At 33.1% G+C, this 1,153,433-nt stretch overlaps 41 protein-coding genes, 1 long non-coding RNA gene and 1 other non-coding gene across 69 annotated transcripts in view; 20 read left to right on the forward strand and 23 right to left on the reverse strand.

Annotated features, from left to right (window-relative positions):
* The first annotated feature begins 1,152 nt into the window (after positions 1 to 1,152).
* On the forward strand, positions 1,153 to 6,711 carry LOC146536389 (uncharacterized). The gene has a single exon (XM_085190532.1). It carries the CDS (start codon positions 1,153 to 1,155, stop codon positions 6,709 to 6,711), a length of 5,559 nt encoding a protein of 1,852 aa, XP_085046658.1.
* A 19,290-nt stretch (positions 6,712 to 26,001) lies between these two features.
* On the reverse strand, positions 26,002 to 37,086 carry LOC146536390 (uncharacterized). The gene is made up of 10 exons (XM_085190376.1): positions 36,620 to 37,086; positions 33,888 to 34,106; positions 33,325 to 33,487; positions 32,225 to 32,406; positions 31,813 to 31,997; positions 31,466 to 31,626; positions 30,238 to 30,415; positions 28,905 to 29,179; positions 28,141 to 28,268; positions 26,002 to 26,091 (listed from the first exon to the last, which is right to left on the reverse strand). The coding sequence occupies exons 1-10, from the start codon at positions 36,651 to 36,653 to the stop codon at positions 26,024 to 26,026; spliced, it is 1,593 nt and encodes a 530-aa protein (XP_085046502.1). The 5' UTR covers positions 36,654 to 37,086; the 3' UTR covers positions 26,002 to 26,023.
* A 73,413-nt stretch (positions 37,087 to 110,499) lies between these two features.
* Positions 110,500 to 122,958, forward strand: LOC146536391 (apyrase-like). 4 transcript variants are annotated; one of them, XM_085190440.1, is made up of 11 exons: positions 110,500 to 110,632; positions 112,043 to 112,265; positions 113,884 to 114,081; positions 114,266 to 114,396; positions 114,541 to 114,688; positions 115,147 to 115,273; positions 115,504 to 115,658; positions 115,984 to 116,074; positions 116,677 to 116,823; positions 117,499 to 117,665; positions 122,725 to 122,958. In XM_085190440.1, the coding sequence occupies exons 1-11, from the start codon at positions 110,535 to 110,537 to the stop codon at positions 122,863 to 122,865; spliced, it is 1,626 nt and encodes a 541-aa protein (XP_085046566.1). In that variant the 5' UTR covers positions 110,500 to 110,534; the 3' UTR covers positions 122,866 to 122,958. The 4 variants fall into 4 exon arrangements, with proteins under 4 accessions (XP_085046566.1, XP_085046567.1, XP_085046568.1 ...); XM_085190441.1 differs by lacking the exon at positions 117,499 to 117,665 and adding an exon at positions 120,665 to 120,831; XM_085190442.1 differs by lacking the exon at positions 117,499 to 117,665.
* Positions 112,816 to 112,886, reverse strand: TRNAG-GCC (transfer RNA glycine (anticodon GCC)). Its single transcript has one exon. It is a non-coding gene; the product is annotated as a tRNA-Gly (tRNA).
* Positions 122,959 to 141,562: 18,604 nt separating the features above from the next.
* LOC146536393 (uncharacterized) lies at positions 141,563 to 176,116 on the reverse strand. Its single transcript, XM_085190533.1, has 20 exons — positions 176,017 to 176,116; positions 169,107 to 169,329; positions 168,662 to 168,859; positions 156,040 to 156,192; positions 155,536 to 155,626; positions 154,835 to 155,027; positions 154,202 to 154,399; positions 153,411 to 153,630; positions 152,751 to 152,970; positions 152,393 to 152,612; positions 151,667 to 151,939; positions 151,356 to 151,383; positions 148,260 to 148,412; positions 147,504 to 147,594; positions 147,021 to 147,213; positions 146,542 to 146,739; positions 145,297 to 145,516; positions 144,885 to 145,104; positions 144,324 to 144,543; positions 141,563 to 142,151 (listed from the first exon to the last, which is right to left on the reverse strand). Exons 2-20 carry the CDS (start codon positions 169,131 to 169,133, stop codon positions 141,878 to 141,880), a joined length of 3,390 nt encoding a protein of 1,129 aa, XP_085046659.1. The 5' UTR covers positions 169,134 to 169,329; positions 176,017 to 176,116; the 3' UTR covers positions 141,563 to 141,877.
* Positions 156,459 to 157,700, forward strand: LOC146536394 (uncharacterized). Its single transcript, XR_014878252.1, has 2 exons — positions 156,459 to 156,716; positions 157,038 to 157,700. It is a non-coding gene; the product is annotated as an uncharacterized LOC146536394 (long non-coding RNA).
* On the forward strand, positions 170,337 to 176,898 carry LOC146536395 (UDP-glucosyltransferase 2-like). Its single transcript, XM_085190295.1, has 10 exons — positions 170,337 to 170,404; positions 170,751 to 170,830; positions 171,375 to 171,527; positions 171,966 to 172,056; positions 172,995 to 173,187; positions 173,946 to 174,143; positions 174,276 to 174,495; positions 175,566 to 175,785; positions 175,985 to 176,204; positions 176,282 to 176,898. Exons 3-10 carry the CDS (start codon positions 171,378 to 171,380, stop codon positions 176,553 to 176,555), a joined length of 1,566 nt encoding a protein of 521 aa, XP_085046421.1. The 5' UTR covers positions 170,337 to 170,404; positions 170,751 to 170,830; positions 171,375 to 171,377; the 3' UTR covers positions 176,556 to 176,898.
* LOC146536396 (UDP-glucosyltransferase 2-like) lies at positions 176,889 to 184,277 on the reverse strand. Of its 2 annotated transcripts, none has more exons than XM_085190300.1 (8): positions 184,068 to 184,277; positions 181,526 to 181,616; positions 180,615 to 180,804; positions 179,851 to 180,042; positions 178,759 to 178,978; positions 178,276 to 178,495; positions 177,634 to 177,853; positions 176,889 to 177,156 (listed from the first exon to the last, which is right to left on the reverse strand). In XM_085190300.1, the coding sequence occupies exons 1-8, from the start codon at positions 184,209 to 184,211 to the stop codon at positions 176,901 to 176,903; spliced, it is 1,533 nt and encodes a 510-aa protein (XP_085046426.1). In that variant the 5' UTR covers positions 184,212 to 184,277; the 3' UTR covers positions 176,889 to 176,900. The 2 variants fall into 2 exon arrangements, with proteins under 2 accessions (XP_085046426.1, XP_085046427.1); XM_085190301.1 differs by lacking the exon at positions 184,068 to 184,277 and adding an exon at positions 181,846 to 182,254.
* A 3,732-nt stretch (positions 184,278 to 188,009) lies between these two features.
* LOC146536397 (UDP-glucosyltransferase 2-like) lies at positions 188,010 to 195,206 on the forward strand. The gene is made up of 9 exons (XM_085190292.1): positions 188,010 to 188,135; positions 190,176 to 190,331; positions 190,917 to 191,019; positions 191,461 to 191,650; positions 191,869 to 192,063; positions 192,464 to 192,686; positions 193,148 to 193,367; positions 193,819 to 194,038; positions 194,515 to 195,206. Exons 2-9 carry the CDS (start codon positions 190,176 to 190,178, stop codon positions 194,780 to 194,782), a joined length of 1,575 nt encoding a protein of 524 aa, XP_085046418.1. The 5' UTR covers positions 188,010 to 188,135; the 3' UTR covers positions 194,783 to 195,206.
* A 705-nt stretch (positions 195,207 to 195,911) lies between these two features.
* LOC146536398 (UDP-glucosyltransferase 2-like) lies at positions 195,912 to 202,209 on the forward strand. The gene is made up of 9 exons (XM_085190291.1): positions 195,912 to 196,073; positions 197,055 to 197,210; positions 197,542 to 197,650; positions 198,002 to 198,191; positions 199,096 to 199,290; positions 200,105 to 200,327; positions 200,703 to 200,922; positions 201,216 to 201,435; positions 201,863 to 202,209. The coding sequence occupies exons 2-9, from the start codon at positions 197,055 to 197,057 to the stop codon at positions 202,146 to 202,148; spliced, it is 1,599 nt and encodes a 532-aa protein (XP_085046417.1). The 5' UTR covers positions 195,912 to 196,073; the 3' UTR covers positions 202,149 to 202,209.
* A 6,387-nt stretch (positions 202,210 to 208,596) lies between these two features.
* Positions 208,597 to 220,064, forward strand: LOC146536399 (UDP-glycosyltransferase UGT5-like). The gene is made up of 8 exons (XM_085190298.1): positions 208,597 to 208,796; positions 213,087 to 213,177; positions 213,553 to 213,742; positions 214,227 to 214,418; positions 216,162 to 216,381; positions 217,505 to 217,724; positions 218,140 to 218,359; positions 219,417 to 220,064. Exons 1-8 carry the CDS (start codon positions 208,656 to 208,658, stop codon positions 219,688 to 219,690), a joined length of 1,548 nt encoding a protein of 515 aa, XP_085046424.1. The 5' UTR covers positions 208,597 to 208,655; the 3' UTR covers positions 219,691 to 220,064.
* An 869-nt stretch (positions 220,065 to 220,933) lies between these two features.
* Positions 220,934 to 230,420, reverse strand: LOC146536400 (UDP-glucosyltransferase 2-like). Its single transcript, XM_085190293.1, has 9 exons — positions 230,285 to 230,420; positions 227,972 to 228,132; positions 227,548 to 227,635; positions 226,750 to 226,942; positions 223,768 to 223,965; positions 223,067 to 223,286; positions 222,389 to 222,608; positions 221,709 to 221,928; positions 220,934 to 221,315 (listed from the first exon to the last, which is right to left on the reverse strand). Exons 2-9 carry the CDS (start codon positions 228,116 to 228,118, stop codon positions 221,033 to 221,035), a joined length of 1,569 nt encoding a protein of 522 aa, XP_085046419.1. The 5' UTR covers positions 228,119 to 228,132; positions 230,285 to 230,420; the 3' UTR covers positions 220,934 to 221,032.
* A 3,534-nt stretch (positions 230,421 to 233,954) lies between these two features.
* LOC146536401 (UDP-glucosyltransferase 2-like) lies at positions 233,955 to 239,487 on the forward strand. The gene is made up of 8 exons (XM_085190296.1): positions 233,955 to 234,415; positions 235,630 to 235,720; positions 236,031 to 236,223; positions 236,406 to 236,603; positions 237,230 to 237,449; positions 238,006 to 238,225; positions 238,559 to 238,778; positions 238,944 to 239,487. The coding sequence occupies exons 1-8, from the start codon at positions 234,266 to 234,268 to the stop codon at positions 239,209 to 239,211; spliced, it is 1,560 nt and encodes a 519-aa protein (XP_085046422.1). The 5' UTR covers positions 233,955 to 234,265; the 3' UTR covers positions 239,212 to 239,487.
* A 154-nt stretch (positions 239,488 to 239,641) lies between these two features.
* Positions 239,642 to 244,359, forward strand: LOC146536402 (UDP-glucosyltransferase 2-like). Its single transcript, XM_085190297.1, has 8 exons — positions 239,642 to 239,979; positions 240,395 to 240,485; positions 240,990 to 241,182; positions 241,725 to 241,922; positions 242,226 to 242,445; positions 242,761 to 242,980; positions 243,425 to 243,644; positions 244,014 to 244,359. The coding sequence occupies exons 1-8, from the start codon at positions 239,836 to 239,838 to the stop codon at positions 244,282 to 244,284; spliced, it is 1,557 nt and encodes a 518-aa protein (XP_085046423.1). The 5' UTR covers positions 239,642 to 239,835; the 3' UTR covers positions 244,285 to 244,359.
* A 298-nt stretch (positions 244,360 to 244,657) lies between these two features.
* LOC146536403 (uncharacterized) lies at positions 244,658 to 289,648 on the reverse strand. Of its 6 annotated transcripts, XM_085190289.1 has the most exons (11): positions 289,358 to 289,648; positions 274,921 to 275,014; positions 258,328 to 258,471; positions 255,125 to 258,198; positions 252,443 to 252,448; positions 247,936 to 248,325; positions 247,476 to 247,630; positions 246,905 to 247,001; positions 246,358 to 246,461; positions 246,102 to 246,160; positions 244,658 to 245,694 (listed from the first exon to the last, which is right to left on the reverse strand). In XM_085190289.1, exons 3-11 carry the CDS (start codon positions 258,414 to 258,416, stop codon positions 245,553 to 245,555), a joined length of 4,116 nt encoding a protein of 1,371 aa, XP_085046415.1. In that variant the 5' UTR covers positions 258,417 to 258,471; positions 274,921 to 275,014; positions 289,358 to 289,648; the 3' UTR covers positions 244,658 to 245,552. The 6 variants fall into 6 exon arrangements, with proteins under 6 accessions (XP_085046415.1, XP_085046411.1, XP_085046414.1 ...); XM_085190285.1 differs by lacking the exons at positions 246,905 to 247,001; positions 247,476 to 247,630; positions 247,936 to 248,325; positions 252,443 to 252,448 and adding exons at positions 253,290 to 253,386; positions 253,861 to 254,015; positions 254,321 to 254,710 and having other exon boundaries at positions 245,233 to 245,694; XM_085190288.1 differs by lacking the exons at positions 246,905 to 247,001; positions 247,476 to 247,630; positions 247,936 to 248,325; positions 252,443 to 252,448 and adding exons at positions 253,290 to 253,386; positions 253,861 to 254,015; positions 254,321 to 254,710 and having other exon boundaries at positions 245,556 to 245,694; positions 246,102 to 246,173.
* LOC146536404 (UDP-glucuronosyltransferase 2B15-like) lies at positions 249,031 to 250,594 on the forward strand (the record flags this gene model as incomplete). Its single annotated transcript, XM_085190308.1, has 3 exons — positions 249,031 to 249,172; positions 249,668 to 249,887; positions 250,245 to 250,594. Coding segments are annotated over 3 exons (633 nt in total), but the record flags the coding sequence as incomplete, so codon positions are not given.
* A 6,202-nt stretch (positions 289,649 to 295,850) lies between the features above and the next one.
* On the forward strand, positions 295,851 to 299,390 carry LOC146536405 (uncharacterized). 2 transcript variants are annotated; one of them, XM_085190347.1, is made up of 4 exons: positions 295,851 to 296,595; positions 297,095 to 297,256; positions 297,914 to 298,087; positions 298,415 to 299,390. In XM_085190347.1, exons 1-4 carry the CDS (start codon positions 296,079 to 296,081, stop codon positions 298,990 to 298,992), a joined length of 1,431 nt encoding a protein of 476 aa, XP_085046473.1. In that variant the 5' UTR covers positions 295,851 to 296,078; the 3' UTR covers positions 298,993 to 299,390. The 2 variants fall into 2 exon arrangements, with proteins under 2 accessions (XP_085046473.1, XP_085046474.1); XM_085190348.1 differs by lacking the exons at positions 295,851 to 296,595; positions 297,095 to 297,256 and having other exon boundaries at positions 297,874 to 298,087.
* A 1,119-nt stretch (positions 299,391 to 300,509) lies between these two features.
* On the reverse strand, positions 300,510 to 301,324 carry LOC146536406 (uncharacterized). The gene is made up of 2 exons (XM_085190534.1): positions 301,277 to 301,324; positions 300,510 to 301,157 (listed from the first exon to the last, which is right to left on the reverse strand). The coding sequence occupies exons 1-2, from the start codon at positions 301,322 to 301,324 to the stop codon at positions 300,510 to 300,512; spliced, it is 696 nt and encodes a 231-aa protein (XP_085046660.1).
* A 33,790-nt stretch (positions 301,325 to 335,114) lies between these two features.
* Dys (Dystrophin) lies at positions 335,115 to 790,522 on the forward strand. 5 transcript variants are annotated; one of them, XM_085190316.1, is made up of 64 exons: positions 335,115 to 335,285; positions 351,449 to 351,510; positions 355,285 to 355,377; positions 355,572 to 355,710; positions 355,877 to 355,998; positions 356,337 to 356,535; positions 358,522 to 358,676; positions 359,192 to 359,401; positions 359,655 to 359,762; positions 360,164 to 360,288; positions 361,049 to 361,224; positions 361,412 to 361,578; positions 361,925 to 362,143; positions 362,364 to 362,573; positions 362,923 to 363,079; positions 363,637 to 364,383; positions 364,634 to 364,773; positions 365,099 to 365,483; positions 365,661 to 365,769; positions 366,013 to 366,157; positions 366,311 to 366,463; positions 366,574 to 366,711; positions 366,907 to 367,032; positions 367,402 to 367,623; positions 372,709 to 373,338; positions 374,248 to 375,423; positions 375,664 to 375,909; positions 376,173 to 376,376; positions 376,777 to 377,250; positions 377,690 to 377,836; positions 378,075 to 378,241; positions 378,356 to 378,500; positions 378,930 to 379,096; positions 379,786 to 379,960; positions 390,973 to 391,089; positions 398,412 to 398,576; positions 398,849 to 399,095; positions 443,692 to 443,780; positions 449,638 to 449,736; positions 454,714 to 454,819; positions 515,004 to 515,215; positions 517,983 to 518,137; positions 523,400 to 523,541; positions 707,597 to 707,769; positions 713,754 to 713,898; positions 716,299 to 716,422; positions 719,953 to 720,119; positions 779,084 to 779,343; positions 779,564 to 779,722; positions 780,015 to 780,151; positions 781,119 to 781,237; positions 781,598 to 781,767; positions 781,987 to 782,068; positions 782,341 to 782,473; positions 782,759 to 782,972; positions 783,237 to 783,348; positions 783,636 to 783,756; positions 784,179 to 784,320; positions 784,452 to 784,598; positions 784,901 to 785,027; positions 785,253 to 785,381; positions 785,857 to 785,983; positions 787,060 to 787,074; positions 787,517 to 790,522. In XM_085190316.1, the coding sequence occupies exons 1-63, from the start codon at positions 335,174 to 335,176 to the stop codon at positions 787,071 to 787,073; spliced, it is 12,084 nt and encodes a 4,027-aa protein (XP_085046442.1). In that variant the 5' UTR covers positions 335,115 to 335,173; the 3' UTR covers position 787,074; positions 787,517 to 790,522. The 5 variants fall into 5 exon arrangements, with proteins under 5 accessions (XP_085046442.1, XP_085046439.1, XP_085046440.1 ...); XM_085190313.1 differs by lacking the exon at positions 787,060 to 787,074 and adding an exon at positions 786,377 to 786,457 and having other exon boundaries at positions 335,116 to 335,285; XM_085190315.1 differs by lacking the exons at positions 335,115 to 335,285; positions 787,060 to 787,074 and adding exons at positions 336,202 to 336,504; positions 786,377 to 786,457.
* On the reverse strand, positions 588,656 to 590,935 carry LOC146536408 (uncharacterized). The gene is made up of 5 exons (XM_085190498.1): positions 590,929 to 590,935; positions 590,535 to 590,669; positions 589,670 to 589,793; positions 589,196 to 589,353; positions 588,656 to 588,801 (listed from the first exon to the last, which is right to left on the reverse strand). The coding sequence occupies exons 1-5, from the start codon at positions 590,933 to 590,935 to the stop codon at positions 588,656 to 588,658; spliced, it is 570 nt and encodes a 189-aa protein (XP_085046624.1).
* LOC146536409 (uncharacterized) lies at positions 592,709 to 596,270 on the reverse strand. Its single transcript, XM_085190499.1, has 5 exons — positions 596,240 to 596,270; positions 595,063 to 595,255; positions 594,529 to 594,609; positions 593,616 to 593,773; positions 592,709 to 592,788 (listed from the first exon to the last, which is right to left on the reverse strand). The coding sequence occupies exons 1-5, from the start codon at positions 596,268 to 596,270 to the stop codon at positions 592,709 to 592,711; spliced, it is 543 nt and encodes a 180-aa protein (XP_085046625.1).
* Positions 597,887 to 611,909, reverse strand: LOC146536410 (uncharacterized). Its single transcript, XM_085190500.1, has 21 exons — positions 611,804 to 611,909; positions 609,792 to 611,517; positions 609,301 to 609,443; positions 609,044 to 609,100; positions 608,675 to 608,966; positions 607,861 to 608,081; positions 607,423 to 607,446; positions 607,321 to 607,350; positions 605,972 to 606,103; positions 605,360 to 605,494; positions 605,017 to 605,079; positions 603,513 to 603,650; positions 602,734 to 602,754; positions 602,420 to 602,452; positions 601,638 to 601,766; positions 600,682 to 600,696; positions 600,576 to 600,608; positions 600,379 to 600,495; positions 598,688 to 600,262; positions 598,515 to 598,571; positions 597,887 to 598,005 (listed from the first exon to the last, which is right to left on the reverse strand). Exons 1-21 carry the CDS (start codon positions 611,907 to 611,909, stop codon positions 597,887 to 597,889), a joined length of 5,166 nt encoding a protein of 1,721 aa, XP_085046626.1.
* On the reverse strand, positions 612,254 to 618,836 carry LOC146536411 (uncharacterized). The gene is made up of 10 exons (XM_085190502.1): positions 618,773 to 618,836; positions 617,849 to 617,941; positions 616,274 to 616,468; positions 616,025 to 616,042; positions 615,820 to 615,867; positions 615,174 to 615,665; positions 615,062 to 615,100; positions 614,816 to 614,938; positions 612,489 to 614,244; positions 612,254 to 612,385 (listed from the first exon to the last, which is right to left on the reverse strand). Exons 1-9 carry the CDS (start codon positions 618,834 to 618,836, stop codon positions 612,503 to 612,505), a joined length of 2,814 nt encoding a protein of 937 aa, XP_085046628.1. The 3' UTR covers positions 612,254 to 612,385; positions 612,489 to 612,502.
* A 2,052-nt stretch (positions 790,523 to 792,574) lies between the features above and the next one.
* Positions 792,575 to 793,933, reverse strand: LOC146536412 (cyclin-dependent kinases regulatory subunit-like). The gene is made up of 2 exons (XM_085190319.1): positions 793,722 to 793,933; positions 792,575 to 793,282 (listed from the first exon to the last, which is right to left on the reverse strand). The coding sequence occupies exons 1-2, from the start codon at positions 793,778 to 793,780 to the stop codon at positions 793,060 to 793,062; spliced, it is 282 nt and encodes a 93-aa protein (XP_085046445.1). The 5' UTR covers positions 793,781 to 793,933; the 3' UTR covers positions 792,575 to 793,059.
* Positions 793,934 to 795,322: 1,389 nt separating this feature from the next.
* On the forward strand, positions 795,323 to 799,037 carry LOC146536413 (uncharacterized). The gene is made up of 6 exons (XM_085190322.1): positions 795,323 to 795,480; positions 796,193 to 796,691; positions 797,181 to 797,449; positions 797,878 to 798,077; positions 798,483 to 798,594; positions 798,746 to 799,037. The coding sequence occupies exons 1-6, from the start codon at positions 795,403 to 795,405 to the stop codon at positions 798,869 to 798,871; spliced, it is 1,284 nt and encodes a 427-aa protein (XP_085046448.1). The 5' UTR covers positions 795,323 to 795,402; the 3' UTR covers positions 798,872 to 799,037.
* A 515-nt stretch (positions 799,038 to 799,552) lies between these two features.
* On the reverse strand, positions 799,553 to 880,849 carry form3 (FH2 domain-containing protein formin 3). Of its 2 annotated transcripts, XM_085190320.1 has the most exons (25): positions 880,726 to 880,849; positions 870,342 to 870,510; positions 832,750 to 832,781; positions 814,289 to 814,395; positions 813,944 to 814,024; positions 813,318 to 813,477; positions 812,639 to 812,672; positions 810,767 to 810,905; positions 810,241 to 810,420; positions 809,654 to 809,771; positions 809,034 to 809,248; positions 808,619 to 808,723; positions 807,936 to 808,096; positions 807,380 to 807,568; positions 806,933 to 807,059; positions 806,494 to 806,646; positions 806,074 to 806,268; positions 805,684 to 805,806; positions 805,188 to 805,320; positions 804,853 to 804,978; positions 804,453 to 804,587; positions 803,201 to 803,375; positions 802,629 to 802,756; positions 802,112 to 802,216; positions 799,553 to 801,721 (listed from the first exon to the last, which is right to left on the reverse strand). In XM_085190320.1, exons 4-25 carry the CDS (start codon positions 814,388 to 814,390, stop codon positions 800,370 to 800,372), a joined length of 4,236 nt encoding a protein of 1,411 aa, XP_085046446.1. In that variant the 5' UTR covers positions 814,391 to 814,395; positions 832,750 to 832,781; positions 870,342 to 870,510; positions 880,726 to 880,849; the 3' UTR covers positions 799,553 to 800,369. The 2 variants fall into 2 exon arrangements, with proteins under 2 accessions (XP_085046446.1, XP_085046447.1); XM_085190321.1 differs by lacking the exon at positions 832,750 to 832,781.
* A 2,724-nt stretch (positions 880,850 to 883,573) lies between these two features.
* LOC146536415 (uncharacterized) lies at positions 883,574 to 898,994 on the reverse strand. Its single transcript, XM_085190535.1, has 7 exons — positions 898,981 to 898,994; positions 898,327 to 898,475; positions 886,230 to 886,353; positions 885,326 to 885,624; positions 884,910 to 885,093; positions 884,409 to 884,588; positions 883,574 to 884,246 (listed from the first exon to the last, which is right to left on the reverse strand). Exons 1-7 carry the CDS (start codon positions 898,992 to 898,994, stop codon positions 883,574 to 883,576), a joined length of 1,623 nt encoding a protein of 540 aa, XP_085046661.1.
* On the forward strand, positions 893,698 to 906,134 carry LOC146536416 (organic cation transporter protein-like). The gene is made up of 5 exons (XM_085190272.1): positions 893,698 to 893,813; positions 901,722 to 902,148; positions 903,438 to 903,845; positions 904,498 to 904,741; positions 905,072 to 906,134. The coding sequence occupies exons 2-5, from the start codon at positions 901,754 to 901,756 to the stop codon at positions 905,507 to 905,509; spliced, it is 1,485 nt and encodes a 494-aa protein (XP_085046398.1). The 5' UTR covers positions 893,698 to 893,813; positions 901,722 to 901,753; the 3' UTR covers positions 905,510 to 906,134.
* A 57-nt stretch (positions 906,135 to 906,191) lies between these two features.
* On the reverse strand, positions 906,192 to 910,395 carry LOC146536417 (organic cation transporter protein-like). Its single transcript, XM_085190273.1, has 4 exons — positions 909,935 to 910,395; positions 907,906 to 908,313; positions 907,545 to 907,788; positions 906,192 to 907,255 (listed from the first exon to the last, which is right to left on the reverse strand). The coding sequence occupies exons 1-4, from the start codon at positions 910,327 to 910,329 to the stop codon at positions 906,824 to 906,826; spliced, it is 1,479 nt and encodes a 492-aa protein (XP_085046399.1). The 5' UTR covers positions 910,330 to 910,395; the 3' UTR covers positions 906,192 to 906,823.
* Positions 910,396 to 913,339: 2,944 nt separating this feature from the next.
* LOC146536418 (organic cation transporter protein-like) lies at positions 913,340 to 919,534 on the reverse strand. Its single transcript, XM_085190388.1, has 4 exons — positions 919,075 to 919,534; positions 917,046 to 917,453; positions 916,685 to 916,928; positions 913,340 to 914,254 (listed from the first exon to the last, which is right to left on the reverse strand). The coding sequence occupies exons 1-4, from the start codon at positions 919,467 to 919,469 to the stop codon at positions 913,823 to 913,825; spliced, it is 1,479 nt and encodes a 492-aa protein (XP_085046514.1). The 5' UTR covers positions 919,470 to 919,534; the 3' UTR covers positions 913,340 to 913,822.
* A 1,009-nt stretch (positions 919,535 to 920,543) lies between these two features.
* On the reverse strand, positions 920,544 to 928,949 carry LOC146536419 (vitellogenin-3-like). The gene is made up of 10 exons (XM_085190537.1): positions 928,801 to 928,949; positions 927,240 to 927,323; positions 926,840 to 926,891; positions 926,381 to 926,485; positions 925,072 to 925,210; positions 924,376 to 924,524; positions 923,959 to 924,074; positions 923,253 to 923,351; positions 922,653 to 922,800; positions 920,544 to 922,366 (listed from the first exon to the last, which is right to left on the reverse strand). Exons 1-10 carry the CDS (start codon positions 928,835 to 928,837, stop codon positions 922,297 to 922,299), a joined length of 999 nt encoding a protein of 332 aa, XP_085046663.1. The 5' UTR covers positions 928,838 to 928,949; the 3' UTR covers positions 920,544 to 922,296.
* Positions 928,950 to 930,054: 1,105 nt separating this feature from the next.
* LOC146536420 (phospholipase A1 member A-like) lies at positions 930,055 to 938,830 on the reverse strand. The gene is made up of 10 exons (XM_085190218.1): positions 938,375 to 938,830; positions 935,725 to 935,811; positions 935,467 to 935,518; positions 934,185 to 934,289; positions 932,976 to 933,117; positions 932,488 to 932,636; positions 932,122 to 932,237; positions 931,638 to 931,736; positions 931,237 to 931,384; positions 930,055 to 930,510 (listed from the first exon to the last, which is right to left on the reverse strand). Exons 1-10 carry the CDS (start codon positions 938,409 to 938,411, stop codon positions 930,441 to 930,443), a joined length of 1,005 nt encoding a protein of 334 aa, XP_085046344.1. The 5' UTR covers positions 938,412 to 938,830; the 3' UTR covers positions 930,055 to 930,440.
* Positions 938,831 to 940,778: 1,948 nt separating this feature from the next.
* On the reverse strand, positions 940,779 to 1,020,584 carry Sap47 (Synapse-associated protein 47kD). 11 transcript variants are annotated; one of them, XM_085190204.1, is made up of 10 exons: positions 1,020,213 to 1,020,584; positions 1,019,533 to 1,019,739; positions 1,017,497 to 1,017,576; positions 1,016,998 to 1,017,057; positions 1,013,213 to 1,013,334; positions 948,082 to 948,219; positions 947,490 to 947,629; positions 946,723 to 946,832; positions 945,544 to 945,651; positions 940,779 to 942,280 (listed from the first exon to the last, which is right to left on the reverse strand). In XM_085190204.1, exons 1-10 carry the CDS (start codon positions 1,020,341 to 1,020,343, stop codon positions 942,156 to 942,158), a joined length of 1,221 nt encoding a protein of 406 aa, XP_085046330.1. In that variant the 5' UTR covers positions 1,020,344 to 1,020,584; the 3' UTR covers positions 940,779 to 942,155. The 11 variants fall into 11 exon arrangements, with proteins under 11 accessions (XP_085046330.1, XP_085046331.1, XP_085046335.1 ...); XM_085190205.1 differs by having other exon boundaries at positions 1,019,542 to 1,019,739; positions 1,020,213 to 1,020,582; XM_085190210.1 differs by lacking the exon at positions 940,779 to 942,280 and adding an exon at positions 942,755 to 944,568.
* A 277-nt stretch (positions 1,020,585 to 1,020,861) lies between these two features.
* Positions 1,020,862 to 1,042,629, forward strand: Usp8 (Ubiquitin specific protease 8). Its single transcript, XM_085190390.1, has 19 exons — positions 1,020,862 to 1,021,155; positions 1,021,224 to 1,021,454; positions 1,021,571 to 1,021,707; positions 1,022,552 to 1,022,714; positions 1,023,121 to 1,023,277; positions 1,023,575 to 1,023,719; positions 1,024,419 to 1,024,519; positions 1,024,947 to 1,025,066; positions 1,025,584 to 1,025,709; positions 1,026,203 to 1,026,332; positions 1,026,712 to 1,026,878; positions 1,027,150 to 1,027,242; positions 1,027,457 to 1,027,579; positions 1,035,780 to 1,035,910; positions 1,036,519 to 1,036,618; positions 1,037,064 to 1,037,189; positions 1,037,529 to 1,037,723; positions 1,038,060 to 1,038,403; positions 1,039,256 to 1,042,629. The coding sequence occupies exons 1-19, from the start codon at positions 1,021,055 to 1,021,057 to the stop codon at positions 1,039,356 to 1,039,358; spliced, it is 2,793 nt and encodes a 930-aa protein (XP_085046516.1). The 5' UTR covers positions 1,020,862 to 1,021,054; the 3' UTR covers positions 1,039,359 to 1,042,629.
* Positions 1,040,910 to 1,044,442, reverse strand: LOC146536423 (uncharacterized). The gene is made up of 3 exons (XM_085190393.1): positions 1,044,176 to 1,044,442; positions 1,043,742 to 1,043,976; positions 1,040,910 to 1,043,146 (listed from the first exon to the last, which is right to left on the reverse strand). The coding sequence occupies exons 1-3, from the start codon at positions 1,044,299 to 1,044,301 to the stop codon at positions 1,043,016 to 1,043,018; spliced, it is 492 nt and encodes a 163-aa protein (XP_085046519.1). The 5' UTR covers positions 1,044,302 to 1,044,442; the 3' UTR covers positions 1,040,910 to 1,043,015.
* Positions 1,044,443 to 1,045,514: 1,072 nt separating this feature from the next.
* Positions 1,045,515 to 1,046,845, reverse strand: LOC146536424 (uncharacterized). Its single transcript, XM_085190394.1, has 3 exons — positions 1,046,593 to 1,046,845; positions 1,046,087 to 1,046,309; positions 1,045,515 to 1,045,648 (listed from the first exon to the last, which is right to left on the reverse strand). Exons 1-3 carry the CDS (start codon positions 1,046,728 to 1,046,730, stop codon positions 1,045,569 to 1,045,571), a joined length of 441 nt encoding a protein of 146 aa, XP_085046520.1. The 5' UTR covers positions 1,046,731 to 1,046,845; the 3' UTR covers positions 1,045,515 to 1,045,568.
* Positions 1,046,846 to 1,047,222: 377 nt separating this feature from the next.
* On the forward strand, positions 1,047,223 to 1,048,320 carry LOC146536425 (uncharacterized). Its single transcript, XM_085190392.1, has 2 exons — positions 1,047,223 to 1,047,619; positions 1,047,978 to 1,048,320. Exons 1-2 carry the CDS (start codon positions 1,047,307 to 1,047,309, stop codon positions 1,048,196 to 1,048,198), a joined length of 534 nt encoding a protein of 177 aa, XP_085046518.1. The 5' UTR covers positions 1,047,223 to 1,047,306; the 3' UTR covers positions 1,048,199 to 1,048,320.
* An 860-nt stretch (positions 1,048,321 to 1,049,180) lies between these two features.
* Positions 1,049,181 to 1,050,742, forward strand: LOC146536426 (uncharacterized). Its single transcript, XM_085190220.1, has 3 exons — positions 1,049,181 to 1,049,410; positions 1,049,764 to 1,049,922; positions 1,050,390 to 1,050,742. Exons 1-3 carry the CDS (start codon positions 1,049,332 to 1,049,334, stop codon positions 1,050,614 to 1,050,616), a joined length of 465 nt encoding a protein of 154 aa, XP_085046346.1. The 5' UTR covers positions 1,049,181 to 1,049,331; the 3' UTR covers positions 1,050,617 to 1,050,742.
* A 1,101-nt stretch (positions 1,050,743 to 1,051,843) lies between these two features.
* Positions 1,051,844 to 1,073,728, reverse strand: Naam (Nicotinamide amidase). The gene is made up of 8 exons (XM_085190219.1): positions 1,073,460 to 1,073,728; positions 1,068,874 to 1,069,060; positions 1,067,816 to 1,067,920; positions 1,058,279 to 1,058,413; positions 1,057,895 to 1,058,023; positions 1,057,336 to 1,057,504; positions 1,056,618 to 1,056,760; positions 1,051,844 to 1,055,596 (listed from the first exon to the last, which is right to left on the reverse strand). Exons 1-8 carry the CDS (start codon positions 1,073,606 to 1,073,608, stop codon positions 1,055,507 to 1,055,509), a joined length of 1,107 nt encoding a protein of 368 aa, XP_085046345.1. The 5' UTR covers positions 1,073,609 to 1,073,728; the 3' UTR covers positions 1,051,844 to 1,055,506.
* Positions 1,073,729 to 1,074,418: 690 nt separating this feature from the next.
* LOC146536428 (uncharacterized) lies at positions 1,074,419 to 1,080,501 on the forward strand. The gene is made up of 5 exons (XM_085190221.1): positions 1,074,419 to 1,074,840; positions 1,074,988 to 1,075,142; positions 1,075,623 to 1,075,721; positions 1,077,173 to 1,077,303; positions 1,077,976 to 1,080,501. Exons 1-5 carry the CDS (start codon positions 1,074,646 to 1,074,648, stop codon positions 1,078,113 to 1,078,115), a joined length of 720 nt encoding a protein of 239 aa, XP_085046347.1. The 5' UTR covers positions 1,074,419 to 1,074,645; the 3' UTR covers positions 1,078,116 to 1,080,501.
* A 3,043-nt stretch (positions 1,080,502 to 1,083,544) lies between these two features.
* mas (trypsin-like serine protease domain-containing protein masquerade) lies at positions 1,083,545 to 1,099,010 on the forward strand. The gene is made up of 14 exons (XM_085190223.1): positions 1,083,545 to 1,083,695; positions 1,092,035 to 1,092,184; positions 1,092,479 to 1,092,595; positions 1,093,000 to 1,093,193; positions 1,093,550 to 1,093,744; positions 1,093,928 to 1,094,055; positions 1,094,484 to 1,094,608; positions 1,095,059 to 1,095,250; positions 1,095,578 to 1,095,652; positions 1,095,991 to 1,096,150; positions 1,096,474 to 1,096,661; positions 1,096,915 to 1,097,004; positions 1,097,483 to 1,097,637; positions 1,098,137 to 1,099,010. Exons 1-14 carry the CDS (start codon positions 1,083,611 to 1,083,613, stop codon positions 1,098,302 to 1,098,304), a joined length of 2,022 nt encoding a protein of 673 aa, XP_085046349.1. The 5' UTR covers positions 1,083,545 to 1,083,610; the 3' UTR covers positions 1,098,305 to 1,099,010.
* A 564-nt stretch (positions 1,099,011 to 1,099,574) lies between these two features.
* On the reverse strand, positions 1,099,575 to 1,114,331 carry Klp61F (Kinesin-like protein at 61F). Its single transcript, XM_085190222.1, has 20 exons — positions 1,114,056 to 1,114,331; positions 1,113,221 to 1,113,368; positions 1,112,784 to 1,112,933; positions 1,112,320 to 1,112,538; positions 1,111,914 to 1,112,002; positions 1,110,798 to 1,111,046; positions 1,110,253 to 1,110,506; positions 1,109,713 to 1,109,942; positions 1,109,151 to 1,109,314; positions 1,108,626 to 1,108,765; positions 1,108,132 to 1,108,223; positions 1,107,687 to 1,107,890; positions 1,107,167 to 1,107,334; positions 1,106,477 to 1,106,846; positions 1,105,706 to 1,105,821; positions 1,105,069 to 1,105,200; positions 1,104,280 to 1,104,502; positions 1,103,572 to 1,103,684; positions 1,102,361 to 1,102,528; positions 1,099,575 to 1,101,773 (listed from the first exon to the last, which is right to left on the reverse strand). Exons 1-20 carry the CDS (start codon positions 1,114,118 to 1,114,120, stop codon positions 1,101,654 to 1,101,656), a joined length of 3,414 nt encoding a protein of 1,137 aa, XP_085046348.1. The 5' UTR covers positions 1,114,121 to 1,114,331; the 3' UTR covers positions 1,099,575 to 1,101,653.
* Positions 1,114,332 to 1,122,759: 8,428 nt separating this feature from the next.
* Positions 1,122,760 to 1,153,433, forward strand: part of nab (NGFI-A-binding protein homolog) — a 35,736-nt gene continuing 5,062 nt past the window's right edge. The window contains exons 1-5 of one of the 2 annotated variants that reach the window (XM_085190225.1): positions 1,122,760 to 1,123,075; positions 1,149,205 to 1,149,306; positions 1,150,831 to 1,151,579; positions 1,151,784 to 1,151,911; positions 1,152,363 to 1,152,432. In XM_085190225.1, coding sequence (XP_085046351.1) covers positions 1,122,958 to 1,123,075; positions 1,149,205 to 1,149,306; positions 1,150,831 to 1,151,579; positions 1,151,784 to 1,151,911; positions 1,152,363 to 1,152,432 — 1,167 coding nt within the window. In that variant the 5' untranslated portion in view covers positions 1,122,760 to 1,122,957. Of the gene's footprint in view, positions 1,123,076 to 1,144,373; positions 1,144,607 to 1,149,204; positions 1,149,307 to 1,150,830; positions 1,151,580 to 1,151,783; positions 1,151,912 to 1,152,362; positions 1,152,433 to 1,153,433 lie in introns of those variants that run through there. The other variant, XM_085190226.1, reaches the window with a different exon arrangement.

A 1,153,433-nucleotide genomic window follows, 5' to 3' on the forward strand; every position in this document is an offset into this window, starting at 1 on the left:
CACAAGAACGTCTCACAAGAACGACTCACAAGAACGTCTCACAAGAACGTCTCACAAGAACGTCTCACAAGAACGACTCACAAGAACGTCTCACAAGAACGACTCACAAGAACGTCTTGGGGTCTCAGCATACTCCGTGTTCCCATGATCTGGAACCTATAGTGTGCAGGGCGTCAGCGGCTCATTCACTTGAGTTCCGCCCGTCCGGTACAACGTGCTGGTCCTTCGAACCGGATCTGGGGACTCCTTACCGAAGCTGAAGACTCCTCACCGAAGCTGAAGCATCATCTGTCATCGTGCAAGTCATCGCAGTGCTCCGTCGCGCAAGTGCTCCGTCGCGCAGTACTCTATCGCGCAGTGTTTCCGTCGCGCTCGCAAACGCATTCGCCGTCGCGTTTCGCATCCGTATCGACTGTCGCGCTCGCAACTGCGCTGACGTCGCATATCCCGTCACGTCGTGAGTGTTTTGTGCATCCGCCTTCGTGAGTCTTCGTAAGTGCTCCATCGCGCAGTATATTCCGTCGCGCTCGCAAACGCATTCGCCGTCGCGTTTCGCATCCGTATTGACTGTCGCGCTCGCAACGGTGCTGAAGTCGCCTTACTCGGCGTTAGTCTTCGTGAGTGTTCGTGCATCAGACTCTGACATCCGCCTTCGAGTGTTATCGTGAGTCTTCGTGAGTGTTCGTGCATCAGCCTCCGACATCCGCCTTCGAGTGTTATCGTGAGTGTTCGAGAACCTTCGTGCATCCGCCTTCGAGTATTATCGTACTACATCGCGCAGTGCTCTCCGTCGCGCAGTGCTCTCCGTCGCGCAGTGTTCTCCGTCGCATAGCGCTCTCCGCTGCGCTCTCCGCCGCCTCCGTTGGCGTCCGCATTGACTGTCGTGCTCGCTACTGCGCTGATATCTATCGCGCCGTAAGTCACGTCGTGAGTGTTCGTGCATCCGCCTTCGAGTATTATCGTAAGTCTTCGTGAGTGTTCGTGCATCATCCTCCGACATCCGCCTTCGTGTGTCGTCGTTCGTCTCCGAGAATCTTCGTGCTTCCGCCTTCGAGTGTCGTCGTTCGTCTCCGAGAATCTTCGTGCATCCGCCTTCGAGTATTATCGTTTCGTCTTGGTGAGTTTTACCAATTATCGTAGGTTTTTACTAAGATGCCTATCACAAGATCAAGAGGTCGATCCGAGGGATTGAGATATGAAGCCGACCCTTCATCTAGTCACACAGAGGTGACACACCCGCCTACGAATACACAAGAGGATTCCGTAATAGAAAAGAACTTAATAGTACCAAGTGACGAAAGGGAAGACTCAAGAATTATTTCAATTAACAAGGAGGAACAATTTGAAGACACACAAATAAAGTCGACAACTTCGAAACGTGCAAACTCGAAGAAGTCTACGAAATCCAGACGTAGAGCAAGAAATGCTCGTGAAGAAATACTTCGCATCAAGCTTGAACTCGCGCAAATAGCTCTGGAAGATGCTGAATCAGATAGTTCAGAATCCCAGGAAGATAATATATCGAAAACCGACTACGTTAGCTCCTGGATTGAAGATAATGCACAAATCGTACAAAAATCACTTACACCATGTGCAGATGTTCCGAGGCAACCACATCCAGTGCCGTCATGCTATAGAATGCCTCAACATCCGAATATCGGCAACAATTCCGAAAATCAACAAGCAATACAGAGAGATTCAACAAAGGAAATAGAGGAGCTAAAAAAGGAAATAGAAAATTTGAAGAAAAGATGCGAAAAAGCCGAAACCGCTCCTACATCGTTGTGTATGAAAACAGAGGTACCTAAACCTACAATGTTACCTCCATCATCGTCATACAATTTTCCCGTCGCGTCCAAAGTCATCATGGATCTTCCTACATATAGTGGAGTGTTAAATGAATGGCTATCATACAGGGCCATATATGAAAACACTAAGGGATACTTCAATGAAGTTGAAAATACAGCCAGAATTCGAAGAAGCCTAACTGGAAAAGCATTGGAAGTCGTCGACACACAACTCATAGCTCATTCAAAACCGGATGCCATCATAGAAGAGCTTGAAATGAATTTCGGTCGTCCAGATGCAATCGCATATAGTGAATATGACAAGCTTCGATCTCTACCTCGTTGTGCTGACAATCCAAAGGAGATACATGCATTCGCCAGTAAGGTAAGAAGCAGTGTCAATCTGTTTCGCGCCCTCGATTTACACAACTTTATCACTGCGCCAGATATAACGAGGGCCCTTCGTGAAAAGCTACCATCGTCGTTATGTACCAGGTGGTACGAGGAACAAGCATCTATATTCAAACCAGACCTGACGCACTTCAGCGAGTTTCTCACCAAACAAGCAGCATGTCGCACACCTTATTCAACAGAGATCCCGCACTCAGAGCCTACTCGTCGTGTGATACATAGAACGCACAATACTACCGAAGAAAGGAAAACTAATAGATTTCATGGAATGGTGAAAAGTACGTGCAAAATTTGTAACAAAGAAGGTCATCACAGTATTAGCTGCAAGAAATTTCAAGATGCCAACTCAGATAAAAGATGGGAACTCGCCAAAGAACACCGACTGTGCTTCAGATGCCTGCGGTTCCGACAATCAGGACATTCCTGTAAACCACAGAAGTGCAATATTAAGGGATGCATCGGTACTCATCATCGATTACTACACTATGATAAAAAGGAGAAATCAGAAAATCGAAATCAACAAGAAGAAAAAGAAACCGTGGCCAACGCATGGATACCATCAAAGGCGCATGCTTACCTTAAAATCATACCAGTCAGAGTTCATGGACCGGCGGGAGAAACCTCTGCATACGCTCTATTAGACGACGGATCAACTGTATCTCTCATAGATGAAGCTTTGGCAAACGAAGTCGGTGCTGAGGGACGGCTGGATCCTTTAAAGATGGAAGCAATCGGGGATATAGTTATTGAAACGCCGGGATCAAGGCGTGTTACCGTGACACTTGCTAATTCACAGAAAAAGAAGATTAGCTTTACAGCTCGTACCGTTCCGCATCTTAATCTTTCCCCGCAAACAATTCGTGAAGAAGACTTAGCTGCCTGCGATCATCTAATAGATTTGAAGAACCAGCTCACCTACGACTCAGCCACGCCTAAAATTCTAATTGGTCAAGACAATTGGAATTTACTACTCGCCGAAGATGTCCGTATAGGACCGAAGAACCAACCAATCGCTTCACTGACGTCGCTCGGATGGGTGCTCCATGGTGCGCACAATAGGACATTGGGTCAGAAAATCCATTTCGTCAATCAAGTTACTGCTATTGAAGATAGAATGGATGAACAACTGAGAGATTACTTTGCCTTGGAATCTCTTATCATTAATCCGCGTCGGCCAGACTCTGATCCAGAAATAAAGGCTGAAAACATTTTGAAGAAACACACACACCGTTTACAAGATGGGCATGTTGAAACCACACTTTTATGGAAATCAGAGAACAGCATCATGGTTAATAATTATGAGTCGGCGCTGAAGAGACTCATATCAATAGAGAGAAAAATTGATCGTGATCCTGAACTGAAAAGGAGATACACCGAACAAATGGAATCACTCGTCCAGAAGGGCTACGCTGAGGTGGCACCTAAAAGTATCTCTCCAGGCAGAACATGGTACCTGCCACACTTCGACGTGCAAAACCCGGCTAAACCAGAGAAGCTTCGCATTGTTCACGACGCCGCTGCTAAAACCAAAGGTATGTCACTAAACGATTTCCTCTTGACTGGACCAGACCTTCTTCAATCGCTTCCTGGAGTCATGATGAGATTTCGCCGTCATGCTTTCGCTGTATCAGCCGACATAGCCGAAATGTTTATGCAAGTCAAAGTAAGACCTCAAGATAGGGATGCCCTTCGCTACCTGTGGAGAGGACACCGGCGGGAGGGAACTCCTGAAGAATATCGCATGACGTCGCTTATATTTGGAGCTGCGAGTTCACCATGCACCGCGATATTCGCTAAAGATTGGAACGCAAAAAGGTACATCGACACGCATCCAGAAGCAGTGGAAGCTATCATCCACAACCACTATATGGATGACTACCTAGACAGTTTCCGAAGTATAGAAGAAGCTATAGAAACTTCCAAAAAGGTCCAACATATCCACGGAGAAGCTTGTTTCAAACTCTGCAAGTGGGTTTCAAATATCCCGAAAATAATAAATGAACTTGAAAAACAATCAAATATGACAGAAACTATTAACCTGGGTACCAAAGAAGAAAAGATTTTGGGTTTAATGTGGAGACCGTCAACCGATGAATTACGATTCAATTTAAAACTAGCAAGATTACCGCCCAGTTTATTAAAGAAAACAGCTCCTACGAAGAGAGAAGCTCTGAAGATAGTTATGTCACTCTATGACCCACTTGGTTTCGCTTCACCCGTTACTATTCGTGCTAAACAAATTCTTCAAGAATCTTGGCGAAGAATTATAGATTGGGATCAACATCTGGATGAAGATCTTTCCAAGCAGTGGGCAGAATGGATGCTACACCTTCAGAAATTGAAAAATGTGAGCTTACCTCGATGCTACTCTGGTTATAGTGATGCCACATCTGTACAACTACATATATTCAGCGACGCCAGTGAAACAGCCTACGCAGCAGCTGCCTACTGGAGGGTGGTTGCTCCGGATGGAAAAGTCCAAGTCAACATGATCATGGCTAAAGCGAAAGTAGCCCCGCTCAAGGTTATGTCAATTCCTCGTTTAGAACTACAAGCAGCCGTCATGGGAGTTCGCATAGCAGAAGCTGTCATAAAAGAACATCGTATTGCGCCGGAATGCAAAATCTTTTGGACAGACAGTAAGACAGTTCTGACGTGGATAAGAAATGGAGCCAGGTCTTATAAGCCATTTGTCGCACATAGACTAGCAGCCATTGAAGAATATACCAAAGTTGAAGAATGGCGTTGGGTACCTTCTAAGCTCAATGTCGCCGATATAGCCACCAGAGAAGTACCATCTGATTTTGGAGCTGATCATGAATGGTATCACGGGCCTGCCTTCTTGAAAGAAAATCCGAGTACCTGGCCTATCGAAAAACCGGTCGTGTCAAATAATACTGGTGAAGAACATACTTTTACCGTTAAAGAACTCCAGCTGAAGACAAAATTACGTGAAGCAATTCCTGATCCACAACGCTTCTCAAAATGGGAGCGACTACTTCGTGCCACAGCTAGAGTCTTGCAATTTTTAGATATTTGCAGAAATAAAAAAGAGAAGATCTTTTATAAGCGAACACGTAGAAATATGGAATCAGATCCTACGTGGAACAAACGAAGAGAAACATTGCAAAAGAAATCTACTACTCTACATAGCAAGAAATCTATGGATTCCAACAATTTTCTGATATTGGATTCGAAGTACATTACAAAAGCAGAAAATCTTCTCATCCGAACATCTCAAGAAGAATCTTTCAATGAAGATATCACAGACTTAAGATACAACAGGACTATTGCCAAACAAAGTCGCCTTCATTCATTACCCGTAGAACTCCGAGATGACATTGTCGTTCTTCGCAGCCGTATAGCCGCCGCCGAGGGAATAAAAGACGAAACAAAGAAACCACAAGTCTTAGATGGAGATAACTACATCACACAGTTATATATTGATTGGACCCACCGTTGTCTTCACCACAGCAGCACCGAAATAATAGTAAATGAAGTACGTCAACATTTTTGGGTAATTCGTCTTCGTCCCACCGTGAAAAGGATAGTTCATCAGTGCCTCAAGTGTCGTATTCGCAAGGCACAACCCCCACAGCCTTCTACGGGTGATCATCCTAAATCCCGTCTCGCTCATCATCGAAGACCATTTACATACACCGGCTTAGATTATTTTGGCCCTCTCACAGTAGTCGTCGGCAGACAACACGTGAAACGTTACGTCGCACTCTTCACGTGTCTTACCACTAGAGCAGTTCACCTGGAAATCGCCGCCAGCCTAAGCGCAGACTCTGCCATACTTGCATTGCGAAGATTCGCTGCACGTCGAGGATGTCCTTCCGAAATTTACTCAGATAATGGTACAAACATGCATGGAGCAGACAAAGAACTTCGAGAAGCATTCAAAGAAGAAGCCAGTCGTCGAGGCATCGCATGGCGTTTCATAACACCATCTGCACCATTCATGGGAGGCGCATGGGAACGTCTTGTTCGCTGCGTGAAAACAGCTCTATACACTATTCTTCGTGAGAGATACCCCCGAGAAGAAATTTTGGCTACATTACTCTGCGAAGTAGAATATACTGTGAATAGTCGTCCCCTCACACATGTTTCTGTAAACAATGACGACGAAGAATCTATAACACCCAATCACTTTTTACTTGGGGGTTCAGCTCGTCTACCTGTACCTGGCACATTTAGTGAGGACGACATCGATAGCAAAAAGCAGTGGAGACGCTCACAGATATTAGCGGACATGTTTTGGAGACGCTGGGTTCGCGAATATCTCCCTGAACTTCAACACCGGCGGGAGCCTCATGGTCGAGGCCCTACTTATGAAATAGGTGACCCGGTACTTATAGCCGACTCACAACTTCCAAGAAATACGTGGCCAAGAGGACGCATAGAAAAAGTATATCCAGGTGCAGATGGACAAGTGCGAATAGTTGAAGTACGCACTAAGGGTGGTCTTCTGAAAAGGCCAACCAAAAAACTCGTTCCGCTTCCAAAGTAAGAAGACGTCGTCGCTCACCGCGGGAAAGATGCAGCATCACATCGAGACCTGATTCTGCACGGCGGGAGAAATGTTCGCGACAACCGACGCGCATCATCGGCTGTGAACTCGTCACAACATGTTAGAGACTGTTTAGTTTGGCAAAAAGTGACGTCATACCACTCTCGTAATTTTGAATGTTATTATTAGTGTCTTTTCTAAATTAATAGTGTTTTTTCCTTTGTAAATAAGTAATTACATTAAATAATAAATATAAATAGATTTGGGTTCCGTTTTAGATAATAATTTTCGACTTTATATCTTATTTGTATAGTTGTACTATGATTTGCCGCATTAATCGCTTTTTATATAATAGTAACTTCCGTATAGTAAATTTTATTATTAATTATTGTTTGTCATAGTTTTCTGTAACAAAATAACAGATTTGTATATTCCTAATGTGTGTAATTAATTTTAGAGAGAATTTTCATTGTAAAAACTCATGTAAAATTCGTCATCGTAACAGCATTTTTCGTAATTTAATAATAGATAATACTTAAATAGTATAATGTTTTATACATAGATAGATAGATATTTTTATGTTCTTTTAATATGTATAAATTGTAAAAACATCCGATTTTTAGTTATTAAAATATAAATGTAAATGTGTGATAATCATAGTAAAAATATTGTTGTAAATAAAGATAAAACGGCTCGGTGGCTCGCGGCTCTCGTTACCGTTTAGCTCCGCGCAACGGAGGTGCGCGTCGGGCGAGACAGAGACAGTCGGCAATCAACGGTGAGCACAACAGGAAGAAGATAGAATCGGAACAAGACACGAATAGAGCCGACAGTCACCGACCGTTATACAGTGATCAACATCTTGTTTCAATATCCTGTTTCAACATCCTGTTTCAGTATCTTGTTTCAATGTATAGCAAGAACGTCTCGCAAGAACGTCTCACAAGAAGGACTCACAAGAACGTCTCACAAGAAGGACTCCCAAGAACGTCTCACAAGAACGTCTCACAAGAACGTCTCACAAGAACGTCTCACAAGAACGTCTCACAAGAAGGACTCACAAGAACGTCTCACAAGAACGACTCACAAGAACGTCTCACAAGAACGTCTCACAAGAACGTCTCACAAGAACGACTCACAAGAACGTCTCACAAGAACGACTCACAAGAACGTCTTGGGGTCTCAGCATACTCCGTGTTCCCATGATCTGGAACCTATAGTGTGCAGGGCGTCAGCGGCTCATTCACTTGAGTTCCGCCCGTCCGGTACATATATATATAGATAATTATGTAAGATTTCCGTTTAAAATCTCGAATATGTACTTATATTTCTTAGTATATATTTTTTGAACAAATGTCCTATCGGTCCCGTCCTCCCCTCTCTTACACTAACCAGGCTTAATAATATCAATCAAATTAAAATGTAGAAGTGAGAGAACACTTAAAAGTAAAATACACTTATTCAATGAAAAAAAAAAGGTTTCTTTCTATAAAAATTCTAGAAATAAATAAAAAATAGATTAATTAATATTTAAAACTTATGTACTGTATTTTTATATAGCTTTTTAAAGAACGTAAAAGACATTTTAATTATATTAATGAAAAGTTATTTACAATTCATTAAAATTCATCTCCGAATGTTAACCCATTACGCGCTAGTTTAATAAATATTTACGATATTGTACGATATTACACCCAAAGTAAGTTAAATAGAGTCGAATATAAATATAAATAAAATTAAATCAGCTTCACGCTGTATCCCGCACACAGCAGAGTAGGCAGAGGGAACCTAGTGTTAACATACTCCGTTCCCCACTTTCCTCCGAATTCTGGAGGCATTGCGTGTTGAGTGGCGGAACTCAACGCCGCGCTTTGCCTCGACACCAGAGCGAAGAAATGGAAATATAAACGTAAATAAATATTTCACTTCCTCGAGTGGGGATCGAACCCACAACCGTTGAACTTGAATATAAATATATTTCTTTTATATATAAACAATATTACATATTAGTGTTTATAAAGAGATTTCTTCAAGTGAGATTAGAACCCACTGACATCCCAACAAGCCCGAAGCACTTAATGACCAGTAAAGGTTAACTTACACAACAATTTAAGTCATAAAAATGTTAAAAATCTAAAGCAAGAATAAAATTAATTAATATTAATATAACAATAGTATAATAATTATTTTAGGTTACTATTAAAACTAATTTTCGTTTCTATTATTATTTCATCAAGATATTTCACAACAATGACAGGCTTAACAGCTTTTTACATCAGTTACGTCAAATACTTGCGTGTTCTAAAAATTGTAATAACCACGTTTTTATTAAAAGGTTAAGAAAATTTAAAAGTCGTGTATATTTCCGGTTGATATTAATTATTTGAAATAAAATTATATTTATAGCTTTAACATTAGTGTTTCACGTAAGTAAAAAGTATAGAATTAAATATGTAATTTAAAGATAAAACGGACCTAGAATTATTCATCGCGAATAGGCATAAAATGTGACTGTAATCGCGACAGGTTGTGGTTTCGATTAACCACTCTAGGAAATCAAATATTTAATATTTCCATTTTCTTCGCTCTCGTAAAGAGGCGAAACGCGGCGTTAAGTTCCGCTCAACACGCAATCCCTCCAGAATTCATCAGAAAATGGGTAACGGAGTGTTTTAACACTAACTTTCCTCTACTTACCCTGCAGTTGAACCTTCGAATCAACATCGAATAATCGCCATAAGCTCACATGACTTTGATTTCAACATAATCCAAATTCAGTATTTTCCATATAAATATAGATACTTTCAGTGGCTATAGTGTTTTGCGTGATGGATAATCTTCCGATCCTATTCTTTGAGAAAACTCACGTGGATTTAAAATTTTTCTATATAAATATATACTTTACTATCTAAAAGATAGAGTTCAATTTATAATAACATTTGATTTTTCTTGTATTTCTAAATAAGCTGATTTTTTAAAATAAAATATAGCCTTCTATTCTCATGAAGGTGTGCGCAGTTTCTCTAATGTAAAACTTCGATACTTTAAAGTAGAAAAATACACGTATCTAAGTAAAAGAAAATATTTTAATAATTTTTGAATATTGTACAAAAGTCGATAATATATTGTATATAATACTATTAATAATAAAAAGTTCGATTCCCTTGATGATTATTATTTGTAAATATCTAAAAGATTTATACGAATATGTCATTCGTACACAGGCTAACAACAAAAGCTATACCATATATATTAACCAAATTGAAAATTCACCCATTTGGAGTCCAAGCGATAAGCAGAGTTTAAATAAGCAGGATTTAAGACACAAATTCCTTCTACCTTCTAAATATTTTCACAGAATTTGAATATGATACATGTAAAAGGTGTAGTAACATTAAATATATATATATATATACTAAAAATTAATTTGATATACAACAATATTGTGGAAAATTCTTATTTAGTTAGCTTCTAAAAGCACAAAAATCTTTACAGTTCAACAGAGTAAAATTATTTTAAGCTCGTCCTATTCTCGTGATACGAATTTAAATGAAGACTTCGCAACTTCAGGTTTCACCTCTTCTAGTAGTTGGCATTGTACTAGTACCTAATACCTAAATAAGAATATACTATATATGTTTATATTTATATACAGATATATATGTATGGGTATATTATAAGTACCTAAGAGATTAATATAATTTTAAGTGATTCCTAGGGTAGTTTTTTAACATGTAGAATAAAAAGAGTGATTTCAAATTACTGTGAAATATTAATAAAATAGCCATACGTATTGTAGTGGATAATCGAATAATTACAAGACGCTGAGTTAGTGCCGCCCACCCGACCTTCTATTCCGTCCTCCATATACCGCCTTTTCAGAAATGTGATCACTTCACATCACTTCTTCTTCTTCTTTTCTTTAAGAAAAGATATATGCTAGGCTTGGAATTTAAATAATTTTCGAATTTAACCTATACCCCGAATATACCTCTTCATCATCTCATGTAATATATATATATAGGTCATTGTGTAAAATACAATATTAGATATATGTGTGTTAAGCTCAAATATTTTTTTATGTAGGTACATGGTAAGTGTACTCGTATGCCAACCCTTATCAAAATCCTAGCCAATCAATGTCAAACGCCACTGTTCAATATAGAGACTAAACCATATGTGATTGACGTTAGCTAGTTCAAATGGTTCAAAAATCTATAATGGAATACATTTTTAGGGCAGTCGTGGTTCTGGGGCACAAGGGTGTGCCTCTAACGCGACGGTTGTGGATTCGATGTCCACTCGAGAGAATGAATTGTTATTTATTAATATTTTCATTTCTTTGCTACGGCAAAAATCCTGGTGTTAACACGAAATGTCTTGAAAAAATCGAGAGATTTTTCTGGAGAGATCGGGAGATTTGGGAGTTATCGTGGGATCGGAGTGTTTCGGAGGCAGAGTCTGGCATCAAATAATGCCAGGAGGAGAAAATAGATATTACTAGATTGAATGTTTATCCATCTTACGTTTATTTAACTCACTTTACGTACTCTCTTCTCGTTCACGTATTCAATAGTTGAATAAGCTTATAATCCAGTGTTTAGATACTCAATTTTTCTGCCCAGATTAGACAAATATCTCTGATAGATAGTATTGGATGGCTAAACACCAAAAAAAGCACAAGAAAAATAAAAGGTGCCTGTTTATACTTATATTACTAAGGTAGCCTAGCAAAGAATATAAAAACTAAAATCCCAAAAACAACAAATAAAAAACTATTTTCATTTCAAATTTATATAAATTTCAACCATTGAAATTTACATTTCGAAATACAAAAATTCTTTTATAGCATTCAATTTTTATTGTAATATAATCAACTCCCAGAAGATTGTTTGTTGCGAAACTGTTTTGAAAGGAAACAGCGTTTAATTTTCCAAGCCGTTATTTCACGTATAATTGAGTGCTGGACGTTGGTTGTTATGGTAACTAGGGGGAGCTTTAACTAGACTAGTGTCTCGTCATTTCTATTTTATTATTTAGTGATGAATGTATAGTAATCATGATAGGTTTGGGTTCGATCCCCATTCCTGTTAATCAATTTACTTAATTTCTCCGTTTCTCTGCTCTCGTTTCTCAATTAATACCGCGTTTATCATAAAGTGTTGCATTAAGTTCTGCTTCTGCTTTATCACATAATATTTAGAAGTGTTGAACAGAATTTCTTGACACTACGGTCCCTGCCTACCCGACCTAATAAATATGCAAAATCAGAAAGAAAATAAAACAACTTAATTTTTTTTGTATCTGTCGGGAGTCTGAGGTCGTCGTAGTGCAGGGACACAAACTCAATGGTTGTGACTGTAAGTTCGATTCCTAATATTTATTTTTTTCATTTCCTCGCTTTGGTAACGAGGCAAAACGCTACGTTGAATTCCACCTGCGGAAAGTGGGAAAAGAAGTGTCTTAATGGGAACGGAGTATCTTAGCACTAGGTTCCCTTTGCCTACCCTGCTACGAGTGCGGGAAGCAACGTGAAGCTGGAAAAAGAACAAAAAATATATTTTCCCAATTATATAACAAAAACAACATTTAAACTTTCACATGTACCAATAACACTTAATACGAAACGAAAAACGAAACACGAGAGTTTCGGGACACACTCGGCGCCGTGAAAACCTCAATGCTCATTTGTTTTAATGGAATTGTGCTAAATGAATAACTTACTTACGAGTACCTACGTATTATTGTAATATATATTTTTTTAGTCTCATTTTTTTATTTATACATACATTTGGTGGTTTTTGGTTTAAAATTCATTGAAATCGATACTTTAAAAATATTGATCTTCTCCATTCGTGTTCTTATTAATCCTGTTAATTATAGTTTCTCGTTTTAATTTGTGAAACGGTGTAGAATCGTACACGGAAAAAGAGACATTATAAAAAAACTGGTTAAGTGCGAGTCGGACACACCCACAGACTTCCCTACAAATTTAAAGAGTGTAGTTCAACGGGGAATAAAGAATATAGAGAATAAAAGTTGACACACTTAAGTTTGTGAGCATATGCAATCATGAACTTCATGACTCTGCTCTCCACTTTCCGTTTTTGAAACAGAGATTATTTATCAAGAACTGACATAACAGCCCCTGTAAACTAATTATAACCAAGAAACGTCCTGTGTACAACTATTTCCATACTAAGCCAAGAAAAATATTATCATAAAATCCTACAATAATAATAAATTCAAGCTAGGAAACACCTATAAAGTTCCTACATAATCTCTTCTGGAACAGAAACAATAAGAAAACATTTACTGTAATTTTAAATTGTGAATAAAATATGAACTTTAATATAACCATCTAATGAAATAACTGCAATTATTCTAGCTGTAAGTAGAATGTATACTTTACACTGCTGGCTGTGGCGTCGTTCATTACATGAACACTTGTTTCTAACTTCTCCTAGCCACATAAATTTGTTGTTCTACTTAGTATAAAAATATTATCTTTAAAATTCAATTTATATGGAATACAATTGAAAATTGCTGGGAAAGTTTATGAACTAGATAATTTTATCACTCTTCTAAATTATTTTCAATTTTTGAGACCACCTGTGGCGCAGTAGGCCATGTATGCGATAGTAAACGCAACAGGTCGTGGGTTCAACTCCCGCTCGAGGAAATTATGTATTTAATATTTTCATTTCATTGCTCTGGTAACTAAGCAAAAGCACAGCGTTGAGTTCCGCCACTTAGCACGCAAACTGAAGTGTGTTAATGGGAATGGACTATTTTAACACTACGTTAGAAAAAAAATCAAAATTTAATTATAAATTTTTAATTCATTATTTTTTTTTCGCGTATTTTGCCTTATGCGAGTTAGGCAAAGAGGAATTATATCTGTATCCCGCAAACAGCAGGGTTGGTTAGGCCAGGTAGAGGGAACCTAGTGTTAAAGACACTCCGTTCCCTACTTTCTGCCGAATTCTAGAGGTATGGCACTTTTCCTTGATAGGAGAGCCAAAAAAAAAGTATATATAAGTTTAAATAAATATTTAATTTCTTTTTTAGTGGTGATCGAACCCAGTCGGGCTTACAGTCACACGCTTCTACGCCACGACTGACATATTTAAAGAAAAAAATTTTTTGTTATTAATATTTCAATCCAAAATTTAAACAATTATAAATAAATAAATATTTGAGTTTTACTAAAAACAATATATTTTCAGTAGACACAAGTTACAAGTAAATTTACAGTGTGGCTCTACAAGGCGAGTCCAGAAATAGGTCGGCCAGGAAATGCAATCACCTTTGCTAATTCAGTTGAGGTTTCCGCCATGCGACGCGACGTGTGACTTAGTAATCCCAAGATAAAAAATAAAAAGAAAATTGTTTGTTTTATATTATAAACTAGCGACCCCCTTGCGGCTTCGCCCGCTTTTACTACTGGATTATTCATATAATGTATGTTTGCAAAGCACTTAAGATAATGTGAAAATTAATTAAACCCTAATGCAACCCGCATTTTCGTAGTTTCAATAAGGATTTTCCAATTGTTTTACACAGCAAGGATTTTTTAGTAGGTACCGTTATTTTAAATCTGTGCTACTTATCTTTTCAAGTACTTATTAAAATATATTTAAATGGCTATTTTTAGATTATTAAATGACTATTTTTAAACGGAAGAAATTATAAACAAAAACCTACCTACTAATAACTACTACAAAAAATATGAAACCAAATATATCGCGCTGAAATAATACATTCAACTCCAATTATCCAATACGTGCAAACGCATCTAAATCTTCGTTGCTATAGAGGCAGGCGGGTTTTTTTTTCGAGCTTGTGGTTAATGCTGAAGAGGGTATTCTGTCCCTGATGAAAAGCAAGCACTATGTGGCTGGGCCGGGAATCGAACCCGGGCCGCCCGCGTGGCAAGCGAGCATTCTACCACTGAACCATCGATGCGTGTAAGACAGGCGGGCGCGGCGGGCGCGGCGGACGCGCTTGTATAGGCCGTTTCGCAGCAAGGATTTTTTGATATTCTAACAACTTCTAAAGTACTTATTAAAATGAAAAACAGTAAAAGACAGTTTTGATCTACATTAAATGTCCAACGTAACTAATATACTTATTTATATGCTGAGAGTAAGGAATAAGTGAAACATAGCTGATGTGTCAACGGCGTGATGTGTCAACAATTAAATACGTTTTTCTCTAAAACTATTCGCAATTTCGAAATAGTTCAAACAGAAAATTTTATCTTCGTTTAACGTAGAAAATTAATAAAGTATTTTAAAGGATAAGGATTAATACCATTATGGAAAAATATCCCTCACAATAAAAAATATATTGAAATTACAATTTTTAGACAGAAATATGATCAGTACACGTTATTCTTAAAAGATACGAATATGCTGTCGCGGATTTTTTTGTAGATCTTATTAAGAGGAACAATACTCTAGTACATTATTTTCATGTAGTACTTACCATTAGAGCAGCGCATGTGCGAAAGTGTCTCAACGGGTAGGACTTTATACACATTTATCGTATTTATGTTAATTTACATAAGAATGTACAAATACTAAATTATATATAAATCTTCCCTGAGAAATACTCGAGCTAATGTTGAAAACCGCATAAAAATCCGTTAGGTGGTTTAGAAGAAGAAGAGTTAGAAAGTTCAGACAGACACGAAAAGCGACTTTGTTTTATAAGATATAGGAAGTAGTAGATATTTTTAATTTGTATGGAAATATTATTTAAATTTTGTGGTAGATTCATATCCCATCAAAAACATAAATGTAAAAAGAAAGCCAAGTTCTGTAATAAAACGTATGCTTTCAGCGATAAAAGAAGTGAGATGTAAATGTATGCCAAGTTCAATGGTCAGTCCTGAAATTAATTTTAACAATATAAAATATTTTATAACAACTGAAAATGTCCATTCTTCTTACAACTTGGAGACTTTATTTATGTGTAATATCTGACTTGGCCAGTTTTCATATAAATTTACAATAGAATCTGAATAGAATAGAATTTGAATACATTTATTTATATAGATGTAAATTAATTTGAAAACTGGCCAAGTCAGATAGTACACATAAATAAAGTCTCCAAGTTGTAAGAAGAATGGACATTTTCAGTTGTTATAAAATATTTTATATTGTTAAAATTAATTTCAGGACTGACCATTGAACTTGGCATACATTTACATCTCACTTCTTTTATCGCTGAAAGCATACGTTTTATTACAGAACTTGGCTTTCTTTTTACATTTATGTTTTTGATGGGATATCATTACTTTTTGTACAGAAATCATAAGTAGAAAGGTTTATAATGTAATCAAAATCAAAATATTCTTTATTCAATTTGGCCATTATAAGTACTTTTCCTATAGGAAGCTACTACGGCAAGAAACTCAAGAGTTGCTCTTTTTAAAACATAGTTTAAAGTAAGGGCTTCATAGGACATTTCTGTTCGCCGAATAAACCAAGTAGGACACCATTGTGATAATACACTTCTATCTATATCTATATATATAAAAGGACTTGTTCTCACTGACTGAGGTAAGACGCACGCACAGCCGTAGCCGCTGTGCGTAGGAACGTGAAATTTGGACAGATATTTACTTTCGTAATCTGGATATCCACTAAGAAGGGATTTTGAAAAATTTTTACCCTAAAGGGGTGAAATAGGGGTTCAAAGTTTGTATGGAAAAAAAATTAAATCGGCACCGATTTTTATGAAATTTGAAATTTAGATTTTTAAAGTATTAAATTGAACACGTGTTTCATCGTTTTCCAGAATTCTCCCTCTAAGGGTGCAAATAAGGGGTTGAAAGTTTGTATAGATTTTTTTTTAAATCGGCACCAATTTTTATAAAATTTGAAATTCAGACTCTTAAAAGTATTTAATTGAATACATGTTTCATGGTTTTCTAGAATTCTTCCCCTAAGGGTGCCAATAAGGGGTTGAAAGTTTGTATGGAAAAATCTTTTAAACGCCACCGATTATTATAAAATTTTTAATTTATACTCTTAAAAATATTTAATTGAACATGTGTTTCATGGTTTTCTAGAATTCACCCCCTAAGGGTGCAAATAAGGGGTTGAAAGTTTGTATGGAAAAATCTTTAAATCGCCACGGATTTTTATAAAATTTGAAATTTAGACTCTTAAAAATATTTCATTGAACATAAGTTTCGTGGTTTATTTTAATTCATCCCCTAGGGGTGTAAATAAGGGGTTAAAATTTTATATAGAAAAATCTTTAAATCGCCACTGATTTTTATAAAATTTGAAATTGAGACTCTTAAAAATATTTTATTGAACACGTGTTTCAAAGTTTATTAGAATTCACCCCTAAGCAATAAGCAAGCGAAGCTGCGCGCGTCCGCTAGTACTGTACAAATCTACTGCAGCCTTTATTTCGGAAGTAGCTCCGTACGTAGTTAAGCAAAGCATGTCTTCTTTAGAAGAGTAAAGATTCCCGTTTCGAGCGCTAGTGTAGATACTTAAATCATTCCAGTTACGACATACGTACTCTACTATAGTCTCGCGCAATTTATTAGTTTGTTGTATATCAATACGCTCAAACGAAGAATATGCAATAGCATGGAAGAGACAGCTCCCATCGGGAGGCATTGGAACAATTCGGTGTAAGTTCTTGTTTCAACCACAAGCAATTCTATTGAACGACTCATTGTTCAACATGTCTTGGAAAAAATATAAACAATAAGTTTATTAAGTGCTGACGGTACCAATCTGAATTGATATGATCCCAAGGTCGACTCCGTTCTCTGCCGTTTTCACAAGTGTTCCTAAAACCAGTAAAATCATGAAACTCAGGCCAAAAAAACCATTAAAATATGAGCGGCTTCGTACAATAAAATATATCTAATATAATTAGATATTTACTTTTTTATTATGGTCAATAATATTATGTTTTATTACTCTTAAGACGATATTTAATTATATATGAAAATAGATTATATTTATCTATGAATCTCGACTATAGTTTTTATTTTGTTGATTAAATGACAGTTGTCAGATTTGAAAGTAATGAATGTATGCTGCGTTTAGAAATCTGATATATTAATTAATATTTTTTTCTAATTTTATTATTTTGTTGGAATAACTCAACACGCAATGCCTCCAGAGTTCGATGGAAAGAGGGGAACTGAGTGTCTTAACAGTAGGTTCCCTCTCTCTACCCCGCTATGTGTGGGATACATCGTAAAGCGGATTTATTTATTTTTTATTATTTTGTTTAAGTAATTTTTAATTTTCTCTTTTTTTCTCTTATTTTTTTTATTAACAATTACTTAAATTTTTACTGTTAATAATTACTTTATAATTACTTCTGTTAAGATAGCTGGTAGGCTGACAATATATCAAATTAAAAATAAAATCAGCTTCACGCTGTATCCCGCACACAGCAAAGTAGACAGAGGGAACCTAGTGTTAATACACTCAGTAACCCCACTTTCCATCGAATTCTGGAGGCATTGCGTGTTGAGTCGCGGAACTCTCCGCCGCGCCTTGCCACGACACCAGAGCGAAGAAATGGAAATATAAGTTTAAATAAATATTTCATTTCCTCGAGTGGGAATCGATCTCACTACCAGTCGGTTTAACAGTCACATTTTGTGCCCCTGTGCCACGACTGACCTTACAGATAGTATATTATTCTTAAATTTTATATATATTTCTATCAATATAATTATTTTTTTTATATTTATTTTTTAGTGTATTTTTTTTCTGTTTTAGGGTTCTGTACCTCGAAAGCAATAAAACAGAACCCTTATAGGATCTTATATAGGACTTAGTACTTAAATATTGTAATAATAATTTAATATCAAATACGTTAATCGACTATGCAAATACTCTTAGTATAATAAGTACTAAAACATATGTTTAAATTATAATAAATAATAATGAAGGATGTTAATCCATTTATTATATTTTTATATTTTTACGTGAAGCCCTTGAAGTCCACATGATGGCAGGCTTTGTCAGGACATAAATTAGAGGCATTTTCAGCTACAAATGGAGACATATCTTATCTTAAAATATACTTGAAAGCATCGTGTTGTTTTAGATGGCTTACGTAAGTAATAGTGAAGTTAGTCTACAAAACAAATAAAATATTTACTAACGTGTGACATAAATAAAAGCAAATATATATAAATAATGCATTGCTCTTATTTTGTTGGCAGGCGCTACACTATAAGTAAATGTTCCTAATTGAATCTATTTATTGAAAAATTATAAGAAAATGTTAAAAAAATACTAGTTTCGGATTTTTTCCTTTACATACACCCAATTACTTAACCGGATGCTAAATTTCACCATTCCAGGTCATCTGGAACTTGGTTAACATTAAGGTCTATAGGTCAGTCACCCCCCTAAAAATTAACGATTTTTGGACGTCATTATCTAAATAACTGTTTGAGCTGTGTTTATGAAATTTTATGCACGTATACAGGTAGGGGGTCTAAATATTTGAGCCAAATATGACAGCTTTAGGTGGAATAGTTTTTGAGTTACGAATAGGTAAAAAGTGGCTTCAAATGGTTCGTGTAAAATAACACACGGTGCTGCTCGCCAGTTTTGTTTGTAAAAAAACTTGGCTACGCGCGGCCGCGCGTTTTAAATTAATCTATATATATAAAATCGAAAGGTCACTCACTCATCACGAAATCTCAGAAACTACATGTGCTAGGAATATCAAATTTTGCATAGAAGTTATTTATAGGACGTAGGTGCTCGCTAAGACGGGAATTTGCAATATTCAACTTCTAAGGGTTTGTTTTTGGGGTTGAAAATTTGTATCAAACTTCGTTACTAATGACATTTGTCTTTGTCATTCGTTACTAAATGTTAGGAGTCTCAAATTTTGCATAGACGTCACTAGGACGCAGTCATGGAGACAGAAATTAATAATAACATAGTTCACGCGTGTGAAACCGCGAGCGGGCCGCTAGTTCTTAATATAATTTATTAAGATAAAAAGTTTTTTTTTCAGCTTCATTTTCTATTCCACATGTAGCAGCATAGGGGGCCTAGTGTTAAGACACTCCGTTCCCTACTTTCTGCCGAATTCTGCAATTCATAAATTCGAATTCAAATTCAAAATATTCTTTATTCGAATAGGCTATTAATAAATTATTATAAGCACTTTTGAATCGTCGAATGAACATATGAACAAAAAGCTACCACCAGTTCGGAAGGCAGTTCTGCTGAGAAGAGCCGGCAAGAAACTCAACAGTTGCTCTTTTCAAAATCAATGGTACAATTTATTACATTAGCTGGCAGCTATCCTGCATTACATTCAATAGACATTAATTCCATACATGTTTGTCCTCTAAGTATTCTTGAACAGTGTAATAAGCTTTACTTGTTAGAATTTTTTTTTACATATATTTTAAATTTTGGTAGTGGCAAACTAAGAATACACTGCGGAATTTTATTATATAAATTATATAAATTAATATACATTATATAAATTAATAAATTTGAAACACATAGTTATTAAACATTCATCCCAACAACATAAAACGATACATCGCTTAAGGTCAAGCAAAACATAAACAATATTTACTGCGTATAAATAAAATAGATCCGAAAAAAATATCTCTCGAAATATAATATTCGAATGTTTGAAGATCGCGCGACTCGAATACGAAGGACGGCCTAGCTCACAGAGTAGTTGGAAATAGAGAAATAAAATAAAAAATTAACATAAATGATTCAATAATGCTATGGAATATATAAGGTTATTATTATTACGCCGACACATACGCCGACGAAAATTTACGTAAACAGTGCGTTTTTGTGGGTTTATTATTATTTTTTTAATTATTTATTGAGGCCGGCGTTGCACAGAGGCACAAGTGTGCGACTATAAACGCGACGGTTGTGAGTTTGATTCTCATTCGGGGCACAGGAATATTTAATATTTACATTTCCTCGCCCTGGTAACGAGACAAAGCTTGGCATATGAGTTGAGTTGCCTACATAATTCGGTGGAAATACTAGTTCCCAAGTTAAGTTCCCTCTACGTACCCTGTTATGCTCAGGATACTGTGTGAAGTTAAAAAAAACATTACCTTCATATATTTTTCACGATTTACATGGATGAAAGAATTAGAAAAATGAGAATTGGTACAGCCGTCATGCAAGTATAACTAGAATTATTCTTCTCCAATTCTCCTTACTGTATTCCACATCTTACTTGATTTGGAAATAAAATACAACCCCACAAATATATTTAACATTTTAAAACCCAATTATAAAAATATTATTTAAATACGAATATTAGCTTGAAAAAGTTTCATACCTTTCAATTAAAATTAACTATAAAGAATAAATATTAATATTTAAGAAGTAAGCCAATATGCCATTTCTAAGAAAAGTGTATAAATATAAAGTTTAAATTAATATTAAAAAGTTAACTAGAGCTCAGTAAAGTGTACATACTGAATCAATGTGCTAGTTTAAAAACCACAAGTAGTTTTAAATCGTTATTTTTTTTCAGCTTCAATCTATATACCGCTTATATCGGAGTAGAGAGAAGGGGTCTAGTGTTAAGACACTCCGTTCCCCACTTTCCGCCGATTCTCGAAGCATTATATGTTTAAATATAATCCCACCTTTAAAATCCGAGCTTCGCATTGAATGAACTGATTTTAATGCTATTTTCACTAACAAACAGAGTCATTTCAGAAAAGTGTAAATAATATGTATTTATACATATTATTTTAGATTAGAGAAAAAAAATACATAGATTCAAAAAGAAATGTTATAAAAAAATATATTTTTGTACACATTTTTTCTTATTTCGTCTAACATCTAAGTAGTCTACGAACGACTTATGACTAGCGATTCGGTATTCCGATCGAGTTGAGCGAACTTTTATATCTAACTCCGAATAATTTCATTTGTGAATAATTTCCTTGAAACCCGACCCGAAGCCCTGCATTCACCAACTAATTACCAAATATAATAATGTTGTTATAGTAACATAGTTAAATTTGGATAGGAAATTTAAGCTATCATCCTATATCTTATAAAACAAAGTCGCTTTTCGTGTCTGTCTGAAATTTCTAACTCTTCTTCTTCTAAACCACCCAACGGATTTTGATGCGGTTTTCACCATTAGTTCGAGTATTTCTCAGGGAAGGTTTATATATAATTTATTATTTGTACATTCTTATGTAAATTAACATAAATATGCTACTTTAATGGTAAATACTACATGAAAAAAATGTACTGGAGTATTGTTTCTCTTAATAAGATCTACAAAAAAGTCCGCGATGGCATATTCGTATCTTTTAAGAATAACGTGTAGTGATCATATTTCTGTCTAAAAATAGTAATTTCAATATATTTTTTATTGTGAGGGATATTTCTCCATAATGGTATTAATCCTTATCGTTTAAAATACTTTATTAAATTTCTACGTTAAACGAAGATAAAATTTACTTTTTAAACTATTTCGAAATTGCGAATAGTTTTAGAGAAAAACGAATTTAATTATTGACACATCACGCCGTTCACACATCAGCTGTATCGAGTCAAGTTTCACTTATCCCTTACTCTCAGCATATAAATAAGTATATTAGTTACGTTGTCCATTTAATGTGGATCAAAACTGTCTTTTCTGTTTTTCATTTTAATAAGTACTTTAGAAGCTGTTACAATATCAAAAAATCCCTGCTGCAAAACGCGCCTCGCGACGTTATGCTTATACAAGCGAGTCCGCCGCGCCCGCTTGCCTTACACGCACGGTTCAGTGGTAGAATGCTCGCCTACCACGCTCGCAGCCCGAGTTCAATTCCCGGCCGATGTATTCTATTTAATTTTCCTCACAGGCAGCCACGTAATGCTTGTTTTTCATCAGGGACAGAATACCCTCTTCAGCATTAACCACAAGCTCGAAAAAAAAACCCGCCTGCCTCTATAGCAACGAAGATTTAGATGCGTTTGCACGTATTGGATAATTGGAGTTGTATGTATTATTCAATGTCATTTGATTATCTAAAAATAGTATTTTAAATATATTTTAATAAGTACTTGAAAAGATTAGTATCACAGATATAAAATTACGGTACTTACTAAAAAATCCTTGCTGTGTAAAACAATTGGAAAATCCTTATTGAAACTACGAAAATGCGGGTTGCATTAGGGTTTAATTAATATTCACATTATCTTAAGTGCTTTGCAAACATACATTGTATGAATAATCCAGTAGTAAAAGCGGGCGAAGCCGCAATAGGGTCGCTAGTAATATGATATATGTACATAATAAATCAGCTTCACGCTGTATCCCGCACACAATCGTTCAACTCCATTCTCCATATTCCGCCGAATTCTGGAATTCGGCGGAATATGGAGGAAAATAAAATTTAAATGTATATTTAGTTTCCTTGAGTGGGAATCGAACCCACAACCAGTCGCGTTTAAAACACATCCTTGTCCTCTGGGCCACGACTGGCTTCAAAGTTATAATCAGTTAAATAAATTATTATGATGAATCAACAGTAATTAAAAGTTACCGCCAACAACGAAATGAAGCTGACAGGCTAAAGTTCCCTTTAAACTTATTAAATCCTGCAATTATTTTAACGTCTCTCGTCGCAAACAATCTTCGTTTAATATACCGAAAAATCTTATTTTTCCTTACTTTTCTTCATTTCTATTCTTCTTCTATTAATTAGACGTGAATTAAATGTAAGTATTTTTACTGTAGAGCGAAAGCAATTGGAGATAAATTACTATTATATCTACTTTTCGGTCTATGGTATATGTTGGCTCGACAACTTTCTCTATTTATAAGTGAAAATTCTATTAAAATCAGTTCATCAATTCCCGAAATTAGCCCGGAGAAACAGAAAGAGAGGCAGACGGACAAATATTTTACAAACGTTAGTTTTAGTATATAAATGAACTTAAAAAAGTACAACATCATTGAAATCACAGACAGACATTTCTGTTGTATGTGAATTTATATATATATATATATATATATATATATATATATATATATATATATATATAGAGAGAGAGAATAAAAATAATAACCACAATTTAAAATTTTATTTCTAAAATAGTTTAGAATTTTGCTTCGAAAGAGTGTATGCACATATTTTATCTGATTCAATGCATTGCAGAATATTCTATGTTTATGTAACCACAGTACAGTGAGGTTCAGTGCTTTACTGGAAAAACTGAAAAATTTTGTACCAAAATCAAGTTGATCAAATTATTGAAGTTTCCTCTAAACGTTCTGTACTTTAAAAGGTGAAAATGGAACCCTTATAGGGAACCCTTGTTGTTCGTCTGTCCGTCTGTTGCCTTACCTTACCTCGAGACCACGTTGAGGTGTCAAGCTGAAATTAAACAAAAAACAAAATATTTTTTTTAAATAAAATAAACAAAAATGAAAATTCAATGCCAATTTTTCCAGATTAGGTTTTTTCAGTTGTTATCTCAATAGATAATAAAACATATTAATAAAAATTTAAACAAGTCTTATCGTCATGTAAATATTTCGTAAACGTTAAACAAGAAACACAAATTACGTCGCCAATTGCGATAGTAAATGACGCCATCGTCAACGGAATGTAATTAACACAGACAATTAACGCACAACGGAAGTTTACTAGACTTAGTATATAGATTTTTTGAGCAATATAGGGAGGACGAGGAATTCTCAAAATTCTAACAGAACGGGAAAAAAAAAAGAAATAATTCTAATGGGTTTTTAAGTTTTATAGTCGAGGGAAACAAAATTACGACTTACAGTTCATTTGTCTATAATTAAAATGAATTGTATGTCTGTCTAACCATTTATATATATTTTTTTAGTTTCACGCTATCACACACATAGCAGATAGGTACAGGAAACGTAGTGTTAAGACACTCTGGTTTCATTAGATACTTCTATTCCCTATTTTCGGAAAATTTCCGAGGCAGTGCGTTAATAGTTACACCTTTATGTAAGTACTATATGTATTTTCATTATTCAGATGCTTTCCAGTTGCTGCTGTCCCTTAATAATTAACAAAGCAATAAATTAGAATAGATAACTTAGTGTTAAGACACTCTTGTGCCATTGCCCCATGACTATCCAAAACAAACGGACTTCTTTTCACAAAAAAAAAACAGAATAAAGCTTTATGCAAGTAGGTACATATTGCATACTGAAGCATTCATAATTTTGTCCTCAACGCGATTAAAGATAATTAAAATTCATAATTACTATTTTACCAAAGAAAATGGTAAATTTTATACTACACAATTATAACAATAACGAGCCGTTAATATTTTTTAAATGACTTCTTTATATTCAGGGAACGAGAGCGTAAATTAACTTTTCATAGTTCATTAAAACCTACGAATAAGTAAACAATGAAGATTTTTGGACAACGTCCATCCATCGACTTTACAATTTCATAATTAGTACAAAACGACGGAAAATTTTGTGAATAATCAGCTTCACGCTGTATCCCGCACACAGCAGGGTAGGAAGAGGGAACCTAGTGGTTAAGACACTCTGTTGCCCTGCCGAATATTGGAAGCATAGCGTGTTGAGTGGCAGAACTCAACGCCGCGCTTTGCCTTTGGAAATAATCAATATGAATATTACAATGAGAGTTTCTTAAGATAAAAAAAATATCACTAAAAGTTTGAAAAATGTTTTGTGGATATAAATATTAATTTGTAAACCAGATGTGGCCCTGGGGTACTAGCGTGTAAATGTAAACGTGACGGTTACGGTATCTATTCCCAGTCGCGAGAGCGAAATGTTACCAGAGCGAGACAATGCCTCGAGAACTCAGCTGAAAGTGAAGAACGAAAGTGCATTAATGGGAACGGAGTGTCTTAACACTAGATTCTCAGGTTCCCTCTGCCTATCCCGCTATTTGCGGGATTCAGCGTGAATCTGGAGAGAAAAACCCTAGTTCAGTAAACATTTTATAATGGTGCTTAAGCTTAACGAAGGGTGAGATTAGAATAGGATACTTACATTAGTTCTAAGTTATTCTCGACGAAAATGCAGTATTTTAACGCTAGGTTGACATTAGAGTTAGTGTGGTCGGTTAGAGGTTAATGTTAAGAGAAAAATATGATATATTATTAAATTATTAAATTATACCAAAAGGTACTTGAAATCTTATATACATATATTTAAAAATATCTTCTTTTATTTATGTACGTACATATAAAATTCACATTATTCAATACAAAAGGTAGGTTTTTTTCGCAAATAAAACAATAACTCCTCATATTATTTACATAAAATTTTATTTATCACCAGTTTCTTTGTTCTCTTTGCTAACATTTGGCAGAAAGTAAACAAGTATGGCAATACCTGAAACAAATACGTATATTATTTGTATAATTTAATAAAAGATTAACACTTTACCTAGAGACGTAATAGAAGGTTTATTTTAAATAGCTTAATGATTTAAATCAGGAATTTTAAATGATTTTTTATAGATTTGAGAAGCCATAGGGGCGCAATGAGTCTAAATGCTAAGCACGATAGCTGTAGATTCGATTCCGATTGAGTTATTTTCATTTCTCCGCTCAAGTAGACAAAGCACGTCGTTGAGCTCCTATCTATTCCATGTTTCGCAAATGACGGAGAGTGGATAGAGTCTTGACACTACAGTCTCACTGATTACTCTGATACAACCTAACTGGGCCTTTTATTGTTATTTTCCTATACTCAAGTTATAATAAATCACATATCTTTAGAAAGGTACACAAATGAATCATTTAGTAAATGATTTTGCAAAATTCCTCTCTTAATGTTTGCATACATCATTTTTCGTCTAAATTTCCATAGGCATATCTGATGTTTTTGTTTGCTTCACGTCGTATCTTAGTATATGTGTGCGGCTAAAATAGAAGGAAAACAGAGGGAACCTAGTTCACCCTCTTCACCAATTACCGCCCAGTTTTCAAGACATTGCACGTTGAGCGTAGGTAAATGAAAATAACTCAAATATTACTCCCCTAGTGGGAATCGAACCCACCAACCGAAGGGGAAGAGAGGTGTTTTAATGGGGAATGAAGTGTCTTTACACTAGGTTCTTAGGTGAAGCCGATTTTTTTTATTAAAAAAACATTATAACGTGTTGTGTAATTTGTTAGATTTCAGGGTAAATTAGTAGAAAATATTTTTATTTACACTATGCAAAGATGTCTTGGTTTTCCGTTAAGATAATTCATATTTATCTAGTCAACGTATATTTTTTATAATATTGACTCAGCATGTTATCTTATTTATTAACTTTCTTATACGTGTATAAATAATTCCTTATTATTTATTTATGCATAAGGAGTAGTACGTTCTTTGACGTTTAAAATATGCACACCTTTTATCTGGATTAATTACACAAAAAATAAAAGAAAATAAAAGGAATTGTCATTAAATTTACGAGAATAGGTAGGTTTTCTAAAATTAATTTTACGCTGCAACATGTTTTACTTTAAACTTATTACTTAAAGGGTTGTCTGTAGTAGTAAATCATATATTTAACATTATTTGCATAGTGATCTTCTAAATAGCTGTATTCACATAAATAATTAACATAAATTGTAATAATATTGTAAACACATTTGTTACTTGCTATTTTAGTCCCCCCAAGTGAGAATCGAACTCACAATCGACGCTTTACCAATCAGGCGCTGTGGCGGCGGCTATTTAAATATTAATTTAAACTTAAATTATCACGTTTTAAAAGAAATATCCTTTCTTCCCTTACGAAAACGAAAGGGTTTTAATCGGAACGGAGCGTCTTAACCCTAGGTTCCCTCCCAGGTTCCTTCTGTAACTGTCCTACTGAGTGTAGAATACAAGGCTATTTTTTGTTTTTTTGTTTTATATTTTAATTATTTAATATCAATTATGGTGTAATAAAGTATTAAAATAAATAAATAAATATATAATAAGGCTTGAAGCTAAACAAATAAGAAATATTATGCTTATGTATGCACATAAATAATTTATTATATTGTATAATATGAATGCTAAATTAAATTTAGTAAAATATACATATGTATAAACAAAGTAAGCCCCAGTTTTACATAACTCGATCCGTCGAGACCTGTTTCGTACGAAATTTTATACGTAAATGTCTATAGCTTATCTGTTGTTCTTTTTTTTTTTGTGGTACTCGTAGGTATAATATTGTATATTGGCGCTATAGTACATTACCTATTGGTATACGCGATATTTATGAGTTCGATTCCCAATCGGGTAATTTAATTATTTTTATTTCCTTACTCTGGTTAGAAGACAAAACGACGACTGAGGTGCAAACAAAAAAATATGTCATTTTATAAGTGTGTAGCAAAAAGTCAATTTACACAAAAAAAAATATTAAAAAAGAAAAAACCAAAATAAACTAACCTGACGATATTATAGCAGTCGATAAAAATGGTGCCATACATCCCATCCCTAGTAGAACAGGAAATAGAATATTTCCCGTTAATGAGCCCATGCGTCCAACCATTATTATTATTGACATCGCCAAAGCTCTAAAAACAAAGAAAAAATACAGTGGAATTGATAACCTCCTTTTCTTACAGAAGTCGGTTAAAAAAACGGTGACCGACTGAAAAAACTTCAAGGGTTTAAGAATAATTAATAAAAAGTAAGTGCTAGTATAATTAAAATAAAGGTTAGGTTAGGAAAATTAAACATTTAAAGCTATTATACATAATTATTATTAATGCATAATTACATTAAAGCTTAAAAACAGTTGAAAACATGCTTTTAGCGTGCATAAAAACAAACGTATACAACTACACCTACAGTGCTATAGTAACTTCCACTAAGATTTCTGCTATTCAGGATCTGGCTCCATCATCAGACCAGCTCGATGATACCATATTATTATATTTTCACTTAAGGTGTCATAGGAAAGGAAGTAGGTCATAATTTTTGATTTTATTACAAAAAAAATATATTTTCTTGTTTTTAGCACCACGCTGAATCCCTCACATCGCAGGGTAGCCAGAGGGAACCTGAGAGCCCAACCCAGCCCACTTTGTGCTGCATTCTGGAGGTTGCAGTTGTTCTGGAGGTCTTGGATTTTATATCTTTTCATAAAGTAAATATATATTTGTATTACATATAATATATTTACTAATATTATAATTAATATATTTTACCTTAGCGTAGTAGGAAAGACGCGTACAAATAGATTCTGTTGTAAGCTCAAAGCCGTTTGCAATAATCCGCATGTAGAAGCCATTAGTATTGCAATTTGGTACGACGCGTTGGTCCAATAGAGGGATATTGAGCAGAGAGTGCAGAGTACCAATAAAATGAACATCAGTACCTTCTGGCCGAGGTAGTCTACTAGAAAACCACTAATTATAACGAAAACTAAAGAAACAAACCCTAATATTAGTCCGTTTATATAGGTTTGTGCTCCACTCAATTTCTGTAACGAAATAAATTAAAAAAGTGAAATCAGCTTCACGCTGTATCCCGCACACTGCAGGGTAGGCAGAGGGAATCTAGTGTTAATACATTCCGCTCTCCACTTATAACAAAACAATAGTAAGTTTAAAAATGGAATTGATATCTAAATTAGACTTATTGATCTCCTTATAGCTTTGTTTTTTCTATTCATATTAAGACAACTTTTTTTAGCAATACTCTGTGAAGGATCCCACTTAACAGGATAGGCAGAAGGAACCTAGTGGTAAGACACTTCCGTTTTCCACTTCCCCTTTGCACAACATTCTTTAGGCGTATTAAGTTGTAGAACTCAACGTTGAGCTTTAGTTTTGGTTACCAGAGCAAAAAGACTAAAATATATATTTTAAAATTTTATTTTCTATCTAATTTACCTGGAAATTTACCAAGTCAATATGTCACTCATTAATGCAAATAACGAAGATGAATCTACAGTATTACGCGGTGTTATTTGTTTATTTTATTCTGACTGATACTGCAAACTTACATGAATGTTCTAAATAAAATTGAAATTTCTTGGCAGTTCTTGATACAAGACATTATTCAGCCCAGTTTCTAGCTAAGGAATACGGTGAACTTGGAAGAGTAAACTGACTTTTCGGTTAATCCTTCATATATAGTAAGGAAAACCCAGTATCAAGAGACTCTCTTTGTTTGTCAGAACTCCAAGCAGCACATGTTGGGCATCAACCCCCCATATTTGCCTTACAGTTGAAAGCTGAGCAACTAACGCAACTAAGCCACTGGCATAACTACTTATATATTGCTTATCTTCACACTGTATCTGACAGAGGAGGGTAGGCAGAGAGAACCTAGTGTTAAGACATTGAAATATTTATTGACATTTATATTTCCATTTCTTCGCTCTGGTGTCGAGGCAAAGCCCGGCGTTGAGTTCCGACACTCAACACGCAATACCTCCAGAATTTGACAGAATGTTCCCTCTGCTTACCCTGCTGTGTGCGGGATACAGCGTGAAGCGTGATTATTCTTATAATATTAGTATACTCAATCACTTACTGGAACACACGTAGCCTTCTCTACCATATTAGATATACTCGTATTTGCAGGAGTTACTTTCAAATTATCCATATACTTGTTTATCATGATGCAGAAGCGTGCGGTACCACCGTTTTCGTTATCGTAATTCTCAACCATCGTCGATAGCTGTGGGAACCATAGCCTCAGTGAAGTGAATCTGTAAGACAGTTGTAATTTTTTTGACTTCCGTTAATAATTGACATATCATCTATTCTCGACTTATACAGTAGGAATAGTATATATTAAAACATTATTTTCTATGCAAATGACGCTCTTTCTAGATATATTTTATTGTTAATTCCTACGTCGAAGAGAAATTAAAATTAATTTAAATATAAGCATTTTACCGATTTGTGGATTGAAACCACTACCATCGCTATTGTAGTTATCGCTATTATATACGACGGTGTCACTTTACAAAAAATTAACTGTTTCAGACAAATATGTAAAATAATTATAATTGATAAGAAGTTATTTTGTAGATGATAAACCTCAGTCAGGCTAAATAATGAATAAAAGAAATTGTGCAACGTAATTAGAAATAAAATCTTTATATCATCATTCTTATCATTGCAAACAAATGTAATCTAAATTAAAATGTCATTGAAGTTTTGTTGTTGGGTTTCTTTTACTAAACAAGGAAAATAGAAGTAGTTTTAAATCTTATAACTAATCTGAATAGGTATCGAACCTACAAACATCGCTCATTATCATACCGTATAACTAGTATAATGAAATAAAAAATAAAATGAAATTTTAGTACATATAGTTAAAACTAACCGTATTTTTAAGCTAGCAACCAAAAAAGGAATCCTCGAAATTAACTTATACGTAAACAAATAAAATTACAATGCTATTCAAAAATTCGGCGGAAAGTGGACGACGGAAGTGTCTTAACGGAGAACGACGTATCTTAACACTAGGTTCCCAGGTTCCCTCTGCCTACTCTGCGTAGGATATGTGGGATACTGCTTTCATAATTACTGTTATAGTGATATTTCAGTCGAGAGGATGGATTTCAGATGGATATTTGTTTCACTTTTACACAAAAACTACTAAACTAATTTGGATGAAACTAAACAGTAACATAGCTTATATATCAGAATAACACATAGGCAATACTTTATTTAAATAATTTGGCTATAATATAATGATAAGTTTAAGCGGGCGAAGCCCAATTATGCTAATATATAAAAAAATAACTCACGCTACTAATCCAAATAAAGTAATTAAGGAGAAAAATATCAGTCTATATAATAATGGCGGGCGGAAGAGCTCCTTCACTTCAAACAGTGCGTTCACCAGTTGCTTCTTCAAGCTAATTTCTAGTGTTGGTTTTAGTGTTCCATTAGTGCTAAATGATAGGATCTGTGAAAAAAATTTGCTTTCATTTAGCCTCACGCTTCACATAACAGGTTAGGCAGAGGGAACCTGGGAATCTAATGTAAAGATACTCCGTTCAAATTTGGCCGAATTCTGGAGGCATAATGCCAAATATGGGCCAAATTCTCTGCCAACACTGATTTTTATGCAAAAAAAAATCTAGAATCTTACAGGAAATGTGTCTTTGTCACTCCCCGAATTTTCGCTATAAATAGTTTTCAAAACATCTAAAGCCTCCGTTTCTTGTCCGTGAGAGAGTAAGTATTTCGGACTCTCCGGTAAATGATAGTACATTATGAATGCCATCAAACTCCATAGTGAACATATGTATAAATAAAAATTCCATGCGTGTAACACTGTAGAAGAGAGAAATATATGAAAAAGACATAGATAAAGTAAAGTGGCCAATGATATATTTTGTGATTCAATTCTATTTTAGGGAACTAATTATTTCCATTATCCTGCTCTGGTAACAAGATAAAGCGCATTTAGTTTCATCACTCAAAAAGCAATGCCACGAAAATTGCGGGATACAGCGTGAAAACATACATGAATGTATTTGTTATTTCAAAACAAAACATACCGAAATACCCAGGCCATATAACAATATCTAATTTGAAAGGCAGTATCAGCCATGACATGAGAGCGGCCACCATGATGCCCATGGACATAAAAGCGCCGTACAATAGCAATATCCTGTCCCGGACAGCTATAGGGCAAAATTCTGATATATTTGTTGACATCGCACTGAAACTCAAACTAAGGCTGAAAGGGAATAATGTATGTGATAAAATTAATAATATAAATATATATGTAGATAGACTATGTAAACTAATTATATTTTTAGGAAAAGATCTGTAATTTTTTTTGTTGCTCGAGAAAGAAAGAGAGAAAGGAAAGAGCTCAAATTCCTTTTAGATCTTGATTTTTTAGCTTCTCGCTGTATTCTACACATAGAAAGGAGGTAGAAGGAACCTGGAAACCTAGTGTTAAATTAAGACACTTTCGTTCCCAACTGATTAATATAACTAAATAATTCTGGGTCCTCGTTCTGCCAAGACGAAGAACAAATTGAAAATTCCACCACGCATCACGAAATATTCCAAATTCTGGTGACAAGTCAAGAAAAAAAAAACGGAAAAAGTGTATTGACATAAATGGTTAAATAAGCAAGAAAAATCGATTTGATACATAATTTGTATGAAAAAGCGACGTTCCTTGTTAAATTATTACCTGAAGGCTGAAGTATACATTGCTGCCTGGGGATGTGTATAATGTGAAAATCCAGTAGATTTTACGTAATACATCAGTTAATTACATGAGAATATTAAAAATTGGATATTTTGCAAGGAAATTATAATTGCTTGCTTTATATTTATGGGATCACGTTTTATATAGAAATAACAATGTATCAACAGCTTCTTTATACAGAAAATGTGGAACTTTTTTCAATTATTAAATAACTTAAAACATTTGTTATGTATAGAGGCAATCTAGGAACCTAATGTTAAGATTCTTGAACTTCCGTTCCCCTTTAAGACACTTCTGTTTCCCAACTTCCACTGAATTTTAAAGCATTACGTGTTGAGTGGCAGAATTGAACGACAAATTTTGCATCATTACCAGAGCGAAGAAATGAAGATTAAAAAAAAAAATTGTAATAAATAAAAAATAAATACTTACGATACACCTTGTACGACTTTAATAAATATCATCATCCAATACGTCTGTGTCAGACCTTCTATTATGGTACATAAAAATATGCCTAAATTACCACCGACTAGGAAGAATTTTCTTCCAAATGCATCTACTAGGAAACCCGTAAATAAACTAGCTCCTATCTGACCTAAAATTAAATAATAATAATTATTAATAGAACCTTGTTTTTTTACGTTCCTCACGCACCGCCCAATTCTATCGGGACGTAAATGTATAATAGATATTTAGAGAGCTGGAAAACTATCTTCTGCTTCCATCCGGGAAGATATCTAAAAGGCATCCTAGCAGTGAATCTGGGACCTGGGATTATAATTATAAATTTATAAAATTAACAAAAACTTGAGCATCCACGCTTTTTCCCGTATAAGGAGACAGACAACAAAAATCTAGTGTACAGTTAAAAGGCGGAAGTAAACCTCGCGTCTTCTTTTGCCAGAGGAAGAATATGAGAATAATTTATTTCCTCAACTGTTTTGATCTTAGCCTGTGTCAAAACTAAATTATAAAAGAAATTTACACAAAAATACCTAAAAATGGCGCAGCATTTAATAATCCTTTGTACATCATATTCATTTTCAAATCACACTCGGCTACAGGTAGGATGTACGACGCGGTCGTCGTCACCAACATAGACGCGAACGCGGAGCACAACGTCGCTGTCAACATTCGTATGTGAAATTTGCCAAATTTACAATATGTTAGTGCTTCTTCTAATATCTGCATCGGATTCTTTGTCTTTGTTTCATCTAGAAAAAATAAATTTTCCAAAAAATGTGAACGTGGGAATCCATCCCGATAAGTTAATTGAAGAATTTACAATAACACTTTAAAAATGTTATTAATTTATTTTCAAAATATTGTATATTCTTGATGGAGATAATATTGCATCTTGCATATAGGAAGGTAAGCAGAAAAAACATAATATCACGACACTTGTTTTTTCGTTCTCTGCATTGCCGTATTAAGTAGAGGAAATTAATGTAATTCAACTTTAATCATTTTCCCGATTGCCACAATTGCCTATTGAAAAATTGCGTGTTGAGTAGCGGAACTTAACGCCGCACTCTGCTAACTAGAGAGAAGAAATGAAAATATTAAATATTTCATACCCTCGAACAGCAATCGAACCCCCAACCGATACACATACAATCGCACGCTTGAGCCCCTGAGCCACGAAAATAGAAAAAAGATAAGGAAATAATAAGTATAACCTTTACAATGATATTACTTACTATTTTCTCATGTAAATATAATGTTTTATTTGCGTATATATTACATGTATTTGCAATAGAAATTATATACTTTCCTTATTAAATCAAGTAGCAAAAGATTATTTGTTGAGCGATGTGTGATCAGTGGTTTATCATTTCTATCACGTCATAAATACAGCTATTATAATATTTAATCATTAAATTTTATTTAAATAAAAACAATGACTTTTGTTTAGTTTCACGCTCTATCCCGCACACAGCAGGCTAGGTAAAGGAACATAGTGTTAAGACACTTCATAATTTAAGAACTGAATAATTCTAAAAGGAAGCAAGCGTACTAATATATACATTTTTGATTTTGCTGTTAAAAATGCTGAACTAATTGCCATTAAAATATTTCCCAATAAATATTGCTATGAAAAAAAATGTGTATCGAAATTAAATATAAAAAATATAACAAATACAAACCACCTTCGTGTCTTTCATCGATTAAAAGAACATAAAAAAATTAGTTTTTATTAGATTTGTACGTATAATAAAATTTTAAACATGCTTAACTTGAATATACAGGTAAATTAAATGACATTCTATAATAATATACATATTTTATATTTATTCACATACTTTGTATTTTATAGGTCTATAAATTTAAATAAATTTAAACATTTTTTTTATTATACTCGTATTTCCTTATTTGTAAATAATCAGTTTATCTATACATTTATCTATCTAATATAATAAAGAGGAAGAGTTTGCTTGTTTAAACGCTAAAAACTCTGAAACCACTCTCCTCACTTTAAAGTCTAAAGCTACATTCCTCAAGGGTACTATATTATAATATACTATATAATAATATACACCCTAATATTATATAGTATATAAATGACACCCTAATCTATATATATAAAAGGACTTGTCCTCACTGACTGAGGTAAGACGCACGCACAGCCGTAACCGCTGTGCGTAGAAACGTGAAATTTGGACAAAAGTTTGCTTTTGTAATCTGGACATCCACTAAAAAGGGATTTTGAAAAACTTTAACCCTAAAGGGATGAAATAGGGGTTCAAAGTTTGTATGGAAAAAATTTAAATCGGCACCGATTTTTATAAAATTTGAAATTTAGATTTTTAAAAGTATTTATTTGAACACGTGTTTCATTGTTTTCTAGAATTCTCTCCCTAAGGGTGCAAATATGGGGTTGAAAGTTTGTATAGATTTTTTTTAAATCGTCACCAATTTTTATAAAATTTGAAATTCAGACTCTTAAACGTATATAATTAAACACATGTTTCATGGTTTTCTAGAATTCACCCCCTAAGGGTGCAAATAAGGGGTTGAAAGTTTATATGGGAAAATTCTTAAATCGCCACCGATTTTTATAAAATTTGAAATTTAGACTCTTAAAAATATTTCATTGAACACATGTTTCATGGGTTATTAGAATTCACCCTTAAATACGCAAGCGAAGCTGCGCGCGTCCGCAAGTATTATATAATATTAGGGTGTCATTTTTAATTAGATTTAAATAATTAAATAGCAATAACAATAAACACTATTAGCGCATTGCTTTAACCACGTGCGCTGCAAAAATAGTTATACTAATACAAGTTCATTGTACTACAAAAATATTCAATTTCATTATGTCTAAAAAAATGTTCAAATAAGTAGGTAATAAGTGACAAGTGTAATAAGTGTAAAATGACATTTAACTATTTTTATAAATAAAATTGAAGAGTCTGTCTGTAATTTCTAAGTAGTTATTTACATTATACTAAAACATAAAAAATAAAAAATTTTGTCTATCTACTGATAGAGGAAGTTATGGAGCAATATAGGCTATTGTTTATACCGAAATTCCCATGGCTAGTCCCCTAATATCAATACGATATTATTCAGAAAAAATCCAAAATAATTAATTATAATTTATGATATGAAATTAATACTTATTTATGTACCTCACCTTACCTAAACTTTACCTTTTATTACCATTTTTAAGTTAATTTTCAACAATTTCAACAAAAACAACAATAATTAAAATTAAAACTACCTTTATCTCGGGCTCGATTATTTTTATCATCCATATTTCTCTTTTAAAATCACAATTCAAACACAAATTAGAAAAACACATATATTTTAAAGACATTAACGAGGACTTTGTATTTTTTTTAATATATATATTTTTATATGTTTCCTTTCACACTAGCGTCTTTTCTCGTTGCACGAGTTTAACTAGCTGTATTATAATATTATAATATTGTGATATAATTATTTATATAGGTGATAAGTGTTCAGACGTCACTCTGTAGACACTGGCTTATGTGAAAGTCATTATAAAAACACTTTTCTAATATTTTAAGATAAAATATTACTAATATATTTTATAAATAGATTAATTTGTTTATTTACTATAAATTCTTTATTTAATTGCACGTGTGTATCACTAAACGGACGTAACTCGTATGACTCGAATGGAATCTAAAATTACGCTTTCAACTTAGTTGTTATGAATTCTAATTCTAAATTAGGGAAAATAAATAAATATAATGTTTAGCTAGTGCTTCTTCCTTCCTTGTTTGTTCAAATCCAAGTTCTAATGGGAAGTGTTTTAACTAGATTCCCAGGTTCCCTCCACCTATGGCGCCAAGCTAAAAGAAAGCTTAACTTAATTCCATATAAAATCTTTATCCCAACGTCATCTATCTCGTTCAACCGGTTTATAGCAGAATGCATATATATAGAGTGAAGCACTTGCTTCCAGTGCCTGTTAGACTGCATAGCTGTGGTATAGCCTGGCTAGTAGCTATCCTAGTTTAAAATAGAAAGTTTATGATGGGTTACTTCGTGAAGAAGATATTAATTTATTAATAATTATTATTATCTTATTGAGAAACGATGATTGCAGGTTCGATTCCTACTTTCTCTTATATCTAACTTTATACATTGGCCTTGTTTTGTGAGATGAAAAGTGTAGTACAAAATATACAAATCGAATTTAAGTTAGTAAAAATATGTTATAATATTAAAAATAAATCTTTTCAATAATTTTAAAGTGTACACTATACCATACAAGTTAGGACAGATGAACGATTTCCAAGAGAAGCAGGTTCAAATCCGCTAAGGTATTTTTTTAAATTATTTATACTAAAAAAGTATTAGACCTTTACGTTTAAGTAAAAATAAATTGCATTAAAAATGTTTTGAAAATGAATAAAAAATAAACATAAGGACACAACCCAAATGTATTTGTTATAATTGACAGTTCCTTAAGTTTCTTACAATTAAATGACGCAAGCTTAATCAATTTTATCGTATAACTTGGGAGTTATAAATTTTGTCACTCTCAGGTCTTTCCTAGCTATTAAAGATGGATGGTCCAATCTTTAGAAATTATTATCTTCGAGGTCATCTTCAATTCTAAGAAGAAAATGATGAAACTAAAAAAAAGAAAAATATCTAATAGATCTATATGATATTGTATGTTTCAGGGTTCCGTACCTCAAAAGGTAAAAACGGAACCCTCATAGGATAGAATCACATTGTTATTCGTCTGTCCGTCGGTCGTGACCATTTATCTCGAGAACGCGTTGGGGTATCAAAACGAAATTATAACAAAATTTTCCAATATATATATCTTTTACAAAAAGAATCCACATTCTAAGTCAATGCAATATAAAAAATACAAGTATTTATGCACCGATTTTAAAATTCTCCCCGTAATCAAAACCTAGGGTACCTACCTACTTCCCATAAACCTACAGTTATAAAGTTAATAACGGCTGTAGTTTTAAAAGTCACTTGTGATTGTTTATATCACCTTCACCCAGTATCCCGCACATAGCAGGATAGGAAGAGGGAATTCACGGAAGACACTCCGTTCCTCATTGTTATTAAAGAATAAGAATTTATCATAGTTTACTTGTCTTATCCTGCATGATGCAGACGTCCTCTTCCTATGATAATTTAGTATAATTATAATATAATTTTAATTAATCTATATATATAAAAGAACTTGTCCTCACTGACTGAGGTAAGACGCACGCACAGCCGTAACCGCTGTACGTAGAAACGTGAAATTTGGACAGATGTTTACTTTCATAATCTGGACATCCACTAAGAAGGGATTTTGAGAAATTTTAACCCTAAAGGGGTGAAATAGGGGTTTGAAAGTTTGTATGGAACAAAATTTAAATCGGCTCCGATATTTATAAAATTTAAAATTGAGATTTTTAAAAGTATTTAATTGAACACGTGTTTCATCGTTTTCTAGAATTCTCCTCCTAAGGGTGCAAAAAAGGGGTTGAAAATTTGTATAGATTTTTTTTAAATTGTCACCAATTTTTGTAAAATTTGAAATTCAGACTCTTAAAAGTATTTAATTGAACATATGTTTCATGGTTTTCTAGAATTCTTCCCCTAAGGGTGCAAATAAGGGGTTAAAAATTTGTATAGAAAAATCTTTAAATCGCCACCGATTTTTATAAAATTTGAAATTTAGACTCTTAAAAATATTTCATTGAACACATGTTTCGTGGTTTATTAGAATTCACCCCTAAGCGAGCGAAGCTGCGCGCGTCCGCTAGTAATCTATACACACCCAAAAATTAAAAACCAATACAAAACATAGAACTAAAAGGTCCAAGAAGTACAATAAAATCAACCTATAGAATTAGTGCACCGTTGTTATTACAAAATAATATTTAAAATATACGGTAAAATACAAATTAAGTTACCGGATGTAGCGTTATCACTTTCATTGAATATTTAATACGATAAAAATAAATACTCGTACGTTTAATGGGATTTTTTTATAAGCTACTTATAACTTATTAGGAAACCTGTAAAAAATTTAATTTCTTTCCTAATTGAAATTTGAGATTTGAACTCGCATTTCTTAAATAATTTCCCGCTACGTTCAAATTTTATACGTTTTCTTTTATAAGTTTGGAATAACACTTTAAAAATGTAAAAAAATATCAATTAATTAGACCGTTGTTACGTAATGTATCGAAAAATTCAAAATTGGGAGGAACGGAGTGTCTCAACACTATGTTAGTATAACTTAATCACTAATTGACATCTCTGAGTTTCTAATTATAATATAATAAATATAGTAAAGTAAATTAAATAGAGTAACGAACTACTTCAAAGAGCGAAAACTAACGTAATTAAATTCTTATTTCCAAGTATAATCATTCCTTGGAGAGATAAAAGCCATAAACTGGCGGTACCATATTACGTGTAACTTAAACCCTGACCTAATTAAATGTAATAAAGTGTTAGATTAAATAATATTTTTAAATGTAAGTAATATTATGTGAAATTTTAACACAGAACTGAGTGACATATTCGATTTTTTTTTGGAACAAAAATTGGGAACGGAGTGTCTAAACACTAGGTTCCTTCTGCCTACTATAAGTAATTTATGCATGCAAATTGTAAATATCATATGCAAAGTAGGTCAATCGTATCCCTGAGTCTCGAAATCCAGTTTTCAAATGCAAATACTTGACTATTACATTGTTATGTAATTTTCTCCATATAAGATTTTAACTCACATCTAAAACTGCTTATATTTAACGTCATAAAATTTCTATTCTTGGAATTAAAAGCAACGGTTGCTAGTTTGATTCCCATTCAGGATATTTAATATTTAATATTTTTATATCCCCGCTCTGGTAATGAGACAAAGTGCGGCGTTAAGTAAGCCTTTCAACACTAATTCCTTCAAGAATTCGACGGAAAAAGGAGAAAGGAAGTGTCTTAAAAGAACGGAATATCTTATCACTAGGTTTCGCTCTGCTCAGTTAGTGAAAATGTAAATTAAACTGTAAATTATACCAAAAATAAAATATATATACCTGTATTACAAAGTATACCAGTATGTAAGTTGGTAATCCTATGTAAAATAGGTCAAACGTATCGCCGGGACTCGGGATGCAGTTTTCAAATGTAAATCGTCCTAACAATTGGCTTATTGCTTCAGATATGAAACTTCTGTTTAAATTTAATATAACGGAAGCGTGTTTCTGTTTAAATTTATAAAATTATAATATTCAAATGTGTCGAAAATTGTTTGTGTATGTTTTTAGAATACCTACTTATTACAAAGAAAAGAAAAAGAATTTATTTTAAGAGGACTTATTAGAGAGACCTCTCGGTCTTTTTGATATTGTTTTGAAGTGTGAAAGGAATTGTCGAATGGAGACAAGACATTCGGGATCAATTATTGTAATTCTATAACACCAGAGCTTCACACTGTATCCTGAACATACATATGCCGCGAGTAGGCAGAGGGAACCTGGGAACCTCGTGATAAGACATTTCTTTTTTTCGATTTAAGACACACCTCACTTTCCGCCGCGCCTTTTTGCCAGAGCGGAGAAATGAAAATATTAATTATTTAGTTTCCCTAGTGGGAATTGAATTCACAACCTAATAAATTCTAGCTTTCTACACTAAGGCTCTGCTTCGTCTATCCTTTTATATACGCATAGGTACCTATAGATTGCTTATTCATGAGGTGAACCCTCAAGCAGACAAATAATACTAAACAAAAACAAAACAATTAAATCCCACATTTCTATGAAAAAAACAAACAAAAATAAAACTTTTATCTTACACAAGACAAGACAACGTGAATTATTTTCACAAACGCAATTTCAAGGGCAGAAGTTTTCGTGTAAATTAGGCGTGGAAGTTCGTCAACAATTTAAAGTCCATTCTGTAATATAGGGGGCGTTCTCGTCTTCGTGATGGCCTTATTCATTCAGTTCATCTCCCAACCTTCAGAGGCAGCAGAATTTCAAGTAGCCTATTATTACTGTTATGGGACAAAGTTGAAAATTATAAACTTTTTTGAATTTTTTTAATATTATTTATATACTATGTATTTTTTATACGTCTCGTGAGATTTGGATAAGTATCTAGGTACAAATACGGTTATAGTATTTTTTTTCTATATGTAAAATACAAAGTGTAATTGTGTGATAATATATGAGACAGAGTTTGAGGTGGTTTAAGTAGTTTTACTCTTTAGAATTTGCCTCCAGAATTCGGCAAAAAGTGGGGAACGAAGTGTTATTAGGTTACTAGGTTTCCTCTGCCTATCCTGTTGTGTGCGGGGTACAGCGGGAATTTTGTTAACTTATATGAGTTATTTTATTTAAATATATTCGATCAATTCAAACAGTAATTTTGTGACATTAAAGGTTAATTCAATAAAATCAAGTTTCACTATTTGACCAAATTTTACATCTTTGAAATGCATGGAAAGAAGTTATCGAAGTATTGTATCTCTCCGCCTACCCTAGAAAATGTCTTTTTTAATGTCTTATTAAATTATATTTTTTTAAATGTGATGTTCGTGGGTTCAACAGAACTCAAAAAAATCTGTTTTTTTATTTGTAAGACGAAACGTGGCGAGGAGTTCCACCACACAACACACAATTTCCCGAATTTAGGCAAAAAATGGATTTGAAGCAAGGTTGTTTCTATTTACCCTTCTGCCCTGCCTGTCTACTTGATGCGTGAAAAAGCTTGAAGCGGAAAAGAAAACCAAAATAATAATTTACTTAAATTCTTTAAATTTGTTTATTTTTCTGCAAAATATAGTAAAAATTACAAATTCTTAGCTTCAAAGACAGCTATAAATATTATGTTGGAAGCCAACTTGTAGCATTTCCATAACAAGTGTACTTTAAGTCGTTGAAACTGAAGATAGCGCAATCAGACTCCAGTTTTAGGCAATTTGTGACACTGTTCTTAACTAAATTGGTACTATTATTTGAGAGTTAACCAGATGTTTGTTTGACTCTGATTCCAGATAATTAATGTAATTTATTACTGAATCCCATTAATATCACCAGTTTCGAGGGAAAACCATTAACCAAATTCATTAGTGAAGTTAGAGTAGTTGGGGCGATAATATTATATTACATTTAATTATAGAATTATTTATTTACTTATCTGAAAGACTTTCGTGTTTTACTATGTTATCATATTAAAGGTAACAATGTTATCAGAAATCATCAATCATCATCATCAATCATCAGAAATTTTGGATTCCATTGCATTCATAAATGCCCCCAATAATAGATTTTCTCATATATATCTTCCATATACAGACTATTAGTTATAATCTTATTATAATTATAAAATAAATACAGATTTGTTTTACAGCGACCAAATAAGAAGACAAAAAACTCGAGTTCGATCCATTCGTGGGGAAATGTATCGGGGAAATTAAAATATTGGCAAACCAATGAACTCGTCATTATACCACCCCGTCTGCCGAATTCTGGAGGCATTGCGTGTTGAGTTTCAGAACTCAACGCCGCCCTTTGCCTGGACACCAGAGCGAAGAAATGGAAATATAAATTTTAATAAATATTTCAATTCCTAAAGTGGGGATCGAACCCACGACCAGTCGGTTTTACAATCACACTTTGTGCCTCTACGGCACAACTGTTTTAACTTATTATTTTCCCGTTTAATATTTTCATTTATCTTTTATTTACAGGTAGCGAAGCCTTCTTTAATAGTTACGCAAAATTCCATTGTTTTCATTTAGTCTTGTTAAATATTTGTACTCAAATACAAATACATTGTGATAAAATAGAATATTTAGATTGATTATGACGAAATGACATTGTTTATAATGACATTTGTTTTTTTCTTTATGTATCTCATATGTAGATGATTAATTTGAATTATATCTATACATAAAAATAAAATTGAAGTGTCTGTCTGTGGTTTTAAAATAATCTTCTTTATTCCATACAATTTGCAAAACGATACTAATATACAAATATACAAATCTAAAATGTTTGTCTGTCTTTCTGCTTGTGAAACATAAGGGTTGTGGATGTGGACCAACAAAAACAACAAGGGTAACAAAAAGGGTATATTTATCCCGAAATTCCTGCGGAAAAAACCGCGTTTGTCGTGATTCAAATCAAATAATAGACTAAAATGACGATTTATTAAGTATATAACAGAGATATAGATAAGTAAACTAAAATAATCAATCAATAGTCCTGAAGTACTGTGTGATTATTATTATTATTATTATTATACTAGTGTTAAGTCAATAGTCGTGTAAATTAAAATATTTCATTTCCTCGATTGGGAACCAAATTCACCGAGGGAACCTAGTGTCAAGCACCAAAGACACTGCTTCACACTTTCCGACTTGTCAAGGTATTCCGTGAGCCATTATTTTGTATTAAAAATGAGTCTCGCAACAATCAGACACTAGGATTTTAATACTTATTCTAAGTGCCAATTATTACGGACTTATCTCTGTCCTATTATGGAAATGGGGGAAACTGGGGAACGAAATGTCTTAAAGTGATACAGTGTTTTGATTTACTTTTTATTTTCAGTCACAAAAGATTTAAGGAACATCGCAAGACTTCTAGAATCTTCGTTAAAATCTTGACCTAATTAGAGAGTAACGGTCTAGTGGCTCAGTGTACAAAAGATCCAGTTTTAATGAAACAGTCAAAGGAAAATTATATAGTAGAGGAGTTGCTTGAGCACACTTAAAATAATTACTTACAGAAAGCAGTGTTTAATTTGGAGCATTTATTCTAATTTTATACTATAAACGTTGTTTTTTGTGTTACGCTGTACCCCGCGTACTGCAGGTTAGGCATAGAGAACCTAGTGTTAAGACATTCCATTCCCCAATTTACGCCGAATTTCGAAGGCGATATTTAGCGTCATGAGCGCTTTTCCCCGACACCAGAGCGAAGAAAATGGAAATATTGAATATTTCATTTCCTTGAGTGGGATTCCGTTCTCCGTCCGTTCTGTAGGCTTTGCTTGTTGAGTAGCGTTCCGCGGAGTGCTTCAACGCAATATCTCCAGAATTCGGCGGAAAGTGAGAAACGAAGTGTCCTAACACTAGGCTCCCTCTGACTACCGTGCCACGTGAGGGATATTGCGTGAAGCTGAACAAAAGCATACCATATTTTCGTATAGATAATTTAGGAACATTCATCGGTTCGCTAGATATACTTGCTTGCTAATCGTACAAGTGCCCAGGAGTGTACTTTATGGGAGATAAGGGGTCACCAGAGGTCAAGTGTTCGTAAATCACAGCTGTCACTTGCTTCATTAAGCTGGGCTGGAGTTGTGAATCAGTGTGAATTAGTGTGGAAATCGGAGGGAAATTAATTGCGTGCGAAATACTGATTAGGAATATTTTGTAATAATTGTATTATCTTGTCGTTTTTATTCACAGATGTATAATTTATAAATGAAGAGGGAATCTCAAGATCGATCTCAGACCTGAAAGCGGTTTATAAATACATGCTTAAGTACAGACAATACAATAAAAAAATATTAAAGAGTTCTGATGATGGAATCAAGACCTGAATAGTCGAACTCTTTAGAGGTTAGTAATTAACCATTCCAGATTAGGTTAATATTATTTATAGTTCCGCTTCCCTCCGCCCTGGCACGAAGGCAAAACCCGACGTTGAGTTTCGCCACTCAACACACAATGCCTTGAAAAATATGGCTGTAAATGGGAATAGTAGTGTCTTGTGATCATTTTTTTTAATAAAGATATTTATACTATTTCCATACAATATATTTTTTTAATTTATTCATATTGCATACCGAATCATATTTAATACGGAAACTTCTTAACCGCTAAACTTCGCTATTTAATGACTTCTTGATAGCTGCTGTTTTATATTCAGAATGTACTCACAACTTTTACGAACAAGGAAATAAATTCTAACTTTGCCTCAAGTAGCGTGAACATTCACTAATAACTTGTGGAGCTTAAAAAATATATTTTTTAGCAAAAATGTTGCTTAAAATTTCCATATTGTAAGGGCGTCGTCTTCTCTCTATCACGGTAGGAACTGCTGCATTTCATTAAAACTTATGTAATTATTGTGAATAGAAGTAGTTTCCTCGCATCTTCACGCTTATTTCTTTATATATTTTTAGGTTTTAGGGTTCCGGATCTCAAAACTAAAAACAGAACCCTTGTAGGATCACGTTGTTGTCCATCTGTACGTCGATGAAGATGAAATTAGTATCAAATATTTAAATCTGCAGAGGTTACGAGGGAGTGTTATGATGACAAGAGAATGAATGAGACTGGAAAGCTTATATTTGGAATTTCCAAGGAGTTTGTTTGTGGCAAACACGATATTTGAACACAAACAAGTTCAAATGTATGCCTACATGGGAGCGAACGGAGGGGAATTATTGTTTTTTCCGAGTGGATCAGCGTTCTCGAAGCCAAGTTATGGACACGCGAGTGTTTAGGGGCGATGAGCTGGGAACAGACCATTATCTAGTCGTTGGTAGTATAAGGGGTGTGTTTGCAGGTATAGGAATTATTTGCATAAGAAACTGGAAGCATCAAGATCCACCGTTCAAAGAGGAATGTCAAGAAAGAATTTCTAAGAACCTATACAGCAGTGAATCTAGAAATGGAAATATCTAGTCTTTCTCTGAAGTATGCTGGCAGAACCTTAGGTGTTGTCCTATCGTCCTTTCGGTCGAGTGGCCGATATCGTAAAAATTGAACAAAAAGCGGATAAAATAAAATATTGACTACTCTCTACGTTACTTGTCTGAGACATAAACGATCGTAGTGACGAATTACTGAATTCCATTCTTCTAAATCTCTTCATTATTTAAAAAAACCTATAGGAATGAGCAAAAAAATAAAAATAATATAATAATCCAGCTTTATAATTGATGTTTAATGTGAAATTTGCCCAAGGCTGAGTTAATATTTGTTCATTTATGTAAACAACTCACAATACCTTTACGACGTAGCAGCTGTATTTTAGAACAAAATAGATTAATAATAATTGAGAAACTAAAACTGTGGATATTAAAATTAATTAAATTAACTATGTATTTTAGTTAAAGATACCGTTTGACCGAGTATTACAATTATAATATAGAATACATGTAATTTACGTTTCTATTGAATTTTTAACTCAACGCCGCATATGATGATTATCTCCTGATGACGGTGGAATCAAAAAGTAACTGATATGACCATTAGCATATTTTTTTAATTTTAAGCAAATATACTTTAAAATAAACAACCATTTTCCGTAACGGAATCGAACTCACGATCACCACATTCAGTCAGAATTTGCTATTTCTAACTACATTCTAACTTTACTTCTATATCCTATTCGCAGATAGTAAAATAATACGTTTCCTCATTTTAAAGACTTTGTTACAGTCTTATGTCTTCTTGCTCTTTTTATTATGATTAAAATATTTTATACAATGTAAAATATTTTATACATATCTGTTATACGGTTAAAATTCAAAACAATTATTTTTTTTATATAAAAACTGGTCAACGGAAGGTTTTGTATTAACTTCAGGATTGTAGGTGAATGGGAAGTACAACTAGACAAACTTAATTTTGCCGCTGAATGCACTTATTTTATATGTAACGAATTACAAATATAAGTTTGTAATGGTTATTTTCAGTATATAAATAAATAAATAAATAAAAAAGCTTTTTATTTCCCAATGTACAACAAAATTTTACAGTGAATTTTACAGGTTTCTTTTTAAATTTATAAAATAAACTAACTTCTATTAAATTTTACTTATTATTATTGTTTTTTTTTAATAAAAAAAATTATATTTCGAAATTGTGTTAATTAGGAACCCTCCTCAGGTAAATGCCTCTTCCAAGGATTGCCACCTCTTCCGGTCCTGGGCCGTATATGTCCATTCTGGTCCAGCAATTCTGGTCCAGCAATTCTGGTCCAGCATTCTGGTCCATCGCGTGTAAGGCCTGCCTTTATGACCTCTGCCCTGCCCTTGCTCCACATATTCACCTATAATGTTTTCAGTGATAGTACAAAATTATTCCATCCCACTGTGATGGCTGTTTTAATTTTTATCAGAGTACACGACGTGCGAAATTAGATCCGAATGAGGAATATTCCATTTTATGATTCCCATTACAAAAGCCCATCATGTAAATTAACCTGTCGAGTGGTGTTATGCTATACGCGAGAAAGATTAGATTTTAACTTTGTTAGATTTAGCATTGTCTATATAAATTAGTAATTAACGAGTATTTTGTATATTAGTAGGGGGAATTAACCTAATGTCATAACAATTTGTTTTTCATTCTCCACTGTAGGTCCAGACTAGTTCAATTAAAGAAAAAATAAATTAAATTAAATCAGCTTCATGCACACAGCAGGGTAGGAAAAAGGGAACCTCGTGTTAAGACACTTTGTTCTCCATTTTCCGCCGAATTCTGGAAGCTTTGCGTGTTAAGTGGCGGAACTTAACGCCGCGCTTTGTCTCGACTCCAGAGTGAAGATATAGAAATATAACGACTGAGTTCAATGAAGTAAATAAGGTATTTATATTATAATTAAACAATATAAAACCACAAAATAAATGAAAACAAAAATAAATGTATAGAAAAAAAAATGAAGTTATGTCGTTGTACGAGGACGCGGTGTATAACGTTTCAGTTTCCGACACAATAGTATGTTAGTATGACTTTTTAGTACAAAAAACACAGTTTGCCAATGGCCGTGCTATGTCGATTCGGACGTACACGTCAGGACAAAATTAAGGCACAAATTTTATTTTATAAGTTTTAATATAATGAAATATAATTACCTATTACAGTTTCTTGAGTTATGTCTATTAAATACTTTCAAAGAAGAAGAAAAAGAGAACAGATTCTTAACAATTTTAAGATCCTTTAGTTATTAAATCTATGAATTTCAATAAAAATGCGAGAACTTGAATATTTGACACAATATCATTAGGTTTCTCCGTAAAATAAAAAAGAACACTCATTAATTACTATCAAGTAAAATTATTTTCATGTTAGTGTGACAGTGCCTTATAATATTCATAATAGTTTTGGGTTCAATCCCACTAGACAGAATGAAATATTTACATTACCTTTCCTGACAAGACAAAGCAATACGAACATAACACATAATCTTGAATCCGGACGGAAAGTAGAGTGTTTTGACACTAGTTCCTAACTGCGTACTGAAATTTAAAAAAAACTTACAAAAAAATGCACGAGAAAATCCAACTACACACATCTATGACATTTACATGGCCTGGTTTCTACCAGCGTTGATGATTTTCGTTTTGTGATTGTGAATAAATATTTGCGCCAGCGAGACAGTCGCGTGTGATTTACTATCGAAAAAAACTTGTATTCACGTGCAACGTGCGAGTAATGCTAGCGACTCGTGACGTCAGAGAGAGATGTACGTATATGCGTTACGTGTCATAAACGCTGTGTTACGCGAGTGGGTAACGCAATTGTTTTATTTGTTTTTCTTTTTTTTAGGTGCACTTTGTATCCCGCATTTAGAAGGGTAGGCTCATGAGATTAAGTTTATAATAAATAAATAAATCAGCTTCACGCTATATCCCGCACGCAGCAGGTTAGGCAGAAGAAACATAGTGTTAAGACACTCCGGTCCCGAATTTCCGCCGAATTCTGGAGGCATTGTGTGTTGAATGGCGAAACTCAACGCCGGTTCCTTCTGCCTACGCTGCTGTGTGCGGGATACAGCGTGAAGCTGATAAAAAAATCTTAATAGAATTAAACCTGTAAATATAATTTGTAATATTAACATCAAGCGAACGCATAACAGTAAAGTAAGTTCAGAAGTAATCTCAGACTTTATTTGTTAACTTGCAGGAACAAGAGATTCCGCGCTGTAAATGAATGAAACAACAAATTTCCAACTTATCTAGGACGATTAAAAACATTAGTTATATAAAAATAATGATTAAATAATGTAAATATGGGTTTTAAGTTAATATGTTTTTTTAGTAAATCTCGGGGGAATGAATTGTTATATAATATATAATATTTTAATTTTCCATTCTGGAGTAAAAATATCTTAAACTTTGTATTTAAAAACTATTTTATTAAAATAAAATACAATTATTATTAAAACTAGTTCTTAACTATAAGAGTGCTGGTAGTGGAATCGCCTTATCCTTAAGGTTGGTCGGCTTTAATACAAATTCGGGTGTCCCCACCCTTTTGGCTCGTTTCCCACGATGCTTTGTTTCTCATGGAGTTATTATATGAAATTCCCTGGAAGTCGGAAATCAGCGAGCCTATTGTCATCGACATCCAAATGTTCATGTACCCCAACATGTGCAGCAGGGTTCTCGTAATGCTTTTAAAGGACTTTCTCTCGGAGTCATAAATCTACCAAGGGCCTACATGCCGTCGGGCACTTGTTTTATATTTATTATCTTTTATTTAAACCATGTGTTACAACAATGTTAGACTAGGTTGACTCTGGTACCAAAACAAAAACACGGTATTAAATTCCACCACTCAATACGCAATACCTCAAAAATTCTGTGAAAAGTGGGGACCGGAGTGTCGTAACACTAGATTCCCTACTCTTAAAAAAAACTATTTATTTTCAGGCACTAAAAAAGACGGGATGGTTGTTAATTCAACTCACTCGACACACGATGTCTTGAATTACGGAATTTAATCAGAAAAGAGAGTGTGTTGACACTAAATTTTCTCAGCTTACTTTATTTTGCATGAAAAAATATGAAGATTTTTCTCCCTCGTTACAACATTTCTGATTCAATGGAAAGTGAACAGTGTGACTTATTATTAGAATTCCCTCCCTACCCCGTAAATTGCGTGGGCGTAATGTGCGGATGTATAAAAAAAAGTAAAAAAAATGAGAATAGGTTAAATAATTTGTTTTATACTCCAGTCGTGTATTTTAGTATGTTTTTATTTTAACTCGTATCTTTTTTTATATATATTTAGTATTTGTTTGTTGATTACAAACGAAATATTTAGATATATTTTAAGTACAGGGAACTTTTATAGGATTATTTAAGCTAAAACGATAGTTAAACAGAAATATAATGAAAATAAATAAATAAAAATACCCTTAGATGATCTTCGAATTTATCGCATAATTGCTTTGTTTTTACTGTTAATGTTTTATATTAAAATTATCATAACCCTTACAAATTAATATTATTTTAGTGTAAGTTATTTAAAAACAAGACCTAAAAAAACCTGACCTCAAATCTGATTGTAAACGCCACAGTTTTGAGTTTGATTCACACTCGTGATAATAAATTATTTTCATTTATAAGAAGTAAGAAGACAAATTTCAACGTTGAATACCATCACTCTATGGAATGCCTTCAAAATTATCTGAACACTAGATTAGCTGTCTACCCTTCTATGAATGAATTCTATGGAGGCATTAGGTGTGGAGTGCCTCGTCACCAGAGCAAAGGTATGAAAATATAAAATTTTCCATTTTCTCGAGTGAGAATCGAATTGAAAAACTCAATTATTTGAATAAATGTCCAAGGGATTTTAAATTTGTCTTAATGACAAATCAAATTGATTTATGGCCCTAAGAGATAGACGCAAATGGGAGGCGTGATTCCTAAACGACTCGTGGCAAAAAGTTACGATAGATTACTTAACCTTCCGCTAATGACCGGAACCTGTTAGATTAACTTTAGATGTATGAGAATAATTAAGATAATAGATTATTTTTTTCCATAATTTCAAAAAAAGGAGGTTATTGTTTTTGGCACTGTATCCCGCACATAACAGGATAAGCAGAGAAAACCGGGGAACTAGCGTTAAAACACTCCGTTCTACGCTCTACGCCGATATTTTTGAGGCATAGTATGTTGCCTGATGTAACTCAACGCCGCGCTTTGCCTGGCTACCAGATCGGGCAAAATAAAAATGGAAAATGAAAAAAAAAAATCAGAGCAACGAAAAGAAAATATTTCAAATCAAGTAATTTTTCTGGTCGTGACTCAATGCATATTCATTACATTTATAGCTGAAGTTATAAGTACTATTCTTTAATTCACTAACAAAGGTAAAACGAAGAAGCTTTATTACAAGCTTTTATTTAAGATGGATGTGTTAGTATGTGTGTAAGTGTATGTGATTTTTTTCAAGCAAAACGGAATATTTTCTGTTTTCTGCCTGACGGTTTTCAGCAGAATGAGGAAATGAAAATAATTCATTCCTTCTAACAGCGATCGAACCCGCAACTTGCATGTTTATAGCCATACAATTTCTTTAAAAAATACTGTTAGCGATTTTTACGTAAAAATACAAACTTAATAACTAAAACCAATTCTAAAATAAACATAGAAAATAATCACATTTTCACATTGTCTCATAGAATAGAATAAAAGTCAAAATATTTTTTAATTTTGTATGCAAAAGTCACAATTTAATTAAATAATGCACAGATGTCGTGATAACATCAAAAGCGTGTAACCCCGCAGAAAAATGCAAGAGGATTTAATAAAATGTTTTCATGAGAGTGTTACATTTGGAATAGAGGAAAGAAATTTCAAATTTAAAATTTTGAATTAAATTGAAAAGATTTTATTCTATACAAATAAAATATGATTTAATAAAATATTTTTAATTCATTTATCTTTCCTTTATTTCCTCATTTTTGCAATCCTGAACAGACAGAAATTTTACTACATTCCGTACATACAGTCCGTGATAAGTAGATAAATACTATTTTTTATTCACGCTGTATCCGAATTCCATATATTGAATGGCAGAACATAACACCGTAGATACTTTGTCTATTAGAGGGGAATCGAACTCACAACTAGCAACGCGCTGACATTGTTCCACGATAGGCTTATATCTAATGAAATACAAATAATTTCATGACCAAAAAAGACACTCTACCTAAAAAAATAGAGAAAATTCATTAAAAATAAAAGAACAAAATAATAATGCCAATATGCTCGTATAATATCATGAAAGAAAATTTTTATAGCGATATATTGACTTTTATCTCATGCAGTCTCCACTGAGAACGTAACGTTACATCAGCTGTCTAGTCTGTTGCAGTTCCACGCTTATTCTTTTAGACGCGAACTACGTTTGCGCTTCGTAAACTTAAATAATATATAAAGGATCCTTTTGGAATTTATTTTCTATATATATATTTTTAAATTGATATGGTACTTGAATAATTGTTTTTTTTTAAATATATTATGACGGGTCGCGATCGTCGTTTCGTTCATTTCGTTTTTGATAATATATTATTTTACATTTTAAATATTCTTCTTGAATTCACTTAACGTTAAAATTATAGACACTTTCCAAAAACGCGACGCATATTAATTGAACTGAATTCAATTGAATATTAATAACTGAGCTGAAAACAGGAAAAAGGTAATAAGATTCCCAAAAAAAATTACTTTTAACAATTTTACTACGGAACACCAAAAAGATGAAAGATAAACATTTCTTCTACTCGGCGATTTCCCCTCATACAATATTCATTACTTGTCCGAATAACGGAAGAATGTCTTTGTAATTTTCATTTGGACTTCGACGACGCTTTTGAGAAAAATAGGCTTTAATGAAAAAAACACGATATTATGGAAATTTGGGAGATAATAATAACTAACGATTGTGTTTTTTTCTGCCTTACGCCGTAGAACGCCGTAGAATGGAAAAAGAGAAAGAGAGGGAAAAATACCCTAGTGTTAAGATACTCCGTTCCCCATTAAGACCACCACTTTTCGCCAAAAGCGAAAGTTCTCATTAGGTGTTTAAAGCTTTTAGCTTATTACAAGTAATACATGAATTACTATTAAATTACAAAGTTGTATTTAAAATATATACTAGAAGTGGGTTTGCTTTATTTATATTGGACCTGGAACCTTAAAATTTCGACCTATCATTAAATTAACAAACTTTTTACGAACAAAAGAGTTTAATTATACTTTTCCAGCCATGACTTCTGCAACTTTGAACTAGCTTTAATTGTTAAGTAATTAATCTTCAACGGGTCGTTTAGTGCTTGTGGGCCTATTTAGTATAAATGTAATTAATTCTATATTCTCTAGAGGTCAGTTCAGGCATAGGGGCACAATCCTAAAGCGGGTTCGAGATTCGTTCCCACTTGAAAGAGAAAATGAAATATTTAATATTTTCAATTTCCTCGTTCTGGTAACGAGGTAAAACGTGGCGTTCAGTTCCGCATGTCAGAACGCATTGCCTCTAGAATTCAGCGGAAAGTGGGAAACGAAGATGTTTGTATGGGAACGAAGTGTTTTAACATTAGGTTCTCAGAGTGATTTCTTCCACAAAAAAGAATAAGTTCTAATTTTAACCAGTAGTTCTTGAGATAAGCGGGTTCAACCAATCAAATTTTTTAGCTATAAAATGTTAGTATAAAAGAAGTCAAATTAGTAAGAACAACATGGGTTGATTGGGTCAAAAAAAACCAGTTTTTTTTTATTTTAAATCTAGTAGCTATTCATATCTATATGAATATACTTTTTCTATGAATTGATCCTAAATTAACAGCTGAAGCTTTACGTTGTTTTGATTTGATTTACTTTTACGAAATATTATACTATATGTATATTCATTGGAGCCATTCTTTTTTTTTTTTAATGGAAAAGGACAAGGCAAACGAGCGTTCGGGTCACCTGATGATGATCACCGCCGCCCACGACCCCGTTCAGCACCAGAGGAGCTACAGGTGCGTTGCCGGCTTTTGAGGTGGAGATAGACGCGCTTTTTGAAGGTACCCATATCGTACCGACCTGGAAACACTGCCGCGGGTAGGCTATTCCACAGTTCATTCATCAGCTTCACGCTGTATCCCACAGCAGGATAGGCAGAGGGTTCCCCACTTTCTGCCAAATTCTGGAGGCATTGCGTGTTGAGTGGTAAAACTCAACGCCGCGCTTTGCCTCGACACTAGAGCGAAGAAATGGAAATATAAACATAAATAAATATTTCACTTGCTCGAGTGGGGATCGAACCTACAACCATCGCGTAACAGTCACAACCTTGTGCCGCTGCACCGTGATGATCTTTTTAATTGTTATTGAATAACAGTTTTAAATCATATAAAATTTAAACTTACAGTTGTCGTCCAATTAAACTTCCGTAACTTTCTAAATACATTCGAGCAACTTAAATTCTTAGTTGTGACCTAACTTAATAACTGTCAGAATTCCACCTCAGTTTAAGACGTTATCTAATTCAATACTAAACTTTCCGACCAGGATGACCTTAAGCTAGTTCATCATTTTAACTTGAAAAAACGGGTCAAACTCCCCGACACGCGGACAGACGGACAACAAAGTGATCTGGGTTCCGTTTTTACCTTTTGAGGTACGTAATCCCAAAAATAGTAAATATATTAGTAAATACATGAATAATATAATGTAATTTATGCCTCCGGAATTCGACAGAAAGTGGGGAACGGGAGTACCTTAACACTAGGTTCCTTAGTTACCCTGCTGTGTGCGGGATACAGCGTGAAGTGAAAAATTATTATTATCAATAAACTATTTTCGTTAACTGAACCAGAGAATCGTTAAATTGTTTAGTTCATGTTTTTTTTATATTTTCTTGGAAATTATATTAAAATTTACGTTATCCATTGTCACACACTTAGCATAATTTTAACATCCCACTAGACACCCCTAAATCCTATTAAGGTTTAAGCGCTTACTACACTATAAATACTACAAGTACCGGTTTCTTCTTTCAGGCAAACTGAAGGAATAACGGAGTATGGCTACTTTCCGCTCTCTCTGTAATCTTTACAGACACATCACTGAGCTCGGTCTTCAGCAAGAGTGTATAACAATATATGACATCTTAATCAAATCTATATCAAATATATAATTACATATATATGTAGTTATAAATAAATATTTAAATGAAATAAAATTCATTTCATTTAAGTATTTATTATATATTTTTTTTTATTTTCATTAAATAAATGTTTAAAAGAAATAAAATCAAGGTTAGTTATGTGTTTCAATTGACCTGGATTCAGCTCGCTAACTGTGCAGCACAGCTTTGCGGCGAAACAACCTAATTAATTTAGTGCCAGTTTTTTGTGCAAAGTACGAAAATACTTTAGGAATTGGAATTTTAACTGTGCATATAAAGTTTTAGGTAAAATATTTCAATAACGAACAGTTGAAATATGTATCAAAAATGCTAATATATATTTATTACAATACTGTATGTATTTTTTCTGCTTCGTGCTGTATCCCGTATACTGCAGGTTAGGCAGAGGGAACCTACTGTTAAAACACTCCGTTCCCAATTTTTCAGTGAATTCTAGAGGCATTGCGTGTTGAGTGGTGGAACTCAACGCCGTGCTTTGCCTCACCAATATTATGAAAATATACATTTCAGTATATTTTCATAATATTTAATTTTCTTGAGTAGGGATTCACAACCACTCGCGTTTACGCAAACACTAGTCAGAATTTACCAACAGTATTTATTTATAAAAGCAATCTTCCCTTTCATTTTGAAAAGCAAGGAGAACCGCGGGACATAGTCAAGGTGTCACACCTTGACTATGTCTCGCGGTTCTCTCGTTTCTACAAAGAGCTACCAATTTTATAATGTTTTAGTAAATTAAAGTGAAAAAATGGAAAAATTCTAGAACTCTATGGATTACTTGATATTTTCTATTATTCTCTGTAACTACGATTTTAATACAGAACGTATATACTAAAAACCGTATTTACAGCCTGCAAAGACAAATCACGAATAAAAATATCTTAAATAACCTAAGCATTTTTAAAATAAGTCAAGTTAGTTCACTTTGCATTTCTTGCACTTGTTGAGTTAAAATATCTTGAGATATAAATTCTATTCTCTGAAAATATAATTCTTTTTTAACCGTTTCATAAAGAAAGATAGATGGTGTGACGCGGCTCCCTAGATAAATGTAAAACGTTGTATTTCTAGACCGGACAGCTGCTATTCTAGTTTTATTTAGAATTTGTATTGCAATATTTCTTAAGATGAGACGTTATATTAAATTTAAATAGCTTTTTCTTATCCATTTTAAACTGACTTTATTATTTCATTTTTTAATATATACGAGTACTTTCAGAGATGGACGTACGTGATTAAAACAAAAGATAAGAATGAAATTTTAACCCTATTAAGATTCGAATTTGTAACCTTAACTTAACCACTTGTTGCAATATTCTATATTTAACAATTTCGTTACTGAGTGGCACGATGACTGCTCCTCACTAATCATCTAGGACCTCCCTTGATTTCCAGTATAAATTGCACAAAAACCAGAAGAAGTCCAAGACGCCCACCATATTTGATCATCTCGGCAGTAACTCCATCTGTTCCCGTTGCCTTACCACATTTCAGACTTCATATTACACTCTCAATTCTGAGTTCATCGGCGTCATCACATCCATATATCTCCTTATAAAATTCCATCCATCGCTGCAGAAGGTGTGTGTGGTTGTTCTGTTAAAATTTCACCGTCCTTCAAAAGCACCCGTTTCATTCTAGAGGTTAGCAAGCAACCTCGAGAAACACTTACTTCTCGCCAGAAAAGCTTCGTGTTCTCCCTGAAAGGAAGGAACAACTGTTCCACTGTGGAACTGTGGCACTAGGTTCTCTCTGCTTATTCTACTTTATGCCGGGTATATATCTATCCCATCAAAAACATAAATGTAAAAAGAAAGCCAAGTTCTGTAATAAAACGTATGCTTTCAGCGATAAAAGAAGTGAGATGTAAATGTATGCCAAGTTCAATGGTCAGTCCTGAAATTTATTTTTAACAATATAAAATATTTTATAACAACTGAAAATGCCCATTCTTCTTACAACTTGGAGACTTCATTTATGTGTAATATCTGACTTAGTTATAGTTTTCAAATTAATTTACATCGATATTAATGAATGTATTCAAATTCTATTCTATTCTATTAAGATTCTATTGTAAATTCATATGAAAACTAGCCAAGTCAGATATTACACATAAATGAAGTCTCCAAGTTGTAAGAAGAATGGGCATTTTCAGTTGTTATAAAATATTTTATATTGTTAAAAATAAATTTCAGGACTGACCATTGAACTTGGCATACATTTACATCTCACTTCTTTTATCGCTGAAAGCATACGTTTTATTACAGAACTTGGCTTTCTTTTTACATTTATGTTTTTGATGGGATATCATTACTTTTTGTACAGAAATTATAAGTAGGAAGGTTCATAATGTTATCAAAATCAAAATATTCTTTATTCAATTTGGCCATTACAAGTACTTTTCCTATAGGAAGCTACTATAGCAAGAAACTCAAGAGTTGCTCTTTTTAAGACATAGTTTAGAGTAAGCGCTTCATAGGACATTTCTCTTCGCCGAATAAACCAAGTAGGACACCATTGTGATAATACACTTCTATCTTAATATTGTACAAATCTACTGCAGCCTTTGTTTCGGAAATAGCTCCGTACGTAGTTAAGCAAAGCATGTCTTCTTTAGAAGAGTAAGGATTCCGGTTTCGAGCGCTAGTGTAGATACTTAAATCATTCCAGTTACGACATACGTACTCTACTATAGTCTCGCGCAATTTATTAGTTTGTTGTATATCAATACGCTCAAACAAAGAATATGCAAAAGCATGGAAGAGACAGCTCCCATCGGGAGGCATTGGAACAATTCGGTGTAAGGTTCTTGTTTCACCCACAAGCAATTCTATTGAACGACTCATTGTTCAACATGTCTTGGAAAAAATATAAACAATAAGTTTATTAAGTGCTGACGGTACCAATCTGAATTGATATGATCCCAAGGTTAACTTCGTTCTCTGCCGTTTTCACAAGTGTTCCTAAAACCAGTAAAATCATGAAACCCAGGCCAAAAATACCATTAAAATATGAGCGCCTTCGTACAATAAAATGTATCTAATATAATTAGGTATTTACTTTTTTTATTATAGTCAATAATATTATGTTTTATTACTCTTAAGATGATATTTAATTATATATGAATTTAGATTATATTTATCTATGAATCTCGACTATAGTTTTTATTTTGTTGATTAAATGACAGTTGTCAGATTATAAAGTAATTAATGTATGCTGCGTTTAGAAATCTGATAAATTTATTATTATTTTTTTCTAATTTTATTATTTTGTTGGAATAACTCAAAATGCAATGCCTCCAGAGTTCGATGGAAAGAGGGGAACTGAGTGTCTTAACACTAGGTTCCCTCTGTCTACCCCGCTATGTGTGGGATACACCGTAAAGCGGATTTATTTATTGGAACGAAGTTCCTTACGGCAGGCTTGGAAGGGATAGGGATTTCGCTGCGTGAACGAACTGAAAAAAATGTGATAGTAAAACCGTAAGAAAAATGCGTGGAATAAAACCGTTAAATGAGACGTGCGCAGGCGCGACAGTCGCATACACAAACGAGTAATGTATAATACCTTTCTCTTTCTCCCTGTTTCTTTTTTTAGTTGATAATTTGAATTACGATGTTTTTTTATTTTAAGTAATTTATTATTTCCTAAAATACTGAATTTTCTAAATACTTTCTTGTACTTAAATAAAAACAAATCAGCAAAATTTAAGAGAAAAATCAAGAAAACCTACATAAAATTGAGCAGGACTTTTTTTGCAATTTGCCGAAGGACTCGTCGTTCGTCGAACTTCGTTCCTAACTGGTGTCCACATTTTGGTTTTTTTTATTATTTTGTTTAAGTAATTTTTAATTTTCTCTTTTTTTCTCTTATTTTTTTTTATTAACAATTACTTAAATTTTTACTGTTAATAATTACTTTATAATTACTTCTGTTAAGATAGCTGGTAGGCTCAAATCAGCTTCACTCTGTATCCCGCACACAGAAGAGTAGACAGAGAGAACCTAGTGTTAAAACACTCAGTAACTAGTAACCAGTAACCAGTCAGGTTTTACAGTCACACTTTATGCCCCTGTGCCACGACTGACCTTACAGATAGTATATTATTATTAAATTTTATATATATTTCTATCAATATACTTACTTTTTAAAAGCTTTTATTTATATTTATTTTTTAGTGTATTTTTTTCTGTTTTAGGATTCTGTACCTCGAAAGCAATAAAACAGAACCCTTATAGGACTTAGTACTTAAATATTGTAATAATAATTTGTTATTTGTTATCATTGTGCCGATAGTGGTTTCGGTTAACGGTTTAATAGCGAAAAGCCTCGACCAACACCTTAAGAGGCTATCGCTTAGCTGTTGGATCAAGAACCGGATACAGAAGGCAGTATTACTTGAGACGGCACGTATTGTGCGGAGGTTCCTCTCTCTGGAGCCCTAGCCACCGATGGCTTGGACCCTTGTCCCGCCCTCGGAAGAGTGGTTTTTTTATATTTTTAAATGTATCTTTTTTATAATAATTTATATTTAAAAATGTAAAAGTGATTCACTAATTTAATAAAAGTTCTTCAGGTATTTAATATCAAATACGTTAATCGACTATGCAAATGCTCTTAGTATAATAAGTACTAAAATGTTTAAATGATCTATATATATAAAAGGACTTGTCCTCACTGACTGAGATAAGACGCACGCACAGCCGTAACCGCTGATGGTAGAAACGTTAAATTTGGACAAAAGTTTACTTTCGTAATCTGGACATCCACTAAGAAGGGATTTCGAAAAATTTTAACCTTAAAGAGATGAAATAGCGGTTCAAAGTTTTTATGGAAAAAAATTTAAATCGGCACCGATTTTTATAAAATTTGAAATTTAGATTTTTAAAGGTATTTAATTGAACACGTGTTTCATCGTTTTCTAGAATTCTCCCATCTTATTATTCCCCCCCTAAAGAGAACCTTTAGGGGTGCAAATATTCATAAATATTCATAAAATTTGAAATTCAGACTCTTAAACGTATATAATTAAACATATGTTGTATGGTTTTCTAGAATTCACCCCCTAAGGGTGCAAATAAGGGGTTGAAAGTTTATATGGAAAAATATTTAAAACGCCACCGATTATTATAAAATTTGAAATTTAGACTTAAAAATATTTCATTGAACACATGTTTTATGGGTTATTAGAATTCACCCTTAAATAGGCAAGCGAAGCTACGCGCGTCCGCTAGTAATAAATAATAATGAAGGATGTTAATCCATTTATTATATTATTATATTTTTACGTGAAGCCCTTGAAGTCCACATGATGACAGGTTTTCTCAGGACATAAATTAGAGTCATTTTCAGCTACAAATGGAGACATATCTTATCTTAAAATATACTTGAAAGCATCGTGTTGTTTGAGATGGCTTACGTAAGTAATAGTGAAGTTAGTCTACAAAACAAATAAAATATTTACTAACGTGTGACATAAATAAAAGCAAATATATATAAATAATGCATTGCTCTTATTTTGTTGGCAGGCGCTATGCCTAAAAATCAGTTATCATTAACTTTGATTGCTATGCTTTCATTACAGGTGCTATAAGTAAATGTTCCTAATTGAATCTATTTATTGAAAAATTATAAGAAAATATTTAAAAAAATACTAGTTTCGGATTTTTCCCTTGACATACACCCAATTACTTAACCGGATGCTAAATTTCACCATTCTAGATCATCTGGAACTTGGTTAACATTAAGGTCTATAGGTCAGTCACCCCCCTTAAAATTTACGATTTTTGGACGTCATTATCTAAATAACTGTTTGAGCTGTGTTTATGAAATTTTATGCACGTATACAGGTAGGGGGTCTAAATATTTGAGCCAAATATGACAGCTTTAGGTGGAATAGTTTTTGAGTTACGAATAGGTAAAAAGTGGCTTCAAATGGTTCGTGTAAAATAACACACGGTGCTGCTCGCCAGTTCTGAAACCCAGAAACTTGGCACGCGCTCCGCGCGTTTTAAATATATATAAAATCGAAAGGTCACTCACTCATCACGAAATCTCAGAAACTACATGTGCTAGGAATCTAGAATTTTGCATAGGAGTTACTTATAGGACGTAGGTGCTCGCTAAGACGGGAAATTGCAATATTCGACTCCTAAGGCGATGAAATAGGGGTTGAAAGTTTGTATGGATTTTTTTTTAAATCGCCACCGATTTTTATAAGATTTGAAATTTAAACTCTTAAAATTATTTCATTGAACACGTGTTTCATGGTTTATTAGGATTCACCCCTAAAAGTGCAAATAAGCGGGCGAAGCTGCGCGCGTCCGCTAGTATCTATATATTTTTTTATTAATTTAACTTTCATTTTCAAAGCTATTTTATTTAGTTTACTTAGTTTAACAGTTTACAAGCTTGAATACTATTAAGCGGAAACGCAAAATCGAGTTACGTATAAGTCCTTCTAACCGCAACAAGATAACTCCAGTAAGTGAATTGTTTGTGTAAATTACTCTGTCAACTTTCAAGTTAGACATTTTGTAATGCAAAGTCAGCAGTTTTATTACTTTATAATATGTTATTTTATAATTTTTCACCATCTCTCCGTCAAGTCTGAGGTCAATTAGGTTCTCTAGTGTTAAGACACTACGCACATAATTTCATTCCTGTGATTAGGAATGGAAAAACGATATATATAATCATTTTCTTGAACTCACAACCTTCGTGTTTACACCATGTGCTTATATATCAAGATAGCTTCAAAAATATATAAAAAAACACTACATATTCCTTAAAATAAAGTTATATTGGCAATGGCGATGAGGTTTAATCTACTGCATTGTATTAAGTGAGGGATTTAGGTTTAATCAGGTAGGATTTGGGATAGGTTAAGCAAATTTTGGCATCAAACAGTATCAAAATATTCGGTTTTGCATTTAGCTATTGGACCGTGTAATCGCTGTGGCTGTTTTCTAAATAAAATAGGTAATAAAAATAGGTTTAGACGTTTGTAAGTAATACATTTTTTTTTTGTAACAATAAATATTTTACTTTCCGGGTCGTTTCTAGGTCGTCCTGGCGCCAGAGCGTGGCACTGTAAGCGCAACGGTTATGGGTTCGATTCTCGTGAAACAATATAAAAATATTTTGAAGCAACTCTCCGTGAGGAAGAAAAAATGAATGTATTTTTTAACCGAACAAATCAAAACAAAAATAAATTTATAGAGAAAATTTAAGTTATGTCGCTGTGCGAGGACGCGGTGTATAACGTTTTAGTTTCAGATACAAAAGTATGTTAGTATGACTTTTTAGTACAAAAAACACAGTTTTCCAATGGCTATGCAATGTCGATTCGGACGTAGTACACGTTAGAAAAATTTAGTCACACAGTTTATTTCTTAAAAATTATTATAATAATTTATTTAGTTATTTCTATTATTTAAACAATTCTGTTTTAGGAAGTATATATATATAATAATCTATGTATAACAATGTTAATATCCTGTAATTATTAAATCTATGAATTTCCATATAAATGGGAAAATTTGAATCCCCTAGCAGCAGTGACTTTATTAAGTAAACTGTGAAGAATAAGTTGATAGGTCATTCTCCCTATAAAACAAAAAAATATTTAGAAAAATTATCTTCATATAAAGTTAGTACAGATGTCAGAGTTTTGCAATCCCATTCGACAGAATGAAATATTGTGTTTCCCCTTCTGACAAGACAAAGCACGGTATTGACTACCGCCACTTATGACACGGTATATTGAATTCGAGCGGAAAATAGAAAATAGTGTTTTGACACTCATACCTGCTTCTTGAGAAAAAAAACTAAATAAAAATATTCAACTACAAATGCCTTTTACATTTACATGGCCTGGTTTCTACCAGCGTTGATGATTTTCGTTTTGTGATTGTGAATAAATATTTGCGCCAGCGAGACAGTCACGTGTGATTTACTATCGAAAAAAACTTGTATTCCCGTGCAATGAGCGAGTAATACTCGCGACTCGTGACGTCAGAGAGAGATGTACGTATATGCGTTACGTGTCATAAACGCTGTGTTACGCGAAAACATTGTAGCGAGAAGGTAACGCAATTATTTTATTTAGTTTTTATTATTTTTTTGACCAACTTCTGTAAAAGGAGGGGGTTATTAACTCGACTGTATTTTTGTGATATTTGCAGCCTCAGGACATGATCAGTCGTGGTGCAGGGACACAGAGAGTGACTGTAAAAGTTGTGGGTTCAATCCCCACTCGAGGAGATGAAATATTTATTTAAATTTATATTTCCATTTCTTCACTCTGGTAAAGCAAAGTACGGCGGAACTCAACCGCCACTCAACACGCAAATCCTCTATAATTCGGCAGAAAGTGGGGAACGGAGTGTCTTAATTCTAGGTTCTCTCTGCCTACCCTGATGTGTGTGGGATTTTATACAAAAAAAATGTTTTTCTAAACGTGGAAAGTGTTAACTTTAAAAATATTAAAAATATTCACATAATATAATTATGTTATTTTTATTAAAGTCAGTTATTTCTTATTATTTTAATTACTATCATTTATTTAATATATATAATTTATAGAAAGCTAACATAGAAGCTCTGGTCTCGTCTAAACATAGATAGTAATTATTTCTTAATACAACTATAGTTGATCCCTACGGGGATTGTTTAATATCAACTTACTCAGGAGAATTTACGTAAATAGGTTTCATAACTTGTCACCGAGATAGGTTAAGTCCATAAGTTTATAGATTCAAACAACAAGTATTATAATCGAAACTTTAAGTGTTTGGAAGCTTTAAGTTAAATTATTATATAAGAAACGCCTGAACGTTTCCATTGGGCAATGAGATAAGAATAGGACAGTATGACTCCTTTATTAATTAAAAAATGGTAATAAATTTTATATTGTTATATTTTTTTAGTAAAAAACTAATTGTGATTACCTAGACTTATGTTTTTTACTGATAAAAATATATATATCATCATCATCGAGCGTTCTTGTCCCTTAGCCACTTTTCTGTTTATTTTTGAGTGAAAGTGGAGCAAATATCCATCCTCACAAACTTTCACTTTTAACCCTTAACTGCTCGCACGAAGAAAATCGCTTAACTGCTCGCACGCAATTTGTATGGATGAAATTTGATGATTCCTTTTTTTTAATGAAACAAGCGAATAGTAATTATGAAAGTACTTTATTTAATCTATAAGACATAAAAACCACAACTTAAAATAAAATCTTCTAAGGCATAAAAATAACTAAAATATAAACTTCTACAATAAGGAACATTTTTGGCACAACATGAGATCATGCATTAAAATTTCATGAATATTTAGGAATTATGGCAATCATTGTTATTGCAGTTTTGGCAGTAAACAATGAAGTGTTCATTACACAAGAACTTTTTGCCTTAACTGCATTTTGTGGATACTTTTCGGTCACTCTTTTTCATGCACCGCACCGCCCACGCCCACGCCCAGCACCGTCCACGTTTAGTGGTAGGTGGAGCAGGTGGAGTTTCCAAACCATGTACTTCCAATAGCCGCGTGGTTCGACGTTTTTGATGACTTTCAACAAGTTCCGTTGCAAGTTGTCGCAAGAAAGTTTGATAACTGAGGAATTAAAAAAAGACCTATGTAAATAACATATTTGTACGAAAAATACAAAAAAAAAATTCTAAACCAGTAAAACGATAGAAATTATCATTCACTATAATATTTCATTCAAAGTTATATCAATATCTAATTAAAAACAATAGAATATAAAAAGCTTACCTTTCTCCAAAAAGTTACGTAAGTACTCGCACGGGGTCACGGCTCAGGAGAGCAGAGGCTTAGCCTTCACCTGCAGCGGCCTAAACGGTACTAAAATATGTTTTTTAGCGCATATTAAGAGGCTAGCGGGCGTGCGGGGAGGTTCCAACCGTTGCAAGTGCATTTTTTCGATTTGCGAAAGTGCTTTGACCCCATGCGAGCAGTTAAGGGTTAAAATAATAGTAGGTTTTGTACGTTTAAGTACACCAATATTAAGTTAATAAAATAATCTTAGAAAATACATACTTATATCCTACTTGTGCTCGTATAAGTCAGCGTTTAACGCCAAACCGCCCCATAATTCACGCTTGTTCGGGCAGAAGTTGAGAGACAAGATAATAACCGCCCTACACTTCCTTAGTATATAAATAATGGTAGATAAAGTTACTTTTCCATAGTAGTGTTATTTAAGTTACTTTATATGGTAGATTATAGGCGCAGTGGTTATAGTTTCAATTTCAATTGAAAATATCTTAAGTATTTTTATTTCCGCTCTGGTAAAGAAGCAAAATACTTTACACTAGGTTCCTTCTGCCTAACTTGCTGTGTACTTGATATGACTCTTTCATCCAATATTCGTAATAAATTTTCGTTTATCTGTCTGTCTATCAACATTTCATTTCACGGAGTGGGAATCAAACCCACAACCACACTTAAAGCCAGCCTCTGTGCCGCTGCGCCACTGGGCTTCAAATTCTCATTATTCAGCATTATATATGAATCACTAATATTTTGAATAGAAAGTAATTAGGTAGAAGCTTCATATATAGCGAACATACCAACTCAATTCGACTAAAACAAGTCTGTAGCGACAAAGAAGAACGTCAAACTGCTCCTAACTTTAGTTGGCACCTGTGTAAATCGCATTTTGTATGTTGCTGCGACCATAAATCGATAAATTTATTAGAAATGAAACAGAAGTAAAAGTAAGAAAGAAATAAGAAGAATAGAAAGAAATAAGAGAGATGAGTAGACAGAGAGAGCCTAGTGTAAAACACTCACACAACACTACGCTTTGCTTCGAGACAAGAGCTAAAAAGAAAATATTAAATACTTCATTATCTAGAATGGGAATCGAACCTACAAACGATGAGGTTAATAATCACACGCTTGTGCCCTTGAGTCACGGTGGATATTATTTTTTGTATTTAAAAATAAGTAATGAGAATTGGTTTCTTAGAATAGATAAAATAGGAAAATATATTAAGGAAATTTATAAAGGAAATTCATTGGATTTTTTTTTGTTATATCTAAATTTTATTAGACGTTCCGAGAACAACATCTTTTAAGGTCTTAGTTAAAAATAATGGTAATAAAAGGAAATTACTCTTATTATGTTATATTGTTATTTTTGTGTACGATGTGACCGTAATCGGGACAGGATGTGGGTTCGATTCCCATTCGAAGAAATTAAATATTAATATTTAATATTTTGGCTTTGTTGTCGAGGCAAAGTGCAGCGTTGAACTCCGTCACTCAACACGTAATGCCTCTAGAATTTAGCGGAAAGTGGGGAGAGAAATGTCTTAAAACTAGGCTATTTTTTCTGCTATATGTAAATCTAAAATAAATGCATATAAAATTTTCAAATATTATAACTTCAGTTTTACTATTTTTCTTCTTTATATGCAGATAAACTTGTAAGAGTTCTTCTAAGGATGCGGATATTGTTAACTCTACAAAGGGACCAGGAAATTATTTTATAAAGTATAACAGTTTTCAGGATATCAATTATTCTGCATTAAACTGTGATGGTGAGTAGAAACTGAGCAGTAATTAATCTTTATAGAAGCTTCGTAGGTAACATCCGACAAGTTGACACTAGCAATATTTTTCATAAAAAAAATACAGCTTCACGCTGTATCCCGCACACAGCAGAGTAGGCAGCAGCAGCAGAGTAAGGAACCTAGTGTTAAGACACTCCGTTCCCCACTTTCTGCCGAATTCTGGAAGCATTGCGTGTTGAGTGGCAGAATTCTACGCCGCGCTTTGCCTCGAAACCAGAGCGAAGAAATGGAAATATAAACGTAAATAAATATTTCATTTCCTCGAGTGGGGATCGAACCCACAACCGTCGCGTTACAGTCACACCCTTGTGCCTCACATATTTTTTTCATAAACAATTAATATACGTTTTTTTATAAATAATTACTTTATAAGATGAATATTATAGATTTTTTTTCCAGCTACGGCTTAGGGGCACAACAGTGTGACTGTAACGCGAAAGTTGTGAGTTCGATATCCACTCGAGGGAATTAATTATTATTTGAGTTTGAGCTCATTTCTTCCCGGCGTTGAGTTAAAAAATTAAAGCTAGTACAAAAGTTAAAATTACAGTTTAGTTCCAACTCACCATGAGTTAAACCTGAGTTGTAATTAATCTTTATAGAAGCTTTGTAGGTAACGTCCGATAAGTTAGCACTAACAATATATTATAAAGTTGTTTTTAGCTATAATGATATATCGAGGCTGTACTGGTGCCGTGGGACGTTTGCCTGTATCGAGTGATTTCGAGTCTATGAATAATTTTCATTTATTTCCTCTGGGCAAAACACGGCGTTGAATTCCGCCACTCAACACGCAATATCTCGAAAATTCATTGGAAAGTGGGTAACAGAGTCTCTACTTTAGGTTGCCTGCTCTACCTTTTGCCTGTCCTATTATATACGGGATGCATCGATAAGTTGAAAAAAAAAATAATAATTTCTATTTATTGTAAAGCCCTCGATGATACCGAATCTTAGTTTGCTAAAAATTCTGAAACTGGTAAATATGTTATTTGGCGAATGATATATTAAGTACATTTATATCCATACCTATATTATAAATTCGAAAGTAACTTTGTCTGTCTGTCTGTCTGTCTTTTACGCAATCAGGGCCAAACCGCTAATTTAATTGTGATAAAATACTCAAATAGAGATATATAGAGCTTGAGGGTCTCGGGATGAACATAAGATATTTTTTTTCTCATATTTGTAATATTTTCGATATGGTATATATCGTATATATGTTATATAAGGTATATATGTAATATATTAAAATACTTATTAATTTGACATGCAATTTATTCCGCCGTGTTAATAACAACCGCCGTTGCTAAGCAACGATTTGCAAAGTTTGTTGTTAGAAAACATCACCCAAAATGAACTTGCTTAACGCATCTCTCTATTGAAAATTGTAAATAATTTCATAAATATATTTAACAAATATTCGTATAGTTCAAGCGGGCGTAGCCGCGTTCGCGTCCACTAGTAGTAATATAATAATTCAATTCTCACATGAATATAATATTTGAAGCATAGCTAAAACGCTTTGGTAACACGTACAAATTGTTTAATATACGGTGAATTCATAGTTTACACCACAAGCAGGTAGTTCTGTGTTACAAATATTTACATGTTGTAGTGGAAGTTTCGTTTCGGTTTAAATAGATTATTACATATATTTTGTCTAGGGTATTTCTCCCAGGTTGCCCAGGGTTGATCGTCAGGAATCTTAAATGATTTGGGTTTTTCGATACTGGCTCCAGTGCATCTCTGTGGATGGGTATACCACAAGTGTTCTGTCCTTGGACGATGTTGTGTTGGACGATGTGTGTGTTAGCAGGTGTTTTCCTTTTATTGATCTTCCTTCTAGATAAAACTATACCTCTCTGTAGGTTTATATAACCTTAAAATAAAACTAGCTAAACCTTTAATAATAAGTATTAAATAAAAAAAATACTATAGTAAAAAATTATAAAATAAAAATTAACAAAACTAATAATTATGACGGATTACAAGGTTCCTAGTAATTACTCCGTTTATCATCTATATTTATCAAAAAATGTTAGAAAACTCAAAAAATATTTAAAAGTTAGTTTTTAATAGTTTTTTCACCTCTACCACTTGTAAAATTTTCGTATTGAGTAACGCAATTAAACACCGCGCTTTGTCTTGTTAAACACAGAAAATGAAAATAAGTAATGACTTATGGGTGAATGACCCAGAATGGGAATGACTCTGTACCATATTTTTTTAAAATATAATTAAAACTATTTTATAATTTAATTAAAAGCTTTTATATTTTTATTAATAAACATTGTATTAATAAATCGAATAATTTAATACAAGTACTTACATTTAATTTAACGTCAGTCGAAATAATATTTTAGCTAATAGAACATACTAACTGTAACATAAACTTAATATGTATTACAAGCTTCCTATTCCCGCATTGAAGGTGACCACTGATATCTGTTACGGGTTTAGACCTACATATCTGTTATCCCATGTATATATTATCTATATAACAAAATCAGCTTCACGCTGTATCCCGCACACAGTAGGGTAGGCAAAGGGAACCTGTCGAGGGAACCTAATGTTAGGGCACTCCGTTCCCCACTTTCCGCCGAATTCTGAAGGCATTGCATGTTGAGTGGTGATACTCAACGCCGCCCTTTGCCTCGACACCAGAGCGAGGAAATTAAAATATAAATTAAAATAAATATTTTATTTACTCGAGTGGGGATTGAACTCAGAACCTAATTTTAAATGTAATTTTGTAATTAAATTATTTAAAATTCAGATACTTTGTAATACTTTAAAGCAAAAGGATAACATCGTAGCGCAGTGGCACAAACGTGTATGGTAAGCGTAAAGGTTGTAGGTTCGATTCCCAATGGAGGGAATGAATTATTATTATTTATTTTGTCCAGCAATGGACGAGGACAGGCTGATGATGATGATGATGATGATGAATATTTCTTTCTTCGCTCTGATACCAAGGCAAAAGAAAAAAAATAGAGTTATTGTCATCACTGTTCCCGTCAAGGAACCTAGTGTTAAGACACTCCGTTCCCCACTTTCTGCCGAATTCTGGAAGCATTGCGTGTTGAGTGGCAGAATTCTACGCCGCGCTTTGCCTCGAAACCAGAGCGAAGAAATGGAAATATAAACGTAAATAAATATTTCATTTCCTCGAGTGGGGATCGAACCCACAACCGTCGCGTTACAGTCACACCCTTGTGCCTCACATATTTTTTTCATAAACAATTAATATACGTTTTTTTATAAATAATTACTTTATAAGATGAATATTATAGATTTTTTTTCCAGCTACGGCTTAGGGGCACAACAGTGTGACTGTAACGCGAAAGTTGTGAGTTCGATATCCACTCGAGGGAATTAATTATTATTTGAGTTTGAGCTCATTTCTTCCCGGCGTTGAGTTAAAAAATTAAAGCTAGTACAAAAGTTAAAATTACAGTTTAGTTCCAACTCACCATGAGTTAAACCTGAGTTGTAATTAATCTTTATAGAAGCTTTGTAGGTAACGTCCGATAAGTTAGCACTAACAATATATTATAAAGTTGTTTTTAGCTATAATGATATATCGAGGCTGTACTGGTGCCGTGGGACGTTTGCCTGTATCGAGTGATTTCGAGTCTATGAATAATTTTCATTTATTTCCTCTGGGCAAAACACGGCGTTGAATTCCGCCACTCAACACGCAATATCTCGAAAATTCATTGGAAAGTGGGTAACAGAGTCTCTACTTTAGGTTGCCTGCTCTACCTTTTGCCTGTCCTATTATATACGGGATGCATCGATAAGTTGAAAAAAAAAATAATAATTTCTATTTATTGTAAAGCCCTCGATGATACCGAATCTTAGTTTGCTAAAAATTCTGAAACTGGTAAATATGTTATTTGGCGAATGATATATTAAGTACATTTATATCCATACCTATATTATAAATTCGAAAGTAACTTTGTCTGTCTGTCTGTCTGTCTTTTACGCAATCAGGGCCAAACCGCTAATTTAATTGTGATAAAATACTCAAATAGAGATATATAGAGCTTGAGGGTCTCGGGATGAACATAAGATATTTTTTTTCTCATATTTGTAATATTTTCGATATGGTATATATCGTATATATGTTATATAAGGTATATATGTAATATATTAAAATACTTATTAATTTGACATGCAATTTATTCCGCCGTGTTAATAACAACCGCCGTTGCTAAGCAACGATTTGCAAAGTTTGTTGTTAGAAAACATCACCCAAAATGAACTTGCTTAACGCATCTCTCTATTGAAAATTGTAAATAATTTCATAAATATATTTAACAAATATTCGTATAGTTCAAGCGGGCGTAGCCGCGTTCGCGTCCACTAGTAGTAATATAATAATTCAATTCTCACATGAATATAATATTTGAAGCATAGCTAAAACGCTTTGGTAACACGTACAAATTGTTTAATATACGGTGAATTCATAGTTTACACCACAAGCAGGTAGTTCTGTGTTACAAATATTTACATGTTGTAGTGGAAGTTTCGTTTCGGTTTAAATAGATTATTACATATATTTTGTCTAGGGTATTTCTCCCAGGTTGCCCAGGGTTGATCGTCAGGAATCTTAAATGATTTGGGTTTTTCGATACTGGCTCCAGTGCATCTCTGTGGATGGGTATACCACAAGTGTTCTGTCCTTGGACGATGTTGTGTTGGACGATGTGTGTGTTAGCAGGTGTTTTCCTTTTATTGATCTTCCTTCTAGATAAAACTATACCTCTCTGTAGGTTTATATAACCTTAAAATAAAACTAGCTAAACCTTTAATAATAAGTATTAAATAAAAAAAATACTATAGTAAAAAATTATAAAATAAAAATTAACAAAACTAATAATTATGACGGATTACAAGGTTCCTAGTAATTACTCCGTTTATCATCTATATTTATCAAAAAATGTTAGAAAACTCAAAAAATATTTAAAAGTTAGTTTTTAATAGTTTTTTCACCTCTACCACTTGTAAAATTTTCGTATTGAGTAACGCAATTAAACACCGCGCTTTGTCTTGTTAAACACAGAAAATGAAAATAAGTAATGACTTATGGGTGAATGACCCAGAATGGGAATGACTCTGTACCATATTTTTTTAAAATATAATTAAAACTATTTTATAATTTAATTAAAAGCTTTTATATTTTTATTAATAAACATTGTATTAATAAATCGAATAATTTAATACAAGTACTTACATTTAATTTAACGTCAGTCGAAATAATATTTTAGCTAATAGAACATACTAACTGTAACATAAACTTAATATGTATTACAAGCTTCCTATTCCCGCATTGAAGGTGACCACTGATATCTGTTACGGGTTTAGACCTACATATCTGTTATCCCATGTATATATTATCTATATAACAAAATCAGCTTCACGCTGTATCCCGCACACAGTAGGGTAGGCAAAGGGAACCTGTCGAGGGAACCTAATGTTAGGGCACTCCGTTCCCCACTTTCCGCCGAATTCTGAAGGCATTGCATGTTGAGTGGTGATACTCAACGCCGCCCTTTGCCTCGACACCAGAGCGAGGAAATTAAAATATAAATTAAAATAAATATTTTATTTACTCGAGTGGGGATTGAACTCAGAACCTAATTTTAAATGTAATTTTGTAATTAAATTATTTAAAATTCAGATACTTTGTAATACTTTAAAGCAAAAGGATAACATCGTAGCGCAGTGGCACAAACGTGTATGGTAAGCGTAAAGGTTGTAGGTTCGATTCCCAATGGAGGGAATGAATTATTATTATTTATTTTGTCCAGCAATGGACGAGGACAGGCTGATGATGATGATGATGATGATGAATATTTCTTTCTTCGCTCTGATACCAAGGCAAAAGAAAAAAAATAGAGTTATTGTCATCACTGTTCCCGTCAACTATCGACGATCTCCACGTCACTCAATCAGACGTCAATGTACTGGACATTGACTTCAATGAACATACGTCCTAAGCAAAAAGATGACCAGACCAGTGATAGAGTCTGTACTATGTAACTAAAGTATAAAAAAAATTGAAAAACATATATATTTAATTTGATTTATCTCTTTCTGTTTTTCATTTCGTATATTAGGACTGGACTTCTTAAATATAAATAATTATTAATTTTACCTTACTCTAGGGAACTTAATATAGCACATTAAAAAGACATTTTACTTAAGCGGTGTCACCGCGATAAAATATGATGTTAGCGGCGCAGTCCAGAGGATGCAGAGCATCTGAATAATTGAATAATAATCTTGTGGAAATTTAATTTAAATTAAGTTGAAAATATGGTTAAATATTAGTATTAACTTTGCTGGTAAAAAGAGACATATTACGATTTTCGATGAATTAATTATTTTAATTCCTACTTACATTAAGTATGTAAGATATGTGTACTGGGGGAAGACAAAGAGAATGGAGTGCCAAACACTACGGTCTCTATATACCTTTCTCACCTTGGGAACTATCATCAACCTTTTCATACTTGCCCTCCGGGGAGTCCTTATGCTTTTTACATAATTTTCCTCCACTATCTTTGATACTGTGTTTTCGAAGGTCAACCGAGGTCCCCCTACCTCTATTACAGCTTATTTGTCCTTCATAATTTTGTCGAAGAGTATGTCAATACCAATATAAATTATAAATATTTAGAATAAAAAAAATGTATGATTTTTTTTATTTACGCTTACCTTTTAATATACGAATATTACTATAATTTACAGAATACAAATTTAGCAATTAGAAATATTAAATAAAATAAGAGCTAACTTACTTTTAAGTTTTCACTTGTTTCTTAGCAGCTAACCTTATTCCACCAGTTTCAACTAAACGTACCGAGCGCTACAATAGAACCGTGAAACTAAAAATAAGACTATGCTATTGTCAATTGCTGAAGCAGCAAGATGAAAGAAGTAATTTTCCATCTCCTCTGTGTTCTTGCACAACGAAGCTTGAATTAAATTGTATATTGAAAACAACGTTTACTTTTGATGTTGCCATCTTGTTTGTAATTTTAAAAGGAAAGTAATGTAAGCAATTGTAGCGCAGTTAGAACGGGTTTGATTAAAAACAATGGATGTGAATTTAATTTATTTAATTAAATTAGATGGAAAATAATAACATAACTTTTTATATATTGAAATGAAATCAGCTTCACGCTGTAACCCGCATACAGCAGGTTAGGTAGAGGGAACCTAATGTTAAGACAACGCCGCGCTTAGCCTCGACACCAGAGCAAAGAAATGGAAATATTAATAAATATTTATACAAAATATGTACATTCATAACAACATTTATTTCCAATAATTATTTTCATTTTCTCCTAAAATAAACAAATCCTTCAAAGAAACAAAACTATCGTAAGCAAAAATAAATATACTGACAAAACAATTTTAGAAGCCTACAACTAAGATGGTATTCTTTTTTCCTCAATAATAAAAAAAGGTTATTCCCATCACGCACCATGTATGGGGAACTAAGAGCATTTCACCATTGTCAATAACGTTTGGGGGAAGTCAATAGGGAGTTTCTGTTACTAAATAAGACGTGTGTTGTCGGTTTATATATGTTACAGATTTAAATAGTACTTGTTTATTTTAGCTTCACGCTTTATCCCGGCAGGATAGGCAGAGGGTATCTAGTCCTTAAATCCTCCGTTTTCCAAAATTTTTTTTTGGGTAGGTAGGGAGAGCCTAGTGTTAAAGATTCTCTGCTCCTCCTTTCTCACATTGCATCTTACTCTTGAGATATTGCGTGTTAAGTAGCGCTACTCAATTCCTTGCTTTGTCTTGACGAGGAAATTAAAATCCAGTTATATCCCCTCTTAGGATTCGAACCCATAACCTTCGCGTTTGCATTCAGACTATATATATATATATATATATAATATATTTTTAAAATATCGTAGCACTGAAACCGTGGCGCGAATATTTTATTTAATATAAAATATGTATGAAACTTATATTTTTCATTTGTATTTTAATTGTCAATCAACACTATTAATGCTCGTTGCGATTGTGAATTCAAATGGAATTTTAAATAAACGCAATATTAAATTAATTACTCTCCATACATTTAATGATTGGTTTATTAGTCTTATAATCAAGTATTTTAAACTCGTCGTGGCTTAGAGGTATGGCTATCAGTAGTGGGTTCCGTTTCTACTAGGGGGGAAGAAAGCGCGGCGTTAAGTTACGCCACTCAAAAGCTTAAGGTTGAGGGTTGTTGGTTATACTCCTGTTCAGCGTTGATTTACTCATTAATATATTTATTTACAAATTTTATACGAAGCTATGTCGCAGTAGGTTAACAATTAGTATATAGTAGTATTGTTTTACCCAAATTATTATCTATACTTCTACACTAATTCATAGTTTATACGAAAATTTAAAAAACCTAAGAGTCTCTTTGGTGGAATTAAAAAAAAATGTGTTAAGTAGTTTAAGAAGTATATTACCTAAATTGTTTCGATAAATCCACTTGTACCTGCGCCAAGTAAAGTAGGCATAGGAACCTGGGAATTTATTGCTAAGACACTTCCGTTTCCGACTTTCCTCCAAATTCTGCAGGCATTGTGTGTTGAATGGCTTAACTTAACGCTGTAATACAACTTTTAGACCTTTCTTCTTGACTGTATAATATATAAGTACCCCCATATTTTAGTACTACTAAAACATACGCTCAGAATTTAATTTAAAACTCGTATGTACATACCTATGTTAATACATTTTAAAATATATTTTAAATATTTATAATGACAGGTGCACAAACACTGTGTACCCTGGAACAGAGTTCAAGCCGGGGTCCCGATCCATGCATAGCAAAGTAGTTATTTAGTCTATATAAAAGCTACTTCAATTAAGTTTGTAACTGAGTAAATGTTATACGTAGGTTGTATATTAACATTAAAATGACATTTGTATGGTTTATTTTAAATAATAAATAAACTATATTTATAATAAAATCGTAATCGTAAATCGAAAAATGAGAAAAACTGTCGAACCTGTAACTGTCGCGCTTACAGACGGCCACTGAGTCAATTAAGTACTAAAATTAAAATATAAACCATAATTATTTTAAAATAAATATTATTCAAATAGAATTTCCCCAATAAGTTATTTTAATTAAAAACATTATATTATAGTAATTTGTCATTTAAATTCGTAATCCCCTTAAGAAAATAATATTGCAAAGGATAAATGACGAAATTGTTTGTAAGAAAATGTATTCAAATTTCCATTTCTTAATATCTTGTATTTCGTTGGAATTGTTAAAACGTAAATTGATATTCAAAGGCATTATAGCTTATTAATTTTGTGCTTAAATAAGCATGGATTCTACTAATATTATAAATATGAGTTTTGTGGGGATGAACGTTTGTCCCACTTTCATGCAATAACTACTGAACAGATTTAGATGAAACTTTACAGTAATAGCTTGTACGTCAAAATAATAAAAGGCTACAATTTTGTATTGTTTGGCTATAATATAACAATAAGTAAAAGCGGGCGAAGCCGAATTTGGGTCGCTAGTATTATATATTTTTAAAGCAACTCTGAATTTTAACACGTTCTTATGTATGTAACTTTGAAAATTCTTATTAATATGATATTTTTGCATACTTATCAGTCGGCCAGGTTAATTAAAAATCAGTCAATTGTAAGTCGCCCTTGCAGATCAAGGGTTCCGTACCAATTTCTGAATTATAAGTCAACGGAAATTACAATTTATATTACTACGGAATACTTATTCGTATACTACGAAAATGGGGCTAAAACAGAATTAACCGGATATTATTTATTCAGATTCCCGCTGTATCCCGCATATAGCAGGATAGGCAGAGGGAACCTGAACCTCTAAAGCTAAAACTTCTTCACTAAACAACAAAGTGCACGATATAATCCAGATCTTAAATCAGCCAGTACCAAAGATGTAGAATGCATTTATATTCCACTAGTGTCTGAACGGATCTCACGTTGCGAGGTGTAACGATTTACATATTGAAAATAGGATTACATGTATGCTAATGTATGTATGGGGGGATTCTTGTATTTTGTATGAAAGTATGTATGTATATTTGTTTTATACTAAATTACATTATCTCATAAACATATATAGCTTCATAGATATCCGTAGGATCAGGAGAAATTTTGAGTTTTTCTTATTTTTCTCTTTTAACTCTCTATTAGAGATGAGTTTACCTGTTCCAAATTGTTTTATATAAGTGCAATAAAGAATATGTTATATTTTTTTAGCTTCACTCTGTGTCCGCGTTAAAACAAGGCAGGCAGAGGGAACTTGGAAACTTAGTGCTAAGATACTCCGTTCCTACTAATAGACTTTCGTTAAGAGGAGAAACTCAACGTAGCGTTGCCTTACCTCGTTATCGAGAACGAGGAAATGAAAATATTAAATTTAGCCCACAACGAATCGATTTTTTTGAATAGAATTGAATGTACAAACTAAGAAACAAATAGTAATTAAAAAATATAGAATGATATAGATAAAAAGAGATCTAAAAACAAGAATTTTCATGCAACGCATTGGATCTTTATTTATAGTCAGATAGTGAATGAGCGGGGGTTTGATAGGTTCCTTTTGTGAAACACATGCCTGGGTTAAAAATATTAAATAACTTTACTTATAACGAGAGGCTGAATACATACTACAGATTTACCTGACTTCTCTTCACACGTTTAACGTTTTTTTTCACTATAACCTCTGTTTTTTTTTGTAATTTTGTGCCGTAACATCTTAAATGGCGGAACTTAACGCCACAATAAATAATTACCTTTATTCACTTTTAGTTACGTAACATTCACTTATTTTATTAATGAATAGCAAAATACAGCGACCATAAAGTAAAACTAATTGGCAATTAGTACTACGCGTCTATTTTCTAATATAAATTGAAATGACTATAATGCATGCGGTTGATATAGAGTAGTTAGCGTTTAATATTTCAAACGGTGCAAAATCTAATATTTTAAAAGTCGGTAAACATCTCTTTTTTCATTACACTGTGTTATATTTTTTTTTATAAAAATTTCCCATTTTTCGTTATTACAGTTTTTGTGAAAGTAAACTTTTTTATTACTACTTCTTTACTATTACTAATATCTTTTTTCTTCTTTTTTTAACTAAATCAGCTTCACGCAGTATTCTGCACACAAAAGAGTAGGCAAAGGGAACTTAGTGTTTTTCTTCTCTCTTCTCACTGTATTAGCCAATTTTTAAGAATATTTCTAACAAATTAGTTAACTAAACAGTTAAATTTAACCCTATATTAAAAATTTAAAGGTTAAAAAATGCACTAACAGGTAACTACCGCATTGCAGTGACCGTCTATCGGGAATACCGCGGTATTATATCAAACGACTTAACGGCTCTACCTGCCAACTCAATGACCCATTTGTATCAAAAAGAATATCCTGAACCGAATTGAATAGAGTCGAAGATTTTTATAAGAATATTTATTTTTTTATGATTAATTTAATTATTGTGTCTTTTTTTCGAAATTTCAATATGAATTTAGTAAAATAACACAAAAATTAAAGTTATATTAGGTTTTTGTTTTGAAAGTAGTTATTTCCCTTTCTCTGTTCAGTTCCATAAGGCAGAACGCAATATCTCGATAGTAAGATAGAAAGTGAGGAACGGAGTGTTTTAACATTAGGTTTCCTCTATCACCTGCTATATGCGACATGAAGCTTACAAAATGAAATAGGTTTATAATTAACGGAGAAATCCCTAGACATACCCAAAAAGTATACGAGTACAAAACCTCTTAGGAGTGTCTTGGCACTAGGTTCCCTTTGCCTCTCCGGTTGTGTGCGGGATACAGCGTGAAGTTGATTTGGTAAAAAAGGATATCAGTTGCTCTTTTATACTAAGTACTTCAATATATTTAAGGCACAGCTTAAATATAGAAATAAAAAGAAACTTAAAAGCGTTGATTCTTTCAGTTATAGCCCCACAGGGATTAATTCCAATGCACATCGAATTAAGCGAATAATTTTGTTTGTAAATTTTCTACTATTACAGACAAACTGTTGTAAAAAATCTTCACGCTTTTTCAGAGGGTACCTTTTCTAGTTATTTTGTTGCTTTACCCTTTATCCCGCAAATGGCAGGGTATGAAAAAAGAAGTCAGTGTTAATCTTAACAGAGGGTACCTTGGAGTATCTACTCTACAGAAATCAACGCCACGCACTGTCTCATTACCAAAACGACGAAATAAAACTATGAAATATTTCATTGCCACAACCGAGAATCGAATTCATAACCACCGTTTGCTTTTACGCTGCGATGGCCTCAAAAGCTTCTCCTCTATAAATAAAACAATACAATACAGTACTTCTAGTTATTTCGAGTTACTAAAACGAATGTTCGACTAGATGCATAAGTCGTAAGTATCTATGCACCTAATATACTCCCGCATTATAGTCGTTTCAGAAATTTATAACCCACTTGGAGTAACAAAAATACTTAAGAGGTAAAAAGATTCTATATATTTTCGGTACAACGGAATTGTTGTTAGGGAGCTGAGGAAATGCAGAAATAAATAAGTTGTAATTGTTTAAATTAGTTTTTTTTATAAGTCTGGCTGTGAGTTCGATTCCATATCGAGGAAATGAAATATTTAATTATTTCATTTCGTAACTCTGATCACGAGGCCCGTCACGCAATGCCTCCACGTTTTGGAGAAAATGGGGAACGAAAGTGTCTTAATGAGAACAAAGTATCTTAACACTAGACTCCCAAATTCGCATATGCTACCCTGCTTCCACTCGGTTTATATCGTGAAGCTAATAAAAGTTATTATTGAGAGATTTGAAGCCATCGTGGGTGTTGGGTGGTTATGGGTTCGATTCTCTTTCTGGGTTGATGAGTTATTTTCATTTCCCCGCTCAAGTTACACAAAGTGCAAAGTGATACTAAATTCAATTTTCTGTGCCCCCTTCTGCATTTGCGGGATAAAGCGTAAAGCTAATAAAAAACAAACTTTAATGTAAAACATTTTTTTAAATATTTTGGTTTTCATTGCAAAATAAAAATAAATCAATAACTTTTAAAAATATGCCTTTATATTATAGCACTATGAATATTAAATCGTAGAGCTATTTTAGCTTCTTGTTAGAAGTTTTTAATTATTTCATATTCAATGGAAATTTAACCTAATTTCTATACCAATTCATTAAATAGTTTTAGCTTAACAAAAGTTTACAGAAAGTTGAAGCTCTGGCATAATTATTTTTTTTATAATTCAATTAAATAATGTATAATAATCCCGAATTCTTTTTAATCATATATTAGCGAAGTAAAAATAATTTATTTGTAGTTGGAGATTCTGTCCGGATATTTTTTTGTCAACTGTACCAACATAATAAAGCTTTAAAGTTTGTTTTCTTTAACTATTGCTTCAAATTATAAAGATCTTTTTGTGTTGGACAGGCTTCATTTGTAAAATAGAAGAAAAGAAATATCGGAATCTTAGAAATATTGGAAAATTCTTTCATGGTGCTCTGCGGTCCCCAAAGGACCTGTCTTTCAAATTCCTACGTCCAGTAGTATTTCGTTTTACGTTTCCCGCGTGTTTAGTAATGAAATTGTTTTATATAGTTCATATAGATTATTCCCACAAGAGCTCACGTTTAGGCCACTGGTTCGAATCTCAATAGGGGTAAAATTTTGAAATATGTTCTATATTAATAATTCATTTATTTATTTTAATTCATATTACAGCTTGAGGCTTTTAGTACCAAATTTTCAAAAGACGTTACAATTGTTATATTATAATATTTAAAAATGTAAATAAAAACACAATGAGTAATAATTCTATAGACATCTTAGGCTGTAACAATGGAATAGACAGATAAAAACAGATTTACTAAGGATTTATATTGCTCATGTTTAACAATAGTGTTTTAAGAAGAAAATGCTTTTGAATTTAAGTTAAGAGATTTTCCCATTCAGATTACTTTTTCAGATATACGGTTAACGATCGCTACGTTTTTAATTGACATTGCTAGATGAAGGTTACAAGTACAATTCCCAAATAAAATTTAAATATATTTGCGGAGTATATTTGCTCTATTGAATTTTTTTATTATATATTGACAGTATTAGAATTAAATATAATATAATCAAATTGAAAATTGGTGGATGGAGTGTCTCAACACGAGGTTCCCTCTGCCTAACCTGTTGTGTGCGGGATACAGCGTGAACTGTTTGATTTTTTAATAATAAATTATTCTATTATCTGTATCGATGGCATTGTTAAAAAAAAATGCCACAGAAATTTACAATTTATAAATAAATTGATAGTTAGAATTCCGAATCTATGAGTGAAAAATTAGAGCTTAAAATAGAAAAATAATGTTTTTTTTAATATAGATTTTAAATATATATATGTATAAGGGACGAACTAAAACCTTATATTAGGAACAAAGCCTACTTACTAACATATGAATAGAAATGAACTTTTCAGTGACCGACATTCACATTCCCCAATCGTGGGGCGATTACTGCGCGGTTCGTTTCGTTTCAATCGATGTCATTTGCATGCAAATTGGACTAAAGATGGCGACGCCTCGGCACAAAAATATTTTTTTAAAATATATTCTCATACCAAACGGGTGATTTCGGCTTAAATTTACAAAAACCGAATTAATATTTCATTTTATTTTGAATTTTTTTACTTTTGACATATTGAGAATTGATTTTTCATCAGTCCTGATAGAAATGTATGGCATATATATGGATATCTTTAAAAATATTTTAGTTTTCTCCATCTCGACTGTTTTAATATTAATTGATCTATTGGATTAATATTATAAAGATATTATTTATTTGCTGTCAATTGACTTTTACAGGTTTTACAGTGAAATTGCAAAGGGATTGTGGGTTCGATTTCTCTTAATATTCTCATTCAATAATTGCATATTTACTTATAGGCAATTGTTGAGATTTTGTCGTAAATAAACATAAAAAAATTATGAAATTTTAAATAGAATATAATTATTATTAATCTTTTAATATTATGTTTTCGTATAATTTAACAAGATTTTAATCAAAATGGTCTTTAATAATATACCTACCTAATAATTTGAACCTACGTACTTAAAAATCTTTCTAAAACAATGACCGCGTCCCATATAATACGCAATAAATCTGCACTGCAGCGTTCATATTATATGCAATTTATCACGTTGGTTCCAGCGATGCACTCATGCAATTAAGCCATGTATACAGGGTGCTACGAGCCGGGGTCTTGTAATATAAATATACAAAATTATACAGACATATATATGGAAGTAGAAGGATTTATCCACACAATATAATATGTACGAAATAATTGTAAAAAATTAAATCTTTATTTCATTTTCCCGCTTTATCCCGCATCTAGCCGGGTAAGACTACCTGCCAGATTCTTCTAAATAATATATTTTCTTAGCTTTACGCTGTATCCTGCTCACAGCAGGATTGGCAGAGGCAATCTAAGAACATAGTGTTGAGGCACTTCGTTCTCCGTTGAGATACTTCCGTTCCTCACATTCTGCCATATTTTTGAGACATTGCGTATTGCTTAGTGGAATTCTACGCCGCAGTTTGCCACGTTAGCAGAGCATGGAAATGTTTAAAATTCCCCCAAGTAGGAATCCCGCATTGACCCAATCTAAAATAAACTCATTAATCGAAAATCTTCCATGGAATTCTTCTTTTATTGAAAAAATACCATATATTTATCTCCTATGTGTAACTAAAATCTTTTAACCTATAATAACATCTGGATATATCTACAGAACTCCCATAATATTACAGCTGGCGCTGCATGCGTAAAACAACAGCGTTAGAGGCGGTTCCTCCTTGTAATATTATTCTAACCTAAATCGTAAGTTGGCGTTTAATAACATTGACTTTGGTGGTTAAACTTTTGTTTTATATTCGAAGGAAAATGTGATGAGAACATTGATGACCTTGGTGGTCACCTTGGTGGTCACCTTGTACAGTGAGGCAGTGGGATTGTAAGCGCAATGGTAATGGGTTCAATTCCCGTTGGGAGTAATACATTTTGTAGTCTGGTAGATTTAGTGCAGCGTAAGGTTCTGCCACTCAAGACCTTTGTTTACGAACTCAAAAGAGTTGAAATTGTATGATTTCTTTTTTATTTCTTCGCTCTAGTGTAGAGAAAGCAGCAAACAGTGCCTACAGAATTCGACGGAAAATGGGGAACAGAGTGTTTTAACACTAAGTTCTCTCTTCTTTGCTGTGTGCGAGATACAGCGTGAAGCTGAAGTCGATAAATGTGTCGAGTAAGGTTATATATAGGCTATATATACTCGTAAATCAATAAACTCATCTAATATTTAGCTAACATTTTACTGATTACATACTGAAGTCAAGAGGGACCAAAGGTTTCAAGGAGAGGAAGGAATTAGGAAAATTTTCCGGCATACAGCTAAGTGCTGTAGTAAGATTAATATTGTTAGCTAAGTGGTTGACTGTTCTTGTATGGTTTTCTAATAAATGAATAGAATATTAGAAAAATATATTTATGGAATATTAGGAAGATTTTTAATATTTCACTCAGGATGTAGTCGTCTATTTATATGAGTTATTAAAAAGATAACATTATACCTAACTGTCATTTACCTCAAATCAAATTTCAAAATAAATATAACCTCAGTTGATATTTTACTGACCAATACAATCATGAAATGAACAAAATAAAATAGAATAAGGAAAATAAAGAAAACGAAATAATAAAAAGATTTCGTAAAGTATCTACTATTTTAAAAATATCTCACTGGTAATAAGAAAGTTGATATTTGTTAAATTCCTTTTAGTAGAGTAGGGGAGCACTAAGAAAGGATTTCCCGAAATTACTGTAGGAAAACGGAAAAAAACTGGGTTTTCCATGTTAGATCTTAGAGTCCTTGAAAACAGAGCAAGCGGACGACGACTAATATATAATAGTATTAAAGAACTATACATATATATATATCTTAGAACCATTTACTATCGAACTATTAAAGTTCCACTTCTAACATAAATAACAGTCAACTTCGAGATAGCTTCGGTTAGCGTTGAAAGGCAATTAGCACAAACTGTTGCTTCCAAACTGCTAAGATCAAGATAGATAAAGATGCATGACCATTTTTATTGATTGGTTGAAATGTTCTTTGAAATTGTATTTTTTATTAATTATTATTCTGTTATTAATTTGTATAATAATACTCCTTTAGTCTATATTATAAAAATTCACTTAAAAAGGCCAGTCGTGGCGTAGGGACATAAAGCGTAACTGTAAACCGATTGGTTGTGGGTTCGATCCCCACTCGAGGCAACGAAATATTTATTTAAATTTATATATCCATTTCTTCGCTCTGGTATCGAGGCAAAGGGCGGCGTTGAGTTCCTTCATTCAACACGCAAAGCCAGAATTCGGCGGAAAGTGAGGAACAGAGTGTTTTAACACTAGATTTCCTGTTTTTTATTTAATTATTATTAATAAATACAAAGACGATAAGGCAAATCACGTGATAGTCATTATGTCTCTTAGTTATAATATGGCAATATATCCTGTCTACCTCATTTTATACAATTTTAATTATGATTGGCTCACCTCCTTCCTTCCCATTTACCGACGTTACATGAGGAAATAGTTTATTAAAGGAATAACGTTTTTGCGTTAAGTATTTTGTTTGCCTTAACGCCGTATCCCTAGCAGAGTAAACAGAGAGAACAGAGTGCCAAACATTACTGTCTCTGCATACCTCTTTCACCTCGACCCATCACTTCTTTATTTTTAGTTTAATAGTTGCAAGCAGTTTAACAGCTTTACATAAGTATTTAACTGAAGCTGATCCAGCGTCTGGAGTCAAGAAGATACGAGCTTAAGTAGTTGGAACAGAATACAGATGAATAATTAATATTATTTAAGAGTAAAAGAAATAATTTAAACAGATATAAAACAAGTTAAGTTGAGGCCTGACCTGGCGCAGAAACAAAACCGTGTGACTGTAAACGTGACAGGTTGTGGGTTCGATGCTCATACGAAGAGAAGAAATATTTATTTTTTAATTTCTTCGCTTTAGTGTCTAGGCAAATGCGCGGCGTTGAGTTCCACCACTCAACACGCAATGCTTCCAGAATTAGGCGAAAACAAGGGCGTAGTGTCTTAGCACTAGCCTCCCTCTGCCTATCCTGGTACATACGAGAGACTGTGTGAAGATAAAAAAGTCAAGATCGATCGATATTAGGTTACTTTACTAATATACGAGTAATGTTGCTTGAAATGAATCCTCCATGGAATGAATCCTTTATAAATTTGCTTCATTCATAAACAATTTCTTATGGGTGGGTAGTTTGTTCATTGAGTGCGGCTACAGGCCTGTGGTGTATACTAACAGGACCGATTTATACTTTACATTCTCGTTCTTTCCAAAAATCGCCTAAAAATAAATAAATATTGTTCTTTTTCCATTTTAAATTTCATTTATTATTGAAAAATAAAACTTATTAACAACTACATATATAACAAAAGTAAGCGAACACTTTAAATATTTTACATTTATTTATATTTGCTGAGAAACAGAGGTAGACAAAAGTTTTATCAGAATACGGCGTAAAACAACAAAGAAAAAGTCATTTGTCTGTAATTATATTCGCAGTACAAACGTTGCCTGGAGGCTCTAGTTTATAACAAGTATTTCCTTTAGAACTTTCGAGAATACCATTCAAAAGATTTTTTTTATAATAAATATTTTACAATAGGTCTCTGTTGACCGTACTGTGTAATAACGGCCGAAAAAATAGTATACTGGACTTTTATATATTTTTTTATTACTTTAAAATTATCTTAAACTTAGTTTTACAGAGAATAAGAAAATAAGAATGCTAGACAAATCACTCAAACTTTCTTCTTAAAATATTATATATATTTAATTTAATATAAATAATATTTATATTTTATAATTTAATTGTATGACAACTTGAACCAATTTTTTAATTGATATTTTAGCCAGCCCTTTCTGTATCTCATTTTGGTCGTGTTTTTAAAATTTTCCAAATCCATCAATAATTTTTTTTGGAACTAAATATGGCCATCTAGTTATATTTAAATTTTTCATTGTAGGAACAAAAGTTTACACAAAATTAAAGTAATTTCATTAAAACCAAATACATATTCATTAATATCTAAGACCCGTTTAAATTGCCCATAATCAGCACCATATAATATTCAAATCATATGCAAAACCCCACAAAATAGGAAAATTACATACGAGTAAATTGCGTAATAGCATACGAGTACATAAATGTATGTATGTTTTTATCACGCCCCCTAAGGTCGTAACTCATGAACCCTGTTCCGCTGTCGTCAGATAACGTAACTTTAAATATCAAGGAATGTGCTGAAAGTTGTCGGAATTTATGATTGGTGGTTTAGATCCGTGAGATATCTAACTCGTATCTGTCGTACATTTATTTGTGTGGTATATTAATGGAAATATTTCAGTTTGTATTTTTTAATGTGCAAATAACTGTAGTACAAATTTAATTTCATTTTTAATTTGATTATTTTAAAAAATTAAGATGTTTTTACACCTATTATAAACTTAATGGGCTATGTAATTCATTATAACTCTTAAGGGTTAAGCTTATTATTATATCATAGCCAAAAAATATATAAAGAACTTTGTAAAATTGTAATCTTTGATGTATCTGCCATATAATTATAAAGTTTCATTGAAATCTGTTCAGTAGTTTTAGCGTGAAAATGGAACAAATATCCATCTTCACAACGCTACACATGTATAATATTAGAAGAATTAATATTATTGAAACTAAAACTTTAAAATTTTTAATTCAAAAGAATGCTATAGAGTTTTTTTAAGGTCTCATTTATTCCTGAACACGTTGGTTCCTTCGTAACACGATGTCTCAATCGCCGGACTGCAGACGAATTTAAAACACTTTAAACTACTTCTACTAGGACCTAGTACTGGAAAGTTTTACAAAGGAAATTGTGTGAGCGCTTTTTCAAAGCTTGTAATTTATAAGTGACAGTCGAAGTGACTCGTCTTTGCCTTTTCATTCCTTGGAATTTTATGTTTTTAGTTTTTTTTCCTTTTGATAATAGGCATATCATAGCAATATTTAGTAACTACTATAATTTTTTAAACAGTAAAGTAAAAATAATAGTTATTTATCCACTTAACGCAAATTTAAGACTTGTATAATTTTCTCATCGATGGTATTGTTATAACTGAGCTAAAACAAATGCATCAGCTTTAAAATTAAGAAAAGCATCATCAAAATTGGTCTACCACAAAAAAATCGTTTAAAAAATTAATTTTCTTAAACATCTTCTACAAATAAGAAGCCTTGTTAAGCTGTAATGTAACATTTGATAGCATCTAGTGGTTCTAAAACGAATTACCTGTATTACCGTTTGGAAACGGGAGTAGCGTTTTGGTAATAATACTTAAGATTACAATGATATGCAAAACAATGGATGCTTAGAGGTATTTACGTTTATTTTGTATTACTAAGGTATTTATTTGGGGGTAGATGTAGGAGTTAGAGGTATTTATAACAGCAAAATGTCTCTATAGCTCAGTGGCAAGAGTGTGAGTGTAATGCGACGCTTGTGGGTTCGATCTCACTCAAGGAAGTGAGGTTCCCTCTGTCTTCTCAAAAAATATGTAAGTGTGCTTACGTAGTGAGAGACATCGTGATCCACTAACATTGTATTTACGGTAAGAATCCCCACTGCGTCATGACGGGCACTTATTAATTCCTTTTTGTATCGTATATTTTATACAATAAAAAATATTTTTTTTATATTCTAATTATTTGAAGACTAGTGGACCCGGACGCGGCTACGCCTGCTTGAACTATAAGAATATTTATTAAATATTATATAGTATATTTATTTTTATAAGGATGAATATCAAAATATAAGTTCATTTTGGGTGACGTTTTCTTAAAACAACAAAGAAACTTTGCAAACCGGTGCTTAGCAACGACGGTTGTTATTAACATGGCAGAATAAATTGCATGACAAATTAGAAAGTTTTTTAATTTATTAGTACACATGTGTAATGTAATATTATATAGCCTATAGCACTTTTGAAGAATGCAGCTTTCGTACAAAACAAATACAAAGTAAATCGATCCAGTAGATCCAGAGATCTTAGCGTTCAAACAAACAAACAAACAAACAAACAAACAAACAAACAAACAAACAAACAAACAAACAAACAAACAAACAAACAAACAAACAAACAAACAAACAAACAAACAAACAAACAAACAAACAAACAAACAAACAAACAAACAAACAAACTCTTCCGCTTTATTATATTAGTATAGATAGTATAGATTTCATTTCTCACTTTCTTTCAAAAATACTTCCAAAAATAGCTTATACTGTAGATATTGCCTACTAACTAAATAAAATTCGATCTTTTCTGCAACGTCCAAATATTCAAACCACCTTACTATGCCGTCTCTTAATTTCCAAAAAAGTAATTAACTTTTTACCTTTCCCACCGGATTTTTTAATTTTTAGAAAAATAGCTCTACCTACTGTAAAAGAGATCGTTAATTGAACGTCGAGTTCAATCCGCCGTTCAAAAGATCAGAACTAACCGCTCGACCTACATTGTAAGCTGTGGGCTGGCACTGTGAGATTTCCGCAAAATCACCTTCTTTATAAACGCAATAGGGTAAGGCTTTTTTTTATTTTCTTGAAAATTTTGATGAAATTAATTGGAAAATCATAAAAGGTCGCGCGTTTTCTTTTTAAATTACCGCTTTACCGCTTACAAACGAACTATATTATGAACGAGGGATGCGTGGAATATGGTCATAATTGTGTCGCTGTGACGCGATGTTTGTGGGTTTGTTTCCCGCTAGGAGAAATGAGTTAATCATTTCGTTTTCCAGATACCAAGGCATAAGCGCGGCGTTAAATTCCATCTCTCAACACGCAATGCCTCAAGAAATCAGCAGAAAGTGTGAAACGGAGTATCTTAACACTGGGTTCCCTATCTACCTTGCTGTGCTACATGCAGAGAAACTAAAAGGTGGTTTGTATTTTATGTTTGTGTCCTCATCCTACCTAATTAAATCTTACTTTTATTATTAATGTAAAAGTGTATGAGGATGGATGTTTGTTCCACTTTCAATTAAAAACTACTGAACAGATTTAGATAAAACTTTACAATAATATACCTAATACATCACAATGGCTTATTTAAACATTTTGTATATTTTTAAATTTTTTTTACATCACTTATTTTTAAATGTTATTCCACACTTAGAAAAAAAAATACTAATTTTAGAAAACATATAAAAATTTGAACGTAGCGGGACTCGAACCCGCGCCTCCTCGAAACTGGTCAGTTTATTATTTGTAGCTAAATGCCTACAATATACCAATAAGTTTAAGCTGATTTTTAATAAAAAAAAAATAATAACAAAAATATCTTATTGCATTTCAAAATTTGTGTCAGAATTATGAGAATACAATGAAATTTCATATCTCAATTTCAAGCACAATGATACTTTCGCGAAGTATGACGCTTCCCATTATGAGGCTTAATGGTCACAAAGCAGTTATTATTTTGATAGCTCCGAGGAATCGTCAAATTATTTATGCCCTTCTTTTCTGTTGTCTTTTTAAATTGGATTTTTAACTTTTGTGTTCCAAAATTAATGAGTGGGAATCGAACCCACAACCGTCGCGCTTAGAATTGCACGCTTATGCCCCTGTGCTAAGACAGCCTCAAATTTAAATGGATTTTTCGGATCAATCGCCATTCGAGTGGATATTTAAGTCGTTTTCATTATCCTGGTCTAATGAGTTCTGCTGCTGAACATATAAGGTCGAACACTAAGACCAGAAGAGAGTTACCGCCCATCGCTATGTACCCTTTTTGTCTTTAATTTCCTTTTTTTTTAAATATTTTTTCTCATAAAATAAAAAAGTACACATCTTATTCAAATTTTTTGATGTATTTCCACAGTAGGGGTATATATAAAATTATTCAAAAACTTTGCATTTTACTATCAACCAGGGTAAGTTTATGTGACAAAATATCTCAACTTTATGTTTACAGCTGCTTATTCAGCTATACTCGTATAAATATTGCAGCGCCAGCTCTTAAACGTTTATTTGAATCTTGAGACAGGCCGTGGCCAGAATGAAACGTCACTGGCTTCATAAAGATGAGAAATGTTCAAATTAAATGGAAGAAGAAATGATTTAAGGTTGTTATTTCATTGCTATGACCTAATTTTCTTAGTCATTTACGTCTAGGTGTATCCTATCCTATCCTATATCTTATAAAACAAAGTCGCTTTTCGTGTCTGTCTGTTGTTTCTAACTCTTCTTCTTCTAAACCACCCAACGGATTTTGATGCAATTTTCACCATTAGGTCGAGTATTTTTCATAGAAGGTTTATATATAGTTTATTATTTGTCCATTCTTATGTAAATTAACATAAATACGATAAATGTGTATAAAGTCCTACCCGTTGAGACACTTTCGCGCATGCGCTGCTTTAATGGTAAGTACTACATGAAAAAAATGTACTGGAGTATTGTTTCTAAGAGAAACAATACTCCAGTAAAGAGTATAAGAAAGTCTTCTTCTTCCTGGCATTAATCCCGGCTATTGCCAGGGCCTGCCTTCCTAGTCAAACTACTCCACTTTGCACGATCTTTTGCGTCCTCGGTGGTTAGACCATTGGCTCTCATGTCCTGCATCACGACATCCAACCAGCGCTTCCTTGGGCGTCCGGGAGGTCGCGTCCCAGGAACTGGTATAGCAAGGCACTTGCGTCCGACATAGTTCTTAGGCCGGCGCGTAACGTGGCCAAACCATCTCAAGCGACGCTCTTGGAGCTTATCCGCTACGTCACGGACCCCAAGACTACCTCGAATGAATGTGTTGCGTATGCGGTCAGACCGCGTTACGCCGCACATCCACCTCAGCATCTTCATTTCCGTGACGTGAAGCTCCTGAGTGTGCCGAGATAGTGCTGGCCAACATTCGCTGCCGTATAAAAGAACCGGTCGGACGATGCTCTTGTATATCAACCCCTTGAGCTTGGGCGGTATTCTGCGGTCGCAGACCACACCAGTGACCTCCCGCCATTTGGCCCAGGCAGCGCTTATCCGGCCATGGACATCGTGATCGATGCCTCCAGACTCGTGCATAACGGATCCAAGGTACCTGAACTTCTCCGACTTAACGGCTGGCTCAGGACCTATAAGGATGGTGCTCGAGTCCCGGCTCCCGCAGGCCATGTACTCTGTCTTCGACACATTTAGTTTAAGACCGCCGTTCTCAAGCGTACCCTTCCAGAGGTTCACTTTACGCTCCAGCGTCAGTCGGTTCTCGGCAATGAGTGCTATGTCGTCGGCATACATCATCAGCCATGGAGGCTGGTCCTGGATGTGAGCCGAGACAGTATCGAGCACTACATTGAATAAGAACGGACTAAGAGCCGAGCCCTGGTGAACCCCCACTGTTATCGGGAAGGGTCTAGTGTCGCCAACAGCAGTCCTAACCATAGAAGCGGAATCGTGGTACATGCCTCTGATAATCTCAATATAGGCCTCAGGGATCCCTTTGGATCGCAATGCCCACCAGATACACTGACGAGGCACACAGTCAAAGGCCTTCTGCAGATCTAAAAATGCCACATGCAGAGCTCTCCTTTTTTCCCTGTATGCCTCCATCAAAGTTCTGAGGGCGAAAATGGCGTCCATGGTGCCCGATCCTGGCTGAAATCCATATTGAGACGCAGAGACAGTACACACCCGGCGGAGCCTGAGGTCGATCATGCGCTCGAAGAGCTTCATGGTATGACTCATAAGCTTAATGCCCCTATAACTACCACAATCTTGAACACTGCCCCTTCCCTTGTAAATAGGGGTAATAAAGCTAAGCCGCCACTGATGCGGCATCTTACCAGTGTTCAAGATATGGTTAAAAAGGTCAGTAAGCATGAGCACACCAAGAGAGCCCAACGATTTCCACGCTTCGATCGGAATGTCGTCAGGTCCCACCGCTTTTCCGTTCTTCATGCGTCGAAGGCAATTACGTGTTTCGTCAAGGGTTATTGGGGCAATAAGTCCGAGGTTAGGCGGTGGGTCGTGATGAAGACTGCATGGGTGCTGAGTATTCAGCAACTCCTGGAAGTAGCTTCTCCACCTCTCCTTCACAGAGTCATGATTACAGAGTAGCGTGCCCTGGGAATCTCTGACGCAAAGACATTTTGCGATATCTTGCGTCGCTTTATCCCGGGAACGTGCCAGTTTGTAAATGAGCTTCTGCCCCTCCACAGTTTCAAGTTTGTCATACAATGGTGACAAACTCTTACTGCGGGCTCTGGCTACAGCTCTTTTACTGGCACGTTTAGCTACTGTGTACTCCAGTCTGTCTTCAGGAGAGTTGGATTCCTGCCACTTCTTAAAGGCAGCCTTCTTTTCACGAGTCACCTCCTGCACCTCGTCATTCCACCACCATGTCTCCCTGTCGATGACACGTCCTCCCCTAGAAAGGCCAAGAACTCGCCTGCCCGCCGCAATGATTGCCGACTGGGCCCGATCCCAAGCATCCTGAGCAGTCTCGGTGGTAGTCGAAAGATTATGACTTTTCACCTCTGCCAGGAAGTCGGTCTACATCGGTCCATTCAGCAACCACCACTTGATCCGAGGGCTACGTTTCTCGGCTACTTTCTTCTTCGGAGTGACGTTAAAGTCCATGACAAGAAGACGATGTTGGGCCGTTAGGCTTTCGCCTGGAATGACCTTACAGTTAGTTACCCTGCCCATATGACACCGTCTGGTCAATAAGTAGTCAATTTGAGTTGAGTGGGACCCGCTCTTATACGTGATAAGGTGCTGAGGATTCTTTTGGAAGAACGTATTCACGATGGCCAGATCAGACGCAATACAGGTTCTCAAAATATTTTCTCCCTCTGCATTGCGAAGACCGTGCCCAAAACCCCCGTGAACACGTTCATACGGCTCAGCAGCCTTACCAACGTGACCGTTCAAGTCCCCCCCAACTAAGACCACTTCGGTAGACGGTATAGCAAGTAGAACCCCTTCATATTGCTCCCAAAATGTCTCCCTTTCGGCCGCGCTACATCCCGCCTGGGGAGCATAGGCACTGATTAAGTTTGTGGTAACGCCCTCAATCAGTACCCTCACCCGCATCAAGCGGTCGGAGCGACGGTCAACTTCAAGGAGCCCATTCTGAAGCTCTTCAGAAAGCACTACCGCCACACCGTTTCTACCTAAAGGTGACCCAGTGTATATAAGCCGGTAACCCTGTCCGATGTTACGGGACTTATTGCCCTTCCAGCGTGTTTCCTGGAGGAAAGCACACTGGACCCGACGTCTCATGAGTACATCTGCGAGTTCCCTGCATCGTCCGGTCAGAGAGCCAATATTGAGAAGAGAGAGTATAAGAAAGTATAAGATCTAAAAAAATTAAGAAAGAATAAGAGAGTATAAGATCTAAAAAAAAGTCCGCGACGGCATATTCATATCTTTTAAGAATAACGTGTAGTGATCATTTTTCTGTCTTAAAATAATAATTTCAATATATTTTTTATTGTGAGTCATATTTTTCCATAATGATTGGAGGATAATGCTACTGTAATGGGAAAATTTTTGGTTTATAAAATACTAGCGTTTACCTGCGGCTTCCTCCGCTGACACATTTCAAATGTTCGAAGTAACTCTGACAGCAGGTACACTAATTTCTCGATAAATGACTATCCACGTCCAAGTAGTAGTTCCTGAGATTAGTGCGGTTCACTAAACAAACTCTTCCACTCAATAATATTATAGATATGAATTGGGCTTTGCCCATTAAAAAATATTTAATATTACGCATTAAAATTCATGCAAATTTTAATTTTACTTAATTTACTAACTAATTACACAAATTGAAATTTCAATTTCAATTTCAGTTTCAGTTTCAGTTTCAGTTTCAGTTTCAGTTACAGTTTCAGTTTCAGTTTCAGTTTCAGTTTCAGTTTCAGTTTCAGTTTCAGTCTCAGTTTCAGTTTCAATTTCAATTTCAATTTTAATTTTCAGTCTCAGTCTCAGTCTCAGTCTCAATTGTAGTCTCAGTTTCAGTTTCATTTTTTTTATTAATCCTTACCCTTTAAAATACTTTATTAATTTTCTACGTTAAGGTACGTTTAAACGAAGATAAAATTTGCTTTTTACACTATTTCGAAATTGCGAATAGTTTTACAGAAAAACGCATTTAATTGTTGACACATCCCGCCGTTGACACATCAGCTGTATGTTACTCAAGTTTCACTTATCCCTTACTCTCAGCATATAAATAAGTATATTAGTTACGTTGGCCATTTAATGTAGATCAAAACTGTCTTTTACTGTTTTTCATTTTAATAATTACTTTAGAAGTTGTTACAATATCAAAAAATCCTTGCTGCGAAACGGCTCGCCACTCGCCATGCGTCCGCCGTGCCCGCCTGCCTTACACGCATCGGTGGTTCAGTGCTAGAACGCTCGCCTGCCACGCGGGCAGCCCGGGTTCGATTTCCGGCCGATGCATTCTATTTAATTTTCCTCACAGGCATCCACGTAGTGCTTGCTTTCCATCAGGGACAGAATACCCTCTTCAGCATTAACCACAGGCTCGAAAAAAAAACCCGCCTGCCTCTATAGCAACGAACATTTAGATGCGTTTGCACGTATTGGATAATTGGAGTTGAATGTATTATTTCAGCGCGATATATTTGGTTTCATATTTTTTGTAGTAGTTATTAGTAGGTAGGCTTTTGTTTATCATTTCTTCCGTTTAAAAATAGTCATTTAAATATATTTTAATAAGTACTTAAAAAGATTAGTAGCACAGATTTAAAATTACGGTACCTACTAAAAAATCCTTGCTGTGTAAAACAATTGGAATATCCTTATTGAAACTACGAAAATGCGGGTTGCATTAGGGTTTAATTAATTTTCACATTATCTTAAGTGCTTTGCAAACATACATTATATAAATAATCCAGTAGTTAAAGCGGGCGAAGCCGCAACAGGGTCGCTAGTAATTTTATAATAAGGAGTGTTTTATACTCTGTGGTAATAGTCATTAAACTTAAACTATTTTTTTTTATAATTAGGCTGTAAGCACAATAGAAAATATTAATAAAATGATTCTAGATTTCTTTTTCGTAAGAAAATGACATAAAACCAATTCTAGGATACCCACCCTACACTCCACAGACAATGCCTCCAGAATACGGAGGGAAGCGGGGAACAGAACTACATGGTAATAGCTTGTCTTAACACTAAGTTTCCAGGCTCCCTCTTCCTACTCTGCTGCATATACGACAAGCTAAAAACAACTATGGGTAGCTAGAGTGAGCTTAATACTAAAACACTCTGCTCTCCACAATATTAATTCAACAGTAGCTATGAAGAAATACATGAAATATCCTCTGGAACAGGCAGACGTAAATCTGTCAAGCGAGTCCTGTCCCGCGCGCGTGACACCTCAATTCCGACCACGTGCTCGGACCCTTGTCTCAGAAAGTGCCCGAGATTGTCCCAACTCGATTTGTCGCTTGATTAAAAGTATCGTGATTTAGTGCCCTCGCAAAAAGGTTCCTTTGTATTTTTCTTATGTGGACAATTTACCTATTTGTCGGGTTACTTTTTTTAAAAGTGTATTGGCGGTTGGTGGGAAGTTGGGGGACGATTGTTGTTGAATTGAGGGTATTTATATTGAAAGTGTTCATTATTGTCTTTCAGTAAAATTTATGTATTTTAAAAGTTTTCACTTCTTGCTACTTTTTTATTTTGCCACATTTTCAAAGGACAAAAATTAGAAAAATGGATAATAATAATAAATGTGACAGAGTCAGAAATTCGAACTAGTAGTTTCTGATATTTGCGTTTTCAACCAAATAAAACCTTTCAGCTTTATAATATTAGTTCATTAGAATAATTATTTACTTTTCTGAAGTCCCATTAAATAAACTTATATATTAAATTAAATTAATCCAACTACAAACAAAGTAAAATAAAATAAGTAAGCATATTACAAAAGTATGAACATTTTTCTAAATTATGTATTCAATCAATTATAATTGCATGCGAAACTTGTCTAATAAATATTAAAAAAGTTTTTACAACTTCAACTTGGATTAGCTAGTTGTTAAGAAATTGGAAAACTTTTCATATAACACTCGAGAAATCTTAAATGTTTTTTTTTGTTACTTTCTTAAAATACAAGCGTGCTACTGTCAACGCCACTGGCTGAGGGTTGAGGGTTCTTTTTCGACGTTTTCAAGGCATTTCTCTCGTTAATTTTTATTTACGAGCTTCACTTTCCTCTTGCGTAAATTCCAGTATAAATGACCACTCAAAGTTCATCAATCAGGGATTTCAACTGAGGGTGGTATCGCGCTACAGCGCGGACGTAAGAAGGAACTGGCCTCACGAAAGGTGTGACGTGAGACTGATCCTCCTCCCCTAGAGCTTACCTAAAGTATTTTTGCTGTATTATTTAGGTCATGAGAGGTCATCTAGGAGGACAATGCTTCGAAGAATTATTTCGATAGAAATATTTTAAGGTCCATTGTATGTAAAATCGACAAATTCAAAAAGACAAGTCTTACCAAAGCAGAAATTATATTGAAAACGCATTTAGGTATTACTGTCAATGATGAAAATACCCAAACCTTCAAATCTAAAATTTCCCCACTAAGCCAAAACGTCGCCAATCCACCTCATTTACAAATCCAATTTAAAAAGAAACACAACAATAAAGAATCTCTAATAACGTTATTACAATTCAATTTAGTCGAATAAAGTCCGCTGCTATACGCGTTCATTCGGAATAATCTCGATCGTAAAAGCTGTTCAGAACGAAATTTTACAGCGACAAGAGTTTTTATTTCACTCTCCATTCTTTCAGGCACTCCAGTTAAGTGTCCTTTCATACAATCTATTTAGGGTTTAGTGACAGCAGCGTGTGACAAAGGGATTTTTGTCTCTCTCATCATCAGAGTGGATCTTCGATTTTGGATGACTACGGAAGCTTGAAATAATTTTAGTCTTTTTTTTTAAGTTATGTTTTTAGAGTTTATGTGTGTATGTCGTCGTCGACAAATGAAGTCTCAATGGCGCAAATATTATTCGATTCATTAATTTAGTTTATGCAATCGGTTTTTTTTATCCGGATAATAAATTAAAATGATTCAATTTCTTGTTACTTCTCAATGAAAATTATAAGATATTTAGTTTTATATTATGTAATTTTTTTTCTTATTTTCTTCATAATCGTATAATACAAGTGTGATACAGTGTGTAACTTAAAAATATATATAAGGAATTGTTTTTTACCGTACAGCAGGGTTGGCAAAGCCAGAAAAAAAAAATATTACGACACTCAATTCCCTACCTTATGCTCAACTTTCAAATGTACTCCCCCGAATACGAATCGAACCCATATCCATCGCGTTTACAATCAGAAGTTATACCTTTGCGTCACTACGGTCTCTTTATAATAGTTCAAAAATTTTCTTATTTATTTTTCACACAACATATGTACGAACATAGTACATTTTCCATATAAAAACTTAAATAATGTTACACATTTTTAATTTTCCAAGCGCAATATTTAGTCGCATTGTCTATTTTCCGTTCTCCGGGGACTGCACTAGCCGACCTTATGGGACCATAACTTTTCATTTAACCAGCACGCTTTTCTTTTTTCCAAGTCCTATGTTCGAGAAAAATAACGTTGCAATTCAAAGCAAAATTAAAATTTTCATATACCTAACGCCCTCATAAAACTGGTATTTTACACATCGATGGCTCTATTGCTATAGCTAATAAACGTTGTACAAAGAGACGATAATGTTTTGCTAGTTTTTTTAATACGTTTATAATTAAACTGCCTTTTCCTTGTGGCTTTTCTTCTGTGGACTAATGTATTTCAATTAAATAACTAAAGAACTCTTATTTAGGCCAGTTGTACCGCAGGGGTACAAACGTGTTCGATTCCTACTCGAGAACTTTTTCGTTCTGGTAACAGGGCAGTACGCAGCGTTGAGATCCGCAACTGAACATGCAATGCCTCCAGAATTCAGTGCCGGAAATTGGGGAACGGAAGTGCCTTATTAGGAACGAATAGTCTTAATACTAAATACCCAGGTTTCCTCTGCCTGCCGTGCCTACGAGCAATTTTTATAAAATAGAAAAAGCAAAAGACAGTGAAGAATGAAGTAATAACGTACATAATACAAAATTTTTATTTTCTCTTTGTGAAAATAAAAAAAAACACCAAAGGGCGTTCTCACGCAATCATATTATGAAAACATTACATTTTTAGATCCACACATTAATTATTCCTTACAAAAATATTTCTTTGAAACAAAAACAGAACAAACCCACGAACGTATGTACTCGTATATATATTTTAGCATGAATTACATAAAATATAGACTTAATAATGGTATTCAGAGAGCGGCCGTAGAAATAAATTGGATTTGCACCGAATAATCTCATATGATATACGTTAGCAATAACGGCACGTGGACTCCCAACTTCTACAACTAACCAAATTATGAATGGCACAGTGAACGTGAACCCTTACACTCAGTTGTCATAGGTTCATATTCGATAGGACAATATTTCTTAATAATATGTTTAATAAATAATTACTTAGAAATGATTAGCCATCAGTTAGCTTATAGGTTACTTTTTTGTATTGATTGACGGTTAATTTTTAATTGACGTCTCTGAGTAAAGATCCGTATAAAAGGTATTGTTTGTGCAAAGTGTTATGGGTTCGATTTCCATTAGGGGGAATAAGTTATTTTTATTTCCTCGCTTTAGTAACAGGACGAAGCGAATTGTTAAAAAGAGTGTCTAACACTAGGTTCCTCTGCCCATCATTCTACAGAATCAACGTTAAAATATTATTATATTAAATTAAATATCACATATTTTCCATACATATTTCCAAAAAGCTAATTATGAGTATAATATATTCTAAAATATTCTATTTAAATATTTTCCCAAGTTCAACCCACAGGAATAGAACACACTACCACCACCTCTACAATCAAGCGCTGTTCCAGCTACAAGGAACTATCATTAGATTTATTTTCAATGAAAGAGTTAGCCGTCCGCAATCCCTTTTCAAGTTTCGGGACCATTATTTATATGCTAAGGAGGATTTGGGTTATCACGTCTTCTTTGAACTTCTTATGGGAATTAAGAGTTATTGTACTCGCCTGTACCGCACGCTTTTTTGATAAAATACCCTCAATGTTTTATGTAACAGCCTATCAAAGGAATAATAAATTTCCGCTGGGTTTTTTGACTCCATCGCCTTTGGTAGATGATATTATATGAAATATTAATTAATAAGAAAAAATAAAAAATCAGTTTCACGGTGTACCCCTCACACAGCAGGGTAGGCAGTCTCTTATCCAGCTATGTGCCTAGCTAGTGTTAAGACACTCCGTTCCTTACGCGCGGGATTCTGGAGGCATTGCGTGTTGAGTGGCGGTACTCAACGCCGCGCATTGCCTCGACACCAGAGTGAAGTAATGAAAATCCATACCTATATTATAAATTCGAAAGTAACTCTGTCTGTCTGTCTTTTACGCAATCAGGCCCAAACCGCTAATTCAATTGTGATAAAATACTCATATAGAGATATTTGAGGGTCTCGGGATGAACATAGGATACTTTTTTTCTCATATTTGTAATATTTTCGATATATAGCTATATATTAAAATATTAAATCATAAATATAATTAATAATTATTCGTATAGTTCAAGCGGGCGTAGTCGCGTTCGGGTCCACTAGTATTAAATAAGTTTTTCATTTCTTCAAATAGGGATCAAATCCATAACCAGTTGCGTTTACACTCATAAATTTGTACCCCTGCACCACGACTGGCCTCATTAAATATTAATATATATTATTAAAAAAATGTGATAAAGACAAACTGCGGCGTTAAGTTTCGCCATTTAACACGCAAAATCTTGAATTTGGTGAAAAGTGGAGAACAGAGTGTTTTAACCCGGAAAAGCCTAGTATCTGTATATTATAATAGGATTACCAAGACAATAGATTATAACAAGAAGAGGGAAATAGTAATAATTTGTCACGCTGTAACGCGTGTCGTAAGTGCACAGTTTTCGGAAACGCCAGCTCTGGCACTCCTCCAGCGGGACGTTCCGGTGCGATACGTTCAGATTAATAGTAAGTGCTTCTGCCAAATGACTTCAAAGGTTAGATTTATGTTTTAAATATTCTATTTTTTTCTTTTTCTGTTCATATTTTATGTAGATGCACTTGTGGGTGGTAAACAGGGTCTGGGAGGATTGGGAGGATAGTGAAAAAGGGGCGGAAGTGTCGTAACATTAGGTTCCCCTAGCCTACCTTGTAATACGGTAAAAAGTGTGTAGTCTGTCTGTATTTTTCATATAGTCGACCCCATATCTAATACATTTACAATCAGTAATGGTACTTTCTCATTAAATTCATAATTAAGAAATATAACATCTTTTTTATAATTTTATAACGACAATAACGTTTTTTATACAATCTTTATTTACACGACCTAATCTAGGGCAGTAAACAGAACAATCGGTTAACGTTTAACTGCTATCTCAACGCCACCGTTTTGTCCAAATCGTAAAAAATATGAAACGATATATATGGCTGTAAAATATTTTAATACGACGTAAAGATGAGGCTTTAGGGGCTATCTCTGAAAACAGTTTTTAGTACCGTTGAAAATAAACTGTGAATGGGTGAATTATGGTCTTGTTGGTAAAATCAATATTTGACTTAAGAAAGACGAAATTTAAATTTTCTAAAAAACTACATATAATTAAGCTTTTCCATCTTTGAATACACTGTATTCTCGTGAGACTGAAATAAAAAGAAAAAGTTAACGCCCAAAAGGAATTTAAAAGGAAAACGCGAATTAATAATAATATTTTAAGGAGCTCTCAATCCCTGGATTCTAAGGACTTTAAGTGTTCTTCTAAGTTCGAGGTTTATCACACGCAAAATTCAATTAATTTATTTGACAAGGCCTACCGTAATGAGATTATCTGGAAAGAACTTGAAACTAATATGAAGCGAGTTATGCTAATTTTCGCGGATGTTGCCAAAAATCAGCTTCACGCAATTCCCGCATATAGCAGGGTAGGGAGAAGGAACCCAGTGTTGGGGGAACTCACCGTTTCCCGTTCTTTGTAATCGAGTGAGAAATATTGTATATCGAGTGTTGAAACTCATCGTCGCGGGAAAATTGAAAATAATTTAAGATTTCCTGAAAGGAAAGCGAACCTACTACTACCACGTTCATAATCAGATTCTGTAAAAACATTTGCAATTAAAAATATTCGCACAATTTTTAGTAATAACATTTTAAAATATTTATTTTACGCATATTTTATTAGCTGTTATTAAAAATATTTTTTTATCTATCCAAAAGAGGCTATCGTAGCACAAACGTAGGACTGTAATCGCGATAGTTGTGGGATCAATGTCGACTCAGGGAATCAAATTTTCATTTTCTATATCTGGTAACGAGACAAAGTATAGCGTTGAATTCCACTACTCAACACGCAATTCACACTCGGTTCTTAACACTAGATTATTAGATATTCCAAGAAAGAAGTGAAGAAGCATGCAGAAGCTTGCAAGGACAGTATGAAGCTAGCAGCAAGAATACAGCTGTTTTTATTACAATTTATACCAACAATTTTTACTTGTCTACTACATAATAAAATTGACTGACCTCAAATACCTAAGCCCATTTTCTAACAAGTATATTCGAATAAAAGAATAACTAGAACGAGGTAGTTCTCGATAGCCATCATTGTGAACGACTCGAGAAGTACTAACTCGACTTGGAAGTTTCTATAGTTGTACAAGTTGTATATTCGACGAATCTGTAAACGTCTGTTAAACATCGCTTGCTTGTATAATATACTCGTAGACGGTTTATGGTTCATATTTACTTGTTTTCTTTTGTAGTTATTAATAATTATTTATTTACTATTATATATTTAAATATCTAATAGTAATTTTCATTTCTTCATTGTTGGTAACAAGAGAAAGCGTCGTTGAGTTCCGCCACTCAACACAATATCTTCGGTGGAAAGTGAAGAACAGAATATGTTGTCACTAGATTCTCTCTACCTCAACAGAATGGAGAAAATATACTCCGTTTCCATTGAATTCAAGTTATTGTTTTACCAAATGTTGCAGTTTAACTAACCAAATTATTATGTTCCCCAAAAAGAATCAAATCCACGGCCATCAGATTAACCACACCACTCTTAAGCTCAGTTTATTTGTTTCTTTTAGCTTCACTCTGTATCTCGCACATGGAAGAGTAGGCAGAGGGAACTTGGGAACCTAGTTTTATAACACTTTCGTTTTTGAACGCGGCGCTTTGCCCCCTTAACGGAGCGAGAAGATGTGATAAATATTTTATTTCCTCGAGTGGGAATCAAACCCACAATCAGTCGCGTGACATACGCGTACTCGTGTCTCAATTTATTATATTTTACTCGTATACATTAAAAACTTCGTATACGATGAAAAATATTTGATCAAAAACTTCTAAAATTATACACCACTACTTGAAAGCTGTACTTTCCGTAAGCAAACACAAACAGATCTAACCTTCACTCTAAAGCATTTGACTTTACAACTAGGAACCCAGTGTAAGCGTACATTGTAGTAGAAGTCGACGCCTCATCTACTACTACTATATCTATTCTATACTATACTATACTATATATACATATTGACTAGAAACGGTTTGAATTATGCAACTGTATATATAATTGAAATTGAGGAATCGGTGGAATTTAGGGTTGTTTAGTATAAATTAAAAAAAATCAAACGTTATTTTTCTTGGTCTTAAAATTTAGGTCAGAAAATAGAAAATTAATAGTATACAGGAACTAATAATATTCGAAGTATAAAAGCATGGATTTCTCATGATTCTTCTAAACCTCTTCAAATAAAACAATATTTTTACCTCCTAAACAGAGTACCAACACTAGGTTCCCAGGTTTCATCTGCCTACCTTGCCTTATGCAGAATACAGCTGGCTATTTATACATTTATATATATTTAAACTAATAAACCTTATTTAACTAAAACCCTAAATCCCATCCCCCATTAATGATTTGACGTTAACATAATCTAAAACGTAGACTAGTTTACATTGCCTCAGTTGATATTTCATTTGCACAACCGTACAGAATGCATGCATTATTCATATGCATGCTTTTCAATAATTCACGCCAGTTTCAATAGTCACCTAATGCCGAAACATGAGATGTGATGGGACGAAATATCGTTAGATGTGTAAATGTCTTTGAAAATGTACTGAAAATAATATTTTAACTTTTTAGAAAAAATGCGCAATGCTTCCAGAATTCATCGAAATGGGGAACGGAGTGTTTTAACACTAGATTCCCTCTGTCTACCCTTCTCGGATCGCGTTGGATATAGCGTGAAGCTGAGAAAAATATGTTTTTGTGATCTAGGCAAAGACAATTTTTTAGTATGTCAATCTAACATAGATTTTTCACTTTTTGTTGTTTTATAAATACAACAGGGTATTCAGAGGGAGTTTAGTGTTATGACATTCTGTTCCCCATTTTCTGCTGGATTCTGTAGGCATTACGTGATGAGTGGCAGAACTCAACACCGCGGTTTGCCTCGACACCAGAGCGAAGAAATGGAAATAAAAACGTAAATAAATATTTCACTTCCTCGAGTGGGGATCGAACCCACAACTGTCACCACGCCAAGACTAAAAGAAATAAATTTAATATTATTATAATTATTATGCTTTAATACATTTTAGTATGAGTTAACATTAATTTTGACTTCCATGTTTGATATTAACCAAGAAAATTGTATTGTCTTATGAAATTACGGCATCCATTACTCAGTAATGTTATTATTTCCTTTTGCTAAACATATTGAGCATTCTGAGTATACTCAGATAGTATACTCAGTTATTTTGAGTATAATAAATCTTAATAATATAATAATTTTATATATAGGATTCTGGGCTTATAAGATATTTAATGAAATTAAATCATATGTGACTAAATAGTAACTGTATTAATAATATAATTATAATTTTATATTATAAAATTTTTAGCTTTTACTAAAGAAAAACATCGAAATTTTAATATAGACAACCAACAAAAATATATAAGTACTTGTACTTGATTAATTCCTATCAAAGGACAATTAAGCTTAATGAAAATTGTTCTAGTTCCTTTTAAAGTTAAGTTATTTCATTAATTTATTAGTATCACTTGATATACGTTATTATCAGCTACAGGCTGTTGAATTGCAAAACTCAACGCCGTGCTTTCTCTCTTCACAAAAACAGAGAGATTTAATGAAAATATTGAATATTTCATTCCCTGACGTGGAAATCGAACCCACAATCTGTTGTGTATGTATTTCGTGGATTAAATTTTGTTGAAATTCAATCCACGAAATTTCTATAACTCCTACGTACTATATTATTCTGTCAAGCGCAGATCTTCCAGAGTCGATTAAGTTTAAGCACTAATTTGAACTTACGTTTACGATTTTTTTTATACAGAAAGATTTATGTAGCTATTATGAAGAAGAAGAGAAGTAAACATTTTTCGGACGTGTAGTTTTTCTTTTTGTGAAAAATAAAAAATAAAATTTAATATATATATATATATACCTATTTAAGAAAAATTAAAAAACACTGGTATGGTACAGTGCTACAAGTCCTACAGAATGCCATCTGATGTACTAGCTATGAAACTACAGGTTCGAAATTCACAAATTTTAATATAATTTCAAAATAAAAGCTAAAAGTTTTACTTGCCATTTCGCCTATTTTTCCATTACTTTAAACAAATAAAGTAAAGGTATACGTAGTTTATAGAAATACGATATTTATTTGATAGTAATCCGCGACGTGGTAGGACGTGACAGAGGTTGTCACGTTATAGCTTCGTTTTTGATGTTCCACAAATCGATATATCTACTGTTTGCTTAAGGGAAAGTTTTATTATATTAAAAATGTTATATTTAAAAAAAAAAATTTCTTCATGCTGCATCACGCACATAGATGGGTAGGCAGAAGGAAACTGGGAACTTAGTGTTAAAACACTCCTTTCCCAGTCTAAACACTTCCGTTCTCTACTTTAGGTCGAATTCTGGAGGGGTTGCATGTGCAGTCGAGGAACTCTAGTTGTTTACATATAAAGACGTAGAGGAAATTCTATGTAATATAAATAAATGTGAGACTAAAAGGTTATTTCAAACCAAAAGGTTTGTTATAAATATTATATTGTCGTATAAATTATATATTATTCATATACTTTGAATATTTATGTAACTGAGTAACGAACGACGCGGATCGAGTACCATGTTTGACTGAATGCGGTTTTTTAATTGAAACTATGCGGCGTAAAACGCTGAAAGTTGACATGAAGGGTCCTTAGGGAGTGGAGAGGAGGACTAATAGGATTTCACGAAATTGTTACGGGAACAGGAAAATAGCTAAGTTAAACGATTTTGTAAACTTTAGCTTTATATGCATATAAATACACAAATCATAATAAAATATGTGGCTGTCTTGGCCCAGGATTACAAGAGTGAGACTGTAACGCGACAGTTGAGCGTTCGATTCCAACTCGGGGATTGAATTGTTATTTATTAATATTTTCTCTCCTTACCTTACTCTGGCTCTGGCTTTCTTACACTGGCACTAAGATAAAAAACTGGGCGTAGAGGCTCGCCACTTGACACGAAATGTTTCGAAACATTCGGCGAGAAGTGGGAAACGGAGTGGAGAACACTAGATTCCCTCTCCATAAAAAAAAATATTATTCCAAATAGGAAATAAAACCTAAAACAATCGATTTTCCTAAAGCTAATAGATTTTAAGAAAAATACCACCCTACTTCCTCTTAACGTCTATAACATTTACGATGTCGTAAAAGGCTGCACAGCCATTAACCCAAAGGATACTTGAATCACGTAAGATAACATTAATACCACACTTATTGAGCTCTATTGGATATTATTTAACTAAATTGGCCAGTTTATAGCCAAAAATACAGAATAAACGGTAGCTTCGTAGAATGAAATGTCGATATATTTATATTTCGTTAAACAAGGAAGTTTGTTGTTTAGAACAAAATAGGTAGAAGTCAGTCGTAGCGCAGCTGTGAATGTAAACGTTTTGGGTTCGATTGCCACTCGAAGAAATGAAACATTTAAGTTTCTTTGCCTGTATCTTCTCATGAGCTCAACCATTTGAACGGGCTTTTTTCAAGTCAAAATTACACATTTTTTTTGGTTATTTTGTTTTGCATTTTTATCTACTTTTATGACATGCCATGTAAATGTTAAGCATTTTTATGGAATAAAGATATTTTGACTTTGACTTTGACTTTAATATTTCCATTTTCATCGGTTGAGTTCCACCTCTCAACACGCAATACCTGTAGAATTCCTCGGAAAATGGAAGTATTTTAACACTTAAGTTCCCTCTGTTTACCCTGCTGTGTGTGGGGCTTGACGCTAGTAAAAAAAGATAAGGAGTATAGTAGTGCAGTTTAGAAGTGTAATGGTTGCTGGTTCGATACCTAATCGTGGGATATGTAAATATAAAGTATGTGAAGAAAATAGTAAAATATGCGATATATATGAATAAATAAATTGAATTGAAAATAGTAAAAAAAAAGTAAAGTAAAAATAGTCTAATATTTTCCAAGTAAGATTTTCTTTTCTGTCTGCGGTTTAACCCGGAGGAATTTATGGAGCTGTTCACACCTAGGTTTGGTGTGACACTGACGTAAATCGTATTGAAATCTCTTCTTAAGTTTTGTAATGTCCTATATTTTCTTTGGTGTATAAAAATATTTAAACGTTAAAACGGACAGAGAGGACTTATTGTCAAAACACTCCGTTCTTCATTCCGAATTGATTAAATAGAGTAAATATAAAAAATATGTATTAACATTCTTGTGAAAGAATATTAACATTTCAAATCATTTTTTTTTATTCTGATACATGTTGACTTTCATGATAAACCCCGCAATTTTATCAATCAAAAATAAAAGAGTTCGCCTAAGAAGCTCGTCTAAGGAGCGAAGGAAAGCATATTTTGAAGTTTCTTCATTTTTTGTTTATAATAAAAACTATTCTATTCAATTCTAAATTTATTATTTAACGATTGTCTTAACTGCCCTTGCTCCTCCTTCTACCTAATCAAATTTGAAATAAAGCCTATTAAGACTACTATGGAAACCATCATACTTCATCACCATCATACTACAAGACCATTATCATCATTAGCCTGTCCTCGTTCACTGCTGGACATAAGCCTCTCCAGTGGCACGCCACTGAGCTCGACCTTCAGCTCTTCGCTTCCAGCCGCATACAAGACCAGGAAATGCAAATATTCAATTCAAATGCCTCCAGAATTCTCTATATAGAACTGAACACATAGATCAGGCACATTCCTATTTATCGTCATCATATGTTAGATACCGGAAGGGTAAATGCTTTACGTATTTCACGAGTCAATAAATACTAAATATGGAGAAACTCCTGTTTGGTGAATCGTAAAACATACTCTGTCGTGTATTGACAGAACATGATATTACGATATTATTATTGAGGCCAGAGTGTGCTGCAAAATCGACTGGTTGTGGATTCGATCCTCACTCGAGGAAAGGAAATATTTACTTAAACTTATGTTGAGAAATTATTCTTCGATCTGGTGTCGAGGCAAAAGCAATGCCTCCAATTAGGCAGAAAGCACTCGACACACTGCAGGGTATCCCGCACACAGCAGGGTATGCAGAGGGAACCTAGTGTTAAACACTCCATTCCCCAATTTCCACAGAATTATGAGTGGCGAAACTCAACACCGTGCCTTTGCCTAGACACCAGAACGAAGAAATGGAAATATAAATTTAAATAAATATTTCCTTTCCTCGATTAGGGATCGAACCCACAATCGTCGGGGACGACCTCAATTCAAAGGAATAAAATGCGTTTTATTTAAAACTAACTAGATTATCACAAACTTACATTAAGATGACAATCGGGAAAAAATATAGAAGCACTTTACCCACCCTTATCAGTACCGGTGGGAGTAGCTCACACTAGTCAATGTGACTAAATTTACATACATTTTATATTACTAACGTGCTTTTTAGCATTCTAGAAAAATATCCATGTGTCAAAGAATGTTTTTTATTTTATCCTTCAAATAAATTTTAAATAGGTTTTTACGTAAAGCCGCCTGCGTTATTTACGGAGCTCATGCAGTGTTTCGAATTCGGACGGAATTAGGTTATTTTTGCATGCTTTATTATGCAGGAACGTGAAACTTAAAAATAAGTCAAGAAATACAAAAATAAATTTCAACTTCACGGTGTATCCCGCACACAGCAAATTAGGCAGAGGGAACCTTGTGTTATGAGACGCTTTCCCCTGAATTCTGGAGGCATTGATGAATGATGAATCTACTTATTGAAAAATCAGCAAAAAAGGGGATAAAAAAAGAAACTTAAAGCACTATTCTTTATATCGATTACTTTAAGAAACAATATAAAGTCGTGTACACACTAAGAAGTTTTGCGGGGAAGCGAGGGCGATAACGGGAAAACTTTGCGGTCTATTGACTGTGTGAACACGACCGAAGAATCTCGGGAACGGTAGAACTTTCAAAGTGGGATTACACTCGGAAGCTCTATGTTAAAGCTTAATATAGTTTTGTTAATATATTGTAATTATAATTGTTATAGAAACAATAAACATTATGGACATCAACGCGATTGTTCTCCAATTCCAATCGAAGAAATATTTATGTTTTTAACATAAATATTCTCCATATGGTTAATACAAAAACGGGGTTGGGATCCATTTAAGAATTCCCGATGTTTTTAAAATCAAGAGAAAGTATTAGTTAATACGTTAGTAACGGATTTCAAAGGCGATGGTTATGGGTTCAGTACTCCCGCGGGAAGTTTTCATTTCCTCGCTCTCAAAACGCAAACCGCAGTGAAATATGGTATCGATGATACTAAGGTTACGTAAAAAATAAGAAAGCTATTGGTAAAGGTAAGTTATTCTGTAAAATGTAAAATTCAGAACTAAAAAGTATCCGAATGATAAATAAGTTCCGCCAAACTTCCTATCTCTTGCACTCATCATTGGATTTCTGCCAGAGAGATATCTCAGTGACTTGCCTAGTACGACTTCATCCTTTGCAATAAAAATGCAAAATTCTGGTGCAAATGATGCTGAATGTGTAACTACTTGCTAATATTGTCACGTTATGACCTATTTACTTGGAAAATTTCTTGGTTTTTCTCCTTTTTTTTTTGTTATGTAAGCCAAATAGTTAATGAAATGAAAGCTTATGTTGTGATCATTGTAGGTTCATATTTTAATACTATTAATTAATTAATTGAATATATGTGATTTATCTGTAATATCTTTGAAGTAAATGGAAACAGAAAACAGAGTTTAATTTTTTTCCTGCATTATAAAGAAGCAAATAAATCTCTCTAGTAAAAAAAATAACTCATTACTCCACTTTTTTAAAAGAAATAATATTCTGGCGACTAGTTCTGCTAAAATAACAACAAACGATCAAAACGACCTTTCTTGATAAAATTCCTAATAAATTTACAATTTTCCTTTTAATTTTAAAATATTACACCCATAAAAGGCAACATGTTCCTTAATAAAAATTACAAACCGAGACCACCAATAAATCAGTTTGCGACGTCAAAGCAAAGCTCGAGCTATCAAAGTTAATAATGTTTTATGGACTTCCGCAGTCTACTTATTAAAAGGGATGTTGTGATAAGTTATCTAATTATTGTTCTCTTGTGGCTGTTGGGGTGCAGCAGTTGAAAGTTTTTAAACTGGTCTAAAAAGGTCATAGATTCAAATATGGCTTAGAAGAAATATTTGTACTGAAACACTCATATATTAAATTCCAACTAATATTTTTATAGCATTATAGCGATTTGAATTTATCTGGTTTTAGGCACTGGATGACAGTCTCTGACTGACCCTGTTTGATAGTTAAAAGTGTAACTGCTTCTAAGTTTTGAAGATGTGCTTCTTTGGAAGAAGAACAGAAAAACGAATGAATTCCGTAAGAGCGAAACGAAAGGAAAAACAAAACACTACTAACACATAATATAACTTCAACTATCAAATTTCTTGAGTCAAATTCAATTTTTTATCTTTTTTTATTAATTCATTTTATTATAAGGCTGAATATAAAAATTTGACCTAAAAAGGCATATTAAAAAAGTAAGTTATTAAAATATTTCTCTCTATAATAATCAATTATACTATAACTTCGTTATCAAAAAATATAAAACATATTCGACAAAAGATATCTTTATCTTATCTTTCACATGTGTATATTGAGAATAACTAATTTATATTCTAACGTGCTCGCGTGTACTTGTAACACGATGAGGGGAAGTCTCGTTGTTATATCTTTTATCTTTTCTTGTGTGAGTGGTCAGTTGTATGAACTAAACATTGTGCACTATAATGATTTTCATGCAAGGTAATTTTTATAGATATTTCTTATTTATCTTTTTTAATATATTTTTTAGTTTCACGCTGTATCCCGCACATAGCAGGATAGGCAGATAGTATCTTCTAGTGTTAAGACACTCTCTTCTACATTAATTCTACAGTCAAATAAGAAAAAAGAGATTAAAGAAAAGGTTAAATATTAATTCATCTTAAACTATGAAAGTAATCAAATTAGCTTTACGGTGTATTCCACATATAGCGGAATAAGCAGAAGGAACTTGTTTTCAAGACACTGAGTTCCCCACGCCAGGACCGATCAGTTTTCTAGAAATTCTTAATTGAGAGGCGATTTTCAACGCCATAATATTGTCCCCATAATATCTCTTGTGTCCAGAGCGAAGACGTGAAATTAGTCACGCTTGTGCCCCATCGTGAATTACGACAAATGGGAACTCGTAATTGTCACGCTTACAGTTTACACGCTGTGCCGATGCCGATGCTCTACGATGACCTCTTACCGAATTTAGGAAGAAAATTGTACTTAGCGATCCCCTAAAACTATTAATTAGGTATTTCTCCTCACTGAAAAAAATATATATTTTGAGTTGACCTTATTTAGGTACTAGATCTGTAAAAATTATAAACCTGTATAATTTTGATCATAACTGTGAAAAAAATAATAACACACATCTCTTGTAATCTTAATATCACTATATATTTTGTAATTTCGTCTATCTATACCTAAATTGAATTCTATACAGTCGAAGACACGATCAACCCATATATTCATAGGTACTTACTTCTAAGCTGTACTACGATATCATCGATTAAAATTGTATAGTAGACAAATAAAAGTATGTCGCTAGATCTAATCTAGAAATCGATAATATTTAATAGCGTGTAATAGCTTTATCTTATTAGGGTTCCGTACCCAAAGGATAAAACGGGATACTATTACTAAGACTACTGTTTGTTCGTCTGTCACCAGGCTTTATCTAATGGACCGTGGTAGTTTAACAGTTGAAATTTTCACACATGCTGTATTTCTGTTACTGCTATGACAACGAATATTGAAAACAAAATAAAATAGTTGTCAATTTGGCCGTTTTATATAGGTACGGAACCCTTCGTCCACAAATCCATCTCACACTCGGTCGGTTTTTTTTATAATACACCTATATTTCGTCGTTTATCTCCCATGTAAAATTTATGTCTGATTAACGTGTTCAAGAATGAAACGTGGCAAAATGGGCCATTTGTTAAACTTGAGATTAATGCAACATTATTTGATAAAAAATTCTAATATTTTAAATTTTAAAATAGAACCCAAAAAAAATAACTATATATAAATTCTTGGGGTACGCCTATGCAGAACAGTAGGCGTCAATAGGCTGATGTGATGATGATGATGATGATAATAAAATGATTGTTGTTTTAGATTTGTAGAAACCAGCCTATCAGGGTCTGTATGCAATCCATCTATATCACCATGTATAGGAGGCTTCGCGAGACTTGCAACTCTTATCCGAGAAGCACTTGTAAGAGACCCTGAATCTTTAGTTTTGAACGCAGGTGATACATTCCAAGGCACTATCTGGTATAATTTGTTGAGATGGAATGTTACTCAGGACTTTATGAATATGGTGCATCATGATGCCCATGTTAGTAAGTTATTTAAAATTATAAATATATATATACTAGCGACCCTCTTGCGGCTTCGCCCGCGTTAACTACTGGATTATTCATATAATGTATGTTTGCAAAGCACTTAAGATAATGTGAAAATTAATCCCCTAATTGCAACCCACATTTTCGTAGTTTCAATAAGGATTTTCCAATTGTTTTACACAGCAAGGATTTTTTAGTAGGTACCGTAATTTTAAATCTGTGCTACTAATCTTTTCAAGTCCTTATTAAAATATATTTAAATGACTATTTTTAGATAGTTAAATGACTATTTTTAAACGGAAGAAATTATAAACAAAAACCTATCTACTAATAACTACTACAAAAAATATGAAACCAAATATATCGCGCTGAAATAATACATTCAACTCCAATTATCCAATACGTGCAAACGCATCTAAATCTTCGTTGCTATAAAGGCAGGCGGGTTTTTTTTTCGAGCTTGTGGTTAATGCTGAAGAGGGTATTCTGTCCCTGATGAAAAGCAAGCACTACGTGGCTACCTGTGAGGAAAATTAAATAGAATGCATCGGCCGGGAATCGAACCCGGGCCGCCCGCGTGGCAGGCGGGCATTCTACCACTGAACCACCGATGCGTGTAAGGCAGGCGGGCGCGGCGGACTCGCTTGTATAAGCAAAACGTCGCGGGACGCGTGGCGAGTGGCGACCCGTTTCGCAGCAAGGATTTTATTGTAACAACTTCTAAATTACTTATTAAAATGAAAAACAGTAAACGACAGTTTTGATCTACATTAAATGGCCAACGTAACTAATATACTTATTTATATGCTGAGAGTAAGGGATAAGTGAAACTTGAGTAACATACAGCTGATGTGTCAATGGCGGGATGTGTCAACAATTAATGCGTTTTTCTGTAAAACTATTCGCAATTTGGAAGTAGTGTAAAAAGCAATTTTGATCTTCGTCTAACGTAGAAAATTAATAAAGTATTTTAAAGGATAAGGATTAATACCATTATGGAAAAATATGACTCACAATAAAAAATATATTGAAATTATTATTTTTAGACAGAAAAATGATCACTACACGTTATTCTTAAAAGTTACGAATATGCCATCGCGGACTTTTTTTGTAGATCTTATTAAGAGGAACAATACTCCAGTACATTTTTTTCATGTAGTACTTACCATTAAAGCAGCGCATGCGCGAAAGTGTCTCAGCGGGTAGGACCTTATACACATTTATCGTATTTATGTTAATTTACATAAGAATGTACAAATAATAAACAATATATAAACCTTCCCTGAGAAATACTCGACCTAATGGTGAAAACCGCATCCAAATCCATTGGGTGGTTTAGAAGAAGAAGAGTTAGAAAGTTCAGACAGACACAAAAAGCGACTTTGTTTTATAAGATATAGGATAGGATATATATATTTATTTGGACTTTCGCATCTAATTCTATAAATCGTTTTATATTTTTATTTTAAGACTTATTAAAATCTAATGGTAAAAAATGGTTAATTTGTTTTAAATTGAAACTTGATTCAAACAGCGTAGTGTATTCATTCATTTCATTCAATTTTTTCTTATTTTTTCCTTTTAGTCATCTCAGTACTCTGTTATTTTTAGGTTCTTGGCAATCATGAGTTTGACAATGGAATTGAAGGTGTAGTTCCATATCTTCAAACATTAAAATCTCCAGTAGTGACTGCAAACATAATCGATGATGAAGAGCCTACTATTCAGGGCTTGTATCAACCAAGCATAATAGTTACCAAAAATGGTCGGAAAATTGGCATCATTGGAGTAATAATATCCTCTACGAATGTGAGTTTTAGTAGTTTAACATGCAAGTACTAATATATATACTTATTCTACTATTATCTATAAATAAGATAATACATATATAAATTAGATTTTTTTTCAAAAGTAAAAGTTTATGCAACAAAATAAACCAAACACTTGACTACATGAAGTTTTCTATATTAAAATATTTATGAAAATTTTGCAGGAACTAGCATCAACAGGAAAATTGAAGTTTACTGATGAAGTAGAAACTGTCAAACGAGAAGCTGAAAAATTACACTTACAAGAAGTTGATATTATCGTTGTTTTATCGCATTGTGGACTTGATATTGATTTGTGAGTATTTTTTTATTTTTAATTCGATGTATCTGATAACGAATAGATTTTTGTTTATAAACTTGTGAAATATTAATTGAAATGGACGAATATTTATTTTAGATTGGGTGAATTTAAATAAGTTAAATATGATTACATTTTTAGGGAAATCGCAAAGAACGCTGGTCCTCATATAGATATCATTGTGGGAGGTCACAGCCACTCCTTATTAATCAATGATGATCCTCCAGAAGGTGTACCATTTGGATCCAGGGGTCCATATCCGACAGTAGTAGAACAACAAGATCGGTCTGTAAGTAATACTGCTGGATGAATATTCTAATAAGTTTGTACTGTTTCGAAAGAATGAACGCTAAGGGCGGGTCGATTATGTTAGGGAATTATTCTAAGAATTTTGTGAATGTATTTAACTATTTCACTCTTTAAATTGATGATTTATAAGACCGTCGTGGCGCAGCAACACAAGGGTGTGACTGTAACGCGACGGTTGTGGGTTCGATCCCAACTCGAGGAAGTGAAATATTTATTTACGTTTATATTTCCATTTCTTCGCTCTGGTGTCGAGGCCAAGCGCAGTATTGAATTCTGCCACTCAACACGCAATGCCTCCAGAATTCGGCAGAAAGTGGGTAGTAGTGAGTGTAAAATATATTTCTTTTAGAGATAAGAGAAATCGTATTTGGCTAAATTTAAAGTAATATTATGAACCTACTAACATTGTTATAATATGATATGTAAAAACTTGTTTAGGTACTCATAGTTCAAGCGGCAGCTCACACAGCATTTTTAGGAGAAATAAGGTTGTATTTTAATGACCAAGGCAACCTAGTAAATTGGACGGGCGACCCTCACTTTGTCGGAAACAACGTCGAACAAGGTAATTTTAATTATTTTGATAATATAGAATTACTTTTTTATTCATTCTTCGTCCTGCTCATAACAGAACATAGGGAATCTGGGAACGTAGTGTTATGACACTCCGTCACCATTAAAACCGTTCCTGATTCTCATTTCACGAGGCATTATGTGTTGAGTGTTCTTTCAGACAATAAAACATATTTCATAAGTTTCGACAGATAGCTCAAATTATTTTATTCCAAATTTCAGCACCAGATGTCCTAGAGAAAATTAATCAATATTTACCAATTATAAGCGAAAGAGCCAACGAACAAGTTGGTGTCTCCAGAGTGTTCTTATCTTCGAGCTGTGCCTGCGCCGAGTGTAACCTGGGAAGCTTTATTTGTGATGCTTTTATTGATTCTGTGAGTTTAAATACTGAAAATTCAATCAGCTTCACGCTTGCAGGGTAGGCGGATAAAACTTAGTGTTAATACACTCCGTTCCCCACTTTCCGCTGAATTATGGAGGCATTACGTGTTAAGTGGCAGAACTAAATATAAATTTAAATAAGTATTTCGTTTACTCGAGTGGGGATCGAAACCACAACCGTCGCATTACAGTCACACCTTTCTGCCCCTGGGCCACGACGGGTTTTTGTAGATATACAATATATTGAAAATAAATCAATTTTCGATAATAATTATCTTTTACCTACATATCAAAAATTTATATAAAATTCATCAACAGACTGTCGATAGGGCCGGGAGCGGCCAGTGGGGCTACGCTCATTTATGTGTCATAAATCAAGGCGGTATCAGATCGAATATTGCATCAGGAAGTAAGATATATATATTTTTTTAATTTCATAAAATATAGCTATAAAGAATAAAAAAAAAAATTTTTGATTATTAAAATAAAAATATTTTTTCATCTTCACGCTGTATCCCGCACACAGCAGAGTAGGCAGAGGGAACCTAGTGTTAAGACACTCCGTTCAGTTTTTACTTTCCGTACTAAATCATGTAGGTACGCAGGATAACTTGTAAACAAATCATTCCATCCTCCTTTAAATTTTAACATGATTTTACCCAACAACGGGTTTAATATAAATGAACTGAAGAAAAACTTATTTTATAAATCTGAGTAAGATTCGAATTCATGACTAAGCGTAATGACATCAATTACTTTTACAATAAAAAAAACCAATGTGACTCAGTGGGAAAACGTATGAATATATGTGGGAGGATTTGGGGTTCGATCCTCACTCGAGGGAATGATTTACCTTTATTACCCTTCTAGCAAAAACAAGAGGGCAACGTGGAGCGTGTTTTCACTGGTTTGTTTTATACTGCATAAAGCAGGAAAGGCAGAGAGATGAATTTCCTGCTATTTGCAACATAAAACGAGAATAAAAAAGAATAATAAAAACCATATTTTTAGATGTCACCTTCGAGGAACTTCTCTTATCCACTCCTTTTGAAAATAGAGTAGAAGTTTTCGATTTACAAGGGAAATACATAAAAGATATGTTGGAATACGCCGTGGCCAACGAACCGTGGCCTGGCGCGAGAATGGTTCAAGTTTCAGGTAAAAATTCATATTTTTACTTAAAAATAATGATTGATCAAGATGGGAGGACGGTTTAAGTTCCAACACTAAGTTTCGAAATTTCGACTGAAAATGGGGAGCGGAGTGTCGTAACATTAGGTTCCTTCTGCTTACTCTGTTATAAGCATGAGCCTAAAATATGCTAAATTATGTAAATAAAAGTAAAATATGCCAAATATTATATTATGGTTATTCTTATATATTATTTCTTTGATGTAGCACTGAATCATTATTATTTTTTAGTTTATGTTAAATATACATTTAAAAAAAATGCATAAAGCTTCCATAGTAAAAAATATAATTATATAATTAAATAACGTATAGGGTAAATGTTTTACGTCCAATAAACGGAAAGTGGAGAAAAGTATCACTGCCCATAAATATCAAAATTGGATTCATATCTAAATATATTTTTTTTATTTGAGATTAAATTGATCGAAATCGATTTCAATCGAAATTTCTTAGTCTTATTACTTTGTTGTCTTGGTTAGTTACATATTAAGCTAGAGATAGAAAAAAATAAAATAAAAATAGTTGAAGAACTAAGAAATAATTAATGTAAATAATATTTCTAAATATGTCTTAAAAACAAAAACCTGTACCATTAGAGATTTTTACCCACCAACTTATATTTCCTTATATTTCTCGGCGCAGGGTTGCGGGCAATATTCGACGGCACTCAACCCATCGGCAACCGAGTAACCAACGCGTCTATACGTTGTATCGAATGTGATATACCCAGATACGAGAGCTTAGATCTGAATAAAACTTACAAAATTGTATCGCAAACTTTCATCGGTGAAGGTGGCGATGGTTTTACGGTGAGTTTGCAAGTTATTTTTTATAACATTCCGTTCCCCACTTTCCGCTGAATTCGGGAGGCATTTGAATTATGCAAGCTTCTAATGCTGACTGCCTGATCTGGCTGTAAACACGACGGTTGTCGGTTTGATTCCCACTTAAAATAAGTAAATAATTTATATCAATTTCTCGCCCTTGTAACAAGAAAATAAGTACCATCCAGTAGGCAATGAATATCTCGAGAATAAGTAATTTAAGTTCGTACTCGCAGGTTCGTTGTTATGCATCTTTATTTTATATTTTGCTTGGTAGTATGCGATGTATTATTACTGTATTTTTGTAATTAATTGGCTTTTGCATATGCTTTCTTTTTGTTTTCCCTTTTTATTATTTAGCACAGTAGGTATTAAATCGTTCTGTTCTCCACTTTCCGTTCACTGAATAAGTCGGTATAATTCGAGTTCGTGTAGAGTAGCATTGAATAAATATTTTATTACTACATATTATTTTTAATGCATGATTGTTTTTACAAATAATATTTACAAATTTAGGTTACCTCTAAAATTCGGCTTAAAATATAGAAAAAAAACGCTAATCTATATATATAAAAGGACTTGTCCTCACTGACTGAGGTAAGACGCACGCACAGCCGTAACCGCTGTGCGTAGAGACATGAAATTTGGACAGATGTTTACTATCGTAATCTGGACATCCACTAAGAAGGGATTTTGAAAAATTTTAACCCTGAAGGGGCGAAATAGGGGTTGAAAGTTTGTATGGAAAAAAATTTAAATCGGCACCGATTTTTATAAAATTTTAAATTTAGATTTTTAAAAGTATTTAATTGAACACGTGTTTCGTCATTTTCTAGAATTCTCCCCCTAAGGGTACAAATAAGGGGTTGAAAGTTTGTATAGAAAAATCTTTAAAACGCCACCGATTATTATAAAAATTTAAATTTAGACTCTTAAAAATATTAATTTGAACATGTGTTTCACGGTTTTTTGGAATTCACCCCTAAATACGCAAGCGAAGCTGCGCGCGTCCGCTAGTAATCCATAAAATTAAAATATATCTATTAAAACATACCTAACATGAACTACTAAAAATATTGTGGTGTAATGTTTTAATATACAAAAAAAAATCTAATCTCTCCAAGGCACGGCGTTGTGTTCCACCTTTCAACGCCCTATGCCTATTTAAAAATTGGGCGAACATTTTGTATTACAGTGGCCAGGTTCCCTCTACTTACCCTCTGCCGCTATGCATAAAAAAGATTTTTTTGCGTTTTTTTAAGCAAAAATTGGGTAAACAAAATTATAAGAAATTTAATCAGAAAATCTAATCCTTTCTTCGTCCAATCTTTGTTAAAGTAAAACTAATCAAAAATAACGGGATAAGGTTTCTTTATAAATAAACCGACCAAGAAAAGTCGATTCTAAACTTCTAAATAGAAATCAATTGATTTCTGTAATAAGATATTCTTTTTTTTTATTAACTTAACTATTGCAGTTTCCAACATTTTCTTATTCTTTGTAATTTATCATTCACTTCTTCGATATTTTTCCAAACAGGTATCGAATCCACAATCATATATATACAAAGTTAGTTATTAGTCAGTAGGCAAATTTTCCGAGGTATTGCGAGTTTACTGGCGGACCTCAATATTGGGCTTTTGCTTTGGTGTCAGAGCGAAGAAATATAAATTATAATAAATAACAATTCATTCCTGCGAGCGGGAATCGAACTCACAATCGTCCTGTTACAGTCACACCCTTCTGCTCCTGTACCATCGATTCTTTAATCGATATTCCTAGACACGTTTCTACTAAAATAATTTTATTACGAATCAACGATAAGCTAATGTGTAAATAACATATTGCTTCCACCAGCTTGTATTGATTACCTTTTCATATTATTAAAACAATAAAATTCACATCAAAGTAAGCAAGGCAAGCGGGCCCATTGTGGAATAGGGCACAAGTGTGACTGTGAACTCGATAGGTGTGGGTTCGATGCTATGAGGAAATAAAATATTTAATACTAGTGGGCCCGTGCGGCTACGCCCGCTTGAATTATATAAAGGTTTATTTAAGTGTATTTAAGAAAAACCGACCTAAGTACTTTAAATTGGCCTAATTTTTTTAATTATGAACCGATTGTAATAAAATAAACCCCAGATATTTTCGGGAGCTTGCCAAAATCTAATAGTGAGAACCGCATCTAAATCGGTTAAGCCGTTTCAGAAATTATCGAAAACAAACGCACAAACAAACTGACAATTTTTTTTAAAATCATTGTTTTGGGTTCTATTACGTTATTAAAGGTTGCCAATAACATTTTTTTTTAAATACCTTCTAAGTACAGACAGCGACCCTCTTACGATTTTATAAGTATAGACTTTCATTTCTTTGCTCTGATGTCGATATATGTCGAGGCAAAGCGCGACGTTCAGTTCCTCCGCTCAACACGCAATGCTTCCAGAATTCAGTTGAATATGAGGAGCGAAGTTTTAATACTAGGCTGCCTTTGCCATGCGGGATACAAAAAGAATCAATTCTTTATAGTATGAAAAAAATATTATTATAAGACTAGACGAATAATATTATCATTCAAGTATTCCAATGAGCTATGGTATTAGCATAATATTGTATCCATAATTAAATCGATATTGCTGGAACGTTGACGCGTCAAAATGAAAATAGAGTAAAAGATTTTTTTTTAATCTATATTAATAAAGCTTAAAAGATAGATAAATAGATATCCTAAAGGTAGATATTTAAAATTTGCACAGAAATTATATTTTTTTCTGAATTTACAAGCAAAACTGTTGAACAAAACTAGTTTGATAACCCAGCAATATCTATATACACAATTTCAGAAGCTTAAAAGATATCTATCCCAAAAGTAGATATTGAAAATTTGCACACAAATTATATTTATTTTTAATTAAACCTACAAGCAAAACTGGTGAACACAACTAGTTTCATAACCTAGCAACCTATCTACACAATTCCAGGTCTCAGAGTGGTATTCGATGGTTCACGGCCATTAGGCAGCCGTGTAGTCAATATTAGAATACGGTGTATAGAATGCGACGTGCCTAGATACTTGCCATTGGATCTTAATAGATATTACAAAGTGGTATCTCAGGATTTTATTGGCAACGGTGGTGGTGGTTATACTGTAAGTTTTTGTGGTCAATTTTACGTTTAAATCGGTTAAAAGTATGGAAATTATTATTTTTGTCAATGTTTGTTTGTTATTTTTAATATGGTGACGAGAAAAAAAACTACTTCTTTGTCTATATAAATGTATAGAGGATAATTTTAAAAACTATATTAATCTCTGCGAAGCTTTTAGTAATCCTATTCAAAGTACTAGAAAAAGGCTGTTTTATCATTTATTTACATGCATCTTTCCGGCTACGTGGTCAAAAAAAATAAACGCCAATAAAATAATTAAGGACGTTAAGTAACTTAGACCGCCTCAGATACAGTGTCAATAAAAAGATTAACTTTACGTAATTCCATCCTATAAGCTTCCTTGACATATTGACTATCTAACGCAAAAAAAAGAATCATTAGTTCCTGAGATTAGCGCATACCGCCAAACAAACATCACTATATTGTTTCATTGTATTTCAAAAGGACAGAGTGTAAAGTCACTTAACCACTACATTATATCAAATAACCTTTTCAATAAAATATACGGAATAATTTAAGCTATAAATCTATTAAATGACTAAATTCAATAGTCTACGCTTGTAGGGTTGCGGTCGGCGAACGTTATTTCAATACGGAATACTACAGTAATGGGGGTTAAAGAGGAACCAATCCTGAACCAAATTTACCGTCAAATATAACGTTACGTGTACGTGCTCCATGATTCGTGATTTTAATGGATTGTCTTTTTCATTATATTACATAGATAATTTGCTATAGCCAGTTAGGCAGAGTGAATGTAGTGTTAAGGCACTCTGTTCGCCACGTTGCGGTCAATTTTTGAGATGTTATGTAGGAGAATTTCCTCTTATAAAGTAAAGACTTTAAACTGTTGTGATGATATGAAAAATTTATTAGCAATACTGAGGAAAAAAGTTGGGTAACAGTCGGGCTGTACTTGAAAATTTCCTTTAAGAAACAAAAGTTTTAAAAAAAAACACCAAACCTCAAATATCTACTGAACCTAGACCACCTTTCATCCGTCGATCGAGTTACTACATATATACAAATAGATATAATTTTTTTATCTAATTAAACTTAGTCTTTTAAGATAATATATTTTTTCTCCATTACGCCTTTTAATAATTTACAAAATTTACAAAAGAATCACAATAGGACAATATATTCTAATTTCCCTATAAAATGATGGCCAACCTGCTCCAGCCATCCAGGGTAGATGTTAACGGGTATTTGGTAGAACTTAATGAAACGACCGATGTATAGAAACGATTCATGGACTCTACATTTCGGTAACAATTTATAGTTTATTCAAAGGACGTTGAATGAACGCTACAAGTGTTGGATATCTTCGTATAATTGACTTATTCGTGCTTTTAAATGAATAATTTTTAAAAACACGTACGCCCTGGTGTCGAGGCAAAGCGCGGCGTTGAGTTCTGCTACTCAACACCCAATGCCTCCAGGATTTGGCAGAAAGTGGAGAACGGAGTATCTTAACTCTAGGTTCCGTCTGCCTACCCTGCTGTGTGCGGGATACAGCTTGGTTTTAAATGTTTTTTTTTTATATTAACGCCATTTTCATAAAATTACATTTAAGCTTGGAAATCATAACGTCAATCAGTTCTTTGCTTTTTGCTTAAAAACGCACTTTTTTAGCATTTTCTTGTTGTTCATTCCGCTTTCAGTTAGGTAGGCTTTCTGCTTTCTGCCTGAATTTGAGGTATTGCACAATAGGTGGCGGTATTCAACATATATATAATGCTAATATATATAATACCTCATTTTCCCGGAGGAATCGAACCTACAATCATCGCGCTTATATTCAAGTTTTATTTATCCCAGAAATATTTCTTTCTATATAGACAAAAACTAATAAAAAAACATTTTCTTACAGATGATATCAGAAAATCGCCAAAACGTTGAAGTAGTTGGTGTTGACTATGATGTGATAATGCAATATATGAGACGCCAGTCTCCTGTCATAAAAGATTTGGATGGAAGAATCCAGATAAATAATCCTTGTATGTCAAACTAAGCTACTAAAAGTAGAACGGAGAGAAACACTATATAAATCTAATGTGTAAATGGACATTTTATTATGAAATTAAATATATACATGTAAAATAAAATAATAGTGTTTTTATTTAGACTGTAGTTTATATTTTTTTTTGTTTTAACTTCATACTAAAATTACAAGAATAACTAGACTCGGCCATGACATGATTGCTATAGAAATGATATAAAAGTTATTATTGAAATAATATACACTCTATTATTTCATTCATTCAGTGAATGAAATTTTATTATTAGTGAAATAGGAATGAATGAATTAGACGCTCCATTAGGTTATACTGTAAACCTATTTGGACGAGTGCCACATGCATTATCTCACAAGCGTAGTACATGCAATTGTATATGTACATACAGATTATGTAAGTGTTTAATTTATATACATATAATACTGACGGCGTTTAGTTCCGCCACGACAGCGTTAGATTGGAAGTCAGCGGAAAGTGGTGAATTAATACTAGGTTCCCAGGTTGTGCGAACGACATGAAACTAAATAAAAAAGTAAATTATTCCTTTGAAATAATTATGATGTTACATATTTGGTTTGTAAATATTTTATCTACTAAATTTCAACAAGAATTTTGTATAATATTGTTGTTAATATTCATTTTTTTCAAAATTTTCATAAATGAATTGAGGCCATCATGGCACAGTGATACAGTGTCTTATTGTAAACACGACTGTTAAGGGTTTGATATCCGCTTTTTCTCACTCTGATGAGAAGAAAAAGCATAGCATTCTGCAACTCAACACACAATGTGGGGCGAGCATGGAAAAGGAGCTATTTTAACACTAGGTTCCCTCTGCCTAACGTAATATATGCTGAATACTTCATTACGCTACCTAATTTGTTTCTTCTTAAACTATATTTTCTCTATCAAAAAAAAAACAAAACAACAAAAGAAGAATAACACTTTTCTATCTTTAATCGTTCAACGGGTAAGCTGTTATACCACACACAAAAAAATCCCCTAACAAGGAATACACGAACAATTTATAAAAATAAATTAAACTGTCAATATAGATTTAAAGTGAATATAACGCTTACTTGAAAACTATTCTAGCAATTTGTACCGATTTCCAATCAAAATCAAACTCCATTGTTTGGTCAGCGACGACCGCGCTTACATAACATTAGCGGCCGTAAAACGATTTACGTGGATTTAAATATCCATGATTCCGCTTTATTTATCGCTTACGCTTTTTTTTTATATAATAAATTAAATCAGCTTCACGCTGTATCCCGCAGCAGGGTAGGCAGAGGGAACCTAGTGTTAAGACACTGCGTTCCCCACTTTCTGCCGAATTCTGGAGGCACTGCGTGTTGAGTGGCAGAATTCAACGCCGCGCATTATTTGATACCAGGGCGAAGAAATCGAAATATCATCATCATCATCATCAACAGCCATCTTTTGTCCACTGCTGGACATAGGCCTTCCCCAAGTCTCGCCACCACACTCGATCCTCAGCTCTTCGGATCCATCCGCTTCCCGCCAACCTCTATGTCGTCGGCCCATCTGGTAGGGGGTCATCCCACCGGCCGCCTCGTACGGGGTCTCCACTCTTAGACACGTCTGCCCCAGCGGCCGTCGGCTCTACGACAGATATGCCCCGCCCATCAAATTGTCCACAAATTGGAGCAGGTTATGCTCGGTGTATCTCTTGAGGATAGAATCCGAAATGAGGAAATCCGAAGGAGAACCAGAGTTATCGACATAACTCAAAGAATTGGTAAACTGAAGTGGCAATCGAAATATAATTTTAAATATTTTTTTATCCTCGAGTGGAGATCGAACCCACAACCAATGGAGTTTACTGTCAGACCTTGTGCCACGACTGGCCTCTGCGATATGGTTAAAGTAAGAAAATTTCAGCTTATAACTTCCAAGTCCAAGGATGAAACTTAGTTATGTCTTTAAAATTCGGATGAGATCTAATTAGAGCTGGGCAGCGCTGAGTTGAATTCTAATTTGCCAAATCAAATAGTGCTAGTAGCGAAGACAGGCTGAGCTTAGCAAAACCATTTATTAATTATTAAATTATTATGGTGTTAAGTTACGCCACTCAACACGTAATGTCTCAAATAATCATAATATGTAGACATAAAAATTACTTTAATAAAAAATATTAGGACATCGTAGGTTCCCAGAACATAAATCTCAGGTTCCCATTTACCTTGCTATATACAAAACAAAACTATATTTAATTATAATGATATGACTATATTTAATTATAATGATAATGATATACTCGTAATATTGCTAGCGATTCCCAGTAGTTAAACAAGGCCGTCGTTTAAAACCGCCATTCACTATATTATTATATGCAATCATAAATTGTCAATACATGTATCGTTATTATTGGAAAATCATTATTTCATATATCATGAATACAATTTCAAGAGCAATTGAGTTTCAAATTTCACGTTATATTAGAAACTGTATAACAGTTTTTCTCTCATGTGTATGAAAGTACCTACTGAGTTAAATTAAATATATCAGTTTGCTTGTTAGTAAAGTGGGGAACGGAGTGTTTGAACACTAATATTTGCAAAAAAAGTTCTAACAAGTAAAGCTTATTACACTGTACAAGAATATTTAGAGGATAAACATGTATGGAGTTAATGTCTATTGAATGTAATGCAGGATAGCTGCCAACTAATGTAATAGATTGTACCATTGACTTTGAAAAGAGCAACTGTTGAGTTTCCTGCCGGCTCTTCTCAGCAGAACTGCCTTCCGAACTGGTGGTAGCTTTTTGTTTATATGTTCATTCGACGATTCAAAAATGCTTGTAATAGTCAATTTGAATAAAGGATATTTTGAATTTAAACTAGGTTCCCTCTGCCTACCCTGATGTGTGCGGGATACAGCGTGAAGCCGATTCAATTTAATTTAAATTTAATCAAAACCATTGCTGAATTGAACCTAAACATTATGGGTTTGTTGATTTCTCTTATCAGTGCGGTCATTTTAATGGTAGTTTGTTGTCTACTCGTGGTTGTAATCATAACTTCTGGGCTTCTAGTACCACTTAGATACAATCTAAGAGATGTACACATATTGAAGTTTTTCTATCGATTAAATATTTGTTTTATATAAAAAGGAAATTTGTATTTGAAATGGGTTTTTTTATTACTTACGAAACAAGATATCAACAGTCAACATTTCCTCAGAGGCAGCCTAATAGTGATTGCATTTCTTCAGGGACAGAGTACCCTCTTCCCTACCCAACCGGTGTCGCTGTAAAAGCCAACAGGGCTCTCGGCATTAACCTCATGTTCGAAAAAAATATAGTCAACATAGATATTTTCTTTTTGACATCAAATTTGTTTATTATAATTAATATAGATTATTTTTTGTAATGATAATATTAATGAAGAAAATTAATAAGAAAACTACTAAAATGTTATTTATTTTATAAATCTTTTTTTCTATTTAAACGATCTATTCATATCTCAATTTGATCAAAAAAGATGTAGCATTATATTAGATGTCTCTGAACTAAATTAAAAATATATTTCTTAATAACATATACACCAAATAAAAAATAAATTATATACATACTATAAACATTTATATTTCCATTTCTTTGCTCTGGTGTCGAGGCAAGGCGCAGCGTTGAGTGCTGCCACTCAACACGCAATACCTCCAGAATTCGCCAGAAATTAGAGAACGGAGTATCTTAACACTAGGATCAGAGGGATCCTACCCTGCAGTATGCGGGATACAGCGTGAAGCTGATTTAATTGTTTTTTATAAACATTACTCGAGTAAATTATATACATCACTATTGCTACTGAACAAAGCATATTAATAATACTAAACATATATTCTCGTCACATTTCAGCCATATTACTAGCCTGAACTATAACAGTATTATAAACGATAACAATAGCTTGACAATTTTGATTGTCATTAATCCCTAATTCTATATATATACATGTTTGTATATAATTATGTATTTCTATACTAATAATATAAATAAAGAAGAAAGGTTCGTTATGAATAAATTAAAAACTACTGTAACTTGGAGAATTATATACTAGCTAAGCTCGAGTCAATAGTTTTTGTATTATATGTATATAAATATTTTTTATTTTTATATTTTGCAATTTTAATCTCTTTTAGAAAATATCTTCTTTAGAAAATATATAGGTTCGATTTCCACTTCACTTCCACTTTCACTGGTAGCAATTCAAGATTCAACAGAAAATGGAGAACGGAAGTATCTTTATGAGAGCGGAGTGCCTTTACACTAGGCTTCCAGGCTCCTTCTATTTATGTGCGAATACAAAGTAAAGCTAAAAAAATATATTTTTTAGTTATTACTTAAAATTTCATAAGCAATTTCTAAAACATACGTGTCCAAACAAAAATTCACACTAAGAGATTTCATTATTAAAATGAGTTTGCATTTCAAAGCATTACAAAGTAATACCTTGCCACCGGTAAACCATTGTGTGTATTATGCAAGCTCCAAACGGTTACGCCACGTATTCGCGGTTAAACTACGTTTTAATTAAACCTCGCTGACTCATTTACGTGCAGTGCGGAACGGGAAAAATACTATAAATAAACTTCTATACTAGAATATATAGAAGTGATTCTAGAAGTAACATATTTACAGTAGTATTTGGGCGTTTTTATATCCGTCTTGGCACAGTGGCACGAGCGTATGATTGTAAACCCTACAGGTCGTGAGTTCGATTCACTTTTGGAGGAAATTAAATATTTAATATTTTCATTTTCTTTGTACACCCAGTGCTTATGCACCACGACTGCCTCAGCGGCCTCGGTTTTATTAATATTAATATAAATATATAATACAAGAAAAATAGATTTATTGAAATTTACTTTGGAAAAGAATGAACATTGGAGGCTGGCTATCAACAGTTCTAACATTTTAATAATAAACATAACAAGGATAACTCGTAAAGTAAACAGTCCTAAATACACGATTTAAGTTTGACCCAAATGTAGGGTGTATATAATCAACCACTATTATATAAAATAAGATATTAAATTAAAATTAATTATAGTTAATTACTTAAAGTAAGTTATGGCACAGCAGCATAGCGTCTGATTACAGAACGATGGTTGCAGGTTCGGTGTGCCAATAAAAGCATTACAAAGAACAAAGAATCTTACAAAGCTAAAATTTCATATTTGTAATTGACAATTTTTCATCATCTTTATAAACTATGGATAAATATATATATTTTTAACATACGTTTTCTCCTTCTATTTCGTTAATTTAATTATAAACACATAGTTTCACACCCTAGCCAAGTGCCTTTTATATACGAAGTTAATTTTCAAGTGAAATACAAACATGTTTGAGAATAAATCTCCTTTATTAATTGAATCAAAGTAATCAACAATTGTATTTAATCTGAGATCGAAATTAAAATACTTTCACTTACTTGAGTAATGAATGAAAGTAGGTAACGGAAGTGTCTTAACACTAGGTTCCCAGGTTCCCTCTGCCTACCCTGCTATGTGCGGGATACAGAGTGGAGTTAAAAAATCAATTCCCAAGTGGGGATCGAACCCGAAGCCATCACGCTTATAGTACAGATACAGTTGTACCTACATGGAATAATTTTTAAGAAATTTATTTACTTAATGAATTTTCTTGCTTTTCCTTTGCTTATAGGGATTTATAAAAAATATTTTAACGGCATTATATTAGTATCACTGAAAATGTTAGAGCAGTGTGGATTCGATTCCCACTTGCAAGATTAAATTTAAGTTAAGCAAAGTAGTGAACAGAGAGTCTTCTCACTAGTTTCTCTCTCCTTATCCTACGGGTTACAGCAAATTAAAAAAGGTGATAAAATGTTAGCTGGTATACGATACTTTGTAATATAATATTCAGTAGATTAAAACGTAAATCTAATTTATTCTAATCACAGTACATTTCAATTAATTATAAAATAATGTGCAATTTGGTGATCATTTGTATTACCTAAATATTAAATTACCTTACTAAGTAGATATTTTCATTACTGAAAATAATAATAATAATTTTGATATTATTATAGCGAAATGACACTTGGTTCCCTCTGCCTAACCTGTTGTGTGCGGGATACAGCGTGAAGCTGATTTTTTATTTTCATAACAAAATAAGGAAAACCGGAATATAAAACTAACATCCAAATAAAAAAAATAGTACACAATCCCCATTGTTTCTGATTAGAGACGCTCTTTGAAGGCGTTGATTGAATTTGTTCCTGTTGTTATATTTATTTCATGGTGTTCTTTTATAAATTACAGAAATGATTGACACGAGTAAATTTACTTTGCCTGGATTAAATTATGTTAGCATAATTTATTTGTGCTTTTCAAACAAGTCGTAGCACAGGGGCCCAGTAATGCGATTGTAAACACGACGGTAGTGGGTACGGTTTCCATTTGGAAAATGAAATATTTAATATTTTCATTTTCTCAAATTGATTGAGATTTATAGCCATAGCCAGATTAATTATTGAGAACAGTGAGGTTCCACATCCAGTTCACTCTCGAAGGTGCTCCAAGATCACTTATAGTGAACAATTTCTGATGTGATCTTGTAATCATTAAGAAAACGCAAATAACAAAAAAGGAAAAAATAAAGAAACGCTTTATCGCAGGCATTCTTGTGTGAAAACACTCAGTTCTTCACTCTTTGCCCTAATTCTAGTCATTATATCTTAAATTTGCGAAACTAATCGCTGCGTTATCTCTTGCAAAACCACATCTGGAGGATATTTATTGTCAGACGCTATCATCATAATCAGCTTCACGCTGTTAGCACAACAGGGTTAGCAGAGAAAACCTAGTATTAATACACTCCGTTCCCCATGTTCCAAATTTACCCCTGCGCCATGACTGGCCTCCTCATAATCATAATACAAAATAATAATAATATTATACAGCTATAATCACTTTACAAGCTTACCTGAGTAGATTGGGGTCACGTACGTTAAAACATTGTCCAGGCTACTACGTGATAACAGAGTAAGCGGGCGAACTTCACTAATTTGTTTTGGCGTAGCTCTGGTACGAAATTTCCAACTGGTAAGTATATAGCAAAGGGAACCTTTTATTTAATGACATGTGTTTATTTTAAATTAGTGTGTATGAAATGTTAAAAATGTGATGAAGTGTAATGCTTTTTTCGGCATGCTAGTGTTGATACACTCTGTTTAAACAAATAGTGTATGGATAATAATTCAGGGAAATATATAAATATGAAAAAATGGTCATAGAGAAATCTGTTAATTTATATGACGTAGATTTATATAAACATTTTTCATTGTGAGGCCAGTGGCTGTAACATTTAAAGGTCATAAGTTCGTTTCCCATTTGAGGAAATGAAATATTGTATATTTTCATTTCTTCGATCTGATGTGGAGTGAAAACGCGTCCTTGAGCTCCGCCACTCAACACACAATGCCTACAGAATTCTACGTAAAGTGGAGAGCGGAGTGACTTAACACTAGGCTCCCTCTGCCTTCCCCTGAGATAGGAACTCACTACAACCCCCTTACATACATACTTTCTACAAAAACCAAATTTTCATTATATTTTTAAAAATTCCATACAATATTAATAGTGTGTTACAATCCCTAACAATGTAGGTCGTCCTAATTATGTAGTCTACGGACGTGACCTTTCAATTGCAGAACAAAACTTCCTTTGTTGGACATGCTTTCTCCCATTTCTTATTAATTCTATATATATTTGAGGCTATAGTAGCGCAGTGGCACAAGCGTTTGACTATAAGCGCGATAGATATGGGTTCGATCCCCTCTAGGGGATCCCCTCTTAATAAATTCATTATTAAAATTTTCTTTTCTTCGCTCTGGTGTCGATTCAAAGTGCGGCGTTGAGTACTGCCAATTAACACGCAATACCTTAAAGATTCCATGGAAAGTGGTGAACGGAATGTTCACATGCGAGGTTTCCTCTGCCAAACGTGTATATATACATGACAGGTTGTGAGTTCGATTCCCTCGAGTGGGAATGAAATATAAATTTTTTTCTCGATCAGGTAACGCGGTGTTGAGTTCGGGAATTCGAGGAAAAGTGTTAATGAGAACGGAGTGTCTTAACACTATATTCCCAAGTTCCCTCTACGTACCCTACTTACTAGCTTGAAGCTCGAAAATTATATCCTCATTTGGGGATGAAAAAAAATTTACCCCCAAATGTGAATCGAACCATTGATTTAGAACCAAATACTGCACCATATTTTAATAAAAATCACAAAGAACAATACAAACGCTTAGCAAAACTAAAATGACAACAGCACTAATATAGCCATTACCAGGAACATCACGTCGCGCCCGGAGCGTGCCCAGTCGACGGCCTATAGCCCTAATGGACAACGATATAATAGAAAAATGAAGGTAGACTAAAATATACTCTTTTTTCCTACTATATTTTAACAACGTTATAATAAATAAATTAAGGTCTAGGTCTCTCTTTATGTCTTTTTCCTGCTACGTTTTATCTTTGATTGAGATATTTTTTCAATATTGTCTCTATACGTGATGAAAACAACCCGTTTTCTTTTTATTTTCTTTTTTATCTTAAGTTGGTTGCTGCTAAGGTACTAGGTGCTATCCTACCACGAAAATAAAAAAACTTACTAAACATAATATATAGAGGTCGATGTAGCGCAGAGGAAGCGTGTAACTGTAATGAATGGTAATGGGTTCGAATCCCACTCGGTGGAATGAATTATTTAACATATTTATTCGTCGACGTCGACTTCGGCTTTGAAAATCGGAGTGAATAAATGGGAACGGAATGTTTTAACACTAGGATTGCAGTTTCCCACTGCCTATCCTACCATTTGTAGAATACAGCAACAAGTATCAAAACAGTCCGCTAAACGGTTTCTAGCCGAATTCGAGATATCGCGTGTTGAATAGCGTAACTCAACGCCACACATTTGTTAAATATTTGTTTTCAAACTAATATTAAACCAAGCTTTTCTTTAACTAATGATCTTAAAATTAGTTCAAAATTGATATTTCGAAGTACTACTAGTATATAGTTAAATACATTCCATGTAACAGAGACATATTGCGGAGCGAGCAAAAGTTGTGTACGTGCTAAGAATTCTAAATGGTGTTCGCAATGAGTTAAGAGCTTCCTAGAAATGGCTTTAGAGTAAAACTCTATTAGCATGCTATACTAATGGCCGACCTTGTTTCGAAATTTCAGACTAATAAAGAATACTTAATTATTTGAAATATTTCCTTTTTTTTATAGAATAATTAGTATCTACTTTGTATGCTATATTTTTTTAGGTTCACTTTGGTAGGCAGAGGGAACCTAGTACTAAGATATTCAGTTGCTTCAGTCTAACCTTCGAGACATTGCATATTGTGTGACTGATGGTAGAGCCGCCGCGCTGTCTTGTTACCAAAATTAAAATAACTCAATCCCCGATTGAAAATCGAACCCACAATCGTTGCGGTGTAGAATTATTCATTTTGCATATTTTTTAATATTATTGACTTTTTTTTAATATATTTTTTTCTCTCCCCTGAATCCTGTATACATCACGGTAGTAAGAGGAACCTAGTGTATGTGTATGTAGTGTATTGGCTAGCTTAGATTTCCATTCAATAAAGATTTATTTTTTATTTTTTCCCCAACTCTCATAGGATCCTGGTAAAAATTATTATTTGCTATTGTTCTTTCATCATCCTGGAGCAACTCTACATAGCGTGCCATATGATGGATGACAGTTCAAAAGCTGAATGGATTTAAATCGAAATTATAACAATTATTATTCGATTTATCCTGGAAAATGTGCACTTTAAATAACAATCGTCAATTTTTTGTTCAATTTCTCATCTCTCTAATATATTGCACTCTTTAAGGCACAACGCAGCGTTAGGTTCCGCCACCCAACACACAATGACATAGGAATTCGGCGGGAAATAGTGAATGGATTGTCTTAACATTAGGTTACCAGGTTCCCTCTGATTACCTATGTGCAAAGTATAGCGTGAAAGTATATATATATAATTATATAACTATTCTCTATTCTACTTGAAAACTCTAAGTATTCTAACTCTAAATAAATATTTTCTCAATTAGGAATCGCACCCCTCAACTCTCATATACCATATACGAGTATACCATAATTTTTTAATATAATAACATAAATATACACATAAAAGCCTAAATAAATATTTTAAAAACATTTATTCAAATTAAATTTGTAGAAAACAAGATTTATTTCTTACAGTTCATTTCAGTTGTTGAACTCGAAATCGGGTGAATCGGGCGCAATTAAAAAGCCTTTCTTAAGGCTCTAAGAATCCCCGGGGGATAGCATAATATCCCGGATGGAGAGACCGTTTGATTTTACGATTGCAATTTTATCTTTCTGTTAAATTGAAAAAAAAACGGGATTGCTTCAATTTAGACAGATTTAACAAGTGCAGTTCTTAGTTCTTCGTGTTTTGTTGACAGGACGTTTCTCGTTTATCTAAATCGGACAAGCATTTCTCTATTTGTAATAATAAAATGGATAATAAACTTTTCACGCTGTTGCGCGTATATAGAATAAATAGTATCTAGAGGGAACCTAGTGTTGATTGAGACACCCCGTTTCTCGTCTACTGCCAATTTTTTGAGACATTGCATATTGAGAAACTCAACGCCGCGTTTTATCTAATTACCAGAGGAAGAAATGAAAACAAGTTATTTCACCTAGTGGGAATTGAACACACAATCATCGTTTTAAGTGCTGTAACCTATGTCAGAGCGAGAAAATAAACAATATTTATTCCTCCAAATACAAATCGAACCCAAAACCACCACGTTTACTACACCATAATTGGCTCAACGGTTACGTAATAATTACACGTATGTAGGTACTTCAAATATGTATTTTCAATTATATTTTCGTACCAATTCCATGTTTTTTATCTCCTTGGTATGTTATTCGATAGTAATTTGATTCATTCGTTATATAATTTTGTATGGCTAGCGAAACTACCTCAAGTATATACGAGTATAATCAAATAATAATAGTATCGATTACTTGGATCCGAAGAGCTGAGGATCGAGTGTGGTGGCGAGAATTGGGGAAGGCCTATGCCCAGCTGTGGACAAAAGATGGCTGTTGATGATGATGATGATGATGATGATCGATTACTTTATAATATTTAATTGAATTAAATATATAACAAAGCCGCTGTTGCGCAGTGGACATTGCGTTTAACAGAAATGTATGTAATTTCACAATGAAAGCTTTAATGAATAAGCTTGATACGTTTACCATATTTTGTGTTTGTACTTCATTTAACTATCCGTCGCTATTGTGACCATATTATACATATATTTTAAATGAAGTGTCGCTTTTATAGATCAAATTAATTCTTTTCATTTTCTCGCTTTTGCTAAGAGAGGAGTTTTGCAAGAAGTACCCTGAGCCACACTCCATCAAACACCTTTGCCATGTCCAGACTAACTGCCAGGCCCTCTCGCTTGCTTTCGTTAGCAGCAGCCCAGCAGTGAGTTAGGTAAACCAGAAGATTTAGCGACCAAGGCGGAAGCTATATTGAGGGTTATTGTTCAATCGGTGATCCTCCAGATAGACCAAAACCTGGTTATTGATGAAGCTCTCCATGACTTTTGAGAGAAGGATGTCGGAACCGCCGCCCTTCTTCGGGATCGGTGGATAAGAGCGAGTCATTATGCATTAGTTATAGTACTTATCCATGTGAGAACTTACATTAAGCTAGTTAATTAATCCCTATGTGTGGCCTAATCGATAGGCATATATGTTTGCACTTACATATTATGTTTATATGTTTTGAACTTCCAAGTAAAGTTCGACCGTTAATTACAGCGAAAACTTTGCTTAGCTTCCTCATGGTCACTCTATCTTGAAATTAGTTTTCGTTGATTGTTCGAGGCTCCCAAATCCCAACTTAATTAACAACTAAGTTGCGTAAGTGTATTTTTGTGTGGAATATTCTTATGGGGTTTTGGATTGGATATTTCTTTTTATAACTTACTAAATATATGGTTTTCCATTTCGTTATTTTTAGATTTTTTTCGTTGTTATAAAAATTGACAAACTGAAGTTTGAGGGTGTATACACTCATTTTGTATGAAATAAACGAAAATTATAAGTTTGTATAGATTTTTTTTCTATAATACAAATAAATAACCTGTAAGTTTTCGCTTCGAAGAAAATCATATAAAATGCAGAAAAAAACAATGCATAATTGCTCGTATACTTTGATTGCGTATATTTTCATATTTTTGACATATTTTCTTTATAACGTTTTTTCAATGAAAATAAAAAAAATGTCAAAGAAAATATTACCACCGCAACGATATAATCCCTGTATTACAAACCTATATAGCATAATATTAATTTTTCATACATATAGATAGTATAGAGTAAAATAAAACACTTTATACAATTAATTTTTAACAAAAAGAAAAACCGACTTCTAACACAACGAACTAAAAAGTGAAAAATAATTTTACAAAGATTTTATAATTTTGAAGTCGGTGCCAAGTAAAACAAACAGGCTTAGTAATTAGATATTGTAGTAAAGGTGTTGTAGCATTAGCTTGACACCGACTTCAAAATTATAAAATCTTTGTAAAATTATTTTTCACTTTTTAGTTCGTTGTGTTAGAAGTCGGTTTCTCTTTTTGTTAAAAATTAATTTATTTTACGATTTTAAGTGATGGGTACATCTTAAAATGATGCTTCTTAAACGAGTGGTGATGGTGGTGGTAGTGGTTGTCAACGAGTGGTTGTGGTTGTCCTATGTAAAACTTCATTTGTGCAAAGTTACATTTTGGTATATTGACAAGAACATACATAAAAAATATTCGGGCGAATTGAGAATCTCCCTTTTTTGAAGTTGGTTGAAAATGAGAACATCCTCTTTTTGGAGGTTGGTTGAAAAGAAATGCAACGATCCGGAATCTCACTTCTGCCGTCAATTTAAAAAGTTTTTGCTTGTAACTATTACAATATAATCAATTTTTTACCAATAAAAAACAAACTTTCTCAATTTTCATCAGATCCCATAATTGGAACCTAACCAAACTTTCACCAAATTATCCTTAAAGTGTATCCTTTCAAATAAAGAATCATCAAAATCGGTTGGCGCAACATTGAGTTATTCGTCTATATGTCGCGCACATACCTAATGCAAATTTAAGACTTATGTGATTTTCTCATAGATACTATTGTCAGACATGGACCAAAAAAAATGGGACCATTCAGGAAGCTTCACCTTTCAAACAAAAAAACAATTTCAAAATCGGTTCACGCAGTCAAAAGTTATGAGGTTTATTAGAATTTTTATAGTTTATGAAGAAACATAAAAAAAAAATACGTGAATAAAAAATATATAGTCGAATTGATAACCTCCTTTTCTTACAGAAGTCGGTTAAAAAGTAAGAACGTAGAGAACGGAAGTGTCGCAACACTAGGTTCCCATGTTACCTCTGTATACCTTGCCATGTGCGGGACACAGCATGAAGCTTTTTAATAGAAAATAATTTTTCCTTTTCCACGAAAATGTAATTTCGCTTCGAACGAAATAACATTTTTTAATTAAATAATTTATCACATTTTGACGTGGAACCTGCTGATTAATTGAAGTGCGAGGACACTTTTAATAATATTTATGATGACCACCGATACTTCAGGGAGTACCTTGAAACGTACGCGCTTGTACTAATTATAACGACAATATTTTATATATTTCTTGGATGTAGATACAATTTAAAGTAATTTTTATTTGAAAAAAAATCACACTTGCACGCACGCACTGCATGCAGGGTGGGACCTGGTGTACAATCTCTCGTTCTTTTGCAACATTTCTGAAGCATTGCTTATTAAGTGGTGGAACTCAACGCCGCACTTTGTGTCCATTACAGTGGGAAAACGAATCACCAACACCGTACTGTTCCACGAGTCCATGACGGTGTATAATATCATTATTTTTGTATTATTTGGATTTTGAAGAATGTGAAATTGTGAATTTCAAAGTTCAGCATTATGATTTTGATTCAAAAAATTAATTTACTACGTAAAATAATGAATTTGAAATTTACAACAACTAATTTGGTCTGTAAAGGTATAAATTTAGAAATCTAAACCTATATTTTCTAGGATGGCGTTTTCGTAACCATTATAATATACATATAAGAATTAAGCTTAAATAACTCTCTGGACAAAATAACCTCCTGGTCTTTTACTTAACGACGTTAGCGGTCGTTGTAGGAGCTTTTACACGTTGTAACCGTTTACTGGGGCTGTTAAGAAAATTAATTATTATTATGTTTTAGTGGAGATTATTTTAATTAGAAGTGGAGTATATATTTGGGATAGTATATAAACAAGTTTGGTGCTTTTGATTGCTATTAAGATAAAAGTCGTTAGAGTAGATATAGGGTAAAATGATTATAGTAGAGCCCAGTCGTGGCTCAAGGGTCCAAATGTGCTGGCTGTTAAAAAAAAAAATTAAATCAGCTTCACGCTGTATCCCGCGTACAACAGGGTAGGCAGAGGGAACCTAGTGTTAAGACACTCCGTTCCCCACTTTCTGCCGAATTCTAGATTTGGATGGAATTAAATATTTCACTTCCTCAAGTGGGGATCGAACTCACAACCGTCGCGTTACAGTCACACCCTAGTGCCGCTGCGCCACGATGGCCTCAGCAGGCTAAACAGGCTGTTGAATTAAATATTTTATATTTTATATGTATGACTTAATAACACAAATATTATATATTATATACTAGAAGATTTTAATATAGAAAAAACTGATCACCTCTGACTGATTATTTTCCCCTTTCAAAAGCATAATTTGAATTTGAATTTTTGGTGGGATCCACGGCATTATATTTCTCAAAGATGAAAGGTAAAGTGATATGAAAATGTAAATATGAAAACTAATTATATATAGTAAGTACGAACATTAAGAATTATACTGAAAATATCCGGACTATGTCAACTGCAATACTATGTATAAAACTTTTCCGTTCCGTTCACAGCCGAAAGACGTAGCTGAGAGGCAGACAGATTCTTTAAGAACTTGGGAAGAACTTCAGACAAAAAAGGCGAATCGTGGAGCGAAACGAGCGAAAGGCAAGGTAGCATTGCAAAAAAAGTAAATAAAATTTAATTGTCATATTCGAACAATAACCGAATATTATTTTTTCCAAAAACAAAACAATTAACAATAATATTATTAAATTTCTACGTTTTAATATTTCATAAAATTTAAATTACTTTTTTATTACAATTCTTACAAAGGCCTTTGCAAAGACAATCGAAAGGAAAAAATGCCCAAGCCTGCTCTAGGCATACCTTTTTCCAATATCATTATTCAAATTTTTCATTTCTTCGCATTAACGATTATAATGACGCCATCGGGGCATAGCTAGGATTTATCTTATTGACTTCGATGGTCATGGCTTTAAATCCAAGGAAGAGTATTCTTTTATTTAATGAAACGGAAAGTGGGGAACGGAGTGTTACACTAGGTTCCCTCAGCCAGTTGTGTGCGGGATAAAGCGTGAAGCTGATTTATTTAAATTTTCTTTTATAATTTTTTCTATAAGACAAAATAATATTCGTATTCAAATTTTTATTTTGCCATTAATTTACTTTCAATTAATTAAAACATAAATCTTTGCAGCGAATGAAACGAGAAGGCCACCCAAAACAATAATTCCGCGTGACAACCGTCAAAGTGACCGACTTTGGAAAATGAAATTCATTTTGTTTTATATTATAAGAATGAACAAAATTTCAATGGTTTAATTTAACTTAGCTGGGAGCCATCATTTACCTGTTTTTATAAAAAGTGTATAATGTATTATATTATAATCTGTAATGTAACGTTATGAAATAAGTGATATAATAAGTATAAAATCCCGTAAATCCCGATTTTACTCAATATTACCCTTTTATGTGCGGGATACAACGTGAAAAGAGAGGCTATCATGGTGCAAGGATCACAAGAGTGTGACAGTAACGAGACGGTCGTGGATTCGATCTCTACTCGAGGATATGAATTTCTTAATATTTCTGCCCCACACATTCTGTGTGCGGGATACAGCGTGAAAATAATTTAAAAAGAAAACGAAATGTCGTGAAAAGAAACTTGCCTAAATCTAAATCATCTCTAAATAAATACATCCATCGTAGGCTACCATATTTTCAGGGTCCCTAGTATAATTAAGGAGTAAACTAACAGCTTGTTTATTTACCATTTCAAAGGTCTGCAGAACAAAATAATCGGGTGGGAATAATTGCTTCATCACGGCTCAGAATGCTGGGCACGTAGGAACGCTGAAATTGCAAGGAAGAATTTCTTTCTCTCAATACGAGTAACGAGACTTGTATATATGTATAATAATATCATCTATACATATAGTAGAATTTGTTATCGTGAAATTTATTAAATAGAATCAGTTTCATGCTATCCCACACGCAACAGGGTAGGCAGAGGGAACTTAGTGTTAAAACACTCAGTTCTCCACTTTCCGCCGATTTTTTTGAGTTGTGTGTTGAGTAGCAGAACTCTACGCCACGCCTTGCCTCGACACCAGAGTGAAGAAATGGAAATATAAATGTAAATAAATATTTCACTACCTCGAGTGAGGATCGAACCCATAGCCGTCGCCTTATCATCATATAGCATCATCTGTAGGATATTCCAAATACTAGTATATATGCAAATTAAATGTGGCAAAATTTCAGCATACTTCTTATTTTACCAATTTTCCTACAGATGGCGTTGCTACAGGAAAACTTAGCCTTGTCTTTTTTATTGAAGCTTAACAGATTATGCATATATTTAAGTTACATTTTTTAAATATTAAATTTGAATAAAAATATGATAAATATACATATATGAAGAATTCATTATTATTTCCGCAATGTCTCCAATAACAAAATTGGCGGAAATTGGGGCACGGAGTGTTAACGCTAAGAAACCAGGTTCTCTCTAAATACCCTCCTATGTGTGGGGTACACTAGTAAATAAATACATAACAACAAATAATTAGTCGCGATGTAATTATAGATATTAATTATTGTAATTCAATTATTTATTACTATTTTAATCTTAATTACTTATTATAATATTCTAACCATAATATTAAATTATGCAAATTATATTAATTAACAAACCAAGTGACCTTACAATAATCTGTAAAAAATTATAATATTTTATTATTTTAGTACTATACCGAAGTCTTAAAAATATTCTTAAATGATAAACAATAAGAGCATTCGTTTAGTTTTTTTTATCCTATCCTATCCTATATCTTATAAAACAAAGTCGCTTTTCGTGTCTGTCTGTTGTTTCTAACTCTTCTTCTTCTAAACCACCCAACGGATTTTGATGCGATTTCCACCATTAGGTCGAACATTTTTCATAGAAGGTTTATATATGGTTTATTATTTGTACATTCTTATGTAAATTAACATAAATACAATAAATGTGTATAAAGTCCTACCCGTTGAGACACTTTCGCGCATGCGCTGCTTTAATGGTAAGTACTGCATGAAAAAAATGTACTGGAGTATTGTTCCTCTTAATAAGATCTACAAAAAAGTCCGCGACAGCATATTCGTATCTTTTAAGAATAACGTGTAGTGATCATTTTTCTGTCTAAAAATAATAATTTCAATATATTTTTTATTCTGAGTCATACTTTTCCATAATAGTATTAATCCTTATCCTTTAAAATATTTTATTAATTTTCTACGTTAAACGAAGATAAAATTTGCTTTTTACACTATTTCGAAATTGCGAATAGTTTGAGAGAAAAACGCAATTATTTGTTGACACATCCCGCCATTGACACATCAGCTGTATGTTACTCAACATTCACTTATCCCTTACTCTCAGCATATAATTAAGTATACTTGTTACGTTGGCCATTTAATGTAGATCAAAACTGTCTTTTACTGTTTTTCATTTTAATAAGTACTTTAGAAGTTGTTACAATATCAAAAAATCCTTGCTGCGAAACGCGCCCTGCGACGTTTTGCTTATACAAGCGCGTCCGCCTGCCTTACACGCATCGGTGGTTCAGTGGTAGAATGCTCGCCTGCCACGCGGGCGGCCCGGGTTTGATTACCGGCCGATGCATTCTATTTAACTTTCCTCACGGGTGGCCACGTAGTGCTTGCTTTTCATCAGGGACAGAATACCCTCTTCAGCATTAACCACAAGCTCGAAAAAAAAAAACCCGCCTGCCTCTATAGCAACGAAGATTTAGTTAGAAGCGTTTGCACGTATTGGATAATTGGAGTTGAATGTATTATTTAAGCGCGTTATATTTGGTTTCACATTTTTTGTAATAGTTATTATTAGTAGGTAGGTTTTTGTTTATAATTTCTTCCGTTTAAAAATAGTCATTTAAATATATTTAATAAGTACTTGAAAAGATTAGTAGCACAGATTTAAAATTACGGTACCTACTAAAAAATCCTTGCTGTATAAAACAATTGGAAAATCCTTATTGAAACTACAAAAATGCGGGTTGCATTAAGATTTAATTAATTTTCACATTATCTTAAGTGCTTTGCAAACATACATTACATGAATAATCCAGTAGTTAAAGCGGGCGAACCCGCAAGAGGGTCGCTAGTTATTATATAAAACACACCACGGACATGGGTGGTGAGAGAGCACGGACTCTCTGCTCTTTTGTCCTTTTGTATTTGTTTGATTTGGACTTTTTTAAAAAAAAATATTCCAGTATACTCCTTTACACAGCAAAAGAATTGAAGTTTTAATCTTATTCATACAGTTATTGCGTTCAAATTCATGTTCCTCATAAAAATATGTCGTTTCATAAAATGAATAATACATTTTTCAGTTCAGTAGATTAGAATTACAAACAAACAAATGATACCAGTCTGGTCTAGTCTGGTCCTATATGGTCTAGAACCATATTGAAGTGCTAATTAAATTTCTTACTCTTAGAAACTGTATTTTTACATAATAAACTAAATAAATAGCTTAACAAATATTTAACAATCATACATATCGCTATTATTACTAATACTAAATCTAAATACAATTTTTGATACCAAGGCATGAAAAATCTTGAAGGTCGCAAATGTGGTGCTCCTCCAGTCTTTATGACATGTTCCGTCCAATGGACCAAATCTTTGCTGGGATGGACCGATCTGTCATGGTAGATATTACTTAGCTCCTTTACCTTTATTTTGTATCTGAAAAAAAAGTTATAATTTAATAAAGAGTTCTGGTAGGTAAAATGCGGCGTTGAGTTACACCGCCTAAAATATAATAAAAATTGAAAGAAATATGGAACAGAATGCCATTGCACTAGGTTCATTCTGCCTACCTCCCATTATGCATCATGTGGCATAAAGTGTGACGTTAAAAAAAGGAAATACATAAACTGTATTTAAAACTCTAAGTAAATTATTGTTCCAGTCTCTATCTCTTATTACTTCTTTCTTTCTCTTAACGTTATAATATATTTTTTAAAAGGCTTATATTTGACTCTCTTATTGATTTTTTTAACATAGTACATTTGAAACAAAAAAACAATAAATAACGTGGATGGTTTTTGTTATCCCAAAATAAAGTTACACACTTCTAGATCATTAGATTTATACACCTAGCCCGCCAAAGAATGTTGGATTATGAAATTATTATCAATTAATATGTATAGTTAGGCATATTAATTGATAATATCCTCATTATCCATTTCATAATCTAGGAGTTATCAATGTTTTTAATTTCCCCTAATATTGATAAAGCTATCAAATTGATACTGCGATGAACTTTAGTATATTCGATTGCGTCCTATATAAATATTATATCCGGTTCATGTTTTTATGATAACAGCTTGGACTTGACTTAGTTATTAGATTGTACCATTTATATCGAGAATGGCCATCGTGTCCTCACAGTCCCTGACTGTGAACACGTGGGTTCGATTCCTATTCGAGGAATTTTTTATAACACACATATGGACGTCGGGTCTGTCAGACCAGTGTATTTATTGGTCATATTCCGTCTGTTTTTTAAAGGAAGAAGACAATTTTATGTTTTAGTTTACATGAATAGCCTCTAATCAAACAAAATCAATATAAATAAAATCGATTTTTATTAAACTTTACGCATCACAACGATTTAAGTAACTTAAAGTCACAATTTCAGTCTTTGGCCACATGGGATGACTCTTAAGAAAATAATACTATAAAAAAAAGACAGATAATAAAATAAATATTTTTTTAAACAAAATATAAAGTCTAACAAATAAAAAAAATAAAGAAATTACATCTTATGTTATAAAATAAAAATTTTGACAACACCTCAAGATAAGGTATTATTGAACATCGATACACAATGGCTTTCAACATTGTAGGCAAACAGGACGATTGCAGTCAACATAAGTATGTGTTGTGTTTCTATATATCTTTTGGGGGCAAAGTGTACATGTTTTTCAAGAACCCAAAACAATTTTTTTACCTTCATGTTCAATAAATGATAGATCAGATCGCGAAACGCGAGTCAAAGTCATTCTCAATTCTTAGAGTAGTTTAGTATACGAAACGCGTCTTTTTATTTGATAAAGTGTTATTTTCTTTATAAAATGTCGTCGTCCAATTCTTTTGTTTGATGTTGATTATAAAGTACCGATATTTTTGTCCCTGACGTGCTTGGTCGATCATTTTTTTCCATTTTATCATAAAAACAAAAAAAAAATAATCTTTTTTAGGTAAATAATATTTATATTCCTAAAATATATAACAAACAATGCAAAATAATACATGATATATAACAATAAAAACATTTGAATACAAATAATACAATTAAAATATTAATATATATTTTGTAATATTATAAAAATATATGGTGTTTTGAAATCATTCATGTATGGGAAACATGGACGTCGGGTCTGACAGACCCAGGCCCCGTTTAGAAAGTTAAATACTCACGTGTTTTGAACCCAGAGACACAACCACTGCTATCTACATTCATTTTGTCATTAACACGAAAGGTACTGAGAGACTCAGTGGCGGAGGTCACCGAGAAGTGACCGATTTGTAGAATTCGTAGACCTAGATGGGTCTGTCAGACCCGACGTCCATACTTAAAGGTTAATTCTTCTCTTAGGAAAGACGAAGCGCGGTGTTAAGCTCTGTTATTCAATTCACAATATTTTCAATCCGGATAGACAATGGTGGTGCCCACCTTTTAATAGCAGAAGAAAAATTATAAGTATTTTTTTTTTTTTGGAAACAGTCGTGAATCAAGGTAGGCATGGAGGAAAGTGGAAAACAGAAGATTCCCAGTGATACAGATACAGTGTGAAGCGAAAAAATATAATATAATCATTAACTTTAAAAACAAATATTAACTTAACTTACTTTGGATCGGAAAGAACCTCTTTAATAGCAGTTCTCAATTCGCTAGCCATCTCATAAGACAAATCTACCTTCCTAGCGAACCCCTTCTGTACTCCTCTAGCCACGTTTGTGAATTGATCAGCGAACACTGGAATACCGATAATGGGTACCCCATAGTGGATAGTTTCAGTAGTCGATAGAAGACCTCCGTGAGTAATGAATAAGACGCTGTTATTATGAGCTGTAAATATTTAATGATGTTATTATTTAAAAAAAAAGGTGGAAATGGAGAAGAGTTTAGCATACGAGAACGACAAATTGTGAAAAAATATTGTAACGTGTTTTATTTTGTTAACAAGTCATGGAAAATTGGCGTTTCAAAATATTTCTTGTTAAGAATTTTACAATGCACGCTGTATCCCGCACATAGCAGGATAGGCTTAACTTTATGTTAAGAAACTCCGTTCACCACTTTCTGCCAAATTCTGAAGGCATTGCTTAAAAAAAAAACAAAACACTAATAACAAAAAAGGCACGGACGACAAAATTTATGGTGCTAACAATTTAGAAAAAAATAGTTACCTAAAATACTTTGCTGAGGAGCCCATTGAACTATGTGAACGTTGCTAGGTCTATTTGGTAGTTCCTCCTCGAATTTCCATATAACCGTCTGCTTTAGTTCACCAAATACTTGCAAGAGCTGTCTCTTTAAATCTTCTGGAAAGTGTTTGCTTCTTAAATTCGATCCCATACTAAAGTAAATAACTCCATGTTTTGCACCGTCCATTAACTTTTGTAGATCCTGAAACAATTATAAGACAACAATTAAAGTAAAAAAATATAATTTAAATTATTTAATCTTCTTTGAAACAGACATAATTGTGAGAGTTTAGAAGGTCTATTAAAAATATAACGTTCCTCAGTACTCTAGATTTACCTTTGTTAAGTACATTTACCTATTAAATCCCTTTTCTGTTTAAGAAAAAAAACTCACCGCAGGCAGAGGTTTTACATCATTATCAATATGATATCCACCAATATGTACCAAGCTTGGAGGCAACACTGTAGCAGTTCCCATTGACACATGAGAATTACTTAAAATTAGAGACGCATTATATTTCAATTCCTCTAATGTTGGTACTGGATATCCTCTTTTACGAATTTCTGGGGCAAATATTTCATTGTATATTTCATTCTCAATTCCAGACACGTAACTGAAAATAAAAAATATTTCATACAATTCTGTGTGAAACAATCTAACGAAGTTTGTGAAATCACTCTGTTTTCTCTGACGACGGATTTTAAGGCTGTACTTTTGTATTGTTTAACTATATTTGGTGAATAAATTCCCATATTAGTAATATGCACGTGAATGGAATGAAATTTGAACTAACAATTTATTTATAACTGTGTAAATGGGCATATGAACAAAATATAATATTTAGATTATGATTTTTATTTTGTATTGTATTTTCAATTAAATATGAAAATGTGATTCATTCTTTTAATATTAGGTACTAAAGATAAAAAATCAATTGCTACCACGATCAAGAACAATACTTAACGATATATAGTTAATTAGGTATTGGACATGGAATTTTCACAATATACCTACTATTCTTAATCAGATAATTGTTTTACGATAATAAAAAAATATATTTAATAATACACCTCGTAGCACCATGAACGTATCTGGTTAAATATACTTTTTTATATTAGAAAATGGGGTCTGATGGTATGTGGAACTTTCGTTCATAGACATCTACAAGCTGAGGGGATTTCAGTTGTTTTGCCAGCCTCGAGGGTATTTACATTCGTACACACGACACTTGAAAGCACTCTAATCATAGCGCTCTGGAAACACCTTCCTGGAGGAAAATTATTCCATGACTTGCACGTACACAGGAAGCATGATCTTGGTGCACGGACACTAAACACCAAAAATACATCGAGGTGGTGCAGATGATATTTACTCTTATGGCCGAAGCCACAATAGTAGAAGAAGGACAAATAAAATAATTCCCGGAAGCAGCAATTGCCCGTAGAAAAAGCGATAGAATACAGACAGCGAACCAACATCTCTCATCACTTAAATCTTAGCAGTTATCTTTTAATAAACGTTTATCTAGAAGAAATTAATACATTTATGAGCTAGACTTGTTTCATAGAATTGTCTAACCTCGTAAAAATAATGCATTAGATTATTTCAGATCAAAAAAATCATAAGCTTTATACTTACAACATTTTCACAAAGTTTTCAAAGATCATCGCACCCAACTCTTCCACTCGTTGAGAAAACGTCAGAGGAGGAACATACTGTGATGTGATGCCTACAGTGTAAGCAGGATTTTGCACTTGATCTATTAGACGTAGCACCGTAAGATGGGGCTCGACTGTCGAAAGCCATATGAAGGGACAGTTGAATAAAGCTGAAAATCTAATAAGAATTATAACTTATTGGGTTATTTTAAGTCACTTTTTTTTTTAATATATATCCCACATATTTATGGCAGGAGGTAGATTGAAGGAACCTAGTGCAACGATACTCTGTTTTCCACTTTACACTATGAAGAAAATTAATAAAAAAAATAAAATCTTTTAAAATGAAGAAGAAAAAAATCTTCTTCAGACGTAAATGTGACGGCTATAGGTTCGATTCCTATTAAAGGTAATAAATTATTTAATATTATAATGTTATGAACAATAAAACTAACTTACCCAGACATCATTTCAAAGTACAACCATTCAATTATAACCAAATCAAATTTTTCATTTTTATCACTTATCAGTTTCTGCACTTGAGGATCGTATAATGTTATATTGTTTATATGTAATAAGAACGGTGCTACATTGAAAAATTCATTGCCGCCAGATGTTTTTAGTTTCGACTGGATGCTCATAGGTGGTTCTTCTATAAAAATATTTAGCTTAGATATAGACACATTGAATAAAATAAATATTGTAATAAACGGTTTCACTTTCAAGTTAGTGAGTAGGCATACTGTTTTAACTATATATTAGACTAATAGTCCTTAAAATTTCAGCTTTGCTAAAATGACGTTAGTCCTGGTGGCTCTGGGATCTTGGGTTATAAGATATAACTATTGTAGTCTATTCGTATCATAAGCTATTTCTTTTCGACAACGGCATCGAAAGCCACCTGTAAGAGCTTGTAAGTCAAATATGGAAAAATATAAATACCACTAACGACGAGTTTAGCACTTTCTTGTATCTGTATAACTCTGACATCCGGTCGGTCTTTACTTGGTGCAAATCCAGTGATGTAGGTTACCTGTAAATATTACATTCACGAACTTTCATTTATATAAAGTTGGGATCAATAATTCTTCAATCAATTACAGCTTTACAAGGAGCCCCATAAAATTTTGAAGGTCCCGATTGTTATTTCTAATTGTCTATCGTTTGTTTTAGATAATCTTTGTTTTTCCTCATTTGCAATTATTTCAATGTTTTCTAAATAGGAATTAATTTCATAACAATATTCAAAATCAGATTTCTAAGGGATTTTTGTGAGAGGGTAATTAGCAAATTTGTCGAACTTTAAATTGACATAACTTTTATATTTATGATCTTATTGTAATAAAATAACCTACTACCTAACCTACAACTAAAATATCCTATATGTTTTTGGATGCTTGCCAGAATCCAATGGTGAAAACCGCATCTAAATCGGTTAAGCCGATTCTAAGATTAGCGATAACAAACGCTCAGACAAACAGACAAAAAATGTAAAAATCATTGTTTTGGATTCTATTACGTTAATAAAGGTTCCCAATAAAAAAAATTTTTTAAATATCTTCCAAGTACAGACACCGACCCTCTTACAATTTTATTATAAGTATAGATAATTGTGTTCAGCCCGGTCGAATTAATCGCGGACTTGTAGAAATACTAAAAAAAAGGTAGAGAATAGAGTAAGAAAAGTATTATATTCACTTCATGTCCAGCATCTGCTAAGGAATTCACCAACGCCTCACCGAGTATCGCATGGCTTTTTGCAGGTAAAGATGATACTACCAATATTCTATAACCATTGACACTCAAAAAAATGTTTAATAATACTAAACTGCTCAACCATTTCATCATTTTCTAGAAAAAACAACCAAAAATATTTTTTTTATATGTAGGTATAACATGAAAGTCGAATGCTTCAAATTTAAAAAAAATAACAGAATTAAGATTTAAAAAGCACTTTAATTTATAAATTTGGAAACAATTTTTTATATAATTTATTACAAAAATAAAAAAATATTTTTTATTTAACAAGAAATATTTTATATAACCCAACAACCGTCGACACTTACGGCTACTTTATCACTAACTTTATCAACGAAAAACTCGTGAATTCATCTATTTTATAATGATGTCATTTCAGTTTATATTATAATCTCGATGTCAATAGTATACAATCTCTTAATTACTTATATATATGTGTAAACCGTAAAATGATAACGATATCATATCATACTCTACACGCAATCCTCTAGAATTCAGCGGAACGTGGTTCCTAGGTTCCTTTCCGAATTCTGGGTCAATTGCGAGATGAGTGGCGGAATTCAACGCCGAACTTTGCGTCGGTACTAGAGCAAGATTATTTAAATGTTATGAAAATCAAAATATTAAATATTTAATTTCTTCGAATGGTCATCGAACCCACATCCTGTCGTTCGTTGTTGCTTGTCACTTTTTCGAAGTACCTACACGATATAACATCGTGGCATTAATTTATTTGTAAATGTAAAGTAATTTCTACCCGAAATTCATTGCGGCGGCGGCAATTTTTTTTATATTCATTTCATCTTTATTTCACCTTCATTTCATTTTCACTTCACCTCGCTCTAGTAACGAGGCAAAACGCGGCGTTGAATTCTGCCATTCGTCTCGCAATGCTTCCAGAATTTGCGGAAAGCGGAGAACGAAAGTATCTTAATGAGGACGGAGTCTAAACCCTAGATTCCCAGATTTCCTTTGCCTAGCTTAATAAACATAGGAACTGTAGGCTTATTTTAGTACAGTATAGTTTCTATGCTATAAAAACGTGTCAGGGAGAAGGGAAAATAATAGAATTGACTAGTTATTTTGGAGTATTTTATTTATATTATTTATATTTATTTTTTGAAGATTGGTTTTCACTTATATATTTATTAAAATATATAACTGAATACAATAATAGTTGTAAGTAAATACACATGAACAAATAGTGAAGTAATTGGAGCCTACTAGTTTTCAACTAATCTATAAAAAGCTCTATAAAAGCTTGTATTATTAACTAAAATAAAAGAGATTTTGTCAAAAATGAATGAAGTGTTTTTTTTTTTTCAAACAAAGTAATTAATAAAATTATTGTTGTAAAAAATAAACGCAACGCACGCATACATAAACCTATCAAAGGGACACCGCCGCTCACGGCTAATTGCGAAATCGAGTCGTAGGTATTGGCGATAGAGTTCAAAGTTGTTTAGTAAAATAGTAAATATTAACAATGGGAGCAATTATTAGCCAACTTTAGAAATTATTGATAAATTATATAACTGGTAGGTAGGCAAATAATAAATTAATATAGTAAAATTTTGATGCCAATTTACATTTACAGAATGTTAATTATAATTTAATATTATTTAAAATATAAATATAAACTTATAGAAGTGTGTATATATAATTGAGTACTGTATAGTTTTTTGTATTGGTGTATTTGTCTGAGGCAAATATGTATGTCTGCAGCTAAGCTTCCAACTTGTCAAGCAAAGTGAGACAATAACGGTGCCAAAATGTGAGAAGGGACGTAGCTCACTATAAAAATGAGTTTTGTGTAGTAAGATATGTGTGGGAATATAAAAAATTAAGAAATAAATACTCCCCGGGTTTTAGAAATTTTGAAAATCATTCCGTTAGCACACTGACAGACGATAGCTCACGGCGATTACACTGTTTAACGTTCGTATTCTTCTTCGTTCGTTTGTTCTTCTTATTTTATACACAAATGACACTTAATTAGTTTATTTCACAAAATATACAGTAAATTATATATTTCAATACTATTAAATACACATTTTATAATAAAAATTGAGGAGCTAATCACTTGACATGTTGCTAGGCCAGTGTTGCCAGTCAGTCAGAGTGGATAAACATCGTGAAATTAAAAAAATGGGTATGGGTTTGAAATATTTTTCCCTATAAGCTGCCCCCGTAATAAGAAAGCAGACGCTTTCACCTGTATATTATAAGGTTATTGATTATTATTATTCTATTCAACTTCACGCTGTATTCCTCATATGGTAGGCAGGGGAAGCTTAGTGTTGAGACACTCCGCTCCCCACTTTCCGAATTCTGAAGGCATTTCGAACGCGACTGGCCTTTAAAATAAAAGTTTATTAATTAATTTATCTTATATTTTACCAGAAAAATTTTTTTTAATTATAATTTAATTTCTTATCTGTTTTATGATTTTATAAACATAATATTAGATTATGCAAATAATCTTAATTAACAAACCAGGTAACCGTGCAGTAATCTGTAAAAACTTATAAAATTTGGTTATTTTATTAGTATACCTAATTTTTTATAATAATTATTTTTTCTTAATTAACCAAAATATTTCAAGTGTATTAATAACATACAAATTGTAATTAGGAAACTTATATACAAACAAAAATATAGTAAATTTGAACCCTTGGACGATTTATTTACAAGAGGCGTGAGTTTTCTTCTCCAAAAAAATGTTTATACGTTTTCTAAATAAATATTTTTCTATCCTAGCTAAAAATAGTTTTTAACAATTAAGTATTTATTAAGTATTTAGATTACACTCACCATGGGAGGAATTTTTTTATAAACATATAACAATTTCTTGTTTCATACAGCTGTAGAGCTCACAGCATCTCATAATAAATTTATAAACATTTCTATAATATACTACTTAAGGCCGTCATGGCGCAGGGGGGGCAATGTATCGAGGAAATGGAAAATAGGGAAAAAAGTGTCTTCATGGAACAGACGGTCCTAATACCAGGATCCCAGATTCCCTTTGCTTACCCAGCTTCGTACGAGATATAGCGTGAAACTACAAAACAAAACCAAATATATAAATTAAAAATCTAATTAAATCAGCTTCCCGCACACAGCAGCAAGTAGAGGGAACTTGATATTAAGACACTCTATTCTCCACTTTCCACAGAATTCTGGAGGCAATGCGTGAATAAAATATATATACTTTCATATGTCTTTTGTTCTGTATGTACATTAATACACATTGTTAAATTGACATTTAAATATAGAACTTACAGTTAAGCAGTTAAAAAATTACAAACAAACAAACCATAACGCCTAGGACAATGTCCCAATACTAGTTAAATTTCTTAGTTTTAGTAACTTCCTTTTGACGTAACAAACTAAGTAAATAACTTAATAAATATTTAATACTTATAAATATTGCTATAATTACTAATATTAAATCTAAATACAACTTTTGATACCAAGGCATGAAAAATCTTGAAGGTCGTAAATGTGGTGCTCCTCCAGTCTTTATGACATGTTCCGTCCAATGGACCAAATCTTTGCTGGGATGGACCGATCTGTCATGGTATATCTTACTTAGTTCCTTTACCTTTATTGTGTATCTTGAAAATAAAATGTAATTTAATAAAACGTGCCACTTGAAATCTTGAAAGTAGTAGGAAAGAGAATAGAGTGTGAAAATATTTAAAACTACGTAGGTGTTTTTTCCAGTCTCCATCTCTTACTTTCTCTTTCTTTGTTTATTAGTATCCTAATGTATATTTATTAATTATATTTATTTCATATATTTTTTAGCGCAGGGCCATAATGCATAAAACGCGACGGATTGTGGGTTCGATAAACACCCGAGAAAATTAAATATTTATTAAAATTAATATTTTCTTTTCTTCACTCTGGGGCCGAGGCAAAGCGCAGTTTTGAGTTCCGCCACTCAACACGTAATGCGTCCAAAATACGGCGGCAAGTGGGGAACGGAGTGTCTTAACACTAGGTTCCCTCTGCCTACCCCGCTGTGTACCCCGGGATACAGAGTCAAGCTAAAAAAAAATACTAACTTAGGGTTGGAAAGAACCTCGTTTATAGCAGTCCTCAATTCGCTAGCCATCTCATAAGATAGATCAACCTTCCTAGCGAACCCCTTCTGTACTCCTCTAGCCACGTTCACGAATTGATCACCGAAGACAGGAATACCGATAATAGGCACCCCATAGTGGATAGTTTCAGTAGTAGATAGAAGACCCCCGTGAGTAATGAATAAGGCACAGTTTTTATGAGCTGCAAGAATTTAATTATGTTATTATTCAAGAAACCGGTCAATTGAGAGCCGGACTCGTCAACGGAGGCTTACGTATCAATTTCAGGATTAAGTCAGAAGTCAATTGAAAGAAGAATTTATAAAAATATAATAGCTACCTAATATACTTTGTTGTGGGGCCCATTGTATTATATGCACGTTGCTAAGTCGGTTTGGTAGTTCCTCCTCGAATTTCCATATAACCATCTGCTTTAGTTCACCAAAAACTTGCAAGAGCTGTCTCCTTAAAACTTCTGGAAATTGTTTGCTTCTTAAATTCGATCCCATACTAAAGTAAATAACTCCATGTTTTGCATTGTCCATTAATTTCTGTAAATCCTGAAAAAAATATTATTACAATTATTAATGTTAGATAGAATAATTTAAATTATTTAATCTTCTATGGATGTGAATTTAAGGCCAATCGTTGGGCATGGGCACAAGAGTGCGACTGTAAACGCGACAGATTGTGGGTTCGTTTCAATTTCGAGGGAATCGAAAATGGGGAATGAAAGTGTCTTATCATTATGTTCCCAGGTACCCTCTGACCCTCTTACATATTAATAATATAGATGTATAAATAAAACAATTTCCCTGTCGAAACAGACGTAAGCGTTAATCTCCAAAATAAATAGTAGTTTAAAAATGGGTTTTCTCTTATTTGTTTTATGAAAATATTTATTTAAACTATAGCATTCCTTAGTACTAGATAAACAATTTGCACTTTTTATCAAACGTTACTAAGTCCCTTCTCTGCTTAAAAGACTAAAAAAACTCACCTCAGGCAGAGGTTTTACATTATTATCAATATGATAACCACCAATATGTACCAAGCTTGGAGGCAACACTGTAGCAGTTCCCATTGACACATGAGAATTACTTAAAATGAGAGACGCATTATATTTCAATTCCTCTAATGTTGGTACTGGATATCCTCTCTTACGAATTTCTGGGGCAAATATTTCATTATATATGTCATTTTCAATACCGGATACGTAACTGAAAAAAAATATATATTTTCATACTTGCCCCCAATTTTTTAAGAAGGAATCTTACGAAGTGTGATAAATGCTGTACATTTGTATTGGTTTTTTGGTGTCACGCTATATCCTGCACATATCAGGATAGGCAGCGAGAACCTGGGAACCTAGTGTTAACACACATCGTTCTCCAATTTCAAACTCATCAACTTCATTACAAATTTTTATTTGTATTGTATTGCATACAAAATAAATACATACACTAGTACTTCCCGTTGACCTACAATCATGAAATTGGAACGGAACCTTTGGGTGAGTTCGACTCCCACTTGACCGGTTATTAGTTCATTTATAATATATGATTATTTTTATTAAAAAACTATGATTATTTTATGTAACCGTGGCACAGTTTGAACATATATAATTAAATGTTTAAAATGTTATCTTTTGAAAAGTGTTTGTCTAGAGACATTCATGAATAGACTTAATTAATCTCGTAGAATTGTTATCCTTGTGAAAATATATGTGTTGCCTGGAAACATTTTATGGTAAATATTTCCAATAAAAAAAATAAAAAAAGTTTTTCTTACAATTTTTTGACAAGCTTTTCAAAGATCATCGCACCCAACTCCTGCACTCGTTGAGAGAATGTCAAAAGAGGAACATTAAAAGAAGTGATGCCTACAGTGTACGCCGGATTGTGCTCTTGATCTATCAACTGTAACACCATACGATGGGGCTCGACTGTCGAAAACCATATGAACGGGCAGTTGAACAACACTGAAAACCTAAAAAAAAAATTAAAAAAAAAAATAATAATCAGCTTCACGCTGTATCACGCAGCAGACAGAGGGAACCTAGTATTAAGATACTCCTTTCCCAAGAGTGGCAGATTTCAACGCCGCGATACTAGAGCGAAGAAATGGAAATATAAACGTAAATAAATATTTCACTTCCTCGAGTGGGGATCGAACCCACAACCGTCGCGTTACAGTCACACCCTTGTGCCACTGCGCCACTACGGCCTCAACAAAAAAAAAATAAAACGGATTGCGTTATTTCAAGTCTTTTTTTTTAAGGTAGACAGACAGTACCTAGCGTGAAGGCACATATTTCTCAATTTCTACTTACAAGCAAATTATTGAAAGACTTTTAAAATAAAGAAAAAAAGAGGCTCTTGTGGCGCATCTCTCCTTTCTATAGTAAAAAGAAATAGAGCTTACCCAGTCATCATTTCAAGGTACAACCATTCGATGATAACCAAATCAAATTCTTCATTTTTATCACTTATCAGTTTCTGCACTTGAGGATCTTGTAATGTTATTTTATTTACATGTAACGTGAACGGTGCTACATTGACAAATTCATTGCCGCCTGATGTCTCTAGTTTAGATTTGATGCTCATAGCTGGTTCATCTATAAACATATTTAAAAGTAAGTAAGCTTAATTATATATATTTTAAAAAATAAAAATTGTATTTTTTATTTCTTGAGGCCAGGAGTTGTCTCAATGGGAATGATGTGTCATAACACTAGGTTCCTTCTGCTTCCCTGCTATATTCTATCCCGCATATAGCAGTGTGGACAGAAGGAACCATGAAGTAAGCGTCGAGCTAAAAAAATAATAATTTAATAACTGCTAACGTTCCTTAATTGCACATAAATATTAATATATCCATTAAGTTTATATTAATATTTATATATAGATACCAATTACTATATTAATAAAGACAACTATTTCATTAAAACTATTAACCATGTCCGTATATGGGAATGCATTGACCTGGTTTATAGAAATAACTTACATTCCAGCCATTAAGCTCTAATTGCAAAAATTAGACACTAATCGCGTAGTGTCTGTTTATAAGTGGCCGAAACACAAAAAATCGCGCAAGCTAAATTAAATATGGCTAAATATAAATACCGTCTATTAGAAGTTCAGCAGTTCCATGTATCTGCATAACTCTGACATCCGGTCGGTTCTTACTTGGTGCTAATCCAGTGATGTAGGTTACCTATAAATATTTAAAAAAAAATTATCAGCTTCACGCTGTATCCCGCACACAGCAGGGTAGGCAGAGGGAAGCTAGTGTTAAAACACTCTGTTCCCCAGCTTTTGCCATGTCTCTAAGTCCTTTGGCAGCTAAGACTATTCTAACCATATCTCAATTATGTAAATCCGTCCAGTGGCTCTGGAGATATGAGTTAATAAAGAATATTACATACAAGATACGCATGAAAAACATAACCCATCCTTAGCAGTCGGGAATAAAGGATGTCATCGATTTTATAAGCGCAGCCCTACAATTCGATTCCCATAAAGGGGTATAATGAAACAGTATTCATCCTGCTACGTTGAGCTACTGGCAAAAAGAGGAATACAGAATTATAGATTAGAATTAGAATTTAGAATTATAGAAGTACTCACTTTATGTCCAGCATTTGCTAAATGATTCACCAAGGCCTCACCGAGTATTACATGGCTTTTTGCGGGTAAAGGTGATACTAATAATATTCTATAGCCATTGACACTAAACAAGAAGTTTAATAACACTAAAATACTCAAACACTTCATCATTTTCTGTAAAAGGAAAGTAATCATCGATGTTTTTATTTATTCCTTAAAAAATATTATTGAGTCACAGTATGTTTAATATAGTAAAAATTGCAATTTTCTTCACTTTTTAATGATTATTTTTAAGTATAATGTTAAAGCCGAGTCCTTCATAAAATTTAAATAAAAAAAACACATTAATTTATAAATATAAAACCATTAAATTATATATTTTAAATAAAAATACATATAGAGATTTATTATACATAACAAATATACATACATACTAAACAACCGTTGACACTTACAGCTACTTTATCACTAAAAATAATATAGTTGGTAAATATTACTAGTAGGGGAAAAGTGCCATGAAGGAGCCAGGTTTTGAAAGAGCCACAATTATAGTAATATTATAGTACTTTAGGGACGAATTCGTTAGATTATTTTATTTTTAAGTGGCAACATTGTTTTCCCGCCACCCACAAAAATTTGACAGTTCATCGGAACCAACGGACGCCGACACGTCGAGTTTAAGTTTTTGGCATTCCAAAGTAAGTATTTTACCTCCTTTGAGATGTTTTTTAGTATTTCATTGTAAACAAATACGGGTACTTGGATTGTAGATTGAGTTTATGTATATTTTGGCCTTGTAACTGCATTAAAATTGAGTTTAAAAAGTTTTGATATCGTTGTCATTTTGGAGGTTATATTTTTTTTAAAAATAAGTTATGAAAGAGCCGGGTGGACGGGCCTTGAAAGAGGTGGCTCTTTCATGACTTCGAATTTAGACCCCGATTAGAATTTTGTAAATTAATTATAATAATAAATTATAATAATATTCTTAACATACATAATTAAATTATTTGCTTCAGATATTTCATTATGGAGAAGTCTGATCCAAAAAAACGAAAAAGGTCCGAAAAATCAATAATTGAAGAAGCAGTTAGTGAAGTTTTAGAGAAAGGTCTGTCCATAAACAAAACTGCACTGCGCCTTAAATATATCGAGGGCATATTTAGCTAATATAGTTAAAAAAGTAAAGGCTTCAGGTGAATCATCTTATTTCAATATTGTCCTAATATAGGAAATAAACGTATTTTCACAAAAGATCAGGAGAATATGCTTGTGGACAACTGTAAAGACATCTTCAAAAATGTGTTGTGATCTATCAAGATACCAAGCTAAGAAGCTGGCATTTGATTATACCATGGCCAATGGTATCTGCCCAGACAAGTGGAAAGAAATTGAAAATGCGAGTGATGATTGGCTCAAGGGATTCATGAAGAGGCATAAAGGTTTAACTCTGAGAAAACCTGAAAACCATTCTAAAAAGATAGATAGATAAGATTTTGAAGCTTATATTGAATGCAAGCAATATTTTTTTTAAAAGATCTCATAATTTAAGTATGTTGTTTTTGATAGAAGATATTATATTTTTTTACTCTGTTTAATTATCGAGATTTTTATTAATAAAAGAACTATCCGCCTCTAATATATTAAGAAAAATAGAATATAAATAAAATAATATAATGTGATTGGTCTGAATAATATAAGTTTAAAAAGTTTGTTAGAATTATCTACTTATGTTAAAATGACTGATAGAATTTTAAAAAAAAATATTACTTTTTAATAAGAATTATAACATCGTTTTTATTTAATATTGTTTAGCATAATTTTCACTGTTATACATCATAATATAAGACTGGCTCTATATAAATATTTTATTATTATATTTTTTTTATTATTATATTATATAATAAATATTTTATTATTTTTTTATTGTACTTAAGGGTCATTTCGTACGAAATTACCTAGTTTAATAAATAAATAATAATTTGAGAAAAAAAATCTTTATTTCTTTAATTAAAAATATATTTTTTTGCTTCATTTAGTAAACTGGCTCTTTCATGCCACTTCTCCCCTACGTCATATTTTATTTATATAACTTAACACAGCGAGAAGCTGATAAAAAACACCACTTATGTTATATGTGAACTGCAACGTGATAATAGAGTTATATTTCATACAGTAGAAACTCGATTAACCGGACTAATTAGTGTCGTTAGCCATTCGGATAATGAGAATCCGGATAATCGAATGTATAACGAAAAGCTGGTTTTGTGCATATGTAGCACAAAGTTATTATATTATCTCTATTAAAAGCAACAAGTACATATCAACGAAAATCATTATTATTCATTTATTAAAATAACATAAATGAAAATAAATTATTATATTAGAATTTTCGAACAACTGATTTATACACATATTTAGGTACATATCAATTTTCTTCGGTTCCATTGTAGTAGGTTGTATAAAATAGTTATCGCGGTTGATAGTCCGGATAATCGCGAATCTGTATAACTGAGGGCCGGATAATCGAGTTTCTACAGTATTAATATCTCATTCTTTTTTACCATTTCAGAATTACTTACAAACTGCAATTATTACCGTCTATTATATTTTACTTATATATTCAGTAGCTTTATAGAGGATTCACACTATAGTGTCAGTCAAGTTCAAGTCAGTTCTTGACTTCTCGGTCCAATCACGCTTATAAAAATGCATCAAATATAATAGAGAAAGAGAGAACCTAGAGTTCGGACATATTTTATTTTTCACGATGAAAAAATGGGCCTTGTAGGGTTAGCTTGTCTTTATAATATCATCGTGATATAATTAGGACAGTATACACCTCGTTAAACTTCAATTTAAAAATTGTGAGTTACGGAGTGCCAAACACTACGGTCTCTGCATACCTCTTTCGCCTCGTCTACTGTCATCAACCTCTTCATACATGCCATCCGGGGGGTCCCCGTGCTTTTTCCGCGACCTTCCTCCAGCTTTATTTAAAAAAATATTATATTATTGCAAGATCTTTTCAAAGATGCAGGTATTTTTAGTATGTAGTAGACTTTACAATTTGTATACATTTAAGTATATTTTATTATTTCGACAACAAATACAATGTTATAGTAAAAATAGTGACAGACAGATATAGGAATGAGAAATAAAGATAAACTTCTTACGCCAAGTTTTGGCCTTCAAAAAGTTAATAAATCTTTTATGGGTCTGAGTATATATATATATATGTAATAAACTAGTAGTAGAGTCCTCTAAGTTTGCCTCTACATGACAACAATTTAAAATAACTGTAAAAACAATACTAACAAGTAAAACTTTATACATTGTTTAAGAAAATTTACAGGATAAACATGTATGGAATTATTATCTACTGAATAGCGTTAAGCTCAGTTTTATTATAGTGTCGCAAAAATCCAGGGCAGTAAGGCAAATCACCAAAAAAATCATTGACGGTAGATAAATGTAATAATTGTTTGATCCGGTTAAAATTATCAAAATATAATTTAAAATATATAAAAATCTCGAATTATTTATTAAATATTGTGAAATTTAACTTTATTAAAAATTAAAAGGAAAACTGTTTTGAGAATGATCCAAGTAAAATAACTATCTTTATATCTAAAACTTAGACGTCAATGTATAAGAACAAAACAAAGTTTTGCGAAGTTAAACGTACATCGCGAAATAGTTGACAAATAGAATTGCTGGCTTCGAATTATAAAAGTTTTTAATTTAACGTAAGATGGCGGGTGCTTTCCTATATTTTTCTATTTTTACGATATAAAGTGACTTAACATAACTTACAGAAATATTTCTCATATGAACGGAGTGTTTTAGCATTAGTTTGTCATGTCAGACGGAGAAAAACGCGTGATGATGAAACACCGAAAATCACACACACAGCAAGGTAGGCCTAGGGAACCTAGTGTTACGACACTACGTTCCCCACTTTCTGCGGGATTCTGGAGGCATTGTGTATTAAATATGTCATTCAGGAATCGAACCCACAACCTATACAGTTACACGCTTGTGCCCTAGTGCTATTAATTTTAATTTGTTTTTTTAACTCATATTCATATTCATTTTCTAAAGGAGGCAGAACCGAGTGATAAATGGTGGCAATTATTTATTATTAATGGCGTCAATGTTAGTAGGTGTCTATTTTTTTCTAGAAAATAAAATGTAACTTTATTTATTTTTTTTACATTAATATAATAATCTTATATTACAATGTTATTAAATAATTATAATAATCAAAAGTGTTAATTAATTATTTATTTTTATTTACCTATTTTTTTAAATTAATTATCGTGTTTTTCTCTCATAGCGACAGAAAAGGCGAAATATTTTGAATTATCAGTATTAAGGAACGACCATTGTTACAATTTAAGTATAAAAAAAATTATAATTAAAAATTAAATTTAATTAAATTAAAAAATAAATTGTCAATAATATTTCCTAGTCTTTCTTAATTTTTCAACGATTTCTGATAAAGACGGTATCACATCCCTGCATATAGCAGGACACAACGTTCTCGAGAGCGTCTGATAATAAACGCGACGGTTTCGAGTTCACTTCTCACTCAACACAACTTGGAAAATGAGGAACTGCTACCCTGCTAAATGCGGGATACAGCGTGAAAATAAAATAAAAAAAATTTTGCTTATAATCTTCTTACATGCATTATACTTGACAACAATCTCCAAATACTTTGTTTGCCAAATAATGTGTTAATTATTAATTTAATTTAACTTTATTAGGTACATTTTTGTTGAATTCAGATACTGTGTTGCTTCCAGAATTCAGCGGAAAGTGGAGAACGTAACTGTCTTAAAGAAAACGGAGTGAATCAACTTTAGGTTCCCAGGTTACCTGTGCCGACAGCTTTAAAAAAATTTAGTTCGTTTTTTTATATACCTATCTAAGTATATTCGTACCGTATTTACAGAGACGATTAATATGAAAGTTTTAAAAGTTTAGCTTAAAACAATAGAAAAATCTTATGGAATATGTCTCTAAAAATAATGAAAAATACTTATAAAATATATCGCATATTCTATAAGATTTTTTTAGAATCTAATCTATTTATATTGTGCAATATATTTAATTTATCGATTTGGGTGACCAAAGTAATTTAATCTTCGCTTGACAATTTTTTTTAAATGAAAAATGATCTCATATACAATGATAGCACCATACACAGTTAATAACTAATTACTACCTACATGAAGATAATATTTTTTACAGTTTCCTGATTAGGAATCTTAAGCCGTTTGTTCTAAATCCATGATATCTAATGAACCTACGTACCGTAAATAATTCGTATTTTTCGGCCGACGTAGTTAGCAAGTGTTTAAAATGTTTTTATGAACTTCGATCGTATGTATTCTGAATTTTTGAAACGGAAACTTTGAAATTTACATTGCAAATGTAAAAAAATTATAACTAAAGAAACTAAACAAACGCTTTTGTGAAACAATGTACCGAAAAATTAAAAGAATATTAATTTGAATTAAGAATAATAATATATTTTTAAATATATTTTTTTATTTTATCATAGTGGCTCAGTTGCTCATTTACAACACGGGAATAGTGGTTACAAAATTCAAATCCAAAGCATACGTGCTATATTTTAATATGGGAGTACGACTATTCTAATATGGGAGTTTATTTAATCCATACCTATATTATAAATTCGAAAGTAACTCTGTCTGTCTGTCTGTCTGTCTTTTACGCAATCAGGGCCAAACCGCTAATTTAATTGTGATAAAGTAATCATATAGAAATACAATTTTTTATCATATTTGTAATATTTTCGATATATACCAATATATTAAAATACTTATTAATTTGACATGCAATTTATTCCGCCATGTTAATAACAACCGTCGCTATGCGGCCGTTGCTAGGCAACGATTTGCAAAGTTTGTTGTTAGAAGTCGTCACCCAAAATGAGCTTGCTTAACGCATCTCTCTATTGAAAACTGAAAATAATTTCATAAATATATTTAATAAATATTCATATAGTTCAAGCGGGCGTAGCCGCGTTCGGGTCCACTAGTATGTTTATAAAATAATATTGACAATGTGACATCTGTCGCCCAGCATCCCATATCGGATGTACCTATTTCAAAATAAAAATAACAATTAGCTTCTCGCTGTATCCCGCACACAGCAGTTTATTTATAACTTTTCTGATCACAATTGTAAAGCTGACTTTTACAGTTTTACGGAGTGTCCTAACACTAGAATAACAGGTTCCCTTTCCCTACCCTGCTATGAACAGGATGTAGCGTGAAACTAAAAAAAATATTATAAAAGTTGATTACTAAAATTATAAAAAAATATAAATTATCACAACTACTACTATTACAAGGTTATTTAGTATGTTAATTAAAAATAATTAATATAAAAAATATTGTAGAATATGCAATTAAGATTTAAATGGTAATAATATATTTTTTTGCGCTAAGTTACATAAGTTTTTGAGACCATAGTGGCGCAGGGGCACAAACGTGATTCTGTAAAAGCAACGTTTGTGGGTGTATGGGTTCCATACCCACTCGGGGAATGAAATATTCAATATATCCATTTCCTCGCTCTGGTAATGAAGCAAAATACGGCTGATTACCGCGGCTCAAGAATTTGATGGAAAATGGGGGTGGAATGATCTTAATGGTAACGGAGTGGGTTAGCTTCATGCTTCACGCTGCACATAGCAAGTTAGAGGGGACTTGGGAACCTAGTGTTAAAACACTTCCGTTCCCCATTTTTGCCTCGTTATCAAACGAGAACGATAAGCAACCTAATAAAAATATTAAATACACAACCGTTGCGCTTATAATAACACACTTGTGCCCCTGCGCCTTAGGCCTTTGGCCTAAAAAAATATGTATTAAAAATGTCTATTATGTTAAAAAAAAATAATAATAAGCAAAGAAAACAAAATTATATTACTTATACAGCTTTTTTTCCATTTTTGCTTCTAAATTTCCTTACAAAATTAAAACAAAATACTAGTACTACGATTACTAGTTCTATACATATTTATTATTAACTAGCTATTAGCATTCAATAAGCATGAAATCTTATATATCGCTTGTTCTTGTTCATCAATATATTAAGAAACTCATAAATTTAATTTCAATAAAACAACACCAAAAGGTAATTTCACGGTAATGTTACCTACATCGATTTGTGCCAGTTCAGCACTTAATCAATTCGCGAATGCCTTTGTGTTCTCCATACAACGTGTGTATGGAGAACACAAAGGAGATTGGTACAAAGAGAGATAATGTCAAAGAAGAAATTGGTAAAAAGAAGCATAAAAAAAAACATTGAAAATTAAAGGTACGGAGAACTTTATGAGGAAGGATCATATAAGGGACGGATAAACTTGGGACAAGGTGAAAGGATGTAGGAAGGATGAGGGTGGAGAAGTGCCATTACACAGTGAATGAAGCCTCAAAACATCAGTCCTACAACTTGTCACTAGATTAAGTGATTGTTCTGCAAAATATTATAGATTTACTAGCGGCCCGCTCGCGGTTTCACCCGCATGAACTATGTTATTATTATATATTATTTCTGTCGCCATGACTACGTCCTACTGACGTCTATGCAAAATTTGAGACTCCTAGCATTTATAGTAACGAAGTTTCATACAAACTTTCGACCCCAAAAACAACCCCTTAGAAATCGAATATTGCAAGTTCCCGTCTTAGCGAACACCCACGTCCTATAAATAACTCCTATGCAAAATTTCAGATTCCTAGCACATGTAGTTTCTGAGATTTCGTGATGAGTGAGTGACCTTTCGATTTTATATATATAGATTGTCATAAAAAGATCTATTATATAATTAATAAAAAGATATATTTATTGTTATAAATGAGGCCGTAGTAGCGCAGCGGCACAAAGGTGTGACTGTAACGCGACGGTTGTGGGTTCGATCCCCACTCGAGGAACTGAAATATTTATTTACGTTTATATTTGCATTTTTTCGCTCTGGTGTCGAGGCAAAGCGCGGCGTTGAGTCGTGCTACTTAACACGCAATGCCTCCAGAATTCGGCAAAAAATGGGGAACGGAGTGTCTAAACACTGTGTTCCTTCTGCTTACCCCGCTGTGTGCGGGATACAGCGTGAAGCTGATTGAAAAGAACAGAACTCATTAGAATATACTTTTATTACATTAGTTAATCAATTTTACATTTTTAAATATAAATTATTATAAAAAAGATTTATTGTTAATAAAATAATTTGTTCATGTTTCATCTTTATATATAGAAATGAATGTTTGTCTGTGTGTTCTTTATAGAATCGTAAAGTAAGCATTTGATCATGTGATCATCTTTAGCAAAGTTTATATGAACAAAATCAATAAAATGATTAAATATTAATTGAATATTTATGTAATGTCTTTCCTTGAAATATATTTTAGTTGGTACCGTAGCAATAAGGGTACTTCTAGTATGTTATATAGTTTATACATAAATGAATCAAACTCACAGATGATGTTAATTTTTTAGCTTCACTAGTGTTCACATATTCCACATATAGCAACCAAGCATCGTCCAATTATTCAATTCCTCAACACAAAATGCAAAATATAAATTCACAATTATTGTTCATTCAATTATATCCGTTTTTCTCAACAACAAAAAACGTACAACAGCATATAAAAATGTAATTGAAATTACTATTATAGCTATCTATATAATAACATCTTGAAAATAATTATGTGTAATTTAACCAAATGCAGTGAGACGTACCTACAAAAACTATAATTGAAGCAATTATATTATATTACAATGAAATAAAAAAATAATATTAAAAAAATTAACACGTTTAAGGCTATCTATAACAATAGGAAATTTAATGTTAATGCACTCCTTACGTGCACCAATTGCATGTTGAATGGTGCGAATGAATCGTGATGAACACCACGCTTAATAAAAAGTAAAAATAGTTAAAACAATACACAATTACACATGAATTTTATTGAAACAATTAATAAAGACAACTTGATAGGAGGGAGGGATAGTTCCTAGTAGATGTTGCTTCACGCTGTATCCCGCACTCAGTAGGGTAGGCTGAGGGAACCTCGTGTTAAGACACGCCACGACTGGCCTCTTTGGCTTTTTATTCTATCCATTGCTATATTCGTCTAAGCTTTTTTAATATCCAAGTTTTAAAAAAAAAAACAAAAAACGCGGCGTTGAGTCCCGTCGATATAATTATTAAACATACTTACTATTTATTTTGTACTATTTTATAATAAAATCATTTTTTTTACTGAAAAACACAATAATTATATTCGTAAACTTATAACTTGAATAATTTACACATAGGTGTGGATATTCGTAAGATTCGTTAAATACTTATATGTTAATTATAATAACCTTGCGTTATATTATAAGCTAATGGACCCGAACGCGGCTACGCCCGCTTGAACTATACAAATATTTATTAAATATATTTATGAAATTATTTTCAGTTTTCAATAGAGAGATGCGTTAAGCAAGCTCATTCCGGGTGACGATTTCTATCAACAAACTTTGCAAATCGTTGCTTAGCAACGGTCGCATAGAGATAGTTGCTATTAACATGGCGGAATAAATTGCATGTCAAATTAATTATTTTAATATATTGGTATATATCGACAATATTACAAATATGAGAATAAAAAGTAACCTATGTTCATCCCGGTACTCTCATGTATCTCTATATGTGTATTTTATCACAATTAAATTAGCGGTTTGGCCCTGATTGCGTAAAAGACAGATAGACAGAGTTACTTTCGTTAGAATGTATAATATAGGTATGGAAAATGTTGTTATTAGGTATTATATAACTATAGTTTACACTTAATTTAAAGAAGAACAAAGCAAACAGAAAGAAACAAGAAATGTCTTTACTTTAGACTCTTATTATATTGTAAGAGAAGAGTAAAAACAACAGTGGCCAAGTGTGGCCAGTATAAACAAAATAGAATATTTACTTAGATATTTGTATAATAATAATAATATGGACCCTTGTAAAAACTTATTGGTTAAAACGCTTGGAAGCTTATATATAGCAAAGTCGTAATTGTACCTTAAGACACCCCGCTACGCTTTTCAACTGAATTCAAGAAATTGTGTTCGAATTGCCCTGAATGGAAATCGAACTCTGAGCAATTGTGTGTTCAGGTAGCAAAATCCCAAATGCGCTACAATATCCTTAGTTTATTTAATTTATTAAAATATTTTTGTCATAGACTGATTGATTATAATGTTTTATTGCTAGAGCGGGAGCCAGATCAAACGAGACCTACGTTATAAGACTTAAAAGTTTCTCCGGTTCCAGTAAGTACTATCAGGGAATATGAAATTTGGATGGTGGTTGCCTTGTCAGATATAAGGTAAATAAGGTACATCAAATAATATAACCTTCGTAAAATTATAAAGCTCATTTTTTTAAAAGCTTTTATTTAACTTGCAATGTATGTATGTGGATTCGGGTGAAATCATAGAGCTCAATTTTGAAGTAGATATCGTCAACCGATTGAGCTGAAATTTTGTATACACGTTTACTTTGGATGAGAATAAACGATAATATATGTGACGTCATTCTAAATGTAATATGGCGGACCATGCAAGATGGCAGAATAGTTATTTTTAATGTACTTCTACAATATGGGTATCAAATGAAAGGGCTCGTTGAGAGCAACTCGAAAAATAATGTGATGTCATTCTAAATCCCATAAGGAGGAAATCGAAGATAACCGAGTACCTATTTGGTCTACTTCTACAATATAGATATTAAATGAAATGGGTCGTTGACCGTAACTCTAAAAATAATGTCGAAAAATGCAGTCAAATTACTATTACACGAAAAAACATTTTAATCGATCATGCCTATATTATTAATAACTCTCCAATTAACAAAACTCATTTGGTTCGTGATTTAGGGATTTTATTGGATAGCAAATTGCAAATGAATGAACATATTAATTACATTACGAATAAAGCTTACAAATATTTAGGTTTTGTTATTCGTTCATGTAAACCCTTCAAAAACATTAATTGTATAAAAAGTGTTTATTTTGCGCTTGTAAGAAGCATATTAGAGTATGGTAGTTGTATCTGGAATCCTCAGTTTGCTAAATATATAAATGCTATTGAAGCTATACAAGTAAAGTTTATTAAACACCTGAACTTTAAAATATATAGGAATTTTGGGACCTACGAGGAAAGCTGTAAACACTTTCATATTACTTCGCTAAGTGATCGTCGTGAATTATTGGACTTGATGATAATTTATAACCTTCTGTCAGGCAGCATTGATTCACCCGAATTGCTTTCATGTCTAAATATCAACGTACCTATAAAAAGAACTAGAAAAGCCCAGTCTAATCTATTTTATGTACCTACATCACATACTAAATACGCGGCTAACTCTTTTTTCTCTCGGGTACCATTATTATACAATAAAAAGTATTCTCATATTGATCTCTTCCATTTATCTGCAGATTCTTTTAGAAACCAAATTAAACGGTTTCAATCTACATAATTGCTTATATAGTTATACACACACATATACATTAGCACACACATAGATACACACACAACACACACACAAATGCGGCATTTTATCTTATTTTTAACCGATTTCTGTAAGAAAAGGAGGTTATCAATTCGAGTGTATTTTTTTTTTTATTTTTTTATTTTTTTTATGTTTGTTACCTCATAACTTTTAACTGGGTGGACCGATTTTGATAATTTTATGGTATAGCTTCCCGAATGGTCCCATTTTTTTTTGGTCCATGTCTGACAATGGTATCCATGAGAAAATCACATAAGTCTTAAATTTGCATTATGCATGTGCGCGACTAATAGCCGAATAACTCAATGTCGCGCCAACCGATTTTGATGATTCTTTTTTTATTTGAAAGGATACACTTCAAGGATAATTTGGTGAAAGTTTGGTTAGGTTTCGATTATGGAATCCGGAGAAAATTGAGAAAGTTTGTTTTTTTTGGTCAAAAAATAATTATACTGTAATAGTTACAAGCAAAAATTTTTTAAATTGATGTCAGAAGTGAGATTCCTGATCATTGCATTTCTTTTCAACCAATCTCAAAAAAGAGGATGTTCTCATTTTCAACCAACTTCAAAAAAGGGAGATTCCGAATTCACCCGAATACTTTTTATGTTTCTTCTTGTCAATATACCAAAATGTAACTTTGCACAAAAATAATAGCTAATTAAATGAAGTTTTACATAGAACAATCACAACCACTCGTTGACAACCACTACCACCACCATCACCACTCGTTCAAGAAGCATCATTTTAAGATCTACCCATCACTAAAAATCGTAAAATAAATTAATTTTTAACAAAAACAAAAACCGACTTCTAACAACGAACTAAAAAGTGAAAAATAATTATATAAAGATTTTATAATTTTGAAGTCGGTGTCAAGCTAATGCTACTACACCTTTACTACAATATCTAATTACTAAGCCTTTTTGTTTTACTTGGCACCGACTACTACTAATTAATTTATTATATTATCTTATTTATCGATAATGTTAGAATAAGTATAGGTATATATTAGTACTTGCATGTTATACTATTAAAACTCACATTTGTAGAGGATATTATTACTCCAATGATGCCAATTTTCCGCCCATTTTTGGTAACTATTATGCTTGGTTGATACAAGCCCTGAATAGTAGGCTCCTCATCATCGATTATGTTTGCAGTCACTACTGGAGATTTTAATTCTTGAAGATATGGAACTACACCTTCAATTCCATTGTCAAACTCATGATTGCCAAGAACCTGTAAAAATAATAGAGTACTGAGATGACTAAAAGGAAAAAATAAAAAATATATATCGTAGCTCTAATTTAAATGAAATGAATGAATACACTGCGCTGTTTGAATCAAGTTTGAATTTAAAAGTCTTAAAACACTCATTATAAGGTTTACCTTTATCATTAGGTTTTAATAAGTCTTAAAATAAAAATACTAAAAACTAAGATTTATAGAATTAGATGTGAATATAAATTTTAAATAACTTACTAACATGGGCATCATGATGCACCATATTCATAAAGTCCTGAGTAACATTCCACCTCAACAAATTATACCAGATAGTGCCTTGAAATGTATCACCTGCGTTCAAAACTAAAGATTCTGGGTCTCTTACAAGTGCTTCTCGTATAAGAGTTGCAAGTCTGGCGAAGCCTCCTATACATGGTGATACAGATGGATTGCATACAGACCCTGATAGGCTGGTTTCTACAAATCTAAAACAACAATCATTTTATCATCATCATCACGTCAGCCTGTTGACGCCTGCTGTTCTCCATAGGCATAACCCAATAATTAATTTATAGTTATTTTTCTAAGCTGTCATGGTTCAGTGGGATAATGTGGGTTCTATTTCAAAATTTAAAATATCAGAAATTTCTATCAAAAAATGATGCGTTATTCTGAAGAACAAAAACAGTTATCACAAAAGTTTGACAAATGACCGATTTTGTCACATTTCATTCTTGAACACGTTAATCAGACATAAATTTTACTTGGGAGATAAACAACAAAATGTAGGTGTATTATAAAAAAACTGACCAAGTGTGAGATGGATATGTGGAAAAAGGGTTCCATATCTATCTATAAAACGGCCAAATTAACAATTATTTTATTTTGTTTTTCAATATTTGTTCTTACAGCGGCAACAGATATACAGCAAGTGTGACAATTTCAACTATCTCGGCCCATTGGATAAAGCCTGGTGACAGATGGACAGACAGTAGTCTACCCAAAGGACACGGAACCCTAATAAGATAAAGCTGCTATAGATATAGCTGCACGCTATTAAATATTATCGATTTCTAGATTAGATCTAGCGACATACTTTTATTTGTCTACTATATAATTTTAATCAATGATGTCGTAGTACAGATTAAAAGTAAGTATCTATGAATATATGGGTTGATGGCGTCTTCGACTGCATAGAATTTAATTTAGGTATAGATAGACGAAATTAAAAAAACTATAGTGATATTAAAATTACAAAAGCTGTGTGTATTTTTTTTTTCATAGTTATGATCAAAATTAAACACGTTTATAATTTTGATACATCTAGATATGTCTATTTCTAAATAGGGTCCATTCTAAAATTTTTTTTTCAGTGAAGAGAAATAATTAATAATTTTAGGGGATCTCCAAGTAAAATTTTCTTTTTAAATTCGGTAAGAGGTTATCATAGTGCATCGGCATTGGCACAGCGTGTAAACTGTACACTTGACAATTACGAATTCCCATTTGTCGAAATTCACGATGGGGAACAGGCGTGACTAATTTGACGTCTTCGCTCTGGTAAGAAGACATATTGTAGCGTTAAAATTCGCCTTCCAACTAACAAAATCTGGTAAACTGGTCAGGTAGTTCTTCTGCCTATTTCGCTATATGTGGAATGCATCGTAAATCTAACTTATTTACTTTCCTAGTTTAAGATCTCATCAATATTTAACCATTTTTTTTTTAATTTCACAAATTATACTATACTGTAAAAAAAATTGAGGCCATCGTAGCGCAGGGACACATGTGTGACAAATTTCACTTTCTTTGGTAACTTTTATCCATTGCCAGTTACTTATACAGCGCCCCCTGCCAGATACTAAACCCTAATAAATTACAAGCATCTTTTTTTTTATGGAAAAAGGACAAGGCAAACGAGCGTTCGGGTCACCTGATGATGATCACCGCCGCCCACGACCCCGTGCAGCACCTGAGGAGCTACAGGTGCGTTGCCGGCCTAGAAGAGTATTAAAGACTGGCTAGTCGAAATGCCTATGGAAATGGAAAAAATGTAATTTTCCATTTCACGTCTTAATTTTCACGCAAATATACCTAGTTGCGGGAAATAGTATATCTTATCTCCGTATCTTTTAGGTACCCAAAATTGCTTAATTTTACTTAGTGTCTACACAATATTTACTTTATATCATAGATACGAATGGAATATGACGTCATTTTAATGTTTTTTAACTTCTTGAATAATTATATTTATTAGTAACAAAGTAGACGTAAGTGTCGACGGTTGTTTTATTATATAAAAGTCATAAATAAATAAATATTTTCTTCGATTTAAATATGAAATTTAGCGTATTTAGAATAAAGTAAAATTTTTATTTTACTTTATTCTAAAGACTTAGGTTTAATTATTTTTTTTTCTTTCTAAAATTATATATATTAAAAAGTAAAGCCTCTTCTCTTAATATTCAGCAAATATCTCAATAATTTTTGTTTAAAAATTAACATTTATGGTTATTCTTCTTTTTTCCAGAAAATGATTAATTGGTTGTGCAATATAGTGTTATTAAATATTTTAATAAGTATCAATGGTTATAGAATATTAGTAGTTTCACCTTTACCCGCAAAAAGCCATGCAATACTCGGTGAAGGGATCGTGAATCATTTAGCAAGTGCTGGACATGAAGTGAGTATAATACGTTTTTTTCAGCTCCTTGCGAGACATGGAGAAATTTGACTACGATTATTTGTTGTGGCTTCGATTTGCACTTATTTTTGCAGCTTCACGCTGTATCCCGCACATGGCAGGGTACGCAGAGGGAACCTAGTATGACGTATTAAGATTTGTCATTAATTTCAGCTTGATAATTCTACGCGATGTCGGGAAAATGGTCTTGACAGACAAAAAAGTCTGAAGGCATAGCGTGTTGAATGGCGCAACTCAATTTCGCGTTTTAACCTTGACACCATTTGAAGCAATAAATATTTGCAAACGAATATTATGTATTAAAAACAGGACTGTAATTCAGTGTATTAAGTAAACAATTCAGTAGTTTAAGCGGGCAATACCGCGAGCGGATCGCTAATAATAAATAAAATATCGTAATAAATATATTATTTATAGGTAACCTATATAACTGGATTTCAACCCAGCAAACATCGTCCGGATGTCAGAGTTATACAGATTCATGAAACTGCTAAACTTGTTAGAGATGGTATTTATGTTTTTCCCTACACCTAATTATAAAAATAAAATCAAATCAAAATAATGCCTCCAAAATTCGGCGGAAAGTGGAGAACGGAGTGTCTTAACACTAGGTTCCTTCTGCCTGCCCTGCTGTGTGAGAGATACAGCGCGAAGCTGACTTAATTATAATTATCTTGTATGTCACATTTGAGGCAAGATGTGAACCAGGAGTTTAAGCGTGCGACTGTAAACGTGACGGTTATGGGTTCGATTCCCACTCGAGGAAATGAAATATGACTCACCTCGGTTTCGCAACGAAGCACAGCGCGGAGTACAATTCTGTCACTCAACACGAATGCCTGTAAAATTCGGCGGAGAGTGGGGGCACAAAGTGCCTTAACACTAGGTTCCCAGGTTCCCTCTGCCTATCCTACATATGCAGGATAGAGCGTAAAGCTATTTTTGTATATATAAGACTAGCGGACGCGCGCAGCTTCGCTTGCGTAATTAGGGGCGAATTCTAATAAACCACGAAACATGTGTTCAATGAAATATTTTTAAGAGTCTAAATTTCAAATTTTATAAAAATCGGTGACGATTTAAAGATTTTTCCATACAAACTTTCAACCCCTTATTTGCACCCTTAGGGGGAGAATTTTATAAAACGACGAAATACGTGTTCAATTAAATACTTTTAAAAATTTAAATTTCAAATTTTATAAAAATCGGTGCCGATTTAATTTTTTTTCCATACAAACTTTGAACCCCTATTTCACCCCTTTAGGGTTAAAATTTTTCAAAATCCCTTCTTAGTGGATGTTCAGATTACGAAAGTAAACATCTGTCCAAACTTCACGTTTCTACGCACAGCGGTTACGGCTGTGCGTGCGTCTTACCTCAGTCAGTGAGGACAAGTCCTTTTATATATATAGAAGAAGAAGATAATGTCTTAATATTTCCTTATAGATGAACCACTTATTAACATCAAGTCGAAATTAGAGACATCAGACAGCGATGTTTTTTTTAGTGCAATACAGTTTCTAATACACGTAAACAAATTAACACTACAAGATACTCGAGTGCAAAAACTGATAAGTGATAAAAATGAAAAATTTGATTTGGTTATCCTCGAATGGTTGAACACAGAGGTGATGTCTGGGTAAGTTTTACTTTAAACGCCTTTAATTTTTGCTTCAATGTCAATTTGTTGTAGATATAATAAAATACGTAACTTGGTACTTCGTAACAAGGTAGTTAAAATTTTTGTGACGTGTCACTATTGTCTCCTTATTTACCTCATATCATATTGTAAGTACGTGTGCATGAGAACAGGGACAAGAGAAATGTGCCATAAAAAAATAACAAATACTTATATTTACTTATTACATAAAACTAATCACAGCTCTTAGGTTATGTCCCATATTAAGCTATCATTTGACGTAGGATATAATACTAATTTAAATTTTAATAATGATTAAATCCAATAATAATAATGGTATCCAATTCTGGGTTCCAATTTTTGTGATATGTTCGAACTTTGCTCAGGCAATTTGCCACTTAAATTATCTAGAAGCTTGGTTGTACTTCCTTGTTTCATCTTCGGATCTTCTGTCTCGGGCCAGATTAAATATGCAAACTGCATTTGGCACTCGCGTTTCCAAAGGCAGTAAGCAAACCAAAGCGGCACTATAGAGCTAGAAGCAGTTCTCACCACGTCAGCAACGTCACTTAGGGCATCATACGATCCTATACTTTTTCATACGGCGAAAAGTTTCATCAAAGATCTAATCTTATCACATCGTAAAGGTTTTTAACTTCACTTCGTGTTAATACACTCCGTTCCCCATTTTCTGCCGATTTCTGGATATAGTTTGGTATATTTTTTATGAAATGATTATATGTTTTAATTAATTTTAGGTTTTCAGCGTTATTCAACTGCCCGTTCATATGGCTTTCAACAGTTGAGCCCCATCCTATGGTACTACAACTGATAGATGATATCCATAATCCGGCGTACACTGTAGGCATGGCGTCTCATTATATTGCTCCTCTGACATTCTTTCAACGAGTGCAAGAGTTGTGTGCATTTATCTTTAATAAGCTTGTGCAAGTTCTGTAAGTAAGGTTTATTTAGAATTTAGATAATACGAAACAAATATAAACAACAATATAACTGTTATATTCACCAGGGTTCGGCGGAAAATTTCACACAAAGTTCATTGAGCTCTTTCTTATTTTTTTTTTCAGTTATATTTCCCGTATTGAAAATGATATGTACAATGAAGTATTTGCCCCACAAATTCGTAAAAGAGGATACCCAGTACCAAAATTGGACGACTTAAAATATAACGCATCTCTTATTTTAAGTAATTCTCATGTGTCAATGGGAACTGCTACAGTGTTGCCTCCAAGCTTGGTACATATTGGTGGATATCATATTGATAATAATGTAAAACCTTTGCCTGAGGTGAGTTTGTTTTTAAAAGCTTTTATTTAACTTGCAATGTATGTATGTGGGTTCGGGTGAAATTTTGGAGCTCAATTTTGAAGTAGATATCGTCAACCGATTGAGCTGAAATTTTGTATACACGTTTAGTTTGGATGACAATGCACGATAAAATATGTGACGTCATTCTAAATGTAATATGGCGGACCATGCAAGATGGCGGAATAGTTATTTTTAATGTACTTCTACAATATGGATATCAAATGAAAGGGCTCGTTGAGAGCAACTCGAAAAATAATGTTGACATTACATTCTAAATCCCATAAGGAGGAAATCGAAGGTAGCCGAGTATCTATTTGGTCTACTTCTACAATATAGATATTAAATGAAATGGGTCATTGACCGTAACTCGAAAAATAATGTGACGTTTTTCTAAATTTAATATGGCGGAACATCTAAGATGGAGGAATAGTTATTATTTATGCACATCTGCAATACGGGTATCAAATGAAAGGGCTTGCCGAGAATAATTAGAAAAATAATGTGACATCTAGTGTGAGAAACCTAGCCAGTGGTAACTAAAAAGTAAAAAATTATAATAAACCATAAAAGCTTGTCGCGCGATTTTCTTGTGTAACTAAACTAGTGCTAATATAATTATATAAAATCTGCTAAGTTTCAATTTAATTAAATATTGATTAACGCGACAAGCTTTTATAATCATATAAATTGTGTACAATGAAGTTATGAGTTGATAGTTAAAATTTAAAAGACAAATTTTATTTTTTCCTTTTTAGGGCGTTTAAATAAAAGCTTTTTCTAAAAATGATTTTTTGCTTATAATTTTTTACTTAATTGTTTGATCAAAAGTGCAATAATGTTATCTTTTTTTATGTATTTATTTTATTGTTTTGCTTCACGCTGCATCCCGCACAAAGCAAGGCAAATAGAACCTGGAAACCTATTGTTAGAACACTCCGTTCCCATTAAGATTCTTTACCCGGTTGCGGAACTCGTTAGCAGAGTAAATAATTGAAATTATTCCTTCGACTACAAAAAAATATATAATATGGTATTTTATTTTATTTCAGGATCTACAGAAATTAATGGACAATGCAAAACATGGAGTTATTTACTTTAGTATGGGATCGAATTTAAAAAGCAAGCATTTTCCAGAAGTTTTAAGGAAAGAGCTATTGCAAGTGTTTGGTGAACTAAAACAAACGGTAATATGGAAATTCGAGGAGGATCTACCAAATCGACCAAGCAACGTGCATATAATACAATGGGCCCCACAACAAAGTATTTTAGGTAACCATCATCAATTTAAGCTATTTAGTATGTACGTAGTCCTCAAACCAGTTTAGTCCATAATGCATTTTAATTTAGAAATATATAAGCTATCTTTAAAGTTTGAGTCTTATAGGCATAGAAGCGTTAATGTAAAACACCATAGAATAGATGCCATAGACGTATCGAAATTAATAATAATGCCTTAAAATTCTTGCAGCTCATAATAACAGCGTCTTATTCATTACTCACGGAGGTCTTCTATCTACTACTGAAACTATCCACTATGGGGTACCCATTATCGGTATTCCAGTGTTCGCTGATCAATTCACAAACGTGGCTAGAGGAGTACAGAAAGGATTCGCTAGAAAAGTAGATTTATCTTATGAAATGGCTGGAGAATTGAGGAGTGCTATAAAGGAAATTATTTCCAATCCTCAGTAAGTTAACATTTGTTTTTAAAGTTAAAGCATATTTCATTTGAAAGCATTTTATTGTGGTAACTTTTTTTTTTCAGATACACGAAAAAGGTAAAGGAGCTAAGTAAGATTTACCATGACAGATCGGTCCATCCCAGCAAAGATTTGGTCCATTGGACGGAACATGTCATAAAGACTGGAGGGGCACCACATTTACGCCCTTCAAGATCATTCATGCCTTGGTATCAAAAAATGTATATAGATTTAGTATTAGTAATAATAACGATAGGTGCAATTTTTAAATATTTGTTAAGTTATTTGTTGAGTTTGTTATGTAAAAAGAAAGTTTCTAAAAGTAAGAAATTTAACTAGGAAAAAAACAATGTTAAGTAAGAATTATATTTTATTCTATACGAGTAGTATTGGTATCTTGTTCTATATGATGTTGATTTTCCTATTTATGTAAGAGTATATATCTTTACATGTAGAAAGATTTGATTAACACCCGAGGAAACGAAATATTTAATATTATCGTTACTTATTATCTGTGGTAATAAGGCAAAGCGCTGCGTTGACTTCCGCCATTCAAAGGCAATGACTCCCGAATTCGGTAGAAAGTGTGGTTGTATATGGAGTTATGTAAACTGGATGTAACAAAACAGTAACGCTTTAAATGAAATTCAAGATACAAATAAAACCACAACATAAAAAAAATAACTAATCGAGTTTATTGTGTACTTTTTTCTTAAAAACCTTTTGTATAAAATATGAAAGAATAACAAAAACAATTAAGATTACTATAACGAAATCGATATAAAGTTTTGTAAACCAGCTATATTTTAATGCAACAGACCGTAAATGCGGGGCCCCTTTTGTCTCTATAACGTGATTTACCCAATATTTTAATTCTTGTTCAGGAGATACAATTCTTTGTCTAAATATTTTGGACAACTCCTTGGCTTTTTGAGTGTACCTGAAATTATAGTTTTTTGAATATATGACAAAGAATATAAATTCCAATTGTTATTGAAAAACAGAGGGAACCTTGTGTTAAGATACTCCCTTCCCAATAAGACCCTTCAACTTCCCAATTTCCACCGAATTCACGGCATGACGTGTTGACTGGTAGAACACACACTGCGCTTTTGCCTCGTTATTAGTTAGAGCGAGGAAATTAAAATATTAAATATTTCAATCCTCAGTGGGTTCGATTCCCACTCGAGGTTTCCTCACAATTTTTCGCACCACATTGACCTCACTCCTTACTCTTACTCCATTTCCTAGTTTCTGTCTAATTTTCGAAACATTGCGTATTGAGTGGCGTAACTTAACCCTTTCCTTCCCCAGAGAGGGAATAGAATCTAGTACCGTCGCGTTTGCCACACTGTGCCACTGCGCCACGACAACCTCAATATCATAATTTATATTGTTATTACATTGTTTATATTACCTGGAGTCATTTAACATTTCTTTAACAACAATTTTTAATGAACCGGCAACGTTTTCATTAAAATCGACTCTTCTTCCGTATCCCTGTTGAACAGCTCTATTTATATTAAAAAACTGATCTGCATAGAAGGGCATTCCAATGATTGGCACTCCAAAGTTCAAAGTTTCAAATGTAGAAAGAAGGCCTCCATGAGTTATGAAAAGTATACAATTTGGATGATCTGTAAAAAAAAAAATTTATATCAAAAGAACGAATAGAGAAACAAATAAATAAACATCTAACTTTCCAACAAAATTCTCTACGAATTTTATATTAATTTAATATTTAAAGCTTTTTTAATGTGCTATCTTTATTTATTTATTTTTATCTTCAAGCTGTATCCTGCACATAGCATGGTAGGCAGCGAGTACATAGTAATAAGGAACGATAGTGTATCGTTCCCCAACTTCCACCGAATTTTTTGATACATTGCCTGTTGGGTAACAAAATTTAACGCCACTTTGCTTCTTCGCTTCGCTTTACCTCATTACCAGGGCATGAAAACCAAAAAAAATATTATATATTTTATTCCCTCAGTGGGAATCAAACCCAAAATCGTTGTATTTACATACTATACTATTAAATTTCATTAAAATTTCTTACTTAAGACACTAGGCTGAGGTGCCCAAGTAACAACATGAACATTTTTAGGCAAATTCGGTATAACATGGTCCAATTTCCAAATAACTGTTTGTTTCAATTCACTAAACAAATTTAAAAGGTCATTTTTAATTTTTTCAGACATTTTGTGAACACGAACGAGTGTACCTAAACTAAAATATATCACTCCTTCTGTTGAGTTATCCATTATTTCTTGAAAGTTCTGGAATTTGCAAAGTTTATATCATAAAAAAACTATTAATCGTCAATTGTAAATATTTTAATAGAATTGAAAATTAACAATTTTAATTATTTTCATTTTCTCGCTCTCCGCTCCCCACCTTCTTAGAAATTCTCAAGGCAACGCGTATTTAAGGGCGGAACTCAACGCCGCGTTTTACCTCATTTTATTCCTTTGAGTAAGAATCTACAACTTTCATTTTATACAATAAGTTTTAATAATTTCTATAAATAAACAAAACTTACTTGAGGCAACTTATCAACTGTTCGTTTAATATGATATCCACCTATATGTTTATAATTTTGGGGCACCGCTACATTGTAACTGGTGACCACGTCAGAATCACCGAGAATCAACGAGGCGTTATACTTTACATTATTATAATGTGGCAATGAGCGTCCTCTTTTATTAACTGCTGATTGAAATAGGTTTTTGAATTTTTTATTGTGTTCTTCGGTGTTTAACCTGGAAACATATTTATTGATTGAATATAGAAATAGAGATAAACCATTTTTTTTTTCCTTTATAGGAATTCCATATGCAATTTTTTTTTATAGAATAAGAAGCATTATTTTAAGATCTACCCATCACTTAAAATCGTAAAATAAATTAATTTTTAACAAAAACAAAAACCGACTTCTAACAATGAACTAAAAAGTGAAAAATACTTATACAAAGATTTTATAATTTTGAAGTCGGTGCCAAGTAAAACAAACAGGCTTAGTAATTAGATATTGTAGTAAAGGTGTTGTAGCATTAGCTTCGTCCAGGCAAGACACAGTGTTAAGTTCCGCCACTCAAAACGTAATGCCTCCAGAAATCGGCGGAAAGTGGGAATCGGAGTGTCTTAACATTTTACCCTTCTAACACTTCACCTTTTGCCTACCTTGCTGTGTGCGGGAAACAGCGTGAAGCTGATTTGATTTTAAAGAAATGGATTAATTGGTTTAATTAACCAAAGTTTAAATTTAAAAAATCTTTAATTTTCATTTTTAACAAAGGCGATATTTTTTTATGTACACAATGGAGTCTGTCCAATTGAAAGTAATTTATTCATATAAGCAATATTTTTCATAATTAAAGAGGATGTTGTGGCGCAGGAAACGTAGCCAGTAAACACAATGGTTCTAGTTTCGATTCCCAAGCGGGCGAATGAAATGTTTAATATTTTCATTTCACAATTCCTCAACAACTCGGCGGAAACTCGGAAAGTGGCGAACGTGTTTTAATGGAAACAGTAGTTTTAATTAATACTAGGTTCCCAGGTTCCCATTGCCTACCATGCTTGGTTGCAAAGCTACAGATAAAAAATAATAAGCAATGTACTTTAACCTTACCAGTTATACAATTGTGTTCTGATCAGCGAGTATAAATAAGAAACCCTATCAAAGAAGGAGAAAGAGTATTCCTTAGATAGAAAATGTCCAGTATATGATGGGTTCAAATTTTCATCAACAAGAGATATTACAAATGAATTTAGCGACATGGAGGAAAACCATATGAATGGACAGTTGAAAACCGATGAAAATCTGAAAAAAATAATATTGGATATTGTTCAATCAGTCTGGCTACATTGAAACTCTTATATGTTAGTTACAATTTATTTATGTCACTAGCATCTCTGTAGGCAGATTTTTACAAATTTACGCTACCTAAGATTTAAGCTAAGGAAAATACTTTTAAGGAAAGAAAAATACTTTTCAGAAAGCATATAAACTTAGAATGTTATATGCTTTCTTAAAAGTATTATTAAACTTGATATCTAAAATACATTTCTAAGTCTTGCCAGCATCCAGGTAGACCCAGTTTAGTCTAATCCTGTAAATGCATGTGTTGGTATGAATTTTGATTCCCTCTCAGAGGACTGTGAGAATTTTATTTTTATTTTCTTGTTCTGGTAACAAGACAATTATGCCATACTTTGATTTCTACAAACAAAAGTCAAAGTGTCTTCACAATAGTTTCCCTCAACAGTATGAAACAAAAAAATATATTTTCACACTGAAACCTTTTAAATAGCTATATCCATAGCAGAATAAGCAAAAGAAACCCAGATTACATATACTCTCTTTTTATTCATGATAAAAAAGCCAATACATACCCTGCATTATATTCAACGAAGAGCCATTCAACAATGGCCAAGTCATATTCTTCTTTTGGATCATTTATAAAGTTTTGTACTGCATCAGTTTCTAATGTTTTGTAAAAAAGATAATCAAATATCTCTAATACAGCCAAGTGGTTTTGCAAATCGAATTCATTATTCATGAGATTGTTAAGGTCAAAGAAATCTGAAATTGTTTTTGTAATTTTGTATTAATATTTTGTTTTAACTTCATCCGAATAGCTAAGGTTAAGATACTATGTCCCAACCAATGTCATATTTTCAAAAAATGTATGTTGAGTGATGGAACTGAAAGCTGAACTTTGCCTAGTTACCAAGGCAAAAAATAATTATTTTCCATGAGTGGAATTATTCATAATTTTCAATTACCAGCCTCAATTTAGTGTTAAGACACTCTATTCTCATTAAGATACTTTCATTATTCACTTTCCACCAAATTATATTATTATATAAAACTATGCTTTGCCTCATTACTAGAGCGAGGAAACAAAAATGATTAAATTAATTCCCTTGAGTGGGGAATAAACCCACAACCGTTATCTTTACAGCCACAAACATGTGCCACTGGGCCACAAAGACTTCTGGGAGGTATATTTTAATATTTTTAAAATATTTTCTGCTAAGTTCATGTTGGAATAATAAATATATTATAATATCTGAAGATTTTTTTTATTGAAGTAAAAAAATAAGACAATGTCTAATGTTAGTATTTCTTTGTGGCTTTAAAATAAAATATATCATTATTTTTCTTAGTTGGGGCATAGTATTATTGATACATTGTAGTGAGTGGTAGAACTTAACACCAACCCCATGTTTCCAAACCAATATATCACAAATTTATAACTGCTGCAATTTGTAAAGTGATTTGTGATTCTTTTCAAGCTTACCTTTGGAGAAATATTTCATATTTTCAGAGATATCTATTTGTTTAAGACGTGAACTTCCAGATTTCATCAGAATTGGTGTGATGTAAGTGACCTGTAAACAATAAAACAAAAATAAAATGATTTTGTCTTATAAAAATTATTGTTTCTTAGTTTTATTCATAAAGATAAGTTTCCTACACAAAAATATTATTTTTATAGGCTCGTTTTTTTAGATTTTCTTTATTGGGTCTTAATCTACAATTTTATGACTTTTTGATCTAATGGCAATAATGACATTTTGTGATTAAATGCGTTGATGTCTAAGAGACCCGTGCTTTTACCTTTATCGGCTTGAAAATTATTATATCTTCTTTTTATCCGACTGCAAAAGAAGGGTTTTGTATTTATTGGTATAAATATCAAAGAACCCGATGTGCCGCAATGTGGAAGCATTTTGCCAAATAGGTGCCGAATTTTCCTTCAATATCTGGTTTTTAGATAATAAGTCCTCAAGGTTCATCATATTTTTTTCAAATAGTAGTATCTTGGCGCCGACGGAAAAGTTAGATTTAATTATCATTATGGCGTTTTAAAGCGTGCCAATGTCACATTGTTTGGAGAATACACGAAGGAATTTGTAATGTAAAAAAGAAAACGTTATACGTAAAAAAGGCATTATTTTACTTGAAAATTAAAATTTGAAGATTAACAGAATCTTCAAAACTTTGTTTCGACAGATTGATAATTGACGTATGTGTTGCCCTTGCCCTGCGTACTGCGTCGATATTGCAGTGTTGTCATACCCATTTTCCAGCTTGTATTGAAATTTTTCGTCATTAGTAATTTATATTATGGCACCTATTTCGTGTTTATTATAATAAAATAATGTATTATGTGCATTTATTAGTACGTATTGATGCAAATTTATTATAAGGACTCATTTGAGTCCTTATAATAATGTCAGATTATTTAAAATATACTTTTGAACACCAAAATATAAGCATATTATAATTCAATTAAAAAAGTTTTATTTAAATTGTAAAAATCACCAAAAAGACCTCATTACATTATTCATTTTTTCCCACTGCTGTCAAAGTAATAAAAATCTTTCATAGAAATTTACATATACCTAATCCTATATATCAATAAAATATAAAAAAAATATTTACACTCAATAAGACTTCGAACTGTGTCTAGGAATAATTATATGGTAAAAAACTAAAATAACATCGAAAAATCTTTTCGATTCAAATTCTGATGAGCAAAAATATCTTCCTTTATTTAATTGTCCATTCTTTAATTTTAACTACTTACTTGTATCGTTGATATGAATAACAAGATTACATTTAAGCTGCATATTTAATGAAAATAATACATAATAATCTTATCTCTATAATGGCTTGACTTTAAAAAGGATTGCAAAAAATTTTGGGAACGTATTGAATAATTTGTTAGAGCTCTTGGTCGTCTTTATTCTAAAAGTAGCGAATTCAAATTTTCCATGGACGATTTTTTTTTTGGGAATTTTAGTTTTATATATGGTGTGACATACTTTATGGTCAATAGCCATCTCTTTAAATAAATCATAATTTACAATTTAAGTAGACTACGTGCCCAATAAAATAAATGTACTAAAAAATTACATATGTATAAGAACTTCACCTCGAAAAAGGCATTTTAAAAATGAAAGTTGTTTGTTACCAAACATTTGATCACGCAGCAAGCAGATGCTTATCAATTATCATTCAATGACTTATGACGAATTAAATGTGAATTATCATTCAATGACTTATGACGAATTAGTGTGAATTTTATTACAGGGTGTGAAGAGTGTACTTAATAGTTAAAAATTAACACGTCAAAGAAATGCACGATGTTGTTGATGAAACCTCGCAAAAACAAAAACACGCAACACAGATATTGTGGATTCTATTCTCACTCGAGAGATATACCTACTGCCTATGTATGTACTATTTTAATTTCCTCTAGTCGAGTACCGCTACTCAACACACAATGGCTTGAGTATGACAGAAAATGGAGAACGAACGCTTCTTAATGGGAACGAAATGTCTAGTTAACACCATGTTCCCCGGTACTCTACTATGAGCAGGATTCAGCGTGAAGCTGGCTTGGTTGGAACTGGCTTGAGTTGAAATATTATTTTGTATCGATTAGTCCATAAAAATTAAATAAAATTAAATCTGCTTCATGTTGTATCCCGCACTCCGTTCCCCACTTTCTGCCAAATTCTGAAGGTATTGCGTGTTGAAGGGCAGAACTCAATACCGTGCTTTGCCACGACACCAGGGCGAAGAAATGGAAATATAAACGTAAATAAATATTTCACTTCCTCGAGTGGGGATCGAACACACAACCGTCGCGTTACAGTCACACCCTGGTGCCGCTGCGCCCCGACGTCCGACGACGACGACGAATAGTCCATATATGGAGAAATTACTTAGGTATATTATGCCTGAGGTCAGACACAACCCTTAGTTAATTCCATTGGGCCATGGAGGCGAAGAGAATAATTTTAAAGTGTAGGTAATCAAAAATTACATACCTCATGGCCAGCATCCAGCAAATGTTGTACCAGTGCCTCCCCCAAGATAGCATGACTCTTCCCCGGTATAGAGAACACAACTAAAATTCTATGCGCATCACATAAACTTAGAAATATTGATGAAATTAAATATATTATTAACATTTTGCTTGAATCTTCATATGATAGCCACTGTACTACTGTATAAGTATACTGTTACAGACGACTGTTGTGCTGACTTATTTAAACAGATTTTTGATGATAAGCGTATCGACCAAAACCGGTTTTAAAAATGGGTATACAAAAATGTTTATTCTGATTTAGGGCTTCTTTTAAAATTTTTTGCCAAAATAATAATGAACACAAGAGGTTGTGCCAAGTGCAGTTGCAAGAGTAAAATGTAGTTATTGAAGGTATGAATTTTTTTTTGACGTTTGGAAAGCAATGAATAAAGAAAATAGAAGAAAATAGAAGTGAGCATTTATGGCTAGAATTTATTATCAATCGTTACATAGTTTATTTCTTAAACTTTGAGATCATATCATATTGGAGGATGGATCCTTCAAAATGGAGATTGAGAGAGAACAAAGAAACAGGAATCTTCTACTCTTGACGACCCTGACTTTATTTTTGCTGCTTTTATTAAGTTCAAACATCCTTTCCAGTATACACTTTGATAAAATTGGCAACCCTGAAAGTGTTGCATGTGACAACTATGTTATTTAAATATTTAATACGATATAATATCTAAATATTTAATCAGATTTAATTTATTCAATTTGCAATAATATGTACCATATCGCAGTAATAATATGGTTTCTGATATATATTTTATGGAGATTTTTTTTTATGAATCAAGGAAGTTTTTTTGGCACAAAAGACGAACACCAGATCCAAGCTGTGTTAGCACAGCGGTTAACCGCAATGTGTTAATTTTATATTCGAGTTTTAACACCATTATTACTATTACTGCAATTTGACCCCAACGAAAAAAGAATCCTACTGAGTTAGTTTCACCAAAACTAGTTTTTTTTTGCATTTAGATTAAAGGAAAATATACGATCCGAATAACAAAACGTCCGTCGTACTTTTTTATACCTGTTCATTAAAAGAGCCATTAGTTGTAAGGTCTTAGTTATTTTATAAAGCTGAAAGTTTCTGCATTCACCAAACCATGGTGGTTACTTTGCCAGTTATCAAAAAAAAAAATAGTAAAAGTTTAGTAGTTAGTTAGTTAGTTTAGACTAACTTCTAAATAGTTATTTTACTAAAATGAGAGAAAAATAGTACCGAACTTTCGTTAAATTACAAAGCTCAATTTATAAAAGAAAGTATGCAATAATATTAGAAATAAATATTGTCCATTGCCAGACACTTAGCATGGCTTCAACTCTCTGCCAGACACACCCAAAGTCTATAAGCTGTATGTGCCTACCCATAGAGTAGGAGCAAATCATATTTTTTACGCATTAAGTAGTTATTTAAAATTATTAATAAATTGCTCTTGTCATTTACTAAATTGAACTTTAGTATATTACATTCGTAGACGCTTGTAATTTATTAGAGTTTAAAGGTGTTTTGCAGGGGTTTAAAAGAATAATAAAAGTCTGGCACTGGATAACGTCATTTCTAATATTATTGCCAAGAAAATATAAAAAAAATATGCTTTATAACTTAACAAGAGTTAGGTACGGTTTTTTGCATCTTAGGTATCTAATAATTGATAAAGTCCTTATTCTTTAACTTTCAGGCTTCTTAAAACAACAAAGGTCTCGCTTGGTTAAGCTCTGTCATAAAATTAAAACCAAATCAAATAAATAAATAAATAAATAAATTGACCTTAAAATTTAAATTAATGGGTTTTTTGCAACATCTTTTACACAGGTTTTAAACCGAGTCTGCACACTGTTAATTATTTGTAAAATGGTTATTATATTTATCTATGGTTTTTTTTCACATAGTATCACTCACGATCGATTTCTATACTTAAATGCCTAATGATTATAAATTTAATTGTAACTGTTATCTATTACATAAAAAATATCTTTTATAAGATATTAGGTATGATATAACAATGTTGGGGCGTTATTTTTTTTATTAAGATTGAGCGTGAATTTACTTTAAAACTGATAAACGTCCGAACATCGTAATATCGTATACTTTAGATATCTAAATTAACGAGCTTATAAAATTAGTATAGATAATAGCTATTATCGCTGCCCGTTGACGTTTTCGATTCATTTTTGAATGCACAATGCATCGAACACATTTAATTGTATAATGAATAACTAACCCTGTTTGTTTATAATAAGCCACTTTTCATCGATTTCCCAAGAAATTGGTATTTAGTGGCGGAACTTAACGACGCACTTTATCATGTAATCAGAGCAAGGAAAATCAAAATATTTTATATTTAATTCCCCTGAGTGAGAATTGAACCCATAACCGTCGAGTTTATTCACGCTTGTGCACCTGCACTACAGCCTCAAGGTCAAGGTGGCACACGTTTATCAATTATATACTTAAACATTAATTACTATTAAACTAACGTTGCCGGTTATTTAAGGGATTGCGTGTTTTTGGCGAAACTAAACACCATTTCTACGAATAGGAATTGAACCCACACTTATTGCATTTACAACAGTTCTTTAATTATAATATGAAAGACTCATTCAAGTAACGCAATGAAGAGAAACCTGTTTTCAAGGAATTCAGGCTTAAAAGTACCGAATGTATGTACTTATTGAGGTAAATATTAAATGTATGTAATTCCCCTGTCTCATTCATTTATATGAGGTAATAAATATTGTTATTTACAATGATTGTACTAATATATAAGTGTATGAAGTTTCGTCTCGTTTTTTGCTTTTTTCTTACCACCGTCGTATATTTATATGTTACTAGTGGACCCGGACGCGGCTACACCTGCTTGAACTATAAGAATATTTATTAAATATTATATAATATATTTATTTTTATAAGGATGAATATCAAAATATAAGTTATTTTTGGGTGACGTTTTCTTAAAACAACAAAGAAACTTTGCAAACCGTTGCTTAGCAACGACGGTTGTTATTAACATGGCAGAATAAATTGCATGTCAAATTAGAAAGTATTTTAATTTATTAGTATATATGTGTAATGTAATGTTATACAGCCTATAGCACTTCTGAAGAATGCAGCTTTCATACAAAACAAAAACATAGTAAATCGGACCAGTAGATCCAGAGATCTTAGCGTTCAAACAAACAAACAAACAAACAAACTCTTCCGCTTTATTATATTAGTATAGATTAGTGTAGATAATATATTAAAATTCCTTAAAAGAATCGAGCGCTTGGTCTTGAACCAGTGCCCTTACTGGTAGCACGTGTTCCTGATCTCAATCTTGCAATATTATATGCATACGACGACGACGATAAAATATACGAATATTCTAATAATGGTTTCAATCCTTTGTGCGATACATTGGAAATTTTTGTACAGATGTTTTTTTTAAATTATTCCATGTCTTTTAATAATATATTTCTACTAATATATTATAATAATATAAAACAAAACAAAACATTTTTCATTTGGAAAATAATAATTTTAATAATTTTGGGTTGTTAACAATTGTTATAAATATAAAAATATTGAAAATGACATAGAGTTTCTCACCTCGACAAAATGGACGAGTGTCTTAACACTAGGTCTATCTTTAAAAATTTTATCCCTAAAGGGATAAAATAGAGGTTGAAAGTTTGTATATAAAAAGCTTTAAATCGCCACCGATTATTACAAAAAAATAAATTCAGACGCTTAAAAATATTTAATTGAACACGTGTTTCGTAGTTTTAGAATTCATCCCCTAAACTGAAAATTAGTTCATAAACATACTTAATAAATATTCGTATAGTTTAAGCGGGCGAAGCCCCCCAGTTCGGCTAGTATGTATGCATAATAATTGCATAGATGGAAGTACTTCCATCGGTATTGCATGTAGGGTTATTAACTTATCTCAAGGCGACACTCAGTTACTATTCAGTGTTGTTCAGTGCTGATCGTGGTTTTGTGTTTATTGAACTGTAAATATAAGGAAATGAAAAGGTAAATAAAGTAAAAAATATTATAAAATATAAATAATATTTGTTAAATTGTTACTTTATTTTTATAACTAGCGACCCTCTCGCGGCTTCGCCCGCTTAAACTAATGATTTAGTTATTTATAATAGAGAATCAAACGCGACTTTGTTCGCTTATATTTATTATTATATTAAAGCCAAAGGATAATGTTTGAAAAAAATTAAAATAATATATTTTAATTGTACTGTTAATTTCGAAAATATTTCTAATGGTTTTTCTTTTTTTTTGTTGACGTGAAATATCATTTTAAAAACCATAAAATTTATAGTACCTAATGGTGTCTGATTTATATATATACATAACATAAGAGAAAATTTTAATTAAATAATTATTCATAATAATGATTTATTTGAAATGATTGTACATTATATTACGAAAATCAAATTTAAACTTTAGAATTACTAATAATTTAAGTATTGACTTAAGCCTAAACATATAGATAAGTATTTAAATTGTTGTTGTTGTTTAAAATATTCTTTGCTAATATTTATCAGTACTTACATTTATTAATAAAAAAAATAACATTAAGTGAGAATTGTGAGGTCGTCGTGGCGCAGCGGCACAAGACTGTGACTGTAACGCGACGATTGTGGGTTCGATTCCCATTCGAGGAGATGAAATATTTATTTACATTTATATTTTCATTTCGTCGCTCTAATGTAAAGGTAAAGAGCGGCGTTGAGTTCTGTTACTCAACACACATTGCCTCCAAAATTCGGCGGAAAGTGGGGAACGAAGTGTCTTAACACTAAGTTAACAGGTTCCTTCTGCTTACCCTGCTGTATGCGGGATACAGCGTGAAAGTGATAATTTAATTTTATTTTCATTCCCGCTCTGGTGGACAAGGAACGATGACGAGTTTCTCCATTCAGCACGCAATGTTTCTAGAGTTTGGCAGAAATCTCTCTAAAAATAATATGAAAACATTCCGCATTTTCCTCTTATATATTTATTTATATTTTAACATCGTACTTTGTCTTTAAATATCATTCAAGAATGATTCATTTGAGTTGTTTTGTACTTCTTTTATGACGCTATAACTTTATAGTTTGTATACTAATTTATTATTATAATAAACACACGGAACTCGTATATATATGGTACAAATATTTTACTTGTCAGTACAATCAAAGCTAACATACAGGACTGACAGTCGAATATAATTGGAAAAATATTTTTTTTTAGTTTATGTAATTATATACGCGTCAGTCAGGGACAAAACACACAAAAAAAAACCATTTTAATTTTTTTGTTAATCTTTACTGAATTTAAAGTATTATTCCACACTTAAGAAAGAAAAGTTATTTATTTAGAAAAAGTCTAAAAATTTGAACGTAGCGAGATATGAACCCGTGCCTCTCCGAGACGATCCAAGCTCTAAACACGTCCGTAGAGAACGCTATGTCCAAATTATTATACGTTTTCTTAAAAAAAAAAATTTGTTTATCTTTCTGATTGCCCTTTGTGATCTCCGGAACAGCTCAACTGTTTTTTATGGGATTACACAGTAATTCCCATAAATGGAGGTTATACTAACTAACATTAAGATAACAAAAAAACATAAATTTTCCTTAACGTTTATTTATTTCAGCATGTAAATAGAAACCGAGTTATTAATATATTATAATCAATAGAAAATCGAAGTGACATATATATAACACTTGTTCAATCAAAAATTTTCAAATAAATTTGCATTTATCGCAAATTTTCAACATTTTATTTGCATTGTTTGTATTAACATATTTTTTTAGGTTCACACTGTATCCCGTACATAGTAGGTTAGGCATAGGCAGAGGGAACCTGGGAACCTAGTATTAAGGCATTCCGCTATCCGCCGATTTCTTGAGGCATTTCGTGGTGGGTAGCGTAACTCAACGCCGCCCTTTAACTCTTTTTCAGAGCGAAGAAATCAAAATATGAAATATTTCAATTTCTCCGACTGGGAATTGAACCCACACTGTCACAGCCAGTTCTAACATTCAGTGTTATTTTTCATATTTTCAGATGGCGCCCAAAACTATTATTTTTGCCGCTCTTATAATATTCAACCTAGCATCGATCGAGGCATTGAGATTATTAGTATTTTTCCCCTTATATTCTAAGAGCCATAGCATTCTGGGTCACGGTGTGGTCAATCGACTTCTGGAGGCTGGACATGAGGTAATTTCAATAGAGTAATAGTAAATAAGTTTTAGCAGGCAATAATTATTAAATAGCTGTGGAACCACCATTTTGTTTCTTTTTCGCTGTAAAAAAATTTCATAATAAAGTTTAATGTATGCCCGATAACACCCTTAAAAGTTTTTTCAATTACCTTCAATTTTGGAAGCAAAAAATTCGTAAAAAAACCTTTTTTTTTGGACCGTTACAGTGGCCTAACCCCTTAAATAGCGCATAGTAGATAAGTATATTTCACTTTGGTATTATTAAATAAAAAAAAACAAAAGTTTTATTAACTCAAATCTCTCTTATTTATTATCGAAATAAGTATTTCATTGACCATCTTTCCACGGAACTGAACGCTACGTTCTGCCTCATTACCAGAGCGAGAATATGAAAATATTAAATATTTAATTTCACCAAGTGCGAAACGAAACTTCAACTGTCGCGCTTAGCACGCTCTAGAAATCTCCTAAAGTTTAAACTTAAAATATTTTAGGAGGCTTATAAAGTTTAAACTTAATAATATTTTAGTTCTCTTAAATTATTATTAAATTTGATTCTGATGTTGAAAATTATTAACAGGTAGTCCATATTACTGCGTTTCCACGTGAAACACCTATAGCAAACTTAACTGAAATAAGTATGGAAGAAGTTGGCAAAAAGAGAATGGCAGACGCTCAAAGAAGTATATATATTTTTTTATCTTACAAACATGAGATTTAAAGTGGTCGTGACGAAATGGGACAGTATCTGGATGTGATGGTGGTAATAGCTGTTATCGTATCTCTCTTTCGTCGGCCCTTGCCCAATACGGAAAACGGAGAATGGAATATCGTTACGTTCTCTTTTCCTATTCTGCTAAGAGAGATTAAAGCGTAAACATAAAAAAAAAATTAAGAAAATTTATTTTAATCGTAGGTACATTAAGTAACTATGGTATAGTTGGGGTGTGATGATGGGAACAACATTATTGTGTTCAGTATTGTTATTTTTTCTTTTAATATCTTTATGCTATATCCATATATAGCAGGATAATCAGAGAAAGTGTTAAGACACTCTGTCACTCTCACTTTCCATCTAATTTTCTAGGAATTTCGTGTTAAATAGTGTTATCTTTTATTTACAGCTGACAACTTTAAACTTAAAAACCTTGTGGGCAAAGGAGACTTTGGGGACTCTATTTTCTTCATATTCTTTGTTCACGACATACATAAAAGTATTATAGAAGATCCTGCATTTATAAATCTTTTAAAAGATCCCAAGCAAAAGTTTGATGGTGTCATATTGGAATGGTTTTTCGCTGACAGTACTGCTGGGTAAATATTATTATTTAGTACTTACCTACCCTCGTATTTTAACTTGAAGCCAGTCGTGGAGCAGGAGCACAAGGTTGTGACTGCGACAGGCATCTCTCCGTCTCAAGTTCCGCGTCTCAAGAATTCGTCGGAAAGTGAAGATATGAATTGTCTTAATATTAGGTTCCCTCTGTAAGGGCTGTAGGCTAGCTATAAAATGAAAATTACCCTTTTTCCAGTTTAGCCTCAATATTTGAATGTCCACTGATCTGGTTCGGATCGACAGAAGCACACTGGCAATTGTTAAAACTCATCGATGAGATACCGAACCCTGCGTACAGCGTCGACTTATTCTCTACGAGCATACCACCACTGAACATCTGGGAGAGATTTTACGAATTATATTTAATGATTAAGAAAATTTTAATATTTGGGTAAGTTACTTATATTGTTTTTTTAACCATTTTAATAAGAAAAGTAGTACATTGTTTTTTTAAATAAAAATATTTAGGTTGAACGAGTGTAGTTAAATATACACTTTTTATACATCAAACCAAACTCCATCAAACCAAAGAAGAGAAGAGCAGAGAGATGTTTTAATAAACGATAGAATTTTGTTATTCACACATCTCCCTAAGCTTATCTTGTAAGTCTCCGCTTTGAATTTCTCCGTACATCTCCGCTTTTGTGTCCCTTATTCCTGGATAAGGGAAAGAAACTTGACTGTCATTCGTTCTCCCATAAGAAAATCTATATCATCACATTGTTCTAAAAACATGCAATTTACAGAAGAACTGGGGATGTAACATGGATGAAATTCCAATTTTTTTTCAGAATCTTGGTAGCTCCTTTCGAAAGGTCATTATACAATAAAGTTTTTCTGCCAATTGGTGCTGAACGAGGAGTTGATATGCCTTCTTATGAAGAAGCCGTATATAATGGATCACTCTTGCTTATAAACTCACACCCTTCTATAGGAACTCCTTATAGATTACCACAAAATGCTAAATACATCGGTGGCTATCATATTGATACTAAAGTTAAACCAATGGCAAAGGTAAAAAGTATCTTAATTTTCTCAGCTTTTATTAAGAAATTAAAAAATCTTTCAGTTTGAATGTTTTGTAATACCAAAGACACAAATATAACATTTATAAAATTTAGATTCATTCGTTTGAAATAGATATTTGTTATAATTTTCTTTTCTTTTCACTTTTACTAATGTCTGCATTGAAAGTATAAATCATAAAAATAACCTAATTAAAAATATTTGCTTATCTTATAAAATTCTTCTCTGTAATAATGAGTAATAATAATAATCTTACGACGGCGGAGGTTCCTCTGTGTGGAGACCTAGCCACCGATGGCTTGGACCCTTGTCCCGCCCTCAGAAGTGTGGTTTTTTTTTATATTTTTAAATGTATTTTTTTTATATAATAATTTATATTTAAAAATGTAAAATTGATTCACTAATTTAATAAAAGTATATAAAGTTATAATTTTATATACTTATTCCAGGACTTAAAAAAAATAATGGATGAATCAAAACATGGTGTAATATACTTCAGTATGGGCAGCAATTTGAAGAGTGTGGATATGTCTGATCACATGCGCGACTCTCTTCTCAAATTGTTTGGAAATCTAAAGCAGACAGTCATTTGGAAATTTGAAGGAGATTTGGAAAAAGTTCCGGCAAACGTGCATTTAGTAAAATGGGCCCCACAGCTAAGTATACTCTGTAAGTAATTGTTGTATATTAGCAAGTATTTGAGATTTTAAATATATTTAGCAAAGTATTTGGGATTTTAAATATATTTGGCAAAGTATTTGGGATTTTAAATACTTTTGGAATTCTATATATTTTGATATATAAAAATATTCAAATTCCATATAAAGTTTAAACATCACTAGCCAGCTTAAAAGAGGGGCAAAATTTGGTATTAAAACCGCTTGTTCAAGTGAGCTAAGCTAAGCCTGAATTTCAGAAAAAGCTCGTGACACTAATTTTGTACGGAACCCTCAATGAGCGAGCCCGACTCGCGCTTATCCAGTTTTGTTTATTTGTAAGATAAAATAATTATTATATAAATAAAAAGCTAAACCCTGGTTTAAATTATGACCTTAAAGTTTTGAACAACTTGTCTTAACAATTTCTCTGGATAAACCTACAAAAAATATTTCAATTTAAGGTCATCCCAAAACAAAATTCTTCATAACCCACGGTGGTCAGCTATCAACAACAGAAGCGATACATTTTGGAGTACCAGTAATAGGTTTACCAGTGTTCGGAGACCAGCACACGAACATGAGATCTGTGGGGAACAGAGGATTCGGTATCACAGTCAAATTGGCTGACGACATGGATGAAGAATTGAATATTGCTATAAATGAAATGCTGACGAATACTGCGTAAGTATCTATTTATTATATAGATTGTTTTTCTAGTTTTACACTTCGACAGTAAGGAGCCTAGTGTCAAGACACTGCGTTCTCCGCTTTCCGCCCGAGAATTAGATATTGAGTGTTGAGTGGCTGAAGCGGAGCTCAATTACGCACTGTCTTTACAGGTTGGGGATATATTGATAATTACGTTGGAACGTAATAAAATACATACACAATTATTAATATTCTTGAAGTAAACTTTGCTATGTGTTTTAACAAGGTTCAATACATAGAAGGTTTTTTTTAAATATTTATCAAGAAAAAATATGTCTGTTTTTGTTCTGATAAAAATATTGTAATAGCTATTACACCGCTCGAAAATTTAGCTAATTACTAATAGAAACTAACTCACATCGTTTGGACATTAAAATAATTATTTATTTAAACCCTCCGAAAGTTTTAATAAGCTTTTAAATTTAACCTCTCTTTATATTCCATTTCAGATACAAAACAAAAGCTAAGGAACTCTCCTACATTTACCACAATCGACAGCAGAAACCAGGAGATGAGCTGGTATTTTGGGTGGAACATGTTGTCAGCACTAAAGGTGCACCACACTTGAGATCACCAGCTTTCACTTTACCATTTTACAAACGAATGTATATAGATATTATAATAATATTAGTATTAATATTAATTGCATTTGTAAAGGTTATTAAAAAAATCTCATATAAGAAGACTAAGAGCAGTATTAAAGAGAAGTCACATTAGTTTTTTTTAGTATGTAATAATAAATTGAAGCTGGGTATTTTTTTTCATTGAAATTATAATAAATCTTAACTATTTTTAAGATTCTAAATAATAAGACTGTATGTAATATGTAAAAAATAAATAAATTGCTTCACGGTGTAACCCGCATGTGGGAGAATAGATAGAGTAATAGGACACTCTGTCTACCACTTTTCTTCTAATTTTCGAAACATTGTGTATTGAGTGGTGGAATTCTCTTTGGCCAAGTATTGCTACAGTCGGGTAAATAAATATAAGTTATTTAAACATTAATTCATTGATTTATTAATTCATTTTAATCTCAATATTTTTCTGATAATTAGCACATAATATGTAAGTTTGTAAATATTCAGTATTTGTGTTAGTGTAATAACATTTTGTAAATAATATATTAAGAGAAAATGAATTTTCATTTTTATTTTACATAAGTACTATGAAATTACCTTACATTATGTTTTACGTGTATAGTATTATTGCTTCTATGATCATAATCTTTTCATATAAGAATGCTATCAGTTCATTAACATGACAAGTTACAAAAGATTACAAAAAGTATAAAGTAAATGCTTATTGTTAATAATTAAAAAGCATATAGTATAATAATTGATTGAAACCCTTGACACGAAAACTTTAAAAAAAAAAAAAAAACAAGTAGAAAAATAGCTAAGAATTTTCAAACGGCTGAACATAATATATTTCCTTGAATCATTAACACATGGCTAAGAACACTTTGGATTAATTCATTTTTTCAAACAAAAAAAACAATTAAAAACTACTATTAAAAAGCTGTGAACCCACAGACAGACATACAGAAACGACAGAATTATGACATTGCTCTGTTTACGTCAGGGAAATATTAAATATTTAATTTTCTCGAATGGTAATAGAACCCACACTATTTATATATTAAATTCCTTTAATATCTTAATTTTTTGTCTATAAGCATTTTTATGTTGAAATCAAACCCACAATTGATTTATCAACTACTATAAGTTCCTGTTATAAATCTATTCTGTAGATTATATAAAAGTATTCGAAATCCAAAATTAGCAGGTAGAAAAATATTATAGCTAAGTTTTTTTTCTTAAGCTACCCACATTTCTAAATATCTATGGTGCCGCCATATTTGATGAGCACAATCTAATGTATTTGAGTTCTAACTTCCGTTGGGGTAGGCTTGGAATAACGAGAGGAACGCAGACCTGCCTTATTGAAAACCATTCTTAAGCTGGAGCCCTGTTTTAGATGTTCGACTGATTAAGAATAATTTAAAGTAAGTATTCAATTTATTATTAGTGTACTTTTTGATATTTGAAAACTTTATAAATTTTAGGAGGTTAGGTAACGGGAACCCGAAAGTTAGTGTTAAGACACTTCATTCTCGTTAAGATATTTTCGATCTTTCTTTTTATAATTGGGCCTCAAATAATATAATTATTACAGAAAAATTGTCTTATCTTAGCAGAATTAATATAGCTATTTAAATATTTGTTAGAATTACTCTTAAGTTAAACAACGACGGAAAGATTTAGTAGAAGTGGGTTATTATTTATTTAACGACATCATTTAATTTAATTAAATATATTTAGTATTATTAAAATGAGAATATAAAATAGCATGTTTTTAATTTATATATGTGGGTACATAATTAATGTGTAAATTACATTTATGCAATTTAGGTATTCTGACAGCAAATATGTAATTTGTGAATTTTCTTACGACCATTCCAATAAACTTATAAAATTTTAAAATAATCCTAAATTTGTTTTTTTTAAGAAAACGTTTAACGGCTTTTGTTTCTACCCTCTACTATGTAAAATGTAAAATTAGCTTTATATTTAAGCATATTATAGTTGATATATACTTAATAAATAGTAGTATTTAAAGACGAATCGAAATAAATAATTATATTTTATTTATTATTTTTTTAAAAATGTAGTTAACTTTGTAGGTTTCCGTAATAATATTTTAATATATCTACTTACTTATATTTAAGTAATTTCTTAGGGTGAATAAATCTAAAAACATAAAACAGCTTCACGTGTATCCCGCACATAGCAGGATAGGTAAGATGAAGCTAGTGATAAGACACTACGTTCCTCACTTTCTGCCGAATGGTTCATGGCATTGCGTGTTGAGTGGCGCAACTCAACACCGGGTGTTTGCTTTGGAGCCAGAACGAAAAAAATATAATTTATGCCCTCCAGTGGGGATTTCTTTTTAATATCAATAAAAAAATATATTTTATTTACAGATGGTTTCTAAAATAATTATATTTAGTTTATTGGCTATATTGACGATATCAACGTGCGATGCTCTCAGATTTTTAGTATTTTTCCCCTTGTATTCGAAAAGCCACGCGATATTGGGACAAGCTATGGTGACGAAGTTACTTGATGCTGGGCATGAGGTAAGAATGCTATGACATATTTTTTCAGGAATGATTTTTATTATTTGTATATTTGTAGGCCGTAGTGGCGCAGTGGCACAAGGGTGTGACTGTAACGCGACGGTTGTGGGTTCGATCCCCACTCGAGGAAGTGAAATATTTATTTTCGTTTATATTTCCATTTGTTCGCTCTGGTGTCGAGGCAAAGCACTGACGTTGAGTTCTGCCCCTCAGCACGCGATGCCTCCGGAATTCGGCAGGAAGTGGAGAACGGAGTGTCTTAACACTAGGTTTTCTCTGTCTATCTTGCTAAATACAGGATAAAGTTAAAGAAATATATTAATTGTTCTAGGTTGTGCATGTCACGACGTTTCCAAGAGACAAGCCAGTCGCTAACCTAACTGAAGTTAATTTAAAAACACCCGTGGAGTGGTTGAAAATACAAGATGATGAAAAAAAGTGTAATAAATTTTTATATTTCTTTTATATATAAGTATTTTAGATTTATTTAATCTAGTATGTAAAAAACATGATGCAATCATTTTCGATTCAAACCCGTCTAGAATAACTTAAATTCAAATAAAGAGACAGCAATAGGTTCCCTTCACGCTTTATCCTGCAAAACACAACAGTTTAAAAATAATCCTCTCAAATAGGAATTGAACTAACAACCACCGAAACAACGAGCCTCCATAAAAATTAATTCCATAATATTTTTAAATATTTTTATTACTTTAATATTTATTTAATGTTTCAATGTTAAATTTATGTTATATATATTAAGATTAATAAATAACACATTTTCCCTACAGTGGACATATTTAAACTGAAAAGTCTCGTTGGAAAAGAAAGCTTCGGCAACTCCTATACATTTATACATTTCAATTTTGTTCTACAAAAGATATCATTGGAAGATCCCGATCTTATCAAGTTACTTAAAGATCCAAAGCAAAAGTTCAATGCTGTGATACTTGAATGGTGTTTCGCTGACATGATAGCTGGGTAAGTGGACTTATAGTACTGGTGACGAGTTGTGGCCTTAAAGTTAAGTATTCTGAACTGTTGCGCATTGTCCGTTTAGGAAGAAAATAGTTAAAAGTCAACAAACTTTCCAAAATCAAATAGGCGCAGCCGTCTACAATTAACTTCAGGGAGGCCACGAGGCCCTCTGCCTACCCTCCTATGGGGGGAGATATTCTGTTTTAGATAAATGCTGTATCCTATATTTAGCAGGATAAGCAGAGGGACCTTAGTGTTAAGACACTCCGTTCCGCATTTTCTGCACAATTCTGGACGCATTGAGTGTTGAGTGGCAGAACTTTAACAGAATTGGTGCCCCAGCGCCACGACTGGCCTCCAAAAACACAAAAATGATTATTTATATTTAAAAATATTGTCATTTCCTCGAGGAAATCGATTTAATATTAATAAAAATATATTATTGCATATACAACTTTTACAGTTATGTACAACATCGAAATTCCAACAGTTTAACAGATAATAATAAAAATTAAAAAAAAAAACGACAAGCAGTTTAAAAAATATAATTATAATTGAAACATGATTTGTCGTAAAATTGTTATTGAAACGAGTTTAACGAGAAACCAATCATGTTTATAAATGTAGTTATATTGTCAATACCTTAGTTTTGTATTATACCTACTTCGTTAAATAGATGTCGATATTTATGTACATAAAGTTGGTCGTCGTAGCGCAGTGGAACTGCATCTGACTGCAAGCGCGGCGACAGTAGTAGGTTCGATTCCCAGTTAGAGGAATAAATTATATTCATTTTCTCGTTCTGGTAGACAGGGCCCAGCGTATTCAACACGCAATATCAAAAAATACCTCAAACATCAAAATTTTAATATCAAGCAAAAATTAACCTTTTTTTTAATATTTCCAGCATAGCTCCTCTATTCAGAAGTCCTTTAATTTGGTTCGGATCTTTAGAAGCTGACTGGCAAACTTTAAAATTGATGGATGAAATACCAAACCCAAGTTACAATGTCGATGTTTTCTCCAATCACCGACCACCACTGAGTTTTGGGGAACGAGTCAATGAATTATACTCGCTGATTAAAAAACTAGCCATATATGGGTAAGTCTGAAATCTATATATATAAAAGGACTTGTCCTCACTGACTGAGGTAAGAAGCACGCACAGCCGTAACCGCTGATAGTAGAAACGTGACATTTGGACAGATGTTTACTTTCGTAATCTGGACATTTACTAAGGGATTTTGAAAAATTTTAACCCTAGAGGAGTGAAACGGGAGTTGAAAGTTTCTATGGAAAAAAATTTAAGTCGGCACCGATTTTTATAAAATTTGAAATTTTGATTTTTAAAAGTATTTAATTGAACACGTGTTTCATCGTTTTCTAGAATTCTTCCCCTAAGGGTCCAAATAAGGGGTTGAAAGTTTGTATGGAAAAATCTTTAAATGGCCACCGATTTTTATAAAATTTGAAACTGAGACTCTTAAAAGTATTTAATTGAACATATGTTTCATGGTTTCTAGAATTCTCTCCATAAGAGTGCAAATAAGGGGTTGAAAATTTGTATGGAAAAATCTTTAAATCGTCACCGATTTTTATAAAATTTGAAATTGAGGCTTTTAAAAATATATCATTAAACGTGTCTTTCGTAGTTTATTAAAATATTTCATTGAACACGTGTTTCATGGTTTATTAGAATACACCCCTAAGGGTCCAAACAAGCAGGCGAAGCTGCGCGCGCCGACTAGTAATTTATAAATATTTAGACGTCCGTGGCGTGGTGACTATAAACGTGACAGTCGTGGATTCAATTTCCATTCGATTTATAACTTCATTTGAACAACAATAATGTAGAATATTTTTTCTTACTATTTTTTACTTATTTATTCATACTAAAAAATTTAATTTTCTTCCAGCGCCATAATAACACCACACGAAAAAGCTGTATACAATGACTTATTTCCAAAAATTGCTGCTGCCAGAGGAGTGAGCATGCCATCGTATGAAGAAGCTATTTATAATGGATCACTTTTACTTCTAAACTCTCATCCTTCTATGGGAACGCCGTTCAAGTTACCACAAAACGCTAAATACATTGCTGGTTATCATATTGATGCAGTGGTTCAGCCGCTGCCTCAGGTTAGTTCTTGTACATGTTATTAAGAAACGTAAAAGAAGTCGTGGCGCAGGTTGTAACTGTAAACGCTACAGGTTCGATTCCCACTCGAGGCAGTGTTTTATTTAATATTTTCATTTCTCCGCTCGGGTGCTGAGAGAAAGCGCGACGCTGAGTTTCGCCACTAAAAACGCAATGCCTCCAAAATTTGGAGAAAAATTAAGAAAGAGTATCTTGACCCTAGGCTTCTACCATCTGCTTCCCATGCTACATGCGGGATACATCGTGAAGCTGAAAAAAAAAATCGATATTGACAACGTAACTTATTCATCTAATGTATTCGTAACTTGCATATTTTTAAAATAATATATCACTTTTTTTTTAAATATAATATTTAGAATCTGAAAAATTTATTGGATGGAGCTAAAGACGGGGTAATATACTTCAGTATGGGCACCAGCTTGAAGAGCATAGATATGACGGACTACATGAGGAACTCGCTTCTGGATATGTTCAGCAAATTGAAACAAACAGTCATTTGGAAGTACGAAGGAGACCTGGATAAGGTCCCGAAAAATGTTCATTTGTTTAAATTTGTGCCACAGCAAAGTCTTCTTGGTATGTTTTGATTATTATAATAATATCTATTTTTCTATAGAAGAGTAGACAGAGGGAACTTAGTGTCAAGACACTCCGTTTCCCAGTTTGCGCCCAATTTTCGAAACATGTTAAGTAGCGGAGCTGGAACCGTGGTCTATTTTGTTACCAGCGCGAGCAAATAAAAAAGTCTTTGCCCCGAGTGAGAATTGAACCCACGATCGTTGCGTTAACAGCCAGACTCTGTGCCGGTGAGCCTAGAGATAATATTTGAACACAACGAAACTAATAAATAATAAAAAATATTTTTTCAGCACACCCAAACCTGAAATTCTTCATCACACACGGAGGTCAGCTATCCACTACAGAAGCAGTACACTTTGGAGTACCAGTGATAGGAATACCAGTGCTCTGTGACCAATATGTGAACATGCTGGCAGTTACCAACAAGGGCTTGGGTATTATCATCCATTTGGCGGAGAATATGGCTTACGACATATATGTGGCTATAGAGGAAATGCTTGGGAATTCATCGTAAGCTTTCAGCTTTTTATTATATAGGATAACAATTACTGATAAATGTAAATTAACTTTTAAGAAAACTAATCTTTTTGCTTCTAGCATTAGCAAAATAATTTAACAGAATAGATAACAAAAGATGAGAATAATTCATATCATTGTTTCCACCTTTTGATGATTTGCAGAAATGGTCACAGATAAATCATACCCATGACAATACTACATTATCTTGCATGAAATTAAAATATATTCCTATTACTAACCGCGGCGTTAAGTTCCGTCGCTCAACACGCAACGCCGCTAGAATTTTGCGGAAAATTGTTTGAAACGTTTGGTCATAATGGAACCAGAGTGTTTTAACACACTAGGTTCCCATGTATCATCTGGTGATGAGGAACAGATGTAAAGGTTCATTTTTTCATATTTTGTTTTTCCCTTTTAGATACAAAGCCAGAGCAAAAGAAATATCTGCCATATATCACGATAGACAACAACTACCGGGTGAAGAACTAGTATACTGGATAGAGTATGTAGTAAGAACTAAAGGAGCGCTTCATTTAAAATCTCTGGCTTTGACATTACCGTTTTATAAAAAAATGTATATAGATCTGATAAGTATAATATTATTTGTATTGATAAGTATAGCTTGTATAATAAGGAAATTGATATATAGTGACGTAATCAATAATAAGACAATTGGAAAAGGAAGGAAAGAAAAAAGACATTAACTTTAATTAACTTTGTAATTTTTATAATTGATCTAATAAATTGTAATTCAATATGATTTTATGTTTTTGTTTCATTTTTTTCTTAGTTCTTTTTCTTATATATACGTATTGTTTTACTAGAGGCCATTCTCACGCTTACAGTGCTCATGTACGCGGCGGTGAGGTATAAGTTACTGTAAGCACTACAGGTTATGGGTTCGATTCCTACTCGAGGATACAAAATATTTAATATTTTAACTTCTTCTACTCGACTCCTCTCTGAGTGCTCTCCTACTATCCTAACCTATATATGCCAATTTTTTCAGGCCATTAGTTTCGGAGAAAAAACGGAGAAATTTTATATATGTTTACGAGATTGAGTTAAGTAAGAACCAGATATAAAATAATACACTACTGGTTTTCCTGGGACTTAGTGCTAAATCATTCCTTTTCTCATTAGGACATTCCGTTTCCTAGTCTTCACCGAATTCTCGAGTCATTATGTGCTAAGCGGTGGGACTCAACGCCGCACTTTGCCTCATTTCCAGAGCGATAAAATGAAAATATTAAATATTTCATTTCGTCAAATGGAAATCGAATTCACAACCTGTAGAGCTTGCAGTCGCACGCTTGTGCCGCTGCGCCACTACGACCTCGACTTCGGAAAATAAAATAAATGCAGATATCTATACTAATACTAATCTATACTAATATAATAAAGCGGAAGAGTTTGTTTGTTTGTTTGTTTGTTTGTTTGTTTGAACGCTAAGATCTCTGGATCTACAGGTCCTATTTTCATTGTTTTTGTTTTGTATGAAAGCTGCATTCTTCAGAAGTGCTATAGGCTATATGACATTACATTACACATATATACTAATATATTTTAAAGTACTTTCCAATTTGACATGCAATTTATTCTGCCATGTTAATAACAACCGTCGCGTCGCTACGCAACCGTTACCGCGACATTTTGATATTCATCCTTATGAAAATAAATATAATAGTCACTATTAACATTTTATCTAGATTGAAATTATAGTTTACTGTATAACATTCTAATAAATAATTAAGGAGATGTCACTGATTCCAAATGACCTAGCCTACGGGCGGCTCAGTATATCCGACGCGAACGGGCAGATGACGTTGACGGTTTTATAAATTTTCATACATTTTCGAACTATTGTAAATGTTTATGTAATTATTTGCTGTTTATAATTAATTTAAGCTACACTTTGGTTCTCTTCTTATTTTATTTGATATTGCCCGCTAAAATTATCCTACTTAATAGAGAGAAATGTTGTTATTTCGTAGAGTCGATATCTATATACGCACGCACGGAAAACTTTAGGTGCTTTTTCTAATATTAAGAATATCTATCCTTTAGTTACTTTTAATCCTTTTGTTGGTTCATTTCAATAACTCAGATATTTTTTTCTAATAATGTGTATCTACTTATTATTCTTTTTGATTATTAAACTTATATTTTCTTACTAATTCTATTGAAAATTGAAAATAATTTAATGAATATATTTAATAAATATTCTTATAGTTGAAGCAGGCGTAGCCGCGTCCGGGTCCACTAGTCTATACTAATATAATAAAGCGGAAGAGTTTGTTTGTTTGTTTGTTTGTTTGTTTGTTTGAACGCTAAGATCTCTGGATCTACTGGATCGATTTACTTTGTTTTTGTTTTGTATGAAAACTGCATTCTTCTGAAGTGCTATAGGCTATATAATATTACATTACACATATATACTAATAAATTAAAATACTTTCTAATTTGACATGCAATTTATTCTGCCATGTTAATAACAACCGTCGTCGCTACGCGACCGCGTTCGTTACCGCGTCATTTTGATATTCATCCTTATGAAAATAAATATAATAGTCACTTTTAGCATTTCATCTAGATTGAAATTATATTTCTATAGAAATTATATTCTTATATTTCAAGCAGGCGTAGCCGCGTCCGGGTCCGCTAGTAATATAATAAAGCGGAAGAGTTTGTTTGTTTGTTTGTTTGAACGCTAAGATCTCTGGATCTACTGGTCCGATTTACTATGTTTTTGTTTTGTATGAAAGCTGCATTCTTCAGAAGTGCTATAGGCTATATAACATTACATTACACATATATACTAATAAATTAAAATACTTTCTAATTTGACATGCAATTTATTCTGCCATGTTAATAACAACCGTCGTTGCTACGCACCGGTTTGCAAAGTTTCTTTGTTGTTTTAAGAAAACGTCACCCAAAATGAACTGACATTTTGATATTCATCCTTATAAAAATAAATATATTATATAATATCTAATAAATATTTCTATAGTTCAAGCAGGCGTAGCCGCGTCCGGGTCCACTAGTCATTTATAATTTTCTTAATTTTAAAATGGTTATCTTATATCATTATTAATATGTCAAACATTACAAGGCCAGTTCAGTTCTTAGTTTATGGTGTGCCGAGCGTGCTAGTTCAGCACTGAGCTTATCTTAAAACTTCACCAACGTCGCAGTTATATGAAGAGTTGAGACCACACGTACTTTAAAAGGTCTCTAGTTACAGAAAACCAGTAGCAAAAAATAAAAATATTTAATTGTCTTTTTTAAAATAAAACATTAAGAGGAAATCTGTTTCGATTTGGTATTGCTATAAATTTATTTTAATGAATTTCATCTGAACGAGTTTGCCAACTTTAACCAGCTTGACAACTTACTTACGGTTACCCTTAACGAGACTAGCTGTGGGTTCGATTCCCATTCGAGGAAATGAAATAATTATTTAAATTCGGCAGAAAATGGGGAACGGAGTGTATTAACACTAGATTCCCTATTGCTATGTACGAGGTATAGTATAAGGCTAGAAAAAAATTTAAAAAAAAATGAAATAAAACTAACGTCATATACTTACATGTTATGCAAATATACCTACTCATTAAAATGTAATATGTGCCAGTTAAGAAAACAAATAAATTGTTAACTCATAATAAAATAAATGTTTATTTAAACAACTCGAAAAATGTACAATCATTAATTATATTTCTTGCATAAGACGACATTATACATAAATTATATAAATAATTTATTAGGAAATTCTTTATTATAATTATTAGGAGGTCGACCTGTTTTGCAAGCTTTTGGGTGTAATCGCGACGGTTATGGGTTTGGGTTCCACTCGGGAAATGAGTATTTTTCCTTTCCTCTCTCTGGTAACAAGACAAAATTTGGTGTTGAGTTCTGCTATTTGACACGGAATGTCTTCAAAATTGAACAGAAAGTGGGGAATACACAAGTAAAAATTTAAATTTTTTACTTTGTAGTTAATCTTTATAATGATATAAAGATCAGGAAGAAGAAAAAATCAGGAAAATTTACTATTTCTTTTTTCTAACTCTACGCTGTATCCCGCACACAGTAGCTATTCTACAGAGAGAACCTAGTGTTAAGATACTCCGTTCCCCCACTTTCCGTCGAATTTTTTGAGGTATTTCGTGTTCAGTGGCGGAATTCGGCGTCAGGCTTTTTTTGCCTTGGTGTCAAAAAATCAAAGTCAAGAAATGAAAAAATACACCGTTACATTCACACCCTTGTGTCCACGAGCCAAATCTACCGGAAACTCACTTTTCACTGTATAAAAATCCTAATAATTATTTCTAAAAATTAACACATAATACAAACTATGCGAATAATATTTTTTATTCAATATTTTTTCTTTTTTTACCATATCTGTGAATATTCTCCACTACCCGCCGAATTGTTGAAATATGTGTGTGACTGTCAGAACTAAACACCGCGTATTGCCTAGATACTACAGCGAGAAAATGAAATTATATTCTTTTCAGCAACACAACCAACTCGCTTTACAGTCACTCATGTGACACCGTGCCACAACGGCCTTGAATTATTTATTCGAATATATGTATTTTTAATAAATCTTCTTAAATTTATTATAATCTATGGATTTTTTTTTCATTTTTTTAAATTCAGGAAAAAAATATATATTAAAAACGCGAATAAATATTCTAAAACATGTATTTTACTTTACTTATTTAAATTATACGCAAATATCATACTGTATACAATTTTGTTACCATATTTTGTTAAGATTTTGTTTAAATGATAAGAATTAAATACTTAAAGGTCAAATAAAACTTACATCTTCCAAATTATGTAATATTTTTTATACGTCTATTAAGAGGTTTCTTTAAGTATTTATTTAAGAAGTAATTGCTTTTTAAAAAAAAACACGACTTTATCGACTTTAAATATATTTTTTTTAAATAATCATTAAATAGAATTAAGGCTGTTGTAGACTTATAAAGCTGCGCCCAGTATCAGCACATATTGCCTTCGTAGACTTTGATACTGCCAGCATCCTGATCAAGGCCAAGTTGGCCTCATTGGGTCTGCGGGTTATCACCAAAGCGAGACTGTACTTCACGCCAAAACACCGTTTGGCCTTGTATAAGGCCCAGGTTTGGCCTCATATGGAATGCTGGTCTCATCTCTGGGCCGGTGCACCCCAGTATCAGCTTGATCCATTTGATGACATATAAGGTAGAGTTTGAATCGTTGGGGTCCAATAATTTGTGAAGAGATTGAAAATTTATCTTTGCGTAGCGCACTTTATGCACCAAACACTTCAATAACACTTATTATCCAGATTTATACATAACTAGCGGTCCGCCCGCGGCTTCGCCTGCGTGAACTACGTTATTGTTAATTTCTGTCTCCATAAGTACCTACGTCCTATAAGTGACGTCCATGCAAAATTTGAGACTCCTAGCATTTGTACTAACGAAGTTTCATACAAAGTTTCAACCCCAAAAACAACCTCTTAGAAGTCGAATATTGCAAATTCCCGTCTTAGCGAGCACCTACGTTCTATAAGTAACTCCTACGCAAAATTTGAGACTCCTAACACTTGTAGTTTCTGAGATTTCGTGATGAGAGAGTGACCTTTCGATTATATATATATACTAGCGGCCCGCTCGCGGTTACACCCGCGTGAATTATGTTATTATTAATTTCTGTCTCCATGACTACGTCCTAGTGACGTCTATGCAAAATTTGAGACTCCTAGCATTTGTAGTAACGGAGTTTCATACAAACTTTCGACCCCAAAAACAACCCCCTAGAAGTCGAGTATTGCAAATTCCCGTCTTAGCGAGCATCTACGCCCTATAAGTAACTCCTATGAAAAATTTGAAATTCCTAGCACATGTAGTTTCTGAGATTTCGTGATGAGTGAGTGACCTTTCGATTTTATATATATAGATATAGATTATAATATTTACATGACTTTAAATGAGACTTATAAAAAGATTTAGTAATCTTTTTTTATTTTGTTTGAATATTTTAGCAATTAAAATGGCTCTTTAAGTCAACTTTAGAACAAAGGCATAATATTATGTACATATGTATATGTAAATGAGAAGCATTTGCAAATATATTTTTAAGGTTCCGTACCTCAAAAAGTAAAAACGGACCATTTATAAAATTAATTTGTTGTCCGTCTGTCCGTTTGTTAATGAGATCTTGAGATCATATGGAGAAATCAAATTAAATTTAATATTAAATATTTAGCTAATAAGCCCGACTCAACCAGTCCGATTAGATCGGTTTTTTTACATTTATATTGCGATGTATCCTGCATATAGTAAGGTAGGCACAGGGAACCTGGGAACCAAGTGTAAGAGACTCTACCACCATTAAGATATTTCTGTTTCTCACTTGTTGTTGCACATGTTTTTATCACAGTTCCTTTATTTTGTAATTGGTGAAAAAAAATTCTTAATTCATCGCGTATATTTTATTTATATGATTTTATTTTATTTATATTATTTTAAATATTAAATATACCCTACACCTTTTCATAAAGTACTAAACAAAATGCAGTAATCGATTTTCTGTAAAGGCAGTTGACGGACGATAATTTTCCGTGATGACGTCTTAAGAAAACATTGAGGAAAATTGTAAACATTTATGAATGGAATTGAATTATTGTCGATGAATGATCATTATTTTTTATTTGTATAATACAAAGAATTAGTTAATTGAATCTAAAAAAACCAATAAAACAATAATTTTATAAAAGGTTTATTTTAATTAGTTGACTCTATCACATGAGATCACTTGTAAAGTGTGATGATGATATAATTTAGATTACTCTTCTTTTAGAATCCTAATCTATTGAAACTAGATGTATTTTAAAATAATTTCAATTAAGCGACGGAATTTAACGCCGAAAACTATTAAACAAAAAAATAGAGACATAATTACTTTTAATGGCATTTTCCTTTACTAAGCGTGGAAAAACACTTTAAAATTGCAAAAAAATTGAATTTTTAAAAACTTTTCACGAAATTCGAATCTACACCTGTCGTTCATTAAAGGACAATCCACAACTACACTACAATAGCGTTCGTAAACCTTACATATTGATATTTATATTGAAACTTTGATAAGCAATTCGCACTCGCCAGTGCAAAGCAGATCTTTAATCAGTGTAGACCTATATAGAATAAAACATGTTGAAATACGCGATTTTATTAACTTTATTTAATTTATGTTATAGTTATAAGATATTAATAGTGTTTCCCATCCCTGGGAGAAGTCATACCATTTTGGGGGAAGGATATGTTCGACATCTGGTTGAAGCTGGACATGAGGTGATTTTTTTATTCTCCCTTTTTTATTTTTAGCTTCACGCTCTATGTCGTATTTAACAAGGACAAAGGGAACCTAGTGTTTAGGCACTCTGTTACCATTATGACACTGAACGCCGCGCTTTGACTCGTTAGCAGAACGAGGAAGTGAAAACTTATATTATTTCATTTCCTATAGTGGGCATCGAAACCACAACTTGTCACGTTTCGACGTCCAGGGTCTTTTTTTAATTTATTTTTTAAATTAATTAATATTATTTCTTTTCAATTTAATTACAAGTTTAGTACAATGTGTTTCCGGAAATAGTAGAGCATAAAAATCTTTTACAAGATGAAAAATAATTTGTTATATTTAAAAACAATTTATTTAAATGTATTACTGTAGTACTTTTTTATATGATTCTCACTTCAGGGTTAAAATTTCAATAAATTGAAAAAAGGAAAGAAAAATAACTCTCATTATAAAATAGCTAGCTAAAGTAGTAACTGACATGTCTTTTTGTTAAAAAAATCAGCTTCACATTTTTGTATTCCACTCACAAAAAAATAGGTAGAGGCAACCCAATGTTAAGAATTTTTCCAGGCATCGCTTTTCGTCTTTTGCCTTCGTGACAGAGCGAAGAAATGAAAATATTAATAAATAATAATTAATTCCCTCTGGGGACAACCCACAACCGTCGCGTAATGGTCGCACCCTTTTGTCCATGCGCCACGACGCGACGGCCCCCCCTTTTTAGTTAAAATGTGAAAATAATGTAAATGAAAATCGTGCAAGTATTTAGCATAAAGATAATTTTCGACATTTTAATACAAATTGCCGATTCGTATTCGGGGGAATAGTTATTTAATTTCCTCGCTATGGTAACAAGAGAATGCGTGACGTTGAGTCACGCCACTCAACACGTAATATATGAAAAATTAAATTAATTAGGAAACGTAGTCTCTTAACACTAGATTTCCTCTGCCTCTCCTTCTGTGGCGTTTATCTATTTGAAATACAGAAGGAGCTGAAGCTAATTATGAGTTAAGATGTAAAAAATAATTAATTAATGGATTAACTTCAGAAAATATATAAAAAAAATTGTAAAAGTGAAATTTTAATAAAAACACACACTTAAAGCTCTAACACAAACAAAATAAAAAGTACCTGATCGAAATATATGAGAATTCGTAAAAAAATTGTTCGGAACGCAAATAAATGAAATGTGAAAAATTCCAACCGATCTCAGCAACTTAAAAATTTTTCAGACACACAATTTTATGATCAAAATGCCTAAGACAAAATTGTTATAGTTATAATGCTATTTAAGAGTTAAAATAAACTACCATCAGTTCACTAAAGTTAATCCCTCAGACCTGAGAAGAACCGGCGCAAGAAACTCAGTGGGCTTCCATCAATTTTATACAAAAAAATGAACGTAAAAAAATGTCCCCCGAGCTCGAAATTTAATTATTTTATTTGAAAAATTTAATTATTATTTAATTGACCTTTAAAACAGATTGGAGCGTGCATTTCATTCCCAAGGTGTTGTCATTTATAAAATCATTATTTTGGTAATAATATTTTTTTTTAAATCGCGACTTAGAAAATTCTCTGACGTTTTCTATATGACCTACGTTTTCCATACAGTGAACAGACATCGCCATCTGTTCAGAATGGTTTGACGCGAACAGATAATCCAAAATGACTTATAAATAAAATAAAATAAATAAATAATAATAATAAAAAAATAATTTGTAATATCATATTGTAATTTTAAATTCGAATATAAGCTATCCTATCTTTCAAATTGCATCAAACTGCACATATGTGCAAATTTTATTAAAATCGGTTCAGTAGTTTAGGAGTCGTGATACGTAATTTATATATATTACATATTTCTATAGCAATTAACTTGTATAGGTACTATATACACATAAAAACTAAACACGTTTACTGAATTGTACACTTTTTTATATAAAGACCATTTTTTTATAATTAGGATTTAAAAAAAAATAATAATATTCGATGCAATCTTGATGATTTTTAATTATTGTAGGTTCATGCATTACTTATTTAATTATTTTTTTAATTATTCTTATTATTTTATAATGTATCCTTTACACAGCAATGTAGGATTGGAAAACTATGCGATTTCTGGAACTGGATTTCTGGAAAACCTCCAAGTAGGGATCGAATCCGCAAACCAAATTCAACCGGATCACATAATCAAAAACTTAACTCTCATCAAACTACCCTAGAACTGTATCCTTTAGAAAACAAATCATCGAAATCGGTTACCATGATATTGAGTTATTCGTACATTTGTAGGAAAACATTGGGAGAAATGGTCAATAAATGAAGGAAGCACCAGCTTTAAAAAAAAAGAATCATCATAATCGGTTCACCCGAAAGTTCTGAGGTTAATTGTTAGTGCATACTTCTTTGTACTGCTGAGTTGTTAGTTGATGGATGTAACTCAAAATAAGGTTCTATTTTGACTTCGACGCCATTCTCGTTATCGACATGGAGTGTGTCGCATCACTAGTTCATTTGCATCAGCTGCATTCTATATATAGTGACATTTAATCTGTAATGCAGAATACAGTTCGTCTAGTGCGTAGTTCGCCTATGCTATATACCTAATTACAATAATTTTATGTAAATAAAAGTTTTTTATAATAAAAACATATTTTAATTCCTCAATATAATTTATTATGTTACGAGCGGTCTCTGCGGGCCTTTAACCGGTTCTTTTTTTTTTAAATATATAATTTAGATAAATTCTTAAACAAAAAAATATTTATATCTCTTAGGATTATGTTTGCAAACAAAAGGCAAATGTAGTTTTAGGGCGTAATAACCATCCCGCGGTAATTTCATGATAAAAATGTATGTTGCTCCATAACCTCGTCTACCGGTCAGTGAAAGTCCCATAAAAATCCGTTCAGCTATTTCGAAGATTAGCCCAGTCAAACGGAAATACAGACGAATGTAAACAGACAGGAAGAAAAAAAAAATATTTTTGTAAAAACACGTTTATTTTGAAATTACAAACAGAAACTTTTATTTTCTTCTTCAATAAAAGAAAAAAATATCCGTAAAGCAAAGGTAATCGTGAAGTACGGTACGGTATCTGATTGTACCTAGTAGAAAAGTAGAGAACGATTTATCTTAACACATATATAACTGGTAGTGGGTTCGATCTCCATTCACGGAAATTAAAAATGTATTATTTTAATATCTTTGCTCTGGTTTCGAGGCGCAATGCGACCAGGTTCGACGGAAAATGAGGAACGGAGTTTCTTAACACTAAGTTCCCTCTGCCTAACCCGCTGTATGCGGGATACAGCGAGAAGCTGAACAAAAATCTACATACTCGTTATATCGCAAAAAATAACGTCTTGTTAACGTAACAAGGGATATTTAGTATCAATTGAGTGTACATGAAGACGTCTTGAAGGTCACCGAGTATTATACAATTATCTAATTCGTCATACCTAGTAGTCATGCATAATAAAAGAGTTTTCTATAAATAGGTACATATATTTTCATCTCCACCGTATAAGAAGATAATATACGGCGTTTAGTTCCGCCACCTAACGCGAAAATTACTAAGCTTGGTTAGAGACACTAATTTCTACATAACGTAATGTCTCCATGCCGGGTTCTTTGTGGATACCGCGTAGCGGAAGTAGCGTGAAACTCGAGTAGGTAGTTTTAAATTACATTTTATGTTTATATTTACATTATAAGTGTCTATCATAATTCACGTGAACTCCTCTATTTTGCCTTTATCTAAGCAATTAAGAGGAACGTGGGTGGTAGAATTTAAATATTTTGCATAATTAATGTATAATTAATAGGTTAGATTAGATATATAAAATATTTATTTTATTCTATAAGGTCTTTACAAGCATTGTTGCCAAGTTACTTGAAAATATCAGTAGTGAAGTATTAATTAATTAATTAATTTATTTATTAAGGACAACTAACAAAACATACACTTAAACGGATATTACAAACATGACTTAAAACTATTGGCTTAGTGTTGCTTTACTTATAAGCTGCCACGGCATGATTATTGACAGTTTCAGAATATACTTAAAATTAATTACTTACAGATACTCACATAACAATTATTAAAATATATTTAAATATATATGTATATATAAGGTATATTATAACACAAACAAAAGATTAAATGTCAATAGCTTCCTACAGAAAGCCACCACCAGGCTCGGAATGCAATTTTGCTGTGTAGAGCCGACAAGAAACTGAACTGTTGTTAAATTGTTATTTTTTATTCACAGGTGACATATGTAACGCCGAGACTCATCAAAGATGTACCTCCAAATTTACGTCAAATTGACGTATCGGAGAATATGAAATTCTTTTCACCTGGTAAATAAGTGCTAATTGTTGAATTAATTAAATAATTGATTAAAAATTAATTTAAAATTATGAAATCACACCCCAGAGTGTCCAGGCAAATATGAAACTGGAAACGCGCAATGTATATTTTGGAACTCAACGCCGCGCTTTGTCTTCTTACAAAAGCTAGGAAAATGAAAAAAAAACTATTTCCCCTGAATGGGAATCGAAGCCGCAAAGAATCCATTTACAGTCAGAGGACTTTATAAGTTAAAATTTTAAATTTTTACATAATATATTTAAAAATACATATCTATATCCCGCCACATAGATAAATAAGTAATTAAATAAACAATATAATATAAGAAAAATAGTAAAAAATAATTTTACATTTTTATTTTACAGAAATATTTAACATAAAATCTATTATGTATAAGGAACTGAACATACAAGATCACATGTTAATGATGGCAATAATGCATGACTTTTGGAAGAAGACAATTGAAATTAAAGTAATGCAGGATTTCTTAAGCGATCCGAAGGAACATTTCGATGTGGTTATAGCAGAATGGCTATACACTGAATTTGGTGCTGGGTTAGTATCGAATAAATAACCAACCAACCTTGCCCAGTTGGTCGAGCAAAGCGCGGCGTTGAGTTCCGTTACTCAATACGCATTTTTTTTTAAATTGGATGAAAGAGATGAACCAATATTATTTTAGCTTCACTACCTAAGTTAACCTCTCCAAGTTCCCATTGGAAGGCTAAAACGCATCCGGTTACGACTTTCCGCCGAATTATCGCGGCATTTCTGGTTGAGTGGCACAACTCAACGCCACGATTTGCCTCTTTACCAATGCAAGGAAATGAAAATTTGAATTATTTTATTTTATCTTGTGCGAATCTAACCCACAACCGTCACACTTACAATGGCACGCATGTGCCCCTAAGCAACGAGTAACGACGGATCTTTGACACTAGATATAAGTACCAACTAGTATTTATTTTATAGTTATTTTTTCTACAATTTTTACGCTTAATAATATATTATTAACTATTTCTTTTCTTCTCTTTCACAGGCTAGCACCAATATTCAACTGCCCTCTAATCTGGTCTTCCTCAATGGACCCACATACTTTTGTGCTAAGCTTGATCCATGAACATTTGAACCCGTCGTACGTTGTCGACCACATGTCATTAGATTATTCCTTCTCGTTTTGGCATAGAGTGAATCAACTTTGGACTGTATCGAGAGCTATGTACTATAAATGGTAAGTGTTTTGTGTATGAAATAAATAAGATTATACAATAAGACTTTTGTATAAAGTAACTCTGAAACTCTGTCGGTGGATTGAATTATTATATATTAATACTAGCGGACGCGCGCAGCTTCGCTTACTTATTTAGGGGTGAATTATAATAAACCACGAAACACATGTTTAATATTTTTAAGAGTCTCAATTTCAAATTTTAAAAAAAATCGGTGGACATTTAAAGATTTTTCCATACAATCTTTCAACCCCTTATTTGCACCCTTAGGGGGAGAATTCTAAAAAACGATGAAACACGTGTTCAATTAAATACTTTTAAAAATCTAAATTTCAAATTTTATAAAAATCAGTGCTGATTTCAATTTTTTTCCATACAAACTTTCAACCCCTATTTCACCCCTTTAGGGTTAAAATGTTTCAAAATCCCTTCTTAGTGGATGTCCAGATTACGAAAGTAAGCATTTGTCCAAATTTAACGTTTCTACGCACAGCGGTTTCGGCTGTGCGCGCGTCTTACCTCAGTCAGTGAGGACAAGTCCTTTTATATATATAGATTTTCATTCCTTCGATCTGATAACAAAGCAATATGGACGGTAACGGAGTGTCTTAACAGTTTAACGGAGATTTACAATAGAATCTAGATTATAAAGAAAGACTGAAGACTAAATCTACCTCTCAGTACCATTTTATTTGTCAAAGAATCGACGTCAAAATGACATCAAATATTTAAAAACAAATATTAATTACAGTTTCTAATATAATAACACTATATTATATATAAACAACGTTCTCGCGCCAAATAATATATGAAATTAACAATAATAATAGGAAATTTAGTATAAAAGTGCTATAAAATGTAGTTATAAGAAAATGTAAGAGATCACTAAAGGACTCAATTAAAATCTTTGCTGATGGTTAATTATCCTACCATTATATATGTATAGATAGTAGACGGAAGGAATAATGCATCTATTAATTATGTAATTTATATAAATACAGGTTAAAGGTAAATAATTATATACTGGCAGTATAGTATATAACAAGTTGGAACAATTTGCTTTAATGTACTTGAGATTTGTTTTAATGTACTTGCAACGGATAACAGGTTCCCAGGTTCCCTCCGACTCTGCCAGATGCGGGATACAACGTGAAAATAGAAATATATGCTTGTTATCTATGTAGTTTAAGCCTTGTTAATCACTAGACTAGTGATTACAAAAACACATTCAATATATATATAATAAATACAAACAATACATTCAATATTATAAAAAATCGCAGACATTTTTTATTATTTATACTTACTTACCTTTTTTTAAATATAATAATAATATAAAAATAATTTTATTTAATTATTTTATTTTATATAACTTATATAATATATCGTTTATATCTTAAAAGATAAATATAATGCTATAATAATGACATATTATCTTTCTTGCTGTGTCAGAGGCTATCAAATTGTTATTTAAATAGTGTACTGTAGGTACATTTATTTATAAAATGATATATACTATTTACTTCCTAATGACGAAATTTTTTTTAATAATAACTTATATAAATATTTTTGGAAACATTGAATGTTGAGTGAAAATAAAAGGCAACGCTGCTGCCCTTTGTCTTGTTACCTCAGGGATGAAAGGAGAGTCCCGCGAACGGGAACTCAACCCTAAATACCCTTAAATATTACAATAAGATAATAATAAAAAAATATGTATTCAAAACAATTAATAATATTTTTAGGTCCAATACTGCAAAGGAAAATGAAGATTTTAGAAGTGCATATGGCCCATCTCTCACTAAACGAGGCTTACCCGTACCAGATTACGATGCCGTTAAATACAACGGGTCCCTGATGCTTGGGAACTCTGATATCGTCGTTGGTGATGGTATAGCCTTGCCACAGAACTACAAGCACGTTGGTGGATATCATATCAAAGATACTGTTGATCCTTTGCCTAAGGTATTTAATTTTTTTCTCTGTTTTACGCGTTTTTTCTTACCACGTAGCTGGGTAGGCTGTGAGAATATATTGTTAAAACACTTTGATTGTCGGCTTCCGTGCAATTATTTGAATCATTGCGTGTAGTTAATGGCGAAACTATGTCAGCCAGAGTTGAAAAATTAAATATTTTTTTATATAATCATTACTCCGAATCGATCGGACTAACAATCGTCTCATTTAATGTTCCCTTTCTCGAAATTACCCGTAAAATAAAAAAAAATAGCTTGAAGAACAACTGCTAGCCGAGTAAAGAACGAAGAAAACCACCCTAAAAAATTTAAAGTTATCATAAAAACAACTAGATACGTCTAGATAAGCCAAAAGCATGAAGTACTCGGAAACGAAAATAAATAAGAAAAAGTTTAATGCTACTTTTTTTATAGAATGGTAAAAAAATATTAAAATTGAAAATTTTACCGATATCCCCTTTTGAGCCTGAGAACGAATGGTCATGTTACGTTCCCCCATTCATCCAAATCAAGGAGGCCGTGCCAAGGCAGTGCTTAGTGGCATCAGTTAAAATAAAAATAAGTACGAGTAATAAAATTATATTAATATAAGGATTTTATTCAAAATGCATATTTATACAATAAAAACATTAAAAAAAAACAAAACAGTTCACATACATGCTTAATAAATATATTATTATTTTGTAGACAGATGGTTTTTATAGAAAAACCACTATTATAATAACATTATTATAAAAACAATAATAATATTTACATTAAATAATAGGAATGAATTATTTCGACGCAATGACTGGTTTGTTTTTTGTAGGAAGTCAAATGAATCTGTAAAACACAAAAAAAATTATACACCGTTGGTAGCACCGTCGTGGCGCAGCGGTAGAAGGGTGTGACTGTAACGCGAAGGTCGTGGGTTCGATCCCCATTCGAGGAAGTAAAATATTTATTTACGTTTATATTTCCATTTATTCGCTCTGGTGTCGACTCAAAGCGCAGAATTCTGCAGAAAGTGGGGAACGGAGTGTCTTAGCACGAGGTTCCCTCTGCCTATCCTGCTGCGTGCGGGATACAGCGTGAAGCTGATTTTATTTAATTTTATACTTTCACTTACATAGGATTTGCAAGACATCATGGACAATTCCAAGCATGGTGTGATATACTTCAGTATGGGCAGTAACCTAAGGAGCGTTGACATTCCAGATAAGGTCAAAATAGGTCTGCTTCAAGTATTCAGTGGACTAAAACAGACAGTTATCTGGAAACTGGAACAAGTTATACCAAATGTACCGAAGAATGTTTACATATCGCCATGGGCGCCACAGCCTAGTATATTGGGTAGATATTCTTCAATTTATTTTAAAAATATATGGTTTAAGGTATATGGATACCCACATTTCAAATGGTATTAAACTGATTTTGATAAAATTTTAATTGTTGTCTAAATACAAATGTAACCTCGAATAGAAATCTTTCGATATGACTTAATTGTCTAGAATTTGTGGTCCAATATACAAACATCCAAACATTTAGGTACGAAATTATGTACATACGTCCTTGAAAGTTATATTAAAAGAAGTACTGTCTGATTCGATATTATCATATACATACGATAATCCCATAACATTTTTTTTTGCAATCACTTTAAAAACTACTATAAATCTCAAGATAAATCTTATATAATTTGAATAATTCGGCGTGAAGCTGTTTTGAAGTACTATACTATTATTTACAAAATATTATATTTTTTCAGCTCATCCAAACTGTGTACTATTCATCACACATGGTGGTCTACTTTCAATCCTCGAGACGCTTCGGGTCGGACTGCCTATTATAGGAATACCATTTTTTGCTGATCAGTTTATGAATATAAATAGAGTTGTTGCCAAAGGTTATGGGAAACGTATAGATTTCAATGATAATTCACCAAACGAGCTGAAGGAAGCTATAAGAGAAGTGCTAGAGGATCCAAGGTAAAATATCAACAGTTATATAAAATATTTTATTATCATCCTAACGCCACTTTATCGCTTATATGTTTGACCTGAACGTCTGGTGTAGATTTATATCTCTCTCTGACGGTATTCTTCTTTATTGAATTATGTTATAAGTATTAGAAGCTGTGGATTCGATTCCCATTCGAGTGAAAAAATATTTTGATTTTATCACGCTGGTAACAAGACAAAGTGTGGGTTTAACTTCCGCGACTCAACACGCAGGGCGGAAAATAGGGCGGAATGTGGGGAACTCTAGTGGTCACACTAGGTTCCCTCCCTCTGTTTACAGTGCTACATGGAGGATTTAGCGTTAAGCTATAAAAATATTAGACAGAGCAAAAATGGAACAATCTGTCTTTGTAACTATAAGCTATAGAAACGGTATCGGCTATAGGTTTCCCTAATAATGTAGATGATGTGTGGAAGTTTATCTTTTCGCATAAGCTTTTCGCATGTCACTCTTTTTCCTAGTGATAACATTATCTTCAGATAATTGTACAACACAGAAACAAATTTTTGATCAACAAATGAAATCTGATATGGTATATGGCGATAAAACAACTGATAGACAATATATAGGTACATATTCGTTTAGCGATAGTAAATATATAAATATATAAAATAGCATTAGATTAAATTAATTTTTGCATAAAGCTTGGTACTTGAGGGGAATCTCATGTTAAACCGTCGTAGAAATTTCCTTCCACGCGCCACCGAACTGTGGAATTGCCTACCCGCGGCAGTGTTTCCAGGTCGGTACGATATGGGTACCTTTAAAAAGCGCGCTTATCTCCACCTCAAAGGCCGGCAACGCACCTGTAGTTCCTCTGGTGCTGCACGGGGCCATGGGCCCCGGTGATCACCACATTAGGTGACCCGAACGCTCATTTGCCTTGTCCTTTATTCATAAAAAAAAAACCACTCCGTTCCGTTCCATTTAGGTAGGCTAGGATGTGTAAGGGAGTACTGTGAGAAAATTTCTCGAAATTCCTTCAGGAACAGAAAAAGAGGACTTATCTATTTTATATTTCAGCTATCGGGAACGCGCAAAAGAATTATCTAAGGCATTCAACGACAGAATAGTACCCCCTGGAAAGGAGCTGGTGCATTGGGTAGAACACGTTGTCAAGACAAAAGGAGCTTCACATTTGAGATCATCAGCTTTGCACGTCAGCTGGTACAGGAAGATATATTTAGATTTAATATGTATTGTAATTTTAGCTATAGTATTTATAATAGCAGTATCGAAATATTTGTTGAATTCGTTTAGAGTGAATATAAAGAAAGGTAAGAAGAAATTGTCGTGATAATTCTTGATGTAAATAGCGATTTGTTTTAAGCAACACGTAATTTTTGTGTTTTCTTGTTTAAGACGAATGAAAGGTGATGAATCAAGCTTATCCTCGATTTGTATGATATCAAAGCCATAAAACTCGCTAATTTAGTATAGCAATGACTTATTCGCAATCGTGGAAATAATATAGGATTTAATTATTATATATATATTGACCTCATATATTGACCTAAGATGTATATAGGCAATATAATTTATTTAAAAAAAAAATACAAATGAGTATTGTATTCGCATTATGTATTTCTATACATTTTCAATGAAAATAATGAAATTAATTTTACTTTAATGTGTTATGTTTTGATGTTTTTATTACATTTATTTAGTTACTATGTTTTTTTTTATTTCTTTTTGATCTGATAACGTCTTACAAATCGATGAACGCCGGTTGAACTCTACTTTTTTCAGATTTCTTCTGTCCACGTTATTATGTTTTTTTTTCATCTTCACGATGTATCCCGCATATGGCAGGGTAGGCAGAGGGAACCTTGCGTAACACTCCGTTCCCCACTTTTGCCAAATTCTTGAGGCATTGCGTGTCGAGTGGCAGAACTCAACGCCGCGCCTTGCCTCGATACCAGAGCGGAGATCGAGTGGGCCCGCAACCAGTTTCTTTTACAGTCATACTTTATATACCCTTGCGTCACCTCTGGTCTCGACCTATGACGACATAATCACCTTTACAGCTTTCATAAGACATGGTGCGACATTAAGTTACGCCACAGGTCACTAGGTTTCTACATGAAGGGAAAAGTTTTAAACTAAAAAAAAATTTTTAAATTCTATTGCCACCTAAGTCAGACATGACATTCATTATCGGTTACTCTTATCATTATATTATCATTTGATCGTCAAGTCAAATACACTTATGTAATATATGTATAGTCTTATCATTTGTTAGTTTCATAGTTTACTGATAAAAATTAAATTTAATCATTTGCAATTAATTTAATATCAAATTCAACTTCAGCTTCACGCTATATCCCGCACACAGCAGGGTAGGCAAAGGGAACCTAATGTTAAGACACTCCGTTCCCCACTTTCTGCCGAATTCCGGAGACATTGCGTGTTGAGTGGCAGAACTCAACTCAACTCAACGCCGCGCTTTGCCTCGACACCAGAGCGAAGAAATGGAAATATAAACGTAAATATTTATTTGGTTTTTATAGGATTTTATTTCACTATAATAAAACTTCATATAAAATTATAACAAAAAAAAATATTTAAGCATCTTTATCATTTTTTTTATTAATGTCAGTGCAACTTAAAATTACTTAAAACAGTAATATAAAATTAATCTAATTCTTCTTCTTACGATCTAATACTTTTGCTTGTTTTTTCCCAAAAATCTTATAAAAGGCTATTTTGATAACTTTAATTATTAAATATAATATAACAATTATAACAGCTAAAAGATCGAGGTAGTATTTTTGATAGAATGGCATATCTAATGCTGGTGATCGAAGATGTGGAGCTCCTTTAGTTTTAATGACATGTTCAACCCAATGCACAAGTTCTTTTCCAGGTGTAATTGGTCTATCGTGGTATATTAATGACAATTCTTTGGCTCTTGTTGCATATCTGTAAATAGAATATAAATTAAAATTCACCAAAGCATGCGTTATTATGGCGCCATGGAACATCGTCTGCCTGTAATCGCGATGGTAGTGGGTTTGATCCCGATCGGGGGAACAAATTATGGCGTGGAATATCCCCACTCCACACGCCTTGCTATGAATTCCGGTGGAATGAGTATCCTGTCCTGATTAGGCATTTATATTAAATTAGTAATATGCAAAAGGATTCTGTGCCTCAATATCTAATAAATGTATACAACGAAAACCTACAGATATTTTCCAAGGTAGGCTATGGCCATGGCCATTAGCTTTGAACAGATTTAAGTATTTTTTTAGGCTTAATTTATTGTAAATAAAAATTAAATATCTGTATAAAATCAAAATAAAAACCACTTACATAGGATCTCTAAACATTTCATCAATAGCCACCTTAATATCACCAGCCATAGTGTACGAGAGATCTACTCTCTTAGCAATTCCCTGACTGACAGCCCTGTCAGCGTTACCGAACTGGTCCGCAAATACTGGGATGACAATTACAGGCTTCCCAAAGTGAATAGTTTCAGTGGTGGATAGAAGACCACCGTGAGTTATGAATAGACGGCAGTTTGGATGTGCTGAAATGAGAAATGAAACAATGATAAGTATAAATAATAAAAAAAAATAATAAAAACATACAGACGAAATGATAACCTCCTTTTCTTACAGAAGTCGGTTAAAAAATAAATATATAGCTTATTATTACGACATTAATTTAATGAATGAAACAAAATAAACCCAAAAATACTTTGAACAATTTTTAGCGCAAAGACGGAACTCTTATACTATCCATCTATCAAGACCATTTGTCTCAGAACACAGTCATAATTTTTTTCTTTAAGTGAAAACTAAATATAGCAATAAAAGAAAAAAACCTGCAAATTTTTGCATATTTCATTAAAAATTATTACAAGCTTATACTTGCTGTTAATTTCATATAAAATGAGTGAATATGCCCATAAATTTAAAATTTGTATAGGAGCCTCGGTGGGCGAGTCCGACTCGCACTTAACCGGTTTTTTTACTTGGATTACTAACCTAGAATACTTTGTTGAGGCGCCCACTGCAATATATGAACATTGCTCGGCCTGTTGGGGAGGGCGTCTTCAAATTTCCATAACACTGTCTGTTGTAAACTTCCAAACATTTTCAATAAACTCTGCTTCAATTCATTCGGTAACATTTTACTTTTTAAATTTGATCCCATACTAAAGTAAATGACTCCATGTTTTGCATCGTCCATTAACTTCTTTAAATCCTGTTAAGGAATATTTTAATATAACTTATGTAATATAAATCTTCCAAAGAAAATAACTACATTAAATAAAGAATTCAGCAGAAAATGGGGAACGGAGTGATCAAATCAAGTGCACGGGATACAGCGTAAAGCTGATATATTTAGTGAATTGTTCTACCAGAGCAGGATAATGAAAACAATTTAATTATAAATTCCTTCAAGTGGAAATCGAATCTAATATGGATTTCGTTTGTAGTCAACTATGCTGGATCCCGTGCTATCCTGGCAGCACGACGGCTTCTTAACAATAACAAATAAAAAGATCTGTCGTAGCGCAGCATGAGGAACGACCGATCCCCGTGCACTGTGATGCGATGAATGGGAAGACTTAATAGGAATGGAGTGTCTTAACACAAGATTCCCATGTTTCCTGCTATAGGAGTACAGCTAAAGCTAAACAAAACAATGGAATAAAATACCGCTGGTAAAGGTTTCGTTTCTGAGCTTATGTGGTATCCTCCAATTGATTTATAACTTGGAGGCAATCTTGTCGCTTTGCCTATAGACACGTGGGAGTTCCCCAATATCAGAGACGCGTTGTACCGGAGCTCTTTAAATGTAGGCACTGGGTTGCCGCGCTTACGTATTACTGGCACTATATATTTCTCGTAGTTTTGATTATCTATACTCGATATGTAGCTAGAAAAGAAAAATATTAATATTTATTGTAATTTGTTAAAGGGAAAGGAAGTGGAATCTGCGACTGTTAAACATCTCATGTGAAATGTTTATATATCAGGTAGTTTAAAGAGAGATTTGTTAAAATGTGTCGTTTATGTGGCTAGTGTCAAACCCGGCCTGAATTTTGTGTTAATAATGGATTCCGCCCGAATTCGAGACATTGAGTTTTGGGCGTTAAACGGTAAAATATGAATTATATCTTCCCAAGCTGTGGTCGGACCTAAAAGTACCGCTTTTCCTCACTTGCTGCCCCAAAGTGTGACGGCTGAGAAACAAGCATATTTTATTATTATAATTAGGAACAAACTGAGAAATTTGTCGCTTTATTATCCATTTCCGCCAGTTTTTATATTATTTGCTTTTGTCGTCTAATTACAATTTAAACTCTCAACCGTCATATTAAAAATAAAACTTCCAAACTATTTCATGTAACACTTACAATAAACCTATGAAAAATCCTCCAATTTGATAGGACAGTTCTTCCAATCGTTGCAGGAAACCCAACGGTGGATGATTGACTGATATAGCATCCGGATTGTACGAGGGGTTCGGTAGCTCATCTATTAGCTGTAGGATTCTCCAGTGAGGCTCCACTGAAGATAACCAAATAAATGGACATCTGTATATTGCTCCTATACTGAAAAAGATGAAAAATAATATTTATTACCCAGGTCTGGTTAGATGAAAATGTCCGTTAATGATTTAGCATTTTATTTTTATACTAGTAATCCAAGCGTGGCTTCGCCCGCTTGAACTATACCGCTATTTTGCAGTGAGCTTATAGAGAGAGACGTCAAATATATGTAAACTATTTATACTTTAGTTTCAATGGAATGATGATTGAGGATTTTTAGGAGGGTTGCTTCATTAACAGAACAGTTTTTAATGAACAGTGTGTGCTCAAAGTAAAATAATAAAGATAAACATTGGCAGCTAGATAATAAAGACCACGGCAGTCATGGTTTGTCAAGCATATAGGATATGCTGAAGTACTGTAATACAATAGTGTTAGAAATAATCAAATAATGACCATAGAGGTTATATAAGAACGACTCTAATTACTGGCTGGCACTTTTATGGGCTGTCAACGACGACTGAAAGAAAAGGATCGCTAACGTCACTCTGCCCGAGGAATTCTTTAGAACCAGACATTGTTATTAGACTGCTAGATAATTCCCTTTGGTTGTTTAATAATTATTTGAAGCCTTGTTTTAATTCATTACCTTTCCCACTTTATTTAATATTTCCAATAGTTTCTAACATCAGAAGTGGGATAGAAGCCTTAGCTACTAAGCCATCCCATTCCTGATTTTTCTAATATTTTTGTGTAATCGGGTAGAGTTACATAGCAATGTATTCTGATAGTTGACGTTCAAAACTAGAGGGAGACGCCGTACGCGAACTCTCTCCCCTATTAATCACTTCGCGAGACAAAGCCGCGGAGTCTGACTTCGTGTTGGTGCTGGGTGCGGCACAATGTGCTCCTGCACCATCGACATCAACCTAAACAACGCCAACGCAGTTACCAGAGTTGCCGATATCTGTGGGACGACAAGCACCAGTAGAGCAATACAGCTGAGCGGTTACTTGAAGTGTGAATGAACTCTTTCACGGTGAGATCAAACCAATATTATGTTTCCGATTTTGCCCCAATATTCATGACGTCGACACGTGGTCTGACGACATCGATAATGTTTGCATGCTTTACCAAATAACTGTAAAGATTAGACATCCTCTTCCTTGTGGTCAGGTTAGGCCGAGCCAAAATAAAATAATAGCCGCCAGGTACATGGTATGACATGCATAGCTGGTATTATGGCGAGGAGAATGGACACCAGATATATGTGCTGTTCTATGTGATTGATGGTTTCCCATTTAGTACCTTTTTGTTTTTGACTATGTATCAAACTTTTTGTGTACTCACCATGTTTTTGTTGTACATGGTGCTTATGTAAAGTCTACAGCTTATATTTGTTTTGCATTTTTTAGTTACTGTATACCTCTGTAGGTGTCAGATTGACTCACAAGAGATTGGTGTAAATCCTAATGCATTTAGTATTTGGTTGCGTGGGAACAGGATCCGACCCTAAATCCTACTATGTCCATTTTATGTCTGAGTTAATGGTTACTTTGTAGGTGTCGGATTGACTCGCAAGAGACTGATGTAATTCTAATGCATCTAGTATCCGATTGCGTGAGAAGAGATCTGAAGTAAAATCCTACCACGCGTATTTGATTTTCATTCTTGTGTCATTGTTTAATACGAAAGTTCAAAGATACATGTTCAAGGACAGATTTCAGATACAAACTGACAATTTTATTTGAAACTAATTACTACTAACGTTACTTATTACAATAACTAATTCCATTTCATATGACTGATCGTAACGAAACTGGTAATGTGAGCTCTACTAATACTGATGAAGCTGGTCCTTCTAATGAAACGAAGGAAGGCATCGGGACGCTGCCATGTCAGGAGAGGCCGTGTTAGAAATAATCAAATAATGACCATAGAGGTTATATAAGAACGACTCTAATTACTGGCTGGCACTTTTATGGGCTGTCAACGACGACTGAAAGAAAAGGATCGCTAACGTCACTCTGCCCGAGGAATTCTTTAGAACCAGATATTGTTATTAGACTGCTAGATAATTCCCTTTGGTTGTTTAATAATTATTTGAAGCCTTGTTTTAATTCATTACCTTTCCCACTTTATTTAATATTTCCAATAGTTTCTAACAATAGCATAATTTAACATGTTTTTTCACATGAGGATATTTATAGTTTTATCCTCATATTTTATATAAATACAAGAATATTGCAATGCTTAATTAAAATGATATTTTTTTAGCTTCACGCTGTATCCCGCACATAGCAGTTAAGGCAAAGGAAACCTGGGAACCTAGTATTAATATTCTTCGTTCGACATTAAGGTAATCCATTCTTCGTTTTCCGCCGAATTCTTATGGCATTGGGTTTTCAGTGACCTCAATGCCACGCTTTGCCTCGTTACAAGAGCAAAGCAATGGAAATATAAATATAAATATTTCATTTCATCGAGTGGGGATCGAACCCACAACCAGTCACACTTTGTACCCCTACGCCACTACTGGTGTTAGAATATCTGAATGATATCAATATTATCATTTATAATCCTTGCAAACAGGAGTGTAATTGATTTTATTGTAAGTAATAAATTACTTACAATTGATTTTATTGTAAGTAATAAATTACTTACAATATAATCAATTACGCATTCATTGATTTTAATCAATGATCATTCGTAAACTCGACAGATGTGGGCTCAATTTCCTCTCGGTATCTCGAAAGTAGGGATCATTGTCTAGGTTCCCACTATATACGCCTACCTAGATATATCTTATATATCTTACATATAAAAGGGATATAGTCATAATAATACCTGGAGTAAATATCGTTAAACATCCACTCAGCGATTACAACATCGAACGTTTCTTTTGGATCTTCTAATATTTTCTTAACCGCCCCATTCTCAAACGTCATTTCGCATATGGACGACATTTTTCCTATGAAGCTTGTTACACTTTGGACGTTTACTTCTTTGTTTATAACATTTGTTAAGTTTAACATAGATTCTGGAAATGAATAGTATGTTTTTTAGATTATAATTTTTGTAACGTAGTAAGATTAGAAGGGAGGTTGAACTCAACGTCTTATTACCAGAGTGAAGAAATGAAAATATTAATAAATAATAATAATAATAATTTTCCCGAGTGAGAATCGTATCCAAAACCGTCGCGTTTAACGTCGCACGGCCTCAGAGATTTTGATATTTTTGAGTTTTTTTTAATTTATAAAAAACTAGTGATAAATGTCTTATCTTCTATCTATATAATCCTATAAGAAATTATCATTAAAATTGCAAGTATTTTATGCAATATATTTACATATATGTATATTTGTATATATTAAGTTTGCAATATAATATTGCAAAGTCATTGTTTTGAACGTTTATAAAGTTTTTATTCTATACAATGATTAATCTGCTGAGATGTAAAACAAAAAACTTAATTGTAGAACTAGATTGCGGAGGATATATATATTTTTTTTATCGAATTCATGAATTTTCGAGACCCTCTTTTTCACCACCACTCAGAATTCGGCGAGTAATGGAGAACGGAGTGTCTTATCACTAGGTTCCCTCTGATTTAATTTTGTATTGACAAAAAAAGATACAAACCTGGCAAAATTTCCTTATTAGCACTAACGTCGATCTCTCTGACTCCAGCCGCTGGTTTCTCATGGGGAAACGCTGTTATGTACGTTATCTGAAAAAATGTTATAATTTTGTAAGTAAATGTGGCATAACAAATAAAAAGAAATACAAAGTAAATAGGTAATAATAATAATAAATTTACTTTTCTTTAGTTTGGTTTATTATAATATTGATTTCTAGTTTTAATTTTTAAATATAATTGTCTCTTAGGGTTCCGTATCTCAAAAGGTAAAGACGGAAGGAACCCTATAATATCCTTCCCTTCCCATTGACTTACAATCCTGCAATTGGTACGGAAACCTCGGTAGTAGAATCCGACTCGAACTTAGCCGGTTTTTTTAGATATTTTATTATGCAATAGTTATTTTAAAATATAATTTAATCTTACCTGATGTCCAGCCTTTGATAAGTGGTTGACAACACCGTCACCAAGAATTGAGTGACTTTTCCCCGGGAAAGGACTTACTATCAATATCTTGTATGCCTCAGCATAATAAGATCCTATAAGGATAGCCAAAAGTAGGTAGTTTTTCATGGTTTGAAGTTAATCTGGAAATAGAAGAATATATTTTTTTAGTTAATGCTGTATCCCAGAGACATAACTAGACACTAACAGACTAGGCGGAGGGAAAATCTTAAATATTTCTTTCCCTAAATGGGTATCCAACCCACAACCGTCGCGTTTATATTACTACCCTTGAACCTCTGTACCATGATTATCTCAGGAACGCTTGGAGTTTAAATTCAAATGATATATTATTCAGATCTGCCACCCATGATTTCCTAAATAAATTTTTACTAAATTTACTTTAAAAAACTCGTATTTCGATACTAACAAAAGAATCAAAATTCTAAGGGAATTATGAAATATGGCAGCTAGTGTCTACTACTACTACTACTAGGTAGTACTAGTTCAGGAAAAAAACTATACATTTGTACTTAAATCCTAAAAAATTATAGCCTTAAATAGAGGGCAGAATTTAATATTAAAGCCGCTAGTTCAAGTGAGGTATCAGATGAAAGAGCTCTGGCTAAGCTAGGCTTAAATTTAAAAAAAAAACTGGAGTCCGCCAATTTTGGTATGGAACTCTCGGTGGGAGAGCCCGACTCGCGCTTCTCCGGTTTTATTTTTAATTTGCTCTGGTAAAAACTACAGAAAACTTATGCCAACTGAACTTACTAAAAAATAAAAACAAAAATAAAAAAATGTTTTCCCGTTAGGTCACTTTTTAGTACCTGTCGCGCTTACGATTGTGATCCTGCTCCACGACGGCCTTAAATTAAAATTTACTTTTTTTCTTTATTTTTTATTTTTACTTAAAAAAAATCCGCTATTAATAGTAAACAACAAAACACTCACCGCGTAGTACCAGATATAACTGACTAAAATAAATAAATCTCACATATTATTATAAAATTTGATAAGATAATATATATGTAGCTTCATAAAATTATAATATTTACTATCTGAAGTAGACGTTTATCATTTATTTGGATTGGTGGGAAACACAGCAAATAACATTTCTAAAAGTACATACCGCTAAAAGACTATGGAAATGTAACTAAAACAAAAAGCTATTTCGAAAAATATATGTAAAATCAGCTTCACGCTTTATCCCGCACACAGCAGGATAGGCAGAGGGAATCTAGTGCTAAGACACTCCCGTTCTTCAAATATCGTTGAATTTTGGAGGCATCGTGTGTTGAGTGGGGGAACTCAACCCCGCGCTTTGCCTTGACACCAGAGCAAAGAAATGGAAATAAAAATGAAAATAAATATTTCATTATAATAATGACATATAGTATAATCTCTTTTTTATAGTGAAGGTCGTAAGTTCAATTACCTGTTGATACAAAAATGATGTAATATTACAATACGTGCAAATTGCACAATATATAATGCTTAGGCGCAAGTGGCATAGGTTGCGGAGGTTTTCCTCAAAGTACAAAAATAATTAGAGACCTATTATTATCCTAATAACAACTTGTATATTTAGTCATGGCGTAGGGCATATGGGTTGTGTGGATTCGATTCTCACTCGAGGAAATTAAATAATTAATATTTTTATTTTCCCGCTCCCTGAAGACACAAGGCGTGGCGTTGACTACTGACAGTCAACACGCAACGCTTCCCGAATTCGACAAGAAGTAGGGGGCAGTGTCTACATGCGGGATATGGGATCTCACAAAATTAATATTAAAAATATGACTTTTATATGAGAAATGTAATAATTATTAATGACCTTGCATAATATAAAAAAATTTGCAAGTTATACTTCCATTAAGATTAAAATCCATATTGTTCCTTTTATATTTAATATTGTAACAAATATTTATAATTGTATATAATTAAATATAATTCAAATTTTTACATCAATAAGCAAAATGTATGTTTTTGTCTAAAAAATATATTGTACTAATATATATACTTACTTTAAATATATGCTGAATTATACACTATCAATTTTTTCTTAGTTTATAAGTCAGTCACCTTTCACGATTGAAAAAAACAAGTTTTGGTACATTCACCTTGAACTATACAAATAAATCACAAGTGCGTTTCTAAGAAAAATCACAAAAATTCTAATTCAAATTATAATATTTTCTTTAAAGTTTATATTTTATTTATTTATCAAATTTATATATAGAAAATTTGTCACTTAATTTATTATTTTCTATAAATATTAAAAAATTAACTCACATGTATATGTGCGTATGATCCGACCACCTCTTACATAATGTTTGGCCATTCATCTCGTGATCGCGGTATAAGGCAGGTTACAAACGAAAATGTCCATATTTTTTTCTTCTCGCTGTATTTTGAATATATTAAAGACGCAGAGGGAACCCAGTGTTAAGACACTCCGTTCCCCAGTTACCGAAGAATATTCATTTTTAGTGGCAGAACTCAACGCTAGTTCTACAATAACTCCGTCTATTTTAATTCATTATTACTTTAATTGAAATAGACTTAAGTTGCCCTTGAGATTGATTGCAGGGAAACATCTAATGAAATATTAATAATAAATAAAAATCTACAAAGTGACGTTCAAATAAAGCCCAGTACTAGAAACACTGCATGTTAAGTTGCGAAACTTAACACCGTATTTTTCTCGCCAGAAACAGAACCGGTGAAATAAAAATAATTTATTTCTATGTGAGAATCGAACCTAAAACCATACCGGTTACAGTCAAAGTTTGTCCTATTGCGCTACAATTGCATCAGTAGAAAATAATAATTTATGAACATTTTATTTATTTCTTTATAGTCGCGCCGGGCGTCGGCACAAGCGTGCGACTGTGTGTGGGTTCGATTTATATTCAATGAAATGTAATTTAACTATTACATTTCCTCGCTCTGGTAACGAGGCAAAGCGCGGCGTTGAGTTCCGCGTGGTGTAAAGTGGGGATTGGAGTGACTTAACACTACACTCTCTGCATATCCTGCTACATCTGGAATACAGTAAGAAGCAAAAAAAGCATGTACATACATAAAAAAAATCAGTTGTGGCACAACTGTAAGCCCAACAGAATTGGAAACGCAAAGAAGTGAAATATTTATTATTCTCATTTTCTCGATCTAGTAACCAGGCAAAGTCTCTATAACAAGCCTCTATAATGTCTTATTAGGAACAGAGTGTCTTAACATTAGGTTCCTATATTCCCTCTGTCTACCTTGCTATGTGCATGGAACGGCGTGAAGCTAAAAATATATAATATATGTATATGTATATAAAACGTCTTAGGCGGTCTTAATTTTTTTTTATTCAATTATCCTCTCATAGTTTGACCTTCATTGTTTAGTAGTGTAGAGTAGGCATCATTAACGCCAATGCTATAGGGAGAAGTGGCATGAAAGAGCCAGTTTACTAAATGAAGCAAAAAAATATACTTTTAATTAAAAATATTAAGATTTTTTTTCCTCAAATTATTATTTATTTATTAAACTAGATAATTTCGTACGAAATAACCCTTAAATACAATAATTAATCAATAAAATATTCATTTAAAAAAAATGTGTCATTTGGCTCTTTCATAACATTTCGGTATTGAAAGAGCCATTAAAAGTTATGAAAGAGCCAGTCTTATATTATGAGGTATAACAGTGAAAATTATGGTAAACAATATTAAATAAAAACGATTTAATAATTCTTATTAAAAAGTAATGTTTTTTTAATTCTATCAGTCATTTTAAGTAGATAATTCTAACAAACTTTTTAATCTTACATTATTCAGACCAATCACATTATATGAATCCTTTGAGCCAATCATCACTCGCATTTTCAATTTCTTTCCACTTATCTAGGCAGAAACCATTGGCCATGGCCAATTTAATTCTTCAATTACTGATTTCTCGTTTTTTCTTTCGGCTCTTTCAAGGCCCGTCCACTCGGCTCTTTCATAACTTATTCTATAAAAAACTGTAACCTCTAAAATGACAACGATATCAAAACTTTTCAAACTCAATTTTAATGCAGTTACGAGGCTAAATATATACATAAACTCAATCTATATTCCAATTACCCGTATTTGTTTACAATGAAATACTAAAAAACAACTCAAAGGAATTAAAATACTTACTTTGGAATGCCAAAAACTTTAACTCGACGTATCGGCGTCCGTTGGTTCCGATGAACTATAAAATTTTTGTGGGTGGCGGGAAATCAATATTGCCATTTAAAAATAAAATATTCTAACGAATCCGTTCCTAAACTACTATAATATTGCAAGTGGCTCTTTCAAAACCTGGCTCCTTCATGCCACTTCTCCCTTACATGTTGATACATATAGTATATTTTATAAATATAGTTGTCAGAGTCTAGACTATGTTATTATACAGGTTGATTAGGTTAGGTCATATACTTTTATAAACTGATTTTTTTTTTCTTCCATAAATTAACATTTATTTGCACTACTTAGTTAAATAATATTTTTATACTTAACGTGTTATTTCATTACAATTAATAATGAAAAGATTAATAATGAATAGAACAGATGCGTCAGAATATATGCCACACGTAGTAGAGCAGAACATGGAACCTACTGTTAAGGCACTACGTTCCCCACTTTTCGAATAATTTTCAAGGCATTGCGGGTTTAGTGGTGGAATTATACACCGGGCTTAGTCGATTGAGTTACAAGAGCAAGAAAATGAGAATAATTCACTCCATGCTTACAATCAGAGTATTAAGTTAGGAATATTATGTAAATGACCTTTGAGGCCATAGTAATGTAGTAGCACAAATGTGTGAAGGTAAACGCGACGCTTGTGGGTTCGATTCCCACTCGAGGGAATGAATACTTATTTACCTATTAAAATTTTCTCTACTAACTCAAACTCAAAACAATGCTATTATTATTTTGTTACATACAAAACATTTCCTTATAACGCAATCTATTTGATTGTTTTAGGGTTGTTCAAGAAATATCGATATATTGATACAAAATATCCAATAACGAAAATTGTATCAAAAATGATATATTATTTTTTATTTATGTATTACAGAAATAAAGCGGTCACTAGAATAAAAAAACCATAAAGAATAGAAATGAACAGAAATAAAGTAACTGTATTAAGTCATGACATCTGGCAGTGGAAATTTTAATCTATTGATAGCTTATAGACATTTAATTAATAGGAATAAAAACTTATAAAAGATGAATACTGATAAAAACACAATACTTTTTATTTTTTTTTTAAATATTTCGTATGAAAACTCCTATTTGTAGTACTAAACTCGCTAGCTAAATACACTATAGTTTTAGAAACGCAAAATCTTTTGAATCATCTTGATGTGAAGTGTTCCGACATCCCTAGATTGTTTATCTTCAAGGTTGTTAACTTGTTAGTTTAGTATTATTGTTTATATTGCGTTATATATAATTCAACATTATTTTATCCTTTTAATTAAAAATATTGTTTCACTTCAATAATTGAAAAAAAAGAAACTTTATATGCCTAATCATCCCCTGGAAGTACCTGGATTTTAGAAACCCAAAACCTCAAAATTTATTTAGATAACATTTTTTTTTCCAGCTTCACGCTGTTTCCCGCACACAGCAGGGTAGACAGAGGGAACCTAGTGTTAAGACACTCTGTTCCCCACTTTCTGCCGAATTATGGAGGCATTGCAGGTCGAGGGGCAGAACTCACCGCGCTTTGCCTCGACACTGACGAAATGAAAATATAAATTTAAATAAACATATCATTACTTCGAGTTGGGATCACACTGTGCTAATGCGCCACGACTGGCCTGAATATTATCATTATTATTTTAATAATTTCCCTATTAAACATAATTGAAGAAAAATAAAATACCCATAAAATAGACTGTTATCAATGGATAGTACTTAATTAGAATAAACATCGTCATTGTGTTAGTGTAAAACTATACGTGGTCGGTGAAGGTTAAATGTATTAAATATATATATCTTGCTTGTTGATATAAGTATATCACGATTTTACTGATTTCCTATAGAATTTATAGTTCATTTACTAAAAAAATTATTGAAATAACAAAAGGATTTAGTGATCGACCGATGGCATCAGTGATCTATAATTAAGTATCTATTATAGAATAGTGCTAGTGTTCTCCGTTTTCCGTGGAAACGATTTATATGTATATAGCCATAACCAAAATTAGTTTTAATATATATTGTCTATATTATAATAATATATAAAATGAAGTTATTTTTTTACTTTTTAACATTGTTTTTTAACTATAAATATATATATGGGTTAAAAATCTTAGCAGTGTTCTCTTTTTTCGGGAAAAGTAATTCCATTTTGGGCCACGCTCTTGTAAAGCATTTGTCGGAGGCAGGACACGAGGTAAAACAGTTTTAATTATATATATTTTTATAATTTTAATGGATACTATCGTAAAGCAAATTCTAATTAAGAGGAAGTACAAATAAAGGTTTAAATTAAATCTATTTAAATGGGGAACGGTGTGTCTCAACACTATGTTCTCTCTGCCTAACCTGCTGTGTACGGAATACAGCGCGAAGCTATTCAATTTGATTTTAACAAGTTAACAAATTAGGTTCAGCTGTATCCCCCATGTAACAGGCAGAGGATTTTTTAAATTAAATTTTAAATCAGTTAATTAATAAGTGGAAGAATTGAGTGAACGGCACTTGTCTTTTTTCAATAAGTTGCTGTTTTGAAAATATTAAGAAAGTAGAATATAGAAGTAATATAGGAGTTGAAGATTTAAAAAATTAAAATGTGCTTAGCATTGCTTTTAAAATTGCCAAACAGGTTGGTGTTTTTATGCACCATAATGATGTACCTCAGACCACGAGTTATTGTCTTCAGGCTTTACTTTTTGTATGAGTTTCATCATAATCAATGTCATTATAAAATAAAAATAACAAAACCAAAATTTGTTCTCTTATAAAACCTGTAAGTTTTTTGGTAATACATGACGTAATGGGCATCGGTTATTACCATCACCACCACCACCAGTTGGTGGTTAGCAATAATCTATATATATAAAAGGACTTGTCCTCACTGACTGAGGTAAGACGCACGCACAGCCGTAACCGCTGTGCGTAGAAACGTGAAATTTGGACAGATGTTTACTTTTGTAATCTGGACATCCACTAAGAAGGGATTTTGAAAAATTTTAACCCTAAAGGGGTGAAATAGGGGTTCAAAGTTTATATGGAAAAAAATTTAAATCGTCACTGATTTTTATAAAATTTGAAATTTAGATTTTTAAAAGTATTTAATTGAACACGTGTTTCATCGTTTTCTAGAATTCTCCCCCTAAGAGTGCAAATAAGGAGTTGAAAGTTTGTATGGAAGAATCTTTAAATCGCCACCGATTTTTGTAAAATTTGAAATTTAGACTCTTAAAAATATTTCATTGAACACATGTTTCATGAGTTATTAGAATTCACCCTTAAATACGCAAGCGAAGCTGCGCGCGTCCGCTAGTATATAGATAAAAAACGAACACTAAAAGAAGTTCTTATAAATAACAGAAACATAAGCAAAATTATACAAAATTAAACAAACCTGATGTATCTATCTTTTAGATTACATACATAACGCCTCGTCCGCCGGAGGAGTTGGAAAAGAATATCAGTATTATAGATATTAGTAGCATCAGAGAAAATTTTAAATCAGGTTGGTATTAAACACCTTATTTTTTTTTAGTTTCACGCTGTCAGCTGTACTGTAGTCAGGGGGCAAGGCATGGCAAGCTATATGAGAAATTTAGTTAGGACACGTCGTTCCTCAACTCTTTATGCTCGAATGGTATAAGGTATTTGCTGTAAAGTAAAAAAACACCCTATATCCCGCACACAGCTGGATAGGCAGAGGGAACCTAGTGTTAAGACACTCGGTATTTCTTTATTTATTTATTTTAGAACTTTACACACTGCTGAAGTATGCTTAATTACCTCTGGATATTTCTAGTTTTTACATGTTTCAGATGAAATTGTGAATCTAACAGGAATACTAGATAGACCCAAAGAGACAGACAACCTGGTCCCTTTGCTGACGATGTTGATAAATCTGAGCCAGGAGACTGTTGAAAATCCTAACGTACAAAGTTTACTGTTTGACAAGAAGAAAACTTTCGATTTGGTTATCGTTGAATGGAATTTCAATGAGATTTACGCCGGGTGAGGATATCGCTGATTTGTATCTATTTAATGAAGCCGTCATGGCATACGAGTACATTCTGAATGTTAACACGATGGTTGGGGTTTCAATTCCTATTCTCTTTAGGTAGTTTCTAAGAGGCGCAAGTTCAAATACCGCTACGTTTTCCAAAGGGAACTAAAAAAAGTATAATTTCTTCCAGATTTTCAGCTGTATACAAGTGTCCTCTCATTTGGTTTTCTACATTAACACCTCACTGGAGGATTTTACAATTAGTTGGGGACATACCAAATCCTGCATACAATGCGAATGTTTTATCGAAAAGTGTACCGCCGTTTACATTTTTAGAAAGAGTTTCAGAATTATGGGATATTGTGTATGGACAGGTCGTTCAAGAAATGTAAGTTTAACTTTCAAGATCTTGTTCAAATTGAGAACAATGATTCTTAATTTTTTTTTTGTCTATTTGTCTGTAGGCTTATTTAAACTAATCATAGAAACGGCTTAACTGATTAAAATGTGGTTTTCACTTTTACATTTTTGCAAGCTCACAGCTCACAGCACATTTAGTATTTGTTTTTTTACAATCGGTTCATAATTAAAAAAGTTATATAAATTTAAATTATTTAGTTCAACAAAATTGCTACTTGCTAAATATTTTATCTCTGTGTCTTTAGATTTCTATATTTTTGTTTTTCATACTGTTTGTATGACGATACACGGAGGTTTCTACATTTAGGAGCGACATAGATATTCCGAGACGTAGAAAAAATGTACTTACTTACCTTCTACCTAGATAGATATATCATAACTAAACAGTTTTCTATTAAATACGATAATTTTTGCAAACAAAATTAAACAAATTTCATTCAACTCAAATTAGTTAAATTATTTATTGAATAACAATACCTATAGATAAAATAATCCATCATTGTTATCATAAATACATTTAAACCAATATTCGTATACACAGTTCAAGAAGACAAAACCGCACGGGGGCCTCTAGTAATAAAATAAATATTTCAGCTATCTTTCGAGAATGGAAAGCGCAACTTATAATAAAGTTTTTGCCAAATTTATTCTGGAAAGAGGACACACTATGCCTTCACTGGACGAGATTCGAAACAATGCATCGTTGATTCTAAGCAACTCCCACATATCGACTGGTCTTCCGGAATCACTGCCACAAAATGTCATACCTATTGCAGGTTTTCATATAAATAGTAATATTGAACCTCTACCAGATGTAAGTTATAGAAATAAATATAAAAATGCAGCTTCACGCTTTCCCAGTAGGATAGGCAACAGGAAGGAACCTATGGTTAACTCTCCGTTCCCCACTTATTTCCTAATTTTATAGACCAAGTTAACACTTACGTTCCACCTAAGTTCCGCCACGGTTACGTGGCGGTACTTAACGCAGCGCGACAAAATGCATTCACTGTGGAGTGTGAATTGAATCGATAACTGTATATTCGACCACGTCAAAATGTCTTTATTTTGGATGCAAAAAGTAGTATATTATGTTATATTTTCAAAACATATTTATAATAGGCCGTCGTGGTACAGAGGCGTCTGAACGGTTCGATTCTCGTTCAGTAAAATGATTATTTTCATTTCTGACAAAGTGTGGTGTTGAGTTCTGCACATCAACACATACTGTCTTGGAAATTGGGCGGAAAATAGAAAAACTGTGTGTTAACGCTAGAATCACTCTGCCTACCCTAATGTATGCATAATATAGCTTTTTTATATAGCTAAAAAAACAGATTTATACTGTAATTTATTGAATTTTTTTACAGACTTTAAAAAAACTTATGGACAATGCCCAGCATGGAGTCATATACTTCAGCATGGGATCTAACTTACAAAGTAAAAACATGCCGTCTATACTGAAACAAGACATTTTAAGAATCTTTAGTAAATTGAAACAAACGGTGATATGGAAATTTGAAGAAGATTTTCCTGATACACCGAAAAATGTTCATCTTTTAAAGTGGGTTCCGCAACAAAGTGTTTTAGGTAAATTATGCTAGAGAAATGTAAATGAAGCTAATTATTTACGTTTATATTTCCATTTCTTCGCTCTGTTGTTGAGGCAAAGCGCGGCGTTGAGTGCTGCCAATTATCACGCAATGCCTCCAGAATTTGGCAGAAAGTGGGGAACGGAGTGTCTTAACACTAGGTTTCCTCTGCCTACTCTGCTGTGTGCGGGATACAGCGTGAAGCTGATTTTCTGTGTCAATTATCCTTAGATCTATCTAACAAGCAAACTGTGTTTTTTGCAGGAAAATTGTTATATAAATATTAATTCGTGACATCCTTAACTTTAGTTAATTTTCCTAAAATTTTCAGCTCATAAAAACTGCATCCTTTTCATTACACATGGTGGTATGTTATCAACCACTGAAGCTATACACTTTGGAGTTCCCGTCATCGCGATACCAGCTCGTGGTGATCAGTTTCTGAACGTCAATAGAGCTGTTCCTAAAGGCTTCGCAATTAAAGTTGATTTAACTTACAATTTAGCTGTAAATTTGGAAAATGCTATAAAACAAATGATCGATGATCCGAGGTAAGTTATATATGAAGTGAATGAAGAAAAAAATGTAGAGATTTTAGAAACTTTTTTGAGAAACTTTTAGTCATTAAATTGAACTTCTATCTTATCTCTTCGTACTCTCTTGCTAATATATTTATTAGGTTGTTATAATTTAGCTATATTTTTTTCATCTTACAGATACAGAATGAAAGCAAAAGAACTTTCCCTAATATACCACGACAGACCAGTATCGCCAGCCAAAGAATTAGTGCATTGGGTGGAACACATAGCTAAAACTGCTGGAGCAGTACACATGCGTTCCCCAGCACTAATGATGACCTGGTACCAGAAGTATTATGTCGATTTAATTCTAATTATAGTTGTTATTTTGTTTTGTCTTAAGAGTTTAGTCAAAAAAGTTTATGATTTTCTACGTAAATCTAAACGTAAGATTAAAAATCATTAGCATCTAGGAAATGAAATATTTATTTAGGCTCTAGTGTCGAGGCAATGAGCGGCGTTGAGCTCAACCACTCAACATGCAATGCCTCCAAAATTCGGCGGAAAGTTGGGAACGGAGTGTAAATATTTCAATTGCTCGAATAGGGATCGAACCCACAATCATCGCGTTACAGTCACAACCTTGTTCTGCCGCGCCACGACGACATCTATATACATCCACGTTGATTTTAAATTAAATATTTTATTATTTTGTTAAAGAAATAAAAGTTATACATAATTTCCCAGGTGTTTGATTTCATCACATTTTAAGGACATATCCTGTGCCACCTAATTTAAAAGGAATTGCTTAAAAAATGTCTTAAGCATGTTTTTAATTTTTTTTATATAGACGCTTTGATAATCTGAAGGAATTTATAATTGATATTGCAAACACGACCGATAATGTAAATGAACCTAAGTAAATAACCAATAATCCTGTTAACAAAAGATTATTTACCTTATTATTAGTTGATAAGTTTTTTTTAATATAATTCGTCATCGATAACAGTATATCAAATTATAGATATCCAAGAAACGATATGCATTTTCAAGATAGGACAGTAAAAAGACTGCAAAAGTTTAGTTTATAATGAAATTAATTTTATATTTAACAATATTAAGCTTAGTTTGTGTAAATGGGTTGAAGATTTTAGGTGTATTTTCATTTTTTGGTAAAAGCAGTTCGTTGTTGGGCCATGCCCTGATGAAACATTTGGCGGAAGCGGGACATGAGGTAAGCACTGATATCTACTAAAATTATCTGTAAAATGTTTGTAGTAACAGATATAAACAATTGTCAGTATATTATGTTGAAATTATTCAATTAATTGTGGATTTGATTCCCACTCAGAAATAATTATTTTGATTGTTTTCTAAAAGACTTGTTTTCAAATCAAATAGATTTATTCAGCTTCCTTTATATACCGGAGTAAGCTAGAACCTAGTGGTACAAGTGGTAGTGGTGTCTTTGAGACATTGCAAGTTGAGCGGCGGAGCTTAACGTCGCGCTTTGTTTCGTAAGCAGATTGAGAAAATAAAAATATTAATTATTTCATTCCCCGAATGGGAATCGAATCCACAACCGTAACGTTTACAGCCAGGACAACTTCATTCAGTATTATTTACTTTTAATCTTGTGGTGGTGACAGATCACATACATTACACCGCGTCCACCACATAAACCTCAAGATGGTATCAACATCGTGGATATCAGTAGTATCAGAGAACGATACAAATCAGGTACAAATGTTAATTATAAATTTCACAGAAATGTAGGAAATAAAAAGAGCAACTGTTGAGTTTCTTGCCGGCTCTTCTCAGCAGAACTGCCTTCCGAACCGGTGGTAGCTTTTTGTTGACATGTACATTCGACGATTCAAAAGTGCTTATAAAGTTTATTTGAATAAAGAATATTTTGAATTTTGAATTTGAATTTATCTTAAATCTGAATATAAAACATCACATTTTATTTACGTACTTACATAACTAGCAATATCTATAATTAAAAAAAAACCCTAATTGGAAAAGCGCTTGTACTCTTAAACTACTAATCTAATTTTCATAAAATATAGCTAAGAACCACCACGATGAACAAGGCTTTCAATAAAAAAAAACCGCAATCAAATCATGTCTTCAATTTAGGAGTTATACTGCCACAGACAAACCATAAGATATGTCAAGCTCATAACATCCTTTTACATCGGTAGTTATTAGAATATAACGAAATAATCGTTCATATTTCAGGCGAAATAACAAATTTAACAGGAATATTAGATAGACCGAATCAAATAGACAGTTTGGTTCCTTTGTTGCAAATGTTAATAAATCTATCTGAAGAAACAGTCGAGAATCCTAACGTACAGAAGCTGTTAGCAGATAAGAGTCAAAACTTTGATTTAGTTATCATTGAATGGGCGTTCAATGAAATATTTAGTGGGTAAGTTCAAATTGCTTATTGTGATTGTTAACACAGTCATGGGCGTAGAAAAGGGGGCTGGTGGTCCGTGCCCACCCCAGAATAGCTTTCTCCGGTCAGGAGGATAAGTAGAGGGAACCAAGTGTTAAAACACTTTGTTTTCTGCTCAGTTTTCAAGACACAATATATTTTGATTACCACATGAATGAATAATTTACATATTATATGTATTCCACATCTTCCTAATGGGGATTGCACCCATATTGCAACTACGGTCGGAGACTGTTAACCTGTACTGCAACGGCTTCTTACTAAATAAATGTTATATTATTTAACTTAATATTTTCTTGGGCCTTTGTGGCAAAGTGAGGTGAGGAAGCCTCTTACTGCAAATGCTATGATCATTGGTTCGATTTCCGCTGAATTGTTTTTAATTCCTCTGTTCCGGAAACAAGACAAAGTATGACATTGTGTTCTGCCATTCATCACATAATGTCTCTATGATGAAAATATTTTAACACTAGATTCCCTCTTCCTACACTGCTAGAAGAAAATATTTTCAGATTTTCAGCCGTCTATAATTGTCCATACATTTGGTTCTCAACATTAACACCTCATTGGATGATATTACAATTAGTAGATGATGTCTCAAACCCTGCCTACAGTTCTAATGCTTTATCAAGAAATGTGCCGCCTTTTACGTTTCATGAGAGAGTTATGGAACTATGGAATTTGATATGGGGACAGTTTGTTCAGAGAATGTAAGTAATTTTTTTTTATATAGCTTTTCTTACTTATTTATGATGGTTACAGATTCGATCTCGGCTGTGGAGAATGAATATTTAAATTATTATTTATTATAGCTTCCCCGCTGTTTGATTGTTAGTATGTATGGATAATGATATATCACTAGGTTTTCTCTATTTACTCTGTGTGATTTTTTTTATTTTTTTTAACATAGTTTTGTTTTATTAACTGGACTTGTATTTTATAAACTGCTCAATAGAAACACACTACTAGTTCTTTAATAAGAAATTTTATAATTAGACCCTACCCTTTTTCAGCTACCTCTCTAAAACAGAAAGTGGAACATACGAGAAACTCTTCTCACACCACATAAGAGAGAGAAACCGTAGAGTACCAGCATTAGATGAACTCCGTTACAACGCGTCTCTAGTGCTAAGCAACTCCCACGTTTCCACGGGCCTGCCGGATAAACTACCGCAAAATGTTATGCCTGTTGCTGGATTTCACATAAATTCTAATATTGAACCGATACCTGATGTAAGTAGTTTTTTTTCCTAGTCATTGATCCATCCATTCCTTACTTACTAAGTAGGAGTGTCTTACTTAGGACTAAGTTTTCTCTGTCTAACTATGAGTTCTTCTTGTAAGCTCTTCTGTAGCATAACTGCCTAGTGATAGGTGTTCATTGGATAATTCAAAAGTGTTTGTAAAAGTCCATTTGAATAAGGAAGTGTTTGAATTTGAATTGAATCTGCCTACTTTGCTTTATGCGGGATACTGAGTGAAGCTAAAGAAATTTACATATTAAAATATTTTTATTATTGTTACCTAATTTCACATTATATATTTCAGAATCTGAAGAAGCTAATGGATAATACCCCACATGGCGTTATATACTTCAGCATGGGATCGAATTTAGAGAGTAAACATTTTCCAGATATCTTAATACAAAATCTATTGAAAATATTCAGTAAATTGAAACAAACGATCGTATGGAAGTTTGAGGAAGATTTAACTGAATTACCTCCAAATGTTCACCTTTTAAAATGGGCTCCACAACACAGTATTTTAGGTGAAGTTTCATTTTATTATTATTTCAATACAAAATTTAAATTCCCCCACGTGGGAATCAAACCCTTAATCATAGCTTACAGTCAGCTATTGTGCCAGTGCGTCATGATGGCATACAAATTAAATAATATCTATAGAGTTATATAGATAACATTTAGAATTATAATTATATTTTATTAATCTTGAGCATTGTTAACTATGCTTAAATAGTTTAAATTATTTTTTTTTATGTTGGATAGTCATGGATTGAAGTAGGTAGTTTCAAAATTAAAAACGGTGCCCATATCCACAATTTAAAAAAACCCTTTACACAAAAAGAATATTTGGCAGTTAAAGTCAAGGATCCCTGAAAAATATCTATAGATACACCCATTGGATACAAGTACAATTATAAAAATAATTCAAATACTTTATTATTATTTTACGTATATTAATAACATTTCAGCCCATAAAAACTGTGTCCTCTTCATAACTCATGGTGGTCTCCTATCAACCACCGAAGCCATACACTTTGGTGTCCCCATCATAGCCATACCAGCTCGCGCGGACCAATTTTTAAATGTAAAACGGGCTATTCCCAAAGGATTTGTCATTAAAGTGAATTATAGTTACAATTTGGATGTAGACTTAGAAAAGGCTTTGCAGGAAATGCTAGGTGAACCAAGGTTAGTGGTTATTGAGTTTAATAAGGCTGTCATGACGTAGGGGACTCTGTGGCTGTAAACGGGACGGATGTGGGTTCAATTCCCAATTTGGGAATGGATTTTTTTATATTTTCATTTGATCGCTCTGGTAACGTGGCAAAGCACGTCGTTGAGTTCCGCTAATCAACATACAACGCCACGAGAAGTCAGAAAAGGAAGTGTCTTAGTGGTAACGGAGTGTCTTAACGCAAGGTTTTTTTAGCCTGTACTACACGCGGGATACAGCGTGAAATTTAAAAATAATTTTCTTTTCAGTATTCTACCAATTTTCCCGTTTATATTCTATTTATTCCTAAGAATACCACGCATTATAATTGTTTTTTCTTCCAGATATAAACAAAAAGCGAAAGAATTCTCCCTAATATACCACGACAGACCAGTACCACCAGCTAAAGAATTACTTCATTGGGTAGAACATGTTGCCAAAACGGGTGGCGCAATACACATGCGCTCCCCAGCACTTATGATGGCCTGGTACCAGAAATATTATATTGATCTATTATTAATAATAGTAGTATGCGCCTATATTTTGAAGAATTTTGTTAAAGTTATAAGAAGTTTGGTTGGTAAAAGTAAGAAGGGTAAGAAGAAGAATGAGTGATTATAATTTTGTAAATAATTATATATTTTTTTAATTTAAAATTATATGAGTATATTAATTGTTTTATCTTTTAAATGTTTTTTTTTTATATATTCTGGATGAGAGATGTATGAAAATGAGGTAGAGTTCCCAAAACAGTTCAGTTCAGTTCACTTCAGTAAATTCTAGTTTAAAAAGGAATATATAGGTTAAAACATTACAAGGTAAACGGGGACGGGCTGCTGGTAGGCACGGGTAGGTTCCCGCTGCCTTCCCTGATATATGCGGAATATAGCGTGAAGCTGAAAAAAAAATAACAAAATAAAATAAAAAAACAAAACAATATTTTTCAACAGTTTAATGAATACTTTATAATGTCTATATTTATATAATAAGGCCTTTACATACATTCTTCAATTTCTATAACAACTTCTCTATAGTGAATATAGAATATAAGTATTAAATATTTAAAATTTTATTTTTTAATATTTATTACATGATTGAAACATGAACACATGAAATCACTTCACCAATAAAATCCTATCTTAATATTATTTTACATATTATATATAAACTATGATAATATAGATTTATATTGTACTTTTATATTGTACCTAAGTTGTGTATTAATTAAGAAAAAGAATGTTTTTTTTTAAATAAGGCATTCTGGAGGCAATCAGCGGGAAGTGAGAAGCGAAAGTGTTTAATGAGAATAGAGTGTCTTAACACTAGGTTCCCAGATTTTCTCTGTCTACCCTAAACAATTAAGAAATAAAAAACAAGAACAAGGTAAATTAAACAAAAATTTTACATAAACATAAATCTTTTTAAAGCTAAATTCTCCTTTTCAAAATATTTTTAGATACGCCTATGCTATTATAAGTAAAGCAAAAGCGAAAATACGTCAATCGTTATTACAAATAAGTTAAAAATGTAGATAATTGAAAATACATATAAATTCAACGAAAATCCCAAAAGTAGTAATCGGTTTCTAATCCAAGGCTATTGTAGCGCAGCGCCAAAGTATCGAAGTGTGAAAGGGAATGTTTTGGGTTCAGTTCCCATTCAAGGGAATGAAATTGATTCACGCCTTTTCCCGCGTACTAGATTAGATTCTAGCCGCCTCTTCGTTCTGGGACCAAGGCAAAAGCCCGGCCCGCCGCTCAACTGTTTGTTACCTCGAAAAATTCGGCAGAAACTGGGGAACGGAATGTGTAAGTTCCTCCTGCTTATCCTGCTGTATGCGGGATACAGCGTGAAGCTGATTTAATTTTTGATTTAATTTATTCTTAGAAAATATTTCGCAAATGCATCGGTAAATGATGTCGGGTAGGTAATCCTCTTGTTAGATCGCGTTCGCTCATAGATGGCACTCGTGGTTTGTGATGGGGTACTATAGCGTTGCCCTCCACTGCTAGGCCGTTACGTGCTCTGTGGAAATTTACAAAAATATTAAATAAAAAAACAAATAAATAAGCAAGTAACTAAAAGGGTAGTCCTTCGCCTACCCTCTCACAGGTTCCCTCTGGAACCTCGTGTTCAGTTCTGAGACGTTGCATGTTGAGTTATGGAACACAAAGCCACTGTTTATCTCGTTACCAGAGCTAGAGAATGAAAATAATTTACTTCCTTTAAGGGAAATCGAACTCACAACCGACGGCGTCTTTTAAAATGCGTTATGTCAGGAAACTTAACGTTGCCATTTGTTTACTAGAGTGGGGAAATGGAAACAATTCTTTGTTTCAAATTGGGATCGAACCTACTACTATCGACTTTTTAATCAATCGCTGTCACAGTACGCCACAATGTCCCTAATCATGTTAGAAGTAAGATATTACCTTATTGGCATAGGTTCGTCTTCTGGAAGCCAGCAATGTAGGGAGTACCCCCGCCGCGTCTGAAACGACCGCCTTCTTGATGTAAATTATAAGCTTACTAATATATAATTATAATGTAAATTTAGTCTTGTATATTTATTAAAAAAAAGTGTTATTTAGTAAAGAAGATACTTTTTGAAAAACGTATTTATTTTAGGCCAGTCACGACGGTCCCGTAAAATTTGGCGAAAAGTAAAGAAAATGTATGATTGCCTACCTTCACGGAACTCCTAGTTTTGCTCCGAGAAGCACGGTATGTGTGTAGATCTGGTAGTAAATCGGATGACTTCTTTACACTCTTCGATGCTACTATTGAAGAATCTGAAAATAGTAACGACAATTTTGAAATTTTGCTTTACGCTGCAAGGTAAGGAGAGGGAACCTAATGCTCGAGGCCTTTTGAGTGGAGGAACACTCCGCCGCGGATTACCTTGACACCAGACCAAAGAAATGTAAATATAAATTTCAATAAATATTTCATTTACATGAGTGGAATTCGAATCCACAACTAACTGGTATAACATGGGAATTGCTTTATTTTTATTATAGGCGTAATATTAATTTCCTAAACTATACTATTTGACTCATATTACAATTCAAATAGAAGTAATAGAACATACAATACAGAGTTAAATTCCGGTAAAAAACATGTGAAAATGAAGAAGTGGAAAGAAGTGGAATGTTTTATCATTAGGTTCCCCCGTCTACCCTGCTTTATAAAGAACGAAGCTTAAAAAATAATTATATCATACAAAAAAGGTTACCTGAAGCCTCCTTTTTAACTGTCAGAGTAAGTCTACTCGCGTCGTCAATAACACGACGGGTTCTCCCGCCTTGAGAACATTGCGCGCTGCAGTCCACCTTTAATGTAAAAAAATAGTGTTAGGACACTACGGTTCTCACACCTTTAAGATGTCAATAGTAGATGGGTTTTATAATATTTATTTTTGTTTATAATTTTAGCGTTATATATTTTGTTAATAGCAACAAATATAATTTATTATATAATATCATAGGTCATTATTAGCATTGTGTTATGGGATATTTATTTTAACATTACGTTTTTACTATGGTGGCAGAGGAAAGCCAGTGTTCACACACTGTGTGTTAAATGGCGGAACTTAACGCCGCCACTGCCCTTCTGACCTGATCGATTAAATGAGAAACATTATTATTTTGCTCTGGTAGGAGCAACGTTTCACCACTTTACACAAAATTTCTCATTATTGGGCAAAATATGGAGAAGTTAGTACTAACACTAAATTTTCTCCTACCTATAACATATAGCAATACCTCAAAAATGTATGAAGCTAACAATAAATCAAAGGTACATACGGCGCGATGACAGGCGGGTGGGGGCGGTGGTGGTCGCGGCGTTTGCTCCGACGACGTTGAGTTACGTCGTCGCGGATCAGGAAATCTTAAACGCATCTCTACATCATTAGGTAATGCAGCCGGGCATGAACCGGCTACCGTCACTGCCCATTCTCCTAAAATATCGTTGGTTTTGTTGAAAGTTTTTTAATATACTTAAATAAACGATATCTTAATAAGAAATTGTTATTATTAATAAACTGATAACATACATTTGGTTCGTACCCTTTTTCCAAATCATTATTATTATTTTATTTTAGAACATTTTTTTTTATATTTACTCTTAACTTAAATAATACCTAAAAGTGTCAAAAGGAAATTCACCATACAAATTTAATTATTATCATTTAATTATATTATAAATATGCAAACTTTAGTCAAGTTATTTATTCAATTTATTTACTTTATGGTAATATCACACCTGAAGGAGCAGCACGCCGACGACGTCGACGCGCAGTTAACCAAGCAGGTGCCAAAGAGCACAGTAAACTACCACTAGATTCACTTGAACTCCACTCTTCTCCTTCTCCCTCCCTCCCATCTCCTACTTTCTGCTTCCTTTCGTCACTTTTCTTTTCTTTTTTCGGCATACCCAAAAGATTTCTACAACGATTTTTACTACGATCACCCACAGAAACCCCTTCAGAAGACCTTCTTTCTGAGATCGATGTCGATTCAGGACTTTCTTTATCGTTCTTTTTGCCGCGTTTTAAGCGAAAAATTGATGGTATTGCATCATTTTCACTATGACCGCCCCGCAACCGGCGAGTCGGTTCGTACTGGGACGATACAGATTTTTGCCTTGCAGAACCTTAATGAAATAAAACAAAAATATCTAATTTTGACAAGTTTATTATTCACCCACTGTGTAACTACAGTAAACAAATGTGCTCGCGTGCCTCTCGAAATACTGTGTTAAAACAATGTATGCAGATGACAACTTTGGTGTTAAAATGTGATTTCTATTTAAATATAACTTAACAATAAAATGTGGAACGTTTATAAACAGCAACGATTTAACTTAGCGCTACCTTATTATTTTAAGCCAATACTTCTAATACAATAAAAATATGAGTTTTATATAATACAATGATTTCAACATACAAATTCTAAAACTCCGAAATAGTCCAGTTCAAAGGAGTTATTCTATATTTCTACAATATCAGTATATTGTGGAAGCAGTGCGATGAGAATGTAACGGCGGTGCGAGAGTGCGCGGGATACCTTCGTGTTTGTTCATTTGTTCACTGTGGACCCTGGATTCTCCACTAGTTATACGTATGGGACTCGTTCCAGCTGATTTGCGAATCGGTGATGTCATAGCACCGACGTGAACTACCTGTGCTCGGTTTAAATCTGGCATGGGTGACGTCCCAGCGTTCTTCGTAACATTATATCTTAGATTTCGATATTTATTTGATTCGACAGGTCGTATCTCTTCTTCAGTAGATGGGAATTCGCTCAAACTTGGCGCTGAAGCTCGCCTATTGTACGAGTCATCACCAGTTGACTCTAAACTAAGGCTACTTCTTTCTTCAGGTATAATATCGAAACGAAAAAATTGAAACAAACGGTCATATGGAAGTTCGAGGACGATTTGACCAATTTACCTCCAAATGTTCACCTTTTAAAATGGGCTCCACAACATAGTATTTTAGGTGAAGTTTCATTTTATTATTATTTCAATACAAAATTAAAATTGGAATACATGTTGAATGGCTTAACTGAAAACAATTAAAATATTATTATATTCCCCCAATTGGGAATCAAACCCTTAATCATAGCTTACAGTCAGCTATTGTGCCAGTGCGTCATGATGGCATACAAATTAAATAATATCTATAGAGTTATATAGATAACATTTAGAATTATAATTATATTTTATTAATCTAAAGCATTGTTAACTATGGTTAAATAGTTTAAATTGGTTTTTTTTATGTTGGTTAGTCATGTATTGAAGTAGGTAGTTTCAAAATTAAAGGCGGTTCCCATATCCACAATTTAAAAAAACCCTTTACACACAAAGAATATTTGGCAGTTAAAGTCAAGGATCCCTGAAAAATATCTATAGATACACCCATTGGATACAAGTACAATTATAAAAATAATTCAAATACTTTATTATTATTTTACGTATATTAATAACATTTCAGCCCATAAAAACTGTGTCCTCTTCATAATTCATGGTGGTCTCCTATCAACCACCGAAGCCATACACTTTGGTGTCCCCATCATAGCCATACCAGCTCGCGCGGACCAATTTTTAAATGTAAAACGGGCTATTCCCAAAGGATTTGTCATTAAAGTGAATTATAGTTACAATTTGGATGTAGACTTAGAAAAGGCTTTGCAGGAAATGCTAGGTGAACCAAGGTTAGTGGTTATTGAGTTTAATAAGGCTGTCATGACGTAGGGGACTCTGTGGCTGTAAACGGGACGGATGTGGGTTCAATTCCCAATTTGGGAATGGATTTTTTTATATTTTCATTTGATCGCTCTGGTAACGTGGCAAAGCACGTCGTTGAGTTCCGCTAATCAACATACAATGCCACGAGAAGTCAGAAAAGGAAGTGTCTTAACGCAAGGTTGTCTTAGCCTGTACTACATGCGGGATACAGCGTGAAATTTAAAAATATATTAAAAATATATTTTCAATATTCTACCAAATTTCCCGTTTATATTCTCTTTATTCCTAAGAATAACACACAATATAATTGTTTTTTCTTCCAGATATAAGCAAAAAGCGAAAGAACTCTCCCTAATATACCACGACAGACCAGTACCACCAGCTAAAGAATTAGTACATTGGGTAGAACATGTTGCCAAAACGGGTGGAGCAGTACACATGCGCTCTCCAGCACTTATGATGGCCTGGTACCAGAGATATTATGTCGAACTATTATTGATAATAGTAGTATGTGCCTATGTTTTGAAGAATTTTGTTAAAGTTATAAGAAGTTTGGTTGGTAAAAGTAAGAAGGGTAAGAAGAAGAATGAGTGATTATAATTTTGTTAATAATTATATATTTCTTTAATTTAATTATACGAGTATATTAATTGTTTTATCTTTTAAATGTTTTGTTTTTAATATATTCTGGATGAGAGATGTATGAAAATGAGGTAGAGTTCCCAAAACAGTTCAGTTCAGTTCACTTCAGTAAATGAACATATATAGGTTAAAACATTACAAGGTAAACGGGGACGGGCTGCTGGTAGGTAGAGGCACGGGTAGGTTCCCGCAGCCTTCCCTGATATATGCGGAATACAGCTAAGGTGAAGCTAAAAAAAAAGATAAACAAAATAAAATAAAAAAAACAAAACAATATTTTTCAACAGTTTAATGAATACTTTATAATGTCTATATTTATATAATAAGGCCTTTACATACATTCTTCAATTTCTATAACAACTTCTCTATAGTGTTTACAGAATATAAGTATTAAAATTTAAAATTTTATTTTTTAATATTTTTCTTACATTTCTTACATGGTTGAAACATGAACACATGAAATCACTTCACCAATAAAATCCTATCTTAATATTATTTTTTATAATATATAAACTATGATAATATAGATTTATATTGTACTTTTATATTGTACCTAAGTTGTGTATTAATTAAGAAAAAGAATGTTTTTTTTTAAATAAGGCATTCTGGAGGCAATCAGCGGGAAGTGAGAAGCGAAAGTGTTTAATGAGAATAGAGTGTCTTAACACTAGGTTCCCAGATTTTCTCTGTCTACCCTAAACAATTAAGGAATAAAAAACAAGAACAAGATAGATTAAACAAACAACTTTACATAAACATAAATCTTTTCAAAGCTAAATTCTCCTCTTCAAAATATTTCTAGATACGCTTATGCTATTATAAGCAAAGCAAAAGCGAAAATACGTCAATTGTTATTGTAAATAAGTTAAAAATGTAGATAATTAAAAAATATAAGTAAATTTAACGAAAATTCCAAAAAAATTCCGGTTTCTGATCCAAGGCTATTGTAGCGCAGCGCCAAAGTATCGAAGTGTGAAAGGGAATGTTTTGGGTTCAGTTCCCATTCAAGGGAATGAAATTGATTCACGCCTTTTCCCGCGTACTAGATTAGATTCTAGCCGCCTCTTCGTTCTGGGACCAAGGCAAAAGCCCGGCCGCCGCTCAACTGTTTGTTACCTCGAAAAATTCGGCAGAAACTGGGGAACGGAATGTGTAAGTTCTTCCTGCTTATCCTGCTGTATGCGGGATACAGCGTGAAGCTGATTTAATTTTCAATTTTTCAATTTATTCTTAGAAAATATTTCGCAAATGCATCGGTAAATGATGTCGGGTAGGTAATCCTCTTGTTAGATCGCGTTCGCTCATAGATGGCACTCGTGGTTTGTGATGGGGTACTATAGCGTTGCCCTCCACTGCTAGGCCGTTACGTGCTCTGAGGAAATTTACAAAAATATTATATTAAACAAATAAATAAGCAAGTAGCTTTACGCTATATCTCTTAATTAGAAGGGTAGGCCTCTCTGCCTATCCTCTCGCAGGTTCCCTCAGGAACCTCGTGTTAATTTCCGAGAAGTTGCATGTTGAGTGATGGAACACAACGCCACTGTTTATCTCGTTACCAAAAATAACAAGTAACAACAAGTAACAACGCTCTGGTAACAAAAAGAATGAAAATGAAAATCCCTTAAGGGGATTCGAACTCCCAACCGTCGCGTTTACATTTATACACTTTGCCGATATCCCTTAGGAGAGAGGAAACTTAACGTTGCCATTTGTTTACCAGAGTAAGGAAATGAAAATAATTAATTCTTTCAAATTGGGATCGAATCCACTACTATCGAGCTTATAATCAGTTGTAATAAAATATTACCTTATTGGCATAGGTTCGTCTTCTGGAAGCCAGCAATGTAGGGAGTACCCCCGCCGCGTCTGAAACGACCGCCTTCTTGATGTAAATTATAAGCTTACTAATATATAATTATAATGTAAATTTAGTCTTGTATATTTATTTTAAAAATGGTTACTTAGTAAAAAAAGACACTTTTTGAAAAACATATTTATTTCAGGCCACTCGTGGCGCAGGGCCCCAAGCGTATGTAACCTGAAATGAAATATTTGAAACAATTCATTCCTCTCATTGGGGACCGACCCACTACCATCACGTTAGAGTGACACCCTTGGACCCCTTCGCCACGATGGTACCATAAAATTTAGCGAAAAGTAAAGAAAATGTATGATTGCCTACCTTCACGGAACTCCTAGTTTTACTCCGAGAAGCACGGTATGTGTGTAGATCTGGTAGTAAATCGGCTGACTTCTTTACACTCTTCGATGCTACTATTGAAGAATCTGAAAAAACTCGTAGTAACGACATTTTGAAAGTTTGCTTTACGCTGCACGGTAAAGAGAGGGAACCTAATGTTAAAACATTCCATTCCTCATATACCGACGAATTCTGGAGGCATTACCTTAACACCAGAGCAAAGAAATGTAAATATAAATTTTAATGAATATTTCATTTACATGAGTGGAATTCGAATCCACAACTAACTGGTATAATATGGGAATTGCTTTATTTTTATTACAGGCGTAACATTAATTTCCTATACTATACTATTTGACTTATATTACAATTCAAATAGAAGTAATAGAACATACAATACAGAATTCCGGTGAAAAAACATGTGAAAGTGAAGAATGTAATGTTTTATCATTAGGTTCCCCCTTCTACCCTGCTCTATAAAGAATGAAGCTAAAAAAATAAGTTTATTATATAAAAAGGTTACCTGAAGCCTCCTTTTTAACTGTTAGAGTGAGTCTACTCGCGTCGTCGATAACACGACGAGTTCGCCCGCCTTGAGAACATTGCGCGCTGCAGTCCACCTTTAATGTAAAAAAATAGTGTTAGGACACTACGGTTCCCACACCTTTAAGATGTCAATAGTAGATGGGTTTTATAATATTTATTTTTGTTTATAATTTTAGCGTTATATATTTTGTTAATAGCAACAAATATAATTTATTATATAATATCATAGGTCATTATTAGCATTGTGTTATGGGATATTTATTTTAACATTGCGTTTTTACTATGGTGGCAGAGGAAAGCCAGTGTTCACACACTGTGTGTTAAATGGCGGAACTTAACGCCGCCACTGCCCTTCTGACCTGATCGATTAAATGAGAAACATTATTATTTTGCTCTGGTAGGAGCAACGTTTCATCACTTTACACAAAATTTCTCATTATTGGGCAAAATGTGGAGAAGTTAGTCCTTACACTAAATTTTCTCCTACCTATAAAATATAGCAATACATTAAAAATGTATGAAGCTAACAATAAATCAAAGGTACATACGGCGCGATGACAGGCGGGTGGGGGCGGTGGTGGTCGCGGCGTTTGTTCCGACGACGTTGAGTTACGTCGTCGCGGATCAGGAAATCTTAGACGCATTTCCACGTCATTAGGTAATGCCGCCGGACATGAACCGGCTACCGTCACTGCCCATTCTCCTAAAATATCGTTGGTTTTGTTGAAAGTTTTTTAATATATTTAAATAAACGATATCTTAATAAGAAATTGTTATTATTAATAAACTGATAACATACATTTGGTTCGTACCCTTTTTCCAAATCATTATTATTATTTTATTTTAGAACATTTTTTTTTATATTTACTCTTAACTTAAATAATACCTAAAAGTGTCAAAAGGAAATTCACCATACAAATTTAATTATTATCATTTAATTATATTATAAATATGCAAACTTTAGTCAAGTTATTTATTCAATTTATTTACTTTATGGTAATATCACACCTGAAGGAGCAGCACGCCGACGACGTCGACGCGCAGTTAACCAAGCAGGTGCCAAAGAGCACAGTAAACTACCACTAGATTCACTTGAACTCCACTCTTCTCCTTCTCCCTCCCTCCCATCTCCTACTTTCTGCTTCCTTTCGTCACTTTTCTTTTCTTTTTTCGGCATGCCCAAAAGATTTCTAGAACGATTTTTACTACGATCACCCACAGAAACCCCTTCAGAAGACCTTCTTTCTGAGATCGATGTCGATTCAGGACTTTCTTTATCGTTCTTTTTGCCGCGTTTTAAGCGAAAAATTGATGGTATTGCATCATTTTCACTATGACCGCCCCGCAACCGGCGAGTCGGTTCGTACTGGGACGATACAGATTTTTGCCTTGCAGAACCTTAATGAAATAAAACAAAAATATCTAATTTTGACAAGTTTATTATTCACCCACAGTGTAACTACAGTAAACAAATGTGCTCGCGTGCCTCTCGAAATACTGTGTTAAAACAATGTATGCAGATGACAACTTTGGTGTTAAAATGTGATTTCTATTTAAATATAACTTAACAATAAAATGTGGAACGTTTATAAACAGCAACGATTTAACTTAGCGCTACCTTACTATTTTTAAGCCAATACTTCTAATACAATAAAAATATGAGTTTTTTATAATACAATGATTTCAACATACAAATTCTAAAACTCCGAAATAGTCCAGTTCAAAGGAGTTACTCTATATTTCTACAATATTAGTATATTGTGGAAGCAGTGCGATGAGAATGTAACGGCGGTGCGAGAGTGCGCGGGATACCTTCATCATGCTTCTGAACCCTCTTGGCAAGTTTAGGCTGCGTGTGTTTGTTCATTTGTTCACTGTGGACCCTGGATTCTCCACTATTTATACGAATGGGACTCGTTCCAGCTGATTTCCGAATCGGTGATGTCATTGCACCGACGTGAACTACCTGAGCTCGGTATAAATCTGGCATGGGTGAAGTCCCAGCGTTCTTCGTAACATTATATCTTAAATCTCGATATTTATTTGATTCGACAGGTCGTATCTCTTCTTCAGTAGATGGAAATTCGCTCAAACTTGGCGCTGAAGCTCGCCTATTGTACGAGTCATCACCAGTTGACTCTAAACTAAGGCTACTTCTTTCTTCAGGTATGATGTCAAATACATTTTTGAAACGCAAGGAATTCGATCTTGCCCGTGACTCGCAAGGCACTGAGGCGCGACGGACAGGAATTTCGTGAGCGGAAGTTTCCTCACTCAGCACATCAAAGAGCATGTTGGCCAGCAAGTGACTCTTGCCATTTCTATCTCGCGAGAGAATCGGAGGAGTTCGTCTACTACCATTACTTTTCTGATTTCTTTGTGTGCTAAGTTTTGATGTTTTGTGAACTTTTTCATTCACTGGTACAGGAATACGTGACCTTCTATTCCTTGAACTAAGATTATGATTTTCATCTGATGTTGTAGTGTCAGAATTTTGAGAACTATTAACGTACTCGAGTATTTCTAATATTTCTATACATTTATTACCATCGCGTATTTCTGATTTTTGATATATTCTTTTAGGACCACAATCATCAGGAGACAAAGGAGGATGTGTTTGTAAAGAAAGTTTGCCTCGAATAATACGTTCAGATTTTCGATGATCTTTGTCAAGATTTTCGGAACACGAATGAGAAATATTATTTTTAGTCAATTTACGAGTATTCCTGTTATTATTATTATTATTTTCATGGTTCTTTTTCCACTGTTTTTTCATAAGGTTTTCATCTGACTTTGTGGCAACAAGTTTATTCGACTTTTGACTAATTCTCATACATTTGTATTCGTCTTGAGCAATTTTTGCAATTACATCATCAATTACGGAATTTATTATTACCATACATTCCTTTTCTATTTCCCTTTTCGTTTTATATATTTCTTTTCTATTTTGTGACTCCAAATCTCTCCTTAATTGCTTTACTTTGGTTCGTCGTGCACATTCCATACGCATTTCTCTCTTTCGGTGCCGTCGATATAATCTCTGTTTTATTGTTTCTGGCATATGATCAGCGACTACTATATTCTCCTTCTCACAGTCACAGTCGTTATCTTTTATTCTTATGAAAAATGATTCACCCTTTTCCTTAGGGGAATTAGGACCTTGCGTAGCGTCTTCCGGTAAAAGATCTAAGACATCGATAGCTGATCTTACGAGTTCGCTTCTTTTGTTGGTATTATAGGATCTTCTCAGTAAGATAGATCGTGGTGAATTAGGATCATCCAAACTATCAACGAGACTGGCACATTCAGAGCCTAATAGTTCAGCGTCTTCTGAAGATGATGTGTTGACCTCCATAGACTCAGTATGTGGAAAAGCGGAAAATCGCGGTACAATAGCGTTGTCTTCGACTTCTTGATAATAATTTCCAGCTCCTACACCACCTAATACTTCTATGCCAGAATTTCGTTTAGTTTGCATTTCTATTGTGTCAGTTTTAGGATATGAACCCCCATTATTATCTATAAATACGTCAACATTTGAAATTTCAATATGTGAAATTCCAGGTAATGGGCCATCCGGAGAGTTCATGTCAGGTTCTACATTTTGAAGCTCTTCTTTAAATAGTTTTTGTATTTGCTGCAAAACGGCCTTGTTTACTGTTTCATTTGAGATGTTTAAAAAATTATCAGTCTTTACTTTTTCATGTGAAAGTTCAATGTCATTATTTCGTAAGCTTTCGGCAGATGTAAAATTATTGTTCGTTTCAACGCTTATTATATCTTCTGCAATATTTACACTAGCAGCGTCGTGTCGATTATTACAATTATCTCGTCGTCCATCGCTTTCATATAATTCTTCGTTTCCAAATATTATTTGATTGTTAGAAGTAGGGCTTAAATGCACTATCGTGTTAACTCCAGTGTTCTGTAATTTTACTTTTATTTCTTTCTCAACTATATTTAACTTTCTATCACTACCTATTGAGGCATTCATAGATTCGAGCTGATCCGTTAAGGAATTAAGACTTTCAACTAAAATATTTGAAACGTATTCATCCAAATCCATGTTTGATTTTTTCTTGGTTGTTAAATGATGTTTTAAGGGCTGTATATTTGTTGCTGGTAATATTTTCTCAGGTGATTTATTTTTTAGAGAAGAATTTTTTGTTGGTAGGATATCGACTGTTTCGGATACAATAATTTCCAAAACATCATAAGATGGTGTCTCCAATGTCAGTGGCTTGGTATATGGTACGATGTTGCTCTCATCATTCTCAGCACTAATTGATCTTTCACTTATTCGGCCGTCTATGTATTCACTCTTGGAAATCTGTGCATACGGTTCAGATGTTTTAAACAGATTTTCTTTCATTGTCGGCATAGATGTAGTAAAAATGTCTGATGAAGATGTAAAAGAACGATCAGTGGTTTCTACTTGTAAAATTGGACTATCAATGGGTGTTCTAACTATTCGTGTTTCAGTAATTCTTCTCGGTGACGCCTCTCGAGCAATATCTGGTATTGGATCAGTACAAGAAGATGCAACCCGCGCGGGAGATCCAGATGACGAGCAATCAGAATGACGATCACGTGAATCAAGACGAAGACGTCGAGGAGAAGTGCGTAACTCAGAATGTGAGGCATCTAAGGATCGTGTTCCACACGGTGGACATGGAACACAAGGGCAAGTGCGTGCTGGAGAGGCTCCAGCTCTTCCCCAAAGGCGTAATAATGCAGATTTTCGCATATGTTCTCTTTCCCTCCTTGCACCAGATTTTGCACCGCACCATGCGCATGAGTTGCGCGTGCCCGCCGCTGCGCCGGATGCACTCCAGCGACCCGTTTCATCGCTTTCCCCTTCAGATCGTTGTTGAGCTAACCGATACCTGAAATTAAAATTATATTACATAAATATATAAAATATTTAAATTCTGTGAATATCCAAATCTTGATCAAAGCATTTGTAAATAGGATCTTTTTTAAAACAAGAGGAAGAATTTGAAGATAATACGTACTTTCTCATAATGGTCTCGGGCACAGAGTAGCGGCGGCGTAGAAGGCCGGGCGAGGCTGCGGCGCGCGCTGGTACATCGTTGCCCCACATATTTCGTACGTTCTTTCCGCTCGTACCACAGGATTCTTCTTCACTAGTCGCTTTGCTGAAAAATGTAAAAAATAAAATCTGTGAATAAATTTGGTTAAGAAGGAAATTTTCTAAAGTATATTTTCTAATAGTTCACAATGTTATGTACGTACATATGTTATAATGGAAAACAGACAAAAACATAAAAATATATAGCAATCAGACGTGTTACCCAAGATGAAAACTTTCGAATTTTCTGAAAGTCATTTTTCAAATTTGTTCTAAACAAAAATTGTTTAATAATTATCTTAGATTTATTTATTATTTTATAAGCTGTATACTATGAGTCTACATAAATACTTCCCTGGTCATGTTAGACACCAGACTAAGTGCTCTGGTATAAGTGACCTTTCGCTATCAATTTCCGGTCTAGGCGCCAAAGCTTTTTAGCTGAAAAGCTATTGATATGTTATCAAATATGATAAGAATCGATTAGACACCCACGTGTAGAGACATAAAAATTTAATAGATATAGGTATCGGTAGGCTCGAGGGGAAGCGCTCATAAATTTATTATAGGTTTGTCGTTCCGCTAATATCACATAAATGCTAGGAAAGTTGATAGAATTTTAAATTTTCATGTGAAATCGTATTGATGTTTGATACAAACTGATTTAAAAATATTTTTTAGTTGTATTTGTTTTTAAGTTTTAATCTCTACGCTTCTCTCTCTCCCGTTCTCCGTTCCGCTCGGATTTAAGATATTGTAATTTAATTTTATTTATTAACTTTTTAGGATATTCGTGACTTGCTTGCGTGATTGCGTGACGGAACTTAACGCCGCGCTTTGCCCTCTTTAACAAATGGAAGAAATAAAAATACTAAATATTTTATTCCCCCATACCAGGAATCGAACCAACAACCGACGTGATTACAGTCGTACGCTTATACCACTGTGCCACTACGACCTAAGTTTACAGTATTCCATGTTCTAAATAGAAAATGTATATCTAGTTTCATAAAAGCACCGAAAACAAAGCTAGAAAACGGCTTTTAATTAAAAAAAACTGAGATTCTAAATGTCAGGGTTTCAGAATAATAATTAATGGCCAGTGTTTACCTAAGAATATTCTATATTATATATATATTTTATATATAATATACCTTTTAACTATTTCTAATTTTACTTTGAAATATCACTGATTATAATGAAATTATAATATTTCATATTAGATAAATAATCAATATAAAGTAATTTTAAACATCACTGCCAGGGGTGGCGTTGAGGGTTCGACTCCCACTTGGAAAAATGAAATGTTTAATATCTATTTCTATTAATTATCCTCGCTGTATTAACGAGTGGAAAGGTGTATAATTGGGAACGAAAGGAGGAACCAGGTTCCCTCTGCCTATTTTGCTACATGTGAGATATTATAGCATGAAGCTAAAAAAATATCAACTGAGAAGATCGTTTCGTAATTTATTTCCCACTTTGTTAGAAAAAGCGCGGCGTTAAGTAACGCCAATCAGCACGTAACGGATCAAAAATCCTTGGAATGTGTCTCCGAGAATTTCCTTCTGTTCCAACAGTTTCTTAACACTAGGTTTGCTCTGTTTTCCCTGCTGTAGGGTAAGAAGTAGAAGAATTAAAACCGTAATTTATTTAAACAAAAAGTCCTTTAGTGGGAATCGAGTATAAAACCATCGCATATAGAAGAACGGTTTCCATCTGAACCACGATGGATTCAATTAAATGATTTACGGAAATTCCTTAAGATAGCAAACAGAGCGCGGCGTTGAAAACATGTGGAATTTGCGCTTACATTTACATCTAATTGTTACTTTGTCTTTACGCTTGAACGGATTTTATTAGAAAATATGAAAATATTGCCAGATGTGGCTTTGAAATATTATGGAAATTATAAAGAACAACGTCTTGAAAATTGAACGGAGAGAGGAGAACGGTGTGACGTAAGCAAGGTACCCTCTGCCTCCCCAGCTATGGCGAGAAGAGCATCAAGCCAATTTCATTTCTTTTTTAGCTTCACGGTGTATTCCGCATAAAGCTGGGTAGGCAGAGGGAACCTAGTGTTAAAACACTCCGTTCCCCACTCTCCGCCTTCTCTTCTTGTCATACTTAAAAGGTAGCTTAAATTTCACTTCAGTGAGGATTTTAAAATAAAGTTGCCGATATATTTAGTTAGCAGCTGCCGCTCCTCGAATGAGTAACACGTGTTTGACACTTCGTTGAACTAAAATACTAACCGATTGTTACGTGTGTAGATGTAAACGTAAGATATGAAGAGAAATAAATATCGCTACTGGTATTATTGAAAATAATATGGTATTTTGTTTCTCTTTTTTCTATATAAAACTACTTTTTTGTGGCGCAGGGGCATAAAGTATGGCGTGGCAAAGTGCGGCGTTTAGTTCCGCCACTCAACAAGCAATGGATTCAGAATTCGGCGGAAAGTGGAGAACGTAGTGTTTTAACAATGTTAAGCAGATTGTATTATGATTAAAACAATTTTAAATTACGATGATTTTGTACCTACATAATTCTTTTCTGTGCTTTAAGGGATTACAGAACTAAATATTGATATTAATTTCAGCTGGATACCTACACGCAATCTCGACATAAATAGCTTTGACAGACGAAAAACAAAATGATCTTATAAGGGTTTCGCTTTTACCTTTTGAGATACGGAACTCTAAATACAGAAAAAACCACACATCAAAAATAATAATAATGACACAACCCAAACTATACTCATTTACTTAGTCACTAAGAAAATAAACCACATACAATTTAAGATTTATAGCCATTTGACTTACACGTTGAGACGAGGACAGGAATAGACGCCCCTCGCGGCTTCTACCAAAGCGTTCGACTTGACGGTTGAACTACATGTGTTACGACGCTTGAAGTACAAAAAGGTTATTGGAAATCAAATAGGGTTCAAGATGGGTTCAAAAATTTGCGAAATAATCTTTAAACTTTTTTAATAGATAAAATAATTTTATGTCAAAATATTGTTTTTTGCCAAGAATTGTAAATGTTTACCCGACTACGGCGAAGTAAAAAGGAGGGTTATGATTTTGACTATTACATATGTATGTATGTTCATTTGTTCCCTCATAACTTCTAAACCACTTACTATAATTTTACATTAACTAATGAGGTATAATCAAAAGCGCCTAAATCATATATGGTCATAGGCTATGTGTCATTAAATTGAATGTGGCATCCCTTACGTGACATAATGTCATGACATAAAAAAACCAACTTGACAACGGTTCACGGCGGTTAGCAGTAATCTATAGTCCTTTTATATATATAAAAGGACTTGTCCTCACTGACTGAGGTAAGACGCACGCACAGCCGTAACCGCTGATGGTAGAAACGTGAAATTTGGACAGATGTTTACTTTCGTAATCTGGACATCCACTAAGAAGGGATTTTGTAAAATTTTAACCCTAAAGGGGTGAGATAGGGGTTGAAAGTTTGTATGGAAAAAAAATTAAATCGGCATCGATTCTTATAAAACTTGACATTTAGATTTTTAAAAGTATTTAATTAAACACGTGTTTCATCGTTTTCTAGAATTCTCCCCCTAAGGGTGCAAATAAGGGGTTGAAAGTTTGTATAGGTTTTTTTTAAATCGTCACCAATTTTCATAAAATTTGAAATTCAGTCTCTTAAACGTATATAATTAAACACATGTTTCATGGTTTTCTAGAATTCACCCCCTAAGGGGCAAATAAGGGGTTGAAAGTTTGTATGGAAAAATCTTTAAAACGCCACCGATTTTTATAAAATTTGAAATTTAGGGTTAAAAATATTTCATTGAACACATGTTTCATGGGTTATTAGAATTCACCCTTAAATAGGCAAGCGAAGCTGCGCGCGTCCGCTAGTATTATATACTTCTTACAACTTAAACCGAACTGTTCCACTGACTCATACAACCCATAATAATATGCCATTTAATGCAATATGGGCATGTGCTGAGTTATAATGACCTTTTTATTGTTGGGACGTATTTGCTTCTTAGATTAACCTTATTTAGTTCTAAGTTTATAACTAACTAACTAACTTTGGGCTCATGAAAACTAAAATAGTATCTAGTGTCTCACACACTGAAAAACAAAAGAATATATTAGAAAATCACGTTATGTCAACAATTTTAAAAATTATATAACTGCTATAACGAGCTAAGCTTAACGATTCAAAGCACGGCGTTGAGTGCCGCCACTTAATACCTCAATAAGTAGCGAAAATCTGGAAATTTTAATAATGGAAAACAGAGTGTCTTAACACTTGGTTCCCTACGCTGACCGTCTATACACGAAATTGCTTAAAATTACTTTCTTTTAATATCCCTCAAATTGATTATGAATCTACAACCATCGTTAGACGACAAAATGATACCAAATTCACAAGAAAATATATCATTAATCAATTAAATACAAAGAAAATACAATAAACATCCATCTTTTATACCATTCTACAGAGAAATAAACACAAAAGATACGAATTTTAAAAGAAAGGTAAACCATGTGACCCCATTTCATAGCTTTAGCGATGACAATGTATGGCGTGACTATGCAATTTGTGATATTGCAGTTCAACTACGGAATTGCGATTTGGGTAAGATATATTGATCTAGATTCTAGATGTTAGTTTTGGTGGTTTTAATTTTGTGTAGGGAACCTGGGAACCTAGACAAAGTTAAGAGTTGAATTCCGCCACTCAACACGCAATACCACCAGACCTCATCTCATTGGAGAACTGCAGTCTCTTAATAGGAACGAAGTATCTTACCACTAGTTATCCAGGTGAGTGTTTCCACAGGTGTATGTGATATAACGTAAAATAAAATATATATATATGATTTTTATTTTGAGCATGCCAAAAAAAGAAGTTTACTAACAAAAAACTAACACGATAAAATTAGAAAGAAGCATTAAATAATAAAATTCAAACAAAGCAAGTCCATACCACTAATGTAATGTACCGTCAAGTATGTAAACGCAATCCCAAGTCTACATACAATAAATACGTCCAACAAGGCAAGTCCGCAAACCGCAGTTATATTTATAAGAACATTCCGCTAGCCGTTGCGTTACTTGCTTGTTACATATAGCGCAGTAATATTTCGTTCGTGTTTAGAATAGAATCTAAAATGTTTATTAGACTTAGATATTTTTGTAGTTATATATCATTATATTAACTTTTTTTTTGTTTCACGCTCTATCCCGCATATAGAAGGCAGTCGCATTTCGTATCCTATTTTACGCACAAATTTCAGCAATTCTAATTGCGTAACTCGACGCTGCATTTCATTCATCCCAGTGAAACTACTATGGTACTTTCTTCGAGTGGGAATCAAATCCACAACCAGTCACAAGTCGTGGTGTCGCTACACCACGACTATCAAATTTTAATAAATCTACTAAAACATTCCTTCTTTCTCTATGTTTCCAGTTATTCACATTTTCATTCTATTCAAACCACGTGAATAGAACAAAGCAGTTCTTCATTGTGCGGAATATCTTTTACCTATTTGGATGTAATCCAAGCATCTTTCAACAGTTTACGTTTTTGTTGCCAAAATTTATATTTTATATTAAAAAGAACTCTGTGTTAGTGGAAACTGAAGTATTCGAGTTAAATGTAGCGAAATTTAAATCTCTTCTCTACCTTTTCTTGCTTACTTAGAACATAACCATTGGATAGGATCAGCAAAGCATATTTCTTCCTTTCACTCCATTTTCTACATTCAAACCTTGTATTCAACTTTTAACTTCTCGTTCTCAACCCTATGCACCCCCCCCAAATTTCGAAACATTGCAAAACGGGTTAAGTGGTGGAATTCAAGACCGCGTCTTGTTATGAAAGAGCGAGAAAATCAAAATAATTACCTAATTGCCCCGATGGAGAATCGAATCCACAACCATCGAGTCTACAATGAAACGATGCACCACGACGGCCAATAACGGTCTTACTGCTTGATTTTATAATCCAGACGGAACCTAACACTAGGTTCCCTCTCTCTACTCTCCTAAAAACTAAAAAAAAGAATACCTAACCTAACTAAACCATCATAAACTATAGTAATTGAATGTTATAATAACACTAGTATGTTATTCATATAGAAACAACGTTCCAACCCAGTGAAGACCAGCACCCGTTGTGGACCGTTCAAGTGGAAACGGAATTATTTTCTCCTCATAATTACAATATGGTTTCAATGTTTTCATTAACCTATATTAATACTAGCGGACGCGCGCAGCTTCGCTTGCGTATTTAAGGGTGAATTCTAATAACCCATGAAACATGTGTTTAATGAAATATTTTTAAGAGTCTAAATTTCAAATTTTATAAAAATCGGTGGTGATTTAAAGATTTTCCCATACAAACTTTCAACCCCTTATTTGCACCCTTAGGGGGTGAATTCTAGAAAACCAATAAACATTTGTTTAATTATATACGTTTAAGAGTCTGAATTTCAATTTTTATAAAAAAGGTGACGATTTAAAAAAACCTATACAAACTTTCAACCCCTTATTTGCACCCTTAGGGGGAGAATTCTAGAAAACGATGAAACACGTGTTCAATTAAATACTTTTAAAAATCTAAATTTCAAATTTTATAAAAATCGGAGCCGATTTTAATTTTTTTCCATACAAACTTTGAAACCCTATTTCACCCCTTTAGGGTTCAAATTTTTCAAAACGTTTCTACCATCAGCGGTTACGGCTGTGCGTGCGTCTTACCTCAGTCAGTGAGGACAAGTCCTTTTATATATATAGATTACAATAGGATTTATCTCTTTTAAACTAGAAGCCGCCCCTGACTTCGTTCTTTTACTCACTGTAGTTATTAATTACAGCATCGTGTTTTGTTTTATTGCAGACAGAAAAAGTAGTGTTTCCCCAAAAAGGAATCGAACTCAAAGCCATCGTTTTTATTAAGATACTCTCTTGCTGCACTACGATGGCATCAATTTTCAAGACTTAATTCATAATTAACAATGACGGAGTGTCTTAGCACTAGGTTCTCTCTGCCTACCTTGCTATATGCGAGATTGAGCGTGAAGCTGAAAAACAAAGTAAAAGAAGACAAGACAAGTGTGTTTTTCACTATTTCATATAATAGTGATAAAATATATTGTTGACCTGACAATATAGCAAAGTTCACTACACTCATATACAAACAAACACAATTATAATAATTAATTATTATCATTTACACATATAGGTCAGTCCGCGCGACAGTTTGTGGGTTCGATTCCCACTCGAAGAAATAAAATATTTTATATTTTCATTTTTTCGCTCTGGTGTCGAGGCAAAGCGCGGGGTTGTGTTCCGCCAATCAATAGGCAATGTCTCCAGGATTTTTACGGAAACTTGAGACAGAGTGTCTTAGCACTACGTTCCCTCTCCATAACTTGCTTTGTACGGAATACAGCGTGGAGCTAATTTTTAATTTTATCATCAAATTAATTTATCTTATCTCGACAATGCTAGAGTAAATATTTAAACAAGCAAAATTTTTATATTTAACTATATTTGTTCGATTTATAAGATATTTAGGTTAATTATTAATAAACATATGAAAGGCTGACGCAAATTGAAAATAGTCAACGCCAATGTTATTAAAATAAAAAGATCCATCAAAAATCGCGGCGTTAAGTTACGCCTTCCGACATGCAATGTATTAAAAATTGGGCGGAAAGTTAGGAGTATCTTAGCACCCTATTCCTCTATATAGAAAAAAATGCTAAAAAATAGTTCCCAGGATTTGAACTGACAACCAAGTAGGTACCAACCAATAACGTAAGTCTTCTTTACGTCACAAGAGCCTATACAATTTATCTTATTAATGAAAACTATTATTAATGAAACTACCTTACAGGAAGCATTTCATCACTGCCGTTTCAGTTTCCTAAATGTTGCAATAGCAACCTATTAATCTAACACTTTCAAATAATACCAGTGATTTTAATATCAAAAGGTAACGAAGGTAGCAGCTTCGATTATCGCGTGAAACAATATTTAAAATTTATTAAAAGATCGAACGAACTAAATCTCATTTCGAATTTTGTTAGAAAGAAAGTAAGATATTATGTCACTTCGAATTATTAAATAGATATATTATTTGAAGCCCATTATGGCACAAAATCACAAAGATACGTCTGAATACGCCACATCTTGTGGGTTCGATTCTCACTCAAGTAAATAAAATGATAACGAGGAACGAGTGTACTAGGTTACGTTTTTTTAGTAGGTTTTCCACGCTCATTTACGATTTAGTACAACTTCTCAATAAACAGACTGGTTGTAGCTTCGATTCTCAATCGAGGGAAATTATTTTCCTTTAACCCTCTCTAGTTAACAAGACAAAGCGTGGAATTAAGTTACGCTACCTAACATAGATAGAATATGTAAAAAAATAGGCGATTGCCTTCTATGTGGGGGGATATATTAACTAAACTAAAAAAATAAACAATATTTTTCCCTCAAATTAAAATAAATACCGCACACACAAAAAAAAAACACAAACATAAACTCACCGCTCTCCCACATTTTTGTAAACACTTTAACAACATTTTCAATTATTTTTTCGTTATTTCTATTTAAATTTAATAAACTATGTATGTATGTAACATAATATATCGTTCGTAAAATCTCACGAACGTCCGTAATGTTAGAGCGTTCGCGTCGGACTGCGGTACGCTGCTCATTCATGTCTTCAACTCTTCACTCTTCAGTTACTAGGAAATTATAATTGATCTATTTTAAATGTATAAGTAATAATTATTAATGAAAGAGGCCTTAATGGCGCACAACGATGGGTTGTGGGGTCGAATCCCGCTCAAGGGAATGAATTATTATTTATTAATATTTTCTTTTTTTGCTCTGGCACCAAGGCCTAGCGTTGAGTTTATTATTTTTTTATATTTTTTAAATTTTCCACTAAAGATAAGAAAGAAAAATAATTGCTAACAACAGTTTTTATGTATAGCACTGAATAGCTTTAAAAATAAAGGAAGCAGCGAAAAATATTTTAGTTTTTAAACAAAAATTAAAAAGTATTATTATTATTAATCTAAAATACAATAAGAACTAATGTCAATTATTATTTAAATCCTAATTATGCGTGAATTAAGTAAGGCAATTAACAAAGCACTTGTCCAGTTAATTTATGTCCACAAAGCTTCACAGTCATTTGTGTGTGATAAACATTATCTGTACATTACGTATGACTCATTTACATAGAACATGATATTTTAGAAGTGTTTTTAATGAGAAATTTATATTTTTTTTAGGGTTCCGTAGGTAAAAATGAAAAACTTATAGGATCACTTTGTCTGTCTGTCTGTCATGGAGGAATTAATTTGAAACTAATTCAAATATTTAAATCTACAGAAAAGTAAAGCTTGTCAGTCAACGCAAACATTTATGCATCGATTTTATCTACATTATAGGGCACTTCCCGTGCACCCACAGTTAAGAAATTTGCTAAGAATTACTTTTTACCAGTTTATATATTATAGTATTTTAATGAAAGTGTAACACAGGAAAACGAAAATTTACGAAAAATAATGGATATTTTTTTGTAGGAATTATTATTCCTATTAATAATAGAATAATAATTATTTTTCGTAAATTTTCGTTTTTTGTTTCGTTGTTGTAATAAAGTTTTATTTGAGACCAGTTGTGGCCCAAGGCCCACTAAGCAACAAGAAACGAGGAACGGAGTGTATTAACACTAGATTACCTCTGCCTGCTGTGAAATTTTTTTCAACATAGTAAAACATAAATTTAACATTATTAAAATAAAAATATGTTTTACGGATTCGAACACCTTTTCTCAATAGCGTTAAAAATAATTCTATACAAGCGTCAACCCGACTTTACTTCTATACTAATATTCTATGGTGACCAAACGACTTCAGTATTACGGACGCACTTAACTTAATTGGATAGGCGGTTAACTGATAACTTTTATAATACCCACTTATATAAACATAAGCTATAGCTTAAATATCTAATGTATACTTTTTTTATCTGTACTTAACAGGGTGGGTAGAGGGAACCTGGGAACCTTCCGGTCCTATAAGACACTTTCGTTGCTCACTTTTTATCGAATTCTGGAGTCCCATTTTCAATTTCCCCTCTGCTTACCCTGCTATTTGCGGGATACAGTTTGAAGTTTAAAAAAACTTAATGTCTCGAAAAGTGTGTTAACACTCCGGCCCTACCTGCCTTGTTATGCGTGAAGTTATTTTTTATATAAAAAGTATTAGAAGTTATAAATAAATGATTTATTTTCGCTTAGCCTTTATAATATTATTTTCAATCCTCATATTAAATAACATGCAATCTAATGGAAGCCTTATCAGGTTGGTAGGCATAGGGCTTTGTTTAAAATAAGTACATTATTTAAAAATGTTAACAAAAAATAAATGTTTTTTTATAGCATTTTTATGTTTAGTAAATCAAATGGCATCAAAACCCCACACACAGCAGGGTAGGCAGAGGGAACCTAGTGTTAATACACTCCCTTCCCCACTTTACGACGAATTTTCCCACTTATGTATAGATTTATATATACAAAATTATATTTTTTTTATGTTTTTAGACCAACTATTCAAATTTTAGAATTGAAATCGATTAACCGCAACTTTCTGAAGCTTTGACCCGATTGCATATGAATTGAAAATTCTGAAAAGGTGAAGTTATGCTACGAATTACTATGGAATTTTATAAGGATATTATTAAATGAATATTAACTTACATTTTAAGTTAAAAAATAAGTATAATTATTTGTAGATATATAAGTTAAGAACTATAATTTTCGAAGCATTGCACGTGGCGTGGTGGCACTCAACGCCTTGTTTTGTCTTATAATGAAAAAAAGGAAATGAAAACAAATTATACCCCTGAGTGAAAATAGAACCTATAACCGTCACGTCTATAGTGACACGCTCTGCCACTGTGCTACTATAGTGAAAAACTAAATAATAATGAATAATTAAACGTATTTAAGAATATTTTTAATGGCTATTTCATATAATATAATTGTGGGTCACTAGGTCATTCCACACACAATACAATGAAAAAAAAAACCACTTTACAAGAAAACGCTTGCAAAGCTTAATAAAAGTTGATGATGTTTTTAAATTAAATAAAATATCAGCTTTACGCTGTATCCTCGCAGCAGGGTAGGCAGTGGGGACCTAGTGCTGAGACACTCCTTTCCCCACTTTCGGGAAGTAGCGGAACTGAACGCCGTGCTTTGCCTCGACACCAAAACGAAGTTAGTATTAAAAAATCTATAATATAGAAGTAAGCTTTTATTAAAATATCACAGAAACCCCACTGAATTTTTAACTTTCACATAAAATTTTGGTCACAAAATTATGTTTCATGTTTTTGTACCAATTAGCGAGATATGCCAGTATTGGGGTTAAGTTTAGATTGCTTCCGTGTCGAGAGTTCCGTAGATATGAGATATTAGATATTTTCTAATTATGTCGATATTTGAACGAATATTATAAATATTATTATTTATTACGATTTAACTTATTATAAAATCGTATATTTATAAATTAAACTTGAGCCACAAGTGCCAGCTCTTAACTCAAAGTAGGTTGTAGTTTTGAGGTCCATCATTTTCGAACTTATATTAAAATTAAATCATATGAATATCCTCGTACCTCAAGCGGAACTCAACGCCGCGCTTTGTCTTGTTCCCACAACGAAAATTGTGTAATGATTTATATCCACTATTAGGCATGAAACCCAACAACCATCACACAGTCAGACCTTAATACTTATTATATTTGACAAATAAACTATTAAAAACCAATTACTTTATCTTAATGGGTATATCCTTTTTATTCACACATCAATTATACTACTGATAACTTAATTTATTATTTTTTCCAGTTTTACGATTTCTCCCGCATATAGCAGGGTAACCAATGGGAACTTAAGACTCCCCGTTCGCCACTTTTCAGAAGTGGAAAAATTAAAATATTAAATATTTCATTTCCCCGATCGGGAATCGAATACACAACCTGTAGCTAATAAAAATTATGTAAATATAAGATCATAACTACAATTTAATATAGACAATCGCGTGTTTTGCCTCTTCCATTTTTTTTTCTACAAATATACAATTTCTTTCTTTTATATAAAAAAAGAAACGTTTTTACAAGACAATACTGTCATTGTAATATTTGACATTTTGCCAGATATAATAAATAGTAAACGAGAATTCTGCTTACTCGACGTTACAAAAGATAATTATGTTTACGTTGTATTTACTTCGAACATTCTGTTTTTGTACTGTAATAAGGTCAGTAGTAATTAGCATTGTAGGTCTTTTTTAAAAAAATAAGTATTTACTTTACATCATTCTTATATTTTTACTGTGAACGCGACAGGTTGTGAGTTCGACTCCCACTTGAAGATATATTTAATATTTTCTTTTCTTTGCTCTGGTGTCGAGGCTAAAGCCCAGCGTTAAGTTCCGCAACATAACATAATTTTAACAATATATAGTAGGTATGTGTGTTTATCCATGGTTCCCTCGTAACTCAAAAACTAAATGATACATTCTCGTTATATTTTTCCATTGTGTGTTCAATAGCAAATGAAAAATCAATTTCATTTGTATTAATAAGAGCACTACTATTTACAGGGATTTGAATAATGTTTTCTAATGTATCTTTCTAATGATAAGTACAGGTTCAATTGATACTTGAAAAAGAGTCTTAAAAGTCGTTTTTTCTTTCAGCTTTACGCTATATCCCGCCTATGGCAGGGTAGGCAGAAGAAACCTATAGCAGGGTAGGTAGAAGGAACCTAGTATTAAAGCTGAAATAACGGAGACCCCGTTTGGGTTCCACCAAAACCCACGAAAAAAGGGGGGAGTTGGAGGCCGTTGTGGCCTGATGGCACAAATACGTACCTGTAAACGAGACCGGTGTGGATTCGATTCTCAATCGGGGAAATGAAATATTTAATATTTTCTCACTTTAAAAACTAGGCAAAAGTGTATTAATGGGAACGGAGTCTCTTAACACTAGGTACCCAGGTTCCCTCTGCCCACCTTGCCATATATATGTTAGTAATACTATAAATAAATTACTATAATATAAAATAACGGCCCTCCAATTCGCACAACGACACTCGAGGCTACTGCCAACGAAATCAGATCGTGACCGGGATTCCGTTGAAAATATTTTTTTTAGTTTTTACCTCGCATAGTTCTATATTTATAATAAATATTATGAAAGCTTTTACTACTGTGAAACGTACCTGCGCTGAAAATAAAAACAATATTTGATTTTTCTCTATTTATATTATGGACTAGTGGACCCGGACGCGGCTACGCCTGCTTGAACTATAAGAATGTTTTCGCGTCGGTCATACTCATATCTCAGTCTCAGTGACATCTCCTTAATTATTTATTAGAATGTTATACAGTAAACTCTAATTTCAATCTAGATAAAATGCTAAAAGTGACTATTATATTTATATTCATAAGGAATATCAAAGGAATATCAAAATGTCGCGGTAACGGTCGCGTAGCGACGCCATGGTTGTTAATAACATGGCAGAATAAATAACATGTCAAATTAGAAAGTACTTTAAAATATATATTAGTTTATATGTGTAATGTAATGTTATATAGCCTATAGCACTTCTGAAGAATGCAGCTTTCATACAAAACAAAAACAATGAAAATCGGACCAGTAGATCCAGAGATCTTAGCGTTCAAACAAACAAACAAACAAACAAACAAACTCTTCCGCTTTATTATATTAGTATAGATAGGAAAAAAATAATTATAATAAGTCTTAAGGGAGTTGTGCACCATTCAAAATCGATATGAAGAATAATTTTTAATTATTTTTTTATCTGTTATAATCCATATATAGCAGGGTAGAGCGGTCACAGTGTTAATACACTCCGTTCTTCGTATTTCGCCTGAATTCGATTCATTAAATGTTAAAGGCCGAAAATTTTTTTAACTATCTCTATAGGTACGGCATAAAAAGGGAAACTGAAAAAAGTTTAGATATTTTCCCTCGTTTAGTTAATATTAAAATTGTAATTAGAACATTTTCTAAGACCATTATTTTAAAATGAAAAAAAAGGCGTCACGGATCTACAAAAATGAATATAATAAAAAACCCATCAAAATTTGTTTCATTGTATGACAAGTTCAAATGTCAATAGAGCCTTACTAATTAAGTTAATTAGACAACCTATTAAGTAATTACACAGTAAATAATCTATAATTGTTTATTCGGGATGATTCATGCATTATTATTAGAACTACAACGCGACGGTTATGGGTTCGATTCCCACTAGAGGGGACGAATTATACTATATTTGCGTCGTTGCGTTCCTCCACTTAATATGCAATGCCTTGAAAAATTGGCGAAAAGTGGTGGTGGAAGAGGTGGGTATATGTAGGATACTTACAGCGTGAAGCGTGAAAAGAAAACGGTAGAATATAAAGAATAAGGTAACGAGTTAACAAGAATTATAAAGTTAAAAGAATACTAGGTATAAGAACATCTCAAAATATGGAATAACCATATTCTTACAGGAGTCGCAAAAAAATAAGTGAGAAATCACTCTTTTCTTATCGCTCACGTCGAAAAATATTTAAGTGGTTACTGCCTAGTGCCAAAACACGTCGTTCCTACATTCTGCCGTATTTACGAGACATTACGTTTAGAATGGCGGAACACAACGCCGCGCTTAGTTAACAGAGCGAGGAAATAAGAAGTGGGAATCAAACCCACTACCGTCGTCTGGATTAGTTATTACTTAAGTACATCATTAATATTATAATTTTTAATAATTACTCTAAAAATTGATAATAAATAAAGTAGTACTCTGTTAAGATTCAATGAATAAATAAGGTTAATCCCCTGAAGTCTAAATTATAAATAGATGTTGGTATCTGCGTATTTCACGAGCCAAAAGCTCCCCAAGGGAACCCTTGGATTGATAATGATTTAAAGATTCACGCTACTTTATGCCATAAGATGTATATAATCTACAAGTATTTTACATGTTGTTTAGTAAATAAGGTAAACATTTAGTTTTAGTTATAGAATGTCGCACGAGGATGTGACTGTAACGCAATGGTTTTGGCCTTGTGGGTTTGATCCCCACTCGAAGGAATGAATTATTAATAAGCCCGGTGTTGATTTTCCCCCCTCAACGTCCAATGTCTCGAAATTTTTAGGCGAAAAATGGGAAACGGAGTGTCTTAACTCTAGGTTTCCTCTGCCTACCTTGCTGTATGCGATACTTAACGTGAAAATGATTTCTTTATTTTATTTATTAATTCTGCTAAGTGGGAATCGAATCCACAACCACTACGCTTCATCAGCTCCAGTACATACTTTCGTTTAATAAGCTGATCGTTATGTCATAATGTTGAAAAATATATAAATATTTAATTTCATACAATCTACGCGGCTGAACCCTTACATTTGCATTACTTCCACTGCTGTTATTTAATACTGTGCTATATGAAATAAATAGCTCAGTTTGTATATTAATATGTATATAGTATATTTATGTTTGTTTGTTTATTAATTTAAAATCGTCCTATATTTAAATAAATATGGTCAAAGAATGAATTATTATTTATGAATATTTTCGTGTCTTGGTTCTGGTAAGGGCTTAAACACTAGGTTCCCTCTGCCTACCCTGCTATACAGCGTGAAGCTGAAAGAAAAGTCTAAAATTATCTAAAAAAAAAGTCCTATAAAAGAGTTTTAACAAATGATTAACATAATTATAATCAAAAGTTAAAAACCTACTGCGCATATAACTTTTCTTAAAGTCACATGAAACCTAAATCTTGAGTCTGGTCCAAGATAAAGTTACATACCGTCGCGGTTAAGAGGCTACTTAGTTACGCTTTGGGGGTTTTTGTAAGAGATCATGTTTTAAAACACTTGAGAAGTGTTAAATTTATTACATTTTGTTAAAAATAAATTAAAGTTATTTAGGTCGTCTATTAATTATTTTTTTAACTTCACTCTGTATCCCGCACACAGCAGCCACGGGGTAGATAGAAGGAAACTGGGAACCTAAACTACACTCCATTTCCCATTTAAATATTTCTCTTCCCAGCTTCCTGTAGAATCCTTGAGGCATTGCATGTCGAATTACGAAAGCTTAGCGTAGATAGCTTAACGCTTTTTCCCGTATCGTTGCCACGGTTGACAGATAGAACCTAGTGTTATGACAGCTCGTACTCTCCTTTCCGTTTTACGAGACGAGATAATTAATACATGTTGCGAAGCGGAATTCAACCCCGTATTATATATTCATCAGAGAGAAGAAATAAAAAAGTTCGAATATGTTACAAAAATCTTACAAAAGTTTTTTTTTTGTATATTTTTATAAATATCATTCCTACATACCCTCAAAATAACTCTAATTAATTAAATAAATACATTTATAAATCTTACCAGCGTTCTTTCAACGACCGAGGCTCAGGCCAGGCGTCTCGCAACAACCGCAATGCCTCACGTAACGCAGGGGAAGCGCGTCTAGTTGTTCCTCCTGAAAAAATATGTAGAAAATGAATACTCAATTGAACTTTAGGTCGTCGTAGCACAGCGGCTAGCATTGTTAATTCGACGGGTGCGGGTTCTATTATTCTCGCTTTGGTAACAAGACGAAAGAGACGAAAAAGTTCTGGTACTCAACTCTCAATTTCTCGTAAAGGAGACGGTGTTTCATGGAGAATCTTAACACTGGGTTGCCTCTGCTTTCCCTGCTTTAAGCGGGATACAGCGTGAAGCTTAAAAAGCGCTTAAAGCAGAATAGGTAGACATTCTGTGGGATAGGTAATACGTATTGGAACTCAACTGGCAATCATAAGCGGGCAGTGAAAATATTAAAATTTAAAATTTCCGATCGAACCCATAACCATCGCATGTCTCACTGTGGTGTTAAATTGTATTATAACTGAATTTAAGTTCTTAATTAATTACTTTCATTTCTATTATACAGCCATAAAAATCTTTCTTCATACATACATCAAAAATAAGATAAACAAAAAAAATCATATTCATAGAGAGAAGTCCTTGAAAAAATAACGAAGCATCTTTCACTTGGACGAATATTTACATTTCTTTTGTTTGTTTTCGCGAATTTTATTATTCGCTCCGAGATATAAATACAGCTTATGAAGTATGCATTGGTGAGAAATAAGACGAAGCTGAGGTGTGCTCTGGAGTATTGCTGATTGTATGGAATTTTAAATTAGAAAAATGTTGCCAAATATATATATTTTATATAAGTCCGTCGTGATGCAGGGGCAAAAGCGTGGGACTGTTACGCGATGGTTGTGGATTGGATTTCCACTCAGGGAAATGAATTAATGGAGTGACTTAATACTAGAATCTCTCTGCCTTCCCTTCTATGTGAGGGATACCCCAGGGATCCCGCTGAAGCTGAAAAAAGAAGGAAATTTTGAAAATTCCTTAAAAACGTATTAACAGAATGATATGTCTTAGGTAAACATACTCGCCAATTGAAGATATCCAACCTATCCATTATATTATTATAGAAAATTAACGAAACGCAAACGGCAATTTTTTTTTAGAAATAAATAAAACCACTTCACTTTTAGCCCACATAAGCCTATAGAATCTTAAAAACAAAATAAAATATTGCGCCTAAAAAATATTTTTCACAAAAACAAAAAGAAATAAATACAATAAAATGAAAGAAAAAAAGGCACTGACTCTCAAAGTTCGGCATAACAATACTCATTCAAAATATACATATATTTTTCATAAATAATAGTAATCTCGTGGCCTAGTCCACAATTTAGTACCAAAAAGGATTACCATATTTAGATTTCCCATACCACAGTACCAACAAATACCTACCAAATAACATAAATCTATATATATAAAATCGAAAGGTCACTCACTCATCACGAAATCTCAGATACTACAAGTGCTAGGAATCTCAAATTTTGCATAGGAGTTACTTATAGGACGTAGATGCTCGCTAAGACGGGAATTTGCAATATTCGACTTCTAAGGGGTTGTTTTTGGGGTCGAAAGTTTGTATGAAACTTCGTTACTACAAATGCTAGGAGTCTCAAATTTCGCATAACGTCGGACGTAGTCATGGAGACAGAAATTAATAATAACATAGTTCACGCGGGTGAAACCGCGAGCGGGCCGCTAGTGCATATATAAAGCTTTGATTTCAGGTGTCCTAGGTCGTTCACTCAAGACCTAGTTTAGGTTCAGTCACGTTTATAACCTGTACAAGATTATAATACATTTACCAATTAAACGTGACATGTATTTTCTTATCTTTTCAACTTAGTCGGTTATTATTCATAAGTGAAACTGGTATTTTTTTTCTATAGATACTACATTATTTTTCACGCTTTATCCCGCATACTCGTATTGTAAGGTAGACAGAATGGAGCCCAGTGTAAAGACATTCCGCTCTCCAATTTCCATCCAATTCTGGGGGCATTGCGTGTTAAGTGGCGGAACTTAACGCCGCGTTTTGCTTCCACATCAAAACAGAGATATGAAAATATTATATGAGTGGGAATCGAACCCACAATCTGTCTCGTTTACAGTTTCATGTTTGCGCCCCTGCCGCATTTCACTTAATTAAATTGAAAAATATGGTAAAGATACAAAAATAATACTTCGTTAACAACTGTACTCTCATTTTTAGTTTATTAATTTATTTTAGTAGCTGAGATACCGCCCTGTATAATCGTCATTTACTTTTTTATTATTTTTTTCTTATTTTTATTTCTTTTGGGTCTTTTTTTACCTGACCTCTATACTAAAATAATATTTGTTTGGTTGACCAAGCTAATCTCAGGAACTATTGAATCGAATTGAAAAAATCATTATACACAATTCTTAGGATCATATTTATAAATGGTTCTAAGGTCAGAGATCTATCTTGAGATGCAGTTTTCATTCACAGATATATATAATTTATCAATGAAAACGGCGTCCGAAGATAAATTTGAGACTTGAGAGCGATTTACAAATACCGGCTTTAGTTTCTTTTGGCTATGCGGCCGAAGTCGCATTAAAAAGCTAGTTTCTATTAAGATTGCATAAAAACTGTACTTATCTTGAAATAAACATATTGTAATTGCGAGTTACTCAAGAGCTATTAAGAAAGTTTCCTCAATTACTTCGAGTGGCCACTAAGACCGCGTATTAATTTATGAGTACCGAAAGCAAATTAAAATTAAATAAAGGCAGCAGCAGTAACAAGTAATAGCTGGGTTTTTTAAAAAAATAAATTTAACTTTTTTATGCTGTAGACGTAGAAATAATTACAAATTAGTTTTCATTTCAATAATCCGATTTTACTCAAATCCTTCTTTAAGAAATAATAGCAAAAAAATGTTTTTTTTTCGCTTAACGCTGTATCCCGCACATAGTAGGGTAGGCAGAGGGAACCTGGGAACTTAGTGCTCAACACCTTCCACCGATAAAATATTGATAAAAGCTTGAAAATATGTATATCATCATAATGTGCCCTTTTTTATAGAAATTATGAATCAAAGTTGAACTTTCGAGCTTAACACTTCATTATTCAAGAACCACAAAGAAACTTACGTATGCATTACCCATGAAGTGCAAGTAGAAGATCGATATGGTATGAATAATTCATTCTGCATCACTAGCTACGACGAAAGTTCTTGTCTTACGTCATGTTTTAAATATACATACATACACAAGTATTCATTTAAAATTCGAAAGCGGCGTTCAGCTCCGCTACTGTATACGTAATGCCTACAGAATTTGGCGTAAAGTAAAGAATGAAAATGTCTTAATGGGGATGAAATGTCTCATTGAGATCTAGATGTATTAACACTAGGTTCCAAGGGTTGCTCTGGCAATATTTTAGATACGGCTTCTTCTATATTTTTTTTAAGGTTCACTGTCTATTTAAAAATTTTGTATTTCCGCTAAATTTTTGAGACATTTTGTATTGAGTCGCGGAACTCAAGGCAGTGTTTTTTGGTATAAGTGCGAGATATTGATATTAATACAATAACTAATTCTCCAAAGTGAGTATCGAATTAACAACTGTCGTATATACAGTCAGCCCTTATAGAAAACAAAGGAGATAGAAATTGAAAATTATTTATTAAAATCGATAGAATCAAGAAAACAGCGTTTGTGTTTCATACTCGTGTTATTTCAGAACAAACAAGTTTATTGCGCTATTACTATACGTCTGTAAGGTTAGGGCATGAGTCGATTTCATTTGAATAGGGCTAAGACAGAACTCCTTATTTATAGGGATGTTGTACAAGAACCCTTTCTTTACTGAGTAACTGATTGATAACGCTCATCCAGGTACTACGCGGTGCAAAACGCTGTAATTTGATTAAGAAGGGGGTGTTAGGAAACATAAAAAGCAAGGGAAAAGTAGGATTTTCATTTTAACTCTCCACGCAGACGTGAGACAGTCGCAATTTGGGCGAAAAGTGGCTATCGAAGTGTATTAACACTAACTTCCCTCTGCCTTTACTGCTATATGTGCTGATATAGCGTCAAGCTGGCAAATCTTGTATTTTGTATCAAGTGAAACTTTTCTATCTTCTTTATCTTCTTGTATCAAATTAACTTTCTTCTTCAAAAACAGCTTTGCCTAACTAATTAATTTTATATATAGGAGAAATTTTAATAAGACATACAGATTTTAATATACAATAACTTTCACAATTACAATATTATTATAGATTTCTCAGTACACCTGAATATCCCACGTAAGTTACATGCAACCAGTTCTAGATACCCATCTGACCTTCACGAGTCGCCAATGTCGAATGAGTAATTCCTTTAACCGAATTATTGAATATTATAATTATTTACTTACTTTTATAAGAAGTTTTGTTTAATTAAGGAAAATAATATAAAAGATAATATATAAAATTATATTGATTGATTTATTATTTAAATATATTAATAAAGTTTCATAATATTTGCTTATAATCTAAAAGCCTAGCCTTAGTCCCGATAATTATGCGATGGGTGGGAGTGTCTTATCACTATGATTCCTTAGTCTACCTCGCTTTATGCAGGTTTTTATATAATAGATGTGATTATAGAAAAATAAGCCGTCATGATAAATTGGGGTCCGTCAAGTTCGTTATTCAACACGAAATGTTTTCAGAATACGGTGGGAAGGTGGGAACAAAAGTGACTTAATGAGAACAGAGTACCACGAGTAACACTAGATTCCTAGATGCGTGATACAGCGTGAAAAGAAAGAAAATTACTCCTTTCCTTATTTAGAATATTTCAATGTTTATTCCCCCTAGTAGGATTTAAAGTAAAACTTACAATAACAACCTTCTAAGTAACTATTAAGATATACTCGAAGGTATTGGCCACAAATAACATATTTTAAACAAATCCTGTTTATCCCTTACTTAACCTTATTTAAAACGAGACTAATAAACGAATACTATATTTATTTTATTTTTTATCTTACTTTAGATAAGTCGTTCTTGTTCTAAATTACTATTGGGAATAAAGACGGCAGGTTTGTGGATATTCTATTGGGAATCTATTGTACGAGCTCGTCCTAGAAGAGAAACGATTGTAGCAATATATATTAACTTAATTACTTAATTGTTAGTCTTTATAGTAATAAAAGATTTATGGTAAGGATTCTAATATTATGTTTTAAATTGTTGTTTTCATTAGTATAAGAGTTGTTTTTTCTTTTTGTTTCACGCTGTATCCCGCTCATAGAATGGTAGGCAGAGCTGGAAGCATAGTGTTAAGACACTCCGTTCCCGTTAAGTAACATCCGTTCTCCACTTTCCGCCGGATTCCGGAAGCATTGCGTGTTGGATGGCGGAGTTTAACGTCGCGCTTTGCCTCGACACTAGAGCGAAGAAATGAAAATATTTCACTTCTTCGAATGAGGATTGAACCTACACCTGTCGAGCTTAAAGTCACACGCTTGTGTGTCCTACGCGACGGCTGGTGCTATAAATCATACTAAATAATTATATTGGCCTCGTTCACATGTCGTCAAGTTGGCAACCCTGTTGATTAATGTTTTTCCATTATAAAACAAACATATTGTAATGATCGATTCAATGGTGCGTGAAATGTTAATTACATTCACTGATAAGATAAGAAACTACTTAACATTGCTAAATGTATTGACACTAGGTTCCCTTAACCTTCCCTGGTATGTCTGAGAGCGGAGTGTTTTAACACCTACCTACCCAGCTAAATGTGGAATAGATCGTGAAGATGAAAAAAAAACCTAACATTTACCTACTTGCTAAAATTTAATGTCTGTTAGAGGTTAAATATCATTTCTGAGTGTGATTTAATAAGAAATTAGAAGTTATATAATCTTATTTATAAAGTAATCGTACTTTTATGCTTAGTCTAACACTAATTTGGTCTATAAGCAGAACTTGTATTTGACTTCTGTGACCTTCACCTTAGGGTTAGGCGAAAGTCTATAACTATTAAGTACAAGGTTTTCTTGTAAAAACGATATTAGTTATCCGAAACATATTAAAGATATATTATTTATATTTAATTTTAAGATTACTTGATTAAATTATTTTATTTTAAGATTTTACAGGGTAAAAATAAGTTTAACAATAAAAAATTATGGCAAATAAATATTCTTTAAATTATCATTTCACGTTAAGGGTAGGCAAATTACGGTTAAGTTGGGTTAGTATTAAGAAAATTCCGTTTTCTTGCAATAAAATAAAATTATAAAACGCCAGGTAATTAAAAAAATATAATCTATATATATAAAAGGACTTGTCCTCACTGACTGAGGTAAGACGCACGCACAGCCGTAACCGCTGTGCGTAGAAACGTGAAATTTGGACAGATGTTTACTTTCGTAATCTGGACATCCACTAAGAAGGGATTTTAAAAAATTTTTAATCCTAAAGGGGTGAAATAGGGGTAGAAAGTTTGTATGGAAAAAAAATTAAATCTGCACCGATTTTTATAAAATTTGATATTTAGATTTTTAAAAGTATTTAATTGAATACGTGTTTCATCGTTTTCTAGAATTCTCCCCCTAAGGGTGCAAATAAGGGGTTAAGGTTTGTATGGGAAAATTCTTAAATCGCCACCGATTTTCATAAAATTTGATATTTAGACTCTTAAAAATATTTAATTGAACATATGTTTCATGGTTTTCTAGAATTCACCCCCTAAGGGTGCAAATAAGGGGTTGAAAGTTTGTACGGAAAAATCTTTAAATCGCCACCGATTTTTATAAAATTTGAAATTTAGACTCTTGAAAATATTTCATTGAACACATGTTTCATGGGTTATTAGAATTCACCCTTAAATACGCAAGCGAAGCTGCGCGCGCCCGCTAGTTTTATTATAAAAGTGTGTCATATTATTGTATACACGAGTAAAAAAACTAGGTCAGTCTAGATCACCCACGCTCGCATTGATAGAGATGATGCCAAAACTGAACCGCTTCTTCCATTTCGAGTACCACGAACAATGAATGAGCTAGGCTTCTTGTCCACTGGAGAAACCAAAATATTGTGAGAATATATGTTGGTATATAAGTATGTGATATTTATAGTGGATGTGCTGCTCCAATGCTATTTTTGAAAAGCATAAAAAATTGAAATACGAATAATCTTGTGAAGAAGAAGATTTACCGTTCTGGTTTTCCGCTTATTTTAGACATTTTTGTCTAACCACTTCTATAAAAAAGAAAAAATAATATATATATAAAATAATATATATAATAATATATATAAAATTCATTTCTCTGATTGAAAATCGGAATAACAAACATAAGGTAAATTTACAGATATATGTACACATAGTGACGATTCACTTTGTTTTCTAATTAACGCCAATTAAATTTTAGAATCGCGTGACGGAACCCAACGCCGCGATGTCAACACTAAATTAGGTGAAAGTTAGTTATAATTGATATAATCAATTAATTCTATGGAATTCGAACCTACAACTAAGCATGCAATACAGTTGACACGATGTGTCATAACTGGGTCATGCATTCTTTTATATTTTGTTTTTTTTTTAGTATCACGCTATATCTCGCTTGTAGCAGTGGAAGCAGAGGGAATATAGAGTTGAGACACTCCGTTCCCTATTTACTAACCAATTTTCGAGACACTAATTAAGAAGATTCTATATCTAATAACAATTATAAGCAATACAAATTTACTTTTTCTATATATGAAAATGAAAATAAAAAAAATAATTCGAAAGCACGTTTTGCCACGTTACGAGACCGACAACGTAATAAATTTAAATATTTCATTCCTCCAATCGGGAATCGAACCTACAATCTTCACAGATTCCTATATACTCGTATGAATATTATAAACTAAAATATGCTTAGTACATACACAGACATACATACAGTATTATTAGATACTATTTTAAGTAAGCTGCCGGCAGTTAGAGCTGGTGTGAGTCACCTCCTAAGCTTATTTTGTTTCTTAGGAACTTATTCACTGGAATTTCCTACCACCGTCTAAGTTTAGCTTTACTTGTGTTCAGTATGCATACATAAAGAATCTTAGAAGAAAATCATTTTTTTATATTATAGCTTCACGCAGTATCCCGCACAAAGAGAAAGAGGGAACCTAGTTTCAAGATACTCCGTTCCCCACTTTCTATCGAATTATTCGAGGCACAACATGTTGGAACTAAACGTCGCGCTTTGCAACGATACAAGAGCGAAGAAATGAAAATATAAATTTATTTACTTCATTTCCTATTGAGTAAGGATCGAACCCGCAACCAGTCACGTTTTCAGTCACACACTTGCGCTACGACTGGCCTCCAAAACTTGAAATTTGTAGCTTAAAATTTCGTATTTCTTAACGTAGGTTCCCATGTTCCTTCTGCTTCCTCTATCATGTGCGGGAAACGGCGTGAAGCTAAAAAAATCTTAGAAGTAATTCTTCTAAGAAATGACCAAGATCTTATAAAGGCCCCCACCAGCTTTGTTTCATATTTTTAATATAGCTTATATTAGGCATTTTATTCCCCCCATAGAAACATACGCCATACATTTATCATTCAATTGAATAAGCTAATATCCTTTCACGTCAATCCTTCCTGTCGGCATAAAGATACCGTTCATGATTAACGCGATCTAAGCTTAGTGTTATTTTAATTGTAGGATTTCTATGAAAAATAAATATTTTATTAGATTTTAACTTCGTCGTATCGCAGCGGTATAGCATCTAACTTTAATCGCGATGATTGTGGATTCGATTCCTACTAAGGAAATGCATTAATTTCATTTGTTCTTTTGGTTACAAGACAACGTCTCAATCTCAATCCGCAAATTCCGCGGAAAGTGGGAACGGAATTGTCTTAACGGGAACAGAAGATGTTAAGATTAGTTTCCTAGGTTCCCTCTGCCTTCTCTGCTATATGCGGGATACAGGTACAAGTTTTTATTTTAAAAGCTGAACTCTAATAAATCTGCTACAAAAGAATATTACGAAGAAATCAGAGAGACTCATTTAATATTTACAAAACAATCTCTTCATAATCTGAACTTCTTCAAAGTCCGTAATATAATTATAACCATATTTACGTTACTGAGAAACGGTGGAACAAACAGCCCTAACATCTTCCAGTTAGCTGTGTTGAGTAATTGGCATACAAAAAGCTCATTGAAAAATTATCTTCCATCTTATATACCATGGTCTGTGGGAAAATATAAGTATGCTTTGTTCAATGGTTTATTTTAGGGTTCCGTCCGCCTATCCTGCCGTGTGCGGGATACAGCGTGAAGCTGATATAAATAACAGGCTAGGCAGAGAGAATGTAATGTTAAAACAATCTCCATTTTCCGCCAAATTTTCGAAACATTGCCTTTTGCGTAGCTGAACTCAACTAGAGCAAAGAAATGATAATACAATAAATTTATAAATAATAATACATTTCCCCGAATGGAAATCGAACCTACAACTGTAGACGTCTCTTAATATCTTATATTAAAATTATAAATCTAAAGCCCACATATATGTATAGATGAGTAACCGCCGGATGAGAACTAGATCGCAATCACTTACAATATACAGATTCATTCTTTCATGTTAATAACCTCGTGTGAGAAATATAATTAATGGTACAATTATTATAATTATTATGTAAATCGTAATTTGTTATTTTTTTTATATGTTCAGGGCGTCGTTAAGTTCCGCCAATCACCAAAGTTATGAAAATTCTGCGGAAAGTAGGGCACAGAGTGTCCTAACATTAAAGTTAGTCTGCTCTGTTAAGTGTGACATATAAGTAAGTTAAAAGAAATGTAGAGAATATTTTAGTAGAGTATTTTTGTTAGTAGGCGAAGTCGTAGTATACGCACACATCAGGGTAGGGAGAGGTAACTACGTGTTAAGACACTCCGTTCTCCACTTTCCGCTGAATTCTAGAGGCATTTCGTGTTGAGTGGCGGAAATAACAATACGAATTTCATACAAAATGCAGTAATAATGATGTATAAAACCTCGTATCTTTGGATTGGGTTAATTTTCTCTGTTCTCCGTGTACCGTGGAGAATATTTAAGATTCATTTCAGCTTGACATTTCCACGCGATCTCAATATAAATAGTCGTGACTTTTTTGAAGCTAAATAAATAAAAAAATAAAATATTTCTTGGTTTTTGAATTTTATTAAAATCATAAAACCTATCGTGAAATTAAAGTTAAATCTCTACTATTTTCATACAAAATAACATAAAAATTAATTAATTATATAAAGATATTACTAAATTCTTAATCAACGAGTATGCTAATACTATTCCAGGGCAACGACATGTATGGCGAGTACTGTTTACACCATCGATTTAGCCATGGCAACCTTACCACCCACTTTTATAAACGCCTTACGTTATACCTTAATATACAAGTGGTGTCTGGTAGCTTTGTTTGTGTGAATCATATTGAATTCAATGTCTCTTTTAGTCTTTCAGTGTCTTAAATTGGAATGTCTTAAAAATGAGTCATCTTTATTATATTATGCATTTGATACAAAAGATTAGGAACGAGTCGTCGCAAAAACTAGTTTTACTTGATACGGTTAAAGAGCCTTATATAGAAGTATTATGTGGTGTGAAGTAATTACTTGAATATATTAAATGCGTTTATAGAAGAAATTATTAGTTCTTACAAAAAAAAATGCAGCGTTGAGTTACGCCGCGCACGTAATGTTTCGAAAATTGGGTGGGAGAGTGTTTTAAAAATAAATAACATGTAGATTCCTCATGAAGAATTTTTTTATTACTTCACATTTTTAATTTTCTTTTAATTTCTTTGTTTTCTTCAAACTAGAAGAGGACTAGAGATAGAGGGAACCTAGTATCACTTTACTAAGTATTTCGTACTTCACTTTCAGCTCAATTAAATAATAAAAAGTTAAATGAAGAAATGCGGTTACCAGAGCGAGAAAATGAAAATATCTACTTCCCAAAATTGGAAATAGAACCGATGACCCAAGTTCACATTCCACTACCCTACCACTGCACTAAGACATTCATTCTCAATAAATGTATATAATTTAATCTTATATTTATATCTAAATTATTTTTGATAAAAAAACAACGTAAGTTATAATGTACTTACAGTTTGTACTTACTATGTTCAATGGCGTAAGTTCAAGGATTTTCTAAAGACATAAAAATGTTTAAACGCTATACCTACGGTATTAATTAATAATATGAATTTACATAAGAAAATGTTTAAATTATTTACTTAATACAAATAAAAGCAATAAGCGTTGAAAAATAATAAAATTAAAAGAATGTTTAGTTAAAATTCATGTAGCTACACGCTGTATACCTCTCGTAATAGGGTAGGCAGAGGGAACCTAGTGTTAAAACACTCTGAACCCAACTTTCCGCCGGATTCTAGAGACATCTTTGCCTTATTACCAGAGCGAAGAAGTTAAAATATTGAATATGTCATTTTTTCAAATGGAAATCAGACTCATAATCTATCACGTTTTCTATGGTACGCATGAGTCTAACAAGGTTTACTTTTTACCTCTTATACATAAGGTTAGACAGGGAACCTAATGTCTTGAGACATTACCTTCACTTTCTACCCGAATTCAAGACATTGTGTGTTGAGTGGTGTTATCCAATACCGCCTCAGCTTATTTTACTTTAAATATATTTAAAAAATCATTATTCCTTTACTAATTTTCATTTCAGGACAATCGTGAGTCAGCTAGTCGGGGGCATAAAGTGTAACTGTAAACAAGTTGTAGGTTCGAATTCAGTCGAGAAAATGCAATATTTAATATTTTTATTTCTTCGCTCTGGTATCGAGGTGTTGAGTTCCGTCACTTAACGTGCAATTCAGTATTCGGTGGACAATGGCAAACGGAGTTTAACACTAGGTTACCTCAGCCTACACTGCTATGTAGGGGTAATAGCGTGACGCTTTAAAAAACATTTCTTTTAAGCTGAAAATCAATTTAGGTTGGCAATGTAACAAATCGTATTTACGTATAATCGAGATAACAGTCGACCGCAAGCACGTGGTTATAATAAATGTTATAATTTTAAACACGTGAGCTTAGGTGTTTGTTTGAAAATATTCAAGAGTTTATTATTAGAGGCCTTGTGGCGCAGCAGTAGTGTTTATGAAGGTCGTGGGTTCATTTTCTATAGAAAATTAAGCAAAAAGTGGGAAATGAACAGTTTTAACTTTAGGTTCCCTCAGCGTACTAAGCTTTACATTACATTTTTTTTTAAATTTATTATTATTTTATTTACAAAACCAATACAAATTACATTAGGACAATTTTATTTTTATTTTTGACCTAGAAAATCGCTTGAATGTCCTGACATTTGCACTTTGGATATCTCATATCTTTATGCAATAGATACAATGTGATCTATTATGTGATTCAGGTTTTCGTTGTATCCCATATATAGCAGGGTAGGTAAAGGGAACCTAATGTTAAGATAATCCGCTCCCTACGCACCACCAAATTTATTTGGGGCATTGCGTCTAGAGTGATAAAAATATTAAATATTTATTTCCCTGGAATCAAAACCACAACCGTCGTGTTTACGCTTGTATCACTGTACCATGACGACCTCTTACTTATATCATCAATTTTTAAATTATATAAGACAAAATAATTTTATTAAATAAGTATGTTAGTATGTATTATATAAACTAAGGAAATGTTAAAGCGAGTACGTTATTTCTTATCTTCACGCATTTTTTACGTTGTAGAGAAAGTGAGGAATTTAGTTTTATCGCTGTTAACGCAACAATGACGTATTTACACGTATTTTTTTAGCGTCACGTCGTCAGTGGGAACCTAGTGTCATTTTTCTGGAGGCACTGCGTGGTGAGTGGCGGAACTTAACGCCGCGCTTTGCCTCGACACCAGAGCGAAGAAATGAAAATATCAAACAATTAATTTCTTTGAATGGAAATCGAATCCACAACCTGTGGCTTTTACAATCACACTGTGCCCCTGCTGCGCCACGACTGGCCTCATTTTATATTTGAGTTAACTAATGCAAATACGTCATTGATTGACCAACCAGTCCCTTTTTTTTCTTTTTTCATATTAGGGATAGAGCGTGTTCTATATATACGAAGTCTTTTCTTCTCAGCTAAATAGTGCATTAAAAAGAGAGAAAAACACGTATTTCTATATAAGTTTAACTTTTAAAGGTTAACTATACTTATCTAGTTAGTTAATTGTATTTCACAAGTAAATTTTCTTTCAATCCTTTATGCTAAGTGACCAAGGTGGACCAGTCACGATAACTCGTATTTACCAGTTTATGCATCAACATTTAATTATAGTATAAATCTTAAGAAGTCAGAAAATATAAATATATATATTTTTTAATGTATCTAATATATCGTATAAAAATTTGCGTAGGGCGCAGGGGCACAAGCGTGTGTCTAAACAACAGATTCTGGGTTCGATTTTCACTTGAAAAGAAATATTTAATATTTTCATTTCGACGCTTTAGTAATGAAGCAAAGAGCGGCGTTGATCTCTGCCACTCAATACTCAAAGCCTCCAGAATTCGGCGGAAAGTGGGGAACGGAAATATTTCACCGGAGTGTCTTAACACTTCGTTCTTAGGTTCCCCTGCCTACCCTGGAATGTGCAGGAAGCGTGAAGCGGAAAAAAAAATTAGCTATGATATTGGACTGTTTAGATTTACTAAAGTCAAAATATTAAAGTAATATATTACTCGAAACTTAAAGTTAAATTGAAATATTATTTATTCAATTAGGCCATTACTTTCGCTAACATAAAGAAAAGGGGATTGAACCCACAATGATCATTTTACGTCGGTGGCTATCACTGCGGCACTACGACCTCTCGAGTACATAACATAGAGTTAAAAAATAACTGCAAAATAAAACTTTAGTTCATTTAAATCCAAGTAACTCCGATTTAATCGGTCAAGAGCGAACGTCGAAATATCGATTTAGTTTTAGCCATGGTAGAGTTGGTGCCGCGTACTATTTATAAATTTTATTCTGTATTTTCTTTGTTTCATAATATAAAAAAAATATCTCCTTTTAATTCTAAACATTAAAAGTTTGTAAGTCAGTAGTGTGTTATACTTATACTAGAAAAACACAATGCAAGCTTTAACAAAAAATAAATAAAAAAAGTTATTATGTATTCTAAAAACTTAATTTTATAATATTCACGCATTTAATCCATTTTCTAGTGTTTTCCACTCTAGATAAAAATAGTGATATTGCGTGGTGGGTGTTGAAACTAAACGCTTTATCTAGTCTAGACCAATCGGGGAAACAAAAATTATTATAATGATAAAAATGGAATTGAACCCACGAACATAAAATAATTAAAATTAATACTAACTTCAATGACGTCTTCACCGCGTCTGTATGTACTTCGAAAACTTAAAATCCAATAACTTCCAATACAAATAAAACACAGTATCGCGATCGACTCCCTTAGGGATTTTTGATACGCAATTCTGTTATATTTTATATATATATAATAATTATTATTATATTAATAATATATTTATTATATATTTTTGTTTATTTGTTTCGTTTTAGCGTCCGAATCAGTTCAGCCGCGTGGGCTCTAACTGATGTAACGCGAGCGGCCAGTACGACAGCCGGGTTGTACTGGCGAGTTTGTACTGACTTTTAGTTTAGAGTTGCTATAAGAAAATTTTATGTTTCCTTATAAGTTAATTTAATTTTCATTATTTTAATTAAAAATATTGGTTTATAGAGGTAACATGGGAATGTAGTGTTAAGATTCTGTTCCCAGTAAGCTAATTTGGTTCCCCAATTACCACCGAATTACGAGGCTTTGCGTGTTGGATTGCTAAACTCAATACCCCGCTTTGCTCAATACACCAAAGCGAGGAAATACTTAGAGGAGTCATAAAATAAAACATTAGTCGTTAAATTTTTTAAATGTATTTTATAGAAAAATATTTATATTTTACACTACTACTTCTCTTTGCTTTAACTTTTTTGCATGAATTTTATTCAAATTAAATATGATTGTATATATTATAGCCTGGAAATTGTGTTATTTATTAATCTGGAAATTGTGTTATTTATTAGAATATTGTCTTTTTTTCACCTATATTGTAGGAGTCGTCTTTAGCGACCCTCTCTCTCAATAATTAAAGAAAGTTTTTACAGAAGCGATTCTTGACTAAAATACGACAGTATATTATACGTTATTAAAATTATTATATATTTCCTATAAACTAGGGTAACTATAGATATGGCAACACATATTGGCGCGGTGCGACAGAGCGGCCTCGCGGCGAGGTCTCGCGGAAGGAAGTGGCTTTAAGATACTGGTTAATCGAGATCATCTCAATTTAGTTTTAATTTGGTAATTATGCTTTATTTATGAAGTAGGACAAATGTTATATATTCATATAAGTATTGTATTCATATATGAAGATTGCTATAGTTTGTAAGTAAGCAAATTTTATAAGTTAAGGGATGACACCTCTACTCTATATTTACTCTCTATCCCGCAGAGGGTATATAGTGTTAAGACACTTTTTTTCCCGCTTTACGTTCAAAGTTCGAGACAAGTAGAGTATGGGATTGTTTATATTGAAGAGATACCTCTCACGTTTATATAGGTCATCACATGTTTAACATATTCATCCCTCTTGAAACGACTTAAGAAAGAACTTTGTATTCGCCCCATAAAACTCAAGTATTCTTTTAATATTTCTAAAAGCTTTTATTTATGGATAAGCTTTGTCAATAACTTATATACAGTAAACACAACAGTTTTAAGTTCGATTCCCATATAGAAGATAGAATTATTTTAATTTTCTCACTCTGGTAACAAAAGAGTGCGAGGCATTAAGTTGCACAACTCCACGCGCAATGTTTCAAAAATTGGGCTGTACATAGGGAACGTCCCTTAGGTTCCCTTTGTATTCCATGTGCTACGGAAGTCAGGTAAGTAATAAAAGACCAATTGTGGCACAGGGGCACATATGTGACTGTAAATGCGACTGGATGTGGGTTCGATCCTCACTCGAGGAGATTTATTTAAATTTACGTTTTCATCTCTCTGCTTTGATGCCGAGGCAAAGCGCGGAGTTATGTACCACCACGAGGAGAACAGTATATTGGTTTCCTTTGCCTACCCTGATGTATGCGGGATACAGCGTGAAAATGCTAAATAATAAAATTTAACAACATTAGCTATATCAAAACGTCCGTATGTTCCTAAATTAGGACTTACAATTTTCCACGTACCTACGCGACGCCGGCGACAGTGCCGTTAAATATGAGGGCCCTTATCTTAACGACTTACTAACTTGCCGAAGTGTCTACATTGATATATATAGTATATATACTGAATAGTAATTTGGTTACCTGACGCTGACTTGGAGAAGTCTAGAAAGAAAAAAGGTGGCAGAAAGAAAAAAGAAAAAAGGATATCTGAAGGAAACAGCCTCCGAGATGAAGAAGAGAGTCAACCCAATTATTACAACTTTTGTGTTTCAATTGAGCGGGAATCGAACCACAATGGCCTGACTTATTGTTATTTAAAAACAGAGAAAATAGAGAATAGTATGTCACTAAGTATTACGCCCTACAATATACAGGGATGTATAAAAGTACAAAAACTATAGTTTAACAGGTAGTAGATCTTAACCTATTGAAGATAAATGTTTCTAAGAATTGATAATAACATAGCTACGTCCAGCTTGCTATTAGTTCTGTAAGTATGTTAGATAGTTCCTATCTAAGGAACTAGAACTCGATTGAGGTGATAACTTATTAATATTGTTAAACTAGCGATCCGTTTGCGGCTTCGCCCGCTTGTAAATTTTTTTTCTCGTTTGAATTACTTTCGTGGGTAAGGGTATTATTTAAATATTTTGTATTTATGAACTGAATTAAATAAAACTACTTCTACATACTACTTTCCTTAACACAAGTCATGGGAAGTTACAAAATACAATAGTAAAAACTGCACTTAAATCGGTTACGCTATTCCTGAGATTAGCGTGTACAAGCGCACAGACAAACGGACAAAAAGACAAAAATTTTAAGAATCATTGTTTTGGGTTCCATTGCAGTGACCAATGCCCCTAATAATACTATTATAGTCTCTTACGGATTATTACTTTAATTGTAAGTATATTGGTAGCCGGGATTAATGCTAGGAAAAAAAAGAAGTGCATCATATTAGTATAACCATTTACTTAGAATTTGAACCCACTACCGTCTTTGTTCATCCACCACTTCAACATAGGGTTGTAATTCAGTCAATATAGCAGGCAACATATTACCTAGACTTGGTTTTTGTTTTCGTTGGCTGTGCGCCAACTATTGATAGAACTAAATACGATATTTACTGGTTGAATAAATATTCTGATATAAATATGGTTGAAGTTAGTTTTATTATTATTTTTATTGATTATTCTCAGAACTGTATATAATTTTCCAGAGGAATGTGGGGTTAAAACACTCCGTTCTCCACTTTTTGCCGTTTTCTAGCTTATAGTTAGACATTCGAGATTAATTCATTTTGAGACATTATTTATTTATTATTAAAAAAAATAAAAAGTTCTCTTCATCATAATTGGGTCATATTTTAAGGTTTAATAATGTCATTTTGTATTATTAAAAAAAAACAATGGGCCGTCATCCAATCCATCCAGAAGTGCCCGCTACCTTTATAATGTAAACAATATGAATTAGATACAACAAACGTAAATTAAAATTTTAAAAGCTATTTTTATAATAAACAACAAAAGATAAAATAATATACAATTTCATAATAGCTTTTTTTTATTTTGTTATGTCATGGAATAATTGTAACTAAACTTAAAAGGGTTTCCAACGTTTTTTTAGTATTATGGCTCCGTACATCAAAAGGAAAATGTAACGCTCATAGGATCACTTTATTCTCCGTTTCTCAAGATCAGTATCTCAAGATTCCGTGGATATATATTACTTACCTTAGACTTGAGTCTACGGTCTCTTAAAGCACAGAAAAAAATAAACTTCTAAGTCAACTTAAACAAAAGAAATGAGCAATTGATTTGCATTGTTTTTTATCATTTTATATAGAATTCCTCGCCTAGTAATAATATATGGGTTATTTCCGTGGACCTGTATTAAATACTTGACCATTAAATAAACACAAAAATAATAAAAAGAGAAAGAAATACACAATTTTGATGGAGCCCTTCCACTCTTCTTAGTCTTTAGGTCTTATCTCAGGCAACCTTTACAATATAACAAAAAAATATTTAAAAACACAGAATTTTAAGATGGTGTAAAAATAGCTACTAATCTATATATATAAAATCGAAAGGTCACTCACTCATCACGAAATCTCAGAAACTACAAGTGCTAGGAATCTCAAATTTTGCATAGGAGTTACTTATAGGACGTAGGTGCTCGCTAAGACGGGAATTTGCAATATTCGACTCCTAAGGGGATGAAATAGGGGTTGAAAGTTTGTATGGAAAAAAATTTAAATGGCCACCGATTTTTATAAGATTTGAAATTTAGACTCTTAAAAATATTTCATGGTTAATTAGGATTCATCCCTAAGGGTGCAAATAAGCGGGCGAAGCTGCGCGCGTCCGCTAGTTATGTATAATTACTTAAAAGTTACAGTAATCTTATTAAAAAGAATGTCCATATATAATGTGTTAAGCATAGCAGTTTATCAAAATCTAATTTACTGATAAATTGTTTGACCAATTGTTTCTATTAAAACATATAATGTATATCTATTTAAAGATTGTTATATACATATATATATTTGAAGAATGTTCAAAAATATATATGTATGTATTTTTGAACATTTTTATTCATCTGTCCTAAACAGGAGAGGGCAGTAACTAAGTAAGTTCAATAAAGAGTTACAAATGATACGAATCAAATGCCAGACTCCTTTATTGAGTATTGTTTGACTTCCATTAATTATAATTGGTCGCATTAAGAGAGACTGCTGTAGAAATATCCTTATGATAAATACGTGAAGTCCAGGCCAGTCGTGGCACAGGAGAACTAGTGTGTGACTGTAAACGGGACTGGTTATGGGTTTGATCCCCACTCGAGGAAATGAAATATTTTTTTTATTTTTTTATTTCTTCGCTCTGGTGTCAAGGCACAGCGCGGCGTTGAACTCCGCCACTTAACCGCACTTTCTCAACCGTCGCGTTATTTGTCACGCTTGTGCACCTGTACCAAAACGGCCTAACTGCAAATATGTAAAATAATGTAATCCATTGATTATTGTAAAACTGAAATACGTTATTTGAGACTCCCGCTTTGGTAGACAAAGCGCGACGTAGAGTTACGTCACTCAATTCGAACGTGGGCATGGGCAAAGGAAGAGAGAGGGTCGGATGGCCCGTGCCCACTCCAGAATAGTTTGGTGCCCATCTTAACAAAAAAATGGCACCGAAAAATAATAAAACAATATTTACACGAAAATAATATCTGTGCAAAGCTAAAATCCAGGTAACCCCCCAAAAAATATCTCCAGACACGCCTATGAATGTGGGGAAGACTAGGTTCCACCTGCCTTCCTTAATACGTGGGGAAATGAGTGAAGCTGCTTATCTATACAAAAATATTTTTTACATTTAATAGCATTTGAACCCACGATTTACTTTAATCAATAGCTTTGGCGGTCCCATACTAAATACTTATTCCCATCATTCTCACGACTGTCTCTTGTCTCACATAAATGAATGATGACAGGATGAAGCAATCAACGGTGATGCCCGTTTTATACTATTTGACGACCTATTATACTGTTTACACTAATACTTAAGCCTCATAAAGAAAATAAATCAGCTTCACGCTCTATCCCGTATACGGGCTAGTACAGGCACAGACACATAGTGGTACAGGCTAGGCAGAGGGAACCTAGTGTTAAGACAGTGAGTCCCCACTTCCCGTCACTGAAAGAACATTTTGTACAAATAAATCAACGGACCTATAATTGAATTAAATGAATAACACTCTTCAATTGTACAACAACATTATAGCCTTATTTATTAAGAAACAAACATTATTTTTAAGTATATAAATTATATTTAACTATACATATATTACAAGAAACTTATAATCAATATTATGTAAATTAAATTTAAAAAAAATCATTTAACAACTTCCGTGCAACGCTATCTTTTAAAAATACATAGAACTAAGTATAACAACAAAAGAACACTTTACTTTCTCTTTTGTGGGACAGATGGCGCTAAAGCGTATTTTAGTCATGGTTTGAATTACAATTAACAATTTGGTATCATGTAGAATATCGTTGCTTGAATTATATATGTCACCGTAAAGTTATAATCTTCGTTATATTATAAAAGATATGCTTTTACTAAATGCGAAATTCTAATCTATCAATAATTTATGAAACGCAAAAATTAACCATAGAGTTCGAAAATTACTATAGTAGGCTCAATATATGGAAATACTAAAATATATAATTTATGTACTAACACCACTGCAGCTACAGATTAGAAGATTTTTAAGTGCAGGTAAGGTTACGTTAGAAACTATTAAATTTAAAAATAATTAATCTAACCGAATCTGTATTTAATATCTGTTCTTCATTCCGTTCGTCATTCTTAACTTCCGTTCATTCTTAATTGATTATATTTTAATTTTCGAATATCTTGAGAAAATATTGGCAATACACTACTGATAAAACTTTATTTATTATAAATAAAGTTTTATCTTATTGACACCTTTTTAGATTCTTAGCTCTGTGGCCTCAACGATTGGTCGATTTTGCTGTGAAAGCAACCAATCAGGGCCAACGCTTAAAGAGTTTACAATATTTCGATAAATTACAATGTCGCAAGAAAAATTATGAACAAACTGTTTTAATAATCTTACGGCGACAAAACTTTAACATCTTTAACATTATATGTAGCATATTTGACTAGCAATTGAATTGACTTACGTCGTAATATAAGAACAAATCGCGTTTTACAAAGCCGCTAACTAACGTTACTACTACTAACATACACAATCGGACGCATCGTCGTTCTGTTTGCCGCCGCAAGAGTTCGTTGAACGTTCACAACAACAAAATGGCGTTGCAAGCCACAATATTAATATCGGATCAAATTGACAAAATGGATTTTATTACTGAAATTGATGATAGTTCTTGTGAAAACGACAGTGTTAAAGATAAATTTAATAGAGACCTTCAAAAATTTTATAGTGCTCAATCGGGTAAAGTGAAAAAGCCTTGGACAAAAGATCGCGTTGCTCAGGTTATTTCTCATGTCAAAGCTAGTAAGGAGGCCGTGAACTTTGGAATTCGTCGCTCTTCCGAGCAATATTACTGGAGTACAAAATACGACGTGATAAATATTGGAAATGAAGATCATCTCATTTTAAAGAAAAAAAATCCTGGTGGAGCCTTAGTACGAGTTATTCCCATCGAACAATATTTCGACGTTTTATATGAAGTTCACGAGGAAATTGGACATGGTGCTCGAGACAAAATGCAATACCATCTTAAAAATAAATTTTATATTCAAATAAAAGCAATTGAAATATTTATTTCTTTATGTCCCGTATGTGAAATGAAGCGGAAAAAAGGTATAGAAATCCAAAAATTTTATCTCTATGGTTTTAACGCTTAAATTCATTTAATTTATCTTCAATAATTACAGAATTAATAAAATATAGATTAATAGCAATAATAGTGCTTATCTTTCAATTCTTTTGATTTACAAATCCGCTAAATATTGAACGGTGCTTTGTAGAAAGTATAACGAGTACAATCCCTCCGAATGTTGGGATGATGCATTACAAAATATCGAAAGCTTTCAATCTTACGCGCTGTTATATAATATAGCGTACTCATGTGGTGGGGATCATAACTACTACTACTAACACTAATAAAAAGGGAACCTGACCGCAGCTTTTTTTAGCTTTTAATGAGTAAATTTTATAAAATAATAATTTCTAATGTTTTGTGAAGCTCATTTTCATTGTAATAGTTAAGGATACAGCATTATGCAGCATCCTTAACTATCCTTAACTTAACATGCAGATAGTAGCATTTAATTATATTTTTTAATCCGTTTTATTTCAGGAAGGCAACTATTGTCACCTGGCATATCTGTCTCGGACAAAGAAGATAACGAATACGAAATAGATGCGGCACATAAAACTAATATAAAAACGGCAATACAGAAGAAGAACATTGAAGAAGATAAATGTGATAATAGTGAAGTAGCTGGAATTGTTACAAAAGGTAAATGTAAATTCAAAATCATAGAGAGAAAAGGAGTTTTTAAGAACAAGCTTTTATTATTTGTATATAAAGAAAAGCGAAAAGTTAAAAATAAATTAACTCTAATAAGAAATATAACACTTAATAAATAATAAAAGCGTGTTACATATTGATATGGAGAAGAAAAGAAGGTGCGATCAAACCGCCGATCGGAATATTCTACTTAGTGGAAGGTTGCTAGGCGTCGCGGCTTGCGGGAGGCCTTATACAATGCCTTCGTCGCTACTCGCTAGTCGCATTCAACCGCACGTTAGAGGCGCTGGTCGCTAGTTATTTTCTATATTTTTATAATGTATTAAATTTAATACCGAAAAAAATAGATTTATAATCAATTAATAATCTGTGTGATGTCGTAGATAGTAATTTTCTTTATATTTCTTGTAAAATTTACATTTTGCTTAGCTTCGGTTTTCGTCGGAAGCGTTCGGGCTCTCTCGGTTTGGCGACTTTCAATATGGATGCAATTCATTGAATTGTACTAACATTATATAAATGTTAGTGTTGCCATAAAATGAACAGTTTTTATAATTTGTGTTGTTTATTAGATTTTCTTTATGTACTAAAAAACCTTAAATGATTAAATAAATTTTACTATGATGCGTAATAAAAAAATTTTAGATGAAATTCATCCCTTGAACATAATCAGAGAAGTTGAAAAATGGCCTATACTGTATACTAAAGACAGTCCGGAACAAACAAATTTACATTTTAAAACGAAAATTTGGAAGGAAATTGCAAGAGCATTGTTCAAAGATTGGGAATCTTTAAAGGAAGCGGAAAAAAATAGCAAGAGTGAGTATTGTCCTTACTATATTTCTTACTATTCTTTATCTTTACACGTTTCTCTGTCTCTTCGCTCGCCACTTTTTCCCTCGTTAGAGACATTATAGGTTGGGTCAAGGAAAAGCGGGATCTTAATGGGAAAGGAAAATGGGTGTCTTAACATTAGACTCTCAGGTTCCCTCTGCATACTCTGTTGCGTGCGGGATACAGCGTGTATCTAAAAAAAATCATTGCGTTTTAAATATGACAGCAATGATAATAGTAAAATAATCACAATTACTGTACCTACTGTAGTATAATAAAAATAAATAAAATTTAACGAAAATTTATTTTCAGCCCTAGGCTTAATCAAAAGATGGCGAAATTTACGCGACACGTTCAAAAGGCAACTTGTCATAGAAAAAAAAATAAGAGAAGGCTGCAGTATAAAAAAGAAAACTTATGTTTACTTCAAGTATATGCTTTTCTTACTGCCTCATATCGACACACCCGATACTGCAGAAGAAGATCGCATGGTAGAGCCTAGGCTTGATGAATACTTTAGAAGACAAAATAAAAGAAAACGCATGAAAGATAAAATTTCGAGATCTAAACGAAAAAAATCACTATCACCAATTGAACGTCCAAAAGACGAAACCGAAATAGACGAAGATAAACATTTTCTCATGTCATTAATACCCTCGTTTAAGAAAATGTCAGATAATGAAAAACTTACAGCCAAAGTAGAAATATTGAAAGTTATAAAAGATATTCGACACCAGCCATCGACAAGTGCTTGTAATATAATAGAAGATGTTCTCTCTTATGATCCAAGGGATGATGACCACGGAGAAGTCAAAATAGAGATGTTTCACAGTGAGCTAGAGCAAGAGTCAATAAATGACAGTGATGAAAGTGATGAAAGTTCTGATTAAATCAATTTTTTTTATCAAAAAGCGCGATCGAACCCTCGGTTCTTAACTTTTATTATTATTATTATTTGTAGATTTATTGTTGATATATTAAGAGTTTTTTTTCAAAAATATGCATGTGTTTATAATTTTATATTTTCATTATTTGTAGGTACAGAAGAATTTTTTAAAATTCTCATTTAGAAGTTAGTAATTTAACGATTTAGTTTTCAATATTTTTGTAGTTTAATACATTGCATTTATGAGTAAATAAAAAAAAGTCAGCTTCACGCTCTATCCCGCAGACAAAAGGGTAGGCAGAGGGAACTTAGCGTACGTAGTATGTATATATGTAAATAGTTGCTCTTTTATTTTAAATGTATATAGTCAGAAGAATGTAAATAAAAGCAATAAATATTTTATACTTTTCTTTCATTAAAAAAATACAATTACACTATAATTACACACAAAACTACCTTATCTATCTTTTATAACACATTAGCAATACACAAAAAAGAAACATTATGGCAAAGTCATTCTATAATTCGCAACAATTAAAGTAAAATATAATGAAATTAAAAGAATAAATATTACTACTGTAACATATGTAAAGACGAATAAAAGAGCCCCATTGGCGGCCCCTGCCCACACTGATAGAATTACAGATATAATTGTTATTATCCAAAATACGAATATGCACCATATATAGACTTCACAAAACGCATCGCTTTCAAATATTGCAGCTAAAAAAACAACAATATGAACCGCTATTAATATAACACTAAATAAACCATGGATATATCGTATAACTTTCCCAATGGAACTGGGTAGACCCAGGTCTTCCAAAAGACTGTGGCCTGCAGATGTGAAGAGAAATACGTAGAAACCACCCCAGATCAGGCCAAGGAGAGAGATTATGATCACTCCGACACGTAAGGGTATGCTGAAGCAACAGTCGTTTATAGAAGGGCAATTGTCGAGAATGTAACCCATTATATATTGTAATTCAATTATTTCATTTCATTATTTATTTTATATGCTTATGGATATTGAAAGACAGAATTGTCAGAAATGTCAACCTTTACCAGGAATGTTTGCTAGGTATTTTTGTTTATAAACTTTTTTGTATAATTTGACTCTTTATTCAAAAGAAAACTGAAAGAAAAGTTATAGAAAAAAAATGTCAACACAGATTACACGCAAAAAGGAAGCCTTATTTACATTACCATAGCGATCTTTTTCAAGCAGCCTTAAGGCATATTAAATAACCATAGAAAGTAGAGGACATGAACGACATCTATGTATATATACATATGCAAGTCTCTTTTCAATTTTATTGATGTCCCCAAAGGACATTTTTTAATGTGGAGAAGAAACCTCAGACCAATTTTATTAAATATTGATTATATTATAAGAGGCCATAGGTTGCAGTAATAGAGTATCGGACAGTAAACGCGGTGGTCGTAGGGTCGATTCCCACTCGAGGGAATGAATTATTTATATTTCCCCATTCTGGTAGCAAAATATGTGAAATTAAGTAATTAAAACTCACCTCTTGTATTTCTCCGCATAAGACACGTAAGCATCCTCCTGACACTGCTTAACCGATTTTTTCGCTTATTTTTCTGAACACCAACCACACGTTTATACTTTTTCACAGAATCACTTTCACAAGCTGACATTTTATCATCTAAAACATCACTGACTGAACTCAATGGCATTTCTATAGGAGGCAGTGAGAATTTTTCTCTATTTAAACACTTTTTGGGCCAAAAGTCGTCAGAACTGTCCAAACCTGCAGTCAAGTCTCGTGTTGGTAATTGAAGAGGTGGTAATATTTTATTATACGGTATCACACGGCGCTCACAATTCCTAGAACTAGCACTAGAACTAAACCAAAGATCACTGGAGAATAGAGAAGAAGAGATGGTATCTCTTCGAAAGTCCACTTCATAGTTTCGAACTAAATTAATTGGATTTCGGTGTACGGTGGCGTTCCCAAGATCGTAACTGGGTCGAGTGGAGGTAGTGTCGTAGTACGGAGATGAAGAAGAGGTCCAGAATGGGGGCACTGGTTCCATGTTGACGAACGTCCTCGCAATGTTTGGGGGTGCAGTTGTAATTGTAGGTGGTTCAGGAGATAATACTCCAAAGGGATGAGTAAAGTAGAATAGGCAAAGTGGCCTTCCCTGGAAATATAGAGAAACTCTTATATATTTACATTTTAAAAATAAATCTTATATTTTACAGTAATTTTCTGAACTTTTATATATATATTTTAATTTACAATTTTAAAAATATTACTAACTTTTACATCTTCAGTAGATGTGGATGCATCTGCTCTACCACAGTTCATGATTAAAAACCTTCTAGTCACAACTTTGTACTACATTACGACTAAAATAAATATAAAATAAGTAATTCATTTCCAAATAACTAAAATTATTAATAACACCAAATAACTTATTTAAATTTAAAGGAAATTTGCCAACTTTTATTTGGTTAAACGCGCTAATCTCAGAAACTACTAATATCACCATAACATTATTTAAGAGTTAAGTATAAGGAAGGCGATACTTCCGCTTATGTTCACAATGTTTCAGGAATCTGAAATGATTTGTAGGAAATAAATGAGCAGTGAGCAGGCATGCGCAAGTTACCACCATAGGAACGAAGTTGATTTGTTTAATCGAACTTTTCTTCGCTGAAAACTAGAATACAGATTTGGTTTAAAATTGTATTTTGTATACATTGGGTTTGGCGTGTATCACGCAATCCATTTATATTGTAATCTGTAATGTTTTAACTAAAAAATGTATAGATTTTTTTTATTTTGTCTAAATATATTTCCTTTAAGTAACTCTCCGTATTGATACGCGAAACTTTTAAAAGCAACTGGGCCACGTTTTTTTGTGATAGTTATAAGTAAATATTTTATTCAGTCGTAGTACAGGAGTTGTGTCTGTAAACTCGACTGGTTCTGGGTTCGATCCCCACTCGAGGAAGTAAAATATTTATATGAATTAAATATGTAATATAACTTCACTCGGTAATATTTCGCTATTAAAACTTTTACTATTGTCTTTACAGTTTATTTTAAACAAGTCTTCTAATGTAATCAAAAGTTAGCTTATGATTTCTTCATAGTTAAAAATTCTAAACAACTAACGTCTAAAGGGATTTTCTTTCCTCTAATCTATGTATTAGAACCATCAATAATATAGCAGTGTAAGGCAGCGACGTCTCAGAGCACCTAATTCTTCGCCCTCGCACCCTCAACTCTTTCAAAACATAATTTGCAAATGTTTTGCAATATCAAAAGCTGTGCTATAAAAGTTCCACACTTTTCCATACAAGCTACAGACTTTTCATGTTATTTTCTTTATAATCGGTTTATTATACGTATAAGGCGTTTTCTAGGTAAAAGTTATATATTTTCTAACATGCTTTTAGGCTAGGTAATAACAGCTAAGAATCTAAATATACATTCTTAATGCAATGACTCTAGCATTCGGCGGAAAATAGGGAACGAAGAGTGTATCAACACTAAGTAGACAGGTGTAATAGCGATCGGGAATCTCAAGTAAGACGCATGGCAGCACTGTCGCGCAGCATAAAGAAACTTAACGAACTTTCACGTTATTACTTCGTGTTAAACTTTAAAGCTTATACGCCGAAGCAGTTTCTTTATCATGCAAGAGATGGCGGTATTGTCCTGCGAATTGCTGTTTTTTTTTATATGTGTATATTTTACTGAAAAACCTTATTATTTATGTTATTATTGCATAATTAATAATTTTATTTTCTCGTTCTGATATTAAGGCAAAGCGTGGCGTTGAGTTCCACTACTCAACATGCAATGCCTCCAGAATTTGGTGGAATGTGGGGAACGTAAGTGTCTTACTGGATACGCAATGTCTTAACACTATGTTCCCAGGTTCACTCTGCCGATCCTGCTACGAGAGGAAAAAAAATAAAATAAAATTATGTCTCAACTTAATTTAACTTATCCATACATTAGGGTTAAATACATTGAAATCAAAAGAAAATATCTAAATGCAACAAAAAATATAATCCTACAAAACGACGTTACCTTCGAAGGTGGTACAGATTGTATCAGTGACAGATGCATACTTGCTTAGCTCGCTTATCGATATGAGATCTGTAAAATTCAAATGTATGTAAGTATTTTCTTATTCGTTATTCAGCATTTTAAGTACAGATTAAGTTATTAAAGGAGACGAGCCATGGTTCATAGGCCCCAGTGCTTGCCTGTAAACACGACAGGTAGGTTCGATTCCCATTTGAGCAAGGGTAATCTATATATATAAAATCGAAAGGTCACTCACTCATCACGAAATCTCAGAAACTACATGTGCTAGGAATCTGAAATTTTGCATAGGAGTTACTTATAGGACGTAGGTGCTCGCTAAGACGGGAATTTGTAATATTCGTCTTCTAAGGGGTTGTTTTTGGGGTTGAAAGTTTGTATGAAACTTCGTTATAACAAATGCTAGGAGTCTCAAATTTTGCGTTGACGTCACTTATATGACGTAGGTACTCATGGAGACAGAAATTAATAATTAAGTAGTTCACGCAGGCGAAGCCGCGGGCGGGCCGCTAGTTTTTAATATTTTCATTCCTTCGTTCTGGTGATTATACTAACTGAAGTATTTTAATGGGAACGGAGTGTATAGATTCCCAGCTTCCCTCTGCCTACCGCGAGATACGTCATGAAACTGAAAAAAATGTAAGAAATACCAAATCCACATTTTAAATTAATTCTCAGTTAGATATTCTTATAACAACAAACAAAAATTAATTAATACAATAAAACAATCAAATCAACGATTCAATTTAATTGGAAATCGTATACTATCGGCCATCTGCACGTGCCATCGCTAGAACATATTAACATACATGGTAGACTATTGAAAGATTAATTTGTGAGGAATGCTTCCAGCCGCAATTGGATTGGTTCCAATTGACTTCACCACCGCTTGTGTTGCGTAGACATGGGCCTCAAAACTTGGTAAGATGATAGGTATTAACTATTTACTAACTAGTTTCATGTGTTTTGTAATTGTACATTTATTGCCAATATGCCAATCCTGGCGCAGTAGTACAGGCGTAAGCGGGACAGGTTCTGGGTTCGATACTGGAGACCTGGTGGATGAGACAAAACGAGGTGTTGAGTTAGCTACTCAATAATTAATGCCACCAGATTTCTGTGGAAAGTGGGGAACGCTGTCATATCAATTTGAAATTTATAACAAAAAATTGAGGTCAGAAAAAATCAAGACTTCCCTTTAACAACCTGAAATTGGTACGGAACCCTCGATATGTGAGTTTTTTTAATCTTTTTAACACTATAATATACTCCTAGATAGTTATTTTTATAGTTTTTACTAACCTCTAGTTAATAACATAATCAAGGCTCCACGAGAACCTTATTGGCAAAGGATGTGGCGAAACTAAAATATGTACCTTATAAGTTATAACTCGATATAAAGTATGAACTAGTTAGGAAAGTAATAAACACCAACAAACAAAACTGCTTATTTTTTTTAAGAATTGCTTATTTAAATATTTTTTTAAGTTCATTAATTCAAATATATAGAATATTTAAAATGTGTAAAGATTAGAGAGCTGAGTGACATATCTCTACTTCTTTATATAATCTACCAGATGGAATAGACAAGACATTTTGTATTTTTTTAAGTTTAAAATTTGAACACACGATGAAATTAAACATTTAATGTTTTTGTTTCTTTGCTCTAGTAACAAGACAAAGCGTGGCATGCAGCATGAACTCCGCCATTCAACACGTATAGCCTCCATAATTCGACAGATATTGGGAAAGTGTTTTAATGAGAACAGAATATCTTAACACTAGGCTCCCATATACCCTCCGCCTACCCTACTTTGCACAGGATACAGAATAAAGCTTAAAAATATATATTTGTATATATATTTTAGGTTAAAATCTAAAATCTCTAAATTCTCTTAAACAGCTATGTATGTATGTCGGTCATTCGTTAAGCACAATCATTGGCCCTATTGGGCAACTTGCTTGTAATTAGTTATGGCCTATGATTTTAATATACGATCGAAGATTTTAGAGGATGTTTAGCGATGCGTTTGTTAAAATTATAAAAAAGTATGAAATGGGGAACGGAGTATCTTAAGCTTAACATTAGGTTCCCTCTGCCTATCCTGCTGTTTAATTTTTATTTTTGTATTGGAAATGTTCATCAAATCTTATCTATTCTATTCTTTGGACCTTACGACATGTTTTTAAAGTCAAAGTATGAGAACATAGTACGTATACAAATGCTGTTTTTATAATGATCTTCAAAGACTTGTACTGTAACTATTTAATGTTAATGTTAGCTTAAATATTACTATAATATAGGATAGAGAAATGCTCATATTTCGTCATTCTATTTATATTTCTTTTACTTTCACAAACTAACAAACTAATTTAAAACGCCACCACACCATTTATTGTTTCTATACATTTAAGTCATTTATTACTTATTGTTTGTGTGTGACACACTTCCTGCTACAGTGTGAATTTAATAACGCTAACTAGAGCTATAGAGCTGAGGCCAGTCGTCAGGCGTCAAGGTGCATGTAAACGCGACAGGTTGCGGGTTCGATTCCCACTCGAAGAAATGAATGACTAATATTTCCATTTTTCCTCTGGTGTTGAGCGAAGCACGGCGTTGGGTTCCGCCACTCAACTCGTAATATCTCCAAAATTTAGCGGAAAAAGAGGAACGGAGTATCTTAGCTCTAGGTTCCTTCTGGCTTGCTTCTGTGTGTGGGATATACTCTGACGCTAAGAAAACTAGAGCTATTCGATGTCATACAACTTTAAATAGTATCGGTTAACAGCTTCGTTGAAAATAACCAAAATACACGATCATTAGAAGATACATTCTAAAAACACTAACGACGGATGGACTACAGTAAGGGGCCTGTTTTAGAAAAAATATTTATTTATGTATTGTTGGTAAAAAAGAGAAAATGTAAGTATTTTTAGGCATCTAAATAGATATTCCTGGTAACGCAGTTGATGTTATTACTTTAAATTCATAAGGATATATGCGTGGAAGTTGCTAATTTCTTAACTTCACACTGCACATTGAAAAGTAGGAAGAGGGAACCTAGAAACCTAGTGTTAAAACACTAACACACACTACTTCCGTCCCGCTAAATTCTGGAGGCATTCCGTGATGAGTGCCGCAAATCTTTAATAAATAAAACATTTTCAGATATTAATATAGTTTTTATAAGCTCTATTCTCCACTTCAATCAAAATTGAAAATAAGAAAAGGAAATAAAATTATCACTATGACCTATATTCTTAAGTGTTGTTAACAATAAGAAATTAATTTAATGATAAGGTATTAAAAATAACAAAAAAAAAAATTATAATAAGGTCAACGACCCCTCAAAGTTCGTGATAACGTGTCACTCAGTAGGGATGCCTTTAAAAATGAACACAAAAGGAAAAAAAACAATATAAGCATTGTCATAGTTTCGTCTGTTTCTGAAACAATTTTGTTTATAACAACCACAAATATGTTATGGTCAATGAAGAATATGTCGTCTATCTCCACCTCAAAGGCCGGCAACGCACCTGTAGCTCCTCTGGTGCTGCACGGGGTCGTGGGCGGTGGTGATCACCATCAGGTGACCCTAACGCTCGTTTGCCTTGTCCTTTTACCATAAAAAAAAAAAAAAAATGCTTTAAGTGTCCATAAAAATTTTGAATGAATAAAATATATGAATTATCTTAATATTTTTTTTTAATTAATTTTAATAATAAATAAATGCAATATAATTATTATGAAAAATGATGAAATTATTACAAAAACTTTCATTAAAAATTATTTTACTTTCCTTCTCTCTATAAAAAACAACACATGTTTTTCACAACTTTAAACTTTTTAAAATTATCCCCCAGTGGGAATCGAATCGAAAACCGTCATGCTTGCCTGCCACATCCATGTTCCACTGCATCACAATAGTCTCATATCCTTTATCTAAATTTTAATACCTAAAATTATTAATTTAATCACATATATTCTATATCACTTAGCAATTTATCTTAATTTGATGTTATCTAAATTTATTATATATAAAAAATAAAAAACAAACAGCGGTTATCTCTTTTATCCTGATTAACATTATCAACAGAACATGCACTTTGTCAAGTGCATCGACCTGTCAATTTAGAGAGTAAGTAAAGGAAGTTCGCCTGCTACTTTGTTGGTATGAATAGGTGTAGATATTGGAAATTGGAAGAATAGCAGGGTAGGCAGAAAGAACCTGGGAACCTAGTGTAAAGATACTTTGCTCCTTTGACACTTCCAAACCTTACTTTCCTCCGAATTCCTCAGCCATTGCTGTTGAGTGGTGAGGAAATGAAAATATTAAATATTTACTTTTTTTCTTTACTGTTTTTAAACATTTCAGGTGTCTTAATGGTCTTCAGAAACATAGTAACATCAGGTTTTCCCACTACACTAAAAAAATGTAAGGTTGAAATAAAGACAAAAGTGTTATCTTATTAATACTTTGATAATTTTTATCATTATCGCTTACAGCACACGTTAAAAAATATTTAAACCGATGCATCGACACATCCCTGGTTTGTAACATTTGTTGCACAGATTGCTGTACGCGATGATTATTATATAAATATTAGTTAGAGTTAGGTAGAGTATAAATATTTACATAAAAGAAATTATAACTGATTTTATTTTAGACAAAAAAAATTGTTTAGTATTTCAAATTATTTATCTTTTTAAAAAAGATTTTTATTTTACTCCTCTCTGCTTTTTTCTTAAAAAAATTGCGCAGACAGGAAAAAATATAAGCACTTTGTACCGCCCTGGATTGAACCTACCTTAAAGATAGTTTAAAAAATAATAACAAAATATTAATTATCTGAAAGCTAAATTTATATTTTTATAAATGAATATTATATTCCTAGCAATTTATCAATAATATATAAAATTAATAAAAATAGAAAGGACAGATGCCGGAATTCCCGCCTTTTTTTGACAGTTGCTCGTCGCGCAGTCAAGCGCTAGCACGCGTTGCACGTATTTATAAATAAATATTTGTTTATTTGTTTTAGTGGTGTGTATGTCAAATTGATCTAAATCTTAATTATATTGTGTCAGTTGTGTCAGTGATAATAGAAATTTACAACTCTCGTCTCCCATTTGTGTACGATTAGATATCATATCGACATACATATTTGTCATAATTTTCAATTTAGTGTCAATATTTCATAAAATATACAGAAATTATTGTGTCAGTGTTACAATTTGAAAGATATAATAATAAATTTATAATTTCATTTCAGAGTTCTTCGAAAATTTGGAATAATATATATTTTAAGAAATTGGTATGTTGTTATGTTCAAATTAGAAAAAGAGTTATAAAGGATTAAAAAAATTCATTTAAATAAAGTCGGCAATATTGCATCTAAGATAGTAGTACATAATGATATCATTTAATAAGACTGATAACGTTGATAACACAAGTATTACTTTTATATTTGACTCAATTAATTCAAACAATATACATTTATTATTTTGTATTATTCTTAAAGACTATTAATATTATGGAATCCCAAATACATTTTTTGAAACTCCAAATAACATTCTGCTATCTAGTGTATTCATTTTTTTATAATCGATTTCCAAATAATACGAAGAATAATAAATTAAAATTCTTAATATATTTTTATAGTTTAATTCCACACTTAGAAGGAAAAATAGTTTTTTAGAAAATTTATAACTAAATTTACATAGCGGGATTGCGACTAGGACGGTTTCTAAGAGCGCGGATTCGAATCCCGCAAGTTTTCCAAAGTAAATCGGAAAATAAACAAAAACTACGATAATGCATTTAACCCTTTAGTCCTTGATCTCACTTATATTAAACTAAAAAGTAAAAAAAAATCGATTCGCGTGGGCACCGATTATTCGCATCGCAGCCTTGTACAATAGTACATCTCGATAGGCGTATGCGGTATCGTAGCCTGTAGGTGGAAGGTCACTATGCGGGACCGATTGTTTACAATCTAGACAATAGAAGAAATGTAAATTAATTTAAAGTTTATAGGTAAAATTATATCGAAAATTTAAATTATATACGATTTTACAAGTTAAATATAATCGATATGTAATTTGATTGAATGCGTGTTATTTTAAGTGAATTGTCATGTCCGAATATATTATAAAACATTTCAGCATAAAGGTTTGAAAAAACGCTTAATGGTTACTTATTCTTTCTGATATGCATATTATATTCTGATATTCTTTCTAAAAAAAAATAATAGGAAATAAACATTTTACTCTTTCACCTCGTCCACTAACAGCGACCTCTTCATACATGCTCTCCGGGGAGTCCTCATGCTTTTAACGTGACCTTCCTCCAGTATCATTGGTATTGTGTTATGTATGATACTTTCATCACTCATTCGTTTGACGTGCCCAAACCAGCTGATGTCGTTCTTCTTCATTCTCACCGTGACATCCTCGCTAGTTCCTGCAACTCTATCTCTCATTGCGGATTCTATCAGCAACAATGAACTCTGTTATACTTAATTTATTAATTACACACTGCAAAAAATGTTTGCTTTAAAAATATTGTAGGAAATAAATTCAAAAATATTACTAAATAAAATTTTATTTGACCTTAAAATAATAATTAAAAAAAATATTCTGCACCAATTCGATTAAAACGATCTTCACATCTCAAGTTCACTATACTCTTACTAAAAGTATACAAAGAGATCGCTGACTCAGCAAATTATAAGTGGATATCGTTAAGATTACAATCAAAATAGGTTCATTATAAAATGAAACATTTCTTTTATAAAATAAGCAAATTATTTTAAGATTTAATTTTTTCTAATATTTTATTTAATCTAGTCAGTTTTGTTATGCCAACATTAATTAACCTTGAATGTACTCGATAAAAAATACTACCGCAGTTTTTTTTTACTATGTTTTTTTTATTATAACATTCTTAGGAAGTGTAAATTTAAATCGCCTTAGGTGCTGTGGACAATGGTATTTAGAATATTAATGTTTGTATATGTAAATTGAATAATTGGGTTTTTGTAACACCACGAATTACTATGAAGGTGAGAGTGATATATCACTAGATTTTTTCTGTAGATATAAACATTATTTTTGAGAAGATAATGGTTATATATTTTTAGGGTTCCGTCGCCTTATAAAATTCTAAAGGATAGATAGGCCCGTGGGCCTGTAATTATAAAATTTGGCAAGAATTAAGAACTTACAATACAAATAAAGGAAACATCGGGAACGGAAATACATATAATATATGTGAACATATAAATTTTCCTTTCCTATACATATCATTGAAAAAAATACAGAAACAATCTATCATTTTCAATCATTTTATTAAAAAATACATACAGTACTTTTAGAGAACGTTGAATATAATTTGAACTTAGCGGGACTCGAACCTGCACTCGAACCTCCTCCTTTTATACGCTTTAAAAATGTTTAAATACCATATACATACAGTGTATAGAATAAATAGATCACGCATTCAACACTACAAACTCTCACATACTCGTATGATTCACTCTCGTCTCGTACAAGCTCTCTCTCAGCGTAAGCTTTGAACACCGCAAATGGCTTGTCGTTAAATTCTAAACGTCTACAAACAAACGGAAGTTACGAGTTCATATTGCATCATTTATTTTATGTTTTATTTTAATATATTATTATATTATTTATGTAAGATAGTTATTACATTTTTTATTAGTTTTACGAACCTAAAGTACATATTTTTTAGCTTCACGCTGCATTAGGATCCCAGGTTCCCTCTGTATGCACTCCTATTCCGCACATAGAGGTGAAGATGTAGAGAATCTAAATACCTAGAACACTATCCGCCGATTTCTGGACTCCTTGCGTGTTAATTGGTGGAATTAAACGCCGCGGTTTCTCTCGTTACCAGAACGAGAAAACTGGCTCAATTGCAATATAATTGTGTTTTTGCATAATATTACGTGGAATATAAAAAAATATATTATGGTTATAAAATCTTGTATTTTATAAAATAAATATTTTAGTCATTTGTGAAGTAAGTAGGTACTTTAGTGGGTAAAAACGAATAGAATTGACGAGTGGAGTTAATCACTTGGATAACTTTACTAAGAATAAATTATATAAATATAAGGCTAGTCGTGGCAGGCTTTGGATTCGATTCCCACTAGAGAAATTAAGTATTTAATATCATTCCAACACAATATCTCCAGAATTGAACAGAAAATGGGGAGCGGAGTGTCTATACACTAGGTTTCTGCTACATCGTGAAGCTGATAAAAACATATAAATACTTTTTTATAGTAGTACCACTTAACTGACAGTATAGAATACAAGTTTTAAGAGCATTATAAACCGCAGTTAACCACAAGCAAGTTAAACATTTCTGATTGAGCTTTATTGTTTACATATAATCTAATGGAGGAAAACCTCAACCTCAAGTTATTCGAAGAATTATTATAACGAACAAAAATACTAATAAAAATATATTCGTTTTAATGTATTTTTTATATGTATTTAGTTTTGCTTTAAAGACATACCTACGTCTAGTCGTGCCACAGGAGCGCAGGAATGAAGTAATTAAAATATTTATTACTTTCATTTGTTCCCTCTGGTGTCGATGTAAAGCGTGGCGTTGAGTACCACCACTCAACACGTTATGCCTCCAGAATTCGGCAAAAAAATGGAGAACAAGTGTCTTAACACTAGGTTCCCTCTGCCTACACTGCTGTGATACATAGTGAAGCTACAAAAGAAAGTTTAATAAAACTTATATTCACATTAAAATCAAATAAAATCTCATCCGCGTTATTCTAGTACAGCCCGATCTAAAATAAGCTTAAGTACAAAATGTTAGCTAATCTTAGTCCCCTCTAACACTCCCCCCATTACGTACAGTTCTAAACAGCTCGCGGTTGCGTGTATGTCACATGCTAGTACCAAGGGCTGACATCATCAGAAAGCTCGATGAAGCTTTATTTATAACTTGGAAAGTTCCTTTGTGTGTGAAATTCTATTAGGGACTTTGGTAATATTTTACATGGATGTACCTAGCTAGGGATGTTCCTTATCTAAACTTTATTATTATTATTTTATGTTCCATAAAATCCTTAAGTTCATCAATCCTTAAATTCCTTAGTCCCCACTAAGACGTAATGGGGGATCATTACGTACAATTCCAAACAACTTGCGGTTGCCTATATGTCACATGCTGGTACCAAGGGCTGACATCATCAGAAAGCTCGATGAAGCTTTGTTTATAACTTGGAAAGTTCCTTTGTGTGTGAAATTCTATTAGAGACTTTGGTAATATTTTACATGGATGTACCTAGCTAGGGATGTTCCTTATCTTACTTAATTATTATTATTTTATGTTCCATAAAATTCTTAAGTTCATCAATCCTTAAATTTCTTAGTCCCCACTAAGACGTAATGGGGGATCATTACGTACAATTCCAAACAACTTGCGGTTGCCTATATGTCACATGTTGGTATCAAGAGCTGACATCATCAGAAAGCTTTATAAACTTTTACTTTTAGCTTGGAAAGTTCATTTCTGCGCAAAATTCTATTAGAGACTTTGGTAATATTTTAAATTGTTCTAGCTAGCTAGGGATGTTCCTAATAGCAAATTGTAGGAATGGTAGAGAAATAAGTCTCTACCATAAGGTTTCCTAGGGTTTCCCTTGAGGTATCAGTAGGTACACCACTGAAATAAATATTTAACTTAGCTCCTAGTAATCGAACCCATAACTGTTAAAATGCATTTAACATAAATATCTGTTAATATCGATTTACGGAGGGACCAGGAGTTCGAACTATAAATTTTAGAAAGAATTGTAAATTGTGTAAATCAGGCCGTCGTAGCCCAAGAGAATAATCTGAGACTGTAAATTCGACGGTTGTGGATTCGATTTCAACTGGAGAGAATGGAGTGTTTTAACAATAGGTTCCGTCGGCCTACCCTGCTATGTGTGAAGTAAAGTGTGAAACTCTTAAAAACTTATAAAACGACAACCCTAACACCTTACTGGAAATGCTAACGGCAATAAAAATAAACATGTGAATATTATTTATTATGAAACATGTCTATAGGAATTTATGACCGACGGTTTTTAATAAAATTATTATCATTATGCAATATTAGTTGTAATTTTAAAGCCGTCGTGGCGCAGTGGTCCAAGTTATCCGCTACGGTTGTGGGTTCGATACCCGTTCCAGGGAATTAATTATTATTTATTAATATTTTCATTTCTTCGTTCTGGTAAAAAAAACTAAGCGAGGCGTTGAGGTCTGCAAATCAATACTCAATGCCTCGAAAATTCGACGCAAAATAGGGAACGGAGTGTCTTAACACTAGTATATCTGCTATATGCGCGAAATATGAAGAGATGCCACTGAACGTAAATATGTAAAATATTTATCTCTCCATTTTTGCAGTTTTAAATTGGTATAAATCTTTACATGGAACATTCTTCATTCTCAAGGTCAAGGTCCTTTATTCATAAAGACAGTTAATATATAGCCTCTTATTCGTATATATATTTTTATATTCATATATTATATTTATTACTAGCGACCCCCGCGGCTTCGCCCGCTTGAACTACATGATTAGCCATTTAATAAACAGAATTGACTGACATTCAAATGTGTTGATGTCAAGGAATAATTTAATTTACTCGTTCAGAAACATCCTTAAATATTAATTCGTTGATTTGTTAAATAAGAATATATACAAACAAATACAGGACAAAAATGTATGTATTTGAAATTAAAATAGAAAGTCATATTGTTGTCCTTAAAACCTGCTTAATCTTAAAATTGCGTGCAGACATCAGATAGATTGCATTCTTATATCATTGTTCATTTAAAAAAATACTTCCTACACAGATATTAATAACATAAATAAATAGTACTGTAAGAAACGTATTAGAATTTCGATATGTTACAGTATATAAGAACGTATGGCTTAGTAGTCATAGTACTTGAACTTTCCATGAAGCGAGGATTCAAATCCCTCTACGTTCAAATATTATACGTTTTCCAGAAAAACGTACTTCCTTGTTTCGACGTATTTGTCAAAATCACTAACCCTGGAATTTTTAAACTTATAATACAAATTTCCAAATTCCAAATATTTAAACATTCAATACATTTATTTACAAGACATTCTCTTCAAAGTGCAGTACATGAGCATTGTCTATACACTGAGACAAGTGCGTGTATTGCGACAGCTGTCCCTAATAGCTGATACACAGACAGCCATTTCTACATCCATATATTATGTATGTATGTTATGTATGTAGATAAATGAATCGCGTTAGAATTCATAGTATGTGAGATATGTAGAAAAACACTGTAATATTTGAAGGTTTAATTTATAAACTTTACAAATTTAACTTTGCGTAAATGAGTACATAATTTTTGTATGAAATTAACTACAAATATAAGTTTGTAATGTTTTTTTTTCTATGAAATATCTATAAATTTTCAGTTTTGCCTTAATTTCTTTTGTTAGCGAAACTCGAAAAAGCTTGATTTGTCTGCTGCAAGGAACTGTAGACTTAAATATTTGATATTAATTTCTGCTTGATACCTTCACGCGATCTCTAGATAAAAGATCTTGACAGACGGACTGACGTACAAAATGATATTTGAAGGGTTTCGTTTTTTTTCCTTTCGAGGTACGTACAAAACCCCAAATATAAACAAAAAAGCTTATTTAAGAACATAATTTGAAAGAAATTATTTGAAGCGTGCGATTGTACACGTGACAGGTTGTGGATTCGATTCCCATTCAAGGAAAAAAAAGGAAATATTTAATATCTGTCTATCTATTAGCGAGAGGAATTTCGCCACTCAGCATGCATTGCCTCCAGAATTCGGCGGAAAAGTGGGGAATGGAAATATCTTAATAGACACGGAATGTCTAAACACTAGGTTCCTAATGTCTAAATACTAGATACAACGCGAAGCTAAAAGACATATTTCTTATGACACCTACGCCTGATTTATTTAATGTATTTGTTAAATAAACCACAAAAATAATTTATAACATATCGAATTTACATATGTAAAACAAAAACATTCATAGATTTTTAAATATGATGAAACAAGTAACAGTAAGTAGCTCGTCGTGTCCATTGAGCTGTCCACTCGCTGTGGACGGCATGACAGCGTGACCGTGACAGGTACATAAATATTTAGGGTACCGCCTTTTTGATTTTTACTCTATAGTTTTTACTGTATATTTTAAGCTATATTTTAAACTATTGTAGATATATAAAATCGTTTATAAAATTGTATAGAAATCATTCTGTTTACTAATTCGGTAAGAGAGGTTGGGGGAGACCTCACTTGACCTTCGAAAGCAGTATAAATGATACTATAGGAAGCTCATGTAAAAAGCATAAGGACCCCCCGGAGAGCATGTATGAAGAAGTTGATCATAGTAGACGAGGCGAAAGAGGTTTGGATAGACAGTAACGTTTGGCTCTCCGTTCTCTCTGGATACCCCGCAAGGGAAGCATGAAGCTAACAAAACTTTTTTTTTCGATTTGGTATGCGTGAAGCTATATACATCTATATAAAAGAACTTATATACATTTCACGATATCCCGCAGCAGTTGCAATGTCGATGACAGATGCGGGTTTAATCTTACTTAATTGTAGAGCACCGACTCTACTGTTAAGTAGGTTTAAAAAAATAGTGTATTGGGTTCCATATTGGGTAAATATTATTTATTTCAATGTTTATAAGTCTATTATTACTTATTAAATTATTTACATATACATTAACAATAGTTATATATCTATAAGAAATATATTTAATATTTTAATTTATTCGCTTTGGAGTCGAGGCAAAGGGGGCCGATGAGTCCACACGTAGTTCCTCCAGAATTCGGCGGAAAATGGGGAACGGAGTGTCTTAACAGGTTCCCTTTGCCTACCCTGCTGTGTGCGGGATACAGCGTGAAACGAAATTATATTATATATTTAAACAATATAATTTAAGGTTACTTTCTTTGACATTAAGTCCTAAATAAATAATTTAGTTTTGATTGTATAACCCGAATGTAATGACCTACCTATTTGATTGTTAACATAACTGCAAGAACTTGTATAGGAAATACTTGATAAGATAGCGCCATTGATAAATTCTTAGGCAAATATTTAAGCAAATATACTTAGTCGAGTTTAAGTGTTTTTTTGCAATAAATTGTTATAAATCGTATAATATACAATTTCTTTAAGATTCATCATTGGAAACTGGTCAAGAGGCGCGGGTTCAAATCCCGCTACGTTATTTTTTTTATACGTTTCTATTTATAGTTAAAGTATTTTTCTTTCCTAAATGTGGAATAATATTTTGAAAATGTAAAAATATTCATATAATCTTTACGAATCGTATGTATTTTTATCAAAAAACTAAAAGAGCTAGTGACGCAACACTCTATTTTTTTAATATAGTTAATTTTGAAATATTGCTTGTTGATTGCGTAACTCCACGCCGGTTTCGTTTAACCAAAGAAATCATCTGTATTATAAATTTAAATATTCCTTACTGGAATGTTAAGCTACAACCATTACACTTAGCCAGGCACGTCCCGACTGCGCTACGACGGTATTACCATATTTATTATTTATCGGTTAGTTATTTCTTAGTAACACATTTAAACATAATTTAATTTTAATATTTAAAATATAACTAACTTAAATATCAATCAACTTTAGGCTGCTAAAAAAAATCAAATTCACGCTGTATCCCGCATATAGCAGGGTAGAGGAGGCAGAGGCAGAGGGAATCTAGTGTTAAGGCACTTCGTTTTCTACTATTCGCTGAATTTTTCGAACGATTACGTGTTGAGTGGCGGAATTCTACGCTGAGCTTTTCCTTTGGTGCTAGAGTGAAGAAATGAAAGTATTATCTAATATTAGCGACCCTCTTGCGGCTTCGCCCGCTTTAACTACTGGATTATTCATGTAATGTATGTTTGATAAGCACTTAAGATAATGTGAAAATTAATTAAACCCTAATGCAACCCGCATTTTTGTAATTTCAATGAGGATTTTCCAATTGTTCCAATTGATTTTTTAGTAGGTACCGTAATTTAAAATCTGTGCTACCAATCTTTTCAAGTACTTATTAAAATATATTTAGATAGTTTTAGACTATTTTTAGATAGTTAAATGACTATTTTTAAAAGAAATAGAAATTATAAACAAAAACCTACCTACTAATAACTACTACAAAAAATGTGAAACCAAATATATCGCGCTGAAATAATACATTCAACTCCAATTATCCAATACGTGCAAACGCATCTAAATCTTCGTTGCTATAAAGGCAGGCGGGTTTTTTTTTTCGAGCTTGTGGTTAATGCTGAAGGGGGTATTCTGTCCCTGATGAAAAGCAAGCACGACGTGGCTGCCTGTGAGGAAAATTAAATAGAATGCATGGGCCGGGAATCGAACCCGGACCGCCCGCGTGGCAGTCGAGCATTCTACCACTGAACCACCGATGCGTGTAAGGCAGGCGGGCGCGGCGGACGCATGGCGAGTGGCGAGCCGTTTCGCAGCAAGGATTTTTTTGATATTGTAACAACTTCTAAAGTACTTATTAAAATGAAAAACAGTAAAAGACAGCTTTGGTCTACATTAAATGGCCAACGTAACTTATGTACTTATTTATATGCTGAGAGTAAGGGATAAGTGAAACTTGAGTAACATACAGCTGATGTGTCAACGGCGGGATGTGTCAACAATTAAATGCGTTTTTCTGTAAAACTATTCGCAATTTCGAAATATTGTAAAAAACAAATTTTATCTTCGTTTAACGTAGAAAATTAATAAAGTATTTTAAAGGATAAGGATTAATACCATTATGGAAAAATATCCCTCACAATAAAAAATATATTGAAATTATTATTTTTAGACAGAAAAATGATCACTACGCGTTATTCTTAAAAGATACGAATATGCTCTCGCGGACTTTTTTGTAGATCTTATTAAGAGGAACAATACTCCAGTACATTTTTTTCATGTAGTACTTACCATTAGAGCAGCGCATGCGCGAAAGTGTCTCAACGGGTAGGACTTTATACACATTTATCGTATTTATGTTAATTTACATAAGAATGTACAAATAATAAACTATATATAAACCTTCTACGAAAAACACTCGACTTAATGGTGAAGACCGCATCAAAATCCGTTGGGTGGTTTAGAAGAAGAAGAGTTAGAAACAACAGACAGACACGAAAAGCGACTTTGTTTTATAAGATATAGGATAGAATAGGATAGGATTAATTCATTCCCCCGAGCAGGATCGAACCAACAACCATCGCGATATAGTCACACGCTTGTGACCCTACGGCACGACTGGCCTGTAAGTAATGACTTTAATATTTAAAATATAATTAAATTAAAAATAATATAATTTTCAAATATCAATCTATTCTACGCGGCAACTATTGCATACTTATTTATTTACAATCACTTGTATCAAGGAGATTTGTGGTCTCAATTACGAAATTACATATTTAGTGTTATATTATAATACTGTATATTATGTTATTTCGTATTTTATTGTTTTGGGAATTTTTACTTAAAATTGAAAAGTACAAAGACCGGTTAAGTGCGAGTCGGATGCGCCCATCGAGGCTGGTTGTAACAATTTTAGGATAGTAGGGAGGTAGTTCAACAGGAAGTAGAACTTATAAAAGTTAACAAACTTAAGTTTGCATATGTCCCCATGCATATGTCCTCTTTTTGTATGAAATGAAAAAAATACCTTTTCGGTTTATTTCTTTTATTTGTATTGTAAGTTGTCACTTTCTATTAAATTTTATAACTGCACTAAAACTAAGTGTAAGTTTAAAAAAATGTATCATAAATAAGTCGTTTTTTTTTTTAACTTAACTTAACTAGAGCAGGATTAGCTATACACTTGTAACCTGTTTACGGGATTAGTGGTTAATGTCGGAGTTCTTATCAGATCCTATCATTTTTGTGATAGCAGGTGATGATTTAAGCTACATACTGACTGACCAGTTAATAGTTTTATGGTAAAAGTTAAGAATATTGTAAAATAATTGTTACAATATTATTATTATTTGTAGTAATGGTGGTGTAAGGGCACAAGCGTGCGGGCTGTAAACGCAAAAGGTTATGGGTTCGATTCCCACGCGAGGAAATTAAATATTTAATATTTTCATTGCCTCGTTCTAGTAACGAAGCGAAATTCGGCGTTAAGTTTTGCCTCTCAATGTCTTAATGGCATTTCCAGGCCCCTTCCTCGATTTCTACTCATTTTAAAAAATATTGTAATCTTTTCTTAATAGGCCAGGGAAACAAAAATAATTATGTTCATATATGTATGTAAATCAAACCCAAAAACAGTAATGATTCATTTCATTCAAACATTCATTCATTCAAACATTCCAGCGCTTAACAACTGCGATGTGCTGTAAATATGTGAACATTCATATTAAATAATAAATAAAATTACTAGCACTCGTTTAAATAAATATTCCCGTCGCTATGCTATTCTGGATACCTAGAAGCATTTAAATGTCAACACGCTATGAATAAAGAAGTCTACCAGTTCCTAGAATAGTTAAGAGTTTATCATATTAAAGATGGGACTTCAACTAACAGTATTGTATACATTTATGGGTGTAGAAATAGGCGGGCTAGGTGGTCCGTGCCCCCTCGAGTATAATTTGGTGCCCACCCTAGAAATTTTACTAGCAAAAAATTTGCAAAACGTTTCCACAAACATATATGAATAGAGCTAAAGTCCAGAAATTCCTCAGAAAATATTTCTAGATATGCCCATGTAAACGGTGTAATACTGTAAGTAACAGTACTTTATAATCACGTTACTGGTTTATATTAACGTTGATATTATATTAAGTAAATGTTAATAACTTCATAAAATATCAGTTATATCAATAAGTTTTTGCATATTTTAACTTATCATGAACTTTAACTTGAACCTATTCTCTTCTTAAGTATTCAGAATCATTAATAACCACATAGTTACTTTTATTTTATACATATTTGTTTAGCCAGCATATGGCTAGCTAGGCAATGGTAACTTAGTGTTAAGACACTCCGTTCCACGTTAATTCCGCTGAATTTTGTGAGGCATTGCGTGTTGAGTGACGGAACTCGTGTTGAGTTCCGTATATAAATATTACAATACCCCGAGTGGCACTAAACCCACTACCATCACGTTTACAGTGACAACCTTGTGCCACTGCGCCACGACGACATAAAAAAATATATTACCAAAATAAAATTCAAATACAGATTAAATATAATACAAATCTTAATACAAACTTAACAAAGTAAACATAACCAAGTTTATTAAGTTATTCTCAATAGTAGAGCAAGCAGTAGTTCGGCACCGGCACCGGCCGAGGATTCTCAAGGTGAACCGCGCTCGAAATAGCGATACAAGATAAAATAGGAGAAATAAAGCGAAGGGCATTAAACACGCTGCCGACGGGGAAAGCGCTCGTATTTTTGCTCGCTGCGTGCTTACTTGCACGCGATTTAGCGTGTTTGATGTTAATTTTTTCTATGTTTAATGTTTATTAATATTGTATGGGATATGCTTTCTTATGGTATGGTAGATGATGGGCAAAGACTTTCGAATTTACGAATTTTCTTATTAACTTTTGCATTAAATTTCACTCAAATACTAGTCATTTTATTAGAGAGATCGATATCAACTTGTTATTTTAATATCTTTTAAATTGTTATTCTCAACAAAATATAATCAGTGTAAAAAATACGTAAGGATTTGAATCCGGGACTTACGATGTCGCTTTAAATAACTAATTTAGGTAAACAAACATTTTAAAAATATCATATATGTATTACTTAATGATTTATTTTTAGTTAACTATGATAAATAAAGAAAAGTGCATTGATTAATTGAATTATAATTGAATTTTAATGCCTTTCAAAGGTTGATAATCGGGTTTGTGCACATAAAGGATCAAGTTTATTTGTACGTGTAATTTTTGTTTCTTTTTTTACCTTCACGCTGTATCCCGCCCATAGTAGGGTGAGCAGAGGGAACCTTGGAATCTAGTGATAAGACACTCTGTTCCTATTAAGACATTTTCGTTCTTTACTTTCCGTCGGATTCTGGAGGTATTGCGTGGAGTGGCGTCGTCACCGCCGCGCCGTGCTTTGTCTCGATACCGGAGCGAAGAAATAAAAACATTATTTTTTACTGGGGATCGAACCCACAACCGGTCGCGTTTACAGTCACACTTGGTAACCCTACGCCGCGACCGACCTCTATTCAATTAATGCTTAGTATAATAATAAAAATACATAAAATATTATAAAATATTACAAATGTAGACAGATACAATCGCATATTAATTTATGTCTTTAGCTACAACATCGATAAGCAAAGATAAGGATATCCCGTTATGTAAGCATACATACATTAATATAATTTAAGTTGCAACTAACGTGCGAAACAAATGGGCAAATATTATAATAAAAATATAATTGAAGCAAACAATGCCTCAGGAATTCGGCGGAATGTGCAGAACGGAAGTGTTTCAATGGGAACGGAGTGTCTTAACACTAGATTCCTGGATTTCCTGTGTGTGAAGCTAAAAAATACCTTTTGATATTTAAACATTAACGACGTCATAATAGTACTCGTAAATTTTATATTCAATCTGTCGAATTGAAATGAATAATGTAATTTTATCTATTTTTATTACAACTACTTCTTTTTAAATACGATGTGTTGTAAATATTTAAAACGAGCTTCAAAGTTCACCGATACGAATCGAGAATGTGCGAATTATTATAAATTAATACAAAATCGAATGTTGTAAACGTAAGGCTGCAGATGTCTGTGAACTTAGCAGAGCATTGTCCAGCAGATCAAAAAAAAAAGGAGTTCTCTTCGCATGCACCTGAGTTCTATAGTTCCTGATAGGTTTTATAAATAGTTCTGCCGTTTTTACCCCTGAAAAAGTTATGTAAAAAAATGATCTGCTAACTTCCCGTAGCAGATCATTTTTTTGCAAATAAAAATCGGGGCGAGATCTGCACTCATAGGGATGAATAAAATAGTTCCTGATAATTTTTAACAATAGTTCTGTTAATTTCACGAAGAAAAAAATTTTTAAAGAGAAAAAAAGAACGTTCGTTTCGAAAATAGTTCGAAAGGTAAAGTAATTTTGAAAATTAATAAAATGATACTCAGACGCGAGAACTCTTTATTTTACAATAAAATATAAGTAGTTCTACGATATTTAGCCTGAAAGAAAACCAGAACTCTGAAAAAACTGCCAGCAGAGCATAGTTTAATGTATGAAATATTGAAAAATGTCCATTTCAACTCTTCATATGTAAAAGTACTAAATAATTTATTTCTGAATGTGCTCAAACACGAGAACTCTTGTATTTCTAACAGAATATGAGTTACTCTATTATAAAAAGCCAATTACAAAACTAGAACTCCTGTAAAAATGCCAGCAGAGCATAGTTGAAAATTCGATTTGTTGAAAAATATCAAATTAACTTGTTGCGACGAAAAATATTTTTTAAAAATATGAATATCTTGCTCAGAAGCGAGAACTCTTCATTTTTCAACAGAATACAGGTAGTTCTACGATATTTAGCCTGAATGAAAACCAGAACTCTAAAAAAACTGCCAGCAGAGCATAGTTGATTGTATGAAATATTGAAAAATGTCCATTTCAACTCTTCATATGTAAAAGTACTAAATAATTTATTTCTGAATGTGCTCAAACACGAGAACTCTTGTATTTCTAACAGAATATGAGTTGTTATATTATAAAAAGCCAATTACAAAACTAGAACTCCTGTAAAAATGCCAGCAGAGCATAGTTGAAAATTCGATTTGTTGAAAAATATCAAATTAACTTGTTGCGACGAAAAATATTTTTTAAAAATATGAATATCTTGCTCAGAAGCGAGAACTCTTCATTTTTCAACAGAATACAGGTAGTTCTACGATATTTAGCCTAAAAGAAAACCAGAACTCTGAAAAAACTGCCAGCAGAGCATAGTTGATTGTATGAAATGTAGAAAAATGAAAATTTTAACTCTACATATGTTAAAGTACTAAATATTTTTTTTTGAAAGTGTTCAGACACGGGAACTCTTGGATTTCTAACAGAATATGAGTTATTCTATTATACAAAGTCAATTACAAAACTAGAACTCCTGTAAAAATGCCAGCAGAGCATAGTTGAAAATTCGATTTGTTGAAAAATATCAAATTAACTTGTTGCGAAAAAAAATATTTTTTAAAAATATGAATATCTTGCTCAGAAGCGAGAACTCTTCATTTTTCAACAGAATACAGGTAGTTCTACGATATTTAGCCTAAAAAAAAACCAGAACTCTGAAAAAACTGCCAGCAGAGCATAGTTGATTGTATGAAATATTGAAAAATGTCCATTTCAACTCTTCATATGTAAAAGTACTAAATAATTTATTTCTGAATGTGCTCAAACACGAAAACTCTTGTATTTCTAACAGAATATGAGTTGTTCTATTATAGAAAGCCAATTACAAAACTAGAACTCCTATAAAAATGCCAGCAGAGCATAGTAGAAAATTCGATTTGTTGAAAAATATCAAATTAACTTGTTGCGAAAAAAAATATTTTTTAAAAATATTAATATCTTGCTCAGAAGCGAGAACTCTTCATTTTTCAACAGAATACAGGTAGTTCTACGATATTTAGCCTAAAAAAAAACCAGAACTCTGAAAAAACTGCCAGCAGAGCATAGTTGATTGTATGAAATATTGAAAAATGTCCATTTCAACTCTTCATATGTAAAAGTACTAAATAATTTATTTCTGAATGTGCTCAAACACGAGAACTCTTGTATTTCTAACAGAATATGAGTTGTTATATTATAAAAAGCCAATTACAAAACTAGAACTCCTGTAAAAATGCCAGCAGAGCATAGTTGAAAATTCGATTTGTTGAAAAATATCAAATTAACTTGTTGCGACGAAAAATATTTTTTAAAAATATGAATATCTTGCTCAGAAGCGAGAACTCTTCATTTTTCAACAGAATACAGGTAGTTCTACGATATTTAGCCTAAAAGAAAACCAGAACTCTGAAAAAACTGCCAGCAGAGCATAGTTGATTGTATGAAATGTAGAAAAATGAAAATTTTAACTCTACATATGTTAAAGTACTAAATATTTTTTTTTGAAAGTGTTCAGACACGGGAACTCTTGGATTTCTAACAGAATATGAGTTATTCTATTATACAAAGTCAATTACAAAACTAGAACTCCTGTAAAAATGCCAGCAGAGCATAGTTGAAAATTCGATTTGTTGAAAAATATCAAATTAACTTGTTGCGAAAAAAAATATTTTTTAAAAATATTAATATCTTGCTCAGAAGCGAGAACTCTTCATTTTTCAACAGAATACAGGTAGTTCTACGATATTTAGCCTAAAAAAAAACCAGAACTCTGAAAAAACTGCCAGCAGAGCATAGTTGATTGTATGAAATATTGAAAAATGTCCATTTCAACTCTTCATATGTAAAAGTACTAAATAATTTATTTCTGAATGTGCTCAAACACGAGAACTCTTGTATTTCTAACAGAATATGAGTTGTTCTATTATAAAAAGCCAATTACAAAACTAGAACTCCTGTAAAAATGCCAGCAGAGCATAGTAGAAAATTCGATTTGTTGAAAAATATCAAATTAACTTGTTGTGACGAAAAATATTTTTTAAAAATATGAATATCTTGCTCAGAAGCGAGAACTCTTCATTTTTCAACAGAATACAGGTAGTTCTACGATATTTAGCCTGAATGAAAACCAGAACTCTGAAAAAACTGCCAGCAGAGCATAGTTGATTGTATGAAATATTGAAAAATATCCATTTCAACTCTACATATGTTAAAGTACTAAATATTTTTTTTTGAAAGTGTTCAGACACGGGAACTCTTGGATTTCTAACAGAATATGAGTAGTTCTATTATAAAAAGCTAATAACAAAACTAGAACTCCTGTAAAAATGCCAGCAGAGCATAGTTGAAAATTCGATTTGTTGAAAAATATCAAATTAACTTGTTGCGACGAAAAATATTTTTTAAAAATATGAATATCTTGCTCAGAAGCGAGAACTCTTCATTTTTCAACAGAATACAAGTAGTTCTACGATATTTAGCCTGAATGAAAACCAGAACTCTGAAAAAACTGCCAGCAGAGCATAGTTGATTGTATGAAATATTGAAAAATGTCCATTTCAACTCTTTATATGTAAAAGTACTAAATAATTTATTTCTGAATGTGCTCAAACACGAGAACTCTTGTATTTCTAACAGAATATGAGTTGTTCTATTATAAAAAGCCAATTACAAAACTAGAACTCCTGTAAAAATGCCAGCAGAGCATAGTAGAAAATTCGATTTGTTGAAAAATATCAAATTAACTTGTTGCGACGAAAAATATTTTTTAAAAATATGAATATCTTGCTCAGAAGCGAGAACTCTTCATTTTTCAACAGAATACAGGTAGTTCTACGATATTTAGCCTGAATGAAAACCAGAACTCTGAAAAAACTGCCAGCAGAGCATAGTTGATTGTATGAAATATTGAAAAATATCCATTTCAACTCTACATATGTTAAAGTACTAAATAATTTATTTCTGAATGTGCTCAAACACGAGAACTCTTGTATTTCTAACAGAATATGAGTTGTTATATTATAAAAAGCCAATTACAAAACTAGAACTCCTGTAAAAATGCCAGCAGAGCATAGTAGAAAATTCGATTTTTGAAAAATATCAAATTAACTTGTTGCGACGAAAAATATTTTTTAAAAATATTAATATCTTGCTCAGAAGCGAGAACTCTTCATTTTTCAACAGAATACAGGTAGTTCTACGATACTTAGCCTGAATGAAAACCAGAACTCTGAAAAAACTGCCAGCAGAGCATAGTTGAATGTATGAAATGTAGAAAAATGACAATTTTAACTCTACATATGTTAAAGTACTAAATATTTTTTTTTGAAAGTGTTCAGACACGGGAACTCTTGGATTTCTAACAGAGTATGAGTTATTCTATTATACAAAGTCAATTACAAAACTAGAACTCCTGTAAAAATGCCAGCAGAGCATAGTTGAAAATTCGATTTGTTGAAAAATATCAAATTAACTTGTTGCGACGAAAAATATTTTTTAAAAATATGAATATCTTGCTCAGAAGCGAGAACTCTTCATTTTTCAACAGAATACAGGTAGTTCTACGATATTTAGCCTGAATGAAAACCAGAACTCTGAAAAAACTGCCAGCAGAGCATAGTTGATTGTATGAAATATTGAAAAATGTCCATTTCAACTCTTCATATGTAAAAGTACTAAATAATTTATTTCTGAATGTGCTCAAACACGAGAACTCTTGTATTTCTAACAGAGTATGAGTTGTTATATTATAAAAAGCCAATTACAAAACTAGAACTCCTGTAAAAATGCCAGCAGAGCATAGTTGAAAATTCGATTTGTTGAAAAATATCAAATTAACTTGTTGCGACGAAAAATATTTTTTAAAAATATGAATATCTTGCTCAGAAGCGAGAACTTTTCATTTTTCAATAGAACATAAATAGTTTTACGATATTTAAGCTGGAAAAAAACCAGAACTCTGAAAAAACTGCCAGCAGAGCATAGTTGATTGTATGAAATGTAGAAAAATGACAATTTTAACTCTACATATGTTAAAGTACTAAATATTTTTTTTTGAAAGTGTTCAGACACGGGAACTCTTGGATTTCTAACAGAATATGAGTTATTCTATTATACAAAGTCAATTACAAAACTAGAACTCCTGTAAAAATGCCAGCAGAGCATAGTTGAAAATTCGATTTGTTGAAAAATATCTAATTAAATTGTTGCGAAAAAAAATATTTTTAAAAAATATGAATATCGTGCTCAGAAACGAAAACTCTTGATTTTTCAATAGAACATAAATAGTTTTACGATATTTAAGCTGGAAAAAAACCAGAACTCTGAAAAAACTGCCAGCAGAGCATAGTTGATTCTATAAAATATTGAAAAATGTCCATTTCAAATCTTCATATGTAAAAGTACTGAATAATTTTCTATTTTAATGTGCTCAGACTCGGGAACTCTTAGATTTCTACTAGAATATGAGTAGTTCTATTATAAAAAGCCAATTACAAAACTAGAACTCCTGTAAAAATGCCAGCAGAGCATAGTTGAAAATTCGATTTGTTGAAAAATATCAAATTAACATGTTGCGAAGAAAAATATTTTTTAAAAATATTAATATCTTGCTCAGAAAAGAGAACTCTTCATTTTTCAACAGAATATAAGTAGTTCTATGATATTTAGCCTAAAAAAAAACCAGAACTCTGAAAAAACTGCCAGCAGAGCATAGTTGATTGTATGAAACATTGAAAATTGTCCATTTCAACTCTTCATATGTAAAAGTACTGAATAATTTTCTATTTTAATGTGATCAGACTCGGGAACTCTTTAATTTCTAACAGAATATGAGTAGTTTAATTATAAAAAGCCAATTATAAAACTAGAACTCCTGTACAAATGCCAGCAGAGCATACCTGAATATTTAATTTGTCGAAAAATATCAAATTAATTTGTAGCGAAGAAAAATATTTTTTAAAAATATTAGGATCTTGCTCAGAAGCAAGAACTCTTCACTTTTCAATAGAATATAAGTAGTTCTATGATATTTAGTCTGAAAGAAAACCAGAACTCTAAAAAAACTGCCAGCAGAGCATAGTTGATTGTATGAAATATTGAAAAATGTCCATTTCAACTCTTCATATGTAAAAGTACTGAATAATTTTCTATTTTAATGTGATCAGACTCAGGAACTCCTTTATTTCTAACAAAATATGAGTAGTTCTATTATAAAAAGCCAAATACAAAACTAGAACTCCTGTAAAAATGCCAGCAGAGCATAGTTGAAAATTCGATTTGTTGAAAAATATAAATATAAATAAAGTACTAATTATTTTTTTCAGAGTTCTGTATTTGTTTTAGGCTCAGTATCATAGAACTAATTGTATTCTATTGAAAAATGAAGACTTCTCGCTTCTGAGCACGATTTTAATATTTTTAAAAAATATTTCTTCGTTTCAGATAAGAAATTTGATATTTTTCGACAAATTGAATATTCAGGTATGCTCTGCTGGCATTTTTACAGGAGTTCTGGTTTTGTAATTGGCTTTGTATATAAGAACTACTTATATTCTGTAAGAAATCCAAGAGTTCCCGTGTCTGAACACTTTTAAAAAAATATATATTTAATTCATTTACATATGTAGAGTTAAAATTGTAATTTTTCTACATTTCATACATTCAACTATGCTCTGCTGGCACTTTCTTCAAAGTTCTGGTTTTCTTTCAGGCTAAATATCATAGAACTACTTGTATTCTATTGAAAAATGAAGAGTTCTTGCTTCTGAGCAAGATATTAATATTTTTAAAAAATATTTTTCTTCGCAACATGTTAATTTGATATTTTTCAACAAATCGAATTTTCAACTATGCTCTGCTGGCATTTTTACAGGAGTTCTAGTTTTGTAATTGGCTTTTTATAATATAACAACTCATATTCTGTTAGAAATACAAGAGTTCCCGTGTCTGAACACTTTCAAAAAAAAATATTTAGTACTTTAACATATGTAGAGTTGAAATGGATATTTTTCAATATTTCATACAATCAACTATGCTCTGCTGGCAGTTTTTTCAGAGTTCTGGTTTTCATTCAGGCTAAATATCGTAGAACTACCTGTATTCTGTTGAAAAATGAAGAGTTCTCGCTTCTGAGCAAGATATTCATATTTTTAAAAAATATTTTTCGTCACAACAAGTTAATTTGATATTTTTCAACAAATCGAATTTTCTACTATGCTCTGCTGGCATTTTTACAGGAGTTCTAGTTTTGTAATTGGCTTTTTATAATAGAACAACTCATATTCTGTTAGAAATACAAGAGTTCTCGTGTTTGAGCACATTCAGAAATAAATTATTTAGTACTTTTACATATGAAGAGTTGAAATGGACATTTTTCAATATTTCATACAATCAACTATGCTCTGCTGGCAGTTTTTTCAGAGTTCTGGTTTTTTTTTAGGCTAAATATCGTAGAACTACCTGTATTCTGTTGAAAAATGAAGAGTTCTCGCTTCTGAGCAAGATATTAATATTTTTAAAAAATATTTTTTTTCGCAACAAGTTAATTTGATATTTTTCAACAAATCGAATTTTCAACTATGCTCTGCTGGCATTTTTACAGGAGTTCTAGTTTTGTAATTGACTTTGTATAATAGAATAACTCATATTCTGTTAGAAATCCAAGAGTTCCCGTGTCTGAACACTTTCAAAAAAAAATATTTAGTACTTTAACATATGTAGAGTTAAAATTTTCATTTTTCTACATTTCATACAATCAACTATACTCTGCTGGCAGTTTTTTCAGAGTTCTGGTTTTCTTTGAGGCTAAATATCGTAGAACTACCTGTATTCTGTTGAAAAATGAAGAGTTCTCGCTTCTGAGCAAGATATTCATATTTTTAAAAAATATTTTTCGTCGCAACAAGTTAATTTGATATTTTTCAACAAATCGAATTTTCAACTATGCTCTGCTGGCATTTTTACAGGAGTTCTAGTTTTGTAATTGGCTTTTTATAATATAACAACTCATATTCTGTTAGAAATACAAGAGTTCTCGTGTTTGAGCACATTCAGAAATAAATTATTTAGTACTTTAACATATGTAGAGTTGAAATGGATATTTTTCAATATTTCATACAATCAACTATGCTCTGCTGGCAGTTTTTTCAGAGTTCTGGTTTTCATTCAGGCTAAATATCGTAGAACTACCTGTATTCTGTTGAAAAATGAAGAGTTCTCGCTTCTGAGCAAGATATTCATATTTTTAAAAAATATTTTTCGTCGCAACAAGTTAATTTGATATTTTTCAACAAATCGAATTTTCTACTATGCTCTGCTGGCATTTTTACAGGAGTTCTAGTTTTGTAATTGGCTTTTTATAATAGAACAACTCATATTCTGTTAGAAATACAAGAGTTCTCGTGTTTGAGCACATTCAGAAATAAATTATTTAGTACTTTTACATATAAAGAGTTGAAATGGACATTTTTCAATATTTCATACAATCAACTATGCTCTGCTGGCAGTTTTTTCAGAGTTCTGGTTTTCTTTGAGGCTAAATATCGTAGAACTACCTGTATTCTGTTGAAAAATGAAGAGTTCTCGCTTCTGAGCAAGATATTAATATTTTTAAAAAATATTTTTCTTCGCAACATGTTAATTTGATATTTTTCAACAAATCGAATTTTCAACTATGCTCTGCTGGCATTTTTACAGGAGTTCTAGTTTTGTAATTGGCTTTTTATAATAGAACTACTCATATTCTAGTAGAAATCAAAGAGTTCCCGAGTCTGAGCACATTAAAATAGAAAATTATTCAGTACTTTTACATATGAAGATTTGAAATGGACATTTTTCAATATTTTATAGAATCAACTATGCTCTGCTGGCAGTTTTTTCAGAGTTCTGGTTTTTTTCCAGCTTAAATATCGTAAAACTATTTATGTTCTATTGAAAAATGAAGAGTTTTCGTTTCTGAGCACGATATTCATATTTTTTAAAAATATTTTTTTTCGCAACAATTTAATTAGATATTTTTCAACAAATCGAATTTTCAACTATGCTCTGCTGGCATTTTTACAGGAGTTCTAGTTTTGTAATTGGCTTTTTATAATAGAACTACTCATATTTTGTTAGAAATAAAGGAGTTCCTGAGTCTGATCACATTAAAATAGAAAATTATTCAGTACTTTTACATATGAAGAGTTGAAATGGACATTTTTCAATATTTCATACAATCAACTATGCTCTGCTGGCAGTTTTTTCAGAGTTCTGGTTTTCTTTCAGACTAAATATCATAGAACTACTTATATTCTATTGAAAAGTGAAGAGTTCTCGCTTCTGAGCAAGATCCTAATATTTTTAAAAAATATTTTTCTTCGCTACAAATTAATTTGATATTTTTCGACAAATTGAATATTCAGGTATACTCTGCTGGCATTTGTACAGGAGTTCTAGTTTTATAATTGGCTTTTTATAATTAAACTACTCATATTCTGTTAGAAATTAAAGAGTTCCCGAGTCTGATCACATTAAAATAGAAAATTATTCAGTACTTTTACATATGAAGAGTTGAAATGGACAATTTTCAATGTTTCATACAATCAACTATGCTCTGCTGGCAGTTTTTTCAGAGTTCTGGTTTTCATTCAGGCTAAATATCGTAGAACTACTTGTATTCTGTTGAAAAATGAAGAGTTCTCGCTTCTGAGCAAGATATTCATATTTTTAAAAAATATTTTTCGTCGCAACAAGTTAATTTGATATTTTTCAACAAATCGAATTTTCAACTATGCTCTGCTGGCATTTTTACAGGAGTTCTAGTTTTGTAATTGGCTTTTTATAATATAACAACTCATATTCTGTTAGAAATACAAGAGTTCCCGTGTCTGAACACTTTCAAAAAAAAATATTTAGTACTTTAACATATGTAGAGTTGAAATGGATATTTTTCAATATTTCATACAATCAACTATGCTCTGCTGGCAGTTTTTTCAGAGTTCTGGTTTTCATTCAGGCTAAATATCGTAGAACTACCTGTATTCTGTTGAAAAATGAAGAGTTCTCGCTTCTGAGCAAGATATTCATATTTTTAAAAAATATTTTTCGTCACAACAAGTTAATTTGATATTTTTCAACAAATCGAATTTTCTACTATGCTCTGCTGGCATTTTTACAGGAGTTCTAGTTTTGTAATTGGCTTTTTATAATAGAACAACTCATATTCTGTTAGAAATACAAGAGTTCTCGTGTTTGAGCACATTCAGAAATAAATTATTTAGTACTTTTACATATGAAGAGTTGAAATGGACATTTTTCAATATTTCATACAATCAACTATGCTCTGCTGGCAGTTTTTTCAGAGTTCTGGTTTTTTTTTAGGCTAAATATCGTAGAACTACCTGTATTCTGTTGAAAAATGAAGAGTTCTCGCTTCTGAGCAAGATATTAATATTTTTAAAAAATATTTTTTTTCGCAACAAGTTAATTTGATATTTTTCAACAAATCGAATTTTCAACTATGCTCTGCTGGCATTTTTACAGGAGTTCTAGTTTTGTAATTGACTTTGTATAATAGAATAACTCATATTCTGTTAGAAATCCAAGAGTTCCCGTGTCTGAACACTTTCAAAAAAAAATATTTAGTACTTTAACATATGTAGAGTTAAAATTTTCATTTTTCTACATTTCATACAATCAACTATACTCTGCTGGCAGTTTTTTCAGAGTTCTGGTTTTCTTTGAGGCTAAATATCGTAGAACTACCTGTATTCTGTTGAAAAATGAAGAGTTCTCGCTTCTGAGCAAGATATTCATATTTTTAAAAAATATTTTTCGTCGCAACAAGTTAATTTGATATTTTTCAACAAATCGAATTTTCAACTATGCTCTGCTGGCATTTTTACAGGAGTTCTAGTTTTGTAATTGGCTTTTTATAATATAACAACTCATATTCTGTTAGAAATACAAGAGTTCTCGTGTTTGAGCACATTCAGAAATAAATTATTTAGTACTTTAACATATGTAGAGTTGAAATGGATATTTTTCAATATTTCATACAATCAACTATGCTCTGCTGGCAGTTTTTTCAGAGTTCTGGTTTTCATTCAGGCTAAATATCGTAGAACTACCTGTATTCTGTTGAAAAATGAAGAGTTCTCGCTTCTGAGCAAGATATTCATATTTTTAAAAAATATTTTTCGTCGCAACAAGTTAATTTGATATTTTTCAACAAATCGAATTTTCTACTATGCTCTGCTGGCATTTTTACAGGAGTTCTAGTTTTGTAATTGGCTTTTTATAATAGAACAACTCATATTCTGTTAGAAATACAAGAGTTCTCGTGTTTGAGCACATTCAGAAATAAATTATTTAGTACTTTTACATATAAAGAGTTGAAATGGACATTTTTCAATATTTCATACAATCAACTATGCTCTGCTGGCAGTTTTTTCAGAGTTCTGGTTTTCATTCAGGCTAAATATCGTAGAACTACTTGTATTCTGTTGAAAAATGAAGAGTTCTCGCTTCTGAGCAAGATATTCATATTTTTAAAAAATATTTTTCGTCGCAACAAGTTAATTTGATATTTTTCAACAAATCGAATTTTCAACTATGCTCTGCTGGCATTTTTACAGGAGTTCTAGTTTTGTTATTAGCTTTTTATAATAGAACTACTCATATTCTGTTAGAAATCCAAGAGTTCCCGTGTCTGAACACTTTCAAAAAAAAATATTTAGTACTTTAACATATGTAGAGTTGAAATGGATATTTTTCAATATTTCATACAATCAACTATGCTCTGCTGGCAGTTTTTTCAGAGTTCTGGTTTTCATTCAGGCTAAATATCGTAGAACTACCTGTATTCTGTTGAAAAATGAAGAGTTCTCGCTTCTGAGCAAGATATTCATATTTTTAAAAAATATTTTTCGTCACAACAAGTTAATTTGATATTTTTCAACAAATCGAATTTTCTACTATGCTCTGCTGGCATTTTTACAGGAGTTCTAGTTTTGTAATTGGCTTTTTATAATAGAACAACTCATATTCTGTTAGAAATACAAGAGTTCTCGTGTTTGAGCACATTCAGAAATAAATTATTTAGTACTTTTACATATGAAGAGTTGAAATGGACATTTTTCAATATTTCATACAATCAACTATGCTCTGCTGGCAGTTTTTTCAGAGTTCTGGTTTTCTTTTAGGCTAAATATCGTAGAACTACCTGTATTATGTTGAAAAATGAAGAGTTCTCGCTTCTGAGCAAGATATTCATATTTTTAAAAAATATTTTTGCATCTCAACAAATTAATTTGATATTTTTCAACAAATTCAATCTTCAACTATGCTCTGCTGGCATTTTTACAGGAGTTCTAGTTTTGTAATTGGCTTTGTATAATAGAATAACTCATATTCTGTTAGAAATCCAAGAGTTCTCGTGTCTGAACTTTCAAAAAAAATATTTAGTACTTTTACATATGAAGACTTAAAATAGACATTTTTCAATATTTCATACATTAAACTATGCTCTGCTGGCAGTTTTTTCAGAGTTCTGGTTTTCTTTCAGGCTAAATATCGTAGAACTACTTATATTTTATTGTAAAATAAAGAGTTCTCGCGTCTGAGTATCATTTTATTAATTTTAAAAATTACTTTACCTTTCGAACTATTTTCGAAACGAACGTTCTTTTTTTCTGTTTAAAAATTTTTTTCTTCGTGAAATTAACAGAACTATTGTTAAAAATTATCAGGAACTATTTTATTCATCCCTATGAGTGCAGATCTCGCCCCGATTTTTATTTGCAAAAAAATGATCTGCTACGGGAAGTTAGCAGATCATTTTTTTACATAACTTTTTCAGGGGTAAAAACGGCAGAACTATTTATAAAACCTATCAGGAACTATAGAACTCAGGTGCATGCGAAGAGAACTCCATTTTTTTTTTGATCTGCTGGACAATGCTCTGCTAAGTTCACAGACATAGGCTGCAGTCCAATAACCTAACAATATTGAAACTTAACTAATTTTCATCAATAAATTAAATAATCATTTTATTTGTAAAACGTTTTTTTTTTCTTATTAAGTATAAAAATTATAATATAAATGAATGTTCATGTTTTATTAATATTACAAGTATTATCATAAAACTTTACTTAATATACATAATCGTACATTTAGCTTAATTTATTCTACAATAATTAAAAAAATATATAATTTATTATTACATTTTACGAATATAAACATATAAACACTTAATACGTAATATTAAATTATTTTTATAGTGTTTAAAATAAGTGTAACGACATCTAGTAAACAAAATGGCTACCAAGTGAAATGAACTTAAGTGTATGTGATGTGTGATATAACAACAAGATGGCACTACCGTCGCCGCTGCGCACGCGCCAGCTCACGTGGATAGTGGAAATAGGAGATGCACCGCCTTACAGAACCGGGCCTTATGAATTGCATTTAAATCATAGTAAAAGTAAGTATGGTTATTTTTAATTTTATTTCGAAACTAAATACATATAGTTTAAGGTTGTTTTAATTATATTTTTTTTATTTCAAATATAATTTATTTTCTTGCTTTACTTAGATGTAACTTAGAGTTAGTAGCCACTACTCTTTTAAATAGTGGAAACTTTACATAGTAACAGAGATTTGTTAAGCCGGAAAAATGTAATCATTTCATATTATTTAATTCAATATTTATACTATTAAAATAAAATAATTACTTATATTTTATAAATAAAATTCCTTCCAGATAATACAATTACTGCAACAAATATTCAAAATAAACACTCTATAAACATTTTTTAAAACATAGCAGTATAGTTAAACGAATAATTTTAAAATACAATACTTGTTATATGAAGAGTATAATATAAGAATCTTAAACGATTGTGCGTGTAGATATTACTTATTATATTCAATTGCCTGCACATGACCAAAGCTTAATGACAAGTTCATTAGCCTCTTGTACAAAAATAAAGTAATTTATATTCCATATAAGTTCATAAACACAATCTTTGACCCCAACTAGTTCTGAAAACTGTGGAAAAACTTATTTCAAATTACAATTAAAGATTTATACATTTATAAAATTTACCATAATAATATATACTTAATACAAACTAGAATGATTACAAAAACTTGAATTATGAAAATTAGGTGTTTACCTCATTTTATTTAATAATTGTATTATTACCCAGAAAATCACACTGTTTCTTTATGTAATAAAAAAACAACACAGTAATTTCTACAAATTCTAATTGGAAAATTAACTATATTTGACAGCGTAATATCTGTTCTGTGACTCAATGTATATACAATTTATTATCTGTGGCACGCCGCACGTCGAGCGCGCCGCTGTCCGCTGCCTCTTGTCAACTTGTTTGAAGTTGTTTGTAGTTTGGTCTCGCTACTGCCCGTGATAATGGTCTACGCGTTTTTTTCACACTTTTTAACACAACTTGCACGTAAAAGTTGAAAAAGTGTCGCAAATAAATAATTAAGTGCCGCCATTTCATGCGGATAAAGTTTGTGAAAAGTTTTGTGGTGTTTACAAAGTTCGAACAAAGTTTATAAGTTGGGAGTGGTGTGTTTGTCATGTCTAAGAAAGTTGTTATCATCACATAAACTTGATTGAAAACAGATCATCTCACTGAGATAATAGCGGAGGAAAATGGAGCCGAGTTCTGTAGGTATGTACTTGAGGTGGTTTTCTTCTGGCGCCAGGCTACTTAAGTCAACCGATTAGTTAAGTAAGACCTTGACTGCAGTGAATCGAGCTATGATGCAATTTATTATACAGCCTTAAAATTACGTAGTACATTTTTTTAGTTTCGTTTATATTTGAGTAATATAGTGGAATATTATCTTATCGGACGCTATGTCCACATATGTGATAAAGTTGCAAAGTTTTCTCATAATTTTATAGCTTGTAGATTATCCAATATATGTAGTTATTTAGGTTCGATATTCTTTCAGTGATAGTAAGAATTCAGGTCACAATTTTATTTATTAAATTATCTTTAAAGCTAAATTGTTTATTTTTCAATATTTAAGACATTAAATTTATTTTTTCTATATTAAACAATATTTATAACAATTATAGTTTTAATACACAATATATATTTTTATTATGATTTTATTTTAACTTTGTTATAATAATAAATTAACTTATTATAATATAAGGAATGTAACATAAAAAAAAATTGTGAAGTCAATGACCTTTACTAATCGTTTATAATTAATTATTTTAGTGTGTTGTTACTTGATTATAATTAAAACTTGCCTTACGTAAATCAGAAGTTTTAAAATTTAGCCGTATGATATTTTTAAATAATAGGCATTAATTTTATAATAATTACTTACTTGTATATTTCAACAAAGATTGATTAAATAAAATATGCATATTTTTTAGCTTTATGGTGTATCACAAATATAGCTTTATAGCAGATTGGAACTAGTGTTATGACACTAATCTCCACATTCTCCTAGTTTTAGATGACTTAGTACAACACTTTGTCTTCTTACTAGAGCAATGAAATGAAAATAATTTATTCTCCTGAGTGGGAATCAAACCTACAATCAGCTTTATGACAATCAGATATTAGGCCAGGTTGCCTTTGTAACATAGGCATACAAATTATATTATGCTTTTCAGCATTAAGCCCGCCTTTTGTGCCTGTATATTTTTTTATATTGTGTGCAATAAAGAATTTATAAATAAATAAACAAGTAAAACAACAAATTACATTTCATAATAAGATAAATAATAATAAATACTAAATTGGCTGTAACAGTTGTGGGTTCCTTTCTCTTGCTCGGAGAAATGAAATTTTCAATATTCTCATTTTGTGGCTCTGGTAACAAGATAAAGAGTGGTACTGATTTTAAACTAAAAGTCATGGTGCTAATAGAAATAGTTCAAGGAGAATAGATAAATAACGTACTATCTTTAATCTTCTAAGTTTAAACCATCTTGAAAGAATTTAAATCACAAATAATTCCATTATAGTTTCCATAAATTTCAGTTACACAACATGGATGCTATTTAAGAATATTTTATTTATTATAATAGATAAATAAAAAATTTGCAAAATAGAATAATTATATTTATTCTTAAAACATAGGCATATTAAAATTAATAGTAACAAAGGTTGCAATTTGTAATGTAAAAAGAATATTTTTGTGCAATAATTAAAGCTATTTTGTACATTTCACCTGTTAGTGATAAATTCAATTTATTTGTGGAAAATACAATACTAGCATGTTTCATGAATACGGCATTGAACTTTGACTCCCTAAAAATATGGAATAAGTAATGAGTCACTGCGGACTTTAAAAGTGATTTTTTAATTCAATATAAGCTATTTTTAAATAAAATTTTTAAGAGGTCATTGTAGAGCAATTGCATAGCGTTTACACAGTAAACACCAAGGGTGTGGGTTCTATTATCACTTGAAGGGACAAATTACTTTCAGACCATGCATGGCCTTGACTTGACACGCAATGTCTCGAAAATTGGACAGTACATAGAAAAGAATTGTACCACTAACAGCATGAACCTAAAATATATATATAACCATATTAACAATCTTATAATTAAACGTTAGAATATGAGGTTATAAATCATAACCCTCCTTTTCCCTTCGCTGTAGTCGGGTAAAAACTAGTCAAAATCAAATTGAAAGTGAAACACAACTCCTAGCTAACATTACATAATGTCTAAACAAGGTAGCACCACATATGTAACTTTACTATGCACAGCCAACTTGATCCACTGAAAGCTGACTCCTAAGATTTCGTGTTGCTTTCTTTATCAGAACTGGGGCGTGACGCATCGCTGGTGCTTGCGTTTTATCTTGTTCTTGGTGAATTCTTTTAGTGTTATCGTTTAATATAAGTTTTATAGTTGCTATATTTAGTTTTGTTGTTAAGTATTTTTTTTCCGAATGAAATAACGTGCTTTGTTATATATAAAAGTTAATTTTTGCTTCACGCTGTATCCTATGTTAAGACTCTCTGTTCCCAATAAGACACTTCTGTTCCTCAATTTTCACCGAATTCTTGAGGCATTGCGTGTTGAGTGTCGAAACACCTAAAAAATTTTAAAAGGCTTTAAAATTTTCTATGGTTATTGTGTTTCGATTGCGCCGGTTGAACACAACTTTAAAAAGATGATCATTAAGTGTAATAGTTAATGATTCAATTATTAAGGGCCTAGCTTTATTAATTGAGTCATGGCGTCAATCTATGTTTTTACAAATAACGTATAGACCGTAGGTTAAGTAAGACCGATAGTTTTTGTGCTCAACTGGCACGTTCGAAATTCTATAATTAAAGGACTAATCTGAGGGCCGATAGTTTCGTTTGTATTTCCCTAAGTAAGTTCAAAATGAAGAGAGAAGAGAATGTTAAAATATGTCTTGTACGTATTAGGATAGGAGGGAATGCGCACATTGAGTTCTTCTTGATTTTTTTACGGGAACGGAGAAAAACTTCGATGTTCCGTTTTACGTCCTTAAGTCCAAGCAAGCAAAGTTACGGGCGATGATTAGTGCAATATAAAACGTAAATTATCGTATAAGAAAAGTATTTAAAATATTAAAACTAGTAAAAAATATAAATTATACTTATTTTTGTTTAAAATCTCATACAATTACAAAAACCAACAAGAAACAAACGTCGCCGATAAGCGCGAACTTGTGACACTCAGTTTGTATGTGTGTGTGTGTGTGTGTGTGTGTCCAATTACTAGAGTGATGTCATGACACTAATACTTCCCACCAATTCGTAGTTGATGACTATTTAACACTAGCTTTACTTAACTATTAAATGTCGTTAAAACTTGCTCAATTAAACTGATGTTTGATGACAGAAGATGTTTTTATTGGTGGTTTTTTTTTAGTATCCCGCATATAGCAGGGTGGGTATAGGAAACCTAGTGTTAAGACACTCCGTTTCCAACTTTCTGTAAAATTTTTGGCAGAAATCAAGGCCGCGCTTTGCGTTGTTTCTTGAGCGACCATGAAAATATGAGTGAAGTATAATTAATTCCTTTGAGTGGGAGACGAACCTACATCCGTCGCTTACAGTAATATGCTTGTGCCACTGCGCCACAAGCTTACCCAGGTTTCGCTAGATGTAGAATGTTGTGGGGGTTCGATCTCTTCGTAGGATATGCAGAGTCAGTTTAGAGGAGGTAAAAAAGTATGAAGGATGTGTGATTGGTATGAGAGGCAGGGCTAGGTAGACCTTCAAAAACACAGTATCTATGATACCAATGGTGATGATGAGAAAGGTTACGTAGAAAACATGAACATCTTTAGCTAAAGCAATGTATATTTTAATAGAAAATAGGTACATGTGTTATGTAACTTTTAATGTATTACTTGTAGTTTTGAAACAAAAATCCATCGCCGGATATAAATATTTTGACAGGCGCTATTGATGCGCTGTTAGCTTACTTTATAGTATCATCTTTTATTCTTTAAAGTTTGAACGCTACTAACGTACATGTATCGTATAATAATTATATTTACAAAAGTTTCATAGATTAATAATATTTTTTTGCCTGTGCACATAAAATACTTCCATGTCAAGCTCTGTCCCTCACACAGATTAAGCAAGAGGAACCTAGTGTTAAAACACTCCGTTTTCCATTTTCCGCCGAACTTCGGGGCGAAGATAAAAAATATTCCATTGGGAATCGAACCTGTCACGTTTACACACACACACACTGTCTCTGCTCCACGACTGGTTTCTATGAGTATTATCTTACATAGTATAGTTGAACAAGAAGTTATAAATATAACGTTATTTAATTTTATTCTATTATACATCAATGAAAAAAATATTTTATTAATCTATAGCATTCCTGTGGTCTCACAAGGGATAAAAATGTACTTAATTAAACTTCCACTTTTTCCACGTAATTAACTAATTGGCTTCTTTTCACCCCAAAAGTTGTTTGGAAAGAGACGACTTTGTATTAGGTATTTAATCATGCGTGCGACCGCATTTTGTGTACATCCCTTATAAGTCTTTCTTTTTCTTAGTTTCTTTCTTATTTTATACAAATTAAGATATATTCAAAATCTTTAGACTGAATACATATAAATATAATTAAATTGAATATAGCTTAAACGATTCCTTATATATTATATGACCCTCGTCTTTTATTTAAGTCTTGTTCTAATGTTTTTGATTCGCAATTACACAATTATCTATAAGTCTTACTACTAAAAGTAGTCAGTACATGAAGATAACAAAACAATAAAACAATATTACTCAGAAACTAATACAAAAGAGAAAATGAATTTCCGTTTACCTAACACACTTAAAGCTCAATGTATGTATGTATGTATGTATGTGTGAACTTAAAGTAAACATATTCAGATGTTTCGTAAAGAACGTACCTACCGTATTCACGACGTGCTTCCATCCTGTAGTGTAACTGTTTCCCTATGTCAGATATGACACACGCTTCCGTGTCCAGTGGTTATGGTGTACGGGTAGTGCAGGTTCAAATTTGTTGTTACGTTTCTCGTCTGCTATTCATTGTTTGCTATTCGTTTGCTATTCATTGTTCATATGGTTGTTTAAATATGACACAAAGACTAATATAAACATATTTTTATTTAAAAGTGATGTTTATATTAAGGACATTACAAATGTAGATTGCGGTGGAATAAAAATTAAAAACATTGATTATTTCTTAGCAAAAACAGTTGTTACTATTCTATTAAAATTTGGCTGGTATAGCATTAATTTAAACTAATCTACCTATATGTCGTACATAGTTAGACACTCCGTTCCCATTAAGACACACCCGTTCCCCACTTTCCCTGTATTTTGGAGGCATTTCGTGTCGAGTAGTTAATTAACTTGATTTTTCAATAAAAAAATTATAATATAAACTCGCTTTCCAATTTTAGATCAGATACTTTGAATTTTCGTTAACATTAAAAAAACTTTTATGTTACTTCATAAGCTCCGTTAGAATAAGATATAGGTTAAATATTTTATAATTTCACACAATTTTACCTTTTTTGTAATAATTACTAACAATTATTACGAATTTGGTGTCCAACAAGTATAAAGCTATCTTTATATTAATAAACTTTCACATACTGGAATGACCGACCTCTCGTTCATGTCTCTATATGACAGTTGCCCTTTCCTTAAAAATGTTTTTATGGCTATGTATGGAAAAGTCGTATTGTTTGTTAATGTTAGAGTTTTTAACTGTTAACAGATTTCTTACTATTTGTTTATTGTTCTTGAGATTTTTAACTATATAGGCCTATTATATTATTTTAAAAAAAATGTTTGTTGTTTCTTATTTATTATTTTTTGTGTGATTATAAACCCGATGGGTTGTAGGTTCGATTCCCACACGAGGAAATGATATATTTATTATTTTCCTCGCTCTGGTCACGAGGCAAACACGTAGAGTCTTTAAAATTCGGTGGAAATTGGGGTAAGGAGGAGTGTCTTAACACTAGGTTCCCCGCGTCTCTCTGCCTATCCTAAAAAAAAAAATATTATTAATGTATTGTATGTATGTCACGTAAATCATCTTCAATTTATTCAACTTAAATAAATAAAAACCAACAATAAGCTATAAATAAGTATGAGAAAATTCTCCACCATCACATACATGTACATTACGCAATGGCCGCCGTCGATTAGTGGCGCTTGATTGACGAACGATTTAACGGGATTACTGGACAGATGAGTTTACGCGTTATTCCGTTAGAAGTTGCGTAACGAGTGTCCACAAAATCAGTGTTGCCAGTAGCAGGTAGCCAAAAAGTTACATTTTTACCTAAAAATTTTTTATTTTTCTGGTGTCGAGGCAAAGCACGGCGTTGAGTTCTGCCACTCAACACGCAGTACTTACAGAATTTGGCGGAAAGTTAGATACGAAAGGGTCTCGACGGAGACGGAGTTCTTAACTCTTTTCCACTAGGTTCCCAGGTTCCCCCTACATACCATGCTATGTGCGGGATACAGCGTGAATCTATCCTTGTAGAATTTGAACCCGCAGTCTTTACAGTTACAGTATTTTACTATTCTAGCCACGAATGCACTTTGAATGCATATATTAATATATTCAGCTGGAATCACTGACATAGGTGCAAATTCTTAGAAGATTAATTAATCTGCATAAATCCTTGCATAATTATGCATTATTTTATGATCGACGACAGTCTTACATGAATATCGAAGGCATGTCGCCATATTGCTGACAGACTTCGAACAATGTAATAAGAAGTACTTATAGACTAATGGTTATATGTGATGATGACAATTTTTTTTAGTCTAAGGAATATAATTATGAATTACGAATTACGACTTAATTTTTTGGCAGTATTTTCATATTTTGTATAATATATGGAACTAGCAACCCACTCACGGCTTCGCCTGCTTGAAGTACTAAATTTTTTATTGGTTAATCTTAATTCGCTAGTGTCGTATTCTATTAATGATATCATTTTAAATACAAATTACAATATCTATACATTGTGAAGTATATCAATTTACGATCAATTAAATAAAACAGTTTTTTTATTAAATTTTCGTCGAGGAAATTACTTTATATTCTTTTGTTTTAATTTAAGTATGACGGCTTAAATAAAATACTAATTGTTGAACGGACGGACGGCGGTACTGAACGCCGCGCTTTGCCTCGTTACCACGGCGAGGTAATCAAAATATTCAATATTTTATTCCCGCGAGTGGGAATCGGAATATTGTAAATAAAAAAAATTATCATCAATCCTCTGCCTTACTTCTTCTAATATAAGTTGTTCCAAGTAAATGGGGGCAACCAGATACCCATATACAGACATGCGTGTTTTTGTTATTAGAGAAATCATGAGCTTAGCGCACGGCAGCGGCGCGGAATGCCCGTCTCACGCGTGACCACAATATGATCAATCTATATGAAGAAATTATTATATTAATTAAATTAATATATTTTATAGTTTCTTTTTGTATTGTCAATGTTTTATTATTATTATAGTTTCATTTCTTATAAATATTTCTCTGTAATAAATATTTTCTTTTATCTGTAGTTGGGAACGAAAGTTTTTAACGGAGATGGAATATCTTAACTCCCAGGTACCATATACCTACCCTGCTACGTGCAGGATACAGCGTGAAGCTAAATATATATATATATGAATTTAAAATCGAGACTTGCCACACAATAGGCAAGAATTTATTAATTTAAACGAGCTTCTATGGCTTTTACTTTCCATCAAAGATCGCCTACACGACCGCCTCGGTCGACTCACCATGATATTCAGAATTCTTTAAGTGAACATTGATCTTATCTTATTAACTTGTCTTGGGACTTGTGAATGAACAAATTTTGAATGTTTGAATGACATTGAATGATTTGGAAATGGATGTTAGAAGTTATAGTTGGTTTATTGAAAAAGAAATTACTATTTTTAAGTATTATAACTAAATTTATATTTAAATAAGTAGCTACGGGCGTAGTCGTAAGAATTTTGAGAAATTCTCTTTTAGTTCTCCCCTACGAGTACTTCTCGAAGTCCCTAGTCTACCTATATATATCAGATTTTAACTTTTAGTTTAGCAGTTTCGCCTGTTTTGTCTACGAGTCGATAATTAACGGAAGAATTTTATAATAGAAATAAATAAGCTATAATATAATAGCTTGACGTATTCTGTATGCTAATTATATTTTATATTTCCATTTACCAATTGTTTTTTTAAGAATTGTCAATTTAATTATGACTTGTTAAGTAAGTGTGTTAACAAAAAATAACCTTCAGTACTATCTTGTTACCATGATTTGGTGCTTTTTGTAATTGAACTCAGTTTTTTTTGCTTCATACCGTACACCACTCATCGCAGGGTAGATAGAGAGCACCTAGGAAGAGTGTTCTTCGTTCCCCATTAAGACATTTCAGTTTTCCACTTTTCGCCAAATCCTTGAGGCGTTGCTTGGAGAGCGGAGGAACTCTATGGCGCGCTTTGCCTAGTTACCACACTCAGGAAATGAAATATTTCATGCCCCCGAGTGAGAATCGAACTCACATCCGTCGCATTTATAGTCGCAGGTTGGTGCCACTACGGCCTATAAACATTGTACAGACTATAGGCTATTATAACCTTTCTTTCCTTAATCTTAATCTTTTTCTTTTCAATGACAAATAATTTATTATTTAAGATGTAATTTCAGTATTTTTAATAGTTTTATTATGCGTATCTCAATCCTTTTATAATATATGAACTAGATAAAATATGGAAATATAACGTTGAATCATATGGCAATAACCTAGATCGGTGTTATTAAGACAAATTATCACTTACACTGTGAGCGAAACAAACTGTGAGCGAATAGTATTTGAATAATTTAATCGGTTACGCTAGAACTTGAATTATAAATAGCTAGAAATGTTTTTAAATTTGTAAATAAACTAAAAACAGCTTCACGCATATATCCTGCACACAGCGACAGGGGGAACCTAGTGTTAACTCAACACGTAATGCCACCAGAATTCGGCGGAAAGTGGAGAACGGAGTGTCTTAACTCTAGATGCTCTCTGCCTACCCTGCTATGTGCGGGATACAGCGTGAAACTGATAAAATAATATTAAGTGTTTAGAATAGTTCAATTCAGTACAGTCGGTGAGGTCGACTTCAAGGCTGAGTAAAGGTGGCCTGGTGGCCGGTGGAGCGCATCATACATACAGCCGCTATAGTACCTTTTGCAACATTAACAACAATTACTGCTTAAAAGCTTACTTAAAAGCCTTTTTAACTTTTATGAGTATAAAAAAGCTTGTTTCGAAACATTACATTTATGGTTAATTTATATGAAGTTAAAAGGAAAAAACACATATTTTGATTCTCGCATCTCTGTTCTCCATTTGTCCAAATTTCGAGACATAGCGTGTTGACTGGGTGACAACGCTGCTCTCAGTCTTTTTCAGAGCGAAGGAATATAAATAACTCATTCCTACCGAGTGGTAATCGAACCCACAACCGTCATTAGAATGAAAGGCTGTGCTGCTGCTCCGACAAATACTTGTGTGAACGAATAATACATGTCTTATTTCGATACTAAGTCTTAGATACCATAATTAGTTAAGAAATATTTTATTTCTCAATATTTGATATATTGTCTCATATGATATCAGTTTAACCAAGGCCGTAACTATAACGACCGTTCAAGCGTATCTTGCGGGACCTGCATGGGTAGAAGCGTTTTTTAATAAATACTCGTATGGAAGTAACCTAGTGTCAAGACACTCCGTTCACAACTTTCCGCCGTTTGAGGTATTGTGTTGAGTGGCGGAACACAACGCCGAGATCATTCAATTTATTATCTAAAATAAAAAAACAAATCACCTAAATAAAAGATAGCAACGATGAACTGCATACTTTTTTCTTTTTTCCTTTCTTTTGGAAAACGTTTACCTTGATTTTAGAAATATAACGAAGCCTTCTATCTGTTGGCCATCATGGCGCAGTCCCATTGACTATCAAGACTTAAGAGTATTTCCATTCTATTTCTTTCTATAATTTTCAGTGCTCTCTCCCTCACATGAGGGACGAATCGAGGAGTTCAAATAAGTAATGCTAAAATAGTTGCTATAATATGTTCTCCACAATTCTTCCACCATTCAGCCTATTTACATTTAAAATGGCACACAATTGTCAAGCCTGACAGCTTATTGGCATATTCGTCCGAGGTTAACCAAGTCCAGGCACAGGGTGCGGTGTTGATCGCTGGAGCGTGTCTAACGGGACCCGCATGTCTGATATCAGTTTGCGATGTACGCCCGTGCGTGTCAGTGAGAGTGCACAGTAATTTGCATTTTATACGTGATGAGTAAAAGTGGCTTGGCGGTGTTTTACTTTGTGTTTTGCCATTGTTTTTTTTTTAGTTTTTGAGGTTTTTGGGTGGGGTGTTGTGAATTTTAATTCGTAGTTGATAGTAATGTTTTACGAGGAATTGTAGGAGGAGTAGGAATTGTTGGAATTTCTGTTTGTATGTTATTAAAGTTATTTTCATTGTAATAAATACAAAAGAAGTTAGCATTTACAGAATAGAAAATAAATAATAATAATAATAACAACACCATAATTAATTTGCTTCTTTCTGTATATTATCGATTTCATTTTAAATGTGGTATAGGTAGAACCTATTTTTTCATTTGTCGGTCGAACGAACTAGAAAATAAACAAAAATGTCAATATATTAAATGTCATAAGCAGGAACCAAATTCTTATGTATTCGATATAAAATTGCATTACGATAATAGTTAAATACTTCTCAGATATGTCGTGGTAATGTCCAACAGGGGTCCCCTTACCGCCATTATCGTCCCCTGAAATACGAGAGAGCCACGTAGTGGCCACTTTCTCAGGAACAGAGTACCCTTTTCCCAGCCGCTGTAAGGGCCAATGGGGCTAAGACCATTTACCCTAAATTAAAGCAAAAACGTGATAATTTTTGGTTTATTCTTTTACTATATCTGCACTAACATAGGGATAACTAACATTTGGAAAAAAGATAATTTTAATATAATTTAAAAGCTTTTATTTAACTTGCAATGTATGTATGTGGGTTCGGGTGAAATCTTAGAGCTCAATTTTGAAGTAGATATCGTCAACCGATTGAGCTGAAATTTTGTATACACGTTTACTTTGGATGACAATGCACGATAAAATATGTGACGTCATTCTAAATGTAATATGGCGGACCATGCAAGATGGCGGAATTGTTATTTTTAATGTACTTCTACAATATGGGTATCAAATGAAAGGACTCGTTGAGAGCAACTCGAAAAATAATGTGATGTTACTCTAAATCCCATAAGGAGGATATCGAAGATAGCCGAGTATCTATTTGGTCTACTTCTACAATATAGATATTAAATGAAATGGGTCGTTGACCGTAACTCTAAAAATAATGTGACGTTATACTAAATCCAATATGGCGGAACATCTAAGATGGCGGAATAGTTATTATTTATGCACTTCTGCAATATGGGTATCAAATGAAAGACCTTGCCGAGAACAATTAGAAAAATAATGTGACATCACTTGAAATCAAATAGAATTGACACGATTCAAGTTTTTTATGCTTTCATATAATGAAAGGTATGTTCGTACGATTAAGCTGAAATTTTGTATACACGTTTGGTTTGGATGACAATGCACTATAAGGTTTGTGACTTCATTCTAAATACAATATGGCGGACCATCCAGGATGGCGGAATAGTTATATTTCATGAATTTCTTTAATATGGATATCAAATGAAAGGGCTTGTTGAGAGTAACTGGAAAAATAGTGTAACGTCATTCTAAATCCAATATGGCGAACCATCCAAAGTAACAGAATAGTTATTTTTGATGCACTTGTACATTACGGGTATCAAATGAAAGGGCTTCTTAAGAGCAACTTGAAAAATGATGTGACGTCATTCTAAATCTAATAAGGCAGATCATCCAAGATGGCGGAATAGTTATATTTAATGCTTTTCTATAATATGGGTATCAAATGAAAGGGCTTCTTGAGAGCAATTTGGGATATAATGTGACATCATTCTAAATCCAATATGGGGGGGACCATCCAAGATGAACGAATAGTTATTATTTTTGCAATTCTGCAATATGGATATCAAATGAAAGGGCTCATTGAGAGCAACTCGAAAAATAATCTAACGTCATTCTAAATCCAATATGGCGGACCATCCAAGATAGCCGAATAGTTAATTTTAGTCTACTTCTACAATATGGATATCTATTGAAAGGGCTCGTTGAGAGTAACTCGAAAAATGTGACGTTTTTTTAAATCCAATATGGCGGAACATCTAAGATGGCGGAATAGTTATTATTTATGCACATCTGCAATACGGGTATCAAATGAAAGGGCTTGCCGAGAATAAGACCTTCAGAAACCTTCTTCCTCCTGGCATTAATCCCGGCTTTTGCCAGGGTCTGCATTCCTACTCAACCTACTCCACTTTGCGCGGTCTTTTGCGTCCTCGGTGGTTAGACCATTGGCTCTCATATCCGGCATCATGACATCCAACCAGCGCTTCCTTGGGCGTCCAGGAGGTCTCACTCCAGGAACTGATATAGTAAGGCACTTGCATCCGACATTTTGGCGGTTTTCTTCGGTCACAGACCACACCAGTGACCTCCCGCCATTTGGCCCAGGCAGCACTTATCCGGCCATGGACATCGTGATCGATGCATCCAGACTCGTGCATAACGGATCCAAGGTACCTGAATTTTTCTGACTTAACGGCTGGCTCAGGACCTATAAGGATCGTGCTCGAGTCCGGGCTTCCGCAGGCCATGTACTCGGTCTTCGACACATTTAGTTTAAGACCGCCGTTCTCAAGCATACCCTTCCAGAGGTTCACTTTACGCTCCAGTGTCAGTCGGTTCTCGTCAATGAGTGCTATGTCGTCGGCATACATCATCAGCCATGGAGGCTGCACTACATTGAATAAGAACGGACTAAGAGTCGAGCCCTGGTGAACCCCCACTGTAATCGGGAAGGGTCTAGTGTCGCCAACAGCATTCCTAACCATAGAAGCGGAATCGTGGTACATGTGTCTAGTGTGAGAAACCTAGCCAGTGGTAACTAAAAAGTAAAAAATAAATTATAAGCAAAAAATCATTTTTAGAAAAAGCTTTTATTTAAACGCTTTAAAAAGGAGAAAATAAAATTTGTCTTTTAAATTTTAACTATCAACTCATAACCTCATTGTACACAATTTATATGACCATAAAAGCTTGTCGCGTTAATCATTATTTAATTAAATTGAAACTTTAAAAATTTAAACTTAGCAGATTTTACATAATTAAATTAGCACTAGTTTAGTTACACAAGTAAATCGCGCGACAAGCTTTTATGATCATATAAATTGTGTACAATGAGGTTATGAGTTGATAGTTAAAATTTAAAAGACAAATTTTATTTTCTCCTTTTTAAAGCGTTTAAATAAAAGCTTTTTCTAAAAATGATTTTTTGCTTATAATTTATTTCTAATATACGTACACTATTCGACGGCATGAATGAAGTTAACTCAAATTTAATTTATTTAAAGTGCCGATAACGGGTAAGCACGTCTTTCGATGTAATATCCGACTCGCATTTCCTGCCTACATTTTCAACGGTATAACGTGTCTTGAACATTATGTTGTTGAGATCGGGCTCCACATACAGTGTGTTACGATAATTTCAATTATAATTTAAAGGTGAGGCCGTAGGCGCAGTGGCAGGGTGTGATTATAAACGTAAACGCGACGGTCGTAGGTTCGATTCTTACTCGGAATTAATTACTAGCTATTAATATCTTCGCTCTGGTAACAAGGCAAAACGCGGCGTTGAGTTTCGCCACTCAACACTTATCGACGAGTATTTTAACATTATTAGGTTCCCTCTGCCTATCCTGCTACATGAGGGATACAAGAGGAAACATATACATAATATATCATCGTTTGAATATATAAAGTTAAATGAGTCCTTTTTATATTTTTGTATCTCGATCATTGTTGCGAAAAGAAAATTTAAGAAAGACACCTATACTTACCTAGTTATAAAAAATACGCCAAATGGGATTCGAACTCACAATCTTAACAGCGATCGCATGTCTACTGCGTCACAATGTCGACATTTTGTGTCAAACGCATATAACAACTATTCGATAAATAATTCTATCGAGTTCCTGCTAATTAGGTGTAGACTACATTAGGTCTTACATCTGGTTTTCTTATTAGTCCTCATATCTTAAGACCTACTCCTAGATTTAAAATAAATTCGTCTCGCGTGCATCTAGGTCTAAAACGATTAATCTGTTTGTCTTCACATTTTAAGACCTACTTTTAGGTTTAAAATAGCCTTGTCTCGAATACGTCTAGGTCTAAGACGCGTGTTCTGTTTTTATATACTGTTTATATTATGTAATGCTGACGCTTCTGAAGACCTGGGAGGTTTTGGTGGGCTTCAAGCCACAGACAGACATCGGCAGTGCAGAGGATTTATGTAAATTTATCATTTTCATATTCTTTTTTGTTATAAAAAATGTTTTATTTTTATATTGTTGCTGATTTTGATATCATATAGAGTTTAATTATAATGGTTATAGTATAAAACGAAAGGTGCTTGTAGTAAAATTTGCGAAAAATATTTCTATTACCTTCACGTTGTATCCTACAAATAACAGGGAAGGCAGAGGGAACCTGGGAACCTAGTGTACCAGTTAAGTTAAGACACTTGCGTTCCACACTTACCACCGAATTCGAAGCCGCGGATGGCTCGTTACAAAGCCAGTGGGAATCGAATCCGAACCCACAAGCAGTCTCGTGTACAGTCCCTATGATTATTATATTTGTTTTATATCATAGCTATACCTATAATAAGACAATAATTAATTTTATATTGAAAAATATAACACTATTATTTATTTCAATATCGACTATGGGAAATTTTCTACTATAAATAATGAATTTTCTAAGGAAGCGAACGGTCCTTACGGCGGCAGTTCAATATATGCGGTCGTGATGCATATTTAATGTGCCTTACCCAAGTCGTTGTATTGGTTTGTAATAAATAATTCTATCTTTTGCTTTCAGATGAGCGGGAGGATGTACAAAAGAAAACATTCGCTAAGTGGATAAACTCGCAACTGGCCAAGGTAAGATTGAAATTGTTTTATTTTTAATTTTTAAGGCAAGGTAAGCAGAGGGAACCTGGGGAACCTAGCGTTAAGACTCTCCGTTCCTACTAAGGCACTGCCGTTCACTTCATTCCGCCTAATTTAAGTTGCGGAACTCACGGCGTTATTATATTGCTTTTTTTTAATTTACTAGTTTTTCCATTACTTAGTTTTGTTAAACGTTTAGATTTTTTAAATCCTTAAAAAGAAATATATGTAGCATTCTTTTATTCTAATAATAATTAAAGCATAAGGCGGAAGTGCTTAAAGAAGGCTATGTTTCATATGAATTTATAAGCTGTTAAGATTTTATTATTTTATAGAGCTTTTTATATGTCATAAATTTTGTTAACGACTAGACGAGACAAAGTCATTGTCATTATTATGAATAACGGTGTGTGTACTGAAAAGTTTATTTATTATATAACTAGTGGACCCGGACGCGGCTACGCCTGCTTGAACTATAAGAATATTTTCGCGTCGGTTCTACTGTGCCGCCCGTAGGCTAGGTCATTTCAAATTATTGACATCTCCTTAATTATTTATTAGTATGTTACACAGTAAACTATAATTTCAATCTAGATAAAATACTAAAAGTGACTATCCATACCTATATTATAAATTCGAAAGTAACTCTGTCTGTCTGTCTGTCTGTCTGTCTGTCTGTCTCTCTGTCTTTTACGCAATCAGGGCCAAACCGCTAATTTAATTGTGATAAAATACTCATATAGAGATACTTGAGGGTCCCGGGATGAACATAGGATACTTTTTTTTTCATATTTGCAATATTTTCGATATATACCAATATATTAAAATAATTAATTTGACAAGCAATTTATTCCGCCATGTTAATAACAATCGTCGCTACGCGTTGCTAAGCAACGGCTTGCAAAGTTTGTTGTTTTAAGAAAACGTCACCCAAAGTGAGTTTGCTTAATGCATACATGGCTCGCGCCGATATACATTTGTATACATTAACGAAAATTAGATGATTTCTATAATTTGATATTCATCCTTATGAAAATAAATATAATAGTCACTTTTAGCATTTCATCTAGATGGAAATTATAGTTTACTGTATAACATTCTAATAAATAATTAAGATGTCACTGATTCCAAATGACCTAGCCTACGAGTGGTATAGTATGATCGACGCGAACGGGCAGATGACTGTGATGATTTTGTAAATTTTTATATATTTTTGAATTACTATTATTTTTTATGTAATTATTTGCTGCTTATAATTAATTTATCTCATTTCGGTTATCTATACCGATGTTATATACTTAAAATATTGTAATTTTAATCATTTGGGATTTTATTTAATATTGTCCGCAAAAATTAATAATTATTTAATATAGAAAAATGAACAAACTTTAGGTACTTTTTCTAATATTAAGAATTTCCTTTAGTTACTTTTACTTCTTTTGTTTGTTCATTTCGGTTACTCAAATATTTTTTCTAATAATAAATCTCCACTTATTATTATTTTTTTAACTTATTTTAATTATTTATGCTTATATTTTCGCGGGCGTAGCCGCGTCCGGGCCCACTAGTAATATATATTTTCATAAGGATGAATATCAAAATGTCGCGGTAACGGTTGCGTAGCGACGCGACGGTTGTTATTAACATGGCAAAATAAATTGCATGTCAAATTAGAAAGTACTTTTAAAATATATTAGTTTATATGTGTAATGTAATGTTATATAGCCTATAGCACTTCTGAAGAATGCAGCTTTCATACAAAACAAAAACAATGTAAATCGGACCAGTCGATCCAGAGATCTTAGCGTTCAAACAAACAAACAAACAAACAAACAAACTCTTCCGCTTTATTATATTAGTATAGATTAAGGAAAAGTAGTATATTACAGTAAAAAAATTGTTCACCAACAAAAATGAACCTATGTACTAGTTTTGTTTTTAATTTTGTCTTGTTTTTGTTTTATCTGTCAGGGAAATAAAAAATAAATATTTGCTGTACAGATATTGGTCCATCGTTTTCCTTTTCAAATGTTATTTTTAATGAAATATCATTTTGCAGCTGAAACTTAACAAAATCTGTTTGTACGTCTAATATACATCTTTGACGCGCATAAACAAAAGCGGAATATTAGGTTCCGTTACTTAACATTCAATCTATATTTACCTTAAAAAATAATGATATGTCACTTGATGTCTGTCTACCTTTATCTTTACTCTATCCGCCGCTATAGGGGTCATACATTAAAAAGGCAAAGTAGCTTCGCGATTCCTCTCGCGTCATTAGGATAGGGATAGGAATCTATCTGTTTCCATATTCTTCGTTCAAATTTCGAGACATTGAGTGTTGAGTGGAGGAACTCAATGATGCCAGAGAGGTAATCGAACCCGTAACCATTGCGTTCTTCATCAAGACGGCCTCGTAGGTATGAATGTTAAAACATAAAAAATGTTTTAACAATATGCTTGAATTACAGTCCAATAAAAACTGTATACTAAATTGCCTTAAATCATTTTATCAATGTGCCGAATTAAGATACGCCCGACATTTTATTCGGCGGGTGGGTATCTTCACTTCTATTATTAATTAATATTGATGGGGTAACGAGGGTGTGTGGTTAGAACGAGATACCGTTATTTATTAGATATCACTTAAGCAGCTTCATATTTTATCCCGCACACTGCAGGGTAGGCAGAGGGAACCTGGTGTTAAGTCTTTCAGTCAGTTTCCCACTTTCCGCCGATTTTTTCGAGGCATTGCCTTGATGCCAGAGTGAATATTAATAAATAATAATTCATTCCCTCGAGTGGGAATCGAACCCACAACCATCGCGTTACAGTCACACTCCTTGTGCCCATACGCCGCGATGGCTTCACGTTATTTATAAAAAAGGGCTTAATGCGGTTTCCCGTACACAACATGGTAAGCAGAGGGAACCTAGTATTAAGGAACTACGTTCCCCCCTTTCCGCCGAATTATGGAGGCATTGCGTATTGAATCTCGGCGGTTGAGGCGGAAGACCACGGCTGGCCCCACTATAAGACAGGATAATAACTATAAGAAAAATATATTTTTCAAGTCAAATTACCATTTTATATTACACGAACAACAGTATATATCATATTTAATAGACTTAAATACAATAATTGAGCATAGCGTAAAAATAGCGTGAACAGCCCGTCAGTTAAATCGACTCGCGTCGGTCAATTAGGGACAATATCATTTGGAACACTGGTGGTGGCGTGGTGGCGTGGTGCTGCCAAGTTTTTTTGTTTTGGTGAATTTACAGCTTCCCGTTATATGAGTGTAAAGTTCAGTAAAGTAGAGTAAATAACACTACTGCTCTGCCATTATATCATTTAAATCATAATTTAAATATCATCATCATCCTGTCCTCGTCCACTGCTGGACATAGGCCTCTCCAATGGCATGCCACTGAGCTCGATCTTTAGCTCTTCGCATCCAGCCGCTGCCCGCTACTTTGCGAATATCGTCACCCCATCTAGCTGGAGGACGTCCTACATTACGCTTGCCGAGGCGTGGTCTCGAATTTAAATATAGTCTAGTTTAATTGTATATTATTCCATATTTTTCTGGGAGTAGCTTCTTTTTCTAAACGTTCTATGAAAATTAAAAAATATATTTTAAAATATTGTTATAGACAGTTTGAAGCGTTGGTCATTTTAAATTGATTCTGTAATATTAAAATTATTATTTATAAACATAACATGGATACAAGGATACTTATTATTGATTGTAAATTTCAGCATGGCAAGCCACTGGTGGAAGACCTGTTCCTGGACCTGCGAGATGGGGAGGTGCTGTTGTCGCTACTCGAGATCCTTACGGCGCAGCAATTTGTAAGTATATCTATTTACTTGATGTATTTGAAAGAAATCGGCTTCACGCTGTATCCCGCACACAGTAGTGTAGGCAGAGGGAACCTCGTGTTAAGACACTCCGTTCCCCACTTTCCGCCGAATTCTGGAGTAATTTTATGTTGAGTAGCGGAACTCGAGGAAGATTTATTAATATTTGTGACTACTTTCTCCAGAAACGAGAGCGCGGTCGCATGCGAGTTCATCATCTAAACAATGTGAATGCCGCGCTGCACGCGCTGGCGTCGGCCGGCGTGCGTCTCGTCAATATAAACAGCGGGGACATCGTCGATGGCAACCCTAAACTTATACTTGGTGAATATGTTTGCTTGTTGCCTATAGTCTATAGATTGCAGATTTATATAGTAAGAAAAAATTTAAACTCTACCATTGATTTCATAGTCTACCTCTCTCTCTACCAATAATTATGCTCTATTTTTATTGGTTATCTGTTTTTTATATATTCTTTATACATTTCTAGGTCTAGTATGGAGTATTATATTGCATTGGCAAGTCCATTACCATCTCAAAGAACTGATGTCCGAACTTCAACAAACTAACTTGGAGAAGACTTTACTAGCATGGTGTCGGAATCATACACAGGTATATGCTATTAGGTTTATCTTTTTTTTAGTTTTTATAAAATAATTGTTTTCTTTATTATTTTTTTAAATAAATTGATAATATTTTATTTAAATAAAATACCTATATAAAAAAATATTTATGCTACGACATACATTTTATTTTAAGAAATGTTAAATTTTTAACGTAACCGTAACCACGTCTTCCTAAAAACGGTCCAGGTCCACCGTCTTGGACGGTTTCGAGGAAGCGCAGATTTTAGTCATGCTACATTAAAATTTAATATATTTTCTAAAAATATTTTTTATGTGGAATAACACTAAATAAAGCAACATTTAATTTTATTTATTATTTTTCAGAACTACATGGGTGTTAAAGTGGAGAACTTCACGTCGTCGTGGTCAGACGGTCTCGCGTTCAACGCTCTGCTACATCGCTTTAGACCACATCTCTTCGATTACTCGACACTCCTGACACTGACTCCGGTGCAGAGATTAGAGCACGCGTTCGCGTTGGCGCAGCGACACTTGTGTATAGACCGCTTATTAGATGCCGAAGGTTTGTTGCTGAGATCTTGTGTTTAGGTGTTTGCGTTAGTATTTGTTTAATATTACACCCACTTTTGAAAATTACCTCAGTTACTAGAAATTAGATCCTTATAAGTTACTAGCGGACGCGCGCAGCTTCGCTTGCGTATTTAGGGGGTGAATTCTAAAAAACCATGAAACACATGTTCAATTAAATATTTTTACGAGTCTAAATTTCAAATTTTATAACAATCGGTGGCGTTTTAAAGATTTTTCCATACAAACTTTCAACCCCTTATTTGCACCCTTAGGGGGTGAATTCTAAAGAACCATGAAACACATGTTCGATTAAATATTTTTAAGAGTCAAAATTTCAAATTTTATAATAATCGGTGGCGTTTTTAATTAAACCCTAATGCAACCCGCATTTTCGTAGTTTCAATAAGGATTTTCCAATTGTTTTACACAGCAAAGATTTTTTAGTAGGTACCGTAATTTTAAATCTGTGCTACTAATCTTTTCAAGTACTTATTAAAATATATTTAAATTACTATTTTTAGATAGTTAAATAACGATAAATCTTCGTTGCTATAAAGGCAGGCGGGTTTTTTTTTTCGAGCTTGTGGTTAATGCTGAAGAGGGTATTCTGTCTCTGATGAAAAGCAAGCACTACGTGGCTGCCTGTGACGAAAATTAAATAGAATGCATCGGCCGGGAATCGAATCCGGGCTGCCCGCGTGGCAGGCGAGCATTCTACCACTGAACCACCGATGCGTGTAAGGCAGGCGGGCGCGGCGGACTCGCTTGTATAAGTATAACGTCGCGAGGCGCGTTTCGCAGCAAGGATTTTTTGATATTGTAACAACTTCTAAAGTACTTATTAAAATGAAAAACAGAAAAGACAGTTTTGATCTACATTAAATGGCCAACGTAACTAATATACTTATTTATATGCTGAGAGTAAGGGATAAGTGAAACTTGACTCGATACAGTTGATGTGTGAACGGCGTGATGTGTCAATAATTAAATGCGTTTTTCTCTAAAACTATTCGCAATTTCGAAATAGTTTAAAAAGCAAATTTTATCTTCGTTTAACGTAGAAATTTAATAAAGTATTTTAAAGGATAAGGATTAATACCATTATGGAAAAATATCCCTCACAATAAAAAATATATTGAAATTACTATTTTTAGACAGAAATATGATCACTACACGTTATTCTTAAAAGATACGAATATGCCATCGCGGACTTTTTTGTAGATCTTATTAAGAGGAATAATACTCCAGTACATTTTTTTCATGTAGTATTTACCATTAAAGCAGCGCATGCGCCAAAGTGTCTCAGCGGGTAGGATTTTATACACATTTATCGTATTTATGTTAATTTACATAAGAATGTACAAATAAGAAACTATATATAAACCTTCCCTGAGAAATACTCGACCTAATAGTGAAAACCGCATCCAAATCCGTTGGGTGGTTTAGAAGAAGAAGAGTTAGAAAGTTCAGACAGACACAAAAAGCGACTTTGTTTTATAAGATATAGGATAATCAATAATTGCTATTTAGCAGCGGTAGCTGCTCTGCTGTGTCCGTTGGTCTTGTCAACAAATACACTGATATTAGTTATATCAGAACCTGTGCATTATTCACATTGCGTTGACCAAATGGTACTTACTTCGTTTAAAATATCAAATGACGTCTTTTAATTCATAAAATATCAATAATAAAAGTGTATGTTTTTGATAGTTTATGAACTAAAAGCATTTAACATAAAATTCTCTCTACGCTGGGATACAGTGTGAAGCTGAAACAACGGGCACATAAAAAATATATTTTTTTATAAATGATATTTGAATTATATAGATGTTGGTCAATATAAATATCAAACGTTCATGAATATTCAATTATTTTCCAAAAAAAACTAACAACTGCTTCCTACAAAGATTTTTTATTTTCACTTAAAACTAAAAAAAATATTAAGTAACTTAAAATTTTTGCTTTTTTAATATTCCAGATGTAAACACCCCCAATCCTGACAAGAAATCAATAATGATGTATGTAATGTGTTTATTCCAATCGCTGCCTCATGAGCAGGTTGCTGATCATCCTGACAACTTGGAGCAAAGCCAGGATATGGATGAGGGGAACAGTCCTGCTGATGGACCTGAGGTATTATTACTGTGTAATGTTTTATATGTAGTTAAAATATAGCTGGCATCAAACCTGTACTTACTCAGAATTAATCCATGTTAGTGGTTTCATTTGGTTTCTTTGGATTTTTTACTGGAACTCTTGTCAAATTATTGAATACACTATATAAAAAATGTTATTGCATTCTGAAATCTGATATATAGTAATAAAACCCAACATTTTATTTTATTAGACCAAAATGCAAAATAAATTGTATTTTGTAACAAAGGCATTGTTACAAAATATAATTAATTTTGTGTACTCAATAATATATAAATCTACAAGTGTACATGTACTTATACATGTATAAGTAAATTCTTCAAAATAAATTATATAAAATTATTAAGTTTTTAGTTGTTTTTGAATGTTTGTGAAAAATGTTGTATAATGTTGTATATTAAATAGTAAAATTTAACGCCACACTACACTGTCTGTCTTATCTGGAAAAATATATGAAAAGTAAAGTTAAATAAGTTGAAATACGTCTGTTCCAGGCTCAGACCCCAACGCTCACCACGTCCCGGCCGGTGTCGATGTCGACGACGTGCTCGGTGGAGCTGGGCGCGTACGGCGCGGCACTGGAGGATGCGCTGGCCGCGCTGCTCGACGGCGAAGAGAGGCTCAACGCCTCGCCGCTGCCGGCGGACGGGGGCGCGCCCGGCGCCTATCTGGCCGAGCTGAAGGACCATTTCCACTCTCACGAGGTGAACTGGTACCCCCACGTATAGATTTAATAACATTGTGCCTGAGCACGGTGCGTGAAGCCTCAGTGGTTCTGGTCGTTTTTCACTCACCGGCCAATTTTAGGAGACGAATTTTAAAAAAATATTTAAATTCCAATTTCATTCATTTCCAAATGCGAATCAAAACTTATTTGTGTCCTTATTTTTGTTACATATAGTAAGAAGAGTAAGCTGAGCTGTGTCAATTAAAAAAAAAAAAAAAACATTTTTCCAGAAATTTCTCCTTGAGCTGTCAGAACAGCAGTGTCGTGTAGGCGCTGTATTAGAAGAAGGCGCGAGATTGTTACGGGATCAAGCTTTATCTAGGGATGAGGCTAATGAGGTATGTTTTCTATACTTATGTAATTGTGTATTTAATTGTAACATATTTAGTAACTTATAAAAATTATAACTTAGCAGGATTCAAATTCGGGCCGCCCATGTGGTGTCAATTACTTTCATATTTTTATATAATACAACGCTTCCTTTTCATCATTATTAATAGATTTAGAGACCATTCAAATTCGGCAAAAACTGGTTTCGTTTGTTAAAAACTAGTTGTTGTCAGTTAGCAAAAGTTGGAGATGATTTCCAAGAGACGTGAGTTCAAGACCCACTACATTTTTAAAAAAATATTTATCTATATTTAGAGTTAAAAAGCGTTAAGGCAAAACATTAAAAAAAGGACAAATAATATAATCAAATCTATCTAGCACTTATTATTTATTATTTACCCGTCCTCAGGTGCGTCTCCAAATGCGTCTGCTGAACCAGCGCTGGGAGCAGCTGCGCGTGGGCGCCATGGACAAGCAGGCGCGCGTGCACCGCGCCCTCATGCGTGCGCAGCACACGCAGCTCAACGAGTTTAGGTTTGTGTGTTATACTGTACACTAAATTGTAGTATGGTATATTTAAAAATAAAACCTAATTATTTTCTGTTATTTTATACAGTTCATCTTTTTCTACACGGAAATACATTGTATGTAATGCTTTTACATTTTAATATTAAAGTTGCCTCTGGCTGCGCGTTTATAAACTCATCTTTAGTATATTTGCTTATTCTATATTCTCTGATTTGTACATACACTTGTACGAATCAGAGAATGTATGTGCCTGTGAAACATACATTTATAATAAATGAGTTTACACCGATGAAAAGCGTGTAGTTGCCTGTTTCCATTTTATAATATATAGCGACGCGTTTGCGGCTTCGCCTGCTTGAACAACACAATTTTTTATACACTATCTTGGGACAGCTTCATTTTTTTGCAGCAATTTTATTGAACAAAATACTATATATTGATATAACTTTTTTACCAGTTTTATTTATGAACCAATTCAAATAAAAAATCCGAATGTTAAGGGAAGCTTGTTAAAATACAACAGTGGAAACTCCATTTAAAATAATATAATATCGGTTGTGAGATTAATATGTACAAATACAGATAAATCAACAAAAAGATACAAATTTTCAAACTCATTTTCGTTTCGTTCCTTCGTTTTGATTTTTATTATATTTATAGGTGCCCCCAATAATACATTTTCTGACATATCTCATGTACAGACAACAAACAGTTAAATTTATTCTATACATATATATAGATTAAAAACTAATTCCCCTATTCACAGACAATGGCTAACATCAACAGAGGACCGTATGTCCCTCATGGAGTCCTCTCCCTCCGAGCTCTCCGCCTCCCTGCAGTCCACGCGCGCGCTGCACGCCGACCTACGCACACAGCAGCCACTGGTGGACGCGCTGGCGGACTGCGTGCTAGTGGTGGACGATGATGAGCAGGACGCTGGTGAGGATTTGAGGGGTTTTGGGATTTAAGATATTTATAAGTTGTTGATTGTTGTTGTTACAAATGAATTGCTACTACTATGATACGTAGTGACGTGAGATCGGTTTTTAATTGTTTTTTATTTGAGTTTTTTCATATTAACATAAAAATAAACCTAAAATCTTATTTACATACAATACTTATTCAGGTGTATCAGAAATAGAAGACCAACTGCGTGCGCTAGGCGAGCGCTGGTCCCACGCGTGCCAGTGGACGCTCTCGCGTCTCGAGCGCTTGCAGCGCTGTGTGGCGCTGCAGCAACAGCAGGAACAGCTGACCGCTGATATACATAAGGTGGAGGCGGATTTGAAGCAGGTTGGTTGAAGCTCTTTTGTGCTTGATTATGTAAAATGTAGAGGCCTTATAATATTGTTTTTTTAAATGATTTGATTTAACTACACTTTTTATCGTTCATAGTTAAGACATTTTTAAGCTTAAAGTTTAACTGATAACAAATAGTAAACAGAATGTATAATTGTATTGATATATAAAACTCTAAGTGATATTTACTATGCTAACTGTGGCTGCTATCTGGATCTTATTAAGATATTGCCAAAAAATAAAGAAATAATATTTAGAATTACCTTATACGTGAATTAACCTAAATAAATATTAATAAAATAAAATAAAAAAATATACACGATAACTAAACAATTTTCAGATGGAAGCCTACCCCGCAACCGAAATCGGGGAAGTACTACAACGCATATCAGCTTTGCAGCGCTGTTCCGCTGCGCTAACCTCTCACAGACAGAACCTTGCCGCGTTATTGCAGCGGCTTCAAGCGCTTGAAGGTGTCGAGCATTTAGCGGACAGCGCTGACGAGTTGCATGATAGGTTGGATGCATTGGAGTTGATATTACGTGTACAGGGTGATAGAGTGAGTAATTTTCGATTGATTTATTTGTTTTGTTTTGATTTTTCTTTAAATTTAATATAGGGAGTTTCGTTTAAATATATGAAATGAAAAATCACCATCTAACTTCTCATATCTTAAACACACGAAATCGATAATTAAATGACATATCACTAAGTTATGTGCTTGTCTCTTAAAATCATAAAAAGAAACACAAATATAACAAAAAGTCTCAAAATTACAGATCAAAGAACTAGGATTCGAATTCGACATAACGACAATCGAAGATACAAGCGATTCGACAACAACACAGACAACAGTTTACAGTACAACACTAGATCTAGACCATCGCAACAAAAAACCAAGGCTCAGTGATAAATCTAGTGCAGATTTTCAAATAGGATACAAGGTGTTTGAAAACTGGGCGGAAACCACTGAGAAGGCTTTGGACGAGGTGATTATAATTTTATGTTAAATGTTAATAATAGTTATTTAAGCTGCGATATTATCTCGGGACAATTAATTATTTTCATTTCCTTGCTCTATCACAAGAGAAAGCGCGGCGTGGAGTTGCGCCATTCAACACACAATGTGTCGAAAATTTAATGGTGCACGAGGAAGTTTATTAACATTAGGTTTCAGTGCCTACCTAGAGTGGCGGAAGTCAACGTCCTGCTTTTTTCTTTCTATAGCGAGAAAATGAAACTAATTTATTCTTCAGTTTACTACCATCGCGGTTACAATCAAATGCTCTTATAACTAGTTTCAAAATATAAAATAAAACGTATAATAAATGTTTCCAGTGTCTCCAAACCCTGAGTTCCACCTCCAGCTCGGAGAGTAGGGAGTCCTCGCGCGCCCTTCTGCAGCGCGTGCAAAGGGAGAGCGAGGAGCAGAGGGCGGACTTCGCCAACGTCGAGGAGATACAGCGGAGGCTGGCTGCTGATTCTAGTTTGAGAGGTACGTGTTAAATATCTTGTAGCTGCTTCCTGGACTGACACTACTGACATTTTAATATAATTTACGATACGAAAGTGCTTGATAGTAACTGAATATAAAATATTTTCATTCTTCATTTTTTCACTTACCATATTGAAATATTTACTTAAATTTATATTTCTCTTTCTTCGCTCTGGTGGCGAGGCAAAACTCGGCGATGAGTTACGCCACTTAACAAACAATGCCTCAAGAATTCGGCGGAATATTGGGAACAGAGTATCTTAACACTAAGTTCCCTTTGCCTACCATTCTGTGTGCGGGACACAGCGTGATTCCGCCAAATTCTGGAGGCATAGAGTGCTGAAAACAACGCCGCGCTCTTGCTTGGACACTAGAACGAAGAAATTAAAATATAATTTTTAAATAAATATTTAATTTCCTCGAGTAGGGATCCAACCCGGAACCAGTCGCATTTACAGTCACACTTTGTGCCCATGCGCGATAGTAATTAATAGTTCTTTATTACCTTTCACTGCATTAGACATAAACTAAAATTATTTATATATTCACTATTTCAGAGGAAGCCAAGTTACACGCGGACAGTATCGAGGAACTAAAAAGACGTTGGGAGGGCATACAAAAGACCCTCCTCGATATACGAAACATTATGAATCTTTTAGAAGATAAAGAAAACTTCTACAAGAATATACAAGCTTTACAACAAGAAATTGACGACGTTCACACATGGAAGGACAAAATGCTTAAAGACAACGCTACTAATAACCAGTTAATACATCTAAGAAATAAAATAAGGGTGGTAAAACAAATGGAGATGAAATTAAAGGAATTGAACGCACAATCGATTATATTACTAACAAAATCGATATCGAAATCCCATAAAGACGAAATCGAGAAAGACACGAAACGAATAAACGAAGTGTTTGAAGAACTTCTTTTATATTTAACTAAACGAGAAGTCGAAATTAAAATAGCATTAAATAAAAGAACGCCATCTTTGCAAACGGAAGATGAATTTAAAGCGGTACAAAAGAAAATACAAGATATGGAATCACAGATTATATCTGAACACGCAATAATATCATCTAAAAACAAAATGGCGGATAAATTGCAGGAATTGAAACAAATGAGGCGGCAATTTGATGAATTACAAACGTCGTATGATAATGTGGTGAAGGAGAAAAGAGAGAAATATGAAAAAGGTAGTGTTCAAGAGTTGAATTTGAGAAGTAGTGTGGAGAATTTGGTTATGAGGTTTTGTGACTTGAAAACTATTTTGGAGCAGAAGATTAGTAAGCTGGAGAAAGGTTTGTTTTGTACATTTTTCTAAGTTAAAATTAAAATATATTTTATTATTTATTTATTGTTTTTAACATCTTACTCTCATAGACAAAGCAGTGCAACGTTGAGTTCCGTAAATTAATCGTCAATGTCTCGAAAATTGGGCGAAAAGTAAACCATAGAAATACCTTAGGTAGAGATAAAAGGGTGAAACTGCTTTTATTTCTAAAATATTATTTAGTTTTCAAATGTACATTCAACATTTTCTAATTTCAGGCATAGAACTAGTAGACAACCTAGACAAAGAACAACAAGAGGTCACACAATGGCTAGATTCAGTACAAACATTTGTAGATAATGCCACAGTGCCTCTAGGAGACGTACAGGAATTGGAGAAATTATTGGACACCAGCAATGTAAGTATAGAAAATTAATGAAAATAGAACGGTAATCGTTACTATGAACAGTAAGAAAATATGTAATTTTTCTCAATCTTTTCAATTTGACAGAAAATAAGGAACAGTATTATCTTAATATGAACATAACATGACTTTTAATACTAACTTCGCAAGTTCCTTCTGCCTACCTTGTTATGTGTAGGATACAGTATAAAGCTGAAAAAATGTATATATTACACCAAATTGTTTTTGTGTTGTATATTTGTATTTATTTAGATATTGTCTTTAATCTTGAAAAAAAAGACAGATGAATACAGTCTTTTAACAATTTTTTTTATTACAGAAATTTGACGAAGAAAAACCTCAATATAAAGCCAAATTAGAAAGCATAGAAACAACCAAAGAGACAATACTGGAAGATTGCGACGAAATTTTGTCTAAAACACTCAAATCCGACAAAGACCTAACCAAACGTTTCGACACAATAACCAATTCGTCGTTGAAAGTAAATGAGAATTTACGACGAGCTTTAGAAAAAACTGAGAATTTATTCCGACGAATCGACGAAATGGAGCAATGGTTGGTCGTAATAGACGAAGAAATGCCTAAAGAAGACGAATGTAATATAACGGACTCTGCAGAATTGTATCAAATGAAAATGAGATTCCAAACGTTGAAGGACAAATGTGATGAAAAAACACCGGAATTTAGAAATTTGAATGAGGATGGTATGTTTTTTTTTTTAAGTATTTTCCATTTTTTGTTTGGAATTTTTGTTTTTGTTTTTATAAAGCCTCGGTGACGGATAAAGCTTAACATATCTTAAACTTTAAGAAAATTACAAAATTATATTGAAATCACTATTTCATCTTTATATTGTATACTAAATATTATGGTTCTATTAGGCAACGAAGCCCTCCTAGCAGCGGAACGTGCCCCAGCTTTAGCAAAACGTTTAACACAATTGAATGCCAGCTGGACACGATCTACACACGCTGTATATGAGCGATATAAGTATGTATTTTTTTTGTATTATCATTTAAATATATTTTTTGTTTTTCAGTTTCACGTTGTACCCCGTATTTGAAAGGGTAGGCAAAGGGAAGCTAGTGTTAGGACATATAACTATTCTCCCTCACGGGGATTGAACCCACGACCGTCCCATTTACGGTCATATACTGTCCAAGATTGCCACAACGGAATTAAAATGGAATTATTCGATCATACATTAACATCTCTGTCTTTTCTCTCTCACAGAGTGTTAGCAGAAGCCTGGCACGAGTCAGGAGAACTCCGCGCGTGGCTCGCGCAGCAGTCTGCCTGGTTAGATGGTCTGCAGCGAAGACTTGCCACCCCCAAACGGGCGAGGGCTGATGCTGAGGATATATCTGATGAATTATATGTATGGGGATTTGTGATTTTTTTAATTTTCATTTTATATGTATTGGGATGTTTGTTATTTGTAAAATGTTTGTATAGATATAAAAATATTTTTCTAATAAGTTGAATAAAATGAAATTACAAAAACTAATCAAAGAACCTGCCTACCTCACAGGATTTAGAAAACTACATATCAAACAGAAGCGTGGACCGCATGGACCGCATCGAGGCGGTGGGCCGTCAGCTCGCCGACGCGCACATCATGCCCGCCTGGATACAAGCAGAGATGGACACGCTTGCCCAGCGCTGGGATACCCTGCAAAATGAGGTTTGTTGTGTTTGTTGTTCGAGTTCACGGGGAGAAGGTTATGTGTTTTTCAGTTGTTCTTTTAGGCATTTAGACCATTATTATAATAAATTATTAATTCCAAATAATAGGCGGCAGCTCGTACCAAAGAACTAGAAGCAGAGGCGAAAGAAGCGGCCCGTTGCGAAGTCTCCCTCGATAATTTACAGCAATGGCTTTTGAACCTGCGACAACGTACCTTATTGGCTGAGCCTATTGATAAAAGACAGGTATGTATGTTTTTAATTAATTAAAAAGTGAGTTCTGTTATTTGTGATATTCTTGCGAAGACAATAGTGTATTGATAAATTATATATCAAAGTGATTTAAATTAGGGCGGATATTAAATGTCTTAATACTATTCTTTCCGCTTTCCCAGCTATATAAAACTAAAAAATGAGCATTTATTTTCCATATTTATGTAGCTCGCAGCAGAATTCATAGCGCAACGTGGTATCCTTAAAGAGGTAGAGGAACAAGTACAAGCGTATAGAGACGCTGGTAAAATGGAGGCGGCCGACCGGTTGAGGGATCAGTTGCAATTGGCTGAGGTATGTCTAGTCTAGTGTTTTTGACATATTAATTGATATATAAATTCATATAATTACTATATATTGAGGTCTTCGTGACGCTGCGGTACTGCGTCTGGCTTTAAACGTTGTGGGTTCGAATCTCAACCCATGTATTATTTTATACTATGTATAAATATATATGTATGTATCAAATTGGGTGGAAAGAAGCTGGAGAGAATAAAAACAAATAATTTTTAGGATATTTCAAGTGCTATATTTTTTTATAACATGAATTTGTTCCATAAAAACTATTTATTACAATAATAGATTATTAAAAATATGCCACACAAAAACGTAAAAAATATATTCTATACATTATAAATCAATATCTCAATAAATCCCCAACAGCTCAACCTAAACAAAGCTGAACCACAATACATCGAACAAGAACCGACAGAAGACAAAGAGAACGACAAAGAAGAAGAGAGTGAAGAAGACGCCAGTTGCAGAATAGCGTCAAGATTAGAACGTGCTACCACCGCGCTGAGAGACGTGCAGGTGTCGGCCGCCGCCATGGCGCTGCGGGCGGTGGACCCCGACGCGGTGCGCGCGCAGCTGCGGGCCTGTCTGGTAAGTGAGGGAGAGAGAGTATATAAAAATATATATATTAGATTAATTTTTAATTTTGGGATTTTGGTAATACACAATGGGATTCATCTAAAAAGAGATTTATTTACTAGATCTTAACCTAATCCAAATATAAAAACCTTCATCAAAAATAAAACAATGTAACTGCTAACATAAAAAAAAAGAATCGACAATTAAATGTCCATGCTTACTAATATTAATTATATATTATAAATTCGAAAGTAACTCTGTCTGTCTGTCTGTCTGTCTTTTACGCAATCAGGCCCAAACCGCTAATTCTATTGTGATAAAATACACATATAGAGATACTTGAGGGTCTCGGGATGAACATAGGATACTTTTTTTCTCATATTTGTAATATTTTCGATATATATCAATATATTAAAATACTTATTAATTTGACATGCAATTTATTCCGCCATGTTTATAACAACCACCGTTGCTAAGCAACGATTTGCAAAGTTTGTTGTTTTAAGAAAACGTCACCCAAAGTGAGTTTGCTTAATGCATACATGGCGCGCGCCGATATAGATTTGTATACATTAACAAAAATTAGATGATTTCTATAATTTGATATTCATCCTTATGAAAATAAATATAATAGTCACTTTTAGCATTTAATCTAGATTGAAATTACTTTACTGTATAACATTCTAATAAATAATTAAGGAGATGTCACTGATTCCAAATGACCTAGCCTACGGGCGGCATAGTATGACCGACGCAACGCGCAAATGACTTTGATGGTTTTGTAAATTTTTATATATTTTCGAATTACTGTTAATTTTTATGTAATTATTTGCTGTTTATAATTAATTTATCTCAGTTCGGTTATCTATACCGATGTTATACACTTAAAATATCGTAATTTGAATCATTTCAGATTTTATTTAATATTGTTCGCAAAAATTATTAATCCTATCCTATATCTTATAAAACAAAGTCTCTTTTCGTGTCTGTCTGTTGTTTCTAACTCTTCTTCTTCTAAACCACCCAACGGATTTTGATGCGGTCTTCACCATTAAGTCGGGTGTTTTTCGTAGAAGGTTTATATATAGTTTATTATTTGTACATTCTTATGTAAATTAACATAAATACGATAAAGGTGCATAAAGTCCTACCCGTTGAGACTCTTTCGCGCATGCGCTGCTCTAATGGTAAGTACTACATGAAAAAAATGTACTGGAGTATTGTTCCTCTTAATAAGATCTACAAAAAAGTCCGCGAGAGCATATTCGTATCTTTTAAGAATAACGTGTAGTGATCATATTTCTGTCTAAAAATAATAATTTCAATATATTTTTTATTGTGAGGGATATTTTTCTATAATGGTATTAATCCTTATCCTTTAAAATACTTTATTAATTTTCTACGTTACACGAAGATAACATTTGCTTTTTACAATATTTCGAAATTGCGAATTGCGAATAGTTTTACAGAAAAACGCATTTAATTGTTGACACATCCCGCCGTTGACACATCAGCTGTATGTTATTCAAGTTTCACTTATCCCTTACTCTCAGCATATAAATAAGTACATTAGTTACGTTGGCCATTTAATGTAGACCAAAACTGTCTTTTACTGTTTTTCATTTTAATAAGTACTTCAGAAGTTGTTACAATATCAAAAAAATCCTTACTGCGAAACGGCTCGCCACTCGCCATGCGTCCACCGCGCCCGCCTGCCTTACACGCATCGGTGGTTCAGTGGTAGAATGCTCGCCTGCCACGCGGGCGGCCCGGATTCGATTCCCGGCCCATGCATTCTATTTAATTTTCCTCACAGGCAGCCACGTCGTGCTTGCTTTTCATCAGGGACAAAATACCCCCTTCAGCATTAACCACAAGCTCGAAAAAAAAAACCCGGCTGCCTCTATAGCAACGAAGATTTAGTTAGATGCATTTGCACGTATTGGATAATTGGAGTTGAATGTATTATTTAAGCGCGATATATTTGGTTTCACATTTTTGTAGTAGTTATTAGTGGGTAGGTTTTTGTTTATAATTTCTTCCGTTTAAAAATAGTCATTTAACTATCTAAAAATAGTCATTTAAATATATTTTAATAAGTACTTGAAAAGATTAGTAGCACAGATTTAAAACTACGGTACCTACTAAAAAATCCTTGTTGTGTAAAACAAGGAAAATCCTTATTGAAACTACAAAAATGCGGGTTGCATTAGGGTTTAATTAATTTTCACATTATCTTAAGTGCTTTGCAAACATACATTACATGAATAATCCAGTAGTTAAAGCGGGCGAAGCCGCAAGAGGGTCGCTAGTTTATTAATATAGAAAAATGTTTAGTACGCGCGCACGGCAAACTTTAGGTACTTTTTCTAATATGAAGAATTTCCTTTAGTTACTTTTACTTCTATTGTTTGTTCATTTCAGTTACTCAAATATTTTTTCTAATAATAAATCTCCACTTATTATTATTTTTTAACTTATTTTAATTATTTAGGCTTATATTTTCGCGGGTGTAGCCGCGTCCGGGCCCATTAGTTCTAAATAAAATATTAAAACTTAATAATTAATTTAAACATAGAACAAAGACACAATAGAGCAGAATAAAAAAAAATCACAATATTCATTCTCAATATATACAATTTTAATAATAATAATAAACATTCATATATTACGTACATAATTATTTTACTATGTAGTCTAAGTTTTATATTTGAACCTGCATTTTCTTGTTTCCTTTAAAATAAATTGTATACACTGCTACTGCAGCAACTAATATTAACTAGAAAGAAGAATGTATTACAAACATATAGATTACTTTAAATTTTCCCATATCCAATATCATTACGCTTCAATTCACTCTTAGACAAGTTGCGTTAACAGTGCCTCCATATATATTCTATAGTTGATAACAGTATTAATAATATGACAGTATATTTCATATATTTTATAGTTAATTATTTACTTTTTGGTTTTAAGTTAAGAATAAAAGTGAAATTAGTATCTACATTAAGTTAATTGTTAATTTTTAATTGTGATTCAAAATTTAAATTGTGTACATACATTTATGTATTTCGTAAAGAAGAATATCAGAAGTGAAGACAAGATGCCAGTAACGGTAGTTATTATTACATATTTATTGTTTATGTAGTTATATACAATTTTTGGTCATATAGGCAATCGTGATTGTACAGGTGGTAATTACTAATTGAATTTGCAATAAAATATGTTGTTTCCCCAGAGCTAGTAAATCATACGTTTTCATTGTATAAGAATTACAGTTCATTAATATATTGAAAAAAAGTTCTCTGAATCCAAAAAGGAACGAATTCAAATCTGGCTGTTTGTTTCTTTTTTGCAAAATTTTTATGTTTTTTCCAGAAAACAGGATTAATTATCAAATAAATAGAACAGTCCGTATTTTAAATTCTTGACTTTCACGTCGTATCCCGCAGAGCTGTTTTAAAAAAAACTCCGTTCCCCACATTCGGCCGAATTTTTTAAGTATTACTATACTATATTGAGTAATGGAACTCATCGCCACGCTTTCCCTAATTACCAGAATGAGGAAATGAAAATATTACATAATATTCATTCCCCGACGACCTTAAGAAGACAGCGGGAAACCGCTGGATTCAAAGGGCGCAGGACCGGACGGAGTGGCGAGCATTGGGGGAGGCCTATGTCCAGCAGTGGACCTTAAAAGGCTGATGGATGGATTCATTCCCCCGATTCTGAATTGAACCCACAACATCGCATTTAACCTCAAGCAGCCTCAAGTCAATATACGTTAAGTCAAATTATTCAAGTTCAACAAACTATGCTCCCAACGAGCTTTATAACTAGATTGTTTATGTGGAATTTGAAGGGATTCCTTGCTTTGATACTCGCATATACTTACTACGTAAATAATCGTTTGCGTTTCGTTAACTTAACATTAAAGATTAATTAACTATAAGCAGAATATATAAGAATTGGAGCTTCTCATAGCGCAAGGGCACACATGCGTGACTGTGAGCGTGATAGGATGGGTTCGATTCCCACTCAAGGAAATGAGATATTTATTGCGAGGACGCGTTAGTAACTTTATTAATCGCTTAACAGAATTAATATAAAAAAATATAAATTCCCTTATTAAAACTCCCTATTCTAAACTAACGCAGTCTGTTGACTAACTTCAATTAATCTAATCCCAATACATCGATCAGTTCAATAAACTATTGTATGTACGTACAGTGCTTTGTCGCGGTATCGCGTGCGGCTGTTAGTGCTGACGTTGAAAGGATTCTGTACTATTATACTTTGAGCTACGAATTTTGTATGTATGGAGGAGGTATAATAGAAATATTTGAAAAGTATTTTTACTATTAGGCGGAGGTTAAGTAGTGTTAAGAGATTCCATTTTCCAAGCACCGTCCAATTTTTGCGAATGTTGTGTGTTGAGCTGATAATCGAACCCACAGTCGTTACGTTTGCTGTTAACGTTTTACTGTCGAGCTACGATGATCTCTATTTAAAAAGTTCAAATGTTCATAATATATAAAATTATCTTTTTAATATTCTTTATATCTTCATTCAATATCGTGTATTATGCGTTTTAAGCTCGGAATGCAATGTAAGTAGTAAGTAGTGATATATTACTTGGTTTTGAAGATTCTTCATATTTTTTAAATACCCCAGAAAAAATAAAAACACACATTTATTAATTTAAATACAAACATTTATTAAAATTTTCTCATGCCTAATATAATTATATTAACAAACATTTTACCGACTATCGTAAACTCACCGTCACCCTATCCAAAACACCAAAATCATGAATAGTTTTATGCATGAATGTCGTAATCAGTGACGCGGCACAATAGATTTACGTTTGATTCACTTCCCTACGACTGACCCGCCTTGCATGCCGCTACTATCAGTTTACGAAGAGATGAGCTTTGATTCTTTCTATTTGTTGTTAGTGTTAGGCGTCACGTTGTTCAAGTGGCTTGTAAGGATATAACACAGTACAGCACTAAATACTTAACGAATTGTTAAAACAAATAAAAAAGTTATTTAAGTTAACAAATAATAAAGTAAATGGCGTTTTGCTTGCAGAGATTCTATCGCACGCTAAGCGAAATTAAATCTGAAGTAGAGTCGATCATAAAGACCGGAAGGAAAATGGTCGAAGAAAAATCTGTACCTGAACCACAAGAGTTTTCCAAGAAAATCGATATGCTCAAAGAGCTTTATAATAAGCTCGGTGCTCACGTCACAGAATCTAAGACTAAGTTAGAGACGGCTTTGTTAACGGCCCGTGAAATACAGAACGATCTACAATCGCTTACATCTTGGCTCCAGGGACTAGGAAATGTTGGCAAGCAGACTTTGGAGCTAGAAATGTCTCGCATGGAGGCGATTAAAGACAAATTAAACGCAAATTATCTAGAGTTCGCCAAGAGTTGTGATCCTGTGTACCTAGAAAGCTTACGTGAGCAAATTGACGATATCAACTCACGATGGGACAACCTCAAGCGGCATGGATTGGAAAAGAAAGAAACAGAAGTAGAAATCCTACAGAGATACTTGAATGATATTGATCAAGAGTTAGAAAGTCCAGAGACCATGTCGCACGCGAAACTGCGACTTCTAAAAACTGAAATCCGGTCTAAAGCCAGTGAAGTGGAATCCATGGACAATAAAGCCCTGATGAAGCAGTGGGAGCGCATTTTGGAGAAGATAACTGTGAGTATTTCAATTTATTATAGTAACTTATTGTCAAGCGACATCATTCGTGGTTGTAAATAATCAGATATGTCGAGTTTTGTATAATTTTTGTTATAATTTGCTTTTTTTACCGTCTAATGTACATAATATGTATGTAATTTTAAAGTTGCAATAGTATAAATTAAAAAAATAACTACATAGAATAAAATATTTTGAATTTGTTAGGGAATAAATTATTGATTCTTATAAAAAAAACACATTTTATATATATTTTCATTTTGATAATGACATGATTGTGTATATGGAAGCTTAATTTTGGTTAAAATCTAAAATTCGATATATCTGTACAAATACATTTGAGTTGCTATTGCTTAATGTTTGGTAAACTCATATTTTTATTTTTTCCTGTCGTTTGTTGTTTCTGTAATAAGTTCCTCATATTTTGCTTGTTTTGATCACTGTTTATACACGGGAGCACGTAGCCGCTTCTTCGATCGCGTTATTACTATTGTGTACAGCGATGTTTCAGCCTGAGTGTGTGTGAAATATTTAATAAATAACAAAGCGTACTTACGAAGTTTGTTGTGTTCTTTCCATTTTTAACATAAATATGAAACACTACAATACGAGAGTTATTTCATTGGTTTTCTCACTTGTAATTATATTACACGTGTAAATAAGTGGAATGGTGCTGGTGTGGATTGTGCGGTGTAAAAATGCTTATATCACGGCGTCAAACCATTACATCACTGCGTAAGGATTCACTTGGATTCATGCTTTCACCATACGATGCTTTGGGACTTATGTATAAGATCATATTCATACAGGACTGGAAAAACTAAATCTGACTAATATATAAATAATACATGTGTGCCTTAACATATTAACGTTAGTAAACAGTAAGTATAAGACGGGTTCTGCTTGCAGGCCGCTCAAAATAACGGTGATAAAGAGTCAACATCATTCGAATATGAAAATGTAACTGATACTATTAAACGACGTTTAGAAAGTCCAATTAATTCACCAGATACTGAAAGGCCTGAATTTAAAAAGTCTAAAATACCTCTTGCATTAAAAAGTCCTGTGCCTATAAAAAAAGAGATAAAAGAAAGTGGTAATAGAAGTAGGGGTTCTTCATTAGAGAGAAGAAAAAAGAAAGATGACAGTCCTATGACTGATAGTATATCAAGTACAATGTCGACAGATTCTATAGAAAGATCTATTTCTATAATGGGGTCTGTACCTACAACGCCAGAAACTCCACGGAAAGATAGTAGTACTTTTAATTTACTAAAGGACAGTGACTTATTTACTCAAATCTCAAGAAACAAAATTGAACCCAAGTCACCCGCGCCTCAGGCTATTTCATCAAAATTAGATCCGTGTCATGTAGTAGCGGTAACGGAACATGAAATTGTTAAATCTACTGTCAGTCCTATAGAACCAATGGAAATTTATCCTTCAGATACAGTAGAAACTGTTGTTGAATTCATTCCTCAAACGGTAGAGACTGTCGAAATAATTGATGACACTGAAGGTGAGTCGATAGGGGATTCAGACGACGAAACAGACGAAACGACATCGTCAGTGGACTTAGGCTCTGAACCCAAAACGTTTGTCGTAGAAGTAAAGACGTTTGAACAGAGAATGAAACCTACACTAGGAATATTGAAGCGCAGAAGTGGTCCGAGCGAAGAAAGGCCAAAAATTTTGAAAGTAACTATGGACGTTCCGGATCTCATACCAGAAAAAGATCAAGATGTATCTATGCATACACCACCGCCTACGCCTTTAGAGGGTACAGAAGCTGTGGAATGTCCTTTACTCTATGACATAGCAGTAAGACAAAAAGTTAATCAAAATTTATTGAACGATGAATTAAATGAGTATTTGATTTTGGACGATGTGCCCAAAGATCAAGCTTCGTTACCAGAACCGTCTGCAACAGAATCTTTAGCTAATGATACTCCCACGGATTTAGTTGAAATTAAATTGGAGAAAGAAAACCAAGATGTGGAGAAATCTTTACAAGAACTGTCGCAAAATAAAGCATCAACCAGCGAAGAAGAAGTTATTTACACAGAAGTTGAAGATTCACCACAGGTATAAGATTAAAATTTACATAAAAATAGCTACCTTTTTTTAAGAATATTGATTTTCATAAATAAAAATATATTTTAACTAGGACTATTGTTTATTAAATACAAATAATTTCAGTCTTTCATTAAATCAAAAGTTATTTTTACATTTCTCGACTACATTAACAAATTAAAATAATATAAAAACGCTCCTCTCAAAAATACATTTAAAGTAACCAATATAACATCCATATTCAACTTATAGGTCCGTCTCTCATCATCGGAATTCGACGTAAAAGAACCACTCTCTACATCAACTCCCATTAGAGAAGACAGAAGAAAACAAGTACAAGTAGTCGCAATGTCTCCTAAATCCCAAGACGAGGATGAATCTCCGTCACCGAAACATAAAACATTATCGAGTCCACTATTCAGTTTTAAATCGCAATTGTCCATGAAAGAGAGGAAAATGTCGAATGAAAAGTACCAACGCACTGATGATTACGCTCAGGTAATTGTTTAATTAATAAGTTTTCAATTCGAGAGGAGAATAAAGTGTACTTACACTAAGTTCTCTCTAATTATGCTGCTATAGAAATAAATCTTTAAAATTTCTTACAATTACTATCCTATACATATACTAATCCTATACATATAAATAAAAAGTAATCAAAGTTTCAAAGTTGTCACTTCTATTATTGAAAAAGAAAAATAAACTATTTAATACATAAATATCATTAAATTAAATTAATAATTTTTAACAATAAAAAACAGGTATCAGAGATAACAGAAAGCTCCCCAGAAGATGATACATATGACTCCACAACTTCAGAGCTAAAACGTCGTTTTCCCAAAGCGTGTGATAAAGAATTAGAAGAGTTTGAAATGGAAGCTGAACGTATGGCGCGGAGGATGCACGTTATGTTGTTGACTGTGGGTGGGGTAGCCAGTGAAAGGGACCCTGCTAAACGATTGGAGGTAGTTTTTTTGAATGTTGATATTGTTTTAATTAGATTACAATATATTCATTTGATGATCCTTGTAATAATGCAAATTATTTGAGTAGAGAATATTTAAAATTTGCATTGTTATATTAGATTGTATTGTAATAAGTCTGGCTGAAAATGTGTTTGCTGCGCTTCGATTGCAGGGAAATTCTAAACTATGATAAACTTTTTGTTTCGTATGGTTAAACAAAACGCTGCGATAGGTTCTGTTACTGTATACAATGTCTAATATTGTTATCAGAATATGATTCTGATCTGATCTGATCTTTGAACATACAATACGTTATATTAAATCTTATGTATTAAGATTAAAACAAGTAATAAAAAGCATATTTTTTTCCTTTTCGAATCATCGATCAATTATATTACAGATACTAAAGAATCAACTTGGAGCTGTGGCACCAGACGCAGCCGCCCTCATATCTCGTGGAGATAGCCTCGTCTACGCAAAACATAAAGATAATCCACAACTAGCAGATTACTTACAAACACATTTCCAAGATAAACTAAGAAATAAATGGTCAATAGTCATGTCTGAAATAGAAACGAAACGCAACGCTGCGCTAAAAGCAGAAGACGATATCAAAGAATTGAACACATTAATAGAAAGCATGCAGAAATGGAGTAAAGATTCTGAAGCTAAGATCAAAAATGGTGGAGATAAAATGAAAGAAGAATTGGTTGATAGAGAGAACGATGTGGATAGGATTCAGGATTTGTGCAGGGAATTGAGAGTGCAAAGGGTAGCTTTTCCCGAAAAACCCGCTAATGATGTGGCCGCCGTGTTTAACAGGATACGAGATGCGTATGAAGCGAGTATACCCAAAAAGGATAGGAAGAAAATGGTATGATGTTATTTATGTTTTTGGGATATTCAAGAAGTCACTGTGTCGGTTTATAGTAGTTGTGAGTTTGATTTTTAGAAAGTGATTGTTTTTTTAATATTAAAATTTTTGTTCTGGTGAGATAAAATTTGGCATTGGATTGGCCACTTAACTGCAACTTAACACACAATATTTTAAATTGTAATGATAAATAAAGAATGGAGTGTCTTGCTATAATGTGGGACACAATGGGACGCTAAGAGTTGCTTGGGTTATGATAGTTTTTTGGTTAATGTTCTTATTTTCTAACATAGCTGTCAGGAATACTAAAAAAACAATTGGAGATACATAACCCTAGCAGCATTTTAAAATTTCTCAATAAAATATCCGGGTAAAAGATAAAAGTTATGTTTAATACCTATATTTTAAAACTGATACTCATATATTTTATCCCCTACAGCAAGAAAGCGTGGAAGTCCGCAACGATTTCGTAACCCGCGCCAACAGAGCGCGTGAGGCGGTCGCGACCACGCACACGCTGTTGCGGTCGCCGCCGCTTAGCGGCAGGGACTATGACGAGTTCCCCATGCAGGAGGATGTATTGGTGGTGAGTGCAGTGGGACCGTCGTGGCCGATCTGAACTTAGCTGGAGATGTCTATGTCTATATTGTATTTTTTCTTGCTTTTGGTTGTTTTCTACCTGATTATTCATTTATCTACTACTCCCGCTCTGATAGATGAAGCGTGGTGTGGAATTTTCTCTACTCAACTCTCAATTAAGAACAATTATTATCTTTGTTAATGTATGAATAACAACTTTCAATGTCACATTTTTTATGAAACAGAGAATAAAAGCATCACTGGAAGAAGTACAAACCAGTGTGGAAGAAATAGAAAATTCCTATACGTTTGCCTCCCGCAAGACAGCTAGTGACCAAGTGAAGAGACTTAGAGATAAATTGAGAGTGGAGTGGAATTCGCTCAAGGAAGCTTACAAGGAAAGACATGAGAGGTTAGTATGGTTCCAACTGCGGCGTTGAGTGACGTTACTCAACTTTATTAATCAGTTTTTGGGGTTCCGCAATCCCAGAAATTAGAAAAATATTTAATTTATCTTTTTCTCTAGGTGGTCCCGCTGTCAGGCATCGTGGGCATCGCTCTACGCGTCTCTAGAGAAGGGCGGCGAGGCTCTCGACAGTCTAGAGAGAGAATTAGATGACATTGCCAATGAGAAATTGTCCGTGCAACAACTCGACGAATTGGAGAAACAGGTATTGTGGTTTTTCGTAAACTATTTTTTTAATATTTTTTTTGTACGAATTAATTTAAAAATTAGTTACCTTAAACGAAATGAAGTTTACTTACGTATTCAATATAAACAGATTTTTTATTGTGTATTTTAAAATGGACCCGGGGATCAACATCGGATCCAGCTCTTACTATTAGATACGATTTACTACTATTACACATTGTCATGTTTATATCAATCTCTATTGTTATATTATTTTTTTTATTGTAATATAACAATAGAGATTGACTTTTGTATTAATATTAAAATCTTGTAAAATTCCTCCTTGTAAAATTGAAATCTCAGGAAAACTATTGGTTCGAGTTTTTTTTATTAGATATTCTATTAAAGCTTCACGATATATTGCATTTCTCAATCAACAACTAGTATAATAATAATAACAACCCGCCAGATAAAAGTCCGTCAACGCGAAGCCAACGAGATCTCCGCGTCGGGCCGCACAGTGGTGCGCGCGTGCGGCGGCGCGCTCGCCACCGCCGTGCGCGACCAGCTCGACGCGCACCAGCTGCGCGTCAAGCGAGTGGCGCGCGCGGTTGCAAACGCGAGGCTGAACGCTGTGTAAGTACTATTATTTACTTACTAATACTAAATACTTTATTATTATTAGTAACTAGCGGCCCGTCCGCGGCTTCGCCTGCGTGAACTACGTTATTATTAATTTCTGTCTCCATGAGTACCTACGTCCTATAAGTGACGTCCATGCAAAATTTAAGACTCCTAGCATTTGTAGTAACGAAGTTTCATACAAACTTTCGACCCCAAAAACAACCCCTTAAAAATCCAATATTGCAAATTCCCGTCTTAGCGAGCACCTACGTCCTATTAGTAACTCCTATGCAAAATTTGAGATTCCTAGCACTTGTAGTTTCTGAGATTTCGTGATGAGTGAGTGACCTTTCGATTTTATATATATAGATTACTGTATAGAAATATATAGGAAGGTCTGTGTGTGTTTGTTTCGTTGGGTGAATTTGATGGAAAGTGGGGAATAGAGTGTTTTAATATTAGGTTCTTAGAATCTCCTGCCTCTCTCTCTCTTGAAATCCTCTGCCTACCGTGCTCTATGTGTAAGGAGCAATGAAAAAAGCAAGTAATTATGCTTTTTACATTCAGGTAGGCAGAGGGTGAATTGGGGAATCTCAACGCCCCGCTCTTTACAGTCACAGGCATTATATTAATATTAACATAAAAAAACCATGGTTAGACTAAATAACTAACTAACATTTTTTTTAATATCATTCCCACAGATCAGAATTAGAAAAACAAAAATCAAACACAGCACTAAATGTCACAAAAACCGAGAAACATCAAGAATCAATGGAAGCCTCAGACGTACTACGTAGTGTACGTGAGCTGTTGCTGACGACCAGCGCCAACCCCTCGGACCATACCAGCTTGTCGATACGGCTGAGCCTGGTTAAGGTAGGTTACTTTCACGCTGTATGCCGCATATAGCAGGTTACGCAGTGGGATCAGTTTCACGCACTGCAACCTGCAACCATTTTTTTATAATTGTTACCTTGCACGCCCTTCTATTTATAAAATGTACATTCAAATGTGACTATGAGAATTTATTAGTTATCCGAGTTATACTTATATATTTATTTTAATAGTTAAAATATAAAAAAAGTCTATAATTAAAATAAATATTTAAAAATGCTTCAAAATCGATATTTAAAAAATATATATTATAAAATATATCCCACTGTAGACTTTGGTCAAAATCAGTACACGAATTAATAAGAGCAATCTGAAACCCATACTGTTACAGTTCACCATCGACTTTGGCCATACGCCAATTTTAAAAACAATCAAAAATCACCTTTATTCTTATATTACATAAAGCTTATTTAAATTTTAACTATAATTTTAACTTTTAACATCCGTTCATACTAATTTAATTCTTATTTCTATAAATATAGTGTTTATTTTAGTTATTTTTTGTGGACCCTTCCCTTTATATCTAAACGTATTGTTCTGTTTGAGACTACCCTCATTACTCCTAAACTTTGTCAATTGACTAGACGTAGTATTTTATGTTTTTTTGTCTATCATATGTCATTCCAATGTGTGCTTTGTTTTGAGTGATTTATTTTACACGGCATATCCCGCAGTATCACGGTGTATCAGCAGAGTAGGTAGAGGGTACCTCCGTTCTCCACGGAATGTCTAATTTTCAATACTTTGCGTTTTCAATACTCAACGCCGCAAAGTAAAAAATAGAAAATAATTCATTCACCCGAATGTGAGTCGAACTCACAACTGTCTTACAGCCAAGCGCCGTGGCGCTGTACCACGATGGCCACTAACACCTATATATAAAAAATATGTTAGTACTTATATGTTAGTCTTATAAATATAAATCAACATAAATTTCAAAAACAACATAAACCATAAACTTTATTCCCGATTCAAAAGGCGAAAGTAAACAAAATCAAATTGAAACAAAATATTCGAGATGGTAGCGGAAGTGAGACGCCGGCGGAAGTTGTAGCCATCACGTTTATACAGATTTGACTTGCTTATTTACACATTGTGTTAATTTAAAGGCTTATGAAAAGGAGAAAAGGATCAATTAAATTTGGCTTTTTATCGATTTAAATGGTTCAGTGAAGTCAAACTGAGGAAATCTTATTTTGTTATTACTTAAAGCTCAATTTATGAATGAAAACGGCATCTCAAGATCGATCTCAGACTTGAGAGCGGTTTATAAATAAGTAGATTTAAATGGATATACTCCTTTGTATAGCTTTGTATATGCTCTATAGTAAATAATATTATTATTAAACAATAATACGAATACTTGTACGAATTTAATATTATGTTTTACTTTGTTAAACAAACTAGCCTATTCAGGGATTTTCATTATATTAAATAGATCCGATTTGGGGCTGTCGTGGCCCAGTTGTACAAGGGTGTGACTGTAACGTGACTGATGTGGATTCGATGCTTCGAAGAAAAGAATGATTTTAAATAGATCTGATTAATATTGATAATAGTGAAAGGACCAGTTTCCTGCTATCTACTTAGGTAATGGAAAAAAAATACGTTAACTTGAATTATTATCCTTATAATAAAGACATATGTATCTATATATAGATATATCTAGATGCTAAACCATACTTGGTAAGATATCTTCCTTAGACACGAATATCAAAAATCATTTCCAATAAAAAAGTACCATAAAACATAATAGAATCGTCCTCAGAAGTGGTCTGACATTAAGCCACAAGAAATTTATCATTTGGGACGTGAATCAGCAACTTTCTGAGTGTCTTTAGTTATCCATGAATGACGAAGGTAATATCGATCGTTAGTGCCTGAGGTCTTGGTGTTTACGGTTTCTCACCTGGAAAGTGTTGAGTCAATTGTAAATTTATATTATTATCATAAAACTGTAGAGTTTGTTTGTTCTAAGGCACTAATCTCAGGAACTACGGGTTTGAATTTAAAATCTGTTTTTGTTTTGGATATAATATTTATCTAGGAATGGTATAGAATAGAATATATTACATCACTGTTACTAGTTTCTAGAATTACCACCTGCACATAAAATGTGTGAATATACAACGTCACATATACCCTGGGATCCGGCCGTTGAATCCTGCATATACGAGTTTTCTTAATTAAACCTATATTAATGAATAATACATGATTAGTAGAACAGATTACACCTGGGTTGCCTGGAAGAATCCTGCCGCAATCACCTTTAATTACATTTTTTCGTAACTCGTTTTTGGAGAAAATTGCACCAATACGTTTTTTATATGAATCGCACATCATTTGAAAGATAATCCCATAAGGAATTGGAAAATTAAGGGTTGCCAGCTCTCAGTCTGCCGCAAGTCTAGGGTTGCCTGGTTTAAACATGTCACTAAATGTTAATAATTTGCACTCATGTGTTTTTTTAATGAATTATACATCAAATTAAAGCTTATTTTTTTCTGAACACTATAAAACAGGGTTGCCTGGAAAATTCCTGCCGCAAACAGGGGTTGCCAGCGTTTGAAATATTTTATTCCGGTTCCGTTTGACTATGAGAATAGACGATGAAATGCGCAGTCTGCCTTATGTTTTAATGTAAAATATTATATAATAGAAGGTCAATCTTAAAATCAATGTTTATTCTAATTGTTCAACTGTTAAATGATGATTTTAATCATATTAAGTACACGCAGAAAACTATTTAAAGATCATGGGGCAGAAGAAATCATCCTTATTTTTAAAGTAAAATAATGAATCTATAATATTGAGTCTTTGCAAAATCTATTTTCTAAATACTAATATTTATTTATTAATTTAAATTACCATTTTGAAACAATTAAATTATCTAGTTAAATAAATGTTTACAAATATTGATCTACTATAAACTATTAATATATATACATATACATCATGTTCCCTTAATATAATGAAGGGTGACCATTATTGCGGATATTTTTTTTATTAATTATATTGAAAAATACATTTCAATGAACTCTCTCTCTTCGTCCTCTACTTGTTTGATTTGACAAGGCTTGCCGCAATTTTTTTTTTCTCACGCAATTTTTAATAATTTGCATAGGAAAGAAATATATATAATAGAATTATAATAAACAAAACTAAGTTAGCAAAATAATTCGAAGAAAATCCGACAGTAATGCCGACTAATAAACGCTATTTACGGTTTATGACCAAGAGTCGGCAAATATCAATTAGTTGGCTATTTTTTACTATAGATAAACATTTTGCGGCGCGATACAAAGCAAACCAAATGCAATAATATTATTTTCGAAGATGTATTGTTTCTAAATGCAATAAAAGTGCAGATGGCCAAATGAGTTGTTTTTGAGCATATTACTTAGTTACTTACCTTTCGTTTTGGAGTAAAGACGTTTTTACTTGACAAAAATGAAGATGTGTTTTTTGTGCGGCAGGAGTGAAAATGTGATAGAATTTAACAAGGAATCTCTCCAAAAGTGTAAAATTATGTTATTGTTTCGCCAAAAAATGAATTTTAAATACAGTGACATTTTTTTAAATAGTGACACAATGCACAGTTATCATTTACAGTATTACAAAAAGTTCTTTGTTTTAAAACAAAAATATAAAGAAGTATTTTTTAATTATTTTCTAATGCAAAACGTAAGTATACTTTAATATTTAATATTATATAGTTTAATAAAATGTAGACAATTGTGGCCGTGGGAGTTGCCTCAGTTTTGATTATACTAAGTTAGGGACGTTAGTGAGTGATTACGCTTTATTATAATTATAAGAACAATTCTTTCAGACCTAAATACCTTAAAAACTATCAGCATAGACGGAGAAGTTCTTGCTAGCGACATTTTTTAATCTATATTTTTTAATAGTTTTTATTAGTTGAATAGTTTTCATTTACTTTGCAAAAACGTAAATATTCGTACCAAAAAGATGGGCGCCATAGTTTTTTCTACGGATACGGACGGCGTTGTCAAATCAAACAAGCAGAGGGCGAAGAGAGAGAGAGAGAGATTGTTTATTGAAATGTAATTTTCCACATTCAAAAAATATCCGCGATAATTGTCACCTCTCATTATATTAAGGAAACATGTTGTAATTAATACCTTATAGTAGATCGATATTTGTAAACATTTACTTAATTAAATAATTTAGTTGTTTTAAATAACCCTTTTATTTAACTAAATATTATTATTTATAAAATAAATTTTGCGAAGACTCAATATTATGAATTATTATTTTACTTGAAAAATAAGAATGATTTCATCTTTAAATAGTTTTCTGCGTGTACTTAATATGATTAAAATCATCATTTAACAGTTGAACAATTAGAATAAATATTGATTTTAAGATTGACCTTCTATTATATAATATTTTACTTTAAAACATAAGGCAGACTGCGCATTTCATCGTCTATTCTCATAGTCAAACGGAACCGGAATAAAATATTTCAAACGCTGGCAACCCCTGTTTGCGGCAGGAATTTTCCAGGCAACCCTGTTTTATAGTGTTCAGAAAAAAATAAGCTTTAATTTGATGTATAATTCATTAAAAAAACACATGAGTGCAAATTATTAACATTTAGTGACATGTTTAAACCAGGCAACCCTAGACTTGCGGCAGACTGAGAGCTGGCAACCCTTAATTTTCCAATTCCTTATGGGATTATCTTTCAAATGATGTGCGATTCATATAAAAAACGTATTGGTGCAATTTTCTCCAAAAACGTGTTACGAAAAAATGTAATTAAAGGTGATTGCGGCAGGATTCTTCCAGGCAACCCAGGTGTAATCTGTTCTACTAATCATGTATTATTCATTAATATAGGTTTAATTAAGAAAACTCGTATATGCAGGATTCAACGGCCGGATCCCAGTCTAATACAATACAATACGCGGGCGAAGCCGTGGGTTAGTCTAAAAAAAATACTTTATGTGAGGTTAAACTGCTTCGTTTATTACTTTTGTATGTAAAACAATCATATTTAAGTTTTTGACGTATAACTATGGAATTAAATATTTTGTAAAAGTTGTAGATTTTGTTTAGTTACTATAACTAACTAATTTACCATTATTTGTTTTAAATATACCTGTAATATACTAAGAATTGAATATTTAAAAGGTAAAATTTGATGTTTCACATTGAAACGCTGTAGTTTTTCCCGTGATTACATGCCTCATTCATCCGTCTGAGCTCCTCCCACGGGACGGTTGCTGCCCAGGAAGTTATTTCGACCTAGGAAATTGTGTTTTTTAAATACTAGATTGAATTTTTAGAATGTTTTGAAATTTTTGGTTTTATGATTTTTTCTTGTATAAGTCTAGGCGTTGACTTCAGTCATTCTTGGCTTTCGGAAAATGGTTGGCACTAAAAGTAGAGAATTGAGGTCTTAACACTAGGTTCTCCATATCTTCTACCGTGTGCTACAATAGCGTAATAGCAATAGGTGAAAAATAAATATTTTAGTAAATAAATAAAATAAATGTGTGTGTTTTCATATTTTCGTGCCGCTCTTTAATCTTGTTCTTACTTTAAAGCTATAATACACTCAATACAATCCCTAATATAGCAGGGTAGGCCGAATCCGCCGAATTCTGGAGTCATTGGGTGTTGAGTGGCGAAACTCAACGCTGCGCTTTGCCTCGACACCACAGTGAAGAAAATATTAAATATTTCCTTTCCTCAAATGGAAATCGAACCCACAATCTGTCACACTTACAGTGACACGCCTCTGCACCTGTGCCACGACTGTCCACAAATAGCAAGTCATTAGTTCGCTATTATATCAATAAATTGCACACTACGCACACGTAAAACTAAAGAATGTGAATAAAATGCTCAAAATAGAAGTTTTATTTCTGTCGTGTCGTTCCCTAGCTATAGCGTATACGGTACAGTGACATCTGTACTCTAGTGGGATTAAAAAGGCATTACCCGTGAGGCCTAAACGACCTCACCTTTGGTACTAACCTCGAAACGGTTTATGGTTTCTTTATTTTGTAGATGTATGTGGTTTTAGAGATTTTTTGGACTTTTGTTTGTTAAATAGAAATTGTGTATTTTTGTAGTAGTTTAAGGTGTTCTTCAAGTAATTTTAAATCTGCAAAATATTACAATAAAAAATGAAACATTAAATGTGTGATGTTATAAAATATAATCTTAAAAATATTTTATGGTTTCTTCTTCAAACATATATTTTTCTATTATCTTAATAAAAAAAAAACTCTCATCAACGATTAAATAAAAATGGTCTATATCAAACAGAAAACGTTTACATAGACAATGGTAAAGCAGTAACTTCATAGCATTTTACATTGTTTACACGACGCACGCCCGAAACGAAGTCAAGAATAGCTGGTTTTATTCATAAATCTATATATGAAATTATTTGTTACTTCCGGAAGAAACAAGTGTTTTTCTCTTATAACGTTTAAAAATAAAATATTATGATATTATTTTTTAATGCAATGGGAACTGTAAAAGACAAAAGTAATTCTTTTACAAATCTATTTTTAAATAAGAAACAGTATCTATATACACATAGTTTTTTTTTGTTTCACACGTTTGTGTGTTAATTGGCGGGACTCAACGTCGCGCTATGTCTCGTTAATAAATCAAGGAAATAAATCTATTGAAATATTTGAGAACCGAATCCACAACCGTTTACAGTCGCACGCATGTATGTGCCTTTGCGCCCTTTTTCCTATTCCTATATTATTATAAAAATATTATCAACAACATAACAGATATTATGCCACCATAATAAGTTTAAAATAGCCATCTATATAAGGGATTAAAATAAAAATGTATTCCAGATAGGTATTCAGGGAGCGCACCTACCACGAGTAAGCTATTTCTGAAGTCATGAGAATATTCCTGTCCCATCTCCCATCCTTACGAACAGACGGACGTACATACATTAACAGTGTTAACGTATTATAATTCATATGTTCTAAGATTTAGGGTTCAAAGTTGAATATTTAGAGTGAAATTTGGATATGAAATATATCGGTACATAACGCCGGAGCTAGTCTCGTCCACGATCAGTGAGTGTCCGTCGGGCCGTTTGTTTTTCGGGATTTTCTCTAGTGATTCTGAATGTGATGAGTTATTGCGCGAGTTTTGTGCGGTTTTCTTGAACTGATAGTGATATAGTGAGATACGGTGGCTTTTTTTTTGGTTATGACATTTGTGGTGCTTTTGAAGGTTTATTTTTGCTTTTTTTTTTATTGGTATGTAATATGATTATTTTATATTAAAATATTAATTTTATAATACGTATTTCTAGATTATGAAGTTGTTGAATTTTTCTAAAATATAAATGTTGATTATAAATGCATAAGTTGATTATTTAAATTACTTTCACTTGCTGTCATTAACATATCTAGAGATATTTTCTGAGGGATGACCGGACTTTAGCTTTGATCAGATATGTTCGTTTAAATATTGTTTTTTTTAATTTTCGGCGTATTTTTTTTTGTAAATTGGCATTTTTCTGGAGTGCACTGCCCACCCGGCTAGGCGACCTAGACACTTTGTTTCCCACTGTTTATTTTATAAAGTTATTACGTTTAATATTATTACATTGTCAAAATGAGTAAGTATATATTTCTGTTATCAAAAAGTAGGTTTAAAAACAAAAAATGTAGAATAATACTTTAAAATTATAAAAACATCAAACCAATAATCAACAAAAGTCAGTTAAGTCAGTCAAAACGTCCTGTCCACAACGGTGGTCAAATCGTTAACGCCGACGCGACAAGCCCATGCAGTTAGCGAGATATCGGTGGGCCACTCAATTCTTGTCATAGGAATTAATCGATCGCGACGTGCGATACGGCACGTGTTGTCAGGTACGTGGTCAGTTGTGAATTGTGAGAGTTTTTATGTAGAAGGGTTATCGGTTCGATTTCCCTATGAAGTTATATGTTAAGTATGATGATAGCTTTTGTTATACTTAAATTGTTATCTTAAATGGACAAGGACAGGGATTGTTAGGAAAAAATTTAGGCAATAGATGTTAGTTTTTAATTGATGTTAAAGATAGATGCATATAAAATGTATATACTCGGAACGCCATAATAAAAAGAACAGAACAGATAATGTATATAAATGTCTGAAGTGTTATACAATTGATAATTATGTACCTGTACGAGGCCGTCGTGATACAGGTCTTGTGCCCACAAGGTGTCACTAACGCGAGGGTTGTGAGTTCGATTTCCTATATATTAAACTACTAAATAAGTAAATATATATAATATATCTTACCCGTACACAAAGTTAATAATACATTTCAACAACCTATAATTTTGTCTGTCTGTCTCATACTAAATGGAATGTACGAGTAAAGTACGCAAATCGACAACAATATAGCGCGAGTAATTCGTAGAAACCGATATATAACCGAAAGCTATCGACAATAATCGATTCTGTCATCGAGCTGGGAATAACGTTTCTACTGTCAACACTTTAACACGCGACACTTGTTTGTTAAACGAGATACGATCTAGTTATTATTTTTAGTGTTATTGACGAATAGGAAGGATATTCTATTGAGGCCGTCATGGTACAGTGGCAAAAGCGTGCGTAAATACGATGATTTTCGGTTCGATTGTCATTCGGGGGAATGATATATTATTATTCCTCACTAGGAATAACTAGCTAGGTACGTAATTCCTCGCAACACGCAAATGATACACAATTTCGGCGAAACTACTAGGTTCACTTTTTTCTCTCAGTTCTCTCTGCCTGTTCAGCTATATACGGAATACAGCGAGAACCTAAAAAAATAATTTAAAATAATTGCAGCCAAAATTTTCCTATACTAATTACTATGTAAAACAATACTTCTATACATGGAAATCGTTCAATAGAATCACGAATTGGAGAGGGGCTCTCTAATCTATAGCATTGCTGTTAACGTTTCCACCACCAGTGTGTGTCGACAGGATATTTACGTAACAGCCAATTGATATGGAGCTTTTGATTGGAATTAACTTTAATTGGTGTTAATTGTATATCCAGATTATAGTATTTTTTTGTATCTATAGAATTTAGGACTTAAAATGTCGGTATTCGTGTTTATAATTGGTTCAATTAATATATTTTCTTATACTTTCACGCTGAATTCTAAATACAGAATATGCAGAGAGAACCTAGTGTTAAGTATTTTTTCACATTGTGTGTTGTATAGCGGAACTTAACCCCGCGTTTTGTCTTGTTACAACAAGAGCAAGTAAAATGGAAATAACTTATTTTGACTACTTTATGGTCCCAATACATCAATAATACTAATACTTGGCTATGGTTATATTTCTTCTTATAATATTAAAATATCTACTGATATTGATGATTACATTAGGATACTTCTTTGAAGAATGATTATATTTAAAATTATTTCATTTCCACAATCTGAAGTGAAAAAAACAGTTTTACATAGAGACACTATGACACTGTATGTTGACAATGGAGTGTCTTATCACTAGATTCTCTTTGCTTACTTTGCTCCTTGTATGACATTCATGAAGCAAATAAAAATCTATATTACACAGAAATGAAAAGATTTAAATTTGGTTAATTTTACCATATAAAATTTTAAAATACTAGTACAAATATCAATATATAAAAAATAGTTTAGTTTCATACTAAGTTATTGCTTCAACAAAACTTAGTGGAGAGCGGCACGCTGGCTTTGCGGTCGTAAAACGAATTTATTGCTTAGACCTATGGTGCATGAAACCGTTGACGGTGTGCTCACTATATATATATATATATATATAATGTAATGGATATGTTTTATTTGTTTTTCTAATATTTGGAAATTTTTAGAATTTGTTATTTTATTGTTTTAGACTAAATAATAGTAGGTTACGTTGTAAGATTTTTATGTGCTTCTAGACTAGATCCTTATATATTGGTACGATTTTTTTAAAAAATGAAAGCTCCGAAAAGTTTTGAGAGAGATAGTTGTTCTTCTTCTATATCTATATATTATATATATAAAATCGAAATGTCACTCACTCATCACGAAATCTCAGAAACTACATGTGCTAGGAATCTCAAATTTTGCATAGGAGTTATTTATAGGACGTAGGTGCTCGTTAAGTCGGGAATTTGCAATATTCGACTTCTAAGGGGTTGTTTTTGGGGTTGAAAGTTTGTATGAAACTTCGTTACTACAAATGCAAGGAGTCTCAAATTTTGCATGGACCTCACATATAGGACGTAGGTACCGTATGGAGACAGAAATTAATAATAACGCAGTTCACGCAGGCGGAGCTGCGGGCGGGCCGCTAGTTCTCTATATAATCAATGAGATAAAAAGATAAAAATAATAACATACTTGTTAGTATTAACTATTTGAACTATTGTAGAAGACATGTTAGTTTAATTTACATATATTTTATTATATGAGATCAGTAGCTAGTTTCCAGTTCAACTATCTTTTTTTATTCAGATAAAGATTGTAACTAAAAGTTTCTAACAAAAATTCTAGTATTTTCTTGTCATATTTTCACACAGACATTTTTCAACTTACTGTAGCATAGTTGACTTAAAAGTTTGATATTATTCATCTAACTTTGAAAGCTTTCACGTTACTTTAAAGTAAGTGCTCGTAGGTACAGGATTCAAATGAAAAGTGTACATTTTTTAAAATTTTTACTTTTAAGTTCTTTTCAATTTATTTAAAGTTCAATTAGATTTTTTTCGTATATTTTAAAGTGTTTTTACTAGATTGGTTGTATATTTCAGACAAAATTTTAAAATTGACTTACTAGTTAAGACCATGAAAAAATCCATTATTCCAGAAATATTTATTTTCTTTAAGAAAGATAGTAGAATTCGAACCTATAACCATCGCGTTTGTAATCGCGACTCATATATTAGTAACAAATATTAATAACAACATATGCTAATATAAATAACATATATTAATAATATAATTTTTTAAATAGGCACGCGAAGAGGAGCTCGGGCGGGCGGCGCGCGAGGCGGACGCCCAGATACGCGCTCACGCCCCCGACTCGTTTGATGCGAAGCGGTTACGTTCCGTGCGAGACGAATTGGAAAAGGTAATGTTTGTTTTTTATATATTTTCTTATCTTGGCTTATCTTTACTTTTGTTTTTAGTTCTCTTAGCTTAACGCTATATCCTGCCCATAGCAAGGTAGACTGAGGGCACCTGAGGGTTCCCATTTTCAAAGTTCAAAGTGGAACTCAACCCCGCGCTTTGCCTCGTTACCAGAGTGTGGAAATGAAAACATTAAATCTATATATATATAAAATCGAAAGGTCACTCACTCATCACGAAATCTCAGAAACTGCATGTACTAGGAATTTCAAATTTTGCATAGGAGTTATTTATAGGACGTAGGTGCTCGCTAAGACGGGAATTTGCAATATTCGACTTCTAAGGGGTTGTTTTTGGGGTCGAAAGTTTGTATGAAACTCCGTTACTACAAATGCTAGGAGTCTCAAATTTTGCATAGACGTCACTAGGACGTAGTCATGGAGACAGAAATTAATAATAACATAGTTGACGCGGGTGAAACCGCGAGCGGGCCGCTAGTATTTAAAATGAAATGAAAATATTATAGGATATAAAATAAAATTATTACTGGAATAAAAGTGAAGAAAGGAAACGTGTTAATGGGAACAATGCCTTAACACTTAGTTCCCAGGTTCCCTCTGTCTACCCTGCTATATGCGGTATACAACGGGAACCTGAATATGTTATCATCTCATTTCACTCCGACATTCCCATTCGTCTCGCGGTGTCGGTACTTCACCCGGTTATATATTATTTCGTATTCTCAGACTCGCGTCGCACAAATCTTCCTCTTGATATATGTATGGCATATCCCTTATTTGCTTTCTATATTAGTGAATACATTTTTCATACGAAATATCTAATGTTTTATGTGGTTTTATTCTTATTTTTTTTGTGTTAAAGTCGTTTTTATTACTGTGTAGTGGAAATAAGCTATTGGTTAGAAATTTATTTTTATTTTTATATAAGTACTATATTATTATTTTTATTATACATATGAAGATACGAAATGGGATACGATAAACGAAGTCTGGTATTTTCCTATTTAAAAACATTAATGTATTTTCATGAAACTTAAGAAATATTTTTTGACGAATTTCTCAAATATTAAAAGAAAATATTTATAATTAAAATATTTCGTCAGTTTGATGAAACGTCTCATTTAAATTAAAGTAATTTTTTAAACAAAAAGCTATTTAAAATATTTTTAAAATTACTATTATATATGCATTAATTTTTTTAATGAAACAAATGTCTATTGTATCTTATAATGCCAAAAAACAAAAAAAAACTAACAATTTATTAAATCGTTCCATTAAATAAAAAACGTTTGAAGTATATAATTAGAAAGAAACTACTTTAATATAAGCTCCGCTTTTAAGCTTTACCGCCATCAACGTCTCGGTTCCGTTTCAACACACGCTGTGTGAATAATTGGTGCTTTTATGAGAATGCGTAAAAGGGAACGTAAAACATATTTTATTTTGGTTGCTATTCTTGTTGTATTTGGCTTTGTAGGTTTAGGTTCGATTATATTTTTAGTGTATTTATCAATATTGGTATGGATAAAATAAATATGGATTTTTGAGGTTTTTTTAATTTGCCTACTTACTTAGATGAGCTTTTGAGAAGTACTATTTTTGTTTATATTCCATTTTCTCGAGTGGAATTCGAAGCTACTACCTACAGCGTTTACAGGGAGCTCCGCCACTCAACACGTCAGAATGTCTCCAGAATTCGGCGATAAATACGGTACGGAGTTACTTTTTATCGAATGGTTCAAATAATATTTACTTTATAGTTGTGGTAGAACATATGTAAATTTTACTTTTCTTACTTGTACCAAAAACTTTAGTTTTATCAAAATCTTTATGTTATAACACAAAGAATTAAAACCGTTGTGTAAAATTGAAAATATCCTACAATTTCATTTTTCTACTTGATTTTTCCGTTTACAACTGTAACAATATCGAATTCTTAGACGTTTTCAACGATTAATAAAGTGAAAATGATATATTGTACGGAACAAAGAGTGTTTTTATCGAAAGTGTTCGAACGGTATCGGCTGAATGGAATTCCTGCTTATACTCGTATAGTCCGTCTGGCAGTACTGCGGAACTTTCCATGTGTTTTATGATCTGTCGCGTGCAGACATGGCTATGACGTCATTTGTCATTTAAAAAAATCTATATAGATATGTATATAAGATGGTTATGGAGTAGGGACACTAGTGTATCTGAAAAGGCGGCAGTTGTGGATTGTATTCCCATTCGGGGTAATGAATTTTCATTTTGTTCGCTCTGATATCAAGGTTAAACGCTTTGAGTTGTGCAAGTCAATACGGAATGCCTCAAAAGTTCGACGGAGTGTCTTAACACTACTTGCCTACCCTGCGTATATGCGTGAAGCGTGCGTGAAAATAAGATATATATATATATATATATATATATATATATATATATATAAAACTGAGTAAGCAAAGAAAATTCAGTATTAGGGTATAGGCAAAGGGAACCTGGGAACTTAGTACTTAACATCTTCCTCATAATTCGTAAGTGTGAATGATTCACACTAGCAGATATTTACCTACTTAGCCCTAATATCGTATTCCTTCCATTCACAAAAATGAAGAGTTTACTCTAATTCAATAAAAACATATTATAAAGTTGGCAAAGTACCAAACGACGTTCGTTTAATAGGTATATAGTGTCGTAAGTTTCCGCCTTCAGACGGAAGTAGTTAATTTAATGCGAATATTAATACTGGGGTGGTAGCGGCTGATAAGTGCTTATGGTTTTATTAATTTTTAGTTCCAGATATTTAAATAATCAAAGTCTTTAATAAAGGCTATGTCTAATTTCTTTAAATTTTGATGATTTAAATAGCATGATGCTTAGACGGTTTCCAAGAGGCACGGGTTCAAATCCCGCTACGTTCAAATTTCTATACGCTTTCTAAAAAGTATTTTAATTTAAATATTATATTTTAAATATAATTAAACAAAATCCCCCACTAATTAAGCCATGTCTAATCAAAAACAAAGCTAAACAACTAACCATCGAATAGAACAACCACGTTGCAAATTGAATGCCACAACAGTATCTATCTAAAACTACTGTACAAGCGTACAGTACGGTTGACGAGTAGTGGCCACTTCGTTAGGTTTTTTGAATTTTTAAGCATTGTTTACGTAATTAAAAGTAAGAAAACATCTAAAATTGATTCAGTGAAGGTATCTACAGCTAAATTCAGGGCGGCCACAACTCGTTAATCGTACTGTAGCGTACTCCTACATTCACAGAACTGATGACACATTATAGCGTACACGTAAATTAGTAGGGAGTTCGACCCCCGTTATTTAGGGTTGGTCTAGACTTAGGACGGGTCTACGTAAGTATTTATTAGGGTTGTTTTAACTTTGACATGTTTATCATTTCTCGTAATATTTGTTGCTATAAAAAATCTATTTTTTATATTTACAACGTTATATTTAAATTCAAAAACAGCAAGCCTATATTTCTTTGATATTAATTAATAAGTAATCTTGTATAAAAATTTAAAATAGTTGATATTTTCAGGCATTTATAATGAAAAAATAATTTTAACCTAAAAATTCTCGACTTTCTTCGTAATAGGATATACTTAGGTGGTATTTAGTATTAAAAAAATGTAAATCTTTATGGGGTATTGTGTTCCCAGGTTCCCTCTGTTTTTCCTGCTATACGCAAAATACAAAATAAAGCAAACAAAAAGAATAATATATTTAAAAAAAATCAACAAATATCCCAGACGGACAGGTGTGTAATGTAAGCCGCCTTACACCGGCCGCCCGGTCACAGCACCGCCTACGTGATTTACCGTTGGGCCATTACCCATTGTTGCCTTGAAACGGGACGGCGGCGCTTAATGCCGTTGTCGCAAGTTTTTATTATTATTCGTATTTCATTTTGTTTTTTTAACTGTATCCTGCATATAGCTGGGTAGGCAGTCGGAACTTAGTGTTGAGACACTCCGTTATCCATTTTCCGTCGTTTTTAAGGCATTGCGGGTTGAGTGGCAGAAGTGAATGCGCTTGCGCTTTGCCTTATTACCAGAATGAAAGAATGGAAATATTAATAAATAATAATTAATTTCTCCGAGTGGGAATCGAACCAATAACCGTTGCATTTATAGTCACTCGCTTGTGCCCCTGCGTCTCTGGACGTTTTTCTATGTTTTTAAGAAACTGAACTCACATGTGACCAAAAACAACAATTTTATGATGTTGAAAAATTTTATGATCTTGAGAGTAGAAGTATAAAATTATAAATTTTATAATTTGTAGTGTAGTGTATTTTGTAATCTATATTGTACCTGATTTGCTTAAGAAAAAGGTATGCGTAATGTTATTAAAAGTATTACTAGAATTTATTTATTCTTCGATATATTAAAATCGACTACTGCACAAAAGCCCTATAAAAAAATAGCGAAAATTTTGAAAGAAAAATAACATTAACTTAAATTACTCATAAAATGGCTCATATACATGGTGTTCACTATTACAACATATCAACAGTATAGTATCAAGCTGCTTAGCGTCTAATTTAGATCTCATTGTAGATCGCTAATGAAGCAATAAATGATTCATGTATCGAGTTCACAAACAGAATGTCATATGGCTGACAGTGTAACAGCGTTGGGCGTTATTATAATTATAATTGGGGGTAGACCTGGCGCAAAACGACGTATGTACAGTAAGTTCACAGTTAAATTACCCAATACAACTTTTGAGCTTTTAACCAACAAAAAGTTAATTAAGCTCTGATTCCAATTAGCTGTCAGTCTTACGTTCGTGTACAGTCTACTCATAATGTTTGAGGGCTTATACTGTCTATCAGTCATCATTAAAGGGGGGGAGGCCTTTTGTGATGATGCCGCCGAGTCAATGTAAGCTGTGGGTGAAACTATTTTTTGGAGCTTATAATACCTATTGAAAATTTTAATTTATGGCTGATATTGAAAAGTAGGTACAGACAATAAAAAATAATTAATAAATAACCTTATGCATGCTGCCTATCTAAGGCCGAAATATATATATTTCTTTTTTCATCTTCACTCTGTATCCTGGATGTAGTAGGGTTGGCAGAGAGAGCCTACTGTTAAGATATGTCCTCGAGTGGAAAACGAACCCATGACCTGTCACGTTTACACGCTTGTGCCACTGGCCTCAGTATTAATAATTGAAGATAGAAGAAATATAAATATTTTTATACAAATATAGTAATAGTCCCGTGAGATATACATATACGAGCACTCGTAGATTGTTGTAGTAACAAAATGGACGAATGTGACATTTGAGTAACTTTACAAAGCAGAACTTTTACAACTTTTTCAATGGGAAAGTTCGTTATGGAAAGTTTAAATATGCTTTAGGAGAGCAGCTGAGCAGAATGATTAAATAAAATAGTGACTATTTTATAAAAACATTTTCAACTATTCAATTTATTCTTCATAAATAAATATAAAATATTTATAATCATACCACTCAAACGTTGACTTAGCAATCCCAACATATAGCGACATAACAGTTTTCCAGTACATTTCTAACGGATTTACTTCCTACAATGTTGTACAAGTAGCAATGTGTAGTGGATATCTAATTAGCCGTTGAGGCACAATGGTGGAGTGCAGCAACGCTCTCGCGGCTCCACTCGACGCCCCTCAGCCCCCCTCAGTCCCCCTTAGCCCTCCTCAGCCCCCCTCGGCGCTCATTGCCAACTTAATGTCTAATGTTCAGGGTTCTATCCTTTTTCTGGTGTTTTTGAGGGTAGATCGAGAAATGGTAATGATAAATTATTTTGTAATTTGCATTTTATATTATTATCCAAAGCCAAAGATTTCAAATACTTTTCTCTGAATCTATCGGATGTCGTCGTTTTGTAACTTATTTTATTCTTAAAGAATTTATCAGGTTCAGGATTCCCACATTGTTAGCAATTGCAATTTTCTACTCTGATCCAGTCATGTACAAATATACAATACGTTAGAGTTTAAAGGTTAATGTCAAGAAATTGTACAAATTAAATGAATGAATGAATTTAAATGAACGAATGCATAGTTTTATGTTTAAATAAATGGGAAAAAATAGTTTAAAAAGCTTTGTTTTAGTGATTTTGAGTAAAATATCACTTTTTTATTAAAGTACAAAAAATAATAATATAAATTTTCATATAAAATCCAAGAAAATTTTACAAAACCCAAATAAGTTTTAAGTAACTTAGCTCTGTTCATAACTTTAAAATATAAGTAGAACAAATTTAATACCACCGTTTATTAATTAATTGAAGCTCTCAAAGTTTCCTATAGCCGCAGCATCCGCTTACACTCGGAAAGTATCATCGTCAGTACATTCAATACAAAAAGTTGGCGAGGAAAAGTTGATCGGAGTTAAGTAAATATAGGCGCTAACCCTATATTTGTTGAGAGCCCGTTTAAATTCTTCAAGCGTACTCTTCCAACAATTCTAACGAATTATTATTTGAAGATAAACACGAAAAATGGTCTTTTAAGATAATAAAAATAATAGATATAAACTAATGCTTTTTAGTCGACTGTAAAGAAAGTGGTGTAGTGAATCTTTAATTTTTGTAGGTAAAATGTTAGGGCAAAATTGAAAATTATTATGATAAAATATTATTACATTTTGAATTTATTATTATTGAAATTTTGTCTGATTCCTTGCATTATCTATACCGGAATTACTAACTAGCTATGTCAGCCATTTGTCAACTATGTATACAGCTATTTCCTGCTAAGTTATTTTTTTTCAAATTTCATAACAATGATAAAGACTTTTTTGTTTTTTTTTACACGTTTTAATTTATTTTAATGGCGATTTCACTTATAAAACTCCACCTATTATATTCATCTATACTATCTATACTAATGTAATAAAGCGGAAGAGTTTGTTTGTTTGTTTGTTTGTTTGTTTGTTTGAACGCTAAGATCTTTGTTTTTGTTTTGTATGAAAGCTGCATTCTTCAGAAGTGCTATAGGCTATATAACAATACATTACACGTATATACTAATAAATTAAAATACTTTCTAATTTCACATGCAATTTATTCTGCCATGTTAATAACAACCGTCGTCGCTACGCGACCGCGTTCGTTACCGCGTCATTTTGATATTCATCCTTATGAAAATAAATATAATAGTCACTTTTAGCATTTCATCTAGATTGAAATTATATTTCTATAGAAATTATATTCTTATATTTCAAGCAGGCGTAGCCGCGTCCGGGTCCGCTAGTCTCATATATTTTTAAAAATATGAATAAAAGAATAACTCCTTTTTTATCGCCAGGCACAATCAAACCTATCATCTCACGGCGAATACGTGAAAAGCAAGCTGACAGCGCTAGGCAAGTATACGACACGCCTCGACGCAGCGCTCGCGTGGGCGATGGAGACTCGCGCCAGGTTGGCTCTGGCTGATGAGCTGCCTAATACCACTTCGAAGGATTTGGATGTAAGTGTAGGGTGTTTTCTTGTGATAGATGGTTGTTTTAGATTTATTGTCTTGTAAATTATATAAAGTTTTGGCATTTAAGTATAAAAAAACCAATTTCAAAAATTAATTCTTTGGACTACTTATTTATTTTGTAATTAATTTAACCAATAACATTTCATACCAATAACTATAATATTTCTCTGTATTTTGATTTTTGATATAATCTTTATAACCTATTATGCATACCTTACCTTCGAAATCAAACAGAAATACCATTTAAATTGTTACAGTCAATCATAAAGGACAAACAGACAGAGATACATGAAGTACTAGAAAACTATAACAACATAGAACGAGAGTGTGTAGCAGCCAAGCAAACAGTGTCACCGGAAGTGAAAGAGAGAGTGTTGAAACTGAAAGAAGATTGGACTTACATAAAGGAAAATTCTAGAAATGTAGTCCCACATCGGGCGCCATCTAACTCTAGAACCTCGAGTGAAAAGTCTGACAGTGAGAAATCTGTGGAGACCGAGCTAGGTGAGTGTTTATTGTGTGTTGGAGTTACTTAGTGTTATTGAATTGTGAGTTTTGCGTTTTGGTTTCGAGTTAGGTAATTTTGCACTAAATTATCATTTGATCATTCGAGACATTTCATGGAATTTGTGAAAGTTAAGGTATATGAAGAATAAGATTTCTTATTTATGGGAATCGTGATTTTATTTTAAAATTTGAGTTAATTCATCAAGTAGGTAGAATACTTGGACGTAGTAACGAAAAGTATGGATTCATTTCTTCTATTTCAATTTTTTTTTTGTATAAGTATAATAGTAATATTATATTTTAAACGCAAAATTTATAATTCTATATAACATCTATAGGTAGTGGTTTGGCTACTAACATTGGGTATTGGGTGTTATGTTGATCTGAATGCTGGGTCCAAGTTCATATTTGATAAAAATTTTGGTATTCTACAAAATATTATTTTTTACATTGCAAATGTAATTTTTGATTGACCTATTTAAATTAATCAATTTTAGTCTATAGTTTAATATTTCTAATCATTGAACTTGGCACCCACATTCACTCGTACTTCACTTATATTTCAACAAATGTGATGTAAAATACACTCGCTATGGGCAATAAATGGTTTGTTTACTAACAGCTTGTTTCATTCGCTAACCTGTCCGTCTTTTATGTCTTCCACTAACATGCATTTTATGTTATTATTAATAGTATAGTGTGTTGTTTTTTATTATAAAAAAAGTAATAAATATTTAACGGGATTTTTAAGAAAATGAAGGAGCTAAGAATTATCATTATAATTTGTATGATTTATTAAAATTATAAATAAATAGAATAAATTATAATTATTTTTTGATAAGATATATAATATTTTAAGATACGTTTCAACTTTAGAACAATTTGCAACTCTGGGTAAGTTACTTATTAAGCGTAGGTACATGAAGAGTACATTACAAATAAACAATAAACTATTCCTAAAATAATCAGAAATTATACATATTTAACAGTAATATATTTTATTAACAGATTCCATATGGCGCTTCAAATAAATTAAATTTTAAAAAAGAACGACAATTTTGTCTTAAAACATTCTATTCTTTATTTATCGCCCACAAAGTTCACCGAAAGTTCATAATAACATAAATGAATACATAATAACCTATGTTCAGTATTTGCCCGGTATTTGTTGATCAGTTATTACATCCAGCTATCGTATTGGAATTTCTGCCATCTCGACTACTGTCCCAGATTCAAGGGAAAATGGGCTAACAATGTTAAATCTATCAAAGGAATTTCGTCTTAGACTCTTGTTAGGGGTTCCTTGGTCAAAACGTAAAACAGTACCCTATTACTAAGACAGTTGAATTTTCACAGATGATTATCGAGATATGCCATGTTGAGTGGCGGAACTCTCCTCCGCACTTTGCTTTTTTACTACAGCGAGAAAATTAAAATAATTCATACCTCTGAGTAGGAATTGAACCCACAGTCGAGGTTATAAGCAAAGCATAAAACCTCGACTGCATGAACTAAATTAATATACCCAGTAACACCTGTGCCATTAAAACAAATTATAACAAACACAAAGAGATAGACTAACACATGCATACATACATATACGTAAAAAACACAACCCTTTCGGATTTCGCCGCAGTCGGATAAACAATCATGATGCGACAAAAACAAAGAAAAATAATTATATAAGAAAAGAAAGAGTTATTAAGTTGCTAAAGCGAACTGGCTGGAATACAATTTTGTAAGGAAATTGTTCATTTCTAGTCATTACGTACTCACCTCACATTAATCGCTGACAGCGGAATGCTTTTAGCGTTGTTATTATGTTTTCGTTATATTTATAGTTTTATTTTGTATATTTCTTTTGTGTGTATATGTGATGTGGTTTGTTCTACTTCAGTTTTATTTGTATAATGTCATTTGAATTTTAGATTTTTTTTGTTGGAAAAATGCGATTTTTAATATGTTTTTGGGATGTGTTCTCATTTGGGTAACCTATTGACTTTTATTTCTTAATTTCTTGGTACTTTTTTATATATTTTATGATTGTAAAAGAAACAAAACAATTGTTTAAAATTATATTAGCTAGGCTAGGCTAGGACAATATATTTTTAAATATAAAGATATTTCAGAGAGTGAATCGAACCTGGAACCTTGGCATGTACAGGTAGCCTCTTAACAGACAATATACCTACGTAGACAAGGAGAATCTATTGTTAAGATATTCCGTTCACCATGCATTGCCAAGCCAAGCGAGAAAGTGAAAATGTAATTTCCCTCCAATGAAAATCGAATCCACAACCTTCGCCTTTACAATCAGAAAACCCTAAATTATGTATTAAGTAAGTAAAAGTTTACATAATAAAAAAATACAAACATTTTAGTTCACAGATAAAACTTAGTTAAAGCGCTAATGCCATTTTAATTGTTACGGGGGAAGAGCTGGTTTTCGAGGGTCTTTGTTCGTTAGAAACGATCCGTGTTTTCACATTGTCTAACTCTATAGTGTTTATTGTAGACACGATTTTTTTAATATACATATATGTGAATACTATGTAAACATAATATTATATATTTTTTAGTTTGTCTGTTTAATTATGTTTCAACATTCAATATTATAGATAACACAGTTGAAATTTGAATGATGAAATTTGGCATGCAAGTTGATGTGTATGGGAGGATCTAAGAGAAAAAGAGAGAGAAAAATTAAAATTTCTACGGAAAACGATAAAAGAAGTTTTCTAGTTTAGTCCATTCACAAATGCGAACGACTACTAAATATAGTCAATAATAGTGTTACGACACTCCGTTACCAACTTTCCGTCGTAATCACACGACTTGGCGTGTACACTAGAGCGACAAAATGAAAATATTAAAAAATTTAGTTCCTCGGCTGGGCATCGAAGCCATAACCTGTCGCGTTAATAATCCCTGCGCCACGAGAGGCCCCAATGTACATTGATAAGTTAAATTTACAAGTCCATGGTAGTTCGACCGCAAAACCATTTGTGGTGTTCTATAGAACCATTATACAGGGTGTATGAAAATGACAAAGGCAGCGGCTGTACGATGTGAATTAATTCCACTATCAAATACAGCTTTAATTAAAATTTGGGATCCTTGAATTTTATAGTGGAAATTGTAGGACATTTTGGTTTCTGTTATTGACTTTGTCTGTGTTCTGAAATTTAATATGGAAAATGGTGGAAATTGTGTGTTAATATAAATATGTAAAATTCTGGCTGTGTACGTGATGGTTGTTGAATTCGATTTTTACTTCGGGCAATAAACTTTAGTGGAAATTAATTAAGGAACGGAAGTTCTTAATGCTAGGTTATCTAGATAATTAAGGATTATCCAATGCATTAAATATAAATCACAAATATCTTAAATGTAAAGTACAAAAATAAATCAGCTTCACGCTGTATTGCGGGATACAGCGTGAAGCAGGGTATAGCAGGGTAGGCAGAGGGAACATAGTGTTAAGACAACGTCCCCCAATTCCTGCCGAATTCTGGAGGCATTGCGTGTTGAGTGGCAGAATTCAACGCCACGCTTTGCCTCGACACCAGAATGAAGAAATGGAAATATAAACGTAGATAAATATTTCACTTCCTCGGGTGGCAATCGAACCCATAACCGTCGCGTTATAGTCACACCCATGTGCCGCTGCTCCCCGACGGCCTACAAAGTACTAACCTAACTATATCAACATCTATATAGTATATTACAACAGTTAATTATTAAATCTAAATTCAATGAAGTTAGGAGTTTTGTTGAACAAAGGTTCGCCAAATTAGAAGCAAGTTTTTTCATTAGAGGCATTACTTTGTACCTGTTACTTGCATCCGGTGACTTTAAATATTAACTTTACTTTACTTTCTCATATACGTTATATATGTATGTATTATATAAATTAAGTTTGCCTGTTAGAGATGGTTCGAGGTTCGATTATGAATAACATTTAAGTATTTTTTATATACTTAAATATGTGTTCAGTTAAGAAGTATTGTTGGTATTGTAAAAAAATTATATTATAATAATGAGGCTAATCGTGGCGCAGTGGCCCAAGCCTCGAGTGGAAATCGAACCCATATCCGTCGCGTTCCAGACACCTCTATGCCCCTACGCCACGAAGGCCTCGAAAAATTCCCATTATTTACGCGAAAATTTAAATCAACAGCGGAACGTATGGAACTCACATTTATGCACGTTACAAAGCCAGTAATGTTCTGAAAGAACGACCCAAAGCCCTACTTACAAAGGCGAAAAATACTGAAACGACGAACAATAGGCAAAAAGGCGAACTGGGGCGAAGCGATGGTGTTGATACTGATAGTGGTGGAATGACTGTTGTTAACTATCGTATATTTTGTGCATATTGTTTTTAAATTCACGCATCTCTCAGAAAAACTGATGCTAACACCTGGAAAGCTAAATTGTAAATGCAAATTAGTAGTAAATTCTGTTATCTAGTTATTAGTCTAGTTGGTGGCGGGTTGCGACGGTTGTGGGTTCGATTCTTACTCGAAGGAATAGAATATTTAGCAATTTAGTTACCTCACTCTGGTAACGAGGCGAATCGCAGGGTTGAGTTCCGTCACTCAAGAAAGAATTCGGTGGAAAGAGGGGACCGCAAAGAGGAGTGGTGTGGCATAAGACTAGGTTCCCAATATAATCACTTATGATTGTTACTTAATATTAAATAGAAAAATTTAGGCAAAAATTGAACCCACACTCCACCCGAAGAGTCAAAGGCACTATACTACTATACTAAATAGGTTAAAAGGCTTTTTTTTTTCGAAATAGAATTTTAGTTTTCTCACGCAATTTCATATAATTAGAATCGACTAGACCCGGCTTCGCCTAACTGCCGTTATGTCACAGACAAGAACATTAATTATAATGTAGTTTTAACTTAAGAAATAAATGACTAGTTTATTGCTCTAGTCATTCAAAGTAGCTTGACAGTAAAGTAGGTCGTGGGTTCGATAACCATAATACAAGACATGCTTGTGCAGAACATTTACTTTCCCTTTTTTGTGTGTGGAAGAAGAAATATGTATAAATTCATATGTACAATTATTTCTAATGGAACGAAAAGACGGAGAGATTTTACATAGAAGTAAGCCGGTATACTGATAGTGTTTGGAACCTAGTATTAAGAAGTATTGTAATACTAGGTTCCCTTTGCTTACCTTACGATCCTAAGTTCTATTTTGAGTGACTCGGAACTCAACACCGTGCTTTATCTTGTTACCGGCGCGCCATAAATGCAACTGCAATAGTCTAAGTCCAATATTTTTACATTTAAAGTAAAAAAATCAAAACAATCTAAAACATAAACTCTTATACAAAAATAAATGTAAAATAGAACCTATTACCAAGTACAAAAACTACAAACAATACATGTTTCACAAAAGAATATCCAAAAGGGCTGTATCGAGGGCGCTAATAGCGGATAGTAGGGCGAATGAAAGAAAATGCGGCTTTTAATATCAAACGTAACCTACATATGGTTTCTCATGGCGTAGTGCCAGCGTGTGCCTAAACGCGATAGGTTATGAGTTCAATTCCCATACGAGGAAATTAAATATTTTATATTTGCATTGCTTCGTTCCTCTAACACGGAATGCCTCCAGAATTCGCAGGACAATGTGGAGCGGAATGGTAGACACTGTTCCCTCTGCCTACCCTTCTGTGTGCGGGAAACAGCGTGAAGCTATAAAAAAATGTACATATCTCGTATATACGAAAATAATAACTTTTATAAACAACTGTTGAATAAACAGCTCTCGTTTTCATGTTGTTCAATTAGTTATTGGTTTTAGAATTGTTTGTATGTTAAGCTTATGTTTTCATGTAAAAAATGCCTTTACCCCAATTTAGTTGGTATAGAGTTAAAAGGAAAAAATAATTTTATTACTGAAGTGGCGCAGGTGGACTGATTGAATGCGATGATTGTGGGTTCAAATTTTAGTCGGGTTTAATAATTTATTTTCGGTCTTATTACACTACCCCATGAGAAGTCTTTCCCAAATTTTATAATATTAATATGTTTATTCCATCTGTTTTAGTATTACTTACCCAATAACCAATCTAAAAAAATTTTACTACAAAAACTACATACAAAACCATCAAAACCATCCACCCAAATACCAAAACCCACAAAATTATATCGATACAACCCAAAAAATCTTTAAAAAGACATAAAATTGAACATAAAACATACATACAGAAAGCGCCATCTACAAATTGTTTCGGGACTGGCAGACGCTTTATAGCTTATCTTTTTCTATACTAAACTAAATAAAATTTCAACCTTAATACTATAATAATATGGGCGAAGATATTTCGATCTCTTGAGGGTAGTTAAAGATTCAATGCCCCGTATCGGTATCAACCTGGGAGGTACCTGGGGCGTACATCCCAGAGTCTACGAGATGCTACGCTCATGCTACGCTCGTAGCGTTGTAGACTAATTTATTTATTTTGTTTAGTGTTAGTGTCTATTTGTTGGTGTTGGTGTCTTGGTGTATGACACTTATGTATAGGTAGAGTTAAGATGTTATTTTTATATTACTTTTCTCGTTTTATGATTTAAATAAATGGTGGTGCTTAAATAAATAAGTATACACTTAGGGGTTAAAGATAGCTGGCGTCTAGACTGGCATGTGCTTTGTAAAGGTTTAAATTGTTATGTTTCGTTTTAAAATGTTTATAATATTAGAGTCCGTTGTGGCGCAGACAGTTTTGGGTTCATATCCCACTTGGTGGAATGAAATATGGATGGTAACCCAGATATTCCGTTCGCCATGAACACACTTCGTTCCCCACTCTTCGGTGAATTCTGAAACCTAGCGTGTTGTATGGCGAAACTAAACGAATAGAATTGAATCCCCCCACTGAGTATCGAACTCACAACCGCCTCATTTAAATTACTTTATTATTATATCCATATAATGCATTAAATTGGTAATAATATTAGATTACACTATCGTATGGCATGCTGCGGTCGTACTGGACTTATTGAATTATATAATGGGATCAAGTATATATTGGATCTGTGCTTTGTGGCTTGAAGTGCTTGTTAATAATGAATAAACTAATATTTCTCTATATTTATAGAGTAGAGTGTTTATTTTTAATGTGTTTTTGCTATATAATATATGTGTATTAGTAGATAACAATGAATACCATACTTATATGTATATTATAAAAATAATAAATATAACTCTACAATTGTGCGGAAATCGGGGAATGGAAGTTAATGAGAATGGAGTGTTTTAACTATAGGTTCCTAGGTTAACACTAGGTTTCTCTGCCATGCACCTAATCTAATTATATCATTAATCAAAACTACCAGAAAAATCTTTAAAAATCCATTGATTTTAAAACCAAAATCAACTACGTTATCAGCATAGCTTATAAAAACATAAGAGGTAACGGAGAAAAAACTTAATTTATTAAAAAATAATATTTAAATTTCGTACACCCGCAGCGTCCCGTCAGTCTCGTCAGCTGCACTTTGACATTCATAAGACTTTTCATCATACGCTATCTCATCAAAATTTTATATGAATTTTAATTTGAACCGAGCATCTCTTATACTGACCTGTATTTAGTGATAGTGGGGCGATTTAAATGTCTTTTTTTTTGTTATTTTTTATATATTTTTTTAATTTTTTAGTATGGATGTGAATATATGGATAGGCGTATGTAACTTGAAAACTGAAAGTAATTAATGACTACTTTTGAGTAACCTTTTTTAAGAGAGTATTCGATTTCTAAACATGTTAAATGGACAATGCTAAATATAGTGTTAGTAGTGTACTTTTTTTTCTCATATATAGCAGGATAGGCAAAGGGAACCTGGGAACCTAATGTTAAGATACTCCAATCTCATTACATGACAATTTCATTCCTCACTTCCTGTTGACTTCTGGACGCATTGCATGTTCTTTGACGAACTCAAATTTAAGTTTTAATAAATACAACTTATGCAGTTAAGTCATTCACCAAATCAGAATCCATTTTTATTTTCTCTCTCTCTCACTTAAAAAATCACTCTGTTGTTTCTTTATGAGTGTATTGAGATACTTTAGTTATATATTATATAACTAAAGTTAAAATCACCAAAAAAAGTAGTTAATTACCAAGAATTTTACAAAATCACTTAATATTTACAATTTAATTCCCTATCAAATGAGCAAGTCTGTAAGAAAGTTTAATAGCTCAAACTCACGCGATGCCTTCACTCGGCGTTTATACATTTTTTTTACATTTTTTGGTGTGGATTTTGACGTGACTTGCAAGTTGGTTATCTTGTAAGGGAGGTTTCACACTATAGTTTTGGTGACGGTTCGTGCTTGGCCCGATCTCATATATCTTTTTTTATCGTTACTCTGTATCACGCAAGGTGGTACCTAGTATGGTGGGAACCTAGTGTTAAAACACTAAGTTTCCCATCATTCGCCGAATTCTGGTGGCATTGTGTTTTGAGTGGCGGAACTTAACGACGCGCTTTACCTCGACAACAGAGCAAATAGATGAAAATATTAAATATTGCATTTCCTCGGGTGTTAATGGAACCCACAACCTGTCACGTTTACAGCCACACTTAGTGCACCTGCGCCATGACTGACCTCAAATCTCCTATTCTTGTATGGGAAGTCTACTCTTATATAAGAATATTCTTTAAAACTTTGACTCACTATGACTGGCGCTATAGTGTGAAACCCGCCTAAGTTTGCATTAATTTCCTTTGTTTCTTTTCGCAGGTATGTACTTGTTCTACGTGTTGGTACGAAATGTTTACTTTTAATTTCACCTTTTTCATTTTATACGGCATTAAATGGTAAGTATATTATAAGCTTATTTTAACATTTAAATTATTGAAATATGTATATAGATTTAATTTTTATTTTACTAATATTATGGAAACAACCGTACCGTACGATACCGTAGCTTTTGGCACTCTCTGCTTTCTCTGTTTTCTTTAACCATCTCGTTAGAGATGCAGCGTGAAGCTTAAATAGAAAAAAAAGAAAAAGGGATCAAAAAAGTGTGTTCTTCATATGAATATAAACATTTATATTCATTTATTTTATGAAGTAGGAATTTTCTAGTGACATATTCCATTAGTCTCCATAACCAACTTTACAGTATGTGACACAAAGAAAATGCAATTTAAACCTCCGATTTCTGAGATATGCGCATCCAAACAAACAAACTCTACAACTCTACAATACTAATCCAAATATGCTCTACACCCACTGCATACCACTACCAAGCTTCAACGTAGAGTTCCCATACTAATTTCCATACGGCGAGACGATGTATTAGTTTGAACACGTTTACATAATCTTCTCTTGAGATGATCTTGGAAAGGCATTAGGAGTTAGCGGAGTTTGCTAAATGTTTTATCTCATTCTCTTAGTTAAATATAACAATAAAATCTTTAGTATGAAAGGTATAAAGAAGAGAGAAAGGAGATATTCCATAGATTATCGAATTTAAATTGGTAGTTTTTGATTTTTAAACAGAACGTTTACATGCTTTTACTGTCATTACGACTGGCCTCTTATATTATTTATCTGTGATATATTTTAATAAACAGAATTCTTTACATACATACGTATTCTGTAGTGGAAAAACGGGATAGAAATATATAAAAAAAATATTGTTCTCTTAATTATTAAATAAAGCTGCGTTTAGTTCCGCCACTTATCACTCCCTCTACTATTATATAGCTAAATATAATTAAAACGATAAGTCCTTACGATTTATTTGGTGACGTCACGTTACAGTATTGCGTACATACTGTCTGTCTGTGTAACGGACAGATAACTCTCGCGTCTCATTTGGGAGACACGGATGATGGTATGCGTTAGAAGCAATTATTTCTAATATATTTTTTTTATAAATTTTCATTAATAAATGCCAGTTATGGCGTCGGGCTCAAGTGCATGATTGTTAACCGATTGGTTCGATTCCCATTGGAGGGGAATTAATTATTCTTATTTCCTCGCCTTACTAACAAGATAGCCTTGTCTCGGCACGGTTTGCCACTAAAAAACCAATACATAAAAATGAGCGGAAATGAGGCACGGAGTGTCTAAGCACTTAGCTTCCTAGACCTAAAAAAAGAAAAAAATATATTCTTTTATTAATGCTATTGCATGAATAATATTTTTTTAGTATTAGCCTTATTGTATGAAACATTTAAGTTCACATAAGTGACTTAACATTGAGATGTTTAATTAAAGGGAAGACAACCCGCGAACTGTCGTCAGTACCACGTCTAATATCATCATTAAATACTTCATTAGGGAGGCCGTAGTAACGCAGTGATATTTAATGATTGCGGTGGTTTTGGGTTCAAAATCACATTGAATGTAAGTAAGTAGGTATATATACCTTCCCTCTGGCACTGTCTGCCCGATCGAAACGTAAGTGCCGGCACTCTACACTGCTCGACAATAAACTGAAGATTCATTATCCCTAGTGAGAATCGAACCTGCAACCGTCACTTTTACACTTATTCAAATAAGATTTGTTTTCTTATTTTGTTAATCCATTTCTTTTTCTTGGATATTAAACTACGTACAAAAACGAAATCCCCTTATATTTATACTGCTAACATAATGCTACGATATCGTGGCGCAGTGGAAATTTGACTGTAACTCCGATGGTAGTGGATTCGATTCCCAATCGAGGGAATTAATTATTATTTATTAATATTTTCATTTGTTCGCGCTGTTAACAAGGCACAGCGTGAAAGCCGACACTCAACACGCATTGCCTCGAAAATTTTACGGAAAGTAGGGAACGGAGTACCTTAACACTAACTAGCTACTATAAACAAACATACATACACCACTTATATATTAGCATTTCCTTATTATTTAAAAGCAAGCAAACCCACAGAATAAGTAATAATAATTAAAACCTACCGGCGTGGTACCCGCCACCACCGCCACCGCAGTCCCGAGGGCTGCAAGGAGTCTTGTTTTGTCAGCTTTGTGTTCAAAGGCGTGAGGGCCCTCGCGGTGTTTCCTAACTATATAAGGGCGTGTAGTGGAAGCTGAGATAAAGCGATAATATATTTTTTTAGCTTATTATATCTTTCTATTAGGCTGTCGCTTATAGCCATTGACTGTAAACGTTGTGAGTTCATTTTCGAATTCCCTTTGGGAGGTTTTTTTTTATTAACTTTCTGACTCTGGTAATACGACGAAGCGTGGCGTTGAGGTCCGCTTATCATTTTACACGCGGAAAACTAAAGCTATTTGTAATATTTTTATTCATCAAATATTTCTTTATACTCACACGATATTTTTAATTAAGATTATTTTAAAAGATTGATATAAATAAAAGAATTTATGTCTTTAATTAGTTTGGTATATTGTTGTATCTATCCATGTTGACATAACTTACGTTGATTAATTTAGACTTTGCCTAAAATAATATTATTATTTTTTAAATTTTAACATAATAATATCCACAATTAAAACAAACTATATCTACAGCTTAGCTTCCAATGGTTAAACGCTTTAAGCTCAGGAAAAATTGGCATTACGCACGGGTAAGCCTAGCGATCTGTGTGACGCTATCTTATTTCACTCCTGTGTTTTACTATCAGTTTTTAAAGTTGATCCTTTATGGTGGTATTTATTTTATGGTATTGGTAGACAGTTACTAGTTAATAGCGGTAATTAATAATCAATTTCACGCTGTATCCCGCACACAGCAGGTTAGGCCGGGTACCTCGTGTAACCGCTGAATTCTGTTGAGTGGCCTCGCTTTGCCTCAACACCAATGCGAAGTAATGGAAATAAACGTAATTAAATATTTTATTTCCTCGACTGGGGATCGAACCCACAAATCGTCGCGTTACAGTCACACTCTAGTGCCGCTACGCCACGACGCTATTGTTAAATATAAACATAACCGTATATAATTAAAAAGTAACACTAGGTTCCCAGGTTCCCTCTGTCTACATAAAATTATAAGGTAATTAATTATAAAATAATGATGCAATTCGCATATGCTAATACGTCTATAATCACACCCCCGGGACTGATACGTACGGGGGCGGAAAGTTAATCGCGGAGGGATGTATATATATGTTGAAACAAAAACACGTTTTGCATATTTGTGTTATATCCTGTTTATTATGGAGAATTTGTTTTTGTTTTTTTAATAATTTTATAGCAGGAGACTTAAACGCTAGGTTCCCAGATTCCATCTGCTTTCCTTAGTACGAGATACAGCGTGAAGTTGAAAAAATAAAATAATTAAAAATCGACGTATTAAATCTTTATTTCGCGGGTTCGATTTCCACTCGTGGAATGAAATATATTTTTTATTTTATTTTTGTTCTGGTAACGAGGAAAAGTATTTTTTTAATTATTTTCCTCTTTGTATACAGAATTAACATAATTTCAATCCTTAAAAGCGTTTAAAAACCAATTCACGTACAAGATTAGCAATTAACAGAAGGGGTTGTATTCAATAAAATATATTTGATCGTTAATTGCAACCGACCCTCACCCAAGCAATCAGGATATACGACTTTATTATTTCTTCATTTTATTTAATATTTGATTAAATTTTATAATATAATCTAAACATTATCATTCCCCTGAATGGGAATCGAATCTACAGTTTTTACGGTCGGATGTGGTTCCACTGCGCCACTCTTCACAGTAAGAGATTGATCTCAACTATCGATAATATCCCATTTTAAAAAATGTTTTTGGTAAAGAGAATAGAAGAAGAGAAGAGAATCTGGGAATGTAGTATTAAGAAACTCCATTCCCATGAAAATACTTCCCCATTTTCCGTTAAATTCTCCAGACTTTGCGTGCTAGATGGCACAACTTAACGCCGTGCTTTGGTTACCAGAACCTGGGAGTCGAACATATATTTACATAAAAATATATTTTCATGTAATACATAAAGATCTAAATAAGAGAAAGAAGCTGTGAATTATATATACCAGTTTATGAGGAAGCAGCGTCAGAGACACCCTAATACGACTTCATACGCATCTTAATATAAATGCCTTAGAACAAATTACATATGGTACTTCATCTCAACGCCTACCTCTACCTACAAAATTTTAATTTAGTAGGTAGAAATAAAGGTATGTATCCTGGGAAAATTTTCTGATGTCATTTCATTTTCTATTTTCTTTATTATTTATCCTATTTTCTAAAATTTTATAACGGACATTAAGAGTCCTTTTTTATATTGCGTAACCTAACGCAGCGCTAAGTTCGATTAATGTGAAGATTTCTCTACATTATATATATTTCTATTTTACGTCAATCTGTTCATACTTATTTAGTCTGAAATACACCAGTTGCGCTACAATGTTGTATTTCAACCAAATCGTGAAATATTTTCAGACAAAAATAAAATTAGCTTTACTCTTCTGCTAATAATCGAACTGACTACCCCCTACCATACAAACCACAAACACAAAAAAAAAACAAAAAGTAAATACCTAAAATTTAGCAAAGACAACCCTTAAACACAGCGTCAATGAAACGTTGGACATTGAAAGTATCGCCGGGAAAATTGTAAGTGAGACGGAAATACATTTTCGGTCAAGAGCGAGAGGGACGGCCGTAGAGGGGTAGTTTTCCCTCTCATTTATACATGCCTCAGTATTTCTTGTGCTGTGGAGGGTAGCGGACGTAGGGTAGTGAAAAGTGTGGTGGTACCCACGTGTTAACGTGATAGTGTTTTTGTATTTATATTATATATTTATTATATTAATTATATATAATAATTGTAATATGTTGTGTTTGTGTGGTGTTGATCGTTTTGATATGGTTTGTATTGTTTTTTCATATATTTTGTTATCGGGTGAGAAGTTAGTGATATATCACTTTGTTTTTCAATTTTTTTTGTTTAGATGTTTAGTTGGTGATAGAGCGAAATTACGTTTTTTTAATTTAATAGGAAAAGAAACTCGTAGTTAGTAACTTAAAAATTCGCTACAAAAAAACTTAATAATATAAATATTTAATTTTTCAATTAAAAAATGATATTTTAAATTAAAATCTGGCATTATATTTAAAAGTTCGCTAAGTCCTCCAGTTTGGGTGCTTCATATTGTTGGCTAATGGAGCGACCACAGCGGAAGTAAACAAGCTTGTCTTAAACTTTGAAATCTAAATCGGTTGACTGTTCAGGGGTACTTATTTGGGAAGCTTTTTAATAAATGTATTTATTATAAAATGTTTATATATAACAGAGTAGGCAGGGGGAACCTAGTGCTTAAACATTCCGTTTCCCATTTTCCGCCGGATTTTATAGGGGTTGCGTGTTGAGTGGTGGAATTAAATGCCGCGCTTTTGCCTCGACATCAGAACGAACAAATGAAAATATAAATTTAAATAAATATTTCATTTCCTCGAGTGGAGATCGAACCCATAACCTCGTCGGCTAGTCGGGTACCTGTAACCCTACGTTACTGACTTCAAAATTATGTTATAAATTTTTTTATTAAAGATTTATTTTCGTTTCATTTAAAATGTTTAATTTTTAAGATTGTTTTATAATAATATTCGTTGAGTGTGGGTTCGATTTCCTTTCGGGGCATCTTGACAATTTTTTTCATAACACGCTATGGTAATAAAAAAAGGCGCGGTGAAGAATTTTGCTATTCAACACTCAATATCTCGAAAATTTTGCGGTGGAGAATACTAGGTTCCCTTTTCGTACCCTGCTAAATGCTGTATACTTAGTGAAGCTAAAAAATATTAATAAGTAAAGGAATATTATAAAATTTGTAAATTAACTCTAATTTAACGGTTCATTAAATTTAAATTCCGTTTTATTTCGAATACTCATCTCTAGGTAGGGTTTTGGTTTTGCGGTTTTTAAAACAGAACGTAATTAATTCTAATAATATTATAAATGAGAATATTAAATATTTACTCGACGACTACGAAAAAGTTTAAATTTCGTTGCTTTATTTTTATTACAGCTTTAATAAAACGCGTAAAACGTATGGTTGTCAACGCGACGATTGTCGTTTCGATTCCCACTTGGGAGGATGAATTATTGCTTATTAATAATTCCGTCACCAATAGGTTCCCTATACCTTCCCAGCTGTATGCGGTATTGCATGTATATAAACAAGACGATGCTATAGAAATAGAGGTTCAAGTGCACTACCCCCTACATGACTTTGAAAGCATTCACCACCAGTTTTGGCAACGTTTTCAATGAAACTCAAAACGATACTAACATTTAACTTTGAATAGGTTTTTGGTTCGATATCGTCTGGTTTGAGGATGGGCTGCAGAGAGGTGCTGATTTTAGACAGTTTTTAGGGAATTTAGCGTTATGTCTTTTCACTATTCACATTCCATCAAAAGTATTGGGCGGGTTTCGTCGTGGTATCCAGACTAAACTCGGGGTTGATTTACGTTTCTCAACAGGCAATGTCTGAAAAATTGGCGTGGAAATTGGCGAATGAAGTGTTTCAACACTAAGTTGGCTTTGCCTGCCCTGTTATGCGGGAAAATGCAATAAGAAGTGTAAACCTAGGTATCTAGTGTTAGGGCACTCCAATCCAATTAAGACAGTTCCGGTCCACAGTAGGAAATGAAAATATCATCATAAAATATTATTAATATACAGGGTGTCCCAGGAGCCAACGATAAAACGAAACCAGGTGATAGACCAAATCGTGACAGTTATGAGAAAAATATAAAAAAAAATCTTTGTCATGTATTTTTCATATTATATTGATTTCAAAAAATATCGCAAAAACCGACACCCTGTGATGGTTTTTCACGTCCCTGGACTACAAATATTACTCTTTCTTCATTTTTTTTTTCTGTAATGTAATCATGAGTAACCCTTCTGTGAATTACAGTTTAAGATTTATACATACCTGCATCAGTTTTCAATAAAATGCCGTGTTTTTGCCAAACATTAAATTCAAAATATTTACTACACCCAACTTTAACCGACTGTACCATAAAAAAAATGTACTACACTGTTTTTGCAAGTAACTTTAAAAGTTGGCGCATTTAATCTGGATTCCGAAATGGTACAACACTTGCTGGATTACTTCTTTGTTGAAGAGAGAAAAATCGAAATACACGATAATCGGGATGACGTTCAGCTTTTTGGTATGTTTTCCGATACATTCTAGCTGCAGCATTTGCGTTACATAACCATTCTCCATGAATGAAATGCATATTGGCAATGTGTCAAAGACCGAGTATATCGCCTGCGAGACCCCGGACTCGAGCACTGTCCTTATAAGTCCTGGGTCCCCATCCCCTAAGTTGGAAAAGTTCAGGTACCTTGGATCCGTCATGCACGAGTCTGAAGGCATCGATCACGATCTCTATAAGACGGATAAGAGTTTGGACGGTATCCTGCGATCACAGACCACACCAGTCACCTCCCTAAACTAAACACTTAGCCCAGGCAACGCTTATCCGACTTAGGGGCTGGCCCAGGACTTATAAGGATAGTGCTCGAGTCCGGGCTCTCGCAGGCCATATACTCGGCCTTTGACACATTGCCAATATGCATTTCATTCATGGAGAACGGTTATGTAATGGTAATGCTGCAGCTAGAATGTATCGAAAAAGATACCAAAACGTTGAACGTCATCCCAATTATCGTGTATTTACATTTTTCTCTCTTCAACAAAGAAGTAATCCAGCAAGTATCGTACCTTTTCGGAATCCAGACTAAATGCGCCAACTTTTAAAGTTACTTGCAAAAACAGTGTAGTACATTTTTTTTATAGTACAGTCGGTTAAAGTTGGGTGTACTAAATATTTTGAATTTAATGTTTGGCAAAAACACGGCATTTTATTGAAAACCGATGCAGGTATGTTTCAATCTTAAACTGTAATTCACAGAAGGGTTACTCATGATCACATTACAGAAAAAAAAATTAAAAAAGAGTAATATTTGTAATCTCAGAACTTGAAAAATCATCACAAGGTGTCGGTTTTTCCGATATTTTTTTAAATCAATATAATATGAAAAATACATGAGACAGATTTTTTTAAATATTTTTCTTATAACTGTCACGACTTGGTCTATCACCTGGTTTCGTTTTATCGTTGGCTCCTGGGACACCCTGTATATGAAAATATTAAACATGAAATAATATTGATTCATTTATCATATCTGATTTAAATCAAGGCCTGCCTTGTTAGTAGGTACCACATCCATTATTCACATGTCACGAGCCCTTTCGACAAATATCTGTGTTTACGAGCTACAAAAAAAGATTTATTACAAATGTAATTTATTTGATTCATTTGGAAACACAAATGCTAGTTGTTACTTAACACGCATTGGTACAAGGTCTGAGAGGAAAAGCGACATGTGGGTTCGATTTTCACTTGATTTTCAATTGATAACCAAAGAAAATGCGTCGTTAAGCTCATACATTCAACTCGCAATGCCTTGAGATTTCGGCGGAAGTGGAAAACGGGAAACTTTATGGGAAACGGAGTGTCTTAACACTAGTTAAATCACTAATAACAATTAACGATAATAAAAAAATGATAATCTATATCTATATATATAAAATCGAAAGGTCACTCACTCATCACGAAATCTCAGAAACTACATGTGCTGGGAATCTCAAATTTTGCATAGGAGTTACTTATAGGACGTAGGTGCTCCCGAAGACGGGAATTCGCAATATTCGATTTCTAAGGGGCTGTTTTTGGGGTTGAAAGTTTGTATGAAACTTCGTTACTACAAATCCTAGGAGTTTTAAATTTTGTATGGACTTCACTTATAGGACGTAGGTACTCCTGGAGACAGAAATTGATAAGAATGTAATTCACGCAGGCGAAGCCGCGGGCGGGCCGCTAGTATAATATATTTCTTTTCTCGGAATCGGGAATAGAACCCGTGGCGTGGATAGCAGCACGCTTGTACCCCTGACTGTTGACAAAATAAATAGTGCCAATACACTTTCATTATTTTTATTTATATAAATATGAAGGAAAAGTTAAAATCAACTCTCCTCCGATGAACACGTCTGTGAAAAAATAACTTTTGATACGTACATAAAAGTTTTTCCATTAAAAACCGTGTCTAAGTTAAGTTCATATAAAAGTTTATTGTGATTTATTATTATTAGTATGAAATTTAGGTATCTTATTCTTATATTAAATTCTACATGGATATCTTTAGTATCGGTTATATCGGTTTAAATGTAACTTTTGTATTTAATAATAAAAAATCTAAATCTTTAATAGTTATGCTAATACCTTGCTTCCAGTCACTAAAAGATTTCTAATATAAATTACTTTACTTCCAATAAATTATTTTTGATGATATTATTTTAGTGTTAATACACTCTGTTCCCCATTTTTCGTGTATTTTTTGAGATATTGATTGATTTCGAGATATTGACATGAGTGGCGGAGCACAAGTCTCTTATTACTAGAACAAGAAATTAAAAATAATTATTTCCCTCAACTGGGAATTGAACCAATAACCGCCCCGCAACCAATATAGCTGCATCACGTAGAGATTATTTCCCAATTCTCCATTAAAAATATAATCAATATTCGATACAAAATCACTAAATTTTTTCTCCAATATCGAACCCTATACTATGTTAGTACATAAAACACCTACCGTTAATTATATCAACGGCGAAGTCGTATTAAAACTTATCCTCCACGTGCTCCGAGAACTAAGTAGAAGTAATTTTGTACGTGCTCTAACACATCCTTTATTCTTCGTCTGAACTATATAAAGCTAAATTAGCTATTGCTGAGCCAATTTTGATTAAAATTTTATACATTTCTTTTTGTTGTTTCGCGCTATAACCCGCATATAAAGAAGTAGGCAAAGAGAATCTGTGAACCTAGTGTTGATCAAAATACTTTCGATCCCCACTTTTAACTGAATTCTGAAGGCATCTGTTGAGTGGAGGTATTAAACGCCGATATTTGCCTCGTTGGCAGAGCGAAGAAATGAAAATATTAAATATTTCATTTTCTCGAGTGGGAATCAAACCTACAACCTGTTGTGACCCGCGCCACGATTGGTTTCAAAGTTTTATATAGGACTAACTTTTACCTGTAGCTTTGCCTGCGTCGTTATATTAAAATAATTACGTAAATACAGAAGATAATTCTGATTACAAGTACAGTGGGTTTCATCAATATTATTAATATATAGAAAGAAAGAAAAGAAAGAATAAAGATAGATAGATGTAGTTATAATTCTATATTTCTATATTTTTGAAACATTTTTAATATTTATATTAATCTATGAATATAACGCTATATTTACATTATAGTATATATGTATAGTATAGTATGTATATGTATTTTTATTATTTATTTATATAATAGTATTATTTTAAATATAGAAAATATAATAAAAATACTTTACAAACTGAGCTGGCTTAGATGCTGGATGCAGGATCCGAATTGTGCAATTGTGGTTGCAAGTAAATTGTGATTGTTGCTTGTTGAAGACTTCTTCAGTCAAGGAAATAGTCTAGCCATAACGACCTGTAAGAGGTTATATTTTATATAGTTATTTTCCTGATATTTTAGTTTTACTGTATATTCCATGATAGCCAAGAGATATGTAAGTGTTAAAACACTCCGTTCCCTATTTTTTGTTTTTATATTTAGGCTTTTACTAATTATATTTTACATTTCATTCATTCGGTGTATCCCACACTTAGCAGGTTAACCAAAGCTATTTTCTATTCTATATCTCGACAGATATTCTATATCTATCTATTTCTCAACAGAGCGACAAATGAAAATAACTCATTTTACGTCAACTGGAAATTGAACCCACTAACACCACACTGTGCCTTTACAATGATTCTTAAATAAAAGTCAGTTAACTCTACGATTTCCCTTTCAAAACAACAGAAGACAAACAAACAAAGACCACCACATGTAAATACAATCTCAAAACGTGAAGAGAAGGTATCTGCCGGGTTTTTGTGCACCGACCCCAGCTACCCCTAGTTCACCCCTTTATACGCTTACTTTGCGTATGTATGGCGTCTTCGCGCCAGACAGTTTCTAGTACTACGGCTATTATTATATATTTTTGTTATATTAAACATTAAGATAAATGTTTTTGGAGGCCACTCCTGGTGCAGAGGAAACGGGTGACTGTTACAGGTTATGGGTTCGATCCCAATTCAGCAAAACGAAATGTTTTTTATTATCATATTCTTCGCGTTGCGAAAAACTCGTAAAATTCATTGGAAAGTTAGTAACGGAGTGACTAGGCCCTTCTTACACGCCTACATTCGGTATATAGTAATATCATACCAATGTAGGTCTCTACATACCTCGGTATTAAGACGCTAAGACGAAATTTTTCGAGATATAACGTGTTGAGTGGCGGAACACAACGCCGCGTTGTGACACTAAAACACTTTAAGATATTAATATAACTAAGATGTAGACGTTGACTCGGTTAAAGACAGTGTAATTTATTAATTCCTTTGAATTCATGTAAAAATTACATAAAGCAGGAGTCGAATTGACTATCCACTTAACATTCACTCAGCGTACGTACGGCGTCTACATACCAGACATCAACAACTATTTTAGACAATATATTTCGGAATATTTTCTTTGTCTGACAAGACATCTGAGAAATTCGGTAATACTAACAAAAATGTATAATTTCTTTTCTTATATTAAAAAATACCTTAAGTAGTACCGTAAGTTCCATACGGCCGTATATTGTATATACACTAGACTGGAATCGAACTGGCACTTGAAGTTCAAGAATTGAATTGCAAAATTATTTTTTATTTTATATATTTGTTGTACTTATTCAATAATTATTAAGATATAAATCATACATTATTTTATCGAAAAAGTTTAAACGATTGACTTTGCACTATTAACCTTAAACATTACTGATATACCTTTAAGCTTAACAAAAACCAAACGAACGTAAAGAGATTTGAATCCGCACCTCTCGGAAGCCGTCCAACCGTCTAATGATAATTGCTATTTCTCTACCCTAAATATAGAATTAATATTTTATAAACGTTAAAAATAATTGAACCCACAAACATCGATTACTTCAATCAAATTTCGACTGCCTTGCAATGGTGCTACCTTGAATATTATAAGGAAGTTACGCATCCGTACGTAATTCACAATGTATGGTGAACTTCCCTCTCGGCCCACCCTTTCTATTATCTGGTTATTTACGACTGCACCCCGTCTTAGACCGACCCCTTGGATCTGCAAATTAAGACTAGGAGCTTTCACCTACTTTACTTTGGGGGAGAGAAAATTAAATTATTTTTTTTACCTTCACGGAAAAGAGTGATATGTCACTCGGGTCTCGATAAGGTGTTTTTTACTTATACTTAAGTTTTTTGCTGGTTTTTGGCTAATCCAGATAAACCTAGTGATATGCACTCTTTACCCACTTTCCGCAGAATTTTCTAAACATTATGTGTTGAGTAGCATAACTCAACGCCCTGATTTGTATTGTTACCAGAGCGAGAAAATGAAATTATTAAATAATTCATTCCCTCCAGTGGGAATTGAACTTCCATCCGTCACGTTTACTGTCATACTGATGATTGATTTAGAAAAAAATATTTAAAAAAAAAACCAGTGAGTCAGCCAGTCAGTCAAAAATATCAACGTAGTTTAATTATTTCTAAACTAAAGAAAGAACAGAGAGACAATCTAATAAAACTACACGTAAGATTGCCCATAACAAGATTTGAACCCACGACCAAAGCAATCACATTACATATTATACACTTTTTTTATATTCAATTAGCCTAAAGGCGTATTTATTTTAATAAATGTAAAATACTGAGACGGCGAGGACTTAAGTAATACGGCTTCTTTAGAATCTGGTCTAGTTGTAAGACCTAAAGTGTTTATTGTTTGAATCTGAAAATAGATTTTTAATGTAATGAAAAATGTATAGCTATTATGAATATTAAATAAAATATTCATCGAGGCGTAATGTTACAGTGTCTATTTGTAAGCATAATGGTTGAAGGTTCGATTCTCACCAGAGGAAATTAAATATGTAATACGTCACGCCACTTGCCCCAAACAAGCATTGCCCCAAAATTCTGGAGAACGCGGTAAACGGACATGTCTTAATGGAAATCGAATGTCTTAACACTGATTCCCACGATCCGTCTGCCTACTCTGCTATGTACGGGATACAGCGTGCAAAAATATTTTATATTTTATTTTATTTATCATCCAACTTTGGTATTTTTAACTTTCCGTGAGGTCTACGACTTGTTATTTACGACTGACATCTAATCGCGTTTTTATCAATTATACTGACATTATTTGTGGGATAAATAATTTTTTATATTGTTTCACCCATTATTGTTAAAACTATTATAGTTAGACTAGCGGACGCGCGCAGCTTCGCATGCTTATTTGCACCTTTAGGAGTGAATTCTAATAAATCATGAAACATTTGATCAATGAAATAGTCTTAATATTCGAAATGTCGAAAATGTCGAAAATTAATAGTCGAAATGTCTTGAAAATTGGGTGCAATGTAAGGAACGGAGTGTTTCAACACTAGAATCCGCCTGCCTATCCTGCGGGATACAGCGTGAAGCGACAAAAAAACTACCTTTAATCAATAACAAACCCTCGACCTATAAAGATAATGCTTGAAAATAATAATATCACGTTCTTTTTATACTATTTCAATTACCACATCCCATTTCTACGTTACTTTAATCAAAGAATCCTGTCTCCCATGAATGACGAAGCTATTGTAAGCTATTATAAGCTATGTTTGTTGTTTGTATGAACATACCCTAATTATTGTACGCATTGTCTCTTTCAAGGGCGGCCCCGTTTTCCTCTTTGTTGGTTGAGTTACTCAGAGCTAAATGAGAATAGGAAAATGTTTTGTTTTTTAAATATTAATTTGTTTGATTATAACAGGTTCGAATTCCGTGTCAAAAATAGCTTTTTTTAGAGCCTCGATGTATTCTGTTTGTAAATAGAATTAAGAAAACCTGTATCTCAATATTTGAGACGTATTGAGTAACAGAACTTAACGCCGCGTTTTATCTTGAGAACAAAGAGAGAAAATGAAAATAATTCATTCCTACGAGTCAGAATTGAACCCATAACACTTACAGTCGGGCGCTGTGCCGCTGTGGCACGAGAGACTCATTTTAAATAATATGCATTTATTAGATATTTCATTTAGATGGAAATTAAACTTACAACCCTCATATATATTTAAAGGTAATCGTATCCACTACCACATTCAAAAGACAAATTCCACCTAAAATACCAAATTTCAGGATATATGATCCTAAAAATTCTTACCATAATATCCTGTAAACAATGTGTCCTAAAAGCCGTTATCAGCTAGTCCGCCCAGGGTCAAGGGCGACCCGTTTCAACATACTTTTATTATGTACGTGGGTCTACAACGTTTTCCCAAATTAGCATTGTTGTTTGTATTTTATAAGTAAACTAGCGGCCTAATCGCGGTTTCCCTCGTTTAAGCTTATTGTTATATTATAGCCAAATTATACAAATGCCTATATGTCATTCTGATGTCTAATAATACTGCAAAGTTTCATCTAAATCAGTTCAGTGGTTTTTGTGTAAAGTAGATCCATCCTGAAGAACTTTCACATTTATTATATTAGTAGGATTTACTAAAATTACTTGCTCTTTTGCTTTATTTTCGAAGAAATTATTTTTTTTTGTGTTTCGTACTATATGCCGAAGCTTTTTTGGTGCAGAAATGAAAATATTAATTCATCCCCCCGAGTGGACATCGAACCTACAACCGTCACGTTACAATCACACGCTTGAGCCCCTTCTAAATAATTTTTAAATCTACATTCAAATGACCTTAACCGAAAATACTGCAAGAATGTTTATCCAAATGTTATCTTAACGACTCGGAATCGAATCCACTGCCGTAAAGGTGATTTATGCGAGTTTTACGTGACGCGTCGCGTGCGCCTTATTGACCCCTTATTGCCTTTTGTTAGAACTATTCCAATGGATGAATGCTTGGAGAGTAGCGGTAGTATAAAATAGAGCAATGTATTGGCCTACTTAGATAGAATTTTAATTATTATATACATATATGTTTGTTAATATGAATGCTATAATGTCCGCTGAATGGAAGTGTGGGTTCATTTCCCAATCAAGGAAATGAATTGTTTTCATTTTCCTCGCTCTGGTGATGAGGCAGTTCCGGAGTTCCGCTACTGAACACTCAATGCTTCTAGAATTTGACGAAAATGAAGATGAGGTATCTTAACACTAGAATCCCAGGTTCTCTGTTACGTGCGAAATACAACGTAAAGCTAAAACAATTAAACCTACCTACAGATATACTAGATTATAGCATAAATAAGGAAAAATTAAAGAAAAAATTTAAAATAATAAATGAAAAATATTAAAATTACTCTCATTCTAGAAATATTCTACATATTTTATTTATTCTGTATCCATTCCAAGCTTTTTTAATCTGTTCCACTTTAAAAAAGTCAACACAATGACAGATAATACAGATAAAAAATATACAATACTTATATTATTATCGATACATTTCTAGATAATTAATTAAACAAGGTAGACGTCCTCAACTGTATAAAGTAGTTATCGAATATCGTGCCGCATTGCAGGTGGCTGACGGACAGACAGCTTTAGTATGAAGATTTAACTAATATCATTATGATTTATGGTAGTTTTAGTTGAAAATAATAGTTTTAGTTGAAATTAGTAAGAAGTGGAAATAAATGTATGACTAATTGGTTATTTTTGTAGCTTCACGCTGTATCATTCATATAGAAAGAATGTAGGGACTGCAGAGGGAACCTAGGAACCTAGTGTTGAGAGACTCCTTTATTAAGACACTTTCATTTCTCTGAGACACTTTCATTCCTCAATTTGTGCCGAATTCTGGAGGCATTGTGTGTTGAATGGTAGAACTCAACGTTACACCTTATCTCGTTAATCGATGAAATTAAAAAAACATTTCCTCGAGTGTGAATCGAACCCATAGTCTATCGCGTTAACAGTCACACATGACCTTAATTGAACATCTTTCCCCCTAATAAAAAGACGTATCGCACCGTCGAGTGCCGCCTTTCAACATGTAATGTCTCGAAAATAGATTTGAATCTGTTATTGTCGTCTACTATTATTGTTTTCAATTTACTTAACATTTAATCCCAAGGGAAGTAAATCTGAATATTCGATTACGTAACTCCCTCGACTGTCCGCGACTTTGCTTAATTAAATGTGAGACAGGCTTTGGGGCTGTATTAGATAGTCATTTACAACAATTTACATCGATTTACAAGTTTGGGTAGGACTTCTTGTCAAAACTGTCTTAAATTTATTGGTTGAAACGTACAGATATTTTTGTATATACTTATATAGGATAGCTCATATAGTTACTATTCTTTTTTCATAAAAGAAAATAGCTGTTACAGCTTTTTTTTTGCTCCAATGAGAATATTATATTCAAACTTCACAATATGGGGAACGTAGTGACTTATCTCTAAGTTTTATCTATCTTTTCCTACAATTTGCTAAAAATGCTTCAAGAAAATAGAAAAATCTAATAATATATTATTTTTTATATATGAAAAGCAAGACAGGAAATTATAATGTCATTTGGCACCCACTTTGTGCTTGATCGCCGCGGGCTGTCGCGTAATAACGCACATATTTGTATGTAAATACTTAACGTATAAGCGTTTATACAAATATGTATGGAATATCCATATATTTAATATAACTTAATATTAAATTAGACAAGGCATTATATTATGGACATGCTTTTACCCGCTACTTTGTCTCTGGTCAATTGGAAATGCTATTCGTATTTACGAGGTATTTGTAAAACGCTCTCAAGTCCGAGATAGATCTTGAGATGACGTTTCCATTCATAAATTATGTGCCTATAAATTAAAATCATGACATATTAAGATCTCGATCTCAGACTTGAGAGCGACTTAAAATAGAGGCCTAAGTGCCTGAGGTACCTCTGAAGATTCCCTCTGCCTGTAATGCTATATGGTACGCATATATGAGGGATACAGCTTGAAGCTCATAATGAAATAAAGCTTCAAATGAATTACAGCTAAAATAAAATTTTAAAAATTCCACATCCACTTTAAAATAAAACGAAAAAGACATTCCCATACAGAAAATATGAAAAATATCCAATTTTCAAGTTATAAAATGAAATAAACCCATACACATTGCTATTAAAATGAAAACTTTTCCTAAGCTATCGTTAGTGTAACACGTGTAGGTAGTAGTTACAAATACGGGATTACTTTGTACACGTTTCCGCGTGGATTTATATCTGTTATCGATTTAGTGAAATTGTTTTGTTTTTAAGCGGCTACGGCGTAGCGTTGCTACGGCGTTCTTGTATTTATTTTATATATTATACTAGCGACCCTATTGCGGCTTCGCCCGCTTTTACTACTGGATTATTCATATAATGTATGTTTGCAAAGCAATTAAGATAATGTGAAAATTAATTAAACCCTAATGCAACCCGCATTTTCGTACTTTCAATAAGGATTTTCCAATTGTTTTACACAGGAAGGATTTTTTAGTAGGTACCGTAATTTTAAATCTGTGCTACTAATCTTTTCAAGTACTTATTAAAATATAAAATTACTATTTTTAGATAGTTAAATGACATTAAATAATACATTTAACTCGAATTATCCAATACGTGCAAACGCATCTAAATCTTCGTTGCTATAAAGGCATTTTTTTACGGGTTTTTTTTTTCGAGCTTGTGGTTAATGCTGAAGAGGGTATTCCGTCCCTGATGAAAAGCAAGCACTACGTGGCTGCCTGTGACGAAAATTAAATAAAATGCATCGGCCGGGAATTGAACCCGGGCTGCCCGCGTGGCAGGCGAGCATTCTACCACTGAACCACCGATGCGTGTAAGGGAGGCGGGCGCGGCGGACTCGCTTGTATAAGCATAACGTCGCGAGGCGCGTTTCGCAGCAAGGATTTTTTGATATTGTAACAACTTCTAAAGTACTTATTAAAATTAAAAACAGAAAAGACAGTTTTGATCTACATTAAATGGCCAACGTAACTAATATACTTATTTATATGCTGAGAGTAAGGGATAAGTGAAACTTGACTCGATACAGTTGATGTGTGAACGGCGTGATGTGTCAATAATTAAATGCGTTTTTCTCTAAAGCTATTCGTAATTTCGAATATTATTATATATATTATATATATTTTAATAAAGTATTTTAAAGGATAAGGATTAATACCATTATGGAAAAATATCCCTCACAATAAAAAATATATTGAAATTACTATTTTTAGACAGAAATATGATCACTACACGTTATTCTTAAAAGATACGAATATGCCATCGCGGACTTTTTTGTAGATCTTATTAAGAGGAATAATACTCCAGTACATTTTTTTCATGTAGTACTTACCATTAAAGCAGCGCATGCGCGAAAGTGTCTCAGCGGGTAGGACTTTATACACATTTATCGTATTTATGTTAATTTACATAAGAATGTACAAATAATAAACTATATATAAACCTTCTACGAAAAACACTCGACTTAATGGTGAAGACCGCATCAAAATCCGTTGGGTGGTTTAGAAGAAGAAGAGTTAGAAACAACAGACAGACACAAAAAGCGACTTTGTTTTATAAGATATAGGATAGGATATGCAGTATGTCTTTATACTGGAGTTGCACGCTTTATCCCGCATATATCTATATATTATGACATTTCGTTTCCCTCTCTCTGTTGAATATTTGAGATGACGGAACTCAACGCTGCGTTTCATTTAGAACGAGGAAATGAAAATAAATGAAATGTTATTTTTTAATTAAATGTTTAATTATTTTTTTCGCTGTGTTGCGTTAATATATCTGTAAAATTGGATTGAATTGGATAGCAGAGTGTCTTAACACTAAGTTTCCTTTGCCTGCCTTGCAGTAGGCGGAATTTAAGAAAGAAAAAATATCTTTTGTTAATATAAATATAAATATACTAGCGGACGCGCGCAGCTTTGCTTGCGTATTTAAGGGTGAATTCTAATAACCCATGAAACATGTGTTCAATGAAATATTTTTAAGAGTCTAAATTTCAAATTTTATAAAAATCGGTAGCGATTTAAAGATTTTTCCATACAAACTTTTAACCCCTTATTTGCACCCTTAGGGGGTGAATTCTAGAAAACCATGAAACACATGTTCAATTAAATATTTTTAAGAGTCTAAATTAAAAATTTTATAATAATCGGTGGCGTTTTAAAGATTTTTCCATACAAACTTTCAACCCCTTATTTGCACCCTTAGAGGAAGAATTCTAGAAAACCATGAAACATGTATCCAATTAAATATTTTTAAGAGTCTGAATTTCAAATTTTATAAAAATTGGTGCCGATTTAAAAAAAATTCTATACAAACTTTCAACCCCTTATTTGCCCCTTAAGGGGAGAATTCTAGAAAACGATGAAATACGTATTCAATTAAATACTTTTAAAAATCTAAATTTCAAATTTTATAAAAATCGGTGCCGATTTAATTTTTTTTCCATACAAACTTTGAACCCCTATTTCACCCCTTTAGGGTAAAATTTTTTCAAAATCCCTTCTTAGTGGATGTCCAGATTACGAAAGTAAACATCTGTCCAAATTTCATGTTTCTACGCACAGCGGTTACGGCTGTGCGTGCGTCTTACCTCAGTCAGTGAGGACAAGTCCTTTTATATATATAGATTGGTTAGTTTTAAACCCACTACTATCGTGTTTAATCTAACACTGCCCACTGTGTCACGATGGACTTAAATATATTTAGATGCTAAATACATAACTCCTTTTTCTGTCGTTCAAGTCAGATAAATACAATTAGAGCGGGGACGCAATTTACGTTTCATTTAAAAGTAAAATGGCATTCAGGATATTTTAATTAAAACAAATTTATTTAGGCTCGATACGTTTTACTATTGTAACAAGATTTTTTTCCAATAAGACCAGAATAAATGATAGAAAATAAATGTATGTTTATAATTACATAAGATTTTAACTCTAAATACCTCTAAATTCCATACAAAATTGTATCCACGAATGACAATATCAAAGCTGGAATCTCTCAAAGTCGTACGACAAAGTAATTTAGCTCATACCAAGTAAAAAATAAAAAAAAATATGTAAAATAGTGAAAATGGAGAACGGAGAGTTTCATTTTATCTTACCACAATTATTCTTTCTATCTACCTTCGAGATAAATCTAAGTAATCAAAACCTATAATGCAATAGATTATACATTACATTTTTTATCTACGAAAGAAACTATAATTTTTAAAATATTTTGTTGCGAGGTTGCGAGTTCGATGCCCACTCGGGGGAATGAATTATTATTTATTAATCTCTTCATTTCTACGCTCTGCTAACAAGGCGAAACGCGGTATGAAATTCGGCGGAAAGTAGCGAATAGAGTGTCTTAACATTACGTTCCCTCTGCCTACCCTATGTTATGCGGGTTACAGCGTGAAACTGAAAAAAAAATATTTTACATATTTTTTTATACGTTTCATTTCATTTAAAACTTAGCGTTTCATTTCACATTACAATTTTTTCATATTTCATAATTGGTCGTTTACAAAATCACAGCAATCCTGGCCACTAATGGTCTCCACTTATGCTCACTCACTTGAATTTTGTATTTATAAAATATGCCTACAAACTACAACATAGAAATGGTTTAGTTATAACATTTATATTAATGATAGTGGGTTCTATTCCTAGTTGAAGAATATATCTATATTTATTTATTTACTTAATTTCTTTAATTAATTTAACAATTTTAATTTTTTATTAATTAAATTTTATTTTTTAATTTAATAAATTTATTTAATCTATATATATAAAATCGAAAGGTCACTCACTCATCACGAAATCTCAGAAACTCCAAATGCTAGAAATCTCAAATTTTGCACAGGAGTTACTTATAGGACGTAGATGCTCGCTAAGACGGGAATTTGCAATATTCGACTTCTGAGGGGTTGTTTTTGGGGTCGAAAGTTTGTATGAAACTTCGTTACTACAAATGCTAGCAGTGTCAAATTTTGCATAGACGTCACTAGGACGTAGTCATGGAGACAGAAATTAATAATAACATAGTTCACGCGGGTCAAACCGCGAGCGGGCCGCTAGTTTTATATATTTTTTCCTTTCTAGTGGGGATCGGTGTGTCTTAACACTAGGTTCCCTCTGTCTACCCTGCTGTGTAGGATACAGCGTGAAGCTGATATAATTTTTTAACTTTTATTTCCTTTTTGTGTTAGACGATACTGTTCTATTAGAAACAGCAGGTATAACTAAATTATGTTTGAAATTTTGAATCCATAGATATCAATATGACTCAACGGCATAGCATCTAACAGTAAACGCGACGATAGTGGGTTCTATTCCCACTCGGGGTATTAGTTATTTTTATTCCGCGCAGTTTTAAACTCTGCTACTCACTTAACACGCGATGTCTCGATAATTGGGTGAAAAGTGAGGACCGGAGCGAACCTGAGACAGAGTGGAGCTAAAAAGAGAAGTGTGTCGTGTCACTCCGCCTTTCCACCCATCTGTATACCGCAGCTTGCTAAAAAGTGAGAGTAAAAGATAAAATATTGAAAAAGATAGATTATGTCGGGATTATGGTGTCAAATCCAAGGATATTAAAGCCCCAGTCAAATAGCGTCTTTTGCTCACTTTGTATACCTTGTAGATTAATGTTTTCATATCAAAAGATTATCTTTTTACCTATTTAGATTGAAAAAAATTAAGCTTTGGCTGTAAACGTGATGGTTGTAGGTTCGATTTCTAGTAAAGGGATTTGTAATAATATCAATTAAGTAGGGCAATTTTAAATAAACTGGAAAAAAATAACATTTTTCTTTCTGCCTATCCTTTTAAAGATAGTGCGTAAGGATTTTTTTTAAGTAACTACAAACAAAACTAAATTTATTAAAACAAAACTAAATGTTAAAATTTCTTAACTAAAAAAAATAAGTGAAATTCGAAGGTTTCTAAAATCAGCTTCACGCTATATTAGATCGAGATATAGATCAGAGTATCCTAGTGCTAAAAATCTCTTTTCTCCCTTTACCGCCGCCGCCTAAAGCGGAGAAATGAAAATATAAATCTAACTAAATAGTTCATTTCCTTAAGTGGAAATCGAACCCAACCATTCGCGTTTACAATCACACACTTGCACCACGCGCCACGGCTGGCCTAGAAGGCTTCTCAAGTACAAAATATGTCTTTCAAGTAAATAGGTCGGAAAGGACACGTTGCTAGGCATCTACAAACATCTAAGACGGCGTAAAAGGAATACAGGAGGAACTTCTGAATGAGAAGTCTTTTTGCTTTCCCTTTGAGATATTTTTGTTTTTTTTTTTATTTATATCGGTTGTCGCCTTTGTGCTTTTAATGTGTGTGGATTCGATTCCTTTTACTGAGAATGTTTTTTTGACGATCGTAGCTATGTAAGTAGTGACCAGTTGCGGGTTCGATTTCTACAAGGGGGAGTGTATTATTTTAATTTCTCCACTCTGGTAAAACAAAACGTAGTGTTTTAACTGTAACAAAAACATTTGGACATATTATGAGAAATAAAAATACAACTATATGGCAATGACAGTAAAAAAGAAAACAAATGAAAATAAGCTATATTTTTATAAAAAAACTTTTTAGTTTTTCATAAGACCAATTCTTTAAGAAAATTTCAATGTGCTTTTATGGTTTCTGTTTATACGTTTCTAATTTAGCTAAAAAATTTATACGACGAACTTTTCAAGTGTACATACAGACATACGTATATACATATACATTGTATGAAATTTCTTACTTAGTATTTCATTTCATTTTAGTATAACAACACAAAAACTACGACTGTCGAGGTCGTCTGTGAATTTAGTTAATGGGATTGAAAAGGTAGCGGTTACTGTATACCTAATGTTCTTATATGTAGGTAGTTTTTAATATTTAAACTCAAAGATTTTGAGCTTAAATAAATTTACTTGGAAATTAAAATTATCAAAGATGGTCGTTAAAAACAAATGTGTTAAATATATTTTTGGAATTATTCTTAACCTTTATGCATTGTTTAAATCATATAGGTTAGACTAAGAGAGTCGAGTGACAAATCACTCTCATCCGGTATTATAAGTTACTCTCAATAGCGATCAAGACCTGAAGCCACATTAGGCAGACTGTAAAGACGACAGTAATATAAACATAAATATAAGAAAATATTGCATTGCAATAGAACCCACTACCGTTCACGTTTATTTTTTCAACTTCCCGCTGTACCCACACGTAGGGAGAGAGAGCTCTCCACTTTCCGAATTTTGGACGCATTGTGTATTAAGCGGATCTCAACGCGCTTTACCTCGACACCAGAACGAAGAATATATTAAATAATTATCCTGGTTTCTAGACATATATTAATAGAAAAAAAAAACATTCTCATAATATCAACTGGAGTTACCTATATTGTTTTATATTTCCCTAGTTGACCTAAAAATGCAGGTCTGAAATGATCATCTTGCAGTACAAAAGGCCCGGTGGTCGAGAAATACTTGCTTTTGTTGCGTTGACACGAATACGTACTAGTATCGATATCAATTGTTAAATATTACGAGTGAAATTTTTAATGAAAAATCGTGAGTTTTCTGGATGATTTTCTGGTGTCTTTCTCTACTGGATATCTTTTTTTAGATGCATTTTATATATTAGTAGGTGGTGGGTTCGAATCCTAGTTAAGAAAATGAAATGTTTAATATTTCTCTTTCTTCTCTCTGGTGTTGATGCTTTGCAGCGCTAAGTTTTCCCACCCAACACGTAATGCCTCCAGAATTCGGCGGAAAATAAGGAACGGAGTGTTTTAATACTATGTTCCTGTCTACCTTGCTGTATAGATCTATACATGGTGATAAAAAAGGAGAGAAAATTAATAAAATAAAATAAACGTTTTACTAAAATATTGTAAAATGCTTCAGCTATTAATCATACGACGAACGCAGGTGTTTGTTCAAAGTATCTTAATTACTTTTTAGGGATATAATAGAAATGTCTATATCTATATCTGCAATAGCAGATTTAAGTTTTTTCCCGTATATCAGGATAGGTAATTTGTATATAGCGTTAAGACACTCCGTTCTCCACTTTCCATGTTATTTTCGAGCTATTTTATATATGGGATTTGAAATCAATTGTTGGAACCGTTTAGTCGTGAGCCTCGACGGCCTCATTAATTGCTTTACGTTATATTACGCACATAGTTAGGTATGCAGAGGGAACCTGGGAACCTAGTGTTTAGTCGCTCTGCCATAAGATATTTCAATGTCCCACTTCCCGTCGAATTCTGGAGGGCACGCTTTGCCTCGTTTCTTAATCAATTAAATGAAAACATTAAAAAAATCCTCGAGTGAGAATCGAATCAACAACCTGTCGCTTTTAAACTCGCGCGTCAACTGGCCGCATTCTAACTTACATTTAGTTTTATTTATAAAAGAACATTTTTACATTTCATACTGTTATTCTAAATAGGGCAAGTAAGTATGCTTTACAAAATGGCACACAGACCTATTTTAGTTTCTATACTCTACTAGCAATTCTTTTAATATAAAGTTAATGTTTTCCCGTAATAGAACCCGCGCATAGGCTTTTAGTTGTTTCTACTTCAAACTATAAAACAATACTTTAAAGTAATATTTATGGGTCGTTATTAAAGTATAATGGTATATTTTTTCTTATTTAGTAAAGCGATTTTATTGTTTTGAAAAGAATAATAAAAAAAAATGTTATAAACTGTAGTGGGTTCATTACTTAGGTCTGTATTTATAAATCGTTCTCAAATCTGAAATCGATCTTGAGATACCGTATTGATTCATAAATTATATGAACTAATCTAAGGTTTGTATTAATAAATCCCTCTGAAATCGTAACGGAGTGTCTTGACACTAGGTTCCCAAGTTCCCTCTACCTTACTATGTGCAGGATCATATCACAACAACATAAAAAAAATATCTCTTTTAATATAATACTACCGTCATTTACGTAGGTCCTAATTAAAATATACCTACATAGTACAGGAGCCGGTTGTCAGAATGCCGCCCATTACGAATAGCGTTAAGACTCATTTAGACGACGCTAATTACTTACTTGCTGTACTAATGAAAGGTGGAACCTCTCGGCCAATGCTGCTTTGGTCTGTGGAATTTTGAAACGTGAAATGGGGGTTTTTGTGTATATTTTTTTATTTCTTAGTCCTTAGTCGTTCGCGGCGCACGCGGGTATAAGGGTGTGATTGTTAGCGCGACAGGTTGTGGGTTCGATTCCTATTTCTGCGCTCTGGTGTCGAGGTAAAGCGCAGTTTTGAGTTCTGCCTCCAGAATTAAGCTGATAGTGGAGAGCTGGGTGCCTAAATCTTGGCTCCCTCTGCCTACCCTGCTAAAAGCTGAAAAAAAAATAATAATAATGATTTATTTTGAGAAAGCAACCTAAGTGTTCTTGATAAGAATATAAAGAAACGGCGACTTGTTGCTTTTATTTGGGATATATTTATTGGGATACACAGAACCTGAGGGAGGTTTCTGGTCCACGGAAAAACATGAAGCTAATTTACCATATTTAGGCAAAGTACAAACAGACATATGGGTATAATTCACTCTGATATATTATATTACGACCCATTTTTCACGTCGCGTTCTAATTAAATTCTTGTCTGGACTCCGAATTCCGGAATTCCGAAATAACGTGTAGACATTTCGGTTACCATCTCATTAATTACCTGGTGTGGGACTGTCCACAGAAAACGTAAAAATGTATGTAGAATGAATTCTTTATATGATTGTGGTAGAATTGTATATTGTTAGTGGGTTTGGTTTACATGTGAAATGTGTTATTGAAGCTGTAGAGCAACAGCATTTGACTGTGAATGGAATGGTAGTGGGTTCAATTCTAATTTGGGTGTCGCTACTAACACGCAGTTTGCAATGATCATCTTAATTGGGTTCCCTGCCTATAAATAGATACATATATAATTAATTGTATAATAATTTGATATAAATACTCTGCACATGCAAATGTGAGTAGGAAGCGGAATGTCTTATCCCTAGGTTCCCTCGGCCTACCCTGCAACTCGCGGGATACAGCGTGAAGCGAAAAATGAACATAATTATCAACCTCCCCTTAATCTGAGATAACGAGAAAAATATTGGAAACTAAACTAAAACATATTTAGTTAAATCACCAAAGTAATTACTTAACTAGGGTAAAATGCAAAATGTGAACTTTTTGCAGTCATTAGCTCGTGACTCTAGAACGACTACACGAGGAAGTAAACGTCCCCTTTATGTCTAACGAAAATGTCAGATTGGCCTTCCTTTATGACAACATGAATTACTTCTTATATAGGCCACGTGGTTTTATAGCTAAAATAGCCTTTTTTTTGCAAAGAAAGAGAGATTTTGGTTTTAGATACATCTTTCAATGAATTAATAATGATATCATAGTTTGAGATTTTATTGGCGGCGTTTAGTTCCGCCATACCACTCGCAATGCCTCCGGTATTCGGCTGAAAGTAGAGAACGAGTGTTTTTAACACTGGGGTCCTCAGTAACGTAAACTTTGTTAATTCAACACAACTGTATTCCACATATATTAAGGTAAGCAGAGGGAAGCTAGTGTCATGGCTCTCCGTTTCAACTAGCATACCGACATATGCCTAATCATATTTGTTTATTTAAAAAAAATTATAACGTCGTTACTTATAAAACGTATAAGATCATTCAAATATACGTATTTTACGCTTCCATTTCATTTCATTACAATTTGCCTGGTGTTTTTATTTTGTTCCCAAAAAAATATAGCACTAATTATTTTAGACTTTACTTCAAGGGAATAGAGTCTCTATTACATTGATTTAATACTTTATTATAAGCTTATTTCAATACAAACTTTTATTTCGAAGGTATAAGGTTAAATTTTTTGTGCTTTTATGGTAATTACTTGTTAGAATTGATTGATCCTTCTTTATAATAACCCCCTTCGGGTTATTATAAAGAAGGAATTGCAATTCATTTCATTTTTTTTTTATTTTCACCCGTATCTAGTACTACCAGGCAGCTTAATAATAAATCATTATACTCTTTCCGTTGTTGTAGGTTTTTAGATATTTCCACAAATTTCACAAATCTCGCGGCGTTAAGTTCTGCTACTCAACACGCAATGCCTCTAGGATTTTTGCGAGATGTTGGGAGCAGAGTATATTAACACTGCCTAGTTATCCCTCTGTCTACCCTGTGAAGCTGAACAAGCATTACAACACCGTAAAATAATACAACTTCTTAGATTGAATTCCACCACCCAACACGTACCGCCTAGAGAATTTTATGGAAAGTGGTTATTGGAGTGTTTTAACACTACGTTCCCTCTGCCTACCCTACATGCGGGATACAGCGTGAAACTAAGAAAAAAAGAAAAAAAAATAGATTAAATGACTTCCCACCACATACAAGGGGTGTGGGAGCATCCTATTACATTTTACTACCTCGGGCTGTTAACAAGATCAATTATGGGGTGTGATTTTATAAAAGCTCAGCTGAGTAGCGTAAAGCTAATTATATTCCACTTTTTTATGTTATCGTAACTTTTTATTGTAATATAGTATCAATCTTTCCTTCGTATCCCGCAGCAGGATGGCCAGAGGGAACCTAGGAACCTTGTGTTAAATATTTTATTCTCCGAGTAGTAATTGAACCCACAAATGTTGCTCTTACAATCTTATAATGACCCAATATGTCATATTAGTCCATGAAATATAGTATTTTTTTCATATTTTTCGCGGTATCCCGCATAAAGGCCTGTAGGGGGAACATGTGGGTGTTAGACATTGCGTTGCCCACGCTTCTCTCAATTTTCTTGACATTCTTTTGAGTAGTACTTAACGCCGTGGTGTATTTTCTTACTAGTGCTAGCAAATGAAAATAGTTCTCCGAGTTAGAATCACGTTTACCGAGTGATACAGTGCCGCTACACTACAACGACTAAAATCAAAATTTTAAAAATCATTTAAAAAATGAAAATATTACATTCTCCATTCTTGTCCATTCTTAGTTTCTCTATTTTACTAGTTTCATTTTTTTATTTCTCTTCTCTACACAGAGAATCAAGACACATTCACACATACATTGAATTATCTCTAAAATCCAAATCGATGTTCAAGCAAATACCGACAGCCGTAGATTAGAGTCGATTAAATGGTGATGGTGCTCATCGCTGCTGTTTACTGCCAGGAATACATTTAGTTCTATTAAGTTGGGTTGCTATGGGAATTATAATATTAAAAAAAAAAACATTTTTTTAAATTAATTAATTTGAGGCCACTCGTGGCGCAGGGGCACATGCGTGTGATTGTAAACCTGAGGGGTTGTGGGTTCGATTCCGGGAAAATAAATGTTTAATGTGTTCATTTCTTCGCCCTGGTGTCGAGGCAAAGTGCGTTTGAGATCCGCCACTCAACACGTAATGGGAACAGAAGTATCTTAATGAAAATGCAGTATCTTTATTCTAGATTTCCAGGTTCCCTCTTCCTACCGTGCAGAATGTAGCGTGAAAAAAACAAAATTTAGCTTATACTGAGAACTTAAATATTATCTGATAAAAATAACTTGGACTCAGTGTACCTTTATCCCATGAACGGCTCCAGCATCAGTATTTTATCGGCTAGCTGGTAGTTCGTGTAATTTGCATTAAGAGATGGGACGTTTGAGATATTGTCAACTCAACTATTTAATGTTGTTTGAGCTGAACTTAAACTTAAAAGCGAAATAATTTCTGTAAATAACTTTTAGACGTGAAAGATTGAGGCTGACATCGTATGTGTTTTAATATAATATTATTTTCTTCAAAATGTAATTTATATGAAGAGTTCATTTGGTTGAATGCCCTAATCTCAGGAACTATTAAGTTATATTTCGAATTTAAAAATCTTTTTTTATATTGGATTATCCATTCATCAAATTTCGAATATCACCCATTGTATTGCCAGAGTTACCCACGCTACCTAGAATGTGTCATGACTCATGACACGTATGTCATAATTATTAACTCTGTGATATATTTATGCCATAACCCGTGGTTATATTATATACATTTTTTTACTCTACTTATTCTCTACATTGTTCTTTGAATATTCAAATTTGAAGTTTTTCCGCAAAAGAATTTTAATTAAGCTCCCAAATACAAGACAAAGGAATGCGTAATAAGACGACCTACTATATAAATATGATAAAAAAAGTTTCATATGATATTGAAATTGTTTGAAGAATGTACTTTTTTAATAATTTAGGGATGATCTTATGACATAGTTAATGTTATGTATACTTAGCAGTGAGAATCTAGTGACGCAACACTCTTTTTTCACTTTCTTAATTCGTTGAGAGAAATTTGTCTAAGTTTAAAGCCTGGCTTTGAGTTTATCTGCTCAATATCCGTCCAGAATTCGGAGGAAAGTAGGTAATGGAACTGTTACAGGACTGGGTTACCAGGTCCACTCTGCCTACCCTGCTTCACGAAAACAAATATAATAAAAAATGTAAACATAAAAGGTTTAAACACTCAAAAGATCGATTGAAACACGTTACCAAGTACTATGGGTAGGCACCTATAGTAATACACCTCTACAGTCACTGGTTCTGAGATAGGGGTGTGAAGCGACCTGATTCCAGAACGACTGATGCGTGATAGAGACATTCACAGCTTATGAGTATAAAGTGAACACCCGAAATAATTTATTTGACAAATTATGGAGGTTATGTTAGAGGGTTGATGGGTTCGATTTTCGTTTGGGGGTATGTGCTATTTTATTTTCCTGCTTTGGTGTAAATTGTTGTGTTTCGCCACTTAGCGCATGTAGAAGTTGGTAAGTGCCTTAACTTTAGGTTCCCTCTGTTTATCCAATTATATAATGACACACTATATTATAAGTATAGTGGGAAGCTAATAAAAAATAATAAAATAAAATAACCGTAATGTTTTCGATTCGCACAAGAGAAAATTGAAAATGGAAACTTAGTGTCTTAACACTCCGTTTCTATTAAAGCAATTCCGTGTTCCATTTTTTGCCAAATTCTGGCCACATTATGTGTTAGGCGGAATTAACGTCGGACTTTTCCATTCCACCAGAGCGAAGAAAATGAAAATATTAAACAGCTCCTCCAGCGGGAATCGAATCAACAACCCTTCACGTTTACAGTCACACGCTCGTACCCATGGGCCCTAAATTGACATTTAATATATTTTTTTATTAAGTAAAAATACCAACAAACCCCCATAGCAGTAAAACGTGATAATGCCTTACAATTTGGCTTATCTGACGATTCCACTGAATGGAACTTGCCAAACTTTGCTTATTTTCACCTCAGATTAAGTTCTATACTACGCCAACTGATGGAGCAAGCAGAATTGTACTTTATTCATATGAGATTAGTGTCTCTATTCTTATAATATTATTGTGTTGTTCTAAACTTTCCTTAGTATATGCTTGTTATTCATAAGAATACAAGAAGTTTGTTGGAATATCGTTTTTTTTTATAAAGTGGTTGAAAAGAAGCTAGTGTTTAAATTCTCCATCCTCCATTTGCTCTAATATTTAAGACTTTTTTTAGCTTTTCGCTTTATCCAGCATAACAGAGAGAACTAGTGTTATGAATCTTCCTCCAGTATTTCTTCCCCAATTTTTGAGACATTCTTAATTTGTTTTCATGTTGTTTGGCGTAACTCAACGCCGCGTTTTGTCTTGTTAACAGAGCTCGAGTGGAAATCGATCGATATATCGATATTCTTATAATATTAATTGCATTAAATAATTTCTATCTAAAGGAGGGAAACAAAAGTATGTTAATTTAAAACATACCACTATAGAGAATTGAATCTAGTACTATCACACATACAGTTCAAAATTTGGTTTGATAATTATTTATCATTTATATGAAAATGAACTTTATCATTATAATTTTAAAGTATATTTTCCTCCATATCAATATTAAAAGTAATAACCAAATGTATCCCGCACACCTTTTTAATGAGATACGTGACTGTAAGGAGTTCGGTGTCAGTTCGAACATTTCTAATTTCGACTTTCTTTCTATTATTTGTATTACTAAATATATTCCTGGTATTCTGTTTTTAGATTTCTGGTGATTTTTTCCTGGTGTCTATCGTTTGGTATATCCTAACATTAGGTTCCCTCTGCCTACCCAACATATAAAGCGCAAAGCTTGTGTTACTGAGTGACTGACAGACAACGCATAGAAGAAATTTGCCATATAATTCATACTGAAGCCAGCCCTGGCGCAGTTGCACAAAGTAAACGCGACTAGTTGTGGGTTCGATCCCCACGCGAGGGAATGAAATATTTATTTACGTCGCTCTGGTGCCGAGGCAAAGGCAATTCAGTTTTGCCACTCAGCACGCAATGCCTCTAGAATTCGGCGGAATGTAGAGAACGGAGTGTCTGAACTCTAGGTTCACTCTGCTTACCCTGTCGTGTGCAGGATACAGCGTGAAGCTGATTTGATTTTTTTAAAATAGTTGGAAACGAGAAACAATTGATAGTTTACGTCTTAAAGTATATTTTATTTTTTTAATAAAAATATGACAGAAGTAATATTTTAAAAGAGCAACTGTTGATTTTCTTGTCGTCTCCTCCCAGCGGAACTTCCTTCCGAACCGACGTCAGCTTTCTGTCGTACTTGGAATATTCTCCATTTTATTTTGATTTACCATTTGAATTTTCTCTTGAGATTCATTTAAGTAAAACTATTAAAAAAATATATAAAAAAAAAACGTAATTCCACACAAAAAACAAGATACATAATCCATTAATTATAGGCCAATAATAAATAATAGATATCACGTCTATTTAAACTATGAACTAATATTGAATGGAAATCCCTTCTTTACCTTGGATTTGATCCCACTATCATATTAATTTAAAAATAACTGGAATATGCCGATACTGTGCACTAAGGCTTTCTATCGTGTATCTATTCTAGTCGTGTTTAAACAAGCCGTAGCTGTTATAATCCAAATCTTTACTTAGTAGGATATGAGCATTGAGGTCATCAAGTAAATGTGTCTGTAAACGCGGCTGTTGCGGGTTCGATTTCCACTCGGAGAATCGAGATATTTTCATTTACGCTCTTTGGTAACGAGTTCCACCACTTAACGCACAATGTCTCAAAAATTAAAAATAAAAGAAAAAATGTTTGCCTGATTTCCGAGACATCGCATGCTGTATGGCGGAACTTAACGCCGCGCTTTGTCGTGCTACCCGAGCGAGGTAATGAAAATAATTAATTCCCTCGAGTGGGAATCGAATCCGCAAAGCTACGCCAGGACTGCCTTAAAAAAAAAAGATTTTATAATTATCAGAATGTAAGTAAGATATAATGTCTATTGTTATACAAATACAAACGCATAAATGCTTAGATTTGTCCTTTGTTTATCACCATCGTACGAAAGAATAAAGTGGATATTCTGTAATAATATTTTTTAAATTGAGCTTCGCCTCAATTCACATTGCCTTGAAAAAAGGACGAAAAGTGGGAAACGGAGTGTTTTCACACTGGGTTCCTTCTGCTTACTCTGTAAAATAAATCAACTTCACGCTGTATTCCACACACAGAAGAGTTGTTAGAGGGAACCTACTGTAAAGACATTCTGTGCTATTCCCCATTTTTCGCCGAAGACGGGAGGCATTGCGAAGCTAAAAAATCTTTTTATAAAAAAAATCAAAAATTTTAACATTTTCATAAAACTATAGAATAAAGATTGAAAGCATAACTAAAACAATATTATATGAAAATTTAAATCCTACAATCCCATCCACCATACTACAAATACCTAATAATCCTGAAAGGGTTGGAAACATCCTTCATTTAGAAGCTTTGGGGGAGATAGTAGGGGATGTAGATTATGCGTTAATAGCCTTAACTCTCTGTTAAATACTTGTGTACTGGCTTAACTGAGTGTCTTATTTACTTTCTATTATAGATTTTATATATAAACTAGCGGACGCGCGCAGCTTCGCTTGCTTACTTAGGAGGGAATTCTAATAAACCATGAAACATGTGTTCAATGAAATATTTTTAAGTCTAAATTTCTAATTTTATAAAAATCGGTGGCGATTTAAAGATTCCATATAAACATTTCCATACAAACTTTCAACCCCTTATTTGCACCCTTAGGGGGTGAATTCTAGAAAACCATGAAACACATGTTTAATTAAATATTTTTAAGAGTCTAAATTTCTAATTTTTAAAAAATCGGTGGCGATTTAAGAATTTGTCCATACAAACTTTCAACCCCTTATTTGCACCCTTAGGGGGTGAATTCTAGAAAACCATGAAACACATGTTTAATTAAATATTTTTAAGAGTCTAAATTTCTAATTTCTAAAAAATCGGTGGCGATTTAAGAATTTGTCCATACAAAATTTCAACCCCTTATTTGCACCTTTAGGGGTTGAATTCTAGAAAACCATGAAACATGTGTTCAATTAAATACTTTTAAGAGTCTGAATTTCAAATTTTATAAAAATAGGTGCCGATTAAAAAAATCGATACAAACTTTCAACCCCTTATTTGCACCCTTAGCGGGAGAATTCTAGAAAACTATGAAACACGTATTCAATTAAATACTTTTAAAAATGTAAATTTTAAATTTTATAAAAATCGGTGCCGATTTAAATTTTTTTCCATACAAACTTACAACCCCTATTTCACCCCTTTAGGGTTATAATTTTTTAAAATCCCTTCTTAGTGGATGTCCAGATTACGAAAGTAAACATCCGTCCAAATTTCACGTTTCTACCATCAGCGGGTACGGCTGTGCGTGCGTCTTACCTCAGTCAGTGAGGACAAGTCCTTTTATATATATAGATTTGATAGAAATTATGTCATATAAGACAAAGAAAAAGAAAAATGAGTCCTTAAAATATGGGAGGAGGAATGTGGGAAACAGATTGTTTTAATTTTGGTTCCCTCTGTCTTCATAAGCTGAATAAAAACAGACTCGTATTGGAAGTCAGACTCAACCACCGAGGGTTCCTTGTCAATTTGTAGGTCAATAGGAAGTATAATTTATAAAAGATGACAAACTTAAGTTTATATAAGATTGTAATTGTTTATATCTGTTATATAAAGAAGTAAATTCTAATTTTCGTATTTCTTTCCTTTCTTTGTATTGAAAAGTGATACTATAAATGCCTAATTTTCCGATAAAGTTCCGATACCCAATAAATAGATTAAAAATATTTTTTTTACGCTTTGAACCTGCAACCACTACTTTCAAATGCATTAAACTGCACTACAAAAACGAGTGTATTTAAAACCCACAAGCCAGCGTGACATAATCTAGTTAGACGCGTTATCCGTACGTAAACGAATTGGCCTTATTTTCTCATATTGTGGTATAAAATATACGATAATATTTATAAATATGGTTGAAAATATTTTAAAATTTATATTTATAATATAATTATCGGGAAATTATATTCATATTTATATTTAGCATTTATGGGTTGGATGTTTCTTTTTTTTTACTACACCCTGTATTCTGCACGTAGCAGGGTAGGGAGAGAGAATCTGAGATAGGTTACCAGGTTCCCTTTGCGTTTTAAGAAATTTCGTTTTCCATTAAGACACTCCTGTTTCTCACTTTCCATCGAATTCTTTAGACGTAGCGGGTTGAGTAGCGGAACTCAAGGCATCGCTTTGCCTTGTAACCAGAGCGAGGAAATAAAAATATCAAATATTTCTCCCGAATAGGAATCGAATTCACAAACGTCGTGTATATATTTCTTTATATACATAGATTCTTGTAGGTAAATATATTTTTTTAACTCCCAATATATCCCAATAAAGCAGCTGCTTCAAGAAATAACTTCTTTTCTTTTTAAATAGATTTACCTTATAGGGTATCACCAACTCCCAAGTTCACGAGTAATTGTGTTAACAACTTTTGGCTTCCTTTTGCTTATTTTTAGACTCGCTTTAGAAGTTACGATTGTAAGTCAAAGTATGGAGAATTCAAAGTAAAAGAGCAGCTTCACGCTTTTACCCATATTGTAGTGTAGGTAAAGGGAAACTGGTGTTAAAACACTCTGTTCCCCATATTCGGATCAACATTGCAAATTGGTGACGGATTTCATCGTTGCATTTTGTCTTTTTATTACGAGGGAACGAAAACGATAAATACCTCGAGAGGGAATAGAATCCCCAACCGTCGCGTTACAGTCATACCTTTGTGGCACTGCACCACGACGGCCTAAACTTAATTTACTTTTATATGAGTATGATTCTAAAATATATATAATCGGGTACGGAGTTTCTTAGCACTAGGTTCCCTCTGCCTAACCTGCTGGGTGCGGGAAACAGCGTGAAGCTGATTTGATTTTTGATTTCTTGTTATGAAATATTACAATTTTAAATATAACTAATATAAACCCAATGTTGTTCCAGAGTGGGGCGCGCGGGTGAGATCGCGGCGTCGCTCGTCGCAGAGCTCGCCCGCCGCGCTGCTGGCGCACTTCGACACCAGTGTATTGCAGGTATGGTGGTATATCACTTATAGTAAGATCGACGAGTCTTGGCCCAAGGGCACAAAATATGACTGTAAACGCGATAGGTTGTGGGTTCGATTCCCACTCCCAAGAAATGAATAGTATCTCTTTTACTTTTGATTATTTTCTTTTCGAATTAACAAGGCGTAAAAGATCAGAAATTAAAACTTCTGAATGATGATTCCTCGGCCGTACTGTATTTTTTTTTTAATATGGTAAAAGAAAAATATCAAATAAAAATTTCAAATCACCTTAAGTTAAAAAAAATTCAAAGATATTTTTCTTATAGACTGGGATCCGACCGTTGAATCCTGCATAAACGAGTTTCCTTAATTAAACCTATATTAATGAATAATATATGATTAGTAGAACAGATTACACCTGGGTTGCCTGGAAGAATCCTGCCGCAATCACCTTTAATTACATTTTTTCGTAACTCGTTTTTGGAGAAAATTGCACCCATACGTTTTTTATATGAATCGCACATCATTTGAAAGATAATCGCTAATAATTTGAAAGAAAATAATTTAGTTGTTTTAAAAGGGTTATTTAAATTAATAAATAAATATTAGTATTTAGAAAATAGATTTTGCAAAGACTCAATATTATAGATTCATTATTTTACTTGAAAAATAAGGATGATTTCTTCTGCCCTATGATCTTTAAATAGTTTTCTGCGTGTACTTAATATGATTAAAATCATCATTTAACAGGTGAACAATTAGAATAAACATTGATTTTAAGATTGATCTTCTATTATATAATATTTTACTTAAAAACATAAGGCAGACCGCGCATTTCATCGTCTATTCTCATAGTCAAACGGAACCGGAATAAAATATTTCAAACGCTGGCAACCCCTGTTTGCGGCAGGAATTTTCCAGGCAACCCTGTTTTATAGAGTTCAGAAAAAAATAAGCTTTAATTTGATATATAATTAATTAAAAAAACACATGAGTGCAAATTATTAACATTTAGTGACAACTTTAAACCAGGCAACCCTAGACTTGTGGCAGACTGAGAGCTGGCAACCCTTAATTTTCCAATTCCTTATGCGATTATCTTTCAAATGATGTGCGATTCATACAAAAAACGTATGGGTGCAATTTTCTCCAAAAACGAGTTACGAAAAAATGTAATTAAAGGTGATTGCGGCAGGATTCTTCCAGGCAACCCAGGTGTAATCTGTTCTACTAATCATGTATTATTCATTAATATAGGTTTAATTAAGAAAACTCGTTTATGCAGGATTCAACGGCCGGATCTCAGGGTATTACCAAGTGTGGAAATTATTCCTAATTTTTATATTTTTAATGTATTTAACTATAATTTTTTTAAATAATATAATATGTAGGAACAAATCTAAACAACTAAATCTTTTATTTTTAACTAGACGCTGTTTATAGTATACTAGCGGACGCGCGCAGCTTCGCTTGCTTATTTAGAGGTGAATTCTACTAAACCATGAAACATGTGTCCAATGAAATATTTTTAAGAATTTAAATTTCAAATTAAAAAAAAAATCGGTAGATCGATTTAAAGATTTTTCCATACAAACTTTCAACCCCTAATTTGCACCCTTAGGGGGTGAATTCTATAAAACCATGAAACACATGTTCAATTAAATATTTTTAAGTCTAAATTTCAAATTTTATAAACATCGTTGGTGATTTGAAGATTTTCCCATACAAACTTTCAACCCCTTATTTACACCCTTATGGGGACAATTCTAGAAAACCACGAAATACGTGTTCAATTAAATACTTTTAAAAATTTAAATTTCAAATTTTATAAAAATCGGTGCCGATTTAAAAAGTTTTCCATACAAACTTTTAACCCCTATTTTACCCCTTTAGGGTTAAAATTTTTCAAAATCCCTTCTTAGTGGATGTCCAGATTACAAAAGTATACATCTGTCCAAATTTCACGTTTCTACCATTAGCGGTTACGGCTGTGCGTGCGTCTTACCTCAGTCAGTGAGGACAAGTCCTTTTATATATATAGATAACAGCTGTATAATAAAATAGTAAACGTTTATATCCAACACAGTCGCGATACTCCGTACTAATATCTTTCAGTACATTTGCTCTTTCCGCGCAGTTACACAGGGGGTTTGCGAAATATTAAATTTCCTGAAAATTCTATTCGGCTGTTACACGAAAATATGTGCTTAATGTGATACTTGACCATTCTTTCGTTTATAGAAGTCGTTTTTTTTTCTTAGGTTCACACTGTATCATTGTAGGCAGATAGGACCTGGGAACCTAATGTTAAGACAGTTCCGTTTCCCATTTTCTGCCGTATTCTCGAGTTACTGCGTGTTGAATGACGGAAATCGGAATTTAATTCCGTAAAAAAATTTTACGGAACGTAACTTTTATTTAAGTTCACCTTGTATTCCCCACTTTATTTCTTCCTTCTGACACCAAGGTAAAAACCCTGCGTTGAGTTCACCCACTTAATACGCAATGCCTTCAAAAATTCGGCGGAAAATGGGAAACGAAGTGTCTTAACACTAAGGTTCACCCTACAATATTGATGTTTAATCTTTTTTAGTTATAATTTCTCTAATAAAACACTGACTAATAGATATACAAACAATCTAAACACATTAGTTCGTTCCGGTCTGGCTAGACAGGCCTAAGTGTTTGCTTACATCACTCAACACATTGTGAGTACAGATCGAAAGAGAAAAATGTTGTGACGTGTCACTCCATTACTTTAGTTAGCTTTTTGTTAGTGTAAGAGACGTCATTCTCTATTTTTTGTAATTTTGTAAATTACAATATTATAACTAGTTGTCAAATAGTCTCGTTAGGGTAAAGTATAAAGTAGAAATAGTTCTAAAATCCTTTACTTATTAAAATGTTTAATATACTTTAATATTTATTAACATTAAAAATATTATTTAGACGTTTTCATGAATCGTAAAATGAGAAAATAGTAAAACAAGATTAGTTAGGTAATCAGGACTTAGCCGAGAGCTGTAAGGCTGAATACAAACTTGCAGTTGAAACGTTTTTATTGGTTTATTTAATAACGTAACGTTAACATATATTATAATCTATTAAGTTAATAACCTATTTCTTAGATCTGAGGCATTTTTCCGTACCAGTGATTTTACTCCATTCCTTACTTTCCGCTCAAATTTCAAGACATTGCGAGTGGCGGTACTCAGGATAGTATTGTGATATTCTTTGGCATTAAGCTCAATAGGTACCTGACTTACGATATAATAGACATTTGTATATAGTTTAAAATTTTTAATCAATTTTGCATAATGCTTACAAATTTCCGATTTAGAAAAGAGAAACTCTATTAAAAAATATTAGTTAAAGTAATATTGAAGACGTGTTATCAGATTTACAATTTAATTTCAAATTAATAAATTATAAACGCCTCGTATGAAGGTGACCTTACTAAAATTAATTCAATACAGACTTCAGTGAGCAAGACCTGTGCCTATTCAATTCCCCTTTGAGAGCGGATTTCTTAAGGAAATGTACTAGATTTATTCGCTTTTTACTCGAAATAAGTTTTAAACCATCCTCGTTCTATATAAAGCTCCTTGAAAAGCTTGACCTTAAAATGTTTCATTTTGAAAGCATACATTCCGTGATTCTATAAAATTTAACAAACTAATTTTACATTCTGTTCCCGTAAAAAAGTCCTCTCTTAGAATCTCCCCTAGAATCCCCAAAGAACTTACATGTCAAATTACAACATGAAAAATAAATAATTTTATAAAAATTTGAATCAAATGTACCTAATACGTTCGTTTACTATAAGATACTACAGAATGAAATTTGGATCCCCACCCCAGGTGAGATTCCCCACTCGAGGTAGTGAAATATTTATTTACGTTTAAATTTCCATTTCTTCGCTCTGGTGTCGAGGGAAAGCGTGGTGTTGATTTCTGCCATTCAACACGCAGTGCCTCCAGAATTCGGCAGAAAGTGGGGAACGGAGCGTCTTAACACTAGGTTCCCTCTGCCTACCCTGCTGTGTGCGGGATACAGCGTGAAGCTGATTTATTTATTTTTATCGAAGCACATCAATATTTCTAAATATATATACGAACATGTATAGGAAATCTCCCTACAAAGTCATTGTTAAAGCAACACTGAATCAATATGTTTTTAATCTGAATCACGTCGTCCAAATACCGTCAACCTTCACCCGGCGAAACCATTTTGTACTTACATTTACTTTGTAAACACACGTGAGTTTATTGTGTTTTTACCGGTTGACATTGTTGGTAAATATTTTTAGTATTTTATTAGTTATTTGTAGTATTGTTTAATGTTTTCTTGTTGTAAGACTGAAAGTAAAATATTCATATATATTTATGAACTGTGGAATTGAATGCACGCGTAGAAATGAATTATTTTATTTTTCTCAGCTTCACGCTGTATCCCGCAAACAGCAGGGAGGGCAGAGAGAACCTAGTGTTAAGACACTCCGTTCCCCACTTTCCGACGAATTCTAGAGGCAATGTGTGTTGAGTCTAGAAACCCAACGCAGCATTTTGCTTTGTTAACACAGAAAAGAAAAAAAAATTTCATTCCCTCGAGTAGGAATCAAGCTTAAAACCATCGCGTTTATATTGGCAACTTCTTATACTAAATTAACACATACACATAAAACAAGTATATCGAACCCATTACCCTCGCCATACTGACCATACGCTATACCCAATAATCACAAATCCCTATTCCCCACCCTTATATTTCACGTATACATATAGGCTTATAAATCAGTATTCAGAATGGTATCCTGGACTGGTTTACTGCGGCCCCGGATGACCGTCGGGAAGGTATCGACGACGCATGACGATATTGTTTCCCATATAATATTATTGAAACCCGATACATATTGAGTTTTTAGGGTTCCGTACTTGTTAAAGAAAAAAGGAACCCGTATAAGATCACCTTGTTGTCCGTCCGTCTGTTTGCCTATCTATCTATTAAGAAGATATCAAGTTGAAATTTCGAAAATTTCTTGGAAAATTTTTTGGCCATGATTTATTGAAGAACTCGTATTTCTAAATTTACTTTAAAAAAAGATATGGCCGTTTATATCGCAGAATACGCGTTGGTAGCCTCACATTAGGATCTATAGCTAGTCCAAAAAATCTGAAAACTATACATTTGTAGTTAAATCCTGAAAAATAGAAGCCTTAAATAGGGGACAAAATTTGGTATTAAAGCGGCTATTTTATGTGAGGTATCATATGAAAAATCTCTGGCTAAGTTTAGCTTCTATTTTAGAAAAAGTTCAAGACCTCCAATTTTTGTACGGAACCCTCGGTGGACGAGTCCGACTTGCACTTATCCACATTTTATATATCCTTTATTCTTAACCGAAAATACTTTTAGGCTATGGCCAAATAGTGTTTAGATTTTCTTCGATAAGATTGATCCATCAACTTGGTATGTTAGATTGGAAGGCTCGAAATTGGCTTAGGTTGACTTGTTTTGGTTTGAAATTTTAGATATCTTTTCTAAAGAATTTCTTTGTATATATTTTATAAATCTAATGCAATTTCACCAACTAACACTATTGAAATTTTATAAAAAAAATTACGTTATAAAGGAAAGCGATAAGGCTGTATCACATTACCTTAAACATTTCACTGCATCCGCGTTCAGAGTTTCTTCGGGGACTCAGAATGTGTCATACTCATTCACAACTCTTAGTTCCATTTGTACTACGAGGACGACTAGCGAAATTAAAATATATAAAAAAGTACTCTTCTATACGATTCTTTTATTTATTTATTTCTCTTTCTATTTTATTCATACATTTATTACTGTAAAGTTATATTTATTAATATTTATTCTAGATACGAGACTGGTTGTCCGTTGAAGTTGACATGTTGCGAGCTCAGCCGGTTGCCGTCGGCGATGTCGACGACATACTGCAACAGTTGGATAAGCAGAAGGTATTTATTTAATATTATTTTTATTTTTAGTTTTATATTCCGCATATAGTAGTGTAGGCAGACTGGACACTGGGAACTTAGTGTTGAGACACTTCCGTCTTCCACTTTCCGCGAAATTCTTGAGAGTTGCCTTGCTACCACGGGGACGGGACGGACTAATAATTTACGGAATTTATATTTTATTTCCATTTCTTCGTTCTAGTGTCGAAGTTGGTTTTAAAAAAAAGATTCTATATAATTGTGTTATAATAAATAATATACCACAATTATGAGCGGGCGAAGCCACACTTGGATCGCTAGTTATGTTATTAGGATATAGCTTATTTTAGTAAGTAAAAATCTAAAATGTAGGGAAGTGTACTTCAGTAGGGATCCCAAGATTGAGCGTCAGAAAAAACAAGATTAGCATTTTTTTACGTACAGAGGGAAGAACACGAACATACATACATAATATATATGTATATATAGCTGTGGGTGCAAATTTTATTATTCGGTCCACGATTATTATTTCACCCTTAGGGTGTTTGTCAATCGATTATAATTTTATGCGAATGAGTCCCTTAGAGCTGGTCCTAGTCGAGTGTCTGTCTGTCTCTATTTTTTTTATGCTTATTTATGTAAAAATATGAAAAGTTGTGTTATACGAGTATATATTTATTATTTATATACATTTTATAAATTTAATAGTTCATGTTGAGTTTATATAGTTAACAGGTTGAATGACAATCATTGTTACGGTTTATTAAAATTCAATATGTCATATTAAAAACTAATGGCCGTTCTTAACTTTGCTTGCGTGAAGTATAACACGTATATTCTCAGTCTTTTCTTCTCTACATTCTCCAAGTAACTTACATGCTATATTGCAGCGTTCTACGCCGCGTATTTTTGACATCAATGTCTTTAATTTAGTTCCTAATGGAAGTGGTTTTCGCTTCTTCGCTTATTCTACAAGGCTCGTTCTCTACGTCGCCCACCATTTCGTTCACATAAGATTTTCACTTAATACATTTTCCTTTTTGAGATTCAAAAATAGACAGCAGTTTGTTAATCATAAAGTGGAGAATTAAATGATAAAATATTATTCAATGAGTGAAATATGGAAAGATTTTTTTTTGTATATTAGAGGTATAATATAGTGAAATACTGAAATACTGCTTTAGTAAAAATAATTGAGCGTACTACGTACATACCATAGATGTAAAAATAAGATATATAAAAATTAAAGATCTGCAACATCTGATACACCCCAATAATAGTCATACATTTTTGGAAAACATATAAAAAAATTTACAAAGCGGGAATCGATCCCGCTCCACCCTACCAGCCACACGTTCTTAAAAACTTACAGCATACCATATTTAAAAAATAAAAAAGTCATGTTTTTATACTCCTTTGAAATCATTCCTCGTCACAAGCTACTGAAAGACTGCTTTTAGAAGTTAACCACCTTCTATATAGACTCGGTAGCTATGAACTACGCATGCGTCCAATTTAGTGATGTCAAAAGTCGATGTTTTTTGGTCTATAGTTTTATAAATGACTTAGATTTTATTTATATGTTTGTATTATTTTGAATTCATTACTAAAATGTATTGATGGAGTTAATTATTTTTTTCATTATCATAAATATATAAAGAAAAAAGATTATAAGATTCAAAAATAAAGCTGATTGTAACATGATTTTAAAAGAAACTTCCAAGCGTCGGGTTTCTAAAAATATACGGGATTAATCTGGTTAAATAATTTCATTTGAAATGTGTAATAATTGTGAAAATCAAATATCTAACTAAAATTATTTTCTCAAACTTTAGTCCATTTGAAAATAAATATTAAAAAATAATATAAACTTTAACTGTACAATTATATTATATACTGTTACCGAGTAATTTTGAAGATTGTAGCACAAAACCCATTTTTTTAAGCCTTATCCATAATGAAAACGGTTTAAATATTGGAAATGAGCACGATTTGAAAGTTAATACTTGAAATTACCTTTCAAGCTTAAAGATAATAAATATAAAATATGTTAAAATATGATAAAGATCATTTAATTTATTTCTTCAAATTATTTTTGTAATACTTTTATCTTTTATTAAAATTATAGTCATATATAATTATCTAAAGTAAACAGTACATCTCATTCAAATAATTAATTAATCCTTATATATAATAAAATCATGATATAAACTAATCAGGATCGTATATACGAGTACATATGTGCCCAAAAGATTAGCTCTTACTGTAAGCAAAATATATAATTATCGAGTCGATATTACGCTATCGACAAATAATACCGTCAACACTATAATTTCTTTTATTCACGCATGCGTATATGCCTCAAATATTAAAAGTAGAGGGGGTGGTTGCCTAGCAACCGCCGGCTAGCTACGTAGTATTAAGCGTAAAACGATTGTTATCAGTCCGGCTGTGGCCTTTGAATAAAATGGACGTATTGTTTTAAAGTTAATAATATTACAATTCTTTCAATTTTTAATAACTTCAGGATATATTTGCGATATTAGTTATTATTTTTAATATTATACTTTTCGTATATCTCTAAATAGGGACTATATCTTGTACAAATAATTTCATTATTTTTGTATTATCTTCAAATTGTATCTCATTCTTTACCGTACCTGCATTTAATTACTTAGTAATTATTAATATACAGAACTAATTACTAATAAAAAAATAATAATAACCTTTATCTTTTACAACCTATTCTGTAAGACACCGGGAGACAAGACAAGACGACACAAAAAATATATTTATTAGTATACACTCGATATATTGGAGTATTTAATATTTTCATTTCCTCGCTCTGGTAACGAATATGGGGAACGGAAGTGTCTTAATGGGATCGAAGTATCTTAACACTACGTTCCCACGTTTCTTTTGCCTATTTTGCTATGTACAAGATACAGCATGAATCCTAAAAAAACATAATAAAAAATAATATTAAAACACTAACAAATAGATATTCTATAGAACTTTTACCAAAGGAAGATTGTTAGTATTGATTGTAGAGACCTATAGAATTCCTTGAAACTATTCAAACGATTTGCTCTTCAACTAACTAAAGTAAATATTTAAGATACACTTGACGATCCTGTTTAAGAAATAAACAGTGTCCCTGGGTTACAGAAAAATAAATTAAATCAGCTTCACGCTGTATCTCGCACATAGCAGCGTAGGCAGAGGGAACCTGGTGTCAACACACTTCGTTCTCCACTTTCCGCTGAATATTTCATTGCGTGTTGAGTGGCGGAACTTAACTCTGGCTTTGAGCCAGAGCGAAGGAATGAAAATATTGATAAATTATTATTATTTCCTTTGAATGGGGATCGAACCCACAACCGTCGATTTACAGAGGCCTGGAAAGGCACTAGCACTGCTGTATCCAGCTCAATCGATTTATAAATTCTTTTCAGCTTTTCATAGAATTTTGTATAGAAAATTGTATTATAAAAGAACTAAGACTAACATAAAGAGGATTATAGCTTAGTAGTGTATTGCTGAATGGATTCCAAGTTGTTGATCTTTTCATATTGTTTGCGTATAGTAAAGGAGAGAGCTTTGGCCATTGTGGCGCAGTGAAATGGAGCTTGACGCGTTGGTTGCTAGTTCGATTCCGACTCGAGTAAATTATTGTAATTAAATTATTTCCATTTGTTCGCTTTATCAGACAAATTGTAGCGTTGTGGTCTGTAAATACGCAATATCTCGCTAAATTAGGAGTGTGAAAGTTGATAATAGGGTTCCCTCTGCCTTTCCAGCTATGCAGGATATTTTTCTATTATAGATAAAGAAAGTTTATTTTCATTGAAGCACATATTTAACACTGTTTAAAAAGGTTCAATTAAAATTAGTTAATTATTTCCATTTCAAACTAAATTAATTTTTATCTTCTACAAACTTGCCCCGTATTATATAATTTTATAAAAAAATAAAAATAAAAATATTATACAATTTTGTAAAAAAATATATATTTTTTATAAAATTTTATACTTAGTTTTAAATTAATATATTTTACATTTAACATTATAATTCGGGCTGAGCTTCATATATAAAAAATTTTGATAAAAACCAACAGTGAAAAAATGTATAACTCGTATTACCAAAAAGTTCTGGTCACTACCACTAGATGGATCTCATATTAAAAACAGACACTATACATATTGAAGTAATTTAATATTTTTTTATACATACTCATTTTTTTAAATTATTTGCTGCATGCATGCAGTTGCCTGCAGTAAATGTAATAGGTTGTGAGTTCGATTCTCACTCGAGGTAATAAGTATTTAACGGGAAAAGGTGACGGTGTTTTACTGGGAATGGAATGTCTGACAGACAGTATGTGTTAATTAGGTTCCCATGTTCCCCTAACTGCCTAAAAAGATGTTAACAAAAGACAATGTTATATCTTAAATCTTTTATTTTTTTCAATATATTACTTACTCGCTAAAACCATAAATAAAGAAACGATTCCAGAAGCGAATAATAAATGTTACTTTTAAATGGACAAAAACCTTTATATGACATAGATATGATAGCCGGGACGCTACCGTCTCCGGGACATCTAATTTGTACAGCTCCATCGATTGAATTATTTTACCCGGGACCAAGCGTTTATATCTTTTTAGCCCTTTATGGTTTCACGCTATATCCCGCATTTAGTAGGGATAGGCAGGGGAATACTAGTGTTAAAACACTCCGTGCCCCACTTACATTTTCTTTTAAAAGTGAGGGAATAAAAATAAATAGTTCCAAAGACATGCTTAGACTTTCGTTTATTTAGAATTATAAATTTTAAAAGAAATACTTACATATAAAATTTACTAGAAATTATAATTTTTACATATTAATATAAATATACATTTCATCTCGAAACATAGAAATTCTGATACAGCTGTTACAATTTTCATTTTATATTTATTGTAAATAAAAGTTTCTTAACAATTTTAACGTCTACAGGGTGTTTTGAAAGAGCTCGAGCAAAAGAAACCTCAATTAGATGAGTTGCTTCATACGGCTGAAAGTCTTAAAGGCACTGAGAATCGGCAACAGCTCCATGGCAAAGGTAAGTTTAATTATATTTTTTTATGTATATAGTGAATTAGTGGTTAAAAGTGTAAGGATGAATGTAATAGATTCGATTTTCTTTCAAAACGTAGATATTATTATTGGTTTATTTATAAAAGGGAATATTGAAGATTTTGTTAAAATACAAAACCTATCGTCTCCTTTTGTTATTTAATATCTTATTAATTCTTTGATTGCGTTAAAGATTTACATTATTCTGTTAATTTATTAGAAGAATATATAAGAAACACTTAGTTTTATTATGATTTCTTTTTTTACTATCACAGAATGGGACATTAAAACTTAACTTACGTCTAAAGGTACCATTACAATCCTTGTTCTAAGGACGATTGGGGCTATAAAATGTTCTAAGCTACCTGTTTTAGCCTATAAGTAAAGGACCAGTAGTATATGCAATTATAGCCTCTATTTCGATACTGATTAAGGTGAAATTAAAGTACAGGTTTCGAATAAGTAATGTTTAGTTTTCTAAGTGCATCCGGATTTTTATTTGGCATATGGTCATAAAATCGGCGTTAACATCTCAACACGTGTCTTTTAAGAAAATTACGATTTTATAGTATTTCTTCAGATATTTATTTTAGTTTCACATTATATTTCGTAGAATAGGCAGAAGATCTAGTGTTAAGACACTCCCTTGCCCATTTTCTCTTCAATATATTCATTATTCGAGGGGTTCTGATGTGATGAGTTGGACTTAATGGCACGCTTTGCCTTCTTGCAAGAGTGAATGAACCCTATCGATTTTAATAAAAAAATGTATAGAATCTAAGAAGCAAGAAGATAAGTTACTTCTTGGCGTGTCTGTTTGTACATACGTTCAAATCTATAATCTATATTCGAGTTTTACTTACATATAAGAAGTGGACGTGAAATATCCATTCCCTATTTCCCTTATATATTAGGCCGTAGCCGCTATTTTTAACCACCCACGTAAAAGAAGAGTATTATAAGTTTAACCTATCTGTGTATCTGTCTGTGGCACCGTAGCTCCTAAATGAATGAACCCATTTGAGTGCAGTTTCTTTTAATCGAAAGCCTTGTTCGTCGCGGTGATCCAAAGCTATGTTTTTAATACTGTTTACAGTGTTTTTTTGGAGTCGATAGTTTTTTTAAATTTTTTATTTAGTTTCTCGTGCTTTCATTAACTATCTCTATTAAGAATCGAATCTAGAACCCACTACCGCAATTAAATTTAAATAACTCGATTCTAATAATAGAATAACTGAATGAAATATTCCTATAAAACAAACTTCCACCTTCCGTTCTGTATCTCGTATTATCACAGCGTCCATTAATCTTTTTAAACGATTCAGAAATTAATTGTTACTGAATTCCCGTTGTTTTGGTCCCGTTATTCCGTTATTTTATTTTATTTATTTATTGATCCACCAACATTTGTTTACATCAATACATACAAAAAAGAAACATAGTACATGGAACTAAGACTAAATGTAACAAACACTTACAGGTAGATACATCTTGCTATAATAGACCGAAAATAAACTCCTAAGCGTAGAAAACAACACAAAACAAAAAAGAAAATTAAAAAAAAATGTTAAATTTAATATATTTTTAGCATGTTTGATTTTTGGTGTTCAATATTAATCGAATCTTGCTAGTTGAATCAGCATTAATGTCAAATAGGTCACTGTACTCGTTAACCAACTTGCAAAGTCTAGGAACAGGAGAGTTTGACCCAAACACTGTTTTCCGGGGTGGGGGATAAAGGAGGGTTATTATATTACGGGGAAACCTCGCTGGTACACGTATATTAAACTTATTGAGTAGCTGAGGGCAGTCAATTCCGTTGGTAAAAATTTTAGAGACAAAAAATATATCTAACCGCCTTCTACGTTCTTCTAAAGAAATCATTCGGAAGTGATTTAATTGCTGACAATAAGAAGGTAGTATCTTTTTTGAAATTCCGTTCGAGAATAATAGGTACCGTAAGAATCTTTTTTGTATTCGTTCTATTACTAGAGAATGGCTCGCAAAGTGAGGTCTCCATACTACTGAACAATATTCTAAGATGCTGCGAACAAGAGATGTGTACAGCAGTATCCGGACTCTGTTATCACGTAAACCTTTAATGTTCCTTAATACGAACCCGAGTAGTTTTGAGCCCCGGTTAACTATTTGTTCAATGTGAGGTACAAACGTTAATTTTTTATCAAATAATACACCCAGATCGCGGATTTGCTCAAGTTCTTTAATGTTATTTTGTGCAATACTATATTGAAATGAGATGACATTTCTTTTCCGAGAATACCGTACAAAAAAACACTTATTTGGATTGAGATCCATTTTATTGTGCCGACACCAATTGAGAAGTTCATCAAGATCTTTTTGAAGCATCATTGAATCTTGTACAGTGTCAATAACTTTACTCAATTTTAGGTCATCTGCGTACATAAAAGTTTTGGAAAATTTTATAGCATTAAGTATGTCGTTAACAAACATGGTGAACAAGATTGGACCCAGATGAGACCCCTGCGGAACACCTGACGTTGCTTTCCGAGAATTAGAGTGAAAGCCATTGACTACTACAGAGAATGTTATAAATTAAATTACAGAGAATGTTATAAATTAAATTATTGCTTTTTAATTGTATTTAAATTTTGTATTCTGGAACTTTCGGATTCCGTGCTCTTTTAAGATCTGAGTGTAAAGGCGACGATTGTGGATTCGATTCCCACTTGGATGAATAAATAATTTTAATTTTATCGTTCTGGTAGAAAGAAAAAGAATGTTCGTCAATTACCTCGCAATGTCTAAAAGTTAGGCGGAAATTTGTGGAACCAAATGTCTTAACATTAAGTTCGCTCTGCCTACCATATGACAAGTAAGCTATTTTTTTTCTTACAAAATGAAAGGAAACTGTAGTGAATTATCACCCTTTTTTAAATGTCTTTTCAAGCTGCATCCTACACATTACAGGATACACATAACTTTCATAAAGACACTTCCGTTCCACACTTTCCCTAGAAAAAATCAAAAGAGAGACTCGTCACTAAATTCTTTCAAATATAAGTAAACCACCACCATCACCGACTTTGTACAAACTAAACTACATATAAGTAATATGTAAAGCTCAAGAGTTCCAACTTAATTCCTCCACATAAACATTAAAAGCCCTCCCTACGAATAAATAAACCGTCTAATGACGTTCATATAAAAGCCACTTATTTTATCTCCCTCATTATGGGATACCTTGCTATAATACTTCAACGGCCTTTCTTTCATACGAGATATCATTATATACTAAATAATGATATAAATTATTATATAAAGTTTATCAAATACCTACGAGTATATCCTACAGGAAGTTAATAAGATAGAAGGGAATTTAGTGCCAAGACACTACGTTAATCACTTTCAGTCTAATTTTGCGTGATTGCGTGTTCAGCTGCCGGTACTTAACGCCGTGCTTTGCCTTGTTGCCACAGGGGAAATAATTCATCGCAGAAAGTAGGTAATAGAGTAAGTTGTCGCAAAAGGAAGCTTTTTAAAATATTTCTATGTCAATTATTATAAATGATACCATTTTATAATATTCTCTTGTATTTTTCTATCTTCAAAGAAATAATAGAATATCGTTATATCGTGAAAACGAAGTAACATAAAAAGAAAATATTTCTTATCTCAAGATGTTTCTCTAATTTAAGAGCAAAATAGAGAAATTTCTAAGGAAAATGACTACATGTCTATTTATGTCTTCCAGTTGATATAATTCTTTATGAAAAGCTAGACAAGATGACCTAATTGAATAAAAGATAAGTTCAAAAGATAGAAAAATTGAAGATAAATAACTAAATTATAAGTCCACATCCGTCGTGGCTCACTTAGGACAGTACAATTGAACGCGATGGTTATAGATTCGATGCTCACTTCAATAAATAAGCCATGTTTAATTGTTTTCATCATCGCGGCCAATGTAAACGCGACGATTGTGGGTTCGATTCCTATTGAGAGAATTGAGATAATGAATATTTTAATTTTCTCGCTCTGGTAACGACGCAAGGAGCGGGTTTGAGTTCCACCTCTCAACATGCAATGCTTCAAGAAGTCATCGGAAAGTGAGGAACGGAGTATTTTAATGGTCGGAGTGTCCTAACACTAGGTTTCCATGTTCCCTCCGCCTATTCTGCTATGTACAGAATACAGCGAAAAGAAAATAGATTTTCTTTACACCGGTAAAATATTTAGAAAGCTTAAATATACAAATCGAGTATATATAAGAGATTCGAACCCACAATCAACCCATCAGGCACATGTCAGCTGTACCAATGTACCATATTAGACATTATGTATTTGACGTAATAAATAAAAAATAATAATAAACGGATAACTGTTTCACATTAGACATTATGAGGCACAGTTTATGCTCATTTTATGGTCAAACTTTATGAGTTTTCTGGAATACAAGATTTACCTGCTGGTCCTCTTCATCATAAACTTTAATTTACCTTAATTTAATACTTATGCACAATAAATATGGTTCAAGCCAGTCGTGGGGCAGTCCAGTCCAGTCCAGTTCCATTCAAGGAAATTAAATATTAAATATTTTCATTTCTTCGCTCTGGTGACGATGCAGAGGACGGCATGGAGTTACGTACAATAAGCATTATTTTTTTATAAAAATTATGAACAGAAGTGCTTAATAGGAATTCAGTATTTTAACACTTGGTTCCCAAGTTCCCTCTGCCGACCCTGGTATGTGCGGAATACATCGTTAAGCTAAAAATACTATGTTTTTAATAAAAAATACGAGTACAACGCACACATTAAAAAATACGAAATAATAAACAATAAAGTTAAAAACGTTTAAAAAATCTGATGTGTCTGGTAACAAGATAAAACGGTGTTGTGATCCGCCTACCAACACACAATGTCTCAAATATTGAAATAGTTTTTGTTTTATTTACACTTTATTCTTAAAGAAGTCCACAAAGAAAGTAAAAAGTAACTTTACCCCTTAGCCTCGTCCACTGTCATCCACATCTTCATACTCGCCCTCCGGAGATCCTCACACCTTGTACGTGACCTGACCTTTGTACTGTTTTAATTGACACAATATATTTCAAGGTTAACGCGTGTTTTTTAAGCGCATTTTTTCATAGGTCATAGAGAGACAAAAAAAATTAACAAAAAATATAGAAATTGTCAAAAACTAATAAATGACGACGATGTATCCCGCACACTGTATCTGTACCCTCCTAGGCAAGGTTCCCCCTAGTGTTAAGATACTCGAATGTTCCCCCGAATTCTGGAAGCATTGGGTATTGAGTGACGGAACTGAACGCCGCACTTTTCCTCGACACTAAAGCGAAGAAAATGGAAATATTAAAAAAAAAAAATTCCTCGAATGGGAATCGAACCCACAACCGTCGGGTTAACAATCACATGCCTATGCACCACGAAGGAAAATAAAAATAAATTAGAAATATAAATTAAACAATTTTCCTATGAAAAACGATATATTCAGTTAAAAATTAAACGCTAGCTAATAGGAGTGCGCCCATACACGGTACAGCGAACGTTGTTCGATGTCGACTCAATTATTCCGCTTCCATCGATTTTGCGTTTTTGATATTGCCAATATACAGTTTTTAGAGTTGATAGTATTAAAATGTTTTAGAGAAATAGCTTTGAATGTGTGGAAAAGCTTTAAAAACTGCATCACAGCAAATGAGGCCATCATGGCGCAGTGGCTAGCTTCTGACTGCAAATTTAATGGTTGTGGTTCGATCTTCACTCGTGGGAATTATTTCAATTATTTTAATTTCCTTTCTATGGTAGACAGAGTACGTTACTTCTACCAGTCGATTGACAATCTAAAAAATTGGCCAGAAAGTGTGGTAATTGGTCACTGAGTGTCTATACACTAGATTACAATTACACTGGAAAAACATGAAGACGTTTGTTTATTGATTAAATCTTTTTCCATATCAACATATAGGGAATATGAGAATCGAACCTAAAACCAACTTACATATATATTCCATCTGTGCCACCCAAAATAATAAAAACTAAATAAAAAATCGATAATCAAGCAGTAAAATTGGAGCATTCTCGCTTTAACGTTTAGAATCAGTATGGTTTTGAAAGTCCCCCCAAGTAACGCGTAGAGGGTTCGTAGATGCGTAGCGCTACGGAGGGTTGTAGAGATAAGAGATGTGTAGACGGGGCGGTGTTTAGTGATGGGTCTGAGTCGATGTTTTACATTTTTTTTATTATTTCTAAATGTATTATTATTAAAAAAAATATTTAATTTGTATAAAAAATATTATGATTTAAGTAATTGAGGATATTAGTATAAGAAAAGGATGTAACTATTCATTTATTATATTCATAGCATTTTATCCATTACGAAAATCAAGATTGATATCTATTGTTTTTATCTAAACAAATTTTAAAAAAACACATATACTGTGAGATATGTATATTATCATAATAGACTTTAAAATATAAAATGAAACTTACCGCCTTTTTCATTTACCATAAGATTTCCTCTTTCCAAAGAAAATATGACAAATTTCAACCATTAGTTTCAGATGTGCTTTGTCTGTCAGTAATCGTGTAACGAAAGGTTTTTATGCATGTTTAAAGATTGAAATAAATATTTAATTTTACACTAACTTAACACACTATCATCACGCATTTTCAACGTGCCATCAATACAAAACAATCAAAAAAAGAGAAATGAAACACTATCGATACAACCCCATTTCCCCATCACCACCCAAGCGCTACAGGCGCGTCCGTGTCAATATGAACAGCGACGGTGACCGTACGCTACTGAACACAGCATTGTACTATACCACTTTACTTCAATCACTATGTTTTTTGTTAACTATAGGGTAGTTTTTTTTTAAGGAAATTGTTTTTTTTTTCATATTGATTACAATAAATTGTTTATAGGTATAATTGTATTTAATCTACGTTATAGAGCCTTTGGAATTTGGTGGAAAATCGATAGCGAAAGTATTTTATTGAAAACGAAGTCTGTCAGTGGCTTATCATTAGGTACCCAGGTTCCCTCTGCCTACCCTGAAACCCTGAAGAAAATTAGTTAAGTCTTTAAACTTATTTATTACTAATATTAATCAAAATTACAAACTTACGCCTCTAAATTGTTAGCACATTTACTTCTAATAATTTAGACATAATAGTTGTATGTTCCCATGAATAAACCCATAACTCTCTATATTTAAATTAAAGTCACACAAATACTTAAGACACAATGTTGCTTGGGGCTGGTTTATCGGGGAAATGTGGAGAACGGAATGATTTGTTTCATTTAATATGTTTACATTATACTCTCTCGGAACTCTACATATTTGTATTGCAATGACTGTAGGTTCCAATTCTGATTAAGCTTAGATGTGAATAGGTATTAATATATTTTTTTTATTTTGACACTATGACACTACACAAAATTGTCTATATTTTTTTATTATTTTCTTTCCTTATAAAATCAGCTTCACACTTCAACATCACTTCACACAGTAGGGTAGGTATCGGCAACCTAGTGTTAAGACACTCCGTTCTCCATTTTTCAGTCAATTTTCGAGGTCAATTTTCTTGTTACCAGAGCAAAGATCTAAAATTTTTTTATTAAAATAAAAAATATTTCCCCGAATGGAAATCGAACCCACCCACTTGCGCCATTGCGTTACGATGGCCTTAAGAAATATAGAATAGTTTCATAATATATTTACCAGTCACAAATTCTATTCATTATTTTATTCCACACAACAGCATTCACTGTATTTCAGTAATAATTTAACAGCTCTATCTCGACAAACAGAAGACGGGAATGCTAATGCACTGACCGCTGACGTCAGTCATGTCAGTTGGGACGCCGCAAATCTGAATCGCTTCGAATCCTCTAATAATTTATATGTACCATGTAGTGTGATAGTTTAATTATTTAGTTATGTTATAAATGAGAAATTAGTTTGTAATTTGTTATATTATTCGATTGACCGATACGACGACACCGAACGAAAATGCCTCAATGGTAACAACTAACACTAGGTTCCCAGGTTCCATCTGCTTACCTTACTATGTGTGGCATGCAGGGTAAAGCTAAAACAACGTAACATTCCTGTTCCCGTAGGATTTCTGAAATTCTTCTCTTAGTGCTACCTTACACTCCCAAAGGAGACTATATGCCATATTTCATCATTTTTTTTAGCTTCATGCTTATTCCTGCTAGGGAAGCCAAAAATAAGAGAGTGCCTCTTAATTCATGTCTTTTTCCCCTCGACCGCTGTCATCAACCTCCTCATACATACCCTCCTGGGGATTCTTATGCTTTCTACTTGACCTTCGTCCAGTTTCATTGATACTGGTTTCTCAAAGGTCAACCGAGGTCTCTTTCTGCATCTCTTACCACTCACATTTGCTTCATAAATAATTTTGCCATACACAAGCCTTTTTGAAATATATTTTTTTAAAAACTCATATTTTATGAAGCTCACAACTTTTATGATGAAGCATATTTCAATCCATCAGAACAAAGTGATAACGTTTTAAAATAATATGTGCTTTAATTTTTTAATACGAATATATATGATGGAAATATTTTCTTCATTAAAACACAAATATTCTCCACTTTTAAAGCAATATTTTCTTTCTTGGGAATTCTTATTATGTTTCATGTCATGGTTAATAAACCGTGATATTGAGGTCCGACATTCAACACGTAGTCCTTGAATATTAAAAAAAAGTAGAGAATAGAGAGTTATGAAATAGGATTCTCTCTGCCCTTCGCTGCTATAAGCAGGATATAGTAAGAAGATTTTTTTTTAATAACGCTATTACAACACAAATAAATAAAAACTCTATAGATACATTCAGCTCTGTAAAGTATTTATACGCTCACCAACAAACAGTCTAAAACCCATTTAAAAATAATGCGAGGGATAATTTAGAAAATTATGAAACACGTGTTTTTTATACTCTAATAACATACAGTAGAGAGAATTTTCTCATAAATTATAATTTTATTTAAATTTTCAACATCCGGTGTTTTTTTGTGGTAGTACACATTAAATAATTTTACGAAAAAAATAGATATTTTAAGTAACATTAAATTTCCACTTTTTAATTGAAATTTAATAGAAATGGCTTAATGAAAACGAAGTGTCCTAACACTAGGTTCCCAAATCTCCCCTTCTATTTGTAGGATAAAAAAAAATATTTAACTTCTGAAGGTACGCCCTTTTCAATGACAACAGAATATTATATAAGAAAATTACACAAGAGCTCACTATTTAATAGGTTCAAATCCATCATTCGAGATGTTTACATTCAGTAATGGACGCAGAGCTTGCCAAGTCATGTCTATAACCAGACAGACAGCATGTCTTACTAAATTGAGTTATTGTTTCTCTAGATCAAAGGTAAATCGACATCTTCACGAAGTCCAATGAGAAGAATTATTTATTGTCATACGAAAATTTAGTTACGAAAGAAAATGTTATTTAAAAAACAAATGGTTTAGTCGGTATCTTCGTTAGTTATATAATACATATTTCATTTTTTTTATTTCTTTATTGTATTCAGTATTAAGTAGAGTAGGTAGAGGGAACCTAATGTTAAGCCCCATTCTCCACTTTCCGCCTAAAAAAAGTTGCTTCTTGCGTAGCAGAACTGAAGAAATAATTCATTTCTCCAATTTGGATTCAAACTCAGCCACCGCGTTTATAATAGGAGGTTGTTCCGTTGTTGTACTTCTACAATGACATAAAATATAATATAAATAAATAAATCAGCTTAACGTTATATCCCGCATACAGTAGGTTAGGCAGAGGGAACCTAGTGCCAAGACACACCGTTCCCCACTTTCTGCCGAATTCTGGAGGCATTGCCTGTTGAGTGGCAGAATTCAACGCCGCGCTTTGAATGGACACCAGAGCGAAAAAATGGAAATATAAATTACTATTATAAAATATTAGTAGGCAAACAGATTGTAGTGATTCAAAACTCTATTTTCTATAAAAACAATGTATTTGACTAGAGACTGTAATTTTAATACACTATTTCGCAATCACTTGATATTTTACTCTCTATGAAGAAAATAAATAATTATTAATAACACTAACTTCATTTTAAAGCATATCATACATATATTAGATCGACTCTACGAAAATTATATTAAAATAGAAAAAAAACTGTAGAGTCCATTTAATTTAAATAACACAAAAAAGCTTAATTTAATTAGCTAAAAACTACTTCATATATTAAAAAGCACAGGTACTTGCCCGAACCAAGACGTTGTTATCGCGTGATCGTTAACGTGTTTGGGCGGGAGGGGCAGTCGTTGCTCGCCCGCCCTACCGGCGACACGCTTCGCCTCTACCCAGACATATCATTTTAGTGTTTTATACTAGCGTCGGTGTTTTTTCTTAAAAATATTAGTGTTTCTAATAAACTAGTAATATCCATTTTCAATCCTGCCTTATTATTATGAAAATTTAATTTTTTTACAAGTGTTTTTACGTATTTTAGTTGTTAATTGTGTTTTGATTCGCGGATTAGCGCTGTAGTACTACACAACGTTTGGGTTGTCACGTTATAGTAAAAACGCGTTCGTAGTAAAGTGAAAATGTGCATAAAAGGTTATATTTAACGTGTCTATTAACGTCACGTTAAATCGACTCTACCGGAAGTGAATATTATTGAGGAAATCAGGCATATAATACTATGATAGTAGCGTTAATTACTCTAATTTATCTTCAGTATTATATATATATACGTATCGTTTTATATGCTTTTGTTTTGTCATCGATCAATTTGACTTGTTGAATTCAATAGTGTATTAATATTAGAACCTTGTCACACTAACCTATAACGGTAATCGTTTATAGCTTGTTAGGTGTAATTCGAATAGTTAGTACGAAATAGGTCTATCGTAAGTGCTGTTTTTGATTCTAATTGTTTTTCTATTTAGTTTATTAGGAAAATTATATTGTTTTAACATTTTATGTGTACTGAAAGCGTCTTTTTAAACATGCCTAAAGATTTATATTTATAATTTTTATATTTTAAAATTATATTAATGTTTGTATTTTTGCATCTATACATGCGTTTATTATGTAAACTGAAATTAACGTTTTATTATTTTTTTTTTCATATATTACATACGTATACATTAATACAAATAAAAAAAAATTAAATTACATTCTTTTTGAAACAAATAGTTAGTTAATAGTTAATAACTGACAAACAAGGCACAGACAAGTTAAAAAACCGGAAATTTGTCATATAAGTTCCATGGGGAGTATAGAGAAGTACTAAGAAGTTACTTTCCGTAAAGCACAATTTTACGTATTACAGTATAAACTCCACCTAAACGAAGTTTTGGCCGACAACTGATATTCTATACATGTATAATTGCATAATATTTACATATTATATACGAACATTCGATGACTTACAGAATAAATCTGATCAAGGCTAATTATAATATGAACGGAAAAGTCACGTTAAAATTATAACATTACGTTACCCCGTACATTGACTGTTTCTTGTTACTAATATTAGAGGGAGACAGGCCAGTCGTGGCGCTGGGGTACAACTGGTTGTACGCTTGAACCCCATATGAGGAAAACCTCCTCGAGTGGGGATCGAACCCACAAGGACAAAAACGAACAGGCGTCTTTACAATCTGCTGATGCCTCTGGTGTCAAGGCAAAGCGGAGTATCTTAAAACTAGGCTTCCACCAATTCTTAAAAAAAATCTAGTGGCTTTTGAAATCTAACATCTTATAATGTACTAACAAAATAAAAGTTTAATATATACATATGTATATGAAAACCTCGTAATAAGGCAATCGTGGCGCAGCCGATAGCGTGTAACGTGATGGTTGTAGGTTTTATCCACACTCTGGAAAATTAATAATTTTCAAAAAACAAATTACGCTATATAACGCTATATTACAAAAATAATAGTTATATTACAAAAAATAATAATTCATAAAAATATACTTGAAGATATACTCGTAAGTTTAATATAAATTTTGTAATATATGATAACTTCATATAAATCTATCTTTTTACAAAATTTTGAAGACTTGTGACAAATGAGTCTTTGCTCTTCTTAAAAGTGTGAATAAATCTACGTTAAGTTTTAATGTTTGAAGCGTTTTCTCATTTTATATCTATTAATTATGTTTAGTTGACGTGGTATATATTTATATATTTGAATATTATTTAATAAATGTAACGAAACTTAGTATTATTGTTATTAAAAATATTTAATTTCTTATTCTAAAATATTATTTATTTGTCTGTCTATTATAAAATATAGTCGTATATTTAAAAAAATAACGTCCAATTAAATCACTTTTTTATTAGCTTCACACATAGCAAAATGGGTACAAGGAACCTAGGAACCTAGTTTTATAAAATTTCGTTTCCATTAAAACAATTCCGTCCACTTTAAGCCATTTCATTTCAAACCGAGTGAGAATCGAACGCACAACCGTTGGGTTTACAGTCGCACCCCTACAATTCATCCATTTTCAAAATCTCAACTAAAATTATACAATTATAAAGCCCTTTTACACTCACGTATGTAAAGCTATATATTTTATTTAAGGTCCGTTCCAATCCCACCTGGAAATATAAGTAGAGTCCCTGTAATCAATGTAGAGTGTTTGAGTACCCTGTTTTTCTTTGTAAGTGTTTAAACAATATGTTTATAGTTGTCGTCGTATGTTTTTTATTTATGGAATCAGTTTAAAAATGTCTTATTTACGTTCGTACCTCGAACGGTAAAGATAGAATAGAGAGAGATACGGAGAGATAGAAGAAGATAGTGAAGATATTTATTTCATACAAAAAAATCATTACAATCTTATAATTGTAGTTCATTTCTTAACAAAAGAATGCATCGGTCCGCAAATTTACATTTGTCAACTTTTATAAGTTGTACTTCCCGGTAACCGGCTGACCGCCAGGCTTTCGTACCAATTTCAGGATTGTATTATTTAATGCACAGTTCATTAATTAAAAGTTTCATTAATTAACATATTAATGAGAATAATAAATCAAATACGAACTTCACATTGGACATGAACCAGGTCCATTTAATATATAAATTGTAGAGTTGCGTGAAAATTTTCCAAAGCTGTCTTCCAGTCCTCACGAGTAATCAGTATTAATGTACAGTTAGATAAAATCAAACTAGAGACGGCAAGAGTCACGGAACCTAACAACGAATAACTATAATTATATATTTCACACGATACGATCTTTTTACAGGGTGAAAGTTTGTGACTTTTCCGCCTAATGTGTTCTTATTACTTTTCATAAAAGCCTACTAGCTGATATGGAAAAACTTTGATGTCAAATACGAAGGAATAAAGCGAGGGTAATCGTTATAATTTGATGAATTATGATCGTATGTATAGATATTTGGGAAATAATTCATTTTTTCGGCGTTGAGTTACGCCTCTCGGAAAGAAGATATTAAATATTTCATTTCCTCGAGTAGGATTCGAATCCACCACCTGTCGAGCTTACAGATACACGTTTGTGCAGCTGCCCCATGAGTCGCCTTAATTTTGCATACTCGTATAAGCTATAATTTATTCATTTGTTTCGTAAAGTATGATCTGCTTAGGAGAGCTTTAAAAGGGGAAGAGAGGGCTTTTAAGGTTCGATATCGTTGTTACGTGTAAATAGTCTTATATAAATTAGTACTTATAAAATTATATGAATATTAATCTAATATTTGACTGATACTGATTGCTTATTAATCAATCATCAATTACTTTCAGAGTAAACTAGAATATAGTGATGAGTCACTACAATATCACATGGAACAATGATATAGTGTTTCATTATAGACTTCCTAAATGCTCTATTATGTGGAATATTTGGACTTCTTCCAGAATAGTACAGCTGGCTTCGTGAATATATTTATTTTGTTGGTATTATATTGTATTTGTAAACATCTTAGCAAATCTCATAAGCTTTTACCCATGGCATTGTTCGCGTGCAATTCTGAGATTATCGAATGAATGAGAGGCATGGAAGTGGGTTTATTGTATGAAACTTCATCATCAAGCCTTGAAATATTAGTGAATATATCTATCTCTCTCTCTTTTTTCCATTTATCAGATTAGGCAAAGAGAACCTTGTGTTCCGTTCTATACATTCCGCCTAATTTGTGTGGTGGAACCCAACGCCATATTTCCTTCTATCGTTGTATCTGGTAATTTTATTAAAATCATTACTTCTCTCAACTTCTATATAATAATGCTTCGTTCCTTGATGTGTAATTATGCGGAAATCGCAATTTCCCTGAATAATTTTAAGTTTATAAAAAAAGTAATTTAATTCAAACCGTTCCTTAATTAAATCGAACCTACCACCTCCGTACTAGATATTTCCAATCGAATGCAGACTGCTCATCACTTATCTATTCTACAGTAATATCGATAATACAATACGAATTGCTCGTTTTGGAAGAGGTCCAGGCAGTACAGTCGACTTTATATATCTATACTATAAGTACGTGTCTAGAGATTTGACTGGGGGGAATAATGGGGGAGTAGGGAAATTGAGTCAATTTTTTAGTTTCAGTTAAATTCAATTTTTTCTCGTTTTTTAATGCTCTCCTACATTCCACAAACAATCTTTATATCTAATTACATCACTCTACGAACCATAGTGTAGGCTGTACGACGCCTATACTCAATTACCAATAATAATTAAATACAAATTAAATTTTCTTAATGATACATCTTGAACTCATATAATTTAATAATGCTCTAGTCTATATATAATGATTTACATATTAACATATTCCTTCAAACAGAATTGTAATTGATAAATTACATATTTATGTAAAATTATTTTAATATATATTTATAGTCCACAGATATATATTATGATAATTTCAATATAAGTATTAGTTTCAAATTGAAATATATGAATTGCTAGTTAAGTATTATTTTATCTCAATTTTGATCATCTTTTTCTAACTGCCAAAGCAGAAGAAGAAGGAATTTCTTCTTTTCTGGTGATGGGTGTATGCGCAGAAAAACTTTCGGGTTTTGTAAAATAACGAAGGTCTGGCTGCCACAGGCTCTTCATATATTTTCATTATTTTTTATACGGCGTACTATTGGTAAAGAAACCAATTCATTCATTAATATTTAAAATTCATACAGTAAAAATAAAGACAATAATTATAACTAGCGACCCGCTCGCGGCTTCGCCCGCTTGAACTACGTAATTATTAACTAATCTGCATTACTATCATTTTCTAATAATCATATAATTTTAAATGCCATTTCAAAACGCGGCGTTGTGTTCCGCCACTCAACACGCAGTGCCTCCAGAATTCGGTGGAATGTGGGGAAGGAACAGCTTTCCTTCTAACTAAGCTTCTAAATAGTAAGTGTGTGAAACATATATATCAAATTACCCTAAATATGTTATTTCATCATCTCAAAGAGACATTTGAAATTACCTTTTAGATTTAATTTGAAATTACTTTCATTATGAAACCGTATTTACTTGTAGAGGAAATTAGAATTGCTTTTTATCCACTTTTGAAATTCTATTTTAGTATCGCGAATGTATGTAGACATTTGTTCTTAATGCTATAACGCTGTAGTGTGTTTGATAAAACGTACTAATCTCAGGAACTACTGTTTCATAAAAAGATCTTTGATTTTCGCGATTATTATACATTTTAATGAAATTCTTAGGTGGCATTCGTCTATCAGTTGACATAATTATTATATCAAACTAACCATATATTGGGGTGTTATGGTCACAACTGTAAGGAGACCCGACGCAATGGTTGCGGGTTCGATTCCCATTCAGGACAATGAAGAATTTATTATTTGTATTTCTTCGCTCTGGTGGTAACACAGCGTGGTCGAAGGATAATGGGGAACGGAAGTGTCTTAATAGGAATGGAGTGTTGTAACACTAGGTTCCCAGGTTCCCTTTGCCTCATGAAAGCGGAAGTTAAAAATAATCTCGAACTATACAAACAATATGAAACATAGCAGACATACTAATTGAAACACAAATCTGACATTAATTATCGTATTCGCGCTTGAAGTGGGTAGCTCTAACGACGTCCGCGTCTGTAAACTTGCTCCTTGTTCTCCCTCTTTCTCACTCTCTCTCACTCTCTCTCAATTAAATGTATAGAAGCGTGTAGAGTTTAACTGGAAATTGTAATAATTAATAGAAATTGAGGCTATTGTTAAATAGTTAGGATATTTGACGGTTGGTAATGGTTGTGGATTCAAATTTGGATAATTTTAAAGCTTTAAGGACGTACGATATTTATTATTAATATATATTTTTTTAAATATTATCCTTTGGCTATAATTTAATAATAACTTATATATAAAAGACTCTTTTGTTACTGAGTTATTGACAGACAACACACAAATTAAACTACGCAACGTAGTAAGATGAAATTTGACACGTAAAGCCCTCAGAGAATATTAAAAGAAGATTTCTCGAAGTTCCTACGGAAACGGGAAATAACGGGATTTTCCATTTTGTAGTCCACGCATACAAAGTAACGGGATACACTAGTTATGAATAAATTGCTATTGAAAACATGCTATGTACTAATATATTTTTAGCTATATCATAATAGGCAGACGCCTGGGAACCTAGAGTTAAGGCACTTTACTTCCTCGAGCGTGAACCCATAACCTATAACGTTTACGGTTGCAGTTGTGCCCCTGGGCCACGACTGGCCTTGTAATATTTAACCAGGATATAAACTAGTCCACACATTGCAATCTCAATTGATATAAAACAGATTTGAACTATTTTCAATTCGAATTTTCTGTTTTATTACCCTACAAATATCTCGACTATCAAAATAAAGATTATATAATAAAAACAAATAACATATACCAACACAGAAACAGATGTTTTGAAGCAGAAATAGAAATATCCTAAATACTTTATTACACCAACTAGATTGAAGTTTACGATCTTATTCTGAATGACAGTCTGTGTTTTGTATTTCACGCGATACTTCACTATTTATTTCATGTTCAAAGGAATCGGTAAAGTGACAAGATTAAATAAACAAATCAGCTTCACGCACATAGCAGGATAGGCAGAGGGAACCTAGTGTTAATACACTTCTCTGTCCACTTTACGCAGAATTCTGGAAGCATTGCGTGTTAAGTAATAGAACTCAACACCAGAGCGAAAAAATGGAAATATATATTTAAATGAATATTTCATTTCCTCTAGTGGGGATCGAACCCACCACCACCACCACACCACCTTTAACTCTCATCTAGTACAACACTTGTGACATATCTAGGGCGTGTCTACTCGATAGTTGAATGGAATTCGAATCACAGTATAGTAAGAGAAAATGGTCGGACAGTTTTATTTATAACATTCTTTAATGAAAAATATATATGTCAGTAGTGTCAGTTATGCAAGAAGCTGTAAGTCGTGTTTAATGGAAAAAAATATCGTTTTGATAGATTTGAGGTTTTGTTGGAAAGTGGGGCTTCAATTCCCATTCCGAGGATGAATGGCGGAAAGAGGAGAATAGAGTGTCTTAACACTAGGTTCCCTCTGCCTACCTTGCTATATACGGGATACAACGTGATGCTAAAAAAAAGAAAGAAAAAAAATATTTCTCAATATCTCAATCGTATGACATAATAGAATATTGATGTTCAGGAACGGTAATTAGGTCTTTGCAAGCACTTTTGAATGCCAATTGAAGCTAACGAGGTCAGTATTGTCAGTATAGGCTGTACAGAGTGTTTATTAGTATGTATTCTATGAAGAATAATATTATGTGTTTTTTATATTCTTTCTTTTATTTTCTAGAGACATTTTACATTGAGAGGCCGTAACTCAACGCTGCTACACTTTGTCTAACATCGCGATCGGTGTATTTTTTTATATAGTTAATTGTAGTTTAAATTTAAGATTAATGGAATAAGTAAATAAATCAAAATAAATTTGAGAATCGTCCCATTTCCTCTTAACACGTAATATCTCAAAACTTAGACTAAAATTATGGAACAGAGTATCGTAACACTATGTTCCTTTTGTCTAGTCTGCTAATAAGCGAGTTACCTAATATAATATCATTTAAAATGAATACAAATTAACTGCTGGAATGTTCTTCTTAATGTTAAAAAAAAATTGAACTATGACATTAGAAATATTTCTCTTCTCTATAGAAAATACATTAAAAACACGTACTATATAACGTAAAAACAAAAACATAATTTATGAACTACAGCGACAAGGCAGACTCACAATAAAGTCAACGAATGTTACAAGATGAATATAAATGCTCTACGTGTGCTTATTACTAAATACTTAAAAATAATATGAGTAAAAGGTTACTTAAGTTCCTATGGTATGCCTGAAGTATAGATAAGAAAGGGGGGGAGAAAGGGTTTTCACGGTAATTCCCGCATAGCAGGATACGTAAAGGAAACCTAGTGTTCGGACACTCCACCTAAGAACAGGATGTTTAACTAAAGGTAGATAATTTACTAGGCTCTATCATTCTATTCTTCTCTTTTTTTTATATTTGTAACTTAAAACACTCTGTATTCATTTAACTTATACGTTAAAATTAAGATTATGTTTTTTAACTCATAATAATTAAGAATCGATATTTTTTAAAACATTTCCCCGAATCTAGATTGAATTCACAACCATCGCGTATAATCATGGATTTTTCAGTTACGACATTTTAAAATAAATATATTATATTTTTCTGTTTTAAAATAAAAACATGTAAAAGATTGTAAAATTCCAACAAATTTCAATATAAATAAGAATCTGTCTGGACCATAAGTTATAGTTGTCTGTACATTCTCATGAATACGATATGTTACTTTAAATACAAATACAAATACTGTCTTGTTTACAATATGAATTTAAAATCAGCTTTTTAAAACGTTTCTTCTCCCCTTTTAGAGAGGGGGTTTTAGAGGGGGAGTGAGTAAAAATTATATTAGTAATAAGATACGGGTCATCATATTATATACATAACTCGTAAAATAGTTTTCTATTTTCCAATTTTTTTTTCTCTTATTTCTCCCCTTCCCTTTCTTTCGTCCCCAATTCAAATCTGTCACCAACGTTTAAATATAATTGAATCAAGAAACCAGAATTCGGCGGAAAGGGGGTAACAGAAATATTTTAATGAGGACGCAGTGTCTTAACAAAGGTATAACTAGGTTCCCAGGTTCCAAGCAAAATAAAACTAACAAACGTATAATTCTTATTTCTTATTCATATATATATAAAAAAAGTTCCATAGCATATCCCAGCTTGTATCCAACACAGCCTTGTCTATTTACTACGTGGGGAAGCCAGTATTGAAAGGGGCTGGCGTGACGCGATGTGAATATAAACGCTAGCTAGGTACGGTTTGCAAAACAAATTGATTTGGAACTTTTAATTATTTCGTTTTTTTTTGCTTGAATATTAATTTTGTTTAATTAAGGAAGTACTGTTCGTTGTGATGGGTTTAAGGTTTTTCGTTGTAGGATGGTTGTCAGTTCGAATCGCGTTTGAAAGATGTTTTTTTATATATGTGATGAAAATTAAATTAACTTTTTTTAGCTTCATGCTTTATGCCGTATATAATATGGAAGGTATACCTAGTTTCAAGACATTCCGTTCCCTACTTTCCGCTCAATTTTTAAGACATTTCGTGTTGAGTAATAAAACTCTCGCATCAGCTATACTAACAATATATTAGAGGTAAAGGTTCCTCTCTCTGGAGCCCTAGCCACCGGTGGCTTGGACCCTTGTCCCGCCCTCGGAAGAGTGGTTTTTTTTTATATTTAAAAATGTAAAATTGATTCACTAATTTAATAAAAGTATGTCTATTAGAGGTAAATAGCAATGCGGCCAGTAGTGGAGCATGACACAAGAGTGTGACTGTAAACGCGACTGGTTGTGGGTTCGATCTCTACTCGAGGGAGTGAAATATTTATTTAAATTTATATTTTCATTTCTTCCTCTAGTATCGAGACAGTTCTCGTTGAGTTCTGCTACTTAACACACAATACCCCTAGAATTCAACGTTTAATGGAATACGGAATATCTTACCACTAGGTTCCCTCTGCCCCCCACTGTGTGCGGGATACAGCGTGATTTACTTTAAATATCAATATAAAACACTACCATGCGTACAGTACAGCACCATCTGAGGACGCGTCTTGTAAAAGCCTCAGTAATTCTGACCCGTCTGAGATCCCCATCTCGTAGCAGCATCCCAAGCCAGAGCGGTTTACGCAAATAATACGAAAATTGAGGTGATCGTCTTTAGTGAAACAAAAATTGTGTGTAACTATACTATACTATACTATACTCGTATTATTGTTTCTATTAAAGTTATTTATAATTTTTATGAACATTTTTTTTTTTAAACTTAAATTTAAAATATGACGTGATTTGAACCCGCTATCCTCGCACAATCTGACAGTATCTTACAGAAAAAGTAATGTTTCTGATGTTCTTATCGTTTCCTGCCGCTATAAAGTTCGGCGTTGAATTCCGCCTGTAAACGAACACTGTAATTGGTTTTGATTAATCTCTGATGGACGTAGCATCCTGCTCATGACAAGCAGAGGACAGGCAGGCAGGACAGGAGACACTCCATCCCCATTAAGACATTTTCATCCCCATTTTCCACCGAATTTTAAAGACCTATTGTGTTGAGAGGAAAAACTTAGCACATCGCTTGATTTAACCAGATAACTAAAGCGAAAGAATTAAAATATTAAATAATTAATTTCCTCAAATGGGAATCGAACCTTTAACCAGTCGCGCTAAAAAAATATAAGATTAATGTTCATTTCTATACAAAAGTGTTATAAAATCGATGCGCTTTTCCGATTGCCGCGAACTACAATGACAGTAGAAAGGTATAAAGTGACAATAAAAAACGTAACTGAACTCTATAGAGACCAATTCTATAGTACTTTGATGAAAACGATATATAAACAAAGGAATCGATACCTTTAGCCCTTAAACAATATAAAAAATCAGCTTCACGCTGTATCACGCATATAGCAGGTTAGGATTAAAAAATATGAAAAGAATGTTCCTCTTCTACATTTGAAGAGTAGAATACAATACAAACATTAAAATATTATAAATACAATACAAAGAATAATAGTGATGTTTTTTCTAAGTAACATTTTAAATACAACTAAAATATTACTAAAAGCCAAAAAATCTCAAATATCATGAAAATGCTTCTAATATACAAAATAAAAGGTATACCATTCTGTCAGTCCCAAAAACATAAAGTTGCCTAAAATATTCAATATATTAAATAAACCCTCGTTACTTGTTTATATATTTATTTATACTACTAGCGACCCTCTTGCGGCTTCGCCCGCTTTACTACTGGATTATTCATATAATGTAGGTTTGCAAAGCACTTAAGATAATGTGAAAATTAATTAAACCCTAATGCAACCCGCATTTTCGTAGTGTCAATAAGGATTTTCCAATTGTTTTTTAGTAGGTACCGTAATTTTATATCTGTGATACTATTCTTTTCAAGTACTTATTAAAATATATTTAAATTACTATTTTTAGATAGTTAAATGACATTAAATAATACATTCAACTCGAATTATCCAATACGTGCAAACGCATCTAAATCTTCGTTGCTATAAAGGCAGGCGGGTTTTTTTTTTCGAGCTTGTGGTTAATGCTGAAGAGGGTATTCTGTCCCTGATGAAAAGCAAGCACTACGTGGCTGCCTGTGCCGAAAATTAAATAGAATGAATCGGCCGGGAATTGAACCCGGGCTGCCCGCGTGGCAGGCGAGCATTCTACCACTGAACCACCGATGCGTGTAAGGCAGGCGGACGCGGCGGACTCGCTTTTATAAGCATAACGTCGCGAGGCGCGTTTCGCAGCAAGGATTTTTTGATATTGTAACAACTTCTAAAGTACTTATTAAAATGAAAAACAGAAAAGACAGTTTTGATCTATATTAAATGGCCAACGTAACTAATATACTTATTTATATGCTGAGAGTAAGGGATAAGTGAAACTTGACTCGATACAGTTGATGTGTGAACGGCGTGATGTGTCAATAATTAAATGCGTTTTTCTCTAAAACTATTCGCAATTTCGAAATAGTTTAAAAGCAAATTTTATCTTCGTTTAACGTAGAAATTTAATAAAGTATTTTAAAGGATAAGGATTAATACCATTATGGAAAAATATCCCTCACAATAAAAAATATAATGAAATTACTATTTTTAGACAGAAATATGATCACTACACGTTATTCTTAAAAGATACGAATATGCCATCGCGGACTTTTTTGTAGATCTTATTAAGAGGAACAATACTCCAGTACATTTTTTTCATGTAGTATTTACCATTAAAGCAGCGCATGCGCCAAAGTGTCTCAGCGGGTAGGACTTGATACAAATTTATCGTATTTATGTTAATTTACATAAAAATTTACAAATAATAAACTATATATAAACCTTCCCTGAGAAATACTCGACCTAATGGTGAAAACCGCATCCAAATCCGTTGGGTGGTTTAGAAGAAGAAGAGTTAGAAAGTTCAGACAGACACAAAAAGCGACTTTGTTTTATAAGATATAGGATAGGATACAATGTAAATAAACATTTAGTAGACCCTTCTAGGGAAACATGTTACAATCAGCTTCACGCTGTATCACGCACATAGCAGGTTAGGCATAGGGAACCTAGTGTCCCTACACTCCGCTCCCCACTTTCCGATATATTTTTGGTGTTATTGTCTATTGAGTGACGGAATTCAACGCCATCCTTTATCTTATTTGCCAATACGAAAATTAAATTAATTTCTGTGAGTGGGAATCGAACCCACAATCGTTTACAGCCAAACGCTGTTTCGTAGTGCCTCGTCAGCCTCTACTTTTTAAATATTATTTTAATTCTTATATGATCAAAGAATTATAAATTAAAACACCCTAATGAAGTGGCATTGTGTAAAAACTAATCTAAAATTTTTTACACATTTTTGAACCCGCTCTGTAATGTCAGTCTATTGTTGGATTAATAGCTCGTAAACTGGTTATTACTGTGTTAAGGTATTACGTAACTGGAAATCTGAACATCCTGTATTTTGATTGAGACATCACATAAAATACAGCGACACGAGTTTTTTGTAAACAAATGTTTTTCTTTAGTCTTGTTTTTTTCTTGTATAAGTATACTATTATAGGGAACCTGGGAACCTAGTGGTAAGACATCGCCAATTTATCGACGCAATTCGTGTCGAGGGGCGGAACTAGTGTGTCGCGTAGGGGAGCTAGTATTAAAACACTCCGCTTTCCATTTTTCACTAAATTTGTAGCCATTATGCATTAAATGGTCAATACTAATTACTCCGCTGTCTCTCTGTCAAATGGAAATCGAACCTACGACCACAACGCCTTTATATTCACTCTTATTTTAAAACATCCTTTAAAACTCATTTCCACTAGCATATGCTATTACCCATTTCTGTTCTGGGTCATATCCCATACTCCGTAGGTCGCGATATAATACTGAAACGGCCAGTCTGGACTCACGCCAAAAACCCTCGATCGTTTAGTGAATGTCTACCTGGGGAGTAACAGAAATGGCTCTAACCATTTCTGTTTAGTTCTTAGTGGAAAATGAACTATTTGCGATTTTTTTAACTATTTTAAATTCTTAATAACTAATAATTAATGTAAGAAGTTGCATTGGAAAGTGGCGTTGAGTTACGCAACTAAGCAAGCAGTATTACTTCCAGAATTTGTCAGAGAGTGGAGAATTGTTTTCCAGGTTGCCTCTGCTTACCTTTGCTATGTGTGGAATATAGTGTGCAGATAAAAATAAGTCAATATATTTTCATTTTCGTAATAAAGCAAAGTGCGGTGTTGAGTTCCGCCACTCAACAGGCAATGCATTTATTTATATATTTGTCTATTTTAGTAATTGTAAAAATATTGTTTTTAATTTTCATATTTTCTATTTTCATATTAGTTAGACTATTTAGAGAAGTCTAAATCTGCCAGTCACCAAAATAGACTAAATGTATATTAATTTGTATCAATCATTAATTAAACTCCCTGTTCTTCAATGCGCTGATTGTATACGCAAAGAGGGTTGCGGGTTCGATTATAATCAGTTGAAATTTAATTGTTTTTACTCTGGTGATAAGATGACAGGGCGAAACTTTGCCACTCAATAGATAATGTCCAGAGAATTAGGTGTTAATTGGGAAACGGAATTATCCTAACACTTAGTTCCCTTTACGTAACGCGCATTATGCGGGATAAAGCGTGAAGCTTTAAAAAAACTATATTATCAGAAAAATGGTATATTTCCAACACCATATACGAATATAATACATTAGGAATGAAAGAGTAAAAAAAATTTTAAATAACTACAATACCTTCATTATACACTTTCTATACATAGCCTATACCCAGACTTTCAAATAAATAAACTAGATTATCGCTACGCCCCAGGCAAGTTAACTAACTATTCGGAAAAAGGACCAAGCAATAAATAACTTTATCACGTAAATCATAAGTGTTACATTAGTATGCTAGAGTTAGCCCAACTGGAAGTACTCGTTTCGAATGTATAACGAAAATTGCCAAACTAAATTGGACTTTATTCATATCAGAATAGAATTGATTTTAATATGGAAACGTTTTAGGGTTAATGTTTTAAAAAAATCGGCTATACTCAAAATTGAACCTTAAATTGAACGTATTTAAGTGTATATTGGGTAATAATATATTAAATATTACAATGATAATATAAGGGAGATATGAATATTATGTTATCGTTATTGCAAATTCAACTTTATAGCAAAAGTCAATTGAGTCTACATTCGGTTGATAATAAGATTTTATAATAATTAGAATTGGAAGCAAAAGCAACGTGTTGTGTAGAATAATGATTTTAGGGTTCCCTCCAGTACTGTTACAATGTTAATGTCAGAATTTACTTTTCACTAATAAATATAATTTACTATGTTTTATTAATACCTAACTATTAAAGTTTATTTAGAATTAGTTTAATAGTGAGTTCAATCTCAACGACGGTTGCGGGTTCGATCTCAACTCAAGAGAATAAATTATTATTTATTAATATTTATTTATTTTTAATTTTATTATTTTTATTATTTATTATTTTTTCTTGGCTCTGGTATTCTTCGTTTTGGTGAGCAAATTTTTTTTTGGTGAGCAATTTGGTGAGAATTTCTTTTTGGTGAGCAAATGCTTAGAATTAAGTTCCGCATTACTCACCAACCCAAAGTAAAAATTTCGGTAAAAAGTGGGAAAGGAAGTGTCTTAATATTAGGTTCCCTCTGCCTTACCCGGCTATATACGTACAGCGTGAGGCTATTTTTTTTTTATTTATTTAATATGATAATTTAGTAAGGATTTAATGATTAAACAAAAACTATAAATTACTAAGTTAATCTAATTAATTATTTCACAATATCTATTATTAGTGGATAATTTAATCTAGCAGCTTAAATATATAAATAACTTATAATTGTAATTGTATTCACAATATTCTATTAAAATTTCGATATCCGTAGTAAAATATACTGAAATTTGCATATTGACAAAAAATATTAAGGCAGGAGAAAAATCATGGATATTACTAAGGAAAAAAAACATAAAAGTAACTCGAACTCTCCCCTTCCAGCCCACATGTATACGGTTGTGATTATTTCCCTAAACTATTTAATATGCACATTATAAATGTGTCTCGTATATAAGACACTTTTGATATTCGCGCTTTTGGTGTAGTCAATTTTGAGATAGTGTTTATAGACATTTTGATGTGATTTACGTAGAGATAATGTCTCAAATGCCGCAGCAGGGTTTTGTGCCTGAGAAAATTCAGGAATTCAACCGCAGAGCGTCACAGGACGCCACCGATTCGACCAAACGAAATCCCCAAGATCCCAAGAAAGAGCTGAATCAGAATGAGGTGGACAAGTCGAGTGAAAAAACTAAAATTGAAGATAAAGTAAAAGCTGAACCACCTCGACAAAGTCAAGAAAGTAAAAATCCATTTTCGCCCCATTTCTATAGAAGCAGTCGACCTCATGGCCACTTTGAAATGGGCCCACGTGGCTTAGATTATTCACCTCATCGTATGGGATTGGAGTTTTCTAATCGCTTACGAGATTACGGTCCTCAAAGATCGACGTCTATACACGGCCACGAGTTAACAGATGGTCCTGTGCCTATGAAGCCGGAATATTTAGGTCACAGAAGTCACTTTGGGAGTCAAATCGTTCCTGGAGGTATGAACCATCCAGATGTCGTGTTCCGTCAAGATTATTATGGCCAAGTAGGGTTTTCCCCACCTCGTGCCTCAAGATTTTCATCTCAAGAATACTTGAATGCCCCTGCTCAGTATGGCAGGTGGCCGGACTACAGGGTTGAGTACCGCCAGCGCAGGAGATCCCAACAGGACCTTCATTCTATGGGCCATAGTCCTGAATCAGGTAATTTTTCTACTATAAATATTTTTTATTGTCCCCAAAACATCTAAGAATTTTCGTCGATAGTACAAAAGATTCTGTACTAGCTCATTAATTTTATTCGACAATGACTAAAGTAGAATGTCTTATTGTCATAAAATATTTTACATATTAATAAATGTCAGGATTAATTACTGTCTTTTCAGGTCAAACCTTTGTGAGGAGTCAAAGCGATTCTCACTTCATTGGTCTCTTTCTGTAGATTATGAAATCTTGGTTGTACCTTTGACGGCAATTTCTTTGCTTCTTAATCATTAATTATATTAATATATAATTTATTTATTTTTTTATTAATATATTATACTTTATGCCAAAATCTGTTACTAAAGCACTTGTTGCACTTTTACCATATCTAATGAACTGGTTATGTACTCGTATATAACTTTTCATATTATTTTAAGCACAAGAGTCACCTACTCCTAACCAATAGGTCAGGTTGAGGGTAGTGTAGGGTAAGGTAAAAGTAGAATATGATAGAATTCTGTCATACTCTACTTTTTTCTCTACTCTCTCTTGATTTGATTTGATTTTGGTCGCATTCCAGACTCTAATTAACTAAAAACATAATTTATAATCACGAAAAACTAATTTCGGAAATTTTCATCCTAAAAACACCAAGAATTGTAAATCTTTTCCAAACAAACCCCATCTTCACTTCCAAAATTTTGAATTCTAAATTAAATTTATTAATTTCACAATTAAATTGTAAGGGTTCGACGGTAGCCGGCGCTGTGATTATCCTAATTTACATTTCTCGATTATGTTTATAGTACAAACGAACGCCCGTTTCCTAGTGCTGTAATGTCTGTAATTTTAGAGAATCTTGTTATTTCTTAATTTAATTATCTCTAATTGTGGCTATTTATGCACAGTGGCTTGGCTGTGTTTGGCTCTAAACGAGATGGTTGTGGGTTCTCATTCGGGGAAATTAATTGTTTATACTTATATATTTTAATTTTCTCGCTTTGGGGAAAATTCGAGGGAAAGTGAGGAAGTGAATGTCTTCTATAACCGAAATACAATGTGAACATATGATAACAAAAACAAAATAATTGGTACATTTATATTGTTTATTCAATTCTACTTAAAATACTTTTCGCCTACGGTTAAGACAACCGTAGGAGAGAAGCGAGGAGAATTATATTGTTTCGAAATAACATAATTAGCATCTCTACCTAGTTGCGAACATATAACTATTTAGCTTCATACTCCCCGCATGTAACTTCCTTCGCATATAACTTGGTAGGCAAAGGGAACCTAATGTTAGGTTCCGTTTCTGACTCTGCCGAATTGAGACATTGCGTGTTGGGTGGAATATAACTCCGCATCTTACCTTTATAGGAATGAAACTCAATAATTATAAAAAAACAAGACATTCAACCATTTTAAATATAAAAGATAAATCTCCATATATAGTATTTCTAAACGGATGCTTCAAACAATGTTGTAAAGTAACAAAACTGTCTCCCAGTGTGAAAATTCCTAGTTCCTTATTCTAGAAACGTCGCGTGGTGGGCATTGATTTATTACTTACTTGTTTCAAACGAAAAATCTTGTAGAGAAAAGAGAAGAAAATGATCTTAAAAAGGATATAGTGTCGTAATTCTCTGTATTTTCTTGTTTGTAAATAAACGAACGAAACGCGACGATTGTGGGTTCGATTCCCATTCGGGGGAACAAAATATTTAATATTTTCATTCCTCCTCGCCCTGGTGTTGAGGTCCACTACTCATACCTCGAGAATTCGACAGAAAATGGAAAACGCAAGTATAATATAAGTGTATGGGGAACGGAGTTTTAAGTCTCAACACGTAATGCCTCGAGCCGCGGAAAGAGGGGAAAGGAGTATCGTACACTAGATTCCCTATGCAACCCCTGCCTATCCTGCAATTTGCGGGATACAGCGTGAAATTAACTAATCTAAAACACGTTCAAATATAATCAAAATTTTGACACTAAAAGTAAATCGAACCCAAAACTATAATGATATTATAATAACTTATTAATTTGTTTACACCGTCAGGTATCAGCTGTGGGTTCAATGACCTCGGCTCTATCGATCCCATTCATGCGTGGGCTATAAGGGTGTATACGCGACGAAATTTCTATTGAAAAAGTCTACTTAAGTATCTTTTATAGTTAAGATACTTGTTTATTATATGTAAAAGATACTTATATTAATATAAAAATTATTAGTTATTAGTGTTTGTTAATACTATTAATAAGGATATTTTTTTTCAACTTTTGTATGAATCTTACATTTTTTTAATTATAAATTATTATATTATAATATATGTTATTACTTTTCATTTATAAAATAAATTAATATATTTGCTTCCGGTGTTTATTTCCGGTTAGATTAAATGGGTAGCCGTTTAACTTACTCGTGAATACAGACTATATCTATAGAAAAGCGTTCGAAACGTCGCGTCAATGAATGTACTTATATAGGCAAATTATACGAGATATAAATTAGCTTCACACTGTATCCTGCTTTAAGCAAGGTGGGCAGAGGGAATCTAGTGTTACGACACTCCGTTTCCGTTAAGAAAGTTCCGATCCCCTTTTACCACCGAATTCTGGAAGCATTGCGTGTTGATTGGCGGAACTTAACGCCGCGCTTTAACTCGACACCAGATTGTAGTGAAAATATTAAATATTGCATTTTCTCTAGTGGGATTCGAACCCACAACCGCGACTGTCCTCAATTATTTTTTACGAAATTTTTATCTTTACACTTTTAAAGGCCAGAACTTCTTTTACATCAATTTAAATATAATGATGAAGCATTCATTCACTTCTTTCAATTTTCAATTTGCTAATTAAAAATTTAAGCACTGTGATCTTAACATTTTTTTATCTCGTTCTTTTTAGCCTCACGTGGTATCTTGCTTATGGCGGAGTAGGTAGGAGAACTAAGTGTCAAGTCACTATATTTTTACAAGATCGATGAAAAATTTATTCATTTTCCCGGGTGGAAATCCCCCTTCCCTCCGCTACATGCAGGATAAAGCGTGCAGCTGAAACAAAAGCAAAAAATAAAAAAAAATGACAAATTCAAAATCTTATCAGATAACAAATTATACCTTAAATCCCTTCAAAAGCGAACACCAATATCGAAATTGATCGAACTTCCTCCAAGACGTTATATCAAAATCTTTTTAAAGAATATTTCTCACTAGTACAGCTTCTATAATATTGAGAAAGTTAAAGGAAAAATGTTTTACATGGCTTCTTTTATTTCAAGGAAAATTTCTTAAGGCGATCAAAATATTATTTAATTTTGTATTTTATGATTATGAACCTAAATGGAATGAATGAATATAGTAGTTAAATAATTAAACTGTGGAACTGCGGTGTTGAGTTACGCCACTCAACACGTAATGTCTCGCAAAATTGAGCGAAAAATATGGAACGGAGAGTCTTAATATTACGTTCTCTCTGCATACTCTGCTAGAATGAAAAACATATTGAATTAGTTTAAATTGAACTAAGCTTATTCTTCGCAGCGTATATATAGGATGTTAATAAATGCGCATTCATTATAGCAATGTTTATGATGACTCACAAATTAACCGTATGTTGTGATGAGATTTGCATCACACCCTGTATTTGTTAGTTTTAGCTGGTATTCTCCATTTTCGTTGCATCCTATGCGACGGAGGCTTTACTTAAATGCACTTTTCTTGTTTTCTTCTTTCTTTACTTTTATATTTGTTTTCTTCTTTCTTATAAATAATGTATGAGTAATAACAGGAAATTACTACATGGTTTTGAAACACGTATTCTGCCGTCGAAATCTTAAGAAATATTTAAGTATTTGCCGTTTGCCACTAGGTTCCCTAAAAAAAATATGCTATATTTAAATTTCAGATTTCTACAAGACTATATAATAAATATATATTTTCTTTTCAGGTATGTACAAGAATTTTCCTCAAAACTGTAAGTACTTTTATATACCTACTTATCCCAAGATTTATCTTCAGAATTAACTTCGCACCGTCGAAATTAAGGCAACAGTTCCGCACCGTAGGTATACAATTCTTTATTACAAAGGGAAATACGAATTTTTTTGGAGGACTATAAAAATTCAGGAAATGAAGTCATCTTTTACCGATTCTTGTTTAGCGTGAAAAATTATACGACGGGTGGGTTTTTTATGGCGTTCCTTTTAATTTGAGGTATAAATATCTGTAAAATGTTATGTTTTTTTTATAGAAACATAATATGTTGTCTTTATTCGTATAAAAAATGATTTTTTTAAAATATGGAATAGTTTTGGATAAACACTTAATACTTATTTTTTAAAAAACAATAAACTCATTAGATTTTCCTTTTATTTTATTAACCTATTAGAAACTATGAAAATTGAACCCATAACTACCAAAGAACACAAGACAATCTTTTAAATATATAAAACTTCTTTCGAATTTCACTTGTAAAACACAATTTTAGTTCACGTACATTGTTTGTTACCTACAATTTTCTACGAGAAATAAACTTAGCTACATATTTGTTTTCTATTTTCACCCTTATTGCCATACTATAAGGTTCAATTCAGCCAAGCAATGTTTATTCGTAGGAGATCCTAGAACATTATTAAATCTCTTCATTTATATCATATAGCCGTACCATGTTTTAATATACTGTTGTTTGAACGAATAAACATTTGTTTACATTTTGTTTGGACCCTTTGGTGTAGTTGTTACAATATGATATATGTAGTTTTGAATTCGAATCCTCGAAGGTGAAAAGATATTCTCTTGGCCTAGGTTTTTTTACATTTTTTTAACATCTGCTTTTTTATATATGTGATGGGCAGAGTATTCCACTGAATTTTCCTTAATCAGTGACATTTTTCAATAACAGAGCTTAACGCTGCCTTATATCGACCCAGCGGCATAAGGATGTGACTATATCGCGACGGTTGTGGGTTCGATCTCCACTCGAGGGATTATTATTATTTATTAATATTTTCATTTCTTCGATGTGGTATCAAGGCAAATGCTCGGTGTTGAGTTCCCCCACTCAACATGAAAAATGAAGCCGATTTATTTATTTTACTAAAACAACGCATTTCTAATTAAAACCCAGTATAAAATACATGTTTAAATAAAGTTAAAATTAACTGCCTTAACGAATACTCAATAGGTCTCATTAATCGAGCGTGTATTATTTAAAATAAAAGTACGAGAATAACAAAAGAGAAGGCCTACGGTTCTGTAAATTGGATTTTAACTGCCCTATGAAGGTAGTGTTGTGAGTAAATTTTCTTGCAAATAAAATGTTTCTAAATAATTAAATTAAATTATTTTTATTAAATATTTTTATGTATGTGTTTAGTCGTCTTGTAACTGTATAATAATATCTAACAACTGATTAAGTGTGAAGCGGACTCGCCCATCGAGAATTCCGTACTAATTGCCAGATTTTAGGTTAACAGAAAGTACAACTTATAAGAGTTGACAAACTTAAGTTTGCAGACATATGAACTCATTTTGTATGAATTGAACTACAAATAGAAGTTTGTAATTTTTCATTTAATTTTCACTTTTCGGATTTTTCCTTTATGTATATTGTAATTTCTAGCTTCGTGACAGACGGACTTTAAGGTTATCCTAAAACGATTTTTACCTTTTGATGTACAGAACCCAAAAAAATGAATTGGGTTCTTCTGTATATATATATATATATATATATGTTAGGTGTCAGTACAATATTATATTTAAGAAGGTAGTTAGAGAAAATAATTTACGATTTACCACTTTTCATTCCCTTAAAACCGTACAAAACTGACTTATGCTAGCTACTATTCATTTTTTCTTCCAAGTCAAAACAAAGCATTCCCAAATAATCCATTTTACAAGGATTTCCTCAATTATGAAACAAAAAATACTTATATATATTAATATTTTTATGAATTACGAGCACGAGTATGCTTAAGGCGGATTAGGGTGGATCAGGGAAAAAGTAAATATTAACGTCGCTTGAAAAGTTCACTTTACTCATATTTTTAAATATTTAGGTTAACATTTGGTCCTTAGTCTTTTGTCACAATATCTTTTTAAAGATATAAAAAAATATTTCCCCGAGTGCTAGTGACATCCATAGATATTATAATCCAGTTTATTAACTTGTCGCCTACCTAAGATACCAAAGTTATATATATTTAATAGCGGCCCGCTCGCGGTTTCTCCCGCGTGAACTATGTTATTATTAATTTCTGTCTCTATGACTACGTCCTAGTGACGTCTATGCAAAATTTGAGACTCCTAGCATTTGTAGTAACGAAGTTTCATACAAACTTTCGACCCCAAAAACAACCCCTTAGAAATCGAAAATTGCAAATTTCTGTCTTAGCGAGCACCTACGTCCTATAAGTAACTCCTATGCAAAATTTGAGATTCCTAACACTTGTAGTTTCTGAGATTTCGTGATGAATGACCTTTCGATTTTATATATATAGATTTACAAATTTCCTCGATTGGAAATCGAACCTATAATAATCGTTGGCCGCTTATTATTATTTGAGAGTCTCCAGGCTGCTTTGTGGCAAAAATTTTATAATAAAAAACGTCACCCAAATTAGATTTTAGTATAACAAAATTGTTGAGACAAAGCAGTCCCTATAAAGAAAAAGTGCCTTTAATAAAACTGAAGTCTCAATTATTCATCCAATATTGGGTTTTATATAATAGCAGAACGCGGCTTGGTTAGCTTAATTTTTTTAAATATTATAGCCAAATTTTTTTTTTATATAGAATAAAAAGTACCTCATGTCCTTTCTAATATATCTAAGCATATGTGTACAAAGTTTCATGAAAATCGGTTGAGTATTTTTGGTGTTAAAGCGTAACAGACAAATTTACATTAATATTTCTAGTATGAAGTGTGAAAAAAAAACTAAGTAGAGATTCTAAGCTGGTCCTAAAGTGATAAGAAACTGTAAATTTTAATTATGAATACTAGGAATAGCTAATTAGTTGCGAAAAAAACTTCATAAAGATAAAGAGTTTGTTGTGTGTTAGGTTGAACACACTTATCTCAGGAACAACTGATTTTAATTGATTTTTATTGTGTTGGATATAGGCTAACGGCAATAAGGTATTAAATATTTAATTTCGATTCGATTTCCACTCAGGGAATTTTTCATAACACCAGTTGTAGTGAGACGCGCGGAATTTGGTTCCCAAATTCAACTCGCAATATCGTAACGCATGGAAAAAGCGTGAATCTATAAACAAAAATAAAAAAAAGAAAATAGAAATAATGAAAAGAAACGAGAAAAGTACATAAAGCTTTTAATAAAATTCTCCATAGCGAACGTTCACAGTGTTTTTGAAATGAAAAAATATAAAGTTTGGTTATTCGACGACACTTTACGAGTTTTTTTAAAAGTGTTTTTGCCTAATTCTACTGAAGATATCAAGTGGTATTTGACCTGCGTAATAATATTATTATTTTTTATAGAAAGTTTCATTATATTATTAAAATTTATGTTGTTTTATGTAAACGTAACAGTTGTGGGTTCGATTCCTGTGTAGAATGAACTATTCCTATTTCTTTGCTCTAGTGAAAAAACAAAACACTAACTTGGACTAAAAGCGAAATAGGTTGTGAGTTCGGTTTCCACTCGAAATATTTATTATTTTCATTTCCTCGTTCTGGTAATGAGGAAAAATGTGGTGTTGAGTTCTGCTACTCACACGGAAAGTGAGGACCGGGAGTATTTTAGTGGAAATATAGTGTCTCAACACTAGTTACTAGCATCGAGGGACAAAAAATTTAATTAGACTTTCTAAACTTTTTTTTTAAATTGTAAACCTACAACCAGCGTGTACACGATAACTACGAGTAAAATACAAGTATGATGTCATTAAATAAAAATCATATATATAAAGCAATAAACTGACAAAGTAAAGATTTTTTTTTAATTTCCATATGAACACTAGGCTATCCATATTACGTATTTTTGTACCAACTTTGGCTAGTTTCAAAAAAATATTTTCGGCCTCTGTTTATTTCCACTGTTTGCCTAACCCGGTTAGCTTCAGCTAGCATTTCCAGAACTCGAAGCGTAAATATTTTATAGCGCTACGAAGTGGTGGTATCTTTATGACGAGGTCGAAAAACTTTTATGGTAGGTAACCCATATGGGTTATAATTTTGTATGCTCATTAAAATCGTTAAATTGTATTTAAAATATAAAGATGTAGGGAGAATTAGATGTTAAGAAAGAAACTAAAAAAAAACTTTTCTACTTCAGTCTTAGAGAGCTAAAGAACGTTCTCAAAGCTATAAATTATATGAGTGTAGTGGTTTACTAGTAGCATCTGAAGAGTTCCAATATTGAGATCCTGGTCCATCATCAGATCAGCTCGACGATACCGTATTAACATTCAGTTAACGTTAGGTATTCAGAACATTAGGTTCTGAGTTTCCCATTTTTTTTAACATCACGTGGTGTAGAACTCAGTAATTATCCTTAAACCTTCATTTCTAAGTATATATAACATAATCTATATAAGTCTAATAACAAAAATTAAATTGAGATTTTTTAGAAGAAAATTTCACAATTTTGATGGGAACCAATCTATCATCATCCATCAGTTTTACAATCGCTGGCCCTAGAGTACTCCATTATCTGCCACTTACGTGTATATTCTAAAGAATAATTTTGTTATTTTCATTTAAATAATGAGCAAAAAATTTAATGCTTTTTCTTATTTATTTTTTTATTATTATTTAAGAAGTTGTATAAAAGTAATAGATTTTTTTGAATTATTAAGATTTTAATTTTTTAGATCAAGGTTTCGATGTTAACTATGAAATGTTTAGCTGGTCCTGCTATTTTTTTTTAGGCGGAAGGAAGATGGGCACCTAATATTAACACACTATGTTCCCATTATATCTTCCGTGAACCCTTTTCCTCTGTTATCTGGAGCCATTGCAAGTTAAGTGGCGGAACTCAACTAAGCACTTTCCCTCCTCACCAGAGTGAAGCAAATCAAATATTAAATATTTCATTTCCACGATTGGGCATAGAACCCACAACCTGTCATGCTTACAGTCAAACCTGTACATCCCTGCGGCTCTTCCATGCTGCTCGTAACCATAGTTTGAACCTGAACAGATTTAAAAAATAAACTTTTATAATCGAATTTCCACCAGAAACTTTTCCCTTGTTAACGATACCTAGCATTGCTAGCAAGTTAAATAATAACCGTTCAGATCGCCCGGCTGCCGCTCGAACAGCGAAATTTTTGCTAAATTGTATATTTCTCAGCTTAACAACTTAAAGTGTGGGTACTACGATTTGTTTTAATTAAACAATAAAATGTAGCAACATGGACGCTGGTTGATTGATGATGATTACGGGTTTGAATCCTAGTCGGGGGTATACAGTATTTACTTTATTTCCTGCCTCTCGTAACAATATAAAGGGCGGCATAAGGGCGGTTGGATACGGAGTGCCTTAGCACCAGGTTCTCTGCCTATCTAGAAGGAAACAGCATAAAGCTAAAAACACAAAAAAAAACAAAAAAATATATTTTATTATACCAAAAAATGCGGCTGGATGCGAAGAGCTCAAGATCGAGGTCGGTGGCGTGTCATTGAAGAGGCCTATGTCCAGCAGTTGACGAGGACATGCTGATGATTATGATGATGATGATTATACCAAAAACCATAAAATTTTACGTAACGTAATATCAAAATATAGGTAGGCCCATTAAAATGGTTAGACAAAATTATAATCACTTAACGCTACATGAAGCGAACTAATACCATTATACATTTACTAAAGCTGGCTTAGCGGTGCTAATCTACTTGCTATGTACTCTGCGTTATATATAAACAAATATTCAGTGGTGGCGCAGCGGGTGTAGGTTCGATTTTTATTTGGGGAACCATTTCAATTTCATAGCTCTATTGACTAGACGAACTGAGACGATGACTATTATTAATTATTTAGGCGGCTGCTTTCAAAACATCGAAGTCAAGGTATAGTTGAAAAGCGTTGATAGTACAAGAATCACTACTTCTATATCATCATCATCATCAACTGCCATCTTTTGTCCACTGCTGGACATAGACCTTCCCCAATTCTCGCCACCACACTCGATCCTCAGCTCTTCGGATCCATCCGGTCGTTTTGTACGGGGTCTCCACTCTACTTCTATATACTATTTACAATATCAGAGTCATCTATCAGTTGAAGATACTGAATTCTATTATAAACTTAATATTTATAATATTATCTATATTTTACAAGTCATTTATACTTAGCTATACTCTACTCGTATAATTTAATATTACAAAGCGAAAGAGCTTATTTGCTTAATCGGCCTTATATCAGCAACTACCAAATCTAATTGAAAAACACTTTCAAATTATTAAATATTCAATTTCCTCGGGTGAGAATCGAACCCAACTTGTGTTACGACTGGCCTTATTCCTTATACGTATTTGAATTATCTAAATGACATAAATACACTCACTCTCAATCTCACATAGCAAATGACTGGACAAACCAGTATAATACTCCTGTCAAAATAGTGATTAATCGGGGTAATTATCTATAGCTATCTGACGCAATTATTTGAAATGCTTGGGGTTGGACTAGGGGTTGGACTGGGGGTTGAAATGGAAATATAATTTTCATTCAAGCTCTATTGTTGGTACGGATTTGAATTTGTGATCACTAAATTAGTAGGTCTAATGTGAAATCTAATGTGAATTTTCAATGCTATAAGTTTTATGTCTCTGTCGATCTTTATTTAGGGTAAATAATAAAAGTGTTTATAACAAGTTGAGGATAGTCGTGGTACAGGATAGAAGTGACCTAATGTAGTTATGGGTTCGATTCTTACTCGAGGAAGTTAAATGTTTAATATTTTCATTTCTTTGCTCTGATAAAGAGGTAAATAAGGGTGCGGCTTGAATTCAGTGTGATATTAATGCCTCTTTAATTCAATGGAAAGTTTGGAGTGTTTTAACACTAGGATTGTAGGCTCCTTATACAGCGTGAAGTTGAAAAAAATATCTTTATTGTTTACTAAAAAGCAATCACTGTTATATAATAATCTATATTTTACTCTCCTCTAAATATTTGGTGTGCAAAAAACATATTAACATTGAATAGTCATAATTATTGGACATCAGGTTTTCAATTTATATGGATTTTTATGAGTTGTCAAAAACTTTCAAATTAATCCATATGACCTATTTGAAATTTAGCAAAATACAAAAAAAAAAACACTTTCTTTACTTATCCTACCCATTTTGCGAGAAATCTAGTAACAAATACTACCCCAAATGGTATTAAAACTCAGTACCACCAAATTCAATTAAACTTTCCCCAACAACACCATAGATGTGTCAAATATCAAAATTACAGTTTTCCACGATATCTGTAGATTGAAAAGGCTATGTTAGAATAAATTAGCTTGCAATCCTAGCACAGTGTCGGGTAAAATATCGGTAGGGCGGACTATTTTGGTACAGACAGACGGCTGGGGGAGTATCGCTATATATATGTGTATATATAGATATATACATATTAAAGTATGTATGTACGTCTGTACGCATATTTCGTTGCAAGGGGTGAATGTATGAAAATTTTACGAAATATGTTTCGTATTGCTTCCGAATTTGGTAGGGATCGATATTGAATAATGTATGGTGTGAGTGTTTGGCGTTGCACAAATTTGGAAAATGGCGATTTTTATTTAAATGGCTTCTTTTTTGTTTTTAAGTAGGTTATAAATTTTTAACATTTAAGTTTTCTATAAGATATTATTAAGTAAGTTATAAATTTATATTTCTAAATTTGCTAAACAACTATAAAGGAAATAGTTTCTCCTGTACGAAATTTCATTATATTTTATTAAAATAATTGATTAAAAATATTATTTCCTCATCAAAACTTCAATACTAATCTTATAAAGTTGCTTATTTCCATGTTTCGAAATGTAGGTGTAAAATAAATTTTAGTAGTTTTCTTATGACCACGAGGGCGAAGCTGCAAGTGAAAACTAGTATGTAATAAATTCAAATTTTAATTTTTGCAAATTGAGTAGCAGAACTCTATGTCGCACTTAACCAAAGAAGCAAATGAAAATAATTAATTCCCCTAACGGAAATCAAATCCACGACCGCCACGCTTACAGTCACACGCTCTACCACTACGTTTATAGATTATTTTGAATAATTAACAATTGTAACCGACTTAGTTGCTCGCTACGTTATTTCAAACTTGTCTAAACAAAGTTTGTTCCGTTTTAACGACGTTAGGTACCAATTAACCGCAGTGCGGGACATTCATATCTTACTTACATTGTTAAAATTAAAATTACTATTATTTCAAACTATAATGAGATTATAAATTAAAAATCATTATCACGCTTCACGCTGTATCCCGCACTCAGCAGGATAGGCATAGGGAACCTAGTGTTAAAACACTCCATTCTCCCCACACCACCAAATTTTACGAAACATTGCCTGTTGAATGATAGGCCTTTAATTTTACCAAAATTCAAGCTGTATCTAAAAAATATGTATAAATCAGCCATAAATTTTCCAAATAAATTAGAATTTTTCCAGCCATTTCCATTAAAATATTCCCAGCTTATCTAGAAAACGATTCAGTAAATACGGCCCGAGTTACGTGTCGGTATCGCCTGACCGCCGCTATTAACGCATTACCATACCTTTACATGCAATACCTGTAATTAATGTTCCTAGCACCTGTCTTAAACGTTTAATATGAGTTTTTTTTAGATTTATGCTCTTTTCCGTACACAGCACAGTAGGCAGAGGGAACCTTGTGTTAGGAAACTCTGTTTCCCATTTTTCGCCGAATTCGGAAAGCACTGCGTGTTGATTGGCGGATGTCAACGCCGCGTTTTTCAGACACTAGCGCGAAGAAAATTAATTAAATAAAATTAGCTTTACCCATCCCGCACACATTAAGGAAGCAGAGGGAATCTAATTTTAAGATATTCCGTTCCCCATTTTCCGCCGTATTCTAAAGGCATTGCGTCTTAAGTTTGCCTCGACACCAGAGCGAATAAATGAAAATATAAATTTAAACAAATATTTAATTTCTTCTAGTGGGGATCGAACCCACAAACTGTCGCATTTACAATCCCACTTTTCGCCCCTGCGCCACAACTGGTCTCAATTCTATATTCTATTTATAATGTATTTATTATTATTGTCTCCTTATGCATCTCTCTCTTTTTTATTTCAGTATAAGCAAAAAGCACAAATTTGATAAATATGTTGCCCATTTCCAAGCGATTCTGTCGAAACTGTTGACTCGTTTTCCTTCTAATATTCATATTTCACACCCCCCAACTTTCAACACAATTACCTTATATATGGCAATATAACTTTTTGTTTACTATTTATAATATAAATGTTAATGTATTATAAACCTTATAATAAGGTAGCAAGGTTCAATTCCACACGTGGGATTTTAAATATTAAATGTTAGTGAAATCCCTTGCGTCTGTCTTGATGTATTTCAGTTGTATCCGTTTTATTTTATTCGTTTAATATTTGAATATTTTATTAGCGTATGTTTTTTTATTCTTTCTTACTGTATGCCTTGTAATAGTATTTAAGTAGGCAGTGGGAACCTGGGAACCCAGTGCTGAAATACTCTATTCTCTTTGAGACACTTCCGTCGATATAATATAATCTATTTCCTTGATAAATAGTCTTTCCAATATAAATGTTATTTTTCAATTTTTTGAGATTTTTTTTTTTTCCTAAGATTATCACGTTCAACCAAACAAACACTTCAGCTTTATAATATTAGTATAGATATAAATGTCAGTTTCATTTGGATTTCGTTTTTTTTTCGAGTAGCGATAAGTTTCTCAATCAAGAAGATGCTTTCGATTAGTAAAAGAAATTTATTAAGCATACAATGCCTGAAAGAGGATAGAACCCACACCCACCTTCGCATTCGTAGTAAGCCACAACATCGATCAAAATCTAGAAAACTGCATTCGTATAACTTCATTAGTTTTCTTGTTATTCAAATAGAATACGATCGTATGGAATGTTTACATGAAATTTACATACAAAACTAACTGGATAGATTGCATTGTCTACAGTCCTCTGGTAACATATAATTGAAACTTAAAGTAATTGGGTCTTGGATTGACGCAGTTGTGGTGCAGCAAACGACTGTTAACGCGACGGTCGTTTGTTTGAATCCCACTCGGGGGATTGAAATATTTAATATTTTCACTATGGTAGCGAAGCAAATAAGTCGTCGTCGTTCATTCGGCAGAAAATGAGTCTAAATGAGAACGGAGTGTCCTAACACTAGGTTCTCCAAGTTCTCTCTGCCTACCCTGCTATATGTGGCATACAGCGTAATGCTAAAAATAATCTTTCCGGATGAATTTTCTTATATTGTAAGAAAATGTAAATATAAAAACCTTTGTTAAATTCGGCGTTGAGACCGCCACTCAACACGCAATTCCTCCAGAATTTGGTGGAAAGTGAGAAACGGAGTGTCTTAACACGAGGTTCCCTCTACCTACTCCTGCTGTGTTCATATTTTCTTTCTTTGTTAAATTCTACCACTCTCCACGATCTCTCTAGCTTGAGACATCCTGAAATTCTCCTGAATTTGAGACATCCTCTAGGATTCAGCGTAAAACTGATATAAAAGGACATCCCCTTTACACAGTTTATTATTCCCTTTATTAACTTACCACCAGAAGCTACAAAGAACTTCCACATTCAACGTATCTATTAAGACCATATTGCGTATATGGTCGATTAGATTCATGTGACCACAAAAAAGGCTTATTGGCGGCAATTCGGTGTAATAAAGGATATGATTGGAAACGGGCGCCTTAGGGGGGGTAATGACAAGGCTAAATTGTTTGGGGGGTGGTGACATGTGCGTTTTTCCCTTTTAACATTATAGAGTGGATTGAGTGCTTTTTCTATGGTTAGTAAGTTTGACATGAGTTTGTTAATAGGTTGGATTTTTTAATTCTTTTTTAAGTTATTTCTTACATTTGCTATTTGTGGTGGAGTGGCTCAAAGGTGTGAAGATCTGACTATAAGCGCTAAAGTTCTGGGTTCTCGATTCGGGCAAATAAATAAGTTACATTTTCGGGAATGAATTAGTTAATATTAATTTTCCTCGTACTGGTAACAAGACATAGCTCAGCGAGAACTGTTTCTCTACCATACACGAGATACAGATACAGATACCTTAAAGAATTCAATGAAAGAAAAATACTGTCTCAATATATATGTAAATAGGCCTTTAATACAAACTTAATCACCCTGTAAAACCGACAGAATGCAAACGATCGTTCATTATAATAAGATCTCGACAGATGTTGGGACGTTTCAAATGATTTAAAGTTTTAATTTCTCTTTGAATAGTCCAGTTATGTTAATAGAATATCTGTATTGAAATATTATTTGGTTTTAAAGAGATTTAAAGATTAAATATTATATATTATATATAGAAATTAAGAGAAATTCATTTATTTACATTTAAACTGAATTATTTAGTGGCATGTCACTCAGCATCCATCTTTCTGTTTATTTTTAAAAAATCACTTTTATGTGTATAATATAAATATTATAACTTCTTGATTATTTATATGAACGGAGTGTTTTAACACTAGGTTCCCAGGTACGAGATATAGCGTACCTACATACTAGTTTATTGTAGCTTCACGCACTCTCGCATATAACATTCCGTACCGTACCGGTTTTCCGTTTAATTTTGTTCAAATTGCGTGCGTAAGTGGTAGAACTTAACGCCGCGCTTTACCTTGGTACCAACGCCAGAAAATAATTCTTCCCCCGAACACAAATCAAATCCACAACGAGCCTGTATACATTCAGACGCCGTGCCACGAAGGCATCTGAAAACATTGCTAATAAAGGAAAATACCTTCATTTAAACAAAACGAAACAAGCACATAAGGTTACTTACTATACTCTACGACTTTTCTTTAAACTTCACCGACATTGATACGACCTAACCGCATTAGCTAACTCAATTTCAAAGTTTTTCTCTACTAAATACAAGTAAAAGAACAGAAGTCTAATGTTTAAAGGAGTATACATTCTTATATCTAATTAACTAAAAATAAATATATAATATATAATGCCTCCAGAATTCAACGGAAAGTGGAGAACGGAAGTGTCTTATTGGGAACGGAGTGCTTTAACAGGTTCCCAGGTTCTTTTTTTGTGCTTATTTCAGTTTCTACCAAATTTTCGAGACATTGCTTGTTCTATACTGAATTAACGCCGCGCCTTGTCTTATTACTAGGCGAACGAATTAATTCGTCCCCTCGACGGGGAATCGACATTTGGTGGTTTCTCACTCAAGGAATCATTTTTATGTATCTTCTAGAAGATAATTTAATTATCAACAAAGCTATTACCAACAATTTAACAGGTAATTCTCAAAGCTTTGACACTGACCCCATATACATATATCAGATCGTATCGGAATATGTGGAAACGTTGGTTAAAGGAAACTTCAATGGTAGTACAAAATTTTAGTCGAATTTGGACTGAATTTCCGTTCCATTTCATTCATTCAGGTTTACTTTAAATATTTATCAAAGGAGACCATTTTTTTGTGTAAAATAGCCCATTTATTGATGAAGGCTATATTACGTCAAGTTTATTGTTTTGATGTTACTCCCTGTACAAGTTTTTTTTCTGTTCACAATCAAAAAAAAATCCGTTTCACGCTATATCCCGCACACAGCAGGATAGACAGAGGGAACCTAGTGTTAAGACACTCCGTTCCCCACTTTTTGCCGAATTCCGGAGGCTTTGCATGTTCAGTGGCAGAACGCTGCGACACCAGAGCGAAGTAATAGAAATATAAACGTAAATTCACTTGCTCGAGTGAGGATCGAACCCACAACCGTCGCGTTACAGTCACATCCTTGTGCCGCTGCGCCACTACGGCCTCTGTTTCAATGATAAATCAGGTTTTAGATTTGAAAGAGAGATTTTCAATTTATGTATTCGATATATGTACGTTATTCGTATATGTCATTCATCTTATAAATATAAAGCCGGTTAAGTGCGAGTCGGACTACAACACCGAGGGTTCCGTACCAGTTTTAGGATTGTAGTTCAATGGAAACTACAATTTTAAAAATACGAACTTAGGTTTGCGGGCAGATGCTCTGATTTTGTATGAAACTACAAATTGTAAGTTTATAATGATATTTTCTAAAAAAATCCTATAAGTTTTCAATTTCCAATTTTTTTCCTTTATTATTTACGTTCTCACTTTGAACGGTTGGTCCACAGGATTTACTCTTATCTTTTCGTATAGCATATTTTTTTCTGTACTTCAAAAGATTATAGACATGATATTGAAGTAAAGAACCCTAAAAACTAATATATACGCTATAGACCAAAATATATGACAGAACTTGTGGGATAAATGACGTTATTAATATAAAACAGTAACTCATAACTCGAGGTAATGTACCAAGTTGTATCCGGACGGCGGATGAATTATAATAGGGGGGTAATGACGTGAGGGTAGTTTTGATTTTATATCTTATGTCTATAGTTTTAAGAGCTATTGTTGTGTTTTACTTAAAATTACTTATATGGATGTTGCTTAATAGTAATTTTTTTTTATTTCTTCTACAGGGAATAGCGAAAAAAAATTTAAATTAATTATTTTGCGTCTTGGTAAAGTCGATGTGAGCAAAGCTTCGGTCGAACTGCTAGTTTTAAAATAACTTAATTAAATAGCTAAATCCTTCAATTCAATCTTAAAAGTTTAAATTCTAAATTAAATTGTATAAACATTACAGTTAAAGTAGGTTTTTTTTTAATAAAAATGAAAATATTCCTATTTTATTGAAGCTCAGAAACAACCTGAGCTTTTCTCTTCTTACTAATTCCGAATTGCTTTGTTATTCTTAGAAGTAATTTTATGTAGTGTGACCACGTTTTATATAGTAATTGTATCATATTGTGTACAAATTGTGTCTGAACAGTAGGTTCCCATGTTCCCTCTTGTACTAAGGTCAATCTTTATATACTTTCTGAAAGAACGACAATAACTATTGGGTGGCAAATTTTAGAGATTACTAAATTTAGATTTAAAAAATAAATTTTTCAAAACTCTAACTAATGTTTCACACAAAAAACAACAAAACTAATGTAATTAAGTGATAAAACACTATAAGTAAACATCCATAAAAGGTTTCCGTGTTAAAGTTCAACCGCAGGAGGCCGCCTGTCGCTAGTTCAAACCACAAACTCCAGGGTATTGACTATTGAAACTGTTTAAATGCTTACGTTCAGTTAACCGTGATTATGTATACCTAACATGCTTTACTAATATGTGATACTAATTAGAATAGTGATAAAAAAATATTATTTTATATTTGTAAGTATGTGGGACAAAAGGGGCAGCTAATTTAAACGACAGGTTTTAGTTTCGATTCCCATTCTAAAAATGAAATATTTAATATTTTAATTTCTTCACTTTGGTAACGAGGCAGAGCGGCGTTGAGTTCCGTCACTCAACTTGCAACGCCTTCAGAATTCGGCGACAAGTGGGCAATGGAAATATCTTCAATTAAATTAAGAGAATTCAGTGATATATAAATCTCTTCTCTATAGAGTAAAGTAAAGTAAATTAAAAATAAATATTTCCCCTAAGTGGAAATAGAACTCACAACCGCCCCGTTTTCAATTAGAAACTATATCGCCCCACCATGGCAACCTTAAATAAAATCATAGATAATAATTAAAAATAATATTATTTATCACAGTCACCCTAACCAAAGTAAAATTTATTATTAAAAAATGTATAAGGTAAGCTTAGAATAATAGCATTCGTTACAATAAATGTTATTTTGAATTTTTTATATTAAGTTAACAAGTTGTTCAAAGATCGAGGTCCACGTGGAACTTTGTATTGGGAAACAGGAAATTCTGGTATTATTTCTTTGTAATAATACTGTTAAGATGCCAGTCGTGGCTCAGCGGTACAACTGTGGCTGTAAACGCGAGAGGTTGTTGGTTCGATTCCCACTGGTTTTAATAAATTACTATTTATGAATATTTTCATTTCATTGCTCTGGTACCAAGGCAAAACGCGGCGTTATGCCCCACTTACTGTCTCAGATTTCAAGACATTGCGTGTTGAGTGGCGGAATTCAACACCGCGCTTTATTTTTATACTAGTGAGGAAATGAACATAATCATCACACCAAGTAGAAATCGAACCCAAAACAGTCGTGTTGACAGTAAAAATCACGTAAATAAATGTGAAATATGTAGCCCGAGCAACAGTTTTCAACCGCGCTATATATATTTTTAAATTCACCCTATATCCAGAACATAGCAGGTTAAACAGAGGGAACCTGGGAACCTAATATCTATAACAGTAAATAAACAACATTTTCTATAGAAAAGATTTGAAATATAATTACTTAAAACAAGTTCATATTGCGGAACGAACGCAAGTGTCGCGGGTCAGGCTTCGCATTAAGGCGGAATTGCTCAAAGAGCACTCCCTCATTGTGTGGACTTCAAAGGAAAATACTTTTGCGGCCATCTTTTATATTTTATCATCAAATATTTGCGGAACTTCTTAAAGTTATGAATACTACTTTTATTAATATTCGATATGTTTTTAAGATAAAGCACGGCGTTGTGCTCTGTTACTCCAAATATAATAGGTTGAGAATTTGGTGTTAAGTGAGGAACAGAATGTCCTGATATAAGGTTCCCTCTGGGTACCCTGCTTTATAAGGCTAAGTAATAAAACTTTTAATAAATATTAAACTTTTGCTATAATATCTTTTATGATGTATGACGACATCGTGACGGAGTTCTAAATGTTAAATAAATATATGTGAAGGAAAGTAATATCTCATATATAGTCTAAAGTGATGCGGCGTTAAGTTCCGCGACTCAAAACATAATGGCTCTAAAGTTCAACGGAAATGTTGGAACGAAAGTGTCTTAATTTGAACGGAGCATATACAACTTAACACCGGAGTTTCCCTCTTTACGTGCGGAATGTATCGTAAATCTATATAAATAATAAAATAATTATTGGCATTACACAGATTGCACATTTGTTTTTAACGATAATATTTTCTATAAACAGTTTTTGAAATTAAATAAATAATTTGAATCTGTTATTTCGCAGAATAACAGTTGCAGAACAATACAAAAATTGATTTATCCTTTTAGTTATTTTCAAAGACGAAAATGTCGGCACAAAGGCGTAAGGATTACTCAAAAAAACTTTTATTATGTCTGAACTTCAATAGAAGTACGATTTTATTCGGTGCTCATATTTGTTTGTCAGAATGGAGAATTTCGAATAATAACATTTTAAGATCATTGTGTGACTTAAAGCGCCAGAGAAATAGATTTTCCTATTTGTTTTCTCAGTTAACAAGACAAAATTAAGCGTTGAGTTACGCCACACAACATACAATACATCGGAAATTGGAACGACTGTAGGGATCGTAGTTTTGCTAGGTTCATTAACAGTAGGTTCCCTCTGCCTGTTCCACATGAGTATAAAAGGAACATAAAAAAATATTTTATATTGTCTTAATGACTAGCAGGGTGTCCTAAAACCAGGTTCCCGCTGCCTACCCTGCTACGTGCGGTCCAGCTGTATACAGCGTGAAGCTAAAAAACATAATCTATACTAAATATAATAAAGCGGAAGAGTTTGTTTGTTTGTTTGTTTGTTTGAACGCTAAGATCTCTGGATCTACTGGATCGATTTACTTTGTTTTTGTTTTGTATGAAAGCTGCATTCTTCAGAAGTATACGTATATAATATAACATTACATTACACATATATACTAATAAATTAAAATACTTTCTAATTTGACATGCAATTTATTCTGCCATATTAATAACAACCGTCGTCGCTACGCGACCGCGTTCGTTACCGCGTCATTTTGATATTCATCCTTATGAAAATAAATATAATAGTCACTTTTAGCATTTCATCTAGATTGAAATTATATTTCTATAGAAATTATATTCTTATATTTCAAGCAGGCGTAGCCGCGTCCGGGTCCGCTAGTCTATATACATAAAATCGAAAGGTCACTCACTCATCACGAAATCTCAGAAACTACATGTGCTAGGAATCTGAAATTTTGCATAGGAGTTACTTATAGGACGTAGGTGCTCGCTAAGACGGGAATATGTAATATTCGACTTCTAAGGGGTTGTTTTTGGGGTTGAAAGTTAGTATGAAACTTCGTTACTACAAATGCTAGGAGTCTCAAATTTAGCATGGACGTCACTTATAGGACATAGGTACACATGGAGACAGAAATTCATAATAACGTAGTTCACGCAGGCGAAGCCGCGGACAGGCCGCTAGTAATATCCATAAAAATCATATAAAATAAATCTCGACCCAAAAAAAGAAATATCTAAAAATTAAATTACCATGCATTTCATACTCTGTAAACACTCAAAAGTGGATATAAATTATTTCGTAATGATATGCCCCTTAATTACTTGCCGCGACTTAACGAGGGCCACGTGTATATGTAACTTTATATTTACATTTTTTTACAGCAGGGTAGGTAGTGGGACTGGGTTCTGGGGGCATGCGTGTTGAGTGGCGAACTCAACGCCGTGCTTTGCCAGAAAAAAGGCAAAAATGAAAATATTTAATATTTTATTTCCTCGAGTGGGAATCGAACCAACAATCTGTCGCGCTATTAGGTGCTTTTAACCCTCATACTGCTTTATACTTTGGCTTTATTTAAAAAGTGCTGGCGATTATGCTATAAAATTTATATGAGACTAAATATAATGAAAAATTAACTATAAAAATCGTAATACTATGTATATGTGTAATAGTATATTCAAATTTATATATTAAAAGAACCTATTAAATTTATATATTAAAAAAATTGAGGCAAGGGGGTGCCTGTAACGCGACGGGTGTGGGTTCGATCCCCACTCGATGAAGTGAAATATTTATTTACGTTTATATTTCCATTTCTTCGCTCTGGTGTCGAGGCAAAGCACGGCGTTGAGTTCTGCCACTCAACACACCTCTGCCTACCCTGCTGTGTGCGGGACACAGCGTGAAGCTAATAATCTATAAGCTAATTTATTTATTTACAAAGAATTTTATACCAAAATATAACTATTTTGTTCACTTTGTTCAATTACGTAGTACTCTAAAATAAACGTTACTTACAATTTCAGCACTTTCCAACTTAAACGCCGCGCCGCGCCGCGCCGCCCTCATTTTCTTTCTTTACTTTATCTCCAGTCTAATTAACCTCGTGCCTTGCTTTTGCTACGTTATTTCGCGAGAGTTAAATTACGCAGCTTATTTCTGAGATTGAAAAGTATATTGAATTATTAAATTATCGTATAAATCTATACTTATTTTTTTACGATTTTACTATAGTTTCAACAAATTTTATTTATAAGTGCAACGGAGGATTTTAAATTAAAATAAGATACGTCTCTGTGTGGGAGCGGCTATAAATGCGATGGGTAGTGGGTTCGATTCTCGCTTGTTCTGAGGCAGAGCGTGGCATTAAGTCCAGCTATTCAACAGTCAATGCCTCTAGAATGCGGCGAAAAATAAGGAACGGAAGTATCTTAATCGCAACAAAGTGTCTCAACACTAGGTTCCCAGGTTCCCTCTGCCTGCTATGAGCGCGAAGCTTTAAAAAACATCTTATATCTGTAGTAGCTACATACCGTCTCTCACTTCACCCCTCTCCCATAATAACGAACTTGTTCTAATTAAGTTAATTTTACAGCGCGTTCACTTCTGATTACTTGAAGACAGTGTTTTTTTATGTTCTTTTTCTTAAAATGTTGTTGGGAAAGTTTAATTTGAGTATTTAGCTTTGATGTTGATGAAATGAGATTTCTCCATTTTTTTTAATTTCTAATTATTAAGAAGGAAATGAATGGGTTAGTGTTGGTGATAGCTCTCTATTTTTCCTTATATTTATACTAGCGGCCCGCTCGCGGTTTCACCCGCGTCAACTATGTTATTATTAATTTCTGTCTCCATGGCTACGTCCTAGTGACGTCTATGCAAAATTTGAGACTCCTAGCATTTGTAGTAACGAAGTTTCATACAAACTTTCGACCCCAAAAACAACCCCTTAGAAGTCGAATGTTGCAAATTCCCGTCTTAGCGAGCACCTACGTCCTATGCAAAATTTGAGATTTCTAGCACATGTAGTTTCTGATATTTCGTGATGAGTGAGTGACCTTTCGATTTTATATATATAGATAACTTGTAAATGAAATAAAAAAAAGGATATTTTAATAAATATTTAGTTTTTGTTAGAAATAAAGAAAAATATATTAGATATTTTTTAGCGTTGACAGGACCTAATGTTAAGTGACTTCCATACCATTAAGACACTTAATTCCGTTCCCAACTATGTAAACAAAAAAAAGTGAAGCTACTGCTGTATGAACTAAGAATTCGAACCTGTATCCCATTCCATAATAACCAAACAGCCATTTACAAATCTAATTTACTCATCTATTCAATCTTTATATATATACGAATGTAAAATGGAATCCGTTGGTATTACAGAACGTGCCTTTACATAGAATTTAGAGCTAAGGATTTACTTTTTCAGTATCCTCTATAGAATTTAAAGATTGAAAATAGATTTTATTAAAGATCCTGTTGATCTGGTAATAAGCTCTAAGGGGGTGAGGGAGTTGGAATACTCCCCCTGGGTTTCGTATTTAACTTGATTGCCTACGATATCTTTAGATTCCAAGGCCTGTAGAGACAAATGGTTGCTAAATCCTTTTAGAGGCCAGTCGTGGTGCAGAGGCACAAGCGTGTAAGCTGTAAAAGCTAAGGTTGTAACTTAGATTTCAACTTGAGGTGGAGGCAAAGCGCGGCGTTGACTTCCTCAATTCAAAACACGCAATACCTCCAGGATTCGACCAAAAGCGGGAAACAGAGAAATGTCTTAACACTAGGCTGGCTCTGCCTACCTAGCTTAAGAAAAAAGAAAAAACCATTTAGATAGAAGAGTTGCCAAAATAGGTGCAAAAGAAATATTATGCATCCGAAACCTTACTACTAACCTTTGAAATATATCCCTTTCTTTTTTACTTTTGACGCTATACCCGCATATCGGTTGGCGGATAGAGCATAGTGCTAAAGCACTCCGTTCTCCACACACCGTCCCATTTTCCATACAGTGTGTATTGAGTGGTGGAACTTAACGCCGCGCTTGCCTTCTTCATTCACCTGAGTGGAAATCGGATCCACTACCATCGATAATGTGCCGCTATATAACAACGCGACAGTTTCAATATCTGTATTTAACATCAGATATTGAAAATATATTTGTAATTAAAAATATTGGAAATTTTTTTAATGAATATATAGATGATTGAGGCCAGTCGTAGTGCAAGGGTACAAGCATGCGATTGTTCGACAGGTCGTGGGTTCGATTTCCACTGGTGGAAACGAAATATTTAATATTTTATATTTTTATTTCTTTGCTCTGGTAACGAGGCAAAGCGCGGTTGGTTTCCACTACTTAACATTTAATTGGGTTCCCTGGTTCTCCCTGCCTAACCTGTTTTGTGCGGGATACAGCGTGTAGCTAAATAAAAAAAGGACAGTAATATAACCTAAAACATTACCGACGTTCTAATATAGCAAGATAAAAACAACATTAACAACTTCCATTTTTCTTGTTTATTAAGGTCGAACAGAATAAACATATTATCAACGGTAGGTACATATTAATACAAATACAGTAGTACAATTACGTGAAAGGAAATTGTTGAGGACATAATTAATTACTTAATTATTTTAGTTCTTTTGTTTTTAGCTTATAACATATTACAGGGTAGTCAAAGGGAACCTAATGTTAAGACACTTCGAAACGCAGCAAGAAAAATTAAATATAATGAAATTGGAACCCATAACCATCTCATGTAATTAATTATTATCACTTTAAGTAATGACAATAACAAACACTTACCTAAGACTAATTCAAAACCCGGGCTCTAATGTTATTCAAAGTGAAACAGTAACCGACGCGTAACCCTTACAGCGTTAAGGGGACTTTTCGACCATATGCTATAATAATATTTAATTTCAAAGTTTTTTTTCTCAGTGTCACGCTGTATCTCACTCTTGACAGAGTAGGGAAATTTAACCTGGGAATCTAAAAACTGGGATACTAAAAAAATTTAAATCCTAATTAATTGGGGATTGAACCTGCAACCTGCGACAGGTTTACAGTAACACACTTTGCACCTGCGCCATAACTGGCATCAAGTCTATCTCCACCTCAAAGGCCGGCAACGCACCTGTAGCTCCTCTGGTGCTGCACGGGGTCGTGGGCGGCGGTAATCACCATCAGGTGACCCTAACGCTCGTTTGCCTTGTCCTTTTACCATAAAAAAAAAAGTCAAGGCTCTAAATTTGTTTAACAATATTTAATTTAAAAAACGAAATAGTCTATCTGTCAATCGTTTTTAAAACCGTTAGTGCCCTACAGTTTTCTCAAGTTAATTTATCTTTAGTATTTGTTCATCACTGTTTATGTGCTTTAAAAGTTTTTACTAACTACGAAAGCTTGCTTTGTGATTTACTTTAACAAAGTAGTTTTCGTTTCAAAAGCTACAAACTTTCAAAGTTTTAATCAGAGTTGTATTAAAATGTATTCTGACTTGTATCGTGTTCGTTAAATGTTTAGTTTAGATTTTAAGTCAAAACTTAGGATTCTACAAGTAGAATATTCATATTATTTTATTTTGTTATCATATAATTGAGTTTCACTATTTATCGAGGCCAGTGAGTGAGTGGCCCCATTTTCCTCGCTCTAGTGGCGAGGCAAAGCGCGGCGTTGAGTTTCGCCTATCAACACGCAATGCCTTCAGAATTTGGCAGAAAATAGGAAACTGAGTCTCTTAACACTAGGTTCCTTCTGCCTACTCTCTTGTATACGGTACATAGCATGTCGCTAAAAAGAATAATAATATTTTGGAATAATTTTCATTCAAAATATCAATATAAAAATAACAATTTTACATAGCATTTCTTATACCCAGCAAACACTCCCTTACGCTATTAAAAGCGTATGTAGTGGACGGGTTAACTCGTGCGGTCCGGAGCTGGACTCATTTCGAGGGGTCTCTCTAGGAATAATTAAACGGACATCTCTTTATTTTATGTACTTAAAGATACTCGTATATTAAATGTACATATGTTATATGATTATATATGAATGTAAGTAAGGAAATAAATTAAACTAATAAAAAGATATTAAATTAAACAATTTTATTACATTTTTGAACATTTATTTTAATTAATGTTTAATAAGGCCAGACGTGATACAGGGGCACAAGCGTACACTGTATATGCCACAGGTAATGAGGCAAAGTGCGGCGTTGAGTTCCGTAATTTTAAACGGTTTACAAGACATTCCTCGTAAATTAATCGAAAAGTGGAGGGCCTTAACACTAGGTTCCTTCTGCCTACCCTTATGTACGACATACAACATGAAGCTGAAAAAAACATTTCTCTTGAATCGCTCTATGAATTAAAAACCGTATTTAAAACTATTATTTAGAAGGTGCTCAAACCTTCTAAACATCATCGATGGGTAGCGACATTTTTGTAGGTACTCAATAAATATAAAAATATCTTAAAATATAGTAGTTATAAATATAAAATAATATCTTCATAAACTTCCCAAAAATATTAAACCTTCCCAAAGTGGTAACTCACACGGCTATATTACAAAATCGATGGCCAACACGGCCACTTCTGAGAACACCGACCTAACTTATAATTGAATTCGGTTAGTTTTGAACTTAAGAAAAACATTAAGTGAAAATAAGTTTCAAAGTAGGTAAATTCCTAATATAACCAATGAAATGGATTCGAGGCCACTAGTGGCGCAGAAGCACAAAGTGTGTCTGGGTCGCGACTCGTTGTGGGTTCGATCGCCACTAGAGCAATAACACAGAGTGTCTTAACACTAGATTCCCTATAAATATATATTTTTGGTAAATTTTTGGATAATATTTTAACATAATTCCTATAAAATTGACACAAAAAAAAAACATCATTTCTGTATTAAATATTAACAAGTACTTTTCCATTCGATGACAAGTATAATGTCGTCGGCGTAAATGCAACAAATCTTTTTTTAATGAGGTCTAATCGACCGACTAACCGCTCGTATGATAATGAACGACCTCGCCGTATTGATTGTAACTATGTTCTATCTTAGATATTCTGGGGTGTGGTTTTTCTAGAAATATTTATATTTAAAATATTTTTCATAGCGTTATTTTGTATCCCATACAAGGGAGAATGGGGTGAGGGAACCTGAGAACACCATCCACCTATTTCGAGGCATTGCAGGTTGAGTGGCGGAACTTAGCGCCGTACTTTGCCTTATTACCAAAGCGAGGAAAATGACAATATTAAATATTTGATTTCCCCGAACCCACGTCTATCGCATCTACAGCTATAAGCCATCCTACGAAAGGATAGAATATTAAAATTATAATATTTAATATTTTCTCGCTCTAGTGAAAGCGTGGCGTTAAGTTCCACAACTTAGTCATAATATAAGGTTTCCAGGTGCAGAATATAGCGTGAAAATAAAAATAAATATTTTTTTAGAAAGAAATACAAGAACATTAAAAATCTATAGCAATTTTAATATCCCTTAAACAAAAAACAACAATACCATAATTGAGGGTAGAAATCAATATGCCGAGTCATTATAAAGGCGGCCCCTTACATCTCGGTCTCGGTCCGTTACATCTTGTTAAAATACAATCATTTTAAATATTATAAACCTTTTGTTGTTATAATATGCCCGTTTTATACCATTTTGAGATACTTTGAATTTTTTAAGGCTTCAATTGGCATTCAGAGATGTCGATTAGGGTTTAAGTGACGTTAAATCGGAATATAAGTACGTACATGAATGTATCAAAATCTTATGTTGTTAATTATATTTTACTATTTTTATAAGGTAAATAGACTATATAGAACCAGTAGTTCTTGGGGTTAGCGCTCTAACAAATAAACTGTTTCTTTATAATATTAGAATATATTTTTATAATATTAACATAATATAGTAGAAATAAATTATATTTAACTATTTATATCATACTTATAATTTGTGTATTATATTATATTTTTATATTAATATTATATTTATTATTGTACTCTTTCTTCCTTTAACAGATATATCGGGGTTCCCCGTGTCAAAGACAAGTCCTCAGTTATTGCACTTAAGGGGACTTTTGAAAGGTTAGGGTTTGAAATAACGTATTAATCCAATGCTAGTGATGTTATTAACGGTATTAATAAGTTTGTTTTTCCGGTTTTTTCCCTTTTTCAATATAATATTAGATACCTACCCCAGGAAAATATTATATTAATAGTACGCATTCCCCACCACTCTCTTTTCCGCTTGTTAACTAAAGGATATAGTTATTATTAGAATTGTGCTTCACGCTGTATCCTGCACACAGCAGGATAGGCAAAGGGTGTTAAGACGCTCTGCTTCCCACTTTCCGTCGAATTCTGAAAGCATTGCGTGTTGTGTGGCGGAATTCAACGCCGCGCTTTGCCCCGACACCAGAGTCAAGAAATGAAAATATTTAATTTCTTTGGGTTGGAATTGAATGATTATATTTAAAATATTTTCATTTCCACGAATATGCCACGAGAGCGCGGCGTTAAACTCTGCCACTCAACATGCAATGTCTCATAAATGGGGCGGAAAGTGAAAAACAAAGTAAATTAACACTAGGTTGTCTGTGCCTACTCTGTTATACTCGTGTGATATGTAAAGCTAAAAAAACACGTTCAAAAATTATACAAATATAAAAAAAAATGTATTTGTGTATAATAATATTTATTGAATGTTTGCTCTATAGATGTATTTGTGTAACGTATTAACGAAGCTATTTATTCAATTTAACCGAACCTGCTATTGATATAACAAATAAAATCTAAATCCATTTTATTATTACATATTTGTATTAGCTTAAATAATAGTATATTTTTTTAGCTTCACGCTGGATCACGCACATAGGAGGGTAGGCAGAGAGGACCCCCGCTCCCATTAAGGCACTTCCGTTCCTCATTTTCCGCCAAATTCTGGAGGCATTGCGTATTGAGTGGCGGAATTTAACGCCGCTTATTTGAGTTACAAAAATAAATAAATAATAATATTTATATAACATTAGCATATAAGAGTTAGAGTGGTGTGTGGCATGACACATTCTACGCACAACTTGTTGAGATAACAGAGGTAGAGGATGACACACTGAAATGACATAATATAGCCTATATAGTCTACCCTCATAAACGGAGTATCCAACAGTAGTTCCTGAGATTAGCGTGTTCAGCCAAATAAACTGTTCTACTTTATAAATATAAATTTTACAATTTTAATAGAGATATCAGGACAAATTAATAAAATTATTTTCTGCAAATTTAATCCTTGCTTAAAGGTATAAGTTTAAATTTAACAAAACAAAACCCCATAACTAACTTTAATTTGATGTAAATTTCTACCCAAAAGTTGGTAACAGGAAAAATGCATTCACCCGCTAACAGCACTTGGTGAAAGTTCCAAGACGTATAATTACTTCGAGCTGATTGCAAGACTTCATTTTAAAGCAAACCCAGCTGAAGGAGACAATTTGGTGATGAAATCTATTTGAAATTTAAACTTTTAGTGCTTTATGGGGGATTAAAGTTTTTTTTGAGCTTTTTAAGCTTTTTTGGTGAGTGATTTAGTTAAATTTAGTCTTAAAGGCCTTCTTGAGCGGTTCGATAATTATTTATTATTATTTCATTTTTTTACTCTGGCACCAAGCCCGCTATTGAATTAAGAGAATTGCAGGATACATCGTGAAGCTCAGAAAATAGCAATTTTTTTTATGAAATAATAATAGATTTCATATAATTTGAAGAATCCTCCTTTTTGCAAATATTCAAAATTATTATTTTATTCACATTTCATGCAACTGTGGGACTGTTTCCTTTGAAGTAAAACGTTAGAAATGCATATTTGCTTGGCAAAAAGCTACTCTACTCTATGTTTACCTATTCAAAGCTCCTTGTGATGATCAAATACCACTGAAAAGTCAAAGGCACAAAATAAGCTTATGTAGTAACGCAGTGTTTATAGATGTTGTTTCTATAAAATTATATTTAAAAAATCAATTAAATTAGCTTCAAGCTGTATCCGGCCCACAGAAGGGTAGGCTGAGAAAGCGGAGAACAGAGTGTCCTAAACACTCAGTTCTCCACTTTCTGCCGAATTTTGGAGGCATTACCTAGTAAATAGTAAGTATAATATTATTCTTAAGACAATGATAAATAGAGATAAAAATGGATGAAATTTGAACTTTTACCCTATTTAAGTCTAACTTTTACCCTATTTAACTAAATGGTCGTGACGCAGATAGACAGCGTCGACTGTAAATTCAATGGTTATGGGATCGATTCCCACTCGAGAGAAAGCTCTGCTAGTCTAGTAGAAAAAAACGTGGTGTTAAGCCTTACTAAACAAGCAATCTTTCATAAATACGGCGGAAATTGGAAATCACTATACAGGAACAGAGTGTAGCTGCTTTTTTTTAAATATATGCGAATAAAAATAAAAAATATAGTGAACTCTGAATTTTATGTTATAAAGGATACGTGTGAAAGAGTCAATACAATTATACGCGCGACTGCACTCGAAATGCAGTATGGGACAATTTTCATCAGAAAATGGGTTAAGTTGAATTTTCCTTTGTTGGATGGATGTGCGAATTGACGAAAACAAATACAGAGAATGAATATAGCTTTTTTTATATAAAGAAAATATTTATTATTGCTGATTTTTATTGCCATTTTAGGCTTACAAATGAAAAAAAAAAACAATTCCATACAGGACTCAAACCCACATACATTACTCAATAACAATAACACCACTACTGAGCAACGATACAATCACTTAAAGTATCAAATATCATAATGGTAATGTCAATTTGGTTATACAAGCGAAATTAGGGCTCACCACTCAGTAAAAATATAAGTATGGACCGAAAATTGATAGTAAAGTAAGTACTTGTCGTCGAAAGTACAGACACCTTCATCCTAATGGACCCTGGACCTGGTGGGCCTTCAGCTCGTTTGTTCTTTTTTGCGATAAAAAAAACTGGGAGATATCTCGGCTGATCAGTATGGATGATACTGGAGGATTGTCACCTAAAAAGCATGAGGGCCTTTCGAAAGGCATGGTATGACAGTGGACAAAACGGAAGAGATATGGAGAGATATTCTTGGCTATTCCGCTAAGGAGAAAAATATAAGGTTTACTCGCTTACTTCGCCACCATAGTGTGCAAGTATTATTTTTTTCTCTCTCTTCTATCTCACATAAACACCAGACACCAGAGAATAAAAACACTTAATTCCCTTTCCGCCTAAATTCCAAACACTACATGTTGACAACCGGGACTCATCGCCGTAATTTCAGATATTCTATGTTAATAATAGAAAGCCTTCCACTATAACATAACCCTAATTTTGTATAACAAATATTCCCAAACACAATTGTTGGTATATGCGAAGGCAATTTCCAATTAGGCCTTCATTTACAATTCTGCCAGATCTCTTCGGGATTGCGCTTCCACTATAGCGTTGGTGTTGTGAAAATGACTGATTGAAAATATCACCTAGCTGTAGCCTAGTATTACTGTGAAAGCACTGTAAAATAACCAAAATTATTTTGTGTAAATTTTGTTTTAACTGCACGCTGTATGTAGAGGGTTCCCAGGTTCCCTCTGCCCACCCTGCCATGTGCAGGACAAAATAATTAGGACAGTTACGTTGCCGCTTTGCCTCGTTACCAGAGCGAAGAAGTTACACTATTAAATATTTAATTACGTAGAATGGAAATTGAACCCCTAATTTTTCGCGCGCTTGTGCCCCTGTTCTAGGACTGGCCTCAAGTTCAGTGTATGAATAAAAACGGCGTCTCAAGATCGATCTTAGACTTGAGAGCGACTTTTAAATTCACAAAATCCTACAGGAATGGGGAAATATGGGAAAAAGTATCTAGTGATACTATACCTGTAGTCAGCATATAGTAATGTACTATATATTTGTAGTTTTGTATATATAAAAAGTATAATAAATTTATATTTATACATAGATCTATAAATATTTATATATATTTCCTTAACTGGAAAACCTAATAAATATATTTTTATAATACCTACGTCAAAACAACAAAATTTCTTCATATTTTCAATGTTCCCAAATAAAACTTTTAATTAGGCCTTTCAAGGACTTCACGTTCTTAGAATATAAGAAACGAGTTTCAAGTATAAAAAGTTTTTACATGTTCTCTTAATATAAAAAAATCTCATGATTGCTTTGTAAACCTCGCGTAGGTTTGTTTAACCAATTTCACTTTAACTTTTCTTTCTTTCGTTTCACGGTTTCCCGCACATAGCGGGGGTGGCAGAGGGGACCTGGGAATCTATTGTTAAGACAGTCCGTCCCCATTAAGACATTTTTGTTCCCCGCTGTCCGCCGAATTCTGAAGGCATTGGAACGTGTTGAGTAGTGGAACTCAACACCACGCATTTTACAGATCGAGAAAATGAAAATATAAAGAAAATATTGAATTTCATTTCCTCGAGTGGGAATCGAACTCACATCCACTGCGTTTACAATCAAACGCCGCCCTATACTACCCTATACTTACCCACCTTAAATATATAAAATATCCCCCCAACTAATTCGGGGGAATTCAGAATAAACAAATAGATAATTTCACTTAAGATAATTAAAGTTAATGTCATGATAGCTAAATGTTTATTCAACCGACAGAAATTTACTGAATCATATTTAACTTTTCTGTGTTCATAATTTATTACATGTCATATTTCATATAAACATGATATTATGAATTGCCCGAAGGTAGCTTTATTGTGGAAATTCAGGTTTGGTGAAAATAATTATAAGTCTTTTGTAACTCAATTATTTTATTTATTTGTTTACCTAATGGTTAATGATTATTCGTGTATTTTTTTCTTTTCTTCTTTCTTTTTTAACTAAGAGGCATGTTTTGCATATGCCCATGGTTTACCATTTGAATCTTTTTCTAAAAAAAACGACGAAGGCGCGAAGTTTGTGAATTCAATTCCCACTCGTAGTTAGCACTTCGTAAGTTTGCCATCCTCCGTCCGCCATCTAGCATGTAGTGTCTTGAAAGTGGAGCGGAAAGAGAGAAGGAGTGTATTAAAACTAAGTTTCCTCTGATAACTCTTCTCTTTCTAAGTTAGCACTTCCCAGCCGACTACGACTGCGGCAGCCAAAAAAATATATATGAATAACAAACTCAAAACCAAAAATATTTAGTTATACACAAACCTATCCAAATAACTATTTTCAATTATATTTTGACTCTAACCACGTTCCAAAGTAAACTTAGATATTATAACAAGAATAATAGAAATCATGAACTTAAGAAAATATTGTCTTTTCAGTTACCGCACTCCGAGAGCACTGGGATGAGGCTAATGCTCGTGTCCTACAGCGCAAAGCGCAGCTCGACGCTATGCTTGGCGATTCACAGCGATACGAGGCGAGGCGACGCGATGCTGACGCGTGGTTATCACGTATGGAAGCCAGGCTAGCTGGCATGACTCCCCCTGGGCATACTGCTGATGTCCTCGAGATGCAGCTGAGGGAACAAAAGGTAACAAAATATGATATTTACTCAATTTAATCGTGATCGAGTAGTCCGAATCAAACCCAAGACTTCCCTTTTGCTGATCTGGTTATATTATACACCGCGTTAGGTTTAGTATCTTATAATATGAGATTCTATATATAAAGTGATATACAGAAATTACATATTTACTTTTAATCAACGTATAATAGAAAATAATATATAACGATAAAAAAATACTGTTTCATGAAACATCCGGCTCGAAGGACCAAATAAATAACATTTCTATAATTACTTAGTATTAATTATATGAATATAATTACTTATTTATTGCCAGTAGTAATAATTAAAACGCTTCCTAACATATTTATTATAAGTATAAATAATTATTTTATTGTACGTTTTTTTTGAGGGATTGTACTGGGTAGTTGATTTCATATTAATGGTATTTACTTTAATATTACTTGGTGAAACATAGTTTCTTACTGTTAACGTGGTGGTTGTGAGTTCGATTCCCAATTGGGGACCAATTATAGTCATTACTCGCCTCTACCATTCTATTGAATATTTCGAATATTATATGGAAATTGGGGAGCGAAGTGTTCTTAACTAACTTCCCAGAGGAAAGTTACTGGCCCTACTACTATACGGGAAAAACCATAAAAATCATTTTTTCTTTTTCTAAGTTATACTTAAGCAAAGATTTATTTGCTTTGTTTTGCTTGCACAGCTATATGTCTAAACTGGCTATAGTGACATTGACATAGGTTACTTTTGTTCTGACCCCAGTTATTTTTGAGAAGTATTTGTTTTTTTTCAATAATCTTATAAGTAAGAGAAAATATATTATTTGGTTTTGTTAGTAGTTTCTATCGTTTCAATAGAATTTGAATATATTAAAAAATAGTTTTATTTTTTTATGGAATTAAACAAAATGTGCCAAATCCCAATCCTTCAATGTAACTAACATAAGAAAAAAAAATGTTTTAAGACTATTCTCATATTATCTACAGACTTTAATTATATTTTGGTTAGTCGTTCGGCATGACTAGTAAAATGTAAACTTGAGGTCAAAATACAAACTTGAGACATAAATGTCGTGGCCGCTGTGTCTCACTATAAGGTCGATGGTTCTTGGTTCGATTTAGGTTTGGAAGACAAATCTTACCAGAAGGACGAAATGAAATTTATTTGTCTGTGGCTTAAAATGGGTATCAGAGTGTTTTAACACTTATACCTCTACCCTGCCATGTGCGGGATAGAGCGTGAAGCCAAAACAATCAATAACTAGAACATAAATGTAACTCCCAAAATCAATTTACATAACATATTTAGTATTTTAACCAACCATTATATTATTTAAATTGCAATTTACGCTTATCGACACACCCATTATCGTAGCGTACGAAGTGAGGTGAACTGCACTGAATGCGGATTCCAGATTGTACTGCAACAAGAATATGTTCATATTAATTAACTGAAATATAGCAATCTGTATTTTATAAATATGCTTTTTTTGTATGTAGATATATATCTTATATCTATCTATATATATATAAAATCGAAAGGTCACTCACTCATAACGAAATCTCAGAAACTACATGTGTAAGGAACCTCAAATTTTGCATAGTAGTTATTTATAGGGCGTAGGTGCTCGCTAAGACGGGAATTTGCAATATTCGGCTACTAAGGGGTTGAAAGTTTGTATGAAACTTCGTTACTACAAATGCTAGGAGTCTCAAATTTTACATGGATGTCACTTATAGGACGTAGGTACTCATGGAGACAGAAATTAATAATAAAGTAGTTCACACAGGCGAAGTCGCGGGCGGGCCGCTAGTATATTTATATTTTTTTGTGTGTAAATATATGTAAAAATAGTAATAATAATGGTAAGAAGAAATTTTTCGAGACATTGCGTGTTGATTGGAGGAACACAACGCCACGCCTTGTTTCTATAGGATAATCAGGAAATGTAAATAATTATTCTTTCCAGTGCGAATCGGACCTACGACGATTGCGTTTATAACGACGTCCTCAAATCGATTGAAAATATAAATTAAATCAGTTTTAGACTGTATTTTAAATGTTTGATTCGGAGTAACGTAATAATTATCGACTGTTTTTGTCTTTACATCTCTTTCATTTGGGTTAGTACCTTTTGACCTGATCCAGATTTTGTAATACGATTTTTTAAATAGGAAGAACTTATTGCGTAATGTCTGTATGGATAGATTTTATAAAAGTACTTAGTAACATGAATAATCTACTGATTTTGTATTTAAAACAAAGAAATGGCCATTTTCTTTTTTTCGTATATACAGTGAAAATCTAAATATGATTATAATTCACTTCGGTCTCTTTTTCTTATAGGAAAAAACAATAAAAAGCTTTCCGCTTTTAACTGAATAGCATAGTAGATAAAGGGAACCTAGTGTTACGATATTCCGTTTCTCCACTCAACGCTCAATATGTATTCGGAACTGCATGGTGCGACGAAAATAAATTTAAACACTTCTCCGAGATGTTTTTTTAGCTGCACGGTATCCCACATATAGCCGAATAGAACTTAGTGTAAAAACACTCCGTTTCCAACTGCTGAATTTTCGAGATATCGTGTGTTGAGTGGCGGAATCCAACGCCGCTCTTTGAGCCGTTACCAGAACAAGATAATGAAAATATTAAATAATCCAATTCCCTAAATAAGAATCGAACTGACAACCACGACTACTTTTAATTATTACTACGACAATATAAATTAAATTATTTAAAAAGACATTATTTTCCATTCCAGTCCTTCCACGCTGAAGTCCACCAGTACAAGCATCAGATAGAGCTCTTCGGTCAGCTCACCCAGCGCCTCATAGCCGTGTACCGCAACGACGACACCACGCGTATCAAACGCGCTACGGAGGCTATCAACCATAGATACAATGAACTGAATAACAGGTGAACAATGTTGATATTTTGTAGACATATTGTATATATTTTTTTATTGGTTAAGTACTTGCTTTTTACTCGAAAATCTTTACAAAGAAGTTTACTTTTTTCAAGAAATTTACTTTAGAAATTACCAAAACAAAATGACGGTAGTATGCTTGGTAATGGTATATGCGTACTTCCTAGGGAGGAATCATCAGAAATTAGGTAGATAAAAATAATATGCTTTATTATTAGAGATGCGAAATCTTTTCTTTTTTTTCTTTTCATTTATTTATGTACCACACGTGATAGAATGTACAGAAAACTTATAACAACAGGTAAAAAAGTGTACAAAGGATAACTTATCTCTAATAGAGATCTCTACCAGAAACCCTTGAATGTAGGAGATGTTATAAGAAATAATTCGGGTGCGGTATTTTAATGTTATGTTAATAATAATAATAATAATAAACCTACATACAAATATACATAATATTAATCAATATTCCTATACCTACATAAATATACTTTTACAAACATACACACATACAAACATATAAATATATACAATGACATAAAAGAGTTGAAACAGAAAAAGAAAATTAATAAAGAAAAAGACAAAGCGACTACTAAAGATTCTAATTAAGATGAAGAAAATGTTGTTTTAGTTTGATTTTAAAAGTATTTAGAGATGGATTGCCCGACAGTATAGAGTTAGGTAGTGAGTTCCATAAGCGCACTGCTTGAACTGTGAAGGATTTTTCATAGAAAAAGGTATTACATATAGGGTACTCAAGCTTTCTTTGAGTTACACATGAGCGTACCGGTCTTTCACTTGGAAGTGTCAGTTGAAAACGCTCCCTTAAGTAAGGAGGAGAGGATGACTTTAAAATGTTAAAAAGCAAAGTGAGAATGTGCAGGTTACGACGTAAACGCACAGGAAGCCAATTCAGTTGTCGACGGAAATCAGACACGTGGTCAAATTTGCGTAATCCGAAGATAAAGCGAATACACATATTCTGAAGTCGGTCAAGTTTGTCGAGAGCCTCTTCATTAGCATCAGGATAACAAACATCAGCGTAATCTAGCAGTGGTAGAAGAAGAGATTGAGCAAGAATGATTTTAGTGCGAATGGGTAAGAAATTTTGAAGGCGTTTAAGAGAGTGCAAAGAATAATGTATACGTTTACTGATTACATTAATGTTCGCAGACCACGACAACTGGCTATCAATTATGAGACCCAAATTTCTTGCTGAATCAGACAACGGTACTATTGTCTCGTTTAATTTAATACAAGGTAAGGTGTTAAAATCTACTCTAGCACGTAGTTGCCTACTACCAATTATTAGAGCTTGAGATTTGGAGGGGTTAATAAGAAGGCCAAACAAAGTCGCCCACTCGCTAATATGAGCGAGATCAGTGTTAATGTTCAAAATTGCAGTGTTTAAGTCTTCAAGAGTGGCGTGTCTATATAGCTGTAAATCGTCAGCGTAGAGATGGTATTGACAAGATAGGATTTTGGTAATTTCATTTATAAAAATGGAAAAGAGCAGAGGAGAGAGTACGCCGCCTTGAGGTACACCAGTTACCAAATCAACCCAGTCAGAGCAAAGCTCTCCGGTGTAGATTCTTTGCTTGCGACCCCGAAGATAAGAACGAAACCATTCAGTGGCAGCAGGAGAGATGTTAAGTGTGGAAAGGATACCAAGTAACACATCAAAATCCACAGAGTTAAACGCGTTACTAAAGTCGAGTAAAATAAGTATAGTTAATTTTTTATTATCCATCGCGAAACGAATATCATCAGTAACTTTAATTAACGCTGAACATGTACTGTGTGATGGACGGAAGCCGGACTGGAATGTATTTAAAAGATTGTTTTGGAATAAATAGTTAGAAAGCTGTTGAAAAGCTGATTTCTCAAGGAGCTTCGAAAGGACAGGAAGGATAGAAATAGGACGAAAGTGTGAAAAATGAATAGGATTAGATTGTTTAGGTAACGGAAGGACATGTGCACTTTTCCAGGCAGTAGGGAAAGATTTTGACTCGAATGAGAAGTTTAGAATGTGAGTAATAATAGGAGTTACAAGATGTAGCACTAGCAGCGACATGTCACGACTTAAGTTATCACTTCCAACAGCTTTAGAGGAAATAGATACGATACCCTTTCTAACTTCTTCTACTGTCACTTCATGGAAGGCAAAAGGATCACAGTTAGGCTGGGTGGCCTGAGCCAGTTTTCGAAGACATAAAGTTTTATTGGATTTGGCCATACGCACGGGGGAAGCAGAAAAGTAACTATTTAGAGAATTCAAATCAATGGACTGATAAGAAATGTTACGAGATTTACCCACGCCTAGTGACTCAAAGAATCTCCAAGTTTGAGAAGGAGAGAAATTATCAATGCAGGAAGTTATATACCGGCGTTTTGCATCTCTACACAACCTGTTACACCGATTTCGCAGCTTTTTATAGACAGCAACATTCTCTGGACTCGGGTGCCACTTGCACTTTCTCTTGGCTTTGTCGCGTTTCTTCATTATTATCTTTACGTACGAAGTTAGCCAAGGGGCAGGCGGGCGTCTAAAACGGACTGGTTTAAGTGGTGCATGAGCGTTAAATAAAGATAATAAGTTATTGTTAAAAATGTCAACTTTTTCGTCAATGTCAGAAGATGAATAAAAATGAGACCAATCCATTAAACTAGCGTCTGAAGCAAACGAGTCGTGATCAATATGCTTATAGTTACGACGCATTAACACTTTGCCTCTTCGCTTAGGTAGTGATAAAGTGTAACTTACAAACAGGAGGTCATGGTACGAGAAGGGGGCTGTCAGTTGACCATGTACACGTACGTTCTCCGGCTTGGAGGCCATAATGACATCAATCAAAGAGGGATCAGAATTTGGAGGAAAATGTGTTTCAGAGAGGGTAAGAATAGAGAGATTGAAAGAAGACATTAAAGATTGTAACCTTTTAGCTCTGGAGTCTTGTTTTAGAAGGCAAGTGTTCAAGTCGCCCATAATGATTGTGTGTTCATAAGAAGAGACAAGGCTTTCAAGAACTATTTCAAAAGTATGGAAATAATTAATATTCATAGAGGGACTATAAACAACACCAAGAAGGACTTTAGTATGGCGGCAATTAATTTCAAGAAAGAGATATTCTAAATTGGCTGAGTATTCATTGGGAGAATGTTGTAAGATCTTATAAGAAATATCAGTTTTAAGGTAAATACAGATACCACCGCCTCTTTTATTAATACGATCATTTCTGATGAGATTAAAGTTTGAAATGGAATAAAGAGAAGAAGGGAGAGAAGGTTTAAGCCATGACTCTGAGACCAAGATACAGTCGACGGGTACATTGTTAAACGACACAAGAAGGTCGGTGTAGTGCGCTGGTATGCTTTGAGCATTGATGTGCACCAGATTCAAGCAAGAGCTCACATTGAATACTGATTGAAGTTTACAATCCAAAGAAAAATCACTAACTCCCAAATCACTACCATCAGTTGTTACACTATGAAAACTTTCAGACGAGGAACATGTAAAATAATTATCCTTTAAGGCTTCATCAATATCTGACATAATTTATGAACTTTATATATGTATATATATACTTACAGCAATAATAAAATTATATAAGAACAAATATAAAATGATAAAAATATATAATTAAAATAGATCAAATATATAAATAATAAATATTAATATCGGCTACTGTTTACAGTAACACCAATAATTATACAAAAATAAAAACTTTAATATAATCAAACCCACATTCACTGGCAGTTCGGAAGAGAGGATGCTAAATTACAATATTAACAACACCAAAAACCACATTATTGTTTGTGTGTAAACAAACACACACAATGTAAACAACAATAAGCGTAACTTAATAAGTTTGGTACAGTACAATGATATATTATTACAAGCAATATAATATCTTTTTTGTACCTTGTTTAATAGAACAATGAAAGTAAAACACATTTAAACCTATACTATTCCTTATCAAAATATATATACACACAATACACATATATAAATACATATACACATACATACATATATATAAGTATATATATTTCGACTATCCATACATTTATCATACACATCTACCGAACTACGACTATCCGAACTAGCTAACAGTATGACGTCAGCGGCACGACTATAATACAATTACAATGCAAGTTAGTAGTTACAAAGCAATTACAAAGGTTACTCGCGTGTGATCGTCAAAACAAATGTATACACTTTGTAGTGGTGCGTTTATAAAATGTGTTAAGTGAAAAGATTTTAATAAAACAAGATATGGAAAAGTCATCCGTAAGCCGCCAACGAGATTTGAGTATTAATGAAGTATAGAAGATAAATTTAACACAAATACAAGGTCTAGAAACTATAACTACTTATATAGGAAAATATAGTAGTAAGCACACTATTTAACGTTCTTAACACCCCGACGAACCCTGGAAGGCTTTGGATCTTTGGAACTAATTGGCTGGGGATGATTGCTGACAAGGATCTGAAGTTCCTGTACTGTTACCACCTTTCTGCGACTTTTGTCAGGCAGAATCACCATAACCGCTCCATCAGCCGTCCAGCAATTCTTAATGCCAAAATGCTTTCTAGCTGCACTAAAGAAATCTGTTACGCATTAAAATTTATACGCAATGTATTAAGAATTTCAAAGCAAATTAATAATGCACGTGGTACGATATAATTTATTTATATCTAAATTTAGCGCCATCTAGCGGTAAGCAATTAAATTCTCAATGTAAGCCATGTTGCGTTTTTGTTGTATTAGTATCACATAAATTTAAGAGATGGCGCTAGGTGTTACTACGAAATATTGTATAAATCTAACAGATGGCGCTCTTATAATATTGCTTTTATTTTTTTATACATTCGTAAAGATGTCGCTAAAGCTCATTCTTTTCCTAAGATATATTTACTTAAGGAGGAATGGTTCTAATTGTAAAATATTTAAAACAAAAATAACATAATATGAAAAGTAACTGATGCCTTTATATAACATTGTTATAAACATTTATAACAATATATTACGAAAATAAAATTAAATTAAGAATAATCCTCCATTTTTAGACAGCAGTGTTTGAATTAATTAATGTTAATGACAGTGTGAATAATTATTTTAAAAGTTGATTATTATTGAGTATTTCTTGAGATAGTTAAATTTACAATTGCAATATACAACTATTAGTAGAACTTCTTTCTGTAAGAATTCTATTATAGCATCTTTCAATAAAAAATATTTGTTTTTTAGTATCATCGCTCGTGGCAAGGCGTTGCATTCCGCAGTTTCGTCGCTGCAGAACTTTGACCGTTCCTTAGAGAAGTTCGTCGCTTGGTTGAGTGAAGCGGAGTCCTTGCTGGATGCTGCTGAGAGAGATCCTCATCTGTTAAAGGTAAAATATATTTGAATTGCTTTATCTTCTCTTATTGTTAGATAAGTGAGAACATAATAATCTTTATGTCTTACTGAATTGGATTGAATTTCAGGATAAAATCTTTTAGTACATACATACATAGCTTCACGCTTTATCCCTAGCGGGGTAGTCAGAGAGAACGGAGCGCCAAACGCTTTTATTAATATTAAAATCACTGTACTATAAAGAGTATTTTACTTTTATCTTATTTAACAGCGCCATCTGTGGAAGGGTGTCTAAATTACATAGCTGACGGTAGCAGTCATACGGTGCTGAACCAAAATTGAATGATAACAATTAATAAAGGCCAATAGATGGCGCTGATTGAATTCAAAATGAATCCTAGAAATATAAGTAGCAAAAGTTGAACATTATATTGACTATTTAGTTAAACAAAACAAAATCGAGAAAAATATTACCTATGAAATATTAAACACTACTTTAAATATTCAAAATCATTTCGCAAGGAACAAAGTGCCTTAACATCGGGTTCGCTTGGCCTAAACAACTATATGCGGGATACAACGTAAAGATAAAATAAATATTCTCATTATTATATTTAGTTCGTATTCAGCGAATAATAAAAAAATCAGCTTGACGCTATATACCGCACCGCAGGGTAGGTAGAGGGAACCTAGTGTTAAGACATTCTATTTTTCATTTCCCGCCGACTTCTGGAGGCATTGCATGTCGAGTGGTAGAACTTACCGTCGTTAACAATAGCGATGAAATGAAAATATGAAATATTTAATTTCCTACAGTGGGAACCGAACCTACAACTTATTGCATTTACGAGTACAGTCGCTTGCTTCTGCCCTTCGACTAGCACTGCCCTCAGGCTTGATGTTTGAAATAAATAACGAAATAAGTAATTCATTTGTTTTTTCATATAATATTTCATTACGACCTTTAAAAATACATTGTCCATGTAAAATATCTTTACATACATATACGAATATAACTTTCCGCCATAATTTGGACTGCTGTTGAAAACTTATGTTAATAGAAGTTTAATTAAATGTATTTTATTATAAAAAATAAATATGAAAAACCAAGAAAAAACGTTTTATCTAAAACACGTTTGATCTTTTCAAGCGTTAGGTATGAAGTGTTCACTAGGACGCATCACACAACTACATCCTTTACTGACACCATATGAAATATATTTTAGGGACATTATTAATTTAAGTAAGAGTAGGAACGAGAACGTTGTGGAATAGCGGCAGAGCGTTTGACTGTGATCACGGCGGCTGTAGGTTCGATTCCAACTCGGGAATATAAATTTTAATCAAGACAATGCCATCTAGATACTCATATTTCTTATTTTTTAACAGTTTGAATCGGGAAATGGTCTATATCTAACAATTTATTTCACAACAATATCTTTGCCATATAATTCTTTTTTTTAGATTTCCTTGTCACCAACACCAGTCTTATATTTAGGCATGATATGTGTCACACATACACATATTTTGACAACCGTGAAATTATAAAGCGCCAGGGGAATTCATATCTATTTAGGTATAGAATAGTTAGGAGAAATCATATTACAAGAATAGGAATATTGAAATGATATTATCCAAAAATATACATTACGTTAATTTTGCTTCCAATTTTGTTGGTTATTAACAAATGGAAAACTTCATTCAGATATTTATATACTCTGTTCCCTGGTTTCCCTCAGTTTAAACTCATCGCTGACGTTGTGCTAGATATCCCAGCAAATGTTAAACATAAATTACCACTATCTTTCAACTTAAAACAAAATGAAATTATATTTCTTGACACTATATTTAACAGAGTAGGCAGCGGGAACCTAGTGTTTAGACACTCCGTTCCCCACTTTCCGCCGAAAGCTAAGCCAAGGTATTGCGTATCGCTTTACTTCGTTACCAGAGCGAAGAAATGGAAATATTAAATATATCATTTCCTTGAGTGGGAATCGAACCCACATCCTGTCGCGCTTACAGTCACACGGTTGTGCTCCTGCGCCAGGTCTATCCTCGATTACATTATATAAAGGGAAAACAAAGAAAACTGAAATAGCAAAATTATAATTGGCCGTACATTTAAAATTTAATTTCAAAGTTTACTATAAATTTCCACAAGTTGGTCACCCTCCACAAAGACAATGGCATTGCACAATGCCAGCTCTAAGCAGACATCTTGCAAGTTTTTAACGCGACGTCACAAAATATACCGTTTTATAAAAAATGAGAAATATTAAAATAAAATATTTTTTTGTGCTTTTGTAAAAGCTTTCAGCTTACCTAAGCTTAGAATGATGGGTTCAAATTTTGCCCGATTATGTTTATAAAGGTTAGATAGGGTTCAATTCCCACTTGGAGGAACGAGTAATTTTCATTTCATCGTTCCTCTGCCTCTGTTTTCTCTTGCGGGATACAGCGTGAAGCTAAAAAAATGAAGTTTAGTATGAAAACACTTCTAGACCACAAGATACTACGAGTATAATGTGTTTGTTTAATTGGACACCCAGTATGGTAGAACTCAGTGATATATCTCCATGGACTGAGGAAGCATCTATAGTGAACGCTAATTCAATAACGTTGAAAGAATTGTAGTGCTATTTTAAATTAATGTTCAATTTTGTTTGCAGGTAAGTGACTTCAATGTTTGAAATGTAATGAAATGCGGTAAGTGAGTGGATTTTTATAATTAACATTTCAAATATTAAAAAAATCAGCTATATGTGTATATATATCAATCTATATATATAATGGTTATATTAGGTATGATAAAGATATAATTCCAATCATTCATATTACAATCTAAACATTTAATCTAGGCTAAGGCATCCTTCACACGTGACGTGCAACGTGTCAAACGTCTCATACATTATGCGCATATAAACTCTCATCGATTGATATTTACTTGTGTAAGTCTTGGCACCTGCGTTGCCGCGTCTTGTTAAATATTATTCTAATATTATTATTAAATATTATTTACATAATAATATATTTGATATTTTGAGGAGAAAAGAGGTGTAACGAGTCACTTTGATTCTCTAATGTATAGGTAGGTATATTTAAAGACATTACGTGTGGAGTTGATAAAGCTGACTCTCTAACTCCACAGGAACACTTGTATTTGCAAGATATTTAAAATATTGTCGTTTGAAAAATGAAAAATGTTAATTGATATCTTTTTGTTGGTTAAAACGGATGTTCCGATCTCGTATCACAAAAAAACCTAAATACAGACTATAAGAATAACTATTATCGTATATACTTAATTAGAAGTTATTTACATACATAGAATAAATATAATAGAGCTTAAATATCTTAAATCTTAAATTTTATTTAAATTTGAAGTCATTTTCAAAACTAACTTCAAATGTATGTCGTTTAGAAACGTTTAAAAGTCGTTCGAAAACAATTTCAGTGGCACTTCCTGATCAAAGTAAATGCGCTTTATAGTGTAATGTGCATTTAAAATTTTAAAATTAAGTTTTAGTTTCATCCTACAATATTCGATACTTTAGAATATAAAAGTAAAGAAAGTAATTAAAACGTTAATTACTTACAATGTCTGTGTTTTACAACAAATCGTCACCTGCAACTTTATTTCAGTGAAAATTAATACATAAAATAAAAAATATAGTTTTTATTCTGTGCTATAATGATTTCAAGAAATTATCTCGTAGAGCACATATCTATAGATTAAATTTCAAATTTCTAAATATTAAATTTATTAATTCGCCCTCCATTTACGTGATTAATTTCATTATACGAAGTATAATATTAGAATGGGAATTATTAACCACTAAATTCTTCATTTTTTTATATAAATTATCGAGGTTGCATAAATTCACATATATAAATACAGAAATGCATAAAACATGTATACAATACCAATATACCAAAAAAAACTTATTTTGTATTTAAATATTCTTTGTATTACAACTTTTAGTTACATTTAAGTCACGATCTACTACACATATAACGAGTTTTTTACTCAATCGAACCAATTTTGGACCTTCCATATGTATATGTATAAGAAAAACAGTATACGCAATTTATCAACAACATCACTTCGTTTCCCCTTCCCGCACGAACTAGATAAATCTTGTTTTAGTGCTCCCCTATACTCCCTAAAATACCTATGTACAGACTTAATTTCAACTACCAAAGTTCACAAGTTTTGTTTATGCTGTGCCGATAGAGATAAGTGGGAGACCAGAGAGTAAAAACAGCGTTAAATCTTAACTAAATGCATTTTTAAATATTTCGATACACGAACGCGTTTGAAGAATCGATATTGTACAATGTTTCCACTTGAAAGGGCGTAAAGAAGGCCGCTCGATAATAAGGGACCCTTATTATCGAGGAAGCACTGCTTTCACCCGTCAAAGTTCGGTTTTTTTGTTTTAATAAAATGAAATTAGGGTATTTCTTCTTTGTATCATTTTTTCTTCATTTTTAGGGTTCCGTACCTCAAAAGGTAAAATCGGAACCCTTATATGATCACTTTGTTGTCTATATGTCCATTTATCAAGACCATTTATCTGGAGATGGCGTGGAGGAATGTAGCTGAAATTAATATCAAATATTCAGGTCTATTTGCTCATGCAGATCACAGAAAAAAATATAGTTATTTTCATACGAAAAAATCATTACAAACTTATATTTCTAGTTCATTTCATACAAAATGAGAGCATATGCCCGCTAGCTTAAGTTTGTCGACTGCAACTGCAAGACAATACAATACAATATCCTTTATTGCACAAAAAACAACAAAATTTTACACAATTTATATACAAAAATTAACAAGCAAGACATTGGTACGGAAGCATCAATGGGCAAGTCCAAATCTGGCTGAACTTCATATTGCATAATTATTTTTAAATTAAACTATATTTATTAATATTATATAGATGACCATCAAGAAAAGTTACTGGTTCACAATAAAGACATTGAGTTTGAGAAAAACAATTTATCTCAGAAAATAACGAGTGGCGACCATTAAAAAGTCATTAGCTGAAACAGTGAGGCTCTCGCGCTTAAAAAATACATTTCCTTGCATCTTTATATTGGAAAACGGAAATAATTGAACTACATTCCCGTAACTGGAAATATATAAAAAAAATTAAATAGCCCTAAAATTTCAAAATTATTTTAAATATTAAGCATACTTACAACAGTGCGGCGTTAAGTTCCACAAGTCAACACGAAATGCCTCGAAAATTCGATGAAAAGTGAGGAACGGAAGTGTTTTACTGAAAATGGAGTGTTTTAACACTAGGCTCCAAAAGAAAAGAAAAAAAAAAGAAAAAAGGCATCCACCACAGCATTTCCGATAACAGTAAAATAAAAAATAATATTTATTACAACACAAACCCACACTCTCGTTTAGTGTGCAATATTGTGTGAAATCAACCGATAAGGATCCATTCCTCTTTCAGTCGGTGGAAGGAAATGTTTGGGAAGCTGTGAGCTGTTTATTTTATTACTTTTACTGTACTATTTGTGATTGAGTTTCCTTGTAATGTTACCACGGAATGGGTTATTATCGATTTTTGATTATTATTTCACTTTTATATTATTAAAGTGTGAACGCGACAGGATGTAGGTTCGATTCCCACTCAACACTAACTAAGACATTTGAAAAGCCAAATTAATTCGATCGATATTATAATATCTTATTCACTAACTTCATGAAAATCTCACATTAAATCTTGCTTAATCTTTCTAAAAAAGGGAAAGAAGGGCAACATCCTTAACTTTCAAATGAATGCGCAAAAGGGTTCAAAGAAGTTCTTTCTGACTTCCTAAACCCAAAAAATAAAACAGTAATTATAATTATCGAATATAGAACCCCCTCCTTTTTATAAGTCGGTTAACAAAGAATTCCAAGTGCACATAAACATATGTGTATTTAATAAGAAACCAGTAAATCCATTTCTTTGGGTAAACGCAAAAACATTTGGGAATTATGACTGTTTATGGGGTCCCTTTTACTTGTATTGTGGTTAATGGGGACGTTGGTAACAGTAGTGGACTGTATATAAATTGTTTTCGTAAAAGCCTTTTTTTCCTTCATCAGTGTTTTAGTGTGAATAGTGACATAATTCTCCGTTCTAGGCTTTGATATGGGAAACGAAAATTATGTAAGATATTTAGAGAACGTGTTATTTGGCGGAATTCAACGCCACACTTTGATAAGAACTAAAATATAGTTATATAATAATTTACACGTACGGAAATCGAACCCACAACCCACACGCTATACCACTGCGCTACCTCAATTTATATTCAATAAAAAATTCATAAAACTATTTTTTTAGTATAGAAAAGTTATTTAGAAGTTATTACGGCTATTACATACATACATTTTCCGTAAGCTGTTAGCAACAGTGGCGGATTGTCGATATTGTTTCTCGTTTAGAGCGTTTCTGCCCGAGCGCCGTCACAACGAATTACCTTAGTGATGCTACAGTTGCTATTGAACTTCTTTGTGAATTTTAAAGGTAGTTTTTTCATACTAAATATGTAGGTACATCACTAGTTATTTTGAAGTGGTAAATTGTGATATTTATAAAATATGTTGATCTTGGTTCATGTAGGGTTAAGCAGTGTAGGCAAAGAGAACTTAGTGTAAAGACACTTCTTTCTCCCATTTTCCAACCAATTTAAATTTTAAAAACTTTTCTAAAAAATATACTTTTAATTTAAAACGTTATTGTTAGAAACCGATGTGATATAGCAGCATAACGGTTGTAGTTTCGATTTCCATTCGAAGGAATTATTTTAATTTATTCAATAAGAAACTGTATTAAGTAACAAGGCGGCGGTGAGCTTCATTCAAAACTTAATGTATCGAAAATTGATCGAATAGTAAGATACATAGAGTCTTAACTCTACGTTCTCTCTGCCTAACATGCTATAAGCGTGAAGCTAATTCTAGTTTGCCTTTACTACATTATTATTTCATATATTTGACCCGTGTTTTGTTTATAACCAAGATTTAAAAAAAAACCTCGAAAATCCCATTTTCCAAGCGAATGGTATAGGCCGATACGTTTCTCTTCTGTTTAATAAAGCCGGGGATTTATTGGAAGCGAGGAAGGTTCTTCTAAATATTTTACGTTAGTATAAGTATAAGATGCTACGAAATTAGTATTAGTTGTTGTTTATTTTTTTTTTGTACATATATCTTCACGTTCTATCCCGTAAAGAGCAGGATAAGCAGAGTGAACGTAATATTAAGACACTTAGTGTTTGAATGTCCGTCCAATTTTCAAGACATAGTGCATTTAATAGCAAAATTGAACACCGCTAGTTATCTTTTTGTCAAATCGAGAAAATAGGAGTAACTCACTCTGACAAGTGGGAATCGAACCCACAAAGGTTGCGTTTACACGGCCTTATAATATATTCTCATTTCTTCGCTCTGGTGTTAACACGCTATGCTTAGAGGCATTGATGAAGCAGGTGGAAAGTGGAGAATGGAGTATCTTAACACTAGGTTTTCTCCACGTACATCGCTACATGCGGGATACATACATCATGAAGCTTAAAAAAATAAAAGAATATGTGTATAAAACGTAGTTTTATATATATATATATATGGATAATAATAGGTTTTTAAGCGGTGATATACATACAAACCAACTTTGTCCTCAACTGGCGACGCAATTTTAACGCAATGCGTGCGCTTCCATACAATTTTGTTAAAAGGTTCTCCTTTCTACGTGTATTTATTTAAATGTATTAAGATGTCTCTTGAATTTTGTCGTATTATAATGACTTTGAATGTAATGTATGAGGAGTGGTTTTAAGTATAATATTTTTGTAACCCGCATACAGCAGGGTAGGCAGAGGGAACCTAGTGTTAAGTCACTTTGTTCCCCATTTTCGTATGAGTGGCAGAACTCAAAGCCGCGCTTTTGACACAAGAGAGAAGAAATGAAAATATTTCATTTCCTCGAGTGGGAATAGAACCCACAACCCCAAATAACACTGTTAAATATTATTAAACTAAATTAACAATATATTTGTTATAAATATTATTAATAAAAAAAATCTTAAAATATTCTATAAGTCCTGTTTTGGAAGTTAATGTTTCCCTCATTTGACATAGAGATCTTTCCGTTATTGACTATTCTAAACACACTGTACAATATTAAGCTAATAATAATAGCGGGAGGCAGAGGGAACCTAGTGTTAAATACTCAATTCCCCACTATATTAGAAGTGATTCAATTTCATTTTAGGTTTGTACGTCCCCAAAATCAATTATTAACAGCAAGCCACCCTCACTTCCAATATTGGGTAAAACGTGCCCCATGTGTTGATCCAGATTATGATTTATTTCACAGTATTATTAAGTTCAGTAAATTTAGTTTTTTTTTTATTATATTGCTATACATATATTAAGGCTATCATGGTACAACGGAACAGCGTTTGATTAACACGATAGGTGTGGGTTCAATTCACACTCGTGGGAATAGTTAAATTTAAATTATTTTATTTGTCATGTTCTGCTAGAGTCTATACCATATAGCGGTGCGGCGTTATGTTCCATCACTCGCAATAAGTCGTGGCAATCATGGTTTAGTGGTACAGCGTCTGAGTGCACCGTAAATGCGACTGGTCGTGGGTTCAATCCCCACTCCAGGGAAGAAAATATTTTATATTTACTTTTATATTTTCATTTCTTCGCTCTAGCGTCGAGGCAAAGCACTGTTATTGAACTAAAATATACGAGCATTAAGATGTGCTTATACTAGTATAGATTATAGCTTATATTTCGAAATAACCGCACTCAAAACCCATTAAGGATTTTAAGGTTCGTTGCTACCACTTTACAATCAGGATTAACTGCTTCCGTTGATCTAAAAATACTATAGAAATTATTAACTTGTATCCGCATTTAGTATTGAAAGGATTAGATATGAAGTGGTCGTAAAATATTATGTCCGTAGTGGCGTAGTGGTACAGCGGTTGTAAACACTACGGATGTGGGTTCGATTCGTGAGTGTAATATAAAATGGGCGGAGAGGTACAGCTTTTGACTGTAAACGCTACGTTTATATTAATTTTGTCGAAATTTGGGTAGAAAGTGAGGACCGGAAGTGTTTTAATGGGAACACAGTGTGTTAACACTAGGTTCCCATGATTCTTCTGTCTATACTGCTATGTGCGATACAGCTTAAATAATAAAAGAAATGTTACTAATTTTTTTCTATTCCCTGTAGGTACTAAATGTATTTCAGGAAATGTCTTTCTGGAGATATCTTTAATACCTATATGCATTATAGATATAGATATAGATAGATATCCAACCACCATCGTTAGCATGCTAAGTGTACGATTATCTTAATTATATTAACGTAATAATTAACTAATTAACATTAACACGTATCAATACATTTTGCGTGGCTGTCCTCGGTTCATATCTTTCCTATACCTAGGTAGGTTTATTTGAAAACTTTCAATCTTAAGCGATATGTTGTGGGTTCGATTCCCATTCGAGAGAACGAAATATTTAATATTTTAATTTCCACGCTCTGGTACCGAGACATAGAACGGCGTTGTTGCGTTCCAATTGCCAAACAGAAAATGTGTCCAAAATTTGTGGGAATATGTGGAACGAAAGCGTTTTAATGGTGGAGTGACTTAACACTAGGTTACCAGGTTCCTTCTGCGTGACCTACTATGTGCAGGATACTGCGTGAAGCTATAAACAATATATTTATTGGAAACCTGCTTTCACTAGCGGTCTTGCCTCAATTGTCAAATGGAAATAACTGAAAGTTTTATATTATACATCCTAGACACAAATTGTTTTTCAATTCGAACCAGTTGTTCCTGAGATTAAGGCATTCAACGAAACAAACTCTTTAAGTTTTTAATATTAGTATAGAAAAAAGAAAACATATAGATTTTTTTTCTTTCTTAAAGTAATTTCATTTGTACTTAAATTGATATACAAAATCCGTTCCGCCCTATCTCTTTCCGGGTGCATAACATTTTGTAAAGATATAAATTATTCATAAGCATTTTACTTTACCGAAGCGAGTTCGATTTCTTAATATTTCTTAAACAGAAGAAAATAGAAATCTAAGTGACTTAACACTACTTTCTACTTATATAATAAAAAAGAATTTGATAAAAATTTAAAAATTGAATGAAAAGCATCAGCTAAGTAACTTTGATTTTTTTCCCTCATAACAGGGTAGGCAGAGGGACCCTAGTGTTAAGACATCCACTTTCGACCCCAAGTTTAGAGACAGCGTGTTGAGTTGAGGAATTCCTCACCAGGACTTGATAATTGGGCAATATGAAATAACAGATACAATAGCTGTTAAATTTATTTTTAGATCAAAAGACGTAACATGTTGACGTTTCCTAAAGAAAACGATAAAAACTAGATTCATTCAATATATATTTTTGTTTTTGTTTGGTATTTTTCTTAGCTTTCATTTGTATGTATCCCGCACATAACACGGCAGGCAGAGGGTACTTATTGTCAAGATTCTCCGTTCTCATTAAGACACTGCCGTTCAACACTAGCCACCGAATTCTCGAGCGTATTGGGAGGTGGAACTTACATAGAAGAAATTATGATATTAAATATCCCATTGTTCAGAGTGGGAATCGAACCCCCAACCGTCGCGCCTATAGTCACACGCACGCCATGACGTAACTGCCTCTATTATAGTTAACAAGACATTATTAGTGTTATTGTTATACTTATTTCTTCTAATTGTACTTAATTCACTACTTAACTGTATTAGTAGGGACGCCTTGAATTTTATATATGAATGAAATATTTTTATTTTCTCGGTCTGCATTGATAAAAAGACTTAGTGCGGTGTTAAGTTACGCCACTCAGTATGGAATGTCTCGAACATTAGGAAACGGATCGTCTTAACGCTAGGTTCCCTCTGCGTATTATTTTGTTTGCAATATGCAGCGTAAATCTGTTCTTAAACGTGATAGGTTGTGGATTCCATTCCCACTCGAGGAAAGTAAATAATTAATGTTTTTTATTAAATATTTAATATTTTCTTTTCTTCTCTCTGGTGTCAATGCAAAGCTCGGTGTTGAGTTCCGCCACTCAGCACGCAATGCTTTCAGAATTCGTTAGCGGAGTGTCTTATCACCAGGCTTCCATCTATCTACCCTGCTACATGCGGGATACAGTATAAAACTGAAAAAAAAATAAGTTGCTTTAATTTGAATTATATTATAGGTACCCACATATATTTCAATTATAAGATAAATATTTTTCTTCCATTTAAAAAAATATTTACATTACTTAAACGACTACAATGAATAACTATGTTAGAAAAACGTAGTACTGTTTTGATTCATAGAATTATCATATTATGTTAATGTCGCATGATAATTAATTAGCGTTGGGAATACACCCCCAGGGAGCTTTATACAGCTTGAAATTTATATTTCTATTGTACTAGAGAAAACTTGTATTGGAATTATAGTATCTTTTATTTAAAATTATGCATAAAATTACTTACATATCTCTAAATTATTGTTTTTGATACATTATTTTGATTTTATTTCCAGTTTCCATTCGTTCTCTTGAATTGTTTCATATTTTTTTTACATATTATATTATAACAATATTAAAATCTCTCATCTATCTTTAATTATAATCGTAATAAACGTAGCAACCCTATAGTAAACTAAACCAAAACACGTCGTCGCGGGGGTCGGGGGTGGCCCGTCGGCGTCGCGACGGCAGTCGGCCGGCGGATGCCGTGCGCGACGCACGCAGCGCGCCATGTGACCCTGCCGGCGCCCGCCATGACCGAGGGGGCGGGCAGGCCCAGGCCCGCGCCGCCCCGGAAACCTGACTCCTTGACCCTCGCTTGGCCTCCCTGGGAGGACCCGCCGCCGCCTGCACCGGAACCTACGAAACCACTAACCCTACATGCGGCCGATTTCGGCGGCTTTTCCCCATACACACCACCTGCACCCATACAACCTGACAGACGGCCTCGAAGACCCCAGAGCGTGGTTTCGCCACGTCAGATCCCACCAGTACCTCGACGCCCCCATTCAATAGGTTCCGTTGACGATGAGTGGTCGGTGCCCATCTTGCAGCCGGTGCCCAGGCGGCCGGTGCCCAACCTTACGTTGCCGCGCGCGAATTATAATTTACCGTCCTCGAGAAGTGATTATCAGTTACAACGGCCAGCTATTATGACGAACGGTTATGGTGCGGTGCCGCCATCTACGTCGCGTAGACTGTCGTTGCCGGGTCAGCAAAATGTGCCCAAGTTGTCTGCAACGTTCCACGGCCTCTCGGGCCTTATGGGCCCCGTACCCTCGCTTGGGACCCCCGGGACCCCAAGCACGCCCGCGGCCGTACGTGAGGCTGTGCGGCATCTGTTACAGCAGCCCAGAAATGGCTTCCCCATCATGGACCACAAGCTGTCGCTCTTCATCGACATTTTGGACGCCCAGGAGAGATTTTCGCAGGTTTGTTATAAGGTATTCCAAGTAAATTCGCCTATTTAGTCACCTTGTTTACACATTCACTACAAAATGCACAGGTCGTTAGCAGTCTATTTAAAAAGGTCTAAATTCTATTAAGTCCGGCTCAAAAACGGTGTTTATATACAGGAGTAGTAGCGCGAGTTTGTTTGCCTAGTTCTAGTATGAGTGGTGTTGGAATAGTCGCACGAAAATAGGAATTAAACGATTTTGGACATGTTTCTTGCAATCTCCTTTTGGTTTTATTTAATTATTGCAAGACTTGTGTTGTATATCATTTTTAATTACAGTTTAATCTTATTGTTTGAAAGTTTTCACGTAAAATATAATAATTCATTTACTTCCTTCCGAGTTCAGGAGGAAGCTTAGGCTCTAAAAGTTAAATTTTAAGTAGAACATCTCATTAAAACAAAAGTGTTTTTATGCCGCATGTAGCAGGATAGGCAGAGGGAATCTGGGATCCTTGCTTCCTTCGTTCCCAATTAGACACTTCCACTCCCCACTTTCCGCTGAATTCCAGAGCCGCTCGTTACCAGAGCGAGGCAATGAAAATATTAAATATTTTACTGCTTTGAGTGGGAATCGAAGTTAAATATTTTACTGCCCCAGAACTGGCCTGAAAAACATAATTTCATAGCTATTAAATTCTTTACATCAAAAAAAGTGTAAGTTCAACTAGGCAAAGCCAATTGACAAGTTAAAATTAAATAACACTTTTTAAAATAGTAATTTTCCCTACAAATATAACCTATATAATATTTAAGTTAAAACGAAACAGTGTCAGTCGGTTAAGTACCCGACCTCCCTGAACCCGCCTACAGCAAGTCTCGAAAATATAGGCATAGTAGCTTTTTTTTTCAGTTTCCCGCACGATTCATTCAAAGACTGCGGTAAAAAGAGAGCAAAAAAGCGGGTTTTTTTCTTTTATAGGTAGGTAGGTGCCGTGATAATTTTTGATAGAAAAATAATAGGGTATTTGCTTGTGTTTTTTTAAGTTTTTTTATACAATATTTTGATTTATTATAAAAAATTATCTACATATGTGTATATAGATCTTTTCCGGTAACACTAGGTTTCCAGGTTCCATTTGCCCTTGCCTTGCCTTGCTATTTAAAAGTTTTCTATCTAAAAGTTAAATAAAGTTTTGAAGTAAAATTAGAATACACAATCACAACAGTAAATTAGAACGTATCTACAGTAGATACGTTATAATGGATAAAATTACTTTTCTCATAAAAAGTAATACAAACAGACTTTATTATACATTAAAATTGAAATGTTTAATTTTGTGAAATGAACATCACGAGGGTAACGTAGAAATCTCTGAAATATATTCTTGGAACAGATTCTAGTCGTGTTTTCCTTCTACTATTTGTATATCTATAGCTATATCCATTTTATGAGGCCATTGTGATCTAGTATTTGACGTAGCGTTGTGAGTTCGATTCCCGATTGAATTATTTTTAATTTCTCGTTCTGGTAAGAAGCTCTACGGAATTTATCTCTGTAAGTTCCGTCAATCAATATGTAATTTTTAACTGTCCAAGTGACGGTGGTGGGTTTAATTCCCATTTAGGGGAGTGAATAGATTGGATGGAATGAGGGGGAACGGAGTGGTACATGCGTGATGTAAAAGCTAGGAAGGTTAGGTCTAGGCGGGTTTAAAATTTAAATTTTGTCAGTTTGTAAGATCTGGAAAAAAAATTAAAAGTGACGATAGCAGATATGCGAAACTTTATCTTCCTAAGTCCAATAGTTTCGTTTTGCGTTTGTTCTGCGCTTTCTGTCAGTCAGTCAGAACAAGAACAAGGTTTATATATTTTTCTAGATAAATATTTTGTCATTTTATATATACTCGTAGATTCTAAAATTCCATTTTTCAGTATAAACAATGTTAAGTAAACACTCGCATACTCTTAAGAGACATCCTTCCTGCTTTCTCATACAAATATTGTTTTTGAGAAATATGCAAAATTATATTCAAATATGCATTTTAAAATGATTTATAGCTCATAGGTTTCCATTTGAAAATAATATTTCACCATACATGTAATGTATAAAAGATTTCAGTTTTTTTTTAGATAAAACAAATTAATAAAATTTCCTAATTATATTACATTTTAAAGGTGTTATTCCACACTTAACAAATAAATATAATTGAGGCCAGTTGTGTCGCATGTTCATAAGCGTATACGAGTAAGTAAAAGCGACAGGTTGTGAATTCGATTCCCACTCGAGGAAAGAGGCAATATTTAAAATTTTCAAGTGGGTTAAAAAAGTGGAGTTAAAGTGAGGAACGGCAGTGTCTTAATGGGAACAGATTATCTTAACACAGATTTCCTCTGTCTACCCTGCTATGTGCAGGATACAGCTTGAAGCGTAAAAAAAAATCCATCCATAGAAAACGCTAAGTACTTACTTAATGTTATACCTCACCTCATTACAAGCGAATGGTGGCCTTTGTAATGTTATTCACAAAAGAAAAAAGGACAATAAAATGGCAAATCATAAAGCTCAACTTGCGTTTTTAAGGAGCTTACAAAATCTTACTTTACAAAATAATTTTCCTTCCGTAAAAATCGTGAAAATTGCCGAATTTCTTCGATAAGCGACAATTTTCTTGCAGGTTCACGCTATATCCTAAATATAGCATGGTAGCCAGAAGGATTCTCGGAACCTAGTGTTAATACACTCCATTCTCCATTCATACACTTCCGTTTCCAATTTTATTAAGAATTTTTGAAGTTGATGAAAATAATGACTTCCCTCAAGTGAGAATTGAACCCTTCCGTTTACGTACTGCTGCAATTATATAATAAATAATATTTTATATAGGTCATATTATGATGCATTTTCAAGTCAAACGTCCGATCCAAGTATACGTTCCAACAAAGTTTTGATGCTAGCGAGTAAATAGCTGTAAAATATTATAAATTCAACTAACTTCCAATGCGGAACCTCCGCATACTTCCCAACTCGGCCCGGCCCGGGATTCGAATATAGGACTATTTGCATTGTTTGTCGAAGTCACTGGCAATTCCTAACTTTGGATAAAGTTTTGGTATAATTGTTATTTAATCAAGTCCAAATTTCAAGGGAGGTAAAACAAAATGTAATTGGGGTGGAGCTCTGGGTTGAGCTTTGAAGGGTGTTTTTGTGGACTTCGTTATAGTTATCGAATCATTAGCATATTGAAATACATATATACGAATATATATAAAATATAGTAGTATTTTTAGGAGCTTTAACGGTTTTTAGTATTTCGTACCTCAAAAATTGGAACCTTTTTAGGATCATTTTGTCGTCCCTCTGTCCGTCTGTCAAGAGCATTTATCTTAAGATCGCGTGGCTATACTGATTTGTAATTAATAAGAACTCGCAATACAAATAAGTAAAAAATCCAAAATAAGAAAAAAAGAGAAAAAGCAGTTTATACCATACAAAATGAGTAGGTACGTGCCATAAACTTAAATTTGTCTCCTTTTATAAACTTTACTTCTCATTGACTTGAAATTGGTGGGGAACCTTTGGAATGCGAGTCTGACTCCTATTTGACCGGTTTTCTTTAATAGTTGGGTGGGTAAAACAATAGTATTTGTTTTTAGACACTAAAAGATTTAAACCATTAGATAACCATTACAGAGACAAATTCATTAAAAAGGTTAGTTTAACAAAACTCTATTTATTCTATATAACCAGAAATGTGTGAGAAAATGGATTTTTGATTATAAACATTTCGATTTTCCACGACTCGCCCGTACCTCTATCACTGCTGCATAAAACAAAATTCATCACAGAGAGTATTCCAGACCGCACAATGTTGCGATGCCATTAAAAAATATGATTTCGCTAAAACACACTTACCGAAACGGGGAGCCGACCCCCCAACCCCCATTGTACTGGGAACTCTGTTCCACTTGACCCCATTCTCGAAATACCTTTTGTTTCAATATGAAAAATCTGAAATCTTTCAGCAGGATCAGGAAGGCCTTAATCAAAAATTGCTATATTTCATCCTATACTTACTTGTTTTATACACTTGTAATGGCAAAGGGAAGTTGTAGTACACTTCAGTTTTATTTCTGTAGATTTATAAATTTAGATATCTTTAACAATTTTTCTTTTTGTAGTTTTCTTAAAAAAAATACTATATTAGAATGGATTTGTCTTAAATAATGACCAAATTTAAGAGTGACAGCTTCATATAAAATTTAATATGAAATTTACATTATTTAGAAAACATCTATATATACAGGGTGTCCCAGGAGCCAACGATAAAACGAAACCAGGTGATAGACCAAGTCGTGACAGTTATGAGAAAAATATAAAAAAAAATCTTTGTCATGTATTTTTCATATTATATTGATTTTAAAAAATATCGCAAAAACCGACACCCTGTGATGGTTTTTCACGTCCCTGGACTACAAATATTACTCTTTCTTCATTTTTTTTTCTGTAATGTAATCATGAGTAACCCTTCTGTGAATTACAGTTTAAGATTTAAACATACCTGCATCAGTTTTCAATAAAATGTGGTGTTTTTGCCAAACATTAAATTCAAAATATTTACTACACCCAACTTTAACCGACTGTAATATAAAAAAAATGTACTACACTGTTTTTGCAAGTAACTTTAAAAGTTGGCGCATTTAATCTGGATTCCGAAATGGTACGACACTTGCTGGATTACTTCTTTGTTGAAGAGAGAAAAATCGAAATACACGATAATCGGGATGACGTTCAGCTTTTTGGTATCTTTTCCGATACATTCTAGCTGCAGCATTTGCGTTACATAACCATTCTCCATGAATGAAATGCATATTGGCAACGTGTCAAAGACCGAGTATATGGCCTGCGAAAGCCCGGACTCGAGCACTGTTCTTATAAGTCCTGGGCCAGCCCCTAAGTCGGATAAGCGTTGCCTGGGCTAAGTGTTTAGTTTAGGGAGGTGACTGGTGTGGTCTGTGATCGCAGGATACCGTCCAAACTCTTATCCGTCTTATAGAGATCGTGATCGATGCCTTCAGACTCCAATCCAAAGATCCAAGGTACCTGAACTTTTCCAACTTAGGAGATGGGGACCCAGGACTTATAAGGACAGTGCTCGAGTCCGGGGTCTCGCAGGCGATATACTCGGTCTTTGACACATTGCCAATATGCATTTCATTCATGGAGAATGGTTATGTAACGCAAATGCTGCAGCTAGAATGTATCGGAAAAGATACCAAAAAGCTGAATGTCATCCCGATTATCGTGTATTTCGATTTTTCTCTCTTCAACAAAGAAGTAATCCAGCAAGTGTCGTACCATTTCGGAGTCCAGATTAAATGCGCCAACTTTTAAAGTTACTTGCAAAAACAGTGTAGTACATTTTTTTTATATTACAGTCGGTTAAAGTTGGGTGTAGTAAATATTTTGAATTTAATGTTTGGCAAAAACACCACATTTTATTGAAAACTGATGCAGGTATGTTTAAATCTTAAACTGTAATTCACAGAAGGGTTACTCATGATTACATTACAGAAAAAAAAATGAAGAAAGAGTAATATTTGTAGTCCAGGGACGTGAAAAACCATCACAGGGTGTCGGTTTTTGCGATATTTTTTAAAATCAATATAATATGAAAAATACATGACAAAGATTTTTTTTTATATTTTTCTCATAACTGTCACGACTTGGTCTATCACCTGGTTTCGTTTTATCGTTGGCTCCTGGGACACCCTGTATAAAATTGAAAGGTCACTCACTCATCACGAAATCTCAGAAACTACATGTGCTAGGAATCTCAAATTTTGCATAGGAGTTACTTATAGGACGTAGGTGCTCGCTAAGACGGGAATTTGCAATATTCGACTTCTAAGGGGTTGTTTTTTGGGTCGAAAGTTTGTATGAAACTTCGTTACTACAAATGCTAGGAGTCTCAAATTTTGCATAGACGTCACTAGGACGTAACCATGGAGACAAAAAAATAATAATAACACAGTTCACGCGGGTGAAACCGCGAGCGGGCCGCTAGTAATATAATAAATTACAAACATTTATTGCCCCAAGTACTTTCTAAAGTGTATTTTTTTAGCTTTATTTTATGTATTTTTTATTTTATGTATTTTTTATTTGTATCCCGAAAATACCAGGGAGACTAAGGGAACCTGTTAAATAAGACACTCCGTTCAAATTAAGATACTTCCGTTCTCCACTTACCATCGTGCTGGAGGCATTGCTTATTGTTTTTAAAACAAAACTTAAAAAATAATCTACAAAAGCAACGTTTCTATTCGTGATTAAACAACTTTTTGACAATGCCCAGCTGCGGCGTTGAGTTCCCCACTCAACAAGCCCTGCTTGGAAAATTCAATAGAAGGTAGCAAAAGACTTAATTATCTTTTTTTGTTTTCACACACATAGCACATAGGCAGAGGGAACAATGGATAGATATGCGGTATTAAGGTACTCTGTCCCCACCAAGACACTTCGTTCCTCACTTTTCGGCGAATTCTGGAGACATCTGCGTGGATTCGATTCTCATTCGAGAATATCCTTGAGTGGGAATCGGAAACAAACTCGAAACCTGTTACGCTTACGCGCACATGCACGATGGGTGAACCTAAAAGACTTAATATATTAACTTAATAAAACAAATAACTTAATAAAAGTTTAAAAAATCTGGAATAAAATCCGGAATTCAAAACTTTCCTTCCCAATCGACTAAAACAAATACAATATTAAAAAAACTCGGAGAAAATGTTAGCAAAACAAGATGACAGCGTCGACCAAAAAGAATTATATTATCGAGCGTCGTATCGCCTTACACGACCATTTCCAGTGGCGACAATTAGCCGAGTGCCTTTTATAGGGGACGATGTTTTTCTATACTTTTAAAATAACTAGCTACCCACGCGCGGCTTCGCCCGCTTAAATTTATATTATAGCAAAATTATACGAAATCTTTACATGTATAAGCTACATTACTATAAAATTTCATCTCTATCCGTTCAGTAGTATTTGCGGGAATCTAAAACAAACATCCATTCCCACAAACTCTCACAAAAATTCGCTCTGGTAAGAAGACAAAGGGCAGCGTCAAGTTCCGCCTCTCAACACCCAATACCTCCAGAATACGGCGGAAATTGGGAAACGGTAGTATCTTAATAGGAACAGAGTGTCTTAAGGCTATGTTCCCAGGTTCCCCTTCTTCGAGATAAATAACCGTAAAGTCAAAAAAAAATATATAACAACATAACCATAAACTTAACTTTTTATAGCTTTTCCATGTTTTTTTATACTTTCTTATAACTTTTGTATTATGCATTCCGCGTACGCCATTCAATAATGGACACTTACAATCTGAGCTCGGTTTACGACGTCGAAGGACCTTAGAGAACCCATAACCAGACATCTTAAATGATATAAAAAGTTTAAGAAAAATAGTGATTGAAACAATTATATATTTTTTGTGTAATGCTTTTTTCGTGCTTAGGGCGGAATAGGGAGAGATTAGTCAGTTTAATTTTAGAATGTTGCAGAAAAAGTCGTCATGGCGCAGAACGCGATGGTAGTAGGTTCGATCTCCACTCGAGAAAATGAAATGAGATATTATTTATCAATATTTTCATTTCTTCGCTTTGGCACTAAGGCAAAAGTCTGACGTTGACTTCCACTACGCAATGCTTTGAAAAATTCGGCGGCGAGTGAAGAATGGAGTGTTTTAAAACTAGGTTCCCTTTGCCTACCGCGCTGTGCGGAATACAGGTGTAGCTGATTAAATTTAAATTTCATTAATTTCCGCTATATCAAAACGCAATACCTCGAATACTGTACGATGCATGCGAAAAAGATTATTTTAACACTCCGCTCCTTTGCCTATCCTGCTATATACGGGATACAGCGTGAACTATTAATTCATTAGTACTTACCAATTAAAAATAAACAATCGTATCGTCACAGTCGTTTCATATAAAGATATTTCACAAATGGCGACTTACTGGGTAGGTAAGTTGCATTTTTCTTTTATTTTGTTTTCTAGGACTTAAAATTAGTAGCTGCACTCGCTTGGGTTTTAGCTGTGGGTAGTCTTTTAAAAATTCTCCGCCATTTATATTTGTTTTTGTTCTTAAGTGAATTAGAATTAAAAGAGAGAATGTGAAATATTTTGTTAATTATACTGTTTTGTAGGGTGTTTTTTTTGGGTGAAATAGTTAATGGTTGTTATTTTTAATGGTTAAAGTAATTGTAGGTATAAATGGATTGTTTCGAATTGATATTTTGGTTAATAGAAAATAATAAACATTCTGATTTTCCTACTGTTAGAGTTAATATTTGTTTTAGAACACGTTTAAGAAATTGAACGTAGCGGGATTCGAACCCGCGTTTAACATACTGTTAAAGTATTCCAAATTGACTTATTATATGTCTGTTTTCTTTTGAATTTGGTCATCAATTATTTTTTTAAGCTAATGAAAAAAATATGTCTAATTTATTAGTTCAATTTAAATTTTGCCCATTTTAAAATCTTGTATGCCCAATAGCGCTTATAAATATAAACCTATTCCCCATACTAAAATTCGAACACCCACACACCGTCAACCACTACACTCCTAATCACTTTAATCTCAGACTTACACATAATAAAGCTACAAACTGTTAATATTAATTATCTTTACATTGTATCGTTCGAAACTGTTGGGCTAAAATTCACTTAGCCGTAGCTAGTTTTTTTTTCTACTAAAAAATATTTCTCATAAATTTAAAAATGTTGAAGTAGATACAGTAGAGTTTTTCACTGCACTTAATATTTTAAGTACGAAAAGCTGATTTTTTTTTCTACACAGCATCCCTCTGGGGCAATTAACCGTCTATCTTCTGTTTAATAAAACGCAGGAGATGAAAATATGCATATTATATTCTGTATTATATATTATCTATGCCTTCGAAGTACCTTAACACTAGGTTCCCAGGTTCCTTCTGCCTACACTGCTATGTATCACAAGAATAAACTATGTTTAGTTTCACGCTTTATCTTGCAGGTAGCAAGGTAGGCAGAGGGAATGTGTTCAGTTAAGACACTTATGCATTTTTTGAGATTGTGTGCTGAGAGGCAGATCATAACGCCGCGGTTTATTTTATCACAGTTAAGATATGAAAGTATTTAATTTTCCGATTAGGGATTGAATCTAATGTGCTTTTGATTTAAAACTAGTATAATAACAAAATACAAATGAAACATGTTTTTCTTGTCAATATAATTTCAAAGCCGTTTGGAAAACTATCTGTACTAAATAATAAGAGAGAAAGAGACAACGTATATATAACTTGTGGCCGAAACGTAATTAATTTTCCACAATGGCGACGATCACTCGGACTTCTCCATTCGGAAATACACCAAACTAAAATATATATAGCCCTCTCAAAGTTTGTTTTTGCTATTTTCATATTAGTTTTCTTTTTTTATTTAGCTTTACGCTGTATCCGTACCCCGCATATAGCAGGAATCTGGGAACCGAGTGCTAAAAAACTCCGTTCCCATTAAGGCATTTCTGTTCCCCACTTTCCGATTTCTGGAGCCATTGAGTGTTAACTAGCGGAAATCAACGCCGTGTTTTGCCTCGTTACCAAAGCGAGGAAAATGAAAATAAATATTTTATTTATCGAGTGGAAGTCGAATCTACAACCTGTCGCATTTACAGTCACCCCCCACATGTGCCCCTGTGCCAAGTCTGACCTCGTGAAAATAGATATTTTTCTCATTATCTCATTTAAGAAATAAATGTAGGTAAGTACTTGCCAAAATTCAAATATATAGTAAATTGTAATAAGAGAGCGACTGGCTATCAGTTATCGCAGTCAAAGCCTTTAGAGGGGACCCTTTCGATTTCCTCCTTATTTTCTTTATCGGATCTGTATTATGAAGGGTTGACAGGTTCCAGCAATATTCTTGTATAAATCACAAAAATATATGGACTATATTCTTTTTTTACATTAGTATTAAATATTTTTTGTAATAATATTTTTTTGAGATCAGTCAGCGTGTAAATATATTTTAGTTAAGTGGGAATCGAATCCACAACAGGTTGTGGATTCGATTCCCACTTAACTAAAATATTTAATAATTTCTTCTTTTCCCTAAATCCATTAAAAGTAACCAACCAGTCAAAATATAATTACAGTTAAAGATGAAAATAACAAATTTTCGACTAACTAAAATTATCATAATTTTTCTCAACGACAGTAATTAGGTCAATTGGGAAAAATCGTGGGACCACCCCCGAGGGTGGGATTTCACAAATTAAATGTTTTACGACGTTCATTAATGAATACTGAAGTAGTCTATATGTGCAGTGGTAGAATTATAATATGTATAATCAAGGTTTAGATGACTGTAGGTTCAAATCTTGTTTGTTTATTTTTAGGGAGAATTTGATGTTTTACTAATTAAATGAAATAAAAGTAAATTTAACGTTTATAAATTTAATAATAATAATATTTTAATAGTTTAACATTTGTGGGTTCGATTCTTACTCACTGGAATGAATTATCAAAGCCAATTATCAAAGCTCAGCTTTCAACTCAGTTAATTTAATATGTCTCGAAAAATTAAGGAGTATTTTATCACTAGGTTCCTTCTAGCTTCCCTAAACTTAAAACTGTCTTTTATTATAAAATGTATACATAATATAAAATACAAAATTATCAAAGTTCCACAAGCAAACGCCACCATACCTACTCTAGCTCTTTCAAGGCAACATTCAATTATACCTTAAAAGATCCACCATTTTCAATGAAAAGATGGCAATTACCTGCATTTATTCAATTTATAAGGTTCCCGGGTGGTTCCGGGCGTCGCCGTTAAATGTCTTATTGTATACAGCGCTGAAATGTTATTTCTGTTGCGACATCCTTTCTTAACTCAATAATAGTTGTGTATTTGTGAGAGACCCAGCTGTGTTGGGTATGTAGGTTCGATTCTTGTGTAGGGTAAATTTAGGATAGAGAAATGTGAGTAAGATTTCTTTTGGTAACTGTTCTGTTCTGTTCATGTGTTTGAAGAAACGTATAAATTTCAACAAAATATCAACTTGATGTCTCAAAGCTTATTATTATTATTGTGTAAAACAAGACTATACGGAGAGCAGTTCATTTTTTTAGTTTCACGCACATAGAACGGTAGGCAAAGGGATCCTGGGAATCTAATAATAAGACAGTCCGCTCCCGTTAAGATACTTCCGTTGCCGAGAACAACGATCGACAACCGACAACGAGAAAAGAAAATATCAAATATTTCATATCCTCTAGTGAGAATCGAATCCACAACCTTTACACATAAGAAAATCATATCATAAAAAAATTCTTTTAGTATATAACAGAGAAAGTTTTTATGATATTCATATGGCAACAATCTGTATGCACAGTGTACTCGTACCTTGAATTTTCTCACTGCTGAGTGCATGTGGCGCTTCCCTCCCTTATAAGTAAGAGGGGTAAAGGTTAAGCCCTCTCGCGTCCCTCATTATAAACTTCTTAAGGGAGGGACACTTTACGTTTTGACCTGACTATTTTTAAATTTTTAAACCTCGCTCGTCAAAAGTTTCTTCGAGCATTCAAATTTGATTGTTCTTTTTTGTCGCTTGTGGCGATCATTTCTATATCTGTTTTTTTTTGTTGAAATTAATATTATTAGTTTCGCTAACAACTTTGTCAGCGTGGAATTAAAGATGTGAAAATGAAAATCTTATTTTTTCAGTTATCGTAGGAATTTTCGAGAACTCTCTTCTCTCCTACAAACTTACCTATGCCAAATTTTAATTTTCTAAGCACAGTATTTTCTTCTGTGTTTGTCTATTTTCGTCTGTCAGTAACGAAGTGTTTTTAAAATTTGTATTTTTTAATACAAAGGGTTGTAGGATCGATTCCCACTCAAAGATATAAAATATTTTATATACGAGTATATATTTTCCTAGCTTTGGTAAGTAGGCGAAGCGCGGCATTGAAAACGGTTAGTCAACCATCAATGTCCAGAAAATTAAACGAAAAATAGTGTCTCAACACTAGGTTCCCATGTTCCCTCTGCCTACCCGACCATGTGTGGGATTCACCGAAAAGCTAAAAAAACCATAGACAATATAATATTAAAATTGAAACAATACTTATTTTCTATACCCTACTACTACATTTTACTAAAGGGTTAATTCTATCAAAAGGGTGCTCGGTGACGTGAAAGGCGATCTATTAACACTACAGTCAGTCATCTTTGATGTTAAATAACTTTTAATTTTGATGAAATATTTGAAAAGTTAACACTGTGAAAGTGTTACGCCTTTTTAATAGACTTCTTTATTTGACATTTTTTTTTTGTTTCACGGTTTATCCCGCGTACTATTGGAGGGCAACGGTAGAGAGAGAGAGAGGCCTATTGTTATAGCTTCACGCTATAGCGTGAATGTAGCGATATATCCCTAGCGGGGTAGTCAGAGGGAACGGAGTGCCAAACGCTATAGTCTACGTACCTCTTTCGCCTCGTCCGTTCATCAACCTCTTCATACATGCCCTCTAGGTCCTTACGCTTTTTACGTGAACTTCCTCCAGTATCTCTGACACTGTGTTTTCGAAGGTCAACCGAGGTCTCCCCCTACTTCTCTTATATTTATTAAAGATAATACATGAATTGTGTATGTATGTATCATCAAAATATATATTAAACAAGTTGAAAGGTGTAACAAATTACGTTGTTAACAACTTTAAACTGAGATGTCAGTGAGACTAATGATGTTTTAATTTGTGTACTCAGCGGTAGCTTTACAAGAAACTCTCAGGATAATAAATCTCTTTATGTTTTTCTAAAATGTTGTCAGGAAATGTGCATGTTTTTGCATGTGAGTTTTAAAATGGTCGTAGGTTCGAATCCCGCTTCTGTAAACGCGATGGTTCTGGGTTGAGGGATGGCAGAAATTATTTCGCTATGACGTTGAGGGCCGCTACTGAATGAGTAATCTTTCAAAAATTAGACGTAAATTGGGGCACTCTCAGAGGTGAGTCACTCCGTTTTTGTGGCTTCAAATTGCTAGTGGCTTATCTAACTCACTCACTCTCTTATTCGAGTTTAGGTTCATATAATTTATAATTGAGCACTAATAGCACTTTGTGTAGAAAAGCACGTTTTTTAAATTATATTTTATTAATATTTTCCGTATTTTCTTTCCAAACTTAATTTCACTTCTAGTAGTTCAGTCCATTTTTCCGTTTTCCTTATTTCAACACTTCTTACATAAAAACCATACAAAATATATATTATATATTACATATAGGTATACAAAAATTAATTTACTTCTAAATAAACGTGTACCTGAGTTCGACAGTCCCCTCTTTGTGAGTACGAGCTCCAATAGCTGCACGATGAGGTTACAGCATTTCCGAGTCATTAGTTCCGCGGCAAATTTTTACTAATTACTCTGGACCGAATTTTAGATAGAAACTTATATTAATTAATATTTTATTTATATTTTTTGTATATAAAATATGTTTAGAAATATTGATATTTTTTTTGTATCCCGCATGTAGCAAAGTGGGCATAGGGAGCCTAGTGTTAAGACACTCCGCTTGCCAATTTTCGCTGAATTCTGCAGGCATTTAGTGTTGAGTAGCGCTATGCCTCAACACCAGAGCGAAGACCTGAAAATTTTAAATATTTCATTTTCACGAGTGGAAATCGGTTGATCTTATAATTTAACGACAAAATTTAAATAAAATTTTGTAAGATACGCCTAACAATAATATATTTAATAACGTTGCCTTGAGTTGGAATCGAACTCAAAACCATCTGGTGTACATTCAGGCACCGTCCACTTAGGACATAATATTTAAAACTAAAAAGCTAATAAAATCTCCTTTTTAATTACAAAAAATATATATAAAAGGCGAAATATTAAAACTAATTTCTAGCTTTATTGCAGCTTCTTCAAACAAATATTTTCTGAAAAAAAGTGTTTGTTTTACTCTTTCAGAGTAATATTAACTTTCAATTTAAATTTTATAGAGGAAAATATGTTCAATTACTTTTAAATAAGTTTGGGTAAAAATTGTATAAAACCATTTCAGTACAGTGGAAAGATTTGAATCGACTGTGCCTTTTGAAGACGTTGTATTCAGTTTAAATACTAATGGTATTATAAAATGTTTTTTTTTCCCTCGAGAGGGAATCGAACCCATAACCTTCGTGTGCAAATTATCACACGCTTACGCCTTCTGCGCTACGCCAGAAAGGCTACGGCGTATCCTACTAATTTTATAAATAAGAAAATTTGTGAAGATAGATGTTTGTTCTAATTTCACGTAAAAACTACTGAGTGGATTTTGATGAAACTTTACAGTAATATAGTTTATACATCAGAACAACACATAGGCTACAATTTATGTAAAGTTTTTGTATAAATTGCCTATAATATTTATTATATTATTTATTTAGAAGGCAAAGCCGCGTTTGCGTGTAAATTACAAAATGAATATCGAACTTCATCAAATCTATTATATACTCGTACATAAAAATTAAAGGAATTCACATACAAAATATTACATTATTTCATTTGAATGACATTCAGAATGTTGACTCCGAACTGCCTGAATGAAAAACTTCGAACAAACGAAGCTGAATATAAAAGATATTCTTTTAATACTTGGAAAAACTCACTAAGCCAAGTTATTTTTCCATTATATTTGAAAAGAAAAATTCAATTGGGAGATTCGTTTTAATGCATCATTATAATGTTTCTGGATTGAAGACTTTAGTTACTAAAGACCGTCTAGATGTAACAGGTTCAAATTTAGTGATGACCTAAAAATTGGGGTTATGGTAGCTTTGCATATACCGGGGAAGGCCAAGGGAACCTAGTGTTAAGGCACCTCGTTCCTTACATGGTCCCCATTTTTCAAGATATTGCGTATAGAGTACTTGTAGTGGAACTTAATGCCGTGCTTATTATGTGATGCTGCGGACAACACAGCAACACGGCTGATGTCCATCCTGTCGGCTGATATGAAACCTATTCTAGCTTCACGCAGCATCCCACATGTAGCAGGATAGACATAGAGAGCCTAGTGTTAAGACACTCCGCACTTCATTCTGGAGGCATTAAGTCAACGCTTCGCTATATATTCGTCCTGAAGTGGAAATCGAACTCACAACCCGTTGCATTTACAATCTCACCACGATGCACCATTTCAGATTTTCTCTGCTTATATAGCAGAATCCCGGAGATGCATAGTAATTAAATTAGATCGAGGCCATAAAATTGGGTCATAAGAGATATGAAATACATGTTTTAGTATAAATTGGTAAAAACTGTTGAAACATATAACACTTTGCGGAATTAAAATTATTAAGGTCACCACACGTTATGCAATACTTCAAATGGAAATAACTCATATTTGTTAAATATAATATTTATTTTAAGTTTAAACATTCCTAAATAAACGGACTATCCAATACGAAAATAATTATTCAATTCGTACCAGTAGTTCCTGATATTAGGTCGATTAAACAAACAAATCTTTAAGCTCTATAATAATAGTGAATTATAATAGACGATTCTTTGAGTCATTCCGATATTTTACGAATTTACTTACTTTCATACAATAATTAATTGACCAGATAGAGAAAGCTGTAGTGTTATGTCACTAACATTTAGTAATACATCACTACATCGTCGTCTATTCCATTTACACAAACAATGATAACAAAAAATCATTGTTATCACGTAACTTATCAAAGTAACACGTTTCCACCTCGTTATATATGTTTTAAGGGGGCCTATACCTATTTCTTTTTACCCATTTCCCCCTTTTTTTTCATTTTTACCCCCAAAAATAAATAATTGTTGTTCACCCCATTCATGTGTCAATAAGAGTAATGCGAGGCCGTATCAACCCTCGCTAGCTATTGTTATATTGTATGGGAAGACCTTTGAATTTTACCAAATAATGTATACTATAAATGTTAAAAGTTGTTTTCTATTATAATTTTTTTATTGAAAATAGTTTTTTTGGCTTAATGTCATATAGGCCATGGGAGTTGCGCCAGAAAACGCGACGGGTCTGGGTTCCATAAGACTCGACAAGGCGTTAAATTACGCCACTCAACACGTAATGTCTCATATTCGGGCGGGAAGTGCTTTAGTTGTGTAGTTTAAGCTCCTATCAGCCACCCTACAATTCCATCATCAGGCCAGCTCGATGGTTGACCAACCTTGAACTAATAAAAGCGTGTTCTCTCTGCTTCACGATGTATCCCGCATATAGCATACTAGTGGGCCCGGACGCGGCTACGCCCGCGAAAATATAAGCCTAAATCATTAAAATAAGTTAAAAAATAATAATAAGTGGAGATTTATTATTAGAAAAAATATCTGAGTAACCGAAATGAACAAACCAAAGAAGTAAAAGTAACTAAAGGAAATTCTTAATATTAGAAAAAAAAACCTAAAGTTTGCTGTGCGCGCGTACTAAACATTTTTCTATATTAAAAAATTATTAATTTGTGCGAACAATATTAAATAAAATCTCAAATGATTAAAATTACGATATTTTAAGTGTATAAAATCGGTATAGATAACCGAACTGAGATAAATTAATTATAAGCAGCAAATAATTACATAAAAAATAATAGTAATTCGAAAATCTATAAAAATTTACAAAATCATCAAAGTCATCTGCCCGTTCGCGTCGGTCATACTCATATTATGCCGCCCGAAGGTTAGGTCATTTGGAATCAGTCACATCTTAATTATTTATTGGAATGTTATACAGTAAACTATAATTTCCATCTAGATGAAATGCTAAAAGTGACTATTATATTTATTTTCATAAGGATGAATATCAAATTATAGAAATCATCTAATTTTTGTTAATGATTTGTATAAAGAGATTTGTATAAGTCTATATCGGCGCGCACCATGTATGCATTAAGCAAACTCACCGTGAGTGACGTTTTCTTAAAACAGCAGACTTTGCAAGCCGTTGCTTAGCAACGCGTAGCGACGATTGTTATTAACATGGCGGAATAAATTCCTTGTCAAATTAATTATTTTAATATATTGGTATATAACGAAAATATTACAAATATGAGAAAAAAAAAGTATCCTATGTTCATCCCGGGACCCTCAAGTATCTCTATATGAGTATTTTATCACAATTAAATTAGCGGTTTGGCCCTGATTGCGAAAAAGACAGACAGACAGACAGACAGACAGACAGACAGACAGACAGACAGAGTTACTTTCGAATTTATAATATAGGTATGGATAATTTACATTTACTATGTGCAATGCTTACATTTGAAATGTTTGAAACGACCTATATGTATATACTAGCGGACGCGCGCAGCTTCGCTTGCCTATTTAAGGGTGAATTCTAATAATCCATGAAACATGTGTTCAATTAAATATTTTTAAGCCTAAATTTCAAATTTTATAAAAATCGGTGGCGATTTTAAGATTTTTCAATACAAACTTTCAACCCCTTATTTGCACCCTTAGGGGGTGAATTCTAGAAAACCATGAAATATGTGTTTAGTTATATACGTTTAAGAGTCTGAATTTCAAATTTTATGAAAATCGGTGACGATTTAAAAAAAACCTATACAAACTTTCAACCCCTTATTTGCACCTTTAGGGGGAGAATTCTAGAAAACGATGAAACACGTGTTCAATTAAATACTTTTAAAAATCTAAATTTCTAATTTTATAAAAATCGGTGCCGATTTAATTTTTTTTCATACAAACTTTGAACCCCTATTTCACCCCTTTAGGGTTAAAATTTTTCAAAATCCCTTCTTAGTGGATGTCCAGATTACGAAAGTAAACTTTTGTCCAAATTTAACGTTTCTACCATCAGCGGTTAAGGCTGTGCGTGCGTCTTACCTCAGTCAGTGAGGACAAGTCCTTTTATATATATAGATAACAGAGGGAACCTAGTGTTAAAAAGGGGAAATTAATACGCTTTGCCTCGACACCAGAGCATAAAAAAAATATTAATTTGTTCGAATGGGAATCGAACCCACAGCCCATCGCACTTACAGTGATTGACATCTTTTTTAGCATTTTAAAAAATCATTTACCAATAAAAAAAAACAATTTGAAATCCATTATCAGTATAAATAGCTGAAAATGTACGTTATATTTTTAAAGAAGGATCCATCTTGAAAATATCAAAGGAAAGCTTGTAGGTAGCTTTCACGTAAGAATATTTTAATATTCAACTACTATTCTTTTGTTTACTTTTCGGTATGTTGTCTTCATATAAGTTTTTTGTTGTTCTAATAGTTTTAAAGAGGGTAGCGGGTTCGATATGTGTTTATAGTATATACTCGTTTTTATATTACAATTTTTGTTTTGTTTTTTAATGTTGATTTTCAAAGCTGGTTTCAGTTTTAATAAAGCCTTATATGCATATAGATACATAACTTAGGACTGGTTACATACGGCGGTTGAGGGTTCGATTCCCACTAGGGAGGAATTAATAAATTTCCTTTCCTCGTTCTGGTAACATATCAAAGTGCGGCGTTGACTTCCACAATTCAACTCTAAAATTAAAGCGTATATAGGAAACAGGATATTAACACTTCTTATCCCATATACCTACTATAGGTATATCGATTTGAATCCCCTACCATCAAGTACATATTCCAATTCCATAGGATAGTAGAATGGTAGAACATAACCTACATTAATAAACGCAAAGCTGGTTTCCAGTTTTAATAAAGGCCTATATATATACATACAAACGCATACAAAGTTGTAGAACAAAGCTATAGAAAAACTAGGGTAGGAGCAAAGGGGCGTATAAAAGTACAACTGTACTGACGGTCAGAAGTGGGACGTTCTTGTCGATGTATACATAAATAATGGTCTATAACTTCCTTTTTTTTTAAAGGTTTCAGGTTTTTTAAATAATTTTATACTGGCGAAACTCAACGCCGTGATATTTCTCCCCTTTAGGGAATTATCTCAGATCGGTTGACTACTTCTTATTCTTCTTCTTATAGCAGCTCTCCAACTAGTGAAGTTTGGCAGTTAGCTTTAACAAGCGCATATTTTTTCCTTCTCTCTTCTCTCTCTCTCTATTTTAGCATAATGGAATATTGATCATTATTTGAACCTCAAATACGCAGAGGTGTCATATTATTATGAAATATAGATCCTCAATATCGGGAACTCCCACAGTGAGGTGCATGAATACAGGAGTGACCAGTTAATTATGTATTCGGCCTCTCGCTGCCGGTGTGATACGATTTAAATTTAACTTACAAGATTGTCTACGTCGTTTTAGTATTAAATTATAAAGTTATAGATATATTTTTATAGTTTTACGCTTTATCCCGCAAATAATAGGGTACACAGAGGGTACATGGAAATATAGTGTTATGACACTCCGTTCCCGTTAAGACACTTCTATGTTGATTGTGAAAATACATTCAAATAACTTTTACAGTAGTGTTGAGCGGCGGAATTAAACGCCGTGCTTTGCAGGTTTTATTAAAGAAATATAATGTGTACTTCAACTTTTTCGTTCGTATAAAGAGTGTTCAAAAATATATATAAATGATGTCAGTATTCTCTCCATATTGTTATACAGCGTGTAATTACATCCTCTTATATTATAAAAACAATCAATAAACATTTCTCAAAACTAAATTTTCAATACGATTTTACATTTAAAATAAATTCTCCAATAAGAGCAAGAATTCGACGACAACGGCAATATTAAAATGAGACATCCGATTTCTATTTAAAGTTCAACTTTAAACTATTTGGGCACAAACCAAGAGGAAACAAAACTAAGGGGAGTACAGCTGTGGAGCGAACGGACGACTTTGAATGTTGTAGACATTGCTGAACTAAGCTGTTTATACATATGTGTTTATGTTATATACTAGCGATTTGTTTGCGGCTTCGCCCGCTTGAAATCTACTATTAAAATTGAAACAGTATTATTTATTTACTAAACTGAATTACTTTCATGTTCTACTAGCATAAGCATTTTTAAGATAAAATTGAAAACTAAAAGTTACCATTTCAATAATAATATTGCAGAAATTTTGTCGGATTAAATAATTTGAAGTTACATATATTTTTTTTGTATATGAACAGATTGAAATAAAACAAAAGCTAAATGTTAAGGGAAGCTTGCCAAAATATAATAGTGAAAACTGAATAATAATATATATTTTTTAATTATTACTTGAGTGATTAACTCACTCCACGTTTTATCTTATAATCAGAAAATGAAATATTTTATTCCTCCGAGCGATAATCGAACCCACAACTGTCGTTTTTACAGTCAGACGCCGTGCCGCTGCCCTTTCTGCTGGCTTACCTTTTCCTATAAGTTTTCCTCTTTCTATCCATTTTAAAGATACTGCAAAGTAAAGACTTTTTAACTAAACTAAAACATTTAATATTGGTTAAAATTTGATGGTCAGTCAAAATGTAAGTTAAAATTATTTAACCGTTCCAAGTTAACCCCAAACCGTAAATTGCGGCGTTAATCTTAAGATGAAGACAAATTTCTCGCGTCGCTTTCGTGAAAATGCAAATTATGCAATTAAAAAGCTCTTTCTCCTTTCTGGGGGCGAATTCGAATTTCTTTGGATTTCTTTATGCTATGAGCTACCTTTTTAATTCTAAGATTTCTTTCTTTTTTTTTTTGAAGGATTGTACTAGAATATGCACCTGAGTATATTTTTAAAGTTTTGTATTGTTTATTAAATATTTGCGTTTTATCCATATATTTATCCATTATAACATGGTAGGTTGATAGGATCCTCCCCACACCACCCAATTTTCAAGACATTACGAGTTAAGTGTTAGAACTCACTGCAGCGCTTTATCTTGATACCTACCAAAGATTTTTATATGTTTTACCTTTAACAATATATTTTAATTTCCATTTAGCTATATCATATTGTAAAATATTATTTAGTTTTTCTAGAAATGTCTGGGAAGTATCTCTTTTAAAATTTTATTTTTAATATTTTAATCTTTATTGAATAATGACGACTAAAATATTAAGACATTGGACGAGTTATTTTTTTTTAATAATAACAGGGTGGAGGGGAGAGAATTCGGCGTAAAATGGGGAACGGGGTGCCTTAATCCTAGGTTAGGTTCCCTATAAAGCATGAACCTAAAAAAATTACAATTATTATCTCCACTGGCCATCGTAAAACCTGCATTTTCGTATCTAAAGTGAATTTTAAAAACTACCTTCAGCAATAATTTAATTAACTGAAATTTCACAGTCACCAAATAGAGAGCGGCGCGAACGGTCGTTTTAACATTTTAATTACTTCTCCTTTTGAATTACATGAAAGTAAAAATTTAAAAAAGGGTGAAAAGGTGGGGGTGTTTGTATGGAAAGGTAATAATGTGGAAATTAATATAGTTAGTAATTAAAATTGATTTTAAATTTACTTTTATTAGTGTGTGGATGGGATTGTTTTTATTTTTGTTTTTTTTTTTAATTCGGTGGAATTTTTTCTCTTTTTACTTTTCTATATGCTAAATTCAGCTTGAAGCTAAGATATAAATTATTTACAAAATCAGGTCTATTTTAAAAAATGAAAAATCAAAGAAAGTATGGTTCAACAAAATATACTGAAAACTTAAGCTTTAGTAATTGCCAAAATTCACTTCTAACGCTGTTTTTTTTATCATATATATATTTTTATTAGCTTCACGCTTCCTTGCATATAGAAGTGTAGGCAGGGGAGCGTCTTAATGGGATCATAGTGTTAAGACACTCCGTTCTCATTAAGACGCCTCGGTCACTCACTTTCTGCAGAACTCTGTTAGCATTGGGTGGTGAATAGCAGAACTTCTCGTTACTACGAGGAAATGAAAATATTAAAGTTCCATTTCCTCGAGTGAGAATCGAACCCACTCCTTATCACGCCGAATCCCCCTGCGCCACGCCTGGCCCCGTATTTTATTCACGTCATATAAAAAATATTACCCACGATATGAAGCTTATATTACAAAGGTTTTCTCTCGTAATTAAGCAAGAAGCGCTTCATTAAGCGACCCTTTTAAGCTCTATTGTGCTAGTCGATTATTATTTAGTATACTGAATTACATGTGGCTATTGTGGTGCAGTGGCTGTAATAGCGGTGGATGTAGGTTCGATATACATAAAGAACTACGATATACATCTATATATATAAAATCGAAAGGTCACTCACTCATCACGAATTCTCAGAAACTACATGTGCTAGGAATCCCAAATGTTGCATAGGAGTTACTTATAGGAAGTAGGTGCTCGCTAAGACGGGTTTTTGCAATATTCGACTTCTAAAGGGTTGTTTTTGGGCTCGAAAGTTTCTATGAAACTTCGTTACTACAAATGCTAGTAGTCTTAAATTTTGCATAACGTCACTAGGACGTAGTCATGGAGACAGAAATTAATAATAACATAGTTCACGCGGGTAAAACCGCGAGCGGGCCGCTAGTATAGAAATAAAAAAATAAAGAACGGAGAGATGTTTCACTACGCTCAATAAATAGAGTCATTTTGTTTACGATTTTTGCCTAAAAATAAAAAAAAATCCTCATCCTGTGAGACCAATATCTACGGGATGTGCGTTATCTTAAATTTTCACCATACCCTTAGATAATAATAATCTTGCTTGTTTACTACATATTAAGGTATCTCGTAGGAAAAATATCGATTTCAATTTCCCACTTATACAAATATCTAGTATCTAGTTTTATAATTGCTTCACGCTGTATCCCGCAGGTAGTAGGGTAAGCAGAGGGAACTAGGTAACCGAGTGTTAAGACAATTCGTTCCCATTAAAACATTTCCGTTATCCACTTTCCATCGAATTCTGAACACAGTGCGTATTAAGTATTCAAAAGTAATAAAAAATAACTACAACTAAATCTCTGGTAATGCTAAACACAGCGTTGAGTTACGCTCATACTCAAACGTCGGTAGACATCCTAACATTTTCTTTAGATTTTCTTTGCTTTATAATTATTTATGTCTATTGCACGAATTGAATATTAGAAAATAAATCTAAAATAAATATTTTTTAAAATTGAATTTGACACCACTCTAATGTCCACGGAGAGTTATTCAACAAAATGTACTATATCAATACACTTCAAGACAAATTTATATCACTTTTCCGACTTAAAAATAAAATGCATTCTACACTTCTACTAAGTGCATTCGAAATGGTGTTAGCCGAGCGAATATAATTTTAGCACTATTGATCGGTCTGGCTTTTACCTAGATATTTAACTGGATTACTTTCTGGTTCTTTATTTTTGTATGGCGGAAAAGGGAATAAGGAGGGAGGGGTAGGATGTGTCTGTAACAGGGCGGTTGTTAGTTCGATTCCACTCAACACGCAATGCTTTGAAAAATTTGGCGGAATGTAGGGAACATAGGGTTCCCTTTGCCTACCTTGTGGTTTGCGGTGTGATATAGCGTAAAGCCGATTTAAATAATAAATAAATCAATAAATAAATAAAAATATATTTATTTCAGTTTCACATTTTCTTTAGCTGTGTGAAGTAATGAGACCAACCTATTAAGTTACTAGTAAAACTAGTACTTATGTAAGGTGGCCCCTTTAAATTATCTTAATAATCATATATTGAAATATAAACAACTATCTAACTGAAATTCGAACATAACTTCTACAAAAGCAGGAACCTAAGGACCTAGTGCTAAGCACTCCGTTCCCATTAAGCCACTTCTGTTACCCACTTTCCGATAAGTTTTGGTAACATAATTCAAATATTACTTTGAAACTAATAATATTTATATAAAACAAATATAGCACGTACGTTTGTACACGGTAAGAGCAGGCTTAAGTCGGATCAACGGTGGTTTCCGTAATTAACCAGGCATTTGTAAATGTCCCCAAAATTGTACGGTAGACTTTATATTTTTATTTTTTTAGAACACTAGCTTACACTACAAGCATAAAAAAAATAACAATATAAATAGAAATATATATAATATAGGCTAAAAGTAAATATAATTTAACTTATGTTTTTACTAAAACTTGTGCTTAATTTAATATTACTGTGAAAATCAGCGGAGAATAGAGTGATGTCATATTTAGTTCTCTACCACCCTCTTTGTCCTGTATACCCGACAATAATTTCTTCGTTCTCCGTTATTAAATATTGAAACTTAACGCGCGTTAGCTTACCAGAGCTGGAGAACTAAAATACAAATAAATTATAATTAATTGCTATGAGTGAGAATTGAACCCATAACTATTCCAGCCACATGCTGTTTTAAAATGCCACGATAGCCTCATCATCAATTATATTCATTCCTTCCATTCCCAATCGAGAGAATAAATTATTTAACTCGCTCTGTTAACAAGATATAGCGCAGCGTTTAGTTCCGTCACGCTAAAGAGCTGCAGAATGTGGGGAATGGAGGATTTTAACACTACCCTCTTCTCTCTCTACTCTGCCTATCCCGCTATATACGAGATACTGTGTGAAACGAAAAAAAAAATTAAAATTTTCTTAATGAAATAAATACAGTAGTTGTTAGAAACTAGTTATATTGAGACAACACTTCACTAAACGTATATCAAGTTGGAGCGGACATTAATCTTCTGTAGAGCAAAGAAATATATACACTAAGTAAGTCTTAAAGATATAGGACGATGGAGGGGAGAGTAAATAAAGAACTAAGTGAGGCCCTCGTGGCACAAGGAGTTACTACGACTGGTTGCGGGTTCGATTACAACTCGAGGAAATGTAAAATTTATTAATATGTATATTTTCGTTTCTTCGGTGGAAAGTGGGGAACGGAGTGTCTTAACACTAGGTACTCTCTGCCTCTACTGTGTGCGGGATATAGCGTGAAGCTGATTGTTTTTTTTTTCGTTTAAAATTACTAAATACTTATAAGTGGTTCGTTTTTCTTTTAGAATCGGAGTAAAATTATATTTTTCTTTTTGTTTTTCCGTTACCGTCGAAATTTTTTACTTACATGCCCATGTAGAGCTTCCTTCGCATATGTAACTTCGTTAGTAATTATAGAATGTTATAATAAAGTTATAGATTCAAATCCTAGAAAGGGAAATGTTTATGTTTAAACTTAAGACTTTATTTTAGTTAAATAAATGCATTATTAACTTCTTTTTATATTTTTATATTATTTTTTTTAATTTTAAAATTTAGAAGAATTGTATTATTAAAATTTTATTTTTATTTTACAGGTAAGCCAAGGCAATCTTGATCACATCATCACTTCCTATAGAGTAAGTAAAAATAGTTAATATTCAAATTATAAATGCCCAAAATTTCCAAATTTTTTTAAATTTTGCGTTATTCTTAAAGGACCAAGCATACCACACACGCAATGTCTCTAGAATCTGGTGAAAAAGGGGGCGGGAATCTTAATGGAGACAGATCGTTTTAACACTAGGTTCCCAGGTTCCCTTTACTTACCCTGCTATATAAAAGAGAGACAGTCAACTCATAAAATATAGTATAAAAACACTTGCTACTTTAGTACTATCTAAAAAATACTAACAGAATACTAGAACAGATATTGTTTTTTGGTGTAAATTTCTAACGAACTAAACGTGTGACCACCTTGAAATCCAAATACACTGCCACTAGGTCAGATGGTCGTTAATTTTTCAAGATTAACTCGCCACTTGCCCATTAAATGTAATTTCATTGGATGCAACCTCGTTTCACAGAATTAAACTGTTAAATTTTGATTACTTACCAAGGCGGTTTTTAATCTTAGCAGCAAAATTAATTGTAATATGGAAATAATTTAAAAATTGGTGGTTTGTGGAAATGTAATTTAAATGGTAGACTCACTTTTATTTTTAAAAAAATCGTATTTCGCAATCTATGTCTAGTTTTCGAGATATTCCGTGTTGAGTGGCGAAACTCTCCGCATTTTGTTTTTGTACCACAACAAGACAACAGAAATATTTTATTACCCCAAGTGAGAATTGAACCTGAAACCGTCACGTTTACATCCAGAGGCTATGATGATTTGATGAGACAAGATCTTTAATATCTAGACCCAATTTTAATCCTAGGCTTTAAGGCTTAAACTTTGAAGTAGATTCGGATATTCTAATAAAAAACGGTAAGATTAATTTGTAGAATTTCCATTACTTTGGACAGATTTAAGATATCTCCATCTGCGTCTTTAATTTCAATTCGTATTAAAATTTATGAAATTGATGAAATTTTAGATATGCGTGGCACAGTGGTTACCGCGTCTGGCTAGTGAGTTATAGTTGTGAATTCGATTCCCATTCGATTTGACAACTTAATTTGCTTAATTAATGAAAAGAAATTTATACGATAAAAATAAGTGCGCACCATTATTTGTGTAGAAAATAATAAAAAAATATATATCGTTCAGATCCATCGATGATAGATAGTCTGCGGCGTTAAGTTCCGCCATTCAACAGGCAATATCGGTAGCAGAAGTGAAAGAAATATATGCCCTCTAAATATGTATGATATGGCATATAAATAAGGCATTAAAAATAAAAAAAAATCTGTTGTATAGTGACTTCCACGTACGCAGTAAAGAGAAGTGTGTTGTATTTCTCATTAATTTAATTAGTAATAGCTATTTTCTAACGACGACTATAATTTAAAACGGCAGTGGGTAGGTAACGAAGCGGAGCGACTTAACACTCTCCCTTTGCCTGCAGGTTCCCTCTGCCTCCCTACTTAATGCGGGATACAGCGTGAATAAGTAAAAATAAATAATCTATCACTTAAAAGCTTAAGGCGTCCTAAACCTAAGTTTCACGCACCTGTTGATTCGAGTTTTACGGTTCAATAAAAAGGTTACAATAGTAATAAAGACCTTTGTGAGGTCTTCAATGAATTCAAACGCTTAGAAAATAATATTATTGCTAGTAAAATGCTTGTTTTTATGTTATTATGTTTTTTTATTAATATTTTTTTTATTTTTGGTGTTTTTTTATAGTGAACTGTTCAAAATTTGATTTTTATTTTAATTTTCTTCAGTTTATCAGTTAAAATCTGTGATTATCGATTTCTTTTTACTTTTAAAACCAAAATATTTGCAAGTGCTTTTAAATTGTCGAATGAACATATCTATAAGTATCTCAAAAGAGAGTTCTGCAGAGAACAGCTACATTTTATCTATAGTTAGTTGTGGGTTTGATTCTCACTCGAGGAATTGAAATATTTAATATTTTCATTTCTTCGATCCGGTGAACCACGCAATGCAATCAGAATTCAACGAAAAGTGGCGAGCGGAGTGTCTTAAATACCTACCCTTTACCTACCCTACTACATGCGTGATAATGCGTGAACCTGAAAAAAAAAAGAAAAACCTATATAGTTCCATAGAAGGTGCAGGTCACAGGTGTACATCCAAACTAAGTTTCGTGACATAGTTAGCGGATAACACGACGGCCGCAATTACTGGTAGAGGCTACGAAATAATCTGCTTAAAAATTCAAATCCCACCACGTTTCAACTTAACTGGAACATCGAAAATCAACTCTATTACAACTGAATAAGGTACATTTTGTGTTTACTTCATATAGATGTATTCTAGTATGGGAGAAATGATTTTCGACTTTAATTACAAGATATAAGACAGGTTTTGCATTGTTTTTGTATATATGTTAATAAAACCAGTGGCTAATTGAGTGCCTCTGTTGTGGATACGAAATCGGATGAACGTTGTGTTGTATGAGGGTAGACAGAAAAAAGTTTTTAAATGTTTAATATTAATTGTTCTTAATGAATTTGGGGAGGTTTAGTAAATTTTCTGTTGCCTTATTTTTTTTATTTAAATCAACAAATTTCATTTTTTTCTACTAAAATCTAATGTAGACACTCCGTTCCCATAAGGACACTTTCATTTCCCCTTTTCGCCAAATGCTCGAGGCATTGAGGCTTGTTGAGTGGACTAAATATATATTAGTAGGTATACTGTAGTAGCAGTCACAGATTTGATTCTCACTCGAGGAATGATAATAAAAATATTTTCCGTTACCGAGACGAAACGCGGTGTTTACTTCTGTCGCTCAATAAGCAATACCATGAAAAAATAGAGCCACCCTAAAACCCACCCAAATAGAATACTATTTTATTACATTTTTTTGTGTAATACTAGTAAAACTAAAAATATACGAAAATACAAAGGAAGTGTAGGAAAAACGTCGCAATTTGCCAGTATTGTCATTTCTTACATTAGCTGACGGGAGTTGTTCTTTTTAAAGGGTAAACGTGCATTCGAACTTTACTTGAGTTAGAGTTGACTTTTTGTTCTGTAAAAATTGCGTTTTTTTGGATATGTGATGTTTTGGATACAAATATTTTAGTTGCCGTGTTTATTTAAGGGAATGCTTTATCACGCTGTATCCCGCAATTAGCAAAGTAGGCAGCTATACCCTACTTATTGCGCTCACATTTCTTATTATAAAAAACTACATTTGTTAACATTTCATGTTCATTTCAATGAAATATTATTTGCATTTCTTCTTTCTGGTGTCGAGGTAAAGCACAGCGTTTAATTCCGTCACTTACCACTAGGTTCCCTCTTCTCCCTTTCTGTATGCGGGATGCAAGACTAACGACGGACGAATTTATTATTTATTACGTTCACATTTCTTATAATAAAAAAAAACATTGATTAACATTTCATTTTCCATTGGACTTTCACAGAGATTTTAATTTGAACCAGAAATCCACGTTTTAATTAACTTACATACATAATTACTGTGATGACATCTGCCGTTTTATTAATATTTAACCGCGTGGTTAACGCCAGTTGTTGCGCAGGGGCACTAGCGTGTGACCGTTAACGCGGTAGGCTGTAGGTTCGATTACCAATCGGGGGAATGAATTATTATATATTAATATTTTCATTTCTTTGCTCTGGTGTCGGGGCAAGAACGCGGCGTTTAGTTCCGACATTCAGGAAGCAACGCCTGCAGAATTCGGCGGAAAGTGCGGAGCGGAATATTTTAACACCAGGCTCCTTTTGCAGTATACAGGATTAGCGGAATAGGCAGAGGAAACCTAGTGTTAAAATAGTAATTAATTTCCAACATTCCTTAAACTTTTCCGAGACACTGTTTACCTCGATGGCTTTTATTTTCTTCTAATAAATAAGATTTGAACCCACAAACATCACGTCCTCCCCTTTATAAATTTATTTCACTGACTAAATTCTTTTCTAATTACAATAGTATTCACACAATGGCAATAGCAATGTATCTGGCAACCCCGAACCCTCACTCGCTGTACCCCAATCTGTTAGATGTTCTAATATCATTAAGAACATTACATGGTTTTTGTTGTTCTATCGTTTAAATTAATGTGAAACTTAAATAATAATGAGAGTTTTAACTAATCGTCACCTGCAACTTTGCTTGTGTGGACTTTAATACATTAAATGGAAAAATCTTGTTTTTTTTTCCTTTCACAGAGGGAAATTCTCGTTTAGTGTTCCTTCTGCTTAAAAGGGTGTAGGAATCCTACGTTCAGATAATTAAATAAATAGAGAGAATGTAGTTGATAATCTAATATTCCACTATATCCCGCACATAGCAGCGTAGACAGAGGGAACCTAATTTTAAGACATTCCGTTCCCATTCCTTCCATTCTTCCATTCTCCACTTTGCCAACGTTGCACTTTACCTCTTTGTTAAAGATGAAGCGCAGGGAGGTATTGGAATAATATTTTACAAAGTTACAATTATTTACTTTCTGTAGTGACCCCTATCAGTTTTTGTACGACCCTTTTTTGTACGAACCCCATAATAATAAGAACCATTCACTCGACTAACGTGATCGTTATTGTTGAAAATCTTGTATTGTTGTTAACACTTAAACTCTACTAACTACTCTTGTAAAAGTTAAAAATGAGTATAAAAAATTTAAAGGCAATTAAATTTTTTATACTCATTTTTAACTTTTTGCCAGTATAAAATTGACTCAAGGGCTATACTATTCCTTTTGTGCTATATAACTGTTATATTTTTTCGTCACTATTTATATAGCTTACGCTATCTGTATGTTACGTTAGTTTTTATATATTATTCCCTTCCTCTAGGAAGATAAAGCATGGCGTTTAGTTCCGCCATTCAATCCGTGTGGCAAGTGGAGAACAGCTACCCCTTAAGAGCGTGAAGATAAAAAAATATGGTAGTACACTTTTTATTGATTATTTCATACACTTGTACCTATTTGAAAAAACTTGAACACATGAGTCTAGAAGCTAATAACAAATACATTTCCTCAACAGTATTTTTTTCACGTATTTTTCTCTTTTTCACGGTATTTTAGACCCTTATTTGCAAGGTGAAAATGTGTCAATTCACTGTTGGTGTTTACAATGGACGTCGGACGTCTATATCGATTTGGGAGCGGTAATTTGGTGTTTCTTGCAAATCATCTCGTCTTCCATTCGCTCCACAGATGTTTGGGATGAAATTTGAACTTGTTTAAAAATAATATTTTCTTATATGTTGTTTTGTTCTTTTAATTTTTAGTAAAAGGAGTTTAGGTTATGTATTGTTTCTTTTTTTTATATAATTGTTTTTGTGTAATATTTAGCTTCTTTAAAAATAATAAAATAATATAACCACATCATAGTATTGCTAGAAACCTAAAAACCCCAAATTATTAAAGCTCGAGAAATAATTTAGAATACATAAAAATGTCGCCTTATCTTTTAATTAACGTTATCAGTAATACAAATAGCTTTTACACGTTAATCTACGTTCAAAATTACGTATTACATAAAGCTTCCATTCCATTCACAAAAGCTCCCTCCAACCCAAAGAGATGCTATTGTCACAAAAAATGGACACAATCGTCTCTAACGTCCCCAAAATTGTCCAAATTTCAATTCAAATTCAATTTCATTGTGAAAATCTTTGAAATTAGCTACTCGAGTGAGAATTTTGTGATACCCACCCTCGCAAGGTGTCGGTAATTTTGGTACATTTCCACGATTCGGGACGATTCGGGACGATTCAGGACGGTATCAGCGGGCCCTAACGAGCTGTCTGATAGACACGAGATAAAAGGACGCCATGTGGCCTTCTTTGACTTAAATGGAATTTCAAAAGGGATGTCGCCTGTATTGATTTTGGTAGGGAGATGTTTTAAAGATCCCATAAAAGATAATTTTGAACTTAATAATTGGATTTGGTCTAATCAGAAATTGTTTCCAAAGCATACACTAAAGTGATTGATCAGTAGTTCATTTGAATATAAATGTTAGCTATTTCTGGTGGTCTGATAAGGAAGTTTTTTAATATCCTTCAAGTTTGCAACTTATTATCTCGTGGTTAAGCATAACACAGCTTCATCGATCTGAAGTAAGGAACAAAAGCCTGGGAACTGCAACTTTTCAAAAATTCTTGTAGCCCCGGAATTTTTTTGCCGACCAGAGTTTGACAAGTTTCTTGCTCTGCTGAACTCTGAGCGTGGATTGTGTTTTTTTTTATGTAACTGTTGCAAACTTTAACTTCGGCTTTTTAATTTTATGGTAAAACGTGAAATTCTAAATTATTCATTTTCAACGTTTATATTGGACTAGCGGACCCGGACGCGGCTACGCCTGCTTGAAATATAAGAATATAATTTCTATAGAAATATAATTTCAATCTAGATGAAATGCTAAAAGTGACTATTATATTTATTTTCATAAGGATGAATATCAAAATGTCGCGGTAACGAACGCGGTCGCGTAGCGACGACGGTTGTTATTAACATGGCAGAATAAATTGCATGTCAAATTAGAAAGTATTTTAATTTATTAGTATATATGTGTAATGTAATATTATATAGCCTATAGCACTTCTGAAGAATGCAGCTTTCATACAAAACAAAAACAAAGTAAATCGGACCAGTAGATCCAGAGATCTTAGCGTTCAAACAAACAAACAAACAAACAAACAAACAAACTCTTCCGCTTTATTATATTAGTATAGATTTGTAGCAGTTGGATTGATTTAGGTATATATTTTACTCGTGAAGCTTTTAAGGAAATGAAATCGCATATAGGGCAGCTTTATCTATTCTACAAATATATGTAGATTTTAGTATACGTGGTACATGTAAGTATTTACATTACGAGAAACATTTCGCCTTGGTTTTCTGCAAAACTTTGGAACCTTTTCCTGGACTTCTCTTTCCTTCTCCTTCCAGCTTCACGCTCTCTCGCGTATATAGCAGGATATGCAACTGAAACATAGCGTTTAGGCACTCCGTTATCCATTTTTCTGTCGATTTTCTAAGTCTTTGTGTGCTTGGGCGGCGTAATTCATCTCCGTACTTTGCCTTGTTACCAAAGCGAAAATTAAAAGGTTCATTTCCATCAATGGGAATCGAATCCATAACCTATGTCTCGTTTGCGGGCCACAAGACCCTCGTTAGCCTGACCTCAGCTAGTAAAATATAGCACAAATTTTCTTCTCCAAAAATCCTTATTCAACACGTACTTAAACTATGTAAAGTATTTTGTGCTAGAATTTACAATAAATTGTAGATTGGATGTCATTCTCACACAATTTACTAAATTAAGATCGCCCTCCACTACGAGATCGCGACGATCTAAATTCAATCCAACCTGTTGAGCTTTAAAGTCCAAAATGGATCGTGGTCCAATAAAGCTTACGATCAACTTTAGCCATTTTGAGGTAAGAAGAGTATTAGTTCGACAAGTTGTGGAGGTTTTCGAGTTATCTCGGAATATTTGTGTAAGTTTGTGGGAATTTCGACTTTAATGTTTAGAAAATTGGGGTTGATTTTTAATGGGCGGGTGGTGATGAAGGAAGGAGGATTCAGGAGCAGTGCAGAGACGATGCTAACATTTGCTTTGTCAGTTTTAGTTTGGACTTACTTAACTTACAGTAAGTATTTTAAAAACTTGTAATTTTCACTTAACCTGTCTAGCACAAGTTATTATTATGTTTTTAGTAAGTTTGGATATGGACAATTAGTTAAATTAGTTTTTACTACAGCCTTAGAATGGTGTTAATAATTGTATTGTTTCCATAAAGACAATGGAAATAATGTATTAACTTGAATGAGAATTGAACCTACAACCGACGCGTTTATAGTCAGACACTGTAAAATGGGCTTGAAATTTACGTTTATATTAAATAAAATAAAAAAAACCCATTTCCATTCTACTAATAAATTCAATCAAAAAAGATAGATTAATCAAGAAATTTGTTATAAAATATTAATTTTATACTACAACAAACAATTTTAGATGAGAATTAACTATTGTACTGAACGAAGCTTCCCATTTCAAGAAATACGCAATCATTTTTAATTGCACTCGTAAAGTAATAAGAGAAATACTCCGAATGTAACAGCGGGTTATGAGTTATATATATTTTTTTCTTAGCTTCATGCTGTACCCCTCGCATAGGAGGATAGGCACAGGAACCTGGGAACCTGGGAACCTAGTGTATAGGGCGGAAATCTTCGCCGCGCTTTGCCTTTTAACCAAAGCGTGTAATAATATTGAATATTTCATTCAATACTATGAATTTTTCCCAAGAGGGACTCGAACTCACAACCCTCGTGTTTACAGTCGTATGGCTGAGCTCCTGCGCTACCAAGGGCTTTTGTTTTAATTTAGTATTTTCATTTCTTTTATTCTTATGTTTTTTATTAAATTATTGTATACTAGCGGACGCGCGCAGCTTCGCTTGCGTATTTAACCAATGAAACATGTGTTCAATGAAATATTTTTAAGTCTAAATTTCAAATTTTATAAAAATCGGTGGCGATTTAAAGATTTTTCCATACAAACTTTCAACCCCTTATTTGCAGGCGGTGCATTCTAGAAAACCATGAAACACATGTTTAATTAAATATTTTTAAGAGTCTAAATATCAAATTTTATAAAAATCGGTGGCGATTTAAAAAAAAATCCATACAAACTTTCAACCCCTTATTTGCACCCTTAGGGGGAGAATTCTAGAAAACGATAAAACACGTGTTCAATTAAATACTTTTAAAAATCTAAATTTCAAATTTTATGAAAATCGGTGCCGATTTAAATTTTTCTCCATACAAACTTTGAACCCCTATTTCACCCCTTTAGGGTTAAAATTTTTGAAAATCCCTTCTTAGTGGATGTCCAGATTACGAAAGTAAAAATCTTTTCAAATTTCACGTTTCTACCATTAGCGGTTACGGCTGTGCGTGCGTCTTACCTCAGTCAGTGAGGACAAGTCCTTCTATATATATAGATTAATTCGGGGAGCTTATTTTCGTCGTTTTTGTAATAATCTTGAATCTTGAGAAAATAGGAAACCAAAATGTCCTAATCTAAATCGTATATTGTAACAATTATTACACCGAGTAAGAATCGAACCCACTATCATCTTTCAGACTCACCAATATGGTATTCCGATGTTAGCAGGAAACGAGCTTTCATTCGAATGAAACAAAGCAAACTTATATGGACGCATTTTAATGAAGGCATATAGGAAGTAAGTAGACAGACTATTGTGAACCTTAGAGGAAGCTTGTAGGGTATAAATTACTTAACAGAATCGTACCACGAGGTTACGTGGAGAATACCAGTAGGTACCCTACAGCTGGAATTTGCGCCTTTGTGATTTCTTAATGCAATGTTTTATTCTGTATAATTAAACAAGTGATTTATTTTAATTTTGTAATGCTTATTTTGTATGTATGTTTGTATGTAAATGGAGAAATTTGGGTCGGGAAGGAAATCTTTTTTCAGGGATGTTAGATAGATATATAGAATTTGAAGGTTTTCTTAAATTATCTTATTTGGTTCTTACCTAAGCAATATCAATGATGCTATAATTTATGACCTAAAAGTTTAGTAACGTTATATTTCTAATTTATGTAGGCAAAAAGAACTTAGTGTTAAGACACTCCGTTCCACATTTCCACAGAGACATTGCACGACCTCAACGCCACGCTTTGCATTTGAGCGAAAAAGTGGAAATATTAAATATTTCAAAGGTTCCAATGGGAACCCAACTCACAACCGTCGTTTTTACAATCGTACTCAAATTCAACTCAACTTCTACTTCAGTTAAACTGAAAAAAAAAAGAAAAAAAACTTTTAACTATTAACTAGCTAGCTATACCTTTTATAAGAAAACAAAAGGCTAAAACCTAAATAAATACTAATTAACCACCATTCCCTTAAAACAAACCTTCTCCACGAACACACTATATATTTTAATGAATCACATTCGTTCTCCAAGTATACCTAAATAAGAATACGTATATAAAAAGAGATCAAGATGGCGTTAAGCTAAGTGTAGTAATCTTGAGAGGTAAAACTTGTTTGACATTTGAAATTCTAGCACCGTTGTACGTTGTAGACGAAATTGTTCTAGCTTTATGTTATGTTTTAGTTAGGATTTTCTTTTATTTGTTTTTTTTAGGTTCACGCTTTATCCCGTATATAGCAGGGTAAGCAGAGGGAAATTTAATGTTAAGATATACTGTTCGTATTAAGAAACTGTTGTTCTCCACTTTTCTTTTTATCGGTTTCCGGACGTATTGCGTGTTAACTAATGATGCACTTTGGGCATTACCAGAGCGAAGAAATGAAAATATAAAAGAAATAATTAAAAATTATGCCACAATTCATTTCTTCAAATGAGAATCGAACTCACAACCTGTAATAAATATTTCAAATATAATATGTATATTTGTTTATATAGCTACCTTAATCCTCATCATTTGGGTTGTGGCAATTTAGCAACATGCTCTAATCCACCCCTCATAATGACCGGAGCCGGAGCTGGGATGGAGTGAAAGTTGAGGGTTCGTAAAGATAAATAGAAAGCGAACGTTTGATATTTATTTATGGAAGAAAAATATTTTGATAGCATTTTTAGGGTTCCGTTTCCCTTAAATGAAAAAAACGAAACGCTTATAAGATCACTTTGTTCTTCATTTGTCAAGACTATCTCGAGGTCGTGTGGAGGTATCAAGCTAATATTAATGTCAAATACTCTAGAGCACGGTCCCTTGGAACATAGAAAAAAATCAAGCTTCTAAATCAAGGCAATCAAAAGATACGAGCGTTTTTGTACCGTTATTAATACATTTTTAATGAAATTCACCTCAGTAATCGAAACCTGTGGGGTACTTCCCGTGGAACTACAATTATGAAATTTGGCAAGAACTGAGAACTTGCAGTACCAAAAAATTACAATTATTAGATTATAGTCACTTTCATACAAGATAAAATGCATGCGTTCACAAATTTAAGTTTGTCAACATATAATTCTATATTGAACGGAACCGATGAGAGTTCGACTCGCATTTGACCGGTTTTTTAAATATTTTTCACTAGTATTTCTTATTTGTGTATTGGTTTTACGCTTGTTTAAATAAGGGGCAGTAAATTTAAATCTTATGTTGAAAAAGATTTGTCTTTATATCAATTTCTAAGGCCGTCGGTGCAGGGGCACTAGCGTGTAACGCGACAGGTTGTGGGTTCGATTGCCGCTCGAGAAAATGAAATATTAATATTTTGACTTTCTCGCTGTAGTAATGAGGCAAAGCACGGCGTTGAAGTCCAACACTTAACACGCTGTACCTCCACAAAGTAGGAATAAGGAGTTTCTTAACATTAGTTGTAAGGTTCGTTTTGTCTACCCTTCTATGTACGAGATACCGCGTTAAAAAAAAAGGTTTTAAACGCAAAATTGGATTCGATTTCTACTCGAGGGAATTAATTATTTTCATTTTCTGGCTCTGTTAACAAATAACAATTAAATAGGCGTTGAACTCTGTTACTCAATACGCAATGTTTCGAAATTCGGGAACAGAGTGCCCTAACACTCGTTCCCTAACTGCCCTGCCACGCGGGAAAAAGCGTGAAACTACTTTCTTTTTATAACGAAAATCAATATACGGTTTTTCATTTAAATTATCTTTGATATGCAAATATGCATTTGCTGTTTACCCTCATAATGAATGAAGTTAACTTTTATGTTTATAATCAATTATACAATTCCACAAACCAAAGCTGTTATTATTTTTGTATGTTTATTTTTGTTTGTACAGTTTTAATACAATATTTTTTTATGAAAAATGGTGCAGCTTCTTTTAGCAAGTAAAAATTTAAATATATTATATGAATTTACTCGAAAATTTAATGATTTTTCTCGATATTATAATTGTGGCGTTAAGTTACGTTCTCAATATTCCAGAGTGTATTAACACTAAGTTATCTCCACCTTATGCTGAAAAACATAGATATCTCAATAAGTACGAGTAAATCAAGTATGCAACGTTTAAAATTTTCATTTCTTCGCTTTGGTTACGATGCAGAGCGCGGCGTTCAGTTCCGCACTAACACGCACGCAACGAAGTGACTTTAAGTTCCCACCTACCTACCCTCCTTATATGCGGGATACAGCGTGAAACTAAAAAAAAGAACAAAAACATTATAAAAACCAATAATTATGACACTGTTCATCCACACATTGTCCACTATTGATATTTCAGTTTGGCACGGCGCCCAATTGCTGATTTAGTTTTTGATATATGGTCGCGACGCGGCGTTGCTCGACGTAAGTGATAAATGTTCGGTGTGAAAATTATGTTTTTAATGATAATTCAAAAATATGGTGTTAATTTTGTAATTTTTTTTGATCGTTTATTATATTTATACTGTTTTTTGTTTGGTTTTTTCATTATTTTTTTTCGAAAATAGAGAATGAGTGAGAATGTAGTGTTAAGTCACTTAGTTTTCCGTTTTTATATTGAAACATTTTGGAGCGTTAAGCTATTGTTTAACGTCACGGTCAGGTTAAGTAAAGGGAACCTCGTGTTAAAACTCTTAGTTCCTCGTTTTCGGTAAATCTTGGAATGACAATCTATAAATCTTGGAAGTATTGGGTGTTGAGTGGGGAAACTTAACGTCGTGTTTTGCCAGCACCGGAGCTAAGAAAATGGGTAAGTTAAATATTTCATTTCCCTGAGTGGTAATCGAACACACACAACTTGTCGCGTTTACTATCAAATTATAAAATAAGATAAACTTAAGAGTAAGGTCAAGATAGTAAAAGTTACTAAACTTGTTACTTAACGTTAAGGCCATACGTAGTTCCATAAGAAGGTATGGCTTATTGGTAAAAGCGCATGGACAGATTCCAATAGGCGTGGGTTTACAATTTTTTATACACTTTCTAAAAAAAACAAATACTTTTCTTTCGTAAATAAAACACTTAAAACATATTAAAAACTAATATAAACTTCAAAAAAGCAACTAAAAAGAAAGAAAAGTCAAAAAGAAGAAATTGAGTTAAGTAGAAACTACTCAGTTGTCAGAAAATCAGAAAACTTTTATCTACAATCGGAGGTAATATTTCATACACTCGGCGTCGCAGTGCCAAGTTCCAACAAGTTTCTATTGAAAGATGTATTAAGACAAGAGGCTGCCAATTATTGGTGAACGTCGAGAAGAAATTGCTAACATTATTAATAAAAAAATGTTTATATATCCATACCTATAAATTCGAAAGTAACTCTGTCTGTCTGTCTGTCTGTCTTTTACGCAATCAGGGCCAAACCGCTAATTTAATTGTGATAAAATACTCATATAGAGATACTTGAGGGTCTCGAGATGAACATAGGATACTTTTTTTTCTCATATTTGTAATATTTTCGGTATATACAAATATATTAAAATACTTATTAATTTGACATGCAATTTATTCCGCCATGTTAATAACAACCGCCGTTGCTAAGCAACGATTAGCAAAGTTTGTTGTTAGAAAACGTCACCCAAAATGAGCTTGCTTAACGCATCTCTCTATTCAAAACTGAAAATAATTTCATAAATATTCGTATAGTTCAAGCGGGCGTAGCCGCGTTCGCGTCCACTAGTTTTTATATATATTGCTGTAGGAGAGAATGTAGCTAACATAGTGTTAAGACATTCCGTTCCCCGTTTTATTTTTATTTTCGTCTCGTTTCTTTTTTAATTTCACGTTGTCAAATATTAAATATTTCATTTCTTTTTAAAGGAATAATTGAACCCACAACCATCTCCATCATCTCTACCTTCCACCTAATTTTCGAGACACTGCTTGTTCATCGGCGGAGTTCAACGCCGCACTTTACAGCCAGACGCCCTATATTTTTCATGTGCTAATTTTTAATACTTTATTTTACCATAGCAAGCAAAAAATCTCACCAAATTTAAACAGGTTTATGAGAAATCACGTTTAATTACAACAAACATACACTGTAATACGTTAAAACATTGTTAGAGTCCGTCTATTTGCGTACAGAATCTCTGTTTTGCCAGGTCGCCCCCATCAGCTTAACACGTGGACGTATTTTAATTATATTCTCTTTTTTTTTTCCTCTTGTAAATGTAGCGTGATTCTTTTGAATATTTATGTGAGGTAGGTATTTGTTTTTTTACATTCGCTAAAATAGAACACAGTGTGTGTAAATATGAGGCCCTTAGTGCCTCAGGGGCACTGTAAACGGGACGATTGTGTGTTCGATTTCCATCCGGGGGAATGATATTTCATATTTTCATTTCGTCGCTCCAATACCGAGGCTAATTCAAAAAGGCAGATTTCATGAATCCTTCGGAACGTGGAGATCGGAAGTGTGTTAAAGGAAACAGTGTTTTTTTACATTAGGTTCCCAGGTTCCCTCTGCCGTAACCTGCTACGTGTGTGATAAAGCGTGAACCTAAAAAATATATGTAAATATATACTTTACCTACTATTTTTATAGCTTTTTTTCGTATAGTAATTAGTAGGATAGGCAGAAGGAATCTAGTCTTAGTGTTAAGAGACTATCCATAACTTCACAAAGGTAAAAGGCAAACCGGAGAAAAAAGGGTCTTAATGAGAAACGGAGTGTCTTACTAGCTTCTATTTGCCTATAGAATGAAGCAAATAATTTAAATATTACATAGCTTAGCTATCATGTATTAGATTCAATTTATTTTAATTTCATACATTTTTCCCCTAAACTTACTTTTCGTACCAGAAATCGAGAATATTTTCCTCCAATCCATAATGCCATACTCAAATCAAGTTGAAACGTAAAAAAGAATGACAGACGCCAAATCAAGAGCCAGATATACCTGGGGGGAGGGCGCTACTCATAAATGCAAATAAGGATTTTGCGGTTCCCGCAGGAACACATGACGTTAAACCCTTATATTTTTCTTTTCTTTCTTTTTTTACTTTTCTTAGTCTTATCTTTTCTTATCTTACTATTATTATAGAAGTGAAAGTTTGTAAGGATCGTTGTTTGTTGCACTTTCACGTAAAAACTACTAAACGGATTTAGATTAAACTTTACAGTAATGCAGATTACACATGTATGCTTACAGCTCGTGCAATAAAACTATTTTAAAAGAAAATTCTATTGTTAAATAAAAAAATATACCAAATCGTTAAATAAATACAATTTCTATCAAAGAAATTAATATAAAAGATAAATTTCTAAACAAAAAGTCTACAAAGCTCTACTAAAAGTTTATTTTGGTTACACAGAATAGTTTTTCAACTGTTTGACCTCCGATCGTTCATTTACAATAGTTTGATAATAAAATTAGATTTTTTTATATTTCTATCTTAACTTGTATTCCGCACAACGCAAAGTAGATAGAGGGAACATGGGAACCTAATGTTAAGACACTTCGTTCTCATTAAGACACTTCTGTTTTCCAACTTTCCGCCGAATTCTGGAAGCATTGCGTTGCACATAGCAGCATATCCAGAAGGAACCTGGGAACCTAGTGTTAAGAAAAACAGAATTTAAAAAAAAACGATTTATGTATTTACTAATGATTTTTATCTTGTTTCAGGTATGCTTGTAATTTATAAATGCAGTAAAATGTAAGTCCAAAAATAAATCTTATTTGATGATTGTCTATTAAAGGTAATAATCGATCACTATTATGAGTAAAATACGAAAAAAAGGTTAATAACATATACACATAGCTGCAGAGCTAGTGATACAACTCTCCGTACTCATTTTTTTTCTGCAATTTTGAGATCGAAGCCACAACCAGTGCTGTTATTTTACTTAAGGAAAGGAAACCTACTTTTCTATTCTTAAAGTCGGCAAAAACATAAGAGTTTCATTTCATAACGCACGGACAGAGTTTTTTTTATTATAGACTAGTGGACCCGGACGCGGCTACGCCTGCTTCAACTATAAGAATATTTATTAAATATATTCATGAAATTATTTTCAATTCTCAATAGAATTAGTAAGAAAATATAAGCTCAAATAATCAAAAAGAATAATAAGTAGATACACATTATTAGAAAAAATTATCTGAGTTATTGAAATGAACTAACAAAAGGATTAAAAGTAACTAAAGGATAGGTATTCTTAATATTAGAAAAAGTACCTAAAGTTTTCCGTGCGTGCGTACATAGATATCGATCGACTCTACGAAATAACTAAACATTTCTCTCTATTAAGTAGGTTTATTTTAGCGGGTCATATCAAATAAAATAAGAAGAGAATCAAAGTGTATTTTAAATTAATTATAAACAACAAATAAAGTTCGAAAATGTATGAAAATTTATAAAACCGTCAACGTCATCTGCCCGTTCGCGTCGGTCATACTATGCCGCCCGCTAGGTGGCTAGGTCATTTGGAATCAGTGACATCTCCTTAATTATTTATTAGTATGTTATACAGTAAACTATAATTTCAATCTAGATAATTGCCTTTTTTCCTGAGGGTCTTGGGACGGGGCATTTATTAAAACCGACTAAATCGTGAAAAAGTTGAGAAACCATAATCAATCTAGATAAAATGATAAAAGTAACTATTATATTTATTTTCATAAGGATGAATATCAAAACGTCGCGGTAGCGGTCGCGTAGCAACGACGGTTGTTATTAACATGGCAGAGTAAATTGCATGTCAAATTAGAATGTACTTTAGAATATATTAGTATATATGTGTAATGTAATGTTATATAGCCTATAGCACTTCTGAAGAATGCAGCTTTCATACAAAACAAAAACAATAAAAATCGGACCAGTAGATCCAGAGATCTTAGCGTTCAAACAAACAAACAAACAAACAAACAAACAAACAAACAAACTCTTCCGCTTTATTATATTAGTATAGATAATTTTCCGCTTTGTGGGGTGCAAATTTATTAAAAAATAGCTCGAGCCTTGGGCGTGTAATAGGCCGCGTTACAGAAGAAATGCTTTCGAAAAACATTATTAAAATTTCAAATGTTGCGTTTTTCTCTTTCCATTCTTCTAGGGGCAAGTGGAATAGGATTTTGTTTTCAGCTTCACGCTGTATCCCGCATGTAGCGGAGTAGGCAGATAGAGAGGCATTGAGTGTTGAGTAGCGGAACTTAACACCGCACTTCTCGATATTAGCGCGAAGAAATGAAATTATTAGATATTTTATTTCCTCGAGTGGTAATTGAATCCACGACCGTGTCGCGCGTACAGTCACACTGGCCTTGGCCTAGGTTTTCATATTATATATCTATTTGTTTTTAGCGTATCTCACAGTTTCTTCAGTAAACTAGTAAAAATTCAAATCGTATTTAATTTTTGTTTAAAGCGAACTTATTATACTTAAATTATTTTTATTTCGCTTCATTCGCTTCACCCTGCGTTGGGGACAGAAGTGTTTTAATGTTAACGGAAGGTCTTAGCACTAAGTTCTCGGGTTCCCTCTGCCTACCGTGATATGTTCACGTAAAAAAAAACATAAAAAAAACTTACGTTTTCCATAAAAACCACTATCAGTTAATAATTTTATTTTATTTACACATAAAAATCGAATCCGCGTACCATATATTTATAGATGTGTTGCCACTTTTATTTCATTTTTACGAGACTATTAGATTTTCGCACTAGTGGAAGCTTATTTATAGTTAGATGAGCTTTCGATACGTGAAAAATCTAATTTACTCGGTATCATACATTTTCAAATAGATTTTTTTTCTATCATTTTATTTATACGAAGTAAAGGTAGCTGTAGGAGTATATTTTCACTTTTTTCACATTTTGAAGGTGTCTAAGCTTGTTTGTGTTTAAGGAGCTTTTCATTTTATTTATTTTTATTATTTTTTCTTACATTTAGACTATATCCCAGATATAGCAGGTAGGTAGAGAGGTGTTAAGACACTTCGTATTTTCCACCTATTTCTTGAGATATTCTGTTTTGAGTGGCGCAACTTAACGCCGCGCTATATCTCGATACCAGGGCGAGCAAATGAAAATAAAATTCAATAATTTATTTTCTTATATCAATATCATAAGCATCGCTTGCACAGAAAGCTATTCGTATCCAACTGCGCTATGACTGTAGGTCGAAATTTCCTTGTTAATGTTCATAATTAAAATATTTTTAAGCATATTTTGACGTTATCTCAGCTCGTTTAACTTTTCCCAACAAAACCCAATATTCTATGACCTAAATAATATCTATATCTATAGATGAAATTATAAAAAATCTAGAAAAAAAACGTAAGCATTTCAATTAATTCCATATATTTACTAACTTTCAAACTCCCCACTTCGGAGTCATGGTTGACTAGTGCAGTGCAAAAGTCACGCAAAGTTAACCTACTTAAAGGACAAAAACTGGAGCGACGCTAAAATATTTACAGGTTTTCCACTTATTCGAGCCTAAGCGGGGATCTCTGTAGATCCTAGTTTTTTTTACGTTAATATATTAGGATATTAGTGTTCTGTTTCAGTTAAGTTTGTATTCCGCACATAGCAGATTAGGCAGAGGAAACTTTCAACCTTCATTCCCATTAAGACAAAAATAACTACAGAAAAAGACAAGAAGAAAGAAAATTTTTCGAAATGTCTATGACCACAGAAGTGTCTTAATGGGAACGGAATGTCTTAACACTAGTTTCCCAGGTTCCCCTACCCTACTGTATGCGGGATATAGCGTAAATCTAAAAAATAGATTTACCATTTTATATCTTAAAGTCCATTGACACATTTACGGGTGACTAGTAAGTAAAGTAAGTACAATAACTTAGTAAGTAAGTAGAACCCTTGGTCAAGATTCGACCCCACTCCTATCGGTCATAGTAATTCAATACTAGCAAAGTTTGTTATGAAGATAATTAATAGGATGGCTTACTCCGTTGAATAATGGATAGGCCCTTCACGATGTTAGTGCGGTTGCCCAGTTCATTAATATTGGTAGATTTGTTAATAATTTAATGATTATTTTGGATTTTTCGGCGTTGTGTTCCGCCATTCAATACGCAATGCTTCCGGAATTCAACAGGAAGTGGGGAACGAAAGTGTCTTAATGGGAGTAGGATAACATTAGGTTCTCATATGATCTCAAGTTCCATCTGTGTACCTTACTATGTAGGGGATAAAGAACATAACTTTAATTTTTGTATTTTTTCTTTGTATTATTTAAGTAATAGTTATAAAAAGCAGGCCGTCTTAGCACAGTAGCACGATATTTTGCTGTGAACGTGACGGTTGTGAGTTCGATTCCCAAATCCCACTCGAGGGAATGAATTATTTTCATTTCTTCTCTATAATAAGAAAACAAGGCGCGGCATTAAGTTCCGCCACCCAACACGCATTATCCCTCAATGGACCCCGGAGTAACACGAATCCTCGTAAAGTCCTACTCAATCCACTAGCTTCTTAATTAACCCATGTTATATCGAAAAATTCTATAACATCCGAATTAGAACCTACTACTGAATTAATAAAGCTAAATACTTATATTAATAATATTAATAACCACTATTTACTTCTATAATCCGTTGACAATGTTTTAACGGAAGTAACAGAATAAGGGTGGTAAGTGACAGAGGCGGTCGGTTCGTCATGTCTCAGCAATCTATTACCCAACAAAAACTTCCCCAAATTTCGCTTTCAGATCGTATAAAATATTTATGAGGGGTGCTGGGTAGAATGTGGCTTAACTACTATTTAAACTTTTTAAAGGTTTTGTTTTTTCTTAGTTTTGTATAGTTTTATTTAGTTAGGATTGCAGTTAAGAATAGTGTATATTATTCATTAGTTGAGGCATTTGTACAATATTGGATAAGTGCCGTTTTAAATGCTTAAATACGGAACTTAAGTTTGTGTACAAAAGGCATTTTTTTAGATTTTTCTTTTTTTTTGGAAAAGTGAAAACAGAAAAGAAAGAAAAGAAAAGAAAAAAGAAAAGTTTGTTCTCTTCACGTCGTATTCCGCACAAAGCTACCTAGGGTAGAGAAAAGCTAAATTTGAGACACTTTTTGAGACATTCCGTGATGAATGTCTCAATGTCTCGTTTTGACTTGTTACCGTGATCGAGAAAATACATTTAACTCGTACTCCATAGTGCGACTCGAACCCACAACCTTTTATGTCAAGACTAATATTGAAACTCTATTGTTTACAATAATAAACTTTAATTCCATTCAGTAAGACCAAAAAAATAAGAAAAATGTAGAAAAAGAAGAGAATCTCTCTCAACTATATCCATAAAAGACAATGTAAAGTATTTTATATACTAACATGTATTTTACTGGCCACTTAGACCACAATAAAAACGAAAGTGCGGGATTAAACTCGGGTCGGACCAGATCCTCGGGAATCACGCGACAAGCTGCTAAATTTTCTAAGTTTAGTCGAAACTTGTTTGAACTTGTTTCTTCTTTTGGACTTCAGCGTGAAGTATCCTGCATGTAGTAGGGTAGGCAGAGGGAACCTAATGGTTAAATGCTCATTGCGTGAACGTTTTGTCTTTTTACTACAACAAAGAAATTAAAATAATCCAATGCTGCGAATGGGAATCGAATCCACAGCCCATATAATTTTAAGATTCTTGCTATATAGATATAGCAAGAATATTAAAATTAAATAACCACATACGCATCGATTTAATGTCAATTAAACACTAACTGACGTCTAAAACATAGCTTTAAGTGGAATAAAGTAATAAAATATTAAAGTTAAAACACTCTTAAGACACGATCGTTTAACTTTTCCTTATAAATTGTACCATTAACCACTTTGTAAAAACCATAAAAAAAGTTTTTCTTTGATTTATTTTCGTCTTCTTAAGTATGCCTTTTTACAAAGTTCAATTTGTTTTGTACTAAATATTCTAAATCACTGTTTCGTCATATTTTTAAGAAGACAAAAGTTAATATAATGACGTTATTAATAAATAACGCCAGTTCAGTTATTGTACATTATTAATAATGTTAGGCAAGTCGTGACTGTAAATGCTACAGGTAGCGGGTTCGATTCTGTCAGAGCTAGGAAATGAAATTATAAAATATTTTATTGCCTAGCTCTGGTAGTAATCTGGTGTCTTAATAGAGCGGAGTGTCCTAACAATAGGTTCCCAGATTTCCTCTGCCTACCTTGCTACAGCAAGTGCAGGATACAGCGGGAACCTTAAAAAAAAAAAATTTACTCCATATTATAGCAAAACAGCAAAAGGTCAAAATTACAAGTAATATAATCTAAATGAACACCTGTCCCGAGATACTCAAAGGGGTGAAATACCACTCAAACGGCGAATGCTCCCCAAAAATTAACAAAGCCCCTTCGAATTGAGGGTTAGTTAAAAGTCACGATGTGTCACACCGTAGTGTAACAAATATTAAAAAAATACATTAATAAAAAATATTTGTATTAAAAACATGTAGATTGAAGCCAGTCGTGGCACTGTGGCACGCGGCTGGTTATGGGTTCGATTTCCACTCTAGGAAATGAAATATTCCGGTGTCGAGGCAAAGCGTGAGTTCTGCCACTCGAGAATTCGGTGGAAAGTATGGAATGGAGTGCCTTAACACTACATCCCTCTGCTTATCCTGCTGTGTGCGGGATACAGCGTGAAGCTGACTTGATTTTATTTTTTAAAAAAGATTGTTTCTATTACATGTTTTTAGGACATTACATTACAATATTTTGAAATTGCTTACTTTAAATATAATATGTATCGTTGAGTTCCACTACTCAACACGCAACGCCTCGAGTATTCGGCGGAAAGTGGGGAATATGTAAGTGGGGGAGTGCCTTAACACTAGGTTCCTTCTGCCTAACCTGCCGTGTGCGGGATACAGCGTGAACCAGAAAAAAAACATAATTTTCAGCTACGGTCTAACATACAGTGGGTTGGCTTTATAAATTTTTATTAGTAGCAGTTGTTCAATTAGCGACGAGCGCGGCTGCCTCGCGTTGATAATATTAACACCTTTTTAGGGGTTTACTCTTATATTTCATATGAATATTTGTTATTTTTTGTGGTGGTTGTTGGTGGTTTGATAGCACTGATAAGAATGTATGGCGTTGAGTTTCGCCATTTATGCCTATAATGGATATAGAGTGCTACAGGTTCCCAGGTGCCCTAAGCCCGCGTGCCTGCGTGTATCACGCACATAGCTGGCAGGGTTAGGACAAACGTTAGAAATTTCACAATGTCTATAAAAAAAAGAGAAATGAAAGACCTAAATATATTTTCTTGTTATCTACTTTCTATTCGAATTAAAGGCTCATTTATTAGCGAAACTTAACACCGCCGCATTAAACGCTACCCCACTGCGCTACAACGGCCTCAATATACTAAATTACAGTAATAAACTATGATTTTCAATATCCTCCCTCAAGAGAATTCATATAACTACATACACACCTATATTTACTTATATATATTAAATATTTACTTATATAGGGTGTTCCACGTAACGCTATATCTACACATATACAGGCTGCTCCACGTAACGCCTCCCCAACTTAATTGATTTCCACTTGGGTTGACTTTTAATAAAACGCAATTAGAGCCTGAGATAGGCTGAGTCGGTCTCGCGAAATTAAATTTTAATACTATTATATTTGTTTTGTTATTAAACTTGTATAAATGTTGTCTTTGTATATGTTTTGTGTGTTTGTTCGTGTTTTGATTAAAAAATTTAGTTTTTAGTCTAGACTTAATCCTAGAATCTAGATGAATTACTCTTAGAAATAATCTAGATAGATTATTAGTAAGATATTAAGTACCAAAAGAATTCCAAAAATATTTTTAGGAAATGTACAAATAAATCCTTTGAATTGAGAGATTGAAACCCGCACCACTTAGAAACCATTTAACTTAGTTATGCTTACATAGGTCTAGAAAGGTATCCTAGAGGTGTAGGTTCAAATCTCGCTGCGTATGCTTATACTGGGCAGGTAAAAAGAAATAAATTCATTAAATTATTAAACAAGCCTATACATAAATCACTCTACTCTCTACATTCTCTCACGAGATAGCTGAACTGATCGTGACGAAGTTCTTTAAATGGAAATCAACCCACATCCATCGTATACAATCAAACTCTAAAGAATTGTGCCAAAATGGCGTCAGCTTTGAATAAAATATACATTTTAGATAAATGGAAAATAAATAATTGAAAATTGGATAACCAATTAAATGTTACAATTAATTAATTTAATTTTTATATAAATGCAATAGATGAATAGTTTGTTAATATTTTACATAAGTTTAAAATGCTATAAAATAAATATAGCACTGCAAAAAATATATATAAAATTTATTTCAGTATGGTTTGTTATTGATGTTATAAATTTTAAAGTGTTTTCACGTTTTACTACTTATATTTTTATATAGGAAATTTATGTAAAAAAAAACTTTAAAACGCTTTATGTGTGGGGGGGCTTATAACTTATATGAACTCGACAGATTTACTGGTAACTTCTGATGTCTTTCACTATCCAGATCCTGGCTCCATCATCAGAACAGTTCGATGGTACCATATTGTCTCTCGGCTACGTTTAACTGCCAAATTCTAATGCTACAATAAGTGAAAGCAGGTCAAATTTAATTTTAAAGATTTTATTACTTAGTTACAAGTCGACCTAGAAAGAGAGTTAAAACTTTTTATTTTATTATATACAGTAGTTGTTAGTATTTTAAACTTCAAACGATTGTTTTGGTTGGACAGAGTTAAATGACCAGTCCCGGCGCAAGGGCGAGAGGTTGTGAGTTCGATTACCATTCGAGAAAATGAAATATTTCATATATTCGTTCCTTCGCTCTGGTGTTAAGATAAAGAGCGGCGTTGGGTTCCGTCATGAAGGGGGGGGGTGGAGGGTCTTAACATTATGTTTCCTCTGCCTACCCTGCTACATACGGGATACATCGTGAAGCTGAAGATGACAGATTTTAAAAAATAAAACTACACTGAATTATTCACCATTCAACGCCAATTTTTATAATATAAATTAAACTCAACTTTCCGCCCGAATTCCAGTAGGAAAATGAAAATATTTTTTTTCCAAGTGTATTCGAACTCACAACCATCGGTAGCTGTCAATTTATTCTTTAAATAACAAAATTATAGCAACAATTTTAGTACTTTTACCGCTTACATTTAGTTATGTCTACATACTTCATAGTAATTGAGACTGCAGCCCGCACCGGTAAGGGGTGGCTGGTCAACTAGGTGACGTTAAACTATAGCCCTTAACGTTTTAACGCGCTCTACAGTTGCTATCGAGCGTTTTTATTAGTTTTATTTAAATATATATTTTTTAATAAATAAAAGATTTAATACTCTAGTCGTCATCCTCAAGGAAAATCCCGTTTTTCGTCGTTCCTATGAGGAAATCAGCTTCACGCTGCATCTCTTCTATAGTAGGGTAGGCAGAGGGAACTTAGTGTTAAAACACTTCATTCTCCACTTTTCGGCGAATTTTCGAGACCTCGTGTCTCAAGTAGTGGAACTTAATGCCGCGCTTTTTCCTTTAAAATAACATGTTTTTATCACTTTTCTGATATACTCTTTTCTTTTAAGTAATGAGAATCAACATGAACGTAACCAGAATTTTTTTCGCTTTGTGTTTTCAACCCGCGTTATATATTTCTTACATGCTTTAGAGTAATGGGTGGTATTTCTCACGAGTGTCGCGAGACGCAAATGAGCCTCGCCAGATAAGTTTGCATGGTGTTTATATTAAAAAATGAATTATTACTTTGTTTTTTTTTTCTTTTTATTTGGAAAATAAAAGAGAATACACATTCTTTTTCTTTTAGGTTCACGCTGTATCCCAGACAGCTGGGTAGAGAAAACCTGGAAATTTAACCTAGTGTTAAGACACTCCGTTCCAAGCTTTCTGAATTTTAAGGGTATTGCGCGGGCAATGGAGGAATCGACGCACCGTTTTGCTTCGTTACCAGAGCAAGAAAATTAAATTATTAAATATTTCATTTCGTCGAGTGGAAATCGAACCCGCAACCTGTTGCGTTTACAGTACGGCGTTTAATCCCGCTACTCAACACATAATGCCTCGAAAAATTTGGCTGAAAGTAATGTCTTAACACTAGGTTCCCTCTACCCATCCCGCTATATGTCTTTATATATATTTGTAGCGTAATTTCGTTGACTAGGAATCGAAACCACAACCTGTCACGTTCACAGCCTTAGCCTGCGCCACGAATGGCCTAATATATAAGTTTATAGGATATATATATATATAAAAATTATATGAATCTATATATAGAGAGGCCAGGTATACGTGAAAACTATGTAAAGTTTGAATATTTGTAACTTTTCGGTTTTAATCTAATTGGAATTTGGCTTTACACTGCGCATACAGTAAAGTCAATGAACATTCGGTAAAAATACTGCAACTTTGAACTTTATACAGCTGTATGGAATGTACTAAAAATTGGGGCGATCACTGTATACGGCTGTTCACGATTGAGGAATAGAAATATAGTTTTTTTTTTTTCAATTCTTTTTTTTTTAGATTTTTTTTTTCTATAATAAATAAATAAATAAATAAATAAATAAATAAAATAAAAAAAAATGTTAAATGTATTAACGTAGTAAAATTGTGAATCTCCTTAACTTTTGTCAAGATCCTTATAGCTAAAGTGGCATTAACATTAAATGCAAATTAAATAAAAATAATAAAAAATAAGTAAAAAAGAAACTACCAGGCCAATTTGAATTAAATATTTGGGACCAATTATTCTCCATCAAATAAAAAAACAATCACGTAATTGGATAGAAATTTCTGCGTAACCAGCTTCTTATATATTAAAATTTAAAAAGAAACACACAAACCGAACTGAGAAAACCTTCCTTTTAAAATCGCTTTAAAATACCTCAATAAATAATTTATTTTTCAGCGTCACATTTATTCCCACAAAACTTGTTCTTTTTCCTTTAGGGAGCTTAGTATTAAGAGTGTATTCTCCATTTTCCGCCCCAAATTCTTAAATAATGTCTTTGAAAATTTACTGGCGGAACTCAACACCGCGCTTTAACCTCTCATTAGAGGGAGGAAATGAAATTATTAATTTCCCCAAGTGGGAATCGAAACCACAACCCTCGCTTACAATCAAAAAGTGTTCCACTACGCTACGTCTGCTCCGTATTAATATACGACGACATTTTAATATATTACTATTATTAATAATACAAAAACTGAAAAACAAACCACGTGAGCGACGATAAACTCTTTAAACCAGTCCATTATCACTGTTTCTCTATAGCATCACCCATTTTAATCGAAACACCCAAAAACAACCCTTATCACAACCCTCTAAGGTGAATTCACCCTACAGTATAACCCTACCCTACTTTAAAGTGTACAAATTTACTTAAAGCATTAATACAAAGGAAAATGGGCTTTGTCTATTAGACAATAGAGTTCTAGATAAGTAACTATTATTTTGGTTAACGTTTTGCACTTAGCAGTTCATTGTAGTATGTCTGTCTGTCCGTCTCGATGACAAATTGTTTGTAAGAGACGATTAATATAATTGTAGCGTGTAATGGATTTATGACATAAAAAACTATTATTGTTGTTATAGGAGAGTTTATTGTGGGGATTTTAATACTAAAATATACTACTTCTATCAGCAGACAGCAGGGTAGGCAGAGGGAACCTCGTGTTTTATCGAATTCTGGAGACATTTCGTGTTGAGTGGCGAAACTCAACGCCGCGCTATACCTCGACACCAGAGCGAAGAAATGAAAATATAAATTTAAATAAATATTTCCTTTCCTCTAGTAGGGATCGAACCCACATCCAGTTGATTTTGCAGCACACCTTGTGGCCCAGTGCCACGACTGGCTTCTACTTTTACTAATAATTTTAATAATACTTTCTTAGAAGACATATAATTTTTTTATTGTAGCGGGATTTGAACCCACGCCTTTAGAAAACAGTTCAATTGTATTCCTTTACGCCATACATTGTCAATAAGCTACATCAGTAAATGCTACGTAAATAGTAAGGCTGCTCCTCATGCATTTTTGTACCTTTAAACATAATTATATTCGGATTCGAACAAAAAATTACACAAACATAGAAAGATATCTCATTAAATAAATAACTATATTATAAAATTCAGCCCCTTTTTTAGCTACAACAAACAAGAACGTATAGCTCAGTGGTAAGTGTGTTTGGACGATTTCTAAGAGGCGCGCGTTCAAATCCACTTTCATTTTTTATACATTTTCTAAAAGAATTGTTCTTTCTAAAAAAATATATATAAAGGTCTACAAGATTAATAATAACAAAATTTTTATTCATTATTTCTTTTCCAAAAAAATATTTTAGGCGAATCAATCCGAACTGTCATCGGTCGAAGAACTCTTACTGTCCGCAGTATCGGAGGACTCGTCCTCTATTCTCACTTTATAGTCGTAGAAGAAATGCACGCCGCGGTCGGCGTCGTTCGCGCATTTGTGGTCATGGATTTTGACGAACACTGAAATATATGGAATTTTGATTATTTATTTAAATTATATTATACTGGAATTTACTTGTTTGCTTGCGTTAATCTCAGGAACTACTGATTTGATTTGTATTTATCCAAGTAAATAAAATATAGTATTATGGCAATGATGGCTCAGTGACAAAGCCTTAATAGTAAACGCAACGGTTCTTGGTTTGATACTCACTCGTGGGAAATATTCAAATATTCCCCGCAATAACAAAAAACGCGGCGTTGATGACCATCATTCAAAACGCAATATCTCAAAAATTGTGCAGTGTGAAGAGAACGGAGTGTCTTATCACTACTCTCCTATGCTTCTACCTATCCCCTCTGCCTATCCCGCTATATCCGGGAAACGGCGTGAAACTTAAGAAATATACGTAACTAGTTCCATCTTGACAGTTTCTGTAATACATCATGCAAGGACTCTTAAAGGAACGTCGGGCTCGTTGGTATCCTCCGCATATCCATTCGATGGAGGGATCTCTCCACTTTTTTGCCATATCCTCAGGACATGGTGAGCATTTGCGATGCCATTTTCTCCTTGAAATATAATCAATTATTAAAAATTAAATTATTAATAAAAAAATTGAGGCCAGCTGTGGCGCAGGGGCACAGACACATGTTTTATTGTAAACGCGACAAATTGTGGGATCGGATCCCACTCCTGAATATGAAATATTTATTTAAATTTATAATTTCATTTCTTCTTCTTTATGGTGTCGAGATAAAAGCGTGCCGTTAAGTTCCGCAACTCAACACACAACACTTACCCTAAAGTAGAGAGCGGAGTGTCTTAACAATAGGTACAGTCACACTGTCCCACTGCAACACTATGTAAACTACTAATATATTTTACCATCCTTTCCTCTCCTCCGTTGATTTTGGTTTATGTCTTTCTTCTGACGATTCAGAGGTTATTTCGTGGCTTGACAGCTCTAAACTTTCTTTGTCAGCTTCAGACGAACCCTTTTCGTCTTTCGCTAAAATATTATAAATCAATAACTATCTACTAGATAACATATAGATTGCATACAAACATGCCTCAAAAATATGGCAAGATTCAATATAAACAGAAATTTAAACTATTATTATTCACCGATTTATGACGTAAAATCATTTCAATAAAATCCAACCTTATACCAGTGTGTTGAGGTTTAGTTTCGACTAACGGTTAAAAGGATATAAAACATTTTAATTTACATAAACTATTTACATTTATACTTATATTAAAAATATTTTTTTTTCTAAAGAAGCAACAAAAATATTTTTTCTCATCCTAATCGAAAAATGGAAAATGATACTTTCCGATCAGTTGTAGAGGGTTAAATTCCGTCATATAAATTTACTAAAATTGTCAACACGATAAAAACAATATTTATTCTTAAAAAAAAATAACTGTCATACAGTTTAACATCAATGGGATGCTGCTTACTCACGTGTGGTCGCTGGATCCCGATGCGGGGAGGCTATCGTGGCACACAAACGTGCTAATGTAAATTCCACGGTCGTGGATTCGTATTCCACTGGGGGAAATCAACAATTTAATATTTTTACTTCCTCGCTCTGGCAATGACTGAAACTACTAACGAGGGAACGCGGCGTTAAGTTCTGCCACTCAACACGCGGTCGTCTTAACACAAGGTTCCCTCTGCCTACCCTGTTGTGTACGGGATACAGCGTGGAACTAGATTAAATCAAACAAAAATATTGTTTTTACATACGGCGCATCCCTTCAGAGGAAGAAGTAGATCGGTCCTTCTTCCCTTTTCTCTTTCTTCTAGTGTCCACACCTTTCAAGTCATTTTTTACATCATCCACTCTTGTCACATTCGGTACTAAAGTGACAACTAAGTCCACTGAAAAAGAAAATCTTCTTTTTTAGACAGAATAAAGTTTTTTTTCAGCTTTACGCTGCATTCTGTATATAGCAGGGTAAACAGGGGTACCTAGTGATAAGACACTCTGTCCCCATTAAGATTCCCTTCTATTTCCGACTTTTCGCCGAATTTTGAAGGAATTGCAGGTTGAGTGGCGGCACCGCACTTTGCCTCGTTATCAGAGCATTGATATGAAACTTTTCAATATTTAATTTTCTCGTATGGGAGTTGAACCCACAACCCATCATTCCGTAGAAAAAAAATAACGTTTAGCTACACCAACCAAAAAACCATATAGCATTACAATATAACACTTACAAACACAACAAAAGAAAATAATATTTTCAATTCGCAATTTCATCTAGATTGGCGTTTTTCCTTTGTATTTCCTTTAAAATTGGAAAAATCATAAATTCTTTTAGTGGCAGCGTTTATCGCCTTTCAATAATACATATATAACAGTTTTACGAAACGCCCCGATACGATCTCTAGGTATTTCATTTCGTGTGACTTCAGAATTCCACCCGAGTTTTTGCTATAGGATTCTTTTTTGCCGATATAAATCTCTGATATTGGTCGATGAAGCTTCTTTAAATGATATCTATCTATCTTTATCTATCTTCAAATTGAGAAGTAATTTTTATATGGCTTTGGGAAATTGAAATGTTTGATTTCTTTTATTTTTTGGTACTTTTGTTTTAAAGATTATTATAGTATGTAGCAGAGTAGGTAGAGGGAACCTAGTGGGAAAACGAATTTATGTTCTCGCTCCGGTGTCCAGGAGAAGCGCAGAATTTAGTTCCGCCACTCAACACGCAACGCTAGGTTCCCTCTGCCTATCCTGCAGAGTACGAAATACAAAAAAAACTATAATAGAATCTTTCTACGTAGGTGTAACATGTAATTCCAATATATCAATAGTTAACTAAAATTACTAATGCAATACAGGTAGCTATACTAAATGATAGGACAAAGTTGATGCGGGTCGATTTGATGAAATATAAAAGGAATGAAACAATTTCTTTAAATCCTACTAATATTATAAATGTGAATGAAATTTTTAAGCTTGTGAGTAGAGATATTTGTTCCATTTTTACGAACTGAAAACTTGAATGAATAATTTTTATGAAATACTGAACCAATTTAGAAGAAACTAAGGAATCTTAGGTATGATGTGATAATAACATAACCATGTAAAGATTTTGTATAATTTATAATCATATATATTTTTATTTATAACGCTGAAATTTGGCATATAGGTATGTAGGTTCTTAAGAGAGTATGAAGTTCTTAATCAAAACGGAACCTAAAACTAGGTTCCCAGGTTCCCACTACCTACCCGGCCACACAGTGGGAAGTAGTTAAAAAAAAACTAGTCCACAATAGAATTAAACAAATAAATCGTATCCAGGACGATGATCAATTATTCGCTCCGCGTGTTATAATTTGATATTTTGTGAAACACATGAGAATAGCTTTGCGGTGTGCGCGAATTATTAATGTGAAACCAAAATGTTTCCACAAAACTAACATTTTCATATATATTTAGTTTATTTAGATTGGTTAATTATTTCTAATTTATACTTATAATAAAATCAAAAAAAGAAGAAATGTTATTACATTTGTTAACGCTCATCTCAGGAACGATTTAATTGTAGTTTCGTATACTTATGTATACGAACGAGTATTTTGGCAAGCTTCCCTTAGCTTTTAGCGTTTGTTTTATTTCAAACTACATTTATGTATTTATGAATAAAGAAGTTATTTAATTTTAAAAGATGTTGTTCGAGAAAATTGCTATAAATAATTTTTATTGAGTTGGCTAAAACTTATCTAATAGATATTATTTTTAGAAAACAATCAATACACATTAGTAAATTAATAATTATATAGTTCAAGCGGGAGAAGCCGCGAGTGGGTAACTAGTTCTGTACATGAAAGGCGAAAATGCTAAATAACTCTTCGAATTTTTAAAATAAAACCCACACTATTCATCCAAATATAAATATGGTATATTTTCATACTTTATAAATATAAAACCAGTGCCTCCCGTGCTCGGTACTATTCTTGCAGCGATGATCGTACAGCTTCACGAACACTGGAATTGAAAAAAACGGTCTGAATAGAAATATCTGCAACCACAATTATACTGTGGTAATAATCCTCTGGAATGAGAAATGAAGAATTCATATTAGTATGCAAGATATGTTAATATTGGAAGTTTTGTGGTTGGGATTGGATTGGCTGGACGTGGTGGTTTTAGGTTCCTTTTTTTGGGTTAACGCTGTATCCAGAAAATAGCAAGATAGGCAGAGGGAACCTGGGAACTAAGAATTAAGAATTAATTCCTCGCTTTATATGATAAAAATAATTGTAAAGATGTATTTTGAAAATAAACAATTTTATGAAAAGTAATCTTTTAGGAGCCAAAAGTCATATAAAAGTTTAGAACAGATGGCGTCTGGGAATACTTTAGTTGTTTTATATTAATAAATTTATGTTAATATAATATACAAAATGGATGTTAAAAGTTAAAGTTAAAATTTATAATGGCGCAGTGGATGACCTTTTACCTGTAACCCTTATGGTTGTCAGTTCGATTATCTCTCGAGGGATAGATATGGTAAAGATACATAATAATATTAAGACAATACGTTCTTTAATTGAACGAGGACTTGAATGAACCAACAGTCAACGCAGCTTAGGCGATATTCGATTCCCATTCGGCCAAATGATTTATTTTCATTTCCTGGCACTGCTACCAATAAAAAACGCGGCGTTAAAAACCGATAGTCCACAAGAAATGTCTTGAAATTAGTCAAAAGATGGGGAACGGAGTGCCATAACACTAGGTTTCCGCTACTTACTCTGCTATATGCGGGATACTGCGAAACTGAATAAATAAAACAAATCAACACAGCTTACTGGTACCATCCTGACAGTTCCTGTATCTCATCATACATTCGCTTTTGAAAGATCGACGAGCCCTTTGATATCCCCCGCATATCCACTTGATGCCGAAATTTTTGTATTTTTTCATCATATCGTGAGGACATGGAGTGCAGGTTCGATAAGTTTTTGTTCTGTAATATTAGAAAGATAAATTTATTTGGTATTATTTTTTTATTGCTTTTTAGTACCTTCACACTCTGAGGGAACGTAGTGTTAAGACACTCTGTTGCCCACTTATCGCCGAAACGAGGCTTTCGGCCAGAGGAATATCATCTGCCTTTAAACATGAGTTTGTGCATTGGATTCCCAGTCGGGGGTTCCGCTACTCAGCATACAATGCCTGAAAATGAGTTTCTTGACGCTAGGCCCCCTCTACCTACCCTGCCTCATGCGGGATACTGCGTGACAAAAATGCCAAAATATTTATTGCTTCATTATATTGCATTTTATTGTTAAAGTACATAGCTTTTTAGCACCAAAACGAACAGAGAACGTATATTCTACTATGAATTATGCAGAAATAAAATATTCCAAGATTTCTTTCACGCTTTAATACACAATCACGAACAAAGGCTATTTAAGAGGAACCTGACAAGAAAAATGCTGAAGCACTCATCGCTTCTCGAGAGAAGAGTATTTATCAGTGCACTGAATGAATTTTAAATATATATTTTATATAAATCTTTTAAATATTAGGAGTTTCTAAGGATATTTTGCGGTTTTTTTTAGTTTCACGCTATATCACGCATAGAGCGGGGTAAACAGAAGGAACCTAGTGTTGATGTTCCCAAGTTATGAAACATGAGTTCCCTGTTCCCTGACAAAAGAGGTTTTAAGCAATTTTTGAAAAACACATATTTTTATATGTGCATATTTAAGTACTCACGCACGTCGCTTCTCATTGGTCTCCACAGAAGAAGCTTCAGATGATTTACTTGAAGATATACTGGTTTCAACTGATGGAGAACTACAAAATATAATATTAACATAATGAAAATAAGGGCCTTGAACTATCCGTGAGAATGTTTCTTTAGCTTCACACTATCAAGGGAGACTGGAAACCTAGTGTTAATACACTTTCGTTCCCCGCTTTCCGTAGAGTTCTTGAGGCATTGAGTGGTGGAACTCAACGCCGTGCTTTGCCTCTTTACCAGAGCGAGAAAATGAATGAAATGAAAATATTAAATATTTCATTTCCTCGAGTGCGAATCGAACCCACAATTGTCGTAACTTATCAAAGAAATAAGAAGACGTCTGGTCAGATAATTTGTCACTATATGAGCCATGGATGCTTAAGGATTAATTTATTGGAATTTAACACTATTTTACATCTCCAAGTCTACACAAACAAATATGCGGTAATAATAAATCAACTCTCCAGGATGGAGTATCTTAACACAAGGTTTCGTTCACCGTGCACCTTTGATCTTCAGAACTGCTCTTCATATCGCTGCCACTTTCATCAGTTTCAGATTTGTAGTCGTACCACTGCCGGCCTCTGTGCTGGGCGTCCCCAAACCCAGCCACGTTCTTCACATCTTCTATGAACACGAGGCTGTGGTCGTCAGATCTAGGTGTAAACCTTAGTTCCATGCCGTGGGAGATTTTAAAATCTATATTGGGAAATAGGTTATATTAATAATACCATCTATATTTGTCAGGCAATTTGAATTGATATATTTTTTTTCACGCTGTACCCCGTACATAGCAAGGAAGGCAGAGGGAACGGGCTACCCACTTTCCGCCAAAAATAAAAAAATAATCCTTTTATAATTGAATATCATAATTTCTAGCAAATTCTGAATAACTCTCTAGAATGAAACACAAATCGTCTTTTCAAATTCAGTTACTGTTGCAACAGTATTAGCGATTTGAGGTTTGGAACGTTACAGTCATACATTTGCATATAAATGCGTTAAGAATGCAGGAATATGCACATAAAATTTGGGAACTACGACGCCGTTTGTGCCTTAAATTGTAAAATTTAATCTCTCTGCATACAGTTGAGGAACTTTAGGATCAACAAATTAGTTGATCCTAGAGTTCCTCAACTGTTAAAATTTTTATTCAAATTTCTTCTTATATACAATTATGTACAGAATGATAAAAAGTTATTTTTAGTTTCACGCAGTATCCCGCACGGGATACCGTTCCCATTAAGACACATTTCCCATTTTCCGCCGAGTTCTCGAGGTATTGCGTGTTGCTCGAGGTAGTGCCAGATGCCGCTCTTTGCCTCGTTAGCAAAACGAAGAAATGAAAATATGAAATACCACAACAAGACTGACTTTAGTGGCGTTTCTACTTTCTCCGTTTTCCATCTATTTAGTGACAAATCACTTTGGTCGATTAGACCAGGACTCAAACATGATAGTGTCACTACACACACTAATTGCACTACGATACCATTATAAGATAACAATATAGCAAGTTTCACAATTACATAATACTTTTTAGTCTCCTTTGTCTCATTAATGAATCTACATTTGAATGATCCTCCAAAAAATGTAATATAAAAAAAATTGTGCCCCACTTTCATACAAAGAGCTGTCACAATAAACCTCGGGTTCCCCGAGAGTCCTTATTAAAACACTTACCGCTAACCACGAGGAAAACAATCAAAGTCATTCTTTTCATTAAATATTATATTTTTTTCTCCAACGAAATCCGTCACGTTCTTATAACAATAATGTAACTGTAGAATGTGATATTTCAGGCTATTTTATTACTTTTATTTCAGATTTGTTTAGAATATACAGTTTTTTTTTGTAAGTTATTCAATAGATTTCTACTAACAATAAATTTAAAGTTGAAAAAAAACGATTAGATACCAGCATGCGATGGTTATTATTTATAGTTATATATATAGTTAGTTTATTTATTAGTTCAATTGTAAGAAAAATAAATAACTATAATATGAGGCTGTTTTCGCTCTGATACCAAGGTGAAAACGCGGCGTTAAGTTCCATCATTCAACATGCAATGCCTGGAATTCTGCGAAAAGGGGGAACGGAGTGTCTTAGCACCAGGTTCCTACTGCCTAACCTGCTACAATATATATGAAAAGAAAGAATATAGTAATTGAATATATATTGTATAAAGGAATAAATAAATAAAGAGAAATGTGTACGCTACGTATAATTTTTCATAAATACTTAATTTGGCCTTAAAATAACTTTATGTTGCAATTTCAGTTTCTGAATTTATAATATCTTAAATGAAGTTCGACGCAATAGTGGTTTTAAATTTTTAATTTTAATTTACAGAATAATTTGTAGCTTCACGCCTTATCTCGCATATGGCAGGACAGTTTAGTTTTTTGTTGCGGAACTGAACGCCGTTTTGACTTTTTATTAGAGCGAGAGAATAAAAATAAATAATTAGAATATTTTTATCTAAAGTAAAGGTCTTCTTCTAACAATTTACTAAGTTCAGTAATCTTAGTATTAGCTGATATACAAACATGTGGATAGTCAAAAAATATTTTTTTACTAAATACAATAAAAATACAGATATATATTCTTTATATTATGCCTTTATTAAATGGTAAGCGTGCGTCAGTTTGCTGATATCGATTATAAAGTTAAAATATTTATATTAATATTTATTTATACAAGTCCATTGAGTCATCCGTAGTATTCGTGTCGTCTTCTGCCTCTACACCTGCTAAATCAAAAATATTAGTTAAAAACTGATAAACAGAGAATTTGACTGGGAGTGAGGAAAGTTCCCAGGTTCTCTCTGTCTACTCTGCTATGTATGAAAGAATAGTTATAGATTTGGTTGGTTCATAATTTAAACAAGAATTTTTTGTTTCTTTTTTGTGAGGTGACGATTATTGTATCGTATTGTATGCTGAGGCGTGAAAAGGAAAAGAAAATAAATATAGCACAGTTTTCAAATAACATAGTAAAAGAAAACTAATACATAAGTATGTTTTTCCTAAAAATATATATGTACATGTATGTAAATGTATATGTCTATACTATTATTATATTATAGTTTACAGTTTGTTGATTTGGACGCGCTAATCTCAGGAACGATTGATTCCAATTAAAGCATTCTTATTATGTTGTATAGTCCATTTAGGAAAGGCTATCACGTAAATAGTTTCGATGAAATATACAGTACTTGTGAGGTCTGAGGTCAAAATTACCTCAAGCTTTAATTTTAATTATTTCTAATTGACTACGCGGACGAAGCCGCAGGTAACATAATAGGCAACAATCCTACACCTGTTCATCCTATTGACAGGGATTCCCCAAACATAGGGTGTACAGGTCCCCGGTTATGTCCCGGAAGCAGTAGCATGCTTGGCAATTGAGATGGTATTTATCACCATCATACTGGCAAAGACCTCGCCCTAAAATATAAAATAAATAGTGTCAATGAGTGTTGTGATATTCCATGAATTATAGTATATTTTGTTTCAAGATTATGAAAATACTAATATATATTGTTTTATAAATTAATGTTTTTTAAAGAAATAGTTTATAGTGTACAGGTGAAAATAGAAAGTATAGCATGTTAACGACTAAATAATATTAACTTCAACCAAAGACTGTTCGACGTACATCTTTGTTATACACGTTGTACACGAAAAAATCCAATAAGTACACCCTGACCTGGGGGATTCCGTAGAAGTTTGATTAAATAGAATTTGCATGAGATCCGCACACCATCTGCTCTAGTAATATATTTTTAATTTATATCCTAAAAGTTGACAGCTCACGAGGGCACAACCCTGCCGTGCTTGTTAAAAAGTAAATGCAACTTCGCTTAATAATTCCCATTGCGAACATCTTTCGCCTTCTCTTGTCTCTCGTCTTCAGTTTTTTAAATATTTAATGGTGTGAAAAAATTTAAACGTACCTGATCTTATTAATGGTCGTCCTGATTGGGCTGCGGCTTGGGCGAGACTCTGGGCACCTAAAATTTAAATTTTTTCTTGCTTTATTATAATTCTGCTTGTTTATAACTTTCTTCATGTAATAGAAAAACAACCGTACAAATAATATTTATAAGTATTAAAAAATGGTACTTACTAGCGCTTCCAGCACTCTGGGCCAGAGCATTAGCTAGCGCTTGAGAAGAAGTTTGTCCTTGGGATAAGCCGTAAAGGGGATTTACATTGGGAGTAGAAAGTGTATATAAATTGGGGTAGTTTTGGGATTCTGAAATCGCATTTGCTTGAGCTTGAGCACTGCTCTGGCTACTGCCTGGGTACTGGTAATTGAGAGGCAGATTTAAACCAGCTTGTGAGTTTGCACTCGCATCAGCCTGTGCTTGTGCGTTTGATTGACTGCCACCCAGCAAAGAATAAGGATACACATTTAGTGGAGATTGGTTACCATATAAAGAATTAGCCTGAGCCTGAGCTTGAGCTTGAGCTTGAGCTTGTGCTGCAGCACTGGCACTGTCTCCAGTATTATAAGGATAAGAACCATATGGAAGGTTACCAAGTGATTGAGCGTTTGCTAATGCCTCGGCTTGGGCTTGGGCATTGGTTAGCGCACTACCTCCAGATAAATAAGGATAAGTGTTATATAAGCCACCGCCTTGAGCATTACTTATCGCATCTGCCTGAGCCTGGGCACTGGCACCACTACCTCCAACTGAGTAAGGATTGGTTCCATAAGGAGAAAGACCAGATTGTGTATTTGCTATTGCATCAGCTTGCGCTTGGGCGTTGGTTAAACCACTGCCTCCAGATAAATAAGGATAAGTGTTGTATAAGCCTCCGCTCTGGGCATTACTTATCGCATCGGCCTGAGCCTGGGCGCTGGCACCACTACCTCCAACTAAGTAAGGATTGATTCCATAAGGAGAAAGACCAGATTGTGTATTTGCTATTGCATCAGCTTGCGCTTGGGCGTTGGTTAAACCACTGCCTCCAGATAAATAAGGGTAACTGTTGTATAAGTTTCCGCTCTGGGCATTAGTTATCGCATCGGCCTGAGCCTGGGCGCTGGCACCACTACCTCCAACTAAGTAAGGATTGATTCCATAAGGAGAAAGACCAGATTGTGTGTTTGCTATTACATCAGCTTGCGCTTGGGCGTTGGTTAAAGCACTGCCTCCAGATAAATAAGGGTAACTGTTGTATAAGCCTCCGCCCTGGGCATTACTTATCGCATCAGCCTGAGCCTGGGCGCCGGCACCACTACCTCCAACTAAGTAAGGATTAGCTCCATAAGGAGAAAGGCCAAGTGATTGTGTATTTGCTAATGCATTTGCTTGTGCTTGAGCATTAGATAGGGCATTCGAGGCTTCCGCTTGAGCTAATGCGCTGGTTAAATCTCCTATAGAGTAAGGTGAAACTCCATATAAAGATTGGCCGAGGGATTGAGCCTTGGCAATTGCTTCAGCTTGAGCAGTGGATTGACTACCGCCTCCTACTCCATATGGATAGATATTGTAAAGTCCTTTATTGATATTGGAACTTTGTGCTTGAGCGTCAGCGATTGCCGATGAAAGCTGATTTCCTATATTATTGTAAGAGTTTAGTGGTGAAAGATAGTTTGGCAACTGTAAATTCGTGTTAGCGTTTGCTATAGCTTGGGCTAATGCATCAGTTTCACTGGTGATCTGTAATGGTGATACTCCCGGAGTACCTAAAACTGACACATATATTGATATTAAAATATATATTGTATTGTGTAATTATTACTTGTTGTTTATTTAAATAATATTATGGGAATCTGTAGATAACTTTAAGGATTTACTTAATACTTACCACAATTTGGCTGTAGCGTACATTTAGCAATCACGTATTGGAAGACTTCCTGGCAGTAACATAAGTTACACTCTACTACGAATGTTTGATATGGCTCTCGATATTGGCACTTGGGTTCTGTAATATAAAATATTAATGAAATTATTTATAAAAGCCTTTTCTGAGCCACATCACAAATTAATCATAGTTTTACTTACCAATATACACGACATTTCCGTAGGGCAACGGTCCTATAATAATAATATGAAAAAAATTACATTATTGTTGCCAATAAAAGAAATTTATGTCATAGCGATAACTTACCAGGCGAGACGTTACCTGAAACCAATAATAGCACAATCAAAAACAAACATAAACGGTCGGTGAATTGCCCTAGGGCATAGAAAGCAATAGCCCTATGATTGCCCTACTTGATTGTTACGATGATTGACCATCGATTGACCTTATTCCTAGCCATGATATTTTACCAAAAATTTCCACCCCATGTTTCCCTTTAACAACACCTGTGGCAACTCTGTATGGTCCCGGCGTCTATTTTTTTCAGCAGTTTGTCAATTTTGACGGCCATGTCGGTGCGCGCCGTAAATTTTTACTTTATTTGTTTGCTGTTTCTCGATAAAGATTTTTATTTAGCTGTTACCATTTCGTTTTTGATGAATAGATGGTGTTTTTAGTTTTTTTTATTTTGTATTTTAAAATGTAATAACCCGGATATTGGGGTGTGTACGTATAGTTTATATTGGCAGAGCAGTTTGCAAGAATATTGCATCGATTTATTATACAATAAAGTGCGCCTTCAAATTTTTCAATGTTCAACATTTTTATATGAAATTTAGAGATGAGAAACACTGTTTCTCGTTTTGAAAAGCAATAATCCAAAGAATTTATTTCAAACATGCTATTTAACCTTATCTTTCTGTCTATGTAGTATGCTTATTACTTTTTCCATAATTTAAATATTTACCTTAAGTACAAGTTTTATTTTAAAGAATAATGATATTGTTCTAGTTATTTAATCTTTGATTTTTCTACTTCGTACTGTATTCCGCATCTAGCCTAGTAACCTAGTGTTAATACACTCCGTTCCCTACTTCTCGTCGGAATTTTTGATTGTACCAAAGCAAAAAAATAAAAAATAATTCCGAGTAGGGATCGAACCCACAACCGTTACGTTTACAGTCGCACGCTTGTGCCACTTCGGATTCTAGATATTAATTTTATAATTTTTTTTACATAGATTTTATAGTTAATTAACTTACATCCATATTCTTTAGATGGTCGACATACAGGCAAGATCATAGTACCAAACAATTGACAGTTGCAAATCTTGCAAGCGTCGTTTGGACTAGGGAAATCGACGTTTAGGCTCTTGAACTGGCATATTTGATCTGGAAATAATTATATGATATATTATATTATATGTTAAACATATAAAAATATATATTTATATTTAAATATAATAAAATATGTATACCTATTGTTATTACTACACCTGTTGTGGAGAGATATTTAAAACGTTTTTAAAAAATAAACAAATGAATAACTTATTGGTTAGCAAAAATTTAATAAAATTATAGTTAAAGTTGATATTTTTAGAATTTTTTGATTTGTATAAGATCCGGCCGAATCGAGGCCTATCTGGCGCAATGGCAGAAGCATGTGACTGTAAAAGTGACAGTATGGGTTTGATCTCCACTCAGGGAAATTATTTGTTTATGGATATTTTCATTTCTTCCATGGAGTTCTGTTATTCATCACGCAACGTCTCGGAAAATTCCGCGGTAAATGGGCAACGGAGTGCCTTAGCACTAGGTTCCCTCTGCCTACCCTGACAGATGAGGGATACGGCGTGTAGTCTAAAAAAAGGAAGTAAAATATGTATAAACTTTTGTTTACCTTATCTCTCTGAAAGAATGTTTTAAGAAAAAAGACTAATGTTCTTCTCAAGAACATGTTAGAATGGTTGACATTTTTAACTCATAAATTTATTATTGAAAAAAATACGTTAATTAAATAACTCTACACTATTTAATATTCATACCTTGTGTTGGTCCTGGCAATGGCAAAGGCAAATCTGTAAGAATAAGGTTATTTTATATTTTCAATTCCATTTCGTTATATAATATATGTATTTTGTAAGTACTATATTGAAGTATCTGACTGTAAGCACGATGGTTGCGGGTTTGATCTCCATTCGGAAAAAAAATCCCCGCTCTGGTAAACATATCGCGGCGTAGAACTCCGGCACTCTACACGCAATGTCTCGATTATTGGAAAATTAAAAATAAATATGGGCAATAGTATGAAACTGTTTTTCTTTGTATTTTCAATTAAGAAAAATATACAATATCTTACCCGGAGTTTGAAGATCATTACCTGGAAACAAATAAAGATTGTCGTGTTAAAAAAAGGGAAACAGTTATTTATAGTATGGAACTGCGCACAGAGAGTTACATCAATAAGAGTTTGTTAAATTTATAACGGAATGTCTTAACACTCACTACGTTCCCTCTGTCTATAGTGCCTTCCCTCTATATGCGGGAAACAGCGTGAAGCTGAAGCTGATATGTCTAAGTGCGCCTCTTAATAAAGAATAAAAAAATACTACAGTTTTTTTTTTTTTCGTTCGGTTGATCGATATTTCATATCCATTTGAGCTCAATATTGTAATTTACATCTGACAGGGGCTTTCAGGAAATTTTAAAATTCTTAGTTTTGTTTTTATTTTTTTGAGTTTTGTTTTTATTTTTTTCATATATCTAAATGTTTTACAAGTTTTTTATTTCACTTTAAAAATTAAAAATTGAATTTTATGATCGAATCTAAATATAGGCATAAAAGGTATAACGTGTCTAAATAAAAGTCTCTCTACATTCATGTGATGTCTCTACATGAATTGAAAGAGAATTTAGTTTTTCACCGTCACACTGTCCCCTTATACGCCAGGGCAGGCAGGGGAAACCTAGTATTAAGACATTCCGTTCCCTTCTTCCTGCTCAATTTTCGAGACATTACGCGTTGTGTGGCGGGACAGAACGCCGCTTTGCTTTGTTACCAGAGCGAAGAATTTAAAAAAAAAATCTACTGAAGAAGAAGACGAGAAAAGATATAAAAATAATACAAACAGTACATACAACACGATGGATTAGTATAGCAGCTAACTTCAATGTTGATGACGTTTGGTCCGTAGATCTCGGAGCATTCACATATTTGACACTCGTCCCAAGGATGCTGGAATGGCGTGTTCGGTGGATACGGCTGGCAGGTCTCATCTGGAATTGGATAAATTATGATTAGTAAAATCCTGGTCAAAAATCGAGGACGTCTTACTGTAAAAACGACAGTTATAGGTTTGATTCTTATTTCTGGAAATGAATGATTCATATCCTTGTTCTGGTAACAAATGGTAGTGAGCTCGTCCCTCAACACGCGATGTCTCGAAAAATGGGTGAATTGCTAAAATGGGAATCGGATTGTCTTAACAATAGGTTCCCTCTGCCTGTCCTGGTATATGCGAGCTTGAAGTTCAATATAATCTCATGCAATTTTCAATACATTTTATATGAAATGACAACTAATAATTATAAAAATATTAGTACCCTAAAATAGAGAGATAGATTAAGATGAATTTTCTGTGTACGTTGTAAGGAATATGCAAGTAGCACATATGACATTGATAAATGGTTTTGAGATGCTCCAGAGATGCCTGGGCTTTAGCTTAACACATTGCTTCAACTGCTGTCCAAGTCATGGCAGATTCATCACGAAATTTAATATTTTAATATATTTCTTATACTTTACTCTACTTTCTGAATTTATTTTGATTATAAAACGATTTGGATATGTCTTGGATAATGTAGTTTTTACAATAGCAAATACTATAAACTCGATTTAACCGACCAACTCTAAATTTGTGCTGTCTTTCCTGCATAGCATGTATTTTTACGATTTGAGTAGACAATACGTGGAACTGCAACCACCAGCTAAAAATAATGCCTTGAAAATGGAACACCCTGTAATATTGAATAACTTCTTCATTTGTTATATGACAATCACATTGTATAGTCCTATTTTTTTGGAATGGAAGAAATAGGGCTAAATCACATCATAGTTTTCTGTAACTAAGATCGTACTATGAAGAATATTAGGAAAAATAAGAAAATGTAACACATGTAAGTACTTTTGATAAATTCATCCCCTTGCTGGGACGTCGCTGGCATATTTCAAATAAAACGTTATTTATTTGCCAAATAGAAGACGTTGTAAATTATAAGCAAAATATAATGTGACTATTTTTTCTGAGATTCGAATAATATATTTCTTACTATATTGCTTTATACAACGCTATCCTGATGTAGTGGCGAATATGACACGAGCTGGACGTAGGATCGATTTCCACTCACGTGTATATTAATGAGATCCTCATATAATAAAATATGCTAATCTTACAATATGACAGAACTAGCTTTACCACCACTTATTTATGTAATGTTTCTATAACCCTTAAAAAGTTGGGAACCGCGGTCTTATGTTTACCTGATACTATGACCGAGAAAACAAAAGAATCTGATAAATTTTCGAGACATTGCGTGGTGGATTTACTTGCATTTATTTAAAATATATATATAATGTACTCACGTGGCGGTGGTCCTGGTAACGGGCTCTTCGGTTTGGGTCTTGGGATTATAGGTGGCCATGGCACTGAAGCAAAAAATAATAATATAGAATTATCTTCGATCTATTATACCCCAGATGAAGGATTACAGTAGTAGTGTATAATTGATTGAAAAAAATAATATTTATTTTATAATATCAGTAAGTGACTGAATGTTCATAAAATTGAGAAAAATATTTTTTTCTTAAATGAACTGGAAAAAAATGAGAATATGTAATTCGTAACAAAAAAATAGGTAAAAAATATTTATTAAAATTTTAAAAACTCTAAATTTATTCAAAAATTAAATAATTATTCGTTACTTACTTGGTTCTATGTCTATTGTGTCCGGAGATATAATGGGAAAAGGTTCAGGGTTAGGTGTAGGGAATGGTAGAGGCGGTAGAGGCGTAGGCATTGGAGGTACAGGAGGTAGAGGTGGTTGTGGTGCTGGAGTTATATCTGAAAACGGTTTCAAGGTTAATCAAACAATATTTAAACAATTTTGTCTTCTTAAAATAAATAATTTAAAAATATAAATAACAGAATTCTAACTAAAATACTATAAATGGCTACTAAATACTTAAAAAATCTAAAATCTTGTCTTTTTCCTATCTAGCAGGTATTCCAGAAAATATTTGATTAATTCTCCACTATACTTTCCAGGCTATGGGTTGTCTGTCAGTCACTCAGTAACGGAAAAGTTTTATGTGCGTGTATTATATTTAGGTATGCATATCTTTTCAACATTTTAATAATTGTCCCTTTTATTTTTCCAGGTAAGAACATTTCAAAACGAAAAGCGGGTTTTGGTAAGCTCTCCTAATATTTATATTTATTTATAACTTTACCAATTGCTATGTTGAATTCTCATAAACCTTATTAGATATAAAAAAAGCTATAATATTTTTTCGAAAACGTTAAAAAAAAATAACTTACCACATTCTGGATTCCGAACGCACACAAGATTTGCTGAAAGTGTATACGGCTGCAAAACACATTGGCATATCTGGCATTCGTCGAACGGACTCGGGAAAGGAACGTTGAGAGGGAAGTTGTCACATACGGTAGCTGTAATATTTTATTTTATTAAAAAAATATGGATTTTATTGGAGTTAGGTCTAAATATAAGTATCTGGAAAATGTAGAATGGAGTTACTTTATTATATGTTCTTGCCCTATATCATGAAAATCTCTATCTATCCCTCATATCACATTCGATTCGTAAATAAAAATATTTAATTTGATACAAAAATAGTAAAAATCGAGTGATATCACCACAGTTTTTTCCACCTACCCTCCAATTCAAAAGGCACTTGAAGATTAACATATTTTTTTAGCTTCACGATGAATTTCGCATATACTAGGGTAGGGTAGGCAATGCCTCAGAACCCACCAGACAACAAGTCAAGACACTTCTGTTTCCCACTTTCCGCCGAATTCTGAAGGTATCGCCCATTCGGCCTATGTGGCCGAACTCAACGTCGCCTTTTGCCTCGTTTCCAGAACGAGGCAATGAAAATATCGTCCTCGAGTGGGCATCGAACCCGCAACCTACCGTTTTACCTCATCCCCTCAAGTGAACATACTATCTAATAATTAATTTACTATGACTCTATTATTTTATATGGGACGAAATCGGATTATATAATTGAGTTTCCAGTAGTGTGAAGTATTAAATTAGTTACACCGTGTATGGTTATAGTTCAACTACTTATTATTTTATCTTAATTGATTTTTTATATCAATCATTTTGATTGATTAGTTGATTAATATTGTGATAAGTATGGGTTCAATATCGGAACAGAAATTTATGTTTTGTCTTTATTTTTTTAGGTTCACTTTGTATCCCATACTTTGAAGTAAACCAAATGTTAAGACCGTTTTCTAGTTTTCGCCGCAGTTTGTCTTGTTAACAGAGCGAGGAAATCTAATGATTGATTACACCGAGTGGAACTCGAACCCTCAACCGTCGAGTTACAATCAGATGTTTACTGCTGCGCCAGAACGGCCTCTATAATTTAATTTAATTAATATTTCAAAATAACTTATATCTTGTTGTGGGTACACGCAATGGCTCCAGAATTTGGTGGAAAACGGGGAACGGAAGTGTTATAATGGGAACGTATTGTTTAAACAGTAGGTTCCCTCCATCTTCTCCGCTATGTGCAGGATACGTGTATGATTTTGGACGATGTTTCATTAAAAATCGATTCTGACGATCGATTGATTTAAATAGAAATTTAAAATCTTTTGTTTTATAGAGATAAATGAATATCTGTACTTACTCGGCGATGGACTTGGAGGCTGAGGTACAGCTGAAAATAAAAACATAAACTTCATTCATTCATTCATTTGGCAAAAAATATTATTTTTAGTTCCTTACTTACGTAAAGGTTTGACATCCGGTATCACTGTAAAGCAAAAAAATGTTATATATTTTTATATATGTGATTTTTTTTTGCAAATTTGCATAATCTATTGTGAAAAAATAATTTAGGTACCTTGTACTGTCTTTAAGGTTGTAGCACATACAATGTGGTAGGGTAATCAACATTTTAGTTCTCAATGTTAACTTTAAGTTACCTGAATCTATTTTAACATGCAAAAAATATTTTTTTAACAATATCTTTAATTGTGTATGAAAATATTAAGAGTTATTATTTTTTCTCTATTTCATATCTAAGCCAATAATTTCCATGATTTTCAGTCATTATATAACTTATTAGTAAAACATTTCTAACTATATATTATACTGATAAAGAAAACAGCACAAAGTCGAATTGAAAAGTAGATATGAGGTTCGATTCCCAAAATGAATCACTTACAACATTGTACGTTCTCCTCGCATTGAATCTCGACGTCGGGCTGACCAAACACGTTGAAAGACTGCTTGCATATGCATATCTGGCACGGATTCAACGGATTCTCAAATGGGGTCCCGGTGGGTAATGGATCACAGGACACTGTGGATTGATTTAAATGAAGCTTTTGGTTTAGCTTTAGTATTATAAAATTTGGAAAAGTTTGGAAAAAATTGGAAATGGAGCTTTAAGAGTTCAAATTGCTTTAGGAGTTAAATGAGCTTTTTATTATTTGATAGTTTCCAGTATAATAATATTTGGAAAAGTAGGAAAGAATAAAGAATAGGAAAACAATGTTTTCAAGAAAAGTAAGTAAAGTATATTAGGCGATATTACATTTCTAATTGTAGAAATTGGAAATCTTATCTTAAAATGGAGTTTTAAGAATTCAAATTGCAATGAGCTTTTAATCATTTGATAGTTTTTTTTCTGTAAAAGAACTAAATTTAACTATAGGAAAATAACGTTTATAAGAGAAGTAATTAAATTATATATGTATATGATTACATTTTTAAATCTAATTTATAATAAAAATAATAATATTACTCATATCATGACTTTGAGCTGTTTTCTAATTATTTTATATAAATAATATATTATGTATGTATGAAGTAAAAGTATGTACTAAACATGTTTTAAATAGTATGTAGTGTACATTCCCCATTTTGCCCCCAAATTGTTCGAAATATTGCGTGTAACTCAACGCCGCGCTTGGCCTTGTTACCAGAGCGGGGGTATGCAAATATTAAATACTTCATTCCCCTGGTTAGAATCGAACTTAATACCGTCGCGTTTACATATGTTGTTCCTGAATATGATTTTTATTCCTACTTTACCTTGTGGTACTGGTATAGGTTGTGGAAGTGATGGTATTGGTACAATTATATCCGGTATTGGCGGTAGTGGTGGTGGTGATGGTGGAGTGGGCGGTGCAAGGCAAGTATTACAGCTTGCACAAACTGGCCTTAATCCCCAAAATTCTTGGACACATATACAAATTAAACAATTTGCTGTCAGCAGCCACACAGCGTGTACCTCGTCACGTCTGGTACATTTAACAATATTTTGACCTGAAAAACAATATTGTGGCAGAGAAAAATATATATACAGCATAAATACAAATTAATAAAATTTAAAAAGAAAATACCTGATATGGCGTTAGGATCAATCAATTCTTGGTTGGTGAGAACTCTGGAAATGAATCCTGTAAAGTCATATTCTTTTAATAAAGATGATTATTCTTTATATTAATTCGGATACATTATATTCTTATATATTATTTACCTGGAGTAGAAGGCGTGTAAGCGAATAAACCTGCTGTAAAATAAAATATAACATTCTTTCTTTAAATAGTTACTCAATTACTTATTTTCTAAAAACATAATAATATGTTAACATAAATACCGCTTCTACTTTCTTCAGAATCCAAATTATCATCATCAGCTGCTTGCCTGCTAACGTATTTTTCCAAAGTTTCAATATTTGTTAAAGAGTTTGAATTTCCATCTGCATCACTTTTTGAATCAACACTTGACTCAGCTTCGGCGCTAGTGCAACAAATAATAAAAAAATAAATGAAATAACTAGTTTTTAGTGTAGTTACTAATTCTAGTTTCAAATGTTCGAGCTTATCTTCGTAATTCTAGCAAAAATCTCTCTCATACTATGAAAACTTAGCTAAGTAACCCGACGAATTCTTAAATTATTTCTTTTTCAGTCTAATAAAATTATAGTAAATTAAAAAAATTGGTGATGTCAACATTTTTAAAAACTAATAATAATATACAAGAATTTAGGCTCTCTCTTGGACTTTTTAAGATTACTATGACAGTTTATGAGGTCAATATGTGAAAAATAGGAATGTTCCCCGTTTTAAAATGTACTAATAATGTTACCTTTTACTGGTTATTGGATTATCCGTTTTGGATTCTGGTTTTTCTAATAATTCGGATGTAGCAGATTTTTTCTCAGCTTCACGTTTTCTATCGACTTCTTCTTGAGCATCGACAGATCTCTCATATTTTGACTTTTGTTCCTCATCTGATTTACCCGATTTTGAATATAGGCTACCGTATAAAGGTCCCTTTATTTTACTATTTGCGAGTGCTTGAGCTAATGCTGTAGAAATGCTTGAACTGGGTTGATTATAAGGTGATGGCTTTATTCTGAACCGACCATTCCCGACGTTTCCCGTACCATAAGCTTTTGCAATAGCTTGAGAATAAGCAGATCTTTCATGATCTAATGCACCTAAATTTTCTACCTCATCAGATTTTGAATTGGGATTATTATCATTTAGATAAGATTGGGTTACGGCCGCAGATGACCTTGAACTAGGATTATCATCATGTAACAGCTCTTCATCTTCTTCAATACTTTTGGCACTGCCCGTTGCTTGAACATTTGTAATGGTTTGATCTTGTGCAGACCTTTCAGCTTCTGACAGCTGTTCAGTTTCGTCATCTCCAGAGTTTCTATAAAGATAGTTATTATGTTTCTGTCCTCTCAATCTAGTTTTTGCTAAAGCCTGCGCAAGAGCGGAAGATGAACTATAACCGGGCATATTGTAAAATGAAGGCCTCATTCTTGGTCTGCCGTTCCCTGAATTTGATATTGCTTGAACATTCGCATTAGCATTGGCAAAGGCCGATCTCTCAGCTTCTGATATATTCTCGTCATCTTCTTCACCAGATCTAAAATAGGGAGTATTATATAACTTTCCTTGTCCTTGGGATATAGCATTTGCTTGCGCTTTAGCTGTAGATGAACTTGGTAAAAGATAATTAAAATTTGACGGTCTTAGTCCAGGGTAAGTGCTTCCTGTATTTGATAATGCTTGAGCATTTGCGACAGCTTGCGCGTAAGCTGATCTTTCAGTTTCCGACACATTATCTTCATCTCCTGATTTAAAATACAGGTTGCCATTTATTTTATATTCTTCTGAATTATAATTAGCCGAGGCCGGTGTACTAGCTGATGATCTTGAACTGAGATCTAGATAACTACTCTCCGCATTTGATAACGCTTGCGACGTGTTTTCTTCATCTTCTGCTTCTCTAGGTCCAAAATAAGGATTACTGTACAAATTCCTTCCCATAGAATTAACATTTGCTGAGGCTTGAGCAAGAGCAGAGGACAAACTTGAACTAGGAGTATTCAAGAGTGATGGAGCCATTACCAGAGGGTTATTCCCAGTATTTGATAATGCTTGAGCTTGTGCCTGTGCTGAAGTTGACGAGGAGCTTGTTGGATAATAATAGGGAGATTGTTGTACTCCATATGCATGTCCTCCATATCCACTATAATCACTACCAATATTACTTCCAGAAGCTTGAGCATTTGCTGTGGCTTGAGCTTGACTACTTCCCATAGCCTGAGCATTTGCCGTTGCCTGGGAATTTGTATTCCCTTTATTAAAATATGACATAGGTGAATATGGGTTCTGTGCAGCATAATTACTGTCTCCAGCATTTGCTATGGCCACTGCTGCGGATCTATCATCCTTGACATCCGTGTATGTTACAGTTTGTTGATTAATATCTTGATTTGTTTCTACATTCCTTTTAAATTTTGCTGCTTCTGGTACAATATTTCTAAGAAAAGCAACTTGATTCAGTGGACCTAAAAGTTTCAAGACAATTTTATGCCGGAACTATTGTTTCACATGCACATAAATAATTTAAAATATTTTTAAATTTTTTTTATAGATGAAAATATAACAAATGGATTCACATAAATAACTTAACTTAACTTCACGCTTTATCCCTCGTGAACAATCAGAGAGAACGGAGCGCTAGGGTCTCTACATACGTCTTTCGCCTCGTCCCCTGTCATCAACCTTTTCATACATTTTTGCTTTTATTTAAAACAATGACAAACTTAGGCTTTCCATATTAGAGATGCTTACCTCTATTAACGAAAAAATAACCAGATCTTAATACTCTGTGACTTTTAATGCTGGCACATAACAGGAAGGTAAGGACACATATGCCCCCTAAGAGGCCTCCCCGCATGACTAAATATTTTTATTTGTCCACTTTTCCTAAGAAGAGTAGCACGTAGATTCTTCAGGTAACTTCTCAAACTGAGTCAGTATTTTTTACACACTTCATTATAAATGCACCATAACTCCCCATGAAAATTGCCAAGTCATATTGATTTATTTACTTCCTAACAAAATTGATATTCTGATTTGAACTATACGTTTATCCATTCGTTATATCAATACAATTTTGTACAGATGTCACATGAAATTACTACATATTGGATTTTTAGTGGTATAAACGATGTATATGTATATGATTTTTTTATTTAAATATAATATTTTGTTTAAATAAGGTATAAAATAAAATATAAATTTGTCCCACTAATTTATTTACAAATGTATAAAGCGTGCTATGTCTATTTATAATGCTTGTGTTATCTAAATCTAACAAGATCCATGATGCGAGCCGGGGTCAGTTTCATGCAGAGATCACGTTGAAGTTATCTGTAAACAACACAAATTATAAATAATTATTATATACAAAATTATTGAAGAAATATGTAAAAAAGTCTTTAAATTCTAGGTAAGCTTAATGAAAAAAACTTACATCTTAACTTTAGTTTATTTTTGATCTTCGCTTGCGCTTTTGCCGAAAGGAGACCATCCACCTAATAGGCTATTTGCTTGGGCTTGTGCTTGAGCTTGAGCCAAAGCATTACTTAATCCTCCATATCCCCCAGCATTAGCATTAGCTAAAGCATCGGCTTGCGCTGATGATCCACCGTAACCACCTAATCCACCCAAACCGCTTGCTACTGCATTGGCTATTGCGTCAGCTTGAGCTGATGATCCGCCCAATCCTGGCCAGCCGCCTAATCCATTAGCTGCTGCATTGGCTAGTGCGTTAGCTTGAGCTGAAGATCCACCAAATCCACCCACACCACCTGCTAATGCGTTAGCTATTGCGTCAGCTTGAGCCGATGATCCACCTGAACCAGGCCAACCGCCTAAACCACTGGCTGCTGCATTGGCCATTGCGTCAGCTTGTGCTGATGAGCCACCCAATCCTGGCCAGCCGCCTAAGCCATTTGCTGCTGCATTGGCTAGTGCATTAGCTTGCGCTGAAGATCCACCTAATCCACCCACACCACCTGCTAATGCGTTGGCTATTGCGTCAGCTTGCGCAGATGATCCACCTAATCCACCAATACCACCTGCTAATGCATTTGCTAGTGCATTAGCTTGCGCTGAAGATCCACCTAATCCACCCACACCACCTGCTAATGCGTTGGCTATTGCGTCAGCTTGCGCAGATGATCCACCTAATCCACCAATACCACCTGCTAATGCATTTGCTAGTGCATTAGCTTGCGCTGATGATCCACCGTAACCACCTAATCCACCCAAACCGCTAGCTGCTGCATTAGCTATTGCGTCAGCTTGTGCTGATGATCCTCCTAATCCAGGCCAACCGCCTAAGCCATTCGCTGCTGCATTAGCTAGGGCATTTGCTTGCGCTGATGATCCACCTAGTCCACCCAAACCACCTGCTAATGCGTTGGCTATTGCGTCAGCTTGTGCCGATGATCCACCTGATCCAGGCCAACCGCCTAAACCACTGGCTGCTGCATTGGCTATTGCGTCAGCTTGTGCTGATGATCCGCCCAATCCTGGCCAGCCGCCTAATCCATTTGCTGCTGCATTAGCTAGTGCATTAGCTTGCGCTGATGATCCACCTAATCCACCCAAACCACCTGCTAATGCGTTGGCTATTGCGTCAGCTTGCGCAGATGATCCACCTAATCCACCAATACCACCTGCTAATGCATTTGCTAGTGCATTAGCTTGCGCTGATGATCCACCGTAACCACCTAATCCACCCAAACCGCTAGCTGCTGCATTAGCTATTGCGTCAGCTTGTGCTGATGATCCTCCTAATCCAGGCCAACCGCCTAAGCCATTCGCTGCTGCGTTAGCTAGGGCATTTGCCTGCGCTGATGATCCACCTAGTCCACCCAAACCACCTGCTAATGCGTTGGCTATTGCGTCAGCTTGTGCCGATGATCCACCCGATCCAGGCCAACCACCTAAACCACTGGCTGCTGCATTGGCTATTGCGTCAGCTTGTGCTGATGATCCTCCTAATCCTGGCCAGCCACCTAATCCATTTGCTGCTGCATTAGCTAGTGCATTAGCTTGCGCTGATGATCCACCTAATCCACCCAAACCACCTGCTATTGCATTGGCTATTGCGTCAGCTTGCGCAGATGATCCACCTAATCCACCAATACCACCTGCTAATGCATTAGCTAGTGCATTAGCTTGTGCTGATGATCCGCCTAAACCACCTAATCCACCCAAACCTCCTGCTAATGCGTTGGCTACTGCGTCAGCTTGCGCTGATGATCCACCTATACCACCTAGTCCACCCAAACCACCTGCTAATGCGTTGGCAATTGCGTCAGCTTGTGCCGATGATCCGCCCGATCCAGGCCAACCGCCAACACCATTTGCTGCAGCGTTGGCTAGTGCGTTAGCTTGCGCTGATGATCCGCCCAATCCCAATATTCCAGGCCAGCCACCCAAACCAGTAGATCCTGCATTGGCTATTGCATCAGCTTGAGCAGATGAAATACCCCCATAAGTACTTGTAATTGCATTAGCTGATGCGTCGGCTTCAGCTGACGATCCTCCTATGCCTGGCCAACCTCCTATACCTCCAATACCAGACACATCTGCTGTGCTAATTGCTCCACTAATTGATAATGTAGTATCACTAGGTATACCTAGAGACAAACAGTAACAGGGTTATTATTGAAATTTCCACTTATTAAATTCATTTTACCAATAAAAAATATAATAGAAAAACCATTTTAAGAAATATTCCAATTCTATTGTTATTTTTGTAATTGTATTAATGAAGGAATTACTTACATCCAGGCACACGGCGAGATTCTTTGTAGACCAAGTTGTATTTTATGTTACATATGTGGATACGACAATTGTCACCAGGTAATCTGAAAGGCGATAACGGTGCTTGGGCCCTACATAGTGGATCTAAAAATACAAATTGAAATAATATATTACTATTTAAATGCTTTTTTTAGTATATAAATGTATAAAAAACCAGTTAAATCAGTTTAATCTATCAGTTCGCCTAGCCAACTTGGACTTACTTACCTATGTAAAGGATAATTGGTACTGGATAGACCTTGGTTCCTGAAAAATTAAATATTTCGTGAGTAAAATGTCTTGCATATTTTTGCTTATTTTTTTGTTTACTTTTACTTACGAGTTACAGGCACTGGTACAGGCACAAGTACGTCTCTGCCGGGTACAGGGATATAACGGTTGACTGCATAAGGTACTCGTATTGGTGGTGATGGCACTGGTATAGGCACAGGAATGTCCTTTTCTGGTCCTGGTACTGGCACCGGTATGGGTATCCTGATAGGGGGTGACGGAACTGGCACTGGAACTGGAATATTTTGAGTGGGACCTGGCACTGGCACTGGTATGGGTTGAGGAACCGGGACTTGAATGATTCTAGGCGGGGATGGTACTGGCACTGGTACTGGTACTGGTACTGGCTGAGGTACTCTGACTGGAACTGGCACCGGAGTAGGGACAGGAACGGGAACTGGAGGGCCTCTAATGTAGACTTTCTCAGGTGGAGAAGTTACAGGAACAGGTACGGGTACAGGAACACTTGGTCCTGGAACTGGAACGGGTACTGGTACCGGGTAGGGTTTTGGTGGACCAGGTACTACAATTGGTGGTGGACCTGTTAAGTAGGAAGTCAGATTTAAAATTCACAAAATATACATGCTCGTATACGGATGAATATTCAATAGGTTAAGTAAAGTCTAAAGTGTTATTTCCTTAAAAAAAATATATTTGCTACAGTTACAATATTATTTAAACATAAAAGAACTTACAGACTGGTTGAGGTGAAGGAGGTATTGGCCATGGTAGCGGGAGCGGACCTGAAAGAAAAAAATGTAATAAGAAAAAATACAATTTTTATTTAGAAATAAATGTAAGGATAATAAAACATCATACTTTTATACTGAAATTATCAAATTTCGACTGTATGAAAAGAATCATATATATTTGAGATCAGATTTTAAGCAAAGTACTTACCTGGTAGAGGATTCACTGCTGAAACAAATCAAAAAGATTGTAGATATGATTTTGTTTAACATTACTGCAAGAATTTTTAACTTAATATACTAAACTTCTAACTAAGATCTTTCTAGATTCTCATATTATACAATTAATAAATTGTGTGTTAATAATTAAGTACGTCATAAGAACCTGATTAACAGACACTAACAGTTGAGGTTTTAAATGTCATTTAAGTTTTTAATGCAATTGTTACCCCATTGTTACGAACAAAGTGCGGTCCAGCTCGCAATGTCAGAATGAGGAAGATGGTTAAAAGGAGGATCATACCAGACGAGCATTGAGAGCATGGGGCACATTTTGCGTACAATCCAAACACATTCTGGTAACACGCGCATACGAAACAGTCGAAACCAGACCGCAGGTAGTACATGTCACCTGGGGCTGAACATTGATCTTTACCTACAAAAAAATGGATAAATTTGAGAAACTTTATGGATAAGGGTAGAGACGTAGGAACAACATGCAAGACATTAAAATGGTAATGGATAGGGCATATGTTGATAGAAACAACTGAGAAATGTACCAAAACAATAACAGAGTGGTACCCCAGAATTGGGAAAAGAAATAAAGGGCGACAAATGAAACGTCGGGAGGATGATATTTAAAAAGTAGTTAGTACAGAATGGATGAGGATAGCGAGAGATAGAGAGAAACGGAAGAGTTTAGAGGAGGCCTATGTCGGAAGACAAGCTGTTGACGAAAGCCGATCGTCTTCGTATAGAATTAATAAAGGAAAATCAAATATATAGATAGCAATAGGATAGTACAATCGGCAAATAAATAAGAACACACCATATTGTAAAATGTTTACAGCAATAAAGGCTTATTTTATTTATTTATGGGTTAGGTAATTGGTAAATTTGAGAAATTTTATGGGTGGAATTGTGTGTTAGATTACTGTGATCATCATTCTTAGGTTTTTTAAAAATAAAATTAACGAAGCGTTGCTGAAAGTGAATTTTATAGCCAATATTTACTATATTACAAGGAAAGAGACGTTTAAATTATAATATGAAACCTAAGAAGGTATAGAACCTTAAAATAAATTATTTAGTTTCTTTTATTTCATTGTCTTATTTTTGCTTATTTTTTAGGGTTCCATGCCTCTTAAAAGAAAAATTTACCCTTTCAGACCACTTTGTTGTCCGTCCGCCTGTCTCTCTGTTTGTCGGTCAGTCTGTATGTATGTCTGTATTTATCTCAGAAAAGAGCCCTCATTTCAGGAACGCTGTGAGATATCGAGTTGAAACTCAAAAGATCTCCGGTCTAGACTCAGATCTACGGTCCCTTGATTTCCATAAAAGAAATGTATTTCTACATTTACTTAAAAAAAGATATGGACGATTATATAGCAAAAAACGCACATTTCGACACTATAAAGGTAATGATAATTAAAAGGGTACTTTCGGTTGTAATAGAATTATGTGATTTGACAGCTAGCATCCACATGTAGTACTAGATCAGAAAAAAATCTGAAAACTATACATTTGTATTTAAATCCTAAAAAGCAATCCTAAAAAGGGGGGCAAAATGTAAAGCCGCTAGTTTAAATGAGGTATCAGATGAAAGGGCTCTGGCCAAGCTAAGTTTGAATTTAAAAAAAGCTCAAGACATCCAACTTCTGTATGGAACCCTCGGTGGGTGAGCCCGAATCGCGCTTGTCCGGTTTTTTTGTTTGTTTCTTATTTTTTAATATTTCTTACCTACCAGATTTTTTACCTGTAAATTTACTTACCAATAAATTTAAATATATATTTCAACAATTAAAAAAATACATGCCTTGAGGCACCATCACCGGCCCCAGAGTCAGTCCGCCCGTCGTAGCACTCGCTGATGCTTCAGCGTTCGCATATGCAGAGCGGTCATCGTTATCTGATAAAACAAAATTAAAATATTTTAAAATTCTGGTCGTTGTGACGCATTGGCACATGCGTGTGACTGTAAACACGATGGTTGTGGGTACGATTCCCAATCCGGGGAATGAGTTATGATTTATTAATATTTTCAATACGTATTGCCTCGAAAATTCGGCGAAAAGAGAGTTTTAGCACTAAGTTTCCTGGGATTTCGGAAGATGGCATGAAGCTAAAACATATATATTCAAAGAACTCATGCTTATGAGTGATTTATCTGTTTGTTTTTACTATTGGTTCTAATGTACTGGCATTTTTCCCGACTGCTAAGGAAGGGTTAGGATCAAATTATTTTTGTCATTTGTCAAAAACTTTATAATTTTGAAAAGATAATTCTTTTTTTTTTTAAGTACCGCTACTATTTCTCAATAAGTACTAATTTTTCACATTTTATGGGGTGAGTGTGGAGAAACTGGAGAAACGAATTGACTGACCCTATGTTTTCTTATATAAGTAGGTATAGCTCAAAGAAAAAATTGTAATTATTGTTAATATTTCTTTAAATTTAACTCCTCAATTGTCGCATTTAATCAAAAACGTATACTTTAAATTCTACATGAAACTCTACATGCAATAGTACGGAAATAAGAAATTAATATTTAAATAAATCGAAAATATTGCTTCTACCGTCAAAAAGGACTACCTTCACAAAATAATGAGTACAAAATTTCCAAATACTATGGACAATATTATTACTGAAATCTCTGAAGAAATCTATATAAAACTTGGATTATTTATCCAAGTAAAAAAAAGAAACATAATATTAATATTTTAAAGCAAAATTTCTTACCGTCTGCCCACACCGCGCTGGCGATCACCGCTAAAAGCGTCAAACCAATCTTCCACGACCCCATGTTGCTTGAACCCAGGACCTCGTGAGCGGAAACTCACGAAAGATACCGTCAGCACAAAAACGTGTGTATTTAAACTAAATATTGTTTACGCGTCGATAAGCATAGTCAATCGATTTACTATATTAAAATAATTTAATATATATGTAAATGAGCCGTAACGAGATGCTTGTGATAGCTATATTTAATTAAAATTATAGATTTTTCGTATTATTTTGTTATTTTTAAGGTAATATTTTTTTATAGAGATATTTTAAAAAAATGCATTTTTAATGGGTGCAATTGCGCAGGTTGTGGTAGGTTGAACTAGACCAATATTTATATATTACAAATAAAAAAATTATATTCGTATATATTTGAGAAATTTTTCTTTAGGTATACCTACCACATGGAAATTGGAAAAGTTAGTATGCCATCGGGTTCCACAATTCAGTAACCTATTTCTAAATCAACATTAGTTAAAAAGTATAGTAAAACAAAAAAAATATAGGTTATCGTACTAGTCCTACTAAATGTGAAAGTTTGCGAGGATGAATATTTGTTCTACTTTCACACAAAAACTACTGTACGGATTTCAATGAAACTTTTAACATATAAGCTTTTCATAATTTATGTAAAGATTTTGTATAATTTGACTGTAATATAACTAAAAGATTAAGTAGGCGAAGCCGCGCGTTGGTTGCTAGTTTTTTATAGGATTTTATTTCTTTTTGGTTTATTTACTTTTTGTTAGCAGTATAGGTCAATCATCTGAGAAGGAAGAAACAGCATAGTTCAGTTTTTTCTAATTTTCTATGTAAAGAAAGACAGATATTTTTATTAAAAGAGAGATGTCTCCCTATTTCTTAATATAGATAATATTGTAGATCCCGTCTGTGCTAATTTTTTCAGGATTTTAAACACATATATAAGTATTTTAAGCCAATAAATAATGGCTCGAAAGATTTCATATTCGCAAAATTTGAAAATTGAGGTTCAATGTTAACAAATATCCATCTAACAATGTTACGATATAGACCAACTGAATGATAGTTATGTTTTTTTGAGGATTCAATCTCTCTCTCTCTCTCTCTGTCCATCTGGCACTCATTAAACATATATCAGTAAAAACCATAGATGATCAGCTTGCACGTATGCGGCAAGGAAGATGCGACGGAAGGAAGGAAAGGTGAAGTTGAATTTCGCCACTCAACAGGCAATGCTTCCAATAAAAAGGCGAAAAAGGAGGAACAGAAATTTCTCAACGGTAACGGAGTTTCTTAACACTGAGTTCCCCGGTTCCTTTGACCTACCCTGCTATATGGAATATTTTTTGTATCTAATATTTAATGTCTTAGGAATAACGAAAATATTTAAGATTGTCTTTAATAAAATTTAAATTTCATTGCTTTTCAAGAATGTTATAAACATATCCATTTGTTTTTTTTTTCACTTTTTAATTTTTTTTTCCAACTAAATACAAAAAATATATATACAAATGGAAGTTTCTACTTATATTATACTCGTATATATAAATAGTAACGCGATTATAACCATGTCTAATATTATAACTCAATTAATCTACAAGTACGATTAGTTATTGAAATTAAAATGTAAGGCTAGTTTTTAAAGTAAAGTGTACCATAAGCAAAGAGATTAAAATGAAATCGCAAATTTTCCTAGTATTTATAAATTTTATTATAGATGATGGTTTTGGGTTCAAATCCACTAAAGAGGATAGATTTAAAGAAGTATGTACCTAACTTTGCAATATAAATTTTAGTGTCTGAAATTAATAGTGCTTCAAATACTGCCATATAAAACACAGAACTCTAAGTATTCTAATAATTCTACGGAATTCTTTATCTAAAAAAAATATTAAAAAGAAAAAAAAGAAAAGATTCTTCAATATCTCAAGATAAACTCTAAGATAAAACTTAAAGGGTAAATTTTGATATTTACATACACTAAATAGTTTGTTGAAACTCAATCACTAATGGACTGACCCCTCTTTGACTTCTCTTCAGTTAAGTTTGTTTGGAAAAGTACACTAATACCTGGAAGAGTCCAGGGCAAGTCATATGATATGCATGTTTATATGTATATAATTTTTTTCACGTTGTATCCCAAATATAGCAAGGTAGGCAGAAAGAACTTGTGAAGTGTATTACATTAAGACACTTCAGTTCCCTATTTTACAAAATTTATTTCCGTTCCCTTGTTATCAAAAGGAGAAAATGAAAATATTAAAATATTTAATTTTCATACGCGTCAGCCTTCCTGTGGCCTCCTATTTAATGACAATTACATACTAATATACTTCTCTGGGTTATAGTAAGTTGATATCTAATGTTATGTGCGAGTAAGCCTTATAAGCTACAAAAAAAAGGTAAAAAAAAATACAAATCGACGTTATATGTAACTATTCTCAAATAGCTAAATGTTGAGTGATTTCGATAAGAAAAATTAAGATTTTTCTTTCTCAAAAAAATATATAATCAAAAACAATTAGACAATAAATAAAAGAAACTAAAAAACATTTAAATATAATTTATTTTAATTTCTTCGTTCTGGCGTCGAGGCTAAGCGCGGTGTAGATTTCTGCCACTCAACACGCCTCCAGAATTCGGCGAAAAGTGGGGAGCGGTGTGTTTTAACACTAGGTTCCCTCAGCCTACCCTGCTACCTACGCCTAGGCGTGAAGCTGATAAAAAAATACAATAAAATAGTAAGTAAATACGTATAAATATAAAAAACATTCTCGTACAATGGGCCCGTTCGGAAGTGGGTCGGGACCGGACGCGGCGCTAATGACTGTGCCTCACGTAGAGATGTTTGACCCCACAATAAAGTGTTAATTGTTGATAGAGTTGTACTATATTTATAGTATTTTATTATAGCTTCCCGCTTTATCCCGCATATGACAAGGATAGAAGAGGGATCGAAGTGTTAAGTGTTGTTCCGCATTTTACGTCCATTTTTCGAGATATTGGTTGTTAAGTGGCGAAACTCATCGACATGCTTTGTCTAATGTCTTATTAAAATAATATGAAAATATTGAAATCCCCTTGAATAATGAAATGTCCAACCAGGTGGACCGACGACCTTAAGAAAACAGTAGGAATCCGCTGGATTCAAAGGGCGCAGGACCGGACAGAGTGGCGAGAATTAGTGGAGGCCTATGTCCAGCTGTGGACTTTGAAATGCTAAGGAATGGAATGAATTCCCTAGAGTGGGAATCGAAGTAGAACCTATAACCATCGCGTTAACAACCTCAAGAAATTGTAACAAAAAGAAACATAGCAGGACTCGATCTAGTTCTAAGGCAGCAGGTTCGAAACCTCTCTCTGTATTTCTCTTTTATTAATTTATCATTGTTCTTGATAAGATTACAGTATAGTTATCTAATTGTCATAATAACATTACGCGATCGCGAATCACAAGCGAGACATAAATTGTAATTAATTCCGCTCTGTCCCTCCAGACGGCCGTGATTGATTGAATGAAGTACTGAGATGTCGACTGCCATTAAATGTCATAACTTTTTACTTTTTCCTGTAAAAGAGATTTTTTTTTTGTAGTTTCACGCTATATCCCGCATATAGCAGGGTAAGCGAGGGCAACATAACGTTAACTCCGTTATTTACTTCCCGCCGAATATTTGAAGGCATTGTCAATTGTCGCAATGTCTACAAAATTGGGCGGAAAGTGGGGAACAGAAGTGTTCTAATTGGAACGGAGTGCTTGACACTACGTTCTAATGTTCCCTCTGCCTACCCTGCTATGTGCGGAATACACCTTGAAGCTAAAAAAAATCATTTTTAGTTCAGTAGTTTTTGCGTTAAAATGGGACAAACATCTAAACTAACAAATTTTCACATTAATAATATTAAAATTAATAGGAAGAGTAAATATACTATATATAAAGTAAGAATAGAGAATAGCTACGTGATATGAAGTCAGGCAAAGTTTGCAGTTTGAAGTTCGTGTTGCTGTCAGCTGATTTTATGTCTTCATCGAAACTAAAATAGTTTTAGTTTCTTTAATGCATTATATTTAGTAAAATTATTAATGAAACATGTCAATTTTGTTGGTTTTAAATTAAAATATTGGATATTTAATGGTAATATATATAATATTGGATATTAAAATATTGGAATTTTTATGGTTAAGTCAAAGGAATCATATGTTAATAAGCTATAGACCCTCCTTGATCCATATCTTTTGAGATATCTAGCAGGAAATATTCTTAGTGGGAATAGAACTCTGAACCTTAGCGATTGTAGGCAAACGCCGTTCTGCTGCGCCACGACGATCTCACCGATTTCTTCTTTCTTTTCACGCAACCCTTGAATTGTTAGAGAAAGATTCAAGTGAACTTACTTTAGGAAGTGAAATTTTAAAATATTTCATTCCTTCGAGTGAGAATCGAACCCAGAATCGCATTTACAGCCGAACGCTTGTTTCTCTGCGCCCTACGACCTCAAATATCTAATATTCTTATAAATAATCTTAATTCTTCTCTCAGTTCACCCTCTGTCTGGAACAGATGTCGTTCTATATTAATATAAACGTCGACCGGGAAATACAAATTGACAGAGAAATGTTGCTATAGGAAATAATCCTTGAAACTGTGAAATATAATTATAATAATGATACTAGCCATCGTAGTGCTTTGAGATAGTGTTCTGCACGAGATGGTTATAGGTTCGATACTCAATTGAAGGAGGGATTAAATTTTAGGTTCACGCTGTTTCCCGCGTAGGGTTGGCAGAGGGAACCTAGTGTCAAGGCTTGCTGTTTAAATTTAGTTTATTGTAATTTTATTGAGCAAATGTGACAGGTCGTGGGTTCAATTCTCACTCGAGGAGTTGAAATATTTATTTAATTGTATATGTCCATTTCACTCTGGTGTCGAGACAAAGCCCGTGTTGAGTTTCATCACTCAACACACAATGCCTCCAGAAGTCGACTTAAAGTGGGGAACGGAGTGTCTTAACACTAGATTCCCTCTTCCTATTCTGCTATGTGCGGGATAAAGCGTAAAGCTAAAAAATATTAAAAATATAAATCTACAATAATCAACCTTGAGTTAATTCAACAACAGCTATAGCTGTTCAGTCGTTATTATAAATACATTTTCCTATTTTACCTAACCATTTAAAGTTTCGCGTATATTTAAATAACTAAAACGTCAGTTGAAAATTGGAAACTTTTTAATGAATTTTAATTTAAACTCTTTTGTTACAGGTAATTTAATGCATTAATGAAGCAGTTCAAAATTTGATATACTATTTAAAATGAATACTAATTAAGGTGAGTCACTACGGAAAATAAGTCTGTTTGTAAATGTCTGCAGAGTTATACTAGAGTGTAATATAGTATACTAGCGGCCCGCCCGCGGCTTCGCCTGCGTGAACTACGTTATTATTAATTTCTGTCTCCATGAGTATCTACGTCCTATAAGTGACGTCCATGCAAAATTTGAGACTCCTAGCATTTGTAGTAACGAAGTTTCATACAAAATTTCAACACCAAAAACAACCCCTTGGAAGTCGAATATTGCAAATTCCCGTCTAAGCGTGCACCTACGTCCTATAAATAACTCCTATTCAAAATTTGAGATTCCTAGCACATGTAGTTTCTGAGATTTCGTGATGAGTGACCTTTCGATTTTATATATACCTATAGAGAAGATAAATATTTCATTTTCTCGAGAGGGAATCGAATCCATAACACGTCGCCACGACTAACTGTATGCTTATATTATAAATGAAATATAGTATAACATATATGACAGAAACTCAACTTTTCTATTATATGTTTTAAATAACTTTCATGAAACAGATTGTCTAAAATTATTAAATTATAAACAATTCTGTTTCATACTAAAATTGTAAATCTAAATCTAGACACAACGACCACGATACAAATGTATAAAGTAAATTGATAACAAAGCCTTAAAATAACTAGCAAAGTTAAATTTAAACTCGTCGGTTAAATTGCACCTGCAAGTGCTGTGGGTATATAACAAGATAAACACTTCCCCAGAGGACACCTGGTCCAGATATTACAGATTTGTAGCATAATTTCTACAAGCTGGTTAGTTGTTAGTCAAATATGTGGTGGTACCTGTGATTGGGACTCTGGGGGATTTGGGTTAATTTTTCGTACTATTTTAGTAAAATATATTACTTAAATCAGTTTCACGCTATAAAACGCACACAGCAGGGTAGGTAGAAGGAACCTAGTGTTAATACACTCCGTTCAAATGATTCCTGAATACAGTGTAAAGTCCTGAATAATTATTATATTAACTCTCCTTCTCAGGTGAGGAGAGCAGAGAGTATTATATTATATAGATTAAATATAGCTTTCACCTTTACTCTCTGAATATACAAAAAATAACGTCACTCATACATTTAAAAAAAAAATCATACCACAGATTGAAATACATACATCCTGGATAAAAACCGCAACACAGTTGCTCAAAGAGTCCTTATTGAATTCACTTTGCTATAAACTAGCTGTACTGAAAATCAACCTTTTTACGAGAGAAATATGAGCTATATTTCATTGTACGTAAGCCCTTATGTAATGTAGTGGCATTTTAAACTCTCTGCGGTTAGAATAGGTTCAGTTTTTGTAGTGCATTAAATTGTATTGCCATCGTTAATATGAAGTGTGGAATAAAAATTATAAAAGTGGTATGGTGCCAGGGTTGTGAAGTTGCTATAGTTATTGATCGCGTTGGTTATGGGTTTGAATCTTATGCAAAAAAACATATAAAATTTTAACATAGTGAAATTTGAACCTGTTCTTTCCTGGAAGCCGTCCAAGCGCTATCAACTAAGCTATACGAAATTCAGCCAGTCGAAATTCTTATATGCTTGTTACAGTTTATTGTTACTAGCATCTCAGTAGGGAGATTTTTTAAATTTAATAATTACTTAGATTTTTTATGTTTTCTAAAAACGTATTACAATCTACGTCATTTCTAATACTAAACAGTACTAAGGTCACATAGCAATTCGTCGGCGGAAATGGACAGAATTTCTACGTTGTAAGCGAGGGGCATGCGTTTAACTACCCTTAGAGCGTATTTTAGTGTGTTGAGCAATTTGTGTTATCGTCCAGGCCAGTCGTGGCGCCAGGGCCCAAGAGTGTGACTATAAGCGCGACTGGTTGTAGGTTCGATGCCCATTTGATAAAATATAAATTAAAAATAATAATAATATATGCACGGCGTTATGTTCCGCCACCCTGCAATCCCTCTGCTTGTCCTGCCGTGTGCGGGATACAGCGTGAAGCTGACATAATAACAAATCTAACACGATAGTGGTCTTAATAAAGATATCTATTGCAGTTTTCCTATGGCATTATCAATTTGAGAATTAATATTAATTAAAATCTTTTAAGCAACTCCAAAGATATTTTCTAAAAATTCATATCGTTAAAAATATCCTTATATGGAGGATATAACAGCCATTTCACATTGAGGCTGCTATAATGACTTAATGGGAATGTATGTTACCGAAACATTTTAGAACCGTAATGTCAGTAGGCGTACATACAGTATGGTTGACGAGTTGTGGCCGCCCAGAAGTTAACTGCACAGACTTGATTTTAGGAATTTCTCTTATTTTTGATTAATTTCTTCCTGAATGCACAAAACGTAAAAGTTCAGAAAGACCAAGACTTGTGAACTGTACTATATTGGGGTTAAAAGTTTTTATTTACCTCTATATTACGTATGGGAAACCATATTTTGTGTGTGCGGAGAAATTTTGACACATAACTTCCTTTTCCTCCTTCCGTTTGAGGAAATTGTGGTCGTGAAATATGAACTGCAATGCCAAAATTGCTTTAAATAATTCTAATATTTTTACGTAGTTAAACTAAGCCTCGCGTATTGTTGCGGCGTTGAATTCTGCCACTCAAAGCGCAATGCTTCTAGAATTCAGCGGAAAGTGGCAAACGGAGTGTCTTAACACTAGGTTCCCTCTGCCTACCCTGCTGTGTGCGGGATACAGCGTGAAGCTGTTTTTTTTCTAATTCATACAATTTCACAATACCGGTACATTTGCGAGTCTTCCTTGATTACACGCAGGTCTCATCCGCAATCAAGCAGCCGGAAGTACGTTATTAGGCCATCCGCTGCCAACCGGAAGTGCCCGAATCCCATTCTCAGAACCCTTTTGTTTCCATAAGAATACACTAGATTGGGAAGTAATTTAGAATATATTCAATCTTGTTATTCGTTTTGCCTTAGTAGATATTTATTTTGGCTTGGAGGTTGTGTTAGAACAATTATTGGTTGGTACTGAAACACGCCAATACCAAGATTAGTTTATTATATTATTTTAAATTTTTATACATACAAATATTTGAACCCATTATTTCATGTAAAAATAAGTTTATACGCTTTATATCGTTTGCAACAGGCAGAGAGAACTTAGTGCCAAGACACTTCGTTATTTACTTTCAGAGAGTTTACTTTGAGTGGCAGAACGTCGCGCTTCATCTTACCAGAATGGGGAAATGTCGATAATACATTTCTATCCCCCCAAATGGGAATCAAACCCAACAAGATGTCCACAAAATAATATTGATAGCATGAAAATGAAATTGCAAAATATGAAATTCCTCTTTGAAACGTATTTGGATGAAGCTAAAATATCACGAGTGAGCTATGGTTCAGTTATTCTTGCAGCGTGTTACACCATCTGTCGAAAATAAGTTGAGTTCGCTAGTTTTAATGTTTTGTTAACTTTGCTATGGAGTAAATCATCTATATTTGCATTTTGCAAGTGCTAGTAGAATTTTGCTGTTTGTTGCTGAGGTTCCCACTGACTTCCCCAGTAGGGATACAGCGTGAAGCTAAGTTAAGGTGAGTTAAGTAGAATTTATATACATACATGTATAAATAGATTGCCAGCTAGCTCACTAGGAGCAGCAATAAGGGTTGTCGCTGTTGATAGTTTCTGATGATCCTTGCAATATTTCTTCTGCATATAAATGACATGCAGAGAACCTATGCATGTCAGAGAACTCTAGCATATATATATCTATGCAGATGATAGGATAGTGGACGCTGTGTACTCTGGCAATGCAAGTCTTTCATGAGAAGCCAGTGCCGAATTAAACTTGAGTCTTGAGAATCAATTGTTCCTGAGGTTAACGTATTTAACCAAACAAACTCATCAGCTTTATAATATTAGTATACCATGAAAATATACATATAATAATGTAAAATTAGGTGATTAATATACATTTCTTAACTTTGATTACTTTAATATACACCCACTTAGAAGATTGGTTCAGATAGACTGTATATTTGTCCCTGAAGAGACGAAATGGGGAGAGGGAGATTCATTACAAATTACAAAAGATTTGTATTCGTTTTTTAATAACTCAATATTTGGAAGTCGTCATAGCATTTTTGAAATAATAATAAAATGAAAGAAGAGAAATTTACTGCAAATTAAATTGGGGCCGTTATGGCACAAGGGTGCAAATGTACTTCTGTAAATGCGATGGTTGAGGGATCTATTATTTCTCGATTTTGTTATTCCTCGCTCTGGTAATAAGAGAAAAGGATGTTTTTGAAAAAGAGGAGATTTTTGCCTAGACACTAGAGTAAGAAATAAAAATAACAAATATTACATTTCTTCGAGTGGGAATCGAACACACAATCTGTTGCAATCTGCAAATTCTGCGCCACGAGTGGCCTCATATTTATGCATATGAGAAAAAAAAATTAAATACTTATATAATAGGAACACTATAAATTACTTTTGCTCTTCTAGTATTTAATATAAGTCTGAGAACATTACTCAGACGTCAGTAATACATGCGTATATAATGCTGATAATTGAAGTAGTATGAGTAGTAGAGTAGAGTGAGTAGAGTTCTCTTTATCGTTTCATATTAAGTTGTGTAGGTAAAATGATATATTTTATGTTACTTATATATATTTATTTTTCTTCATACATCTCCAGATTTTCACAAGCGGAGACTTTTGACTCTGCGTCCTGTGTTAGGCAGACACATATACAATGTTAAGCTTAAAAAATGCGTAATTATTGTCCCATTGCATAGGAATAATCTAGAGATAGATTGAACTCTAATAGAGTTCTCCTCTTTCCACGACACTATAAAGTAATTTAATTTAATTTAATTATTAATAATAATATTTTCTTCAATGTATTGTAAATTTATGAGTGTTAACCAATCGTTTTTCATTCAATCTGTCAAAAAATATGTAGACATGACTGGCGTAATTTAACCCTACACCATAATTCCTACATTCAATACCGAAATTTAACACTATACACTAATACACCGTTAAATTCCGCCACTCAACATCCATCCACCCTCAATTCAATCAGTAAATGGAAAATGGAGAGACGTAACACTATACCCCAATCAAATGAATCAATAGAATCAGTTAAATCAATTAATATCGCCACCTGATTCTATGCAATACAGAATCTACCGCTATTAAAGGCACGTTCTGTACAATATTCTGCAAGAGCTCTTGACTCGGCTACTGACTTGTGCGGGTGATAAAGGCGTGTAGGGCGACTGCGGGTTTAGAAAAAAAATGGGAAATTAAAAAAAAAAAACAATTAATTAAATTCTATGTTTGTGAGTTAACCGATTGACTGGTTAAATTAAATCAGTTTTATAGTGGTTAGTTAATTGAGTATATGTAATTGAGCTTAGAATATAAATAAGTGAGTAGTTTACTGTACTTGATTTAAAGTTAATGTGCGTATGTGTTTCTCATAACCTATTTAGAAAACCTGAAAAGTTTAATTGGTAACATACTTACATAAAATATATTTGGTATCATCGAAATGATCTGGGGATAGTGCTAGAACATGAATAGTAAAACTATCAAAGGTCACTTGTAAAGCCATTCGACTTTGGGCTCCTTATAACGTATATCCTAAACGCATTGTATTTTTCTACACGATCAAAGAAATTTTTTTATTAATCTTTTTTAGTTTGTGTTTTTTTATAATGGAAAATGAAATTTTGTTACTACTCTTTACCCTTCAAAACACAGGGGTCAACTCTAAATTATTTGTTTAAAATAAATTTTGAAGCAATATTTAAATCGCTCTTGCTACGATTCAAAGCGCGGCGTTGAATTCCGCAACTCAACACGCCATACCACCAATATTCGGCGGAAGGTGGGAAACGGAAATGTCTTATAAAATCTTGCCTACACAGCATGAAGCTAAAAATATTTAATATTGAAATGTTTATTTGTTTCCTAATGTACGTACAAAATGATATGCACCCTAACAAACCCATGGCGTCATATGTAGACGATTCGGCACTCAACTCGCAAAGTGTATCGATTCGGCGCACTAGTACAGTGGCCTGGTTTCCCCCCTTTTATATCACTACGTATATACCAGCTTCAAACGCAATGGGAGGCTTTATTAGCTTCACTTTTGTATTGAGATTTCAATTTGAACTGAGTTTTTAACTGGTGGTGAAAAATTGTAAAGTTCGTTATGGATTGAGTGAGATTAGTATTGGATTGTAAAGGTTTTCAGTTCAAATCTTTCTAATTTAAATTATTTTTATATATATTTTTTGTGGAGCCTTCGTGGCCCATTAGTACAAACGTGTGACTGTAGACGGGATGGTTGTGGGTTCGATTCACACCCGGGGGATGATTTGTAATTTTTATTTTATCGCTTAGGTAATGAGGGAAAGCTCGGCGTTGAGTTCCGCCACTCAACAAGCAATACCTTAAAGGGGAATAGAGTGATTTAGGACTACTTTCCCCGATTCCCTCTGCCTGCGTAGCTTAAGTACATTCTTATTAGTTTCATTTGTAAAAAAAGTGCTTTCACATTTGTAACTTTCCAAACTTATAAAAACAGTTACGTGTTTATTTTTTGGTCTCTTTTTAATATTTCTTTCCTTTTTTCCCTTTATTTTTAAAATTTTGAATTATTCTTTCCAGACGTAATAGCTTACAATATTTTTTTAGCTTCATCCTAAGAACCCAGTGTTAAGATTCCGTTCATCATTCCATTCCTCATTTAGATACTGCCATCCCCCACTTTTCGCTGCATTCTTGAGGTATTACGTTGAGCCACTCAACAGTGGCAGTACTCTAAGGCGCGTTTTGCCTTGTTGCCAGAGCGAGGAAATGAAAATATTATATATTCCACGCCCCCGAATAGGAATCGAATCCACAACCGTAGCATTTATTATCGCACGCTTGTGCTCCTGCGCCACTACGGCTTCTATACGCTAGTACCTACACATATATTTTCATTAAAAATAACCTATTTACATTTTGACATATATTCTTAAACATAAATAACAATTAAATTTGTAATATTATACTTTGCGACCATATATAAAGACGCCTACAATACTATTTAAATGGAAATATATTTTTGTGACGAAACTATCAAGCACTATTAGATATACTTAGATAATGTTTGGTCTAAAGTAACATTCTATAATCTAGAAAAAAAAATAAGAAAACGAGACAGGTAATGGGTTCGATTCCCACTCGAGAAAATGAAATTTTGATTTTTCATTTCCTAGCCCCAATTACAAAGCATAGTGCTTTCCCATCGTTAGCAAAGCGAGAAAATTGAAAGATTCTATATTTGCTTTGCTCGAGAGGGAATCGAACCCAACACCTGTCGTGTTTACAGTCCCACACACTACATAATATTACAATACTATGAATACCCTACTATATTATAGTCAAATCATTCATGAATTTCACCTCGAGATGCGTGGGCGCGCGAACCGTACTTTAGTACCGTTAGCTTATTTAAATAGCTCTATTTGTTTTCGTTACTAAAATATGCTATCGTCTTTGTGTACTCAACCAATTATGTGTTAGACATATGTTAGATTTCACACTTTAAGTGCAGGTTCGATTGCTGACCATTTATTTAAGTATAATATGATTTGCCTGAGGTCGCAATAGATTGTTGGTTCGATTCCCTCTCGAAGAAATAAAATATTTAATATTTTTATTTCTTCGCTTTGATAATAATGTAACACTGCCTTATTTAGTTCCGTCACTCACACTCAATATTCCGTGTAAAATGGAGAACGGAAGTGTCGTAATGGGAACGAAATGTCTTTTTAGATATTCAGATCCCTCTGTCTACCCTGCTATAAATAAAAAAAATTGTACAACAAATTAAGTGACTGTTAATAAATGGACTAGAAACTTTAATAAAAGCTCAAAAGACTAAAAGAAACTAAGATTATTCAAGACACAAACGCCTAATATTTTAAAAGTAATTCAAACTTTCATTATAAAACTTTTATATTACAGGATTTAACTTAACATTTCCATAGAGTATTCTTTATTAAAAATTTTGAATTATTTTGATAATATACATAATTATAATATTTTTTTATTCAATGTGTGTACTGTCATTAGGAAAATCATCTATTAGATGAGGATGTAGAGGAGCACTCAAACATAACGTCCAACCGTGTCTACGGTTTCCAAAAGGCGCGGGTTCTAATTCAGTGTCGTAATTTATTGCTTATTTTTTTAACAAATACATGAAATTCCTGTACTGTAGTATTAAATAAAAAAATAATACGCATGTCGCATGGTTGGCTGTAGGTTCAATTCCAAGTTGAGGAAAAAAATATTATTTATTAAAATTTTCATTTCTTCGCTTTGGCACCAAGGCGAAAACCCAGCTTTAATTTTCGCGACATAATGCCTCGAAAAATCAGTGGATATTGGAAAACGGAGTGTCTTCACAATACGTTCTCTCTGCCTGCTCTGCTTTACTCGGGATGCTGCGTGAAGCTGTATATATGTATGTATGTACTGTAAACATAACCACATAAACCAGTTTTCATCTCTTAATGACTTGATTAGGACATTATATTGATGTTACGAAGATGAACGTTAATTCATTAAGCAAGCTTAATCATGGTACGACGTGGGCGGTGTTACGTTATTTAATTTTAATATGGGAACCTTATATTTGGTCATCGTAACGTAATGGAATGCAGTCTTTAATTATAAATACGATGGTTGTCAGTTCGGTTACCGATTATATTTAAGTTATTTCCATTTTCTTGATGCGGTAAGAACGCGTGCGCAATATTTCAGCAATTGGGCAGAAATTATGGAACGAAGTGTTTTAACATTATATTTTCTCTGCTTACTCTGTCACAGGAAAAACTGTTACGTTGCTTACGAAATTTAAACAAATTAAGAAAGTAACGTAAGTTCGACCAAGCCCAACCAGCCAGGGTGTCAAGTGTCATCATTCCATCAAGTCTCCTCCCACACGTACTTTTATAGTAGCTGTGGTGGGGAATTAATTGTTAAAGTCAATTTCTTGAATTATTTTTGTATCTACTAAAAATATATATAAATAAGAGAGAGAATATAAAAGAGTCCGTCGTGGCGCAGGAGTACAAGGGCGTAGCTGTAACCTGACAGGTTGTAGGTTCGATTCTCTAGGAAATGAAATTTAATATATTCAAATATTCGCTCTCGTAACGAGACTGAGGCAAAGGGCAGCGTTGAGTTCTGCCACTTCACATGCAATGACTCCAGAATTTAGTCAAAAGTGAGGAGCGGAGTGTCTTAACACTAGATTCCCTCTGCCCGAAATTGAAAAAAAAATTATAAATATCTCTCATTTTCCTAGTCGGGAAATCGTTTTAGATCTTCTATTATTGCTATTAAGAATAAAAACTATTATCAATCTTAGAGGTTATTAAACGTAAAAATAATGACAATCATTAGTAGCTTACGAAAGAAATAACTAAAACAAAAGAAATAAAACTTTCCTTCTTTGTAAACCTCAATACCTTAATTTAAACTCCGCCCACGCTAACTTTTTATCCCGGATGTACCTATAACATATAAGTAACTATAATACGGGATAAAATATATCATTATAAGGATCCGCCAAGTCAACTTAGAGTTAAGACACTCCGTTCTCCTTTTTCCGCTGAAACTTTCTAGGCATTCCGTGTTAAGCAGCAAAACTGAATTTTACATTTTGTACTGATATTAGAGCAAAGAAACGAAATTAATTCTCTTTCCCAAGTGGGAATCGAACCCACATCCCGTGTGCTCCTACGCTACGACTGGCTTTTTTGGTACTTATACATAATTTACGAAATTGTTCAATGATTTAACCAACATTGTAAAAAGTATAATATATTTTTTTACAAATATTAGTTAAAACTACGCTACGGATTCTTAACTTCGATAAGTGCTTAATTAACATTAAACGTTACATTGACTCGTGTTGGTTTGTTAATTGAATAACTACTAGTTGGTACTGGGTTCTAATTCAAATGTAGGTTTAATTAATTTTGTATGGGGATAAAATATTTTATTTAGATATATACATGTCCTACAGTCTATTCATTTGGGCTTGAGACAAAATATAAACAAACAAAACAGAAGTTCTCAAACCTTTATTGAACTCTCAAAATTTCTCAAACCTTTATTGATATTTCACATTTGTAGGGGTACGAATTCTTCTTCCACGTTTCATCTACTCTTTAGAACACGTATTGGAGATTTTTTAGATTGAACTCAAATATCTAAAAGAACGATAATAATAAACAGAGTGTCTTATCACTAAATAAAATACTTTCAAATAGATGCGAAAAAATTCAAGGTTTCACATTAGTTCCAGATTAGAACAAAAAATAGTAATCAAGTGCCTAATGCCTATGATTGTCATCAGTATGTCCTTGATATTTGTTAAAAATCTATTCGAAAAATGACCTCTATTTCAATGATAGTAAGGTAAATATTGGTATAATAGTATTCTTATGTCATGGTTTCAAAAAATCTTTAGTTGTCAAGGTGTTTCCTTATTTACTAATGTATCAGATGTACTTACATTAATGATGTATTAGTAACTTTTGTTTTTTATTACGATTTTTTTATGAAAATGTATTGAGAATTCTCTCCTTTCCGTCCAATTTTATAAGATTGAATGTTGATTGGTGGAACTTAACGCCGTGCTATGTTTTTACATATAAATGAAATGTTTATCTGTGTGATCCCCACTCGAGGGAATAAATTACTTACATTAGCCCGTATGATAAAGCGTAAATCTGAATAAAAAAAAATATATATTGGGAAAAATACAATAAAGAAACTTTTCTCCTATAATTCTTACAAATTTAGTTAAATATATAATTAAACAATACTTAAATCAATTCGTTTAGTAAAAATTAAAAAAAAAATCTTTAGCGATCTGCACTGTTTTAATAAATTGCAAATATATATAACAAGTACGGAAATATAAATTTTATTCCTCTTCCATTAAGTACTAAAATAGCGCGCTATAATTATTTTCGTATGGGCGATTGTACGGCATTCCGTAATGTTCCGGGTTCAATACCCAGTTAAATGTAGACGGTAATATACGCGGTTTCGATACCAATGTTGTGACAATGTTAATAATTATTAATAAATTTTACGTCGAATATGATACTTATTAATAATTTCTAATAATGGTACGAATGGTATGGTGGGTTCGATTCCAACTCGAGGAAATAAAATAATTAATATTTATTTTGCCTCGCTTTGATAAGGAAGCAAAGGTTGTGGATGCGTCGTAATGGATTGACTTAACATTAGGTTCCTAGGTTCCCTCAGCTAATTCTGCTAAGTGCGGGATACAGCGTGAAGATAAGCACCACCCTTTAATAAAAACAATACAATGCGGGTATAATTTCTACAAAACTAATAACTGTAATTTAAACAGGCTTACCCGTAGTTTTAAAAACTTCAAGTTATAATTAATCACCATACAAAACTGTTATTATTTCATTGTTACTTAATATTTCGACGCCCACGTCAAAAAACGTGTATGTTTTTTAACTTCTCACTGTATCCCGCATATAGCCTCTGCTATAGAGTGTTTAGAGTGAACCTAGTGTCGAGTCACTCCGTTTCGAATGCATAACCTAATTTGAATTTAATTTGGTTTTTTTAAATTAATTTTACACATTTTCTCCATACTCTTTGCTTTTCGTAAGAACGAAGTGACAAGACACTTCGTCAATCATTACACTCTATCTAGCTACGTCTTAAAGACTTCATTATGATTTTTTTAAAGTTCACGCTATATACCGTATACATTAGGGTAGGCGGAGGGATCTTAGAGTGAGTGAACCCAGACACTCCGTTCTTCTCTTTCCGCCCAATTCTTGAGATATCACGTGTATAGTTACGAAAGTCGAAATGACAAGCGAGGAAACGAAAATTATTCTCTACCCTAAATGGGAATCGAACTTAAAACTCTGGTGTTTACAATTGTTTATAAATACATATATAAGTATATAGGACGTTCAAAATACGTGTGACCATATAATGCGCGGGCGCATACGCGTGGGCGGCGGACCATGGCGATTGAACTTCATAGAGCATTTCGATACTATATCCATATATGGAAAGATTTAGTTAGAAACTTTAAAAAAAATAAGTAACTTAATATAAACACTACTTATTTACTACTATATTTAATTAATTTAAAAAAGAAATGAAAAAGATATAACTATAACAAATCGTTAATAATTGAATGATTGTTAATACTACAGTACGTACGAAATATAAATAAATAGGTATATTGTATAAAATATAATTTAGCTTTACTTAATGAACCGAGTGTTATGACACTCACTTCCCACTTTCAGAGCAATTTTGAGATATTGGACGTTGAGTGGCAGAATTTAATTTTGTTACTAAAGTTAAGAAATCAAAGTAAATTTTTCACAGAGTGGAAATCAAACCCGCAACCTTTACGTTAGCAGTCAGGCGCACAGCGATATTATATTGCATAGCTCTTTTGGTATCCCACGGGAAAGATTTAAAGATTAGGATAAAACCTTACATCTTCTTTACATGGACTAAGTTTGCTTTGAATAGATATTAATATTTTTGAACTTTTTAAATACCATATTCAGTTTAAAATAGATAATAATTTAAACTTATACGATAGTAACATTTGGGCATATTTTAATCGATCTAATAAGTAGAGAAAACCCAGTGCCTAATCTCTCCATTCTCTACTTTCATTGATACGTTTCATATAAAACATGTTCCGCTATAAATATTTTTCAATATTACACACTTATGACATCACTTCCAATAATATTTATATATACTTCACATAACGTTCCCACTATACTTAACATTTTTAACTTGAAAATTGATTTTAAGTGTCGCTTCAACCCAGTAGTTAAGTTACCTTATAGTTTATACTCTATGGCCCGTTAGTTAGTGTTACGCAAGGCCAGAGCGGGACGCACGGACCGACAGACAAGCTCTTATTCAACAAAGTCGGTCGTGATCAGTCGCGTGTGGAAAATAAAACTATAGTTTTTTTTATATATATATATATATATTTCAATGTATAATTATATATTTGACATTGACAGTGACAGTGATTTGACAGGATCGCAATTTTGATTTTTATTCTGTTGGTTTTGTGTGTGTTTTTTTTTTAATTTGGTTCAATGAAATGTGTCAATGGAATCGATTTTTCATGCGTAAGCGCATGGTCATTCATAAAATGTTAGGTACGTATTTGTATATTATCTGTAGGTATATAGTTTATTCTAATTCTATTAAGCGAGGTCGACCTTGCTAGATATTAGTAGGTTCTAGGGTTTTGCAATGTTGTTTGTTTTTAGTGTTTTAACCTCACTTTGTGTTAAGTGGCTTTTGTGTTTAATATTGTATTTTTAATTCTTAGTGTTGTTTGGTTTACCCTATCTTAAAGACATTCATAGAGTGTCTTAACACTAGGTTCATTTTTCTATTATTTCATACATTAATTAAAGTGGGGAACGGCTTCCTTGGTTACTAACCCCTTCTGTTTATTCAAAACAAAATATTCATTCATTATTTAGAAAATAGAGGCTGGTGCATAGCAGCGTTGTGGGTTCGATTCCCATTCAACGAAATAATTTATTTTTGTTTCTTAGTTCTGGTAACAAAACAAAACACGACGTTTACTTATGCCACTCAACAAGAGGAGAATTTGAAAATGTTTCGGAAAGTAGGTAACAGTGTCTTACCACTAGGTATGTCTACCATGCTATAAAAGGCGTGAAACTTAACAAAAAAAAGCGGAATCAATAAAAATAAATTGACAAAGTACACACCCAGGAACAACTGTCAAAATGTTTAATACATTTATAATTATACGTCTAATACCACTCGCATGTATGTATGTAATTACAAAAGCCGTTATGTATGCTAATGTATGGTAATGCGGCAAAATTGAAAACGCACCGAATAAATATCGTTTTGTAGGAAATTTGTGTCAAATTAAGTGGTATTAGATTCGATATAAATTTAACTTAATTTGTTCATTTAGTTGCGTTTTGTGTTGTTTTTACTTGATTTTATACTATAATGTTTGTATGTGCTGGTAGGTCTGTGCACCGATGGGTAAAGGTTCGATTTTCGTGTTTTATATTTTTAAATTATTACCCCTAAGGGTAGAAAAATATTTCGGAAAATATAAAATTTGTAGGTTTGGTTAGGTTGTAGGTTCGATTGCTACTCGGGGAAATAAATTATTTAATGTTTTTGTTTTTTCTCTCTGGTAACAAAGGCAAAGCGTGACGTTGAAGTTCCGCAAATGAAAACGCAATGCCTGGAGAATTCAGCCGAAAGTGGAAAACGGATATTTTTTATAGGAACGGAGTGTCTTAACACTAGATTCCCATATTTCCTCTGCCTGCTTAGTGATCAGAGCATTTTGTCGGTTTTAGCTCTTCGAGTCAAAACCGTTAATTTGGCTACAATTTAATAATAAATTAAAGCGGGCGAAGCCGCATTTGCGTCGCTAGTAAGTACCTATTTAAAAAAACAAACTCCAATTAATCGTAAAGAGAAAGTCAATTTCGTTACGTTCCGTTGTCGTTCACAAAAACAATGTATGTACGAACGTATGTGGCCGTATATTTTAAGTATATTTTTTTGCAAGTAATCATTTCAGTATCGACTGTTTTGATGTTTCGTTATACGTATATTAATTGGATTTTTTTATTATTTAATTTTATTTCCTTTGCAGCTCTTAATGAGACTATATCGTTTATTTCTTAGTTTAAAACTTAATTATACATACTAATTTTAGTGACCACTTTCTCCATGTTTGCTTACTCTACATTTATTTTCTGTTGAGAATTTAATCATTTCATCAAACATGTGATAGATTAGGGAGAAAAATTAATAATTTAAACGATGAAATATGTATAGTGTGCGTCTGTAAACGCGACGTATGTGGGTTCGATTCGCATTTAGGGCAATGTTTAATATTTTCGTCTCCTCCCTGTAGCAACCGCCTGTAGTGCCGCCACTCAACGATCATCGTGTTTATAGTCAAAGCTGTTCCACTGCGCTACAACGGCTTCAAATGTTAAACGTATATAGCCTATGTTAAAATATCCATAACATAAATAATTCATAGAAACATAATAAAAATATCGAAACTATTTAAAAGAAAAATCAATACGTTTTCAATTTTAAAATAAAATATTTGTACTATACACTTTTATACACTTTTCACACACTCTTCTATAGAAATGGAAATTGGGGAACTAAAATATTAACAGCAAAGTAAATATACTTACATTGGTATCAGACGTCGTAAGTGGAGTTCAAAGGTCAAAGGTCATGGGGTCATGTAGTAATTTGACTTGAACCACTTTTATATCATCTCTTTGCATATATTAAGAAATTGGCTATTTTTAAGAGAAAAATTTGGTATTTTTGTCGTTAGCAGTGGTGGAGTGGGTTCGATCCCCACTAATGGAAATGATCCATGATGGACACGAACCAAAAATAGAATTGGTCAAGTGCAAGTCGGACTCGGTAACGAAGGGTTCTGTATGAAAGGAAAGAATAGTTTATGTGTATGGGAGTCCCGATTTTTTTTCCTCACGGTTTATGAGATACAGCGTAGTGATAGACGAACAGTAGTAGTAGTATAAAATAGTACTTATAGTGGTTAATCTAAATTAAATTAGCTTCACGCTGTATCCCGCACACAGCAGGGTAGGCAAAGGAAGAATAGAGTTAAGACACTCCGTTCCCCACTTTCCACCGAATTCTTAAGTCATTGCGTGTTGAGTGGCGGAACTGAAAGCCGCGCTTTTGCCTAGATACCAGAGGGAAGAAACGGAAATATAAATTAAGTAAGTAGGCATCGAACCCACAGTCATCGCAATACAAGAAATACATTACAAAACAAAACCTATAGCATCAATTGTAATTTCCCAACAACTTACTTCACCAGTTCCGTAAACTGAATTATGGCGGTAGATTAAAATAATTTTCATTTAGCGCCCAACTTTGAATGCTCATGTTCTAAACTTTACCTATTATTGTTTTTCAAAATCACTTTTTAATAATAAGAAGTTGATGCATATTGTTTGAAATTTCCTGTACTTTACTTTACTTTTTAATTCTCATTATTGAATGTAGGCCAGTCGTGGCGCGGGAGTCCAAGTGTGTGTGACTGTAAACGCGAGGTTATGGGTTCGATTCTTACTTGAGGATATGAATTATTCAATATTTTTATTTATTCGCTCTGGTTTTAAGGGAAAGAAAAAAAACACGCAATGCCCCCAGAACTCGGCGGAGAATAGGAAATGGAGTGTATTAACACTAGGTTCCCTCTGAATACCCTGGGGAATTTTTGTACTTTTGTGGATTTTTTGAACTTTTGTGTATCACACTCGCGGGAATGAATTACTATCATTTTCCACGTCCAGGTAACAAGGAAAAGTGCAGCAATGATTTACGCTTCTTAACTTGCTATGCGTGGAAAACGGAGTGTCTAGCACTAGCTTCCCTGCTATATGCAGGACACTAAAAGAGAAGAAAGTGACAAAAATATTTTCGTAATAAAATATTTTTTATAAAGATTCAAATAATATTCTAATCGCAAAATTGTTTTTATAAAAATATCCATTGTTTTACCATCAATTGATAGGCGCGGTCTGTCAAAATGCTCTTGACAGCTTTTTGTGTATAATCTTTTTGTGTTTATACGTGTACGTGTATCTAAATGTCATGAATTGAATTGTATTTTTTATAGATAAAATATTTGTTTTAAAGGGTGGTTGTTGTTTATAGAATTATCTGTATTTTCAGTTATAGAATAAATTTGATGATATATTTTAGTCTTATTATTTTTGAATAATTTGTATAAAACTTCGAATGAAAAATAGAATCTCTTTTCTTTAAAAATTCCAGTATTATAAGATCGATATCATATTAATATGCATTTTAAAGAACCAACAACCATTACATATTAATATAAATAAACTTCCCCGCATGGCAGAGGAAGCAGAGTGCACCTGGGCTGACATACTCCGTCCTCCATTTCTTTATATTTCCGCATATTTTTAGACATCGCAGGTTAAATGGCGAAACTTCATTTGGCTACAAAGATTATTTAATCACGATTACAAAGAGCGGGAAACTGAAAAAAAATATTTATAATTATTTCAGCGATTAGAAATCGAACCCACCCATTTACATCCAAACGTGATGCCACTACGCCACAACGGCTTTAACAACATTGTTTTTAAATACTCTAATATTATGTCACACTTTTAACTAATAGATCATATAAAAACCATTTTTTTACATCTTACAAAAACTGTAAGGGTCATTATACCTTTACCTTGTTTAACAATAGAAAAATTCGCCATCTTGACATCACAGTACAGATAAAAAAACTTGCCGACACGTCACTTAAGAGCTATGAATGAATGTAAAAAAAGAACGAACTAATAGTGTGTGTATAAATATATCGTATATTTGAATAGAATGAATGAATTGTTATTTTTGTTTTTGGCATTCCATTCTGTTTTTTTTTTATTTTATTTTTATTAGGAAAAATATTATAATATAATTCTATAATAAATATAATTCTGTAGCCTATATAGCAGAGTAGGCTGATGGAACCTAGTGTTAAGATTCTCCGCTTTCCTCGAACGGTCCAATTTACGAGATCCTAGTCTTGTAGGCACTCCACTCTTCCACTTTTGTTTATTTCTTATTACAACAATAGAATAGGTATAATTCATTGCCCCAAATGGGAACCGAACTTACTATCAACTATCCCCAAACATCACGACGACCCATCTATACCACAGTAAATTTAATTAATAGCTAGTTAAATCTCCTTAATATTAAATTATTAATAATATAAACTATTAGAAGCAATCAATTGAAATGTGTAATAATTTATTAACATTACTGTCACGTTGAACGTCTATTGCTCTAAAACGTATCAAATACCTCAATTTATTACCGTAATAAGATCTAAGTGTAACTGAGTTAAGGGTGTCTCTTACACTAGTTTTAGGAAGGAATAATGATAATGCTTCTAAGGGTATTGTGAAGAAACTTAATTACTAACTTAGTATCTTAGGTAGAAGGCCTATATTTTTTCGTTTTTTTGTGTTTTCGCCAAATTTCGTGTGTTAAGTGGCAAAACTCAACGCTGCGCCTTGTTTTATTACCAGAGCGAGAAAATAAAAAGATTAAATATTTCATTTTCTTGAATGGGATTGGAACACACAACCTGTCACGTTTACAATCACAATTGTGCCTCTTTGCCATGACTGGTCTCAGCTTTATAACTTATTTATTTATTTATCAAAACTTTACAGTGCTATAAATCAGAAAACAAAAATCTAAATAGAATTTCAAACACAAAATCCTATACAAGGAAAATATTCGATCAAAACTATTTCAAACTATTGTGATATCCAACTTCTCCATCCATATTCTTCAGTTTGTAGGACGCCTAGACTCCCCACAATAGTACCAAATATCGTATGTCAAATCTATCCTCGAAATTCTATTATCTTATTTGCACAGAACGAACGGTTCAGATCACTTTGAATAATGCTTCCGCTTACAAACGTGCGATAATAACCCTTAAAGCAAAGCAATAAAGACGAAAATACGAAAGTGCTGGTATACCCAAGTTTATAGAACGGTAACTGTCAAAGGCATGCGTCAGTAACCATAATATTTTCTTTCACTACAATTTAACGTCTTATTCTGTGACTGACAAGACTTACAATGGTCTGTCAGTATTTATAACCACCAAAAGCTCTGTATAGAATAGATTCTGGTCATACATTCGACTCTTAGCTGTGATCATTAGTTTCGACTTCCATTACGCTTTTTCGAACCGGTTTTCGCCTCTTTCATCCGGAAATATCCGGATCAGGGCTTTGAAGTTCATTCAGTGCGTCTAATACACATGTGCATCAAAAGAGTTTTAAACATTTGATACGTATAAAACAAGGAAATGAATGTTTCGCTTGAAATTTCATGTTAATTTTTTGAAATATTTTCAACGTGTTCCATAATTTTTTTCGTAGTATTCATTTAGTTTGTTTGAAATTTGTTTAATTTTTTTTGAGCAAACGGAAAGTACCGAAATATTTGTTTTTCAACTTTCCTAATAGAACATTTAATAAGTTTGGTCGATTTAGATACTTTTTAACGGTAATGTTTTGATTTAGATACTTATTAAATATATCTAAATCAAATGGAGATGAGAATTAGGCAGAGAAATAAAATACAGAAAAGCAGAGAACAGATTACTCCTATCACCTTCTAGGAACATTTAGAAAATGTTCTCTCTAAATAATAAATTACCTTCTAAATAAACGCCATCACCATATCGCTCCCACATACCAATAAAATAAATTGTCTATTTCATCCAACACAATTACTTGGCTACCAAACTTCCCGTGCAGGTACTTAGTCCACATCCTGCTGTGATTGATACAGTCAAATCGTTGAGATTTATTGCTTCAAGTGTTCAGGATGTGTTGATAGTTTGATTGAAATGCTGAATTGGGTTTGCTATGAATATGCAATTTGGATACAGGTTCACGCTGTATCCCGCATATAGAGGGATAGGGGAGGAAAAGTAGTGTTGAGACATTTCGTGCTCTACGCACTTGAGTGGTCGAATTCAATGCCGCGTGGTGGTTATAATTTTAAAATAATAATTGCCTCGGATGGTGATCAAAGCAGCGGACTTAACTTTACCATTTAAATTAGCTTCACGCTGTATCCCGCACACATCAAGATAGGCATAAGAAATCTAGTGTAAAGACACTCCGTTCCCCATTTTCCGGAGGCATTGCGAATTCAGAGCAAATGGTCCCGTGTCCATCGTCAGACCAGCTCGATGATACCATATTATTGTATTGTCACCTAAGCAACACTATACTAATTTACTCATACACTACTTGGAAGTTGTAACTCCCAAGTTTCATGATGATACATTTATAACAAGTGATTTTCTAAGAAATAAATTATTTTTCTCCAGAAACTGGTGGAAAGTGAGATATGATTGAGTCTAAATGGGAACTGAAGTGTCCTTAACATTAGGTTCCCAAGTTCCCTTTGCCTACCCTGCGGGATACCCAGTGAGACAAAAAAAGCTAATTAAAAACCATAAGAAAAAAATAATATCTTCATTATCCTTGTTATATTAGCGTTCATTACAGCAACTAAGCTCATCTTCATAACCTCAATAGATAAAGAGTTTACTACTACAATAACAGTGTCGCCAACCTAAACTGTCGTAAAACACGCTGATAGGCCTTTTAAATTATCTCAAAAGTATAATTCAAAATTTGTGACGAAATCCTCAACCCTTATCATATCGTTTTAATGCTGAAATTATATTTATGTCAAAAGTGACGAGGCCTAGAAAGATTATTCACATTCACTGTAAAGACCTTTGTTGGACTGTCAAATTTTCGGAATTTTCATTCATTCAGTATGTCACGAAATATTTCCAAACATTTTTGGAGCTTCTAATTTTTGGAATTCGGTAATTTTGGTACAATACGGCTCGAATTTGTATTTACACGGAATTAGGGGCTCCCTTGAAAAATGTCACACCAATCCCGATTTCTTGCCAATTTAGAGACATTCTGGTGTTCATAGCGGAATTCAACACCGTAAAATTATCTATTCATATCGAACTTTTTGGAATTAAATTAAAAATTCAATATTTCATTATATTCACCATTTACAAGATGTTATCAGTTCAAGTAAATGACATTTTAATACTCACAAGTGTGTACCAACAAACTCTGATTTTCTCACAATCTCCTGACTCCTGTAAGCCATTGAAACAGGATCCTGACATGATCAAGCCAGATTGACAGCTTTTCTTAGATACGTTACTTACAATTTCAGATCTCTATATCCTTGTCGATTTTTTTTATATAACATTCAATAACTTGAGGGTTATTTTGATATCGACTTATATCGTGGATGTCTATTTTTGGTACGTTTGTTCTTTGTATATTATGACTATATTTGTTTTATAGTTTCTCTAATCGAGATAGATTAAATGGGTCGTGGATTTTTGTTGTCTAAAATGCAAATGTTTAATAAAATAAGGGAAGAATAGAGTGATTTATCACCATTACCATTCTAGCTACTTAAAGCATAATATTTTGCAGATCCACGCATCTCTCTTAGAACAGGAAAGACATAGGGAACCTAATGTCCCTTCATTCCCCACTTTCTACCCAATTTTTGATATACTGAGTCTTGAGTGGCAGAACACAACACTGTGCATTGTCTAACATAGTAAATTACTTGCCATTCTCATTTTTTTTAATAGAATATAATAGACAAAATAAAAACCACCATGTTATTTTCACATGGAACACGGAAATATAACATTCCTACGCTATCAGGCTTACCGAATTTTTTCCGCGACAAATTTTTCTAGTTATTTATTTTGGGCGAAAAAAAACCCGTTGCGGGATGCTAGGATAAGCCGTAGCCTAGAGCCATACACTGCTGTTAATCCTTTGGATTAATGGCAAACTATACCATGGAAATGAAATTTGTATACGAATGTGACTAAAGTTTCTTCGATAAAATTAATTTCTGTCATTCAACTATTTGATTTGATAAACTATTACTTACACGCCGCATCCCGCACACAGCAGGATGGGCAGAGGGAACCTAATGTTCCCGCTTTCCGCCGAATTTTTCAAGGCTTTGCATGTTGCAACGCGGAACTTAACGTCGGGCTTTTGCCTTTGTGCCAAATATTTCATTCCCCTCAGTGGGAATCGTACCTATAACCAACGTATTTACGACCTCTTATAGTTATATAACCTACTATTATACAATATATAGTAGCTTTCATAGTATTAAGTTGCTTCCCACTAATGTACTCTTAATGGATGCCTAATAATTTAGAGAATTTCCTTTTCATCTTTCTATCGTCAGTTTTTTTTTATTTATGCAAGAAAAATAAGAAGTAATCATTATACAGCAATAGGACTAGCACGTATCAAATATTTTGTGTGGGTGTAGGTTCAATTCCTTGCGATGAAATATTTATATTTATGTACTATTTGTTTTATACGATTTTGTATTAAAGTAACTTTTTTTTTTATTTTTTGATACTGTTGTTTTTGATTCTGTTTGTAAGCTTTTTTAGTTTTAGCTTCACACTGTATTAGCAGGGTAGGCAGGAGAGTTGTGATAAGACACTGCGCTCCCCACTTTCTGCTGAATTCTGGATGCAGTACGTGTTGAGTGGCGGAACCCAACGCCGCACCAAATATTAAATATTTCATTTCCTCGAGTGGGAGCCAAACCCACAAGCTTATACTCCTGCGCCCCGAATGGTCTTGAGTGACTTTTTTATATTTAAAAAAAACTTTCGAGTTTAATGACTTGTCACTCATTAATTTTTAAATTTAACGAACGTTCTAAATTCAACATTCTCTTGTTATATGACAAAATAAAAAAAAGAAAATATTTGTATTTCATAATAGAAAAATATGACCATATATACAAACCTACGTGCATGAGGAATGTTACAAGTAATAACTTGTTCTTAGTGAGACCATCGTGGTGTAATGAGACTATCCGAACGTTGAAACGATACTTGTGGGTTCAATGGAGAGAATTTATCATTCATCATCACAGCCTTTGGACACCCACTGTTGAATATTGGTCTCCTCTAAGGACCTCCAAGGATCTCCCAGGTCCTGTACAGTCTAGATCTAGCTCGATGGATCTAGCTCGTGGACCTCTCAATCTGCAATGTCACGAAAATTGGGCGGGAGGTAAGAAATGAAATATTTTAACACTAGGTTCCCGGTACCTTCCGTGTTATGCGGAAAGAAATGTGAAACCATTTTTTAGTGAATGTCCAATAAGGTTGAACATTGCTTTCAATTCAAGCAATTACCTCCTACGTTGACCGTTCGTAAAATGAATAGTTCTATTGAATTTCTAAATTCCGTTTTCTGTATACGATACGATAAAAGTATTTGTTTGTTTTATACGATTTTAATATTAGATATTAGATAGAAATTATTAAAACTTAAATATTTTTTTGATTTTATTTTTGTTTTTTTTTCATTGATATATGAAGAATGACTGGCTTAACCGATTTTGATTATTCTTATTTTATTTAAAAGCTGGTCCTTTCCGTGTAGTCATATTTAAATTTAGTCCTGTGTATTTACCCTTTTCAGTCGGTTTTTTTGTCAAAAAATATTCTTATAATCTATATATATAAAAGGACTTGTCCTCACTGACTGAGGTAAGACGCACGCACAGCCGTAACCGCTGATGGTAGAAACGTTAAATTTGGACAAGAGTTTACTTTCGTAATCTGGACATCCACTAAGAAGGGATTTTGAAAAATTTTAACCCTAAAGGGGTGAAATAGGGGTTCAAAGTTTGTATGGAAAAAAAATTAAATCGGGACCGATTTTTATAAAATTTGAAATTTAGATTTTTAAAAGCATTTAATTGAACACGTGTTTCAACGTTTTCTAGAATTGTCCCCCTAAGAGTGCAAATAAGGGGTTGAAAGTTTGTATAGGTTTTTTTTAAATCGTCACCAATTTTTATAAAATTTGAAATTCAGACTCTTAAAAGTATATAATTAAACACATGTTTCATGGTTTTCTATAATTCACCCCCTAAGGGTGTAAATAAGGGGTTGAAAGTTTGTATGGGAAAATTCTTAAATCGCCACCGATTTTTATAAAATTTGATATTTAGACTCTTAAAAATATTTAATTGAACATATGTTTCATGGTTTTCTAGAATTCACCCCCTAAGCGTGCAAATAAGGGGTTGAAAGTTTGTATGTAAAAAATCTTTAAATCGCCACCGATTTTTATAAAATTTGAAATTTAGACTCTTAAAAATATTTCATTGAACACATGTTTCATGGGTTATTAGAATTCACCCTTAAATACGCATGCGAAGCTGCGCGCGTCCGCTAGTATACATACATATACAATATGTATTTAAACATGTGTGTTCTTCAAAACCACGTTTTTCTTCCTATTCGTATAATTTATTATGGAGCTTATGCTTTTCCCATTTCCAGCTCAAGAGGATTAAAAACCTGTTAATCAAATCGCTAGCTGTCGCGTCGTGTAAAGGAGATCCCCCTAACTCCCCACATATTATGAATCTAACAAATGTAAACTTGTCGCAATAAAATTAGGATGTATATTATTTTTAACATTTTAAAGTGTTATTCCACACTTAAGAAAAAAGCATAGGATGTATTGTATATTTTTTCTGCACAAACAGACAGATAGTCAATTTCAGTAATGATGAAGTTTAGCCAAAAAGCCAGTATTAGTATATAATCCTTCAAGATGCGGCATGCATAAAGACAACAAGGCAGAGGGAAACTAGCAGTTTATTTTCATGATACTCCGTTAAGACATCATCAAGACACTTGCGTTCCCCACTTCCCGCCGAATTCTTGAGGTATTGCGTGTTGAACTCAACGCATTTTGCCTCATTTCCGGAGCGAAGAAATGAAAATATTAAATGTTTTATTCCCAGGAATGGATATCGAACCAACAAGTGTCGCGTTAACACACGTCGCATCAATGGACCCTTGCCCCATATATTGCAGAGATGAGCTTGAGCTTCACGCGTTATCCCTGTCAATTTAGACTGGGAGAACAGAGTGCTAAACAATAGTTTGCATAACTCTTTCCCCTCGTCCACTATCATCAACCTCTCCTATACCCTCCGAAGTTCTCATACTTTTTAATTACCTTCCCCCAAAATCACCTTCACTGAATTACAAAAAAAAAAGAAAAATTCTTCTGTTATTTCATACATTAATAATTTTCTATTTTCCCATTTCGCCGACGTACCAAATAACAAAATGATGTCGGGCTTCAATTTACAAATGGAGTTCGGTTCGGTTATTATTTTTCGGTACTACCCACCTACTACATATAGGTATATTTTTGATGTGATGATATTAAATTATGATATAGTGAATTTTGTTATGCTATTTTCATTATTTCTGAGTCAAAAGTTTAATTTTAATTTTATTAAAGCTTTCCGTGCAAATTAATATCTCGAATTTGCACGGAAAGTAGAGAACGGAGTGTTTTGGCACTAGATTATCTGGTATCAACCGAAATAATTAGACCTCAAATTGTATAATATAATTTTTATTTTATGACAAAATACTTCAAGTCAATATTATCGATATCTTATACAAACCACTTAGAACTCCGTACCCAAAGATTTTCATACACCTTTACCACTTGACCACAGGTCGTTAAATATTCACATTAGCATTATCCCCTATTAGGATACAAAGTTAGAAATGTCTAAACAGTATATTCGCTACGTCAGAAGCGGCCATCATTCGAAATAGACAGCGTATGAACTCTGTTGAATTGATTTCAATGGAAATCTAAATATAGGATACCTATCCAATATATCTAGGTATATATGGATATGAACCTAGGTCCTACGCTTCACAAATTTTCATTCAATTATATAAACTAGTTTATGCCTTATCGATAGCTTTGTGAGATTTCAAAGTTGGCAGTTAGGTCGGGTATTTGATTTTGGGTTGAAGCACATATTTATTGTACAGATATTTTGGCATATCGTTTTCTTTTAGATATTATTATTTTGTAATCTTATTTATCTAGTTATATATAGAACTAGCTTCAACTTTTATTTTATAGATTCACTGATTCCACGTATCTGCATCTGACAACATGTTACATCGAAAATAAAAGCAACAATCCAACGAAGCTATCAAATGTATGTAGTTCACTCGTCAACTCATGTGTTTCGTATAAACAAACATAAAGAACAGATAGTCTTAATGGAGCCCATAATATGTTGTCACTGTTGAAGCCATCGTGGCGCGGTTCAACTCCTAGCAGAACGAGAAAATGAAAATATTAAATATTTCATTGCCTCTAGTGGGAATTGAACCTACAACCTTCACGACTACAGTTTACACGGTTGTGTCCATGCGCTTCAAAGGCCTCTTTCATTCTTCCGTTAAAAAAAGTCATATATTATGTAAACGCGGGTTAGCCTCTTTAAACTTATTATGATATTACAGCCAAAACAAAAAAAAAATAAAACATTTACATAAATTCTGATGTCTAATCGTTATTAATATAAAGTTTCATCTAAATCAGTTTAGTCGTTTTTGCGTGAAACTCGAAACATCCATCCTCACAAACTTTAACATTTATAAGTAGGATAAAAAGCTCAAAAAATACTATTATAATTGTAAACCAAACGCTGACAGTACTGAACGGCAATAAACAAATGAACTAGCACAGATTACACCTGGACCTTCGCCAGATGCGGATTTAGTGGAACGAACACCTGTAGCACCTATTCCTATGAGAATAAGGTTCAAATTCAACCGCCACGATTTAAACCTTCGAGCGAACAGACCGCTAACTACTTTGTTAACTGCAACAACTACTATAATATTATTAAGTTAAACTGTGAACGGAATCTTGGGAACGTAATGTTAGTTCCGTTGTTTCTAATCGCGCGGTTAAATATAAATCAATGTTAGATTTAACTTAGATTTTGGTTTTGTATTTGGGAACGAGTTATTACTAAATTCGTAAGCTAGTTGCAGAATATAGGGCTACTAGCATGTAATTGTAAGCGCGATAGATTGTGAGTTCGATTCCCACTCGAGGAAATTAAATATTTATTATTGTCATTTTCCTCGCTCTAGTAACGAGGCGAAGCGCCGTTGAAATCTGCCAATTAACACACAATGCCACCAGAGCTTGGAAAGAAAGTACCTATAACATATTTAGTTTTTACGAAAGAGAATCGAACCCACGACCTGCCGCGTTTACAAGCTTGTGTTCCTTTGCCAGGACTGCCCCCAATAATATTTCTTTTGATATATAATATACAATTTGAATCTGGCGTTACAAATGCTGTAGTCGTTCGTCACCATTCAAAAGCAAGCACCACATAGCAATGAGGCAAAGGGAACCTAGGAACCTATTGTTAAGATACTGCGTTCCCATTAATACGCCTTCATCCCGCTTTCTTCCAAATTCTGGAGTCATTGCGTGTTAAGTGGCGTTGCGAGCGGTCCAAATATAAAATACTTCATTTCCTCAAGCGGGAATCGAACCCAGAACCTGTCGTGTTTACCGACAGGCTTTTGCTCTTACACCAGACTGGCCTCATGTTACAACTTAAATTCTACTTAAGCTTAACATAAAAGCGAACTTTCGATAGACCCGGTAATAAAAGCCCCGTCAAAGAGATTGAAAGTGCAATAAAACGTATCTTTAGTTTATGACTTCATATATTTAGAAGATGGTAGAATTAGACCTTTTGATCTTTCAATGTTTGTAGCAGTTCGATAGAATAATATAAAATAAATCAACTTCACGCTGTATCCCGCACGCAGCAGGGAAGACAGAGGGAACCTAACGTTGCGTGTGGAGTTACGGAGCCCAACGCCGTGCTTTGCCTTAACACCAGCATACCAGTCACCAGCATAATAATAAATAGTTTATAATCAATAACCTATTTATTTTATATAAGTATAGATTTCCACTCATGGTCAAGGGCCTTAATCCTTCATCTTACCAAATATGGTAAACAAATACAGCACGTGTGCTCTAGATCGTAATTGTCTTCCTTATAAGGTAAAGATTTACTAAACTAAATATTGGGACATAAAATTTGTGAATATACGACCGACGTTACATTAACTAGAAAATTTAGTGCGAGAATTCTAATATCGAGTGGGCATTGTGGTACAGTTAGTATTTAACTAACTCGGTTTGTTATATGTGAAAGGTATTAGTTAAAATAAATGTTGTTTGGGATTAGATAAATATGGAGAGATTTGTCACTTAGGCTTTTTCTTTGTCGAAAAAAAATATTTGTTATCTCTTTACATCCCATTACGTAAGATTCAGGTGGGGAACGGATGTGTAATTGGTGTCGGAGTGTCTAAACACTAGGTTCTGCTATGTGTGGAATACAGCATGATTTTAGTAATTTCTTTAATTAGTTTAATTAAAAAAATATAGAAATTACTAAAGTGTCACCTATAAATATCACAGATCCATAGACCTTCATTCTTCACCTTCCTCCAGTATCATCTATACTGTGTTTTCGAAGGTCTACAGAGATGTCCCCTTAAATTTTAAAACTTATGATTTTACAAAAAAACTCATCAAAACAAAAAAGAAACGGCAAAATAAACTAATATCCTAGCACTTAAGACAGTGCCTCGTAAATGGTCTTAAAATGGAAAACGAAGTGATTTTTCTCTTGATTCTCTACATTTTCTCGTAAGTTTCGTAAAGAAAATAATAATATTCCTTAACTACATAGTATATACCAAGTCTTACACTAGTATGCAAGTGCGGACGTATTCGGCACCGTCCACGCTATATCTGCTAATATATGAGAGACATATTTCAGGCTCTGTCCCGGTCCCGACGAGCGTTATTGCGACCCTATATTTATATGTATGTATGTTTGTCTGTTTGTTTGTTTTAGTGCATAAATGTGATGGGGATCTGTTTGTGATTTTGTCTGTCTGTATGCAGCTTACAATTGCAAGGTGAACTTGTGGTGATTGGGGGAATTTAACGTCGCCCTTGTAAGCTATCAAAATCAAATCATTTCTTCAAATAGGAATTGTATCGACAACCGTCGTTTTCACAGTTCTGCTAAAAATATCTTGCAAGCTTTAAGCCAATTATAAATTGGGTTCGAGTCTCACTCGAGGAAATGATTTTCATTTCTTCGCTTTGACATCAAGATAAAAAAGGAATCGGTGTTTTAACACTAACTTCCTTCCCTACCCTGCTATATGCGTGCGGGATGCAGCGTGAAGCATAAAAAAACAATAAAAAAAAAACACTATAAATTAACAATTTAACTATATTTCACACCCGTCGTTACGCAAACAGGATATACCAGGAGCTGAACGGTAACGGTATGCATGTCCACTTCCTGCACTGTCTGCGGTCGGATCGGAACTCGTGGAATGCGATCGATAGCTTTGGATGGGGTATATTTAATGTTATAATGGTATTTAGGTTTTTAATTAAATTCGAGGCCAGTTCAGGGTCCATGGGCACAAGAGATGGGTAAGAATGGGTTGGGGGTTCGATTTCTAGTCTAGGAAATGAAAGATTTAATATTTTCATTTTTTCGCTCTAGTGACAAGGCAAAGCACGATGTTACGCAATGCTTTTAGAATTAGGAAGAAAGTGGGAAATTGAAGTGTCTTAACTACTTCCCAGGTTCCCTCTACCTATCCTGCTATGTGTGGGATAGATACACTGTGATGCTAAAAAAATTTTTTTTTTTTTTTTCAATTTAAACCAGTCCATCCCAGATATTAGCGCGTTCCACCAAACTATAATTATTGTACAAATAGTTAGTGTTTTATTGAGAACAGAGTTCATACAACACTAGGTTCCCAGGTTCCTTCTATTATAAACAAGTAGTTCACATTATAACATAACAATCGACATATGTATACTTTACACGTTAAATAAGCACCAAACATATCCATAGTCTTGTTAAACAGTTATTATCAAAGACAACGTACGTAGATTAATGCGGGGAAATGGGTAATTTGTCAAGATGTCGACCGAATGATAACATCCTGATAGAATAGGTACCTACATATGTGAGTTTGGGGGGGTTTTGTTTTGTACCTAAGGAGTTGGAAGTGATGGTTGAAGGTTCCATTTATTGTTATAAGAATAGATCGAACCTACAAACATCGTTTTCACTTTAATGGTGCTTAAAGTGTAGAATGGAGTGTCTTTGAATTGGGTTCCCCGGGGAACCAGCGTGAAGTTAAAATACATTTTTTTATATACAAAGAATATTCTTTTATTTAATTATTATAATATTATTAGATTTGGATAAATAACTATAAAAGGGTCCAATAACAATACAATAAAACGATCAAAGACGTCTTCTAGTCGTTGGATAAATAACGCTTCGCTAAACACGATATGGGTTCAAATTCATTAACATATAAGTGGTTTCTTCGCCTGAGTAGATAAGGCTAAATTTAAAATCTAAATTAAAATCAAAACTTTCTCGAATCTACTTACTATGAAAAGTGTAAAAAAAAACACCTGGAAATTCTTGACTTTTCATCATGCTTTGTCTATTACTAGAGAGAAAATATATATAAAAATATTTAATTTTCCCAAGTAGTAATCGAACCCACTGCCGGTGCTTTCATAGTTAAACGTTGTGCTACTAGTATGAAGGCCTCGACTAAAATTTTTCCTATTAAAAATAATCCACATAATAAAACAAAGGAAAAGCTATTGTATTTGAAGCAGTTATAGCTTATAATACCATGCCACCACTGTCCCCATATAGGGACACAATATACTGTATGGAATGTTCTCGACGTATAAGGAAGTATGGGAGCATATTAAAAATGCTACATTTATTATACCTTTGAGATGTACCGTTAAATAAGGTGGACAGTTAGGTTAAAATTAACTTTCTATGGGAATGGTGTTGGATGGTTTTTTTATAGAGGTTTCATTCCTAGTTCCCCATTTTCCGCTGAATTCTGGCAGGCTGTTGAGTAGCAGAACTAAACACCGCAAAAAAATTCAAATTAGTAACTAATCAATATGAATAATTACGTTCTGCCTTCAGAAATAATCAATCACTTACTTATTTATTTAGCTTTTGGTAGCGACAATTTAGTAAAAAAATACCTTTAGAGGTTCTAACAACAAAATTGGTAACAGCATGCGACGTGAAATGGCGCAGGTGTAAACGTCGCTTCGAATTTTTTATATAGAAATTTTATATTTATTTATATTATAAAATGTTGTTTTCGTGATATTGAATATTTTTGGGTATATACGAAATATTCCTGTAAGACGTCATTATGGCACAGTTGTTATAAGTTGGACTGATCGGGATGGTATAAATTACAATCAGCCAACCAATGAGGTCAAATTGAGACAAAGTGCGGCGTGGAATTCCGCCACTCAACACGTAATGCCTCCAAGATTGGGAACGACACAAATTTCATTTTTAGCTTCAGTTTGTATATAGCCGCAAATTGCAAGGTAGGCGGAGGGAGCCTGGGAACCTATTGTTAAGACAACAGAAATATCTTAATGGGTCATTAATATATTTCTGTTCCCCAATTTCCGCTGAATTTTAAAGCAAATATTGCATCTTGTGTGACAGAACTGAATGCCGCGATTTGCCTCGTTACCAAAGCGAAGAAGTGAAAATTCGAAACGCCATATACCGAGAAATCAATCAATCAAGAAGTGAAAATATGAAATATGAGTATTTCATGTCCTCAAATGGAAATCGAACCCACAACGTATCCTCCCCCTCCTCCCTCCCTCCTGCCCCCTCGCCAAAACTGACTTCTATTTGTATCTTTTACATAATATACATAAAATATTTTCCATCACTCCAGCTTTCACGCTTCACCATTACAGCAGTTAAGATAGAGTCGCTATCACCATATAATTTAGACTATATTTGACAAGTTAATAATCAAAAATCTACTTAACGAGTACCTTTTAAAGTTCAAAATCGCTTGTAATATTTTAAGTAATTAATCATTGTCGTGCGTGAGTGATGAATATGACAGTGTGGGTATTAGCTTATGAAATTTAGTGGAGATCAATGTAGTATGTTTGACTGGCAAGTGTATAATATACTAGCGGCCCGCCCGCGGCTTCGCCCGCGTGAACTACGTTATTATTAATTTCTGTCTCCATGAGTACCTATGTCCTATAAGTGACGTCCATGCAAAATTTGAGACTCCTAGCTTTTTGTAGTAATGAAGTTTCATACAAACTTTTAACCCCAAAAACAATCCCTTAGAAGTCGAATATTGCTAATTCCCGTCTTAGCGAGCACCTACGTCCTATAAGTAACTCCTATGCAACATTTGAAATTTCTAGCATATGTAGTTTCCGAGATTTCGTGATGAGTGAGTGATCTTTCGATTTTATAGATAAGAGTGCCTTATTCGCTATATTGTTTTCGAATATATATATTTTTTTAATTATAAAAATTTAAATGAAGCGGGATTTGAAGCTGTGCCTCTTAAATACTATCCAAACGCTCGGTACTGTACCCTAAGCCATACGTTGTAATCGAGCTACGTCGAAATTCTTATATGCTTGTTTATGTCGTTAAACGTTAAAAATATAGTTTTTAAGCATGTTGGGTATCTTTAATAGTTTATTTTAATTTCATAAATAGATATTTTATATATTGGTTTTTATTTGTTTTATGAAATAATAAAAAATAAACAGAAACAAATCTCTACAAAATCAATTACACAAATTAATCACCTCGCTCTCATCATCAGACATTACATACAAGGGTTCACATATAGTGAAGTGACACGAAAAAAAAAAACCAAAAGTGGCCCACATCCCGCGGGACGTTAAAAGTAATGAAAGACACCGAAATCCCAACTAACCTAATATCTTCTGAGGCAATTACAAAAATTAACGCCCCCTCGCAATCCCGCAAATGATTTCGCGATGCTTATTAGATTCCCCTAGGCCCGCCGTTGTTAATCACAGAGATTATGCCGTCCCGCGATCTGGTTGGGATTAGTGATGTAATCCCAGGATGTCTTATTTATTGGGCTGTACAGTTTATTCGTCTTTGCCTGTTTCCTGGTTTTTGGGTGGAAATGTTTGAAAAAATATGTTGTTAGAACTTAGTCAGTTGAGGTCAGTCATGATGCAGGGGCACAAGCGGGCGATTGTAAACGGGACAGGTTGTGGGTTCGATTTCCCTTCGAGGAAGTGAAAGCACAATCTCGCACACAACAGTGTAGGGTGGGGAGACCCTGGAACCGAGAGTTAAGACACTTCGTTCCCTTTAAGAAAATTCTGTTCCAGTCCCGGAGGGTGAATAATGTGGAATCCACATTATTATTTATACTTCATAAATGTCTCTTCAATTCCTCTAAGTATATGTAACTTTGACATGATATAATCAATTATTTTCTCGAGTGTTAGAATAGACGCGCTATTTAATATTTAATGGCCAGTCGTGGCGCAGGGGCACAAGTGTGTGAATATAAACTTAGCTGGATGTGGGTTGAGGGTTCAACTCTGACGTCTTTAAACTTTCTCATCTTGAGATGGCGTTGAAAAAAACAGCATCTCAAGATCTTGTTCAAGATTGATGTCAGAGTTGAGAGCCCTTTATTTGTAAGCCAAAATAAGGGCCTAGCTGTAGGTCCAGTGGTCCATATAACAATTAACGTGATCTAACAGATGAAGTGGAAGTTCCAGAGAACACCCATATGCCAATTTTCGTCTTTCTACGCACAATAGTTTCGATTGTGCGTTGTCTTCAGTCACTTACAAGTATTTATAGAATATTTATCATTAAATCCAGATATTATTATAACCAGTTTATTATTAGGTTCCATTCAGGTAACAGACATTTGTACCTGAATCCAAATTACTGAATAATATACATTATTGCATTCAACGGCGACGTCCATTCCACGTCGAGTTAGCGTCGAGTGGACACAACAGTTGCTTTGTTAATATTAAGATGGTGTTTGTTAGATAGCTAGCAGAGGCCAGGAAATATTCACCACTCGAGGAAATATTTAATATGCGTATCGTTTAGTACCACTCAACACGTAATTGCTTCAGAATTCGGTGGAAAGTGGTGGACCAAAGTGTATTTATGGGAACGGACACGAGGTTTCCAAGTTCCCTTTGGCTATCCTGCTGTGAGCGGGATGCAACGTGATGGCAGATTTAAAGATGTTAACAAGATATTGTAATTCATATAATGATATTATCATTTGTTCTCATATTATTTCTTTATATTTCAGTGTACTAATTAATGATTTTTTTGTTGCAGGTACGGCTCTTTTTATTGAAAATATCTCCGGGTTTAGTAAGTTATATTAAAATTCTAATTTAGCTCAGTATTTGATTTTTTAAAGAAGATCACCAGGGGATCACTAGAATCGCCAGCTCGAAGTTTTAGTTTCGTTTAGTTAGAAGATAAAACAAAAACCTCATCTAGAGTGATATACAAATATTACCACATATCTATACGTACATACATATAATCTACTAAACATTATACAAACAGGATCGTCAAACGTAATTAACATGAAGAACAAACACCTTATAATTCCATATAATACCAACAAATATTTGCGTACGAAGTTAATACGAACGAGGGTTGTAACACCGTGTGAGGGTTCTAACATAGTGTATTATTATTATAGGATTAGTTGGTTCTATTATGGTATGGTTATAGGGGAGAAATGGGTTATTTTTTGAGAAAAAAAAATCTTTTCTTTGGGTATTATTTTGAAAAAGTTTTGCCACTGAGTTCGGAAAGTGAGGAACTGAAGGGTCTTAATGAGAGCGGAGTGTCCTAACACTAGGTTCCCAGGTTGCTTCTACCTACCAAATAATAGGTCAACCTCGATGGCCTTGTTATATTTTAGTTTATGAAGTTTATGAGAATAGATGTTTGTTCCACTTAATTAACTTATAAACTTTATAGTTACATATACGAGTATAGCTTAGTTATACATTAGAAAAATAGATACACAATAATTTAAAGGGAAAAGCCGTGTTTACATTGTAAACGCTAGTTGTGGGTTCACATCCCGCTCGCAGCAATATTAATATAACAATAACGCTATTTCAATATAAAAATCTAAACGCTTCTAACTTACACCACCTACCATACCTTGCTACCACATTGTACGTGTTTTCGTTGATTAAATTAATTAAAATCATGTGGCTTTGTAATACTTACCCAAATTAGGTAAATATCTGTGGGTAGTACTAGAACAGCTTGTACTAAATAAATTTAGGTAGGTACTTTTGTTTGTCACTCGTAACGCATCTTTAGCTGAATATTTTCGAGACATTTGAGACATTAACGGAATTAAACTCCGCTGTTTGTATTGTTACCAGTGCGAGGAAATAAAAAATCATATTAATTAAAAGCTGTGGTTTCGCAGCGGAATAGAGTCTGACTCTAAACGCAATGGTTGCAAGTTCGATTACCACTCAAAGGAATGGATTACTTTCATTTTCTCCTTTTAGTGTCAGGGCAAAGCATGGCGTTGAGTCACCATACAATACACAGGCTTGAAAATTGGGTGGAATGTGGTAAATGGAAGTGTTTTAATAGAAACGGCGTATCCTAACACTAGGTTCCCAGGTCCCCTCTGCCTACCCTGCTAAGGCTATCTAACAGAAAATATAAAAGATTGAAAGATATATCTATAAATCAACACAGTACTATTTATTTCACATTACACTATAAAATAAATATCAACAAAACAGTGAGAATATCAAACAAAACTCACATACAATTATATCTACTCTACACTCTAAAATAGCCTCTATTAGGTTGATAATAAGATTGTAAATATAGAGCAAAAATTGACGCTTTCAAAAGCTTAATCTTAATTTAGACCTAATGCTTGTAGAAATAAAGTTCAAATTGCACCTTAGTTCCTTATATAAGGTGTTCGTGCCTCCACACGGTGTTTTGTGATTGAATCCGCTACCAGATGAATGAAATTCTTGGATGTATACCAAAAATTCTTTGTAATACGAATGCTCAAATTGAATTGAATTGAATTGAATTGAAGTCTAGCATAACTGTTGACGAGGAAGTCTCAGCTGGAGCATCCAGGTGATACATATGTTGTATTATTTAAAATTTGGATTGTATTGGTAGAGACATTGTATTTTACGTTTCAATACACATTTCACGTTGTATCCTGCATACAGCATAGGGAACTTAGTGTAAAGATACTCCGTTGCCTACTTTCTGCTGAATTTTTGACGCTTTGAGAAATGAAAATATCTATAAATAATAACTAATTTCCACGACTGGGAGTCGAACCCAGAACTGTCATGCTTGAGCCACTGAGCCACGAAAGCCTTAATTTCAGTACGATCGGAATGTTATGTTAACACTAGATTCCCTCTGCTTACCCTGCCCCCATACCCCATAAGATAAAATAAAAATAAAGATAAAATAATAATTTAAGTTCCAATTAAATACTTTTCTGTTTGCCCCCCATTATACAAAAAGAGCTATTATATTTAACAGTTATTGGCACAGAGTTTATCGGAATGCAAATAATTTTGTGGTATCGCCCAATCGATGTTTACTTTACAACGAATATGTATGTATGAATAGTAATAATCATTGAATAATTGCCTATTGAGGCCAGTCGTGGCGCAGGGGTTTGTGGGTTCGATCCCCACTCGAGGAAATGAAATATTTATTTAAATTTATATTTCCATTTCTTCACTCTGGCGTCGAGGTAAAGCGCGGCGTTGAGTACCACCTCGGAACGCGAAATGCCTCCAGATATCGGTGGAAAGTGGAGAATGATTTCACCAATAAAAGTAAAGAAGTAAAAAAATATTTAGTTCAGTTGTTTGTTTAATTAAAAAGTAAGGATGGGTTTTTTGTCTAGTAAGTTACAAGTATGATTTCCACTTCATTTGAAGTATAAAAAAAATATATTTAATATTAAAATAATATTTTTTTAATATCTAATTATTATAAAATAATAATAAAATAGTACCAAAAAAATGGTACGGACCAAAATTTTTGTAGACCTATCAGTTCAAAAAAAAGAAAGTATTGTTCTTATCTTTGATTATATATATATCTCTGATAAAAGGACCTATAAACAAGACTACAAAATATGAAAACGATCGTATACGGGTTTCGTTAGTAGGTAATCCTTTGACATATGGAACCCCAAAAACGTAGTGATGCAACACTATTTCTATACAAAGCAGATATTACTGAACCAAGTGTGTCACATACCTTAGGAATCAATAGCGCCGGTACCACAGCGTTAATGACGGCTTAATCGCCAGCTACCGATAATAGTGCTAGTTAACGCGGTAATAGCGGGTCGTCGTATTACCATTCGATACGGTGGGCTTATCAAATTGATTTGGTTTTTGACTTTTCATTGCGTTTAAGTTAGATAGATGTCAAGAACGCCTTTTTTCGAGAAATTCAAGAATTTTCGAGACTGCGTATCTGGCTGCTGCTGCAATACGGCGGTCATGAAACCATTTATATATTAGATAAATAAAAATTATAGCAGTCCTACGTTGTATTCCGTATACAGCAGGATAGGCAGAGAGAACCTAGCGGTAAGACATTCTGTTTCTCATTTTCCGCCGACTTTTTTGAGGCGTTGCGTGTTGAGTGAGGAACTCAAAGCCGCTCCTAGCCTCAACACCAGAGCGAAGAAATGAAAATATGAATGTAAATAAATATTTCATTTCCTCGAGTGGGGTTCGAACCCCCAACCGTCGTATTACAGCCACATTCTCTATATTAGATTATAAACGTAACATTTTTTTTTTCAAAGAATTAATATAAATCCCACCACTATTTATCCTATTTGAATCTTTTTCCACGGAGAAAAACCTTAACAATCTTTAATAGGTGTAATAAATTTTATATAATAGACAAGGGTTGGATTTTCGTCGGTGGGACAGGGGGATTAACCTGTCCGCAACCCGGATTATCCCGCTCGGGATGTTGGTGTTCCGGGATTCCGGGATGTCGAGATTCCGGGGTTCCCGGGATTGCCGGACAAGTGCATTGTTAGTCATTTGTCTGAACTGTTTATTTTTATTCCTAATTAATTTGGTTTTTGGACATTTTCTTGTTGTGGAATATTTATATGGTAGTTTTTATATTTCTGTATATTTTTTCAGTGCCTAGGGATAGTTCTTTGGAATGGGAAAAACATGGTTGGCTTTTAGGTCTCATTCGTAGGGAAGAAACACAGTGTTAAAACTCTCTGTTCTTCTGTGTGTTCTCTCTGTCTTATTTTAGAGGCACTGCGTGTTGAGTGGCGAAATTAAACGCCGCTGTATTATTATCTCAGCAGGGACATAAAAATAAATCATTCCACCGACCAGGAATCAAACCTACAACTGGTGCGTTTCCATCCAAACGTTGTTTAATGATGAATCGATTCAATAGATAGCAATCAGTGTACGGCTTCAAATAAAACACTATAAACTTTAATTTTATGATTCAATTAAATTGACTTGTGAACGCTTTTTCAATAAAATTCGAATTACCAACACCAATTATCATCACCGATCGCGTCATTTACTTCATTTGTTTACGGGTAGCGCGAAAATTTGAACTTTTCAATAAATAAATTAATATTCAATGTAAATAATAAAAAAAAATATTAAATCAGCTTTACGCACTATCCCGCACACAGCAAGGTAGGCAGAGGGAACCTAAATTTAAGACAATCCATGCTCAATTTTCGCCGAATTTTAAATAAATATTCGAGGCAATGGGTGTTGGGTAAAGCAACTTAACGTTGGGCCTTGGTTGGCCCCAAATTTTCTGGTTCTTTTGGTGGTTATAGATAACATCTCCACAAAAGCATAAATTAAATTAATTTTTCCCACTGTGATCAACAAAATGCACAAGAGCCTCATAAATTAGGTCGCAGAAATAAGGCGAAACGGAGTGCTTTGACACTAAGATCCCAGCCTAGCCTGCTACATACAGGAAAGAACTCACTAATCTAGCTTTATAGTTTTAGTCTATTACAAACTTTAGTATCTACATCGCGGTAGTCACCCCAATTCATCCCTTTACAGTGTGAACAGAGCGATTTCACACCAGGTTTAAAATTAACGTGAGAATTAACCGCGTGTGGTTAAAATTAACCAATCAGTTAACAGCATTGGTTAACTACGTAATATATAATTAAAGTGTTTTAATATTTTAACACTTTCATAGAGCATTGGGGTAGGTGTGAAACCGAAAATGCTTTTTGCGGTGATAGAGGATTCTTTTTATTTAAGCTAAATGTTATAATTATACAAATATAAATACAAGTAGCCATTTTTTTAGGAACATAGATTAAGAGATCCTAGAAAGTGTTAAGACACTACATTCCTCACTTGCCGATCAATTTTAAAGATATATATGACATGAGTGTTTTTACCAGAACGAAGAGTTATAAGGGTAATTCGTTATTGAATTAAACCCACTACCTACATTCTGCCTTAATATATAATTCTGATATATATATATGTATAAAAAACAAATTTCCCATACCTTTTTATATAATAGAATAAAGATATCACTTAGCCATCTCAATTTATCTCTTTCAACACTCGAGAACTGCTAACTTCAATAAAAGTAAAGTAAACACGTTAAAAATAAGGCGAAAAAACAAAAAGTTCTTAATATTTTTATAGAAACCCCCATTATTGGTTAACAGAGAAATGTTTGCCAGAAAGATAATCTTTTCAGTAAATTTCCACTCGACTGCCTGATATATTCTTTATAAAGTTATATTACTTTATAAATATAAGATTATGAAGAATTCGTTTAAGTTTTTCGAGTGGGTGAGTTCTATAAGAATTTTAAATATGTTAATAACGTGCCGTAAGGGCACAAGTATGCGACGTTAAACGCGACGGTTGTGGGTTCGATTCTCATTCGAGGGAGTAAAATAATATATTCATTACGATACTAGAACAGAAAGATAAAGAGTTACACATCGTGCTCAGAAATTCAACAGAAAGTGAGGAACAGAAGAGTCTTACTGAATAACGGACTGTCTAAACACTAGGTTCCCAGGTTCCCTCTACCCTATTATGTGCGGGATAGAGCGTGAAGCAAAAAAATATATATTTATTCATCAATTTTGCCCCACTTGTAACATTTTATTAACATAATAGGTACAATGTAATCTAATATTTCTAAAGGTGGTCTCCTTTGCTCCAGATCAGACAGTGATAAGGCACGATCTTAGCTTGTGTATAATATCCTTACTTAGTTAAAACCGCACCAAAAATGCTATAGCCTATTATCATTTGCCTCGTAAAAGGTACTTTTAAATTTCTTTTGGGTAATTTGGAAATTTTATGATACTTCCGCAGTTATGCTTGGAAATATTTTTTTCGTTTCACCTTGCTTGCAAAAAACTACACCTAGCAAAACAGGCAGACGTAACCTGGGAACCTAGTGTTAGTTACTTGCGTTCCTCACTTTCCGCCAAATTTTCGATACATATTGTTTTTCAATCTTTAACGTGAAATAGCACATAAAAATATTAAAAAAACATTTAGTCTTGCCAAACCTCCGAAATAACTATATTGCTATCATAAATTCTCTCAGTAGAATTGAACCCAAAACTGTCATTTTTATCAGCCACGACTATGCCACAGCGGTAATTTAAACCAGCAAATACCACTAGTTGTATGGTTGGTGACAGATTATAGTTTCAACGAGGCATTCTGTTAATAAAGCTAAAGTTTATCACATTTCTGAGTAAATTGTTTCCTAGGAGTATGATGATATTACAGAAATTGTTTATTAATTAGACGCGTTGTTTGTTATATATATTGGAATTTTGTGGTTGTGGATTTATGTGGGGTTAATTTTATTTTCACGCTTTATCCCGCTTTCAAGAAGATGGGCAGAGAGAAGCTGATGTTTTGACATTTCTTTCTCAGTTTTCCTCCCGATTTTGGATTGTATGTACATAGATATTTTTGGCAACGTGGAAGCCTGGTGTTAAGATACTCCGTTTCTATTAACACACTTCCGTTCTCCACTTTCCTCTGAAATCTGGAGGCGTGTTGAGTGGTGGAACGCGCTATGCCTTATTACCGGATCAAGCAATCAAATTAATTCATCCAGTAAAAATCTAACCCAAAACTGTCGAATTAACAACTAAATACTATGCCCATGAATAATTACTCTTAATATCACCAAAAATATATAGTTTATACTAATAAACTCACAAAAATGTTGTCGTTCTTAATTAGCTTCTTAGAAACCCATCCCATTTCAACAAGAACCCTAGTAATGGATGGATCTCAAGGAAACACTGGAAACGAAGTCACACAAGCTAAAATAATGCTTACACAGCAATGTCTCTCACAGACGGACGGACAGCACTGATTGATTATCCTGGTACTAGGGTTGGTGATGGGGATAAAAATAAAAATTGCGAAGTTTTAGTTTTTTTTTATTTTGTTCTTTGTTTGGGGTTGGGTTTTTTAGTGAGTTGGCTTTTAAGCGTAGTGGTTGTTTAGATATAATGGTTGTGGTATTTTTTGTATTATTAGATGATGTATTTTTTTATAACCCGATGATTTTAGATTCGATTCTCAGTCGGAGGAATGAAATAATATTTTCATTTCCTCGTTCTGGCAGCGAGGCAAACCGTACCGTTGAGTTCCACCACTCGCATTGCCTCAATAATTTGATGGTAAATGTGGAAGTAAAGTGGCTTAATGGGATTAGAGTGTCCTTATATTAGGTTCCCTCAGGTTCTTACTGCCTACCCTGCTGCATGCCGAATACAGTTTAGATCTAAAAAATATGAATAATAGTTACTTGGGCTACCTAATTTCTATATATTTATGTTAACATAGCACATATAAAACTATTTAGTGTGTAGAAGTTGAGATACTAAGAATTTGAGGTTTTGAGAAGAATGTTTCTTCTTCTCTCTCAATATGGGCAATATTTTATGAATATACATTAACAAGTCATAGTGGCTTGACTCTCCATAAAAAGATTTGAATTTAAAAAACCTTACTGTAGAGTATGCTCTTTCGTTATAATAGCTATTTGCTTGCCAATTTCTCTAGGATACTTGATGCGGTTCAAGCGTGGTTCAAGTATATTTAGTAGAGTGAGCCACATACTGTTTAAAGAGATATAAACATTTTTAAGATTTAGCTCAATCTTTGAACTGTTAAAACATTCCATGAATGACCTATTACATTAATACCCTTATCAATTTCGTTTGAAAAGAATTGTTAAAAATGTATTTTTTGTTATATTTATTTATAAATTTCATTGTAAAAGGACTTTCTGGCGAAATATAGCTAGAATGACTTGAAAATTCGGTGGAACGTGGAGAACGGAGTATCTTAACACTAGATTCCCTCTGCCTACCCTGCTATCTGCGGGATAACGCGTGAAACTAAAAAAATATTAAAATATAACTTTTCAACCCTAAGCGTGATAGTAAAATGTAAGCGGGAAGCGAGTTCTCCGACTTCTTAATCTTTGAAACGGATTTCCTAGCATCGGATTGCGAACAAAGATTTTCTTATTTCAGCGACGCGTCACTACTGTTTCAAAATGTTTAAACTGTTTTATATCTTTTATTTATTGGCGAGAGGAGAGAAAGGCCTTTTATATGTTTTACTTAGTGACTAAACTAAATTTTTATCATGGGAATACTTGTTGGTCGTCAGCAATTTCGATACTGATCAAAAATAGACTTGGATTTAGTTTAAAAAATAGTATATTTGAGGCAGTTATGGCGCAGTGATACAATGTCTGCTTGTTAACATGATAATTGTAGATTCAAATCCTAATCGAGGGAAAGAATATTTGTCATCTCCGTGCTCTGGTAACAAGACAAAACACAATGTAAAGATTTACCAGTCAGCACGTAATATCATGAAATTTGGACTTAAACGGGCGATGGGACTGCCCTAAAAATAGGTTCCTCTAAGTCTACCTTTATGTGAGGGTTGCCTTTACCTGAGATACAGCGTGAAATGAAAAAAATGCTTTAGTTGTTAGATATAAATAAACATTTTGATATATTTAAGCCTTTCCCATATACAAAAATATTTTTTAAAATCCGACTGGTTAGTTGTGTACTTACTACAATATAACTCGAGTCAGATTTAAGTTTTATTAAATTAGTATATAAAAATACTCTGTAAACCATCTGAAATTTTTGTATATTGTCTAAATAAGTTAAATGGATGTTTTGTGAAGACTCATTGCGGATTAGAAATTTTCACCAAAATTGCTTAAAGTAAGTAATAAAAAAATATATTGACATTAACATTGACATAATCAAATAAGTCTTTTAAAGCTTTTATAAAAATCGAACCCACAACCACCGATCTATATTCAAACACCCTAAATGTACCAAAATTTAATATACTATACTAGGTACATCCATATCCATCACAAATCGTATCGTCCATATATTAAACAGACACTTGATAAATCGCAACTATACACAAGTGATGAATGGGGGGGACCCTTGCTGATTTTAGGGTAGGGAAGCGACGTTCGGATTGGACCCAACTCTTGATATCGGAATTTAGAGATGACATGAAAGATTTGAACTTGTTTCTACCTTTTGGTTGAGTTTAGTTTTGTTTTTGTAGTGTTTTAAGTTAGTTTTGGCCTAATTTAGTCTTCAATGTATGTATAAATCATTTTGTTGGACTCGTTTTCACACTCCATTTCCCACTTGCCGTCGATTTTTCTAGACATTTCATATCAAGCGGAACTAAACGCCGCACTTTGTCATGTTACCAAAACCAGATAATGATTATTTTTCATTCCTCGAAGCCTCTGTGCCAATCCTCTAAGCCGATATTAGTCTCAATACGGGTAGTGGGAAACGGAGTGTATTAACACTAGGTTCCTCCCTCTACCTACCCTGCTGTGTGCGGGATACAGCGTGAAGCTGATTTAATTTATTTTTTTTCAAATTTTACACATAAAATTGACTCAGGCCACTGAGGCCACTGTAAACATGAACATGACACTATTAAGTCCATACACTATGTCATTAGACCCAGCATCGGGTGACCACTTAAGCTGCGCTGCGGTAAGAATTTATGTCAGAAAATGTTTTTACAATCCTCCGCTAAGTCGGTTTTTCTTTATAAAATATGAAACTAGTGTACATTGCTGTGTTGGCAGTTTATTCTTTTTCCCTTTTTTAAAGGGAAATCTTGTTGATATGTAGAATAAAATGCGATTATTGTAAATTCATAGAAAACAAATAGTTTTCATTAAAATTAAATTAAATCACTGTTCGTCTTCGTTCCTCGCATTCCGCCGAATCCTGGATGCACTGCGTGTTGGGTGGCGGAACTTAACGCCGCGCCTTGCCTTGACACCAGAGTTTCATTTCCTCGATTGGGAATCGAATCCACAGCCACTCATTTGTGCTCTGCAACGACTGGCCTCGAAAACAATATAGCAATAAGTTTAAGCGGGCGAAGCCGCATATGCGCTATTGTAGCTATAAACATAAGTGAAATATCCACATTCCGTACATTGTCAAGCGTACACTGCTACGTTCTAACGTATACGACAATTTCGCCCCCCACTAAATCACCGATGGACTCCATCCAGAATAAATTGATCGTAAATCCTTTATAATCCCGACGAATTTTCGCAATGGCGCGAATGTACTCGTTTCGCGTTTCGTGTGAGTTACAGCCTTTTTGGTGCTCTATGTGTGTTTTGAGTTTGGATGCTTGTGTTTTACCTTATGGCTTAGTGGTTAAAGTTGATTTTTATAGTTTTTGTGTTGTTTTAAGGTCTCTTTTAACTTTTTTTTAGAGGTATAATGTGTCACCATTTTTTTTGTTATAAATGATGAGGAATATGAGAGATGCTGTTGATTTTGAACTTATTTTTTAAAAAATACTTATTTAAATATAAATATTATGAAGCCAGTCGTGGCGAAAGGCACAAACGTGCTACTGTATGTGGGTTCGATTCCCACTTCGGGAATAGATGTATTTAATATTTTTCACTTCCTCGCTCTGGGAACAAAGCAAAACGCGGCGTTGAGTTCCACCACTCAGCACATGGGATCGCAGTGTCATAACACTAAGTTCCCAGGTTCCTTCCACCATGCCGTGTGCGGGATACGGCGTGAAGCTGAATAAATAAACACAAGTAAACACAAACTCTAAACTAACGATGCAAATATCGATTAATACTAAAGAGCTAAGATTTAGTTATGCCATTAATATGGCATGAAAGGGTTTTAGATTCTATAGACCGAGCCATTCCACCGAGGTCTTATAGCTGTTGATTAGAATTACTGTAGTAAATATTTTCGCTTTTAATTAAAATTTGAAAATTACCATGACCTGGTGGATCAATGTTTGGCTGTAAGATCAGTGTTTGTGGGTTCGATTCCCGTATTAGAGGAATGTATTATGTTCATTCCATATATGTTTTGGCAAAAAGAAACGATGGAATGAAACTTTGATAGGATAGATTCACTTTTCGCCAAATTCTGAAGGCATTGTGTGGAGTGGCGGAACATAACGCCGCACTTTCCCTCGTTGAAACCAGAAAGTATTAAATATTTCATCATTTTCTCGAGTGGGAATCGAACTCACAACCTGTTGCGTATACACTGAAACGTTTTTGCCCCTGCGCAACGTCTGGCCTCAAATTCTTATTATTTTGTAAAGAATATTTTCCTCCATACCAAACTTATATTTCAAAGTAAACAACAAAAATCTTACTAAAATATATAATACTTCAATATATGAAGTCCAAGAGATATCTCTTATAGTCCTCACGAGATATTTTGTGAACAACCATTTATATCTCAACTCAGTCCGTATCTGAGGTAGTGTTTCAAAATTTACTTCCCCCGGGAACTACCCAAGAATGGAATTTGGGAAATATTATTTTACTGAATCGTCTCTATCTTTAGTATGACTCGCAGCGGGATGGTTTCGTTTCTTTATTTTTTTGTAAACCTTATTTCTTATATCTTTTTTTTATCTTAAACCATTTTACTTATTACGGGTAGAGTAAACTACGGATATATAATATGTAAGTCCACTACAGCTTCGAGCATCTTTCGAAAATAAATAAAAGATTTTTTCGCGAAGAAATTAAAAAATAAATTAAGTAATTGTTTCATTTTTCCGAGTGGAGATCGACCGACCTGTGCCAAGACTGGGCTGGTAATATTTTTTTATATGTATTATTTGCTTCACGCTATATCCCGCATATAATAGGTTAGGCAGAGTGCTAAGATACTCTGTTTCTCACATTGATAAGAATTAAAGATAACTCATTCCCACTAGTAGAAATCGAATCCACAATCATTGCATTTAAAGAGTCTTCTTATCTTAATTTATTTATATCAGCATTTATTTCTCAATAACTATGGCATCTTAATACAAACCGTTAGACAACCAGAAATGGTTATCAATATCGATATCGATATAACGTAATCAGGTAATCGAATGGCAACCGATTAATTAAGACGATAAGCATATTATATAGATGGTATGCTGATTGTGGCCAAAACTGTTAGAATTAACTATTAATTGAACCATTCATTAAATGTCTTCTTAATGAGAAGGAAGTGTTTTAATGCTAGGTTCCCAGGTTCCCAGGTTTGTCTATCCTGCCGCATATAGCGTAAAACTAATGAAAATATTTATTATTATTATTGGTTTTCATTTTATCGTGGAAAAAGTTGCTATCAAATACCAGCAGTAGTCACTAGCTAAATATAATTTATATTTTGTGAACATCTTTAATGGACGATGAAGCTCTAATATGAAGATCGAAAAGTGTAATATCATAAATTTTATTAGAATTTTGGGATCTTTTGCCCATATTTTGCCCATCATATTGGGGCCAGTCGTGGTGCAGGGGCACAAAGTGACTGTAAAACCGACTGGTTATGGGTTCGATACCCACTCGAGGAGATTAAATATTCAATTCAATGTTTATTTTCATTTCTTCGCTATGGTATCGAGGCGAGCTATTTGAGTTCTGCCATTCAACACGCAATGCCCCCAGAATTCGGCAGAAAATGGGGAACGGAGTTTCTTAACACTAGGTTCCCTCTGCTATAATTCATATTCTAATTTAAATCATATTTCATCGATCTTGCAATAAGACAAGTCTCGTGATGCGATGGTTCTCAGTTCAATTCTCTATTCCTCTCAGAGCTCCACGTTGATAGACAAAACTAATCTCCTAAAGTAGCGAACACGGAAATTCAAGCTTCAGCGGGTACTTAAATCGTTTTCACAATACATTAGAGAAAGTTACGTTAACTTGTTTCGGATATAAATTATGCTGTATGAAATTTAACGAAAAGTTATAAATGGATCTTCATTTACTTTGTATCGACAGTGTTAATACACTCCGTTCTCCACTTTCCGTTGAATTTTTCAAGGCTTTACGTGTTGAATGGCGGAACTAAACGTAGAGCTTTTGCTTTCTTCTTCTTCTTGATAGAATAGTAGTAATATATATGGGAGAAATAAGTGTTTTTTTAACTTAAATACATTATTTATTTACAGTTTTCTATAAACTCTCTGTAAAACCTATGGGGTAGCTGAATAGCTACCCCATATTGTACAACGCGGTGTGATTTCCGGTTGCCTATCCTCCTTCCTATCTTACAGGATGTTACATGAACACGAACATTTCAAAATCGATATAAAAATAGTCAGGTGGATGGAAGTAAATATTAAATATAATAGGTAATTGGTAGAAAAACAAATATTTTTTTAGTATGCGGTGCTTGTAAGTTCGATTGTCATTTTCGAAATGATTTTTTTGTTATTATGCTCTGATAAGGAGAGAAAGCGTGACGTTGAGTCCCGTCACTCAACCCGAAATCTTTCAAAAATTCAATGGTGCATGGGAAATGGGAGTTTTTTTATTATAAGATTATATATCTACCCCTCTACCTACCCCCCTACCCTAAGTATACGGCGTAAATATAGGTATGACAAAAAAAATTGAGTGAAAAAAGTTAGTATAATTTCAATAGTTTCGCAAAGGCCCGACGTCTAATTGTAAATTTAATGTTAGTAGAGTCGATCCCCACATTACTTAATTAATATTATAATCCTTGCCTGGCAATGCAAAGAGCGCCTCTAAATAATGTCTTTACACGCTTCAACCCGAATCTATCACGCTACACGGGATAAAGCGTGAAACTGAATCCAAAATACGAAACGAAAATAAAGTAACACCATAATCTCTAGATATTTCTCATAACTAATCCCCCAAAACGAATATTCTTATAATACTGGTCTTAAAAATAATCCAAATCATTTTTATATCCAGAAGCTTATAAATATAAATATAATATGCTTTTGAGGTTAAATCGACGTTAATATTAGAATATAGGTAGGTATATATTACTAATATAATGAGATTTGAGTTTCCTTTTTATATTTATTTTACGTACCAATTGTTGAAAATGACTGTTTTCCCGAGGTTTTCTCTTATATTTCCTCATAAGGTAATTTCTTGTGTTTTTTTTGTTGTGAATCAAATTGATTTGTCCTTATCTTACTTCGAGTTATATTTGGAATGGAATTTCGATTAGCGGCGTTGCGCGTTGAGTGGCGGAACTCAACGTCGCGCTCTTGCCTTGGTACCAGAGCGTAGAATTTAAAATATTTAATACTAAAAACTTATCACGAGATTAATGGACGAACCCTATTATTAACATAGCTATATAGGAATGAGAATGCAGGTAGTAAGATACTTAAGTGACTATGTGCTTTAGTAATTACATTCAGAACAATATAAAGTTTGACTCACCCGGGAATCAAATTTACTACCTCTAGTTAACAACAGGTAGATAAGTTAATTGCTAAACAAAACCTTCATGTAGTTACTATTGTTGATGCCAATCGTGGCGCAGGGGCACGAGCGTGCGACTGTAAATTCAACAGGTCGTGGGTTCGATCCAAATTCGGGGGAGTAGAATATTTAATAATTTAATCTTTTAGCTTTAGTGGGGAGGCAAAACACGCAATGATTCCAGAATTCGGCGAAAAGTAGAGAACGGAAGTGTCTTAATAGGAAAAGAGAGAGAGGAGAGTCTTATCACTACCATGCGTTGTTTTTAAAGAGCAATAAATACATAGTGTATAGTAATAAAAGTTATTTAAATTTAAAATAATATTTGTACGAAACGCCTGACGGAATATAGTAAGCAACGTATTATCGGAAGCGAATTGCTCAGTTATTCACAAAAGCGTTGAAAATAACTTCTATACCTCTAATACGTTGTATTTGCTAGCGTATTCTGAAAGACATTTTATATGTATTTGAATTTTTAGAGCAAAACTATTCTTAGTTATATAAAGTTCAAAGGTTCAAATCTAGAAAACTTGAACAATAGCAGTTATAGCAGAGTAGGCAGATGTAACCTGGTGCTTAGACACTCCGTTCTCCACCATCCGTCGAATTATCGAGATTTGAATGCTCGCTTTGCCTTGTTATTTAAGCGAGGAATTGGAAATGGAACCCACAACCACCACGTTTACAGGCATTACTCCTAATATTTTTTAGCAGGTAGGCAGAGAGAACCCAATGATAAAATAGTATATTCGGCACTTTTTAAACCTTTTACAAATATTACTTACTATATAATCATCCAAGTTAGCTAATCTCTAGCGAGAGAACATTTACTCTGTGAATATTAAATTCATTAATAGAAGCTGACGTAATTAAGCTATTTAAAGATTTTAGACGGCAAGTGGAGAATATATTGACTTAACACTAAATTCCCTCTCTCTATCCTTCTCTCCGGCAAAAACTGTGTTTTGCTTTGCAAAAAAAAACCATACTGTCAGTCAACCTAACCTACTTACCGCAATTATAACTGGTTGGACCAACCCTCTATTAAATAGGGTTGTAATTGTAAATTCTATAGAAGTTTTTCCATTCAAATTCAAAATCCGTGGCAAGAGGACGTCACTGCAGTCGTAAAATCTTTTTAACCTACATCCGTTAAAGCCTTTGATTGGAAGGTTGGCTGGTCAATGTGTCAGTTTTTTTCCAGTTTTGTTCCTTCACAAAGTTTTTCTATTCAAATACTACACATTTTACTCTTACTTAGTTTAATCTGTGGTCATAGCGTATTTAGAAAAAGAAATTCTGGGACCAGCGGCCTGGAATTTAGCTTTGAACAGACATGTCTGTATTTTTTTTCTAATTTTGTATTAGGAACGAGATTATTCTGGGATGGGCACAGGCCCACCTGGGCCCTCCTATTCCTACTACCACCTACCTGAAGCTTCGCCTGCATGGTCAAATGGAAATAACTAGTATTTGTATTTGACATACTCTAAGTGATAGAGGTACACACATATACACTATAGTCTTTAGAGCTAAATAATACCAGTTTCTGAGATCAGCGGGTACGAACAAACAAACGTTTTACTTTCGTAATATCAGGATAAATTTTAAGACCAGTACTGTATGTCCATACACATCTATAGAATGTAATAAAACTTAAAAGCTATTTCTATTTGGAATGTTTGTTCGGTGGTGTGGACATTTTTAATTTGTAAAGTGTTATTTAACCGACTTTAAAAAGTAGGTTATCAGCTTGTCATGTACATAGATAGGTATGTAATATTGTTTTCTAGGTTCCTTCTGCCTACCCGGTATGTGCGGGATACAGCGTATATCTAAAAAAGTGTATTTAGACGCCCGACAGCGGGTCATTACTAATCAGTGACGAAATCTTCTAACGTTTCAACGTTCGTTCTAAATCAACGATTCATCTTAATATCGAAATTAAAATAAAAATATTACTCCGATTGAAAATCGAACCCACAAACATCCCGTTTACAATCCCACACAGTGCCACTGTACCATGACAGCCTTTTGGCCAATATAGCTTACAAATGATAGAAAAATTATTGAAACGATCGAAATTTCAACCGTAGAGGATATTTGCAAATAGTAAACGTTACCTATATCGTAATTGAATTATTTTGGTATTGGCATATTGGTACACAATGTTATTATGTTATTACGAAATCGATGTTTACATACATATGTAAATAAATATAAACATCGGTTTTGTGAGAAATGATGAGCTTTTGAATTATTTAGTTTATTCAACTTTTTTGGTTATTCTTTTTCCGTTTCTACAAAAATACCTTGAAATCCTCTTTCCTCCCCTACATTCCCTAAATGCTTTAAATTCGTAAGTCCTAAAGTTTCATCTTTTCCTAGCAAGTTATAAAGTCAAAAGTCAAATGAGGTAGCAACATGCAATGGCTTATAGTGTTGTGCTATAGGTTAGAAAAGTTTTTATACAAGTGTTTTTGGTGAGCAGACTTGAGACGTTCAATAAGCAGTCAGTTGTAAACATAACGATTCTGGGTTCGATTCTCACTCGAAAATTTTAATCATTTCGTTGTTCGGAAATAGAGTATTTTAACATTAGCTCCCCTTTACCCAGCCACAAGCGGGATACAGTGTGACACTATGAAAAAATATAATTTTTTTAGACAATTTTTCAAAGATTTCTACAATTTTTCCAGAGTTCAGGTCGTAGCACTCATTAAGGGAGGTGCAATGACGCGGTTCGCGTATCAACATTATACACGCTCGGATGCGGGGGCACGTCGCGCTCTCTCCGTGACATACTGTCGATTACTTTATAATTATAGTGTAAAAGTTTGTAAAAGTAATTTTTCGAAGGAAATTGTAAGGAGTTTTAATATTTTTTTAGATAAATTATGAAAGTTTGTACGTAGCGGGACTCCAAGCAGTACCTGTTGAAAACCGTCTATGCGCTCTAACCAAGTCTTCAAGGTCTGTTTTTTCTTGGACAGTTTTGGTCCAAATTGAGAAAATAAAATACTTTTAAAAAACGTTATAAAAATTGAAAGTGATGAAAAAGCGTTGAAAGTTTTCAGTTTTTAACTTCATGGTACCTACGCTGCTGCTCTGTCTCTACCTCTACCTAACAAGTACTGTTACCTAACCTAACAAGTGTTAAGACACTCCGTTCACCATTAAAACACTTCCGTTTCCCCACGCCGCGCTTGGCCTCTTTACCAGAGTGAGAAAATGAATATTTTAATTATTTAATTCCCCCGATAACGAATCGAACTCACAACCATTGTGTTTTTGCCTCTGTGCCTCGACGGCCTCGTATATAGTTTTTAATATTTTTACGAATAAACGCAAACTGAGGGCGTCAAGGGATTTTAATTTTTAATATGTAGCGACAACACAACAAAATGTACGTTGCAAAGATTACTATAAAAGAACAATAGAACCGGTAAAATCTTATGTAACATGAAAGTTTCTATATTCATTTAGTTTTTGTCCACGTTGGATTTCAAGAGGTGCAGGTTCAAATTCCGTGTTAAAATTTTTATACGGTACTGTTCTTTCTTAAGTTTCGAATTAGCGTAAAGCTCATTTTTTCAAATATTTTCTTAAAACAAGTTAATTTCATATTTAAAATGTCAATATAGACAAAAAAATTGAATCTTGGACTTTCAATTTTCCATTTGATTTTTTCCCAACGAGACACCCGTATGTGCAAATGGTAAAGGAGACGTGTTTAATTGCGTGGAATGGAAACAGTTGAAGCTATTTCTCACCCTTTGATCGCAAAAACGTACTTTGCGTAATCTAAAATGGTTATTGTTTTAGCAGTATATGTACTGTACATACATACAAATATGTTTATTTTTGTGTTTATTTCTATTATAATATTGATAAATAAGTAATATTTTTGAAGTATATACATTTTTTAACTAAATTGCACGCTGTATCCTGTTCGCGGGATAGAAAGACTGAATTAAGTGATGTCCTAGTCTGTGTTTGGAGAATTATCTCGATGGCCTTGAATTTTGAAAATGGCGAATATCAACGCACTACTACCTGCGCGGAACTAAAATTAAAATAATTCATTCTTCCAAGTGGGGATTGAAATCTAACTTTTTTAGCTGTACATCACAGGATAGATAGTGTTAAGGCACTCCGTACCCCAAAAAGACACTTCCATGCCCTAGGCACTTTGCAATAAAAAGACAATTTACATATACAAATATCAAAAATATCCTAAAATCAAATTTTCCTACTCTGCTACTTACACTTTAAAGCGATACCCATAACATTGAATAGACAAAGGCCGAAACAAGAAACAAAGCTGTGCTGCTACTTCTATACAAAAGATTCCGATCATATAAACCTTTCAGGTGGAGATGCTCAAGACGATACAAGCGACTCACGTTCCGCTGAGAGATAACAATGTAAAAACGATGTGTGGTGCAAAATGTAAGGGGTGGCGTGTTGATTTCTTTTTGGAGTTTCGCGTTGTGTCCTGCATGTAGCAGGGTGCAGGGTAGGCAGAGGGAAGTAGGGACCCTGTGAACCTAGCTTAATTCGTGGTCCTTAAAACACTTTCGTTGTGTACTTACTGCCGAATTCTGGAGGCTTTGCGTGGTGAGTAGCGGAACTCCATATGACACCCGTGCCCTAGATTATTTGATTTTATAGAAAGGTGCTTTTTAAATTTTGAGTATAGGTTGATATTATATTTAACTAGTCTCTCTTGCATATTTGTTTGCGTAATCTCGTTAGTCCCATTCACACCGATACAAATTCTCAAACATACCCAAACAGCTGATGCGTGAGCGTGAAAGCTCACGGTTTTTCTTCCGTTATATTAAGTCTGATTTTTCTCAGGCTCCTCTGCATCGTACCAGACAAAGCATAAAAGTTAACAAAATATGTAAATTACGTTCATATATTCATCGTATATTAATAAACAATAATATCTCTACACCATTAATAAAACTATAAGTAAATCGACTCTACAAACTCTTCCAACTTAAACCACACATATAACAGGAAATAGCTGGAAAGTGGATGGAAATGAGAACTAAACGCTACGAAGACAGATTTGTTTTATTCTCCATTCGTAGCAAATACACGCCAAAATTGGGGCGCTTACCCTACTGCTGTGATACTCAAAAGAACATTCGAGAAATTCCTCTGTCGAATACTTGCTTACTATTTTCTTTTGTTAAAGGGGTACTGTGGGTATGGGATCGATTCCTGTGATATTATTGTTAGATTAGGAACGTAAATTGACATTGGTTAAGTTTTTTTGTACCAAGCTTATAGCTTATGGGGCTTAAATTTAGGCCCGTATTTATAAATCGCTTTCAATTCTGAGATCGATCTTGAGATATTGTTTTCATGATGTGTCATTTATGAATGAGAACGTATTCTCAAGATTGTTCTCAGAATTGAGAGCGGCTAGCAATGTATGAACTTAAATGTAATATTATGAAGATAGGAGCAGTAAGTGTTTGTATTTTATTTTTATGCAGAAGATAAAAAGAAAATTATCCTTAACAATTGTAAGAAAATAAATAATTTTACGATTTTATTAGAAAAATAATATTGTCCTTAAAACGAAATTTCTAGAAAATACAAACAATTTGTATATATTCCAAAATTTCTCGTAAACGTTCAACACCTAAAAGTTACATTAGTTTCTAACGGTGTTTGTTAAAACTATGTCGTTATAGTGCAAAGCTGTAGATAGCAAGAAATATTTCTGAAATAGTTTCATAATAGATGCTATAAGGTTGGAAGTTAAGGAAGATCTTCCACAAACAATGCCGGACGTTGAATTTAGGATTCTAGGTATGCTGTACTGGAACTAATTTTGAATCTAGCTTCTATACTAAAACTATTTAAATTGTTTTAGTTTTGTGACTGTAAACGCCACATATTGTGGGTTCGATTCTTACCCGACGAACACTAGGCTGCCTCTGCCTACTCTGCTATATGCCTAAAAACATTACCCTCCTTCAGGATTTCGCGCAGTCGGGTTAAAAATGTATGAGAATTTAAAAATTCATGGAAATAAAAAGATATGTGAAATATTTTTAAATGAGATCAATTGTAGAAAATTCTAACCAGTTTTTGGAGAATTTGTTTCTTATTGTGTATTTGACATTTGTATGTATTTTGTACATTTTTTATATTAATTCCGAAAATTTTTCAAAATCTAATAATTATTTTTATTTTTGTTACAGGTACACAATAAAAAGAGCTATTTCCATATAACGGTATGTTTATAAAGTTGAAAATGTAAATAACATTAAAACTATATACGAAAGTTCGTATGTAAAAATGTATATAAACATTTTCGTTAATGAATCTTAAGGAGAGCAGGGAGAGATCTGGAAGAAAACATAGCTAATCGTTGTCGTGATTCTTTGTTGTAGTGTTTTCTCACTCTTTCTCTGTGATTCTCTAATCTTATATTATAAAAGACTAAATTTTAACATTTTTCGTAAAGATAGTCGCATATTTTAAATAAACTGACATCATGTAAATATGAAGGTCGTTGCTTAGGGGTGTACAAGCATGTGAATGTGGGGGTTCGATTAAACTAGGGGGAATTAATTATTTTCATTTTCATGGGAAACGTAGTGCCATAACATAATATTAAAAACATATTATTTTCAACATTACTAATGTTGAAGAGTTTTTAATAATTCCATTGTAATCAACGTATTTTGTAGCGTCAACTTTAACAATAAATAATTTATATTTTAATTATTATAATTACTTACTTAGGTTTGGAACACGCGTGCTATTAACGACAGTTTCAACTAACTCCATTCGTTTTAAAACTTGATTGATTGATTGATTTCTCGAAATATGGCGTTTCGAGCGTGCCAGTTGAGCACAATTCATTTCGCCAATGTCACGTTGTATGGAAAACACACGAAGGAAATTGACCGGTAATAAAAAAGATAAATATACACAATTATAGAATACATGTAAAAAAAAGAGATCCTGTGTTAGTACAGCCTTCACCTAAAACAAAACAAACACAAATTTACAATATATACACAACACATTAGATTAGTAATAAATAATATTTTACATGGGGGTTAATTTAAAGTTTTATTTTGTTAAGTTTAATATATTTACATAAAAAATTACATAAAGGACTAAACACAAACATTAACAAACACTGAACATTTAAAGGACGAGGGACTTTATGAGGGAGGACATCATATAAGGGACGAGTTAACTTAGGACAAGAGAAAAGGATGTGGGAAGGGGAGCCGTCGTCCAGGCCACATTCACACAGAGAGTGGTCCCTGACCCTGATCTTAGCTAGATGTACAGGAGTAGAAGCATGCCCAAGACGTAAGCGACAGATTGTTGTAATAATCCTCCGTTCAATAAACCTTTGAGAATAAAACCAAGGTCGCCTAGGAATATCAGGTTGAATAAGGGCGTAATACTTACCTTTATGGGATTTTGACTCACTCCAGGAATTATTCCAGGACTTATGCAGATGAATATCCGCAAGGGACATCAGATCTTGGGCGGAATTGGAGAAATGGTCTAATGTGCCACACTGAATAGCTGATTTAGCGCAGGAGTCTGCAGATTCATTCCCACTGATTCCAGAATGTCCTGGAATCCACACCAAAGTAACATCCAAACCCTTTAGATGACAAGAGTACAATTCTTTACGAATCCTTAAAACAATTGAAGATCTCAATCTACTATAAAATGGGCTTCCCTTTAAGGCCATTAAGCAGCTTAGTGAGTCAGTAAAAATAACCGTCTGTTTAAAATTGTGGGAATGTGTAAACAGGACTGCTTCTAACAAAGCAACAGCCTCGCCTGTGAACACAGATGATTCGGGAGGGCATTTAAATTGTAATATAATTTGAATTTTGGTATCCAGCAAGCTGCACCAACACAGCTTTCTTTTGAAAGCTTTGATGCATCTGTAAAGATGAGGATGTGATTTGAAAAATTTTCATTTACTATGGATTGAAATTTTGTGTTGGTGCCAGGATCTCCCTTGGTTAGGCCAAGATTTGTGACGATACAAGGAGAATGAACTAGGGCGTTATACGGTGTAAGGAATAGTGGATTAGAAGGAAAACACGTCAAAGGATTAGGAAGAGAGGTAAGTCTAAGGAAGCTATCAAGCAGGTATGGTAAAGGTTTGCCTTGAGGAATGAGATCAGCTAGCTTAGATAGCTTAGACCGTAGAGGATGGGAAGACAGCTGCAACATTTTACTCACAAATCGATCGGAAAGGAATTGTCGGCGGATAGGAAGTGGAGGATCTACACACTCCACCTGCAATGCATTGGTAGGAGTAGACTTCATCGCACCTAGGATAATCCGAAGACATTTATATTGTATTCGGTTTAATTTTTCAGTAGGTAATTTATTAAAGGGGTCTAACACAAATAATCCATAGTCAATATGACTGCGAATTATAGCATTGTACAGCAGTTTTTGAGTATAAGGGTGTGCGCCCCACCACACACCAGACACAGCTCTCAAAGCATTAATGCCTTTTTCACATTTCCTGCTGAGATATTCAGCATGAGCAACTCCGTTCAATCGCTTATCAAGTATTATGCCTAAAAATTTGACGTTTTCTGTTAGATGAATGGGAATATTATCACACAAAATTTGAAAATTTGGAATTACTCTCTTTTTTGTAAACACGACCGCTTGACATTTAGCTACCGACAATGCCAGGCCATGCTCAGAGAGCCACTGGTTAAGATAGTGCAAGGCAGTATTTAAGCGAAAAGTTATGTCCTCCATAGAATTTGAGCTGTAATAGAGGACGATGTCATCAGCATACTGAAGGATGTTACAGAAATTATTAACAGATAATTCAAGGTCATGTGTGTATATGTTATACAACAGCGGACTAAGAGCTGAACCTTGAGGAAGACCTTTCCAGACAAGTCTGGAAGGTATAGTAAGAAGCGGATGTCTTACAGATACCGATCTCCCGGTCAGCAGATTACATATGTAATGGGACATCCTCGGCGGAATACTCAGCTGACGCAATTTCTGCCTGAGCACCGGAAGAAGAACATTATCATATGCAGATGCGACATCTAAAAAGACACCAACCAAATACTCTCCTTTGGCAAAGGCTCGTCGAATATCTGTAGTAAGAATACTGAGACTATCAATAGTACTTAGCCCCTTTCTAAAGCCAAACTGAGAGGGCGCTAAGATATTCCTACTTTCCACTATCCATTCCAGTCGATTTTTCAAAAGCCGTTCAACAATCTTAGATATAGTAGATGCCAGGGCAATGGGTCTATAGGAATTAAAATCTGAAGGACATTTTCCAGGTTTGAGGATAGGGATAACAATTTGGGACTTCCATGAGTTGGGTATATTGCCTGATTGAAATATTTTATTTATCATGTTTAGAAAATGGTGTTTAGATTTATCATTTAATCTTGTAATAAAGGAGTAAGAAATACCATCCTCACCTGGACTGGTATCCTTTAAATCCGTTAAGACGTTTTTAAGTTCTTCAAAGGAAAAAGGAAGATCCATTTCCTCCGAAGATTCAACCGGCGTGGATATAAATAAATCTTGGGATGGGACAAAAGGAGGAGCCAATTTGTTTGCAAAATCGTTGAGCCAAACAGAAGGATTATTGGAATTGGGACTGCTGACATTGTTAAGAGATCGGCGAAATCTCTTAACATTTGTCCAAACAAGGGAAGGAGAGGAACGAGGACTAAGGGATTCACACAAACTTATCCAACCACGTTTTTTCTTTTTCCAAATGCAATTTCTAAACTTCGCATCCTTGCGTCTGTAGTCGATAAAATTTTCCATAGTCATACAGGCTGCGTATGACTCCTCGGCAGATGTTCGCCGAAGGACAGAATCAGAGCATTCCTGATCCCACCAGGGATTGAAATGCATCCAATTCTGAATGGAGCGGTATTTGGGGATATGTAGGTCAGCAGCAGACATAATAGCAGAGACAAACCCTTCATAGTAAACAAAGATACTCTCATAATTACCAGACTCAGAAAGATTGCACAACATGCAATCCACAGAGTCGGCGTACTCGTTCCAGTTGGCCTTTTTTAAATTAAATCTATGGGGAAGGGAAGGACTAGGAGTGGAAGGAAGTCTATTATTTAAGGACAGCAAAATCGGGAAATGATCACTACCATGGGTAGATGGAAGTACAGACCATGATAGTTGGGAAGCAAGAGAAGGAGAAGATAAGGAAAGATCAATAGCAGACCTAGGGTTCTGATTTGGATTAACCCTACGAGTCGGTGATCCATCATTGAGAATGCAGAGATCCACATCATCAATCATGTCCAGCAACGAAGGCGAAAATCCATCACAGTAGTAACACCCCCACAAAGTGTGATGGGTGTTAAAATCACCCAGGACCACCACAGGGCTGGGAAGCGAAGAGATAATAGACTTAAGCTCTAGAAAGATGGAAGGGGAAGGATGAGGGATGTAAACAGAAAGGAAGGAAATACCAAGGGTCCTCACAGCAACAGCATTCAACTGTTGACTATGAGAAGGGAGAGGAATACGGGAATATGGAGAAGAGTGCTGGATGAGGATAGCACTACCTCCATACCCGTCATTTCTGTCCTCCCTTAAACAGGCGAAACCTGGCACCCTGAATCGGGAGTCAGGCACCAGCCATGTTTCTGAGAGGGCAATAATGACAGGATTATGCAGAGAAATAATAGAAAGTAGTTCATGCTTTTTAGCACGAATACTTTTACTATTCCACTGCAGGAAGAATAGTGGAGCCATTGTTGAGGATTTTAAAGATTTTGAGTAGGTTTTGGGCAACGTAGGACGGTAAAGGAAGTTCATCAGCAGTTGAGATTATGCTCACAAGAGTGTCAGTCAAAGCAATTAACAGATCCTTTGTAGATTCTGCTGGACTGTCAGAACCTTGATTTAGTGCACAACCATTAGGAAGGGACGAGGAACAATTGCTAATAATGGACTGGTGAGCTTGTCTATTGTATCCCTTTGCCATAGGAGCGTGGGGACGGGGAGCTTGGAAAACTGTTTTACAATAGGATTTAGAGGAAGTAGCAGGTCTGCTTTGTTGGGGTTGGGGGTTTGTGAAAACAGGAGGTGAGAACATTTCCTTAGCAACATCTGCATAGGAACGTTGGACAGATGGGAACCGAGAGGATGCTTCCATATAGGAAATACACTCTTGCGACATAACCGTCTTAATGTTCTGTTGTCTTACAAACTCAGGGCACCCTTTATCAGTTGCAAACTAGATGAACACAATTAGCGGAAGGTGGGAGGAAGGAGGAGGAAGGAGGAAGGTTCATAAAATTATTAACTTATAAGGCAGTGGAGTAGGACAAACTTCGTTAAAGTTTCCAAAGTTGACGCGATTGCATTCTGGCGTTTTGTCTTGATTGTCTTCGATTTATTGATTATGGCTAAAGCTGCTTTTCGATTTTCTCGTACAGAAAAGTAAGTAGAGGGAACCTAGAGTCGAAATATCCATTTTAAATTCGCCACGCACATCAGTATTTTTGAGATATTGTGAAGTTGGGGGGCGCTTTGTATTGCTAACAGAGCAAGGACAGGAAAAATAATTCGTTCCCCCGAGTGGGAATAGAATTCACTACCGTCGCGATAACAATCATATATTGTGCCGCTACGTCACAATAACGCGATAGGCTGTAGACGCGAGTGATTGTGGGTTCGATCCCCACTCGAGGAAATGAAATATTTATTTTAATTTCATTTCCGAATTACACCACTCAACATGCGGTTACCTACTAAATCATAATCAAAGAGCGTGAAGATAAAAAAAATTCTAAAATAATTAAATTTACATACCTATACTAGAGCCCGTCGTGAGGCCGTCGTGACGCACTGTAACGCGACGTTAGTGGGTTCGATCCCCAGTCGAGGAAGTGAAATATTTATTTACGTTTATATTTCTATTTCTTCGCTCTGGTGTAGAGGTAAAGCGCGGCGTTGAGTTCTGCCACTCAACACGCAATGCCTCCAGAATTCTGCAGAAAGTGGGGAACGGAGTGTCTTAACACAAGGTTCCCTGAGCCTACCCTGCTGTGTACCCTGCGGGATACAGCGTGAAGCTGATTTTTTTATTTATACTAAGTAATCGTAGAAAGGTCAGATATAAACAGAAAGCAATTGACAATCGGTAGCTCTCTCCAATATCAGATATTAAAATTTATACCCAACTTAATAAAAGGTTTATTATGTCTTTGTATCGCGTCTATCTGTTCGTTCGACTTTGATATTATAATCGGTCCAGGTCTTTAGTAGGTAGTGTTTTTTTGCTATCCGTAGTGGAGAGGTTTAATATTAATATTTATAATTTAAGTCGTTTTCAAAAGCTTATTGGTTTTCTTTTGTGAGGCACTTGCCGTAGATTCGTATTTTATATTTATTTTATAGATTTCTATGGAGAATTGTTTTTGTTTAATATATTATATGACAATTAAGGTTGAATTGCTAGACATAAAAAAATTGTTTCTAAACGTGACATTAGATTTAGTCTTTCGAATCGTTCTCGCATATCTTTGAACGGCCTGGTATTTTATCTTGAATTACCTAAACATTTCTTTAATTTAGAAATGTACTTTAATCATAAAATTTAATATATATTAAAAGATGAGAGCTGCACTCTGTATCTTGCATATAGCAAAGTAGGCAGAGGGAATCTAGTGTTAAGATACTCCGTTCCCCACTTCCCGAAATTTTCGAGTCGTTGCATGTTGAGTGACGGAACTTAACCCCGCGCTTTGCACCTTGATACCAGAGCAACGATGTGAAAATTTTAATAAACAATAATGAATCCACCTAAACTCGAATCGAATTCACAACCATCGAGTTACAGTTACACCTACCCTCAGACAGACGGAAAAAATATTATAATTATTATAGAAAAAATATTATAATAAATAATTATTCCATACATGATGAACTCCAATAAATAACCTCATCGAGAGATGTTGTCACGTCACCTCATCAGAAATTCAAAGCCGTACCCCCCCACTAATTCAAAGTGCAAACTGTATAGGGTCCATCAAACTATGTAAGCTTTAGTTATTCGAAGCAGCTGTCTTGAACATAATCTTTGGATTCATATCGACAGTTGGTTGGTTATAAGAAGTTTTGTTGGCAGTGATGTAGGTTCGATTTTGTTGTTAGGTAAATGTTTATAATATCGTCGTATTCGGTTCGTAGGCGGTTCGATCCCCACTCGAGGAAGTGAAATATTTATTTTAAATGTATAATTCCCTTTCTTCGTTCTGGTGTCGAGGCAAGGCATTGTGTATTGATTTAAGGAAATTGACATTTTTGACAAATAATTGAAATTGAATTCCCCCGAGTGGGAAACGAACCCAGAACCGTCGTGTCTACCGTCACACGCTTGGCTTTGGTTTTATACATATAAATATTATTTGCTCATGATTTTCGAACTTTAACTAGAACTATAGGTGTTGTAACAAGAAATCCATAATGATATCTGTCCTATATAGCAACGTAGGCAATAACCTAGTGTCAATACACTTTGTTCTACGCTCGCTCCTCGAATTGACACCACCGAAGCCAATTTTACCATTCGAACTACTATTAAGCACGGACCAAGTCCAATCCAACCAAACTACCCGGTCTTTACGAAACAAGACCCAGAGGCATTTTTCATCCAACTAGAACAAGATTCCATTAATTCAGCCATCTTCAGACCGGATTTCTTCATTTCCGTGGAACCCTAAACGATCTAACTAATACACTTCTACAGAGAAGTTTTTTATTTTTACTTTTTTCTATCAACAGACTGACAGAAGGTTATTTTAAGTCTTTTGTTGGAGAACGTTTGGTTTCGACAGCTTCTAGTTTTAGTAATTGTTAATGACGTACATTTATTATTTTTTAATTTAAAAGAAAATTTACAAAAAAAAATTGAATTAAATATATTTTCATATAAAAATAATTAACGACTGACAGTAAAATCACGTTTAACTAATAATTATTTATATTAATTTCCTACTTTTCACTAGATAATACTAAATTTACGCCAGATTTTGGAGAATGAATAAATTGTTTTTTTTTTTTAATAAATTCTTAGCCATAATAAAATTACACAATTGTAGCGTACCTTTTCTTTTTACTTAGAAAAATATTGATGAAATTACCAATCAATTATCGATTTTTTTCTATAAACTATAAATTCTATCAATAAAATGGCTTATCATATTTTATTTAGTTCAGTACACAAAAAAAGATTTACGCCAGTACGTTTTCCTTAATATAAAAGAATATCGTTACTATTATGTAACATAAATATATTCAAAGAAGCAAACAGGGTTTTACCAAATCAAATCGGATTCATCCGGAAAAATCCGGCCCTAACCGGAATCCTCCAGCGGACGTTCACCCCTTTTATCTGAGTTTTTTAAAAGGCAAATTTCTTTATCTTTACTGTGAAATGATTTTTTGGTCTGTAGCTTACTTGTTAATAATATTATGATAAAAACATAATGTTAATCAATTTGAACTTATTTTAATACCATTATATTTAAAACAGAAGCTTCACTTTTTCTCGCATAGCAGACCGAGGCAGCGGGAACCTATCATGAAAACACTCTGTATCCCGCTGTTCGGCTATATGAGAGACACGGGATGTTGAGGGACACAATTCAACGCCAAGCTCTTTTTTAAATACAAACTCCACCACCTAATACAGCAGACAACCAATTACGCCACAAGCGATGGCTTCAATATCAATCGAAAACTATTAACTATTAATAAAGTAAACAATGCCATCACGTTCAAATATCAACCCGAAGACGCCATTTCAGCGCTAGACGAAACTATTGTAGAACACAAAGAGATCGAAACAAAAGAGTATTCAGTGGGGCACTTAATTAACCGTCTCCAAAGCATACTAATAATAAGGTTGCAATTGCCCAGTCACTAGCAATTATACAGGAGACTCCTGGAGTGTTGCCAGATGTTGTTAAAATTCATGTTTGTTTTATCGTTTTTCGTTTTCGTTTTTCGATTGAGCAGTATGCTGTTGGCCATATCGGCCTCTACAGCGTCACCGGACTTGGGGAGGCCGAGCTAGACGAGCTCTGACCTTGGCATGGCTACCGTGGAAGGTACCAACAAAAGAGAACACAGTGGCGCAAGGGCGTCTCCTTTGAGACTCGGACCGCGACTTGCGAACACCGTTCGTAGTGGGGGGCTTTGCTTCGATCGGTTCGACCAAAGCCTACTGGGGAGGGCTCTTGATGCCCTATTGGATTAATGAGTGCGGGCTCCTCTCGCGCCGAGGCGCGATTGGGCCACAGTAAAGCTGGGACCTCGTCTCCACCGGCGGGGACGGTGTGCGTAGCGTGTATGTGTGCGATTGTGTGTGGCCCTACCTACAAATTTAGGGTCGTTCGCTTTAGTGATGGGGTCAGCATCATCGGTTAAGATATCCCGGGGTCGACGGCGATCCCACGGGCGACGTTTGGCGTAATTACACGAGTTTACCACCAGCGGATTCGGATGCGATTCGGCTTTAGTGAAATAACTACTAGAGAGCTTCCGACAGTGCTCTTTTACTGAGTCTAATTTGACGTCTCTATGGAGATCGGTATTACGCATGTACCACGGGGCACCGGTAGTATTACGCAAGAAACGGTTTTGGATTACTTGTAATCGGCTAAGGTCTGTCTGTGCGAACACAACACAGGCGTAGGCGAAAATGGGTCTGACGCATGCTTTATAGAGTCGGATTTTATTTCTAAGTGAGAGTTTACTTTTAGCACAAATGAGTGGATACAAACAACTTAGGACGTAGGCCGCTTTGCGGCGAACATAAGTAATGTGGGCTTTAAAGGACAGTTGACTGTCGAGAATGACACCTAAGTATTTGGCCTGTTTGGCCTCGGGAATTATTTTGCCTAAAAGGCGGACATGTGGCAGGTAGTCTGTCCTACGAAGGGGGAAGTAAATGATGTTACTTTTATCGGGATTGACCTCTATGCGCCATTGAAATAGCCACTGACCTATGCGGTCCATGGACTTTTGGAGTCTTTTAGCTATGCAGACTGATACACGGCCGGACGTATAGACGGCGGTGTCGTCTGCGAAAAGGGCTAGGTTTGTACCTGGGGTTTTGGGGATGTCGTGAGTGTACAAATTGTACAGAAGCGGGGATAGTATGGAGCCCTGAGGGACTCCAGCTCTAACTGGCCTACTGGAGGAAAGGGTGCCTTCTACCCTGTATCTAAATGAGCGGTTTGATAAGTAGTCTCGAATGATGTGCACGAGTCTGTCAGGTACGTTAGTCTTTTGTAACTTGTAAATCAAGCCATTGTGCCAGACTTTATCAAACGCTTTTGCAATGTCTAAGAAGATTGCCGCTGATGGCATTTGTTTGGCTCGGGATAACAGGAATTCCGTGAGGCGGTGTACCTGGTGTATGCTGGAGTGTTTGGCTCTGAAGCCGAATTGTTCGGGGGGGATTATGTCATTGGCCACGACTGCGGCTTGGAGACGAGTGAGGAGGATACGTTCGTATATTTTGCCCATTGAACTGAGAAGGCTTATGGGGCGATAACTGGACGGGGATGTGCGAGGTTTCTTAGGCTTGTGAATACCTATGACTATTGCCTCTTTCCATTGGTCTGGGAATGAGCACTCTTTTAAAAGAGTGTTGAAAATGGCAACGAGAAGCGTTAGAATGTGAATAGGAAGAATTTTAAGGATCTTATTCGAGATGCGATCGGATCCTGGGGCTTTCTTTGGCTTAAGGCGCTTTATAATGTCTTGTACCTCTTCGACAGAGGTCGGTCTTATAGGTTCGCCCGCTGGTGGCAACGGTGCCCACGTTTCGACCTGTGTGTCCACCGCGGCGACGTGAATTGGATCACACGGTTTTTCCGAGGGGGAGCATTGACTTTCTAGGTTATCCGCTAGGCATTCGGCCTTTTCGAGATCGTCTGAGGCTAGTGTTCCGTCCGGACGGATTAACGGCGGTAATTCGACTACGGTGTCGTTTTTGAATGATTTAGTTAATTGCCAGAACGCTACGTGCGATGGCGTAAGCTCTGATAACCTATGATCCCAAGATTCGTCTCTGAGGTCCTCGAACCGGGCTCGAACCTGTCTTTGGAGCCTCCAGAGTTTAGCGCGGTTTGCTGGCGACGGAAATGAATCGTGCGCCCTATTGGCGATGTTTTTACGTCTCATAAGCTTTCTGAGATCTCGCGGGATCTTAAAATGTCCTTCTGGATTACTTGGAATTTCCCTAGAACACTCGTCGAGAGTGCTACCCAGTCTGTCAGTAAGTTGGTTAATTTCCGCCTCGACTACTTCCACCGAGTCGAATCTGTCAGGTATGTCGTCTGTCGGTTCCGTGTCGGGATTGCCTAGGCGCTCCGCGAACTTAGACCAGTCGGTGATGGTGGTTTTAGGAAGAACTGGAGGACAATCGGGTCCTAATTTAACTATTACAGGTCTATGGTCTGAGTCTAACTCTGGTATTACCTCGATAGAGCGCAGCCTGAGAGAGACGCCCTGCAGGATGGCTATGTCGAGAATTGAAGGTCGGCCCCGGGGCCCAAATCTAGTGGGAGTGAGGGGGGCTATTATCTCAAAGCGAGAGGTGGTCAGGTCATAGATATTTTCGAGTTCGATTCCTCCTCTATTTGTGGAGTTGCAATTCCACCTGGTACTTTTACAGTTAAGGTCCCCGGCTATGATAACCGAGTCCCCCATGTCTAGTAGTGTCTGTAGGTCGCTTCTAAGTAAACTCTTTGATGGAGAGAGATAGGCGGAAGCTATAATAGTGGGTGGATGTCCAGTCATGTGAACCTTACAGACCGAAACTTCGATGTTAGTGAGCGTCGGCGGCGGATCGAGCGGTATGACGTGAAGCGTCTTTTTGTAAAATATGACGGTGCCGCCTTTGGCGCCGTCTCTGTCGTTACGAATAGTGCGGTAATTGGCTATCTTGGGATCCCTATTGCAATTTCTAAGGAACGTTTCCTGAACTATTTGTTTTATGCTTATGCGATTCAATTATCTTGGTTTTTGCTGATTCGGTACTCTATAGTTCTGTTTTTATATGGACTTTGATTTGACGATCCATTTTGGTTAATTGTGGGGAAATTAATTTTGAGAGTTTCTAATTGAATTTCATAATATTTCAAGTATGGTGTTCAGTTTCGTTGCTCAACACGGAATGTCTCTGAAAATTGGTGGTATGCAGGGAACGCAGTGGCTTATAACTAGGTTCCCTCTACCTATCTTGATATGTAATATAAAGCGTGAGGCTTCATTGATTTAATTAAGCTATAATAATACATTCCCTTATCACCTAATTTATATGAAATTGTTACTATTTATCATTTCACGCTTTTATTTTGTCCTTTCTTTTCATGTATTTAACCAAAATGATTGATGTATCCTATGCTAAGCTCTGGTAATGAAACAAATAATTGGCCTTAAACAAAATTTCCTCCTAATTTTGGATGTATCAAAAATATCCTCAAAAATGTATTAAATACCTTTGACACTGATTACATAACTGTAATCAGGTCAGTTTGCTCAAGAGTTTCATTTCGCCCCTATTGATGTTGGAAAATCTGAAACTAACCTAAATAGCCTTAACCAGAGAAGTTGAACTTCATATATACAGTTTCATCTACATACATTCATTGGTTGGAAACATATAAATTATATAACATATATTATGTGATGATGAAAAATCTACTCCCAAGTAGTCAATTATTTTAATTTTTCTGCTCTGATATGATAATATAGACTAGATTTTCGATATTAAACTCGCAATATTTGAAATTTTAATAATTTAATATCCAAATTATAAATAAACAGTTTGGTACCTTGTGACGTCATAATTGAGTATTTGAAATTTCTTGTTATTTTTTTGTTTTACAAATATTGTTTAAGTAGACAGAAAACATCTCATCAAATCGATATATTGTCTATATAGCTTACATAAACTTTTGTTTATAAATATGAAATTTCGGCACCTAGATTAAATTGTTTATCACAGCATCTCTATACCAGTCAGGTTTAATTTTGTCTATTTACGTCTAATTGCTGATTTTATAATTTATCACAAGGGGTTTAATTAATAGAGTAACGGTAGGGGAACCCCCCGTTGATCGGGGACGATGATTTACCGATTTTACTTGAATTAGAGCTGGGTAGGATCTATTAATTGGTGTACTTTGTTTTGTGTAATCTTCCTCGGATCGGATTTCAAAGATCAGGAATTGTCTCTTTAATCTTCTTACTTTATTTATGGTACTACAACGGTCGATTACACACTGTGATTGAAGTTTTAAGTCTTATTTATATTTCTTATGTTTTCGTAAGTTATTACATTTATTACAACAGAGCAGAGCTATTATAAACGTATTGAGACGGATAATTTTTTATATTGATTTTCACTCAGTTTTTTGTCTAAAATTTAATTTTCGCATACAAATGTAGTGATAGGACAAAAAATTGTAACGAGTATATCTGGTGAAATCATCGAGAACAAAATGTTACTTTGAACGAATAAACGAGATAAATTCCGTGTAAATTGTTAGTTTTCACTATTTTTAGGTAGTAGCAATAGAGTATTTGTATGTAATTACTTAATAGTGGCGTTTGTTATATGCGAACCATCTATTTTTAATCCAATTGAACTGAATGTTAGACAATAATATTTTAAGGATACTAATATTATTTTTATATTTCAAATTAAAATTAACAGCCTTTTAAGAGTCACGACTATTTTAAGAAGATACTTTTTTCAATATTTTCTTTTCTCCAATATATTTAAATTAATACATAACTACCGTTTTCAAATATTTTCTTTAATATAACTTTTAATCACCAAGCAGAATAGCGTATGTCAGTTTTTATTACGATGTTAAGCTGAAAAATAACTTCCTAAACCTAAAATTCCATTGATACATTTATGAACCAAAAAATGTCAAACAGAAATAAATGACTCAATGTGACTGTCACAATCAAAAAATGACATCAGGCTAACCTCAGTTGCTAAATCAATATCGGTGATCTCAAAATGGAGGTGGAAGCCAGAAAAAGCAGCTGATAAAACCGAAGAGTGGAAGCTGCAAAGGAGGTCCAAGGGTTTTGGAGTCCCGAGCTCATCTGGTACATGGCCAGGCCGTCCTCAATCGGGGACGGCCTCGGCTTGGCCAAATTTCGAAAAATTCCTTACCTTCGGCCTCTGTAAAGGTTGTGGTGGTGACTATAAATACACTGGTGCGTTGAAAGTGAATATAGACAGTTCGGAATATACGGGTTTTAAATATTTCTTCAATAGACCTGGCTATCGTGTGAAGTCCAGGTCGTGTGAGGATGCAAGGTTTTTGCACATCAATTTTGTGCTGCTCGCTGAAATGCGCCACTTCGAGAGGGTGAGTCATAAGATTCTATTTTTTAATTTCTCTTTCTCTCTCTCTATTTAAAAAAAAACACAAACGGAGATTCAATAACAAGCAGTTGCTTCTAATGAGTTATTGTACACATTTTGTTTTTAAATTTTTATCTAGTGATGGTATATGCTAACTATGCTTATCAGGAGATCAACAAAAGAAAACGTTAAAAAAAATATCCTATAAACGTATATTAAAAAATACATTTTTATAAATAAGCGATATTTAAGTTTATATTTTAATACACAGCAGTAAAGACTGGGTGGTATCTAGGAAGTCGTAAACATTGGACGCCTTGGGCGAGTGCTGCAAAAGCTTGCACCATCTTAAGTCTGGTTTGGGGAATAGCTTATTATTATTAAAAGATTTTCCTGTATCTTTATTCAGTTTTGCGGTATGAAGTAAATAAATATTAGCTGAAAATTGATTTAAGTGAATGCATTGAGTGCGATTGAGTGCGTGTTACTTTACTGTCACTATCCAGTTAAAAGAACCCAAAGACCGAGATCGTTTTCTACAGAGTACACATTAACTTGAAACCTATTTCTGATCAGATCATTGAACTCTATATTTATTTGCTTGAAAAATAAAAATAATTACTTTAAAATCACCAAAATATAGAAAATTATATAATAACTATACCTTAACATGCTGTATAATGTAAATAGAAAAAAAAATGGATTATACAAGATAAAAGATTTAATAAATTTCATAAAGTACATACTGCGATACCATCTTTATAGACCTTAGGGTTCCATGTGAAGATAGTACACTCGTAAAGATATGCCGTTTTTTGGGTAACCTCAACCGTTATTGAACACCAAACCATTCATATTCTGCAAGATAAGCCTTACTTGGTTCTTAAATTTTGGAAAAAAGGTTTATTATATTACATATAATATACATAATATAATTATTTCTTGGCCTAACGAATTTTATGCGATCTAAAATAGCCTTTCTTTCATTATAGTTAGACAACCCACGGTGTTGAGTTCAGTCACTTTTCCTATTGATATAGAATTTTCCTATATAATATCAAAGGTATATATCCCAAAAATTAAAATTATGATATACCTACCCTCAAAAAACAAAAGAAATTAAGAAAGATGAAATGAACGATTCAATCAAAAATATTAGATTTCCGCCAACAGGCGTATCACTTATCGTATAAAATTGTATATTTAGTCAAAACGTTATTAATATTTATGTACATTGTACATATTTATGAGGAAATCAAGCTCCCACCAAACAAATACGATGATTGACGAGCTCGCTAAGAGTATACACAAGATTTTGTAATAAATTTATATCAGCGGCAGGAGGGTATATCGAAATTTATTTGGTTATGACAGTGTCTTGGTATTCATAAATTTTATATATACTTCTCCTCTCCTCTCTCTCCTTCGCGTGTTCTCCATACAACGTGACATTGGCGAAGTGATTAGTGTTCAACTGGCACGCTCGAAACCCGCATAAATTAAGAACTGAACTGAACTGATATGTATCTGGTAGGAGTAGTCTATGTATCGGAACAAAAAAATTAAAGTGAAATGAGAGCCAAGTTAAATGTTCACCAACAAAAAAAAAATGGGAAATCTATATGAGTGCCGCGTACTGTATTCTCTTTTTAACTGTGCTGTCTTGATAGCGTATAGTTGTGAAAGCAAGTGTAATTTACAACCTTTTTTTTTAACATTTTTTCTCGTATTAATTGCTCAAAATTTTGAAGACATTGCATGTTGGCGGAACTTAATTCCGCGCTATGTCTAAAACTGAACGAGGAAATGTAAATAACTTAAATACAGTCGTTCCCCTGAGTAAGGATCAAATCCACTCCCACATCTATTACATTTAGTATCAGGCTTCTTCCTAGTACACCAAAATGGCTTAACAAGATAATCATTTGAAAATTAGCATTTTATTTCCACATATTCGATCCCTATTGGTGGTTATGAATTATGTTTATTTCCTCTTGGGGCGGCTTGAGCGGTGCATGCAGAATGGAGAGTCTTAACATTAGGTTCTCTCTGCCTCTACTCTGCTATATGGAGCATCAGACGCCAACATCCCCAAATCCACATATCATACCCCCTTCATATTACTATGTACCTACATATATCCGTATTGCCTCTAGGGTAGCGGATTCTATTTCCATTTAAAGTAAATATTTGTATTGCCACCGTATGGCATATATGCTTAGGTCGCGGTTATCATGTTTGTATAAAATTCATGTTTACTTAGGTGTTATGGGATCACAACTTTTTTTTTTGGGATTCGGAAGTTTTTTTTTTTCTATAATATTTGTTTAACGATTTTTGTTTATTTGACAAGTCGACAAAAATAATGAGATATTTTTATTCTGCCTTGCATGGAATAATTAAATAAATATATATTTTATGTACATATTTACTTATTAACACATTTTTACTATCTGTAAAAAAGTAAGAAAGTAACGCTTTAATAAAAAAATCCTTCTAAAAATACTAAATTTCAGTTCGGTTTTTGTTATTTTTTTCACAAGAATGTTTTTTTTAATTTATTTACTTTTTATTCTATTTCTTTAAGCTATAAAATAAAAAAAAATATGTTCTATATAAAACAGTATAAGATACCCTTTTTAACATAATGATAAGGCTAATATTCATAATAACAGACATAATTAATGAATAAGTTATAATATATTGTTTTCATGAATCTCGACGCAATATCTCATTATTATTGGCAAGCTGGCGCTCCATCCATCTTGTGAGAGGTGCCCTAAGAAAGATTTATTATACGCATTTACCTGACCACTTTTATTATAATATATAATTAATATATGTACGAGACTAGTCGTGGCGAATGGGCACAGGCGTGTAGTTGTGGGTTCGATCCCCACTCGAGGAAATTAAATATTTATTTAGATTTATATCTATAATTCGATGGAAAGTAGGGAACGGAATGTATTAACACTAGGTTCCCTCTGCCTACCCTGCAGTGTACGGGAACAGCGTCAAGCTGATTTATAACGTATTTTAAATCATAAAACTACTACAAAATATTTTAGTTTTCAATGTAAAGATATTATCCTTAAAATGATACTGTTATGATTTTACAAGTAAGTTTTGTCACAAATAAAATGTTAAATCATGCATTATTATAAAAAATACATATTTATACCTCAAACCGACATCGAACTCACAACCCAAGACGCCTTGTATTACAAAATGCATTTAAAATTTCCTCCTCGCTTAAACCACACTGTCATCATTAATCTGTAGTCTCAGGTGCTTCTAAGAGCAGTGCCTAATAGATCTTACTTGCCGTGGAAAGTACAGTCCTTTACACAATGCTAATTTTATGGAAAAAATATTAAATTCTCATTTTTTACTTTTTTTTTGCACTTGTAACTTTTAATATTATCTAAGTAAAAAAATCTATTTCATCCTACCAAATGCTAGGAAAATTTGACAGAAAGTGGAGAACGAAAGTGTTTTAATGGGAATAAAATGTTTCTATTAAGACTAGTAATTATATTAAGAATGTGTAAATATTAAAGTGCTCAGGTCATCCCTTTGCTATGCCCTGAATACATCTTGAAAATAAAAAGAATATAATTTAATTTCATTTAAAGTATTTAGGGTTAAGTACATTCAAATAAACATTTCTTAATAAATCGCTATAAATTGAAATATAACTGTCTGTCCATTCATTACTCTGTACAACGCAGGTGTTCCCACAGCACAGGTATCGTTAAATTGATACTGCCGCGGCTTAAGCACTATCGGTTGCAGTTAGACACTTTATACTCGTGTTTGCCAGTTTATATTGTGGATTGTTTTGTTATATTATAATTAATACTGTGATAAATTATTATTATATTACCTAAGCATATTATTATTAAAGTGAGTTCGATCGCTCGCTCTGGTAACGAGGCTAAGCGCGGCGTTGAGTTCCGTAATTTGGCATTCAATGCTTGGAGAATTTTGTGGAAAGTGAGAACGAAAGTATGTTTATGAATAGGGAGTGTCTTAACACTAGGTTCTCTGGGCCTGGTACCCTGCTGCGTCCCGGACACCTGAAGCCGTCGTGGCCCAATATCAGAGCGTCTTATTGTAAACGTATTGATTAGGAGTTCGTTACGGCTACTTAGAGGAATGAATTATTTCCTAAACTCATTAAATATATATAAAAAAAAAATAGTATTTAACTATATCGAAAATAAAAAATAGGCATTATTCATCCAAAGGCAAAGCAACGTATGAAAAACTACCGCTAGACTATAAGAAAACCTCACAACAAATAGTATGAATCAAAAACGACTCACAAAAGGCGCTTCCACAAATCTCTGAGCAAACACAAGTATCTCTCAGAAACTAATAACAGTTTCAAAACTCAAATAAGTGTAACAGACATTGCCATATTGTTTTACATTTTTCATGTTTGTATTTAATATGGGTGTTTAAGTTAGTTTGTGGAGGAAAAATTTGAATTTTGAAAAGTTTTATATTACTGTGGGAATGAAGTTGTATTAAAATTTAAGCTTAGCGTAATTTGGGCCCGCCTCTTGGGAATCTAGTGTTAAAACTCTCTGTTCCCATTAAGATATTTCCATTATCCTCTTTTCGCCCAATTCTCAAAGCTTGGATTTGTCTCGTTACTAGAGCGAGGAAATTAATATTAAATATTTCATTCCCCTGAGTAGGAATTGAACCCACAACCGTCCCGCTTGTGCCTCTGCGTCAAAACGGTGTCGGTGTGTAGTGGTTTCTCTTATATAAAGAAACACTTTTAAACATATAAAAAATATCGATCTAATTAAAAACGCAAAGAAGTTTAAATAAAAACAACAAAATAAAAGAAGTTTTACTTAATAATAAAAAAATATAACTTTAAAAACTTTACAAAGCTTAGGCTTTAAAAGGAAAAAAACACATTATATAATCCTAGAAACATTTTTGTGAGTACATTTTTAATAACGTTTAGAGTATCACGTTCCTTCCAGAAGGCATTCGTCGTAAAGTTAACTGAAATACATTTTCAGTTATATTAAATTTGTTGAGCATTCAGAATTTGCTTATAAATGTTATTTTGTAAAATACTTCTCATATTTCGTATTGTGAGTTTTTAAAATATTTTTTTTTTACCCGCATATAACAGGGTAAGCAGAGGGAACGTTTTGTTAAGACTGTTCTCCATTCCCCACGAGGTCACTCAGCTCGCAATTAAGGCAGGCAGGGCAGAACGAATATTTTGACCAAAGGTTCTCTCTGCCTTATGTTTGCGGAAAATTGTTAAAACAACATAAATAACTCAATTGAGTTCCGCCTGAGTGGCGGAACTCAATTGAGTTATTACACACATTGCCTCCAGAATTCGGCAGAAATTAAAGAACGGAAGTGTCTTAATGGGAACAGAGTGTCATAACACTAGGTCCCCAGGTCTCGTCTGCATACCCTGCTATGTTAATAACTAAAGGCCGTTAGATTTATTAATTGTGGAATGGTCAACCTGCGGCAGTGTTTCCAGGTTGATACGAGAGGTACGTTAAATCGCGTCTATTTTCACTTTAAAGTGTAGCAACCCATCTGTCGTGGACAGCAGTGGTTATTTACTATTAGGCGAACCGTACGCTCGTTTGCTTTCTTTTTCATAAAAAAAAATAAAAAAATTTTTGTTGCTTCACGCTGTATCCTGCAAACAACAGGATAGGCAGAGGAAACCTAGTGTATTAACACACTTTAGTATTCACTGTTCCCCACTTTCCGCCGAATTTTGGTAGCATTGCGTGGTGAGTGGTGAAACTCTCTTTGTATGAAACAATGAAATTAATGAAATGAAAAATATTAATTAATACATAAAATTACATGAAATGGATAAAATTATAAATTCATACAAGCCAAAATTCATTATAGAAACAGGGCTTTTTGGACGTGACCCGAATTGACAACGAACCTGGTACCCTCAGATGGACATCCCAAAATTACGCATCACGAATATACGGCAACTGTCACATATGTCATTTTTCGCGCAATTTAACGTGGGCGTGGGGGACGATGTTCGTGCTTAGTATGATAATAACATAGGGGATTTTTTTTATTTGATGGGACTGTATGGAATGTTAATGTTTTTGGAATGGATGTATGTATTCAATGGGGCTTTTGTTAAGCAATTATTTGTGAGAATATGTTTATTTATTTTTTTTATTTACTTTACCTTTATCCTGCTATGTGTCTAACTTTAAACTGAGATGGCAGATGGAACCTAGTTAATACACTCCATTCCCCACTTTCCGATTAATTTTTGAGACACTACATGTTGAGCACCGTAACTCAACGCCGATATTTTAGAGTAAATCATTAGAATTAATAGATTTCTTATGTTTTTAAGTTGTTTTGTTGCTAAATTTTATAAAGTGTTTATAGAATTTAGCAGTAAAACAACTTAAAAACAATATTTGTACTACATAAAAAAATCTCTTAAAGTGAATAAATCAAGTCGCAAACGACTGAAAACCGGATCAGACCGGTAATCCCTACCCTAGTAACCGGTTGTAACAGGATTTAACTGGATATAACCGGTCCGGGCACCTGCGATAACGACCTGGGTAGGGTGGCCAGCAGGGCTGAAACTATGGCACAATTGTAGTAACGATAGTAGTGGAATACATGGACCTATAATATTAATTTATACTTGTTTGTCTGTAATTATCACTATTTTTTTGCCTTTTAATAATTGAAAACTCAACAAGCAATATCTTAAATTCGTACGGAAGGTAGAGAATGTAGTGTCTTGACACTAGGTTCTGGTATAAACCTAAGAAATTGTATGAGACTTCTCTCTTACTACCTACCTATTGCCTACTGACTGCCACCTGGAAATAATATTGAAATTTAAATAAAGTTAATATTTTGTACTTTAATCATTTTATTGGTAGCAACGTTTTTTATGCCTACCGTACATGATTAAGTTACAGCCATGTAAATGTATCTTTTTTAAAATAATTACTAAGCTCACGAATTGTGATTGTAAAAGCGACTGGTTAGATCCCTAGTCGAGGAAATAAAATATTTATTTAAATTTATATTTTCATTTCTTCGTTATAGTGTTAAAGCAAAGCGCGGCGTTGAGTTCTGCCACTAAACACGTAATACCTCAAGAATACGGAAGTGTCTTAATGGAGAACGAAATGTTTTACACTGCGTTCCCAGGCTCCCCCTCCTACTCTACCCAACATATTTTGTTATTCAAGACATTATGAGTCAAATAGCATAGGAGGGAGAAGGGAAAATTAAACTCATTTATTTTTAGGATCGGACCTACAAACATCAATATTTGCAGTCAGGCACTGCGTTAAGATGTTTTATAATATTCTAAATCAAATTTGAACTCAAAAACAAAATTTTTCTATAGGAAAACGTATTTCTTTCTAATTTCCCATATGTATTTATAAGATAAGAATAGGGGGGTGTATATACTACATTCGCCTGGTAACCCTACCACGACCGCAGGGTTTAGTTTGCTAACTTGCTCATTCGTCGACCGATAGCAACTATCTTGGTTCCCCAGTAAGAAATTTATGTAGTTCGCGATTTGCTTTTCAATCCGTTTGAGCGAGTCCAAATTTATTGGGTTCCTTTAAGTAAATGGTGGGGAAATAAATCAATAATCAATATAAGAGGTTCCTCTTTTTAGTGAGTTTTTGGGGATTGTGGTATTCTGTGTTAATGGATTGTTGTTATATATGTCGGATCATTTTTAGATATGAAAACAAAATATATTTCAGATTGTTTTTAGAGATTTGTACGTCAAACGAGAAAAAGAAACCCTTATAGGACTTTGTCACAAAGCTGATATTAATATCAAATATTTAGGTCTACGATCCCTTGTAGCACAAAAAAAATAAAGCTTCTAAGTGAATATAATCGAAATATACGAGAATTTCTATGCGTAATTTTTACTGCATTTAGTATTAAATTCGCGCATACTAAAAACCTATAACTCTATACTTGTGGGCTTTCAGAAATTCTTGTTGACATACAAGCTTGAAATTAGTTCGAAACGCATTTAACGCTAAAAATCGGAGAGAACATAGTGTTAAAACATTTCATTTTAGACACACCACGAGTTGAGTGTAAAAGTTTTACGTTTAAAACTATAGAACTATTTATTTCTAATTTCCGTCCATTTCCGTCCATCTTCGTTAAAGCGTAATTCACTTCTATCCTGCACTAATGAATCTAAACGTACTCGTAGTAATCAAGAGATGTTTGCTTGTTCCGCCACAAATAAAACCATGTCAAGGAATTTTAGTTGTTTTATTAACCATCGACGCAAAAGGAGGGTTATGTTATAAGTTCGACGTGTCTGTGTGTCGTCGCGGTGGTTCTTAGCTATATTTAGTAAAAATCGGAATTAAATATTGCTATATTCAACATACATAATACGTATTCCCTTTGAATTTGAGATAAATGCTGTAAATTGATTTTTTTTAGCTTCTTACTGTATCCCGCACATAGCAGATAGGCAGAGAGACTCGGAGAACCTAGTGTTGAAACACTCGGTTTCCATTAAGACACTTCCGTTCTCCGCCTTCCGGTGAATTCTGAATTACGTGTTGACTGGCGGATCTCAAGTCAGCGCTTTACCTTGTTACCAGAGTGAGGAAATGACTGACTTTTTAAAAAATACTTTTTCATAATTTGAAGTAATTACCATTCTTAATGCGTTTTTCCCAATAAATATACAAAAACAAAACATATTCTAAGTGAATTTCGACTTATCTATAATGTTTAAGCATTAATATTCAATATCGTACCTCTGGTTCTATTGTAATTCCTCACGTACTACTATAAGCATCTTTGTTAGATCCATTCAAATAAGCTCCTAAGTGTTTACAAAACACTCTATTATAACTTAGTAGTAGTTAGTTATATACTCGTAGCTCTTCTAGTTAGGTATTGGTTCTAATCCCGATTAGAGCAATTTTTTTTGTGGATTTTGTGAAGTTTTAGTATGGATCTTTAAATAATTGTTAATTGATTTATTTTATGACAAACTTTATTTACTTTTATTAAATACAGAAATTAATAACCAATTTCTAATTAGTCTTATGTACTTTTTTTCCGTGTAACAGGATAGGAAGAGAAGACGTAATGTTAAAACACTCCGTTCTCCACTTTCGAGATTTTTTCATAGACATTAATTAATATCTATCATTTGTTATTAAATCGTTTACTTCACATTAAACTGTAACCATTTTCTATAAACTGAAGGGTTATTGTTTTTAATTAAACCATTTTCACACCACGCTCGTTTATCTTCCTATCTGTCAATCTTGTCTTGAACAGTGTAATTTGAATTTATTTCTTGAATGAACTAAATTTTCTTCGCATTATTCTTCTATAATTAATAGGTTTTTAATAATAATTAATTATGACTTTATTTTTTTATATTTTAAAGGTATTTTCTTAATAGATGACGCGACATATCTATACTAATATAATAAAGCGGAAGAGTTTGTTTGTTTGTTTGTTTGTTTGTTTGTTTGTTTGTTTGAACGCTAAGATCTCTGGATCTACTGGATCGATTTACTTTGTTTTTCTTTTGTATGAAAGCTGCATTCTTCAGAAGTGCTATAGGCTATATAATATTACATTATACATATATTCTAATAAATTAAAATACTTTCTAATTTGACATGCAATTTATTCTGCCATGTTAATAACAAACGTCGTCGCTACGCGACCGCATTCGTTACCGTGACATTTTGATATTCATCCTTATGAAAATAAATATAATAGTCACTTTAGCATTTCATGTAGATTGAAATTATATTTCTATAGAAACTATATTCTTATATTTCAAGCAGGCGTAGCCGCGTCCGGGTCCGCTAGTTCTTGTATAAAAGAAGATAATTAATGTTATAATTGCGTAAACCTAGAAATAGCAAAAAAAGACAGATTTTTTTGGTTTTTCTGGCACATAACATATATTATACGTAAATAAAGGAAACCTATTGTTGCAGCAATGCGTAGAGTGACGGAACTAAACGCCGAAAAAAAAATTAAAAAAATTAAATCCTTCACCGTCCACTACCTGTAGTTAACGACAACAAAACGTACGTGACATAAGCTAAATAAGCTCATCAAGACCAACCCTTCAAAGCTTGTTCTCACAGATTCATCACAAATTACCAGAAATATTAATATTCATGGAATAGAGGCTCTTAATTAATTTAGTTAAAGTAAACCACGCGTTACGTTGTCGTTATAGAATATATATATTGAGTACATTGAGGGTTCCCTCTAATGGCACATTCCTAGTAGATTGATACTGTTGATAGTATATCATTATCAACAGAATCAATTTATGTGCCATATGGCACAAGGGTGATAATAGCGCTACAGTTGTGGGTTCGATTCTAACTCGGGGGGATGAATCATTATTTATTAATATTTTCTTCGCTCTGGTAACACGGTAAAGAGACGGATTCCGCAACTTAACAAGCAATGCCTTAATAATATCAGTCACTTCTTACTTAACCCCACCCGTAAATAGAAATACGACGAACTCCATAGCTCAACGCTTCATCACTCCTTATCAATGTCTAAGCTTCGGGCAGGAAGCAGATTACAGAGTGTTTTAACACTAGGTCCTCTCAGCCTATCCCGCCATGCGGATTAAAGCATAAATGTGAAACAAAATCATAACAAAATTTTTCAGCTTATTGATTCCAATTATGACCACGTTTTACATTGGGGTTGAAAATCATCGGTGAATTCGCGAAAAAACCGACCGAACAGAATTTTGATACAATACATGGCAAAGAATTAATTAAAGTTGAATTGGTGAAACGTGATCGGACTTTAGCGTTGAATGTGGAAATGAAAACTGTAAAAATGTATATAAATCACATTATTTACATTGTACAGGTGGTGTAAGGGTTTTTATATTGTTTTTTGTATGCGAGTGTTTTAGTATCACGCTGTATCCCGCACACAGCAGGGTTAACATAGGGAACCTAGTTTAGTGTAATACTCCATTTCCGATTTTCCGCCGAATTCTGGAAGCATTGCGAGTAGAGTGGCGGAACCCAACGCCGCGCTTTGCCTCGACAGAGCGAAGAAAAGAAAATATATTTTTTTAAAAAAATGAACTAAATATATTTTTTCCTGGACTGGGGATCGAACCCATAGTCAGTGACATTTTTGGGCCCCTGCGCCACGACTGGCTTCAGAAACTCATTTCTCCCTAATATTACACAACTCGACCTACTTCAAATTTCCGAGCATTATGAGATCAGTTCGACAAAGTAAAGAAATAACTCCAAAACGTAGATCCAAGTATAAATTTCGTAACAAACAACCAAAAGTTGTAGGCCCGAAGTATTTTCCAAATATAAGTAGAGTGAAGAGTTGGGAGTCGCCCTGAGGCGGGGATTTACTCTGGAAGTAAGTACAGTGAAACTTTTTAATTAAACCTTATTAATTGGAAGCCCATGTGAGGATCAATGTAATCTTTTGAACTTCTAGAAGAATTAGGGGGAGAGATTTGATTTTGTTTTTAAGTGAAACGAGCCAAGATATTGTTCTCTTGTTATGCTGTTGTTTGTTGAGAATTATTTGCTTGTGCAATTTGCGATTCTCCAGATTTCGAGGACTTATGAATTGTCATATATTTGATTTGAATTTATTATTAAATTTTTCTTATCTGCATGAATTATTTAATCATATTTCTTTACTAAATATCTAAAGAAGTACCGTAGTAACTGTAACATAGATATATTCGAGTCATAAGCCAAATACACATTTGATAAAAAACATCAACACAAACTCATCTGTCCCGCACAAGCATGCGACTGTTATCATGACAGGCTCTGGGTTTAAATCCTATTCGAGGGAATTAAATATGTAATAGTTTCATTTCCTCGCTCTGATCAATGAGGCAAAGCACGGCTCTGAGTTACGCCATTCAATACGCAATGCCTGCAGAATTCGGCGGAAAGTGGGCAATGAAAGTGTCTTATACAGTACTACGTGCGGGATACAGCGTGAAAGTGGAAAAAAAACCTCATCAGCTGATTTTATGAAAAAAAATAGAATAAAGTATTTCCATTATTCTTTATTTCCTGCAATCTTGTTAAAATCTAAATATAACAGTTACAGCAGATAGCGGTGCTTCAGGGTCCCTCCTTGAATAAATTTTTCCGTCAGTCTTAAAAGAAGTGCAATTTGTCGTCGAATCCTCACTGAGGAGTAAGCCACTTATATCAACAAAGCTGTATCATCGTGAATTATGCTGCATTTAGAGGATCTTCTCGTAGGTAAAAGAAATGGTTTTAGTTTAGGGTTTCTCGGAAATGATATTAATATGTATTAGAGAGTATATTTTGGCTATTTTTATAATAATTCCCTAGGTTCCCAGGTTCCCCTACCTACCTGCTATTTGCAGGAAAGGTACAGCGTGAAGCAAAAAGAAGCCTTGCCATCCGGCACGTACATTATTAATTTTCGAAATTTAGAAATTAAATACCTAGAGACAATTATGTCTATTTCTAAGGTTAGCAGATAAAAAAATAAAACATTTATAGCTGATAATTTTGAGAAACGCATCTATAGTGTAGTGTCTTGTTAGAACAGGCAAATACCGATAGTAAAAAATCCCGAGAGGAATCAAACCCGCATCCACCGCGCTTACAGTCACATTGACATTCGAAACCCCAATATGCTCCAATACACATGTAACTGAATATAGAAATAATATTTAATTCATACTAAAAATTATGCAAATTGTTGCACAGATTATATACGATTTAGTAATGGTTAGTTTTATTAATATTACTGTTATAATTATAGTAATACAGTATTACATTTAATTCTATAATATGTTTTAGCTATTAATTAGTACATGTGATTGATTTACCTAATATTGATATAGGAAATGTATTTATCAACAATTGTGGTCGGGGGTTTGATTCTAGTTTTCATATTAATGGTTAAATATTTGTATTTGATATTGGTTAGACGTTAATTAATAGACAGTAAATGCTGTGTGGATATTTTGAATGGTAATGCAGTTAAGATTTTTAAATGCTGTTGTTTTTAAGGTATAGATATTGAAGCCGTGGTGGTGTGATTGTAAACACGACGATTTTAGGTTCAATTTCCACTCGAGACAACGAAATATTTAAATGTTTTATTTTCCTTGCACTTGTAACGAGGCAAAGCCCGGTGGAGTTCCACCACTCAACATGCAATGCCGGCAGAATTCGGCGGAAAATAAACAGAGTGTCTTCACACTTGGTTCCCAGGTTCCCTCTGCCTATACTGCTATGTACGAAAAGCAATTTATCATTACCTTAATCCACAACCATCGCGTTCAGCCAGGCTTTCTCCCATGATGGCCTCAGCATTAGCACCTCAGCTATGTTAAAATAATCTTTGCACACCATAGAAATACACAAAAAATACACGCAAAAGATCGTGCAAAGTGGAGTAGGTTGAGCAGGAGGGCAGACCCTGGCAATAGCCGGGATTAATGCCAGGAGGAAGAAGAACCATAGAAATACAATATAAAATACTTAATTATAATTAATAATTGCTTACTTTATATTATTCAGAAAACAAAATTCTGCTTCGGACATCCCATGGGTACCAGAAATATACCCATTATTAAAAAAATCCAATCACCAATAAGTGGTCCTACGAAAGTCCCAGGACACCAAACAATCTTGTTTACAAAGACTGACCTCGTTTGTAAATCTTTACAGAGGGGAAATTCAATTTGCTCTTAATTGATAATGCAGATATTTGCTATTCCAGTAGAGGATCCTACTCCTAGCATGTTCCTCCTGTTTGTAGGTAAAGCTAGATCTATACAAATTAGTTCTACTGTAGACTCACCTTGTGCTCGCGAGCGTTCAGCTCGATCCGTACTGTGATGGTGATATTTAGTATAATACTGGGATCGGTAGTAAGAGATCATCGTGGCGTGATGATTGCGGGTTTAATATTCTTATTTAGTTTTCTCTCGTCGCTTCGGATAGATATAATTTTCAGTTTAGTTTCTTTTCTATTTAAGTATTTTTTATGTTTTTATTCTTCTTCTTTCTATTTTAGTTCCTGAATCAGTTTTATTATTTACTTAGCTTACACACTGTGAGTGCATCCGTACGCCTAGGATTGGCTAAGATTAGTTAGCTTTGAAAGCTGATCATATAAAATTATTTTTTTGGGTTATATCAAAATATAATAGAATAAATTTAGAAAGAAAATTTAATATAAACCATCTTCTAAGCAGGATTTGGACATACAATGTTAGACTAAATCTGTTTCTCTTTATCTTGAAATTCATATATTACTTATTACTCCTAATATCTTGTATAATATTTTTATACAATTTTTAGACTAATATTTATGATACATTAATGACACATACAAATTTTAACATTTTAAAATAAATATTTATCCTTGTTACAGGATTTACAATCGGAAATCGAAACACACCGCGATGTGTACGCTTCGCTCACTGGAACCGGGAGGAGGCTGCTCGGGTCGCTCTCCTCGCAAGAAGACGCCGTGATGCTGCAGAGACGGCTGGACGAGATGAACCAGAGGTGGCATCATTTGAAGGCTAAAAGTATGGCCATAAGGTTAGTTGTTAAAATTATATTATGTAAGATTCTATGAGGATGGATGTTTGTTCCGCTTTCCGCAAGCAAAAAATGCTAAACAGATTTAGATAAAACTTTACAGTAGTATAGCTTATATATCAGAATAACACATAGGCTATAATTTATATAAGTTATATATAATTTAGCTGTAACACAACAATACTTAAGCGGGCGAAGGCATTTGTATCGCTAGTGATTACATTATTTTCATTGTCTCGCTCTGGAAAATAAAGCGCCGCGTAAAAACGGAATATATCAATACTAGATTAAGGGAATCGCGTGAACGCGTGTGCGTGATATGCGGGAAAAAACGTGAAACTGTAAAAAAAAGAAACATTGTCCAATTTCCAAACGAAAACCAGAATTATATTATTCCATTGCGACAGCCTCAACTCAATAGTTTTCCACAATTTAAAATTCAAAGTGAACCCTAAATTATACGAAGATACCCGTTATGCTGATTCGTTTATAGCGATTGCAACGGCAGTGGTATCGAACGGTGCTTAATATCAATTAGAGTCGCATCGTAATTGGCTTAGCCGCGGTTTGACTGATCACCAGAGGCTAACCAGGTTTAGGTATTCGAGTGGTAGAATTACCGCTGTCGGATTATTGGAAGATGTGGAAGTAAGAAAGGCTATATGCAAGATAATAATATATTATGAAGTTTAGGAAGCATGTGAGTGTTTGTGATCGTTGTGAGTGAGTTTTCCAGTCAGGGCAATTAATTATTTTCAATCTCAATTCCGTTCTCCATTTTCCGCAGATTTTCGATATACTCTTAATTAGATTCTCTTAATATTCCCCCGTGAACGTGAAGAAAAAAAAATTAAAACAAAAATAAAATTCCATCCTAATTAAATTATTACTACTTATTTATTCGAACTATTACTTAAAAAAAAGTTTAATACAAAATATGAACGTTAACCCTTCCACCGTATTTGGGAAGTATCGGGGAACCTTTTGAACACTCCGTGACAGTTATCGCGATGACATTTGTAACTTTTCAATTAGCCAAACCAAATTAGGCAATTTACAGTCGACTGTCGAGCGCACGCCATTGACGTGCCGATAAATATCTGTCAGAAATTTCATTTCCTCCCAGGGGCCATTTCTCACTCGTCCACTTTTTGAAATGACCAATTGTTGAAAAGAATGTTATGAATAAATCTCTGTTGAATTTACAAATTTTAGGCTGTGCTTTTTGGGGAGTGTTTTTGTTTTAGTTTAAATGTGTTTGTTGTGGCGCGGGGTGCTAGCGTGCGATTGTAAACGTGATGCTTGTGGGTTCGATTCCCACTCGCGGGAATGAAATATTTAATATTTTCGCAGAAAATGGGAAACGGAAGTATCTTAACGCCTACATTACCTTTGCCTGATCGTGATATTTGCGGAATTTTTCCTGCCATGTGCGAAAGTGCGGAACTTCCTCTTTCCATTTAAAAACATTTCTATACAAAATTTCATAAATACGTAGCTAAAATACCTTTTTTATACGAAACGAAACTTTTTCCATTAAACTTTGAATATTAAATTTCGTCAAAAATGAAAATAATTATTCGTCCAACTATTCGGCCTTTGAGCCGCGCGGCTTGAGTGAGGCATTCCTTGGATTGTTTCTGAATTTGGTTATGTGAGCATGTTATCATTTTTAGAAGAATTATAATTTATGTTACATTTAGGTACGATTGTCTTGAAATGGCCAATTGTTGAAGAAAAATTATCGTATTTATTGTTGGAAAGTGGGGAACGGAAATATCTTACGAAGTGCCTTAACATTAGGTTCCTAGGTACCCTCTACCTGCCCTTTTTTTTTAGTTTTATGCAGAATTTACAGGATATTGTGTAAAACTAACAAAAAGGATTCTTTAAGTCACTCTTATATAAAAATACCTTTATGTTCCTGAAGGAAAGAGCAGGATTGAGTTTTCTAGGATCAGAGTGTCTTAACACCACATTTTCTCTGCCTAGGAGAGGTAGGTTATTGTGAAAAGCGTGAAGCTGTTAAAAAAAACTACTTTTTTTTTAAAATAAAACATCACAGATCTAAACAAACATGTAATATACTCATATATGTAATACTCACTAACAAATTCACATGTAATGAATATTGGGTTGTAAAATCGTTTTACGACGTTACACAGTAGCAACGAGAAAGGAAAGATATCTGCTTTATTACCTTTCAAATACGTATAAAAATATAGGGTGGGGTGGTAGTGGATACAGCGTTGTCTGGTGGAAGTTGTTTTTTATCTTTTTAAATTCTAGAATAGGCTGAAAAATAAAACCTAGTTATATATTATTCTGTTCTCTTCTTTTTGTGTTACTAGCGGGTTATGGTAAAATTGTTTAACTGTTGATATTTAACGCTCATTCCTGTCTCTGGTTTTCATTTCCTGTCTCTGGTAACGAGGCAAAGGGCGGCGTTGATTTCCGCCATTCAATGTCCTAACACCAGGTTCCCATGTTTCCTCTGCCTATCTTGTTAAGTGCTAGACGCAGCCTTCCTCCTGGCATATTTTGTTTGACGTAGAATTAAACCTACAATACAAGATAATTACGAAACTTTTACATAAATAATACAAGATATTTAATATATTATTTTTTTATAATATATACATTTCTTTATATCTAAACTCTCTACACTATTTAAATATCTGTATTTATATTATAAAACTAAAGAGTTATCGCGCTAATATCATAAACTGCTGGTTCCAATTGAAAAAATCCTTTTGTGTCAGAGGCTACAGCTTATATTACATGGCGTTAATCGTTTTAATGTTCTCTATCGTCCCGGTTATACAAATTATCTTAGTTATTTTCCAGCTAATAGATAACTATTAGCTATAAAATTATATAATGTATTTTCGTTTTAATATATAAATTTTAATTTAAAATTTATATAAAAAATAATCGCTATGTTCATCTATATAAGAATTCGTAATTCTACGAGGGAATCGTGATTTTTAAGTTTCATTTAAAAATATATATGAATCCTGATCATTCTTTTATATATAATTTTACAATATACAAAACAATTATCCTGAGTTTTTTTTTAAATCTGTCTCTTTCTCAATACCCTTTGATACATGCCAAACACTCTGTATAAGAGTATATCTATTTAGCATACGATTCGCCATAAAGGAGCCTGTTTAGTGATTTGATAGTGAAATAAAAGTGGAATTGTGGGACATTTTTATTATGGAACTTTATGGGAACATAAAATATATTACATGTTTATATATTACATATATATTTATTTGTAAACTAATAAAATTGAGTTGTAAATATCGCTTGAGTTGAGATATTGCGTGTTATGGTGGATCTTAACGCCGCGCTTTGCCTACCAGAGCGTGAAAATTGTATATTTTCTTAGCTTCATACTGTATTTCACATATGGCGGGGTTGGCAGCGGGAACCTGGGAACCTAGTGTTAAGGCAGTCCGTTTCATATTAAAACATTTCAGTTTGAGCCAAACTCATGAAGCATTGCGTGTTAAGTAGCGGAACTCAACTCCGCGTTTTGCCTTGTTACCAGAGCGAAAAAAAATAAAATATTAAATATTTCATTTCCCTGAGTTTGAATAGAACCAAAAGCCAAATGGAAATTAAAAAACTTTAAATACAATCATTCTCCCGACGGGATATTAAAGTAATAACCATTGCGTATACAGTTAGGTGCTAGGCAGAGGTAATCTCTCCGTTCTCCACTGGCTCCCCAATTTATCGAAAATTGAAAAATTTTGTGTTGACTGACACAATTTAACGCTAGGCTTCTACTAGAGCTAGGAAACTAAAATAATTCGAAATAATTGTTTATGATAAACATAAATTTATATTATAGAATATAATATAAGTATGGTACATACATTGAGTATTGTGTGAGTTTTAGCGGTCAGGAAACAGGTCTACCGCGGTCATCTCTTTGATCCTTTGACGGATTTGAGGTATGCGGGCGAGGGTTCCCCAGAGGTGGATATTTGGGGTAATTTTTAAAGTTATCTAAAGTTTTTTGTGGTTTACGTATATGAGTATTAAATTGCATTAAATTAAGGTTATTTACACATGAATATGTTTATATGAAGATATATCTATTGTACCTTTTAACTTTACGCTGTATTCTGCAAATAACAGAGTAGGCAGAGGGAATTTAGGAACCTAGTGAACTTAGTTAAGACACTCTGTTCCCATTAAGAAACGAATTCTGAAGGCAAATATTATGTATTCGCGGAATTTAACGCCGCGCTTTGATCCGTTATCAGGACGCTACAAAAAAGCTAAAAACAAGTACCAGCAGAAGCTAGGCAACGAAATTATTTTAATATGAATTTCCGGGTTCCCTGGTTCCCAGGTTCCGTCTGCCTTAATCCTAATTTAAAAAATCTCTAAATTCAAATATAATCTTGGCAAAGTAACACACAGAGAGCGGCATTAAACAAAAGTAGTATTATACTGTCGAAGTTTCTACGAAATCTTAAACTGGAATCCCACTTACGCGCTTAATTTAATTGCATATTTAACTTTGCAACTTAAAAGATTAAAACAAAATTCTTTGGCAAGATTTAGATTTATATATGTAATTGTGTAGAAATGTGATAAACTTAATGTCGATATTTTTGTTTTATTGAAATTAAATAAAAACCAGACTTCAGGAAAATGGAGAGCGGAGTGTATTAACAATAGGCTGCTTGCCCACTCTTCTACATAAAAAAACATTATTCTTCATGAAGAATGAAACTGAAAAAACCGATATGACATAATTGTAAGCACGACAGTTGTAGGTTCTATTCCCAGTCGAGGTATTTTCCCTCAGGTTGTGTATATTCCCTCACTCCGAAATTGCGTAACAGAGTATCTAGTATATGGAAAATGTACAACATAAGTGTCTTAATGGGAACAGAGTGCCTTTACACTAGATTCCCAGGCTACCCTGCTTTGTGCAGCGATATGTAAAAAAGTGATTTGAATTAATATCTATTCATAAATAAACTGTGCCCGTTCTTTATTAACCGCCCACGCAGATATCAGAGTTATATTTCAACCAATAAATCAATCATTTTTGACATTTTAAACAAAAAAGATTGATTTACTTCAAATTACGTTGAAATGGTTCAATAGAACCGGTCAAGTGCGAGTTGTACTCACGCCCAGCAAGGGTTCCGTACGAATTCCGTGATTCTACGTTTAAAACAACCGAAAGTGCAAATTATAAAAATTGACAAACTTAAGTTTACGGTCGTATACAAATATAGGTTTGTAATGGTTTTACACTGTGATATAGATACTTATAAATTTCTATTTTCCAGATCAGTAGAAAGATCTCTTATATTAATTCACTCCGTTCTCCACCGCCTAGTTTTTGAAGCATTTCATCTTGCATTCGTTGCTACAAAGAGGAAATGAAAAGTCAAAAAATGCCAAAAAAAATATCCAGATAAAAAAAGAAACATTTTATCTTTTATAACATTTCATTTTAAATCTACCCTCCACATCACTATTAACATAAATCCACGATTTAACATATTAAGAGGCTGAACGGCGGCCAATTTTAAAGGGAACGACGCGGCGTCGCGCTCTGGAGCCAGGATTGCTGAAATATTTTAGTGATACATGCCTGCTCTCTTATGGTTCGTGGGTATATTGCTATTGTGTTATAATTACAGCTGAAGTAAGTTCTTGGCTGGAGAATTCTTGGTAGACTTCTTGGGTATTTATTTTTCTGTTTAAATATAATGTGTACTCGTAAAAATAACCTGATTGTGTCATATTATAATAAAATATTTAACATTTTAATTATTTCGCTCTGGCACTTAACATGCAATGCCGTCAGAATTCGGCGGAAAGCAGCGAGCAGAATGTTTTAACACTAGGCTAACTCTGCCTACAATGCTGCTTTATTCTATTAATTTAATAATTAACTTTTAATATTCTTCGTACTAATATTTGCTATGTTTTTTCAACAGGAACCGTCTAGAAAGCAATGCAGAACACTGGTCGGCGTTACTCTTGTCGTTACGAGAGCTCACCGAATGGGTGATCAGGAAGGAAACTGAACTGAACGCACTTGCCCCACCTCGCGGTGACCTGAATGCACTTATTAAACAACAGGTGAGTTTTAATATTTTATTGTTTGTATAGTCTTCGTTGTTTCCACTAGCTACCATCTACCTACCATCCTATATGCATATAGAACGGTAAGGGAATGAATGATTATTTTTTAATATTTTCATTTCTTCACTCTGGCACCAAGGCAAAAGCCCGGCGTTGAGTTCCGCCACTTAACAATACACAATGTCTATCAAAATTTGGCGGAAAGTGGGGAACGAAGTGTTTTAGCACTAGGTCCCTCTGCCTACCTTGCTGTGTGCGGGATACAATGTGAAGCTGATTAATCTTATTTTTTAAATAAGTATTCTATGCAATTCAAGTAATTGCATTGATCAAATAAACTAAGTATCCCACTACAAATAAATTACTGCTTTCCTTTGAAGTGATTGGAAGGAATGTAATGAAAATAGTTGTTAGCAAAGACAACTAGGATTGTCGATAGTAAAGTGGAGGGGATTTGTTCTCTTTAAGTTGCCTTTATAGGTTTTTCTTTGGAACAGCGTGCTAGCTATAATTAGTTACAAGTGGCTGGTTTATTTCATTTATCTTGTACTGCTTGATGTAGGTTCGATTTTCTCTGGGTACAAGTACGTTATATTCATTTTTAAAAATGATCCACTTTCCAAGCCTTAATATTATATTGCTTGGAATACGGCGTTGGGTTCCTTAAACTAATATTTGTTCTTTAAAATGGACGGAGAGTATAAAACTTGATGTACAAACGGAGAAATAATAGAGATGGGGAAAAAATAAAAGAATATTATAGGTAGCAATTCATCAAAATTGGCAAAAAAACGAAAAACCCGATAAAAGTAATCGTTTTAGTGTAATTTTTAAAGATTATTTCTAGCTCAATTGGTTGGTGTTATTTAAAACATTACATGTTTATTGAATATCTTTACAAAAACTGACAAAAGCTATTTTTGTAGGTTCGATTCCTTTTTATATTCATTTCCTTACCCTGGTAATGACAACGCGACGAGTTCTGCCACTCAGTCGTGAAAATTGGGCGGAAATCAGGGGACGGAGTGTCTCAACACTAAGTTTAAAAAACTTATGAAAAATGCCTCTTACCATACAAAACAGTATTAATTCTCAATATTGTAAAATTTCCCATAGATATTCCAAATAGAATTATCGTCGTATAGTAAACAATTAAAGCGAACCACAACAATGCGTTAAATCAGCCGACGAAATTCGTTTACGGCCATTTTGGTTTGAACTGACCGCAAAATGGCGGACGCGCAGTCGAAACTACTGTAACGTTTTAAGATTTATATTAATTACACTATACATATAATTTATATACATGATTGATATTTGTTGAAATGCTCTCGTGGCGGTGTTTGTCTGTAAACGCTAAGGTTGCTGGTTCGATTGCCACTCGGGGGAATTAATTATTTTCTTTTGTTTATTCTGATAACTAGACAAAGCGCTGCCTTTCTACTACCTCGCAAAAATAACGTCAAATTACTATAGAAAAAAAAATTGTACACAATCATTATGGGACGGGGTGTTTTAACACTAGGTTCCCAGGTTCCCTCTACTTACTCCGTTATATACGGGATATAGCCTAAAACTTTATGTGAACTGAGTTCTCCTGTGTGTGTGTTCCTGCAACACTAAATACACTGTAGAGTTCGTATCTAATACCGTCCTACAAAACTACTTGCCATCTTGTTTATTTTGGTATGTAGACTTCTCTCGCATCGTAGAGACGTCATGATCGATTAATCGTATACATTCTGTTATTTTGGGGATGTCAGCTTAACTGTCCTCTCCTTTGTTAAGGTTAAGCTCTAGCTCAGAGCTAGTGGTAAGACACTACGTTTTAGCTTTGTCGCCGAAAGGAGAAATAAAAATAATATGAATATAATAATTTCTGCACTTTCTATTGTTATCTTTTTATTATAAATGAAAATAATTTATTTCTCGTGTGTGGGAATCGAACCTACAATCGCCGAGCTTACAATCAGATACTATCCCATATATAATCAGTACACCCATCACTAACATTATATCGAATAATTAATTTCTTTAATATTTTTTAATAAATTTCATACAAAATCAAATAATGTTTAATTCAATGTCTACTATTTTGAAACCTATTGTCGTTATTCATAATTTCCCCACTTACAACGATTTATAGCAAACGACCTACGACCAGCTGAAAGTTACTAGCATCATTATCATAAATAAGAGACTAATAAGGCCGTTACGGCGCAGCGCCACCAGGTTCTGACTGTAACCCGTCGGTTGTGGATTCAATCCCCACTCGACGATGTGAAATATTTATTAACGTTTATATTTCCATTTCTTCACATTTTAATAACAATAAGAACAATATTTTTCATTAAAAAAAATGGTAGTATTATAATATAAAATGATTTTTACTTTCAGGACGATCACCGTGCGTTTAGAAGGCAGTTAGAAGATAAACGACCGGTTGTCGAGAGTAATTTACTAAGCGGTCGCCAGTACGTGGCAAATGAACCCCCACTCTCCGACACCAGCGATACTGAACGTGAGTTACTATGTTTATAAATACCTTTTTTAAATTAAATACATATTTTTAATTAAGTATTGTAAATATAAGTCTGTTTTTAAGAAATTGTAAGTATTGAAATATTTAGAAATTTGCTAAAAAGTAGGGTCCACATGATGGTTTTTTTTAATGTTTTTTTTATTTAACATTATTATTATTTTATAAGTCATATGATAATTATAATTTTGTTCTTACGAGTAGTTGCTCAGACTATTGCAAGAAAGTCTTAAAAAACAACTTTTGTAACAAAACTAGTGGGCCCAGTCCACCTTGGTTTTTTTTTATATTTCACTAGCAGACTCCTCACGGAACTTCACCCGCTTGAATTATACAAATATTTTTAAGTGTATTTAGGGTAATTTCGTAAATTATTTTAGTATTATTATCAGTGGGAAACTGTCCTAACACTTGGATCCCTATGTCTATGTGGAAAAAAGCGAAGCGAAGCTACAATATATCTGATATCTCACTTACTTCAGATAACTTCTATATCTTCTATATCTTCCTAATAACTAAGTATTAGCGAAGTAATTTGAAAACTAAAACAAACGACGATATAGGGTGCTTACTGCACGTAATGGGACGTTTAGATACCACTATTATTCAATTCAGAACATCTGGGACCGAACAATAATACATTGATTGTTTCGTCCTGGATATAAGTTTAGAATTTCTTTTATAAAAAAATCCTGAAAATTCCGCGAAAAGTGGACAACGTAGTGTCTTAACACTACGCTTCCTTTACCTTACCTTACCTTATAAACCTACTGTATACGGGATATAATCGAGTTCTTATACAAAAACTATACAACTGAAAAAAAAAAATATTATAAGTACAAAAGATAAAAATGAATGGACCATATAAAATCCTATCCTATATATTTCTCTGGCGTTTAATTATCACGTATTGGGATTGATTCATATGCAATTACCAAACGCTAGCTTTAATTGTTCCTTTTGTTGTTCTACCCCTCGACCTAAGGGGTAAGGGTACCATAAGAGGGGGTTGCTGAATAAATATCTCTGTAGAGTTTGTTATATAGATTATTTTGTATAGTGTACTGGATTTTTTGGGCAGTGTGTGTTAAGTGGTGGAAGGGATGAAATTAATTTGGATCGATTTCGTTTCTACTGCCTTTAAATGCTGCTGGTACCGAAGATGCTATACGGTAGGGAGACGTAGTAGAACTATGAAAGATAGAAGGATGCTGTGCAGATGTTATTTTTACACAGAAGAGTATGTAGTAACGAGGATGTGAAAAATGAGATAGAGAATCTATAGTGGTTAGCGCTTGCAGAAGAAGAGAATTTGTCATTACATTTTCTTACGTTAGTTGATAGTATCACTAAAATATTTTTGTTAGTTTCCCGCTTATTGCTATAAGGCAGAGGGAACCTAGCGTTAAGACACTCAGTTCTCCACTTTTCATCTTCTGATTTAATTATTATGAAACTTTGTACATATATTCTTAGAGGTATTAAATAGATCAAACTATTTTTTTTTTTTAACTATTATCTTTTAGCTATAGTTTAAAAACAAGTTTAAGCGGGCGAAGCCGCGTTTGGATCTCTATTATTATATATTAACAATTACCGTATAACATTATTATTAAATTTTAGTATAATATAGTATATTAGGACGGTATTCGCGTTGCGTAGTATTAATTACCTATGCACATATTCGAGCCGCCGATGATAATTCTGCTTAACGAACTGGAACACGCTGTGTATATTGATATTGGTGATGTAAGTTTCAACTAATATTAATTAACTTATGAAATATGTATGTGTTTTTAGAAATATTTTTTTTTATGGTCACATGTTAAATATTTTAAATCTTCATATATAACAGAGTAGGTAAAGGGAACCAGGATGTCTAGTCGCTCCCTTCCGAATAAGAAACTTCCATTTCACTTTCGAATTCTGGAGCCATTGCTTGTTAAGTGGCCACGTAACTCAGCGCCACGCATTGCCTCGTTACCAGAAGGTAAAGAAAATATTAAATATTTCATTTCCTCGAGTGGGAAACGAACCTACAAACTGATCCAAATATGAAAACTAAGCCCAACCTAGATCACAACCCGTACCTAGTAATCTATAAAGCTAGAACCGGTAAAAAGAACACAAATGAAGCAAGCAACGAAGTTACCTCAAAAACGATGGGAACCTTTGAATGCGCGAGTACTCTTTAATTAAAGCAGGTTGCATTGAAAATCCTTTGGTGGGCTCGGCCGCTTCAGAATCTTAATTACTGTGTATAAAAATCTGTTCAATTTCACCGAAATAAATTCATTTATTTTATAATTTCATTTTGTAGGTAGTTTTGATATTTAGATAGGGTTATTTCCTTTTTAAGGTATCCTTCACGCTGTATCCCTCATATAGCAGAGTAGACACAGGGAACCTTAAAAACAATTTATGGTTCTAAGGAAATTTTAAAAAATACATACGAGTATATAAGTTCTAAAATCAACTTTCGTATAGTTACATATGAATTCGGTTATTTAACTTAGTATAAGGATATCCTTTTAGAAATTAATTTGCCTTTTTAGATTTCCCCGGAGAGGTCCATTTGTTTGGTAAAACCCACATGTGGTAACCGAAACTATTGTAATTGCTGAAAACTTTTATATGAACTATTTGTGGGCATAGACAAATATAATATGTTTAAAAGGAGAGAAAGAGAAATATTTTGTAATTTAATATTACTTTTGATTGAGTTTTTTCAAAAAGTTTTTTTTAGAATGTGTTAATTTTAATTCTGAGGGTGAAAAGAATACACTACTAATATAATCTTTGTTAGCTTCTCACTATATCCGGCTTATAGCAGGGTGGACGTAGTGAACGTAGTGTTAATACACTCCGTGGTTTCCCACTTCCCGTTCAATTCCCGACACGCTTTGTATTTGAATATAAAACCTCCTTTTAGATTTTTTTTATCATTTTATACTTAGATCTGAGAAAAGAAAGAAATATAATTTTTTTTATTTCATATTTCTACCTCTATCGAGGTGGAAAAATGATGAATATACGAAAAATTAAATTCCGAATATGCAAATCTCAAAGTAAATGGGTCTTTTGCGTTACGCCGCTACCGAACGTGTGAGGCGTAGATTTTATTGAAATACTGTTTCATACACGATTTCATATTAAAATTTGTAACGAATAAAGAATTTTTCCGTTATATTTTAAATTTAATGGTTTTGTATGAACAATTGATTTTTAAGCACCAATTCCTTTATGAAGCCAATTTATGGCGCAGTGGTACGAGCGGCGGTTAAAGAGATAGATTGTAGGTTCGATTTTAATCTGAGGAAATGAAATAATTTACATTTTTTTTCTTCGCTTCAGCAATGAGACAAAGCGCGGCGTTGGGTTACGCCGCTCAACAATGCCTCCAGCTTCCAAAGGAAAATATTAATCGAGATTGTAACTGTAATAGTTAAAAAAAAGGAATCGAACCTACATCTATAATCTAAAATGAAATTAATATGATATATCTCTTACAGCGAGCCGCGACAGTGAAGGTGACTCCAGAGGGTACAGATCAGCGGAAGAACAAGCAAGAGAACTGGCGAGATCCATAAGAAGAGAAGTCGCGAAGTTGGCTGACAAGTGGAATACCCTTGTTGACAGGAGCGACGCGTGGGGCAGGTGCTTGGATGATGCTGTACAGGTAGGAGAATTTTATGTTTTTCTATTAGCGTGGATGGTAGAGTATGACCGTCATGGCGTAGCGGCACTTTCTTAACGAAATGTCTTAACACTGTTTGCCCTTTAAAATGCGTCAAGCTGTTTACTTAGGCAGAAATAAGTAGTGTTCAAACACAACGTTCTCCCCTATTTTGTGACGTTGTCCTCTAGATTCTCTAATTTATACAGTGATGTACAATCAGGTATAAATTTAAAGATAAGCGCCCTCTGTCCACTACATCTGAAACTAAGAAAGCATATATTGATCTACTATATTGTTTATTCGATAGATGGCGTTGTTGTTATTTAGTGTCCCCTTTTTTTAAAATACCATTTTGTAACTATTCACTTCCTAACACTTTGAAGTTTTATTTTATATCTAAGAAAATGTCTAATAATTTTCAAAACAGTAGAACTTGAACTTACCTGTAAAAGCATCCAAACTAGACTTTGAAACCATTCAAAAACGGCGTTGGTTTCCGCCATTTACAAGTAAAAAAAAATCTGATAAATTATTATTACATACTTTTTGCTTGTTAAAAATACAGAAAAATAATAGAATTTCATCGTCTTTTATAAAAATATAAACATAATAAACCTATCCCTTGAGAGGCCCTCACATTCAATAATGAACTAGAACACTTTACGACTTCTGTGGAAACTATAAAATATTTTATGTTCATTGGAAAATGATGAACTATCAAACACACGATCCTCCGTAAACAATATACCAGCTGACTTGAGAAAACTAAAATATGTATAGAAGTTACGACGCGAAAGACAGAAATATATATATGTTTTTAAACTTTTTTTTTAAGCTTCACGCTGTAACCCGCTTATGTCAGGGTGGGCAGAGGAAACCTAGTGTCAAGACACCCCATTCCACACTAACCCCCCAATTATGGAGACATTGGGAGTTAAGTTGCAGAACTCGACGGCAGCGTCGCGCTTTTGCTTCAACACCAGAGCGAAGAAATGAAAATATGAAATATTTAAGTTGAACCCATAACCTATAGCGGTTATTAGAATTCGGTAGAAAGTGAGAAACGAAAGCGATTAATGGGGACGGAGTGTCTTAACTCTAGGTTCGTCCACAATTAGTCGCTTGTGCCCCTGCGCCACACCAGCCTCGTAATGTTTTTTGTACTAAATTTAGGCCCGGTCTTGGAGAGCTGTTTGTAAATACAAAAGTTTCAAGTCTAAGATCGATCATGAGATGCTGTTTTCTTACATAACTTACATATTTAAAAATGAAAACTGCATCTCAAGATCGATCTCAGACTTGAGAGCGATTTATAAATACGAACCTTAAGCTCGTAACCTCCAAATAAAACGACACTAGGTATCATTCAGACATTCCACAGTAAACTAAAACGGTCGAAAACCAATATGTTTGTATAAACAAGTAATAAATGTTTTTATGGTGTAACATATGGGATTCGATCAATCACGCTCTAGTCAGTGATAGAATACCTCAATTTTTGAGGAACATGTAAAAACTGTGCAGGCTTATATTTTATATACTGCAAATATTTATGTAAGCTTGGGGTTTGTTTTATTATTACTTCACGCTGTATCCCGCACATACTGCTATGTGAAAAAAAACTGTACTGCTATTTGTAAAGGCAGAGGGAACCTGGGAACCTAGTGTTAAGGCAGTCGCTCTCTGCCGAAATGTTGAGCCATTAGTCAACACTATTTGCCTATTATTTATGTCTTTCTCTGAGTCGTCGCGATTCATACTGACCTCTTCTTTATATTATTCATAATAAAGTAATATTTTTACTTAGTATATTGAAACCTATACTACTCTTAGTGTATACAGGATGTCCGGTTTCTTCAATAAGTTACGATACAAAAAGGAATCTGTTCTATAGAGTGATTCAAACAGTCCCCTCGTCATAGATTATATATATATTTTTTATAAATGTGTGATATATTTTGACATTCTTGTTAGAAGTCTAAAACTATTTTTTTACTTTGTGTAAGATAAGTTCTATCATCATCATCTATTAGTAGCATCTAGTGTTTAGACACTTCACAAGAAACTTTGAGGAATTGCGTGTTTAGTTGCGGGACTTAACGCCGCCTTTAACAAAGCCTCTGCCTACAATCGTTGCGTTTACTACTCTACAACGACTTCTATTATCTATTTAATGTTGTATTATACAAAATAAAATGTTATTAGTAAATTTCAACATGTCAAGTCATAGATATTTCAGCTTAGTGCTTCCATTGTAGGTAATTCGAGTGGAACAAGGTTTTGCATAGCCATTGTCTGGCAACTCGATTCTGTAGGTATTCCTCGTATGCAAGTGTGGGCGGATAAACGTTCCACACATTAACGCAGTCTGGTCTGTTTTACAGACTAAATCGTCAATAGATTTTCTGCGAATATAAATGTGAAGGTTGTAAGTTTGATTTTCGTTTGGGGGAATTAAATATTTTATATTTCAGAAAAAAATGGAGAATTCAGTGGACAGTGCGGAACGAAATGTCTTAATGAGAACGGAGTGTTTTAATACTAAGTTCAGATTAAAAGACTATCCGCGTAAGCTGTAAAATGTGCAAAAAACGTAACAATAAATAAATATTCTAACGCATAGTTAAATAACTCTTCAATTACATTATCTGTTAATGAAATTTAGTATGTCATTAAGATCTCCTTTCTTCCCGCACCAAAAGCGACAAAAAAATCTAGTTTGATAATATGAAATGTAAAATTGAACCTGCAACCATCACAAACAGAAAAACTGTTCCACACAATCATCAACACTACTAAACCACAACATCAAAAAATCAACTAAAAACCTCTGAGAGACAAAAAAGAATATACATAAAAATAACCAATATCCATCCCACATCTATATAACGTTTAATTAATCTACATGTACCAGGAACACATAATAGTCGATTAATATCCACAGTGCAGTCCAGATCACGCCCGCGCTGACCTGAATATCTGTTCATATGAAGCTTAATAATATGCCTTCGATAGAATAGAATGCTTGGAACTGATATGGGATTGGTATTAACGTTCGTGATCTGAGGCCAGTCGTGTCGCAAGGGCTGGGCTGGTTGTGAGTTCGATTCCCGCAAGAGGAAATGAAATATTTGATATTTCCATTTTTTCGCTCTGGTGTCGAGTGCCTCCAGAAACCGGCGGGAAGCAATACCTCCATAATTCGGCGGGAAGTAGAGAGCGGAGTGTCTCAATAGAATAGTCTTGTGAACAACCGAAAAACTTTTAACCTTTACAAGAACACACGAAAATAAGAGAGTAGAGACGAAATCTCTTAGCCTATTCTACGTAATCTAAACTTAAATAATTATCATTATAAATAATTAGAAAAACTACTTTTTTTGTGATTTTTTATAGGATTTTGTCAATTTAATGCACAATTTTTTAGTAAATACCTTAAAATTGAACCGCCTTCCTAAAACAACCTAAAAAAATATATCAAAAAAAATATTTAACCAAGAATTTCTTAGCCAAAACTTAGAAAAACAATTAAAATTGTTCCAAAACTATGCGGTTCCAGAGTGAAGTGCGTGGGTCCCTTCCATTAATTCTCTTCCATAGTAAATCGCGGGCACGTTTAGATTAATAGCATCGCCCATTGTCTGACTGCGCCCTAATCTCAGCTTTGGATATAGCTTTCTTTAGTATGTCTACATATTGAATGTTAAATATAAATAGAATGGTATGGTACAGTGATTAAATGATTTTGGTAGTGCCAGTTCGATTTTTATATAAATATTAATATAAAATAATTTTAGTATAAAATTATTCATTTTAGGCAAAAAGTGAGAAAAGAAACACTACGTTTCCTTTTCATCATGATTTTTTAAAATTTAAAACGACATTAATATTTACAATAAACCATTTTTGGCTCTATTATTAAACCACGGAATATGAACCCAGAACCATCACAGACGGCGAGACACCTCCAAACTGTTTCCTAAACATAAAAGTATAAGCCTCCTTTGACATACTCATTTCAATATACATAATTTCAAAAAACATTCCGAGATCTTTTCTCTTTGGCCAAGGGAACGACGTAAAATGAAAGTTTCGAGTGCACTCAGGAAACGTAATTAAAAGTACGTAGGTATTTAAAAAGTATGAAAAATCTATATAAATATTATATTTCGAGGCCGTAGTAGATCAGTGCTACGTCGTAAGTCTGTCTTTAAACTCGATAGTTGTGGATTCGATTCAACTCGGGGGAATGATTATATTTTAATCAATTCCGCTCTGGTGGTGAGTGGAATGTCTGGAAAATTGGGTGAAATGTCGTATGGAATGTCTTAACATTAGGTTCCTTAGGTGCTTTTCCGAAAAAAAGGAGCTCCTATTATTATATAATAGTGCATGGTCTACGGCCATAAAACCATGAAGTGCTAAGCAGTTTCTTCTACTACGAGCTGTTCTGATGATGCAGCCTGACCAAACAGTTGGGTACTCTCTAACCTAACGCCGTACCAAGTCTGCCAAGGACACAAAACTTTACAAAAGAGAATCCACAGTTATAAAAGTAAATACTCAAGCTACTTGAGATATTGCACTTCTTTCTTTTCTTTTGATTCTTTTCTTTCTTTTCTTTGTATCCCAACACCGTCCACGGTCTGGACAAATAACTGTCACAATTACAAATATAAGATATATAATTGTGTCGACTCCTCAATTCCGCAGGATAACAATATCTCTCGTTATCGTTATCGATGTCGTTACAAGACCACTCGCTATGAGTGCACTGTAGGGATGGGGTGCATAGGAACGCAATATAGCGGAAATTCTCTATAAAAATAGCAAAAAATATTTAGAAAATTTAAGTTTTGGACAACTTATGAAGATTTTTAAGGTGTCATAATATTTTACTCACTCACTAAAAAGCTAGCTGTAGCTGTAAGGTAGACAGAGGGAACCTGAGAACCTATTGAGATACTCCGTTCTCATTAGGATACTTTTCTTCAAGTGGGAATCGTACTCACAATCTGTTGCGTTTACAATCGCACACTTAGTTGCCTGGTTAGAATGTTAGAAATATTTAATATGTATAATTTTCTCTTGCTTAATCTGATAAGAACCTATGGAATAGTGGTCAGAATACTTCGTCCGTTTCCAAGAGGCATAGCTTCAATTCTCGCTTATTTTAAACCTGTAAATTCTTATCAAAAAAATCAATTATTAATCTTTTGAGTTTCTTTTCACCTACAATATGTCGAGCATTAGTAAAAAGGAGAAAACTTGTTTAACTCTTTATTATGAGTTAAAAAATCTATAAATAATATTAAAAAATCCATTCAACTATCTAAGTGGGTCGTTTTAAAAGTTTAAACTAGTTTTAAAGTTAGCCAGTTCCCTATTTGATAATATAGTCGGTTTATAACTAACATTAACTAAATGAAGCGTGTTTCAGAAACGCGTTAGTTATGGGTTCGATTCCAATTTGAGGGAAAGAATTATAATAGAAAAGAAGACAAAAGAAAAGTAGGACAGTTACATTTTATCATTTTAGAAGAATTTAATAAAATTAAAAAACAAATAAAAATAAACAAACAAAAATACATTTTTTATTAAATATTACTATAGATATCGATATTATATAAACGTCACTATGTAAAGGTTTCAGCGGATGCCAGCTCGTTAATACAGGGTGAGTCATATTGAACTTTCCGGTTTTGGAAGGACGTTGCACGAAGAAGGGAAGGAGTAGAAGGGTGGGGATGGTGTCATTAGACGCGCCATGACATGCAGTTTTAGTGTGAGCAATGGCTTGGTCGGGACAACATCGTGCGTTCGTAGTTGAAGAGTTTATTAAAAATGGCGGCTCCGTGATCACAACACAGCGTGCGTTCCGTTTACATTTTGCTATTGGTCGACGTGATCCCATTCCCACTGGACCAACAATCAGAAATTGGGTATCAAATTTTAGAGCAACATCATCAGCATTAAAAACAAGACCACAAGGCCGAATTAGGACGTCAACGTCAGCGGAAAACGTGGATAGAGTGCGGGCTTCAATTCAACAATCCCCTCGGCGTTCTGTTCGGAAACATGCCGCTTCACTAGGATTATCTTTCAGTAGTGTCCGCAGAATACTGCATAGAGACCTTAAATTTCACCCATACAAGATTCAGGTAGTGCAAGAATTAACAGTTAGAGACTTAGACACACGAACAAATTTATGCCGCGACATTCAGCAGATCCCCCGCACTGCTGTTTTGATCTTCAGTGATGAGGCACATTTTCACCTCGCCGGAACTGTCAACAAACAGAATTTTCGATACTGGGCTGAGAATAACCCACGAAACCTACACGAACGACCACTTCACAGCCCTCGAGTGACAGTGTGGTGCGCTATTGCAGAGTTTGGTGTGTGGGGTCCCTATTTTTTTTGAAGAAGATGGTCAAGTCGTCTCAGTTACCTCTGCTCGGTATTGCGACATGCTTGAAACTTTTCTGAAACCGAAATTGGAGGAATTAACGCAGAATCATGACAACGATAACATCTGGTTCCAACAAGATGGTGCTACAGCCCATACATCCAGGCGTTCAATGGAAATCCTGCGACAAATGTTTCCCGGTCATCTCATTTCTTTGCGAGGTGACGTTGGGTGGCCGCCGAGATCACCTGATTTAACCCCCTGCGATTTCTTTCTCTGGGGTTACCTGAAGGAAAAGGAGTACACGCATCGTCCCCGAACCATCGATGAACTGAAGGCTGCAATCACGGAAGAAATCAATGCTATTCCGCTGAATATGACTCGACGAGTAATGGACAACTTCCGGGAAAGGCTTCAGCAGTGTGTGGTCAATGGAGGTAGACATTTACAGGATATCATTTTTAAAACCAACTAAATTAAAACTGCATGTTATGTGCTTTCAAACAATAAAATAATTTTTACTGCATGTCGCTTTGTTTTTAATACACACCTTATTGAAATCGGAAAGTTCAATATGACTCACCCTGTATTACCAACAATTCATTTTGAATCTTTCTCACAAAATTCATTTTTTATCTTCTAAAGTACTATAAAAGAATTATTTTATAAGATTATCATTATAAAGGCCCTAATGGTAGAAGTTACAGTAAACGCGATAGTTGTAGGTTCGATTCCATTCAAGCAATGTTTTTCTTTAGAAGTTTTAATATTTTTTTAGTCTTAAGTGAACATGTAAAATATAAATACTTCTCTGCCCTCTGTGTACCACTTTCCGCTTACCCTGCTATATGCGGGATACAGCGTGTTTGATTTATTTATTTTATTAAATTTTCTCTCTCTCTCTCTCTCTCTCTCTGTCACGGCGATCGTGCATCACACATCTATCACTCCCCGCAGTTTTTATTCACGCTACACACGCTGTGCGGACAGGTCGTGTTCGCGCATAAATTAACCAGTGACGGGTTGCAATATTGATATATTATGTACATTGTACGAAGTGATATATCATACGTATATAATATGTATGTCTATATGAATAGCAGCGGCGTTGAGTTACGCCACACATGCAATGCCTTTAAAATTCGATGGAAAGTGGTTAATGGAAGTGTCTTAATGGAAACTGTGTGTCTAACACTAGGTCTCCAGATACCCTCTACCTGCTCTGTGATGTGCGTGATACGGCGTTAAGCTCAAAAAACATATAGCCATTGATGCAGCAATAAATATAATATAGTTCTTTCTATACTTTTGCCGATTTTCAGAGACGTTTTGGTATCACATATAACAACTTTCGTTTCGTTTCTTTAACAGACTCCATTAAAAAAAAATGACAACGACCCAAAAGTGCGCACTCTTGTACCTATACTACCTGACTGCATCATCACATTCTAAGTAATGCCATATTCTCCTTCTTCTTCCTGGCAATTATCCCGGCTATAACCAGGGTCTGCCTTCCTACTCAACCTACTCCACTTTGCACGATCTTTTGCGTCCAAATAATGCCATATTATTTCCTAAAACTTCATTTAAATTATAGATTAAATTTAATTTTTATATGCTTCGTTCAGATTTTAAATGCTTGCTTGTTTTATTTAATACTGTGGACATGGCTCACAAGCGTCGCGGGTCTTTTGCGGGATTACTTTGTAAATCTCTTTTGGTTAGCGTAACGTTGTTTCAGCCACAGCTTATATTAATTTAAAAATCTAAATTTTTCGTGTAAAAGTTTTCGTTTTTGCTTCTGTTTTGGTAATTGTTAAATTTATATATGAAATTTTCAAGAATAAAGAATGAGAAGTAGCTTATCAAAATGAACTTCATAGTAGTCTCCTCTGCCTACCCTGAATCCATTGCACATAGCAAGAGGAAATTTGGAAACTTAGTGTTAAGACATTCCGTTCTCCATTAAGACACTTCCATCTCTCACTGCGCCGAATTCTTGAGGCATTACGTGTTGAATGGCGAAACTAAATTTCACGCTTTGCCTCGTTACCTGAACTCGTTACGTGAACTCCCCGAGTGCGAATCGAACCCACAAATACACGCTAAAGCGCCCTAACGACCTCATAGTATAAATAAAATACAATAAAATGAACATTTTATCATCCAAATCAATTGGAACAAAACAAAACTAGTTCAAACCAGATCGTTCAATTGACAGATATATATATATAGGTATATAGACGGCGCCGGCGCATTCATTCTGCATGACTTTGCAACATGAAAGTGGGAACACTAAGTTTAGTACTAGATCTAACTAGATCTAGATCCTATTTGATAAGGATTATTGTATTAGTGTTTGTATATTTGTTTCTGAATATAGTAAGACAGTTAGATTCCTGTAATTTTACAAAGCAGGGTAAGCAGAGGGAATCTAGTGTTAAGACACTACTTTTTGAACCATTGTAAGTTGAGCGTAATTCAACGTCGCGCTTTGCCCAGAGCGAAGAAATAAAAATTTGGCCTTTCCTCCGAGTGATTGAATCCACAACGAGTTTACGTTGAGTGAGGACTCTTATTATTTTTGTAAGCTCGTTCATATCTTTTATGACAATTTTTTTATTGTTTCAGGTAAGAAAACTTTTATGTGAACCTGCTGAGATCTTAGTAGCAACTGGTAAGTATATGGTACATAATTGTATTTTTATCAACGTTTTCGTTGTTAAAGCTGTGTGCCACTTTTAATAGTTTAAACCCTTATATTATGAAGAAACATTTTGTATTTTTCTGAGGAAGTGGAAGGTTCTGTTCTGAAATTGTTCTATCTCCTTTATTTCTATATAACTATACTAAATTTAAAAAATAACAAAATTACACTAGGCTATTGTTCAAAGTCTGTTCCCCAGTCAGTCACTTTTCCTATCTACCAGAGCGAATAGATCAAAACTAATAAATGCTTTATTCACCCAAGCGGGAATCGAACTCACAACCACTGCGCCATATTGGCCTCAAGATATGAATAATTGATGATCATTACAATGTAGGTAACCTAGATAGTTAATCCTATACAATCGAATAACCAATATCAATATGTTAATAATATTAATATCTAGACATTAGTTGTATCTCGCACACAGAAGTTTACTCAGAGGGAAATTAGTGTTAAAATTCTCCGTTCTCCATTCAGACACTTCCATTCCCCACTTTGCCGGCTATCAGAGCGAATAAATCAAAATTGATTTCATTTCCCAAAACGGGAATCGAACAGGCAACCGTTGCGCCGCAACGGCTTCATTATATGAATAATTGATCCAGCTAATCCAATATGTTAATAGTACTAATAGTTAGACGTCGGTTGGTCTCAAGCCAAAATGCAAATTCCCTTTATGATAACTAGATTCTAGATTTTTGCAAGACTCGACTCGACTCGACTCGACTCGGATTTTTATTGCTGGAGTCAGGCGGTGATTTGATTTGCTCTTCATGTGGATTTTTATTCGAAAACGGAAGTAAATTTTGTACTTAACTGGGGTTATTTTTTTCTTGACGGTTTATTTTTTTCTCTTGAAACTACATATGTATATAGATCTCAACACGCATACCTTCAAAATATGGGAAGAAGTAGGGAACGTGGGTCTTAAGAATAGGTTCCCTGTTCCTACTCTGCTTTGTTTGCCTAACAGCATAAAAATGCAAAAAAAGAAACAACTTAAATTAAAATATAGCTTATACTAATTTCAGTATAGGAAAGGGAAAAGATAAATGGACTATCGAAAGCAGCGAAGGAAATCTAATTTAACCAGTAGTTACTGAGATTAGGGCGTTCAACCAAACAAACCATTCTCTACAAGTATAGATAAAAATATTGAAGTATTGATAAAATAAATCTAGCATTTATACTAATAATTTCTTTTCATAATATTTTCACCGAGTACCATATTACATAATAACAATGACAATGACTGCTGAAATTGACGACATCCTCTACGTTTATAGTGTTATTATACAACACGGATATTATTAGAAGGTCAATTAACATTATAATCCTATAAATTTTCAGTAATTTACTAAAGGAGACAATTATTATTTGCATATCTGGGATGAAATATTATCTAGGTTTTTGTATATAGAAAACTATGTTGTCATATTTGGTGTTATATAATTTACCTTATATCTTGGCCTATCTAGAATAATAATACTTAGAAGTTCTAATAGAATCCTTTTGCTCAGTTCACAATTTAATTCAGTTCAGTAGAGAGAAGAGTGCAAAATAGAATACCGTGGTCATATTTTCAGGCATTATAGAATTATAGATATAGTTTTCTTCAGCTCATTATTATGGGTACAGTGGAGGGCAAAAGGCGTGGCTGATTAACATCAGGAACTGGATAAGATCCATGGAACAACTATCCTATTTTGAACAGAGTAGAGGAGGACCTTTTAAGGGGCCTCTTAAATATTCACTTGGGTTAGAAATCCAAGACATTCATCTGAGCTCTTCAGCTCTTCACTTCAGGGATAAAGCATGGACCTAAACAAAAACTGCTTAGCATTACAATCACTATGAAAATTCTTATTACAGTTTTAAGTTTTCCCTTCCATCGCCATTAATGTTTTATGTTATAATGGCAATTGAAATTGTGTCTTCACCACAGAAAAACTCGTTTCCAAAATATATAATACCAGATACCGCATTGAAATTTTCGTCCAATTTAAATCGGAATTCTGAACCGCAGTAATCAATGAGGAGCAATCGTGTGACATCAGTACAGTAGTTACCACTTAATTAGCACCGATGTGTAACCAAATTGGTAACATGATGGGGTTTAATCTATAGGTGAATGTACCTATATATATTCCTCTCTCCTGCGTTACTGAGTGACTGACAGACAACGAAAAACGAAGCTTCTGGACTTAAAAAGTTGAAATTTAGTCTCTTGGAATGTATGTATGTGTATATACGAGTTTTAGGATGGACTTTTGGACATTCCTACGGAAACATGCAGGCTTTTTCCATTTAACATCTTAAAGTTCACGCGAGCCATATCGCGATTGCTCTTTTTAGCTCTACAGTATATCCCACACACAGGTTCTCCCTGCCTAGCATAGGCTTAAGGTCTAAGACCTAGGAATCTAGTGTAAGACACTACCATCCTCCTTTTCTAAATTCTTAGGGCATTGCGTGTTGCGTGGATAAACTCAACGCCGCGGTTTACCTTGTTATCAGAGCCAGGAAAATGAAAATATTGAATATTCCATTTCCTCGAGTGGAATATAATTCGACTTCACACACACTGTTCACACTGTTTCTGCCACCCAATTGTGCTACAATATCAAAATTTATTATAACAACTTTGTAGAAAATCCTCTCCTCAAATACGTCGTCCATTATTTATTTAATACGCTGTAAGTGCCACTCGCTACACTGTCTTAATTAACCAGAGCCGGCGCTGCAACTGCTGGAGATAGGTAGATGTAGATAGAAAGATAGATATATAGATAGTATACTGCAAAGATGGGAGAAGCGGGTCGAAAATGAATTTTTTATTAAGCTTTCTGTTAATATTGATGCTAATGAAGCTTGAAGTCTAATTGTGGGAGGGTTCTGAGTTCGTATTTTATTTTAGGCTTTTTAAGTATAAAAGGGAACCCTTATAGGACCCTTGTTCCTTGTTCCGTCAGTCTGTCTGTCCACTTGTCAAGACTAATTATCTCAAGATCGCGTCGAGTTAATTAATATAGAATATCCAACTATAAACGTGACGGTTCTGTGTTTGATTTCCACTCGGGGAAATAATTAATCCATCCCCTCACAAGACTAATATCAGCGTTAAGGTCCGCCATCTAATCTGCAAAAAATTCGATGGTTAGTGGGGAATACGGTAGGCCATAGCACCAGGTTCCCTCTGCCTACCTTCCTATACGCAGGATACAGCTGAACGTAAACAAGTGTAAGTTATCACTTCATCCTGTATATATAAGACTATATTATACAGCCGTATAACGTTCCCTAGGTTTGCATTTTCCACGATGTTCATAAATTTATAATTAAATAGCGAACTACGGCTTTGCCTCGTTATGGTGAATTTTATTTAATTCTCGCAACGCCACTCGGGGCCCTCTGTGCATTTATAGTGCTCTCGTTCTCCGGATATAAGATTAAGCTTTCTACTTTGTGGTAGAAAAGTTAGATTATTGATGATATAGTGAGTTTCTGATTGTATTAGTTGGTAGTGGATTCGATTCAGATTTGGGGAGGTATTGGGGGGTGAGGTTTGGTAACAAACATAAAAACACAGTGATGAACTCTGTTAACTTTACTAATCTAAACTGTCTTTAAACTTTTCTCATGTTTGTGTCTCACATGGAAAAATTTTCTATTATTATATCTAACAATAACACGGAGTTAAGTTCCGCCAAACACTCCGCACAGTATACAATCAAATAAAATATATACCTAATACTATTTAATTTAGAATATCGTTTGCAAACATAAATAAATTAAATAATAACACTGCTGTACTCATGTCGATCAATTAGAACATTAATTAATATCATGTTTCTATGTCCATATACAATATTATGATAAGCCGTCAAAACTGACAAAACTGATTAAGAAATGAAGTCAGATGTCATTTTAATGATTTTATTTTCTTTTCTTATCTTATTGTAGATTTTGTTTACTCGCTCTGGTAATAAGAAAAAGAGCGGCGTTAAATTCCGCAGTACGCCGTGTCTCAAAGATTGGGTCTGTGAGGGACGGAGACGCGAAGCTGAAAGAGAATCAAGTCTCAAAAATTACGCTAAAAATGGGAAACAGAGTATGAGATATTGCGTTTCACAGTATCTTTAAATGACTAGAAAGTGGAGAACGGAGTCACCTATCACAGCAATTACTCTCTAAATTGAGGAAGTGAGAGGAAAATCCTTTTAGTTAGTTAGTTTATTATTATTACACTTCTTTATTAAGTCAGTTAGTTTAGTTAGGACTAACTAACTAACTAAATATAAATAAATTCATATAAACCACGCATTCATAATGCTACCGCTTGCATATTTACATGGGTACTAAAATAAAGTTATACCTAATCTATTATTTGTAGCTTTTCAAATGAGATATGTGAGTGAGCGTTGTAAATTTCACGTAATTGCCTCCGTGAATGGACCTATTTTAGTTTTATTGGCTTAGAGTTTATATTATGAAAATAGAATTTACTAGAAATTTTACTCGACTTCGCTTGAATATATTATCCATAGTTGGACCAATTTTAAGAATTCCTCAAGACGTAATAAGAAATTTTTAGATTTTTTTAAAATATTTGCGCTTTAATATGGATTTTACATTTGAAAAGGTAAGATTTAAAGTTAAATGTTATCTCGAATGATATTTGCAATTGTAATTTCTAGTCAGTGACACCTTTATATGAGAAAACTTACTTTTCTGCCAAAGCTCTGCCAAAATACGTATTATAAATGAATAAAATTTAAAATTAACTACAATAATAATTTTTAACAAAAAAAAACTGACTTCAACCAGATGGGATCTGGTCGAGTACTAATAAGAACCTAACCAAACTCTCATCAAACAACTTCTGCTAATGAGGCAACAAATATTTAAAAAAAAAACAATCGACTTGATAACTTACTTATACTTCTTTTTTTCGTCGGTTAAAAACACTTATTTTTACAAATTGTAATACAAGCTAAAATAATATTATATTATATAAACATCCTTCAAGTACTAAAATTCTCGTTGACCATCTAAGCCAATCAGCACTTGTATCGAAATGCTTCTCTGTCAGCGAAAGCCCAGTTTTAAAAGCACAATTACCCTCACTTAAAAGATAACTTAATAAAGACGGTCCATAGTTCCGAAGAATGTAAATTATTATTATAGATAGATAGATAGATAGATAGATAGATAGATAGATAGATAGATATATAGATAGATAGATAGATAGATAGATAGATAGATAGATACTGTAACGGATGCTGCGAGTTGATGAGATGAACACAACTAAAAGTTTATTCAAGAACCCCCTTCGTAATAGCCATTAGCATATTTTATAGAATGTTGAGTTAGTTGAGGATGTCGTGGTGCAGTAAACCAAAAAGGTGATGGTTGCGGGTTTGATATATTTGAATTTAATTAAATTTCTATTTAAATATTTAGGATATTGATATTATTTTAGGAAGTGGTAGCGAGTTTCATTTTTATTTGCAGGAATGTTTAGTTTGAAATCCGTCTTTACGTCTTTTAAATATCTATTAATTTCCCGCGTAATAAGCTAGGCAGAAGGAACCTATAACCAAATAATAGTAGTTAATACGTTCTGACCCCAATATTCCGCCCGAAAAAAAAACTTTACCAATTTTTTCTATTCTATTTTAAATAACAAAGACCAAATACAAACAAAAAATAACAGCAAAAATACACGGAAACACACGTAAATTAACAAATTCATATGAAAAACACATTGCAGGTCAATAAAGCTAGACCAGACTGTACGCTACAGTACATAAAGTGAACAAAATTAAAAAACTAGAACGAAGTGTAGTGTGGCCACGATTTTTTTACTTTTAAAAATTGTATTTAGATTTATTTCTAGGAATGGAAATTGAGGGTAGTTACAGATAAATATTTTTTTAACTTAACTTAACTTTATTTTGTAAATTAAATATTTTCCTTTTTTTGTAGTTTTTGAGATCAGTCGTGGCACGTGACTATAAAACCGGCTGGTTGTGGGTTCGATCCCCACTCGAAAGATGAAATATTTATTTCAATTTATATTTCCATTTCTTCGCTCTGCTATCGAGGCAAAGCGTGGCGTTGAGTTCTGCCACTCAACACGCAATGCCTCCAGAATTCGACAGAAAGTGGGGAACGGAATGTTTTAACACTAGGTTCCCTCTGCCTACCCTACTGTGGAATACAGTGTGAAGCTGGTTTATTTTTTTATTTTAAATATTTGACTATGTTTTTTTTTCTATTTAATTATTGTTTGTTTGTTTTGTATATTAATAATTGTTGTCTTTAGCTTCACGTAGTATTCCTTATAAAGCAGGATAGAGGCAAGCCAGAGACAAGATACTTACTTCCTACTAATTACTACAATATCATTTTCATCTCAGCATCTATTGAAGACATTCAAGACATCTCAATATTGATTCAGTGGCGGTACTCAACCCTGCACTTTGAACTCTATATTTTCATAAGTATTTTTTATAAATGTAACACTGCACTGCACAGCACATAGCAAGATAAACAGAGGGAACCTAGGAACCTTGTGTAAAGCTATGTTTCGGACACTTGCCTTTGCCACGCCATGATATCTGCATGTTTGTATATTATAATCTTTCAATCTTCAAATTTATTACATTTTGATTAGTTCCCAAATATAACAAAACTCACAGTCCCCCCATCCCCCCCTGAAATGGACATACAAATTGACACGGCAACCAATCACGCATATTGCGTATGGCGTTAAACCTGAATTAACTCCGCTGCGGTTTGTTCATTCTATTTATTTTGGCCAGAATCGAGATGACAGATGCGTTCGGAATATATTATTAAATTGTCATGTTTCTTTTTTGTTTTGGTGATATTTTTTAATGGAAAAGCGGAGAAAATAGTGTTATAAGTCTCTTTGTAGATTAGAAAAGATTTCCTAATTGTGTTTTTATTGATTGTTAGCCTTTTCTTAATAGTAAGCAGAAATAACCAAGCCAATGTGCTAAATTGTATGTTTGTATGTTTGTCCACAACTTTTTCAGGAAAGAAAAATACATATCGAGATGATTCTTTCTTATTTAGTCCAGGTATATGTTTTTTTATCATTATTTTCATTTCAACGTATAAGTACTGTATTATGTACGTGTATAGTTTATTATTTACTAAATGATAATAAAACTCTCCTCTCACTTCAACTGCGCCATAAATACCAACATAAAATATTACACATATAATTATAAACTGAAAGTGTCCTTAAAACAATGTTTTTATTACTTTTATTATTTTATTTGGCAGTCAGACAGCCAAGTTAATATAAATTTTTTTTTAGTTTATTTAGGTGCAACGACAGTTTGTATGCAATTCTTCAATGTCTTGAGCTCATGATTAAATTACTGTAAAGCTTATAATTCTTTTTAAATTCTTTAATGAAGTTTTAAGGTCAGTGGTGGTATTGCATTTTTCCTTTAGATAATTTTAGAATCAAGCAATATGAGGTTTGCTTTTTGCAAGCTTTTCTCCGCATTTAGTAGGGTAGGAACTTAGTGTTAAGATCCTCCACGCACCGAACAATTTGCGTGTTGAATGGCGTAACTCAACTCCGAAACATGTCTTTTTAGAACGTTATAATTACTATATAACCACTTTCATTATAAATATATTTTTCCCCAAACTGAATTTGAACCAGCGTCTGTCATACTTAACAATGACAGCATTTTTTTAGAAAATATATATATGCAAATATATCATTAATTACACTTACCTATAGGACTGTTAAAGTAAAATACCATATTATTATTTTCCAATAACTCAAGTCGTTATCTATAAATAATACTTATAAAGGACCCCAGGTGGCGTTATAGGTTGCGTGATTACGTGAAAATGTCAGAATAATATATATTCGTATTGCATAAGGCAAATGACAAGCGCTCTGGTGAAATTAAATATAATATACTATATTCTTATAGATGCCGTCGGTTCGCAGGGGCACAAGGGGGCAGGGGTTGTGGGTTCGATTCCCACTCGGAGAAATTAATTATTATTTATTAATATTCTCATTTCTAATACTTTCACTCTGGCACCAAGATAAAAACCCAGCATTGCCTCAAAAAATTCAGCAAAAAGTGAAGAACTTAGAGTATTAACATTAGGTTCCCTCTGCCTACGCTGCTAAATGCAATATATTATGTATTTTTTACTACATTTGCCTACGAATTCACCTGGGGGTGAAGCGTAATGGGTGTGAAGAATAAGAGAGAGAGAGAGAGAGACAGACAGACAGACAAATCTGTCTCAACTATGTCACAATGGCCTCTCTTCCCATTTAACAAATATAAGGCAATAGGATCGTTTAATTGAGCTTTTACTAACAATGAAACTGCTTGCGGAAACGAACCTGTGACCCGTGACGTACGATCGTGATCTATTTATTAGCGCATACAGGCACACCTTAGGTCATTGTACGCTACAATATGACACGGAAATTATGTTTACAATGGAATTATTTTGCTATGGAAGTGCAGTGGAACTGTATTGGTAGTGGGTTCGATCCTTTAAGAGAATTTATTCGTTTAAGTTATTTTCATTGTTGTAGGAAGTTGTTATTAGATACTTTATTAATTAATACATTTTCAAGACATTGCGTGGAGTGAGTGGCGGAGTTCAACGCTGCGGTTCAATTGCAAGAGCAGGAAAATAAAAGGAAATTTAAATTAATAAATGTACTACAAATACCTAAAACAGTATTTCTTCCTTTTTGTTGAAATTTAGAACAAGTTTCAACAAAAAGAAAGAAATGTACCTATGCTTTAACGCGCGTGGCAAGTGTAAATTTTTTTCTTTGCATTCTTAAGGCGGTTAGTTAAAAATATACATGAGTTGTGGATGTATCTTAATTTATTACTGTTTTGGGTGTTAATTATGGTAAAGGCAATGATTGTGGGTTCGATTTGCATTTGGGGGAATGAAAAATGGTAATTTCTCTGTTATGACAGGATAAATAGGCAAGTCGTGGCGCAACGGACAGTGGGAAGCCGAAGTGTTTTCATTTTAACGGTGTGTCATAATATTAGGTTCCCGGGTTCCCTTTGGTATATGAAGGACAAGACAAATCATGTCATTGATATATTTTTTCAATTTCACGCTATACACACTCCGAGTACATAATTTTATATAGATAGACATTAATTATTAATAATCTACAATGTCAAAACATTCCTGTGAATGAACGGTGCCCATTTAGGTATCAATTTCAATGAACGCAATTGGCACATCTGTTATTGAGTCGCAATTACATGTGTTGGATAATAAAAGTACATCCCTAGGTAAGAAACAGTGATTGGTCACTTATGTCTTCTGTGCTCTTGGCCTTCTCCTTTATTTTTCTTTTTTCGTTGATCTTCACCCTTCATCCCTTATAGAGATAGTATCTTCAAGCTTTATCTCGAACAAAAGTAGACAGAGACAAAAGCAATTTGTCGATAATTGGACGGAAAGTGGAGAACAAAGTGTATTTCTGTCCTAGGTTCTTTCTGTCCTGTTATATTCAGGATACAGTTTGAAAGTAAAGAATAATTAATACACAACTGCTATAAATTACAATTACTCAGTGTACTTTTTATACTTTTTTTTGTATATTTTGTAAGAGTCCTCTTGTAGTTTACAAGGGGTTAAAGTAGTAACCCAAAACAACTCCCCCCTAAATAAAAAAAAATGCTCTAAATTGAACGCTTCACTTTATATGTGTCGCGAAATCACCACTTCTGTCCTTAGCAACTTGTTTAGTGATGACACCTAAAAATATTTATCGATAAAACATAATTTACTTTAAATATGCTTCAAATTTTTAAAGTAAGGTGTTCCACAATTAATTTAATAAACAATAATAAAAGAAAAAATTTAATTTAAATTATTTTTTAATAAATATTCTTAACACTAAGTTTCCTCTGCCTACCCTACTAAATGCACAAACTAGCATGTAGATAAAAAAGGAATGAAAATATTTCATTGTATTTCATATACAAATACACATTTCAATATTTTAACAAAAAACACAAAATCTCACCTATACACCCATTAGAATATATTACACTTAGCGAAGTTCAATCTAAAAATAGCTTTCGAAACGAGCTTTTTATCGACTATCACCCTCCTTACAATGAGATCACGCACGCAGGACCAACAATAATGATTATGTAAATACATACATACATACATACATGCATGCACACGTATTTACATGTCTGTGTGTATGTATGTATGCGCAGGCGCAACTCAGTGTAATGGCGACCGTCTGACTGGCGGCCGTGCGCGCGCGCATATAAAAACGAAAATAATTAACTTAAAATAATCGTAAAATACCGTAAAATATTAATTTATTAAACAAACCTATAAAATTGGTAATTTAAATAATTTTGTGTTAAAATAGAGTTTTTTTTAAAGATTTTCTGTGATTTTTTTGCACACTATATTTACATGTGCGAGCTTAATTAGATTTCGTGTGGTGTCGGTGCGAAGTGATTTTTTTTTAGTGATCTGGTTTTAAGTGTATGTCTGCCTGTCACTCTATACCTATATGTGTATCGCCTTACAAGGATTTGTGTCAATTATTTACGTTTATCTATCACTCGGACTTGTTTGCTTTGGATAATCTCTGACCTAGTAATTAATTTACTATCTTTGTATTTTGTCGTAGTTTCGTATGTCAATTATTATGTTTTTGAGATTTTTCTAAAATAATATTCTATTATAATAATAACTTGACCAATATTTTTTAGAACTTGTAGAAAACGATATATGATGACTAAATAATTTAAAGAATATCTAAGTTACGTCGTTTCTCGCTTAATAATTGGACTTGGATCAAATATTTAATTTTTAAGAAAGTTTAGTTAAAGTTAAGAAATAAATAAATCAAAATTAGCTTCACGCTTTATCCCGCACACAACAAAGTAGGAAGAGGGAACCTAGTGATAAGATGGGAAATAAAATATTTCACTTCCTCGAGTGGGGATCAAACCCAGAACCGTCGCGTTACAGTCACACCCTTGTGCCGCTGCACCAGGACGGCCTCTTTACAATTGTAATAGTTTTTAAATATCTTTACAAACACCAATTTGGATTCGAATTCATGTCCTTTAGATAAGATTTTTTATCTTATTTCACTAGGCCATGTTGACCATATAGTACTGTATACTTTTGCAAAAGAAAAATATGCACGCTTAGTCATAATTATTGCTCATTATGTTATTAGAGGCTGTCGTGGCACAGCGGTTCAGCGACTGACTATAACCGCGACGGTAGTCGATTCGATTCCAACTCCGGGGGTTTAATTATTTTCGTTTCCACGCTCTGATAAGAGACGCGGCGTTGAGTTTCAACGAGTAATGTCTCGAATGTCGAATGACTCGAAACCTAGTGCAAATCTAGGTTCCCTCTGCCTACTTTACTATGTGGGATATAACGGCGATAAAAAATATATTACAAAGATTGAATAACATAGTATATATATTTCCAATTTTTTTTTGTGTATTTTTTTACATAAATAATAGTTTTGTTTTATTTTAGTTGGGGTTGTTGTTCTTCCTTCTCTATATTAAGCTTGATTTAGAATCCACGTAGAACCTACAGTTTTTAAACTGGACGTAAATCACTCTTTTCTCCCCCAATTTCAACATTGCGTATTGAGTAGCGGAACCTAATGCGATATTGTTTTTAACTAATCTAGAGACAGCCATGCTTTATTAACTATCGAACATTACGACAGTATATTTTTCTTTTCTTTCATTAAGTCAATTTTTACATTACTTTCTTTGATCATATAAGAGAATAAATAATGAAATTTGGATGTATATTAGTAGTAGTTAGATATATTTAAATACGTACATAAAAATGTCTTAAAAACAAATTACTTTGATAATTACTTCAAATTAATTAATTGAAACCGGATATTTTTATATGAAATTACATATATTAAATCTAATGTAAACCAGTAAATCCACTATCCTATACTAATATACATACTTATGTACATACATATGTCAGTTTTTTAGCTCATCTTAAATTTCTCTTTCATTTGCTGGACGGGGCCTTCATGGCGCAGCGAGCCAAGCGTAGGAATAAGCGAGACGGTTGTGGTTTTGATTCCCACTCTGCAGAAAGTGAGGAACGGAGTGTCTTAACACTAGGTTCCCTATGCCTACCCAGCTGCGTGCGGGATACAGCGAGAAGTTAAAAAAATCGTAAATATATTTCTAAGTTTAAACGTATTAATAGCAGCACATACTTACCTGTCCATTCAAAACAATATTGTAGCGTAGCCATTATCCTATAGGTCTATGAACCAATGACTCACTCACAATGTAAACTTCCGCGCGTTTGACGTTAGAAAGTGTACTCGTAGGTCCTACCATTACTTTTGTTGAGATGTATTTGAAAAGACGGAATAAAGAGAGATTTAAATGCTTAGTGATTGTGACAGCTTTGTCTTTAAACATGATTTATTTTTAGTGACACCTTTTCTCAGTATTTTCGGCTCTATACGCAGATGGTTAGCGATTTAAAGCACGTAAGTCACAATCAATTAAATTAAAATAAAATGGCTTATACTGTTTTCCATTTAGCTTCATTTAAAAACGAATAAATCTACCGCAACAAAATAATTAAATGTAAATTTAAATAAATACAAGCAAAATAATGAACATGTCACAGATAAAAAATCTAGATAAGGAACAATAAAGACATACTACATAGAGGACTGTCAGTTTTCCCGCGCAAACCGCAGCACTGTCACACCGTGCATACAAATCGGCCATTTTTATTCTGTGCATGCCTCTCAAATGTCCGCCGATTTATTTTCACTCGTGTTCAAATGAAACTCACTTTCTGCTCGATTTACTTGGTACAAATCTATTTTCTTGAACGAAAACGAAAATGGATGGATTCAAATGAATTTGTAGGTGGATGCTATAAGTCTTGTTCGGTTTTGAGGAGTTCTCATTTGTTTTTGTGGAAGTGCTGGTAATTTAAATTTTAATCAGTGATTTAATTAGTGTTTTAGTTATTTTTGTGTAAACTTATCTATCCCATTATATTGGAAACCTACATTCTCATATTTTGATATATTTTTTAAAGATGTTTTTGTTTTAGTTTTGGATAATGGACTCCAATTGACATTACTTGAGAGAGACGCACCGAAAAATATAATTTACTTCAAGTTCAATTGCTAGTAACTTTCTATTTAGCAATACGCAAATAAGAAAGCTTTGATTGAGCATATACAGGATCGAATTAAAGTTGTTCGTTTTGTCGTAAAGTTTTTCGTTCACGTTATATTCCACGCATAGTACGGTAGGCGGAGGGAACATGGGAACATAGTGTTGGGACACTTTCGTTCCCCACACTAGATCGAATTCTTGTGGCATTGCGTTTTGAGTGGCTGAACTCAACGCCGTTCAGTAACATCGAGATGGTTGGTTGGTTGGTTACCACATTTCCATATAGATATTCCATATCCCGACAATTTCATCTCTTACGATTTCATGCTTAAAATGAATTATTTTAAATAAAAGTAGATACTTTCCATGCATTTAGGTTTTAGAATAGCACAATTGCAGCAGTACCAACAGAATATAAATATTTCTAAAGAATTCCCGCTGACAGATTGCTTGATGGATGCCAACTGGGTCGACTTTTCTAAGTCCACGTGAACAACGATTTGTTTTATTCGCGATATAGTGATACGGTGGATTGCATTACGATATGTAAAATCGTGTAGGAATTTAGTTTGTTACTCTCTCTCTCTCTCTGCTCTTTATTTTAGTAGTGACCCAATCATGACTTCGCCCGCTTAAATGTGTTATTCTGATGCATAATTCGTTAAATATTTTCTACCCGAATCCATCCTCACAAATATTCGTAGGATGTAATGCTCAAAGAGCATTCTAACGTGAATGAATGCGTGTATTACGTTGTATCCTGTATACAGCGAAGTAGGCAGAGGAAACGTAGTGACAAAGACACTCCTTTCTCTATGCACCGATCAATTTTTGTGATGGGTGACAGTACTCATTACCTTATTTTTCTTGTTTCCAGAGCGGACGAAAATAATGACGACGGCCATGGCTTATAGCCATGGCCGTCGTCATTATTTTCATTAAAAGAAAAAAAATCACAAACTATTTTAATTTTCCTTACTTAACCAACTTATATAAAAGAACATAAACAAACAAAAAAATCTTCTATTTCAATGTCTTCAGGGTATTGTAGGAACTTTTTAAAAATGTTTCGCCATTTGTAAACTTGTCAAAAATTATCTTTTTTATTTATCTGTTTATCAACAAAGTGTAGGTTTATGTAATATATATAATCTGTGAAACTTTCCTCAACAGTTAATTACCATAGATAATAAATTTAAAAAGTCTTAAAAAGGGCGAATGGGCAGTAAATGCCCATTTTATTAGCGGTCTCGGTGTTCTGGGAACAACTTCCGTGTTATTGCGGTTTTAATTAGATTTTTCTTCGAAAGTTTGTTCAGTTGTAATTATAGACACGTTTTAAAATATACACTTATGTATATGTATATGTCTAAAGTTAACAGATTGTGGAAGACTTGAACCCGCACTTATAAAAATGAGTAAAGGAAGGAAGTGGTCATGGTGCAAGGGATTGCGTCTTAATGAAAACACGACGGTTGCAAGTTCGATTTCGTCTTGTTCCGGTAGACGAGGCGCGGCGTTCAGTTCCGCCCTCCACACACAATGTCTTAACATTAGATTGGATATCCACCATGCTATATAGGGTAAAAAGCGTGAAGCTAAAGAAACTAAATTTTATTAATCCAATTTTTTGAACTCTTACATTTCTAACAACTTTTGTTGCCACTTCCTAAATACTTACTTACTCCTTTACTTACTCCTTTATATTAAAATATGAAATCGAGTAATATACGCTCGCGTCCTGTAATAAGTAAATAAATCTTCATTTCATTCACTTCACAGAAATTAAATTAGATTTTGTTTGAAATTACATACGTTTGTTAAATATATACGTATGTTATATATGTTATAAATGTGTTTTTTTTCGACACTTTTAGGCGTGGAGGTTTTGTATTTTTTAGTATTGTAAGACGACTTCGACATCGATTTGGAGATGCCGTTTTCATTCATAGATTATAATGATTTATACATACGAGCCGTAGTGCCTTAACATTCTTTTCTCTGCAAATTATGCTAAGAAAAATAAAACGCCAATCATAATATAATTCTTCTTGTTGTTCTTTGAAAATATATAAAACTAGCGGACGCGCGCAGCTTCGCTTGCGTATTTAAGGGTGAATTCTACTAACCCATGAAACATGTGTTCAATGAAATATTTTTAAGAGTCTAAATTTCAAATTTTATAAAAATCGGTGGCGATTTAAAGATTTTTCCATACAAACTTTCAACCCCTTATTTGCACCCTTAGGGGGTAAATTTTAGAAAACCATGAAACATATGTTCAATTAAATATTTTTTAGAGTCTAAATATCAAATTTTATAAAAATCGGTGGCGATTTAAGAATTTTCCCATACAAACTTTCAACCCCTTATTTGCACTCTTAGGGGGTGAATTCCAGAAAACCATGAAACATATGTTTAATTATATACGTTTAAGAGTCTGAATTTTAAATTTTATAAAAATTGGTGACGATTTAAAAAAAACCTATACAAACTTTCAACCCCTTATTTGCACCCTTAGGGGGAGAATTCTAGAAAACGATGACACACGTGTTCAATTAAATACTTTTAAAAATCTAAATTTCAAATTTTATAAAAATCGGTGCCGATTTAATTTTTTTTCCATACAAACTTTGAACCCCTATTTCACCCTTTTAGGGTTAAAATTTTTCAAAATCCCTTCTTAGTGGATGTCCAGATTATAAAAGTAAACTTTTGTCCAAATTTAACGTTTCTACCATTAGCGGTTACTGCTGTGCGTGCGTCTTACCTCAGTCAGTGAGGACAAGTCCTTTTATATATATAGATAAAATCCGCTTTAAATATATATACCAACTGTAATGGAAAAGGCAATAATTTTTAATTAATAAAAATACATTCACCAAATAAAAAAAATATTCTTATCAAATTAAAATTGTAAATGTTAAACTTATTTACAGTATAAAATATTATCGAGTTATATTTTTTTTTATTAAAAATTTTTATTTATCTGAATTATAGCTCCACGTCGTATTCCGCATATTCCGCACGTCGTATTCCAAATAGTGTTAAGACACTCTTTTCCTATAAATGAATGAATATGAACTAAAAATGAGCTTTTTTGAATTGCCTCGCTACCAGAGCCCCCAACTGCGTCTACGGTTAGTTTCAATGTTAAAATAAATATATTATATGTTATTCTTTATTATGGAATATAATAATATTCCATAATAAAGAATAACATATAACACACTTAAATAATTAAATACTACTATTATGGTTTTATCACCATTTAAGGATCTCTAAAAACAGGTATATTTTTAATGGAACTTATTTATCATTACTTATCGAAGATAGTGTTCGCAAAAACCAAATTATAACGGCCCCGTGTTCCACTAATGATGTAATTATAATAATTAATTGGAAAAATATGAATATCGTTAATCATTAATCATTAAATACGTAGGTAATGTAAGTATTTTTTTGTTATTTAGAAATTTATATTTGATAGTTGTATGAGTGATTGCTTATTACTTAGCCAGAGGTAGTGGGTTCCGTTTCTACGCAAGCTAATCTAAAGCAAATTCAAATAAATATGAGGTTTGACAGCTTTTAAAAAATATTAAATAAAAATACGTAACGTAAGTTAAATTACTCAGGCGAGAAAAAGGCTTTTTAAAAATTATTTATTTAATTTTATAAACAACCTTTCTGTTTTAAAGCAAGTTGAAGACAGAGAATCTTTATTAAAATTTTATATAATTCGAAACAGTTAAATCAGCAAAATACTAAAACACTATTGTTCGATTCCGCGAGGTGCAAGTGCGGCGTCATCGGAATGTATCCTTATGCTTATGTAACTCCTCCCTCCTTAAGATGGAAGCTGGTCCTGCAGGTTCCTGAAGCGTCCTCGCTGCTGGTTTCCTCCGGGACTCTGGGAAAATGCTCGTAGATTTTCCAAAAATAACATTTATTATAGTAGTATATAATAATCATAGATCAGCTTGAAACAGCCAGGATAATACTCTATTTCTTTATTTTCTCCTCTTCTTCTAGGGTTTGGATATTATATGCAAGTTGATGTATATAATCGAGAGGTATATATTCTAAATCCTTCTTTTAGGTAAGAGTACCCTTTGTTACCAAGTATAAGGGTTGGAAATAAGGAATAACTATGTTATATTTATCATTAGAAATGGAAGGAATTTCTAGGAGGGAAATTAGGAAATGTTCTGTACTATATGCTTTCATCATAATAGACACTTTGATTTATTTATTGGAATAGGTTTAATGTTTACAAAATTAAAAACTACATATATTTTTTTTATGAATTAATAAATGTCCTTATTATAATTATAATTATTAGTATCGAATTATTATCGAAACTAAACCATTTATAATACTATGTCTAACTCTAGGAATATGAATAATATATCTTTTTTTTTTGTTTTTTATAAGTAAATCTAACTTATATTCTATTTTATTTCTATAAACCTTATATATCCTTTAAGATGAAGTATTCTCGCATACAACAAAATAAGTTCTTTAAAATAATTATATATTATTATATATAGTATTTATTTGTATGTAAAATTATTATATATAATATTTTTCTGTATATAGAACTATTATATATAATATTTATTCGTTATTAAGTAAGTAAAAGCAAGGTTAAACATATCATTTTGTTTAAGAGTTATTTTTTAATTAATAAAATCTAAATAATAATAATATAATAAAATTCCATTATGTATGGGATGTAGGGTTATTTTGGCTCTTGTGTAGAACACGAGGGACCTGAAATAAGATTAGGCCTTCGTAGCAATTTATAACGAACTCTATTAGAATTAGAGTTTGGGTTTTTCTTATAATCTCCGTTATATAGTAAGGGTGCAAATTAATTATTTTATACGGACCTTTGAAATCTGGTATGGCTTCATCTCTGAGCGCCGTCTTAGCTACTTGCTCATAGACTTTTTCACCTACCTTATGTGGTTTTCTTATGTACTTCCTTAAGGATGATACTATTTTCTTCTTGGTATTATTTACTTTGGTAAATACGTCTTTTACCAATGTCCTAGTATTAGTTAATCTATTGTCTACTCTGTATTTCGAGCTGGGTGTTATTTTAGTGTTATACTTTGAACTGGGTGTTATTTCAGGGTTAAACTGCCTAACTAGTCTGTCATTATCGTTATATTTAATTAATAAGCCTTTATTTTCGTTATCTGGTTGGGAATGGTTAGTAGATACTAGATTATCAGGGTTGATTGTTAAAATACTCATACTGTCAGTCTCAGTCTCTGACGGGATAATGTTTTGTCTGTCGTTGTCAGGCTCTATGTTATTATCGTTGTTATTACTAGATACAAGGGGTACCTGCGCTACGTTTTCACTAGTTTGTGCACCTACGTCTTGGGATATACTGTCAATTATATTGTCGACTTTATTATTATTAGAATTTACGGTTGATAATGATTCTACATTTTTGTGAGATATTCCATTCATAGGAAAGGCGTCGGCTTTTATATTTTGTTTGCCTTTTTTATATATAACATTATATGGTCGTAACTTAAATGTACCTATGTTACATATGGTTCGTCCTTCTGAATTGGTATTAATGACTTTAGTTATAAATTTTCCATTTTTAACATTAATAATAGCAGCAGGGGATGTTAATCCCTTAGACCAAATATAGTCGTCGTAGATATAAAATCCGTCAGTATAGTTTGTTTTTAACGTGATAAGTTTTTCACACTTTGGTTCTATTTTTATAAGTTTCTTATTATAGTCGAAATAAATAGGTATGTCGGCTGTCGCTGTATGTAGTATTTTATTTTTCAAATTAATATTGCTAGATAATGATTTTAATAAATCTAGACCTATAAGTCCTTTGTATTTAGGGTCGAAATCAAAAATAAGGAATTTATGAAGAGTATCACTATTAAAGATTGGGGGTAAAGGTAAATTCACTACATGATTATGCTGTGTTGTCGCATGAGCTGTTTTTATTTCAAATGGTTCATATTCTACACAATTTTGAAAAATAGAATTAAGTATAACTTCTGGTGAGATAAGGGATCTCGAAGCTCCTGTGTCAATTAAAAACTTACCTTTAAATTCGGGAATTACTATGTAGGGTAAATGATCTTTATCATGATTATTTATTTTTACTATCTCTTTACGTCTGGGTCTATGCCTAACGTAAAATCCTGCTGGTTACTTATTTCGTCATTAACTGGTTCATAAGTATCCTGCTCGTCTGGTATATGTATATTATCATAATAATACTCACCTGGGGTGTAGTGTTGGCAATACTCATTGAGTTGTTGCTCCTGTGGCTCGTCTGTGTAGAAGAGTTCCTCCACTGCGAACTGCGGCTTCTCTGGTTTATTTGTTGACCTCATAGTCACATCTGATATTTTTTGGGGTGGATTTATTTGCTGGTGAGGGATGTTACCTCTATGATTAATAAAAGGTCTATAATTACCTGAGGGTTGTCGGTTTTTCCATGGTAGCACTGACTGAACCCATTGTTGACGTTGTTCTGGTGTCCAGTTATTTTGTCTAGGGGTAAAATTTGAATTTACGTGCATAGGTGGATTATTTAATCTAGATTGTGAATTTGAAAATGGAATAAAGTTTCTATGATTTTCTTTAACCTTACTTTGGGGGTTTGACATATTAAAATTATTATCAAATCTATTGTATGTGAGCTTAGCTTCTTCTTGCCTAGCTTGTACAATTGCTAGTTCTAATGTGGTAGGCCTGGCTAGACGCACTCCTATTGAAATTTGAAAGTCTAACTGGTTCGTATATTGCTCTATAACCATGTTTTCATAATATTCTTTGTTACTATGTTTACCTACGGACAAAAGGGTGTCAAGTATGTCTCGAAGGCGTTTCCCAAAAGTTTCCGCGTCTTCATTTTTATTACGTCGCGTTCGAGTTAGCTCTTGCATTAGTTGGATTTCGTTCCTAGGTTCACCTAATCTTCTAATCAAAGCGCGTTTGATGGCGTCCCAAGAGTCTAGAAACTCTTCGTATGCTATTGCATCAATTGCGGCTCCACTGAGTCTGCTTTTGATTAAACACACAATAGCGGGGTGGTGTTTCGCTGCGCCCTCTATTAAGCTTAATATATTATCTACTCTTCTAATATAAAAATTCAAAATTTTTGAATTACCATCGTAACGTGGCATAAAATCTGAAATTAACTTAAAACTAGAATTCTCGCAATTTTCAAAAGACATTTTATCTTTTAATCACGACTAACCTATTTAACAAAATAATTCAAACAAATAAAATATTTCAATTTAATATAATATTTATTAAAATAATATTTTATTATTTCATTTAATTATTTATTCATTATTTCATTTCATTTATTTATTATTTCATTTCATTTATTATTTCATTTATTTATTATTTCATTTCATTTATTATTTCATTTATTTCTCATAAACTTATTCAATAATAGTAAATGCCTATCGCGATTTGAGCTATATAGACAGATACAAAAATACGGAAGGAAATATAGCATAGGAACTTGGATAACAAAAGTACTCACCAAAGAAACCTCTGCATCTCCAACCGGGACTCAACTGCTTGGCAGAACCTCCGATGCTTAGGTGCTCCGCCGGTCTCGCCGTCGTAGATTCTTCTTAATAGATCGCGGTAATAACGATAGAAACCGTTCGCGGGCTTTAAGAGTTTGATTAAAGCCAAACACGCCGCGATCCTACCGACTGCGCCAGTTAAATTACTCAGGCGAGAAAAAGGCTTTTTAAAAATTATTTATTTAATTTTATAAACAACCTTTCTGTTTTAAAGCAAGTTGAAGACAGAGAATCTTTATTAAAATTTTATATAATTCGAAACAGTTAAATCAGCAAAATACTAAAACACTATTGTTCGATTCCGCGAGGTGCAAGTGCGGCGTCATCGGAATGTATCCTTATGCTTATGTAACTCGTATCTTACTTTTTTATTATTATGTGTTTTAATACTCATAATTTTATTCTTATTTTATAAATAAAAACTGTAAAAATTCACCAAGAAATATGAGAAAACCGTCGCCATGTAAAACTAAAGAGCACAACCAAAGAAAACTTAAAAAACCGAGCTTAATTTACAGTAAAATACAAAATTAAAAGGAATCTAAATCATTTTCATAAGAATTATAATATTTTGTGAGTAAATACCAGAGAACGTAGAAGAAAATAAATATTATTTATTATTTCGTAGTTCAAACGACGGAAACTTAAATTACCTCAGAGTAAAATTTATTTCGACTGCGACTAAGGAACTGGGAATCTCATTTATGTACAACTAGTGGACCCGTACGCGGCTACGCCCGCTTGAACTATAAGAATATTTATTAAATATATTTATGAAATTATTTTCAGTTGTCAATAGAGAGATGCGTTAAGCAAGCTCATTTTGGGTGACGTTTTCTAACAACAAACTTTGCAAATCGTTGCTTAGCAACGGCGGTTGTTATAAACATGGCGGAATAAATTGCATGTCAAATTAATAAGTATTTTGATATATTGATATATATCGAAAATATTACAAATATGAGAAAAAAAAGTATCCTATGTTCATCCCGAGACCCTATGAGTATTTTATCACAATAGAATTAGCGGTTTGGCCCTGATTGCGTAAAAGACAGACAGACAGACAGAGTTACTTTCGAATTTATAATATAGGTATGGATTTCAAAAATATATAGAAATTTAGCATCTTAAATATTTATAATAAATACTTTTTAGAAAATGTATTTTTCTAATGGAACGCTATGGTCGTGGGTTCTATTCCCACTCGAATCTCTTTGAATCAGGTTTACGCTGAATCTCTCTGTTACCAGGACTAGATTAAATACACAGAAATAAAATTAAATAGAAATGGAGTGTCCTAACTTCCCTCTAAATTCCCTGGTAGGAATTCTCTTCCCTTCCCTTAGGATTCCTAGGGGAAGGGCTTTCTAGGGTACGTCTGTGGAGAAACACTACTTTTCGTTTTATACTATGTAAATATATGCAATCTATTCTAAAATGGCAATATAAAGAGAATTTAATATCCTAACTGTAAATATTATATATAACTTAGAATACAGGTATTTCGCAATAAACCCGGCATCTATTTACAGAGGTAGGCAAAACAAGACGAGCGACGCCTGCCTCGCCAGATATAGTCTTTTCTATCTTTTTGTATTTTAGTTTATTTTATCTTTTTCAATCTATCTATCTATAATTCTATGATAATATTATTAAGTGGAAGTGTTTGTTTGGTTGAGCGCGCTAATCTCGGGAACTGCTGGTTGGATTTTAAAAGTTATTTTTGTGTTGGATAGATTATATATATTAGGGTGTGACACATGGCGTGTTAAGTCGCGGAACTTAACGCCGCGGTTTGCCTCGTTACCAGAGCAAAATGAAATAATTAAATATTTCATAGCGATTCCGAGCGATTCCGCGCTAAAGTTACTAGTATAAATATAACTTTAAAGTCAAAGTAAAATCTAAACTCGAGATCTTATCCTTAGTTATATGCATAATACAAACACTAAGACAAATCAACGCGAACTCCTCAACCGCGGCGCCGGTGCTGGTGCTGGGCGGTTGCCAACGATATTAATTCAGATTTGAATCTGTTTTTACAGCTTATTTTGGTATTTAAGCTAATTTTGTGATATATAGTTTTATTTTATTTTGTTTAAAGTGTTTTCATATTTTAATAACTTATTGTAATTTAGCGGCGTTGAGTTTCGCAACTCAGCAGGCAATGCCTTGAATATTCGGCGGAGAATGGAAGTGTCTTAATGAGAACGAAGTGTCCATATGCATTCTCTATCAGGTGTAGGATACAGTTTAAAGCTCTACTACCACTAACACTTACTAAAACTAAAACATGCAAAATAACCAAAGACTAAAATGTTTCACCAAAAAAAGCTTAGCAAATTTAAAGTGAAAATTAGTGTACATTACAAGTAGCGGGTTCAAATCTAATTAAAAATACGCCAAAGTCTAAATACCGGGTAAACCACGAACGGGCGCAGTAATCCCCGGTTTTCGCACTTTAAATAACTCTCGTCCGGTACGAGTTAACTAATTCGTCACTCTTCAATATAGCTGTATATTTTAGTTATTTTAGTTTTGGTTCTTAAAATAGTATAAGCACGTAGCTATGTAATTTTATAGTTAGATAGTGACTTTTCCGTATTTTAGTGATGAAACTTTTCGTTCTCTAATTGTTAACATTCTTCTGGTAGAGCAAAAGTAATTAAATTATTTCATTCTGTGTTTGAATGTTAAATTTGTAGGAATTTTATCAAATATTACTATTGAAACTGGTAGGCGAAACGAACTCAGTGTCAAAACACTCCGTTCCGTACTTAATGTCTCGTAGATTTTTATAATTTTAGAACAATTTATTTATATTATTATATAATAGAATAGAAAAAAATATAAATTTCAGCCTCGATAACTTTTGTAGATTTTCCTGTAATATTAGGTACAATTTTTATTTCCTAAATTGTTTAAACCCTAAACTTCTTAAATAATGTAACGAAACTTCACTTATTGTTTAAATCACGCACGTTCAGTTGTCAATATGTCGTCTAAACGAACTGAATAAATAATTCAATAAAGTAGAAAATAACTTCGGCAGTGAAATAAGTCGATGAAAGCCTGAAAATTTTAAATAAATGAGTTAGAGAGTAGAGTTAGAAATTAAGAGAAAAAAATAAGAGAAAAATTAAGAGAATTAGAGGCCATCGTGGTTCAATGGCACAGATTGTAAATGTAGACATCCCGTTGCGGGTTCGATTCCTACTTTTAGACTGAATTATTTTCTTTTCCTAATTTGGTACTAAGTTCTGGAGGCATTTCGTTTTGCCTCGTTCGTTCGTGGAAATGAAAATATAAAATGTTTCATTTGCTCGAGTGAGTATCGAACCCACAACCGCTAGCCCAGTCGCGTTAACAGTCACACTTGAGCCACTGCGCCACTAGTGACCTCATTAATATTAATAATATTATTATTATACAAGTCTGACAATACAATCAAAACCTTGAAATAATCGTGAGGAACAACTCCCTTATACTGCATTCCCTACATGCTTTTTACATAAAGCTATTTGTAAAGAAATAAATGTTATTTTATTAATAATATACTGTGAAAGTTATAAGATATTATAATTATTTATTTAGCTTTTTTCACGCTTTTTCTCGCACATCAGGAATGTCAGGATTTAAGTGCTGAGGCACTCCATTTTTCGAGTTTTCCAGTTTCTTTCCGCTTAATTTTCCAAAACATTGTGTGTTGAGAGGCGTAGCTTAACGCCGTTCTTTGCCCTGTTACCAGAGCGAAAAATTAAATTCTTAAATATTTCATTCCCCGAGTGGGAATCGAACACTCAATTCCCACGCTTCCTTATTTTTTGTTTAAATAATCAAATTGAATTAATTTTCAAATTTACAATAGGAATGTAAGTACATATTTGTTCGAAGTTTCTCAAATGCCTTTAACCTCTTGTCTAATTCTATTCAAGTGACATTTAACGATTTAACTCCTTGTATATTTAACTTTTACAAATATAACTATTAATATAATATGAAAAATATTTGGTAGATGTCTTGCATTTGAGGCTGGTCACACATTCACTTCCATAGGTTGCCTAGAAGAGATTTAATGTTAATTAACATATAATCATCATTTCTGAGATTAGCTCGAACCAAACTCATCAGCTTTCATAATACATACTAATAATAAATGTGTATATAAGTTTGTTTGTTACGCTTTCACTACTCAACCGATTTTCATGAAACTTTGTACACATATTCTTAGAGGTATTAGAAACGACATAGGATATTTATTATTATTTTTTTAATTATAATCCTTTGGCTTTTATAAAAAAATAAGTTTAAGCGAACAAAGCCACATTTAAGTATATAGCATTAATAAATATTTGACATTAATCATTCTGTAATTGAACTACGGCATACGAAAACATATTGCAACCTTAGGTTACGCAACAAGAAAAATCATAAAAACGATTTTTAAAAACCTTAAAAGCAATAAAAATCCTTATAAGTCCATGTCTTTAGCAATAATCTTTAGCATACAGTTGATGATGTGTCAGACATTATACCAAAGAACACCAATAAAATTATATTTCTTATTACTTTAGATAACGTCTGTGATGATGAAAGTGAAAAAAAATTACGTAAACTTCAATATAAATTGAATTTCTTAAAAACATTACAAAATTTAACTAAGAATAATTAATAATAATAATAAATTAAAATGTTTTACGAGAAGTGAATACAGTGAAATTACGTAAAAATGCATCTCACAGCTGATTTATCTCCCGAGATCAGCTATGAAGTGGGGAAGTTGGAGATTTCGAAGGAGACTGAGATGCTCTATTATGAGTTAATGAGAGCATTGGAAGAAGAAGAAACGGTAGGTGGTGTTAACTTTAACATTAAATTTATTTATCTCTTTTTGTAGGCAGATGGAACCTCCATTCCCATTAAAACACTTCCGTTTCCACCCCACTTTCCCATAAATTCTGTCTAGAATTCATGGGAAAGTGGGGTGGAAACGGAAGTGTCTGTCTAGAATTCATGGGAAAGTGGCATTGCGTGTTGAGAGGCGGAACACAACGCCGTGCTTTGTCTCTGTGTATTAATAAAGTTGAACAATTAAGTTATTTTCCATACTTAACATATACTTTTTTTTCACCCCAAACCACATCTCAAGCATGTTTTACTTTCAAGGATCATGTAAACGACACCCTCTCGCGAAATATAGTAAAAAATAGACAAGAATCGATGAGAAGGATCGCCGTGGGAACCCTTTTATGTTATTTGATATGGCGGATGTATGTAGATATTTTGTATGTATGTATGGCGAAGAACTGTCAAATCGTTTGTATGACATTCTTTTTTGATAATAATAGTACATGGAAATGAATAAGTATAGTAGTTTTTATTTTATATTATTTTTCAATTGATTTTCAGCTTTACGCTGTTTCCGCTTATAAGAGAGTAGGCAAAGGGAACCTAGTGATAAGACATTCCGCTACCTATTTTCGATCGAATAGGATAGAACATACAGCCGTTGTGTTTATAGTTACACGTACCTATAGACCTATGTATATATATTTTAGTTTTATTTAATTATTTTGGTTTGTTGTTAGTATAGATTACGCAGTGACAAGACACTTCCGTTTCTGTCCAAATTCATTACATTACGTGTGGTATGACAAAAGACAGCACATTCAGTTAACAGAACAGGGAATTGCATAATTTAAACATAATTTTCTTCATTTTTATTTTAGAGATAGTATGTTAAATATTAGGTTTTTTTCCATATTTCTCTTTAATGTTATACTTTAGGTATAAACATTATTTAAAATGAAAATTATTTTTTAATTGCGACAGGTATATCTGCTTAAAAAAAATTAAATAAAACGTACTTAATGATATCGAAATTACAAATTCCTTTCCAATTTCTTAACTAGAAAAACTACCACCACTAGATATATAAATAAAATGAAAACTTTAGGAAAAATGTTGAATATAACAACAGAACAATAAACAACACTAACAATTTCTAACCAGAGCAAATAAGAATGGAGAATAACTTGGATGTCTTCAAATCAAATGTTGACTTTAGCGAAGTTGGCGCACGCTTCATTAGCTGGCGACCAAATAAACTGGATGGACAGTTAGAACGGCTTTGTGTTGGCTATTATTAAATTTCTTAGTTCGTGTTTAGCTTCACGCTATATCCCGCAATTAGCAGGATAGGTGGGGAGTCTAGTGTCAATAGATTCCGTCCTACACTATACCCCACTTTGATTTTGAGACATAAAACTATTTCATTTTCACGCACAGCGTGATAGGCTGGGTTCGATCCCACTCGAGAAAATAAAATATTATGAAATATGAAAGAAATCATCACTTTGTCGAGGCAAAGCGTGTTGAGTTTCGCCACTCAACACATAGTGTTTCCAGATTTGAGGAAAATTGGGCAACGGAAGTGTCTTTATAAGAACTAGGTTCCCAGGTGCCCTCTGCACATTTTGCTAAGTGCGTGATATAGCGTGAAGCTGAAAAAAAAACATATGAAGTGGAGATTACGCGTGATAATTTAGCCATTGTTATTCAACTGTCAAACAAAAGTGTACAAAAAACATACATATATATGTATGTTTTTGTTTCAAAAGTATTGACCCCACATTAAAAAAACTGGTACGTTGACCACTGAGTCATTATGAATAAATATAACGATGGAGAAACATTTATTGAATTTTAGTGCAAGTTATTCAAAATCCCTCGGATTAACCTTAAAAAGTGAGGCCAGTCGTGGCGCTAAGGTACTAGCGCGTGGCTGTTAGCGTGACAGATAGTGGGTTCGATTCCTAATCGAGGAAATGAAATGTTTCATATTTTCATTCTAAAAATAATAATAAAGTTAACATGCGTGGTATAACAGTCATTTTACCGCTTTGTGCTTATTAAAGACTAGAGGACGCGCGCAGCTTCGCATGCTTATTTGCACCCTTACGGGGTAATTCTAATAAACCATGAAACACGTTTTTAATGAAATATTTTTAAGAGTCAATTTCAAATCTTATAAAAATCAGTGGCGATTTAAAGATTTTTCCATACAAACTTTCAACCTTTATTTAACCCCTTTAGGGTTAAATTTTTTCAAAATCCCTTCTTAGTGGATGTCCAGATTACGAAAGTAAACATCTGTCCAAATTTCACGTTTTTCCAATCATCGGTTACGGCTGTGCGTGCGTCTTACCTCAGTCAGTGAGGACAAGTCCTTTTATATATATAGAAGATAGATTACGAGATGTCGAAAGAAAATCCTCGTAATAAGACACTTCGCTCCCTACGTAACGCCTAATTCTCGAGACACTCGCGTCTGTATGACAGAATTGAACCCACTACCATCGCGTTTACAATCAGTCGTTGTAAAACAGATACCTATTAACATTTTAACGAACCATATAAGAAATGTTTAACGGTCTATATTAATAATAATACTAGCGGCCCGCTCGCGGTTACACCCGTGTGAACTATGTTATTATTAATTTCTGTCTCCATGACTACGTCCTAGTGACGTCCATGTAAAATTTGAGACTCCTAGCATTTGTAGTAACGAAGTTTCATACAAACTTCCGATCCCAAAAACAACCCCTTAGAAGTCGAATATTGCAAATTCCCGTCTTAGCGAGCACCTACGTCTTATAAATAACTCCTATGCAAAATTTGAGATTCCTAGCATATGTAGTTTCTGAGATTTCGTGATGAGTGAGTGGCCTTTCGATTTTATATATATAGATAAGTATTATAAGCGAAACAACCTGCTCCGAGGTCGTCTCCAACCTTACAATTTATTCATGAGACAGGTTTATGCAAAAAACGGGACCAAAAAATGTGATCTCCTTTTCTCACAAAAACAGGTTCATATAAAAAACAAAAGAAGCTTATTTGTACGAACTGCTTTTGTTGGTAAGCTTTTAAGCAAGTTTTATTAATTATTATTTTGGGTTCCCGCTGTACCTCGCTTACGACAGAGTATGCAAAGGGAACCTAGTGTTAAGACGCTCTGTTCCCCATTTTTCGTCAAATTCTAGAGGCATTTGGATGAGTGGCTGAACTCAACTATATCAACAAAATTAAATAAATTCATTTCCGGAAATCGAATCTCCAACCGTTGAACTGTCGTCGTCTTAAACGAAAATAGCTTATTCCCCCTAGTGGAATTAGAACTCATACTAATCAACCAACGCCCCACTGCGCCATAATAGCGTTATAAACTCACTTTTTCTTAATAAACGAGGCGAATGCAAAATTAAATGTTATTGTATAAAGCTATACTGTATTAAGCTATACTATACTATGCTATATTTATGGCTGTGATGGAGTACTTAGGGGAAAACATAATTAAATTTCATTTCAGTATTTGTGTTCTGGAAGTTGTGTGACGATATAAATTAAGAGCTGACGCGAGGTTCTAGAGAAAAGGCTTTTTTCAATATTTAATTTTTTAGTTTTCTCTTTTTTGATGGAAACAATACAGTAATTTTCATAGTTATAGTCTATATTTTGCACATAGCCCCGCACATAGCAACTCTGCTAGTCAGAAGAAAACTGGGAACTTAGTGTCTAGACACTCCGTTCCGCTTAAGACCGTTCCCCCAGCATATGTTCCCCACTTTCCATTGAATTCTTGAGGTATTGCGTGTTTAGCTCAAGGCGCGCGGCGCAGGTTCGAATCCCGCAATTTTTAATGTTTTTTAGGTACCTTAGTATTTGTCATCAACTGTTTCTTCCTCCGGGTGTCTTCATGCTATTTATGTGACCACTCCTCCAGTAGTTACTCCAGTATTATCGAAAATTTGTTCTAGAAGTTCAATTGAAGTCCCCTTTTTTATAATTTAAATTAAAAATGTGGCAATTGTAAAATCTTAAATAAACTTAGCTTAATAAGCTTAGCTATATCTATACGTAAATCTGAATCACCATATTTGGAAGATCAAGATGTTTCGTCTTACTAACATCAGACATTACAAACGTTAATTATAACCATATATGGGCATTAGTTAAATGATCAACAATAATTAAGGTACTTACCTATACTTCTACTAAGAATTTTAGAAATATATAATAGTATAGTGGGTATATATCATTAGTATCTATAGTATAAATACTATAATATGAAGAATCTAAGAGAACACAATAAGTGCAGGTTCGAATCTCTTTTCTAGAAATTATATGTTAAAATACAATATAGCCTCCTAATGCTAATATTGCTTAACTTTTGAGACATTGCAAGTTAAACGGTGAAACTCACCACTCACTCACCCAATCTTTTTACCGAAATGAGGTAATGAAATTAATTCCCCATTGTGGGAATCGAACCCACAGTCGGTGTTATATTTTAAAAATGTTTTAAAATAGCAAAAGCAAAATAAATTTCGTGAATATCTAACACAAATAAAGAATGGACGAGCCACTGAATTATCTTATTTACCTAACACTTGTCGAATAAATATTTAAAAACAGATTTGTACTGAACTGTTAAACTAATATTGGAAGTCCAAATGAACTGTTTACTTTCGTCACAGTTACTTTCTGTATTTGGATAGCATGGCGTAATGGCTTAGTGGTGGTTTCTACGTTTATTTATACTGAATAAGATTCGTATCCAATATTATTAAATACTGACTTTTGTATGCGGCTTTGTTACCAGCCTAATAGAAAAGAGCCACACTTACTTAGGAAAGAAAAATATTTTTTTAGAAAACGTATTGAAACGTATACGAGATATGAACCTGCGCCTTTCGGAAACCGTCCCAGCGCTCTGACCACTAAGCCATACGTTATCGCACGTTGAGAACGCTACACAATTTAAGGTATCTTCATTTTTGTTATGTGAGTGGAAATTATTTATCATGTTGTTCTATTTTCCCCAAGGCAGTATATTTATATCTCTTATAGTTTAAGCAGGTTGTTAAGGTTCCACATCAGGTATCCAGATTTTCAAAATAAAATATAGTCTAGATGTTGCCTAGATATAATAGCTATATAACCAAAAAAGTTTTACTTAAATCCGTCCAGTAGTTCCGGAGATAAGCGTGTACAGACAGACAAAACAGACAATTTTTTTTTGTGGATTTGGGCTCTATTACTGTTCCTAAAACCCCTTAGTTATTATTTTGTAAATATATTCAATGTACAGACTAGCGATTTTTACTTTCTTATTATATGTATAGATTGTTAAATCTTTACGCAATTTCTTAAATATTTTGAACTAAAAAGTTAAAATTGACTTATCACCACGTACAGTAGATAGTGGACATTCTGTTATCAGTTATAGATGAAATTGTTAGATATGTATCGGCTATATTATGAAATTATTTTTTTTTACTTCCGAGAATAGCTTTAACTTACTTTAACTTAATAATTAATCGTCAGTGATCCTATCACATTGCAAGGTGAGGAACACTGGGCAGTGTCTAGAAGCCTGTGACTTCCACCATTTGGGTGGATGGTAGGTTCAAGGATCCAAAATGATTTTACTAGTCCAGCTAGATTTTATTAGCCTTCGAAGCACTTTCTAGAAGTTAATTGATGATACCAAGGTCTATTACTGGTCAGTTCCATAATAATGAGTTTTTAACTCATCTCCCGTATTTTTCGCATTAGGTATAAGAAAAAATAAAAATGTATTTCCTTATTCCTCCTGAATTCGGCAGAAAGTTGAGAATGGAATTGTTTAACAGAAACGGGAACCTGGGAACCTTATGCTAAGACTCATGGTCTTAACACAAGTTTTACCTGTTATGAGCAGAACACACCGTGAATTTAAAAAAAAAATAAACAATAAGAGTTCATTCAGTGCCACAACGGCATCTCTATGAAACACAAACATGAAAACTACATTAAAAAGAAAAATATCTCAAGTTTTTTCATTTCATCTCAGTAATAATAGAAGTTATAAACGAATTTAACATCTACAAGAAGGATTTACACAACGTTTGTTTGTTTGTTTGTATAAGTAATTTACTTTAAAACTTGCACCATTCGCCGCGACGCGCAACGCCGCTGTACGTAATTTAGTTTAGTTACGCTACTACAGTAGTATACGCGTAGTCATCTAAAACTATAGTTATTTCTGTCTGTTTTTAATTTCTTGCGTTTATTGGGGGTTTTATTTCTATAATTCTTTACAAAAAAATTGTTCAACTTTTAAGTTTTTACGTGTTGATTGGCCGAGCTCAACACCGCATTTTTTTAACTCTAAAATTAAAATATCGTTTTCATTCCTAAAGTAAGTATAATCGATAAACGGAAACGGCAATCTCAAGATAGCTCTCAAGATCTTAAGGCCTAATTGTTTTTTTGACAATGCGGGCGAATCCGCAGATAAAATGTAGTTCAACCTAAAAAAAATATTTATACGCTATCATCCTTCCACATTGTTTCTCATCGAAGTGAATCATAGACGGCTCAGAAACCGTCGAAATTGAAGGCGCCATACAAAGAGATGTCCATTGACTCATGTACCTACCATACATACATGTTTATACGTGACAGTAATATTTCAATATGGAATAAAGTAATTTATACTCTATATTTTAGCACATAAGGTGTAAAATGGGTTATCATTGTAAATATTTTGTCACGCTATTTGTAATGTATTTAGATTTGTACTATCGTATCGGTTCTATTTCATTTTTTTATCGTGTTATATATGTATATGTACATTATTTGAAGTGGCAAAACCCGGCGTTAAGTTACACCACTCAACACATTGATGAAATCGACTAAAAGCGGATAACGGGAGTGTCTTAATTGAAACAGTGTCGTAACATTAGGTTCCCACTTTCCCTTTGCCTATCCTGCTATGTGCGGGATGCTGCGTGAAAATGAAATGTATTTTATTACCCTTAAAAACAATAAATTATATTACAAAAGAACAAAAAACAATATGAATGTCAATTTGTTTATCCATACTAATTATAACAAACTTGTTTTATATTACCTCTTTAGACGTATAATTTACAATGCCATAATTAATTACTATCATTCTAAATAGAATCTTTTATACTATAATGTCAATTTAATATATTATTTTTTATAGTATTTTGATCTTTATTTCTATTGGAATAAGTATAAAAATCCCACTTTTGCAGGACAATAAAGCCTACTATACAATTAATACGTCGTCCTAGATTTTGAAGTTGTCAGTCTTGTCAGTCTTAATGCCAATTAGGCTTGTTACAATTAGATGGTATTTATATTCATTATAATAAAAACACTAATTATATATATATATATAATTAGTATATATATATATTATGTGAAATTTAATTTTATCTTGCAAAGAAGGATATGCAAAGGAAAGCTAGTGCCAAGACAAAGTTTTCTCAAGAGCGAGGAATGTCTTGAATTTGGGAATATCCTAAATACGAGACATTGCGTGTTGAGTGACAGATATTTACGCTGTGCTTGGTCTTTCCGGAACGGTGATATTTTAAATAATTAATATTACCCCTCCCGAATGGGAATCGAACCTAAACATTTTTTATACAACAGTTTACAATCAGACACGATGACCTTAGTAATAAATGATAATAATTATATTATTTTATAAAGTATAAAAAATATTTAATGTATAAATATACATTATTGTGAAAAAAATATTTAAAATTTATTGTGTAATATATTTCACAAATAAATTAAGTATGTTAATTTAATTTAATTTTTTTTTGTTGCAGGTAATACCTATTTCGTTATTTTGGATATTTTTTCGTTCTTCAAGGATAAGTACTAACTCCATTAAAATAAGATATATTAAGCATTATTTTATGATATATTCCGTTGACAGGGAACCTAGTGTTAAGACACTCCATTCCCTATTTCCGTTTTTTTTCGAGATATTGCTAGTTGATTGGCTGAAATAAACGCTTCTCTCTATTTTAGAAAGGAGCTTATTCCCCCGAATTGGAATCGAACCTACAGCTGTCAAGAATATTACAAAATATATACATAAATTACATGAATATTATAATATAATAAAGATTACGAAACATTTAAAATGTCAATTTCAACAAGGAGGCAGCCATTACTAAAGACTTTCGTATCAAATATGTCACAGCGACGGTTACAGTATACTGTAATAGTGGGTTGCGATACGGATTGTGTATTTAAATGGTAATATCCGTTGGGTATTTCACAACGGAATTATATTTGAGGCAGTAGTGGCTCAACGGGTGACTGGAAAGTGTTTGCGGGGGTAGTGGGTTCGATTCGATGAGCGATTTCTTTATATTTTATTAGTTTACATATAAATATATAGAACACACATTTGCAATTGAAATACTTACTTTATAACTAGAGGCACGGAAGCTATTCTATTTTATTAAAAGCTAAGAACGCTTTATCTATATATAAAAAAGGACTTGTCGTAACCGCTGTGCGTAGAAACGTGAAATTTGGACAAATGTTTACTTTCGTAATCTGGACATCCACTAAGAAGGGATTTTGAAAAATTATAACCCTAAAGGGGTGATATAGGGGTTGAAAGTTTGTATGGAAAAAAAATTAAATCGACACCGATTCTTATAAAATTTGAAATTTAGATTTTTAAAAGTATTTAATTGAATACGTGTTTCATCGTTTTCAAAAATTCTCCCTTTAAGGGTGCAAATCGGGAGTTGAAAGTTTGTATGGAAAAAAAATTAAATCGGCACCGATTCTTATAAAATTTGAAATTCAGACTCTTAAAAGTATTTAATTGAACACATGTTTCATGGGTTATTAGAATTCACCCCTAAATACGCAAGCGAAGCTGCGCGCGTCCGCTAGTTAAATATAAAATATATAGACGCCACAGTATTGTAGCCAGAAACTTACTTAAAACCTGTGGTAGTGGGTTCGATTATCTTTGGAAACTTTATACAGGGTGGAATTGACGGCACCACTTTAAATGAAACCACAGTTTTAACTACTCTATAAAAGCCTAATATAATTCAGAAAAAAAATAATTCCCAAAAATGAAAAAGTTATTTTTTCAAACAAAATAAATAATAAAATAATCGTTTTAAAAAAAAACGCCATTTGTAAAGTGTTACATTATCACTCACACACTTACCTGTCAAAGCGGCAACGTCGCACACGCTTCATTCAAGAAATCGAGTCGCAGCAACTAGCGTAGGTATGTAGGCAACGGCGGCGAGCTGATGTTAAATTAACGCAACCAACACTTAGGAATACACTTTACACACACTTTTATTGAATTATTTCTATTAGGTTTTTAATTTTACTTTTGTTGCACTACAAACACATTTTTTATGTTCCCGTTTTAAACTAACACTCATTTTTAACATGTTTACAAAATTATTACAATAATAGCATTTTTTTTCACTTTTTTTAACAATAAATATTACATTTTCTGTCCACATTACATTCAGCTCGATAATGACCCATATTATTACACTTGAAACATTTAATATTTCTTTTAATTGTAGGATTTCTTTTTACAATAAATGCAGATGATGATGACACAATTTCCCCCCGTAGTAGTATTATGGTTTGGAACTTCCAAGCATTCCAATTTTTTACTCCTTCCAGTTTTATTACTGTGCTGTTTCCTTTCCATTGTGATTGTTTATTTTGCTTGTTTTTCTTTTTTATTTCTTCCCGGCAACTTAACCTCCAAATTTCAATACCAACGCCGAAGCGTCGCGTGAAGTAACGCTGTTTTAATCTCGCCAGTATTTCTAATTTTCTACGATTGATGCAAACTTCTTTATTATTGTTACGACGTGGTCTGGGCCAATAACCCGTTGTATTTATATGGTTTAGTAAATAGCATTCAGCTATAGTCCGACCCAACTACTATTGCGCAGAATGTACGCGCCGCACCGATTCTATGGGAATCCCCGGTAATCGGTGCGGCGTGAGCGGGGTGTCTTTGTACAGATAACAAAATTCATTTTTAATATTGATTGATTGTGCAATATAACACTATAATTAATAATAAATGTAGATTATACTTTTTACGCATGATTTGATATTAAAATAATTAATAAAATTATCAATACTATTTACAAATAATTACTAAATATTAATTTATTTCGTATTGAGTTTTCGCAGGTCCTCGTGTAACATTATAAAACTCGTTTAATATTTAATTTTTATACGATTTTCTATCAAAATAATCATACAAATATAAATAATAATGAAAATCTTAATAAAAAATTTAATAGTATATTCGATAAGTATTTTAGTTAATGGCAACTATTACAATGTTTTTAATTATCTGTGTGAGAACAGAACTTAGCCGCGGAACGGCTAAGTTCTGTTGTATTTACATTATTTTGTTCGATTTTATACGTTGAATAATTATTAAGTGTTTTAAATTATTTGGATGTTGTTTAATATTAATTTTATCATTAATCGGATTTCTAAAATCGTGATGAATGTTTCGTGATCGTGATGATGTGATTACTGAGTATTTTTCTCAAATGTGAAACTATTGTGTCAGTATTTGAGTGTACTATCAAAACATACATTTTTTTAAGACGTTTCAAACAAATGTTGAGTTTTTAATATTACTTATGATGTAAATATTAGTGATAGTAAAAGGAGAATGCGACAACGACGATGTAAAACTCATGTTAAATGTAAGTATCTATCTATCGTAGTTCAATATCATTTTGTGTTAAAAATTTTGAATATTACTTTGTGGGTGGTTCAATAACCATGCAGTATTTCTAAATAATTTCATAATAAAGGTGATATAATAAATTGACTTAAAGTAGGATTTTGTTAAACAATTTTAATAAGAGGTTTGAACGTTATTTAGATTTATAATAAATAGGTAATTGCGTGACAAAGAACGCGAGATATCGTTCTTTCTCGTTCGGTTTGGTTTTGACGAATGAAAAGTAGAAGTTTGGCAACGCTTAGTAGTATTTTTGTAGTAGTATGTGTATGTGTGCGTCACACGAAATACAGGTATGGAGAAAAATCGTGAAATGAAAAAAAAATCCTACGTCCAAACTGTTGAGGCATCTTGATTAATTTCTTTAGCTTCGAGTTTGAAATTTTTTACCCTATATGCAGTTTCAATTAAAGAAGCGCAGCCTCTTCCACCCTGTATATTTTATTGTTGGACAACATTATCTTTAAGATTCCCTCTAGATATTTATAGATTCTTTATGAGATTCAGTTCTCGTAAGACAGTCAGACATATGACATGATAGGAACGGAGTGTCTTATCACTAGATTCCCTCTGCTTAAACCGCAGTGTGCGGGATACAGCGTGAAGCTATGTTAATATTAATATTATTATTAATATAGTATTCGAGCAAATTGAATATAAACCAATAACTTGAATCCATAAATTATTATTACAGAAATTACTCACATTATTTGCAAACATTTCAGTCATTCCCCGGCTATTTCAAAATCAGCTTTATTACTGAAATAATAAAGTATATTTTCATAATGCTAAACGATATCTGCAATCTATGAGTCAATCTTTGTGGGTGGTTGAGGAGAATGCAGATTTTTCTTTTTATCTTCTTTATTATATTATGTATGTAGTACATTCCTTAGAAATCCCTCAACAAACTGATAATAAGTGAATAACCGTTGGCATTGTCGCGTCTTTCTTTACTTCTTTACTAATATTATAGAGGTAATTGAAGAGTTTTGTTTGTTTGAACGTGTTAATCTCAGGAACTTTTTGTGTAAATTTATCCTCGGATAGGAACCGAACCCGCACGCCACGCTTGTCGTGTTTACAGTCAAATGACTCCTGTACGACTGGCCCCTGTTTATGTTCTTTTATTCCACATTAGTAAAATCCAATTACTGAAAAACAAAGTTGCGTAAATTAAAAAAAAAATTTAAATCAGCTTCACGCTGTTTCCCGCATCCAGCAGAGTAGGCAGGCAGAGGGCACATAGTGTTAAAATACTCCGTTCCCAACTTTCCGCCGAATTCTGGAGGAACTCCGCGGTTTTGCCTCGATACTAGAGCGAAGAAATGGAAATATAAATTTAAGTAAATATTTCTTTTCTTCGAGTGGGGATCGAACCCACCACCATCGCGTTTACTTACACCCTTGTACCTCAGTTGTTTACAGCCGATAATAATAACAATAAACTCAAAAATCTTTAGAATTTTCAACATACCTACACACCTTAATTAAAACTAACATATAAATAAACACTACTATTATAACAGAACTACATATAAAATGTCAACAATATCCTTCATATTATATGAAATTACATTAGAAGGGGCCCCTGGCTGTAGTTGGCTGTGGGAAATAAATTTGATTTTCCAAATCCCAGAAAATCTGACACATTATTTTCTCATCTAACCTTTGGGGTTTATACTTTTGTTCGTGAAACAAGTAGCAATGTGTGAAGAAAATAATATTTTTTATTATTTACAATTCCTACTACCGACCAGCTCGCGGCTTCGCCCGCTTTTGTAATTATTTATTTTCTTACTTAAATTACTTTTGTGATCTAATAACATTAACATACAGTATCCGTAAATTAAAAGTTATAGTTTTAGCCAATTCAATAAAATACTTCGCTTTTAAAACATTTTAATCGGATAAACCGTTTCTGAGATAAGACTTCACAAAAACACAGACAAACTGACAAACCGATATATTTCCGTATATATTCCATGTACCAGAGATCGATGAATTATAGCCTTATTATATATACGAATGCAGTATCTTAACATTAGGTTCCCAGGTACGTTCTGTCTCCGTCTTCCGTTAAGACACCTTTACCACTTTCCGCCGATAAGTACATACATCTAAGTAACAACATAACATAAAAAAAAAACATTTATATTGAACGTAAAACACCCTGTATAATTTACTTTTTTCTGCCAAATTCTCCTGTTTAGCTTTCGTGCTTCCAAAGCTCGGCCCTATAATTTAAATTTGACTTTTAAAACACCGCGTCCATCAGTTGAATCAGATTACAATTTAAATTAAATTACACACCAATTTTATGAAATTGGAGAAGTCGAGTAAATAAAACAGTTTAAATAATTTACACCTTGTCGAAATCGTCGATTGTACCAGAAAAGTACCAGAGGTCATCGTGGCGAAGTTTGACGAGAGGTGGGTTCGATTTCCATTTGTTTTCATTTCTTTACTATACGTAACTTTCGTTCACATAGCACAATGTCTCAAAATATTGATTGAAAATGGAGAACGTAGTGTCTTAAAACGAAGTTCTACGTACTGTACTATATAATTATGAGATACAGTATGAAAGTAAAATAAACAAGATCCAAATTAAATAGAAAACCAATTAAAGAAGACAGGATTAGCATCTTATACCTACGACTAGACTAAATTATATATATAAATGCCACTCCACACCATAGGTGTTTCTGTGAAATTAGCATAGAAACAATTTCAATGAGGCCAGTTCGACTGGTCGTGGGTTTGATCCCCACTCGAGGAGATGAATTATTTATTTAAATTTATATTTCCATTTCTTCGCTCTGATGTCATGAGGCAAAGCGCGGCGTTGAGTTCTGCCACTCAACACGCAACGCCTCCAGAATTCGCCAGAAAGTGGGGAACGGATCACTAAATATACGCGTTATACAGTATTATAATTGAAGAAATCCTGTTGATTCAAATTAAATAGAAAACAGATATCCTGATTAAATTAAAAAAGACAGGATTAGTACCTTATACCTACGAGTAGTTAGTTTTAATAGATCGCACTGCACTATAGGTGTCAAAATGTAAAATTAGCATAGAAACAATTTCAATACAATATATTTATCCCGTAGTGTGAAAATGCGGCTGCGCCCATTAAGATAACTTTGGAACGATTATCGTAAATAACGGTTATAGTTATGGAACATTACAGTGATTCAGAATGTTCGTTTTTGGGGTTGGGGGTTGGGGTTTTGGGTATCGATTGTGTTATAGATTTTCATATTGATTTGGGGATGTTTTTATTTGAAAAAATGGTATCAAATCACCAATCTGCGTTTCTCTTACTTCACAGAGAGAAACGAGTGCTAAAACACTCTGTTTTTCATTCCTCGCCCAAGCGATACTACGTATTCTGGAAAAAATTAAAAACATAACATAAATAATTATTACCCTGAACGAGAATTGAACCTACGGCACTGTCGATACCTGTTCCTCTGCTTCAAGATACCCTCAAAATTATTTAATCTGATTTGATAGAATGGATGCTTGACCTTAGTTTTTATTAAGAAGTTCCGTTATAGCCATATGTTGAAGAGTCGATCTTTCTATTTAAGTGGAAGTAACAGTTTCTACTTGTATACACTTGTCACTTTTCTTTGCATACCTCTTTGTTGTTTTTTTTTGCTTCACGCTGTATCCCGCACATGACTGGGTGGCGTGATACCTGGAGACATAGTGTTTAGACACTCCGTTCCCATTAAGAGACTACTTTTTCTCACACATTTTTTTTCGTTCTGGATGAGTTGAGCTGATCTATTTTTTAAAGTTTTCTAAAACTATTAAACTTCTTAAAATTTACTTGCCTCATACACGTAATGCCTCAAATATTCGGTGGAAAGTGGGAAACGGAATATGTGAACCCTCTGCCTACCCAAAGCCTGAAGTGAAAAAAAAAACTTTATAATATAAAATTAAAACTTAAATAAAAGGAATGTACAGTATGGGAATGCATTTTCTAATTATAGATTAACTTGCGTCTACGATTACAGTAATTGTTGGCGATAGCTTATCATTTCCTCTATTTGATAACAGTATTGACACGATCCAATTATCAATTTATAAGGTAAAGATAGATATATAAGGTAAGAAAAGATATATAAGGTAAAGATAGATATAAAGTTTGTCTTTATCTTTCCGTCACTTAGTGAAATATTGCATAGAGTTACGAAATAAGAACTTAGTGATATATCACTACTTTCTATATATTTTATAAGAGTATAAAAACTATAGGTATAGATATAGCTTGACGAGATCGTATGGCTTAGTGGTTTGAGCGCTTAGATGGTTTCCCAGAGATGCGAATTCGAGTCCCGTTAGTTAATAATAAATTCTTAGTTTTAATTATAAAACTGAAAATTTAATACTAAAAACTTCTGTAAAAAATTATAGTTATTTTGTATAGAATCATTATTAAAACATATGTAACCTAAGCACGAAAAGATTGCGTCAATATTACATATTAGTTGACTGATATTACTATTGTTTTAACTAATATTTTTAATTATTGCAATTCTCCTACTCTAAGTAGATTCACGGCGTTCAGTGACGTCAATCAACACCAGGTGTTTTAACTCTGGGTTCCAGTTGTGGGTTGATGTGACATTGCCACCAGAATTCTGTGGAAAATGCGAAAGTTTTATTCTGTCATGAAGAAAAAATTCCCAGGTTCTCTCTGTCTATCCTGCTATGTGCGTTATATAGCGTGAAGCTAAAAAACCCGATATTATTATACTACAGGCTGCATTTTAAAATTGTTCTACAAAACCTATATTCATCTGCATTTTTCAATCTTTTTACACCATGTGTTTAGTATGGAAGACGGATACTTATCCATTCGAGATGTTTGTTGGCGGGCGAACTAGTGGCATTTAGCTAATAATGAATATTTCCTAATATTATAATTTTTTAATAATCAATATTTTCCAATCTTGTCACTTTTAGTAGGGAAAGTTATCTAAGAAAAATTATAAACTAAATAAAAAAAAATTATAAATATAAGTAAACAAAATAACGAATATTTTACTTACATATATTTTCTAAAACATTGACCACAAATTTTAAATATTCACTAAAGTTAACAAGACTTACCGTTATAAATATTAACAAAAACAAAGTGTCTTAACACTAGCTTCTCTATTCCTATTCTATCATAACGGAAAAAGCAATTGAAAAGAAAAAGAAATAGAAAGTATAAAAAAAACCTCGTGCTATATGCCTTTCCTCTGGTCAAGTGTGTAGACACCTTAACAGTTCGATAACCTCTGATAATGAACGGCGTATACCTGCTAGACTTGCGCTCCATTTATTACGATTTATGGCGAAAACTATCGTTGTATTCAAGAAATATGGTTATATAACAATGTATTGAAATAACTATATAACTGTATTATATAGTTATACTAGCAGCCCGCCCGCGGCTCCGCCTGCGTAAACTACGTTATTATTAATTTCTGTCTCCATGAGTACCTATGTCTTATAAGTGACGTCCATGCAAAATTTGAGATTCCTAGCATTTGTAGTAACGAAGTTTCATACAAACTTTCCACCCCAAAAACAACCCCTTAGAAATCGAATATTGCAAATTCCCGTCTTAGCGAGCACCTACGTCCTATAAATAACTCCTATGCAAAATTTCAGATTCCTAGGACATGTAGTTTCTGAGATTTCGTGATGAGTGAGTGACCTTTCGATTTTATATACTCGTATATAGATTATAAACTGTGTGTGTCAAAACACTCTGTTTTAGTTATCTTAAAAAAATTATAAATTTGGAAGTTTGTGATGATGGATATATATTATGTTCTATTTTCAAGCAAACACTATAATAAGTTTAAATAAAAGAAATTGGTGTCACTAGTAATGAAATAACACTACCGGTGATGATCATGCTAAATAAGTTTTCAAATTTATTATTGAAATTGATTTTATAAAAAGTTTAATTTTAAATTCCTCTTTTTTTTTCAACACAATATATTCAACATTTTTGGTAACTCATATAAAATGCATAGCATTTGATAAAATGTCCTCTATATTTGTTTTTATTTTTCGATTATCGATATTTATTAGTTGCAATCGTCAATGCAAATTGTATTCGTTCTATCGCTTCACTATTTGTTTTATTTCGTAGTTGAAGGTGAAAAAAACAATTAAAAAAAAAAATACAGTCGAATTGATAACCTCCTTTTCTTACAGAAGTCGGTTAAAAATAAATCAAATTTGATAATAAAATTGAAGTTTGCAAAAAAAAAATAAAACCACGCTTCTTAGTAGTTAAAGAACAATAAAAACATTCACGACTTTTCACTTTCGATATTTTTCCTAGGGACCATCGATGTGTCTGTTAAATTTACTTGATAGATATGTTACTGTTAGTTTTATACTGGCAAAAAAGGTAAATGTTTATATATAAGCAATATTTCTTTTCACGCACCCTGCTATGGGGACACTAGGTTCTCCACTTTAATCAAAATTTTCAAGCCTCCAGAATTCGGCAGAAAGTGAGGAACGGAAGTGTTGTAATGGGAACGGAGAGAATTAAAACTAGGTACCCAGGCCCTCCTTGCCTGTCCTGCTATTAATGGGATACAGCGTGAAATAAAAAAAAAATTAAGCTCATGGTGTTTTTGTATACATACCTACTAATTTATTTGGTAAATCACCAAAATTCTGCAATAGTTAAGTTTTTTGTTTCGTCCTGTATTCATATTTTAGACTACCTTGCATCATCTAAAAATCTAGGCCCAAATACCACCAGCCTAACCGACAAAAATAGTCAATTTCCTTCTGTCCATGCTGTTACAGTGAGGTTATTAATATTCCCATCAGACTGCAATCAGAGACATCAAAGAATCCCATTGTTTACTAAGCAGTAAGGAATGCTATCTTTTTTTAGACCGACATTTATATAAACAGTACATTTTTTTTTATTCTCACGCTATATTTCGAGGCCGGTCATGGGTCCAATCCTGACCTTTCTTTACTCTGGGAACAACTCGCAATGTCTCGAAAATTGAACGGTGTGCGGCGGAGTGTGTTAACACTGGATTCCCTCTGCCTAACCTGGAATGTCTGAAAATGCATGCAAGCTGTTTTTTTTTCTCTTCGTAATATTTTTCATTATTTTAATTTTACATCAATTTCTTATAAATATTCTAAATTTCTCTCAACAGTCGTGACTATTGTATGTTTGTCTATCTGTTCCGTGGATCGCGGTCACCTAAAATAGTCATCATTTAAACTAACAGAACTATTAAGTTACTTTTAATGTATTATTTACTTATAGAGTTTTAGTTTAATTATTTTTTAGAATTTTACCTAAAAATGATATCTCATTCCATCGATCTTGGGGGTATAACTTATTTTCATTTTCATCACACGGAAAACTTGGGAAACAGAATGTCCTAACTAGGTTCCCTCTCCTTACCCAGCTATATAACAAATTATATACAAAATCTAACATATAATTTCTAAATTATCACCAAACAAGCTAAAGTTACTAAGGTTAAGTACGTACTACACTCGTCATTAGAGGAGAAATTCACAATCTCATGTGCTTTAATAGACAGCTTTCGTTTACAATCAAGACTTACTTAATGGTTGGTTGCTGATATATTTTACATGTATGCTATAATTTTTTAAACTATCTCTGGTGTGGGTTCGAATCACGTTGTGGGGATGCAATATCGAGCTATGAAAGCTAATAATAAAATAAGGTTCACGATGTTCTAGTGTTATGACACTCCGTTTTCCACCCAATTATAGAAACATGCGTGTTGAGTGGGAGAACTCGTCTCCGTTCCGTTCTTATCTACTAAATTATTATTAAACTAAATTATTATTTTTAATCCTAAGTGAGAAGCGAACCCACAACTACCACGTTTACAGCCAGATGTACCTACCGCTGCCACGATTCTCGATGGTCTTAACTAAAAAATAATTAATAATAATAAAAATAAATAAAATGATTAATTTTTATATTATTAACGGCGAACGACGGACGAACGGTATAAAACAGAGCAGAAAAATAGAAATTTACTCGTATATGTATAAGAATTATTAACATTATTCCTACCTTTCTTTCTAATAATATATATTATTAATAAATTAAATAATATATGCCTTTATGTAAACAATAGCCGGAAATCACTTAAATATAACTACTGTGTACGGATTGATGTATGACATCATTCAAAATTCACGCAAATAAAATGATAAATGTTCTGTTTAATAACATAATTCATTAAAATATTGTTTTTTAGTCAGCTTCACGCTGTATCCCGCACACAGCGGGGTAGGCAGAGGGAACCCCGTGTTAAGACACTCCGTTCCCCACTTTCTGCCGAATTCTGGACGCGTTGCGTGTTGTACCGCTGTGCCACTACGGTCTTGATTGTAAGGACAATATTGAGAAAGGGATTTCGAAAGGTGCAGGTTCCAATCCCGATACCTTATAGTTTTTCTACATATTTGTACATTTTTTTAAGCTAAGAAACTTCTTTTTAACTTTTTTATGTCACTTCCATTCAATAATAGTATCTCGAATTCTAACTCTTAAAAGCTTATTAAGAAACCATTTAAAGTAATTACGCGGATAGTGAAAAGGTAATTCAATTCAATTCAATTTAATTCAACAGTGCTCTCTTGTAAATTGATATAGAATACCTACTAATTATACTATTAAGTCGCAGACGGTTCTTCTTAATTACAGTCCCCTCCCGTTGACACCCTTTTAAATGTTTTAATTCATTAATTGTTTCTGTGGACTTGGGAATGGAGAAACGTAAACTGCATTTTGTATTGTATTATGTATTTAAATTGGTTGTGCATTTTTTTTTAATAAATTTTACTGGAGTATATGGTTGTAGATTCGATTTTCTGTTAGAAATATATTAGATAGATTTTGGAACTGGGTTCTTAGCATTGCCTCGACAGCCTAGTGAAGAAATAAAAATATTAAATAATTAATTTCCTCAAGTGGAAACCAAACCCACAACCTGTCACGTTTACATTGACACTGTGCCCCTGCGCCATGACTGACCTTAAAAGAATAGATATTATTAGAAATCGGAAGTGGTTAACGTTTTTAAAATAACACGATAAAAATACATACCGTCTATAAGTTTTTAACGTACTCGGACAGAGGTTCCACGTAATTACAATAAGTGACATGTATCACTTAATAACAACACTAAACACTAGATACCTTCCAATCAGGACTTCCGCCTACAACTGTTCAGGTGTGACACAATTCCACTGCTTTTATTGTCTTTTTCACCTAAATCTACCCACTTTTACACGAATATGCTAACAATATGGTAAAAATATATAAAATTTTATCTGCTATTAAAAAAAATCTTCAAATTTTCAACTTCAATACACGTCCAGCATTCAAATCCGTAGAAGATACGTCTCCCATGCTCTTTGACGTTGTAGATACGTCACAGGCACAGGACAAAGGGAATCGTCAAACATGAATTGGATCTGACAATTTCCCTAACTTTACAAAGCTAACAGTTAGAAATGTTTATTTTGTTGTATATATCTTGGAAAGGTTCATGTTTTAACGTTTTTTTTAAATATTTCATAATAATATGGTTAGGAGTTTTATTTATTGGATTTTTACGTCTTTTTATACTCGTCCTCACTTTTTACGATGCTTTCAATTAGAATCAAAAAACTTCCTGAACTAAACAAATTCCTCTTTTTCTAGATTTTATATTATAAGTTTAGAAGATGTTAATAATAATTTCAACAAAACAATTACATTACTTATTCTAATATCTAGGAAACATATATTTAGAGACTCGACAAACGAGCACCGCCTCTTAGCCTCGTAATTCTCTAAGTAGTTTAGTAAAGTTTAGTTTCAGTTTTTTAAGTCAGTTCAGTTCAGTTTTTTAAAATGTTTAGCCCGCCCCTATATAACAACACGCTGTATCCCGCACATAGCAGGGTAAACAGAGGGAACCTAGTGTTAAGACACCCCGTTCCCCACTTTTCACCGAATTTTGGAGGCATTGCGTGTTGAGTGGCGAAGCTCGACACCAGATCAAAGAAATGAAAATATAATTTTACATACATAAATATTTCATTTCCTCGAGTGGGGATCGAACCCGCAACCAGTCGCGTTTAGAGTCACACTATGGGCCCCTGCGCCACGACTGGCTTATATCAATATGGTAAAAGAACACGTAAATTTGATGCGCGCGGTCTACCGTATATAAAATAGCCCATTCGTCACGATTTGGTCCTGAATTTTAACTATATTGAAGATATATCTTGGCTGGAATAGAAGAGTTTTAGTATTAATTATTTACATTAAGTAAGATCTTAGGTGAATTACGTTTTTTTATATGTGTATGTATGTATGTCTGTGGCATCGTAACTCCCGAACGAATTACCCGTTGACTTTTGAAAGGTGACTTAATCAAAAATGTTCTTAGCCTTTTGTGTCAAGGGCGGTCAGGTTTATTGATTTGAATGGGTTAATTTGAAAATGTTAACTTTAGGGGAGGTAGTAGAGAGGTCTGAAAAGACAGAAGAGAGAAGTGTGAAAACACTCTGTTTTGCGCTTTCTATACACTAGAAAGTTTGAACTTGCATTACTATTTTAAAATAAAAATCTATTATATCAAATATTACTATTTTAAAAGTCCCTTCCAGCTTCATACAAAAATAGGTAGGCAGGTACCAGTAAGGTATGCAGGAACGCAGCTCGAGTGCGTCGATTACAGTAGTAATGGCGAGTAATGGCGACGTGAGAGGCAGTTGCAAATGAATTCAGATCCCGTAACAATTAAATATTTAATTTGGCTTTGTTGTCTGTATATTGAGTTGGGTGTTGAATATTTGATATTTTGTATTGGGACAGTGGTCGTGGTTCAGTGTTGCCAGATCTAGCGGGAAAAGCAGGAGATTTATCTCTGGAATTGTTAGCTGTTAACAAAAAATTAAGTTATTAAAAAAGAAATGAAAAATAAAAGAAATTAAAATAATATGCATTTTAATTTCTTTACTCTGGTGACGAAGCAATAGTAGTGTCTACCTGCGCTACTCAACACGCAATACCTTCATAATTCGGCAGAAAGTGGAGAACGGAGCGTAGATTTCTAGATTCCCTTTGCCTACCCAGCTATATAAAGCGCGAAGCTACAAAAAATAAAATAAATAATATTAAAAGATACTATGATTCACTCGTCATTTCCTGTCACTGGTAGGACTTCAGAGATTGAATAAACCGCAAGGTTCCGGCTTTACCCTGAACTACGACAACTAAAGCCGTTCAAAGTTTTGTTATTAATTTTTGGAAAATTATTCTTGGAAATACAGATAGAAATAAAGATAAATGAGAATTTAAAAAAATATAATTAAAAAATATTTATTTTATAATTTTAGCACGCGATTCACGAATATTTGGTAGTGCGTGGGGAACGGAGTGTCTAAACACTAACTTCCTTTTTTACCCTTAATGTATACTTATTTAATGTTAAATTATACTAACATCGTTATATCAAGACAACTAAAACAAACAAGTAAAGATCCTGGCAGTAACCTTGCCTCGAACCAACCTTGGTTAGATGAGTCCAGACGCCAAGGTCGTCCACCACCAGGTTCTATACCTGCTTATATAATAATATTATGTTATTTTATTATTTATATTATGTGTGAACTATATGAATATTGGTTTAATTTTATTTGTAAAAAAATGATTAGTTATTATTTTGCTATAGTTTTAGACCTTTATACATTTAATAAATCGTAAATATTTATTTTTCGAATGGCCCACTCATTCTAATTAAAACCAAACCCTCTCGTAACAAAATAAAAATTCGGTGGAAAGTGGGAAACGAAGCGTTTTAACACTATTTTCTCTCTGCCTACCGTGCGATATGCGGAATGCAGCGTGAAATTGAAAAAAGTAGATAAAAAATAAATTAAATTCCCCTTAAAAACCCTGCTGTGTGCGGGATACAACGTAAAGCTGTACAGCTGTGGCAGAGGGAACCTAAAGTTACTCACTCCGTTCCCCACTTTCCGCGGAATTCTGGAGGCTAAATAATCAATTTTAAATGAAAAAACATACAGTCGAACAGGTAGGAACTGTAGGTATAAATAGAAACAGAGATCAAGAGATTAGCTCGACCTGCGCCTGTAACGTGACCTAGTGTCAGTGAAACTGACCTATTATGTCAGTGTCCCATGACGATGATCTTTGACATTTGATGAAATGATAATATAAATATATAAAATATATGTACATACATATTATACTAATATAAATATTTTTTAAAGGATTCAATTCGATTTATTGTATTTTTTTAATCTTCTTCGGCTTTTATAACAATATGTATACTGATTCTGGCCATCACTACTGTGACAATTAAAAAAAAAAACATCACTTTTGAATTTGGAATCTGTCATTTTTATACGATTGTTGTCAATTGTCATTGTGTTTTCTTATTTTCGCGCCAATATATTGTAAAATATTTTGTGATATTAAAATGGAGTGGTGTGATAATAAAGAGAACCGAATCATTGTGATTGCATTACATTTTACATAAAGTAGATATAGAGCTAAATACAATTGTAAAAATCCCATTCCTCAATAAGTGTTGTGAAAATAAACAAATGTCATCTTTCACTTTGAACCTAAGACAGAGTCTCGAAAATTGGGCGGTGCGTGAGAAATGGAGTGTCTCAACACTAGCTATCCTCTGCTTTGTCGTGCCATTTAATGAAAGAAGCTTGAAGCTGCTTTAATTTTATTATGGTTAAAAGTAATTCATTACCTTTATGAAAGAAGTTAGAACAAAGCGTATTATGTGTGTCACAAAACAAAGTTCACTAACTGTGTCGTACTTGTGAGTATCTCACCTCGTTATAGCGAAAGTTTTCTAATTATTTCTGTTTATATAGTAATTATAGCATCTGTAATATATTTTTATAGCTCATAGTATTGTAAATGGATGAGATTTATCATCTATTCTAAGACTTAAGGATATTTTTACTAAATAAATATCATTAGACAAATTAAAGATAAATTTAAAGAAGTTGTCATATTATGTTATTTATTATTTTTCTATGAATATTCTGAACAAAATATTGAAGTTAAAAGAATAAACAAGTGCAATCGTATCTTCTCTGTTTCACATTGCTGTGAGATACAGCAAACAGAAAGACTCCTGACTTTTCGCCCAAATTTCAAGACCTAAAAAAATATATCGAAATTAGTAGAACTTCTCTCATACTAATACAAAACAATAAATAAGTTAATCTAACTCAAATCAAAAACTGAAAATAATAATAGATTTTCTTTCACAGCGCGTACGCACATTCACGACGGCTCTCGACGAGCTAGCATCTCGAGTTCAAACAGCTGAAGCGGCTCGTGCGTCATGGAGGGCTCCAGGAGATGCAAGAGATGCCCGAGCCCAGCTGGACGCTGTGTCCAGGGCGAGAGCTCAACTGCCACCCTTGAAACGAGGGGTGGACGAACTAAGAGCACAAGCCCAGGCCATGGCAAGGGATAATATACAACTGCCGGAGCACTTGGTCGCTAGGCTCGATGAGTTGAATACGAGGTGAGTGTTTAGATTTAGTAAGGTATTTTGTAATTGCGAATTGAAAGCAGAGCCCTTAAGCTCATCCCCCAGACTTAATATGAGGTTTGGACGAACTAAGGGGACAAACTTAAGTCATGACGCATACTGGGCGATACAAGGTTCCCTAAAAGACTTAAACATGACAGCTGTGCGCTCAAAAAACATACACTTATTTTTATAGAACTTACTCTTATTCCAGAGTATCAGCACTAAGTTCAGGAGGAGAGGAACGAGCACGTCAGCTAGCGGGAGTAGCGAGGGACGGAGGTGCTGGAGCCGCTCAGGGCTTCTTAGCCGGTTCAGTACTCCCACCATGGGAGAGAGCTGTGACACCTGCCAATGTGCCGTATTATATTGAGTATGTATTTGTTTACTTTCATTCTAAAATATACTAAGGTAGACAGAGAGGACCCAGTCTCCCACATACTGCCTAATTTTCGGTACAATGTCAATGGCACAATGTTGTCATTCTGGGTCTGGCAAGTAATATAACTTTTTTTTATAATCTATAAAGAGAAGTGTGAATCTGGCTTGCGTTTCGATTATCTCTTAAAAAAAAGAAAATACATGACAACAACAAATTAAACAGAGAATTCATTTTTCTATAGTCCAACTTAAAATTAACTAATTTATTCCTCTTTTCCTTTCAGCCACGAATTGGAAACCACTCACTGGGATCACCCGAAGATGATCGAATTGATGAACTCGCTCGCCGACCTGAACGAAGTCCGTTTCTCCGCGTACAGAACTGCTCTAAAGCTTAGAACTGTACAGAAGGCTTTATGCAGTGAGTTGATTTATATTTTATTGGATTGCTACCTTTGCTTGTGTGGTCAAAGGGAAATAATTTGGAATTGTGACAAACAATACATAACTTATTATACGAACTGTAGGTAACTTTGGTCGCAGGAACATTGGGTTACATTGAAACTTTTTTTTCTGACTAGACTGAGGGAACCTGGGAACCTATTGTCAAGACTTTTCTGTCCTATTAAGATACTTTCGTTCCCAATTTTCCTCTGAATACTGAAGGCATTGCATATTGAGTGGCGGAACTCAACGCCGCGCTTTGTCTCTTCACCAGAGCGAGGAAAAGAAAATATTATATATTTCGTTTTCTTGAGTAAGAATCGAACCACAACCTGTAGGGTTTACAGTCAAGTTTGATTAGATAAAGAAGGTGGCGATAGACAAGAGGTAACCTAACAAAGACGGAAAAAGAAAAACATGGTGTTTCATCCCTCTATATTAAAAAAAAAAACAATATATCACACGTATACTACTTTATATCTAGATCTAGAAATATACGTCGGTTAGCGGTTTTCCAAGCGGCTTCACGGTAATGCTACTGTGACCGCAGTCATTTGATACTGTGCAGCGACAAGTTCGCGAGTCGCGTCTAGCTTTTCCAAGTTCACTTTCTATAATGTTTATTTTAATAGAAACTATGAAATAGGTTGTTTTTTCTTTAATTTTATTCCGTTTTCTCGCATACCGCGGTAAGTGTAGGAGTAAGACACTTTGTTCTCCTATTTCGGGACGTTCCCTTTTGACAGCGGTTTTTTTATCGAAATTATCTTTTTGGAAAAGGTGAATTTAAATTTAGGGAACTATCCAAGTTTATTAATTTTCATAGGTATCCACGCACTTCTGGAGAGAGTTTGTTATTATACATACAAACAAACTACAATTTTTTCCCTTCTTTAGTTGACAGACATCAAGCGGTTTATTTATTATTTTTATTTATTTTTCAGTGCATATGCTACAGCTGCCATCGGCGTTAGAGGCGTTCGACTCCCACGGGCTCCGAGCTCAGAACGACAGACTCATAGATATACCGGATATGATCACTGTTCTCACTTCTTTGTACGAGGTAAATTGTGGCTGAAATCTCTGTTCTCTTCTCTCAGTTCCCCCTTATAGTAGGGTTCCCGGTTCTAGTAGGGTTAGCAGAGGGAATTTACTGTTATGACACTCCGTTCCCCGCGCCTCATTTTCGAGACATTGCGCATTGACAGGCTGGACTCGACATAGCGGCTTGTCTTGTTACCATAACGAGAAATGAAATTACTTCATTTCCCAAACAGGAAATCGAAATCACAACCACCGCGCTTACAATCAGATATTCTCTCTGTATCTCTGTACCTCGTATTATCTTAATATAGGCAACCCTATGTTTTAATATATTTAACCTGAACTTAAAGAAAAGTAATTTTAATTTTCTTATTTACAGGTGATTGCAGCGGAAAATCCTAGTCTAGTAAATGTACCACTGTGTCTAGATTTGTCCATCAATTGGTTACTGAATGTGTATGACAGTCAGAGGACCGGACAGATTAGGGTGTTGAGCTTTAAGGTGGGCCTTGTGCTGCTCTGTAAGGGACATTTGGAGGAGAAATATAGGTAAGTTTCTATTTGTTTTTTAAATATATTAAAAATATGTTTTTGGGTAAATTAACATATATCTATGTAGGTATGAATTGTTAAGTATTTTAAGAAACATTATTTTAGAAATGCCATTCCATAACATGAAATGTATCAAAAAGTGCAAAATGTAAAAAAAAAAAGTTAAAAAACTGGAACAAAATTTAAACAATTGTTAACTAAAAATATATTTTTCAGATATTTATTCCGCTTGATCGCTGATCCATCTTGCCGCGCAGACCAAAGAAAATTAGGACTTTTACTACACGACTGTATTCAGGTATGTTAAAAGATAAATGAATTTTATTCAGCTTCACCCATATCCCGTATTTTGCAGAATAGGCAGAGAGAATTTAATGTCAAGACACTCTTTTCTCTAGTTGTCGCACGAAGTTGAGACATTGTGCGTCGTGGCAGAGCAAGATACTGAAAATAATTCATTCTCCCGAATTGGAATTGACCCCATTATTCTAACATTCAGATAGATTCTCCTTCTTCACCTTCCGTTTGAAACATAAATTAATCATTAATATTATAATATGTTACATCCAGGTACCAAGGCAGTTAGGTGAAGTAGCGGCTTTTGGCGGTTCCAACATAGAGCCGTCAGTTCGAAGCTGCTTCGAGCAAGCTTCCGTCGCCACTAAAGAAGGGAATAGAGGCAGTACGCTGGATAGAAAAGCTGGTATGTGCTTGTATTTAAATTGTAAAATTTGTAAATTATAGGAAAAGTGGAATTAATATAAATGTTTTTTAATAACACTGAGTTAGATTTTATTATTTATTAATGTTGGATAATGAAAATATCTGTATCGAAAGCTTCCATTTTTATCTCCCCATATTTTATAGAGATTCAAAAAGTATATGAACGAACTAAAAATAAAACTGTAATCAGTTAGGACAGTGTTAAAACCATGAAATATGGCATCTACCAATCTCCCTATTTATATCTTCTTCTTTAACCTTCCAGGCGAGAAAGAGAAAGAAGACAAAGAGAAGACTCTAGAACGAGACGCAGAAGGTCAACTCCAGTACATAGAAGCTTTCCATTTCCTCCAATGGCTGCAAAAAGAACCTCAGTCCATGGTGTGGTTACCAGTTTTACATAGATTGGCGGCGGCTGAGAGTGCTAAACACCAAGCGAAGTGTAACATTTGTAAGGAATATCCGATAGTGGGCTTTAGGTGAGTTAAAATTTCAATTTTTATTTTGATATGTTGAATGTTGGTATGGTTGTAGGTTCTATTCTTACTTGTAGGAATGTATGATTTTTCTTTTTTCTCGCTCTAGGCTCTAGTATAATAATGACTCGCAACGTTTCGAAAATTTAATGGTGCGTGGAGAACGGAGGTGTTTTAACTCTAGGTTCCCTTTGCTTACCCTGCTATAATATGCGATAATGTATGTACTTTTTAGATATTATTAATTAATATTAATTTTTTTTTCAGATACCGATGCCTGAAATGCTTTAACTTCGACATGTGCCAGAACTGCTTCTTCAGTGGACGTAAAGCAAAGAACCATAAACTAACTCATCCCATGCAGGAATATTGTACTGCTGTAAGTTATACTTTGTTTCTACTGCCATCTATTTTAAGTAGTTTGAAAAATTTGGTTTTTATAATAATTTTATCAATTAAGTCATAATCTGACCTTCGGTTTTTTTATTTTGAAAAGACATACATTTTTCCCAAAAAAATATATTATTTTAAAATAAATTTTCGAGCTTTATGGTTTTGTTTTCTTTTATGATTATATAATTTAACCAGTAGAAAAATAATTTATAAATTAAATACTGTCAGTGCAGTTTACTGTGAAATATAAATAAATAATTATTCCCTTCACAGACCACATCGGGCGAAGACGTCCGCGATTTCACAAGAGCTCTTCGTAATAAGTTTAAATCCGCTCGCTACTTTAAGAAACACCCTCGAGTTGGATACTTGCCTGTGCAGACTGTTCTTGAAGGTAAAAATATATATTTAGTTTCACGTTTTATCACGCATATATTCGGGATACAGCGTGAAGCAAAATAATAATTAATGTTTCTTTTGTGTTTCGGTTATGTGTTTTGTGATGTTAATTATTATCATTGATTATTATCTTTATCGTTGAGGTATTCTTGAGGGCAGTCGTGGCGCAGGGGCACAAAGTGGCACGACTGGTAGTGGGTTTGATCTCCACTCGAGGAAATTCAGGAAATTGGATATTTAAGGCAAAGCGCGGCTTTAATTTCCGCCACTTAACACGCTCTTAACATCTCCATAATTCGGCGGAAAGTGGCACTGCCTATCTTGCTGTGTGCGGGATACAGCGTGAAGCTAATATTTTTTTTCTTATAGATAGAATGAGAAAAAATATCTATTAATATATATCTTTCTATATTTCAGGCGACGCCCTAGAATCCCCAGCTCCGTCCCCGCAACACGGTGCGGGCGCGTCAGCGGACGATATGCACTCGCGTTTAGAGCTGTATGCGTCCAGACTCGCACAAGTGGAACTTGGTGCGAGAGCTGGTGATACTCCTGACAGGTGGGTGTAATTTTGGTGGTTTTGGTTTGGTTGGTTTGGGCTTGTAAAATTTTGCAAAGATTGTTTTATAATCTTGTATGTATGTAATTAATTATGAGTTAAGATTATGCAAATATATTTTTTCCCCTCAGTGACGAAGAACATGCTCTCATAGCACAGTACTGTGCGTCTCTAAATGGAGCTCCTGAAGCTGAAGGCGACGACGCGCCTCGCTCGCCAGTACATGTCGTTTCCGTCATACATAGGGAACAGAGACATGAACTTGAGGCCATGATACGGTATGAGATTAACAACTAACTTTAAAATATTGAAATTATGTATAAAATTTGAAGATATCATGAACACTCTTATAAAAAAGGCGTTAATATGGATTTGAACTGGTACTGTCCAAGTACCAGATTTCACAAGATTTCACAAAAGTTACTTAACCAAATCTCATATATAAATAAGCTGAAGAGCCCAAAAGCGTTGATTATATTCATAAGGACATATTGCTTAATGATTATCACATTTTTATACATTTTCTACAGTAAATCACAGAGTTTTCTATTTCTATATCACTATCTTATTTCCATTTCAGGGAGTTAGAAGAAGAGAATGCTAGTTTACAAGCGGAATACGAAAGGCTGAAGGCTAAACAAACACCAGGATCTACTCCAGAAGAGCAACATGCTATGGGCGATAACAGAAACGCACCTGTTGATCAGGTTAGTTAATTTCTTGGTACAATAAAAAATAATGACGTATTTATATTATTAATTTATCTCTATTAGTATTCAAAACACAAATTTCTTATATTAATTACATGCCCTTAATTCTTATTTTTTCAAATACTTCGATTTTCGCAACATCCTCATAAAAAACCTTTTTGAACACTAACTTATAGCCTTTTTTTTCAATATTTCATAAGCAATATGAATTCCACTTTCCAGGACATGATGGCGGAAGCTCGTCTCCTCCGTCAGCACAAAGGTCGTCTCGAGGCTCGGATGCAGATATTAGAAGAACATAACAGACAATTGGAGGCCCAGCTGCAACGCCTACGTAGATTACTTGATGATGTGAGTGTTTTGTCAATTTTAATATTGTATTCAACTAAACGCTTCAAGTACGGTTACCATAACCATTGACCGTTTCTCTATCCGTTTCCAATTTTTATAGACGTTGCATTTTATTTTATCAACTCTGGATTATAAAAATGTTTTTTTTTTTACTGGTTACGATGTACCCCGCATATAGCAGATAAAGCAAAAGTAACTTTGGTACATAGTGTTAGGATTTTACGTTCCCATTATGACACTTCCGTTTCCCTCTTTCCGCCGAATTTGTAATGTTTTCATATTCCTCGTTACCAAAGCCAGAAAAATGAAAATATTAAATATATCATTTCCTCGAGTTGAAATTGAATCCATAAACGGTCGGGCTTACGGTTGCATGCTTGAGAACGAACCACGAACTACAATTTGTAATTATCTCCGTATATATAATATATAAAATAAAATATATGTACTAAAGCTTATTTATATTTCTTTTCAGCCGGGGACAGGAGCTCAGGGCTCCCCGGGCGCCCGTACTGGTACTCTACAGACTCGCTCGGTCACCGCTAGCCAGTTAGCTACGGATTCACCTGCTAAGCTGCATAATGGATTGTATCATGATAACGGTTAGTATGTTAATAATATATTGTTTAAATTTATTTAGATGGATTTGTATCTACAACTACTTGGGGGCTTGACTTTCTATTAATTATATTTAGATGGATTTGAAGCTCTTCTAAGTTATTTAATCATATAGCCAGAATGAAAATTACAAGATCTATAATATAAATATATGACATACTTTTCATATTATATACATATTCCCGTCGAAAAAAATAAATTCAACAACAACTTCAAATTGATATTGATAATGAATATAAAATGACGACCAAATTGAAAAAAAAAATCGCAATATTTACAGTTATTACATTCCACAATATAATACATATAACATATAAAACATAATAAATAATTTAAAAATAAGAAAACATAACCAAAAAATGACAATTTACCTCAAGATGGCGGACGCGAGCGCGAGGGGCGCGAGGAGCGTCCGCCGCCGCCGCCGCACGCCGTGCACTCGCTCATGCACTGCGCAGGTTAGCGGGTACAATGCTCAAATAGGGTTACCAGTGCTAAATTATATTGTTGTTAATAATTTTTTATCTATTTTTTTATTAATTTTTGTGCAGCATAACACTTATTAAAATTATTTTTGAGTTCTCTAATAATATATTAATAAATCAATACAAAGTCAGAGAGCAATTACTAATCTCAATTATTAATTGAATCAAAAGATGTTATATATTTCTTTTTCTAGTTTTAGTTTCTCTTTTAATTTAATATATTCTTATTTAAATAGGAAATTAAGTTTTTTTTTTTTAATATATTTTTGAATATATAAAACATTCAATTATGACTAGTTGACTGGTAATACTACCCTAATATTGAGCAATCGTTGTTAGAGGAATGTCGTCCTTTTTTTTCGCTTTTTTTACAGATTGTTGTCTCCATTCATATTCGTTATTATATTTCAGTTGCAGTGTTCGTCTGTTTAATAATTATTTTAATACTTTTTTATTTTTTTATTAATGCATGAATATTGCATGTATTTTTATTATCATAGTGGTCTTTGATTTTTGTCATATTTTAATTATTTTGAGGAATAATACTGTTTTCTCTTTTTCTGCAAACCTAACAGGACGTATACCTTGAGGTACAGTATCGTAATCGTTTTATAAAAAATAAATTGTGATGCTTAATATGGATGAAACGTACTAATATTCACATATTTTACACATTTACATTCATTAAGCTTGAGCGAAAGTTTACGAACAAGATAATGAGAAAAAAACTATTTCAAGACAATATTAAGTTGATAATACAAAAATCTATCATTAGATCAATTTATTATTTGAGGTTAGAAATTAAAAAGTCTTGCTCGATCGTCTGAGACTGCCACCACCTCAAAAAGCTCATCGCAAACTGCCAAATTTAAAGGTGCCAAATATTTTTATTTAATTGGCATCTTTTTATATAAAAATTTGGATACTCGGATTCGCAATGTTCAAAACGTGACATTATTTTCATCACTCATGTATAGAATATATAAGTAAGATAAAAAAAAACACATTTATTTATTTATTTTTTCTTTATAGATGACCTTGGCCGAGCTGTCGAAGAACTAGTATCTGTTATGACTGAGGATCAAAACTCCAACTCCAACTCACCACCTCAATACAACGGTAAAGAAGAAAAAAAATAACTCTTCGCGAACATTCTTCGAACGCGCTATGGTGCTAAAGCAAATGTTGCCAATTAAAAAATGCAACATTTGTTTTTATTGCTGTGGCAACATTTGAATTACCATTATAATATATATGAAAAATATAAATAACATTTATATAGTCTGTAAACTTTTGAAAAAGTAATAAGGAAAATAGGCTTTATCCACACTGCACTGATTAAATATAATTACAAATCCCTACTAATTTTCGACTCATCACTAACTTACCTGCACGTGCTTATCTGTACCGGAGCTTACTTCATATCATTACACTAATATCACGTGGTATCGAACGTGGTTATTTTGGTTAATCGAACATACATACATGTGTATACATACATACATGTTATATAAAACAACGAATTTAACGAAAGCGACAGCTCCCACTACAAGGTATATTTAAAATTCTGTATTTATTAACATAAATCATTATCATATAACTGTCTACAATTAAATATTCTATTTAAATTATTTAAGTGAAATTAAAGTATTCTATAAGCAATTATTAAAGTTTTTAAGTATTTAACAATAATTAATAAACATTCCCGTGAAGTTCCTCCATATAATATTTAGAATATTACATGATATTTCCCTTGTGTAACTTCGGTTAACCGAATAAAACCATAAGACTTGGTATTACCACAGATATAAAATATATCGAACCGTGCTTTCTAACACTTCCCAAAACGAGTCCATTGTTGTACAGCTTCGAGCTGAGCAATAGATGATGTCGGTTCGAGACGATGACGTATGCAACGCTTATTGTATAGATAAGGGCATGCCGTTGTTGCAGTACGTATCGTGATTGAGTCCTTGCTATTTAACATCGATAAAAATAATGAAAATATACAGTGACAGCTGCCAATATCCAAATATATCACAATTAAAATATAAAAAAATATTTATATATATTAATCGAATATATTGAACTCAGTTTAGTTACCTGATTATGGCATTCCGATTATGTTATCATCAATAATTAATTAAAAACAATAAATGACAGCTGTCAATTTCCTAACCTATAAATATGTCAAGAAATTCATTATATTACTAAGAAATTCATTATATTATTTATATTTTTAATATTTCCCTTGGTAATTCAAATGTTGTTAAAGCGAAGCGATCCAACGAAAAAGACATTGTAACGAGAGCATTTACATAAAAATTGTACCAAATTCATCAAATACTTGATAGAAGTTTTTTTTTAATTAATTATATTTTAAATACATATCTTACATACATATTAGTACAATTACAATTATCATATCACGTCTTGTAAATTGCCATATCATTTGCTGTTTTTGACACGTGTATAAAATGTCACGTACATATATAAAGCGTTTGCCTTTTCTGAATTGTCTCTACCACAAGTTGTTTCACGTCACATCACTACCGAGATAATCGAGTTACTATTTAATCACACGGTATTGATAATCGATTTTAACGAATCAAACTCTTGGTAGAGACGAATAACCGATGTATCGTTTTCGATTCGTTTCTAAGGCAGCTTGAAGGGCTAAAGCTTTAAATATCACAAAGTTAGCTTTAATATACCCTATGTTGACATTAGCTCTGGTACATTTCGGTATCGAGGCCTACGTTCTAGTGGAAAGTGTATTGTTATTAGATAAACCAGTTTTCATACAATATTATGCCACTCGATGGCCGTAGTTAAAGAATTCGTTAAACGGTTTTGCGGTAGTATTAGATTGTAGCCAAATAAATATCGATCATATTTGTGTATGTTACATATTATCGAGTTATCAAAAAATATATCGTTAGATGAAAATATGAATAATCCAGCTTTTACTCTCATCATTAGTCACTTTCTGTTAACTATCAGTCTGAAATATTAGACTCTTCGTAGCATCTTCGTGTATCATGTAACCTATTTGGTGGTGTGCGATTGCGAATGAAATAATTACGTCAAAATATATAATTGACAAATTATCGACTATTCTAACATGAGAAATTTACTTTTTTTATATGTACCTAAAATCATTTACAATTAATAATAATTAAAAAAACATTTTAAAAAATCGATATCAATTCAAATTTCACAAACATACACGATCGTCCACCACTAAACTAAACTTTCACTACTACAAAGGCATGACATTCTTCCTAGTAATATTTATTATAGTGTGACATAATAATAAATCACACTAAATCGATATTTTATAACGTGTCTATTGTAAGATGATGCCTACCTTTTTAGATAAGACTATATGGGAGAGATGACTTTTATACGAACGTTAAGTAACTGTTGAACGCTAACTTTACAATAAGTATGTACTTCCAATTAACCATATCAATTCGTTTCAACTTTTTATTATTAGTCACGATTATTCGATACAATTTTATATTCATAATGAATTTTGTTAAATTATTTTATTGAATAACAATATGACATGACGAAATGACAGATAACTAGGCACCGTTATTATATAATTTTTTATGTTCGTATTTTACGATCATATCGATTTTGTAAATTACACTCGTTTTAATGTTCATTCGTATAAAATTGTATCGATTATTATCTGTGACAATACCATTTGTTGGTATTTGTATTTTTTTAACTGGCAACTTGTTGATTCCATTTCGTTGCGACGAATAATCCTAGTTTTAATTTGGCTAATATAGATTTTAAGAATACGAAGCACAATTTATTCTTAACGAATGATAAAAAAATATTAAAACAACACTAATATATTGTTAATAATTTTATTGTATTTGTTTAACACGTGTAGGACGAGTTTTTTCTTTATTTCAAATATTGGCAAAGATTTATGAAATACTTACTTCCGCATTTATTTGTATATTTTACTGTGTTTATAATGTTTTAGAAGTTAAATCCAAATAAACGTTCTGCATAGTATAAGTTATTTTATTTTATACCCCTGACGTAACCGTTACATTCAACCATTGATTTCTATTACTTAAGAGTTAAGACTAAGAGTACGAGTACTCGTATACTATTCGACAACGACTATTTTTGTAAGAAATACTTATAATTTATCACCAAAAAGCAATAGAAATAAGGAAGGAATAATTTATTACCATGCATGCACCATGATGTCTTCCTATTCCTAAAAGAAATTATAATTAAAAAATAAATTACAGGCGTTGTCGCAAACCGCAACCATTTTTGAGGCGTGACCGTAAATTATTGTGTATTGGATTTCACATTACAGTAGTAACTCGAATAACCAGATTAATTGTTGTCGTTAGTCATTCGGATAATCCAAAATCCGGATAACCGAATGTATAAAGAAAAGCTGGGTTTGTACATATGTAACACAATTGTTGTACGTCTATTAAAAGCAACAAATACATATTAACGAAAATCAACGTTCTCAAAGAGAAAGAAAAATCAAAAGAAACTATTAACATTTTCCAACATACGATTTATACACATATAAATTACATACGCATTTACGTATATTTATTTAAATTTTCTTAGGTTTCATTGTAGTAAGTAGGTTGTATAAAATAATTATCGTGATTGATAGTCCGGATAATCGCGAATCCGTATAACTGAGGCCGGGTAATCGAATGTCTATTTTATGTGGTAATTTCAAAAATCCTCACCCATTATCGGTCTAACAATGTATATAGACGGGTAGTTCATGTTCCTCATTCAATTTTAAATTCAAATATTTCGACTGTAAACCGCTGCTTTGTACCAGGCTTACATAAATCAAGAAGATGTCTCAAATTGCCCAGTAGTGCGTAAGTAGGACGGCACTATTTTTAGACAAGGATCAACATATTTTATGAATCCCTCCCTACCAGGGGATGGCATTCCAGTACTTTGAATCGAAAAAAATATTGTATGGAGACTAATGCCATCTATCGCTTAAGGCGATGGAATAAAGATTCAGAGTTGATATATGCTGTAGATGTCGTTACAAAATACAATATTCCGTTTTCTTATATTTTTATTTCAAACTCAATAAAGAAAATAATCAACATAAAAATAATTTTATAATTTGCTTATTAGGTTTTTAAATTTAAATAAAATATAAAAATTATATATTTTTTTGTTGTAAACCATTTAAGTTTTTGCAATTGCAACACTGACGGCTGATCACTTGCAGCACTGAACTGAACTTTGTCATTTGTGCCTTATCCTTATACCTTTTTGTTATTGTTATATGTTTTGCTCTTTTATCGGTTAACTTATTGTTTCTGACTATAGTGTGTTATTCGGAATTTGTTAGTGCTGCTTTTCTCATCACTTGGCTATCATATCTGCCTGGTTGACCCCCGGGGTTCGATTCGGTTTAAGAACTGCTACGTAGGATATTTACCATGATGATGACAAAAATGCCGAAACTCCTATTTCGAATGTAAACAACCGACTTATACTATTATTATAGACTTATACTTTAAATAAATGTATTAAAAAACATAAGCTTTGTTTTTGAACTTATCCCCAAATCAATATTTAATCGATACAATCAAGGAAAATATAATCTATCGCCCGATGTTAATAATCAATCCTAATCCATAAATTGCAACCATAGATTGAAATAGACAGAGATGGAAGACGGCATGCAGGTTAGTGATTGAATAGACATGTCAAAAATTCCAAGATTGACGTTAACTGGAGATCGGAGATACATTATTAACATTGGGCGTATATGTACAATATACGTGTATATATAGATACAACAATAATAGTTAATTGCTATAGGTAAGTACCTATAGGTACGGTTCTATGCTCAAGATGCGATATGTGCTCAGGGCAACGTAAACAAAAAAATTTGATTTGTCAGTGGCACATCCACCCTTTTACTTTCTGTGGCGTTACCTACAGAGCGGCGTATGTGACAAGCTTAATAACCAATAATTAATTTGTGGAACTGACACACCTTTACTAGAAAGCTTAGCAAGAGGAAAATAATGATAATAAAAAAAACTAAAATTATGAAAAAAAAGAAACTTAAAAATCTTTATTCTGTTAACAATTGTTAAGCTGTAATACAGTTCTTAAATAGATCCATTATATCATAAATATAATTTGTATTCTCGTAAGCAATTTTCATACATTATTAAATTATCAGTCCTAAGGCCACACTTTTGAAGCACCTATTAAAGATTATTAGATATTCTTATCACTTTTATATAGTTTTTTATTAACAACTATGTTTAATATTTATTATGATTTTCTATCTTTAACACCATAAATAATAGTTTGAAAGACTCATTTTCATTTACATTAAGTTGACAGTAATTAATACTTACAAATTTATTTTAAAAAATTACACTATTCATTGGTTGTTCTATTTTTTCTCACAAAGTTACAAAATTCATATAAATTATTTTTTCATTTTAGCAATATAAATTTTAAGCCGCTATAAACATATCAAATAAATATCTTACATGTGGCCTTCATTGTCTAAACCCTTATCATACTTTAACAGTTGAGGAGCTGCTTGAATCTAAGCCATTGATCGGGGCAGGTATATTAGTTCTAGGTCGTCTAAATAATAGGACATGGGGTTCGGGGTTATGCACCATGAAATGTAGCCATCCTGGGCTTTGCTGAACACCAAGATTTCTCCATTCGGTTTCCGTCATGAGGTGGGATTTTGGAACTAATCTAGCTATATCTGGTGGGAGGATGACATGTCTGGAATGCAATAAGTTTAATTAAACTTAAATAGTTCTGTCGTGTGGCTTGTCTATAATTGAATTAGAGAGTCATTATATATATATATAGTATTCATGCTAACCTTGACATCGTAATGCGTATTACTTATTTAAGAATTACATTTCGTAAAAATATTACTTAGAGCTTTTAGTTGACTATTGATAATAAATATAACTTTAAAAAAAGTTATGTAAGACTATATTGAAAATTGTAAGTTAAATACATAAGATTTAATTTTTAAAGATAAATAAAAGCATGGTAATGAATACTGTAAACGCATGATGCAACGCTTAGTAAAATATTTAAACTATATTTTGCGACAATTTAAAAGGAAATAGGAAAGAAAATTGAAATTTATAATCTATTAATTCATTTTTAGAAAAGATTTTAACTTAATAACATGAAATAAACTCCCAACCTGTACTCGTAGACGTCATCGTTGTATCTTTCCGAATACTGTATCTGATCGACAGGCATTTTTGTTAAAACTTCAAATTTAAATAGATTTGAATTATAAGACGCACAAGAAAATATAAGCCTAGATTTAATAATTTATTTGAAATAAAATGCCTTTCCAATTTACAGCGATCGATTCTTCCAGCTGTTCAAACTGTCAATACAATCAAAACATTCACGTTCAAAAATTACAGATAACATAAATTTTAAATATAAAAATATAACTATTAACAATTACTTAGTATAATTTTACGTTTTGGTAAACAACTTATGTTTATTTCGTTTTATTTATATATAATAAATATTTTTCTTATGTCTTTTTTTAATTTCTTGTTTGATAGTTTTTAAAACGTTTGACATAATATTGGCGGGAACATAATGACAACTGTCAAGCTCGAGCTACTGTGCTACACGTTCCTTTTTATGCATTTGATTTTTTATGTCAAGCTATTATTTATTGGCTAGAGTGGAAAATAATATTTATATTTATAATTAGCTTCGATTGTAAATCTGCTAATTATGCAAAAAATCTGGAGAGATAAAAAGTTTTCATATAAATATTAGTATATTACTTACGTATATGTGTATGATAATATACACAAGGTTTTTACGATTTCGAAAATTGATTTATAAAAAGTAAATTTCATCATCTTCAATAGGCATTTTAATTTAAACTATTTTTATTCTTAAATTAATTGATTTTTTAAAAAATGAATATGCAGAATACGTCGTTAGATATTTAACTTATATTTTTTAAAATTATCGAAACGAAATGTATAAGTTAAAAAGCAAAGCATCTCGCATGTGATCAATGTACTTAATCTAACGAACCAAAGATGCGAAAATAATTTTTAAAAAACCTAAAAATTTGAATCTATAACTATCAATCCAAACATAACTATCTAATTTCTATCTAAGAAACTGCAGGACTATATTAAATTATATTGAATACGTAGAGTAATTTACAACGCAAAATTATTAATATCAATTTAAATGCGGGAACCTATTGAGAGTAAAACATCGGGTATGACGCGGCCGACATTATCCAATCTGGGCCCCACTGTAACAATTCAATAATGATCCCCTGCAGTGTAGGGATACCATTATTTGTACGTTTTACGGTTGTTTGATGTAATTTTGGACTATATTATTTATTATATATTAATTACCAAAATAAAAATTATATTTAAAAAATATATATTTTCATACAAGGTCCCTAGAATTCGGAAATAGTATCATTATGATGTACCTAGATAGGATACTCTGACGATGACGATGAGTCTTAAGGTTAAGACTCATCTTCTAAGAGCACTTCTACTTTGACTAACTGAATTCAACTGGTTATTGATTTAAGCTTGCATTTCTTAGAATTTAAAAGAATTTTCATGCTAAGTAAAATTTACGAGTCAGACAGTGCAGAATCGCCACTGAAAATAAAATATTTTGGATTATGTGGAAAGTAAAGAAAATGGCGGTTTCTTACTACGACTTTGTACAAAATGCAGCATCATAGCAAAAAATCTATGAAATTATTGTCATCCTTGTGAATCAATCACGAATAAACGCCGATTGCAATTGAAACCGGTAGTGTCGGGAAAAGCTTCTAGGAGACTCAGTTGACATCCTATATCTAGACCGACACCATGACCTCAGTAAATTTGGAATTTTTACAGAACCTCCTGAAGGACGAATATCCAGATGTAACCATACATGACTTTGAGGTAAATATATTTCAAATTGCAAGATATTTTTCCGGATTTTATTTAAATTATAGTTTACCAGAGGCAGAGGCCAGTCGTGGCGCAGAGGTACACGCCAAGGGCGCGTGACGCCTGACTGTAAACGCGACGGGTTGAGGAATTGGTTTCCCGTCCCCGTTCGAGAAAATGAAATTTTTAATATTTTCATTTTTTACTCTGGCAAGGCAAGCCTAGCGGTTGAGTTCCGCCACTCAGCAAATGCGGAACACGCATGATCCTTAAATCTTCGATTCCCGTTGTGGTATTTGTTTTTTTGTGCTTAACTTTAGATTTATTTAAAAATAAAAAAATCATGTTCTTTATAAACTGTGTTCTGTAACCACTTTGTAACCACCATGTTAATGTGATATGTATGGTTTGATAAACAACAATTAATACCATCATGTCTCTTGAGCTGCAGGATTTCCCTTTTCCTTTAGTAGTAGTTAAGAAGTAGTAGAATAAGTACTAAAGGAAATACCTACTGCATAGTTTACAAACAATGCGGGTTGCTCGGAAGTGTCTAATGTATTAAATAGTTAGCTACCTATGATCACACTGTCCCCTCAATACAGTCAAGTACTTACTGCCGTTTTAACCAACACTGTGGCACTTGGCACATATATGTAGGTCAAAAATTTTTGTCATTGTCATAATATTATAAATAATTATTTACAACATAAATATATTTTAGGGTGCACCAGGATCCAAGCGAGGAGATAATTACACATCAATGGTGTACCGAATAACCTTGAAAGGATCGCGAAAGTCTATTGAAGACGATAACACAGAGATTATTGAACCGTGGGAAGGATCTATTATTTACAAATGTTTGCCAGAAAGTATTTTACGTCGCGAAGCTTTCAAAAGCGACGAATTGTTCTGCAACGAAGTAGCTTTTTATAATAAAATTTGGCCAGCTTTGTCCAAATTCCAAAGTCAATGGGAGAAAGTAATTCATCCCCTTAATTCCATACCCAAATGCTACTTAGCGCAGAATGATTTGGTCATTTTGAAAGACTTAAAAGAGTTTGGGTTCGTGATGCCTGATAGGAGGAAGGGACTGACTATCGATCAGTGTTATTTTGTACTGAAACATCTGTCTCACTTTCATTCCTTGTCGCTGGCTATGAAGTACTACGATCCTGAAGGATTTTATGAATTATTAAATATACAGGATGGGATTTCTGAAGGTAAGAAGTTTCTTTTGTAATCTATATATATAAAATCGAAAGGTCACTCACTCATCACGAAATCTCAGAAATTACATGTGCTAGGAATCTCAAATTTTGCATAGGAGTTACTTATAGGACGTAGGTGCTCGCTAAGACGGGAATTTGCAATATTCGACTTCTAAGGGATTGTTTTTGGGGTTGAAAGTTTGTATGAAACTTCGTTACTACAAATGCTAGAAGTCTCAAATTTTGCATGGACGTCACTTACGTAAAGGGCGTAGATACTCATGGAGACAGAAATTAATAATAACGTAGTTCACGCGGGTGAAGCCGCGAGCGGGCCGCTCGTAGTGATATAAAGGTTACCTATGTTAGAATTCTTTGTATCTTTATTATTTCTCTTCTGCCTTCGTATTAGTCTCATGCACATAACACGAGAGTTAAATGAAAAAAAAAACAAATTATGTGCTTTTTGTAATTTAAATTATTGTTGTCCAATGATTCTAGTATTTTTCCTGTCGGAAAACGAGGATTACTATAGAAGCTACTACAGCGAAGCTACACGTAATGCTATAGCCATGGTCGAAGAAGAACTTCAAGGCTCCTCTGACAAGGAAAAATATTTGGTTCCCTTTAAACGATTTTGTAATGAAGAAACTTTTTTCCAATCTATGGTAGAGATGGTAGCTCCAAGGGAACCCCTAGCAGTGATATGTCATGGGGACTGCTGGACCAATAATATGCTGTTTAAATTTATGGACGGTGATCTTGCTGAGGTAATTTTGATATAAAATTAAAGCAACAATATTTGAGTACTTACTTTAATATGTATTTGAAAAATTCAATTAAAAGTGATAAGCTTTTGTGAAAATAATAAAAATGTGTAATTTAAAAGGGAATTTCAAATAATAATACATTTTTAAGACTGATTGCTGATTAGAGTAATAAGCCGTTTTTTTAGTTATACGTTGTACCCTGCATATATAAAGGAACAAAGAGGGGACCTAGACACTTCGTTCCCCATGCACTAAGTGCACATAATTCGAGACATTGCGTGTTGATTGGCGAAACTTAACTCACTTTGTCTTTTTATTCGCTTTTTCATTCTAATGGGAATGGAACATTACATTCTGCTAGACCATTACGTTATAAATTTACCATTATATTTTTAGGCCGATATGATTATAAAATCCACATGTTTCAGATGTATATCGTAGACTTTCAACTGGCACGTTACGCGTCACCAGCTCTAGACCTAGCTTTCCTCATATACTTGTGCTTGGAGAAGGAACAGCGAGCTGAACACACCACAGCACTATTACGTTTCTATGCTGATGAACTTTATGAGAGACTGTCAGAAATGAGCGATGGAAATATATTGGACAAGGAAACTTTACATGATATGTGAGTAAAGGAATAATAAGTAATAATGATTTATAATTCATTTGTTTTTTGCAAGGTGAATTGAAGAACCTGGGAATTTACTGTTAAGATACTCCATTCCCATTTAACATTTCCATTCCTCACTTTCCGCCAAATTTTGGAGATATTACGTGTCGAATGGCGGTACTCAACGCCGCGCTTAACCACATTATCAGAGCGAAGAAGTTAACATATTTAATATCCTACTATCTTTAGTAGTTTATATTTTCGTTTTCCTCCAGTGGGAATTGAAGCCACAACATGATCAACCGATTTATATCCTTCGTGTCAACTAACGATCTATATTGTAGTCATCACGCTTAAAATAGTAGAATTATTCGACTTTTTAACTAAATAAAAAATATTTATACCTATTTGTTTTCTTAGGTTACAAGAGGAGTTTAAGAGCAGCAGTCGCTTCGGTCTCGGCATCGCGTTGGACATGTATCCGATAATGACTTGCGATAGCAACGAGGCACCCAATCTTTATCAGGAAAAGGTAATATTAATTACAACATTTTTAATAATTTAGGGAAAGAATTCCGTCACTCAAACTTAATGCCCAAAGAATTCGGCGGAAAGTGGGGAACGAAGTGTCTAAACACAATGTTCCCTCTGCCTACTTTTGCTGATTGTTTTTTGATATTTAGGAGAGTGAAATATCCCCATCTCATGAAACAAGCAATTGTATCAAACCGGTATGGACTTCGAACGAGGCTTGCAGGAAGAAAATGACGGACTTGGTGACAGAGCTCGTTGATAGCGGACTTCTATAATTTTTTTTTATTAATATTTTTTTTTGTAAATTTTTATTTTGTATGTAATTAATTCATAATGTAACAAATAATTTATTAATATTATAAATTAACTTTATTTTTAGTGCTGAACGCTCTGTGTTATAAAAATTGTAACGAATTTATTTATTAAATCTATATTTAAGTATTGTTTTTTATTTTTTTTATAATTAGGTATACGCACGTATTCTATATACATAATATTTATATGAAACAAGCAAAAATTAAAACCAAAATTATATATTTTTAATATCTGAAAATCTGTGACATTTATAAAACCTAAGAATTTGAAATAGTTACTATTTTTTACATTTAAAATGTTTCGTTAATACAATAAAATTAATTTTACTTCCTAAGAACATAATATGATTCTATACATTATCATCCTCGCTTTGATAACTAGGCAAAGTGCGGCGTTGAGTTCTTCCACTCAGCATAATGCCTCAATACTTTGGCGAATGGGAAGAGTCTTAATGTAACCTATTCTAGGTTCCCTCCCCCCGTATACCGTGCTTATGCACGCTTATGGGATACGCTTAAAAAAGCGAACGTAGGAAAAAAGTAAAATCTGTTAGGAGTTTTTGAAATCACTTATTGCAATGAAAGAAAGAAAGTAAACTTATTTATATGTATTATTATTATCGATAAAAGAAACAATATCTTATATATAGTCGAATATAAATTTATTACGTTTAGTAAATATAAACACTGGTGTTAGACTTACATTTATTAGAACCATGCTTTGTGACGATTTTACAATAAAAAAATATGTTTCTCTTACAAAAATCAGATCGTTTATACATTTTATATGAATATTGAAATATGTTTATTAGTGTAAAGTGCAAAATTTGTTTTTTTGTAATTTTTTTTTCTGCGGGTAGTTATGAAAAATGCAATGGATATGGACGGAAATTTTTGATAGAAAAAATTTTGACCATTACATTAATTTTTAAATAAAAAAATATTAATTAAACGATTAAAAATGTTATAAAAAATCATATTTTGACCACCTTTCACTATACAATAAGGAAAAATTGAAAAAAAGTAAAAATTAAAAACGAATTTCGCACTAAATTATATTCAATGGTACTAAAAAAAATACATACCCGTACTGATTCGTGGCACAAAGTTAATGAAACCTAAAACTAAATGATTTTTTTATAAATAAAAAAAAACGTACGGGCCAAATATAATATAATACAGATCTTATTAGACTTAAACTAAACAGTCATTGAAAACTTCAGATTGTATGAGATTCACCTTTTTCTGAAGATTCCAATAATTTTTTTTAATGTTATAATTGTATATTAAAAATTTAAAATAATTCATAACGCTATTTTAAATAATATATTATTTAAAAGACGATAATATGGTATCAAATTGACATTTTTTTAACATGATAATATAATTTCTTTTCTAAATAATTATAGCGTTTAATTATCTTCACCAAAATTTAAGGCATTTTTATTGAATATTTGGTTTACTTCATTTTCATTCCATTTAACGTAGTTCCTCTACCTTTAGACGCTTGTGTAGGTCTCATGAACCCAGAGGTCTTTGTCTTCAGTGGAGGTTTTGGAACTCCTACTGAACTTCCACTTGAAGAGGACCTGGATGCGGGCATTCTGGAGACAGGTTTTTGCACTGGTTTCGGGATGGGTTTGACAGGAGTTGGAGCTTTCTTCACGGTAGCAACTGACACTGAACTGTTTAACGAAGATCTCGAACTTCGCAAGGAAGCTCTGGAAGTCGATCTTTCTACACGTAAGGAAGTCGCGCGTTTTGTGAATCGTTTTGGGTCCAATGGAGTCCGAGGCGGCGTTTTTGTGTCTTTGGTAGTTATTTTCTTTGGAATTTCCGTCTTTTTGGGCACTGGAGATTCACATTCCATGTTGCATCCTGATGACGCTCCCTGGGAGGCGCTTTCGGAGTTAAGACTTTGCGTCTCTTCGAATCCTTCATCGTTGAGCTCGTGTTCGCTTTTAACTTTCGGAATTCTAGGAGAAATCGTCCTTTCTGTAGGAATTTTATCTATTTTAGCATTCATAGATTTCCTATAAGCATTCCTTGACCAGACACCAGTAGGTGTTTGTGTCGGTGACTTTAGTTCTCTTATGGCTTTCTGAACGTCCTCCTGGTTGATGGATGTCTGCCGCCTCATCCTGGAATATGGCACTGATTTAATATCTTTGGTTGGTTTTTCTGGCCCACCTTGACCTTTTAGTCTATCCTGCCAACGTTTTAACCTAACTTCTTTCTCGTCTTTTATTGTTTCTTCTACTGGTTTCGTTTCTTTTGGACTATCAATTGGATACGAAGCTTGAATTTCCAATTTAGACGGTCTCAACACTTGGGTTTCTGCTATTAATTCAGTACTTTCCGGTTTCTTCTCTTCCTCGGGTGAGCTCGATTCTGGTGTTCTCTTGTACCTTCTCGTTCTTCTAGCAGCTGAGAATCTGTCGAACTGTCCGTCACCTAATATCTCCTGACACAAGTCCTTCATTTCGATGGAAGATTTTTCTGGTATTGAGGATTGGAATTTCCTACAAGGCTCTCTTTCTGGCGGTGGGTTGAATATTTTTCTTTGTACGGGAGGCGTTTCGATGTTATCAGAATCTATTTCGACTCGATCAGATTTTTCTGTTTTGTTATCTTTAACACTGGTAACGGTGATGTCGGGTAGTTTTCGTTTTTCTTCTTCCGTAATGGATACAAGTGGTTGAGGCGAGTCGATTTGTTGACGCGATCGCTGTCTCCTGAGACGTCGCATCTCTTCGTTTTCCTCTGTTTTCCGCCAAGGCAGCCTACTGTCTTTTGTTTTTGGTTGCACGTCTGTAAGAGCAATGTTAAATTAATTAATTTTTATTTGAAAAGTATACTTGAGATGTATTTTAACATAAATTAAATACATCTCAAGTATACATATATACTTATGTATTTTATTTTATGTTTTTATTTCTAATTTTTAGTTAATAACTAGATAATTGGTTTGTACACTTATGGATATCGTCGTCATCATCATTATCAGTCGGTTTTTACCCACTGACAAATATCCAATGAATGAACTCGAAACGAAATCGAACTCATTTTTGAACGATCTCATATGTGTATGCCTATGTGCTGTGTATACGCACATACGCATGTGTAGGCATGTATGCGAATATTTGTATATGCGTGAATAATATTTGTATATGTGTGTTGGCCCGTGTGTGTGTGTCTCACCCTCGACGGCCTCGATGGCGCGAACAAGGTCGGTGTCGGTGACGGCGGGGCGCCACTGCGCGCCGCGCGCCTCCGCCACCGTGCCCAGCGTGCCGCAGGAACTCTCTAGAGGTGCGGAAACAAATAAAATAAAATAAATTAATATAAATGTGCTGATTAAATAGGATAAAAAGGATGTGATGTAAAGCAATAATTAAATTATACAATCTTGTTAGCTACTGATAAAGAGCCATTTTCCAATATTACAATACAGCCATCCATCCTGTCATCACGATAGTTGAGCTTGATTTTTTAGATTAAGACACTTCCGTTCTCCATTTTTCGTCGAATTCTGGTGGCATTGGCTTGCTTCTGCGCCACCACTGGCCTCATTGAGTGGGCGGGAAGTGAGAATCAAAATATACCGAAATAAGAGATGGAAAGCAAAGAACGGAGTGGTTAAACCAATTTATCTGCACATCCTACGGAAATGCGTGTAAAATATAAAACAATACGTATATTTCAGGCTATTTCTAACCGGAGTCGTTTTCCAAGGAGCGCCGGTGCGCCGCGTGCACGGCGGCGGAGTGCGGCGCGCGCGCTCTGCGAGGCCTCTCCTCCTCGCTGTTGGCGCGCAACCAAGATTCGATTTTTTGACGCCATTCCCTACATTATCATAAAAAATTAAAATGTTCTTTAAAAAAAACATTAAATTTATAAGGAATTATATCCATAAGAAATCGCTTTTTGGGAACTAGTGGAAGTTGATGAGTGACAATGCTAAGAATTGCAATGTATAAAATTACAATATACTGTTCAAAAACATTTAGAATGGTATGAAATTTAGTATGGACCAGTTATATTCGCCCTCGTGGCACAGTGGCATGTTGACACCGTCTGACTGTAAACTCTTTATGGTTGTGGGTTGGTGGCAATCTAAGTAAGGGGAATAAATTATTTTTATTTCTTCGTTATGGTAATACATTAAAGCGTGGCGTTAGCGTTCTACCAAACAACACGTAATATCTCGGAATTAGGCCCTTAGAGCCTGGGGAAAAAATGTTTAACACTAGCTTCCGCCTCGCGAAAAAAAAAGAATAAAAAAATTACTTAGGCTTAGCTTCAGTCGAAGCTTCCACAGCCGGCACAGATGGTGTAGGATTGGGGGTGGGGGTGGGAGTGGGAGTGGGCGAGGGTGAGGGAGAAGACGGTCGTTCCCCGGTACGTTCTCTGTCAGGGATCTCTAGTCGAGCCCGGATTGGTGCACGGCGGGACCAGGACCGATCTGGGAATTTAGAAACTCTTTTTATTGTGCAAATCAATTAATTCACTTTTCAACTTATCCATATCTATTACGAATTTTATTTGATTCTTTTATATAGGTTCGTTATATGAACCTATAATTTTATTAGAAAATGTGATAAAAGTGAAGGAAGAGTGTAAACAAACATAATTTTAAAACATAATTATTGGCGTAGCTCTTCTTTATCTATTAAATAACTAGTGACTATAACGCGACTTCGCCTGCTTGAGTTTACATTGTAGCTTACGTGTAATTCTGATATATAAGTTACTAGCGGACGCGCGCAGCTTCGCGTGCTTATTTAGGGGTGAATTCTAATAAATTATGAAACATGTGTTCAATGAAATATTTTTAAGAGTCTAAATTTCAAATTTTATAAAAAACGGTAGGGATTTAAACATTTTTCCATACAAACTTTCAACCCCTTATTTGCACCCTTAGGGGGTAAATTCTAGAAAACCATGAAACACATGTTCAAATAAATATTTTTAAGAGACTAAATTTAAAATTTTATAAAAATTGGTGGCGATTTAAGAATTTTTCCATACAAACTTTCAACCCCTTATTTGCGCCCTTATAGAGAGAATTCTAGAAAACGATGAAACACGTATTCAAATGAATACTTTTAAAAATCTAAATTTCAAATTTTATAATAATCGGTGCCGATTTAATTTTTTTTCCATACAAACTTTCAACCCCTATTTCACCCCTTTAGGCTTACAATTTTTCAAAATCTCTTCTTAGTGGATGTCCAGATTATAAAAGTAAACATCTGTCCAAATTTCACGTTTCTACGCACAGTGGTTACGGCTGTGCGTGCGTCTTACCTCAGTCAATGAGAACAAGTCCTTTTATATATATAGATATTACTGGAAATTTTCATCTGAATCCGTTCAACAGTTTTTGCATGAAAGTGTAATAAATATATATCCTCATAAGCTTTCACATTTACATTATTAGTGGGACTAGTAAGTACAATTGAATCAAATATGAAGAGCTCGTCACTTCATTAACCGGTGCTAGTATATATGAATTATTATTATGTTTGTTCCAACTTACCCAAACTTCCCCACACATTCCGTTCCCTACCCTCCTGATTTGGGGACGAATGCCTCAAAAACTCTAACAAGCCGTCTTCATCGTCCCCAGGACTTGCGCGACTTCGACGACGTAGACTACCTGTTGGGGTTACATCTGGAAATAAAGTTAGAAAATATATTCAGATTATATATTGAAACAGCGTATAATTGAAAACGTAACGGTTATGGGTTCTCCATTAGAGGCGATAGTTAGTATAGAAAGAGAATATAGAGTTAAAACACTCCGTTTCTATTTAGTTAGTTCCGTTCCCCGTTTACTGCCGAATTCTAGAAGTCGCTCGCTTGGTTTCCTGCACCACAATTAGTCTCAAAACGTGTAAAAGCTAGTTTTTTAATCTAATTAAAAAATACAATATTACCTGGTGATGGTGATGGATCATGCGATTTCCGCAAAGAACGTCTTCCTAAACCATTTCGTATATCCAGCAGAAGAGACTCCATGAGAGATTCACACTCCGATACAGGTGTACTGCACATACTGCCGCCTGAAATTTTGGGTAATATTTAGTTATTTTATTATTAATTCTCTGGTAAGCAGACAAAAGCGATTATGGTAATGAACTCCGCCACTCAATACGCAATGCCTACAGAAATTGGTGAAAGTGGGGAGCGCAGTCCCTGAACACTAGACTTCTTTTGTCTATCTGGCTACACGCGGGATACGCCTGGAGCTAAAAAAAAGTATTTCTCTCACCAGCCCTGTTCTTAGTGGCGCTGATCGTGAGGTCTCTGGCGCGTCGCCGCGCTGCCGCCTGCTCCTCGTGCGCGGCGCGGCGCGCGTTTTCGGTCACCGCCGAACGGAACTTCGTACAGAATGTTACGAATGTCTGAAAAAAACATACTGTTTGTAAAAATTGAAAGCTAAATATTTTTGATTAATTATTTTTTATTATTATATAACTTTCGAGTCAAATTCCGTTTAGACGCTTCCGTTTCCCACTTTAACTACTTCACATTGGTCACGAAGTAAAGCGAAGAGTTAAGTTCTGCTACTCAACACGCAATGACACACAATGTTCCAGAATTTGATTTCCAAATGTGGAACCGAATCAGCTTAATGGGAAAGTGGTACCTCGTCATGTTATGTGCGGGATGCAGCGTGAAGCAAAAAAAAACATGTTTAACAATCAAGCGCCCAAGTAAACGTCAACAGCATTAAAATAAAAAAAATACATAAATAAAGAACGTACCTTAAAACACTCCTCTAATTTGAAGGAGACAGGATCTTCACAGAAGAACTCAGCTAATTGCTTTCTTATACTTTCCACTTCTTCCATATCCTTATTTAACGCTGAAACTTCTCTTTCTGCTACCTAATAAAGTTTTAATTAAATATTATTATTATAATTTACATTAATACGTGTATTTAAAGATATTTTGGCACATTGGCACAAGGACTCACTGCAAAGAGGACGGTCTCGGGTTTGATTACCACACAGGTAAATATAAAATTCATTTTCCTTAGTAAGATAGAGCGGCGTTGAGTTCCGCGTCACAACATGACACGGCTAGAAGTTGAGCCAAAATTCTTTAACACAAAGTCATATAAAGCCAAGAAAGTCAAGAAACCTTAAAAATACCTGTAAAAAGTCACCCATCTGTTCTCTAATATCATGTTGCGTAGTGTTCTGTATCTCCTTTTTCAGCGTAGTGATTCTTTGCGACAGAGTGTTTATTTCATTGTGTAACTGTTCCACACTCGCTTTGGACGCCTCCTCTAACACTCTAATGTCGTCCGCGAAGTGAATTAGCTCTTTATTTTTACGCTCCGCTTGCTGAAAAAAAAAATTCTAAATTAAATTACATATGCCGTGCTGATTCCGACGTGACGCAGTGGCACAAGCGTATGACTGTAAACTCGATGATTGTGGGTTCGTTTCCCACTCGGGGAATACCCTAAACATACCCCAAAAAAATTGACAGAAAGTGAGGAGTGAGTTCCCTTATCTACCATGCTATATGTGGGATACAGCGTGAAGCTGAAAAAATAAGCAACTCACCAAAGCGACATAATGCATGAGATTCATTCCCGGCTTGTTCGCGCGGATGTCGGAGAGTTTCTGGAGAGAGGAGAGTTTCACCCCTGCCGCGCCACCCGCGTAGCCGCCCGCGTTTAAGAAGTTACCAGCTATTAGCGATATGTATAGGATCTCCTGTAAATTAGATAAAAATACTTTAATAGGTAATTGTACTATAAGAATTTGTATGTATTTTTATATGTGTACAAATGCATGCTTTAATTGGTTCTGGTGCTTGAAAGATATTCATATTTTTCTGGAATCTGTGATGACCGTGGATTCGATAACCACTAGTGAAGAACAAAATTACTTTCATTTCTCTACTCTGGAACGATAACTTCAATGGTCAAATATTACCTTGAAATTGACCAGAATGCCTAGGATAGATGTATTGACTCTAAGACCTATCTTTATATATTACCTGAATAGCTCTTGAAGACATTAAGTCATCTCCAGCCACCAGTATAGCGTTGATAGCACTCTCTAAGTACCCAGCGGTTGACGCCCATTCTTCTTTTAGTAGCATACATTCTATTCTTAATTTGTAACTGAAAAAATAAAATAAAATGAAATAAATGTATATATATATATATACGGTATTTATATTTCCTATATATTAGAAAATATAATTCGATAAGAACCGAGTCTGTTTATCAATCAATGCTACTTTAATTTTTTATGTGTTTTCATGTAATTCAAAAAAAAATTAAAATATAGGTTCATTTATTTCTTCGAGTGGGAATCGAACTCACAATCAGTCACGTTTACAGTCACACACTTGTATCCCTATGCCATGACTGGCCTCAATATTTCTAATTTATAAAAATATTTTATTTAGCATTTTAACAAAAAAATAAGTAATACTCACTTGGGCAACTGTATAAGCTGTAACAAGAACTTCTCAGCATTACCCAACTTGGTAACATCTCCCGTAAACGCTTTCAACATCTCGCATTCATCTATTTCTGGTAATATTTTGAGGAGACCACGCAGTTTCTCAGTACCTATATCATCGTGGGAACCTTCCCGAATCAGTTGGATTATATCTTCGTTGGAACTAAAAAGGGAAAAAAAGTGAAAATATTTTTTTATACTAAAATTTTTTTACACATACAAAACTTTGCCTTTGTTGATATAGACTGTTAAGTATTTTGTAATTAGTTCGAAGAAAGAAGTAAAGAAAAATATGTTAATATGAAAATTCAACTATTTTGCTTCAGTTCTTTATTTTCATTTCTTACTGCCAGCTTGCCAGCTTTCTTCCCGAGAAGTCATTGAATTACTTACATAACATACATAGATGATAATTCATACTTTAGTTGATTTATTTACTGATATCTTTTCCAAAAAGAATATCTCAATAAAAAAATTTTAATCAACTTTCAATAGACAAAATCATTTCTTAAAAAACAAACAACAAATACCTGCGAAATTGTTTCAAGAATATATTAACATTCAAACTCCTTTTGCCGTCCAGAAGTGTAATTTCGGAAGGTTCCTTCCTCGGCTTCCTTTCTCCTGAACTATCGCATATAGGACTTCTTCCTAATCTTGGTGAAGAGCCCGCTGAGCCTGGTGGTTGCACCTGAGATATATAGTTTCAATATTATAATAAAGTTTGTTCGTCACGCTTTATGTAAATAAATAAATATAAGAATGTTGAACTTTTCTTCTACAGTTGTACAGTTAATATAGTATGGTTCTTGTCGATAAAATTCAAGGTACATTTTGAAAATATTTAAAATTTTCTTTAATATATAGAAAATAAAAAAAATACACAAATTGTCGCGTTTATAGTGGGTTCGATTCCCACTCGAGGAAATGCACAATTTAATATTTTTATTTCCTCGCTTTGGCAACGAGGCAAAGTGCGGAGTAGAGATTCGCCACAAACATGCAATGCCCCTAGAATTAGGCGGAAAACAGGGAACGGATGTGTCTAAATAGGAACAGATTGTCCTAACACTAACATTCTATAAGTGGGATATTCAAAGAAATAATAATGAAGCTAATCAGAGAAATAATAAAATTACAAATACAAAAATTTCGCTTTAAATTATGTTAAATATATACATATTTAGAATTTAATTTTTATTTTATAACTTACTTGTTGACAAAATAATCCTTCTATTTCGCTCCAATCCAGTTCAGATTTTGGTGAATGTTTGTGACTCGACGCTACAATCGACCAAATATTATTTTGGCCGATTACCTGAAATCATTATATCTTATTATACATATGAAGTAAAGATGTCGTGGTATCGGTGGTGGGTTCAATCCTCACTTGAAATAATGAACTAGGTAACAAGACAAAGCACGGTGTTGAGTTCACCCACTTAGCAATGTCTTGGAAAATGTCAAGTCTTAACACTAGATTTTCTCTCTAATAAAGCAGAGAATAATTTTTATTAGTACGAAGAATTTATAAGTTTAGAAGATGGAGGTGCCTCGTCCTTTTAATAGGCATGGCATAATTTGGACAAACTGTTTGTTAATAAGCAACAGCTTTAATAAAAACTCACTTTATTATTAGGTATCTTATTCCAATTGATCGTCTTCATTTTAGTCTTCGGCAATGGTATTTCCTGTTGTGGTAGTTTTATATTCACGGGGGGAGGTGGGGGTGTAAGTGTGCCAGGGGGTGGTGGTGGAGCGTTTCGGAGAGTAGGGGGTGCAGGAGGCGCTGGGGGTGTTGGCGGTGCTGGAGGTGCTGGTGGTAGTGGAGGTGGGGGTATTGCTGAAAAAAAAAGATTAATAATTTTTTTTTTTTATATATATATTTTTATTAACATTAGTGGGTTGTATAAGTTTTAAATTGTTTGATTTTTTTAAGTATAACTCGTAAATCTAAATAAGTAAAAATAAAAAAACTCATATCTAACTATTGTCTTAATATGCTTGCTATGCTTAGAAATAATATTATTTTTGTATTAAATATAACTAAACTTTTTACTAGTAAAATATATACATTATAAGATAAACCTATTTGCTGCAACGTTCAACCAACGAAAGTCCCGTCAATACAATATAGGCGGATTAAACCATAAATTTAAATCTATCTTTTTCTATTCCTTTTTAAATCTTCTTAAGGTTCTTATCGCTTTATATAAAAAAAAACCATATTATTAAATTATTTTATTACCAGGCGGCGGCGCAGGCGCAGGCGGTGGGGGAGGTGGGGGGGACAACGCTCTTTGTAAGCTTTGTTTTCTATTCGACCCTGATAGATCTCTGTGTTGACATGTGCAGCCCATTTTTGCCTGAAATTGAATAAGGAGGAAAAATGAGCAATTCTTTATCTTCGCCTTCATTTTACTATAAATACTAATGGAATTGTACAATACAAATGATTTTGTATGGGGTTCAATACCTATCTAAGACATAAGTATTTTCATAGATAAGTACATTTTTATACAAAACTCTACTACATAAAAATTATTATATAAAATATTTTTACTAATACATACTTTTATGTGTTTTTTAAATTTCCTTTTATACTAAAAAAGGGTTGGGTAAACAATCAGAACATTTACGAAAAGCTAAACAGAATGAACAAAATTATAGAGATATGCAATTATGTATATAGTTTCTCCACCTATTCCACTAAGAATAAGGATAATTAATAATCTCAAATATGTACTTGTGAGTAAGAAAAATAGATAGAATAATTTAAAATTGTGAATATTATTTAAAATTTCACAAGACATTAAAAATAACAACAAACATTACCTGTACACTCGGTGCCCTAAGCAGCTTCGCCGCATCCTCCCTCGTCTCCAACAAGGTGGCTCTATGTACCAACGTCTCCGCCGTGTCCCACACTATGTCACTGACTGCCTCCTTCGGGTCTATCCTTAGCAAATGCTGTAAGATGCTCAGGAAGGGGATCTCTTGGGGTGTGTCTGATACCTGTCAAGAAGTAGAATAATTAAGAAATAGTATAAAAGCTTGCTTGCTAGGATAGCATCAATCGGTGGTATAAAACTATTAACCTAGCATCAACTTGAGATTATATAAGGTTCTTTCTGCCTGCTTCCACATGGAATACTTTATTTATATTTATTATAATCTTTTGTAATCGGCTTAAATAATAATGAGTAATAGCCAGACAAAACTGCGGTATAGTTAAGTTAAGAAGTCTAGAGGAATATTATTGAATTTCCTACGGGAACGGAAAATTATGGATTATCCACTATAAAAAATCCTCGCAAGCAAATTATAATTATTATAAAATATATGTATTTTTTATACTAACTTGTTTCAAAATGGCGTAAAACACATCTAAATGTGAATTCAGATTGATACCGCCGGGTCCCTGCGCCTCGTCGCTTTCCCGCTGCTCCTCGAACACGTCGAGCTGGACGCCGAGGTTTGGATGACTGGCCGCTTCATGCCTGTGAGGTAGTCAGTTCGAATCAATGTTAGGAAATTATATAAGTAAAACTAGTAGCACTGTTGTTTTCCACTTTTTGCGTATATGTTATAAAATACTAGAGGAATGGAAATATTTTGACGTAAAACATGCGTTGGCATAGCAACGTGTTAATTTAATAGTGTAAGTATAGTATGGTTGTGCCTATAGTATATATTTTTTTACTATAATTTTAATTATGATATCCATGAATTTAACAAGAGGTGTAAAACTATGTGATTTGTTTCTAACTTCTCTTCTTTCTTTACAAAACAAAGAGAAATATACCTAAACTTAAAAATAACTATAAAATTATAAAAATAACCTCACGTTTTTATCCACGTTTTTATCCACGTTTTTATATAAATACAATAACAAATCAATACATAATAATTATTATTCATTAATTCTCAACTCGCCATATTTGGTATGAGACGTATCTGCCCACGCATTTTTTTGCTATTCACTGGACGCAGTGGACTTTAGACCGGAACATATAATTGGTATAAAATTCCTATTTTTAATTTAGCTTGGGAAAAAAATATTTTTATTTTATATTTAAGGGGGAGGGATCTAGTGATAAGACACTATGTTTTCCACGCACCGCCCAATTTTCGAGATATTATATGTGTTGAGTGACGAGCCTCAACACTTCAAAGTGTGGTTTTGTATTCAAAGCGTGTAAAAATAATTCACTCTCGCAGCGGGAATCGAACCCATAACTGCTTTAATAGACGCTAACCGTTGCGCCACGACAACCACCATTTTATTTAATTAATTATTACTTAATTTATACTTAATTAATTATTACTAACTACTTTGAAAAAATGGAATTATTGATATTCTGTTTATTTTAAATAATATTATTAGTTTTAAAGTTATGTAGTTAGTTATCTTTTAAAGCTTTCATGAGAACCATAAAAAAAATATTCTAAATTAATTTTAATTAGCGGCGTTTTAAAGGCATTGAATAACAAAATTGTAATTATCAGGTTCGATTCTGAGCTAAGATTTAATAATTAATTGGCAGGACGGATTCCTTAGTCATTTCATAATTTGAGTAGAATGAGTTGCTACTACTAGCTGGATCTATTACAAGTATTAAATTAAACTACGAAATATTATAGATTTCTACAATTCTGTTATAAAATTAATTAATCAATATAAATAAATAATTAATTCTGGTTGTTATCGTAGAGCATTTGAGCTATGTATGCAGTATGCAATGGTAATAGATTCCACTTTAACTGAATATGTATTAAATACTTTTTTAGACTTCTTTTCACCCAAATAATCTATTTAGTACTAAATTGAACTATGTAACTATGGGTATTTATATTGATTGAAAGAAATTTTATAATTTAGTTGTGTCCTCAGAATAATATACCTAAATGGATTGAAAATTGAAAATGATTAATTACCAGGTTTATTTTAACTTATACTAGTAATTAACATACATGTGTAAGGAAAAAATATAAATAAAACAATGATACAAAACCAAAAAAACAAAAGAACTATATTTGTCATTATTAAAATGTAATAGTTAACTAAATAAGCAACTAATAAAATAAATCATAACTACAATAAGTCGGACCAGTCGTGGCCGCTCTGAGATTAGGCTGTGAACTTTGGCGTTTAACTAGAGCTAAGTTCAGGACGGCCACAACTCATGAACCGTACTGCAAGGAATGCGAGTTAAGAGTTAAATACACTCACCTTAGATTACTAAGTGTTGGAAGCAGTCCAAGTCCTGTAATATAATTATAGTATCATCAAATCTCTAAAGTATTCAGGTTTGTATGGATTGTATAATATTTTAATACAGTAAAATAATTTACATATATAACAGTCGCGGGGCACAAAGGTGCAATAAGTTGTGGGTTCGATTCCCGTTTGAAAAAGTAAAATAGTAAAAGAAAAATATTAAAATAGTAAAATAGAAAAGTAAAAAATATATTCATTTCTTCAGTCTGATAAGAGAATGAAATATTGAGCGGAACTTTATTAGAAAACATATTGTTTATTAATATAGTAGGGCTCGAACCTACGTCTCTTGTGACCTCTCACCACTAAGCCACTGAACACGTATGAGAATACGTGCACTTATAATCTATTAATATTTATAAAACAAATATTATTTTATATACTAAAAAAACAATGGTTGCAAATTCGATCCCCACCCGAAAAAATGGAATATTTAGGTATTTAAATGTATGTTTCCATTTCTTCGCTCTGGCACCAAGACAAAAGCTCGGCGTTGAGTTCCGCCACTCAACACTCTATGCCTCGAAAAATTCAGCGGAAAGTGGGGAACGGAGTGTCTTATCACAATGTTCCTTCTGCTTCTGCTTTGTGCGGGATACAGCGTGAAGCTGAAAAAAAAGTAACAACTTACCGATAAACTCGTTCCTCACTCGGATCCTGTCTGGTAGTCGAGGTGCAGATATAATGAGACAGTTGATGAACGCCACGAGAGCAGTTTTGTAATCTATTGTAGTTGCGTTTTTTAGTTCTTCAACAACTATTGTGAGGCGGTAGCGGTCTCCTTTCAGAACCTAGAACCATAACTTTTTTGAACCCTATTTTTTTTGACGCTACGTTCAGCTCTTTCCGCTGAATTTTCACGTGAACTGAACCCTGCGTTTGTCTTGTTAACAGAGCGAGGAAATAATATAAAAAAATCGTTACCCCGAGTGGGAATCGAATCCACAATCGACTCATTCGGAGTCACACACTTGTGTCACTGCGCCACGACGATCTCCCATAAAAATAATAATTAAATAAGAATTAATTTAAAAGAACTCGTTATATATAATAGTATACACGACGAGTGTCCCATTTACAACAAGAAAATGGAGAAAATAACAATATTTATTTTTGATTTAGCCCCCCCCGAAGCGATAGAGAAATGCAAGGACCGTAGAGTTTGAGCTAATTTTTTTTGAAATATTATCAAGAGATCCTTATAAAATATTGAAGAAATAAATTGGGTATCAATTTCCTATATAAGTTTTTGTTTACCTTATATCTATCGAGCGTGTCGACTGCTCGGGCATATCCGTCTGCGTTGTATACACACAGCGCTGAGAGAAGCTCGAACACCTGGAAAATTATTTAAAAAATATTTAAACAATAGTTTTTTTAAATTATTGTTATCAGTAAAGTTGCTATATTTCATTTAAATACGAAAAATATTAGTATGGAGAGTGAGGGAGCGTTCCCATTAAGACACTTCCGTTCTCCACCTTCTGCCGAATTCTGAATTCTGAAGGCAGAACTCAACACCGCGATTTGCTTTGTTACTTGCTTGTTGCTATCAAAATACTAAATATTTAATTTCACCGATTGGGAATCGAACTGACATACCTGTTTTTTAACAGCAGCCGTAGGTGAAGTGAGGGCGGCCGCGAGCTTCCCCGCGTACTCCGCGTGCTCCACTATGTAGTCCAGGCCGACTCGACTCTCCATTGTTTCTTAAAAAAACATGAAAATGTATAATTTAAAATATTGTGTATTAAATAAAATTATCATGGCATATATTCCAATGGGAATAAAAAGTATTTAAATATTTTGATTACTATAAACACTATTTAAATAAGCTTGTACTATAGGTTTTATCCAAATTCATACTTTTACGCATCAAATTCGCAGTTTGTTGCGTTAGGCTATGAAGTTTCAGAGTGAAAAACATATAGATAGATATAGATAAGATCGCGCGGTCGGTCACCATCACGATGGACCGATCAAGTTATGGACCTCATATCATCATCTTTCAAGCTATATGGTGGAGGCTGATCATCTGCTCCAGATGTCTGATCACGCAAACACGAGGGACCGACTACAGAGAGAAATATAGATCCCATCAAAAACCTAAATGTAAAAAGAAAGCCAAGTTCTGTAATAAAACGTATGCTTTCAGCGATAAAAGAAGTGAGATGTAAATGTATGCCAAGTTCAATGGTCAGTCCTGAAATTTATTTTTAACAATATAAAATATTTTATAACAACTGAAAATGCCCATTCTTCTTACAACTTGGAGACTTCATTTATGTGTAATATCTGACTTGGCTAGTTTTCATATGAATTTACAATAGAATCTTAATAGAATAGAATAGAATGTGAATACATTTATTAATATCTGACTTGGCTAGTTTTCATATGAATTTACAATAGAATCTTAATAGAATAGAATAGAATTTGAATACATTTATTAATATCGATGTAAATTAATTAATTAATTAATTAATTTTAGTTCAATGGTCAGTCCTGAAATTTATTTTTTTACAATATAAAATATTTTATAACAACTGAAAATGCCCATTCTTCTTACAACTTGGAGACTTCATTTATGTGTAATATCTGACTTGGCTAGTTTTCATATGAATTTACAATAGAATCTTAATAGAATAGAATAGAATTTGAATACATTTATTAATATCTGACTTGGCTAGTTTTCATATGAATTTACAATAGAATCTTAATAGAATAGAATAGAATTTGAATACATTTATTAATATCGATGTAAATTAATTTGAAAACTAGCCAAGTCAGATATTACACATAAATGAAGTCTCCAAGTTGTAAGAAGAATGGGCATTTTCAGTTGTTATAAAATATTTTATATTGTTAAAAATAAATTTCAGGACTGACCATTGAACTTGGCATACATTTACATCTCACTTCTTTTATCGCTGAAAGCATACGTTTTATTACAGAACTTGGCTTTCTTTTTACATTTATGTTTTTGATGGGATATCATTACTTTTTGTACAGAAATTATAAGTAGGAAGGTTCATAATGTTATCAAAATCAAAATATTCTTTATTAAATTTGGCCATTACAAGAACTTTTCCTATAGGAAGCTACTATAGCAAGAAACTCAAGAGTTGCTCTTTTTAAAACATAGTTTAGAGTAAGCGTTTCATAGGACATTTCTCTTCGCCGAATAAACCAAGTAGGACACCATTGTGATAATACACTTCTATCTTAATATTGTACAAATCTACTGCAGCCTTTATTTCGGAAGTAGCTCCGTACGTAGTTAAGCAAAGCATGTCTTCTTTAGAAGAGTAAGGATTCCCGTTTCGAGCGCTAGTGTAGATACTTTAATCATTCCAGTTACGACATACGTACTCTACTATAGTCTCGCGCAATTTATTAGTTTGTTGTATATCAATACGCTCAAACAAAGAATATGCAAAAGCATGGAAGAGACAGCTCCCATCGGGAGGCATTGGAACAATTCGGTGTAAGGTTCTTGTTTCACCCACAAGCAATTCTATTGAACGACTCATTGTTCAACATGTCTTGGAAAAAATATAAACAATAAGTTTACTAAGTGCTGACGGTACCAATCTGAATTGATATGATCCCAAGGTTAACTTCGTTCTCTGCCGTTTTCACAAGTGTTCCTAAAACCAGTAAAATCATGAAACCCAGGCCAAAAAAACCATTAAAATATGAGCGCCTTCGTACAATAAAATGTATCTAATATAATTAGGTATTTACGTTTTTTATTATAGTCAATAATATTATGTTTTATTACTCTTAAGATGATATTTAATTATATATGAATTTAGATTATATATATCTATGAATCTCGACTATAGTTTTTATTTTGTTGATTAAATGACAGTTGTCAGATTATAAAGTAATTAATGTATGCTGCGTTTAGAAATCTGATAAATTTATTATTATTTTTTTCTAATTTTATTATTTTGTTGGAATAACTCAACACGCAATGCCTCCAGAGTTCAATTTAAAGAGGGGAATTGAGTGTCTTAACACTAGGTTCCCTCTGTCTACCCCGCTATGTGTGGGATACATCGTAAAGCGGATTTATTTATTGGAACGAAGTTCCTTACGGCAGGCTTGGAAGGGATAGGGATTTCGCTGCGTGAACGAACTGAAAAAAATGTGATAGTAAAACCGTAAGAAAAATGCGTGGAATAAAACCGTTAAATGAGACGTGCGCAGGCGCGACAGTCGCATACACAGACGAGTAATGTATAATACCTTTCTCTTTCTCCCTCTTTCTTTTTTTATAATTTGAATTACGATGTTTTTTTATTTTAAGTAATTTATTATTTCCTAAAATACTGAATTTTCTAAATACTTTCTTGTACTTAAATAAAAACAAATCAGCAAAATTTAAGAGAAAAATCAAGAAAACCTACATAAAATTGAGCACGACTTTTTTTGCAATTTTTGTCGATTCTACATTAGCCGAAGGACTCGTCGTTCGTCGAACTTCGTTCCTAACTGGTGTCCCACGACACCACATTTTGGTTTTTTTTATTATTTTGCTTAAGTAATTTTTAATTTTCTCTTTTTTTCTCTTATTTTTTTATTAACAATTACTTAAATTTTTACTGTTAATAATTACTTTATAATTACTTCTGTTAAGATAGCTGGTAGGCTGACAATGTTTCAAAAAAAAATCAAATCAGCTTCACTCTGTATCCCGCACACAGAAGAGTAGACAGAGAGAACCTAGTGTTAAAACACTCAGTAACTAGTAACCAGTAACCAGTCAGGTTTTACAGTCACACTTTATGCCCCTGTGCCACGACTGAACTTACAGATAGTATGTTATTATTAAATTTTATATATATTTCTATCAATATTACAATTACTTTTTAAAAGCTTTTATTTATATTTATTTTTTAGTGTATTTTTTTCTGTTTTAGGATTCTGTACCTCGAAAGCAATAAAACAGAAAGAACCCTTATAGGACTTAGTACTTAAATATTGTAATAATAATTTGTTATAATAATTTGTTATTTGTTATCATTGTGCCGATAGTGGTTTCGGTTAACGTGTTAATAGCGAAAAGCCTCGACCAACACCTTAAGAGGCTATCGCTTAGCTGTTGGATCAAGAACCGGATACAGAAGGCAGTATTACTTGAGACGGCACGTATTGTGCGGAGGTTCCTCTCTCTGGAGCCCTAGCCACCGATGGCTTGGACCCTTGTCCCGCCCTCGGAAGAGTGGTTTTTTTATATTTTTAAATGTATCTTTTTTATAATAATTTATATTTAAAAATGTAAAAGTGATTCACTAATTTAATAAAAGTTCTTCAGGTATTTAATATCAAATACGTTAATCGACTATGCAAATGCTCTTAGTATAATAAGTACTAAAATGTTTAAATTATCTATATATATAAAAGGACTTGTCCTCACTGACTGAGATAACACGCACGCACAGCCGTAACAGCTGATGGTAGAAACGTTAAATTTGGACAAAAGTTTACTTTCGTAATCTGGACATCTACTAAGAAGGGATTTCGAAAAATTTTAACCTTAAAGAGATGAAATAGCGGTTCAAAGTTTTTATGGAAAAAAATTTAAATCGGCACCGATTTTTATAAAATTTGAAATTTAGATTTTTAAAGGTATTTAATTGAACACGTGTTTCATCGTTTTCTAGAATTCTCCCCTCTTATTATTCCCCCCCTAGAGAGAACCTTTAGGGGTGCAAATATTCATAAATATTCATAAAATTTGAAATTCAGACTCTTAAACGTATATAATTAAACATATGTTGTATGGTTTTCTAGAATTCACCCCCTAAGGGTGCAAATAAGGGGTTGAAAGTTTATATAGAAAAATTTTTAAAACGCCACCGATTATTATAAAATTTGAAATTTAGACTTAAAAATATTTCATTGAACACATGTTTTATGGGTTATTAGAATTCACCCTTAAATAGGCAAGCGAAGCTGCGCGCGTCCGCTAGTAATAAATAATAATGAAGGATGTTAATCCATTTATTATATTTTTATATTTTTACGTGAAGCCCTTGAAGTCCACATGATGACAGGCTTTCTCAGGACATAAATTAGAGTCATTTTCAGCTACAAATGGAGACATATCTTATCTTAAAATATACTTGAAAGCATCGTGTTGTTTGAGATGGCTTACGTAAGTAATAGTGAAGTTAGTCTACAAAACAAATAAAATATTTACTAACGTGTGACATAAATAAAAGCAAATATATATAAATAATGCATTGCTCTTATTTTGTTGGCAGGCGCTATGCCTAAAAATCAGTTATAATTAACTTTGATTGCTATGCTTTCATTACAGGTGCTATAAGTAAATGTTCCTAATTGAATCTATTTATTGAAAAATTATAAGAAAATATTTAAAAAAATACTAGTTTCGGATTTTTCCCTTGACATACACCCAATTACTTAACCGGATGCTAAATTTCACCATTCTAGATCATCTGGAACTTGGTTAACATTAAGGTCTATAGGTCAGTCACCCCCCTAAAAATTTACGATTTTTGGACGTCATTATCTAAATAACTGTTTGAGCTGTGTTTATGAAATTTTATGCACGTATACAGGTAGGGGGTCTAAATATTTGAGCCAAATATGACAGCTTTAGGTGGAATAGTTTTTGAGTTACGAATAGGTAAAAAGTGGCTTCAAATGGTTCGTGTAAAATAACACACGGTGCTGCTCGCCAGTTCTGAAACCCAGAAACTTGGCACGCGCTCCGCGCGTTTTAAATGTACATTTAGTTTTTTGATTTTTTTATTTATTTATACTGTAAGTTCTCACTTCCATCTAATTACATTACTGTATTTAAAGGGAAGTATCTCTAGGTTGATTATGCGGTGAATTTCACCATTTTCTGCTTTTGGTAACATAGAAGCTTATTTTTTTTAGTTCTCTAAGGGAATTTCCACGTGGATATTGTTTAATTAAGTCTAAAATTAACAACCGATCCACACCGATCAAAATTCATACCAAAATAAAAATATATATACCAACTTATAAAAAAATGTAAACCTCCATAAAACTAACTGTAAAACTAAACCCATTGTTATTATACAACGGGTGTAAGTACTGTGCAATGTCTTGATCCCCCGACGCGGTGCGACATCACGCAATGCTCAAAGGGCACCGCCGATTATCATAATATTTAGTATGTAGCTTTGTTGTGCATACTTATATAGCTACTTTCTAATGAAAGTATGTGTTTTTGTTATGGGAATGGGTTATAAAGATATATATTTATAGCCTAAAGTTTTAAAATATTGTTTAAAATAATGTATTGTTTGCGGCTTCGCCCGCTTGGACTACTACTATTAGTTTAATATAAAAAAACAGAAGTACTCTTTTTCTCGTATTGCATGGTAGCCAAGTAGGTCTCAGTAATCTCTGTTTTCTTGCACTTTCTTTTGTTCTAGAGCGTGGAAATTTCAAAAATCCATTCCACCGGGTGAGAATCGAACCTACAATCATCACGTTGACTGTCAAACACTGTGTCACGACGGTATTGCTAGGCCTCTCATTAACCATTATAGCAATTTCAACTTTTATTATATCTCAAGTATTTTTTTAGGCAGGACTATAAAATAGTAAGAAAACTTTTCATGTCAAAGTGCAATTTACATTTACTTGACATTTTATTTTTCTATTTACTATGAGTTATCACGCTATATTTTTTTTCCCGTGTGTCATTTATTTTATAGCTTCACGTTATATCCCGCACATAGCAGAGTAAGCAGAGGGAATGAGAAAAATAAAACTATTAAATATTTACATTTCTCGAGCGGGCATCAAACCCACTACCGTAGCGTTTACAGTCGCATACGTCCTTCAAAAAACAAAGCAATTTATAATTTATTTCTTTCACGTTTATTTTTCTTACCTCATATAAATAGCTCTATTTACTTTATAGAGACGAATTTCTAACATTTCATAGTAGCGCACCCGGTGTCCTTACCGCCAATGCGATCCGCATAATTGGACAACTATTATATCTTATAGTGCAAGATATAAGAGACAAAAGACTAAATAACCTTAATAATCAATTAAATAAAAAAGCATAATATAATTATTTTAGCTTATCTTATAGCACGTATGCTGCATACATCAAGGTAGGCAGAGGGAACCTAGTGTAAAGATCCATTTTTCGTTGAGATTTTAGGGTTGAGTGGCGAAACTCAACGGCACTGTGTTTGTAAACGCGACGGTTTGGGGGTTCGATTTTCACTTGGAGGAATGAAATACTTAATATTTTCATTTCTTCGCTCTGGTCACTAGATTTCGGCGGATAGCTGGGAACGGAGTGTCACAACACTAGGTCCCAGGCTCCCTGCCTCCCCGCTGTATGCGGGATACGGCGTGAAACTAAGCGTGTAAATAAAGTTCTCAACTTGCACCGTATCTAAACAAGCCACCGCAACCCACGCGTTCTCTGAATGCCAACACCTTTGCTTACTGTACACGGATAAAATCTATGCGATGAAAAATGTTGACTGACATGCTGATGCTGCTTGACGTGTATATTAGGGGCCGTTGTGGTTTGGTGGTAGTGTAGGACTTTTATCATAATGGTTGTGAGTTCGATTCCCATTTGGGAGAATATTTATTCCATTTCCACTTTCCACTGAATTTTAGAGTTAGGTAGTGCGTGTTGGAATACATTTCTCCGAGTGGGAATCGAACCTACAATTTGTCACGTTGACAGTACAGTACTTGTTTTTTTTTTTTTGTAAATTAGCTAATGACTTCAAACCCGGCTCTACCCAACAAACTCAATATTAGTAAAAGATAAGAAAACAGAGAGAATAGTCACTAACTTCTCTAAATATCATTAAAAATTATGGTAATACCCGGAAGTAACTTTCAAGCCACCACAAAAATCCTGATTGATGATCCAAGTCCGTAGCGAATTCAATTTAAACTATACAATAGTACATTTTGTATTTACAGCCTTTTAGTATAATGTTACGTAATGCGTGATTCAAATTAGTTTTTTGCCATATAATTCGTTTAACCTTAGGTATAGTACGTGAAACTAGTCGTGGCCACCCTGAAGAGTGGTTGTGGGTTCGATCCCCCCACGAGGTGTGGGTGCAAAGGCTAGACACAGCATTAAGCCTACAGAATTCGGAGGGAAATGGGGAATGGAATGTCTTAACATTAGGTTGCCTCTGCCTACCTTGCTGTGTACGGGAAAAGAAAAAAGATAAATTTTTCGTAATAAAATTAGCTTAGCTATAAATGTAATATGGTGTTGATTTTTGACAATGAGTGTTTAGTGGCAGCGCTCAACGCCGCACGTAGTTTTGTTACTAAAGCGGTTAAATGAAAACAATTAATTTCCGAAATCGAATCCACAAACGTCGTGTTTACAGTCAGAATATGGGGACAGTGGCCACCCCAGAGTAGTTTTGTGCCCACCCCAGAGTTAATTCTTATTAAATTGCTAACTTGTTATACGTGGAAATATTCGCAATAGACATAAGAGATACTGTAATCCATTATTCGCTATAGAGTTCCTTCTTAGAAGCGGTCGTCCTGTCAGCATTCTTTAGTGCAAACATGTTAGGTGATACTTTAGATGAGAGGGTGTTGATTAGCTGTTTATATTTTAGATTTAGGTTATCGTGGCGCAGGGGGTGTCACTGTTACGCAATGGTTGTGGGTTCGATTCCCACTCGGCAAAATTGATTATATTTTAATTTCTTTCGCTCTGCCACCAAGGTAAAAGTCCGTTCGTTTTGAGCTAGATGCAATACCTAGAAAAGTTCGGCGGCAAGTGAGAAATTGAATGTCTTAACACTAGGTTCCCTCTAGGTTCTTTCTAGGTACCTGATAAAGAGACAGCGCAGTGTTGAGTTTCATCCCTTAACACACAATGTCTCTAGCATTGGGCAGTAAGGAAGTTAGTACCGTATAAAATTATTATTTTTTTATTAGAAATATACACATCTATATAAGTATTTCATAGAGAACCAATAAAATATTTGTTCTAGCGTGATCTTGAACTTGCTACCTTCGAAAAGACAATACACGATCCCACGTATTCATACTGGTTGATAGTGTTTTTGTACAGCTTCCAGTCGAGGTTCATAGAAAATTAATTGAGAAACTGTCGAAGTAATTAATTAGAGCCCACGCCTCGTATGGTTTCCGATTGTGTAGAAATAAAAAATATATATTATATACCTTTATTTATATATCTATATTTTTGTTATATGTTTTCCTATCATTTTTAATTTGGGGCGGTAGTCTTGCAACAGTGTTTTGTAACGCGACGGTTGTAAGTTCGATTCCCACTCTCGCACACAACAGTGTAGGAGGTAACCTAGTGTTAAAACTCTCCGTTCTCCACTTGTGCCACTGTGCCAAGACGGCCTCTAAGTACATATAGACAAGCAAATTAGGCATCGCCTTGGCATTATTGCGCCAACGCTGTGAAGATAAATGTTATATCATGTATTCATAGATAATCGTTTTATTATGGTTAATTATTTAATTTAGTAGGAAACACGCATCTACTGTATTTTTGCACATAGGAAATTTAGATTGGGAGAAAAAAAAAATTTTTGTCACTCAGTTTTACCTATCTCTTTGCGTTTTTTCTAATAAATGCAGGGAAAAAATCTTCAAAATATGATTCAATTCAAGACCCTTTTGAAACTATTGTGGGTGGCGGAGTTTAACACTGTTTTGTCCAAATAGATCATAAAATAAAAAAAAATCGCCTTCTAAATGGCAATCAAACCTAAATACATACTATCTACTCATAAATAAATACTTAATATTAAGAAAAAAATAGACTATTTAAAAAGTTTACAATTATTATTTGTAACAGGAAATACATATATTAGTCACCATTTTGAATATCAATGTTCTTCTTGCTAAGATCTATAGATATTGCCTTATAAGGTAATTGAAGAACAATTAAATGAAATCACGTAATCGTGTTGCATATTCATGCGGCTGCTGGAAGACACCTGAGATTCATTTTAGATAAAAATACGAATCAGAAAACTTTACAGAGAAATTATAATAATAGTAAGAGGACGCGCGGCGTTGAGTTCCGCGCAATATTCAATGTCTTGAAATTGGTGTGAAAGTTCAGTATGGCAAAAATAATGAAAGTTACAACACTAGGTTATCTTTCCTTCACGTTATATCCTATATCTGTTAAGCTCAGCTTTACAAGACATTGCACGTAGAGTAACGTAACTAAACGCCGCACTTTATCTCGTGACTCAAGCATAAAAAATCATTCATTCACCAGCGACATGACGGCGTCTATGAATGATTCAATACTATCTATATAGATAGATAGATAGATAGATATAAAAAACATTTCAAAACCAAGCAGTTATTTAATTTTATTGCTATTTCATTATAATTATGTACAGTATGCGGTGCAAATTACCTAGTTATGTCAGTAGTAATCGATGACTGGTAATGGCGCCAGACTTAATTATATGTATGGCTTTTATATATAAATTATACAGTGATAACGTAGATCGTTGTGATAAGAGTAAGGTCTTAATATAGATGTTACAGTAAATATAGTATGTACAGTGTATAATGTATTTTTGTGTTCTTTTTATATTTAAACTGTATCACAGCATGGTAGGCCGAGGGAACCTGGGAACACCTAGTGTTGACGCCACTTTTTGGCGAATTCTAGTAGCGTCTTGATATACTCGTAAGTGTAAATATAGTAGGTACAGGAAGTAATATATTTCTGTAAGTTTTTTTACATTTAAGCTGTATCACAGCATGGTAGGCCGCGGGAACCTGGGAACCTAATGTTGAGACACTCCATTTCCAATATGACACTTATGTTCCCAACTATCCGCCGATTTCTAGAGGCTTTGAGTGTTCAGTGGCTAAACTCGTAGTCGCGCTTTGCCTCGTCAATGCGAAGAAATGAAATTATTCATTATTTCTTTCTTTCTTATTATAATTCTCAGTTATTTTCTTAACCACGCAGGCGAAGCCACAATTAGAAAAGATAATAAAATATGTAGTCATATCGATGACATAATCGTACGTAATATATTCTCATATAATAATCGACAAATAGATAATTCATGCAAACTAAATGCAGTGGCGTTAATCTTTAACCTTTAATAATATAAACATTGTGTCGTTATTGTAAATACGATGGTTATAGGTTCGATTCAGGTTCAGGGGAATAAAATATTACTTTTAATTATTTTCATTTCCTCGGTAATGAGGCAAATCGTAGCGTTAAGATCCACCACTCAGCACACGATACTTCAAGAATTCAGCGGAAAGTGGAGAATGGTATCTTAACACTAGGTTCCCAGGTTCCCTTTGCCTACCCTGCTATGTGCGGGATACAGTTAAATAAATAATAATAATAATAAATTAATAATTCATACAAACATTAGTGCAGTTGTACTTAAAGCTTTAATAATATTATAATTGATGGCGCTAAATACAAGGTCAAATGTAGGAGCTTCTTGCTTAATTTATACGAAATCAAGAGGAGATTTACAAGATAATATTGACAAACTAAGATTTATATTGAATTTCCATTGAATCCCAAATACTGGAGGGTAGGCAGAGGGAACCTTGTGTTAAGAATCTCCGTGCCCCATTTTTCACTGAGTTCTGGAGGCAGTCGCGTTTACAGGCATAGACTTGTGCCCCTGCATCACGACTTGCCTCAATTCTAGTCTTATTTCATAATTTTTTTTTATATAAGATAAGACAAAAATGAAAAATCAATATTTTATAAATAAAATTTAAATTGGATCTGAACTCACAACCGTTAAGTTACTTGCATGTACCATTATTATAAGTCCTAACACTAAGTTCCTTACCTAACACGCCATACGTGAAAAAGCGTGAAGCTACAAAAAAATATTTACTCAAAAAATGACAAAATATTCACAAGATATAATAATCAAACTTATATTAATACTAGCGGACGCGCGCAGCTTCGCTTACGTATTTAGGGGAGAATTCTAATAAACCATATAACATGTGTTCAATGAAATATTTTTAGGAGTCTATCTAAATTTCAAATTTTATAAAAATCGGTGGCGTTTTAAAGATTTTTCCAAACAAACTTTCAACCCCTTATTTGCACCCTTAGGGGGTGAATTCTAGAAAACCATGACACACATGTTCAGTTAAATATTTTTAAGAGTCTAAATTTCAAATTTTATAAGAATCGATGGCGATTTAAGAATTTTTCCATACAAACTTTCAACCCCTTATTTGGACCCTTATGGAAAAAATTCCAGAAAACCATGAAACACGTGTTCAATTAAATACTTTTAAGAGTCTGAATTTCAAATTTTATAAGAATCGGTGCCGATTTAATTTTTTTTCCATACAAACTTTCAACCCCTATCTCACCCCTTTACGGTTAAAATTTTACAAAATCCCTTCTTAGTGGATGTCCAGATTACGAAAGTAAACATCTGTCCAAATTTCGCCTTTCTACCATTAGCGGTTACGGCTGTGCGTGCGTCTTACCTCAGTCAGTGAGGACAAGTCCTTTTATATATATAGATAACTTGGTTCATCCACAATATATCCTCGCGTCGGCCTTCTCGCAAGGTCCTCCCAAATTGGCCAGGCCACGCCACCACTCGTATGCCCATATATGGACGATACTTCCTTCACGATCGAACGGAAATATACAAGTGGTAAGCACTTACTTTTATTTGGGCTTTTGATAGTATAAGATAGTGGTTTTATAGTATTACTAGCGGACGCGCGCAGCTTCGCTTGCGTATTTAGGGGTGAATTCTAATAACCCATGAAACATGTGTTCAATGAAATATTTTTAAGAGTCTAAACTTAAAAAGTTTATTAAAATCGGTGGCGGTTTAAAGATTTTTCCATACAAACTTTCAACCCCTTATTTCCACCTTTAGGGGGTAAATTCTAGAAAACCATGAAACATATGTTCAATTAAATAATTTTTAAGAGTCTAAATATCAAATTTTATAAAAATCGGTGGCGATTTAAGAATTTTCCCATACAAACTTTCAACCCCTTATTTGCACCCTTAGGGGGAGAATTCTAGAAAACGATGAAACACGTGTTCAATTAAATACTTTTAAAAATCTAAATTTCAAATTTTATAAAAATCGATGCCGATTTAATTTTTTTTCCATACAATCTTTGAACCCCTATTTCACCCCTTTAGGATTAAAATTTTTCAAAATCCCTTCTTAGTGGATGTCCAGATTATGAAAGTAAACTTTTGTCCAAATTTCACGTTTCTACGCACATCGGTTACGGCTGTGCGAGCGTCTTACCTCAGTCAGTGAGGACAAGTCCTTTTATATATATAGATTGTCAAATAGAGTTATTTATTTATAACGGTAAAACAAAACACTCGTTAAAACACTCCCTTACTTTTTAAGACATTTCCATTCACCACTTTCTGTTAAATTCTGGAGGCTATGAGTTTTAAGTTTCAGATGGAAAGGAGAAATGAAAACATTAAATATTTTATTCCCCTGAATGAGAATAGAACCCACAATCGTTGCGTTTACCCCTACTTTTGTGACCCCACATATTACATATATCTATTATATAATCCTATGAACGCACAGACATAGGAAATGGCTCGTTAACTAGAACATAGCAAGTAGCTTTGATAAGGAAGGTTTAATATCAGATTTTGTATTAAAAGTTACTCATGTTACATTACTGCCCACGTAATTTAGATATTTAATGTTTTTTTTTATATTTTTTTTTAGATATCTTTGTATAGCATTTAGGTATATTTACAGAAATCTATGCTAGATTTCTGAAAATATACCTAAATGCTACAATTAATCATACAATTAAGTTGAAGATTTCGTTTGGTGTTCACATAGTGTGGTTCCACCAATCTCAGGAACTACTTTTTAGAATCAAAGAACAGCAAATGCGTCAAATATATTAATATCTTCCATAATTACAGAGTACTGTCACTATTTAAGGTACACAATACATTAAAGAAAATTAATCACTACGCAGATTTACAAGAAAATCCATGTATTTTAAAGAAAATGACGAATACGCCAAGAATTTTAGTTGATGTGATTCACAATGCAATCTAACGTTTTTCTAAGTAGAGTAAAAAAACTTATCAATGGGTTTTCCTACGGAACTTTTACTAAGTCACAGTTTTAAATGCAAATCAAAATATTTTTTTATCTTTGTGATTTTTTATCTTTGGATAAGCAGAAAGAATGAGTGAATCATTATTCCGCTTTCTACTTGCTTATTTAAAAAGAATATAATGAAGGTACTTTGCTTTATAGCCTAAAGCTTCTTCAGTAATTATTTCCTCTGAGTGAGAATCGAACCGATAACCGTCGCCTTTACACTAAAGTTTAAAGAACTATCTTTTTCTTTTACAGAACTTTTCTGGTCCTTTTCTTGTACAGATTTCTGATACATTTTTACTATGCAAAAGTTTCACAAACTCATTTCACAACTCGAATAAGGCTAGAAAAGATTTATTAACAAATCTCTCTATTGTGTATTTATATAATTCTAATAATTTTAAAAATTTTTTTCAATGTATTAAAAAAAAAGCAACATTATGTTCCATATACACCAAAATTAAATTACTTTTCCTAGATTCCGTCTAGGGGAGAGACGAATCACTATACTCTCCATTTATCAACAAAATCAGTGCCTACGTACCACCACAACCATGTTTATAAACACCCTAAACTGGTTCCATCAAAGGCCACCAGTAACTGTGCTAGTTGCATAAGAAACCGGTCGCCAAGGTCTCTGTCATACGCTTGATAGATTCGAAGTGGATGTGCTGAGATAACGGATGAAGTGGAAATAAGATTGCTTCATATGTGTTTATTACCTTGGTGCAAAGTGTATGTTGAACGGCGGAACTCAACGCTGCGCTATATCTAGTTACCAAGGTGAACCCACAACCGTCGTATTACATTAGGAATATAATAAAAACAAAAAATTACACTGTATCCATAAGGTGAAAGAAAATAAAATATTATTTTCTTTATATACTGTGTGTATACAATATATATGTTTGTATGTTTATCTTTTTTTTAGCTGCGTGTTAAGTTTCTGACTGGCCTCAAATGTGGTCTGGAAATAAAAGGCAAAAACAAAAGTCAAAATGAACATTTTAAAAATTCCATTATCAAATTCCCAATTATTCTACGTCACCAACAATGATAAGATCGTCCAAAGCGGTCCAAAAACCCTAAGGATCGATAGGGCATCAGTGACGCATCGCGGTCACCAAGTATTAGTACATTTGGCTAACGGTTCTTGGATGGGTACAGGCGTTCATTGTTCTAACTATGCTTTGTAGGGCTGGAACTTTAGAATTATATTAATAAAATTTTATGAATATAGGTAAGTTGCGGTTATTTTTTTAGTTTCGCGGTGTATCTCGCATTTATGTGTGGTAGGTAGAAGAAGCCTATTAAAAGTCAAGTCAAGACACTCCGTTCCCCATTTCTTGCTCAATTTTGGAAATATTGGGTATATAAATAGAAAATAAATAGTGACTGCTTACTTTAAATCTATTTAAGTTCGTGTAAATATTATTTTAAAAATGCTAAAGATACAAAGGCACGTATGATTCGAACTTGTGACTAAATAACTGTTCTTTTAACAACCACAACCATAAACTTTGAAAATCTCCTACACATATATTAAAATCTACTAAAACTTTTATTAAAATCCATTATTTAGTTATTAATAATTATATTCTTTAAATATACCAATTCATTCGTGTTTTGTTTTTTCTATGAAACCTAATGAAATCAAATACTTAATGAAAATAAACCATGATTAAAAAATATGTGAAGGGGACGAAAATGAATAACCATTTGTATGAAAAATAAATTCTCTGGTAACGAGGTAATGCGCGGCATTAAGATCCACTACGCAACACCTCCATGATTCGGCGGAAAGTGGGAGAACCCAAGTATCTTAATGGAAACTTAGTGACGTAGGTTTCTTTTGTCTACCCTCCTATCTACATATACAGCGTGAATCTAAAAAAAATAATTAAATTAAAATAATTATGCTATCTATATATAACAGCAATAAGGCACGCGACAAATTCGCCGTATAAAGTAATATCATTCCTTTCCGGGTAGGTTATGATACGAATAAAAAAAAACGAATTCCACAACAGTATATTAAATATGTACATATCAGAGGAACCTATTTGCTGAGAGTTGATTTAAATGGTTCCTTGATAACGTGTAATAAGTATTAAAGCTTCGATGTATTCTGGAGGCTTTGGGTGTTGAGTGGCTGAGCTCAACGCCGCGCTTTGCCTTAACGAGGCCAAAGCCAGAAAATGAAAATATTTAATATTTAGTTTCCCCGTGTATAGATTAATATAGATTTGAACGTAAGCATATAAACATACATTTAAAGTTATTGGCAAATAAATATTAAAATAATAAATCACATACTAAATAATTTAAGATTTATATGATTGTCTCATAGATAACCTTGTCAAAACTGGACCATCAAAGGAAGCGCTAGCTTTTCTAATAAAAAGTATTATCAAAATCGGTTCACTGAGTGTAAAGTTCAGAGGTAACGTACGTAACAACAAATAACTTACGTTGAATTGATAACCTCCTCCTTTTACAGAAGTCGGTTAAAAAAATTAACAAGATTATAATAGTTTAAAAGTTATCGACACTGGAAATATTATGTAAATGCCAATATTGTACAAATTACGTATATTTGAGACAGACTGTTTAAAATCAAGTTATTAGGAAGTAAAAGTATACAATCATCAGAATTTTATAAGAAAAAAAAATATCTAACATTTTGAAGGTCGCCGTATATTATAAATTTTATGATTGTAGGCATATATTTATTATTCTTATAGTTTTTTTATTAGCTTCCGGCTATATCCCGCATAAAGCAGGGTACCTAGTGTTGAGACACTCCGTTCCCCACTTTCAGCCGGTTTCATTAAACATTGTGTGTTGGATACTGTAATTCAACACTTTACCTTAACACCAGAGGTTTAATGAAAACATTAAATATTTCAGTTCCTCGATTAGAAATCGAACCTACAACCTGTCATATTTACAGTCGCACCCGTACACCCCTACGCCACAACTCGTCAATCCTTTGTTAAAACAATATTAAAAGTGCTAATACAATTTAATGAATGCCACGTTACACGCTATACCAGTATGTAAATAAAGTAATTGCCTTGCAAAACTCCTGTGATGGATCACATTGCTACCATATTATTTACCTGCTGAGTGAGTTGGTTGCTCGATGAGGTGGAAAATGATTAGGAAACTGGTTTTTTTGTTCAGTTTTGGATTTTATCTATTGTTTTAAAGACCTTGGATGCGAAGGTTAAGTTTAAATTTTTTTGTGATATTTCAGTGGTTTTTCGCACAGTATTAATTGATAAGACTTAAAAATTCGAACGTATTAGCAATGTTTTGTACATTTTTTATTATTTTAATTTTCTTGCTCTAATAACGAGGCTAAGAGCGGCGTTAAGTTCCGATACTCAACACGGAATGCTACCAGAATTCGGTGGATAGTGGGCTATGGAAGCTAACAGCATTAAGGTCATGCTCGAAAAGAAGTAACATGCTCAGTTCTGTTCTTCAAATAAGGCATTTTCAGCATGTCAGTTAAGTATTATCACTCACAAGGTAAGTCGGTAAAAAAAAGAGAAGAGAAATATTTTTAATACACATAAACACCTCCATACCTCCTCGTATGCTTCTTATAAATATTTTAAAACGTTCAAGTTTTCTCAGATTCTTACCCACCATCCCAATAATTTGTTTAATGAATAGTACTTACAGTGCTAACCCTAAACCCCACCGGAAGCTCACACTTGAGGCAGACGCGCGATGCATTCGCACCGACCGGATGTGGTCGACCTACACTGACATGTCGGGTTTATACGACCAATTGATATAGTGATATCATTCTCATTTTGATAACTAACTGTTAATATTTAGTGAATGTGTAAAAGTAGGCCTTTTGTAGCTTCACGCTTTTCAGGGTAGGCAGACGGAATGTAGTGTTAAGGTATTCCGTTCCAATTTTGGCGCAATTCATGCCGCGGTTTTCCTTGATAGTAAAGCCAAAACATGAAAATTTAAATATGTCACTTTTTCGAATAGGAATCAAACCTAAGACCTGAATGGCCACTAAAAGTAGGATTAAGGTATTAATTGGCTTTAGTATTAAAAAATAAGGATTAAGGTATTAAAAGAATATAATTTGTTTGATGTCTTGAGATGCTCAAATTATTTACTCTATCTGTTATATTAGTAATCGTTCAATAAACTATATTTCTGTTATTAAAACAATAGGAATCAATTATGAATCATTTTTTAAATATTTTTTCAAAATTTTCATTCATAAATTACTAAATATACAACAATTAAGTCAACAAAAAAAAACGTAAAAATCCTAAAAAAGGCTAATTCGCCCAAATTCGTGCAAAATCTCATAAAATCAGCAATCACAGTACAATCAGACCAGATGGTGGAACAAAAGAACCCACCAGCCTTTGTCTGAAGTCTTGGATATAGGAAGCATGGTTCCAATTATGGTATCCAACCATAACTGGTGGGGACCTTGCAATTATGGCGAGAAATGCGCAGATTTACCTCATATGTACCTGTCACGTAAGAAAAACGTGAAAAATTAAATGTAAACAACTTTGTTGTTAGCGTTTTATGTGGATAAAAATGTTATTATTAGTTATATAAATCACTTGAGATACTTATAAGTAATGATTTAAATCATAATGATAAATAAATGTAAAATATTTTCTATTTCTTTTTGTTTTTAATATTTACATTATTATATGGAATTGGAATTAATTAAGCATTAAATATCTTTCGACTTATCTAATTATCATCATTAGACTTAGTAGACTGTTTATGTAGTGCCTTTTTTAGTTTCACGTTGTGTTCCGCATATAGTTAGGCAGAGGGAACCTGGGAACCTCGTGTTAAAAGACGACAAGAAATCGAATAATTTAGAGATATTATTTAAATACTTACAAATACTTTATATCATGATCTTGAGACGAAATCTGAAACAAAAATATTACGATAAGTAATCATTTCACATTGATTGAATTCTATTTAAAATGTTTAGCAAAGTAATCTTTTTTTAGCTAGCGGAGTAGCCAGAGGGAAGAGAATGCTAGTTAGAATGAAGTTAAAAGTCGTTTCGCCTCCTCTTTCTGTCATCAACCTCATGCATGCATATATGCCCTCCGGCTTCTGGAGGATCATTAGGATTTTTCGTGATCTTTCCATTATCATCGATATCCTCATTCAGGGTGTGCGGTGTTGAGTTCTGCCACTCATTACGCAATATTTAGGAAATTTGGGCCAAAATAGATCACGAAGCGTTCTTACACTTGGTTTTTTTGAAAAGAGTTTCGGTTAAAAGAATGAAACTGTAAAGAATTAGACAAATAAAGACAGGTTTCATAGGCAATTCAAAACTAGATTCTAAAAGTATATGTGCTCGTATGTTTTATCGAACTAGTCATACGACCTAAAACAAAAGTAAGAGAACACTTTCACTCATTGCGTTCTTATCATTTGTGTGAATCTTTGTTTTTTTTAAATCGCGTAATGTGACAACCAGATGTTTATGTAACATGGTCTTTCGGTCCCGGTTCTGCCTTTTCCTAAATATTTCAGAATTTTTACAAATATTTTTAATAAAATATCTCCATTAGAAAAAGTGATTTTTGGGAATCTTTTCCTTTAATTAAAATGGAGAGAAAGAGAATAGAACAAAAAGCGACGAGTGTCGAAAGAATGTCTAAACCTGCAACAAACGCTAAATACGATAATCATAAGAATATATTAAACAAAGGTCACACCACATACTATTTGTAAATTGTACACCAACGAATCTAAGTATTGTCGTACTTTATGCAAAATACAACCTTCAGTTTAGGAGGTCAGAGCAAACAGACAAACACAAACGTTAGGAATCACTTCCGCCTTATTTGAACGCTATTATTACAAGTAGGCTAAATATGTATAAATATATTTATGGTGTGTACACCCATTAAGGATTTCTTGCTTTCTCTAGTTAAACGTTTACCTAATGATGATGTTTGTTAGTTTTTGTAAGTTTGGGATTTTAGTGATAGTTGTACTGACAATACTGGTCAGTGATGTCAGTCCTAACTGACATGCTTCGCTCCTGAACATACAACATCTTAAAATCGGATTAAAAGCTGAAAACGGAATGTTTCGACAATAGGTTTTCTCTCGGCCTGCTATATGTTTAGCGTGGAGTTACAAAAGCAATCCTTGAAGCAAAACTTCTATATTTGCATAGTAACGTTTGTAATCGGACCTAGATATATTAGGCCTTGGAAATGGAAATATTAATAAATAATAACATATTCCCCGAGAGGGGATCGAACTCACAACCATCGAGTTAACACACGCTTTTGCCTACGACGATATATTTTTTACAAGCCTTTATTTGACTTGCCGTGGTAATATGTGTTAGTATGTGAAATCTTGCAAGCTCAATTTGACCCACTTCCCAGTACCAGGTTGAACTGCTTTTTGGATTACAACAGTCCTGATAACAATGAAATAACATAATTATAATCAATATTAATTCGGTAATGTAATCTCTTTTTTCCCGTACAATCTCCTTTGTGTGTTCTCCATACAACGTGACATTTGGCGAAGTGATTAGGGCTCAACTGGCACGCTCAAAGCGCCATAAATAAAGAACTGAACTGAAGTGAATATCAATTCGTCCACTATCACCAACTTCTTCATACATGAAGAGGTCCTTTTTTTTCCCCTAGCCTGCACCATCCCATTGTTGGGCAAAGACCTCTCTCCACTTCTTCCATTCTAGTCTATTTCGCGCTATTGAGCACCAGTCAGGCTTATAATGGTCCAGCTTGTCTCGCTATCTCCGTTTTGGTCTGCCAAATCTCCTTTTAGAGCTTGGAATCCACCTGGTAGAAGATTTCGCCCAAGACTCTTCAGGCATGCGGCAGACATGTCCGGGCTAGTCCCATTTCAGCATAGCGGCTTAAATACCCACGTCAGCGATTTTTGTGCGAGAGCGCAGTTGGGTCCTGCTGCTTGAATTGTGGAGGATGGACCTACAAATCAATATTGTTATGTCTAAAATGGCCGATAGTAAATAATAGTATAGTATATAAATAAGTATATAATAATCGTTACAAAGTTAGTATGACGCCAGATGTGGACATAGGATGTAGGTCAAAATCGTCTCGTCTCACGGCCTTCGTACAGTGATCGAGCTGTGCGATATGGTCAAATATCATTTTGAAGTATCTATCTATATAAATATAACTAGCTATGAGTGATTGAACTATTTAAATTCACTTTTTTTTTTATTTTCCCGCAGTATCCCGCAAGATAAAATGAGGGAAAACAATCTGTTCCCCACTTTCTGTCAAAATATTGCTTGGTGAGTGGCGGAGTTCAACTTCTCGCTTTGTCTTCTTCGTTTAATTTAGACACACATATATAATTTAAATAACTTAATGCTCGATATTGAACCCTCAACCGCCATTCTTATGGTCAGCTGCGTTGTAGTGCCTCCAGGGGCCTCGACTATTCAACTATTTATTTAAATATGAATTAGCTAACTATATGTGAAAAGGAACCTAATATCAAGACACTCCGTTATCCATCTTTCCGCTCGAATTAGACACATTAAGTGGTGGAACTCAACGCTGCATTAAATGTTCTTGTTTTGGGAAATTATTAATTTATTTACCGAAGTGGTGTTCGAACCCATGCCTTTTGGAATTTAACATTTTAATATTAATTTTCAGTATTTTAAAACTTTTAAAAATACTGAAAATTGATATTAAAATGTATATTATAAACCTTTGCGAATATTATTTTAAACATTGTAAGTATATAACGTAATCAATTTGAGAATGTTCCCACGATTGAATATTGCTACAGAGAAATTACGTTTTATCGAACCTGTGTACGACGTGAAAGGTTTTCAGCTCTGACATGACAGGTTGGGTAACGCTAACAAATAATATAATAGCTTAAATAAAAGACGGCCATCGTGAGAACTATGAGCGCAAGGGTTGTGGGTTCGACCTCTTCTCAGAAGAATAATTTATTTTCATTTATATAATTTATTTTTTCGACACTGAACAAGCAATGACTGGAAAATTGGGCGAAAAGTGGGGAACTGGTTGTCTTGGCATTTGGTTCCTTCATTAACCTGCTATATAAGTGAAGCTAAATAAATATTCTTTAAAATAATTATTTTAATATACCTATTTTAATACTACAGGTTAATAGTAGTTGCGTAGCACACTGTATAGACAATGGTTAAGGGTTCGATCGTCACTTGGGCCAATTAAATATTTTTAAACTTTAGTAGCAAGAGGAAAAATTCTGTATAAATATTTTCTGCGCTATATATTTTCAATACTAATAAAAAACATTGTTTTATCATCCGACCTTACATTCGTTTTAACAAGACAATTGTTATCAAAAACACGAGGTAATTTGCCCGACCTTAAATACACGTATTAAGTATAGCACTACCTCAAAAGATAAATAAACTGAGGTATTATCCTTCGCAAAGACTAAACTAGATTCAAGAATTATAAAAGTATTAGAAGAAGAAAATTGATGCAGAACTTTAATACGCAGTTAAGTTCCGCTAAGTACGAAATGTCTTTAAGCTAGGGAGGGTCAAGAAATGAAGAGATTAAGGATTAGGGTAGGGAATCTAGTGATAAGACACTATGTTCTTGACTCTTAGCGCAAGTTACGAGAGCTTACATGATGAATGACGTAATTCAATTTTCTTTTCTTGTCAGAGTGAGGAAATGAATTTAGTAAGGAATTCATTCACTCGGATAAGAATGAACTCACACTCGCGTAAAGGGAACCTAGTGTTCAAACACTTCGTTCCCATTAACCTTTAAGTATGGACGTCGGGTCTGACAGACCAGACAGTTCTACGAATTCTACAAATCGGCCACTTCTCGGTGACCTCCGCCACTGAGTCTCTCAGTATCTTTCGTATTAATGACAAAATGAATGTAGATAGCAATGGTTGTGTCTCTGGGTTCAAAACACGTGAGTATTTAACGTTCTAAACGGGGCCTGGGTCTGTCAGACCCGACGTCCATGTTTCCCATACATGAATGATTTCAAAACGCCATATATTTTTATAATATTACAAAATATACTTTAATATTTTAATTGTATTATTTGTATTCAAATGTTTTTATTGTTTTATATCATATATTATTTGGCATTGTTTGTTATATATTTTAGTAATATAAATATTATTTACCTAAAAAAGATTCAATTTTTTTAGTTTTTATGATAAAATGGAAAAAAATGATCAACCTAGCACGTCAGGGACAAAAATATCGGTACTTTATAATCAACATCAAACAAAAGAATTGGACGACGACATTTTATAAAGAAAATAGCACTTTATCAAATAAGAAGACGCGTTTTGTATACTAAACTACTCTAAGAATTGAGAATGACTTTGACTCGCGTTTCGCGATCTGATCTATCATTTATAGAACATGAAGCTAAAAAAATAGTTTTGGGATCTTGAAAAACATGTACACTTTGCCCCCAAAAGATATATAGAAACACAAGACATACTTATGTTGACTGCAATCGTCCTGTTTGCTTACAATGTTGAAAGCCATTGTGTATCGATGTTCAATAATACCCTATCTTGAGGTGTTGTCAAAATTTTTATTTTATAACATAAGATGTAATTTCTTTATTTTTTTTATTTGTTAGACTTTATATTTTGTTAAAAAAATATTTATTTTATTATCTGTCTTTTTTTTATAGTATTATTTTCTTAAGAGTCATCCCATGTGGCCAATGACTGAAATTGAGACTTTAAGTTACTTAAATCGTTGTGATGCGTAAACTTTAATAAAAAGCGATTTTATTTATATTGATTTTGTTTGATTTGAGGCTATTCATGTAAACTAAAACATAAAATTGTCTTCTTCCTTTAAAAAACAGCCGGTATATGTCCAATAAATACACTGGTCTGACAGACCCGACGTCCATATGTATGTTATAAAAAAGTCACGTCCATAGTTAAAGGTTAAGATTATTCCATTCTCCATTTTATTTTGGAGATTTATTATAACAAGTTAAGCATCACATCAAACTTTTACTATGCTTTTATACTTATACTTACTTTTATTCTTTTAATATTCCAAAAAAGCCATATGGTAATAAAACATTTGTTATCACAAAGTTCAATGAACGCATTTTTCATTTCTTATCAGTGACAAACTAAATTACTAAGATAAGCCACCCCCCACTGATAAGAGAGTGTAGTCCATTCATTATGCAACATAATTAAGTAACCGTTGCATCTCTTGAAACGTTATCACAAGATTCTTTGAACTAAGCATACAAAAATAGACAATTTTACTAAAAATTTTATAAACAGTTTAAAAAGTATGAGCTTTTTTTAAGTTTTACGTTGTATCCTGCACATGGCAGAGTAGGCACAGGGAACCTAAGGGAACCAGGGAACCTATTCTACACTAAAAATCGTAAAACAGTAGCAATTTTGAAATTAATATGAGGAAACGTTTAAAATTTTAAAGACTCGAACCCGCACCTTTTGGACGTTCCAATTATTCTTAAAATACTTCTCAATATAAAATTTACCTATACCATTAAACTCAACAAAATATATAAGAAAAACGAGTAAAAATTGAATCTACAACTAATATCTACACTCACACAATCTACTATCTGCTCATAATGGTATAAAAAATAAGGAAAGTGAGGTCACTAATGTTAAATAAGGAACAAGTGGCTTTCTTTTTATGTTTTAATAATTTGCGTTTGTTGGAAAGTTTTCATGGCAACGCAGTTAGTGCTTGAGATGGCAGACGTCCGCCCACACTGTGAGGTCTTTGAGACGCGACCCATTCGGTTAATAATTTTCTTATTTTTCTTACCTAAACACTTATCTTTTCTCTTACTTATATATATTAGTGCTTATATTGTCTTTTTTTTTTAAATAATATATAATTTTAAAAAAGCGGAAAAACATACTTTTTTAGATCAATAAGTGCTATATGAATGCTCGTAGCTATAAATTGTATGAGCCAAAACTCGAATGGTTTACTAGTGGTGCTAGGAGAACGGAGAGTTTTAGGTTCCTGCTGATGGAATACTAGCACGAAATACTGCAATACCATCCATACATAAATATTTGTATAGATGAGTATCACAGTATGAGGTCCTTTAAGCGTCATAATATCAATTCATATTAGCAAACAATACATAGTGAAACAGACGGACGGACGAATTAGTGAAGTACAATGGCACATATAAATTAATTAGTATGCGTTTTGCCTCCGGTCAGTGTGCTGAGTGCATATTTTGGTTAGCATTTTTGTAGTTTATTGAACTAAACAGAATGTAGTGATCATTCACTTTGTTTATTATTTACTACCTACTTTGCAAAACATGACAAATAAAACTAAGAAATAATAATAATATTCTTAATAATAATATTCTTTAAATTCTTCGCCATTAACCAGTAAAAACACAACCTAACAGAGTAACATTATAAAAAAACCTGTACAAGCATGTAAACATGTCGTACACAAAGAAATCACTCAATCGACTTCCTTGTCTAGTCCTGTTTATTGTATGAATTATACAAGTTTACTTTTTTAGTTAGAATATGTATATAGCCTTACGTTGTATTCCGCACATAGCAAGGTAGTCAAAGGGAACCTGGGAACCTAGTGTGAAGACACTCCGGTACCATTACGACACCTTAAATAAAATACAGGAATATATATGATCTAATAAGCGAAGAAGTTATAAAAACCGATTTAATTACTCGTTCCGTGTTGTAAACAAAGAAAACCTTTATAGCTTTTTTTGCCATGTATGTATGTATAATTATTATTCTATTATGTATGTATGTACGGATAATTGTAGCTACGCAACAAATATCTATTATTTTTTTAATTATCATTGCAATCGAATTGCTGGAGCTTTAGTGACTAACTAAAATTTAGCTATGTAGATAAGTAGACATAACAAAAATAAGTTTTAATTAGAATATAAAAATTTCGATGTAGCTCGATAAGAACGTGTGGGTAGGCAGAGGGAACCTGGGAACCTAGTGCTAACCATCCGTTCCCATTGGGACACTTCTGTCCCTCACTTTCTGTGGAATTGTCGAGTGACGGAATAACGTCGCGCTTTGTCTCATTAGCAGAATGAAAGTATGAAAATAACTATTTTATTTTCCGGAGAGAGAATAGAACCCACTACCTTTTTTAACCATAACTGCCTAAATTTTTATACTTTTCTATATTAAAAATAAATGCTTTTCTTTAAAAAATTTGAACCCAACATTTAAATTATTAATTTTAGGCACCCCTCAAGCTGTCAAATGATCTTTTTAAGTCACACGTCAGTAGACACACTCGTAGAACATTGTATTGATGACTGTAATGTAATTCAATATTCTTTAAAGTCAATGACTTTATTATATTTATAAGTTCCTACGAATGCCTTTGCACGTGCTGGCTCTGTTTCATATAGGGTAAAACATGCCTCAGTTTCAAATGCTCTATGTTAGACGTGTTGTCAGTGTTTCTTTTTGATCATAATAAGAAGCGTCCCCCGCGTAGGACTCGGTGCCGCATCAGCTGTCGAAGTAGGTGCACGAGTTTTGTCCGTGTGAGTAAAAATCTTCCGCGACGATACTTTGACGAGCGTCAGAATTATATTGGCAAATAATCTCCGTTAAATATAATTATAAATAATTGTGGTTTCAGTAAAATAATTATTTCTTTGATTGCATTAGAGTTTAAATTGCACTGTAATAAACGTTTTGTTGTTAAATATGTTTTATTTATTTTGTAAATAAAAAGGGCAAGTATCCGTATCAAAAAGGATAGTTGCCCTACTGTCTTTTGCGGATTGTTGCCCTGGGGCAACTATCCGTAACTACACATTTTAACGAGCAAACAGGTTTTTTTTCTTAATTATTTTTTTCATTCGGTTTTACCTTTTTTTCTTGGTGATATTTTTATTGGGTTTTATTATAGTTTATCTTAAATAAAATAAATTCTCAACAGCAAAATGTCTCGCAAGTATAAACGAAAGTCAGGCGTGGTGCCGCACCACATCGACTTAGCTTAGTACTTGCGCTCGAAGATCTAAATAAAAAACAAAAAAGTATCAACGAAATATCCCGGATTTATGGCATAACCTCTCGAACCTTAAGAAATTCAAAATAGCAAATTCAATAAAAGAAAATACCAACAACGAAGTTAAAGTTGATAATTATTGTGCAGAATGTTTTGAAAATTATAATTTAACTAAATCAAAATCAGATTGGGTACAATGTGAGATGTATCGAATGTGGTTGCATGAAACTTGTACAGCATTCAAAAACCATTGCATGAGATGTGGCAAGTTGAAAACCTTGGCTTCTGGTGATAATCAATACTAATGCCAAAGTTATTCCCATAATTATTTTTAATATTTAAGATAAAAACTAATATTTAATTCTTTTTTTTAATTAAAAAATTACATGTTCAAATTTAAAATTTTGACACCTTAGTACTTTTAAGTGTTGTTTGGGTAATAATTTAACTTCTCTTAGAATTTAGTACTCAATAAAGGATCTCAGTAAGTAATTAGGACTGACTATTTATTTAATAGATGCTATGCCAAAGTTAATTCTTTTTTTTGTTGTTCTATCTTTAAAATAAATAGTAATATTTAATTATTATTTTGGATATTTAATTACCATTTTGTTGTAATTTTATAATTATATTGACTTTGATTAATACTTAATGAAAGATTGTGTTCAATAACAAAAAGTGATTACTTAATAATTTAAGTAAAATTTATAAAGTAATTAATAATTTAAGTTTATATTAATATATAAATTCGTTTTTATTTGAAAAAAAAAAATAGAGAGGCAAGTATCCCCCGAAACATTTTTAACGTGAGGCTAGTATCCGCCATAGTAGGCAACTATCCTCTTTTTTAGAGGCCACTTAAAACAGGCTGTACTCAAAATTAATAATAGTTATATTTGAAAAAATTGGCTAAGTTAGAAGATTAATATATTATGTTTAAGAATACACTTTGAATAGGTAATGTAGTGGTATACATTTCTAATAAAAGAGCTTTTTCAAAAAGTGTGGCAACTATCCGGCTTTTACCCTAAATAGTATATATTTTATCTTTTAATATATATATTTTTAGTTTCTCGCTATATCTCGCATATAGTAGAGGTAGGCAGACGAAACTTAGTGGTAAGAATCTCCACTTTACGCCGAATTTTCGAAGAGTTATGCCTTGAGTGGAGGAACTCAACGTCTTATTTTTGCCTTCGTTCTTCGTTTTTTCTTCGAAGAAATGAGAATATTCATTAATAATTTCTACCCCCGAGTGGGAATCAAACCCACAACCATCGCGCTTACAGTCAGTCAAGCGTTCATGTCCCTACGACACGACCGCTTCATTTATAGTTAAAAAAATCACTTCACAGTAGACAATGATGTGATAAGTCACTATTTTCTCTCCATAAAAAAAAGCAATATAGGTGTATATTTTTAAATAAATATCAATAACTCAAATAGCTACATTTACAGAAAATTATACCAATGCAAACGAACAAGGCGTGTCGGTCAAGTGGCAGCAATAAAAGTCCTTAGAACAACTAAGACTATAATATTAAAAATATTTTATATTTAAAATATATTTCTATAATCAATAACATAAAAAGAACTTACTCTAGGTTCCAATATTCTATATTCATTAAAAAAATGGTTAGTTTACTTAAAAAAATGCAAATCGGTATTAAAGCGATAGTTTCAGAATTTAAAGGTGATGGTTGAGGGTTCCATTTTCAATCAAGGAAAAGAATTATTTCAAGATACACACTAGGGTATGGTCTTCTTCAGTCTTGAGTTCCCCTGCTCAACACGTAATATCTCAAAACTTAAGCAGAAAGTGAGGAACGGAGTATCTTAACCCAGGGTTCCCTCTGCCTTTCCTGCTGTAAGCGGGATACAGCGTGAAATAAAAAATAGCTGGTACAGTTGTATATCACTTCCATTATTATCTCATCTTAGTGTTGACACAGATGACTGTATCGAAATCTAATACCGATTTAAGGTCAATGCCTTGTTTTGCTCTTAAATATTAGATCATTTTAATCTTATTACATTGAATTTACTAACAATTTTAAATTACTTATAGCATAGTTAGTATTTTTATATTTGTATTTCTTATATACGTAGAAGGTCTTTGATTCAATTCTGGGCAAAGTAAATTGTTTTTTGCTAGGTTAAAAAATAGAAAAATTCTTCATCATTCTTTCATTCTTCAGCTTCACGCTGTATCCCGTAGCAGGGTATTCAGAAGGGTGCCTATTGCTAAGACACTTCGTTCCCCACTTTCTTGGGGTAGGTCTTCTTTTTCTTTCTTTCTCATTGTATACAATACCTTAAAAATTTGGCCGATTTGGACTCAATTGGACTGAATATGTTTACAATTATTTTGGACTCAATATATTGAGTGGCTGTACTCAACGCCGCGCTCTGCCTCGTTATCAAAGCGAGGAAATGAAAATATTAAATATTACAATCCCTCAAGTGGGAATCGAACCCACAGCGTCACTCAAAATATCTATTTTTTAACCGACTTCTGCAAGAAAAGGAGGTTATCAATTCGACTGTATTTTTTTTTACACATATTAGATTTACGAATGTACGTATATCTATACTAATATAATAAAGCGGAAGAGTTTGTTTGTTTGTTTGTTTGTTTGTTTGTTTGTTTGTTTGAACGCTAAGATCTCTGGATCTACTGGTCCGATTTTCATTGTTTTTGTTTTGTATGAAAGCTGCATTCTTCAGAAGTGCTATAGGCTATATAACATTACATTACACATATATACTAATATATTTTAAAGTACTTTCTAATTTGACATGCAATTTATTCTGCCATGTTAATAACAACCGTCGCGTCGCTACGCAACCGTTACCGCGACATTTTGATATTCATCCTTATGAAAATAAATATAAGAGTCACTTTTATCATTTCATCTTGATGGAAATTATAGTTTACTGTATAACATTCTGATAAATAATTAAGGAGATGTCACTGATTCCAAATGACCTAACCTACGGGCGGCACAGTATGACCGACGCGAACGGGCAGATGACGTTGACGGTTTTATAAATTTTTATACATTTTCGAACTATTGTAAATGTTTATGTAATTATTTGCTGTTTATAATTAATTTAAGCTACACTTTGGTTCTCTTCTTATTTTATTTGATATTGCCCGCTAAAATTATCCTGCTTAATAGAGAGAAATGTTTAGTTATTTCGTAGAGTCGATATCTATGTACGCACGCACGGAAAACTTTAGGTACTTTTTCTAATATTAAGAATTCTATATCCTTTAGTTACTTTTAATCCTTTTGTTGGTTAATTTCAATAACTCAGATATTTTTTTCTAATAATGTGTATCTACTTATTATCCTTTTTGATTGTTTAAGCTTAAATTTTCTTACTAATTCTATTGAAAATTGAAAATAATTTAATAAATATTCTTATAGTTGAAGCAGGCGTAGCCGCGTCCGGGTCCACTAGTACGTAATAAAACGGTAAGCTATGTATGTATATTTTAGCAATCGGTAGTTCTACCAGTTTTTTTAACCAAGGACGTTGGAAATGTAAATTTCATTAAATGTATCTAGGCGTATCTTATTTTGTATTACGTCTTCGTTTAGCATTGAATGTGTTGTACACTTCTGAGGTGAATTTCAAATGCTTAATTCTTAAGTTGATTCAATTTATATTGATTTTGGTATTTAGACCTTTTATTTATATAATTTAAATAAAAAAACAAATTGAAAGAAAACAGTAAAAATCGTTAACAGGCAAACTAAAAAGAAAAGAAACCAATCCAAAAAATGACATGCTAAAAAACGGAATCCAACGCCATGCCTTTTTTCACCTATCTCTAAAAGCGGGAATCGAACCTAAAACTATCACGTTTATAAGTGTTGATAGCTGATATAATAAATCCATATAATAGTAAATCTATTCATCCGTTTGTCCCTCTCACGGTAGCTTATAAACTAAGGTCATTAGGGTCACGCGGTCGGACTGACAGACACTTTCACAATTAGATATTAACATGCCGATGTACATACATATCGTATTGTATGCGAAAATTGTTAGTTTAGAGTAAGAATTTAACGTCGATGCGAAAGTACCCACCTATTATCATTATTGTTCAAGATTTGATCTTGAGATATATTGATAAGACACTCTGTTACCCATTCAGACACTAGGTCCCCTCTGCTTACCCTGCTGTGTGCGGGATACAGCGTGAAGCTGATTCCATTAGAAAACGTATATAATTTTCATATACTTAGAGCGTGTTTGATATATAAATTTTCTGTTCTGTTAGACAAAATGCGGCGTTTAATTCTGTCGCTAGTTACGAAATGTCCTGATAATGGAGTGGTACGTGGAAAAGTGAGTATCACAACACTAGGTTCCCTCTGCCTACCCTAACATAAGTACAGAAGGGTGAAGCTGTTTTTTATAGGTTCATGAATTTTCTGTAACACGTTTGACCTACTCGGGATTCGTACCTAGAACTTAAAAATATTCCTACATTAGCTAAATTCAATAATTATACTCCTTGTTTATACAGCGTGTTCACAATAATTTATTATCTAATAAGTATCGACACTTACACGACATCGAGCAAGGGTGGAATTGTTTCTTCTAAACAACAGGTAGATTGTAAAGATAAGAGCCATTACTTACAACTTAATAAACTAACTTTCCCTTTCAAATAGGGAAATGTCAAATGACATTTAAGTTAACGTGAAGACAAAGAAAACAGAGGTACTGCGGCGTTAGGTTCCGTTATCAAACACGCAATGGTTGACTACAATTGATTTTACTTTAATTTACTTAACTACAGAAGACCCACTGCTCTGCTGGTGCATTGCTTCGACACCAAAGGCCACAACCGGTCGATTTTGCAGCACACTTTGTGCCACTAGCTCATATATGTATATACTAAATATTAATTTAATATGGTAAGACTCATTCTAGGTCACATTTGCCAGTAGGTATGTCTTATGCAAATGAATGCAGTTTAGTAATTCCAAACAGTAAATTATCTATAATCACTTGCTTTATGTGTTTTTTGCAATTAATGACGAAAGTTCAAGGTGAAATAGTTATTTCATTAAGAAATTTGTTCTGTATTGTTTATTTAAAAATTCCTTGGGAAAAATTCTTTTATACCTCTTCGTTCAGATATTTTTAAACTGCTTTTCGTTTCACGCCGCGCTTTCGTCGTTACCTGGCCGAGAAAAAGAAAATTTGAAATCTTTCATTTCTCCGAGCCCTGTCGCGGTAATAGTCACACGCTTGAGCCCCTGCGCCACCACTGGTCTCTAATATTTCTCTAATTCTTCAATTAAAACCAGCAGTTCTTGAGATTTGTGCGTTCAACCAAACAAACAGCTTTATAAAATTAGGAAATATAAATAGGTACATATGAATATGAATGAAGGATTGATGCAATATGAAAGTGCGAAGGTCATGTTTGGAGGTTGACGAGAAGATTGTAGGGAGTCGATAGGTGACGGATTGGTCACGAGACTTGGGCAACCGCTACTGGACAGGATACTTGTATTATTATACTAGCTTGTTTTGTGGTTTTGGTTGGCATTGGGTTTGCCAACTTGGGTAAAAAAAAGTTATTTTTTAAAAATATATAAAAATGCAACATACTTCCTTTTTAAGGCGTAATGGCGAACAGTCGTGCAAGTTTGTAAAGCAAATCATATAAACTCTTTCTTTAGTGACTGTCTACTGTGTCAGACAACATACAGATAGAAAGACGTGGCGTTGAACGCTGAAATTTGTCATGTAGGAACCAAGGAGCCTTCCTTTTTGGGGATGTAAGGAGCACCAAAAGAAATGATTCCCAGAAATCCTACAGGAACAAGAAAAACCAATCCTGTTTTCGCAAGTTAGCTTTCATAGTCCACGCGAACGAAGCAACGGGCTACGGCTAGTGTTAAATAACAAAAGACCAATACTCGATGGTTTTACTGTATACACACATAGATGATAGAAGAGATCATCCGTTGTCAATCAGCCATTTTAAAATGAACTTCCGATATATTGTTCTTTATGATCAAATGTATGACGATGAAAGTTCATCTTAGAGTAGTCTTATGGTTATGCAAGGTAAAATTTCATGGAATTTAAGTAAAACTGACACGCTTGTCACGACAATGTATGGAAATGTGTGAGATGGTAGTACTGGTATGGAGAGATGGGAAGTAAACAAGAATTGTATTAGATAACAGCTGTTCATCTTCTTGTAAGGAAGAGAGATACTTGAGTTAGAACACTAATATCTCTGTTCTCTAGGTTCCATTGCTACTCAGGTGAGTGGATTATTTTTATTTCCTCGCCTCGGTAAGAAGACGGCGCGCGGCGTTAAGTTGCGTAAGGCGCCAGGAAGGTAGTATCTATTGGCGATATAACGTGAAGCTTATAAAATAGCTTATACATACATCTATATGAACTTTATATTTAAAAACAAATTTTACACAAAAAAAGCCAAAAAACAAAAACCTTTCAAACAATGAAAACAATTGACTCACTGTTCCATATTTACTTAACTAAAGTAATCGATAAGATTTGATTCACTTTGTTATTATTAGTCACGAGCAGCTGCGTTATGTTCTTAATTACATGCCTTTATAACGCTTGTATGGTTGTTGAATGTTGGTGGGGAGATATAGGGGTAAGCGCGCTGTATCCCGCATATAGCGGGATAGGAATAGGGAAAGTGTTAAGACACTCCGTTACGTTACGCACTACTATGTTGACGCGTATATATTATGTATGGTTATCTTTATATAAATATAAATATATTTCTTATTAAATAAATATGTTAGCAATATTCATCCCATCGAGTGTGGTGGCGAGAATTGGGGTTGGGTTATATCCAGCGGTGGACAAAAGATGCTGTTGATGATGCATCCCATCTCTACAAAAACTATAACTGTGCCAAATTTCATTAAAATCTCATTAAAAAATTATACTTATTTAGGAGGGTAATCCCAGGAACTACTTTTACTCTCACATCTTCAATAATTTTTACCATATTTTCTTCTCATTTTTGCCTCATGCCATTGAATTTCAATTATAATTTTTTAAACTAATCTTTCTCTATTTCTAAACAAAACCAAGGCTTCCATATCTTATCTTGCTAATATATAATTATGTTTTAATTAAGCAAACGTAATTTTAATTAGATATAAATTATTGACAAAACATAAAATAAATATATAGTTGTGTACCTTTTTAAATTTCGTCACTTATCTATAAACAATTTAGACAAGGCCGTCTGTTATCTAAGTTGATGATTTGCCAATCATTAATGATGATTCATTGCGTTGATAGTGAAAATGGATATAATTTGTCTCTGTTGCGGAAACACCTGTCGTTTAGATGTAGTAGTGAGTTCAATTCCCACTGGAGTTAAGTAACCACATGTAGCAGAGTACGCAGAGGGATCCTAGTGTTAAGACACTCCACTTCCCAGTTTCCGCCGATTTCTGGAGATCTCTGGACACCAGAGCGATGAAATTAAAATATTAAATATTTCATTAAATATTCCCCGAGTGGGAATTGAACTCACAACTTGTGCACACGCTTGTCTTGTATCGCGATTGGTTTAAGTTTTTCGGTTATTAATATATATTTTTTAATAATTTTACATCAAAAGAACTAATAGACTGGGATCCGGCCGTTGAATCCTGCATAAACGAGTTTTCTTAATTAAACCTATATTAATGAATAATACATGATTAGTAGAACAGATTACACCTGGGTTGCCTGGAAGAATCCTGCCGCAATCACCTTTAATTTCATTTTTTCGTAACTCGTTTTTGGAGATAATTGCACCAATACGTTTTTTATATGAATCGCACATCATTTGAAAGATAATCGCATAAGGAATTGGAAAATTAAGGGTTGCCAGCTCTCAGTCTGCCGCAAGTCTAGGGTTGCCTGGTTTAAAGATGTCACTAAATGTTAATAATTTGCACTCATGTGTTTTTTTAATGAATTATATATCAAATTAAAGCTTATTTTTTTCTGAACACTATAAAACAGGGTTGCCTGGAAAATTCCTGCCGCAAACTGGGGTTGCCAGCGTTTGAAATATTTTATTCCGGTTCCGTTTGACTATGAGAATAGACGATGAAATGCGCGGTCTGCCCCATGTTTTAAAGTAAAATATTATATAATAGAAGGTCAATCTTAAAATCAATGTTTATTCTAATTGTTCACCTGTTAAATGATGATTTTAATCATATTAAGTACACGTAGAAAACTATTTAAAGATGAAATCATCCTTATTTTTCAAGTAAAATAATGAATGTATAATATTGAGTCTTTGCAAAATCTATTTTCTAAATACTAATATTTATTTAAATTACCATTTTGAAACAACTAAATTATCTAATTAAATAAATGTTTACAAATATCGATCTACTATAAGCTATTAATATACATACATATACATCATGTTTCCTTAATATAATGAAGGGTGACCATTATTGCGGATATTTTTTAAATTAATTATATTGAAAAATATATTTCAATGAACTCTCTGTCTCTCTCTCTCTCTCTCTCTTCATCCTCTACTTGTTTGATTTCACAACGCTTGCCGCAACTTTTTTTTTCTCACGCAACTTTTAATAATTTGCATAGGAAAAAAATATATATATATAATAGAATTATAATAAACAAAACTAAGTTAGCAAAGATTAATTCCAAGAAAATTCGGCAGTAATGCCGACTAATAAACGCTATTTACGATTTATGACCAGGAGTCGGCAAATATCAATTAGTTAGTTCGCTATTTTTTACTATAGATAAACATTTTGCAGCGCGAAACAAAGCAAACCACATGCAATAAAATTATTTTCGAAGATGTATTGTTTCTAAATGCAATAAAAGGGCAGATGGCCAAATGAGTTGTTTTTGAGCATATTACTTAGTTACTTACCTTTCGTTTTAGAGTAAAGACGTTTTTACTTGACAAAAATGAAGATGTGTTTTTTGTGCGGCCGGAGTGAAAATGTGATAGAATTTAACGAGGAATCTCTCCAAAAGTGTAAAATTATGCTATTGTTTCGCCAAAAAATGAATTTTAAATACAGTGACATTTTTTTTAATAGTGACACAATGCACGGTTATCATTTACAGTGTTACAAAAAGTTCATTGTTTTAAAACAAAAATATAAAGAAGTATTTTTTAATTATTTTCTAATGCAAAACGTAAGTATACTTTAATGTTTAATATTATATATTTTTATCTATGTAAATAACTTCTAATACAGAATAAAATCTAGACAATTGTGGCAGTGGGATAGTTGCCTCAGTTTTGATTACACTAAGTTAGGGACGTTAGGAGTGATTGTGCTTTATTATAATTATAAGAACAATTCTTTCAGACCTAAATGCCTTAAAAACTATCAGCATAAACGGACAAGTTCTTGCTAGTGAAATTTTTTATTTATAATTTTTTAATAGTTATTATTAGTTGAATAGTTTTTCTTGGAATTAATCTTTGCTAACTTAGTTTTGTTTATTATAATTCTATTATATATATTTTTTTTTTCCTATGCAAATTATTAAAAGTTGCGTGAGAAAAAAAAAGTTGCGGCAAGCGTTGTGAAATCAAACAAGTAGAGGATGAAGAGAGAGAGAGAGAGAGAGACAGAGAGTTCATTGAAATATATTTTTCAATATAATTAATTTAAAAAATATCCGCAATAATGGTCACCCTTCATTATATTAAGGAAACATGATGTATATGTATGTATATTAATAGCTTATAGTAGATCGATATTTGTAAACATTTATTTAATTAGATAATTTAGTTGTTTCAAAATGGTAATTTAAATAAATATTAGTATTTAGAAAATAGATTTTGCAAAGACTCAATATTATACATTCATTATTTTACTTGAAAAATAAGGATGATTTCATCTTTAAATAGTTTTCTACGTGTACTTAATATGATTAAAATCATCATTTAACAGGTGAACAATTAGAATAAACATTGATTTTAAGATTGACCTTCTATTATATAATATTTTACTTTAAAACATGGGGCAGACCGCGCATTTCATCGTCTATTCTCATAGTCAAACGGAACCGGAATAAAATATTTCAAACGCTGGCAACCCCAGTTTGCGGCAGGAATTTTCCAGGCAACCCTGTTTTATAGTGTTCAGAAAAAAATAAGCTTTAATTTGATATATAATTCATTAAAAAAACACATGAGTGCAAATTATTAACATTTAGTGACATCTTTAAACCAGGCAACCCTAGACTTGCGGCAGACTGAGAGCTGGCAACCCTTAATTTTCCAATTCCTTATGCGATTATCTTTCAAATGATGTGCGATTCATATAAAAAACGTATTGGTGCAATTATCTCCAAAAACGAGTTACGAAAAAATGAAATTAAAGGTGATTGCGGCAGGATTCTTCCAGGCAACCCAGGTGTAATCTGTTCTACTAATCATGTATTATTCATTAATATAGGTTTAATTAAGAAAACTCGTTTATGCAGGATTCAACGGCCGGATCCCAGGGTATAACTAAAAGTTATGTATGACACGTGTTTAAATTTTAATTGCCTGAGGTAACTTTGACCGCGTGTACAGTGCGGTGGGTTCGAAGTAATTAATGTCATAGTAAAGTACACTTTTCCTCGATATAAATAGACTATACAGCACAAAAAAATATTTATTTTTTAAATGAAATTATTGAAATGTGTTTTTTGTTCTCGTTCCGTTCATTTCATCTTTCAATCATCCTCTGTTATGCGTTTTTTATAAAATGTTGCATACAAATATGCTATAGGGAGTAGTAGTTCAAGTTTTAATTTTTTTCAGTTTCACGCTAGGATATAATTCTACCTGCTGAAATGGAACCAGACACTCCGTTCCCTAAACATCAACCAAGGTTTAAGACATTCCGCGTTAATTGATGGAAATCAACACCCTACTTGTTACCAGAGCGAGGAAATTAACATATTTCATTCTCTGGAGTGGGAATCGAACCTACAACGGTATAGCTGCCGTTGTGCCATGACGGCCTCTACCTAACTCCAACACATATCCATTAAAACAACACATGCAATAAATGATTCAACACAACATAAACATAAATTAATTTAATGCATTTATTGCAATATTTTTACGACAAGGAAGCGGTCATTCGCGTGAAATCAAAGTCACGCTAAATTGTACTGAATTGTGATGTTAATTAAGGTCAATTTGGTTTCCTTAATCATTTCGTCTCAAACATGCGCCTGCGCCACTCTTAATACACTCATCCATGTACAGCTCCATTAGGAATACTATAGAGATATGTGTTGATAGAAGTTCCAATATGATAAATGTTTTAGTATTGTTTAATTTTATTTGTTTATTTATATTTCTCTAAGGTGAAACAGAAGCTGACAACGTAAGTCTCTAACTCTTTTCAGGATCCCTTAAAATCAATTGCATATTCGATAAGAAAATTTTACTACATTAATAAATTACATTATAATATTTTCAATAAAACAATATATTGTTTAAAGAAATAATGCAGTGTAATGTTTTTTTTTTTAAATATTTAACCAAAGAAAAATATAAATATTTTAGCCACTGTTGATTTTCTTTTACTCCAACTTCTTCTAGGTCTGCTAGCATTTTTATATAAATTGACGATTCATTAATACTTGAAAACGCCACAGTTTGCATAAGAATAATTTGATTTAATTTGGAATAACATATTTCATTTGAGGCTGTCGTGGCGCAGGGACACCAGAGAGTTTCCACTCGGGGGAAAACCTCCAAAAAAATCGACGGAAAGATGGGAGCGGAGTGTCTTAACACTAAGTTCCCTCTGCCTACCCTGCTATTATACAATTATTAAAGCCACTTCTATACTGTTATAGATCTGCATTTAATTTTAGACGAGCTAATACACACGAGTAATGCTGATCATAATAGTATGACGAATTGATACATCCAGTAATCCAATAGATGTTTGAGTGCTCACGCCTTTGAGATATAAAAAATGTCATATAAATATAATATTTATATTATACTGGCGGCCTAACGATGTATCCCGCTTATAGCATAGTAGGGGTGAAGGGAGAGCCTGGTGTCAAGACATTCTACTCCAAATTTGAGACATTGTTCGTTGAGTGACGGAACACAACGTCGCAGTTAATCTAGCTACATATTTGTGGGGGAGGAAAAAATATCTAGATGTTGATGTAAGCTACTTTCCATCCAATGTCATGATATTTTGTGTTGGACGGCGGAACTTAACGCTGCACTTTGTCTCAACATAATAAATTATAATATAAAATTTATTTACAGAATTTAATATTATCGACTGCCAACGTATCAAAAACAAGTGTTAATGTGACCATTTAACAACGTACCTAAATGAAGTAAATTAATTTGTTTTTATGTCGCCATGAATCACAACACAATTTTAAATGATTCTGACTTTTAGTAATCTTAAAGTTGTTGTAATTAATTTATTAGCTGGCGACTCGGTATCACGCTCGTAGCAGGGTAATTGAAGAGCCTCGGAACCTAGTCTTAGAACACCCCGTCCCAAAAAATTCTAAAAGTTCTTTTTCTAAAGGATTTTTTTCTTTTAGTGTTAGATTGTCCTTTATTTGCTTTTCCTAATCGACCATTCGGGCGAAGCCCTATTTTAAAATTAATTTTGTCTTATAATGGGGAGGGGAAAAAATATACTTCCAATAATTAATTTCCTCCAAAGAGAATCTTCTTTATTTACTGTTTTTTAATACTATTTTACAATGAACATACTCCCCACACAGTTCCCCTCCACTCCCACTCCTAGTTAGAGTAGCTAACTATAATATAGCGTTTAGTATAACAATTGTAACTATCAATTAATGTGTCTAATCAATTTAACTATTACAAATGACTGAAGCAAGTGTTTTCTATTGTAGTTTAATTGATATTGCGGAAGCCATCTGTAAGGAGTGACGTCGATTATATATTATTATTTAATTCAGCTTCACGCTGCATCCCGCATACAGCAGGATAGGCAGAGGGAATGTAATGTTAAGATTTGTTTAGGTGTTTAGTGTTCTCTCAATGCCAGGCTTTTGCCTTAGTGCCAGTGCGAAGAAATGAAAATATTAATAAATAATAATTAATTTCCTCGAGTGGGAATCGAATCCACCACCGTCGCGTTACAGTCCCACCCTTGATCGACTTTACAATCATATTGCGACCTACCTACTGAGGTCAGTCATGGCGCAGAAGTACAGATGTGCGGCGTTAAACGCGACAGGTTGTGGGTTCGACAATGAAATATTTATTTTTTCTTTTCCTTTCTTCCTCTTTAATAACACGGCTAAGGGCGCCGTTCCGGAATTCGGCAGAAAATGGGGAACGGAAATATCATAATGGGAACGGAGTGTCTTAACACTAGGTTCCCAGGAACGTTGCAATACAATATAAGTACGTACTTGTTTCCACTATCAATTACGTATGCGGTCTACGCTAGCGGGTCATTGGCATTGAACTTGACGGATGTATTTCATATTGTGATGTGGTATTGCATGTGAATATTGCGGTGTTAGAGTTTAATCACTAACTATCTGCTTTGACGGAAAATGGGGAACTGAGTGTCTAAACACTAGGTTCCCCATGCGTACCTGCTGTTGGTGATTTATTTTGATTGGTGGTGCGTACAGCGAGAAGCTGTAACAACAATGTGTAGAATTGGCTTAATTTCTATTGATTAACTTTGTTTTAGTAGTAATAATTCCTCAAGAATTCGGCAGAAAGTGGTAAACGGAAGTGTCTCAATGAGACTGGAGTGTCTTAACCAGGTCCTCAGGCCTTTTGCCTACCCTGCACGGGATACAGCGAAAACTTGAGAAAACACTACATTCTTCTTCCTACTTTAAAACCATTACGTCTTAAATACAGGAACTGAAATACGCCAACTTTTGTTACCAGAGCGGGGAAATCACAATACTCTATTCCCCCAAATGGAAATCGAACCCATAACCGTTGTATTTACAATTAGACGCTTTTATTAAGAAATATATATATTGAAGACGAAACAGGTAACTAGTTGAAACGCTTCAGGCATTCATTAAATGAGAAATGTAAAACGATTATGTGATTTGATTTAAGCAAAACTACTTGTCATTAAGTAAAATATAAAAACCGCCTACGTATAACATTAACAACATGCCATAAATTATACGTTTGTTTTGAATGTATAAGAATCTAGAGAATACAAGAATCACTGCACGAGAGGTTATGGGTTCGATTTCCTTGGGAAATTAAATATTTAATATTTTCACTTCCTCGCTTCGGTAATGGCATCCAAAAATTTTGAAGACATCCATCCAGAAATTTCGTAAAGGGGGACGGATCCTTTGTATCTGAGATAAGTTTTACTTAAGTATTGAGATTAAGATTTGAGCTTACTTCTTTATAATACAATTAAGTTATTCACAGTTATTCGATGATCTTTTATAAAAAATGTTTTTGGTGCGTAGAATAATAAAATATTGAATATATGAATCCACTTTTTTTCTCTTCACGCATTTAATATCACGCATTTAGTAGGGTAGCAAAGGGGAACCTAATGTTAAAACACTTCATTCGGCACTTTTCGTCGAATTCTTTTAGGCATTGCATAATACCAGAGTAAAAAAAATAATAATAAAAAACTTGAACCCACAACCTTCACGTTTACAGTCACACGCCACTGCGCCATAACGACCTCGTATATTCAAATATCAATTTAAATTATTAATTGAAAGTAAACCAAACATTCCCATCGTGGCCGACAGTTTATGTTATGTACTAATAATAATATGTAATGATCTACTTACGTATCACGACTCTTGAATTGTAAACCAGTGTATACATAATTATAATGATATATATTTTTTTCTTTTTTTTTTGGAGGGTAGGCAGGAGGAGGGGATTTAGTGTTAAAATACTCTGTTCCCTATTTTTCGCCGAACGAAAATGTTAATAAGTAAACATTTATTTCAACAAGTGGGAATCGAACTAACAACTCTTGTACTACATTCACACGCTTTCACCCCTGCGTCACGACGGGCTCTATTATATTTGATTTAATGTATTATAATTGTATATCTATATGCATGTATGTATATACGTATGTTTTAACTAGTAAATCGTGGAATTTACAGGCCAAAGTAAGGGATTTTAGTTCTGAAATTTTATTGAGTCGATTCTATTCTATTTATATTCCTATAAAAAATGTTTAAATGGACAGACAAAAAGACATAGAGACAGAAAAAGTAATCCAATAGAGGTACCCTTTTTTACGATACAGGGATCTAAAAATACAAGCATTGATGACGAGTGTACCTAGTATTACTATTTAAATATCGTGTGAACAAAGCTTAAGCAATTCGTTAATATCGACCCACTCAACCCAGCATGTATCCATATTCTAATGAATTTTGTGGTGTATTTATAATCAGGTTAGTAATGTCTGTATTTTAGTATCTAATAACAATTATTCATATTGTTTGAGACATACTTTTGATGATTAAACTATTATTTTTATTATAAGTACTTGATTCTAAAATTTAACTTTCTTTTTGAATGATTTAAGAGAATTAAATAATTTGGAATCATTGAGTTTTGTCAATAAAAACATAATATGTATAAAATTTAATAGGCCCAACGTCCGCACGCTAAAGAGATATTTTCTCCCCATTTATTTTTTTCTCTGTGTAAATTGACTTTTTTCGCTTCACGCTGTATCGGTTAGGCAGACAAAATCTGAGAAAGTAGTGTTAAGACACTTCATTCCTGCCTGCCACTGACTTTGGCCTGGGATATAGGTACATAAAATTAATGCCTTTCGTTCTTTTTGAAAGAGTGTCACTACATGTATTTTGCATATTTACATAAGTGTAGACGAAACTTAAGTAATAAACATATATTCATATTAGGTATACATGTTTAGTGAAAACTGACCCACTTATAGCTCAGCAGTTTGTTAGTTGACAATAAGTACTTACATCCTGATTAATTTTACAGCATATTCGCAATGAGGTTAATGCCTTTTCTTTGTGCGCATAGAATTTTTTATTGATGACTCTTTTAGTAATGTTAGCATTAATTTTTTTTTTGTTTTAAAAACAAGATTAATTTAAGATTTTTCGTAGGTACATGGGTAGTGAAAATGTTGGATTTTGTATTCTAATAAATTTAGATGTCTTCATTTTCTGGCGTTAGTAATTAGGTAATGCGCGGCGTTGAGTTTCGCCACTCAAGACTAAGGCGCAAAATGGTGGATGGTAGTGTCTTAATGGGAACGGAACCTCCATGGGATACAATATGAAGTTATGGTAATAGTAACAGTTATTATTTTACATATCTTATAACATAAAAAAATACATGTAAAATTTGTAATTAGGATTTAATATATATTTGTAAGATTAAATAAATAATTTAGAATTTATAATTTATTAATATAAAACAAATAAACCTGTACTTTGTACAATAAGATAGAATTTGATTGCAAAACAGTCAATGTATGAAGTGGACGACATTATCCAATTGAGAATATAGTCTGTCATATAAATCTTAATATACTCTTTAATCTATGGGACCCTTCCTGTTATAATCTGTGGATTAGCTCTATGGAAATACATAAAATAAATTTCCATTCATAAAAATATTTATTACGTATTTAATTGAATAATTTCATCATTCATCATTTATTTTTTTATATCCTTTCGTAAATATTTTTTTTATATGTTGCATTTCGTCATGTTCGTAGGTGAAATTCAAACTGAATATACAGTTTGAAACAACGTATAAACTGAGTGTCCTTTTAGAGGATTACGCAGCCTTGTTAATGTTTTATTTGCATTGCAAATGAACGTTACCAAGAACACGCGGGGTAACACAATTGTCTCTAATTATATTGTTCCAAATTTATAATATCCAGTATGACTAACACTAATATAAACAACTTAGAAACAATTGACATATTTGTTTTTTTATTTTAAATATAATTTAATACTGTACTTAAAGAAACATCTTTAGGCTGAAATAATCTACACACATGCTTTAAAAAGTATATTGCCATCAATAAAAAATGCTAATGTCACATTTCCCGCCAAATCGTGCAACATTTTTTTCCAAAATGGCGCTTTTGACAGGTGCTCGACACGGCACGGCGCCGACTATTTCGATCTTCCTTTTTTATACAGATATAACGCCGCCACCCATTCAGACGGGAGTTCCAATTAAATATTTTGTCTGTGGCATGTGCTGGTCAAATATTTCAGTTAATTACAATTAGTAAGTGAGAATTGTTATATTCTGTATGTTGTTTAAAGACTTAAATGAGAATGGTGTGGGTTCGACACCCACTCAATATTTTTCATTATAGTTAAAGTTTTTGAAATTCTAGAGGCATTGCACGTTGAGTGGCGGAACTCAACGCTGCGCATTACCTCGTTACCAGAGGGTATGAAAATATTAAACATTCCATAATTCTAGCGAGAATCGAAACCACAACCTGTCGCTTTACAGTCTCACTCTTGTTCCCCTGTGCCACGGCGGCCTCAACTAATTTACTTATTTAAAAAAGCATGTAATTACGTCGTTGTTGAATCAAATCAGCAATATAAGGAAATAGAATTTTAAGTGTAAAATGTAATATTTTTTATAAAATGGTGAAAGTCAACAGAAATATCATTTACTAATTTTGCTCACAAAAACAAATATGTGACCCACAATTTTTGCATACTAATATAAATATTTAAACAATTGTTTTAGACACTTGATAAATGCACGCTTTACTATTTTTTATACTAGAGACCCCAACGCGGCTTCGCTCGCATAAACTTAATTTTCCATTATAGTCTAAAGATAATATTTGAAAGATATATCTATATTTTAAAGAAAAGTTATACGATGTCAATTTTTATGTAGATATATCAATTGTGAAATATTACAGAATTAATGCAACTTTTTTGTACTAGTTTAGTAATTTCCTCATCATTTCAAGGTAAGTGTAAATAAAAAAAATTGTAATTTAGAAATCTTCATAATTATAATGTTCGAAATATGTAATACATAATATATATATGCCTCATAATTCTATCTGTATCACAAAGTGCCAAAAACAAAGTTCTGAGAACAAAAAAACACCAGATTCAAAATATATTTTATTAATATATTTTTCAATTTAAATTGTTTAACAATAATATAATTAATTATTTATATTTCCTCGCTCTGGTAGACAAAGCGAAGCGCGGGGTTGAGTTCCGCCACTCAACACACAATGTTTTTAAAGACAGAGTGGGGAACGGAATGTCTTAACATTAGTTTCCTTTACATATATGAAAATGCTTTTTGCGTTTTATTAAATAAAGAAATGGAGAATAAAAAAAAACATAAATTTTTAAAGCGTCCTATAGTTATTTAAATATATAAAAATCATGGTGCTAATATTTACACTATCGTAACTATGGCCACCGTTAGGGTCGACGACCTGCAATAAAGTTCCTAAAAAATCAACTATTAAGTGGAACCAGAATTATCTTAATTTTGAATCTGTATATAAATATATATATACAGTGAGTTGGAGAACGCGAAAAAATACTAAATGAGTAATACGGTAGAGGTAACGGTTGATATGGTTTGTGTGGTACAGTTTTTGATATGGACATATTGCCTATTTCTAGGACACTTAAAATTTTTTGTCTTAACAGGGAGCGGAGTGTGTTAACACTAGGTTCCCAGGTTCCCTTTGCCTACTCTGCTGTGCTGTGTGCGGGATACAGCGTGACGTCGTAACTCAATAGCTTTTTTAGCTTTGCTAACACACTGTTGCACAAAGCAGGGTAAGCAGACATTTCTTCACTTTCAATCCGAATTCAAGACAGCGGAGCAGCGGAGCTTAACGCCGCACTGGCTTATCACAATGAGCAAGAAAAAATCGAAACTACAATCTTAAAAACTATTTTTTAAAATTTATTATATCATTTATAGTAATATTATTTCAATCGAATGACATCATATTTAACGGTCAGTCAGTTTTTTATACCTATCACTAGGTACAGGAGCATTATACAATATGTCAGCGAGGTATTATTAATCTGTTGTCAGTACTAGGAATCGAACCAAGGACGCGCGCCTCGACACGTTGACACCAGTGACATTAGTTTGATAGGGTTATCAAAATATTTTTATTTGGCTTAATATAATTATTATTATTGTATTGTTTATAAAATATATTTGGCAACCTTTATTTAATATTGCTAAATATATTTATTAAATGTTTATTACTTAATTTATATTTTTTTATATATTAAATATTATAGGTGTATTTATATAGGTAACAAAAATTGTCGTTAATCCGTTTGCCACCTTCGCCACTTTCGCCACTTTTTTATTTTCATGATATACCTACGCCGTATATAGAAGGGTAGACAAAGGGAACCTAATCTATATATATAAAAGGACTTGTCCTCACTGACTGAGGTAAGACGCACGCACAGCCGTAACCGCTGTGCGTAGAAACGTGAAATTTGGACAGATATTTACTTTCGTAATCTGGACATCCACTAAGAAGGGATTTTGAAAAATTTTTACCCTAAAGGGGTGAAATAGGAGTTCAAAGTTTGTATGGAAAAAAAATTTAATCGGCACCGATTTTTATAAAATTTGAAATTTAGATTTTTAAAAGTATTTAATTGAACACGTGTTTCATCGTTTTCTAGAATTCTTCCCCTAAGGGTGCAAATAAGGGGTTGAAAGTTGGTATAGAATTTTTCTTAAATCGGCACCAATTTTTATAAAATTTGAAATTCAGACTCTTAAAAGTATTTAATTGAACATAAGTTTCGTGGTTTATTTTAATTCATCCCCTAGGGGTGTAAATAAGGGGTTGAAAGTTTATATAGAAAAATCTTTAAATCGCCACAGATTTTTATAAAATTTTAAATTGAGACTCTTAAAAATATTTCATTGAACACACATTTCGTGGTTTATTAGTATTCACCCCTAAATGAGCAAGCGGAGCTGCGCGCGTCCGCTAGTGGTAATATAAATCTGATATCAATTCTCCTTCAGGTGAACGTTATCAATATTTCTTCTTCTTCTTCTTCTTCCTGGGATTAATCCCGGCTATCAATATTTCTTATGGCAATATAATTGGACATCCCTAAGAAGTCAGTAGTAGGTACGGAGTTATATCAGACGATGCGACGCAGACGCACATACGCCTGTCGGAATTCATTTAGCTGTGCACAAAGTCTAGTAATAACACTACAAGTAAGTACCTACATTGTTTAAGTAGAATTGATAGAATTAATTTGATGAGATTTATATTATAGCCATCTAATGTTTTATGTAGAAGCAAAAAGAATAGAATAGAATGAAGCGTAATGTTATTTTTTAAATTTTAAATTAAAATCAGTTTCAAGCTGTATCCGTTGTGGGTTCAATTCCCGTTCGAAAGATTGTTTTTTTTTTATTTTCTCGTTTTGGTAACAAGAGAAAGCGCGGCGTTGAATTTCGCTACGTACGTACGACGTTAGTTTTCTTTAATTAGCCATTTTATTTCTTGAATAAAAAAGTAACAATTGAGTATATTTCATAACTTTTTTTTAGGTATTTTCGTGCCATTTCAAAAACCAGGATGGGGATAACGGGACATAAAAACGGGACAGTCCCAGAGCCAATATGGGACGTCTGGTCACATTAGGTATGCGGGATACAGCGTGAATCAATTCAATATAACGCCAAACACGTTTAATAAAGTAAAATATTAGCACATAAGATAAATTATACCATGCAATTATCATTTATGATCCATCAGTTATAATTGTTAGAGAATCTGTTATTACGTATTTTATAACACGCTGTATGCTAAACTATTATAGTTGCGTAAGTAATGTATCGTTGTCGTAATTTGAGACATGAAACGGTAGTCTGTGTTATGGGAAAATATTTGTTATAGGTATTTTATTCTTATTTTAAATTTTAAATGCAGATTTCTTCTGTAAATAATAAATATTTATTTTATTTCACATTGTAACCCGCGCTTATAAGGGTAGGCAGAGGGAACCTCAACTGAACCTGCAACTACCTACATATACATATATTACTGTCATCAATTATCAACAATGAAGCTGGAACAAGAATCTAAATAAACTATAAAGACATGTTCTGTTAATGACTTGCGGTCTCAGGTCGTGAGTTTAACTCGAATACTTGATGTGATTTGTATAGCTTACTCCTCTTACTAGAAATGGTTTTATTATTTGATTTACTTAATATGAATTATGAAATTATATAGAGACCATCGTGGCCCAGAGGCACAAAAGTGTGACTGTAACGAGACGGTTGTGGATTCTATCCCCATGATAAATTATTATTTATTAATATTTTCATTTTTCCGCTCTGGCAGCAAGGCAAAAGCCCTTCGTTGATGCGTCGAAAAGTGGGGAATGAAGTGTCATATCAGCATTTCTGGTAACGAGGCACACCACGGCGTTGAGTCCCTCCACTTACGCACAATGTCTCAAGATTGGACGGAAATTAGACTTCGCACGAGGTTTTTAGTTTTTCTATGCCTACCCTGCTAAGTTAACTACAAAAAAAATGTATAAAAACCAATCAAAATTTTTAAAAAAACCACTCCATTTCAATCCACACACATAAAACCTATAACTTCTCTTAATTACATTTAACAAACATAAATTCATATTAAAAAAACACCAAAACGCAACGGAAAAAAACATCTATGTCAACGGAATGCAACGATCAGCAGCGATCATCTCAACGGCTGCATTCCTCAATACTTCTCGGAATAGGGCCGCGATTTATTTTCGTATGGTGTTGATGTCACTCCGTTGGGGCACTTCTTGTGGAATGACGTAATTTTAACGTTTTTTTATGGAGAATATTTTAATGGTTTTTTTTATTTATTCATTTGTTTGTTTTTTTTTAGGTATTCCCCGTATAGTAAGGCGTGTAAAGAGAATGTAGTGTTATAATATTCCGTTCTACACTTTACGCCGAATGTTCGACACATGGCGTGTTGAGCGGCGATATTCAACACCGCGTTTTGCGGTAAATGCGGCGGTTGTGTCTTCGATTCCCATTTGGGGGATATAATAACTGATAACAAGACAAAGTTAACACATAATAGTTCTAAAATTGGATGGAAAGTGCCGTGCTTCTTTTACACCAAAAGTTCACGTTGTATCCCACTTATAGCAGGATAGCCAGAGGGAACCTATTGTTAAGTCACTCCGTTCTCTATTTTAAATTTTAATTTTATACAAAAAATATATCGTCTAAAAAATAAAATTTTTCAACTTATATCACTTTACCAAAAGTACAAAAAAATTGGTAAATCCAGGATAATCCCATATTAGAAGGACGTGAGGATAGGTCGGGGATTCGATATATTTTTAGAGCTGTCGTAGAGTTTCCTAAACAGGTGTACAATTTGTAACTGTAATAATATAGAATTTATAGAAAAGATTTCACATAATACATAGATATGTATTCTTTTTCAGTCATTTGATATTGTTTGATAGATTTTTGTTTTTTTCTGTGTCTATTTATGTCCTTGGTGGGGATATTTGGAAAGAGCAAACGACCCGATTTGGTTTTAATATGTCTTAAGCATTGAAATATTTTTAAAAGCATAATTTCTTAACATATTTTATTTAAAAGAAATTAATAAACTATTTTCCGATACAATATATTATACATTTTGTTGTGGGTTCAATCTTCACTCTAGGAAATGAAATATTTATTTAATGTTCTATTTTTTATTTCTTAGCTCTGGTGTTGAGGCAAAGCGCGATGAGTTCCGCCACTCAACACGCAATGACTCCAGAATTCGGGAAAATGGGGAACCGGAGTGTTTTAATCCTAGGTTTCCTCTGCCTACCCCGCTGTGTGCAGGATACGTAGCGTATAACACTACGTTCTCTCTGGCAACACCGCTAGTGATAAAGCGTAAAGCTACAAAAACCTACCTAGAGTCATCTGACTCAAAAACAACATTTTATATTTAATTAACCTAACCCAAACCCAAAACCCCCTAGGTACACGTTTCTATCGTTAGACTGTGAACGTGGTTTTAGGTTCCATTCCCATTCGAGGGAATTAGTTATTTTGGCCGCTCTAGTAACTCCAGTGGACTCCCAAAAGCTTCAACTTAAATAATAACTTCATCAACTTAAATTCACCACCCATGGGAAACTTTGTGGTTACAAATCTTACTCGCAATTCATATCTTACGTAACCAGCAAAAGCTCACCAAATCTAATCCCCATAAGCTTACATTTTCGTAATATTTACAAAACTTGAAAGAAAATGGTCGTTATAGTAATTTATAATATAAAAATTAACATAATAATACAATATTTTAGCATTTTAACATAATTCGTCAACAATCCGTTGCGTTGGTGTACCAAATATGGTCAAATAAAAAGCTGGGGACCGTTGGTTATAGCGACGTTATAAATTTCTACGTTTCTCGTTCTGCGGAGAAACTTGTAGCGATTTATTTTTAACAAGTACTTATGTTGTACATATGTTTGATATATTTTATTAAGTGAATTCTGTAAGAAAAGGAGGTTATCAATTCGACTTTTTTCTTTTTAAATCTTTATATGATTAAACCCTCATTTGGTCCATTTCTGACAGTGGTTTCCACGAAAACAAAGTCTTAAATTTGTATGATATATGGAAGAACTCAGTATCAACCCGGCCGAACCGAAGTAAGTTTTTTTGTTAAAAATTATAATGTGAAACTATCGCTGTGCACTGGACACCAGCGCAACCAAGAACTGAAACCAAGCGCGGTGATTGAGGATTCGATCCCAGCCGTGGAAATTCTTTTCATTTCTTTGCTTTGATAAAAGGACGAAGATTTGAAGGATTCCATACAATTCTCAGACAATCCTAAGACAGTCCTAATAATCCTAAGTTTGTCTTAACACTCTAACTGTAAACACGATAGTTTTGAGTTCAATTCCCACTTTGGGTATCGAATCCAACGGACAATAACCAACATTTCTCACCCACGCTACAATATCATCAATTCCATGAAGTTTTATTACTATAATAATAATAATATAATATTCATTAAAATTCTATTAATAACGGATATTCCCTTATAAAATATTAAGAATATGACGAATACGACAAAGTTAGTTTATTATTACTCACGATACAGGCATTGGTGAATCACTTGACGTTCTCCAACTATTCGTATGCATTTCGATGTACAATGTCAGTGTCGAGATTAAGTTATTTCGTTATTATTAGCATCACTTGAGATGCACTCGCGGCTTCGCCCGCTTAATCTTATTGTTATTTTTTATATAAATTGTAGCCTATGTGTTGTTCTGATCTATAGGCTATATTACTGCAAAGTTTCATCTAAATCTGTTTAGTAGTTTTTTTCGTGAGAATGGCAAACATCCATCCTTTGACATTTATAATACAGGATTTCTATTAAAAGTAGAGAGAAATTGACGACAAATCATTCCCTTCAACATTTTGTTATTATTGATTCTAGCTCTTGGTAGAGATTCGAGTAGGATTAGAACTGACGATCACTGCGCTGATAATTAGGTTTAAAGATATTTATTTCTCAAAAAAGACTTTACAGTCACTTACATGAGATTTGTATAATTAATGTTTACAAATTTAAAAAGTCAGTCTTAATACTTGCAAAATATTCTTCATTCTTGCTTCTTCTTACTTCATTTAACTTAGTACAATAAGGTAGAAATTTATATAATATTAATTATATAATCATTCGGTCTTCTCTTAAAATATGCTTATATTTAAAGTAAACAAACTTTAAAAGGAAAGAACGCAACTCTTATATAATATATATTTTTTGTGTCGATTTGTCCGCCTGTTAAGTCTGTTCATCAAGTTGTCCTTATGCTTTTGAATTTCTTATCATAATGTTACAAGGTTTTGGTTTTCAGGAGAATCTTCGTTACTGACGCATCTTCCATTAAATGTAACTTTTGTGACGTCAGAGCTCATTAAAATCGTATTATTTCATAAATCGTCATCTTAGGCCTGTATTTATAAATCGCTCTCAAGTCTGAGATCGGCCTTGAGATGGCGTTTTCATTCATAAATATATAATTTATGATTGAAGACGCTTGGAACTCGAACTTCTTAAGCCTGTTATCATGTCATGGTTATATACGATAGAAGCGGTTTCAAATCCAGTTTGAGGAGTGTATTTTTTAAAGCTTCATTTTTAAAAAAAAATGCGTTTCTTGTAGCTGAGTTTAACGCCGCGTTAATCTCGTTATCAAATTGAGGAAATTACCAACTTTACAAAACACGGAAGGATTTGTTAAGTAAAAAAAGTTATTATCGATATTTAATATCTTATGAATCACTTTTAATATACTACTTACTATATTAGTTAAGGTCGAACGTAAGGTTAACTATAAAGTATAGAGCAAACGAAATTAACAAGAAAAAATATTTACACCGCACGGACTCGAATCCGCGACCTTCAGTTAATTATTGACAGTCGTCAGCGTTTCGGTTAAACGTTTATTAATATGATAAAATTATTTTAAAAATATGAATAATAATTATATGCAAGTTTTAAAACGAAAATAAAATTATATGTTACATTTTGTTTTCCTTAACGTAAGGTCGTGTTTATTTGGTCCACTTTCGGGTCATGGTCAATATGAAATGTTCATTAAACCATATGGCTTTCTGTTCTTATCAGTGACATATTATAATTGTTTCGTTTTCACGCTTCTTCACGCTGTATCCTGCATATAGTAGAGTAAGCAGAAACTAGCTAGTGTTAAAATACTCCGTTCCATATAAGACACTTTCGTTTCCCACTTTCTGCTGAATTCTTGCGAAGCATTGCACGTTGAGCTCAAGGCCGCGCTTTGCCTCATTCCCAGAACGGTAAAATTAGTCTCGAATAGGAATCGAATCCACAATCCGTCGCGTTTACAAACATCCTTGTGCCTTTGCATCACTAATGACGTCTCTTTTGAATGGAGGAACTCGTTTTTTCCTTTCAGAGCAGCAAAATGATAATTATTCGTTCCCCCAAACAAGTATCGAACGCACAACCTTTGTATTTACATTCAAACGCTACCAAACTTACTAAACCAACGAAATCTATATTAAATTAAACTTTTATCTGATATTTAACGTCCATTGCACACACAGCACATATAGCACATACAGCACATACGAGTACGTACAAAGTTGTCAGGATCGCGATACGTTAAGGTCGAGTTCGGCTAGCAATGACCCCTTTCGCCATATAAGTGCGATTGCGAAACCCCACCTTAACATTCCCGCGAACAGATGTTCGTGAAGGTTGCTGCCTACTTGGATGCTTATTGGGCTTTATTTTTCTCTTTTTTTTTGTAATTTATATAAGAACCCTTTTGTTGGTAATGACATTATATATGTCTGTAGTGGCTCAGTGATAAAGCTTCGGACTGTAGAGGCGTAGTATGTGGATTCGATTACCATTCGGAGGAATTAATTATTTTAATTTTTTCAGAGAGAAAAAATAAAAAAGAAGTTTCGTTTCTGCGTTGAGGCTCGCTACTCAACACATAATGTCTCAAAAATTGGGAATGTAGTATCTTAATACTAGGTGCCTTCAGTCTACCATTTGCATTTTTCTTATGATTTTTATCGATCATGTCTTAAAAAACTCAATTTCCTCTCCTTTCCTCACTATGCAGAAAAAAACATTAAGGTTTTTTATTATTTTTTTTTATTAAAATTATTTCAATTAATAAATAGACTTACCTAATAGGAAAAACCGAGTTCTGATATCGATTTTTTGTTCACGTGTTACTTGAAAATAAAGGTAGTTATAAAATTATTACCCCTAGAAATGACTGATAAGGTCAAAGCTACACTAGGGTTATTTAAATTTATGATATAAAGGTGATTGCAAAAAGTAATATAATAAGAAATATTATGACATTTTTACTTTCAGGTATTTCGTCAGCCTTCATGGAAGGAAAATCGGTAAGAAACAGATAGGTCATTGTTTTCTCCATTTCCCACCAATTACGACCTCGATACAAGCCGAAAAGTTACAAAGTAATATAAGTTGTAAGTGGTAAAATAATAAAAATGACATATTCATAAGGTAAGGAGGCCAGTCTTGGCGCAGGGGCACAAAGTGTGACTGTAAACGCGACAGGTTGTGAGTTCGATTCCCAAATGAAATGTTTATTATTTCCCTTTTACTTCGCTCTACTTTCAAGGCAAAGGGTGGTGCTGAGGTCCGTCATTCAAAACATAAAGCCTTCTGAATGCGGCGGAAATTGTGGACGGAGTGTCCTAACATTGGATTCCCTCTGCCTACCCTGCTGTGTGTGGAATACAATGTGATGCTATAAAAAAGGTAAATAAATAAAATAATCTAATACAAATATATCTCAATTAAACATGACTATGTCAATATTATATTCGTACACATGTTTATGCAAAATCAATTAAACATCAGCTACAAGCAATAACTCAATTTGTATGTGACAGGCTCGTTTCTTCATCGCTAAGTAAACTGTTTACTCTAGTTTGGTACAATTTGTAAGAGCGCGCGATACGACGACAGTAAGCATGATAGTAGTGGGTTCGATTTCCAGTTGAGGTAATTAAGTATGTATTTTTATTTTCTCACTCCAGTACAAAGATAAAGCGCGGCGTTATGTTCTGCTACTATACTAACACAATATTTAGAAATTCGAGCGAATGTGGGGAATGAAGTGTAAAAATGTTTGTTTGTGTAATATTTAAGTAGTGTTTGTGTAATATCTGATAGCAATTCTAATTAATATTTCCAAATTGAATAGATTTAAATTAGAAGTTATTTACGGTGAGGAATGGCTCTTTCAAGAAGAGCCTGAAGAATCTTAATTTTCTGATGATCGAATTAATTAGTATTTCATAAACTACTTTTACTTTTTAAAATTAACGCCTAACAACAGTAACCATGTTCCTATGGACTATAAAACGTAAAATCGTGTCTTTTTTCCGTCTAAATTTCAGAAAAGTCTCTTTACCCTACCTAGTACACTCAACAAACACTCAAAAACCCCAAAAAAAACTTAAAAAACACAGATAACTACTAAAACGCTACCTCCTACAACCTGTTCGTCCACAAAACTGGTCAACCAGCGCTAAGTGAGCGCAATTGTGTAATTCCTATCAATCGACGCGCAGTGCGCATTCATTCGCGTTGTCAACTTGTATTACTATTCTATGTTTATCTACACTACACTGGGTCAATGCCAAAATTACAAATACTTGCAAATATCTGGTTTTTTTAATCTAGATTTGGTATTTTCCAGATTCGTTTACCTTTGTTCTCTATCGTGCACAAAACAGGGTAGGTAGAGGGAACCTGGCAACCTAAAATTAAGACACTTCTGTTTCCCTCTTTTATTAAGGATTTATGTGTTACTACACCGAGGAAATGAAAATAATTGCATATTTCATTCTCCCGAATGGGAAAGCAACCCAAACAACCATCGAGTTTACGATCACATGTGTCGCTCACAACGGCCTCAGTTTTTTTGTTGTTTGTTATATTTATACGTGTAATACGGATACATCGCGTTAAATTAGCTTAAAAATATTTACATTTTAATATAACCTTTTAAAATCCTTCCTGCTAATTAATCTTGGTTTGTGTAATATTAAAATTATTAATTAAACTTTAATAATAAATTAATTAAAGTTTAGATGATAATGATTATTACCAATAATTTAGTATGAAAATTTAGTGATTTTTAAACTTTCTAGACTAAAAAGTAACTGTCGTATTTATATATAGGTATATCTTTATCTAATTTTTAATCTCATATTAACCATTTGACAAATCGGGTTAACGTTATACGATATTTTTATTCAGTTAAATAAACCTTATGAAAGCGTATAATTTAATTATACAGTGTTACACACTAAAGTGCTATTTGTGGATATAAAGTAGTAATCGATAAGTGTTATTTTTTTACTCGTATTTACTGCTGGATTCGAACTCAGTACTTTTTACTTTTACCAATTTAAGATGATATGATAAATATATATTTAGGTATTTGGAAATTCCTAGGTATTTAAAATTCGAAAAAAATATCTTAATTCACAACACACAATCATTACACTGCAATGCAAAGAGCATAAGGAAAGATTGTTTCTCTCCGTTCTCCTCTCATTTGATGACTTTATTTTAAATTCTAATACTTATCAAGAAAAAATCGTAATTTAAATCTTATTTCGAGTTGAAAAAAATTTTTTTAATAGGTGAATGAAATTACAGATAGGGAAAAACCTTCTCATGCCCACCGGAAATAGTGACAATAAAGAAAAAGTAAACAAATATATAATAGACTTACCAAAAAGGGAGGTATCTCACGTCTCATACACCAGCACAAACCACCATTGCCACACAAACACTCACTATTTATTATATTATATTATATATTTCGTAAAAAAAATCACATCGTAAAAAGTCGAAATGATCAATCACTATGCACTGTATTTAAGTTGAATTCTCGATGAAACCTGAAACAAAATGTATTTATTAAAATTCATAATTATTATTTAAATGCTAATAATGTTTAATTTTAAAACGTGGAGGTTATGTGTTTTAGCCAAATTGATTAAAAAACTAAAAAACATACAGTCGTATATACTATAACCTCCTTTTCTCACAGAAGTCGGTTAAAAAGTAGATTACCAAAAGTATAAACATTGAAAATTAGTAAGATCTGCATACAGCAGGGCAGGCAGAGGGAACTTGGCAATCAAGTGTTAAGACACTCTGTTCCAAATCAAAATCATTCCTTTCTCCATCTTTCGCTAAATTCTGGAACTCTACGTGACGCTAAAATACTAAGAGGTGTAGTCGTAGGAAGAGTGTCTGTGTGAACTTTTCATGATTAAATTCACTCTTTATATTTTATTGTGAAATTAAGTGTCACCTTTACTTGATTAAATTTATTTTAACACTAAGTTTTATTTTATTAAATTTATTTTAAGTGATACAGAGGTTGTTTTTTTTTGCAATTTTGATACTTTAAGTAACTTTGGAATAGTATATAATTGTATACCATCTTTTTTTTGCTTAAATCTATATCCTACACATAGTAGAGTGTTACGACAGAACAAGGAATGTCAGCGGAAAGACACTACTCATATTGACAGCGTTAAAGAGTCCGTTAGAAGAGTGAGAAAATGAAAATACGAAATATTTCGTGTCAAGTAGGAATCGAATCTACAACCTGTCGCTTTAACAATCGCACTAGGTCTCTAATTATTTAATCTTCTTAGACATTGAAAAGAACTATCATTTTTAAACTATAATCTAATCTATAACCATAATAGTATAGTAAAAAGGAACCAATACTCCATATATAAGTTACAGCTTTCTACAAATACCGCGGCTCCGATAAAAGCCCGGCTATTTTTAACTATGAAGTGAACCGAGATAAATAATCTTAATTAAAATTATTTATTTCCATATAAGGTAATGGGGAAATGGTCTTGTTTAATCATTGAGAACGGTAAGCAATGTAATGAATGGCCAAGATTACGATCGGTGTTATAAAAAGGTGTGATTTTACTCCCTATGGCACAGTGGTAAAATGTCCACATTTGAAGCTCTCTAAATTTGTTAGTAATATGTTTTTTTCTCAGCTTTCATTTAGTCAGCATATAACAGGTTAAAGAAAGAATTTAATATCAAAATACTTAATTTTTCGTTTTCCGCCCAAATTCGAGACATTAAGCGTTGATTGGCAAAATTCAACACCGTTGACTGTCCTTATTATACTTCTTTTGTAATAATTTTTTATCTAATAATAGTGCTAATAATATCATGGCGCATTTTTAACTTATAAAAGATGACGCAGTGACGAGTGTAAGTTAAAATTTATATCTTCAATCTGTTTACACAAAGTACAAAAATTTGGGAGGAGAGGAGTGGGAAACTGTATGTCAACTTATCACTAGATTCCCTCAACAGGCTGAGGAAATCCAGTGTTAAGATACACACTTCCCTACCGTACGGGAAAAAACGCAAATATGCAAAAAAAACAATAACAATTCCAATCTTAAGAACTGTCATTTTATAATTTAAAATAACCAGCTTCTAAAAAGTAATTACACTATTTAAAATATATTTAACAAGAAAATTAGGTAGCATAGTATTTAGAATTTATGGCAAGTGTATAAAAATGAACAAGTTAGTCGAGTCGCGGTAAGGTGAGGTGCGCCCGCGCATCCCACGCGCAGCCTTGGGACGCCAACGCTGGCGTTTCCGATATTCTAAACTGACTGCTTTCTATGAAAAACAATATTAAAATTATTTATTACTTAGTAAGATTTGTTTTTGATTGGTTGTTAATAGTTTTTAAGCTATCTTTGTGACGGCGTTGAACTGCAAACGAGGTGGTTGTAGATTCGATATCAATTCCATGATTGAATTATATTTTTTATATTATTTTATTTCCTAACTAATGTAGACATAATGCAGCGTTAAGTCCCGTTACTTGAAATGAATTATATAGTATTTTAAAAAAAAGCAAGTTAGCAGCGGGCGTGAAAAGCATAGAACAATTTACCGTACAGTCTTAAACGTCTAACAGCAAAAAAAAATATAATATATATTTAGTAGTATAGTGCTGTTTTTAAATCGTTTTCCTTATTAGCTATCATAATTTATTTATTTAATATATTTTAAATCTCACAAGCTAATCCGATTGTATAGTAATAGTCAAATTTGTAGTGTAAACACAACCTTATACTTAATTATATCAAATTAGTGTTCCGCTTGCGGCTTTGCTCGTTCGGAGTACGTTATATGTGGGTATCATACCCAGATATAAAGCTATCTTATCTATATCTTTCGACTAACTAACTTTAAAAAACACATATTATAAAAATAAGTCTATTTTAGTCTCTAGAAGACTAAACTAGACTTAGACTAAATAGAGATAAAGCTTACTCAACCATTAACTAAGACTAGCTAATAAAAAAATAATCCATATAAATGTTTCACATTATTATTTAACATTAGAAATCGTTCATCGAAAGTGAGATAAAGTAAGTAAATACGCTTAATGTTATTAGTGTGTAAGGTCGAGGTTTCTCTAGTTAACGCCCTTTTTACTTTCGCTTTAGTTTTATTTGGAGAACAGTTTTTATTTCTACTGTCCCTTATGGCACAGCGGCACATTATCGGACTGTAAAGGTAACGGTTGCGGGTTCGCTATTACGCTTATACAATTTTTCAGCTTCACGCCGTATCCCGCAGATAGCAGGATAGTCAAAGAGAACCTGTGAACCTAGTGATAAGACATTCCGTTCTCATTCCCCCACTTTCGCAAGAGAATCTGCGATGTTGAGTTCTGTTACTAAACAATGCTTGGAAGTGCGGCAGAAAGTAAAGAACTGATTGTCTTAACACTTAAACTGCTGTGCGGGATTAAGCGTGAAACTGATAAGAAAAATCTTACACTATTTTAGTTATATTAGTTAAATTCTAAAACAGTCATACAAACCCGCGGCTGGCAACTAGTGACTAAGGTCGATATTAGTCACGCAGCTCACGGCCATGCCTTATACGATACAGGCACCGCGTACAGACCGACAAACATCTTTATTATATTAATATAAATGTGCTTTCCGTTTTAAAATTACAACCATATTGTAGAACTATAGTGGGGCTTGGTTGAAAATAAACTGGTTATTTTTAATATTTTAATTGTTATTCCACACTTGGAAAAGAATAATATTTTTTTTGGAATAGGTATGAACATATTGAACGTAGCAGGATTTGAACCAAAAATTTATTTTTTTAAAAGCATATAAGAATTTCGTTGTAGTTTGAAAAGAACGTATGACTTAATAGTGAGAGAGCTAGGATGGTTTCCAAAAAGCGCAGGTTTTTTATTTGTATTTAAATAGTTTTTTTAATTAAATTATAGACGGCTTATTTGTCTTACTGGAATTTTGCGTTTCAGTGAAATCTGTCAAATTAAAGTTTTAACCTAATTTTTTTCACTCTTATATGTTTAATAATACTTAAGAATATTATTATTAAGAACCATTCAGTAAAGCTGAAAAATGCTTTACAAATCTGGACCACAAATAAAAATACCTCCAAAATTCGAAATGACAAATATAAAATGTTTCACAAGAGTGCTTACTATATAAAGATAAAGAGAAAAAGTTAACATGTTACTTAAAAAACAATATTATTTAAATTAAAAAAAAATACATAGTGACATGTCACATTCACGCAGATAAGTTATCTTGATTTCCAAAGTAAAAGGTAAAAAGTGGTATTTTTTTTTAAATAAAACACTTAATTTTTACAACACTTTCACTTTAAATATGTAAGTAAAATACTTATTTCTTAATTAATTACATGAATTCTTATTGCATCTGTTCGTGCAGTTGTCCTAATTACTAAACTATATTCAAATGTGTTTCTTTTTATGCAAAGAAAACTTTAAAATTGATGAATTTATCTATTTTCCTTTTCTCCGTTCATTCTAAATTAATTAAATGATTTTTATTAAGAAAAATATTTTTACCTACTTTAAAAAACAAAATTTCTTAGTATTTAATCTCCGAATAACGTACACAAACCACGTTTATCAATCTATTACTATAAAAATAATGATGAAACTTTAACAAACCCAACAAAAGATAACCATTTTTTGCGTCCTCCAAACCTGCATCCCATTCAACACAAATCTATTGATAATCATAAAAACTCCACCCTCAATAACTGTCAGTTCAATAAAAAAACAATTAAGAACCCTCACACGTTCGACACTCGAAGCGTATCCGCTACCACCGACATACATCTACAAAACTACTAGTTACCTAAAAACCACCCTTGTGCTTCTCATCCATAGAGTCCCATACAAAAAAATGTAACATTTTATTTAATTTGTAAATATATTTGGAACTAATATCATCTTTATGTTAATTTAGAATAGATTGCAAGTTTGTTTGTCCGTCTATCATTCAATTCAGCTTTCAGATCAGGAAATGTAAGGAAAAAGATTCTGTTACTATATTTATTTTGTGGTGCTCCTTCGACTACCTCTCGTATCGTACTATCAGGTTATTAAATTTTATACTACAATTGGTTTTCATTTTTAATGTAATATATGGACGAAGTTTTTGTATTAAGGACTTACTTTTTTAATATGGGTGTCTGTTTGTCTGTCATATGAAATTATAATTGATCTAACTTGTTCGATTTTTTCATTTAAATTTTACATTTTTTTCATATTATTTATATATCTCTTACGAGTATTTAAAAAGTATTGTAATCTTTTATTTACATAAAAAGGTTTCTTCTAATTAATATGAGCTTATATTCATATATTCTATAATATAATCTGTGAAAAAATAATCGATCCAGATAAGATTTCGTGATAACAATAACTTCATACATTTAATATGGAACTAGTGTTTATGAACCGGATTTAGCATACAGCTGTTAAATAGAATGGGATCAAGAAATTGGAAGAATTTAGTAAAGGAATTGGAAGAATTTAGTAGATTCTAGTATTTTGATTTCAATACCATATATACTATGTTCTCTCTGCCTACACTGCTGACATTTCTCTATGTAGAGAAATTGCTTGCTGGGTTTACGTAACTCAACGTCATATTTTATTTAAGAAGATCAAAGAAACTCTGTACTTATACATGTAATAGTAAATATTCCTTAGAATGAGAACCAAAATGTCTAGCTAGACGAGTGCAACTGCGCCAGAGTACCTCTCCGTTTCAATTGCAATAAATGAAACAGCTTATTTCGTGTCAAGTTAATGTATGCAAATATAAATTGGATTTAGGAATCTAAAGTTACTTTTAATTAAGCAAGTAGTCATTTGAAAAAGATTATAACATAATTCAGATTAGTTTACACTGGATTCGATTCCACTATCACTTAACACGCAATGCCTCGATACTTCGGCGGAAGTCTTAAAACTAAGTTCCCAGGTTCCCTTTGCCTACCCTAGTTACGCTTTGTGGAATACTACATGAAGCTAAACATATATTACCTTATATTTATTTAAGGTGTACCTAAATAATATGATAAAACAAAATTATTTTTTTTACTTTGAATCAGTAGTTCCTGACATTAGCGCGATGAATCAAACAAACAAACTTTAGATTTATATTATTTTTATAGATATAGACTTTCGCCATACGAACTTTAAAAACTGATACCAGAATATTTGTTAAAGCAATAACATTAAGGGCTTTCTAGCAGATAAGAAAATGGCCATTTTCGTAAAAAATGTTGATATACCGGAAACATTTTACGGAAAAGCGATTGATTTGAATTTAAATGTACTTATAGACCTCTCTTTTTTAAGTAATCGTTCGTTCCTTCGCCAATATTAAGCTTTTACGATTTTCAATTGCAATCGCTGTATACGATTGCTTTTTCAATATTTTTTAAGCATTCAAACTAGGGCTATCCCTTTCCCTTCCAGCTTCACGTTCAATATTAGTGTAAGACAGGGTTTCTTAAACTATGGGTCGCGACCCCAAAAGGGGTCGCGTAGCAAAATTCTGGGGTCGCGAGAGATTTTAATATCAAATATTTATATATACCATTTTATAACATCACTAGAGTTGGTGGATTTTTGTATGTTTCAAAACGAATTCTAAAACTATATATTTCCACATGTATATGTATATTGTTACCTAATAAATAAATCATCAAAAAATATTAATTTATTTTTCTTTTATATTTGTATGGGGGGTCGTTAAGAAACTCGCAATCATAAATGGGGTCGTGAATGACAAAAATTTAAGAAGCCCTGGTGTAAGACACTCTTTTCTCTATTTTCAAACAACAAAACATCGATATAACATACATCTTCGATAAGATTTGAACCTACGACCCATTTGTATTAAAGTACAGTCTATCCCCGCAACGACTATCACATAAAATAAGAATATTCATTCAATTTAGAAAATTAATATTTAGTTAACGTTTTTAGCGTTTGATCTATTTCCCGACGAGGAAGCGATGGCCCTTAGAATGTGACCCAGCTATATTTATTCGACGTAGCAAAACGCACCTTCCGTTGAGTTTGTAACCGACATCCGCCATTTCAAAACTATTTTTCTATGTTTTTTTTATTAGTTTTTGGTATTTTAACAAGATGATGTGTTTAATTAGGTGTATTATATAGAATAAAGTTTTCTTTGTTTAGTTTTATTTTTATAAATATGTCATGAATAGAATTAACTAAAATAATAATAAAAAATATTTTAAGATGGACTGTGTCATACACAACTTTTAGTTATTTCCATTTGACAACGCGAGCGATGTCACAGTTAAGAACTAGTTTAAAATATAATTAACATAAAAGGGATTTCTTTGAACACAAAACCCACTAACCCAAAAATACATCATTTAATGAAACAAAATGCTTATGAATTATTCATAAAGCCCTATTCGGATCAATCGATTCTCGATATAACCTGACAAAGTTAAATGACAGCATCCGGCCACTAATAGTGACTGAGTCAAATGACTTTCGCCTTTCGTAGGGTTATATTTGTAATAGTTACAATCGCATCGTTTATCAATGTTTTGAACTGTGATTTCTCTTAATTTTGGTAGTCAATATCGATTTCTTACGGTATTCGAGTTAAGATTATTATAATTATATTTTATGATGTTATGTTATTTATAAATATGTTAAGTCTAATGAGAATTTCTTAATAAATATTTGTATATGACATTTGTAAGATAAGTTACTTTAAATGTAGGTATTAAAATTTCCATAATAATGATTAAACTCTTGTCTTGTTTTGGAAAATCTTGTATTTAATGATTTTGAGACATTAAGAATTCTTATAATAAAATATTTGACAAACGAAAGGCTACCTACAATTACTATTTAAAAGTGCATATCTAGAGACAATCTATGTAAAGCCACGCCTTCTAAGCGTCTACCTTATATTTCCAATGTTATAGTATAGTATACTTAAAATAAATTAAATTGCATTATGAAAAATATTGTTATGGTTATCGTAGTACGGTACAGGCGTAGTAGTGGGTTCAAATTCCGATTAGCTTTCTAGTTTCATTCTGTGTCTTGTATAAAACAGGAAAGACGGAGGAACCTAGTGTTAATAGTGCCGCATTTTCATCGCACTTCTAATTTTTTATTTTTTCCTGTGACCAGAGCAAAGAAATAAAAAAATATTTTTTTCAAGTAGGAATTGAACCCATAGCCACCGCGTTTACTATCAGACGCTGCACACCATAACCGCCTTTACGTTTTCGTCCTTCATTATGTCTAAGAAAAATACTGACTAATAATAAACCAAAATTAATAATAAGAAAAATACTAGGGATAACAGGATAATGAATAACCAATTGTATAAAATTAGTAATAAACCGAATTATTATTCTTTCACATATGAATAAAATGGTAACTCATTTATAGTATTTCGTTTATCTTTCATTTATATACTTAACGTGTATTTCCTTTACTTAACACTTCATTTTCAAAGTTTAATGTAAATTCGCAATTATTATATTATATATATATTTTTTATTGCACATATAAGAAAATAGTAAAAAAACAGTTGAAAAGTTATGTTTACAATGGCGGACTTATTTCTGAAAGAAATCTCTTCCAGCCAACCTATGGAAGTGAATGAGTGCCAAACAGCGGAATAAGAACACAGTGCCATCAAAAAAAATTAAATTAATTATTAAAAATAAAAAAATATTATATTAGTGTTTATTAATCTTAAGTACTATTTGTACTGATATATGAGTAATAAAACATAATACATGAAACCTAGATGATGTAACATCGTCTAGGCTTTGAACCCACTACTCCACATTGGTTTATTATTAAACATTAAAAAAGTATATTACATTTATGAGAATTCTAGTTATTAAATTATATTATATTTATATTTATTTTATTTATTTATTTATAACAAAGTATGTACATTAAAATTAATTATTCTTCGCGGTCTTAAGCCCGAAATATAGGATAAACCTATAGATAGGATAAACTTCCACATATCCCAATTTTTTAATCAAACCCATGACCATCAACTAAATAAACAAAATACATTTCTAACAACGTTTCTTTTTGATGGACGTATAAAAAAACACGTTTGCCTAATAAATATTAAAAAAGTGTAGTACCATTTAATTTTAGTGTAGGCTGAATAGTTGTATACGTATGTACGTATAATCGTTAAAAGCAATAGTTGACATTGACAGCTACAAGTGAGTTGTCAGATATACCAGTTAATTTGCATCCCACGCGACTGTTTCTGTTATAAAGACTTTATATATAAAGTTAACTATTGGTTTTGTAAATTATTTATATAAATATATGTATAATTCGATATATTTCTAGCTACAAGTGGGGGCTAGGTGGTCCGTGCTCACAACAGGGAAGTCTGTTACCCACTCCATAACATTTACTAACAAAAATGAAGCCTGAAAATTAAAGAATTTTTTTTATACAAAAAGATTAATTTAAATTTAACTAAGCCAAGGGCAAGCCAAAAATTACTCCAGATACATCCCTGTAGATATAGGTTCTAGGTTCAAAGACATAAATTAAAATAAATAAAATATGTATTTTCAAAAACACTCAAGCTTTTAGGTTTTTGTAAATATTGGATCAACTGTCTATTTTTTGTTAAAAAATATCAATGTAGCGATTGTGTTAAATATTTAACGTTTAAATTTTATATCCTATTTTTCCTATAACTTATTTTTTAGATAAGCAATGTATTTTTTTCTCTACTTGGAAATTATTATGAGTTCAAATTATAAATGTTTACTGTATCTAATTATTGTACATTAAGATCAAAAAAGTATCAATACGAAAATTATATCTTTTGATAAAAGAAATGGAATTGATAAATATCGATTTTCCCAAACACAGTATATCTAACCTAACTATATGACACAACCTTGCGAGTATCTTAATAGGTATTTTATCTAAAACTAAACGTAATCAGATTTTTATATAAACTGCTATCTACTGATAACAGCTAATGTATGTACATACAAATCTGAATGGTTCTTTTATATTTACAATCAATTTTCTCGATAAAATTTGCAAAAATATACACTAATTTTAGTCTTAACTAGTTCTTTCTTTTTTATACTGTATTACTTAGTAACAGTAGTTTTTCCTAAGGTAGAGAAGTAATTTTATATGACCTAAAGTACTAATTATCATATCTTATTCGTTGTAAATTTACTATCTTACGTATAAATGTTTACGTCCATTTTTTATCTAATGATAAATTTTATTATGATGAAACAGTGGCTTTCATTTTTTTTCTCGCGAAGGTAAAATTATAAGAAAAGAATAATATTAATAATACTACCATACCGCTACCGCTACCATATAAACAAACTTCATTTTGAATAATTTAAAAATCTAACGACTCTATCCAAGGTGACACTGTCGACAATATAATTTATGCGCACAAAACCAAACAAATATATTTAATAAAATAATTTCAATATCGTTAAACACAATTTTCAAATGATCTCCACTTAAAAATGTAGAGAAAAACACAAATACCAAAAAAAAACACTTAAGCGAAATTCTCTATTTTTAGCAAAGGCGACACTACTGAAAACAATTTTACACTTTTAAATACAAAAATTAGCAACGGTTAATTCATAACACATCCGTTTATCCGTATTACATAATAAAAACAAAAGTGACATACTTAAATCAGCAAATTGTAAACGTCAAAATTTGCCGCGCGCGCGTCTATTTACTTTTTTTTTCAGCGACGCGTGCTAACAAGCTTAGCGTCGTGAGCGTACTGCCGCGCGTCCTTCGACTTTCACTATAAGCGAATAAATAATACTTAGTGTATGGCTAACTTTAGTTCAGCTTAGGCGCGGTCTGAATGCCTAACTAAAACTTTATTGTTATAATTGTTTGATTTTAATATTATTTTTAATTATTTTTTTCATTCAATTTTATTTCTATTTTGCTATTTGTTGCTGTATATTAACGATTATTTTTGATTCATTCCTATAAGAGTTTAAAAATGTCTGCTATATTGAATTTTATTAAATAAACTTTTGATATGACCTTATTTTTTTGCTTTTAATTCAAAATTATTGTTAAATTAAAAGATATTATCAAAAAATAAATAAAATTTTACATAATTAAAAAGTTAACAAACTACTTCATTAAATGAAAGATATATTTAATTATTTTTCTTTTTTCTCATAAGCCAATCAACCATTTTTTATTGCAATGCTCGTTGAGTTTATAATATATGTTGATGTCCAAATTTAAGCTTAGGCGGATTCAGATCAAACTGTCAATATAATAAAAACAAATAAAGTAAATTAAGTTAAGTTTTGACAAATAAAAATAAAACAACATTTTTCTTTGAAATAAAAGAAAATTATGGTAAAACGCTCTATACTGAAAACTAATACATAAATACATGTCATGTTATTCTAGAAATGACTATTGTATTTAGATCAATGGAAATCTTTAAACACGTGTTTCCAGTAAATACCGAAGAAGCTGCGGAAATGCTTACATAAAAGACTTATACGATGTGAGAAATCATACAAACAAACAAACAAAAAGACCGCCATCGTGTGTACTGAATACAAAAGTCACATTATAATACAGGGCACGTCGCGTTATATAACTAGGTAAGTTAGCTGCATATTTCCTCTAGATTTGCATTTACTTTGTGTTTAAAGTAGTTTAGTTATGTTATTACAGTAGCGTGTTTACAGCTTACTTTTTAATCTGTGCGTATTTTATTTGGAAGTAAGTTATTATAAGTACGATGTTTATTATAATTGCTAATTATTATGAGCTAAAGCTCATCAATTGCATTATTTTTTTGATAAGTATAATAACTTTTGTAGAGGCGCAGTTATAATATTTATAGTTATTTTCAGATTCTTCTTCTTTCTAGTCGTTTTGAGCTTTACAGAATGGTTGACGTCGTTTTAAGGGTTGGCGGTACACCTCATCATTCAACGCTATGGCTTAACTAATATCTGCCTGGCAGGTATACTCGTTGACAGAGTCGCATGGCAGATCTGCCTTCTGCCGCTGCGTTCAACTCTACCTTTTATTACAAAGATGTTACATGGAAGAATCTTTCTGGCATGATATATATGCATAGGCATATTTCGACCATGGAGTACAAACATTTTTTAATGCCTAGTTCTCGGAGAATGGATTTGTTGCTTCTAAATTACGTGCTGTTTTTAGTAGAAAATTATTAATATTAAAAAATATATAAAAAGAAACCAATACGCATACAATTTAACATGATTTAATCTGTTAGATTTTAAAACTTATTACGTACATCTTTATTTTATTTTAATAAATAAATATTATAATATAAAGTCACGTTATTTCAACGCTAGTGTAATAACATTGCAAGTATTAGTTACCTATGTTTATCTTATTTAGTATTATCCTTTAATGTATTGGCAGGTTGGTATTGACTCACGTCTGGGTAAACAAGTAGCGAAACGTTATCAACGGACAAACAGACAGACTGGCGTGACATTATAAGTGAAATGTTATATATATTAGAAACCTGGATATTTGATAGAACTTTTGAATATAATAAGTAAGATAACACGTAAAAAACACGCTTTATCCCGTAATAAATAAAGGCCCAAGACAACCCGACAAGACAACCCGATTACGACGCCACATCCTTAATTTACAATGGTATTGGCATTTTATTAAAACTAGTTTTTTATTTTTAAATATTTTTATATTTTTTTTAAATATTACCTATAATATAATAAAAACATACATAAAGATAACATATAAATATTAAACTAAAAATATATGGCGCTTTTTATTTTTATAGCATATAGATTACTTAATAGTAACAAAATTTTCCTCACAAACATTTAACATGAATTATTTATAGCTTCATTCTAAACTCGAGCAAAAAACCTGGAACTTGTGTATTCTTAGAAAAATGACATTCCAATTATAATTTCAAATTTATTGTTAAACCACAATAAGTTATAATGTTAAAAAAAACTATAACGTTACATTTATACATATGGATGAGGCCACTCGTGGGTTTGATTCCTACTCGAGGAAATGAAATATTTAATAATTAATCATTTTCATTTCTTTGCTTTGGTGTCAAGGCTATGCGGCGTTCAGTACCGCCACTCAACACGCTATATAATATATAATAGGATACAGTGAGAACATAAAGAATGCATTCAAATGACAAAATCTATGGCAATATTTGAAGAGGTATTACACAAATGATAAACCGCACTATGTCGTTGAGGATAATGATGATTTACTTAGTATTTTTATGAAGAACATCGAATTTTATAAAAAAAAAACATTTGGAGTCACTTAATTTTCCATGGTAGAGAAAAATAAATTATTTTTACTAATTTTTCACCGATTTTTATCATCCATAAAGTTGGCGGAACTCAAGGGATATTTTTAAGTAAACATCGAACCCATAACCGCCGCGTTACATCCTAGTGACTTAAAATAAAATATAAATGAATAAAAAGTCAAAACAAAAACCTTTTAATATTTCAGTGTACAGTTTCACCTGGTCTTAATTTAACTACTTCCGGCCTATTAGGATCACCATTACCTCTAACTACATAAACTGTTTGCAAATTATCAACAATGTTATTATTATTATTATAATCATCGTAATTTTGAAAATTATTTGTATAATATCGGTTATTATTTGCTATATTGTTATTAGGTTTACCATAATCAGTATAATGTTGCTGATAATTGTGAGATTCTGGAAAAGAAAATCTATAATTATCGATTATTTCATTATTTTGTTCAGGAAATTTAAGAGCTTTTCCTTTTTTGTTAGAGCTTTCGTATAAATTTTCATTGTATTTGTTTGTATTAATAGATATCGTATTGAAATTGTTATTATCATTTGGAAACGTCCATTTTGGATTTTCATCCTGATAATCATCGATGTACTGAGATATTGGCTTATTCTGTATGCGTTTCTGAATTTTATTTGCATTAAAACCGTAACCGAAACCATGACCGTAGTTTTGGTTAATGGTTGTATAAGGATTTGGTTGTTGGAAACCGTAATGCTGGTTGCCAGGATTTGGATTGTAAAGGCCATAATTTTGTTGAATATGATTCTGTTCTAGATTGAAGTTGTTTTGAGAGAGATGACTGTAAAGTTGTTCAACGTTCTGTTGACCTTGTTGAGGGGCGTTGAAAAATCTGTAAATAAAAAAAATATATATATAAAATATAATTTACGTATAAGGACAAGCTATTGAAAGTAGGTAGATGAAAGTTTTAAAAGATTTATTATAATTCTTGAGTTTTGATAGATTTCATATCTAGGGATAAATCCCTGATGCTCGATTCAAAACTCCTTACCTAAAAAATCCACCATTATGATTGTTCAGATAATGCACAAGCTGTTCACTATCAGTGGGGCACAGAGGGTACCCGTAGCGACAGGACGCGGTGTTGCCTTTCGAAGACATACCTAAGAACACTGCTCGCCCGAAGACGAACAATGGATTTGTGCTGATGCCGTTATAGGCTGAAAGTAACCTGAAAGTAAAAAACTAAGCCATTATTCTCTACTTTATCCCTACTTTTTAAGATATAAAAATTTAAACGTAACGGGATTTGAACCTGCGCCTCGTAGAATGCTTCCACATAGAATAAATTTGTTATTTACTGAAAAGCTATGCTTAGCAACGGACATATAAATTTAAATAAATATTTTATTTATTGGAGTGGGATCGAACCCACAACCAGTCGCGTTTACAGCCACTCTTTGTGCTCCTGCGGCACCACTGGCCCCACCACGCCTGGCCTTAACAGTACCTTACCTAACAGTACCTATTTAACATAAAGTAGGTAACTTACGTAAGTAAAGGCTGTAATCCAGACACTGCTTGTAACAAACCGGAAGTCCCCAAGGTTCCTCCACCGGCAGCTTCACAAAGAAGGCGCGCGACACACTGGCGGTCGTCGTATAAAGCTATCGATGCTAGCGCTTCCGTTACTCTGTTTAACGCTGATGATGCTAGAGATGGCTCTGGACGAGGATCTGTGAGGTATTTTTTTTAAATCGCATTCGCTTGGTGTGAAAGGACATAAGAGAGTCTTAAGGGACTTGGTTCTCTATTTTTAGCTTAGTTTTAAAAAAAATATTGGGATGTTTGTTTTAATAAAATGAAAAAATGAAAAAAAGGGCTGGCAATGGAATCGAATCTAGAATTCGTTTGTAAATTTTAATTTATTAATATAAACGAAATAATAAAATTTACAACGTCACGTACTGTAAAATTGTCCAAAATTAGGATTTATAGGTCCTGGCCCATAATTGGAAGGAGATCCAACTCCTAGATACTGTGGGGGATATGGATACTGCCTTGGTTTCCGTATCTTAGGGCGTTTCTTCTTGATATCTTGAAATTTAACTTCAGAGTTTTGATTGATATTATAGTCTATAAAGTTGACGGGATTTTGATAATGTTCTTCATCATTCTCGAATTCTTTAAATCTAACTGGTTGTAATGTATCTTCGAATTGAACTAGTTTGTTAGCCCTTCCAAGAACTGTAGTATTGAAAATTTTGCTGAAATTAGATAATATTTATTTCATATTATAATTTTTTAAAACTTTATATTAGCTTTACGCTGTGTAGGGTAGGCAGGGAACTTGGTTAATACACTTTCAATAAGACACTTTCGTTCCTATTTTCTGCCGAATACTGGAGGCATTAGGTGTCAAGTGCCGGAGCTTAACGGCGCCGTTACCAGAGCGAAGAATTTAAAATATTAGATATATCAATATCTCCAGTAGGAATCGAACTCACAACCTGTCGCGTTTACAGTCGGAGTGTAGTAGATTATCACACTGACTTTGAGAATCATTGTTGTGGATTACCTTTTTTAACAGTTGAATCATTAGGGTGGAAACTTAATAATAATAGTGTTCCCCATTTTTTGTCCAATTCTGGAGGCGTTGCATGGCAGAGCACAACGCCGCGCCTTTGCCTCGACACCAGAGCGAAGAAATGGAAATATAAACGTAACTAAATATTTGACTTCCCCCAGTGGGGATCGAACCCACAAATGTCGCGTTACAGTCACACCCTTGTGCCGCTGCGCCACGATGGCCACGACGGTGGAATTTTATTTGATTTTTACATTTTAAGAAATGCCAATAAATGAAACTTACGATAGCAACTCCATTGGATCGTAGCTTGCTCTAGTTTCGTTGACAGGCGTTGTACTATAAACCTTTGATATCAAAAGTAAAATTGTGAAAATGACGATTTTCTTCATACTGGAAAGATTGGAATCTGTAAATAAATATATATTAAAATATAATTATGCGTATATAAAGTATATGCTAGCTATGTAAGTGTTAGTTTACGTGTAATTATATACTTAAGTATACCTGGTTATTTTTTTAAGCTTCATCCTGCATATTGTATCCTGCTTTCAGCTGAGTAATCAGAGGGAATTTGGTAAAGGCGTGTTAAAACACTTCGTTCCCATTAAAATTTCCATTCCCTACTTTCCGCCGAATTCTTAAAGCAATGCGTGTTGAGTGAAAGAAATGAAAATTCCCGCATTGCAAGGTAGGCAGAGGGAATCTAATGTTAAGCATGGGCGTAGGAATAGGTGAGCCGATGGCCTGTACTCGCCCGAATATAATCTTGTGTCCATTTAAAAAATTTACTAACAATTTGACCGGAAAAACTTTTCAAAGTTAAATGTAAAAACAGCAAGTCATATAATTTTAATATTTATAATTATTTTTATATTAATTCATTTAATACAGTAAAATAAAAAAAATAACACTCACTCGTCTGTAGCCTCAAAACTCAAAAACACAAATGTGGTAAGGATTTCTCTCAAATACTATAGAAGTATAGAAAGTAGTGTGACATCACTACCTTGCCTAATACAACTCGCCCTAGAAGGTTTGTTTATGTCATATAACGTCGCAAACAGTATCCAATAAAATTGTTATTATTAAAATATCCGTATAAAACTTTCTTTGAGCTTACAGTTCTACTATAATTGTAGTTGAGCAGTCTCTGTATCGTGATAGTTGCGGGTTCGATCTCCACTAAGGAGAATTTATAATTTTATATCTATTTTAAAATGTCTTCTTCTAGCTTTACACTGTAAGTCGCACATAGCAGGGTAGACAGAAGGAACCTGGGAACGTAGTGTTAAGACGCTTTTGTTTCCCATTTTCTACCAAACTCTTGAGAGATTGCGTGTTAAGACTAAGTTGCCACTATCCTGTTCACTCTATCCTGCTATGGCCGGGACACAGGATACAACAAAAAAAAAGAGTAAAATTAAATTAGCAGCTTACTCATACTTAATATTATAAAGTTTAACGACGCAAGAAGTGCGTGAAAGTCCCTTATTAACAACGGCATTTAATACTTTTTTTTTTTAATTTTTCGTCATATCCCGCATATAGCAGGGTAGGCAGAGGGACCTTAGTGTTAAGACACTATCTTCCATTTCCATTTCCATTTCCTGACGAAATATTAAGGCGTTGAGTGTAGAGCAGCAGACCTCAACGTCGCAATACTTAAATAATGACAAAAATCTTAAACGAATAATATTAATTAATTAATTAATTAATTAATATCAAAAATAAACAAATAAATCAATCTCCTGTCTTACATGGTTAATATCAGTATAGTTAAGTATAATTTATTTTGTACTTTTCCACAAAATAAACTTAGATATGAATTAAAATGGCCGACTATTTAATTTACGATGTCAATACACCCCATATCAATGAACTTGGTTTCTCTAATTGATTTTAGTATTGGAATATGTTTTATAAATGTAAAGATTTATGACAGTCGTTGAGACCGTAGTGGCGCAGTGGAACAAGTATGTGACCGTAAATGTGATGGTTGTGGGTTCGAGTTCCACTCGGAATTATTTAGGAAGGCGTAGCGTTAAGTTCCGCCACGCAATGCCTGGGAAATTCGGCGGTGCCTCTATTTGCTCTGTTCATTTAAGATTACAGTCGCGCAGTACTGCGTCTGACTATAAGCCTGATAGTTCTGGTTCGATTCTCATTGTAATTCTTGTAAATGTGCAATAAAGACTTTTTATGTTATGTTTGTTCGGGTAATAAATTATTTTCTTTTTTCCGTTTTGTAAAGATGAAGTGTGGGAAATGAGCTTCTTTGGATATATACCTATCGAATTTCGGATATGTATAGAAGTTGAGTGGAAAAAGGAGTGTGTTGACACTAGATTCCTTCTCCTTACTACTTATAATTATAATCATATTAAAAAGCTAAAGTTTGGTTACAGTTATAAATTTAGATTCCTATACCTTCAAGTACGATTAATAAGCTGTTGTTCTCATTGTTCTTACATTATGGCGTTCCAAGCGTACCAGTTGTGTACTAATCACTTTGCCAATGTCACGACGACGAATATGGATGCAGGGTATGTCAGTCAAAACGTAATGTCTCCCTTCAATTTTTCTATAATGGAGAATGGAGAATTAATTCTGTTTTTTTTTATAGCACTCTAGAAGTAAATTTAAGTATATAGTTGTTAGTTTTCTTATGATTTTTATTTAATAACACACAAATAAATGATTTAATGCAATTAAATTCAGTAGGCTTTTGACGACACTAATAATAAAATTGACTTATAAGCAGGATCAGCAGAGGAAACTGGGAACCTAGTGTTAAGACATTCCGACCCCATTAAGACATTTTTGTTTTCCACTTTCCGCCGAATTATTGAAGCATGGCGTGTTGAGTGGAGGAACTCAACGTTCCGGACGTCTCCTCAAATAACTTATTATATATTTTTTAAATGTTACTTTCAATTAGAAATCACAAAACCGTTGTTTAATTTAATATTATAGGTAAATTAGTACAAAATGTTTAAACGCAGCGTAGGTACCAGATGCAGAATTTTACAACCTTAATGCCACTTTAATCTTACATCTATACTAATATAATAAAGCGGAAGAGTTTGTTTGTTTGTTTGTTTGTTTGAACGCTAAGATCTCTGGATCTACTGGATCGATTTACTTTGTTTTTGTTTTGTTTGAAAGCTGCATTCTTCAGAAGTGCTATAGGCCATATAACATTACATTACACGTATAAACTAATAGATTAAAATACTTTCTAATTTGACATGCAATTTATTCTGCCATGTTAATAACAACCGCCGTCGCTACGCGACCGCGTTCGTTACCGCGTCATTTTGATATTCATCCTTATAAAAATAAATATAATAGTCACTTTTAGCATTTCATCTAGATTGAAATTATATTTCTATAGAAATTATATTCTTATATTTCAAGCAGGCGTAGCCGCGTCCGGGTCCGCTAGTTATAAGATAATATTAATATTCTTAAACAAATAATATTATATCAAAATGAGGTTTACATATCGTTTTATATACATCTTGGTGGAATATTTGTAGTTGAATAATCGCTATTAAGACGTACTACTTAAGTATAGGTACCTTCGATAAGAGTTTAGATGCGATTGACAGAGATTCAAATATTACTCGTGGAATAGTTTAATTAATTTTAATCATGAGAAAAACTTTGCCTTTCTTTGCCCTCGTATATTGGACATGAAACTTTTTCTACCATATTCTTGCAAGATAAGCTTCAAAAAAGAAGGTCATATTGAACTCCAGATTTCCCTTTAGTCCTTATGTCAGGAGGTTCTCGGAGATTCTCGGAGACTCTCTTTCTCTCCACCCGCTAATAAGCAGTGAAAGGTCACTTAGCTGACGCTTTACAAAAATGGTAATAGATCCGTGATCTCCTATGCCTGTGTAGCATTTGTGCACACCAAGCTTCCACCCTTCACAAAGTATAAAAAAGAAGTTCTTACATATCCATTTGATATTTTCATTTTCTCGCTCTCAAGTTCCACCAGTCAAGATGCAATGTCTCGCATTCTTAACAGCACTCAATACCACGATAATTCCATCTAGAATGGAATAAAAATGATTCTTTCCTTTGAGAGAATATCGAACGCGCAACTCGCATGTGTACAGTCATAGCTGTGTCACTACGCCCCTATAGCGTAGTACTGAAGAATATTTTTTTATACTTATATTCAATTTATTTATTTTTATTTATTATATTTTGCCTTCTGAACGAATATAAATTATGAGAAATATTATCTAAGAACTAACGATAATTTTATTAATTCTTTTGTTTGAAAAATCACTTTTTCATTTTTGGAAAAATCTCTTTTATTTTAATTGTATTAATTAGGCTTTTATAGAGTAATTAAAATTGTAGTTTTATTTAAAGTGGTGATGACAAAAACACTCTGTAGCATTAAGGACATTGCTCATACACTATATTCTTTTTATCTTGAGTGACAGAACTCAAAGTCGCACTTAAATAATTTATTCCGTCAAATGATAATGGAACCCACGACCATGGCCCAAATATATGCTGCTATCATAAAACACGGTTTTTCTAAAGTATTTCAAGAAATAGGAAAAGAAATAATACTCTAAAAGTTTCATTAACCAAATGATAGAAAATAAAACAAAGTGACTGATTTCTATGTTTTCACTATCTACACCGCTAAACGCGAGATAAACCTGCAAGATTAAAATATTTACAAACATCAAATGTAGGTCAAAATTGTTATAAATATTAAGTTTATTATCAAAACTCAAACAATATCACTCGAAGTGGCTGTAAAATTTAGTAAACACCTTAATCCACAACTTACAGTTGGTTTATATTATTTTCGTGATAATAAAATATTATTAAAATATGTTTTCTGATATAATGTCTCTTTTATAAATCAAAATTAAAATTAAATCAGCTTCACGCTGTATCCCGCACTCAGCAGGATAGGCAGAGGGAACTTAGTGTTTAGACACTCTAACTAGACTAGGATAATGATTTTTAATTTAAAACAATAATGTCGAGGACAATTAGCTAATTGCTTAATACATCCACAATACTATAAATTATACTTAATTATAGTTTTGACATTATAATTAATTATTTCATTAACATATTATTAGGAATTTATTATAGAACATTTATCTATGTCTTAATATTTTTAAAATTAAGACAGATAAATTAAAACATATAATAAAATATTATTTTATTATATGTTTTAATTGAGGTGAGTCTTGAGGTCATGATGGCGCAGCAGCACAAGTGTGGTACTGTGAATGTGACGGTTATGGGTTCTAAAATGAATTATTATTTATTAATATTTTCATTTCTTCGCTCTGGTACAAGGCAGAGCGTAGCGTTCAGTTCCGCCACTCAACACGCCTCGAAAATTTGGAGGAAAATGGGAAACGAAATTGTCTTATCACTACGTTCCCTCTACATGCTCAACAATGTTTAAATTTATAGATAATATTTGTTTTTTTTTAACTGGTAATACATGTAAATTATTAGCTTAATAGAAACTCTTATACACCTAGTGTAATATTTAAATTATATGATTTGCTTAAGGTTATATCAACTAAGTAAGGCGTAAAAAATAAGGAAAACAACGTGAAAAAAGAATAAAAACTATAAAATAAAAAGGAAAAAATAGTAATTTCTGTAAATAAACAGATTTAATATCACAGGTGATTGTCCTTGTTGCAGACCTAACTCATTGTGATGCTACGTGTAAACGCCCAAATCGTTTGTTCAATGAAACTACCGGCAAAATACTTGCGAGGTTGACAAAGTATTTAAATGTTTTGCCATTAACTATTGTTCTTGTTTTAAACGAGGTTAACTATTTAGTTGTCACGTATTTTGCTTACATTCGTTGATAATTAAAACAAATTAATAATATGTGGCCGTCATAGCGCAGCGGCACAAGGGTGTGACTGTAACGCGACGGTTGTGGGTTCGATCCCCACTCGAGGACGTGAAATATTTATTTATCTTTATATTTCCATGTTCTTTTTTTCTCCAGAATTCGGCAGAAAGCGGGGAACGGAGAAGGTTCCCTCTGCCTACACTGCTGTCTGCGGGATGTTACGTTATATGTGTCTCTATCATACTTATGTAAATTATTAAATCAATGAAACTAAATATTAATGCGACATTTAATTGAAAGTATGTAATTAAAGTGTCGTTACCCATGTTTATACCTTTAACCAGTTTTTGTTTCCTCATTATACGTTTTTTTAATTTAAATTAATTAATGATTTTTAGGATTATTATATCACTTACATAGGAAATGAAACATATTAAAATATAATATACGAATAATATAATATAACACAAATACGGATAATATCGTTGTTAAAAAATCTAAGAATTCTTAGAGAAATCAAATTATAAAATAGTCGGTATTTATATAGAATAAACGAAGATTAGGTTTCTCTTTATATTTTTCTATATTATTTACGTATAGTAAATACCTCAATAACTCATTAAAAAACATCTAACTAAGTCATAAAATTATTAATTTACTTGCATATTTTTAACTGAACCTGCACCCATCGTGCCTGTATAATGAACAATAAGTATATTAATATATACTATATGTGTATAAATACTATTTATATAAGTATGTATTAAAAGTATACAATTACATTATTTCATTTACTTAAAACGAACAAGAAATGAACATTCAAGGTAAAATAGTAAACTCATTTAAGTTTTATCATATAATTAATTCTACAAAAATAATTTAAGTTATATTTATATTTTAAACTGCATTAAACTAATAAACATTACAATATGCTAATTATGTTACAGTTTAAATAAGCAATAATAAAGCTAGATTAAAGTAATGACATACATTATATAGTCGATACCAGTTTTGAAACAACTTTAGGTAAAAAATTATAGACGCGCATATGTTCATACTTTATAGGTGTATAATATATGTATATAATTATGCTAGTACCCCTACGCCAGTCGTGGCGTAAGTGCACAACAAACTATAAGTACGTCAGGTTTTGGGTTTGATTCCTACTGGAGGAAATGTGATATTTAATATTTTCATTTAATTCATTCTATAAATAAGTATAAGATCAGCTTCACTGCGTGAAGAAGGGAGAGGGAGGTAGGAAGAGGGAGCCTGGGGACATAGTCTAAACACATTCTGTTCCCATTCAGACATTTCTTTTCTTCAATTTCCGCTAAATTCTGGAGTTGAATTGATTCTACGCTGCGATTTACCAAAAAACCAGAGCAAAATTAAAAAGAAAATTAACATATTAAATATTTCATTCCTTCAGTGGTTCACAACACCGTTGTGCTTACCCTTTACCTGAACCACAACGGCCTCGTACTAATAATACTATTTTTAATATATTTATTCACCAAATTATGTACGAGTGTGTACGATCAAAATGTATGTGTTTGTATCCGTACTAATATTAACCGTATCACAGCCATGTAAGTATCTATTATTAAATATAATAATAAATTTATTTTAACTATCCCTATAAAAGAAAGTCCCAACTAGGGTATCGTCAAACAATATGTAGTGAACTTTAAAAAAATTGTGAATTAGTGTGTCTTAGATAACCCTCGATCGAATCGACTCTTAGTTTATTTTTTTATATAATAATGAATTGATGTAAAGAAAATAAGTAGACAATTCTCTAAATGCCTAATTTCAAAGTTTAGCCGCAACTCAATGATATGAATTGAAAAGATCTACCTTACCTCAGTGTAAGTGAAGTGCTCGATTCGGTCGGACCATTGCAACCTATTTGTTTATTGTTAATTTAAATTAAATAAAAACTTATTAATAATAATATACTATTTAAAATTGTGTTTTTAAAATGTATGGATTTTGTAAGTACATTGTTTTGTTTTTAATTATTTATTATGCATTTTAAATACAATCTACATACATATACATATTTTACTGCATATTTTCTATAAATGCATATTTTAATAATATTAATTAAATTTTAAATATTAAAATATTCCTTTCAATTTTTCCCGCCATAATTGTTTGTTATTGTTTTTTAAATAACTTTTAAATTATGATAAACAATCTATGCCAGTATTACCATAGACATTATAAACAATTTGCCTACTAATTTAAATGATACATAGGTAGATTTTTCTTTTAGCTTCACCCACAGTTCCCCCTAGTGGTAACACTAAGTACCCCATTCAGACACTTCTGTCTCCTATTTTTCTTGAGGCATTGCATGTTGAGTGGCGAAACTCAACGCCGCGCTCTGCCTGGCAACTAACTCGAGTGATAATCGAACCCATATGTGATGGTATAAAATAATTTATAGGCTTAATGCAAAAGTCAATGCCATCAAGTGATTTAGAAGAAAAACTGCATATTTGTTAATTGTGAAATATGTAATGTAATATTGTCAATTTTTTTATATATCTTTTACATTGACCTTTTTTAATGGCCTACTTTTAATGTAATAAAATAAAAAAACATCAAATTAATTAAAAATTCTTGAGAGAAATACTTGTAATCTATGTAAATATATTTTTTGTAATTTAAAATTATATTAAAACGGATACAAATACAATACAAAACGGAACATAATGATAAGAATTACAATTTTATTAGCAAAAACTATTTTTGACAAGAATTTTTTAAGTTTAATTTGTATCTCGTTTTAGTATCGTATATAAAGAGAACCTAATATCACGACTTCGCCAATTTAATGAATTTTATCTTACTAAACCGCCTAATTGGCGAAACATCGCATGTTGAGTGGCGGAACTTAACTCCGTGCTTTTTTTTCGTTTAATTCGTGCCCAGAATGTAAATCGAACCCACGACCGTCCTTTTTACAGTCACACACTGTACCGCTTCGCCAAATTATAATAAATGTCATTTGATTCGCATTAATTTAAATAATTATCTACTTAATCTGTAAACACGGCTTAAAGTAAAATGTCAATTATTACAGCTGACATTCTGTATAAAATAATTTGCTCCTAATTAAATTCCGCGGAACGCCATAGCTAAAACAAACTAAAATAAATTAAAAATGTAAATAAACTATAGTTCTCTTTTTCTCTACTCTCTCTCCTACTTGTTATGTTCTCCATACAATGTGACATCGGAACACTAAGTAAAGAATTAAATTGAACTAAAAATATCTTCACGCTGAATCTCCCATATAACAAGATAGGCGAAAGGAACCTAGAGCTAAGATACTCCGTTCAACAATCAACGTCTTATTTCGTGTTGAGAGAATTGACGTCACTCTTTTGTCATTAGAGCAAGGAAATGAAAATAATTTATTTCTCCGAATGGAAATCAAACCGTGAACTAAAGCATTAAAACTCCATCACTGTACCATGACGGCCCCATAATGAAATTTATTTCCATCACCTTTATTGATAAAATTATAAACCCACTTCTTAATTTAGAACTGACACTATCAGTTTACAAAACGTAATGACATTTAAAATTTTAATGACTGTAATAATAAAATTAAATATCATTAAATTCGTATTATATTTATCTACTTTATCTGTAAACAGCCTCTGATGGGAAATGTCAGCTGTAATTAAATAATAATTTGTGCCCAATTGACACCCGCGAAACTCTAGAAGTAAGGCTGACCTGTTTAAAATTCAGTTTTTTTTTTTTTCAATTAAATTAGCTTCACGCTGAATCCCGCACACAGCAGGATAGGCAGAGCGAAATTTAGTATTATTATAGGTAATATATAATTATTTCATCATTTCATTTCCCCGAGTGAGGATCGAAACCACAACCAATGTTTCTGACTGACTGGCTTCAAGATTTAAAATTAAATATACAACATACTAAAGAAAATGGGGAATGGACTATGTTAACACTAGGTACAGTGTGAAGCTGATTTTATTTCTTTTTTTTTTAAATACTAAATAAAAAAAATAAAAAACATAAAAACTCTTGTACTATAAACGTTGCGGTTTATTTTTAGATACATTATATAGATGTAGTGTCACATATATAAATACTAGCGGCCCACTCGCGGTTTCACCCGCGTGAACTACGTTATTATTAATTATGTTATGATTAATTTCTGTCTCCATGGCTACGTCCTAGTGACGTCTATGCAAAATTTGTAGTAACGAAATTTCATACAAACTTTCGACCCCAACAACAACCCCTTAGAATTCGAATATTGCAAATTCCCGTCTTAGCGAGCACCCACGTCCTATAAATAACTCCTATGCAAAATTTGAGATTCCTAGCACATGTAGTTTCTGAGATTTCGTGATGAGTGAGTGACCTTTCGATTTTATATATATAGATAAGGAAAAAGAAAATACAAATATATCTGACGATATTCAAGACCATCGACAGGAAACCTTATTTAATTTATCCTTTAAGTACAACACGTATATAATTGTTATTATATCATTATAATACGCAGTAGGAGTAAAACAGTGTCTGTCTGTTAACGCGATAGATGTAGGTTTGATTCCCACTGTAACACCAATATATTATGTTACATATATTTATTTTAACTCTCAGATATGAGAAAACGCGGCGTTGAGTCCCGCCAACACGGAATTTTTCGAATCCATCTTCCATCGGGAAGTGGAAAAAAGTAAAATAAGAAAATAAAACTTGTTTTCCTTATATATTATGTAAAGAGTAAAAGTTTTATACAAAATATATAAAAAATAAAAATAATGTAGGTACTATTTAAAATTAGAATTTTGAGGCCAGTCGTTGGTTTCGATTCTCGCTCAAGAAAATGAAATATTTTATAGTTTTATTTCACCGTTCTGGTGTCGAGACAATGCGCGCTGTTGAGTTCCGCTACTTAACACGCAGTACCTCCAGGATTATAAACAGATTCCAAAATGTTGAAATACAAATAGCATTTAGCAATAAAGTTTAATTAGGTTAACATTTTAGTTAAGTAATTCTAAGCCAAACGTGTATGTAAAAATTCACCTCAATCCTTTAGGGGTAACTGGTTAAGTTAGGTTCCAAATTGCATTAACCATGTATACTGATTGCTAGGCAGGCTCTAGGCAGGTTTATTAAAATCTAAATTTAAATAAACTGTCATTCTTGACCTAAATTTCAAGATGGTAAGTTTATGTTTTTTCATTATTATATTAATCACCCGCTCGGATTAGAATAATAAAATATGGATACATATTTTTCAGCTGTATTCCATAGCAAACGCCAGTCGTGGCATAGGTGTGCGATCGTGGGTTCAATTCGTACTCGGAGAAATGAATATTTAAAATGGCTGAAAGTGGGGAACGAAAGAAGAATGTCTTAACATGAGGTTCCCAGATCCCCTTTATGTCCTAGATACGTACTTGCAAGCAATGTAGGTGTGTATAGACTTAAATAAAACTCTAACCTATTAAGTAATATTTAATATGCTTAGAGGCCAGTCGTGGCGCAGGGGCACAAAGTGTGCTGCAAAAATCGACAGGTTGTCGGCTCGAGGAAAGGAAGGACATGTCCTTCCTTTCCTCGAGTGGGGATCGAAATGATTTTTTTAGATTTATATTTTCATTTCTTCGATCTGGCGTCTAGGCATAACGCGGTGTTGAGTTCCGCCAATCAACACGCAATGCCTCCAGAATTCGGCAGAAAGTAAGGAACGGAGTGTCTTAACACGAATTTCCCTCTGCAAACCGTGCTATGTGCAGGATACAGCGTGAAGCTCTCACTAATATTCGAGACATTGCATGTTGAGTAAACGGAACTCAACGCCGAACTTTATCTTACCAAAGCGGAGAATTGGAAATTAGTAGATACCCATCATTACACTAAGCAGGTATCGAACTTAGAACCATCGTCATAACAACCACACATCGCTAACCCAAGATAAAAGAAAATACGCATCAAAATTAATTCGATTTAGATGCGCAATGCCAAACGGTCATTGGCCGGTCAAGACGATCAGGTTTTGCGTATAAATGTATGTAGCTTCAAGTATCAAATACGCGGAGTGGCCTTAAAAGATAAAATATGTTACATTTCTACTAACGAGGTCACTGCTATGATGATAATGTAAAAATACTCTATTTTACTAACATATTTGGATTTGGCAAATCTTATCTATCTTTGAAGGACAGATAAATCTATGTATAGAAAAAGCGATTCGATTCCCATTCGAGGAATTGAAATATTTCATATTTTCATTTCCGAGCTAAAGCGCGGTGTTAAGTTCCGCCACGCAACACGTTTTGGCTTTAAAATCCAGCGTAAAGCGGGGAGCGGGGTGTCTTAGTCCTCGACTCCATCCACCTACCCTCCTGCTACATGATGAAAAAAATCCCTCCCCTCATCACGTTTCAAAATTTGAGTTTTGAGAAATGGAGAACAGAGTTAACACTGTGTTTTTTTTCTTACCTTTCCTATATTTGCTGTTATCATCATCATCATGATCATCATAATCAGCCTGTCCTCGTCCACTGCTGGACATAGGCCTCTCCAATGGCACGCCACTGAGCTCGATCTTCAGCTTTTCGCATCCACCCGTTGCCCGCCCGCCATATTTGCTGCAATACCAAAAAAATATTACACAATCTAAAAATGATACCATACCCACCATTTCCTAAGATTATTGCCATAAAATCATACGGAACCCTCAATTAAAACATTAGACACGGACAAACACTAATTAAATTTACTATTACAAATTACAAATAGTACCTACGTAATAAAAAACAATCAAATTTCATATAATTGTTACTTCTGAGCCCTATTTAGAATGTTACTTCACTCATAGTGAATGAAAATGATAATTATGCGTTAGTTAGTTAACTGACGGTTTAGGTATTTTGTAATGATATTGAAAGAGATTTCTACTCACTGGGTAGATCAGTTATAAACCTTCACTCTTTAAATCGCTTTATTATGAACACTTTCTACTTAGCACTGACACTTAAACACTTAGCACTTAAACTATCACTTAATAACGTTTGCTTAGAGCTTGCTGGCAGTATTACAACGTCGGGAAGACTGATTTTATAGGTTACAATTTCCCTCCAAAACTAAACTTACCGGATGTATCTCATATTCATAATTCACAATAAAGATAGTTTCAGTGCTGCCAACATTTATAACATATTTCATATTAAAAATATGTACTTGCCGTTAAATTAAATCTTATTATCAATACTTATTTTTAAATAACAATCTTTATTTTTTTATTAGTAAAAGTATTTCATTTAATTTATAATCTTATAACAATATTATAGTAACTTCCTATAGTTTTAACAATATAATGTACAATCACTATCAAAAAATATTTAATTGAAGTCAAATTACTAAATCATATTGACATTATTTATTTTAAAATTATATATTAATAAAAGTACTTCATTTATATTTTTATCTTCAGTCATAATAATATCATAACAACTTCTCTTTATTTAAATACACAACTTACACATTTCGTTTCATTCTAATTAATCATATTCACATTTTTACTATAAACTCATAATGAATACTACCGCTAACAATATCTATGTTTTAGGTAAAGGGAACCTAGTGTTCAAATTATCCGGAAGTTCAAATGATGTTATTTATTATAAAAAAATGTTATTATAAAATAACGTCGTTTTGATTTCAGCAACTTAATACGAGGTCTCGAATTAAGATTATGTTTTCTCTGCCTTACCTTGTGCAGGATAATGCGTAAAGATGGGCTATAATTATGTATATAGATATATTTACCGCAAGACTTTATTGCGATTTCAAACAATCTTCTTCAATTTAACAAACAGATTTTGAAATTGAGCTCGTCCCGCCGTAGTGTCGCTTGCGCCTACAAGAGTGCGACTGTAAAGACGACGGTTGTGGGTTCTATTCTCACTCAGCGAATGAAATCTTCAATATTTCCATTACGAGTAACCAGGTCAAGCGCGGCGTTGAGATCCACCATTCAACACACAATGCATTAAGAATTCGATGGAAAATGATTAATGAAAGTATCTTAATGGGAATGGAGTTTCTTGATTCCCTCTGCCTACAGAGGGAACCTATGCGCACAGCGTTAAGCTAAATTAAAAAAATATTTTAGTTTTTTTATTCAAAGTAAAAAATATCAGGCATAATAAATATTTCAGTTTGTAATAACAATAACATCACATGTATGATGAAATCTTTAGTTCATCTGTTTATAACACTTGTATTAAGCAACTTGGGTCAAGATCGTACACCATAAGAAGCCAATTTAGTAAATATCAATCAGTAATGGATATTTGGAAATACAAAGTTATTATATGTTACATAAAAGGACGTTAAAGGCCTATTTTTTAACATATTATAATAACATTTAGGCCATCGAGGCCAAGCGAGACAATATGTGTTGTCAAATGCGGTGGTTGTGGCTTCGATTTCCACTCTAGGGAATAATTTATTACGATTCTCGCTTTCAAAAAACAGAGCGCGGCGTTAAGTTTCGTCGCATTAATGCTTAATTCAGTAAAGCGATGTTGGTTTACGCCGTACATCTGTTTAGGCGTTAGTAAGAAAAAAATTGCCTGACGACGCCAGACAATGGTGAAACTTACAAGACCAAAGAATTGAACAGAACTGAACGCCGCGCCTTGACTTGTGACCAGAGCGAGGAAATGAAAATAATACCTTTGTGTGTAATCGAACCTACGACAGCCTATGAAAAATAATTATTATGTATGTATACAAATTCGAAACTTAACAAGAAAATTATATGTGACATTTGTCCAATACATATTTTTTGATATAATAATTGTATTGACTGACAGACGAATGCCATTGCCACCCCAGTCTCCTCGAAAGCTGTGATTATAGACTTCGTGCCCATTTAATTGGGTTTAACATCACTTGTTTATAAATTAATACACTCATAATAGTAAAATTTATTTAAGTTACTTTTTCTTTTTAATCGGTTTATTATAGCTTCGTGGTATATCTAGCATGTGGCAGGGTTGAGAAACACTACTATTAAGAAGATCGGTTCCACTTTTCGATAATTTTTCTTGATTGGTGGAACTCAAAACTGCTTTGTCTTGTTAACAGGAATATGAAAATATTTAATTTCTTCAAAGGGAATCGAATCCACTACCGACGCGTTCAACGCTACAACGGCCTCGAAAAGCTAATAATATTATCACCATAAACTGCATATAATATATTTTGTTACCATTTTTCCATATAAACATAATACTATTATGGAAAAAACCTTGATAAAGACATAGCTATTATCAGTTTCGATATTCTTTTAGTTGCACTTGTTACCCTTGACCCTAATATAGGTTACCCTAAAAGGGAAGTTCAGATGTTATTTTAATTTTGAATAGCTAAAGTAAATATTGAAATCTTTATGCCATTGCTAACTAAGCCTCAACGATAGATGGACGTCGTGTCTTAGAATAGGTGATAGTTGTGAGTTCGATTCCTCGTGATGTATAAATAGATTATATTTTTTGGTGTATTTTAGTTTTTCCTTTTGATTTGACGTTTTTTAAATACCTTTTAATAGTGAACGATTGTTTTAAAGTTTGTTTTTGTTGTGACAACAAGACAATTCAAGGCCGTTACGGACGTTAAACGGACGTAAACGGATTAAAAACAGAGACGACGAGAATGTATGTGGAGGTTGATGAAAGTGGAATAGGTGAAAGACAGGAACTATGTCTAGAGACAAAAAGAGAAGCTGAAAAAATATTGAAATCAGAAAGAATAAAATAATTGCTACTTATTTACTTTTACATAACAAAAGTGTATAATTAAAACAATTATTTATTTATATTTTTCAGAACAGCAATGACTTGATAGTTGGAAACACAAAATGGTCCACATAACTATCACACAACCATCCCAAATCAAGAAGGAGGACGGCTTAGCTAATTTAATCGGACACTTCGGGAAGTGGCAATGCATTTTACTCCTATCAATCTCCCTGGTGAAGCTATCCTCAGGATGGGTGCAAATGACGATCATATTTTTGACCCCAAAATTGACTTTTTGGTGTAAAACCTTCGAAAATTCCAGTATGATTGGGGAAAATATGAAATGTTATGGGGACTGTGTGGAGTATGAGTACGACACGTCACCATTCGGGAACACTATCATATCAGAGTGGGACCTGGTCTGCAGCAGGAGCTGGCTCGCGAGCTTCACGCAGATGGTGCTGCAATTTGGAATATTGTTGGGCAGCATCTTGTTTGGATTCTTGTCTGATAGGTAAATACTAATATTACTTATGTAACTAATTGCTATTATATAGTATGATAGACAGATCAAATTATTTATTGCATGCATTTTTTTAGCTTCACGCTCTATCCCACACAAAGTAGGGTAGGCAGTGGGTACCTAGGAACCTAGGGTTAAGACACTCCGTTCCCATTAAGTCACTTCAGTCAGTTTCGGACGACCGAATTCTGGAGACATCAAGTGTTGAGTGGCGAAACTCAACACCACACTTTGCCTCGTTACCAGAGCGAAGGAAAAATCTTACGATTTCTTGGTAATTTATCATAAAAAATTTTCTATTATAGCATATATGTATTTAGAATGCAATGCTATGTAGAAATAAAACAATAACACTTCAAACATTCATACTCAACTAGCATTCACTTTTTAATGTTTATGATGAGGCAACTCAATTTTAATATTTCACAGAATTTTAACCTTTTAATCATTTTTTTTACTATATATAATGAAGGCAACATTAGTTACTCATATTATTGCATAAATAATGAAAGTTATTTTATATATTTTGCAAAATATATATTAGCGAGATAAATAGGTTCCCAAGTTCCTTCTCCCTACCCTGCTATGTGCGGTAAGCAGCGTAAAGCAAAAACAAATAATAAATGAATTAAATGCCATTCAAAATAGTGTACAATCCTAACTGACATTTGAATATTTATGATTGATATCTGAGCTAAGATCTTTTCATTAAAAAATTGACTATAAAAAATATAGATACAGAAAGATAACTTTTTCGCAATAAACGTGACTTGCACGTGTTTTGAGCACATTTTTTGTGGATTCAAATCCTATTCGTGAGGATGTTTATCTCGTATTTAGATTCGAGCACATCCTGTATCACACGGCTTAGCTAACCTATGCTGTTTTTTTTTCTTATGGAGATTTAAAAATTTCTTTTACTTTTTGTAAATACAAAAAGTAAAAGAAAAATTTAAATATGGCACTAAAGCTAGATAAAGCAGTAGTTACTTACGTTTTACATTTCTTTGGTAATGGCACCATAGATTTCTTGTTAGTCAAAATATATTTTTTTGTCTTTACGTTGTATACCACGTAATAGCAGGGTAGGTAGAGGGATTCTGGCAACCCAGTGTTAAGATAGTCTGCTCCCATCAAGACATTTCCATTCTTCACTTTTTCTCGTTATCATTTCCTCGAATGGGAATCGAACCTACAATCTGTCACAATAACAATGCCATACGCCACAACTGGCATCATTACTGCGTAATAGTTAATAGTATATTTTTGATTAATTTCAGATATGGCAGAAAAAATACGTTTCTTATATCAATATCTACACTAATCATATTCGGATTCTCCGTATCCTTCGCACCAGACTACATCACCTTCACAGTTCTAAGGTTCTTCATGGGACTAGCAACCGCTGGAACCATGGTCGTCTCTTTCGTGATGATAATGGAAGCAATAGGACCAAAATATCGAGAAATTTGCGGATGTCTCTTCCAAATTCCTTTTACTATAGGACATATGACCATTCCGTTATTCGCCTATTTCTATAGGAATTGGAATGACTATAGCTTAGCCTTGGCGATACCACCTTTGATATATTTGGGATACTTTTTCGTATTAACAGAATCTCCGAGATGGCTGATTACTTCGGGCAAAGTAGATGAAGCTACTAAATTAGTTGAAAAAGCAGCTAAAATGTAAGTAATCGTTAAACGTTTAGTAAAATATATTTGGCTATGTCTAACTTTCCAAAAATATAGTGGACAGCCTTGGAGAGTCTCACTGTATGTGATCATAGCTGCATTTAGTTCAGAGAGAACCTGGGAACAAAGTGTTAAGACACTCTGTTCTCATTAAAACACTTCCGTTCTCCACTTTCCGCTATTTTCTGGAAACATAGCGTGTTGAGTAACGGAAATCAACGCCAAGCTGCGCCGCGCCGCGCTGCTCATTACCAGAGCGAGAGAATGAAAATTTTAATATTTCATTTTCTCGAGAGGGAATTGAACCCACAACTGTTGCGTTTAGAGTTTGCGTTGCGATTTGATTAGACAAAACCTTTCACTGAGGTTTTTGAAAGTGTAATATGGTTTCAATTTTTTTTACTTTAACTTAATATTACACTTTAATGCTGAAAATATTTTATATAAAAGTATACCTCTAGCTCAGTTGCAACAATATACATAAGTTCGAACAACAAATATTAGAATTTAGAAATTTGTCGTTTGACGCTGCGGGTTAGGTTTGCGAGACCCGCTACGTTCAAATTCTTATTCATTTACTAAAACATATTTTGACTGCCTCTCCCAAATATGTATTTTCAAAATAGATTTCACGATTTCATTTCAGGAATGGTCTCGCAACATCAAAAATAGAGGAAACACTGAAACAGATGGCCGAAGACATACAATCCCAATCTACAAAATCTAAGCCGAATTACTCCAATCTTTTTCAAGGAACACTACTTCTCAAGACAGTATGTTCTTGTGTACTCTGGTTGATAACTGGACTGACGTTCTACGGTTTCAATCAGTATATTAGTCAGACCAGTTCAGACCCTTTTATTACTGTAGCTGCAGTAGGCGTTATACAGGTTTGCTATTTTTTTATTACTTTGGAGATTTTTATGTTGTTACGTAAATAATTGACGCCAGTCGTGGTGAAGAGGCACAAGCCTGTGACTATAAAAGTGAGAGGTTGTGGGTTCGATTCCAGCTGGAGGAAATGAAATATTTAATACTCTCATTACTTCGATCTGGTGTCTTAACAATCGATAAGAATAAGATTAACAAGCTCCCTCTACCTGAAGACTAATATTTACTTAAAGGAACTGTCTTTTTCTTCTTTACAAAATATAAAAACGGATTTCAAATTAACCTAAATTAAAAAAAAAAAAATGTATATTTATTTCTTTTTCTTTCAGGTCCCCTCAATCCTCATCTCCATATGGCTTCTACAACATTTTGGGCGAAAAACAACAGTTATGACATTTTTTACTGCTGGTGGCTTATGTGTGATAGCCCTAGGTCTCGTTCCAGATAAGTTCTGGATAAACCTAACTTTAGGTTGCATTGGAGTAAGCTGTGTCTCGATAGTAGCTACTTGCAACTACATTTACAGTTCGGAATTGTTCCCAACGGTTGTAAGAAATATGGGAATGGGTGCTTGCTCTATGTCTATGAGAATGGGTTCGATGGTGGCCCCCTTCATAGCTAATTTGGCTGTGACGATACCTTGGCTGGCTACGATCGTTTTTGGTGTCGCTCCTATAGGTGCTGCGTTGGTGTGTATTTTATTACCTGAGACGAAGGGTACTGCTTTGCCTGATAGTATTAATGAGGTTGAAGAACCGATAAAGTGATTAGTTTAAAGTGTTATTTTTTCTAATTACTACTATTGACTGTGTGAAAAATTAGAATTCGAGTTACTAGAAGATTCTATTAATTAAGAATTAAAGACGTTTTCAATAATTCAACGCAAATAGTGAGTATAAAAAGATAAAGGAAATGAATATTTTTTTAACCAAAATTGGCGTAATAAATAAAATTGATAAAAATAATAAAAGGGAATCTCTGCAAGAATTAAGAAAAATGGTTTGAAAAATATATTATATTTATGTGTTCTTACTCCATATGGGGCATACGTAAATGTTGGTAAAATGAAAACAAAAGGATTTTATTCGGTCCGGTAATGTTAAAAATATTTTACTCTAAGCTTCAACGATATCTGTTAGACTGAAGTGAAGAGAAAGGACTAAAATAATAATATAAGGCCAGACCTGTTTTGTTAGCCTAGTGTTTAGACACTTTGCTCCCCATTTTCCACCGAATTCATGAATTATTAAAATAACACACGCTTTACAGTAAAGGAAAGGAAAAATAGGACCAAAATTGTGATACATGTATGTGATAATTTAATTAATATTAATAATTAAATAGTAATATAAGAATTAGATATAAATGTTTTATGAATAAATGAAATGTATGGAACATTATGATTATTTTATTTTCCATGTAACATTGAAAAGGAGTTGAAATAAATAATTTTATATTAATTAGTGGTTTATTTTTATTCGTTTTACTTGCTTTTTATAATAGATTCTTTTACGCTATGACTTTTGTTATTTCTAGAGTATATATAGCTTTTTATATATTGCAATAATACTTTGACGTATCTAGAGATATTTTTGCAGCACCTTGACATTTATTTCGAACGAATCTTTTTGTGTAGTTTTTTTTTTATTTTTCATCTTTCACTTTTTGTTAGTAGAAATCCTGGGGTAGCCATCAAAGCACCATGCGATAGGCACGGACCACTCCCCCGATCCGCCCATGCATTAATCACGATTAAATTTAACATTAAATACTAAAGATGCAAATTATTTACAATGAAATTTATTCAATTTCTATAATTATTACAATAAATGACTAATTTCTTTAACTTTAGCTAAAGCTACTTTATAAAAACGTTATATGACTAAGTTTATTAACTCTTATCTTAATTAAACGCTTATAAAATCTACAACTATAAATATTACATAAAAAGAAATAAAATATTTACAAACTGTGTATCTCATTTAGATATTAAAATATTAACGATGTTTATACATAATATATACATTTTAATCAATCTCTTCAAATATAACAAATAAATAACATATACATTAAACTTAAAACTAACTCGATTCTGTATCTTTTAGGCTATCAGGCAAAGCAGTGCCTTTGGTCTCAGGAAGCATCAAGCAAACTAAAGCTGCTGATATGGCAGCTAAACCAAAAATAACTGTGGGAAGCCAAGGCACCGTTGAAGATAAGTTGGCAATAAATGGAGCTATCATAGATCCCACTCTCATAGACGTTGAACATGCTCCTACACCCATATTTCTAACAACAGTTGGGAATATTTCTGATGAATATATGTAAATACAGGCACCGACTATAGTAGCGCAACTAACTCCTATGGAACCCAAGGTTAGGGTAAGCCAGAATATGTCTGGTACAAGACCTAGAGTTAATACGCATATACCTCCCATTATAAAGAAGGTTATTACGGCCAATTTGCGGCCAAAATACCGTAAGATCCATATTGATAGGAGGTTGGCTGGTATCTGGAAGGAAAATAGACAAATTATTAAGAGAAAGTAAAATTTATACTTTTTAATAACGTATTGGAGATACTGTAAATTAATGTAGGTATTATATTTGATTTCGTAATTTGTATGGAAGTATTTGAGGTTTCAAAGAGAATTGATAATTTCAAGCTTAGAAGTTAAAGAGACAAATTATATTTTTTGTTGAAACGCTCCACGTTTTTTATTTATTGTCTATAAATTTAAACAAGTGGCTTGACTCTCTTTTTTCATCAAAGCGATGTTATGTATATTTTTCTATACTCACTTGTATAGCACCGACGACAGCTACAGTAATAAATGGATCGGGGCTAGTTTGACTGATGTATTGATTGAAGCCGAAGTAAGTTAGTCCAGTTATGAGCCAAATATAGCAAGAACATAAAGTCTTTAAACGTAAAGATCCGTGTAATAAGTCCATGTAGTTTGGCTTTGTTTCGTTTGACTTTGATCGTATTTCCTCCGCCATTATTTTTAAGGTCTCCTCCACTTTGGAAGTTGGGAGGTTATTCCTGAAATTTATAAAAGCAATTTTTATTATTTACTTCTACTATTTACCTATATATAGGATGCACATAGACAACTTTCATGAAATCGTTAAAATAGGGAGGTAATATTTCACTACTTACATTGATGCTGCTTTCTTCACAAGTTCCGTTGCTTCATCCAGTTTGCCCATTGAGATCAACCATCTTGGAGATTCTGATAGCACGAAGAAATACAACACATATGCCACAGCTGGCACCGCCAAAGCCAAAGTATAATCATTCCAATCTCTATAGAAATGCGCAAATAATGGCACAGACATATGAGCCACAATGAAAGGCAGTTGGAAGAGACATCCGCAAATCTCTCTATACTTCGACCCAATTATTTCCATAATGATTACGAAAGAAATAACCATAGTTCCAGCTGTTGCTACTCCTAAGAAAAATCTTTGGACTGTAAATGTTATGTAGTCAGGGGAGAATGGGATGCCAAATCCGAAGGCGACGAGAGCTACCACTGACAGAATGAATGTATTTTTTCTGCCGTATCTGAAAAGAAAGAAATGATTTTGTAATAACTAAATTTAACTATTTTTTAAGTCAATCGTTTAAATAATATTTAAACTAGAAAAATGTATCAATTAAATAATATGCCACTCATTTCCCATTAAGTCACTTTCGTTTCCGTTCCCCATTTTCCAATATATTCTAGCATTGCGAACAGAGTGACAGAATTCTCTCAGACAGAACTCCAGAGAGAAAAAATGAAAATATTATAAATTAGATGGTATTGTAAAAACTATTAATAATAAAAATCCTTCAGAAAAGAACGACAGAGGCCACTCGTTGCGCAGAGGCACAAGTGTGTGATTGTAAACGCGACTGGTTGTGAGTTCGATCCCCTCTCGAACTGGAGGAAATGAAATATTTGTTTAAATTTATATTTTCATTTTTCCGTTTCGAGGTAAAGCGCGGCGACTCAACAATGTCTCCACAATTCGACGGAAAATGGGAAATTGAATGTCTGAACACTAAGTTCCTTCTGTCCACCCTGCTGTTTGCGGGATAGAGCGTGAAGCTGATAAAAAAAATATATCATATAATAATACGACGATATCTTATCGATATAATATTAATAGGCATATACGAATACCTAGAGCTTTTTGCCGAATCATTGCAAAATGACATTAGGCTTTTTGGTAAGTATTTGGTATGAATGCGTCAAACTTATCTATCTATTCATATTTCGGTTATCTTCAAGTGTTTATAATCTTTTATAACATATCATATTATTAAAGTATCAAGATTAATCTAAGATTTTTTAATACAATATATCTTATTTTTATTGACTCCACTCGTATACGTTGTGACTTCTTGAATGATATTCTAGTATTGTTATACATTCTGAAAGTCATTGTTTATTTTATATTTTTATTGCTTTTATAGATGCACGTGTCTGTATTCTGTGTGTCATTGTACGCACTTGTAGATACACGTATAGCAAGGCCTGACCAATTCTAAAATCGGAAATAAATATTATAAAAATATATACTTAAATCAGTAGGTGGGTTCGATCCCACTCGAGAAAATGAAATATTTAATATTTTCAGTCATTTAAGTATATGTAATTTATTAATGAAAACGGTATCTCAAGATCGATCTCAGACTTGAAGCCGGCTTATAAATACGGGCCTTAAAATTAAACGATCTACTACTATTTATCATATATTTAAAAACTATTTTTTTATATTACCATCATAAAGATATGACAATAGTTTTATAACTTCCTATATGAAATATACGTACAACTATAATTTAAGGGACAATAAGAACATATTTAATTCCCGTTAACATATTTCACTTGGCTTTGTCTTTTTTAAAAATAAAATCTTTTTAGCTTCACGTTCTACCCCGCACATAATAAATATTTTATTTCCTGGACTGGGAATTCAACCCATAAGACATTCATCTAAAACAATTGCTTTGGAATCGCTCGATTTTTATATAAAAATTTATAATGTAGATAAATAAAGATGCGATTGTAAAATTCAAAAAAAGGCAGTTCAGTTGCTTCAGTTTAACTAATTATCTTTATTTTATAAGGCGGAGTGACATATTGATATGAGTGACTTCAAAACATAAAACTAAAAGAATATATTTAAAAAAATACCTGTCCGAAAGAAATCCAAACAAGACGCTCCCAATCAATATTCCAAATTGCAGCACCATCTGCGTGAAGCTCGCGAGCCAGCTCCTGCTGCAGACCAGGTCCCACTCCGATATGATAGTGTTGCCGAATGGGGACGTGTCGTACTCATACTCCACACACTCCGCATAACAAGTCATATTTTCCCCAATCCCATTTGAATTTTCGAAGGTTTTACACCAAAAAGTGAAACTTGGAGTCAGAAATAAAATCGCCATTTGCACCCATCCTGATGAGAACTTCACCAAGGAGACCGTTATTAGTACTATACATTGCCATTTTCCGAAATGTCCAATTAGATCAGCTAGACCATCCTCTTTTTTAATTTGAGTAGTTTGTGGTATCACACTCTGTACCATGTTGAGAAAATTTATCACAAATTTAACTAAATTTCTTAAATATTACTCTAAGAAAACCATCTATAAGAAAATTAAATATATCTGTATAGGATTTAAAAGCAAAATTATATTTAAGATCAAAATTAAAAACTCTTTGTTCTTCCTTACAACACAATATCAAAAATAATAGGCGATCGACATATCGTGAGAATATAAACAGGGATTCGCACAGCGGCAGTATTATCCGTAGATAAGGTTAATCTAACAAAACTTAGAAACTTAACTTAACTTGCCAGTTTTATTTAAGATTTAGGCGTTACAGTGCAGATTTAGGGGTGTCGTATAATTTTATGGATTATATAAAAAAAGCTATTTATGTGTGTAATCTTTAAAATTAGACAATTCGGTAAAATTAGGCCTTTATTTGATGTCATTATTCGTGATCGGTGATGCGGTTAGTGATCCAATTGTTTTAATCCACTCGAAGCAAATTGGGAGGATTAAGTTTAAAAGTACCTCATGAATTGAGTGAAGGGAACGTGCAAACACGCTTCTACTACTGTATTACATTACTTAAGCGGCACAATAATGAAGAGTTTTTGAATCGTATCATTTTACCTGCGATGAAAAGTTGATTTTCTACAATAATCGGAAGCGCTCATCGCAATGGTTGGACCCTGGCAAGCCAGACAAATCTGCCCTCAAGGGAAAATTACTTTAAAAAAAGTATCTTGTAATCTTTGGTGGACTAGTGCTGGAGATAGTTTTCTCAAATCTGGCCAGACGATTAAGGCAGACGTATTGAGAGCAATTGAAAACAGCGATGGAAAATCCAGCTGCATTTCCTCGCCACTTAACACGCAATGCCTCCATAATTCGGGGGAAAGGGAAATGGACTGTCGTAACAATAGGTTCCCAGATTCCCTCTGTCATCTCTGCTATGTGCCGAATACAGCGTAGAGCTCTATACACATTATGTAAGTATATCTCAATCCTCAATGTAACCTGTATATTCTCAGTACACGAAAACCGAATTGAGAACATCCCTCTTTTTGAAGTCTTTTAAAAAGAAAAGAAAAAAAATTCAAAAAAACAATTTAACCATTCACTTTATATAAATTTAATCTTTCCATCAAAATATATATGTGCAATAAAACTAATCTACAATGTACCTATAATTAAGTTGATATCTAATATATCTCTAACAAGATTACTGAGGATAGTAAAAACCGGCTTTATTAATTAAAATGCTGACTGTGTCGTGACGCTGGGTTACTTGCAAAAATTAATATATATGTACCTATGATATACTAGATACAAAGGTAGTATTTAAATATGCATGGGATTAGGAATAGGGTGAACTGAGTGTCACCCGTAATAAATATAGGTTTACGGCCGTATGCACTCGTGCGTTTTAGGGTTCCGTATCTTTTAAGGAAAAAAGGAACCCTTATAGGATAATTTTTTGTCCGACCGTCTGTCTGTCTTGTTTATTAAGGGAATCGAAATTAGAAGCGTACTTCCAATTGACCTAGAATTATGAAATTTGGTTAGCATCTGTAGATAGTATTCGTTTTACCGGTACAGGCTTAAAAAGGGGGTAAAATTTAATATTAAACCCGTTCAAGAAGAAACAGCTCTGGCTAAGCTAAGCTTGAATTTCAGAAAAAGCTCAAGACCTCCAATTTTTGTATGGAACCCTCGGTGGAAGGACCCTACTCGCGCTTGTCCGGTTTTTATGAAACTAATTACAATTATTAGTTTGTGACGAGTTTTTTCCATGAAGTTTCATCTTTCACATTTTATCTTTTATTTTTTTTTATTATGTATATTTTATTATGTGATGAATTGCATAAAAAATGCAGGATAAACTATACATAAATAATCATATGACTAACATTTGATTAGGCTGACTTAGAAACTTGATCGATATTTAATTATGATATTTAATTCATAGATATGATACAATAACATAGATAATTTTGATATTCAACGTTGATTTGAGGCGTGAAACACTAAAAAAAGACTAATAAGAAATATAAAGATGAAACATATATGTTATACGGGGTGGTGGGTAATAAAATAATTGTTATTAGGTTATAAATATACAGAAATATCAGGTTTATTTTTTTCGCAATCGAAAAAAATGTTGAACTTTAAGTGAATCTTAAAATAATAGAAAAAATAAATAAATAGATCTTTAATTTAAATTTTATTCTTAAATAATTTCTTAGGTCTTTCATTACAATACTTAAGTACTAAATAAATATATTTTAACTGACTATTAAAACATATTTTTCAAACTACATTTTTTTTATTAAAAATACGATATTTTACCAAGTTTTATAAGTCATGTTTTAATGATATTGTTAAAAGAATTTAATTTATACATATTATTATAATTTTTTTCTCTGCAAGAATTAAGAAAAATGGTTTGAAAAATATATTATATTTATGTGTTCTTACTCCATATGGGGCATACGTAAATGTTGGTAAAATGAAAACAAAAGGATTTTATTCGGTCCGGTAATGTTAAAAATATTTTACTCTAAGCTTCAACGATATCTGTTAGACTGAAGTGAAGAGAAAGGACTAAAATAATAATATAAGGCCAGACCTGTTTTGTTAGCCTAGTGTTTAGACACTTTGCTCCCCATTTTCCACCGAATTCATGAATTATTAAAATAACACACGCTTTACAGTAAAGGAAAGGAAAAATAGGACCAAAATTGTGATACATGTATGTGATAATTTAATTAATATTAATAATTAAATAGTAATATAAGAATTAGATATAAATGTTTTATGAATAAATGAAATGTATGGAACATTATGATTATTTTATTTTCCATGTAACATTGAAAAGGAGTTGAAATAAATAATTTTATATTAATTAGTGGTTTATTTTTATTCGTTTTACTTGCTTTTTATAATAGATTCTTTTACGCTATGACTTTTGTTATTTCTAGAGTATATATAGCTTTTTATATATTGCAATAATACTTTGACTTATCTAGAGATATTTTTGCAGCACCTTGACATTTATTTCGAACGAATCTTTTTGTGTAGTTTTTTTTTTATTTTTCATCTTTCACTTTTTGTTAGTAGAAATCCTGGGGTAGCCATCAAAGCACCATGCGATAGGCACGGACCACTCCCCCGATCCGCCCATGCATTAATCACGATTAAATTTAACATTAAATACTAAAGATGCAAATTATTTACAATGAAATTTATTCAATTTCTATAATTATTACAATAAATGACTAATTTCTTTAACTTTAGCTAAAGCTACTTTATAAAAACGTTATATGACTAAGTTTATTAACTCTTATCTTAATTAAACGCTTATAAAATCTACAACTATAAATATTACATAAAAAGAAATAAAATATTTACAAACTGTGTATCTCATTTAGATATTAAAATATTAACGATGTTTATACATAATATATACATTTTAATCAATCTCTTCAAATATAACAAATAAATAACATATACATTAAACTTAAAACTAACTCGATTCTGTATCTTTTAGGCTATCAGGCAAAGCAGTGCCTTTGGTCTCAGGAAGCATCAAGCAAACTAAAGCTGCTGATATGGCAGCTAAACCAAAAATAACTGTGGGAAGCCAAGGCACCGTTGAAGATAAGTTGGCAATAAATGGAGCTATCATAGATCCCACTCTCATAGACGTTGAACATGCTCCTACACCCATATTTCTAACAACAGTTGGGAATATTTCTGATGAATATATGTAAATACAGGCACCGACTATAGTAGCGCAACTAACTCCTATGGAACCCAAGGTTAGGGTAAGCCAGAATATGTCTGGTACAAGACCTAGAGTTAATACGCATATACCTCCCATTATAAAGAAGGTTATTACGGCCAATTTGCGGCCAAAATACCGTAAGATCCATATTGATAGGAGGTTGGCTGGTATCTGGAAGGAAAATAGACAAATTATTAAGAGAAAGTAAAATTTATACTTTTTAATAACGTATTGGAGATACTGTAAATTAATGTAGGTATTATATTTGATTTCGTAATTTGTATGGAAGTATTTTTTTTTTTTTTTTATTTTTTTTATTTATTTATAACAAAGTACATTAAAATTAATTATTCTTCGCGGTCTTAAGCCCGATTTGGCTTGTGTGACCACTGCACATTCCTAAGTACATTAAGTTATAGAAAACATAAAAACTGTACAAAGATACAAATATTTTTAACAAACACAAACATAAAGAAAATTACTAGCAAAACAAAAAATAAAAATGTGATTGTGAGGTAGGTTGGAAAAAGATGCGTATTTGTAACTACGCGTACGTTTTAAATGTCGAGCTACAGTGTGTTACTTTTATTATAAGAAAAAAATATATATTATAATTTTTTTTTTTGTTTCATTTCTTAAATATTTATTTTATATTGTTTTACTTTAATAATTTGATAAGAAAAAATCTTTTATTTTATATTTTATATTATGTATAGTAATTTTATCTTTGAGGGTTTTCGGTATTTCATTAATCAGTCTTGGGATTATATAGTTTGTTGTCCTTTTACCATAAAAATTGTTTGCTCCAGTTGTTTCAATTGTATTATTTGAAATCGATCTCGTTAATATTTTGTGTTCTTTGAAGTTTCTGTTGTGATAAAAGAAATTTTCTTTAAGTAAAATATGTTTTACTTTATCTTGTACTGGTAATACTTTGCAATACTCGAAAAGTTTATGTTCATTGTGGTAGAATTTTTTTTTTTTTTTTTGTCTTACTGACGATGGTGCAATCATTTTAAGTGTTTTTAATTGAATATTATAAATTTTGTTGAGATGAGTTCTGAATGTTCGACCGTAACTACTAAGCCCATATGAAATTATACTATCCATTAAAGCTGAATATAATTGTAATTTATTTTTGAAGTGAAGTTTGTTTTTCACTAAATAGAGTTTTGCTGTAATAAGCCGTAGTTTATTGCATATATATTCAATGTGCTTATCCCAATTAAATCTGTTGTCTATAATAAGCCCTAGATATAAATGCTCTTCAACTTGATCAATGGCCTTGCAGTTACAGGTCATACTATTACGATGCATACAATCGTGGTCGTGAGATATAATTTTGTACTCGCCCAAAAATCTATTGTGACTTGAGCATATATGCAGAAGTTTTGTTTTTTGTGGGTTTATTACTAGACCTATGTCATGTGACCATTTACAGAGCAAATTAAAGTCGCATTGAAGATTTTCCACAGCTGTCCTAATGTCTGTGTCTGCTGCTACGAGGCAAGTGTCATCCGCATATTGGAACAGTTGACAATTACCTATTGCATGCTGCAAGTCATTTACATATGCCAGATAGTGAAGGGGGCCTAATACCGAACCTTGAGCTGTGCCATCAGTAACATCGACTTTTTCGCTGTATTCGGTACCTATTTTAACCACGTATGCTCGATTTGCTAAATAGTTTTCACACCATCTTAGCAAGGGTCCTCTAATGCCTGTATTTTCTAATTTTTCTATCAAAATATTATGTTGCAGGATGTCGAAGGCTTTACTATAGTCTATGAATACCATTAGAACGTGTTTTTTCTTATCTAAGCTTGCATTAACGTAGTCGGTTAGGTCGGATAGTAGTTGTGTCGTACTCTTATTGGATTGGAAGCCGAATTGTTGACAAGCTAGTATATTATTACTTTTATAGAATTCGTGTATTTGATTAGATATAAATTTTTCAATTATTTTATCTATTACGGGCAGAATTGTAATAGGGCGATAATTATTATAATTTTGTTTACATCCTTTTTTGAAAATTGGCCTAACAATTCCAATTTTTAGTTCGTCAGGGTAAGAGCCCGAATGAACACTTGTGTTGATTAACTTACATATGACTTGTGTGATTTTTGTACAAATACACTTAATATCGAGAGGTTTTATATTATCAACGCCGGCAGATTTTTGTGTTTTAATATTATTTATAATTTTGCATATATCTTTTTTTTCCGCTTTCTTAAATCTCATCGACATATTTGTAGCGTGTCTGTATAAATTCTTGTCTAATAGTGGAGTTTTGCATTTCAAGATTACATTCTTAATATTATTATTGAACTCATAAGCAAAATTATCGGCAATTGTTTTAGTAGCATCACTATCAAAGGCCTTTAAAATTACACTGTCTAATGATTCTTTAATTCTACCTGTTATTCTATCAAGTTGAGGTTTCAAAGAGAATTGATAATTTCAAGCTTAGAAGTTAAAGAGACAAATTATATTTTTTGTTGAAACGCTCCACGTTTTTTATTTATTGTCTATAAATTTAAACAAGTGGCTTGACTCTCTTTTTTCATCAAAGCGATGTTATGTATATTTTTCTATACTCACTTGTATAGCACCGACGACAGCTACAGTAATAAATGGATCGGGGCTAGTTTGACTGATGTATTGATTGAAGCCGAAGTAAGTTAGTCCAGTTATGAGCCAAATATAGCAAGAACATAAAGTCTTTAAACGTAAAGATCCGTGTAATAAGTCCATGTAGTTTGGCTTTGTTTCGTTTGACTTTGATCGTATTTCCTCCGCCATTATTTTTAAGGTCTCCTCCACTTTGGAAGTTGGGAGGTTATTCCTGAAATTTATAAAAGCAATTTTTATTATTTACTTCTACTATTTACCTATATATAGGATGCACATAGACAACTTTCATGAAATCGTTAAAATAGGGAGGTAATATTTCACTACTTACATTGATGCTGCTTTCTTCACAAGTTCCGTTGCTTCATCCAGTTTGCCCATTGAGATCAACCATCTTGGAGATTCTGATAGCACGAAGAAATACAACACATATGCCACAGCTGGCACCGCCAAAGCCAAAGTATAATCATTCCAATCTCTATAGAAATACGCAAATAATGGCACAGACATATGAGCCACAATGAAAGGCAGTTGGAAGAGACATCCGCAAATCTCTCTATACTTCGACCCAATTATTTCCATAATGATTACGAAAGAAATAACCATAGTTCCAGCTGTTGCTACTCCTAAGAAAAATCTTTGGACTGTAAATGTTATGTAGTCAGGGGAGAATGGGATGCCAAATCCGAAGGCGACGAGAGCTACCACTGACAGAATGAATGTATTTTTTCTGCCGTATCTGAAAAGAAAGAAATGATTTTGTAATAACTAAATTTAACTATTTTTTAAGTCAATCGTTTAAATAATATTTAAACTAGAAAAATGTATCAATTAAATAATATGCCACTCATTTCCCATTAAGTCACTTTCGTTTCCGTTCCCCATTTTCCAATATATTCTAGCATTGCGAACAGAGTGACAGAATTCTCTCAGACAGAACTCCAGAGAGAAAAAATGAAAATATTATAAATTAGATGGTATTGTAAAAACTATTAATAATAAAAATCCTTCAGAAAAGAACGACAGAGGCCACTCGTTGCGCAGAGGCACAAGTGTGTGATTGTAAACGCGACTGGTTGTGAGTTCGATCCCCTCTCGAACTGGAGGAAATGAAATATTTGTTTAAATTTATATTTACATTTTTCCGTTTCGAGGTAAAGCGCGGCGACTCAACAATGTCTCCACAATTCGACGGAAAATGGGAAATTGAATGTCTGAACACTAAGTTCCTTCTGTCCACCCTGCTGTTTGCGGGATAGAGCGTGAAGCTGATAAAAAAAATATATCATATAATAATACGACGATATCTTATCGATATAATATTAATAGGCATATACGAATACCTAGAGCTTTTTGCCGAATCATTGCAAAATGACATTAGGCTTTTTGGTAAGTATTTGGTATGAATGCGTCAAACTTATCTATCTATTCATATTTCGGTTATCTTCAAGTGTTTATAATCTTTTATAACATATCATATTATTAAAGTATCAAGATTAATCTAAGATTTTTTAATACAATATATCTTATTTTTATTGACTCCACTCGTATACGTTGTGACTTCTTGAATGATATTCTAGTATTGTTATACATTCTGAAAGTCATTGTTTATTTTATATTTTTATTGCTTTTATAGATGCACGTGTCTGTATTCTGTGTGTCATTGTACGCACTTGTAGATACACGTATAGCAAGGCCTGACCAATTCTAAAATCGGAAATAAATATTATAAAAATATATACTTAAATCAGTAGGTGGGTTCGATCCCACTCGAGAAAATGAAATATTTAATATTTTCAGTCATTTAAGTATATGTAATTTATTAATGAAAACGGTATCTCAAGATCGATCTCAGACTTGAAGCCGGCTTATAAATACGGGCCTTAAAATTAAACGATCTACTACTATTTATCATATATTTAAAAACTATTTTTTTATATTACCATCATAAAGATATGACAATAGTTTTATAACTTCCTATATGAAATATACGTACAACTATAATTTAAGGGACAATAAGAACATATTTAATTCCCGTTAACATATTTCACTTGGCTTTGTCTTTTTTAAAAATAAAATCTTTTTAGCTTCACGTTCTACCCCGCACATAATAAATATTTTATTTCCTGGACTGGGAATTCAACCCATAAGACATTCATCTAAAACAATTGCTTTGGAATCGCTCGATTTTTATATAAAAATTTATAATGTAGATAAATAAAGATGCGATTGTAAAATTCAAAAAAAGGCAGTTCAGTTGCTTCAGTTTAACTAATTATCTTTATTTTATAAGGCGGAGTGACATATTGATATGAGTGACTTCAAAACATAAAACTAAAAGAATATATTTAAAAAAATACCTGTCCGAAAGAAATCCAAACAAGACGCTCCCAATCAATATTCCAAATTGCAGCACCATCTGCGTGAAGCTCGCGAGCCAGCTCCTGCTGCAGACCAGGTCCCACTCCGATATGATAGTGTTGCCGAATGGGGACGTGTCGTACTCATACTCCACACACTCCGCATAACAAGTCATATTTTCCCCAATCCCATTTGAATTTTCGAAGGTTTTACACCAAAAAGTGAAACTTGGAGTCAGAAATAAAATCGCCATTTGCACCCATCCTGATGAGAACTTCACCAAGGAGACCGTTATTAGTACTATACATTGCCATTTTCCGAAATGTCCAATTAGATCAGCTAGACCATCCTCTTTTTTAATTTGAGTAGTTTGTGGTATCACACTCTGTACCATGTTGAGAAAATTTATCACAAATTTAACTAAATTTCTTAAATATTACTCTAAGAAAACCATCTATAAGAAAATTAAATATATCTGTATAGGATTTAAAAGCAAAATTATATTTAAGATCAAAATTAAAAACTCTTTGTTCTTCCTTACAACACAATATCAAAAATAATAGGCGATCGACATATCGTGAGAATATAAACAGGGATTCGCACAGCGGCAGTATTATCCGTAGATAAGGTTAATCTAACAAAACTACTGCCTTAGTTTTACTTAAGATTTAGGCGTTACGGTGCAGATTTAGGGGTGTCGTATAATTTTATGGATTATATACAAAAAAGCTATTTATGTGTGTAATCTTTAAACTTAGACAATTCGGGTCCAAATTTCGGCCTTTATTTAAAGTCATTATTCGTGATCGGCGATGCGGTTAGTGGTCCAATCGTTTTAATCCACTCGAAGCAAATTGGGAGGATTAAGTTTAAAAGTACCTCATGAATTGAGTGAAGGGAACGTGCACACGCTTCAACTGCTGTGTTACATTACTTAAACGGCACAATAATGAAGAGTTTTTGAATCGAATCATCACCTGCGGTGAAAAGTTGATTTTTTACAATAATCGGAAGCCCTCATCGCAATGGCTGGACCCTGGCAAGCCAGACAAATCTTCCCTCAAGGGAAAATTGCTTTAAAAAAAGTATTTTGTTGTGTCAACGCTTGGTGGACTAGTGCTGGAAAAAGTTTTCTCAAATCTGGCCAGACGATAAGGCAGACGTGTATTGACAGCAATTGAAAACAGCGATGGAAAATCCAGCTGCATTTCCTCGCCACTCAACACACAATGCCTCCATAATTCGGGGGAAAAGGGAAATGGAGTGTTGTAACAATAGGTTCCCAGATTCCCTCTGTCAACTCTGCTATGTGCGGAATACAACGTAAAGCTCTATACACATCATGTATGTATATCTCAATCCTTAATGTAACCTCTATATTCTCAGTACACAAAAACCGAATTGAGAATTTCCCCCTTTTTGAAGTCTTTTAAAAGGAAAAGGAAAAAACTTAAAAAAAAAAAACAAATTAACCATCCACTTTAGATAAGTTTAATCTTTCCATCAAAATATATATGTGCAATAAAATTAATCTACAATGTACCTATAATTAAGTTGATATCTAATATATCTCTAACAAGATTACTGAGGATAGTAAAAACCAGCTTTATTAATTAAAATGCTGACTGTCGTGACGTTGAGTTACTTGCAAAAATTAATATATATATGTTATATTCATTGTACCTAACAATGATAGTGTTTAACTGTATACATGGGATTAAGAATAGGGAGAACGGAGTGTTGGTGTCCACCCTTCCTTAGCAGTTGGGAAAAAATAAACTCGATTGATCGATTACCAAATTATGAGAAGAAACCGGTCACTGTGATAAAAGTTGACAAACGGGCGTGTGCACTCGGTTTTTAGGATTCCGCAAATTTTAAAGAAAAAAAGGACCCTTATAAGATAATTTTTTGTCCATCTGTCTTTTTTATTTCGCAAAAAACGCATATTTGGACACTACAAAGGGAATCAAAATTAAAAGCGTACTTAAAGCGTAAGCATTAAAATTGACCTAGAATTATGAAATTTAGCTTGCATCTTCAAGTAGTATTAGCATCTACGGGTAGTACTAGTTCAGGAATAAATCTGAAAACTATACATTTGTTGTTAAATTCTAAAAAATAGTAGCCTCAAAAGGGGGGCAAAATTTAATATTGAAGTCAATAGTTCAAGATGAAACAGCTCTGGTTAAGCTAAGCTTGAATTTCAGAAAAAACTCGAGACCTCCAATTTTTGTATGGTTTATAACCATACAAAAATTGGTTTAGATTATGTGATTGCATATAAAATGCAGCAAAAACTATACATAAATGGTCTTATGTTTATCATAAATGGTCATATGAGTAACATTTGATAAGGCTCACTTAGATACTTGATCGATATTTAATTATGATATTTAATTTATAGATATAATACAGTAAAATAGATAATTTTGATATTTAACGTTGATTTCAGGTCATGAAACCCTAAAAAAAGACACATAAATAAGATTTATTTCAATATAATAAGATCTCAATTTTTTGTAGTAATTACACAATTTAAATAAAAACATTTAATCGGATTAATCGCGTATATTTAGTAATACGTATATATTTTTCTCTACCAGGAACCATGGACTACTACAAAGAGTTCGAAACAGCGGGTTTCAATTATAAAGTATTTCAACATTTATCGAAGAAAACAAATGCGCTTTTCTTCATATTGAAAGATGTCATTCTGTAGTTTTTAGCAAACACAATGCTTAACACAAAATAAAACATATTTTAAAAGTAACAACATTTTTGTGTGCTTATCTGCTTCTCTGTTCGTGATAATTTCAGAATAGGCTGATTTAAGTGCAGTTTTCACTATTATATTTTGGCGAACTTTCCTTAACATTTAGTGGTTTACTTAAGTCGGTTCATAAAGAAAAAATAATGTCAATATAAAATATGCTACAACATTTTTTTATTGGCTGAAAATTTAGTGTGGATATTGGCTTTAAAATGCTAACTATTGTTAGAAAGCAAAAATCATATACCTACATAGATTAGTAAATAATTAATTGCAAATTTCTGGCAGCTAAAGCAATCGGGTCGCTAGTTTTTAAAGAAATTTGATAAAATTAAAAGGTGTTGTTAATTACAATTTTTGGGCTACTATTAATATAAAATAAAGAACCTTCACTAATATTAGCCCAAATTGCAACTACTAAGGACAACTAATTGACATGACAATACAATCAAACTCCTCTTTCTCCCAACGCGAACGGCTCCTCAGCGGCAGTTCGGAGATAGTAATCTCCATGTAAACTGTGAAAATAAGAAAAATATCTGAAAAAGTAATATAAAATTATGCTTAAATCGTATTTATAACGATATAGCTTTAGGCCTTGTGCAGAGGAATTATTTATTTTCAATTGTTCTCGATCTGGAAACAAGACACAGAATTCAAAACAAGACAAGAAACAAGACAAGATTCGAAATATAAGCAGTGCGTGGAGAACAGAGTGTCTCAACACTGGGTTATCTCTCTGGGTCATGCAAAGTGAAAAAAAACATGAAGGTAGTTATTGTCATAGTTATTGTCAAAACTTACTCAGGAGTCGCTTGAAGTCCCATTCTAACTAATCCTGTACAACTTCCTTTGAGAAAAGCGTCGTAATTAGAACATTTAGTTGCTAAAAAGTTACCGCCGAGCACCGACTCCGCCCAGTACTGCCACGACCGCCAGTGGCTGCAAAAATCTAAAAAATATATGAATCAATTTTAATAAATTATATGTAGGTATAAATCAATTCAATAGCTGCGATTATATCATACTACTTTTACTGTATAATTTAAGGCATTAGATCTAGATTAGTGTAAATTCATATAGAGAGGAAGGAATGTAAGATTCTAATTGACCGAGATCCCTGGATAGCCTTTCAGAGGTAAGTAATGGCCCCACTTTCAAGTTAGTAAATATGTATATCGTCTTAGACTCATATTAGACTATTAATTCTCAAAATTTCAGTATTGCTAAAATAACGTAGGTCTGGGGCCCTGGGATCTCGGGCTATAACATACAAGTTATAAATAAGAAAGCTCTATGTTCAGTGACCTAGCCTGTAGTAGTGTGCTAATAATCACTATTTATAATTTAAAAAAATTGTATAAGTGATTTGAATAATATTGATAAATAAAAAAATTAACTAACTCTCATCACTTAAAGGTACAAAAATCTTGGGACACCCCAGCTGCACAGGTTTTCCTCCGTTCGGCCAAAAATCGACCTGACCTCCACTGACCGGGGAACCTGTAATGCTACATCCTCGGAAACCAGCACTTACTTCACATTAATCGTTTCAACGTCGTACAAAACGAGACAAATAACAATAATATCCCATAGGCTATATAACATAATTATATCTTTTTTCTATTTAAACCAGTAGTTCCTGCGAATAGCGCTTTAAAATACTCGTAAGTAAACTCTTTCGCTTTATAATATTAAGTACAGTGTAAGTTTGTTTGTAACTTTATATTAACTTTATTTAACTTATAAGTACTTGTTTTAACTAAAATCCAATAATAGATCCGCACGGCAATCCTTGGATATCTCCGCACAGGGTATCCTAGTGAGATGTCCAAGGTGCAAATGTCAGGACATTCAAACGATTTTCTTGGTCAAAAAAAAAATTGTCCTAATGTAATTTGTGTTGGTTTTGTAAATAAAATAATCAATAAATAAATTTAAATTTAAATAAAATGTTTTCAGTTCACACGTAACCTATTCGACAAATCATTATGAAATATCCTACAAAAGTTTCAAAAGTATTGTCAACTTACAATGGTGTTAAAGCTTTGCTAGACGCGGGAAAAAGTATAAAGCTGAAAATATTTTAAGTTAGAAAATAGTAGCAAACCGAATTCCCCTCCGTCTGTGTGTATGATGTCGACGAAAAGTGCGTCGTTTGGACTTATGGGCTTAGTTACTACAGGTGGATAGAATCCGGGGAAGGCTGGGTCTAGACCTGTTAGCCTGGAAGTGGGAAACAAATATTTAAGGAAGTAAGTACTTAAGTAATATTATTGCACAATAAGATTTATCAGAATTTTACAAAAATCTCCTCGCAGCTAACAAAACACATTGTAACAAATGTACCTATTTGAACCCAATATTTGAACATAGCTTGATGAAAATGTATGACTATGAAAGAAAATAAAAAAAAAACAAGAAAGAAATTTGAAGGGGTTGGAAGTTAATATGATAATTTTATTGTTAGTTTTACCTCGCTTAAAAGAATTAAAGATTTTATTATTATAAGTAAAATCTAACCTACCTTTTAACCAAATATCCTTTGGAAGCTAAATATCTCGCAGCAACAGCCCCAACTTGGCTCCCCAATGAATGTCCCACTATGTGAAGTCCTTGAAGCTGCAGACCGGCATTTAGTAACTTTACTAATGCCTTACCAGCTTCATCCCCCACCTGTATGTATATATTAAATTATGTTTATTTATTATTTATTTATTTTCCTACACTGATAGACAAAGTGCAGCGTTTCTGGAGCCATTGAGTGATGAGTGCCGGAACTCAACGCCGCGCTTTGCCTCGACACCAGAGCAAAGAAATGGAAATATAAACGTTAATAAATATTTCACTTCCTCGAGTGGGGATCGAACTCACAACCGTCGCGTTGCAGTCACACCCTTGTGCCGCTGCGCCACGACAGCCTCAGTAATGTCTGTAATCTAGAATTAAACGGAGAGCGGAGAAGCAAAGGAGATACATATGTAGTTATGTGCTTATTACTAGTTAAGTACGTCACTAAGGAACACAGTTACACTACATCACAAATAATCGGAGTTATATATTCGTTAAGCAACTACAGGTACTTTGTCTTGTTTATAAATATTATTACAAAAAACTGTTTTTTATTGTTCCTAACATTTATTACTATTATAGTGTGTTAGAAATATAAATTTTTTTGCTATCGGACAGGATTTCTTTACTGCTTTGATCACCTTTTTCGTACGAACACCACGTGGACGGCCAGATCTTTTTCTGGTACAAACTTAAGTGGAACATTTGACTTATATGAAGCGTATGGAGGATTTAAAAATATATTCTTGGCTCCATATCTACTTTCGTCCACTATATAATCCCACATTATTCTAATATTACAAAATATTTTACAATATATTGGCGCGAAAATTAGAAAACACTGAACAATCATCATGTACAAATGTCATCATTTGACAGATAATAAATTCAAAAATAATATTTTGTTTTTTTTTTTTAATTGTAACACTATTTATGGCCAGACCAAGTTTATGGAATTATATTTGGACTTACCGGTTGTATACCAAAAAGTACATTTATATAAATTCCAAAAGCCAGATTAGACCAGTCCAAAGCGAGTATATTATAGCCGCCATGTTTTATGTATGCAGATACCACTGTACTCACACTATCATCGGTCACAAATTCAAGGTATCTGAGAAAAAAAAAACTATTGTGAATGCCAATCTATCAATCAATCAGTAGGTCAGTTTATAATAAAATCAATTACTTTATTATAAATCACTAATAACTAAAACCGGAAGGAGGAAATTGGAAGTCTCGAGCTTTTTCTGAAATTCGAGCTTAGCTTAGCCATTATTTTTAAGGCTGTTATTTTTTTTGTAGATTGTGGCGGCAAGTAGGGAGTAGAGTGTCTTAAGTCTCTTAGGAAAAGTCCTATTTTATTGATATTCCGTTAAGCTGAAAAAAATCGTCTTTTTAAACTTAAGTTAACTATAACTAACTTTACTTATAGTACTACTAGCGGACGCGCGCAGCTTCGCTTGCTTATTTAGGGGTGAATTCTAATAAACCACGAAACATGTGTTCAATGAAATATTTTTAAGAGTCTAAATTTCAAATTTTATAATAATCAGTGGCGTTTTAAACATTTTTTCATACAAACTTTCAACCCCTTATTTGCACCCTTAGGGGGAGAATTCTAAAAAACGATGAAACACGTGTTCAATTAAATACTTTTAAAAATCTATATTTCAAATTTTATAAAAATCGGTGCCGATTTAAATTTTTTCCATACAAACTTTGAACCCCTATTTCACTCCTTTAGGGTTAAAATTTTTCAAAATCCCTTCTTAGTGGATGTCCAGATTACGAAAGTACACATCTGTCCAAATTTCACGTTTCTACGCACAGCGGTTACGGCTGTGCGTGCGTCTTACCTCAGTCAGTGAGGACAAGTCCTTTTATATATATAGATAACTTACATTTATTAAGAAAATAATTCTATAAAAGAGAATACTAAAAAAATAACCCCGACTTACCCATGAATGTATAGAACCGTAGGTTTCTCCAGAACAAAAGTTCTGTCTTTCAATAGCAACTCTATGTCTCTCGTTCGATAAAACGTGTTATTTTTTACATTATCCCTATAATATAAAAAGTATAAATAATATTTTTTTACCTAACTTTACAATATAATAGTAAATTAATTAAAGTGGATTTCTTTACCCAAAAAAATCCCTAATTGTACCATGCGATAAATAAAATAGTACAAATTTAAATTTTAAGAAGTATTTACAATTTGTTTCTACATATTTTAGTACGTAATTATAAATGTATGTATGTAAATGAGGTAGTTAAATATTTATTTTTCTTTTCTTCGCTCTGATTATGACATTAGGTTTTCAGGTAACCTCTGCGTATCCTACTATGTATACTACTATGTACGATTTACTGTGTAATGCTGAAAAAAAAAACGTATTTAACCTAAAATATATTACCCATAATAAACAATTTTAACGTCGTTCAAGTTTAGCGATCGACCAATCGGTGCTGAAAATACAAGAAATAATATTTAAGTATGCCTTCTTATTTTCGTTTTAACATATAGCTCTATAGCGGGAATCCCTTCTTATTTATTTCCTTGAGACCACGCGAGAAAAGCCGCGGGTAAAAGATTGAAAATTATAAAAAATTGTTTCACACTGTATCCCGCACAGCATAGCATTAAGGCACTCCGTTCCCCACTTTGAAATCTGGAGAAACTCAACGCCACGGTTTGTATCGACATTGGGGATCAAACCCACAACCCGTCACGTTTACAGGCACACTTTGTGCCCTTGCGCCACGACTGGACTCAAATTATTGTAAATTATATTAAAAAGTAATGAAGAAACTTACTTGGTACAAATGAACGTAAAGCTTGTCTGAAACTTCCTGGCAGTGGCAGGGATGGGGCTCCTTGACAATCGCTGGTCATCAAAACTATTGAAAATATGGTCTTTTATCCTTTTATGTTTTTTTTAACTTCCAGTATTCCGCACATAGCATCGTAAACAGAGGGGACCCAGTGTTAAGACGCTTTCGTTTCCCATTTTCCGCCGAATTGTAGAGGCAATGCGTGTTGACCGGTAGACCTCAATACCGCGCTTTACCTCGTTATCAGAGCGACGGAATGAAAATATTAAATAATGCATTTTCTTAAGTGGGAATAGAACCCACAACCTATCGCTTGTGCCCTTGCTCCCGAAGGCCACTGTTAAATTAATCATGACGTCATTCCATATTTAAGTTCAACTTAGCGCAGAGAGAAGCAGTGTCTGAGTAAGCTCGCGATTGGGATTCTCTCGCTAGGGAGAATGTTTTTATTTAATTAATCTTGCTAAAAAAATCTTGCTTTCTCCGCTCTGGGATTCAATAGGCAATATTTCGAAATTGAGCGGTAAGTTAAGAACGAAATATCTTAACACTAAGTTTTCTTTAACTACCACGTTCTACTATAAGTACTGTCAAAGAACATCTCTATTCTCATATGTAAACTTTGTAATCAAAGCCTAGGGTACACTGTAAAAGTATTTTGGACCGGACGCAAGTTAAGCTCGCTACGCCTCTGGCAATTCCTCCAGAATTCGTCAGAAAATGGGGAACAGAGTCTCGGATGTGCGAGAGACAAGTGAAATAGATTTATTTACCTATATATTCAATAGAACCACTTTTTACATATTAAAATACAATATATAAAATAACATTATTTTTACATTCACGACCTACAGATAAAAATGTCATTAATTATTACGTAGATATTATATAATAAAATTGATAATTACACAGTCTTTCAATGTATTAAAATAAAAAAAACCGCTCAAGAGCAAGTAGGTATTGCCACAAAAAAATAAATAGGTATTGTTCATATTTATTTTTTTGTGTCATATTTATTATTATATTTTCTTGACACCTTATTTTTAGCCGGCTTCAAAAAGGAGAAGGATTTCAATTCAAGTTCAATCGAAATTATCTTAAATCACGAAATCAATTCTGTTTAAACCAATTTTCGTTAGTTATTGTATTTGTAGCGGCTGATTAAACGCACCTACCTTCCAAGTTTAAAGCGCAAGTCAAAGTTAAACTTGTTACTTACATTTTTGCAATAGAGGATCTATTGCAACATATAACAAACACCAATATAAACATACCAATAAAATAATAATTGAGGCGCGTCATGGTACAGAGGCACAGGCGTGTGTAAAGGCGACCGATTATTAGTTCGATTTCCACCCATGGAAACGAAATATTTATCATTTTTATTTCTTGGCTCTGGCGATAGTTGAGTAGAGTAGAGCGTGAGAGTTGAGGTCAGCAATCAACTTACAAAGCCGCCAGAATTCAGCGGAAAGTGGGTGGAATAGGAACGGAATGTCTTAACACTAGGTTCTCTATGAAATAAAAAAAATTGAATACTCACCAACATATAAAACAAAAAAATTAATCTTTATAGACATTTTTGTTTTCTCTTTTATAACAACAAATTTAGATTAGTATCAAAAATACAATAACTATGAAAAATCTATTTCCCGAAAAAAAAAATACAAATTAACTAAAATCTATGACACATGTTCGTTATCTAGGACAAGCAAATTAATACTAATACTTGAGTAAAGCAGAATTGTATAGAAAAAAAGTATTTATAATATTAACCTTCTTGGTTATACTTAATTACGGTACGTACCGTGTAATATCGATTATGTACGTATATGCATCTTTCTAAATTAGTTTGTATCTTTATATGGAAAAAGTAATATCAATCAATCAATCAATCAAATCAGCCTTTTCGGGTCCACTGCTGGACATAGGCCTCTCCCAGGGTGCGCCAAAGCTCCCGATCCTCCACGTCTTCAGGTCGTCGGTCGTCGTCGTAAGTAATATATTTTATCTTAAATTTATTCAAAGAATGGCTTATTTTAAAATCTATATCTACTAACATTTAAATTCAAGTACATCATCAAAAAAGAAATGATGAAACAAGTCAGCTTTATTTCATTCATCATAATTATAAAACAGAACCCTTCTTCACCAAGCATCGAGAGCATCGAGAATACATGGATATATCAATCTGAAATAAATATCAAATATTCAGGTCTACAGTCCTTTAGAGCACAGAAAAATACTAAAAATGTTTGGAGATTTCCACTAGAGATTTTTAATATTTATTAATGATTTATTTTCATTATCTGGCTCTAGTAACAAGACAAATCGCAGCGTTGAGTTTCGACACTCAACACGTAATGTCTTGAAATTTGGGCTGTGCGTATGGAAATGTCTTAATACTGGTTTCCAATTGCATATCCTGCTGTATACAATATGAAGCTAAAAAGTGTTGTTATACGTCAACGCGTGGATAATAAAATAATTGTTATTAGACTATAAATTTACAGAAATGTTAGGTTGGATGAAAAAATAAGATTACGTAATTTCTTTCGCAATTGAAAAAAATGTGGAACTTTAAGTGTTGTTTAATCTTGGAAAAAATACGACAATAGATAAATAGATCTTTTATTTTAATTTCATTCTTAAATAATTTCTTAGGTTTTTCATTACAATACTTACGTGCTAAATAAATATATTTTAACTGACTATTAAAACATATTATTCAAAATACATTTTTTTAATTAAAAATATGATATTTTATCTTTCATCAAGTTTCATAAGTCATGTTTTAATGATATTGTTAAAAGAATTTAATTTATACATATTAATGTTTTTTTTGGCTATTATAATATAAAACAAAGTTTTTAGATTAATTGTATTAATTAATTAAATTGTATAAAATTGTCAAATAATTATAATATTTAAATGTATATTTCCACTTAAGGCTGTGAGGCCTTCGTGGCGGAGCGGCATAAGGGTGTGACTGTAACGCGACGGTTATGTTTTCGATTTCACTCTGGTAACGAAGCAACGCGTTGGAGTCCACTACTCAACACGCAATGCCATTACAGTTCCTAGACTCCCTCTGCCTACCCTGAAGTTGAAAAAATATAATTACTTAACTCGTAAGTAAAGCAACGGCTAAGGACTAGACAATTAAATGACAAGACTATACAATCAAACACCTCTCTCTCCCAACGCGAACGGTTCCTCAGCGGCAGTTCGGAGATAGTAATCTCCGTGTAAACTGTGAAAATAGGGAAACATTTATAAGTATTGCAAATAGAGTTTTTCTTTCTATCTAGCCTATTATCTAATAGAGTTACGTACACACATACACACACACACACACGCACGCACATACAAACACGTAAACAGTTAACAGTTCCACACTCTCTCATCTCTCTCACACATACCCAAATTAATACACACATACACAATGATTTTATACTGCCAAAGATCTCTTTTCTCTTGAAATATATAAAGAAACACGAAAAAAGTTTGAAATAAAGCGACATAAGTAAAAAACGAGTGAGAACCTGGCGACTAGTAATACAGGCTCCGAGCTTAGGTACAAGCGTCAGTCTCATATGATAGTAAATAATATTTTATGTACCTAAATATACACAACTTTTTTGTATACTTTACTTTGTGTGGAGAAATAAATTATTTTTATTATTATATATTCCCCACTCGGGGGAATGAATATTAATTATTAATATTTTAATTTTATTGTCCTAATAACAATGTATAAAGTTCCGCCACTCAGCACATAATGCCTCGATAATTCGGCAGAGAGTCAAGAACGGAGTGTCTAAGCACTAGATTCCCTGTGCCTACCCTACTATATTCAGGATACAGCGTGAAGCCGAAAGAAATTTAATTATTCTAACAAATATTTAAAACCAAGCTATGTACAGAGACATAAATAATTAAATAAAACTAAATTGTTAACTGATCTTTGGAAACTTACTCAGGAGTAGCTTGAAGTCCCATTAAAGCTCGTCCAGAACAACTGCCTTTGAGGAAAGCTTCGTAACTATCACATTTAGTTGCTACAAACTTCCCGCCCACAACTGACTCCGCCCAGTATCGCCATGACCGCCAATGGCTGCAGAAATCTGGATTAATACATAATAACCATATAATAAAACTATTTTATTATATAAAGAGTTAAGTGTGAAAAAAAAATAAAAATTATACACACAAGGCCAGTGAAGCCCAATTCAAGAGATTTTGTTTAAGTTTTGGAAATATAAACCTTTTTCCCGTTTTACTTTTAACAAAGCGAATTCGAAGGCGAAAAGGGCAAAAATTAACTCCCGAACTACAGAATACCCATACATATAAGAAATGAATAAAAATCTTACTTACACTCATCACTGAAAGGTAAGTATTTTGGGGGGCATCCCGGCTGGGGAGGTTTTCCTCCGTTCGGCCAAAAGTCCACATGACCTCCGCTGAAGGGGGAACCTACAATATAAACTAGGACTTACTTCCCGCTTCACTCTGTGTCTGTGTGTCTCTGCCTCAACAAACACTTGAGGCAGATGAGAGAATAAATAATAACAAGTGTGGATGTGATATCCTATTATGTGCATGTGTGACCATCCATACATACATACATATGTATGTATGTATAATAACAAGGGTAGATACGAGATGACATGTGTGGATGCCACATAACATGTGTGCATGAGTAATTACATATCATGGGGTTATCATTTTATTGTGTCTATAAACGCCACTGGTTGTAGGTTCGATCCCCACTCGAGGAAATGAGGGATTTAATGCCCTGCTATATGCGGGATAAGGCGCGAAGCTGATTTTTTATATCTATGTAAAAATAGTAACAAACCGATTTGCCCGCCCGCTGTATGAATATTATCGACGAAACGTGCGTCTTTTGGACTTATAGGTTTCGTTAGTATAGGCGGGTAGAACCCGGGGTAGGCCGGGTCTAGACCTGTTAACCTGGAAGGAAGAAAAGATTGAATTATATATTTTATAATAAAAGTGTAAGTTCAAATCTATGTGTAAAATATTTGTGTTATTAATTAAGGTATTTTTTGGTCTAGATTATGTTGAGTTAGATTCTACTTTTACTTTCATTTTTCTCCACCTTGCATTAGCAGAGGGAACCTAGTGTCAAGGGGTTTCCATCTCTATTTTTCTTCCAACTTTGGTGACAATGGAATACTTTAACAAATACAAATAATTCTACCTTTCAACAGTATATCCTTCAGCAGCTAAGTGCCTAGCAGCGACAGCTCCCACTTGGACCCCCATCGAATGTCCCACGATATGTAAACCCTGACGCTGCAGACCAGTTTTTAATAACTTTACCAAAGCTCTGCCAGCTTCGTCGCCTACCTTTAATATATATATTTTAATTTATATTTAATATTAATTAGGTGTTCTAGTAGTAGCGTACAATTGTATACGTGTGAGGTTGTGGATTCGCACTCAAGGTAAATGATATGTTTAATAATTATTTTATAATATTTTCATTTATCTCGCTCTGGCAACGAGGCGTGCGGCGTTGAGTACCGCCACTCAACACACAATGCCTCTAGAATTCGACGCACTTTGCCTCTTTACCAGAGTGACGAAATTAACATAATAAATTTTACATTCCCGCGAATGGGAATTGAACCCACCAAGTTGTGCTGAATTATATTTCGAGATGGAAGGATATCTATGTCGACTTACCGGTTGTATATCAAAAAGAACATTAAAGTAATTTCCAAAAGCAAGGTTAGCCCAGTCCAGTGCGAGCACGTTGTAGCCGCCGCGTCTGATGTATGCAGAGACGACCGTGCCCACACTCTTGTCGGTCACGTATTCTACATAGCTGAAATGAGGGTAAGTACTTTGAAATATTCAATCATCTATTCGTCAATCTATCAATCAATCTATCTATCTATATATATAAAATCGAAAGGTCACTCACTCATCACGAAATCTCAGAAACTACAAGTGCTAGGAATCTCAAATTTTGCATAGGAGTTACTTATAGGACGTAGGTGCTCGCTAAGACGGGAATTTGCAATATTCGATTTCTAAGGGGTTGATTTTGGGGTCGAAAGTTTGTATGAAACTTTGTTACTACAAATGCTAGGAGTCCCAAATTTTGCATAGACGTCACTAGGACGTAGTCATGGAGACAGAAATTAATAATAACATAGTTCACGCGGGTGAAACCGCAAGCGGGCCGCTAGTAAATAAATAAATCTATCAATCAATCCTCGAGGCCGACGTGGCGCAGCGGCACAAGGGTGTGATTGTAACGCGACGGTTGTGGGTTCGATCCCCGCTCCAGGAAGTGAAATATTTATGTTTATATTTCCATTTCTTCGCTCTAGTGTCGAAGCGAAACGCGGCGGTGAGTTCTGCCATTCAACACGCAAAGCCTCCAGGATTCGGCAGAAAGTGGGGAACGGAGTGTCTTAACACTAGGTTCCCTCTACCTACCCTGATGTGTACGGGATACAGCGTGAAGCTGATTTTATCAATCCGTCAGTTAATCAATAAGTACAACTTATAAAAGTTAACAAACTTAAGTTTGCGGATATATGCACTCATTTTGTATGAACTTAAGTGGAAATATAAGGTTGTAATGTTTTTTTTTTCATGAAATACCTTAAATAAATTTATGTTATAAATATTTAATGCACTTTTAAATTGTACCTACTTACATAATTATGTATGAATAACTAACTACAAAGAGGTATTATTTAAATTACGTTAAAAACAGAAATAAAATTACCGTAATTTTTTTTTTATTTAAAACTAATTTGAACCTTGTTTTACAAAGTTTTCTTGTGTACAAAGTTATATATACATAATACCTAGTATATTAGTAACTCCTAGAAAAGAAAATAATATGCTGTAAATAAAAAGTTAAAAATAATGACTTACCCATGAATGTAAAACACCGTAGGTTTCTCTAGTACAAAAGTTTTGTCTTTCAACAACGATTCTATTTCTCTTGTTCTATATAACGTTCTATTTTCAACACTATCCCTGTAATGTGAATAAGATGAAAAGATAAATAAATTAAAATAGAAAAGTATAATAGTAAAAGATATACATGTAAAAATGTTAAAATGTTTAAACTTTAGCGGGATTACAACTCGCGCCATTTACTGCTAACAATATAAATAAATTGTTATAAGTGTATATTAATTTTGGCGTAGGCTAACAAGAACGTATGGTCAGAGCTTTTGGACAATTTGCAAGAGGCGCAGGTTCAAATCCAAACAGCATTCAAATTTGGACTTTAACAGTTATGGATTCGATCCTCACTTCTGGTTCCCAAGTCAAAACAGGGTGTTCAGTTCCACCCAAGTTATCTCTAAGTCCGAAAAATTAAAAAAAAAGTCAACAAACTAAAGAAATTGGGTTAAATAAAATAAATAAATGAACTTCACGCTGTATCCCGCACACAGCGGGGTAGGCAGAGAGAACCTAATTAAGACACTCCGTTCCCCACTTTAAGCAGAATTTTTGAAGGCATTGTGTGTTGAGTGGCACAGAACTCCACGCCGGGCTTTGTCTTAGGAAACGAGGTTAAAGTTAAATAATTCAACAAAATATACAACAATTTATAATAAACAGTCTAGACTGTAGTCATTTAAATGTATCACATAATAATGAATTTGATAATAAAATGAATATTTTTACATGAAAATGACAAAAATTGCTAATTAGATTAGGTACGTGAAGAATAAAATTAACATTACTTATCCTACTTTTTATAAGCCATATCTATTCGTCTATAGTAATACATTATGTATACGTATAAATATGTACAGTCGACGAGGTCTAAGCTGAGCTTTACATTTGTTAAAGTGTTCATATAATATACTGTAGGTGGGTACATTTTTGTCATAAGCGTCACTTCAGATGATAAATTCAAATTAAAATTCAAAATATTCGTTCGTCGAATGAACATATGAACAAAAAGCTACCACCGGTTCGGAAGGCAGTTCTGCTGAGAAGAGCCAGCAAGAAACTCAACAGTTGCTCTTTTCAAAATCAATGGTACAATCTATTACATTAGCTGGTAGCTATCCTGCATTACTTTAATTCCATACATGCTTATCCTCTAAATATCCTTAGTGATAGAGATTGATTTCTAATAATAAACTTGCTTGAGCTCCGCGAGCTGTGTAAAGGTATTTAAAATAAATAATTTTACCTGTAATAAGCAATTTTCACGTCGCTCAAGCTAAGCGAACGCCCTTTTGGTACTGAAAAAATAAGAGAAACATTTTAATATGCAAAATGCATAAAATAAAATAAGTACCTCGGACACAAAGAACGTATTCAGTGTCACATGTAGATGTAAGTCTTAGTTATTTCCTTTCGACCACGCAGGCGAAGTCAGATATAAAATCTAGTAAATAATATTAATAGATAATGAATGAAGAAAAAAAACAAAATTCTTGAAACTTACCCGGTACAAATGAACGAAAAATTTGTCTGTAAGTTCCTGGTAACAATGGCAGGGTTGGGGCCCTTTCACAGTCGCTGGTGATAACAACTATTGAAAAATAAAGATTTTTATTGTCTAATTTTGCTTAGCTGATGCGATTTTTTTTTACCAAAATAAAAAGAAAAATAGAAATTTGTGGATATCATAGAAAAAATCATAATCTATCTATATATATATAAAAGGACTTGTCCTCACTGACTGAGGTAAGATGCACGCACAGCCGTAACTGCTGTGCGTAGAAACATGAAATTTGGACAGATGTTTACTTTCGTAATCTGGACATTCACTAAGAAGGGATTTTGAAAAATTTTAACCCTAAAGGGGTCAAATCGGGGTTGAAAGTTTGCATAGATTTTTTTTAAATCGGCACCAATTTTTATAAAATTTGAAATTTAGACTCTTAAAAATGTTTCTTTCATGGTTTATTAGAATTCACTCCTAAATAAGCAAGTGAAGCTGCGCGCGTCCGCTAGTACATTCATAATTGTTGTTTATTTCATACAAAACTAGTGTTAATGTATTCAAATGTAACTTTAATAGCGGTGTAGTAAAAACTTTATATATAGTGTATTTCGCTTTTAATAATTTTTTCAATAACAATTATTTTCAACAAACAAAAAAATTTCTTCAAATCATTTTTACGATCGAATTTATAAATTTTGTAAATAATAATATTAATGAATAATATTTATATTATTTTTATTTTTGCAATATATCGAAAATCGGACGAAAAGTAGGGTAACGGTATATCTTCACATTAGATTCCTCCCGCTTACCCTCCACACACGTAAAAATACGCAGCTAAAAAGAATAAAAATCCTCTATTCCTTTTAAATTTCTGGAATTTGTTGCCTTTTCTCTAGATCTTAAAATCTATGAATTGCTCTTGGTACTGATTACCATGATCTATGCCAATGCCAGCAAGTACTTCGAGTATATCGCGTGCTGACAATATAATTACAATGTTATGTCTATATAATGAAGGCCTAAGATGTAAAATAAATATTCTAAAGAAACATCGTTATATATGCAATCTTTAAACTTTGGTAGTTATGTTATAATTGAGGTCGCTGTGGCGCAGTGGAGCTGCCTGTGTGAGCTCGCGATGGTTTTGAGTTCATTAACTCGGGGAAATCAATAGGGTTCCGTACTTTTTAAAGAAAAAAGGAACCCTTGTAAGATCACTCTGTTGTACATCTGTTTGTCCGTCTGTGTGTCTGTCAAGTGCCTTTATCTTAGGAACGCTTGGAGATATCGGGTTGAAATTCAACCGTATACGTATTAGATGAAAGGGCTATAGCTAAGCTAAGCCTGAATTTCAGGAAAGGCTTGGCAGGCAGGAAGACCCTCGTTTTTGTACGGAACCCTCGGTAAGCGAGCCTGACTCGCGCTTCTCCGGTTTTTTTTAATTTCTTCGTTCTGGAGATCAACAGAAGTTTCCAAATTTTGTGGGGACTACGCAACCTGATAGAATGAGATGGAGACTTGTGGAAGATGTGGAAATCTGTGAGTTGTTGTTCTAGTTTAGTACAATGTCAAAGATTGTTTACTTACTTATAAATATGTTACTTAAAACCTACAAGACAGAACAAGTTTAGAGTAAGTTTATTTATGGCACAGGAAAACGAGTCATAATACAAATGTATACTAAGTATTGTTAATATTTAACTAAAATTTGTTAAATATTAACAAAGCTTAGTTAACATCGGATATTTTTAAACTCATCACGGTCGAGGCCATCGTGGCGGAGGGGCACAAGGTGTGACAACGTGACGGTGGTGGGTTCGATCCCCACTCGATGGAATAAATTATTATTAAATAATATTTTCTTTTCTTCGCTCTCGCGCTCGCGTTAACGCAAAAGCCCGAAGTTGAGATTTGCTACTCAACACCTAATTTCTCGAAAAATTCGACAGAGTCTTAACACTAGGTTCCTTTTGCCTATCCTGATATGTGCGGGATACAGCGAGTAATTTTATTTTATTTTTTATTTATTTATTGTGTACACTCAAACGCCCACCTTACTTCCTCTTTTAAGATATCACGTAAATTAGACTCAAATATATTTTTTGTTCTTTGTTTAATTAGTCGTTTCGACTTCCTGATATTATACTAATTTAATTATTAGATATTTATGTTACTATTGGCCTCTAAAACTCTATTATTAAGTAATTTTAATAAAACACGCATTAGTAAGTGAGTATTAAAGGTATTTAATGGAATATTTATTCATAAGATATAGGTACCTAAGAGTAGTCCAGGCCTAGTTTTTAATTATTATGTTTGTAGTAAAAATCAGAATATTGTTGTCGCATATTTTTAAATTTTTTTAAAGTAAAGGATGTTGATAAAAATAAGTTAAAAACAATAAATCAATCACGTATCACGCACACAGCAACCCTACAGTGTGCGGGATACAGCGTGAAGCTGATTTGATTAATAACTTTATTATATAAAATTTATTCATATTATTTATATAAAAATATATTTCTTTCCACAAATAAAAATAAAACAAAATGGCACAAGTCAATATTAAACTTGTAAACTAAATTATATTATAAATATAATAAAAACCATAAATATTTAAATAAAATAATATTAAAATACTCACCAACAAGTAAAATAAAAACTCCTAGCTTTAAAAACATTTCGTTTATTTTTTTAAAACGTTCAATACAGCATTGACATCAGAAATAAAACTATTTTACAAAACCAATTCCCCGCGAAAATATATAAAGTTCGCGCCTTTATTTTTTTTTTATTTTGTCACAAAAGTCTATGACATGTGTACTCTATGGCAAGTGAACTATAACTAAAGCTTGCGAAAAACAAATTTGTGCGGAAAAAAGGTACAAATTTATAATATTTAACCTCCTCGTAAATTACAGGTTAGATATTTACATATTTTTTATCGAACATCGAGTTATCTTTATGTACTTTCTGCAGTCTTTGCATTTGTTTAAATTCATTAATATTTATATTGGTACATTTTAAGTAAGTATATATGGAAAATAATATCTTAAATTAATTCAAAGAATATCATATTTTATAATTTATAACTACTGGTATTTAAATTCAAGTACATCTTCGCTTACACACTGAAAAAAAAACGTGAAAGAGACGAAATGATGAAAAATTATGTTTTTTCTTATTTTTGTTTATCTTTACGTATCTCAATGACGTTGTATTAAATTCGCATGAAACATAATTATGTATTTTTAATTATATAATTATATATCTTTTTTATCTTATCTAAATGAAACTAAAAACTTAAGATTTTTTGTTTCATTAATTGATTATAGTAGGTATCTTATTCCCTAAATACCTTTCTTGTTTCGCTTTTAAGAAAAATAATATTAGCATTTGCATTTTAGCATTTGTTGTTATTTTTAATATTAATAAAAACAAATAAATTAAGCAGTACCTGCTCAGCGAGGACATTATAACATATCACATTATAAAATAGTTTTATTTTAATTTATCCACTTTTTTATAATTATATTATAAAATATTCAAAGTTGAAATTCTACCTGATTCTGCAAAAAGTAGTAGATGTAACTATAAATATATTTTATTGCGTCTAAAAAAAAAAGCAAAAAAGCCATAGAAATAAAAATATTGCATATTATTACACAGCTTATGTTTCAATTTAATTATAAAAACAAATCACTCTTGTGAAATTAATAAAACTTTAATGAAAAACATTTTAATAAAAAAGAGAGAAAGTCGTGGTTCAGTGACTGCAACGCGACGGGTGTGGTATTCTTCTGCACCGATTTTCTCCAACGCTACTATTGGTATATTCATGAGGATAGATGGAACATTTTTCTTAAAGTAAATTGACATAATATATCAATGAAAGTCGTGAAACAACTGAGAGCTTCGCAAATTCTGAATAAACCAATAGAGAAATATTTATGTCCTAGAGAATTGTAGAACCTATAATTATAACGCTGTAAAAACGTGACAGTATATCTTTATCGCCTACGGTTGACTTACAATAGTAACTTTTATGTTTCAAATATTATTTAAAATATTACGTCATTTTCGAAGCTGTTTTCTTACGTTCGTTAGCTTCGACATTGTATGAATCATTGAAGTACCTTAGAGTAAACAAAGTTATTTAGAGATTTTTTCAAATTTCTCTATTCATTTAAATTATTTCCTATGTTTTAAATTACTTCCTTCCTTCTTCCTTCGTAGTGAATTATGGGGCCTTCATAATAAATAAAAAATATACATATTAACGTATATATAGCTATTAAGCGAACCGCTCGCGGCATCGCCCGCAGAAATGAACAGTTATTTATTTACTTATCCGAATGATTTTCGTGTTCTTATAATATTATCATTTAAAAGACAATATCTAACTACAGTCCAGATAAAAAAAATATTTTGTAGTAATTTTGACGAACCACATACTTTATATATTAACACATCTTTTTTATGGATATAACGCAATCACAAAACGTTAAAAGAAATTTCCTAAAATATAATAGTGAAAACTGCACTTAAATTGGTTAAGTCGTTTCCAGAAACGAACTCACAGACAAACCGACATAAAATCAAAAAATCATTCTTTTGGGTTCTTGAAAAAAGGTCCCCAATAGTAGATGTTCTCATATATCTACCATATACAGACAGCGATCAGTTACAATTTTATTATATGTATAGATATAGATAAGGTGTTCAACGAAGCGTAGTGAGTTCACTATAATATATTAAAATGTGTTTCCTTATAATTCCTAGAACGCCAAAATATGCTATATATAATATTTCTTAAGCAAAGGTCATTTGGGCAGAAATAATTTGCAAAGTAACGCTGTTATTCTAACATTTAGAAACTTAATAAAATTTATTAAAAATAAATACAATACATTAACTAGTACAATAAATAAATCCATAATTTTTCTTTTTGTTATATGGACAGTTACTTAGATACTTAAAATAATACTTATTTTCATTTTCTATCTTAAATATATTTTATTGTAAGGATTTCATAAGAAAAGAAAGTATTAAACGCCATAAACACTTTATTGCAAACACATAAGGAATGTAAACAAATTGCCTTAAAGTTTTAAAACTCTTGAAACGCCTTATAAATATAATATTTGAAATTTTATACTTCTATCATAATAAGGAGATGAAAACGTCATTTTACAAATAATACTTATATTATTTTTTAGATTCACGGTGTAACCCGCATATAGCAGAGTAAGCAGAGAGAAGCGACTGACTTCACCAAATATTCGAGGCATTGCGTGTTGTTACCAGAACGGGGAAATTAAAATCATTATGCCATTTCCCACTACTTACTTATTTGATTAATGACTCTATTAACTATCACAATGATGTCATAATTATTTATGACGTCATTCTGATAGTCAAACGTTATCGTAAAGAAAGTTACTGATTTTCATAATATAACCGTGTATTTTAACAAGTATTATTGAAATATAATTTAATTTACAAAATTATAATATAAACGTGACCCAATTAGATATATTAAAAAAAATATTATAATGACGTTATCAGCTCATATCTTATAAATTGAATATATTAGTAGTAGAAAACTAAATATATATATTTTTATAATATAACATTAAACACCACAATATGGCAGTATGAAACAGGCTTAGTAATATATCTTTGAAATGAGAAAATATAATTAGACTTGTAAAAAAAAACTTATAAGTGCTAATAAATACATATAAATAAACATAATTTAAGAAACTACTTTTAATTTAATTAAAAATAACAATGAATGCAAAAACAACACAAATTTAAATTGGTATACAATTATGGAAACTAATATTAACAATAAACAAAATAAAAACTATTTTTTTATATTCTATTTAAAATACTAGCGTATATTTTAAGTGTTTTTTATATTATAATTTCAATCTTATACAGAACAATTTATTATGAATATAATATTTTTAGCTATAATAAATGGGACTATACTAAAAAGTATTTGAAGCAAGAATTTATAAAACAGAGCTGTCAGTGTTAAAGTAGCCTAAGTATTTTTATATTTATAATTTTGCAATAATGTCCATACTTTTTGCACTTTTAATGCAGATAAATCTTAATAATTTCATTCAAACTTAAAACTTACATGTTTATTAACTTTCCAAATACAGAATTAGCATATGTAAACAAAATCAGGCACCAATTAATATTTTCAAAATTATTATAATGAAATTATCACAAAATATTGTTTAGACCACTTTATGAGAACAATATTACAATCACACAACATATTTACAAAATTATATATAATTGACAGCCTAACTCGCTTAATACACATATAAAAAAAAATTTAGAATAGAGAATAAGAAAAAAGTTATTTTAACCATCGGTCTACTCATTTCTTCATGGTCTTTTCCGGTCTACTTGAGGTCTACATCATCACTTAACAGGTCTTCGCATTCCTTCTCCCATTTATCATCATTATTTTTTTCTGCAACCACTTCGTATTCATTGAGTTCAGCTTCTAGTTCTTTTTCCCATTGTTCTGTAAATTTAATATTATTTAGTTGTAGTTACTAAAATAATGTTGTATATTGGATATGTATATACATTTGTACCTGTCTAAAGTAGTTATTTTGTCTTCATTTACTTTTTATCTCGTTGTTTTTGCATCGTCTCTTAATTTAAATAGATGCTGAATTATTTGAAATTTATATATAAAGATTAATTGATCATAGCTAAATAAAAATTGATATGTTTTAATGCTTCATATTAGTACAAAATGATTTGAGAGTAGTAGTAAATCATAATTTTTAATTTTTTGTATTTCAATTTTGTATACTCGTATAACTGTAACTCTACTATCTTATTGCAAATATGAATAGTAATGAAAATATTAGACATTTTAAAGAAAACAAATTTAAAAAGATTTTTGCGTATTTGTTCAAACGAGTCAGAGTCAATTTTAATGCGCAATATAACAAACTACGACTACAGATACAAAATAACAACACCAATATTATTTTAGAATAATATAATTATTTCAATTCATAATAACTAACTATAAATGCCATAATAACTATAATGTTATAATTTCACTAAACATTTTCTTAAATATTGACGATAGAAAGTGTTACCTATGCCGTCACTATGCGGGGATCAACCATTTTACTATGAAAATAACATGACTTTTGGAAGCTAGGTAAAAAACATTTTGTTAAGAGATATCTTTTGATAATTTCGTAATTGAAAACATTTTTTCGTGTTTCAGTTTTGAGCATTAGGAAGAAGACATTTTTTTTTATTTGGTGTCTACTGTATCACTTGCTATAATTTCTAAAACACTTAGGCCATTATTTAAATTAAAAAATTAAAAGATCGGTCTCTAGAGTAGAAAAATCTGAAGAAACTTCATTATTTATAGACGTTAACCACAGATTATTGCTAAAAAGTGTTTTTAAAAAAGAAAAGATTAGAAGGGTTAGGCCTTTACAGGTGTTAACATTAATAATCTTATATCAACTAAATCTACGCAACATTATAAACACGGATAGACATACAATGAATCTAATAGTTTATCGTAAATAATTACAAAAGTTGTGTTGTCAGACGCGGGTGAACGACGGCAGTTGGCTTAATTGACTGTCACACATAAGTGATATGTGGCGGCTATATAGATATATTGAAATATTTCTCCAATAAATTTTATCGTTGAGCCTTTTTTGATAACAATTATATAATTAATCGATTTTGATAGTTCTGATGTTTTCTTTATTAATATGAGAGGCTTATTTATTTAGTTAGCAACTTTTAATGGTAAACGACCAAAGAAGACGTCAACGATGTGAACAGTTTGAAAATTATTAAAAGTTGAATTCTTAATTTAACGATTGATAATTCTGACAACACAGTGAGGAGGAGTTTCAACATTGCTACGCGACAGACAGACAACAGACCAGAGATAAACAAAAACGACCAACTTTGAGAAATACAAAGCGAAGATAAAATAGCAATAAAAAAAAAGCGAAAACCTTTATCAAGCTATCTTAAAAAAGATATTGAAGTAAAGGAAACTTTTAGTAGCAATGTTAAAACCTGACAAGTTAGCTACGAAACAGTGACGCTATTCCACATTATCTTATTTCCTTATGCATATATATAACATTCAGTTTACATTGAAATTTTCCATTTAATATTAGAATAATAGTTAAATTCACGTTGAAAAAGAATCTACAAAGGACCATTATTCTAAATATCTAAATATCATGTAACACAGATATCTGCATTTAAGCTATAGAATGAAAATTAATATGTCATAAATATATATACATTTATATAATAGTATTAGAAAGTTATATATTGTCTTAACAATTACAATTAAACGACACACGATATAACAAGAATGAGGATATGACAGATTATAAACTCTAGACAAAATCAAACAAGGGGCCGCGTTGAGGCATAGTTTTTTTATACATATATATCTATATAAACGTACATAATATAGTAAACGTGAAGAGATCAACAGTGTAACTTTCATTTTTTAACGCCAAAACTAGAAATTACCATTTTGGGGGTAATATTAAGATGATTTTGTATTATTATAATACTGTAATGGCATTATTGAAACAGTTTTAAGTGATAATATATTAGCAAGCATCGCTTACGGTGCCTCTTTTACTATCCAAAGCTGGCAATTAATTTCGGCCAAACAATAGTCAAAGAATGAATCGATCTAAATTAGTTTTGGAGTAAGTGGATAGTATGTGAAGCGACCGTGGTGTTACGGTGGTACAGTGTTTGATGCTCCATGATGTCCGGTGCTGGCTTAAGCTGCATTCCGAAAATAAGAAAAAAATACCTTTAAAATATATATATTTTCAATTGTATATCCTTTGATTTGACAAAAAGGTTATACATGTGATGAATATCTTCGTAATTTTACGCAGATATTTTTTTCATCTGGCAATTTCATAGTTGATATTTATTTTTTTTTCAATGTCGACATGTTTCATTCTCCTCAAATTCCTTATATGGTTATATTTATACGATATAAGATACATCCACCAATTATGTTAAAAATTAAATGTACTTGTAATTGGTTATGGATTGTTCATTTTTATAGACTTTTTTTTTTATTTGTCTTATAATAAAATAGGATTAATTTAAATATACCATAATATGGTGGAAATCTCTTAAAAATTATTTGATACTGTGATATTTAATGTGCCGGAATTTGTATAAAATAAGCGTGCCTTAGTAAATTAAATACGTATTCCTCAAAGTTGGTTAATTTGTTTATAAATTTAAATTTTCCGCGGTACATATATTATATAAAATTAATGTTAAAGTTGAAGAATTGAAGTGAAACGATTAAATGATAATAAAACTAGCAAAAAAAGAAAATAAATGAAGACAAAATAACTATGACAACAACAAAATAAAAAGGATGTGTGTTACCTACATTTTATTCAAATTAAAAAAAAGAAAATACCTTAACAGGTATTGAATGCATACATACAAACGTTCGCAATGTCCACCAAAATAGTAGATTTAGTTTTATCTTTCATAGCAATTAAAAAATTCATTTGTAACATAATATATTTCCAAAATATTTTTTGTATGTATACAGAATGGTAGACAGAGAGAACCTAGTGTCATGATTTTTACTTTCCACCTAAATTTAAAAGATCGCGTGTTAAGTGGCGGAATTTAACGCTGTGTCCTCTATTTTAAAAAAGGCACCGGCTTTCGTACCAAAAATATTATTTTTAAATTAAATCCATACGAGAAACGGGAAACTCTTACCATCATCGTTATCTCTATCAACTTTTAACGATTTAATTCTTTTCTTGGCATCGTCTATAGAATCTTGCGGCGGTTTCCCTTTACCTACTTCGTTTGATGAACTAATATCTAAAGAGAGGTAAATGATAAAAACATAAAATTAAAAAAAATTAAGAATAAACTAAAAAAATATCAATGAATTAGCTAACAATGAGATGAAAGCATTTTAGCAGTATTTTTAAAAAATATATATTGGCCTGTACAAATAATCGATGTTAAATTTATAAAAATATACTGGCATTCCCCTAAAACGTATTACTTTCTTTTTACCTGTTTTAGGAATTCTTAGGATTACCTACTTTTAAGTATTAATCAGAGATTTAGTAAAATAACATTATTAGACAAAAAAAATTAAGAAATAAATATTGTATATAAAATTCAAAAATAGAAAAAAAAAAAACAAAGATTTAAAAGAAAATCTCCAAAATCTATAAATCTTTGACAATATTGACTCTCAATACTATATAAATATGTATCGAGTTCCAAAATAAAAAGATTCTTGATACAGAATAAATAAATAAATTCCTAAGGCTGAGGTTATTTTACAATCCCCCGAGCTTTGGCTTTACGCTTAGTTGGAACCTTTACTGAATACTTACGATGGAAAAAAGAGGTGCCTTTTTTGTTCCTCTGGAGTATAGAAATAGGTAAAATATAAGAATTCTTAAATTCTTTATAAAAATATATTTATCGAATCTAATAAAATCTATCATAAATATATATGAACGAAAAAAAATATATTGTATTACCGTTAAGTCTATTTAAATAAGTGCAATATTAACTTCCGTTCCTGACATACAAACCCTTAAAACAAAAAAAAATAACATAAACAAAAGATTTTGTCACTTTTATTATAACGTATCATCATTATCTGTAATACGTATAATTAAGTAGACAGGTTCGATATCTATTTGTTGAAAGTACCAACTAAGTTTATTAAGAACGCTATATAAAACTGAAAACTGAAACCGAGTATACACGAACTTCACGATTAAGAATACTATAGGACAATTAATTAATTGCTTCCTTTAAATACCTAACATCTCCTTTCTTTAAGAGTCAGACCCACCCACTAGAGACAAAGGTATAGGTTCTATTCCAGTCTAAGGTAAATCTAACCAAACACAAATAGAATCTGACCTTGCGAGTCGTCGGCGCTCGACTGACCGCCCGCCGCATCCGCCTCGTTGGCCTGGCAGATCAGCGACACGCGGTAGAAGTAGTTCCGCCAGAAGTTCTCTTCTGTTATACTGGAAACATTGTAATAATAACGTTATAAACATGTGTCAGTATTTCAAAACATAACATAGAACCTAAGCATTTTCACATTTTAATAAGACAAAGAAAAAAATGATTGTATAAATGTTGGTATGTACTCGTAACTCATATACATTTTCTTTACCTTATTGGGAAATCAAAATGAAATCAACAAACTTGTAAACCTTGAAATAAAAGCTTTATTATTTTCTATTATAGCTACATTATTGAGATGGGAATTACCAATTTTTCTCTACCAAAAAAAAAGAAACAATTGTTTAGTGTAATGTAGTTTTAAAAACTAAATATTTGATGAAACGCTTAATAATAATGATATGGGTAAGAAAAGTAAATCCTCATATGACCACATACAAACTTTCAGTTAAATTATGAAAAATGTATTTTAACATCTTCTATGTTTCATTCCTCACGCTGTATCCCGCACATAGCAGGGTAGGCGGAGGAAACCTAATATCAAGTGGCGGAACTTAACGCCAATCTTTGTCTTTTTAACAAATGCTAAATAAGCATCTTTTTTACTTTCACGCTTCCAGCGATGTAGACTGTGAGAACTTGGGAACCTAGTGTTACGACACTCCATCCCATAAAAATATCTATCAATATAGGGATATAAGAAAACATAAACTCACACTTTGGGCACGAGATCGAAGCGCATTGTGGACAGATTTGGGTCGTCGTTCATGATGGCGACAGCAACCGGGTACATCTTGTTGTAGTCGAAGTCGAAGTCCACGCCGGCGGGCGGGGCGCGCACGAAGTTCCTTCGGTCCTGATGCGAATAGGGTTAAGTTACGCTTACATTATTTTACTTAAGACGTTTACACAAAAATATATGTTTAAAATCTTTTAGAAACAGTAAAAGATTTACTATTTTAAGACTTTAGTACTCATGAACATTTAAAGGTAACAAATGACATAATAAGAAGTTGCGTATTGATGTCTACAGAAAAAAATAACTTTTACTGAGACAAAATATCCATTTCTTTACTTTGCTGTATATATATATTTCTGGTTTAAAATACACCATAAATATAATAAAGTGAACTTTAAAAAATACTAATGAATCAAATGATCAAAAAGCTACCATCGTGCCTCCTCCATAATTCTGATGAAAATATCAGGAAAAAAAATCAACAGTTCCACTTTCTCAGACCCCAATTTGTAACATATGCTTAACAATTACTAAAACCTATATATATTCTATCATAAAATCTAACTTACGGTGGACAACGACAGGCACTCCTCCTTCAGGGCAGCCTCATTGGGCGCCCCCACCCAGGGCGGGGCCGCGGCACCGTTGCCCTTGTCCTGGCCCTTGATGAACGCGTCTTGCTCGCGGTTGAATTCGCCGAGGATGCTCTGTAGAAAAAGAGTGAGTCAGTGAGTAAGTGATTGTACAATGGATATATAGTTTGGAATGAAAATCTCAAGACCGATCTCTGAGTTGAGAGCGATTTGTAAATACGGGTCTAGGTAGATATCGGAAGATATCAAGAGACATACATATGAACAGTAAAAATACGTTACGTAAACGTAAACGAAACACGTTAAATCATTTTTTTAGTTTCTTTTTAATATTGAATAGGCTTGCGTTTGACCTCATCAAGCATGGTGAGCGTTGATGCGATCTACGGTGGTGTACACTTGCCTAGTAAGTACCTGTTGACTCGGTTTTTGAAGACTCCCAAATTGTAAGTCATAGGAAATACAGATATCGGCAACGAGTTCCAATCTCTCGCAGTGCTGATAAAGAATGTAGCCTCAAAGCGTTTCGTTCGTACGTTAGGAATTTCTACCATGTAAGGATGGCGTGAAGCTGTATTCCTAGAAGTTGTATAGTAAAAAGGGGCTAGGGCTAGTTTTATAAACGTTTAAAATAGACATAAAAAACAATATTTAAGCAATGTTAGTAAAAAAAGAGTAAAAGCGCTAATGGATAAATGAAACAGAAACCTTATAATCAGTACTAGTAACACATTGTTTTAAAAGGTAATAGATAAAATAATTTATTCCATTAACATTTAAAAGGAATTTAATATTATTTATATTTTTATGTTTACATTTCAAGTATTATGAGTATATAGCGTTATAATAAGCTGTCATGACCAAAGCACGAGTAATTTCTTCATCGGAATATTTCAAGTGGCGAGATCCGAGTCCTCTTGATTTAAGTGCTCTTCTAATAATTTATAACTTATTTCATTCGATCTTATAATGTTTAGATTTAGATATTTAAATTTTGACTACGAAAAAAAAGAACTTTATGTTCGCAAACAACTTTTAAACTTTTTAAGCATCGTTCGTGTCCTACAGCAGGTTTGTTATCATTGTATCCTATTTGCTGACTGACCCTTGACCGATTGGAAATATTATTTTTTTCTAAGAATAATAAATAAATCAGCATCACGCTGTACCCCTCAACTCAACGCCGCGCTTTTCCTCGACACCAGAACGAAAAATGAAAATATAAATTTAAACAAATATTTCATTCAAGTGAGGATCGAACCCACAACCAGTCGCGTTTACAGTCACACTTTCCGCACCTGCGCTACGACTGGCCTCACGTTCGTTATGACTTAATCCTATTAGCACTGTAACCCGCGCGGGTGACAAACACGTACGTGTTTCAGATTAACTCGGATTAATGGAGGGTTTATGGACTGTCCAAAGGGTTTTCCTTACAATAAACAGACCGTTAAATATGGTTGTGCAATGCATATAAACTGTAAAAGTTTTCTAATTATAAAACTAAAATAATTATTAAATTCTTGGTAAAATCGCAACAGAATGAAAGTAGAACCTTAAAGAGCCTACACGTAGCCGACTTCTTTTGTGCGAACGAACTAGTTTTGGTACCTTTATATAAATTAAATTTAATGAATTTTTATACTACAGTTAATTAAATAAATCTTTTAAAAACGTAACTTCTGTTCTAAGTTTTAGGTAAATTAATCCAGATATAGGACCATAAAGGAATAACATAACAGCTTACGTCATTGTCCCAAATAAGAAAAACTATTAACAAAAAAATAATATAAGATATTTTTTAATCATCTACATACTTGATGAGTTAATTCTAACAAAGAAAAGTTTCAACATTAGAACCTATGATATATTGGTATATTCCTTTGTTCGAAAAGGAACAATATAATTCCTTTATTGGAATAATAGATAAAAGGTATACTTACTTTACCTATTATTTCAATTTTCATTGTCCTGTAAAATATTAATATAACCATTGCACGTACATATTAAAAGCATAATAATAAGCTTTTAACGCGACGGTAGAGGGTTCGATCTCCACTCGAGGGAATGGGAACTTATTAATATTATCATTTCTTCGCTTTGGTAACAAGACAAACCACTAAACACCCAATACATCAAAAAATTGATAGAAAGTGGAGAATGGAGTGTATTTACACTAAATTTCCTCTACTAACTCTACGTGAAAAAAAAAAGAAATTAGAACAATCGTTTTATATAACATGACAAGTGAGAACATAGTATGAATCATCATTCTCAATTCTGTTATCAGTTAGCCGCCGTCCGGATAAGCGGCTGACAGAGACGAATGGGTAAAGGGTTGCGGAGAGTATCGCTTGTATGTAGGTACACATGACAGTGCAGTGTTTTTCTATGTATATATTTTTTTAATTATCATTTCGAAACGAAAATTTCACAATTAAACAAAAACATTACATTTATACATAACTAGCGTACGCGCGTAATAGGTTTATAGAATTAATGGTGATTAAATAATAAATAATACATATATGATTGTTATCATATATAATGTTTTGTAATTGACATTTGACACTTGTCATTGATTTGGCGTTTAAAATATCCGTCTATGATTCGGTAGTTAAGTAATGGATTACTATAGAATTATGATTATATTTAATAGATTAATAAAGGTAATAGTAATTAAATAATAAATAATACATATATGATAATTACAATAAATAATATATTATAATTGATAATGGACACTTGTCTAGGATTTGTAGTTTGATACATCTGCCTATGATTTGCTGGCTGGTGATATAAAACAATGGAATTACGATAATATTTGACTTATAGTATTATTGTAAATGTATTATATATCCTCGGCTATCTTAATTATAAATGTTAACAGATTTATCATCAATATAATCAAATATTACTGTGATTGCAAATGTGGTAAGTATAGTACAGGTAAGTTATATGTAATTACACTGGGCTGGAGCAGTGAAAGGCGAGTGTTAGTACTAGTAAAGGGATCCCTTAAGCCTACAGATGTGGTCACAAGTCCACGGCACTGCTCCAAGCTTCAGATCATTTAAAAGGTAGAATAACATTACTTATAGCTACCAACTGCTTCTGATGTTTGATCGATACGACAATCCTCTTATTCATTTAGACAATTATTCTAATTTATCATTATTTATTATATCTACTATCATGATTCTAACATCAGAAGTGGGATCAGCTCACTCTCACTCCCACTTTCAAGAGAAATAATATCCTGACACTCTTCAAAGTTTTAATGTTTTGTAATTGGGTAATATGTAAATTACAATGAAATCATAATAAAAGGAGTTAGATTGCCCTTGTTTGTGGCTAAATTGTCTGGCTCTATGTTTAAAGTTAAACAGTTAAATCATATTCGAGGTGATGGAATCAATCATACAACATTAATTAACTAAAGTTAATTGATAATTCAATAATAAAAAAAAAGGTAAGTAATGTGTGATAGATTCTGCATTAAGTGGTACAGGAAAAGATTATTAGTTACAGTTTGAAGTATACATGTTAACAATTATAATAATATTATATTATTTTTATTGTTTAAAATGGCATCTTACAAAAGCAATATTAAAACTATATCTGAAGTATTATAAGTATTATATAGTTCTATTATAACTCATTAAGAAACAAAGACATTATAAGAATTTTAATTCTAGTGGTTCTAGAGCATCTTAAAATTTTAAAGTAAATCAATGAAATAACTATTATATTTATCTTTAAAATAAAACCCTCATAAGATTATTTATTATAGGAAGTCAGAACTAAAGTATCCATATGTACTCTCAATACCAGATTTACATGATATTTTAATGAATAGAAAAGTTGAAATACTAATATTGAAATAGTGAAAGATTTTAAAATATATATATTTATATTTATTGGAAACCGTTTAGAATTTTGATCAATATTACTTCCATTTAGAAAAATTGTTACAACATAGCATTATATTCATTATATTTGTTTTAAAATCAGAAACATTAAGTATAGCGAATTCCAAGTAAAAATAAGAATAAATTTCCCTTTTCAATGTGAATATTATTAATATTATATTTGAATTATTTGATTGCTGACAGTTAGTTTTCATGAAGATTAATTCATATTGATTTTATACATTTTTAATTTGAAAATATTACCAAAATATATAATAAGTTTGCTGTTAGGTTACTTAATTATTATTTATTATTACAATAAAACATTATGACAAAGTAAACTATGCTATGTTTTACAAAAAGGTTTAATCAGTTTCTGTGTAGTATTTCAGCAGTCTGGTTATACAAGAATACTGATAAAAATTATATAAATAAACTTTTTAAATTACTTATGACTTGTTAGGATGTTTTTCAGTTACTTTGAATTTCTATAGTGACAAACTTAGAACACATTATTTATTCATATATATAATTCCACAAGGAATAATAAAAGTTTCAATATTAATTGCGGAATTTAATTAAAAGATATGTCACATATGCCTCAGATCCATCAATGATTTGTTAACTTTTTGGAGGCAATTTATTGAAGTTACTAACTTATCTTTATTTCTTGTTTCTATAATGTCTGCTACTAATATTACTATACAATATGAATATATTGTTATTGAATATATTGTTGGACAAACAAAATATTTTGTTTATTTATTCTGGAAAGATAATAGTATAGTAAGTATATAAGGTCATAAACCCAAGCTCTTCTTATTGAAGATTATATTTACAAATTGAGTCAATTTCAAGTTTTCTTATCAAACAGAATGAAAAATGTTTTATTTTATTAAATATTTACTTCTGGTAATCTTAATAAATAAATGGCTTATGAGACATCTAATAGACATTTAAATAAAATGAACAATTTCGGCCTTTAGTTACAATGATTTTATCTTGAATCTTAGGTAATGTTTTTGTCAATAGTATTTCATTTGACATGTGTTAGGTTTACTTATTTAAATGATGCTGTTTCAGTTAACCTTTCCATGTCTAGTAATATTAAACCAATAAGACGTTTTATAGGGTTTGTCAAGGGACTTTCGTAAGTCGCGATTTTGTTTTGCGAACTGTCAGATTTAGTAGATTAATGAAAATATTATTTTAGTAGTAGAGCTTTCAGAGAGGTGTGGTCAAAAACTTGTAATACCTCTTGATGAAAATGGTAAATAGAACAAACATATCAATTGTTTAGCCGGAATATCTAAGCATGGGCATATAGCATTACTTTCACAGACTTAAGTATGATATGTAATGAACCGTCAGGTTAGCCGAACGGATTGTGAGAAATTAGGCTTTTTCATTTTAAATACGACAGTCGTTAAATCCACCGGACTTTCGTCTTGCTCGGAGCTTGTTCATTTGTATATTCTGATGGTCAGACCAAATAAGTTACTTTTATGTCATATTTGTACAATATATGAAGTAAATGAATTTATCCATATATTATATACAAATCAATGTGGTAATTAATTAAAAGCTTTTATTTTACTAGCTATAAATGAATTGAGATGAGAATGACGTATTATTTAGAGGTATTAAAATAATAAAAGTTATGGAATAGGAAATGAAATAGATCTATACAGTGATGCTAATACGATTTAAAGGAATTTATAAAATATATAAAATTCATGAATCTATTCAAAATATAAATTAAAGTGTCATTACTATTGAGTATAATGATATGTTTTGGAAAATGTGTAGTTGAAATATTGCTGTTGAAAATGCCATATATAAAATGTTATATAAAAAATATTACATTTAAAGATTACACCATTGAACTGAATTTTTATTAAATATATTTTTATATATTGTGTTATTTATATATTACATTTCATATATTATGTTATTTATATATTATGTTATTCATATATTATATATCTTCTTCTTCTTCTTAATGTGCTTCTCCAACTAGTGAAGGTTGGCAGTCAACTTCGAATACTTAGTCCTGTCCCTAGCCAAATGAATCAAATCTAAGGCGGTTTTAATTCCAGTCCATTCCTTGATGTTCCTTAGCCATGACTTACTTCTACCGCCGGTTTTCATATACATTGGTATTGGTATTGGTTATATATACATTGGATGTGAGTGATGTGATCAGTTCCTGGAGTGAGACCTCCCGGACGCCCAAGGAAGGTTGGATGTCGTGATGCAGGACATGAAAGCCAATGGTCTAACCATCGAGGACGCAAAAGACTGTGCAAGGTGGAGTAGGTTGAGTAGGAGGGCAGACCCTGGCAATAGCCGGGATTAGTGCCAGGAGGAAGAAGAAGATATTATATATACATTATATGTTTTCATATAATATATAAATATTTTATCTATCCGCTGGTCGATCACATATTTGGCATCAGCTGGTCGCACTAGCAGCGGGTGAATGCAGTTGATGTGTCTATTTATGTGACTTATGTATTATAAATATTTTATCTATCCGCTGGTCGATCACATACTTGGCATCGGCTGGTCGCACTGGCAGCGGGTGAATGCAGTTGATGTGTCTATTTATGTGACTTATGTATTATAATATATTTTATCTATCCGCTGGTCGATCACATACTTGGCATCAGCTGGTTGCACTGGCAGCGGGTGAATGCAGTTGATGTGTCTATTTATGTGACTTATGTATTATATATTTTATCTATCCGCTGGGCGGTCGCATATTTGGCATCAGTCGGTCGCACTGGCAGCGGGTGATTGCGGTTGATGTGTCTATGTATGTGGCTCATGACTCTGACATATTTATATTATTGTAAGGTCAATACAAGTGGATTTGATGATAAAATGTTGAGATGTACCTATAACTTCGGGGACGAAGTTGTGTCAGTTTGGCCGTAATAGGTTTATAGAATTAATGGTGATTAAATAATAAATAATACATATATGATTGTTATCATATATAATGTTTTGTAATTGACATTTGACACTTGTCATTGATTTGGCGTTTAAAATATCCGTCTATGATTCGGTAGTTAAGTAATGGATTACTATAGAATTATGATTATATTTAATAGATTAATAAAGGTAATAGTAATTAAATAATAAATAATACATATATGATAATTACAATAAATAATATATTATAATTGATAATGGACACTTGTCTAGGATTTGTAGTTTGATACATCTGCCTATGATTTGCTGGCTGGTGATATAAAACAATGGAATTACGATAATATTTGACTTATAGTATTATTGTAAATGTATTATATATCCTCGGCTATCTTAATTATAAATGTTAACAGATTTATCATCAATATAATCAAATATTACTGTGATTGCAAATGTGGTAAGTATAGTACAGGTAAGTTATATGTAATTACACTGGGCTGGAGCAGTGAAAGGCGAGTGTTAGTACTAGTAAAGGGATCCCTTAAGCCTACAGATGTGGTCACAAGTCCACGGCACTGCTCCAAGCTTCAGATCATTTAAAAGGTAGAATAACATTACTTATAGCTACCAACTGCTTCTGATGTTTGATCGATACGACAATCCTCTTATTCATTTAGACAATTATTCTAATTTATCATTATTTATTATATCTACTATCATGATTCTAACATCAGAAGTGGGATCAGCTCACTCTCACTCCCACTTTCAAGAGAAATAATATCCTGACACTCTTCAAAGTTTTAATGTTTTGTAATTGGGTAATATGTAAATTACAATGAAATCATAATAAAAGGAGTTAGATTGCCCTTGTTTGTGGCTAAATTGTCTGGCTCTATGTTTAAAGTTAAACAGTTAAATCATATTCGAGGTGATGGAATCAATCATACAACATTAATTAACTAAAGTTAATTGATAATTCAATAATAAAAAAAAAGGTAAGTAATGTGTGATAGATTCTGCATTAAGTGGTACAGGAAAAGATTATTAGTTACAGTTTGAAGTATACATGTTAACAATTATAATAATATTATATTATTTTTATTGTTTAAAATGGCATCTTACAAAAGCAATATTAAAACTATATCTGAAGTATTATAAGTATTATATAGTTCTATTATAACTCATTAAGAAACAAAGACATTATAAGAATTTTAATTCTAGTGGTTCTAGAGCATCTTAAAATTTTAAAGTAAATCAATGAAATAACTATTATATTTATCTTTAAAATAAAACCCTCATAAGATTATTTATTATAGGAAGTCAGAACTAAAGTATCCATATGTACTCTCAATACCAGATTTACATGATATTTTAATGAATAGAAAAGTTGAAATACTAATATTGAAATAGTGAAAGATTTTAAAATATATATATTTATATTTATTGGAAACCGTTTAGAATTTTGATCAATATTACTTCCATTTAGAAAAATTGTTACAACATAGCATTATATTCATTATATTTGTTTTAAAATCAGAAACATTAAGTATAGCGAATTCCAAGTAAAAATAAGAATAAATTTCCCTTTTCAATGTGAATATTATTAATATTATATTTGAATTATTTGATTGCTGACAGTTAGTTTTCATGAAGATTAATTCATATTGATTTTATACATTTTTAATTTGAAAATATTACCAAAATATATAATAAGTTTGCTGTTAGGTTACTTAATTATTATTTATTATTACAATAAAACATTATGACAAAGTAAACTATGCTATGTTTTACAAAAAGGTTTAATCAGTTTCTGTGTAGTATTTCAGCAGTCTGGTTATACAAGAATACTGATAAAAATTATATAAATAAACTTTTTAAATTACTTATGACTTGTTAGGATGTTTTTCAGTTACTTTGAATTTCTATAGTGACAAACTTAGAACACATTATTTATTCATATATATAATTCCACAAGGAATAATAAAAGTTTCAATATTAATTGCGGAATTTAATTAAAAGACATGTCACATATGCCTCAGATCCATCAATGATTTGTTAACTTTTTGGAGGCAATTTATTGAAGTTACTAACTTATCTTTATTTCTTGTTTCTATAATGTCTGCTACTAATATTACTATACAATATGAATATATTGTTATTGAATATATTGTTGGACAAACAAAATATTTTGTTTATTTATTCTGGAAAGATAATAGTATAGTAAGTATATAAGGTCATAAACCCAAGCTCTTCTTATTGAAGATTATATTTACAAATTGAGTCAATTTCAAGTTTTCTTATCAAACAGAATGAAAAATGTTTTATTTTATTAAATATTTACTTCTGGTAATTTTAATAAATAAATGGCTTATGAGACATCTAATAGACATTTAAATAAAATGAACAATTTCGGCCTTTAGTTACAATGATTTTATCTTGAATCTTAGGTAATGTTTTTGTCAATAGTATTTCATTTGACATGTGTTAGGTTTACTTATTTAAATGATGCTGTTTCAGTTAACCTTTCCATGTCTAGTAATATTAAACCAATAAGACGTTTTATAGGGTTTGTCAAGGGACTTTCGTAAGTCGCGATTTTGTTTTGCGAACTGTCAGATTTAGTAGATTAATGAAAATATTATTTTAGTAGTAGAGCTTTCAGAGAGGTGTGGTCAAAAACTTGTAATACCTCTTGATGAAAATGGTAAATAGAACAAACATATCAATTGTTTAGCCGGAATATCTAAGCATGGGCATATAGCATTACTTTCACAGACTTAAGTATGATATGTAATGAACCGTCAGGTTAGCCGAACGGATTGTGAGAAATTAGGCTTTTTCATTTTAAATACGACAGTCGTTAAATCCACCGGACTTTCGTCTTGCTCGGAGCTTGTTCATTTGTATATTCTGATGGTCAGACCAAATAAGTTACTTTTATGTCATATTTGTACAATATATGAAGTAAATGAATTTATCCATATATTATATACAAATCAATGTGGTAATTAATTAAAAGCTTTTATTTTACTAGCTATAAATGAATTGAGATGAGAATGACGTATTATTTAGAGGTATTAAAATAATAAAAGTTATGGAATAGGAAATGAAATAGATCTATACAGTGATGCTAATACGATTTAAAGGAATTTATAAAATATATAAAATTCATGAATCTATTCAAAATATAAATTAAAGTGTCATTACTATTGAGTATAATGATATGTTTTGGAAAATGTGTAGTTGAAATATTGCTGTTGAAAATGCCATATATAAAATGTTATATAAAAAATATTACATTTAAAGATTACACCATTGAACTGAATTTTTATTAAATATATTTTTATATATTGTGTTATTTATATATTACATTTCATATATTATGTTATTTATATATTATGTTATTCATATATTATATATCTTCTTCTTCTTCTTAATGTGCTTCTCCAACTAGTGAAGGTTGGCAGTCAACTTCGAATACTTAGTCCTGTCCCTAGCCAAATGAATCAAATCTAAGGCGGTTTTAATTCCAGTCCATTCCTTGATGTTCCTTAGCCATGACTTACTTCTACCGCCGGTTTTCATATACATTGGTATTGGTATTGGTTATATATACATTGGATGTGAGTGATGTGATCAGTTCCTGGAGTGAGACCTCCCGGACGCCCAAGGAAGGTTGGATGTCGTGATGCAGGACATGAAAGCCAATGGTCTAACCATCGAGGACGCAAAAGACTGTGCAAGGTGGAGTAGGTTGAGTAGGAGGGCAGACCCTGGCAATAGCCGGGATTAGTGCCAGGAGGAAGAAGAAGATATTATATATACATTATATGTTTTCATATAATATATAAATATTTTATCTATCCGCTGGTCGATCACATATTTGGCATCAGCTGGTCGCACTAGCAGCGGGTGAATGCAGTTGATGTGTCTATTTATGTGACTTATGTATTATAAATATTTTATCTATCCGCTGGTCGATCACATACTTGGCATCGGCTGGTCGCACTGGCAGCGGGTGAATGCAGTTGATGTGTCTATTTATGTGACTTATGTATTATAATATATTTTATCTATCCGCTGGTCGATCACATACTTGGCATCAGCTGGTTGCACTGGCAGCGGGTGAATGCAGTTGATGTGTCTATTTATGTGACTTATGTATTATATATTTTATCTATCCGCTGGGCGGTCGCATATTTGGCATCAGTCGGTCGCACTGGCAGCGGGTGATTGCGGTTGATGTGTCTATGTATGTGGCTCATGACTCTGACATATTTATATTATTGTAAGGTCAATACAAGTGGATTTGATGATAAAATGTTGAGATGTACCTATAACTTCGGGGACGAAGTTGTGTCAGTTTGGCCGTAATAGGTTTATAGAATTAATGGTGATTAAATAATAAATAATACATATATGATTGTTATCATATATAATGTTTTGTAATTGACATTTGACACTTGTCATTGATTTGGCGTTTAAAATATCCGTCTATGATTCGGTAGTTAAGTAATGGATTACTATAGAATTATGATTATATTTAATAGATTAATAAAGGTAATAGTAATTAAATAATAAATAATACATATATGATAATTACAATAAATAATATATTATAATTGATAATGGACACTTGTCTAGGATTTGTAGTTTGATACATCTGCCTATGATTTGCTGGCTGGTGATATAAAACAATGGAATTACGATAATATTTGACTTATAGTATTATTGTAAATGTATTATATATCCTCGGCTATCTTAATTATAAATGTTAACAGATTTATCATCAATATAATCAAATATTACTGTGATTGCAAATGTGGTAAGTATAGTACAGGTAAGTTATATGTAATTACACTGGGCTGGAGCAGTGAAAGGCGAGTGTTAGTACTAGTAAAGGGATCCCTTAAGCCTACAGATGTGGTCACAAGTCCACGGCACTGCTCCAAGCTTCAGATCATTTAAAAGGTAGAATAACATTACTTATAGCTACCAACTGCTTCTGATGTTTGATCGATACGACAATCCTCTTATTCATTTAGACAATTATTCTAATTTATCATTATTTATTATATCTACTATCATGATTCTAACACGCGCAGCTTCGCTTGCGTATTTAGGGGTAAATTCTAATAAACCAAGAAACATGTGTTTAATGAAATGTGTTTAATGTTTTTAAGAGTCTAAAAGAGTCGGTGGCGATTTAAAGATTTTTCCATACAAATTTTCAACCTCTTATTTGCACCCTTAGGGGGTGAATTCTAGAAAACCATGAAACACATATTCAATTAAATATTTTGAAGAGTCTAAATTTCAAATTTTGTAATAATCGGTGGCGTTTTAAAGATGTTTCCATACAAACTTTCAACCCCTTATTTGCACCCTTAGGGGGAGAATTCAAGAAAACCATGAAATACGTGTTCAATTAAATACTTTTAAAAATCTTAAATTTCAAATTTTATAAAAATCGGTGCCGATTTAAATTTTTTTCCATACAAATTTTCAACCCCAATTTCCCCCCTTTAGGGTTAACATTTTTCAAAATCCCTTCTTAGTGGATGTCCAGATAACGAAAGTAAACATTTGTCCAAATTTCACGTTTCTACTATTAGCGGTTACGGCTGTGCGCGCGTCTTACCTCAGTCAGTGAGGACAAGTCCGTTTATATATATAGATAATATGTATAATAAATAGCAGTCAAGACTCATCAATCGTACTGTAGTATACATATTACGTATATATATTATAGATACGGTCAGCGAGTTGTGACCACGCTAAAGTTAATATTCTGACTGTAGCGCATTGTCCACTGGAGAAAGAATATCCAACTTTAAGGTGGCCACGCCTCGCCGACCGTACTATACAATCACATACGAGATTTCCCTCAGTGTCACGAGTCTACCGAGTTTTCTAACATGGGTCTAATTTAAGAGAGATTAACGCGCACTCCGCTCGTGGGTTTTCTATCTCGTGGTTCGTTCGTGTTATTGATCGGGTTAACCTTTTAGATAGGGTTTAATGCTACGCACATTACACATACGGTTTTAGTGTAATAAATTATCAAGATTAAATATATAATGAGTATGAGTTTCTTGCCGGCTCTTCTCAGCAGAACTGCCTTCCGAACCGGTGGTAGCTTTTTGTTGACATGTACATTCGACGATTCAAAAGTGCTTTTATAGTTTATTTGAATAAAGAATATTTTGAATTTGAATTTGAATACGAAATCATCTTTCATTTCTGGCTTTACGCTGTAACCCATACATAGTATATTAGGCATTAACTTGGGAACCTTATGTTACGACACTATTCCCCTTAACATACTTTCGTTCTACACTTCCATAGCTTATTCTATAATATCCTATAGTATAGGATATCATAAAATAAACTGAAGAAATATAGGATCTATACGATATTCAAAAGAAATATAATTTACAATTCAATCCAAAAATATAATAAAAATGGACCCCTATCCCAATCATTAAAAACGAACAGCATATTTCTTTATTTCCTCTGCCTTTCGTACTAAGAGTATATAAGGTATTCATCAATTATATGAATGTCAAAGGCCGCCATTTGCCGATATCTGGAATTTTGTATTCATTTCTCGTATTAAAGACATGACCCAGTTTAGCTGACCGCGAGGAAACGGAAGTATTGGGAGAACTGAAAAGTAGTAAAGGAAGTAAGTAATGTGATAGCTCTACAGCAGTATATATTAATTAATAATTTAACTGATAGTAATTATTAATTTTTCATTAGCTTCGTTTTCATTATTATATGGTTTTGAATTTTTGTATAGTAATACACAATGCCTCCAAAATTCGGCGCACATAAGACAAGGCTCCCAGGTTCCCTCTGCCTATCCAGCTATGTGCAAGATACATACGACATAAAGCTACGCTATCACAAGTCGACCATAGAAAAAATTGTTAATAATCCTACAAAATCACTTCGTAAAAAAACGGTAACGAAACCATCATATCTACGGAATCTCTGTCCGGATAATCCGTATTTATTGAATACGATTTATCCGGACGATAAATAAAAGCTGATTGCTACGGGCATTGCGCTTCCTGTCTCAAAGTTCTTAAGTAAATAACGTTTTTTCCGATACCACCTACTCTTTTCCTGTGAATAGGTATTTTTTTTTGTTTAAAATAGGATTTAAAAGCTTGGTTTACATAAAAAAAAAAGAATATTCAATATATGTTCAATGTGTGTTTTCCTAAGTCAAGAATGGTTTCAGGTTCAAATTCGACATAATATATTTTAAAAAAACCTTAAAAGTATTTGCATCGCCTTGGCAGCATTGGATCCAGCCAATCGCCGTCCAAAGTTTATAAATGCCAAATGTGGAGAACTGATTGGTTTCTTATACATGTCACTAAAGTTATATTGCATATCCCAGTTGGTGCTGTAGGTTCTATCACTGATAACAAGGCAAAGCGCGATGTTGAATTTCGGCACTCAACACGCAACACCTGCCAAAATTCGGCCGAAAGTGGAAAACAACTAGGTTCCTGCTGCCTACCCTGCTTATACCCTACAAGCGGGAGAAACATTACACCAACAAAAACAATCAATTACCCAAAATTTCCCTAAAAGCGGCCATTTAATAATATAATAATAAATAAATTCATTAAGCACTAAAATTATAGACATCTCCATACAAAAAGGCCAGTCGAGTTAAGCTATAGTAACAAAGAGGAGGGTAACAAAAGCGTTTTTAATACGCCGCAATACCTCGACCCGTGTCAAGTGGGACTGAGGACACTGTTACTCTTGCCTTTTTTACCTCACTTTATCTTTTCAGCCATAGTTAATTTTGCTGGCGCGAAATTTAGCAATTGTAAAGAAAAAAAGGATTTTAATTTTATTTAGCAGGGTAGGCTACTACTTGATAACCTACTATTAAGACATTCCGGTCCCACTAAAAACTTCCATTCCCCAATTTTCTGTCGAATTCTGGAGGCTTTGTGTGTTAAGTGGCTGAACTTAATGCTGCGCTATGACTCGTTACCAGAAATGAAAAGGAAGGAATGAAAAGATTAAATACTTCATTTCCTCGAATGGTAATCGAACCAATAACCTGTCGCGTTTACAGTCACACGTGCCTCTACACCGCGACTGGCCTTGCACACACAGTTCCACCACTCAACACGCAATACCCTCAAAAATCGGCGGAGACTTGTCTAAACACTATCTTCCCTCCGCCTACACTGCTATCTGCGTGATATAGCGTGAAGCTGACAAAAAAACAAAAACAACTATACTGATATAATAGTTACATTTCCTATACAAGTGTCCAACACCGCCGACACAATGTACGGCGCACGGAACAAAGCTTTTAAAGCGTGTCCGCGAGCGCGTCGATTGTTAAAGTCATAGTGGAATGTTACTTTATATTCTATTTCTCTACTTTATTTTCATGAAAAAACTGTGAAGCTCATGTCCGTATTTCTATATTATAGAACAATAAATGAAATAAAGAATAAAAATAAATAGAATAAAAGATAAGGCTTCGCCCGCCCAGACTACAAAATTATTTATTTCAATTACTTTCGAAGTTTTTTAATGACAAAGACTAAAATTTTATCGTCAACAAAACAGCTATTTTGTTGCTTAAACATATACTTATAATTATACATATATTTATATTGGTGATATTTGTTTCTTCAGTCTGACTAACAAATATTGGTATGGTAATTCACCGCCCACAATATAAGAATAGATTAAGTAGTGACTATTCACTTTTTTCTATAAGGAGAAGACAGCCATTAACAAAAGATATACAAAAGCATCACCATACGGCGTTATCTATTCAAAATTCTAATATAAACTCAGATATTGAATAAAATATGAAAAGTATACGTACGAGTGCTATACAAAGTAAGCGGCGACGAGGGCGTTGACGTATGAATAAAATATGTATCACAACGAGGACCTACACTTTTGTTAAAAAGATGTGCTATTTTTATAACAAAATATGACAACGACAAACAATTCTTCACATTTTCAAGACAATTTTATATGAAAGGAAAATTTAAATATCTATATGATAGACCCATTGAATGTCTAGAAAAGGGCCTTAAGGTTAAATATTAAATTAAAATTATAAATATTATTGAATATGAAGTGTCGTATCACTAACACCGTCGTAATACTGTAACCCACATTGGTGACCCCGACGTGATGTACCCACCCTGCCAGCTGCAGGTATATTTAATTTGCTTATTTATACGACCTGCTTGGGATGCCTCTGTAATTATCGATGGCGGTGCGTGTGGAGAGGGTGCAGTCAGTGTTATGATTCTCTACTGACTGAGAAGTTTCCCTAGTTTCTTCGTTCTACCATACTTGTATTTATGTTATGGCGCTTAAATATTGATAATCCTAATTACAGTGTGTTAGAATTAATTATCCTTTTCGGATCCTGTATTGCTGTCGACTAATCTGATATTGCCATATCCACTAAATAAATATTTATTTATTTATTTATTATATTTAAAAAAAAACGATGCCTATGCCTTCGTATCGGCAACCTATGGACTTTGAACCATCTTGAAACTTTGTATTTTCTGTTACTTCATCAGCTTTCATTTAATTTGCATGTTCGATCTTGATTCAAAAAATTCATTTAAAGGTTTGGTGGTATATTGCCTCTTGAAATTCTAACCGGTGAGACCCGCTTGTGGGAAGCCGATTAGAATGTGCACTCACTAAACCAGTGAAAATTTGCGTCGGGCAGTCGTTGGGTTGAAATCCAGTTTACGTGGTAATCAATGTAGCACCACGGGAGTTGAATGTGACCATTACGTCAGTCTCGTTGATTACTTCGGGCTCAAGTCTAGAGGAACACTAATATGAACAGTCACGTCAAGCTGCAGCTGGCAGGGTACCCCCCGTCGGGGTACATCACGTCGACGTCACCAATGTGGGCTTAGGGGTATTGTGGCGATTTTCTTCTTCTTTGTGTCAATGCTTGGAGAATTCAGATCATATTTTGCCAGTATTTAGCCACGTCGGCGGTATCTGTTGCCTCAATCAGGTCGTCATGTGAGCAGCTGAATGGACATTTCGGGCAGGAGAGTAAGTGTGCCATCGTTTGTGGGTTGGCGCCACAGTCACAGGTTGACTTATCCTTCAGTGCTTATTCTCATCTCACGAGATGCATCTACTCGTGACTAGACTGGGTAATGGAAAGTAGGGGAATACTCCCTAAGTCTCAATTTGGTTTTAGAAAAGGTCTTGGGCACAATAGATAGCCTTAGTGTCCTCACATCAGAAATTCGCCTAAGCTTTGCTAAGGGTGAATATCTATGAGTTGTGTTGAAATTAACTAATTGCAACACTGAATAACGCCATCTATCTTTATAAATGTCAAAAACAATGACTTGTCTGTCGATAATTTCATTCATATACTGTAATTTGTATTGCTGTCTGTTTACTAAGTAAATTAAATAATATTGTGTTCTGGAGTTATATTTTCTTATAAATTACTTTAACATTCCATTAGGTTATGGGCAAATAATGTCCGAAAGTAAATACGAAATATAATTCGATACAAAACTGCTGTGATTAAATTGGATTCAATTTCATAACCTCGCAATCGGCCATTACCGGCGTGTTTGTTTCCTTCTTCAACATATTCTTTGACGAAAAGTACATTAAAAATGGTGTCACAAATATCAATGGGCACAACTGAGAAACTCATTGGAAGAGAAAACTACCAAAGTTGGAAATTTGCCGTCAAAAACTATCTGGAACATGAAGAATTGTGGCAGGAAATTGAACCTGATGCGGGTTATCAATCCGACAGCAAGAAAAATACGAAAGCAAGATCGAAAATAATACTTTTGATAGATCCAGTTAATTATGTCCACGTTCAAGAAGCTACAACAGCGAAACAAGTATGGATAAAACTCGAAAAAGTATTTGATGACTCTGGGCTCAGTCGAAAAGTAGGTTTACTAAGAGATCTGATCACCACCAACTTGGAAAATTGCTCGAGTGTTGAGGAATATGTCAACAAGGTAATGTCAACAGCTCATAAGTTACGGAATATCAACTTTGTGGTAGGAGATGAGTGGCTTGGTACATTGCTGCTTGCTGGCCTCCCTGATTACTACAAACCGATGATAATGGCTTTAGAGAGCTCTGGTGTGGCTATTACTGCTGATTATGTCAAAACCAAGTTGCTACAAGAGGTTAAGGTATCAGATTCTGTTGCTTACTATTCAAAGGCCAAGGCTTACAATAAACAAAATGTGTCAAAGTTTTCACAGAATAATTCACATAACCAAACACAAGAAAAAAGGCAACCCAAAGGCCCACGGTGCTATGTATGTAATAAGTATGGGCATATGAGTAAAGATTGCTATTTTAAAGACAAAAAAAGGGTTCGTCAAACACAGATAATTCAAAAATTAATGGTTATTATGCTGCTTTTCCAGTTTCTGCTGAATTGGATGGAAACTGCTGGTATGTGGATTCTGGAGCATCTCTGCATATGTGCAATAATGAGAATTGGATGTATGATGTTACTCCATGTACAATCAATAACATCAAGGTGGCAGATAATAAAATAGTGCCAGTAAAAGGCAGTGGCAATGTGGATTTCCAGATAAGAAACTCAGATGGCACATTACAGACAATACAGGTTAGAAATGTTCTATTTGTACCCACACTATCAGTTAATTTACTTTCTGTAAGTCAAATGATAAATAATGGCTGTGAAGTGAAATTCGAGAGAGATGGTTGTCAAATTTATAAGAATAATAAATTAGTATTGACAGCTCTGCATCGCAATAACATGTATATAGTAAATAATGTTTCTGAAGCACCGGCATTGCTATCAACAGTGAATGAGCAAGATATAAATTTATGGCATCAAAGGATGGGCCATCTAAATTTCACTGACTTACAGAAAATAACAGAAAGTGCAGAAGGGGTTGAATTATTAAAAAAGGCAATCAAATTTGTACAACTTGTTTAGAAGGTAAAATGAGTAGACAACCGTTCAAAAATACTGGCACTAGAGCTTCTGAATTGCTCCAATTAATTCACTCTGATGTTTGTGGTCCGATGGAGACAAGTTCTGTCGGAGGTGCCAGATATTATGTTACTTTCATAGATGATTATAGCAGGAAGGTATTTGTCTATTTCATGAAAAATAAGTCTGAGACTTTAGAGAAATTCAAAGAATTCAAGAATTTAGTAGAAAATGAAATAAATAAAAAAATAAAGACATTGCGCTCCGATAACGGAAGAGAATATATAAATAACGAATTTAAATTGTTTCTGTGTAAAACTGGTATTCAGCATCAAACAACTAACCCATATACGCCTGAGCAAAACGGCATGGCAGAGAAAATGAATCGCACATTAGTAGAGAGAGCTAAATGTTTAATTTTGAATTCCAGATTACAAAAATATTTTTGGGCTGAAGCGGTTTCAACAGCGGCTTATATTGTAAATCGTTCACCAACAAAAGCTTTGGAATACAAGACACCATATGAAATGTGGACTGGTAAAAAACCAAATTTGAATAACATGAAAATTTTTGGTTGTCATGCAATGGTTCATGTGCCAAAAGAAAAGAGACAAAAATGGGATTCAAAAGCTGTCAAAATGATATTTGTGGGTTATTGTGAACATACAAAAGGTTACAGATTGTATGATATGAGTAAAAAACAAATATACAAGAGCAGAGATGTTGTTTTCCTGGAACACACAGTCAAAAACAATTGTGTTATAATGCCGCTTACTACATTGCAACAACAGGAAGCTACTGAACTAGAATCTGATACCGATACTTTTGTAAATGAAAGTTCTGAAGAAGACAAATTGTTTGACGCCACCAGTGAATTGTCAAACTCAGAGTCAGATAATAATGACCCAGATTACACACCAGAGAGTTTCGAAGAGGAAGAAACAATGCCCTTTAGAAATATGACTTTGAGGCCAAGGAATAAACCTACTACATTTTTTTGTCATGATGAGAAGCCAACTGATTCAGCAATATTATTAAAGGAACCAGAAACTGTGGAAGAAGCTCTTTCAGGTTCAAAAGCAAAAGAGTGGAAAGATGCCATGGATAGTGAATATGAATCACTCCTTCAGAATAATACATGGACATTAGTTACGCTTCCTGAAAACAAGAGGATAATTCCTTGCAAATGGGTTTTTAAAATAAAAACCGATGCAAACGGTAAAGTTGTACGATATAAAGCTAGATTAGTCATAAAAGGTTTCATACAAAAGAAAGGAACTGAATATAATGAGATTTTTGCTCCGGTAGTACGACATACTTCAATAAGATATTTGTTTGCAATGGCTGTAAAAGAAAACTTATATATAGATCAAATGGATGCAGTTACAGCATTTTTACAGGGAGACATAGACACTGAAATATATATGAATCAACCACCGAGTTATGAATATGGGCACGAAGTTTGTAGATTAAATAAGTCCATTTATGGCTTAAAACAGGCCAGTCGCCAATGGAATTTAAAACTAACAGCCTTGTTAAAAGAATTGGGATTGAAAAGTACGTCTGTGGATCCATGTGTGTACTACTAAAATGATAATGGAAACATTCTTGCTATACTGATTTATGTTGATGATTTATTAATTTTTTATAATAATAAACAGAAAGGTGAAGAAATAAAGCAACAACTTAAAAGTAAATTACATATGAAAACATTGGGACCAGTAAATCATTTTATTGGTTGGAGAATAACTCAGAATGAGGCCAGAGACCAAATACATATTGATCAGACTGCCTATATAAAAAAAATTCTACAGAGATTCCATATGACAGATTGCAATGCAGTTCATTCACCATGTGATCTTAGCTCTAAATTGATTAGCACAGGAGAGCAAGATAATATTGTTAAAAATGTCCCTTATCAAGAAGCAATTGGGAGTTTACTTTACCTATCACAGGGTACAAGACCAGATATATGTTTTATAGTAAACAAATTGAGCAGCTTCAATAACAAACCAGAAATGCAACACTGGCTAGCAGTAAAAAGAGTACTGCGGTATATAAAGGGCACAAAGGATTGTAAATTGATATTTAGTCAAAACAAAGAAGAGGAAAGAGTGTTTGGCTACAGTGATTCAGATTGGGCTTCAGATACTAACAGCCGACGATCATGCACTGGCTACACATTTCTGTTTCAGGGTGCTTCAGTTTCATGGTGTTCTAAACGTCAGAACACAGTCGCATTATCAACCATGGAGGCAGAGTACGTGGCATTAGCTACTGCCACACAAGAGGCTTTGTGGCTACGACATTTGGAGTCAGAATTGCAGTATAATATTTCAGTTGCACCTACCATAATTTACTGTGATAATCAAAGTGCAATTAAATTTACAGGCAATGATTCCTACTATGCACGAAGCAAACATATTGATATACGATATCATTTTCTTCGCGAAAGAGTCGCTAATCAGGAAATTGATCTCAAATATATTGGCACTCAGGAAATGGTTGCCGACATACTTACAAAACCAATTTCTCAAAAGAAGACTGAAGTTTTTTTCTACAGCTATGGGTTTGCAATTAAGAAGAGGATGTTGAAATTAACTAATTGCAACACTGAATAACGCCATCTATCTTTATAAATGTCAAAAACAATGACTTGTCTGTCGATAATTTCATTCATATACTGTAATTTGTATTGCTGTCTGTTTACTAAGTAAATTAAATAATATTGTGTTCTGGAGTTATATTTTCTTATAAATTACTTTAACATTCCATTAAGTTGTTTTTTGGATATAAACTCCGCATACAATAGCGTCACCATTTCTAATCTTAAATTTAAAATGCTTAGACTTGGTCTCCCTCCTAAATTATCTCATTTCATTTTCAATCTCTTTTCCGGCAGATCTATTCGAATCAGGCTTCAAGGAATCGAAGACTTCCTCACGAATCTTTTTCCTCCTAGAACTCTTTGGAATGGCCTTCTTCAGGGCTCCGTGCTGAGCCCTCTTTTATACAGCTTTTATACCCATGATTTAGATAAATCAGTTGATAGCTTGCAATATTTTGCAATACGCAGACGATATTGTGTTGTACTTTAGCTCCAAAAACATTGTCGAAATTGTAAATAGACTTAACAGTGCTTTATATTATTTAGGTGTTTGGCTATCTATGCATGGGTTATCATTATGAGTCCCTTAAAGTAGTGTGGTTATTTTTACTCGTAAAAGACATATCCCGCTTGTCAATATTGTCTTTGCATCGGCCAACCTGGCTCTGTAAACGATTAAGCGACTTCCATGTTGGCAAGTTGTAAACTGCGGGTATGCACACTTTCGGGGGGGGGCAAAGGCTGAAGGTGGTGGGTGGTTTGTCTGCCATAGCCGTTTGGTAGCTTTAATAAAACTGTGGCGACTTTTCAAGCGGGCACGAGGTGCGGTGTAGCCATAGAGTGGGTGCCGAGGATCTTTTTCCTGGCGCATTTTTTCGACAGAACATGCCACCTCACGTCGAACCTTAGGAGACGCTATACCAGCCAGAGGGTAGACCTTGTTTAATGGTGTGGACTTAAGGCGACCAGTAATTATTCGACAAGTCTCATTTAATGCTATTTCCACCTCCTTCGCATTGTGGCGATGTTAATGATACGAAGCTTAATATTCAACTCTTTTATTGTATATTTAATTTGGCTATTTATACGCTACAAAACAATAGTGGAACATAATTTCATAATTGCATTTGTAGCGAATAAATTCAAGGCGCAGATATAGTGTGTTTACAATTGATCTTTATAAATAATATTAATGCTTGTGCACACACACCCAACAAACCCAATTAGTTCTCAAAAAAAACTTTGTACTTTCACATATAAAATATCACCATAACAACCCTTCATATAAGAGATTAATATAAGATTATACCTACAAGAACAGAATAAATTATCCCTGCGTCACACAAAGTAACACAACGTAATACCGTCGATCGTTTTCCATGAAGGAGAGCCTCCGATGAAAGGGGGAGCGCTAAAGTCTTCCAGATCTATTACAAAGCCCATCACGGGTAGTTGATTCAATTAATGGAATGTAATTAGTTCGCAACTTGGAAACCTTTTGAAACGACTAGGGTTTTGCTAAGCTACATTTAAAATAAACATCTTCAGATCTTAGGGTCTAGTTGGAAATTGGGGTTATAACTTATTCCTAACTAAATATTATTGTTTCGATGTTAACTAATTTAACGTGGAAGCGCAAATTACGAAAAAAAAGTGCTAACTTACATTATTACTCTTAGATCGTTCCAATCAGTGAAGTAAAAATGTTTTACTTTTACTTTATTTTTTCGCCAGTCAGTTTCTATTATATATTTTTGACACAAGGAATCTACAATACAATACAAATATCCAGACGCCGTTTCTCTGCATCACCAATAAAATAAAATACGAACGCTCGTCGAATTGATCTCGAGTTCGCGTCGTAAAGATAACGATAAACGTCGTAACGGCTACATTTATTGCGTACACAAGAGCACGTTTATTATTTATGTAATAATATCACACGATACAACGATATTACGCAGGAGGTAATAAATTTTCACCCTTTTAAATTACTGAAGTTACCGCGATTGTGTGATATTTCAGTTAAAACGTTTATTTTTTTTGCTATTATCAAGCAGCAGGCTAGGTAGAGGGGACTTGGGAACCTAGCGTTAAGACATTCTGTTCCCATTAAAACACTACCGTATCCTACTTCTCTCCGAATTCTGAAGGCATTGCCGCTCAAACTTTCACTTTAAGAATATTAGTAGAATTAGTTAAATGGAAAGATTTAATAACCCAAAACTAAAACATACATTTATATGAGAGGGTAGAGGTATTGGCCACGGGGGTAGTTCGAGAGCCATTAAAAGGTCAGCTAAAAGCGTGACCCTCGCCAACGTTTACTGCCTGCTTTATGGACTTGCCACATTTCTCTAATACCTACCTACTTCGAACATTATGAGCCTTTTATTTCTCTTACGTTTTATATTATGTTAGGATTTTAGTGCAGACGTGTTTGATATGAGGTAGTAAATTATGTAGAGTAAGAGGTCTTTAATAAATTTTATTTTAGTTATAAGGTAGGCAATAAATATAATGTAATGTCTTTTTTTTTAGTTTCATCCTGTATCCCGGGTAGCAAGGGCAGGGAAAGGTAATCTGAAGTTAGTGTTAAGACACTCCGGTCTCATTCTCCACTCCTATCTCCGCCTAAGTCTTAACTATTAGATACTTTCTGAGATTAGCACGTTTAACAAACCAAACACTTTAGCTATAGAAGGACCGTAACATTGCGAATGAAAATGAACGAGAATAATTGGTTAACGCACTATCTATACTAATATAATAAAGCGGAAGAGTTTGTTTGTTTGTTTGTTTGTTTGTTTGAACGCTAAGATCTCTGGATCTACTGGTCCGATTTTCATTGTTTTTGTTTTGTATGAAAGCTGCATTCTTCAGAAGTGCTATAGGCTATATAACATTACATTACACATATAAACTAATATATTTTAAAGTACATTCTAATTTGACATGCAATTTATTCTGCCATGTTAATAACAACCGTCGCGTCGCTACGCAACCGTTACCGCGACATTTTGATATTCATCCTTATGAATAGTCACTCTTAACATTTTATCTAGATTGAAATTATAGTTTACTGTATAGCATTCCAATAAATAATTAAGGAGATGTCACTGATTCCAAATGACCTAGCTTACGGGCGCCATAGTATGACCGACGCGAACAGGCAGATGACATTGACGGTTTTATAAATTTTCATACATTTTCGAACTATTGTAAATGTTTATGTAATTATTTGCTGTTTATAATTAATTTAAGCTACACTTTAGTTCTCTTCTTATTTTATTTGATATTGCCCGCTAAAATTATCCTACTTAATAGAGAGAAATGTTTAGTTATTTCGTAGAGTCGATATGTACGCACGCACGGAAAACTTTAGGTACATTTTCTAATATTAAGAATACCTATCCTTTAGTCACTTTTAATCCTTTTGTTGGTTCATTTCAATAACTCAGATATTTTTTTCTAATAATATGTCTCTACTTATTATTCTTTTTGATTATAAAAGCTTATATTTTCTTACTAATTCTATTGAAAATTGAAAATAATTTCATGAATATATTTAATAAATATTCTTATAGTTGAAGCAGGCGTAGCCGCGTCCGGGTCCACTAGTAAGAGTATAAACAAGAACCCCTACATAGCGTTAATGTTTCATTTGCATACATAATTCACCCGACGCGGGTAAAGCGAATTGGGTCCAATTTAACGTTTCTAAATTTAGATATAACCCAAAAACTCTAAGCGAAGGACGAATCGTCATTAAATATTAAACGAAAATATCTAACTCAATCTTTTGAAGATGAAAAATCTTAATTAAATTTATGATAACGGTTTTTCGAAGCTAACGTCTTATTGGATTACTTTAATAAATTTAAAAGCGACAAGCAATTTATTTTTTTTTTTATAAAAGAAGGAAAGGGAAAGGGTGAATACAATCAAGTATAATATTATAAATCTTTTCTATTTTTTCCTTCATAGCTGTATCAAATTTCTTAGCTTATTACCCCAATTTAAGGCAGTAGAAAATAATAAAAGGAAACAAAATAATTTGGGGCTAGTCGTGGGCTCGTCGTAATAATAGGGTGCAGGGGCACTAGCGTTTGACGCAAGATCTAGTGGATTCGATTTCCTCCAGAATTTAGCGGAATGACAAACGGAAGCGTCTTTGTGAGAGCAGAGTTTCTTAACACTAGATTCCTTCTGTCTACCCTGCTCTGCGTGAGTACCTTCGAGATTTTCGTATATCGTGAAATTTCCACCAAGTAGACGAGATTAAGAAAACACTAAAAAACAAAAACATCTAAGAAAATAGAACAAAATCAGTAAACGTAGGTATAAATAATATAAATTATAAGTCGGGACAAAAGTTTCCCTAAACCACCCAAAGTTTGTGATATCGCCCTGATATTCGGCATTCGTGTCTTAATCTAATTCCTTGTTATTATTATAGTGTTAATTTTGACATAATTTGTATATTTTTCTTAAATTTCAACTTTGAAAATTTTTCATATAAAATTTTTATACTAAATTTTTTCTTCAAAATTTTTTGGCAATATTTGTGGTTTATTTTTGATTTGTTTCGTAGGGTCGAGTTGGCTCTGCGTCTGTACATAACTATTTTTAAGATTAGTCTAAGTTTCATGCTATTTTAGCGCGAAAAACTCTAAATTTTGACGATTTTTGGGGTTTTTCGGCGATTAAGCGCCAAATCCCCCTTTCCCTCGGACAAGACCTATATCAGATCGTAGGCCTTCACGAGCCCGTTCCAATGACACCAAAATTATTCAAATCCGTTGGATAGATTTTGAGTTTTTGGATATCCCACCCACCCTTTACTCACAGGGCAAGTAGAGAAGGATCCTTTTTGAGGGAAATTTTGTCTTCGAATATTTTTTATTTTTTATTTATTGACCATCTGCAGTGCAGCGTGACCTATAGAAATACAGGGAAAATTCTAGATCGTAGTTCTGACAGTCAGTGGCTTTTACACCACTGACTAATATTAATATAAGACCTAGTATTTTATACAAATTATTATACATTTTAGCATCTGCGGGAAAAAAATCTATACCCATATATATATTTCTTTTTATATTTATCTATTTGTTTTATATTTTTGACACGGTAGGCCGAGAGGGGAAGATCAGATTTTTACTAAAAAATCTTTTAGTTCCCCTCACCTCCATTTTATTGCCTCTTCTTCTTTTTCCTTTTATACTCTTCTCCCGACAGACCATTTTAACTCTATATTATTTTTACAAACAGTCGGGTACCTTTACATACCCTACTGATTTTTAATTTGACGCGCACCTCCAAAAATGACAAGGACCCCATCGAGAGGAACGGGCAAAGACAGGCCTGCAAAGACGCTGACAAAGCGTTTTGCGCAGCGCTTGAGCCCAGCGACGGCGGACAATGCAGACACGCCTTGGAACGACTCGCCTCCACAGAAACCGAGGGATTATTCTAGCACACCGGAGGAAGGTATTGCTCGGCGTCTGAATTTCTCGGTAACCCCAGACGAAGTGGGGTTCCTGGAGGACACGTCGAGGAAACCGAAAAAAGGAAAGGAACCAAAGAATAGCGGGACCGAAGAGGAAAAGACCTACCTCAGTAGGACCTCAGAGGCGAAGGCGTGTCTGACGAGCGCCAAAAAAATCCACCTCAAAAACTCCCGCAATCTCAAGACCGACATAAAAACCGGCGTCATAAAGGCTCTTGACAGAGTATATGCCCTCGTAAAAGAGCTCGAGGACGAGCAAAATGGCGCAGAGGCGCCAAAGGAGCCGCCCAAAAAACAGCCCAAGTACAATGAGCTTGAGCAAGGGAGCTTGCTCGAAAAATCGAGAAGCACTCGAGGCTGTTAACGGAAAACGCCGAGAAAATGCGGGAGTTACAGTACCTTGCACTCCATCGTCGTCTCATCGGAGGATGTATTGGAGACGGGGGAGGAGGTCCTGGAGCGAGTCCGCACAGCGGTGGACGCAAAAGAGGGATGGATAAAGGTGGAGAGGGTCCGGAAGGCGAAAGACGCGAAGAAAGTCCTCGGCTGCCCGACTTTAGAGGATAGGGACAAACTCAGAGAGCGACTGGAAGCCGGTCGCCTCCGCGTCGAGGAAGTCAAAAACCGGGACCCCATAATTATCCTGAGAGACCTCTTGAACGTCACGTCACGCTTTCCTGACCAGTATGTGTTTATAGCACTATCCTGGAATATGGTTTATACGGGTCGCAGTGTCAAAACTCCAATGCGCCAAACAGAGTCTCCAATCTCGCAAAATTAAGTTGAAATTAAAATTGTCGTAATGTTTTGTAAAAAGTCGTATTCATGTTACAAAACACAAACTAAATTAGCTGATGGTTCCTGAATAATATAAGATTATCCACGGTTATCATACAGCGCCATATATAAACAATATTTTCAAAATTGAGTAGTTTCATCAAAGTAAATTCTAAAGTTTTTAATTTCGTTAAGTTTTATTTGAATATTCAAAATAGTAGTGTGTCCTTTTAACAATAAATTTTTGAAACTATGATTACAAATGAAAAAAACCACAGCCAAAGAAAGACTCCGTTCTCCACGATGGAGGTTGCCAGTATAATAAAAAATATATATATATTAATTATAAAAATATATAAGAAATGGTAGTTTTATCGTAGCGCGCCGTAAAGGTCTTAAAGGCTGTCATAAATAAGACTCTTAGAGCTAAGCTGCGCTCATAAAAAGGCATCATTTATAACATTACTAAGCGGTAGTCGTCTAACTTAGGTTATACAAGTGTATTGAACTAACTCCATAACGTCTTATGAGCTTAGTAGTTATGGTAGAACTGACAGAACATATTTATATTATACATGTATCAGTTAGAATTAAAAATACTAAAAAAACATTTATCCTTTAAAAAACAGCTTCACGTTGGATCGCACACAGCAGAAATGGGAAAACTAGTAAAGTTATTCTTTTTTATGACAATATAAGATGTTTAATATTGAAAGAAAATTATTTCAACGTAAACTTCACAAAGCACGATCAAGTTTCTCATAACATCACAACACGTAGCATAAGACAAAATAAATTGGCAACTTTACCAGCCAATCAATTATAATCTAAGAATAAGAAATACCATCAAAATATTAAGCAATTAATTAAAAAATATTATTTAAACACAAAAGAAAAATATTAAGAAAAAAGCTCTTTAGGTAAATTTATGTGAAAAATATTATATTATACTTATATATACTTGTAAAGAACTGAACCCCGCAGTTAACGTAAAACACAGACACAATAAGTTTTACTAAACTATATAATCAACAGAATATACTGTTTATTTACTTCGAACCACCATAATACTAGAACTAAATGGGCTAGTACTATTATAGAGGAAACAAATAATTTTCTTTATCGAAAGCACGTTTCGTCAATTATTATTATCGCTCACTAAAATTACAGTGAGGGCGTATATCAAACGTGCTTGGAATAGATAAAGAAGAAGAGAAGAAGAAAAAACAAACAACAAAGTATAGTGCGATCAACGAACAGTGGCAGACCTGAAGTAAAACACCAAACGCATTGTATACTCAGGAAGAAAATAATTAAAAATAAAAATCAAATAAAAATCGGGTTTCCGCTGTATGCCGCTCACAGCAGGGCAGGCAGATGTAGGGAAGCCTACTTTTAGGAAGGTAGGAGAGTAGAAACTTTTTGTATTGAACCCAGAAACATTTACAATCACACACATGTGCTTTTGCATCACATCGCAAAACAATCAAACGTAAAAAAATACAAAAACCAAATCTACGTAGCAACTCCAATTAATTTCAGAAGGCCACAACTTGTCAACCCTACTATAGCTATTTTTAATAAAACGACATGGTAACATTGTCTCTACTCCAGTATTAATTAGCTACAAATGTTCTACGACGAGAGCTAGACTAGCTATGAAGTTTCTGACATAAAACCTAATGATCTAGAATTTATGGGCGTTTCGTGCAGATGTTATGAATATAAAATGTCGTCGGTATCATGACGTAGTGTTTGTATTGTCTGCACACAATTTATCGTTTATTATTAAGTTAACACAATTTATTATTAAGTTTTTTTTCCTTTAATTGCAATATGACAAAAAAAAACATTCATCTCCTGCATATAGTTGGTTAGTCATTACTACTACTACTACAGTACTATATTCCTTCTAGAGTCCCTCTGGAAAAACTAAACTTCTAAATAATACACCAAGAACAACGAGCAAAGTAAAGATGAACCAGCACTTGGTCTTCACTTAAAAAGGCACTTAAATCTTAACGAGCAATACAATAAAGAACACATCGACTATAAATATACTTATATTAAAGAGAAGTGGTACTAAAAGTTGGAACAAAAGATACTTGTTGGAATTACTTCTACAGATTCTATTGTCGAGGCATTGGCGCGACAGCAATTACAGCCAAAGGAACTTACACGAAGCATTCCTCAAAGAGATGTATCTATTAATAGTTTCTTCGCTAACTGTAGAATATATTAGATGAGATTTTAAAAGTTCGTTGAAATAATTCTTCAAAGCAGGAGGGTTCGGAGGGTTAAGAGGTTAAATTTCCTCCCCAACCTCAGTCGACCCACAAACACTGCGTTTATAACCGCAAGCTTGCGCCTATGCGCCACGACAGCGACTTTATACTTGTATGCATTAATATCGTTTTTTTATTTAATGTTCTCATGTCTTTCTCATATAATTAAGCACGACACTTTTCCTTAATTCAGAGAAACTTCGTTCAGTAGCGCTACGCAGACACACCAGACGAAGGAATTAGAAATGAAAATGAATACAATCACCCCCCAAGAGGGTATTGAATCCAGAACCGTCGCGTCCAGACAAGCGTCTAGTCACCCAACCACCAGAACAACATCGAGAGACTGATAACTAAGTTAATCAGTCATAAGAATTAAAAATATAGTGACATTTAAGCGACTATGTTATAAAAGGAGATGTAACAAGTGGAAAATACGACAGAATAAACATATATTAGAAGAGCAAAGCATATTAATTATATAGGCTCGTGAAAAACATCAAACTACTCAAATGTAAATCTACCGATTTTTACAATTTTTTTAAAACTTTTTAATAAGTTGTTCCATAATGATTTAAAATTGGATTGTATTAGACTTACGGCATATAAATTTATTTCGGATTCCTCAACTAATATTACTATATCATTTTAAGAAAATGACAGCTTTACCAAAGCATCTATATACCTATGTACTTCTGTCATCTCTGGTCGCATCATTGTCCGCAGCTGAGATGGCACTGGACTCAAAGATGTAAAGTGGAAAAACTCGTTTTTGCCGTTCCCATAGGAATTTCTAGAAATCTCCCCTCCTCCTCCACTCTCAGTGTGTGCTCCTCTTCACTCCCTAACCTACATACAAGCCAAGGCTTTGTGTCCAGCAGTGTCACATGTCAGCCACTAAGTACGTATCGCAAGACTTTTATATACGTACATACATTTATAAAATATGTAAATATATAGGCAACACTATGACAAGTAATACCTCGTCTGAATCGACTTCGGAGGTGTTCCATTATTTATTGGCAATACGCGTTATCTGCACCAATGGGAACGACCAACTTTATTGAAAGCAATATGTTACAAGAGTAAAAGGGAAACCGTCGCAATTTGACACAATAGGTGATATGCTTTGTGACATGTCAATTTATTCGGCAGCCTTCGCCGTCACATGTCGAATCCAGGTTGTTATTTCAAGAGAAGAACGGAGGGACTGAACACTAGTGCCTTTTGTTCCATGACAATGACAAATAGGTCCTAATTAGAATAGACTTTTTCAAGTAATTTTCAATCGTCGAAAGCTTTATGTCCATAAAGCTTAATAAACGCAGTTTTGCTAGGAAGAGATGTCAAGAAAACAAATTGAGTTTTAGCTTGGTAGCTACCATTGTTGGGCACGAAATCCAAATTGAGAGAGATTTGAATTGATAAAAATCCTTCACTCAACAACTATTTTAGTAAATAAAGTTAAAAAAAGAAAATAGGAATAAAAAACTGCGTTATTTACTGAACTTGTATAAATTCACTGAGATAGAGAACGCTCGCAGCTTTCGATTCACCAATTGTTTGTGCACTCAACATCGTACTCCTTCAAGTGTTCAAACGGTAAAAGCTTTAAATCAAATAATATTATTGACTTCATAAGACTGAATAAAGGAGACGGACATTTATGAAGATATTTTATTACTTTAATTTTTTATGCGATAAATATAAGATCGAATCTTGTAAAAGAAAGAAGAAAACAGAAATCTAATATAACAAACAAACCTCTCGAAGTCTACTCCTATATTTATATAGGAGCATATTAAAATCCAGGAGAACAGAATAAAATTCAATTTGTTAAACACGTATTAAGCGTTACTGACGCTATATTTTAAAGCTGTCTCATTTGTCAAAATAAAAAGAAACATAAAAAAAAACCTTTTATAAAGAAAAAGTGCAATAATAAAACAAAACCTACATTATAGCACTGTTGAGTGCAAATGTTCAGAAATTGCAGATTTCAATGAGCGCCGACGATAAATTATACAGACAACTTATAGAATTATAAATTCAAGAGCTGGTCCGGTGCCAACTTTTCAACTCACGTTTCATGGTTTCCGCTACAAAATGGAATATGCAGTTTTGTTCTTCCAAAAAGGCACTCTATTTGTTATAGTGCATGTTGAATTTTGTCAACAAAATTGTGTTATGATGTCGTATCACCTACTATTCTATGTAGATTGTGGGTTCAGCAAGCAGCAGCAAAAAATAGAGTTCCGCCACTTAACCCGCAATACCTCCAAAACTCCGCCGTCGGAAAGTGGGGCTTTCCTCACGGAACGAAAAAAAAAAGTAGTGGGAACCAACTTCTAAGACTAAGTTCTCAAGTCGCAGTGCTTACCTTCCTATGTGCGTGATACTGCGCGAAATGTTCTAAAGTACCATTACTTATTCCCAAAAATACATCTAACACAAAAATCTCGTTCTTAATACACATTCTAACTAGACTAGAATTACTAGAATCACTAAATTAGACTGATTTTTTCTTCAAAGGTTGCCTGTTAGAGATTGCTATCAGCAGTAATACCGCCTTTGCACGCTCTGTATTTATTTTAAGATTGTCCTTTATTGTGATCTGTATTAGCTTTGTGTGCAATAAAGTTTTCTATTTATCTATCTATTCTCCAGAACGACAAAAAAATCATATATAAACACATACATAAGTCTATATTCTATAATAATAAATAAATAGACTTCAATTCTATAAATAGCCCTAGCCTTTGAAATGTAATCAAGCTCAAAAGTCACGTTAAACTATTTCAATTTACGTAAATTCGAATTTCCCATAATAAATAGGTGGTAAAGTCGTTACCACTCTGAAACAAAGTCGGTTACTCAAAACTTTGCACTAACAGTGGTCGCGCCACTGGAAACCATTATAAAAGTTACACCATTTATATCAATTGTTATTTACAAACTCTATCTTTATATAAAAGTGAATTTGTATTTTACATATAAAGTTAGGTAGTGAACTATCATACTAATATTAAGCATGTGAATGTAAGTTTGTTTATTTTTTACACCTTTACCTTTTGTTTAAAAAAAATGTTTATATTTTAAAATATAACTTGTTCAGTGTCATATATGTGTATTTAAATGAACAGAGCTTCAGAACAGAGTGTTGTGTCCCTAAGCTATTTTTATTTAATCATCAATATACTCGACGTTATATAATAATATCCAGAGGATTTCCTGACTAATATCTGTCCGATATTTGTTTGCCACTCTTATATCCTCATCCAGTCCATAATAATGGTGTCCTCCCCTGTCTTCTTTCCTTAGCTCCCTCCTTCTTTTACCTATCCTACCCCTTTTATTTTCCTCTCCCCTCGGTTTTTCCCCACAAAGGGGTTTTGGATGTCAGACGGCAGTCGCTCCAATTAAAAACCGCCAACCGCCACTTAAATGGACCGACAACATAAAAGACTGGGTACGGCTAGGGCGTCGCCGCAAAACAACGCGCAGGCACATCGCCCTACAGCTGCGTCATGTGGGCAAGGGCTACCGTGTCATGTACGGGCACGGCTAAAGACGTTAGTACCCAGACGAAAACTCCGTTTTGCAACGTGGAATATTGGCTCTCTGACCGGAGGACGAAGGGAACTCGCAGATGTACTCATGAGACGTCGGGTCCAGTGTTCTTTCCTCCAGGAAACACGCTGGAAGGGCGATAAGTCCCGTAACATCGGACAGAGTTACCGGCTTATATACGCTGGGTCACCTTCAGGTAGAAACGGTGTGGCGGTAGTGCTTTCTGAAGAGCTTAAGAAAGGGCTCCTTGAAGTTGATCTCCTTGTGGCTCCGACCGCTTGATGCGAGTGAGGGTACTGATTGAGGGCGTTACCACAAACTTAATCAGTGCCTATGCTCCCCAGGCGGAATGTAGCGCGGCCGAAAAGGAGACATTTTGGGAGCAGTATGAAGGGGTTCTACTTGCTATTTGTTGACGTTTCCTTTCGCCCCTGAAAGACTTTTTTGGTCCATCGAGCGCAATCATCAAGTACGCTGTCTACTTGTTCGTTTAAAACTGTAACAGCACCATTGGTCAGCAAAGAAGCAGCCCGCAGGTAGAGGTGCCGTCGACTGTTGTCTGTGTAGTCCTCCGTCCATTTATATATGTGAAATGTGCAAACTTTCCGTAAGTTAACATCACTCGTGTTAGTATCCAGGCCATGTGCAGGGCGCCACACCGCCCCCATCCTGTTACTATACATTACTCGAATATCGTAAAAAATAACATACGTCCTCGATGCGGCATTTTGTGACTTATCATCATCTGAAGGCGATGACAAATTTTGTGACGTTCGTTGACGCTTAAGAGAACTAAATTTGTTATAACGTCATATCTTTTTCTTTTTCTATTTTTAGAAGTAGAACTATTTATTGACGTTTCCTTTCGCCCCTATAAGACTTTTTTGGTCACTCGAGCGCAATCCTCAAGTAAGCTGTCTACTTATTCGTTTAGAACCGTAACGCACCATTGGTGAGCAAAGAAACAGCCCGCAGGGAGAGGTGCCGTCGACTGTTGTCTGTGTAGTCCTCCGTCCATTTATATATGTGAAATGTGCAAACTTTCCGTAAGTTAACATCACTAGTGTTAGTATCCAGGCCATGTGCAGGGCGCCAAACCGCCCCCATCCTGTTAGTATACATTACTCGAATATCGTAAAACATAATATACGTCCTCGATGCGGCATTTTGTGACTTATCATCATCTGAAGGCGATGACAAATTTTGTGACGTTCGTTGACGCTTAGGAGAACTAAATTTGTTCTTGTTTTTTGTTGTTTAAAATTGTTGTGTAAAACGTCATATCTTTTTCTTTTTCTATTTTTAGAAGTAGAACTATTTGTTGACGTTTCCTTCCGCCCCTGGAAGACTTTTTTGGTCACTCGAGCGCAGCTCATACTTCTAAAAATAGAAAAAGAAAAAGATCTGACGATATTACAAATTTAGTTCTCCTAAGCGTCAACGAACGTCACAAAATCTGTCATCGCCTTCAGATGATGATAAGTCACAAAATGCCGCATCGAGGACGTATATTATGTTTTACGATATTCGAGTAATGTATAGTAACAGGATGGGGGCGGTGTGGCGCGCTGCACATGGCCTGGAGACTAGTACTAGTGATGTGAACTTACGGAAAGTTTGCACATTTCACATATCTAAATGGACTGAGGACTACACAGACAACAGTCGACGGCACCTCTCTCTGCGGGCTGTTTCTTTGCTCACCAACAGTGCGTTACAGTTCTAAACGAATAAGTAGATAGCTTACTTGAGGATTGCGCTCGAGTGACCAAAAAAGTCTTACAGGGGCGAAAGGAAACGTCAATAAATAGTTCTACTTCTAAAAATAGAAAAAGAAAAAGATATGACGTTATAACAAATTTAGTTCTCCTAAGCGTCAACGAACGTCACAAAATTTGTCATCGCCTTCAGATTATGATAAGTCACAAAATGCCGCATCGAGGACGTATATTATGTTTTACGATATTCGAGTAATGTATAGTAACAGGATGGGGGCGGTGTGGCGCTCTGCACATGGCCTGGAGACTAGTACTAGTGATGTGAACTTACGGAAAGTTTGCACATTTCACATATCTAAATGGACTGAGGACTACACAGACAACAGTCGACGGCACCTCTCCCTGCGGGCTGTTTCTTTGCTCACCAATGGTGCGTTACAGTTCTAAACGAACAAGTAGACAGCTTACTTGAGGACTGCGCTCGAGTGACCAAAAAAATCTTCCAGGGGCGGAAGGAAACGTCAACAAATAGAGGGTGAGTCATATTGAACTTTCCGATTTCAATAAGGTGTGTATTAAAAACAAAGCGACATGCAGTAAAAATTATTTTATTGTTTGAAAGCACATAACATGCAGTTTTAATTTAGTTGGTTTTAAAAATGATATCCTGTAAATGTCTACCTCCATTGACCACACACTGCTGAAGCCTTTCCCGGAAGTTGTCCATTACTCGTCGAGTCATATTCAGCGGAATAGCATTGATTTCTTCCGTGATTGCAGCCTTCAGTTCATCGATGGTTCGGGGACGATGCGTGTACACCTTTTCCTTCAGGTAACCCCAGAGAAAGAAATCGCAGGGGGTTAAATCAGGTGATCTCGGCGGCCACCCAACGTCACCTCGCAAAGAAATGAGATGACCGGGAAACATTTGTCGCAGGATTTCCATTGAACGCCTGGATGTATGGGCTGTAGCACCATCTTGTTGGAACCAGATGTTATCGTTGTCATGATTCTGCGTTAATTCCTCCAATTTCGGTTTCAGAAAAGTTTCAAGCATGTCGCAATACCGAGCAGAGGTAACTGTGACGACTTGACCATCTTCTTCAAAAAAATAGGGACCCCACACACCAAACTCTGCAATAGCGCACCACACTGTCACTCGAGGGCTGTGAAGTGGTCGTTCGTGTAGGTTTCGTGGGTTATTCTCAGCCCAGTATCGAAAATTCTGTTTGTTGACAGTTCCGGCGAGGTGAAAATGTGCCTCATCACTGAAGATCAAAACAGCAGTGCGGGGGATCTGCTGAATGTCGCGGCATAAATTTGTTCGTGTGTCTAAGTCTCTAACTGTTAATTCTTGCACTACCTGAATCTTGTATGGGTGAAATTTAAGGTCTCTATGCAGTATTCTGCGGACACTACTGAAAGATAATCCTAGTGAAGCGGCATGTTTCCGAACAGAACGCCGAGGGGATTGTTGAATTGAAGCCCGCACTCTATCCACGTTTTCCGCTGACGTTGACGTCCTAATTCGGCCTTGTGGTCTTGTTTTTAATGCTGATGATGTTGCTCTAAAATTTGATACCCAATTTCTGATTGTTGGTCCAGTGGGAATGGGATCACGTCGACCAATAGCAAAATGTAAACGGAACGCACGCTGTGTTGTGATCACGGAGCCGCCATTTTTAATAAACTCTTCAACTACGAACGCACGATGTTGTCCCGACCAAGCCATTGCTCACACTAAAACTGCATGTCATGGCGCGTCTAATGACACCATCCCCACCCTTCTACTCCTTCCCTTCTTCGTGCAACGTCCTTCCAAAACCGGAAAGTTCAATATGACTCACCCTGTAGTTCTACTTCTAAAAATAGAAAAAGAAAAAGATCTGACGATATTACAAATTTAGTTCTCCTAAGCGTCAACGAACGTCACAAAATCTGTCATCGCCTTCAGATGATGATAAGTCACAAAATGCCGCATCGAGGACGTATATTATGTTTTACGATATTCGAGTAATGTATAGTAACAGGATGGGGGCGGTGTGGCGCGCTGCACATGGCCTGGAGACTAGTACTAGTGATGTGAACTTACGGAAAGTTTGCACATTTCACATATCTAAATGGACTGAGGACTACACAGACAACAGTCGACGGCACCTCTCCCTGCGGGCTGTTTCTTTGCTCACCAATGGTGCGTTACAGTTCTAAACGAACAAGTAGACAGCTTACTTGAGGACTGCGCTCGAGTGACCAAAAAAATCTTCCAGGGGCGGAAGGAAACGTCAACAAATAGTTCTACTTCTAAGAATAGAAAAAGATCTGACGATATTACAAATTTAGTTCTCCTAAGCGTCAACGAACGTCACAAAATTTGTCATCGCCTTCAGATGATGATAAGTCACAAAATGCCGCATCGAGGACGTATATTATGTTTACGATATTCGAGTAATGTATAGTAACAGGATGGGGGCGGTGTGGCGCGCTGCACATGGCCTGGAGACTAGTACTAGTGATGTGAACTTACGGAAAGTTTGCACATTTCACATATCTAAATGGACTGAGGACTACACAGACAACAGTCGACGGCACCTCTCCCTGCGGGCTGTTTCTTTGCTCACCAATGGTGCGTTACAGTTCTAAACGAACAAGTAGACAGCTTACTTGAGGACTGCGCTCGAGTGACCAAAAAAATCTTCCAGGGGCGGAAGGAAACGTCAACAAATAGTTCTACTTCTAAAAATAGAAAAAGAAAAAGATCTGACGATATTACAAATTTAGTTCTCCTAAGCGTCAACGAACGTCACAAAATTTGTCATCGCCTTCAGATGATGATAAGTCACAAAATGCCGCATCGAGGACGTATATTATGTTTTACGATATTCGAGTAATGTATAGTAACAGGATGGGGGCGGTGTGGCGCGCTGCACATGGCCTGGAGACTAGTACTAGTGATGTGAACTTACGGAAAGTTTGCACATTTCACATATCTAAATGGACTGAGGACTACACAGACAACAGTCGACGGCACCTCTCCCTGCGGGCTGTTTCTTTGCTCACCAATGGTGCGTTACAGTTCTAAACGAACAAGTAGACAGCGTACTTGAGGACTGCGCTCGAGTGACCAAAAAAATCTTCCAGGGGCGGAAGGAAACGTCAACAAATAGTTCTACTTCTAAAAATAGAAAAAGAAAAAGATCTGACGATATTACAAATTTAGTTCTCCTAAGCGTCAACGAACGTCACAAAATCTGTCATCGCCTTCAGATGATGATAAGTCACAAAATGCCGCATCGAGGACGTATATTATGTTTACGATATTCGAGTAATGTATAGTAACAGGATGGGGGCGGTGTGGCGCGCTGCACATGGCCTGGAGACTAGTACTAGTGATGTGAACTTACGGAAAGTTTGCACATTTCACATATCTAAATGGACTGAGGACTACACAGACAACAGTCGACGGCACCTCTCCCTGCGGGCTGTTTCTTTGCTCACCAATGGTGCGTTACAGTTCTAAACGAACAAGTAGACAGCTTACTTGAGGACTGCGCTCGAGTGACCAAAAAAATCTTCCAGGGGCGGAAGGAAACATCAACAAATAGTTCTACTTCTAAAAATAGAAAAAGAAAAAGATCTGACGATATTACAAATTTAGTTCTCCTAAGCGTCAACGAACGTCACAAAATCTGTCATCGCCTTCAGATGATGATAAGTCACAAAATGCCGCATCGAGGACGTATATTATGTTTTACGATATTCGAGTAATGTATAGTAACAGGATGGGGGCGGTGTGGCGCGCTGCACATGGCCTGGAGACTAGTACTAGTGATGTGAACTTACGGAAAGTTTGCACATTTCACATATCTAAATGGACTGAGGACTACACAGACAACAGTCGACGGCACCTCTCCCTGCGGGCTGTTTCTTTGCTCACCAATGGTGCGTTACAGTTCTAAACGAACAAGTAGACAGCTTACTTGAGGACTGCGCTCGAGTGACCAAAAAAATCTTCCAGGGGCGGAAGGAAACGTCAACAAATAGTTCTACTTCTAAGAATAGAAAAAGATCTGACGATATTACAAATTTAGTTCTCCTAAGCGTCAACGAACGTCACAAAATTTGTCATCGCCTTCAGATGATGATAAGTCACAAAATGCCGCATCGAGAACGTATATTATGTTTACGATATTCGAGTAATGTATAGTAACAGGATGGGGGCGGTGTGGCGCGCTGCACATGGCCTGGAGACTAGTACTAGTGATGTGAACTTACGGAAAGTTTGCACATTTCACATATCTAAATGGACTGAGGACTACACAGACAACAGTCGACGGCACCTCTCCCTGCGGGCTGTTTCTTTGCTCACCAATGGTGCGTTACAGTTCTAAACGAACAAGTAGACAGCTTACTTGAGGACTGCGCTCGAGTGACCAAAAAAATCTTCCAGGGGCGGAAGGAAACATCAACAAATAGTTCTACTTCTAAAAATAGAAAAAGAAAAAGATCTGACGATATTACAAATTTAGTTCTCCTAAGCGTCAACGAACGTCACAAAATCTGTCATCGCCTTCAGATGATGATAAGTCACAAAATGCCGCATCGAGGACGTATATTATGTTTTACGATATTCGAGTAATGTATAGTAACAGGATGGGGGCGGTGTGGCGCGCTGCACATGGCCTGGAGACTAGTACTAGTGATGTGAACTTACGGAAAGTTTGCACATTTCACATATCTAAATGGACTGAGGACTACACAGACAACAGTCGACGGCACCTCTCCCTGCGGGCTGTTTCTTTGCTCACCAATGGTGCGTTACAGTTCTAAACGAACAAGTAGACAGCTTACTTGAGGACTGCGCTCGAGTGACCAAAAAAATCTTCCAGGGGCGGAAGGAAACGTCAACAAATAGTTCTACTTCTAAAAATAGAAAAAGATCTGACGATATTACAAATTTAGTTCTCCTAAGCGTCAACGAACGTCACAAAATTTGTCATCGCCTTCAGATGATGATAAGTCACAAAATGCCGCATCGAGGACGTATATTATGTTTTACGATATTCGAGTAATGTATAGTAACAGGATGGGGGCGGTGTGGCGCCCTGCACATGGCCTGGATACTAACACGAGTGATGTTAACTTACGGAAAGTTTGCACATTTCACATATCTAAATGGACTGAGGACTACACAGACAACAGTCGACGGCACCTCTCCCTGCGGGCTGCTTCTTTGCTCACCAATGGTGCGTTACAGTTCTAAACGAATAAGTAGACAGCTTACTTGAGGATTGCGCTCGATTGACAATAACAATTTGATAATAACAATTTGAGTTCTCGTAAGCGTCGACGAAAGTCGGAAAGATTATCGTCGCCGTCTGATGATGATGAGTCACAAAATGCCATATGTGGGTTCGCGACCCCGGATCTGTTATACCTCATCCAGTCCGTAAAAATGGTGTCCTTCCCCCGCCCACCTCCCCTCTTTACCTCGCTCCTTTCTTTTACCTATCCTTCTCTCTTATTTTACCTGTCCTTTTCCTCTCACTTCAGTTTTTCCCATAACTGGGTTTTGGAGGTCAGATGGCAATCGCTCCACTAAAACCACAACTCGCCATAACATCAAAAATATCTTCTAAACTTGTGCCGTGCTTGATGGACTATGGGAATGTTCGGTTTATTATAAACAAGTTCAAGTATAAACTTCATTTTAAAATAAAACAACATAATAATCCATTAGATGTGACTGAAATCGAGTATGTTCGTAAAGATTGCAACAATGTGAAATAACTGTTATAGAAGGTATATTTCATTCATTGAAAATAATTTATTTAAAAATCCTGCAACTTTTTTTTTCATTTATAAAAAACTTGCGAAATAAGCACTCGAACTATTCAACTGTAATGCATTATAATGATGCTAAGGCGTTACGAAATATATCTATTGAAACTTGTAATTTATTTGCACACCATTTTGTTAGTGAATATAAAGACACAATAAGTGACAAGAATTCAATACCATCAGAAACAGAAATCGATGATCATATATTTTGCAATAATAATAATAATAAAAGTCTCAGTCTACCCACGCCAAAAAAGAAAATTTTCAAGAAGTCCGTTAAATTCCAAATGTCGCATTTTGGCGTGTTGTCGCAATTTGACCACAATTTTCAAACTTGGCAAATATACAAGGGTCGTCTAACTCAATGGTTTATTGCGAACGATATAAACGACGCTACAGATTCGTCGGGGCTGAAATTTGGCTTTACCCAAAGAAATCCAGGCGGTGCCTTTTGAAGATATACTTCAGCTGCTGGACGATCACTTTACGCCCAAAATATGTGGATTTGGTGAAAGATTCAAATTTTATAAATGTCGTCGCTGCCGTTGAACTCGCCGACTCTGGTCATAGGAAACAAGGGATTGACGGCTACTGAGCCAGTGCCATCGCCATCGGCGCTGCCGATGCTCACTGCCAAACTCACTGTCTCGCGTCAATAAAGGTGAGGCTTCTGCGGATGATGGGAGGAACATGGAAGAGGGAGCCTTGTCGACGATCACGGTCAGGGCCGTCGAAAATGTTGTTGCGTCCCATTTCGCGGGTGAATTATAAACCTTTTTTTTAGGATGGTAAATAAAAGGGAAGAATGTTATATATTTATAGTTAGTGGGTAGGTAGTTAAGTTAGTAGCTACTCCAATGGCACGCCACTGAGCTCGATCTTCAGCTCTTTGCAAAATAATACAAGTACCTATGTATATCCTACTAAGACATTAATTTCAATCAAATAACACTGTTAAATTCTTCAAGATCTGCCAAACGGTATACAGCTCAACTAAGATTAAGAATCGATAGTTTCCCCAGCACGCCAACAAGATTCAACTGACTTAACGCTATAGGGTATAATGAAGCGTAATTCGCACTCCACTTAATTCACTTAGAGGTAAGTTTGCGAGGTATTCCATCTATTGTGCGAGAGTTAAGCAAATATTTGGAATATCCGAGAATAGAAGTTACCAAATATAAATATAGGAGGATTATATGTTTACACAACTATCAAGATAAGATGTTTTCTTTCGAATGGTTCTGAGTATTACTATATACATACATATATCCCTATCGTCAATTTGGTGGTGAAAAGATTCAAGTCACAGCTTTAGATAAATTGAGTTATCATATTATCTGTTGAGTTTCTTGCCGGCTCTTCTCACCAGAACTGCCTTCCGAACCGGTGGTAGCTTTATATTGATATGTTCATCCGACGATTCAAAAGTGCTTATAATAAGTTTATTTAAATAAAGAATAATTTGAATTTGAATTTGTTTCCATTAATTTCAGGCTGTATTCTGCACAGAGCAGGGTATGTAGCGGGTACCTGGAAACCAAGTATTAAGACACTTCGTTCCCACTAAGACATTCCGTTGAAATTATCAGAAAGCTAAAGCTAAGCTACTACTAATTCGACAGTCCATTTTTCGAGGAAGTACAAAAATTATTATCATTTGTAATCTAAATACAGTACGAAATAGATTATAAATAAAATATTATTTATAGAAACTCCTTAACCAAAACCTAATGATAACTAAGACTAAATTCGTATTTATTTGACATTTAGAAAGAAAAAAGCAATTTCCCATTTCAAATTACAAATGTATTTCATAAGAACAATATCGCAGCCGCCGAACTGGAGCAAAATAATTGACAAGGCACAAAAGTCTTTTATCGACTTACTGAACTCGTTAGGGAGTATTTAATGGAAACGGCCCGTTGCCGAAAAAATATATTTTTGTAAACCTAATATTATTTTTAGATAATAAAATGAAAATATTATTAGGCTTAGCTGAATGTAAGCGCGATGTCTGTAGATTCTGCTAATAAGACAAATCACGACGTTGAGTTCCGCCAGTCACACAGTCAAAAATTGGTCGGAAAGTAGAGACGGGAGTGTTTTAACATTCTAGCTTTTTTAAGCTAAAATTAAGTAAATATTATTATTCTTGAATAATATAAAAATAAAAATGTGAATATAAATACATACTGAACGGAAAACAAAGGAAATATACGACACGTCATATCCGCATTTGAGATTGCGTTAAATTACAAATGTCACGCAAGAAATGACTCTGTTACGTTATTTTTGTAAAAAAATATATCCAACATAAAGATGAATGTTTTAAAAATAAATTGTCTGTGTAATTATACTTACAAAAGATTGTATTTGACGCAATGAAATATTTAATCAAATATTTAACATTTTCATGCTCTCACTCTGGTAACGAGGCAAAGTGAGTTCCGCCGCAATACTTCCAGCGTTCGACCTAAAGTGGGGAACGGTAGTGTCCTAATAGGAACGGGCTGGGTAAACACTAGTTTTCCAGGTTACCTCGGCTTAACCTGCTATGTGCTGTATCCCAGCATAATACTAAAAACAAATAGTCAATTAAAATTAAGTAATAATAACGTGAAAACTATAAAACAACGCATTGTTGTCTACATTGTCTAGTAATATAAAATAGCATATAACCGACAAATTATTGCAGACACTGTTGGTGAGCTAGGGTTTCATCTCAGTTTAAGTAATAAATCTGAATAGGATCGTAAAATAACCTTACAGCCCCAGCACAAAGGCGTCGGTCGCAAAAGTCATAAATGAAATAGTAGACACTACGCGGCACTGAGAGCATATATCTGATTTTAAAATGTTATTCCAAAAGCTTATATGATATAGATAGATATACAAGACTATTTTCCTTTCTTTTTTTTTATGAATAAAAAAAAAGAGAAAAAAGCTTTCTATTATAAAAATATTAATAATTAAGTTAGACTTATTATTATATTGATATTTAAACATGTAGAGAATAATAATTATTAATAATACTAATTCTAGCCATATAATCACATAATCGTTTCTCTCCAACATCACGCTGTAATGAATTCATTAATAATGAATCCTATACTAACAGAATCCGCTAATATAATTTAATATTTATTACAAAATAACACACTTCAATGCTTAGAATTTATTATATCATCAGAGATTATAATGAAAAACGAAATTAATTACTTCCATAGACTTATAAGCCCAAAGAATATTAAAACCACCTAATAATCAGACTCTCCGTTCTCCAGTTTTCAAAATCACACCAAGCAGAGAGAATTATCATTTTCCTAAGGACTCGAGCCTACAACCGTTGCGTTCGCAATCCGACGCTGTGCCACGACGATTTCCAAAGCATATTAAAAAAAAGCATAACCAGTACAAAAGTAAATAATACAAGTTCATTTACACTCAATTCCTCAATTACTTCAGCATTAAGAGTTCGTAGAGGTGTAGACCGTGGAGGCGTAGAGGCGCCGGCTTACGTAACTTGGCGTATTGATCGTGCTCCGTAACTCCCCCTCCCCTTCCTTCCTCTCTTTCTGCTCCCCTCCCCTCGCTCCCGGCGACCGTCGACCAATCGCCGACGCGGATTTAATTTTAATTCGATAGCCGTTGGGAGCGCTCGCCGTCCGATTCGTCAGCTCATCGCGTGAAGTTACGTATTTTTACGCGCACGTAACCTCTAATCCTCCGTTTATTATGCGATTAGGTCGAAATTTTTTATCTATGCAAATGTAAACATGGATTCCTTAAATTTAAAATTTCTCCATGATAACCATACATATTAAGAAGAACACTTCAATAATAATATAAATATAAAAAACAGAAAAACATATTTTTACCCTAAATATCTAACAATTCGCCGGGAAGTTGAGAACGGAGTGTCTTAACACTAGGTTCCCTAAGCCTACGCTGTGGTATGCACCATACATGATTTATTTTTTAAATTATTTTTTTAAATATGAAACACGTTCAACTCTCACGATTCATTCTTTAAATTTCGTAAAACAAAAGAAGTACTCAATATGCAGAGAGAAATTACAGTCCCAATTTTCAGTGTTCTTCCAGCTGACGCCTTCGTTAAAGATCCCTTTAAAGAGTTTAATCCAGAAATATTACATGAAAAGCATTCACGAAATACTTGAACAAAGTTTACCAGTAAACAAATTCTTAATACTTCCCTTTCTCATTGTTATCGATTTGAGATTAAATCCTTCTAAAACGCTTATTGGTTTGACGAAGTTTTAATTTTATTTTCCTGTTGGAAATACAAATTTATATTTTTAACATGTGGAAATAATTGATTGTAGATGGTTAGGTTAGTGAGTTTCATTTTTATTCGGCGTAAGATTTCTGTTTCTAGTTAGTTCACTTTCAAGAAAATGCTTTTTGGATATCTATCCAAATGAAATGAAACAGAACGGAAAATTGAAAACTAGGGATATATTATATATTACAAGTAAATAACGCCATCGTGGCCCAATAAGACAGCGTCTAACCGTAGTATCGGTGGTTTTGAATTCGGATCTTCATTCGGGGTAATTGTTAATTTTTGGACTGAGAGACATAGTTCTTTCTGCTGACGATTCGTGAGCTACGTGTAAATCTTTTAAAAAAAAAAGAATAAAAAACCAAGAATTAAATAAATGTTAACAATAAATTAACCCAAAAGAAGAAAATTATAGTATAATTTTAAAATCTCATTATTTTCGAGACTCAAATTTAACAGCAAATGAAAAGTCGCAATTATAAAAATGATTGTGGCACAAAGAATCAATGAACCTTGACCTCAAAGCTCTTAAATAACGAGGAAGAAGGAAGTGCTGTAAGAACCCTCTTCATAACGTTTATGATATCGTAAAACCAATTAAACTTTTTATATTTTTTCAATAATTTAAAAGAATAATTAATAAAGATTGTTAATACAAATCGGAAATGGTACTTTATTTTCTTATTTGTTCAAGTAGAACAAATCGAACCAACAAGTATTTCTCTCGCACTTCACACTTATATTAAGTGTGAAGTGCGAGAGTGTATAATAGGTAATTGAAATATGGAGAAATAAGATATATTAAAAAACTACTAAAATTAAATACACACACAAATATACCAAATAAAAAAAGGAAAAGATAACAACCTCGTATATGACAAAGCAAGCATATCCCAATCTGCACTCTATTATGTGTTATCTGAAAGGATTTGAATAGATACGAAGCGACAGTGATGAAAATTACATAGCTGAAGTGACGCCCACATCGTCGTATGGAGCCAGCTTCCTCGATACCATCCTCTCGAGATATATATTACGTAATTTAACAAGAAAATTTATTTTCATCTTATTTGAGGATTTTTATTAGCAGAATGTAGGAAAACGACTATTTCGCTTATATATATATATTAGATTTTGTTTGATTTTTTGTTCATTAATTTTATTTATCATTATTTACATTGTTAAGCGTGATATTGTAAATGATATCACGCTGTATCCCGCTAATAGTTAGAGGTGCAGACAGAGCTCAGTGTCATGACACTCCGTTGTCTAGTTGACACCAAAATTCGAGATAAGGCAGTACTAAAAATCTAATTTCGTCGCAAGGCAAGGAAATGAGAACAATTCATTACCCAATACCATATACCATACGGTAGGTATATAATAAGGGGTATTGTATATAAATGTATATTTATCACGCTGTAAAACTGTTTTTTACATTCTTGTTTAAGTCCATATCATTAAAATAAAAAAAAAAAGTCTTTCGAGTCACCCTGACTAATAATCTTAATAGAAAAACGCTAAAGTATCGCTATTAAATTGTCCACAACAAGTAACCTTACTATATTTATTCTTATAATTATCAATAATCAGAATTTAGACTTATCGTGAAATATTTTATGGTCTATCACATTAATAATAATAACATAAAATATAAGATAATAAAAATTACATCCAATCCATCCAACGAAGGTTATATGTGGGCTTTTAAATAATTAATCGAAAGTGCTCAGAAGACACATTTGTCTAAGTCCAAAAAGGTCAGGAGTAAACGATGTTTGTAATTAGGGGGGTGTGGACCGGCTGTTGGCAAGTCGAAACATCACAGGAAACATTTATGGAATTAGTCCATTTAGTTTCTACTTCTAAAAACTCTAGATATAAAAGTTAGTGATAGACTGTAAACACGACGGCTGTAGGTTCGATTCCCACTAAGAGGAGTGAAATATTATATCTCTTCATTTCCTCGCTCAGGTACCGAGGCAAAGGCGATGAGTTTCGCCACTCAACACCCAATGCCTCCAGAATTCGGCGGAAGGTGGGGAACGGAGTGTCTTAACGCTAGGTTCTCTCTGCGTACCCTGCTGTGTGCGGGATACATCGTAAAGCTGAAAATAATAAACATTTTCAGCGACACTACATTTCCTAAACTCGCCAAAAAAATCACATACGCTAAAAGGTACCTATGTATATCCGAAAAGAAAAATATCGTAGAAATATCAAGCACATTTTTATCTCGATTCTAATAAATAAGGCCTTGCGGACCAAAAATAAACCCCGCTATACTCGTATATTGCTACTGTGGAACGACCCCTATTTCTGGGGCAACAATTGTGAAGGCTGTATTTTACCATTTATTAGTATGTTATTTTTGTACTAAAGTAAGAATATAATTTCTAATAAGCAATCATATGTATAATTTACTAAGAAATCGTCATATATATATAGAAATGTGAAATTCTTGAGGGAGAATAGGGACAAATACCAACATAATATAACAGGACAGAAACATAAACAACTTTTCTTATCAAATAATGATAAAATACCATAATCAGTATTTTAAGATATAAAATATTTATTTCATAATAACAGCCGTAAGGTTTGTTGAGGCCAGTACTGGCGCAGGGGTACAAACGTGCCTCTGTAAACGTGACATTTTGTGAGTTCGATTTCCACTAGAGGGAAATGATATATTTTATAGTTTCCTCGTTCTCGTTGCAAGGTAACGGCATTGATTTCCGCTACTCAACAGCCAGTGCTTCCAGAATTTGGCTGAAACGGCAGTGCCCAAATAGAAACGGAGAGTTTTAAAACTAGGTTCTCTACTACCCTCCTATTATTATTACTATTTGAGAGATACAGCGTAAAACTAAAAAATCATAAGATTTGTTATATAAAATACCTTTTCAAGTGAAAAAATTAGAGCATCAAAGGGGTAATAAAGGCCAAAGGTACCTCGCGTAGTACTTAAAATGTACTTCACTTAGTCCCTTTTCAACTGAACTATACAAGATTAGGCAACCCACTTACCCCTCAGAATATTGACTTACCACCTAAGTGGGAGAAGGAAATCGATTCGCACGAGACTTGGCGACGAGACTGGACAGAATCCAAATGCACCTACTTTATTTAAATAGGCTTCGACTAAAGGAATCTTTTATTGCTGAGTGAATAAAATAATTTAATAAACCATGGACGCAGGAGTAAGACCTCAAATGCCTATTGTATGTACAGTGCCTAAAGACAAAAGTCTTCAATCAGTGCGTCCTACCTGTAATGACCTACGGAGCTGAAACGTGGACACTCACCGTAGGGCTGGTACACCAGTTCAAGGTCGCTCAGCGTGCGATGGAACGCGCTATGGATGAGGATATAAGAATGGGAAGAATGGGTGGGAGGTAAGAGGATTCGGGGTCGCGTACCCGTATGCCCACAAACAAATATCGGACAGATATGAGTCAAGGCATCCTCTGGATTAATGATGAAAAAAAAAAAAAGAAAAATGTATGGATTGCTTACATTTTTCTTAAGGCATATTTCTTAAACCGAATCCCACATTTGTACGATTTAAATAAACCACTGTTTACAGCCAAGGTCATTTATAAACGGAAAGAGAAAATGGAGAAATGTGACAAATCACTTTATTTCCCATTCCTTCCTAACACTCTACATATTTATCACGCCCTACATTTAACATAAACATACTCCATACAAACATTTACATTCACGTGTAATTATATCCCACCTTTCATCAGAGGGTTAGAGCAAATATATCCTAAATAGGTTAGTTAAACAGAGCAGCGGGCGACCTTTCGATTCTATTAATATAACTGAGTCAATAAAATTCAATTAATATATTTGTTTTTATTCAAATAAAATTATCAAAGGTAAAAGAAAATTGTGATCAAAAGAATAAACAATTTGAGAGTATTTTTATGAACTTCCTCCTTCCTTATACAAAATTAGTAAACCTTCTAATAACACTTTAAACAAGGGTTTCACACATTAGCATTATTTATAATTTTTTTTTTTTATTTACGATTCTTTGTAGCAAAGGATATAAAAAATCATAAATTTTAAATAAAATCTACTAAACATATGGCTTAGTTGTCAATGTGTTTGGACGATCTCCAAGAACCAGACCGGTTCAAATCATGCTAAATTCAAATTACATGTTTTCAAAATAAAATATTTTTTCTTTCAAATGTGCGGAATAAATAACAAGGACGTAAGAATAGGGGAGGGCCGGATGGACCGTGCATACTGCATATTCATATGCCCACCCCAGTTATTTAACTAAGAAAAACTGTACACTGAAAAATTGCACTTATATATCACATAATGATATATTATACCAAAAAGATCCAAAAGATACAATTTTAAGTTTAATATATTCTATGTAGAGTCCAAAAAGACACTTGACCCGATTCAAAGTTGACATAGCAAGTTGCTTATTCGAGAAGCAAGGTCGAATAGCTTTGGCAAAACTCTTAGCAGTTTGAATAAATCATATCCTAAATGAAAACCAAAATTGTTTTAAACTAATACACTTAGGATATTTCTGTACTAATATTATAGAGCTGAAGAGCTAGTTTGGCTGAATGCTCTAATCTCAGAAACCACTGCTTCGAATTGAAGACAACTTTTTATGTTGGATAGTCAGAGAAGTCAGAGAAAATGGAGCGCCAAACGATACGATTTGTGCATACCTCATTCGCCTCTTCCACGGGCTAAGCTATTGTGTCTATAAAAAAATGCCATAATATAAATTAATGGGCCTTCACAACAAGTTAAGTGTTCTACCCGAAGTGAGCTGTCGAAACCATCACAGTGTTCTTAAAATAACAGAATAGAGAAAAATAGTGTAATTTACAAGATTATATGAGAATATGAAAAGAATAACAAACATTTATTATGTTTAGAAGAAACAAGTATTATGAAACCCAGAGAGAGCTCTTTAATTAACGTGCACTGGTTCTCTTAGATAGTACAGTCCGAAAATGTTGCAATTTTTAGAAATATATAGGTCAAGGGATATATATTCTTATTGCAAATTAAAACAAATGTATATAAATTATACTATAAAAGTAGCCATTTTGTTATTAAGTGAATGATATTTTATAAATTATTAATAATAATTAAATAAACAACGCGCGGGAACTTAGTGTTAAGACACTCCATTTCCCACTTTCCATCCAACTTTCCAGACATAGCGTGTTGAGTGGCGGAGTTGACAACCGCCGCTGCTTTCACATGGTGGTTTTTCATAATATTGTCAAAAGTTTTATCCGAATTACAAATAATACAAATATCCACAATATAATAACATTATTAAATATACACAAGGGATCCACTGTGAATTTCCGTATTCACATTACTTTGGGAAAGGGAACCTCGATTGACTGCAAACACAAACGTATGGTCCCCCTGGGAGCGGTGTAGGCGTAGCGGTTTGGACATATCAGCGTACAAATTTCCTGTACGATAAATTAAATTCTGATATATATATATCTATTATCTAGCTATTTTGACGAAATTTTTACTAATATTAATATATATGGTATATGTTGTTTTATTTTTACACATTATGAGCGAAATAATAATGGAAACAATTTTTCTTTATCTAAGGCAATTTAATAAATTACATACCTATATTATAATAATGTTTGGTTTCCTGCAGATGCTGACACAAATGATTATTTTGCGATAATGCGTAAAAAGGTGGCATCGGTTATACAAAGGGTAAGCACCAACATAGTCCTGAAGGTATTTGCAAATAGAGTGTATGGGCCGACAATAAGGAGGTTTATTAGGCTGCATGTGCAAAATATAACCGGGGCAATCTCCCTGTTAGCTATTTGTTTAAAACTTATTATATGTATTATTTTGTTTATTATCTTTTTGTATTTTATTTTACTAACATAGTTCTTACTTAAGTCATTGTAGTAACCAACTATGAGCCTATGTAGCTTGATAATAAAAAATATATATATATTTTAATATTATATCACCATCTTTATTGAACGTCGTTCGTTAATACGTTTTCCAAAAAAGGGATTTGAACCCATCACCATCGCTGTTCTTTTATAGTTATAAATGTATAATAAATTGACCTACAATCTAAATAAATATTTATTTAGATAAATATTTTTAAAGAAAACAATAAGTTGAAAAGAAGAAAAACATAAAAGTACACGTTATAGCATAATAAATAAATGGATTCATGAAGACGGATGTGGTTATCTAAGAAACTTTCGCTACATCCATCATATTTAAACTTGTTTTGCGTACAAATAAGCAAAATAAGTTTAACAGTAAGAGCACTGTGTCTTTTCTTATATTTTTAATACTAGCTTTTATATGTGACTTCGCCCGCTTCCTCCAATGGAAATAAGTAAAACTTATGAACCAAACAATAGGTTATATCGGAATGATTTAAGTGATTCTAGCATATATCCTTCCTCGATAAATACAAAAACTACCTATACAAAAAATAAGTTTAAATGCAGAAGATCCTGAGATTAGTGCCAACCAACCAAAAAATTTTTTCAACCTTCCTTTCAAAATTGTTTTTTTCAACCAAAAACATTTTTTTTTGTGTCTAAATTGTACTTGTTCGGCATTGTGTAAATGAATTATCTAATGTTCACATAGGTTTCTGCTCATTTATCTGTGGTCTGATTGGAGAAATCAAACACTATATTTTACCTAATTAGATGGAGAAATCGACATCATAAATATATGTATGATATTTTTGTCCAGTGAGACATCTTGTATTCAATCAAAGGTAACGGATAACTGAAATATGTTTTATTCAAAATCAATAGAAGCTCGTAGAGTTGTTATTAATTTTGAAGAGATTTTTTACAGCATGTGCCATTACTTGGAAAAACATACACTGATTGTGAGTTGCAAATTGTAATCCCATATAACAAATATAAAATACCGAGAAATTCACTTTACCTTTCCTATCCTACCCTAAAATACTAAAACATAAAAAAAAACGATTCCGCAAAACAAATCAAATAACAGATATACATAATGCCAACATAAAAAATAAAAGTCAACGAGGGAGGGCAATCGGGACGCTTTACATAAAACGTTGGGAGGTCAGCGGTGGAGGGGAATTGGGTCAATGCGATACCAATAGCGGTCGGAAGGAGGGTATTAATTGAAAAACCTTATTCGATTGGACACGGCCTCGCATCTTACTGGGCTTATAGGTTTAAACATCCAATAGAAATGAGGATTCGTGTGTAATCACTATTTCTAAAAGTTCTCATTTGGACTTATGTCGTGATAGATGAGATTGATTTTATTTATAAATAATCGGCATTGAGTTCTGCCACTGAACTCACCACCTCCAGAATTTAGATGAAAGTGAAGAACGGACTTGTCTTAATAAAAGAGTCTTCTTCTTCGTTCTTAACATTAGGTTCACAGATTCCCTGTATCACCTGTATTGAGATAAAAATCTGGATAACTTTGGATGAACTTCTTCACATAATCTTATTAAATTAGACCATAATTGGTAAATCATTTAGGTTTTCGCTCTGGTAAAAAATTCTCTCCTTCTAAAATGTAATTTTTACATATGTTTTAGACCTAATTGTAACAGATAACAAATACCTCAATCAAAAATAAGGCACAAATATCAATTTGAAAAAAAAATTAAAAAAATTCTCCAAACGAATCAGAACTCCAACCATTAATTAGGAACTCAACAGTTTGATGGAATAGTGCGATCATTAATATCCCTTACGGATAAGTCAATAGTGGGTATTACAAATAGCTCTACACCGCAATAGGATAGCTGAGAGCTGAACTGTGATCAATATACCGTTGTCGGACAATCGTGGTCGCAATTAATCATGTTTCAATTGATAGACCATTTATACTATTAGCAGACCAAATTGTTTTTTGCATATTTGATGGTATAGTCTCGCATTTAGGCGGAAAGTGGAGATATGAGAGAGAGAGCCAGCTCTTCTCAATCGAACTGCCTAACAAACCGGCGGTAGCTTCCTGTAGTACTAACGCTACTGATATTTTTTCATAACTTCACTGAAAAGTGCTTGTAATGGCTTAATTGCATTAGAATATTTTCATTTAGAAAGAACATTTTGATGTTCCATTCATCTAAAATCCAGGCCGAGGTCCTAGGCCGAGGCTTGTGGGCTCGACTGCACGAGAGACGTTGAACTCCGACACTCAACCCACAATGGCTCTGTGGGCTACGCGTATTATAGCGATGTTAATCAGACGAGACTTGACATTCAACTCATTTATTGTATATTTAATTTGGTTATTTATACGCTACAAAACAATAGTGGCACATAATTTCACAATTGCATTTGTAGCGAATAAATTCAGGATACTGATATAGCGTGTTAAACGCTTACTACGCTTATATAAATGCAGCACAGGGTGAAATTACTAGGAAATGGTTTCCAGATTTGGCCGTCATTTCCAAATTCTTTACCAATAGTATGCCTTCATTTCACATTACGCAAATTCTACAAACCTACAAACAAAATCTAAATCTAAATCAGATTAAACAGAACAAACCATGAACAAATTTGTAGATATTTTAATGTTGATCCATACAAAACACCCGAACTTGTGCAACACTCTGAAACTGTAGACTCTTTTAATTCATTATCAAAGCAAATTATAACCTTGCAAATTATAGCCTTGACACAAATCCAAAAAAAACTGTATATAGTAATCAAAGAAAAACCATTACTTATAATAATAACTTGTAAGTAAACTGTGAATGCCTTGTAAATAAATTGTATATAAATTGTAAAAGGCCTCAAAAGTAACACTCGTGTTTTAAAGATAGAAATAATAAGTCCATCAGTGCGCTCGTCTGACTCAAGTCGCCCGTATCCTATAGCGAGGACTTCGGAAAGACGCGCGTACAGGAAAAGACACAAAAATTGACAATGGGAAACAACCACAAAAAAAAATCTAATGTAGTAGTGAGTCTAACCTACTGTACATTTTAGCAAGTTTGCTTTGATTTACAATGACATTTTAACAATACTACTTAGTGGCCAACGTGAGATTTGCATGCAGAGAAGCCAGTAAGAAGAACCTAGTGTCGAGACACTCCGTCGTCCACTATCTGCCCGAAATGGAGGCATTTTTTATTGAGGCATCGAACTTAATGAACATTTCCCGAGTGGGAATCGAAGCTACAACCATCGCGTTTCAAGAATATAATAAGACTTTGCAATACCCCTACAATACTCTCCCCCTTTGGAATAAAATTGTTCAAACAGAATATCAAATAAACAAAACAAAATATTATGCCTATAAACTAAATTGATCCACAAGTTGTTTTCTTCACCCGGACCTCGTAACTCGATGCGGTGTTGTACTGTCGTCGGTTTGCGGTGTGCGTTTGCGCATTTTTCAGTATTGTTGTCGTTCTTCAATCAATCTTGTTTCAATCTTGACTCGAAAATCTCATTGTAAGGGTTTGGTGGTATATTGCCTCTTGAAGTTCTAACCGGTGAGACCCGCTTGTGGGAAGCCGATTAGAATGTGCACTCACCAAATCTTTGGTGTTGGGTGTCCGCTTTACGTGGATGGAGTTGGATGGATCATTGCCTCTGTCTCGTCAATAGCTTCGGGCTGAAGCCTAGAGGATCGCCAATGTGGACTGTCACGTCAGGCTGCAGCTGGCAGGGTACCCCACTTTCGGAGTACATCACGTCGGGCTGCACCAACGTGGGCTATAGCATCGGGGTGATGCTAATGATATAATTCGAAGAAGAGTGGGAAACGGAAATCTCTTAATGAGAACGAAGTGTCTTAACACCAGGTTCCCTCTGCCAACCTACAATGTGCGGTATAAAACGTGAAGCTGACGTAGCCCACATAATATAGATAATCTAAGTATACCAAATAGCTTAATAGTATAACTAACAAATTTTCCACTAACAAAACACAAAATAGATTAAAAAATGCAATATTTTTAATTGTAAAAAACAAGTTTATAAGCACTGGCAACACTGATTGCGACGTCAGTTAACAGATCTCACAAATTTCGTAGTAACGACCAATTCTTGTTCGAGCGTGGGGTTGCCAGTTACGTGGCAGCTATGACTACGAACAATGTAATATGCAGTTTGCATGTTCCCGAGTAATGAGTACACGTAACAACGATATGGATATTTACTTCACTTTTAGTATAGTTTACGAGTGTTGTATATTAGAGAAGTTGGGTTAATTAAACATAACGTTATAGTTATTTTAAAGAATTGGCCTTCTTTTATGATAATTTGGAATAAATTAATCTATTTTTGATCTTAAATCAGTAGACTTTTTTAAATATAATTATTCAACATTATTTATTTTAAATTCGTTCCAATTTTAGTATATGTACTGTCGAAGCGAGTACAACTATTTTAAATTACCACAAGTTCCGAGGTTTATATTGGCTTATGGGTAGAAACTCTGTCCTATCTGTTGATAATAAGCTGCTGATTTACAACTCCATCTTAAAACCTTTCTGGACCTATGGAATTCCCCTATGGGGCACTGCTAGCAAAAGTAACATCATGTGCATCCAAATTGTGTGTTCAAAATAACATTCTGCATAATATAGCAAAACCCTGTGGTTCTCAAAAAACGACGAGATCCACGAATATCTTAATGTTCCCACAGTTCAGGCCGAAATTGAAAAACGTAGAAAAAAGTACGCGTACCGTCTATCGATCCATCCAAATGTCCTACCAAATAATCTTTTAAAACCCTTACCTAGAAGGCTGAAAAGGAGGGATGTGCTATAAAAAGGCAGACGACTCGCTGGCCTCATCGGCTAAACGCAATTTACACTACGGACATCTGCTTATAGTCTTGCGACTGACTGCAGATTTAAAAACAAAAACAATATATATTTTAATTTTTTTGAAATATAGTGAACCTAAGCAAATTTAAATAATAAAGTGTTTATTTTCCTTTGTTATTCAGATACAATACATGAAAATGGAGAGAAATTGTAATATAATCATAAAAAAATTTGTTTAGTACTTACTACACAGCACGTAATATACTAAATAGGAAAGGAAAGGGCCGAGAACAAGTAGAAAGGCACAATTGCCAAGCATTGCGAATGTTCACAGACGGGAGTAAGTTTGAAGAGGGAATTGGGGCGGCCATATCCGTGTTGAATGACGAAGCAGAAACCAGGGCCTTCAAACTGAAACTTGCTTCGCACTGCTCGGTCTACCAGGCTGAACTACTGGCGCTGAGCAGGGCCACCGCTCTAATGCTGGCAAATCCAGCTAGCTCCTTTGGCCTATACACCGACTCGAGATCATCACTCGAGTCGGTGATAGGCCAGAAGTCTCCCCACCCATTAGTCGCGGAAATCAGGGACAACTTGAGACGGTGTCGCACCCAAAATAGGCACGTGTGCTTGTTTTGGATAAAGGCACACGCAGGGCTGGAGCAGAACGAGCGCGCGGACGAGCTGGCCTAGCTAGCTTCCAAGTTAAAAAAAAGGCCAGACTACGACGCGTGTCCGATCTCATTCGCCAAACGACTTCTTCGTCAGAAGTCGATCGGCGAATGGAATCGGAGATATCAGTCTGGCCAAACGGCCTCCGGTACCAAACTATTCTTCCCGGATGTGACCGGCGACGGGACCACCAAAAGGCTTAAAACAGACACCACACTAAAAAATATACTAAATACATTTTATCCTATAACATCATAAAAAAAGATAATACATATTTATATTACAACAGAAGCCAAGTCCAACATAAAAATATAGCAATATTCCAACGTTATATATTTTCCAATCCCAAAGGCTTCCAGGGAAGTTAGCGGGGGCGGATCGCGGTCTTAAGGGTCTCAGAGCTGACGCCTTGTTAAAGTTCGATCGAGTCGAAACTTAATAAAACTAAAACTATGTCTAGATAGTTTGAGAGGAGGAGGAGGGGAATTTCTGTACATTGTATATGAATGTGAGGTATGAAGAATAAATTATTAATTTGATTTTAAAGTAGTGAACTTTATGAAGCCTACAATAGTAAGCAGAGGTTAATAAACTAATAGTTACAACTGAAAAACAGGTTGCGTGTTCTAACATCTATTAATTATATTTATGTTATATTTTCTTAAAATATGAAATAGCGGCTAATGTATTTTTATTTTTAATATCGGACCTGATTTGTTTAGTTTCATGCTTTATCCCGCATGTAGCAGTGCAGTCTAGAGTTAAGGCACTCCGTTCTGAAGGCATTCTGAAGGCATGGTGAAACTCCAAGCTGCGCTATTACCCCGACACCAGAATAATGAAAATAATAATATTTAATTTCCTCTAACGGGGAACCACACCCTGTCGCGTTTACAGACACACGCTTGTGGCCCTGCACCACTACCGGGCTATGATTTTATTTTCCAGAAATGCAGAATATTTTACCTACCTCGGAAATATTTATTTTGTCTATCTGTAAATGAACTTATAAGTATTTTTTTAGCTTCTCGCTGTCTCGCTATCATACACATAGCAGGCATAGGGTGGCAGAGGGACACTCCGTTCCCATTAAGACACCTCCGTTGCCCACTTCCCGCTGAATTCTGCAGAGCTCAACGCCGTTATAAGTAATATCAAACACCTACCTTACAGAAACGAAAACAAAAAAATGAAAGAAACAAAAGAGCCTACGCCATTTTAATTCAATATTTCGAATGGAAATTGAAGTTCCTACAGCGGCTGATTGAGTTTTCCCTCCCGAATCATCGAATTACCGCCCGCTTCCGTTCCGTTGAACTAACATTAACATGCTATACTGTCTTCAGTGTAATGTGGAACTTTCTTCATCCATTATTTATTTTCAACCAACAGAAATGTAGTTGGGAAAGTTTGGATTAACTTTTAAAACAAAAGTAATTTCTAACATTTGATTTGGACGGTCGTGAAAATTTTTATTTTTATCCTGTATTGTTTAGTGCGTTTTTTATATGTCAGATGTTAAGACACTTGCAATTATATTGATAGTTGAAGAGTACCGTTATTTTGTCATGGAACTTATAATCAAAACATGACAAAATACCCTTGTACCTACTATATAAGTACATCCAATATATAAGTGGAAGGAGTGGAACTCCGTGCCTGCTGAACTGTTCCACGACAAATATAACCTGGCCCTCTTTAAAAAAACGAGTGAATAGGCACTACCTAGGTAAGCATGCTCCACCATCGTTCGCATCGTCATTTACCACCAGGTTAGATAGCGGACAAATCCTTGCCTATCTACAATAAAAAAAAAATATCGGAATGGATGTGATATTGAGTTTTTCGAGCATTTATCGCGCACATACTTATGCAAATTTAAGACTCCTACGAATTTCTTGGCATTATCAGAACTGGACCAAATTAAAAAGGCACGACGAACTTTCAAATAAAAAAAGAATCAACAAAACCGGCCCACCCAGCCGAAAGTCCTAATGAAAAACAATCGAATTGAGAACCTCTTTCTCCACCTGAAAGTCGGTTAAATAGTAGATAAGAAACAATACACATTAGGTTAATTAAAGCGTGCATTGTATCTTACAATGGCAGCCAGCTAATAGACGGCGCCGTTAATGACGAGCGCAACGTGCTTCCATTACGGAATACGTTGACGTTTTTAAGTATTCAATGGCAAAAGCTTATTTTCATTCTGCCTTGTTAACTATGTTTTTGTTTACTTGTAGATATAAATATATACAATAACTTTATATATTTTTCTTTTATAAATAACTAATGCACATAGTATATATTTCAAGATAAAATATCTCGATGTCAATTTTATCCATTCTGATTGAAATTCTTGACAAAAACTTTTAAAACGGAGAAACGAACAGAAGCGTAAATGAAGATATTTTCCAATGTGATCCTGGCCTCTAGTTTACACAAAATTGTTTTTTTGTAATTTTAATTAATTTTCAAATAACAAAATATTCTATAATTCTTCACCTGAATAGTAATCGAACTCACAACCATCGCTGCTACAGTCACAAAGACTTCTCAGTATAAAAAAGAACACATTCAATACTACACCAAAGGAGACTATTAGATGTAATTCGACAAAATAGAAACGATCCAGAAGTAGACACGCCCCAACACTTCCATTTAATCAATAGATAATTGCATCCGCATTACTTTGTTCCTAATTATCCTTCCGTAACTCGTTTACGACAAAACCATTTGGTTTCACTGGTTTTGAGACTAGAATTCTCTTTGAAGTTCAGCTTTGAAATATATTTTTAACGTTTTTTTTTTATTATTGTATTCAACCAAAAAGATCAGCATCTGCTGTATTCCGCAAACACCAGGATATGCAGGTGGAATCTAGTGTTAAAACACTCTGTTCCTCATTTTCCACCGAATTCTGGAGGCATCGGGCATTTAGGGGTGAAACTCAACAATGCGCTTAGCCTCAACATTATAGCGAACAAATCAATATTTCATTCCCTCGAATGGACGTCGAACCCACAATCAGTCACGGCTAATCACACTTTGTACTCTTGCACCATGACTGGCTCTCTGAACCAAATACAGGTAGGTGTGCTGATATTTCGTCGTCTCATCAATGCAGTTAAGGCAACGTTAATTCTGTTATCGGCAGCAATATATCTATCTATAACCACTGTGTATCTTGCGTCATTACTAAGCATATTTCCCAGATATAATATATGGACGAAGTGGTAAATCATATCGTTAATATAATCAACGATGTAAAATTTTTGTTAATAGAACTCAGAGTTTGGGTTATTTCCTTAGATAGTTGCCACTTTTAATAATAATAATAATGCCCTAAAAACAAACTCAAATAATTAAAAAGAAAATCGATTATCTACATTTGCTAAGTAATGAAAACAAATACTTTATAGCGGATAGTATAAACTATAGTTACATATGCCCTACACTAATGCACTATACAATGTAAAAAGCAGTGGGTGGCGTCCATTAGTTACGCACAGTTGCGTTTCAGCTTAAAACGTATTTACTTAATACTTAGGTATTACTTTCTGGGATTTTATATAAAACTGGCACACCCACGTTTCACTTAGGTTTCTCTCATTTTACTATTTCCGAAAATATAAAAATATTAGTGTTTTTATGTACTTATAGCTCACCCGAGTGAGTAGAAGAAGTTATTTCAGAAAGTAGTGAGAAGTAGAAGTTATTTCAGAAATCCTAATCTAATAAAAACAATTGATATAGATAATACATTCCTATTTCAAAACTGAATATATTACCAATGATTCGTATCAATAGACGATGCATTATTGGATTCAGAATGACGTTATTAATTTTTGTCACGTAATGTCATCCAAAGCAAACATATATGCAAAATTGCAGAACAATAAAAATAGTGTAGGAACAATGATAATTTGCAAGGTTTTTTTTTTTTTAGGAAGAACGGAATGATCTCTTATCAGTTTCCGGGGAACCTTCAGAGGGAACCTCATGTTATCACATATATAAGTGGCGGAACTTAACGGCGACGGAAAGATGTTTTTATTAATCTTTAATATACCATGAAAGACCATAATAATAAAACAGAAACATCACTAAAATCACGTAAATATCTAAATGTCAATTTAATTTTCCACTAACTACCTAGTAGTGCTCAGAAAATAAACAAGCATATTTATTTAGCTCTCGGAAAACTCTAGCTTTAGAGGTTTCGAGCTAAATTACTAAGTGCTTTTACTACAGTATAATACTATTCCTGTTGAAAAAAAGTCACACAATTTTACATTTCATTTTACAACTCGCAGAGTGCATGGAGTTGTTTCAACGTCGTATCGGCGAAGTGATGTGTGCTGAACTGGCACGCTCTGCAGCCATAACTAAACTAGTGGAAATGAACTGAACATATAGCGTTTTGAGTGACTTGACCTGGTATTACATAGTGTTCTTCGAGAATATAACTTCATTTAAAAAAATATAATATTATAAGGTAGAATTTCAATAATTTCATCTAATTGTAGCCAAGGTTAAAATGTAAGATGTAGGTAATCAAATAAATTTTAAATGATAATATCGGGGCACGACTTTACAATAACTTACCGTCTACTTTAAGGAGTGTAAGGTCATTTAATGCATTTAAAACACAACTAAGCGAATACATAATTAAAACCTACCCACCCTAAAAAAAAAACAAATGCATTAAATGAGTAAGCAAAAAAAAGATGTGTTACTGTAATTAACGTTATTTAACTTCATAGCTACATGTGTCACCAATAGTAAAATTAAAAAAACAAAAATTTTAAACTTACCTAGAGATGATTGGATAAATAAAAACATTATTCAAGACATACAGAGGCGTATTGAGTTATGGATAAAACTTAAAAAGAGCCCTAATAATGATGAACTGAGAGCTGAGTTTGAACTAATGAGAAATAAAACTACGCAGAAAATTAACACTAAAGAAAACACTAAAGAAACTTACTACAACAAAGAATTTGAAAAATGTTTAAGAAAACCAAAGAAAATGTGGAATTTACTTGGGGATCTTATCAATAACAAACCTAAAGAAGTAAACCACAGACCTCCGACAATAACTGTTAATAATTTACAAATTACTGAACCAACTAAAGTCTGTAACGCTTTTAATCAGTATTTTTCTACCATAGGCTATAAACTGGCAAACGATATTCCTCATAAATTTCACAATAACACTATATTTACTCAACCTCGCACAAATAATACTACCTTTAAATTAACACATTTAAATCCTTGCACTGAAACTGAAATTCTTAAAATAATAAATGAACTTGATATGAATTCTAGTACTGGCATAGATGATATCAGTACCAAAATAATTAAAACAATCAAAAATTATATCGTTGAACGATTAAATTCTAGTTTTAACAAAACTCTCTTAGAAGGTAGCTTTCCTGATGTTTTAAAAGTAGCTAAAGTATGTCCTATTTACAAAGCCGGTAAGAAAACAGATCCTAGCAACTATCGACCAATCTCTGTTTTACCTGTAATGTCAAAAATTCTTGAGAAAATTTTGTACACTAGATTGTTAAATTACCTTAATAAAATAAATTTTCTTTTTCATAAGCAATATGGTTTCAGACAAAAATCAAATACACTCTCTGCTGCTCTAGATCTCACAACAAAAATTAGGACAAACATCGACAATAAGAAACATGTTTTAGGGGTTTTTATTGATTTAAAAAAGGCATTTGACACTGTGAGCCATCCGATTCTCCTACATAAACTTGCATGTATAGGTATTTCCGACAACGCTTTTAACATCTACAAATCGTACCTTGAAAATCGGTCTCAAATTGTCAAAATAGGAATTTACCAGAGTGAGCCAGCAACTTTAACCTATGGCGTTCCTCAGGGGTCCATTTTAGGGCCCTTACTCTTTTTAATTTATATCAATAACATTTGTGAATTGAACCTACACGGAGAACTTACCCTTTACGCCGACGACACTTGCTTAATTTATCACGGACATTCAGTACACGATATCTTATCTCGGGCACAACAAGATCTAGACATTCTATATACATGGTTTCAAAGCAACCTACTAACCATTAACACTGAAAAGACCTGTTATATGTTTTTCAAATCAAAAAATAAAAAAATTCCACATCATATGCCTCTAACTATTAATAGCATTCCATTGCTAGAAAAGAATAAAGAAAAATACCTTGGGATATGGCTCGACTCTCACCTTAGTTGGAATCCACAGGTTGAATATATATGTAACAAACTTTCTAGTCTCATGTACATACTTAAAACAATCGCTCGATGTCTTCCACATCGAGTCCGGCTAATGATATATAACTCACTGGTAAAATCACATCTCTTGTATCTAATCGAAATATGGGGAACGGCTTCGAAATGTAATATACAACGCATTCAAACATCACAAAATAAAATTATCAAATCACTCTTATAAATCTATACAAAAACACTAAATTAATGAACATAAAACAGTTACACAACTACACTACATGTATACTCATTCGAAAAATCTTAGATGGAAGTGTTCATACGGAAATTTCGTTCGAGATCAAAGGCAATCAGAACCAACATCACAGACGAGCGCATAATTTGATATTACAAAAGACACGTACTAAATATGGGAGCAAACTAATAACTTTTCAGGGAGTGATGCTATTTAATGGTTTACCGCAAGCGATTAGAAATTATAAGTCGTTTGATGAGTTTAGGTCCGGGCTTCGCGCGTCCGTTCTTGGCGATCATTCTCTTCTTAAGAGGTGAATGATGGCTGGGCAACGGGCGTGGATGGGGTTTGGATTTGGATCCATTGGATGACGGTTTTGTTTTGTTTTGTATGTTTTTATTAGTAATTTTACTCTTACTTATATGTTAACTTTTATTCACATTTTATTTTTACCTAATATTTACATTTTTATGTTAACTTTATATTTAGATTTTATTATTACCTAATGTTTACATTTTTATGTTAACTTTATATTTACATTTTATTTTTACCAAATATTTACAGTTTTATGTTAACTTTATATTTACACTATATTTTTACTATCAGCTTTGTTCACTAATGCCTTTTTATATTATATAATATTTCTTTTATTTAATTTCTCATGTAAATGACATCGTCGTAATGAGAATAAAGATCTTTAAACAGAATTGACTATTGTACGATCGACCACAATTCTTTATTTTGTTAACCAATGTTTCCATGTAAGTGGCCTATGTGTTAATGGAAATAAATATCTTTAACCATAAATATAATCTAAGCAACGCTTGGGCGTTAATAGATGCGACACATTGTTTCACTAATGCTGTTATTATCGTACAAATAGTTTCTTGTATAACTTTGCTAAATGTTATAAATAAATAAATAAATATATCGATTTTCAAACCCACAAACAACCACCAGACACGAAAATCAATAACAAAATCTAAATGAACTTACCCACATTCGTTATTAATACCACTAGTACCTAATTTAAAGTCGAATTTAAATTTAGTTACAAAAGCTTTTAGTTAGCGAACATCAATAAACGTCCGCCATTTTGTCGAATGTCGGATCAATACGAGATTTCATTTCCGTAATGCACCGAATGACCTTATCTGGATATGCTATAAATATTCACCAGGCTTTTACGTTTCAGTATATTTTTGACTTTTCTATTACTATTTATTGAAAAGATTTTCTGAATATAAGATACCAAATTTGAAGTACGGGGCTAAGATTAATACAAGACGTCTTTGTCGTTTTTTTTAATTGTCTCTGCGTTAATGTTGCCCGTATACATCTGTTATTCGGCCATTTCTTTCTAATATGAAAAATTATGTTATGTGTAAACTACGACAACATGTAAAATATCGAAAGCCAAAAGGGACATTAATGTTGCAATAAATGAAAAATCTGTAAAATATAAAGTTAAGCCATAAGTGGAAAATATTTTATCTAACAATGTCTATAACCATTTTCTTTTTTATTTATATGTTCTGTTGACATCCCTAAGGCATAAAAAGATCGTTTTTTTGCAAGAACCCAAACAGTTGACTTGAGTCTTCCACCTAAATTTTTCAAATTTAATTTACATTTTATAACTTTTATTTATACATAATGATGTAAACCTGAAACCAAAAAAAATCTAAAATCTATTACTCACGTTCTCTTCAACGGTCTTCTTTATCTTGGCGCTTGCCTCGCTCACTTTAGCGCCGGCCTTGTTCACCGCCGAGTAGAGGAAGTTGCCGAGCGACTTGGCGCCGGCCACCGCTTTTGTGGTCACTGCCAAGCCGAAGAAATATGCTTAGCTAGGATTGGCCAAGTTAGTTTTGTTGAATTATTGTATTAGAATTATTAAATTTTGTTTATAATGTGGCTAAGTATTTTTCTGATAGAAAAAATATGCTTATCTAGAATTGGCCAAATATCAGTTTGCACAACTATTACATTATATAATCATTAAGATATTTTGAATTTAAATTCATTCAGGCCTTGTTGACCGTCGAATCGAGGAAGTTGATAAGCGATTTGGCGAGCATGGCGAAAAGGACCAAGAGAAATTCGCCACGTTAAACATTATAGGCATAGGAAAATTTTGCCTAGTACTATTATGTAGAAAAATTATTAATTCTCTTATATACTATAACTTCTATTTTCTTATATAATTTCTATTAACTCGCACACAACAGGGTACGCAGAGGGAACCTAGTGTTAAGACACTCCGTTCCCCACTTTCGAATTCGACGAATTTTTACAAATTCTGGAGGCATTGCGTGTTGAGTGGCAGAACTCAACGCCGCGTTTTTTATTATTTTACCTTTTCCGCAAGAATAACTGGATGATAATAAACAAGTGTTTATTAAACCACATTGGGGATATATCATTATACATCTAAATGGTATCATTGAATGCACACCATCATGTACAGACAGTATCATATTACAGTTTCCAAGCCGTTAATTTTTACGGTAGATTGACACGGTTACAAAATGCATTTCAACTCATCACCCAGGAATACAATATTTAAAACAGTCTTTAGAACGAAAATTAGTTCGCTAATTTAAAAAAAATACTAATATAATATTACACGAAAATATTTTATTTATATACCATAAATATCCTTTATAAGTAATAAGTATTAAAAAAAATAAAATTGAAGTAATTCAACTTCACATTTAAATGAATAACACAAAGAAACATTATACAATATATCCATATATTGTATTAAAGCATAATCTTATTAAGCGCATGACAGAATAGATAAATTAAATTGCAAGCGAGTAAGTATACCTAGAACAAGTATAAAATACTGAAAAAGCGCTTTAAAAACATCGTCATAATTTGTTCACCCTTCAACTGTTGCTCTTGGCTTCAAATTTAAGGAAAAAGAAGCTTCATGCTGTATCACAACTATAGTAGGATAGGCAGAGAGAACCTATTGTATTGAATGGCGGAGCTCAACGCCGAGATTGGTGCCAGAGCAAAAAAATTAAAATATTAGTCAATTATTCATTCCCGATTTCCGAGTGGACATCGAACCCACAACCATTACAGTCACAGCTATGTGCCCTGCGTCACGGCAACCACTGTGGAGTCAAATTCTTAAAATCTATTCCAATATGTGTTTCCCCGGTTCATTTTGACAAAAGAAAGGAGTTAAGTTCTGCCTTTCAATACCGTAGATATTCCTTTGAGCTACAAAATATATATCGTATAAAACGAATCGACGAATATCGAAGAGGAATGAGTTGACTCTCTTCTCAAAATTCCATTTGCATGTAGACATGCATCTAAAGTTTTTCATTTTATTTTAGTAAGATGATAAATCATACATAAAAAGGACACAAAAGGGTAAAAAAATCACTAATAACAAAAAATCATAATACCAAATTTATACAAATGTAAATGTTATACAACTAATTTAATATGACAATGCCAAGTTTGGCAGCACGCCCCTGGCATTGAGGAATGGCCAAGTATAAAATATCTATAATGTAGCTTATGTAACTATAAAATACAATTTCTTGGCCGTAAGGTTAATGAAAGCATGATTGGCACAATTCCTGCCAAGTTATATGTATAGCTCAGACAATTCTTAGTCATAGTCATATTATAGGTTAATTTGTTAGAAATGAATGTAGTACCTATTATAAAAGCTTTTTCTCTGAATATTAAAGACACATTTAGGAAGAATTTATGAGTGAAATTGGTAAAATATGGGTATTTTATGTTATATCCAAGATTCATTGTAGTTTTTTTTAATATTAGTTCAGATTCGATTTAGTAAGACGGTGACGCCAAATAGGGCGGAAATAGGTCAACTAGAAACACCCTAAACGTTTAGATTCTTTTGTGCATAAAGAAAATATGGAAAATTTAGCAAATTAATAGATGTTGGTACAATTTTTTTATTTTTGTACAATGTTTCTATGAATTTCACTTTCATATTTCTTAGTATTACTGAGAACCGGGCCTTTGACGCTTTAGACAGACGGACGATGATTTACTTTTGAAGGTACGAAACCCAAAAAACAAGACTATAAACAATCTCAAGCAACGAACATTTCATCTTTTTTTCGCATCTACTATGTCACAATATTCTGTAAAACATTTTTTACGGAAAAATCACCTTTTGTTAAGGGTAAGGAAAAGGAAAGGGTCGCCATCACGCACGAGAAATGCTCTATTCAAAACAGAAGGATGCGAGAATGACGTGATTTTCTGCTATTATATGCACATTTCTAAGGAATTACTTACTTCACAATATCGTAAGATATTGTGGAGTAAGTGAATGTCAAATGTTTGTTTAATATAAACTTTTTTTTAGTAAAATACCTGAAAAATAGCGATACTGGCAATAGAAATTAAACTTTTGCGCCTTCGTTGTAGGTGGGTAGGTTCATAATAAGATCTTTAGTTTTCGTGATTTTTAAACATTTTAATTGGAGCAATTTTAGCCGCAGCATTTTAAAATAGTTTAAGTTACGGAATGCAGTAAAAAAACCTCGAAACGTCTCGCTTTCCACTATGTATTTCAAAATAATAAAATATGTATACGCAATTAATATTGATAAAATAATTTCATTTAAAACGTAGACAAGCCTTAAATATAAATAACCTATTCAAAACATAAGTTAGGAATTGGAATTTCGCGGAATAATATTCGCTTCGATAAACTTATGGAAAACGAACAACACGAAATAATATTAATAGAAAACGAACTAAACGCCACCTAAACAACCAGCAGATCAAGAGAGATCATAAATAAAAAAATATCAATTATTTTTAATAATTTCTTACTTATCCAAAATAAAAATTAATATATGTAACATGAAATAAATATTTTGTAAAAAAAAATTGTAAAGCTGTTTTTTACGTATTACCAGCAGAAACGCCGCTCATTACTCTATTCCGCCGTCTCGACTGCTAAAGTGACTCTCAGGGAAAAATTCTTCATACCTACAAGCACTTTCAAGTCCACGACGACGAATTACAATTATTATAATTTTTTTTTTCATAGGAAAAAAAAGGTTTCGATCGCGGAGAGTACAAGTTCAATCTAATTATAGGTCTTTGTTAAATTAAACAGAATAAATACAAAAATGAAAAGAGAAAACGACAGTAAAAATGTTTGTAATAAATATGTGGTAATATATGTTCATATTTTCAAACTGGCGTTGAGTTGCGCTATTCACCATTCTCTTTCTGCTTAACCAACACAATACGGGATTAGCGTACGCTCGTTTGCCTTGTCCTTTTTCCATAAAAAAAAAAAAAAGCGTAAGTATAAAAAAGCTCCAAAATAGGATAGAGTTAATCTTTTTATACATTTTGTATGTATTGTATGTATGTATATATATACAGGTTTTGTACAAGTACCATGCGAAAGCAAAGCTAAAGAATTACAAATAAACTTACTATTAAATAAAAATAAAAATTACTAACACTCTTGCATATCTGGCACTTCGATGGCATCTACTGTGAACATTTTTTTATTCTGTGGACCTGGAAATGTGCACAACAAAACAAAATATAAAATACTAGCAACTACAATTAAAAAAAAACATATTTTTCCATAAAATATACATTTAATTCTACATATTACATGATTACCTATTGATGACAAGCAAAATAACTATAATTCTACACTATTAAGACAAGCAATCGTGGGTGTACCTAGAGATATTTTCCAAAGGGGGCCCTGACTTTAGCTTTTGTTTTTATACTTTACTGATCTTTTTGTTTAATTTTTTTTTTTTTTCAAAAATTATATATGTACACATAGTGACAACCTGCCTTTATACATCCCTAACATATTATCAACAAACAAAATTCAAATCCACAATTCTTACATCTAAACACGTTCTACTTCTACAAAATTAATTTCACTACAAAATACTATAAATAAAAAAATATTTTTTAAGCAATCTACAGATTAACTTACCATTTCCTACCCCAGCCGGTTGGTCCTCAGTGGGAGTGCCGCCGGTCGACGCGGGCCTACTATCCGCACCACCAGTGGCACTGTTAAATAAATGCGATAATAGGGAAATGCTAAATAAAACTTATACTTATATATATAAGCCATCATCATCATCATATTTTTTTCATCATCATAAATTTTAAAACTACAGAAAAAGGTAAAAATAATCATTAATATTTTATTGTACGTCATATATCGAAAATTTCTGTAATTTCTTATGTTGCCTAACTGAGAATTAAGTTTTATACGATTTTATGGTATTTTTTCAGAAATAACAGTTTGTTGAATTTGGTCATTTCCATTTGAGGTTGCGATACTTTCGATTGATCTTAAAAATATACTAAAGTTACTAAAATATCGTACAGACGTTACAGATTAATGTTATATAAAGTAATCTGTAACTTAAAAAATAATTGAAATCTTTTTGTTTTCATAAAACCTCAATGACATAATGCAAGAATCCATTCATCAGTACTTAATCACGGTGAAAGGGTGTGGCTGTCCATTTCCAAAATTTAAGAAAAAACGCTTAGAAACACAATTTCTATAGGTATTATATGTATCTTCAAGGCAGACATGAAGACACACATCAGACATTTATTCTTATAAATTATTCCTCATAAAAATAATGTTCATTTCGAAATTATCTTTACTACAAATGTCACTCCATTCATTTTTTATTGATGTTAAAGAAATGTAACTTTTCTGCTATAATCTACTATAGTTACAGTTTTTTATTACAATCAGCCTCAAATTGGTTAAATTTAACTTTTCTAGACATCTTTGTTTCTGCATTCATTTAATATTTATTAAATGTCCAAATAAATTTGAATCCTGAATCAAAGGATCTTAACTATGTAACATTTGAATGTTACAAATTAGTAAGTAAGTAATTTATCTATGTAAGCAGAGAAAGCCTGGAGTCAAGAGACTCTGTTTTTCATTTTTTCAATTTATCTCACTGGAGTAGGGAAATGTAAATAATTTAAGTTTTATAAATAGTACTTAATTTAAGTTATTAAAGCTAAATAAATAATAATTAAGAGAAATTATAACAGATAACAAATAGAACAATAGAAATTGAGCAATGCATAAAATAAAGGAGAAAATTTTAGGCTTTGAAGTGTTAAATAAGAATGTAGCTATTTTTAAATAATAAAGAATAAGTTTAAATATATCATTATATTTTTATATTATGCAATGCTCTTTTAGTAAAGTATAGTAACATTAAATGCACCAAAATGATAAAAAATGGGGATTGAGCAGAATAAATGAGTTCACTATTCTGGTGTGAATGTCTATTACTTCTATAATTAAATAAAAATTATTTAATTAAAAAGTAATCAAAATTAATAATATATATCGGTGTGTAATTATAAATTGTCAAAAATGATTTAACACTACATCTAAATGAGATCAATTTTTAAAATTGTATTTTAATTTTTTTTTTCTATAACAATTATTATTGTAAATATTTTATTTTAGACTTTAGGTCCATATTAAAAAAAAAATCTGTATTAATAACATTTTTTTATCTTATTTCTTTTCATTATATATCCCAATATATCAAAATTTTAAAATATAATTAATATTTTCATATAAGAATAAAGTTAAGAGATTATGTAATACAGTGAAGAAAATTTTTTTGGGTGTGCCAATCAAGAGTCAGAATGCAAAATGTGCCATAAGCTGAGAAAATAATAAAATTTATGATAAAAAGCTTCAATTTAACACTATTTTAGTTTGCTATCATAGACTTTTTGTGCTAATTTTGTGAAAACAGACATTTTTTTAAATTTAGAAGGTAGTATTATAAAATTTTATTGGTATGCTATTTCTCATCCTGTTACATAATACTAAGTTAAAAATGAATAGTACAGCATTTAAGTTATATTTATACTTCTTATTATAATATTCTGATCGGATTAGAAATGACACACCACATTTTTTTGAACAATTATATAAGCAAACTCATTGCTTCTGTCAACCCCTCGTACCTATTATACCTAGAGTTATCATCATCATCTTTGGTTTCAGGCTTGGGTTCCGCAATTTCAGCAGGTTCCGGAACTGGTTCAGTTACTTCAGATGGAGCTGCCTCATTTTTTCTAAGTCCAGGAATTGGGATTCCTGATCCAAGCCAACCAGTCATCTGTGACTTGACATTTGTTATAAGATCAAGCTTGCTGCCACCTTTGGTTGGACTGTAAAAGAATATATATATTTAAAAAAAAGCTTTAAGTCAATCATCAATTCATTTTTATTATAAAATGATATAGGAATCAATCAACCCTTTGAAATATAGCCTTCTTGCAAGTTGGCAATGAGTCAGACTTTTAACACTTGACCTAAATATCATATTTTACATTACCTATGCTGGATCAATAAGTACCTATATTATGCAACAATCGGGTTCTATGGTCAACGAAATAATAGATATTACGCTGTCTTTTGTTAAAACGATTAATATATTGCGCTACGCAACCCCATGAAACACGTTTTACTAATTTACCCTACAATCAATATAAATAGCAGAAAGGTACAAATAATTGAAATTACGAGAATACGGACAATTCGACCTAATCCACAACAAAATCTACGTTCTAATTTTAAATATTTAGAGTAAACGCAAAGAAAATGTTCTGAAAAGAAACATGTAAACAAAGAATACAAAAACCTTTGTTTTTCGCCCTCGGCCGTAGCTTCACCCGTCGCTTCCTTTGTGGGGGTGGGCACTTCTTCATCCTGGGGCTCGCCCTTAGCCGCTCCCATCCAAGAACTGACCTGGTTAGTAAGTCCTGAAAACATTTTCACAGCCACTAGCTAGCAACTACACGGAACACAGGCACTCGTCTTACTACGCTGCGACAGATCCGCACATGACACACGCCGAAGCGACTGCAAGGCGCCCGTGGAAAGCGTGATCAGCTGAAAAACTAAATGGAACACCGCAATCGACCAGGAGGTTGGAGGAAGTTATCATTGCGCATGAAAACTTGCGCAGCTTGCGCTCTTTCGCAAATTATTTTGATGTATATATATGCTATATAAGTACAGATGTATATATATATTACATATAACGTATGTTAGGGTTGTGAGCATTGTCTTTTTTCAATTAAAATTATATTAATGAAAGCTTGTGAAATATAATTTAGTATTTAATCATATATTTCTTGCATTATTTTTATAATAATAATTAGTTAATATTAGTAAATTTATTCAAATAATTTCTTATAAGAATCTAATGCATGAAACGAAACAAATAGTTAATAAAGTTGAATGAGAACTTGAAAAATAACCATAGACAATTTATTGATAAACTGACATCTGTACTGACAAAAACGTAAAAACTGTGACGTTTTCGTAGGAGTTATTTGTATTATCAGTTTTTTGTTTTTCCTGATGTGATTCAGAAATATTTTCTATTTTTCCAATACCCAATGTAATGATTGGCGTCCTAGTGACTTAAATAACTTCATATTTCGTTATATAGCAGTGACTGTGAACTTTATTGCTAAAATGACAGAGACGCGTCGTTCACAACTCCATCTGGGGAAATGTATTGAAGATTTGGACAAATTACACAATGTACTTGATTTGAAATCCAAAAGAGCCGCTATGTATGTATTCTCAATTTTTTATATTAATTTTGGAGAGGACATACGAGATAATCATTATTTGGTTACAGGTTATGCAAAACGGCACAAAAGCTCTTCGAAACTGCCGAGGAGGCTCGAGAAAAGGGTGACGAAGAATATTCCTATGTACAATATATGAAATATCTTCGGATAGTGGCATTTATAAGCAAGGACAAGGATTATTTGAAAGACAAAACCTACTTCAATAATATGCTTGGCATAAAAAATCCAAATAAGGCATTAGATGCTGCTGAAAAATTAAAAAATAGCTTAATTATTAGGTAACATTATTTAATGATTGTGCTTCCCAATTAGAAACTGAATAGCTGTCTTTGTACATAATTTCATTTATAATGAATACACTTACACAGACTTATGTTTTTACTTGGTTTTCTAGATACAAGAAGGAAGAAGAACATCAGCGCTTACAAGATATAAAGGAACATGAATTAATGAAGAAGAAAATTGATGAGAATAGGAAGAAGGCAATGGAAACCACTACCATGATTGAACCAGACCCTTTTGGACTTCCAGGTACATGGAATTAAAATATAATAATACATAAAAGTAAAAATTTTGACATATTCTTATATAGGCTTCGCTTGTTTGATTTGTTTTGGTTAATACTCTATAGATATCTCCCATAAAGCATGAATCAAACTGAACCCATATTAGAAAATATATAGATAAATTTGAAAGAACACTGATCACACAAATCAAAATCCAAATGCCTGAATAGTCTAGCAACACTATTGCTTCTGACTAACACTGGCAACATAATGGTTCGGGGATTGATTCCCACTTGGAGGTCTGAGTTATTTTCGTTTCCTCTGGTAAAAAGACAAAGCATGGTGTTGAGTTCTGCCACTTAACATGTAAAATCTGGAAAATTGGCTCCTTTTTGGATTGGATCTCAGAGAGGAGGCATTGCAAAAAACAAATACTTAAAGCCTTTAAAATTTTTGTAGTATGGCAGTGTAAGTTAATAAATATGATTATGTAAAGAAGCCATGAATGTGTACCATATCTATATTGAATGTACAGCAATTTAATTTTAAAATGCACTATTGAGGCATAGTTAATGTACCTAACTGTGGTAAAATACAATATTATCACTTATCAAGTTTCATAGTATGTTTATGCTTGAAATACTTTTGTTGTGCAAATTTGTTAAAAAATTGGAACTTGATAGGTGGAGCTAACCGTGGCTAGTCTTCCAGAGCAAATTGAACCCATAATCATCATGTTAGGCTGTAAATGCTGCCTCAATAAAGTCATGACAGTCTTGAGTTTAGTTTTCTTTTTGTTATAAAAATACTTTAGGACACATACCTTCTGTCTTCAGTCTGACGCCATTTTTTCATTTCTTTTTTTTTAGGTCCTGATGATGTGACAATCAAAAGTGAGCAGCTCTACACAATATTAAAGAGTGGTAAACTGAAAGTGATGATAATGGACGCTAGACCCGGCAAGGATTTTATTGAGTCTCATATTAATCACCCAGCATGTATCAGTGTTCCAGAGGAATGTATTTCACCTGGGTAAGTGCCTTCATGCTGTTGCCCGCATACGTCACAGTAAGTTTCAATAAGAACCTTAGAGGGATTAAAACAATAATTTTGTTGGTGGGTTTATTTATTGACAAACAGAAAAACTGTGTTTTAACATTCTATTGATTCATGGTGCCATTAAAATTGAAGTCTTTTTTTATCAGCTTTATGCTGTATTCTGCACAATAGAGGGCAGGGGACCTACATATTAAGACACTACATTCCCCGTTTTCCATGCTTTGCTTTGACGCTAAAGCAATAAATATTCCATTTTCATGAATAGGGATGATGGGAACCCCCTACCAGTTGTGTTTATAGTCACACACTTGTACCCCTGCGCAATGACTGATCTTCTGGCTTTTAAGTCCATTATTAAATATTTAAATAATCTTTACAGACAATCAGCTAATGTTCTAGAAAACAACCTGCCATTACCTTCAAAGCCAATATGGGCAGAAAGAGCTTCAATGGACCTGATAGTGATGTTGGACTGGAGCAGCACAGCTGTTATACCTGGAAAGACATTGCATTTGCTGAAGACTATTTTACTTAAGGTAAAATATTAAAATTCAGAGAAAAAAACTGACTGACATCTGATTATAGTCTTGCACATACAGGCTCTTTACAGTTTCACGTTATATCCGGCATATAGTGGGGTCAACATAAGGGACTTAATGTTAACACACTCCATTCTCCACTGCAACATTGCATGTGAAACAGCGAAACTTAACGCCGCGCTTTGTTATTTTACTTAATAATATTTCCCCAAGTGAGAACTCAACCCATTGCCGTTTAGTCATGCGCCCGTGTCTATAAATACTTTGTATTAAATTATTCGATTACCATTTCAGTGGGACGTAAAAGTGCAATATTCCAGACAACCAGTGGCTCTGCAAGGAGGGTACGAGGACTGGTTGCTGAAGTACCCCGCCTTCACCACTAACCCTCAAGCCGTACCACCCTCCCAGGAGAGCGACTTGGATGATATTATGTTGGGTAATAAACAAAAAAACAAACAAATATTCAAACTTTCTCCTGCCTAAAATGTTTTTTTAGAATTTGTAATATGGGATTTTGACGGCATTATCTGAAAATTGTGGTTTAAAAATCTTGTTTGTCTTTAATAATGTAAATTGTGAGATATAAGACACATAAGATGGCTGATAAGATGGATGGAAATGAAGGAGTATGTCCTCATCTACAGTATTTACCCAATTTTCCTATCGTCCAAAACTCACTTATGTTGCGTGAAAACTAGAGATTTGTCAACTAGTCCGTAAAGAACGCCGATTATACGGTGTCTTACTTTGTATTTATTTAACTATAATATGTATAGTACTATATTACTATACTATACGATTTGTGACTGCCCCGATACGCGATGCCGCTAATATATATGCTTTGCGATCATTTTTGCCAGATTGCTAAAAAAGATCCTTACACAAACTTTTATTTTTGACTTGATTAAATATGTATAATGACCTAGTATCATTTTAATTATCAATAAACAAGCGTCAGGGAAATCTGAAACCAAATCTTTGCCGAATAGTCGCCGTGCTTGCAGCCGACTAAATGTCTAGTCGGCCGAAGTCATAATTGGCACATCTCTAGTATTAACTAAACTGAGGAAAAAAATCCCAACATAATATCTGAAACTCATATTTTGTACATAACATTTATTTACTTATTTTCCAGGTGGCATTGATTATCCGAATTTCTCAGACTTGAGTCCTCCACCGGTGACCGTCAACAGAGCTGTGAAACCTGGCGAACCTCTTATAGATAGAAGTAGTAAGGTTGGTATATATTTTCATACATTTTAATTAAAAAGTGGATATACATATAATATATTTTCAATAGGGGAGAAAACCTAGTGATAAAATTCAATGCCGCGTTTTGATATTATAAAGATGCTGTCCCACTGCACTATATTTTATGACCTATTAATTACATAATTTTTGTGGCTTACCATAAAGCGAAGCTTCACTCTGCTTGTGAACATGTAATATCACAAAGTGTCTTAACACTAGTTAATCCTTAAACATATGTGAAACATAACATGAGAAAGTGAGGTGACCAAATATTAAACATATGTTTGGTCCACATGAATTGATTTAGATGAAACTTTGCAGTGATAATAGCTTACACAGGAATCACTAACACATATGTAATATTTAAGTAAATATTTTGTATAATATGAACAAAATATACTGTTATTTGCAGACAGCTGCAGTTCAGCTTTATGAAGAGAGAGCTAAAGGTATGCAGAACATTCTGGAACAGCAAGAACGTATCGCCGATACGTCATTGACACTAGAAATGCAACGACTAGAAGCTGAACAGGTGATTTATTTGTTTTCTTATATACTTCCAAAGATCTGGTTTAAAACTCAAGGAAGTTGAATGAATTGTTTAGTTATGTAATTCATGATTCATGATTTTTTAAATCTGTTTAGAAAAACTTAAGTTTGAAATAAATTATTCTTAAGTAAGTAAGCGTTGCTTAAGATATTGAATTTAAAGAAATGGTTATTAATATTTTTTTATCAGTATCAGCTATAAATGGAATATGATAACTATGATTTATATATAAGTATAACTAACAATAATAATACATCATAGCATAGTAGAACTTTCAATTCTTGGATGAATGTTCATATTTAGATAGAAATAATTTCTCCACTGTGGTAAAGTGTATGCAAATCAGGGCGGTAAAGACGAACGAAACGAATTGAAAATATTAGAAATATGTTTCAATAGTGATGAACTGATGATCACAGTTGAGATATATCGTATCTAACAATCATATTTTTGTTTATAGACATATTTATTAAAGTATATTATTGTAATTGTGTAACAGGACTGGGAGAAAGTCCGTCAACAACGGGAAACGGAGCAACGGGACGAGATGCGTTCCGTGTACCAGCTCCGCGAGCACGAGATCATCTCGCAGCTCATGCAGCTCGAGAGCAAGCAGTACGACATGGTGTGTACATACACAGAGATATTCACACACATGCATACGCTTGCACATCTAATACTAATAAAATACTCTATTGTACATAAGTAAGATAGAATATACAAGAAAACAAAGAAATTTACAAGTATATATACGCACACATATGTATGAACATTAATACAAACATATAGACACTTTCGTTCATGTCCAATGTACGAAACATTGGATATGCACACACGCATTTGTTATACAATATGTGTATTGCTCATACGTCATATTAAATGTACGAAAAATGGTGAAAAAATTATTTCATGAGCATGTTCCCGCAAAATATGTAGATTGAGATTTTAAGACTAATATTTATTTAATAAATTTATCTTTATTTTGATATAATCTATAATATATATACAGACTATACAAACGTAGAAAACTACACATATGCTACTTTTATATTAAATATATTTTAAATCATAATTTAGGTAATATTTTTATTAAACTCCTAATGATAACATTTTCTAAGGAACAAGAGAATTTATCTCTTCGTGAGCAGCTCGAAGAGTACCAGCGGAGAGAACGAGAAGAAGCAGAGAGATTAGCGGAGACCATTACCAAAGCTAATGAGGAGACGGTACCTGATGTGGATGTACAAGGTATATTAATATTTTTTACGATATTATTTAATATTTTTCTCCGTAGCTCAGTAGCTACGAAGAAATTCTCATATGCTTGTTACAACTAATATAATTAGCATCTAAACTATCATCTGTTCCTTCAGTTGACGTAAAATATATTTAATAAATATTTTTAAGCAATTAATTTTGGGTGGCGGAAATTTGTAGTAATCTCCCCACAGAGATGCTAAGACACTTTGTCCTACTTTTAGCCCAAATTTCCAAGACATCGCGTGTGAAACGATGGATCTCAACGCCGCGCTTTGCCTACTACACTGGACAAATGAAAATAATTAATTCCTCTTAGTGGACACGAATTCACAATCATCCCACTTCATAATCATACCTTTTATTACAGTAGCAGAAAAATCCCGTGAAGTGGCCCGTGAGGTGGCCGCCAAGCGAGCTCGCATAGCCGCAGTACGAGCCAGGAGAGACCTGCTCGACCGGCAACGAGAGGCCATGGAGGTAGAGAGGAAGAGGAAGTTGGCAGAGGCTAGGGCCAAGAGGAAACCGGCTGATAAGGTAGAGGAACCTAGTGTTAAGATTATTCTTTACGTAGGCTCGATTCCCACTCGAAATGAAATATTTAATATTTTCGTTACTTTCCTCTGGTAAGCGGGCAAGGCGCCTCGTTGAATTCCGCCACTAAACACGCAATGCATCAAGAATTTAGCGGAAAGTGGGGAAAGGAGTGTTTTAACACTAGGTTTCTTTTGCCTACCCTGCACTACTAATGTACTAGAAGTATTAAACAACTACTACAGATGTACTAAATAATATATTATATGTTCAGGAAGACGATGGTGACTCATATATGGGGTCACCAGCTGACAGTCCCGGAGCCACTGGACTTAACCGATCGCAATCCTCGCCGAATATTGCTAAGGTTTGCTATATTTATATTTTTCCTAAATTATTTCTTTAAAACTTGGTGCTAGTAATTACTTAAATATATTTAATATAGTAATATATATTTTAGTAGTCGCGCCTTTTAGAAACAATAAGAACGTGTGGATTAATTGTAAATGGCGTTTGAACGGTATCCTCGGCTTCGAATCCTCTCTACATTTTCTAATATATTACTATTTATTTTCCGACAGCAAATATCATCAGACGAAGAAGAAGCCACCACTCCCACGTTCGACCGCAGCACGAAACCAGCTAAAATGGCGCCCTCCTCTGACATGCATCATAGAGACTTTCAACCTGTTTGGGGTGATGTGGTGAGTAAAATATGTCTACCTCTTTTTATACTTTTAAGCATAGGAATTGGGAATGGTATGTTCTGGTATCATAAGTACCGGTCTATCTACTGTTGGTATTGGGAATAATAGCGAATTGTATACATAAGAAAAATATACAAACGGGTCAAACTTAGAACACCTCTCTTTTTCGTTTCTTGTCGGTGGTTAAAAACAAACAATATAAATATCGGAATCACTAAAGAATAACATACCGAGATATGAAAAGCATGATGATAGATTTTGAAAAACAGTTCTATGTTAGCATATCATATTATTGCTAAATATCAATTCGCTTGTTTACCAAAACGTAACCGTCAATTACTCTGATTGGCGTTCAACATATGACGGCGGCTTGCCGTATTTTGTAGTTTTATTTTTACTAAATATTTATTTATCCTACACTTAAACATAAAACAAATGCGTTTTTTCTAATCTTTATTTTAGTTTCGTTAGTTTAATACATCATTTTTTAAAATTGTACTTACTGACATCATGCCTTTGTGTTTCGGTGATTTCTGTCAGTTCTAAGCCTAGCCTAAATATTGCCAAACTGTTTTATACATTTAAAGATTGATTGGCTACGTATTTTTTTTTTACTTTTCTTAATATTTTCTTTTCTTTGGTATGAGCCTAACTCTTTAAAAATATTAAAATGTTATATATTCAATAGTAAATGATAAATGATAACCGTTTTATAGAAAACGGTTATCATTTACAGAGTTTTAAAGTTTGATAATTTTTACAGGTTAACTAACATTTAGAGCAATAATCAAATTTTGAGGCCAGCGGTAGTTCGCCACGGCACAGTGTAGCATAAGCATAAACGCGACAGGTTATCGGTTCCTTTCTCAATTCAGGAAACTAAATATTTAATATTTCTATTTTCTTCGCCCTGGTGTCGAAGCAAAGCGCGGCGCTAAGTTCCGACACTCAACACGCAATGCCTCCAAAATTCTGAGTGTCTTAACACTAGGTTTACTCTGCCTGCCCTCCTGTGCTCAGGATACAGCGTGATACTAAAAAAATCAAATTATATCGGCGATCATTGTCATATTACTAAGCTTAACCCAAGCTAATATGATTTAACTAAATCCAATGTTCTTTAACGTGTTACTCTGATGCATGGATGTACACATTGTAATGGATTAGGCTTTATTACATCACCTTTGTTACTGACCAGTGACCAGACTGGTATGACGTAGTCGATAATTTAATTGTTAAAAACACAAAAATATGGTAATTAATTTCAATCATTTATTGTTTAGAGTATTTTGTTTATGTAAAGTAATTTCTTTTTTTAGCTTAACCATGAATATATTGAATATTTAATTTCCTCGTTTGGGAATCGAAAAAACAACCTGTACGTAGCGGTTTACGGTCGCTCGCTTTTGCCACGACATCTTACTTTCTACCTTTGTGTCTTTTATTAATCAGATTCAGATATAATGACACCCATTCTAACTTGATTCGCATGAAATTTTAGGTTTTTGAGTACTTTATTCTTTGTACCATATATTACATTTATAATTTCTATAGAATAAAATACATTGATAATGTTAACGTTTTACCAAATCTTGAATTCATATCCCCAAATTATTACAAATCTCTATAAATAAGTCCAAATAAAACTTCCGTAACTCATATATAATATATACTTGTAACTAATTAATTGTAAGCTTATTAGCGACTATCCGAATTCAGTCACGTGCGGAAAAACATGGCTGAACTTAGAAATCGGCCAGTGTTATTTGTTTATAATTATGGTTTATTTTTTTTAGTATTATATACAAACTAGTGGAGGTGAACTAGCAGGTGTAGCCGCGTTCGGGACGCGGCTACACCTGCTTAATCTATTAGAATATTTTCGCGTCGGTCATACTGTGCCGCCCGTAGGCTAGGTCATTTCGAATCAGTGGCATCTCTTTAATTATTTATTAGTATGTTATACAGTAAACTATAATTTCAATCTAGATGAAATGCTAAAAGTGACTATTATATTTATTTTCATAAGAATGAATATCAATATGACGCGGTAACGAACGCGGTCGCGTAGCGACGACGGTTGTTATTAACATGGCAGAATAAATTGCATGTCAAATTAGAAAGTATTTTAATTTATTAGTATATATGTGTAATGTAATGTTATATAGCCTATAGCACTTCTGAAGAATGCAGCTTTCATACAAAACAAAAACAAAGTAAATTGGACCAGTAGATCCAGAGATCTTAGCGTTCAAACAAAACAAACAAACAAACTCTTCCGCTTTATTATATTAGTATAGATGTAGACAAACAATACTTTATTGCAATATTCATAAAAGTCATAAAATTATGTCTGAGAGTATTTTTTTCAAATTAAAACTTAAAACTACTACTGGCTTTTATGTCCACTAACATTTCTATCTTTTGTTCATAAACATGGGTATATACAACATTTTTTGCGTACGTTTTATACGAGGGGACTTTATTGAGGTCGAGTAAATTGAATTTAGTCCAGACATTTTCGTGTCAATATAATATTTTTGCAGGTATACGAATGATACAGTACGGTTGACGAGTTGTGGCCGCCATGAAGTTAGGTTTCCGAATTTTTGCCCATTGTTAACTAGGGAATCAAATTAAAAAAAACCTAAAATCAAATCTATGCAACATAACCAGGTGGCCAGGACTCGTCAATCGTAATGTATGTTTTTCAGCAACAATATTCACATTTGGAATAAACACACACTCTCAGAGACATCAATTAGACTTTAAATGCCGTTAAATCGATAACATTTGTAACATGGTTTTTTCTCTGATATTTCAGATATTTCAATCTCATGTACTATGTACATGTATAATACACGAAATATGTAATACTTACATATTTCTTGCATTGTTATACAATTCAATATAAGATTTGATTATGCAACACAAAGTAATAATTTTTAAAATATGCGAATATAAATATTAACAGATAAAACAAGTTACGGAATTCTAGGCAATCTAATAGTTTTTATGAAAAAAGTATGCCACGAAGGACATTTTCCTATTTTTTTTCTTAATATAATAGCTATAAAAAAAGCTACTTTTAAATTGAAATAATAATGAAGAAACTATAAACAAAGTTTTCGAAACATGAAAGTAAAACAAACAGACAAACGCAGAAACATTTACTAGTTACATGTAACTGACCGTTAAGCTTACTCGGAATCCTCACAACTGTGCCGTGTGGACACCACGTGTTGCATGTCACGTAATATTCCATGTCACGTAATATTGGCCTTAAACAAATGTATATAATCTAATAAATTTAGATGTATACTTAATCATTATAATTATAATCTTATATTCTTATTTTCCTATTACAATTCGGACTATTATTTCAATTTCAGTTTCCAAAAATTTTTATAAAAATATTTTCCTAATAACTATTTCTTGAGAACTTCTTCAAAAAGAAGACTTCTAGACTTATAAAGTTACATTAAAAAGTGTAGGGGAACACTAATAGGAGAACGTGACGATTGTGAGTACAAATTGGGGCCAGTCGTCTTCCAAAAAAGATCCGGAATATAATTCCGGAAAATTGGGAACAGACGTTTCCCTTTGCCTACCCTGCTATGCGCGGGATAGAACGTGAAACTGTAAAAAAATATATAATTGAGCTATTACTTAAACACATACAACAATTTCAACAGTAATTACACAACGCGATTAGATCGATTAGCAAATAATTACTAACAAGATAAGAAAAATGTATTAACTAAAGCAATCGGTCTAATGGGGTTGACGCGGTCTGAGCGCCGTGGCCCGCACGACGCTGGTGTACCCCAAGTAATGAAAGAAATACCACCACGCTAAACTGGGTGGTAGCACGCGAACTTTTACATTGTATTTATATTTTATATATCGTTTCTCATCAATTTTGAACAAGGTTAATATACTAAGGCTATTTATTATGGCTGTGTATATTAATAACTGTAGGTTTTGCACTCCATGTTTTACTTTTACGTGTGAAATTCGCTTTTTTTACACTTTAAATTATTTTTGTGCGTGTGGTGCTCTGCTCTTCTCTCTGGCTACCCCATTTATTATTCATAAATTTTGTCGTTTCAAATTCGAATATTTACACTATAAATTCTCCCAAATTTCAAATATTTAAGTTCACTCTTACCGCGGTATTGAATTCCGTCATTTAACCCGCAATGTCTTGGACGGTGTGTGGGAAATGGAATGTCTTATTTTAACCCTAGGTTCCCCTCCGTCCTAATTGGCCGTCGTGGCGCAGCGGCACAAGGGTGTGACTGTGACGCGATGGTTGTAGGTTCGATCCTCTCTCGAGGAAGTGAAATATTTATTTACGTTTATATATCCATTTCTTCGCTCTGGTGTCGAGGGAAAGCGTGGCGTTGAGTTCTGCCACTCAATACGCAATGCCTCCAGAATTCGGCAGAAAGTAGGGAACGGAATGTTTGAACAGTAGGTTCTGCCTACCCTGCTGTGTGTGAGATACAGCGTAAAACTAAAAAAATAAGAATTTAAAGATCATCTAAAACAAAAAAAAAAATAAAAACAATAATTCATCATAAAATCATTACTAAAACCAATACCCACGCACACGAACATCAAAAGTTGAGCATTTTGTTAGCCAAGTTGAGGGCAGAGCAAACAAGGTGCGCCTGCAAAGTATAACGAACGCTTATTAAGCCGTGCAGTTTCTTCACTCCGTCGTCCACTCGATACACTTGCGACCCAACTTTGTTAGCTTAGTGTGACCAGGTTGTGTGGAAAACTATGACTGATTATTGATATAGTTATTATGCGGATAGACAGACAGACACTTAGAACATAAATCTAGTATCTAATCTTCACGATGTCTCCCGTACATAGCAGGATAGGCAGCGTGAACTTAGGAACCCATTTCCACCGAGTTCTGTAGGCATTGCGTATTGAGAGGCGAAACTCAAAGCCACGCTTTGCCTTGTTACCAGAGCGAAGAAATGAAAATATCAAATATTTCATTCCCTCAAGTGTAATAGAACCCATACAGTTTCACATTTATAGTCACACGCTTGGGCCCCTACGCCAGGACTGGTCTATTTAGACATTTTTGTTTATTTACTCAAAAGTAATTGTATCCACTTTGGACGCTATCATGCTCACCCTACTACCACCCTGTCCACTAACCACCCCACACTAGACACGTGCCTCAGTTATACTACAACTATGATCACGGATACTCGTCTTTAAACAAAAGAAAATAACTGTTTTTTCTATATGAATGTAGGAAAAAAAACGTAAAAAAAATATTATAGAAAACTATAAAAAAAGTGAACAAAACAAATGTTGGCTACAATAATATCAACAATATTCATGATTTATCTCATAGTGCTCATTGTACTGGTGTTCCCCCTATCCAAATATAAAAGTCATCCCTTATAAGACGTTTTTTTTTCAAATTTTGTAGTGAAGCAACGACGTTGACGCAAACAGTCTTATGAAACTTTGAACTGTGGCTGTGAATATTTAAAGACACTACTCGCTACCCTTGCTATAATTTTTGTTTTTTTTTTTTATTATCTACGGTCAAACAGGATTTTCAGTGCAAGTGAATACAAATTAAGTTTAAAAAGGTTCTATAACTATAAACCTTAAAAATAGATAACAACTTAACGTACAGAACAGATAATATAATTGTTTATTTATAAAAAAAAAATAATAATTTCAATATAAACGAAGCAAAAGGGCTCTCCACAATTCTGCGTTACGAACAGAAATGTATACCGCTGGACGCGGCCAACATGGTGCTGAAGGTGAAGGTCAGACTCAAGTACTCGCAAAATCACATCGTGTGGCTGTTCAAGCGAGTGAGTGTTTGTTTATTGTTATCATGATATAAGAATGGCAGATAAATAACTAGAAAAGTTATTTATTTCATTTCTTAGCAGTAAGAAATGGGATTTATGAATATTCTTTTCTGTTCTGTTCTTTTTTTTTGGATTGACGCTATGTCTCGTGTATTGCAGGGTAGATACAGAGATTCAGCGTAAAGCTGATTTAGATTTGAATTATAAATTATTAATAATAAAATAATTATTTTTTTTTAATAATACATTATTTAGTACCAATGACAAAGACCGCAAGGTATTCATCCTAAATGTTCACATAAACATGCATGTTGTAAGTGCAACAGAAATCCAATTGTGCGGTAACATAACTATTATATTATATATATGCCTATGTAAGTCTTGCATAAAATGAGAAAACAATTTAAGCCCAGATTATGTAAGAAGTACTAGGTAAGTACATAGCAAAGGTAATTACCGACTTTATATATAAATACACGTAATGATGTGATTTAATTAGCCTCGTGTTTCTATAACTGTTAGATGATATTTTTTTTATTTTCACGCTGTATCCCGCACGCAGCAGGATAGGCTGTAGGGACCAAGGTACCTAGTGTTAAGCACATTTTTCCACTTACGTTCCCCACTTTTCGCCAAAGCATTGGTTTGAGTGTAGGATGGCGCGCGGTTTCTCCCGTTACCAGCTATAAAATGGAAATTTGAAATATATTATTTCACCGATTGTCGCATTATTAAATTTAGAAGATATTCGCAATTGTGCTATGTTCCATTAACATGAGATTTAAATTCGATTAATACTCAAATGCTTCATTATTCGGTCAAGCTGATTAGAAAGAAAAATATTTTTTATGTAATCCTTTGTTACTTGTTTTTTTGTAAACGTTGTTCTCGCAATTAAATGTCGGAATTCTTATGCGCCCGCAAGATTTGTTTTTAAAAAAAGTATTTTCCTCTTAAGTATGTAATAAAATTAAAAAATATTTAAAATGATTATACCCAACATCCAATGTTTTAAGTACGAACATAAAACCACCTTATGTGGATGATATGAGAGTAAATTTTCACGTAAAAGTGACGTTACCACGTACAGTGCAAGAAATGCGTAAATAGAAATTATAATATAATAAATAGAACAAATTATTCATATAAAATACTAACAAGATATTTATATGAATTTATTATTCATTCTCAACTATTTGAAACAATAATAAGGATCTCCTTTTAGCTGTATTTTAATTAATGGTGCTTCATCTTTTTTTATATTTTCTTTTTTACTTTTGAATTGAATTGATCGTGATTTTCTTTTTTTTATAAATTTATGGATGCATTCTTATTTATTGAATAACTATGCTTCACAGTACAAATACATTGTGAAATAAAAACAAAATTCACTTATTTTTGCTATTCTCTAATTTTAGTACACGAGCTTAAATCTTGTTAATAAAAGTTTCCGGGGGTTCATATGTATATGAACTAAATAAGAAATATATATTTTTACTACAATCTCATTATATAAATAGTTTCATAGATTTAGTTTTAAATATAAAGAATTTAGTATAAACTTTATAGCTTATGACGTCACTTGTTACAACAGCCATTAATTCCTATTAAAAAAGCTTCAAAAGTAATTTATTTCATAAAGATTTTAATAAAATACCTTCATTTTATTTCTTCAATTTTAATTAATGTTAGTATATTTATTCAACATTTTCAGTTTACACATATTTATTTTAGTTTGTGAATAAGGGCATAAGTTTTAAATTTAAATTAAACATTTCCACCACTTAAGACGTCCACGTTTGATTGAAATTCAAAGGTAAGCGCTGTTGCACGCACGTCCTTGGGTGACCGCCTTCAGCCGCATTGCTTATACGCCTACATATGAAATGAAAATAAATTAAAAGGCATTTTTATTTTTTGCGTTTATTTTTATTTTTATTAGCTTCAAGTTGTAGGCGGAACATGGCAGCCTAGGTAAATAGAAGGAACCTGGGAACCTAGTGTTGAGACACTCCGTCCCCATTAACACACGGACGCTGCGCGCCACGAGTGGCCTCTACTGCTATCTATCTAAATAATATTGTCATATTAACCGCTGGCAGTTTTCTTTATACAAAACATACATTTTAGTATAAATTCACAATTCCAAAGGAGGTTATTTTAAAATCCTAATTGAGAAAATAAATATTTATATTTAGATATTTTTTTTATAAAACGTCCCGTTCAATTAACCAGTTTTTATTCAATAATTTCAACTGGTATGTATAATTATTTGGCTATTTCTATATCGTTGTGTAGAAAATGTAATAATAAAATATCTTGCACTTTTCCAGGGCCGCGGACTTACAGGACTGAAAAATCTGGGCAACACATGTTATATGAACTCAATAATACAATGTCTGAACAACACAGCAATACTCGTCACTTACTTCTGCAATGGACAGTATCTGGAGCATGTTAACAGGTGAAAACTATAATATAGTTTTATTTTGTTTTTAAAAAAAAATCGGCTTTCCACTGTATTCCGCATATAGCAGGGAACCTAGTGTTTAGGCACTCCGTTCTCCACTTTCCGCTGAATTTTTCGAGGCATTGCATGTAAGGCGGAAAATATTGTTGTGGGTTTGATCCCCTCTTGAGGAGATGAAATATTTATTTAAACTTATATTTCCATTTTTTCGCTCTGGTGTCGAGGCATAGCGCGACTTTGAGTTCCGCCACTGAATACGCAATGCCTTCAGAATTCGGCGGAGAGTGGGGAACGGAGTGTCTTAACACTAGGTTCCCTGTGTCTATCCTGCTGTGTACGGGATACAGCGTGAAGCTGATTTGATTTATTGTTATTCTAGTACATAATTTATGTTTGTCTATATAGTTCACTATATAGAGTGAGAATAGTTCAGTAATGCAAGAAATACCTCATAAATTTTATTTAACCTTTATAGTTTTCTTCAATCTTGTATAAACGGAAAGTGGAAAACTAAAAAGGTCTACTATATTCTTTCCGCCTTAATTGTAAATATTAGATGTTTCTATAAATACAGAGTTGTTTATAAAGCAAGTGTTTCTCAGGTCGCACAGCACCCGGGGCGCGATCGCCGAAGAGTTGGCGGCGGTGGTACGCGCGCTGTGGTCGGGCCAGTATCGATTCATAGCTACTAAGGACTTACGTGTGAGTTTTTGTATTTGTTGTGTTTTGAACATTATCTTTGCTTTTTTTATTTGTTATTATTTACTTGCAACTTTATTTTTCTGCTTTTTCACCCTGTATTCCCTATTTAGTAGTCAGGGTAGGCAGAGGGAATCCAGTGTTAAGAGACCCCGTTTCCCAGTTTCCGCCACGTTTCTTGCCTTGGTACCAGAGCAAAGAAATGAAAATAAAAAATAATTCATTTCCCTGGGAAATGTAGAGGGGAAACCCGTAACCGTCGAGATACAGTCACACTCCAGGCCCGTGCGCCACGATGACCCTGACAAAAGCTAGGTATATTTGTCTCGCTTCATCTAAAAGATTTGTCGGTAACATATTATTTTCTAATTATTTACGTTCTAATTATTATAATATTGTAATTCAATTGCAATGTTATAATATCTTTTTCTTCCTTTTGACTATTTAGAATGAAGTAGGAAAACACCAGCGCGCCTTCCGCGGCAGCGAGCAGCAGGATTCGCACGAGTTCCTCACAATACTTATGGACTGGCTGCATTTGGATCTACAGTTCACCATTAAACCACCGCATAAGGTAAAGACAGTTAATTATTTAAGATGGCATATTTTTTTTAGGTTAAGGTACTTTAGATCGACCTAGAATCATGAAATTTGGCAACTGGCATCTTCAGGTAGTCCAGGAAAAAATCTAAAAACTACGCAATTGTGGTTAAATCCTGAAAATTAATAGCCTTAAAACTTTGGTAATAAAGCCGCTAGAACAAGTTAGATATCATATGAAAGGACTCTGGCTAAGCTAAGCCTGAATTTTATTAAAAGCTTTAAAGTTTTCCTCCAATTTTTGTACGTAGTTTCTTCTGTCTACCCCGTTATGTGCGGGACAGCATTTTTATACGAGTGTTTTGACCCCTAGGAGTCGCTGGGCGCCCCGGAGCGCGCCTGGCACGAGTACACCAAGTCGAAGGAGAGCCTGGTGCTTCGGCTGTTCTACGGACAGATGCGCTCAACAGTGCGCTGCACGGTGTGCCGGGCCAGCTCCCCCACCTACGACTCCTTCTCTAACCTCTCGCTCGAACTGCCCGCGCACGCGGCGCGCTGCACGCTCGCCGTGAGTACTGCTGTGTTACTACCTTTGCCAGGAGTCGCAGGTCGCAGGAGAGCCTGGTGTAGCGGCTGTTCTTATAACTAAATTAACAATTATACTTATAAAGAAAATGTATAAAAATTTGTAGAATCAGACCATATAGCTACATCGAAATTCTTATATATGTTGCTAGCATCTCCGTAGGGAGTATTTTCACAAATTTCCGCTACCGAAAGAAATTCCATAAAATTATCGTGCGGCGTGACAGACCTATGTGTAGAATAACACTTTAAAGAAAAATTAAAACTAACAATTACTATATAATCAATTCAACCAATAATACAATTATTTCTGTTACAGGACTGCCTAAATCTCTATCTAAACGGAGAAACGATACCAGGCTGGAACTGTCCGACATGTAAAGAGAAACGGGATGCTGTAAAAAAATTAGACATTTCACGTCTTCCACCGGTCCTAGTGATACATTTTAAAAGATTCTATGTGGATCCCAAGGAGTATATGTGTAATTCGTATAGGAAAAAACAAACGTATATTGATTTTCCCCTAGAGGATCTGGACATGAGGCAGTTCAGCTTGCACTGTCCAGGGAACCCCCTGTACAACTTGTACGCAGTGTCCAACCACTACGGTTCGATGGAGGGCGGTCACTACACTGCGTATTGCAAGAGCAGTGTTTATGGCAAGTGAGTATTGTTTTTTGTTTATTTTTTAAAGGCCAAATTTGAAAAAGTTTTTGAAGTTTGAGTAAGAGTACAGTATATTTTTAAGAGGTCAGAGAACCAAGAAAGACAATGAGCTATCACTTGGTGGAAACATTATTTTCATTTCCCCGCCTGGGTACACGAATATCTTGTAAATTTTGACCCTACTATGCACGAAAATATGCGTGAAGTTTAAATATTTTAAAATAAGAAAAGAATATCGTTATCTTTATAGACGCGCCATATACCATGCATAATTTCTATAAATATAAATAAATAGGCCAAATATAGACCACTAGTGGACGCGCGCAGCTTCGCCTACTTATTTTCACCCTTAGGGGTGAACCCATTTTTAAGTCTAAATTTAAAATTTTATAAAAATCGGTGGCGATTTAAAGATTTTTCCATACAAATTTTCAACCCCTTATACGCATCCTTAGGAGGAGAATTCTAAAAAAACACGAAACATGTGTTCAACTACATATTTTTAAGTCTGAATTTCAAATTTTATCGGTCGGTCGGTAATCGGTGCCGATTAAGAAAAATTCCAAACGAACTTTCTACCCCAATTTCATCCCCTTAGGGTTAAAATTTTTCAAAATCCCTTCTTAGTGGATGTCCAGAATACGAAACTAAACATCTGTGCACGTTACGGCGGTTACGGCTGTGCGTGCATCTTACCTCAGTCATTGAGAACATGTCCATTTATATATATATATATATATACATACATATATACATATATATATACATACATATATATATATATATATATATATATATATATATATATATATATATTAGGTCTATATTATTTTATTTTTCTACCCCCAGATGGTACAAATACGACGACCACCTGGTGACAGAGATACCAACGAGCGAAGTGCGCTCAAGCGCCGCCTACATACTGTTCTACACATCTTGTACTCGCTCGTGATTACTATAAACAACAACAACATGTGAAAACACTTAACAAGTTGATACGGGGATGTTCATATATCTATATATTAATACGTGAAGCGAGAACTAATGAGGGAGTATGAAATTCGTCACAGTTATAGTTTGTATAGAGGAGTCCAAAATGCTAATATTTTATTAAAATAATGTGTAAAAAATTACGTTAATTATTAAAAAAATACATTAATTTAATAAAATAACACACTACCATACGTTTGGCAATATATACTTTTGTAGAAGGTGACAAAATTCATGTTATAACGGGTATTTCACGTGTCAACGGATTTGCTCTTGTATGTATAAAACAGAGTGTTTTAACACTTTGTACTATTATATTGATATATTGATTATATTGATGCAAGATATATAATTGTTTACTTAAAATTGGTTTTAAAGTGGTTTGTATCATTTACTTAGTTAAAGTTATTTGTCACTTGTTGCTTATATCTTTGTTTACGAAGTCTGATTAGTAATATTGACTTTTTTTTTGTATCCAAGTATCGACACTCCTGTTGCAAATGTGTAAAATTGTGTATTAACTAATTTCACTTAAGTTTTCTAGAAGTGATAAAAGTGTTAATAATGACTTTTTCACTGTTCTATTGACAGTGTTTAAACAACTTGTTCAAATTAATATAATATATAAAGTCAAATTAAACTAATTATTTAACAATTTGTTTCACATATTAATTTCTACTTATTATTCACAAATCTGTTCTTAAAATTGAATACTTTTGTTTACACTTTCATGTCAGTTAACTATAATGATAAATTATTAGTTGCACTTTCTGGGTTACATTCAGACATGAAAGAAATATTTTTTTATTTATCTCAGAAATTTTAATTATTATTTAAGAATTTTTAACTGTCAAAAAGTACATTATAATTTAATTTTAAAATTAATTATAAACAAAACGGAGACTTCTCCAAATAATCTTAAAGAAATATCAGTTTAAATATATTTCATTAATATGCCTAAATTATTAATTAATACTTTTCGTCGTGTTTGAAAACAATATTGTTTTGGTTTTTTTGCAACATTAATAATCGCCTTTCATGGTAACACCAGTGACAGTACCTTAAGGAATCGCCAGTTTAAATAATTATAAATGTTAGAAAAACTTAATTTGTTGTGATTTCATACATATATTATGTACGTCTAACTTAGGTCGGTCATCCATTAACTTTAATTGTAATTAGAATTATTGCGCCTTATATTATTATAACATAACTCGATGCAAGATTTTTTTAGTTTTAGTAAAACTTTTATTATAACAATTGTATAAACATTTCGACTTGGGTCGATAGTACGTATAGCTTAATCGGCTTCAAAGGGTCGCGAGTTCATATTCAACTACTTTAATATTCTTATACAGAATTTTCAATGTCGAATGCTAGAATTTTTTCGATTAGTTTTTATATTTAGTAACATTTCGAATGTTGTTTAGTTATTCATTTTGTTTGTTTCATATAAGTATTTTATTTCTTTCACGGATTCTTTCTTCCTTTTTTATCTTATTTAACCTTCTTATTTTCAAATTGTTTAAGAAATTTCTCATATAATGAAATTTGTATCAAAATTATATAGCGAAAAAAAGAGGTATCAGTGTCCCTTTCTCGGAAAATATATATTTTTAACTTAACCTATATCCCAATGCTAAGATATTCAAATTCTTTGCACACCTATTATGGTTGCTATTAGGGGTTATGATTTATTTTCATTTCTTTGTTAACAAAGCGCGAAGTTAAGATTCGCCGCTTAATTCGCAATAATGTCTCGAATTGTTGGCGGAAACTGGGGAATGGAGTGTCTTCACACTAAGTTTCCCTCTATTCTATTCCCTTTTTTCTATGCAAGAAAAGTGTGAAACTATTTTTTTGTGTAAACAATGTAACTTCATCAATGCGAAATCATAAGTAATTTTTCTTTTAGTTTTATATTAATTTTTAATATGAAATCTTGGGGATTATAAAAATATATAGGGATATATATTTTTAGGTGAAGATGATGATAATAATAGTTCTCGCTGCTTAGAGCTGTTATTCAATATTCTTATATAATTCTAACACATTTGTTAGAAAGCGGATTTGAATAACAAATACTAATTTCAGATTAAAGATGATGTTGTTTATGTTTGGTTTGTGGAGTTAGTGGAGTAGTGGACGGTTTTCAGGGAATGAAGTTAATTAAATTTTCTTATCTGTTTTTTTTTAAAGGAAAATAAGCTAGAACTAAAAATGTTACTATAAATTATACTTAAACTACAAATTAGCTATAGTGTAAAATAATTTTTAATACTGTGTTTTTCCAGATTATGTTTCTAAATAAAAAAAAGTACACAGAATGGAGCAGTTAAAAATATACGAAACTTTTACCATTGAACTAAACATTTGGAATTAAGTGACACACTTCTCTCACTCAAATATTAAAACTCAATTTATTATTTACCATTATTTTCTTACAAAGTCATGTATGAAGAAATTTTATGTCTTCCTATCCCTATCCTATTAATAAATTGTAACATATATACATACATTAATATTTATTTAATTATATATGATATGGGAAATACTAATTATATTTTTGTATGTAATATGTATAGCTGTACAATAGCTTGGCGCATTTAATTTAATTATTTATTTATAATAATATTTTAGCACTATTACTAATGTGTGCATGTCGTGTTGGAAGAAAGACTGAGTAGAATGTGGTATGGCTAATACAAATATTTCATTTATATACTTATATGTTGGACAAAAAATGTACACGTACCAGACTGGTCACATATGATTAATATTATAAAATTTTTGACAGTATAATTCAGTTCAATTCCCACTCAGGGGAAATGCTTATATTTAAAATGTTTTTTTTTTCCTTCTCATTATATTAAGCATGGTGTCGAGTTATGCCATTGTTTATATTTCACTTAATTCCCTCTGCCTAACTTATACAGAAGAATAAACGAAACTTAAAACGATTTACTACTACATAAAGTTGATTTTTGTTGATTTTTCTTTCAAATGTTGTCCATTTATTGGTAAATGAATCATTCATTAAATCACACTTATCGAATATTAGTGCCTCAAGCGAGTGGAAATGGGCTTTGGGCGAGTATTATCATTTAGTGCCATTTCACGTCATTGAAATGAATATTTTGTGTATAAATGTTGTATGAAACTGTACATACATACTTAAATTGATAATTAATCTGTATGTAAGACAAACTTTATTAAATTCTTTGTTAATATAATATTGAGTGTTTGATTTTTATTCCTAGCAGACTAGATCCTAATTTTAAAAAACATTCTTAAATTAAATAAATTTTCTCATCACCGAATTACCATAAAGCTATGACTGTCTTGAAAGGTTCATTAATATAAGCTTATATTGTAATTTTTAGCTATATAACCAAAATATTCCAGCTTATAAAATTTATACATATAATAAAACTAAAAAATCACTGATCGCTGTCTGTATGAAATGAAATGAAAGATCAGCTTCACGCTGTATCCCGCACACAGCACGCACATACCCAAAACTGATTTTTTAACTTTTGTCTGTGCATAACTTTCTATTTTGAATAAAAATATTTGATTTTGAATTTGAAATGTTTCTGTATAATAACTACAAGCTTAATCATATTTCAGCCTTCCTCTTTTGACCTTTTGCAGTTCCATTCATCAACATGTTCATATCAATGAACATGTCATCATCACTTTCTTCTTCATCTTCCTCCATGTTATAGTCATCACAATCCATATTTTTGACTGTAAATATATTATAATAAATGTATTAATATTCACAATGACTATTTACTAGCAATTTAATGAGAAGTGAGTTTATAAATGTTGCAGAATGAGTAAAGTAAAAATTACTATATTTTCTATCAGTTAAGCAACTGGACTAGTAAATCTTGCCCTTGGGATCATCTTTTTTTAAAAAAAAGGCAATACACTGAACATCTCTGCCAGATAGAACATAATGGATTTGGCTGTCACATGCTAAGACACTAAGATGTTTCTTCTCTGTTAAAATCATAAAATAAACTTTATGCTGTATCTTGCACACAAGAGGGTAGGCAGAGAGAACCTAGTGTTAAGACACTCCATTCCCCACTTTCCGCCAAATTCTGAAGGCATTACGCGTTGAGTGGTGTAAGTCCATGTTAATTGTTTTTACCTTGACTACAGAGCACAGGAATGTAAATATAAATTTAAATAAATATTTCATCTCCTTGAATGGGGAACGGACCCACAGTCACACTTTGTGCCCCTGTGCCACAACTGGCTTCAATTTCTTCTCTATTAATTTAAAAACATTAACATTAATACTAAGTATAAAAGATTAGATTTTAGATCTTACCGAAACCAGGGTTTGACACCATTAAATTCAGCTCTTCTTCATTACAGAATTCCTCATTTATTTTTATCATTACATCAAAAGGTTTCCCAACAGTAACATTTTGCATTAAATTAACAGCAGATGTGCTCGCTATACTCTCCTCAGGATCATTTACAACAAGTTCATTTTTAAAAATATTTTTGTTCCGAGTATTCTTTAACTTAGTCTTTAAACTTTCTAAATGTAGTCGTTCTATCTAAAATAATAAATATAATAATATAAGCATCTAAATATGTAATATATGAAAAGATAAAACCAAGAATATTTGGCTTTACTCAATAAAAAGCATTGTTAGTTTTATAGTTCTTACTTTCTATAATCGGAATGTTAGTGAGAACATGTTAATCATTTTAAATTATAGGACAATATGCATTAATAAATATATATATAAACACCTGTAGACAATTAAGTTGAGTTTTAATTTGATCTAACCCTTCAAGGAGCCATTTTTTTTCCGCCAGAAGTTGTACTTCTTCAGATATACGATATCCTAATGTTTGATAAACATTTCTACGCGTCATTATGATATTTAATTATTATTGTACATTAATATTACGAATATATTTTTTTATATCAGATATTCCATAAGAAACAAACATTAATACAAATATCAAAACAAGAAATAACACATAAATTTAGTTACGTATCCATTGACATTGACAATTGAAGCCATAGATAAATTGAAGTTTTAAGTTGAATGTTTTCAGGGAATGAAATTAATTTAATTTTCTTATCTCTTTTTTTTGTAGGAAAATAGGCTAGAACTAAAAATGTTACTATAAATTGTACTAAAACTACAAATTAGCTATAATATAAACTAAATTTTAATACTGTATTTTTCAGATTATTTCTTAATTTAAAAAAAGTACACAGAATGGAGCGGTTAAAAATATACGAAACTTTTGGAATTAATCTGAGTGACAGTTCTCCCACTCAAATATTAAAAATCTATTTATTATTTATCATAATTTTCATACAAAGTCATCTATGAAGAAATTTCATAACGTCTATCCTATATCTATTAAATATATAAATTGTAACATACATTAATATTTATTTAATTATATATAATATGGGAAATACTAATTATGCTTGGCGCATTTAATTTAATTAATTATTTATTTATAATATAATTTTGGAAGTTGGAATTTTGGAAGTGTTGGAAGAAAGACTGAGTAGAATGTGGTATGGGTAATACAAATATATCATTTATATACTTATATGTTCGAAAAAAATGTACACGTACCAGACTGGTCACATGATTAATATTGTAAAATTATTGACAGTATAATTCGGTACAATTCCCACTCAAGGTGAAATGCTTATATTTAAAATGTTATTTTATTTTTCCTTCTCATTAGATTAAGCATGGTGTCGAGTTATATACCATTGTTTATATTTCACGTAATTCCCTCATCCTAACTTATACGTAAGGATAAACGAAACTTAAAACAATTAATTACCAAATAAAGTTGATTTTTGTTGATTTTTCTTTCAAGTGTTGTCCATTTATTGATAAACGAATCATTCATTAAATCATACTTATCAAATATTAGTGCCTCAAGTGAGTAAAGACAGGTTTTGGGGGAGTATTATCATTTAGTGCCATTTCACATCATTGAAATGAATATTTTGTGTATAAATGTTGTATGAAACTGTACATACATACTTAAATTGATAATTAATCTGTATGTAGCAGTTGCAGGTTTCTTTGATGTTAAAAAAAATATACAATTTTATTCAACATCCTTTATTTCATTCTCTTTTGACCTTTTGCAGTTCCATTCATCAACATGTTTCATGAATGTCATCATCACTTTCTACTTCATCTTCCTCCATGTTATAGTCATCATGAACCATATTTTTGACTGTAAATATATAATAATAAATGTATTAATATGATATAGTATATGTATTAATATTTACAAACAATTTAATTAGAAGCAAGTTTTATAAATATGCAGAATGAGTAAAGTAAAAATTACTATATTTTCTATCAGTTAAGCAACTGGTCAAGTAAAGGTGGCTTGGGGCTGTCTTTTTATTTCAAAAAGGCAATACACTGAACATTTCACCCTGATAAACCATAATGGGTTTGGCTGTCACATGGTAAGACACTAAGATGTTTCTTCTCTATTGAAATCATAAAATCAGCTTTTCATTGTATCCGGCACACAGCAGGGTAGGCAGAGAGAACGTAATGTTAAGACACTCCGTTTCCCACTTTCTGGCTTCAATTTCTTCTCTATTAATTAAAAAACGTTAACATTAATACTAAGTATAAAAGATTAGACTTTAGATTTTACCAAAACCAGGGCTTGACACCATTAAATTATGCTCTTCTTCATTACAGAATTGCTCATTTATTTTTATCATTCCATCAAAAGGTTTCCCAACAGTAACATTTGGCATTAAATTAACAGCAGATGTGCTCACTATACTCTCCTCAGGATCATTTACAACAAATTCATTTTTACCAATATTCTTGTTTTGAGTATCCTTTAAACTTTCTAAATGCATTCGTTGTATCTAAAATAATAAATAAAATAATATAAGTAGTTGAATATGTGATATATCAAAAGATTTATCTTTTGATATATCACATATTCAACTACTATAAAATAAAAATAAAATAAAACTATAAAATAAAACTACTAATAAAACCAAATATTCTTGGTTAAAACCAAGAATATTTGGTTTTATTCAATAAAAAGCATTGTTAGTTTTATAGTTCATACTTTCTATAATCTAATATGTTAATTATTTTAAATTGTAGGACAATATGCATTAATAAATATATATATAAAAATACCTGTAAATGATTACGTAGGTTTCTTATTTCATCTAAACATTCAATGATCCATATTCCTTCCTCCAGAAGTTGTTCCTCCTGTCCACTTCCTTCAGATAAACGAAATCGTAATTTTTGATTAACATTTCTATGCGTCATTGTAATATTTAATTAAAATTGTATTCCATAAGAAACCACCATCAATTCAAAATCACAAAGACAACAACAAATAAAGTAAATAAACAACAATAGTCACGATCCATTGACATTGACAATTGAAGCCATAGATAAACTAAAGTTTTAAATATTGATTTCTGATACAATATGTTCTGAATTCTTACTACCTTTTTATTAATTAACACATATTAAGTAAGGTAACTTTAGTAAAAGTAATTTTAAATAAAGCTACCAAGTTTATCAAGTTGATTTTAATTATGGTGTATATCTTCTAACTCTTTTCTTATATACAAACATAAACCCAAATTTACCCGTCTTTTCCGTTTCTGTAAGTTATTTAATTATTATTTTCAATTTATTAAATACTCTTTTTATACAATCATATTTTACACTGTACTCAAAATACGTTAACCGATAATTTTGTCATCTTATTTGACTATACGATAATGATATTGTTAAATTGAGGGTAGGTTTTATTTGCAATATAAGTGAAATAATTTAGACGTGTTGCATCATTCGTGTACTAGCTCCTGTTCAGTTAACGTTATAAGTTTTGCGATGGACTCCCATTCTGAAAATGATTATTCGAGTTCAGATTCAGAAGGAGAATACGATCTGTGCTGTCGCGATTCCGGCTCATGTGGTATATCCAATTTGCCCTTCGACCCGACCTCTCTTGAAAATGTAATTCTAAGTATAAGCGATAAGTTTAACTTTCGCATACTCTTTAACGATACGAGAGCAAAAGGCGCTATCCTTGTAACTACAGGATTAACACTTGCTGGGACGTTGATAGGCAAACATTATGGAGGTAAAATTGGAGCGGCGGTCGGCGGCGTTGTAGGCGGGGCTTGTGGACTTGGAATTGTTGGTGAGATACCTTGTATTTTAATTTAATATGTTAATTAATCAAATCAGCTTTACGCTGTATCTTGCATGTAGCAGGGTAGATAGAGGGAATCTAGTGTTAAAACACTCCGTGCCCAACTTTCCCTCGAATTTTTGAGGCATTTCCTGTGGAGTGGTAGAACTCAACGCCGCGGTTTGCCATGGTTCCAGGGCGAAGAAATAAAAATATTAATAAATAATAATTCAAATCCCCGAGTGAGAATCAAACCCACAACCGCGTCGCGTTTACACGTTTACACGCTTGTGCCACGACATCATAGTAACCTAATCTCGAACTACCCTTCCTACATAAATGCTTCAACAGTACATTTATTTTTCAGTTGTATCCATGCGTGAAGTATGGCAAGATATTAAAGGGAAACTATCTGAATTATTCGACATAGTCTACGATTACCTAGCCGGTCTGGGCATCGACGATTATAAAAATGCAGCTAAATTTTTGATGCAAAACAGCGGTAGCAGTACACAACTCGCTATGGTCATACTGCAAGTAACATCAGATATTCTTGGAAAGCAAATATTATCTAGTTTGACTGCTTAGAAGAAGACTTTAATATTACATTAATTTATTTACATACTGACATTTTTATAGACTACTTATGTGTAGACTGTTTTTACAAGACTAAAAAATAAATATTACTGGAAAGACCATATTTCTTAGACTATATTTTTGACTGTAGACTAATTGTGATAATATGATGTTAGTAGAATTATTTATAATAAATATTTGTAATAAGTTATTAGTTATAATTTGTTAAACAATCAAATTATGGTATGGTTGAGATGTCGCTTCGCCAATGTCGTGTGGAGAAGTCACAATAACTCATCTACTTTGTAACATTGTATTTTTTGTTTCTATTGGTTTAGATTTTTTCTTTTTCCTAATTGATTTTACTATTTCTATTTTTTCATCTGCTTATCAATTTATTGAACTATCTATTTTTAATAATTTCCACTTTATGAGTTCGTTAAAAAAATATTTATATTTACAGATTATTTTTGTGTATTATTTATTATTTGCATGCTTTTCATATTCCTGAATTATTTTTAATTTTTATTGAATAATGTATAATTATGATTTGTGTTTAGCTTGTATGTTTTAAGAAATGAAAGAATAAATAATTAGTATGAATTTATTAATAAAGTTATTTTAATACCTTAAAATTGTTTTATTACTTAATTTTTATTCACAAACAATAACTACAATAAGGATGCCTTGTTGTAATTATTGCTTATTTTTAAATTTGTATGTTAAGTTTAATAAAATATATTTATTATTATTCGAATCACAAATTAAAAGTTCAAAACTGAATAAAGAAATGTCTTAGTACAGAACTAAAGACGATCACATTTGATAGTTTGATAGTGTTCTGTGGTTTGACATTCATACAATTAATACAACAAACAAGCTAGCTAACAAACAAACAATGCATTTATAGTTGTTATTTGCATTTTATTTAATTTTTATTAAAACATTTCGAGTTTTTTTGCTATAAAACAAAAAGTTAAAGACAGTACAGCTTGCCTAAAGTATATCCTGTCTTGTTTCAAAACGTTTCCATATAGATTATAATTTGGCTGTTTTCCCATTTTCGTATACGCAATTTAGTGTCTTCTCTAAATAAGTGTTATTGATTAATACATCATTTATAGAAATACATATTTGTTACAAAAATGACGTTAGCACAATCACATATGCCATCCGAATTAAGGCTAAATCTTAGAGAAATAGAGTTAACTATTTTGAAATTGGGTAAGTAAAGATTTATAGAAAATATTCACTATTCAAAATAACGAATGAGTAGATACACATTCGTTTATAGTACTTAATAATCGTGGGAAACGGAGTGCCTTAACACTAGGTTCCCTTTGCCTACCCTGCTGTGTGAGGGATACAGCGTGAAGCTGACAAATAGAAAATAGTGAAAAATACTAACTTATGATAGTTTTTATGTTGCAAAAAAAATGTTAATATAAATTTTATGACCTTGTTATCGTAATTACGATTCAATTTTTTTTTTATAACCAATACATGCTATGATAATACCTTTCTAATGTACAATGTGCTTAAAACTTTTAAATTTATAAAAAGAATCTACTTTTTAGTTGACTTATTCGACATAAGAATAGTATGGGACCAAGATGCAGCAATACTAACTGGCACATTCGCTGTTGTGGGAGGACTTATGGGAGGATTTGCTGGTGGTAGAATGGGAGCAGTACTCGGAGCTGGGATTGGAGGAGCAGCTGGATATGGAGTGTCTAGTGAGTATAGGATTTTTTATATTATAAAGGACTAGCAACCCAAACCCATTTGTCATTCTACCAATTTGAGAACACTCCTCTTAAAGTCACACCCAGTATCAGCACATTTGAATTTAGCATTTCAAATAACAGCCAGTATTACAATCATCTTTAAAGCAAGACCAAGTCAGCCTCAAAGAAACTGAGGGTCATTGGCAGAGTAAGACTATTCTACCCAACTCAATGACAACAATGCACTTGAAACACTACACAGGGTTGTGGGCAGTGGTAATCACAGACTGTTGTGACCTGTACGTTCATTTGCCTTGTCTTTTTTATAAAAAGATAAAACTTAAAATTATTATTCTTATATTTTAACACCATTGTCGGTCAGAGAAAAAATATTGCATTTCTTAATTTTATCCCTTCCTTTTCCTTAGTGTATTAAAAAATTATAATATTAAAGAATTATTTTATTTCTCCTACAGCTGTTATATCACTTCGTGAAATTTGGTCCTTCATCAAAGAGCAATTGACGGAGCTTTACTACATAGTCTACAATTATTTAAGACGATTGGACCCCATAGATTGCATTGGAGCTATAGAATTGTTACTGCGCTGCTCATCTAGTAAAAGAGAACTTGTACTTACAATATTAGATTTTGTTGCACATAAGTTAGGTAGACAGGTGTATTCTACATTAACAGTAGCTTAAAGTGGTTAAAAAAAATCCTGATATGTTTTTCTTAGATGGATATTGTTTTCTTAGATGATATATTAGACTGGCTAGCAGGTGGTGTAATGCATATATTATTTTTAAACAATAAATTGTCACAAAATATTCTCCTTCCTTCTTATAAAAAATATGCTAAATCCATTCTAAATGCTGGAATTCTAAATGATGAAATTGATTTAAAGATCAGAATTTTCATTCAAAAATTTATATTAAAATATCAATATATTTAATTTGTGATAACAAACATATAATTTACTAAATTTGTCTGTTTTAGGAATAATGTCTGTGATCTTTGCCTTGTAGTATTTGAAGATTATCATTTTATAATAAATAGTATGTATAATAAATGTAGTGCCTTCAACATATTGAAATATGATGTGGGCTCAATTTTTATAAATTATAAAAACTTTATATTAAATGAATAAAATAAGTTTGGAGGATATGCACAGTATTGTAGTTATAGATTTGAGGTGAAAGGTCGTTTATTTTATTAATTTGATATTTTCTTAGCTTCACGCTGATGTTTCTAGCGTCATATAACAGGGAGGGCAAAGGAAACACTGTTCCCCAAGCACTTCTCATTATTCGAGACACTGTGTTGATTAGCATAATGCTTTGTCTTGTTACCGCAGTGAGGAATTGTAAATAATTTGTTTCCTCCAAAAGGAATTGAACCAATAAATGCCATGTTCACAGTCATATGCTATGGCGTCAATTCTTTGTTATATTGAAAATTACATTGATAAAAAAGTTAAATTTTTTTATCAAAGACTACTGTTTCATTTTTCTATTCTTAAGACAAAGTTTACCAATTGGATATTCTCTTTGACCTTTGGTAAATGGAGATTGAAGTGATTAACTGGTTTTATTTGCCTAATTCCCAAGATGTGAAATTATAAAAGATATATTATTATAGATAAAAAGGGCAAAGGGATAAAAAAATGGATTTTTTAAAAATTTTAATTAATTTATCTACATTTTGTGGTGTTTTGTATTTTTTTTTGCTCAAATAGACTAGGTAGGGGTAATTAAATATATTGAATAAAGCTTATTCTCATAAACATACTTCTTTTAATATCCTTTATTAATTAAATTAATAACGCAAGTGCTGTCTTTTTAGTAACATCTCAGGATTATTTTTTTTTATTTATGTTATTTAATTTTTTCGTTTTGGATAAAGAAAGGACATATTAAATAAAATACCAATTAATTTATACATTTATATTTGCAAACACGTAATGTGTTCACAATAAGGAACACTGGTGATCTATCACATTCTAAAAGGCGTTTACATTTTGTAGATGTCTTTTACATAAATATTTATTTTAACAGTAGCTACATTTAAATATGTTTTAATTGACAGAAATCAAATATATGTAATTTCTATTATACATATTACATTTTTAAAGTTCGATTTGAACTGTGTCATAATACAATAAAAAAATCAAAACTGAAACCAAATATGAGATAAAAAAAAACAATATATAATCATTATATTAGACATCTACAAATTTAGTTTTAAATTTTCTACTACCACTTTCACTAACCATCAAATAAATAATATAAATTTAGTATATCTAATAGGAATGTCTAAATTAGGTGCAGAATTAAGTTTTACATTTGTATAAGACCAGTATGAACAGAAAAAATCCGTGCTTTTTTTATAGGCAGAAATACTAAATAAATGGCGAAATTCTGGAATCCCTTATTAAACTTACAAGTATTTAGTTAAAGCATGGTAGACAGAGGGAACCTGGGAACCTAATATAAATTATGGAGGCATTGCGTGTTGAGTGAAGAAAGTAAACTCCGCGCTTTGCCTCTATACCATAGCAATCAAATGAAAATATTTAATTTGATCGAGTGTTTACAATCGCACGCTTGTGCCAAAAAGAGATTACATACAAACGATTTGTGGAAATTCACTTTTCAAAATATTTCCGAACGTTAGAAAAAAAAAATCTTTATTTTTTCATGCTTTTCTTTTAACATTTCTCTAATTTATTCAGTCAATATATTTGGGGTGTCCAGTTCTTCTCGGTAAGGGGCTTAAGCGTCATGAGATGAAAATATTAATAACTTTAGACCAAATAAACGCCATGTTCAGTCAATATACAAATGTAAAACTTTTACATAGTGAAAAGTACGTCTATTTTAAATCCTACAACACTTATTGTTTAGTCAATTTTTAAATTAAAAAAAAAAAACAGCCACAAAATAAATATTCAAACTTACTATAAACTAAAAAAGTAAAATGATAAATTTAAGATACACGAAAACAAAAAATATTCCTTAAACCAATAAAGCTAAATTCAAATAAATAAATTGAAGACATGCATGGGTGAAAGTGTTGTCGCCAAAAAATTAAATATACTTTTTGTCAAAAATCCAATATTTTTTCATGTATCTTAAGTATTTTTTATACAATATTCTGGATATTATGAAAGTTACATTTTTTATTTGTTATTTTAACAAATTGTTTACTACTTTTAAGTTCATATACCTAATTATTTACATGCATTTAAAAGTAATAAACAAAATTTCAATTTTATTAAGGCCGTTGTCGATCAGTGCCGCAGTGGCTAATTGTGAAAGCGATGGCGGTAGGTTCAATTCTCACTTGAGGGAATAAATAAATTTTGACAAAACGGAATATCTCATCACTAGGTTCCCTCTTTCTACTCTGCTTTATGTGGGAAATAATATAAAATTAAATAAAAGAAATAAATTTCATTTATGCATACGACTTCGAGAATCTACAAATGCGACATATCACTTTTATCCATGTACTCAATTATTGTAATAATCAATCAATAAATAAATAAAAGAAAAAATGCCTACGATTGTAAAGCAAACAGTCTATATTACTACCAATATGATTTTATTTATTCATGTTAAGCATTAACTGGAATCGAACTGGAGACTCTTCGAGTACTCTCTTGTAGTATTTGGTTATAGTAAATAATTAAGATTTTTATAATAATACAAGCGTTCCTAAGTATTGTCGTTCAATCTACTTTCTAAGTTTAGCAGATCTATGTTTTATTTGATTATTCTATACTATTTATAATCTATGTCTCCGCTATATTTTATCTACGAACATATATAAATTAAGAGACTGATTTAACTTAATTTTAAAAGATTTTTTCTAAATGGGCAAAAAGTCTTTGTAATTTGCTTGTTGTAGTTTGTCCATTTTCAATCCTTCAAGTTTATTATTTGGACTACACTATATTTTACATTAAAAACATGTGTCCGAGAAGGTTTCCAAGTGAGAATAAAGATTCTAGGTGAGATCCACACTTTAATATCCAAGTATTTTTCCTGGTGTAAACGGTTATTTTTAATTTTCAAGGTAATTTTTTTGTTAGTAAAAATTCGAAAGTGAAAATGGACGACACTCCCCCTTCTCCGTTTCTTACGCCCATAAATATTATCTTATAATGATTGTGACTTCTAATTCCACGACGTCATTGGCTTATATTTTAAAATAATTTTCTTTTCTACTTCAAATTAATAAATATATCTAAGAACAAATATAAGAATTATTTTTTGGTTAATTATTTTTTATATTTTTATTTCTTCAAACAAAATTTTAAGTAAAGAACAGGAACATTAAATTATTTTATAATAATAATTTTGAATTAAGATAAATTAATGTAGAATTCTAACAATAAATATATATATTTTTTAGAGATCCCGCCTCGAAACATAAGATACAAAAAGTATTCCTTTTTTACAAAAATTAAATAATTCAAAGCTTATTTTAAAAAAAAAATCATTAAAGGTATATTTTTATTTTAAGAACTAAAAAACGATTATGTTGAAAAATTTAACATATTCAAAATCAACATAAAAAAACTCAAAAGAAAAGATGGTACATTAATTTTCTTGTAATTTGAAAACTCTAACTGTCTCTATCTGTCCAATAGATTACGACATAAATATCAGACATTAGTGTCAGACATTAATGCGGTTATGCGGACAGTAATGTACGGTTTTTTTGAGTAGTGTCAAATTGCAATTAGAGACACTCGACGTAGACACTGAGTGTACCGTGTATAGTGTCGTAGTTTATTCGTAACTTAATATATCAGAAAACTTAAACTTTTATATGTTTCCTAAAATATTTTTCTACTTTAAATGTGAAACGACACCTTAAAATGTTAGAGAGATCTGTCTAGATAAATATATAAGAGAAAAGTGAAGTAATGAGCTTATTATTTATTTAGAATTTGTAAATAAAATATTTAGAGAGAAGAAAAAGAGAGTGATAGAAAGTGCAAGAGAGACCGATATATAGAGGGAAATATTATTATTACCTTTTCTTTTCTATAAAAATAATTTATCAATGATAATTTAATATTGTTGTGTCTGTTATAATGTCTTTAAAAAGAAATCAATGCTTTCTTCATATATGAATAAATGATATTGTTTCTAGAACTTTAAGTATGATTAAAAAGTAATATCAAAAATAAGGAGATATATAATGCTCAAGAATACAATTGCTTACCTGCAAAATTCTTTAAATTTGATAATTTAATATAAATATTATAGTCTCTGGTTTATCTTACGTAACGTAAGTAAAGCGAAAGGTATTAACAAAAATTACACTTCTTGATATAAAAAAACCTAAAGCAGTATAAAAATAAAAGCTTGTGACTAAAAATTATTACAATCTAAATCATCGACAGTCAAATCGAATATGGAATTGCGAAAATTAAAATTATAATTTTATGATATCGATTTTTAAACAATTATAATATAATTGATATAACTTGTCATGTCATCTAGGTATATATTTTTATATAATAAAATATGTAAATATATTTTTCAGATATGTTTGTGTTTATGTTTATGTATTGTAATTTACTGTTCATCCATAGCGCTTTTGAGTTCCATAGCCAACTTGTAGCCGAGCTCCGGTCGACGGTCACGACCTTCCACCATAGGTAAAACCTGTAATTTAAATTATTTTATAAACAGTATATAAATAAACAAAAGTAATATTAAAATATTTATATAAATATAACATATGTACTTTTGAAGTATAAAAGTTTTAAAGTAGCGGGATTTGATGCCGCGCCTCTTCGAAGCCGTCCAAGCAAAGTGACCACAATGCTCAAAAGTTCTTATATGTTAGCTTCCAACGCTATTTATATATTGACATCTCTGTAGGGACGATTTTTACAAATTCCTGAGATAATTGCTTAAAATTTCAAATCAATGTTATTTGGCAAAAGAAAAACAAATTCTAAATCAGCTTCATACCGCACATTTTCCAAGAGCATTGTTCAAATTTTCATTTAAAGAAAATTGGAACAAAACAAATTCTCAAATAGTGAAGAGGTGTCTCAAAACTACGTTCTCGCTGTTTTCCCTGCTATATGGGAAAAACGTGATAGTAAAGAAATTACTACTTTGAATTCAGCTTTTCAATAGGCAAAGGTGAAAATAATATTATGTTTCAAAGATAACCAAATTTCTATACCTACGTTTAATTAAGTGTATTTTGCAACGTTGTTTTATCGCATTCAACGACATCGTTTTAGGTTATTTATTACTTTTTTTTATATTAGGCATATAAATACACACTAAACTATTCAAATTATAGTTATCTTGTCTTAAAAAGTTAATGAGTACTAAATTACGTCAATTGTATTAAAACTACTATTTTTAAATTATTATCACAAAACAATATATACTTATAATTTGCGTAAAATATGCTCAAATGATAATTATTTTCGTTTCATAATATGGAATAAAAAGAAAATAGAGTCAGCGGTAATATTAATAAAAAATCTAAATATTACTTTTCAATAAGACCATTTTTCGCAGTAGGAGGAGACCTCAGTTGACCTTCGAACCTTTGCTAAATGCATGAAACTGAAAAATATCTTTCTAGTTTAGAAAATGTATCAGAAATTCTTTGCCGAGTGTGGAATACACTTTAAAAATATTTTAAAAAATATATATTCACCTGATGAGTCTCCACAATGACCCCGTTATTATTGACTATGGTGTTCTTAGTGGCCTCTATGTCGGCGAGGTCCACGCCGCGACTCGCGTCGTCTATCAGGATCGCCCTGTAGCCTATTGCTAGGGCGTCGGCGATTGTTGCACCTGGAAGAGAAAGAGAAAGATTAAAATTAGGTAATAATGAGGTTAGTTGTGTCGCAGGAGCACAAGAGTGTGGGTTCGATTCCCACTCGATAATTTATATATTTAATATTTTCAATCAATCACCACTCAACACGAAATTGCAGATTTCGGCAAAAAGTAGGGGACAAAAGTATCTAAATGGGGAACGGATTGTCTTAAAACAAGGTTCTCGGGTTCCCTCTACAGTTAAACTATAGATATTTTAATACATTTTTCAAACTACTCTGTAAAGGACATAAGTGAAGATATATAAGAACATAGCATAATTGCCAAGAACGCTAAGGAGGATTCCAATGGGGTTGGATTCCAATCTTGCTAAGTTTGAAATTCAACCTCATTGGAATCGTCCTTAGCGACTTTTATTCCATTTGATAAAAAAAATGTCGTGGCGTAGAAGGTAACTGTAAGTCACTGTAAGCACGCATGGTTGTGAGTTCGATTTCCACTTGAGTAAGAGAAATATTTATTATTTTCATTTTCTCTGGTAACAAGGCATAGCCATAGATATAGCGTGAAGAAAAAAAAATCACACTCACCAACGCAAACGTCATACGCAAGTCCACATATAAATATATCGGTGGCACCCCTCAAGCGCAGTTGGTTACAAAGACTGGTGTCAGTCAGTTTCTTATTGTCCCAGAACACGGAGTACGAATCCACTTCGGGGTTGGTGCCTTTGTACACTTTTATCGCGTGTTCTACGATCTGTTGAAAGTATATATATTTATAGTTAGCGAATTTCAAAATACTATTTGCCTTTGGAAAATAGACAGCAATGTGTGTTATTAATAGTAGGTCCTCTTTAAAATATGTACTTACTTCCATATACGTACATATCATAATTTATATATTTATATTTTCCTATTTTTCTTTGGGAAGCAAAGAGAATCTAGCAATAATACATTTTTCAAAAGTAAATATCACCATAAACGAGGCAGATTGTGGTGTTGAGCGGCACCATTTAATACAGAAGAAATATATGTATCAAAAAGACTGGATTAATTTCTATAATAAATATGTTCGTTTCAACGGATACGATTAATGCTACGTAACTTAACGCCAAACATACTAACGAAAGATAACACGTAAACCAACCTTCAGATCCTTATGCAGCTCCGCGCCCCACGTGTCCTGCACGCAGTGCCGCGGCCACAGGCGCTGCTTCATGGGCGGCGGGCCCGCGAATATCACCGTGTCGTATGCTTGCGCTTTGTCCGCTGACACCTGGAGCGGATAGTTGAGTCACTACGGTTTCTTAGTGAGCTTTTAAGGTCTGGGTAAGTAAGATGTCGATGATGATTGAAATCGACGGAAGTGAGGAACTGAAGTATCATAACACGAAGTATCTTAACCTTAGGTTCCCAGGATCAACAAAGTGATCCTATAAGCGTTCCGTTTTTACTTTCTGAGGTACGGAACCCTAAAAAGTTTAATTACTTAATTATTTCACTAAATAATCGTTGTATACTGTTAACTTACGGGACTAGAAGGATGCAACTCTCTCATATGCACGTTGTCGATGAAGCTGACGTGGTCTGGTGGATGCCAGTCCAGGGAGTAGAAGACGCAGTCGAACGGCACTGACTCCAGAAGTCTATTGATAGGATCTACCACCTGGAAATTTAATATATTTCTATTATAGCAAGATAAGTAAATATATTATTTAGATATTATTATAAAAAAAACATATCTTTATATGATGGTATCTTTATTTAACAACTCTTAACTTCCACCAATTTAAATATAAATTTAACTGATTTATATTTTGTATTTACGGCTTGGCTTGTCATACAGGCTTAAATTCTATTATACCTATAGTACTAAACTAAAAATATAGTAAATATAGTAGTAGTAAAAATATAGAATTGAGGCCGTCATAGCGCAGTGGCACACGCGACGGTTGTAGGTTCCATTCCGTTCTACTCGGGGAAATTAATTATTATTTATGAATACTTTCATTTCTTGCTGCTATATACGTCATACAGAGTGAAGGTGAAAAAAAAAACGAAAATATAGTAGATATAAGTCAACTCATATATATGCCTTATAAATACAATTAACAAAATACAATACGCGGATATCCGGTTAAATTGGATCAATTTTGTATGTTTTATGAAGCGTAAAGCCGTTTTTCATTGTTGACGTGCCCTAGTACCATCATTGTTATTTATTATATGCCAACACAATATATTCACTATTAGCTACCTATTCATCTATATATTCGTATTAACTTAATGTATGAGGTCAGAGGGAACCTGGGAACCTAGTGTTAAAAAACTACGCGCCCATAAAGTTATTTCCTTTCTCCACTTTTCACCGAATCCTGGAGAGTGATGAAATGTAAATATTAATAAATAATTATTCATGTCCACGAGTGGAAATTGAACCCTTAACCATCGTGTTTATTTATTACGGCCCTATTTTTATTTTAGGTATTTAATTTAATAATATTAGTTGGGATATTGATATCTATACATTTTTCTAACAATCTAAAATAATTTATAGTTCGTGATTCATTGTGACATGCACTTTGCAAGAAACAATATCATTGTGACGTGAATTACACCGAACTGCAACTCAATTTAAAAAGATTTAAAGGTAAACTAACAAAGATTTTTTCATTTTATTTGTTTTGGAGACATTTTATTGTTTCAGCCACGCTACATTCTAAAAGTATAAATTTGGATTTGCTAATAAAGGAAAAAATAATGTGTATCGAATATCGATATCAGTGTTGCCAGACCACTTTTATAGCTCAAAATCAGATTTCGCAACCAAGACAGGTCCCGCGGTGCCGTTAGTGAAGCAAAATCAAAAAATTGTAAGTATTTTTTTGATAAAACGTAGGTTTCTTATATACAGGGTGTCCCAGGAGTCAACGATAAAATGAAAACAGGTGAAAGACCAAGTCGTGACAGTTATGAGAAAAATATAAAAAAAAATCTGTGTCACGTATTTATCTTATTATATTGATTTAAAAAAATATCGGAAAAACCGACACCCTGTGATGATTTTTCAAGTCGTAAGACTACAAATATTACTCTTTTTTCATTTTTTTTTCTGTAATGTAATCATGAGTAACCCTTCTGTGAATTACAGTTTAAGATTGAAACATACCTGCATCGGTTTTCAATAAAATGCCGTGTTTTTGCCAAACATTAAGTTCAAAATATTTAGTACATCCAACTTTAACCGACTGTACTATAAAAAAAATGTACTACACTGTGTTTGCAAGCTACTTTAAAAGTTGGCGCATTTAATCTGGATTCCGAAATGGTACGATACTTGCTGGATTACTTCTTTGTTGAAGAAAGAAAAAATACACGATAATCGGGATGACGTTCAGCGTTTTGGTATCTTTTCCGATACATTCCAGCTGCAGCATTAGCATTACAAAACCGTTCTCCATTAATGAAATGCATATTGGCAATGTGTCCAAGACCGAGTATATGGCCTGCGAGAACCAACTTTTACACAGTGTAGTACATTTTTTTATAGTACAGTCGGTTAAAGTTGGATGTACTAAATATTTTGAACTTAACGTTTGGCAAAAACATAGCATTTTATTGAAAACCGATGCAGGTATGTTTCAATCTTAAACTGTAATTCACAGAAGGGTTACTCATGATTACATTACAGAAAAAAAAAAGAAAAAAGAGCAATATTTGTAGTCTTACGACTTGAAAAATCATTACAGGGTGTCGGTTTTTCCGATACTTTTTTAAATCAATATAATATGCAAAATATATGACACAGATTTTTTTTTATATTTTTCTCATAACTGTCACGATTAGGTCTATCACCTGTTTTCATTTTATCGTTAACTCCTGGGACACCCTGTATAATAATATTAAAGTCGTCGTGGTCGTAATATCGAGATAAATTGTCTCGATAGACAGAGAAACGATAAGGATTCCGAAAATTTATGGCGATATTTACGCAACCCTAAATATCACCATAAATTTCCACACTCACTTTCCATCCAAACTAAAAAAAAAACAAGCATTATAATCAACGACAACCGCAATAGGTGGATTAGACGATTAGTTTCAATTGGTTAAACATGAAACTTATTAAAACATCTTGAAAACTTGGTTTAAAGCAGTACCGAATCGGCAAGCTACCACCCCATTTCGGTGCCTGGCACCGATTCGATGGCCTAATTGGTATTCGCCACCTCAACGTGTGAATGGTATTCAAAGCATTTCTAATTTAAGCACCTTGGCACTGACAGACCTTTGGGTTTCTGATCGAAAGTGGAGCTAATGGGATCTATTTACGTCTGTGGTTGTGTTGTAGGTATTAGTTTACTTCCCCCTTTGTTATATTACATAATATAAGATATAGGATTTAGGCCAGTCGTGCGAATGTAGACGTGATAGGTTGCGAGTTCGATTCTTACTCGGGGAAATTAGATTTCTTCGCTTCGGTAACAAGGTCTGCAGAATTTGCCGAGAAGAGGAAAACGGAAGTGTTTTAATGGGAACGGAGTGTCTTAACACTAGATTCCCAAGTTCTCTTTGGTTACCCTGCTATGTGAGGGATATAGCGTGAAGCTTAAAAAAGTGTTTGAATATTAATTTTAAGTATTTTTGAAATTCGCAAACTAATTTTAGTTAAGGCTAATAACCTTAATTGAACATAGCGAAATTTGATATTGCGCGTTTAAGTTATTACGACATTACAGATACTATTGTAAAATATTAACAACAAATTTTACCCAGATGAGAAACTTTATGAAAATCTAACAAACAAAGATGCTAAGAAAAAATGAGCAATAGCCATGTCAGGGTTTAAAAAAAATATTCTTTTAACATTGAAGTAGCATTCCACGTTAAGGAAAAAAATATTTAGAACACTTGAAAATAATTTGCTTCTGAATACTTATTTTGTTATATTTTTTTGTAATTTCACGTTACAGTCCCGCTACGCCCAAATTTTGATAAGTCTTTTAAATTTTTAATTCAAATAAACAAACAAACACATAATACAATGACATACCTAAAGAAACTGCACAGCATATATATTTTACTGTTATACGATTATACTATCAACGGGATCTACGGGGATTCCTGGAGTCCAGTAGTTATCGGTCATCAATTATCATTTATCCTCATATTTTCCATTGACGGTTATTGATTCAACCTTGGTCTCATATGCAAATGTAACAAGGAAATTGACTCTATTCTGTCTTAAAAGAGGAAAATATTCAGAGAAATCTAGGATAAGTCATTCCGTTTTCAACCTATAATTTTGTATTAATTCCTCAGGTGTTGCCTTGATACAACAATATTTAAAAAGTCTTCAAAAGTGATAGACATTTCCGTTTCTCCCAACTCGAACTGATAACCTAGATTGGCATACAGAGTAACTAATCACTACGCTCAAAGCTCATTCTCTACCCACTATTCCGTACCCATCACAAGCAGGTATACATTATTGGAATATGGCCAAAGTAACAGTTTCGTGAAGTTTATGGACAAATTGGTTAACTAACTTCGTTATCTGCGGTTAATGCAGTTTTTCCAAACATGCAATTTCTTCATTTTTGATTTTGGCTCCAATAAACCAGAGCCTATTTGTTTGTTCGCAGTTGCATAATATACGCGAAGGTTGCGGTTTCAAATTTCAGCCGATAGAATGTTTATATTTATAATAATTATTTTAGTATGATTTACTTAGATAATTTTTATTCGATTTTTTTGTTAGGTAAAGCTCTATTGCCTTCTTAATGAAAATATTAATTGTAAAACATCATCTACAAATGCCTGGTTGACTTAACAATTCTATATAAATAATAAAGTGAAGTGTTGGTAAAAGATGATCTTTTAATAAGATTTTAGAAATAATGAAATGTTATCATGAATAACAATCCATTGATTCTCCAAAATGAACGAATGCTTCAAACCAGTCGTGACTCAGAGGCAGTAGCGACAGGTTGTAGGTTTGATTTCCACTCGAGGAAATGTAATATTTAATATTTTCATTTCTTCGCTCTGGTATCGAGGAGGCAAAGCGCAGTGTTGAGTTTCTCCATTCAACACGAGGTACAATATCTCCAGAGTCGGTGGAAAGTGGGAAACGGAGTATATTAACACTATGGCTCTCCCTACCTTGCTACACGCGAACGACAACGTGCAGAGAAAAAGGAAACAAAAAACATAATTTTAGGCAATAGTTTAACCAAGTTTTATATTATTGCCATAGATCATTATTTCGCTAATAATGTCTCATGTCTCGTAGGTAGTGCTTGGTACTGTCTGTATAATGTATAATAGTAGGTACCTTAAAGGTCACGTCAACTAGGTCTGCAGGTACTAGACAGACATGCCGGTTTTTCTTTTTCTTTACTGTAATATTTACTTGTATTTATTACTTTATTTAGATATTCAGTGGTAGTAGCGTTTTCTCTTGCGAATATATCTTTTTTGGGGCATCAAAAGGAAGAATAATATTAATAGATATTTACCAAATACGACGGGCAAAAACTGAATAAATATATAATATTTCGAAAATAACGATTTGAAAATTATGTTTATTTTACAATTTTCGTTATTTTTAAGTAATTAAATTAAAATATATTTTTTTAGTTTTTGTTTAAGTTATACCTAATTAGGCATTTAAATTTATTTGCATTTTGTGTCCTAAAGCCGAATAAATTCCTATTATATAACAAGGTCAATCCTTATTTCCGGTCATAACAATTTGAATATGATAAAATCAAGTTAACACTTCATATGTGAATCGTATTACAAATTACAATGCATTTCAAATAAATATTTAAAAAATGTTTAAATAGAGTCAATACAATGGATGACGATGACGCTTCGAAATGTGATAAGTTTGCAACATTTTCTAGCAACAGTAACAGGAAACTATTAGGAAATGTTGTTAGTCTATAAAATATTTCCTATACACATACCACTTGTTGTAATAACGAAGTAAAAATACGGAGAAGTGAAGTCAAACTCGCCCATCGAGGGTTCCGTATTCATTTGAAGATTGTAGATCAACGGAAAGTACTTGTAAAAATGGACAAATTTAAGTTTGTGGGTGTAGACATTACAAACATAATTTTGGAAACAGGTTCTTTTTTCCTGAAATACCTATAAATATTCAGTTTTCAGATGCGTGTTTGAGTGGCGGATTTCAACGCTTGCTTTGCCTCATCACCAGATCGAGGCAATGATAATATTATAAATTTCATTGCCTCGAGCGGTAATCGAACCTACGACCTATCGCCTTTACCCCTTGTGCCCCTACAACTGGCCTAGAAACATTTAGATTAAAAAAATACTGTTAAACATTCTTCTTCTATCAATAAAAAAGTATCGTAAACTAAAATCAATATGCAACATATTAGATAAGAAACAACGCATGGTACATGCACGTCATGGCTACGTCCATGTTGGGTCGATTCATGTGTGGTTATCTTACCCAGAGGATCTAAGTAGGAATAAGGGGGAAATATTTAATTAATAGAAAATATTCAAAGTAGGTAGAGGAAGCCTAGTGTTAACACACTCCCTACTTTCCGCCAAATTCTGAAGAAATGCGTGTTGAGTGGCTTCTTCCACTATAAACGATCCGTTTTGACTCGATATTAGAGTGAAGAAAATGAAAATATTTAATATTTAATTTCCTCGACTGGGAATCGAACCAACAACCTGTCGCGTCTATAGCGTTACAACTGGTCTCAGTCAAATAAAAGAATGCTTTTTTCCCATAAAATCGGTTAAGCACCTTGTATAGAGACACTCCAGTCTACACTTTTCGATTTTCAGATTCATTCTGAAGTTTGTATTGTAGCTTAACTGTATCTGAACGACATACTGTATTCAAAACAAGACCAAAGCAAGGCCAGGCTAAGTAAAAAAATAAAAATATAATTTAAAAATGCAAATACAATAAGTCTAGTAATAAGGAAACAAAACACGGTATTTAAAAAAAAAACTAATATACCGTTATTATTATCAAGGTCTCGCATTTTACGGGATAAATAAGTGGAAATAATCAAGCATGTCAATCCGCTCTCCTTTCAGGCTTTCGGGGCGTTTAGCATATATCTTTTAAGTTATTGCCAAAGCACTTTGTTTCTTATTTTGTGTATTTTAACTAAGAATTTATTAACTATTTCCGTTTTTTTCAGCTTCACGCTGTATCCGCATGGTGGGTACGCAGAGGGAGCCTAATGTGAAGGTACTGCGCCCCCCATTTTTGAAGGTATTGCGTGTTGAGTGGCTCCACTCAACACTCAGTTCAACGCCGCGCTTTACCCTGACCCATAAAAATATTAAATATTTCATTTCCTCGAGTGGGAATCGAACCCACACCCTGTCGCGCTTAGTCACATGGTTGTGACCCCGCACCACAACTGGCTTAGTAGTTAATTAGTCAAGCATTGCATGATAACCAGAGTATGCAATAAAATCACTACAAATATCTACATATATATATATATATATATATATATATATATATATATATATATATATATATATATATATATATATTTTATATATTTTAAATAACAACAAAGCATAAATATTAACTACGTTCAGCAGTGGACGGCTATAACATATTCGAGAACGTCTTGTCGTTGTTGGACTACGTTGGACTGTTAACACGACAGTTCTGAGTTCGTTCCCCACTTGGGGAAATGCTTATATACATATAATTTATTTTCATTCCCATCCTTGATGATGAGCTTCACCAATCAACACGCAATATATCTAAAATTTTGCAGAAAATGGGGGAAAGGAGTGTCTTAACACTAGGTTCCTTTTGTCTACACTGCTTTGCGGGATAAAGGTGAAACTGAAAAAATATATATTTCGTAAGCGGAGGAGGGCACGTGTGACCAGCGTACGGACACGTGCCCGTACAATATTGATTGCACAGACTTGTGATGAAGCTAAGAGTAAAATTACAACATAATTTTACAAAGAATTATCGCAGCCATTTTACATCGTAGCTTATTTAATATTTTTAATATTATTGACGTGTTATTTTTATTGAAGAAAGAAATATACTTTTTTATTAAACAAATGGAACGTATGGCTTAGTTGTCAAAGCGCTTGGAAAAAAGCGTTTTAAAATACATTTTCTAAAGATTCTATTGCGTATAAAAATAATATATAAATATAAGAATAAGTTAAACATAATCTAGCTGTATTAATAAATAATTAATCGAATATTTGTCCTTCAAAACATCGATATAATGGGTGTCATGCACATATTCGTATACAGGCAAACAACAAAGGTACAACGAGTAGAATAACCGAATGTGATTAAATTACACCGCATTCAACTTTTTCGAACAATCGTGCCTGTATTTTGTAAAGCCTTCTCATATGTATTTGTCAACAATTTTAATCGTAAAATGAAAATTATACAATATATATGTATACAGGTACATAATTGTGACTATACGAGCATTTACTAATATTATAAAGCTGAAAATTTTGTTTGTTTGAACGCGCATATCTCAGAACCTATTAGATCTTAAGATAGTAGATACTTAAGATTTAGATTTAGTGTTTAGATACTTAAGATAGTAAAATGTGTGCATATGCCCGCAAACCTAAGTTTGTCAACTTTTATAAGTTGTACTTTCCATTAACCTGAAATTGTTAAGGAAATGTCGGTGGGCAACCCGACTCACGCTTAACCGATTTTTTCCTCTAATACAAAATAAGCTAACATAATTGAGTGACAATTTAATAAGCTTTTTACCAATCCCATAAAAGTAACGTTATGTTGCAATTTCGATATTATTACAGGTTTTACGGTTACCTGCCCAGCATTTGTGCTGGTAATAAAATGCGTATATTTTGACAAAATTCTTTATATTTAAGTATAAACCGAGGCCAGTCGTGGCGCAGGGCACAGTGTGATTGTAAACGCTGTTAGTGTGGGTTCTATCCCCACTCGAGAAAATGAAATATTTTTTATTTTCATTTGCTCGCTCTGTTAACGAGGCAAAGCGCGGCGTTGAGTTACGCCACTCAACACGTAACGCCTTCAGAATTCTGCAGAAAGTGGAGGATGGAAGTGTCCTAATGGGAACCTATATCTTAGCACTATGTTCCCAAGTTGGCTTTGCCTACCTTTCCATGTGCGAGATACGGCGTGAAAAAGCTAAAAAAAGACTTGGGTATATTTTCCTTGTTTGCAAAGAGAGATCATTGTTTCAAAACAATCCATTCTTCGTTCTTAATACGCTCTTATTAGATCGACTTAAATATGCAACTTTGTAACTATGTCTCGGTCCCTAATGTCTAAGGATCGTGGTCAGCATCAGGATTGCATCTGGAGATGATCTGCCTCCATGGGTATCTATTTATTTATCTAAACACAATTAGTTGATGGTCTGATGATGGAGCCAGCACCTTAATAGCAGAGGTATCTTTAAAGGTTACTAGTAAACCATTCGAGTTACTAGCAAGCTCATTAAATAGATATATGGCACCAAGCACACACTCTCCACGATAAAGGCTTTTTTGTTGTTTCTTTAACTATTTTTTTAGCTTAAATGATTAACATCTTGTATTAACAAAGTAAAATCGTAAATAAAAAACTTGTATTTAACATATAACAGTCTAAATATAAAGTTATTGAATCCAATGCGGCAGAGGGGTATGCTAATGTCGTCGATGATATTGGCTTCGAACACGAACTATGGAATAATCGAGTACTTTCAAGTTTTATGTTATGAAAAAAAAACCCAATAAGTAACCTACATTTTAAAAATTGTTTTTTTTTTACATTTTATCCCAACTGCCAAATACTAAAAAGCAGGTTTAATTTTATTGACATGTCTAATTTTATCTTGTGTCATAAAACCAGTGTTCGGCCCTTTTTTACGGTTTTTCGCAAGATCCTATAAAGAAGTTATTTTAATTTTTTTCATTATTTCTTATAATTGAAGACAAAGTAATACATTTTAATTGTAGTAACATTATTAAAGCATTAAAGCTTTGTATTTTTTAAATAATAAATATTGTAAACACTTACCTCTCCTCCATCTTGTTGTGCGTTACATTTGCTGATGTTCAGAGTTCCAGATATGAAGTCGTTTTGTACGTCCACGATGAGGAACGCGCTGACTGGACGCACGATCTAAGGACGAAGAAACATTTTAAAATCCAGCCTAGTTCCTTCCTAGTATCTGTTTTTATTTTAGTTTCACACTTTACCCAGCACAAAGCAGGGTTGGCAGAGGGAACTTGGGACCTAGTGTTAAGACACTACATTTCCCGCCGAATTTCGAGGCATAGTGCGCCAAGTGGCGGAACTTAACGCTTCGCCTCGCCTTCGCTTACCAGAGCGACGAAATGAAAATATTAAATTGTATTGAAATGAAAACATTAAAAGTGAATCGAAAGCACCGCATATAAAATATTTTAAATATTCTAATATTTAATACCATACGCCCCCAGGGGCGACTGGCCCCATCGGCAACGACTGACCCCATCTGTCATGTTTAACACATTGGTATCTTACTACCTCTTTAAAGTGTGCATTATCATAAGAATTATACTCATATTCTTAAAGACAGTATTAGTAGTAGTTCTTTAGTTATGGCTTTCAAACTTGACATTTAACACTCGTCGTTTTACCCATTTCTTTAAAGACCTAATTAAATTTAAATATGAAAGAAAACTGTGACTATAGAAAACTATTTCATACGTTTCAACTACTATTTCATACGTAAATACGTGGAGGAAAAACTAAATGATTAGTAAAAAATAAACTGTTCATCAAAATGCAACTTGGCAAAATTTTCCTTAAAAACATTTCTGTATATGAAGATAAAAAAATCACAAGTCATATTAAACAGTGAATGAGAATTCATTTTTATTGCTGACGAGAACTTTTAATTAATTTTGTATTTATTATTTTTTAGCTCCAAGCTGCATCGCGCACATAGCAGAGTAGGCAAAGGGGAGGTCGAGGGAACCTAGTGTCCGTACTCCGTCCTCCCATTAAAAAATTTTGTGGCGGAACTTAACTCCGCCCGTTGACAGTGAAATGCTGTGCTGATTTCCATATAAATAAAATGTGATACTTACAACTTTAATCCAATGATTCCAGCAGAAAGTAAACTCCTCCTTATCTATGAAGCCATCATCATTTTTGTCGAACACCTGGAAGATGTGGTGCGCCTTCTCCTCTGATAAAGGATATATGTGGCCTTTGTCGTTGCGGAACAGAGCTCTACAGATGAGGCGGAACTCGTCGAGATTCAATTGCCCGTCACTGGAGAAGGGAAGTAAGTAAGTAGGGAAGTAAGTAAGTCTCCAAAATTCGGCGAAATGTGGGAAAATAGAGTGTCTTGAGGGAATATACCCTCTACCTACTCAGCGTGTGCGTCGTAAGTGCTATAGCTATAAGACATAAAAACCTTGATGTCTTAAAGAGCTTTTTTCATTACAACGAGCGAAGCGAACATGGGGGAAGACCCTTGTTTTTATTTGTTTATAAGATTATTTAAGTTTTTATTTTAAGATTTTTTTCAGTTAACACATAATACTCCAAAGTTGACAGAATATTGAGAACGAAATTAGTTTAACTTACTCTTCTGCCTTCTTAAAATAATGAATTACACATTTTGACATTAAGTTCAGGGCGTAATTTTAAAATTTAGATAAGATTTTATTTTTTATTTTCATTGTATAAGAATAATATTTTAATTTTCACTGTATAAGAATAATATTGTACTCTTTAATAATTCATACCTACATATGTATGACTATACGAGTACAGGTAATTATGTAGTCATAAAGAATCACTTGCAATAAAAATCACTCGTGCAACAACACAAGTCACGTTCATCATTTTGGTTAAAAAACAACATAAAAATACAAACCCAAAAATATTTAAATACATTTATAATTTATTTTAGCAAGTTTTTAAGTAAGTAACAAGCGAGGTTTTGTATCGCTTAGTTTCGACGGTAGTTCTAAGTTCATATTATAATCTTTTAGCAAAGAATTTGAACACGAGTCTACGAATGCGCAACGGTTGTTGTAAGTTCCATTCCCATTCAGAGGAATGAAATATTTAATATATTCATTTTCTCGCTTTGGTAACGAGGCAAAGCTTGGAGTTAAGACATTCATCAGGCAATCCTTCGAGAATTCGGTGGAAAGTGGAAAACGACGAAATGTCTTAATAGAAACTGATTGTCTTAACACTAGGTTCCCAGGTTCCCTCTCTCTGCCTATTCTGTATATGCGGAATACAATGTGAAACTAAAAAATATTTGTACCGTGACAATATTGTTATTTAATCTCCTTCAGATCATGAAACCAAACGTTTTAAGATTAAAAATATATCCCCCAAATGGATATCGAACCCCCAACCATCTCAACTAAGTCGCTAGGCTAAAATGTATTTAATGATATTTATTATTATTGTACTGTAAAAATCAGTTATAATATAACCAAAAGTTTATGCGGGCGAAGCCGTGTATGGTAGTCTATATATATATAAAAGGACTTGTCCTCACTGACTGAGGTAAGACGCACGCACAGCCGTAACCGCTGTGCGTAGAAACGTGGAATTTGGACAGATGTTTACTTTCGTAATCTGGACATCCACTAAGAAGGAATTTTGAAAAATTTTAACCCTAAAGGGGTGAAATAGGGGTTGAAAGTTTGTATGGAAAAAAAATTAAATCTGCACCGATTTTTATAAAAGTGTAAATTCAGACTCTTAAAAATATTTAATTGTATACGTGTTTCACGGTTTTTTAGAATTTACCCCCTAAAGGTGCCAATAAGGGGTTGAAAATTTGTATGGAAAAATTTTTAAATCGCCACCGATTTTTATAAAATTTGAAATTTAGACTCTTAAAAACATTTAATTGAACATGTGTTTCATGGTTTTCTAGAATTCACCCCCTAAGGGTGCAAATAAGGGGTTGAAAGGTTGTTTGGAAAAATCTTTAAAACGCCAGGTTTTTATAAAATTTGAAATTTAGACTCTTAAAAATATTTCATTGAACACATGTTTCATAGTTTATTAGAATTCACCCCTAAATACGCAAGCGAAGTTGCGCGCGTCCGCTAGTATAATTATAATTGAATTTTATGTAGTTTTGCGAAGCGTCCTATTAGGTATGATTACCAAAAATTATATAAATTATATGTAATTTGGACCAATTTGCGGAAACTAAAAGCTTAATAACATGCTATTTATTTAAACAATTTTTGCTTATTTATCTTATTTAAATTGTATTGTCAGTCATTTAAGTTGATAGCATCTCATTGTTCAGTGGAAGTTACTTGTAATAATGTCGTAATAGACTCCAATGTACGTGGGTTCGAATCCGACTTGAAATTAAATATGTATTTATAATAATATAGGTGTTTACCTAAAACCTTACCACTGCTGGTTATCTCATGTCTTCGACTAATATATTTAACTAGAAATTATTGTAAAGGAATTGGTATAAGGCAATCGTCGCGCAGTGACACTATTTTCCTGCTTTTAATGCGATGATTGTGGGTTCGATCTCCACTTGCGGAATTAAATATTTTGATTTCATTGAGTTCCACCACTCATTACGCAGATTGCCGAATTTGGGAGGAGTGTGTTAACACCATAATTGGTATTGTATATAAGACAACTATAACTACTACTATATGCGGGTCAATATATGTTATAGTTACTCCAATTTTAATAAGATTTCGCGGCGTTTTTTATTTTTCTCGCAACAATAAGCTGGCCGGTACGCAGAGGGAATATAGATTTAGTATAGGTTTAGACACTCCGTTGCCATCTTTTCGCCGACTTCATTGCATGTTGCTACATGGTTTGTTGTTACCACAGCGAAGAAATGAAAATATTAATAAACAATAATTAATTCCTTCGAGTGTGAACCGAACCCTCAACCGTCGCGTTTACAATCATAAGCTTATGGCAGTTTTTTCATAGCCTTTTCTTTTCTTACTTACGCGATCTAAACAATGTAGCTAATGCACGTACATTTACAATTGTTCAAAAAATAACAATAAAATACAAAACCACATTGGTCACAGTTATTTCGTCATACAAACTAAATACTGAGAGACAGAGAGTTTGGTATCTTTGAAATCTAGTTATCTGGCATGGTAGAAGATTTCACGAGTGTTCGAATGTACACCTGGTCTGGTTGTTCTGAGTTCTATTCCCACTGAGGGCATTCCCGTTTGTATATTAATATAAAATCGCGGCGTTGTGCTCCGTTACTTAATAGTTTAGAAATGTAAAGAAGGCGAGAGAACAAACTATAATACCGAGTTTTCACTTGTTTACCTCGCATGTTTTACCTACTTGAAATTTTATCATGTAAATTATGTTTAATGAAATTCAACGCCACACTTTTCTTCTACACCAGAAAAATCAGCTTCACGCTGTATCCCGCACACAGCAGGGTAAACAAAAGGAACCTAGTGTTAAGACACCCCGTTCCTCACTTTCTTGAAATATTTCCTTTCGTAGTTCAAAAATTGAAACTGAAATATTTCATTTCCTCGAGTGGGAATCAAACCACAATCGTCGCGTTTGCCCGCAAGCTTGTGCCCTTGCGCCACGCCTGGCCTCACGTACGTTTCGCCGCAAATCGCGTAAAATTTATTCAGAACTGAAAGAATTGAAACCGTCGTTATTTCGAATATTATTCTATTTAGTTCCGCCATTCAATACTCAATGCCCCAAAGACGCGAGGTGGAAAGTTGGGAATGGAGTGATTTAACAGTAGGGTCGCTCTGTCTATCCTGCTATATATAGGATACAGCATGGAGTTTAAGGAAAACTACCTCCTTATGCATTCTTATCTTAAGTGTTATTTACTATTCTCTGATATAAATAATACTTGAAAAAGGTAAAATATTATAACTTGTTTTATATAAAGTGATTAAAAATAAATCTTTCTTTACATTATATCCCACATATAATCATATATTACAAAGTAAACAAAGAATTAGAAAATGAGTGATAAAAATACTCTATTCTTTAAGGAATAATGTATTAATGTGTCTACTCTATGGGGAAAAGTATCTGTACATGGGCATGGTCTAATTATATATAGAGACATTTTGTGATGAGGAGTGGAATAATATAATAAAGCGCTATGTGTAGTTACCAGAAAAGAAATTAAAAAAAATTGTTCTCCTAATTGGGAAATGAAACTATAACCAGGATATTTACAATCAGCTGCAATATTTTGTGCAAGTGACTAAATAATTATGTTTACATGTTGTTCAATGAATTTAATTGGAATATAATCTTGATTTATTTATATTATATCTATATATTTAATGAAAACCATGAAAAAAAATTTAAAATATCTGTCATTTCTAATAATAAAAATTTTTAAGCTAAAAACAAGTGAGAAATGGAAAGAAGGATTTTAATATATTAGTAATATAGTTTATAGAGAATAATCATATATATGAGTAAAGTTATAAGCAAATAAAAAAGTTTAGTTGTTGTTATATGTATTGACATCGGTAGGAAAAACTTTTTAAGACGGTGCCTAAGTTTTTAACAGGATAATTAAATTACTGAAACTAAACAATACAGAGGAAAATATTAAAAAAAATAATAAATTTGATTATTTTTCTAAGAAGATAAATTATGAATTATGGAACTTGAATTGCATCCAACATACCCATCTTTATCAAAGGTTTCATAGCAGGCGTCCATATCGAACAAGCAGATTTCGTAGTCTAAACAGTCGTTAGCAACCTCCGACATCGTTAGTTGGATCGAACTGAATGCACAGCCGAAGCTGCGCTCTCTTATAAAGCAGTCCAACATTGTTGCGCGAGCACTTAACCAATACAACTTTAATACCTATTATACTACACAATAAATATTGTCTCTTCACTTTAAAACGTAGCTATAGCTTCCGATCGTATAGTCACTGTTTCAGAGTTACATATAATTTCATTATCAGTTACATTTTCATTTACAAAATTGTGTAATTCATGATTCACAAATAATAAATACACCGGTTGAAAATTTCTTAATTTCGATAATAGTATAATCGATTTTAATATGTTGACATTTGACAACTTACTATCAGGGGATATTGGCATGAAAATAAGAATAATGAAATTAAATAATAAACGTATTGACGAGAGAACTTATTACAAATGCCAAGCTTTATTTTACATATATTACATTAAATATATTACTTTTATAAAAATATAATTTTTTATTCATTTTTTTTAATTATATATTTTTTTTTACTTAATCGATTATTAAGAATCGATACCACGCTCATTTTGTGTCATAATAGCTGTCAATTATGACATAATATAAGGTCAACTTGAAAGGTTAGTATTGACGTAGAATAAATTTCTTCGTTCGACGTAAGATTAATTAAGTTATTTATGCTCAAATAAAAATAAAAGATACTCAAAAAAATTATGTTGAAATATAAAATAATAAACATTTTCTTATTATAAAATATAATTATAAAAATATATAAAAACAAAGAAAAATAAATTCATCAAACCAAAAAGATAAAGGAAAAAACTTCATCTTCAGATACAACATGTCATAAATTAAAATTTTACTTTTTTTGACAATTATAAAACAGTTACAGATTATCAATATTTGAAATTTTTATGTTAAACGTCAAACTTCAGGGACAAATCGTAACCGCGTTTGTGGATAAAGAATAGCGGCTTTAATAGAATAGTGCTTAGTAAACTATAAATATAATATTCACGCTATTTATATATAAATATAATTTTACAGGAACATTGTGGTTATAAATTTATTGTACTACTAATTACGTGAGTTGTCTAATTTGGCTACGTTGTTTAATTTTAGTTAGTGTGGGTAAAATGGTGATAGAAACAGTCCATGGCTTGCAAGCTACTAGTATATCTCTAAATGATCGGTTTACAATACTGGCGTCAACAGGTCGTGTGATAAAACAACGGCGACGGTCTTCTGGACTGTTCACACAGGACCGAAATGTAAATAACCGAGCTCTGATTGAACAAGTAGCTCAACATTTTGGTCAGCATGCTAAAAAGGTAAATCAGTTTTTTCTTTATAGTTACCATGTATGAAGTGACAAATTTTGAAGAATACGAAATTTTTAACCTTTAATTTGTTTATCATACTTTTGAAATTTATTTTGTTTAATGAAATTTGCGTAATCTGTGTCATAATATTTACAGCAAGCAGTTAAACAACGCCTAGGCATGCCTGGTTTGAGACGGTTCGGCAGCGAGGGTAGCTTGGCAGGACTTAGGCGTTCAAATAGCTTTAACAATTTGAACCAAAGGAATGTTATGAAAAGAATCTCTTGGAGGCAATCTAATGGAAACCTAAGGTGAGTTTTGATTGGTATCTAATTTCAGGATATAGAACAGTATACAACTGCTCTATTGATTGAAATACAATTTTATTATGTAAGTCCTTGTAATTACTATAATGTATCATTGTAAATATCCTGCATTGCGAATTACCAAAAGCTTATTTGTTATGTTTTATATATCTTTACAGCCAAAATGCTTTAATTAATTACAATTGCTTGCATGTCTAGCTTGAATAAATGATTGTTTGGATGAACAATATCAATGCTGTACTAAATACATATATTTTAATGAAATAGTTTCTCTTTTCTGGTATGTTAAACCATAGTGGGACAGAGATTTGGTGGTTGTGGGTTTAATTCCACTAGAGGGAATGATTTTATTTAAAATAATTCTATTCACACACAAAAGTGGTTTGTATGTGCGGAACTTTCTCTGCTTTTTCTCTTCCTAAAACTCTCAAACCTAGTTAAAATATGTATATTAATTTCTTTTAGTCGATCAGCATCTTTCAACAACCTATCGCAAGGCATGTGGCGTGGACGTGGGTTCAGACGTAGGGGTGGACATATGGGACTTGTTAGAGGAAGGATGAGGTAAGAATAAAAAATAACTATATATTTTTATTTTTTATCTTTGTATTTTGTGAAGTTAGAAATTCTAGTTATTTGTTGATGTGTTAATTTTGTTTGTTGGCTTAATAGTGGTAGTTATGAGTTCAATTACACACTTAAATATTTGTTTTGCAAGTTATTTCTAAAAAAATAAAGTAAAAATGGATTAATAAAATAATGTAATAATAATCTATATTAAATTTTATGAAATAGACAATAATAATTTATTTGTTTTTTGTTTTAACTGTCTACTTCCAGTAAAAAAAAACAATTAAAAATAAATAAAATACAATAAAAATAGCCTTTATTCTCTGACCTAATTTTCTTATATCTAATTACAGAAAATTTTAAATATATTTTATTTTACTAAACCTATATTACTTATTTGCTTATTATTTACATTGCACATTATTTGCAACCAGGTCATAGGCCTAGTTGTCTTGTGACATAGGCCTCCTCCATTTCTTTCCATTTATCCTGGTCCTTTGTAAACTGTCTCCATTCCATTGGTAGGTCATCTTCCCATCTTCTAATTTGCCTTGCTCTTTGTCTTTCCCCATTTCTAGGATATCACTCTGTAACTTTCTTAGACCACTTGTCCATGGGCCTTGCTTCTCATGATATGACCAATCCATCTCCATTTCAGAGTTCTTACTTTAACTTTCGCATCTGTAACTTTAGATATACCTCTAATTTTCGTGGTCTTCTATTTGTCATTAAGCTTTAGGAATAACATGCTTTTTTCCATTCCTCTTTGACACGTAAGTAGTTTGTGTTCAATCTTTTTAGTTAGTGGCCAGGTTTGGCAGCCATATGTGAGGCATGGAAGGATGCAGGTGTCATATGCCCTTCTTTTTTTCTGCAATGGGTATATTTTTGTTCTTCATTACTTCTTTCAATAACCAGTACCTTTGCCAACTGATATTTATCTTTCTATCCACTTCTTTCGTCGACAGATCTTTAACCGCTATCCCTTGACCCAGATATATACACTCATCCATATATTCGAGCACATCTTCTAAATTAATTATAACTTTTGCCTGGTTGGTTAGCAATTTTGTCTTTGTTGTGTTTTGTGACAATCCAGCTTTCTTGCTTTCCTCTACCAGTTGCTGCAGCATTGTCTGAAGTGTATTCTGCAAAAAAAACAATAACAAAATAACAAACTACATACTACATTAATTTTCACTCTTATATCCATCCCTTTCTCAAATTATATTTAATAATAATAATAATAATAATACTTTATTGCACTAAAATAAACAAAGAATCAGTAGAGTAACAATAATTACAGAAAGACAATACAAAGTGCAATGGCGGCCTTATCACTAAAAGCGATTTCTTACAGGCAACCATTTGAAAGGATTTATTACATAAAAGACAGCGAAAAGGTGCATTTAATTAACTTATCACCATTTTAAACATTTTCACAGATCTCGCGGCGTTAACCGCCAACACCTACTGAACAGAATGCGTAACCAGCAATGGGGCAAACAACGCATAATGGGAGAAACGGGGGGGATGAGGGGCAGAGGTGGTCTAAGGGGAAGAGGAAGGGGGAGAGGTGAATTTTACCCCTTTTTGCAATACAGTTGAGGCATTGTGGCCACTTCGAAGTTAAATATAGATGGTTGCGCTAATTTGGTTTTAGGATTTGTCTTACTTTTTATTATCTTCTTTTAAGACCAGTCGTAGCAGAGGGGTGCAAGCATGTGACTGCAGATGCACTCAACATGCAATGCCTCTAGAATTAGGTGGAGAGTGGGAACAGGAGTATCTTAATGGGAAACATAGTGTAGATCTAAATAGTCCAGTAAAATCTTTATATATTGAATAGTCTATATTATTTCATGTTTTTGCTTTTTTAATTTTAAGAAAAGAATAATATCAAAATATTAAAAGGCCAGTGACTGTCAACAAGAGGATGTGGATTCTATGCCCACTTGAGGAAATTTATTTACATTTATTTATATAATATATTTTTATCATTATAATTACATTTATTCACTCTCGTATTGAATCAAAGTGCGGCGTTGAATTCTGCATCTCGGTGGAAGATAAGGAGATTTCAGTGGAAACTGGGACTCGGAGTGTCACTAGGATCCTTCTAAGATTTTGATTGTTGAGGGGATCAATTTAGTGTCTCTGTTAGGAAACCTTTAAATTTCTGCTTTGTGTTTACTAGTCACAAGCTAGTGTCACTCAAAACTCAATTGACTATTTTCTATTATTCCAGGCCATGGTATCCAAAGGCAACAAAAAGTGGTTCCGACCAAAGAAGAGTTAGATCTACAGCTAGACCAATATATGGCAAGCACTAAAACAGCCTTAGATAAAGAACTAGAGATTTACATGAAAAATGCAATGGAGTTCTAATAAATGTGTGTTTGTTTTTAAAAGGACTAAAGTGTATTTTAAAAAGGACAAAATATTTTTTTTTCTTAAAGTGACAGATTAGTTTTGGTGTTTTTTTTTTTCATTTTTTTGATTGGTTTTTGATAAGTGTCTTGCATAATGGTTTGTTAATTTTTTTTAATTTTTAAGTTGCTCTTTTAAGGTAATTTTGTCTTATTTGTTCATATCTACATAGCTATGGATGTCTGTATAAATTATGTGTGTCATAAAAAAACTGTTATACGTAAATTATTTTATTGTTACTAAAACAAAGGATAAGTATTATATTGTTAGAAATTACTAGCCAGCATCCATGTTAAGTAAATGAACAACACGTTTGTGAAAACTCACTTGGAAAGTAATTGAGGTTAACATGATTGTGTCAAAGCTATAGCAGGAGAGGCAGAGGGAATCTAGTGTTAACCCACTTTGTTCCCCACAATGCTATGCAAAATTTTTTTTCAACATATATTTATTCTTACCTTTTTTTTACTTATAGGCTATGTTATTGTAAAGTTTCATATAAATAAACATATGCAGTTGTTTGAGCTTTATTGAATGACTAATATTTTTAACATATGTAAAGTTTTTGACAAATAAATGAATCATCATTTATTGTCAGTTATTTGTTTCTTCTAGTTGCTTTTTGTATTTGAGATTAAATTTCTATTTTTTTGACATCCCTATGTTAAAATAAAAATAATACATTGTAAATAGTATTTTTTCTTATAATATAAAGTTAAATATATATTTTTACCTCAAATTTATAATATAATTATATATAAATATTATATCTGTACAAGAAATTTTATATACATTGATGTAAGAATTTCTTTATTGTAATTTTGTTGGGCAAATAGTAAAGATTTTGTTCTTTAGCTTTGTTTTTTCCCTGTGACGTAATTCAACGCTGTACTTTGTCCACCAGGGCAGTCCAACGGATATACTTTAAATATAATCATTTCCCCAAATGGGTATCAAACCCGTATATTTACAGTTGACACTGTCTACTGTGCTTCAATTTATTGTAATTTTAATTTTAACTATTTTTGTTAAGTAAAATTATATGTAACTTTAAAAAAATATTGTGAAAAATGACAATTCAATCAATTAAATAGTTATTATAAAAAAATAAAATAAAATATCTTAATATTTATATAGACATTATTACATTATTATCATTATATCAGATAATAATGTCTATGTATTTATATAGACATTATTATCTCGAGAGATATCTCGTTCTGGTATGTCTTTTTGCGAATGGAACAAATGTGGCAAATCGACAACTTTTAGTAGTATTTTTGTGGTATTGCTGGTGGTGTGGTGGTGGTGGTGTTTACGTTATTGGTATCTATTCGTAACTGCGTCACACGCAGTGGCGTAGCTAGCTTAACTCGCGCCCGGGCCAAAATACTTTTAGAGCGCCCCCCATGCGAACACAATATATATTCATATGTATACTTAAACAGTTTTGCGGACTACACCACTGGTCACACGTAATACAATATGGATAAATATCGTGAAATGAAAAGAAAACCTACGTCTCAACTGTTGACGAATCTTTATTAATTTTTTTAGGTATTTGTTTTAAAATATTTTACCCTATATGCTGTTCCCGTAAAAGGAGCGCAGACGCTTCCACTCTGTATATGTTTATGATGATAACCTTATTGAATGTATAATTTTTATGGCTTACTAGCGGCCCGCTCGCGGTTTCACCCGCGTGAACTATGTTATTATTAATTTTTGTCTCCATGACTACGTCCTAGTGACGTCTATGCAAAATTTGAGATTCCTAGCATTTGTAGTAACGAAGTTTCATACAAACTTTCAACCCTAAAAACAACCCCTTAGAAGTCGAATATTGCAAATTCCCGTCTTCGCGAGCACCTACGTCCTATAAGTAACTCCTATGCAAAATTTGAGATTCTTAGCACTTGTGCTTTCTGAGATTTCGTGATGAGTGAGTGACCTTTCGATTTTATATATATAGATTAATATTATTAAAAAGTTCAAATTCTAATATAGACTATTGCCTACAATTTTTTTGGTTATAAAACGTTTCCTATTATTTTGTATATATTTACTATATGGTTATATATAAAGAATATAAATAATAACGCCTTTCCTTTCACTAAATTTATTTTGTAAGTGTTTTCTCGACATGGTCATATAAAACGGAGAGTGAAGTCATTGGTCACTAAGTTTTCTACGTAATTTTAATAATAGTGTATAATAGATTTGTTTATACTAATTTTGTACTGGTTTGTTTGATTCCACCACTTTACGTTATTTCAGATTGATAAATGTAAATAATTAATTATAAGACATACTTTTGTTGTTCTATTAAAACTTTTTTCTATAATTTTGTCTTTTTCTTACAAACCTGTCCTTCCGCTTCTTTTGCGTGGACTTTACCATACTGCTTCCATTTACTCTTTATCGTTGAAATAATTTTAATAATTGGGGACATTACTTGTGTTGACTTGCGGAGCTCAACGCCGCTAATTGTTTTATCGGAACGGGAAAAAGTAAACGGAATTTCCGATCCTTGCTTTCTATAATGAACAATTAGCTTAATCCGTAATTTTCTTAGTTTTGAAATTTTAGTTGGTTTATTTTGATCCTGCATTAGATATCACAGTCATCTTCATTTATATTTACTACAGGATTTGGGTTTCAGGCATTTTTTGGAGGATTTTTTGGCATAACACTGTATCCCTACGCACAGCCTAATTTTCGAGACTGTGTGTTGAATGGCGGAGCTCAACGCTGCTCCTCGTTGAGAGCGAGGCAATGAAAATAATTAATTCACCCCAGCGGAATCGACCCAAAAACGGTTAATGCTTACTGTCAGAGGCTTTAAATCCTATAGACTTCTTCAATATCCTATAAGCCTATAGATAAGTGAGAAAAATTATTAACTTATTTTTTTCCTTGGATACTATTTTATTATCATTAATAGTCCAGTTACACGCTTTATCCCGACCTTAGGCTTAGAAAACCTTGTGTTTAGACACTTCCGTTTTCCTTCAGCCCGATTTCGAGACATTACGTATTAAGTGACGTGTTAACTAACCTCGACACCAGAGCAAAGATATGGAAATATAAAAGTAAATAAATATTTCACTTACTCGAGTCGGGATCGAACTCACAACCGTCGCGTTATAGTCACAGCCCTTGTGCCGCTGCGCCATGACTGCCTCTCGATTTAGTTTATTTTTAATTTTGTTCTTTTATAATGGCTTTTCTAATATAAAAAATATATTTTCCAAAATTATTTATTTTACGAACGTGGCAGCTAATTCTTTTACAATATAAAATTAAGGTGATTCAACTTCACATAAAATTATTTTTCCTTTTTTGAATAACTTCAATTAAATACAATAAAGGCACAAAAATAACTTTTGGTTAATGAAAAGCTTGATTAGTCAGTATTATGCATAACGTTTGGAAATACCTTCTTTTGGTTGAATCATAAAATTATAATAAAACTTTTGGCTAAGTTCGACGACCGTTTACGATTCGCAGTCATTTTTATGAGCGCGTTGATGTCTAATATATGGCTTCAACAGACTAAGTGATAAAACACTTTCTTGATTGTTTTCTCCAGGTAAAAAGAACATTGTGTTGAGCTCCAACACGATCACGAAAAAGATTTTTACACTAGGTTTCCTATGTCCTGTTATGTGTTAAGTATAAAGTCGATTTTTCTTCTATGAATAAGACCGTACCGTATTTATAGTCAGATGCAGTAATGCTGCGCTAATAATTAAAATTAACAATTACCTTATTTTAATGAAAATATATATTTTTCATATTATAGAATATCAACTCCGAACTATCATATATACATATAAGTAATAATAAAGACACAACACGAATGCAATGTTGTCATTCTAAATAATTTTGATTTATTCTATAGGATCAAGTAGATGAAATAGGTGAAAGCGAAGAAATCTATTTACACTTGGGACCTCCAACCTAACGTCCAACACGCGTCGTATATTATAATTATTAATAGCTTTAATACAGTTTATTTTATGTTTTATGAATATTTCTTAAATATTATTATTAGATATTATTTGATATTGATCTTCAATATTAATATATTAACATGATATGAAACTTTATGAAATATACATATTTTTACTTATTTTTTGGCAATTATCCAGAAAAATGATCCTAAATTAAAAGCTTTGCTATAAATTCGCAAACGGAACTAACAATAGTGTAGAGTATGTAGACTCTACAGTAATTTTAATTTAAAAAATCAAAAGTTACTTTCATGTCTCTTTCCACATAATGTTAATTTCGATCGTTTTCATATCCTATGCTTAGGGCTATGTTTAACAAACCAGTCAATCACCTTTTCCTTTCATATATCCAATATATCATAATTATATTATATATCTATGAAACGTATTTTACTTTTACCTAACTCTTTAAAGAAAAAATATTTATTTGTTAACGGAGTATAGCATCGCATATTATTTTATTCTCATCGCTTTAAAGATTACAACGATCTAATTCACAGCAATCGAATATAAATAATCCCATACGTCCAACTTAACCTCGGCTCCATCGAAATATATAAATCCAAACATAATCTTTTACAATATACAGTCAACATGGTAACAAAAAAAAATCTATTATACATTAGTATATAAGTAAGAAAGTGGTGTTAATTTCGGTAGAGTTTGGCGCGATCAATAGCTTCATTCATCGCTGTTGTCCACATCCCGAAGAGCGAGCTGACCGCTTGTTTGCTGTACGTTGAAAAGTTATGCAAAGAATGTTTAACTCTTCAGATGATAACAGTCTCTCAGAGTTAGTGATAAAGAAAAAAAAATACAAAATTAAAAAAAAATACAATCATGTGAGATGCGATATTTGTAAGTTCAAATCTTTTTTAAGGGAATTCTTTATACAGTATACTCCTTCTTCCTGGCATTAATCCCGGCTATTGCCAGAGACTGCCATCCTATTCAACCTACTCCAATTTGCACGGTCTTTTGTGTCCTCAGTGGTTAGACCATTGGCTCTCATGTCCTGCATCACGACATCCAACCAGCGCTTCCTTGGGTGTCCGGGAGGTCTCACTCTTTATAAAGTATTCTCTCCATGGGAATAATCAAGTGTTTCATGCCACCTCTTTTCTTTACTTAGATATTTAAATAAAATCGAAAAAGTTGTATATATATTTGAGCTTTGATATTGTATTGAAGTAACACTGTACTTAAAAGAAACAAAAATTATAATATCTAATTTAATATTTGATAATACTATAACTTTTCACGTTTAACAACTTGGCTTAAAACTCAGCACAGTGGCGCATCTACCTATCACAGTCTCTGCTAAACCAACCAAGCCCCTTTCTTTCTTTCACCGGCAGTTGGTCTCTATGCGACACGGCGGTCGGTCGCCGCGCCATGCCTTTAGACAGTTGACAGTGATCAGTTCCACAGTGCGCCATGAGGACCGTGGCTACAGTTCTCCTCCTCATCACAGCGCTTGCGCGAGCGCAGGACGACTCCTTCGCGACCTCCTTCCTGTCAGGTAAATATCGTAAACACACTAAACAGGCCACTAATACTGTTCACCCACTTACATACATTAGCCGCGTGCCCGATTGAAATGTGCCGAACTAATTTGGTAAGGAATTTTTAACCGCTACGTTATACTTACGTTGGTATAATTTAACGGCGATCTTCTCCGCCTATATCTTCCAAAGGAGGATGGAACAACCCTATTAAGCTACGCAAAGATCCACCACCACATACCACGTAAACAATCTAGTCGAGTGTTGCATTTGGTTGTTTTTGCAACAACTCTATGTATGATTTTTCTTATCTAGAATTTGAGGTCGGATCTTTAAATAACAGATTAAATTCGTTCTAGAAAATCATAACGACAAGAAAGAATAAGAAGTAAAAGGTTCTACGTAATGTATTATTTCAATTAGCATTTTAGTTGTACGGTAAAAAGGAAAGTTTGCAACAAGATTAAAGAACGTGCAAATTTTGACAACTCTACTTACATAAAATAAAAAATGTTAATTTAAATTCTACGCACACAAAATGTCTATCTGTATAGTTCAAAGTCAGTAAAAAAACTAACGAAATATAAAAAAATCAGTTATAAAATAAAGTCGGTCATAGAGTAAAACAGTTATTGTAAAATTGTATATTTGAAATAGTCTAATTATATGTTTTGTAACGGTAGAGTCGCATAAGAGAATGATAATGTGTAATTATTTTTCTGAACCTCCTCCATCCTCCACCGCCTCTGGGTATGTGATGATAGTCCATAGTATATAAAATACAAATATATCAAAATTCATTTTAAAAATTAAATCACATGTTATAATAACTTGAAAAAAAAACAGTCAGCAATAAAAGTGAGATTGAACATTAAACGAAAATTGTGACTTTCGCATTTTAATTATAATAATAGAAAATAAAACACTTCATTAATTTTAATAATTGTTAAATATTCACAAAGTTTCGCCGTTTGTGTGATGAGTAATACTCTAAGTTCGGTATAAGCGAGATTTCTAATTCCAGTTGATGTTTGTATTACAGTATACTGTTAGACGCCTTTGTATACCTTATTTCTAAGAGTTTTACGCAATTTTCTACCAATTATGTCAATGAAATAAAAGAAATATATAGTAAGATATTATAATTTTTTACTATCGTTTGAAAATATTAAAACAAAATCATCCTTTTAAGTAAATTAACAGAGAAATGGAAAGAAAAGTGTAGAGTTACGTCAAAATCTGGTTGGTAATAATTCTTAAATATTTCATTGAGTTTCCACCTCTATCTGATCACTGTTCATCTAATTCGAAGTCCGCTAAAGACACATGTGTAGTATAAAAAGCTGAATCATTAATATAATGGACGCTCTTAATAGTATGAATATGGCTATACGCGTACGAGTAACGGTGCGCTGTCCGTTACCTCTTTAGGTGTTAATTTATATTCTATACTCATTATGTTTTTAGATATCAGTAAAAACAAAGTAGTGCAATTTTTCTTTTTATATTTATGTAAAAAAATAGTAAAAATACCTTTAATATAACTTATATAATAAAAATATATAACTTATTAACTTATATTATAGGTAATTTCCTAATATTATTGTATCGCCTTCAAATATTATCTCGTATCCGATACAAAAGACATCAACGCGCGCGCGTCCTACTAGGTAAAAGAAACTTTCAAGGTGATATTTATATTTAAAAATCGTAATAGAAGGTATAATAAGGTATAAAAAAAAGAAAAGAACATAAAATGTGAATGCATAGTATTTATTTGTAGAAGTATTTGTTGCCTTAATGTAATTGTAGCTACACGCTGTATCCTGCATATACATAGCGGGGTGACCAGAAGCAATCTGGTAACCTAAAGTTAAGACAATCCATTCCCCACTTTCCGCTGAATTCTTGTGTCATCGCGTGTTGAGTGGCAGAACTCAAAGCCACGCTTTGCTTTGTTACCAGAGCGAGGAAAGTGTTAAATATTTCACTTTTCCGAATAGGAATCGAACCTACATTCGTCGCGCTTACAATAGTACGCTTGTGCCCCTGCGTCACAACAGCCTCTAATATCGTTAATATATAACATCATGTTATAATGGATTATTCAATTTCAATGATCACACGTTAGTACGTAATCAAGATGAGCAAAGAACGCATGTGAGACGAGTTACAGAGGATGCAGGTGGAAGCACTTCGGAGGGAGGAAGGGGGAGGGAAGAGGAGGGAGGTGGAGAAAGTTTTATAGACACATTGACGCCGAGTGCTCTCAATTTTGCTTTTTCGATGTATTCGTATGACGCAATTACAGTATTTGTTATATTATTTCCTTTTAAATTTATTTCTTTCCTGTTTCATTAACATTGCCTAATTGTAATGTGCTTGTAATAGCAGTAACTTATTGACCATAAAAAGTATATCAAACGGTTGTATAACGTATGAAATATTGTAAGTAATCTTCAAATTATATTTGAAGGCAAATATCCAGCAGGTATATGCTTAAAACTTAAGCGTTGTTTGCCCATAGGTGTGGCCTTGTGTCATCCCAAAGTAGGATCTTATATTAAATAATTCTTTTTTAAAGTAGAGCTTGAAAATAAATAAAATTTCTTTGTTCATGTTTTATATATTTAGACAGATTTTTTTTATTTGAATTTATAATAGTTCATATAAATGTCTACTCTAAAAATCTAGTTGTGGGTTAGTCAATTGCCACTCGAAAAAATATAATATTTAATGTTTTTATTTTCCCTGGTAACAAGTCAAAGTCAAGTGCCGCTAATCAGCTCAGCAAAGCATCCAGAATTCGGCGAAAAATTAAAATGGATATGTTCTAATGGAACAGTGTCAGTAACACTAGTTCCAGGTTCTCTCTGCTTCCCCAGCCGAGGGCGGGACATGTAAATAAAATGCAGTAATACCAATAAAAATAGGCTTATAGGCAGAAAAAATATTAGTCAAATATCGTGATTGCTAAAAAGAAACGAAAGATTTCTTATCGCGTGTACTCGTATATCATTTTCATTGTCATGAACGTAACATTGTAATATTACTTATACAACGGTTACGATAAACATCGAGAATGTTAACAAATATAAACTTGTATTTTTTTTATTATTTATTTTGTTTAATATATATAGTAGGAGATTTTATTTTGTAATTTTATCATTAATGGTTTCTCTTTACATAAAAATATCCAAATAAATTACTGTTGTTCGTTATCTTTGGCGGCCCGAGCGTGCCAGTCCAGCACTAATCAAGTAAAATGCAGGTAGAAATATTTTAAGTTGTAATTTCCTAAATGCAAAAAATCTTATTTTGTCTCTACATTAATTATGTCAAACCTACTGTTAAGATCTCCCACTTAGCGCGAAACTTAACGCCGCACTTCATATGACTATCTGGCCATCTCGTGTAACGTTAATTTATCATTATCATCATCAAGAAATCGTTACTTTACATCAGATTTCATGATAACATCATTATATTATGATAAGTACAGATACAAACATTTCAATAATTAGCTTCATGCCTAATCCCGCAAAAAGAATATATTCTCCCTCCGTTTACCAATATCCACCAGAATTTGAAAAATATATTAGCTGGCTGAACTCAACACCGTATTTTGTCGTTTCAGAGCGAGAACATGTAATTAATACATTCCGTCGAATATTAATAGAACCCATAGCCGCCACGTTTATAATCAGTCACGCTTATAGGTGGAATATTATATTATTTATTTATTTATTTTTTAATTTATAAGTAAATATAGGTATATACTATCGTTGCCATATTATAGCTTATCAGGCTATAATATAATATGGAAACAAAATCGCAAAAACTTGAATTATGATCAAAGTGAGCCGAGCCGAACGGACGATCACGGCCGTTCACCCGCGACGAGAAAGCAAATATATGAAACAAATACCTACTCGTAATGTAGAATCAATGTTTTTTATAACTTCAGGGAGCGTACGACTGTTATTGCAGGTTCGATTCCCGCTCGACAAAATGAAATATTTAATATTTTCATTTCCTCGCTCTGGTAACAAACAGTATCTTAACACTAGGTTCCTAGGTTCCCTCAGCCTACTCTGTTATGTGACAGATACAGCGTGAATTTAGAGTTTTGTAACTTGGCACTCATTTATTTATTATTCGTATAATGAATTGTTTGATGAATATATGAATATTTATATATAATAGATATACTGTAAAATTATTAAGTATAAACATTACTGTCTTAGATAGAGAATATGCTAGTCATCTACTATACGATTACTAAGATGTATGGACATAATATTTTAATGTCTTATCAGTGTATATCATAAACAAGTAAATAAGTATGAATTAGCTGCGTAGAAATTGAATCTTTGACCTGCGTCCTCATTACTAGCGACGAATTTACATAAAACATTATTGTAGCATGGAAATAGCGTCTAATACACACAGCACCTAACATGCAGTAGTCGATTTCAACTCAGGATAATACTTTTTTTTTAGTTCCACATAGGGAATAGAGCTAAGATAGGTCTTCCATTCCAAACTTTCCGCAGAAATCTCGAGGCATAGCGTGTTGAGTGACGGAACTAAACGCTGCTTTAGCAATGGTAATAATTAAATCCTTTTTGTTTTGCCGCTCTGGTAACAAAGAGTGGCGTTGAATTTCGCTACTCAACTAGTTTTGTAAGGGAATATCTTTTTTTTAAACACTTGGTGGCCTTTGCTTATCTTACAGTGCAAATATGTAATTATAAACAAAATATACGAATTAAAAACACTAGAAAAAATATAACATAAATAAGTAATTTAAAGAAAAAATAATAATGTGATAGCCGGACGAAACACACTTTAAATATGTAATAGAAAAGTGTACAATTTTCTCACAATTTTTCTTAAAATAATTATTTCTCATCAAAGTATAAAGTAAAAAAGTAGTTTAAAACTTTCTAGGCTCCATGGTGGTGATGGAGCAGGTCGGTGGTCTATGGCACTCACTTTCCCGTCTCTGGTTTCAGATCTGGATTTATAATTAAAAAAGTGAAATGCTTTAATAATTTACTGTTTAATTTCTCAGTAATATATCTGTATGTGTGTAGGTTATTGGATATTAATAAGATATATTAAATTCTGTTCTGTTCTTTTCTGTTCTTTCTATTATGGCGTTCCGAGCGTGCCAGTTGAGCACAAAATGACTTCGCCAGTGTCATATATTAAGTTATTTTAGTTTCATATTTTTGAATGTATGATTATAGCATGGTAGACAGAAGGAACCTAGTATTAAGGCACTTTGTTCCCTAGTTTCCGTTGAATTTTCGAGGCATAGTGTGTTGAGTAGTAACTATATGCCTTAAAGATTATTGTTTAGGTTTTTAAATTAGTAAGAATTAGAATAACATCTTCCTAATTAGTACTAAGGTAGATTAATTTATGGTTGGGTTAGTATTTTTGTAAAACTATCTAAAACCATTTAGATAAGTTGCATAATGCAACAAAATATATATATATATTTCAGATTTTTTTAACCTCACGTTATATCCCGCACATATCAGGGTATGCAGTGAAAACCTGGGAAAATAGTATTAAGAGACTATGTTCCTATTACGATACTTTTCTTTCGCATTTTTCGCTGAATTCTGAATTGCGTGTTGAGTGGCGGAACTTAACGCCGCGGTTTGTCTCGCTATAAGAGCGCGTAAACGAAAATGTATATAGGACCACCACTCCTTAGAGACTCCAATCCATATAAAATAAATTATCAAAATCAAACGTCTTTGATAAAGATTACGAGTGTACATATTATGGTCAACAAGTTTTAGCCGCACAAAAATATTAAAAGCTTAGATAGTCTTAACTGTGAAGCTATCAACCTTTGTAATATTTTATTAATTTTGCGTATTTTCATATTAATGAATAATAATTTAATTTTCCTGAGTGGGAAGCGAATCCAAGACTAATGCAACGCGATACAGTCACACGCCGGTGTTCCTGCGCCTCAACAGCATCAATCAAATTATTTAACAAAAATAATAATAAAAAACAACAAATAACAATATAAATTGAGTATTTTGCTGGGGTACTGACGCGATGGTAGTGGGTTCGATCCTTATTTGAGGGAATCAATTATTATTTATTATTATTTTAATTTCTTCGCTCTTTCACCAAGGCCACTCAACACGCAATGCCTCGAAAGAATCCACAGAAGGAAGGTTCCCTCTGCCTACCCTGCTGTGTGCGGGTTAAAGTGAGACACTAAAAAAATAACAAATAATATATTATAATAAATAATAAGTATTTCCAAGTCCGTCTCGTACACAGTAGAGGACAGAACGCCGTACAAGCGTCTCAGTCACTTACTTTCGTTTTCGGCGATTTCACCAGCGACGTTAGGTCATCGGGTAACGGTCGGGTTTACGTGACAAGTTATAGGCGGTCGCGGGTTATATTATATAGATTTTTTTTCAGTTTCACGCATTTTCCCGCAAATAGAAGGGTAGGCAGAGGGACTTAGGTGAAAATTGGATGTTCTTACACATAATAATAAAAAAATAAAGTATTTTTTGCGTCACGCTGCACATAGCAGGGTAGACTATGTCAAAGTCAAATAATATGACACACCGTTGCCATTAAGACAGTTCCGTTCCCCACTATCCGTCGAATGAGGCATTGAGTGTTGAGTCGCGAAACTCAACGCCGCACTGAATGAATGATTAGTATGAATACTTAATTAGTAGTAAATTGTCATCTGGATTTGTTAAAAATGGTATTATTTTAATTGCTTAATGATAAGAAAAGAATTAACAACCAAGTCCTAAGTTCATCGCTTACACCAAAATCCATATATTTTCCTTTCATTTGCCTCAATAACTGTCTCGGCAGGGCCTAACGGTTTGTGTATAGGAATGTAGTTCCGCAGGTTGTCTGAGGACAAATGTTATTGTTTTAGATAATAAGGATCAGAATACCTTGCAGGTTCTTTACGTGGAAGATCCTTCAATAGCCTTATTTTGATTGTAATAGATTCGATATTAGATCTAATTGAGGCAATTTCGTGTTAATTTACTTTTAAAGTACCAACTGTATGTGTGTAAGAGTTTAAGGTGCATTTTTTGTTGTTTTTAGTGGTTTTATTTCTTTTTGTAATTGTAGGTGAAGGCCGCGATGTAATAGGATGAAAGATTGTCGGTCTGTTGGAAATTGTAATATTGCTTTTTTAAGCTGTAAATTGATTTATGTATGTGTCAGGGATTTTCGGATTCGGATTTTTTTTCAATCTATAAGATCTCTCTTTCTCTCTCTCTCTATAAGATCTAGTGCCTTGATATTATAGTATAGTAATGTATTCATTTAGTTAGTGTGTTTCTATAATTTAATTCAGTGATATTTTGTAAACATTCCTCTCGGCCTGTAATTTGTTAGGGTTTTATCAATCTTTACTGATGTAAAAAAAATCTGGACTTTGCGAGAAGCTAAAAGTAAAAAAGCTGATTTTTAATCCATGGAATTGAAAATAAATTAATCCACTCCTCGAGCGGGATCGGACTCACATTCAATTGTCGCGCTTACATAAAGACATGTCTCCTGCGCCACGACAACCTCTCAAGAATTACAAATATAAAATAATATATATATATATATATGTTTTCAAATAACATATGCACATATACAGGTCTCATTCACTTACATTCTAGTCCGTACTGTGTGAAAGCTGCCTAGAGTTCTATCTCTTTTCCTTCCAAGAATTCGTTCTCACAAGGCTAAAAGTGGCCTGGTGGTGGTACGACGCGGGAATAAAAAGTAGTTGTCCGTCTGTCGACCACTAAGCATTGCTATGCGTCAGCTTCGCTTTACTGGTGTACAGTGGTGGCCAGTGACGTCACTGTGAATTTTCATTAGTTGGTTTTTAATTAATGTATGATAAGTACATATTAAAATATGTCATAAATATTAATATAAGTATACCGGATTATGTAAGGCTAAAAAATATTTCTTTTTTGGTTTTCATTTTTTGTTTTAGTTAATTATATTTTAAATTAATAAATTCGTTCCTTTAATTCGTATACTTATAAACTGAACATTTGTAGCATTATTTCTTTTTTTATTTATTTATTACCTACTTTGTAGGTTAAACGGAGGGATCTCCTTCATAAATAATTTTGCTCTGAATTTTTAGTCTATTGTGATACATTGTGTGATGGGTCCCTAAAACCTACTACAGGTTTTCTTTAATAAAAATGATAAAATATCTACAGATATTATGGAATCTTAAAACTTCCTTTCTTTCTTAAATGACTAATTAATGAAATAAGTAATTTATATTTATACATACTATAATTAGTAAAACATAATATTCCAGGTCTCTTAGAGTCGTTAGACACGCAGGAAGATGCGAAAAACTGTCCTGGCGTGTGCATGCACGCGCTGGCCTCCCTCATGTGCCCCACCGTGCTGGAGGAGGTGGAGTGCCCCAATCCATCTATGAAATGCTGTGTCGATGAACCTTCAGGTAAGGGAATATTCAAAAATATTAGATGAATATTATTAGGGCCAAAAATTGACAGGTTTTACTTCGATTGCCACTCGAGGAAATGAACTATTTAATATTTTCACTTCTTCGCTCCGGTGTCGAGGCAATGCGCTTTTGAGTTCCTCTTCATGCAATTCTTGCAGAATTTGGCGGAAAATGGAGAATGGAGAAATGGAGTGTCTTAACGCTAAGTTCCCTCTGCCTACCCTGCTGCGTGAAGCTGATTTAATTATTTTTTTACATACTAATTAAAATTTACTTTTTTTATTCCAGGCAACGAAACCACAACCACCACGAGGAGGCCGTTCACTACTCGCTACACCACCACCGAGGCCGACTACTCTGACGAGAGCACCACGCGCGTGCCCTACGACAAATACAAAGACAGTGGTAATTATTAGGTACACCCTATTAAATATTAGGATATCGATTGATTATATGAGTGTCTTTTTTTTCTGTTTTTCGATATGGGGATTTAGAAGAATATGTCTTATAGATAAATATCAGATTAATTTGTTGTTAAAGTTTAAATTTAAGTATAAAATTAAGCTTAGATTAAAACATTTGAACATTTTCCAAAATATAACAATAAAAATATATTATGTTGTATTTTGTTTTAAATTGAAATATTGATAGAGTTGATAGATAAAGTTCTAATAAATAAAATCATTATTATTAAAAATTAATATTGTTGATATTTTCTTAAATTCTAAAATGTTTTATGCCAAAAATATCAGTAAAGTCAATTTTCACAAAAAAAAACACAAAATAAAATTCTAAATCTGTAATTCCAGTGAACGTCGCCTGCCCCGGTGTATGCGTAGAATCCCGGTTAACACAATACTGTGAAGCATATCTCACTACCAACGACCTGTGCATCTCTGGGAGGCTGTGCTGTGTTTCCAAAGATGGATATGGGGATAAACGACCTCCAGACCTGGTGGTGCCGAATGAGAAGAAAACCTCGACCAGGCGGCCCACTACTGCTGTAAGTTATAACAAACACTATTGCCTTGTAAAGTAGAACTTATAGTTTTTGTAATTATGTATTTATATGACTATATGGCTCAGTGGTATAAGTGTGCGACTGTTAACGTGACGGTTATAGGTTTAATTCAATCAAATTCAATAAAATATTTTATATTTTTTCATTTTTTCACTCTGGTAACGAGGCTAGCTGCAACTTTTACAATATTTAAATTATTTTAAATATTTTTATTTTCTTTGTTAAATAATTTCCAACGTTCGAACAAATTGTATATACTATTAATATTTTTAAATATTATAAAAGTAAAACGAAGTGACTTATTTCTATATTCTTATTACTTACTTCACATTTCTCAGCTAACAACGCCAGCATCAAAACAGCAGCAAAAACATAAGAAATGTAGAGGAGAGTGTATGACCGGACTCTACGTTTACTTGTGTGAGGTGGATTCGGACGCCACCTGTCCCGGAGACAGTTCCTGTTGCTTGATTGACTCGTATTCTACTGATGCTACTACGAGAAGGCCGACTACTACGAGACCTACTACCCCGGTTAGTGTTTTTAATTGAGTTTTTAAAGTAAAAATGCGTCTAGGATTAGAGAAAGAGTGTAGAGCGGAATGTGTTAACACTAGGTTTCCTCTGCCTACTCCGCTGTGTGGGGGATACAGTGTGAAGCTAATTTGATTTATTATTATTCTTTTATTTATATTATTATTCTTTTTTCCCCAAAAGCCCCCACTCCCCAAGTGCCCGGGCAAGTGCTACCACAACGCCGTGAGCTGGCTGTGCGAGCACCCCGCCGTGCTGGTGCCGAACACGCAGTGCAAGACCAACGGATATGTGTGCTGTGATTATTCTAAGTAAGTTTTTGTTATTTTTTATTGTTATTTAGTTTTAGAATGTTATTAATTTGATATTAGAGTAATTTTTGAGTATATGTGTATTCGTATTATATCTACAAGTTTTTCTTTGCCGCAATGTATAAGATGTGTAAGATGTGTTTCGTATAAGAACAGTAAATGTGTTTAGCGGTGTGCATTAAAAGTAAATAAACATTTACCCTATAATCTGCATGCTTGTTCATAAAAGTAGAGCGACAATAAGTTCAGCCACTGACGTCTTGAATTTTGGGCAGAAGATGGGGATGGCCTTTCTTACCTAGGTTTCCATCTGCTATGGGCTGGGCACAGCGTAATACTAAAAGAATATTATAAAGATTACTTACTTAGCAAATCTAAATGCAGAAATCGATTTCCTATACTAACATTATTATGCTATCGATTTTCAGAGTACCACGCACCACTCCCAGGCCGACCACCACCACGACGACCACCACCACCCCGGCGCCCATCGACCCGCGCCCCGACTGTCCCGGCTCCTGCATTGTTTCACTGCTGTCTTTTACTTGTTTCCGTATGTGTTTGTTTTTGTTGCGAGATTGTTTTTTGGTATCTGATCGTAACTAAATATTACATATTTATTAACATTTTTACTCTAAAGAAATTTATTAGATACTCTATGTTTTAAAATATATTGTTTTTTTTTTAAGTGGATGTATAGCATGAAGTTAATAAAACAACAACAATCCCGCTTATGAGAGGGTAGGTAACATAGTGTTAAATAAAACACTTCTCTCCACTTTCAGCGGAATTCTGGAGGAATTGGGTGTTAAATGACGGAACAAGCGAAGCAATGAAAATATTAAATATTTCATTTCGTCAAATGGAAGTAGAACTCACATCTTGTCTAGTTTACAGTCACGCGCTTATGTCCCTGCCCTACTGGCCTAAAAAAATATATTAGTAAATAAAAATAATTCTTTTTGATATTACAATTATCTAATAAAAAACAAAATTCTAACAGGCAACGCAGAAATGACAGACGTATTTAAATGCAAGAAGGCCGGTACGCAGTGTTGTGCGCCGAAATCGAAAGTGCAAGAGGTTATCGGCGTTAATCGCAACGACTCCTTCCCGCTGGCCACGACTCACACATATAGCTATACCCCGCATACACATACTGTGCCTTATACGCTGCCTTTTACTACGCCTTTACGTAAGTATTAAAAAAATAAATAATTATTAATAAATATGTAAATATATTATTTTAATATAGTGAACAATTATATTAGAGTAACAAGTGATTTTTTAAATATTTTTGGCATTTTTTTATCTATACGGTTAAAATTAAACCATAATATATACAAATTATAATAAGAGAGTCCGCTTTAAAACCATTTTTTTATTATTTTACTAACGTTAATAATAATAGCATCATATAATTTCTTTATTCGGTAAATAATTAAGTAAACTGCAATTCATTTAATAAATTTTATAATTTTACGATGACGTTATTAATTAATAATTCATTTTTTTTTTTCAGCACAATACGAACCAAACTACGTAACGACATTACGGAGTCCCGAGAAATACAATAAATACGTCTGCGGAGTTAAAGGTAATGTAATACTTAAATTAAATACTACAAGTAATAATAATAAATAGTATAAATATAGATAAAAGTAATTATTTACAAATATGTAAGTAAATGGAAATCTGTTGATGTGATACCGATGAACGCCGGCTGTAAAAGTGGCGGAGTGTAAATAAATGTTAATTTATTGAAAAAAAATCTATATATAAAATAATAAAAAATTCGCTATAATAATTCAATTCAGTTGATAAAAATATGCAATTTTTCATTAATGTTTTCTTATAACATAAAATTATCCCCTGTAAACTGAAACATATGGCAGTCGTATTCAAATGTATAATATATACTATTGTCTCTTTTAGGTACATCAAGCCGTGCTGGCCGTGTGATGGGCGGAGAGGACGGAGAGCGCGGAGAGTGGTGTTGGCAGGTGGCTCTCATCAACTCACTCAATCAATACCTATGCGGTGCCGCTCTCATTGGCACTCAGTGGGTGTTGACGGCCGCTCATTGTGTTACTAAGTGAGTATAAAAAGTGAAGACAATGTATTTGAAAAATATTCAAACTAAATTAAAATTCATATTCTGAATTGTAAATATACTGAATTTGTAAACGCAACAGGTTCCCTGTGGGTTCCTTTCCTACTCGAGGAAATGAGATATTAATATTTTATTTTTTCGCTCTGGTATTGAAGCAAAGCGCGGCGTTTAGTTCCACCACTCACACAGAAAATGGCGAATGGAAGTGTCCTAAAGGGAACCAGCTTCTTAACACCAGGTGCCTAGGTTCCCTTTGTCTACCCTACTACATATATGCCGAGTATTAAATTCTTATTTCCTTCTAGCATCGTCCGCTCAGGTGACGCGATATACGTGCGAGTGGGCGACCACGACCTCACCCGCAAGTACGGCTCTCCTGGAGCGCAGACACTACGCGTGGCCACCACTTACATACACCACAACCACAACAGCCAGACCCTGGACAATGATATCGCTTTGCTGAAGCTGCATGGAAAGGCTGAGCTTAAAGAAGGTGAGTTTAAGAATAAGTATATGAAATTTATTAGGATTCAGGTTATAGGGTGACTGGGATATATTCTTGAATGAGGATCGAACCATTCACCAACCACCAACCTTGAATGAGGTCATTGCGTCTCATAGTGCCGTTAAATGTTCACATTAAAATATTTTCATTTGTAAATTTTGGTGGACTAGCGTTTGGTTCCGTTCAGTTAATTTATAATTTCCTCATATTTCATATTTTTTTCTATAATTTCCATTTCCAGGTGTCTGTCTCGTATGTCTGCCGGCACGGGGAGTCAGCCACGCGGCCGGCAAGCGCTGTACTGTCACCGGATACGGATATATGGGAGAGAGTATGTATCACTTTTATATTGTATACTAGCAGCCCGCCTGCGGCTTCGCCTGCGTGAACTACTTCATTATTAATTTCTGTCTCCATGAGTACCTACGTTCTATAAGTGACGTCCATGCAAAATTAGACTCCTAGCATTTGTAGTAACGAAGTTTCATACAAACTTTCAACCCCAAAAACAACCCCTTAGGAGTCGAATATTGCAAATTCCCGTCTTAGCGAGCACCTACGTCCTATAAATAACCTCCGTGCAATATTTGAAACTCCTAGCTCTGGTAGTTTCTGAGATTTCTTGATGAGTGAGTGATATGTGTTTCCAGTGAGAGGAAATGAAAATATTGAACATTTCATTTACTCAAGTGTGAATCGAACTCATAACCTGTCGCATTTATAGTCGCACGCTTGTGTCCCAGCGCGACGACTAGTCTCAACACATAAATGTTACTGAAGTATATTTCTATATTTCAATTTACTTCCAGCCGGTCCAATACCACTTCGTGTGCGTGAAGCGGAACTACCCATAGTGAGTGATGCAGAGTGCATTCGAAAAGTTAATGCAGTTACTGAGAAAATATTTATATTACCAGCAAGTTCCTTCTGTGCTGGCGGTGAAGAAGGGAATGATGCTTGTCAGGTTAGTATTTTTATATATAGGGTTTATGGATTCCAGATGGATGAGCACTGTCCTTTGTGATGTGATGTGTGATTTCATTTTGTTGTTCTGAAATTCTTAATTACTAGTCATAATCAATTAACATTTAATATTTAAGCTTTAAATATGTGCTTAATGATTTTAATTACGTTTATGTTACAGTTTACGTAATTACTTAAATATTTTCACGAAAAACAAATGATGAACCAACAGTTCTGGTAGTGGGTAGTTTAATCTCGGATCGAACTCCAAAACTTTCGTTTGTCGCCCCAGAAATGCCACGGAGATGATAAGCGTGGATTTGGCAACGCTACTCATACATACATATATCTGGATAAAGACAGGAAACCTTATAAGACATTCCGTCACTGCGTACTGAGTTAGCTTATTTCCCCTATACATTTTTTATTTTTTTTCTATTATTAAAGAAAAAAATAATATTAATGTATATATGTATATATATTTCCTTTATTATTTCCAGGGCGACGGAGGTGGTCCTCTTGTATGTCAAGACGACGGTTTCTACGAGCTAGTAGGCTTAGTGTCCTGGGGCTTTGGCTGCGGGAGACAGGACGTTCCTGGTGTATACGTGAAAGTATCAGCATTCATTGGTTGGATCAACCAAATTATATCCGTAAATAATTTATAAGTAATTTTAAAAAATATATATTGTCAAAGTCTGTCAAAAATATGTCAAATTCTAAAGAGAGAAATATTTAGATTTTTTTTAATTTATTACGGTTTTGTTTATTTGGCCTTCAATAACGTAAAAATCTTGAGTCCTAATGAACATATAATATTATTGATTGTTTGATGAACAGAAAAAATAAAATGCGCACATTTAGACATAATTTAGTATAAAGATTTTTATTTTCATTAATTCTTTGAAGAAATTAAAAAAAACTATTTTATTAACCGACTTTTGTAAAAGGAGTTAGTGTAAAAGGGTTCTCAATTAGACTGTATTTATTCCAAACATTTTTTTATCATTTTTGAAGTAAAAGTATCATGATTCTCTTTTTTTAATATTAAAGCTTTAGTAGACACCGTTCCGTTAAAATTAAACTTTTCATTTTAGAGAAAAATATTTATTAAATGACTTTAAAAATAGAACGCATTTTCTTCCTAATTATTTATTGATAAGAGGTAAAATGTAAATATAATGTATGTTAAGATATTTATTTTAGCTTAATAGTTTATAAATATAAACAATATTTAATTATTTTCCCACCATTCTGTATTCAGTTTTTGAATTCAAATAACAGATTGTAAAATTTCTTAATAAACAATTCAATTTGATATTGTATAACAATAACCTAGAAAATAAACAAGAAATTTTATTTATTTGCAAAAATACAATACAATTTTATTACTAAGCATTGCGATTGTTTTTATTACAAATTAAAGAGTCGCTTTGTTTTGTATTTTTAGTTTATAATTTATAAACCAAACAGTAAAGTTATCTAGTATTTAATTAATATATATAAAGGCTATGGCATCGAACATTTATTTACATATTTAAATTGTTAGAAATGTAAATATTAATTTTATTTTAAACTTTCACTTCATTCTTTCAAGTGGAATAGAATAAAAGCATTTATAAATTATTTTAAATAGAATATAGTACTGTACTGTACAATGTACTTAGTCTTCTAATAAAAATTAAAAAGAAAATTATTATTTTTTGAATTACCTTCATATTTACCAAAAAAGAATTATATTTTTTGTATCTATATATTCAAAAAATCGATGAGAATTTTAATCTTCTCATGTGTTACGGTGTAAAAACTTAAATTTAAGATAATACGTGTTAAAAGGCGGAACCCAACGCCGCATCACGAAACCGTGAAAAATTAGAATAATTGAAATATATATTCTCCTGAATCAGAATTCGTAAGAGTATAAAAGAATAAAACAAATCTAGTGCTTATGTTTATTATAATCAAATCACAATTACACTAAATGTATATTATATTAAATATATGTTACAAGTTTGCAAAAACTTCAAAAATATTACAAAAAACATCAGTACATAAATTCTTTATCCTTTTTTATTATTAATCAAAATACTGAAAAGTCCTACAAAATGAAGACTTTGGATTTGAATGTGGATTCTTATATCTTTCAATCTAGGTAGCCGATGTTAATACGGTTTTCACTACTAGATAAATAAGCAAAGAGGAAGTTGTATATCGTAGGATTAGAGTATAGACCTGCTTACAGCCTATTATGCAAATTAAAGCAGGGGAGACAAAAACACGTCTTTAAAAAAACTATGAGTATGCATGTATTATCAGGTTTTAAAATTTCGAAAATTGATTTGTATTCTCTACTACACAAAAAGCGAAATAAAATAAAGATGAAATTGGCATTTTTTTTGTATTTCCGAATGGTGTAAAAAAATATATAACGAAAAAAAAAACAAAAAATGGATTTAGCAGGTTTACACTCTAAGCAGACGATATGTAAAAATAGAGTCAAAATACACGTCGAATTTAGAAAAAAAAACTTTTAAATATGTTTAAAATTATTAATATTTTCTTTATTCGGTACACTCACAAGCAAATGTTTTACACAAATATAAAAAAAAATATCTAATCCACTTCAACCACTCCATTAGTTTAAATCGCATTAAAATTGAATCGTTCAATGAAAGTTCTAAGTGTATATTGGTAATACTCATATGTAGTGTGAGCGGGCGAAGCCGCGAGCGAAACACTCGTATTTATGTAATTGTCCATTGATACCGTTATATATCATTAACATGACTCAACGCTAATTTTATGACATAGTTTAATAACATTTTTATTGTACAAGACGGTTTTTCTTCAATTAAACATTTATTGTAATCTAATTTATAATATACTAACTTAAATAAGGCCATTTCGGTGGATTTAAAGCATACTTTTATAATTAAATAATGATTTTATGTTTTTGGCATATTTTTTTAAATATACTGTAGACTTATCAAATTTAAAATAGTACAATTGGCGGACAATATGCCGCTACCAGACAAACATAATATAATTAGAACGTTTAAATAAAATAGTATTTAATTATTCACCATTTTAACGATATAGGAAAGAAAAAGTAAAAAAAAGTTTGAAAGTAAAATGTTTACAGTAACCATAACAAAAAGTTTTTTAAGGATAATTTATACATTAGCAATTTACAATTTGAAAAAACTCTGATTTCTGCATACACAGAATAAACAAAAGCATCCAATTTGGATTTGAACCAGCAATAAGGAAAATGAAACAAAGGCTAGGCCACTAGCACACACTGCTTAATATACAGAGTGGAATGTTAGCACCACTTTAAATGAAACCAGTTTTAACTACTCTAAAGCCTAATATAGTTCAGGTAAAAATAATTCCCAAAAATGAAAATTTTAATATAAAACGCCATTTGTAAAGTATAACATAAACATGCACACATTTACCTGTCAAAGCGGCAACGTCACACGAAATAGTTATGGATAAAATTTGTAAAATGAAAAAAAAATCCTACGTCCAAACTGTTGAGGTACCTTGGTTAATTTCTTTAGCTCTGGGTTTGAAATATTTTACCCTATATGCAATTTCAGTAAAAGGAGCACTGCCTCTTCCACCTGTATATAGATTTTTTTTTTGTTCTTAACTAATAAAGTGTAGATATAAAAAACATTGAAGTAAAAAATATATTTATTCAGAAATTACTTACCGACTTTCACCTTCAAAGTAACATGGAATGTTTATTAAAAGTTATAATAATGAATTATCTTATGTCAAGATAATTAATTATTATAACTTTTAATAAGCATTCCATATACACTTTTTGTCTTGTCACCAGAGCGACGAAAAGATAAAATAATTCATATCTCGAAATTGGAATCAAACTGAAAACCGTCGCGTTTAGTCAGACACTATGCCGCTGCCCCCACAACCGCAATATGTCCTTTTCAAACATTATTCACTATATACATTTTATATAAATTGCATTAAATATTTTTTTTTATGTCAATTGTCGTTTCTTTCAACTAATGGTTTCTTGTGTGAAGCAGGGGCTGGTAGTTTTGAGGGTTTCTTGAATGACATCGATCTGTTTACATTTTCTTTGCTGTTTTGTTCTTGTCGCCGCTGAAATAATAAAAAAAAAACAAGTATAAATAAGACGACAGTCGTGGCGACTGTAAACGCGTTTGTTTAGTTTGATTCCCACTCGAGGAATTGAAATATAAAATATTTTCGTTTCTCTAGCTTTGGTAACATGGCAAAGCGCGACGCTCAGTTCCGCCAATTCAATATGTTATGTCTCTAGAATTCGGCTGGAAGTGGAAAACAGAATTGTTTTAACACTCTGTTCCCATTAAGACACTAAAATATTTAATTATTCAAAATATTTTCAATTTGATTCATCCTATTAAAAGATATAGATTTATAATAACAAAATGATATAAAATATCGCAGTTCTTTTTGGAAATTTATAAAATCACAGCCTTTTATATCGCATAGCTTTCAACTATACACCTAACACGTATAACGTTTATAGTTGTAGTATATATATTTTTATAGCTAGCTGTATTGTATTTATGCTGTATTCCGCAAATGTAGATATAGGGAACCATTAAGACGCTACATGTCCCATTTTCCGCGAAATTTCAAGACATTGCTAGAAAATATTATATTAGTATTTGTATTATTGTATAAGTATTAGAAAAATTTACCCTCTTCAAATAAATATCAGTTTCAGACGTACACTTGACCATGGGTATGGGGTTCGACGCTGGGTCGCGTGCAGGGGGAGAGGGGGCCGCGAACACCGCGGAATCCTCAGACACTGTGGACTCGGTGTCACTACGTGGCTCATTGTCATTCTCTATAAGGACGCAATCCTGGAAAAAATATGTTATTTACTTATTAAGATAACATATAAAAATCTTCTTGGAAGCAGTCTAAGAGACGCGGGTTCAAATCCCGCTACGTTTTACGTTTAGTGTCGAATAACACTTAAAAATTTTTTTTAAAATATTATTTAACTTTCAAAGTAATCAATTTTGGAGATATGAGATTTTTTAAACTTGGTATAGTTTAACTTCAACTTTATAATAAAGGTACGCGTGGAATTCTGCCCAAAATGCATATTTTAGATACCTACATAAGGATTATTTGAGTACCCACTACCCCTAGAACCCCCACACAACGCAAACATATAATATGGTTAACAAGTCGTAGCCGCTGGAGTTAGCTGTAGATTGCTGCCCAGATTTAAGATGGTAAGATTGCCTTACTTTTGATTATTCAGAAAAACTTGAGTTGAAAATATTATGCATAACTTAAGAAAATCTAATATCAAGACGGGAATGACTTATTGACCGTATTGTATAGTAGAGAGCGGCGTATGTCGTATGTATAGAACACACAGTGACCTTGTATTCCGCATATTAAATATTATATAGGCTGACTGTACATGGGCGTGTTTTATAAAATTTTATTTAATAGAAAATTTGTATATATTTTTATCATTTTTAAAGTGTTATTCCACATTTAAGAAAGAAAAATACTTAATTTATTTATTTATTGATTGTATCTATAAATTGTATGTGGAAACTTAATTGGATGGTGTGTCATCTTTTAAATTTGTAATGTTTGTGTATTTTGTATTCTGTGTGTTTCCCTAAAATATAAATAAATAAATTAATTAATTTGTATATAAATTAGAATATAGTAGAAAGCTTATAAGAAACAATTGATATTTTTTTGTGATATTACAATTATTTAAAACTTAGTAAAATTTTATATGTTGCTATTGAAAATTTGTATGCAAATAAGGAATGCATCTGTGCCATGACACCAATAATAATACTAAAATTTAATTAAAGAGAACAGTGTTTTAACACTGGATTCTCTGTCTCTACGTATAAAAAATAATACATACATCATCAACACAGTTCTGTCTCATTTCTCTAAATTTGGCTAGAATACGCTCGTGGGGTGAGGTGGCCGCTAGTGTCCTAGGATACTTGTATTCGGCTCGCACTGGGGTATTACCTAAAATAAAAAAATATTTAATTAAAAATAATAATTTATTTACTTTTTTTTTTATAGCTTAGTTACGTTACCACACAATTTGCTACCACACATTCTTCAATGAACTTCCTTCTTCCTTACTTTCCTCAACAACTTCAATCAGAGCAAGTCTCACCCGTCTCAAGTAAATTTTACTAGACAGGTGAGAACCTGCCACCGTACTTAATTGCTTCATCTGTATACCACATAGGGATATCAAAGATAATGATTTACACATATTGATATTTAAGGTAGTGTCGCATTTTGTGTTGATATGAGAAAAAAATATTTAGAAAAATAACCCAATTATATCTTCCCAAAAAGTAAACAAATGTTATATTATACTCATTTTGTTTTTTATGCAAAGATGACAACTAAAAATAACTTTAAAGTCAAATCCACCAAATCTAAAAAGTGTAAGTCAAAAAATGGTATTATTTTTAAATAAGTTAGATGTTTAATGTTTTGAACGTCAAATAATTTATCACCAGTTCACTAAAGTAACTGCCTCAGATCTGAGATGAACCGGCGCAAGAAACTCAGCGGGACTATTTTAATATATAAAAAAAATACATACCAGATGGACAATACACTGCGTATTCCTGATTGAGACACCTAGCTTCCAATTCTTCCATTCTCGACACCTCTTCCCTAAGTCCATTATAAAACTGTTCAGTCTGCCGCTGAATTATATTTAATGTGTGTTTCTGAGTGTCAGAGTGGGACTGACTTGTGATAGACAGTGTGGCAGTCGTGGTAGATATGCTAGATAGGTTTTGGATTGACGATGAGGAATTTATCTGTAAATAATAGATTAAGTAATTAGAGGCTAGTAGTACAGGGGCACAAAGTGTACTGTAAAATCGACTGGTCGTGGGTTCGATCCCCACTCGAGGAGATGCAATATTTATTTAAATTTCCATTTTTTCGCTCTGGTGTCGAGGCAAACCGCGGCATTGAGTTTCGCCACTCAACACGCAATGCCTCCAGAATTCGGAGGAAAGTGGGCAATGGAATGTCTTTACAAATTTACATCACACAACACACTAATTCTATTTTTAATCCTATTTATGTTCCTATTTACGAAATTAATCAATATAAAACTACGAAAGTTGTATGACGTCACGAGTCACGACACACAACTACCAACTCGCAACAACGCGTCGTGTCGAGTCCGCGATCGGTGAACGGTGTAGCGAACAGAAATATTAGTTTAATAAATAATTCATTATTACTATTTTAATAATGTTGCGTAATATAGTGGTGAAGTGCTTTAACACTAGGTTATCTCTGCCTAACCTACTATATGCGGGATAAAGCGTGAATCTCAAGAAAAGTAACGATCTAAACCTATAGATTTACTTACATCAACTTCCTGGACAATGGACTCCATACTTCTTTGGCAATACTGTTCTATACTTCCAATGAATCTCCTGAATTCTTCTTCTAGATTTGTCATAGTTTGTTTGTTTTCTTCTAAAAGAGCACTGGATTCAGACTGAAATAATATATATATTAATTAGATATCAATGAAAAAAATTAATATATAAATCTGATTTAAAAAAATGAAAATTAGGAAATTAGGCTTCGTCGATAGGTACACGTTTGATATTTTTATGGTATAAATATTTAGGACAACATAGAATAATTCAGTCATTTAATGGCAAATTGGTAATAGTTAAATTATAAAACATATTAAGTTTATATTTAACTGATAATAATTATACGTAATTTATACAAAAATGTTGTCAGTCCTCTGTCCAAAAAAGTTGAAATGGTATGCATTAAATATGCTAAATGTCTCTATTCAATATAATTTTAATGATTATTTATTTTAAAATATAAGAATAATATGACAACTCTTAAAAGTTTTAGCCACATAATGAAACACTGGTTGTGGGTTCGATTTCCTCTCTGGGGTAGGATTAAAAGGATAAGGATATAACATTATTTTCATTTTTAACACTAAGTACGAATAATGAAATGAAAATAAAGAAACACACCTGGATATGAGATTGAGTTTGTTTAATCTCCTTCACAAGTTTCGTTTTAACTTTATCAGCAACAGCTACAGTGCTCTCGCCTAAGTTTTCTAACTGATCAGATAAACTAATGCTATCTGAAAAAAATACATTAAAATATTATGATAAATTGATTTTTTAATGTGAGGCGACGGAATTAAACGCCTTGCTGAAAATACTTTATTCATCCAACAATCAGTGTGCCACTGTAGCCACTGTACCACTTTGGGATGAAGTTGTAAGCAAACAGGATGATTGCAGTCAGCATAAATATGTGTACAAATTCAAATTATTCTTTATTCAAATAAACTATAAAAGCACTTTTGCATCGTCGAATGTACATGTCAACAAAAAGCTACCACCACAAATTTTTTTTACAAATACTTTAAATTTTGGAAGTAATATTGACGTACATATAAATTATCTTAGTTTTCATTGTAGTAGGTTGTGTATAATAATTATTGCGGTTGATAGTCCGGATAATAGCGAATCGGTATAACTGAACTGAGTTACTATTTTATTATAATAGTAGCAAATAAACTGACTGATTCAAAAACATTTCAAAAAAATTATCATTTCCTGGAGTAGGTAACAAGTAGAAACGCGAAGTTAAAAAATTAGGCGGCGCTTGAGGAGCAGTGTCTTAACACTAGATTCTCTGCCTAAGCTACTATATGCGAGATATCTACTATATATGTGAAGCTAAAAAATAAAACTATAAATTCTATAGTAAGATATATAAATAAAACTTACAAGTTTTATATTTTTCGTGTAGTATATTCAAATCGCCTACACATAGCTCCAATTCGTTCTTCACTCTTTCCAAATCCAATGCTGATTTCTCATTCTCTTCTTCATTCACTTTCAATAAATTCTTGAACCACTCAATATCTTTAGAGATTTTATTTTCAAATATACTTCTTTGTGCATCTAAATCAATTATTTTCTTCTGCATCTTGTTTTCTAGAAAGTTTCTTTCAGATTTAACATGGTTTTCGATACGTTTTATTTCTTCTTCAGCCCATTTTCTGAGTCTGTCCTCAGACTCTTCTTTTTCGTTTTGTATGTTTGTTAGTTGTTCTGTTATATGTTTGTCTATTTGTTGTTTTTCCTCTAGAATAGCCTGAATGATAAAAATAAAAAGTAATATAAATATATAAGATTATATGTAAGGTGAAGTGAAAATTGCACATCGTCGAATGTTTAAAACACTACAAATTACAAGTTTTAAAAATAAAAATTATAAAAAAAAGAAACTGACTTCAAACAACAGAACTAAAAAGTAAAAAATAAATTTTACTTTTACTTTGAAGTTGATTAACACACTAAATCAACTTTACAACAATATTAAAAAAAATTACTAAACATGTTTCTTTTACTTGGCACAAAGTCAAATTGATAACCTCCTTTTCTTACAGAAGTTTGTTAGAAAGAACAACTTACAGCCATTTTCCTTTCAACATTCTCATTTAATTGGGAAGTAACTTGACATCTCCGTCCATGTTCTTCGCTGGCTTCGTGAATCAATTTAGATGATACACTTTGAACTCTTTTGTCATAGTCATAGTGGGACTTGTGTAAAGATAATATGTTGCATGTTGTGTTGGAACGCTGAAAATTGTGTGTTAGTTTATTATTATTATTATTTGGAAAATGTATATAAATTGGAATTGAGTGGGATTTGAAGCAAAGTTTGTCTTCTATATAAGTATTTATTTTTCTTTCCTAAGTGTGGATAACACAAAATGTAACAAATACGCTTATTAAATCATAATTAACAATACATTTAAAAATTTAATAATTAAAAAACAAATAAAATATAAAAATAAAAAATAAATTAAATATTTTTTAAGCTAATCTCTCTAAAACAATACTATTGGAATATATCATTACAATAGTATTGTTTTAGAGCGATAATTATTGTGCATACTGTAATTGTTGTGTGTTATAACTATAGACTTACCCAGATACCAAGAAATTTCTGTATTTTCGAGCTTAGGTCAGCTTGTCCAGCTTTTTCCAAACAATTTTGTACACATGCCGCAAACTTATCGAGAATATTCTGAACTTTTTCATTTTTCGCGTTCATTAATTGTATGAATTGGGCAGATTGAGTTTGTGAAGCAGTTGCTATTTCTTCTTGCATGGCCATCTTTATTGCTGTCACCTTAAAGGACAAAATATTTTATATATTATATTCCTCCATTACTGATTAATTGATGAAATAAAAACACAGAACTACGCGGTGTAGAACGCTAAAATTTGGAATATATATTCCTTCCAGATTACGATGGGGTATGTCAAAAAAGATATGAGATCTATAAATAAATGTGCTTTAAAGTCGCATACATTACGCAAACGAAATCGAGGGCAGCCACAAGTAATAATATAATTTAAAAAAAAATTACCTTATTCATAGTATCCATAGTTTGTTGCACCATCATGTCAAGTTTCTCTTTGTTTTGCGCATGCTTTTGCGTACTATCATTGGTATACGATTCTAAAAAACATAACAAAAAATCTATGTAAGAAAACAATAAAAATCATAGATTATCTTTAATTAATATTGAGGTCAGTCCTGGCACAGTGGAATAAGCGTGCAAATGTAAAAGCCACAAGTTGAGGGTTCAATTCCCACTCAAGGAAATAAAACATTTAATATTTTCATTCACTGTGGTTTTTATCATATATACAACATCACTTCAGTTGACATTTGTGGGGCAGTTCATCTGAATCTCTTACTGACTATAAACGGAATGGCTATAGGTTCGATTCCCACTCGGGGAAACATTTTTTTTTTCTCTCTGACAGAAAGACAAACTAAAGCGTTGATCCACCACTCTCTGCAAAAATTGGGTAATGCATTCTAACGTGAAAAAAGTGAATGAAAAAAAAAACTTACCTAAATTGTTCTGAAAGTCGCCCAACGCCTGTGTCAGTGCACTGACAAGATTGTCAGTGCCGAAAGTCAGGTTACTTCTGTGTTGCGAAGAAACATCGCGATATGTTTTTGTAATTTCTAAGTTTGTTGATTCCACAGATCTATAAAACAAAATAAAAATATATTAAATGTGTTAATGAAGGTGATTTTGGGTTTGATATTCATTCGAAGGAATGTTTATATTGAAAAATGTTTCTTATTCTCCTTCTGGTCTGGAAGACAAAGTAAAAAACGTTTTTTTTATCTTAAATTTTCTTATTACAGATATTTTTTCACTCCTGAGATATTCCTTTTATCAATACTGTTCAACAATATCTGCTCCATTAATTTAGTGCTTATACTGATAAGGCCAAAATATTAATCGCTTTACCTTCTTTGTCTATTTCACTAACAGCAACTAAAACAATATAAATCTCGGAAAAGGCCCGACAAATTAGTGCTTCAAATGAAAGCAGAGAGCCAAGTTACTTATTTTAAAATACTCACTTTCTCTTATCAACGCTATGTAATAATATAGCTGCGTCTGTAGCGGCCATGTCCGCCGCCTTTATTAAGGCTTGTGCTTGCGAGGAAAGCGTGTTCTCTGTTGCGGAGTGACGCGACACTAGGTGACATTGCTCTTCGTACTGCTGCTTTGTTGATTTTAGTTTCTGGAATTTAGTTTATTTAATTTATTGTTGTGTTTTTTGGAAAAGAAATCGAAACTCTTAAGGCAGACAAAAATAAGGTGTTGGGTTTAGTTCCTTAAAACAAAACAAAATAAAAAAAAAATATGATAATTGCCTAAAAAATTAAAAATTTGATTTTAGGAAATAACCCCATTTAAAACAAATGATTTATTGTACTCTAAAATAGTCCCCATTCCGGGATTCAATTGACTTAGTCTATTTAAACAGTTAGGGTTAGGTTTTAAAAATTTCAATACCATTTTTATTATAGAGCAGAGAGAATCTTGGGTCACTCCATTCGCCAGGCACTGCCTGAGTTCGAGACATCAACTGATTGAGTAGTGAAACTCAACGCTATAAAATATCAAAAACCCACTCACATTAAATGTATTAACCAATTCAGTTTTCGTATTCTGTAGTTTCTGCTCAGTTTTTTCCAAACACTTGTCTTTAAATTCCAATCGGCAGTGTAATTCTGAGAAGACAGTCTCCATTTTTTCTTTTTCTTCCTCCATAGTTCTCTTTTTGAGGAGTAGTTCTTGTATCTCCTTTCTTTGTTCTTCTTGTTTTAGTGTCATGTCGGTGAACGTTTCATTTGCTAGATAGACACCTGCAAAATTTTTATTTTATATTTTAATGCAAAATTTTAGTGTATAATATATAAAAAAACATTCCAAAAATATATTTTATTTATCCATGTATTTTTGAAAATAAAACAAATTCAAGCAAGTTATAAACTCAAATGTAAAATAGAAAAAAGTTCTGATGATCAGATAAAAAAATAATTTTCACTAATTAACAGAATATCACTGTTAGAAATTCTGAAGAGGGAAAAAAGCAGTCTTATATTTTTTCCTTTTAACCACAAAAATAAAAAGAAAAGGACTTCGAAAATAATGAAAAAGCTTAAAAAAACTAACCATTCTTCTCTCTAGCAGCATATAAATCTCTTTTCAACCTGTCAATCTCCTCCGCATAGTCCTTCAAAATAGCTTTCTTTGTCATTTTCTGATTAACTTCAGGTTTATTCTGAATGTTCTTAGCTCGGTTTGCATATTCCAACGTACTCATTGTTTCTTCTAAATCTTTGTGTCCAGGGGAAATGGTTGCTATGATTGAGGTTTTAGTTCTGCCACCTAGAGATTCTTGTAATATTCTTGTTAGTTTAGATTCTCTGGAATAAAGAAAAAAAAATAGAGTTTAAAAGTAACAAAATCATGAGAAAACATAATTCTTTTATAACAAAAATCAACATGATCTTATCAAATACTTATACATGTATAGAGTAATATTTTTTATTATAGATTATAGTTGAAAGGCATAAGATAATAGTGAAGTACTATTTAACCATTTTTTAAAGTTTTGTTTAAGATTCAACAATTTTCTTGAAGCAAACAATCTAAAAAACTAAAAGTCTTTTCCTTTTTTCTCGTATCTATCTAATAATTAAAAATATTTTCCTTACCTGTAGGGTATATGGGGATGCCGTTCCACCAACGCAGTTATAACCCTACCGAGAGTCAGTAAGCTTTGGTTTATATTAACACACTCTCTGGCCCTTTCTTTCTTAGCTGGGTTATCTGAGCCAGCTTTACTTATATTTTCTGATCCAGCCAAGTCGACCAAGTTCAGTTTCCCTATTTTTACTAACTCTTCACCTTCAGGACTGTTCTCCTTCATATGTACTACTATAGTGAATACTGTGTGGGAGCGGCTGTAAAGGAATATTTATTATTATAGTTAATTAGCGGACGCGCGCAGCTTCGCCTGCTTATTTGTACCCAATTGCGGTTGTGGCAATTTAAAGATTTTTCCATACAAACTTTCAAACTCTTATTTGTACCCTTATGGGGGTGAATTCTAGAAAACCATGAAACACATGTTCAATGAAATACTTTTAAGAATCTAATTTTCAAATCTTATAAAAATCGGTGCCGATTAAATTTTTTTTCATACAAACTTTCTACCCCTATTTCATCCCTTTAGGGTTAAAAATAAACATCTGTACAAATTTCACGTTTCTACGCACAGCGGATACGGCTGTGCGTGCGTCTTACCTCAGTCAGTGAGAACATGTCCTTTTATATATATAGATTAATAAGTAAAAAGTTTCTCCAATTTACTTATTTTATAAATAGGATTAAAATTAAAGTAAAATTCTTATATAGCAATTATTGAAGAAATATAATACAAATTAGTGATAAGGATAAACACAAAAAATGTATAATGAAATTTCTATATAATATGTTTACAATTAAATTTTTGCATTTTTTAATATATGTGATAGTATAATCTTATTAATTCATACTCTAGGTCTACTAAAAAAAAACAAATATAAATAAAATGGTTATTGCAGAAACCAATGTAAATTATATAAAATATATTTACTTAAAAGTAATGTTTCTAAATAGAATACAAATTTGAAGAGAACAATACTAATTAAAACATGATTTAATTCTTTAAAACTTACTAAGTTGTTTTCACGTTAATTGACTGGTTGCTGCAATATCATATAAATAAAATTTTATTTAAATATTTATGAAAAAAAAAAATTGTAATAACATATTAAATAATATATTACCTGGATTGAGCATTCATTAGAGTTGAGGCAACTCTTTTCCTTTCCTGTCCTTGCCCCATTATCTTATACACTTCATTTTTATTGTACACCTATAAGAAAATAGTAAATATGTATACAAATTAAATATTTAATGTTTTTTTAGAGTCATGGTCTTATATCTCATTTCATATTGTGTGGTAGGCAGAGGGAACCAAGTTCACTTTCGACCCTATCTTCGATACATAATGACTGAGTAGCTGAACAGAATGCTGTGTTGTCCACTTATAAGAGACAGGGAATGAAAATAATTCTTTCCCCCAAATGGGAGTTGAACCCACAACTGTCATATTCTCAGTCAGACATTGCTGTAATTAAATAAGTAACAAAAATCACTGACTTGAAAAATTAATTACTGTTCAAAACTTACAGTAATCTCCTCCAATCCATTCACAATATTAGCACCTTTCCTAGTAACATCTTCATATATTCTCAGTTTACTATTATCTTCAGAAGTAGAAAGCAAGTCAAATAGTTCTTCATTATAAAGTTCCAAGTAAGACACCCGGACAGTATATTCGGTGTTTGATATGCGGAGTTCATCAAATAGTTGGCTTAGAGCTCTAGGTATTATGCCTGCTAGAGGATCCTAGAAAGTAAAATATATTATTGATTTTTTTTCAATTTTAAACCTTATAAGTGATGATAAAAAAATATATAATTATTTTTATGGAATAGTAAGTGAAATTCACTTACTATTTTTTTAAATGTTAGTTCCATATGAAGAAGATGCCAAAAAGCAAGAGAAAGAAGAACAAAAACGTACAGTATGTATGTGACTTGAAAAGCTAGTTTAACTCTTTTATCTATATAGAAAACTTTAAAAACTCTTACAGATTGCCATGTAGTTTCATTATTTGCAGCTTCACCGACCATAGTATGAGTTTTTCCAGTGCCTGTTTGTCCATATGCAAATACAGTGCAGTTGTATCCCGCTAAAACTTCTTCAATTAGAGGACTGACAACTTCTTGGTATACTTCAACCTAGAAAAAAATATATTGGGAGAATGTTTATAGTTTATATATATTTAAAATGTAATGTAAAAGTTTAGCTTGAGGTTTCTCCACTAAAATTAATGGAAAATACTAAATAGAGTATTCAAATCTTTAGAGTACTCAAAAAGTTTCTTTTATAGTTTTATCTCTCAAGCAAGCTTAAAAGAAACATTTGTGGTTGTTCTTCTGTTAGGTTCTTTACACTAGATTCTTTCTACTTATCATAGTTAATATAGAAGGTATTTAAAGAAAATAAATAAAAAAAAGAAACATACCTGTTTAGAATGTGGTGGGAAAGCTCGGTCAAATGTAAATCTCTTATTGTGCATGCTCTGGTGAGATTGACGAACCACTACTTCCCGTCCATTTGTAACTTCCACTACACCCAAAGATTTTATGTCACGCTCCCTTTGGTTCAGAGGCCTACATATAATAAAAATAGTAATATAAATTGTCTATTAATAGTTGAGGATGTTGCTGGCAGAGTGGCACAGTATCTGACTGAAAATGTTAGTGTTATTGACTCAATTATCACTTAAAGGAATGGATTATTGTATTTTTTTCACTCGTGGTCACAAGACTATGGTGTTAAGCTCTACCACTCAATATCCAGTATTTTGATATTTTGGTACATGGGGTATGAAGTGTTGTGACACTATGTTACCTATTTTTACTCTTTCTCTGTACTCCAGAAGGAAGCTAAAAAAGCTATTGATATTCCATTTAGTTTCATAACAAATTTAAGATGTTTCAAACATTGTAAAAAAATTATAATGTAAAGTTGTGAATATAGACACAGATAGTTATTATTTCACAATTTAAAAAGATTTTTAAGTAGTACCTGCTTCTAAAGTTTTCTAGAGATATACATGTTACGTATAAGTTTCAGGTGTCAAATAATAAGGGAATTATATTTTACACACAAGCTTCTTAAATTTTCTTACTATATCAAGATAGCTATGACTTAACGACATATTTTTTAAAGACAAAAATGGATAACTATAATCTTTTAATTAAGAAATTTTAACTTTTTTACAATAAATAATCCTTTTATTAGAGAATACACATTTTTATCATATTAAATTGCATTTTATATAGCAAACACCTTACCTTAGCCTTACAAACACTTGGATGTTTTGATTTTTTTCTTTTCTGCATCCTTTTTCGGACGTCATTTTGATGGTACACACATAAAACAATTCACAACACAAATACACAAAAGTTATTTAGTTTTAAAATCACAAAAATATAAAAATGCCTTAATTTTTATAAAAAATCATCAACACTATCCGTTGACTGTTTGAGTAAGTCGTTACAAAATTAGGCGTTCAAGCAAATTCAAATTTACTATTCTGATCGAGTTGCCATATTAAGAAAAATAAAAACGTCAGTTTCTAATCAGATAGTTAAACCAAAATATTGATCTGTAACAAATTAGGTCGTTATTTATTATTAAATATTAATATTTTATATCTTATATAAACTTATCTGATATTTTTATGTTTAAGTATAATTAATTTTAAAACATATACTTTTTTTATTAAATCGATTTTTTATTCGAAACTAATTAAACATCGATTTTATCGTAAAAGGTAATTTAAATGTTTGAATAAAATTTTATGTAGCTGATATGGCTAAAATAATATATAAATTATTAATTTGCTGGTTATAATATAAAATTATTTAAGTTTTAATTTTTACTAATAAATCAAAAATACATATATGAACAGAAAATTTCTGTTAAATAACTTATAACATATATTATTTTAATAGAAGCTTAAAACGAGCGGCCTATGTGAAATAAATGATTGATGTTAAAAATGGATTTATTTTTTTTATAATATTTGTTTAATCTTCATAAATTCTTCTCCATTGGTTTTCTTCGAGTTTAGAAGAATTAATAATTAAAATAGAATAAATTCGTATAAATTTTACTTCCGCTAGATGGCGGAAGTAAACTTTAGGCTAGATATTTCAGTTTATGTATAATCTCTTATTAATCACAATTTAATTGTTATACTTTTATTGTAAAATAAATTCGAATATCTTTGTATAATATAATTATGCTCTCTATTGCCTTCTTGGTACCGGTTGTGGGTTCGAATTGCATAAATGTAATTATAAAACAGATAAACGCAGATTTTCGCCTTCCAATATTCTTTTATCTTTAGAGTTAATTGTCTTATTAGTCCCTACAAATAATTACATTATTAAATCAAGTGAAGAACATAATTGAAATGATATTTCTAATAAGATTCTAATATGATTATATACTGACAGATATTGATAGCTTTACAGAACGTATTAATGTGTACCTACATAGGTATAAAGAAACAAAAACAAAATATTGAAATAAAAGAAGTAAACAATATAAGTAGATAATTGTGACTATTATATTCCCATACTCATAGACAATACAACACACCTACTACATCCATAGATTGAAATCAATAGCTAAAAAATATATGGCCTATATAAATATTATATGAAAAGAATATACTTATACCTATATATAAATATAAAATATAAATTAATATATTCCATTGTTAGCAAACGTCGTTTCATCAGAAATATTTTTACAACATTCATCCCGAACAGTTTTCGGAATCGCACACAGGAAAAACAGTGGATGCAAATTGCGAAACACACAAAAAACTTAGTATTTCATCGACGTTAGTTATTGTGGATGCGTTAGTTTTTTGCTAAGATTCCCGCGGTCGAGGCAGCGGCAGTTTTTGCTAGGCACTGAGTCTGGGAAGAGGCGTCGCTGCTACCGCCACAAAAACTCTACGATCCCGCCATAACGCGGATTCAGGCAAAAACATTACAAACATTAATGCGGCGAGTGTTTAATTTTGTCCAAGAAAGAGGCAGAGGAAATAGCGTAATGAGCACAGCAAAAACTGAATATAATGAAGTCCGGGTTCAATTCAGTTTTCTTGTTGAAAAAGTTGAATGTTGGTATGTTAAACGCTTATGTTGGTACATAGCGCGGCTGCCCGACATAGCTTTACTAATTATTCTGTTCATTAAACTCAATTGTAGTCACGTCTAAATTATTAAATTAAATAAATTAAATCAGCTTCACGCTATATCCCGCACACAGCAAGGTAGGCAGAGGGAACCTAGTGCTCAGACACTCTGTTCCCCAACATCTGCCGAATTCTGGAGGCATTGCGTGTTGAGTGGCAACACTCAACGCCGCGTTTTACAGCGAACTGACTTGACTTAGCTTTATTACATTTTTGTTGTATTCCCTATAATAAAAAAAAATAAAACAATTTCCAAATAACCAGATGGCTGTTATACAGAAATTGTGCTAAAAACTATATAATACATAATATAAGAACATTTACATTTTTATATATAATGAAATCTGAGTTAAGTTTTTTGAGTGAATTTCCTTAGTAGTCAAGTAGAGTGGTTTTGTAAAGCGGTGCCATATAGAGTTAATTGATTCAGAACTAATTACAAATAAATAAATAAATCAACTTCACCCTGTATCGCAAGATACACGCTAGCTTTAAGACCTTATTTGTTGTTTATTGTACACCAGAAATAACCTCACGAAATTGGAAGAAACATATAAATCAGTACAAAAGGCGGCCTTATCGCTAAATGAACGAGTCGCTGGTCCTTTAAATAGGTAGCCTTACTTAAAGTATATACTTGGTTGAAATATAAAAATAGTTTTATAAATTCCAATTAGAAATTACACAAGAATAGTATAGGATTACGTGACAGATCTAGAAAAGTGAAAGTTCATATAATGTAGTTCTTAGGTCACTATTTATTAGATAAAGCTACGCCTACTCTATAAATAAAACATTATTTATTAAGTAAGATTAAAAGTTTACTTGTAAAATCAATTAATTGTAACACTCGAGGAAATTAAATATTTAAAATTTTCCATTTCCTCCGCTCTCGTGTCGTAGTAAAGACCCGCCACTTAACACGTAATGCAATTCGGCGGAAAATTGGTGCCATTTTCCTACCCTGCAGTGTGTCACATACAGCGTGATGCTAAAAAAAAGAATAAAGGTCGATTTAGTATTTTTTACATTTTCAAATGGTAATAAAAACGAAAAAACAAATACATATTTACCAAATTTACATCCTAAGCCGACGATATTATTAATTGTATTTGTTAATTTTCAAATAATTAGAATAATCGTCAAATATTCTTAGAAGTTTCTAACTTCTGTAAAAATCTAAGAAGATAAAGATATATTTAGTTTAAATAAAAGTTGATAAGCAGCATCTTCATGCTTTTTCTCGTCTCGCTATCTAGGCAAGGCAGAGAGAACGTCCGCCAAAGTTTCGAAATATTTCTGATATATAAAATAAGTAATATGTAAATTATTATGTTTTAAATTTTTAAGCTTGTAAATGATTTTTGGTTTTGCAATGTTCCTAAAGTAGATGGGCAGTTAAAAAAAACGACTTCCCAGTTATTAGAAACCTATATTACGGGAACCAATCTATCCGGGTTGCAGGTGAAAGGATTCGACCGCCACAATAAACTGCTGGTTGTATTAATGAAAATGTGATGGTTGCGAGGCGAGGCCGAGCGTGAGAACATACTGTTACGAGAGAGTGTTACTATTAGTTTGTGGGTAGGAGACTAGCGGTTGCTCTAGTTCTAAATAGAAGTTGTTATCGTGATATATGGGTGCCTTTACTTTTATATATGTATATTCTTTATTGCATAAAAAACAAACATATAGTAATATAAAATGAAAAAGTAGTTGACAAAGGTGGACTTATTTCTAAAAGAAATCTCTTCCAGCCAACCAGTGGAAGTGGATATATCAAAACAGCGGGGAGAGTACAATGCAATTAACAGTAAAAGAATATAATAAACAAAATATACTAACAGATGAAACATGATATTGACAAATATAGATACATATATATATATATACAATTATACATATATAAACTACATAAACATATGTTCTTTGCATATATAATTATACTACACATATATTATAAAAGAAAAAAAAGCAAATACTTAAACTAAATAATACTAATACATGATATATATATATATATATATATATATATATATATATATATATATATATATATTTAAATGTGTTAAATGACTTTTATAGCAGAGTAGGCAGAGGAAACTTAGTGTTAAGACACTCAGTTCCCCCCTCTGTGCCACGCTAGGCTTCAAAAAAAATCTAAAAAACATAGGATTTTAATCATGGATAAACTGTACCTAGTTGCAATAAATTTTGCTTGTGCATAATCATATTTTTTTAACTTATAAGAAGCGGCAGTGTGAACACATAAGGTTCTACTCTTTTCACCAAAATTTTAACGCAAGGTAATTTGCATTGCTCAATAAGAACGGCAGAACTTAACGCCGCACAAGGTCTTGGCAGAGCGATGAAATTAATCTTTTCACAATTATCTCGTTTTAGTTAGACAATATTCCAATATTTATATACATTCTTTATATTGCTATATAAGTTTCGTGAAATTAAATAATCCGTAACTTACGTACTGTAAACATCGTCTGTTTAAAAAAAACATTATTAAGTTCATGATACTAAATTAAGGTTAAAGAAAATCGTTAATATTTGTATAAAAAAACTTGAATGAATTTAATGAAATATATTGAAATATTTTACTTTTCCAATCAATTAGAGACATAAATGCGGTCTATAAAAATCACTTATAATAAACCTGACATATTTGAAATATACACCCAAAATTATCAAAAACTTAAACGTTTTTAAATTGAAGAGTTCTTTTTGAGGAATAAGAAATATTAAAATAATATAAAACGATAAAATCACATTCAGTTCGACTCCAGTTCTTTGTAAATCAATTTTTTGTCATCTTTCCTCTCTCTCTGTTTTATAATTTAAAATGTATAATTCCGCCTCGCGTTTAATGGCCTAAGTTTTTCTGTAAATAATATATCGGCGGTTAAGGCAGCGTTGGTTTTTCCTACGGTGAAAGGTTGTCGCGCTGACCAGTTGGAAATATGTCGATAGGTACGATGATCGAGTAACGGCAGCTCGTACTGTGGGAACCGAGCTTTTTGTGGGAAACCGGGAAAAACTACTGCGTTACTGAAAAAATGTATGTAATATTTATTTGAAATAGTTCTTTGAAATAGTTCTTTGAAATAGTTCAATCAGCTTTACGTTGTATTTCGCTTAAAACAAGGTAGGCAGAGGAAGAGTGTTAAGAGACTTCGTTTTCTCTTTTCGCTGAATTCTGGAGGCATTGCGTTGATTGGCAAATATAAGTTTAAATAAATATTTCATTTCCTCGAGTGGAGATCGAACCCACAACGTTTACTGAGCTAATAGGAGTGTGTTTATTTAGATATATTTCTTCCTTTTTGGAGAGAAGACAGAATTTGATCTTTTTTATCATTATGCTTTGTCTGACACGAACGAAATATTTTTTTGCATAAAACTAACATTTTCCACGTACTGGCACTCTTTTAATCAGAATATTTCTTTTATCACACACAATTCGCACAATAGCTCCAGAATGGCAAGTTTTAAAATATTAAACTTATTCATCACCTTTGGTTATATTCAACGATATAAGGTAAATAGGAAAATTTATCATATTTAATATTTTCATACATATTTTCACGGCCAACGTGCTGAAATTTTCCTTGCATTTTTAAACAACCGCTCTCCTCCCCCATCTAAATTAATTTCACAATAAATAAACGATTAACAACTTCATTAATAACTAAAAACTAAAACAGACTAAAGCCACATCCATCTAAATACAACAAAAATTTCATACCACGAACTAAAAGCAAGGAAATCGTGGGAAAACTCGACTCGGGACTAAGATTGCAATTTAAAAGGAAAAGCGACTAATAAGTTGACATGATCATTACTGTTTAAGTAAGTATCGTAAAACTTTCATATTTGGTTAGTTTTTAGTGTCTTTTAATAAGTAAACGCGACCGGTTGTGGGTTCGATTCCCACTTGGGGAAATGAAATATTTATTTAAATTTATATTTCCATATCTTCGCTCTGGTGTGTAGGCAAAGCGCGGGGTTGGGAACATTAACCCTTATATATTAGCACTAGGTTTCCTCTGATTACTTACTTTTTTTACTACATTTCAGGATAGGCAAGCTGAAACTGAAAAAGTATAGAAGGAAGAGGTAGAGGGAACCTCGTCTTAAGACACTCTGTTACCCATTTTCCGCTGAATTCGGAAAGTGGCAATCGAACCCATAACCCATCACACGTCTGCGCCCTGGCGCCTCGACTGGCCTCATATTTTGTTCATCTATATATATAAAATCGAAAGGTCACTCACTCATCACGGAATCTCAGAAACTACATGTGCTAGGAATCTCAAATTTGGCATAGGAGTTATTTATAGGACGTAGGTGCTCGCTAAGACGGGAATTTGCAATATTCGACTTCTAAGGGATTGTTTTTGGGGTCGAAAGTTTGTATGAAACTTCGTTACAACAAATGCTAGGAGTCTCAAATTTTGCATAGACGTCACTAGGACGTAGCCATGGAGACAGAAATTAATAATAACATAGTTCACGCGGGTGAAACCGCGAGCGGGCCGCTAGTTTATCTATATATTTTAAGCGTTTTCGTATACATAAGCTACTACTTCAGCTAGGACGTAACTGTGTGCTGCCTTTTTTGCGTGACAATGTTTTAGGGCACAAGAACTGGTTATTACTATGAAGTACGCGAGGGGTTCACGTAGGTACGTACACTTACTTTTATAATACAAACTAGCGGCCCGCTCGCGGTTTCACCCGCGTGAACTATGTTATTATCAATTTCTGTCTCCATGACAACGTCCTAATGACGTCTATGCAAAATTTGAGACTTCTAGCATTTGTAGTAACGAAATTTCATACAAACTTTCGACCCCAAAAACAACCCCTCAGAAGTCGAATATTGCAAATTCCCGTCTTAGCGAGCACCTACGTCCTATAAATAACTCCTATGCAAAATTTGAGATTCCTAGCACATGTAGTTTCTGAGATTTCGTGATGAGTGAGTGACCTTTCGATTTTATATATATAGATAGATGTAACGGGTTAAAATCGACATAGGTACTTGTTGATGATTATTTTTCATATTAATCAATTTAAAAGTATTTGTGGGTACTCTCGGGGGAAGCAAGTTTATTTTTCCACTTACGGGAATATTAACAAACATTTATTTGTATATGTATTCTTATTTACTTATTTAAATATTTTGAGGGTAGTCGTGTTGCAGGGGCACAAGCTTGCAACCGTAAACGCGACAGATTCTGGGTTGAATTTCTACTCGAGGAAATGACATATTATATTTAATTGTTTCAAATGAAAAACGAGGAAATCTGGTCACTGGCAAGCAAAACGCAAATGCCTCCAGAATGCCTCCAGAATCCGGCGAAAAGTGGGAAACGGAAGTGTCTTAACATTAGGTTCCTGGGTTCCCTTTGCCTACCCGCTCTGCGCCTATCCAGCGTGAAAGTATTTAATATTTTCAGACCTTAGTACTGCTATACAAGGCGCTACTTTAGATTTCGCCACTTCAGAATGTCCCTGAATATTTTGGGAAAATTGTATCTTATATCTTAACTTAAAGGTGATGATTGTAGGTTTGAATTTGTGAATCTTGATGGTTGAGGCTTAAATTAATAACATTTTTTCGCTCTGATAAAAAGGCAGCTTAGAGTTACGCCACTAAGCACGCAATGTTTCGAAAATTAGGTGGCTAATTAGAAAGGAACAGGACGAACAGCTATGTATTCGTAGGCTTGAGGTTTTCTTTATCCTGTGAATAAAAAAAAAACATAATATACTTTTTTAATTTTTAACATTCGAATAGTTGTAATAGGTTTTAGGAAAATGTATGAAATAAGAATTATTTATCTAATTTTAATAATGTATAAAAATGTTCTTCTTCGTTCTCTCCGTCTACCTCGCTAAGGATAAAGCATTAAGATATAACAAAAAAAATGTCAAATTGAATAGAGCTACTAAATGAAATGCCCAGTAATCACTCAAAACAAAATTTTGAATAACACAAAAAACTAAACGCCACGTTCGTTCGTGTCGAAATAAATTAAAAATGATAATCAGCAAAAGCTTAATTCCACCGCCTCAAAACCGGCGTGTTCTTGGAAACTATAAAAAAAAATGTATAAAATGTCCGCCGACAACGGTATCGCGAGATTTGCAAAAAATAACCATTAAGACTGAAATATAGGTTACAAGCCTTTACACGCTCTCTGTAAAAACAACGTAATTATTACCTTAAGAAAGAGCGACATTATTATCGCTGCATTTTGAGTTATTATCAATAATGAGATAAAAAGTTACTTTATACTTTTTGTAATTAACCAATAATATAAACGTAAGGAATAAGACAAACTAAATCTTAATGAATTTTCCAATTTATCGGCGACAAATAAAATTTTGTGCAAAAGTTGAGTAGTTTTAATAATTATTTCTTTAAATAATAATAAATAAAAAGACTATTTCTGAAAAATAATAATAATCTAACAAAAAAAACATTACGAGTTATAGTCGAAAAGATAATAATACAATTCTGAAAATAGTTCGGTCGTTGCGTGTCTAAACCTTAAAATGTTACAACTATAATTCAAAAAAACACCGCACCCGTCGACCCTAACCCTTTCCCTTCACATAGTCTCAAACCCATACATTAGCGAAATTTGGGCTTCATATTCTTTTTTATGTGAGGGCAAGGAAAGTGTGGGGAAAGAAACGTAGAGGGGCCGCGGGGCGCTGGGCGGGGCGTTGCAGCTGCACCGTAGGGCTTCGCCCTGGCCCGACACGTTCAGTCGCGACGCGTACTCCACACCGTACGCTCCGCTGCGACTATCCGAACGCTAACGTTAACGCAAACGCAAACGCGAGCGCGCCAATTTTGACATTGACATTTTAATTTATTTTTTATCTTTAATTATTTTTTTTTATTTTATAGCCTGTGTTTTATGATGTTTTAAGTGAAGTTTATTGGCGGGTTAATGTGTGCGAGTGAGAAGGGGAATATGGAGAGTCCGGGCGAGGAAGCGGGACGGAGCGCACCGGCCGCTCAGCCGAACGGCTCCAATAAGATAATCGGACGCAACGTGAATGGAACGAGTAAGTCACGATTAAACAAGTTTTTTTTTTGTTATCAAAATATGTAAATAACGGGTAATTAACAAGCTGTCGAGATCTTACCTTTTAAATAATTTTCAATGTAACTTGTTAGTGAGATGTGAAAGAAAATGCCGCATTACGCTTTTAATGATCAATTTTATACACCGTGTCTTAAATTTTATGGTGAGAATATACTTATAAGGTGTGGTTTACGTGCAATCAACATAGCTATGTGCGCCAGTATGACACTAAATACAAAACACATAAGAATTTAATAACAGAGGTTTTATGATTTTTTTATACGGTCCTTAAATTATCCATGAGATCTAAGTAACTCTAGTTTTGTAACGAGCTTCTTCTTTTTCTGAGCAGGGTAGGCAGAGCTATTGTTAAAACACTCCGTTCTTTATTTTCCGCCGAATTCTGGAGTCGAGTTGAGGGGTGAAAGTTTTTTTTACGGAAAAGATAAGGCAAAAAAGTTACATAATGTATTTTGATATACTCACAAAATCTAGTTTTAATAAAAATAACAAAATTTCATGAAAACAACATATTTTAAACATTATATTTTAAAGAAAAAAAATGATATAATATTAAATAAAACCTGTAAACATTTTGATATTTTTTTCATTTATTTCATTTACATCATAAATACTAATTTTTATTATGTCAGACTTAATAAAATATTTATTTAACATTAGCTATAACCAAAATATATAAATTAAACTGCTTATTAAAAAAAAGTTTACGCGACGAAAGTTACATAAGCATAAGGATACATTCCGATGACGCCGCACTTGCACCTCGCGGAATCGAACAATAGTGTTTTAGTATTTTGCTGATTTAACTGTTTTGAATTATATAAAATTTTAATAAAGATTCTCTGTCTTCAACTTGCTTTAAAACAGAAAGGTTGTTTATAAAATTAAATAAATAATTTTTAAAAAGCCTTTTTCTCGCCTGAGTAATTTAACTGGCGCAGTCGGTAGGATCGCGGCGTGTTTGGCTTTAATCAAACTCTTAAAGCCCGCGAACGGTTTCTATCGTTATTACCGCGATCTATTAAGAAGAATCTACGACGGCGAGACCGGCGGAGCACCTAAGCATCGGAGGTTCTGCCAAGCAGTTGAGTCCCGGTTGGAGATGCAGAGGTTTCTTTGGTGAGTACTTTTGTTATCCAAGTCCCTATGCTATATTTCCTTCCGTATTTTTGTATCTGTCTATATAGCTCAAATCGCGATAGGCATTTACTATTATTGAATAAGTTTATGAGAAATAAATGAAATAATAAATGAAATGAAATAATAAATGAAATGAAATAATAAATAAATGAAATAATAAATGAAATGAAATAATAAATGAAATGAAATAATAAATGAAATGAAATAATAAATAAATGAAATAATGAATAAATGAAATGAAATAATGAATAAATAATTAAATGAAATAATAAAATATTATTTTAATAAATATTATATTGAATTGAAATATTTTATTTGTTTGAATTATTTTGTTAAATAGGTTAGTCGTGATTAAAAGATAAAATGTCTTTTGAAAATTGCGAGAATTCTAGTTTTAAGTTAATTTCAGATTTTATGCCACGTTACGATGGTAATTCAAAAACGTTGAATTTTTATATTAGAGAAGTAGATAATATATTGAAATTAATAGAGGGCGCAGCGAAACACCACCCCGCTATTGTGTGTTTGATAAAAAGTAGACTCAGTGGAGCCGCAATAGATGCAATAGCATACGAGGAGTCTCTAGACTCGTGGGACGCGATTAAACGCGCTTTGATTAGAAGATTAGGTGAACCTAGGAACGAAATACAACTAATGCAAGAGCTAACTCGAACGCGACGTAATAAAGATGAAGACGCGGAAACTTTTGGGAAACGCCTTCGAGACATACTTGACACCCTTTTGTCCGTAGGTAAACATAGTAACAAAGAATATTATGAAAACATGGTTATAGAGCAATATACGAACCAATTAGACTTTCAAATTTCAATAGGTGTGCGTCTAGCCAGGCCTACCACATTAGAACTAGCAATTGTACAAGCTAGGCAAGAAGAAGCTAAGCTCACATACAATAGATTTGATAATAATTTTAATATGTCAAACCCCCAAAGTAAGGTTAAAGAAAATCATAGAAACTTTATTCCATTTTCAAATTCACAATCTAGATTAAATAATCCACCTATGCACGTAAATTCAAATTTTACCCCTAGACAAAATAACTGGACACCAGAACAACGTCAACAATGGGTTCAGTCAATGCTACCATGGAAAAACCGACAACCCTCAGGTAATTATAGACCTTTTATTAATCATAGAGGTAACATCCCTCACCAGCAAATAAATCCACCCCAAAAAATATCAGATGTGACTATGAGGTCAACAAATAAACCAGAGAAGCCGCAGTTCGCAGTGGAGGAACTCTTCTACACAGACGAGCCACAGGAGCAACAACTCAATGAGTATTCCCAACACTACACCCCAGGTGAGTATTATTATGATAATATACATATACCAGACGAGCAGGATACTTATGAACCAGTTAATGACGAAATAAGTAACCAGCAGGATTTTACGTTAGGCATAGACCCAGACGTAAAGAGATAGTAAAAATAAATAATCATGATAAAGATCATTTACCCTACATAGTAATTCCCAAATTTAAAGGTAAGTTTTTAATTGACACAGGAGCTTCTAGATCCCTTATTTCACCAGAAGTTATATTTAATTCTATTTTTCAAAATCTTGTAGAATATGAACCATTTGAAATAAAAACAGCCCATGCGACAACACAGCATAGTCATGTAGTGAATTTACCTTTACCCCCAATCTTTAATAGTGATATTCTTCATAAATTCCTTATTTTTGATTTCGACCCTAAATACAAAGGACTTATAGGTCTAGATTTATTAAAATCATTATCTAGTAATATTAATTTGAAAAATAAAATACTACATACAGCGACAGCCGACATACCTATTTATTTCGACTATAATAAGAAACTTATAAAAATAGAATCAAAGTGTGAAAAACTTATCACGTTAAAAACAAACTATACTGACGGATTTTATATCTACGACGACTATATTTGGTCTAAGGGATTAACATCCCCTGCTGCTATTATTAATGTTAAAAATGGAAAATTTATAACTAAAGTCATTAATACCAATTCAGAAGGACGAACCATAAGTAACATAAGTACATTTAAATTACGACCATATAATGTTATATATAAAAAAGGCAAACAAAATATAAAAGCCGACGCCTTTCCTATGAATGGAATATCTCACAAAAATGTAGAATCATTATCAACCGTAAATTCTAATAATAATAAAGTCGACAATATAATTGACAGTATATCCCAAGACTTAAGTGCACAAACTAGTGAAAACGTAGCGCAGGTACCCCTTGTATCTAGTAATAATAACGATAACAACATAGAGCCTGACAATGACAGACATAAGATTCTCACATCAGAGACTGACAGTACGAGTATCAGTACTATTGTTCCTAATAACTTAGTGTCCACTAACCATTCCCAAACAGATAACAAAAATAAAGGCTTACTAATTAAATATAACGATAATGACAGACAAGTTAGGCAGTTTAACCCTAAAATAACGCCCAGTTCGAAATATAACCCTAAAATAACACCCAGTTCGAAGTACAGAGTTGATAATAGAGTAACTAGATCATTGATAAAGGACGTATGTACCAAAGTAAATAATACTGAGAAGAAAATAGTATCATCTTTAAGGAAATACATAAGAAGACCACATAAGGTAGGTGAAACAGTCTATGAGCAAGTAGCTAAGACGGCGCTCAGAGATGAAGCCATACCAGACTTCAAAGGTCCGTATAAAATAATTAATTTGCACCCTTACAATAGAACGGAGATTATAAAAAATCATCCAAACTCTAACTCTAATAGAGTTCGTTATAAATTGCTACGAAGGCCTCATCAGGTCCCTCGTGTTCCATAATGGAATACATACATAATGGAATTTTATTATATTATATTATTTACATTTTATTAATTAAAGAAAAACTATTATACAAAATGATATGTTTAACCTTGCTTTTACTTACTTAATAACGAATAAATATTATATATAATAGTTCTATATACAGATAAATATTATATATAATAATTTTACATACAAATAAATACTATATATAATAATATATAATTATTTTAAAGAACTTATTTTGTTGTATGCGAGAATACTTCATCTTAAAGGATATATAAGGTTTATAGAAATAAAATAGAATATAAGTTAGATTTACTTATAAAAAAACAAAAAAAAGATATATTATTCATATTCCTAGAGTTAAACATAGTACTATAAATGGTTTAGTTTCGATAGTAATTCGATACTAATAATTATAATTATAATAAGGACATTTATTAATTCATAAAAAATATATGTAGTTTTTAATTTTGTAAACATTAAACCTATTCAAATAAATAAATCAAAGTGTCTATTATGATGAAAGCATATAGTACAGAACATTTCCTAATTTCCATCCTAGAAATTCCTTCCATTTCTAATGATAAATATAACCTAGTTATTCCTTATTTCCAACCCTTATACTTGGTAACAAAGGGTACTCTTACCTAAAAGAAGGATTTAGAATATATACCTCTCGATTATATACATCAACTTGCATATAATATCCAAACCTTAGAAGAAGAGGAGAAAATAAAGAAATAGAGTATTATCCTGGCTGTTTCAAGCTTATCTATGATTATTATATACTACTATAATAAATGTTATTTTTGGAAAAATCTACGAGCATTTTCCCAGAGTCCCGGAGGAAACCAGCAGCGAGGACGCTTCAGGAACCTGCAGGACCAGCTTCCATCTTAAGGAGGGAGGAGTTACATAAGCATAAGGATACATTCCGATGACGCCGCACTTGCACCTCGCGGAATCGAACAATAGTGTTTTAGTATTTTGCTGATTTAACTGTTTTGAATTATATAAAATTTTAATAAAGATTCTCTGTCTTCAACTTGCTTTAAAACAGAAAGGTTGTTTATAAAATTAAATAAATAATTTTTAAAAAGCCTTTTTCTCGCCTGAGTAATTTAACTCGAATTGAAAACTCTTTGTTTTTCTATTGATAATATGTCATAAAGTTGTTACTTACGATAGCTTAATAAACAATAACTGTCGTTTGAAAATGCAATTAGTATTGCATGAATAAATTAAGATATTGCTTAGTTGTTTCGCGCACGCATTTATTAATACTTTCAATAAATTAAATTAAATAATTTTATGTTAAACATCATTAAAATAACTTAGATCGATTGAAGTTGACTTTCTTTTTGTCAGTTAACTGACGAATAGATTTCGTTCCTCACACATTCTAAGCCCAATTTTTAAGATAATGCGTGTTGAGTGACGAAACTAAACGCCGCGAGTTTTCTTGCTACCAGAGCGAGCTTCCAAATTAAAACTTCGAAATCATCAGCTTTTAAATTGATCTTTTACCACAAGTTGGAATAAAACCTACCAACATGGAATGTTTATATGCATCTAATGACTATAGTAAGCCATATACATATTTAAATTTTCAATAAAACCTTGAAAAAACAAGCATTGCTATGGCTAAACACATACTGTATTGTAAGCTTAAAAAAGTTTTACCTTAAAAAGGCAACTATTAACATAATACCTAGTTTATGTATACTATAACAGTATTTATTCAGTATTTTATCTAAGATATTGTCTGTATATTAACTTATTTTTTACATTAAATACCAAATTGGGATCGTATGATGAAATCACTAATATATGCAAGAAAATAGAATCGGTATTTAGCACCTTTACAAATTATGTCCGCTGTTGAGCCATCAATTAGGAAATTCTTTATACAAGTAGGTATTTGTATAAGGATTTTTTTTTTGTTCGCACATAGTAAAGGTCTTGATCGTAATGTATGCGGTTAATTAGACACGATTACCTATTTCATAAATTCACTTGTTCAGGCTGATTATTTTTTCATATTTATTTTACTGTTATTTGTACTTAAACTAGTTTGTTATATATATATATATATATATATTGTACTTATATATATATATATATATATATAAGTACAATATATATATATATATATATATAAGTACAATATATATATATATATATATATATAATATGGCACGCGTGTTTTTCTGTATTGTTTATTTATCTATATTTCTATTTCTTTTTTAATTTATTCTACACGTATGCCTCAAGAATTCGGAATTGGGCGGAAAGTGGGAACCGGAAGTGTGATTCATGGGGGGCGGAAAATGGGGAATGGAGCATCTTAACTAATGGAAGCGAAGCGATATAGTTCGCTCTGTTTCTGCTTAAATATGTCCTAAAAATAATAATATACAGATTATATTGCACTTAATTTTTCAAAGATACATATAAAATAATACTTATATAATGTTAATATATTATCAATGTAAATTTTGCTATAAAAAATGTACCTAAAAATATTAAAATAACTTTAACTCAATTATGTAGAAAAAGGAAATACAAATATTATATAAGTACCTAGAGATAATTATGTCTAATTCTAAACGTTGTTTAAGAAGCAGATAATCGTAAAAATACATACAAATTATGTATATACTTCATGATTTAGAAAAAAAAAAGAGAAAATTATAGACCACGTTAAAATAATATTTAAAAAAAAAACATTCAAACTAAATCAAAATTAAATGAAATATATAAGTACAGAGTAAAAATAAAATTATTGACAAGAAAATTATAAAAAAAAGTATAAATACAGAGTAATTACAATCCAGATATAATTCAGATACAGATAATCATCATCACACTCATAATGTATAATGTACAGATAACAAATAAAACCTCATTCTCTGAACAAAACCACATCGATTGCAACAAATGAAAACGGTTTTTTTGTCGCCGCATTTCCTACAACAATCAGTGGACTTTTTTGCGAGCAATTCCGAATGATAAACATTACGCAAAAAGCAAACACGCCTCGGTGGTAAGACTTCGAAATGGCATCAAATGTTAATGATTGGAAGAGAATACAAATGAAAATAAGATTCTTTTATGACGACCTCGTGGTACAGTGGGAAAGCGATTAACAGTAAACGCAATGGTTCTGGGCTCGATTCCACTCAGGATGTTGCTTGTATTTAAATTATTTTCATTTCTCCGCTCTGAGCGCGGCGATGAGTTGTGCCACTAAATATGTAGTATTTCGAAAATTAGGTGTAATACGGAGTGACTTAAGAAAAGGTTCCCTCTACAGGATACAGCGTAAAACTAAAAGAAGGTTTAATAGTTCCATAAATAAAAATTATAAGAATAATATAATTTATACATATTTCAAGCCTTAACACTATCTAAATAGGTGGGTATATACCACTTCTATAGAAGTGAACTGAGGTAATTCAAAGAGAATTCACATCATATGTACTGGGATTCGAAGCCGTTGGGGTAATTTGTGTTTTTCTGCGCCATCGGTGCCGCTTTGTCTCAACTTGAACTTTTTATGTCACTATGTTTCTTAATGCAATGTGTGAGACATGTCTTGATCTATTGCTAATGTATTTGTATAGAGAAAGTTTTAAATGTTTAAATAACTAAGTATTTGTTTCACGCTGTATACCCGGCATCGCAGCAGGGTAGGCAGAAGGAACCTGGAGGCCTAGTGTTAATTAAGACTCCGTTCCCATTAAGACATTTCCGAGCCCCACTTTCCACCGAATTTTGGACGCATTGGATGTCAACGCCAGGCTTTGGTTCGATACCAGAGCGGTAAAATGAAAATGTTAAATATTTCATTTCCTTGGGCGGGAATTGAACCCACAACCTGTGGCGTTTACAGTCACACGCTTGTGCTCCAGCACCACGATTGTACTAATTATTTGAGCATCATCATTATTACATACTGTACCATTGCATATAAAGAATTGCATTTCATACATATAAAATGCAGGCTTACCGAATATTTAAAAAACATAATAAAGAAGAGGAACTTAATTAGAAAAAAGAAAGAAGCAGGTATAATTTTCTAAAAATCGTCAAGTAGTTTTTACTTTTATCACAAGTTTCAAGACCAGTTGATACGAGTGCAGATGATAACAAAAACAAGAGTCTGTATGGAGGTCGGAAAAACCGTGGAAACGTTGGAAAAACGACACTCTCATGCCATAGCAAAAACTTGTAGTTGTATAGCGTTACTTCTATACTCGTTTTACATGTGGCGTTGCTTGGTAAATAAATATAATGGAAGAACTTGCAAAGTTTTTAGTTAAAATTATGTTATTTTATTAATATTTAATAATTTGAAACAGATAAATATAAGCCTAAATGCAATTTAAGGCATTCGGAAATCAGAAGAAAAATGTGTGAATTTTCATATAAATGTATGTACTTTTTCTTTCAATAGAGTATTGAAGAAAATCTCATATAAATATATTCTGATGCATATATTTGTTTTACTTTTAATGATGACTAGTAGTCTTCCGTAATTTTGTTTAAGATGTAAATTTAAAAAACCCGTATTTTCTCGTTTTCGTTTTAATTTCGGGAAATACTTTTTAGAGCCTATCTAACCTACACGTCAAATGTAAATTTTCTAAGTCCAATTGTTTCATCTGTGCATTGTAAGTCGGTAACTTAGTAACGGAAGAATTTTATTAATAACCATAGAAGATTATGAATTAAATTTCATAAATAATAATATATAAACGCGACGATTGTATCGTAACACCAGGTTCCTTTTGCCTACTCTGCTATATGCGAGTTATAGCTGCATGAAGCATATAAAATAAAAAAAATATTTACTGGAAACATTTTTAATCGATTTTATAATAAGAATATCTAAATACAAATACAAAAGGCAGACACAACAAAAACAACGAAACGTATTTGTTGCTCCTTTATTGTTTCATACATAAATGGCAGCTACATAATTTTTTTTCTTACACTCACTGCATAATATTTTGCTGGCATTTGCAATTTTTTCGCGAATGAATAATACGTCGTGTAAAAAGTTTTATGTTAATTTAACTAAAAGAACTCGGTCCGTATAATAAGCTATAAAAGTGTAAGAAAAACGCCAAAGTAAAATGTGACCTCGTATAAGCCAAGAATGACATTGGTGTTCCGTACATTTTTTATAATATCGACAATTTTTAATTTTTTACGCATTGAATGGTGGAACTCAACGCCACGCTTTGTCTCTATAACAATATCTGCCTAATAAATATACATATGTATGTGTATGGACAGAACGAAGTATCTTGATAGAATAGGTTCCCTCTGCCTATGTTGCTTTTCAGCAGTTTTTTTTCAGCCTCACGCTTTATCCCGCACATAGCAGGGTAAGCAGACAGCACTTAGGAACCTGATGTTAAGTTCTCATTTCATTTCATTCATCACTTTCGTTAAATAAAAATTTAGTCTCGAAAACCTAAATAAATAATAGTAACTAAAGCTAGGCTAAAGTCTTAGCTTAATCTTCACCTAGTGTATTAATTATAAAAACGTAAGGCGATAAAAAAATATAATTATATTACAAAAAATAGTAAATTTTCTTATAGTACAAGTATTTCTATTAAGGTTGTGTGCGATACTTTTATGCAATATTTTTTGCGTCCAGACGGGAAGGAGCCATACGAGTTGTTAAGGAGACGTTTTGATTTTGGTATTATAGTAGAATCTCATACTTTTATTTATCTTTATTTTTAATATATATTCATAAAAAAGTGTATGTTTTTGTATCTGTTTCACATGTTGTTTTTACTTGTAAAATAATAAATAAATACAAGTTGATTTAAGTTTTGTTTATTACCTATTCTCGTGTTTGGGGTAAGGCCGAGAAATTCTATTGTAATAGCTTTCTATTTAGCATAACGTGGAAAGTTTTATATAATTTGAAAAATAATATATTGGCTATAATAAAACTAAGTTAATTGGTTAGCAGAAAAAAAGAAACCCAACCATAGAATAACAAGTTCATTAATTTCATTTCCAACAAGAAAACAAACAATAATTTTGAATATTTCTAAAGTGCTATTCCACACTTAGAAGAAAAAATAGTAATTTACGAAACATATATTTTTTTAATGTAGCAGGAATTGAACCTGCGCCTCTTCCAACTTTAAATTTTTTATACGTTTCCTAAATATGTAACAAACAATAAATGTAAGAAAAGAAATGAAATGGAGAAATGAAAAGATGTGAAGTTCCATACTTCGCCTTAACAAGAGTCAGACACCATAATCTACATATAATGCAGATTTCTTTAAATTTTTACGCCATGTCGCATGGCGTTATAACTTTGATAAGAAATATGTTTTATTAACAAGAAACGACTATATACGACTCCTTCGTGGCGCAGTTGGGACTAATTTATATGAATTTAATGGTTACAGGTTCTAATTATATATTGAAATTTATTATAGAAGAATGGCTGTAAAAGGTTTTTGGAAAATTAGTGTTGTGTTTTCTAATATCTGTATAAAAATTTCTTATATAAAAAATAATCAGAAAAATATGTTCTGTTACCTTAAATTATACAAGTAAAAATTATATAAAACAATATTTAAAATAATATAAAAAAAATTAAACAAAGTTTAGTACATTTCAAAACTATTATTAGTTATTGCATAATCTGTATTTGTTTTTTTTTACTATACAAAACAAATTAGAATGAACGGCAAGGCAAAGATGCGTCCGCAAACAGTAAGACACTTGTGTTTTTTTTCCTTTTTTTTTTTAACAAATCTCTTGTATAGTTTAAGTAACAATGGCTGTGTGTGAATATGCAAATCGTATTTAATTGTCTTGCAGGAGCTTTTTATTTGAGCCGCCCGTTGGGATCCGTCTTCAGTGATGCATCTGTCATTTCAAATATTAACGCGTCGTTTGCTGTGCATGAAAGGTTCGGTTCATCATGACTGGCATCACATCACTATTTTTTATTCTGTTTATCTTCACGCATCTACCGTATTCTTGTGGAAAAAGCAAAAACAATATAGTTTTTTATCACTCTTTTCTCCACAATATGCATAATTGTAGATATTACATGTTGAACTCTATTGAACGCAACACATAATGTTTCATGAATTTGGCGGAAAGTGGGGAACAGAGTGTCTTACCACTGGATTGCGAGGTTCCCTTTGCCTACCCTTATAAATGCGGGATACAATGTAGAGTAAAAAAAAACTCAATTGAGACTGGATAGAACAAAAAAGCTAAAATTAACTGATTACTGAGTCCAGTCAGGTTCATACCAAGAGCGCCGCGATGGTGTCTTTTAGACCACGGTACGATACTTTTTCAACTATTGTCCATATAATGAACCGTCATATCGGGAGTGCCAGGTTCGGTTCAGGCGTCCTCCTCGCCCTCAGTAATGACCGGCTGAATTTTCATGAGTAATATTTATAGTCTGTAATTATGTCGGTTGTGCCCTTTCCATATACACGGTGATATGACAAAAACTGTCGCCGACAGCACAAATATACCTTTATCGAATCGGTATTTTTTTTGCCGTTGTTAATTCCACACATAATGGTCCAGTCAAATGACCGGGCGGCAATAAGAAATCGCGGGAATTTCAGCGATGCCCGCGCAGTCTTTTAAGCGTGTTTTTTGTCCGGACGGGTTCGGGCGACGGCGGTTTTCGATGTTTTTTGCAAATCCCCGATGAAAACCGTAATGGCATTTTATCGTGCATAAGAGCGGGCGGAATCATTAATTATTTATAATAGGCGGCTAGCGCCGAATCGCGGCCGCCATGTTTATTTCGGTTGCATTGTCAATTTTTCGCGGCGACACTTTCGCGCGCTGTCATTCGTGAATTTTTTTCTGTCTAGGCATAGAATGCTGGGTTTTTGCTCTAACCAGCCAGCTTATAATAGCTCCAACTAGGTCGTGGCATTCATATGCCTACACGCTATAAAAAAATGTTATCTACATAATAACTGATGTTTAAGTAATTTTTTTCTTTCTTATGTTTACCAAATAGTGCAGAGCAACTGTTCTAATTACGATGAATGCAGTTATGTCAACCCATAAAGACAAATTGATGTATTGACGTTTCGGAAAAAATATTGTACTGTTTCTTTTATTACCTGTCCTTAAAACAAATGAATTTATTAAAATTACTAATGGCAAATAAAAACTAGATCAAATATAGCATAAAATTATAGTATAGGTATTTATAATTGTAACGTAGTGTAAACGGCTAAATGGGACTAACATAATTTTATTAACATAAAAGATCAACTTTTTGTTCTACGACCATATATAGTTATCAACTCCTAAAGTCCATTCTGAAACGATAGTTTTTATACTGAAATTAAAATCATTAAATTTTTTTCACATGACAGTAACATATGAAATTATATTTATTTAATGACGTTTTGTACTTTCAAAGTTTACATCGATATAAGGGAAAAATGGTTAAGTATTAATTTGCAATTAAAAATTATTATTCAAAAGTTTTTATTTCTGTGGATGTTCGTACCATTTTTTTGGATTTTATGGTATTTCAGTGCCCTTGTGCTTTATATAAAATTGTATAATTTTATTTTTTTTATAATACCAGTCCTTCGAATGGCCAATAATGGCCATTGTCAGTATTTTAATGTCAATAACTAACGCATTAATAAAAAATATTTAACATTAGTATAAATAATTCTATAACATCGTCACTGTTCTTGTTTTTAATTGAACAATTTTTTTTAAAAGTCATGATAAAAACTATTAACCCTTCTAAATTCTAGCGTCCACCGTGATTCGAACGGACAACTCGATCTAATCTCGGCTTGGCAGCTGCTTGGCAGATGTTACCTTTGACGGACAAGAAAAACTGACTGTCATATTAAAATGAACCTTATCTTTATTCGAACAAAGCTTAATTTTCATTTATTTATGCTGTTATTTTAAGAAAAAAATAATAAAAAGATCTTTCAAAATAGACTTTATCAAATGAAGTTAGAGTTTAATATAGTTGATGTGATGTGATATGTAACGCAATCATCCCTTTGTTACCTACATAGGAGTGCAAGGAAAAATTATTTTTATTCTAAAGCAGAAAAACTCACTTCTGTTTGTATGAAAAGGTAAAGGTCAATGGCCTTTTGACGCAAATATTGATATATTGACAGATCGCTTGACTCGTGACAGGTGAAAAGGTTTTGTTGTCTTGCTAATTTTATCTATGTCAATTTATAATTACATTTTTGCACTAAGTTATTTTTATTTATTTTTCTTTATGAGTTAACTCACAAGTTGGGTATAATTTATTACAATAAATATAAAATAAAAAATAGAAAATAGTTATAATTTTAAAATCCAAATAAGTAAATCGAAATTAAAAGGATTAGAAAGTAGTAAAGTATAAATAAATCTATATTTTTTTCCATTTAAGGTGTAAAGTAATTAATAACCGTCGAAACCAAGGAAACCATTAACTTTCAATTTCTTATTAACTCCCATTCCTAACATATGTTTTGACTATCTGTTTGTCACGCTTTCTCTGGTCAATGAGCTTTAAATTATTAAACTTTTAACCCTTTGCCACCTGTTGTTCAAAAAAATATTTGTGTCTGTAGAAGGCTGTGTAATATCTATTTGTATCTATTTGTATCTAAATGTAATACATTTGAAATTAATAAACATGTTATGTACATTATTTCTGAATTTCAATAACCATGTTTTAGTCCAGTTATTTTTTTTTGTTAACCATTTTCGAACTAATTTGAAATATGTTCTAACGTATTCTCCTGTCGTAGGTACTTATTTTTGTTACAAATTCGAATTTTTTAGCTTTATATTGTGTCCTGCACATAGCAGGTAGACACAGGGAATCTGGGAACCTAGGGTTAAGATACTCCGTTCCAATTAAGGCACTACCGTTCCCCACTCTCCGCCGAATTCTGGAGGTATTGCGTGTTGAGAGGCAAAATTCAACACCGTGCTTTTCCTTGTTACCAGAGTGAGGAAATGGAAATATGTATTACTTAAATATTTCATTTTCTTGAGTAGGAATCGAACCCATAACATGTCGCGTTGCGTTCAGTCGGACGCTTGTGGCCATACGCCACGATTACCCTCGATTTCGAATTAAAATTAAGTAAATTTAAATTAAATGTCAAAACTTGTTGCTAATAATATTCTATTTTATTTAATCTAATATCTAAACTATACTACATTATTACTTATATTTATTATTAGGTTTGTATAGTAAAACAGCAGTTGTCGTTCCCGCGTTTTTATGACATTGACATTGACAGTGACGACCGCAGAGATTTGTTTTATTTCTTTTTAATTGTCATCACGGTCGGGCCTGGGTGAGGATGTGGGTGGTTTTTTTTAATTGTAACTGATTTTAGGCCAACGAATCGGAAATAGCATGTGTCGAGCCGTCATTTCAATTTTATTGTGCCGTATAATTTTATTAATATATTTTTTTCTGTTTTATAGAGATTTGGTTTTGTTTTATATTTATATTTTTGTATTTATTTGTTTGTGACAGTTGGTGTAGGATTGTTGAATACCTTTTCTTCTTTTCTTTTTCTTCAGGCGGAAATGAATTTATGTCAATTTTATTGTTTGTATTTAAATTTTAGATATTTTATTAATTAATTAAATAGCAAATAACAAAGAAAGAAAATAACAGGTTTATTCGATGCAACAAGTACTTAATTGAACTTTCCCAAATACAAGTTATATATAGCGGAGACTATTTATAAACTTTAATTACGCATCCTGCAAAATCTCAAAAAAGTGCAAATGCATCATTATTGCGCGAAATAAACGATTATAAGCTCGTTTTAGTACACGAAGTGTGAAAATTAGTGATATACTACTAAGTTTTTTCATCTCCAACCAAGATATAGGCGATACGTGAAAATGAAATAAATGTTGGACGATTTAAAAGAAACTCTTTTAAGCCAAATTACAGTAAGTTACTTACTTACAGTAAGTTACTAAAATTAGATTTTAATAGTAAATAAAAACAATGTTTTTTACTGTTTATTTTGAATCATTTTTTTATTATCCTATAAAAAGTTTATGGTGCTTTTCAATTTTTTACCCATTACCTGTAGCTGAGGGAGAGGCGTGAGGGATCCGACGCATAAAAAAGCTAAATAAAAACGTTCTAATGACTGTAACGTGGGAATAAATGGAGAGTATGAGGTTTATTTGTTTTTTGCATTTAAATACGTATTTTAATTTTAATATTTACAGTAATTTAATTTGTTTAATAAACACAAATTCGGATTACAAAAACAATATCAATGTTATATGTTAATTATAGCTAACTTGGATTTAAAAATGATAATTAATATTAACACATTATTTAAATTTTTAAATATATATAATATATGTTAAAATATCGATTTCCTAGTTTAACTAAATACAAAGGAATCGATAATTCCCCAAGTCCTTTCACCTACTACACAAAACAAGACATCTGTGCCATGCCACACTTGAAAAAATATATATAAAATGTAAGAAAATTATCAAACAAACATAAGAAACGTGTACTTTTAAAATTTATAGACTTCCTTTTTATCAAGTCCAAGATTATTTATATCGTTTTATTTTCCCATAAAACTCATCTAGAACACGCCATCAAAGTAATTAGAGACAAAAAGCTTCACCCATTCGTATAAGATAATAGTTTTCACCCTATTTATTATTCATCCTTCAGCTATAACTCTTTCAAGGTGTCCACTTCGGCCCCTATACGTTTTTTATGCTACCTGCTTGTCTATAAAAATATAGATATAGATAGATAAAAATGGAAATGGTATGATTTACGCTTTGATAAGCTAAATAATAAATTTAGATATACCTTATAATATGTTTCATTAGGAACGTAAAATTGGGAAATATCTAAAAAAAATGCAGTACATTTTTTCACAATTTGCAATACGAGTATATTATTTTCACCTAGTACCTTGCACAAAGCAGGATAGGCAGAGGGAACATAAGAATCTAGTGTTAAAACACTCCGTTGCACCATTCAGACACTTCCGTTTCCCACTTTCCGCTGAATTCTTCAGGCATGTTGGTTGGCGAAGAAATTAAATTAATAATATGTGAATAAATTAATTATAGCAATAATTTTTCATTACATATTACATTTACACTGCAAGATGATGATTAAAAACACTTTCGTAACCTCCACTCCGTGTACATATTGATCGTTCTCACGGAAGAGACTAAATGTGGGCTGAATGGACTACAGCACACATGACTTCATGAAAAAAACACGGAAGGGTTGTCCTAAAATTATTAGTTTGTTTTTGAGTTGTGGGAATGAATGACCCCTCGCCTCGGTGTATTTGATTTTTTAACATCCGGCAAGATGTTTGAAGTCTAATGGGAGGATGTGGACAGATAAAAAGTGACCATGCAGCGATTACTTGGGGTGCATGTCGTATTATTCGCTCTTTTGAGTTAGGGTTCGAGTCTTATTTAGGGTTCGAGGAACGAATATAGAGGATTAATGAAGTGTTTGAAATAATAAAATGGAATCGTTTTATGATTTAAAGAATATAGGAATCCTTTAACACAAGATTTGAACAAGAAATATCTGTACAGTAGAATTTCCTTTTAGGTTTATATTTTCTGAACTTTGGCGTTTTTTTACATTGTTCACTCGGTAAGAAAATAATCAGCAGTAAGAGAAATCTTAAAATCGAATTCGCGGAGACATTTAAAGCTGACATCACGGAGACCACGACTCATTTACCGTCTTGTAATATCTACCAATAAGAAATAGAAAAAAGTTGAAATCAACACGCAATGCCCGGAGAATTCGGCGGAAAGTGGGCAACCGAAGTGTTTATATGTATAATATTATATACAGTGAATGAAGTAAATACATTTAAAGTATTTACAATGTCAGTATGTCGAGTGTGGACGTAAAGCAAACATTCGGTTAAACAGTCGGCCTAACCCTTCTGACAGATGGCCGACTAATGGTAGTTAGGGCTGTCAGAACATTTGGTCAACATTTTTTTTTATTTAAAAATTATTTCAAATTCGACTGTGATTATGTTTGAAATATTTTTATTAAATATTATTATAAGTGGGTTGTTTACTTAACGTAAAACCAGTCTCATTTATGAATCACAATTAAAAAATTATGATAGCCAATTCCTACCTTCATTTTCCGTGAAAATTTTATATTGTGTAATATTCTCAAGAATAATATCTAAAAATGTTGTACATGGACACATAGAAGCATGGCATCCTTTGACAGAGAGACACTGACACTTTCTTTTTATTATATCTACTAAAATATAATAATAAAACTATATAATCCCTTGAAATATCAATTTTAGCATAAAATATATTTATAAGTTTAAATTTTTTTTATTTTAAATAAAAACTTATAAATACTTTTTTACATCAAAAATGTCAAGAAACATAACCCTACAGATAAGAGTCGGTAGTACTAACCGCGTAGGGTGGTCATGATATACACAAAAAATGTAGTTTTTTTTACATTGTTTCATGGAAAAAAGTGAAATGTAGGTGAGGTGCTAAATGCGAAGCCCTGGGGCTCCACAGTATCAATTAGCTGATAGGCTATAATAGAAACATGTGTAAAACTTATAAGTGGCGCCTCGGGGTGTCTTATATTTATAATGCTTTTAGCCGTTGAAGTAAAAAGGAAATAGATTTTTGGAGACAGGTTGTAACGTCAAATTAATTTTATAAATAGGAAGAATTTTTTTTTTTTTAGCTTAGCAAAGATTGTCACTAGTCGTGGGTCGTCATCTCATATCGACGTCAGAGTTAAAACTTAGTTTTTTCATACAATACGTTTTTTCGTACCATAAATATAACTTAAAAGAATGATTATTTTAGTTTTTTAAAGTTTTGCTCTGTATCCCACAAATAGCAGGATAGGCAAACGGAACTGTGAATCTAGTATTTTTTTACTTTTACGACACTTCCACTCCCTATTTTCCGCCGAATTCCTAAGGCATTGCGAACCTCATCGCCGCTGCCAGGGCGAGTAAAGAAAACGTTTAATATTTCATTACCCCAAGTGAGAATTGAACCCTGCACCTCGTCGCCTACTACGACCTTAATATTACTATTAATTACATCTACTTTAAATAGTTAGTCAATAGTTTTTTACGCGACATTTCATACGTTTAACTTAGCACTAGTATAAAGTAATAAAAATATTTGCTGCAAATTTCAACGTTTTTAACTAATTATTTTTTACTTATGTCTATGACTTAAGAAATACCAAAGTACTGTTAAGGCAAAACAAGTATTAAAATTGAGTGGTTTAGCTATATACAGCCGTACGTGCGCACACGCAGGTATTTCATAGAAAAAATACAAGTATTCGAAGAAACATTCTTACATAATATATCGTTCAAACAATGAATAAATTTTGTAATATTCGCATATATTTAGATAATTTATATGTATATTAATTATGTTTTGTTTTTTAATCTATCGCTTTGGTTCATTACCAGAGCGAAAAAATGGAAATATTCAAAATTTCATTTGACCGAGTGCTTTTTGCTTGAGAGTTACTTAAGTAGGTGCTCTACCCAATTAAGATGTATACTTGGCAATTAACATTTGTAAAGTATAAAAATTAATTAAACCAGGTGACCAAATAATCATTAATTTAACCTACCGTAAAAAAAATGAATAAAATTTCACACTTTTCTACACCATGGCATATAAATATTATAGAATGTGCTCGAAGCGATAAATTATAAAACCCTTTTTATAAACTTAAATGGTTTTCTAGTAACCCATGAAGAGTTCCAATCTTCAATTCTGTCTCCATCATCACACCAGCTCGTTGATACCATAATATTGTATTGTTATTTACGCTACGCATAACTATAAAGTTTTATGCGGATACAATTATTACAAGTGGTTTAAATTCTAATTCATTAACTTTGCGCTTTATCTTGTATGAAGGAGGGTAGGCAGAGAGAGTCTAGTATTAAAACACTCCCCTCCCCACTTTTTATCGAATTTTGGATGCATTTAGTGTTGAGTGGCTGAACTCAATGCTTTTCCTCGGCGAAGAAATGAAAATGTGGGAATCGAACCCACAACCTGTGTCACGAATAGCGTAAACCTTCACTAAATACTTATTTAGAATACAGATTCCGTAACTATCACTTTCGATTAGCATACTTAGCTTTGAGTATATGAGCTCGTGGGGTTCGTTGGGGTCGATTCACAAAAACTGGCTTTTTTGTCTACCACGGACGGGTCGCGCGAGATGAACTCACGATTTTCTTGTAGGGTTGATCATTTCTTGTAATCAAAAATATTATAATTCATAAAATTTCGTTACGTTTTTAAAGAAGAAATCTTAATTTTTTACACTGTATGTCGATTGCTATTTTCAAAGACAATCTTATATCATTTTTGCCTTTTTGAGTTAAATTAGTAAATTATAAGTGATAATTGTTTAATATAATTTCAATAATATAAGAGTACAATGAAATAAAAACGGAATTATCGCATTAATTGATATGCTTGTAACATTTTAACGTAAATCTTTCATTTCTTAATGAAAATGATTCGACTAAATTAAACAAAAACAAATAACAATTGCTATCAATTTAATCATATTATAATTAAATTTATTATTAGAAAAAAAAAATTTAAATAAATTAATAGAAAATATGTATAAAACAAACTGTCGGGCACCCTAACAAGAACGAGAATGGGGAGTGAACAGGCACAAGAACGTACTCGTATATGGGTCGTCGAGTTTTTGCTGGAAACCTCGACGACCTTAGCGGTCAATTAACTTAATTTACTTACTATAAAAAATATATTTTTTATAATCAAAACATGTATAGCATTAAATAGGTACAAATACAGCATTATTCTTAATATAGTGAATTTTTACGATAAAGAAATAAGATTTAGATGATTTTATTGGTTTGGCTATCTCATTTTATGCAAAAAACAGTTTAACGCATTTTCCTGCATAGAAGGGTAGATTGGAGGTGGGAAATAGTTCTAAAACATGCATTCTCTGAGTGGGAATCGAATCTGCAAAAACTGCGTATATAGTCAAACGCTGTTTCACTACGCTACAGAATATTTTAAGCAACATTTTTCTAAAGCTTTATAATGATATCTTAAAAAAATAAATATTTTTGAAGGGATGGATGTTGAAAGTACAAATTCCTTTTATTTATCCATAGTTATGATCAATTTTTATACATTTATTTTACTCATGGGGAACGGCGTATCTTAATGAGAACGGAGTGTCTTAACACTAGGTTCTCAAGTTCCATCTTTTAATCTAAAATTCTTATAAAACTCAACAATATTTATTCATTTCGCTCATATGACGTACAGGTGACTAATTAAAGAAAAGCAATGAAATTTCTTTATAACCCAATACGTAACATAATTACGCAAGAATGACCAACAAAAAGCAAGCACATGTCCCTCGCCATGAAGATCTCGAGACGATCTAATTTCTTTATTATATTTGATTATGCCTTCAAACGCGGACGGTCATTTAGAACAGATGCAACCCTGATTAATTGCTAGAAGAAGTTGGCACCTGTCTCTCTGATCACTTTCCTTTGAAATTAAAGAAAAAACTCTTAAAACTCGTCGTAGTTTTTATACTAAATCACGTATGTAAATGACGAGTCATTGTCTTTTGTAAAAAGTCGACGGAAGTTCAACCGAAGGGATTATCTTAATCAATTTTTTATTGATTTATTATGAAGAAAGATGGTTGTACTCAGTGGCAGTGTGTGTGTGTGAGGTTCTTTTCTTATTTCACACTGTACCCCGCACATGGTAGGCTAGGCAGAGGGAACCTGGGAACCTAGTGCTAGGACATCCTCTTTCCCATTTTCCAAGATTCTAACTCTAATGTTAATAGACAATTTTGGTGTTTTCGTTATGTTGGTTCAGAAGGGGAAAAATAGCGTTGCTATAATATGTTTCCAAATATATCCAAAAGGAAATATTGTATGTTTGTCTTTTTTGTTTAGATTTTAAATAAAAACCTTTAAGTATGATTTAAGCCATGATTTTTTTGTCTATAATAATTTATTACATTTTTATTTAACACAATAAATCTCTAAATTATGTAAAAATTATTATAAAAATCAACCCACAAAACTCAAATAGCATATAAACAGAACCAATATCAATATTATCACAGACACCGAGACCTCGTGACCTACAAAAAAAAAATTAAAACCTTACCTGACATTCCAAGACACGACCGTCACACGGAAGCTTAAAAGTAAAAAAGCATAATATAGTTAGCGTTCTATTAAAATTCATACAAAGATTGCGCATATCAATCACTCGCTTAGTGCGAAAAAACGGCTAATCGGATGCGCCGGCGCATCCCGTTACCTTTGTCTAACTGTCATTAACGCGGATGGGAACCGTACTGTATGGTTATTCAAATTTTATACTTACAATGGTGTCTTTTTGTTTATTCTCCATCTTCTTATTCATTCCAGGTAAGTTTTGTCAGTAATTATTATCGTATATGGGATTAGGCGTGCTTTTCGCACGATTAGCTTTGTGCACGTGTTTGTTGGTACCACTGTGGTAACGAGATGGCTAATTATAGTGTGTAATAGTTGTATATGCATCCTGTTTGAGCTATCTCCTTTGAAAGTAAATTTATAATTTTTACTGTTATCTTTATTATGATGTAAGACTATAAGGTAATTGTTTTTTAGTTTCACGTAAAGACCAAAGCAATCGGTTGTCCACTTTTTGCAATTTATCCCAATTTTCGAGGCATTGCGTATTGCCTGGCGGAACTAAATCCTTTATAGCTATTTTTCAGACAGTAAAAAATACAAGATAGTGGAAACTGAGGCATTTTTTTATAATCTGTAGCAAACGCAGCATTTTGTGTGTGTGCATTGCACACTGTCTCAAAATGCTCGTAAACAAATAATTTAATTAAGTAATTATGATCATTGTTATTTATTTAAGTGACTATTATTTTTACCAGTGGAAATAGAACACGCAACTATTACGTGTACAAATATGTATAATTGTGTATTATCTATGGTCTAGGCAAAGCGCGGCGTTAACTTCCGATACTCAATATGCAACGCATCCAGAATTCGGCGGAAAATGGAGAGCTATTTGTCTTAACATTAGGTATGTCCCTGCGTGCCTGCTACAGGCGTGAAGCTATGGTGAAGTGCTTTAACATTTAACTTTCTTTGACCAGGCATAACCTGATATATGCAGGATACAGCGTGCAAAATAAAAAAGTAATGACATTTCTGTTAAAAAAAAAACTGCTGTCTCGACAGTCACCTCTAGCACCGTTACAGACAGATGAGTGGCGAAGGTTATATTATACCCCGTCTGCGCATGTTAATCTATATCAATATTCATGAAGCAAGTTCTCGGTATGTTTTAATTAATGTGAATAAAAAATCATTTTTCTGATGGCTCTTGGATTTTGACGAACTAACGTAATGTAATTTTTCATTTAAATATTGTGTAGTACGAGTATATAAATATAAAACCTGTCGATATAAATATTGTATTAGAATGTGATGCTTATTTACTTACATAATATATATTATTATTAATAATACTATTTTTTTCGTTTCACGCTGTGTCCAATACGTAAATAAACGCGTCAGTTGTGGGTTCGACTTCCATTCGGGGTAATGAGTCATTTTTATTTTGCCTTAATACTGTCACGGACCGAATCTCGAAAACGACGAATTTGGACAAAACGGAGTGTCTCGACACTAGACTCACTCTGCCTTTTACTCAATTTATTTTAATTAGTTATATATATATTTCTAAATTATTAGCATGAGATCGGAAGAACTCGCGACCACGCGTTTATTCTATTGAAATGCCACAATGGTAGAATTGTTATTTTTGATGAATCATGTTTTTCTAGTTAGAACTTACTGACAAAGGTGACAAATAAATTAATAATAGTTTAAACCATGATTAGTCACTAGCCGTTGAGATATAAGACATTTTGAAATTATATTTATCTTAACGCTTTTACAGCATATAACAGGGGTGGATGGAGGAGAATGTGCACACTCCGACCTCTGCATTTCTCTCAATTTTCGGAACATTGCATATCGAATACAAAAAAAAACAATTGAACACACGCTGCCTCGAGTTTCACTCCGTTTTTTATGTTTTCGAAAACATTCAATATTTAATTTCTTTGAGGGGGAATCGAACCCACGACCAGTCGCGTTTACATTGATATGCTTGTGGCCCTGCGCCACGGCCGGCCCCAATTAGCAGTACTCTTTGTTTTTTTCTTAATCAAATATAATATTTTATACTTAAGTATATAAATGGAAATATTTAAATTTTTACCAAATAATTCAACATAAAAAACAACTACCCACAAAAAACTACCTATAAAAATAGTCATACTACAGTGCAATGCCAAAAATTCTCAAGACAAAAACTATTACAAAAAGTGGCGAGCATCGTGAGACTTGCATAAAATTATATCACTAAATGTTACGTGACCAAACTTAAAAGAAAAAAATTATAAAAAGAAAAAATAAGAAACGAAAAAAGTTATAAAATTGCTTAAAAAAAAAAACAATTGAAAGGAGAAAGGACATGTGGTCTAACCCCATCGTAGCTGGGATCGAATTTGCATACGCCGAGCGATAGTGGCGATTTTTTATATGCAAACAAATTATGCAAATATATTTTTTGGACACTGTGCAAGTTTTAAGAAAGGTTTTTTTGTATTTTTTAACTTTGAGAAACTTTTTTTTATAGTGAGAAAGTGTAAGATGTATAAAAAATGCGATGAACAATTATTATGTTTGGGCTGAATAAAATTAAGCTTTGTTGTCTCTTGGTTATTAAAAAAAAAGAATTCAAATCTTAGTATGATGTTTAGTTACAATAGTGTATTCATTTTTATTATTAAATAGTTATGTTTTAAATTTTATTAAAATAATTAATAAAAAAACGTATATTTAATAGTGAAATTCATTGAATAAAAGCTAAAAAAAATATAGAAACAATCAAAAATAACTTTCAATTTATTTCAATAAAAATTAAAAATATAATTCATATAGATTTAAATTACACTTAGTTTTTAAAAAATGAAAATTCTTATTTTAAAAATGAAAATCTATTTCTAACGAGCAAAATCTTAACAAATCCAAATCAAAATGTACGAAATACATAATATCTATATATACCATATAGATTACATAACATAAAGTTATAATTTTTTTCCATAATTTACCTGCTTGGGGTGGAGTCCTATCCCACCCCACATTTTTTCTACCCCATAAAAACCAATAATACACAACTAGGGGTGGCAACATTTTTTTTATAACATACAAACGATCGATATTTTTCTCGCACGGATCGCATTGGCCGTATACAACCCGTTTTAAGGGGTCTTTGAGGGGTTATGCTTGCCTGCTTTTATGTAAAAATTTTATTCATCTATTTTTTCGTCCGGTAACGGTTGAAGCTATTCTTTTGGTAATGACAAGGGTTGGTATTAAAAGGGGTTGTTTTTTGTTGAGAGTCTCCTCACGCGAGGCGCGACTCGAGACCAAATTGCTTGTGGCACGCACCGCGTCTGGCTATAAGTTATCGATTTAGATATTATATGCGTGTTTATATAGCAGTAATAATATGAGGCCACCGTAGCGCGGGCTGCCTCTGATTTTTAGCGTGACAGTTGTGGGTTCGATTCCCACTCGAGGAAATTAAATATTTTTTAAATTTATATTTCCATTTCTTCGCTCTGGTGTCGAGGCAAAACTCGACGTTGAGTTCCGCCACTCAACACGCAATGCCTCCAGTATTGGGTGGAAAGTGGGGGACGAATTTTCTTACCACTAGGTTCCTTCTGCATATCCTGCTGTGTGCTGGGTATGAGACCACCTTAGCGCAGCGGGACAGCAAACACATTGTTGGTTCGATACCCATTCGAGGGATTGAATTAATTAATTAATCTGGTAAAATTAGACATTTAAGATTTATTTTATTAGCTCTTAGAAAATATTGCGTTTTAAATAGCGGGACTTAACGTCAAAATTTGTTTAAATGATGGTTCGGTAAAGATACTCCGGTCCCATTAAGATATATCCTTTCCACACGGAAAATTCTGAAGATATTGTGTATTGTGCAGAACTCAACGCGGCGCTTTGCCTCGTTACTATAGCGAGATATTGAAAATATGAAATATCTCATATCCTCGAGTGGGAATCGAACTCACAACCTATCGCGCTTATCGCAAGAGACCTGCACCGCGACGAGCCTCATGTTTGTAATTGAGAAATTAATAATTATGTCATATTAAACGGTTTGAAAGCATTACATAAAAATTGCAGGACAAGGTGCCATCAATTACATTAAAAACTTGACTTTACCTTTTTTAATATAATGATTCCCGTACTGGTATTTGAACCTACAACCATCACGTACAAATGTCAGTAGCATCGTAATGTTACATGTAATAGTACTATTTATTAAAACAATATGAAAAAAGACAATGAAATAACCTTATCAATTAATTTATAGCGCACATTTTTTTTTGTAATGACCTTTCAGAAACAATTTCTAACTTTTTTCGAAAAGCAAAGAAATATATAAAGGCACATTAATTACCTCTTGACATTATCTTGTAGTATAGTAATTGTAGTATAGAAGTTGTCATTATTATACAATTTTTTAAAGTTATTCTACACTAAGGAAGAAAATTACTTTTTTTTTAGAAAATGTATAAATACTTTTAATTGAGGCCAGTCGTGGCGGAGGGCACAAGCGTGTGACTGCAACGTGACGGTTGCGAGTTCTATCCCTACTCGGAGAAATGAAATATTATTTATTGATATTTTATACATTCCATCCATCAGCCTTTTAAAGTCAACTGCTGGACATAGACCTCCTCCAAAGCTTGCCACTCCGTCCGGCCCTGCGCTCTTTCAAGCCAGCGGGTTCCCGCTGTCTTCTTGAGGTCGTCGGTCCTTTTGCCGAGACGTGGTTGCCATTCGAGGACCTTCCTTCCTTCCTTTTCCAGGATTTTATACATTATTTTCTTTAAATAAAATATATTTTGTTACAGTGGTTGTGACGTCAGCACCAGCCAACGAAGCAGAACTACAGCTGTACAGAGTAATGCAGAGAGCTAGTTTACTAGCGTACTACGATACTTTGCTTGAAATGGGTATGTTATACTATTAAAATGACAAAATATATACTATTAATAAGCAATTCTTATCATGAAGTGATAAAAACGATTTTTTACGGATATTTTTTTTTCACGGAGTGACACTCAGAAATTTAAAAAATATATATTTGTATATGATATAGATTTTTTTGATATAGTTATTTTTTAGGAAACATATAGTTTTTGATTTCTAATATACTGATTGTACATACATATATAAGTAGCTTCACGCTGCATCGCTACTTCTTTCGCCTCGTCTACTGTCACCAACCTCTCCCTTCCGTCCTTTCTTCATTTCTTACAAATACCAGAACCTTTGTCTTGCTCAATTGATTATGATATAAAATATTTAAGCTACACTATTATTAGATAGCACTGTACTATATGCTCGAATACATTAAGAACGCAATGCCTTGAGAAGAGGGTGAGGGTTGATTCCTCTTCTAATAAGTTTTGGGGCATTATTTATTTGGTTAAAGGGTGGCAAATGAGTATTTATGTTGTATGTTATTTTTTATGAATTTTAACTATTTATTTTAGTAGTTTTTATAATTTATATTAAGGTCAATCTTAAGTTATTTAATTCTACATATTTAAAACCTTAAGCATTTCACACTTGTAAAAGTACTGGGGACATATTGAATCATTATATATATTATTTTTATTTTATTAGTATCAAATGGTTTAAAATAAACAAAATCATGAAATTTAGTTGAAATGTTTGCAGCTTAAAATTCATCACGTTAATCGTAGTAGAAGAATATATTTTCTCTATATAATCCGCAACATAAAAGAGACGCACAAAAAACTATAAATATAATAATAATAATAAAATAAAACAACCCGAATCTTAGAACACAAAAACATCCCAAGGAACTATCAAAAAAATCTTTTCTCATCGAATATCAAGAACATCGAATTAAAAAAACGAATTTCCATAAGCGAAAAAAGCCGCGCAGACATCGCATGCAAATCTATTTTTTTTTCTTTAATTTTTGTACTCTTTTAATTCTGGCAATTACCCACTAAGGAAGGGTTCGGCCGCTCCTTGGCAACTTTTGTTTTTTTTTTCTCCAAAGCCCCTTCGCAAAATGGTCACGTAAGGCATTTGCATACTTGCCTAAATTAAAAGTGTGTGCTGGCCTTTTTTTTAAGTATCACACGTTTTTGCTTTGAACAATGATAGCGGAATGAACTTGCTACGCTAGTTGCATATGAATTTGTTATCTGTTTTTTTTTATGTAATTGAAAAGGAAAATTTCTCTTTCATCTATGTAATTCTATAACTAAGTTTAAAATTAGTTTATCATATTTTTGAGAAAATTTTATTTCCTTAGATAATAAAATACATGATCACTTCGTGTACAACTTGCCAATTACGCCATGATGATATTGTGAAATAGCTATATTCATATTTACTTATGCTAATTTTATTTTTATATTAAAAAAAACAATACATGATGATTTATTTTGTTTTATGTAAAATATTGAATTAAAAAGCAATTAAAAATATATTTTCAGGTGGTGATGACGTTCAACAGCTATGTGATGCTGGTGAAGAAGAGTTTCTAGAAATTATGGCTTTAGTTGGTATGGCATCTAAGCCATTACACGTGAGACGTCTACAGAAAGCCCTCCAAGAGTGGGTGAACAATCCTGCCTTGTTCCAAATCCCAATTGTTCCTAACATTTGTCCCACCGATAACCCTTTTATGCAATGTAACCAAAGGATTCTGAACATACCGCCAGCTATTCCAAATCTACCCCGAACAGTAGCTTCCCCAGATAACAACAGGCCAATGTATAGCCCATCTCCTGGTGCACCTGAAAATAGTTGTGGTTCAAATGCATCAGCTCCCAACGCTAGTCCTGTACATAGCCAAGCTACATTCACTAAAATAGTCCTTCCTTCGTCCCCTGCTGCCCCAATTACTACTACAGCTAGGTCTTTTTCTCCCCAAAGTGCATGCCCTCCAGCTTCCTCTGGATCAAGTCCTAGTTCAGTAACATCTCCCGTCCAATTAACACCAGTCCTTCTAGATATCCACGTACAAAAATTGTCGGCCGCTGCTGAAAAATTGAGTAAGCATCTACCTCAACTGGAGCCAAAGCCACAGAATACAAAGAAAAAAATGTGCAAGGATTTGGAATTAGTGATGATGATGCCAGAATCTGATCCAAGACGGATGGAGGAGATTAGAAAGTACGCAGCAATATATGGAAGGTTTGATTGCAAGCGGAAACCAGAAAAACCCTTGACACTTCATGAGGTGCGTCATATTAAGATTAAAAAATTTTATTAATCTAATACTACAATAATTACATGATATTTATTAGCTTACTTCTAGTTATCTAATAAATAATATAATTTTTTAGCAATATGTGCTTACTGGTAATTTCTATAAATATATAATTTGGTCAAATATGGTTAAATATTGAAGGTTTCTTAAATGGAATTTAATCAATAATTACAGGTAATGGTGAACGAGGCGGCCGCACAGATATGCAGGTGCGTGCCGGCGCTGCTCACGCGCCGCGACGAGCTGTTCCCGCTGGCGAGGCAGCTGGTGCGGCGAGCTGGGCTGCATTACTCTAAGCACGGGTAACATATATTATATTTTACTGAAAGCTCATATGTTTAGAATATTTCGTTTGATGTAGTCATATAGGCTTGTAAATATTTCATCATGTGATATATTTTAGTAAATTTAAATCTAGGCATTGGATCTTAGGCAGAGTAAATTTATTTCCCTTTCATTTACATGGTGAAACTTAAAAAAATAGTTGTAGACTAACTATGATCTGATAATCTAAACTACTAGATTGTCAAATATTTAATAGGGTAGGGTAGGGTAGAGGGAACCTAGTGTTAAAACACTCCATTCCGACACCAGAGCGATGAAAATGGAAATATAAATTTAAATAAATATTTAATTTTCTCGAGTGGGGACCGAACCGAACCCAGACCGCGCGTTTACAGTCCCACTTTGTGCTACACCGCATTTTAAATAATGAAAACTAAAGTTATTTATAACAAAACACAACCATTTCAGTTTGCCGCCGACAGCGCCAGAGGAGCGCGACCGCGACGAGGACGAAACACCCAGCAAGCGGCCGCGACAGGTCGCTCATATAGACCTCACCAAATAAATACTAACTTAAATACTAATATTAATTTAATTATACTAATTTAATACTAATTACATTATATCACTATTTATTACTAATGAAGGGAATAATTATATTATTAAAATAGATACTTACCTTGATCTTATGGGGTAATAGGAATTTAGGGAAATAGTTATTTATATTATAATTTATCAGCTTTAAGTTGTAAATATGTAAAATATTATATTATTTTAGGTATGATAAATAATAACGTTAAAACTTAAAGTAACGGTACCTTAGCTAAAATTTGATTATATGAAATGCATACTAATAGGGATTCAATTAACATGAATATTTTGTATATTCTTACAGGTTTTATATATATATATCAAAGATAAATATATATAAAGACGATATAATATTCGATAGAGTAAGCTTGTAAATATTTTTACAGACTGAACTTACGTATTATTTTCTAAATACTTATTGTAGTAAAATAACGCTGTAAATAGAAATATTTTTATAAATATTAGTAAGATGCTATAGGAATAGGAATAAATTTGAATTGAAATGAAAGAATCTATAAAAGAATAAATTCTAATTAGATATCATATTTAATCCTTTTATCATTTTAATTTTATTATTTTATCTCTGTATTAATATTCTATAAATTTCTCACTTCTAACTTTTTCTTATTTTAATTTTTTGAGGGCAATTACAAGTACTCTTTTATATTATTATTGCTAGGGAATTGGATCTGAATTTAATTTTTTTAATATAATAAATTAGAATTTTACGTTTTCCAAGTAGGCTGCTCAGGAGTTAATGATAAAATTGCTTCTTATAAGAAAAAATCCGATTTGAAACACATTGCATTAAATCTTATAAGAATTGACATTAATACTTCTGTTTTAAAATAATATAATATTTGCTTAAATACATATTAAGAAAATATTCATTATACTGAGAAAATGAAATTGGATCAAAAAAAGTCCTTGAAGTACACCCTCAAAATA

Source organism: Heliconius melpomene, chromosome 9 (assembly GCF_056956725.1).
Source record: "Heliconius melpomene rosina isolate 202511_hmr_F chromosome 9, ASM5695672v1, whole genome shotgun sequence".
Lineage (NCBI taxonomy): Eukaryota > Metazoa > Arthropoda > Insecta > Lepidoptera > Nymphalidae > Heliconius > Heliconius melpomene.

Bases quoted from the DNA above. Each gene is read 5' to 3' on its own strand.
- LOC146536389 (XM_085190532.1), top strand. From the start codon at position 1,153: ATGCCTATCACAAGATCAAGAGGTCGATCCGAGGGATTGAGATATGAA.
- LOC146536390 (XM_085190376.1), bottom strand. From the start codon at position 36,653: ATGGATGATAAAAATAATCGAGCCCGAGATAAAG. The intron at 31,627-31,812 runs GTAAGATTCTAG...TTTTTTTCACAG, and splicing joins GTGACAAAGACACATTTCCT to ATCCTATCATTTAGCACTAA. The intron at 26,092-28,140 runs GTTAGTTTATTT...TATTTGTTTCAG, and splicing joins GACTGCTATAATATCGTCAG to GTATTGCCATACTTGTTTAC.
- LOC146536391 (XM_085190440.1), top strand. From the start codon at position 110,535: ATGAGGGGAAGTCTCGTTGTTATATCTTTTATCTTTTCTTGTGTGAGT. The intron at 116,075-116,676 runs GTAAGATATATA...CCATATTTTTAG, and splicing joins ATCGAATATTGCATCAGGAA to ATGTCACCTTCGAGGAACTT. The intron at 117,666-122,724 runs GTGAGTTTGCAA...ATTTTCTTACAG, and splicing joins AAGGTGGCGATGGTTTTACG to ATGATATCAGAAAATCGCCA.
- LOC146536393 (XM_085190533.1), bottom strand. From the start codon at position 169,133: ATGAATATGGTGCATCATGATGCCCAT. The intron at 146,740-147,020 runs GTAAGTTAGTTT...AATTCTTATTAG, and splicing joins TACTTTGAAATGATGTCTGG to ATTTTCAGCTTTATTCAACT. The intron at 145,517-146,541 runs GTAAGTATAAAG...TTTTATTTTCAG, and splicing joins GAAAACTTTGTGAAAATGTT to TTACGTGTCTGGAATTGAGA.
- LOC146536395 (XM_085190295.1), top strand. From the start codon at position 171,378: ATGATTAATTGGTTGTGCAATATAGTGTTATTAAATATTTTAATAAGT. The intron at 172,057-172,994 runs GTATTTATGTTT...ATTTCCTTATAG, and splicing joins TGCTAAACTTGTTAGAGATG to ATGAACCACTTATTAACATC. The intron at 174,496-175,565 runs GTGAGTTTGTTT...ATTTTATTTCAG, and splicing joins ATGTAAAACCTTTGCCTGAG to GATCTACAGAAATTAATGGA.
- LOC146536396 (XM_085190300.1), bottom strand. From the start codon at position 184,211: ATGTTAATAATATATTTAATTTCATCAATATTTCTAAGTTTATGTGAT. The intron at 181,617-184,067 runs GTATGTAATTTT...TATTGTTTACAG, and splicing joins TGCTGGATGCTGGCCATGAG to GTCACTTACATCACACCAAT. The intron at 180,805-181,525 runs GTAAGCTTGAAA...AAACAATTTCAG, and splicing joins TATGAAATATTTCTCCAAAG to ATTTCTTTGACCTTAACAAT.
- LOC146536397 (XM_085190292.1), top strand. From the start codon at position 190,176: ATGGCGCCCAAAACTATTATTTTTGCCGCTCTTATAATATTCAACCTA. The intron at 190,332-190,916 runs GTAATTTCAATA...AATTATTAACAG, and splicing joins TTCTGGAGGCTGGACATGAG to GTAGTCCATATTACTGCGTT. The intron at 192,687-193,147 runs GTAAAAAGTATC...TACTTATTCCAG, and splicing joins AAGTTAAACCAATGGCAAAG to GACTTAAAAAAAATAATGGA.
- LOC146536398 (XM_085190291.1), top strand. From the start codon at position 197,055: ATGGTTTCTAAAATAATTATATTTAGTTTATTGGCTATATTGACGATA. The intron at 197,211-197,541 runs GTAAGAATGCTA...TAATTGTTCTAG, and splicing joins TACTTGATGCTGGGCATGAG to GTTGTGCATGTCACGACGTT. The intron at 200,328-200,702 runs GTTAGTTCTTGT...TATAATATTTAG, and splicing joins TGGTTCAGCCGCTGCCTCAG to AATCTGAAAAATTTATTGGA.
- LOC146536399 (XM_085190298.1), top strand. From the start codon at position 208,656: ATGTTGAAATACGCGATTTTATTAACTTTATTTAATTTATGTTATAGT. The intron at 214,419-216,161 runs GTAAGTGTTTTG...TAATATTTTTAG, and splicing joins AGAGCTATGTACTATAAATG to GTCCAATACTGCAAAGGAAA. The intron at 218,360-219,416 runs GTAAAATATCAA...TTTATATTTCAG, and splicing joins GAAGTGCTAGAGGATCCAAG to CTATCGGGAACGCGCAAAAG.
- LOC146536400 (XM_085190293.1), bottom strand. From the start codon at position 228,118: ATGAAAAACTACCTACTTTTGGCTATCCTTATAGGATCTTATTATGCT. The intron at 227,636-227,971 runs GTAAGATTAAAT...ACATTTTTTCAG, and splicing joins TATCAAAGGCTGGACATCAG to ATAACGTACATAACAGCGTT. The intron at 223,287-223,767 runs GTAAGTGTTACA...TTTCTTTTCTAG, and splicing joins GGATTTTTCATAGGTTTATT to CTACATATCGAGTATAGATA.
- LOC146536401 (XM_085190296.1), top strand. From the start codon at position 234,266: ATGAAGTTATTTTTTTACTTTTTAACATTGTTTTTTAACTATAAATAT. The intron at 236,604-237,229 runs GTAAGTTTAACT...TAAATATTTCAG, and splicing joins GGACAGGTCGTTCAAGAAAT to CTATCTTTCGAGAATGGAAA. The intron at 237,450-238,005 runs GTAAGTTATAGA...ATTTTTTTACAG, and splicing joins ATATTGAACCTCTACCAGAT to ACTTTAAAAAAACTTATGGA.
- LOC146536402 (XM_085190297.1), top strand. From the start codon at position 239,836: ATGAAATTAATTTTATATTTAACAATATTAAGCTTAGTTTGTGTAAAT. The intron at 239,980-240,394 runs GTAAGCACTGAT...TGGTGGTGACAG, and splicing joins TGGCGGAAGCGGGACATGAG to ATCACATACATTACACCGCG. The intron at 240,486-240,989 runs GTACAAATGTTA...TTCATATTTCAG, and splicing joins CAGAGAACGATACAAATCAG to GCGAAATAACAAATTTAACA.
- LOC146536403 (XM_085190289.1), bottom strand. From the start codon at position 258,416: ATGTGGGGCAACGATGTACCAGCGCGCGCCGCAGCCTCGCCCGGCCTT. The intron at 247,631-247,935 runs GTGTGATATTAC...ACGATATTTTAG, and splicing joins TCGGCGTGCTGCTCCTTCAG to GAGAATGGGCAGTGACGGTA. The intron at 246,462-246,904 runs GTAACCTTTTTT...TACTATTTTCAG, and splicing joins AGTTAAAAAGGAGGCTTCAG to ATTCTTCAATAGTAGCATCG.
- LOC146536405 (XM_085190347.1), top strand. From the start codon at position 296,079: ATGGCGTTGCAAGCCACAATATTAATATCGGATCAAATTGACAAAATG. The intron at 296,596-297,094 runs GTATAGAAATCC...GTTTTATTTCAG, and splicing joins TGAAATGAAGCGGAAAAAAG to GAAGGCAACTATTGTCACCT. The intron at 298,088-298,414 runs GTGAGTATTGTC...ATTTATTTTCAG, and splicing joins AGCGGAAAAAAATAGCAAGA to CCCTAGGCTTAATCAAAAGA.
- LOC146536406 (XM_085190534.1), bottom strand. From the start codon at position 301,324: ATGAACTGTGGTAGAGCAGATGCATCCACATCTACTGAAGATGTAAAA. The intron at 301,158-301,276 runs GTTAGTAATATT...CTATATTTCCAG, and splicing joins CATCTACTGAAGATGTAAAA to GGAAGGCCACTTTGCCTATT.
- Dys (XM_085190313.1), top strand. From the start codon at position 335,174: ATGGCACTACCGTCGCCGCTGCGCACGCGCCAGCTCACGTGGATAGTG. The intron at 515,216-517,982 runs GTAACAAAATAT...TTTCCATTCCAG, and splicing joins TGCAGCTGAGGGAACAAAAG to TCCTTCCACGCTGAAGTCCA. The intron at 780,152-781,118 runs GTGAGTTGATTT...TTTATTTTTCAG, and splicing joins TGTACAGAAGGCTTTATGCA to TGCATATGCTACAGCTGCCA.
- LOC146536408 (XM_085190498.1), bottom strand. The intron at 589,794-590,534 runs GTATGTAAAAAC...ATAATATTTTAG, and splicing joins TTCCTCTGAAGGGATGCGCC to CGAAAGACGAAAAGGGTTCG. The intron at 588,802-589,195 runs GTTACGTATATT...CATATATTTCAG, and splicing joins AAACTGTCAAGATGGAACTA to TGTTCGTCAAAATCCATGAC.
- LOC146536409 (XM_085190499.1), bottom strand. From the start codon at position 596,270: ATGACTTTGATTGTTTTCCTCGTGGTTAGCG. The intron at 594,610-595,062 runs GTGCACGGTGAA...TATATTTTGTAG, and splicing joins AGCAGTTCTGAAGATCAAAG to TTCTCCATCAGTTGAAACCA. The intron at 592,789-593,615 runs GTAAGCTGTGTT...TTTCAATTCCAG, and splicing joins GAACTGTCAGGATGGTACCA to TGTTCGTGAAGCTGTACGAT.
- LOC146536410 (XM_085190500.1), bottom strand. From the start codon at position 611,909: ATGCGGGGAGGCCTCTTAGGGGGCATATGTGTCCTTACCTTCCTGTTA. The intron at 608,967-609,043 runs GTATTTTCTTTT...ATTGTTTTTCAG, and splicing joins TGATCCTAACGCCATATCAG to GTCAAAATATTGTTAAATGT. The intron at 605,080-605,359 runs GTAAGTAACGAA...TTTTTGCTTCAG, and splicing joins CACAATAGACATAGAACCAA to TGCCATGGCCACCTATAATC.
- LOC146536411 (XM_085190502.1), bottom strand. From the start codon at position 618,836: ATGGGGTCGTGGAAGATTGGTTTGACGCTTTTAGCGGTGATCGCCAGC. The intron at 615,666-615,819 runs GTAAGTTCTTTT...CCTACTTAACAG, and splicing joins TCCTTCACCTCAACCAGTCT to GTCCACCACCAATTGTAGTA. The intron at 615,101-615,173 runs GTAAGTAAAAGT...TTAATTTTTCAG, and splicing joins TGTACCAGTGCCTGTAACTC to GAACCAAGGTCTATCCAGTA.
- LOC146536412 (XM_085190319.1), bottom strand. From the start codon at position 793,780: ATGCCTGTCGATCAGATACAGTATTCGGAAAGATACAACGATGACGTC. The intron at 793,283-793,721 runs GTTGGGAGTTTA...ATTGCATTCCAG, and splicing joins GATGACGTCTACGAGTACAG to ACATGTCATCCTCCCACCAG.
- LOC146536413 (XM_085190322.1), top strand. From the start codon at position 795,403: ATGACCTCAGTAAATTTGGAATTTTTACAGAACCTCCTGAAGGACGAA. The intron at 795,481-796,192 runs GTAAATATATTT...AATATATTTTAG, and splicing joins TAACCATACATGACTTTGAG to GGTGCACCAGGATCCAAGCG. The intron at 797,450-797,877 runs GTAATTTTGATA...CACATGTTTCAG, and splicing joins TGGACGGTGATCTTGCTGAG to ATGTATATCGTAGACTTTCA.
- form3 (XM_085190321.1), bottom strand. From the start codon at position 814,390: ATGGAGAGTCGAGTCGGCCTGGACTACATAGTGGAGCACGCGGAGTAC. The intron at 809,772-810,240 runs GTAATGTTTGTT...ATTCAATTTCAG, and splicing joins TTAGGGCACCGAGTGTACAG to GCAAAAATGGGCTGCACATG. The intron at 808,724-809,033 runs GTGAGTTTTTAT...TAATGATTTCAG, and splicing joins ATAAGATACCTAATAATAAA to GTAATCGGCCAAAATAATAT.
- LOC146536415 (XM_085190535.1), bottom strand. The intron at 884,589-884,909 runs GTAAGTTACCTA...TTTTACTTTCAG, and splicing joins GGATTACAGCCTTTACTTAC to GTTACTTTCAGCCTATAACG. The intron at 884,247-884,408 runs GTAAGGAGTTTT...TTTTATTTACAG, and splicing joins CATAATGGTGGATTTTTTAG to ATTTTTCAACGCCCCTCAAC.
- LOC146536416 (XM_085190272.1), top strand. From the start codon at position 901,754: ATGGTCCACATAACTATCACACAACCATCCCAAATCAAGAAGGAGGAC. The intron at 902,149-903,437 runs GTAAATACTAAT...GATTAATTTCAG, and splicing joins TTTGGATTCTTGTCTGATAG to ATATGGCAGAAAAAATACGT. The intron at 903,846-904,497 runs GTAAGTAATCGT...ATTTCATTTCAG, and splicing joins GTTGAAAAAGCAGCTAAAAT to GAATGGTCTCGCAACATCAA.
- LOC146536417 (XM_085190273.1), bottom strand. From the start codon at position 910,329: ATGGTACAGAGTGTGATACCACAAACTACTCAAATTAAAAAAGAGGAT. The intron at 908,314-909,934 runs GTATTTTTTTAA...CTTTCTTTTCAG, and splicing joins TTTGGATTTCTTTCGGACAG to ATACGGCAGAAAAAATACAT. The intron at 907,789-907,905 runs GTAAGTAGTGAA...TATAAATTTCAG, and splicing joins GTGAAGAAAGCAGCATCAAT to GAATAACCTCCCAACTTCCA.
- LOC146536418 (XM_085190388.1), bottom strand. From the start codon at position 919,469: ATGGTACAGAGTGTGATACCACAAACTACTCAAATTAAAAAAGAGGAT. The intron at 916,929-917,045 runs GTAAGTAGTGAA...TATAAATTTCAG, and splicing joins GTGAAGAAAGCAGCATCAAT to GAATAACCTCCCAACTTCCA. The intron at 914,255-916,684 runs GTGAGTATAGAA...TTTTCCTTCCAG, and splicing joins CTGTCGTCGGTGCTATACAA to ATACCAGCCAACCTCCTATC.
- LOC146536419 (XM_085190537.1), bottom strand. From the start codon at position 928,837: ATGTCTATAAAGATTAATTTTTTTGTTTTATATGTTG. The intron at 923,352-923,958 runs GTTTGCTACTAT...GTAGCATTACAG, and splicing joins CACAGACGGAGGGGAATTCG to GTTCCCCGGTCAGTGGAGGT. The intron at 922,367-922,652 runs GTAAGTTTTGAC...TTATTTTCACAG, and splicing joins GGACTTCAAGCGACTCCTGA to TTTACATGGAGATTACTATC.
- LOC146536420 (XM_085190218.1), bottom strand. From the start codon at position 938,411: ATGTTTTTAAAGCTAGGAGTTTTTATTTTACTTGTTG. The intron at 933,118-934,184 runs GTAAGTCATTAT...CCCTCATTTCAG, and splicing joins ACGGTGTTTTACATTCATGG to CTATGTAGAATACGTGACCG. The intron at 931,737-932,121 runs GTTTGTTACTAT...TTTATATTGTAG, and splicing joins TACAGCGGGCGGGCAAATCG to GTTCCCCCTTCAGCGGAGGT.
- Sap47 (XM_085190204.1), bottom strand. From the start codon at position 1,020,343: ATGTTTTCAGGACTTACTAACCAGGTCAGTTCTTGGATGGGAGCGGCT. The intron at 1,019,740-1,020,212 runs GTTTTTGTATTC...ATTCTTTTACAG, and splicing joins GCCGAGGGCGAAAAACAAAG to TCCAACCAAAGGTGGCAGCA. The intron at 947,630-948,081 runs GTAAGTTAGATT...TATTCGCATCAG, and splicing joins AGTGCCTGTCGTTGTCCACC to GACCGAAGGAACTTCGTGCG.
- Usp8 (XM_085190390.1), top strand. From the start codon at position 1,021,055: ATGACAGAGACGCGTCGTTCACAACTCCATCTGGGGAAATGTATTGAA. The intron at 1,022,715-1,023,120 runs GTAAGTGCCTTC...TAATCTTTACAG, and splicing joins GAGGAATGTATTTCACCTGG to ACAATCAGCTAATGTTCTAG. The intron at 1,027,243-1,027,456 runs GTTTGCTATATT...ATTTTCCGACAG, and splicing joins CCTCGCCGAATATTGCTAAG to CAAATATCATCAGACGAAGA.
- LOC146536423 (XM_085190393.1), bottom strand. From the start codon at position 1,044,301: ATGACGCGTAGAAATGTTTATCAAACATTAGGATATCGTATATCTGAA. The intron at 1,043,977-1,044,175 runs GTGTTTATATAT...TTATTATTTTAG, and splicing joins CTCAACTTAATTGTCTACAG to ATAGAACGACTACATTTAGA. The intron at 1,043,147-1,043,741 runs GTAAGATCTAAA...ATATATTTACAG, and splicing joins GGTGTCAAACCCTGGTTTCG to TCAAAAATATGGATTGTGAT.
- LOC146536424 (XM_085190394.1), bottom strand. From the start codon at position 1,046,730: ATGACGCATAGAAATGTTAATCAAAAATTACGATTTCGTTTATCTGAA. The intron at 1,046,310-1,046,592 runs GTATTTTTATAT...TTATTATTTTAG, and splicing joins ACCTACGTAATCATTTACAG to ATACAACGAATGCATTTAGA. The intron at 1,045,649-1,046,086 runs GTAAAATCTAAA...ATATATTTACAG, and splicing joins GGTGTCAAGCCCTGGTTTTG to TCAAAAATATGGTTCATGAT.
- LOC146536425 (XM_085190392.1), top strand. From the start codon at position 1,047,307: ATGGACTCCCATTCTGAAAATGATTATTCGAGTTCAGATTCAGAAGGA. The intron at 1,047,620-1,047,977 runs GTGAGATACCTT...TTTATTTTTCAG, and splicing joins TTGTGGACTTGGAATTGTTG to TTGTATCCATGCGTGAAGTA.
- LOC146536426 (XM_085190220.1), top strand. From the start codon at position 1,049,332: ATGACGTTAGCACAATCACATATGCCATCCGAATTAAGGCTAAATCTT. The intron at 1,049,411-1,049,763 runs GTAAGTAAAGAT...TCTACTTTTTAG, and splicing joins GTTAACTATTTTGAAATTGG to TTGACTTATTCGACATAAGA. The intron at 1,049,923-1,050,389 runs GTGAGTATAGGA...TTTCTCCTACAG, and splicing joins AGCTGGATATGGAGTGTCTA to CTGTTATATCACTTCGTGAA.
- Naam (XM_085190219.1), bottom strand. From the start codon at position 1,073,608: ATGTTGGACTGCTTTATAAGAGAGCGCAGCTTCGGCTGTGCATTCAGT. The intron at 1,067,921-1,068,873 runs GTAAGTATCACA...CTTCGTCCTTAG, and splicing joins GGAATCATTGGATTAAAGTT to ATCGTGCGTCCAGTCAGCGC. The intron at 1,055,597-1,056,617 runs GTGAATATATAT...TTTAAATTACAG, and splicing joins TCATTGTGGAGACTCATCAG to GTTTTACCTATGGTGGAAGG.
- LOC146536428 (XM_085190221.1), top strand. From the start codon at position 1,074,646: ATGGTGATAGAAACAGTCCATGGCTTGCAAGCTACTAGTATATCTCTA. The intron at 1,074,841-1,074,987 runs GTAAATCAGTTT...TAATATTTACAG, and splicing joins TTGGTCAGCATGCTAAAAAG to CAAGCAGTTAAACAACGCCT. The intron at 1,077,304-1,077,975 runs GTGAATTTTACC...CTATTATTCCAG, and splicing joins GGGAAGAGGAAGGGGGAGAG to GCCATGGTATCCAAAGGCAA.
- mas (XM_085190223.1), top strand. From the start codon at position 1,083,611: ATGAGGACCGTGGCTACAGTTCTCCTCCTCATCACAGCGCTTGCGCGA. The intron at 1,094,056-1,094,483 runs GTAAGTTTTTGT...ATCGATTTTCAG, and splicing joins GTGTGCTGTGATTATTCTAA to AGTACCACGCACCACTCCCA. The intron at 1,097,638-1,098,136 runs GTTAGTATTTTT...TATTATTTCCAG, and splicing joins AAGGGAATGATGCTTGTCAG to GGCGACGGAGGTGGTCCTCT.
- Klp61F (XM_085190222.1), bottom strand. From the start codon at position 1,114,120: ATGACGTCCGAAAAAGGATGCAGAAAAGAAAAAAATCAAAACATCCAA. The intron at 1,111,047-1,111,913 runs GTAATATATTAT...ATTCCTTTACAG, and splicing joins CTAATGAATGCTCAATCCAG to CCGCTCCCACACAGTATTCA. The intron at 1,107,335-1,107,686 runs GTAAGTCTATAG...CACAATTTTCAG, and splicing joins AGAAATTTCTTGGTATCTGG to CGTTCCAACACAACATGCAA.